Source organism: Lepidochelys olivacea (assembly GCF_965140295.1).
Source record: "Lepidochelys olivacea isolate rLepOli2 genome assembly, chromosome: 9".
NCBI classification, from domain to species: Eukaryota; Metazoa; Chordata; order Testudines; family Cheloniidae; genus Lepidochelys; species Lepidochelys olivacea.
In genome coordinates this window covers 87,479,107-88,592,757 of record NC_140419.1, presented here as the reverse complement: position 1 = coordinate 88,592,757, position 1,113,651 = coordinate 87,479,107, and the positions used below count along the sequence as shown (strand labels likewise).

Genomic DNA, 1,113,651 nt, shown 5'->3' with positions numbered 1-1,113,651 from the left:
CGCCTAGCAGCCCCCAAATACACCGGTAACCTCTGGCCCCCAGCGCTCTCCCCCCGTACGCCAGTGACACCCTGCCCCCCCCCATACACCAACATCACTGGGCCCCAGCAACCCACCCAACTACATCCAGCCCCCTGCAGTCCACCCACTGAATGCAGGGGTAAAACCAGACCCCTTGTAATTCCCCTTCTAAATACACCCGGCCCGCAGCAACTGCCCCCAATACATTGGGCCCCCTGCTATCCACCCACTGAAGGTCCTTGCAACACTCCCCAAATACCCATGGGCCCCCTGCAACCTTCCCTCAAAGACACCAGTAAACCTGGGACTTCACCAGTCTCCCCCAAATACACCAAGTCCCCTGCAGTCCACCCACCAAATACATCGCAATATACCAGGCCTCCATCAACTTCCCCAAATACACCGGGTCCTAAGTTGCTGCCCCCCCCCCCCAAATAGCAGGCCTGCAGCAAATCCCCATTCTCACATCCCCCATTCTCCAGTAACTGCCCCTCCCCAATGTATTGCAAACACTGAATGCCCAGCAACTCCACCAAATAAGCCACAAACACTGGGCTTCCAACAATCCCACAGTGGTAGCGCTGAGTCTGTAGCAACTTCCCGCTCATCTCTCCCTCAGACATCCCCATATCCCCTAGACTGACATCCATGCATATGCCTGTGACTTTACAAACTGACTAAAATAAATTTATGCTTAGATATTTAGCAAAAGGGCATCAATATGACTATCTAATTCTGTAGCTCTGTTCTACACATTTGTAACGGTAATGTTAATTTGTATAGCTTTTAATGATGCAGTTGCAGTCAAGCGATCCGAGGGCTTGATCATGGTGTGGATTGCACCCTCAGCAAGTTTGCAGATGACACTAAAATGGAAGGAGAGGTAGATACGCTGGAGGGTAGGGATAGGATACAGAGGGACCTAGACAAATTAGAGGATTGAGCTAAAAGAAATCTGATGAGGTTCAACAAGGACAAGTGCAGAGTCCTGCACTTACGATGGAAAAATCCCATGCACCGCTACAGACTAGGGACCGAATGGCTAGGCAGCAGTTCTGCAGAAAAGGACCTAGGGGTTACAGTGGACAAGAAGCTGGATATGAGTCAACAGTGTGCCCTTGTTGCCAAGAAGGCTAATGGCATTTTGGGATGTATAAGCAAGGGCATTGCCAGCAGATCGAGGGACGTGATCGTTCCCCTCTATTCGACATTGGTGAGGCCTCATCTGGAGTAGTGTGTCCAGTTTTGGGCCCCACACTACAAGAAGGATGTGGAAAAATTGGAAAACATCCAGCGGAGGGCAACAAAAATGATTAGGGGACTGGAACACATGACTTATGAGGAGAGGCTGAGGGAACTGGGATTGTTTAGTCTGCAGAAGAGAAGAATGAGGGGGGATTTGGTAGCTGCTTTCAACTACCTGAAAGGGGGTTCCAAAGAGGATGGATCTAGACTGTTGTCAGTGGTAGCAGATGACAGAACAAGGAGTAATGGTCTCAAGTTGCAGTGGGGGAGGTTTAGGTTGGGTATCAGGAAAAACTTTTTTACTAGGAGGGTGGTGAAACACTGGAATGCGTTACCTAGGGAGGTGGTGGAATCTCCTTCCTTAGAAGTTTTTAAGGTCAGGCTTGACAAAGCCCTGGCTGGGATGATTTAGTTGGGGGTTGGTCCTGCTTTGAGCAGGGGGTTGGACTGGATGATCTCCTGAGGTCCCTTCCAACCCTGATATTCTATGATTCTATGAAAAACTAGTTTGCTTGTGTTAAAAACTCATTTGATCCATATTTGTCATACCAATAGTTTGATAGCTATATTCTAAATCTATTGGAAAGAAAGAGTGGTCTCTTTATTTCTTAAATCTTAGGGCAAGTCTACACTACAAAATTAAGTTATGTCAACATAGAGCCACTGCAGTAATTAAATCAGTCTTTCATGTCTACATTACACCCCTGTCGGTGGTGCATGTCCTCACCAAGAGTGCTTCCACCAATGTAACTGTCAGTGTGGGGAATTTTGGGGCACTGACAGCTGGAGCCCCTCTGCGCTGGGCTGACAGCCCAAGCCCTGCTGTGCTGTCAGTCCCAGGCAGCAGAGCTCTAGTTGTTAGCCCTGGGCAGTAGGGCTCTGGCTGTTAGGCAGCAAAAGGTGTTGTAAGCACTGCATCAACCTTAATATATTGACCTAAGTGCTATGCCTCTCACAGAGGTGGAGTTACTAAGTCGAGGTAGTGGGCTACTTACATCGGTGGGAGCTTACAGAATTATGTCGACTTAAGTCGTTTACGTCATCCTAACTATAGTGTAGACCAGGCTTTATTCTCACAATTCAGACTTTAACATTTGAAGATTCAAGGATCTTTATTTTTTCTTTTTAAGCAAATGAATGAAGAGAAAAAGTGGACATTATATTTAACTTTTTTTTTTCAGAACGGCCAAAACATTTATACAAGATCTAAAAATACATAAACACTTTACTAATATTGTCCTTCTATGTAAGCAAAGTGCAGTGTGCCCCAATTTACCAGTTGTATCTTAACACACCACTCCTGTAAACAGCACAGCACTTGTGAGCACTTACAATAAAGCTAAGTAAGGTTCATTAAAGTAAGAATAAAGATTTAACAGGAAATAAGAGAGAGTGGTGGAAACAAGTGATTACAATACAAAACAAAATCATAAAAAAACAAACCAGAGTCTACACTTATCAACAGTTACCTTTCCTATCTAATAAAGTAGATTTCCTCTGCAAATTCAGTCCATTGCAGAGCTAGATGGTTTTTCAGTAAACAGGATCCAAACGTTCATACAATCATAGAAATGTAGGGCTGGAAGGGACCTCGAGAAGTCATCTAGTTCAGCATGCTGCGCTGAGACAGGACCAAGTAAACCTAGACCATCCCTGACAGGTGTTTATCCAATCTGTTCTTAAAAATCTTCAATGATGGCGATTCCACAGCCTCCCTTAGAAGCGTATTCCAGATCTTAACTATTCTTATAAAGTTTTTCCTAATATCTAACCTATATCTCCCTTGCTGTACGTTAAGCCCCTTACTTCTTGTCCTATCTTCAGTGCACATGGAGAACAATTGATCACTGTCTTCTTTATAAAATATTTGGAGACTGTAATCAAGTTCCTCCTCAGTCTTCTTTTTTCAAAACTAAACATGCCCAGTTTCTTTAACCCTTCCTCATGTTAGGTTTTCTAAACCTTTTATTGTATTTGTTGCTCTCCTCTGGGCTCTCTTTGATTTGTCCCCATCTTTCCTAAATTGGAACAGAATTGGACACAATACTCCAGCTGAAGCCTCGCCAGTCCCGAAGAGAGTGGGACAATTACCTCCTATGGCTTACATACAACATTTCTGTTAATACATCCCAGAATTATATTAGACATTTTGCAGCTCCATCACATTGTTGATTCATATTTAATTTGTGATCCACTATCCCCCCCTCAGATCCTTTTCAGTAGTATTACCATCTAGCCAGTTATTTCCCATTTTGTAGTTGTACATTAGATTTTTCCTTCCAAAGTTAAGTACTTTGCATTTGTCTTTACTGAATTTCAGCTTGCTGAATTAAAATCAATTCTCCAATTTGTCAAGGTTGTTTTTAATTCTAATCCTGTCCTCCAAAGCACTTGCAACCCCTCCCAGTTTGATGTCATTTCCAAATTTTATAAGCATACTATCTACTCCATTATCCAAGTTATTAATGAAAATATTGAATAGTACCAAACCCAGGACTGACCCCTGTGGAATCAGTTTGACATTGAACCAATGATAACTACTCTTTGCGTATGGACTTTAAATAAGCTTTTTGCCCACCTTATAGTAATTTCATTTAGAGCACATTTCCCTAGTGTGCTTATGAGAATCTCATGTGGGACTTTGTCAAAAGTCTTACTAAAATCAAGATATATCGTATCTACTGCTTCCTCCTAACCCACTAAAACAATAACCCTATCAAAGAAGGAAATTAGGTTGGTTTGGCATGATTTGCTTTTGACAAATCCACACTGGCCATTCCTTATTACCCTATTATGTTCCAAGTGCTTACACATTTGATCGTCATGAAAGCATCCTTCCTCCCCAAGGAGTTTCCTTAGTGAATGGATGCAGGGTGTCTTTTCCTACCCTCTGCTATACTGAAAATAGTCTTTTATTTCTATTTACAGCCAGGGCAAAGCTCTGTCTGGTCCAATATTCCTTTTTCACCTCTAAGAGGTTTTAATTGTTTAGTGGTGCCTTTGATGGCTTTCCGTTGATAGTTTTGGAAAGGAGCAAAGCTGTTAAATTGAGCCTTGCGTTACCTCACTGGCTGATTAGGAAGGAATGACAACTCCCTCTTGCTTGGATGGGCCATCCCCAATGCCCATTACCTGTTGGTGATTAATTTCTACTCCAGCTTACTTTCAATATATATAGATTGTTCCTTAAATATTTCACAATGATTATGAGTCTTGACAAGTTATGAGCTAGCTGTAGACATCTCACATGATATCCCTGTTGGATAAATACCCTGCAAAATATATATCTGGTGTAATGAGTGTGTCAGGTCTGAAGTGAGAGCTGTTTAAAGGAACAGGGGACTCTTTGCCTATGGGTCTTTGTGTCAGAGACCCATACCCCTAGGCAAGTCTGCAGGCCCAGGTCCTGAAAGGTTTATGGTGCAAATCAGGAGGCTTTGTGTGTGGATGCTAGGGGGCATTGGGCTTAAACCTCAGTCTGAACCCGGATTTACTATGCAGCGTAGACACATCCCCGAAGCCAGGAGGGAGTGCTTGGGAAGCAGTTGCCCTCTGACAGGAACCATTTCTCTGAGTAGACACTTAAACAAAATATCTTAAAGATAAGATATTATTTCTACAGGACTGAACAGTTTTTATATAGCGTGTTCTTTCACAAACACCCTGCCAAACACAACTCAATCTCCTCTATTTTCCTCTTCAGTTCAGCCCTTCCCTTTGTCTGTCCTGTCTATATAGTTAATGTAATCCTTGATTGATTTTCCTGCTTCTGTTCCTCCTCTTCCATCTCCTTTGTCTACAGATCTGTTTCTCACCCTTCTTAAATATTGCCTATATAGATCATGTACCTGTGCTCAGATCCTTATCTGTATTTCATCTACACTCTGACCATTGCATTTCCCTTTTCTACGGTGTTCCCAGCTCTCAGCTCTCCAGTCTTTAAAATGTGCTGAATGCCTCTGCCCATCTCCACACACATTTTAAGAAATATAACCACATCACCCTCTCCTCAAAAAAATTTGGCTCCTTTCACTTACAAATCCAGTTTTAACATGTTCCCTTTCTTTGAAAAACTTCACTAATATTTGCTCCAGCCTCTTTCAGGGACCTTTCTCTTTGGTTTCCTTCCCACTCTCTCTGTTTATCTGACACCAGCATCCCACTGTCCCTTCACATAATCTCAGCACTGCTGGTATAAAGGTCAACTCTTCCACAGCTCCTTCTATCTGGAAGAGCCTTCCTGTACTCTGCATAGTCACATCAGATTTCTCCATCGCCTATGTGACACAGAGGCTCCTTTGAAAACGGTCTACTGTTCTTTGCAAACAACTCTTACCTCAGACCTGACAAACTCACTATACCAAAAACATAAGAGTGGCCCTACTGGGTCAGACCAAAGGTCCATCTAGCCCAGTATCCTGTCTTCCGACAGTGGCCAGTGTCAGATGCTCCAGAGGGAATGAACAGAACAGGTAATCATCAAGTGATCCATCCGTGTCACTCATTCCCAGCTTCTGGCAAAATATCTCGCAGAATATTTATCCGTAAAGAGTAATGTGTAAGGTATCTCCAGAAATCTTGTAATTTATCAAGATTCATAATCATTGTGAGATGTATGCATGGGTAATGTTTAAGGAATAATGTATTTACATTGTATATATAAAGTATGCTTTATAAATTTGGAGTAAAAGTTAGTCACCAGGGGATAAAATTATCTTGGAGATGGTCCATTTAAGCAGGAGGGAGTTGTCACCCTCCCCTGGCTAGCCAGTGATGTGAGAGGCTCAGTTATCTAGCCTTGATCCATCCCAAGACTTTCAGTGAAAAACTATCAGAGACAAATGCAATCAATCAAAACCACTTGGGCATAACAAAGACATTATAACAGACAGAGAATCGTTCCGCCTATGAATAAAGACAAAAGACTGTTTCAGTATAACACAAGGTGGGGAAAGGCACCCTGTATCCTTTTTCTGAAGAGATATCCTCCGCAGCCGGGGTGTTCTCATGAAAAATTGGATCCTGAATCCTGTGAAGCCAGCCAGCTCTGCAACAGACTGAACCTACTTATTGAGCTTTGTATTGTTTTGTAGCTATTTGTTTCCATCACTCTCTCTTGTTTCTAGTAGAATCTCTAACCTTTCTTAAATAACCCTTCATTTGTTTTATTACAAGTGCTAAGCGTTATACAGGAGCAGGGGATTTAAGGTAAAGTGGTAAACTGGGGTACACTGCTCCTTTGGGGTAGATGATCTGGGGTTTCAGTGAGTGACCCAGTGTCAGAGGCTGGTTATCATAGGGGATTACTTCAAAGGGACTTGGGGATTTGGGTGCACCTACTGGTAACCTGACACCCTGCTAGGCATAGGCAAGATTGACTCATGTTAGAGGCAGAGGGTAACATGGTAATTCAAAGGTACCTTGAGAACCATCATGGCCTACACATCTTAATTTTTCCCACTCTCTTCTACTATTCATTACCTCTGCAACTGTATTGTATTATTCTATAAAGCATTTTGAGATGCATTTTTTGTGAAATGTTCTACTCAGTAAAGATGTACAGCACATGGTCCTTTAGATGTAGATACTCAGATATTTTAATATGTCAAAATTTACTAGCAAAGCAAAATGTTTAATATAGAATAATGCACCAAGTACATCTTGGCATAAATATATTATGGACACAAAAATCATCCTCTCATCCCAGCAGTCACAATCATATTTAATTTTGTTTTTTACTTGCTCGTGTGGTGCACAGCTGTGGCAGTAGGAACTATCATTGGTTGAAGTATGACACACTACTGAGTTCAAAGGAAGCTTTGTATTTTTGTCCTACACAGGAGCTTTTATAGTTAATTCCGCATTTCCTGATGAAGCATTTGTGTGCTTAAAGGAGATGTCATGGGCACCCTAGGACTCACATAAATTAATCGAAGACCCTGGTTAAGTAATAGGAATCGTCTCTTTCATCCAAAATTAACAGAAATATTTCCATTTCAATAAAAAACACTTATTCTCTTCAGAAAAATTAAAACCAGAACGGTTAGATTTTTGATGCCTTCTGATATTTTTTTAAAAAAGGAGGACTTGTGGCACCTTAGAGACTAACAAATTTATTTGAGCATAAGCTTTTGTGAGCTACAGCTCACTTCATCGGATGCATATTTTTAGAAATTGACCTTTAGCTTCCTAAATATTTGGATAAAATTAAACACCGACGAGAGAGAAAAACCTTGATTCTGGTAGAAGGCCACAGAATGCCATATTGCAGTTTTGTGTCACCTACTGTGCTTCCCTCCTATGTTCTATGAATAATGAAACAAACTGAATATTCTCTGTTGACTACAGTAAAAACATAAATAAATAAAAGTTCTTAGTTAGGCACTATGGTGACACTTGGATAAGAGTAGGAAACTGTTTAGTTTAAAACTTTGCAATACATTTCCTTATTAAAATCTATGCCTTACAGACAAAGATATATTATCCAAACCTCAGCTGCTAGGATCCAGGGTTACTGCTATCATATATCATCCAGCAAAGAAATAGGATGAACAATAGAAAATTGATGTTCTTGTGCTAGTTCATTTTATGAACAGAATAAGTATTTATTCTTGATTTACTGAACTGATGTTGATGTTGTAGCAGGATGCAGGGATCGTACCTTGTCTCCAGTGAACAAGGGGAAACACCAGCAGAGTTTTTTTCCTTCCCTTGTACAGATGTTCAGGAGAAAGGCTACAAGAGTGGTCATTCCATTAGCTCACAATCATAGTTATATGAAGAATAGTGAAAATAGAGAAAGCTTCTTCATTTTCCCATCAAAATTGTCTCTATGTGGCCAATACTGTCTGTAAAGGTATATATGGAATCTTTAACATTGGTGAATACAGACTATTGCTATGAAGCTAACCAGATGAAGGAGAGTCACTCCCAGGCAAATGATTACCAAATACTTCTTGTCATACTTTTTTTGTCATACTCAACCTCTATATCTCATCCTAGCTTTAGTGGCTCCAGAACTGGCAACCCATCTATGTAACCTTGTGGTATAGTCATTTACTAAAAAAAAAAAACACATTAACATGAGTTATTCGTTTATCACCAAACGCAGATGGGGGCAGGGGGCAATGCTAAATTTGTGCCAGGGCTGAGCCCCGACACGTCTAGGCTTCGTAGTTTAGCCCCAGCACCTCTGGCCTTGCTGCATCTGTTATGAATGTAAAAATTTGCTTGATTCCTGGCACCTCTTTCATTACAAATTAAGCACTGGGCTGGGGAGGGATTTAGAATCTACCACATGAAGGGACTGGGATATGCAAATATCCTCTGCCTGGAAAGCCCTCCCAGACTCCTAATAGAGCTAGGAATTTATTGATAAACCCCAGACTGTTACGCAGAGTACCCACAACACTGAATATAGCAACAAGAAGAATTACAGCATGTTCCTCAAGTTCTCCCACCAGTGGGACCAAATGACAGATCTGATACGTTGGAACACCAGGAAACACCAGATTAATAGTCTTTACCTTTCCTCAGGGTTTTGCAGTTTTAAGACACAGTTACCACAGCTAACAATTCTTCAGGCTTCCAAATTTCTACAAAGCCCCAGTCCCATAATTTAATATGTAATTTACCCCACTGCACAGAATTATGTTTACGCTATGGAATATAACTGTCCATGTTTTGTAAATAAATGTAGCTGGTGTACCTTAACATCACATCAAGCAGGGATATCAAAGATCAGAAGGCTGGATCCAGCCTGCATGCCGTATCTATGTGGCCTGTATGACATGCTTAAGTTGTGCAGAAGCTAACTTTTTTTTTTTTAGAGTAAGGTTCTCTCCCTCTTGTCTGCGACTGCAGCTATAACACTCCAAACCCGAACCAAGTGTAAACTCATGTCATGATGTCTGAGTCTGCAGACAGCCTGAAACAATGTCTCAGGGTGATGAACTCTCTTGTCCCCTATAAAGCTTTTCAGAGTGCCAGCTCGAAAGCCCAGTGATCATACTTCAGTGTCAACATTAACAGTTCCAGCAGATTTAACAAAAAAGAGGCAAAGCTCCTGGGAGGTGGAATTAATAGAACAATTCAGCTCATGCTCAGGAAATAAAATTAATTTGATCAAATCAGAAACCTTATTTTGCTGTGGAATGAACTATAAAATAGCTTCACAATTCCCCTTTCAGATTGCTTCTGATTGGATAAAATATTATTAACCAGAGGCGACGCGTAACTGTTGATAGGGGGAGGGACAAATTTAAAGGTTTGGCCACACACACCCCCAACAGTTCAAGTCATGCCCCCATCAGGCAGACCATCCACCCTTACACACAGTCTCCCCTCCCAGAAAGCAGCAGCCCCTCCCTGCAGTGCCCAGCTGTTGCCTCTCCCTTTGGGGCACAGATTGCAGTTCACCGGGACTCCAAGGTCACCTGACTGGCTTAGCTCTGCCTGCTGTCCACAGGGAGGGGGCCCAGCAGCACCATTTGACTGAGCAGAGCTGGCTCTGAGTCAACAGCTCAGCCCCAGTCCTGCCCCAAGCCCCTGGAGGCTGGGTGGTTTCCAGCCGCGGATTCCCCCTCCCAGCTGGGGGCTCCTGCGCATTAGTCACCCCGTGGCCCTGGTTAAATCCTCCCTGGGTTCTTGTGTGAGACCCAAACAGACACCAGGGCAGGGGCTCAACCCCACTGACCAGCAAGTGACCCCACGGCAGGTCCAGCTCTGCAAGCCTCAGGCAGGCAAAAAATTTGCCTGCCACACATGGCCCCTTTGGCCCAACTGGAGGATCAGTGCCAGCATAAGTCAGGCCTGAAAAGGAGGAGGACAAAGGGGAGCTGCTCACTGTTGCTGGCGTCTCTCTTTTGAAATAAACTACTCTGCACTCATATATTTTGAACCCACTCTCTGCAAAAAAAGAAATAAAAATATAAACCCTGGCAGAAGTCTGCGGGACACCTGACCCCATGTGACTCTCCCCTTGCATCACCTCTGTTATCAACCCATTTTAGCCCAAGTGGTTAGTCAATATTTGGGTCACTGCGGGGTTTTTCAACTATGAAGAGAATTTAGCCCAATCAGTTTTAAGCTAAAGAGAGCATTCAGCCAAATATGAATATTTTTCAACATGTAGATTGTGTCAGTAAAGACACTGTTGCTAGAGAACTCTAATCTAAGATTTCAAATATAATTACTTGCTGTAGCTAGACGACCAGTGTTGTACAGTTCCATCTGCAATGAGAAGTGCTTTGAAGTGACATAATTAGTTTTAAGTTTATTAGGTCACCAGAGAGATTGTTACTCTTGGTCTATGTTACTATTAATTGAGTCACTGTTTCATTTCACAAAAAGAAAAGGAGTACTTGTGGCACCTTAGAGACTAACCAATTTATTTGAGCATAAGCTTTTGTGAGCTACAGCTCACTTCATCCGATGATACTGAATATTAAGTTAATCAAGCTTATTGGAAGCTAAGCCTAACGTGAGCCTACCGATTTCCACTACACATGCTTTTCTTTTCCACTATGTTTTTTATTTTTCAATCCTTGTAGTCCTCATTGTTACAGATTTTTTGAGAAAACAAGCATGAAAATAATGCCATGCAAGCTGCAACTCAAAAATATGTGACACCATAGAATTTGATTCAGGAATCATGGCCAGTAGAATAAGCATCTCACCACAGGAAGAGAATCATGCAACCTCTGAAAAACAATTAGTTTTTCTTGAAAAATTATCAGAAATAAGAATATTTCTTGTATCTTGTAAAAACAGCATCATTGTTGAGAAATGTCTTATTATTGAGATATTACTAGGATATAAAAGAATGAAAATTCATGTTAATATACTGCAATGGCATCATAGTAAACATTAACATAACTTGTAATATGCCAAAGATCATTTCATAAAGTCTCCATCCTTACGATTGATGTAATTTATTAAATATATGTCATACCTCAGGTCCAAAGGGACAGTTATGGATGATTAGATAAAGTGTTTAGTAAAATACATGTAATTAATACTTATCAGTACAGCTGCGCTGCTGCAGTGCTGTACTTGTAAGCATGGCCTCAGTTGCCTATAGTCCAAAAAGGACATACCAGCATCCAGGAACAGCTTGAGTACAGAGACTTCAGAGCTTGCATGTATGAATTTAAAAGTTGGTTTTCATTCATACCAATTCATGTGACTTTGATATTAGCTTCCTATGAAAATTGTTACCAGCACAAACAATCACTCAAATGGTCATAGCAAACATAAAAGGAGCACAATAATGGCTGAAGCAAAATCATTTTAAAGTTCCAGCAAATATTTACAGCGCTTCCAAATATCATCAGTAGATAAACTGTTTATCTACTGAATGTTTCTATTTTGCAATGCTTAGATTGGCAATGTTTGTACAAGCTCATTCCTTCTTCGAATGGAAGTTTAGTTTTCCCATTGATTTCTGTGACAACAGGATTGCATATGAGTGTTTCTCCATATAGCCTTTAAACCTGCAGTCATTACTCAAGCAAAACTCCTACTGACTTCCAAGGGTGTTTTGCCTAAGTAATGGTGGCAGAGTCAGGCTCCAAGTTTTTTTCTGCTATGGATTTATACTGTTACCCCTTTTGAAGCAAGTTGCTAGTAAAAGTTCAAATCTCTGCAGGTTATTTCCATTACAAGGAGAAACTGATGAGGAAATGAGGTATCTTGGATGCAATTCTGTTTGTTTACAAAAATGTATAAAGTTCTGTTTCCCTGAACACAGGAGGAATCAAACAACAGGAGACAGTTTCTTTGCTCACATCTCCAAGGCCCCTTTTAGGCAGCACCCAGCGTAAAAGCTCTCTTTCTTGGCTTTTTCCAGGATCACACACACACTGTTTGTTGAGGCTGTGTCTGGTGCTTCCTTGGTACCTTCTCTCTCTCACACACACACACACAAGCCCCTCATCATATAGTTCAAATTTGCAAGTGGCTCACATGTACCTTTGTTTTGCGCAGTCACATGTGCTTGCGTTTTGGGGTAGTGGCTGCTATTGTTTCATAAAGGAGCTTAACTGCTGTTTCTTACAGCTGTCTTAAATGAGCAGAAGCAATTACACTTACCAGCTTCAAAGATATTTTGTTCAACTTACAACACCACTGTTGGACCAGAAATATGTCAGGTATTGAACATTGTGTGCTCATTCTCCTGGAATTTTCAGAAGACCATAGTAACATATCTCTACAGAGCCATTCATGAAAACATGAGGGTGCATTAAAGGGCAGGAAATCTGTGGCTAAAAATACCTCAGGACTGAGTTTGAACAGCAGTTTATTAGATTACCTCTGATTTGTTCTAGTAATTACTTAAAAGCAATGTTTCCTTTCTGTCTTATGCCAGTTTTGGACCTGAAAGCTCATTCTTCAATTATATTCCCAGTTGGTTCATATAAACCCAAAATGCTCAGCGTTCAACTGATCACCATATTTGGGGTCAGGAAGGAATTTTCCCCTGGGTCAGATTGGCAGAGACTCTGGGGTTTTTTTGCCTTCCTCTGCAGCATGGGTCACTTGCATGTTTAAACTAGAGTAAATGATGGATTTACTCTAAATGGTGGACTTCTATAACTTGAAGTCTTTAAATCATGAGTTGAGAACTTCAGTAATTCAGCCAGAGGTATGGGTCTATTACAGGAGGAGGGGATTGTGCGGCCTGCACTGTGCAAGAGATCAAAGCTACTCAAACTGAGACTCGATGGCCACAAATGGCTCTTTAATTTGTCTCCTGCAGCTCTTTGCAACACATGATATTAAAACACTGTGATTTAATTATTAACCAACCTAAATTATGAACCAATCAGGATGCCTTTACTGTCTTATTAACCAATTGTAGTTGATAAAATAATATTTTGTCAGTCATTTTGCTGGGAGAATTATATAAATATAGATATATTTCCTGTCATACTCTTTAAATATGAATATCTAGTAAATGAAACAATGAATTCACTACTCTTTGGGTAATCTTGATTGCTAAATTGACTCCTGAACCACTGAGGTCTGAGTATCACTGGATTAGATGATCATGATCATGTATTTCTGTCCATACTTTAAAATTTCACTCAGTTATGTGCATCTGTAAGTCCTATAGGCACGTAGCTCCTTGTGTAACATGTCCTGGGGCCATCTCAGTTTGGAGCAGAGAGCACACAACAAACTTCAAAACTATTTTTAGTGTTTTCCAGAACAATGTTCTGTATTTTGAGTACTAAATGGTTTTTTTGTTCAGAAACTATTCCATTTCCTGCAATTCTTTCATACATGTAGCTCAGAAGTCTTCAAATTGAGGGAGGTGCTATGAACCAGGATTAGATTCAAAGAGGCTGGAGGAATTAACTTTTCTGACTAAGAACCAAATGAGGATGAGGCCTAATGCTGCCATTATAAAAAAAAACTATTAAAATATTTTTGATTTTTACAGAATAATAATGTTAGGGGGCTTATTCCTTCAGTCACTTACTTCCCTGGTCCTTCTCGCATTAACAGAGAGCAACAATACCCAAAGTCCAAAGGTGCAAACAATTCAATGTTTATTGGGGTGAACCTCCAGCAAGCATGATTCCAGTTTCCCTCCTTAGTGTCCCCCTTCCCAGCTCTGACACCACAGAGCCTTACCTGTGTCCCTGTTCCCATTCCCCCCCTTAGCAAAACATGATTCCAATTCCCCACCCCCATTCCCTGTTCCCATTCTCCTGCCTACTTCCTGATTGACTGCAGACAATATAGTAAAACTTGAGAACTGCTTAGCTGTACCTTAACCAATCATTTTACTGAAATTTAACTAACCAATCCTAAAGTGTCCCCCTTCCCAGCTCTGACACCACAGAGCCTTACCTGTGTCCCTGTTCCCATTCCCCCCCTTAGCAAAACATGATTCCAATTCCCCACCCCCATTCCCTGTTCCCATTCTCCTGCCTACTTCCTGATTGACTGCAGACAATATAGTAAAACTTGAGAACTGCTTAGCTGTACCTTAACCAATCATTTTACTGAAATTTAACTAACCAATCCTAAAGTGTCCCCCTTCCCAGCTCTGACACCACAGAGCCTTACCTGTGTCCCTGTTCCCATTCCCCCCTTAGCAAAACATGATTCCAATTCCCCACCCCCATTCCCTGTTCCCATTCTCCTGCCTACTTCCTGATTGACTGCAGACAATATAGTAAAACTTGAGAACTGCTTAGCTGTACCTTAACCAATCATTTTACTGAAATTTAACTAACCAATCCTAAAGTGTCCCCCTTCCCAGCTCTGACACCACAGAGCCTTACCTGTGTCCCTGTTCCCATTCCCCCCTTAGCAAAACATGATTCCAATTCCCCACCCCCATTCCCTGTTCCCATTCTCCTGCCTACTTCCTGATTGACTGCAGACAATATAGTAAAACTTGAGAACCGCTTAGCTGTACCTTAACCAATCATTTTACTGAAATTTAACTAACCAATCCTAACATATTGTAACATGATTATTTAACCAATTATATCCCACCACCTTAATTAGTTTACACCCAGCAAAATTAATTATGCAGCAGACAGAAACAATCACAGAACCAGACACAGATTATACAGACAAACAATAGGGAAATGGGGACTACAGTGATAGAACAACACAGAAATGAGGATTTCACATCCCTTTCTCTGGAGGCGATAGGCAGTATCAGGACAGGATTGTATTCCTAACAGCCCAATAGCACCTTATTTCAATGTGACTAGTTTGGAATGTGAGGAGGTGACCGGTCGCTTCCCAGTTTATGGCTGCCTCTGCTGCTTAGCCAAAGGCCTTAGCCTAAGAACAGGGCCTCAGACTGTGACAGTAAGAGAAGGCCCTTACACCAGCAGACAGTGATTTGGGTCTTTCTTTTATACCTCTATAACTAGCTAAGTGATAAGAATACACCTAAATTCTTAGAGTACAGGCCTTTACAGACAGGCCTGAATATCTATATCCTAACAAAGAAGAAAACTAGTAGTACGGTACCAAGAGGAATGGGCAGATTTCAACTTTAGTGCATAAGTCTTTGCAGGATTAGAACTTCACATTTTGAACAAATAATTATAATCAAAATGACAAAAAATAAATAAAAATTTGATATTTCAGGCGAATATTTCAGGGAGGTAGCAGATTATTAACATGTTTATAAAAGTTCAAAGGAATAACATTTCTTGTCTTGTTTTCTTCCATAAAATCATATGAAAATAAACATACTAAATGGAACTGCCTGTAGTTATTTCTCATCAGTTAATTTTTCCATTTGTAACATACCTCAGATTCTTTTGAGCCAATTTTTTTTTCTAATCCAGAAAACCTTTTTGCTTCCTATTGGCTGTGATTTCACCTTTAGTCCTTTAACTAGTACATGTGAGATTAATATTGCAGTTTTCAGGCCATTCTCTCTTTTGATCAGAAGTCCCAGCAAAATAACCAGTTGGTCATATGGAAGTTAATTCCCACTTATTGAAAACAGCCATATATATCGCACCTAATTCTGAACAGGGAAAGAAGCATCTTTTCATATTAATGTGAAGTGTAACACAGTAAATTCAAGTATAAATTCTAGAACTCATTCATCATTGCAGTGGGGTTTGTTGTATTAATTTAGGTGAAATATATGGGCCCAAAGAGTCAAAAGCGTTAACAAAACCCATTAATGTGCAACATCAAACAGTTTTAAACAATTTTTTGGGGTTTGGTATACAGAGACCTCAGCCTGCTTAGTACCATGACAAACGCTGTAAAAATCCTTTTAATATTTTATTGAAGAAGAAAAGAAGGAAAAATAGTTAAAGTAATGTAAGGGATTAAATACGGTTTTCATTTTAACAGCATCCCTTGTTCCCTTTCCCTTTAGCTGGAGAGAGCTTTTTAGAAGGAAAAAACTTATTGTTTGACAGTTTTTAGATGGTATTTAATATGGGAATAACTGCCCTTGAAGGGAAAAGAGGGGAAGCTAGTAGAGATGGGCTGGAGCTATTGTAATTGCTGTTGTTGTTAAAGTCTGATCCCATTTTCTGAATCTAGAAGACAAAACAAGACAAACACACACAAAAGGGCAGAGAACAGAACAACAAAGATAGTCAACACAGCTTCTGTCTCTGGTGTTGACTTTCACCTGCAACTTCACAGCTGAAAAACACAGGCACAGCACACGGTCTTATCAACCACTCCAAGACCTGGAAAAATCCTAACAGCATCAGGCTGTTTAAGGCATTGCTTTCAGCTGCCTCATTAAAGTCACAGGCTTACAGCAGTGTTGCAAAATATACAGTATTGGCCAGTTAAGCCAGATTCTTATTAGACAGAAGGAAACAGAAGAGGGATAGGAAAGAAAAGAAATAAGATTGGGAAGGAAAAGGGGGCATGGGAGAGCAGAGACTAAGGCCATATTTACACTACCACTTATGCTGGCAAAATTTATATCACATAGGAGTATGGGGAAAAAACACCCCATAGCGACATAAGGTACACTGGTATAATGTTGGGTTTAGTTATGTTGACGAGAGATCTCTCTTCCGTCAGCATAGAGAGGCTACACGAGAGATCTTACTGCATCAGTACCGCCATGCTACTGTGTGCTCTCCAGTGTAGATATAGCCAAAGTATCACGTCCTAGATGGTATTTGGAATTCAGCCAGAGCTGGTGGAGGTGCCAATGTTATCTGGGTCCCTGTCTTTGGCCTGGGCTAGTCAGGACATCTTTCAGTATTGAGAAAGGTCCAGAGTCCCAGGAGATCGTGGGGGTGGTAGCCAGGAGGGTGAAACTCACTCCAGTAGCCAATTTTTCTCCCCAACTCTCTTCCTTTAAGGACCCCAAAAGGAAATGATGGGTGAAATACCCCATCCCCTCAATATTTTGTGCACCAGTTAGGCCTAGTACCTGACACACCAATTTTGGCTCACTTATTTTCAGTCTAACACTGTCTTGTTTATCAATATGATTTTAACACAGTCCTTGAATTATATCATTAGGCCTTTTAGTTTGGACTAATTCCATTTTTCTGTCCCCTTTTCACACCTTGTCCATCAACATTTGTTGTTATTGTGACATCTTATGAATTTATACTTACTTCTTACAGTTGAGCTAACAATTAGGATAAATTTGTAGGCCCAATAATCACAATAGGTGTCAAATTCATTTGGAAGAGAGGGCTGAATTCTGTGTTTAATTACATCCATGTGTTGAGGTACAAATTCAGGACTATATACTCTCCTCACAATGCACAATGGATTGCTTACTGATATCAATGGGAGGTTCGCACAAATATCCCGGGGAGAATTTGTCCTTTATGTATTAACTAAGCTTTTAGTTATTTATTATTTATTCAGTGAGAAAATATGGTCCCCTTTGGCCACTGCTATTCCAGGCCTTTTTCTCTTCTTTTCCCATCTTTCTTTCTTTGATTCCCTCTCCCTCCCCTGTCTTTGTGAGTCTCTTCTGTTCTTTCCTCTGTATTTCCTTTTCGGTAGCAACTCCTTATTCCCAGTCCCTGGAGACTTCCCTCTCATCCTCTTCCTCATTCTGTTTGTTAAAATGATTAGTAATGAAATAGTTCATGTTAACAGTGAAGTGTCATTATTGGACCATCAACACTAAAGCATTTGCATCCATTATGCTCAGTTCACATTTGGAAGGCTCATCTCTGCAGCCATGAGGGCTAGAACTAATTAAAATTAAATGTTTTTAAAATTAAAGCTGCTACTCTACACAGTCTGTGGATCACATAAATGCACCTTTCAGGCCATTTGTTTCACACCCTTGCACTAAGGAAGGATAAATGATGCCAGTCCAAGAGTCAGATTCTGAGAGCTGCTGAACACTCTCAACTCCCTTTGACTTCAGCAACTCTCAGAAGTTGGCCCTAAATGAGTTAACATTGCAAATGATGACGACTGAGGCTGTAAATGTCTCAGTGAATTAGAAACACAAAACAAAATCCTTTGTCTCAAGCATTAGGACCCAACCTTGCAGTCTTTGTTTGGAGAAAATCCTGGTTGATTTTAAGAATCTCTAGTGACTGTCAGACCTTTTCAGTAGAAGTTTTGCCTGTGTAAGCACTGCAAGATTGGACCTGAAGGTGTAAAGGAATGATCAATTTTATTTATCTATTTATTTAGCCATTAGGTGGCAAATTAAAGATCTCTTAAAGGGAATGCATCTTCATACATCTCTCTGGGATGGAAGCTATGTAACAAGTCCATAACATGGTGGGAAGGCAGCCTAACCGGTGCCAGAAGAAAACAGAAATAGAAGGAAAGCAGCAAAGGTTGCAAGCAGAACGGGGGAAAAAAATCAACATTTGCAGAATAGCTCTATATGCCATCCCTCAATGCCCCCAGAGAACTTCACCATGGATAGACCTTCAAAATGCATAGACTAGAAGCAGCATTTTGCAAGATTCTGCATTGCAGCCAAACTCCACAAGGAAACCAGAGATGTTCAGGTATCCTCTATAAGTTATGCTAAGGGAAGCAGGCAGAGCATATCTTTAAATCTTTTGCCTCTACTGAAGAGTCACAAAAATAACTATGAAAGGGTCCGGTTATGTTTGATGAATACATTATACTTCAGAGAAATGTGGTTTATGAAATGGCATGTTTCCACCAGAGAATTCAACAGAATTAGGGGAATCTGCTGAATCTTTTATCAGTGCTTTACGTGCATTGGCAGAAAACTGATTTGGGGCCTGTAAAACATGAAAATATTAGTGATAGATTGCTAACTGGCCTTACAGAAGATTGTCTTTCACAGCAGCTACAGTTAAAAACACACTTAACTCTACACACAGATATTCTAATAGCAAAGAAGTCTGAACTTGTGAAGCAGCAAAACAAACTTGCCAAACCAGAAACTATTTTAGATGCAGTAAACAGACACAGCATGAATGCTAAAAGTCATTATCATAAAACCTCTGAGGCAAGGAGAGAGAGCTCCGAAGCTAACTATAAAGCCTTTCAGACTAAACACACAAGATATGGGAAAACTCATAGCCTAAGAAATGTGCATCCAGCCAAAGGTGCAAGATGTAATGAATGCAGAAAATATGGACACTTTGCAGCTGTTTGCTGTACTAAGGCAACCAAGAAGCTGACTAATATTACAGACAATCAAGAGCCAGTGTTTCTGAGATCTACCACATGTCCTGACACAGGACCTGCCTGGAAAGGAAAACTTTCAAAAATCCATGGAAAAACTATTGACTTGATAGTCATATCAGAAGGGATTTACAATGACCTGCAACTCTTCCCGGAGCTTAAATCACCTGACACAGCCCTGACTAGCTCTGGAGGTATTCTGAACTGCATGGGCCAGTTCACCACAGAAACAACTTACCAGGACAAAAGTTTTGTATTCAGAGTGTATGTGATCAAAGACCAACAGCCTTCTCAGCTGCAGTGTGGAAGCCATTATGGGCCTTGTGAGACAGGTGGAAGAACGTGATGGAGTATTTAGTGATACTGGACTTTTGGAAGGAGTTCTAGTGCAAATAACCTTAAGAGACAATGCTGAACCATACAGCATAAGTACATCTTGCAGAATTCCTATCCCACTGTTTCATAAAATGGAAACTGAGTCAAAGAGAATGGAACAGATTGGTATAATTGAGAAAATCTCTGAGCCAGCAGCCTGGTGTGCCCCAATAGTACCAGTTATAAAGAAAAATGAAAAAAATGCAAATCTGTGTGGAAGCAGCTGTGAAAGAAAAATATATCCTCCCAGGACAGGATAACTTCCTCCCCAATGTCAAAGGATCTAGAGTATTCTCCAAGCTGCATTCCTTGAATGGATTTTGGCAAATGCCTTCAGCCACATAGAGTGCTAAACTGAGTACATTTGTCACACCTTTTGGAAGATTTTGCTGTAGAAGATTGCCTTTCAGGATTACCAGTGCACTTGAAATTTTCCAAAAAAATGTGGCAGAACTGTAAATGAACACAAATGGAGTTGTAGTTTTGATATATGTTTCTTCAGTGAAAGAATACAACAAAACTTTCACTGAAGTTCTAAGCCTATTCAGTTTGTCTCGCCTAAAGCTAAACAAGGAAAAATGCCGTTTCTGCCTACCCCAAACTAAGTTTTTGGGACAAACAATAAACAAAATGTAATCAGTCCTAGCCCTGAGAAAGTAAAAGCAGTTTGAGAACTTAATCCACCAACAAATGCACCAGAACTGAGACATGTACTGAGGATGGTAAATTACAAGACCTTCCTACAGTGACAAAACCACTGAATGAACTATTAAGTCCAATGCATCACTTAAGTCCAATGCATCGGGCCGAGGGATGTACTGGCCGCCGCTTCCAGCAGCTCCCATTGGCCTGGAGCAGTGAACTGCGGCCACTGGGAGCAGCGATCGGCCGAACCTGCGGACATGGTAGGTAAACAAACCAGCCCGGCCCGTGGGGGCTTTCCCTGCACAAGCGGCGGAACAAGTTTGGGAACCACTGCCCTAATGTATTGAAGGAACACTAAGGAAGTGACAAGAGACTACTTCGTGGTACGTGCACTATTAAGCAAGTCAAATAGACTCATGATTAAAGGTGACTGCATTATAATTCCAAACTAAATGAGAGGAGAAATCCTAGACCTCATCAATGAAGGACATCAAGGCCTACCTAAATGTTGTGAAAGAGCCAACCAGTCAGTGTGCTGGGTGGGCATCAGTAAGGACATAACAAATAAAGTATCTGCATATGGATATTGCAGAACTAACAGATTAACACAACACAAAGATCCTTTAATAACTACACCTGTACCAGAAGGATCTTGGAAGAGGCTAGCTACAGATTTATGTGCATTCAGAGGACATCATGACCTAGTTGTAATGGATTATTTTTCCAGGTATATCGAAATAATGTACTTGAAAGACATAACATATTGCAGTGTTATTGAAAAATTTAATGCACTTTTGCTCATTTCAGTATTCCAGATCAACCAATGATGGACAATGGACCACAATTCACTGCACTGGAATGTAAGTCATTCCAAATGAAATAGTATTATTATCCATAATACTAGCAGTCCACATTGCCCACAAGTGAATGGAGAGGCAGAGAGAGATGAACAGACAAGAAAATCCTACAGTTGGAAAATCCATTTCTTGGTCTTCTCAGCTACAGATCAACAACACAACTCCTGATGGGAAGACAACTCAGATTCTTTTCCAAAGTCAGAACAGTAAATCTATCTCCAAAGTGGCCAGATATGAAGAAATTAGCTATATCAGATCAAAAGGCAAAAAGAGCTTATAAACACTTTTACAACAGGCATCACTCAGTTAGAGAACTGCCAGATCTGGTGACCATGTTTGTGACAAACTGGATGGAGAAAAAGGATGGAGAATTCCAGCTATTGTAAAGAAAAAGAATTCATTTCCCAGATCCTATGTGATTGAGACCAACAGTGGAGTGTTCAGCAGAAACTGTCAACATCTACAAGATGTCTGTTAGAAAGAACAATCAACAGAGAAAACTCTACAGGTGGTGGATGTGGACCAAGAAGAAGACTCAGACTCCAAATCAACCACAGCCAGTCATTGCAACTAATGGACAGCCAGATGACAAAGTTGTTATGCGTGCAGGTCGTGTACTTAGAAAACCAGTGTGATTCAGCTTAACAGACTGATCTGTACTGAACTTTAAAAATAGTTTGATAGTGTAAGTTTGGTAATTGGTAGGAATGTGAAACTTAAAGGGGGAGATGCAATGGAATGTTAAACTGTATTATAATGTTTAGCCACTAGCTAGCACCATGTGTAACATACCTTATCTGAGCTGAGAACAGCCATAGCTGGCAGCGTATTGAAGATATCTAAAGGCAACACATTGTCATGTGTCTTTCTGGGTGGAAGCTCTGTAACCAGTCCATATCTGATACATGACATAAGGTTTTTTTCTTTTGTTCTGAAGTGCCTTGAAATTAAGTTTGAAAAAAGAGATTTGTATTTACATTTTAAAATTCCTGTCATTAACTTGGTGAATGATGTAAGGAAATTTATTATTTCTATTATAGTAGCACTTGGAGGCTTCACCCAAGATTGGTACCCCATTATGCTAGGTGCTGTACAAACACATAGGCTATGTCTACATTTGAGCTGGGAGGTGTGATTCCCAGCTTGTGTAGATCTACCTACACTAGCTCTGCTCAAGCTGAAAGAAAAGGAGGACTTGAGGCACCTTAGAGACTAACCAATTTATTTGAGCATGAGCTTTCGTGAGCTACAGCTCACGAAAAATACCAGTGTAGTTGGGACAGCACAGGAGGCAGCTCGGGCTGGCTACCTGAATACATCCCATCCTGGCCCCTAGGTACATACTCAGGCAGATAGCCCAAACCCCTGCCTGTACTACTCTGGCTACACTGCTATTTTTAGCATCTCACAATTTTAACAGTCAAATCTCCCAGCTCACATAGATGCTAAATGTTGACTTAGCCATAATGAGAGACGGTTCCCACGTTAAAGAGCTTTCAATGTAAGGCCCTGAGCCTGACATACTTAGACATCTGTATAATTTTACATGTGAGTAGTCCTATAGACTCCCCCCAGATACTGGTCCCAATCTCCCTGTCCAGCCAGAATCTTTGGGGAATTTAGCTTCAAAGCTCCAGCAAGTCTCTACTGAGCATGTACAAACTGAGACTTTTCAGAGGCTTATAACTTGACCAAATTTGGGTGAATTTTCACTTGGATAGCAAAAGACAGATCCCCACAAAAAGCCAATTCCCCTGCCAAATTTCAAGTCTCCATATCAAAGCATGAGAGCCCTCAAGCTTCCCAAACAAAAGTTGGTTACATTATTTTGCCATGTTAAAAAATTCTACTTTCCATAGCCTCATTCTAATGAAATGCCTAAATTGTTTTGCCTGAAACTTTCCAGAATAATTCAGTTTGAGACATACACCAAGCTGTAAAAATGTCAGCCCTAATGGTTAAAACTCGGCAAAGTTATAAGCAACTGAAAACAGCATAGGTGCTGGAACTAGGTGTACTGCCATACCCCCTGGCTTGAAGCGGTTTCCATCATATACAGCATTTACAGTTTGGTTCAATGGCTCTCAGTACCCCCACGATAAAAATTGTTACAGCACCACTGGAAAACAGGATCTCATAAAGGAAATGTCAGGCAACCTTAATAATAGAGGGTGCTACCATCTGTGCCAATAATAATAACATAATCCTGTATTAGAGATAAGGAAATTTGGTGTTAATACAGTCAAAACTACACTGAGAACCACCTCCAATAGACAAATTCATGTTTTCAGTGACCACTTAAGAGGTGTTTCCAGAATAATTTTATCTGAATGTTTATTAAAGACCATTTTCTACTAGCCCACTGACATTTGCAGAACCCTTATATGGCAATTTAAGACAGGTATATGAATTTCATAATAAATACATATAACATTTTGCACTATTATAACACCTTTCATTTGAGAAACTCAAGACATCAGTCTATCAACAAGTGGTAACTAAGGTCCCTATACCCAAACCTTTACTCATGTAGGAGTATTCATGGGAATGAAGATGACACGTGTAGTATTAGTAATGGTTTCGACAATCAAGCAGACCCTAATACTATACCATTGAATACAATTCAACTTTATTTGGGAGAGCATTTTGTGCACCACCTGTATCCCCAGATGCCTTACATAATGAAATGAAGAAGATGCAACACTATAATATAAAAAAACAGAAGTGGACGGAGAGAAAAGTGAGGCCAGAGATTTTTTCAGGTGAAATTTGAAAACAGGGGCTGTGGTGAGAGACTCCTCCAGATTACAGGGGCTGCAGAGGAGAAGGTTCTTGTGCCAACAGTGGGGAGGGTCTATGAGGGGAAAGGTGCTAAATGAAGGCAGGGAGCAGAGTTCAACCTACAGGCATGCAAGAAGTTAGGTGGGTTGAGGTCATCTGCTGTAGGGTTACCATCTTTGAAAGGGAAAAAAAAAAAGGCACCCCTCACAAGGCAAACCCATCACAACGCAAACCCCCAACCACAAGGCAACTCTGCAACCCCCACTTCAATAGCCACTTATAGTATCTAGAAGCAGGTGTTCTCAGGAAAAAAATGTTGGTGACCTCACAGTGCGGCCACCAACTCTTGCTGGTGGCCACTCTCACACTTTTTCCTAAAATACTTAATTAGCTTTAGAGAAAACAAATAAATATGCACGTATACACGTCCAAATCATTGTAATTTATTTATTGCTAACTAGTGAGTCTGTTGTGAAAAGTGGTATTAACAAACATACAAGTATCACTTTTCACAGAAGACTTACTCAGCCCTGCCAAGCCTGGGGACAAATTAAGCCCTGGATTGGGGGTCAGGGAACCAGCAGGGGCTGGAGCCCGAAGCCCCGCAGCTGGAGGCTGGGCCATGCCGCTGAGCAGCTTCAGCCCAGGGCTGGAGCCCGAAGCCCTCAGCCAGAGCCTGCTGCCCCACCACCCCAGGGCTGAAGCCCAAAGCCTGAGCCCCACTGCCCCTGGGAAGATGGGGAATTCACTGGCTGCCTTCTCCTTCGGCATTGTACCCCAGGTGTCTCCAAAGGGGGGCAGGGCCCAACCACTGCTGGCGGCCCCAGCAATCAACACCAAGGCAGTGCATCCGGAGAGCAACAGGGAGTCGGAGGGGCTGCTACATTGCCCCCCCCATCACAGCCCAGAAGGCTGTGGCCGCAAGAAAAGCCCCTAGTGGCCGCATATGAGAAACGCTGATCTAGAGCGAGAACACATATAGATAAGATTGATAACGTTGCATGTCTCCTCACTCTTGGGTGACTCAAACCCTCTCTTACACACATGCACAGCATGCTTGCGTGTTGGTGGGCAGACAACTGCTGTATTATCCACAGTTTATCGCTTAAACTGCAGAAGTGGGAACACTGTATCATCTTTAGCTAGACACAGAAACTTTTAAAGTAAGACATCCCAGTGTATTGTGATAATGCAAATTTTTAGCCCCGCGTAAAAAAACACAGCAGTTTAAATTATTTTTTTGGCAACTAGCAAATCCATTAAAAATAAAAAACACCGGCCAGATTGGTCAAATACTGGCCAGGTGGTAACCCTAATCTGCTGTGATCCCATTGGGATGCTCAGGCACAGGGGCTAGGCCCAAGACACAGAAAGGAAAGGTCAGAGCAGGAAAGGAGCTCCCAGTCTCCCCAACACACACTAGCTGATGGGGGGGAGGGATAAAGGGAGCAATTGCCCATGGGCCCCTGCCGCCGCCACTGCCATGGTAACAGCGGCAGCTGGGAGCCCCAGGCCCTTTTAAATTGCCAGGGCAGGCCACAGGGCTCCTAGTGCATGTGGGTTGGTACCAGCAGCAGTGAAGGCAGCCAGGTGGGCATGTGGAAGCCCTGGCTGTGCCAGAAAAGTGCACTCAGCCGCTCAACCTGCAGCTCGCTGGGCACCAGACAATGCAGGCACAGCACCGCCCAAATGTCAGGCAGACTGCGTCCATGCGGCTTGTGCGCGTATGCACCAGCTGCCGCACGTAGTCCAGCTCCATGCCCATGTGGTGAGGCCACGCTGGGCCAGCATGGGGCCCGGCTCCAGCTTGCCCTGTACAATGCGCAGCGGCAGCCCATTGGCTGTTCTGCCCTGCGTCCCGGAATTGCTGTGGCCTGGCCAGTTTGCCCCTCCCAGAGAGGGCCGGATTAACTTTTTGTGGGCCCGGCACCAAACATATTTGTGGGCCCCCATTGGGGAAATAGGGCATGTGATGGGGGCCAGTCCGCAGAGCGAGGGGCTGGTTGAGGGCAATGAGGCATAGCGCAGCAGGAGTGGCCCCACGCAGCCCAGCACAACAGCACTGTTTACAAACCCACAACTGCTAGACGCATACTGGCTCGCCCAGCCCTACACTGCCAGCATGCCCCTTCTACACTGCCCCCCTGCCCAGTGCCCTGCCCTTATGCCACCACCCCCTCACCTACATACTTCCTCCACAAATCCCTATGCCCAATGCCCCTGGACCCACTATGCCCAGCACCCCCTGCCCAGAGACCCCTCCCGTTGACCTCCCACCACAACTGCACAGCACCATGCATATGATACCCCCTGCCCAGCTCCCACACCCAAAGATCCCTAGTGTCCAGCACCCCCTTCATAGTCCCACCATCATAGCTGTACAGCGCCCCATATTCCTGAGGGAATTCTGCGCATAATATTTTAAAATTCTGTAATTTTTTTTTTTGTACAATAAATAAATGTGGAAGTTCCACCATGGCAGTGGGGAGCACAGGACACTGAGGTGGGAGAATACCCCCCAGGACAGGGACTTGGCAGTGAGGCTGAACCTGACCTTGACACAGCACAAGAGCCATGCCTACCACAGAAACTTGCCAGATGTGGGCAGGGAGGCTCAGCCTGGCAGCAGGATCCAAGTGCAGAGGGACTTAGCGTGGGGGAATTCAGATGAGGGTAAGATGGTTCTGTGTGGGGCAGTCTGGGTGCAGGCAGCTCAGTGTGGGATCTGGATGCACAGGGAGGTTCCAGGTGCAGGGGCAATTGGAGTCTGCAGGGGGAACCAAGTGAAAGTGATTGGAGCTTGGTTGGGGAGGGTGTAGGTGGTTGGGGCTCAGTGAGGAGGGTGTTTGGGAGGAGGCTCATCAGGGTGGTAGAGATGCAGGGGAGGTGGGGCTTATCAAGGTGAGAGTTTGATCGGCCTGCTTAACAGGGGAGTCCCAGCTGTTGCCAAGGCAATCCGCATGCTAGGCTCCCGCTTCCCCTATCCCCTTCTCTTCCCCATCCCATCATAGGTGCTGACTTTTGGTTTTGCCAGTGGGTCCCGCATCCCGGCTCTGCCTGCTCCCCCAAGGCCCCAGCCCCACCCCTTCCTGCCTCCACTCTGTCCCCTCCCCCAGATTCCCTCCCACTCACTCCTTTCTGCCCCCTCCTGCCTTAAGGGCAAGGTGTGTGTGTGTGTGTGTGTTTGGGGGGGGGCTCAGCTCCCCCCCCAACTGGCAATTTTCAGTATATTTATGCACTTTTCATATTCTATTTATTGAATGTGTGTCTGTCATTGGTATCTTAACGTCATCATTAAAATAGTAATGAACTACATAATTACATTATCATGAATTACAGTTTATTAAAATCATTACACTCAGCTACAAGCTGTCTTCACTAACAGCCCAGTTTATAGACATTACTTTCACTCTGCTTCACACCTGCTTGGGGCCTCTTTGGGAGCTGCGGGCCACTGATGGCAGTGGAAAAGTGGCAGCTGCGAGGGACAAGCAGTGGGGAGTCTTCCCCCTCTCTTGTTTCTTCTCTAAGTCCTTGCTCCCCTTCCTGATGTTTCCCCCTTCTTACTTCCCATCCATGTCCCTTTTCCCATCTCTCTCTCTACTCTCCCCTCCTGGTGGCTCGGTCTAGTGCCTGGCCCACCCATACACTCAAAGCGCAGAGGAGGCTCCCTCTCCTTGGGGTAGGAAGGGTTGCCTAGTGGTTAAGGCACAGCCCTGGGGGCCAGGTGTTCTGGGTTTGGTTCTCTGCTCTGCCACAGACTCCCTGCTTAGCCTTGGGAAAGTCACGTCACCACCGCGTGCCCTAGATCCCACCTGCCAAAGGGGGCCAGTACTAACCCTGCCTCCTCGGCTAAATCCATTCATGGCTGTGTCAAGATGGGGAAAATGAACATACCAAGGCGGACAGATTTGAGCTGAATTTCTCCAGAGCCCTGAGAATGAGAGCCAGCTCCACACAGGGGGGGACGGGAGAGAGGGGGGCTCAGGCCAGCTCGGCACAGAGGGGGGTCGGCGCTTCAGCCCCGCAGCTTCTGCCGGGGTCGGGCCTTCCTCTCCCCCAAGCTCCTGCCGGGGTCGGGGCTTCTCCCCGCAGAGCCCTCCCTTCCCGCTCTCCACTCGGCCAGGCACACTGACCCTGCGAGGCCAGCAGCAGCCGCCCCCTTGCTCCAGTGACCGGGGCGGCCCGGGCCAGCCAGGCTCTCCACCTGCGCTTCCCCCTGCCGCCGCTAGATGTCGCCCCACGCCAACGGGCTCAGGGCCTCAGCCCCCGCCCCCGGCAAATAGGAGGCCGCGAGCCGCCATCTTCTCGCAGGCTTCTTGACCCGAGCGGCGTGCGGGGCTGCGGGCGGCGGGCTAGCGGAGCCCGTGCGGTAAGTTTGACATGGGGAAGGGGCCGCTGCCGCCTGCTAGTTCCGACGGCAAGGGACGAGTCAGCTCGGGGACGGGGGGGGGTCCGTCTCTGGGCTCCCTCTACAGGGGGCGGGACACTACTTCCCCCCCTCGGGACAGTGCCGTGGCGGGCAGGAGTGTTCCCGCCCCTCCGGGGGTGTCCTGGGCGGCGGGGAGCTTTACTCCCTCCCCCCCCGCCCCTCCTGAGTAGGGCACGCCCGGGAGGGCGGGGCAGAGACTCTGATCCTGACCCCCCTTCTCAGTGGGGTTCCCCGGGGGGCGGGGGGCAGGGACTCTCATTTTCCCTACTGCTGGTGCAGCGTCAACTACATCACAACTACATCACACTTTTTTTTTTTTTTTGGTGATTTTTCAAGGACCCCCCCCCCCCCACACACACCTTCTAATACTTTGTAATATGGAAACAAACTTGTAAAATTAAAGGACGCACAAATCTTCGGGCATTACCTGATGTATGGACACCCCCTAAGATCCAGCTTGAGTCCCCCAGAGAGTTCTGTTACCTGGATAAACTGGAGCCATCCTAAGGTTCCCTCACTTCTCATTTCCAACTGTGGCAGAGGGGTGTAGAGCCCTCGGGATTTATCTGCATCCGAAATTGCAGGGCTGTGTTGGACTTGGCACATGTCTCGCCTATCGCTTTACTGCATTAACCAGTGTGTGTGTATGTGTGTGTGTGTGTATATATATACACACCGGAGAGGGAGAGGAATTATTTATGCTCATGACCAATGTGGACACAAGAACAAATGGATATAAACTGGCCACAAGGAAATTTAGGCTAGAAAGTAGACGAAGGTTTCTAACCATCAGAGGAGTGAAGTTTTGGAACAGCTTTCCAAGGGAAGCAGTGGGGGCAAAAGATCTATCTGGCTTTAAGATTAAACTCGATAAGTTTATGGAGGAGATGGTATGATGGGATAACATGGTTTTGGTAATTAAATATTCGTGGTAAATAGACCCAATGGCCTGTGATGGGATATTAGGTGGGCTGGGATCTGAGTTACCCAGGAAAGAAACGACATCGTGCACCCACGGGGAAAGGGACTGAGAGGCTTTCCCCATTGGACCGTATGAACTGGAACCATAAACCCACTGAACATTAAATACCCACCAAATGAGGGTAGACCCATCCCCGCTATCGTAGCCACTCACTATATTCCGCACCTGAACATAGCCGGTATGTGGATAGCTTACCCCCATATATCAATGTCTGTACTTTGACCGGTTAAACTTTTACCCCCAGTCGGGGAGATTGCAGATTTTTACGTAATCCTTACTCCACCAGCTCCTAAATCGAATTTCGCATCCCTTGATAATCTGTACCTTATCCCCTGACAACCAGAAACTTCTATGCTTGAACTCTGTACTGTTTCTTCTTTCAACATTATCTTAATAAAATTATTAAATCTGGCTGATGAATCTTGCCCATATGCTCAGGGTTTAGCTGATCGCCATATTTGGGGTCGGGAAGGAATTTTCCTCCAGGGCAGAGCATGTAGCTCTGTAGCATGGGGCACGGGTCACTTGCTGGAGGATTCTCTGCTCCTTGAAGTCTTTAAACCATGATCTGAGGACTTCAATAGCTCAGACATAGGTGAGAGGTTTTTCGCAGGAGTGGGTGGGTGAAATTCTGTGGCCTGCGTTGTGCAGGAGGTCGGACTAGATGATCATAATGGTCCCTCCTGACCTTAGTATCTATGAATCTAAGTACATAATGCATTGCATGCCATTTGTCCACACGTCTGGAGTACACCTGACTTTTCAACCTCATTTATGCCTCTGGTTTATCTGTACTTGTGTGTCTCCCTATTGGCTTGTAGCTCATTTAAGGGTAAGGTCATTTAAAGAGTTGCTTTTCTTCCTGTTAATCTTCCGGACCTGAAAGGTTGAAGAGTTATAACAGTAACACTTCTGTATATGCAGCTGTTTATAAAATATTATGGATATTTATTAAATAGCTAAAAATGAAGAGGATTAAAGCAGCAAGTAAAATAGTATGAAATCACAAGCAAACTAGTGTGTGTCATAAGCCAAAGTCTCTTTGAAATGAGGAAATGTTTTCAAGATACTGCTGTATCAAAGACAACAAAAAAAGTCAAAGTTCACTTTGAAAAGGTCTGGTTCAATAAAGTCTCAGAACTAATGTTTTATAGCTCACAAGAAAATAAATTTAGTCAGGGGATTGCTTTTTTGAAATCCAGTTCTAAGGGTGCTGATATTTCTATAGCGCAAGGACAGGAATACTTTTCTTGGTGAACCTGCCTTTCTAGAGGCTTTAGCAGTCTCAAATAGCAAGATCAGAGAGATGTTTTCTATTAAAGCATTGGCCATTGGAAATTACAGAGGGGTAAGACTGTTAATTATGGCTCTGATCCTGCGACTGGCTCCTAAGTAATCATGCTATTTAATTTTTTGTCACATAATTTATTTTCATAAGGTAATAAAAATATTTGAATAAACTAAATTCTGATAAAGGTTTTTGGGTTTGAATAATTTTTTTAAAATTATTCATAAAAAAGGTGTTTCTATACAAAGAAAACCCCAAACAGGATTGTTTTAACCATTTTCTTAGCAGGCTTCAAAGTATCTACGGTGGAAACCCTCAACTCCCATTGGAGTCAAGTGCACAACTTCACTTTTATTTAACAGGATAACTGAAACCTCAGGTTTTGGAAGTTTGTCAAAATGTAGCTCTCTGCCAATGGATAACCTGAAACTTGTTGTGCTGACCTTCATATATAGTAGATTTTCTGTAAAAGAAGCTACAAACTGTTTACCAGTTAATGGGATCTGAGGGTGCATGGTCCCTTAGAAAACTTGGGGTAGCATACAGGAAAAAAAATCAGTTTAGAAATAAGGATGAAAAAGATGATTTTGAACAGATAAATATTACATTTCAGAAGACTGATATCTAATTTTCTGATGTCATTACAGGATTAATAACCAAAATAGAGGCTTTATTTTGTTTATAGATTACTAAATTATGTGCCATTAGAGCAGATAAAAAAAAGATCTAAGAAATCTTGTGGGACAGTATAAAAAGGAGACTCTAAGGTCTTCCCCTATGGGGCAGGAAGAAGAAAGATTAATCACAATTTTGTTTCCTTTTTCTTGATCTGATTCCGTTTACTTATTTAAATCTAGTTTTGCCCTTCAAAATTCCTGCAAATAGGTGAAATCTTCTTGTGAAGGTATTAGTATTTCATCTTTGAGAGTCATTAATTTGGAATTAAAAACATGACCATGATTTCACAGTGTAAACAAAAAAAAGACCAAACATTTCTAAAACACCTCTCAGATTGGCAGGGTCGAAAACTGCTCCTGCTATTCTTTTAGGAATAAATCCCACTGTTAATCTATCTGCTTTGTATGAACTTTATTGGGTTTTCTTATAGAGAGATGGAAACATAGAGCCTTTCTTGTTCAAATTAAAATAAATATGTATTTCCCAAGCTTCTCTGCCAGCTCCCTGAGCAAAGAACGTAATAATTGTTCATATTCTCTCCAGCTCTTCTGCAAATTTAGTTCGAGTCCTGATACAATATGACACAATATAGATCTTTGCAATTTGCAAATGTAACTCAAACTTTCATTCAACAATTCTCGAGTCCTTTGCACCTATACCCACTTTCTCCTGCCAAATCCTTTCTTCGTTTTGGCTCAGCTACCACTCTCCTGATTCCTTCTATTTCTGAGAGATGTTTCAGAGTAGCAGCCCTGTTAGTCTGTATCTGCAAAATTCCACTGAATGCATCCAATGAAGTGAGCTGTAGCTCACAAAAGCTTATGCTCAAATAAATTTGTTAGTCTCTAAGGTGCCACAAGTGCTCCTTTTCTTTTTGAGAGATGTTTGCTATTTACAAGATTATTTGCGTAGTCAGGTTATGTATTTTTCCTGGTTCATTCTTTCTCTCTGATTTTTCTCTCCAAATATTTCATACTTTGATTTTTAATTCACGGGTTTATTGTCTGATGTTTAGATTTTTGTGCTGGATGTGCTATAAATGGGTTAAATAAATATTTAATTATTGCTTTTGACACAGTTTTCCACATTTCCAACTGTTTGTGTAAAATTGTATTTCCTTTAAGGGTATTTAATTTTGTCCTTGAATGTGGTTTTAGGGATAGAACTGCATAAAATCTAATTTATTACTAGAAATCCTACATTATTTTATCTCTTAAAATCATTAAGTCCCTAGAAAATATTCATATGGGTTTTACTGTCTTTTTAATGTCAGTGTTTATTAATATGAGAGATTTCAGTTTAATAAAACAGACTATATTGTTCCTAATCTTCTTTTAAAAAGATGCAGGCTGAGCACCTCTCTTTTGTCATGTTACTTGAAAATAACACTTTCCAAGGAAGTATTGTCATTGTAGAGCATTGAACAGAACATGACTTCTATCCTAATATATAGGATGTTGTTTTGTTGGGCTTTTCATTTAAGGAACAAAAACAGTTGGGAACTCCAATTCTGCCAAGTTTAGGCCATCTCGAAAAATACCAAAAACCCCTTACCAAGTCAAAATGTCAAATGGATTATTCTTCCTGCTGCCTTATTAAAGGCATTGAAAAAATTATATTTATTTATGAACTGGGTTTTGGTTTTCCTGTAGCCTGTTAGTTTCTCTTTCATATTGTGATTGCAAATGTAAAAGGCTGTTTTGTTTTTATATGGTGCAATCAGTAAACGAAGATTAATCTGTATTTTTTTTTTTTTAGGATTTCTACTTGCTTCCTTTCAGAGTAACAGCCGTGTTAGTCTGTATTGGCAAAAAGAAAAGGAGTACTTGTGGCACCTTAGAGACTAATAGATTTGCTGTAGCTCAGGAAAGCGTATGCTCAAATAAATTGGTTAGTCTCTAAGGTGCCGCAAGTACTCCTTTTCTTCTTGCTTCCTGTAGCTAGCTACATGCATGGCTTGTGTTTTTGTTTGATGTTACTCATGGAACACTAACTACTTCTGTGACAGAAAACTGCACATAGAATGTCAGCCAAACTGGTGAACAAAGAAACAGGCCAGCACTAGTTCCGGAACTCTGGTGACTTTGCCCTGTGTTCTTAGAAGTAAAAGCAAAAAGAGTTTCTAATGACTGCTCCCACTGATATATGAGAAACTTTTAAAAAGATATCTCTGTTACTGACAAACATTATCTGACTGGTTTGATTTCTAATATTTTGGTTGGTAGGCTTTATTTCAGGCTGCTTTGCACCTGCAAAACCAATCCAAGACATGTTTTCAGGGCAATTCAGTATGCAGTCCTATTAGGGTTCACTGGTAGCTGAACTAACATTAGACACTAAAGCACTAGTCACATTTTCTATCTGTTGATATCACATCTACGGTAGGTGAGGGTGATGACAAGGAAATGGGGTAAGAAGGGCATGAATGTCCAAAGAAGGGCAAGAGTTCAGACAGCAGAGGGGAAGAAAGGGGGAAAAAATGTATTCCTGTATTTGAATCATAGAATATCAGGGTTGGAAGGGACCTCAGGAGGTCATCTAGTCCAGTCCCCTGCTCAAAGCAGGACCAATCCCCAGTTTTTGCCCCAGATCCCTAAATGGCCCATTGAACTCACAACCTTGGGTTTAGCAGGCCAATGCTCAAACCACTGGGCTATCCCTAGAAATGGTATCTTATCAGGTAGAAGTATTGACTGAAAAATCCAGTTCAGGGCACTCATGGGAGGGAAACAGGAGGACTGAATCACCTGACATAAGGTAAACAACCAAAAAACGTTGGGGCATGACCATTATGTTTTAAATCAGCACTTGACAAATCTACTTGTCCAGTCACCACTGGGGATAGGAAACTTTACTTGGTGTATTGGAGATTCATGCATTAGTTTTGTAGAATTTAAGAGCACTTAAAAGTAAGCTTCCAGGCCTTGTGAATGTGAGTAAAACCAAATAACAGAGCCCCAATTTCTTGTGAGCTCCTGAGAGAGGTGTAAACTGCCTCCATGCATTTCAGGGGTGTTAATTCTGTTGTCTTTCTATATCTGTCTTACAGAAATCTGAAAAATATCTGAAAAATCCACACACTGAGCGGTGTAGCTATATCAATGTAAATTCCCAGCATAGACCAGCCCACAGATCAGACAAGTTGTAGAGGGTAAAAACATAGTCCCTTCTTGGTTTTGGCTTTATTCACAGGAATAAAGGAATTAGAAATGAAACATAAAATCCAGCCCAAGTCTTTTCCTCAGGCTTGGTTGGTCCCTGAATTCCTTTTTCAGGACTACTCAGCCTCTGCTCTAAAGTAGCTTTATGTAGAGAATGATTCCCAACTCCCTTTTATCTCTGTAGGATAGTGAGCTATCTGTAGCAGAGTCAGTAGAACCCACTAATCTTTCCCAGGAGAATCAATGTCTACTAAAGGTATGTCTTCACTACCCGCCGGATCGGCAGGCAGCAGTCAATCCCCGAGCGCTCTCCCGTTGACTCCTGTACTCCAGCGCCACGAGAGGCGCAAGCAGAGTCTATGGGGGAGCGGCAGCAGTCGACTCACTGCGGTGGAGACACCATGGTAAGTTGATCTAAGTACATTGACTTCAGCTACGTTATTGACGTAGCTGAAGTTGCGTAACTTAGATCAATCCCCCCCGGTGTAGACCAGGGCTAAGAGAGTGGGATGTTTCATGCATATATTGCCAGCCTTAGTTCGGAACTTCCAGAAGGCTTGAAATATCCCAATCACATACTCCAAACTGCGTTCACTTTAAGCATAGGTGACAATTTTGTTTGTTAGCCTTTAATTTTAGTCATTGGTGGAGAAATCCACTAAATTTCTGAAGTGTATTCTACAGGAAAAGAAAGTTAAATGAATAACTGCTCTGTCTCTATATCTTTAGATGGCCATTTACTTGTTGCCACATACTGTCTTGTGTCTTATGTAAAGCAAAACCACGATACTCCCTCTGTATGATCAATGTCTGGCAGAGCTTAAATCTTTTCCCCAAGGGGCTTAGGAAAGTGTCTCTCAAAAAAAGTAAACACATTTCAAGAAAAGTGTTTAACTGTGAATAAAGTAAAATAAGAAATTATGTAAAATATTCAAAGAGCAGTTGTGTAAATTTGCACAGAGGCATGTAGTTAATGCACTTTAGGGCACTGAGCTGGCTAAATCATTCTTAATCTAGGTAAACCTGCTGCTTAGGAAGGAAAACACTGACAATTTTTCATGAATTTGCGCATTCCTTGAACTCAAGAAGACATAGTTGAGCTAAGATAATAGGTCCAAATGCAGACTTGTACATTAAACTTTTCTGTGCAGCATAAATATATGATTAAATAGCAATTGACTCAATACTTTTTTGAGCTTGAAAATGAAATTGGGACATGATGATAAAGCTAAAAACTATGTGGCTCCAAAAGAAGAAATAAAATTGCATTAATTTATCTCTTTGAAAACAACTTAGTGATGACTAATACATCTACCTAATTGACGTGCTGATCAGTTGTATTTTACCATTACTCCCTGTACTACATTTCGTCTATGTATTATACCAATAAATTAAAAACCAGCAGGATCTTATTAAAGGGGAAAAGGCAAAATACCACATTTATTGTGAATACAGAAAGAATCATAGTAAGCAGTTAGTTATAGTTATAACATTCCATTCAATCTCATATTCATACACACACACGTGTTCTGCAAGGTTGTTATCATAGGTACCAGCTTTAGAGTTGCTCATGCCAACCCACTGGCCAGGTGGCCTGGATGTGAGGAGGGAGCAGGGCCTTGTCAGATGCTCATCTGATGCTCCTGGAAGTTGGTTTGCAGAATCAGACCCCCCAAAGTTCTCACTTTCTAGAATCTATTTTTATAGGAATTTATTCCTATGCCAGTCTATGGGAATTGCTTCATCATGCTGTTGCTGAATCAATCAGCAGATAGCACATTCCTGACGGCTCCGTGCTGCCAGATGTTATATTGTTCTTTGGTTCTCCCATTCTTGAGGCTGTTGGGTGGATTCCAGTGTGCCCTCCGGGAGTCCTCTGGTTATTTCCACTTGACGCCTTCTTCAGCCCATGGACACTGGATTCTTAGGCTGGCACCTCCCTGATCATTCAGTTATTTTCCACACCAACCATCCATCCACATACATCCTCTGTCTCTATTTTAATCACAATTGTTAATGCAACAAAAGGGTGGGGAGTCTCTGGGTGCTGTTTCTGTTGTTACAGAATATTGCTTTGAGTCTCTCTCTGTGTGAATTGCTTTGAGAACAGACTCTGTCTTAGAATGTACTAACGCAATTAGCAGCTTGCAAGTTTCACACATAGAGGGAGAGAAACAGTACCAAAAGCCAAGAGACCTCTTAATTAGTAATACTCTGGAATTTAAACTCTGGGGAATCAAACTCATTTGATTTTAATACAGAACTTCTTTAATATGATCCAACATAATCCTCCTCTTCTGCAGTTTCCACGGTATGCATCCGATGAAGTGAGCTGTAGCTCACGAAAGCTCATGCTCAAATAAATTGGTTAGTCTCTAAGGTGCCACAAGTACTCCTTTTCTTTTTGCAAATACAGACTAACACGGCTGTTACTCTGAAAGATAATCGTCAGTGTCACTTTCTATGTAGCCTATTCAAAAGAAGGTACTGTGAGGCAATTTGAGTTTGTGATTCCAGTTCATGCCACATACATGATCCTAGTGATTTATCTATGAATGAATGTGTGAATAAATATGAGATTGAATGGAATGTTATAACTATAACTAACTGCTTACTATGATTCTTTCTGTATTCACAGTAAATGTGGTATTTTGCCTTTTTCCCTTTAATAAGATCCTGCTGTTTTTTATTTTATTGGTATAACATTTGTGTGGTCTCTTCCTTCTTCGCATCTCCCCTATCTACTACTTAAACCATCTGTGTGGGTTTTTTCTCTCTCCCTTCTATCCTTTCCTGGCATTTCTCACCATCACAGATATATTTTCCATATATGCTGCCTCCTTGTTACTTATGGGGAAACTTATCCAATTTTGGCCTTCCCCTTAACTCCACCCTTTTCACCTTCTGCACCTTCCTCATGTTACTATCTCTGCTTCTCTAGTCTTTACTTCATCAGTCCCCTTCTCATGCTTCATCTGGGATTCATAGTTGTTGTTATTTTTTTAAATGCCAGAAAGCACCATTGTGATCATCTACTCTGACTTTCTGCATAACATCGGAATGCCTTTTCCCTCTCCAAAAACATCACTGCTAGCCATGGCTTCTTAATTACTCACTTCATACATTTTACTGCATCAGAAACATGAATTCCCCTTTGAATGACATCACCTGTACAGCAGTTCTCCCCGAAGGCGGCCTCTTCTCTCAAATATAGCTCACTCCAAATTGTCCCCAAAGGACGTAGTGGGGGGATTATCTTCTCCTGACGTCTGCACCTGCTGTACAGCTTCTCTTTGAATATCCTCCTTTGAGCAACACTTCATCGGATTCCTGGCTATGTGGAAGGGATAAATCATCTAACATTCCACCATCTTCCTTCCTTTCAGAGTCTGACACTTGGTTCTTCTCTTTCCTTTATCATAATCTTCCACCTTCATTCATGGCAGTTGCAGCTTCCGCACTCTCCACCAGCCCCTGAGCTTCTGCATTTTTGCTCTTATATTCTCATTTGACATCTCCCATCACTGTGGTCTTCACCCATCAACCTTGTCTTCACTAAACACCAGCCTAATAGGTGCTTCACTAAGTACTTGTTATCTTTCCATCATTGAGCTCCCTCTTTCTGATGATCGCCTCATTCATCATTGTGCACTGGCTCATGTCTCCTTTTTATCTTGGCTTTCTGCGATGTCTAATATGTGAGTGTTCATAGTGTCTCTGCCACTTTAGTCCTGTATTCTGCTCTCTCTGCCTGTGGCATCTGTGTGTCCGCTGCCTGCTGAATCTCTACTGCTGTGAACTCTTCTTTCTTTTCAAAGGGTTGTCTCAGCCTGTCGCAACTACACCTATCACTAGCTGACCCCCAATATCTGTTTTGTCTGTTCTTGTGTCTCCAAATGCCTCTGGTGAAAGTCCCATGGCTTTGCAGACTCTCCACTGTAAATTTATCCTCTCCTAAATTAGCTCTGCCATCTTCCTGATCAACTAGCACTAGTCCTGCACTCATTGACTACCATGCTCACTGTCTCAGCTTGCTACCTTTCGTGTCCTCCAATGTACCACTTGTGTACAGCTCTCCTGCATGTCAAATCTTCTTTCCATACCTATCATGCTTATCTTATTGTTGATACAGCCAGTACTCCCTGTCTCTCAGGTTCATAACTGTGTGGTCATATATGACTTCTCTCTCTCATGGGTGCACACATCCCTGCTATGGCCGTATCCTGCCATTCCTATATAATTGCAAAGATCTAGATTGGAATTTGGGAGACCCAAGTTCAGTTACTGGCTCTGCCAGAGGATTCCTGTGTGAATATAGGTAAATCACCTATTTTTTGGGTTGTTTTCTTCTCTCTAAAATGGGGATAATATTTCCCGACTTTGTGTTTTGAGGGATTCAATGATGAAATAGTAAGTAGAAGCGAACATACAAATTACATAGAAAATAAACATAAAAGGCAACCTCAGGTTTTAAACTTTCATATTAGATAAAATCCCTTTCCTAATAAAAAGAAAAGGAGTACTTGTGGTACCTTAGAGACTAACCAATTTGAGCATAAGCTTTCGTGAGCTACAGCTCACTTCATCGGATGCCGTAGCTCACGAAAGCTTATGCTCAAATAAATTTGTTAGTCTCTAAGGTGCCACAAGTACTCCTTTTCTTTTTGCGAATACAGACTAACACGGCTGCTACTCTGAAACCTTTCCTAATAAAGTTACCTATTGCTTTAAGACAGTTTCACAGCATACCCGTTTATTGTAGGAGCGATCCAATATTCACAAACAGCCCTCTGTGTATCCCTCAGGTTCTGGATGAAAATTTGCAGTCCCAAGCCTGGTTTTAAAGTATTCCTCCCCCTCCCTCCCCCGCCGTCCCTCCCAGGCATGGGCTATGGTAGAAAATTAAGTGAGATTAACTACATTGCTCAGGGGTGTGAAAAATCCAGGGTTTTGAGTGGTGTAGTTAAACTGGTTTAACCCTGGGTGTAGACAGCACTAGGTTGTTGAAAGGATTCTTCCATAGATCTAGTTACTGCCTCTCAGGGAGGTGGATTACCTATGCTGATTAGAGAACCCCTCCCGTCAGTATCTAGGTAGTGTCCACACTGAAGTGCTAAGTGTACTAAATCCCTGGTGACTCATGGTTATTCAGAGTAGGGAAATTCCCTCTTGGCTTGATAGCCAGGATGTCTGTCTTCCTGTTCATGCCTTTTTTCCTGGGCTGGACAATGGATGGTTACTTGAAGCTTGTTTTATGTAAATACCTGACTTGGGAGGTGTCCCTCCCTGCTTGACTGCTCACCATTCTGCTATGAGGGGTAGTTGTACAAATTATGACTAAAAACAACCAGGAGTCACGTGGCACCTTAAAGACTAACCAATTTATTTGGGCATAAGCTAGAAGAAGTGGGTTTTTTACCCACGAAAGCTTATGCCCAAATAAATCTGTTAGTCTTTAAGGTGCCACCGGACTCCTTGTTGTTTGCGTGGATACAGACTAACACAGCTACCCCTCTGATACTTGAAATTATGACCAGTTTTCTATATACATAAATAAATACATAGATTCAACCACAGACTGTAAACATATCTCATAATGACCATCTAGTTGAGAGCATTACAAGCTTTCCTGAGACCTTATTCTTTTTATACATTTATAGTACAATAGTACAGTATGGAATCAATTGATTCAAGTTTTCATTTTTGGTTTAAACCTTCTGTTCTGCCCGTGGTCTCTGGACCCTCATTGTCACAGTGAATATACACCACTTTCTGAAAACCAGATCTCTTTAATAAGCCTTAAATTGGGCATCTACAATTACAAGTCAGTTTTGAAAATCTTTGCTTTAATAATCAAAATTAATGTGGAAACTATTATTAATTAGATTACTTCTCAGTTGGTATTTTGGGGTGGGGAATAGAATGTACTCTGATTCAGGTTTCTTGTCCAATAGATGTGATCTAAAAAGGGTTGCTGATAGTAAATTAGTTCTGTAGCTCTGACCTCTGGAAGATAGATTGTAAAATTTCCTTTCCTTCCTCTATTTTTGTGTCAATAAGAATTCAAAAATTGCAACCTGTTTTAGGGATTAATTAATGGAGTCTCTTCTCTCCTCCACTAATCTAATTCTGAATTTGATTATGGATAAGTGATTAGATGATGACTGGTAGAGTCCTGCAAATCTGCAGATACCCACTATATATCTGTGGACAATTTTTGCATATCGCAGCTTTGATACGGATACAAATTTTGCATCTGCGCAGGGCCCTAGAGGTTGCAATGGTTGGATGATGATCAGGGATTACATCATATAGGAGGGGAAGTCACAGCAACAATAGTATGATATAGGATATTTCTATTATCTATTTTTTATCATTGCATAACTGTCCAATGGGATTTATTGTTGATTGCTGGTCAGCACCCAGCAGTGCACCCTCAGTGGGTGACAAAGGTCATTAGCATTTTAGCTCTTTTTATTAATTGGGAAATTTTCAAATCTAAATTTGGGAGCAAATCCCTCTTTTAGAAGTGAAAATTGTAACACAGGGCATGTACCACTTACGTTAAACTGTTATAAGAGAACCTGGGATGCTCCGAGTTAGTTTTGGGCTTGAAAACTATCCAAAATTTTCTTAACTGGAGCGACAACATATATTTAAAAAAATGTGTTTAATGGGATCTAGATACTGAAGTCATAATTCTGTCTAGTTTTGATGACATTGATGGATATAAACCGAAGGTGTATATTTCTTGCCAGTTAATCAACTTTGTTCTTCATGTCATGTTCTGGACAATTTTCTATTTAACCAGGAAAGCAAACTTCAGTTTGAGTACTTAACAGTTGCAGTTTTAATAAATTACTTTATGTACAATATCCTACTTAGGATCAATCAGTAATTTGTGGACGCTGATGGGTATACTGTAATCTTTTAAAGTTTGCAATGAATATTGCGCTTTCTCTTAAATTATAACGAGTTCTATTTAAATATATTCATGACATAGCAATCTCTGTTTGTGATCCCTAGATACAAAGATGATTTTAAGGGTTAAATAAAATTGACCTTTGTTATAAAAGCTACTTTTTGTCTGAATTTTACTTCTTCTTTTAATAAAGCTGCCACACTTCGGTCAGTATTTAAATCCTACTCATCTTTTTGCTTTGTGCTTATTCATGTAACCCTGTGCAGGATCGAGCCCTTTATGAAGCCAGTCTGTCTTGGGTTGCTCTAATTAAAAGAAAAGGAGTACTTGTGGCACCTTAGAGACTAACCAATTTATTTGAGCATGAGCTTTCGTGAGCTACAGCTCACTTCATCGGATGCATACTGTGGAAACTGCAGCAGACTTTATATACACACAGAGAATATGAAACAATACCTCCTCCCACCCCACTGTCCTGCTGGTAATAGCTTATCTAAAGTGATCATCAGGTTGGGCCATTTCCAGCACAAATCCAGGTTTTCTCACCCTCCACCCCCCACACACAAATTCACTCTCCTGCTGGTGATAGCCCATCCAAAGTGACAACTCTTTACACAATGTGCATGATAATCAAGTTGGGCCATTTCCTGCACAAATCCAGGTTCTCTCACCCCCCTCCCAAAAACCACACACACAAACTCACTATCCTGCTGGTAATAGCTCATCCAAAGTGACCACTCTCCCTACAATGTGCATGATAATCAAGGTGGGCCATTTCCAGCACAAATCCAGGTTTTCTCACCTCCACCCCCACCCCCATACACACACAAACTCACTCTCCTGCTGGTAATAGCTCATCCAAACTGACCACTCTCCAAGTTTAAATCCAAGTTAAACCAGAACATCTGGGAGGGGGGGGGTAGGAAAAAACAAGGGGCAATAGGCTACCTTGCATAATGACTTAGCCACTCCCAGTCTCTATTTAAGCCTAAATTAATAGTATCCAATTTGCAAATGAATTCCAATTCAGCAGTTTCTCGCTGGAGTCTGGATTTGAAGTTTTTTTGTTTTAAGATAGTGACCTTCATGTCTGTGATTGCGTGACCAGAGAGATTGAAGTGTTCTCCGACTGGTTTATGAATGTTATAGTTCTTGACATCTGATTTGTGTCCATTTATTCTTTTACGTAGAGACTGTCCAGTTTGACCAATGTAAATGGCAGAGGGGCATTGCTGGCACATGATGGCATATATCACATTGGTGGATGTGCAGGTGAACGAGCCTCTGATAGTGTGGCTGATGTTATTAGGCCCTGTGATGGTGTCCCCTGAATAGATATGTGGGCACAATTGGCAACGGGCTTTGTTGCAAGGATAAGTTCCTGGGTTAGTGGTTCTGTTGTGTAGTATGTGGTTGTTGGTGAGTATTTGCTTCAGGTTGCGGGGCTGTCTGTAGGCAAGGACTGGCCTGTCTCCCAAGATTTGTGAGAGTGTTGGGTCATCCTTTAGGATAGGTTGTAGATCCTTAATAATGCGTTGGAGGGGTTTTAGTTGGGGGCTGAAGGTGACGGCTAGTGGCGTTCTGTTATTTTCTTTGTTAGGCCTGTCCTGTAGTAGGTAACTTCTGGGAACTCTTCTGGCTCTATCAATCTGTTTCTTTACTTCCACAGGTGGGTATTGTAGTTGTAAGAAAGCTTGACAGAGATCTTGTAGGTGTTTGTCTCTGTCTGAGGGGTTGGAGCAAATGCGGTTGTATCGCAGAGCTTGGCTGTAGACGATGGATCGTGTGGTGTGGTCAGGGTGAAAGCTGGAGCCATGCAGGTAGGAATAGCGGTCAGTAGGTTTCCGGTATAGGGTGGTGTTTATGTGACCATTGTTTATTAGCACTGTAGTGTCCAGGAAGTGGATCTCTTGTGTGGACTGGACCAGGCTGAGGTTGGTGGTGGGATGGAAATTGTTGAAATCACCACCAACCTCAGCCTGGTCCAGTCGGAGAACACTTCAATCTCTCTGGTCACGCAATCACAGACATGAAGGTCGCTATCTTAAAACAAAAAAACTTCAAATCCAGACTCCAGCGAGAAACTGCTGAATTGGAATTCATTTGCAAATTGGATACTATTAATTTAGGCTTAAATAGAGACTGGGAGTGGCTAAGTCATTATGCAAGGTAGCCTATTGCCCCTTGTTTTTTCCTACCCCCCCCCCTCCCAGATGTTCTGGTTTAACTTGGATTTAAACTTGGAGAGTGGTCAGTTTGGATGAGCTATTACCAGCAGGAGAGTGAGTTTGTGTGTGTATGGGGGTGGGGGTGGAGGTGAGAAAACCTGGATTTGTGCTGGAAATGGCCCACCTTGATTATCATGCACATTGTAGGGAGAGTGGTCACTTTGGATGAGCTATTACCAGCAGGATAGTGAGTTTGTGTGTGTGGTTTTTGGGAGGGGGGTGAGAGAACCTGGATTTGTGCAGGAAATGGCCCAACTTGATTATCATGCACATTGTGTAAAGAGTTGTCACTTTGGATGGGCTATCACCAGCAGGAGAGTGAATTTGTGTGGGGGGGGTGGAGGGTGAGAGAACCTGGATTTGTGCTGGAAATGGCCCAACCTGATGATCACTTTAGATAAGCTATTACCAGCAGGACAGTGGGGTGGGAGGAGGTATTGTTTCATATTCTCTGTGTGTATATAAAGTCTGCTGCAGTTTCCACGGTATGCATCCGATGAAGTGAGCTGTAGCTCACGAAAGCTCATGCTCAAATAAATTGGTTAGTCTCTAAGGTGCCACAAGTACTCCTTTTCTTTTTGCGAATACAGACTAACAGGGCTGTTACTCTGAAACCTCTAATTAAAAGCTGATTCACAGTCCATGGGAAAAATTTTAAAGCAAATCAGTTCCTTTCTCACCTAACTTGTTAACATAGCTCATCTGTTTGTTTGGCATAACTGATTCCAGCTCAGTATCTCGTTCATTCATCTGTGATTTCTGAAATTGAAACATTCTGTGCATTTTATGCAAAGCAGAAAGTTCTGTGTCCCTTGTGTCTCAAATTCATAAAGCTTGTTCATCCATAGTTCTACTATTTAAATCAATTAGATTTAACACAGGCATGTCCTGATGCACTGTAATTTCTTCTATCTATTTTGCAGTGTCTGGCAACCTGACTTAGTGTGCTGCCACTGAAAAATATAATTTGTATTCAGAACCTGCTATGAAACAAACTAAATTTCTGCTAATTACATTTTAGTATATAATGGTATCAGCTGTGGGGGAGGGAGTTGTTGCTGGTGTGGAGGCAGGGTGGCTGTCTGCTGAGTTTGACCAACCAGACACAAGGGCCATTACAAGAGTCCAGTGTGGAGCTGTGTGGTCATGGGGGAGGCTTTGAAAGCGTACTTTAACAGTCTCAGCCACATTAATGTGCTGTGCTTGACTGTGCTCTGGCCCTGAAGGTTTGTGGGTTTTTAGGAATGGTGTCGTACTTGCTGTACATTTATACATTGTCGTATAGTGAACCTATGAATTATTGTATTTTGCTGCACATTTATAACTATTACATTATTTTTAACTGAAATTATGACTTATGCAGTGTACATTTGCTTGTACATTTCCACATTATTGGGTGTTTTTCTAACCTCTTAGTTTTGTGGTGCTGGACACTTTACAAGTACTGGGTGCTTTGAGTACTGCTATGCATACTTCAGTATGTGTGGTAAACTAATAATGGTTATTTTAAAAAAAGAGTTTTATTGACTGACAAAAGCAGTTCGGGGGGGGGAACCCAATGTGTAAATAAAAAAGGACAATACAAATTTCAAAACATAAATTAACTGAATGGAAGCAGGAGAGTGAATTTGTGTGGGGGGGTGGAGGGTGAGAAAACCTGGATTTGTGCTGGAAATGGCCCACCTGATGATCACTTTAGATAAGCTATTACCAGCTGGACAATGGGGTGGGAGGAGGTATTTTTTCATATTCTCTGTGTATATATAAAGTCTGCTGCAGTTTCCACGGCATGCATCTGATGAAGTGAGCTGTAGCTCACGAAAGCTCATGCTCAAATAAATTGGTTAGTCTCTAAGGTGCCACAAGTACTCCTTTTCTTTTTGCGAATACAGACTAACATGGCTGTTACTCTGAAACCTGAATGGAACTTTAAATTTAGAAAGGCAGCAAATGGTTCTGTCTCTTTCAGTGCAGAAATGCAGTCCATTTTGGCTACAAGTATATCAACTGTGACTTTCATAGGTTGGTGTATGTGAAGCTGTGGTTAACTTTACTGTCCACCGGTCTGCTGTGGTGGGGGTAGGGATGCAACCCATGATGCCAAGTGGATTGTTGAGAGTTGTAGCGAGCTACCACCATGGAGTTCACCAGGGACTGCAAGGGTGGCAAGTCAGACCTGTGATTGTTAGACCTGTAGGTCAACTAGAATCTGCAGCATTTGTGTTTGCTGCCTGAAAAGTTCCATTATGTCCTGATGCATCTCCCACTCCCTCTTCTCATGGGATTCTTGGATCTTTATACACTTTCTCCTCTCCTTTCTATCCCTCTTCATGCTGTCTACCATGTTGGCCCACTAGGTCCTGAGTTCACAACAAACGCAACATGCGCTAACAGGATCTCACTGAATGTATTATCTCTAGTCCTCTTCTTTCTCCTCTGCATCAGAGTCAGGCGTTCTACAGGTGTGGAGGGGATACCCCTCAAGGCTACAATAGCAGCAGCTGCAGATAAAACAGACAGATGTATCCATTGTATTTACAATCACAACAGAAAGTGAAAGTTTCAAAACTCCTTTTCCATGAAACTTTTTAATGATGTCCTTATGGACACTTCAGCTGTGGAACACCTCTGCATAGCACCACTCTCTAGCCCCAGCCATGGTGAGTATTGCCTGTGAGTGGCAATGAGTGTGTGTGGGGGGGGCTGACACAACATTTTCAGTTGCTTTAAACAGTTGTCCATATTTTCATTTGTTCATATTTCCTCTCTTTCATTGATATGGTTGTAGATTCTCGCCATGCTTCACTCTCCTCCATCTCTGACCTTTAGCAAAGGGCCCATAGCAAAGTCTGCCCTGCCAACCCCTAGCCTGGAGTAACCTGGCTCCTATGTGCTATGGTAATATATACAAATAATAATTAGTATTAAGGTGGTGGTTGTTGTGATGAAACACCTTAAACATAAGATGCTTATTATGTGGGTAGTGTAAGATCTATGACTATTAATATTCTTGTTTTCTTGCATGCTTATGTCTGTTAAATGATGGGATAGATGACTATGTGATTCTCACATAGCAACCATAACTACGTTTGGAAACAAAGTTGTTGTTTTTTTTTGTAAGATTCTAAGTAACTGAGTGAAATAAGCAATACTATTGTAGTAATTGAAGTTATTCCCTACTAATTGTGCTAGGAACCATTTTGTAATCTGTTGTATAGTAAAGTTGCTTAATGGTTCCACTTATTTTTGTTTCTAGACCCTTCATTAAGAGGGCAGAAGGAAACTCTGAAAACTGAATCCATAAAAAGAGAGAGGCTTTCTTTCGGGAGAGAAATGAAATACTCCAAATTAAAATTGCATTCTGGGAATCTTTATGATGGTCCTGTTAGACTAAGGTACCTGACTTTAGAGTTGAGGGTGAAAGAATAAAAATCCTTGTGACTAGAACCAAGCATAGAAGCCAGCAGGATCCTAATTTCTTCTAAGCAGAGTCTTTCTGTGCCCTTGAGCAAGTCAACTGATTTCTTTGTACCCCAGTGTATCTAGCCAGAAAATTAAGCAGGATCTGACTGAAAATCAGATGAATAAAGTTGAGTAGAGCTCAGTTTTCTGGTGAAATAAATTATAGATTAGTCACAATACTGACTCAGCACCTACTCTTTACACAAATACATCAAAGGACTTTGTTTAACCTATGTTACCCTCTTTATAAAATAACAAAAGGAAACAAACACTCCAGATAAAATACAGCTTTTTCACAAATGGCTACTGACCTGGGGCGGGGGGGATTTTTAAAAAAATAGGTTTAAAAAAAAATCCCATGCTTTGCCATTTTTTAAGCCTTTCAAGTACCATTTCAGTTAGTAAACAGTGTCCAGCTTTGCAGGTGCAGAGTGAACTTCAGCAAAGTGACATGAGTGACACATGCACAATTTGTGTGTCAGCTGGTACAGTATGTTCTGTTTGTTGACTCACTACGTGCACTCACATTTCAAGATCAAGTGCATATTAAGCACCAACATTGCTCTTGTAGTTAATCTGTTGAGCACTACATTTAATACTCCCCTTTGTCAGAAGCATGAGGATATACAAGTGATACGTTTTTTCACCCTGGTGCTTGTCACGTGGAAGAGGAAAAGAAATAAAAACTCCTTCCTTATGCCATGTATCCTGGATATATGATTATTTCTATCCTTAATCCCAATAAAAGTTACTTGGAACAAAAAGTGGGTTCCAGTTTTTGAATTCAGGTGTCTCAAAGAAAACATGGTGTCATTCCTGTTACATTAAATCGTATCTGTTGCTACTTTTAAAGCAAATAGAAATCTTGTTTCATATGAATAACCAGAGTTTATAGTCCTGCAGTTTGAATAATTTTCTTCTTCTTTATACTTTAACATCTGCTGACATCATGATCCTCTATAGAGTTCTTGTCTTCTGTCACCTGATGTGAACGAAATGTTGTAGTCAAGTTGGCTCTGCAAATTGCTAGATTAGTGTAAAAGGGGGAGGTATCTTCTGATTAATACTTTGATAGTTAAAAACAGGATTAATCATGCCTCTGCTCCTGGAAATGCTTCATGCTAAAATAGACATTGTTCAGTGCATGCAAGAGAAGATATTTTATGCTCAGAAATTGTGAAAAACCCTTTAGATAGCATATAGGTACAGGCTAATAAAAATTAAACATCTTGATTACTGTGAATTTTAATAAATATGTGACGATGAAATAATCTGGCAAAATTTAAAATGTCTAGTTATCTTGAACATATAAACTCTACTCATTGAACTCAGGTTGGTTGCTGTTTATGTTGCAAAGTATTATGACATAGCTTTTAGATGGGTATCTTTTGTCTGTTTTCTTAATCTGTGTCTCAACAAAAACTTACTAATATATTTTAAATTAACTATTTTCACTAATTGTGCTTCTTTTAATACTGTTATGCTACTGTAGCACAATGTATTTATCTTGTTTAGTTTGAATAATACAGAATTACTTATTACATGTTAGAATGGATAGCTTTTATAGACATTTTTTAACAATACAATTTTAATTTTCCATGTAAAAAGATTCAAATTACTTTAAAAATTTAAAGACAGTCTTATGGAATGAACTGGACTTTATATTCCATATGTACCAGGCTCAAAGCGAGTGCTTTGTGTATCTGGGAAATTACTATAATGGTTTGTTTTGAAATTGATGGAATTTGTGGTGTTATGACTGTCTTCTCCATTGGATAAAAATACAAAGAAAGATAAAAGGACAGGGTGTCATATTGAGTCTTATTGGGATGGAATATAGCACAGTGTATCTGTGAGGTATTTTAATGTCTCCATTGCTGTAGGATATAGGCAGCAGTGATTTTGCGGGTGGGGGGGAGGGTAGTTGGAAGGTTGCAGATGGAAGATGGTTTCCCTCACATAGAGACTATCTCCTCTTTTCCTTTGAAACATTACTTCGGAAGGTGTGAAGCAACAGGCAGCCAGTGTAATTAACAATTACTATGTGATAAAGCATTCTGCATATGTTGGTTAAGTCTTGACCATTTTATCAGTAATAATGATTGTATAAAACCATTGTATAATATAGGAATATTATTTTGGCAATATGAGATATTAAAATCAATATGGCACATTTCCAAAGAAAAGCTTGATGCTGCTCTAGATAATATTGGTGATTGAATTAGTAGCACTTTTCTCTATGCATTAATACTGAATCAGTGTCCCATCATCATGGTGGTGACACAGTTCTGTTTTGAGATGCTTTTGAATGAGATATAAAACTAAGATCCTGATAACATATCATTAAAGTTCCTGTTATGCTTTCAGTGGAGGTGTGAGCCTTGATGCTCTGGCTAAAATTCTAAATCAATGAACGAATTGCAATTTGTCCACCTCAGTTCTTCCTAAAATTTATTTACATATGATTTTTCCTCTTCTACTGTTTTAAGTATTGTTGTGAACCATTAAAACAGCTACTTCTTGCTCCCTTGCCAATGTGAGTAAAGTAATTCATCTGTGTATTCGGTGCTGGAATTAAATTGTGTTAGAGAGTGTTTCCCTTGCATGCACATTCAGATGGAGAGAAATACAAATTTTAGATTTAAATGCCTCTGTTTATTTTGACTACCAGTCTAATTGGCTGATAGACAAAAGAGAATGAAATACAGTCTCCATCCTAAAATGTAGCAGTCCAGCTGTGTTTTGATCATCATCTCTGCATGTCCTTCTCCCCCATTTTTTCCTTCTTAGTTCCTCAGCATCATGTCTGTTATTACATGTCTCTTCCACAGAAGCAGTAACAGCCACATCACTAGAGTAAAATTGCCATAAGCCTGGCTGGGCTTAATAACATCAGTCTAATGTTATTGCCCTTAACAAGGAGGCATTGTGTGCCAGTTGTAGCATCACCCATGTGATACTTTGCCTTGTCTAATCTACATTTTTAAAACGTGAGGAGTGACTGGGAGGGTAAGAAGTGCCAGTCAGTTTTTGGATATCTGCAAGCCACTGCTAAAGTTGAACCTGTGTGGTGTATAGTTTGGAAAGCATTTGAGGTCCTTGAAATGTAAAGTGCTATAGAAAGGTTGTCAGTGAATTTTAACATATGCCAGTTATTTAAACCCTGCTTTCTCAATATTCTGCGCTTGTAAAAGGAGAAAATATGTTGTCAACTCTCATCCATATGTTGTTTTTGTGAAGAATAGATTTTCAGCAGAAGAATCCAGAAAGGTGCTAACAGAGCTAGGTTTTGATTCTGTAATAAGTGTACAAGCACAGGGGTCTACTTGCACAGAGCTCATTGGAGGGCCTAGACCTTTTTCAGGAACCCATGTTTCTTTGTCAAATTAGTGCCTTACTACTACTAATATATTTAGATTATTAGGACAAATTCAGACGTGGTGTAAGCAAGTACTTTGACATCAGTGAAGTTGCATTCAATTACACCAGCTTTGTAGTTATCTCTTTGTGTCTGGTACTGATCAGCACATCATGAAGAGGACAGTGCTGAGCTTGAAAAGATGCAGCTGACTGCAGTCATAGTGATAAAAGGTTTCCATGGTCAGATTTATTAATCAAGATTAGCTGGACTAGTCTTTTGTACCTCAGAACATCTATGGCTGGAGTTTTAAAAATGTTGCACTTTGGGAATTGTATCCCTCAATCACTTTGCCTTCTATTTAAAATTGTATTTAGGACATTTTGGGAGGGGAGAGATTTTGGGAGGAAAGATATGTGTACCTATAGTGGTCATATAACAATGTTAGTATAATGGTACAAAAACATTGCTTACTTAAAAATAAAATGTTTACTTTTATATTAAAACTATTTTTAGAAGTGGCACTCCTTGGAATCAATTAACTTGCAATAAAGCATCACTTTACAAAAGTAGAATAGTTTTTAAGATGACACTAGTAGGTAGTTTAGAGTTAACAGTCCTATTCTACTTAAAATAAACTATTAGCCCCAATGCTTTTAAAGGATTTTAAAAAAAATTTTTTTTCCATTTTGTTTGGATTTAAACATTCCCTTGTATTAGAAGCCCCCACACTGCAGTATTGTGCTAGTGTGAGAATCAGAACATGAAATTGACTGGAAACTGAATGTAAATGAAAGTGAAACAAGCTGAGCTTAATACAGACATTGAGTCACTGCTCAGTGTGTAATGTTTTCTTCCTCTCTCCCCTGGCATCAGGAGGAGATTCTGTGCAAAACATTCTATAACTGTTTCTGCATTGTGGAGCCCTTTGCTGAAGGGCTTCATAGGCAGCTGCTGACAGGGGAGCGCCTGGCCATATGCCCATCACTGCGGTATCTGAACACCTAATAGATGAAGTGTGAGGCAAGGATCCACAAACCAGTGTAAAGGTCCTTTTGTGGATTAATGAGATCTGTGAGATTTGGGACCCAAGCCCTACTACTTCCACTGGGGAGAGGGCAAAACCCACTTTCCTGACCCAAAAAAAAAAACCCCTCTGCAAGGGAACTGTCAGAACAGTCTTCTCCCCACCCTAGTCATCTCCCAAAGTGTTTCCATGGGATGGTGATCCCCTCTCCAGTGTACTTAATAAATATACTAGATTTGAACCATGTAACTTCTGGTGCTGGCTCCTTCCCTTCAGTGGATCTTTAGAGTGTAAACAGGGTCTTGTTTCTTTTAATTTCCTGATCTGCTTGCTCATAGCAGAGTTGGAGCTATCATTTTAGAACCACATATATAAAACTAACCCTTATTGGGGGAGAAGGAGGATTTTTTCTTCCAAAGAGGAGAGATGGCTGTATAGGAAGTGATATTACTTAAACCTATATAATTCAATTTGTTGGTTTGTACTATAAAATAGTAAATCAGTTTAATAGTAATAAGGATAAAAAAGACATGCTTTATGACCATGCTGCTCAACTGGCGGATCATGAAAGGCTGCCTGATGGATTGCACCCCACCAATTAAGAGCTACGATATCCTTGTACTTCTAAGATCCAGTAAGAGACTGAGCAGGGATGGGAAGGAGATCCTGCTGCTACTGTTCCTGGTCTCCTTTTAGTTCTAGAGCAGCTAGGGTGACCAGATGTGCTGATTTTTATAGGGACAGTCCCAATTTTTTGGTCTTTTTCTTATATAGGCTCCTATTACCCCCTGGTCCCATCCCGATTTTTCACACTTGCTGTCTGGTCACCCTAAGAGCAGCTCCTTTCTGTACACCTGCAGTTCCTACCCAGGGTTCGGCTCTGGAGCAGAGGAAGCAGTAAGGCCTTAGAACTGGCTTTGCAGCACCTTGGAATGGCAATTTTCCTGCCCTGGTTCTCAGCCAATGCCAGAGATATGGGAATCGGTAAACTAAGAAGAAGCCCTGCTCAACCCAACAGCAGCCCCTGGCCCCACACCTTTCCTGATCTGCTTCCCACAAAATGGCTGAAAAAAAATCATCCTGTGCCCTAAACCCCATGTTGATCATAAGATGATCTTTCAGCCATTTTGTGTGAGGCAGTCCAGAAAAAGAGTTTTAGAACCACTACTTTGATACCAAAGGAGCACTATTTGTGAAAACTTTACAATTTGTCAGGAAGACACAAGTATCCTCTGAGTGAATACCTAGCTTTTAATTTACTGTTTCCCATTTCACCTTCCATTTAAATAAAACAAGATGCTTTTATTTATACATAATATTGAAATCTTGAACGTGTAGTCTCTAGATATGTTTGTTTGCCAGCCAGCATCGTGTGTTTTAAGGTTCACATTTTTCAGTATTTCTGAGGTTTCCACCTTAAACTATATACTCCCTTGGAAAGCCTTTTCAGGAATAATATTTTTCTTGCCTGCATATATCTAACGCTACTATAGTAAAAATAAATAATGCATTCTATGAATGCATTCTAGTAGTAATAATGATACCCCCATAAGCTTATATAGGGTTCTTCACAGAAACAATTCTGAAGCACTTTAAAATTCAAGTTGTTTTTTTTTGTTTTATTTTTTTAAGTACTATCAACACAAACCTTTTCACATTTGATTATTTAAAAAAAGCGGGGGTTGGCTCTCTAGCCCATAGGTAATGGATTCCACGGATGCTCTGCATAATTACTGAAGGCCCTTGCCTTTCAAACATCTAAACAATTATCTAGGTCAGAGCTGTAAATCAGCTGATGTAGCTCTTTAAAGACAAACAGAAAGATATAAAATATCCATATTATTAATCTTAGAGGTCATTACACTATGTATAAAATTGCCAGTGATTAAATCTAGGGTTTAGAACCAGACTGATATACTCAAATTGTCTTGTTCCTGTGACTACACCTTGTAAACACAGAACTGGTCTCCCACTCCTTTTATTTTCTTAATGTGCTCATTGGGCAGCTACCTGTGTCTTTTTGACAATGCAAACTGTAGTCTCTGGGTGCACAAATATTATTTTTTGAATCTGAAAGATTCTTCCTCATCCTTTGGTTGTTAAGTACAGTAGTCTATAACCAAGTTAAAGGATAAAATCTATTTTGTCCTTTAAAAATGTAATGAATATTAATACAGAGGGGGGGGGACAACAAAACCGACCGCTGAAGGCACACTTTTGTTAGATGGCTTTTGAGTTAGTTTTTAAAAGTTTTTCTCATCTTTGTCTCCACAGTGAAAGCTGCTTTTTCAGTGCATGCAGCAGATATAAAAGTTTGTGGTTTTTATGTAGCATTGAACCAAAATCTTTTATGCCAGTAATTGCTGTCAGTATGGAGATTTTTTTTAAAAAAAGTTTGAGTACAGTAAGTATTGACTATATATAATAGTAGTTGCCATCCTTTTGTTTTGCATTATGTATCTTATTGGTATGAAACTCATAAAGGGGCAATGCCAGCTGGTAAATTGGTATCCTAGGAAGAAGAGTTCTGTCCTTTTTTTCCTGTCAAATTCAGACTAAAGCTAATTCACTTCGAGAGTTTTAAATACTTCACTGACCTTTATAAAAACACACTAATAATTTAGTATTTATTCATTCACTTAAAGCATTTCTCTTTGCAATAGGGGCCAGATCCTTCAAAAGCTTATGCAAGTGATGGTCTGAGACTGTGCGAATAGTGACTTCTCCGGCGAGAGTTCTCAGAATTAGGCCGTGACTTTTTACCCAATTTTGGGCCTTGCTGAGAACCCTCATCAGTAGGAGTTGAGAACTATCTACTCCTTGCAAAAACCAAAACAAAACAAAAAAAAATCCTCTTACTACAGCATCTGATAATTTGGTCACTCTTGTAATGGTATTGTAATGGCCTCCTGTATTTGTGGTTCACTTGTCAAACTACAGGCATACTTGTGGACTTTTATAAGTTTGGCTTTATTTTTTCATCCCCAAAATGTGCCATTTTTATTGTGGTAACCTGGTAAAAAAAATTTCTTACACATTTTAATGGCTAGTGCTAATAAACAGTGATATATAGATGCTAGAAAATATTTCAGTACACAACTGAAGTAAGAAACCAAGAATTAAAACTCATTGTCTATCACTGTTGGTGCTTATGGTCATGGCTATGATTATCTTTACTACTGTAAGAAACCCCATTGATTTTTAATGGGACTACTGAATATAATGAATTCAGCACACTCCTAAGTGTTTGCATGTCTGGTCTTTCCATTACAGAATTCCAGGGATTAAAGGATAATTTGTGTTTAATTTAACACAAGTGGTGAGAACCCGCAGCTGGTGAAGATTGGGGCTGGTTTGTAGGTTTAGAGGACTTCTTCCTCCCTATTCTCCATACTTCTCTCAAATCCAGTGACATTGCTGGTTGAAAAGATTCTGGATCTAGAAGTGTTTCTCTTGAATCTTGAGATGTTACTTCATGCTTCCTTGAGCTAAATGCCAGTGCGGGAGGGAAAGAAACTGAAGAGGGCTACAGTGTTCCTTAGGGGCTCAGAATCTAAGATTGAAGTATGCATCTGTCATAAAATAAAGGGAAGGGTAACCACCTGTCTGTATACAGTGCTATAAAATCCCTCCTGGCCAGAGGCAAAACCATTTCACCTGTAAAGGGTTAAGAAGCCAAGATAACCTCACTGGTACCTGACCAAAATGACCAATGAGGAGACAAGACACTTTCAAAGCTGGAGGGGGGGGTGAACAAAGGGTGTCTGTCTGTCTGTGTGATGTTTTTGCCGGGAACAGATCAGGAATGCAGTCTCAGAAACTCTGTTAAGTTAGTAAGTAATCTAGCTAGAAATGCGTTTAGATTTCCTTTTGTTAAATGGCTGGTAAAATAAGTTATGCTGAATGGAATGTATATTCCTGTTTTTTGTCTTTTTGTACCTTAAGGTTTTGCCTAGAGGGATTCTCTATGTTTTGAATCTGATTACCCTGTAAGGTATTTACCATCCTGATTTTACAGAGGTGATTCTTTTATCTTTAATTAAAATTCTTCTTTTAAGAACATGATTGATTTTTCGTTGTTCTTAAGATCCAATGGTTTGGGTCTGTGTTCACCTGTACAAATTGGTGAGGGTTTTTATCAAGCCTTCCCCAGGAAAGGGGGTGTAGGGCTTGGGGGGATATTTTGGGGGAAGACGTCTCCAAGTGGGCTCTTTCACTGTTCTTTGTTCAACACGCTTGGTGGTGGCAGCATAGGGTTCAAGGACAAGGCAAAGTTTGTACCTTGGGGAAGTTTTTAATCTAAGCTGGTAAGAATAAGCTTAGGGGGTCTTTCATGCAGGTCCCCACACCTGTACCCTAGAGTTCAGAGTGGGGAAGGAACCTTGACAGCATCCCAGTAGGCAACCTCTTGAGGAGTCCTGTTATAGAATAAATAGGGTAGCTGCTGCTTGCCTCCCTGAGGATTAAACCATTCAGAACTGTATTAGACAGAAAAAACTCAATTTATAATACCTCCCTACCCCTTCTCCAAAATAAAATAAAATTAAACTTAAATTCCCAAAGAGGGGTAGGAAAGGATTGAGATGAGTCTTTTTTCTCCTAAAAACTTGATTCCTCTTTCTCTTTCTGAGTGTCGTGGTCTCTCTCACACCATTGAAATAACTTGCCCTACAAACTCTATTGAAATGATGGAAAAGAAAGCACAGAGTGCAGTGGAATGGGGACCTGACTTTTTCCCTGAGAGAGACCCTTTTCTTTGTGATAATCCCTTTCTCCTAAACACCTGGGGTTTTAGTTTTTGTTATTTCTGTCTGCCCGCTCCCATTGGTCTTAAGATATGTCTACACTGGAACTTGAGCTGGAAATTACACCTGAAGTCCACATATCGCTAGTTCTGATTGAGCTAGAGCACTAAAGATAGATGTGTAGACACAGCAGTAAGACAGGCTAGCTAGTATGCTTCCATCCAAGATGCTAGGTAGCTACTTGGGCAGCTGTCCTCTTACACTGCCATGACTACCTTTCTATTTTTAGTTAACTAGCTCAACCAGAGCTAGAGTGGGTCTGTCTACGCAAGCCAGAAATTACACCTTCCGAATCCTAAGTAGACGTAGTCTTGGCCAGATGTACCTCCTACGTCGATCAGGGCTATGGAAAATTTCATGACTTGTGCATCGTAGTTAGGTCTGCCTAACACCCTGTGTAGATGCAGCTAAGTTGAGAGAAGAATTCTTCCATCAACCTAGCTACTGTCTCTCAGAGAGGTGGCTTACCTACAGTGATGGAACAGGCCCTTCTGTCGATATAGGAAGTATCTACACTGTGGCACTATAGCAGTACAGCTGTAGTGATCTCATCTGCAGACTCAGTCTGAGAGCCCACAAGCACTTGAGTGAGGGTGGTCTTCAGGCTAGGCCCCACCCACACTTGCCTCTGCGCTCTTATTTCTTGCTCATTAGAGTTGGTTGGTCAGGGCTTCTCTATACTTACAGTGCTGCAGTGGCATTGACCACTGTCAGAAGAGAGGATACTGGGCTAGATAGACCATTGGTCTGACCCAGTATGGCTATTCTTATAAGTATGTATATAAGATTATTAAAAGCAGTACCAGGAAAAGTTGGTTGCTAAGTTAAATATTTTGTTAGACTGCTCCGTTGTGTCCATAGCTATAATATAATGGAAAGGGCAAAAGTAGTTGAGAATTTTTCAGAAAACTTTCCCATACTCAACGTATCCCATCTTATAACACACACTCTCCTCTTTTCCCCCAAACCACCAGTTAAAAAATTATATATCAAAGGTCTTAATTATTTGAGTACTGTTACACTGAAACAACATCTATAAATGTGTTTACTCCACTCAGGAGTCTCTAGTGTTCAGGCTGGTTCATTGGTAAATTAAAAAGGCTTGCAGTTTAAGGCTTGACTAGGTATCAGCACAGCACCAATGTAGCAACATTCAGGCTATTGGCTGAACTTGTGAAACGTTTGGGATATTTAGGAAACAGAACATAAAAAGTTTATGTATAAACATTTTTCAAGTGTATTTTGTTTTATATGGATGTATTTTGAACTTTAGACACTGTACAGAGTAAAGTAAATATTAATATTCAGGTGCTTGTCACAACAGTTGAAATCAGTTGATGAACTCTTGCTTTTACAGTCCATTGATTTAATCGTCTTGGAGGGGAGGAGGCAGGACATCTTCAGTTTGAGTCCATTTATTCTGACTCTTGGGACTAGAATTGCCTTTTCTCATTTTTCTGACAGAACTTGATCTTGTTTGTCCTTCTGTGAATAATGTAAAGTCTGTTTGCTCAGGCCTTTACCTGAAGGAAAATTGGGGTTTATGTCTTCACAGTTAAATTTCAAATCCCAGGGTATTGTTTTTATTTTGACATTTGCCAATTTGTTACATTTATGTATGGTATGCACTTAAGAGCTGGTGTGATGGGCACTTTTTTAATTAAAAAAGAAAGGTAAAGCTGCTTATACAAGAGTAACATAATAGGCTGATTTTGAACATGGATCTTTCCAAACTGGAGCAGTAAAATACATTGTGAGTGTGACATGGGTTAATCGATGTATGGAAGCAGTAACCATCGTATGTAAGTACAAACATGATTGAAGGCCTTTTCTTAGTTTTTCGTTCATATCTTTTGTGAGGCCCCTTACATCTGTTATATTTTTTATCAGACCTAGTCTCATAATGTTTGTCTTGTTAATAAAAAATAATGTTCTTCTTAGTCTATACGCTTTTTTTATTCACAGGTGCTTTCCAGTTAACTTTTTACTGTTTGTTCAGATGACAATTAAGAGATATCCGTAACATATGTGTTAATAGAAAACTTCATATACGATAATACTCCTTGTCTTTCTTCATATAATTTCTTTTGGAATGTTCCTGTGCTTGAAAATGTTATTAACAAAGAAAGAAAAAGACTTTCTTACTTAACGTTTGTTTAATAGGATGAATATTTTGATCCCACTAATTCCCACAGTTTTCTTAGGGATTGCATAAGGAATATGTTTGATCTGTTGTTGTTTTTTTTTGCTTTGTCTATGAAATTAAAAAACATATTATTTTATTTAGGAAATTTGAGAACCCCACTCTTGAAGAGATGACGTGTAACAGTCCAGATAACTCTGAAGCTTGTGCCACACCAGATTGTGACTATGACCAAGAGATGGCTGAAGAGTACTCCAGACTGAGGACTTTTGCCAACTTTCCAAATTGTTGTCCTATTTCTGCATCAACACTAGCACGAGCTGGCTTCTTTTATACAGGAGAGGGAGACAAAGTGAAGTGCTTCAGCTGTCATGCAACTATTGAAGGGTGGGAACATGGAGACTCAGCAGCTGGAAGACATAGAAAAATTTCCCCAAAATGCAAATTTATTGCTCGATTTAATTTTTTTAAAAAAGATATGCATCCTGTTCTCCAAAACTGTCAATGCAGAGTTGAAAACTGTTCTGGAAATTCAACCCTCCAGTGCTCTTTTGACAGATCATCTGATCTCAGTGCAGATTACCTTTTGAGAACTGGGCAGGTTGTGGACATGTCAGATAGCATGTACCCCAGGAACCCTGCTATGTGCAGTGAAGAAGCTAGGTTAAAGTCTTTTCACAACTGGCCAGCCTATGCGCCATTAACACCAAAGGAGTTAGCCAGTGCTGGGCTGTATTACTCAGGTGTTGATGATCAAGTGGAGTGCTTTTGTTGTGGTGGAAAACTGAAAAACTGGGAACCTTTTGATCGAGCTTGGTCAGAACATAAGAGGCATTTTCCTAGGTGCTTTTTTGTCCTGGGCCATGATGTTGGAAATGTTGGAAGTGTCCTAAATGAATCTAATTTTGCTGAGGTTGGCAGGAGTGGCTTAAACGATGCAGATCACCCAAGAAATCCATCTATGGCAGAATATGAAGCACGGATCAAGACATTTGTGACATGGAGATACTCAGTTGTTAAAGAGCAACTTGCTGAAGCTGGGTTCTATAGTATAGGTAAGCTAGATGGGGTTTTCACGTCTGTTTGTTGCAGCAGAATTTGTGCATGACATGATTTTGAACAGAATCTCCATTAATTTAACACTGAATGACTTGCCAAAACAAATCTTTTATTTAAGGCTTTACCTTTGTTTAACACCTGTGTCTTCAAATGCTTTTTAATTCTACGTTCACTTAACTCAAATTAGTTGTTACGACATAGCTAATACGGTATGTTCTCCTGGTTTATTATTGAAAGATGGCATGCAAAATATCAAGCATTCTTTTGGAATGATCACAATCTGAAATGTCACATCGTTCTCCTTTTTAGCAACAGAACTTTAAATAAAGAGAATATCTTAAGTAGTGACCTTTGTCTTTTAAGCCCATTTTAGGATGTATGCCAGTTCAGATTTTGGCTCTTGGACAATGACTGGCATCATTAAAAAGTTATCTTATCATATTAGAAAGAATGGAACACTGACCCGCAGCTATCCTGACCTGCCCTAAAAAGAGGAATTGTGGTCTTGTGGTTCACACACAGTGCTAGCAGCCAGGAAATCTGGGTTCTATTCCTATCTCTGCCATTATTTTTTATTTGTGTGTGAGTTGATATTGTGATAGCACCCAGAGTCTCTAGTCTAGTAACAACCCAGGATCTGTTGTGCTAGATGCTGTACAAACTCATGGAATATGTGGTCCATGCAGCAAAAAGCTTCCAGTCTTAAAAACTTAGTGTGACTTGGTCAAGCTGCTTAACCTCTCTGCATCATTTTCCCCATCTGTATAATCGGACTAATTACATATTAGGCTTAATTAATCAATATTGGAAAGTCACTTTGAAATCCTTGGATGGAAGGTAAATGCAAAGTAGTACTATTGTTCAGCAAGAAAAGGGATTACCAAGGATAATTTCTAGCTTTCTCACCATATTTGATTCTCTTTTTTGTGCTCTTACAGCACTGACTTTCTAATTTGTTTTCTCTTGGTTTCTTCCTACCCCCTCTGGCCCCCAAATAAAACTTTTGATGTTTTGTTGTACATTCTTGCACAAAATGAATACATTCATAACTAGTGGTGACATTTATATAATCTGTGGGATCCCCCCAAAAATCTAGCTGCTCAACAGCCAAATGGGATCTGTATTGGGAAGACATGCAAAATAGGTAGCTTATCCAACCAGCTGGTTAACTGTTACAGTAAATTCCAAGAGCTGCGTCCTTCCTATTGGCTAAGAAGGACTTAATTTCGGTGGGAGAAATCTATCCATATCTCCTCTCATTGCAATACACTTAATATGTAAGCAGCTTCTGATGTAGTCTTTGATTGTAATGTGCACTGTGCTGCTATAGCTCAGACAATTTAATTTCCTTCCACATCCTCTTCGTCTTGGTCACTGCTGTTCAGATCCTATTAGTCTTGACTAGTGAAACCAATGACCAAAAAGGCAAATAAGTAAATGTCCTTGTGAATTAGGTTTCTGTTAATTAATTCCATTCTTGTTTAAGGGGAACTGAGACTTAGTACAGAGAAGACTGATCAAAAACATAAAAGAAATTGTGTCAAATGCTTTTGCCTCAGAAACTTTGTGGTAGTGGTTTTTATAGCCTACTTAACAATTGGACACACTCACAAGAAGTTATTGGTAATAGACTTGTAAGCAAATAGAAGCATTTTTGATCTCTCTATAATGCCAAATACAATTGAGTAAAGCAGTATTTGTGTAAGCTTGGTTCTTTGATTTTTTATTAAAGTGGAAATAGTCCAAGAAGCTACTTCATTTTTCTTACCATATGTCATCACAGATTACATTGACATCTAGTTTAAAATAATCCTTTTTATTCTTAGAAGCTCATTATTAAAAGCACCAAAAATGTGTCAATTTATCAGTAACAAGACTTGCTGAAGCTTTTTTTCTCAGTTGTAAGAACAAATATTTGCATATTCAGCCTTTTATTTGACAAGTATACAACATCACACTTACTTGCCCCCTTAGGTAATGGTGATCATGTTTTGTGCTTTCACTGTGGTGGAGGACTGCAAGAGTGGCAGCAGAATGAAGACCCTTGGGAGCAACATGCTAAATGGTTTCCAGGGTAAGGTACTTGTTGTGCACACTTCCATTTACAGTATGTTGCATCTGCCACAAAAGGAGAATGTATTAACATGACCTCAAAAGGCTCAGTTTGGCTAAGCATTCAGTGGTTTGGATGCTTATCCAAATAATTTGAAATGGTTGAGATGCCCTTCTCACCATCACCTCCGTGTCCTCACTAACTTTGTTGTGGAGAGGCAACTCTCTTATAGCAGCAGTAAGAGTCTTCATGGGTGGCTGTGTTTCTTCTCATCCGTAGGAAGCATGGCTTTCAAGGTGCCCTGTAGTGAGGCCCATTTGCTCCCACTCACAGCATATTCTTGGAGAGAAGAGTCTTTGCTTATGTTATAAGCATTATGTGCAGCTGTGATATTATATTGGGAGTGAGCTATGTAGAAGTCTCAAGAGAAGACAAACTGCTGTTTATGCAGCACACTTACACTTAAAAATAAAGGCCTAAATTTTCAAAAGTGAGTAGCGATTTTGGGGTGTCGCAATTTTTTGGTGGCCAACATGACACCATAAAGAGACCTGTTTTTTTCAAAGAGCACATTATTTTTTCCTTTTGAAAATGAAGCCCTCTTAAGATGTCTTGAATATAAACTATATTTCTCTCTCCAGTCGTCCCTTTCCAGGTGTTTGGGTATAGTTCTTCCCTGCTGGCAAATAGACGAATGTTCATTGAGACATTGATGTGATCCTCCATTTGCTGGCTTCCAGAGTTCACTTGTTTCGATCTCCATCATGAGCATCCTGCTAATTCTGGCTGAGGAGAGAGGCCTGACCAAAGGAGAAAGCGGTATAGACCTGAACACTGGTGTGCAGAAGCCTTTGCAACAGACGGAACAGAGCAGCTCTAGGAGGATTTTTAGCTTCTGCTGCAGCATATGAAACACTAAGAGCTTGTGGTCTCTCAGGCTATGTCTATGCTACGGACCTTACAGCGGCAGAGCTGTACCGCTGCAGCTGCGCTGCTGTAAGGTCTCATATGTAACTATTCTATGCCGCCAACATAATTAAACCACCGTCAATGAGCCGCGGTAGCTGTGTCAGCGGGAAAGTGTCTCCTGCCGACATAGCGCTGTCCACACTGGTGCTTTTGTCGGTGAAATTTGTTGGTCAGGTGTGTTTTTTTTCACACTCCTGACCAACAAAAGTGCTAATGTAGACAGAGCCTCAGTCCCAGGTACCAACACTCCAAACCTTGCAGTAATATAGCATGGCTGTGTCACTCACACAGTTTAGGAAATATGCTCATGCCACCAGAATTTCACACTCCAAGCAGACTCCTTCAGTGAGTTCCTCCTGAGCCTTCTCATGGGGAATTAAAGGACTGGGTGATTTTTAAAAAAACAAAAAGATAAGAGGGATCCAGATGTTACCTTGTTTAGTTTCGGTCCTGCCACTTATGTGTGATGCCACTTAAGACTTCTAGATCTACGGCAGCCTCAACAGCAACCAGAAAGTCACTAAGGTTTGAAGTAATGGTTAGTCTACCAAACATCAGATCCTCTCAGCATTTTCTTTCAAAGGGGGACACCTCATCAGACTAGAGCACCAGGGAATTCAACAGTTCCTGCAAATAGAAAGAACTTCAGGTATCCTCACCATAAACTATCTAGGCTACAGTTTCTGTCTCTGTTCCTAGGAATAGATTTATACAGCTCAGATCATATTGCTGGGGAGAATGGCCATAGTTTGTCAAGAGAGGATCCTTCAACAAGAATAAATCCTTCCGCGTCTCAGAGCACATACGGAGCTGAATGCTACTGCCTCCTTCAAGCAATTATAACATGCTTGCCCCCAGTCTCCTGGACTTAATTGGAGGAAGAACACTCTGCTTCTTCAGTGAATAAGCCCATACAGTATCATCAGTGGCAGTTCCTGCAGTTATAGAAGAAAATTTAGTTTGACTTTTCAACAATTTCTTTTTCTTACACCAACCCAGTCCTGGTTTTAGAAAAGTAAATTAATTCCTTAGAGGATTGTTTCCCAATGGAGTCTTTGAGGAGTTAGCTCAAGTTGAATTCATTTATTCATTGGATCTATCTCCATATGTTAATCTTATGCTTTCCTTCCTGCTTTCTTTGTTTTGCACCCCTGGCTCCCAGACCACTGTTCAAATACATTTTTCCTTTCTGGCTCATGATAGGTAAGGTGCTTGTGAAGGGGTGTGACCTACCATGCTAGCACCTTCCGCTGGTTGTCTTGCGGATCAGCTCCACAGGTCGGTACGCTTGACTCCTGGTGGTGTCTTGCCCACCGTCACTTATGGTCCTGGATCCGTGTTGTTCCAAGGACCATGACATCCTCTTTAGGACACAGCCCTCTGGCTGTACCACACTCTGTGCTCCCCCTTTCCGGGGGGACAGTACCACAGTCCAATGGTCCAGCCACTTCCTCAGTGGGGGAGGGGGGGACCCGGGTTCTGGTCCAGGGACGCTGTAGATAACAGCCCCACACTGCGTCCCCTCCAACCTCTCAGTCTATTTCCCTGGGCCAGTTCCCAGCGGCCCCAGTACCTTCTTTGTTCGTGCCTCAGGGTCTCAGTCTGCAACTCCCAGCCAGGAGCTCTTCCCTAGCTCCCTGGTCCCTGCTAGCAGCACTGTTCTGTCCAGGGTGCTGGCTTTCTTCTGCATGCAAGGCAGCCAGTTGTCCCTCCTTGAGCTCCAGGAAGCAACTGAACCTGCTCTTCCCTGCAACTCTTCTTATATGGGCATGCCAGGCCCTATTGGCTGCTCCTTGCAGCCCCTCTCCTGTCGGCTGCTTTCTGTGCTGCCTCCCTAGGGCTCCATTAACTATTTACACACCAATGTGTAAATCTGGCTATTGTTTATAGCCTCATCACAGGCTATAAACAATAGCCAGATTGTTCATCATTTGTGTCTAGAATTGACCAATATTGTACTGGTACCCATAACTGACAGATATCAACAGAAGAGCGGATCCACCTTCTAAAAACAGGTGATCTGTCAACCCAGGACTTGATTTTTATTTCATTTTTACGAACTTTGAAAATGCAGGTCCGTAGAAGTAATGTCTTTTTGGTGAAGATCATCACAACTACAATATGTTCTTGCGGGTAGTCCAAAACCAGTTAGGATGCTAGGATTTGGGGGAACAGTTTCTCACTGTTTTGACAGATGACTCATGAGCTTAATGTTGATATACTGAAATTTCTTCAAAATGATCTGGACATGGTGCATTCATCAGCAGTATCCACCTATTAAGTACACAGGTTATCTCTTGGAGTTAATCCATGCACAATTAGATTCAGCAGGGTGGTCAACAATCTAGACTGCCAACACCATCTGAGAGACTGAATTACTCTTCTCCCACCTTATTAATTCCTATGGCCATCAACACCAAAAGAGGTCCGCTCTCAGCAATAAGGACTGGAAGTGTTTAGACTTTTTTGGGAGGAAAGCATACTTCTCGGCTAATGCTTTGGTTTTGAATTGCTAATTACCAAGCTCTGACGGTGAAATAAGACTACTTAACCTATTTGGAACTGAGCAATTTTATTGAGCAGCTTCCTGAGTCACACCATGACCATTTTAAGGAGATGGAAAGAGGGAAAGTTAGTGGACAAGACAACACTACAATCTGCCCTCGACACAGTGGCAAGGTACATATCCGTGGCCGAGGTGATGCAACATGCGTCATGGCTCTATCTATCAGGTTTCCTGAAGGAGATACAATCAACTGTTGAAGACCTTCCCTTTGAAAACAGTGAGTTCTTCACAGAGAAGACTGATGCCTCTCTTCACACCCTGAAGGATTCTAGGGCCATTCTCCATTCGCTGGGTGTCTACATGCCAGGACAAAAGAGAAAATTCAGTCCACCGCGCTAGCACAAACCACTCACATACCTATATTTGGCTCAGCGTTACTGCAAGCTACAGAGAAAGAAAAATAAATTTTGAGGCATAACCCATCTGGCTTGCAGTCTTCGCTGTCTATATCCAAGCACCACTTTTGAAGTGTTGGTTGAGGCATCAGACCACTCCCACCAACTGCTACAGCTGACCAGCGTTATACATCCATTTGGCTACCATTGTATATAATATTGTAATGGGTACTCTATTAATTTTACTTCCCTTCTCCATCTCTCTTCAGGGACCCTTCTCATGAGAGTTTACTATGATGAGGTAGATAGTCTCTTCTAATTAGGAGCCATAGAACCAGTACCTCAACATCTACGAGGCAAAGGTTCTACTCTTGCTATTTTCTAATACCCAAGAGGAAGGGGGGTTGGAGACCCATACTAGACCTCAGCTCTCAACACGTTTGTCAAGGCTCAAAAATTCAAGATGGTCACTCTAGCAACGATCATTCCAGCATTGGAACAGGGAGACTGTTTTTTGGCCGTCGACCTTTAGGACGCCTGTTTCCATATCTCAATCCTACCGACTCTCAGACTATGTTCCTCAGATTCACTCTGGGTTAAGACCACTACGGATACAGGGTACTCTACATTGGGCTATCGTCGGCCCTGAGAGTCTTTTCCAGGGTTCTCTCAGTAGTGGCTGCACACTTTCGCTCCTAGGGGATCATGATTTACCCTTATCTGGACGATTGCCTCCTCAGAGCCGTCTCTCCAAGAGGCCCGCCAAGTCACCAAAGCTACAATGCACTTGTTCACAGACCGGGGCCCATGGAAAAATGCCCAAAAATCAACCCTAGTTCCAGTGCAACATCTGGAATTCATAGGTGCCATTCTCAACTCATTACAGGCCAGCGCTCTCCTACCTAAACACAGATTCCTCTCCCTGGCCATGCTCATAGAGACAGTTCAAAGGAGCCCGCAAATATCAGTCAAACACTGCCTCCAACTTTTGGGGCATATGGCAGCAGGCACAGCGGTAATACCTCATATCAGGCTTCATGTGCGATGCCTCCAGATGTAGTTCAGCTCAGTTTACAGACCAAACAGGGACAGACTCAACAAATCCCTGTCACTGCCCACCAGGATCAAAAACTCCTTGGTGGAAAGAACCAGACAATGTTTGCAAAGGGATCCCCTTCTCGCAAACCCACGCATCATTGCCTCTCACCACTGACACATTGCTCATAGGGTGGGGCGTGCATCTAAATGACCTCATGACACAATGCAAGTGATCACTCACAGAAATATCCTTTCACATCAACCTCCTTGAGCTAAGGGTGGTCAGGAATGCCTGTACCCATTTCCTCCAGCTGATCACACACGAAAGTCCTAACAGACAACATAGCTTGTACGTAGTACATACAAGGGGGAGCTAGGTTGCCCTCCTTCTGTGTGGAAGCAATGAGATGACGGAACTGATGTATCTCCCATGGCATCACACTGTCGGCACGCTACTTCCCAGGCACATAAAACTCGATAGTGTACAGTCTCTCAGTTGCAAATTCCCACATGACCACGAGTGGGAGATAAACCTAGTAGTATTTCACGATCTATTCAGGTGGCGTGGGGACACCGACCATGGACCTGTTCACCACTTACCTGAACAGGAAATGTCCTATCCCTGCTCTGGAGCAGTAGCATGGAAAACACTCCCTGGGCAATGCTCTCCTCCTCCTCCCCAGGGACAGGAACCTTTTCCCCTGCTGTCAAAAGTCCTGCTCAAAATGAAGAGGCTGAGCAGATGTCTTACTGATTACTCCCACTTGACCGAGACAGACTTGGTACTCTTACCTGTCACAGCTCACAACATGCCCACTGAGATCTCTCCAGTCCACCCCAGGCCCCTTTTACAGAATGAAGGACACACCCTACATCCCAATATGGGGATTCTTTGCCTCAAGATATGGCTCCTTGATGGTTCCAACACCTAGAAAGCTCTGCTCAAAGGAGGTACAGGAGGTATTATTACACAGTAGAAAGTCCTGGACACGCCGTACATCCCTGCAAAAATTGTCCAGGTTCTGGATTTGGAGTATTTCCCAACAAATTTCCCTGACATTCATCGTTCTTCCACAAATCTTAGACTATATTCTAACCCTAAAAAAATCATGAGTATCTTAAAGCTCTCTGAGTCCACCTATCGGCTATAACAGCCTTCCACCAACCAGTAGAGGGATACTCAGTGCTATCACACCTGACCACTAAAAGATTCCTCAAAAGGGATAATAAACCTCTTCCCACAACCCTGACTTCCTACCCTCATATGGAACCTAAACCTGGTACTGAAAGAACTGACTTGGTCTCCCTTCGAACCCATGGCTACCTGTTCACTTACATACCTCTCAATGAAAACAGCTTCCTGATAGCAATCACCTCGTCTAGGAGAATAGGGGAAATAGCGGCTCTGATGGCACGTTCCCCTACATGGTATTCTTTTGGGACAAGGTTATGCTCAGGCCTCACCCAAAATTCATCCATGAGGTAACCCCCCTGTTTCATGTGAACCAGTTGATTCACTTTCCAACCTTTTACCCCAAGTTTCACTGAGACAACAGGAAGGCTATATTACTCATACTAGATGTCAGATGAGCCCTTGCCTCCTACCTAGATAGGACAAAGGCTTCCAGGAAGTCTCCCAAGCTTTGCCTTGCCATTGTGAGACGATCCAGGGGCTCAGTAATGTTGGTCCAGGGACTCTATAAATGGGTCTCAAAGTGCATTAGACAATGTTATCGGGGTCGTAATATGACCCCTCCAGATACTATTTGTACGCTCTCCATGAGGTTGATCTCCTCATCTGTCACCTTCTTTAAGAATGTCCCTATCTTGGAGATCTGTAGAGTGATGACATGGCTGGCTGTCCACACCTTCGTAGAACGTTATGCCATCAGTGGGGACACTGCCTCCAATGCCCTCTTCGGCTCCACAGTACTGTCATCTGTAACTGACCCAACTCCAAAATCCAACCCGCCAATAGGGATACTGTTCTGGAGTCACCTACAGTGAAGTACCCATAGGGACATAAAGAAGGAGGAAGTTACTCACCTTGTGCAGTAACAATGGTTCTTCGAGAGGTCTGTCCCTATGGGTGCTCCACAGCCCACCCTTCTCCTCCTACTTCGGAGTTCTTGTTAATGTCTCTATGGTAGAGAAGGAACTAAGGGGGTTAGCCGTGCACTCTGACTAGCCTCATGGCAAGCCACGAGGAGAAACCGTGTATGTGCTGGCCTAATAGACACTGCTACTGAAGTTGTCCAATCAGCAGCACCAGGACGTAAGCATACCTACGGTGGAGCACCCAGAGGGGGATACATCTCGAAGAACCATTGTTACTGCACAAGGTGAGTAAATTATTCTTACGTTTGATTTTCAAGATCTCAGTTATGGGATGTAATTCATATATTAACTGCTTTTGGAAAGTCAGCTAAACTCTTCAGAGCCAGCAAACCATTATCAAGAATTTTCTGTGTCTATCAAGAATTCTCATTATCGAGAATTATCCATTGTACTGTCTCCGTCAGTTGGCAGAAAGGAGCTATACCCAAGTGCTTGGAGTGGCATAAAAGATATTGAAAAGAGGGATAGAACAGGTAAGGAAAATGTCTATTTGTCCATGACTGTGGTTCATTGCTTACAAAAAGATTAAAAAAGAGTTGATATTTAAAAGTTATATTGTATTTCCTTGTTTGCAAAGTTTGTTTTTCTTTTATAAACCAGTGATTGTGGCTACCATGGCCAGTGAATGTAAAGTTTTGTGATTCCAATTGCTGAGAGTCCATGACAAATAAACATTGTTGATGAAGCTCACTTCCTTTCGCTATCAGAATGTTATTTAAAATGTTTAAATGACATCTATGATTCCAGTTACATTTTCAGAGAAAGAACTTCAAGAGCAGAAATATTCTTTGAAATGCAGAATTACCCAAATTCTTCTGAAAATTGTGTGTTCAGCTTTGTTTATTTTCCCATGTGTACAATGCTTTTTGTAATTTAAAATCTTTTGTGACTATAGATGCAAATACCTGCTACAAGAGAAGGGCCAAGAATTTGTAAACAGTGTTCAGTTAACGCCTTTACCGAGGGATTCCATGGTAAGTTGTCTTTTTTCACCATCTACTGTTTTAGTTTCCCTAGAGAAATAACTTTTAATTACAGATAACATTGTATAACTTCACATTTTTTGTGAAATCAATTTATCATGTGAATACAGAATATATCTAGTGATAGTATATAGTTATAACACTGCTTTGATCATCAACAGGAAGCGGAAGGGATTCAATTACAGTGTAGCAATATGATTAGGGCACTTCCAAATTCATGGCTGTAAAACATGCATCACAGACTCTGAAATCTGATCTCCCCCGTGAAATCTGGCTATTGTAGGAAAGGGGCAGGGCTGGGGCTGCCCCAGCCGGGGCTTCCTACCATGTGCTGAGCTCTCGCTGCTGGGCCCAGCCCAGGTTGGGAAGGGACAGGACTTCTTTTTCCCCTGCAGATGCTGCTCCCGGAGCCACGTCAGACCCTCCTCTGGGAACCTTCCCCAGCTACAAAAAGCCCGTGACCTGGGTGTATGGTAATCCACCCCCTCAAATCCTGCAACACTCCTGTGCTGGAAGCGGTACAAGCTTTAGATCAGTGGTGGGCAACCTGCGGCCTGTCAGGGTAATCCGCTGGTGGACCGTGAGACAGTGTTTACATTGACCATCCACAGGCATGGCTGCCCGCAGCTCCCAGTGGCCGCAGTTCGCCATTCCCGGCAAATGGGAGCTGCGGGAAGCGGCACAGGACGCAGGGATGTCCAGGGAGACTTCAGCTCTATGCAACACCCGTGTCCTTTAGTCTATAAGCATTTTCCCACCACCAGTGTCCAACTATATACAATTCTTAAAGATTTCTCACCTACCACAGGCTGGGTCAGTAACCACCTCCCTGTCTGACTGACCTCTCTCTCTGGCTGCCTCCCTCCTTTTGGCTCCTTCCCAGCCTTTGTAGCTCCTGCCTATCAGTCTAGCAGGTGTTGCCAATCGCAAAGCAGACATAAAACTTTTCATCCAGCCCCAATCTATCCCCCTTGATTGTGGCAGGGGCTGATTAGGTGTGTTTGCAGCAGCACCCTGCCACAAACACCCAAAGCATGGTGTTACATTCCTCACCATCTTGGTGAATAGCCATTGATGGACCCGTTCTCCATGAACTTTCTAATCTTTTTTTTGAACTCAGTTATACTTTTGGCTTTCACAACATCACCTGGCAATGGATTCTACAGGGATGACTGTTGCATGAAGAAGTACTTCCTTTTCTTTGTATTAAACCTGCAACCTATTAATTTCATTGCATGACCCCTTGTTCTTGTGTTATGTGAAGGAGTAAATAACACTTCCTTATTCGCTTCTATCAAATCGTGAGTGGTGTGAAGGACCTCTATAATATCCCACCTTGGTTGTCTCTTTTTCAAGCTGAATAGTCCCTCTCTTCTTAATCTTGCCTCATATGGAAGCTGTTCCTTATGCTTAATCTTTTTGTTGTTGGGTTTTTTTTTGCCCTTCTCTGTACCTTTTCCAATTCTAATATATCTTTTTTGAGATGGGGTGACACAAACTGCACACAATATTCAGAAGTGTGGGTGTACCATGGATTTATGTAGTGGCATTATGATATTTACTGTCTTATTAGCTATCTCTTTTCTAATGGTTCCTAACATTGTTAGCTTTTTTGACTGCCGCTGCACATTGAGCCAATGTTTTTAGAGAACTGTCCACAATGACTCCACAGTCTTTTTCTTGAGTGGTTACAGCTAATTTAGACCCCATCGTTCTGTATGTATAGTTGGGATTATATTTTCCAGTATGCATTACTTCACATTTATCAACACTGCCATTTTGTTGCCTAGTTTTGTGAGATCCCTTCGTGATGCCTCACAGTCTGCTTTGGATTTAGCTATCTTGAGTAATTTTATATTCTCTGCAAATTTTGCCAACTCACTGTTGACCCCTTTTTCAAGATCGTTTATGAATGTTGAAGTGATCGTATACATATGGCTTATTACAGGATGGTTTGAGATTTGTCCACATTGTTTGTTTATGACAGAATGGTTTGGTTCTACCACCACTGGCTGCTTAGGCAAATTACTTCTGCTTTCTGTGCCTCAGTTTCTTCATGTGTAAAGTGGGGATTATGACAGTGACCTCCTTTATAAAGTGCTCTGAGAGTGGTTGATGAAAAGTGCTGTATAAGAACTAGGTGGTATTATTTAAGTGTTTCCAATCCTGTTGAAGGAGATGACTAATAAAAGACTGGATTCCTGTTGAATCGCAGCTGAGTCATGGTGTCACACTCAGCATGATGAATAGCAAAAGCCTTTTTCTTACCCTTTCCTTACCGCTGTTTAGAAATTTTTCTTTGGTTGCAGGGGACTTAATCTAAGTTTATATTTCTGTTTTAGATAGAAGCTTCTGAGAAGACATCACTACTTATAGGTATCAGTAAAACAGTTACATTTATGTGTCCTTAGTTTGCCTTCCTCACCAGGTTCTGTTGTTGTGGCTTATGTTTGTGGGGAGAATGAAAGAAATGGCTAATTTTGAAGGTGACCCTACTATGCTTTATATAGGAAAAGGGAAGCTAACTCATTAAATTACGCTCTTCTTTTACGTCCTTCCTTCCAAACACTTAAATAATAAGCACAACATATGGATGAACTGCTGAACAGATAATGTAATTTGGGAGCCAGAGTGTAAATTTATCACTTCATTAACCTGAAGGTAAAAAAATCAATGAATAAATTCTAACCTTGATAGGGGGAAAAAACCTAGTGTTTTGCGAGTGGCCAAATACGGGGGGGTGTTTGTGTGTGTGTGTTAAAAGGTGTAGACCACAGTAGAAGTAAATTTAATGTATAGTTACACCTCTATATCTTTATGGCCAGTAAGTACACTTTACAATTACTAAGTTGTTAAGGAGTACTTGTGGCACCTTAGAGACTAACCAATTTATTTGAGCATAAGCTTTCGTGAGCTACAGCATCCGATGAAGTGAGCTGTAGCTCTCAAAAGCTTATGGTCAAATAAATTGGTTAGTCTCTAAGGTGCCACAAGTACTCCTTTTCTTTTTGAGATGTTAAGAGTATAGGAAGAATATCAGGGAATGCCAAAAGTGTTTGGGTCTCTCCTTGAATGAAAATGCTGTCACAAAAATACTTGGGAAGGCTTAAATAAGAGCCTAATTGTCTCTCATATCTGTATGAGAGGTTCTAGCACTCTTTCTTATAAACATAAAACAAAAAAGTGAGAAAATAGTGATGAGTATAGCAGCAGGATTATCTTACAGCTACTTAAAAATATTTAGTTGGTAGGAAAAGATATCTACCATTGATATGCAGTGATTCCACAACAACTTAGATTTATAAAATATTCTGGGGCATAATGACAGGTTTCAGAGTAGCAGCCGTGTTAGTCTGTATTCGCAAAAAGAAAAGGAGTACTTGTGGTCTCTAAGGTGCTACAAGTACTCCTTTTCTTTCTGGGGGATAAGTGTCTCTAAGTATATTCACATATGAGAGAGCTCTAGTTTCACTGCAAGCAGTTTTGCCAAGGAAAAAGGAACTGAGTAACCCTTAAATGTAGTCAAAATGAGTGGAAATAGCGAATACCTTGCGAATAAACCTAAGCAAAGAATTCCACTGTGAAGGAAAGGGGAGGCATAATGGTAGAAAAATAATTTCCTACTGTTATATGTGTATCTGATAAGACAGGGAGGCACACATTACAGTACTATTGATTGTACTGCATTTTGGTTTTGTAACCTTAATAAATTGGCAAGTTGCTTATAGTCTGGGTATCGGTGGGTTATATTTTTTATAAATTGAAAGAAAGTATATTAAACAAACCTTTACCTGTACTTAAGGATTTAAGCTAAATTATAAAGATAATTTGGATCCAGGTGTGGTAAGATCTATGATTACTGCTACGTGAGGAAACATTCTGTGTAAAAAGATATAGTGAACATTTCCGTTGACAGAGTGATCTGAATGGATAAAATCTAGGAGTCTTTGTAATATAAGTAGGGTGGGCAGTGGAAGGGTTGGGAATATAGCAAATCTGGGGGGTGTCCTAGTTGTTTGATGTTTGATTTATATTTCACAGTGCAAAATCAGCAGTCAGAAATTTAATTGTCTAACTTTTGGTTAAGTGTTATAAAGTTCTTTAAAAAATTTCAGTGAACACTGCTGACTATTTCTAATTTGCTCTGGGTTAAACTGATTTTTCCCTCAATGTTTGTTAAAGATGATGATCTCCTGCAAAACCAGTTGGTACAGGATGCCATGCGTATGGGTTTCAGTTTGTCTGAGATTAAGAACATTATGGAGAAGAAACTGCAGACATATGGAGAAAACTACACATCTGTTGAAGTTCTAGTTTCAGATATAATAAATGCTCAAAAAGAAAACGTACAAGAAGAAGTGACCAGTGAGAGATCACTACCGAAAGGTGAATTTTTTAAAATTACAAGATATAGATGCAAAAGATTATAACAGATTGTATTAAATATCTTATTGGTATATTTCCGTTGCCATCTTTGCGTAACACAAAATTAATGCATGTAATATGTGTCATTTTTCGAGAATTCAATAGGGTAATCATATACACAACTACTTCAAACAAAAAAAAAAATTACATTTTATTTAACCAGCAGCATTTAAGAATATTCTGCTTTATGTTAGAAAAGAGCCTCCTACCACTGATGCTACAATAATGTATAGTATTAGAGATGCTGTCTACCTGAAATCTAGCCACTTTCAAAAATGTATTAAAAGTAGTTTCAGATTCTATCCCTACTCCCAAATTCCTTTGCCAATATTTGTGCTTTTATTATCACTTGTTTTTTTTTAAATATGTCAAGTCTTCATCCCCTCCCTCTCCTGCTGGGGTGAGTATTTCTCACAGTAGATGGGAAACGACTGTACAGGAGAACTACGAAATAGACTATACACAAAGTGCTGTCAAATGTCCAGGATAAATAAATGGCAAAAAAATAAAGAGAACCTCTACTTTCCTCTAATCTTTCTGTTATAAAACTCTGAAAGGTTAATTAATAAAATATTTTTACAAGTATTGTAGCCTACAAACCTTGGTCATGGCCCAAGACCCCACTGTGCCAGGTGCTGTACAAACACAGAACAAAAATATGGTCCGTTCCAAAGACCTTACAATCTGAGTATAAGAACAGATGGAGGAAACAATGAGACAATAGTGGTCAGAATGATACACTGTTATATTAGTGCACGAGTGGCCTAGATGCTGTCAGGTTTTTTTGTAGGCATCACAACAAAAGAGTTTTAAGGAGCATTTTGCATTAAGGATAATGCATTAGTTTTGCGGACATTATGGGGAGCTTCTCCCAAGCATGGGGACAGCATTCCAGACAAAAGCAGTTTTTTTTTTCCAAGTAGCACACAGTTTTATAATACAGAACTAAAATAGCATGTATAGTTAATCCTTTTGGCAGTACAACTTTTTAAATTAACTCTTAAAACAGTTACTCTTTGGTGCCTATAACAAAACCAAATAAAAACAATTTTCTCTGCCTATCTTTAGTTGAATAAAAAATTCTACTTAGGAAATATTTTACACAACACATGACACCTTTTTTCCTATTTAAATTTTCGGGGGAGCAGGGGAGGTGTCAATGTGATATGTTAGCTTTTTTCAGCACTCTGTATTCTTTCCTTTTGTGAACTGGAGTTCCCTATTCCCCATTCTGCTCCCTATGCATAGCATTACAATGTAGTCTTACTAATATTTCTCAAATAACACAACAGAATATAATATTTTTTCTACAACTCTAGGCACATATTGTAAGGTATGAATACATACATATATGCACCTACATTTAAAGACTTAGACATTTTAGGCTAGCTTGGTGTCTGGGAGTAAGGAGAGCAACAGTGACTTTAAGGAGGCCTGATGGCTGCTCTGACTGAGGACTGGTGCCCATGGCCCAAGCTGGGAATCAGTCAAGTAATAGCAGCATCCCAACCATAGACTCTAATTATCAGGCAGAAGCAGAGTGGTGTAGAAACCAAAATGCCAGTCCTGTGTCATGGAGGATTCCCCCTATGCAGAGACTTTCCTCTGCTCTGATCCACTGAGTTTGTGCCAGTTCACTGAGACAAAGGGGTTATAAAATGAACACAATATGGCTAGGAATCTGGCTCTTTTGTGTTATGATATGATGACCTACAGTTCATGGCAATTTATCCGGTCGGCAATGCTGATGGGCCCCCTCTACGTAATGAGTGTCTTTCTCTTTCCTGACAAGTGTTTGCAGGCAGCTGCCAATGGGAAGCCCATGTGAAAAGCTTCTGCAGATAGTTCTAGATCTGTATATAGAGAGGGTTAAACTCCCATCTTTCTCCACTGTGGGGAGCATAATCTCTCTCCCACCATGTGGAATGATGAGGAGGAGAGTACAGATTGTAGGGTTTGTAGTCTCTAACATGTTTTTTTCTTGTTTAGGGGATGATTTATTCCTGTCATACCAAGAAAACTTAGTTTGTATGGGGAAGGTAGTTTAAGAGATTAGCTACTTTTATTAAGTATGTTAACTTGTTCCGTGTGTTTCCCTTTTCCTCAGATCTGAGTACTGAAGAGAAGTTAAGACGTTTACAGGAGGAAAAGATGTGTAAAATTTGTATGGATAAAGACATCTCAGTAGTTTTTATTCCCTGTGGCCATCTGGTTGCTTGTAAAGAATGTGCTGAAGCAGTTGATAAATGCCCTGTGTGTTGTATGGTTATTACAAAAAGACAGAAAATATTTATGTATTAGTCATATGTACAGTGCTGTTTGTGCAAATGTTTGCTGTTACATTGTTTAAAATCACTGTAATGCAATAACAAACAGTTGGGATGTTCAGCACTGTAGCACACAAATATATTTATGGAGAGTCTAAAGTTTTGGGATAATAAAAACAAAGCTTTAGTCAGTGCCCTAAAAGCTCATGAACTGACAGTCAGAAGCTGCTAAATTTGCGCTTATAGCTCTCACATTCAACTGCAACCTCTATTCCTCTCCAGTTTGTCCCTTCACTTTAATTGAAGTGACACACAAGAAATTCTTCCCTACGACATTCTCATATTTTATATATGTCTGAATATGCACACCTTTCTCATTTATTGTAAAGTGCATAAATTAAGTATATTATTCACTCGTATACAATAGCATGGGCAAACTGAGTGATCTGACTACAAGCTGTGCTGCTAATAACATTATAGGTTGGAATTTGTCATCTGATCTCACTCTTTACCTCTGACTCTGCCAAGTTTTCAGAAAGGATATGGGTAATAAGCTATAAAACAAACAAAAAAAAATCCAGCCATGTTTTTGTTGAATAAAATTTTAGCAAGATTAATATTATTCAAAACTAGAATAGTAAGGTTTAGCATCTGTTGAAGAAGGCAGATGTTTGTGGGTTCAGGAATGGTGACATTTTAGTGAGAGAAATAAATAGCTAAAAGTTTATGTAGTTTTGTTTTTATGTTGATTATTTTAGTGACTGTCTAATCTCTTAAACAGGGTTAAGCCCCTTTCTAACTCAGTAAAACATTAATCAGTTACACACATTACTTTTCTTATAGGGAAAATGGCATCTTTTAAAATCCTCTGACCTTTTCTAAACCACTAAAACGTACAAATTATTTAAAAATTATTCACATGACAGAAAAATTTAAAAAATCATCCATATGTTTCTCTTCTCTTTTAAACAGTTTCCCCTTCCAAGCATACATTAGTCTTCCTGAGTCCAGTACAGTATGTATTTTAAAAATTGACTAATTTCACTTCTACCTTTCATTTCAACTAATTATATTCTTGTCATTTACATATCATAGAGTTACATTCCAGCATCAATGTTTAACTTACACTAAGTCCATTTATTTCTCTATCTCAGACTGCCTTGAGGCTGATCTTTTCTAGCCCCAAAACTAAAAGGATTCTTAAACTATCACACAAGTATCCCCACCCCCCGCCCACCTTGCAGGCTCACAGTTGTAGCCTGTCCTTTCTATAACCCCCTCCCAAACAGGGAGTAAGCTTGGTCCTATTTCAAAAAGCCAAAACCAATATAAACACTGTATAAAGAGTTGTCGTCCAGAACTTTTTTTGCTAGATTAACTCATAGGAAGTTCCTTGAAAATGAATGTAAACTGTAAACCATTTACATTGTCCTTTGAAGAATCATGGTCAACTTGTATATAAGAAAGATTTTCAATAACATTGCTTATACATAGTATCAAATGACATTGTCTAAAACAGTATTGTGATGACATTATACTGTAATAACTCTCCTGGCATTGTTTGAGCTCTCTCTCTACCAGGTTTTCCAGTAGAACTATAGACCTGGCCACAGAGTCTGATCTTGTAAGGTGCTGAGAGTTCTCATCGAACAACTCACATTTATTATCCGAATAAATTGAGGATTCTCAGCATCTTGCATGATCACATTTTGGGGAGGGATTTATTACAATTACAAATGTGAAAAATAAAGAGCAATTACAATTAATGATCTTAACAGATCTCCTAAGAGAACACAATATCTTATGCAGGGCTTCCCCCCTCCGCTGTGTGTGGTAATTTAAAATGCTCTAATGTAGTATGCTGCTACTTAAGTTTTGGAAGGTAAGACTTCAGCATCTGCTTCCAGTTTGAAGAACCTTTGCAAAGGTTTTTTTGGAGAGAGAGAAATTTTCAAAGTATTACTCTTTTCTTTCTGATTGGAGTTACTATATAAACTTGCTTTTCAGGGTTTTACAAAATCATTTGTTTGAAAAACTGTTGTATTTAATCTGGAGTTTTTCCCCAAGTCCTGAGAGCTTTGGTTGAACTGCCAACAGTAGGAGAACTGTTCAGATAGCTGGAGAATGAAACCTGCTGGCCCTAAGTGCCTCAGGACATTAAAGCCATTTGTACTTAAAATTTGTTAATTTCTGTTGTACTTGGATGAGAATTTGGCATGTTTTAGGATCCTGTGGCTAACAAATTCCAGTTACAGAATTATAGTTCAGGTATGACATTATTTGGAATTTCTAGATAATCAAAACATTCATTTCCAAACCCATTTTTATCATCCCATTTGTATATATTCAAGATTTGATATATTCCCAGGATGTAATCAGATGATCTGTTGTCTCTGCTTTCAAAGTAAAATATATTTTAATAATTCTTATTTAAAAATGTATTCTTCTAACAATCCAATTTTTGGATATAGACTGGTAAAAGGGGGCAAGATATAGCATATATAATTTAAGACAATGGGTATGATGCAGCAAACACTTATGCACATACAAAACTTTACTCATGTGAGTATTTCCATTGACCTCATTGCTGAGTCCTTCCCTTCCAAAGCTTTGCTTCAGTGGGACTCCTCATGTGAGTAAAATTATGCACGTGCATAAGTGTTTGCAGAATTAGGCCCAGTATAGTGCTTGTATGTACTACTTGTAAATTTAGAAATTGCCCTATTTATTTACATATATAAATTAATATTCTGCTTTTGGTTTCACAAAGGCACAACGTATAATTGAAATGGCATAATGCCCTTATTTTTGCAATTTAGGTCGTGACATAATTCAGACAGAAGTCTTAGTTTATCAAATCAATGTCAATGCTGGGTGTTCCTGTTTTAATGTGGAAAATCTGTCCAAGATTGCATGTTCCCTGTTTACTTCATGATTGTCAGTCTTAGTTTCTATATTTAAATATGTTCCTCTTTTTTTCTTTCTTTTTAAAGATTCACTGTATACATCAACAGACACTAATAGACTTCATATACTTTGTTTTCAGAACACTAACTGTGTTGTCTCATCTTAAAAATTAAACAGAAAATATATATATTTTGTGGTTAGGGTTAAGATTTTATCATGGGCATATAATGGGATAACACCAGCATAAAATTATCTTTTTCTGATCCTTCAGCTTTCTTAACAAAAAGTTTAAACTTACATGTGTCTATTTATACAGTTTTATTTTATGTATTTTGCTCAATTTGACAGTAAATCATTTTATAAAATTTCATTTTTGCTTCTAGTCAGTTTCCCTTTCTGGCTCTCAAGATATCTGTTTGAGTTCGTAACATTTCAGTTGATATTAAGTCTTGTTGTCCTCCCCTTTTTTCATCTTGTAAAAATCTGAATTTTGGATTTAAGTAAGACTTAGGTGGTGATGCCTCTCTTGAACAGTAATCTCCAAATTTGTGAAAATGAATGGACTGTATTCGCACATGTTGATATATTTCAATCTTTTGAACAGAATGATGTATTTGATGTGGAACGTTGATTAATGATGCTTAATACTGAATATGATTTTTCATTTTGTTAAAACTTTGTTAAATTTCAGTCCATTGGACTATATTTCATGAGATTATTTTTTTTAATTAGTTCTGTGTAAAATATTCACAGAACTGTTTTGTGATTCTAGTCTGACTTTATAATTAATTTTAAATAGATTAAGCGAATTTAAATTGTTTATTGTTAGTCTTTGATTTTACATGTAAAGAGCAATCATAAGATGGCATTATTTGTAATTTCTTCGCTTTGTATATGTAATATAACAGGATGTTGCTAATTAATTTTAATAAACATGGTAAATATAAATATAATGACTAAGAAGAATATAATCGACCTGAAGAAGAATTCTGTGTAGCTCAAAAGCTTGTCTCTTTCACCAACAGACGTTGGTCGAATAAAAGATTACCTCACCTATCTTGTCTCCCTAATATTGTGGGAGCAGCATGGCTACAACAACACTGAAAATAAGAACCACAGTATTCATTGTCCATATACAGTTAGATCCTACTTACCTTACTTGTACTAGTCCTGTTGACGCTCATGAGACTTTTTCTGAGTGAGGAGAGTAGAGTTTGGCCCACTGAAGTAGATGACAACTTTTAAGGAATTCAGGGTCCAGTTTAATCACTAAACTGCTTCTGGAAAACTGGCTTTTATGGTTGGGGGGTTTTTTTGTTTTTGTTTTTTCACATGATTATTTAGGTTTCAATTTACCATTTTTATTGCCTATTTTTGCAGAAAGTTTGTTTAGTAATTTAAATGTTTATAGACATTTCTCTATCATGGGAGATGATCAGAGGTGCAATGGGCAGCTAGGTACCCAACTCCTGTTGAAAGTCACTGGGGGTTCAACACTAAACTCCCATTTGTGCCTTTGAAAATTTTTTCCCATTATGTTTAAGTTGCAATGAAGAAAAATAAGTGTTTGCAAATAGGCTGTTAGCTTTTGTTTAAAACAGCTCACTCATTTAAGATTCACAGATTCATAGATACTAAGGTCAGAAGGGACCATTATGATCATCTAGTCTGACCTCCTGCACAATGCAGGCCACAGAATTTCACCCACCCACTCCTGCGAAAAACCTCTCACCTATGTCTGAGCTATTGAAGTCCTCAAATTGTGGTTTAAAGACTTCAAGGAGCAGAGAATCCTCCAGCAAGTGACCCGTGCCCCATGCTACAGAGGAATGCGAAAAACCTCCAGGGCTTCTTCCAGTCTGCCCTGGAGGAAAATTCCTTCCCAACCCCAAATATGGCGATCAGCTAACCCCTGAGCATATGGGCAAGATTCACCAGCCAGATACTACAGAAAATTCTTTCCTGGGTAACTCAGATCCCACCCCATCTAACATCCCATCACAGGCCATTAGGCCTATTTACCATGAATATTTAATTACCAAAACCATGAACTGCACACAGTATTCCAGGTGAGGTCTCACCAGTGCCTTGTATAACAGTACTAAAACCTCCTTATCCCTTACGGAAATACCTCTCCTGATGCATCCCAAGACCACATTAGTTTTTTTGTAAAATGTGTTCTACTGAAGCAGGTTGTTTGGCATAAAACGTAAAGCATGCAGAAAGGGCTCTCTAGATAGGGGATCAAATCTATGAATAGTACAGAAGGAAGAACCTTAAGACCAGCCAAGTCTGGGGAGATGGTTTGAGCTGAATGTTATCAAAATTGTTAAGTTTTCTGTTAGTTTATCCAAATCCAAGCAAGGGGACATATTTGGATTACACAGTATGTGAACTATGTTTGAGAGCAGGTTGGAATGACAGTGGCTTTTAATATTTACTGCCTTACAATCTTTTTAAAATCCTGAAATGTAAAGCAAGTGAATTATTGAAATATTATTCAGATACATTAAATGCAGAAGAATCTCATTTTAAACTCATGCTAAGGTTAACTATTGAAAGGCACAGTGGGTCTCTAAGCTATTTGAGATGTTTTTATTTTGAAGAATCATTAATTTTTGCAACAGTCAATGTTTCAAAATGTAATTGTGAGGGACAATAAAGGGTTAAAAACCTAAATTTGTTAGTAAGATTGCAAGAGAGCTGGCTCTATAGGTGCAATTTTAAAAATTGTAATCAGTGCTGCATTTAAACTAAATGTGAGAATGTAATTAACAGCCATCAAATTGTGACTGATTGAATTAGGGAGATTATTTTTTAAAATTACTGTGATTTTCAGAGTGTCATTGAAATACGCAGCAAAATTCTTTGGAGACCAGTGCTAAGCATTTAGGGAAATAACAGGAATGAAGGATGCAAGTAAGTCTGAAGGAGCACAGATATTTGGGGAAGGGCATTGGTGGGAGGACCACAGATGCTTTCTGGCCCCCAACTGCAATACATTCATTTACACAGCTGTTTACATTTAACAATCTATTTGAAATATTTAATATTCAAAGTCTGGTGCTTTCTCCCACTTATTTCTGCAGAATGAGTCTTGCTCTCATCCTAATTCCTGGGAATGGTAGCTTCCATTGAGTTAGGGCAGAACTGTTCACTGCTATTATAGCAATGAAACTTTTCACAGGTATTTCTAAAGTAATTGTGGATAAGGTACACCTAACCTGAACGTGTATTTCCAGTGTTTTCTTGTAAAATATTATGAATATTTCTAAATATTTAAAATTCTAGTATACACAATCTCCTCTCTTTCAGGTCTGACCCTACTCAGAGACATCACAACTCCAGAGAGAAAACTTGAGGAGACAGGAATATGCCCCAGTCCACCCAGATATAGTATTTGTCCGCCAGTACCAACAGCTCCAACAGTTGAACTGGACCCTACCTTCTCCTCTGCCAAGTTAGAGGCTCCAGACGGAGCATCTCCTCAACACAGGGAGGCTAGCCCAGGTGATATGACTAATCAAGGGACAAATGGTACCCAATGCCATGGAGTCCCCCTCCACCATTTGAACCTTCATAGTGGGATTATCCCTGTGCTAGACTCTCTGGACCATGCATTCATCCTACCCACCCTTGCTGTCTCCATCAGATTGCAAGGGAGAAGGAATTGAGCCAGATCTGATGATTCTGATGGATTTATTCTCACCAGATGAGGTGGTTGCCCTGTCTTTGCCATCCCCACCTGATGACCACAAGCAGTATCTCAGGAGCCAAGACCAGAGCTCCACATCCAACCCAAGGAGGGACAGGATACTCAGCATGGGCTCCTGGACATTCTGCAGCGTTCTGTTCCTGTTTGGGTGGCCCTTCCTGTCAATGAGGCCATTATGTAACCAGCCAGGTTAGTTTGGCATACTCCTGCTTTCTGCACCACCGCTCTAAAAAGGACTTGGAGGCGTTATGTACCAGCCAAGGAAGTGGATTTTCCGTTTACACACCCAGCACCCAACTTCCTGGTGGTACAAGCAACCACTGAGATCTAGGCTAGAGCATCCCAAGACAACATCCACTAGTAAGGGTGCTAAATGCCTTGACTGCTTAGGCAGGGAAGCTATTTTCTTTCACTAGACTTCAATTTTGAATTGCTAACTAATAGGCCCTGTTCGCAAAGTATGATTCTTCTTCAGGTGCTTTTTCACGTCAGTTCTAATCAGGTGTGCATTTGTGCACGGTCCTCAGAAAGCTTTCTCTTAGCAGCTCCTGTCGGGTCAGCTGTGGAGCTCCCTGGAGTGGCGCCTTCATGGCACTCAATATATGACCCTGCTGACCTGCGCCCCCTTCAGCTTCTTCTTACTGTCGGAACAGCGCTCACTTGCTCAGCAAGTGCTCCCTTCACGTTCTCCTGTTAGTCATTCAAGTTTCAAGTTAGTGTTATAGTTAATTTAGTACATAGTTGTATAGACAGTTTAGATACTAGGTTGGGAGCGGGATCTTCCCCAATCCCTAACCCCCCCACCCCTTGGGCTCTGGGGCATGCCACGAGCCCAAGGCTTTAAGCCCTGCAGTGCTTGCAATAAGCCTATGCCCATCAGTGATACCCCATGACTCTTGCTTAAAGTGTCTGGGGGAGGCGCACCAAATGGAGAGGTGCAAAATCTGCAGGGCTTTTTGGCCAAGAACCAAGAAAGAATGTGATTTCTGCCTAAAACAACTTTAAATGGAATTGCTCTCCGCCCAGAGTCGGCTGCGGCTTGTCAGGATCCGGCACAGAATGTGTCTGTACGTAGTGCTCCGGAATCCGTATGTGGCACAGTGCCAAGGAAGGACTCTAGCACAAGAGATGCTCCCTGGCACTGCAGCCAGGAATAGCGGCCCGGCACCACTCAATTTCCCCGTCGCTTCACAAGCGACACAAGAAGGGTGAAAGGGGGCGCTCACCGGCCCCAAAAGCTGCGGGAGCGTCAGGGGATGCATGGGTGCACCCCAGAAAGGACCGAGCACCAAGTGAGCACAAGTCGGTGCCGTTGACTTCGGTGCCTCAGAGGGGACTGTTGAGTCTGGCATGTAGCGACTCTCTAGCAGGGCAGTGCCAGGTGGAGGTGTTAGAGCCACCCTCTACTCTGGACACTTTTGAAGCCACCAGAGACCTGATCGAGATATAGTGGCACAGCCCCCAGTTCTCAGGGACAAGCCTCCAGTGTCTATAAGACTGGTACGTCTAGAAGCAAGCCCACTATGATGCAGCGCTCACAGTCCCCGGCTTGGCACCATACCTGGCACCACTCTCAGTCACCTTTGCTGCGGCATCGCTCCCCGGCACCAAGCCCCATGAAAGCACCTCTGGCACCGGCGACGCTCCCTCTCCCCAGCAGTGAGGCTGGACCGGCACCGATCTCTGGCATCAACAGAGGACCAGCACTGACCCGCAGCGACGACAGAGGACCGGCACCAGGCCTTCGCCCTCGATCGTCAGCACCAGACACTCGTTACTGGTCTCCGTCGCCAGATCCCAGGTACCGGTCCCCAGCGAGGTTGTCCTGGCACCGGTCCCCCCCCCATCGCAGCAATGATCGTCGGTGCATGGGCCTTCGCCGCCACTGTGGCCATCGCAAAAAGGCTCCGCTTCCTCGGAGTCTGATGCTGTCTTGTACTACTCGAGGTCCGAGAGGTGACAAAGGAAAGTGCCGCTGACTTGGCAACCATAGTGGCAGCCCCTGGCACAGTGGCCCTTTTAGAACCCCCGGGCTTACCATCAGGCCCAGGGCACCTTTTCAAGGGGGTCAAGATTGGTAGCCTCAGAACACAGGCTGCACCACTCTCCCAGGGATAGGCCCACGCCTCGGGGATCCGAGGCCACTCTGTCCCAACTGCCCCCTCAGGCTCAGGTCGTGGCTTAGGCGACTCAGACACAGGATGACCATAGGGCACATCAGGATCTCCTTGGGCGGATTGCTTGCAACATGGGGTTGCAAGCAGGGGAGGTGATCGAGGCTGAGGACCCCATGGTGGACATTCTTCCTCCTGAAGGCCCATCATGGGTAGCTCTGCCTTTGATCAAGACTGTTCAAAATAACATAAAGACCCTGTGGCAGACCCTGGCCTTGATTCTGCTGGCTGCCAGAGGTGTGGAGCGCAAATACTTTGTCCCTTGTAAGGGATATGAATACTGATTCTCACACCCGCAGCCATGCTCTCTGGTTGTGTCTGCAGTTAACGAGAAAGAGTGTCAGGGTCAGCAAGGGCCAGCCCCCAAGTCTCAGGAGGCAAAAAGGATGGACCTCTTCTGTAGGAAGGTCTATGCCACTGGAGGCCTCCAGCCGAGGATAGCTAACCAGCAAGCTATCCTCAGTAGGTATAACTTCAATTCATGGACTTCCATGCTGAAGTTCAAAGAGCTGATCCTGTGGACTTTAGGGCCGAATTCTCCACCATCGTTGAGATAGGAGCAGTGGAGGAGGTTCCTCAGGAGCTAAGGGGCAAGGAATTCTACTCCTGCTATTTGCTAATCTCCAAAGCATAGTCAGGGGTCTCAGACCCATTCTAGACCTGCGAGGACTCAACAAGTTCATGGTGAAGTTGAAGCTCCGCATGGTCTCCCTGAGCACTGTTATCCCTTCCCTGTTTCTGGGAGACTGGTAGCCCACCCAGGACATGAAAGACTCGTTCTTTCATGTAGCCATTCGGTCTGCACACAGACATTTTCTCCAGTTTGTGGTGGACCACAAACACTATCAGTTCACGGTCCTCCCATTTGGTCTGTCGATAGCCCCCCAAGTATTCGCCAAGTGCATGTTGGTCGTAGCAGCCTTCCTCTGGAGGAGGCAGGTGCAGGCATACCCATACCGAGATGACTGGCTGCTCAGAGGGCGTACCAGGGAGCAGGTGGAGTCTCTAGTCCGATTGGTCAGATCCACTTTCGAGAGACTGAGACTCCACCTCAACGTGAACAAGTCAACTTTGTCACTGACCCAAAGAACAGAATTCATCGGCATGGTGCTGGACTCGGTATAGGCAAGGGCATTCTTGCCAGAGAACTGGGAGATCTCCGAACCCAGGGCCTGTGGTCACAGGATGAGCTCTCCCTCCATATCAATATCAGGGAGCTCAGAGCAGTGCAACTAGCATGACAAACTTTCCAGGCCCGGCTGCAATGCCAAAGCATGGCAGTGATGACGGACAACACCACTGCTATGTTTTACATCAACAACCAGGGTGGACCCTGTTCATCCCCCCTATGTTGAGAAGTCCTCCAGCTATGGGAGTTCTGCATAGCCCATTCCATTCATCTGGAGGCATCCTATCTCCCAGGAGTGCAGATCGTTCTGCAAACACGAATGGCCCATCTGTCCGGATGTCCTTCATCCCATCTTCCAAAGGTGGGGGTTTCCCCAGGTCGATCTATTTGCTGCCCCGAGCAACAGGAAGTGCCCAATGTTCTGCTCCTTCCAGAAACACAGCCAGGGTTCAATCACGGATGCGTTTCTGCCACCCTGGGGAGACCACCTCATGTATGCCTTTCAACCAGTCCCGCTTGTGCACAAGGTGCTGCTCAAGATTCACAGGGACAAGGTGGAGGTAATTCTGCTGGCCCCAGTGTGGCCCCGTGAACATTGGTACCCGCTAAATCAACTGCAGATCACTCTCCCGTTGACTCCTGTACTCCACCAGCTCAAGAAGAGTAGGGGGAGTCAATGGGAGAGCATCTCCCGTCGACATCGCATAGTGTGGACCCCGCGGTAAGTAGGTCTAAACTACATCTATTTGAGTTACGCTATTCACGTAACTCAAATTGCGTAGCTTAGATTGAATTTCCCCTGTAGTGTAGATGAGGCCTCAATCTTGGTCTTTTAATACTTAGCAGACCTCCCTATGAACTGGTAGCCACCTGCTCTAGGTCCTACTTCTCCATGAAGGTCACCTTTGTAGTCGCCCTGACGTCAGCCAGAAGGGTGAGTGAACTGGGAGCGCCTAGGGCAGTTCTGACATGCCACATTTCATAAGGAGGAGGTTTCCCTTCATTTTCATCTGAAATTCATTCCTAAGGTAACTGAATTTCACACGAATCAACCTATTCACTTATGTGTATTCTTTCTCAGCACTTCAGACTTCCGATGAGGAGAAAAGACTTGACTCTCTCATCATCTGACGGGCTTTGGCATTCTATCCGCAGAGGATGAAACCCAGTAGGAAAATGCATAGATTTGTTGCTTTAGTGGCACAATCAAAAGGACAAGCATTTTCTGCTCAGAGACTCTCTAAGTGGATCTCCAGTTGGATCATTCTTTATCAGCTACTGCATATTCCTCCCCTGGATGGAGTGAGAGCCCACTCCACTACAACACAAACAACTTTGTGCTCTTCAAGATGTACCTATACTGAACAAAGTACTTTCATGAAATATTACATTAGTCCAGACCTCTTCTGCAGATGCAGCTGTGGGGACAGCAGTATGCTGACATCTATACCAATTGCTTTCTTGCACCCCACATCCTGTTTGACTACTGCTTATTAATTACCCATATGTAAAATGCACATAGAGACCAGCACTTGAAGAAGAAATGAAGGTTTACTTACCTGGAGGTTCTTAGAGATGTGTGGTCCCTATCTGTATTCCACTACCTGCCCTTCTTCCCCTCTGCTGCAGATCATGACAGGATTGGTGGTAAGAAGGAACTGGAAAGGCATTGGTCAACACCACCCCTTATATGCTTGGTTCAGAGCACGAGGAGAACAACTGCAAAGTCCAAAGGACACTACTTGTTAGAAATCTCCAATCTCAGGCATATGGTGCTCAGGCATAGCTGCATGTGGAATACAGATAGCGATTGCACATCTAGAAGAACCTCCAGTTACAGGTAAGAAACCTCCATTTAATTATCAGTCTGTAGTTCATGGGTTTAGATATTGTTTTAATTCCTACTTAATGCCTTCCAAATGAAGTTCAAAATGTGATGTTCATTTATTCCAGATGATTCTGGAGGTTGGGAGAAAAGTTCACAAATACTCAGTTTGGCATATTTCTCTTAGTTATATTTGTAATTTTTTTGTTTTGGGCCTGATCCAAAGCCCATTGGACACAATGGCAAGACTTCCATTGACCTCAGTGGTTTTGAATAAGGCCCTTTTAAAATAAAATACTTTAAAGATTTTCTTTGTATTATACAGTAGGTCTGACAGTAATGTAGGGCCAAAAGTAGTCAACAAAAATAAGTACTGCAATCCTGCGTTTTTGGACAAAGATCATGTAGTTACTGCCAACATTCCCAGTATATTTCCATTATCCTTGCCCACTAGTTTTCCAAGAGGATACCAAACCATATAACTGCTAGTTTTTAAAATTGTTTTTATTTATACTGTAACCAGAAGAAGGGGAAATGTTTGCATGATCTGCTACATTTGAAATATAACTGAAGGAGGTTAACACTAAAACATGATTACCATTTGCTAATAACATATGCTAAGCTTCAACCCAAAAGGAAATGATTTTGCCCTGACAGGAAACTTGAACTAAAGCAGTGAAATATATCACCATAGTACTAGAGTAAAGACTATTTAAAGGAAAATATATGTTACTTTTTGGGGCATGCAAACTCATGGTTGCCACACGTGGACTATATATAAGGCCAGCCTATCCAACATGTGCAAGACTAAATCCTCCAAATCTCTAAACCCCCTTAGATTGTGTAACTGCAGAGCTACTGGGGGTTTACGTGGAAACCCAACATGGCTGCAACTCATGATTCTAAGCCTGACTCTTCTACCCCAACTCTCCCATTGTGTACAGGATTAACCCATATATCCAACCAGGGCTAGGTGCTGAACAGTTTTGTGTTTACATACATCTTGCATTACTGTGGTGCAGGCTTTTCCACACCAGATTATTGAAGAAATAGTTGGGTGCCTTGGGTGCCCATTTGTTCTTGTACCTGTTCAATGTGAAATGGTTCCAATCTCCTTTTCTTCATTTACTGTTTTTATTATTATTTTTGATTCGGGGGGAGGGGGGAAGGTAGAGGGACCAATTGGTCAAATGGGCCTAACCTCTTCTCCTTTTAGCACAGTTCCATTGATGGAGCTGAAATATGGATAAATGACTTTATTCCATGTATCTCCTTTAAACATTTCCATGGGTAGTCTGAAAATCCATCTGACAGAGAACAAACCTTGCCACCATTCCCCTGCAGTTCAGATTGTTGAGAACACCTCAGAATCCCTCAAAATCTTCTCCATGAACCTAGTTGCCATAATACATGTCACATGACCCTGGGAAGAGGACAGACCTCTGTGGTTCCATAAGGCCAAAATTAGCATTGTTTAGCTGCTTGTGGTGAGGAAACACCCCGTTATAATAGAGAATGTTCTCCACAGCCACAGAGCAGAAAGATACAGTGGCATTCCTTGCAAGAGGATGTGGATATTCCCAATTTAAATAAAGATGGTGTCAAAATTAAAGTAAGGTAAGGTAATTAAAGTAAGGTATGATCAGTGCTGTTGATACTACTGTGTGAATGTTATGCATCAGAGGCATTTGCATTGCCTATATAAGGAGCTAAGGAGAGTACTTGTTTTTAAATGCTTTGGACATGTCCCTTAAAGTAGTCTGTGTAGAAAATACAATGATAAGATGGTTGGGGTACATTGGGAACATGTGATGTACCAAGAATGATAAGGTAAGTGAAAATCTTCTGCCTTCTGAGGGTAACACTGCTTTATACTGACCTAGTCTATAACAGGAGTAACGACAGGATCTGGAGGCATGGATAACTTGGTTAGTGACTGTCAAAACAGATTGTAATTACTGGAAATCCAAGTTTACTAAAAATGTATACATGTACCTGTAAACATTTCACAATTAAAAGGAGTGTCTTGAATGTATACAGATTTAGTCTGTGTATTTAAGTTAAACCATGTCCTTCCACAAATTAACTAACAAACAAAAAACTCACCTTCCCTCTTCACAAAATGATTGTGACTGAATCTAGAAGACCATTCAAAATGAGTTGGTGTAACTTTTTATAACAAACTAGTTTAAAAATGTTTCTTCATAGAAAATGTTACAAAGGAATCTAGTTCTGTCTTAATATTGAATGGAGGTTCAAACATTTTGGGCAGGAAATTGGACTAACTGTGAGCTGAAAATGGAAATTTGTTCCCATAGGGACAACAATGCATTAGTCAGGGCCCCATGTGTTCCTGAACCCACAACTGTGGAATTAGCCAAATAATTCAGCCCTTTCAGCAGAATGTGTTCCAGAATCCTTTCATTTAAAAAACATTGTTTCTAGCAAAGATAACTTTTAAAATGTGAATCTAATGTAAACTGATGTGGTGGCATCTTCATGAGCTTGCAGACGGCTTGAAACAATAGTTCTGATATGTTAACTGCCACATTTAACTCAGTCAGGCCCCTATGGACTCTATTCTGCAGCTATGGATTCTGGCATTTTTCCAAGATGCTACACAGTACAGCACTTTTGCTGTGGAATTTGCCATTTGCACCTGATATTTTTGTTTTGTTTCCCTGTCCATTTTGGGACCTGCTTATAGCTGCCTCTTGCTGTCCAGCTTTTCCCATATGGAGGAGTTAATTGGTTTACAATGCATGCTTCCAGGACAGTTCCAGGGAGCCAATCAGCTGAAGATGGGGGAGCCAGAACTGTAGTCCTGCTTGTAGCTAGGGAATGGAGTGAACCAAAAGCATAGACTAGGCTGCTGTAGAATACCACAGTGGCCAGGGCACAGAGATCTACGGAGAAGAGACAGTGGAGATGCCTTCAAGTCCCCCACTTCTCTGGTACACGGTGGGTGGGGAGAAAGAAGTTCTGAGTGGGTCTGCCTGGACACTAGCTGTGCAGAACATAATGAAAATAAACATCCAAAACCTATAGTATTTGTAAGGGTGGCAGAATGGGGAGAGAGGAAATTGTACAAAATTTGTCACAGAATGTAAAGATTTGCTGCAGAATTTGGTCCATCCTATCACAGAAAACAGTAAGCCCCTGTCTCTAATAATTTTACTGTACATAAAATATTTTGTTACTGCTGCACATGGATTTTCCTACATCTGTTCTAACTTGTTTTTAGTATATTAAAATATTACAAGCAAATGTGGCTGTCTGTAATGCTGTAGTGTTTAAACATGTGTAAATTTTAATAAGTTGTGCACTAGGAACAACTTGTGATACATAAGCTGTTGCAGAAGGCAACAGAAGTGGTGTGAGGAAAACAGAAATACTTCTAATAAATGCAAGCAGAAAATTATTTTCAGTTTACTAAGGTTTTGTCTACATGGGGAGCTATTTCAGAATAGCTAACCTGGTCAATTTACCCATGAAGACAAGTCCTAGATTTTATGTTTTTCTTCTTCAAATGGTAATGAATAGTGGTTAAAGGCAATGGCTCTTATGTTTCCCTCCATTTCTACCTGCAGCATGTTCTCCTCACCTCCTCCAGGGGGAGAAGCCCCTCCACATTCAGACCACAGAATTTGGCCTACGTGAAATAGTGGGTGGAAGGGTGGAACTTAGCGCTGCTGCTCTGCACCAGGCCATTACGAATAGCTTAGCACAAGTTAATGCTACTCCAAATTACTTCACAGTCATAGCCAGAAGCAGCCAGTGGCTTTTGGGAGTCATGCTGTTATGTTGTGCCTGTGTGAGCTGAGGGGCAATATGAACACTGGACTCCCTGGCCTGGGTTTCACAGAACTTTCTGGACTTTTTGTATTTGAAGACCCTGTACAGTCCACTGAACCAATCCTTTCTGAGAGGACCATGCAAAAGGAAACTCCACCAGATGAACCTCATGGCATACCCTGGTCCCATTCTTGCCCTCCTATGTTGGAGAGGGCTTGATATGATTAACAGCCCTAATTTAACATACTAATGCCTCATGGTGCTGCTGTAAAAAAAAATCTTGGCTTAGGGGAGAGGGAGCCTTTCAACACAAGCTTTCCAGTGTGGCTCAGTCCCAGGTCAGTAGGTATATGAAATTAACTGATATCAGTTTGGTGATCTATGTGAAACGAGTTGTTGGTCTTATTCCAGTTTCTTGTGGGCAAGTGGCTACAGTACTGGTCATACCTTGGCTGGCTGTGTTAGCAGAAAGGCCATGATAGACTGGGCCATGGGGACTGAACTATTGTCTTGCCATCAGAGGCTGTCAAGATGAAATTCTATTGGCAGGGCAAGGTGGGGAGATTTTCACTGATCCCACCATACCTGTTCTATGAATAGTTGCCCGTATGCTGCATGCATTTTGCGGCTGGATAGGTCAGTTTCCCATTTGGAGCAGAAATCCGTGACTCCTTCAGTTTATTTTCTTAGTTTGTTTTTATATAAAATGTATGTGAGTCCTGTTTCCTTGAAGGGGGTGGTCGCAACAGCACCAAGCTGTTCCATGTTGCAGAAACCTCTGGTAAGGCCCCTCTGCCCATCTCTCAGGGCCTGGTCTACATACATAATTGCACTGGTTTCAATGAAGATGCAATATTAGATCAATTTAGTCAAACAAGTTCAATTTTGTGTGGACATACTTATATGGGTTTAGCTTGCCCCTCTAAATAACTTATGTAGACAAGCAGAAGTTATTTATATCTAGTATATAGACAAGCCCCAGGACTCGCACACAGCTCAAACAAATCAGCTACTTAACTACAGTCTGTGCCCCTGTTCACACACCCCTTTCCACCCACAACCCCTGCACTTTGTTTTTGAAAAGCCTAGTCCACAGTGCACTTCAGACGAAATGGTCTGGAATGGTGGTCTGGCTATTAGTTCTCCCTTTGTACAGCTGTTCTGCAATATAAAGGAAGCTCATATAGGTCTAGCAGCCCAGACAAAAAGAGTGCTTTGACCCATGCAATACCCTTAACAGCTCTTTGAAGGTGGTTACTGTATGGCACCTTTAGCATCTTCTATAGAGTTTTGTCCTGGGTGCCGATATATTAGTGACTCCTAATGTGCCAGCCATCACCACTTTTGCCATAAATGGGTGAATAAAGAATTTCAGTTTTCACTGCTGTCACTGATGTTTTTCAACAGCACTAAATTCACTTCTAAAATAGATAAAATACACCCTAGAAAATGCTCTTTTTGGTCTTCCCTATTTTGAATATCCATGCCAACAGACGATTCTTTGAAACCAACTTATCAATCGTATAGCTGTATCAGCTGCTATCTTTCATGGATTACCCTTTTTACACAAGGAGAGTCTTACATCAAATGAAATTTCAAAAGACACTAAAAATCATGGACTGAAGAGAGACACTGGATTCATGGCTTACTACAACAATCTGTAACCCACTAACCCCCTCGTTTTGTCTTATGACTGCAGAGGTGTTTTTCTTCAAATGGTAATGAATAGTGGTTAAAGGCAATAGCTCTTATGTTTCCCTCCATTTCTACCTGCAGCATGTTATCCTCACCTTCTCCAGGGGAACCTGCAGAAGCCCCTCCACATTCAGACCACAGAAGTTGGCCCAAGTGAAATAATGGGCTATTCTACCTTGAATGGTCCCTGTGATGGAGTGTACCAGGCCCTCTGAGACCCCCTGCTAGAGGTCTTGCAGTTACCACACCCTGCTCCAGAAAAGGAGCAGTGAAAGTGAGTCTTCCAGGACTGCCTAGAAAGGCCGTAGGGAAGAAGCCAATCAGAGTGCAGCAGGCTCAGTTGAAAGGTGCTGCAAGGCCTGCGCAGATCAGTTCCTGACTAGGACCGGAAGGGTGATGAAGTCCTGGAAGATAGATTGGGGAGGGGGAGGGGGAGCGGGAGCTCTGCTCTGCTCTGCTCAAGCAGGGATAGGATAGAAAAACTCTCCAGGCAGGGATGCTTGTGGAAGCCCTGTGCAAATAGGGAACAAGACAAATAGAACCCAAGGACTGTAACCTAAGGTAATGGGTGAAGGTGATGGGACCGAGTGGGAAGTGGCCCAGGGAATAGCAGCAATTAAGTAAAGGCAAGCAGTACAAGGTGGCTGTCTATAGGGTTCCTGGGTTGGGAGCCGGAGTAGTTAGTGGGCCTGTGCCACTGCCCCTTCCCCCTCCCCCCCACTGACCCAGACACTGGGAGAAGTGGCCTAAGCCACAAGAAGGGGATAGGACTTGGTATTAAAAGCCTGAGAAAGTGACTAGAGTTTAAACAGGCCTAGTTCCTGGAGAGGGCCAATCATTCATTGAAGTTCCTGGAAAGGGCCAGCTATTTATTGAAATTTGTTACCCTGGAATGGGAATGATGTTAAGAAGTAACCTGGCTGGAGAGCTCAGACACCACAGAATTGCTAACATCAAAGAATTGTGAGGGAGAAGGCACTGTGTGGGTAGTGCTCTATAGCATGCTGGGAGAGACTTAAAGCTAGTCCAGAAGGGCTGAGAGTTGAGCCCAGAGGCAGGGACACAGATACCAACAAGGGCACAGCGATAGCCTTGTTAGATAGTCCTTGTAATTTTCACTCCATGTATCTGAAAAAGAAGTGTTTTTACCCATGAAACTTATGCCCAAATAAATCTGTTAGTGTTTGAAGTGCCACCGGACTCCTCGTTGTTCTTGTTAGACCTCTGTTACCCCAGAAAGAGTTCATCCATTTTAGACTATGTGCTACTTAGCTGTAGGGCTGAGCCACTGGTGATCCTGCTGACAAGGGCAACAGTCAACGGGGTGGGGTGAGGGAGTAGCGTGAGAGAAAGTGAAGCAGGTTCACACCCAGCTGATGGGAGGCACTCACTAGAGGTGAGTGTGCCCCATCACAGTCCCTTACAATATGTGCTAACTACTTACGCTGAACAATCTGTTCCACCTTGCATTGTGTTGAGATGCCAGGATTACCTTTCCCAGAACTGGAGAAGAGCTCTGTGTGGCTTTAAAGAAGTTGTCCAATAAAAGATATTCCCTCACCCACCTTATCTAATTACAAAGCACTGACACACAAATAATTTTTCTCTGCTTAAAAATTTGTAAAGTAACAAACATCCTTCTGTGATGTTTTGTACCTCGGGGGAACACCCAGCACCCCCATGTTCATCCTTATAATATGATTGTGTGGTATCTAATGCCAAGTTTGTCATGGATGTCTTTGGAAGGCTCATGATGTATTGAGCATTGTTGTTATGGTAATGTTATAGTAATTGTTATAGTAATATTATAGGTTGTGATTTCATGTATATATTTATGTGGCTGAAAATGGCTTAAAGCAAGCCCAGGCAAAAATTCTCCAGAAGCAGAGGGGCATTTCATACCTCATCAGGGCATGTATGGGACAAACCCAGTCCAGCCTCACAGGAACAAAGGACACTGGCCTAGGCACCAACAAAGAATCTGTTGGACTCTCAAGTGAGTGACCCCCTTTCCTTTTGTCCATTTGGGACTGCGATGAGGTAATGCTAACCTGACTCTGAAGGCGGGGGGAGGCGCAAAGCCAAGAGGGAAGAAAGGACACGATAAAAGGGACAGATGTTTGCCATGCTCTCTCTCTCTCTCTCCCACCTCCATCTACAGACATCACCACCAAGCAACTGAAGCGCTGATCAAAGGGGAGAGCCTGGCTGAAGGGCAACCAGCCAGCCTGGGGTGAGAAGCACCTAAGTTTGTAAGGGCACTGAAAGTGTTAAGATCAACTTAGAATGCGTTTTGCTTTTATTTCATAGAATCATAGAATATCAGAGTTGGAAGGGACCTCAGGAGGTCATCTAGTCCAACCCCCTGCTCAAAGCAATACCAATCCCCAATTTTTGCCCCAAATCCCTAAATGGCCCCCTCAAGGATTGAGCTCCCAACTCTGGGTTTAGCACGCCAATGCTCAAACCACTGAGCTATTCCTCCCCGCATTTTGTTTGACCAAATCTGACTTGTTATGCTTTGACTTATAATAACTTAAAATCTATCTTTGTAGTTAATAAATCTGTTTGTTCTACCTGAAGCAGTGCATTTGGTTTGAAGTGTGTTAGAGACTCCCCTGGGGACAACAAGCCTGGTAATATCAATTTCTTTGTTAAATTGATGAACTCATATAAGCTTGCAGCGTACAGCAGGCATAACTGGACACTTCAAGACGGAGGTTCTCAGGGTTGTGTCTGGGACAGGAGATATTGGCTATTGTCATTTGGTTGCAAGTAGCTGGGAGCAGCTTACATGCCAGAGGCTGTGCGTGAACAGCCCAGGAGTGGGGGTTCTCACAGCAGAGCAGGGTAAGGCTGGCTCCTAGAGCCAAGGATTGGAGTGACCTAGAAGATCACCGGTCTGGATAACACTAGAGGGGAATGTCACACCTTCCCACTCCCTCTGCATGCAGCCCAAAGAAAATTCAAGCAGTCAAACAAAAAGAGTGGTTCATGAATGATTTTTTTCTTAGAATCATAGAATATCAGGATTGGAAGGGACCTCAGGAGGTCATCTAGTCCAACCCCCTGCTCAAAGCAGGACCAATCCCCAATTTTTGCCCCAGATCCCTAAATGGCCCCCCTCAAGGATTGAGCTCACAACCCTGGGTTTAGCAGGCCAATGCTCAAACCACTGAGCTATCCCTTCCCTTCTACTCCCCTCCCCTGAAGTACTTTTGATGGACACCCTGCTTTCTCTGACTGTACAAGCCATGTTATTCACAATTATAAGGCTCCATTTATTTTCTGTTGCTCTTATATTAAGTCACTTAAATTTGTCCCCCTTGAAATTAGATTTAAAATTTAGGATACGTAGGTTTAAAATGTTGAAGGCTTTGAAATCTCTCTTCCTTCAGGAGCTCATTCATATATTCCCTTAAGTGTAACATTTCTGATCAACTGATGACTGTTAAGCTTTTATTCTGGAGTAGTGTCTCCACATGGGGAGCATCTATTCTGCAATAGCTATTGTGGAATATCCTATTCTGCAATAGTTATGCTAGTCAATTCCCCTATTTAGATCAAGCCTTGAAATGTCTAGGATCAGGTGCCTCCTCCTAGCCATGGTTTTCTGGGAGTTGAGAGTAAACAAAAATCTATTATGGCAGTTTAACTGACACTTCATAGACATTCCGTACCCACTGCTTCCACTTTCCCGCCCCTCTGCCCGCCCCCCACACATGCCCACTGGTGTACACAGTAGATTAATTTGCATAATAGAATATTGGCACAGGCTTTTTTGTATAAATGGGTGCTGGAGGGGCCAATGAATCTTGGAGAGGCTATGAGCATGTCTGCTCTGCAGCTGGGAGTTAGGGAGAGAGAAACTCAAGCTAGCAGGCTCGACCTCGCTCATTAAAAATAGCTGTGTGGATTTTGTAGTTCCAACAGAGACTCAGGCCAGTCATCTAAATTGAGGCCTACTCAACCTCCTGAGCTTGGCTGACTAGTAGCAAGAGTCTCCACTGGTGCCGCAATGTACACAATGCTATTTTTAGTATGCTAGTATGCATACTTAGCATGCAAACCCTGCTAGTGTGAGTCTGCTTACCTGGGCTGGGAGGCTTGCTCCCAGCTGCAGGGTAGACATGCTCTGTAAAAGGTCCGGGGTGAGGAGGAGGAAACCCATTGGATACAGTTGTATGGGCAGAGGGTGTCCCACAATGCTCCTAGAGCATTCTCTAGGCTTGCAGTCAGTCAGTGGGAGCAGCCTTGAGCCCAGGAGGGCTTCCGAGAAGCACTGTCTGAAAACAAACTTCAAGGCGATGGCTGCAGCCCAGACAAAGCCAGAGCAAGGCTATGGTGACCAGAAGTCGTCTCCGAGAAAGCAGGAGGCACAGGTAAGTTCTGGGAATGAAAACAGCCATTCTGCTCCTGCAGGCCCTGGCATGGCATGCAGGATTTTTGCTGAGGACTCGTCCGTTTCTCAGGAAATTTAAACCATTATCTAAGTAACGAAAGAAAACAAATAAAAACCCATTACAAAGCCCTTACTGTTTAGATGTGAAGAAAACCTGGATGTGAACAGATGCAATGCCATCTGCCTGAAAATATAGCTCTCAGAGCTCTGTGAGCTGCCCCTTTCATTGGAATTGTGTATTATCTCTGATGCCTAACTATGACAATTCAAATAGCAACATAACCGATTTTATTGCTAACAATTTTAGCAGAAACATCTATCCGTGGGCAGAGTTGTGGCTGAATATTCCCACAGCTTCTGCCCCTACCCCTAGCCTCTGATTTGCCAGGTCTGGAAGTGGAGACAAAATCATGCCCTGGATCCGGAGAAGTTGGCCTGAGTGATAGCTTGTCCCTTCCATCTGAAGTTGTGCCTCAGATGGAGGTGAGTCTTTTCTCATGAATCTGGGATTAGTTTTTTTCTGACTAAAGCTTGTGTGGGCTTTACATTGTCTTGAAAATATAAGCTTTAAAACAACTCTTTATGGACTCTTTATCTTGGAAGTCTAGCCTGAAGAGTGTAGACAAGAAAGAGAAAGGACTCCGGGTGGGGTCCAGTGATCTGAATAAAACTGCCTGTCTGGGAGTTAGGGCACGTCTTCACTGGCAATGCTAAAGTGTGTCTTGTGTAGTCGTGGCATAAAAAACCCCCCACCCCCGTGTAGGGAATAGCTACCAGTGCTGGGAGGGTGCATTGTCTACACTGGCACTTCACAGCGTTGAAACTTGCAGTGCTCAGGGGTGTATTTTTTCACCCCTGAGCGAGAAAGTTGCAGCGCTGTGAAGTGCCAGTGTAGACAAGCCCTTAGTTAGCATACAAGTGGTATATTGCAGGAGGCTGGCTGTTTGGCTTATTGCTTTTAGGGCCAGGGTGGGCTGCAACACTGCCTTCTCTCTCCATTGAGGGATCAAGTTGGTTCTCCGTGATTCCAGGCAGTCTCTTTGACAGGACCAGGAGAGCATATTAGGCTGGAATTATAGATCCAAGGGTGGTCAGGACTTTAGTCTGGGATCCTGTCATGGCGTAACAGAAAATAGGGGTGGAATATATAAAGACACTTCCTACAGAACAGGGAGAGACCTAGAGTGAGCTAGGCGTGTGAAGTAGCTCTCCAGGAAATTATGAAAAAGTACTCCATTTTTGTTTCTCATGTAATTGGGTTCATCTTTAAAAGGACTTGGAGGCAGACCCATCTGGTGAGGGCTGAGCTGTTTTCAGAGGACTTGGAAGTATCTGCCAAGGGGAGGTTTTTTCACTCAGTTATAGATATAATCCAGGGGTGTGGCTTTTATTTAGTTTGGTTTGTCACATACCTGTCCTTCCCTGGGGATGAATCCCTCAGCACGAGCAAGGATAAATCAAACCCTCAAACTCTTTTGCTCATGTGAGTTAATTCTTATCTTTAAAGGAGTGATTATTTAGTTCTGGTCTTCTCTTACACATAAAAGGAAGAGGAAGCAGAGTTGCAGTGTGAGTTCCTGCTCCAGTACCATCAAAGAGGAGGTGGAAGTGATGTGATAGCATGGTTCTGATGATTGGAAGGAGGATTCATGGATTGGAAGGAGGATTCATTCTTGAGTGTGTCCTTGGCTTCTATGGTGTAGAGATTCCAGGATTTTCTTCCTCTGATTGCCAGTTCAGATCTGTTAGTGCTGATGCCTTTGCCTTCTATGGTGCCTTCTTAAATGGCTGTATCTGATGAGGATTGGAGTTGGAAGGAGAGTTCCGTGTTGTGGTGTCTCAGTTCCAGAGGCTGTCTGAATTGGCCTCACCACCACAAAGAATGGACTTTGAAGCTCATCTGGGTAGCTCTTGGAATAGAGGAGCTACGACTCCAAAGGAGTCAATTTCTCCCTGTAATTCCCATAGGACTTTTGGTGCTAGGACACCACAGGGGAGGTGGGGATTCCTTGTGGGGAGGTAGGGATTTTACTAAGGTCTCTTTTCTCTGTCATCCTTGGATAATGTGGCCTTTTAGCCTAGTTCCACTTGATCTCACAGGGAATGAGGATTCCTAGGAAGCAGGAGGCCACATCAGGAACTTTAGATCATCCTTCAGCTTCTCCCAAGAAGCTAAAAGAACAAGACAAGGTCCACTGCTTGCTCTCTGTCATCTGCCAACTAATCACTCTCTTGTCTCAGCCATTAGCCCCAAAAAATGATATGCTATAAGAGGCAGTACACTTAACCTGGTTCCTCCTGATCTGTCTACATGAAGTCCCAGGCGAACCAGTAAAATCAGTCAAAGGGAGAACACAAAGGGAAGAATTCCAAAGAGACTCGAGAAAAGGAAAAGAGAGTAAATACCTAAAAATGACCTAAAGTTTTCTCACTTCAGGCCATTTACATGAAAAATATCTCAGCTGTAAATTTAAGAGTAGGCTGCATTTGAACTTCACTGTTTTCTCAATAGACTAAATATGTGGAACTAATGTTAATATTTGGATTTTATGTACAGCTAAATCTGCTTCACTCTTGTGCTTTTATCTTTTGCAATAGATCTGTACAATCATCAAAGTTTATTATTTGAGCTTTCACCTGAGCAAGCCTATTATATTTCAGGCAAAATGACAAGAGTACTACACACTCAGGAACACCAGAAACTTTATTTTTGATGGTGTATAGCTTGTTTTAATGTAAAGTGAGTGTATCATGCCCAGTCAATTTCTTTCAGTTGTAGGGAGCAGACAGATGAACCTAGGTCCCTCCTGTCTTTTCTTTCTGTTTCTCATTTAACATGCCTATGTAACAAGCCCAGTTTTTAAATTTAGCTTTTAAGTTTTTCGCACTTCATCCACAACTTCCAAACTGATATTTGCAGGCTCATATTCAGGATCAGCAACAGCACCTTTGTTCCTATGTGTAAAACATGAAAATAACACTTTGAATGTAGTTCTGTGACTAGGCATTCAAGATATTATTTCAGGGTGTACCCAAAGTCTTACAACAGGACTTTTCCACCACACTTAACTTTTGCCCCCATTCATTTGCTCTCATGAAAACCTTCTTGCTCTTTTTAACTTTCTCCAAAAATATACCAGAACAAATAATAGATGCTGTAGTTTTTTAAATGTCTAAATGTACTCTGCTTTCAAGACAGTTTGTTTGCTTATCCTCATGATTCCCCCTAATTCTAGGAATTGGGGAAAGGGGAAAAGAACCTGTATTTTCATGGAAGCAAATTCTAGTTATAGCATATATTTTATGTTCATATACCCTTCAAATACATTTTTTGAATGTACCAACTAGTTGATTACACATGGAATAACTAGACAGCACAAATGATTGCATCAGTCATTTATTTATTTTTCAGTTCTCTTTAGCTGACTGCAAATTATGTAGAAAATGCCTTACCCACCATTTGATCCATGAAGATTCACTCTAGTTACAAAAAGACCACAACTACTAATGGATGTTTTTCTCTCCAGGCACCGCACTGTTGTATGTTAACTGTCAAACTGGGAGGATGATCTAGTGGGGGGTGGGTCTGTCTTGGGTCTGGTACAATTCAATATTTTCATTAATGACTTTCACAATGGAGTGAAGAATATGCTTACAAAATGTGTGGAAAACACTGATGGGATTCCCCAGGGTACAATCTGGAACTGTGGGACCACTGTACTCCTTTAACTCTTTAGCCTGGGTTGTCTCTCATAAAGCTATGCTAGTGATAAGCAGCAACACCCCTTCAGGCACTATGATCACTCAGCCATCAGCATATGGAGCCCCACACCCAGCTGTATTACATGAATACTTCCTGAGCCACTCATGAATCATACAGAGAGAGGCACCAGCCAATCACCCCAGCCGTGCACCCCATCTTACACTGCTCAAGACTCCCTTGGGCAATGCAAGCTCATTAATTAATTTGCCACTTCAAAAGGAAAGTGGACATACCACCACCCTTTGTAAACTGAACTGAGATTCGCTAAGCACTTCAACCAAAACCACACTGTTTTAGGTAAAATATAAAACAGATTTATTAACTGCAGGAAGACAGATTTAAGTGATTATAAGTAGCAGGCATAGAGATCAAAATTGGCTACAGAAGAAATAAAAATAGAAAACACAGTCTAAATTCCAACTTTAACAGACTAAGCATGATTTGAATCAAGCAGTTTCTCATGCTAACAGATGTTACAGGCAGCTCACAATTCCTCAACACACAGACTGGACTGGTCCTTCCTGGGACCAATCTCCCTAGTTCCAAGTCTTTGACTTCCAGATGATCTTCCAGGTGTTGAGATGGGGTGGGGGAGGGAGGTGTGAGAGGCCAAGTGATGATGTCACTGTCCCTCTTTTATACTTTCTTCCAGCTGCTGAAAAGATCCTTGCTGTGAAGTGGGAGTCAGGCAGTGCTCATTGTGTACATGCCTTCTCTAAGAAACCTTGGGATAGTGGATTCTTTTTAATGGGCCATTAAGGCCTGTCTGGCGAGTGATGATCGCTCCTTTCTCCCTACTGAAAGGCCAGCTGTGGGCATCTCCCAACCTCACAATGTATTTCAGTAACACATATAGCAACACCTCATAACTTCACATACAATGACAATTCAACAGGATATTAATGTTCAACAAATTAAGACTTCTTAAATAATACCTCACAAGTCATACTTTGTACAAAACATATCAATCATATGACTGTGGTGTATTTGGGGGTTCCAGGGTGTCACAGACACCAAGGTGGAAGGAGTTGCAAGAACTTGGAATGACAGAATTAGAATTCAAAAGGACCTTGATATATTGGAGAATTGGTCTGAAATCAACAAGATGAAGTTCAATTCAATTCCTGCCCTTAGGAAGGAAAAATCAAATGCACAAATACAAAATGGAGAAAAACTGACTAGGCAGCAGTACTGCTGAAAAGGATCTGGAGATTGCAGTGGATCACAAATTGAAGATAAGCCAACAGAGTGATTCAGTTTTGCAAAAGACTAATATAATTTGGGGATGTTTTAGCAGAAGCGTCATATGTAAGACATAGGAGTCCCTCTCTCCTTGGCATCAGCAAGGCCTTGCCTCAGCTGGAGTACTCTCTGTCCAGTTCTGGGCACCACACTTTAAGAAAGATGTGTACAAACTGAAAAGAGTCCGCAGGAGAGCAACGAAAATGATAAAAGGTTTAGAAAATCTGACCTACGAGGAAAGGTTAAAAAAGCTGGGTATGTTTAATACTGAGAAAAAAGACTGAGTGGGCCCCCGATAATAGTCTTCATATATTAAGGGCTGTTGTAAAGTGGACAGTGATCAATTGTTCTCCATGTCCACTGACGATAGGACAAGAAGGAATCTGCTCAATCTACAGCAAGGGAAAAACTTTCTAACTATAAAGTATAATTAAGTACTGGAATAAGTTACCAAGGGAGGTTGCGGAATCCCCGTCATTGGAGATTTTAAAAAACAGGTTAGACAAACCCCTATTGGGGATAGTCTAGATTTGGCCTTGCCTCAGTGTGTGGGGGAATGGACTAGATCAGTGCTACTCAAAGTGGTGGTCCGCGGACTGGTTCTGGTGCCGGTCTGCGAGCCATCGGCTGCCGGTCTGCGCACACATTGGAAAAAAAATTGCCGGTCCCCAACATCAGATAGCTTGAGAAGCACTGGACTAGATGACCTCTCAGTGTCCCTTCCAGCCTCTATGAGTTATTTACCCTTTGTGGAAGGTGAATATCAAGACAGGCATCATGGGTGGAAGAGAGGAGTCAACGGTTACATGATAAGAAATAATGTCAGATGTTTGCCGTGGCAGTTGTATAGGGCGCAAAGGCCAGAACAAGAAGTTTGTATTTGATGTGGTGTGCCTTAGAGGGATTTAAAAATGGGGATGACATAGATAGTTGGGAGAGTATGACAGCTGGTCAAAAAATAGTAAAGATTTGTCATTAAACATTTTGAAATTTTCATTGTAGAGTTTTCTCAAGGAAATGGTTTTTAAATCAGAATTTTTTTGTGAAAATGTTTATCAAATATTTGGTTTATAAAACTTTCATGTTCTTCCCCCCTCTTGCCTAATCCTTTTCTCCCCTTATTCCCTTTTTTCTTTTTTGCCACTGAAATAAGGAGTGGGAAAAACAAAAAACTATAAAGGGTTTGGGGATTTAATAGAAAAAAGATCATTTTTTTAAAAGTGAAAATATTATGCTATTTATGTATTTAGGAAGAATTCACAGGTTTACAAGTCCTTGTCATGTAAATACCAGAATCAAAAGAATAATCATTATAACAGTGAACTTATGTTTAAAGAGATGTTATGCAGAAATACAGTAGTCAAATCTCTCTACTTAATGCAGTGTTACCATACTACAGAGTATTATAACACCTACGATATGTTGTTTTTAGTGATTTTATTACATTGAATGAAATCTCTGATTACACATTTTTAACAGACCAGGCATGTTTATCAAAAGTTAATATTCAAAAAAACTGGACAGGTGTTCTCATGTTTTTGAAGGTGAATATACTTTGTCCAAGTACTGAATAGAAGGTAACCAATATCTAAGTATCTATTTGTCCTCTGTCTGTTTTTCTGGCTGCGTAATTGGTATGTTTGTTTTTATGGAAAAATTATCTCCCGTATTTTTTAACTAAAAATGAAATTTCTAAAAACTTATTTTTGAAAAAAGGGCAATTTTTTTTCATTGAAAAAATGTTGACCAACTGTAGTGAGTAAGAGAACTTTAGCAGCTGTGTTTTGGACAGACAGGAGAGGGCTATGGCGGCCATCAGGGAGGCTAGACATAAGGAGACTGCAGTAGTCAAGATGGAAGATTTTCAGGGCTTGGACAACTTCTTTTAGCCAGTGGGACAGAGAAGAAAAATCATATTGTGGCAGTAGAATGTTGGTATGTCTGAATGTGAGAAAAGGAAAGTCTAGGGTGCCACTTCAGGTTGTGAGCCTGGACTCATATTGAAAAATAAAAAATACCAGTGTTTCTCTGCTATTTACTTTTTAAAGGTACAGAAGGTGAATTCCTGGTCCTGTTGAAATCAATGCGAATTTTGCCACTGACCTCAAATGTAGCCAGGATTTCCCAATAGTCTCTTCCCTGTGCAACATTTGTTAATTCCTTGCAAGAAATATGTGCAAGTTACTGCTATGACATGCATTGCTGAGCTACCTTTCAACTCTCCTTTGGCATCTGTGACAAAGCTCTGTCCTTGTCTCCGAAGGGTCCCGTGTTTCCTGGCGGATTTCACTAGCCTCAGAGGCTCACTGTGACACTCCACGTAACCCTGCTCTCTCTAGAGACAAGGGTCACAGTCTACTGAGCTATTTTCATCATAAGCCAGCAAGGGAGGTGAGGTGAAGTTATCCCTCCTTGCACAGTCTCTGTTGTCTCCCAGTTTCAGTGATTAATCAGGGGGCAAAGGTAGGGGGAGGAAGGGGAGCCTGGGCCCACCCTCTACTCTGGGCTCCAGCCCAGGGACCCTAATAGTATCAGCTATGGTAGCTGACCTTTTAGAAACATAACATGTACAATTCCCTGGGCTACTTCCCCCACAGCAGCCCTCACTTCCTCAAGCTCCAGGGCCTCCTTCCTTGTGCCTGATAAGGTGTGTACTACTCAGCCTGTCTAACAGCACTTCATCCCACAGCTCCTGACATGCACACCCACCTGACTAACTGGGAGGCTTTTAACTAGTTTCAGCCAGCCCAGATTGGCTTCAGGTATCCCAATCAACCTAGCCTTCTCCCTGCCTTCTGGAAAGTTCTTAATTGGCCCCAGGTGTCATAATTGACCTGGAGCAGCTGCCATTTCACTTATCCTGGTACCAGGGATTTGTTTAGCCTGGAGTTAATATATCCATCTCCCACTACTTTTCCATAGCCATCTGGCCTTGTCCCGTCACACATCTTAATAGATATTGATTTATTCAGAGCAGACTATTTGTATGTTTCAGAATTTTGGGACAGATGCCCATCCCTTATATGCTGTGTATTTATCAGTTGATACAAGTGTCTATAGCATACCTCTCTTACATATGACACTAATTAACAAGAAGTAGCTGGGATAATGGTCACTCTGTATGTTTCCATTACCGTATTTGTTCTTTTAAGGAATGAATATACAAGTAATAGAATTTGAATATTCTGTATGTATCCCAAAATATTTATTTTATCATTTGAAAATACACTGTTTTTTCGATAGATGTTATTTACCATGTTCCATCAGTGATCTTGGTGATGTACAAACCATACAGGAATACACTGTGCCTGCCCCAAGAGCCACCAACACAAAATAATTCAGATGTAGTTCACCAGACAAAGTCATATTTCAAAGGTCAGTAAAATTATTTTCTTATGTTATTTTAAGGGCTGTTGATTAATCACAGTTAACTCACGCAATTAACTCAAAAATTAATAAAAAGAAAAAGGAGTACTTGTGGCACCTTAGAGACTAACCAATTTATTTGAGCATAAGCTTTCATCGGATGATGAAGTGAGCTGTAGCTCACGAAAGCTTATGCTCAAATAAATTTAAGGTGCCACAAGTACTCCTTTTCTTTTTGCGAATACAGACTAACACGGCTGTTACTGTGAAACCTGTCAAAAATTAATCATGATTTAAAAAGTTAATTTATTTTAGATAGTAACACTCTGTGGATAAGTCCAGAATCTTTATGATTTTTTATTTGAGTATTAATGTCTTATGACACAACAGTGTTAACTTTAACATTTATTATTTTTCATATTGCTTAGAATGATGCATAGATTGAATTGTCTTAATCTTTGTCAATGCTGATGATAGATATTGCATTTTTAAAATTAACAGTAGCATGATCCACTCCATGCTCTTTGATACATTTGTCATACTTATTTATCAAAATAAGCAAAGACTTTTTAAAAAGTACAAAAGATCCGACTAGCTAGGATAATATTTAGGGCTGTCGATTAATCGCAGTTAACTCACATGATTAACCCTCCAAAATTAATTGTGATTAATCTCACTGTTAAACTATAGAATACCAATTGAAATTTATTAAATATTTATGGATGTTTTTGTACATTTTCAAATATATCTGTCAATTATGACACAGAATACAAAGAGTACAGTGCTCACTTTATCATTTTTACAGTGCAAATATTTGTAATAAAAAATAATATAAAGAAACAGTATTTTTCAATTCATCTCATAGAAGTATTGTAGTGCAATCTCTTTATCATGAAAGTGCAAGTTACAAATGTAGGTTTTTTGGTGACAAAACTGCACTAAAAAACAAAACAATGTAAAACTTTAGAACCTACAAGTCCACTCAGTCCGACTTCTCATTCAGCCAATCATGGAGAGAAACAAGTTTGTTTACATTTACAGGAGATAATGCTGCCCACTTTTAATTACGTCACCTGAAAGTGAGATCAGGCATTCGCATGGCACTGATGTAGCTAGTGTTGCAAGATATTTACGTGCCAGATGCACTAAAGATTCATATGCCTCTTCATGCTTTGGAGATTGTTCTAGAGGACATGCTTCCATGCTGATGACTCTTGTTAAAAAAAATAATGCATGAATTACATTTGTGACTGAACTCCTTGGCGGAAAATTGTATGTCTCCTGCTGTTTTACCCACATTTTGCCATATATAACATGATATAGCACTCTCGGATGATGACCCAGCACGTGTTCGTTTTAAGAACACATTCACTGCAAATTTGACAAAATGCGAAGAAGATACCAATGTGAAACTTCTAAAGGTAGCAACAGCACTCAAGCCAAGATTTAAGAACCTGAAGTGCCTTTCAAAATCTGATAAGGGCGAGGTGTGGAGCATGCTTTCAGAAGTCTTAAAAAAACAACACTCTGATGCGAAAACTACAGAACCCAAACCACCAAAAAAGAAAATCAACCTTCTGCTGGTGGCATCTGACTCCGATGATGACAATGAACATGTGTTGGGCGCACTGCTTTGGATCATATTGAGCAGAACCCGTCATCAGCATGTCCTCTAGAATTGTGGTTGAAGCATCAAAAGACATATGAATCTTTAGCGCATCTGGCATGTAAATATCTTGTGACGCCCAGCTAAAACAATGCAATGCCAAACGCCTGTTCTCGCTTTCAGGTGACACTGTAAACAAGAAACAGGCAGGATTATCTTCTGCAAATGTAAACAAACGTGTTTGTCTGAGCAATTGGCTGAACAAGAAGTAGGACTGATTGTACTTGTGGGCTCTGAAGTTTTACATTGTTTTATTTTTGAATGCAAGTTTTTTTGTATATAATTCTACATTTGTAAGTTCAACTTTCATGTAAAGAGATTGTACTACAGTACTTGTATTAGGTGAACTGAAAAATACTATTTCTTTTGGTTTTTACAGTACAAATATTTTAAATAAAAAAATAAAGTGAACACTGTACACTTTGTATTGTGTTGTAATTGAAATCAATGCATTTGAAAATGTAGAAAACATCCCAAAATATTTAAATAAATGGGATTCTATTATTGTTTAATTGCACGATTACATTTTTTAATTGCTTGACAGTCCTACTTATTTTATATAAAATGCTTACATTGGTAGATTATTGTTGTCTACAATTTACAATTGGAAAGAAAAGACAAACAGATGGAATAGACTTGATACTAGCAGAAGTTAATATATCTAACACTAAGTTCCACCACCAGAAGATGACAAATGGTGTTGCTGTCAGCAACACCTAATTCTTACTAACATTAGTTACTAGAGTTGCCTAATACTGTACTTGTAAGAGCTTCTTGCATCTAATATTAGTAGCACTACTTATGATTCACAGTGGCGGCATGCCATACTATTCCAGGAGGCCAAAAATCATTTGATGTTAGAGTGATATTGCTCAAGTAGGGTGCAATCCTGCAAACTCCGAGCTTGAAAGGGAACTGGTTGAAATTCAGAACTACTTTTCCTCTCAATTAGCTTTTCTAATCTCTGATAACCAACCAACTTGTTCCCTGTTATTGTGGATTAACAGCAGTTTCAGGACTCCCCACCCAATATTTGTAGAACCCCTTTCTGTAGCACTCTTGGACTCTATGATTTTGGTAAAAAGAACAGAATAATATAACCAGTCTTAAGATTAGTGATGGTTAATATGTAAGTATTACCTGAACATTTATTATCATCTATATGTGACTTTGGGCTTTAAAACTTTTACAGGAGAGCCTGCAAGAAAGCTTTCAGAAGGGCTATCTCCTTCAGAGCCTAAGAGCAACAACTTAATTTCAACTGAAACCACTCTTAGCAATGAACAAAAAATAACAAATTTTGAGGAAGACTGATTTTAACCAGAACAAATGTCACCAACATCATCAGACAAGTCCAGAGTTCTCCAGACAGGTCCAATGAGAGTGAAACTAACATATATGCACATTGTATGCAATTGTAAACATCTGTGCAAAATACAACAAAATCCTTCATTAAATATAATGAGAATCTTGGAACAGTTTTTAAAAGGTAATTTAAGATAACACAGTTCTGCCTGTGGCTAGCCTAAAGAACAAGATGACACTTGAGGGCATTAAAAAGAATGTAAATTGATAATCCAGTCCCATTAATGAAAAACAATGTGACATTTGTGTGTCAGTTAAAACATTTTTCTCACATTGAGCAGTAACTTAATTTTCTAATTAGTGTACCTTTTGGGAAGTAAGAGGGGAAATTGGATACCAGTGTTTATATACAGAATTTTGTGCTTTAGTGTTTTGTGACATTGGTATGATGCACACTCTCAAGATTTCTTATTCCAGTCAATTCTCTCACTGCCACTTTGAATGAAACAAACAGCTGACCTTGTTACCAGTGTGCACAGCCCAGCTTACACAGCACAGGACAGTGCTTATTAGGTCAATAACAATGCCTTACTGACATGGTTTTACCTGAAAAAAATCACCATTGGGGAGAATTGTTTGTTTTTGGACAAGTTTGTTTCCCTTCCAAAATGCTTTTCCTGGTTGATTACAGAACTGTTTGCCCCAAGGGAGCGAATTCTCTGCCTAAAGCACTCACCAGGGGAGCATGCTGAGGCTCTGTTGCCAATAGCCTGCTGAGCGGTCTCTCCCTGCACAAGACGGAGCAGCAGTGTCTGACACAACCACCTCACATTGGGGAGAGGTTTTCACCCCACATTCCTCACCCCACTTGTGTGAGATCCCTCATGCAGGGCCGAATTAACCTTTTGTGGGCCCTCATGGGGAACGATTGTAAAAGACAGGAGATTGACACAGAAGTTGTCTTTGACATAGCACACAGCGGCACAGGCTTTATTTACAAAATGTACAAGTTTAAGTTGAAGATGGCTGCCAATAGGGTACTAGCAATAATAGCCCTAGGGCAAAAGGAATACACACAAGTGTACATAAAATAAATTATTAAAAAAATACAAAATAAAGCACAGTAAAAACAGCTAACAAAAGTCAAAGCTGGCCAAAACACCAGCCATGTGCTGCACCCCTAAAAAGGAACCTTCACACTCTCTCACCCTTCACATTTCTCATATGAATACCAGGGCTTGAATTAAATTTTTGTATGAAAGTGGGGCAGATTTAAAACATTTTAAAAATAAAAAGTATGAAAAACTTTAATATATTTTATTTACAGCATCATTCATACTAGCTTTGCTTGTCCTTTCCTGCAGGCAGAGGTACAAAAACCTAGGACCAGAACCAGCTGTGTCACCCAAAGACTGGGCCAACCCTCCAAATCGGACCAGGCCAACATCCCTCCCCAGAATGACCTCCCAAACCAGACCCACATCCCTTCCCAGAACGACCCTCCCCCCTCCCTTCCCCACCAGAACTGGACCATACCCACATCCCTCCCCAGACCAAAACCCACAAACTAGACTAGATCCCCTTCCAGCCTGAATCGGATCAGAGCCCTCTATGAACCGACTCCTCTAGACCTAAATCTCCCCATTGCCTACCAGAACATGGCTCCTCTCGAACCTCTATTCCTCAACTGGACCCCTCACCCCGATCCAGGGGAAGGGTGGAGGGAGGGGGCACAGCCATGGCAGCAGCTCCTGGGGGAGGGACTTGGAGTCATGATCTGCATCCCACAGCCACAAAGTGGAGCCCAGTGCCTGAGGGAGCTGTGCCCTGGATAGCAGAACTCAGGCCCCGCAGAGCAGCACCCCCAGGACTTGGGGTACGGCTACCTGAGGCCAGGGAGTTCTGGCACAGTCCCCTCCCTCCTGGCTGCAGTGTGGCAACTCCAGCTACTTTGCTGAGCCAGATGCAGTACTGGGTGGCAACTGCTGTGTGGCATCTGCAGGCAGCTCCATAGGCCTGCCCGAGCCTGAGTGCTGGCCCCCCCTAGGCTCGCCCCGTACATGGAAACGGAGGGTTTATAAGCCCTCTCTGAGTGTGAGGCCCAGCACCACTGTAAAACCGGTAGGTCCCTCATGTGACCACGGTTTTAGCACAGTCCTCTGGGTCTGAGCAGAGCTGGGAAACTTGAAGGACCGGCCACAGCCATGCCCCACACCGGCTGGGCTGTCCTCGCCAGGGCCCACAGAGTAGCATGCGTTTGCTGAGTCCCTGCTGGGTGGGTTGAGCCAGGCAGTGCCCTGAGGGTGGCTGATGGGTAGCGGTGAGAGCCACTGAATCAAACTGCAAACTCTATATGATGGAAACCAGTTCAAGCCAGGGGGTGTGGTGGGGCAGCACCACCGGTTCCAGCACTTCCGCTGAGGGACCCTTCCTCCCTAGGTTAGGCCCTGGCTACCTGAGGCAACAAACAGACCTCGCTGTGCCTCGCGCTAAACTCAGGCAGCAACTTCGGCTCCCTTACCCGAGCGAGCGCCTCCCCCCCAGGGGCTGGGCCCAGTTGTCTCCACCCTCCCTCCGCTGCGCTGGCGGGCCGCGGCCCCAAGCCCTGGTGTCCTTCCTTCCCACGCTCCGAGCCCAGGCTCCCCGCAAGCCGTAGGTGCGCCCACTCCCAGGCGCCCCGCGCACAGCTCGAGCACCCCCCCCCCCCCCCGGCCGCGCTGACCCACATCTACCCGCGCTGAGCGCGTGCCCAGCCCCGCCCCGGGCTGGGTGACTGGGGGGTGGGGTGAGACAGGCAGGGCCGGGCATGCGCGCCACCTTGTTTACCCGCTCGCAGCCTGGCGGGGAGGGGAGCGCAGCAGCCTCCCCGGCCCGGCCGGCAGATGTCGCCCCACGCCCAGGATAGCCGGCCTCGCTCAGTGGCCGCCAGGTGGCGCCTGCGCCCTCCATTCGCTTGCGAGCCGCCGAGCAGCGAACACCCCAAACAATCCCCAGCGCCGCCGCCAAATTAAATAACCTGCCCGCTCCTACCGCCGTTTGTAAACCCCTCCGCTGCGGAGCTTCCGCGCCGGGCGCACGCATCCCGCAACCGGGCCGGGGGGGGGCAGGGACGGAGCCGCGGGTTTGGGCCTCCGAGCTGCCTGCGCCGACACTGGGCAAGGTAAGTTAGAAAATGGCGGCGAAGCTTCTGGAAGTTTGGAGGGGGGACTCGGGGGCCGTGTGCGGCGATAGGGCGAGGCCAGGCCGGGGCCCTCGGGGACGGAGCGGGGCGCCGGGCCGGTTGGCCACAGGACTTACAGTGCAGCCAAGATGGAGGACGCGGGGCCGCGCCGAGAAAACACTCCAGCCCCCTCGCTCCCCCACCCCCTCTTCCCAGCGCTCCTCGGCGGGGAGGGGGAGAGAGAGGGCTCCGAAAGCGGCCTCGCTGCCCGCCAGCCCTAGGGGAGCCCCCTTCCTTCTCCCCCTCCTCAGCCACAGGCGGTCCGGGCCCAGCGCTCCGCGAGCTAAAATGGAGAACCTCCTCTTCCTCCTCCCCCTTCTCCAGAGCCGAGCAGGGGCTGCTGGCAAGATGGAGGACTCGGGCATTGTGTGTGTGTGTGTGTGCGCGGGGAGAGCCGGGCCGGGCAGGTCTGCTCGAGGGGAGGGGAACGGAGCCGCCGCGGGGCGAGGGGGAGCCCTGCTCGATGCCCAGCTCGGGGACTGCAGCGCACCGAGGGGCGGCCCGGCGCGCACGAGAAAATGGTGGGGCGGCCACTTCTGCCCCGGGGTTGTGCGTCTTGGAGAGTGGCTGGGGTAGGGGCTTCCGTGCCTGATAGCCCCCCCCCCAACAACTGGGGGGGCATGCCCCCCCAGCGACTGGTACCCCCAACTGACTCCCCCGGGGGCCGGCCCCCTCCCTGCACGCACTTTGGGGAGGAATGGAGGAAGCGCCGTTTCCCCTTTCGGACAGGAATGAAGCCGTGGGGTCTGACCTCCTCCCGCCCCGCAGGAGTTGAGGAGGGAGCGAGCAGGGCCTGTGCGGAGTGAGTCTCGGGAAGCGGGGCCCCTGTGCTCCCTTTCCCCATCACTTGTTCGAGGGCTTGCCCGCCCCCCGCAGGAGATTTTGGGGGCAGTTTCAGTTCAGTTTTGGAAAAGAAGGGCCATTGCAAACTTGTCCCGGGGGCGCTTGGTGTTGGGAGCCGCGTGTTGCTGGAGTCCTGCTGGGCCTGAGCCGGCTATGATGGGGGAGGGGAAGAGAAGGAGGAAGAAAGCTGATTACAGGGGGTTTTGGCGCCACTTTTGTTTTAGACAGCTTTGCCCAGAGCCCCCTCCTTCTCGATATGCACACTGAACTGAGCTGAACCCTGCCCAGGTAGGAGGAAGCAGCTTTCCCAGCTTTTTTGCTTTCTGGACTCTCTTGGGTACACGCATGCAGACGTCTTTAGGGACTCGTTGGCAGAGATGAGTGAGGCGGGGTGGAAGGGCAGGGTACGGTGGCATCAAGTTAGTTCCGCTGAACTTGGAAGCTTGTTTTCATATTCCTTTAGATCAACGTAAACACAACGCTTGTTTCTGGTATCTATGTGTGTGTGTATGTGTGTGGTGATGCTGGTGCCCTCGCTGTCTGTATGGTCTGCTCCTTGCTTCCTTCTCCAAGTAGTGGTGTTGTAGGGGATGCTTGCTTTCTCTGAAAATACCTGGGACGACTGGCTGGTTGATTCCTCCCCCGGTCCAGCAGTGGCAATTGTATGGCTGTTTTTCTTTTTTGAATCAATTACTTTGTGTTCCTACAAGATTATGCATTAAGCTGTTACAAACTTTTCTGTAAGAGTTGCGGAAAGATTTAATTCCCAGTTTTTAATGGCTTCCTGGCTGTTCGGGTTTAAAACTCTTCTATTTCCCCTTTCAGCTTTGTAAACACAGATGATGGCTTGTTCAGGGGGTGTTGCCTCCCCTTGTGCTCCCTGCAGCCACACCCTGTGTTCGTGTTTTTGGACCTGGTCTCATTAGCAGCTTGATCTGGTGACTCAGCCCTTCTTTCTGTCCCCTGTCAGGTGTAGGGTTGAGACAAGAGGTTCCTTTGCCCTGTGAGGCTGTAAGGAGGGGTTCCTGGAGGTAGCCTGGAGCAGTTCAAAACCTTGCTTTTCCCTGTCGTCGTCGTTTTCCTTCAGGGGAGGAGGGGCTGTGTCAGCGCCGTGGCTCTTAACAGGGGTGGGGAGTCGGGTTACCGAAGTGCGTCACACACCGCTCTAATGGGGCCTGCTGGAGAGCTGGTTGTGTTTGTTCATGTCCTCGGAGCACTCACCCGCCTCCCCTTTCTCATTCTTCCCATTGGTCATCCGCACACGGAGAAGGAGGTGGCCTGCTTGCTCTCCCCTGGGGCGAGAGTACACTACAGCGGGTTTAATGAACTTGGGCTCTAGGCCTCACAAACACAAGCTGATGTGCGGCACAGCAAAGCGTTCAGCTCTGTAGCTACATTAGAAAGTATGGGCTCAGAGCTGGTGCTGTTTGCAATATGTCTGAAGTGCACACAGTTGAGAAATCTAGGAAGAATGTGCTTCATTAAATAAACTTCGTGTTCGTGCTTTGGATCCCTAAAATGAACACAGTTGATACCATATACTAATAGAAATTAGAACTGGAAAACTCCTCTTAGGTCCACTCCCTGGAGGCCAGTCCTGGATTGTTCTTTACACCACCTACTTGAGTGTTTTGTCCAGTCTTGTTTTAAAAGATTGGTGACTGGGTCTTCCATCCCTTCCCTTAATAGATTATTCCACAATATAATAGACTTAATTGTTACAGAATCTTATTAATATTCATCCTAAAATTTTCCATTGTTCGGTTTCATCCTACTCCTTCTAATTTTACCCTTGGTCCAGCAGAAAGTTATTTCTTTAAAGTCCTCCTTAACCTGAATGCCTTTCATTCTTTTTGGAATTCTTTCCCAGTGATATACCTCAATATCAGAAGAAGTATCTGGAACTGTGCATAGTATTGTGTGTAGTCTTGGTGGTGTATTGATGATGATTAACGCTTGTAGTGTTTTACAAGCACTAACTGACTTTCATGCTAGTCCTGTGACATAGTTTATTTCCCTGTGATCGTACAGATAACTGTCATGATACTCTGCTGGGGAATCATAATACCAATTAATACTTTTTTTTTCTGGGGGGGGGGGTCGTCAACAATTAGTGTATGTCTGTGGAGGCTGTTGGTGTAAGTATTTTGGAGTAGTAATGACGGCATAACCCTGTAGTGTGTAAACGAAGCCTACACTGAGAAATGGGGGTTTTCCGTGGGTGTAGGAACACTACTCTGAACAAAGTTTGCTCTGGTCAGTGTAGCTTTCGTTCATCAATATGACTGTGTACATTGGGACTTAGTTCAACATAGGTATGTTGATCAGAAATGTGTGGTTTTCACACTCCTGTCTGATGTAGCTATGTCAACCGAAATGTAAGTATAGACCAAGCCTCAGTAACAACATTCCTTGCTTCTCTTCCTTAGTCTGAAAATCAAAAATCAAAATCAAAATGCAACTATTTATGATATATCATCCAATAGGTTAGTAGTCAGATTTATCATACTCCACTGCTCGCAGTGCGCACAAGGTTTGGGCTGGTTGTGGTGGTTGAAGACTCGTGGGGATTGTAGACACGCAACTGTTTGGAGGGATAAAACTAAGGTGGAAGCTTCAAAATTGTCATGCCAAAGAGATGACTAGAAATAATTCCTTTTCCTTAACAGATAATTTGTGCTCCCTACCCCCTGTAGCTGTTGAGAGTGGAAACACCAATGTTGTGTGCTGCACATGGTATAAGCACGATTTGGGGAGCTTATGAAGTTGATGCATGCTTTCTTTGTGTTAAGTCCAACTCTGTGAGTGCTCTCTGTCCCTTAGTAGTAGGGATTAGGGTCTGGGGCTTATTGATCTGTGTCTACAGGGATCCATCATGAATCCCACTCCAGTGTAGTGAGTTTACAAGTAAAATTAAGGATTTTCCAGGCCCAAGTCTAGAGTGGAGTGGTTGAGATTTTTCGCAAAACAGTTTGTTGGAAAATGCTGAGTAATCAAAACTAATTTTTGGAGGGGGAGAATGTTTCTTTCCATAAAACTGAAGCATTTGTCAGGAAGGCTTCTCAGCTTCACTCAAAAATTACATCCTGACCCTATGTGTACACCATGGGTGTTACTGCTGCAGAGCTATGGTGCTATACCTGACTGCTTTAGTACTGTAGTGTAGATGCTTTCTACAGCAACAGAAGGGTTTTTTTTGTTGACTTAGCTTCATCTTCACCAGGAGTTAGGTCAGCATAACTACAGCACTCGGGGTGTAAATTTTTCAGCTTTGCTGCCTTAACTTTTAAATGTAGATCAAGCTGGAGAGAGTGAGACCTCACCCATCCCCCAGAATAGCTAATAGCCCAGTAATTAGGATGCTAACTGAGTGGGAGACCCAGGTTCAAGTTGCTGCTCTGCCCGATTCAAAGGAATTTGAACCTGGGTCTCCCAAATGAGTGCCCCAACTGTGGATTATTGGCTATTTTGGGGTTTTCTCCCAGTGTTGAATGAGAAAATATTTTGAAATCTCAAGGTTTTGTGGGACAGGAAAACTGTTTCCTTCCCAGCTCTAGTCTAGAGTAGTGACCAGGGGACCACTCTGCTAATGCTCAGGGACCAAGCAGGGGTTCCCATAAGAATTCCTGAACTCACAGACACCTGCTCACACTGTGCACTGGGGGCAGGGTTTGGGCTATAGACAGTTGAAATCTGTTTCAGGCCATCTGCAGATTCAGGAAGACAACACGGCATACACTGTTCATGTTCAGAAGATTATATTGCAGCTATAAATGACAATTTCAATTCTACAGAAATTAGTGTTGTAAGCCCCATCTCCTTTAAACATCAGGTTAAGTTTGCTACTTGCTGTTTGCAAGTGGAAAGTGGATTTATCAGTTTTGTTTGCTAGGTGTATTCCAGTTGTTTTGCTGTAACTAAGGACACAGTGATGCTTTAAAAGGAATAGTGATATTTGGGAGAACTTACAGGAAAAAAGATGGCTTTTATAATGTTTTATTAAAAATATTGAATGTAACCTCTTGGCAGTGAAAAAGGAATCTATTGATGTTCTGTAAAACCAAAGAACATTCCCTTTTCCAAACATGAAACTTTAGCTAGTTAAATGATTGGCTTAGCTCAACAAGTTCCACAGTGCTTTTTCATAGTTAATCATCTCAGTACAGCTGTGTTCTTATAAATTAAAATATTGAGTTTATTAAATGCAGAAATGCATTTATGTTTAACTTGCAAAAGAGATGTGAAACCATGTAACTCATTAAATGTCATTTTATTTTCTAAGAGTTTCTGTAAGTGTTTGTAATCTTACAAACATTAGCTGAATCACTTTAAAACTAGTGTAAATAGAAGTTTAGACTGCTTTTATCTATTGGATATTACATGGTAGTTCCATAGTCTCCTATAGAAAATAGCTGTAAGGTGTTACCCTTTTGGAGATAAGTACTCTTATTCATGGAAGAGACTATATTAAACTTGATCAGATTACAAAATATCGATTGTAACATTTTCTGATGTGTCAGAATACATTTTCATTTTTATGTGACTTCTCTTTTAGTCACTATGATTCAGGTGCAGTATGTCCTTAAAGAATCATGATAGTTCAGTGTTACTTTCTGTATCAATATTAAGCAAATTTCACAGCATAGTATAAAATTTGACTCTCTGGAAGTTATGCCTGCCCATGCAACGCAATTCTAGTTACATGAGTCCATAGGAGCTTGTACAATATCCCAACCTCTGATTTTTTTTTTTTTTTTTGGCTAAAAAACTCACTTTAAGTTTGTTAAATGTTTTCTTGTCTGTTTTTTTTTTTTACCTGTAACATGATGACTTGAATGCTGTACCTGATTCCTTCCAAAAGTTCAGGGGGTATTTTAGGCATCAGTGCACAGAACACTTTTGACTTTGGTGAAAATTGTAAAAAATGAAAGGGGAAAATGGGGGACACACAGAGCCCCTAGCATCTGGTTAGCAGAACCAGCAACTTCAGCCACATCTGTAATTGTCTGTAGATCAAAGAATCTCTTGATGTCAGCCAATAATAAATTCTAGCATAATAACATCCTTCATCTCAGCCCTGCTCATCCTCCTAATGCAGTTTTAAATGTTGGCAACATGAAAAACGTCTGTCCCAGACAGAAAGAAAACAAATTGAGATGAGGGAAATGGGAGCACACAGAGAGCCCCTGGCAGGGGTGGGGGCACACACCCTTGCTGGTGGGGATGAAGAAAGGGGAACCCTAGTGTGGTGGGGGGGGGAAAGAAAGGGGACCATAGTAAGAGGGAAAGGGTACATGGGGAACACAGAGACCCTGATGTGATGGAGTGGGAAAAGGGGTATGTGCACATAGAGCCCCTGCCGTGGTGGGGAAGGGGGGAAAGAGGCAGCATGCAGAACCACAGAACAGGGGATAATGTGGTATGCTAGTATGGGGTGAAGGGAGCACATAGAGCCCTGTCATAAGGGGAAGGGGGGACAGTGACATGGCATAGGGGGAATGGAGGGAGGACATTCAGAACCCCTGAAATGAGGGGCAGGGGGTAAGGAGGGATTGCAGAGAATCCTTAAAAAAGAAGGGAATGGGAGTGTAGCACACAGGGAGCTCCTTGGAAGCAGTGGAGGAATGCAGGGAGTCCCTGGTGTGTGCGGTATACTTGGTCTACAGAAGCAATAGAAAATGCAATCTTCTTGTTGATATTACTGGAGCAGGAGCTATAGTTAAGGTTGCCTAAGTGCTTCTATTCCAAAAGACTCATTTCAGTTGTTTATACCTTTATTAAACTTTTTGGGTATCATTTTCAGAGTCTAAGGATATGTCTACTACCACTTATGTCAGCAAAATGTATGTTATTCAGGGGTATGACTATATCATCCCCAAGAAACATAAGTTACACTGGCATAAGTGGTAGTGAGCACAGTGCTATATCTGTGGGAGAGCTTCTCCTGCCGACATAGCTACTGCCGCTTTTTGGGGGTGAATTAATTAGGTTGATGAGAGAGCTCTCTCATGTTGGTATAGAGCAGCTACAGGAGAGATCTTACAGCAGCACAACTGCATTTGTACAGCTGCACCACTGTAAGCTCTCTAGTGTAGATGTAGCCTAAGATCTCTCTTACAATCATTTCTCTTCTTGGTTTGTATGTAGTTCGTTTGTCTTTATACAAAGTTTGAACAAAATAATGGCTCATTGGGTACAAAGAGTGAGAGGGGAAAAATACCCTAGCCATTATCTCTATCTGCAGCTTTTTATCAGCTTTAACATCTTTCTAGTTTGGGGGACAGCTTTGAAGCTTGGCCAAACTCATTACTATCATGTCATTTGCCTTTTGGTGATCTATTTTGATTCCGCAGAATTGAGAGTTTAAAACCTACTTTTGCACATGTATGTAATTGTTTTAACTAAAAAGAAAAGGCGTACTAGTGGCACCTTAGAGACTAATTGATGCATCCGTTGAAGTGAGCTGTAGCTCACGAAAGCTTATGCTCAAATAAATTGGTTAGTCGCTAAGGTGCCACTAGTACTTCTTTTCTTTTTGTGAATGCAGACTAACATGGCTTCTACTCTGAAACCTGTTTTAACTAAGTTGATGTTGTGAGTGACTGACATTGGTGGGACCGCTGTTGTAGTGCAGACACTGACAGAGTGATGCCTTACATCAACCTAACTATTGTATAGACCAGGCTGACGGTTTTTAAAAATCTTTTAAGATGCGAGAAATCTTTTGATTTTGGAAGAGTACTTACAAAATAAGGTAGGGTTTTGAAGAAGCCCTGCTTCATTTAGTGTACCGCATCCAAATTTAGGGTCAAGTCCAACTCCTGTTAAAGTCAGTAGGTTTCTGCCGTAGCCATTCTCATTGAATATGTATTATGAAAAATTGTTTTGTTCTTGCCTTGTAAATTATTCCATATTATAAAATTTCTTAGTTTTTGTTTTTTAAATAATTGAAATCATACTTTTTTCATACTTATCTAATTCAGCGTGCAAGTTGGAGGGTGCACAGTGAATGAGGCAGGAATACACTGATAATGTCCTTTGTCCCCATTAATAGCTCCTCCCACCAGTACTGTGTGTCAGAGAGAGATGCCAGTAGTACATTGCTGGAAATCGGTACACAAAGGTTACATCAAAAAGCCTTCAAGCAGCTAATGAAGAACTTGAATTTGGAAAGTCAGTGTCACCAATAGTATTCAGATGAATTAAAAGGATATTAGAGTATCAAAGTCAAGCACTTATAGTCAGGTAATGCCAAAAATAAAGATTGCCTGCATAATCTGAACTCCACTCTTCTGCTCCCCTTCCGTTTTGGAAGCATGTGAATATTGAATTTAAAAGACTGTCATGATAGTATTAGATCCTGATGCAGACTCAGGGCCCTAAGGGCTGTATTAGTGGATCCATGATGTGGGCTCAGGACTAATATTCTTGGGGAATCCCCCTTTTTTAAATTAAGTGGCTTTTGGATTGGGAACTGTTATTGAAAGAGCAACTGAAATTGTGTTTCAGGAAGAGAGTGGGTCAAAGGGTCCATGTAATCTAGGGAACCTTAAATGTGTTAGGAAAAACCCATATATCAATACTCAGAAAACTTGATTGATAAACAGGTGCAGTTAGTGCACTAACAACTTGCCTGACACAAACCCATAATAGCAAGGAAATGAAAAGTTAAGCCACCCCTCAGTGCGTACCTTACCATTACCAAAATTGATGTACGACAGATCATGCACAACGGTAACTTCGCTCAGTTTTCACCCTTTACTAGATTATTTTCACAAGACGAGAAGTTATGGATGTTAGGCGTGGTAACTGGTTGTGTTGGGAGAGAGTATTTTATGAAAGGGTTGTGTGCAGAAGGATGGTTAAGGGAGGAGAAGGGAAGGCTGACCGTAAGAGGGCAGGTTGCGGTGTTTGGTTTGTGGTGTGCAGTGGTTGTGGTAATGATGTGCTTGTGTGTGGAGGACTAGAGGGTATGTACCATTAGGTAGGCTAACTAGTTTTTCTTTCATGGGTTTGGGTTAGGTATATTTGATGACACAGTGACAGTAACCGCTTCACAGACTATATTTTTGTGTATTAATTTTCTGTGGTGGTGGTATTATTTAGAAACACAGTGGGGGAATATTTTATCCAGCAGCAGCTGCTTATGAGACCTTCTGTTGTATGATAAAATTTGAGAGAAATGTAGCTCTGCTTGGAAAAGGCTGTATATGTAATTGTGCCCATCAGCCAGATTTGTATATGTTTGCCCACCCCATCAACCAACCAAGCTTGTATACACAGTGCGCAAACATTCATTTATACTACAAAAATTTCTAAAATTGTCCCTAAATCCAGCGTTTTTAAAAAAAAAATCCTTTCCCTGTTGCACTAGTACTCTTTGGATTCAGCTCTAACAGGTTGTTTTATAGATCAGTCAACAATGAGAGAATTACAGTCAGACCTGAAATCCTGGGGCTTCCTATTAAGAATTTGTAACTAAATTGAAATTTCTAACAGAGTGAAATTTCAAATATATTCGACATCTACTTTAGGAACAAAGCAGAAATTTATGCCTCATTTTAAGCTCATTTTTGGAATGCAACCCCTAAATATGGAGTCACTACAATAGCAACTCCTTAGTTATGGTTCGGTTCATATTAAAGCAGGGATTCAACCTCTGTTTTGCATGAAGAATATTTTCATCAGATTTATAGCACATAATCTGGGAATGAAGATTGACTTTACTGTGGATGTTCAAAAAAATCTGTTAAAGAGCCTGTTTATAATTATAACAAAGTAATTGAGGTTTATTTTCTGAATCTCATGATTTTTTGACTTTGTGTAAAAACTGGACTGTAGAAAGTATAAAAAAATTTAACATCAGATATTTAGGTGTCTTTCTGGAAATATATACTTTTTTAATGAACAGAAAGCGTGTAGAAAAATAACGGCATATTTGTATACAGTGGCTAGCCAATGGATTGTCTTGCTTGCATGAGTGTGGTTTCACAGAACAGAGCTAAAGGGAGAGAGTGTAGAAAGTCTGACTTGTGTATGGTGGAATATTGGGAAGAGAAATATTGATATTTTGATATGAATCAAATCTCTAAACAAGGGTATATAATTAAAAGTATAACAAAATCTAAGGCTATAAATATCACTTGTATATTTTAACCTACTGACTTTGTTCTTGGGTAACTGACACATTAACAGAATCCTGTAGTATGGTCTTGTATATCATTTATATCTGGGATCTCAAACTCAAATCCCCACGAGGGCCACATGAGGACTAGTACATTGGCCTGTGGGCCGCATCACTGATACCTTTTCATACAAAGATACAAAAGCCTGGCCCCGCCCCCACTCGACCCCTTCCATGAGGCCCTACCCCTTCCCCAAAGTCCCCCCCAACTCTGTCCGCTCCCTACCCCTATTCCAACCCCTTCACCAAATTCCCGCCCTGGCTGTGCCTCTTCTCCGCCTCCTCCCTCCTGGAAAGTCCTAAGCGCCACCAAACAGCTGTTTGGCGGTGGGAAGCACTGGGAGGTAGGCGGAGGAGCGAGGGCACGGTGTGCTCTGGTGGAAGGCCTGGGGCAGGGGATGAGGGGAGCTTGGCTGCTGGTGGAGTTGGTGCCTCTGGCGGGCTGCAGGAGATAACTCGGGCCGCGTGTTTGAGATCCCTGATTTATATCTTTTTGAGATCATTGTAAATTAATGTATCCTGGAATATAAAGTTTGGATTTTATTTCAGTCATTGTTGACAAAAAGAAGTTACCATCTGTATTGCTTGATGAACTTGAAATTGGCTGATTAAGGCTATGTTTAAAGTATTGGGCTTACAGTAGTGCATCTGGGCTGCTCTAAGATTGCTTGTGTAAACTCTCTATGCCGATGGGAGCGAGCTCTCCTGTTGACATAATAAAACCACCTCAATGAGCAGTGGTAGCTAGAAGCTCTTCTGCCAACATAGTGCTGTGTACACCACTACCGTTTATGCCAGCGAAATTTATGTCGCTCAGAGGGGTGTTTTCATACCCCTGAGCAACATAAGTTTTTCCAGCATAAGTGGTAGTGCAGACACGGTCTGAATTAGCTTGTTTGTGAGTAACGAGGGGTGCACATCAAAAGCCACCTGTAATATTGTAATTTTATTGGCAGTCACATCAGAGGCTGAGGATTTATTAATAATGATACTGCTTGGGAGTTGAGGCTTTTTAAAAAAGAGCTCTGAAAACTTACTATTAATAGAAATTAACTGAAAGCTGTTTGAATTTAGATGACCGCTGTGTTTGCAACCCAGGCATGGCAACCTTGTGCTTGTGCCTGAAAACCAGAAAGTGAAATTGACTGTCTGCTTTCCACTGTACAAAGCAAATGAGGAGCACAGAGGAACCAGCACAAGTGATAAAAAGTAAATTAGATATAGAAAATTGTTTTAATAATCTAGGGTATTAGCATAAATAAACACTTAAAATATTTTTTAACATAATGTCTCTAGCTACTCCTTGATTTGGTAGTGGGAGGAATCTTGCATTGTTACTACTTGTGCTGTAACCTTTTCAATGGATAAGTAAAGACTGTATCTTTTCACTATCTGTAAAACACCACCATCGTCCTAATCCTGTACACACTTATGACTAATTTTACAGTTATCAGTATTCACCAATGAACTTGCAGGAACTACTCTTGTTACAGAAATGTGTATTTGCAAGATTGGGTCCTAACTACCCAATTTTTTTTTTAAATTATATGCATATCTGTACTCCTGATCTGAAGTAAAGCTTTGTTGTTTTACACACCTGCTGTATAAGCAGGAGATACTTCTTAGTTGTGGTGTCTTTGAAATGACTTAAAACTCATCCCTTCTCCTCCTCACCCCCTTTTCTAAAGATGACTCAGGTCTTTATTTTTTCAGTAGTGTTTGTTTAAAAAGCTTAATTTAGACACGTTTAAAGGGAAAAAAAGTTTATTTTGGAAAGGATTAAGTGTTACTGAAATTATAGCTACGTGCACTGAAAAATACCTGTTGTCTTGAGTACAGCAAGTGAATGACTTGGGGGATGCACCAGGTAGGGGTATAGAAAGAATTTTTACAAAAGACTTGTCCTTGGTTTTCTTGTTGCCGCTGTCATTTATCATCTTTTCCCCTTTTTGTGGCACTTACCTAGAATGTTATTGTTAATATGCTATAAATAAGATTTCTTTTTTAGACAGATTGCCTGCTTATCTATGCATCAATGAGATATAAATCAAGTGTTCTTTCAATATTGCTTTTTAAATTAGTTTGTGTAAATAATCAGATAATATTCTCCTATTCCTTTTCATAACTACTCTTATTATTTCCAGAAATCTACAGTTCATTTGCAATTTCGGCAACCAGAAGCGAAGCTGCACTGGTATCTCTGCTGCATCTGTGTTATAGTTCTGTTGCTACTTTTCTGATAAAGGATTGACCCCCCCATTGAAACTGGCCTATGCATATTGATTTACCTACCAAGGAAATGCATTATTAAGGCAGTTGTCTGTGAAAGAGGTGGGAGTTAGTTTTCTTTTTAGTAGCCCATTTTAAGCAACATTTCAGGCTTTCATTTTGATTTGTGCATCTCATAAACACCACATATCTTTCCATTTTATGAGGTGGGTTTCCTTTCATTTTATTTTGATAACTCTTGATATTCCCATCAGTGTTTGTACCCAGCATGTCTATTTTAAAAATACATTGCTCAAGTAAGTATGCACATGTTCTGTATTATTGTACCATGTGACAACATTGAATAGAGTCGAGAAACTAAAGCACCTGTGGCTCAATACCTGAAAATTGTTTAAAAGTGTCAGTTCTTAGAGCCCAAGGTGCTCTGGGTATTTCACTGTCATTTGCCATCTTGTTTTCTCTTCTTAGTTACATTGCTCAACTTCCATTCTGTGCATGGAAGTGAGCATGTAAGTGCCTCAAAGCAGTATCTTGTTAATGCAAAATACAGTTTTAAAGCAGTAAACACACGTGGTAAGACAAATTATTATGCACCAGCAGTATTTAAAAATGAACAGAAATTATATTTTGAAAATTCCAACTCAGTAATACTGTGAATAGATAAATACATTTGAGAATAAAATGCATGAAAACCAAACTTTTCCTTCATTTACATGGAAAGATCAGATTTCAGAATTCCTTATTTCCCACTACAACAGGCATCGATGTTTCAGCTTCGTTGCTCAGATTTAGGTGTCTGCTTATGTCTTCAATAGTGGTGGGGGAAATAAAGTACTTTGATCTCAGGACTTGTTAGGGGAGGGAGGGAAGTATTATTTTTTTTGGATTTTTAAATGTGGTATTGACATTTCAACCCTACAAATGTAGGGATCAGTCCTGCTCTCATGGAGGTTTATGTGGGAAGATCCAGTTGATTAAGCAAATATGGATTGGGGCCGTATTCCAAGTAGTTTGGCAATTTAAATATTTTTTACCAAAGCTTTTTAGGTCTTCTGTAAGTAAACTTCATTTGATCTCCAGAATAAAGAACGTAGTGGAGCAGAGCATCCTAAAAAATCAAATAAAAGATGGAGAAGGGAAATGAAATAATGCTAAGGAAGACAGGAAAGAAGGTGTGAGAAATAAGTTACAGAAGTAGATAAGTACCTGTGGATATGCAGTGCACAGTATTGCAGCACTTTCAACTGCGGGCTCTGTTGTGGAATACACTGGCAGTCATCAAAACTGTTAATAGTTGTACCAGTGTGAAATGCACAAAGCTTTTGAATAAATTATGCTTGAAGTGTCCTGAGATGTGGGATGTGTAAGGTAGTAAGATTTCAATAAGCCTGATATGAAGACATCAGGGTAGGGATTGAAAAGTGGTGGAGATAAGGCAGAAATTAAGGATGACTTTTTGCAGGGTGCAGGGAGAAGCTGATGAAGATGGGTTTTTTAACGAGCATGGGAATGAGATGGTGGGAGAAGAGAATAACTTATTTGTTCTTTCATATGACTTCAAAATTGGATGAAATGAGCTGGCATGCAGTGGAGTCTGTGTTTTTGTCTCTCTTCAAGTGCTTCCAGTAATGGGAGAAGAATCCTATGCTAACTTCCACACCAGTGCCATCTGCTGCTGCTCTTGTGCCTGGGCTTAGTTTCCAAAAACTTGGAACTGATGTGTTCTTTGTTATCCTAATTTTATTTGCTGTCCTATAGTTTGATTGCTACACTGAGTGTAATGGGATGTTCTAGAAGCCTGAAGGAATGCTCAGGGTTATGCTGCTGACTCATGCTAGTTTGTGCTGGCAGCAAGACCAGGCAGGTCTTGTCAGCTTCAATCCACCATATGCCCCACTCTGAGTCAGGGGGATTAGGGGGCGAGAGGAGACATTACAGGGAAAAATCCTAGGAGGGAGCTCAAGCCAGGGTTTGGTTTAACTTGAAATTAAGACTAAAAGAATAGGAAGAGGGAAGGTAGAGTGTGCATGTGTGGGTGCTTGTGTGCTGCCCTGTGTTAGGAGAATAGGGATTCAGGCTATTCATAATGTTTGATTATAACCTCATTGGGGCAGAGTTTGTCTTTAAAGTGTCACATGCAAATGGTACTGGGTAACTGAGCATTTTTGGTGGGAGACTGTACTGATATTGTAGGTGACTGTTAGTGGTACTGGTGTAGAACGGACTAAAATTACATGATCCAAATCAGTTTTTCGTTGCTGCTGTTAAAGTGCTTTTGTGCGACTTTCCTGCTTGGAGGAATGCCAAAATGAATATGTGGGAAGCCTTAATACTTATACAGTGCTTTTTACATATTCAAAGCTTTTTGCAAATATTAACTAATCTTTGTTTATGATTTCTGAACCCAATTCTGCTTTTGTAAATGAGGCATAATATGGATCTGATTAAAAATGGCCCACTTTTTTGGAATAACTGTTCACTTTGCCCTTGTAGTTAGAGTAATCGTTTTGATCCTATAAACATTGCATGTCATTTTGTTCTCCTGAAGTTTACTGCAGCATGGAAAATATTGTGTTGAGTGAGAGACAACAATAATCTGCATATGATCTTTGTATTTTAGGATGAAGGCCACTGAAATTTAAATTGAAAGTTGAATACCTTTCTTCCTCCCTTCCTCCTCTTTGCCTTATTGTGGAAAGTGTTCACTCCAAACATAATTCTGAAGCATTTATTAAGTGTCATATTGATTGATTTAAAAATAATTTGTAAATTGAAAGTGAATTTAATTTTTATATATATTTACAGCATGAGGTGTCTTCTATATATATTTTTCTTCATGAGTTTTTAGTGGCATGTGATTTATTGTAGAAGTTGTTTTCAATTAAAGTTGTTCAAGGTAAGTTTAACTAGCATGGTGATCAAAGTGCCAAAAGCCATTAGTCTTATTTACGGTACGGCTCCTGCCAGTGCTAACAACGGGATTTTTTCCCCTAAAGTTCCATAGGCCATTTTGAAACTGTGTCTTGGAATTAGTCTAGTTAAATCACTTCCTGATTTTTCTGTCTTGCTTGTGCTGTTGATTGACTGTAAACTACTGTAGTACTTTAAATAGTGCTGTTCTGCAGCAGTATATTGCTGGTGACTTAAGTGTAAGACCATATGTAATTGCTGGAAATACAAACAGGTTTGCGCATCTCTTCACGAAAGGTTACGACATTCAGAATGTTTCTCTAGGACTTTAAAAAAAGCAACAAAACAAAACAGGTGTGTGTAGTCAGTAACCTTAACTTTGAATTTCCAGGCTTCCTAACTTTTTTTTTGGGAGAAAACTGCCATGTCTTTTTCTTCCTTCCTCCTCAAGTAATTGTTTAAATGGCAGTTCAATTAAGGTTACAAAGATACCAGTCAGGGTGGATAAAAATTGATGATTTAAAAAAAAAATCAGATATTAAAATGGTGTTCTTAAAATTTAAATTAACTATAATTTCTTTATTTCAGTTTATTCTGTTAGTTCAGTTCCATGACTAGTTCATTCAAAGTTAAGAAACCAATTGGGAGGTAAGAGTGGGAATATTCTGTCTTTTGGAAAATAATACATTTGATAACATATATAGTCTCTCCTATAATATATTCTGGGACCAAAAAAAAAGTGTTTAGTTTAATTTACCCTTGGATTAGAATTTTCAACATGTCCATTGATTGGAAGAGGAAAGAAATTGTCTCTAGAGGTGTCAGCTAAAGTCAGAACTTATGGCACCAAAACAGTCTGGCTGAGGATTGTTTTTGCTACTTGTCACTCTACCAAAGAGGAAGAGTAGTTCACCAATTTTAAATTGGTTTATGGATATCAAAATAATAGACAAGGATTTTCTTTCTGTGCTGCTGATCTGGTTATAAACAAGGTAATTTAATACTGAACAAAACTCTAGGTGTGTGGTATGGGTGTTTTTTTTTTTTTTTGCACTTCAATTATGTAATAGTGCAAAAACAAAAAACAATCTAAAATACTGGTAGAGAACTGGGAAAAAAAAATCTCCATGTGTAAAAACTTAAATATTATCTTCAGCAGCCAAATTTAGATATGCTACTGTACAGGTTTTAAACGCTATTTTTCTTTAAACAGTATCGATCAATCTGAATTTATATTCTGTTGCCATTTGACCATGTTAGTCAAAACAACTTGGATATAAATCTATATGCAATTTTCAAGATTCTTTTATTGCTTTCTTTTATAATTGTCAAATGGTGTTAAACAATAACTATGCCCACAAAGGAAAAACATAGTATTTTCAACATTTCTAATGTAATTAGTTCTGTTTCTGTGGTTTTAAAATATTTAACCGCTCAACGGTGAGGGCGATCTGTAATTGAATAAAGCTAGTTCTTTGTGGTTTTTATCGGAAACAATGGGAATTCTAGTGTGTTTGATACTTAAAAATTATCCTTGTTTAACAATAATGAGTTATAGAATTTAAACATGACTCTCTTTTTTAGATCTGCTTGGTAAAATGTACTAGTGTACATTTGGAAAAGTCTTTTTTGCAACAATGATTTGATCTGAATGTCATTGTATGTACGTTGCTGTAGTAGATGGTATAGGGCAGTGGTCTCCAAACTTTTTTGATCACGCACCTCTATCAGTAAAAATATTTTGAGCACGCTCCCCCATATGTGTATGTATATTTATGTATAAATTCTATACAGTACTACTGTACTAATATATTGTGTAAATTATAAAACATACACAAAAAATAGAAATTAAAAAATGATGAGATGAAGATGAAATAAACATTTAAAAATTTTTATTTTATTAATGGTACAAAAAACCTTTTTGCTTTCACTAAAAAAAATTAATATTTTCAGTGAGAGCAATGTGATTGAATATGCTTTATTATTTTTGAAAATCTTGGTTTAACGTTTTGTGATACAGCAGGTGCTCACGGTGGGGTGCGGGGTCTGGGAGGGAGTTAGGGTGCGGGAGGGCGCTCAGGGTGGGGGTGTGGGAGGAGGCTCAGGGCTGGGGTAGGCAGGAGGTGCAGAGCACTTATTTGGGGCAGCTCCTGTTTGGTGCAGGGGGTGTACAGGTGGCTCTGCGCAGCACCACCCCCATGGGCATGATCCTGGGAGCTGCGATTCTGGGAGCTTCCCCCCGCCCTCCCCAGTAGACAGGCCCCCCCGGAACGCAGGTGGCTTCAGGGCCTTGGTTTGCAGCTCTAAAGCCCCTTTCGGAATGTGGCCCTGAGAGCACGGGCCGGAGGACTCGGGAGGAGCAGGGGCAGCCAGAGAGAAGTGGCGCTTTCCCCTTCACAGCGCCACTTTTCTCTGGCTGGCTTTGAAGGGGGAAAGTGCTGCTGCTTTCTGGCCACTGGCTGCGTGGCTGCCCCTGCTCCTCCACAGGCCGGAGGACTCAGGGCCACCCCCTTTCCCCACCTCCCCCGCCCCCCCGGCTGTGCTCCTCCTGCCATGCCGCCCTTTTGCTCCAGCAACTGCACTCCTGCTGCACCCCCCAATCGATCATCTCAGGGTGTGCGCACCCCACTTTGGAGACCATTGGTATAAGGAATATCTTTCTTGAATCGCTTGAGGAGTATTGCAATAAGAAGTTGTTAATTGTTGGTATTGTGGTAATACCCAGAGACCCCAGTTGTGATCAGGGTCTCCTTGTGCTAGTTGCTGTTCAAACACATCATGGTGGTCTAAACAGGTGTTTTTGTGCTGATTTAATTTAGCAAAACTGTGTGTAGACAAGTCCATAGTGAAAGATGGCCCCTGCCTCTGAGGAGCAGAAATAGAAGCTGTATTTAAATTTACAGTCTTTCAGTGTATTTATAAAAGCTCTCATATAATGCCTATTTAAAGAAAATTGAAAGAATAGTGAAATGTCTAGATAGTGTTTTCCTAACTTTTTTTTTTTTGGACAGCTAGTCTTCTGAAGACAAGATGTTACAGCCTGAGAAGGCCCAGAAAAGAGACAAAGACTCAAACTAAGGAGGACAAGAAAAATAGTGAAGAAATCTTAAAATGATGTAGGATTAATGTACTTGAGAAGTATGGTTTTGTATAATCCCATGTTTCGTATGTGTTATGTTTCTAACTGTACTTTTTCAGTAACGAAACTTTAATCGAAAACATTTTTTCATTGAGGGGCTTAAATGTTTAAAACTGAACTAGTGATTTTGAAATAAGTATCAGTCAAGTAGTTTTTGTACAGTTATCATACTAGTAACTTTTGGGTTTTGATACATTGTAGCATTGCACCTTTTGTCTAAATGACAAAAAAGAGTCAATAGTTTTGCAGGTGAAAAGAACAATTCACACGACAACAGACTAGTATACGGGACTGTTATAGGATTGGGAAAGTGAAATCTAAAAAAGACCACTTTATTAGGCAATCACCCATGTTAGGTGAATAGTTCAAATATTAAGTAAAATTTTACTCTTTCATTAGAAGACCACCTAAATAAAGGAATTAATGCAGTTGATCCCTTAGGTAGACATATAAAATAGGTTTCACTGTATAGTGTTCTAGTGCTACTGGAGAATAACAGGCTTGTCACTATCTGAGGTATAATGTAAAATTCCTTCTTATATCCAGGTTGCTCAGTGACAAGAAAGTAGAGTACTCTAACTTTGTCACCAGCTTTTCAAATGATACAAAAGAATCAGACAGTGCGTTGTCTATTTGTACAAGTGCTCCAGAAATGTGCATGGACTGTTTTCTGAGTTCGAAGGAAAGATATAAGCTATCATTTGCAGTTATCATGCTTTGAAAATGAGTTGTTTTTATAGCAGACAGGTTACAATAGTTAGAACATCCATTCAGCTAATGGACAATAAGCAAATTTATGACCATAGCTGTACAAAACCCCCTCTCATTTGAAGTACATTGCACAGATGGCTTCATATTGGAGTAGAATTTCCAGGCTTGGGAAGACAAAAGCTGAGGATAAAGTAAGTGTGCGTGTGTGTGAGAGTGCGCGCAGGGGAGGGGATATCACAGGCACATAAAACAAGATAATCCAGTTGAACATGAGAGGAATATAAGATTAGTAGAAAATGGTGAATCTCAATAAAAACTTTCTCTGTGAATAGTCTCAATGAGAAAATGAGATAAATGTGAAAATGCACATGAATTATATAAATATCAAAAGCAATGAGTTGGAGACCATATTAAACAGCTTTTGTAGAAACAAATCATTAAAAAAAGTATAACCTTTGATACATCTATAATAAAGAACATTGCTTAATTGAAGTAAAAACCTAGCTTAATATGTTATGTGGCCTTGGTAATGTGAAAATAAGCAGATATCATAAACCAAATATGACAGCAGTATTCCCAAGAATAATCAAATGCATAAATCTTGCCTTGCTAGTGGCTGGATGCCATTGAAGACTGATCGATTTTATTTTTGTTCTTCTACGTTAATTTTCTTAGCTGACAAATTGAATATCTCTCCCCCAGTGAGAGATTTACCTCATTAAAATTTTTATAAAGTTTTTCCTTTTAAAAAAAATAAGGTAATGACAAATATAGTTCTGTTAGGAAAAGGTGGTTTTTCTTTTGTATTTAATAAACATTTTCTAAAGATCGTATATGTTCAGGCGTCTGTTCCTTAGTGCAAAAGTGGTGGAACTCCACTTAGTTCTCATGGTCTTTTGACCCTTTAGGACAGCGATAGCAGGATAGAGCATGAGCTATGCCCCTACTTGATGTTAAGCACCATGTTGTATCATTGATAAATGCTGCTTTTCAAACGTCAGTTTCTTCTTGACTTTGACTAGAGATAGATTGCAGTTGCCCTCTGGATTCTATTGACACCCATTTGTACTGTTTTCTCAGTTCCAACCCTCCTTTCCAATCAGGTCTGAGTCAGAAATCTAGATGTAAGACAGCTTCTTCAGGTATGTCAGGTGGATCCTTCATGTGCTCCCTGCATGGGAGATTTTTTTTTTTTTTTTTTTTTTTAATGGTAGTGTCTGTAAAGTGCGTCCTTTGCCTTCCTGTACGAGGACATAAATGGTGAAGCGGTCCCTACTCTTCCTCTGTTTCGTGTTTTTGCCCATGACCGTGAGATGGAGTGTCCCACCTGCTAGTTTTCTTCAGGCTTCAAACTCTTCTTTTAGACTAGTTTTGTGAAGTGTCTCGAACAGCTTCCATATAAGGTGAGATTAAAAAAAGGGGGGTGGGGGTGGACTTTTTATCTTAGATAAGAGACGACTAAGGGGGGATATGATGGAGATCTATAAAATCAAGAGTGGTGCGGAGAAAGTGAGTAGGGAAGTGTTATTTACTCCTTCATGTAATACAATAACCAGAGATCACCAAACGAAATTAATAAACAGCAGGTTTAAAGCTAAGAAAAGGACAGCCCAGTCAACTTGTAACTCATTGCCTAGGGGTGCTGTGAAGGGCAAAACTATAAAAAGATTAAAAAAGAATTAGATAAGTCCATGGAGGAGGGGTCTATCAATGGCTATTAGCCAAGATAATTAGGAATGCAACACTATGCTCTTGGGGTTGCAGAAGCTAGAACTGGAGGACAGGGTGGACCACTTGATTGCCTGTTCTGTTTGTTCCCTCTGAAACACCTGGCATTGGCTACTGGGCTGTATAGACCATTTGTTTGACCCCATATGGCCACTCACTGTCCCAGTAAAAGCAGGTAAGCTGGGGCTCTCTTCTCTTTCAGGAGTCTTGATGCAGGAACTGTAAACACTATTCCCAAGAGAATCAAACAGGCTTCTTCCAGTGATTTCCTCAGAAGTAAAAAAAAAATACCTTTCTCCTTGTACTCTGAATTGGATTATTTGGGACATCTGTTTCGTAACAAAGACTGTGGGGGAAGGTGTAGGAAATACAAATTCATTTTCTCCATCTGGGAATCCATTGAGAGAAATTGACTTGAAAAGTGATCCAACCATGACAATAAAAAGTACACTTTTTTTAGGGTCTCTTTAATCATACCAGAACCATTTGGATGAGACCAAAGAGTTCTTCGGCTTGAAGATTGACTTATCCTTCCTTTATCTTACAATAGTTTGTGGGCAAAAAATGATTTTGATCTCTGTCAGTGTGATAGGTTCTGTAAAGGATTTAGCTGACTGGAATACTGAAAACTCCCTTTCAGAAGAGAGATTGAATCATCTATTGTTTTATGTGCTGCAATAGCATGCATGATATTGGACATTTTGAGGCAGCACTGTATTCCATACAGGGAAAACCGGGCAACTTTTTTTTAAAAGCTGGATCCTATCAAGAGATAACATTGGCTTCCCTCTGCAGTGCCTCCTGGAAGATCAGACATCTCTCCAGGAGCAACAAAAGGAAAACCACCGTAGGTATGTAGAAGAGGATTTTGAGGGAGTGTACTGGAGAACCAAAGTGAACATTGGGGCCAAGATAGTGAACCTGTAGGGTAGAGCTGGGGAGGAGGGGTCAGGGAAGCAAAGTGGACTCCTGTTTGTAACCCAGACTCAGTTCCCTCCTGCTTACATACAACTTTTATGCCTGACAACTGAGTTCTAATCCTACTAAGTTCTTTAGGTTTGTTAGATCAGTGGTTCTCAGACTATGGGGTGTGCCTCCCAAAAGAGGCGTGAGAATCTGTCAGGGGAGGCATGAGCTATGTGCTGCTCCCCCCCCCCCCCCTTTTTTTTTCAAAAGAGCTCTGGCTCTCAGCACTGGGTTGTTGTGGCTTGTAAAGAAGGGCCGTGCACACCCGGGAGGTGGGAATAAAGGGGACAGCCAGAGCCCTAGGGCTTGCCCCCCCCGCCCCTCCAATCCCCTCACTGGGAGGCAGCCCAGGCTTAGGCTCTACTTTGCTTTGCCTCCCAATCTCTCACTTGAAGGAGGCGGGGCTCCGGGTATCAGCTCTGGGATGGCGGGGCTCTGGGTGTCAGCCCCGGGGGCGTAGCAGCAGTGCAGAAGTAAGGATGTTAATGGAGTACTAAATCTTCTGTGAACCCGTGCTCTTTTCTAGTCTTCTGATTACAAGGGGCCATAGAGGAAGCATATACAAATGGGGAATAGAAACATAAGTATGCCAAACAAGTGATGTTTGCAGCTCTCCTGTGGAGGCAGCTGCTCTCTGAAGCATCAGAAAACAGAAATAGCTGAAGAATCTGAGCAGTTCTATCAACCTTCCTTGCTGGAAATAATGAATTAGGAGAATAAGTGTCTTGGTGGTCTTCCAGGGTAGAATATGAAATGTGGCCTATGTCTGCAGAGTTAGTGTATATGACAAAAGTTGGGAATTTGTCAGGATGTTGGTTGTTGAGAGGGAGGCAGTAAAGGTGAGATTTTTCAAAGCTAAATTTTCGAAAGGGATAATCTTGACAAATTTCTTCTGCAAAAGTTGGGTTGGTTGACGATGTTTTAAATGTGGAAAATTCAGTTTCTCTTTAAAGAGTTGTGCCAAATTGGAGACTAAATTCAACACTTAGATTTTAGGCTTGCATTCACTGCAAATCTCAGCAGTGTCTTAACAATGTCTTAATATAACACAAGGAGTACTTGTGGCACCTTAGAGACTAACAAATTTATTTGAGCATAAGCTTTTGTGAGCTACAGCTCACTTCATCGGATGCATCCAATGAAGTGAGCTGTAGCTCACGAAAGCTTATGCTCAAATAAATTGGTTAGTCTCTAAGGTGCCACAAGTACTCCTTTTCTTTTTGTGAATACAGACTAACACGGCTGCTACTCTGAAACCTGTTAATATAAGACAGTAATAGTTGGGTTATTGTTGCTTTCCACCACCCTTTGTAGAGGAGGTATCTAAATAATCTGGTAAGTGTGCATTAGAATGTTACGTCAACTCAAGTAAAAATATGATGGATCCACTCATGAATAAATGCTCAATCAACAAGAGCAATGAAACAGTTGACCTTGGGATTTGGTGCACTTTGGTCTCAATGGTAGTTCAGTTTCTTGAGGGCTGTAATACTTTGGTCTAATTCTGATTGTTGGTCCTGGCTGGGTTGGACTAGGTGATCTGATGGTCCCCTTCTGGACTTAAAAATGTATGACTCTCTTTTAGGCAGAAAGAACAGACCATTCTGCAGAAATATGCAAAGCGGTGATTTGACCACCCTGTTACAACTTTTAATTGATGACTTTTTTTGGCCTCTCAGTAGGTTATTTGAATGCAACCAAGTTATCCTTTCTCAAAAGATTGGTCTCTTTGGACACAAAGAATATTGCAAGAAATGTATATTAGAATCCCTGTCAGGGCATTATCCTTTATCTCTTGTCTCTGTGGATTGCATTATTGTTCCATACATGTCTTGAAAAATTTGAAAATTTTATAGTTAACCATTATCGTAGTCACTTTGTTTCCAAATGTTTCTGTTTCAGTATCTTCTGCTGATGTGGGGGCTCTTAGTAATACTTGTGCTGTCTCTGACTTCATACTTCTGAGCAAGACACAATCCTTCAGTGGTGGATTGCTGGACATCCACGTGGCACAGGATAAGAAACTGATCTTTTGATTCTAGAAATCTCCAGTGCCATAGAAACAGTTTCGAGCTGTCAGGGATGTCGTCATATGTTTGAGAAACTATCTTAACAGCCAGATCAGTTTTTCTTTTTAAAAATAAATTGTATCGTTAATCTGATTTTTGGAGATATTCCAGTTTGGTCAGGTTTTTTTCCTCACTATCAATTCTCCCCCCCCACCCCCCAATGTTTAAAAAGGAAAATATAATTATAATTGTTAGTAAAGTTTGCTAATCACTAGAGAAGAGTAATTTGAAAGCTAATTTCACTTCATTAAAAGCCTAGTTGAAATAACGCAGGACAAATACCGCAATAGTATTACTTTCACTTAATGTAGACCAGATTATTTTATTTCCCAGGTAAAACTAATGAATATGGATCTCTTGATTTATATTCAACATCAGCCACATTGCAATGCTTTTCCTCCCTTGTTTATGAATGGCTTCTACCTTTTTAAGCTTTAATGTCTAACCCTCACAACTTGAAGAGCACTCTGATTATGTCCTGGTGTGAGAGACGTGGTAGACAACCCTATTTTATTAGATTAAAAAAGAGAATTCTTTTCTTGTTAGTGTTTTCCCTAAGCCTTTACATGGGTTGGTTCCCTTTCTGTACAATGAGTTTAGAGGTAGAAGAGCTGTCAAAGGAGGCACAGGCTGAAGGGACCACAGTAGTAACTGCCACTGGGAAAGCAGGAGAAGCTCAAACGAGCACTTGTAATGAAACTGTTAAAAATTGAGGAACTCTCAGGTAGGACTCTCCATTTTCAAAATCTCCAGTGTCCTACTTAAGGAACCATACTTTATCAACTGCAGCAGGCAGAGCAGATGGCTGGAGAGATGCAAGCAGGGATTTCCCCTATGTTTCTGACACCCACGATTACTGCCTCCTTCTTGCAGCTCCCTGTACAGCACTAGGAGCCTATTTCTGTTCTGATAGTGTGCTCTCCACGGATTTTCCTCCCTACAAGAAGTGTGACATCCAGAAAGCAACATGATTTTTTTAAAAAAAGAACAAACCTAGAACAGTTGCTGATATCCAGACTCCTTAGAATCATCATATTGCTTTTTTTTTAATAAAGGAGGATTTTCAGAGCTTAAGTATCCCAGAATAGAATTGCATATAGAAAACCTAAATCTTAAATCAAATGAAGAGGAACCTCAAGAAAGCAAGTATTTTCCTGTCCTGCAAAAAGAGGGAACCCAAGACTTTACCCCTCAATTCAGCACTCAGTAAAATATTTCATTAGCATCATTCCTGCCATTCGTTATACCCCCTATTGCATCCTGAAGTTAGATTGTAAGCTCTTTGTTGCAGGGAGTGTGCTCCTGTACTTCATCTAGTACAATAGAGTGAGTGATCAGAGAAATAGCATCAGAACCAGGTGAGAAGAAGAGTGAAAGCCCAAGATGAGAGAAACAAGCTTGGCAGAATTCAATTTTTGTTTAATAATTAACAGGTAATATTGATGTTTGTTGTTATCTTTAAAAAAATATAAATTTATAAAATTTTCACAGTTGTGGGAAATTATAGGTCAGATAATGTGGGAGGGTTAGACTGATTATTTAATGACAGCAGACCTTGAGATAAAAATGTTAAAGCTTTAGAATAATTAAACACAGATTGCACCATTGCATGTCAAAATATGCATAGAGTAAATATTCTTAAATCAAACTCTCAGGTTCTCAAGCAGCACTTTTCTTACTCTGTACATTTCTTTATGAATGGAAATATTTTTTCATCTGTGTGTGTTTACAGTGAAATAGATGTTTATTGATATTTACCAATAGAAATTTAATCCATCTGAGTCTAACTATATTGAAGGCTACAGATAAAATGTGTGTAGGAGTAGGTGTGTTAGCTTCAGTTGCCTGCTTCCTCTTGGCCACTTATCAGACTGCTGTGAGGGATCTAGCTACTGAATCCCCAAGTGTTTTATTTTGAGCTTGGCCAGTTTCATGGTGAATGGCTATAGGGCTTTTTTTTTTTTTTTTTTTGTCCCAAGCTCGAGGGAGCAGAAGCCGTAAGCCAACACCCAAGGACTGATTTCATGGTATTAAGGTGTCTGTGCCCTTCAGAGACTGGGACACAAAAAGGTAAACTGCGCAGTGGCCACGTGCCAGGGAGTTGGCTATGCCTCATAACAGATTAACTTTGTGGCAGCCCATCCAGAGAACAGTTGGGACAGTGTCTCACAAGTGCAGTAGGCTTAACGGTATGAGTACAGACATGAGGGGGGTGTGTGTATAATGTGGAGGCATATGAATTTACATCCCAGTCCTCTGCATACGTTGTGTTATACCCTAGACGGTTGAACCTGGCCAGACCACCAGTGGAAATGGGAGGTGTGAATAAGTGGGAGGACCCTGGAGCGGTGACAAACCCTGTGTAGTGTCCCTGTCAGGTGCTGGAAGGCAAACGTGGGTAAATATCCCTTTGATGAATCCCATCATGCTTCTAGCCAGTCAAAATGGATGCTAAAGAAGGTTCTGGGATGCTGACTGTAGCAATTTCAGATACTAACCCCAGGGGCCAAGCACTGTGCTTACCATTGGCAGGGAAATAAAGTCAGTGTGGACTGTCAACAGTCAAAAATCCTGGTAGAAGCGAAACTGAGGTATGGCCAAAAGGTTCTGTGCTTGATCTCCATTGACAACAGGGAAGTGGAGGGTGGTAAATAATACTTCCAGCCTTATGATACCAAGTAGAGGGTGGGAAAGGCTCCAAAGTGGTGGGAGGCAACTGTGTGAGGAAATTCAGGAGGAAAGTTCCCCTTAGTTTATGGCTTCAGAAGGGTCAGTCAAGATGTAATTGAATCAGAGATGGATAGCGCAGCAAGCACAATTCCCTTCTCCCCTGGAGGTGTGAAGCGGGGTACTGGGCTCAAGAAAAGTCGGGAGATTCCACCTCTCCTTGGGACCATTCATCTCACTGAGGAACAGCATTGCCAAAGACCTACCTTGCAGGTGGCCAAGTCTTATGTAGCTACCCCAGCCATTCAGAAGATTGGGGTGACAATAGCATATGGAGACCCTACGAACTCTGTCCTTGTCTACCCCTTGCCTAGGATAACAAGGCATGAAATGTATTTATACGCTGTCGATGGAAACTGACCAATAATGTTTTCATGTAACTGTATGAACATTAGAATTGTTTACTGTCTGAATACATGAAGTGTAACAGCAGATTCTCTGTCAAGAAGTTAAGTGCCAAAATAGCCCCAAGGTATTTGTCACATACCTTTTGCTTTGTTCCTTTTTTTGAGGAGGAAGAAATGTGAAGATTTGGGGAGTGAGTCTGTACAACTTATGAATTGAAATGGCTGTGTCATGGAGTGCCAGTGTATCTTTGTGTAGCCACCATTGTTGTCAGGACCTCTAGGAGATACACACCAGACTAAAATGGATTGCTACTGATCACAATGATTTTGAATGTTTATGGGTCAGTGTCCTAATAGATAAAGCACAAGATGCAGTATTAGTTGGTGACTGCTACAGACGACCAGATCATACTAGGGAAGAGAATGTCTCCTTATGCATCGATCTATAATACGTAAAAAACTGTGTAGTCATGGGGCACTTCACTTTGAGTGATATATGCTGAAGGTCTCATGCTGTCAGTACTGAAATTTCCTTGGATTTCTAAATATTATAGATAATTTCCGAACTCAAAAAATGTTGCATCGACATGGGGGGATTCATGGTAGACCTTGTCTTGACAGATAAAGAGGAACTGGTCACAGAGCTAAAAAATTAATGGTAGTTTAGGTAGACGTGATCGTAACATGATCACATTTATAATGTGCTAGCAGAATAAAGTCCAAACTAGTAATTTCACACACACACACACCTCTACCTACCTACCTATCTACCTACCTTGAAAAGGGCCAGTTTTACAAAGCTGAAAACAATTATGAGCCAGGTCAGCTGGGAGGAAGAATTTAATAAAAGAAAATGTGAATGATTGGGAATTATTTAAGGACTCTGTACTAGATGCTGAAAAAAGCCATAATCGAGGAATAAGGCTGTATTGGTTAAAAACAGAACAAAAAACCCTCCAACAAAACTTCGGTTTACAGGGGAAGTGAAGGCAACTATAAAATATGTAAACAAATGGAAGAAAGGGGAGGTTGACAGTAGCAAATATAAATCAGAAGCTAGGAATTGTAGAATATTGATAAGGGAAGCGGGAATACAAGTACACCTTGGTTCAAGTGATTGAGCTAATTCAGTTCAAACTGAACAGAAGGATAAACAAAAATAAATCTGCGACTAGGGTTTTTGATTTCAGAAGGGCTGACTGTCAAAAATTAAGGGAATTAGTTAGGGAAGTGGATTGGACTGAAGAACTTATGGATCTAAAGGCAGAGGAGGCCAGGGATTACTTCAAGTCAAAGCTGCAGAAGCTATCGGAAGCCTGCCTCCCAAGAAAGGGGGGGAAAAATTCATAGGCAGGAGTTGTAGACCAAGGAGTTGGATAAGCAAGCATCTCAGAGGTGATTAAGAAAAAGCAGAAAGCATATAGGGAGTGGAAGATGGGAGGGATCAGCAAGGAAAGCTACCTTATTGAGGTCAGAATATGTAGGGATAAAGTGAGAGAGGCTAAAAGTCAAGTAGAGATGGACCTTGCAAAGGGAATTAAAGTAACAGTAGTAAAAGATTTTGTGGCCATATAAATAAGAAGGAAAAAGTGGGACCGCTAAACACTGAGGATGGAGTGGAGGTTAAGGATAATTTAGGCATGGCCCAATATCTAAACAAATACTTTGCCTCAGTCTTTAATGAGGATCTTAGGGATAATGGTAGCATGACAAATGGGGATGAGGATATGGAGGTAAATATTACCATATCTGAGGTAGAAGCAAAACTCAGACAGCTCAATGGGACTAAATCGGGGGGCCCACATAATCTTCATCCAAGAATATTAAAGGAATTGGCACATGAAATTGCAAGACCATTAAAAATGGGAAGATTTTTAACGAATCTGTAAACTCAGGGGTTTTGCTGTATGATTGGAGAATTGCTAACATAGTTCCTATTTTTAAGAAAGGGGGGGGAAAAAAAAGTGATCCAGGTAACTACAGGCCTGTTAGTTTAACATCTGTAGTATGCAAGGTCTTGGAAAAAATTTTGGAGGAGAAAGTAGTTAAGGACATTGAGGTCAATGGTAAATGGGACAAAACACAACATGGTTTTACAAAAGGTAGGTCATGCCAAACTAACCTGATCTCCTTCTTTGAAAAAGTAACAGATTTTTTAGACAAAGGAAATGCAGTGGATCTAATTTACCTAGATTTCAATAAGGCGTTTGATACGGTGCCACATGGGGAATTATTAGTTAAATTGGAAAAGATGGGGATCAGTATGAAAATTGAAAGGTGAATAAGGAATTGGTTAAAGGGGAGACTACAGCGGGTCCTACTGAAAGGTGAACCGTCAGGCTGGAGGGAGGTTACCAGTGGAGTTCCTTAGGGATTGGTTTTGGGACCAATCTTATTTAATCTTTTTATTACTGACCTCGGCACAAAAAGTGGGAGTGTGCTAATAAAGTTTGCGGATGATACAAAGCTGGGAGGTATTGCCAATTTAGATAAGGCTTGGGATATCATACAGGAGGATCTGGATGACCTTGTAAACTGGAGTAATAGGATGAAATTTAAGAGTGAGAAGTGTAAGGTCATACATTTAGGGATTAATAACAAGAATTTTCGTTATAAGCTGGGGATGCATCAATTAGAAGTAACAGAGGAGGAGAAGGACCTTGGAGTATTGGCTGACCACAGGATGACTATGAGCCGCCAATGTGATGTGGCCATGAAAAAAGCTAATGCGGTCTTGGGATGCATCAGGTGAGGTATTTCCAGTAGAGATAAGGAGGTTTTAGTACCGTTATACAAGGCACTGGTGAGACCTCATCTGGAATACTGTGTGCAGTTTTGGTCTCCCAGTTTGCATTCATCCTTCTTAAACATGGAACAGGTAGAGAGAAGGGCTACTAGGAATCCGAGGAATGGAAAACCTGTCTTATGAAAGGAGATTCAAGGAGCTTGGCTTGTTTAGCCTAACCAAAAGAAGGTTGAGGGGAGATATGATTGCTCTCTATAAATATATCAGAAGGATAAATTACCAGAGAGGGAGAGGAATTATTTAAGCTCAGTACCAATGTGGACACAAGAACAAATGGATATAAACTGGCCATCGGGAAGTTTAGACTTGAAATTAGACGAAGGAGTGAAGTTCTGAAACAGCCTTCTAAGGGAAGCAGTGGGGGCAAAAGACCTATCTGGCTTTAAGTTAAACTCTAGAAGTTTATGGAGGAGATGGTATGATGGGATAACATGATTTTGGCGATTAATTGATCTTTAACTGTTCATGGTAAATAGGCCCAATGGGCTGTGATGGGATGTTAGATGCGGTGGGATCTGAGTTACTATAGAGAATTGTTTCCTGGGTATCTGGCTGGTGAATCTTGCCCACATGATCAGGGTTCAGCTGATTGCCATATTTGGGGTCGGGAAGGAATTTTCCTCCAGGGCAGATTGGAAGAGGTCCTGGGGTTTTTTTGCCTTCCTCTGCAGCGTGGGGCACAGGTCACTTGCTGGAGGATTCTCTGCACCTTGAAGTCTTTAAACCATGACTTGAGGACTTCAATAGCTCAGACATAGGTGAGAGGTTTATTGCAGGAGTGGGTGGGTGAGATTCTGTAGCCTGCATTGTGCAGGAGGACAGACTAGATGATCATAATGGTCCCTTCTGACCTTAATATCTATGAATCCATAAATTGAGGGCCAGCAGAATTATGGTCAAGAAGGAGTTCATTCTAGGAACAAAAAGAATCCTAACAATAGTATTATTCCGTGCTTAGATGGAAAAGATAAAATTATCAACAATGTAGAAAAGGCAGAAACGTTCAATGAATATTTCTGTTTTGAATTTGGTGAAAAACAATGATGTAGTCATATAATATAACATTCTTTCCATTCCACTAGTGCTTCAGGAGAAAGTTAAACAGCAGCTATTAAAAATAGACATTTTTAAATCAGCAGGTCTAAATAATTTGCATCTAAGAGTTACAAACGAGCCGGCTGAAGAGCTTGCAGTACCATTAATGTTGTTTTTCAGTAAGTCTTGGAATACTGGGGAAGTTCCAGAAGACTGGAAGAAAGCTAATGTTTTGCCAGTATTTAAAAAGGTAAATGGGATGACTTGGGTAATTATAGTTCTGTCAGTCTGTTGATGCTGGGGAAGATAATGGAGTGGCTGATGGGGAACTGAATGAATAAAGAGTTAAAGGCGGGTAATAAAATTAATTCTAATCATCATGGGTTTGTAGAAAATAGATCCTGTCAAACTAACTTAATATCTTTTTTGATGCGGTTACAAGTTTGGTTGATAAAGGTAATAGCATTGATGTAATAGCAGTAGACTTGTACAGGCAGTCCTCGGACTTATGACACAGTTGGTTCCTGAAAATTGCTTTGTAAGTCGAAACGTCCTAACTCAGAACCGCAATACAGGGAGTCCTTGGGACTTAAGATGCCGACTAACGTCGGATGCCACTTACAACGATTTTCAGTTGACTGCCCATTTCGCCCATACGACTCTTGTTTTGCCCTTATGATGCTCAATTTGCATAAAGTTTGCTTGAAATCACTTCCTGGTTATATTATAGTGGTATGTAGCAGGAAGATGTCGCTTCTGATTGGCTTTGAGGCAACAGGGTAGCTTGTTGCCAGGTAGGGTTGCTGCTTGTTTTTGATTGGCTCCAGGCCCTGGGCGCTCAGCCCATCAGGAAGCTTGAACACTGATGGGCTGAGGCTCAGTATGTGTTCCATTCTCCCTGGCATTCTGAGCAGCATATGTGAGTTTATATGTTTGTTTGAATGCTGTTTACAAATTACAGTGTATAATAAATACATTGATGTTGCAAAATTCGTATCTATAATTCACTTAGTACAAAAATCTGGGTTATTGTAGTGAAAATAGTGTATCAAGCTATGGTTCAGGAACCAATCCCCCCTTCATACCATTGATTCCTATGGGAAAAGCGGTTTCAACTTACAACGCAATTCTGAGGAATGAATTGTCATAAGTCTGAGGATTCCCTGTATGCTCCATTGCAGGACCGAGCATTGTAAAGTCGAAATCGGTTGTCGTAAGTCAAATCAGGGTGTCAATTCAGAAGCGTTGTAAGTGCCGTTATCATAAGTCGAACGTCGTAAAGTTGAGGACTCCCGGATAAGGGATTTTAATTGGTATAGCATGATAGTTTGGTTAAAAAAGCTAGAATGATATAAAATTAATATGGCACACATCAAATGGATTAAAAGATGGCTAAATGATCGGTCTCAAAATGTAATTGCAAATGGAGAATTGAGTATATGTATTTCTAGTGCGGTCCTTCAGGGATTGGTTCTTGGCTTATTTACTATTTAACATTTTTGTTGTTGATCTGGAAGAAAACATAAAATCCATCACTGATGAAGTTTGAGCGTAAGCAGCTGCGTCCCGCAGGGCTGAAGCCTTGAGTCCTCGAACTTCTGACTATTGTCGTATGCGAGGACCCCCCCCCCCCCATCCCCACTGGCAGAAGCGGAAGCCACTACTCCACCACCCCACTGCACGGTAGAGGTCCCGAGCCCCCAGACTGGTTGGTATGTGGAGAATGGGGTGGGGGATAGAGTGGGGGCTCTTCAAGTCCCATTTTAGCAGTAAAAGAGCTGCATGTGGCTCATGAACCACAGTTTGACCACTCTTGATATGGGCCATATTCACAGTGACAGTGACTCTGAAAAAGAGTTGGGGGTGCTTAAACATGAGCATCCACTGTCATGCAAAAGGGCTAAATGCTATCCTTTGATGTTGAGTAGGAGTGGAGAGGTTATTTTGCCTTTTTATTTGGCACGGATGTGACTTGTACTAAAATACTATGTCCAGTTCTCGAGTACACAATTCAAGGAAGATGTTGATAAATTGGAGAAAGCCCTTTGAATGATTAAAGGATTAGAAAACCTGCTGTATAGCAATAAATTTAAGGAGCACAATCTATTTAGTTTAAGAAAGTTAGCGGGTGATTTTGATTACGTTCTGGATGTAGCTTCATGGGTAACAAATATTTGACGATGGACTCTTCAGCTTAGAAGAGAAAGGTATAACATGATCGAGTGGCTTGGAGCTGAAGCTAGACAAATTCAGGCTGGAAATTAGCTGTACGTTTTTAACTGAGAGTGTAATTATTCATTGGAACAACTTACCAACGGTCATGTTGGATTCTTTATCACTGGTAATTTTAAAATCAAGGTTTGATGTTTTTTCTAAAAAATAAGTTCTAGGAATTATTTTGGGGGAAGTTCTAGGTCCTGTGTTATACAGGACGTCGGACTAGATGAGCACAGTAGTCCCTTCTGGTCTTGGCATCAATAAAGGACAATGGAGAGTACTTGACTTGAACAACTACTATGGTCAATTTATATTCTGAGGAGGTTGGCTGGATCTGGGAGAAGCCATTTCCTTCTGTTTGTCTGAATGGTTCTGGAAGTTTGGAGGCTGGAAAGTTACTAGCAACAGAAGAAAGACTCAGAGAGCTACACACAAAATTCTGGCTAGGAGAGAAAGCTCCACGATTGAAGCCATGCACTGCAGCAGAACTGGATTGCCCCAGTGGACTCTGAGTCCAGCCCAAAGAATGTAGTGGAGTGGTGAAGAAACCGAGACAGGGAAATGCATGTAAGGGTTAACTTTTGTATAAATTTGTATTTCTCATGTGATTAAGTAAAGAACAACGGTTTTAGAGTCCTGTGCAAAGTTTGTGTGTTATGTTACACTGCTTGTGCCCCTAGAAGAGGTGAACTGGGGGTCAAGAGCATCCACTAGTCAGGAATTCTGGGAGAGGGTGTATTTAAATTCCAGGGAAAGCCTGAGGGGTCAGCATTGCTTGCACAGGCTGGGCAGTGGGCTCCATGATCACAGCTTTCAGGAGAAGGTGCTAGATGGGGGCTCTGCACCCTGAGAATGTGCCTAGAACCTGCAAGATAAGAACAATACATGGACTCTGTTCATACTCCGGAGGCTTAAAATGCATAGGATCCAGGGGCTGAATCCCCTTAGAACAGTTTGTTGAGGGGCCTTTGCTTTCCTGGTGCTTGGCCAAAATTGAGACCTGGATGAAAGTGCAGTTCTCTAAAGATATATTAGTTAATGCTAATAGAATGAGGTGAGCTTCTAGAGAATTTGGTGTGCAGCAGAATTCCCCCATTTGGTATACCTAGCCTTAGTGAAGAAAATGTTCATTTTGAGTGTGCTTTTGAATCCCTAATTGTTCTTGGAGTTACGTATAGCAAAAAGTGTCTGCATTCAATTAACAGATCTGCATCTTGCCACAGTTCACCATGCCATTTCAGATTGTATTACTGCAGTGCTCTGTACAATACATGCACCAATCTTATAATATTATCCTAAAAGCTACAGCTCCCAAAGAATTCTGCTGGTTCCCTGCTTAACAGTGTGCAATACACTAACTTTCTGAAGACCACAGTACCTTCCAGTTATAACTGAAGGTATTGACTTTGATATATAAAGCTGTATATGGTTTGAGTCCTTGCTAGTTAAGAGACCACTTTTCCTGAATATAAGCATCTGGAGAGTCAAGAGACACTAGTTAGCAGAGTGTTCTCAGTTATCAGAGTAGCAGCCGTGTTAGTCTATATCCGTAAAAAGGAGTACTTGTGGCACCTTAGAGACTAACAAATTTATGAGAGCATAAGCTTTTGTGAGCTCACTTCATCACTCAGTTAGAGGCTGTTGTATTTTAAATTTGCATTCCTCCATCCCTGGCTTGACAGAACTAGTGTCTCTTGACTCTCAGGGAACAATACAGGGCTTCCCTTTCCTGAGGGGATTAGATAACTGTTATATTAATAGCATATTTTTAGGAGATATATTTTCTTTGACACAGTCAGTGGTTGCTTCTGTGAAATATACACATGCCTACAAATATTTTCTGATAGACAGCATTTTTGTAAACATAAAAATAGATACATAAAAACAGCTGTTAAAGGAGGCACATTCTTTTGCTCTTAGCTTTAGCACTGTATCTGAGATGCACAGCAGCATTGTTTGTTTCATTTTTGTTTGTCAACCCTTGACAAATCATCCAGTTGGTCACTAGCCAGATTTTTCCTACTCTCTGTCAGCACTTCAAGTGTGTGTAGGATTTCAGGTGGGAAGAGATGAGAGGGAAATTAATGAAGCCTCCCAGAAATTCCACATGATTTAAGGGTAAACTAAGATGTAGAGAGGCTTCAGATTTAATACTTTGAAATGAATGGAGACCGTTCACATCTTACAGATGACAGATATTGCGTGGTCTTTAGTAATTGGGGACCTCTTATAGTGTGTAGCTGAGGAAGGATTTTGGGAACTCATGTTAGGAAGGCAAACAGCCTGTTAGCTGAAAAAAAATGACTACGTGGGAGCTCTCTGTATATTGATGTTTAGTAAGGATTTGAATGCTGAGGATTCTCTATCCACTATCCCCATAGATGGGGAGTGTGCAGGAGCACTGCAGCAGGAGTAGTGACAAAGCACCAAAGGCACTGCTACTGTAAAGTGAACTGGGTAAGGAAAATAGGCAACGTATTCTTTACCACGGTTTTGGAGAACCACCCAGTGCAGTTTGGCTGTTGGTTCTACCTATCTATGCATCTTCCAACAAATAGCTTCTGTACACGTTCAAAGGTTTATCTTTGTAACTATAAATGTTAGAAAATTTTGTGCAGAAACTGATTAAACACCACAGTCACCGAAGTGTCATATTTGCCAGCATTAATTTGTTAATCCTCTTTACAAATTAAACCTTAATTGTTGTTTCAGCATTCTTTCTATCACAATTTAAAAGAATTAGTGATTAGTTGTCTGTTTTCTGGTACTGGAGTTATGCTAATGTTAATATGATTTCTCTGTAAATAATGTACATTACCGAAATGCAACATTTTAGGACTAAAATAGTTGGTTTAATTTTCATCTCAAGTTAGATGTCCTATTTTCTTTCTTTTCAAAGATGGTGGTGGTGACTTAGATATTTTAAGGGGGGTTACTTCTGAGTTTGTTTTGGCAATTATAAAATGTAGAATTTTCTGAAAATTGAAATGTTGTCATATACAGTCTTCCTCACCCCATTTCCCTTTCACTCTGTCATATTCTGGAGTGCAATCCAGACTAGTGAGGGGTGGTGTTACCCCCTGCCCTGCAACTTTAGGTGCCTCACAAACCTTTGCTGCTGTAACTTTCAATCTGGGCGCCTCACAAACAGCCAAACAAGAATGCCAGTCACACAGAGTTTCTGTGTATAGCTGCAACCTGCCTGCCACATTCCAGACAACACTCTGGCTTCCATTAGCCTTGGTTATCACTTGCAAGGTAACCTCAATACACTCCCCGTTCTGGATTTTCCCCAGAAACTCATGTTGTGCACTATCCAGTCGTCTCCTGGGCAATTGAGATATTAGCGGTCCATTGCCCCTGTAAAGGGTCAGTATTCAGTAGTTTGCTGCTTTAATTGGAGTTACCAACCAGTTCAGGTTAAATACAACACTGGATTAGTTTTGATTAAAGAATGAAACCGGTTTGTTTAATTACAAAGGAAGAGATTTTTAAGTGAGTACAAGTACAGGATATTAAATTCGGAAATGGTTATAAGAGAAATAAAGATAAAAGGCTTCCTAGTAGCTAAGACTTAATAAACAAGACTTAGTTCAAGGTAAAATCCACACCACACGTTCCCAGCAACATAGCTGACCAAATTCTCAAGTCAGTATCTGGCCCCAAAGTCTGAAGGGCTGGTTCCTTTGCCGTCTTAGGTGAAAGAGCAAGCAAGAGACATACAAAGAGAATGCCTGGGGTGCTTTTGCCCTCACTTTTAATGCTCAAATAAATTGGTTAGTCTCTAAGGTGCCACTAGTACTCCTTTTCTTTTTATTGTCCAGTCATTCTTTGAAAGCACTTTCCTGAGGATTACCCTAGATAAAGTTCCTTCCAGCTGTGGGGATGGAGACATGGGAGTCTCACTGTTAAAGAGGTTCCATATTGTTTGCAAAATGCAGATGGATCTGTTCCTGCTTCCCTTCCCTGATGAAGAATAGCCACTTGACTGGTGATTGCCAATCAACTTTCACACCTGGCTAGAGGCATCAGCTTGCCCTTTGTCTGATAAACTGAAATGAGTTTATGTTCATACCTTCTCATATAATGTTGTTACATGCATTTCACCATGATGATATTGATCATAAAGTTTAGTTTTCAAACAATACCTCAGAAGGCATATTTTGTACAAAGGTTATGTCAGTGGTGTGTAGGGTATAAATACAGGGGGGCATTTGGTCAACTCTTGCAAAGGTTGTGCATAATGGTGATCTTCTCAGTGCCTGTGGAGGTCTAATAAAGGCTTATTAATGGTATAATCAGCCTTAAGTAGTTGCTAAAGAACATCTTGAAGGCGCCTCCTTTCCCCAGGTAGTTAATGCATTTCCTCTACAGTACTCCTTGTCCCTTTTATTTATGGGATACAATTGTCAAATATGAGTGAGGAACACTAATCAGAGCCACATAGCCACTGTACCACTGGAGTCAGCATCCTCTTTACCTCTGCCTCATCCATCTGCTTTTTATCAGAGGGGTAGCCGTGTTAGTCTGTATCCACAAAAACAATGAGGAATCTGGTGGCACTTTAAAGACCTAACAGACCTATTTGGGCATAAGCTTTCATGGGTAAAAAACCCACTTCTTCAGATAGATTTTTTTTTTTAACTCACGAAAGCTTATGCCTGAATAAATCTGTTAGTCTTTAAGGTGCCACCAGATTCCTCGTTCATCTGCTTTTTGTGTGTGTCCAGGTTACGCCTGTGTTTCTTGTTTCTACATACAGCTCTTTCTACTTGGTACAGGTAAAGCTGGTGAAACTCCTGATACATTTTTTTTGATACATTTTCATACAAATCATTATTCACTGTTTTTCTTTCACTATGCCCTACAAGACAGTATGCAAATAAAGAAAAAGTTTCTGCTTTTATTAATATTTCATCTCTTAAAAGTTCAGTGGTCACTTTGATATGTCATTCAGAAACTTTTGTATGCATATTTTTAGGAAATTCAGGTTCATCTTGTGAAAAAAATATATTTTCTTTTATATTGTGCAACCTCTAAGATTATTGGCATTAAATAATTTAATTTCAAAGCACATGAGAGAAACAGTAGCACACACTGTGGCGCACTCTCTTCTTTTCCCTCCCATATTCAATAAAACACAAGACTGTTTTGTCTCCTTGCACCCTTTTGTGTTCCTATCTTGTCACTTTTTCCCATATGCAAGTATTGACACTGTCACTTGCTTAACTTGACTTTTTGGAGATCAGTACAAATTTAACCATTGCTACTTGGGTGTAACAAGACGGTAATGATAACTGTTTAGTTGTTTCATTAGCCAGTCATAGATTTGAATTTAATTTTATTGGACCTTTAATATATACAAGGTGAAAATATGTTATCACATTTATTTTCAACCGTTTAAGTTCTGGGGAGTAGTAGGTATCACAGTTGAGTTCAGTCTTCTCCCTGGATGATAGGAAATAGTCATGTGTAGTAATTTGTAAAAAAATTAGAAGTTCCAAGATATAAAATCTAACTATTTAGACTGTAAGCTCGTTGGGGCAAGGACTGTCTTTTTTTGTTGTGTGTTTGTAGAGTCTAGCACAATATGGTCCTAGTCCGTGTGTGTGGCTCCTATGGTAATACAAATAATATATGACTTACAAAGAAAAATATCCTTCTACCACATGTATTGTATTATCTTCCAGTGTGAACAGGGAGGTGTTAGTGGTAATGGAAGCCATTTATGGCAACTCTTTATACACATGAGATCAAGGACAGTGCCCTAGGCCAGCAAGTACTGGGAATCCAGTGGAGTCATTTTGAAACCTTTGAGGTGGGAATTGCTTCATGTTGCTCTGAGTGGTTTTCAAACTTTTTTTTTTCTGGCGACGCAGTTGAAGAAAACTGTTGATGCCGGTGACCCAACAGAGCTGGGGATGAGGGGTTTGGGCGGGGGAGGGGAGGGCTGGGGCAGAGGTTTGGGATGTGGGGGGTGAAGGCTGCAGGGTGGGAATGACGGGTTCGGGGTGTGGGAGGGGGCTCTGGGATGGGGCTGCAGGATCTGGGGCGGGGCTGGGGATGAGACCTTTCGAGTGCAGGAAGAGGCTCCGATTTTGGGGGGGGGCTCAGGGCTGGGGCTGGGGCAGGGGTTTGGGGTGCAGCCTTACCTCAGGCAGCAGCACAGTAGGGGTGCTAAGACAGGCTTCCTGCCTGTCCTGACACCGTGGGTTGCGCTGTGACCCAGAAGCAGCAGGTCCGGCTCCTAGGTGGAGGCATGCAAGCAGCTCCGCGACTCTCACCCCCTCCACCCCGCCAGCTTGTGCGGAGCTGGTGTTCAGGGCAGGCGCAGCACATGTAGCCCCATAGGCGCCCCCCCCCCCCCCGGAGCTGAATTGCTGATGGCCACTTCCGGGGTGCAGCGCAGTGTCAGAACAGGGAGGAACTAGCGTGCCTTAGCCAGGCAGCACCGCCAAGGGGACTTTTAATGGCCCAGTCAGCGGTGCTGACCAGAGCCGCTGCAGTCCAGTGCCTTACATTCCGCAACCCAGTACTAGGTCACGACCTGCAATTTGAAAACCAGTGCTCTAACTCTGTACTGCATATCCAGAAGGCTGATTAATTTGGACTTCTGCTTGTCTTTTTGTTAGGATTAGGAGAGGAAATCAAAGTAAACACTGGAAGTTCTCTAAACCCTAAAACCATATGAGAACTGTAGGTTATTCATCTTGTGCTATAACCAAAAATAATTAACTTTCAGGTAAACTTGCTATATGTAATTCAACAGAAGATACACCATTAAACACATCCATAACAATTTTAATATTAACCTTAACAATCAGTTCTCACACAGACCATTAAACAGAAATCTTTTTAATAACTAGCACCCAAAAAACTTCACGCTGCCCCTGAATTTGTTGATGTTTTGAGACCTGAGCTCTAACTACAATTGAAATTGAAAATGGAGTATTTGTTATACAGTATCGGTTTAGATTACTACATTAATAGTTCCTTTTTAATATAAAAATATTTGTGTGATTAGAATATTCTTGTTAAATTAACATGAATGATGTTTAGTCTGTATTCATACAATAGTGTGTCTGATTATATTTTGACTCATTAGTTGCTCTGGAATTTTGCTAATTTGGAACATATTACTATTTGTATGTGCTAGTATACTCCAGTGATGGGTGCCATAGAGAACTGACATAAGGAGATGAGATTCCAGTAGATCTGAATTGGTAAAGTTTCCTTTGATTTTTTTGTGGACTGTATAAAACCAAGCTTTTTATGAATAAGAGTAAGATATTAAAGTTCGTATTTTTTGAGAGAGAGCTGTATGAAAAATACATTAATACTTAGTAGTCCTTCTTACTGTTTTGTTACAGGAGCAATTACAGTTGCTTAGGGGCTAGTCATTGGGTACTTAAACAGTTTATAAATTGGATACTGAGCTTGATAGCAGATTTGTAACTATTAGCTTATTTTTGTAGTTTTCAACATTGGTTATTTTTTGCAGATAATGAGTAATGACATATCATATCTTGAAATTACTTGACTTGTAAAGTTTTTAGTTTTGGACTTTCCTTTTGTTCTTTTTAAAAAAATACCTGATTTGATATCATTCCGGACTCTTGATGCTTATTGTGTAAAGCACTGTGCAGTATAAGTGGATGCCTTGATTGTCCATTAAAGCTTTCTTTGGTGGGTGTCCTCAGGTATCTCCTGTTGTGGTGTTGACACACACGCACACACATACACACATTGATTTGTTTAGTAGCTCCCCAACTGGAGTCCCAGTCTAGTCCTGACTCCCCAATGTCAGACCCCAGCCAGTCATTCCCAACGTGCAGCCCCATTCCATGGTCTAACACCAGTCCTAGCGTTCCTGCTTCTGGCTTGCAAGTCTCTTTGATTCCCTCTGTGCCCCATCCCACTCTGCTCTCCCACCTGCTTGGTTGGACCGTAGCAAGTGTATCAGCTGCCAAATGTGCTTGCACACCATTCTGTTTCTCTGACTGCCGTTTCCCATGTGATATACCAAGCTTACAAGTTTCCTGACAGTTCTAGAATACAGTTACATGTTTGGCACTTGAAGGTTTAATTACATAGTAATTAAAGCTTAAATCACTTTAATGACTTTTTGGTAGAGATCCATTCCATAATAATGAAGAGTCATTGATATCTTTAAAAAAAAAAAAAAAACTATGTGTGAAAACTACAGTGATTTGAATCAAAACTTTGCACTTGGCGATTTATATCGCCGTAACTTAAATCAGTTCCCCCTGGTAAGTGTTAAAGCAGGGTTATTAAAATTACTCTTTCAAAACAAAGAATTTATTTATAAAAATGTTTTTAGGGCTGTTGATTAATCGCAGTTAACTCATGCAATTAACTAAAAAAAATTAATCACAATTAAAAAATTAATCACTATTATTTGCACTGTTAAACAATAGAATACCAATTGAAATTTATTAAATATTTTTGGATGTTTTTCTACATTTTCAAATGTACTGATTTCAATTAAACATAGAATACAAAGTGTAGATTGCTCACTTTATATTTTTCATTACAAATATTTGCACTGTAAAAATGATAAAAGAAAGTTTTTCAATTCACATCATACAAGTACTTGAGTGCAATCTCTTTATCATGAAAGTGCAGCTTACAAATGTAGGTTTTTTGTTACATAACTGCACTCAAAAATAAAACAATATAAACCTTTAGAGCCTATAAGTCCACTCCGTCTTACTTCTTGTTCAGCCAATTGCTAAGAGAAACAAGTTTGTTTACGTTTATGCGGGATAGTGCTGCCCACCTCTTATTTACAGTGTTGCCTGAAAGTGAGGACAGGCATTCACGTGGTACTGTTGTAGCTGGCGTCGCAAGATATTTACCTGCCAGATGCGCTAAAGATTCATTTGCCTCTCCGTGCTTCGGCCATCGTTCCAGAGGACATGCTTCCATGCCGATGACACTCATTTAAAAAAAAAAGTATTAATTAAATTTGTGACTGAACTCCTTGGGGGAGAATTGTGTGTCTCCTGCTCTATTTTACCTACGTTCTGTCATATATTTCATGTTCTAGCAGTGTCTGATGATGACCCAGCATGTTGTTCATTTTAAGAACACTTTCACTGCAAATTTGACACAATGCAAAGAAGATACCACTGTGAAATTTTTAAAGATAGCTACAGCACTCGAACTAAGATTTAAGAATCTGAAGTGCCTTCCAATATCTGAAAGGAATGAGGTGTGGAGCATGTTTTCAGAAGTCTTAAAAGAGCAACACTGTGATGCGGAAACTACAGAACCCGAACCACCAAAAAAGAAAATCAACCTTCTGCTGGTGGCAGATGACGAAAATGAACATGTGTCCGGAATGTTTTGAAGCAGAACCTGTCATCAGCATGGACGCATATCCTCTGGAATAGTGGTTGAAGCATGAAGCAACATATGACTCTTCTAGAGCATCGGGCGTGTAAATATCTTGTGACGTCCGCTACAACAGTGCCATGCAAATGCCTGTTCTCGCTTTCAGGTGACATTGTTAACAAGAAGCGGGCAGCATTATCTTCTGCAAATGTAAACAAACTTGTTTGCGCGATTGGCTGAAAAAGAAGTAGGACTGACTGGACTTCTAGGTTCTAAAGTTTTACGTTGTTTTATTTTTAAGTGCAGTTATGTAACTCAACCTACATCTGTAAGTTGTACTTCCATGATAGAGATTGCACTACAGTACTTGTATTATGTTAATTGAAAAATACAAATATTTGCATGGTAAAAAATAAAATAGTAATAAAAAAAATAAAGTGAGCACTGTATACTATATTCTGTGCTGTAATTGAAATCTGTATATTTGAAAATGTAGAAAACACAAATATTTAAATGATATTTGATTATTGTTTAACAGCACGATAAATCACGAGATTAATTTTTTAAATCTCTTGGCAGCCCTAATATTTTTACATTTTATCTTAATATGTAGTCAGATTGTGAGCGGATTCTGTTGTATCTAAATCTCTTTTAACAGGTCCTTCATGATAAAAAAAAAAATTATGAAATCACCACCACATAATTGCTACTAATGGCTACATGTAACTCTTTTGTCATGTGACCTACTTAATGTAGAGTCTGTCAGAAAACTTAATTTAAATTCTGGAAATTTTCAAATGCAGACCATTTTGAAATAAGTTAAATTGTATTCTTAATCTTACTTGGCTAGACAACAGCACTTGATTTTTGTTGCCTATTGATATAAACAGCAATTTCCAACAGTAACTGCCCTTTTGAATATGCAGTACACAAGATTGGCACTCTATATTCACAATCTAAAGAGTTAGCGTGACACAAGGTAATTCAGTGCCAATCCATCATTTTTATTAAAAGATCAGTACTTGGGGGATTTGAAGCACATATTTTGAAAAATTTACTAGTTAACATTACCCCATAAAATGCTGAGTTATTAAATAAAGAAATAACCTATCCCAGTTTTGAATTTCTAAACCAAATTCTGTTTTCTTAAGCTGTTCTTTTGCTCCATACATCAACAGGCCAGCATTCATGAGCAACCCCACAATAACAAGTTAATGTGGGACTGAAAAAATATTTTTGAAAAAGTAGACTTCAGTTTCAAATATCTAGAGTTTACTATAAATAGCAGTAAAAGTGTTTTGAATGATAAAAAAAGGTCTTTTTAACTTTTAAAATACCTCTTTTAACAGGCTGTAGACTTAACAGGATGATAGAATTATGAGAGAAATAATCGCAAGCTATTGGTAAAATCCTTAACAAGAAGCACATCTGCTAGCAGTAAGTCACAGCAGAATCTTGGGCAGTCATCACTTTTCTTGATTGAGAGTGCTGAGTATTAATTCTGCAATTGGTGGCTAACTGCCTCATTAGAGTGAAGAAGCACTGACATTGAGTAAATAGTTATAAAAAAGTTAATGCCTTAAAATTGAAAATTTGAGCACTATTACTGGTGAACATCATGGAGTGTAGTTTTTAGAGAAATATGTTGACTAGTATTCAAGTAATACATCATGTTAATGGTGTATTGCCAAAAGAAAGGAATAGAAGGAATATCACAGTTTAAAAGTGGTACTGTGAACTTCTTTCTGAATTTTTTGTCAGCTATTGTTACAAGTAATACCTAAGATGAGTATAACTGAAAGAAATTGGAGAAACCAGTAGGGATTTTTCTTTTTCGGTTTGTTTCCTTTGTGTACTTGACAGCCCTTTGTGTTTAGTCAGTTTCATTGCTGCCCTTGTATAGTTAATTAATTTCTCCTGTTTTTGTGGGTCTTTCACACAGAAACAGGGAAAAGAAACACTAAAATAATACGATTGTGAAACCACAAAAATTAGCAGGGAGAATAGTAGCTGGTGTAGTACCTGATATCTAATAAATTAAAGTAATTGTTGATGTCAAATGAAGCATCAACAGAAACGGCAAAACACAGGATTATACAATTCCAAATATTGGGTTAAAAACTAAAACTGGGTGGCTGAAGCAATTTTCTATACTTGTAGAAGCAGACTATTTAAGATACATTCCTCATCTTAACCCAGAGATAAGTCAGATTTGATTTGCTATATTAAAAAATTCACTAGATTACAAATATTAGACTAATATGGAAACTAAAATCTCACAGTAAAATGTCATCATGTTTCCAATAACTATAGTGTTAATTGCAATAAAAATCTGTAAAAATGGAAAACTTATTAGAAGAGAATGCCCCAAAATAGTAGTTTATTGTTATGTCTTGTATAAGAGAAGCAATAGCAAAAGGATGTTGAATATGTAGTTGAAGTATGATACTGAGTATAAGGTTTTGTGACATTCTTTGCCTGTTCATCGCTTTGCTCATATCAAACGTATTTTTGTCACAGCTTTCAGAGAAGCCTGTTTTTTTTTTCAAAAATACTTACATTTGAGAATTTTCATGTGAGTAGGTGAATGTGACAACAGCTGAAGCAGTTTCATTGATACCTTTTGAGCCTATGCACTTAGTGTGATCTTCATGGTATGCTGAGTGTGAAGGAATTCTTATAACTTAGTGACCTGGGATAGTAGGGAGTACTGGGTTCCTTTATTTCTCTTCTTTGTGTGTGTGTGGTGGGGGGGAGGGGGGGATTCATAGCATATGTAACTTGTTTGAGATATCTGTCTGGCACTGCTGTTTCTGCTACTTTTTGCAAAAGATAAAAGAAGAACAGCACTGAAGAGAAGGTGATAGCAGTTGCTCAGTCTTACTTTCTTGAATATCATCTGCTGCAGTACTGAACATCATCTCCCTACTGAAGTAATAGATACCATGGTAGTTGTTTTAAATGATTTTAAACTCTTTAATTAATATTAAATACTTGAAGATTTTTTTATTTCAAAATAAAGGATACATAAGAAGTGGAACCAATGAATTTTGGGATTTTTTTGCACCATGCACTTGACATTTTGTGGCTGGAGTATGACTGTTCATTCTTACCTTGATGAGACACTATCCTTACTTAAATGTTTGTTATTTTATTTTTTTTTCGACAACATGGATTGAATTATCTGATGGAAAATTTTGTTGCAGTTTAAGCACCTTTTGATACCATGGCAACCCTTCAGTTCAGTTTGAATTTTGGTTGATTAGCATTAATAAGCATAGTATCTTTAAGGCTTTATGGGAAGACTTTTCAAAAGCACCTAGAGATTTCGGAGCACAAGTCCCATTGAAAAGCAATGGGACATTTTTGCTTTTAAATTTTCGGTACTTTTGAAAGCAGTTGTCTATTTGTTACCTTTTTAAAACAAATAATTGGATTTTCTTCCTGAGTTTTATAAAAGCAGCAAGCTATAGCTCTTTCAGTAACCACAATTCTTAACCTGCCAGAAGTAGTTCTTTCCGGAATTGAAAGGACTGCTGGACTTGAATAATGCCAGTCTTTTATGGTGGTTTTAGGATATAAAAAAAGTATCCTGTGGTCTCAATCCAGATTGCTATAACATGTTACACTTGTAACCGACTTTAATTCTAGGTCTCTGTAAGTTACTTTGCCACATTAACTCGTTCTGTCTCATAATCTTCCTCTCTTCCCCAGCAAGTAAGGAGAATTTTTTAAAATAGTTGTTTATAGTGACTTTTTTGTATATGATGATAAAAGTCTTGTCATAATAGTTGTAGAACTGGTTAGTTGATAACCTATGTCACGTGTAAGGTCAGTTAGCCTGTAAGTTGCATGAAAATTGTGCAATACACACTGCTGCTGCTCTCACTTAAAGGGTAGTATTTGATGGCACAAACTGCTGAACAAATAATGTGGACATTAGTAGAAGTCTTTGAGGGAGTGGATAGTAAATGAGCTTTAAGTTATGACTTTTTTTTATGGCAGAGATGTAAGGAGGGGTGAAATTACAAGGATGATTTTTTAATGTGAAGATAGTGTGTTCTTTATCTAGATATCCTGTGTATCAATATCATGTGTCAAAGCTTTTATGGAAATAGCAAACTGTTAGTCTAAAAAGCAAAAATAAAAAGCCAAGATCTGTTTTAGTATTTAGTTTTTACAGGCCTTTCAAACAATAAGGTTTTGATGAAACACAATGTTTGGGCCATTCTTTTTAAGTTCCTGTTCAGATTCCAATGGCATAGATTAGCTTGTAGCATTCAGTCATCTTCTGCACCAGTAGGTAAATCGTTTAGTAACTGATATTGATTAACCACCTCTTGCTTGTATAACAGCAATATCAGGAGCATCAGTATGAATACAGTGCTCTGCTGTTGTTCTCAGAATTATTATGCTAATAAGCGTTCTATGCACTAGAAAGTCCTCGCAAAGTCCTTGCACAAATAGGCATCCATTCGAACTCAGCCAATATATTGCTTTTTTCCTTTTACAGTCAGGCCTGCAGAGGCCAATGAAATAGTGTAATGCTGTAGTTGTAGCCGTTCATTATTGTGGTAGTAGTAATTTACTATTTGTATTCTGGTAGCACGTTAGGGAAACCCATTGTAAAAGGCATTGTACAAATACATAGTAAGTACACAGGAATGGCCATACTAACCCAGTATCCTGTCTTCTGACAGGGACCTAGAGCCAGACGCTTCAGAGCAGTGGTTCTCAACCAGGGGTCCCGGGGCACCCTGAGGCCTGTGAGCAGGTTTCAGGGGGTCCGCCAAGCATGGCCAGCATTATACTTGCTAGAATCTGGGGCAGAAAGTTAAAGCTCTGCCACATGAGACTGCAGCTTGGGGCACCAATCCCCCCCGCCACCTGGGGCTGAAGTCAAAGCCTGAGCAACTTAGCTTTACGGTACCCCCTTTGGTGTGGGGCCCAGGCAGTTGCCCTGCTTGCTACCCCCTAATGCAGCCTTTTATATACCGAAAAATAGTTGTTGTGGCACAGGTGGGGTGCGGAGTTTTTATAGCATGTTGTGGGGAGAGGACTCGGAAAGAAAAATGTTGACAACCCCTGCTTCAGAGGGAATGAACAGGACTAATGTCAAGTGATCCATCCCCTGTCTTCCAGCTCTAGCAATGAGAGGCTCAGGGACACCCAGAAGATGGGTTTGTGTCCCTGACCATCTTGGCTAATAGCCATTGTTGGACCTATCCTTCATGAACATATCTAATCTTTCTTCTTTTTCGAGAGATGTCACTGTGGGTGCTCCACTGTAGGGGTTGGTGTGTCCCTGCGCCATTGTTCGGGGATTTTTACAGCAGTACCCGTATTGGCCGCGCATGCGTGGAGCGTGACTCACATACCAGTCTTGTTTTAATAGTGCGAATGCGTGGCTGAACTCCTCAGTTCCTTCTCTGCTGTCCCCGGCCGGAGTCGGACCTATAGCAGGCTCGTTAAAACTTTTTTTTTCTCATCCATTCAACATTCTTTTTTCCCTTAGTTTAGCACTCTAGTTATCTAATAACTTAAAAAAAAAAAAATTCGTGCCCGCTTCATCCTCCAGTCGATGCTAATATACCTGGCTCCCCAGGATTTAAGCGGTGCACTACGTGCAGGGACGCTGTTCGTATCTTGGATGGCCACTCCCAGTGTATAAAATGTCTGGGGGAGTCCCACATTCCTCAAAAATATGCCCATTGTTCCAAATTAAAATTCAGGGCGCGTAAAGACAGAGAACTCCTACTGCAAATGATTCCTATTGAAAAGTCACTCGGACCTGCTTCTGACCCAGATATGGGCTCCTCAGTAAGTGATAGCTCTCCTGCCTCCAAAAAGGACAAAAAAGGAAACCTATTTTTCTACGGACATTTGCATACAGTCTGGACAGGTGTCTCTGGCTGTATCTCACTTTTCTAGTGATGAGGAAGCCATAGTGCAGGGAGACTTTTCGCCATACCAGTTCTCCCAGTCACAGACCCAAATCAGCACTGGTCACAGAAAATCTAGGTCTTCCTTCATCAAAGACCTCCTTCCCTGTTATACAAACCCGTGGATGGCACCACCTATACCCTTTCCCAGTCAGTGGCAATACTGGGGTTCATGGGCACCATATAACCGATTCCACTATGATCTCCAAGATGCCAAAAATAGGAGCAATGCCACCTCGCCACCACCAGTGCACATGGCTATGAATGAGACACAACAGCAAACTATTATTCCACACTTCGATGAACACACTACACATGCTTCCCCAACCCTTGTGGAGCCATATCCACACAGGATGAGGCTATACTGCCTCCCCCACCAACGCTGTCAGATGATTTCTTAAAATTTCAAGACCTCTTCAAAAGTGTCACCAATAAGTTGAGGATTAATCTGGAGGAAGTTTCTAAAAACCAGCGTGAGTTGACTGATCTCCTGCAACCTCCCTTCACATCCAAGATTGCCTTACCTATAAATTCAGCCATTATGGATCCTACCAAAACCATATGGCAGACACTGGCTACTAGCACACCGACCGTAAGCGAGCTGACCGGAAATGTTTTATTCCTTCCAAAGGATCTTACTGACTTTTTTTACTTACCCAGAGCCAAACTCATTGGTAGTAGAGGCAGCTAATCAAAAGAACAATCACCAGTTTCCCAGATCTACCCCAACTGATGAAGACAGTAAAAGGCTGGACCTGCTTGGTTGTAAGGTGTATGCTTTGTCTACATTACAATTCAGGATAGCTAATTATGTGGCTGTTTTTGCAAAATATGACCACAGAAATTATGAGAAACTCATGGACTTTATGGATGACATTCCAGAGGGCAAAAAAACCCAATCCCATCAATTTAAAGACATAGTCTCTGAGGGACAAATCATCTCCCGTACCGCATGACAAGCTGTGCTTGATGTTGCTAAGACAGCTGCGAGGTCTGTTGCTACAGCATTCGTGATGTGTCATGCTTCATGGCTTTCATAGTCTTTTCCTCATGAGGTTCAGAATATCATTGAAGATCTCCCTTTTGATGGTGAAAAGCTGTTTGCCTGTAACGCCAATGATGTACTTCACTCCATGAAGGATTCAAGAACGAAATTACGGTGTCTCAATATCCAAACCCCTGCAAATAGGAGGAGACAACATAGGTACCAGCCTTATCAACGTCCACGTTACCTAACATATACTCAACAAAGTCATAGACCATATGAACAACAATGTCAGTGACCAAGATATCAATGTTGCTGTACCAATGCATTGGATCCATGTCATCCCCATCCCACTAATAAGCAAATTTGAAGATGTGATCGAGGCTATAGAAAACATCATCCCTTCAGTGCCTATTCCCTTTCTATCTTTGCCCCCCACCTGTCCCTCCCACCCTGTTCCTTTTCAGGGACTCCTCTCACGAACAACTGCTCCACCAAGAGGTGCGTCACCTCCTCCAATTAGGATCAGTAGAACCAGTGCCTGACCATCACAGAGGAAAAGGGTTTTACTCCCATTACTTTTTAACATAAAAGAAAACTGGGGATGGCAACCCGTTCTCTACCTCAGATGCCTCAATAAATTTGTTAAATTAAAAAAAAAAATACAAAATGGTGACTCTTGCAGCCATAATTCCAGCACTGGAGCCGTGAGATTGATTTTCAGCCCTCAACCTGCAGGATGCTTATGTTCCTATGACCATACATCCTGCCCACAGACATTTTATTCGCTTTGTTCTGGGCTCACAACACTACCAGTACAGGGTCCTTACCTTTCCGCCTCTCGACTGCGCCTCGTGTCTTTTCCAGACTCCTCCTAGTTGTAACAGTTCATCTCAGAAGGCAGGAAATCATAAGTTTTACTTACCTCGACAACTGCCTTTTCAAAGCTAGGACCCTCCAAGAAGCCATTCAAGCCACACAATAGACAGTCCAATGTTTCCATGCTCTTGGCCTATGAATGAACAAAGAAAATATACACTCAACAACTGGAGTTCATAGGAGCACATTTCAGCTCACGCAAAAGAATAGCATCTCTCCCACTTCACCTTTTTAACACCAACCTTTTTGTTCCCGAACTGAGGAGTTCAGCCGCGCATGAGTACTATTAAGACAAGACTGGTGTGTGAGGCAGGCTCCACGCATGCGCGGCCGATATGGCTAGTGCTGTAAAAATCTCCGAACAACGGCGCAGGGGCACACCAATGCCAACAGGGGAGCACCTACAGGGACACTCCTCTCGAACGTCAGTTACTGCATAGGTGAGTAACCTCCTCTTTTTTTAACCAAGGTATACTTTTGGCGTTCACAGCATCCCGTGGCAATGAATTCCATAGGTTGACTGCATTGTGGGAAGAAGTACTTCCTTCTGTTTGTTTTAAACCTGCTGCCTATTAATTTTTCTAGGTGAGTCCTAGTTCTTCTGTTATGTGAAGGGGTAAACAACACTTTCACTTTCTCCACACCATTCATGGTTTTATAGATCTCTGTAATATCCCCCCTTAGTTGTTACTTTTCTAAACGGAACAGTCCCAGTGTTTTTAATCTCTCCCTGGAAACTGTTCCCCTACCCCTAATAATTTTTCTTGTCCTTTTCCCAATTTTAATGTCTCTTCTGAGGTGGAGCAACTAGAACTGCATGCAGTATTCAAGGTGGGGGTGTACCATCGATTTATATAGTGACATCATATTTTCTGTCTTATTGCTATCCTTTATTAAGACAGTCCCCTCCTATAGAGCTTACAATGTAAGGCTGGGATATTCAGGCGCAACTTCCTGTGATGCGACACCCTCTGTTCCAGTCATCTTTATTCACTCACAGACCACTCAGAGACCTTCCTTTTGTAGATACCACTGTGTAGTTTATGTACAGTGCTTCACCTCACCACCTTTTAGATATTCATGCTGCCATACTATTTACAGAGTTGTTGAGCTTACCTAGAAGGGGTGGGAAACGTCTCTGCACAGAGAGCTCCCTTTATCAGGCCCAGCTACCTCTTTCCATATGCAGGACCTGTGTCAGGGCCTGACTGGCTAAACTGACTATAGAATGATGGTTCATTTGCTGAGTCCCAGCACTCTGTGTCACTACCTTGAGCCCCTTTTGAAAATTTCAGCCTAAATGGTGAGAGGAGAAACAGAGGTAGAAGAGTGAAATCATGTATGCTGGGTCAAGTAGCAGCTTAATGGAAGAACAAAGTATAGCACTCTCCTGAGTTCCAGTCCAGCGCCCTGTCTGCTGGATCATGCTACCTCTACAATTGAAGCTGTTGCAAATCTATAGACAGCAGTGATAAAGGTTATTCAGGTCTTCGTTTTATTATATAGCTAGTTGGTAGCTTACTGTGTATGGTGGATCCATGTCTTCTGCAGTAACCAGGCTTTTGAGGGAGGGAAACAATAAGAACAATGTGCCGCTTATGTGGGGCGTAGTGATCTGGTTGGAAATTTCCAAGAAGCTTGAAGGAATTAAATGCTCAATTCCCGATGAAGTGAGCTGTAGCTCACAAAAACTTATGCTCAAATAAATTTGTTAGTCTCTAAGGTGCCACAAGTACTCCTTTTCTTTTTGCGAATACAGACTAATGCGGCTGCTACTTTGAAAATAGACTTGAATGTAACTTGGGCACCTAACTCTTTTAGGCTCTTGAAAAATCCCAGCCAACTAATCTTTTCTTAATTGTTTTTGTAGTTCTGGGGCAGGTGAGAAATTTACTTATCTGTAATTCTGTTTCTCTAAAGATACCTCTCAGGAACCTTGCTTACCACAACTTAGTTTTCTTCAGAATTTGGAGGTTTCACTTTTATGAGGCATTTCTCTTGAACCTTGGTATTCATTTTTCAGTAAGGCCTATTTTGATTGTCCGTTAGCTATCCTGAATTGCCTTTTATTTTATTTATTCCCTAGGATCTTCATCTTCCATGCAGTCCAAGGAACTGACTGTAACATCTGGAGGATGTCATTTCTTTACCAAAGCGTGATGCATGACAAACATTAGGGAACTTAGCTCGTACTCTCTCACTACCACTCTTAATGGTTAAAAATATATATGTATTTTTGTTTAGATCTAAGAGTGTTCTGAATATTGTGAGTTTAAAAAAACCCAAAAACCTCAGGTCCAGGGGTGAGAATCCTGTAAGATGCATTCTTCTGAGAAGCAGACTATAGGTAGGAAATCTTCTTTTATTAGATAATAGAATCAGATTTCTTATTCAGTTATTCCATATACTGCAATACAAATATAAAAAAAATCCTGTTGCTAAACAATGTAATATAGTTTAAAAACATGCTTGCAAGGCATGCTTAAACTCACAGCAGTACATATATGAAACAGCCTCATTTATTCCTATTCATAAAAAAGTTTTATTTTTCTCCTATTTATAAAAATAATTCTGTCAATCAAACTGAGTAACTTTATAATTCTGACCTGTAATAATTACATACCTGTAATAAATATTTTGTCAAGTATAAAATAACATCAGGTTAGATCCAACAACACATTTCATTATAGAACAAAACAAATGAGTTTTACCAGTAATTTAATGGGGGTAGAGTTAGGCCAATTATGAGTGCTTTTGAAAATAGCTCCTTTAATATTTAGTATTTTATAAATCTATAACATTTTTGTAATATAGCATTTGAGGTTTGAGCTAGACATTTTTGGAACACACTTTAAAACCTTTCCTCTTTTTAACAATTTTTTCAAATTCTTGAAATACTAATTTGTTTTGAAGCTATAAGGCCAGGAAAGTACACCAGCCTAATTAAGACTGAAGAATGCAAACAAACTGAAGTCATTTGTATCCTGATTGAAGGAGATATCTCGAGGCCTCAGTGCTACTGTAAGATGGTCATAGTTATAAATTGATAAATGTAACGACATCAAAACAATTCTGCTCAAATATCAAACGTATCTCTCATGCCGGGAGGCTAAGATAGGGATGCCCAGGAATCTGTGCTGGGATCAGTGCTGTTGATATAGAAAATGATGGGAACGTTTATACAAAACATTTATACAAACTACTCATATGTTTATGCAAAAAGAAAAGGAGTACTTGTGGCACCTTAGAGACTAACAAATTTATTTGAGCATCAGCTTTTGTGAGCTACAGCTCACTTCATTGGATGCATTCAGTGATCACTAGCTCACGAAAGCTGATGCTTAAATAAATTTGTTAGTCTCTAAGGTGCCACAAGTACTCATTTTCTTTTTGCAAATACAGACTAACACAGCTGCTACTCTGAAACCTGTCATATGTTTATGGGTACCAAATTTACTGTAAATAACGCTTGTGGATGGATTTTTTTGGGAGGGCGGTCATGGAGCGAACTAGATCTTCTTGTAGAAAGCTCAGTGAGTACACTTGCTCAGTGTGCAGAAGTTCAAAAAAGTAAATGGTGGTCAATTTTTATAAAGGGATGGAGAATAACAGCTTTGTTATATAATGGCATAATGATATTAGTGGTATACCATAATGTTGTTTTTTGGATTTGGTCACCCTATCTTATAAAGGATGAGGAAGAAATAAAAAGTGTGGAGAAAGGCAACAAAAAATTACTAGAGCCATGGAGATCCTTCCATGAGAGGAAAGATTAGAACTACATCAGAGGTGACCTGACAGCTATTATAAAACAAGGAATAGATGATGTATTTAAGGTCAGTTCGACCACTTCTGTTTGCCTTTTATATGGCTGTCCAACATCTTGACAGTGGTGCTTAGTGATAGCATAGGAAAGAGCCTGATGTGCGAGTACTTCCCACAATAGGTACATGTCCACTTGCCAGATGGAAGTTGAAGCATACTTTGCTCCCTGGCTTGCCTCTGGACCTCAGCCTGTGCTCTCTGATGGCGCTGTGCAATGACTGCACCAGTCTTAACTTGGCTTCTGCAAAGTTAACTGGGAAAATCCTTCCAACAGTAGTTATCAGTGGGAATGCTGAATTTCTTGAGGCCTTGCTTTGACCTCATTGCTCTGTTGGAGCTTTGGTCTCCTTCTGTGTTGCGGCGAGTTCTTAAGTTGACCATAGAGCACAGCCTTTTGCAGTCAGTCTTGAGGCATGCATTCTACGTGTCCCAACCAGCAAAGCCTGCAAAGGTCCCGCATATTCTGCTTAGACTTTAGGCTGGTTCTCTCAAGGATCTTGTTAATGATGATCCATTGGTACCAAATAACTCCAAGGATTTTTCTAAGACAGTGGAGGTGGAAAATGTTCAATCTTTGCTCCTGCTTTTGAAGTACATAACCCCGGTGACGGCTCCAGCCCTCCCTTTCCTGCTGGCTGGGGGAGACAGGGAGGGGGAAGGCGGAAGAACAGGCTGTGGTGCCAAATCCCACAAATTGTATCACTAGTCTAGCAAAATACAAAGTCCTTCAGAAAGGGCTATTGCTTGGAGCCACGCTATTGGAGGAGAAGCTCAGCTTTTGTGGAAAAACAGTGTCAGGGTCACGCACAGGAGTGATAAAAGCAAATTGTTTGCCTTTTATTGGGGTATTAAACTGTCCTCTAGAATGCGGGTAATGGACCATTGTTATGATAAAAGAACAATGCCGAAGTTCTTAAGCATGGAAGAAGTTAGATGTTCTTTATATTTAAAATATTCTTGTAAAATATTTTAATCCCTTCCATATTAAATGTACAACAGTGGAAAAATGCAACAAGGCACTCATCTAGTCACATGGCAACACCCTAGCAATTCGTTCTGTGACTGTGGCTACTGTAATGTGATCAGCTCAATCTAGAGCATGTGAAACGTCCAGTAGTCACTTCAGGCATTATTCTATGTTGTTGTTTTATGTATTTATCGTTTTTGAGTGATTCTGTAACTTGAGTAAAAACGAGGAGTCTGGTGGCACCTTAAAGACTAACGGATTTATGTGGGTATAAGCTTTTGTGGGTAAAAAAACCTACTTCTTCAGATGTCACTCCATGCGGATGAGGAACTGAGGCACAATGTAGATTGTGACTTTCCTAAGGTCAAATAGGAAGTTGGTGGCTCAATGAGAAATTGAATCCCAATGTACAGAATCATGACCTGTCCGTAAGACCATCATTCTTTTCTTTGCATCTCTTCCTGATGTTTATCCTGAATTTTAAGTGTGAAATAGTCTCCTTAAGAGATGTGAGCTTTGCTTTTAAAAAAAGGAAAGAAAAGAGAGCTGATATAAAACTTTACCTTATTTCTTATAAGTCTCTAAGTGTAAATTCAGTTCAGATAATTTGCTTTTCTCTCACTGTATCACCATTAATAACAAATTCTGAATTAAACCTGACCTTTTGGCACCATATGTGGGATTACATATTACTGGGTTGTTTGGTCAGTGGTGACTTATATTACAGGTATCTGCTGCTACATTTAAGTAAAGTTTGACTAAAGATATGTTGTCACTTCAGAGTTAAGAAGTTGTCTACATTTCAGTCTTTTCTCTCAACTTAGCGCAAGTGAGAGCGGCCACATTGCAAAATAGTACTAAAGTTGGTGTGTACACGCTCGCACTGTACTCACTTGTGTGGGATGCCAAGACTTCTGGGGGCACATCCCATGGTCCTTAGCGCTGTAGTAACATGAATCTCTTTCTAAATTTTTCCCAAGTGAATTGTGGGAGAACTTGTCTGTCTTTTTTTGGGCACATGGAGAAGAAGGAAGGCATTGGAGCGTATTGGCACTTGAGTGGTGCTAGCCTCTGGTTGTGTTAACACCCGAGGAGTTGTTCATACTCAAGTTTTAGCTTATGCCTTGTCACAGGCCAGCCAATTTGAGTTAAAAGTAGTACTAAACTCAATTTATTTTGTATAAGGGACTGGAGTTAGGGGCAAGTTATAACTTGAGTGAACTTTGCAGTGAAGTAGAGCTCCAATTGTGGGTAGAGTTAGAAGCTTATTTTAGTCCTTGCTTTTGTACCATCACAGGTGTTTGTAATGGAATCCTCAACTGATACATTGTAAATTACTGATATAATTAAATGACTGATATCACTGGAGATCTTTTCTCCCATTTCCCCCCCCCCCCCCCCCCGCTTTAATGAATCATAATGGTATTACACTTCTTGTTTGTTAAATCTTTAATGGTAGGTTATAGTCAAGGTCCTTCACTTTCAGCTTTTACTATTTATTTATTTATTTATTTATTTATTAATTATAATTATTATTTACCAAAAATTTCCTAGGTTTTACAAAACCTATTTGATTTATTTGAGTCGTAATGGTAAAAAAAAAAAAAAACCTGAATACTGATTAAGAAAATCCAATATATTAGGTAGATGTGTTTATGTTAATAATAAATTAGTCTAAGTGTAAATGCAAGGCTGCCTGTTAAAAGAAGGTAACATAGTGGAAGATGCAAACATACATGTATGTACATATCTGTACGTCAGTGCCCAAGTCCTAAAAAGAAAAATGCCGGAACTCCACGGATCTGTCTCCCCACTCTGGAAGGAGAGATGGCAGCTTTGTGATCTGGGCTGCTCAAGTCACCAAGCTGCCATCTTTCCTTTCAGAGTGTGAAACCAGATCAGAAGTACTTTGTTTTATTTTCTGTCCTTCCTTCCCCCAATATATACTCAGAACACTGAAGTTAATTTTTTGCACTGATTTTCACCCATTTTTTAAATTTTTGTAATAAACACTGATAAGTTTCCAGAAAATTATAAACAAAATAGAAACTGAAAATAAAGGGCTTTGGTTACAGTATGGTGATGCATCACTGTGGGACATGCTACAGCTGTAAAACATTGTAATTTAAATCTTTTTGCAGTTATTTTTGGAACTGTCTACAAAGTTCAGCAAGGTCATGATATAGTGATATAGTTGCCCTTGACATTTTTATATCCAAGGAGAGTCCAGAGTGATTCCAAATAAATGTGTTTTTTAATTTCACCCAAGATGCAGGAACTTTTTTGATGTATTTGAACTGTTTTGTATAGAGATTTGGCAAATGTAAGCAAAATATGCTACAGTATTTTGTTTTTAACAATGTATTATAAAGTTTATTGTAAAGAAATAACTAGGTCAACCTCTGGATGACCTGTCTTCTAGAGTTTCTTTAGTTAGCTTTAGGCTAGAGCTCCACCTTGTGATCTTTCAGCATGATACATTTTCTTTTAAAAGTTAATAAGTTAATTATGTTTCAGTAAAACTCATGGTCTTCTGAAATTCATAGATAAACTCATAAGTCAACTTAATTTTGCCAACAAACGCTGAAAGCTGTATGAAATATATAAATAGACAAAATTTAAATGCGTAAGTACTAAACATATGAAAGATATATTTCTAATTATCATGAAACTGAAACTATGTTGACCTTAGCAGATACATATACCAGTACTAGATGCCAAAGGTCTGGCTTTAAATCTGTGCTTACTATGGATACTTCAATTTTTTGCTGGTTGAAATGGCATCTTCAAAATAGGCTCTTTTTGCTGCCTGCTCTGAATTGACTACATCAAAGTATTATTATTATTATTTTTTAAATGTAAGTTAAAGGACCTAATAAGATACTTATACAACAAAAGCATATGTCTGCCCTTTTACTGTTTATGGTCCTAATCCTTCTCATAACCTCAGCACCTTTTTGCTGGAATTAATGTTGTAAACTCCTGTGTCATCCTACTGATATGTAGAGCATTTTGCACACCAATGATGCTGTGTAAATAATTTATTGACGTCTCATATGTTGAGAAAGTTGCTGGCCAAATGCTAGGACCCTCCCCTCTTCTGTTTTTCTCCCCTCTCAAAAACAATCCCAAAACACTTCTATTTTTGTAACACTCTTTAGCTCTAAGAGACAGGTTCATATCCCTCTTTTCTATAATTAGAAGGTAGAAATTCAATACTTCAGGAATAATCATCTGGTTTTCTTGTTTGTGCTAGGAATCTAATTATGAAACACGCAGAGTGTGTCACCATAAAACTACAGATATCTAGTTTTAATAGATGATGTCTTTAATTTCAGAATGAGATGCACCAAATCTATAATTTAATTCTGTGTTGAGATTATTTTTGAACAGTTTATACATTCCTTTACTCAGTTTGTGATGATTATATTCTTTAAAAGTGTTTGTGGTTATATGAAACAATGCTGTCCAGAACTATATTTTTACAGATTCTAATATTGAGACAGATATGGTCTAAGTGCAGAACTAGGAATATATTGTAATTCCTGTTCACACACAGACTCTGTGTGACTGCGGACAAATAACTTTACTTCTCTGCCTCATATCTACAGAACAGACATCTACCAGTTCACTAACTGAGTAACTGGTAGCAATAGTAAACTGTTATCTTCCATGTGGGCCATTTGCAAGAGGATGATATAAACATTTTTCCCAGTAGGGGTTTCACACATGTTCGCTTAACAGCAGACTAATGTTGAGACTTTGGTACCTTGAGCTGTTCTATAAATTCTGGATAGGACTGTACTGTGGTGATTACAGATTAGGACTGAGCATTTGACTGTTCCAAAAATAATTGGTCAATTGATGGGTCAAATATAAAATAATGTAAAAATGGTCAAATATTTTGAAGCATTAATTTATTATGGGATTGAGTCCCTGACCATCTTGGCTAATAACCACTGATGGACCTATCAAATATTCTTCGCAATTTATCTCAATCTTTTTTAACCCCAGTTATACTTTTTGGCCTTCACAACCTCTCCTGGCAATGAATTCCACAGGCTGACTGTGCGTTGTGTGAAGAAGTAACAGGCAACAAATTTAAAACAGAAGTAATTTCATTGGGTGACCCCCTAGTTGTGTTATGTGAAGGGGTGAATAACACTTCCTTATTCACTTTCTCCACACCAGTCGTGATTTTGTAGACCTCTGTCACATCGGCCCTTTAGTCATTTCTTTTGTAAGCTGAATAGTCCCAGTCTTTTTTAATCTCTCCTCCTATGGAAGCTGTTCCAGACCCCAGTCATTTTTGTTGCTCTTCTTTGTATTTTTTCCAATTCCAATATCTTTTGTAAGATAGGGCGACCAGAGCTTCATGGGCATACCATAGATTTATACAGTGGCATTACAATATTTTCTGTCTCATTATCTATCACTTTCCTGATGGTTCCTAACATTTTTAGCTTTTTTGACTGCCACTGCACATTGAGCAGATGTTTTCAGAGAATTACCCATGACGACGCCAAGATCTCTGTCTTGAGTGGTAACAGCTAAGTTAGACCCCATCATTTTTGGTGTATAGTTGGGATTGTTTTCCAATATGCATTACTTAGATTAAATTCAATGTTGATAAATACAATCATTTTGTTTCACAATCACAGTTTTGTGAGATCCCTCTGTACTCCTCCGCTTTAGACTCCACTATCTTCAGTAATTTTGTATCATCTGTAGACTCAGCTCATTTATGGATATGTTGAATAGTGCTGATCCCAATACAGTTCCTTGGCGGACACCACTGTTTAAGTCTCTCCATTCTGAAAACTTATCATTTATTCCTACCCTTCGTTTCCTATCTTTTAACTAGTTACTGATCCATGAGAAGACTTCCCTCTTACCCCATGGCTGCTTCTTTGCTTAAGAGCCTTCGGTGTGGGACCCTGTCAAAGACTTTCTGAAAGTTCAGGTACATTGTATCTCCCTTGTCCATATGTTTTTTGACCCTCTCAAAGAATTCTAATAGATTGATAAGACATGATTTCCCTTTACAAAAGCCATGCTGAGACTTCCCCAATGTATTGTTTTCATCTGTGTCTGATAATTCTGTTTTTTCACTATCATTTCAACCAGTTTGCCTGGTACTGAAGTTAGGTTTACCAGCCTGTAATTGCCAAGATTACCTCTGGAGCCTTTTTAAAAATTGGTGTTATGTTAATTATCCTCTAGGCATTTGATATAGAAGCTGATTTAAGTGATAGGTTACATACCACAGCTAGTTGTTCTGCAGTGTCATATTTGAGCTCCTTCAGAACTCTTGGGTGAATGTTATCTAGTCCTGGTGACTTAATCCTGTTTAATTTATTAATTTGTTCCTAAACATCCTCTGTTGACCTCAATCTCTGACGTTTGCTCAGATTTGTTACCTAAAAAGAATGGCTCAGGTGTGGGAATCTCTCTCATATATTCTCTGCAGTGAAAACCTATATAAAGAATTAATTAGCTTGTCTGCAACGGCTTTGTGTTCTCTGAGTGCTCCTTTAGCACTATGATAGTCCAGTGGACCCCACTGATTGTCTGGGAAGCTTATTGCTTCTGCTGTACAAAAATTTTTTTGTTCATTTTTGTATCTCTTGCTAGTTACTCTTCAAATATTTTTTTGGACTGCTTAATTATACTTTTACACTTGACATGTCAGAGTTTAGGCTCCTTTGTATTTTCCTCAGTAGGATTTGATTCATTTTCAAAGGATATCTCTTTTTGGTTCTAACCACCTCTTTGACTCTGTTTGGCCATGGTGGCATTTTTTTGGTCGTGTTGCTTTTCATTTTTGTTATTTGCGGTGTACCTACAATTTGAGCCTCTATTATGATGTTTTTAAAAGGTTTCCATGCAGCTTACAGGCATTTCACTCTTGTTACTGTTACTTTTAATTACCATTTAACTGGCTTCCTCATTTTTGTGTCCTTTCCCTTTTTTGAAGTTAAATGTTACGGTGGAGCGTTTCTTTGATATTTCCCACGCCTACAAGGATTTTAAATTGAATTACATTATGGTTGCTCTTACCAAATGAATCAGCTATATTCACCTCTTGGACCAGATCTTGTGTGCTAGACCAAATCAAGAATTGCCTCTACCCTTGTGAGTTCCAGGACTAGCTGCTCCAAGAAGCAATCCTTAATGGTTACTAGACATTTTACTTCTGCATCCTGTCTTTAGGTGACATGTACCTCCTGTCCTGAGGTCACAGTTTATTCATTGTATTTTTTAAACAGTCAGCAATATATTGGGCTGAGTGGTGATGCTTGGTTGTGCACTGGAATAAGTAAAATGTTGGTTGTGGAGTTACCATTACGTTAATGACACCCTTATTGTGAACGTTGCTCCATCCCTCAGATACTAGACCGGGGTGGGCAAACTTTTTGGCCCGAAGGCCATATTGGGGTATGAAAATTGTGTGGCGGGCCATGAATGCTCACGAAATTGGGGGTATGGGAGGGTGGGAGGGGGTGAGGACTCCGGCTGGGGGTGTGGGTTCTGGAGTGGGGCTGGGGATGAGGGGCTTGGGGTGCAGGAGGGTGCTCCGGGCTGGGACTGAGGGGTTCGGAGGGTGGGAGGGGGATCAGGGATGGGGCAGGAGGGGGGATGGGGCTCTGGGGTGGGGTTGGGGATGAGGGGCTTGGGGTACAAGAGGGGGCTCTGGGCTGGGATCGAGGAGTTCAGAAGCGGGAGGGAGATCAGTGCTGTGGCAGGGGATTGGGCTGTGGGGTGGCGGGGGGGCTCAGGGATGCAGTCTCTGGGCGGCGCTTACTGCAAGCAGCTCCCAGAAGCATGTCTCTCCTTCGGCTCCGAGGTGTAGCCAGGCAGCTCTGCATGCTGTCCCATCTGCAGGCGCCATCCCTGCAGCTCCCATTGGCTGGGAACCGCCCTGCGGACAGGGTGGCGAGCAGAGCCGCCTGGTCACGCCTCCGTGTACTACGTAGAAGCCTGAGGGGCGTCATGCCTTACTTGGAAGCCATGAAAATTTCAGCCTGAACAGTTGAATTTTAGCTAAATTTTAAGCATCTAAGGTTCTTACAATGGGAAGTAACTATAGGTGGTGGTTCCAGCTCAGCCCATAATAGTTCACAGTTGTATTAGATGGCAGTACTTCTTAATTTTTTGTCCACTATGAGTTTTCTTGCTAGCATACTAGATGGACCACTAAACTGCTGTAAAAAGAAAAGGAGTACTTGTGGCACCTTCGAGACTAACAAATTTATTTGAACATAAGCTTTTGTGAGCTACAGTCCACTTCAGATGCATAGAATGGAACATATAGTAAGAAGATATATATATACACATACAGAGAAGGTGGAAGTTGCCATCCAAACTGTAAGAGGCTAATTAATTAAGATGAGCTATTATCAGAAGGAGAAAAAAACTTTTTTGTAGTGATAATCAAGATGGCCCATTTAGACAGTCAACTCCTGTTCTTTTAGTGTAAAAATTGATGTTAATCTGGCATATTAAACACACTGAAGAGTAGACGTGCAGAAAAGCCAGTATCTCTTAGACCCCCTTCTTGTGTGTTTTTAACATGTACTACACTCGCTGCATGCCCCACTAGCACTGATATAAATAACAGTGCAGACAGGCACTGCTTGGTCTAGTAGTGTGGACACACCAGAAGCTTAGGGTATATACCCTAAATGGTTCACAGTGCCTTTTATGTCTACACTTCTATTTTTAGAAGTTAAGTGTCCTCCTGCCTCCCTTTGGTAAAAGGCTCTGGCAGTGGGGAAAAGCTCTGCAGAAGGAGGCAGTGAGGAAAGGCTTTGGCAGCTCCTTTCTGTCAGAGCTTTTCCCTACTGCCTTCTTGCCAGAGCCTTTCACTGCATTGTGGATACAGAGTGCTTTTCACTGTGGTGTCTAGCTACTGTGGATGCAGACAGGGCCTTGGTTCAAAGAAGAAATTGAAGTTTTGTTCTTTATATTAGTCTTCTAAAATGATCTAGACTAATCAGGAATGCATGCATATTCTCTTTGCCGCTTCACGTTCTAAAATGAGACTTTTTTCTATATATCATTTACCATGTTGTGCTGTATTTTGTTTTAATATTGTGATGCTGTTGCAGGAGTTTGGGGAGAGATTATGGGGTGAAGAGCACTTATAAAAATTGTAATTTAAAAGGAGAAAATAAACTTCCAGTCTTCTGAAATGTATGTCAGAGGCTGATATACAGTACAAGACATTAATGACCATAACATTTTTGCGTCTTTCATTAAGAGTAAAGATTGACCTGGTCTGTGTGTTTTTTTAATAGGAATTCTCTTTTGTGAAAGGAAGAAAACGTGCTTGCGCACCGTAAACTGTTTTTTGAACATATTTCCAATACAGTGGTGGTCCAGAAGATGATAAAGAAATGATAGCAGCTCCAGAAATACCAAGTGATTTTACTCTCCTTCAGTAAGTAATTAAAATTGCAGTGGCCAAACTTTTTAAGGTAAAACACATTTGTTGTAGGTGCAATGACAATATACACTGTTGCTCTGATTAATTGCTAAAGAAAACAGAAAAATGAACAATGCTTAATACATACATAACAAAGTTTATTCTGTCAAGTAGTTACAGTGATTTAAATCTAAAGCATGGCTTGAATGGTGTCCTGTGTTTCCAGAGAGAGTTAAAATAGCAATCGTATAACTGGTTTAACTTTATTTTTTACTCTAGATTTTTAGAATCTTTAATCAAGCATTTTGCTAGTAGGAGAATCTATTGTCATGGTCACAGAATAGTTTCCATTATAGCAACATTTTTCAGATGCTTATAACTTTATGAAAAAAACTTTTCTCTGGATTAGAAATTTTCTGGACAGAAATAGGAGTAATGTCAAGTCGTCTTGTTTCTGTTTAGGGAGACAGATGTTGATTGAGGCCTTTTTTTTTAAAGGGCTAGGGTTGCTTAATCCTTAAGAGAGTTGCTTTTTTGCCAAGTGTGTGTGTGTGAGAGACAGAGATATATACTGGCAGAGCTCCGACATTGTCCCCGTGGGTCCCGCGCTTCCAGGCAGTTTATGCTAGCTTCAGAGGCTCACTGCAACCCTCCATCTAGCCCTTCTCTCTCTAGAGCCAAGGATACAGTCTACTGAGCCCTTTTCATCATAAGCCAGCAAGAATGTTGGTGAGAGAACTCCCACAGTCCCTGTTGCTCCTACGGACTCATACCAAAACAGTTTAGCCTCTTGTCCTGACAGGGGCCTGTTTTCCCCTCCCAGGAGGTGTTTCTGTAGTGGTAGGTTGGGGGGAACCCAGGTTCCGGCCCAGGGACCCTAATGGTAGCAGCTGTTGGCAGCCAACCTTTCACTGCCAGAGTTGCTACATTTCTCTGAGCCACTTCCTCACAGCTCTCCTTCTTCACCCTTACATTAGGGCTTCCTTATCAATGACTTGAGGGTGTCTTCATTAACCAGCCCTTCAGCTGCACTTCCTCTCCTCTGGCTCCCTGGCTCTCCTCGGCCTGACTGGAGTGAGCCATTTTATAGTATCAGAAGGGCCTTAATTAGAGTCAGGTGACATTAGTTTAATGGCCTCACCTGACTCTTTTGTAGGTTAATTGGAGTCTGGTGTTCTCATTAGCCTGGAGCAGCCCCTGTTCTGGTCAGTCAGGGAACAGAAAACTGTTAATCCAGTGGCGAGTATATCTGCTGTACCCAACTGGCCTGGGTCTATCACTATATATATAAATATATATAAAACAATATGTGTGTGTGTTTTGATAAACTTTAACTGTAGATGATACCACTTTTCAGTTACTTGTGATAATATCCTACGGGTTCTCCAGTCATCCGTAATCTTTCAGGGTCGACAAAAACTGGGTTCCTAATGTGGGTTGTGGGCTTTTTTGTTTTTAACAGGGGAGGAAAAGCTAAATGTATCTCATAGGTACAGACAAACCTTTTTAGGCCTTCTTTATACATAATCAGTTTTTTCCTTTGTAGTTCACTTAAGAAATTCTAAAAACCCTTCTTTGAGTCATGACTTCAGCTGAAAAGTACCTAAAATTTGAACTCTGCATGTAATTAGTGCTTAATGAAGAGTACCAACTTTCTTCGGGTTGGTTGGGGACAATAAAAAAAAGTACTGGGGGTGGGGAGAGAGATATGTGATTGGAAAAAATGGATTTAGAGCATCAGCAGTATTTAAGACTTTTAAAAAATATATTTATTAGCAGAGTCTAATAGAGTTCTAAGGTTAACTTTCTGTCAGGTAGGAACTATTTAAATCTGTTACTAAGCACAGCCACTTAACCCTATTACTCCCTACCCTTCTCTTTTCCTCTGGCTCCACTCTCCAAGAAAATTAAATACACACAACTGTTAAATCAAGAAACAATTTCTCCGAATTGTGTGCATGTCCATAAATTAGAATTGGGTTTGTGTGATTTATTTGCTTCTTCACAATGTATTTTCTGAAAGGTTTTTAAATTAAAACTTGTGTGTGATATGTGTTGTGTTTATGTAAGATGCAAGTTTTGTCTGTTCTTTTTCCTGAAAGACTAGGGACATCTGGAGAACTAGTGAGATCATGACAACAGAAGTACTAAGGGTGTAAAACTTAACAGTTGAGAAAGGAGGAAAGAGGAATTCTTAGGCCTTATTTACAAGAAATAGTTGCACCAGTTTAAGTTGGTTTCAACTGGTGTAAAAATCTCTATGGGCATCTCTTATTTTAAGAGTATTTTATTGTGGCTTAATTTAAACTGATTCCTAATTAGCTTAAAGCAAATTGAAATAAATGTGGTTTAACCAAAATAGATGTGTATACACAGCCTTTTTCATTAGTTTAATTAACCTGTTTAAAGTCATACCCTAAGTTAAAGTGGTACAGCTTTTTTGTGTAGACAAGCCCTTAATCATATGTTTAGAATTTGGGTTTTCACACCTATTAAACTCTCACATGCCAAGTTTTGGGATGAAAGTTTTTTTATTAAAGACTTACAGCCTGTGTTTTTAATGGTTGGGGACAATTCCAATCCATATTTGAGTCCTCCTACAAAATGGGAACAACAAAATGTTGACATACCTGATCATTCTAAAGTTTAAAAAATAAACCAACTAGCTTGAAAATGTTTTTTGCAACTGTAGGGGCTCTCAACTTTCTGGCATCCTTTATATATTATAAAGAAGCAAGTACTGACACTTTCCCTTTACAGATCACTTTTAAGGTTGCATAGTTTAAAAGCATGTCAGCAAATGCAAATGTTATAGGTTCTATGACAACATGAATTTGCATACAGTGCATAGTCTATATAATTTAGGATACACGTGTAAGGTTTAATAACAAAATTTAACAAGAAATGCAAAAATACTAATATTACGTAGGTGAAATTTAGCCAAGTTAATATTGCTGTAGGAACAGGTGGCCTTTTTGTTTCCTAACTCTTACATTTATATTAGGGCTGTTGATTAATCACAGTTAAGTCACACGATTAACTAAAAAAATTAACTGCGATTAAAAAAATTAATCATGATAAATTGCATGGTTAAACAGTAGAATACCAATTGAAATTTATCAAATATTTTTGGATGTTTTTCTTCATTTTCAAATATATTGATTTCTGTTACAGCACGGAATACAAAGTGTACAGTGCTCACTTTATATTTTTATTAAAATATTTGCACTGTAAAAATGATAAACAAAAGAAATAGTATTTTTCAGTTCCTCATACAAGTACTGTAGTGCAATCTCTATTGTGAAAGTGTAACTTATAAATGTATTTTGTTGTTGTTGCATAACTGCACTCAAAACCAAAACAATGTAAAACTTTAGAGCCTACAAGTCCACTCAGTACTACTACTTGTTCAGACAATCACGAAGGCAAACAAGTTTGTTTACATTTACGGGAGATACTGCTGCCTGCTTCTTATTTACAATGTCAACTGAAAGTGGGAAAAGGTGTTCACATGGCATTTTTGTAGCTGACATTGCCAGGTATTTACATGCCAGATATGCTAAACATTCGTATGCCCCTTCATGCTTCAACCACCATTCTGGGGGACATGCTTCCATGCCGATGAAGCTTGTTTAAAAAAAAAAAGTGCGTTAATTACATTTGTAACTAAACTCCTTGGGGAGCATTGTCTGTCTCCTGTTCTGTTTTACTGCGTTCTGCCACATATTCCATGTTATAGCACTCTCGGATGATGACCCAGCACGTTTTCGTTTTAAGAACATTTTCATAGCAGATTTGACAAAACGCAAATAAGGTATCAATGTGAAATTTCTAAAAATAGCTACAGCACTCGACTCCAGGTTTAAGAGTCTGGAGTGCCTTCCAAAATCTGAGAGGGATGAGGTGTGGAGCATGCTTTCAGAAGTCTAAAAAGAGCAACATTCCAATGCAGAAACTACAGAACCCAAACCACCAAAAAAGAAAATCAACCATTTGCTGGTGGCATCTAACTCATGATGAAAATGAGCATGTCTTGGTCTGCTCTCCTTTGGTTTATTTTCAAGCAGAACCCATTATCAGCATGGACACATCCTCTGGAATTGTGATTGAAGCATGAAGGAACATATGAATCTTTAGCGCATCTGGCACACAAATATCTTGTGATGCCGGTTACAACAGTGCCATGTGAAGCCTGTTCTCGCTTTCAGGTGACGTTGTAAACAGAAAGTGAGCAGCATTATTTCCTGTAAATGTAACCACACTTTTGTCTGAGTGATTTGCTGAAGTAGGGCTAGGTGGACTTATAGGCTCTAAAGTTTTACATTGTTTGTTTTATTTTTGAATGCCGTTATTTTTTTGTACAAAATGCTACATTTGTAAGTTCAGTTTTCATGATAGAGATTGCGATACAGTACTTGTATTAGGTGAATGGAAATATACTATTTCTTTATTTTTTTTATTACAAATATATGCACTATAAAAAACAAAAGTGAGCACTGTACACTTTGTATTCTGTGTTGTAATTGAAATCAGTATATTTGGAAATGTAGAAACATCCCAAAATATTTAAATAAATGGTATTCTTTTATTATTTAACAGTGCGATTAATCTTGCGATTAATCACAATTAATTTTTTTAATCAGTTGACAGCCCTAATTTATATTATAGCATTTTTTAAAAGTATGGTATGTTAAAGTAAAAGTGTAGTGTTGCTACACGTGCCAACATTTTAGAAAATTTTGTAGAAAACTTCTGAGTTTTGAACCACAGTAGATGTATTCTCTGTCCCTATTCTCTTAATAGATTTATAACTCCCATTGACATTCATGTATATTTTCTAATAGAATAGTCTTGCTTACAAGCTTTGGCAGGGAGGAGAGCCGTCAGTTTTGCAGTAGTGTGGCAGATATTAAGAAAATGTAGTGAAGTACAGCATATAGGTCTCACTGAAACGTACTTGTGCCATAGTCTCATGCATATTCATAGTCGGGAAGAAGCTAATAAGCTCCAATTTTATTCGTTGTTTTACCCATTTTTGTCTTACTTTGTCTCAAGATGTTATGAATTTTCTTAACAAAACCAACCCCTTTGTTCTGTTAAGATGCCTGGTTTAATGAAAATTCTTAAAAAAAATGGTGACATTTTCATCGTCTTAGACATGCTAATAGTATTTCAAAAAGACCAATATTGAAATAACTTACTCTTGTGAAACACTTTTAGTTAATTGAAAATATTCCGCAACATTATGTTCCATTGTATTTCTTTTAGGTGTCTAAAAATGAATGGCTCTTCTAAGAGTAGTGTCCCTATGGGTGCTCCACTTCAGGTGCACGTGTGTCCAACGTGTCTTTGATCAGAGATTTTTGTTAGCAATGTCTGTTCGGCCTGGGCTTACTCTGCTGATATCCTTGTACCCATCACTGAGGCCATATCAGGCTGCATGGGTGAATAGCCCTCAGTTCTTTCTCAGCTATCTCGGCCTGTGATGAAGCTTAGTGTATCCCCATTGTGTTCATCTGGACTACCTTCTGATTTCAGTCTAACTAGGTTTATTTTAGTTCGTTATTTGGAAGTTTGTTTTATTTCCTCCAGGGAGGCCCTTCCTAAGGGGTATACCTGGTTAATCAGGGTTTAATCGCCGCCTCACATGTAGAGAGGCTATCCTGGTCAACAACAGATATTCTTAAGTATGTTCGTTGCCTAGAGAAGTTGCACATTCCACAGAAGCTGTATTGCCCTCAAATCCAGGGCAAGGAAGAACTGGGCAATGAAGTTGTGACTATTAATTATGGAGCTCTCCCTTCACCCCGCTTTGGAAACCGGTCATAAGAAACCCCCCTGTACATCAGTTTCCAGAGATATCTAGTACCCCTTCCACCTTGGTGAAACACTCTTGCAGAATGGGAAAAGCCTTAGAGACCTCAAGTAGAGGTTCCAAGAAGGGGAGCTCTAACTCCCCTCTAGGAATCCACTTTGAAAAGACCTCGCTCTCTGAGCAGGTAATAGCCTCAGAATCTAGCCTCAAGGCTCAGTCTTGCAGAGGTAGTGGGCTCCTCTTGTACCGTAGCTCTTCTGAAAGTAAGTGAGGCTCTGAGAAGGTGCTGGTACCATCTAGCAGAGCTGGTCAGAACAAATAGAGAAGACCAGTACCATTGGACTTAACCTCTCTCCTGGTACCTCTGTTGAGTTCTTCGGTACTGTGTAAGATTAAGCCTCCAACTATGTGAAGTGCTCAAAACTTGGTGCTGTCCCCCAGGGACAAACCTGCAATACAGTCAGTGCATATCTCAACCTCACTCGGTGCTGCAATTCCACTCTGCTTGATTTGCAAGACTTTAGGTGCCTGAAGGACTGATCGGTGACTGCTGAACTAGAGTCTCCATTGCTTGCATCTCTTGGTACCAAGAACCACTTGCTATCTGGATCCTTATACATCTTTTGTACCATCTAATTCACCTCCCTTTTTGGTTAGGGGAAGAAGAGACGACAGTAGAGACGTCCCTTCAGTATCATCAGTCTCTGTCCAGGGTTCTCTTACATACCTACATAGGAAACCCCTTTCTCAAAGAGAGAGGGAGAATGTCTGGGGACCTCATGGTTCTTGTTGGGATCATCCCTGTATGCTACCCCCTTCCCACTGTGCTTCTCAGTGGCCATATTGGGATCCTTGAGCAGCTTATTGCCAACAGTTCACCAAGGTTCAGACAGTCTCTCACCGAGATGACAGGGAGACTGAAGCTTCCCCTTCCCAGCACACCACTCAGCAGGAGGAAAGGTTTGAGGATCAGGAGGCTAGGACAGACAGACAGAGCCTCCCCATCAGATTGACATCTCATCCTCATCACTAGATGAGACCATAATACCTTCTCCTCCAACTGTGGCTGATGATTTTTCGACAGTTTCAAGACCTCATTAAACATGGGGCAGATTCTCTACAGATACGCTTGAGAATGTTAAAGAATCTCAACTCAAGCTGTTGGATGTTTTTCACTCTGTGGCATCATCCAGAGTTGCACATCCTATCAAAAAGGCTCTGTTGGAACCTGCAAAAACCGTTTGGCAAACTCTGGCCACAGTAATGATGAATTCAAATTGTAACAGGTGCAGAAAAGAGCTACTAGGATGATATGAGGAATGGAAAATCTACCTTATTATGAGAGGAGACTCAAAGAGCCTACCCAAAAGAAGGCTGAGGGTAGATATGATTGCTCTCTGTAACTATATCAGAGGGATAAATACCAGGGAGGGAGAGGAATTATTTAAGTTAAGTGCCAATGTGGACACAAGAACAAATGGCTTTAAACTGGCCATCAACAAATCGAGGCTCAAAATTAAACAAAGGTTTCTAACCTTCCGAGGAGTGAAATTCTGGAACAGCCTTTCAAGGGGAGCAGTGGGGGAAAAATAACCTAACTGGCTCCAAGTCTGAGCTTGATAAATTCATGGAGGGGATGATAATGATGGAACTGCCTACAATGGCATGTGGCCCATCAGTGATTGGCAGTAGCAGAAATTCCCAGCGGCTGGACACGGGGCAGTAGATGGGGAGGGCTCTACACAGAATTCTTTTCCAGCTATCAGCTTGGGGGATCTTGCCCACATTCTCAGGGTCTAACTGATCACCATATTTGGAGTCAGGAAGGAATTTTCCCCTGGATCAGATTGGCTGAGACCCTGGGGGGGTTTCATCTTCCTCTGCAGCATAGGTCACGGATAACTTGCAAGTTTAAACTAATGTAAATGGTGAATTTTCTGACTTGAGGGCTTCAGTAACTCATCCAGAGGTTAGGGGTCTTTTTCAGAAGTTGGTGAAGTTCTGTGGCCTGCAATGTGCAGGAGGTCAGATTAGATCACAATGGTTCCTTCTAACCTTAAAGTCAGTAGTGACAGACTACCTCCATTGTCAGGCAATTATAGTATACCTGTACTTTGATGACCGTCTGCTTGAGGGTCAGTCACAGTAAGAGTAAGACTCATGCAGAGGGCACTTTCTCAGTTCTTGGACTTGGGTCTTCAATTGAATGTGGGGAAAATCCACAGTGACTTCCATATAGAACATACAATTTATAGGGGCATCCCTGGACCCTTGTCATCAAGGACCTTCCTTTCTGTGAACAGGTTCATGATGCTTGTCACAACTATTCAAGGGCGCTCGCAGACTTCAGTCAGAAACTGTCATCAACTTCTAGGTCACTTGTAGGCTTGCACTTTCATGACAGAGCATGCGAGATTACACCTCTGCAGTTTCTAGGGCTGTCTCAGGTCAGTATACCTGCCAAACAGACACAGCCTGGACAAACAAGTGTCAGTTCCTCAATAGGTGAAGCACACCCTAGATAAGTGGAAGGTTCATCACAATGTAGGCACGGGAGATTCCTTCCTTCAGTCAACGCCATGGTAACTATAACCATGGATGCATCTCTGTTAGGATAGAGGGCACACCTCAGTGCTCCCATGGTACAGGGTGATGGTCACCCCAAGAAACCACTAGGGGGTGTGAAAGTTCACGGGATTAAAGTTGACCTGTACTGCAGAGGTACAACAGATATTACTGAATAGTAGGAAAAAATCTACCTTCAACAGTAGAGAATATTTAGTCACTGGTGTGAATGCCAGAAAATTGGTGCTGAATTTGCCTCACTTCTGCTTGTTCTGGACTACCTGCTGCAACTAAAGAAAACAGGACTGTCAGTGTTCTCAAGGTTCATTTGGCCATCTTAACAACTTTTCATACCACGAATGAAGGGTTTTCCCGGTTTGTTCATCCTACAACTGTACTCTTCATGAACAGTCTGGGAAATCCTTTCCCACAGGTAAAAGCCCCCAGGTTGGGGCCATAATTTATTTCTGAAAGCTCACAAAACCTCCTTTAGAACCGATGGCAACCTGCTCCTTACTGAATTTGTCTGTGGAGACAGCCTTCTTCGTGGCTATTACATCAGTCTGCAGAGTAGGAGCAACGGGGGCCTTAATGGCAGATCCTCCATTCCCAGTATTCTACAAGGATAAGGTTTCCTTCGTCACATCCCAATTTCTTTTCTAAAGTGTCTTCTGAATTTCATCTGAATCAGATTGGTTACCTGACAATTTTCTTTCCAAAGCCTTGTAATGCCAATCTCGGGACTGCTTTTCTCAGGACTGACTCTAGATGTCAGGAAGGCATTAGCTTTCTCACTAGATAGTCTGTGAAATTTCCAAAATGAAACTGCAGAACTGGAATTAATTTGCAAACTGGACACCATCATATTAGGCCTGAATAAAGATTGGGAGTGGTTGGCTCATTACAAACCTAATTTTCCCCCATACTAATTTTCCCCTACTGTTACTCACACCTTCTTGTCAACTGTTTGAAAGGGGCCACTCTCATTACCGCTACAAAAGTTATTTTTCCTCCCTTGGTATCCTACTGTTAATTGAATTGTCTTGTTAGACTGACCTCACACTTGGAAAGGCAACTCCCATCTTTTCATGTATTTATACCTGCTCCTGTATTTTCCACTCCATGCATCTGATGAAGTGGGTTCTAGCCCGCGAAAGCTTATGCCCAAATAAATTTGTTAGTCTCTAAGGTGCCAAAAGTATTCCTTGTTGTTTTTGCTGATACAGGCTAACACGGCAACCACTCTGAAACCTATCAAAATGATTTAGTACTGTTTTTTTTTATTTGAAAACCGATCTAAAAGTTCTGCTATTTCTACCCAAAGAAATCCAAATTGGATTTCTGCTGTATAATTTGCTTGTTACATTGCAGCCAGCATTCCACTACCTCCTTGTGTGCTGGCTCACTCTGTGAGGTCAGAGTCTACATCTATAGCTCTACTTAATAGTGTCCCAGTATCTGAGATCTGCAGAGCTGCTACATGGTATTTGGTACACACCTTCTTTAGATGCTATGCCCTAGTAGTGCCTCTAGATCTGATACGGTAATTCTTCCTTCAGTTCTGGACTTGATTTCAAAGCTCATGTCTCCTTATGAGGGATACTGCTTGGGAGTCATGTGAAGTGGAATGCTTATAGGGACATTACTCAAAGAGAGGGGGAGAGGTTACTCACTCTGTGCAATAACTGTAATTTTTCAAGATGTGTTCCACTACCTTCCTTCCTTATGAGTTTTCTTCTGAGACTTGGTGGGTGGAGAAGGAACTCGGGGTGGTTCACCCGTGCAGCCTGATACAGTCTCAATGTATGCAAGACTTTTAAAACATGTAAATGTATTTTGAGCAAACAGCGTGTCAACATTTTCATTAAAATTAAACACAGAATGTTGTTGTTCTTGGCTGTCCAATTTAAATTTTACAAAATTTGAGTTTTGATAAAATACAAAGCTACTTCAAGTATGTTTAACTAGGTAAAGATAACTAAGTGGTGTGCATAAATATGTTAGATCAGGATTCTTCCTATCTCTTTATCTATTGTCTAACACAGCTGGTTGAAAAAGCCAGAATATTTTTTGTGAATTTTTTTGTTGAAAATTCAAAATTTTTCAACCAGCTTCAAGGTTCAATAGTTGGATTTCTGTAAGTTTTTAAAAAAGGAAAGAAAATTCCATAGCCATTTGATTTCACAGAAGACACCTTCCTGCATTGTCAGCAGAAGGAACCTTTTATTTATGGTTCTCTAGCATGTTAATTAGTTGTTAGGACAAAATGGATTTAAAATGAAAGGCCTAGATTTAAATATTTGTTCATACTGAGTTGACATAATCTTATTGAAGATGTAGATAATATTGCTACAATTATTTTGACAGTAAGGTTTCTGATGTAGTATGTAAATATTTGTTTGTCATTACAGGGAGTCTGAAACACACTTTTCTTCTGATACAGACTTTGAAGATATTGAAGGAAAAAATCAAAAACAAGGCAAAGGAAAAGTATGTTCAGTTTATCGGGGATATTGAAACACTTGAAATTGTGTGCAGACTGATAAGTGCAAGAATTGTTTTAATGCTGGTTAGGTGGCTGTACCATTGTGGGGAAAAAATTGAACTAGAAATACCTAAAATTTCTTTTAAAAAAGTTCTTAACACGTTACATATCTGTTGTTTCTTCTGTGAGTGATGATCCTGTGTGTACGAACTCTGGGTGTGCATGTGCTCCAGATCGGAGACTGGAAGATGTTTGCTAGCTGTCTCTGTTGGTATGCGCCCTGTGCCCCTTTATCTTCTCAGGCTCCAAACGAAGGGCATAAATGGTGACACTGACCGACCCACACTGATGGTATTCCCATAGCATGAGACAGAGCTGCAGGTGCCAAAGCCTCTGGCACGACCAACACCACTGGCACCACCAAGGGAAAGAAGCCCAACCTGCTTCCTCACGTCCGGGGCTAGATGCACCAGGCCGGAGGACATTACTATCTGTGTAGTTCCTGAAGCTCAGATACTGTCAGATCTGGTCCTAATGAGGGAGGTCCTCAAACCATTTGCTCTGTGTAAGAGGGAAAGCCAGCCACTCGCTGATTTTGTCAACCAGTAGGGGTGTAATCTCATGCACACACGCTCACACACCCCTCTCCAATACTGTTGGCATCACTCATTGATGCTCAAGCTGCCTCGTCTTCGGACAAGTCCTGTCAGTGGGAGAGCTTCACTGTGACACAGAGGCCCAGTCTGTGTCAGCAGCTCTTGTCAGGCCTGCCATACTCAGCACTGTTGTCATAATCTGTATTTAAAAGGTGGCATGTAAAGATATGATTGAAGAATGAATAACTCACTGATCATGAATATTCTTGCATAATGTATTTACAGGGTGAGTACCAAATGTTGTTAATATGTGCTAACATGGCTGCTACTCTGAAACCATTCTTAAAATGTGTTTCGCAAGCCATGCGTAAGCATAGTCTGCCTGAGACAAAGGAATGTGAAAAGAAAAGGAGTACTAGTGGCCTTAGAGACTAACCAATTTATTTGAGCATAAGCTTTCGTGAGCTACAGCTCACTTCATCGGCTGCTTATCACGAAAGCTCATGCTCAAATAAATTGGTTAGTCTCTAAGGTGCCACTAGTACTCCTTTTCTTTTTGCGAATACAGACTAGCACGGCTGCTACTCTGAAAGGAATGTGAGTTTACCTTAATTTATATATAAGCAGTACACGGGCCCATCAGATTAAGGGGGGAAGGGAGGAAGATTGCAGGAAACAGAACAATTTGCATTTTAGCGAACACTAAGGAGGAGCATGGAGCTTCCTTCACCACCAGACTCCAGTCATGTTCCTCACCGAACTGCTTTTCAACACAATTATATACATTAATCCCTTCACCTCTGAATTCCTTGAGATGCAGGTTGTCTTGTTTGGAGTGAAATTCAAGATGGTGTTATAAGTAGGTTGCAGTAGCTGTTTTAGTCATACCATAAAACAGATAGTAAAGGATTTTTTTGTATAAAAAATGGAAAATACTTTGATAGTGTTCTCACTACATGAAATTATTTACCAATCCTTTTTTTAAATGTGTGGCTATATAATGATTTCCAGGTTAAACTTCATTTTCAACAAAAAAATAATTCACAAATAAGGGTTTTGGAAATCCATAGGTTCTTCTTCGAGTAATGTCCCTGTGGGTACTCCACTGTAGGTGTGTCTGGACGTCTCTGCTGCTGATCAGAGAACTTTGGTAACAGTCTGTCCTGCCCGCGTATGCACTGCTCCTTGCCTGCCATGAAGCGAGCCAGCATCCATGGGCATTGCCTCCTCAGTTCCTTCTCAACCACCCCTGGCAAGAGAGAAAGCTAAGAGCTGTCTGTTCACAGATCGTTAGCTCCCTTTCGTTTTGTAAATTTTGTCTTCCATTGAAGACTTTAATTTTGTTATCTCATTTGTGTTTTGTTGTCTGTGCCAAGAAAAGAAAGAAAAAGAAAAAAACCCAAAAAGCAAGAAGAAAGCATTTGCCTCCGGCCAGCCCCAGTGGGGGAGAGGGCCCTGGACCAAGGGTATGCCTGGCTCTGCAGCCTTCAAAAAGTGCCTCAGTTGCAAGGAATCTTTCCCAGTGACTGACGGAGACTTGTGGTGCATTCACTGCCTAGGAGAAAGCATAACTCACAAAAGTGTGGTTGGTGCCAGCAACTAAAACCCAGGTCCAGGAAAGACCGAGAGTCTTTCATGGAGTCTGCCCTTCAACCTCCAGAGTCCCGGGGAGAACTTACTGCAGCCTTCTACTTTGACGGGAGGTGATCCCAAGAAGATGAGGCACTCACTCAAGACCACTAAGGAAAGGTCTGTGACTCCCCATAGTGAGACCCAGTTGAGTCAGAAACGATCTCTGGCGCCATCAGTACTGACTGTGCTAAAGCTGCCTGAAGCCGGTACTCTGGGCAAGTGTGGTACCAAGCAGACAGAGCAAGTCGGTCTGCTCAAAGACCTGATTGGCACGGGCAAAGACGTACTAGTACAACAGGGGCATCAAAAGGCATGGGAGATCTGCAATGGGAAAGGCTGTGTTGGCACAGACATTGGCCCAGGTACTGACCCTGATGTGCATGATGACAACGGACTGCATGGCCAGGTCCACATCTCTGACTGTATTGGTACAAACCTTTTGGCACTGACAACTACTGGTACCGACCCCATCCGCATTGCAGGATTTCTGGAGTGCAACGGATCTCTTGGTGTCCGACGCACTGGACTCGCCCCTACTTAGTACTGGGCCCTGGCACTGAGTTCTCACAGAGTATTTGACTCGCTGACATTTCTCTACCATGCACTGCCTTTCTCATCGTCTGAGTCGGGAAGTAAGCAAGAGGACTTGGGTTCCCACTATTGTTTTACCCACTATGTGGGGGCCGATTTCACTGTGGGCACCAGGGATATCAGACTCCATGGTTTGGCCAACCATAGTACCAGCCACTGACTCCGTATCCTCAGTGTCCATACTGGGACCATTGGCAGGCTCAGAGGCAGCAGTCCTCCCAGGCCCTTAGTGTGGCATACAAACAGGCAGGGAGTCGCCCTTCTTCATCTGCAACTTCGAAAGCTTTGGAATCCCCTGAGCAGTCGAGGGAGGAAGTTGGGGCGGGGTCAGAGGAGGAAGACACTCCTCAAGTTAATTTCCCATCATCCTCACCAGATGAGGCAGTGATGCCCTCTCCGTTATCTGTGGCTGATGATTTTAAATCATTCCAGGACCTAGCTCAGAGGGTGGCAGAAGCTCTACAAATACATTTGCAGGAAGTGACTGAGCCTCACCACAAATTGGTAGACATTTTACACTCTTCCACTTCTGCCAGAGTGGCCCTCCCAGTTAATGGCATGCCTGGACCCTGCCAAAGTCATGGCAGACCCCTGTGTCCCTTCTGCCAACATGCAGACAGATGGACAAAAAGTATGACATGCCAGCGAAGGACACATAATTTCCCTTTTCCCACTTGCCTCCTGATTCCATCGTCGTGGATGTGGTTAATTTTAGGGGCTGCCAGACCCAGTTTAAATCCACCCCGTATGTCTGGTTGGGAAGTGTCTGGACCTGTTTGGCAAAAAGGCATATTCATCAGCCGCCCTCCAGTTCTGTGTAACAAATTACCAGGCTTTGCTGCCAGAATAGGACGGCTAGAATGATATGAAACTCAGTTCCTTTATTGAATAGCTTCTGGACTTCCATAAAGACAAATTCAGGTCCATAATTGAGGTCCAGCTGGTGGCTAAAATATTCCTCCAGTCTGCATTAGATGTGGCCAACATGGCGCTGCATTCAATTTCCATGGCCATTGTTTTGTTATTAGATGGGCTTCGTGGCTGCATTTGTCCGGCTTCCCTAAAGAGGTTCCAACCACGGTGGAGGACCTTCCTTTTGAGGAGGATGAAGTTATTTTCCAAAAAGACCAACTCGTCTCTTCACGTATGGAAGGATTTGTGGGCAACCCTTCGATCTGTAGGGACATCCATTTCTCCTCCTCTTTCCCCACTTCCCCTCTCCCATGCCCTTCCCTGTCCCTTTTCAGGGAACCTTTTCACACGAGTCTACTATATCAGGAGGTAAACCATCTGCTTAGCATAGGAGCTATAGAACCTGTGCCTGTATATATGAGGCAAAGGCTTCTGCTCTTGCTACTTCCTGATACCAAAGTATCATACTGGACCTCAGAGCACATCAAAGTGCAGAAATTCAAGATGGTCACCCTATCTATGATCATTCCAGCCTTAGAGGAAGGAGATTGATTCTCGGCCCTTGACCTTCATGACTCATATTTCTACATTTCTATCATACCAAGTCACAGGCATTACCTCAGATTCATGCTGAGCCAGGACCAGTACACAGTACTACCTTTCGGACTCTCATTGGCCCCCAAGGTATTCTCCAAGGCCCTTTCTGTAGTGGCAGCCCACTTACGCTCTCAAAGCATCATGATTTATCCTTACCTGGACAATTTCCTTCTCAGGGCATGGTCCTTCGCAGAGGCCCAACAAGTCACTCAGGCCACATGGAGCCTGCTTCTGAATCTGGGCCTACAGATCAATGAACAAAAATCTACCTGAACATGGGTACAGAGGCTTGAGTTCATAGGAGCTGACCTCCAACTCCATTCAGGTGAAGGCATTCCTCTTACATCACAGATTTTTCAGTCTATCCGTGTTGATAGACACAGTACAATCTAGCCCACAAATTTCGGCCAGACATTGCTTCCAGCTTCTGGGACACATGTCTGTGGGCACATCAGTTATTGCTCATGCCAAATTATGCATGAGGTGCTACCAAGTATGGTTCAGTTCACAGGCAGAACAGAGACAACATAAGCAAACTTCTGTCAATGCACACCAGGATCAAACAATCCTTGGACTGGCGGAAGGACCCGGTAAACATCAGTACAGGAATCCCGTTTGCTCACACTTCCCCTTCTCTACTCCTGGCCACTGATGTATCCCTCATAGGATGGGGTGTGCATCTCAGTGGTCACACAATACAGTGGTCGTACGCAAATGGTCTCCAGGAGAGACATGCCTCTACACCAACCTGCTAGAACTCAGAGTGGTCAGGAATGCATGCGTTCACTTCCTGCCGCTGATCAAAGACACACACACACAAGGGTCATGACAGACACCAAGGCCTGCATGTATTACATAAACAGACATGGAGGTGTCAGGTCTCATTCCCTGCATGTAGAGGCAATAAAACTATAGAACTAATGTATCTCCCATAATGTCCTAATATCAGCCGCCTGCCTACTAGGAATACAGAACACGACAGTTTCAGCCGCAGATTCCCACACGGCTCAGAATGGGAGGTAGTCGGTGATACTCCATGACATATTCGACAATGGGCGACACCAGTAATAGACCTGTTTGCTACTTACCAGAACAAGAAACATCCACAGTACTGCTCCAGGGCCAGGATCAGATGGCACTTCATGGGAGACACTCTCCTCCTCCTTTGGGGCAAGGGCCTTCTTTATACCTTTCCCCCATTCCCTCTATTACTGAAGGTCTTGTTGAAAATCAGTGAGAAAGCAAACTTCATACTGATTGCTCCCACCTGGCCCAGGCAGATGTGGTACCCTTATCTGTCACAGCTGGCATGTTCACTGATGAATCTCCCAATCACTGCTTACATCTTGTCGCAGAACGAGACGCGCACTCTTCATCCCAATCTGTGGATTCTACAACTCAAAGCCTGGCTCCTTCATGGTTCCAGCACAAAGAGACATCTTGCTCTGAGGAAGTACAAGAGATGCCATTACACAGTAGGAAGGGAGCTACTTGTCATACCTACCTTCACAAATGGAAGATGTTCCAGATTTGGTGCCAGCCCAAGGGCGCATCACTCCTACTGCAGCCATCCTTCCGGTAGCCTTAGGCTACCTGTTGACTTTAAAGAAATCTGGACTCTCTTAGTTCTCTGAAGGTTCATCTGGCAGCAATTGTAACCTTCCACTAGCAGGTGGAAGGATACTCAATCTTCTCTCACCTCACTATGAAGAGATTTCTTAAAGCCATAGCAAACCTCTTCCCACAACCCAGGCTTCCACTCCCCAATGGGATCTTAACCTAGTGTTAAAAGGACTGTTTGTACCACCATTTGAACCCATGGCCAGTTGTTCAGTAACTGACCTTTACATGAAGAGGATGTTCCTCATCGCCGTCACCTCTGCAAGAAGAATAGGAGAGAGAGCAGCTTTGATGGTACATCCTTCTTTTACTGTGTTCTTTCCTGATAAGGTCACGTTTAGATCACATCCAGAGTTCACTCCCAAGGTGACTTCTGCATTTCACATGAATCAGCTTATTCAGCTTCCAATTTTTTATCCCAGACCTCATGAGGAGAATAGGGAAGCCATCCTCTATACGCTCGACATGAGAAGAGCTTTGGCCTTCTATTTGAACAGGACAGGAACTTTCAGGAAATCTCCAAGACTTTTCCTCTCTGCTATACCTTTTGACCTATCTGCAGCCATCTCAGCTCAGAGACTCTGTAAGTGGGTTTCCAGCTGTATTAGATTCTGTTACCAATTGCATAATATAGCACCCCTATCTTCATTACGCACGCATTCTTCGAGGTTGATCTCCTTATCCATTGCCTTCTCCAAGAGTATCTTTGTATCCGAAATCTACAAAGCAGCTGCCTGGACATCTGTACATGCCTTTGCAGAAAACTGTGCCATCCTGGGGGATTCATCTGCAGATGCCAAATTCAGTGCCGCAGTACTAACCTCTGTATCAGACTCGACTCCAAAGTCCGGCCTCCAGTGGTGGTTACTTCTCGGGAATCACCTAGAGTGGAGCACCCATAGGTACACAGCGTTGAAGAACCATCATTATTGTACAAGGTGAGTAACTTTTTTTAGATGCGCAAACCCTGAATATTGTTGTAATTGTATTGATAGTAATTCTAGTTAAAATTTTGATAACTTTGATTACAAAGCTACTCAAGATAGTTAATTCTTCGCAGTCCCCTTTGGACTTACAAAGGGATCTCATAGAAGTGGGTGACAGGGAAACAAAATGGTGGATGAAATTCAGTGTTGATAAATGCAAAGTAATGAATGTTGGAAAACATAACACCAACTATACATATTCTGTGATGGGGTCTAAATTAACTGTTACCACTCAAGAAAGAGATCTTGGGGTCATTGTGGGTAGTTCTCTGAAAACATCTATTCAATGTGAAGCGTCAGTCAAAAAAGCTGCTAATGTTGGGAATCATTAGGAAAGGGATAAATAATAGAGAGAAAATAGCCTATTTTCTCTATATAAATCCATGGTACGGCCACATCTTGAATACTGTGTGCAGATCTAGTCACCCCATCTCAAAAAAGATCTGTTGGAATTAGAGAAGTTACAGAAAAGGGCAACAAAAATGATTTAGGAGTATGGAACAGCTTCCATATGAGGAGAGATTAAAAAGTGAGACTTTTCAGCTTGGAAAAGAGACTACTAAGGGGGGATATGATCAAGGTCTGTAAAATCACGAATGGTGTGGAGAAAGTAAATAAGGAAGTGTTATTTACTCCTTTGCATAACATAAAAACTAGGGGTCACCAAATGAAGTTAATAGGCAGCAGGTTTAAAACAAAAAGAAGTTTTTATTCACACAACACATAGTCAACCTGTGAAACTCTTTGCCAGAGAATGTTGTGAAAGCCAAGACTATAACAGGGTTCAGAAAAGAACTAGATAAGTTCCTGGAGGATAGGTCCATCAGTGCCCATTAGCCAGGATGGGCAGAGATGGTGTTCCTTGTCTCTATTTGCCAGAAGCTGGGAATGGGTGATTGGGGATGGATGACTTGATGATTAACTGTTCTGTTCATTCCCTCTGAAGCACCGGGCATTGGCCACTGTCAAAAGACAGGATACTGGTCTGACCCATCTGACCGTTTTTATGTTCTTACATTTGTAGTGATTTGAAAGTTGCTTTTGATTTGATTGCAGACCTGTAAAAAAGGGAAAAAAGGCCCAGGAGAAAAGGGGAAAGGTGCAAACGGAGGAGGGAAACCTGCTGGTCCAAACCGGATGAATGGACATCATCAACAGAATGGTGTGGAAAACATGATGCTATTTGAGGTTGTTAAAATGGGCAAGAGTGCTATGCAGGTAAGATCTGAGTCTCTTTAGGGCTTAAAGGGATGCTCAACTTTAAATTTGGCTGAAAATTTAGTAAAAACAAGTATTTAGAAAAATTAAACCCACCACAGGTTTTCCCCCAATTTTTAAACCAAATTTAAAGGCAAGCTCTTTAAACAAATATTCCCCTACGGTGTTTGAAACCCAAGTTTTGCATCACTAAGAACCTAAATGTGAAGCTGACCTATTGAATTCGTTTTAATTGAGAAATGAAAACTAATGTGTAAATACTGACATAAAATGGAAAGACTTTTAACAATATAATTTCTCAAATATAGGATGTTTTCATTTGTTTACATATGATTTTTAACTTATCCCTTTAAGTAGCTTGAATGACTAAATAGTCAGATATAGATCATGATTATAGTTATCAGTGGCACATAATAACAATAAAGCTGCAATATAAAGTATGTGGGGGTGACCAGTGTTTAGCTTTAATCCTCCCTACTTTAGCTTTTTAGCAAACATTTAACAGGAAGGATTTTGTGACCATTTAATAACTAAGGGTAACATGGGATTTCTTCTTAAAATGGGCAAGAATAAAATTCCTGATATTGAGTAAAGTTGCTATCACTAAAGGTCTGTCAATTTCTGCCACAAATTAGTGCAACAGAAGTTATCTATTGCAGATCTGTATCACATGAGCAGGAGCTGGATTGGATTCTCGCCAGGAAATTTGAGGCTCATTAATTTTTTTGATCAGGCACTTCTCTACCTCCCCTTACTAATAGGATTGCAGGGCCTTTGCACTAAATTCTGTCAGCTGGAGGAAGCACAATATTTATATGCTTTTTGGTCAGTTGCACACACTTAATGGTCAGTTTTGTGCTTGTATATATTTACAGAGTAAAGCAGACATCCATTTCTTGAAGGAAAGTATTGTAATAGTAAAGGATGATTCAAAACTTTTACTTGGTATCAGTCAGTAAATTTCAAGGCTCCCATTTTGCTAATGGGAGAAGAAAATCTCCATTTGTGTGTTCCTGTGAAGAGTTGAGAAATACAGTTCACTTTCTCATCAATTTGTTAAAAACTAATAAAGAGTTTTTGTTTTTTCTCTCTATCTCTTCCCCCTGCCTTCCCCCCATGACCCAGTCTGTAGTGGATGACTGGATAGAGTCATACAAACATGACAGAGATATAGCGCTTCTTGACCTCATCAACTTCTTTATTCAGTGTTCAGGCTGCAAAGGTAAGATGTATATTTTGGAAACATGTTAAGTTAAAATACTTCCCTAGCTATCCTAAATCCACTTTGTTTTAGATAATTGCCTGCCAAATCTCTTCAGTAGTCTTTGCTATTATGCTGACAGTGTAGTGAGTGCCTTCTCACTCTTAGGGCTAGTCTATACTCGGCAGTTGTACTGCATTAATTATACTGGTATAGTTAAAACTGTAGAATCCTCCTAGACTGGGTGCAGGTATGCCAGTATAAAAGTACTTTATATCAATATAGCTATTCTGTACAGAAAAGGGAATAACTACACTGATATAATTCATTTTATAGCATAAAACATAAACATACCCTTTGTCACCAAAGGCATCACACCACATCAGACCTCTGGGTGAGGATTGTGGAGATTGGTTCATTCTTGACCTTGTCATTGCTGTGTCTTAGTTGGCTGGAGAGAATCCTAAAGATGCAGTGATTCCTCTCATTCAGAACTCTGAGCAACCTATCTCTACAGTAGTTCTAGTCCTTCCTGCCTTAAAATTTGAATTATAAATTTCCAGCCTTTAAAGTTTGATTTTTGGTTTATTTTTGCCTTTGGGTTTTTTGAGGGAGGGAGGGTTGATGAAAAGAAAGATATAAGATGTCATGTTATTCCTCATTCAAATACTCCTTGTTTCATTTTGAGTTGAGCTTGTCACCTTAAAATATCTTATCCTTAGTGATTATCTCTCAATTGCTTTGTTTTGCAGAATATTATGTAACTTTGTAAAATGATTGTATTCAAATGTATCAAACTGAATTTCTCAATAATAATTGCATCTGTACTTCTAGAAATGGGAGCCAGCCAATCCATGTTTTTAGACTAAAAACTTGATGTACTCCTAAAATTTTTTACGATTTGAAGGGGGATGTATAAATCTTATAAATTAAATTTGTATATATAATGTTCCCCAAAATATATGCGGGTGCTTCTGCTGTTTAACATCAATAGATACATTAGAAGTGCTCTAAAGTGTACAGACAATGAATATGTTTGATTAAATCATATATTTGTCTTTCTGTATAATTGTATTTTATATGAAAAACTTCAGATGTTAAAAGTCTATAAATTGACAGTTGTCTGTTTAACTTTTTTCAGATGCTAGCTAATCTGTTATGCCTCTTTTATATCTACAGTATTAATAATCTAATGTCTGAATTGTAGGAGTTGTTACAGCAGAGATGTTTCGACATATGCAGAATTCTGAAATAATCCGAAAAATGACTGAAGAATTTGATGAGGTAACTGTTTTAATGCAAACGAGTTCTGAGAATTGCCTACAATCTGATTTTGAAATTCACTTATTTAGATAGCTGGATGATAATGCTCCCAGTAATAAATTTCTATTCACTTATTTAGATAGCTGGATGATAATGCTCCCAGTAATAAATTTCTAAACTATAAAATATATTAATAACATGGGGAAAAAGTTGACATTAGAAAAATTACCATATTTGACAAGAGTTTATAACCAGTTAGTAACTCATCCCATGACTAAAAATCTCAAATAATGCATCATTTCATCATGAAATCAAATGGAGAGTTTTATTGCATACAGTGTTGTGGATTTTTAAGTTACATTTGAATTCAGTCTGAGTATGAGAAATTTAAAAATTTTTTTTAAAAGAAAGTTAGCAGGATATTTGATTGCAGTTCCCATTTTTAAAAAACTGAATATTTTAAAGTTTAAAGTGTCAGCATAAGAAGAGAGTTAGTTAAAGGAGTGGCTGAGCCTGATATCATTTTAAAAAGAAAGCTTTTTCAATAGCATCAACAGTTTTTATAGGAAACGTCCAACTTCATCTGCTTCCAGGTTACTTTTTAAATTAATTTTTTATTTGTAAATGATTTACAGCTTATGTATATCACCAAATACTGCACATTTCACAGGCTGTCCATAAAATTATGTAATTACACAACTTGTCAAAACTGCAAAATCAGACAATATGACATAGTTATAATATTAGAGAGACAAGGTGGGTGAGGTAATGTCTTTTATTGGGCCAACTTCTGTTGGTGAGAGAGCCAAGCTTTTGAGCTACACGGAGCTCTTCTTCAGGTCTGGGATAGGTACTTCTAGCATCACAGCAAAGTGCAAGGTGGAACAGATTGTTTAGCATAAGTAGTTAGCACCTGTAAGGGAATGTTGTCTGTGGGGAGCTTGTTTCTGATGAACCCCAGCTTCTAGCTTTCAAACAACTACCCAACCTCTCCGAGCTGCTCATCAAAGGCAAGCTCCCCACAGACCAGGACACCAACTCAGAGTGGCACCAGACCCTGCCAGAACAACAGATGCAAAACCTGCAGATGTATCTCCATTGCTATCAACATCCCCCACAGCATCTCTCAAGAGCCATCTATCCTACACATACCTATCGCATGTGGTGTACCTCATTTAATGCATTAAGTGCTTCAATAATAACTATGTGGTGAAACCATAATCACTACACTCTCGAATAAAGAGAAAAGGAGTACTTGTGGCACCTTAGAGACTAACAAATTTATTAGAGCATAAGCTTTCGTGAGCTTCAGCTCAGTTCATTGATGCATACTCTCGAATGAGCTCACAAGTAAATGATAAAAGACAAAAACACCACATCACCTGTGGGTGAACATTTTTCACAAAGTGATCACTCTCTTTCTGACCTATCTGTCTTCATCCTCAAAGGGAACCTGCCCAACACTTTCAAAAGACAAGCCTGGGAACTTATATTCATAACTTGGCTAGACATTAAAAATAATGGATTGAACAGAGACACTGGATTCATGCTTATTACAACAATCTGTAACGCACTAACCCTCTTTTTGCGCTATGATTGCAGAGGTGTTAGTGGTCCACTGTGCCTAGAATGGTCCCTTACAATATGTGCTAACTACTTATGCTATACAATCTGGTGCACCTTGTGTTTTGCTGTGATGCTTGGCATACCTTTCCCAGACCTCAAGAAGAGCTCTGTGTGGCTCAAAAGCTTGTCTCTCTCACCAGCAGAAGTTGGTCTGAGGAAGATACTACCCTCACCCACCTTGTCTCTTTAATATCCCAGGACCAACATGGCTACAACTGCACTGTATAGATATAACATGTTAGGGTAGGGGTAACAATAAAAAAACGCCCACACAAATAGGCAGAAAAGGGGATGGGGGAGAGGCAGGAAGAGGGAGGAAAAAAAAAGAGATCAGGTGGAATGGAAGTCTGGCATTATTGGGTTATTTTAGCATTCTTTATCCAAATGTATCAGGAAACAGAATCCACATTTTTTTGCATTTGTATAATTGGTGTCTACGTCTTCCTTTTGCTACTATCTCAGACAGGTCCAAGGAGTGCTGCTCTATTCTGGACATAAGCAATCTATTCCATGTGCTTGGTAATTATTTTGGCCATTGGTGGCATAGTTAAACCCAGTGTAGCAGGTTCATAATTTAGGATATACCGATTACTTGAAATGTTCACTAAATCTTTTAAAGGGTAAACTAGGAACTTAAAAGCTACTCCCAGTTTTCATTTCAGCATGATTATAAATTCTGTTAGAAAGAAGGTTGATCTTTCACACACAGTCAAATGATAAAATGGGTTTTATGTGACTATTTAACAGTGCAGACTTCCAGTACCTGTAATATTCATGCACAGAAGCTTCACTTATAATAGTGTTTAGTTCGTAACTGAATCAAGGAAGTTCATAATGAAGGCAGTAATACCTGACGAGACTTGATGTCATTTTGTTGGTTTGTTGCAGCCTGGAGGCAAATGCAAAGCAAAAACTGAAAACTTGTTTGTGATAAATAATACACCCCAAATTAATACAGTGAAAGTTTTCTGTACAAAACTAGTTACGTCCAGTTTTAAAAATCTTGTTTAATTCCCACTGTATCCTGTTATCTTCCTCTGTTCAGCATTATTCTGTGATGACATAGTTATGAGAGCAGTCTACTGAAATGTGGAGTTAGTTCTTAAGGTCTGTCTTCGTCTTGCATGTGATAAACTTTTCAAAAAAAATTCTTTTTTTTATCTTTTTATTTTATCTTTTTATTTTATTTTTATTATCTTGCACCTTTTTGTCTTTGCAACATCCACACACACGACTGACTTGAGCTTTGTAAGTTGGGTACATGTTTCAGAAGACTTATTAGTTGTTGCATCACAGAATGATACCTTTTGCAATATCAGAATGGAGTGGAGTTGATCAGTAGGACTTCCTAAGATCTAAAGGGATTTTTTTTAAGTAAGTTTAAATGCCGTTCAGTCATTCAACAAGTATTGATAAAATTATTTTGCCTTCCTCTTTTTATATAATTTTAAGAGGAAAAAGTGTGGTGTTGGTCTGAGATGTTCATTGCTAAGAAATCAAAATAAGTAATCGCTGACTTGATTGATTAGATTGTAACTTTGAGAAACAAGTGTTGTAGGATGGCTAAAAATCTTTCAAACAACCACCCATTAACCCAACTAAACAGCATTCTTCATGATGTTGGCTCTGTATAGCCAGGCTATAGGAATAGCACACCTGGCAGTGTAGCTGTGGAACCATTGTAAACATTTGGGGGCACGTGTGTATGTCCCTTGAGCAAGCCCTGCATTCTACTTACCAAGAGTACAAATATCATATTACCTCTAATATCTCTTTGCCAGCTGCTAATATCCTAAGGCTTTTGATGGAGAGATAACAGATGATTCCATTCTGTTTTCTGTGAAAGGCCCATGCTATTTCCACACTGGAACCATGAGGTCAGCTCCAGAGGAGTTTTCTCCAGAGCCTTCATTCCTTGGTTACATGCAGATATATTACTGGTGTTTTGGATGTTTCTGTTGCATAACAAGTTAGTGGTGGTGTTGATTCTGGGGGTACTGTTGAGGGAATTCTGGGGAATTCTTGAGCGAATTTTTTAGGTTTTGGTGCAGAATTTCCTTGAGTAAAATCAGCAAAGATTGCGCTCCCAAGATTGCACTCCCAATCAACATGGCCTTGTTGGACCCAGTCAAGGTGATCTAGCAGACCCCAGCATCAATATCACCTATCTGCTAATGAGCAGACAAGAAGTACTATGTCCCCGCTAAGGACATGGAATTCCTATTTTCTCGCCCTATTCTGAACTCCCTCGTAGTCAATGCAGTGCAGGAGAAAGGATGACAATGCATTCCAGAACAGCCCTTTTTGACGGGGACCGGAAGAGGCTAGACCTCTTCGGTCACAAAGTATATTCTTTAGCTACCCTCCAGTTCCAAATGACTAATTATGAGGGTCTCCTAGCCAAATATAACCTTGTGAACGATTCCAAGTATCGTAAGTTCAGTCAACATCTCCCAGAAGAAAAAACGGAACAGTTCTGGGCACTGGTGGCAGAAGGACAATTTCTGGCCTGTACAATGCTATAAGCCTTTCTGGATGCTGAGGACACTGCGACCTGCTCCATTGCAACATTTGTGGTGATGAAATGAGCCTCATGGCTCCATCTCTCAGGATTCCTCAGGGAGGTGCACAGCACTGTGGAAGTTCTACCCTTTGAAGGATCTAAACTCCTTGCTGTGCACACTGATGAGTCTCTACATCCTTTACACCTCTACACCAGCGCTGCAGGGAAGACAGGGTAGATATCAATCTGCCTCAAGATCTTGACCTCCACATTTTCATCCCTCAACAGCATTATGATACACAATGCAGGCGACAGAGACCACCTCCCAAGTGCAGACGGTCATAGGCACAAGCGACTATGCCCCACCCATCCACCTCCCAACAACAATTTTGAACATTTGGTTGAGGCCCCGAGATGCCTCTCTCTGCTCCATTTGCTGCAATCATCTCCAGTAATCTATGAGTTTGGTGACCGTTTGACCCTGTTCTACCCATCGTGGCGACAAATCACCTCCAACGAGTGGGTCTTGGAAATTGCCAGCAAGGGGTATTCTGCTCTGTTCCTCTCTCCCTCTCCCTGTCCCTCTTCATGGACCCTTCTCACGAACACCACCTTCAAGAAGAAATAAACCACTGTGACTGGAAGCCATAGAACTGGTCTTATTCCAACAGAGAGGGAAAAGATTTTATTCCCACTGTTTTCTGATCTAGAAGAAATCTGTCGGGTGTAGACCTATCCTAGGCTCAAGGAACCTCAACAAGTTGGTCAAACTACAACGCTTCAAGATGGTCACACTGTCAGCACTAGCATAGGGGAGCTGGTTCTCGGCCCTCAACTTCCAAGATGCATACTTCCATATCGCCATACACACTCCCACAGGCAGGTCCTCAGATTTGTTCTGTAGTCTGACCGTTATCAATAATAGATACTACCTTTGACCTCTCTGCAGCACCTAGGGTATTTTCTAAGGTCCTCTCAGTGGTGGCGGCACACCTGTGCAAACAAGGGATTGCAATATTCTCATACCTAGACAACTGCCTCCTCAATGATCCGTCCAAAGTCAACATGTTTGAAACCATAAGAAAAACGATGGACTTTTTCTCAGCCCTCGGCCTCCAGATAAACATACAAAAATTGATACTGATGCCAGTATAGCATCAGGAATTTATTGGGGGGCCCAAATGGATGTTATAAAGCAATGATTCTCAACAAGGGGTACATGTATCCCTGGGGGTATGCAGAGATCTTCTAGGGGTACATCAACTATTTGACTAGTTTTACAACAGGCTATGCTAAAAAGCACTAGCGAAGTCAGTACAAACTAAAATTTCATAAAGACAATGACTGGTTTATACTGCTCTGTTTGCTATACACTGAAATGTAATCCAATTGATTTTATAAGTATATAGTAAAAATGAGAAAGTAAGCAGTTTTTCAGTAATAGTGTGCTGTGACACTTTTGTATTTTTATGTTTGATTTTGTAAGCAACTAGTTTTTAAATGAGTTGTAACTTGAGGGTACGCAAGACCAAACTAACTCCTGAAAGCCGTACAATAATCCAAAAAGGTTGAGAGCCACTGCTATGAAGGCCAGAGCCTTTCTCCCAGGTCACAGATTTTCTGCAATAGGCAGTGACATCTCCACTTTGAGAACCAGCCCATGGATCTCCACCAGGACTTGTCTCCAGCTACTCGGTGATATGGCTGTGGCATTCGTTGGGAAATGCCCCAGATTACATTTGAGCTGCCTGCAGGGATGGCTACATACCTCACCGACACAGCCTAAACAAACTGTTCTTGATAGCAATCAAGATCAAGGACTCATTAGACTGATGATGCAACCCTCAAATGTCGGCATGTCTCCCCTTCCTCTAACTACCTCTGTCCTTGATACTGACGACCGATGCCTCATTACTTGGTTGGGGAGCACATCTATAGATTCACATGGTACAGGCAAGTGATCCTCCTCAGAATCCATGTTGCTCATCAACCTCCTAGAATTAAATGCAGTCCACGATGCGTGCCGACATTTTCTACCAATAATCAGACAAAGGACCCTAAAAGTAATGGCAAACAACATTGCCTGCATGTTTTACATCAGCAGATGGGTGAGCGAAGTTCCAATCCCTATAGGGTACTGAAGCTCTGAAATGGCGGAATTGCTGTATGCAACGTGGCATCAACATCTCTGCCATGTATCTACCTGGACATCTAAGCACCACAGTAGACTCACTGAGCAGGAGATTCTCACAAGAACCCTACAACATATATTCAGTTGCTGGGGGATTCCTGAACATAGATCTGTTCACCACTCCCCAAAATGGTAAATGCCCACAATTTTGCTCGAGGGCAAGTCTAGGTCACCAATTGTTGGGGTCACCTTCCTCATTACGTGGATGCACCCCATCTCTACACTTTCCAGCCCTTTCCCCTACTATTCAGAGTGCTCCACAAGATACAAGTGGAACGAGCCAGGGTCATCCTCATAGCCCCCACATGGCCACAACAGGTATATCTTTACCTCTTGTGCATGGTGGTCTGTCCACCAATCACCATGCAGTCGACTCCACACCACCTCTCCCAGGAGACAGGCCAGGTTTTGCATCCGAATCTAGAACTTCTCCATCCGAAGGCTTGGCTCCTTCATGGTTCCAGGATCCAGAGATAACCTGTTCGGAAGGAGTAAAAGAAATTCTTTTAAATAACAGATGCCCAACCAATCGATATATGTACCTATGGAATTGGAAAAGGTAGAAAAATATCCTATCAATTACCACTCCTTTACCACTGTAATCATTCTGGATTACATCCTGGAACTCAAGAGATCGGGGCTATTCACAATCTCTGTTCTGGCCGCCATTACTGCATTCCACTCCCAGATAGAGGGTCAGATGGTATTTAGCCACCCAATGACAAAAAGATTCCTTAAAGGAATCCAAAACCTTTACACTGAAGTAGGAGACCCCACCCCACCGTGGGATCTCAGCCTCATTCTACGCTGTATCACCAGCCCCTGTTTGAACCACAGGCAAGCTACTCCTACATGCTCCTATCCATGAAAATTGCAATTCTTGTGGCAATTACATCCGCCTGACCTACGTAGAAGACATAGGTTCCCTCATGGCATCCCCCCCGCCATGCTCCAAGCTTCTATGTAGATTAGGTCACATTACGTCCTCACTCAAAATTCTTACCCACAGTACTGTCCTCTTTCCATCTAAACCAACTATCTAAACTTTCCTTCTTTCTTTTCCAAGCCACGTGGCAACCAGCACAAAGCCTCGCTACGTACCTTAGATGTCAGACAGGCACTAGCCTTCTACCTTGACAGAACCAAATCGTTCATTCACCACTTTTATTCCTCTAAATTGCCGAAAGATCAAAGGGTTTGGCCATATTCAAACAATGTCTTTCTAAATGGATCTTGAGTGCATCTACCTCTGCTACCAACACCACAATCTTCAGCCCGCATCTTGTGCTCGCATGCACTCCACTCAATCGCTCTCCACATTGATAGTTTTTCTGAATAACATGCCGATTACTGCCAGTTGTGAAGGCAGCCACTTGGGTGTCCATGGACACCTTCAGTCATCTTTACACAATCACCCGTGACACAGCATCAGATGCACTACCAAGACATACAGTCCTATCCTCCTGAGTAGCAATCACTCCGAAGCCCCAACCTTCCAACTAGGGGCACTGCTGTACAGTGACCTACTGTGGAGTATCTCTAGGAACACTACTCGAAGAAGAGAAGGCTACTCACCCTGTACAGTAACTGAGGTTCTTTGAGATGTTTGTCCTTATGGGTGCTCCATTACCCACCCTCCTCCCCTCTGCTTCGGAGTTCATACATTGACTCTGCAGTAGAGAAGGAACTGAGGGCATTTGGACCACACAGCACTATATAGACGTTGCTGCACAGGGTGAGTACCTTGTCTAATTGGATTATACATTGTGTCCAAGTCTGTTACGACCAGATTGGAATTATATTACCATAGAGATTGGGAAAATATCTTAGATAATCATTAGCTACCATTTAAGGAGCATATCTTCATAAAATCTATCACACTGACACCTGGGGTTATACGATCACAAAGCAATGCTCTCTGGTGCTTGGAGTTAAGTCTGGAAGTTGTTTCAGGACAGTGGTTTAATCACTTTTTAATTAAGTACACTTTAACTTTCCTTAGGAAATATGCTGCTGCTAGTTAGTCTCTTGAAATGGGGATCTGCAGAAGCAATTAATGAAAGAAAAAGTAAATCACTTACCAGTTTTACTTGTTTTATCTTTTACATATGCACACTGGTCTCTCCCTTCTCCCTTCACTTTTAGATTTTTTTTTAGAGGCAGAAATAAAGTAGATACTAGTTATTTTTGAGGGGTAATAGTTTAGCGTTTTACAGGTACTGGTTTTGTAATGTTCTAATAGTTCCTTGGCTCATGAGCTTGGTATATAACTCTGTGATTACATGGCCCTTCTGTTAATCTAGCACTGGTTATACTAAATATTTTTGTTGTCTGGGGGTTTTATTTTAGTTTTTTATGAAAAAAAAATGGTCAGTGGAACGTTAGCTCAATATATTTATTTTTGTGCAAGGAATGTCAATAAATTCCACTAGATGAATGCTTGCTCTGTGCATAGCAAAATTGAATTGACAAGTAAATGTAAGTTTTTGGGCCAAATAGTGAGTTGTACCCGTTTACGCCGGCAGAGAACCGGGCTCTGTCTGGTTGAACAAACCTTTTTTTAATCCTTCAATTTATCTGTATTCTATACTGTTATATTCTAATCAACAATATAAAAATACGTAATTTTTTTATAGTTATAATGGTGGCTAATGTTTGAAGATATTTTTGTTTTTGTAGGATAGTGGAGATTATCCACTTACCATGGCTGGTCCTCAATGGAAGAAGTTCAAATCCAGTTTTTGTGAGTTCATTGGAGTATTGGTCCGACAGTGTCAATATAGTATCATATATGACGAATATATGATGGATACAGTCATTTCACTACTTACAGGACTATCGGACTCACAAGTCAGAGCATTTCGACACACTAGCACGCTGGCAGGTCAGCATCTTTTTATTTACTCAGCTTCTGTACACATTTTCTTTTCAGTTTTCAGTGTTATCGGAGAAGAGACTGTTTTTGTAAAACTTTTTGAATATTCGGTATTCAGCTCGGTATTCAGGAATATTTTGTTGCATTGGGTTTAGTCATTTCATTTTCTATTTAATTATTCAGTTTTGTATTCTGGATCAGTTTTTTTTAGTTCTAGTTTTTATAATTTTTTAAAGTAATTTTTAGTATTAAAATGTTCCCTGGAAAGAATTCTCTTGCTGCTCTGATTATCTATATTACTTACAGCATTTGTTGCTTTATATCAATGGATAAACGGAACTAATAAATAAAAATGAAGTATTTTAAAGTTAACCTTACAGATTTTGTATCTTTTAAAATGCCAACAATGTTCTCCTTTATCCTTTGCGAGTAAAAATGTTTTGTTACGACCCTAAACATCTCCCACTATCAGAATATAGCTTTTAAAATTGAATATCCTTGTCTTCTCACTGTTTTTACTTGCAGAAAAAGCTACTGTGCTTTAATTGAAGTCCTATCATAACATCAGTCTATGAATGCATTGTTTTCATTTAAAAGTTTAAAGAATTTTTAACCATAAATCAGCCACTGATAAAACATTTTAAATATTCTTGTGAAATAATCCGTACTTCCTTTGGCATGTTTTTTGAATATATTTATTAAATTAAAATCTGTCCCTTGTGAAGACAGTGTAACAGTTTGTTAGTGTTTTGACTAAAACAACCTGATACTTCTGAGAAAGGGTTAATTGAGTTACGATGGCTTAAATGAAGGTGGCGTCTTACACCATGCAGATCGCAGGCAAGTGGGAGAGGCTTTCTAAAAAGAGGGCAGTTAGAAGTGGCCAAATCTGAGGAGGTTTAAGATGAATTTTATATTGTGGTGGTGGTAAATTTGATCTCATTAAAACCAAATCCCAGGGACGAGTTTGGACTCTATTTTTGACCAAGTTGCTGATGGAAACTTTTAGAAGTTAAACTAACTAGTTCTTATTTGGAGGTAAACGTCACAATCTACTTTATTTGGTTATTCAGTCACTTGTATATGGTAAGTGGAATAGAACACCATGACATAGCCCATTGGCTCCTGCTGTCAGATTGCTGCTGAGACACTGTCAAAGTATTTATGATAAAGAAGCAAAAACATAAACCTGTATTACTGTCCAGAGAAGACATTGTCACATCCTTTTGCAGTTACTTTACTTGTATTTGTTTCAGAGTAGCAGCCATGTTAGTCTGTATCCGTAAAAAGAAAAGGAGTACTTATGGCACCTTAGAGACATCCAATGAAGTGAGCTGTAGCTCACGAAAGCTTACGCTCAGATAAATTTGTTAGTCTCTAAGGTGCCACAATTACTCCTTTTCTTTTTACTTGTATTATACCCTATCATTGATGTAAATTCAGTTACTTGGAGTCTAATCTTGCAGTCTTTAAGTAATACTCCCACTGAAGTAAATGGGTGTAGGGTCCGAATAAATGCTGCAGGAATTATCCCATTTGTATGTTAATTTAGATCAGTGGTTTTCAACCTTTTTTTCATTTTCGGACCCCTAAAAAAATTTGAGCGGTGAGTGCGGACTCCTTTGGAAATCTTAAACATAGTCTGCGAACCACAGGTTGAAGACCACTGTTCTGTGGTAACAGCAACCTTTCACAGATCCTTTAGACATAGTTTGTGGACCCCGAGGAGTCCACGGACCACAGGTTGAAAGCCACTGATTTTAAATAGAGTGAAGTGATCATTTTAAATTATGGCCCTGATTCTGTAGCCCTTACTCCATATTAGTAGCTGCATACATGTCAGTGGAACTACTTTTGTAAAGTAAGTAGTAGGATCTGTATTATTGATACATGCACTCGGTTTGAAGTAGGAATAGCCAACAATCATGGTTTAGTTGGTCTGAAGTGATTCTAACATCTAAAAATAGCTGCAACTTCATGGGATTTCTCCATTCCTTAAAGGTCACAGAATGCCACGTTATTCAGACCTCAAAGTTCTTCCGCACCTCTTTGTGCTAAAGTTCCTCAACCTATTGCCCTCTGTAGCGGGGTGTTGCAGGGCCTTCTGCCCCTGCTGTGCTGACAGAGTCACTCAGAGATCCTGGAGTTCAGTAACCACAGGTGCCATTTATTGGCAGGCTGTGCTCCCACCTCCTTTTCAGCATACACAGCTTGGGTTCTAGTGTCTGCACCCAGGAGGGAAGAGCTGTCACTCTGCTTCTACTCCCTTGCTCCTCCTCTCCCCCGGCTTCCTTCCTCCCAGCCTTTTATATAGCCCCAGTCTATTGGTGTCTCCCATTCACCAATTAGGCAAAGGTTTCCTCTAGCCAGCTCCAATTTACTTCCCTTAATGGGAGCTGGCGTGACAGAAGGCTGTCAGCAATTCTTCCCAGCACCCTGTCACACCCTCCTTCAGTGATATCTACTCAAACATTCTTACTCCCCTTCCTGCAGTGTTTACTTGTAATATACCATTTCATCCCCGACCTTTGTGTGTTTTGGCCCTGACATTATTACAAAAGTTATAGTGGGGCTAAATATATTGATAATCATTTCTGGTTTAGTGACTAGACATACTTGGTTATTTTCTGCTAAATGGAGAATAGTTTACCAAAGACAAATTTCATTTTTAAATTATATACGGCATTTTGGTCAGGTATTTGGTTTCTCATTAGCTAATGCTGTTATGCTATTTCTGTAAATAAAATTCAAGAATCCTAAAAGAAAGCTTTATTTTTTAAAGACACTGTGATTGTGGGGATGAGAAAAACCCAGTACAGTAACTACTCTGATTTTGGCACAGAAATTTTTAATGAATTTCACGGCAGAAGTGTGTGTGTGTGTGTGTGGGGGAAGGATAAGTCACAGAAGGGTCACCAAATAATGTAATTCTTGCTACCTCAACATATACGAGCATATAATGGGGTAATGCCCAGGAGCAGGGGTTGGAGAGGGAACCCTCTCCACATTCTCCCTGCAGGGGTCTGTGACCTTGTGCACGGGGTTGGAGCACCACTGAGTTTTGGCCCATCCATCCTTCTGTCTCAAACTATGGAGCGGCGGATGGTCCAAATCTGAGTGGCATTCTGACCTAGTGCATGGGGTCACAACGCCACTCAGTTTGGGGCCTAATCAAATGTGTTTTTACAGCCATTTCCAAGATTGCACAGATTTTATTCATATTCATGATTTCTGTGACCTCCATGAGAAAATCATAGTCCTAACTTTCTGTGACTTCCTTTTGATAGAGAAATTCTAACTTGTTTTTTGGAGGTTGAGTGATTGAGCAGTGGACGGTATTAACTAATTTAATGGTGGAGTCCTCTTAATTTAATGTTTCCGAGGCAACACATTTTAACATTTATATATGATCGGCTAAATGAAATAAGGCTCTGTTACATAAGTGTATATGTTGCAGTTCAGAGATCACAATGATGGACTTAGTATGAAAAAGTAAATAGAATAAAATAAAATAGCTAATTATTGAGTAAAAATGTGAGGGCATTTTTTCCACAAGTTGTCTTATCTGAGCTTTTTATGCATTACTTGTGTTGCTAACCAATTTGAATAAATAATACAGATCGAGTAATTTTTTATTTTTCTACGTTAGTTATCAGCAAAATTATGCTTTTATTTAAATAAGTCTGCAATTTTTATGGATGTCTTGAAGTTTAAAACAGATGTAGTGAAGATATTCACAACGCTTTAATATATGCAGCAATTGTATTTACAAGCGGTACTGGAGTATTTTACTTTAATATTTAATATAACTCGTTTTCATCTTTGTTACAAAGGTAACTTTTTAAAATCAGTTCTGACTTTTTACTTTTTTTGTAGCTATGAAGCTGATGACTGCTTTAGTGAATGTGGCATTAAATCTTAGCATTAACATGGACAATACACAACGGCAATATGAAGCAGAGCGAAATAAAATAATTGGAAAACGAGCTAATGATAGGCTGGAACTTTTGCTACAGAAGAGGAAGGAGGTTAGAGCAATTGTTAAATATTTCTAATTGCTGTGCATGATGGGATAAAGGAGAGAATTTTGATGAAATTACAACAGTTAATCTTGTATGAATCTGTTTTTGCAAAGGAATTTTTTTTTGCCATTTTGCTGCTGCTTTAAATTGCACAAAAGGTCAAATATTATTTTGCTAAACACTTAAATATGCTTGTGTTATAAAAGCTAGAAGGTCAGAAGACATACATGGGATACATCACATTTAATCTCTTAGTTCAAATTGAGCTCAGCTAGGTAATGAACAAAATTTACCATCCACTGACTGCTCTTTTTAGTTGAGGGTAAAGAAGTAGGTTATCTCAATGTAATAAACAGATGCCCTTGTCACAATCACAAAAAACAATCTCAGCAGAAAGTCCCTTGAACTGTTTTCTTGTCCATAGAAGTGGTCCTGTCTGAAGTCAAAGTTGAGGTAAAGCTGTTAACTTAAGATGTCTCTATCATTTCCTTTCTGTACATAGGAAACTCTGCTAATTTACTGCTGTCGGCATAGCACTTTTCATGATTGCCATTTTAAACATTAAAAATGGCAATCTTCTCACCCATATGTTAAAAATGTTCTAGGTGATTAAAACAGAAAAATGTTTTAATTTTTCTTTTCACCCTGTATGTAGTTATTTACTAATTTTAGTTATTTTAGATTGAACAATGGAAATATACTATTAAATATTACTAGTAAGATGGTCTCATGTTTGTCTTCCAAAGAGCTTCCATTTATGGCCCTGACCCTTTGAAGATTACGCATGTATACTCCTGTTCAATTCAGTGGGACTACTTGTGTTTACAAGATTAGGTCTTGAATAGACAGCACACAGGTTCCAAAAGGGAAAGGATGTAAGAATTGAGACTGCCCTGGCTTATTTTGCCCCATGTATGTTTGGTTTTTAGACTTTCTCTGTCAGCCTTTTATAGCTTTGATTAATCTGTTTTCCTTCTGATTGTGTGTTTCGTAGCTTCAGCTCTAAATTTAAGCTCCTTGTCCTTGCCTTTATAGCTCTGCACATTTCTTCTCTTCTGTTCACCCAAGCTCCGCAGCTAACTGGGTCCTTCATTTGTGTTTTCCTGTTTTGTCTATGCTTTCTTCCACTTTATCTCTATATGTGGAAGCTGGACTGTTTTTTGCCTCCATCATTTCTAATATCCCACTCTTCCTTGAAATTTATTTCTTCAGCGGTCCCTCATTCAATTTCCCTTTTTTCCTCCAGTGAAGCAATAGGGAGAGGGTTAAAACAATGAACGCCAGATGTGGAGAAACAATACATTTAATTTAAATTACTGTTTTCTCCAAACAAAATGATTAGACAAAAGGAATTTACTAAAGGTTAGAATGCCTTTGTAAGAGGGGAGGAAAACATTTGGCCTCTTTTCTAGTTGTCAACTTTATAGTTATTGACATGCTGTAATATTTAAAGTGTCTAAAATATTGAGGCATGATGCTGTAAACTGGCACTTACAGATATTCGCTGCAGAGTAGCCTGAACTGTCAAAACAATTTTGAATCAATTTTCTTTTTAGTAGAATCTGTCATGTAAGACTCAAATAGAATAATAAACTACAAAAATATGCATGTGGTGCACTCCCTCTAGTACCAAAATCATTTACAGTACTCACATTTTACAATAATCATTCGGTGATTATGTACTCTATTTGTTTTCAGCTTCAAGAAAATCAGGATGAAATAGAAAATATGATGAATGCAATATTTAAAGGTGTTTTTGTGCATAGATACCGGTAAGTGTACTTGTTCTGTAATTTGTAGCTTTGTAAACTTTTTTGGGTTTGTTGTAAATACTTTACCTTTCACCTTTACCTTTTTGTTTCCCCCTTGCAGAGATGCAATAGCTGAAATAAGAGCTATCTGTATTGAAGAGATCGGAATATGGATGAAAATGTATAGTGATGCCTTTCTTAATGACAGCTATTTAAAATATGTAGGTTGGACTATGCATGATAAGGTAAGCTGTGTGTTTGAACAGTTCTGTTTGTACCCACAAGTTATTTTTTGGGGAAAAATCAGCTTCCCTATTTTCAAATTGCTAGACTCAGAATTAGCATTTGAGCAGAGAGAAAACCAAAACCAATTAAAAAATTAATATATTCAGTCTGTGATCCTATTTATACTGAAACTAGTGGCTCAACTATTGAGGTCTAGTAGTACATTAGTGCAATATATATATATTCAACTCATCCAATTGTGTGTGAATAATATAGCACCATATCAGCCAAAATTTTCACAATTTCCATAAAGTTAAGCACATTCACTTACATTTTTAAAAATGAGCAGTGATTGTGGATGCTTTCATTTAAGTGTCCAACTTGACATCTCTAAAAGGGCCTGATTTTCAGAGGGTTGGTTCCACACACTTTATAAAAATCGGGTCACTTTAAGGCATCTCAAGTTGGACACCCTAAAATTGCTAGTCACTTTTGGAAACTGTAGGTCTCAATTTATGTGACTAAATATGGATTCAAGTGGCCTAATTTTTCAGAGGTGTTGAACACCCTCAACTCCTGTTGAAGTCTGGGAATGGTAGGTACTTAGTACCTCATATGTGGGTGTAGGTGCCTAACTTAGGTACCCAAGTTTTAACATTTTGATCATGGTATATGGAATTTATTTACTCATAGTCCTATTGTAAAATAGGGAATGTAGATATGAGTGTTAGTTTAAACATTTTCTTAGTTTTTGGTTTATAGTATAAATACTACATCAGTTTAGTTTAGTTTTTAAATAATTAATCTTGTTGTTTTTAAAAGAAAAAACTTTCCTGTCATATAAGAACTAATTGAGTTCATAATATCTCTGAATCTATTATTTTATTTCACAACATGGATTAAAATTGTACAAATTTCTTATGAATTTATTTTTTAAAGTTTGATCAGGTAAACAATAAGAGATTTTATTGGAGTCATTCTCATCACATATGTTTTTTAAAAAGTAGATCATATATATTTTCGATAGAAGTTTAGGTATCAAACATATTAAAGGAACTATCAACCATAAGAAAATATTTTAATCTTTTAAAATGCGTGTTTAGTCAGTATCTTCAACACTGACTTCCTTTCTGTAATTTTCAGCTTCTTTATCACATTGATTATGACCTTGGATTATGCTCACTGTTTCAGTTTCTCTGGCTGATGCTATTTGCTTGCTGTGGTAATTGAACAGTTTTGCTAGTTGCAATAGTCTTAATCTGCTTTCTGCACCAGAGTAAATTTTAAATTTCAGGAAGGTTTGTCTGAGCCCCTGTTTTTGGCTTTCTGCTGTGGAAAAACTTGGTACTATTTTTAAGTTGCTAGTTTGTATTGAGATGCAAAAGCACTGTGTGGAATACTACACTACAATGAACATCTTAAGCACTAAAATTCTTCAAGTGATTGCACATGTGCATTCCACTCTTGGTGTACACGCATCCCGTGCACAGTCACTGGAAATTTTTCCATCAGTGGTACCTGTCGGGGTGGCTTAAGCACCCTGTGCTGCTGTGTGCCTTTAGCACCAGTAAAGTGCACAACTAACGTTGCACCCCCTTCTTGCTATCCGTGGTGGTCGTTGGAATTGCTGTTTTTGCGTTCACAAGGTCTCCATGGACTTTTCTCTGTATATTATAAGTAGTTAGTGAGTGTGGTTAGTAATTAAGTAGCTAGTTTTTGGTGTTTGTTGGTTTTTCACCTGATCGTTGGTGCTGAGGAATGACTTAGTCACTGGGCTTTAGGCCCTGTGTTTCTTGCAACAAGGCTATGTCCCTGAGTGACCCACACTGAAGCTGCCTGAAGTGCCTGAGGGAAGCTTATATTGGGGATCATTGCCAAATCTGCAAGGATTTTAAGCCTTGCACAAAGAAGGATCAGGAGGCCAGGCTAAAGTTTCTGCTCATGGAGATGACACTGAGACCTCCATCTGAGCCAGGCTGGTCAGACTCAGCACTGAGTGCCTTGGCATAAGGAAGGAGTGCTCCTCCTACCATACCAGAGTCCCGGCACTGATCATTATCCCCAGTGCCTAGAAAAAGGCATAAGAAACAGGCTGCCAAAAGGGAACAATCCTGGACACCGAAGACTGCCAGGCACTGGGGATCAGAGTAGAGTGTGGTCTAAATCCAATCACTGGTCTGCCTTGGTACGGCAGAAGCTGACACCATTGACTCTGGCACCTACGCAGGTACCATCGAGTCTGGAGCCAGAAGGGGATTCAATATCGGTGGCACCGCACTGTACCGATACTATCTCAGTGCCAACTACACCAGAGGCATTTGCGGCTGCCAGGGATCTCCTCTCGTTGTCGGTACCGATTTCACTGGCATCACAAAAGTCATCGTCGGTGCTGGTGGGCATGGTGGAACCAGCTGTGTTGTTACAACACTTGGTACTGTGCCAGCCTCACATGTCCTAGATGGTTTGCCATTCAGTAATGTAAAAGGGAAAACATGCAATTTTTGCCATGGCAATGATCGCTGGCATTATCTGGAATGGCCTCTGTGGTCAGTGGAAGAAGACTCGTCCTCTTGCAAATCAGAGATTGGGTCCTACTCTTCCAGATCTCGGCTACTCGCTACTCCTCGAGATGTCTCCATGGGTCCAGTCACAGCAGTACCATCGAGTGGTTGGTCAGGAGGCCAGTTGGGAGCCTGTGCTGGTACAATGGCCCCTTTGGAATTTGTGGGTGTTTCTCCCAGTTTCTAGGGTGTATTCCAGGTGCTCTTATTCAGTGGCCTTGGAAAGGTGTATCACCTTCCCACTGTGTGGTACCTGTTTCGGACTCCAGTACTGGACTCCAAGAGCCAGCTCACAGAGACCCTGCAGATGAAGAAGAGCACACAGCCAATGCTGGCTTCCACTTCTATGGACAGGGCAGTATCAGGAAGGGACATGTTGCTCCCCCAGGTTATTGTAAGGTTCACCAAGAGTTGTTAGACGGTAACCTTAAATCTGGGTGTTCAGATGGAGGTAGTAAGAGTCCTCACACTGCCTGGTTGACATTCTAGCTGCTGCAGATCTTTCCAGAGTGGCCCTGCCTCTCAATCAGGCCATTGTGGACCCAGTTAAGAATCAGTGATAGACCCCTGCATCCCTTCCCTCCACTTCAAAAAATACTAAGTACCTGCCCAACGCTATGAGTTCCTCTACACCCATCACCCTTCCGGGGTCCCTTGCAGAGGGAGAGAGAAAGGCAAGAACAATAGGGTGCAATTTCAAAATCAGAGGACTCAAAAAAGCTAGACCTATTTGGTAAGAAAGTTTAGTCTTCCAGGGGGTTACGACTCAGCACTGTAAACCAGCAGATCCCAGTGGACAGGTCTGATTTCAACTTTTGGGACTCCATGCAGAAATTCAAAGACTCGTTTGCACAAGAGGCTAGTTAGGAGTTCTCCTTGTTGGGTCCATGGCTTCTGTAGTGACCATGCATAGGACTTCCTAGTTATGGTCCTCTAGGCTCCCACAGGAGGTCCAACAGATTGTTCAGGACCTGCCCTTTGAGGGATTCTCAACTCTTTTCAGAGCAGACTGAGGCAAAGCTCCATGACCTAAAGGACTCAAGGGTGACCCTAAAGTCCCTTGGCTTCTACACCCCAGCCCCTTCCAGGAAACCCTATGATCACAACAGTCTCTCTGGTATTCTGCCCTGGCTACCTGTCAGGACCTGCAGAGAGAATGAAATATGGGTTATAGGCGTAGCCTGCCACCCCTTTCTACCTCTGCATCAATGCCTGTCGCACCCAGACATCCAGGGGGTTCTAAGCAGATGTTTGGGGACTTGCAAGGATTCTGTACTAGTTCCCATGATGCGAGCCGCCCCCCACCCCCATCCCTCCTTTTTTTTTAATTTGATTTGCAAACCATCTTTTTTCTTCGAGAGATGTCCCTGTAGGTGCTCCACTCCAGGTGAAGGTGCGTCTCTGCCCCTTTGCTCAGAGAGTTTTGCAGCAGTGCTTGTACGGGTTGCACGTGCGCTGTTGGCACCTCAATAGCGCACGCAACCCTGGACTCCTGAGTTTCTCAACTGTCCCCGGCCTGAGAAGGAGCTCAACAGTCCCTTTGAAAACCTTTGGGTTTTTTTTCAAATAGATAGTAGTTTAAATTAGTAAATAAGGTTAGTTTAGACGAGTTAAGTTTCAGTTGTTACCCTTTCGTCCCGTTTAAATAATAATTATTTTATATCCTGTAGCTTAGTTAGTGGTAGTTAGGAAAATGCCTGATTCACCAGGTTTTAAAAGATGCACGATGAGCAGAGTGGCGATGCTTATCTCAGATGGACATGCTCAATGTGTCCGTTGCTTGGGGGAATCTCATATTCCCCAGAAATATGTCCATTGTAATAAACTTAAAGCTAGGGCCAGAAAAGACAGCGACCAGCAGCTTAAACTCACCCTAATGGAAAAGTCCCTCAGACCAGCCTCCAACCCTGGACAGGAGTCATCATCTCGTCAGAGGTCACAGGTCTCTTCACCGCCTAGATCCTCTACGGAGAAAAAACTGGTGAAAAAGTGGCCAGCTTCCTCACCTCACAGAGAGCAGACCACCGCAAAATGGCTGCTGACCAAATCGCTCTCATCAGTGCCATCCGCTCTACGGCTCAGCACAAACAACACTCCAGGCACTGCTGGCACCAACCACGAGGCTAATGGCTCTAAGTTGCCTGCCTCCACCCTGGCACTGTCAGTAATGCCAAAGGAGACAGTAATGACCATTGCTCCTATTCCCGTGCCACAGGCTAATGCTCCTAGTGCGACAGCACCACCACAATTTATTTCGGCACCGACTCAGCGCACCATGCCGCCGCTCCAATCAGCACCATGCTCCTTGGAATGGATGCTCTCTGCACCGTCCCGTTTCCTGCATCATAAAGATTTGGTGGTCTCCCCAACTCCAGAATCCCCTCTGTTAGGTATTGATGGCTCGCTGAGGCCCATGGTACCACATCGTCCGCTCTCTCCGATACCATCACAGTTCTCCAGTGATGACGATTATGGGGTTGAAGGGGTATTCTCCCCACACCATTCTTTCCTGATCAGGACCCCGATTACTGCTGGACCATCACGATCACAGTCCTCATGTTCTCATGATGTACCACCTTGGTATGGTCACCTATGGATGGGACCACCCGTGCCCTTCCTCAGTCACTGGCCATGCTGGAGTCCTTGGGGTTTTATAGAAGGCACCATAGGAGGCACCACAATCCATGTAGGGAAGACACCAGACCCTCACTTCCACCTTTGGGGGCTGTAGCAGTGGACACATGAGAGGAGCTCAAGATTCAACAGGAAGAGGACATGGCTCCTGACACCTCACCAACTAATAATAATTCAACTTCCTCACCAGAACGAGGCTATTATACCTCCACCACCAACCACTGCAGATGACTTTACCCACTTTCAGGACCTGTTCAAAAGAGTGGCTAATGAGCTTAAGATCTTTTGGAGGAAGTGTTGGAAACTCAGCATGAGTTAACCAATATCTTACAGACATCGTCCTTCTCCGCGATAGCTTTTCCCATTAATGGGGCCATCATGTACCCGCCAAGTCTGTGTGGCAAACTCCAGCCACAATACCCCCAACCTGCAAGAGGATGGACTGAAAATATGTTTCCTCCAAGGGATCAGAGTTTCTCTTTTCATGCCCAGCACCCAACTCGCTGATAGTGGAAGCGGCCAATCGAAGGCGCAAACAACACTTTTGGTCCACTTCTTCTGATAAGGAGAGTAGGAGGCTGGATCTATTCGGGCACAATGTATACTTTTCTACGCTACAATTTTGGGTGGTGAATTATGCAACATTACTTCCCAAATATGACCACAAGAATTATGGCAAATTTATGGAATTTACTAATGACATTCCTGAGGAAAAGAGACAAATTAAAATCTCTGGTCTCTGAAGGACAGATGATTTCGCGCACGGCTCTACTGGCTGCACTGGATGCTGCTGACAAGGCCTCCAGCTCCACCGCTACAGCTGTAGTCATGTGCCAAGCCTTGTGGTTCAGTTCCTCATCATTCCCATGGGAGATGCAAAATACTGTCAAAGATCTCCCTTTTGATGGAGAAAAACTATTTGCAGCCAAAACCAATGAAGTGCTGCACACCATGAAAAATTCACGGGCCACCCTCTGGTCCCTAGACATCCATACACCTGCCACAAGAAGCAGACCATACAGATATCAACCGTATCAACAACCTAGATGTCAGTCCTACACAAAGCAACACCAAAGCCCATACAACCAACAACAACAGCCACGACAGAGGCAAAGACCACAGCAGCGACGACCTCCACGACCACCAGCGGCATCTCAACCTACTTCCTCCAATAAGCAAATTTGAAGTCTTGGTCAAGTGTCTGGAAGACCTCTTACCCGTTTCAGCACTTACTCCATCCATCCAAGTTTTTGGAGACCATTAGCCACCCAATTGGGGTAGAATGGGATCAATCACCACAGACAAATTGGCCCTGGAAGTAGTCAGATTGGGCTATGCCATTCCTTTCCTGTCTATACCCCTTCCCCATACCCCCTCCCCGTCTCTCTTCAGGGACCCCTCTCACAAACACTTATGCCAAGAGGTAGAACATCTCCTTCAAGTAGGGGCAGTGGTGACTGTCCCTGCTCAACACAGAGGGAAGGGATTTTACTCCCTCTGTTTTAATACAAAACAAAGTGGGGGGCGGGGGTTGCAACCCATCCTATATCTCATGCATCTGAACAAGTTTGTGAGAACACACAGTTTTGGGATGGTCACTTTGACAACAATAATACCGGCACTGATATTAAGGCATCTTAATAGCCCCCACGTGGCTAAGACAAGTGTGGTATCCATATGTTACACAGATGTCGGCATGGACCCCGATCACACTCCCTCTCCAGACAGATCTACTGACACAATGGGAAGGCTAATTACAACATCCCAAGGTAGGAATGCTACATGTGAAGGCCTGACTCGTCCATGGCTCTGATGAGGAGCTAGATTGCTTTGAACACATCCAGCGAGTGCTACTACACGCAATGCTTATCTCCATAAGTAGAAAAGATTTACTGCATGGTGTGTCGCTAGACAAACTGTTGCAACATCTGCACCTCTTCGAATGGTTCTTGACTACCTTTTAGATTGAAACCATCCGCTCTATTCCTCAGCTCAATTAAGGTACATCTTGTGGCTGTCACCGCCTTTCACCAAAAAATCCGTTGACGCCACAGTCTTTGCTCACCCAATCACAAAACGATTCCTTAAGGGCATCCAAACCCTTTTATCCGGACGTGAGACCACCTACGCAACCATGGGACTTAAACTTGGTCCTAACAGCCCTCAGGCATAAACCCTTCAAACCTCTAGCAAACTGCTCCCTACTACACCCGTCCACGAAGGTGATGTTTCTGCTCCTTTCAAGGCTGCAGTCCGGGTTCCATCACGGACACCTTCCTGCTATCCTGGACTGGATAGCTTTATTATGCTTTCCTCCCAATCCAAGTCCTACACACAGCACTATTAAAGATGAAGTGGGACCACGCCTGGGTTTTATTATTGTCCACTCTGCTAGATGTCTGTGGTGACTCCAGTCCTGTTCCTGTTGCACCTGGATTTGATGTTTCAGGAACACAGTGAGCTGCTCCACCCAAACCTGAGTTCCATTCCTTTAATGGCCTGGAGCGGTGGTGGGCAGCCTGAAGCCGATGGGTAATCTGCTGGCGGGCTGCAAGACAGTTGGTTTACATTGACTGTCTGCAGGTATGGCCACCCGCAGCTCCTAATGGTCACGGTTCGCCATTCCTGGCCAAGGGGAGCTGCAGGAAGTGGCGCAGACCACAGCGAACCCCAGCCACTGGGAGCTGCAGGTGGCTGTGCCTGCAGACAGTCAGTGTAAACGAATGGTCTTGCGGCCTGCAAGCAGATTACCCTGACGGGCTGCAGGTTGCCCACCGCTGGCCTAAAGCTCCCTGGCTAAATCCCTGAGAACAGATTTGTTTGGAGCGAGTTCGCCAGGTCTTACTAAGCAGTAGAAACCCCTCCACCAAGGTTGCCTACCTGTCAAAATGGAAGTGGTTCTCGGTCTGGGCTTCCCAAGTCAGAGTCTCACTGATGCAGTCATTCATTCAAAATATACTCGATTGTTTGTTACATCTGAAATGGCAAGTCTTAGCAGTTATCTCTGTCAAGGTTCACTTGGCAGCAATATAAGCTTTCCACCCTCAGGTAGATAACTGTTCAGTTTTTTCCAATGACTTGACAGTCATATTTCCCAAAGGCCTAGAAAGGTTGTACTCTCAAGTAAGGGACCCTGTTCCCCCTTGTTTTGTCAAAACTTACGGAACCACCATTTGAGCTTTTAGCAACATACTCCTTGCCATCTTCCAGAAAAAGTATAGTTTTTCTAATTCCCATCGTTACTTCCAGAAGAGTCTCTGAACTCTGTGCCCTCACATCAGAACCCTATATGCAGTCGTCTTTAAAGATAAGCTGTACTTACGTCCTCACCCTAGTTTCTGCCTGAAAATAGTTTAGCAGTTGTATAGCGATCAGACAATTTTCCTACTTGTTTTTTTACCTAAAACCTCATGCAAATAGGAGTAAACAACAAGTTCGCTCTTTGGATGTTAGACGAGTTCGAGCATCCTACATATAAAGAACTAACCTGTTTTGGCAGTCCTCCCAACTGTTCATGGCTGTAGCGGACGGAATGAGAGGTCTCCCAATCTCATCATAAAGAATGTCGTCCTGGATAACTTTGTGTATTCTCACATGTTATGATCAGGCAGGTGTTTTACCACCAAGTAACCTGACTGCTCATTCCACAAGATCATAAGCATACTCAGCAGCATTCTTAGTGCAGATTGCTATTAAGGACATTTGTAAAACAGGAACCTGGTAATCGATGCACACATTCTCCTCTCCTTACATCATCACCCAAGACTCTAGGGATGATACCAAGTTTGGTTGGGCTGTGTTACTATCTGTAAACTCTGATCCCTCCTGCTATATCACTGCTTGAGAGTCACCATGAGTGACCATGGACATGTGCAATCACTTGAAGAAAAAACAGTTACTAAACATTCGTAACTGTTGTTCTTTGAGATGTGTTGCACATGTCCATTCCATAATCCGCTTTCCTACACTTCTAAACCTGAGTTTCTGGAAAGAAGGAACTGATGGGGTATGGGGTCAGCTGGGCGCTTTATAATGGTGCTAATAGCGCATGGCATCAGAGGATGCTCGAGCCACCCCAGTGCGTACCACTGAGGGAAAAATTTCTAGCGTAGGGTGCATGCACACCAAGAGTGGAATGGAGATGTATAGAAATTGAAATTCACAGCTAGGAAAAACGCATCACAGACCATGAAATCTGATCTCTTGTGCACTTTTACCCTATCCTATACAGATTTCATGGGGGAGACCATCATTTCTCAAACTGTGGGTCCCGACCACAAGGGAGTCTGTGGGGTGTGTTGCAAGGTTAATGGAGGGAGATCGCAGTATTGCCACCTTACTTCTGCACTGCCTTCGGAGCTGCATGGCCAGAGCATGGCGGCTGCTGGTCACGGGCCCAGTTCTAAAGGCAGTGCTCCACCAGCAGCAGCACAGAAGGGTGGCAATACTGCGACCCGCCTACATAATCTTGCAACCCCCTTTTGAGTTAGGACCCCTATGGTTACAATACTATGAAATTTCAGATTTAAGTATCTGAAATCATTAAATTTACAATTTTTAAAATCCAGTGACCGTGAAATTGACCAAAATGGACTGTGAATTTGGTAGGGCCCTAGGCATGTGCAACACATCTCAAAGAACAACAGTTACAAAGTTTGTAAATGTTTTTTACACCCTGAAAGTGTAAAAAACAAACAAACAAAAACAGTAAAAATAATGTAGTGAGGATACAAATGTAATTATGACATCAATATCATGATGATAATTTTTGTTAGTTTGTTGCTCAGGAGAAGAGCTGCTGATAATTATGCAAGTGATGTGGGAAAACAAGATAATGTGAGCCACAGGAACTTAATTTTATTTTGCAACATTCATATTTTAAAGTGGAAAATTATATATGCTTTGAAGATGAAATACACTTCAGATACTTGGTTTTAATCCAGTTCTTAATTTTATTTTAGCAAGGGGAGGTAAGACTCAAATGTCTTACTGCTTTGCAAGGACTTTACTATAATAAAGAGCTTAATTCCAAATTGGAACTCTTCACCAGTCGATTCAAGGTACGTATGTTTGATATTTTCAAGAAAACAGACTTTAAGCTTTTTAAAAATTATTCTGTTTTACTTTGTGCCGCTTTGAAAATAGTTTCCTTTTTGTTCTTAGGATAGAATTGTGTCTATGACTCTTGACAAAGAATATGATGTTGCAGTCCAAGCAATAAAATTACTTACTCTTGTTTTACAGTAAGTATATGTCTATTTCTGACCAATATGAAGTAAAAGAATAAAAATATCTGTGTGTATAAGTGTAAGTCAGACGCCTCAATACAGAGCAGAGAGAAGTTTGCCCATCTTACAGTAGCACAATGATGTATTCTAGAAATAGTTAGCAGTGACATGTCCAGCCAGGATATCATCCCAACCTTTACCCAATTTACACATTTAAATGCTAGAAATATTACACTCATTTCAATTTGAAGTTTTCATAGTAGAGCTGAACTAAAAAGATATACTGCAGGTGGGATGTGTTTGATAGGAGGCAATAATTGAACTAAGCTGACTCTTTGATCACAACATAGTATGTCTTGGATATGTTTTAGACAACGTAGTGTAACTTCATGGAATGCTTATTTTAAAAACAGAACTTTTTATATCTTGAGAAACTTTCTGACAATCAATAGACAATTTATTTCAAAGATATTCTTTGGGCGGGGCTAGTATAGTTTCAGATTAAGATCTTTTTCTAAACCAGATACTATAGGTGAAATGCATACATAACATTAAAATCTTAGGGTGAGGTTAAGCATTACCATAGGCCATTTAGAAACAATCTTGATTAATTTTTTGGAAGGTATGAGTCCCCTAGAATGAGTTGAGAATCTTAACCCTAGTACCTGAGCTTTCTTATCCATAACCCGATGAGATGGCATGGAGCAGAAGAACCAGCTTGCTATAGAGTATGTAACTGGAGACAGGCTTGACTTGATTTTGTTTGTGAAGTAATAGTTTCAGTACCCTGTTGATTTAAAAGCATGGCACATGTAGGCAAAGCAAAGGGTTGCCCAACAAGTTAGACTGATATTTTAGCAGTGCTGTATCCTCCATGTAGAAGGGGTTTTTTTGTTTTGTTTTTGTTTTGTTTCCTTTTTTAAAGGATCGAGGACATTTTAAAGACAAGGCTTTCTTTTGACTCTTCCCTTTTCTCCTGTCTAATGATAGACTTACATTTTTGGTCTCTGTATTTTTTCCCTTTTTCTTCCTAGGAGTAGTGAAGAAGTTCTGACTGCAGAAGACTGTGAAAATGTCTATCATCTGGTTTACTCAGCTCACCGGCCAGTAGCAGTAGCTGCAGGGGAGTTTCTTTATAAAAAGTGAGGGGCAATATACTTAATAGTAATTGATTACCTTTTTATTGTATGGACTATCTAAAAAGTACTAATATTATGGATATTATTTACCTTTTAGCTAGGAAAAGGGAAATCTGAATAAGGAAGTAGGTGTTAAAATACTTTTGTTTTAAAATGCGGGACACTGTATATCACAGTTCAGACTGTAAGTGAGAAAGGCATGGATAATTTGTAGTGAGATCTACAATTTTAAAAAAAAAAAGTCACAAACCAGGCTCAGATAGAAGAATTAGTCCTGATGCTGGCTGTTATTTGAGAATCCAGAAACTGCAGGTAATCTGGCAAGACCCTACAAGTTGTAAACCTGTCTCGTGAAATGTTTTAAATAATTTTTTAAATACCTTTTCTGTGTAATGTAGCATGTACACAAAACATATACTTGCGTAAGTAGCTCGTAGTTTTCTTGCTTAATATGTGGCCATCCCATCTAAATTATGTGAAGAATACACCCAGATCTCATGAATGCCATGTAAAATGTCGCATATATTACACTTAGAAGTGGAGATGTTTTATGGAATGGACTAGAATGTATATTGGTATTACTTTCTCTTACATGACTGATCCAGATTATTGTGGATTGTCTGCTGTCTTGGTACATGTGACAGCCATTGTGGTTTAGCTCGCTCCTGTAAGCTTCCATTTTTCTTCTCATCTTTCAGTAAAAGAATTCATTAAGAGTCTGTTAAATCTGTATCCACCTATAAATCTGCAAGTCTGTGGGATTTGAATTTGGTCCTTACGAAGCTTACTCTTTTGCAATAATGCTGTTTCTCTGTAGTGTGTATTTCTAGTGGCCATTGCTTCAGCTAATCTACTGACAATGGCAGATTGTATAAACTGGATATAAAAGGGCTCTCCCTCCTTTTACTTACCAAACTGTTACTGTGTAGCTATTACATAGTTACTGAGATTGTAAGCTCTTTGGGGTAGGAACTGTCTTTTTGTACAGTTCCTAGCACAGTGGGCTCTCAGGCAGTATATTATTATAAATAATAATTACTTAGGATAGTGCAAAGTCCTTTTGTAGGACACCTACATTCTTTGAGAAATGTAGGCCATTTATTAGAGATTATAAAAATGGATCATCTTGTTATGCAGACCTGCTATGATCTATGTGGAGAATCAGTGCTATTAAAACTTCAGACTCGTCATGTAGACTTATACGCTTGCTCAACTTTAAACACTTGATTAGTCCCGCTGAAATGAGTGTTCAAAGTTGGACAACTCAAATGCTTAGTTAAGCACTTGCTTAAGCTTTTCTGGGATTTAAGGCATAAATCCTGCATGCCACTAATGGGAGGGCAGCTATATCAATTCCTGAAACTTACAAAGCTGCCTCTTGGAGCTCGAATCATAGAAATGGAAGGAACCACAAGAGGTCATCTTGTCCAGTCCCCTGCACTCATGTCAGGACTAAGTATTATCTAGACCATCTTTGACAGGTGTTTGTCGAACCTGCTCTTAAAAATCTCCAATGATGGAGATTCCACAACCTCCCTAGGCAATTTATTGCAGTGCTTAACCACCCTGACATAAAGTTTTTTTCTTAACGTCCATTCTAAACTGTCCTTGCTGCAATTTAAGCCAATTGCTTCTTGTCCTAGCCTCAGAGGTTAAGAAGAACAAATTTTCTCCCTCCTCCTTGTATCAACCTTTTTTGTACTTGAAAACTGTTACCATGCCCTTCTCAGACTTCTCTTTTCCAGACTAAACAAACCCAGTTTTTTCGATCATCCCTCATAGGTCATGTTTTCTAGACCTTTATCATTTTTGTTGCTCTTCTCTGGACGTTATCCAATTTGTCCACATCCTTCCTGAAATATGGTGCCCAGAACTGGACACATACTCCAGTTGAGGCCTAATCAGCGTGGAGTAGAGTTGAAGAATTGTTTCTCATGTCTTACTTACAACACTCCTGCTAATACATCCCAGCATGATGTTCACTTTCTTTTGAAACAGTGTTACACTGTTGACTCATATTTAGCTTATGGTCCACTATGATCACCAGATCCCTTCTCAAGTACTCCTTCCGAGGCAGTCATTTCCCATTTTGTACGGGTGCAGCTGATTGTTCCTTCCTAAATGGAGTACCTTGCATTTGTCCTTGTTGAATTTCATCCTATTTACTTCAGACCATTTCTCCAGTTTGTCCTGATCATTTTGAAATTTAATCCTATCTTCCAAAGCACTTGCAACCCCTCCCAGCTTGATATCACCCTCAGACTTTATAAGTGTACTCTCTATGTCATTATCTAAATCGTAGATGAAGATATTGAACAGAACTGGACCCAGAACTAATCCCTGCAGAGCCGCACTCTTTATGCCTTTCCAGCATGACTGTGAACCACTGATAACTACTTTCTGGGAATGGTTTTCCAACCAGTTATGTACCCACCTTATAGTAGCTCCATCTAGGTTGTTATGAGAAGGTCATGTGAGACACTATCAGAAGCTTTACTAAAGCCAAGATATACCACGTCTACTGCTTGCCCCCTATCTACAAGGTTTGTTACCCTGTCAAAGAAAGCTATCAGGTTGGTTTGACACAATTTGTTCTTGATGTATCCATGCTGACTGTTACTTATCACCTTATTATCGTGTAGATGTTTGCAAATTATTTGCTCCATTATCTTTCCGGGCACAGAAGTTAAGATGACTGTTCTGTAATTCCCTGGGTTGTTCTTATTTCCCTTTTTATAGATTGGCACTATATTTGGCCTTTTCCAGTCTTCTGGAATCTGTCCCATCTTCCATGACTTTTCAAAGAGAATTGCTAAGGTCTCAGATATCTCCTCAGTCAGCTCTTTGAGTGTTCTAGGATGCATTTCATCAGGTCCTGGAAACTTGAAGACATCTAACTTGTCTAAGTAATTTTTAACTTGTTTGTTTCTTATTTTAGCCTCTGATCCTACCTCATGTTCACTGACATTCACTATGTTGATGTCCAATCACCACCAACCTTCTTGGTGAAAACCGAAACAGTCTTCATTAAGCGCACCTCTGCCATTTCCACATTTTCTGGTATCTCTCTCCCTCCACCCCCCATCCCCTTGAGTAATGGGCCTACCCTATCCTTTGTCTTCCTCTTGCTTCAAATGTATTTGTAGAATGTTTTCTTGTTACCCTTTGTCTCTAGCTAGTTTTATGTCGTTTGTGCCTTAGCCTGTCTAATTTTGTCCCTACATACTTGTGTTGTTTATATTCATCCTTTATAATTTAACCTAGTTTTCACTTTTTGTAGGACTTTAGTTTTATTTTTAGATTATTTAAGATCTCCTGGGCAAACCAGGGTGGTCTCTTGCCATACTTCCTGTCTTTCCTACATAGTGGGATAGTTTGCTCTTGTGTCCTTAATAATGTCTCTTTGAAAAAACTGCCAACTGTCTTCAATTGTTTTTTCCCTTAGACTTGCTTCCAATGGAATCTTGCCTATCAACTCCCTGAGTTTGCTAAAATCTGCCTTCTTGAAATCTTGGTCTTTATTTTGCTGTTCTCCCTCCTACCATTCCTTACAATCATGAACTCTATTATTTCATGATCACTTTCACCCACACTGCCTTCCACTTTCAAATTCTCAACAAGTTCCTCCCTGTTTGTCAAAATCAAATTTAGAACAGCCTCATCCCTAGTAGTTTTCTCCACCTTCTGAAATAAAAAATTGTCCACAATACATTCCAAGAACTTGTTGGATAATCTGTGCCTTGTTGTGTTGTTTTCCCAACAGATGTCTGAGTAGTTGAAGTCCCTCATCAACACCAAGTCCTGTACTTTGGATGATTTTGCTAGTTTAAAAAAAAGCCTCATTCACCTCTTTGTCCTGATTAGCTGGTCTGTAGTAGACCCCTATCATGACATCACCCTTGTTTTTTACCCCTTTTATCCTTACCCAGAAACTTTCAACAAGTCTGTCTCCTATTTCTGTCTCAACCTTAGTCCAATTGTATACGTTTTTATATATAAGGCAATACCGCCTCCCTTTTTTCCCTGCCTGTCCTTCCTGAGCAAGCTGTATCCATCCATACCAATATTCCAGTCATGGGTATTATCCCACCAAGTCTCTGCGATGCCAACTATGTCATAGTTGTGTTTATTTACTAGCATTTTGAGTTCTTCCTGCTTATTCCCTATACTTCTTACATTAGTATACAGACATCTAAGATACTGATTTGATTCCCCCCCCTTGTCTCTCCTTTATTCCTGCTATAATAGCCCATGCTCCCCACAAATTCCAACCCTTCTCCCAGGTCTCCATGTTTTTGACTTACCTATGGGCTTTTCCCAAGCATGCTCAGAGGCTAGATTAGATATCTGTTTCAAAAAAACATGCCTTTGCAAAGCGCTGTTATTTTACTCAGAAGTTGATCAGATGCCTGTTTCAGAAAAGTAAAGAGCAATGCTTCACTCTCCAATTAGTAATACTTTTCTTCCTTTATCCTGATACTCTTTCCATTGCTTCTTAGTCTTCTGAGTGGGGCATGGGGGTCTGTAGTGGCAATTTCATAAAGGAGTAAGGAAAACTAGTTACCAATAATTGGAGTTCATGAAGTTCTGCAGGTCCACATGATCCTTCCATTCCTCTTAGAAGCTTTTGTGCTTTCTATAGCATCCATCTGAAGCACACCATGAAATCAAAAGGCAGCACCTATAAAACTGTTTTAAAGACAGCACATCCAATCAACCCATCCTCCTTCAAAATAATCTAGATCCACAAGTAAAACATGCATGTTACACAGTAGTCTGCATTAGTCTTGTAGTAATGTCTGTGTCTTGATACAAACTGATCATGACAATATTAAGTTTACGTTGTAGTATTGCTTACAGCAGTTCATTTGTATCTCTAAACTATGACAGTGTTGTTCAGTGTAATTGCATTTTTCCTTTCCACATTAATAAAAGGAACTGATAAAAAGATACAGTACTTAACATAAAACTTGGACATTCACTGCTGCAGAATAATTAGTTAAATAGCTTGGTTAAGTTTTTAAAAATATATATATTTTATATGAATAAGAGCATCTGAGTTTCGGTTATTTAGGATAAAATTAAGAATGATTATTTCTTGTGCTTCAGAGCATAAATGATCACCTGCTGGTGTCAAGAAATATGCTTCTAGAGTATAGGATTGCACAGATAGATACATTAATAGGGGTTTACATCTTCCTTTGAAATATTCAGCATTGGTTACTGTTGGCAACAGGATACTAATACCTTTTAGTCTGTTTCAGTATAGCATTTCTTATTTCCTTCAAGGAGAAAATGTTTTATGTTAAAAATATTTTCTTAGGCTTTTCAGTCGCAGAGAGCCTGAAGATGATGGACTACTTAAAAGGAGGGGGAGACAAGGTCCAAATGCTAACCTTGTGAAGACTTTGGTGTTTTTCTTTTTGGAAAGTGAAGTAAGTTGAGTTTCACGTTATCCTTTTTATCACTTTGGCTTAGAGAGAGTTCCATTCTTTCCTGCTCTCATGTAGTACATGTCCTTACTGGTTTCCTGTTTTAAATGGTTACTCTGGGAAACTCTAGACTTTATTCTTTATAGTGTAGTATATCATTGAAGATCTGCAGAGTACAGGATTCCATTTAATGGAATAGACAGCCAGTCACTTAAAACCATATAATTTATATATATATTACTCCTGAGGCCATTCTGTGCCAAAAAAAATTAAAATTCTGCACACAATATTTTAAAATTCTGCAAATTTTATTTGTCAAATAACTGTGGAGGCTCCAGCATGGCATTTGGGAGCACAGGCCAATGGCTGCACAGAGGTGGGAGATCACTGTGCAGCTCTCCGCCTGTGACTAGCAGCTGATCTTGGTGCAGGGTAGTAGCCACCAGCTGGGTCTTCCCCAGTCCCGCCTCCTTCCCCACAGTGATTTACCTCTCTGCCAGCTGCCCAGGGCACCCCAAACATACATGCCCACTCTTGTGGCTTCCCTTTGCTTCCCTGTCAGAAAGTCACTTTTCTGTTGGAAAGCAAAGAAATCTGCAGGGGACATAAATTCTGCACATGTGCAGTGGCGCAGAATTCCCCCAGAACTAAAAGAGCACTAAGAAATGGAGTACAGAGAAGTTTGGGCCTTGCTAAATGTTGAATGTCTCCTGTATGAATGGGAGATAAGAGTGCTCAGTGTCTTGCAGAATCAGACCCGTTTGTTGGGAAAATTAGGCACAGTCTTCTCACATATTAGGTTTGGATTCAGACAGCTTACAAAGTTTGCTTTCTGCTGCTTCAAATCCTGCCCACATAACTGTTAGTGACTCAGCAAATTGAAAATGTTAAAATATAAACGAAAGAGGACGTTAGTAAGAATGTTTGTTGATCTCTCTGGATTGATGTGTCACAAAGTTTAAATATATATATATTTTCCCTTTGGAGTCAGATACCATGCCACAGGCAAAAAGGAACAAGAGCAGCCGAGTGCATTGTAGCCACTTTCATAACGATCTTTTTCATTGGTTGAGGAATATAACTACTGTATTCTTTTTAGTTACATGAGCATGCTGCTTATCTTGTGGACAGCATGTGGGACTGTGCAACAGAACTCTTGAAGGACTGGGAATGTATGAATAGTCTTCTGTTGGAGGAGCCGCTCAATGGAGAGGAGCGTAAGAGATTTCATGATATCTTGCTGTCCAAATTGATATATTGTTCATTTTTCAGCATTTGATATAGTTGAGATACTGAAACTAACTCACCCAAATTTTCAGAATAATTTAAGCAGAATGTAAATAACTTCAGATTGATATGGACTGTCCAGACTGGATCACTAATGATTTGACTAAGAGTAGTCACAATGGAGTTAGTACATAATGGTTAAAATTACAGCCTACGGGAGGAGCCTTTATTCATGCTAACTTTTAACTAGGGCTGTTGAGTGATTAATAACTTAATTGCACTGTTAAACAATAATAGAATACAATTTATTTAAATATTTTTGGATGTTTTCTACATTTTCAAATATATTGATTTCAGTTACAACACAGAATACAAAGTGTACAGTGCTCACTTTACATTTATTTTTATTACAAATATTTGCACTGCAAAAAACAAAAGGAATAGTATTTTTCAATTCACCTAATACAAGTACTGCAGTGCAATCTCTGTATCATGAAAGATGAACTTACAAATGTAGAATTATGTACCCTGCGTTCAAAAACAAAACAATATAAAATTTTAGAGCCTACAAGTCCACTCGGTCCTACTTCTTGTTCAGCCAATTGCTAAGAGAAACAAGTCTGTTTACATTTACAGGAGATAATGCTGCCCACTTCTTAATTAGTGTCACCTGAAAGTGAGAACAGGCGTTTGTATGGCACATTTGTAGCTGCCATTGCAAGATATTTACATGCCAGATGCACTAAAGATTCATATGCCTCTTATTGCTTCGACCATCGTTCAGGAAGACATGCTTCCATGCTGATGATGCTCGTTAAAAAAAAAAATGCGTTAATTAAATTTGACACAATTCTCCCACAAGGAGTTCAATGTCTCCTGCTCTGTTTTACCCGCATTCTGCCATATATTTCATGTTATAGCAGTCTTGGATGATGACCTAGCATGTGTTTGTTTTAAGAACACTTTCACTGAAAATTTGACAAAATGCAAAGAAGAATTTTTAAAGATAGCTACAGCACTGGACACACTGTCCTCTGGAAATATTGCCAAAGCATGAAGAGGCATATGAATCTTTAGCGCGTCTGGCATGTAAATATCTAGCGATGCCAGCTACAACATTGCCATGTGAATGCCTGTTCTCACTTTCAGGTGATGTAATTAAGAAGTGAGCAGCATTATCCTCCGTAAATGTAAACAAACTAGTTTCTCTTAGCGATTGGCTGAACAAGAAGTAGGACTGAGTGGACTTGTGGGCTCGATTTGTAGGCTCTAGAGTTTTACTTTGTTTTTGAGTGCAGTTACGTAACAAAAAAACCTACATTTGTAAGTTGCACTTCCATGCTCTACAGTACTTGTATGAGGTGAATTGAAAAATGCTATTTCTTTTGTTGTTAATTTTTACAGTGCAAATATTTGTAATAAAAAATAATATAAAGTGAGCACTGTACACTTTGTATTCTGTGTTGTTATGGAAATAGATATATTTGAAAATGTAGAAACTTCCAAAATATTTAATAAATTTCAATTGGTAATCTATTGTTGAGCAGTGTGATTAATTTTTTTAGTTAATCGCATGAGTTAACTGCGATTAATCTACAGCCCTACTTTTAACCTTTTGGAGCTTGAAAGTCTACTGTGCCCATAGACAATGTCCTTTTGTTGTAATAAATTCTGTGACCACCACTGCCAGAGATTAAATTCTCTTAAAGGAATAGTAAACTTTCCAAATAAAGATTGAAAATGTGTTATTTGAAAGCCACTTAAATTAGTGTTCTGGACAGGTATTTGTGCATATACATTTATATTTTCAAATGCTGAGGTCTGAACTTTGCCTTCTGGTACATGCACAACTCCCTCACACAAAAATAGTGTAATGTTAAGTCATAGATATTTCAAAGAGATTGGGTTGTTAAATTAAATTAACTAGAAGTTTAAAACTGCCATTCTGGTGCCTGCTGTTTGTCCCCCAGAAGCAGTGCTCAAAAGTGGAAGGATAAGGATGTTTTCTTTCTTCAGCCTCTGCAAAAGAAGTAGGAGGATCAGTGTGGTGTAGATTCTTCTTTAAACCAGCTCTGAGTTTTTTTCCAAAAACCAGAAATCGCAGAATTTGTAACACATTTATGATAAACACAGTCTCTACTTAGGAGAGTTGTTGCTTTGAGCTTTCCAAAAAGCCCAGATTCTTGGAGTGGCCTCTGCACATTCACACTCTTGGGATGTGCTGGAAGTGTATCTTGGACCAGTGGAACCTATCAATAGCAATGCCCGTTAGAATGCTCTTATGACCCCGTCCCTCTCCTTTCTACTTTGAACATTCAGAGGGTGGGAGTAAAATAGGCCGTGTAGTGTGTTCACTGGCTCCGTTCCTTCTAACCCCAGCCACCAGGAACTTCACAAAGTCCTTGGACATGGATTCATCAGAATGAATCATTCTCAGTACTGTCCCCTTCATATTTTAGTTGGATGTTAGTTCTTTATTTTCCATAATTGCTGCTTTTTTGTGGGGGGGGGGGGAGTAAAAATGGTGTAGGTCCTTGATTTCTAATATGTGAGAACCAAAGACAATGGAGCTAGGTTTGAAGAGGTAAACTTCTTGCCCTGCTGTTTTTCCTGCTTTGACCAGACCGCAGGAGAGATCCTGTGCTGTTTTATTGCTCCATATGTAGCAGCTTCACAGGGGCCAAAAGGGAACATTAAAAATGCTTCCAAGCAGTGCTATTATAGGAAGCATAAGCAGCTAAACCTTCTAGTTCCAAAATGCAGGGAAATTTAGGTGCTGGGAAAGCAGCCTCAGCCCTGACACTGAAGGGGGTGAAAAGACCAGCAAAGTCCCAGCACAGATGTCAGTCTGTAACTAGAGCCTAACCTAAGTTGCTGTTCACTGTGAATCTGCGCAGGCTGGGTCTGACTCAGCATAAACACCTGGCTTTGTAGGTATTTTTCATAGATTCATAGATATTTAGGTCAGAAGGGACCATTATGATCATCTAATCTGACCTCCTGCACAATGCAGGCCACAGAATTTCACCCACCACTCCTGCGAAAAACCTCTCACCTATGTCTCAGCTATTGAAGTCCTCAAATCATGGTTTAAAGACTTCAAGGAGCAGAGAATCCTCTAGCAAATGACCCATGCCCCATGCTACAGAGGAAGGCGAAAAATTTCCAGGGCCTCTTCCAATCTGCCCTGGAGGAAAATTCCTTCCCGACCCCAAATATGGCGATCAGCTAAACCCTGAGCATATGGGCAAGATTCACTAACCAGATACTACAGAAAATTCTTTCCTGGGTAACTCAGATCCCACCCCATCTAACATTCCATCACAGGCCATTAGGCCTATTTACCATGAATATTTAATTATCAAAACCATGTTATCCCATCATACCATCGCCTCCATAAACTTATCGAGTTTAATCTTAAGCCAGATAGATCTTTTGCCCCCACTGCTTCCATTGGAAGGCTATTCCAAAACTTCACTTCTCTGGTGGTTAGAAACCTTCTTCTAATTTCAAGTCTAAACTTCCTGGTGGCCAGTTTATATCCATTGGTTCTTGTATCCACATTGGTACTGAGCGTAAATAGTTCCTCTCCCTCTCCGGTATTTATTCCTCTGATCTATTTATAGAGAGCAATCATATCTCCCCTCAACCTTCTTTTAGTTAGGCTAAACAAGCCAAGCTCCTTGAGTCTCCTTTCATAAGACAAGTTTTCCATTCCTCGGATCATCCTAGTAGCCCTTCTCTGTACCTGTTCCAGAGGTATCTGCCTCTGCAAAAAGAGCCAGTCCTGGAGAGCATGTGATTAAGGACCTGGGACTTCCAGTTCCACACACTGAAATGCGAAAGTGGTACCTATAAGGTCCATCCTTGGCAGAGTGAAGGATGATATTAAGGACCAAGGTTGTATCATGGATCCACACCCTACCTGGATCAAACACCATTGTTCTCATGCTCAGAACCTCATTGTAAGCCTGATAAAGCACCTGATGCTTCCTCAGAGCTTTTGGTTGCTGGATATACAATTATTATTTGTTTGTATTACTGTAGCACCTCGGAACCCTGGTCACAGACTCAGGACCCCACTGTGTTAGGCATTTATACGAACACCGTACCATGGTGGTTCAGGTTCATTGCTTTGAGCCTCTGGAATATCAGAGAGACTTTCGAATCAGGAGCCCTTGTGCAGCAACAGATACGTTGTCCCCCATGCTTAAAAGAAAGAAGCATATGGTAGTGGTGCCAGTTCATTTTTTTTTCCCTTCAGTAAAGAGAAAAACCTTACAAGCTAAATCAGTTTCCCTAGCTGTGCTGACCTCCTCAGAAATACATTAATCTCGTCCTCGGATTAGTGAAATTCTTGCTGCTCTTAAACACAAAAAAGAAGCTTACAAGAAGTGGAAGATTGGACAAATGACCTGGAAGGAGTATAAAAATATTGCTCAGGTATGCAGGAGTGAAATCAGGAAGGCCAAATCAAACTTGGAGTTGCAGCTAGCAAGGGATATTAAGAGTAACAAGAAGGGTTTCTTCAGGTATATTAGCAACAAGAAGGTGTTCAGGGAAAGTGTGGGCCCCTTACTGAATGGGGGAGGCAACCTAGTGACAGAGGATGTGGAAAAAGCCAATGTACTCAGTGCCTTTTACGCCTCTGTCTTCATGAACAAGGTTAGCTCTCAGACTACTGCACTGGGCAGCACACTTTATTAATGATCTGGAGGATGGCATGGATTGCACCCTCAGCAAGTTTGCAGATGACACTAAACTGGGAGGAGTGGTAGATACACTGGAGGGCAGGGATACGATACAGAGGGACCTAGACAAATTAGAGGAGTGGGCCAAAAGAAATCTGAGGTTCAACAAGGACAAGTGCAGAGTCCTGCACTTAGGAAGGAAAAATCCCATGTACTGCTACAGACTAGGGACCGAATGGCTAGGCAGCAGTTCTGCAGAAAAGGACTTAGGGATTATGGTGGACGAGAAACTGGATATGAGTCAACAGTGTGCCCTTGTTGCCAAGAAGGCTAACGCTGTATAAGTAGGAACATTGGGCTGTATAAGTAGGAACATTTCCAGCAGATCGAGGGATGTGATCATTCCCCTCTATTCGGCATTGGTGAGGCCTCATCTGGAGTACTGTGTCCAGTTTTGGGTCCCACACTACAGGAAGGATGTGGAAAAATGGGAAAGAATCCAGCGGAGGGCAACAAAAATGATTAGGGGGCTGGAGCACATGATTTAGGAGGAGAGGCTGAAAGAACTGGTATTATTTAGTCTGCAGAAGAGAAGAATGAGGGGGGATTTGATAGCTACTTTCAACTACCTGAAAGGGGATTCCAAAGGTGATGAATCTACACTGTTCTCAGTGGTACCAGATGATAAAACAAGGAGTAATGGTCTCAAGTTGCAGTGGGGAGGTTTAGGTTGGATATTAGGAAAAACTTTTTGACTAGGAGGGTGGTGAAGCACTGGAATGGGTTTTCTAGGTGGTGAAATCTCCTTCCTTAGAGATTTTTAAGGTCAGACTTGACAAAGCCCTGGATGGGATGATTTAGTTGGGGATTAGTCCTGCTTTGAGCAGCGGGTTGGATTAGATGACCTCCTGAGATCCCTTCCAACCCTGATATTCTATGATTCTACCTTTAACTTCCCCGTCGTAATCTTAGAGGAAACTATACATCTGATTTTTTGATATTCTGGGGTCACCCTCTAGGAATAGGATTACCTGGCCAGTTTTAGATGGTTTATTACAGCTGGTAAAAAATGCCTGATTATATCCATGAACTGGACTGGCAATTTCTAAAAAATTAGATAAGTTATACCAGCTTTCTCATGAGTGATTCTTGTTCTCCAGACTCACCCAGATCCAAATTCATTTGTAGTGGAAGCTGCTGTCCAAAGAGCTAAAGGAGGTCAATTCTTCTGTCTCTTCAGATAGTTGATAAGAAGGAAGATGATGTGAGTAGAAGGATGTTCTCTTTTGCCACAATACGAATCAGAATGGTCAACTAATAGGCAGTAATGTCCAGATGTCAGTTTTATTTGGGAGAGAATGTTTGCGCGGTCACTGCCAGGAGACTAGAGTAAACTGGTCAGAACCCTTATTATTGAAGGTCAGTTGATAAGTACATCTTGAGAGTATTCTTTGATGCTTTTGGTACTGTATGTAGAGCAGTGGCATCCACATGTAACTACAAGTGGTGACTCGAGATATGTTCATTTGTACTTTATCCAGAAACAAGAACTAGAGTGGAAGACACGCATTTGTTAAGTGCTGAACAGATGAGGTTTAGAGAATGTGAAAGACATCAGTTCTACTGCAGGGTCTCGAGGAATTTCTCAATCCTCTAGGAAAAGATTTGGGATACCAGTGGATATGGTTGTTTTTGGAAAGGAACATTCTCTTCCACTTCATTTTGAAGGAAGGAATAGCTCCCTATTCAGCCACAGCAGAGACCCAAACCATGAGCTAAAGCAGGGGTGGGCAAACTTTTTGGGCCGAGGGCCACAGCTGGGTGAGAAAATTATTTGCAGGGCCAGGGCAGGGGGTTGGGGCGCGGTAGGGAGTGCGAGAGGGTGCGGTGTGCAGGAATGGGCTCAGGGCAAGGGATTGGGGCAGAGGAAGGGTGCGGGCTGTATGAGGGGGCTCAGGGAAGGGGTGTGAGGTGCAGGCAGGGAGTTGGGGGGCAGGGTGCAGGAGGGGTTCGGGCTCCGGCCCGGCATCACTTACCTAAAGCAGCTCTGGGGTGGCAGCAGCGCACACTGGGGCCAGGGCAGTCTCCATGCCTGCCTGCCCTGGCCCCACGCCGCGCAGCTTTGGGAAGCGGCCAGCACCATGTCCCTGCAGCCCCTGGGGTGGCGGGGGGGAGGCACAGGGCTCTTTGCACTGACCTTGCCACGCCTCCAGGTACCTTCCCTGAAGCTCCCATTGGCCGTGGTTCCCCGTTCCCGGCCAATGGGAGGTGCGGCAGGTGATGCCTGGAGGCAAGGGCAACGCATGAAGCCCTCTGCCCTCCCCCTCCCGCAGTAGTATTCACAAAATGCTTTTCAGCAGTAGCAGCGCATTTAAGATGTCAGAATTTCCATGTCTACTCTTATTTGAACGATTGGCTCATCAGGGTATCCTCACAGTAGGTTGTAGCAAAAGCTCTGTCACAAATATGCACTAGGGTTCAAGATAAAGCTGAAGAAATTACACACACCACCAGATCAGACCTTTTATTGAGGCAATCTGGATTCTCAAATAAACAGAGATTTTCTTCCAGAAGAAAAGCATTTTAAAAATTGGGTTGCAGCAATAAAATTATTGGAGAAGGACTCATGTCAGATAGTAATATTCTTCAAGATGGGCTTTGGCGAGGTATGTAGCTCTGTGTGTGCCTATCTAGAGATGAGTCTTCTGCAGCCCTGACTATCAAAACACTGTATGACAAGTGTAGACAGCATGATTATGAAATTGACACTACCTAGGGATGTGTTCCTGATTCTTATATGGTGGACTCAAACTTCAGTGTGTTCTCAAAGGAGTTGTATTCAGTTCCTAAACTGTCCACTTGCAGGTAAGGAGAATATACTAGCAGATTAGGATGAGCGGTTATTCTGGAGTGAATGACTTCTCCCTGTGGGGATGTCAGGACATAGATTTATTCGCAAGAAGACACAGCTCTAAATGTCAGAGGTTTTGCTCCAGACCAGGAGGAGACCATCAGTTTCTGATACATTTTTTCTAGATGGGGAGTAGGTCTCTTGTGTTCTCTCCTCCAACCCCCATTTCCCTCATTCAAAGAGTTCTACGTAAAAATTGAACAATATAAAGCCAATGTTAACCTGATTGCTCCAGCCGTGGCAAAATAGTGGTTCTTAGAACTATTTCAACTATCACAAGGAGTTTTATCTGTCTGTCTCTGCAATTCCATTCCTATTGACCAAGCAAAAAGGTGTGATTTGCTTTCCAAACCCAGACTCTCTCCACTTAACAGTAAAAGTACAGGAACCTGACCAAACTGGTACTATACTGTTAAGGAAAGGTACAGTAGATTCAGTTGAACTCCAAGACTCACTTGTGTTATAAGTAAAAAAGATTCTCTTTGTGGGAAACAAACAATATCATAAACTCAGCTTCAGCTCCTGTCCAGTACATACTGGGATATTTCATTTGAAATTCTTGGGAAGCTTTTGAGCTACACAGAGCTCTCCTTCAGGGCTGTTTCAGATCTGAAGAAGACTTGTGAGTGTCTTGAAAGTTCCTCTCTTTCATCCACAGAAGCTGGTCCAATAAAAGATAATACTTCACCCACCTTGTCTCTCTGACATCTCCCATGCCCTCTTACGGTATTTCACAAAGATAAAATGATCCTTCTTCCACACCCAAAATGTTTCCTGGTAGTAACAGAATTTCATCTTAACCAGTTTGTAAACTTACTAGTATTTTTTCCGAGACCTCACTTTCATTCAGGAGAAGTAAGCTACATGCCTTGGATGCTATGATAGCATTAGCTATCTGTTTAGGTGATTTCCTGTATTCCTGAGATCTAATCTATTTCAATTAGATCTCAGGAATACAGGAAATCACCTAAACTGTCTTTTATGGAGAAAAAGAGTGAAGGTCAGGCAGTTGCATATTAATGTATTTCTAAATGGTCTTAGACTCTATTGAAGAATGTTATAAATACACATTTGTTACTTTTCCATAAGGGCTTAAAGCACACTTGATTAGAGTAAAGGCCAGTTCCACGTCTGGCCGTACATACATTCCAGTTTAAAAATCTGTTGAGTTGCTCTTTGGAGCTCTGTTCATACTTTCACAAAACATTATTTCTTAGAACTGGTATCTATATAAGATGCACAGTTTGGTGAAGCGGAATTACAGTCTCTATTTAAGTAGGTCTCCTTTCACACTATCTGGAGGGAGGAGTACTGTTTGCCAGACTCCCAAGAATGCAAATGTGCAGAGGTCACTTGAAGAAATGAAGGATACTCACCTGTAATCATAGGTTCTCATGCTGGACTCTGCACATTCACACTGCCTGCCTACCTTCCTCTCTTCCTTGGAATCCTAATTTCAACTTTGAACCTGAGAATGCAGTAGAAAGAACTGAGAAAACCAGTACACCTTGTCACCTTTTATAGCCCTACTCTCTGAACATTTGGAGCTGCAAGGGAAGGAGAGGCAGGGAGTGTGAGGGTGCCCCAATGGCTGCTGCTGTCAGAATGTTCCACAGGTCCAAGCTGCACTGCCAGCTCATCTCAAGTCTCTGAACGCGAAGAGGTCATCTTGTAGAATTCCAGTTATAGGTGAATAACTCTAAAGTTCTGTTTACTGTCACATCTCCATACCCACATGCAAAAATAATTAAATGCCAAAAATAGATTTTTTGGGGAGAAGGGAAATAGGAAAATTACAAAATCTGCCACTCCTGTGTCACAAGTATAGCCTTATTTATACTAGAAAAACTAAAACAGCATACCAAATTTACAGCACAGATCACGTGACTCTGTTGCATCATTCCCCCAACTTTATATATTTTCTGTCTGATCCTGTGAGGTGCTGAGCATCTTCAGTTTCTCTTCATATCAATAAGAGTTGAGGGCTCTCTGCAGCGCACAAAGTCATAAGCCCTTCGCTTACAAACTTTGAAGTAAAAACCTTGTTGCTTGATGTCTAAGGAATCCGGTGCTATGGTACTAATATATATGAATGAAAAAGTGACAAGTTGCAATTATGATCTGTTTTCTTTTTAATTTCAGCTTTAACTGATAGACAGGAAAGTGCACTGATTGAAATAATGCTGTGTACAATTCGACAAGCAGCAGAATGCCATCCACCTGTGGGAAGAGGAACAGGGAAAAGGGTATGACCTATAAGCTTTGAAACAACATACATTGTTGAGAGAGAAATTCTGTTAAATTCTGCCTTTTTATTGTTTTTTCTGTTATTTTAGTATTCAGGTCTTTTATGGCCCTGATTTTTTGACTGCACTGAATAAGAAGAGTGTAAAATAGTTTAGTCCCAAAACCTGTTTAAAAAACAGTCAGTTTTTAGTTTTAAAAACTTTCTTACATCAATAATTTAGGTGCTGACAGCAAAAGAGAAGAAAACACAGCTGGATGACAGGACAAGAATTACAGAGCTTTTTGCAGTGGCACTTCCTCAGTTATTAGCAAAAGTAAGTTTAATTCTATTTGGAGGTAGAGGTTGTGTGTTGTCAAAATGTTAGGCAAATAGTGCATGTCTCCCAATGCCCTGTATGTCATTAGAAACTACAATATATTTGATACTTGTTTTGATTATGTGTTAGTAATAATTAGCTAGGTCTTATTGTAATAACTCCAAAACAAAAATCTTGTAGGCCTTAATTATTTTTGTTAACTTGACAGTATTCTGTAGATGCAGAAAAAGTGACCAACTTGTTGCAGCTGCCACAGTATTTTGACTTGGAAATCTATACAACAGGACGATTAGAAAAGGTAAGATAACATAAAATGAAATTAAAGAGGGGAAAAAACTGAACTGAGACCTTGTCCTCACTGAGATTTCAGACATCAGCGCTGCTAGACTTGTGAAAACCGCTTGTGTAAATGCTGTTTGTTCTGGTGCATCTATATGAGTGAAGAAAAGGCCTGAGCTTCATGGTCTCCACTGGCTATTTGTCTTAGAGAGTGTCAGAGCCTAAGTTTGCTTTTGAAAGATTTCTTGGTCAAGATCAATAGAGGAGAGAGTCTTTCTAGACAAGTGATTGTCATGTAAGAGCATCCCAGTTCTGGGCTATCAGGGTTATTACATTTCAGAACAGGTACACCATTTGGGGAGAGAAGCTTGTGCTAAACTTAGTTGTAGCTAGTATAATTAGGTTCGTTCTTCTGTAAGTACTAAAAGTAGTAAAACATAAAACTTGCATTTGAGAAGTGTCAATTGAGCTACATGGTTGTAAACTTTTTATTGTTAGTAAAATTGTTTATGGTATTACAATTTGAAAGGTGATATATTGACATTTTCTCCCTGCGGTGGTATAGAGAAAATATATTCGATATGTGTTTATAAATACAGGGGTTGCTCTTAAGTTTTTCCGTTTTGCTTTTGATGACTAGATATTATCACAATATTGCCTGTATATCATACATTTAATTATAACACAACTGAAAAGTTTTTCTTGTGACCATTATGTACAAATACAAGTATTTGAGAGTGGGAAATAAATGTTGTTCTATACACTGTGCAACCATTGCCATTAATTCAACTACTATCTAAATTTTTTCTTTTGTATTTAAAAAGTTAATTTTGGTATGTGTTTCAAATTTGTAGTCTTCACTGTCCCCCAGTTTATTTTTTGTTTTGTATTGTATTGTATTGCTACTCTCGCTTTCTCTAGAGAATTGGCAATTTTCTAAAATAGTGTTCTTACTTTCATGACTGTCATATTGAACATAACAAAACAATCTAAAAATCTTTGCTTTCATAACTAGAATATAATTGGAACTTTGTCTTTACTTTTGTAGCATTTGGATGCCTTATTGCGACAGATTCGGGATATTGTAGAGAAGCACACAGATACGGATGTTTTAGAAGCGTGTTCTAAAACATACCATGCACTCTGTAATGAAGAATTCACAATCTTTAACAGAGTTGACATTGCAAGAAGTCAGTTAATAGATGAGCTGGCAGACAAGTTTAACCGACTTCTGGAAGATTTTCTGCAAGAGGTATATCATGTGCATGAGGATCTTTTTCATATCTTAACATTTTCATTATATGTTGTTGGCTTAGTATCTGCAAAGCATGCTAAATCCACTCTAATTTACAAAACTTTTAATATAGTAGTCATAGTAATATACCATTTATATATAATATATATATCATTATAGTAATATACCATTTCAAGTCTGGTGAATCCGAGTCTTTTTTGTTATGATATTAAGTTGGTGGTGATTCTGTTTACTACCCTTTCAACGTCATGTGGGTCAAAATCTGTTGGTGATTTTTTTAAGCATAACTTCATAGTTTGTCTCTTTATGCTATTAAATTCACTTGGACCTTCAATTTTTAAACAATCAAGTTGCAAAATTTATATATGGTGATTAGAGTTACTTAGCTTGTAGATTTTGCAAGTAACACTTTTAATTGACATCCATACTTTCTATTATGTGGCATTTCATCTTTTTTTTTAACCTGTTTGTTTTTTATAAGTTCAGTATATGTGAAATCATAGAATCATAGAATATCAGGATTGGAAGGGACCTCAGGAGGTCATCTAGTCCAACCCCCTGCTCAAAGCAGGACCAATCCCCAATTTATCATCAAAGGCACTTGTTGCAGCATTAGGAAGTATTTTTTGTTTAAACAATCCTATCCCACTGTTCAAATATTAGTAGGACGTAAACACAAAGGATGAAAATGAATTCTGTAGAATGTAAAAAGGACTATCCTGGGAATAAGAAAAGGAGTACTTGTGGCACCTTAGAGACTAACAAATTTATTTGAGCATAAGCTTTCGTGAGCTACAGCTCACTTCATTGGATGCAGTACCCTGTAGGGTATTTACCATCCTGATTTTACAGAGGTGATTCTTTTACTTTTGCTTTAATTAAAATTCTTCTTTTAAGAACCTGATTGCTTTTGCATTGTTTTTAAGATCCAAGGGTTTGGGTCTGTGTTCATCTATGCAAATTGGTGAGGATTTTTATCAAGCCTTCCTCAGGAAAGGGGGTGTAGGGCTTGGGGGGATATTTTGGGGGAAGACGTCTCCAGGTGGTCTCTTTCCCTGTTCTTCGTTTAACACGCTTGGTGGTGGCAGCATAGGGTTCAAGGACATGGCAAAGTTTATACCCTGAGGAAGTTTTTAACCTAAGCTGGTAAGAATAAGCTTAGGGGGTCTTTTATTCAGGTCCCCACATCCCTCCTGGCCAGAGGCAAAACCCTTTTACCTGTAAAGGGTTAAGAAGCTAAGATAACTTCGCTGGCAGCTGACCAAAATGACCAATGAGGAGACAAGTTACTTTCAAAGCTGGGGGCCGGGGGGGAACAAAGGCTCTGTCTGTGGGATGCTTTTGCCAGGAACCAATCAGGAATGCTCTTCATAACTCCTCAGAACTTACATTAAGTTAGTAAGTAATCTAGCTAGAAATGCGTTAGATTTCCTTTTGTTAAATGGCTGGTAAAATAAGTTGTGCTGAATGGAATGTATATTGCTGTTTTTGTGTCTTTTTGTAACTTAAGGTTTTGCCTAGAGGGATTCTCTGTGTTTTGAATCTGATTACGCTGTAAGGTATTTACCATCTTGATTTTACAGAGCTGATTCTTTTACTTTTTCTTTAATTAAAATTCTTCTTTTAAGAACCTGAAAGCTTATGCTCAAATAAATTTGTTAGTCTCTATGGTGCCACAAGTACTCCTTTTCTTTTTGTGGATACAGACTAACACGGCTGCTACTCTGAAACCTATCCTGGGAATAGTGGCAGGAAAAATGTAATGACATTAAGACACATCAGGTACTGGAATGGTTTCCCAAGGGAAATGGTGGAAGTTCCTTTGCATGTGACAGCCAAAATGAAAAAGGACAAAGGGTAAAATTTTCAAAACTGCCTGAGTGACTTTGCTTTAGGAGCCTAAGACTCATTGAAAATTAATAGGACTTCGATTCCTTTGTCACTTAGGCACCTTTGAAAATTGTACCCAAAATATTAGAAACATTAGGGAACAATCCTATATTGGTACAATAATGGACAAGATGGTCTTGTTTATATCTTTACCATCTGTAAGTTCTGTGAAGAGGTTCACCTCTATGAGTGACTTGAAGCTTTTATGCTCTTATGACTGTTACGAAGATTGATATGGTGTTTGGAATGCTGCATTGAGTCTTCACGTTGTATCCTGGCTTTTCTAGACATAAAGCAATTGTTTCAGGTTTATATAAGATAGAGTAAAAATCTAATTGGCATTCCATTGTGAATGGTACTTTTAATCAAAACATTATAATGCAGGCTCTTAAAGTGGGGTGAGGAGATAGATAAATTAGGGTCAATCTGTGAAGCTCCACTTATACTAGCTTTCAGGAAGAAGGCATCTAAGAACAATGAGTTCTGTGGGGCAGTGACCATGTCTTCGGCTGTATTGAAGCATCTAGCACGATGGGGTCCTCTATCCAGATGTCTTTTGGGTGCTACCACAATCTAAATTAATAATACTCAGTCTAATGATTGGATTCAGCACAAAAATTGAACTTTTTTCTGTTTTAACTTTTTGGTGTCAGAAGCTGAAAGATTTTGCTGATGAATAATTTTTAAAGGAGCTTTGTTTTCTGTATCGTTATTGTTGCTTACTCATGTATTCCTTTATGGCAGATAAGTGTTAGGCACTCTCTAAATCCAGTGTGCATAAGTACCCTTTATTCTTGATATATTTCAGTAGAAACTGAAAGGAACCCCAACTGAAATCTGTCCTGTTAAAGACAGTGTAAGCCATCTTGTAGTATCTAAACAAAAAAGAAACCACAAAAAGTGATTTTTCCAAAACGCCATGAAAGATCTGAAAACTTCTTTGCAAATTTCACAAACCAGTTTTATCACTTCCATATTCCACTGACTGTGAATTTCCAAGAGGATATTCTCCTCAGCTACCCCACAGTGAATGAGAGCATTAATGCTATAGTTAAACCAAATTTTTCTCGAGGGTTTTTTTGCATAATAGATCTGATAGTCTTGCCAAGGCCCTGCATAGACCTCTACATGAAAACAAATTCTGCTACAATATTATTTTATCTGTGTGAAGTAATTTCATTCCTACCTCCACTTACACACTTATGGCTCATAGTTGGAAATACTCGTTGATGTTGAACATAAATGAATTTCTCAGTTATTATTTTGGAGGACGGGATTTTCTGCAACTTGGCTCTACTCCGTGGGCTTCTGTTTCTGTGGTGATGTTCAGCTTCTCCTTCCCAGTGTGTGCCAAAGGGAAGAGCTTTAGTTGCTCATCTCCCTTGCTCCCTTAGTTCTCAGCTACTTCACTGTACTACAACCTGCCTTACTCACAAGCTATGCTTCTGGCTCCTTGGATTCCACCTCAGAATCCCAAACAGCAGTGCCTGCCTCATTGAAACAATGCGCAGAACAGGCAGTGAAAACCCAGTTACTACCCCTTTGAGAGGGACGATAGAAAGCAAGAGGTAGCTCCTAGGAGATAAGTCAATATCATGCACAAATGGCAAACTGAGAAAGAAATGCTGAAATCCCAGTGACATCTTGGAAAAATTAGTACTATTCCATTGTGTCCTGATTTGAGATGAATGGAGCATCTGCCTCTTAGATATATTGTTTCAGATTGTCTGTGGACTCAAATAGGACTTTCTGTGGGAAAATCTGTGACCCAGATGCTTTTGGGGGTTTGTGGCCCATCTTCCTCCTGCAAATGCAAGATTATAAAGGTCCAGGGAAGACTAGAGTTCGGGCTCCCGCCTGAGCCCAGAAGTCTACCCAGCAATGAAACAGCCCAAGCCCTCTGAGCCTGAGTTGTCTGGCACAAGCCTGCCACGGATTTTTTTTTTTTTTTTTTTTGCTGTGTAGACATACTTGAAGAAAGCAAAGCCCCTCTCTTCCTCAAAGAATGACAAGCTCTCCACCCTCTAAGTAACTGAAGGAAGACTTGGACTTCAGTGGGGAAGATAGTTTGGTTTTTTTATTCTCATTATTATCCCTGGACTCTTATTCAAGTTGGACTCTTATCCTGTCCTTTAAAATCTTAGAAATAAAGATTTTTTTTTTCTTTTGCAGCATGTGTAGCTCCATGTAGATGCTCCCTAACCTGGCTACAAATACAGTGCAAATTGCAGAGCAAAATGTGCTGGGAATTCAGAGAAATTAAGTCTCCAGACCTCTGTCATCCTCTTTGTGATGCTGCTCTTGACATAACTCTGTTAACATTGTATTGTTAGCTGTTGGTAGAAGAATTTTGTGGGTCTAGGCTTCAGAAACAGAAGATATATCTAGATCCCACTTGATGCAGGCCCTCTCTGATGGCATCAAGTTGTATGAGGAAGATCTAGGATGTTGCCATTAAGGAACCCTCAGATCTTCATAAGTTTGAGCTCCTTCAGGATAGGAAGGAGAAACACCATCAAGTCAAGTTTAAGTAGTTAAGGGATCCTCCCCCATGGTCGTTTCATAACAGATTTAGGTATTCTGTTCTGGGCCTTTTTTCCAGAAGCTCCCTCCCTTCTCCAAGCAAGCAGAAATGAAGAATTGCTGGCTTATCCCCACCAATCATGGGAGACTGAAAATCTGGTCTAGACTAGTACACTCATGACTGACTTTTGAGTATTGTCAACAAGGACTTGTGCCATTGCCTTTGTCTCTCCTCCTGTTCTCTACCACATGTATTCTTACAGTACTAGGGGCCACCCTCAGGAATCCCTACAGAAATAGAAATTGGCAGTTGAGGTGCTAATGATCATATTTAACATGATAGAACTTTCTATCTGATGATCTCAAATCACTTTACAAGACATGGTAGGGTGAACTTTTATAAATCTAAAATTAAGCAATTACTTCAAATCTGTTTTGCAAAATAGAAAAATATTGTTGCCATTCTAAAATGATTGCAACACCTCTGCAAGGTCAGTAAGTAGTATAACCATATTTCAGAAGATGAAACGGAAGTGCAGTGTTAAATGACTTGACCAAGGCTACAAAGGAAGCGCTAGGAATAGGTCTCAAGTCTCAAAGTTTGTTGCCGTAGCCAGAAGATCTTTCATCTTTATGGTCTCTATGTACAACTTCTCCTCAGAAATAGCCCAGTTGGCTGCTACCACAAATAAATAAATAAATACACATCATGACACTTGGGCATTTCCAAAAATAATCGAAGAAATTTAGCAGGATTTTGCTATGTGACTCAGCTAGCTGAATTGAAACTGAACCCAGATTGCATTGTACTTATAGGAGTTTATTCAAACAACAAAGAATCAGCTCTGTAACTTAAAGTATGTGTTGAAGTCCTTTGATTTGTTGAATTTAGTTTGGATAGAATTATTAGCATTTCAGAGTATTTTTAGTATGTTGTTCATACTTGATCCCTAATTTATGAGGTTCTCTCCCTTGTTTACGGAACTAATTTGTTGTAATTTAGCTTTTAAATATCTAAAGGAGATTTCTTCTAGTAAAAATTTTAAACATTTATCTATATCATCTTCATAGGTGAGTCAGATTACCAGAATAGCCTTTCCCCAGATAAGCATAGTGATGATGTATAGCCTGCTGGTCACCCATTTTATTCAAGAAACTTCAGTTGCTCCCCCACCCCCAGCTGCCCTCTTGTTGAAATTCTCCGTCAGCAGCAGGAACAACCTAATTGTTAAAATTAATTTGATAGTGAAGTGTACCCCAGTGACTAATTAATAGTAATTTAATGTCTTAGGTACGGATAGCCATATGGGTGATATGTTATGTTTGAGTTGTCAGGGTACTCATGGGGAGACAGGAGAGAAGTAAGGGGTCAGGAAGAAGTTTGGATGTAAGGTACAAATCAGGGAAAGAATATCTGTAAGGTTTCCTACCTATCTCTTTTGGTTTAGAGTTGAGCCTGAACATGTTCCTAAAGGGTTTACTGGGCTAGGTTGAAGGTTTCCATATTTCTTTGGCTAGGTGGAAAAAGAATGGTTTTAAGACTGAGGTACTTACCATATCAGTACTGACCAATGGTCCATCTAGTCCAGTATCTGTTGTGTAACAGTGGCCTCTGCTGGATTCGATGGAGAAACTTGAATCACCTTCAGAATACACCTGCCCAATTGTTCTGTGCTATGTATGCCATATAGAAAATTTCTACCTGATCTTAGCTCTGGTGAGCAATTTATCTGAAATGTGAGGATTGATAGTTCTCATGACTTATTCTAGCTAGTATTTTGTATCTTGTTGTAATACCACTTTTCCCAACACAGATATGAATTATTCCAAAATGTGTTGATGCCTTCAGACTATTTAATTTAAAACACTTTTTACTGCAACTCTTACAACAAAATAATTGTGTAATAGGGTGAGGAACCTGATGAAGATGATGCTTATCAAGTCTTGTCTACATTAAAGAGAATCACTGCTTTCCACAAGTAAGTGGAATCTCAGCCTGAATATCTTGATTTTCATATTTGCAACATACTATTGTTTCTTATATTATTAAATTGACCATGTTAAACTTTGTGCAAAACTTATTTTTTTGTTTGGTTTTAATTTGACATTGACAAATCTTGAATAGAAGACTATTGTAAATACAAAAACATTTATACAAAAATATACTCATGATTTAAACTGAACTCTATCTGGTTTCTTTACTAGAACAGTTAAAAGCATAGTGTAGTTATTAAATGCCAAATTCTAGAATTAGTATAATAAAATATAACCATTTGATGTGTTACAACACTGCTTCATTTCTGCTTTCTCTAGTGCTCATGACTTGTCAAGATGGGACTTGTTTGGTTGCAACTACAAATTATTGAAAACTGGTATTGAAAATGGAGACATGCCAGAACAGGTATTTAAAATATGCATGTATAACAGTGAATATACTTCGTGAATGTTTATATTGGGATTTTTTTCATCTAACTTTTTTTCTTAATCACAGATAGTTATTCATGCACTGCAGTGTACTCATTATGTAATCCTTTGGCAGTTAGCAAAAATTACTGAAAGCAGCTCCACAAAGGTATGTCATGCTCGAGTGGTAAGTCCAATTGAATGTATAATCTTTATAGAATTGTGACAGTCTGTTAATTTCCTACTGTAATCTGTGTCACCTATAGGATCACTCCATCTACCCTCAATTTTTAGGGCTGGTGGAAACTTTTTGAAATTAAGATGAAAAATGACTTTTTTACACAACTCCCTGAATTCCTTCCGCCTTTACTTTTGCCTCCCTACTATTTAAAATATAACATTGTGTCTGTATAAATAAACAAGCTGTAGAACTTTAAAGATCTAATTTAAGGTAACAGTAGCAAAGCAACTCAGATGCATAGCTACTCTGTCACTGTGATACATATCAGAATAAAATTCTTAATACAGAGTAGTGAACTAAGTTTACAAAATACAGTATAATCAAGGCTCTTTGTGCCCTACAGGGACTGGATCTAAATTGTATACAAGCCCTGAAATATCTGTGGTAATTCATTTAAATGAAGAGGTTTTTATGTATTAAATTTCATAAAACAATCTGTGCAGTATCCTGCAATTTGTTTCTGTATTGCTTCAGCCTGTGCTATTTTCATGTTTTTGACATGCGACAGATTTTTTTTAGTGATGACTTCAATAATGGAGTTATGCATTATCTGGAAAGAGCTGAAGATTTTTCAGCCGTATAGGGAAAACTTGAAACTCCTAGCACTTGAGAACACATGGGATTACAGCGTGGAATGCAGTTGGCTAGATGCTTCCACTAAAATGACCATCTGTGAAATAGAGAATAATGTTGATTCTTCTTTGTCATCATTAGCCTTCAGACTTGACTATCATTTTAAATTGATTGGTTAATTAACACCCTAAAGCTGTTGCTCTGGGAATCTACAGACTCAGGAAGACAATGCTACATCACTTTGCATTCAATTCAAATTTTTAAAAATAAAGTTTAAACAAATTCTTGTCAATTAAAAAAATGTAAAGGAGTTCCAGATATTACACTTCTGTCTGAACGTGTCAATTTTTGTGACTTATGTTTTCAGAGGGTGGGGGGGGGTACGTTTGTACAATAATATTTTCCTCTCCCTTGTTGCTGGGTGAAAGAGCTGCTAAGACAGGGGGAGCGGACTTGGACTATACACAGGGCACAATGAAACTGCCTATAAACTGTGAAATTAGCTGTGAAATGAACATAATCTGAAAAAAGGAGAAATTTTGCTCCAATCCTTTTCACTATCATAATAAGTATTACTTGCAACAATAGCTGGACAAAATTTTCTCATACAAATGGTAAGATGGCTCCGTTCCTTAAAGATTTATTTGCACCTACACTGAAACACATTTATGTGGCAAATTTCAGAGTCGCAGGATCATGCAGTATTGGGATCCACGGCATAATCCTGTTTGAAAATCGTAGGGAACAATACTCGAAACCTTTGAAAATATTGGGTGTCATTTTGGGGATGGGGAGGAGAGATGGGTATCTAGCTTTGAAAAGGCTGCATGTGGTGTTCCGAATGTAAGACAGCATTCTCAGTTACTCTTTCTCTGAAATAATGCTGCTGCTTGCCTCTCTCCTAGGCTAGAGACGTTTAGCCTTATTGATAATTCTGTGCACTTCATAACTTTTATGATTGACCACTCGTGAGCTTGAGGTGAGACTAGAACTTGTGGTCTCCAGCTCCTAGCCCAATTAACCTTTCTTAGCCCAAAGGATAAGAGGAGGAGGATACATCTTAACTGTGTCCAGTCAGAAGGTCTAGTTTTGTGGAGGGTTTTTTTCTCCTCTCCCCTAGGTGATGGGAGAGGTATTAATTGGCCACTTCACTTTGAATGGTCCCATGAAATACGTGTAAACTGCTTATGGTAGGCTGTTCCACCTTGTATTTAGCTGTGACATTCGAAGTACATTTCCTTGACCTGAAGATCTCTATGTAAGCTTGAAAGCTTCTCTCTCACCAACAAAAGTTGGTCCAGTAAAAGACGTCACTCACCTTGTCTCTCTGACTTCAGAATTATTTTCTCTACTATGTTGACTACTTATTTTTTTTTAAAAGGAAATATCTGTTCAAAGGAACATAGGTGTTAGTCTTAGGAGGATAAATTAGTGAGTTGATGATGCAGCCATGTGCACAAGATTCATTCAGTTTTAGCTAGGCTTACCTAATTTTCTGGAGTGCTTTCACAGTCGGAAGTCTGTGAACCCGAACACAATCCCTCCCTCACAGGTTCTTTTATTTAAAAAAGGAAAATTGGCAGGGAAGTTTTGTTCACTTTTTTCAAATACTGTCAGGGGGAAGGGAAAGGAGAGCTCCCATTCATCCACTCATAGGAGCTCTTTAACCAACACATAAAGAGGAGAGAAATCACAGCTTCAAACTTGAGAGCTTTTCTCTGCTCCTAAAGCATATCTTAAACTCAGTCCTCTAAGTATGTTTCCCCCAAGTATATTGGGGTGACGAAGTATTCGGTCTACTACAACATGCCTCTGTCAAGTTCGTATGGGCTGGAATTTTCAAAGGCACCTGAAAGTTAAACAGCTAGCTCCCATTTCAATCAAAAAAATATTTATTCTTCACTATAAAGTTGAAAAGTGTTAAACTGTATTTAATTTCTATTTAAAATGTTTTATTTTTAAAGGAGGACCTTCTACGTTTGAAGAAACAGATGAGGGTATTCTGTCAAATCTGTCAGCACTACCTGACCAACGTAAACACTGCTGTTAAAGAGCAGGTTAGTGACTATTCTGAGCCTTACTCTTTTATACCAGTGATTTGATGCTTTTAAAAGTGTTTAAACAATCTAAATGAGAAGTAATTCTTTTTGCATTGCCTGCATGGGTATGTGATATGCACAGCTTGCTGGATGCTCAAGCTCAGTGAATAGCTGTGTCCAGTAGTGCTGTGCATGTATTCTGCCTCAGTCCCCCTGGGACTGGATAAAAGAGGTATATATGCCCAACTATAGCTCATTTCGTTCTGACAACCGTAGGCAGCAAGTATGAACTTTCAGGAAATGTTATTACTTCATAGATATAATCGAAGTTCTTTGTTTATATTTAGGAATAATGTAATGGAAATTAAATGCCCAGTAGGGTTAAAAATTCTGTGTTGTCAGCTGCGGACATAGTTACAGTTGAAGCAGAGTCTGTTCGTTTCTGGCTTTGTCCCGTCTTGGGATAATCCAATGTCTGTTTCTGACAAACATACTTAGGACCTTTTCCATCCAGGATTGTGGGACATGGTCTCAATTTTTGCTCTTTGCGCAAGTCAGTCACCAGCTGTCTATGCAGAGACCAGAAAGGTCCATTAGAAAGAAATACCTCTTGGAGATGGATATAAAGACATTATTTTCTGGCACTGATTTGCTTGAGTCTGTACTGAGATCCTAATCTTGTTCTGTTGATTCAGGATCTGGTAGTTTGTGAGGCTTGGTTGCTAGATCAGCTCATGTGTTTGGATCTGATGTCAGGGCTTCTTTAAACCACTCTTTAGGAATTGGATTCAGTTGCCTTTATGCTTTCTGTTCTGTTGACTTTGGCTTTGATCACTGGTTGAACTCCTCCAGAGTAGTCTTTTGTACTTACTTTGAATTTGGTTGTCATCTCCTATCTTGGCACCTTCACCAATGGGGCAGGAGAGTGTTTTCACAAATAACAGATGGCGCACCTTCATCCTCAGAAGAATGGAAGGATGAAGAGGCCACTGATATTCCTGTCCCAGAAGGTCGTCATTTCTCTTCATCTTCACCAGACAAATCTGTGGCCCTCCTGACAGCACATAAGAGAGTGTTTTCCTGTTCTCAGTTCTGGTTCCTGTGCCACAGTGATCCCTGGCAGCTGAGGTTGGATGAAGTCCTGGGGTGAAAGGAGGAGGATAGAGACTGGAAGGGATTGGACTGAGATTGTATTGACCCCATTGTGCTCGGCTCTGTACAAACACAGAACAAAAAAAACAGTCCCTGTCCTGAGGAACAGATGGCTTTTTTCTCCTCTGTTGTTGTGTAAAGATCCAGGCAAACAGAGAAAGTAACCAAGGCATGTCTCTTTTGTGACTATTAAGGGAAAATAGTGAAATTGTGTATAGAAAAATGCTGTGAAATGGACAATTATCTAACTAAAAGACAAAGGAAAAATACGGAGAGAAAATAGTTCACCTATAGTGAGAGCCCCGTGAAAATCTTTTTATTTACAGTTTTTCAGGTTTTTTTGGGGTGGGGGTGGTGTAATTTTGTTTTATCCTTCCTGGTGGCAAAAGGAGGGTTGAGTCCTGTCCCTGAGGAGTGGGGACAGTCAGGTCCTGTCCTCTGTGTTGAGAAGCCCTGGAGTGGTTAAATCAGGTTCTGCCAAAGTTGTAGGTAGCCCTGTAGGGGAGAAGAAGGTCATCATGACAGAGGGGCAGTTGGGTCAAACCCAAGCAGCGCTGTGACTCTTTCATTCAGGTTGCAATGCCTGGAGCAAGAAGCCATCACTAAGGGGTGAATGTGTTCTGTTTCATTTAGTTTCATCAGTTGCTTTTTGTTTTATTCTTTGTTTTCATTTTATTTTGTGTTGTTTTTGCATTTGCAAAAAATGCAGGCCTCTATCTCGAGTGTTTAAGTACAAAATTTTCAGACTTTACTACTGTGTTGGTTTTATTTTTGAGTGGAGGACCCCTTATATTTTCCCAGTTATCTTGCTGCTTTTAAAAAATGCTCCACGATACCTTTCAGACAGAACTTGACATCAGAATTTCCTATGTTAAATCCTATAAATATTTCAATTTGTAATAGACTTAATCTTGAGAGTGCCCTTTTTTTAAAGGGTCCGATCCCAATTCAGCCAGCACACATATGAGAGAGTTTATTCATGTGAAAAGAAAAGGAGTACTTGTGGCACCTTATCTTTTGCGAATACAGACTAACACGGCTGTTACTCTGAAACCTTTATTCATGTGGGTAGTCTCATTGCATCCAGTTGGACTACTCCATGTGAGTGAAGTTACTACTATTTCTTTAGGATCATGCTTTGAATGTAAAATATTTTCTGCATTGGGAATGTAAGTACCTTTTTTGTTGTTTAACTTCCAGTTTATTTAAAATACAGTTTCTGATGAAAGAGCAGAAGTTTAAGAAATTCAATATAGGAAGCCTTTGTTTCTTTTTTCTTTTTTTTTAATAGGCTTTCACTATTCTGTGTGATGTCTTGATGATCTTCAGCCATCAGATTATGTCAGGAGGGCGTGACATGTTAGAGCCACTTGTTTACACTCCTGATTCTTCATTACAGTCTGAACTGCTCAGCTTTATTCTAGATCATGTCTTCATTGACCAGGATGATGACAGCAATAGTGCAGGTGTGTGTGTGTGTGTGTGTATGTATATATATATATTTTTATATATATATATTGCTAGAAGGCAAAGTGAACACAGCGAAAACACCTGACATTTTATTTTTATTTTATTTATATATATAATAAAAATGTCAGGTGTTTTCTCTGTGTTCACTTTGCCTTCTAGCTTATGCACTTGCGTGTGCTCGCTATCCTATGTCCATGCTCTTATGCACTCTTGCCAGTTCTTGTGTACATGCAAACACAAGAGTATCCATGAAGATAGAGGCAGCAATTGGAAGCTATTCATGATTTTGGGATGTTGGAAGTAGTTCTTGGGAAGACAGATATGGATTGGTAAACAGAAAACGGGGGAAATGACCAAAGGAACACGATAAATAATTTATCACATGGATATGTTTCTAATATGCATGTTTGTACGTGCCTAGTAATAAAAGCAATTTAAGTCAACATATTGTAATTGTTTAGGAAGCATCTTGGTTTTGTTTGATAACTTAAGTTATCATATAAGTATTTGAACAGTAATGCTGTGTATAGAGAGTAATTGTTTAGGGTGTAATGTAAGAAAGGAAACATTTAGATTGAATATTTGCAGGGGAGTGGGGGAGACTCAGGCAGACTTATTAGGCTGTAGAATAGTCTCCCAGGGAAGCAGTAGAAGTTCTATCACTTGGGATGTTTAAAAATAGACTAGAAACACTAGAAAACATACTATGGTGAACAATCCAGAATTGGCAAGCAGAACCATGAGGTTTTTTCCAACTCTTATTTTTTTAATACATATGTATGTAAGAAAAAATCCTGTAAAATAAATCTTTCTTTTTGCCCAAATAAGGGGCCCCAACTTGCTGCTGTTGAAGTCCGTAGTAAAATGACCATTGACTTTGATGGTGCAGTATTAAGCCAAAAATTATTTATAAATCTTAAAATTTTAATATACGGGGGGGGGGGGGACCAAAACCCATAACACAAACACATTGTGTGTGAGCTGTTTTACTTATTTAAGAATCTGAAAGGTTTACTGGTTAGAGCAAAAGAGTCTAGACACCAGAGTGTTTTAGATTCTAATCTGATAGTTGCAAGATTACTCTGTGACCTTGGGTAGCAAGTTAATTAATCTATGTGATTTAGTTATCCCATGTATTAAAACCACATTGTTAACTTTGGTACTGAACTTCTTTACAGTTTTGCTTGTGAGCTTCTATTTTTGCTTTTCTTGGCTGCACTCAAAGTAAATACTACTTAGTCAATATTTCACAAAGCCAATGATTAGTTAATAAGGGTGTAAAGTGAAATGGGGACTTGATAACAGCATGCGATAACAAGGGTGTAGGGCATTTCACATTTACAACTGGTTCAGATTAGTCCCAGTATGAGAGAGAGTTAAAAATAGTTACAATAAAATGGTGGTGTAGAGATTACAAAGAAAGTGGAAGTCACACAAATCTCTACTAGAATTGGCATCATTGTTAATAGTCTCTAAAAAGTCATAGGATTTGAGTGTGTCTAGGGAATGTGAGGTACTTGCTCACTTAGAGCCGTTTCTCCCATGACAGGATTGGTGTATTATAAGATTTGGTCAGAATGTAACTGTTTACATAAACATTGAAAAGAAATACTTTTTCATTACCAAAAAGTAGAAAATAAATTGTAGTAATAAGGCTGCTTTTAGCAAATGTTAAAAATGTATTAGTTTAGTCAAATATTGCAGTTTGTCACAGTAATATGGCTGGTGTACTGTTAGGAAATATACTTAGGGTAAAGTAACACCTTCCATTCAGTGATCTCAAAGTACTTTAGAAGCCTTATTTAAACCTTGTAACATTCCTTTGAAACAGATACTAGTCCCATTTTTCAGACAGGTGAAGTCATTTGTCCAAAGGTAACAAAGTGAATTACTGGGAAAGCTGGGAATAGAATTCTTGAGCCTTGACTCCTGGTGCTTTGCTGTAACACTTCTTCATATAGAAGGCTAAAATGTAAACTGTTCAGGCACTTGAGTAAGTAAATGACCTGAATAATAAAAAACAACAAAAGTCCTAGGTAGTTTAATGCTTTGCATACCTTCCAGATGGACAGCAGGATGATGAAGCTAGCAAGATTGAAGCATTGCACAAAAGAAGAAATTTGCTTGCAGCTTTTTGTAAACTTATTGTATATACTGTGGTTGAAATGAATACTGCTGCAGATATTTTCAAGCAATATATGAAGGTAAATTTGAAGATTTTGTATAATAGTGAAACATTAAAAATACTGCAGTAAAACAAAAATTGTACTTGTAATTAAACCTTGTGGGTCCCAGTTTCTTTGATTATGTGAAAGATGTATTTTAAATCCAATATAAACAGGTAGTTCCCCATGTAACAGGTAGTTCCCCATGTTTCCATATGGAAAATTGCAAAGACAACTTTATTGTGTCAGAGTAACACATTGTTTTAGTGTGTAAAAATATTCCCACAGCTGATCTTTAACCCTTTTAATAGATTTATTTTCCCATCCTGATATGGTATTTTTGATTTCTTGTTTGAGTTTGGGAAGGTAACCAGCTTTTTTAACCTCGTTACTATAGATGAATAAAAATCAACTGAATGATGCCTAATTCCAAATGAAAAAGGACGTTTAGAAATTCTTTTTGATAAACAAGATCTTTCAGAGTTTTGTAGGAGGGAAAAATTATTGGGTCTAGGGAATAGAGATTTCCAACAAATAGAAATTTTACTCTTTACACATAGATTACTACTTTAGTTCAATAAATAACACCCTCTGTTCCTGGGATCCAGGGCCATACCTGCTAATCCTGAACCTTCTGTCTGTGAACATAAAACGTTGTTGCTCCTTGGCGCCACAAAAAATGCATTAACTATTCCATGCTGTTCCCCCCTCTGAGCCTATGGCTACGCTACAGAGCTTACAGCTGTAGCGCTGCTAGTGCAGATGTCCTCAGCCAGAGACTTTTAACCTTTGCAGACTCCCTTCAGGAGTCTGATTTGTATAAACAAGTCAGTGGTTCTCAACCAGGGCTGCATGTACCTGTGGGGGTACACAGAGGTCCTCCAGGGACTACATCAAGTCATCTGGATATTTACCTAGTTTTACAACAGGCTAACTATAAAGCACTAACAAAGTCAGTACAAACTAAAATTTCCTACAGTGACTTGTTTATACTGCTCTATATACTATACACTGAAATGTAAGTACAATACTTACATTCCAATGGATTTACTTCCTCATTTTTACCATATAATTATAAAGTAAGCAATTTTTCAATAATAGTGTGCTGTAACACTTCTGAATTTTTATGTCTGATTTTATAAGCTAATGGTTTTTAAGTGAGGTATAATGTGTGGAAGACCAATCAGACTCCTGAAAGGGGTACAGTAGTCTGGAAAGGTTGAAAGCCACTGATCTAGATGAGTTGATGTTCCCTCTAGAAGACCTCTGCGTAACATCAAAGGTACACATACCCCTGGTTGAGAACCACTGCTCTAAGCTGATAGAAGGGAGCTGTCCTGTTGACTTAATTACTTCAGTGCCTGCAAGCAGCGATAGCAGCGTCGGCAGGATAAGCTCTTCCACCAGCATAATGCTGTCCACACTGGCACGTAGGTCGGTGTAACTTCCATCGCTCACAAAGGTGGATTATTCACATCCCTGAGCCACATAAGTTATACCAACTTAAGCTGTAGTGTGTACCTAGCTTGAGCGTACAGCTTTTTTTTTTAAAACCACAGTGACAGAGGTTCTCTCCTAATTGTTTTATCGTGATTGCTTGATAACTAAGGAGTAAATATAGGTTCTTGATTCAATTTTAAATACTTTTAAGGAACAATGGCGGAAATTCTATTATATTTATTATTTATTTAAAGAAGGCAGCTTCGGAGGACAGGTAGCCCTCCCTGTGGAAGTTGAGGACGGAATACCCCCTTTGCCACAAAGAAAATGGGGTTTTCCCGCCACTAGATTTACTAGAATGAGCTCTCCTTCCAAGAAAGGCAGTGCTACTAATGATTGTGTATATATTAAGTATGCCTGTCAGCCATGAAGCTAAATAGGTCATTCTGCCTCAAAACAGACACTATTGTTCATTAAGCAGGGTATGAAAGGCAATGGAAAACTTCTGTTGAACTTTTCAAAATTTTCCGATAGTTTTTTAGAGTATAATTTTGATAATTTTATTGTGGTGAAAAATGTGTGTTTTGACTCTGTAAAGCTATTTCATAGTTTCGTTCTTGTTAGGTATTGAACATGTTTCTGGCAAGGTACATGGTAAATAAAGTACATAATGCAGCATTCTTTTCTGAAGGGCTCAGTAGTAAAGTATATTTTTATAAAATCTAAAGCTTCAGCTCTTTTGTGTGGATTTTTTCTAGTATTACAATGACTATGGAGATATTATCAAAGAAACAATGAGTAAAACAAGACAGATAGACAAAATTCAGTGTGCGAAGACACTTATTCTTAGTTTACAGCAGGTAAGAATTATTCATTTTAAAGTTTATATATAAATACAGAATAATAAAATATTCCTTGTTGGTTGTGGGTAACGTTTCATAGGAAATTGTGTGGAGGGGAGTGTTAGAAGGAGAGATTAAATTGTAAAGTAAGGCTCTATAATTATTTTTAAGGTGATTTAAAGAAAACCCTGCTTATTCTGCATTTGTCTTCAAGTATTATGTTAATGAAAGGTGGGGAAAAGATTGTAAAAATCTAATGAAGGGGGACTCTATCATAATATCTTCCAGTTCTAGAATAGTAAGTAGAGCCACATGTTCATTTTAATAATGTAATAAATGCATTACAGACTTCCTTAATTCCATGTTCTTGAGCAGATCAACAAGGAAAAATAGCTCCCCCTTTTTTCCCCACTGTTTTCATTCTATCAAGTAATGAAAAAGACTTACCTTGTTTATTACACATCAGTGCTTGGCAAAGGCTTCACCCATCTCAGAAATTAAAAAGCCCTAATTCAGCAATCACATAACTCAGGTGGACCCACATTGACTTTAGTGGGGTGCTGTGTGTTTGCAAGGGATCACCCACATGGATCTCATTGTAGGCCTAGAAAGAAAAATGTTCAATTAACTGCTAATTTCTCTTTATACAGTTTTTGACTCTCTCCAACAGGCTTAAGTTAGTAATTTTTTGTGAAACCATAAAATGCTGCCGTCTCATCAGCCTCCTCTGCATGTATCCTATAGACAACCTAATGACCTAAAAAAGATAGTGAACAGTATACTAATAATGGTCACATAGTGCCAACTTGACAGGAGTTCCAAATACCAGTGTGATCGGAAAAAGAATACAAAGGGACCCAGAGAATGTAGAAAATATATTAAACTTGGAAAAATGCTTACTATTTCATCTAGGAAACTACATTATAGGGGAGAACTCTTGGAAGCAGAAGAGCTGAAAAGAGACCATAGGACTGATAGGGGTAAAAGACCTGCAGCCAGGGCATGTTTGGCCCAGGTCATCTAACTTGGGTTCAGGCTCCAAGGCTGAAAGTCACTGTGTAGAGGTTCAGGCTAGAGCTGGAGCTCTGGGACCTTCTAGTGATTTTTCAGAGCTTGAGCCCAAGTTAGCTGATCTGAGTCAGCTGCGGGTTTTTTATCCCTGTGTAGACATACCCATAGTGTACAAGAAATAAGACATTTTGTAGTGTAATATAACTGCAAAAAAGGCAACAAACTGCATAAATAGACACTTCATGGAATAAACTGCTACCAATCATTTTGTTCATGAAGGTGTGTAGATTGTATTTTGCTCCACTACCTTCTTACAAAAAAGATACTGACAAATGGAAAGAAGTTTAGTGAATAGCACCAAAATGGGAAGCTAGAAGTATTGATTTAAGAGGAAAGATTAAAAGAGCTCAGTGTGTTCAGTTTTGCCACATATTAATGTAGGTCTACCAATAAATGAAGGATATAAACATGGGGGGTGAGATTGTTGCCATTGACTTCAGTGGAGCCAGAATTTCACTGTAGAGATGGAGAGGAGGAGCTTTCATTTAGGGTGGTACAAAGGGGTGAAATAGAAATTAATGGGTTGAGTGGGCACTTCACACAACAGTGGTAGGAGTCACATGAGAACCCGTCAGGGGTGAAAGTAAGTCAAATGACTTACCGGTACGCTGGGGCCAGCTCTGGCCCCCAGAAGGGGTGGGGCTGAGGGGTCAGAGCCAGCCCACCCTGTAAGGTATGTGCCCCCCATTTCTCCTCCCCCCCTTCCCCACCAGGATAGCAGCAGCAGCCCAGGGCTCCCGGGGCTATTTAAAGGGCCTGGGGCTCCACTGCTTCTACTGCCCCGGTCCTTTAATTAGCCACCGGAGCCCTGGGGAAGTGGCGGGGCTCCGCGGCTATTTAAAGGACCTGGGCGGCAGAGGCAGCTGGAGCCCCAGCCCTTTAAATAGCTCCTGGAGCTCCTGCTACCCCAGGGCTCTGGGCCTGCGGCTCCCCTGCTTCTACCGCCCTGGTCCTTTAAATAGCCCCCAGAGCCCTGGAGTAGCGGTGGCGGAGCTCCGGGGGCTATTTAAAGGGCCGGGACGGTAGAAGCAGGGGAGCCCCAGGCCCTTTAAATAGCCGCCGGAGCCCCGCAGCTGCTACCCCAGGGCTCCAGCAGCGGGGCTCTGGAGGCAGTTTAAAGGGCCTGGGGCTCCAGCCACTGCTGGGAGCCCCAGGCCCTTTAAATTGCCCCTTGGGGAAGCTGGGCTGCCCCAGTACGGCGTACCGGCTCTTGCCAGTACACCGTACTGGGGTGTACTGGCTTACTTTCACCTCTGGAACCCGTATGGATAGCTAAATAGAATATATTTAGGATGGGAATCTGGGGAATTGTCCTGAGACAAGGTGTGCTAAACTGTGCAGTTGTCTCATTAGGAATGTACTGAAAACCTCATACCCTGGGATATCTAAATCTAGACTAAACATATTAGAGAATGTAGTTTAAGGAGTAATCTTGACTTGGCAGGGAGATGTATTTGTAGACCTAGGTTTTCATAAGTGGTCTGTTTTCATTATTTTATAAACTTTGCCTAACTATGCAAAATTTATTTTCTTCACAAAAGTGAGAAATCTGTAGTTCTCAGTCTAGTTTTTATATAATATTTGGTATATTTTAATCAGTAAATATCTTTCTTACTCATTTCATGCAGCTTTTCAATGAGATGATACAAGAAAATGGTTATAATTTTGACAGATCATCACCGACATTTAGTGGTATTAAGGAACTCGCTCGACGTTTTGCTTTAACATTTGGACTTGATCAACTAAAAACAAGAGAAGCTATTGCCATGTTACACAAGTAATTATCTTTTTTTTTTAAACTTCATTTCTTCAACCAAGAAATTTTGTTTCTGACATGATAAATATTTTCTTTTGGGAATTTACCAAAGTTGTATATTAATACAAAATATTTTAGTGCTATTGAGGATCTTTTATTTTGCCAATCAGGTAGAGGTGAAAAAAGTGATTTGCTATTGTAGTTTCAGTTGATTCTAAGAACCAGGTTTTCCATAGCTTTAAGTGGAGCCTGACTGTACTACATCAAAATAAAAACTGAAGCACTGAATAATTTTACTGTTCAGCATCATTCTAGTTCCTCTTACTTGATTGCATTTCTTGTAGTGTATCATGAAAAAGTGTTTTCAACCTCTTTATGTTGATAATGAAGGCTGACCCAGTTGACTACTGGTAGTACTCTTCTTTGTCATGTTGGAGGACCAAGGTTATTCCATGTACTAGACAGGATCAAGAAAGATTGTGGAGACAGCAATTCCACCAGTTCACGTAGGAGTAGCACTGACAACTTTCAAGGGTGTCCTATCCAATACATCTGGAAGAATGGTGGTTTTGATCTTGATTGTGTTCTTCATGGATTTAATGCAGGGAGAAAGGAGTGAAACGATAAATAAGAACTCTCTCAGTGATTAGATACTTTGGTCATGTGGGTGGTGCTATAGAAAACTGTAAAATAGGTAATTCTTCTAAATCTTAATTTTTAACTTTTATTTTCAGAGATGGCATAGAGTTTGCTTTTAAAGAGCCTAATCCACAAGGTGAGAGCCATCCTCCTTTAAATTTGGCATTTCTTGATATTCTGAGTGAGTTCTCCTCCAAACTTCTCAGACAAGACAAAAGAACAGTGTAAGTATTCTCTGAGAGTTCTTAATATTATGAAATGTTAAATGATGAAAACATCATAGTTAAATTTGATAACATTTTATCTTTAATCTTTATTATTAACTAGGCAAAAAATTGCGATCACTATTATTGAAGTAAACTTCAGTAACATTTAGAATTAATAGAAAAGCAAGGGAAAGGCAAGCTATTATAGCAGAGTCCCTAATTTTTGTAATAAGTATACAGGAATGGTTAAAAACTAAGGAAGTATTAGCTGTTCTATAATTGTTAATAGATTACTTGGTTTCTCCTGTTCTGCTTTCAGCTATTGAAATGATAGGTTTTCATGGAAAGAATAAGCAGCATTAACAGTTTGAAAAGCTTGCTCTTCCTCAAGTGGCTGTATGTATTCCTAGTTATATGGGTAATGAGCCAACCAGTGCAGCCTATCTATGGAACCTTTCTGAGCAGTGCCTGCTAGAACACAGGTGCACCTCCTCACCTCAGCGTTCATGAACATTCTGAGAGTGGGGCTATATAAGGGGGCGCTGTGCCCTCTACCACCACAGTTCCTTCCAGCTGCTAGTGCTAGATGGAAGTGAACTGTTATGGTCCTTTGGATCAGATTTTTATTCCTACCTTAGTGTCTTGGATAGCCTGTTGTTAGTGTTAGTATAGTTAGTGTGTTAGTAATTTTTAGTTTTAGTTTTTAGGTTTGGTTCTGTAGGTTGGCAGATCCAAAGAAGAAGCCAGGTTCCAAGAAATGTGCTCTCTGTTCAGCCATCTTTCCAGCATTGGGATGATCAAGTGAGGTGTGTTAAGTGCCTCAGTGAGAGTCACTCCCGTTCTGGGTGTTCCATCTGTTGGACCTTCACACCCAGAATGAGAGGCAAAACAGGCTGCAGGTGCTCCTGCTTAAGGAAACTTACTGCTAGACCCTTGGGTTTTGAGAGATCTTCAGCTCTGAAGGCTAAGAGGTCTCTCTCAGCTCCAGCTGCATCAAGGTAAGGTGCCTAAGAAATCCCAGGGATGTCTCTTTGTTGGTTCTAGATGACGTGCCTAGTTAGTCAGATCCTCCTGTTAAAGCTGAGAGAATGTCAAAGGCACATGTGTTTGCTGCCAGTTCCAAAGAAAAAGGTGAAGGAGAAGACAGCCAGTGTCAGGCACAATTGTCTTTACCAAACCTATTATCAATGACTGATCCAAAGAGGACTGTTACAGTAGTAGTAGAAATTTGTTTGGCATCTGATTATTTTTTGGATATGAGTGAAAGATTGTTTGAGGATAGGAAAAGGAAGACAGTTCCAAGGTCTAAATCCCTTACTCCCGATAAGAGAGGAAGGATGGAAGATAGTCTTTCTCTGGACCATATCTGCCTCCTCCTCCTAAATCTCCTACAGGATCACCAGGCAAACCTTTCTCACAGTTCATGTCTCTTCATCCTCTGGGCTGTTGTCTCCAGTGATATCCATAGCAGATCTGAGGACAGATCCACAGTTAAAGAGGATCAAGAAAGAGCCAAAAGATCTGAGCCCTCCAAGTTTATGCCCCCCAACTCTTGGTTTCCTCAGCCCTTCAGACAGTTTGTACCTCCATTTTGGATAGTCTCTTGCAACCTGCTAAAGCAGTTTGTGTTACCCCTGCTTCCTGTCTGCCCATTTCTAAGAAGGCAGATGAACTGTATCAAATCCTATGTGAGGGGTTTTTGTGTTTTTCATATTTTTCCCTTGCCACATTCTTTGGTGGTTGCAGTAGCGAGTAATATATTTAGGTCTGGTCAATCTCATTGAACCCCCACAGATAAAGAGGGAAGAAGTTGGATGCCCTGAAAAGAATTTTTTTCTTCTTAATCTCTAGGTATTACAGACTCTAATTACCCCGTGGCAATGTCCCACTATATGAATTCTATCTGTAGGAGAAAATAGCTATCTTTGTGCAAGAGTTATCAGATGAACAGAGGAGATTGGCCAGTGCTATCTTGGGAGAGGGACATAATGTGGCAAAGCATGTTCTCAGGGCTTCTTTTGGTATTTTTGATTCTTCGGCCAGAGTCTTAGCATCTGCTGTTACTTTGAGAAGACATCCCTGGTCTGTTGGTGGCCATGGACACTAGGTTTAAGATTTGGGATCTTGCCTTTGAGAGTGATGCTCTTTTCAGTAACAAGGAGGACAAGCTTTTGGAAAAGTTAAGACTAAAACTACTGCTCATTTGCTTGTTTTGTTTTTCACTGCTAGAAGGAGAGACCATCTACTCCTTTTCACTATCCGATACAATTTTATCCTCAATCTTCATTGTATCTTTCAACTCAAAGACGGCAACACCACCAGCAAACAGCTTCTTCCTTGCAGTTTCAACAAAAGAGGAAGTCATTCAGGTCCAAGGCTTCATCAAAGCAAAGTGGAATACCAAAGATTCCATTTTGCAGATTATATAAGCATTTAAGACATGACTAAATGAAGTATTCGTACTTGTAACTTGAGTTCTTTGAGATGACTCTGTGTATTCATACTTCCCGCCCACCTTCCCCTCCTTCTCAGAGTCCTATCTTGGTTTCTTTGGGTCAGCGGTAGAAGGAATTGAGATGGTAGAGGGCCCATCACCCACTTACATAGCTTCTCACCCTCAGAATGTTTGTGAACACGGATTGGAGGGGTAATAGAGCACACATGCACCTGCTAACAGGCACTGCTTAGAGATTGTTAGGCTGCACCAGTTGGCACATTATCCATAAATCTGAATATGCCAAGTTACAAATAACCTTCATTTGTTCATGTACTAAACATGTATATAATCTCTAAAATGGAATTTTTGTTACGCCATGAGTAACTTTAGACTGGGGCAAACAAGTGTGATCACAACAAGGCAAACTATTTATTTGTTGTTTTCACACGAAGGTGGATGAGCAAGTCTAGACATCTTGTTGAGTTTGCTGTTGGCAAGACTTCTTTTTAATTAGATTATAAAAGTCTTTGAAATTAGGAATGAAGATGACATTATGATGCAAGTTTTTGAGTAATCAAATAAGCTTACATTTCTTAAAATATAGGAATGTCTTAATATATTCTGCACATTTATAATCATTACTTCTTTTAAAGGTATGTTTACTTGGAGAAGTTCATGACCTTTCAGATGTCTCTACGAAGAGAAGATGTGTGGCTTCCTCTCATGTCTTATAGGAACTCCTTACTAGCTGGAGGTGATGATGATACTATGTCAGTCATTAGTGGAATCAGCAGTCGAGGTTCTACAGTAAGGAATAAGAAAACAAAACCAGCAACAGGGAAGCGGAAAATACCTGAAGGTGTGAATTTTTTCGTAGTATAAAATATATTGACGTTTTTAGAAGTTAATGAAGCCAACCTTGTTTACACAAGCTGGGGATCTGACCTTGAGAGTTTTCATATTTGTCAGATTGATAAGAGTATCTTTGTCCTTTCTGTATCTTTACAACCTAATTTTGTCTATATACATTTCTTGCAATGCTACCCTGAATAGGAAGTCTGAATGATAAGACATGGGCACACATAACGTAAAGGAAAAAACAATGTGCTTTTAGTGGGAAGGTATTTAAAATAGTTTATGCAATGGTCAGTTGTGCCAAGGCATTCTTGAGTACATTTTACTCTGCAGATTCTTAAAAGGTAAGAACTTTATTATTGATCCACAGTGGACATCTATGCATATGCTTGAAAGATATATCACTCTATATTTGTCATATTTAAATAATTTGATTTTAAATTGGTGTGAAAAATATATGCTGATATTATTCTTCACTTTCAGCTGAAGAAAGCAGTAGTAGTGACAGCATGTGGTTGAACAGGGAGCAGACAATGCACACACCAGTCATGATGCAAACGCCACAACTCACTTCTACAATCATGAGGGAGCCTAAGCGGTTGCGACCTGAAGAAAGTTACATGGGTGTATATCCAATGCAGCCTGAACACCATCAAGCTCCACTTGATTACAAGTATGTAGAGACAACTAACGTGTACATTGTATTACTGTTCAAATATGAAACCAGTTCACATTTAAAGGAGAATAATTTTTTTTAAGCACGCAAGTAACGTGGATGTTGGCTCAAAGACAACAAGAAGAAGCAGCTAGGCAACAGCAGGAGAGGGCAGCGATGAACTATGTCAAACTGAGAACTAACTTGCAGCATGCCATGTGAGTAAGACTGAATTAAAGGTTTACAATTTTTTTTTCTTGTGCATGGCTTCATAGGACTATATATATCTATATAGTCTCCCCTGTTACACTTTCTGAATTTTACTGTTTTTGAGTTGCCTTGATATCTTGGCAATTGGCATCTTAGAAATGCCTAGAGATGGAAGCAATGGTAAAATAGAAATGAAGCTAAGACAATAAAATTAACTTAGCTTATATGACTAAGCAAGTTAAGCTGCTTCGTTTCTTACTATTTTTATTTTTTCATATAGATTCCAAAGATTTAAAGTAATACCATGTCTTTTAACATGACATGAATTTGATACAAATGTGAACTTGAATCTGATGCTAAATTAACTGTTAGCACTGGCAAATTTTGGTATACTGTATTGAATTGTACTTGAGAATACACTTTGAATGCAATATCTTTTTGAGTAAAAAGATTTTTAAAATAAGAGTTTTATATGTGAGAAGAAATAACTTTTGCTCTGAAGTCTTGATTCCAAGATCATGTTTAATTTTTGTGACTGTTGAAAAACAAACATTTAAAGTTCAGAGAAGTTGTTTAGTCCAAGAAGTCCAGTGGTAGGTACTCATGGTTATCCTTACTTACACCGATCTAAAAAAAGTAGAACTGTAAAACATTGCCTAGTTGCTCCAACTGACAAAACTAACAATAGAATTTAACACATTATAAATTATAAACAGTGTCTGCCACGTTAGGCATGCCCATGACCAATCATCTGGTTGTCACTCGTTGAGTGACACAACTGAGTCAGAACAACTATTATCCTGGTAAAGTCAATTGCAAGAGCTAGCTCTTACGGGGATGGTTTAAGACAAGTTACAGGGAAATTCATATTTTTAACAATTGCATAATTTTGCAAAATAAAAACATATATTTTTTTAATTTTTTTAAACTAAGAATGTTAAAAATTTAACTCATTTTTGTTGGGCAGGGAGGGAAAACACACAGTACCCCACACTCATATAGGCTGTTGTCAGAGATGGGTGTAACGTCAGCATCACAGTGCATTCTGCGGCGCCAGTGCTGCTTTCTTGGGCCGATGATTTGTAGTGGATTGGGAAAGTGGGCAGGAGTTTTTGTAAGGGTAGGTTCAAGAATTGCCAGTAGCGATCCATGTCTTGGGGAAGCACCTTCACATCCATATCATTACCAGAACACGCTAGAAAGCTTTGCCCTTTGGGACCAGGCTCTCTCATGGCCCTGAACATTTGGACCCAAGCATATAAAAGGATCCATGGCTTTGACCCGCCTCTCAGTTCCTTCCAGCTACCAGGCTGTCTAGTTGAACCAAGAGTGATTCCTTCTTTGAGTGATGTCCCTGTGGGTGCTACACTGTAGGTGCGGCAGCACTCCCTGCGCCTGGGGTTAGAGATCTTTATTAGCAGTGCCCGTTGGACCACACATGCACGCCTCCCTGTCTCGCTCTGAGTGGCGCGCGCGCACGTGTGTGTGTGTGTGCACGCACACACGCATATAGCACTGTGCAGTCCAGCTACCCCCCAGTTCCTTCTCAGATGCCGTTGGTCTGGGATTGAATCCAAAGCACAGCCCTTCTATCCTTTGAGCTCTTAGATAATGCCTTGCCTGTTAGGTTAAGTGTAGTTTAGTAGTTAGTTCTTTTCTTTATCATTTTTCCTTCCTCTTACCCTCCCCATTAATTCATAACTTAGGATTTCATTTTCCTGCTTCCCACCCTTCCCGACTGGGAAGCTTTCTTCCTCATCCTTATACCTGGATCTCCTAGGTTTAAGAGGTGTGTTTCCTGCTGGGAGGCATTCCCGGTAAGCAAACAGTCACCCACAGTGCATCCACTGCTTAGGTGAGGGACACATCCCACAGAAGTGTACCCATTGCCAGAACCTGACTGCCAGGGCCAGAAAAGACTGAGACATTTGGCTATGACTTCTCCTGGAGAGATCATTGCATCTAGCATCAGACCATGGTCTGGACACTTCCCTCATATGGCACTCGCACGCTGCTAGGTCGTCCACCAAATTCTTCTAAGAAGAAATCTTTTCTTCTTTGAGTGCTTGCTCATGTCCATTCCATGCTAGGTATGTGCTTGCCGCGTGTACTGTTGCTGGAGATTTTTCTCTTAGTGGTGTCCATTGGGCCAGCTCCAGCACTCTCTGGAGCCAAGTGCGTGTGTTGGTGTAAGGGGTGCTGCCAGCCCCACACTCTCTCAATTCCATCTTACCTCCTTGCTTTGGCTAGGCTCTTCCCAGTGGTTTTGGACTCCTTCTCCGTTCATAGTTTTAATAGTTTAACATATATAGTTTTTGAAAGTGATAGTTATATAGTTAATGTATGTATTTCTCATCATCAAAGCATTTTTTGTCCCAGGGGCTGGGCATGCCCCAGTCCACAGGTTTCAAGTTTTGTGCCTCTTGTGGAAAACCTATGCCTGTGAGTGACCTGCACTTGAGTTGCTTAAAGTGCTTGGGGGAAACTCGCATTAAGAACAAGTGTAAAATCTGGTGAGACTTTAGACCCCACATTAAGAAGAAGGAATGGGACATCAAACTAAAGGCTATCCTCATGGAAGCCACCCTCAAGCCTGTCTCAGAGCCGAACGAGTCTGATTTGCCACTGAGACTTCGGTGTCAGTGCAAAGTGCTTTCGGCACCAGGCACTTCCAAGCACTGTTCTTCATCCCCAGTGCCATGGAAGAAGCACAAAAAGCAGCACCCTGAGAAAGCGTGTTTTCCTGTGCAGAAGAGGAGAAACAAGCGGGGAGACAGAGTGAGACCCGCACTGGGCCACTCTTCTACCCCTGGACGTGCGTCTACACCCTCGGCTCCACCAAGAGAGATGAGTCTGGTGTGGGACCCACCACTGAGTCACCACAGTACCAGTGGACTGACAGTGCTGTTCACCATTGAGGCTTATCAGGTGGCAAGGAACCTTCTCTCTCTTCCAGTCCATCCAGCCGCACTGGGGAACTTACTATCTCTTGCTTCCAGAACCAGGAGGGCAAACGGTGCATCAGGCACCTTTCCAACACCAGGTCCTCCGGTACCACCCAGGGGCAAGCCCTACCCGATCCTGGCATCCCATTCCCTGGCACACCACCAGTCCCCAGAATCCTGGCACTGTATGGAAGCAGAAGCGGGTAATGCTCCACCATGGTCACCGACAGAAGAATAGTCTTCCCCTGTATACCGAAAAAAGCCCACTATCGGCACTCAGCTCCCCACTCCCCGGAGCTTCATGGTGGACACTGGCCAGCAATCACTGGCCAGTGCAGAGGCCCAACTAGAACTCTTGGGGTTTGACTCCCACCGCTCCTACTTGGTGGCCTCTGGGAGACAGGCTATCTCTTCTTCACACTCAGCACCAGATCCAGACTCCAGCACCGACCCCAGTACCAAAGTCCAGGACATGCTTCCAGGGGACATAGTTGGGGCAGAGGAAGAAGGAGGAGCCCCATTTCTGGTGCAGGACATCTCCTTGTCCTCCCCCTATGAGGTTGTTGCGGGTCCCAGCAGTCTACTTCCCCAGCACAATTTCAGGGCCTAACAGGACCTTCTGAAGTGGGTCGCCTCAAACCTAGGCTTGGCGCTCAGAGACATCACACAACCTTATTGAGGTCCTGGCTGCAGCAACTCCATCCAGAGTAGCCCTGCGCATCAGTGAGGCAGTAATGGGATCAGGCCAGGTCCTGTGGCAGACTCCTTCTCTGGCCCTCACTTCAAAGAGGGTAGAGAAGAAGTATTATGTGCCAGTGAGCAAGTTCAACTACCTGTACTCGCACCCTTCCCTGGGGTCCCTGGTGGTGTCTGCTGTTAACAAAAGGGACAGGCAGGCCCAGTCAATTGCTACACCGAAAGAGAAAGACAGTAAGAAACTGGACCCTTTAGGAAGAGAGGTTTATTTCACAGGTAACCTCCAGCTGTGTATCGCCAGTCAGCAAATTCTGCTGGGGAGATACAATTTTAATCACTGGGATTCCTGTCTAAGTTCAGTGACTCCCTGCCTCAAGAGGCAAGGCAGGAGTGTGCAGCCCTCCTAAAGGAAGGTAAGAATGTGGCCAAGACCTCTCTCCAGGTGGTTCTGGATGCTGCTAACTCAGCAGCCCGGACGGTAGCCTCATCAGTCACCATGATGCTGTTCCTGACTCCAGTCCTTTGGCCTTCCCCAGGAGGTCCAACAGTCAATCCAGGACCTCCCGTTGGAAGGCTCCCCTCTTTTTTCTGAGCAGGTGGACATGAGACTTCAGTCTGAAGGCTCAAGGGGCACACTACGATCCTTAGGGCGGTACACTCCATCTGTCTCCAGAAAACACTTCACTCCCTAGCAGCAGCCTTGGTTCTCAGGACCTCCCAAGACAGGAGGCCTACAAAAGAAAAGGCAGAGGTAAACAGCACCAGCCCCTTCTGTCTACCTCAGCCTCTCAATCAGGGCCCCAGAGATACTCCGGTGGGCCCAAGCAGGCCTTTTGAAGGTGCACCTGAGGGCACTGTACCAGTCACCAGTTCAGATCTATCTCCCTCATCCCCCCTTTATTTTTGGACTGTCACTCTTCAGCCCACCTTGGGCATCCATAACATCAGACCGGTGGGTCCTGAGCACAGTGACATTATTACCCTTCATTTTTTATCCACCCATTCCTGTGCTCCTTCAGGGACTGTTCTCACGAGCAGCTTCTTGTCCAGTAGGAGCAGTACCTCCTGTGTATGGGGGCCATGGAAAAAGTTCCTCCGGACTTGAGAGGGAACTTTTACTTCCAATATTTCCTAATCCCAAAGGCAGAAGGGGGACTCTGACCCATCCTGGACCTGCGTCACTTCAATACATATCTCAAGAAACTGAGGGCTACATTACCGCACTACATTGACACAGCTGCACATCTGGTGAAGACATGCTATACTGACAAGAGAGTGCTCTCCTGTCAGCATAATTACTCCACCTAAACGAGAGGTGGAAGCTGTGTTGGCGGAGAGTGTCTCCTGCCAACATAGCGCATTGTGGACACTGCTTTAAGTTGATGTAACTTGCGTCGCTCAGGGGGTTGGCTTTTTCACACCCTTGAGTGACTTAAGTTACATCAACGTAAGTGGTAGTGTAGACAAGCTCTGAGGTTTTGCGTGATCTCCCTGGATCATCACATTTCCCCCCTGGACCCAGGAAACTTGTACGCCACCTTCGATTTAAAGGATGAATAATTCCAGATTTTTATCTTCCATGGCCATAGATTTTCAGGTTTGTAGAGGGTCATTGCCACTACCAATTCACCACTCTTCCCTTTGGCCAATCAGTAGCCCCGAGAGTTTTTACGAAATGGATGGCAGTTCTAACAGCCTTCCTCAGGTAGTGAGGTGTTCAGGTTTACCTGTACCTCCAGTGACTGGCTGATCAAAGGTCGGTCACAGGCTCAAGTGCAAGACAGCATCAGCATGGTCCAAACCGCTTTCAGGGAGCTGGGCCTGCTGATAAACGAGCAGAAGTTAACTCTTGTCCCAGTTCAGAGAATAGAATTTATGGGGGCTGTTCTTGACTTGACCAAGATCATGGCCTTCCTGCCAGAGGCCTGATTCCAGACCGTGGCAAACCTGATATCCAAGGATATGGCCCACCCAGTCATGAAAGCTCTAGTATGTCTCAAGCCACTGGGTCACATGGCAGCTTGCACTTACGTGGTCCAATATGCAAGACTGTGCATCAGGCCCCTCCAACTGTGGCTAGTGTTAGTATACTCCTTGAACAGACATCTCTTGGACTCCGTACTTATGATCTCTCCCCTGGTCCTCGCCTCCCTGGCCTGGTGGAAGGAGACAAGCGTGGTAATGATGAGGGTGCCCTTCGTGGCCCCACAGCTGTCGGTGTCTTTAGTCCCTAGGGTGGGGAGCCCACCTGAACAACCTCAGGAGTCAGGGTCTCTGGTCCCAGGAAGAACTCTCCCTGCACATAAACATCAGGGAGCTCGGGGCTATGCTCCTGGCTTGTCAAGTGTTCCTTCCCTAGGTCTCATGCAAGTCCTGATTCACAATACAGCAGCCATGTTTTATATCAACAAGCAAGGAGGGGCCCAATCATCCACCCTGTGTCAGGAGGCCATCGCTCTATGGGACTTTTGTGCAACACACTCCATCTCGAGGCGTCTCATGCCCCAGGTGCGTGGAACGTATTGGCAGATCACTTCAGCAGGTCCTTCTCCTCTCACCACGAGTTGTCCCTTCACCTGGAGGTCATCAGTGTCATCTTCCAGAGGTGGGAGCCTCCTTAGGAGGACCTGTTTGCCACCAATCAGAACAGGAAATGTCATCAGTTCTGTTCACTGTGTGGGCACAGCACAGGCTCCCTCTTTGATGCCTTTGTGCTCTCATGGGCAAACCACCTGCTGTACCCCTTTCCACTGAACTCGTTGGGGTTCACGGTGTTCTCCTAAAACTCAAATGGGACGAGGCAAGGGTTATGCTAATAGCACCAGTGTGGCCATGCCAGCTTTGGTTCAGCACATTCTGGACCTCTCGGTGGCAGCTCCACCCTGACTTGATTTCACAAGACCATGGCCGGCTTCTTTACCCGAAACTCACCTCCCTGCACCTAAATGCATGGATGCTGCATGGCTGAACCCTGAAGAACAGGCCTCCACAGCATAGGTTTAACAGGTCTTGCTAGGTAGCCCTGGTATAAGGCTTTCTACTATCTACTTGGCCAAGTGGAAATGTTTCACTTGTTGGGGCCTCTGAATGGGATCTCTCTCCATCTAGAATTTCTCTTCTGTCTATCCTGGACTGCCTGCTCCACCCAAAGCAGCAAGCTCTGGCACTCTCATCTATTAAGGTTCATCTGACAGCCGTCTCAGCCTTCCACCCCCTCCTACCCCCCTCCGTGAATGACAGATCAGTGTTCTCTCATAATATGATGGTTCAATTTATCAAGGGGTTGGAAAGACTCTATTCTCACATTCGTGAACCGAACCCCAACTCCACATGGGACTTAAACCTGGTTCTGTCAAGGCTTACAGGCCCCCTCTTTGAGCTGTTAGCATCATGCTCCCTACTACTTCTCTCCTGGAAGGTCACCTTCCTGGTGATCATCTTGGCCAGAAGAGTCTCTGAGATCAGGGCCCTTACATCAGAACCTCCTTACAGGGTGTTCTTCAAGGACAAGGTCCAACTGCGCCCCCATCCAGCCTTCCTGCCGGAGTCACAATTCCACAACAACCAGATTATTTTTCTAACCATCTTCTTCCCCAAACCTGACAGAAGCTCAGAGGAATGACAGCTTCATACATTGAAAGTTAGGCAGGCCCTCACCTTTTATATTGAGAGGACTAAGCCCTCCCGCAAATCCATGCTACTCTTCGTGGCAGTAACAAAAAAAAGGATGAGATGGTTCCCAGTATCAACCCAAAGAATCTTCTCCTGGATAATTACCTGTATTCGGCTTGCTACGAACAGGCAACCGTTCCCCCTCCAGCCATCATGCCCACAAAAGCCCAGGCTTTGTCAGCAGCATTTCTCATGCAGGTACCAATTCAGGATATCTGCAGAGTTGAACCTGGTCATCGGTTCATACCTTCGCATTTTACTTATTCCATCACCTAACAGGCCCAAGACGATGCTAGTTTTGGGAGAGCGGTGTTACAATCAGCATGTCCATGAACTCCAAGCCCACCTCCTAGGGTACTGCTTGTGAGTGACCTAGCAAGCACTTGAAGAATTAAAAATGGTTATTAACCTTTCATAACTATTGTTGTTCTAGATATATTAGTCATGTCCATTCCATGACCCACCCTCCAATCCCTTTGTCAGAGTTAACCATCACGAAGGAACTGGGAGGGTGTGGTGCCCTCCCCTTATGCTAGCGCATACATGCACACGGCTCCAGAGGGTGCTAGAACTGTCTCGACGGATAATACTAAGGGAAATATCTCCAGCAACAGCGCTTGCGGCACGCACGCACCTAGCATGGAATGGACATGAGCAACACATCTCGAAGAACAACAGTTATGAAAGGTAAGTAACTGTTTTTTTCCATGCTGACGGGAAGAAATGAGCTACCTCATCACCCTCTGACAAACCTCCCACCATAACACCACTCCCTACGAGGTCAGTAGCTTTCACATCTTTGGGGATGAGACATAGCTCCAGGGACCATCTGAGTACCTCTGGTACCACAGCTAAAGAGCCTAAACGGGCGGACCTGCAGGCGATGGCGCCGTCTCTGGGCACCGGGGACTGTGGCACAAGACCCCAATCAAATAAACTTCAGGCTGCATGGTACCGATGAAACCACTAGCAACTCTGTACATGCAGCACCAACCAAGCTCTGCACCAATGCGCTCTCTGGCACCAATGACACCCTCGGCACCATGCAAGACCTCGACTCCATCTGCTGGCTGCTCAAGAGAATGCGCCTCTCCCTCTGTGCTGATGCATCCGTTGGTGTCAATGGTGCTCCTCCCTCCTCCCCAGGAATTCAGATATCCCAAGGACCTGCTCGTATCTGACCTCCCTGAATCACCATTACTTAGACATGAGCCCCTTCTGCCTCCATCCTCTTCTCCAGAGTCACAGCACTACTTCCTTTCCCCTCTGAGAATGGCACTGCTCTTCCCCGCCGAGGAAGAGAACTACCCCTGCCCCCCTTACATTCAGGACAGGCACAAAACACATTAGCTACACATTCTTATGATCTGCAAACCGAACCAGGGCCCTGGTACGGAATGCCATGGATGCAACTCCACATGCCATTCCCTACGCATTGGCCATACTGGGATCCGTGGGCCATGTACAGATCACAGTTTGGGAATCCTCCCGTAGAGTAAAGCTGGAGGCATACACATTCGCCATTCCCATCTGTCTTTTGACCACCAGAGACCAAGACACTCCCAATAGCAGACATGGAAGAAAAACAGGAGGAGGTTATACTACTACTCCTTTTCTTACTTCCCACTCCCTACATCAGCAGATGACTTTAAACACTTTCAGGAGCTGTTTTGCAGGATAGCAGACTCCCTCCAGGTTCCTTTGGAGGAAGTGAAAGAACAGCAGCACAAACTGCTCGACATCCTGCATGTATCTTCATCGTCCAGAATAGCCCTTCCTGTCAATGAGGCCCTCTCAACCTGGCCGAGGTGCTCTGGCAGACCCCAGCATTCATCCCACCAACCTACAAGCGGGCAAACAAGAAATACTACGCCCCCACTAAGGACATGGAATTTCTTTTTTCTCACCCCACTCTAAATACCCTAGTTTTCAATGCTGTGCACAAAAAGGGACACGCCTTATGACTAGGATTGGAAGCAACTGCACTAAGGGCTGTTGATTAATCACAGTTAACTCATGTGATTAACTCAACAAAAAATTGTTATTAATCACAGTTTTAATCGCACTGTTCAACAATAAAATATCAATTGAAATTTATTAAATATTTTGGATGTTTTTTCTAAGTTTTCAAATATATTGATTTTGATTACAACAGAGTATACAAAGTAGACTGCTCCTTTTATATTGTTTTTTATTACAAATATTTGCACTATAAAAATGGCAAACAAAAGAAATAGTATTTTTCAATTCACCTCATACAAGTACTGTAATGCAAACTCTTTATGGTGAAAGTTCAACTTAAAAACGTAGATTTTTTTTTTTTTGTTACGTAACTGCACTCAAACAAAACAATGGAAAACTTTTGAGCCTACGGCAAACAAGTTTGTTTACATTTATGGGAGATAATGCTGCCCGCTTCTTATTTTCAGTGTCACCCGAAAGTGAGAACAGGCGTTCACATGGCACTTTTGTAGCTGGCATTGCAAGGTATTTTTCGTGCCGGATATGCTAAACATTCATATGCCCCTTCATGCTTTGGCCATCATTCCAGAGGACATGCTTCCATGCTGCTGATGCTCGTTAAAAAACTGTTAATTAAATTTGTGGCTGAACTCTTTGGAGGAGAATTGTATGTCTCCTGCTCTGTTTTACCTGTATTCTACGATATATTTCATGTTATAGCAGTCTTGGATGTTGACCCAGCGCATGTTCTTTTAAGAACACTTTCACTGCAAATTTGACAAAATGCAAGAAGGTACCAATGTGAGGTTTAAAAATCTGAAGTGCCTTCCAAAATCGGAGGGACAAGGTGGAGAGATGCTTTCAGGAGTCTTAAAAGAGCAACACTATGCGTAAACTACAGAACTTGAACCACCAAAAAAGAAAATCAATTTTTTGCTGGTGGCATTTGACTCAGATGATGAAAATGAACATGCATCAGTCAGCACTGCTTTGGATGGTTATCAAGCAGAACCCGTTATCAGCATGGACGCATGTCCTTTGGAATGGTGGTTGAAGCATGAAGGGACATATGAATCTTTAATGCATCTGGTACATAAATATTTTGCCATGCCAGCTACAATAGTGCCACACGAACGCCTGTTCTCACTTTCAGGTGATATCGTAAACAAGAAGCAGGCAGCATTATCTCCTGCAAACGTAAAGAAACTTGTTTGTCTTAGCAATTGGCTGAACAAGAAGTAGCACTGAGTGGACTTGTAGGCTCTAAAGTTTTACATTGCTTTATTTTTGAATGCAGTGTTTTTTTGTACATAATTCTATATTTGTAAGTTCAACTTCGATGATAAAAGAGATTGCACTACAGTGCTTGTATGAGGTGAATTGAAAAATACTATTACTTTTGTTTTTTAGAGTGCAAATAAAAAATAGTGGGCACTGAACACTTTGTATTCTGTGTTGTAATTGAAATCAATATACATGAAAATGTAGAAAATATTCAAAACTGTTTTAATAAATAGCATTCTATAATTATTTAACAGCGTATTAATCATGTGATTAATCACGATTAATTTTTTTAATCTGTTGAGAGCCTTACAATGTACCTATTCGGCCGCAAGGCTTATTCATCTGCCCTGCTCCAATTCTGCATCGCCAACTATGAGGCTCTTGGCCAAATACAGTTATGTTAATTATTCCAAGATACAATAGAGCTGCAGAGTTACAAACAACTCTGGAGTGGAGGTTGTTTGTAACTGTGAAATATTTGACAGGTTTCAGAGTAGCAGCCTTGTTAGTCTGCATCCGCAAAAGGAAATGGAGGACTTGTGGCACCTTAGAGACTAACAAATTTATTTGAGCATAAGCTTTCATGAGCTACAGCTCACTTAATCGGATGCATGCACATCCCAATTCACCCTGCTCACAGACCATTCCTCTGATTCGTCCTGGGGACCAATCTCTATTGATACAAAGTACTGCCCTTGGGACTTTCTACAGCCCCCTTAGTGTTCTTCAAAGTCGCGGTGGTAGTGGCCGCCTACCTGTGCAAACAGGACATCATCATATTTCCATACTTAGACACCTGTCTCCTCAAGGCCTCATCTGAACCTGATGCCTTTCACACCAATAGACCTTTTCTCAAGCCTTGGCCTTTGCATAAGCCTGGAGAAATCTACGGTGACACCGGTGCAACACCTGGAATTTATTGGGGCATAGTTGGACGCCATAAAAGCCAGATGCTTCCTCCTGCCTCACAGATTTTCATCAGTAGTCGATCTCGCATCCACAGTGAGAACTTGCCCTCAGATCTCAGCCAAGACATGTCTCCAGGTACTCAGCCACATGGCAGCAGCCACTTTTGATAGTAAACTATGCAAGGTTACACATGCACTGTCTGCAGGCATGGCCACGTACAGTGTATGTACCTCACAGACACAGCCTTCACAAGCTTCTAACCATACCTATCAAGGTCAAGAACTCACTACTTTGGTGCACACAACTCAAAAACATTTGCGTTGGGGTCCCGTTCTGTCAACAAGCATCATCCAAAGCAGAGCAAGGTCCCACTTCCTATGCTCTGAAACACTGAAATTATGGAACGGTCATATCCAGCATGACATCAGCATCTCAGCTGCATACCTCCCTGGACACCAGAGCACCACAGCGGATTCACTTTGCAGGAGAGTCTCCCAAGACTACGAGTGGGAGCTGGATACATGGGCCCTTCATCTTCAGTCACTAGGGATTTCCCACCATAGATCTCTGCCACAGCGGAGAATGCCCAGTGTTCTCAGTTTTGCTCAAGACCAGGCCTAAGCCATGGATTCCTGGGCGATTCATTCCTCCTTACATGGGATGTGCCGCTGCTCTAGGCCTTTCCTTCCTTTCTCCTTCGGTTTAGAGTACTCCAAAAGGACTGAGCTCAAGTCATCCTTATAACTCCAACATGACCATGACAGATTTGGTAGACTTATTTGCATGACTTTATGCCTTCCAATCACTCTGCAACAGACTCCACAACTCCTCTTACAGGATGCAGGTTGAATCCTCCATCCCAATCCACAGCTACTCCACCTGAAGGCATGGCTCCTCCTCCATGGTTTCGGGATTCGGAGATGACCTGTTCAGAGGCAGTTAAACAAAGGCTCTTGAATGGCAGATGTGAGACAACTAGTCACACTTATCTCCAAAAATGGACGTAGATTCCAATCCTGGTGTGCCACCAATTATGTCAAGGCAGTGTGTGCTCCATTATCACTCATCTTGGACTACATTTTACACCTTAAAAGATCAGGGTTATCAATCAGCTCCATTTGTGTATGCTTGGCTGCCATTATGGCCTTTCCTCCCAGTGTAGACAGCCACTCCTTGTTCATTCACCCACTCATAAAAATATTCCTGAAGGGCCTCCAAAATTTTTACCCTCACATATGTGATCCTACTCCAGCTCTTCTTATGTTCTCTTAATAGACCACCATTCAAACCAGTGGTGATGTGCTCTTATGTTCACTTATCCACGAAAACAGTATTTCTTATCGCTATCACCTCTGCCTGTCAGCTCGGTGAAATTGGAGCACTTGTGGCATACCCCTTGCACATGATTTTTCATAAAGACAAAGTTACGTTATGACAACATCCCAAATTTTTACCCAACATACAATCCTTTTTCTACCTAAACCAACCTATGCACCTTTTCTGCTTCTTTCTAAAACTACACAGCAAACAGGAGGAAGTGGCATTACATACCCTGGAGATCAGACAAGCCCTTTATTTGGACAGAACTAAGCCTTTCCGATGGTCACCACACTTATTCTTATCAACGACCAAAAGATCGAAGGTGCAACTGTTTCTAAGCAACGCCTTTCCAAGTGGATCTCACAGTATATACACCTGTCCTACCAACTATACAATTGACAGCTGCTTCCTGAAACTAGAGCACATTTCACCTGCTCTCTTCCCACCTCGATTGCCGTTCTCAACAATGTCCCAATTGCTGACATTTGCAAAGTGGCCACGTGGGCATCCATGGACGCTTCTAGCCATCACTATGCAATTACTCATGACGCAGTATCAGATGCGCTACTCAGACACACTGTCCTATCATCTACAGTAAATGCTGCTCTGAAGCTCCAGCCTTCCAACTAGGGGTACTCCTTTATAGTCACTTACAATGGAGCACCCACAGGAACATCACTTGAAGATGAAAGTTGGGTAGATTGGGTAGATTGTCGGGCTCAACGGGTAGTGATCAATGGTTCCATGTCTAGTTGGCAGCCGGTGTCAAGTGGAGTACCCCAGGGGTTGGTCCTGGGGCCGGTTTTGTTCAATATCTTCATAAATGATCTGGAGGATGGTGTGGATTGCACTCTCAGCAAATTTGCGGATGATACTAAACTGGGAGGAGTGGTAGATACGCTGGAGGGCAGGGATATGATACAGAGGGACCTAGACAAATTGGAGGATTGGGCCAAAAGAAATCTGATGAGGTTCAATAAGGATAAGTGCAGGGTCCTGCACTTAGGACGGAAGAACCCAATGCACAGCTACAGACTAGGGACCGAATGGCTAGGCAGCAGTTCTGTGGAAAAGGACCTAGGGGTGACAGTGGACGAGAAGCTGGATATGAGTCAGCAGTGTGCCCTTGTTGCCAAGAAGGCCAATGGCATTTTGGGATGTATAAATAGGGGCATAGCGAGCAGATCGAGCGACGTGATCGTTCCCCTCTATTCGACATTGGTGAGGCCTCATCTGGAGTACTTTGTCCAGTTTTGGGCCCCACACTACAAGAAGGATGTGGAAAAATTGGAGAGAGTCCAGCGAAGGGCAACAAAAATGATTAGGGGTCTGGAACACATGACTTATGAGGAGAGGCTGAGGGAACTGGGATTGTTTAGTCTGCAGAAGAGAAGAATGAGGGGGGATTTGATAGCTGCTTTCAACTACCTGAGAGGTGGTTCCAGAGAGGATGGTTCTAGACTATTCTCAGTGGTAGAAGAGGACAGGACAAGGAGTAATGGTCTCAAGTTGCGGTGGGGGAGGTTTAGGTTGGATATTAGGAAAAACTTTTTCACTAGGAGGGTGGTGAAACACTGGAATGCGTTACCTAGGGAGGTGGTAGAATTCCTTCCTTAGAAGTTTTTAAGGTCAGGCTTGACAAAGCCCTGGCTGGGATGATTTAATTGGGGATTGGTCCTGCTTTGAGCAGGGGGTTGGACTAGGTGGCCTCCTGAGGTCCCTTCCAAACCTGATATTCTATGATTCTATGAAATGAAGGTTACTCACCCTGTGCAGTAACTGAGGTTCTTTGAGATATGTGTCCATCTGGGTGCTCCACTACTCGCCCTCCTCCCCTCTTCTTCAGAGCTGAAAGATAAGCTCTCTGGTAGAGAAAGAACTGGTGCGGGGTTGGACTACCCGGCGCTATATATACATGCCACTCATGGGGAAAGACGGGGAGATGCACATGTGCAGTCCAATGGGCACTGCTGATGAAGATCTCCAATCCCAGGGGGCGCTGCTGCATCTACAGCAGTATCTCGAAGAACCTCAGTTATTGCACAGGGTGAGTACCCTTCTCTTCCTCCAGCTACTTTCTGTAAGCTGTTCTTCACTCTTGTGATCTTAGTGTTTCTAGATGTGCTTTTCCATGATTTTCTTTTTTTTTAATTAAACTTTATTTCAGTCTCTCAGTATGATGGGTATTGCTGTTAGCATTGCCATTTAGTACCAAAAGGATGGTTGATAAGGTAACTGGCTGTAAATGGTGCCCTTTGTGTAATGGAAAGATGTCCAAGGTGGGCCTGCATACAGATTCTTCACAGAGTGGCTCTTTTTCAACCACTTTCAGCTTGAGAGCTCAAAAGAACTGAGTATCTAGTCTCTGATCCTTCCTGAGGGAGAAAATCCTCAGACTATCTCAAGCAGACTTGCCCTTGGAGAAGGTGGTTCTGTTCCTTTATGCGCTAAAGTAAACAAAAGTTGGAATTCATTAAGATCTCAGATCCAAATGAAACAATCCGGTCAATTAAAGCACCTCAGACTGTGAAAAGAGTAACAACTATCATTCTTTTGGGTCATAAATTGACCATGAGTCTGATATTTTCTGAGATTTGTTATGTCCACACACCAATAGTGCTGAGGAACATGATTGTGTACAGCAAATCTTGTTGTTGTTCCCAGTCTCCTCTCTTCATATGAAATACAAAAGAGAGCTTTTTACATGGGCTGGGCCTGTTTTATGTTGTTCAGATTCAGTGACAGATAACCAAACTCTCACTTCCTTTCTTTAGTTCCATCACTCTTCATTACAATTGTAATTCATATTCAGTTCTGTAGTAGACTCCAGGATTTTCTAATATGTTCTTATTTTTTATTTTTAGTAGCTCAGTTTTAGTACTAAATAAATCTTTTTCTTCAGTCGGCGTGGTACAAGCCTAATGGAAGATGATGAGGAGCCGATTGTTGAAGATGTGATGATGTCATCAGAAGGGCGAATCGAAGACCTAAATGAAGGCATGGATTTTGACACCATGGACATAGACTTGGTAAGAAAATTTTGATTTTTTATTTTAATTTAAGCCTGCTATTTCAACATTAGTTAAAGCCAGTGATTCTTCTTAAATAAACTTATTTTCTTTGCATCACAGAGCAATTAGTGATCATGTTTTTTAAAAAAAACCTGAAGGTCGTTTTAACAGTTTTGGCAGTTGGTTTGTTTGTTTTTTTTAATGTAAAGATATTAGCAGCACAGTTCCTTTTTTATTATTCAAAGTTCCTCTTCACGTTGCGGTTCCTGTGGGTATTCAGTATGGAGTGCACAGACATTCCTAGTGGCCAGGACCAGAAACTCTTCAATGACCGTGTCTGTTGGTCTGCCCCTACACCTTCTCATGCTCTCAACTGAGGGCCTTAAGGGTGGAATAGACTGATTGCCTCTCCAGTTCCTTTTCCACCACTTACAGTGTGGGACAGAATTTCCAGGGTCTGTTTCTCCTCTTTAGTGTTCTCCTTCATCATACTTGTAAATATAAATAGTGGTTAAACTTTTGGATATTGAGTTGGAGATAATGTGGGTCCCTTTCACCCCTCCAACCCCCCGCAGTTCCTTCACTGTTTCAGGCACCTATTATGTCCAAAGTTCCAGGCTTCAAGCCTTGAGTGGAATGTAATGAGTAATCTGCACAAGAACATCAGTATTGTCTCAGAGAAGCAAACATTCCTTCGAAATGTGGCATCTTCTGTGTTTTTCTTCCGTGTACCAGACAATCTCATGAGTTCAGGCTCCTGGGGTACCTTATAGAGATCTCCATGAGGCCCTGCCTGAGCCCTTCCTCCCCACATCAACCCATCTGGAGCCTCTGGGCAGCCCTCCATACCCTCTGCACCTGCTCTGAATGGATTGGAGTCCTTCAGCAAGCATAAGGACTCCATGCAGCAGAAGCATGAGGAAGATAAGGGCAAAATCCCTGCAAGAAGAGGGACATATTTCTTAAATCCTCTAAAAAGAGGTCTTCCTTGACTCTTCCACCTGCACCATCCACCTGAACTAGAGGCTCCACTGGAACAGTCTATGAAGGAGGAATAGCTACTAACATCAGATCCACCAGCAGTGCTTTCTTTGTCCTCTCCAGATGAGGCAGTATCGCCAGCATCTCTATCACTAATGGACAACTTTAAGCAGTACCAGGACCGTCTCAGGAGAATCAGACACTTGTCAGGTTCTGCTAGAGGAGGTCGAAGATCTGACCCAGGAGTTCCTAGACATACTCCAGGCTGTGACTCTCTCCAGAGTGGTTTGGAACACCCCTGCCACATGTGACCCAACCCCAAAGAGGACTGAGAAACAATAGTTTGTTTCCCCCAAGGCAGCAGAATACTTGTTCTCAGCTGAATCCAAACTCCTTGGTGGTCCAGGCTGTCACAGACCAAAGCCAGCTACACTAGCCCAAGTCCACTCCCCTGGACAAAGATGCAAAGCAGCTCGACCTTTTCAGAGTAAGATTTTTCTCATTGAACAGTTTAGCATTCCAGATAGCAAATTACCATATGTTGATGTCCAGATATGACAACTTGAATTAAACAAGCTATTTGACTTTGTGAACAAACTGCCTCTGGAATATAGGCCTCACTTCCAGGCCATCCTGGATGATGGAATCCCTTGATACACTGGACACAGCATCACATTCCTTTGCTATTTCGGTAGTCATGAGAGGGGTTTATGGCTTCAGGGTTCCCAGAGCAGTCCAAACTACCATTGAGGACCTTCCCTTTGAGGGTAACAATCTCTTTAGTCACATTTAACAACATTTTCAATACACAGTGCTCCCTGTTAGCCTCTTAGTAGCCCCAAGGGTCTTTACAAAATGCTTGCAGTGGTGGCCACTTACCTTCGCAGGCAAGGCAGACCAATATTTTCCTTTCTGAATGATTGGCTGTTCATAGTGAGCCATGCTAGGAAGTACGCAGCAACCACTGCTGCACTTGAAATCGTTCCTTGAGACACCAAGTAAATTTAATGACAGGTTTCAGAGTAGCAGCCATGTTAATCTGTATCCGCAGGAAGAACAGGAGTACTTGTGGCACCTTAGAGACTAACCAATTTATTTGAGCATAAGCTTTCGTGGGCTACAGCCCACTTCATCAGATACTATAATTCTTGACATCAGATTTGTGTCCATTTATTCTTTTACGTAGAGACTGTGCATTACATGTCCCTCTGCCATGTACGTTGGCCAAACCGGACAGTCTCTATGTAAAATAATAATGGACACAAATCAGATGTCAAGAATTATAACATTCAAAAACCAGTCAGAGAAAACTTGAATCTCTCTGGTCACTCGATTACAGACCTAAAAGTCGCACTATCACAACAAAAAAACTTCAAAAACAGACTCCAGCGAGAGACTGCTGAATTGGAATTAATTTGCAAACTGGACACCATTAAATTAAGGCTTGAATATAGACTGGGAGTGGATGGGTCATTACACAAAGTAAAACTATTTCCCCTTGTTTATTTTTCCCCCCTACGGTTCCTCTTCAACTGCTGGAAATGGCCCATCTTGATTATCACTACAAAAGGTTTTTTTTGTTTTTTGTTCTCTCTCCTGCTGGTAATAGCTTGCCTTAACTGATCACTCTCATTATGGTGTGTATGGTAACACCCATTGTTTCATGTTCTCTGTGTATATAAAATCTTCCTACTGTATTTTCCACTGCATGCATCCAATGAAGTGGGCTGTAGCCCACGAAAGCTTATGCTCAGATAAATTTCTTAGTCTGTAATGTGCCACAAGTACTCCTGTTTTTTTTATTTTCAAATAAATTTAATATCCACATAAACCATACAGTTCATTGGGCAGCTCCTATTTATTTCAGGACTGATTCCGTGCCAGGAGGAATCTCATTGGCTGCCTCATCTTGGCCCTCAGATTACAGTCTGATCCTGCTTAGTCCTGTTAGGCCACAAGGCAGCGTGCGCCTGTGTCACCCCATGCAAATGGCTGTACTTATGATACCTTCAAATCTGGCTACAGACTGTCTATGCCCAGAACAGTGATCCTTTGGACAAGAAAGTTTATTTTCCACAGGGCATGTTGACATTGCTCGCTTGATGGGAAAACAGTGAGTGAGTGTGTGTGTGTGTGTGGCTTTTGTTCCCACATGATCTACAAAGACACTCATCATGGATGCTTCCCTACTGGGATAGGGAGTGAATCTCGACAATGAGATAGCCCAAGTTTCCTGGTACCCATACCAATCCAGACTACTAATCAACCTATTCGCGCTTTGGGCGGTTCACAAAGCATGCAAGACATTTCTAGCCGGTTTTTGGATCTCATGCATGCAGGTCAAGAACAGACAATAGCATCCCCATCTACTATATGAAGAAGCAGGGAGGAGCGAGACCTACCCAACTCTGCAGAGAAGCAGTCTAGCCCTGGAATTGGTGCATCAGGCATCAGATCACACTCCTGGCAGCACATGTTCCAGGGGTAATGAATTTCCTGTCAGACAGCCTCAGCAGGCATTTCCACACAGATCATGAATGGGAACTCTACCAATTTATAGTGCAGCACATCTTTCAGTAGTAGGGCAGGAGAAAGGGGTGGGTGGGGGGGTTCTCATCTTGGGATCTTTTTTGCAACTAACAGAACAAGGAGCACCCAGCATACTGCTCCCACACTACCCAAGACCTCAACTCCAGATGGGCCATCTTCCTAGTGGAATGGTCAGATCCACTGATGTATGCCTTCACTCCCATTCCCCTATTGCCTCTTATACTCAGGAACATTGAGCTCAACTGGGCAACAGTGATTGTGATAATTTTTTGGTAGCCAAAGCATTTCTGCTTCACCACCATCCTACAGCTCTCTTCCCCATATGTGCATCCACCTACAACCATTCCTGAACCTGCTGTCCCAGAACAGGACCAGGATGAATCACCCCAACTCAGCTTCCCTGCATCTGGTATGTTTTTGGATGGACAGTGAAAACAGAGGGCATGCTTGAGGAGACCCTTTGTGGGGAAACACTGTTCCGCTAAATGGCACCAATTCTCCCTTTGACGCCAGCGGCACCACTTACTTCTGGAGGCATCGGGAATCCTCCTCAGACTGGAATATCTTTTTTCACTGCAGAAGTCTTGTCTCTTGACTCCATATAGGTACATTTGGCAGCTATCAGTGTTTTCCCTCCCCTAGAGGACTGCTTGGTCTTTACCCATCCCACTACTGCAAAGGGTCTGAAGGGCATCGTAGGGACATTCCCTACAGTTTTAAAACTGGATCCTACCTGGGATCTGAACCTGGTCCTTTCTGCTCTTCTGAGACCACTTGTGGAACCCATAGCCTCCTGTTTCCTCCTGTACTCCTTCTTGATGGCAGTTATTTCTGGTATAAGGGTTGGGGAGCTTGGGGCCCTTTTGGCAGAACCACCTTACACGGTTTTTCACAAGGGCAGGGTTTCTTTGCAACTACAAAGTTCATATCTAAAGTGCATTCTGAGTTTCCCCTTAACCAGAATTTTCACCTTCTGGTATTCTACCCTACATCTCACAACAGTTTGGAGAAGACAAGACTCCCTTCCCCAGATGTGTGCAGGGCTCTAGTCTTCTACTTGCACAGAACTGGCACCCTTTCAGAAGTCTACAAGGTTGTTCACTACTGTTGCTGAAAGAGTAAAGGGGCTCCCAAAGGTTCCATGGATTTCCTATGGATTTCCATAGCATGCCCGTTGCTATGATCTTATGAAAATCCCATCTCCTCAAACTGTTGGGGCCCTTTTTATGAGAGCGCAATCAGCATTGGTAGCCTTCTTACAGGGAATATTCTCCTTGGAAATATATAGAGCAGCTACGTGTGGTTTCATACACACCTTCACCAGGTATACTATTGTTCAAGTTTCGGCTGGAGACACCTCCTTTTGTACAGTATACTTCCTCATACCTTCCTCCTCAACGAGCGCTGCTTGGGGGTCACCTGCAGTGAATATCCATAGGGACCAGCAGGTGAAGAAGAAGAGAAAGTTACTTAACAGTAGCTGGAGTTGTCTGAGATGTGTGGTCCTTGTGGTTAGTCACAACCCACCCTACTTCTCCTCTGCTAGGGTCATCTTGTGATTCATGATAGGCCAGAACTAATGAAGTGGTTGGTCCGTGCCACCCTTTATGTCCTGGGTTGTGAACATGAGGAAGTGCAGATGCGAACCAACAGATGTTGCTGTTGAAGACTTTCCAATCCTGGGCACACAGAGTGCATGCGCACCCCACTGTGATGACCCATAGGGACCATGCATCTCCAAGAATTCCAGTTAAAGTAACCTTTTATTTCTTGAAGTTTATTTTGTTGAGTTTGCATATGTTTTAAAATAATACTTGGCACTTAATATACTACTTGTTCAAACAGTCATACAAAAAGTAAAAAAGTTATGCAGGAATAAAAATTAGTTTTTATCTAAGAATACATTTTTACGCTTTTAAAGTATGAATATCATCTGTGCTCAAAATAAGTGGTTCTTTTTTTTCCCTGTACCTTTAATATAACTTACTATTAACATTTTTGGTGACAGTTTGTTTGCTTGCTTTTTTTTTAGCCACCATCAAAGAACAGGAGAGAGAGAACGGAGCTAAAACCAGATTTCTTTGACCCTGCTTCAATCATGGACGAATCAGTAGGTTTAGTCAAAAGAGGGGGGAACTAAAAAGAATTCTAATTGTAAGATTAAATATATAATAAAACTGGATGTGTAGTTGGAAAGGAATACCCAAGATTGTGGCAACTTAATCAAATACTAAGGACTACTTTGTGATTATTTTGACAATCGGTATATAGCTGATGAAACTATGTAATATAAGATATTTCCTATGATATTGGTAGTGGCTTTTTTCATCACAGGAAAAGTAATTAATGTAAACAATATTTTTGAATTTCTAAGTAAGGATAACAAATACCACACACTGTTGATACTAAGGTATTTCCAAGTTTCTGATTTTCCATGTTCCGAGTGTAATTCCCTATGGTTAGGTCAAAACCAAAATGAAAAGAGGCCACTTACTAATGTGGAAAGTATATATTATCTACTATGTGACTGGACTCTAAGGCAAAGATCCCTGTTCTGGCTGAATGAGTCATTCAGGTAATTTCACAGCCAGTTCTCAGCAGTGGTTGGCTAGGGGTCTCCTCACCAATCAAAATATGTATCCCTTACATCGTTTGTGCTACATAGGTTACAGAATTTAAATATGGGAGAAATGTTTAAATATGCAAAGAGAAAAGGAGGACTTGTGGCACCTTAGAGGTTCTAAGAACCTCTTAGAACCTTTAAGGTGCCACAAGTCCTCCTTTTCTCTTTGCGGATATAGACTAACATGGCTGCTACTCTGAAACATGTTTAAATACGTTTCCCCTATTATCTGTAGTGGACAGAGGCTTTTTCTTACTGAAAGCGTTAGCTGCACAGGCCACTAAAGCCTTTGATTCCCACTTGAACAACTATTTTTCCCTTCCCTCACCCACTTTCTCTGCTGTCTCCGGCCTCCATACAAACTTGTCATCATAGGTCAACAGGCTGAACCAGGAACCTTTAATCCAGCTTTTTTCATCAGGAACGTCCAGTTAAAAGTAGCCTGGTTACTTTTCTAATGCTGCTGAGCGCAGTGGCTGGGAAGGGGAAATGGCAGTTTTTCCTTTGAAGTCCTGCTGCTGTCTGGATGGAAGGCAGCAGAAATGGGGAGAAAAATTCTGAAAGCAAACAGCTGTAAACATCCTTTTCCCTTCTCTCTCAGAACCAGCTGTCATTTTTAGCCATTTTCAGCATTCTCTTAGTATTACAAAATGACATTGAGAATAACAAGCTGCAGCACCCAAACAGCCAGGCTCTGGTAGGAAAGGGGGGAAACAGGAGATGTTCTGTGGGTCCAAGAAACCTTTGTGAGGGCATGAGGAAGAAAAACAAAATTAGGAAAAAATCATTTGACATACATATAGTCAAAATTATAAAGGGGTGGGGTTTATTTCCTGGAAGGACACATAATATAAATTCCATTATTTTTTTTTAAGTTTTATATAAGTTCCATTAAGTTTTAAACCCCCACCTTCCCAAGCCCCCTGCCCCAAAGCCATCCATTTATCTGACTCACATACATACCATATTAGCAGGCATCTTCTGATAGCAGGAAGTCATACAAGGATTTGTACTAGGTAGGCTTTTTTAATAGGATTTTTGTGCTCTCCTCAGATAACACCTGTGGGGAACACCAACCACCTACTAAGCTTTATTTCAAATGTAAAATATAATGCGTTTCCATTAATTGTAGGTAGTGGAACTGTTGTAAACATCTTTTTCATCTTACTAAAATGTTAATGGTGTTCAGACCAGTCACCAATTTCATCTGACACAGGGTTTGTTCCTCTTAATCCAGGGCCATTATACATTTCCAGTCTGATGGTTCTGACCTCAAACCTTAAATCATAGCTTACATCTTTACCATAGGCTCACTTCTGTTTCTTCGCTGCCACCTGCCCCATCCTTTTACCCCATTCCTACTAAAACACTCACACAGAGCATATACTTTTGCCTGGGATTTTCACCTTAAATAGAGCTTAAATTTAAAGATGCATCTCTACTAGCAGTTTATCAGCATTACCACATGATGGCAGCAGATGATAAATTACAGTACTGCAAGTGCATGCATCCAGAGCATATTCCAAGTCTAATTCATTTTGTCTTGCACATTCATTTATCTGCTTAAATTTAAAGATGAAAAATCTGTCTTGAACTACTTATTTCAAATATTTCAATGATTAATCCATATAAAAACATAATTCAGGAATTGTATCACTCAGTATTTAAAAAAAACTAAGCCAGTTATGCTGTCTAATTTTATAAACACACATTCCTCCTGGGTAGGGTTTGTATAGGTTTCTTCATGGAATTGCTTGTACAGATCCCTCACTCTTGGAGTTTGTGCCCTTTGGCATAGACTCTGGACACATTAAAAAGCAGTTAGGTTATGATGGTTCTGTGTGCCTTGACACATGCACCATCTGGATCCAAAATTCAGTTTATAAAGAAGTCATGGTAGTTCCTTGCAATCTCACTTGTTTTATGGCACACACACTGTCATTGGCACCTAGGACTTCTGGTTTCTTATCACAATGTATTTTTGTATGCCTTTCATAGTTTACTTCAGTTGCATGTTAATTATTAGTGCCATGGTCAACATTAAGAGTTGGTTTGATGCCAGAGAGAGGAGCAGGTGCACATCAGTATTAGATAAATTCTTGCTACAACACGGAATGAAGTTTGTTTTATATAGCTGCACTGCACTATGTTTTGATCCTCAAAATCCTATACAGAGCAAAGGAGGAAAACGAACGCGTCTGGATATTTTTGGTTTGGGGTTGTCAGTCCTGGAACCTGCTTTTGATAGTTCAGGAAGCAGCTTGCTCTCCTTGGTGTCAGATAAGTCCGAGCAGATCCTTCATCCAGATCGAGCTTTCTTTCACTTAATCATGTGGTCTCTCTTAAGTGAGGCTTTGGTTTTATTGGATTACTTACTAGTTGTATTTTTCTGAATATGTTGCCTTCATCAGTACCCACTGTTTAATGTCTGTATCCTGGACAGCAACTGAGAGGCAAGATGTCTTCTTTATAGACACAGTCTCTGCACCAGATCATACATTCATATAGGCCACTCCATCCAAGACTAACTGCTTTTTAACAGTTCTGAAGACTGCAGAACAAGGTACTCGACTTCCATTTTGGGCCTGAGAAATTGTCATCTTCAAAGAATTCCAGATAGTTAACTCGTGGAAAAACTAGCTAATGGTAACTTATCTAAATTCATAGAAATATGATGAAGAGCTGTGCTGTTTTTTATGATAGACATCTATTTAAATTTTTTTGAGGACCCTATAATAAATACATATGAGATGTCTTTGTTTCCATACTACAGACTTGGTAATTTCCTCTTAGTTTTTGCTAATTTTGGATTGAGGAGAGGATAGAAAATTTAAAATATATTGGAGGCATTTGTACGTGTCTTGGTGTGATGTAATCTAAGTAGTACATTCTGTGTCTTACTCTTTACATTTATGTTAGAATTTGTAGAAAAATATAAATTGACTAGCAGGCCACTTTTAATATGTACAATTTTTCTCTTTGTTTTAGGTTCTTGGGGTGTCAATGTTTTAATACCAGATCAGCAAATAAATCCGTGATGAAGTCATTTTCTAAATGGAAGAGGAAGTTTTTAAATACAAAATTGTGGTAGATACAGTGAAATTCTGAACAGATTTTTCTCTAAGGAGAATGACATGCTTTCAAGATCAAGTGCATTGAAGGGGCAGTTTTGTTTGCCTGAAAAATGAAATGTAAAGGACAAGTAAACCGTTTGAGGATAAGCTACAGTTTTTGTTGAAAAACCAATATTTTATGTGTTAGTTTATTTCCGAATCATAAAAAGTATTCCACATTTGTTTTAATCTAACATTCTCAGAGGTGCTTGGTACAGCTTTGAGCTCCTCTTTTTATACATTTATTGGGTGTACTAAATCATGAGCTCTGCTGGGTTTGTTTACGTACATGAACTGAAATGGCAGGTGGATTGATTTTCTAGAATTGTAAAACCAGCAGAATTTTGGCATTTTAAATTAAATGCTTAAACTGCATCAAGAGAAGCTTTTTAATTAAGATAATCATGGAGAAAAGTAAACTTAAATGCAGAATGTTATCAATTTTTTCATCTAAAATATTTTTCAAATCCAAAAGTTTCATTCTGTCCTTCTCAGAACTGCCAGAAAGTAACATAACACAGTCATGTTTGCCCCATTATCAACCCTGAAAGTTTGCTTGTCCTTTAAGAAAAATGTAATGTTGTGAAATTCCTTCCAGTAGTGCCACTGTATTTTGTCTCCAAATAAAAGAAGCTTATTGTAGTATGTTTGCAGAAAAATTCTAAACAAAAATTATACAGCTTATTAGAGTGTGGGAATAGGGATCTAAATTTTAAATAAAATTATATATATATATAAATTGGTGCTGATTTTATAATTGCGCAGTTTGTTTAGTTTTTTCTTACTTTTAAATTCCAACTTAAAATTATGAGGTTTCAGAAATATATTGAAAGTTTAACAATGTTTAAAAATAGAAAAGCATGAGAATTCATGCTTTAAAAATGATTTTTAAATTTGTATTTTATATTGTTTTATCTATCTGTCTTTGCAAGCAGTCTTCAGGTTAAAGATACTTCTAACAGGTTACAGTACATTTCCTCTGTATGTAAATTAGATTGGATAATAGAAATTCATAAACCACCCCATAATATTCTTTGAAAGCTAAGCTTTAAACTTCATTTTTTGTCCTTTCACAAATAAATTAAATCAGTTTAAAACAGAAAGTGGATCTGTGCCATTTTGACATCAACTTATTTTGCAAGGCTTAGGCAGCTAGACATCATTTTAAAGGAAATATTAACTTATATTACATATGTATATTTTTTGTCAGTTGTCTCTCAGTTCTTGAGGTATATTATTTTAATCATTCCATGCCTTAATACGCTTGCAATACAAGAATTTCCCCAAATGGGTGAATATGAAAAGGCTTCCTGTTTTTAGATTCAGAAATTAAACATTGGGCTGTGGTAGCCAAAAACCATAGATTATCTAAAGGATCATGATAAAATGTAATTATTTTACTAAGTCATGGGATAACAGTATACTCAAAACCAGATCTGCCTAACTCATTTTACATAAATAAATATTCTCATTTCTAAAAGTACTGCCTATATTGTTTTTCACACCACTGCATTTAATAGAACTGCTGAGAGGACTGTATATATGATTTTAAACTTAAATTGATTTTTTCTTACTCTTGAACGAGTGTTTCTTTGTGAAAGCAGTTCTTACAGCTTTATGTTTTCAACCAGCTAAAATGTTTTATATATTTACCTTAACCTGTTGTCCTCCACATTCTATTGTCCTAATTGTACTGTTTTCTGATTTGTATTTATGTCTTGAGACAGTAACTTTTTGAATAAAAATAAACCTACAGTATGTTGTATGTTTGATCTTTTTAAATCGGGGGTAGGGAAGGACGTTGAAAATAAAAGGATGTGAGTGATGCAAATGTTATGTTTATAGAAATTAAATCTTTTTCCATGTCTTTTAAGTGTTTGTCTCAGAGTTGAGATAATGTATGGAAAACTGCACTGTTTTATATTTGTAATAAATTGTACAAGTTTTTAAAATGTGAATAAAGCACTAATTGGGTTAATAATTTAAAGTAGAAAAGTTATGCAATCATGATTGTTTTAAATATTATTTAATTTGGGATAAACTTGTTATACAAATCTTTAGCAGTGTAAATACAAAGTAATCTGTTAAAGAGGGTAGTAACTGAAAATAAAATTTAAGATTTGTACAATACTCTTGTATGCCAGAAAATCAATGGCTAATTGGTTTTAACAAAAACAATCAAGTATGACAGTAGCTACTCTGTAGCATTTCTGTTCTTAATGGTATGTCAGAGTCTTTTCCTCTACTAACTGACCTTGTCTGACATTTGTCACTGCTGTTTTTAATTCAGATACTGGACGTGGGTGAAAATGATCAAATTGAGCAGTAATTTGGTTCCGTGAGTTGGCATGTCATTAAAGGTGGTGATTTTTTTTTTACTGTGATCAATAGCTCAGTGCTCAGCACTCTCCATTTGTTGCACACAACATCCTGACTCCTGGTACGATAAGTAAACAATTCAAGCTTAATTGTTAAGAGAAAGAAACAGCAAGGAAAGTTAAAATGTACTAAAAATGAACGTCAGAAAACAAACGTACACAAAGTTTTTGCTGTCTCTTTTAAAAGGTCTGGTTTGGCAAGGCCTCCCTCCTTCTCTACTTTTCCTGTCGTTGCAAATAAATGGTTGTTTAAAATGTTGTTGATACATTAGTAAGAATTAGAAGTATATAACTCTGGATGTTCCCATTATCCTTATAAATGTTCTGACCTTTTCTAAATCCTGTTAAACATTTGGCCTAAATGATACCTTGTGACATCTGTGCATTTTGTAGAAGGTATTTTCATTCACTGTCGACTTCTTGTACTATGGAAGGGGGTAAATAGCACACTCTTTATCGTATTTATACCATTCATTATTTTGTATACCTTTATCATGTCTCCTCAAAACTGAACAGTCCCATTCTTTTCAGTCCCTTTACTTATGGAAGTCCTTTTCAATTCTCTAATAATAGAGCACAAGTTTTCATAGAGCTGCCAACAGTGATTGCCAGTGTCGTTTTTCACCCCCTTGAGTTTTGAGTTAATCTAGGACCTGGTAAAGTGTATAAATTCAAATTACTCCTATCAATATGCATTACTCCATCTGCCATCATGTTACTTATTCATGTAGCTTGCTAGGTCCCTCTGAAGTTTCTCGTGGTAGTCTTTGGTCATGATTTATCTAACTTTATGTCCTTTGCAGATTTTGCCACTTCACTGCTCTTCTCCCTTTTCCAGATCAGTAACAAAATGCATCGGTCCTAACACACAACCTCAGAACACCCCATTATTAACTTTTACCCATGATGAAAATATACACATACTGTTTTATGTCTCTGAGACAGTTTCTACTCATGTCAGTAGTTTGTCTCTCACTACTACTTAGTTTCCTTAATAGCCTATTGTGAGGGACCTTGTCAAATGCTTTTTGAAAGTCCATATAATTGGCAGTCTGTTCTCCTTTTATCTTTTATTTTGTTGAAATGTCCGAAGAATTCTGATAGATAGTGAAACTCAATTTTCTTTTGCAGAAGCTATGCTGTTTAATCCCTACTATATTGTGATTGTGCAGGTCTTAAAATTTTATTTAATATTTGGTTTTAACAAGCTTATGTGGTATTGAAGTAAAGGCTTCCTGACATAATTCCCCATATCACTCCTATCCCCATTTTTGGTACTGTAAACATGGCCTGGGATTATATATTTCTGGTTCTGCAGTGATATCCGCTACATACACTTATGTGTATATGTACATAAATAGTTTTTGAACAAGACAAGATAACATAAGAAAATATCTGCCATATGGTAGTGATTTATACCACAAGAACAAAGGCACAACTCATGCTAACTTGTCAACTCGTCTTTTTCCCCTCATCTCTCTTCTCTTCCTCCAGTTCCCACCTTGGTGAGCTTTACATGCAACTTGTTTCTTTGATTACTTAAATTCCTGAGTTTTCCCTGACTGAAAAATCCTGGCATCCTTTTTTTTTTTTTAGAGCGGACCTTTGTGACACTAAAACTTTGTATGTGTTTACTTTCCTATTTAAATAGGTTTAATTGCATATTCTGCTTTTCATAAGTACTATACACTTCTGAAAATCAGGCAACTTTTACAAGTCTTTAAATACAGCTATAGTTTCTTGTACCAAGCGACTGATTATTATGATAGGATTATTTTCATTGAATGGATTTTGGATTAGGCTTTATGTTTGAAAATGTTGGCCGTTGTTTTTAAGTAAGTCCATGTCTGCATTTCTTTCAGGATGTGATTATGGATGTCCCAAAACTAACTCTGAAAGCATAATCAGAGTTTGATTTTAATAATTTCACTTTACGATAGAGCTGATTTTTGACAGAAAAGCCACGAAGGGGAAAAATCAACAATTTGTTTATATAACTAGCTTTATAAAGAATGAAAACCATGTTACAAAGATTGAAAAATGAAATCCCAGTATTGGATAAGTGGCAATCAGTCAGAATTCTGTAGTTAACTCACATCCCTCAAAAAATTCACCCTTTAAAGAAAAATTGTATTAAGTCTGTCAAAATGGGAGTTATAGGTCAATCAAAAAAATAGAACTGGAAATAATTATATATCAAGGGTACCTGGCATGTAAAATTCAAAATGACATAGAGCCTCAATGCTCCAATTATTCCTCAGCTGAGAAGGAACTAAGTGTTGAAATGCAGTCACCACTGCATGAAAAACAAATACAAATTAAAGATATAAAACAAAATGATTGGGAGAAACTGAATCACTAACTTGTTATGCTGCCAAAGACAGAATTTCTGGTCAACCTGAAATGGAGAACCGTGCTTAGTCCTCAAGTTTCCAGCAACACCAATGGAGCTTTTGGAATTCTGTAGGTAAGAGGAGTAGCCCATTTGTTAAGAGAAAATTACCAGGTAAGAAATTTTCCATTCACCTATCCTAAGTAATGCCATTAGCTAAGAAATTTCTGTCGACACTAGCAATGTTATAATTGAGCTGGCAAAACTAAAGGAGATGACTTTTTTTTTCTTTAATCTGGCTTCCCATTACAATTGGGGATGCTGCTCGATCTACTGGGACTCAGCCCTGGTATAAATTTAGTACATTTGTCAGGGGTACAGTAGGGTAGAGGTTTCTTTAGAATTGATAAGAATGCTCTGCTATGGTTTCAACAATAGATGCGTTGGAGGGGTTTTAGTTGGGGGCTGAAGGTGACGGCTAGTGGCGTTCTGTTATTTTCTTTGTTAGGCCTGTCCTGTAGTAGGTGACTTCTGGGAACTCTTCTGGCTCTATCAATCTGTTTCTTCACTTCCGCAGGTGGGTATTGTAGTTGTAAGAATGCTTGATAGAGATCTTGTAGGTGTTTTTCTCTGTCTGAGGGGTTGGAGCACATGCAGCTGTCACATTCAGCCCCCAACTAAAACCCCTCCAACGCATTATCAAGGATCTACAACCTATCCTGAAGGATGACCCAACACTCTCACAAATCTTGGGAGACAGACCAGCCCTTGCCTACAGACAGCCCCCCAACCTGAGGCGAATACTCAACAGCAACCACATACTACACAACAGAACCACCAGTCCAGGAACCTATCCTTGCAACAAAGCCCGTTGCCAACTGTGCCCATGTATCTATTCAGGGGACACCATCACAGGGCCTAATAACATCAGCCACACTATCAGAGGCTCGTTCACCTGCACATCTACCAATCTGATATATGCCATCATGTGCCAGCAATGCCCCTCTGCCATGTACATTGGTCAAACTGGACAGTCTCTACGTAAAAGAATGAATGGACACAAATCAGATGTCAAGAATTATAACATTCATAAACCAGTCGGAGAACACTTCAATCTCTCTAGTCACTCGATTTCTGATCTCAGTGACTATCCTTCAACAAAAAAACTTCGAAAACAGACTCCAATGAGAGACTGCTGAATTGGAATTAATTTGCAAATTGGATACAATTAACTTAGGCTTGAATAGAGACTGGAAATGGTTGATTCATTATAAAAAGTAACCTATTTCCCCTTGTCTATTCCCCCCCCCCCCACTGTTCCTCAGACGTTCTTGTTAAACCCTGGATTTGTGCTGGAAATGGCCCACCTTGATTATCATACACATTGTAAGGAGAGTGATCACTTTAGATAAGCTATTACCAGCAAGAGAGTGGGGTGGGGGGAGAGAACCTTTCGTAGTGATAAACACTCATTTTTTCATGGTCTGTGTGTGTATAAAAACATCTTCTGTATTTTCCACAGTATGCATCCGATGAATTGAGCTGTAGCTCACGAAAGCTTATGCTCAAATAAATTGGTTAGTCTCTAAGGTGCCACAAGTACACCTTTTCTTTTTGCGAATACAGACTAACACGGCTGTTACTCTGAAACTTGTCATATGGAACTGCTATTTGCCACACCTTATGATCATTCCAGGAAGCCATGTGTTTTGCTTTTTCTTTTAAGCAGCAGTTAAACCACAGTTCTTGAGTGAAAAATAGACAGATCTTTTTTATTATCACATTGCTTTCACAGCTTTACATTTTTTCTAACATTTGAACTTCACCATAAGCAAAAAAGCAAACCACATCCACTTGTTTTTCATATTATGCATGAAGGAGCTTACTGATAACCAGATGTGACGAACTTTATGTTTAGACTTGCTTTAATGTCTTGCTCTTCTATCCTTTTATATGTAGATTTTCACTTTTCAAAATACTGTATTGCATTACACAATTGGTTCTCATCTGTACCAGTTGATGACAGATCTCAACTCATCCCTTCTTATCAGGTGGAAATTTTTTGCCTTTCTAAAAAGCAAGTGGTTTGCCAGTTTCAATTACTAAAGTTTTCCATTACATCTATGAGTTGAAATGCTTTAAAGTGTGTATAATGCTGATTCTAAAGCTCCAGCAATGCAGTTTTGCCAATTAAATTGTGAATATTTTTTGTTTCTACTCTATTTTAAGGTGCCTTGGTTTACAATTTTCAAAGCTATATTGCGTTTGTAATTGTTGGAGAGTATGAATTTTGTATTTTTGCTGTGACAACTCCTTTAAAGGAAACTATTACTGGAAAATTGGAAGATGGAGTCTTTCCGTTTAAGAAACAAAATGTTTCCTGTTACTTTCAATAGCTATTACTTGGGAAAAAGTGGTTTGCCGGAAGGTATGATCTAAAACTGAAAGGTGACATTTTCTATTTTTAAATGACTTTCCTTACAATGTCTACTCCTTCATCTCTTGCAACACTATAGAATAAAAGTATAATATCTTCTTGAACTCCCCTTGTGTCTGATGGGAAAATGATATGCAGGACAGACAGACAGCTGACTTTGTATGTCTGACAGAAAGCAGGTGGTACACTGTGTGAAACATTTTGTAGTCAGACTCCAGAATAGCCTGGGGCTGCAGAGTTTCAGGTGCCTGGCATCTTTTCCTTTTTCTGGGATTCATTTGTAACCGACCAAGCAGAATATCTGGTTAATGATAGGTTTTTATTATGATATGGTAGCTTCAGTTTTTATGGATCTGGACTAACAGTCAAGAAGCAATTTCCAATCACAACTTCTTCCCTTTTTCAGTCTCAGGCATTTGTGTTTGGGTCACTCTATCCATTTGTAGAATTCGAAAGACATTGTGTCATTCAGAGTTCTTTGGGTCCCTGCTTACAAGCCATCAGTTTTTTCTACTCCAAAGAGCCTTAGGTTTCCTTCTGAATGTTTTCAGATTATTGGATTGCTTTTTCTCTTTTTGATGGTTAGCGGAAATGGATTATGACTGGAATAACCCATTTAGAACCTGAAATATCCAACTTTTCTTTTTAACTGATCAGAAAAAAAGTTATGGATCTAGTCAAAGTCTTGGCCAAGAAGCAAGCTGTTAGACTAATGTCTTCTGGGAATAAAAAAGCAGTATTGCTACGTCAGCACGAGAGCTGCAAATGGAACAAAAGGGATATCTTAAATCCATGCTGAACGTAGAAAAGAGAGCATTTTACCAGTGGCATTTTACCTATGAAGTCTCTTCAGAAAAGATTTTATAGAGAGAAAAAGTAAAGCAAATCTTAACTGACTTTACTATTTCCTTTATAGATTATTCCTGAAGAAGGCTTCATGGTTGAAATGTCACTGCTTAACTTTATTTTCCATTTTCAATGTGAATTTAAGATGGCCTTTTAGTTCCAATCTCTCATCCGGTATTTAACTAGTCAGAAGAACAATCAAGCTAGATTCCATCAAATCTTCCTCCTCAAACAGTATTGTAGATAACAATGGGTGTAGGGGGAAATGTTCATCCTAGGGAATTTAAATGGGAAGAAAGTGAATTCTGAAGAATCTCTATCAAGATGACATCTGTGTGACATGAACAAAACTGTATGTTTCTGTTCCTTTCTGAGTTTAAGAAAGGTGAATCTGGAGAGAGTTGTTCTAAAGGAAGAAGCTTTTCTATTAAGATATCGGGTAGGACCAAAGAGTGTTTTTTATATGATTGCGGTGAGGGTAATTTGGAGGGAAAGACTAATTGTATAGTTATTACGGATTGAGAATGGACATGTTTCATATAGTAAACTAAGTATATTATGTTATATGACACCTGATTACTAAATAATTAAACTGTAAAATTGCAGTACTAATGAAATTGTGCCCTAAATGCTCAAATCTGTAGTAACAGGAATATTCAATACCAGACATACAACTCAATTCAGCATGAAGACTTCGAATTAGTAATTTGTAATCACTCCAAGAATAGGTCAGTAAAAATCTTATTCCACCTGCATTTCATCACCATATATCCTAGTCTGATTAATCTTATCCCCTTCTCACTATACCTGCAGCAGAGCCGGGCAAGTAACTGATTGATTTTGGCCTCTGTCCAGACAGATCAGGAATTTCTCAAACATACTTGTTAAAAATTACCAGGGAAATTGCTCTATAGCATGTTCATAAACAGTTCTTAGTGAGTATTCCATTCTCAGTTTCTTATATTTTGATTGCGCATATAAGACAAATGTCTGGTTTTGCTCCTTGATTGAGAATACTTTCTTTAGACTCATGATTATGGATTCAGAATTCACTTTCCATTAATATTCTTTAATATCTACTTTTAAATGGTTGTTTGAGTGAGTATTCCTGTTTTTACTGGCATCTGCTAGAATATTTTAAGGAAGGAAATACAAAAGGATTGTGACTATAGTCAAAGTAAATTTATTTAAAAATTTTAAAGAATATTCTTGGGAGGCTTCCTCTCCTCCTCCTGCCCCCCCCCCCCCCAATTTTCTTCTAGCTCTGACCAACAGCAGACACTTAGGGTATGTGGAGACTAGAAAAAGTGGTGGAGGTTAACTAGCATACTGTAGCTAAACTACCTTTTTTTCAGTCCAATTGCAAGATAAACACCTCGATTTAGTTGGTCAAGGTTGACACTAGGGAAATTGGCAAATTTGAGCTAAAAGGAGTTTATCCAGCATCTAGGCTAGGAAAAGGGTCAAGGTTAGCTACGTGTTAACTAGACAACTTTTCCTAGCCTAGATGTACCGTTAAAACACAACACTCATCCTGAGCAGGAATTATTTTGGAAAGTTGCAGTGCTCTTCCCTGACCCTAGGGAGTCCAAACTTGTATGGTGTACTTTTCACCATATGCTATGTACTTAGACACAAGTTGGCACATTGAATGACGTATTTTTTTTCTTTTAAATTTCATTTTAATTGTAATATGCATATCTACACAAATACACCAAAGCAAAATACTTTATGGTAGTTACAAGTAAAATATGACTGTTTCAAAGATGGTGTTCTTCAATGGGCACATGTAGGATATTACCTTACGAAGGGTATAATGTCTGGCCACGTCTGGAAAGATAGACAGGAAAGGTCAGCAGAAGTGAAGACGTTTCTAACCTTGAGGAATTGTCTTATTGGGAGCATAAATCAGAGATTTACATTCATGCTTATCTCAAATGAGAATTTCCTAACTAGATTTTATAGCTATATTATTTAAGGGCTAATATGTTCTCAGTCTCAATGCTACTTCAATAAAATTTTTGGCTTTGGAGAATTTCCTTGCTCTTGTAGAAGGATGTTTCTTTTAGGGTGCACAGTCGGTTTCAGATACCTTGACTACACGGATATTCCTAAAAATTCTCTTCTAAAAACCAAAACACAATTCTCTCCTACCCAGCGTCCCTTTAAAAGAAATTGACATTTGTGGCTACTTTATTGTTCATCATCTTGGTTTCTTTCCCAGACTTTTCTTCAGCTTGTCTTATATTTGCTTATCCTTGTTTTCTTATCCTTATTCCACATGACTTTAAGAATGCCCCTATTGTTAAAATATTCAAGAAATGGGACAAATCATTGTGCGGAAATTACAGAGATATTGCCCTCTTCTCCATCGCAGGGAAGATCCTTGCCCGGATCCTACTAAACCGCTTTTTCCCCCTTGCCAAGGAACTCCTCCCCAAATCACAGTGTGACTTCAGGCCACCCTGAGGCACAACTGACATGATGTTCATGGCACAACAGATTCAGGAGAAGTGCAGAGAACAACGCCAGGAGCTGTTCATGGCATTCATCAATTTAACTAAGGCCTTTGACTCTATCAATAGTGATGCCATATGGCAGATGCTGTGTAGGTTTGGCTGTCCACAGAAATTCATTTCCATCATCAGACTATTCCATGATGGGATGATTTGTCACCATTCATCCTTTGCACTGGTGTCAAGCAGGGCTCTGTCATTGCTCCAATGCTCTTCTCCGTTTACCTTGCTGTGATCCTGATTCTCATCTGTGACTGCCTTCCTGATGGAATTGGGATTGAGTATTGTATGGCTGATCAACTCCACAATCTCAGACATCTCCAAACAAAATCTAAGATTTGCCATCACTGACCTTCAGAATTCAGATGACTGCGTCATTCTCGCACACACAGAGGCCAACCTGCAAAGTTCCCTGAATCTTTTTGCAGATGCTTGTCACAGTCTGAGTGTCTCTCTCTCCCCCTCTCCCCCTCTCAACATCGGGAAAATCAAGGTATTCCATCAGCCCTCACCTGCACAAACTACTCTTCTTCGTACTCTACAAATCACCATCAGCGGCGAACCCCTGGAAAATGTGGACCATTTTCCATACCTTGGCAGCCACCTCTCCCCAACAGCCAACGCTGACATAGAAATTGAATATGGGATCCGCTGTACCCGCACATCCTTTGGAAGACTACTCAAACAAGTTTTCAATGATAGGGATCTGCAAACAGGCACCAAGATCTTGGTTTATGAGGCCGTTGTCATCCCCACCTTTCTCTATGGATGTGAGCCCTGGGTAACCTATAGATGACATCTCAAATGGCTGGAGTGGTTCCAATAGCACTGCCTCAGGAGGATTCTCAGGATCAGCTGGGCAGATTAGCGTACTAACATCAGCGTTCTCTCTGCAGCCAACATCAGCAGTATAGAAGCGCAGGTCATGAAACACCAACTCCGCTGGACTGGCCACTGTGTACATATGCCTGCCACTCACCTCCTGACGCAAGTACTCGTCTATCAGTTAAGTCAGGGAAGAAGGGCTCGCATAAGTAACGGAAGCGCTTCAAAGACGTACTGAAAGTACACCTTAAAAAGGGAGGCATCAACCCAACAAACTGGGAGGACACAGTGCTGAATAGAATACAGTGATGCAACACCACAGCTCACTTTGAGAACAGATGTGCTCATAAAACAGAGAAGTGACAAAGGAGGAAAGAAAGGACACAACAGTCCAGCCAACAACTATGTCTCCTCCAAGATTACACCCATCACTTCTGTGGGAAAATCTGCGGGGCACGAATTGGGCTCCTCAGCCACTTAAAAACCCACTAATGAACCCCGTAGGCAGACATCATCCTCGCATCGAGGGATAGCCAAAGATCCTTGTTTCCTATAAATGTATACGCCCATACTAGCAAATTATGTTTATAAACTTGATACTAAAGGAAGACACTTTAATCTGTCACTAGACAGCTGTGTAATGTTGCTGTTGATTCTGACACCAATGGAGTTTGGTGGCATCTTAATGTAGGTAATCAACACTGACGTAAATCTGTGTTTTGAGACAATTTACAGCAAAGGGCAATGCCTCTCCTTGCCTCAAAACCAGATAGGACAAAGGCTCCAGTTGAGTACTGTAAGTACTTCCCAAATAACTTGAGCATTTTGCAAGGTAGTTCATCAGGTTAAGATAGTTTAATTGGATGTTGGAAAGTACTAGGGGCCCATCCTCTGCTGGTGTAAGTTGTCATAGCTCCACTAGGGATCTGCCTCGTTTTAACTACAGTCAGAAAAAAGCTATGTTTTGTCATCTACTATATAACTCTGCACAGAGTGACCTGTATGTATAACTCTTTCAGCTTTTCTTCCATTTTTGTCACATTGCACCTGCAGGTCTTCGCACATAATTAGCCACACCAGAAGAGCAAGATACAGAGTAAGCACAAAGAGAGAGTTTTGTTTTGTTTTTTTTTGCATAAGGTAATATTTTCTTTTAAAGGCATTGCTTTTTTTTCCCAGAGAAAATCAAAGGGTCATGATCAGCCACTTATGGAAAAAGATAAAATTAGTTAAGAAGATTACTGTGTTCATCCAGAAGAATAATATAAGTGAAGAAAATATATTGCTTAAAGCAGGTTCCAGAGCTTTGTTCTGTACAGTAGGAGCATCTCTGAGGCTCTTTCACTGTGTGTATTGTACAGACAGTGAATGTAAATTTTTTTCATTTTTACTTTAGCCTGGATAGTTCTGATGGTGGCTTACAAGCAGAGACCTTTTCAGGGCCGAGAAGGAAAGGATGCATGTGCAAGTTTCTCCCTCTATCTATAGACACATTTAGCCACAAACTGTTCAGCCAGTGCGTTTTTTTTTTAATTTTCTCTGTATAAGCAGTGTTTAACGGGAAGTATTACAAAGCTATAATTCGAAACCCTTTTGGCCTTTCAGCTGATGGAATGTTACCTTCAATGAATGAAAAAAAAGGCAATCCCCATTACCTTTAGAAAAGTAGTCAATTGTAGGTTAAAATACACCAACTTCTAGGTTTCTTCATTAAAATTTTGCCACCTTTAGGAAGGGGTCTAGTGGAAGGTACAGAGCAGAAAGTTTTTCACCTGGGGAAAGGGAAATGCCGGGAGGTGTTTACATGATTTTAACTGATATTGAGGAGGGTGAGAAAAGAGATTATACAATTTCACTGTGGCTGAGCTGGTATTTGGGATATTACAGTTTTGACATGAGATGGGAAAATCTGCTTTGGTGAGGATCTGAGAGGTGGGTTGGGGTGCCTGGTTGTCATTTTTGCCGTAGAAAGGAATGTCAATCTAAGAAGTGGATAATACAGTTTTGACTGGACTGAGGTCAGAAATCCATTGAGACTATGAAAGAGTGCCTCACACTTGGCAAAGAATGCAGAGGGTGGCTGTTGCCCAGATTTTGACTTGGCCTGAGGTGCATCTGGGTTTAGGGAAGGAGGATTTCATAGTTGTCACTTGATCAGGGATATGAGGAGGAGAGTCCAGACGTGTTTTTGACAGTGGTCGAAAGACTCAAACCATGTAATAAGACCAAACTTAATCCAATAAATAAAATGATTCCACACACAACAAAACTTAAGAGCCCCATAACCAATACACCAGAAGCCCTACTGTAATATGGAATAGAGTAAATAACATTAGGAAGCAAACTATAAACCATAAAACTGACTTAAATATAAAAAATCTAATTATTAATAAGGTAGGAAATGCTGTGCTGACATTACTTGTATAGGCGAAGGTAGGACATGCAGCTCACTGCTAGGATGATGAGAGATCGACCTTCAGTGGTGGAACTTCTGTTAGTATGTTTTTTTTAATGCTTATCCAAATTAGAGTTAAAGCCTTTTGAAGTTTGCCCATCAGAAGTTTAAATGTGCCACATTGCTATAAAAGAGAGGATATCTTTGCCACTGTTATAGGGCTTTGTCCAAAACATAATGAAGTCAGAGGAGTAAAGTTCTGGAACAGCCTTCCCAGGGAAGCAGTCTTTTCCCAGGCAAAAAACATCTGGCTTCAAGACTAAGCTTGATAAATTTATGGAAGGGATGATATGATGAGAGAGCCTAATTTTGGCAATTAATTGATCTTCAACTGTTAGTGGTAGATATGCCCGATGGCCTGCAATGGGATGTTAGGTGGGATGGGATCTGAGTTACTACAGAGAATTCTTTCCTGGGTGTGAGTCTGACTGGTGAGTCTTGCCCACATGCTCAGGGTTTAGCTGATCACCATATTTGGGGTCGGGAAGGAATTTTCCTCCAGGGCAGATTGGCAGAGGCCCTGTGGGGGGTTTTGCCTTCCTCTGCAGGGTGGGGCACAGGTCACTTGCTGAAGGATTCTCTGCACCTTGAAGTCTTTAAACCATGATTTGAGGACTTCAGTCGCTCAGACATAGGTTAGGGATTTGTTACAGGAGTGGGTGGGTGAGATTCTGTGGCCTGTGTTATGCAGGAGGTCAGACTAGACTATCATAATGGTCCCTTCTGACCTTAAAGTCTATGATTCTATAAAGTCAATGGATGCTTCCCTATTGAATTCAGTGGGCTTTGGCTCAGATCCAGTCCTGTAGTCCTTACTCTTTTGAGTGGTCCCATTGGCTAGTATTAAGCCATGCTTTTCAGCTGAACCAGTCACATGAGTAAGAGCTGCTGATTTGGACTTCGTAACTTCTCTGACTAGTGACAGTTTTCTTCAGAAGTCTTTGGGATGTGCACCCTATAAGCCAGGGGTTTTCAACCTTTTTTCCTTTGCAGACCCTTTAACATTTTTGAATGGAGGTGCAGACCCCTTTGGAAATCTTAGACATAGTCTGCAGACCTCCAGGGGTCCATGGACCACAGTTTGAAAAGCACGGCTAGAAATAATCATTATTAGAAGTCTGGTTTAACAGGCAATGGCCATGATTCTGAAATTAGGTCTACGCCGAGCACTGTTGCAGTCAGCAGGGCTCCACATGGGATCCAGTAGCAGGATAAGGTCCCCAAGTGCACTTGCAGGGTTTATAGTGGAAAAGGGATTAAAAACTTCACTTACAAAAAGAGAAAACCTTGGAGTCTGTAAAGAGCAGCAGAAATTGCAAGGAGACCCTAGCACTACAGGATCTGCAATTTTTTTTAGCCTGATTAATATGCTGGTGAATGTGGGAATAAAAAGACACACAGAAAAGGAACAGGAGTGGTGGTACTGTCACTGAGTAACACAGATCATAGTTTAATACAGATCAAATGCTGAATTCCAGCTGTCTGATTTCAAAACATCAAATAAGGAATTGATCTTAATAGGTAAATGAGAGGTTTTAACCTCCTGGATTAAATATAATAAGGCAGATATTTTAATATCTGCTCTTTCTATGGTAAGGTTAATCAGACCCTTTCAAATAATTGGGGCAGACAGCACTGTCGGGGTAGTCTTTCCAGCCTGTGGGTCTTAGCTATGCTAATAGCACTCTGATCATTCTTTCTTCCCTCATCTGAACCTGTAGCCACGGCAGAGCAGTCAATGCAGCTGTATTCATGCTACTGGTGCCGTATTAAAGCTTCCCTTAGGTGCAAGTTGGTTTAAAAAAATGAGCTGCATAAACTCCGAGCTTGTTTTTGGATTTATTGGTTAATCACTTCAACCCAGGAGCTAGGTCTAACCTGCTTTTATTGGGTGGCTTCACCCCCACCCCCCTTTCCTATAGCATCGTCAAATGTTTGTCAGTATTCCAGAATATGCAGATTCTGGGAAATCTCTCCTGATCTGGTGGACTCTCCCATTTAATTATCTTATGGACAAAGGAGATGATTGTGAGGGGGAATTACTATGTGAAATTGATGCCTTTGATTTCCTAGCTGAGTAAAGATGGAAGTGTGATAAATTATTTTGATGTTCCCTTGGAAGCAGTGAGATTCCATTGTGGGGCACTGGAGAGCAACTTCATCACTGAATGGAAAAGCAGAGAGCTACAGGGGAGAAAGATGGTCTTGTGGCTAAAAGATGGACTGGGTCTCAGGAGATCTGGTTTCTGTCCTTGACTTTTCCATTTATTGTTTTCATGAATGACCGTGGCAAGTCATTTAGTCAGTGCCTCAGTTTCCCCATCTATAAAATGTGGAAGGGAGTTGGAAGTCCTAATTCATTAACGTTTGTGAGGTACTTTGAACTTCTCGGGTTGAAGGAGCTATAGAAGCATAAAGTATTGATTTATGATAAAATAATCATGGTGTGATTTTGTTGCAGTATCTTGAGGTTACATTTTGATTTTGATAAGTAATAATAATACAGAAATGCTATTTTTTTTATTTCACTGTCCATGTTCAAAGCCCTACACAGTAGAGACATTAACTCATTTGAGTGAATATTGTTTTTCATCGTTAAGAATTTCTTATGAAACAGAACTGTATCATTAGCATGCTTCTATGGCCAAATTTTCAGAAGAGCAGGGCCTAAATCTGAACAAAGAGTTGCTGGGAGCTGAGCATTTCTGAAAATCTGGCAACTTAATTTTGGTGCTTAAATGGGAGTGGCTACTATTGGAACTATTGGGAGCTGAACTCTTGAATATCTGGCCCTTAGTATATCTGGACTATGTCTTATCTATAGAAATAAGAGAATACAATATTGTCTCTGCTAGTGATGATTCCCATTGATGTTCATTGTGGGTGAACTTGTGTTCCATGCAGTGTATGCTGGTCCATGCCTGCACCCTGTTCGTCCTCGTGCTCCAAACTAAGGGCACAAGGGGTGGCTCGGGCTAACCGCCTCTCCAGTTCCTTTCTGTTGCCCTGGATACAAGGATTCTGGGAGTTTAGACAGAGGTTGCCTTTCAGGGAAGAGCCTCACCCTCTACCCCCCCAAGAGTGTTGTGAGGAAGAGGAACAGCTGCATCATCTGGTCCCACCTGTTCCGCTTTCAGCACTCTCACTATTGCCACCAGATGATAGATGATTTCAGGATGTCCGAGCAGGATTGTGAAGATTTCCAGAATTCCTCTAAAGCAAGTGCAGGCTCTTACACCCAAACTCCTGGACATCCTCCAGACTACAGGCTCTAATGAGGTGGTGCTGCAAATGAGTGAGGCCATATTAGAACCCGCTTTTGACATTTGGCTTATCCCAGCCACCTAAGGCTCTGACTCAAAAAAGGACTGAGACAAAGTACTTCGTCGCATCGAAGGGGGTTGGAATATTTGTTTTCTCATCTCCACTCGAACTCCCTGCTGGTCCAGGCTGTCACGGAAAGTAGCAGGCTGCACCCTCTTAGATCCACTCCTAGCTTCTTGGTGTCCTTGTCTGAAGACCTGTTAGGCAGAAAGTGTTTCCCACCTGTAAGTCTGCAATTTCATATAGCGAATTATCAGGCATTAATGTCCATCAATTACTAGCACTCATCCTCCAGTCTATATCTGGGAAGTTAGTCTCCCATGATCACACAGTTTCCATTAGTATTTACTTTATTAAAAACATTAAGAAGGGCTCTATCCATATCCAGATTAGATCCTGGCGGTCTACAGCACACCCTAAGCACTGTCCCAGGGGAGGCTCTAATAGTTTTCTTCCCCAATGTAATTTTTGCCCAGACGGACTCTGTCTTATCCATTTCATCGCTTCTTATTTCTTTACATTCTACCTCATCATTGATATACAATGCTACTCCACCACCTTTACCTTTATTTCGGTCTTTCCTAAACAGCACATACCCTTCAATACCTGTAGTCCAGTCATGACTACTATACCACCATGTTTCTATTATCCCTATAACTGATAGGTAAGCCTGATTAATAAGGTTAATCAGATGAAGTCCATCGTGAGAGAACTGTCCTCTGTCCATGAATGCCTCCCAGTGGCCATACATCCCAAAGCCCTCCTTATAGCACCACTGCCTAAGCCATCTGTTGATAGTCATAATCTTGTCACACCTTTGTTGCCCTTCTCTAGGAACAGGCAGAATCTCACTAAAGATTACCTGAGCCTCGATTTCCTTAAGCGTCTTCCCCAGCCTACCATAGTCTCCCTTAATACTTTCCAGCGAGAATCTAGCTGTATCATTTGTTCCCACATGAAGGATAATTAGGGGATTCTTTCCCACTCCCTTTAGGATCCTTTTCAACCTCAGATCTACATCCCGTATCTTAGCACCTGGAAGACAGCACACCCTTCTATTCTCTGGATCGGCTCTGGTTACAGGCCTGTCTATTCTTCTCAGTAAAGAGTCCCCGATCACATAGACCTGCCTTTTCCTGGTGACGGTGCTATTCTCCAGTCTATCCCCTGTTCCCTCTGGTTGCAAGTTCTTTCCATTCCTATTCTCCCTTGTAATCCTCTTCAACCCATCCTGTATCCTCCTGGGGCTCATATTTGGCGTAATCTCCATTGACTCTTCCCCTTTTCCTATAGGACTAGCCGCTCTTCTCTTCCTCCTTGCCCTTCCACCTTCAGTGAGTACCTGCTGAGCCCCTTCTTCATTTTCCAACTCTGCAAACCTGTTCTTGAGCTCTATTTCTCCTTCACTAGCCCGTCTTTTCCTCTGCCTGGTTCTTTTAGTCACATGCTTCCACTGACCAATTTCCTCACCCAGTCTCCCCTCAGAATTCCTCAGTCCTGCTTCCATCTGCAAGTCTGAGCTTTTTTTCTTCAGATACCTCATGTCTTTGCTCCATAATCTGCTCAAACCCCTTCCTAAATACTTTTGCCTCTGACTAAAACTTGGCAGTGGGGTGCCTTGGAGGGGCGGCCCTGGGGTTGCCATGGATACTCAGGGGGGAGGGGTGGTAGCAGCCTAGGGGGGTGCTGCGGAAGGGTGTGGCCCGGGTGCTTGGCGGGGCTTCACCTGGGGGGAGCACTGTGGGTGTTCAGACGGGGCATGGGTTTGGGGGGGGAGTTGGCGGGGCTGGGGCAGGTTCCTTACCCGGCTCCTGGGAAACGGTGATCTCCAGCTCCTAGCTCCACGTGCTGCCTCCGCTCCGCCCCAAGCCTCGGTTCTTCAGCTCCCATTGGCTGGGAACCACAGCCAATGGGAGCTGCAAGGGCGGTGCCTGCTGGCAGAGGCAGCCCGTGGAGCTAGGAGCTGAGGAAGGGGAGTTCCTGTCACTCTTCTGGGGAGTCCCGCTAGGTAAGTACTGCCCCACACCCCAATCCCCAGCCCTGAGCCCCCCCTAACCCGACTCCTGCTGGGTGATGGGGGGGCACAAGACTGCCCCAGCAGCAGCTGGTTAGACTGGCCCAGGGGCTTCCTGAGCTGCTCAGGCGGCTCCCGGACCAGCCACTGCAGAAGTCATGGAGGTCACAAAGTCACGGAATCCATGACCTCTGACAAACATGGAGCCTTACTCATTATGACATTATTGCCTACAACAATTCACTGAATTCACTAAAAAGCTGCCACAGGAGCTCAGACCTCCCTGGGATGAAGGGACGCTAATAACCACATTGCCTCCCCACGCTTCACTGGACACAACAGGCACGGCTTCCCATTCCATCGTGACTTCAGGTTTTGTGAGAGGGCCTCATGGCTGCATTCCCCGGGTCTCCCAGGGAGGTCCAGACAGTGAAAGATCTCCCCTTTGAGGGCAACCATCTGTTAAGTGAGAAAATGGATGAGTCACTGCAGACTGTTAAGGACTCCTGTGCAACCTTCTATTCCTTCGGGATAACACTACAGCACCTGGGAGGAAGTTCTCCAAGCCACCGTCTTATGGGCACCGCCCTGCTCCTCGATGCTTTTACCATCAAACGGCCTGTGAGTACCTCAGGAAGCACCAGAGGGTCCACCGCAGTAAACAGAGCATCCCACCACTATTCCCTTCTCAGTCCCAGCCTCCTGCCACAAAATCACTTTGACAGGACCCTCCAGAGCCCCCAATGACTCTCCACACCAGCAGATACCCCCTGCTGGTTTCTTACTGTTGTGGCAGCATCTCCTATCAGACAAATAGGTCCCAGATCTCATCTTGACTGACCCTACCCCTATCCCTCCTCCCCATTCGTCTTCAGGGATCCCTCTAACAAGAGAACCCTTAAACAGGAAGTGGACTCCCTGATTCCATTGGGGTGATAGAGCCTGTGCCGAGGAGGGCTTCAATTCCAGATACTTCCTCATCTCCCAAAAGATGGGAGGCTGGAGATGCATCCTGGACCTCAGGCTGCTAAATACCTTCATGTAACATTCAAGATTCATCCTGGCCTCCATAATCACCTTCCTAAATGAAGGCGACTGGTTTGCAGCTCTTGATTTGAAAGATGCCTGTTTTCATATAAAGAAGAGGAGGACTTGTGGCACCTTAGAGACTAACCAATTTATTTGAGCATAAGCTTTCGTGAGCTACAGCTCACTTCATCGAATGCATTCAGTGGAAAATACAGTGGGGAGATTTATATACACAGAGAACATGAAACAATGGGTGTTACCATACACACTGTAACCAGAGTGATCAGGTAAGGTGAGCTATTACCAGCAGGAGAGCGGGGGGTGGGTAATTAATTAGACAATGGGTTTTCCTCCCCAGAGCTTAGATTGGAAAGGGTAGATTCAGAGTGGATCATTTGCATTCCCCTTTCCCCAACTTCACATGTATTGTTCCTTCATAGGAAATCCACTTCACATGTATTGTTCCAAAAAGTCCATTGAAGTTCATAATACTTCCCAGAGATTTCATTTGTCAGTCTTCTATAGAAGTTACATATGTACAATAACGCATACACAATTGCATTTTTAAGGTATTAAACCTAATTTAATAAGTTTTAACTTAATTCAGTAAAGTTATTCAAGATATTGTCAGCCTATCACATAGATGACCATCTGAACGATGTGGAACTTCTGGCAAATCTAGAAATGACCACTTTAATTCCCACTCAAGTTATAGATTTTTATCAGAGTGAATCCAGTTTTGGCCAAGGCATACTTACTGCAGGACAGATTCCTTGTGACGAGAGATTGCATTGCTCAACTCTAAGTTCCAGGTGACAGGCAATCCTGCCTAGCCCTTTTAGGCCACATGGCCTCCTGTACTTACATCACTCCTTTCACGAGGCTCTGTCTTCAGTGTTTCCGGGTGTGGCTGTGGATGGTTTACGCTCTGAGTAAACACACCCTGGACGAATGAATCTTGATTCCTCAGTATCCTAACATGACTCACCTGGTGGGAAACCAAAGAGACTGTGTGTACAGGTCCCCTTCATTCACTACCCCTAAGGAAGCTAATTACATAAGTCTCCCTTTTGGGATGGGGAGCACACCTAGATGAAAATGTGACTCAAGGCTCTTGGACTTAGAAAGGGTCCAAACTGCACATCAGTCTCTGGACAGTGCACAAAGATTGCAAAAGGTTTCTACCATTCATCCATGCTGTACATGTTCAAGTCACATCAGACAACATGCCTGCGGTATATTACACATACAAACAGGGAGGTGTGAGATCTACCCAACTTTGTAACTGGTGCATGTGGCACCAGATCACCCTCTCGATGATGCACCTTCTGGGAGAAATGAACACTTCAGCAGACAGCCTCAGCAGGCATTTCCACAAGGATCATGAGTGGGAGCTCCACAACTTGATGGTACAAGACATTTTCTGGTGGTGGGGCTTTCCATCCTGGGACCTCTTTGGGTCCTAGGCAAACAAGATGTGTCTAGCCTACAATTCCCAGGCCACTTAAGGGCATAACTACAGAGGGATTGCATTCCTAGTGCAGTGGTAAGAGACCCTCATGTACACTTCCCTCCCACCCCCTCATGTCCTGAGGAAGGTCAAGCAGGACCAGATCCCTAGTGGCACCCTGATGGCCAAGACAGTTTTGGTTCCTCACCATCATCCAGATGGCCTCACACCCAGGTGTACAATTACAGCTGCTCCCGAAGCTAACGACTCAGTACAGTGGTAGGACCAATGATCCCGACCCAATGTCTTGCCATCTTACAGCCTTGTTTTTGGATGGACAATGAATGTAGAGAGATCATGAAGATTAGAAGAGGTCCAATCCATCCTCAGTAGCAGCAGGTAACCCTCTAAAAGGAAATGTTATGCCACCAAATGGAAGCAATTCTTTCTTTAGTGCTAGCGTCATCACATGCATCCACCGAATGCTGGGATCCCTATCACCTTGGACTGTCTTCCATCTCTGAAGTCATCGGGACTATCCATTAGCTTTCTGCATGTACATGTAACATCGATTAACACCTTTGGTCTTCGGTCTTCACCCTCCCTGTGACTGTGAAGTTCTTAAAGGGTATCACTAGAACCTTTCCCCTGTATCAAGACCTGCACTTGCCTGGCACCTGAACCTGGGACTATCAGCACCTATGTATCTGCCATTCGAGTCTTTGGCCTCCTGCTCCCTTTATACCTGTACGTGAAAGTGGCCTTCCTAACAGCAATCACCTCCACCAACTGAGTGGGCAAGAGTGGGGTCCTTGTGGCAGACCCTTTCACATGGTGCTTGAGGTTGAGATTGCATCCCAAGTTTACCCCAAACGTCCCCTCCAAATTCCACTTGAATCAGTCAGTCTTCTATCCAAAACCTCACAATAAGAGACGACAAGAAGCTCCACTCGCTGGATGTTGGCAGAGCTCTGGGCTTCTCCTGGCAAAGGACAAAATCTTTAGGGACATCGCCAAGACTATTTGCATCGGTTGGCGAGTGAATGAATGGAGAAGCAATATTCTGGCACTGACTCTCTAAATGATTTTCAGGCTGCATCCTGCTTTGCTATGAATAAATAGAAACCCCTCCCCCACAAGGTGTAAGGGCCCATTCAACCAGAGCACAAGCTACTTCATTAACTTCTCTGCAAGGAATTCTCTGCTTGGAAATCTGTGGAGCAGTGACATAGGGCTTGGTGCATACTTTTACAGAGCATCATGCCCTCATACAAGCCTCGTCTCTGGATGCTTCCTTTGGAACAGTGGTCCTGCCCTCTGTGGTGTAACATAGTTCCTCACATCCTCTTCCTCAGTGAGTTCTGCTTGTGAGTCACCCACAGTGAATCTTATAGGCACCGTCATTCGAAGAAGAAAGAAAAGTGTTCAGCTTGTACAGTAATTGGAGTTCTTCCTATCTGTATTCCACTATGTGCCCTCCTTCTCCTCTGTTTCAGATCCTTAGTATGATTTGCAGTAGAGTAGGAACTGGAGAGGTGATAAGTCCACACCGCCCTTATGCCCTCGGGTCAGAGCACAAGGAGGTTCAGGCATGGACCAATGGACATTGCAAGTGAAGAATCATCAGATCTCAGACTCATAGACCAGTACCACCCCTAATGCCCCCATGGACCACACATCTCTAAGAACTGTTACTATAAGGTAAATAACCTTTCTTTTTTAGCTCAGACTATAATGTGAAAGAAACTTTAATTTGTGTGTGTTCAAGTAGAGAAAAAATTGAAGTGTAAATAAGCGCTCCGGAAATATTAATCTGACGCTACACAGAGAGCTGTTAGTGATTTGAATATCCTGTGCCCCAGACAAAAAAAGTGCAACAAAGTCAGAAATTCTTGTCTGGGCTGGCTTGAGAATAGTAACTGCACAGCTGTGAGAAAACCAGCAAGACAGGAAGTGAGATAACAAATCTGTTTAGTGAGAGTTTAAATATTTATGGTTTTATTTCCAACACCATCTCTGACTATTCAATCCCACTATTCACTTCACTTCTGTAACGCTCAGAAGCAAAGTTTCCCAGAAGATGTAGTTTGAATGGGATTTCATTCATGTGTTTTAGTTAGTGAGAAGGACAGTCTTGTGGTGAGCACACATGACTGGGAGTCACTTAACCATCTCTGACTGCTTCCCTGTCTTTATTAGAGATGATAATACTGCATTTACTTGTCTCAAAGGTGTTGTGCAATTTAACTCAATGTTTAAGGGTTCAGAGGGGCTCATATTTAAGGTGCAATATAAGCGCAAAGAATTGTTGTGACTTGGCAAAGTAAACACATTATTTGCATATCTAGATGTGCAAGAGCACAATCCAAAAGTATGCCACCTGTCTGGGCTTAGAATGGCCAGTGTAACCCTGGTATGAAATGGCCTCCCCACACAGGCTAGTTGACTCATCTAGTTACATGAAAAGAAGAAATGGGCTTCTGTAATACATAACAAAGAACATGGCTGTGTCCGTTGTTGCATTGCTGATGTAGCTGCACACCTGATGCTATTACAGCAGGAGTAGTTCAGCTCAGTCCAGCACCATGTTACTGCACAAAGCACACCAGATAGCTGTGGGGCAGAAGACAGAAACTGTCATTTTACTAGGCTCTGAAAGACTAGAGAGGGATTGCTTAGCAGAGCAAGGTGAGGCATGCAAGCCCCAGTTCAGACAAACTGTTTTGAAAACCATCAGGGGTGTTTGGAGGGAAACAAATGGAATATAAAAAACTCTTAAAAGAAGTGCAGATTTGTCTCCCCACCTTTCGCTACAAGACAGCTGCACTACATGAATGCCATGGTGTCATTCTAAATTAGCCCACCAGCATAGCTCCTGCTGGATGAGTAGGAGAACCCCTTGATGTTTATCAAGTGCCCTTCCTATGTGCTAAGCCCCATGTGCTTCAAAGATTTATTCAGCATTTGGCAGATTGATGCACTATTGGTCTATACAAGACTCCCAGCTCACCAAACCTAAATGCTACCCCTTTCTTCTTCAACAGCCTCCTCCTGGAAAGGACTGAGAGAAAAGACAGCAGGCCCTAAAGGTCAACACGCTTGAAGTCTTGGACTAAGGTACCTTCCGTTGTAAACATCACTGAGATCTCCCTGCCTTCTGTTGACTGTGGAGAGCTGTTGTGTCTGGCAGCCAGGAAACAAACAAGGAAGATTTGTTAGATTTTTAAACAAGCTCTTCGAATTTCACCCAGAAATAACCTGAAAGCCATTGCACTCCTGAATGAAGGTAAAGTGTACTCCCCACCAAGCTGTACAGTAACTTCATAGAAGTGTACTTCATGTGTGCCAAACAGTACCAAACTACTACTAAGCGTCCACGTCACAGGGGAAGTGTGCATTTGCAGGACAGCCTAGAGATAGCAGAGTGGCATAGTTGTATTGTTGAGGGCAGCATGTTTTCAGCCAAGAGACTTGTGACAGTTGCACTCAGTCAAATATCCTATGCATGGTGAAATTTTAATTGCAATCAAAGCTTGTTTCCAATGCTGAAATGTACGAACCAAAATTCTTTCAGGACTACAGCAGGAATTCATTTTTAGCCATATGCCTAGGATATCAAATTAGTTGTGAAATTCTTACAACAAATGGTTTACTTTTTGAAGTTATTTCCAAGGTTTGAAGTCTGTTATTAGCCTTCCCAAAGTTTTCAGAATACAAGTGTCAAGGAGAAAAAATTCTTAATCCTTTCACTTTGCTCTCGAGGAAGCACACGCTCAAAGTCCAGTTTCAAAGAGCTTTAGTAAGAGAGCCCCCCCGTAGGACAGGAAAACTGGCAAACTACGGAGAGCTTCTCGCTGGTTCTCATGAAGATAACCATCATATTCATTCTCTTACCACAAACATGAGGTAAAACCTTGGCCAGCACAAGAGGACACTGCTGATTTTCACATAAACGACTGTGATTATTATATCCCGTCAAGTTCATGACATCTCTACGTAGCTTACAATATCTCTTTGGGGTGAGGAAGGGGAGGGAAAGGTTCCTGATCGTTTCATTTAAACAGGGAACCAATGTGCCAGAGGTGGAAAATGATTAAAAACTAGTATGAAATCTTTGTGATACTGTTTGGTACTATCAGGGCAGAGAGCTCTGGCCAAGAGATCCAAATTCCTTTTTTGCTGCAGTGCTGCTACTTCGAAGTCCTCGAGTCCCAGGGTGGGACTTCCTAAAACCTAAACTGCTTTTGCTTCCTAACTCTCCTTCACTTGAAGTGGGAATTGAGTGTCTAACTTCCTTAAACACTTTGGAAAATCCCAATGCCTGTTTCTATCTAATTTTCTAATCCCGTTACAAATTAACTAATTCGGCACATAGTTTAAATCAGCAAAAGAGAAACCAATACATAATTTTCTTGGCTTTAAAATTACGGTCACATAAATGACACTTCATTTCCAAGTTTCTATAAGTTTGAGAGGGTCTTTTAATAAACACTTTCTGTTATGAGGTCTTTTTAAAATGGCGTTATTACTGGTGGGGCTGGTAGCACTGTGTATAATTAAAATTGTCCAACATTTCCCACTATGAGTACTTAACATTATACAGCATTTTATAAATTTAAACTCCCACTGACTTCTGAGCTCTCAGCACTTCTGCATCTTAGGCCCCAGGATTTGGCAATCAGAGAATGAGGAGTGCATAATTTTAGTGACCACCAGTGGAAAAAGTAGGTTTGAGTGACTTTCTTAGCATCACGCAGGAGCTGAGGCAGGGATAGAATAGAGTTCTCTGGGGCCATAATCATACCACGCCGCCCCCCCCCCCTTGGCCTTCTCCTGCTTCCTGCAATCCTCTGCCTCTCACTACCCACTTTTCAACCCCCTCAGTTGTGGGGATGGCCTTTAGTTATGGACAGGCTTAGGTCCATTGTCTCCTAGCACCACAATAGGTACTCACCTTTCAACTTCTGCACCAGATGAGGCAAGGCTTCCTACAGACAACAGCCTCCACTATGAAACTGAGTCCTCCACAGAGCAGATCTATCCTGTGTACTGAATAAGGGATCCCATGGAAAAAATAGGACGAGATAGTATACTTGAAAGCTGTATCATAATGCATGTGCACAAGGGGGACTGAATTAAGGTTGCACAGACAATTGTTCATTGTAACATTATTAATCTTCCTTTTGATTGCCTTACAACAGCCCTACCAGTGGGGCTCTGCAAGAGGATCTGATTATGGGATTGGCCTTATACTGTGCTTCAGCCAATCAGAGAGTAGCTTATCTTGAAATGAGTCTTAGGGGGTACAGAAGTTCCATGAAAAAATTATTCTGTGGCTGAAAGTTTAATTTTTCCCCCTTTTATCAGAAAATATGTCAGCCACCCAGCTACCTGATTAGCTGGTATATGTTTAATATGATACACATAATGGGAGAGAGGGGGAAGAGGGAGACGGATACAGCAGGAAGATTACAGTTTGGGACTTTTCAAAGTGATTTCCGAAAGTGTATATGCCATTTAATAACTCTGCTTAGCACTGATTAAAAAATAATTTCATTGTGTTGCCATAGATAAGAGTTGGGTCTTTTCTTTCTCCCTTTCATTTTCAAAACTCATTGCTGTAGCTCTGTGGGGAGATAAAATGTTTCAGGGAGTGCTGACTCCTAGGGCTAGGCAGAGCTGATAAAATGAAATAATGTAAATGACATTTTTTTTAAAGTAAGGAGAGACACTCAGCCTTTGTCCTCTCAACTTCGGTTGGCATTTTGGCCTGGGAATTTCAAAGGGGCCTAAGGGAGACTGGGTGGATGGGGTAATATTGTGTATTGGATCCACTTCTGTTGGTGGGAGAGACTAACTTTCGAGCCACACACAGCACCTGAAAAAGAGCTCCGTGTGGCTCAAAAGTTTGACTCTCTCACCAGCAGAAGTTAGTCCAATAAAAGATATTCCCTCACCCACCTCGTCCCTTTAATATCCTGGGACGGACATGGCTACTGCTACAGTTGAGAGAAGAGTTGGTATTTGGCTAGTGAGCTCTCATCTGCCTGGGTATGGTGAGTCTCAGGTTGTCTTCACTGCAGGAGAAGCGTGCACGTGTGGTTTTGTTTTTTACAGCCGGATAACTAATGTGTGGGGAGCTATCCTGCTCTCAAAGCCTAGTGGAGACCAGGCACCTGTAGGTTTTACCTTGACGTAGCTAGGCGAGGTCATCGCTGTACTCCCACCTGTGGTTCATCTCATCTAGTTTAGCTCATGGTAACCCTACAGGTGACTGGTCTCCACGAGGATCTTACACCAGGCTAGCTAACGTGTGTTCGTTATCCCATGGTAAAAACACCACCTTTTGGCAATGAAGACAATGCCTTTCATGGGGGTTGGGGGGTCATCTTCTGGACAGTAAAGTTGTTTCCTCAGCTCAAGCCAAATGACTAAGTCCGCAACAGAGGATAAGCTACAAGCATGCAGGCTGGGATGTTTGCAGTGCCCAGTGGAGCGTCATTTATTATTTAGGGTGTGGATTGTACTTTTATATTTGGCATATATACGTCATTTAGAACAATTTTTAAATTAAAATTAATGCACACAAACAATGCAAAATTCTGTTTTTAAAAAAGAAAAGTTTAGATATTCACATTTTAATTTCAAGAAAGTTCTGTTACAGCTATTTGGTGGTGTTGGTGAAGTTACATCTATAGGACGACATTACATAGTAGTTAATCTTCATGATGTGATCATATTTGTTTAAAGGTTGCATTTCATGTCAAATGGTCACTAAGATCTTAAAAACCACACTTCCAGCTGAACATTTCTATGTGGTTATAACTAAAGGAGAGTAGAAACAATGGTTGTTATTTAATTTGTTTATTTGGTGAAAGTGATGACCTTTTGTTTTATAGTCAATTTGTCCCATTCCTCCAAGTGTTCAGACATGTGCATAAACATTAGTGGGATCCAGGGCCTTGATCATTGATCATCCATTGTTGGTCTTCCATGCAACCATGGGAAGGAAGAAAAACATTTTAAAAAAATGAAAGTATGATTGTAAAACCGTTAAATATTGGCAGAAGGACTGCAGCAGTATTTGAAACTACTTTCAAATACTTTTAAACAATTTACTAAATTTCAAGTTGAGTGTCCATTAATGGCGTTGAAACCATGGTATGTTTGATTTGTGTAAGATTTTATGCCATCATGAGTGTCAGAGTACCTGCTTATATTGAGATCCTTAAGCATAAAATGCCAAGGACATAAAGAAAAAACAACACAGGGAAAAAAGAGAATAAAAAATCTGACAAAAAATAATCAAATATGGTATTGATCTCACCTCTTCTATAAAATTATTTAAAAAGAATTATTCAGACTAAGTGTGGGCAGGCAGTGACTGATAGGGGTGACTAATTGGATGGAGGTTTAGTGAATTGGGTAAACCACCCCAGTAGCGATTATGATGGAAGTCACTGTAAGCGCGTTTCCCTGTTTGGCTTATATAAGATTGAAATTTAGTTCTCAGTAAGTGACAGCAGAGGGAGTAAAGGAAGGAGGTGACATCTTGCTCCCAAGTTTCAGTCCAATCACAGAGTGATATTTTAGACATAAAATTTAGCTTCGTTTGCAATTTTTGAACAAGTTATTGTAGCGGGTTAAGCTGGAAAACATTGACAGGTAATGAGCCTCAAGATAGGCATCCTCCTTCATAAGACGATGGGATCTGGAGTGGAAGTAATGCCACATGCTAAATATGGTAAGAATAACATTGTAATAGAAAATAATTTCTTGTCATTCTTGGCCTTTAGAAATTGCTACATTTGACTTCCCAAGTTAAGAGGCCTAGAAGCTGGTGTTGGGGATGCTGCTGCACCCACTGGCTTGAAGTGGTTTCCATCGTATACAGTGTTTCTAGATTGGTTCAGTGGCTCTCAGCCCCCCACTATACAAATCGTTCTGGCACCCCTGGGACTGGTTATCTGAGTGCAATGATATCACACTATACCACTCTTCCTCGGGAAATTGCCTAAGCTTCAGTGACTGATGGTCACCATTGAAATTTAATCTTGATTCTATTCTTCGCCTGGACTTGGGATATCCCTAGAGAACCTCTGGACTGGGTTGGATACTGCTGTGATGTGTTTGTACAGCACCTAGCCACTGATGCCTAGATACTGAATGGTGACTTTGGATGCCGTTGCAGTGAAAATGAACAATAAGAATAATGCAATTAGAAATGAAACTATGAGGAAGAGTTCAAAGATAAATTAGAAACTGGATTTAATAAGAGTTTGAGGGAGTGGTGAATGGCACCATTGTGGGAAAATTCATGTTTCACTCTCTACAAAAGCCCCGTATCAAAAGCTGCCCCCAGTGTCATATCATTTAACACAGTTCCCAGGCTGGGAGTTTCAAAGGAACCTAAGGGAACGAGCACCCCACTCTCATTAAAATCACAGCCTAAACCCACAAAACGCCACCAGCCCAGCTTTCTTCGGCTGATACACCCTCATGTCAGGATTCTGTTTCTAAATTAACTCTTTATTTCCAAATGAACTCTTTCTCCACTGCCAAATAAACCTTCCTTGGAGAGTTTGAGAGTGGGTGGGGATGAGCTTTGCTAACCAGGGACAGGAGTTTTAGTTGTCATTTCTGACGCTTGAAAAGGCTGCTTGTCATTTGTCTCCTCAAGGGCTCAGCTTTTTGTGAACAGGGAATGTCCCTCAGTGATGCAAGCTCTGGCTCTTTGCTTACCTTTCCCTTTCTCTTAGGTGCGGATGCTTGGTTGCTGTAGCATAGCTAAAGCAAGTACCATAGAAAAATATGTAAATAGATAACAGATGCAAAAAGGAGCCGTGGGATGAATATATTGCCAATGCAGAACAATCGCCATATGCCTCCCAATCACATTTCCCCTTGCTCCAATTGAGTACACCTGTGGTCTTACTGGCACTGCATTTGGATTCATAGTGGGAGACTCTTCTGTTCAGAGGTGCTGAGAGAATCTCTCTGTGCCTCCTATTCTTTCTTTCACTGCTCTGCTCCCCTCCATTGCCATCCACCAGAAAACAAACATCATGAACAAATATTTACTTTTTGACTTGTTTTGCCTCTTGATGTACAGCGAGAGGAGCACAAAACAGAGGCAGCATCAGAGGCTAGTTGAAACCCTTCTCATCAGAGCTGATTCCACTATTTATGCATCCTTAAAAAGTTACCTATTTTATCTCAGGTAAGCCAGGTCCCATTATTACATGTTGGCCCTTCTGATAATGTCCTCTGTGTTCCGTTCCACATGAGGAATCTGGCTGGCCTAGTACATTAGCAGCCCTTGAAAAGCATAGCAATCTTTCAGGGCAAACTACCAGAATTTGCAGGGTCCCCTTTGGGGACTGCCACATTGCAGCTGTCGTTTATGTGCCCTTCTCTGAGAGACAAATCCCTGCCACTGCTTTAGACTCTTTGGAAGCTTTAATTTAGAGTCTGCTTCCAAGGGAAACAAAGCTCTTTAAACCTTTTGAAAGGAGATGCACGGGGGAAATGAGCCCAAATTAGAGGCTGCAATCAGTGCGTACCAGATGCTAAAGGCCAAATTTTTGGAAAAAATTAGGAACAAAGCCCACATGCAGAAAGATATGTGCAATTGTGTGCCTAGATTATTTGGCATGCAAGGGATATTTAGAGGCCCACCTGACCATTTTAACCTCTTGGGTCTTAAGATGCCATTTGGGTGTGTGCAAATGTCAGCTTTCTCACACATAATTACTGCAACTCCATGTGCAAAGTTTTGGTTCACAATTGCACAGCAATTTTTGTGCATGAACTTCATGCCTGATTCCCCCCCCAGGAACCAGGATCTCATGGAACCCATTCTAATGATCCATGGCTGCCTGCAAACATGGCTCCAGTGTTGTCAGCTGGGCAGCGTTCATGCATGTGTGAATTAAACCCCGATCACAGAACACACAATCTAAAGACTATAATCCATTATTTTATCACCGCTCTGTAGGCCAGCCACTAAAATATAAGACAATCATGAATTCCCAAGAACGTTTTGTTTCTCTAGCCATCAGAGGGCAGTGGTGCCCATGAGCATGTATGTTAGTGTGAGTCCCACACGCTTTTAAAAACAAATTGCTTTGACTAATTCATGTGAGATTTTTAATGTTTGCATTGCCATTTGTACGTACCAGTAGCCTCTACCTGTTATATTTAGAACAGCTGTGCCTTTAATAATGGGAGGATTATAAATGCAGAATGTAAAGGACAACTACAGGACATAGTTTTAGGTCACCCAATTTTTTTAAGTCTTGGCTATTATGTGTGTGTTAGATATGCACTGGGGGGTGTGTGTCACTGATTGGATCTGGATTAGGGTGTGGGTTTAGGAGATAAGTCTGGGTTATCTCAGGTTTGGACTCAGCAGTACCAAAAATCTTGTGAGCTTTGCTTGTGAGATTTCTTCCCCAGTGAAGTGGGAATATTGAGATATTAGCTGATCTCATCAGATTTCCCCCACGCTGGGCTGAAATCATTCAGGAATGGATTTCATCCAAACTGGATCCGGACAAGAGATTTCTCTCAGAACCAAATTCATGGGGGAAGAGTTCAGCTTACATTGGGGATTCTGGGCTGAGGGCTCCAGTGGGAAATTCTGGGTTTGTACTCTGTTGTCTTGCCTTGTTTTCTGTGTATTAATTACATCCAGCCTTTAGAGATGGGAGACCTTTTCATAATACAATAATTAAAAACAATAGAACGGGTCCTTTTCTGTTCTAAACCACAGGGGAACTGTGTAACTTCAGTCCTAGAAAAGGAATGTGAATTTCTGAAGGCTATTGGACTTTGCACATTTGTGTACAGTAGATCAGCAAGAACTAATTTAGCAGAACTGTATGTTTGTCATTCTAATTCAATAGGAAATCCGTGGAATTTTAGTCTCCCTTCTGAAGATGGGGATTTGCACATGTAACCCCCACTAGTGGTAATAGGAGTTATTTGCATAAATCCCTGCATACTGAAATAAAATCCAGATCAAAACTGCCTGCCTTGTTCTAAACCCTCTGTGGGCTTGTTTCATCTTATCAATGAGTTCTCCTCTCTCTGTATGGTCCCCTGCTCTCATGGCTCATCTGACACTGATACCAATGTCCTCTCTGCCCCCTTAACCCCTTAACTGTAGCCAGCATCTTCCGTTTCTGCTCCGTATGAGCTCAGCTTCTTTGATCAATTCTCATCTGACCACATTTCACTCTTCCTCTTTGTTCCTTTCCTGTTCTATTTTACTTTAAATTGTGACTGCATTATTTAATTCTGTAAGGCACTTTGGGATACTCTGTAAAAAAGCGTATGAAAAATATGCATCCAATCCTGCAACATTTACTCAGGCCCACTGAAAGGCTGCTTGCATATCTGTCTGAGGAAGTGTGTTTACAGTGAAGGGGGTAGGTCCCTAAAGTTTAATTCTACTGTGTTGAGATGTTTCACTGGTCAGCAACATGCAAGCGCGCACTTCTCCAGTGATGGTGCAGTATTAAGTACTGTAGTTCATCAGGATTATAGCTTAGTGCGTGTGCCAGACACTTTAAGATATTTAACGCCATTGTCATTGGACTAAAATGTAACATTGCACAACATATAGCATTACCTAGCACTTTGAACAGGCAGTACTCACTGAGCAGGGGGTTGGACTAGATGACCTCCTAAGGTCCCTTCCAACCCTGATTTTCTATGATTCTATGATTGTCTCTTATCCTGCCAGCATCTTTGTTGCTACATTGATTGGAAAAGAAAAAAAAGCAAAGTGGATTTTGCTGAGAAGTTTCCTGAACCACCAACAAACCCCGTTGCCAACGTAACACAAGAGTGAGTATAAAAATAATTACTGGCACAGGCCTGCTGAGAGTTCTGAGTCCACTGTTTATACACTTCTGGATTCAATTGTGCATCTGCTATTGGGTATCCTTGGCTTTCAGGTTTAAGTCTATGGAAGACATTTCACTCTTAAAGATCATAAATGTGTGAGTGGGGGAAAGGGAAGGCCTGGAGGGTTGTTGTTCTATCACCGTTTGTGTTGTGTCTTGTAAGTAAAATGATGATTAAAACGTATATTTTTAAGGGAAAGAACAGACTGTCGCTGTTTATGTGCCAGCTGGGCTGCTTTTCATACAACTACTCTGGAGACACCAATAAACACTTTAATTTCTTTTTCTAATTGCGAAACAGGTTTACAGGAATCAAATGTGGCAGCTGTGTAACTGACAGGTGTCTTTGCTGAAAAAGTACTGCCCAGGCACATGTAAAATGAAAGGAGAAATGATCTCTCTTAATGCCTTCAACTAAAAGTAACTTGTTTTATTAGCCTGGTGCTCGGTAGCACACCCTTGTCTACCAGTGCTGCTGCCACTGACCTCAGATTTTGGGGATTTCACAACATGGTCATTACATTTTAATTTAATTCTTAAACTTGGCCTTCAGGAGTGAATTGTTTTCTCTAGGTTTTTAATTCTCCATTCTCCCCTTCCTTCCCCGCAGACACTTAAAAAAACAAAAAGAAAAGAAAAGTTCTGATACTTCAGAATTATAGTAGTGGCTTTCCGAGAGCTGCTTATGGTAATGACATGAGAAACTGGAGGTTTCACCACCATTGATTAATGCAGCATTTTTGACACCCATCATGTTGCCTTATGTATCCTGGTTACTTTACAGTTGTTTTTTGTGCATGATTTACACACTTTGCTGAAGCTGAGGGATTCTGCTAGGATGGAAGAAGTTCCCTGTTTTAGAATGAGAAATCAGGACCACATACAGATAGGGTGACCAGATGCCCCGATTTTATAGGGACAGTCCCGATATTTGGGGCTTTTTCTTATATAGGCCCTTACTACCCCCTACCCCCGTCCCAATTTTTCACACTTGCTATCTGGTCACCGTACATACAGATCCCTGCAAACTAACTAAATAAAAAGCTCTGGGCATTTAGCTGATTTTATTTAAACATGTGCATAGCTAGCAATTTGAAATGTGTGTACCCACTGGTCAATACTTGTGCCCCCTTGGCTGTAGTATCTCCATGGTTTCCTGTGATATTGATCATATTGTGTGTAATTGCGGAGGGGGAGGGATGGGACAGTTTCTAATGCCAAAGATGAAGACCTATCACTAACATAGAGGGTGCAGCTAGTTAAATTTTAAGAGCAGATGAAGGACAAAAAGCACCAGCCAAATGCTGCTTCCTGGAAGTAAAACAGAAAATACCTTGGGGCACAGTGACATGAGTATCGCTGTCGACACCCATGCTTTAACTTCTGAATGTTCACAGACTTTTAACTGAGAGGGAATCTGTTTTAAAAATAGACAAAAAACCCCCCCTCCCCAAGCAATCCAGGCACCGTCAATGCTCTCCAGAGGAGTGACACTGTCACTATAAACTGCCCCATTTCTCTTCCCTTTTTGTTTAAAGTGCAGAAAACATAAACAGGCAGCTCTACAAAAGGAAACGTTACCACGGACCACTTACATGACAAGTCATTGTAATTTCTTGCTCCCCCCCTTTTTTTCTGTGGCTGTGAGAAATGCTGTGGGTGCGTAACTGACAACCAAGATAACGTGGGCCAATGCTTCCTGAATGTCTTTAAAGGGCAGGTTGTAGCTTGCTGCCAATCTGCCTGGATAGGACATACTTTAGTGACACAGGAGCATGCAGGGCAGGTTATAGTAAGGAATCCACAGAATTCTTCTTACATGGTTAAAGTTTGGATCGCTAGACATCTCCTGCCATATGATGATCAGAACTTCTTTAGCAACTTCAAAGGCTGATAAAATGCAGGCCAAATTCTGTGGTGATGTGCAAGGCTGTTGATATTGTGTCAGTAGATGGGTGTAAGGGGCTCTGAGAGCTGTAAATATAAGTGGATGAGGCTGGAATAGAAGAATGAAGCAGAAAAAGCAACTAACTGGAGTGTTTGAGATACACGCTAAAGTAACCACATTATCTCTCACCTCTTTTTAATGCCTCAGTTTGTAAGTTACACCATGTTACACTCCGTGATCTGTGGCTGCTGGGTTGGAGTTGCTTACATCCACTTCCTGATGCATAATAATACACCATCTTACAGAACATCTCTGAATTTGGGGACTGATCGAAGGCCTATTGCGGTGAAAAGGAGCCTTTCCGTTTATTTCAACAGTGTCTGGATCAGGGCTCTCGCTCTTTGTGTTCACAAACGTCTCCTCATTTCTAGCTGTTTCCATGTGATTATAAAGCACATGGCTAGGTCAACTCCTCAGTTATTTAGGGTCCTAACTTTAATTGGGAATATGGCCAACGTTTGCAAGAGAATTAAGACACTGGACATAGATTTCAAAAGATAGTATTAAAACTGCACAGGAAAAGAATGAGCTGGGTTAGAATTATACACCTGCCAAGCAAACAGATTCTTATCTTGGAAACGTTTCTTATGCAAGAAGGGGAGACAATGTGAGCAGACAGTTCTGAGGACACAGTGGCAATGGAGATTCGAGATGCGCAATCTACAGTGTGTAAAACAACACACCTTTGCCTCATTGATCTGCCCTGTTTGAAATACTTCATTTCCCAACCTTTTCACTCGCCTGGGTCTAGCAGAGAGTCCGGGAAAGGGTTCACAGATGGAATACTGCTGTGCTCCGGTGATCTCTCGCTGATGGAGTAGCCCCTTGAGTTATCAACCAATGCAATTTAGAGAAGACCTGAAGATGATATCCAACAGTTCTGGGAGTGACAGCAGACAGATGGGGTATAAAAGTGATATAAATCCATATTTGATTTAACTTTGCAGCTTCTCTGAATGGAGCCCAGCCTCAGCTGAGGATTCAACCCTTTGGATGTCAAATAAAAGTCAAGTCCAATTCTATCCATGAAAGGATGTACAGTTTTTGCCCTTCCTGTTTCTTCAAGAGGCATCACTTTAGAGGTGGTCTTTCTGAAGAATGTCCCTACGCTCTGAGCCCCGTTATGTCATGGCCTGCATGAAGTAGTAGCATAACTCAGGCTTACCTTGCTGTCCAGTAGAAGGGAGTTGCATGACCTCCTGTGTACTGTGAAGATTGGTAAAATTGACCATGTAGTACTTGACTGTCCTTTGCTGCTCAGACTCCAGGAAAGAGACTAAAAAATATTTAACGGAATGAACCATTTCCCAGACAATTGTGAAGTTCTTTAGTGTAATAGGAAAACATTTCCAGGTACAAAATACATTTTTAAAATCATTTTACTAGTGCTGAGTTAATGCTTCTAAAGCACAAAAATTATTTACAGAGATAAAAGTACAGCACTGTAAATCAGCATTGTAAATATAAGCCCTTTCTTGTCACCTGCACTTATCTTGATTTTTAGAGTACTCTGTGGTATTCAGAGTGTTTAACAGGCATTCTGACTCTAACTCATGATTGCAGTGGTACATAAAATAGAAAGATTAGAGTCTCAGTTGCCTGCTTAATATGTAAATATATCCAGTTATGTCTGAGTGCTTTTAATGAAGTAACTTGGACTTCTGTTCCCATATATCACAGGTGATTATGGAAAAAGCACTCTAGATGCCTGTTGGAAACCACAAAAGCTAAGATCCTGTTTTTGTTTAAAATTTCCTATTTTTAAAAATTCTGTAGATTCCTGAGGCTGGGAAGAACCCCAATCCAGATTGAATTTAATCTTAATTAATCCAAATTTAGCCAGTTATCAGATAGAAATAATATGTCAGGATGTTGTATAATAATCCACATGTTGTTATAAATAAAACCTCTCTTTGGCTGTAGTTTACATCTGAAATCTACCGAAAATTATTTGATACCGTGTATGAAAGATTGAAATTAATGTTGTTGCATTAAATGCATGAATCCCTCTAATATTCTCTGTGTGCTGATGACACACATTCCCAGCCTTTCTACCAGCTAATGGAACGCAATTTCCTTTTGCAGAGCGCCTTTCATCCAAACTGTATCCCTGCATGTTTTACAGGTTTAAACAATATAATTGCACAGATAAAGGAAAAAAAGAGAACCTAGCAGAGAGTACACAAATCAATTCATGTTTCTTAATGCGTGGGGTGAGGCCTTCTAATGTGAGAGACGAGTACTGTTTGAAAGATGGCACCGGTTATCTCTGGACCTGGACAAGAGACTGGATTATGCAAGATTTATTGCAGGGCCCCCTGTGATTAGGATGTGGTTCCCCCTGGAGGTTCAAAGTGCAGTCGCTAGGCCAAATGTGAGCGTTGTCCATACAGCTCTACAGTTAGCCCAAATCTTTAATGGGGAGAGGAGCCCATGGTCCCAATATACAATATCTCTGATTTCCAGGGGCCTAGCACTGCAGGCTGTGCCAATGTATTAAAGTTCAGGGTGATTGCAACTTACGCTAGTGTGTACAAACATGTGGCCCTTAAGTTCCCAGCAAGTTGCAGGTGTGGCATTTGGTTAAGTAAAATTTGCTTCCTCTTAGATGACTGGAGCTGTGCTACTGGGGACCAGAGCCCTGCCAGGGGCATGGAGTTGCAGCAAAGAGGCATGGGGCTTCTGCACTGGACCTTTCCTCCTGCAAATCATGTGGGCTTTGCTGGGGGTGTGGATAGGGTCATTCCTACCTCCCAATGGAATGATTATGTGGGGAGCATTGGGGGGGGAGGCATCATTGTGCAGGAGATGGTGAGGGAGTAAGGAAGGGAGGGGCGTGTGACTGGTGAAAGGTTCTTGAATACAGGAGATGATGACGTCATTCCGATCCTCAATCTAATTAGCCGGGCTGCCTGTGAAATGTTGCTTGAGGACATCTCCTCTTAGTCAGAGCGTTCTTTCATTCTCTCCCTAAAACCACTAGGCTTGTTTTAAACTCATGGCTTGCAAAATAAAGACCATCGTGCTGAATCCCTGGTTGAAAGCAGGAAGGGAAGTTTTGCAGGGGTTGTACAATTCAGCTGAGCATTAGATAATATCCACGTTTCGGGCTTCGAGCTATAAAGCTGCTCAGCTGCTGCAAGATCTCACAAAGATAAAATGCACTTCAGTGCACTGCTGTCAGAGGAATTTGAAACATTCAAACCCTGTTATATCTCCCCCTTGCTTCTTTCTTTGCTCTTTCAGATATTTCTGAACTTCCGAAGAAAAAGCTGCAACACACACAGCATTTTCTCCTCTTCTCCACAGGCTTTCCTTTTGCTTCATGAGACTGACGGGTGGTTACAGGGAAGACTGGCACCAGCATCTATTATGCCCATTGCAAGACCCGGTTTTCAGTTGCCGATAACTTTGCCAAACTTCAACTGTTTGGGTTGAACTTTTCCATGCCAGGTGTCTGCCTCAGGCTGGTTCGCTGGGGACACTTACAGCCAAAATAGTTCAGCTGTTTCCAGGAACGTGGCTAGGGGAAAATACTGTTTTGTTCATGTTAAAAAAAAAAAAAATTAATAAATAAAAAAATTCTTGATGTTTTTCTTAAAACAAACAAAAAAACCCCCCACAAAACTCAAGGGGCCCTATGCTTTGGGGCTATTGAAATTTGCCATGGGAGTGGCCTTGTGCAGGCCTTTGTGCTTTCCTGGGAAAATATGCCCTAATTTGGCAATTTGAAGTGTATCCATTTGAAAAATCTCAGTCACACATTTTCAGTAGCGATTTCTTCGACTTTAGCAGCTAAAATTTCCAACGATCCCATCGTCACTGAGCATGAGCCATCCCCTCACAGCTCCTGTATGTGACTAGACTGCACGTGTACCATTCCTATAAAGTGAGCCGAGCATGCTTCCTCAAGCAAAGGGCTACAGGGGTGAAGCTGGCCTTTCCCTGTAATGACAGCTCCTAGCTCATCTCGGTCAGGGTGTGCTGGGCACTGAAACTGAGAGCAAAGAGCCTGCCGCCTTCTGCTCTAACGATCCCCTGGTGGTGCCCAGGCAGTGTGGAGGAGGAAGCTGCCTGACTCAAATGCAAAGAGGACGCGATCTGGACCCCAGGGGGTTGGGGGAGAAGGGAGAGGTGAGTAGGTTGAGATGAGGACCCTGATGAGGGAGACTGGGATTGATATCTGGATATCTGGTGGTGGTGCGAGGAAGGGAAACTAGGACTAGCCTTTGTGGGGAGGCTTAGACTGGAAACTGGGGGTGGAGACTTTGACTGGCTGAGCAAGGAGTCTGGGACTGGGGAAAAGAAGGTGGATGGGGACAGGTCTGAGGAGGCTCTGGAGTGTAGGGGAAGAACTGCGATTGACATGGACACTGAGACTGGTCAAGAAGCCCAGAGAGGGAGACTGGGACTGGGACCCAGTAGAGATAGGGAACGTGGCCAGGGTAAAAAGAGTCAAATTGGAAGGGGGACTGGAACCAAGGAAGCCGGTGGGGGGGGTGGGAGGAAGGGGGTCTGGGAGTGGCTCTGTAGGGAGACTGGAACTGGGAAGCACAGTCTGGAGGAGTGAGATTAGGATTTATGAAGCAAATAGACAGGGATTGGGATGAGAAGCCTAAGGAGTGGGAGGCTGGGACTAGGTCAGTGAGGAGAGTGGGACTAGGACAAGGAGAAAGGGATAAAGCTTGGGCAGGGACATGTTGGTGGGGATGAGGCAGAAGGAGTTCAGCTCAGGGAAATGGGCAGAAGTCTGTGCCCATGAGAGAACATTCCCCTCTGGAGCCTGGAATGGAACACAAGCTTTTGGAGTCTCACCATTCCTCTGTTGTCTGCAAATATCTGTGAAACCCACTGGTGAAGTGTGTATCTCATCCCCCTCTAGTGCTGGTCTACATAGAGGATGAAAATCTAGTGTTACAATCAGTTACTCTGTTGGCTCAAATTGCAGAGGTCTGTATGGAGGATCTAAAGGTTCCAACCATGCTGCTGATTCACTGTGGTGTCAATAGGATGCCATGTGATGCAATATCTGCTTTTTGAAAACTGAGTAACTTATCTCCCCAAAAGACGGCATTAAAAAGAACTTTAAGATTGTAAAGTCAAATATGCAGAAGTTAGGAGATGCCAGCAATAAGAATGCTTGTGCAACTTTAATTCAGCTCCTTAGATTGTATAATAATGTGTACACACATTCATTACATTCCCACATATAATTTTTTCCACAGGATCCCCGCCTCATTCAGTGTACAGGATGGACCTCTGGGATCAATCAGGGGTGTATACTGAAGGAGGCTGTTTGTCTGTAGAGCCACTGTTATTTCAGAAGTTGGAAGGTGTCGTGAACAGGAGGAGAAAGGATGGTCTCATGCTTGAGATGGTTGAATGCATCTTGGAAAACTCAATTCTATTCCTGCCTCTGCCACAGAGTTACTGTGTGATGCTGGGCAAGTCACTTTAAACCAACATTTCACAGGTGGTCACTAATTGTGTGTTCCTCATTTTCTGGGTGCCCAACATGACACCCTGGGGCTGAGCTGCAGAAGTGTTGAGTGCTGCTTGCTGCATCTGAAGCCAGTGAGAGCTGTGCTTGAATATATAACGTGCTGTAAGACGTGTACTCTGAAAAATCAGATACTAGGTGTGTTATGTTTGGTAATTGGTAAAATTATTGGATTCTTTTGTCCTTAGTGCCTCTGTGCCAGTTACCCATCTGTAAAATGGGGATAATACCACCCCCACATCTCACAGGAGTGTGGTAAAAATAAATTCATGAATGTTTGTGAAGGCCTCAGATACTGTAGTGAAGGGTTCCATAAAGTAACCCATGAGGAAATGATTAATTCTGTCTTCAGAGCAGGGTTTCAATAATGTGCAGTAAATTGGGCCTAGGACCATACACTGAACCATGAGGAGAAAGCAACAGAATGAATAGTTGCTCATTCAGTGAGCACTGTCCATCATTTTAATACATATGCAAAAGGGGGACAAATGAAGGTTGAATAACCGATTCTGGCCTTTCTTAACTGTTGAGTAGATAGTGTGTGTGTGTGTGTGTAAGTTACATCCAATGCTACTCTCCTGATGATATTTAGAAGTGACCACCCAATTCAGATGCAAACAAAAACCAAAGACTGAGCTACTTCACCTTGATATGGACATTTTATCTCAATTGCCGATCTAGTTTCAGAGCAGATATTTAATTGTATTGGTGATGTAGTAACGATGATAGCGCCCTTTTATTGCCTGAAAAATTAGGCTAAGATTTTCAAAAATGACCAGTGATTTTTGGAGCCCAAGTTGGGAAGGTGGTTGTGTCCAATTTTCGGAAAGTCCTGAGCACCCATCCTCTGAAAATCAGGCCCCTTTAAGGAGTGTGTAGTGGGACACCCATAAATTGATAATCTTGGCCCATAGAATGTTCTTCATCAGACTAAATCACAATGGACTGCAGTGATACGGTTGTTTTAGGGTGAACAGAATGAATGTATTATAAATGGGTCAATGGCTGATTATGCTTGCAGCTGTGCAAACATATAAGACCTAGACCCTTGCCTCAAGAAAGATTCAGCAAATCAGTCTACAGAAGAGTTGAATAAAGTGTAATTAACACACTCCTTAAAGTGGGAGAACAGATGGATTGATCAGCACTTGGTTTCTTCGCTTTCTTAAGCCTCCGTTCTAGTTTCGGTTTAGCTAACTGCAGGGTAAGAGAATGCTCATTCTTTGAGATGGGGTGGGTGTGCACATCTCATTTTAGTTGTGCACCAGCTGGAATGCAGAGGTAGGTAGCCTGTACAGCAGTACATGACACGTTGTTACATTTTAACTGCTGGCAACACCGTAAACTTCAGTGGTAGAAAATGGCAGGTAGAGCCAAGAAAAGTGAATATGGAGGATCCTGATAGTCCTAGCAGGTTTTTTAAAAGACGTTCATTTAGAAGCACAAAAGAAATTGGAACTAATCAGCCTGGTACTCAACATTTTAGTCTTGTGTTACGTATTTATTATAGTAGCTCCCATTGACCCCAACTGAGAATGGGGGGGCCCCAGCATATTATGTACTGTACAGATATATAATGGGAGACTGTCACTGCCCTGAAGAGCTTACAGTCTGCATAGGCAAGACAGAGAAAAGATTTGCGGGGAAATGGAGGCACAGAGGGATGAAAAGTGCTGCCCAAGGTTACAGTGGCAGAGCTGGGGTTAGAAGAAACCAGTCTCCTGACAGGTTGTTGAGAAATACGTAGTGCTTGAAATTCTCTTTGCCATTTTCCTTTCTTTAATGGTAATTCCACTTGCATAATCCCCCCCCCCCCAAAAAAATCTAAATGCAGAAACCAAGAAAGCTTGATTTCTACCAAGGATGCCAAGACCTTCCACTTGAGCAAATTTATTATTTCAGTTCCTTTGATGGCAGGAGAATCCTCTAGTCTAAACACTAACAGATAATATTTTATTGTATTCTGTATGATAAATTAGTTTGAATAGTTATCAGACAGATGTTTAAAACTCTCAGTGCCAATCAAAGCAATTAAACATGAATTAATACTCCATAATTCATACATGGAAATGTCTTATTCTGAATTTAATGTTTTAGAACAAAATGTTATTTAAAAATACTTTAGTATATATAAACTTGGTGATGAGAGTAAAAGTTCTGAAATTGGAATTACACTGGGTTAATTTCTCTGCTCAGAATTCTGATTAGTTTATCAGATTACTCAATGTGATTTATTCCTTTATACTGAAATACTTATCTTCAGCAAGATTATTTGAAGCCTGATTCTGCATGAATCCCATTTTATTACGGTTTATACAGAATGCATTTTTTAGAGTCACCCTTCAGAGTTAAGCTGCACTCTAAAACCCCAGGTCCTTTGTCTGCTTTGTATGGCTGTTCGCAGCAAGGCTCAACCATGGGATGAGGCCAGGGGAGGTGAGTCCTACCGGTGGGTAGGCCACAGCAGCCAATGGCATCCCTCTTTGTTTATTTCAAATACTAGGATTGGCTAGCTGATAAGTGGCCCACCTACAAATGAACGACAGCAAGCAGCGATGGCCCTCTTTTGATCCACCCAGTACCCTTTGCAGGTGCAGAAAGCCAGGCTGCCTCCAGTGTCCTGGTTCCAAATCTCCATTCTCCTCCTACTGCAAGTTTATTCTCTTGGCCATTGCCTTCCACTTCAGAGATAGGTGGATGACATTTGAGTAGAGAGTGAACTGATGTCTGCAGGTTTGATAGGAGACTATAAAATGCTGTATTAATTTAAGATTTTATTAGGTAACTGTGTGCTCACACTTTGCCTCTTTTATTTGGGAAGGAGAAAGTTAATCTATAAAATGGATCACTTGCACCTTGATGCTTTTAATTTTTGAGAGGAAATTTCTCCTTTACTTTTGAATTCACTTCTCAAAATCAGAACCAAGGAGAATCCAGTCAGTTAGTAGTTGTATTTTAGGAAAATATCACACTTGGGCAATACGAGGGCTGCTTTCAGTGTACCCTCTGACCTCCAATAAATGGGCATTATATTCTTTGTTCTTCATGATAAGTGATAAATCTGATTTGGCACTTGTCAGCCAGATGCTGCTTGTCAGACATGGCGGCCATTGCTCTTGATGGAGAAACTGGGAGTGTTCTATAAATCACCCCATGAATATAATTTCACTGGTAATGACAGAAAGCTGTCTGATATAGAGAATGTCACTATGGAAACCATGAAATTGTAAATCCTGGCCCCATTGAATTCAGTGGCAAAGCTCTCACCGAAATCAGTGGTGACAGGATTTCACCACACAGCTGAATTCTGTGGCTGATCCAACTCTCCACAATGGAATGGACCCACCTTCTGAATCCAACCCACCCTTGCACCCAAACTTTGGAAATGTTCATCTCCAAGTCCAAACTTCATGGCTCAGGCCCATCTCAGGCTTTTATGAAAGTATCAAGAGCTTGGATGTCACCGTGACAGTGGAATGCGCTAGGTGGGACATGAACTTGAAGAACTTAAGAAAAGTTTTTAACTCTGTTATTGTACATTGCTATAATCCATTGTTGCGATCATATATAGTACATTCACTTTGCTGTCATACATCAGTCCATTGATGTATTAATAATTATTTTAACAGAGTAGATCCAGGATTCTATTGAGGAGAGACTGTCCAAAATTTCAATAGTTCCAGCCTGTCTTAAAGCCTTGAGTTCTTTGATGCTATATTATTTAAATATACTTAGAAACTGTTCAAGAGCCTGTGGAAATGTTCAGTATTTCTAGCCATGGCTTTATAATTTGACACTGCATTAAAACTCAGCTAAAAAAAAGCAGAAAGCAGTGTCAAACTGTGAAGCTACTGCCTAAAGAGTCAGAAGTCCAGCATTATGGATGTGCATCACAAACTGTCTTAAAACAACTTATTTTTTGTTTCTTAAATTCATCATCTTTCTACATTCATATCCAGCCTTTTAAAGCTTTGTTTGTCTCTTTTATGCTTTACTGGCCAGTTCCCCTTGAATGTTTGTCTTAACCCTCCTACTTCACAACCGTTTTAAAGTACTTGATTAGTTTTAAAAACACACCTGCTTTGCTACATCCAAGCCCCATTAAGGATCTTGCATAAGAGCTAATGAACACAGCAGAGGACTTGTGCACGTGCAGCCGGGTTGGTGACTCACCACGTAGAGATGGAAAAAGAGGAATGTATGCATGCTATGTAATTCGGTGCAACAGTAACTTCCTGCAGGGTAGTTAATGAATTGCTGGAAGGCAGCATATGCTTGACCAATATTGAAAGGAGGGTGAGCATCCTCAATCTCAAAGTCAAAGAAAATTGAGGATCTCTCAGGGTATGTCTACACTATGGAATAAGGTCAAATTTATAGAAGTCGGTTTTTTAGAAATCGGTTTTATATATTCGAGTGTGTGTCCCCCCACAGAAAATGCTCTAAGTGCATTAAGTGCATTAACTCGGCGGAGCGCTTCCACAGTACCGAGGCTAGAGTCGACTTCCGGAGCGTTGCACTGTGGGTAGCTATCCCACAGTTCCCGCAGTCTCCGCTGCCCATTGGAATTCTGGGTTGAGATCCCAATGCCTGATGGGGCTAAAACATTGTCGCGGGTGGTTCTGGGTACATATCGTCAGGCCCCCGTTCCCTCCCTCCCTCCGTGAAAGCAAGGGCAGACAATCATTTTGCGCCTTTTTTCCTGAGTTACCTGTGCAGACGCCATACCACTGCAAGCATGGAGCCCGCTCAGGTAACCATCACCCTATGTCTCCTGGGTGCTGGCAGACGCGGTACGGCATTGCTACACAGTAGCAGCAACCCCTTGCCTTGTGGCAGCAGACGGTACAGTACGACTGGTAGCCGTCATTGTCATGTCCGAGGTGCTCCTGGTCGCCTCTGTGAGGTCGATCAGGAGCGTCTGGGCAGACATGGGCGCAGGGACTAAATTTGGAGTGACTTGACCAGGTCATTCTCTTTACTCCTGCAGTCAGTCCTATTGAACCGTCTTATGGTGAGCGGGCAGGCGATACGGACTGCTAGCAGTCGTACTGTACCATCTTCTGCCGAGCAGCCATGAGATGTGGATGGCATGCAGTCCTTCTGCACCGTCTGCTGCCAGCCAAAGATGTAAAAGATAGATGGAGTGGATCAAAACAAGAAATAGACCAGATTTGTTTTGTACTCATTTGCTTCCTCCCCTCCCCTGTCTAGGGGACTCATTCTTCTAGATCACACTGCAGTCACTTACAGAGAAGGTGCAGCGAGGTAAATCTAGCCATGTATCAATCAGAGGCCAGGCTAACCTCCTTGTTCCAATAAGGACAATAACTTAGGTGCACCATTTTTTATTGGAACCCTCCGTGAAGTCCTGCCTGAAATACTCCTTGATGTAAAGCCACCCCCTTTGTTGATTTTAGCTCCCTGAAGCCAACCCTGTAAGCGCCCCTCCCGGCGTCAGAGCAATGGCAAACAATCGGGCATCTGAGAGTGCTGTCCAGAGCAGTCACAATGGAGCACTCTGATGGGGCTAAAACATTGTCGCGGGTGGTTCTGGGTATGTATCGTCAGGCCCCCGTTCCCTCCCTCCCTCCGTGAAAGCAAGGGCAGACAATCATTTTGCGCCTTTTTTCCTGAGTTACCTGTGCAGACGCCATACCACTGCAAGCATGGAGCCCGCTCAGGTAATCGTCACCCTATGTCTCCTGGGTGCTGGCAGACGTGGTACGGCTTTGCTGCACAGTAGCAGCAACCCATTGCCTTCTGGCAGCAGACGGTGCAATACGATTGGTAGTCGTCCTCGTCGTGTCCGAGGTGCTCCTGGCCACGTCGGCTGGGAGCGCCTGGGCAGACATGGGCGCAGGGACTAAATTTGGAGTGACTTGACCAGGTCATTCTCTTTAGTCCTGCAGTCAGTCCTATTGAACCGTCTTATGGTGAGCGGGCAGGTGATACGGACTGCTAGCAGTCGTACTGTACCATCTTCTGTCAGGCAGGCAAGAGATGAGGATTGCTAGTAGTCGTATTGTACCATCTTCTGCCAGGCAGGCAAGAGATGAGGATGGCTAGCAGTCGTACTGTACCATCTTCTGCCGAGCAGCCATGAGATGTGGATGGCATGCAGTCCTTCTGCACCGTCTGCTGCCAGCCAAAGATGTAAAAGATAGATGGAGTGGGTCAAAACAAGAAATAGACCAGATTTGTTTTGTACTCATTTGCCTCCTCCCCTGTCTAGGGGACTCATTCCTCTAGGTCACACTGCAGTCACTCACAGAGAAGGTGCAGCGAGGTAAATCTAGCCATGTATCAATCAGAGGCCAGGCTAACCTCCTTGTTCCAATAAGAACGATAACTTAGGTGCACCATTTCTTATTGGAACCCTCCGTGAAGTCCTGCCTGAAATACTCCTTGATGTAAAGACACCCCCTTTGTTGATTTTAGCTCCCTGAAGCCAACCCTGAAAGCTGTGTCGTCAGTCGCCCCTCCCTCTGTCAGAGCAATGGCAGACAATCGTTCCGTGCCTTTTTTCTGTGCGGACGCCATACCAAGGCAAGCATGGAGGCCGCTCAGCTCACTTTGGCAATTAGGAGCACATTAAACACCACACGCATTATCCAGCAGTATATGCAGCACCAGAACCTGGCAAAGCGATACCGGGCGAGGAGGCGACGTCAGCGCGGTCACGTGAGTGATCAGGACATGGACACAGATTTCTCTGAAAGCATGGGCCCTGCCAATGCATGCATCATGGTGCTAATGGGGCAGGTTCATGCTGTGGAACGCCGATTCTGGGCTCGGGAAACAAGCACAGACTGGTGGGACTGCATAGTGTTGCAGGTCTGGGACGATTCCCAGTGGCTGCGAAACTTTCGCATGCGTAAGGGCACTTTCATGGAACTTTGTGACTTGCTTTCCCCTGCCCTGAGGCACATGAATACCAAGATTAGAGCAGCCCTCACAGTTGAGAAGCGAGTGGCGATAGCCCTGTGGAAGCTTGCAACGCCAGACAGCTACCGGTCAGTTGGGAATCAATTTGGAGTGGGCAAATCTACTGTGGGGGCTGCTGTGATGCAAGTAGCCCACGCAATCAAAGATCTGCTGATATCAAGGGTAGTGACCCTGGGAAATGTGCAGGTCAGAGTGGATGGCTTTGCTGCAATGGGATTCCCTAACTGTGGTGGGGCTATAGACGGAACCCATATCCCTATCTTGGCACCGGAGCACCAAGCCGGCGAGTACATAAACCGCAAGGGGTACTTTTCGATAGTGCTGCAAGCTCTGGTGGATCACAAGGGACGTTTCACCAACATCAACGTGGGATGGCCGGGAAAGGTGCATGATGCTCGCATCTTCAGGAACTCTGGTCTGTTTCAAAAGCTGCAGGAAGGGACTTTATTCCCAGACCAGAAAATAACTGTTGGGGATGTTGAAATGCCTATATGTATCCTTGGGGACCCAGCCTACCCCTTAATGCCATGGCTCATGAAGCCGTACACAGGCAGCCTGGACAGTAGTCAGGAGTTGTTCAACTACAGGCTGAGCAAGTGCAGAATGGTGGTAGAATGTGCATTTGGACGTTTAAAGGCGCGCTGGCGCAGTTTACTGACTCGCTTAGACCTCAGCGAAACCAATATTCCCACTGTTATTACTGCTTGCTGTGTGCTCCACAATATCTGTGAGAGTAAGGGGGAGACGTTTATGGCGGGGTGGGAGGTTGAGGCAAATCGCCTGGCTGCTGGTTACGCGCAGCCAGACACCAGGGCGGTTAGAAGAGCACAGGAGGGCGTGGTACGCATCAGAGAAGCTTTGAAAACCAGTTTCATGACTGGCCAGGCTACGGTGTGAAAGTTCTGTTTGTTTCTCCTTGATAAAACCCCCCGCCCCTTGGTTCACTCTACTTCCCTGTAAGCTAACCACCCGCCCCTCCTCCCTTCAATCACCGCTTGCAGAGGCAATAAAGTCATTGTTGCTTCACATTCATGCATTCTTTATTCATTCATCATACAAATAGGGGGATGACTACCAAGGTAGCCCAGGAGGGGTGGTGGAGAAGGGAAGGAAAATGCCACACAGCACTTTAAGCACAGCACTTTAAAAGTTTACAACTTTAAAATTTATTGAATGACAGCCTTCTTTTTTTTGGGCAATCCTCTGTGGTGGAGTGGCTGGTTGGCCGGAGGCCCCCCCACCGCGTTCTTGGGCGTCTGGGTGTGGAGGCTATGGAACTTGGGGAGGAGGGCGGTTGGTTACAGAGGGGCAGCAGTGGCAGTCTGTGCTCCAGCTGCCTTTGCTGCAGCTCAACCATACACTGGAGCATACTGGTTTGGTCCTGCAGCAGCCTCAGCATCGAATCCTGCCTCCTCTCATCACGCTGCCGCCACATTTGAGCTTCAGCCCGCCACTTACTCTCTTCAGCCCGCCACCTCTCCTCCCGGTCATTTTGTGCTTTCCTGCACTCTGACATTATTTGCCTCCACGCATTCGTCTGTGCTCTGTCAGTGTGGGAGGACAGCATGAGCTCGGAGAACATTTCATCGCGAGTGCGTTTTTTTTTCTTTCTAAGCTTCACTAGCCTCTGGGAAGGAGAAGATCCTGTGATCATTGAAACACATGCAGCTGGTGGAGAAAAAAAAAGGGACAGCGGTATTTAAAAAGACACATTTTATAAAACAGTGGCTACACTCTTTCAGGGTAAACCTTGCTGTTAACATTACATACATAGGACATGTGCTTTCATTACAAGGTCGCATTTTGCCTCCTCCCACCGCGTGACTACCCCCTCAACCTTCCCCCCTCCCTGTGGCTAACAGCGAGGAACATTTCTGTTTAGCCACAGGCAAACAGCCCAGCAGGAATGGGCTCCTCTGAGTGTCCCCTGAAGAAAAGCACTCTATTTCAACCAGGTGACCATGAATTAGATCTCACTCTCCTGAGGATAACACAGAGGGATAAAGAACGGATGTTGTTTGAATGCCAGCAAACATACACTGCAATGCTTTGTTCTACAATGATTCCCGAGTACGTGTTACTGGCCTGGAGTGGTAAAGTGTCCTACCATGAAGGACGCAATAAGGCTGCCCTCCCCAGAAACCTTTTGCAAAGGCTTTAGGACTACATCTAGGAGAACCGCAAATGCCAGGGCAAAGTAATCCTTTCACATGCTTGCTTTTAAACCATGTATAGTATTTTAAAAGGTACACTCACCAGAGGTCCCTTCTCCGCCTGCTGGGTCCAGGAGGCAGCCTTGGGTGGGTTCGGGGGGTACTGGCTCCAGGTCTAGGGTGAGAAACAGTTCCTGGCTGTCGGGAAAACCGGTTTCTCGGCTTGCTTGCTGTGAGCTATCTACAACCTCCTCCTCCTCATCATCTTCTTCGTCCCCAAAACCTGCTTCCGTATTGCCTCCATCTCCATTGAAGGAGTCAAACAACACGGCTGGGGTAGTGGTGGCTGAATCCCCTAAAATGGCATGCAGCTCATCATAGAAGCGGCATGTTTGGGGCTCTGACCCAGAGTGGCTGTTCGCCTCTCTGGTTTTCTGGTAGGCTTGCCTCAGCTCCTTCAGTTTCAAGCTGGACTGCTTCGGATCCCTGTTATGGCCTCTGTCCTTCATGCCCTGGGAGATTTTCACAAAGGTTTTGGCATTTCGAAAACTGGAACGGAGTTCTGATAGCACGGATTCCTCTCCCCAAACAGCGATCAGATCCCGTACCTCCCGTTCGGTCCATGCTGGAGCTCTTTTGCGATTCTGGGACTCCATCATGGTTACCTGTGCTGATGAGCTCTGCATGGTCACCTGCAGCTTGCCACGCTGGCCAAACAGGAAATGAGATTCAAAAGTTCGCGGTTCTTTTCCTGTCTACCTGGCCAGCGCATCTGAGTTGAGAGTGCTGTCCAGAGCGGTCATAATGGAGCACTCTGGGATAGCTCCCGGAGGCCAATACCATCGAATTCTGTCCACAGTACCCCAAATTCGAGCCGGCAATGTCGATTTAAGCGCTAATCCACTTGTCAGGGGTGGAGTAAGGAAATCGATTTTAAGAGCCCTTTAAGTCGAAATAAAGGGCTTCATTGTGTGGACGGGTGCAGGTTTACATCGATTTAACGCTGCTAAATTTGACCTAACGTCCTAGTGTAGACCAGGGCTCAGAAGTAGATCAGGATCTTGCATGACTGAGTTCTCAGATGTGAACTAAGCCTATTCTGGTCTGCCTTTAAGTATAAATATTTTGACCCATATCGAAGTACAAAACAAACTCAAGGACTGAGTTCCAGCTCATCAAAACCTCTCTTACTATGCTGGAGGTGTTTTAAACAAATCACAAACTTATTCCAGGTATATTGGAAAGTACAGAACTGTAGAGACACATGTTGCTGCTTCCTTTAACAGAAAACACTGTTATTTGCCTGGATCTGCCCATTTGAGAAGTCAGTGAGACACTCTCTAGTTAAGCAGGTGCTTCTACTTATCAGGTATTTGCATTGCTTGCTAGTGCAAATACAAACTAACTATGAAAGCAAAGAAGTCACTTCAGCTGTGACACGGGCAGAAGGCCTTGTTATTAAGTTGTTTATACATTCCAAAAACTAGTTAAATGTTTGTCAGAGAAGAAGGTGTGCTGACAATGTTGCTTGATGCATATTTCAAGGGCAGAAATGAAGCCATGCTTCCATATTTTGCAGACATAAATCACCAGGAAGATTGTCATAAAAGGCTGCACTCCATGACATTGTCTTCAATTGGTTAGTCTCTAAGGTGCCACAAGTACTCCTTTTCTTTTTGCGAATACAGACTAACACGGCTGCTACTCTGAAACCATTCTTCCTCTCTGGCTCTCGTATGAAGGAAAAGTACATCTCTTGAACTAGGATCTGTTCCTGGGCTATTCCAAAGTAGCGGCCATGGGGGAGGACAAGGAAAATTACAGATAGAACCAGCCTCAGCAGTGGTAAAAATGTTAGTACATCATTTTGAATTCATGAGTGCAATTGTAACCCACTTAGATAAGGATGACATAGAGGTTCACAGCTGTTTTCACATGAGTTTTAAGACACTTTATTCTCTTTGCAAAGTGAGCTCCTTAATAAGGTTGTGTTTATTTATCTGGCTTTTGGCATGAGATAAAATGAAGTTATACCAAATCTCAGTACATAAACCCTAACAAGTGTATCAGACGCTCATAGATTGTAAAGCAAAATAACTGCAGAGACATCGTGGTTAAACTGAAGTGGAGGCATCAAAATATGTCTAAAATTAAACCCTGAGCAAGGTTACTTAGAGGCTAGAATCAGTCAAAGATGACGATGGCTCTAAGCATTTTAACCTCACAGACCTGCTACAGCTGCGGCCTGGGCCCCAGTGATCTAATAATAGTGCTGCACGGAAGCACGAATGCAGCTTGTGAAACTCATCCTCTTGGTTTGTCATCTAGTGGAGGGATAGGACAACTGTGGTGGTAATGCAATCAGCACAGAGCTGATCACATCGCTCGAGATAGATGCCTACCAGCTCTCAAAGGGCACAGGAGATAGGAAGGAAATTCCATCCAGTTCTTTTTTGTCTCACTCTTAGTCATCATGGAACTGAGACTCTCAGGTGGGTGGGATGAGTTACAAAGGAAAATAATGAGGTAAATCTCTGAATCCTATATGAGGTAAATCTCTGAATCTTACACACAGACATCTTCAGTACGGTTAAGGGGGAAAGAACTGGCTGAAACCCACTCTTGGTGTGAACCATGATCTAATACTGACCCCAAAGTATCCAGTAATTAATATGAGGCCACGGATTTTAAAAACAATTGAATTTGAATAACCCACATGACAAATACATTTAATCACAACACCAAGCTCTCCAGCTAGCAGTTGTCAGGAATCTCTACTAAACCTCCTGTTACAGTGAAGATCATTCACTCCTACTTCCCTGTATGCGTTTTACATGTGCTGGACAAACTAAGAGTCAGGCAAAAAGGGACTGTGAAGCAACAAAATGGAAGGGTATGTTTTACATTTCCACCCTGCTCTCTGCCTTCTTCTCCACCTGCAGTGTCATGCCTCAAGAAAAGCCCGCTAGATACATTTCAACATCACAAATATTTAGACACCATCCCCCTGGGTGGTGGTGCAGGAATGGAAAAAAATTGCCAGGCATCTCTGAGAGATCAATAATACCCTACAGGAAATTAAATAATCCTTTATTAATCTGATTAATAAGCCTGATACATGGAGGAACAGATCAACGACATGGAAAATAAAATGCATGCCCTGCAGCAAAGAATGTCAGCTATGGAAATGGAAGTGTCTTTACTTTTATCCAAAATAAATAATCTTGCAAATGAGGCTAGGAGACCAAAATGACTTCTGGGGCTTATCAAAGGGCTCCGTGGAGGGGGATACTTGCCACTATTTTTGGAAAGCAATTACACAATCACTTGGGAACTGGTACTTTCCCCATATTCATGCAACAATAGGAAGCACAGAGATTTGTCTTTACCTTCTGATAATGGACCCACATTAACGCAAGGTGTGTAAGTGCTTTAAGCACATGAGTAATCCCATGGTACTACTAAATTTTGGCTTTGCAGAACGAGCGTCCTAAAAACCACTGGAAATGGAACAGAATGAGGTTTCCTATTGTAATGATAAAGGGAGGAACAAGGAGAAATATCTGTAGGGGGATATAGCTTGCCGGCAGTGAGTTGTAATAACATAGTATTTTCATTTCTGGGGCTTTGCCACCTCGGCTGCCACAGCATACAGAAAATTCATGGGAGCAATGGCTTTCCTGGGACTGTTTATGAGAAGACTGGACTAATCCAGTGTAGGATCATTGGTGGGGTGTTGTTTTATGTGGGGAATTTTTTTTTTTTAGTGGGTCTGGCCCTCAGTTGTATTAATTTGTCCAGGAAGGGTTGACCACTGCAAGCAGAATTCATTTGAGGCAATTGAATTAACTAACTAAAGTTTAGTTTTGAGGCTGGATTTGAGCTTTGGAAGAGGTACTGTCAGCCAGCACAGGGCAGAGCTGAGTTATATGACTCTCATGGGCATTGCTTTTCTAAACCCATGCTTTCCTTTTCATTTGGACAGGATGACAAGTGGATTTTGTTAAGTGGTTCCTTTTCTCTCTGCTTTGTTTCTATTATTTTGGGTGCTTGGTTGATTTTTGCTCTGATGAAGTTGACATTTTAGGGTCACCTCTCTCATGTGAACCTCCCTATTTGAAACCTAATTCTGTAGAATCACAACAACATTTAATGTCTTTAAACTTGTCAACTGCAGCAGGACCAGAGGGACTTTGAGGTCAACTCAGCTCAGCAATGCTCAGCTCTTGCTCCCAGGTACTCACTTTTGCAATTGAGTCATGCTCAAAACTATTAAAATCCCACTCCCTGTTAAACACTGGAGAAGAGTGAACTCAGATGGGGGTCTGCTGTGTGCTCCGCAAACTCTTACTGGATCCTGAGGCTCAGGCCTGGAAAAGCCCAGCTGGGTGTCACCAAATATGAAGGTTCTGCAGTAAGGAATTAGTGTATTATTGTGCTACCAATGTGAGAGGCCGAATAGAATCCAGCTCATCCTGCCATGGCTGTGTTGGGTCTGCAGTGCTAGCCAGGCAGTACTGCTAACTTATTTCAGACAGTAAAATAAAAAGATATGATTCTCAATACATCCAGGGGCCACAATTGTGGAGTAATCCATGTTGCCGACTCTTGCAATGTTCCTTAAACTCCAGCTCCTCAAGTCCTGTGATTACGTGAGAATTTTAGCTTTTACTTTTAAAAAGTATGTTTCTTGCTCTGCTGGTTGCAGAAAAATGCCTGGAAACGTGACCTGAGGGCCACCGAAAGGCTCATTGATCAAAAGGCAAAAGGAAAAGAACCCTCAATGTATTATTTTTTAAGAATCTCATGATTTTTAACCCAGTCATGATTTTTGACGAGGCTAACTCATGATTTCTGAATGCTTGGGACAGGCAGTACTGAGTAATACCATGTTAAAAATAGCCAGTTTTCTGACTATAAATGCATGTTAAGGTCCCATCCAAAAGACCCTTAGACATAGTAAATCACATAGTACTGAGTTTATCTGTCTGGGAGGGCTTGAAGGGCTACATCTGTTAGGATTGTGGTTCCAGAGAGTCTTAGCATTTAAGATACTTCAATTTCTAATTGATTCCTTTCAATTTTCTTTTAATTTTTAGTTTTTCCAGGAGAGGTTCTATAACAATGCATTGCGGCACTTAAGTAGGGCCAGAGTTAAGAGTGCGCAGTAGTACCATTGAAATCAGTGGGTCTGTGAATTTAGAAAGGTACTACTCAAAGTGAATGATGGTGGCATCTTTGGGCCGATAATGCTTCCAATTTCAAATCACTCTAACTCAACACATTAACTCATCAATTTATCAGCCACACCTTCAGCTCTGCTTTCATTTTGTTTCTAACTCAATAGACAAATGTGATTCTAATTCCTACGTCCTCTTTAATATAAGGTACTGTACACAGTTTGGTAAAACTGGGACAAGATGGCAGGTTTGCAAAGTGAGAGATGGATTTGACAGTCTTCTCTCTTTCTGCTAAGGTGTGTTCGCACCAGGCTGTAATCATAGTGAAAGACATGCTTGATTGAAATTAATCTTTCACTTACTCTAGAGAGTGTCTTTGTTAGGTGGAAATGAAGAACTATGTGTAACCGGTAAAAATGTTTGTTGAAAATTTAGCCTTTTAATATTGAGTGCGGAGATTCTGTTATGTTATACAAGCATGTTTTCAGATTAGATTCATTGGAAGCTTATCATTATAACTGATTTATTTTTAAATGGGTTTTCCGTAAAGCAATATTCAGAGGTTAGGGAGAATACATTTTAGACTATGGTGAGAAATGTCACATACTACTGTTGCAGACTAAGACGTGGCTTTGAGACTGTATGTGAGAGATGGTAAAAGTGACTCATTTTTGTAATACACAAGGTGTAATCCTAACTGAATGGGGTTTATAGGCATCAGCCATATGGCAATCAGTGTTTGTCAGGCTATGAAAGATGACATTTCAAACTATCAGGGGAATATTGACCAATCTTTCCCATTTTGAGTACAATTTATTGAAGCAATTGACTGGCAGGAGGACAGCTTTTAACAACAACATCAGGAAAAAAGTAACGTAATCCAGGCAGGTTTCTGATATATGATGACCTATAAAAAGGTGTGAGGAAGGCTGAATGGATACTTTGCCACTGGTGATAAACAAGGAAGAGGAATGTTGGAATAGATGTTTAGCACCTGTCCATATTATGAGAAGATTAGAGGGCAGCAGCTAATTTTCAGATAAGTATATGGGGCTAAATTCACTCCACAACACCAACTAACTTTAACAGGAATTGCATCCACTTGCACAAGGCTGAATTTGGTCCATACTCTGACACTTTGGGGAGGACTTATCTACATATGACTTGATGTTTGATGTTATATACTCTCTGTATGTATCTATATCAAACGAAATTCTTGCACCTAGCAGAGAGCTAACAATGGAGGGTCATTAACCTTGATGATTATCCATTCAAATGAAACACCCTTAGACAGAGACCTGGCCACCAGAAAAACCCTTTTTTTCAAGTCTAGATTCTAGGTGGGTGGTGATCAAGTAACAGATTACCCGATGGGGATTTTGACATTGATCTTGGGAGTGGAAGCCTGACCACCTAGCAAAGGGGAGTGGAAGCCTATAAAAAGATGGTTCTCTCACTGGCCATTTTAGGGAGAACGTAACAGATCAGAACTAAGAGACAAGGCTGTGCAGGAGGAGAAGAGAAAGGGCCCTAGAGAATTATGACCTAATCCAAAAAACACTTGAGTTCTTTTTCCTTTGTTGTCCTTTGTATTAGGAAAGGTGAGTTTCTTTTTTGGGGACTGCCAGCCACACCTCTTTTTCTTCTGTCTCACTCTCTCAATTTTAATAATTTGCTCTCATGCTCACTGGAAAAAGAGAGCGAAGTGACAATAGCTAGCATTTTGTAATTTTGTTCACACACTGACTAATGTGTTAGTCCCTCAACCCATGGCCTCAGTATCCCTAATCTCTCCCAACATACATGTGCTACTACACACAGCATGTAACCATTAGTAGCTAAGGGTCTTGACTCTACTCCTGAGAAACTCGATCGCAAAACTCCCATTGGCTTCAATGGCACCAGATCAAACTTTAACACAGGGGGTTCTGTTAGCAGAGATGTAGCAGTATATTACAATAAAACCTTAAAAAACCTGTCTTTTATGATCCCTTTTTAAAAGATATAGTCATCTTAAAATATGTTGATCCCAAAATAAGTGAAAATTGTAACTTTTTTTTTTAAGGGCATGATCCAATTCAGTGGGAGTTGAAGGGGGACTTAAACAATTTGTAGGATTAAGCCCTTAGAAAAGTCTGCTTTTATTTCTCATGTTGGCTAAGTTCTTTTTCTTTTACAAAGGATACTGTTACTGTAAGGAGGACATTTGGTTGATCATAGCTTTAGGCCTTTCACAAAAATTGTCACATAGTGCACTAAAGGCAACCTTTCTCACATAGTAGATCACTGCAATTAATTGTTTAGACACATAATTTTACCACAGGGAAAGAACATATCATTATGTTGATTGGGCAAGGATGCATTATTAATGGTCTGAATTGGCTCATAGTCAAAGGACACAAACCAGCAATTCCTGTTGAAGCATCACACCAAGATTTGTAGCTGTATAATGATATTCTGCTGTTGCAATATTATTAAGATTCTCTCCGTGCAACTTGTAAGAATTGAGCCTTAATTAAACTTGATTCCCCCCCCCCAAACATGAGATCATTTAATTTCTTTGTTACTGTGCTGCATTTACCCTTTTCCCCCCTAGCAATCTGCTAAGATTTCAGATAGCTAGCTTTTCACTATGTACTGTTGAGTGGTCAACAGTTTTACACTTAAAAAAACAAAGTGGATGACCTTGACTTGTACAGAGATTAAATGCTACTCCATTTAGAGCTGTTGGTATCCTTTTCTTCCAAGAAGTCATCTTGAAAAAGAAAAAAGGAGTTTATGAAGGATGTTACAGGATTTTGCAGAGTGGAAGTCAAAAGAGTGGTCATATTCTAACATTTATTTATTCTCTGCGCAGTGTAGAGGAAGCAATTTTATAGCTATTCTTAAATTGTACAGGATCCTTTCTGTGAATTAATTACCATGCAATATAATACAATTCAGGTCTTGTATCTTTCAAGCAAATGTATTCTAAAGCATTTTGGTGCTGATTACAATCTATATATACAAATAAGTGCACTATGGAGGGTACAGTACATCAAACGAGTAACGTCTGTAGACATGATAGGGCAGGATGAAAGGGGGTGGAATGAGTATGTTTCAAAGAGAATAACTGAGAACAAACAGGTTTTTTTTTTTTGTTTGTTTTTCGGTAGAGAGAGAAGTTATAGGACAGAGAGAAGATGTGGGTCTTGAGATACAATATGAAGATTTTATTCCAGATGGACTCTATTAACTGTACCATAAGGCACTGCAGAGTCTCTAAGTATGATACATTTTCCATATATTGTGTTTTATTAATGATCATTCTTTTGTTTGTTTCTAGGCACCAAAGGCTCCCATGATCCCAGCGGACAATGAGCTACTTCATATACATTGAATATGAAGATACACACTGTTGGCTGGCAGCAGGGGGAAGGCTAAGCTGCACAGCGGTTCTCAAACTTCATTGCACCGTGACTCCCTTCTGACAACAAAAATTACTACCTGACCCCACAAGAGGGAATCAAAGCCTGAGCCTGCCTTTGCCCTGCTGCCCTGGGCAGGGGGCTAAGGCCAAAGCCCGAGTCCCACCGCCCCAGGTTGGGGAGGGGGAAGGGCAAAGCCAAAGCCCAACGATTTCACCCCTGGGCAGGGGTCCTGTAATCTGAGACCCACCACCCAGGCTGAAGCTGAAACACGAGTCTTACTGCTCAGGCTTCCGGCCTCGGACCCCAGCAATAACAACAGCCCGGATAACCCCATTAAAATGGGGATGCGACCAGTGTTCCCTCTAATTTTTTTACACGCATGTGTGGAATGAATTTTGTTATGTGCACCAATATGGAGGGGACGTGTGACACATCACCTTCATATTGGTGCACATAGCAAAATTCGTGGGGTGGGGGTGGGGCCGAGGGGTTCGGCGCGTGGGAGTGGGCTCAGGAATGGGGCAGAGGCTTGTGGTGCGGGGGCAGAGGGTTCCAGGGAGGGGTTTTGGGGTGTGGGCTCTGGGGTGGGGCTGGGGATGTGGTTTTTGGGGTGCAGGCTGCCCGGTGCTGCGGTGGGGAGAGGGGACTCCCCCATAGCCCTCTCTCACCGCAGTAGCTCAGGGCACAGACAGCAGCGCCTCTCCCCAGCTGCAGCAGCTCTGGTGGGCCAGGGCTGGGCTGAGGGAGGGGCTCCTCTCCCCTGGCTGCAGCAAGTCCAGGCAGGTCCTTGTTAGGGCCAGGGGCGGGGCGCCTCTCCCCACTGCGTCAGATCTGCCCTGGGAGAGCAGCATCTCTCCCCGCTGCAGCCCTGAGCCTCCGCGTGGGGCTTAATAGGCAGCCGTGCAGCTTAGAGGGAACTTAGGTTGAGACCCTCTTTGGGGTCCTGACCCACAGTTTGAGAACCGCCGCGCTATTCTGAAGAGTCTGGTTGGAAACTCAGCACATTTGGCCAATGCACGTTGGTGGGCAGCTCCCCCATGAAATTCCATTTCCCCACTGAATTTACCACTTACAAGCATATATTTGCTGGGGGTTGCTGCTCCTCCAATCTAATGATGCTGACTGCCAATATCCAACTGAACTTCATGGTTACTGCTTAAGTTTTATCAGCTTGGCCTCATTACAGACCATTGTAGTTCCATTCGAACTTGAAATTTCAGACTGACTTTTCTGGCGAGATACCTAAATGGAAAAGAACGTTGTGTCATATCCCATTACGAGCCTCGGGCGACAGTGATTTCCCCCCGCCATCAGTATTGACTCAGTAAGCAGCATAGGGAAGTATAATCAGGAATCAGAATAGGTGATGGGATTACATTGCTTCTCCAGATGCTAGTTTTTATGGCTTATTTTTATTTTCAGTCTTTTGCATTTTTGTGAATGAAGGGTAAAATGTATGCCAGAAAAAGCACCCAGATAAAATGAAATCTTCCTCATTTTGAGCATTCTGGGGGAGGATCTTTGTGCATTTTAAGAGTCAAGAGGAAGATTGATCTGTGTAATGAAGTTACTTTGATTTATACTGTCAAATGGAGAATAAAATCGTGCATTTTTTTTAAAAAAAAGCTTAATCTGTTTCGTGACTGATTGATTTAATTAAAAAACAAGGAACAAGGATCAAAGTCCCTGCCCAAGAGAGCTGGTAATCTAGGATTTGTAAAAAATGATGGGAGTAGGACAAGATAGTGACACAAAAGCGATCGGAAAAGAAAAAAGAATATATAGAAAAAGATAATTTTACAAGCTTTCCCCAATGCATTTTGAATATACATGCTAACTTTGATGATTTTTTTCCCCTCTAACTGAAGCAGGATTTCATATCATTTACAAGGTGTTGCAAGTCGTCTTCTGCACTGGGTGCTAAAAGGTTTATCACAATGGTTTTCACAGGATCTTTAAGTCTGTACATGTACCACTGGTTGTATATAACACTTAATTTTTCAGTTGGTCACCTAGAAGCATATTCCATCTTGCTTGACAAGTGTGTTAAACCACACCAAGTGCAAATTGTTCTTGCTTCTATAGGTTGTGGTTTGTTTGTTTTCTATCAGAGATACTTCATTGGCATCATGTATAGCACCTGTGAATAGCTAACTAAGGGTCACGGTTGTTTTGGGTGTTTTTTAAAGCAGCTTATTGTCTACAGTTAGAGTCAATAACCACATGTCTTACGTAATTGCTGTGGGGTCTGTCTTAGTCTTGCTCAGGTTAATTCTAATTCAATAGCATAAAATTCCCTCCCACAGTTTTGCACATCACAAATTTCTTGTCTAAGATGACCTCCTTCTTTCTATGGAGCCTGTAGTCACAATTACACATATAGTGACTGTACAAGGAAGGGTTCCCACACTTGTAACTGATTAATTAGGTAAGTATTATTCATATTCATGTAATTGCACATGCACAGAGAGATAAGGGATATCAGTAGAAAAGACCAGTGAACTAGATCCATGAAGAGAAACATCGTGGGCTCTGAACCATAAGCAGCTCAACTTTGTTTTGAAGATCGGAAGTTTGATTGCTAGGTTTGACAGTATTTCACTCAAGTTTGTGAACGTTTTCATTGCCGGGCTTTCACATGATATTCTGGGAATGCCTGGAGACATTTCAGATCCTTCATCTGAATCCTGTGTTTTGGGGTGGCTCGGGTGATTGTGGATCCTTTTGGTATGTTTCATTATGTCCCAAAGTACAGTACAGATCTTTTTCTAAAAAAGTTCGAAGATTAAAATGGCATAATAGTGTTACCCATCTGAAATAAACAAAAAGTATTCTTTTAATCAAACATTTCTGTTCTTTACTCTGCTTAATGTCTGCCATAACAAATGTGCTCTTTCAAAGCAAAACAAAATTTGACTCATGATACATATTTGAATTTAATTTTAAAATGACTTCACCAAGATATATTGGTACGAAGATACAAAATAGATGTATAACCTCTATTATGGGTCACAATACAGCAGGCTCAATTCTTCAGTATTAATGGGTTGTCATTTATCATTATTGCTAATATTTAATTTTACTATTTATTTGATATTTCTACATTCCCCCAAATCATGTTGGGCACGCTGCAGAACAAATACAAAGACACAGTCTTTGCCCTGAAGAATTTACCATCAAATTTTAGAAGGAACATGACAGATGAGATTAACAAATGATGGGAAAGGGATGGGCTGAGGGTTACAGTGATAAGATCACATGTTTATTCTGTCATTTTATACTTGGATTGTAGGCTCTCCAGGGCAGGGACTGTTTTTTGTTTGTACAGCAACTAGCAAAATGGTACCCTGATCCATGGTTGGGGGCCTAGGAAATATTGTATTTTTTTAATAAAATCAACCTTGTAATAAATTTTTGTACACTCAATTAGCTGTGCAATGGAATGTTTTGACTATGGTGAATTACTTCACACCACATGGGCAATGCAGCAGAAGTGAGTTTTATGGAAGGATTTGAATGAAGAGGGTTTGCTGGTTTAGCAAATAGGCATGAGGGCATCATGAAAATTAAAGAAAACAAACAAAAACAAACAACAAGGCAGTCCTGCAGCCCCTGTCATGTGGGACTCTTCTTTAGTGTAATTGGAGTTGTATGCGCAGGGCTTGCAAGTTTGGGTCTTTGTATTTAAATTAATGTCAACAACAAGATACATTCCTAGCCAGTTTTCAAGGTAAGACCAAGGGCTGAGCTCTTGAAGCAAAAGTAGGCTACATGACCTTTATATCATAAATACCATTCTTGTTCACTGCCAGGTTTTGCTCAGTGACATTCACTAGAACGATAAGAAATGAAACGTACTAACATACCGTTATAAAAATAGTTAAAATATTATTTATTTTCTAATCTCTCATAATGGTGTTAAAATAAACTCAATAAACTTTGGTAGTAAATTTAAATTAAGAAGAAATTGCATTTAAATAACATTAAAGTTACGACACAGAATGACAAAAGTCAGGAAATTCAAAACCTAAACATATACATCCAGACTGAGGAAAAAGGGACAAAGGACAAAGAAGCAAGTTAAGGATGGGCCTGTCAAACTCATCTCTGTGTTTCTTGATTTGTGTAATTCCAAAGTTGCTAGCATTATCCTCCCCGTGTGATCAAGCAAGAGAACATAGTAGAACTGCAGCTCTAGGCAACCACAGAAGGCAAGGGTTAATATTTTTTAATTGTAATTTCTTTTTGCATTTAATTTTTTTTTGGAAAAGAAAAGGAAAAAAATAACATCTTTGCATAGGAAGATGGAGACATAAAGCAAAAGAGTAAGCTACACAATGCCTTGGGAGCTTATATCTTTCTGTTTAATATCCAGAATCATTTACTTGATAAAAGAAGTGGTTCACTGAGTAAATACAGGGGGGCTGGAATAATTTTTATAGTAGGGTGCTGAGAGCCATTGACCCAAACTGTAAACCCGTATATAATGGAAACCACTTCAAGCCAGGGGATGTTGCAGCAACACCCGCACCATTAGTTCCAGCACCTATGAGTAAATGTAGATGTTTTGTGGAAAGTCAGGGGCTACTTCTATAAGGTGCTGAGCACTTGCTGCAAATTGACAAGGGCCAAAATCTCACATATGCAAATACATGAGCAGCTGGAAATAAGGAGGAATGGTAACGTATATGTATGTGAGGTGTAAGTTCTTTTCTTTATAAATATATACAGGGGAACTTAGACAACATCATTCATGAGAAGATCTCAAAGCATCTTACAAACATTAATATTTTCAAAGTACCCTGTGAGATAACACTATTACCTAACTAGTTCTTACGTAGATCTCAAACCCACTTTTCAACCAGTTTTGTTGGGATGGGGAAAGCGATGCCTGAAGAGATGAGTGATTTGCCCAACATCCGTTTTTTTAATCAGCAAAAAGGTGGCAACTTTATCACGTGTCTTCCATCAGAATTTTATCCCACTCACCATTAGCCAGTGGTGGGCCTCAGGGACGTGCTGGATGCCACTTCCTGCAGCTCCCATTGGCCAGACTGTGGCCTCTGGGAGCTCCGGGGGGCTGTGCCTGTAGATGGTCAACATCAGCAAAAGTCTCACGGCCTTCAATCAGATTAACCTGTTAGGCCGCATGTGGCCTGTGGGCTGCAGGTTGCCCACCACTGGCCTACATGGTGCTTATATACTAATATGATGGGGACTATAACAAATACATAGGAAGTCCCACCTGGCGGAGTTCATAGAAGAAACCAATACCTCCGCTCTGCTTTCTACCAAATTGCACTTGTGCCTGAAGTTTTCCTTATGATTCTCTCTGCAGTGTGTAATGGTCTGGAGTACCATGTGTGCACACACTGCTTTTGGGGTCACTACATATCCTGCAGGGGAGGACAAGGAAAACTGTCGTTATTGAATTTTTCCCATTATGCACAATCTCCAACATACCAGAAACTCTTACTGGAGAATTTGCTTTATTTTTTATAGTTCAGAGATTTGTGTTTCTTCAGAGACTGAGGCTTTGTTTACACTGCCAATTGAACGACAAAACTTTTGTTGTTCACAGGTGCCCCCCCCCCCGGCAAAAGACAAAAGTTTTGCTGTGGCAAGTGGCAGTGTAAACGGCTCGTTGTCGGCAGGAGCGCACTGCAAAAGTGCTGACAAACAGCTAAAAGTTGTGTAGTGTAGACAAAGCTGAGAATGATACAGTAAGGGATGGGAGGCAGTGCTTAGTGGGCATTGGCTACTTCTGCAAACATCCTTTTTGTATTCCTGGCTGACCAATTTGTCGAAACCAATATTAATTCAGCCCTGGAGATAAACCATTCAGAAGAGAGAGATGGAGAGGAAAAGAAGAGTTTTAGACTAAAAGAGAAAACGAGCTGCATAGAGGGAAACAAATCTTACCTGTAGGCAATAAAATCTGGATGCACATGCGCTATTTTTTGGAAAAATTGTGACCGCTAATAACAGGAGTTCTAGATTGCTGTGCTAGAGGCTGGTTGAACTTCACTTACCACTGCTACGGGCTTTGTTAACTGCATATTTTCTTATGAATGGAGGTCTTTTTCTGACAAGTTTTTTGTATAAATTACAGCGACTGTAATGTTGAGTTTTCATGAGACCAGCTCTTCACCACTTGAAGGAAGATGGAGATTAAGAGGTGATCTAGTTTCATGTAGCAAGATATTTCTCTGATCAAGACTGCAATTTATACACTATTGTAATGGAAAAGTAATAAGGTAGCACAAATGGACTATTAAAAGACTTTTTAGAGAAGTGCTATAAATACTTCATTCCTATGTAACTGTTCCAGTGAAAGTGAAGGATGACATTTAAGTACATGTAAAGAGGGAGCTTCATCTCATCTATGGAAGAGTGTGATTTTTATCTTCTTGTGACTCCAAGAGGAGTACATACCCCATGGTTTACATTGAATATTTTCATAAAAACTCCATCCCAGATTGTTATCTGGGATCCAGCCAGATGCTGGAACACACCTTTCTCATTCAGGAGTAAGATACATGGGTTTGTGCCAGACAGGGACAGTTTCAGTTGTTTCATTGTCAAAAGCATAAATGTATTAATAAGGTGGCATTATTATTACACTGCCCTAATGTCCAGTGCCCCTAATTTGGGGTGGGGAGCCAGAGTTCTAGGTGTGCTATAAATATATGATGACACGATCCCTGCTCTGAAGAGCTTGCAAGTTAAGAAGGCAAATAAATAAATGAGTGTGGGAAAGGGATACAACATACAAGGAAAATATCTGAGCCAAAGTCCAGGGGAGTCTTTCCATTGATTTTTTTTGTTTCCTTTTTCCACTCTAACTTTTCAAAATTTCTCCAACTTTGGAAAAGTTACAGAGTGTCAAAGCTATAGGATTTCATTTTTCTTTGTGCCTCACGGTAGCTGCCAAATTTTGAAAAATTAGACTGGGAAAGGAAGGAAAAAAGGAGGGAAAAAATAAAATAAGTCCTCCAAACCCATCCTACTGCAACCCCTCCCCTGCCCCGAGATTTCATTCATTCTGTTGCATTTAGTGGCGGGAAAAGACGGGGAGGGCAAAATATTAGAAAAATCCAAAATGTCAACATTAAAAAAAGCGTTTTAAAAACGGAATGAAAATGACAATTTTGTTTTGTTTCATTTCAAAACTTCCTGTCACCATTGTGTGTGTGTGTGTGTGTGTGTGTGTGGTCAAAAACATTTTCTTGTGAAAAATGTTTCCAATTCAATCCTATTTTTGACAGGATAATTTTTCAGTCAAAATCTGAACCCACTCTAAATGGGGAGTGGGGTGGCGGGGGCGGGGGGAGAGAAGTTGAGGCAAACAACCAATCAGCAGACAAGAAATAATGTCTAAAGTTGAAAGGTAAAAACCAGTCAGCTGACCGCAGGGCTGTGAAGGTCCTTGAGGGAGACAAGCAAGGGAGCCCAAGCAGGGTACCTCCCTGTCCTGCTTTGCTGTGTCTGTCTCTTGCTGTGCCTATTTCTGGATGCTGGAGCCACCCCCTATTGGGCCTGCTACTGCCCCTAGAGTGAGTGTGTCCTAAAAGAGGACCCCCCCTGCCCCATCTGGAGTGTGGGTGCTGCGGGAGGGGTCCATGGCTTAAATATGTCTTAGCTACCAGAGCTGATCAAAATGATCATGGTCTCTTAGGTGTGTCTGTTAACATAACTCGGCTCCTGTGCGGTTTCTCTATGTGAAGAAATTTCACTGGAAAGGTAGCCCTATTTCATGTTTCGGCAGCACGGAGCACTCTTATGAATAGTTCATAATAAATGCTCCCACACTGAATATAAACATCAATTAAATCTTAATGTTATAGTGTTTACATTTTAAACTACAGGCTGGGAAGCTTGTGTGCGAAGTGTTTAGCCCCAGCTAAGGTGTCTATTATAAGAGAACAATCAAAAGGAGTGAACAATCTGAATCCAAAGAGGCCACCACATAAATGTTTCTTATGATTTTTCCCTGTAAACTTTAAATACTGAAGGATTTAGGATACATTTTCTGGGCCCATCCTCTTGGAAACAGGTTTCTGTTGTAGCTTGGAGTAACAGGGCCAAATTCACTAAAACAGTTAGCTCTACTTAGTACACTTGAGGTAGTTCACTCAAGATAGCCAATCCTAACCAAAGGCCTAGGCTTTAAGGTCAGTATAGCTTCGTTTCTCAGGGGTGTGAAAGACATAGCTATACTGACCTAGCTCCCAGTGTAGACAGCACTAGGTGCAGATGGAATCCTACCATCAGTCTAGCTACCTCCTCTCAGGGAGATGGATTACTTGTGTCCGTAGGTAGTCTCTATACTGTGTGACAAAGTTCCTCCTCTGCCTTGATGGGTCCTGTGCTTATTGGCAGTTTTTCTCACCTGAGAGGTTCACGGCAGCCCTCAGTATGGCCACTTTTGTGGCTCGAATCTGCCATTCACTCAGTTAGTCTCATCACTAGCCAGCATGGGGAAAAGGAAGAAGAACAATCCCAGCAGCCTCTGGTGATCCACCTAGTGGATTGGGGAACAGGCCAGAGACCTTCCCCTCTGGTGGAACCCACAGTCCAGTTCAACTCCTCCGGTATCAAGTAGGGGGATGGGGGGAACCTGGGCCCGCCCTCTATTCTGGGTTCCAGCCCAGGGCCCTGTGGATTGCAGTTGTCTACGGTGGCTCCTGTAACAGCTGCGTGACAGCTACAACTCCCTGGGCTACTTCCCCATGGCCTTCTCCCAACACCTTCTTTATTGTCACCACAGGACCTTCCTCCTGATGGCTGATAGTGCTTGTACTTCTCAGTCTTCCAGTAGTATGCCTTCTCACTCTCAGGTTCTTGCGCCTCTTGCTCCTAGCTCCTCACACGCACCACAAACTGAAGTGAGCTCCTTTTTAAACCCAGGTGCCCTGATTAGCCTGCCTTAATTGATTCTAGCTGCTTCTGATTGGCTGCAGGTGTTCTAATCAATCTGTTTGCCTTAATTATTTCCAGAAAGTTCCTGATTGTTCTGGAACCTTCCCTGTTACCTTACCCAGGGAAAAGGGACCTACTTAACCTGGGGCTAATATATCTGCCTTCTATCACTTTCCTGTAGCCATCTGGCCCGACCCTGTCACAACTGAAGCACTACAGCAGTGCAGCGGTAGCATTTTAAGTGTAGACATACCCTGAGTGAGAGCAGCTGCAAAACATCACTAGTGCACCACAGAGTGATTTGATTAGCAACACAGAGTGATTGCATTAGCACCTGATGAATTGTATTAACTCAGAGTGCTGCATCTTCCCTGCATGTTCCCCGATGGGCCAGCTAGCTATAGCTTAAAGCACCTCTTAATGCTAGCTAGAGATTTGTGTGCGTAGACAAGAGTTGAGTTAAAGGCAACACTTGAGTTATAGCGGGAGCAAACATGGCAGTAAAGAGAAGCACCAAGACCACATCCTCCTCTGTATTCCTTTTGAGTTGTTGGGCAGATGGTGCCTCTCAGATGTCCTCTGTGTGCCGCTCTCCTTCCTGATGTGGTGCTGAGGGGTTCAGTCATATTGGTGGCACTGTCTCCCCTTCAGCTGGTCCCCATGGAGTATGTTCCATTGGCCCAGAGAGCCATGCAAGGGGAATGGGCAGACCTTGTAGACTGACAACCCTGGTGGCTGAAGACTTTTATTTATCCATAAAATAGTCCAACATTGGCAACTGTAGACCAGCTTCTCCATGCTGCCCTGCCAATGTGTCTCAACCCTGCCCTGGAGGGACCTCCTTGGAATCCAGTGGCAACATTTTGTGCCTTTGGCCCAAAGCTTCAAATCCTTGTCCAAGCTGCTGAATCAGCCAACAGGACTGCTATCTAGTGCCAGTTGTGAAAGAACTATTTCTGTTGTGGACATTTGGAACTTGACTGAGAATACCAGCTGACTTCTATCAGATCACCAAACAGCTGTCAGATGGGATCACTCTGATTTGGATTTGAAACATTGACCTAGAGCAGTGGTTCTCAAACTTTTTTTACTGGTGACCCCTTTCACATAGCAACCCGCTGAGTGCGACCCCCAATTATCAATTAAAAACACTTTTTGATATATTTAACACCATTATAAATGCTGGAGGTAAAGTGGGGTTTGGAAGTGGAGGTTGACAGCTCATGACCCTCCATGTAATAACCTTGCAACCCCCTGACCCCAGTTTGAGAACCCCTGACCTAGAGGTATATGTACCCCATTACCAATCTCCTGAACAGTCCAGTCTCCATCTGCTTCACTTCTGATCTTGGAGAATCCCCAAGGCACATTGGAGAAATGTAGGGAACTACACTAGACTGGGAAGAAGCTCTGAAGAATGGGAGCCTCCTAACAGACATATTGTTCTCTCCCCTGACAATTTTTCTCACCTCTCTTTGAATTCAATTTAGCTTGTGCTTAGTAGTGAAAGGGAAACGAAATGTACCCATTGACTCACTATACTAGCAGTGACTGTCGGGCTCCTTTGCTATGCTACGAGAATCACTCTTAGGCAGCACGTAGAGAGATCCAGCCAGAAAAAGCCCACCACATAAATACCTGAATTTTCTGCTCTTCAAAAAACATATGCTTCTTGTTTAGTGCTAAAAGGTTTCCGCCTGCCCCTGCTCCCACTGAAATCAATAAGGATTCTACCACACACTTCAAAGGGAGCAGGGTTAGGTGCACTATTGTTTTTTTTTCTATCAGTGCAGTTTATGGTACAAGAGTGAAACATCCTTTGCTGAATCTAATATGTTATAACGTTTTCTCTCGACGGTTAAAACGGGTCGACTCCATGGCTGGTGGAGCAGTCTTTGATTTGGTAGTGAAAGCAAAGCCCTTCCCAGTGCATTGAGCAAGAACTGTCAGAAGGAAAGCATTATTTTTCTTTAAAAAATGTATCTTCTGTTCCCTTCGCTTCACTTTTTCAGGACATAAATGATTTTCTTGTGGCTGCAGCTCGTGATAGGAGCCAGCAAAGCAATCTGTGCCCAACGTGCTTCGATGAAACCTCAAAAGAGCAATCGGTACCACTCAAATATTTTATTTCTTCTATATCAAGGTTTGTGCCTGCTTTGCTGTCAGCCTAGCCTGTGATGTGGACAGGCAACCAAATCCGCCCCCAATATTCTCTGTCTACAAAAGCTTTACAATGGGAAATATATCTCGCTAGGTCTCTGCGTTAGGGTTCGCTATTGATGTAGCACCACCAGAGCACATTTTGAACCAATTATGGAATAAAAAAAAATCGTGGCCCTTACCCCCCCGCAGTGCAAAGAAAGAGTAAATACAGGGCTGTACTGTGCTATTTGCTCTAATAGTCTGTTTAAATACAGCCGGTAAAAACGACCAAACCTACAAGCTTCAGAGGCTTTTTTTTTTTTAAAGTTTTTTTCTCTTGGTATTTTTATAGATATTCTAATGACCTGTGTTTGAAAATATTGGAAAACCAGATTACAAACAAGAATGTGTACACAGCTGTATGCCTATTTACCATGACTACAGACGTAAGTTAGGTGTTTGTTTCAGGCCACAGATATGTACAGTGCTGCAGAGAGAGTTTGCAAGTGACACAATGAGTGGCAGAATGGTAAATAATAATGAGGACAGGGCAGCGGAATGCAGTGTGCACCCCCACACAAGTCGTGAGCAGGTTAATGTGTGCCAGAAGGGGGCCAATCAAACTTATATGCTGTACCTAGAGGAGAACCAGGGATTGAAGGAGCCTAAATGGGAGAGGATTATAAAACAGGAAGTCAGCGCGGGGGCTGCAGTCACTTCCTATAGGGAAAAGGAGTTGGTCAGGGTCAAGAAGGGCCCTAGGTCCTGTCCTGGACTAGGGAATTTGACAAGAGACATGAGAAGTGAAGTAGCTGTGGGGAGTGGAAGACGTTCTGGTGGTAAGCCTCAAGATAGGCAAGGAGATAGGTGGGGTAGTAGCCCGGGAACCAGTAACGACCCCTGAGACTGAGCAGACCAAGGTTGCTAGGGAGAGGATTCCGGGACTAGAACCCAGAGTAGTGGGAGGGCTTGGGTTTCCCCATCTGCCACTGGTAAAGGGCACAGGACCTGGAGTGGGAAAGGAAGGCTGCCTGAAGTGGCATAAGGACAGCTTGCCCAGTAGGACTTTGATATCCTGGAAGAGTAGGATTGTAGTGTGACCTGGCTGGAGGGCTGAGTCATGAAGAGGGAGCACCCCAAGTCCTGGAAAAAGAGAAGCCACAGCACGAGCAGCCAACAGAAGGGGGTGCCAGATGGAATGAGAGCTAATTGCTAAACCAAGCCATGAAGAGGCAAACCTGCGGCGAGTGGAACCCCATTACGGGCAGTTGTGCCGAATGCTCTGAATTGCTTGATAGGGGAGGACCAGCCAAACAAAATATGTTTTGATACAGACAAATGCAAAGTTATATATTTAGGAACAAGGAGTGCAGGCCATGCCTACAGAATAGGGGACTGAACCCTGGAAAGCAATTGCTCTGGATTTAGGGTTCACAACAAGAGTTCTCAATTTGATGCTGTGGCAAAATGGGCTAATGAGATCCTTGGATGTATAAACAGGGGAGTAGTGAGTAGGAGCAGGGAGGTGACTTTACCTCTGTATGCAGCATAGGTGAGATCACTCCTGGAATTTTGTGTACAATTCTGGAGTCCACGTTTAAAAAAAAAAAAAAAAAAAGGATGTTGAAAAATTGGAGAAGGCGCAGTAAAGAGCCACAAAAATTATTTGAGGGGTGGAGAAATTACCTTGTTGTGAGAAACTTAGAGAAAGCTTATCAAAAAGAAGATGTGAGAGGTGACTTGATTGTGGTGTATAAATACCTTCCCTGGGCGAAAATTCTGGGTACTATAATGGGCTCTTTAACCTAGTGGAGAAAGGCAGAACGAGAACCAAAGGCTGGAAACTGACGCCAGGTAAATTCAAACTGGAAATAAGGCACAAAGTTTTGACAAGGAAGGTGGTTAACCATTGAAAGAACTACCAAGGGAAGTGGTGGATTCTCCATCTCTTGACGATGTCTTTAAATCAAGTTGTGCTTTAGTAACACAAATTATTGGGCTCAGTACAGAGGGAAGTGGGTGAAATATAATGGCCTGTTACACAGAAGTCAGACTAGATGATATAATGGTCTCTTCTGGCATTAAGATGCTTTGAATCTATGACTGAATGTAAATGGTATCATCTGGGTGTGCATTTGAGATAATTGCAGGCAAAGATTAGACATGCAATTGCATGTGGGCCTGGGCTAATAAGCCTTCCACCCCTCTGGAAGAACCTAAATAGAATACAGTTTAAATACACCTCCATCCTAGTTCCTAACTGATATTTGTTCCAAATTGCAAGGTATTTTTGTGATTATAGGCAAATATCGGTTAGGAACTAGGATGGAGGTGTATTTAAACGGTATTCTATTTAGGTTCTTGTACTGCTCTCACTACTGTGGTGTCTGAAAAACACCATGGTGTATACATGCTAAAATCCATGTTTCTAGGCTTCAGCTATTCAGCTCAGGCCCAGATCTTTGAAGACTGTCTACCCTGTGAACTGGGGAGTGATTCCCAGCTTGCATAGACATACTCATGCTAGGTTTCATCAAGCCACCATGCTAAAAATAGCAGTGTAGCTGTGGTACCGTGGGCAGAAGCCTAGCCATCCCAACAGACCAATGGGATTCAGGCAGGTTTGTATTCAGGGCAGCTATCCCACGCCACTACTACTGCAGCTGCACAACTGTCGATGAGAGCTAGCGTGAGGGTATCAACATGAGCTGGGAATCACCCCACTAACTCAGAGTCTAGCAGGACAGTGGGGTGGGAATAGGTATTGTTTCATATTCTCTGTGTATATATAAAGCCTGCTGCAGTTTCCACGATATGCATCTGAGGAAGTGAGCTGTAGCTCACGAAAGCTTATGCTCTAATAAATTGGTTAGTCTCTAAGGTGCCACAAGTCCTCCTTTTCTTTTTGCGAATACAGACTAACACGGCTGTTACTCTGAAACCTGTCAGAGTCTAGAGGTAACCATAGGTGTCTATGGGACCTCTGAGAATCTGGGCCTCCAAGTCACCTAGTCCCCTACATATGTTATAACTCGGGTGTGTCCTGAACTTCCCAAATTTTTGAGGGGTGCCCAGATTCAAGCTTTTGGCTCCTTCTAATTAAATACGTATATAGGGGCCAGTTGTCATTCAGGGCAACAATCCTATTGGCTTCAATATATTAACACTTGAAATGGGAGACTTTCCTGAGTAAGGATGTCAGGACTGGATTCATAGGACTTTAAATTGTGAAGGTCGTCAGTAATCTGGAAACTGTCTTGTTCTGTTTTTCTTTTAAATGACCTTCTGTGAAGTGTAGCCTGTGTTTGCCTGCTGTCTCTTTATCACATTTGCCTTCTGAGCTCAGATTAATGCCACGCGCGCACACAGATACCATATATGACGCTGATGTTTTACTGAACTTTAACAATATTATTTCCCTCATGTAGGCTTGCTGACTTTATCTCCAATTAATATCTTGCACAGTTGTTTTGTGTGAGAGGTTACACTAAAATTGAAAGTTACCTAATATACTGAAAATCATATAAAAAGTTAGCAGTGTTTTAATGCGGTTTCTCATATCGCTTAATTGTTTTTCTACCTTTTTATTCCAGAAGCATTGCAACAGCTGGCTATTTTGCAGTTGCACACACCGTACCAAGGCAGAGATGGCATATGTGATAATATACCTGCATCATCAAAAATAGAAATTCGAGCAGGTTATTTTTTAATCTTGCTTTATTGCCCTTTATACAATGTCTTCCCATAACAGTTCAGCGATGGCATTAATTTCAGAAAGGTCTGCAAGGTTATAGCTATTTTCAGCCAAATAAAATTATCTGGGCATTTTAATGATGCACTTGCATTAGTTTTGTAATAGCCACAATTGCTATAAAATTCAACAAAATATGGCGGTATCATCACTAGGGATGATTGAAGTGGCTTGGTTAAAATAAGAATCAAATCTTTGCAGAGGTTTGCCAAAAGTTCCCCCTCCCCATTCTCATGCACTTCGACAAGTACTGGCTTCTGAAATATTGTGAGTAATGCCATTCTTGCAATACTTACAGCTCTCCTAGACAGAGTCCTAGCCCCAGAGCTATTTGTTTGTACAGCATCTAGCACAATGTGGTCCTGATCCTGATTAGAGCTTGTAGGTGCTAATGGAATACTAAACTCTCTGGAACAGGGACTGCCTTTTCATTATAAGGGCATGTGCAGCTCCAAGCACATTGGGGTCCCAATCCTGTTTGGAGCCCATAGGAGCTACTGTAATATTAAGCTCTTGAGGGCAGGGACTGCCCTTTACTTATTTTTGTGTACAGTGCCTAGAACAATGGGCTTTGATCCTGACTGGGATCATTGCACTTCTGCAATGCAACTATTACATCATAATAAATGTTAAAGAAAACCAGGGAGTGCTGGGACCCTTGAAATCCTTTAGGCCAGAGGTTTAGCTAAGTGTCTGCTGCATATTTGAATTGAACTGGACACAGATCTTCCATCACTAATTAGCAATCTATTTTCTCAGTACAGTGTGGTACCCAGGAGGAACTCCATTGTAAGGTAATAGAACTCCAGGTTGTATTACCTGGTGTGCAGCCCGGCCCCTTCTGCCCGCCCTGCCACTCCCCAGCAGTGTATTTCACAGAACAGCCACTGGTAAAAGAAACCCTGGCTGTGTGGTTCAAGTAGAACTGGGGAGAGTGAGAGTACAATATTCAGGTTACTTCCAGTCCCAATGGACCAGTCACTTACTCCAGGCCAATTGTACCTCAGATCTCAAACCAAAGACAATGGTTGTAGCAAATCCTGTAACAAACTAACTGAAGGTTTCTTAATTGGGAAAAAGAAATGGGAGTTATTTACAAGGTTAAAGCAAGTAAACATACGCACACCATTGAGGTACAAGCTGAAGTTCAAAAGGTAATAATCAAAAATATAAATCTATAATAAGCAAGCCTTTATGTCCTTTTTGCTTAACCCAAGCCAAGCAGCATGGGGACCTCTTGCTTGTGTTTAGGAATTTATGCTTTCTGGACTCCCAGGGGCAGAAAGATAACAATTTCCCCTAAACAGCCATTTTTATTCTCTTCCCTCCCTTCCATAGGCACTAGAACTAGGGGTGCTGCCACACCCCCCTGGCTTGAAGTGGTTTCCATCATCAACAGGGTTTACAGTTTGGTTCAGTGGCTCTCAGCACCCCCACTGTACAAACTGTTCCAGCATCCCTGCTCCCAGCATTCAAGCTGTGGCGGGAGAAGGGCTTGTCACATACCCTCTTCCCAGGCATGTGGGGGTGGGAGGGTTTGCAATCAACAAAGTTTTTCATCCGCAGTGGTATATCTGATATCAGTAGACCTTTTGTAGAGGAGGAGATAACGCTTCTTGTGGTAAACTAGTATTTAGCACTTAGTAATGCTTCTCCCCTGACTGGGGTGGGGGAGGAAGGGGAAGGTTTACAGTCTTAGCAAACATTTTTATAGTTACAGAGCAAATATTTAAACAGTACCTTATAATATGGGATACAGATAATATAAGTAGGATTAATACATGCGGCATCCTACATACATACCATTAAGTCAAAACATTTTTATAACGCTAGTATCTATTTTGGCAATAATATCACACAGATGAACCAGGAAGTTTTTGGAAGGTGTTGGGGACAATTTCCTGGTGCAAGTGCTGGAGGAACCAACTAGGGGCAGAGCTCTTCTTGACCTGCTGCTCACAAACCGGGAAGAATTAGTAGGGGAAGCTAAAGTAGATGGGAACCTGGGAGGCAGTGACCATGAGATGGTTGAGTTCAGGATCCTGACACAAGGAAGAAAGGAGAGCAGCAGAATACGGATCCTAGACTTCAGAAAAGACTTCAGACTTTGACTCCCTCAGGGAACTGATAGGCAGGATCCCCTGGGAGAATAACATGAGGGGGAAAGAAGTACAGGAGAGCTGACTGTATTTTAAAGAATCCTTATACAGGGACAAACCATCCCGATGTGTAGAAAGAATAGTAAATATGGCAGGTGACCAGCTTGGCTTAACAGTGAAATCCTTGCTGATTTTAGGATAGGATAGGATAGGGATAGGATACAGAGGGACCTAGACAAATTAGAGGATTGGGCCAAATGAAATCTGATGAGGTTCAACAAGGACAAGTGCAGAGTCCTGCACCTAGGACGGAAGAATCCCAGGCACCGCTACAGACTAGGGACCGAATGGCTCGGCAGCAGTTCTGCAGAAAAGGACCTAGGGGTTACAGTGGATGAGAAGCTGGATATGAGTCAACAGTGTGCCCTTGTTGCCAAGAAGGCCAATGGCATTTTGGGATGTAGAAGCAGGGGCATTGCCAGCAGATCGAGGGACGTGATCTTTCCCCTCTATTCGACGTTGGTGAGGCCTCATCTGGAGTACTGTGTCCAGTTTTGGGCACCACACTACAAGAAGGATGAGGAAAAATTGGAAAACGTCCAGCGGAGGGCAACAAAAATTATTAGGGGACTGGAACACATGACTTATGAGGAGAGGCTAAGGGAACTGGGATTATTTAGTCTGTGGAAGAGAAGAATGAGGGGGGATTTGATAGCTGCTTTCAACTACCTGAAAGGGGGTTCCAAAGAGGATGGATTGAGACTGTTTGTTTTCGGTGGTAGCAGATGACAGAACGAGGAGTAATGGTCTCAAGTTGCAGTGTGGGAGGTTTAGGTTGGATATTAGGAAAAACTTTTTGACTACAAGGGTGGTGAAGCACTGGAATGCATTACCTAGGGAGGTGGTGGAATCTCCTTCCTTAGAAGTTTTTAAGGTCAGGCTTGACAAAGCCCTGGCTGGGATGATTTAGTTGGGGGTTGGTCCTGCTTTGAGCAGGGGGTTGGACTAGATGACCTCCTGAGGTCCCTTCCAACCCTGATATTCTATGATTCTATGAACCAGACTGATTCAGGCTGTGTTTGTCTGTTCAGTAAGGCCCAGGGCCTTGGCATGAGCTGGCACTTGGTCTGTCAGCATCACACCAACCTCACAGGGATGCTGTGATTAATTAATCTTTATAAGTTACATTCTTTGTTTTACAGTAGCACTCTAGCCAAAATTAGGTTCCCGTTGAGATCAATGCTCTGCATACACAAAACAAGAGACTGCCTCTGCCCTAAAGAGCTCAGAGGCCAGCTAGGCAAAACAGCCAAAGGAAGCATTATTATTCCCATTCTAGAGACAGGTAATTTAGGCCCAGAGAGATTAAGAGATTTGCCCAAGTTCACACAAAGTCTTTGTCACAGCTGGCACATGAACCCAGGTCTCCTGAACCGTAATCCACTGCTTTAAGCACAGCTTTCTTTTTGAACGTACCATAACAGTGAAAAGGGCTTTAACTGCCTAGCTGTTTATAGGGCATTTGGTGTCAGTATTGCTGTGTACCCTGGGGTGATAAGATGCTGTCCCCGCTCTGCATTAAGGTGAGGTTCTATACGTCCACGCCAACCTTTGGCTTTTAGAAATAACCAATAAAAGCAGCAAAGCACCAGACTGTCTTTCATGACCAAATACTTCAGAGCACAGCAGGCTCTGCCTTTCCTTTGTGTTTTAGAGAAACCTTTCATCTTGGCTTGTGTGCAAGTTTACACAGCTGCTCGCTGAACCATTTTGAGGCCGGCCTGATCCTGCAGTTGCTGAGCTTACCCAGCAAGGTGCTGAGTGCTCTCCAAGCCATGTTAGTGGGAGAGGAGGGAGCTCCGCACCGTGCAGAATCAGGCTCAGGGTGTTAGAAAGAAGACACACTGTGGGACCAGTCCTGCTCCCACTGGTCAGTTCTGTGTTACCAGGCCATTCCCCATTCACTCACATGGCAGAAATGCTGCAGTTTACAGTTTACCATTCCTTGCTGGCACAGTCATGGAAAATAGCACAGCATAATGAACTACGGAGGCATCCCAAAATGTACTGCTCAAGGTAAGGCTCTGTCTTACGGGACAACGTTTCGGCTCTGAACCCTGAGCTGGGTCAAAATTAGAGAGACTGACTCTGATCCTGATTTGGGCTGTGGCAGCTGGCAGCTGTTCTGGTGGTGCACAAACGAAAGCTTAGCTGAGATACCGCAGCGGATTTCTTCAGCTTGGGTGGAGTAAGAGCCACCATAGTGGCTCCTGGGGACTACAGGCAACCCATTCAATTTGGAGCAGCCCTTACTCTAAAATGGGCCATGGGGCTTGCCTGGTACTAATCCTTCCTGGATCAGGGCAGCAACAGTTGCTTACAATTCACCTTTGCCTCTCTCCAGTCAATCCCCTTTGTAGAAAGAATTTGTGTCGAAGTCATTGAGTTTTTTGTTTGTTTGTTTTTTGCCTTTCAGTTATAAAATTACAATGTTTGCAACAATTGTCTTTCCCTTTTTGGTGATAAATATTGCATGCTCAAACATCAGAGCAGATCCGACAGCTTATAAATCTATGGATCTGTTTCTAAGAAAGCTTTTCATGCTCAAAAAGTGTAGAGAGTTCCTGCAAACACTTCAGTGAAATCCTAAAAGTGGTCAAATGACATTTGCAATGCTGGCTCATTCTGATTTTGTTTTTTCCCTTCCCACTTACCACACGGACATCTTTTGAAATCACCTATTAAAAGTGAAAATGGGTCAAGAAAGAGGAAAGTTAGATGAAATCCCCAAAACAACCTTAGAGAGACAGTAGTGTGAAAAAAAATCTACATAAGTTTTATGTGGGAAGGGTGCTTAGCTGAATGCCTGCCACCACACACACAACCGTATTTTCAGTACACGTAGTTCTACTTTGTTGTGCAAATATTTTCACAACTGATTTATAAAAAAAAAGTAAACAGGGAAGCTGAATCCCAACACTTTGATAAGTGAGGCCGTAAACACCTTGCCATCTCTGTCACTAGATTATAGACCTGCTGTAAATACTGCTGTTGAAATTTTCAGGCTCTATCAAGTCCAAATTTGCCTCGGAAACTGCTAAGCCTCTGAGAGTAAGCAGGTGCAGAGCTCCTTCTGCCTTGGTAGTAGCTGTGAAGACCAGTGAATGGGTTCCAGGGATGTCTATTGGTGGCTTGACTGATGCTGTGGCTATGCCACAGCTAGATACCTAGGCCAGGGGTGGCCAACCTCTGGCTCCGGAGCCACGTGCGGCTCTTCAGAAGTGAACATGCGGCTCCTTGGCTAGGCACCGACTCCGGGGCTGGAGCTACAGACGCCAACTTGCCAATGGGCCAGGCTCAACCCCTGGCTCTGCCACGGGCCCTGCCCCTACTCCACCCCTTCCCGCGCCCTCCCCGAGCCCCTGCTCCTCCCCCCAGCGCCTCCTGTATGCCACGAAACAGCTGATCTGGAGGTGTGGGGAGGAGGGGGAGGCGCTGACGGTGGGCGGGAGGCGCTGGGAGCGGGGGGCGGGTGGGGGTGGAGCTGATGGGGGGCTGCTGACGTGTTACTGTGGCTCTTCGGCAATGTACCGATTACATTGGTAAATTCCGGCTCCTTCTCAGGCTCAGGTTGGCCACCTCTGACCTAGAGCATTAGATATGAACATGGGTTCTCAGAAAGTCCCAATTCCCTCCCCCCTACTAGATTCTCTCAACACGGCTGGGGACATATGGATCCAGATGCAGATGTTGTGGCTTGGGCCTATCTCTAGCCCAGGGGTGGCCAACCAGAGCCTGAGAAGGAGCCAGAATTTACCAATGTCCATTGCCAAAGAGCCACAGTAACACGTCAGCAGCCCCCCATCAGCTCCCCCCCCCCCGCGAGCTCCCAGCACCTCCCACCCATGGGCAGCTCCGCCGACCAGCGCCTCTCCCTCCCTCCCTGCCTGCACCTCCCAATCAGCTGTTTTGTGGCATGTAGGAGGCTCGGAGGGGGGGGGGTGTGGTGTGGGGGCAGGGCCTGTGGCAGAGCCAGGGGTTGAGCAGTGGGCGCCCCCCGGCACATTGGCAAGATGGCGCCTGGAGCTCCAGCCCTGGAGTCGGTGCCTAGCCAAGGAGCCGCATGTTCACTTCTGAGGAGCCCCATGTGGCTCCGGAGCCCCAGGGTGGCCACCCAAACATTGTAAAGTTCTTTACTGACTGACCGCACCAGGAGCAGAGAAGTGATGAATCAGGCCTCCAGTTACTGACCCAATAGGTCTCATATGTGACCAAAGCAGAATGCTCCACTCCCCTATACTAGGTATATTGCTTCTGCCCGTGTGAAGAACTACCTGAGGGCCCAGAGGGTGATGGCCCAGGTAGCATTGAACTTGGGATGAATTTAGCCCTGAACGCATCAATGGGCCCCAGGCAGAAGCTGCTTGTGCTGAGTAATGCTGATGAAGGAATATGAGGCAATCCCATGTACTGCCATGTGGTATCCTGCAGCTTCAGGAAACAAAAATGCAATTTTTCCATAGGTGGATATTTGTCCATACATGGAAATGTCTTAAGTGTATGTGTGGGAGGGAGGTGAGGGAGTAAATTTTTAGCCTATTAGCAAACGGGCAGGTAGATCATTTGACCAGATATACTAGTGATTTCAAACAGCAAACACACCTAGGAAAGCCATGTCAGCCCACAGGAGCTGAAGGAAAGTGATTTTTTTCATACATGCTGGGCATGTGTCTCTGAGTTTGTTCTACCTTTTGTTTTACCCACTTCTCTACAACACTGAAATGTCTGCTTTGCTAATAGTGTCAGGAAGGATGTGTGGGAACTCGCTGCATGTGACAATGTTACATCAGCACTGCATTGAAGTTCACAGCTACGAGAAGGGCAACCTTGTTGTTGAACAGCTGAAGGGAAAAATATTTCCAAATGTCAAATGCAGTTTCTAAAATATACTACTCTGAACTCCACCAGCTTAATCTACCGAAGCGTTCGGAATAACGTATCATCTGCCTTGAAGTGGAAATAATTAGCACCTCTGACATGAAGAGCATTCACATACCATACAACTACATGAAAATAATCACCTGCAGTACCGACATGCAGTGGCTTGAAATGACACATTTTCAGCCTTAGCGCTCAAATGCTTGATTTCCATGGGTTTAAAGTGAGCTATAATACTCTTTTCAGGTTTGATCCTGCAAGGTGCTGAGTGCCATCAATCTACCAAAGCCTGGGATGGCTGTTAAGGGAGGAGGCACTCAGCTCTTCATAGGAACTCTCTTTACAAGTGGCATTTGGTGAATTACGTTTTCAACATTAGTTTTGAAAGAAAGAAAAGCAGATGAAAAGCTGCACACCTTTGCTGTGATGAGCTAGAGGCAGGTGCCTTTGATGAAAAAAATGCTCACAGACATTTTTGACAATTGGGTGCCCCTGATTTTGCACCCCCAGAATTATCCACAATGAATAAGTATGAAAAACAGGTTAGCCCCTTTTCCTACCATTCCTATCTCCATTTCCAGTGCTCCCATCACAACAGTGTCTTGCTCCCAGCTAACTTATTTATTATAGATGGGCTCCACTTGAAGAGGTTCACAACACTTTCAGTAAGAGCTGTACAAAGCGAGACAGCAGCCCTGCTTCTGAGCTGCTCCTTGCAGAAGGTGCAGCTTTGGGAGGGCTCAGAATAGCTTTAAGCCACCTTAGCACATCCTGACTTCTGGGCTGGGCTAGGGATATGCTTGGCCCCAGGGCTTTGAACGGTCTACCTGCATGTTTGCTAATAGGCTAAAAGTGGGCTGCTGTATGGCCCCAGAGAGCTGGAGTGTGGAGTGCTCTGGTCATACCCATTTCCTTCCACATACACCTCCCCTGGGCATGTCCCTATGCCTAGGGCTGCATGGAGAGGGGGTGTAGAGCCGTTCTGTTAGTACGATACCACCCAGGGAACCACTCTATGCTGGGAGTATTCCACATGGGGTCACTTAACCTACCTTTGCAATCCCTTTATGGAGGCTGAGCTGGAGTAAAGGGGCCATGGAGAACTGAAGTTACTTGCCCGAGAGGCATTGGTGACTGATAGATTCGGAGTGGGTTTAAGAGTCAGGTGATAAGCTTTAGTTCTTACAGTGACTTGCAAATCACTCAGCATTTCTGCTCAACCCTATGGAAATACATGTATTTAGAGGTTCAATCTCTTCCGTTTGTGATTCATATACTTTGTTTTAACTTCTTTACCCTTAAAGTCTTTGCTACCGCATGCAAAACATACAGTGTCCCTTGTTGCTAGATTGCCTTGCCATAACTTCAGGTTTCTGCTCATTTGATAACACATCTCTATGCTTGCACTATGGGGCCCTAGATTAGACAATTGAGGACAGGTCTGACCCTTACTTTTTCCAATTTTCCAACATTTTAAACCCTTAAAAGACAAAAATTTTACTGAAAATACTAGCAGACCCTTGTGGCTCTCAGCCTAACCAGAGCTTGTGCATTCTGGGTTGTGGGGAAGGGAGCACTGCTTTTTCTTAAGGAGATTGTGGGCTTCATGTACCTGTTATTAACATCTATCTAGAAAGCTGTGAGTCATATGAGTGCTGTCAAATGTCACGTATGCCTTATAGGTGATAGCAGCTCTGGCTGTCAGTATGAAAAGTCTTTAGAGAAGCTCAAGGTGGGAACACATCCTGTTTACATCAAGCATTGAGTGAGCAGCTGGATAGCAGACGAGTGACAGCAGTGAGCTGTGTAACCATCACTAGCACCTCTGGCTAGCTGGGTTCTATCGGGCTCCACTCAGTTGACCTTCAAAAATGGATTCTATGGATGTTTATCATGGGAACATCAGCCGGGAGACTGGGGAGAAGCTGCTGCTGTCTACAGGGATGGATGGCAGCTATTTACTGCGAGACAGTGAGAGCGTCCCAGGAGTGTATTGTCTGTGTGTGCTGTGAGTACAGAGAACCACGGGAGTCTAGGGTCTGCAGCAACACCCCTTACCCGGTGTTTGTCTAAGTCTTGGGGAGCCAAGCTGCCACTTAGAATGCAGCTGCAAGTGGGTCTTATGGGTCTCCATTTGGTGAAGGCTCAGTAGCATGGAGACCTTCTAGTGGGCAGCCAATTCGGTGATCCTGTGGTTTTCCACAGGGATGTAGACCTCCAACTTCTGGGTTCACAGCATGTTTTCTGCCTCATATTACATTTGCCAGTTAGAATGGTCGTCTTCTGGCAGAACATGCAAATACTCCTGTGTCCAAAGCGTTGTGGGGACTTAGCCTTTTAACGCTGACTTCAGGCATGGGAATGGGTAAGGGGTTCTTGGCCCTTTCCAGAAATAGGAAAGCACAGGTTCCTGCCATGGGGCACTTACTCTAAAATGGGACACAAACCAGTGAGCAAAGACAAACAGATCGTGATGATGGGTGGAGAGCAAAAAGGAGGCTATAACAACTTAAGCCATGCTGTTTGGATCGTAAATTGCATGTGCTTCTTGTACATGCTGAATAATTCCTTTGGTTTTGCCTGTTGTCTGTCTTCCTTTTTAATACACCCAATAGCAGTATGGCCCAAAGCCTCCTTTCCCCTGGGGGTTGATATGGAGGAATATTGATGCTTTTCATTCATATATTGAAAGTGAGCGGTTGCCAACATTTCAGGGCCTGATTCTGCCAGCCTTACTACAGCTGAATATAGCCCTGCACACTGGGAGTATTACTACTGATTTCTGAATAAACTACTTTTAAAGTGCATGACATACAAATAGATGGTGACAATTGATCAGTTAGGATAACAGAGTTGGGGCAAAGGGAGGAATTCCTACGAGGTGTCTGTCATAGGTCACCAACTCGGGGAGAAGGCACTGATGAGTTGCTTCTGAACTGGGTATGAGCTGACAAAGGACTTAATATTCATGGGGTATTTGAATGTTAGAAGTATGAGCTCTTTTAGCAAAGGAGGACAGAAAGGTTGAAGAACCCTAAGCATTAGCGTTGTGCATGCACAATGAAGTGCTATGCCACTAAACGAACAAAGCATGGCCAACAGGTCTGTATTGAGAGCTACTTTAAAGAATTGAAGGGGGAGAAGGGGTAGCAGCAACAAGATATGTTAATATCAGAAATTATCTAGACAAAGCAAATGATTATTAGCTAAAAGAACTAAGAAGAGGCTTTTGTCCACGTAGAAAGGATAAGATAGTGAGGGTATTACTATGTCTAAAATAATATTTATACCACACTTTCCACCAAAGGTCTGAATGTGCTTTTCAGCAACACTTGATTTAGCCTTGACTTTTAAACTGTGAAGGATGTGAGTATTATTATCATTTTACAGATGGGCAAACCGAGGCTTAGAGCCACATAAGAAGTGCCCCAGGCCACACAAGAAGGCTGTAGCAGAACTGTAGATACAACCCAGTTCCCTTTTTATCTCTCCTGTTGTGCCTTGATCACAAAGAATCGTCCTGCTTTGCCCTACTAAATGAGAAGGGAAAACAAAGATTAAAGAATTCCAAGTGGGATGACACACCTAATATCTACTTTACCTCAGTCTTTAACAAGACAACAAAAAATTAGGGGAGTAAGAAGTGTATTGAGTTAAAATCTAATGCAGATTTGGGGTAGATATGAAAAGCGGTGATAAGACTCTAGTGAAAGGAGCCAGCTAATAAATAATAAAAGCCCAAGCGTTCTTAAAGAGCTATCAGAGGAAATGGTGAAACAGCTACTTATCATTTGTAGGGTCATCCAGAACAGGTGAGGGATAGCAGGTAATTGGAGAGTCATGTTCAGTATTATCCAGCTTTATGAATAATAAAGCAGGAATCCAGGAAATCAGTCTAGTTAGCCTACATTCAATATTTGAACATATAACAAAGACATGGAGCTGCAAATAATCAGTCGGAGTTTCTGGTGGTATTCAAGGCAGTTTATTTAGGTGAATGATAGGAAGGTCAGGTTTTTAAAGAACAGATTAAGACAGTTAATATGATGCTCATAGGTTCTGAAGACAAACGGGAATGCAATAAACTATAAAGGAGCCTCCTAACTGTGTCCACAAAATTTGCGAACCACAAGTACATGTTTGCATTTAGGGATACATCTGCATGAGCAAAGGGTGAGATGAAAAATTAGTTACTTGTAAACTATAGATAAATAAAGCTTTTATAATCCAAAATATAAGTATTTAGGAAAACTTTTGATACCGTCTAGTGGAGATATCTATCTGAGTAGCTAGAACAATATTGTCTAGTTAACTATGATCTGACATGGATGGAAATCTGGTGGCAGAATCACAGAGATGAGAACTGGGTTCAGAACGATTTAATACAGTATTTCAATAATGAATGTGGTGCAAGAAGTAGACTGTACAGTAATTAGTGTCTGAGGATAAACTCGGAAATAGTGCTCTCAGAGTGGATGATACAAAGAAATTACAGAATGATCTAGCAATGTGATGGTAATTTAGATAAGTGTATGCAATAGACCACTATAGCAGGCAAAAACCGTAAAATAGCAGAGCTGCTCTGCACAGAAGGGGAGAGAAAGCAGACAATGAACCAGAGACTACCGCGTGGTTGGATGCAGATGCTTGCTATAGCAAAAAAAGAACAAATCCTAGACTAGCAAGCAGATGGAGATAGCGCATGTAGGACCAGAATGACAACAGTACATGCTATAAAGCCTTGGCAAAACCAAAAAGAGGTGTGTGTAGACTTTGGGGTTCATCACTACAAAAAAAAAAACCCACTCCCAAACCATTAGTAAACTATAGAATGTATTTCTGTATTAAATTTTGGGGCTGTGATCGTGTCTTCATGCCTGCTTATAAAGCACAAAGACAGTGTTTTCACTATGCAATTAATAACTATTAATAATAATGGTTTTTAACAAAAAACTTTTAATCGGCACTCGGAAACTCTGATGATGGTTACTCTAGGAATACCTAGAGAGCATTTAGGTAGAATGTATACCGCTTACTGGAGATTCAGTCACTATGAAATGATTTCTGAAATGGCGAAGCAAAGCCTGTAAGTAAATGAAGAGATGTCATCATGCATACTGGAGCCAACCCCCCCAAAAAGTATATATTTTCTGTGAGAAATTTGAAATGAACTGAAAAGTTTTTGTAGTGACAAATTTTTTTTGATTAAATGAAAACCACAAAATTGATTTCAAGATTTTCAGTCTTTCCCTTTCTCTCTCTCCCCCCACTTCCACTAATTACAGTATGGAGGGGGAAAAATTGGGGGGAGGGAATGTTGAAAAAACAGAAAATTTTGATCCAGGCAAAAAATTTCCTCAAAAACCCATTTGTCACTGAAAAATGTTTTGATGAAAATATTGTAGCTAACTCTAATAAACATGGATGGCCGATCCTGTGCACACCGCTGCCAATGTGAAGTCAGTTTTGGGTGTGTAATGACAGCAGCATGACCCCAAAGGCTTTAGAGTCTTTCCAAAAAGTTTCAAATGTTCCTTATGCCCTTTTTCCTCCCTAAACATTTTGGCTGACTTTGAATATAAGAAAGGCAGCAACGGCTGTGGTCAGTCTCGGCTGCCTCCTAATTAAAATAAAAACCTGACCGTAAGCAGAGTAATGACCTTGGAAAGGGAGACAAATCAGACTCCACACAATTCATAAGGGATTTTGCTATTGCCATTGAATTGACATGGAAGGTGATCAGATACCATGGTTATTGGTGGCAGGCTAAAATTCCTTAGATAACTGAAGCGGCTTTGATAATTGGGACCCTGTTTGATAAACATTTATGAAGGAAGCTTTTCTTTCCCGCTGCTCTGTTCCACAAAAGTACTAGTCCTCTGTTTTGATAGAGAGCTGCTTTCTTCCAGTTCCCCTTCAGTTCAAGCCCGGACTGAAGTGCCCTAAGTCACTGTATGCTGACGAGAGCCCACAAGCCTTCAAAGAGAGAGCTGTTTTTGTCTGGCTGTGGCAAATCACAAAGACACACATTCTTTCATTGATATTTTAAGACCACAATGATGAAGGGAAACTGTTCATACAGCAGTAAGGTAGGTTTTGGTTTGCATTGGGGTCTCCCATAGCTCTTGTAAATACCGATGCTCCCTGCAATCTTCTGCAACATTTTAAAATGAGGTGCTCCTCCTGGGCCTGCCTACACTATGACTTCTTTAATAACATTATTAAGCAAATAACGTTGATTACTGCAAGAGTAGGTGTACGGCTGCATGTTTCATATACGTTAGCCCAGGAGCGCAAAGATTTCAATTAATGATCTTTTGATCATGTTGAAAACTGAAATGTTTCTTGCTGGTCTTCAAAATTAGGATGTTTATGAATGAATTTTTTAAAGAAACAGTTCCATTGGGTAAACCAGTTGGATACTGCAGACAACGCTACAAGATTTTATCATTAGATCTTGATTTTTTTCTTATGAAGATCTTTCTTTGCGAGCAACACGTTCTGTTCACAGACATCTTGGATTCCTGTCTAAGTATCCTGTTTGACATTTTTAACACACAGAGACTGTCTGCACACATTGCTCCTAATGAAGACAATGGGGAATGCAGGACACAAGAATGGGCTTATTTTTAAACCGGGCCTGCAAAATTTGTGACTATACCTGTGGGTGCAGATGGTCCCTTCACCCTTACAGATACGTGTATGCCTGTACAAAGACAAGTAGCTGCATGTGCAAATTGGTAAAGCCAATGCTAAGTATACTCCTACCGTATTTAGATTTGGGGGCTCAAAATTTGTAGGAGAATGTCTCAAATGAATGTGAGTAGTTATTTCAGTCCTCTAAATATTGATTAGAATGGCAGCTTAAGCTAAATATGACATCACTTTTATGCTGTGCTTTCAAATGATTTTTTTGAAGTCAACCATTCATGTACCATACTGCATTAAACCTTTAGGGAATAATTAGCAGCTAGAGTATAAAACTGTTTGGAGCTCTTGGAGCACTGATAATGGTGACAAGACTGACTCCCTTCTAATCAGCTTTAATTTTCTCTATTTGTTCCATCATCATAACCATAGTATCTTAGTTTCTTGGCGTATTTAAGTCCAGTCACTGTGCCAAAACTTTCCAGTACGGTAAGCACATCAGCTACGCATGGTGAGGGTGAATTCAGGATCATGAATCAGCCTTAACGTTGCATTTCTTTTATTTTCCATTTAATATTCTTGATGGAAATTGCATAGTAATTGCATTTATTATAGCAAGGCACATAATAATCATCATATTTTAAAATGTCACAGAACAAAAATTTCTTGGCAATGAAACTTCTTCCATTCAAGGTTAGCATTGTAAATAGCATTCACCATTTTCTTGTGTAAGAAAATTCTTCACAGTACATTGGTAAATTCTACTGAAGTGAATATTTCAACCTTCCCAACTCATTGGAATGAAGATCATCGTCAAGAATAATTTTTTGATGGATTTTATATAATTGAAATATTTTTGTGACCATTCCAATAAGACACAGGCTTTCTGAGTCCTGGATAATTATGAGAGCTGGTAGAAAATTTTCCGATAGCACTTCTTTTAGAAAATGTTCTTTCACTGAAATTTTTCTTGGGAATCTGTTGATCGTAATGAAATTTCACTAAAAACATTGAAATGAAACAGTTTGATAGTGTCCAAACGTTCCATTCTCTCACTTTTGGTATGGAATGTTTAAATTTTTAATTGCGAAACACATTTGCATTGAGAAATGTATTTTATTTTAATATTTAAAATAAAAAAACAATAATTTCATTGAAACAAAATATTTCAATTGACCCAAAGTGAATTTTTTTCAAAAATTTTATTTTGCAGAAAAATTAGACACTTTTTCTCCTTTGTAACAAAAACAAATTTCAGAATCGCAGAATTTCATGGGAAATGGAAATTCCAGTTCCTGCGCAACTCTAACAATCACCATGCAATACAAGTCAGCAGAAGAGAGAGTAGCTGAGAAAGTGAAGTTAAAATCCAGATTAGGTCTAGTCTAGACTTTGGAGGTTCACGATTGAGGCAGAATCACTGGTAGGGTTTGGGATTAGTAAGTAAGAATTTTCTATTTTCTTCAATGAGAAACAACAAAAGTGAAGAGTACTTGAGACAACATGGGTAATCTCTCCTCTGTAACAGGCTACATCTGAACAGAACATTAAAAATGCAGGTGCATCAAGCAGAACAACAGACACCTAGAAATGTAAAGATGGGTCCATCACAATTCTCATAAGTCTGGCCGACACTAAAATAAATCCACTGAATCATCCATTGTTGTGAGATTTCTGCCTTCTTGGGATAAAATCTCAAAAGAAATGCTCGTTTGTGAGATTTTGCTGCTCAGAATCAGAAAGTTGAGTCCCTTTTAATTTTTCAATCTGACTCTAAACCAAATCCATGGATTTGTATCTGACTGTATTTCCCAAATTTGAAGAAGTTCATATTCAAGGTATTGGTTTGGGCAGAGGCTGGGCCAGATAGGTTTAGGATGCATGCTCTGGACTCAGAAAAAGGAATGACAAGCCAATGGTCACAGGGATGCTGCCTTCAGATGTTGTGAGGGGCTCAAGAGCCTGTAGAGAAAACTGTAAAGTCAGAGGATCTCCAATTTTTTTTGCCAAGATGTGACATGCTCAGACCTAAGCTGGTTACAGACCAGAAAAGGAGAGCATACAGTTCAGTTGATCTAGGGCAGTCAAGCGATTAAAAAAATTAATCACGATTAATTGCACTTTAAACAATAATAGAATTCCATTTATTTAAATATTTGTGGATGTTTTCTACATTTTCAAATATATTGATTTCAGTTACACCACAGAATACACAGTGTACAGTGCGGGGTCATCATCCGAGACTGCTATAACATGAAATATATGGCAGAATGCAGGTAAAATGGAGCAGGAGACGTACAATTCTCCTCCAAGGAGTTCAGTCACAATTTTAATTAATGCATTTTTTTAAATAAGCGTGATCAGCATGGTACTCTATATTTTAATAGTGAAATGAATCACAATTAATTTTTTTAAGCATGATTAATATTTTTGAGTTAATTGCGACTTCCAGGAAGTGTCTGCCAGGTCCCTGCAGGAAGCTCCGCGCGCTGCCCCCGTGCCTGCAGGTGCTGTCCCCGCAGCTCCCATTGGTCACAGTTCCCGGCCAATGGGAGCTATGGAGCTGGCACTGGGGGTGGGGGCAGTGCACGGAGCCCCTGGCCACCCATGTGCCTCGGGGCTGCAAGGACCTGGTGGCCCCTTCCTGGAGCCTCGCGGACCTAGGTCAGGCAGGGACCCTGCCGTAGCCCCGGCTCCCCATTGTGCTGACAACGGGACTTTTATTGGCCCAGTTGGCAGTGCAGACCGGAGCCACCAGGGTCCCTTTTTGACTGGGCATTCTAGTCGAAAACCGGACGTCTGGCAATGCTATATGTTACTGAGTTGAAGGTACATAATCAAGTTAGAGGTTATGTGCAAGGTGGTTTAAATTACATGTCGGTAAGACTGGGTTAGAGAGTCTAAACTGGTGTAACGTATAAGTCAAGGGGCCAGAAAAGAGAATGGTCAACCAGCAAAAGCAACTTCCAGGAAGGAACTGTAAGCTAACTTAGGCCTTCCCCCCCTAATTTAACTTACACCTCATTCTGGCCTCTCCATGAGTAAATTACTCCCAGTCAACCTACTTACAGACATACATCTTATTACATCCTTAAACCATGCTAAGGATGCAACATCAAGAACTCATAAGTTTGACCATACAACCTTGTGCATATGCATTATGACACAGTCTTTAATTACATGCTCACATATTTTTACACAGTATCCCTGCCTAATTCATTGCACAGGGCAGGCAATGCTCATTGAATCAGCAGCTCTTCAATATTTTCTTTTCTTTTCATGGTTCAGGGTGTGGCCTCCAAGCCTTATTTATTGCATGCTATTCAAACTCTGCTCTGAAGACAGACTTATTAATTTGAACATGGGCTTTTCGATGGCACTCATCATTATATTATCTGAGTCCATCACACGCATGCATTAATTCATCTTCAGCACACACACATGAAATGAGAGGATGATATTATCCCTTTTTTGTAAATGGGGATTTGAGACACAAAAACATTAAGACCAAAAGTATCCACTAGCTTTTGGTGCCCAATTTGAGATACCTCAGCTCAGATTTTTTAGGGTATTTAGCATTATATAGGACTTTATATGTTTATAGCACAGCTTCCATTGACTTCATTTGCAGCTGAGTGCGTTCAGCGCATCTGTCCCCTCCATCTCCAAACCTAAGCGGCATTGCAACCATGTGGGCCAGGTTGCAATGCCTTGAGTGAGGAGCTGGGCCCACAGGAGCCACTGCTGCGATAGCTGCAGATTTTATTAAAATTCTCAGTGATTGTGAACATCATGACCTCTGTGCCAAAAGCATAGCCTTAATCATAATATGCACAGAGGGGCCGAATTAAAATCGCACAAACAGCCTTAATTCTGGCATTGCCTAACTTTTGAGTGCTTGACTTTGCAATTTTAATGTTCGTTTCGCACAGGTTTTTTTGTGTGTGAAATTGTTTAGGTTCTTAAAAAAGCAAACTGAAAAAAAAAATCCATCACTATACGGACACTCACACGAGTCATCAGCAGGAGGAAATCCTTAGATCCACCACACAGACTTCTGGCACCTGAGCGAATGGAGTAGCTGGTAGCCGTAGTAGGTTGTTATTTGCCAAGACCAGAGAAATCTTGGGTTCCAGTCTGTTCTGGAGGGAGTATGACCTAGAGGTCACAACTCCTTCTGCCTAGTTTCCCCACAAGTCTGACCCTTTCTGTTCCTATCCCAGTCATGTCTCTTTTCCCTGTCACCTCATCCCAGTCCCAGTCTTCCCCTACCCCTGTTTCCTCTGACCTCAGTTTCCTTGGCTAACCAATCTATCTTCCCTCCCTACACCTTCAGCTGCTCCTACGCCTGGTTTTCCCCCAACCCCTGTCAACTCCCAGGTCCAAGCTACCCCCACCCTCTCCCAGTCTTAGGCTCCCCTCCCACAGGCTCCTTGTCTGTCTACTCCTCCACCATCTTCCCCATCTGGCTCTTGTTCCCTCCTCATTACAATCAGACAACATCCTCTTCCCTGCTGCCAGGGTCCTAATGGGCAGCACAGAGGTTACAGGAGAGACAGTCTCCCACTTCTTAGTTTCGGTGTCCAGCATCACATGGACCACAGCAGCTGCTTGCAGCAAATGCAGTGAAAAGCCTGCTCAGCCCTGTATCCCCAAGATAGAGCATACTCAGTGTATATAGAATTGTGAGAATTTAGCAGCCAAACAAACAAGTCTCGACTGAGCACGTGTGAACTGCAATTTTTCAAAGGCTTATAACCTGGCCAAAGGTAGGTGGTTTCCCCTGGGGTCAGCAAAAGGCACATTCTTGAAACAAAGCTAATCCTCCCATCAAATTCAATGGATGGAGGCACTCGAGCCACCTAACAAAATGGTTATAAGATTTTTTTTTTTAACCTGGACCAAACAATGTATTTTTCCCTGATTGCATTCTCAGGAGCAGCTGAACCTTTTTTTGGCAAAACGTCCCCAAAAAATTTAGCTTGAGGCAGATACCCAACATGGAACATCAGTTTGAATGGTTAAAATCTGGCGAAGTCATAAGTAACTGAAAACAGGGATATACTGTAGGAAGGGAGGGCAAGCTTAGCTACATGCAGCACTGCCAGCTTGGCCTAACTCATCGGTTATGGATTCCAAGGTGACGTGTTAATGTCTAAATAGCCTGCCAGTTCATAGGAACTGATACTGCAAACTCAAATAATTCTGGACAGAGCTATATTTAAGGAGACAGCATTTAATGTCATTTATTGCTGAGTTTGCTCTTTTCAGTTGAGTTTTGGGCCTAAAAATGAATAAACTTTAGTTGAATAAAATTTCCCAACCAAGGTACAAAACATTTCGCAATTATTTCAAAACATACCATGCTGTTAAAATGTCATGGTTAAATTATAAATTGCAGCAAATGGCTAATATCCTCCAGCTATTTCAACAGTGGAGAAGATTGCAATTATTCACCTGTTAAAGTAAATGTGGCTGTAACACATTTGAACACAGCTGAACAGGGAGGAGGGGGAGGCTAGGTAGGCAGATGCTGTCTCAGTGTATCATCTGCACGAAAGGCATTTGCAGCTCTTTGGGGGGCATACTCTAAAGGAAAAAACACATCATATAAAGCAAAGTATAGTTTCTGTAGTAGAAACTTTTCTACGCTTTCCCCTTGACAGAGTTTTCCTAGTTATGGTATCAAAGTAGAAACTGCTTTCAGCAGGAATCAAAGCGACCTTTTGTTCGACAGATTTTATATCTATCGCTCTATCCAATGTGAGATGGGATGTTAACTAGCTATCTCCTTTTCTACAAGCAATATCCAGCACGGTACTTTTAGCCAGAATTATTTTCTAAGCCATCTCATGAGCAATTAGGAGTTATAATGTCTTTTGTCTCTGATCAAGAAGCTGGGCAAGTGACCTTGGTTTACCATGGTGCTGCTCCATACTTCATTCCATGGAGTTTCACCAGCGTAAAACTGGGGAATTGCAGGGATGAATCAGGCCCACTGAGTACAACAGTCAATGCTCCAGTCATCACTTTGTTGAGAGTGTTGCAATGTGGATCCAGATTTCACATCGCCTAAACTTCAGGGATGTTCAGACCTGGGCTTTTCACTTGTGCCATTTTAGAGACAGGAGCGGGGCAGGCTGAGGGCCTGGAGGGTTGGATGACTAGGAGGGTTCACAGGGTCTTCCGCACCAACCCTGCAGAAAATGCTTTTTGCACAGGGGAGCCACCTGCTGGCTGAGGCATCCCTGACTGCTCAGTTCTGTTGGTGCTGTCCCGTCAGGGAGCTAAGGCAGAGTTGCAGAGGTCCCCAGAGCAAGGCCAGTGCATAGGAACCCCGTGTGGAGTGCCCTTCTCCTGACTCTTCCATGGGACATGGGGTCAAACACCACCCCAAAGGGAAAAATTGGGAGGAAGCTCCATGAGAGAACCCCAAGAGCTGGCTCTCTCCCTCACCTGTGTCCTCCCGCCAGGAGTTTTTCTGTATCAGGGACTTGCCCTAGTCCTGAGACAAGAGTGCAGGTTTTGATCTGATGGCATGTAGCTCATTTGCCTACAAGGATACATTGTGTAAGAGAAAGGATATGCCTGAGCCTGTCAAACTAAGAGTAGTTCCAGCCTGAGCTGATTTAGCGAGAGAAAACTGAGCTGACAGCTACTGGGGAAACACCTCATTCAGTGTGCTAAAAGACTGCCTACGTGTACCTTATATCTGGTTTTACTGGCATAGGGTACCTAGGTGCGTGGGCGGGGAAAGTAGAGAGTGGATGGGAGCTGTGCTACACACTCACAACTTTAAAAACAAGCAGCCTGTCTGCCTGACCCTAAACATTAATGTGAGACAGGTTAAATCGTGAACCTTTGTTTAAAACATCTGGGGGCTGCTGCCATGCAACGGTGAGGGGGAACTCAGCGCATCAAAATCAGGTTGTGGGCAAACTGAAGGTAGAACGTGCTTTAAAGTGGTAATGAAGTTCCTGCTGTTTAACAGAAAGTTTTACGATAAGATCATAATCGTTAAGAAAACAGGTATCAAAAGTGCTATAATTCATTTAGCTGAGACAAAGACCTTGAATAAGAGTTGTTTTCTGGGACGATCTAGAGAAAGGTGCGGTTCAACATGCAATTCAGCATAGACACAATGGGCCAGAGCCTCATCTTCAAAGGCACTGACGTCAGCGTAGCTTCACCAGTCTGCACCAGCAAATGATCTGGCCCAATGAACCTGATTTGCCACTGCTTTGCGCCGTGCGTATGCATTCACAGCTGTGCAACGTTACAGTCCAAGGGGTATTAATGTGGGCAAATCAAAACAGGTATTAATGACTTCCTAGTTTGGTAAATTACTTCCAATAACTAGAAACATTTCTGAGGGGATCAAAATGGATTTTCAGAAATCAGGGCTTGAGTTGCAGTGACACATGACATGGCGCATAAGCAAATGTGTTCATGTAGCTGTGTCATTTATGACTTCTATTATTCGGTAATGACTACTGTGATATCGTGTATAATTGGAAAGAGATGTAATATGTACCTGCGTTCTGAAAAATGGCTAATGCTGGAATAGTTAATAATGCATAATGTCTTGGTGGAAATGCCAGATTAGTGTAAATTTATTTCATTTTCTGAATGCCTTGGGCCTGATTCTCCATTGCCCTGCATCTTGTATAGTCAGTTCCAACTTTGCACAATGGGTGTAAAACACCACCGGTCTGATCTGTTACCATTTACTTTAACTTTGCACAGCAAGTAGTTTACACATGTAGCATGTCACTGACATCTGTCACTCTGCTTTTAAGTCACATCTTTGAACCTTGGCTTATATATACAAGATCATGTAAAGTACTGGGCTCCTTCTAGCATGATTGACTCCAGACATCAGTTGATGTCTATTTTCAGAGGTCCCTGAATGGAAACTGTGTCTAAAATAGATGGAAGATTTCATGATCTCATAAAGTGATCAGTGTTTCCAGGAGACAATGACCTTGGAACAGTCCAGGATGGAAGTGCAAAGGCAGACCTTTGAGGGTTAGGAATGCATTAGCTAGACAAACTCTAAATTGCCTTGATATTGTGGTTTTAGATTTCTAAATAAAATACATCCATGGCATAGCACCTGGGAACATTTGCAGTTTAAAAAAAAAAATCACTTAGCAGAATCGTCATCTAGTAACGATACGTATTCTGTTCTAATTCCACACGAAGTGTGTCCGATACATAAATAAGCGTGCAAAAGGTCACTGATGGAAAGTTAAAACATTTACGCAGGTTTCATGGTTTTTAATATGGAGAAACTGTAGATCTCGCAGACAGACAGAGATGGATCAAACAACGCCCCCCTCCTCCAAGTCCTAATTCAGTGCAATTCTTGGGATTCAAACATAGCTTGCTGAGCTGGGTCCAAATTTTTCATTTCTAAATATAGGCTACATCGACTAATTTATTGCTAAGGAAAGGAGCTTATCAAATGAGCTAATTCCAGCATTACAGAGCAACTGTATACTAAACCGGACGATAGACATGACTAATAAATACATGTTGATTCTTTCACAGATATAAGGGTTATGTTTATACCTACAGAGTGTCCAAGACAGATACAGGTTCCTGGAGTGCCGAGGTATGTATTGCTCCTTCTCTTCTAAAAGTTCCCACAACTGAGCATAGGTATTGATTTCAGGAAATACATCCGGATTATTCACCTTTCTGCAATATCTGATTCTCATGTAATTTAATCGGTCTCAAGTGAGCCCATCACTGGTGCCAAGTCTGACAATTTTGAATGCACAAATTCATTCTGTTACAGTTCAGCTGTTACAGAAGGCACCAGTGCACTATTTTGCAGCATTTTAAATGGCAGAAATATTGTGTTTTCATATTTTGACAGGCACAGTCAATATTAATTTCTCTTCTGCCAAACATGCCATTAATACCAAAATATTCAAAGCAATTCCTTATGATTTACAATGTTTTAAACTTAATTTCTTGACAGATTGTATTTATCAATAGTACAAGGACTGGTGTAGCAGTAGGTGCAATAACAACAGTGATTTAAGTTCAAGGCATAATTTAGGTTCATGTGAATACTAATCCTTATTTATTTTCAGAACTTCCTGTTCTTTGGATGTAGTCAGCATATTAATTCATAATTAGCTTTCAGTTTGCACATAAATGAACACTGATTTACAAACGTTAAAATATAATTTAACAGGGTTAATTCTGCTGGCAAAATTAGAGCAGAATTGTTGTTCTGCACTGGAAACACCTGGACCAGATTCTGATGTCAGTTAGGACCAAACCCTGGAGCTGAATGTGCTTCACACCCATTCCTGATTTAAAAAAAAAAAATTACTTTCTCATCACTGTGCAAAGAGCTAAAACAAGCCCCGTGCTCCACCTGTGTTTAAATACAGGGACTTGACTGTACATGCTTGCATTGGCTTCAGTGGGCGTTTTGCCTGTGGTGGGGCATAGGGGAAGGCCCTAGTATTGGATCTGAAATACAGACCATGAGCAAAAAGAAAAGGAGTACTTGTGGCACCTTAGAGACTAACCAATTTATTAGAGCATAAGCTTTCGTGAGCTCAAACAGTTATTTGTTCCAAAACAGGGAGACTTGCTAAGCCCCAAATCTGAGGTGGTAAGAGTTAATTCAATAAACCAGATGCTGGCCTGGCTTACCGCATGTACAAATCCACTGGCCTCAGGGGAAGAGGGTGTATGGGCTCTAGGCCAAGGCAAACTTTACCTCATTCTGTTCCTTTTCCTGAAAGGAAACTGGTACTTTCATGAGCTGTTGGAACTCATGGGTGAAAGAGCAGAACTTGCTGAGGGACAGGGTGGTGCCATGCGGTAGGATGGGCAGTACCAGTACATTTTTGGCAGGATCAGGCTGGAGCACCGGCAAAGCAAAGCCTTCATTGGGGAATGGGGTGAAGCAATTCCCTAGCTAGCTTCATCTCTCCCTGTGGTAGTAGAAAGGGAGCTATCAAGGCGGCACCAGACAGCATGCTCCTCCAGCAGCAGCAATGAGGAGGAACACTCATGGTGTTGGATCCTCCCCTCTGGCAACTGGAGATCCTGGGTGCTCCCTCAAATCATTAGGGAAATGGGTGCTGAGTAGATATGGCAGGCTAAACTCTGCCCTCATTGAATTTGCCTTACTCACTACAGCATTTGGCCCCCACCCAGCTGCCTCCGTTCTCTTCTGTCTTGCTGAGGTTTGAAAGAACCAAGAGCAAAGCCTCACAAGAGACCATTTCAAAGTACTGACCCTCAAATCCGGGCCCCCACAAAGTCAGTAGCAAACCTTCCATTATGTTCAGTGGAGCAAGGATTTCGCCCACTGGAGGTTTGTAGGATCAGGTTTACTCTTGCTGATGCTGAGAGTGCCTTCCTGTGCTGCCCTGTCCTTCCACCCCACCTCCGTGGGAGTATAAGTGGCGAGTACCACAACTGCTTTCCCCCAAAAGGCTGGGTGAGGAGAGTGTTCAGGCCCAGCCAGAGTTGCAAAAGGGATGTGACGAATCATTTAAAAGTTGCTTTAGATGTCTAGTAAAAGCCCTTGAAGATAGAGATATGCTGTGATGGGCATCTGCAAAGATTAATTGAGAAGGATAGACAAAGTGATTTGAATAAAACCAGGTAACAGTTTGCAGAGCCCCTTGATACAAAGAAATGAGAGATGTGACTAGTTAACAGATGCGCAAAAAGGAACCAAACACTCCAGAAAACTTTTATAAGCGGCCTGGATCCATGTTAATATTTACAGTCAGAGGAACATCATCATGGGTGCTAGGTCCTCCTCTGGAGCACATTACCAGTGAGCTGGAACCATAGCATAGGCATTCTCTATCAATAACTTAATGAACATCATGGTATGCTGACTGCCCATGGTGATGCTTTTAAGAGCCTGGGAAATGAGATTAATGAGCCGGAGACTAAAATAGGATCACTAGCAGGACTCAGAGGTGGCAGATTGGAGGGCTGAAGTGAGCTCTCAGTGTGATGAAACTTCTACCAGTAGCACTGGAGAATTGTCTGTGTAATTGTTATTGCTGCTGAAGGCACGAAAGGGGAGCTTGTTTTTCCTGACCCCAGCTGGAGCTCGTATTACAGCTGGAGGTCAATTTTCTTCGTGGCCTTTTGCTTTGTAAAGTGAGCAAAGGAAGTCCTTGACAGAGGATAAATATGGAATTCCCCGCATGGTGTCTTTTTAGAGTCATTGTCCTGACTGTAGCAATACTTCAATGGCAGTTGTGTACTTATCTTGAGTGAAGAACAGGCCCTCTCAGACTCTTGCCCTTCCTCTACCACCTCATTGCCAATTCCAGGAACCACCAGAAGAGAGCTTGATGGTGCTGAAGTCCCGTCACTTTCACAGTGTGAAACCAAGATCACAACGACCTTGCTAGACTGAGGGCTATGCTTACTTGCTGTCCTTGTCTAGTGTCATCGTATCTAGCTATTTCCTTTCACTCTTCCTGTACAATAGAAGATCTCACAGATGTATCAGGAATCACTCTAATACTCCTAGGATTTTTTAAAAATCAACATTTCTTAGTCTGTTCCTGCAGTTTTTATTTCAGCAAAATTTTAATTGACATCAGTGGGAGATTTGCCCAGTAAGCACCACAGGATCTCATCTGTATTGACTGCCAAGGCTTTATTCTTCAGGATGGTTATTAACAGATAGCTCTGTCTAACTGCAGTGGCCATTTTAGTGAATATAATGGGTCAATGCCCTCCCTGTTGTACCCCCCCCGAAATTACTGGAGGTACGTTAGGGATGCAGCTGATCTGCATGGCTGCCCTGTGAGATTGTGGCAGTAGGTAGAGCCAGTGGGCATGCAGTGCAGAGAACAAGCTTAGCTAGTACCAAATCATACCTTTCAAATGGCTGGCTATGCTCCTGGGAAAGGGAGAGGAGAGAGGACAGCTCCAACAAATCTAAGTTGGCTCTGAGAACGGACTTCTCTTCTTGCTGATGTTTTTACATTTGTGGAAACAATGCTGTTATATAACACCTCCTGGGTAGTGGTGTTCCTCTGTAGCCTGTTGTTTGGGTAATTTGTTGATCTCTCACTTTGCAGACTGCACCTGGGGTCCACAGACGACTGTTCCGGAAAGTACACAACCTAATTACAGCATTCCAGAAGCCAGAACAAGGCATTATAACTCCTCTGCAGCATCCAGTAGTGAATGCTGCGAAAGCCAAGCACCCACAAGGTACTGAGAGGAGCACTTGGGATCAGAATGGCACGGGCCTGTGGAGATTGCCATCAAATGTGCTAAGGGGCAAGATCCAGTCTCTGACCGTCCCCAATCCAAAGGCATGCATGGTATAAAGGGCTGTGTAGCACTAGTTCAGTGCTACTAAGCAGCAAGGGACAGGTCGTCTGCACCACATGTGCACTCCAGAGCTACATCCATGATAGCAGAAAAGGGTGGGGCAAGGGTGAGGCTCTATTGACCTGCTTCCCTTAAAAGATTGTGAGGAGCTAAAGCAACAGCTGCACAATGGCTGGGCTGGTATGAATCATAGAATCATAGAATATCAGGGTTGGAAGGGACCTCAGGAGGTCATCTAGTCCAACCCCCTGCTCAAAGCAGGACCAATCCCCAATTAAATCATCCCAGCCAGGGCTTTGTCAAGCCTGACCTTAAAAACTTCTAAGGAAGGAGATTCCACCACCTCCCTAGGTAACGCATTCCAGTGTTTCACCACCCTCCTAGTGAAAAAGTTTTTCCTAATATCCAACCTAAACCTCCGCCACTGCAACTTGAGACCATTACTCCTTGTCCTGTCCTCTTCTACCACTGAGAATAGTCTAGAACCATCCTCTCTGGAACCACCTCTCAGGCAGTTGAGAGCAGCTATCAAATCCCCCCTCATTCTTCTCTTCCGCAGACTAAACAATCCCGGTTCCCTCAGCCTCTCCTCGTAACTTATGTGTTCCAGACCCCTAATCATTTTTGTTGCCCTTCGCTGGACTCTCTCCAATTTATCCACATCCTTCTTGTAGTGTGGGACCCAAAACTGGACACAGTACTCCAGATGAGGCCTCACCAATGTCGAATAGAGGGGGACGATCACGTCCCTCGATCTGCTCGCTATGCCCCTACTTCTACATCCCAAAATGCCATTGGCCTTCTTGGCAACAAGGGCACACTGCGGACTCATATCCAGCTTCTCGTCCACTGTCACCCCTAGGTCCTTCTCCGCAGAACTGCTGCCTAGCCATTCGGTCCCTAGTCTGTAGCTGTGCATTGGGTTCTTCCATCCTAAGTGCAGGACCCTGCACTTATCCTTATTGAACCTCATCAGATTTCTTTTGGCCTAATCCTCCAATTTGTCTAGGTCCCTCTGTATCCTATCCCTGCCCTCCAGCGTATCTACCACTCCTCCTGGTATGCTCCAGCTTCCCTCCATCCTGAACACCCCAGGCCTTTGGGCAGAGAGAATTCTGGCTTGTTTGCTTCTATTAACCCGTGGCATTCACTACAACAGCATGCATGCACCTCCTAAAGTCTGAAAAATTGGTATCTTCCTAGCACCTAGTCTAGATTGTGGGGTCTGGATGGATGCCTTGCGGTGCTAGCTAGGGAATTTATATCCAACTGCAGCGTTCTATGTGAATATATTTCTTTTACATCAATGATAGACAAGATGTAGTTAACCCCCATGCCTCCTAGTAAATACAAAGACTATGAGCTTTCGCCTTCTTGCGGAGTTCATCTTTTTAATATGTTTGTTGTTGTTTTTTTGTAGGAAAAAAAGATGAACGTGACTTTTATTTGCATCCTTCATGAAGACACGTCCCAGAGTTTGAAGTAATTTAAATAGGCTTTTATACGTCTTTTTTTGTAGACACTCCAGCACAATATGCTGTAGATTATAGACATTACAACTCTGTGAGTTTTCTTGTAATATTTTCAGAAATGTATGTTTAATGCAACTTCTAGTCTGCCGTTTAAGAGATTGGCATGAATCTGTTTTTTTTTTTTTTTTACAAAGATATGGGAGAAAAATAATGAGCAATTGGATGACTTAATACTTTCATTTTCTGTTGGTTTGGGTTGAGAGTTTTCTATTTGAATATTAGTTAGTCTTTTTACATGAAGTTACTTTAGTGTTTGATTTCTAATTGAAATTCAGCCCAGCACAAGTCCTAAGTATCACTTAAGACCCATGTGTGGCCACAGAATAGTGGCTTTTATATTGCAGATGCCTTGTGCTGGCTCTCTGCTCAAGGATGAGTTTCACACCAGAAGCAAATTTCAAAGGTGCAGGCCTGTGTATTCCCAGGAGTCGAATTTTAGGTTGGTTTCATATGCATCATCCACTTCTTTCTGGGTGTGCTGGCATGCTTGTCCAATCAGGGAAAATAACATGTACTATCTGCCCAATCTGAACAATTAGAACTGACCAGCAATGTAGCAAATTCAGTCTGTGAGCCAGCCAAAGTTTAAAAAAATGTGTTGAATCTTTTTGAGCAACAAATGAATTTGAGGAAATTGTTTACAGATATTCTGTGAGCTGGAGAAAGGTGGCTAACTTTGTCCAAAAAATTATCCTTTCCATAGGATTTGTACTGCTCTTCCTTTTATTTCTGGGTGCCTGTGACGGTGGCATCTAGATGCCAAACTGTCCTCCATTATTGTGACTCCAAATCTAAGCAACTACCCTTACTCCAGCCTCTGATGTCACACAGAAATTTTCAAGACAATCTGAGTGTGCATGTGGATTTTAGAACAATTCGAAAAAATGTCTGTTAAATAGCAAGCTCATCTCAGTCTTAACTATAAGGAGGGCACTGCCCATCTATAATTAACAAAGAATGGGAAACTATTTTGAATAGATTTAAACTTTTATCATACTGGGCATTTCAGAAAACAATAATCATTTTTGTTTTGCAGCATTGCCAATGCCAAGTGGCCAAAAAACCGTGACTCTATGTCCTTCCCCCCCAAAACATTGTGAGACTGACTTAAAAATCATCAGCGTTTTTTAAAATAATAGTATATTTGGGTCTCTTTTTGCCTTCTCATGCTTGAGCCTTTAGGGGGTCATGATTTTTAATCCACAACTTTGAGAGCTAGAAACTTACTTTTTCTTAAATAAAAGCTGGGGTAATGCACATTGTGAGACTTTTGATAAAAATCCCCAGAGATGGCAGCACTGGCTAACTAGGGCTTTTTCACTAGCTGCTGAATGATTAGGGTTTTCAGCGACTCGCTTGGACAAAAACAACGTTGTGAGAAAACATTGGGCTGCAAGTGAAGGTGGGGGGGCCTATCCAGTCCACCTGGCACGCTGCCGCCCTTTGGGCCGTGGCAAACTTCTGATGTGCTAGCTGAGCCTAAGTATAGTGCTTAAGAGAGTTTGAACTTCTTACTGCAGTCACAGTTTAGGCCCTGGGGAGGACTGAAGTGACTGGGGGATGGAAGGTCCTGCACCTCCCTTCCCCCACCATAATTTGTTCCCTTCTTTCTGTCCGTCCTTTTAGTCTACATGCAATAGATGGTTGCAGTCATGCTATGCAGGACTTTTTGGCCACCAGCACTGCCCTCTGCTGATACACTGGCTGATACACTGGTCCTGTCCAGTTAGCTCTGCCATGGTTTATACACCACTGTATGATGTACTCTCACATGCATGAACTTCCTGATTGCCCTAAAATGACTGAGTAATCAAGCTTCACTTGGCCATGCTGTGTGGACACTGGGGAAGATGCTGTCGTTAAGTATATGTGCCACCGTTGCCTTTATCTACGGGCTGGGGGAAATTGGCTGCAGTCTCTCTGTCTCCAGTGCACTGGTGCCTGATCACCAGCTCCGACAATTGTGGATTCAGCCTCTCTGCCATACCCTGCCATATGCAGCCAGTGGGGACCCACTGCTTTGTATACACAGCAGGGCTTTGCCAATGTCATGGCGCAGGGCTGACGTGGTGGGTGGGCCTTGCACTGGAATGAATTCCATTCTGTGAGGGGGCTGTTATACACCACACTTGTATGGGCATGGCTGATAATTAGACCAAGGAGCCACAGTTGCCAGCTTGTTGAAAGCTTCATTTACATACACGGCTAAATGCCTTTGTTTTCACTCAAGACAAAACAGATTCTAGGGAGTGGACATAGACATCAGATAAGCAGCATCAGAAGAGCCCTCATTGGCATAAAGAAACTTCATTCCTATCACATTACCATTTGATAAGTTGTTCCATAACAGCCTAAAATAAAAGAAAATATTTATTTTAAAGCACAAAATTTTCCTTATAAAAGTGACTAAATGTACCACCTAAACCTCCAGACATAGAGCAGGTGTCACAAATCCATTAACATTTACAGTACTTGTTTAGTTTGTCTCTAAATTATTCCCAACTCTCATTTAAGTTGAGCCACCCTCAAAGTCCTACTTTTAATGTAATATTTTATAGAATGCTTGTGTGTGTGTTGTTCTGTAGCTACTCATTATATCAATGCTTGGCTGAAAAGTTTTTCTGACTTAATTGTTTTATAGTGTGGCAGATCTGGACTGATATACTTTTCAATAAAATATTTAAAGTTGTTCTTTCATTGTTACATAATTCATCAAAGACATCAGGCACACAGCAGATGAGGTGCCCATTAAACAAGAACATCAATGGATGAAATTGTATTTTTGTTATTTCTGTTGATTGATCCTTTCAGTCTGTGTCTGTGCCTTAAAGATTTTACTGCTGGCTGCTGTTTTTTTGGCTTTCAGCACTCTTCCTCATTAGCTCTTTCTTTCCTTTTCGGCTCCAAAGCTGCCTGCAGTGCCCAACATGTAACAGCTTGTGCCAATATAGAAGCCAGAGTAAAATGTCAAATTCTTGCCTCAGCAACATGCCCACTGAGCTGCTGCCCTGTTACAAAAGCGACAATGTGATGTAATTTTAGCCACAGTCCCTCAATGCAACATAGTATTTTCAGCTGGTCTCTCATGGGTCAGGACAGTCAAATGCAGGGGCAACTTACTTGAAAACATAATCTTAGCAACAATCCCTAGCAGCTTCAAGCTTGGTGCTAAATTAGGGAGATACATTGGCCAAGGGCCCCAGCCAGCTACTGCTGTCTATGCAAAACAGCTGATGACTTCGATGGTAGCATGTGGACCTGAGCAAACCCTGTGTCATAAGAGCAGTGTGAGACATGCTTCTGTGATGTGCAATGGACTGAAAACGAGTCTGCCGATGGCTGATGCTAGAATTGTCTAGTTCTTTTAAAAGCTGCATAAACTAGGAGAGAAGCGGCATGCTTTGGTCAAGCTGCAGGCGTTAGTTCAAGTGCTGCTGTGAACTATTAAGAGATTACTTCTTGGTGCTGTTGTCATTGCCTGCCTCAGTAGCATTAGCTGGAAATAGGGACGGAGCCTTCAGGTTCTATATGGAACAACAGGGCCGTATTTTACACCCTATGACAATTAATTTGTCAAATAACTGTATTTACTGTCGCAGCTCTTGCGTTCTGCATTTTGTGACGTGTCTAACCCCAGAGCCTTGTACCTGTCCCTCACCACTACTTTCTTTGTTTTCTAGCAATACACCCACCATCCCTTTGCTGTCTCACTGACCGGTCCTTCCTCAGGCCCAGCTCGCTCAACACCGTCTTTTGTTGCATCTCCCCGTGACTATTAAGCATACCAACTGTCTTGGTGCCCTCAGCACGCTCCTTAGTCAGGTTATGCCCCCTCCCTGTAGGCAGGTTCAGTGGAGGCATCTGAGCATCACCTACTTCAGGCCATGCAGTGTGTCTTGACAGCTAGGGCTACAGTCAGTAAAGGATTTAGGTACCTAACTGCAGGCATGTAAAACCAAGAACCAGGCTCCCTTCACTCCCACTGGATGTCACACAAACCTCATGGAGCTGCCCCCTCTCCCCGCCCCCCACAGTCCCTGACCTGCAGGTGCCTCTGGCCGGGGCGGAGGGGGGAAGAGGAGGGAGTTCTTGCTATCCCCGCTTGTTGAACTGATCCCTCTGTGACTAAAAGTAAGTAGGCCAGAGAGCGTGCATGTTCATCACGCGATAACCTAGTGGTTCTAGCATTCACCCAGGCACACGCCTTCCCCCCAAAGTAGCACAAAGTGGGCTTGAGAGCGCACCCACATCAGGGTAGCCTATAGCTCAGGGGCCAGGGCACATACCTCAGTGATGGACGATCCCCCCCGCTTCTCCCCCAGTAGCCCTGGGCTCCCAGGTGGGGCCCCCTAACCACAATTATGAGGGCATCTCTCCCACCTCCCCAATCAAGGTCTCTTGGTAAAAGAGGATTGGCCCCTAACTCCAAAAGGGAAGTTACAGCTGAGAATGGCACGTGGTGAGCAGGATGGGGCTTAGCACAGCCAGTCAGCTTGGCCACTTCCATTAGGCCAGATGCCAGCTATGCTGGCTTCTGTGAAACCCATTCTGATGAGTCTGTCACATAGTGAGGGGAAGCAGAGACGCTGCGTAACTGTTAATTTGGGGGGAAACAATTTAAAGGTGGGGGGGCAGCAGAGGTGACGTGGGGTAGTCAGGTTCCCCCCCATCAGCCCTTTGCATGCTCCCCAGCTGTCCCCTCCCCACTTTTCCCCTTCACTTTCCTCTCCCCAGCCCTGCTGCTCCACCATAAACCCCCGGCAGGGGTGCTTCCCACTCCAGCCCCTGGCGGGAGCACTCAACATACCTGCAACCTGGCCAGCATGTTCCTGCCTCTGCCTGTGCTGGTGCCCTGGGAAAGCCCAAGACCCTCCTGCACGTGGCACTGCCTAGGAGGTGCTGTGCCATGTATATGCCAGCTGCCTGGAACCCTGCACAGGCACGGGGAGCATCTCTGCCCCCTCAGCTAGCCGTGGAATGGGGAAAGTGCTTTCCAGCCCTTTTCCACCCCGAACCCGCAGGAACTGCAGCAGCCCCGCCACCCCTGAAAGCCATGGGCTTGCCCCTCTGCTACCCCATCAGGCTCTGGGAGCATGGGGCTGCGCCTTCCCCAGGCTTTGTGTCTGAGGCAACAGCTCCTTCTGTTGGGGGCGTTCCCCCCTGGTTGAGCCACCCCTGGATGGACTTCATGGCTGCTGAAGCTGGTGCAGAGCCCAGCACTTGCGACTGTTTCAGAGAAGGTGGGTGTGGCTCTGCTGATTCATGTGGTGCCAGCAAAAGCCCTGATCCAATGGCCCTGCCTGGCCCCAGTGTGCTGGCCACCTGGACAGCCCCTCCATCGAGAGCCCTGGGACTGAGCCATTTCTGCTGAGCTCTTGGGACTGTGATGGCTCCACCCTGCAAATCCCCCACCCTGGCCAGTGCTGGTGCATGCCTGGCTGGCAATTGGGGGCATATGCTCCCCGCAAGGCCCCCTACATTTGTTGCCTCTGAGCATAGGCACTGAACTCTGTGGCTCCCATTGCTTTTCTAGGTGCCTCAAAGTTAGGTGTGGTAAGCATCACCCTGTCTGCCTCTGTTTCTTTGTAAAATTAGTCCTCAGTGTTAGGCTGCACTGCACCTGCCCAGAGGCAGACACTTTACCATTCCCTCCGTTCGCCTTTTCTTAATCACTCCATTGCTTCAGGAAATCTCTCTTTACCCACCTATCTCTGTGATGACACATCCGGTCCCTTCCCCGTCACTTGTTACCACATCTAACATAGTTTTTCCCCCCACCATACTCAACTGCTCTTGGTTGAGGAGTCCAGGAAATAAGAGCTGCTATATTTTGATCAGTGAATACCTAAACTGGGCCAGTCTTCCCCCTGCCGGTTCAGTTCTTGGAGTGCCATTAATAAGCATTTTGCTCTCTCACTGATGAATTGGTGCATGTGTCCAAGAACTGTAGGGTGTGGTTTCACAACCAGGTTTTAATTGTCAGTGCACCTCTGTGGGTCAGAAATACAATTACATTTCAATACCAAAATTTACCACTTACTTTCATCCACAAATACTTTTGAACCCCCTCCCCCTTTTCTATTAAATGGCTCTTTACTGAAAAGTTAAAAAAAAGTTTTCGTGCATGAAATAATTAGAATGGCTTGAGAGTACTTGGTGTAAGCAAAGAAAATGTCACACCGACGATTAGTTTGCAATTTTATTTTTTAAAAATGAAATAGTCAAAGTACTTCTTTCCTCTCTTTCAAATATCAACACATAATATATTCACTTTTACTATTTACAACATGTTGTTATGATGCTGTTGTAGAAAATGCATGCTTCTGGTCTGAAAACCAGAGCAAAATGCAACAGACCATTAACTGCAGCCATAGAACAAATAAACCTGTACAGTATCCAGTCACTATTCAGCCACAGGAGTTAGAGCAGGAATAAAAAATTGGAATCTAGTGTTTCCTAGCAACAAGGCTCAGGCCATTATAACACAATTTCTGTAAGATTAGAACCTCTAACCGTTCGGTAGAAACTGAAGCTCTTGGCATACACTGTAAACATCTTTACTTTTAATGAGAACGCTAAAGAGAAATATGTTTTTGACATATACTGTGTGCTATGTTTCTCTTTCTCTTCTATTGACACTTTTGCCAGAAGAATATTAAGATTTCAGTGTTTTACCATGGTTCATACAAGTAAAATAGCATCAAGGACACAATCTGACATACTAACATTTATTAAGAAGTTAAAGTCCACCACTAAGTCTAAGGAAATATTGTAACTGGCAAACACATTTTCTTGGACAAATAATGTAAGATGACAAATGCCAAGACAAATCCACAGTAAGTTGAACTTGAATAACTATCAGTTTCTGTTGAGAAGTAATTCCTCTTACACACAGTAAGCTTTTGACCTGACAATGCTTTGTATAAAGGACAGGCTTAAGTAACAGTCAGCATTTTATTTGTCTCTATTTGATGGGAAAAAAACATTGTGGCAGTCTGATCTGAATGTTGAAATGTTAGACTGATCAATTATGCTGATATGAATTCCGCAGAGCAGACAAGCATGTTGAAAGGAAGCTGCAGATTTTTTTCCTCCTTACATACTCCAACCTTTCTCTAGATGCCTCTCTTTATAACATTCTAATCTTAGGCTACTGTACGTTGGCTTCCAATAACATTAATCTCTGGTAGAGTTATCCTTGTAAAAATACCTCTTTAGAACACTTATATGGGTTGCCTTCCCCTCCCCAGGACAGTGATATAAAGAGGGCTTGGTGAACGGGAATAATTGCAGATCTAGAAAAAATAAAACTTCTGAAAGTGCATGAAAACATGATTTAAAAAAAAAAAGACAGCTACTAATTAGCATACAACTGAGAGGACATTAAAGATCTCTAACTAAACAGCTAGAATGTGTACACTGAGTTGCACATTGTCCAGTCTGTATATATTTGGCTATGTTCTACCTATATATATATATATATCCATATATATATCTATATACCTTTGAAATGTTCTAGTTTTCTAAATCAACATGAAAACAAAGGAAACGTTATTTTTACACACTCTTGTTTTGCTGTGATAAAAATATAACATGTAGCGTCTCATGTTAGGTGTTTTGATACAAGATAGCGTGCATTAGTGTGTGTGTGGGTTTTTTACTTCTAGAACCAGGTTCCAAACGCAGAATGCAATCATCAGTTTATTGGATCTGAATGACCACAAAAATGTTGCATGTGATTTTTTTTGTTTTGTGTTTTTGTCATTTGGGTCTCTAGGCTATAGTGCAAAATTAAAGAACAACTAAGAAAATTGGCTTAGTCACTAAAAAATAAACAAACATGGAGACTGAAATATTCCCTACCTCGATCTGACATTGTTCTTGAACAAGATGGTTTAGATCTATTCCTTCACTGAATGGTGCCTGTGTGTGTAAGTATAACTTTGGCCTCCAGTGCTCTTGTATTAATAAAGACATGTAATTCTCTTTAGAAATGCTATTGTATTCATCTAAAAATGACACTGAATTTTTATTTTTCTCAATTTTATAACCAAACATGATGAAGACATGTTCTTATGCCATCAGAATACAGGGCCATGTAATGTCATTTGATTCTTTATACATCCATATTTTCATAAGAAACACTGTCCAAAAATGTATCTTAAATTTTCTGTGCATGAACTGAAAAATGCCAAATCTGCTTTCAGAGACAAACTTATAATACATTTCACTCTATGACCTTTTGGCATAATAATGAGAATAATAATAATCAAGGCAGTATTAAAAACCACAGGTGTAGGCAATACGAAGTGCATTTCCTGCATATAATACAAATATAACTTTAAGAAACTAAAGGCACAAGCTAACTAAATATGTATTACATACTAGAAATGCACAGTTAAAGGTAATTTACTATTAAGCGCTTCAAATGTTTGTTTATAATGGATATTTAAAGCAGTTTGAAAATGATACATCATTAGTGAATTGCAAAAAAGTATAATTGGTTAAAATATAAGTAAAATAGACTCTAATATTGACATCTTGGATCAGTGATAAAATACATCATCACATTTATGAATGCACTCTCTATATACAGTTCATAAATTATTTTTTCATTGATTAAAAGAACATCAGAGGCTCAAGGATCTGAAGGTCCATTTTTAGACTGGTGTGGAGGTATTCAAATTCTCCATGTTTTTATGGGAAATTACAGAGATCAGAGCTATCAATACCAGACTTGGTCAGCTCCCAGTACTGTACGTTAGTGAGTGATGAGCCCAATCATAATATTTGGAACTGGATTTCAATCCAAATTTCCCCAGAGTTTGGGGTCGTGTGTGGATGGCATTCTTCGGGATCAGTTCATCACTGGGCCTGATCATGCGGCGGTGAAACCGGTCACTGACTTCAATGGAAGCAGGATTGAATCCATAAAGGGAGGCCCAAGTTGTGAAGTTAAGCGCTGGATCCAAACTTCCCCAAAGTTTGAAGGGGGATCAGACCTGATGTTCCAATTCAGGCTCATCTCTAAGTTCAGTACAGTTTGTTCCACTTGCCCAAAAACAAAAGAAAAAAGAAAACAGGAAAGGAAAAAAACAAACAAACCCTGCTTTTGGCAAAACTAAATACGAGCAGAGATGATTAGACTATATTTACTATGTCTATTTTGGTAAAAATGTGCAATAATGTCGCCATTAAAGATACATAGGTTCTAAAAGAAAATTCTAATCCCATCTGAAATTAACAAAGAAAATTTGCACACAATCCCCCACAAGACAATTAGGTCCTTTTAAAATGACAGGTTAAAAGAAGGATCATACACTTTGCTGTGAAATCACTATATTGACAGCTGCTGATATCCTGCAAAATTAAATTCCCACCCTACAACACTTTGCTATGTGCTCTGCAGATTGAGCCAAAGCGTGTAGAATCATTCCCAAAATGACCTACACTTACTATCCACACTTTGGTTCACCGAATTCTGACCCACCAGTCTTTTTCACACATCAAAATTGAGTCATACAGCATAATTATTAATGTGAGAAGAGGCTAAGGTGATGACAAAAAACTGATACGACTCCAATTTACAAATGAATCATGAACTGAAGAATCCCTGTCCAGTGAACACACAGGATACTATTTTCTATAGTGAGACAGGGCTTTTTTCACCCTCACTGGCACAGAGCGCATTTGCGAATCCTTCCAGTAGAGTGGCTTTAAGTTTTTCTGGGGGTCCACAGAAGTACTACTGGCAGAGATTGCTTGGGATGCACTGAATCAGGGCCTGATCTAAAGCTCACTGAAGTCAATGGAAAGACTCTTATTGACTTCAGGGGCTTTGGATCAGACCCTTGTGCACATTTCTGTCCATGTTTAGGGTGGTGATGGCTAGCTGTGGCACCTTGTGCAACACTCGGTCAGGAGGACATTCAGCCATCAGGCTTCTGTGCCTGGGGTTATGCCAGCAGAATCCAGTGTAACCCAGGTCTGACTGAAGCCCTCAGGGAGAGAATTATAGAACACTGCCACATGCAAAACTCGACACAGCATGACATTGATCTCTGAGAGAATGGGAGGAGGCTACTGATGAGTGAAGATAAATGTAATATGGGACAGCCATTCTGTGCTACCCCTGTTTTTCAGGTCTGGAACTTCTTTAGATCATAGTTGTGAAAAATGAAATGTGCTGATACAAGGTTCTAAATACAGTCCTTGCTCTTGTGAGCTATCCATTAAAGTCAGTGGAAGAACTCATGGGAGTAAGGACTACCCAGGTGAGTAAGGGGAGCAGAATCAAGCTCTTTTACCTTTTTAATCATCTGTGAGTTATTAAATTAATGAACTAAGAAGAGATGTATCTTCAAGAAGAAAGCAGAGCACATGAATTCTTAAATATTCTGCATGTATCTGTGATTTTAAACGAGAGCGGTGCCTTTCTACGTTGTGTTGTTGAACCATTTGAACTCTGCTTCTGAAATTTTGAATACTGCCACACAAGAACTAAAAATCTTCACTGTCATCTCTCAGAGTTAAACAAACAATATTAAAATACCATCTTCTGTCACATTTAAAGGCAGTTGGATATGTGTTTTCCTCTATATTTATATATACAGAGTTCTGCTCTAGAAAAACCAATACAATAAACCATTTTATGTTTAAAAACAGGCAGTCTTTGGTGACGCAAAGGCGGAGGTTTTCTTTGTTACCTCCTGCCTATTTCACTCTGTCTCATAAAGTGAATATTGTTGGCACTGTCAGAAAGTTCTAGATACTGCTCCACAGATAAAACAAAATATCCATCGTAGCCTTGTACCCTCCCAGTGCTTAAGAGCTGCTGTTTTTCTCCCTCTGTCCATGCCCTAATGCCTTCTTCCCCTTCTTGCAGCCGTCTTTGTTCCTTAGTCCAGGCCTGAGCTACTGCCCTCTGCCTGGCTATTTCTAAGACATGGTTCTTTTCTTCTTCAATGGTTGTCCCATATCGAACATTAAAGCACAAAGCACCATGTTGGAGCTGTATATCAGCAAAGCGTCTAGTCCTCCCATTTATCACAGAAGTCATCTGAGACACAGTGACATTGACGCCATTTTCCAAAATGCGCCGGCCTCCTGTGTTGCCTATTAGAGCCAAGTCTTCTTCCAAAGACCCCAGCTTGATGAAGTAGTGTGTATCTCGCCCTTCTATGGTAAAATGCAGGTTCTCAAGATAGTGAGCATTGTTGAGGATAGCGGCAATGCGCCGGCTATCCTCATTTGCTACTCCTATAATATCAGCAGTCACTATCCCATCTTTAATGGCAAATTTGATACCTTTTCCAAAAACAGAAGGAATGGCCGCAAACCTGGGTTGTTTTCCTCCTTCAAGACACCTCCCGTTGCTGTACCTGGGGGTCATAGGAAGTTGGTCCAAGGATATAAAGTTCCTAAGTTGTTTTTGCAGCTCACACTGAATGCCAAGGATAGTCTGGAAACATAAACATTAACAGAGTTTGAAGTAAAAGATTTTTATACAGTTCATTATAGTACCATATGATATCAAGTTTCTACTGATATCTGTAGTGCCTCAGACTAGGTACCAATCCTTTAAATTTGTCTGTAAAGTATCATGCACATCTGTGGCAGTGTAGCAACAACAAAAAATTATAGTAATAAACTTTACAGTGGCCTGTTTGTACTGCTTACGGTCTCTTGGTCCCTTTAGTTTCCAAGCATCAAAAGAAGAATCACATATTTGCATCTTCCTACACAGAAAGAAACCTTGGTGAAGATTCCTTATATTCTCCCAGAAATTGCTATTCTAGTGGTGAATATGCCATCTTGGGATGGGGGAGACCTGAGTGCAGTTCTCTGCTCTACCATAAACACCCTGGGTGACCTTGGACAAGTCACTGTGACTCAATTCTCTATCTGTAAAATGGGAATAATAGTATAGAAGAGAGGTTTTCACATGGTGGGGCATGAACTCCAATTGGGGATGGAACTATCAGGGCAGTCTTAGATGCTGGGACCTGACTCTCTGCCTGTCTCACTGCCAGAGCTGCAGTAGCCACCAGTTGGCAGTTACCCTCCTCTGCTGGGGTGGCTGGCACGGACTCTACAAAAGGGCAACCGAAGACCCACCCAGCCCCCACCTGACTGTGCCAGAGTCGCATGTGCTTCCATGGCAGGACAAAGCCTGTGCAAGGGAAGCAGATGGGGCTGTGCTGAAGGATTGTGGTAAGGAGGGGGCTGTGTCAGGCGGGGGGGAGGGGCAATACCCACAGGGTGCAGCCTTCTGACCCTCCTGACCCTACCCTTGAGCATCAGGGCTGGGAGTGGAAGCCAGGTCCCCACAGCTCCCTTATCCTCAATGGAAGGGTTCCCTCAGCAGGTACCAGGTCCCCCTCCTCTGAGAGGGGTGTGTGCATGAGACATGAATTTCTGAAGCAGAGTTCAGCAAAAGAAAGCATGGAACATCTGGGCTAGAATAATCCCATCCCTTAAGGATACATTTAAGATCATGAGGCACCAAAATACTACAGGAATGGAGGCCATATAGGTACCTAAGAGCTATAGATAGATTTAGTGCCCAATCCCGGAGTCCTTACTCAGGCAAACTCCCACTGACATTCATCCATCCATCCATGTTCTTTTATTGTGGCCATCCCTATACTATTTCTCCATCACCATAAAATCTGAGTAACTTCAGTGGGAGCTTTGCATGTGAAGGGCCCTAAAATTAGTGGGCCTGAGTCCTCACCTCTTTGTACATTCCATAGTTATTCACACCTGGGCCAAGTGAGTTTAAAATGCTGTTACTTCAATCAGGTAGCATGACTTTACATGACTGCACAAGGTGAGAGGCAGTAGAGAATCAATCCCTCCTGTTCTACCTTATTTTGTAAAACTGCAATGTTTTGTTAATAGATATTCAATAAGGATCAAATCTTGAATGTGAGTATCTGCCCGGAGAATAGCTGAGATCTGTATTGGTGCAATTACATTGACTACTAGCCATCAATTGCTGAAATGTGGCTAGTTCTGAGTGTAGTCAAGGCCCGAGGCAAGTTTGAGACTTAGAACTAAAAAAATAAAACAAAAATACCACCATCACCCTACTATGTTAAAAAAAAATCTGGTCTACCACAGAACATTTTTAGGGAGGAAAAGACTTTTAAAGATTTAATATTTTGATGTTTTTGCACTCCTCATTGTGGCATCATTCCAATAAAAGCTGAAGATCTGTTGATTTCATTTGCACTAATATTTCAGTAAGTATAAATTTATTACATGACACCTATAGCTTGTAGCTTGTTATATTTTCAAACAGGCACCTTCTTGCTTTTTACCCCTCTGCTTGGGAGGAGCACCCTGTAAACACCCGCAAAACTAATGCATTGTCCGCCTTTCAAAAACTCTCCTCTGCCATGAGATTTGAAAAAAAACTTCCCAATCGTTAGGCCATTGGTGTACTGAGGCCACTGCCTAGCATGCTTGACCCATACTGTCCCATTGTTCCTTTGTACTCCACGTCAGTGTGTCTGCGCCCATCTGTACTCTTTTGTCTTCTATTTAGATTGTAAACTATTTGGTGTAGGGAACATCTTTGTTCTGTTTTTGAACATAGCACAAAGAGGTATTGAAATTATGGAAAGTGGGGATCTTAAATGCTATGGTAATAAAATAAAAATAATGTAGAAGTAATGGACAAAAATGTCCTCAATTAATTGAATTGTTCTTCTCCTGAAAATCATCCCTCGGATCACAGTGGACTAGGCTTTTTATTAAGATCTGATTGAACATTTTTCTATGTATTTTCTAATTGTATTCTTTAATTTAGGTTTAGAAATAGTCCAGTTAACTAGCAAGCAGACTGTCTGCTTTTGTAGGCAGACTTTTGCTAACCTTTCCAGGATCCCACTCTTGGGTTTTTGTTTGAAGCTGTAAAAGTTCGTATGTTGTCTCCACAGTTTCTATCTCTGGTTTTGGAAATCCAGGAAGCACATTGTGTAGCTGGAAACCGAACAGCTCTAGCCAACTTCCAATGTCTACAAAACAAAATCAAAGCATTCTTAGCAACAATACTCTTAATTCTTGGGAAGCTGAATGTATTTTGTACTTTCCATTTCTAGAAAAAGCGATCCAGAAGATAAGGTGAGGAGAAGCAAAGGTGCCCACAGTTCTCCATTCTGATAGAACTGAAATTAGAACTAATATTGCAGCTACCAGTGTGACTAGACATCCTTTACCAAGGCCTAACCAAACCTCAAAACATAAATAACTAAATTGCAATATTGATTTGACATAATCTTAAATTTTCAAAATTGGTTACCAGAAGAAAATAACTTATTTTATCACAGAGCATAGCTATTCTGAATTCTGTATTGTACTTCCTTCTACACATCATGGAAAGGAATTCAGATAATGCTGCCTCAACTCTTTTTCAAATTCTAGTTCTTAGCAAAGACAGCAGATGCAGCTATTTGCTTGCTTTATTGACGGGCTGAAAGGTCACAGAAAATAGACAAAGCTATGTGGGTAGTAGGAGGTTAAATACATTCAAATAAAATGAATGCAAGTTGAAAGTCTACGCCTCTTCTCTGAGGTGTGCAAATTCCATGGACTTGGATCCATATAAGGATTTGACCCAGAAGTATTTTTAATAGGAATTTTTTTACCTGTCGTATACTTAGCATCGTCTTGGATTCTGCCAACTGGATAGTTATTTTCAAATGAGTAGAGGTTAAATGGCTTGGGAATGGTGTTTAGATGTTTCCACACATGATGATTTGGCGTTGTCCAACGTCCAGCAATGACATCGTAATCTCTTTGACCCAAATGCACTAATTTAGTATGAGAATCATAGAGTCCTCCATGAAAACCAATGATAACCTGAAAATCTGGATAAGTGTCCTGGTAGATATCTCCATATGGTGTATAGAGAATTTCTTTTATTACTTGGCCCCGGCTGCTAAAGATAGCTAGGGGTGTGCCGGTGTTGTCACAAGCAACATAATATTCTTCTCCACTGCTTAACTCCATAGCAATGAGATGGCCTTGAAGATCATAATATAGGGATGTTATTTCTGAGCTAGTATGATTGTATAAATGAGTAATTCTTATTGGATTGGAGAGATCAGCATAAAAGAACTGTAAGTGTTGTCCTAGACTCGATTTACTTGCAACTCGTCGTCCAAGCCCATCATAACAGTATTGCACAGTCCAACCAGACACTTTGTTGTAAGCTTTGTTCAGGAGACCATTGGAGTTATATTCAAATATTTCGTTGCCTCTTTGTCTAAGAAAACCATCCTCATCCATTTTGTACTGAATTTCTCCTAGTCTAGTGATGCGATCTCTAAGATCATATCTCAGAGGAGTGAGACGGGCACTGTTGCCATGACTAAGCAAGTTGATGTTTCCATTAAGGTCATAACTATAACGCCACTGGGTTTTGTCATTCACAGACACAGTTTGAAGTTGACCATCAGCATCATACTCATAAAAATACCTTGTTATGTTGGCATCTACTCCTACTCGTATATCACATATCACCATTCGGCCCATATTATCATACTGAATGGTCATCCAGTAGGCTATGGACTTAAGAATTTCATATTGCACTTCAATCACCTGACCATTGGCACTAAAAATCTTGGTGTGTTTCATCACTGTGGTAGTTATAACTTGGTTTAAGTCATAATTGATTACACTGAATTTTCCAAATTGTTCAGTCCTTCCAGAAACATCAACATATCGGTACAGATCTATAGGAAGAGGAGTCTCATTTATCATGGCCTGCATACTGGTGACCCGGAAATTGTTGTAACTGTAGTCAAATCTGGCATTTACAAGGCCTTCTTCACTAAATCTGAAGATCTGACGACCAATAAGAGGGCCTACATATAGCAAATAAGAGAAAAACAAGAAAAAACGAATTAGGCCCATAGTATATCTAACATACATAACAAAGAAAGAAAAGATGTTAATCTGAATGTATCCCTGAGTCTTATTGCTATTTGACTACATCTTTAAGTGAGAAAAATGTTAAATTGTTCTCTCATGGATTTATTTAGTGCACAGACACTCCTTAAAAACTTATTACTGTTTAAACTAATGATAGTTTACATATAATTATGACTTCCATATACTTCCATATACATAGGCTAATATTAACTTGAATTTATTTTTAACACGGCTAACACATTCCTGATATAAATAATTCCTTTGAATTTGTTATAACAGAGAAACTTGAAAATGCAAACAGTAAAGCAATTTGATTTATTATTTAGCAAATGTCTTCATATTGGAATAATAAATAACCAAATATTATGAGAGCCATTTCATAGCAAACGATAATAAGAATGTTTCATATTTCAAATGGGATAGATGTCTGTGGACAGACAAACAGACACATTTTTGTACTTCAACATAAAAACTGATTTTAATGGTAGGCTTGATTTCAAGCTGTCTACCAGATAAGACAGTGTTTGCAGGGGCCAAAGTGTTACCAGAGGTGACAGTATCATCCTTTAAAAATATTGATAGTTTTAACCAACCTGTTTGCCTGTATCTGATGGTGCAGATGAACCCATCATGCATTAAGTGTATTGTTTTAATAACCCCGGAAGATTCTTCATATGTAAACGTGACTTGAGTAGTATCATAAAGAATCTCTGATAGTCGGGACTGTTTGGTATATTTATAAAGGACTCTGCGACCTGTTCCAGGATATAGAATTTGCAGAAGTCGTCCATCTCTGGTGAAATCTTGTATGAAAGCAGCAGTGCTGTCTGGTGGGGTGTAGATATTACGATAGTACCCAACTGAAACCATGGTGTGCAAACTGTGGCGCACCATACTTGGCATGGTGACTGCGAGCAGATAATCTGATTGGTCATATTCAAAAATGTAGCGGCGTTGGCTGTGCAAGAGGAGCATCACAGTCTGCAATGAAATAGAAATGAGAGGGTAAGTAACGGACAAAACACATGATTACTAACCAAGTAGGTGCAAGAAAATGAAAGAACCATTGAAACAGATTCCTATTTCTATTGCTTGTTCTTATTCTCTGTATAATACAAAATAAAATTCCAAGCTTTGGAAAACATGTGGCCGAAGAGGCTGCTTACGGGAGAGGGACTGAAATAACACTGGCTGTGAGGACACAAAATTGTCAAGGCAGATGTAGCTCTCAGTGTACTGCACTGCAGCCTCATTGTAACTCAGTAAGCCACTTTGAAACATGTAGGGCACCTACCCAGGAAGCAAATTGAGACACAGCTGCCCTCACTAACACAAATAACGTACCAGCAAATGTTGATGAGAAAAGAGGCAACATTCACTGTTGCTGATGATTTGTTTAGCTCTTATTGGCATCCCTAGCATGACGCTTAGACCAGCTGAACAGCCTTGCCCTCCACAGAACAAGCACAGCACTTGGTCCATTCCGTGTGTACTCTTCTCTGCTCATAGCATATCCACAGACAAACCTGAATTTCCCCAGATGTATTCAGGAGTCATAATTATTGAGAAAAGGAGTACTTGTGGCACCTTAGAGACTAACCAATTTATTTGAGCATAAGTATGCATCCGATGAAGTGAGCTGTAGCTCACGAAAGCTTATGCTCAAATAAATTGGTTAGTCTCTAAGGTGCCACAAGTACTCTTTTTCTTTTTGCGAATACAGACTAACACGGCTGTTACTCTGAAACCTATAATTATTAAGGGCTATTTTTTGGGTAAGTATTTTTATCTCTGGTGTTTAACCTGTAAACTAATTTCTGTGAATAACTGATATTTGCTGTGTTGATTAGTTGTGACTGGTCAGAGAAATCACAAGGTCTGCTTTCTGTTTCCTGACTAGATGACTGAGCCAACACTTCTGGCAGAAATATTTCTGCATGCTAATTTAAAACCGAGTCTCTGTAAACTTTTGTTCTCCCTGTGGGGAGCTATCATTGCTGAAACAAACCCATACAAAGTTTAGCGAGATTATTTGTAGAAAGTCTTTGCAATATTTGCCCAGCTCTAGTAAGTGCCATGACTGTTCTTAGATATTACATATCCTGGCCACATATCTTGAACTGCAGTATAGGCTCGTTATAGCAAAGTACTTACATTCTGACCCCAATTCTATGAAGTACTTAAGCACATGAATAGCCACACTGATTTAAGTGTTTTGTATGATTGATGCCAAAGCGCTCAGAAACTTGAAGGATAGAGCTCTAAAGAGCAACATTGTGACCACCCTTCTAGGACACTTGAACCCTGGAAACAAATTAAGAAAAACAACTTGCTTCTGAGCACAAACCCTGCCAGGACAGAAGACAGTAAGGGCTCAATCCTGCAAGGTGCTAATGCTTTGGCCCTAAGTCAGTTGACTCTGACAAATACCTAAATGTCTGCCCAAAAGAATGAAGATAGACTAAGTCCTCTTTAAATTTCTCATTCTTCCACCCTACTATTTATTTCAGCCTACCTTTGGTGAAAGACATCTGTCACCTGTACTGAGGCCAAAGAACATCAACATTTGCAATGCTTGAGTTATCCAGTGCCAGCCGGTGAAGACAGACTTTTCACCAAGCTTTTCCTGATCACTTAATTCTGGTTTGTCAAACATTTATAACATATTCACAGTGTTTATTTTATTCTCACTTTCCAGTCCCCAATCTGCAGTAAACCATTGTCTGAACTCTCCCTGTACTGATGTGATGACTCTCTTGCTATAATGCTCCCGGCTCTGCCATTGACAGAGTATGAATAACAAGTTCAGAAGCATCTCTAATATAACTTTAGTGCCCTTTTGTGCCATTTTCACAGCACTTTGTTTTTTGTCCAGGGCAGTAAAAGGACAGTACAAGGATTGGAGACATAGTATCCTATCCAGTATTATCAGTGTGTATTATAAAGAGAATAAAAGGCAACTTCCTATCTATTCTAAAAAAGTCAGATTTTAAACTATCTATGCAAGTGAGCCCTAATTGATTCAAAAGGATTTCATGGCCTAGTTCATAAAACATCAAAAAAGCTCTCATTTTATAAATGCAGGCAAGATATGTTGAAATTCGCATGGGTTGAGCCCTTCATGATGTTTCAGATAAACAACTAGAGGTTATAGCTTGGAATCTCCACTGAGAACACACAAAAGAGATACATTGCTAAAAACAGCCACTAGATGTCACATCTGTTCAACATAAACATGCAGTTGCCCAAGTATTTTATCGGGCTGCAAATAGAGCAGGATTTTAGAAGTGAGCTTTGGGTAGTCAGTGGTTTTTATAAGAACAAGTAAATCAGTGTGACCAAATTAAGTAAAAAAATCTTTCCTGTACTATCCGCATGGTACCCTACCCATAGGAACCTTAATCCTAGCTCTAAGTGCCCTACACATACGAACCCTAACCCTAGGGCGGGAAGCCCAACCCACAGGAACCCTAACCTTAGCTTCAAGTGCACTGCCCATAGGAACCCTAACAGTAGGGTGGGGACCCCTACCCATAGGAACCCTAACCCTAGTGCAGGGAGCCATAGGAACCCTAACCCTAGCCGTAAGTGCCCTACACTTATGAACCCCCCCTCAAGGGCAGAGAGCCCTACCCATAGGAACCCTAACTCTAGGGCAGAGAGCCCTACCCATAGGAACCCTAACCCTAGCTTCAAGTGCTTTTTAAAATTAAATTACTAAGAAAGGAGGGATATTTGTCCACTATTAAGGCTCCAGAATACAATAATTAAACTGTAAAGAATGCTAATCTATCCAAGGAAAAATTTATACCTATAAACTGTAATTTTAGGAAAGCAAGGTGAACTACCTTATTGATTTTTTAATAAAACTAAATAATTGTGGCCACATGAGGATTGAGACAATTACAGCTTTAAAAATCATTACAAAATGTATACAATAAACAATTATTTCTCAGTGCGACCCCACAAGCCTTTCAATTGATGTACAGGGCTTTGTCAGACCAATCCTGAATTTGCAATTTGTGTTTGGAACTCTCATTGGTGACAATGTCAATTGTATGTATGGAGGATCAAGTCCATCATGTTTGACTTTCATTAACTCCCATAGTTATATGCAGCGTTATCGTAGCGGTGTTGGTCCCAGGATATGAGAGAGACAAGGTGAGTGAGATAGTATCTTTTATTGGACCAACTTCTGTTGGTGAGAGACACAAGCTCTTGAGCTTATACAGAAGTTGGTCCAAAAAAAGATATCTCACTTCCCTTGTCTCATTAACTCCCATGGGAATTACAGTATAGACCAAATCCTGGTTCCACTTGAGCCAGTGGAAGTTTTGCCATTTATTTCTGGGGGACCAGGATTTGGCCATATGTGTAAAAACTGCAGCACATTAGCTTATACATCTATGTTTGTGAACTCAACACAGAGTAGGAAAAGACAAACTGGCTTGGAAAAGTTGAAATACACAAGCCCTTTTACAATTTCAGGGCCAAAGAAAAAATATGGTACCTTCACAAGCTATTCTCATGGCACTGCCTGAATATGAAACCAAGCAGTACCGAAAACCTGTTTACTTCTGAGTTTCAGCTCAATATGCAGACAAAGGAGTTCCTGACAAATTCATCTGAACCAAACTTCAGAAACCTTTATGGTTTGTCAATCTTATTAACAAATGGAGCTGCCACAATGTGTCCAGATAAGGGAGGACTCATATTTTTATGTGGTTTCCAAGCTATATGAGGATTCTCTCTGGGTTAGATTCCAAATTTTTGGAGGATCAGACATAAATACCTTAAAATATGTACAGCAGAGGATATCTTAAAAGTACACATTTACAACTTTAAAATGTATAAATAACTTAAAAATAATTGGATTTCCGAGCATATAATATCACCTATCAGCTTTATTGCTTGTCTTGCTAGAGTCATTTCTCCAGATTCCTGTGGTTAACAGCTTAGAAAATGTTTGGAAACTCATGGTCTCTTGGATATTTTCAATGGTTGCCACTATCTTTTTTTAGTTGTAGAGGACGCTGTTTGGAGATACACTTCCAGTGTGTACTGAAATGCTCTTGAAGAAATGGCACACAGAAAATATGATGCTCCACCTTGGAGTATGCAACTTTGGTACCCTTGTTATGTGACCTGTATCTCTAAAGAGAATTGCAGATAATGGTTGTTGAGGAAACTCTGTCATGAAGCCTTTACCAAAGTGGAATAATTGTTTCCATCTCCTTTCATTTTTTTTCAAAAAAGTGAATACAGTGCTCCTTGGAAACCAATATCTTTATGCACAGGATACAATATAGGCAGTGGTACTATAAGCTTTTTTACACTGTTCCATAATCCTGACCTAGAAGGGCCACCTCTGTAAATCAGAGGATAATTCAGTTTCAATATCCTTTAAGTATTTGACTTCTCAACACATCTCAACACAGAATGACAACACATGTCAAAAGTGAGGGTGGGTTTTGTGGACCCCTGTCCACTTGGAACTGGACTGAGCCCATCAACACATTTTATATAAGTCATTAACAACTCTCAGATGCCAATGACCTTTGCCCACTGCTGATCTTGGCAGATATGAATCAATGACCTTAGAGGCCTGCAACTCTCCTTCCCATTTTTAATGCAATCCGAACCTTATCTTCCTTTACACTTGAAAATCACTTATATATTTTTAAATATATTATTCTAATGAAGCACATTAGCTGAGGATCCGGGGACCTACAGGCCGGTAAGCCTCACCACAGTCCCTGGAAAAATCATGGAGCAGGTCCTCAAGGAATCAATTCTGAAGCACTTTGAGGAGAGGAAAGTGATCAGGAACAGTCAGCATGGATTCACCAAGGGCAAGTCATGCCTGACTAACTAATTGCCTTTTATGATGAGATAACTGACTCTGTGGATTAGGGGAAAGCAGTGGACGTGTTATTCCTTGACTTTAGCAAAGCTTTTGACACTGTCTCCCACAGTATTCTTGCCAGCAAGTTAAAGAAGTATGGGCTGGAGGAATGGATTATAAGGTGGATAGAAAGCTGGATAGATCATCGGGCTCAACGGGTAATGATCAATGGTTTCAGCTCTAGTTGGCAGCCAGTATCAAGTGGAGTGCCCCAAAGATCGGTCCTGGGGCTGATTTTGTCCAATATCTTCATTAATGATCTGGAGGATGGCGTGGATTGCACCCTCAGCAAGTTTGCAGATGACACTAAACTGGGAGGAGTGCTAGATACGCTGGAGGGTAGGGATAGGATACAGAGGGACCTAGACAAATTAGAGGATTGGGCCAAATGAAATCTGATGAGGTTCAACAAGGACAAGTGCAGAGTCCTGCACTTAGGACGGAAGAATCCCAGGCACTGCTACAGACTAGGGACCGAATGGCTAGGCAGCAGTTCTGCAGAAAAGGACCTAGGGGTTACAGTGAATGAGAAGCTGGATATGAGTCAACAGTGTGCCCTTGTTGCCAAGAAGGCCAATGGCATTTTGGGATGTAGAAGTAGGGGATTGCCAGCAGATCGAGGGACGTGATCATTCCCCTCTATTCGACATTGGTGAGGCTTCATCTGGAGTACTGTGTCCAGTTTTGGGCCCCACACTACAAGAAGGACGTGTAAAACTTGCAAAAAGTCCAGCGGAGGGCAACAAAAAGGATTAGGGTGATTGAGCACATGATTTATGAGGAGAGGCTGAGGGAATTGGTATTATTTAGTCTGCAGAAGAGAAGAATGAGGGGGGATTTGATAGTTGCTTTCAACTACCTGAAAGGGGGTTCCAAAGAGGATGGATCTAGACTGTTCTCGGTGGTAGCAGATGACAGAACAAGGAGTAATGGTCTCAAGTTGCAGTGGAGGAGGTTTAGGTTGTATATTAGGAAAAAACTTTTTGACTAGGAGAGCGGCGAAGCACTGGAATGGGTTACCTAAGGAGGTGGTGGAATCTCCTTTCTTAGCGGTTTTTAAGGTCAGGCTTGACAAAGCCCTGGCTGGGATGATTTCATAGAATCATAGAATCATAGAATATCAGGGTTGGAAGGGACCTCAGGAGGTCATCTAGTCCAACCCCCTGCTCAAAAGCAGGACCCATCCCCAATTAAATCATCCCAGCCAGGGCTTTGTCAAGCCTGACCTTAAAAACTTCTAACGAAGGAGATTCCACCACCTCCCTAGGCAACGCATTCCAGTGTTTCACCACCCTCCTAGTGAAAAAGTTTTTCCCAATATCCAACCTAAACCTCCCCCACTGCAACTTGAGACCATTACTCCTTGTCCTGTCCTCTTCCACCACTGAGAATAGTCTAGAACCATCCTCTCTGGAACCACCTCTTAGGTAGTTGAAAACAGCTATCAAATCCCCCCTCATTCTTCTCTACCGCAGACTAAACAATCCCAGTTCCCTCAGCCTCTCCTCATAAGTCATGTGTTCCAGACCCCTAATAATTTTTGTTGCCCTTCGCTGGACTCTTTCCAATTTATCCACATCCTTCTTGTAGTGTGGGGCCCAAAACTGGACACAGTACTCCAGATGAGGCCTCACCAATGTCGAATAGAGGGGAACGATCACGTCCCTCGATCTGCTCGCTATGCCCCTACTTATACATCCCAAAATGCCATTGGCCTTCTTGGCAACAAGGGCACACTGCGGACTCATATCCAGCTTCTCGTCCACTGTCACCCCTAGGTCCTTTTCCGCAGAACTGCTGCCGAGCCATTCGGTCCCTAGTCTGTAGCTGTGCATTGGGTTCTTCCGTCCTAAGTGTAGGACCCTGCACTTATCCTTATTGAACCTCATCAGATTTCTTTTGGCCCAATCCTCTAATTTGTCTAGGTCCCTCTGTATCCTATCCCTGCCCTCCAGCGTATCTACCACTCCTCTCAGTTTAGTATCATCCGCAAATTTGCTGAGAGTGCAATCCACACCATCCTCCAGATCATTTATGAAGATATTGAACAAAACTGGCCCCAGGACCGACCCCTCGGGCACTCCACTTGACACCGACTGCCAACTAGACATGGAGCTATTGATCACTACCCGTTGAGCCCGACAATCTAGCCAACTTTCTACCCACCTTATAGTGCAATCATCCAGCTCATACTTCTTTAACTTGCTGACAAGAATACTGTGGGAGACCGTGTCAAAAGCTTTGCTAAAGTCGAGATACAATACATCCACTGCTTTCCCTTCATCCACAGAACCAGTAATCTCATCATAGAAGGCAATTAGATTAGTCAGGCATGACTTTCCCTTGGTGAATCCATGCTGACTGTTCCTGATCACTTTCCTCTCATGTAAGTGCTTCAGGATTGATTCTTTGAGGACCTGCTCCATGATTTTTCCGGGGACTGAAGTGAGGCTGACTGGCCTGTAGTTCCCAGGATCCTCCTTCTTCCCTTTTTTAAAGATTGGCACTACATTAGCCTTTTTCCAGTCATCCGGGACTTCCCCCGTTCGCCACGAGGTTTCAAAGATAATGGCCAATGGCTCTGCAATCACAGCCGCCAGTTCCTTTAGCACTCTCGGATGCAACTCGTCCGGCCCCATGGACTTGTGCATGTCCAGCTTTTCTAAATAGTCCCTAACCACCTCTTTCTCCACAGAGGGCTGGCCATCTATCCCCATGTTGTGATGCCCAGCGCAGTAGTCTGGGAGCTGACCTTGTTCGTGAAGACAGAGGGAAAAAAAGCATTGAGTACATTAGCTTTTTCCACATCCTCTGTCACTAGGTTGCCTCCCTCATTCATTAAGGGGCCCACACTTTCCTTGGCTTTCTTCTTGTTGCCAACATACCTGAAGAAACCCTTCTTGTTACTCTTAACATCTCTCGCTAGCTGCAGCTCCAGGTGCGATTTGGCCTTCCTAATTTCATTCCTACATGCCCGAGCAATATTTTTATACTCTTCCCTGGTCATATGTCCAACCTTCCACTTCTTGTAAGCCTCTTTTTTATGCTTAAGATCTGCTAGGATTTCACCATTAAGCCAAGCTGGTCGCCTGCCATATTTACTATTCTTTCGACACATCGGGATGGTTTGTCCCTGTAACCTCAACAGGGATTTAGTTGAGGTTTGGTCCTGTTTTGAGCAAGAGGTTGGACTAGATGACCTTCTGAGGTCCCTTCCAAACCTGATAATTCTATGAACTGAAACAAAAATCAAAACTAGTTTAATTCCACATGCCACTTATTCTAGCATAAACGTGTTACCACTCAATTTTATAGTTCTGCATAAATTTTTCCTTTGGGAAAGTCTCTTTCAAAAAAGTGAATAAACTTGTCAAAATGAAACAAAGGGAAAACATTCCACCAAATTTAATTTTAATACATGCCCAACGACAGTTTTCTAAGTGATGACAGTCCAAAGACATTTTATCTAAATACATAATTGTTCCCATTTACAGTTAAAAAGGGTTCTTAGTTACTTTTACTGGAGGCTTACCATGACAGTGAATGTATTTACAATTTAGTCTCTATATTGAGATAAATTTCCTGCCTTCAATATAATAATCCATTTTTCAATTGATTTACCTTTTCTAAGTATGTGTAGCTCCATATTTTACCATCTGCCCATGTTCTGGAAACTATCTTTCCACTTGGATCATACTCCATTTTCTCAGTCCATGTTCCTCTCTGAATGTAGGTCACTAATCCTGAATGTGAGTAAGTGATGTTGACTTCATTATATTTGCTGATGGGTGACCACAGAATTGGACGTCCCGTCTGGTCATACAGAATCCGAAGAGTGAATTTTCGATGGTCATCATAGATCTTTCCTGTTCTGGTTACGTGGTCAAAATCAATGGATAACAGGTTTCTGTTGTGGGCCTAAAGATAAATATGTAAGAATAATGTGTCTATATACAATTGCAGCATTTCTATGACAACTAAATGATCAAATATAGTAATTATTAAGGATGAGAAAATCCAAAGTTTCAGCCCGTTACAAATAGTTGGAATATGAAACTTACCTAAAAGTAAAACGTGAATTTTGCTCCCCAATTTTGGGACTCTGATTTACACAAGGAGGGAGATATTTGCATTTGCCCCCTCCCTTTATTTATAAAATTGCATTTAAAATGTTATTTTACTTACAAGGTTTTAAGGAAAGTGAATCCAGAAAGTGAAGAAAGTGAGACCTTTCAGTTTAAAGTGTATGCTAGTCACAATGTTCAGGGCTGTATTGTTCACAGTTAGTCTTACTGATTCTTTGTTGAAATAGCAGTGGCTTTATGTAACATCAGCTTGTCCCCACCAAAGCATTTCCATAGGTGTACTGCAATATGGCTTGCCTTGTAATAAGCAATCTGCCACCTGCAAGGAAAGACCCAAGCATGCTACAGCTGAACAGCCTCTCTGGTTGTGACAGACTGATGTTACCCAGGGCAACTGCAACAGCTGATACACTAAATGAAATGTATACAAACAGAACATCTTCCCAGGAGAACTTTTGTGAGGTTATTAGCAATTGCTTTGGAATTCAGAATTAGCACGTACTATTAGCTTCCCTTGACACAACTAAATCTCTTACACCTATCATGTTTCACATTTCAACACATTAGGATTTGCTTTATGCAAAACCTCCAATTCGAACACGCTAAAATTTCCTTTCATCTCTGTTCTTATCTTGTCCCAAGTCGTCCTCCTTTCTTCATCTTTCTTCTTCCTGTGTGTTGACTTCCTGACTCCATGCAAGGAAAGATGTGAAGCTGAGCTGGCTCTATATATTAACACAGACATTCTGCTTTTCCTAATCTCCATTAATATTGATAGCATAGTTACTATTCTGTGGCTGTCGATATTAAGGTACACATGAAAGTAGTACCAAAAATGGAACAGATATGTTAGCAGACACACACACTCCACTCACATCCATAAACTTCGTCACATGGGATCAGGGAAGCGGACCATGAGGGAGTGAAGGCAGAAGAAACTGACCGATAGTGGCAATCGATCCAGAAGAATCAAATAGTTCCATTGTCCGGCCACACCGGAAGAAAGACTGGAGGCAATGGATGGGGTTTAATTAGGCTGCAATTTTATTCACTTAAAATATCTGGGGGTACACAGCATTAAATTATATAGTGCAGGTCATCATGCTTTTTTTAATCATTTCCATGTAATCCCCAACCTGACCCCAGCCATCCTGTTTCTGGGACTGAACCATCCTCCCCTGTAAAAGGATTAAGGGGGCTAGAAAAGGCTCCCCTTTGTACCAGACATAGGAGCTCCAAACCACCCTTGCTCAGCACCCTTAAGGGATGCTTTCTTTTACATCCTTTTCCAATCCATTTTATCCAATAACAATATCCCTTTCATACTGAGTACCTGCACTGGCCATCTACCACACGTTTTATGAACTAAGATGTGACATTATAACCTAAATCCCCTGCCCCAGCAGGGGTTCCAAACCTGCTGGGGGGAAGGTGAAAAATCCCAGCCCATCTCAGCCAGTCTGGCGTTGAGGGAAAAAATCCTTCCCAGCCCCATAGGGAAAAGTGGAAACGAGTGTAATGACCACAGTGGATCATGAAGGAACCTGGTGCTTTTTCAGATTCTATCAGTGGGACGGTCAGAGTTTGCCAGCCCATTCTCCAGGACTGCATGGGATATTAATACCCCGCATCCTTCTGGTCAGCTGCTGGGGCAGTGACACCCCTCCCTGGCACCCCCTCTCCTGTCCAGCTGTTTCCTGCTTCTTCCCATTTCATACTAGTGAACTTTCCCCCTTCCGCCACATTTGCTAGCAGTTGCAGGGGGAGCCCTTAAAGGAGCAACAACCCTTTTTCTTCCAGTCAGCAAGGCAAGGACTCACTGCATAAAGTTGCAGTGGGCACTGTTAGATGGAATATATAGGCCTAAAAAGTAAAAAATGTTAACATAATCCAGTTGCTGTCCATCATTAAACAATGTTAGACAAGGTTCAGGGTTTGGTACACCTCTGTATAGCTTGGTATACCTTAGCTGGCTTAATGCCATGACAAATACACCATTAAAATTCCTTTGAACCTTTTCTTAAAGGTACAGAAAAAGAAGGAAAACAGTTAAATCATTTAAAATGTAAAGTATTGAATAAGGTTTTCATTTTAACCACATCCTTTGTTCCCTTTTCCCTTTAGCTCGAGAGAGTTTTAGAAGGAAAAACCTACTTGCCTGACAGTCTCTTAAATGGTATTTCAAGACGGTAATAACTGTTCCTTTTGTGGAAAAAAGACATTATTAGCTGCAATGGGCGGGAGAGGTTGTTATTGCTGTTGTTGTTAAAGTCAGATCCCATTTCCCAAGAAGACAAAACAAGACAAACCCACACAGAAGGGGAGAGAAAAGAACAGCAAATAAAGAAAAAGCAGCTTCTGTCTCTGGTGTTGACTTTCACTTGCAGTCGGAAAAACACAGGCACCAAACATGGCCTTATCAGCCACTTCAAGACCTTGCAAAATTGTCCCAGCATCGGGCTGTTTAGGGCATTGCTTTTAGTTACCTCTTTTTGGTCACAGACTTACAGCAAAAAGAAAAGGAGTACTTGTGGCACCTTAGAGACTAACCAATTTATTAGAGCTTGTTTCAAAAGTACGGTCATGGTCAGCTAACCCAGACTCTTATTAGACATAAGGAAAAAGGAGAGAGAGAGATAGAAAAGAGAAGAAACTAAGGTAGGGAAGGAAAAGGGCACATGGAGGGAGGAGACAAGGTCTTACATCCCAGGTGGAGTTCGAGATTTAGCCAAAATTGGCAGAGGTGGTGATGTCATCTGGCTCCCTCTTTCTGGCCCAGTTTGGTCAGCACATCTTTCAGGATTTGGATGACGAAGGACCTGGATCCCAGGAGATGGTAGTGGTAGAAGCCATGATGGTGAAGCTCACTCCAATAGCCATTCCCCCTGCCCCAAAGTCTCTTTCTTTAAGAACCGCAAGGGGGAGTGAAGGGTGGACTAGCCCATCCTCTCATTATTTTGTCCAAAAATTAGGCCTAGTTTTTGACACACCAATTTTGGTTCCATTCTTTTCTTGTTTACCAAGAATGATCTTAACATAATGCTTGCATTATATCAGGAGGCCTTTTATTTCCCTTTTCTACCTTTTCCCATCAACATTTTTGTTCTAGGTTCTTGTGGCATTGTATGAACCTACACTCTCTTTTTACCAATGATGGTAAATTTGTAGACCCAATTACCACAACATCACATATTGGATGAGGAGGGCAGATTGTGGTTGCATAGTCTGCTCCTCATTAGAGTTCACAGCAGTCGACAATAGCAATTAACAGTGCCAGCATTCTTCTGTACACCAGCTGTCTTGATGCACGATATCCATGTCCTGCAACACTCCTGTTACTCCAGCTTCAAGTGTCTTCTGAGCAGAGAATAGACTAATCATACTATGTTGTGTCAAAATTTGTGGACAAATAAGTTAAATTAAGAAGGCAATTCCAATCCTGTGAGGTCCAAATGAAAATTTGAACCCAGATCTCTGGCAATGAAATGCATCTTCCCTCACATATCTCCTTAAATTTTTCAGTCACCAAAGACAATCATTATTATCATTATGCTCAGTTTTAATTAGAGATGTGCAATTATCAACTATCATCTAGGGAACCATAAAATAGATTGTTTATTGACTTGTTTCTTCAAACTACCAGTGCTCAATGCTTGCATTAATTTATTTTGAACAATAAATTGTGATATAACTTCTCACAGCAGGGATGCTGTCACATTGTGTGTTTATACAATGCCCAGCACAACAGAGCCCTGGTCCTAATTGTGGCCTGTGGGTACAGCTCTAAAATAAATGTTAAATAGTACTAGCCCACGCTGTGGTTCACACATAGTGTGAGTGATTAAAAGGAACATCTTTTCTGTCTTTAGATACAAATTGTTTGAAAACCTAGAAGAAGCAGGTGTTGATTCTTTAACTATCTTTCCTGTGGTTTTATATATATATACACATCTCTAAATTTAATAGTGTTCCTTTACTACAGTTGTAAAATACCTACATACTTCAGTAGATGGCTGTAACTATTACATTTTATGTTCTAATGATAGTTAAAGAGCCTAAGTAAAAAGTGATTTTCAGTTCAACTACATTTGTTGGTATATTTGTGTGACGGATATTTCTTAGTAAATTTACTTTCTCTGAAACCAGGATTGGTAATAAAACACATTGAAAAGAAAGTAGAGGATAAATCTTGACTAATATTCTTTTACCATCTATGTGTAAATTTAATGTTCTCCTTATTATTAATATTATGATTGTAGGGCAATCTAAATGCAGACATGACTCAATGAATAAGAATCAAAAACAGACCAGAAAGGGATGAGGCATATTCACATCTTGCTGGTTTTGTAAAATTCAGTGTGTTATTTCTGTTTTTGTTTTTTATTTTATAATTCACTTTTCAGAAGTGCAAGGCAGAACTGGATTTTTAGAAGGGATTGCCTTTAGAAGGGAACCCTCATTTCTAAGCCAACACAAAAATGTTGATTTGAAATCGCAGTTGTTTTGCTTAAAGATGGTTTCTGAAGTCTCTGCACAACTGAGTAATGAGCTAATGTGAGGAAAGTGAATTAGGATATTCCAATATCCAGCACAAGTCAAATGTGCGCTTACAAACTTTGCCTACATTGTGATTTTCCCATGCCAATAAGGAGGAACTGGCTATCAAAGAACCAGATCCTCAGAGGATGCAAATTGATGTAGTTCCACTGACTTCAATTCTCAGACCTAACGTGTACCAAAAACATATAAACTAGTCTGCAGGTATGTGTACATTCTTGTATGTTCAGTGAAGCCAAACTAATTAACACCACCTGAGGAACTCACCCAATAACTGTAAAGTAACTAGTTAGAGGACTGATAATATTATGGAAAAAATATTTGTTAACCAGTATAACAAACATATCTGTTCAAGCCCGTATCCTCAAAACTTCTGACTTGAGTTTTACACAGCAAGGTCGTTTTTTTTTTTTAAGTGCAAATAAGTGGGACTAGCCAGGCATCTAATTCTCAATTTTGTACAGTCACTTGTAAAAAATGGATTGTATTCAGTTCTGAGTTCCCTAAGTTATGCAAAAGAAAGGAGTAAGCAGCACCGAATTCTAATTGATATATTACTATGCATCATGCTCATTGGTTTTAACAGCAGCCTTTGCTTCATTTTCAGAAGTCAATTAAAACAGAAGTTCAATTGATTAAAAAAAGAAGGCTTGCTAGATTAAAATTCATGTTAAAATGCCTGTTTATATGTAGATTTACTATTAATATAAAGACTGCACATACGCATACGGACTGTTTTGCACATTTGGTGAAGGCACTAGGTCAGAGCATTCTACACTTTAAAAAGTTATGTTTAATTTCAGAGTTATCCACCTGATTGGATTTTGGGAGCCTGTTGGCCCCTACTACAGCATTCTATTTACTAATGTGCTAGATCAGGGGTTCTCAAACTGGGGGTTGGGACCCCTGAGGGGGTCACAGGGTTATTACACAGGGGGTTGCAAGCTGTCAGCCTCCACCCCAAACCCCGCTTTGCCTCCAGCATTTATAATGGTGTTAAATATATTTTAAAGTGTTTTTAATTTATAAGGGGGGTTGCACTCAGGGGCTTGCTATGTGAAAGGGGTCACCAGTACAAAAGTTTGAGAACCACTGTGCTGGATCCTCTTCTCGGTTCCATTTCTGGGAAGAAGAATTCTTACCATGCAGTCTTGCTACTTTTAAAAAACATAACTTTTATACCTTTCTTCAAGGCCTGCTACTAGCATGGGTAAGCTGTCTCTCCTCCAAGGATGAATTAACAATCCTCTGGGGGTGGGGGTCGCATGCTTTTGTGCTGCCTATTAATGGGGACTGGGAATTAAGAGCATTAGAAAGTCCTAGAGAGGAAGAAGTCTTCTACTTTTATAACCTGGCTCTTTTTATCCTACTCCCTAGTTGTCTGCTTTTAAATTTATTTCCCTATCACTCAAACGCATTTGTATTGGTTGCTTCAATGGACTGAATTACTTGGCTACTTTAACCACATCAGTGCTAAATTTTAAGTGAAATAATTTGACCTGAATTCTGCCCTTCATTCTCAAAACTTTTGGATTGTGCCACCTGCTTTTTTATTGAATTTTGAGGACTCCCGCAAGTCTATTCATCTCCAGTGAGAATCAGCCTAAGCCCTGGGGCCTCCTCTTACACATATTCTCAAAATCCAGCATCATATTCCCACATCACTGGCTTTCCAAGGCATGATCTAGCTATTGTAGGGCTTTATACGGTGCCTATCCCCATATTATCAAGTGCTTAGTAGCTTTATTTTCAAAATGTGACCCAATATGAACTAAGGCCGAAGTGCCACTTGTTTTGATTTGTATTCCAGCCCGCAATTGACATAACTTTTTTGTAATTGTACCCACATAATAGTTTTCAAAGATTTGTCAATAATAAGCCCTAAATACCTTTAATTTATGTAGTCTATTGGCCTCATGCTTTTTATTTGATTTTTGTTGTTGATGCTATACTGCTTTTCCTTTTCAAAGGGCCTAGTTACCTTGCAGGATGCAGCTCTCTCTGTGAAAACCTAATCTGCACTGATACTCTGACTCTGTGTCTAACTGCATTGTTCCTCACAATTCCCTACATCTCCCTGACTCCTCCTTCTCTATCACAACTAAATTAAAACTTTTGTCTTCAGTGTCAAAGCCCGACACAAGCCCGCTATGCTATATATTTGACTTGTGACCCTATGCCCACTTTATCAACAATACCAGCTTAGATACTCAGTTTGTCCTTTCTCTTAGAAGTATCCCTGATCCTATTCACAAGCATGGAATGCCTTCTCTTGCCCACCAAGCCATCACACGCTCCTCATTCAAGTCACTCCAGAAAGCTCACCTCTTCCAGGATGCTCACAAGAAGTGACTCATTGCTAGCCACTCTCATAGCTTTAGTATTTTTTGTTTATAAAAGGTGGGAGAGAGGAAAATAAGCAACCAAAAATCCTAACCCAAGACCCAAAATGTACTGGTACCTATGCTCAGTGACCATGTGAGCTCCCTTGTTCAAGATACAAAATCTCAGATGAACTTGGCACAAAAGGATTCAACTTTAAAGGGGAAAAATGATTTTTACCTTACACTTTAGAAGACAGAGCAAAAATACACTTCTCCCATTTGTATTTAAAATGATCATTTAATCTAGTGTAATTAAGTTCAAATTGCCCCCTTCCCTGGGAATATCCTCACGAGATTTCTCCCCTGATTGCAAAGAGGTGTGGTTAGAGACAGAATCTCATAAGAGTTTTCAATCCAGCACTTACATTTTCAGAATCAGAAAAAGAAGACTAGCATTCTGGCAAGAGTGGAGGAATGTGGTCCCCCACAGGTTGGGCCCACAAATCCTGCTGACACCTTGAGATCTGCGCCTTAACCGCATCTCTGGCTTTGCTCTATGGCAGTGGTGTTCCAATAGAGCAGGAACGCCTCTAACCTGGGCTTCCCAAAGAACCATCCCCCAAAGGGGAATTCCATTGTGGAGCGGGAATGGGGGTGGACATGGATATGAAGAAATAATATAGGTAGAATAATATTCTTTGCCAAATCCTGTCTTTATCTCATCCAGTCCAATCCCAGCATGCCATTGTTTGCCCTCCATCTTCGTGTAGCTATCGATGGTGTCTAGGGGAGAAGAAGACTCTTCCATATAGGCAGCTGAGATGCCTTTCTGAGCCAGAGAGGGGATCCATGTGTAGATGGTCTCTGTGGTGTGCAGATCTCAAAAGTACAATCAAGCTCTTTTTAATTTACCATAATGACGATACAAGATGATACTATTGTGATGTGGCTGGATTTTTTTGGAGGGGTGGAGCTTCCATGACAGTATGTCAAGTGAGTAATACACTGTAGATTCTCTTACTGAACGGAACAACAAATGGACTAGCAATTTCATGCAGTTTCAACTCAGCACTTGATCTATGGGTGCTTTAGTTTGTTTATAATTTTTCAATAAATGGACATATTTCACTCCTCTAGGCCCAACCCACTTGTGAACCTTCTCCTTTTTTGGCATGTGCTCTTGAGGAAAACAAAGGTGCAGATGAAAATGAGTTAAAAGAACATGGAATGAAATTAGCCAATGGAAAATTTAAGGGGAATATCAGAAAAATATTGGGCAGAATGAAGCACTTGAACATATCACAACATGAGGCAGAATACATAATCAGATACACCTTTTACATTGATCACTTTTATGATTCAATGCACTTAAATATGTGTTTTGCAGTTATTTAAGCACAGTCTGAAAGACTTACACAGAAATGAACCAACTGTTGAATTGCACCTTGAAGGCCGTTTGAACCACCCATTCATTCCTACAACATGCACATTTGCCAATAGAGTACATTAGAGAACTGTTCAACCACTTTCCCGATCATAACGAAAATGAGGATTCAAACTGTGACAAAGAAGAGGTGACCTGGACAATCTGAGGAAATGCAAGGGAAACCAAATGAGGCTTTGTCCCATATGCAAGATATTTGTGAGGAAATTATGATCCAGTGGTCTGAAAGGCATTTGGTCTGACAGTTTGTTTAATAACAGACGGGTGCTATGTCATGATAACCACACTCTGATCACTGGTTGGGTTCATGATTCACTAATAGATTCATTGTCTTTTTGTTCTGTATTTGTACAGCCCTAAGCCTAATGGTCCATGGCTACGGATCCTAGATGCTACAGTCATACAAATAACAAGCAGTAATAATATAACAACAATTAAATACTTAACAAAGAAGTGAACGTGTGCATACATTATCCAAGTTTAAAAATGGGGATTAAACTGAATAACTTCACACATTTTGCTGAGAAAAAGATCATGTAGGACTGACAACCAAGATGCATCCTTGAAATATTTGATTGCATACATTCACCATTTAATTTGGCATAAGGTAAGATAATACATATGTATGCATCCCATTGTTGCTAATCATTACTTTGAATATAAAATATTCCCACTCATTTTACAGGTGTTTCAAGCAGTGTTTGTGTCAAAAATATAACTGATTTCTTAAAGCACTTTTTTTTTTAAAGAAGTTAACAGTTGCTTTGGGTCTTACTGTTAATCAAACGCTGAATGTGACCATCTGTCATTATAATCTGTGAATTCTCAGGAAGGAAAATACAAACCAAGGATGCAATGTTAAAAATGATTGTTTATTAGGGACCAGATTGTGACCTGGCTAATGCACTCATACAGGGGAATGACAGATGCAAGTTGTGTCATGGGTACCATAAGGAGAGAGAGAGAACAGCACCATGGAGGCGTAGCTTTGACTTGCCCTAATCTTCCCCTTCTGCCAGATGTACTGGCAAGTGCAGTTCAGCAGCGCCCCAGCAGAAGTAATCTGCCCCAGGTACAGCACTGGGCAGCTGGCAGAGATTACCTCCACCCAGAATAAGAAGGGAAGTCAGGACGCAAAAACTCACAATCTGCTACTGGGGCAGAGTAACTACATGTTGCCCCTCACCCTGGGCTTTTGTCACAAATCACAATTTAGCTCTTGTTAAAAAATAAAAAAAAAGCAATTATATTGGGAAGTCAAGTTTAACAACTAAAATCAAACAACAATGGATCAGAATCCCCGTGAACTTTGGAGAAACCATTTGCATGTGAAATCTGTGGCTAAGGACTAACTCTAAAATATAATCTTCCTTACGATTTTTATAAAGAAATAAATTTCAACATGACTGAATTCAGTGGTCTTCAAAAGAAATGCTGCACTTTACAAAAGAGGAATCCTTACCCGTAACCTTCTCTCAAATGCTGAGATATTGCCTTTGGTCTGCTCCTTCCTTTGCCTCCATTCTATGAGGTTTGAATTATGCTCTCCAGGTAATGAGATATTGCACTTTCCCAAAGTGGGGTTAACAACGCCTGCAAGAATGTGGGGCTCTGTGTTTAGAGTGATCTCCATTCCGCTGGCAAAGGTAACCCTCAGCGAACCATCTGGGCTGACCCGATAGATATTCTGCGTGTTGTCTGTCAATAAAACAAGAAAATGGGGAAAGTTCAGTTCTCCAGCTTCATGAAACAAATGTTAGATGTGCAAAGGTATGTTTGTCCATGGTTTATAGGCAGCTGTATATGTACCAACTTCTGTATACGTTTGTAACCTGGAGGCTGCAGGTCTTCAGACATGTAAACAAATTTTCAGTAGATTTAGGCCTTATTATTTTCATATTGGAGACATCCTGAATAAAGGGCATCTGCCTTCAGATCATAGGCTTTTAAAAAAGTGAATTCATCAAGTTGGCTTTTTGCCAATTTGACAGTATGCTGATGATTAGTCTGTTGGGATCAATATGCCACTTATATAGTAAAGCTTATATAACCCTTAAATGAAGTTAACGAAGAATTGAGGTTGAGTCTGACAGTTATTTCTTCAACTGTCTAGGATAAGAACCTCTCCCCCAACTCTGTTCTTTTTAAGCCAAAGCCCTATTTCTGGTTGTGGGAGGATTTCCCTGGCACAGATGCTGTGGAAATCAGTGATAAGGCTGCCTTCTGAGGACCCCCTCCACAAGCCCTGGCATAGGGAGTATGTCAGGGGTGCAGCTGGCAGCAGGAGGGAATATGTCAGTGGTGATACCAGAACATGAAATGCTGTGAAGAATCTAGGCAGTGCTGCAGCCCATAGGGCACCCACTTGAAGCTGCCATAAGCTTAGATAGGCTTCAAGTATAATCTAAATTACGCTGAAGGCCTCAGAGCAGCCCTGGATTGGAACAGTGCTCAGGTGGTTTAAAGGCACCTTAAGTCTTCCTTCCCCAGGCTGTGAATTCTGTGCTGCACCTCTCAGGGTACATCTACCCTGGAGCTGGAAGGTGTAATTTCCAGCTCGATGAGACATACATACACTAGCTTTTATTGAGCTTGTGCACTAAAAATAGGGTGTAGCTGCAATCGCTTGAGCAGAGGCAGTAGCTAGCCACCTGACTATGGACCTAGGGTCTGGGATGGGATTGTAGTCAGGTGGTTAGCTTTGCCCACCACTCGGACTATGGTGGCTACACTTCTATTTTTTGCTTGCTAGCTCAATCACCTCCCACCTTCTATAAAAAAACCTCTCACCACCAACAAAAAAATTCAAGGAGGAAGAAAAACTATTAGTAGACTGAACATTTTAGAAGCGATTTTGTTAAATGACCTCAGGAATCTGAGGCAGGGCATTTAGTCATATTTCAGCAAGAGAAAAGGAGTACTTGTGGCACCTTAGAGACTAACCAATTTATTTGAGCATGAGCTTTCGTGAGCTACAGCTCACTTCATCGGATGCATACCGTGGAAACTGCAGAAGACATTATATACACACACAGAGACCATGAAACAATACCTCCTCCCGCCCCACTGTCCTGCTGATAATAGCTTATCTAAAGTGATCATCAAGTTGGGCCATTTCCAGCACAAATCCAGGTTTTCTCACCCTCCGCCCCCCCCCCCCAAACTCACTCTCCTGCTGGTAATAGCCCATCCAAAGTGACCACTCTCTTCACAATGTGTATGATAATCAAGGTGGGCCATTTCCTGAATAGGTCGGAATATGAACAAGAGGCTGCTCGGCAGCTCTCCAACACCACTTTCTACAAGCCATTACCCTATGATCCCACTGAGGGTTACCAAAAGCAACTACAGCATTTACTCAAGAAACTTCCTGAAAAAGCACAAGATCAAATCCGCACAGACACACCCCTGGAGCCCTGACCTGGGATATTCTATCTACTACCCAAGATCCATAAACCTGGAAATCCTGGGCACCCCATCATCTCAGGCATTGGCACCCTGACAGCAGGATTGTCTGGCTATGTAGATTCCCTCCTCAGGCCCTATGCTACCAGCACTCCCAGCTACCTTCGAGACACCACTGACTTCCTGAGGAAACTTCAATCCATCGGTGATCTTCCTGATAACACCATCCTGGCCACTATGGATGTAGAAGCCCTCTACACCAACATTCCACACAAAGATGGACTACAAGCGATCAAGAACATTATCCCCGATAATGTCACAGCTAACCTGGTGGCTGAACTTTGTGACTTTGTCCTTACCCATAACTATTTTACATTTGGGGACAATGTATACCTTCAGATCAGCGGCACTGCTATGGGTACCCGCATGGCCCCACAGTATGCCAACATTTTTATGGCTGATTTAGAACAACGCTTCCTCAGCTCTTGTCCCCTAAAGCTGAGGTCATACCTCAGAAAACAGAAGATTCAAATGTTACAGAACTTTGTAGAGGGTCAATATACATTTGTATGTGCTCCTACGAGCAAATATGGTACAAGTTTAAATAATACTCTACTTGTGCTATATTGATGACATCTTCATCATCTGGACCCATGGAAAAGAAGCCCTTGAGGAATTCCACCATGATTTCAACAATTTCCATCCCACCATCAACCTCAGCCTGGTCCAGTCCACACAAGAGATCCACTTCCTGGACACTACAGTGCTAATAAACAATGGTCACATAAACACCACCCTATACTGGAAACCTACTGACCGCTATTCCTACCTACATGCCTCCAGCTTTCACCCTGACCACACCACACGATCCATCGTCTACAGCCAAGCTCTGCGATACACCTACATTTGCTCCAACCCCTCAGACAGAGACAAACACCTACAAGATCTCTGTCAAGCTTTCTTACAACTACAATACCCACCTGCAGAAGTAAAGAAACAGATTGATAGAGCCAGAAGAGTTCCCAGAAGTTACCTACTACAGGACAGGCCTAACAAAGAAAATAACAGAACGCCACTAGCCGTCACCTTCAGCCCCCAACTAAAACCCCTCCAACGCTTTATTAAGGATCTACAATCTATCCTGAAGGATGACCCAACACTCTCACAAATCTTGGGAGACAGGCCAGTCCTTGCCTACAGACAGCCCTGCAACCTGAAGCAAATACTCACCAACAACCACATATTACACAACAGAACCACTAACCCAGGAACCTATCCTTGCAACAAAGCCCGTTGCCAACTGTGCCCACATATCTATTCAGGGGACACCATCACAGGGCCTAATAACATCAGCCACACTATCAGAGGCTCGTTCACCTGCACATCCACCAATGTGATATATGCCATCATGTGCCAGCAATGCCCCTCTGCCATTTACATTGGCCAAACTGGAGAGTCTCTACGTAAAAGAATAAATGGACACAAATCAGATGTCAAGAATTATAACATTCATAAACCAGTTGGAGAACACTTCAATCTCTCTGGTCACGCAATCACAGACATGAAGGTCGCTATCTTACAACAAAAAAACTTCAAATCTAGACTCCAGCGAGAAACTGCTGAATTGGAATTCATTTGCAAATTGGATACTATTAATTTAGGCTTAAATAGAGACTGGGAGTGGCTAAGTCATTATGCAAGGTAGCCTATTTCCCCTTGTTTTTTCCTACCCCCCCCCCCAAGACGTTCTGGTTAAACTTGGATTTAAACTTGGAGAGTGGTCAGTTTGGATGAGCTGTTGCCAGCAGGAGAGTGAGTTTGTGTGCGTGTGTGTGTTTCCGGGGGGGGTGGGGGGATGGGTGAGAAAGTTTGGATTTGTGCTGGAAATGGCCCACCTTGATTACCATGCACATTGTAGGGAGAGTGGTCACTTTGGATAAGCTATTACCAGCAGGAGAGTGAGTTTGTGTGTGTATGGGGGTGAGAGAACCTGGATTTGTGCAGGAAATGGCCCACCTTGATTATCATACACATTGTGAAGAGAGTGGTCACTTTGGATGGGCTATTACCAGCAGGAGAGTGAGTTTGGGGGGGGGGGGCGGAGGGTGAGAAAACCTGGATTTGTGCTGGAAATGGCCCAACTTGATGATCACTTTAGATAAGCTATTACCAGCAGGACAGTGGGGCGGGAGGAGGTATTGTTTCATGGTCTCTGTGTGTGTATATAATGTCTTCTGCAGTTTCCACGGTATGCATCCGATGAAGTGAGCTATAGCTCACGAAAGCTCATGCTCAAATAAATTGGTTAGTCTCTAAGGTGCCACAAGTACTCCTTTTCTTTTTGCGAATACAGACTAACACGGCTGTTACTCTGAAACCTGTCATTCAGCAAGAGAGTGACCCCTATCAGAAGGGATGATATCTCACTAGATTAGCGCTCCCAGGGAATTCCCATGGTAACTACAGGTTTCTACTCAGAATCTTGGTATTCATGACCGACCTTCATGCACTCAGCAGCTGATATGGGTCATGTTTTGTTGTTATTCCTATAAGAACTACTGCTAGAAGGTGGCATTGCCAGGGATGAATTCCCCATATCAGCCACTGATGGCATTTCCATATCACAGTGTCAATATGGCAAGTCAATCTTTTGCGTGGTATTCCTTAGAATGACAAAACTAACTGCATTAAAGACAATTCTTACCACTTTGATATTGAGATATTAAACGGTGTTACTCATAAAGTCTAGAGGTAGCAGAGGTTTAAAAGAACAGTGTTCCCACTGACCTCTGAATACACTCATAGTTGGAAGTGCACCCACCAATAGTCCATTTCTAGTAGTTACTTTGGTAGTATAATAAAACAGGAACTAGAAATTTGTGCTGAAGTTGGGAGGAAACAATCAGATAAAGTAAGGTGATTTTTTTGGCAAACTGATAAAAATGCAAACAGCTATAGTTTCAAATTTAATAATTATGGCGAAAGAAACAGAGGTGCTTTAATTACCTTGTTTTAAAGTGTATATAGTAGAGGTAGCTGAGAAGTTTGTAGCTGTGATAACATTTTCTCTGTTTGACGATTCAAGTTCTACTCTTGTTAGTTTTTCAACATCACTGTGGAAACTGCTGACCTCACCCGTTGGAAACGTTGCATTAGTCAGGTGGCCTTCAAGGTCATACCTCAGAAAACAGAAAATTCAAATGTTACAGAACTTTGTAGAGGGTCAATATACATTTGTATGTGCTCCTACGAGCAAATATGGTACAAGTTTAAATAATGCCAACACTGCACAATAAATAAAAAGGTAAATTGTTGACTTTAATTAATGTTAAATGTTGTGTTAATTCTTCTACTTTTGAATTCTTTATCTCTGATTTGAGGTATATTTTTTAGTACTGCTGGATAAAATAGGTAATAGGTCAGTGTAGTGTAAAACCACTGTCTGAATCACCTATATCATGTTAAGTTGCAATATGTACAATCCGTGGTGATTTAAACGTACTTTGATGTGATATAGGAAAGCTGCCACTAGAGGTCACTCTGCCTTCAGATAACTAACAATGACATTTTCTAATATTTGAATCAAACTAAATCCTAGTTCTTAGATACTGCCAAATAGAAACATAATATTTTGTTGCTGAAGTTTAAATATTTAAAATGTATGATGAAAAATCCAATTTGTAATGGTTATATTGCCTGCTTGGTACTTACTTATATGAGTATTTCCCATGGAATTACTTGAGTAAGAACTGCTCAGCATGACACAGGGCAGCAGTAACTGGACCTAAACATTTTAGATAACCCATATTTCATCAGTGTTGAGTGAATTGTTTTATTTCAGGGAACATTATGTATCAGCCCACATTATGAAAAAGTGAATAATACACAGACCTGGAACAACATCTCAAATGGATTTTCACTTCTACAAATATGTTTGTACTCTTTTAACTGAGGTGACCTTCTGAACAGTAGTAAAGTAGAATGAAAGCCTGGTCATAGACTGACCCAAAATCTCAGTCAAACTGGTCTCTTTCAAGGCTCTCATTTGATTTTGTGGTTTTATTAATATTGTTACTACTTAAGATAATTGTTTTAATTCTGAAAAAAAATCACATTTCATATCTCATCACTGCAAGTTGTTAACAAATATTTAAGCAGTACTATTTGGAATTTCAATGATATACAATAATATACTTTTGACTTCTAGCCAGCTGCTTGATGAAGGTGATTGACTAACCCCTCTCTGAAAAAAATTATGCAGAACACCACTCTGTGCCTGGCATTGCTACATAATAAGGCCCCAGTCCTATAGCTCCCACTGATGTGAATACTTCTGACCCATCCAAGTGGACACATTGAAATTACAGGTCTACCTACTTGAGTTAGGACTAGTCATGTGAGTAAGGGCATATTTCTGAATAGTTAGATTATAATATTTTAAAGTCTTTCTCCCCATATCTACAAGACACTATGAGGCCAGATCTCTGATAGTGCATCAAGTGGTGTAGTTCCATTGACTTCAATGGAGCCATTCCATTTTACAGATGCTATCTGACCATGCTCTTTGCTTAATGTACTGGCAGCATTACTGTAGTACAAAAGACTAAATTAGCCAAACAATGTCCATGTGGCCTGAAAAGTATTTGTGCATAAAATGAGGGAAGAAGTTTGGATTCCCCATAAAAAGAAAGAAGAGAAAAATACAGCAGATGTTCTTTTCAGACGAAAACATGTTTCAGACATAACTGCTGAACAGTTTGCTTTTTTGCCAAATTAATTAATCATAGCTAGAAATATTATAGTTCTCTCTCTCTCTCTTTTTCTACTACACTCATATATATTATAAACACTTGTATACATTCCATCCCCCATATTGGTTGTATGGAAATCGACCAACTACACAGCTGCTGGTTAACCTGACTAATTCAAATCACTATTGTTCATCATTAGAAAACTCTCCATGAAAGTTGGTCAATCATATTTCATTTCCTGCCTGATTGAACCGATGTAAGAGGCTAGCTGGAACATTCAGATTGCCTATTTTTTATTGCCCCTTTACTGGAACTCATTTGAGAATAAAATGTAGGGTCTGATTCTGCCACCCTAATGATGGCATATGATGGTATACATAACTCCCTACGCAGTTGTGCTGATGAAAATGGGACTACAGGAAAATATGCTACTCAGGGTCACTGTAGATGTAGATATGAATGATTATACATTTAACAATAAGGGCCAGATTGCAGAACCCTTGCACTGATGAACATGTATCCAAATGAGTAATCTCACTGAAGTTAATGGAACTACTCACATAAGTGAGAGTTCACCAACCTGAGTATAGATTCCACAATCTGGCCATAAGATCTTTTTCAGTCCCCTCCAAAAAAAACTCCTGAAGACCAGTGTGACGTTGCACTCTATATGATTTTATGAAAATATGCTAATGAGTATAAATATAATGTAACTGGAATATGCTTCATGCAAAAGGTCTCTTGTAAGGTATCATTACAAAGCTTATAATCTACTAGTATGGTCATCCTATTTGTATAAATGTATCACTCTTGTATCTGAAACTAGAAATATGAAATATAACTCTGCATAATTACAATATGCCCTGGGGCCATTAAGGGTGTTTGGAATCTTGATGGCTCCCATCAGCCAGGACAATTGACTGTGGATGGCTCTGTTTGCAGGCAGGCCTTCCTGGCTGGGAGGAATGAAGGAGGCTGGGAGGAATGAAGGCTTGGAGTCTCACAGGAAATGTGACCATGTCACCTGGTACTGAAATCCATCTTAAACCTGGCGCTTTTTCATTTAGACCCAGAGAGACAAAAGATTCCCGCCTTGTGCCAAAGCCATATAAGGGGGTGGAACAGAACAAAGGGGGACGGCCATGACAAGGTTCCTCCCCCACTCTGAACTCTAGGGTACAGATGTGGGGACCTGCATGAAAAACCTCCTAAGCTTATCTTTACCAGCTTAGGTCAAAACTTCCCCAAGGTACAAAATATTCCACCCGTTGTCCTTGGATTGGCCGCTACCACCACCAAACTAATACTGGTTACTGGGGAAGAGCTGTTTGGACGCGTCTTTCCCCCCAAAATACTTCCCAAAACCTTGCACCCCACTTCCTGGACAAGGTTTGGTAAAAAGCCTCACCAATTTGCCTAGGTGACTACAGACCCAGACCCTTGGATCTTAAGAACAATGAACAATCCTCCCAACACTTGCACCCCCCCTTTCCTGGGAAATGTTGGATAAAAAGCCTCACCAATTTGCATAGGTGACCACAGACCCAAACCCTTGGATCTGAGAACAATGAAAAAGCATTCAGTTTTCTTACAAGAAGACTTTTAATAAAAATAGAAGTAAATAGAAATAAAGAAATCCCCCCTGTAAAATCAGGATGGTAGATACCTTACAGGGTAATTAGATTCAAAACATAGAGAACCCCTCTAGGCAAAACCTTAAGTTACAAAAAAGATACACAGACAGAAATAGTTATTCTATTCAGCACAGTTCTTTTCTCAGCCATTTAAAGAAATCATAATCTAACACGTACCTGGCTAGATTACTTACTAAAAGTTCTAAGACTCCATTCCTGGTCTATCCCCGGCAAAGACAGAATATAGACAGACACACAGATCCTTTGTTTCTCTCCCTCCTCCCAGCTTTTGAAAGTATCTTGTCTCCTCATTGGTCATTTTGGTCAGGTGCCAGCGAGGTTACCTTTAGCTTCTTAACCCTTTACAGGTGATAGGAGCTTTCCCCTGGCCAGGAGGGATTTCAAAGGGGTTTACCCTTCCCTTTATATTTATGACAGGCCATCATGAGAATTCCCCCAGCTGCCACCTGAGCTGGAACAAGGGCTGTATCAGGGGAAAGGACTGTGCCCAGACTAGGAAGGCATCAAGTCTGTGAAAGAAACTTATTGAAACATCTCTGAGGGTGAGATTTTATCTGTATTCAGTTTTATTACTGTACTAGACTTAGACTTGCATGTTTTATTTTATTTTGCTTGGTAATTCACTTTGTTCTGTCTGTTACTACTTGGAACCACTTAAATCCTACTTTCTGTATTTAAAAAAATCACTTTTTACTTATTAATTAACCCAGAGTATTTATTAACACCTGAGGGGGAGGGCAAACAGCTGTGCATATCTCTCTCTGTATAGTGTTATAGAGGGCGAACAATCTATGAGTTTACCCTGTATAAGCTTTATTCAGGGTAAAACGGATTTATTTGGGGTTTGGACCCCATTGGGAATTGAGCATCTGAGTGTTAAAGACAGGAACACTTCTTAAACTGCTTTCAATTAAGTCTGCAGCTTTGGGGCACGTGGTTCAGACCCTGGGTCTGTGCTGGAGCAGACTGGTGTGTTTGGCTCAGCAAGACAGGGTGCTGGAGTCCCAAGTTGGCAGGGAAAGCAGGGGAAGAAGTAGTCTTGGCACATCAAGTGGCAGCCCCAAGGGAGTTTCGGTGATCCAACCTGTCACAACCAGATTCTGCCACCATTATTCATGATGAGTAGTAGTATGGTACCATGAGTACCATACTTGGGATCAATGGGAATCATTGCAGAGCAAGGTACTATTCACCACACAGTAAGAGTGTTAGAATCAGGACCTATTAACGTTAATTTAGGGCTCAGTTACACAACCCTCACTCAAGTCACTGACCATTTAATCCTGAAAGTAATCTCACTGATTTCAGTGGAACTACTCACATGAGGAAGTGCTCATCAATTAATTAGATGCACAATGGAGCATGTACATTCAAAGCTTATTTTCATTTCTATATACTGTATATAGTTAAGGATAAGAATGAAAAACATAAAAAAATAAAATGATTTAAAGGGAACCTTTTCTGATATGTGTTTTTTTTGTCCTAGTTTTTAACTAAGGCCCCTAACAAAAATATATCCCCTTTCATGGCTTTAATGATACAATATTAAAAAAAAGATGACTGAAAATTGTACATTAGCTGCAATTTTATGCAAGCATTCTTTCAGCACTTCCATTTAATCTGATAATAGTAGATGGGTGACAAGTGCTTTTGTAGGTGGTTTTCCTCCCTCTTCATAATTTCTCTCAGAGAGGGAAATTGACATACAGGTAGATGTTCTGAACTATTCATTATCTTTGCTCGTATTCCAATGTATGTATGATACATGTTGTTAAACAAACTCATCCCTATTTCAGCTTGACAGTGTCGTGGTTTGAACTTTTAGATTTGAATGCAAATCTGGTTTAAAGAGGAAACACGATTCCAAGCAATTTCATTTGAAAGTTGTTCATATATTAATTCTCCTGGCTCCAACCCTATCTTTATGCAGGATCCAGCAGCAATTCAGATGCATCTAACCCTTTCAAAACATCTCATTTTCAAAGTGAAAATCAAGGTGCTTGGAATGTGGAAAGTATCCTGACCTATCTGTAAAATACTGCCTGCGTAAACAATAAACAGGGACTATCTTATCTTGTAAACCCCTCAGAGAAGGAGGGCTCGATTCCATCCTGAAAACCTGTGCTATCAACCATAGTGCTAATTACTGTGCGTTGTCCCACTGACTGTAAATGTGTGTGTTATATTTCGTCTGTCATGGGATTATTCACAGCAGTAGTAATTATGCTTGGAAGAAAAGCATTTGGGCCCTAATGTAAACACCACTGGAAGTTACAAGTAGTCACCAAAAAATCAATGGGCCTGTCTGGTATTTTTACTTTTACTCCTGGCCATAAGAATTTTCAGGGTAGGACCCTAATACTGTACCCCATTGGAAACAAATTATAAGTGGTCTAATGCTTCACCTGGAACATATATAATTATTACAGGTGAATTATGGATAGAAACATTCATCATACTTAGAAGGATAACTTAAAATATTTCACAAAAATATTTATGGCAGTATTGCATTTTTAATTTTTTATCTTCTTCTTATTATTTTGTAATGGGAATAAGTAAATTCTACTGAATGATTGTACAGAAAAAAAAATAGAGTGAGAGAATAACAAACAGATAGCCTCTCCATTCTTTCCCTTTCCACCACCGTGAAATCACATTCTAGCATGAGTGATGACAACAAATTACATCACCTGGAGTTGAAACAATGAAAGTCTGAAGAAATGTTAAGTTTAGCAAAACTTCCTAATGCTAGTCATACATGTCATATTCATTTAGAATGTGCTTTTTTGAATTTCTTGTTGTCAGACAATGTTATACCCATTCAAGACACAGGTGTCTCCAAGTGACGAAGTCTGTCTTACATTCAACAGGGAGCACTTATCAGAAGACTGAGCTCTTCAAAAATAATGTTACCATAAAGCTTGAGTTATGCTTGAGCAAATGACTTGTCAGAGAGCAACAGACTCAAGCAATAATTCCATTAAAGTATTTTGAACCGAATGTCCTGTATACATTTCAGTGGGATGGGGTAAAAATAGCCAATGAAACCTGCCAAGAGAGACATACTTAAAAATAATCTGCTCTTGAAAGGTTATCCACTACTCAAATGAAAGACAAAGTGCTGCTAATTATTTTAAGAAGTAATAGACATGACCTGGATCTATTATGAAATCTTTTTGAAAAAGTGATTGACCAGTGGCTTAGATACTGATCTCATAGACCTAAATGTATTGAAATGGGACATGTCCATACTGTCGGAGTTGTGACAAAGAAGTTAAAAATGAAATATAATACACATTGTTGTAGATCACTGAATTCACTTATTCATGAAAATATATATATGCTAAATCTACATCTAAATCTCTTAGAACAGGGGAAAACATTGTCACGTCACTGTCACAACAGCAGCAGGGACACAGTGAGTACTCTGGATTAATTTGGAGAGCATTATTTTGGTCCATTATAGTTGAAATTTCTATCAGTAAAATTCCTGACATCAAAAGTTCAACTAGGAAGAACATATATGGTATTTTTTTCCAGCACATCATCAAAAATGTACACGTCTCCATTTTAGTGGTCTTATGCCAACCCTTTTAATCTGTCTATGACAGAATTATAGAGGTCAGGATGAGAAAAGATCTTAGATATCCAATCCTAGCCTATGCAATGAGCAGCAGTTTTTCTCTACATCAATCCCTTTATATAACATATTTCTGGAGCCCTCTAATGATTGTGACTCAACTATCTTGCTAGGCAGTTTTGGTTATTACCTAATTCTCACTGTATTTTCTGCTCATATCTAACCTGATTATTTCCATTTTTAGTCTTGGACCATAATTCATTCTTTTCACACTGTCCAATAAAGAAAACATTCCTTAACCTTCCTTCCTATTAGCACCTCTGAAATATTAGTGTTAACTTGCATAAGTTAATCAATCACTCTTCGTATCCTTAACCAGCAACGCTAAAATAAATTGGTAAAAATAAGGAATCCTGAAGTGTCACACATCTCTTGAAGCAAACATGAACCTTTTCTTAGGTGCAACCTCCCTCTGGGATGCCATCCAGTTAGTCTGAATGTTCCATAGCTCCTGTATCCCCACTGCTTGACTGACACCTTTAACCATCCTTTCTTGCTCTTTGGAAGTCCTTTCAAGTTTATATTTAGCGTCCATCACTCCTCCGGCCTTTCTCCTGGACTCGCTTGCTAGTTATTATATATCCTCTTTTTTTACTGTTGGAAACTTTTCCATTTTTCTCTATCTCTGTACTTTCATTCATTAAGATCCCCAACTTAATTTCCTCTTGCAGCACTCTCCCCAAGTTTAAGTCAAGTGTTCTGCTAATACTATTTCTCCCTTCTTACCTTCCTCCCCAAGGTAAATTCCCTGCTCCATTTCCTCACTTGCATCTTCACCTGCTCAACCACCTTCTGCTAACTTTCTGAGTAACAAAGATACTGCCACAGCCTCTATTCTCATTTGTAGTCTCAACCACACTAATCAACTAAGTTAAATGCAATCCAAGATGCAAAAAGGTCCCCCTCCAAACAAAGTTTTTTATGGACCCTCCTCATTCCCTCAGTTGTTTCTAGACTTGAGCTCTCTCTCTCTGCTCCTGCAGCTGCTGTCTAACCAAAGTCACAAACATACCTTACAGATAGCAGGGGTTTTAAGTAACAAAGGTCAAATGAAGTATAATTTCAAGTACTTTTTGTAACACTTAATACGTACTAAGTAAAGTGCTTTCACATACTGCAGGCTTTGACACTTAAGAATTAATACTGCTGTGTATTGCATAACCTTATGCAACAGATCTACTTTCTTGTATTGTGTCCAGGTATTAGAACTGTTATTAATAGAACTGGCTTGAAAAAATACAATTTTCATTCCAAATAGCATGCTTTATGAGACTTCAGAGTAAAGAAAAAGATGTTTTAAGTTAGGTAACTTACTCATAAACTGTTGTCCATCCATTCTCATTGCTTTTGGTTGCTAGAAGACCTGTGTTGCCAGGATATGTCATCAGGGCTAAGTTGTAGCCTTGAGCATATACTCTTTTGAGAACACCATTGCTGCTGATTGTTAGCCAATACACCTGTCCTCCAGGCACCACTAGCCACAGAGGCAACCCACTAGCATCCCTGCGAATATGAACTGAATTCCCATTGCTGTTAGTGATTGTGGCAATGTCTCCTTCTCCATTGTATGTGAAATTGTAAATATAGTCCCTTGTTATCAGATTAAGTGTGTGAAGATGGGTCCCATTGGTGGTAAACTGATACAGTTCCTGGTCTGCTGGGGATGCAATCTCATAAATATTCATGTCACTGAGATGAGCCTTGTTTCGACTGACTGCACGGATGCGAATATTGCCAAGATCTGCTATGTACAGTGTATCATCAGGAGAGACTGCTAGAGAAGAAGGTGCTTTCAGCTTTGCATCTTTGGCATATCCACCATCACCTGGAAAAGAAATATAATTACTGTAGTAATCCGTAATCTCTGTGTTTACCCTTTCACAGTGTGAGGCACCACACTCTGCCTCCAGAATCTTTGATAAGAGTTAGTGAACCAATTTTTTTTCAATTTTTTTTTTAAAACCCATTATCTAAAATGGTGTAATTCTGAATCAGCATCACTGAAGATTACAATAAAATGCAATTATCTCAGTTACACCAATTTTACTAAATCCAAAAGCCTGTTGCTGGGAAAACTATTGCATTGTTAAGATGCGAAAGCACAAAATGACAACTGAAGATTCTCTCCTCGCTCCTTTCCCACTGTCATATAGTCAAAGTACAATAATTCCATAAATAAATTATCCACTCATAAAATAAATAGCAGTAATTTGGATACAATTACAAGTGGAGATTAGTTTATATTAAAACAAAAAAACCCGACCCACCAACCAGCATGTAATAAACTGTAGTACAGAACAAATGAGAAATATCAACAAAAAACTCATGATAATTTATGTGGCCCTGATAAATTGAAATGATCAAAAGGGGGTTTTGGGTGATCCTGGGCTCCCTTTACCTCCACTAGTGCAATCAGACCTCCTTGCATGAGCAGGAGCTTCACCTGCCAGGGAAGGGGAGACAGTGTTTGCAGTATGGCGCTCTCTTGAGGTTGCCCGTGGGGAGGAGAGTTTTAAGTTGCACTTGTTGCTTCACAAAAACCTCACTGTCCTGGAAATCATTGAACTGGCACATCTTTTGGCCATGTTCCCTTCCCAGCCAGCACTGGCAACTATCAGGACTGGACGGACTCTACTGCACATCTCTTCCTCCAGACTTTTCAGCCTGGGGGTCACTGCACCCTAAGGAGCGCTGGCAGAATCTCCATTGTTGTCCTTTACTAGTTGAATAAGGTTACATTGAGTGGAAACTTTAGAGGTCAATCTCACCTATGTTTGAACCTGATGTCACTTAGAGGTGTACTTGGTGCTTTCATTACTACTGCAGTGTGACATGTCAGTGAACCAAACCCTTCGGACCACAGTTTGATTTTTTCCTCTCTTCATATCAGATGCAAACAACGCTTTTTGGTCATTAATGATCCTCTGGCACCAAGGAGGGGTGTTAATTCCAGTGTCCTGGCCAAATTCCCATCTGTGTAATTACAGCCAGCCTATCGACAATTCCCCCCTGTAGTATTGTAATTAGATATGGTAACTCCGCTTTCTTATCTAAGATGTTGTGCTGTGTTGCTGTTCCTGTTAAACTGCTACCACGTTTCCTGCCAGAGATGACTGCACTGGAGTGGTGGACGAAGACTGTGAAATAAAATTATTGCATTCTCCTCTCCCAGAGCATTTATGAAGGAGGTAGTCATAATTTGGCTCCCAGTATTCTGGTGTGTGAAGGAGGGAGCAGCTTGTGTTGCCAGAAGTGTTGACTGGCACACACAGTGTGTGTTGTGCCAGAGGGGTGCTGGCTACAACACTTAAAATGTGCAGCAAGAGGCAACTTTTGAACATCCTCTGTGGTTCAGGTTTAGAGGAGGCACAAAATAGGGTTTTACATTCTATGTGAAGCACTCTGGGACACTCGATAAAAAGGGCTTTGTGGAATCCAAGCAATTGGCACTGAAAGGTAAATTCCAAGCTCTGACGGAGGATGGTGATATCTGAAAATGGGTAGGCAAAACTGACGTAGGCTCAGAGACAATTTAGATTTGTGCGTAATGATCTGCTTCAAAATAGGGTAGACGAAGCCCACCCGGAGGCTCCTTCAGTGCCTACTGTGGAAAGATACACATTTCTTTTCTGCTTAATTAAATGAATTCAAAAAGATTTGCCAAATTGTTACAGAATTTTTCAGCTTCTCAAGGAAAAAGAACCATTTTATAGGTTTTTTTTCTTGCAGATACTGTAACCCAAACCAAGACTATGGGCTCTTAACAAAACAGGGAAGGGAAATGATTAGCCTCTGCTCACCTGAGAAACAGTCACAATTTGGGTCAATCTTGCAGTCACAATCTGTCGGGGCTCCAGCAATTATGGAGATCTCACCATTGGTTGTAACCTGCTGTATGCGGTTTATCTTTCTTTCATCTGTCTCAGCAATGTACAGTGTCCCACTGTGAGATACGCTGATTGCTCGAGCTGATTCCAGGGTTGAATGGGTTGCCACCTTGCTGACCAAGAAATGATCCATGCCTGGTACCTGGCAGTGAATAGGGCGACCCGCAATAATTCGCACACGCTTAGTCTCAGAAATCTGTAGCACAATGTTATTGTCCAGTACATACAATGAGTTGTCTATAGGGTTGACTGCGAGGTCTGTTGGCCACTCTAACCGCACCTGCAAAAAGAAGACTAGATTTGATTAAGTGGCTTTTTTCTCCTCCCAATATCATTTTCCATAGAACTCTTATGATGGATGAAGGAAAAAAAAAAAGAAAGAAAACGAATTGGCAATGTTTTCTGCATTATGATGAGTGGCTGATCTTTATCCATTTTTATTATAACGTTCATTGTGATTAACTCGTGTGGTATTTAACACCCACAAAACTTGTAATTACTGCTTTTAAAAAAGAGAAACAAGTGACGGGTACAACCTCAAAATAGTACTAGGGCATATATGCTATTTAAATAACTTTAGGGGACCCATTTATACACACACTTTTAAACTGTGCTCATCACCATGGTATCTGGGCATCCAGTGGTCTTTGGATGTCATTGGTGTGCCATTATATTACAACTTCAAGCATGTTTGTCTGGCGGTTGAAAAAGTTTCTGCAAAGCATTTTCAAATGGTTGGATCATTTCTAGTATTAATGTGAAAGAAATTCTTATTTCTATTATAATTTAGCATCATCTAAAGTTTCAATGTACTACTTGCACAAGCCCATTTAGGCAGGAACATAATAATACATATGCATTCATGCAAATAAAAACACACACAATTCATGCAACATCAGCCAGAAAATTTTCCAAGTTTGAATGTTATTGTTTCAAGGTTGCAGCGAGCTTTGGCAGAGTGAAAAACTAGCAAGGGACTGTCAGTGTTATAACACTAACTGACTGCTAGTCCAAGAGGAAAACCTACAGAGCAGAGGAATAGGATACTTTTTCAATGCTTACTCACTAAGAGAGGAATGTTAATAAGCCTTATCTACTATCCCAAGTATTAGCTAGTTAATTCTTCATAACACAATACAGTTTCTAATTAATCATAAGTACTGGTAATGATTGTATTTGTTTTATGAATACCATATTTCAGTGGTGGATTAAGTAATTCCTATATGTTTATGGTTAGATTTTGCCCTGTACTATGTGGGAGGGAGTGGTAAGGATCAATGGGAATGTCTTACTTCAGTGCAGCAGCAAAAGCAAGATTTCCAACATAGTGCTCAAAATAGTGCTAGAGGCATGACCCCAGTGCCATTGTTTCTGATGCATCATGACTCCTGGGAACATTGCCTGCCAGCCAGGTGGTATGGCCAGTACCTTTCCCATTCATTTAGCTCACATGCTGCTGTCTGCTGCATGTTAGCCGGGGGTGCAGTCTGCTGTTTCAAAAGAACACAGCAACATGCCCCCTACTGGGGTTCTTCCTAAGAATCTTGGCCTGGTCAGCAGGCTTTTAGAAGACCCATGCCTCCTCCCAGTGCTGGCCAAGGGAGCATTTGAACCATAGTTTTGCTACTGAAGGGTCAAATAACAATAAAGCCATGAAGGTTACATGATAGCCTGTTTTTGACTGTTGGTGTTTCTCAGAAAAGAAGTGATTTCATCTGAACGTGACTTTCGAGGCTAAATATTTAATACATAATAAGTAAATAAATCAATAAAATGTAACATATTCCATGCAGAAGATTTTGTGGCAACTATTACTTTGTTCTTGTTACTGAATCATAGAATCATAGAATATCAGGGTTGGAAGGGACCTCAGGAGGTCATTTAGTCCAACCCCCTGCTCAAAAGCAGGACCCAGCCCCAATTAAATCATCCCAGCCAGGGCTTTGTCAAGCCTGACCTTAAAAACTTCTAAGGAAGGAGATTCCACCACCTCCCTAGGCAACGCATTCCAGTGTTTCACCACCCTCCTAGTGAAAAAGTTTTTCCTAATATCCAACCTAAACCTCCCCCACTGCAACTTGAGACCATTACTCCTTGTCCTGTCCTCTTCCATCACTGAGAATAGTCTAGAACCATCCTCTCTGGAACTACCTCTCAGGTAGTTGAAAGCAGCTATCAAATCCCCCCTCATTCTTCTCTTCTGCAGACTAAACAATCCCGGTTCCCTCAGCCTCTCCTCATAAGTCATGTGTTCCAGACCCCTAATCATTTTTGTTGCCCTTCGCTGGACTCTCTCCAATTTATCCACATCCTTCTTGTAGTGTGGGGCCCAAAACTGGACACAGTACTCCAGATGAGGCCTCACCAATGTCGAATAGAGGGGGACGATCACATCCCTCGATCTGCTCGCTATGCCCCTACTTATACATCCCAAAATGCCATTGGCCTTCTTGGCAACAAGGGCACACTGCTGGCTCATATACAGCTTCTCGTCCACTGTCACCCCTAGGTCCTTTTCCGCAGAACTGCTGCCTAGCCATTCGGTCCCTAGTCTGTAGATGTGCATTGGGTTCTTCCGTCCTAAGTGCAGGACCCTGCACTTATCCTTATTGAACCTCATCAGATTTCTTTTGGCCCAATCCTCTAATTTGTCTAGGTCCCTCTGTATCCTATCCCTGCCCTCCAGCATATCTACCACTCCTCCCAGTTTAGTATCATCCGCAAATTTGCTGAGAGTGCAATCCACACCATCCTCCAGATCATTTATGAAGATATTGAACAAAACCGGCCCCAGGACTGACCCCTGGGGCACTCCACTTGACACCGGCTGCCAACTAGACATGGAGCCATTGATCACTACCCGTTGAGCCCGACAATCTAGCCAACTTTCTACCCACCTTATAGTGCAATCATCCAGCCCATACTTCTTTAACTTGCTGACAAGAATAATGTGGGAGACCGTGTCAAAAGCTTTGCTAAAGTCAAGATACAATACATCCACTGCTTTCCCTTCATCCACAGAACCAGTAATCTCATCATAGAAGGCGATTAGATTAGTCAGGCATGACCTTCCCTTGGTGAATCCATGCTGACTGTTCCTGATCACTTTCCTCTCATTTAAGTGCTTCAGGATTGATTCTTTGAGGACCTGCTCCATGATTTTTCCGGGGACTGAAGTGAGGCTTACTGCTGCTGCTGTTCATTTTTTCACTATGCTAATTCAAACCTCCGTGAATTCAGAGACTGCAGATGCTAACGTAAGAATCAATACGAAGGGATGACATATGGTGAAGAGTACGGGTATCCCGGGATACCTGCCTGTCTGAGATCTGCTGAGGTACCAGGCTGAAGGAAAAGTCTGGTCAGTTACTCAAGCTTCAATAGTTCTGAATAAGCTCATTCCAAGAAGTATGTTGCTGGTTTGATAATTGATGTTTTAATAAAGTGAGGGCAATGTGACTAATATGTCTCGCCCTGGGTGGTTGCACTGGCTACATCACAGAATTAGGGAAGCTCACTGAATGATCAGATTCCTTCTTTTACTCCATTTTGCTAGATAGCATAATAACTGGCATTAAGACTGACATTGCTGGGTTCAAGATTTCTACTGCAGCAGGAGGCTGAGTCATTCCAAACGACGATAGATGGGGGTGAAACAGTTGGAAACAGATTCCAGTTGTAGAGGTGCTGATTTCGTTTTCTTTATGACTTTCTGCTTTCTACAGCAGGAGCTAGGGTTGGATTTATATATGGCTTCAGCCTTCATTCTGGTTTGCTCTTTTCAAGTGAGGGATCACCGTGAAATTGAACAAAACTATGTAGGAACAGAAAATAATGCCTAAAAATAGATTTAGAGGGCCCAATAAAATATGCCTTCAATGTACTCATATTGCAGAGATGTTGGACAATTAAAAAAGCAAAGAACACATTAAAGGTAGCAGGAAAGAAACACCTACTTCCCTGCTTCTTCCTTATAGGTCACTTTGGTGTAGAGATGATCTGTGATAAACCATGGCTGTGCTGGTTGTGGAAATCTCAAGCTGAAACAACTATTTCCACCATAATTATAGTTGTTTGTGTGAGACAAAGGAGACACTCCACCATAACATCTGCAAAGTCTTGAAGCTGGTTTTATTTTGCGAGTGGACACCTTGGGTGAATCACATTGCCTTTGCTCATTGGCTAATCTGAGTTCCTCCTACTGTGAGAAAGTACCTGTGACTTTGCAGACATAATTTAGTAAATTCAGGCCAAGCTATCAGCTTCTCTGATTTTAGGCTAATAATAGGTTTTTATGTGACTGTATTTTTAATTTAAGTCAAAGGCACCAAAAATCTAGGGAGCCAGATCTTCAATTGAAGTAAACAGTATAGCTGCATTGACTTCAACAGAGGTTTGTTGATTTAGATCAGTTGAGGATTTGTCATATGTTGATGGATGCTTTTTTGTGTACATCAAAATAAACAGATGAAATATTAGTTGGGGAGACCTGTACAGTTATGGTTACAAAGGGTCAATGTCTGTTCTCTGTTACCTTAGTGTAAATCTGAAATATCTACTGAAGCTAATGGAGTTACTGTACAATCACACTGGTGTATCACAGCAGAATTTGGTTTAATAAGCTAATAAGATCTTCATTTTTCCTCACATGATCAGGGGAATTCAGATACATCTGAGCAAATACTGCACCATGTTTGTTAGATTCAATACCACCTTGAAAATGCACTGGTTATTCTTTTCCATGAAATCAAATTACCCTCTGGCAGTTCTCTCTGACTAAACAGTCAGTTGGTGCTTCATCCAAGTCTAATACACAAATTACAGAAGACCACTCCAATTCTCATTTGATTGGACTGTGCCTCGTGGCTATTAAAAATCTGTTCATATAAAAGCCCTTCAGTTAGAGATAGAGGTTTAGGCATGATATTATGCTCTTTAATAGGAAGCGGTACTTCAAAACCCCGTATAAATAGTCTTTCCCCCTTTTATATTTATTTTTCTTACTCCTTAAAATTAAGACAACTGTAAATGGTATTTTTATTATTTGAAGTGCTGTTGCCTTTCAAACAATGTAACTGAATGAATGTGGCACTGCGGATTATCCTGAAGTAAATTCAGGCTGTTGAGGTAACAGTTAAGGTCCAATCCTGCATTCCTCACATACCCAAATTGTTGGGCGACAGTCTAGTTTTAGGTTTCAGAGTAACAGCCGTGTTAGTCTGTATTCGCAAAAAGAAAAGGAGTACTTGTGGCACCTTAGAGACTAACCAATTTATTAGAGCATAAGCTTTCGTGAGCTACAGCTCACTTCATCAGATGCATATCGGGGAAACTGCAGCAGACTTTATATATACACAGAGAATATGAACCAATACCTCCTCCCACCCCACTGTCCTGCTGGTAATAGCTTATCTAAAGTGATCATCAGGTGGGCCATTTCCAGCACAAATCCAGGTTTTCTCACCCTCCACCCCCCCCACACAAATTCACTCTCCTGCTGGTGATAGCCCATCCAAAGTGACAACTCTTTACACAATGTGCATGACAATCAAGTTGGGCTATTTCCTGCACAAATCCAGGTTTTCTCACATCCCCCCACCCCCATACACACACAAACTCACTCTCCTGCTGGTAATAGCTCATCCAAACTGACCACTCTTCAAGTTTAAATCCAAGTTAAACCAGAATATCGGGGGGGGGGGGTAGGAAAATACAAGAGGAAACAGGCTACCTTGCATAATGACTTAGCCACTCCAAGTCTCTATTTAAGCCTAAATTAATAGTATCCAATTTGCAAATGAATTCCAATTCAGCAGTTTCTCGCTGGAGTCTGGATTTGAAGTTTTTTTGTTTTAAGATAGCGACCTTCATGTCTGTGATTGCGTGACCAGAGAGATTGAAGTGTTCTCCAACTGGTTTATGAATGTTATAATTCTTGACATCTGATTTGTGTCCATTTATTCTTTTACGTAGAGACTGTCCAGTTTGACCAATGTACATGGCAGAGGGGCATTGCTGGCACATGATGGCATATATCACATTGGTGGATGTGCAGGTGAACGAGCCTCTGATAGTGTGGCTGATGTTATTAGGCCCTGTGATGGTGTCCCCTGAATAGATATGTGGGCACAATTGGCAACGGGCTTTGTTGCAAGGATAAGTTCCTGGGTTAGTGGTTCTGTTGTGTGGTATGTGGTTGTTGGTGAGTATTTGCTTCAGGTTGCGGGGCTGTCTGTAGGCAAGGACTGGCCTGTCTCCCAAGATTTGTGAGAGTGTTGGGTCATCCTTTAGGATAGGTTGTAGATCCTTAATAATGCGTTGGAGGGGTTTTAGTTGGGGGCTATCATGTGCCAGCAATGCCCCTCTGCCATGTACATTGGTCAAACTGGACAGTCTCTACGTAAAAGAATAAATGGACACAAATCAGATGTCAAGAATTATAACATTCATAAACCAGTCGGAGAACACTTCAATCTCTCTGGTCACGCAATCACAGACATGAAGGTCGCTATCTTAAAACAAAAAAACTTCAAATCCAGACTCCAGCGAGAAACTGCTGAATTGGAATTCATTTGCAAATTGGATACTATTAATTTAGGCTTAAATAGAGACTTGGAGTGGCTAAGTCATTATGCAAGGTAGCCTGTTTCCTCTTGTTTTTTCCTACCCCTCCCCCCCGATATTCTGGTTTAACTTGGATTTAAACTTGAAGAGTGGTCAGTTTGGATGAGCTATTACCAGCAGGAGAGTGAGTTTGTGTGTGTATGGGGGTGGGGGGATGTGAGAAAACCTGGATTTGTGCAGGAAATAGCCCAACTTGATTGTCATGCACATTGTGTAAAGAGTTGTCACTTTGGATGGGCTATCACCAGCAGGAGAGTGAATTTGTGTGGGGGGGGTGGAGGGTGAGAAAACCTGGATTTGTGCTGGAAATGGCCCACCTGATGATCACTTTAGATAAGCTATTACCAGCAGGACAGTGGGGTGGGAGGAGGTATTGGTTCATATTCTCTGTGTATATATAAAGTCTGCTGCAGTTTCCCCGATATGCATCTGATGAAGTGAGCTGTAGCTCACGAAAGCTTATGCTCTAATAAATTGGTTAGTCTCTAAGGTGCCACAAGTACTCCTTTTCTTTTAGTCTAGTTTTAGTTCACGGGGGACTAACAACCTTGTGCGATGGAAATGGATGCAAGGTGAAATGACAGCTCCGACAGTCATGCTTTTTGCATATTTATTTTAACATGCAGGGTTCGTGGGATTCTGCATTTAGATGTCGACTTCTCGTGTTGCCTCTACTGTTGCTGAGAGTTAGAGTCAGTGCCTTGTTGGTGAAGTGCAAAATTAACTACTACTTGCCTGGCTTTCTAAACATTTTTAACTCAAATGTTTTAGAAAGGCGAGATGAACTTAAATCACAGATATGAACCCTGCACCCTTCATTTTGGCTTCATCACATTTTTGGGTTTGGCACAGCGACCTTCGATAGGGTAGATAACTCCCACGGAACTCAGTGGTAAGGTTTTGGGCGTCAGGCATCTCTTTCATGCTAACTTTTGGGTGTTTGCTTCTGAACCCTCACGGTGTTTTTTCCTTCAAATAAGTTGGCTTCTTCAAAAAGACAAGCATTACAACTAAATAAAGAGCTGAAGTTGGTTACTAAATATTGCTAACGTCAGTACTGTGTATGTGTTTAGCAAGCCACTTGTGCTCTTTATTTAGTTTTATTAGAAGAAAAAAACAACCCTAACGGGAGTTATCATAGGACACCAAAGGTTTAAGTCAGGGGTGGGCAAACTTTTTGGCCCAAGGGCCACATCAGGGTTGCGAAACGGTATGGAGGGCCAGGTAGGGAAGGCTGTGACTCCCCAAACAGCCTGGCCCCCGCCCCCTATCCTCCTCCTCCCACATCCCGCCCCCTGACTGCCCCCCTCAGAACCCCTGACCCATCCAACCCCCCCAGCTCCTTGTCCCCCGACCGCCCTCTCCCGGGACCTCCAGCCACTAATGGCCCCCCCGGGACCCCACACCCTATCCAAACCCCCTGCTCCCTATCCCCTGACGGCCCCAATTCTTATCCACACCCCTGGCTCCTGACAGGCCCCCTGGGACCCTGACCCATCCATCTCTCCCCCACTCCTTGTCCCCTGACTGCCCCCTCTCAGGACCCCCCACCCCTAACCACCCCCCCAGGATCCCACACCCTACCCAACCCCCCTGCTTCCTGTCTCCTGACTGCCCCCCTCAACCTCCACCCCATCCAACTGCCCCCGTCCCCTGACTGCTCCCCAGGACCGCCACCCGCCCCTTACCGTTTTGCTCAGAGCGGCAGGACAGGCTTATCTGAAAGCCTGGGAGGTGGGTGGCCGCCAGCTGCGCTGTCCACGCGGCGGCATAACTACAGAAGAGGAGGCACAGCAGGGGAGGGGCTGGGGGCTCGCCTCCCCGGCCAGGAGCTCAGGGGCCGGGCTGGATGTGGCCCGCAGGCTGTAGTTTGCCCACCCCTGGTTTAAGTGTTAGGGCACAGGATTTTTTAGCACTTGGATACATTTCATTCATCAGTGACTAAGGCAGGCACATCAAATCCACAGCATAGGACACACTGTTTCTTTGTTTTCTAGCTATGCCTGGTTGGTATATTTTAAGTCAATTTCATGTAGCAGCATGACATTCCTGCCAAAAGATGTTTTTCTTATGGCACAGCATGATGGATTACTTCATATCTATACAGCTCACCCCTGAGCGCTTCCATTTATGCTAAATCAGTTTCTTATTCCGTTTTGGATAGGGATCTTCAAACTTGATCACAAACTCCTCCATTTTACTTTTGCCACTAATCTAGTTTTTTATCTCCTCCTATTCAAAGAGACCTACAGCTACTCTTTCAACAGAGGCCAAACTATTTTCACTCAACAGACTGTCCTTTAATATAGTCTGCTCTTCTCTTCTTGTGTTCAGGACCTTTGCCCATTAAAACCATTTGTTTGATTTCTTTCATGTAAGATCAGATTTTTATGAAGTTCATTATTGGTCAATTGCTGGAGGCAGGATAGCCCTGCTTCCCTAAACTTTCTGCTGGATGCCTTGCTACATTTCCTTCCATTTTCTCAGCGTTGACATCTGCAGATATTTTTCATCATTTTCTGACAGTTTGCTCTCTCTTCCAGGACCTTTCATTTGTTGACATTGACATTGCCAGTTTCTCTAAGAAGCCTAGATTTTTTAAAAATGATATCTGGAGACAGAATTTAGCTCCCTGCAGTCAGACACTTGGAGGACTCTTTCTTATGGTACGACTACATCCCTTTACTTGTTTAATAAGAAGTCTTTGCTTTTGGTGCCCTTCCTATTGCAGGATTATACAACTCAATTATAGCAGTTATTGCATTCAAAACATATACATTCATCACTCTCCTGCATAAAGCCCAAGTAAATGGGCTTTGTGTGGGGAATTAGGTGGGGAATGCAGAATGAAACCTACCTTTGTAATTAGGAGAGTAGCCTGGCAGCCTCTAGGCAGCTGCTACTCCACTCTCTTAGCTGGAATAGCTGCTGGGGCACCTTCACATCCCTTGGTCAGAGGTTTGTGCCTACTAAACATAGATCTAATAGTCTCCTGGCCTGCCCACCCACGTTCCATGCTGACTTATTCAGAGTTGAGAAGGAAGCCACCATTCTAGCATACAGGGGTGCAAAGGACCTGCACAGCCATGCAGCCTACACAACCCCTACACCCAGGTATTATTGGAGTTTTAAGGCAGAGGAGGACTTGTGAGTGCCCTCTTCAAGGGAATACATTTCATTATATATGAACTGTCCATCAAGGGAAAAAGTAAAAAGCCTTTTTTCCCTGTTAGGAAGCAGACCCATAAAACATGCTTTGCTATTGGATGAATTTAGTTCCCTAAATTCCAGACTGATATATGAGGCAATTAGAGAGAAGAGATAACACAAATCAATCGCAGTTTTTATGTTTATTGCAAAGCAATCACCATTTTTATTTTTATATTCATGGAACAAAAACCTTTTAGAGAGAAGGCCATTCCCTATGACATGAACTCTAAATGGCTCAGTTAAATGTCTTAGCATGCCCCCTTATTCTAAACTAATTGAACACATTTACAACCTCTGCCTTGAGTTCCTCCTCTCTAACTCCATCCTCCAATTCGGTTTCTGCTTCTTTCACTCCATTAAACTGCTCTCACCAACATTTCTAGTGACCCCTTCTTAGGGAAATCTCAGGGCCTATATTCCATCTTCATTTTCCTTCACTCCTCTGCTGCCTTTGACACTGTCAGCCATTCTCTCCTTCTCAATATCTTAACCTCTTTGGACCTTCACAATACTGCCTTCCCCACCAAGTCCTCCTCCTGCTTTGGCCATGGCTATGTCTCATCTCTCCACTTTCCATGGGCCTCACTGAGCTCTGTCTCCGTCCTGCTCCTCATCTTGCTTTACACCCTTTCTTCTGATGATTGCTCCTGCTCACACAGTTTTCACGACCACAGGTGAAATCCTGGCCCCGTTGAAATCAACAGCAAAATTCCCATTGACTTTAGCAGAGCCCGGATTTCACTCTATCTTTATTTAGTAATATAGTGTAAAATTTTCAAAAGCACCCAAGTTTCACTGACTTTAAAAAAATCAATGAAACTTAGACTCTTAAGTCATGTAGGTGCTTTTCTGGACTCATACTTTGTAGTTTGTGATAAATAACTATTTATCAAATAACCATCAGTAACTTTCAAGGTCATGCTGTCAGCTAACTTTCATTATCTAGGGATGTGTGTACAGGTGCTCAAATCTCTTAGAGGGGCCATAGTATCTCTCCTCTCTGCCCTTTTAATTGTGGGGTGAGGAAAGATGGGGTATGCCACAACACCTCAACTGGTTCCGTAACAGCCTCATTGATTGACAGAGCCACCCTAGTGAGTTCTGTCGAAGCCAAAATATCCACCAGGTTGTGGGATTTCTCAGGGACCTCCTTGATATCCAGGACCATGACTACCCTTTCTAACATACCCTGGTGAGCTCTATAATGATTTGGTGGCCAAGAATTGCTCACTGCCTCTACCTCAGCTGGTGATGAGGAAGAGGCAACACTCAGATGTTGAAACAGGGTATGCTCTATCTCCTCTGCTGGAGGAACCACTGGAGTGGCTTCCACTGGTTCGGTACCAGTCCTGGTCCTGACAACAGGAAGATGTTGTCTCCAGTGCTGATGCCCTCAACATATATCCCAGGAAAGAGACTGAGGTGGATGACCTGGCAGCTGGACCCCAGCTCTCAACGTGTGTCTGATGAAAGAAACTGAGGGGATGACCTGGCAGCTGGAACCCAGGGGGACCAGAAAGTCCACTGACATGTTCCTGGGACCCATCCCTGACCAGGCCATTGCCCCTTGTCTGATGGTCATTGCTGAGGTTGCTGTGGGAACCATGGGACATATGTCTGTGACATAGGATGCCTCTCCTTTCTAGCTTGGGATTCATAGGACCCAACCTCCGAATCTGAAGACGACGAAGAACCTGAGTCTTCCAGTAATGGGGGAACAGAACAAGTCAGTACTGAAGAGAGACAGCCAGAAACCAGAGATGGTGGTACCAGAGAAATCAAAGTGGACTTCTCCCTCGGTACCATCTTCCGAGGTAAGTAAAGTGTAGGTGGCATTGGCCTCACATGCTTCAGAGGAGGGTCCTTCGGCATTGGTACTGACTGAAGACCTTCCTGCACCACTGAGGAAACTGGTACCAAAACGTTTAGGTCTCTAGCAGCTGCATACGCCTCTGGTGTCAATAGTACTGGTAATGCCTTGGCTCTGAGGTACCAGAAGATAGCCTGAAGAAGCTGCACTGGGCATTTCAGGGGGTCAATCTTGACAGACCTGGCACAAACCCTGGAGCTGACAACCATTTCTTAATTGATGAGTGTTTTAAGGAGTGCCTTCTTTCAGCGTCCCTTCCAGAACCCTTCCTTTTAGAAAGCTTCAGTACAATGGGTCATGTTGAGTGAAGTACTGAGTCCCTGGAGGTCTTGTGCCTCTTACTTGGTACCAGTGACAGTGATCAAGCTCTTGACCTTGATAAGTCAGGGGGAGTAGTCTGGACGGATGCTGGTGTACCCTGTGCCACTGCGAACTGGACAGCTCTGAGAGTGGACAGAGTGCCGCCTCCATAAGAATATACCGGCCTAGCTGCTCTGTCCTTTTTAGAGTGAGGCTTAAATCCCCTACAAATGTGACATCTGTCCCTCACGTGGGACTCCTCCAAGTATTTAAGGCAGCTGGATTGTGGGTTGCTCACTGGCATTGGTTTGCTGCATGAGCGACATGATTTAAACCCCACAGATTGAGACATGATTCCAGCACTGGTACCAAAAACTGAACTGGTCAGCCTACAGCCTAAAAAACCCTACTTGCCAATAACGTATATCTAACTAATCACTACCTTAACTATAGTCTATCTAACTAAATATGAAGCTGCTTTATGTAAAAATAGGTATCTGAACAAGGAATGAGGGAAGAACTTACAGCAGCAAGGCTGTAATCACTGCAAAAACCACCACGGGTGGTAAGAAGGAACTGAGAGGGTGGTCAGTGGTGGCTCCGGCCTTTATACTGCACAAAGTGATGTGTAGCAGCAGAGGGTGCTCGAGCTGCCCAGGTAGGTACTGCAGAGGGAAAAATTCTCTGACAACCATATGTTGGGTGTGCAATTCCCTACAGTGGAATGGATATGTGCAACCACTTGAAGAAGAATAAATGGAAGCTTTCCATTTTGCTTTACGCTGTCACCCTTGGGCCACATGCTGTGCAGCCAGACAGCACTTCTGTGAGGTGAGAAAACCATGATTCTAAGAAGGCTGCCTACAAGTTGCTAAGTCGAGTTGTTTGTCTCAAAGTTTTCTTGAAATCATATATTTCCATTTGGACCCCAGGAAGTTATGAGTGTGGAGGGCCGGTGCAGTACCACTACAAAAAGTGGTGGAAGCTTTTGGGAAGCAGAACTTAGCATGAGCTTCTTGCATAGCTGAAACAGGGCAGGGATGGGCAGAGGGTGGACTGGAAGGATGTACCACTGTACAAATACTGTGGTGCCTTCTGCTTTAGAGAAGCTCCACTCCTGGAGTGTCTGGGAATCGGGGAGTGAGGGGGTGATGGTGGGGGAAGAGAGGATATCTAGGAGTGAGGCCACCAAACCTAAAAATATCCCCAAAAACCTGGTAGAGAAAGCATCAATTTTCCTGCTGAACAACTCAAGCCATTGTGAGCACATCACTCTAATGCTCTGCTTATAGCAGGGGGTTGCTGCTGAATATAGAGTCAAACTCAAGGTCTCTGCCTTGACAGTCAAAGCTTCCCATAGGCTTGGTCCAGGCTGCCCAAGAGTTTGCATGTATCAGAGTAACCACAACCTCTCACAACAGCTACATTCTCCAGTCTGATTCGGCACTGATCCCATCACAGGACAGAGCTTTCAAAGCATAATCTGGACTCATGGGTCTGTTGATCATAAGCATGAGATTTGGGAGTGCCAGACAGAATTTTCTCAGCAGCTAGATTAAGGCTGTAGAACTCACTCCCACAAGGGACTCAAATGAATAACATCACTGCTTTCAGAACAAAAAGCAAGGTTCATTACTGTGACATAGTTTCCCCACAAGAACTACATTGTGAAACAAGCAAGCCCAAGCAAACAAAAACTCCACCCATGCAAGGAGAAAGTGAGGAGGAGGAAAGAATTAGGTGTTTTGCATTTTTTGGTTTTGCAGGATGGTCATATGGAAAATTCCTATAGAATTTAATAGGGATGAAACCAATAGGTTTCAGTAGAAATAGCTCTATAGAAATTATTCTATAACCCTGCAGAATTTAATAGCAAATATGTTCCTTTTTACAGTTTTTTTTAAAATCATCCTATAGCATTCTAGAGCAGGGATGGAATCTTCTAATAATATGAATAGAATGGTTCAAGAGAACGTATAGAAAAGTTTGCATTTTTCTATTAAATTCTATAGCGCTTTTCCAAAAGAGTATAAAAAAACTAAACAGACCAGCTGACACAAGGTGATTCCTAATACTCAACCCCATTACACTTGGGTCAGGTGCTGGCTCCAGAAGATGTGCCCAGATGTAAAAATATGATCATGTAAAATCAAGGAAAACATAGTTCCTACAAGATTACTGAGATTACATTGACAAGATTCAAACCTCCATAGAAAAAAGCCTCAAGGTTCATTTTATCCACTAAATCGTGTAGATATTCTGGAATCTAATTTTTCATACATATTTACATAATACACAATCAATGCCATTTAAATAGGTGTCATCCAATGTTGAAAGTAAACAAGTGCTGCTGCTTACTCTCTAAACAGTCAATAATAATTAGGCTGGTTGTATTATTCAGCACAAACAAGAGACTGTATTCCATGTGGAAACACTCAAAGATGATTAATATTCACATTATTAGGAGCTTTTAAGGAAACACACTGGAAAATGTTGAAATCACGGCCCCGCTATTTAGGAGTCCCCTTGTTATAAGTTGATATCAAGCCAGGGTGTTTGTTACTGCTGTGGTATATGTTTGGACAGCCATTAAAAGGATCAGTTATAAAGGTAAGCCTGGAGCAGATATGGTGCTGATGTGACAGAGATCAGTCCATGACAGTCAATTTGCCAATTGTGCCAATATCCAGCCTATAATCAGAAAGCACAGGGTTCAAGATAAGATCAAGACATGCCCAGTTTCCTCCATACAAACTCCAGACACTTCAGGGCCAAGGCTTTTAAAAATGGCAGCCTAAAGTTCAGTTCCTAAGCCCATAGTTAAACACTTAAATAAGTGGTATGATTTTCTAAATAGCTAAGCAGCTAGTAGCTCACCATGACTTGGTAAATCTTGACCCCAAAGTCTAGGCTAGAGTGTAATGAGTACTTAAAAACTTCAGCTGATTATAAGAGCTGTTAACGTTCATCCTCATTATTAATAAACAGAATCAACAAAGTAAGACCCTGATCCTGCAAAGACTTAACCACATGCAAAACTTTACACATTATGAGTAAAGTTACTGACAACAAACGGACTACTCCCAAGGCATGAAGTTAAGCATGTTCATTCAGTCTCTGCAAGATTGCGACCTAAACACACTTCAGAACACTGGAACAATAATTCTAGCATATTTTCCAGCATGTTTTTTCCCCTTCCCATTTTTCTCTTCTTTCCCTATTTTTTCTACTCCTCCCGTTTCTCTTCCTGTCCCCTTGTTTTTCTCTCTTCTCACCTTCCACTTTTCTTTCCTTCCTTGCCAGCAAATCTAAAGAGTTTTCCTTACCTTGCTGAAGCAAATGGCAAGAGCCATATCTTCCTTCTGGCTGTTAAGTTGAAACATGCTGTAGCAAAACAGAGGAACTGCTCACAAGTCATACAGGGTTTACAGGATTGGGCCATAACCTTCCACGCAAAATTTTGGAGAGACCTTTTATTAAACCTTCCTAGATGTTTATTACAGTTTATGGTAGAATTGAAAAGATTTGGTGAGAAGGTTTGGTCTCTTGAAGCCAGTGATATGGATTCATAAATCTAGCACTGAAGAGTCATGAAGAAATATTATAGCATCTATTCCAAGATTTGTTTGGACATGGCGTGTACATACAGACGGAGAACCTAACAGTGTCATGATTTTCCTCACTTCTCATTACATAGGTATCTATACAAGGAATGAGGGAAGAACTTGCAGCAGCTATTCAGTTTCTCATTTTGCTCTGAGGGTTTGATTGAATGGGTACTGAATGATGTTCAGCTGTTTACGATTTTCCTGCAATGCAACCTACATTACTAAACTTCTTAAATTAATTCTCCAAAGTGGCATATCATTTTGCATACCCTACCTGTCCCAAAGGAATCTATCAGCAGGAGATGAAGGCGCAGTTTGAAAAAGCAAAATGTCCTTCAGATGTTTTAGCTAATTTGCTTGTAAATGTGATGGTTATTGTCAACAGAACATATTGTACAAGATGTTGCTCACTATTGTTCTATTTGCATTTCTCTGTCTCGGATTTTATGAAGCATGCCTAAAAACTTAACTTCTTAATGGTATTCTATAGTAGGGCATTGGCCAAATTCTTCCTTGATACTCACCTCTTGCAACCCCACTCTTTCTCTCTCTTGATTCTTAATATAGAAGGACCTTCTCTTCTCTGTCACATTATTTTGTTCTTATGTCTGCTCCCTCACTTGCCACGTTGTGACTGCTCTCTGTGACCTCCATCCTTTATGTGGCTGTTCTCGCTCTCTGTCTCTCTCTGTCTCTCTCTCTCTTTCTGTTGACTTCAATGAGGTCGCAAGGGTAACTTAGGGCAGAATTTAGTCCTATGTCTAGTAAAAGACAAATCTTTTCAGTATTGAACTCTCTTCGGTCTTACCTCATTTTGTACAAGCTTGGGTCTTGAGACCCAAGAACCATGAAGGCAACAAGGGAGTCAATACTCTGTAGAGTTCTTTCTTGCTGACGAGCTACAAAGTTGTGCTGTTTGGAACTTGTTAATATTACTGTATTGTTTTGATGAGATCTACACAGCTCCAGATTCCCCATGGCACTTAAAGCAATTTGCAGGTCAGAAGTATTGCTATACTATTTTTTTTAAAAAACACCCTTATTTCATTGATCGCCTACCCTGTTGTTATGTTTTCAATTAAGCAACTAGGTCTAACCTTTATTTAATTGGCTTTGAAATGCAACTCTTCAGTTGGAAACTATTTAAAAATTCACTGTGCTAATTATAAAATTATAAACCTAATTATCCTCTGTACTTACGCTGGCTTTACACCACTGATTTCAGTCAAGTTACTCCTGATGTATACCATGTGAGAGGAGACTCTGACACCCAAGAGTGAAATCCTGGCCCCACTGAAATCTATGACAAAACTTCCCCATTGACTTCAGTGGAGCCAGGATTTTAATCCAAATATATGATGGAGCTCTGCGAAGAGGGAAATGCCAGCTCTGGTGATTGCTGTGCTCAGAAGTTGAGGATTACCATATTCTCAGTTTGGAACCCTAAGATTGTGCCAGTCCACATAGCTTCTCTAATCTTAACTTTGCAGTACTTCCGAAAGCCAAACGGGACTACATTAGGTATCTTGAAAGGTTTGGACTACACACACTAAAGCCAGCTCCCAGGAAATCTTCAGATTTTTAATTCACTTAAAACAAATGAAAGAAGCTATATCCCTGGATGATCTTTGACTAAATATATACAGATTGGGCTGATTTAATAATATCCACAAACCCACTGGCAGGAATACAGGTCACTCATGAGAGACAGCATGCACAAGTGTGTCAGGCTTTCTAATCTTTTTTTTTTTAAAAAATCCAATATATTTATTATTCCTCTATAAAATCTCACCCTTTTAATTCTTGGTCAGTGCTTCTTATTGCTGTTCTGTCACCTAAGCTTTGTTAAGATTCCCATCCCATTCTGGTCTTCTGGGGATAGAGGTTCATCTGGCAAATATTTTTGAAGAGCCAAAACCTTGCCTTTGTATACAACCCAAGTAACAAAGATGTCTGCAAGGGAGGTTCACAGGTGCCAGGATGGGAATGAGTCTTTCTAGCCCCACTGGCCCTCCCTCAGGACACTTCTGTTAGCTGCGATGAAGTGAGCCCCCTTGACAAGATCCAGCATGGGTTGAAATTCTCCCCTGCTCAGGGGGCCAGCACAAGGCCTACTCGCCACTAATGTAATTCTTAATATAAAACTTAAGTGGCACTTGAGCAGTGCTCAGGCCTACTGCTGAGTGTTCACACAGGGGTGACTTTCAGTCTATGATGGAGGTCCTTCACAGGGTCAGAATATCCCACTCTCCAGCTGTGCACCAATTCTACTGTAGTCAGAGTCCTCAGCCAGCCACTTGGTGGCATATGGGAAGACAAATAGGTTTAAAGCAAACTTCGTTGTATGTTGTATCCTCACAAGACTATTTGAAATTTGTTTTCATATAATGTCTATATGCTGTATTTCTTACAGACATTTCTGGGTTTGGTCAGCATGGTGTCAGGCATCAGGTCTAGTTATCCAGTTACCTGGGAGTAGTTTGGCAGTTTTTGCAAGTATCCCATACTTACTTTTTATTTATAACTTCTGCCCAATACTTCATCTTAACAGAAGAAAAAAATTGGACTTAGTCATCAATATGTGCCCTGTAAAGGATTTCACCAAACTGGCAAAGCAATATCAAAATTTTTTGGCAATTTAATTCAGTACCGTGGATACAAGTATCACGGGCACAAATAACTCATCAACTAGATTCCGTCATACTGAAACACTTTTTAACTGAGAGATGCAGTCAAAGGTTACTCATGCTTAAGGAATAAAAAGTAAAGTAAGCAGCTAATTGAGATTTCATTCAGGCAGTTCAGGAACTACACAGGATGGAAGATAAATTGCGAAGAACCAATCATTCTTTCTGCCTGCACACACAGAGGGGACACTGCACTGGGGAACCTCCCTCCTGTGAAATACCATCTCCATAGCTCCTTTCTTTCAAGATCCCCTACTGTACCTCCCGGGGTTGGGCACTGGGTGGAGGAGGCCCCATGGGCGGAGCATGGATCTAGCTGTTCCCCATATTGACCCCTGCCAATCTGCCAGATTTACATGTGGAAATCTGATGAGGAGTTAATGCAATTTGAAGCTACATTAAATCACACTGAGTCTGCAATAAAACAGATACTAGGCAGGGCCAGGCTAGCACCAGCCAAGAATATTACACTGTGCCATTAGGGATGGGGGAGAAGGGCAGTGAAGCCTCGAAAAGGGATAGCTGTCTACACCTGGGATTCATTCCCCAAAGAGCCTCAGGGATATCCAAGTTCAGGGGGGGTCTTCCTTGGTCAGCCAAAGGTGGCATGGATGGGGCTGGGGAGGAAGATGTCATGGGATGATACGTGGGTGGATGCTGGGGTACCTGCGGTGTTGTCTGGCGGACAGTGGGCTGGATGTGGTAGATGGCATGCTGGGTGCTAGATGGGAAGGTAGCTGAGGCTATCTGGGTGGCTCTCCAGGTGCCATGGGGGTAGGAATAGGGCTGAACCCCTCTCCCTCTTCTTTCTCTGCCAGCCAACTGCCTCTTTCAGCCCCTATTCCAGGGCTGGCCAACCTGCGCCTGAGAAGGAGCCAGAATTTACCTATGTACATTGCCAGGAGCCACAGTAATACCTCAGTAGCCCCCCATCAGTTCCCCCCCGCCTGCCAGCAGCCCTGCTGATCAGCGGCATGCAGGAGGCTCTGGGGGGAGGGGAAGGAGCGAGGGGGAAGGGGTGAAGTAGGGGCAGGGCCTGAGCAGTGAGCACCTCCCGGCACACTGGAAAGTTGGTGCCTGTAGCTCCAGCCCTGGTGTTGGTGCCTAGACAAGGAGCCGCAAGTAAACTTCTGAAGAGCCGCATGCAGTGGTGAGCTGGAGCCGGTTCACACCGGTTCGCTGGAGCCGGTTGTTAAATTTAGAAGCCCTTTTAGAACTGGTTGTCCCGTGTTTCTAAATTTAACAACTGGCCAAAAGTGGCACCTCAAGTGCCGACTCCGCGGGTGCTCCGGGGCTGGAGCACCCACGGGGAAAATTTGGTGGGTGCAGAGCAGCTCCCTGCCCCGTGCCACACCCCAGCTCACCTCCACTCCACCTCTGCCTCCTCCCCTGAACGCTCTGCCCATCCGCCCCCCGGTTTCCCGCGAATCAGCTGTTTGCGCGGGAAGCCTGGGATGGCTGAGAAGCAGGCGGCGGCTTCCCGCTCAGGCCCAAGGAGGTGGAGGGGGAGCGGAGGTGAACTGGGGCGGGGAGGGACCTGCCGGATGCTTCCCTGGAGCCGCCCCAGGTAAGCCCTGCCAGGACTCCCCACCTCGCCCCCTGGCAGGTGCCTCTGGCTCTTAGGGGCAGGGTGGGCACCCACTACGGTGGCCCACGAGACCCTCCTGCCCGGTTCCAGGAGCAGTCAGGGAACAGGGGTGGATGGGGCAGCGAGGGGCATTGGATGGGGCAGGAGTCCCGGGGGGCGGGCCACGACCCCCTGGGGGGTGAGGAGGGAACCGGTTGTTAAGATTTTGGCAGCTCATCACTGCCCACATGTGGCTCCGGAGCCACAGGTTTGCCACCCTGACCTACTCCTTCCCTGCTCGGACCTAGAAGGAGTAGAAGAAAGATGAGAGGCTGAGGAGAACAAGCAGCAGCCCTCTGGTGGCCTAGAGGAGCAAATACAGACTCTCTTTGCAGTCCAGCTGGATGCATGAGACTTCAGACGGGCTACGGGAATGGGTTGCAAGGCTGCCAGATGTAAGTCACCCAGGATTCAAAACACTTGGCAGCTCTGATGGTGATCCAAAGCCTACTGAAGTCAATGGATCCATTCACTTCAGTGGACTTTGGATCCGGCTGTGATTATATGTATACATGCCTGTGCATTATCATTTTGCCTAGCTAGATAATGTCATATATGACAGAGTGTGAGAGAGATGAAATATGACACCTATCATATAAAAACAGAGTAGATTTATGAAATCCTTTGTAGAAGTCAATGGCAAAAATGTTACTTTTCATGTAACAGCAGCATATGCAGTATCTAGGCTGGCAATTATCAGTGCTTATTGCTGCTAGGAACAACAGATTTACTGATTATTTTATTCTAAATGTAAAGCAGAAAAAATCCACTTTATAATGTGTCTTTCATAAATTTAGGTCTGCCAAGGATCTTTCATTTCAGCACAGAGCAGATGAAGCATCTAACATTCCCTAAGTTAAATACCTCTGCGATAGCACAGATAAACAACATGAAAAAAGAGGAATGCAATTTTTAAAAGATTTGATTAAAATTTAGGAGTATTTTATTTAGGAGTATTTTATTCAGTGGTACTGTATTTACAGAAGAAATGTAAAATAAATTGCTAGTTTGAAGTTGACTAATACAAATATTAGCTTTTTGGAAGAAAAATTGTGGTCTTTTTTTGCTGTTCTTTCATGAGGCCCCCAAACCACATGTGACATGTCTGTGTGAATGGTATTTCACATTCATTGACAGGGTAATTTGATTGGCTCTGATGAATTGTTCATTCCTTCCATCTGATATTCTAAAATCACATCCATAAAGACAAGTTTATGGTTATTTGGAGGTCTGATTGCATAGGCCCCAGAGCCATTATTTCTATTTAAGAGTTTGACCCTGTGAGGTGCTGAGTTCCCTCAGCGCCCGTTAATGAAACGGGAATTACCAAAAAACTAAAAAGGGTTATGTCCCATATAATCTTCCTTATGATGTATAGAGAAGGTCAGTAAAGGGTTCTTTCCTCCCTTTCCCAACTCCTAAAAAGGGTCCTCCCCCCTTGATTGTTTTTGCATTCAAAATGTGGGTCCTGATTACTGTTTTTCCTAAAAACTAATTGGAGAAATAGCAGGTTTATATCATCCACGGACAACAAAGAGCAACACCTCATTTTTTTACTTTATTTCTTTAAAGAAGGGACCTCAGTGAGAGTTGAAGGTCTAGAAATAAGGCATCATTTTTGTACTCTGTGGTGGGGTTTTTGCTTTGTTTATTGATTTCAAGTATATGAGCAGCAATTGTCTTTCTGCAAAATCCTTCTTAATGGTGCTCAGAGACTTGGAATGTTTATGGTATCATCCACTAAACATGACTAGAGTAACAGATCATCATAAGCCTCAGAGAGGGAGGACAAAAAATAAAAGGCAAGTCTATTTTTGTACTGATCTGCTCAAATGAAAACAAAGTGGCTATCCTCTTTCTGTTAGACAGAAGGGTCTCCAGCACAATTCAAATATAGAATTCCTACAGCATGATTAGAAAGCTTCCATAGCTCCTGTATTTACAGGAATACCACATAGGTTAAAGGGTGTTTCCTAAATTACCTTTTTAAGAGACATTATTATTTGTATTATCATACCACCTTAAACACTACTCATGAGCTTTTGTTTTATTTCTCTCTCTTGTAAAATGACCAAGCCATTAATATCCAAATGGAATTATTGCTGAGTTTAAACAGAGAAACAAAGTAAACGCTGAAGTTAAACATGGTGAAAAAGGGGACTGGTTTCTGGACCACTTTACTCTTTTATCACACAGACTCTTCCTCCTCATAGATATTACTAGTGGCTGGGTTTTCGTCTCTGATCTTTTCTTTAACCTGTGAAGGAGAGGCAGAATTGTGTCCCAGAAGAAGTATGATTTCCAATGGTACAAGTGGCTTAGCCTTGTTAGTTAATACAAGGATGAAAATGTCTAAACACATAATAGGGAAGATGCACAGCTGATCAGTCAAAGTGGTTCCACTGAGTTTAAGTAAAAAGGTTTTAGCTTCACCAATAGCACAAATGTAGTGAAACTTCTCTGGAGATATTGCGTCTTCCTTCAGTCTGCAAATAGATCTATTATTCTGCTCAAAGAAATGAATGTGATCCTGCAACCCCTTTCTTATGTTCCACACTCAACATTGTTCAAAAGTGCTTCACTCCAGAATCAAATTAATTTTTACATTGGCATGCATCTGTCTCATATTCACTGGCTCTTTTTCCTGTCTTCCACATAATCTTCTATTGCATGTAAGTGCACCTCAGCAGAAGTCATGTATTTATCTGCTTTGTTTATTTTGTAAAACAGGTTCTCACAATTTCCTTCAAGGGAGGTCAGAGCGTTCTGTAAGATTTCTGTTCCATTCAATAGGTCTTCAAGCATGTATTTCATCAAATTGTCCCTCTGAAGACATTGATGGTGGTATTGCCTGCTGTCCTTCTGACTGCAAGAGATTTGTCAGTGTTTGCATTTGTGACATCTTAAGTCACATTTTAAATCAGTCCACGCATCTTTACTTTCACTCTGCAGCATTCTCTCTTTCACCTTCAGAACTTTATCAGTAGAGTTCCCTCTGGCAATTTACAATTAATTAAAAGAGGGGTGTCCAGTGCTTGAAATGTTCTCAAAAATGTCTCCATAACTTGGGCTTTTCCCTCTTACTCATCATTCTAACACATATCCCTTAACTTGACCTGTATAAACACACTGTCACCATAAATAAATCTTGTCACATTTTTGTGAAGGAGAAAAATATTTTGCAGTGTTGCTTTGAATTTTAGGTGAAGCAACACAATATATATGGAATCCATCAAGTGGGGAACTGCTGAACAAAGGCTGATGAAGTGCAAATGTCAAGACAGAAAATAGTCAAATAAGAACTTTCATATTAGAACACAGTGGTGACAGTTACAAACACTATCAATCAGTCAGCAGCTATCACTTTGGCAAAGAGTCATCGCTAGTGGAATTGTCATTAGTGAAGGGACAAGGCCACCATTTACAGGCTAAGGAAGAGATCTTGGGCTTGATTCTCCACGGCCTTGCACCTTTGCAGTTATTTGTATTTGTATGGACTGAGTCCCGATTGGGTATAGAATGCTATCAAATACAGACCTATAGCATTTTACACTTGAGGAAATGACAAAACAAAGTGCATGGCAGTAAAGAATCAGGCCACATATTTATCATGGGAAGAAGGTACATGATGGATTAGGAAGTGGACATTTCTACCAACATTCCCTCTTCGGCTTTCTCCATAGAAAGGGGGGAGGGATAACTCAGGGGTTTGAGCATTGGCCTGCTAAACCCAGGGATGTGTGTTCAATCCTTGAGGGGGCCATTTAGGGATCTGGGGCAAAAACTGGGGATTGGTCCTGCTTTGAGCATGGGGTTGGACTAGATGACCTCCTGTGGTTCCTTCCAATCCTGATATTCTATAGCAGTGAAGACAGAAAGAAGTAAGGCTTATATCATTCTTCTAGATTTTTCCTCTTTTACATGTGAATTTTAGCCCACTACAGAGTTAAATACTGTTAGGAATTGCTAGAACCAAACATAATGTAGGACCTGATTCACCTCTCATTTACAGTTGTAAATCCAAAGAAACTCCACTCAACTATAGCAGTGTAAAACAGGTGTAAGTGAGAGCAGAATCAGATCCTATTAAGCTTCCCCAACAGCCCTTCTGATTCATTTCAGTTGTAATCAGTAATAATTGTGATGCTTCAGAAATGGGCTTCTCATAAGCAGAGTGCATTAATTGTGCCATTTTTTCCTGACAGTTTGGTCAATTAGGCAAGTGATTATTACAGCCAGATTTTCAACAATGCTCAGGACCCACATTTGGGGCCAGATTTTCAGAAGAGTTCAGCTCTCACTTATGCACCAAAACAAGTGTCCAGATTTTAAAAATAACCTAGCACATTGGGCTCTTGAAAATCTGGCCACTATTGTCTCAAAGAGAAGTGATGGATGCTGAGTGCTTTTGAGAATCTGGCCCTTATTCTGGTACCAAAAAGGGAATTGAGGGCTTTTGAAACTCTGTCTTCAAATGCAGGTGCTGAGTACTTGAATATCTGGCCCTGAACTTTTTTGAAAATCTGGCCGAAAACACTAAATTCATTTGACTTGTGTTGTGACCAAAACAGAGTTCAGCTATGTTCTGTACAGGTAAAAGAGGAGCAAATTCATCACTTTACCATGCAGCTACCTCAGCCCAATCTCTTTTCCTTACAAACCAGGAATAACACCTTCGTCAAGTCTGAGATGGAAGTAAGTGACATGTGCTTAGTGATTTCTAAGACATATTTCTATTCAAAACTGGTATTGAAATATGTGACTAAACCCTTTCATAATCAACTCACCTATTAAAGTGAAAGCTCTATTTATTTATTACAGGTTTCAGAGTAACAGCCGTGTTAGTCTGTATTCGCAAAAAGAAAAGGAGTACTTGTGGCACCTTAGAGACTAACCAATTTATTTGAGCATAAGCTTTCGTGAGCTACAGCTCACTTCATCGGATGCATTCAGTGGAAAATACAGTGAGGAGATTTATATACACACAGAACATGAAAAAATGGGTGTTTATCATGCACACTGTAAGGAGAGTGATCCCTTAAGATGAGCTATTACCAGCAGGAGAGTGGGGGGGCGGGGGTGGGGGGAGAAAACCCTTTGTAGTGATAATCAAGGTGGGCCATTTCCAGCAGTTAACAAGAACGTCTGAGGAACAGTGGGGGTGGGGGGGAAATAAACAAGGGGAAATAGTTTTACTTTGTGTAATGACTCAACCACTCCCAGTCTCTATTCAAGCCTTAGTTAATTGTATCCAATTTGCAAATTAATTCCAATTCAACAGTCTGTCGTTGGAGTCTGTTTCTGAAGTCTTTTTGTTGAAGAATTGCCACTTTTAGGTCAGAAATCAAGTGACCAGAGAGATTGAAGTGTTCTCTGACTGGTTTATGAATGTTATAATTCTTGACATCTGATTTGTGTTCATTTATTCTTTTACATACAGACTGTCCAGTTTGACCAATGTACATGGCAGAGGGGCATTGCTGGCACATGATAATAATTCCACAGGACATTTAATCTGGGGCACTTATTTAGGGAGTACTTTGCTATGTACCTTGAGAAAATCAATGGGATAATAATAAAAAGCAAGAGATGCTTCTATAAATTGCAGATACAAATTCCAGGGCTTGTATCTGGAAAGATTCAATATATGAAGGGTGAGATGACATCATTGACAAAATGTATTCAGGATGGATTTAATACCTTATTTTGATTTTTAAAATATGAATTATATTGGATACCTTTTTAAAACCATATACTTTTAGGTGTCCTTTATAAAGCTATCATTTAATACCAGTATCTTGAATATTTATTGCTATGCATTCTGGATTCACCTCAAAACTATCCTGGTCTACGCAGTAAGGATACATCTAGATCACTCAGTTTGTTGTAGCTTTTGCACCACTATGTGATGATAAACATGCAGTGAAAACCATTTCCACTGATAGTACAATCTATAGTATACCAGCAATGAACCAGTTGGATTTATTCACCAGAACTCATTTTCATTTCTGCTTTCACAAATGAAAAGGCACTAAACCTGTCAGAATGGCAGTGGGGGAAACGACATTGAATAGTAAAAGAGCTAGCTCAGTGGTATGCTTTTCCTTACCCATGATACTGGAGATGTTCCCTCTGCCTGAGCTCCATGGAGTGGGACTCCATGCAGATCCAGAGCTAGGAAACGAGGCAGCCAGGGAGCAGAAGTTCCACATGATGTGATTCCTTATAGACCTTAGAGATATCTGATTTGGTAGCTAATGCTTCACATACGCTGCAGGCAGTTGCTATATGTATATCCAAGAAGTAGTTAAAATATGCTCCATGCATTAACAACTCCCCCAGCTTCTCATTCTTGGCTGCTACTGTGTAGCCACGGAGATATCTGGCAGATAATAGTGGCATGACTAGGGGCATAGGCAGCTGTGGGGAAGGCATGGGTCATCAGAGATTACATGAAGTCCATGTGTTTCCCAGGACATCCACTAGTTTGGCAATATGAACCCCTGGCACTTTCTGTGGGAGATGAGAACAGTCTTCTCCCTGACAGGACAGGAATGGAACTGTGATTTGGATGTCTGAGTTTGCCACTCTATGCAGGTTTTTCCCCCATAAGGCCAAATCTGGCCCGTGACCACCATCGTGGCTTCACAGTGAAGCTTGTTATATACAAACAAGGACATTATTCCTGCATTCCTTGCATGCCTGAATCTCCCTTGACTTCAAGAAACGCAGGATCAGGTCCTCATGGTAAACTGCTACCATTAAAATCCTCAATAGAAATTAGACACAGCTCAGATCAGGTGAGTTCTCTATGTATCAATTGTGGTTTCCAGTGGCGAAATATTAAAATACACAGGAGAAAACTAAAAACCGAAACCAAAACCAACCAATTTGGCTCTAGGTACAATCACACACATCCCATAATGTAACTGTTTTGAGTCCTTGACTCCCTTTAGTTGTTTGAAGCAGACAAATTTTATTTTATTTTGGAGCCAGAATTGAATAAGCAGAACCTGGCCAACACCATCTGCCTTTTAGAGTTGCTACCCATTAACTTTGAAAGGCTGGCTGTTTTGCGTATAAATGTTTGTCTGGTTTTTAATATAAACCAGATGGGGACAGTACCTTTTTGTTCAATTTCTGTTACATTGTCTTTGAATTAAGAATTGAAAAGCACTTTAAAAAAGTATTGAAAAGCTGGAGCTTCTGTATCCTTTAGCTGCTATTTTGTTAGTTCTTCCATAGTGCTCCCTAGCAGAGACTTGGATAGCAACAATATCTCATTTTTCTTCTCTGTTAAGTGATGCAAGCACAATAGTGTCAGAAAGCTGGGCTAAAGGAAGGTTCTCAAACCTTCTGTACAGATCCTAATATCACCTGCTTTTAAAGGACACACCTAAAAGTAGCTTGTAACTTTTTAAAGCAATGAGTGTAGACATACCATATATATTAGTCTAAGCACCTATACACACACGTAATACATATATGGACCACTCGGTAAAGTCACATGCATACTTTTTCTATTTATATTAGCTATCCTAGATTTATATTAATGATTTAATGTAAGCTTTATACACTATCAAATATCACTACTGCTCTAAAAACATGTCTGAAATCTTGTGCCACCCAGTGTTAACTGATTAACTGGGTATCCTTAAATAGTTACCCATTTCCACAATGTGTTGAATGGTAACAATGCATGAAAATCAGTGGTGTCTACCTGAGTGATGTCCATTCCAGAGTCACAGCTCAGTGGCTGCGTTGATGTAAGACCATTTGAACCTATTACAGTTGTAATCACACCACTTTCATCAATCTTCCGAATCATGGTACCATCAACAAAGTAAATGAATCCATACTTATCCACAGTGATACCTGTTGGTAGAGTAAAGAAAGCATTAATACTGGTACTCTACTTAAACTATTTCCTCATCTGTGTTAATTCCAATTCCTCAGATTACGGTAATCAGATTTTGAAAAAATAAATTTTACTTTCCACAAAATAATATAACATTTTTATTCCAGATGTCAGCCTTCCTTACACAAACCGCCCTCCAAAGGGTCCCCATACAGAGCTCTGAGTGTCCTTGACATACATTAAAAAACAGAAGAATATAGGGGATACAGAATAGAAATAGACCAAAACAGCAGCACTTCGTCCTACCACACATACACCTAGATTTATGATCTCTTTCATTTGTCTTCAATTCACTCACTTTGGACAATTATAATTTATTGTATGTATTATAGGGGCACTTGGCAGCCCCAGTCAAGGTCATGACCCCAGTTGTTCTAGGTGCGGTATATACACAAAGTAGGAGACAATTCCTGCCTTGAAATCTTACAATCTAAACAGACAAAGGGCGAGAGAAAAGTAGTATTATTAGCCCCATTTAACAGATGGGGACCTGAGGCATAGAGATTCTTTCACAAGATCACAGAAAGCTCTGTGGCAGAGCTGGGAATTGAGCCCAGATGTACTCAGTCCTAATCCATCATGTTTTTCACACAACCATCCTTTCTTCAATGGCAATGTCTCAGGGTTTCCAATGCGGCAAGAAATATAAGCTGTTTTTTACTGAAAATGTTAAAATGGTCACAAAAAGCACTTCTAATCATATCACTTCTAATCTTATCTGAGTTGGGAAATCCCTTTCTCTGGAAAATCTCAATATTTTATTTAAAAAATTTCTTACTTTTAACTTTACTATAACTTTTTGCATCTATTCTACACATTCAAGACATTTTTAACAATGAATTTATTTCATGCTACATGGGAAGGAAAGTCTGAAGATTTGAACAGATGAGTCAGACAGTGGTTTACCTGTCTCATGTTTACAAAATGCCTCATGATTTTGTTCTCTGAATTTTGCATGACTCAAGGTTGTCTGGGTGGGATCCACTAAGGGATTTAGGCTGAGCGTCATATTGCCTAACTTTTAGGTGCTTAAAAAAATCACAGGAACAACACTGCAATCCATAAAGACTAGTTAAGTGTCTAGGCTCTCTATACATGGAATGGGAAGAGATGGGCTGTCATAAATATAAAGGGAAGGGTAAACACCTTTCAATCCCTCCTGGCCAGAGGAAAAACCCTTTCACCTGTAACGGGTTAAGAAGCTAAGATACCCTCGCTGGCACCTGACCAAAATGACCAATGAGGAGACAAGATACTTTCAAAGCTGGAGGGAGAGGAGGGGGGGAAACAAAGGGTCCTCTTTGTCTGTGTCATGCTTTTGCCAGGACCAAAGCAGGAATGCAGGTCAGAGCTCCTGTAAAGAGTTAGTAAGCAATCTAGTTAGATATGCGTTAGATTCTGTTTTGTTTAAATGGCTGATAAAATAAGTTGTGCTGAATGGGATGTATAATCCTGTTTTTGTGTCTTTTTGTAACTTAACGGTTTTGCCTAGAGGGATTCTCTATGTTTTGAATCTGACTACTCTGTAAGGTATTTCCCTTCCTGATTTTACAGAGGTTTTTCTTTCACTTTTTCTTTAATTAAAATTCTCTTTTAAGAACCTGATTGCTTTTTCATTGTTCTTAAGATCCAATGGTTTGGGTGAGGATTTTTATCATGCCTTCACCAGGAAAGGGGGTGTAGTGCTTGGGGGAATATTTTTTGGGGGAGAGACATTTCCAAGTGGGCACTTCCCCTGTTATTTTTGTTGGACACTTTGGTGGTGGCAGCATAAGGTCCAAGGACAACAGGTAAAACAGTTTGTACCTTGGGGAAGTTTTAACCTAAGCTGGTAAGAATAAGCTTAGGGGGTCTTTCATGCAGGTCCCCACATCTGTACCCTAGAGTTCAGAGTGGGGAAGGAACCTTGACATGGGCACCTAAGAAAGCTATCCTCAAAGGCCAGCACATTGGGCTGAGAGTTGTCTAAGCAACCCATGAGAGATGCTGATAAGAGGGGTGTACCTAAATCTGGGACTCAGGGAGACACATAGGTCTGCTGGTGATCCAGGAACAGAAACTCGCCACCTGAAGTCAGGCAGCCATAGGCACCTAAGGCATTTCTTGTGGGAATGAGTTAGGTGCCTGCGTCGCTCCACACAAAACAGTGGCAGCAGGAGCTGGTGCTTTTAGACCAATGGTTAGAGCCCTCATTGGGGAGCCCCAGGTTCTGTCCCCTCCTCAGGGTGAGAAAGGATTTAAACAGGGGTCTCCTACCTCTCAGGGTGCTCTAACCACTGAGCTATGGGATATTCTGATGTGGGGCTCCTCAGTCTCTCCTGCTGAAGCTCTGCTAATGCGGATTAAGTAATGAAAGAGTGATTGGCGCAGGGGAACTGGACCTGGGGCATCCCACCTCTCTCTCTCTCTCTGACCCAATGACTGTTTCATTGTGAATAAATACTTAACGAGTCATTGGGCCAGAAAGAGAGACTCTACAGATCAGCAGTATAGGGGGGTGGGAGACTTGGGTCCAGTCTCTCTGCTCCAATTGAGCCTTCAATTATTTAGCCACAGTGGAACCACTTCAACAGGAGACATTGAGGGAGCCCCATAACAAAATATCCCAGGTTCAAGGATTAAAGCACCCCCCTGAGAGATGGGAGATCCCTGTTCAAATTCTTTCTCCTCCTCTGACAGAGGGAGATTGGGGGGGAACTGAACCTGGATTTCCCACATCCCAAGAAAGTGCTCTAGCCACTGGGTTAAAAATGATAAAGTTGGCAACCACTTCCTCCAGCTGGATTTTTATGCAATCCAATTTGGTAGGTGGCCTCTGAGCATGCCTAAAAGATCAGGCCCTGCACGTGATTTAGACAGCCAAATGCCTTTCTTACCCCAGTTTGTGGTTCACTCTGGAGCTTAGAGTGGCAGGGAACAGAGGCATCTGGGCACCTAGAGGGAGTAGAACACATGCTCAGAGCAGAAACATAGGCACCTATGGAAATTTTACCCTGAAAATTTAGGCGCAGAGTCTGGGCTGCAGGGAGGCGCTGGTCTCTGCTAGTGATCCATGAACTAGGGGAAGACAGGTGTTCCTCTGCCTAATTCCCCTGTGTGGCCCAATTCAGTAAGTGTGCTCAGAGACCACCTAATACCACACAGCAGGGAAAGTGGTTCTCTCTTTTAACCTTTAGCACAGTGGTTAGCATACTCACCTGGGATGTAGCAGGCCAGCAGTTCAAGTCTCCTTGGGAATGCTCTACCCACTAGGTTATGGAGTATACTGATGTGGGTCTGAGCCCTCATTCTCTCCTATTGAAGTTGTTCCACTTTAATTAAATAATTGAATAATGAAATATTAATTGGTCCAGAGAAAGGATGAGAAGCTTAACCATTGGAATAAAGGTTATAAAGGATGTCCTCCTCCTGCACATTGAGGCAGGTGAAGCATGCCTACCAGATCGGGCCCTGCATGTGACTTACGCAGACAAACACTGGAGCTAGGCAGGACACCTAGAGTGAGACAGTAGTGCTCATGGCCAGAGCAGGAACAAAATTGCCTACAGAACTTTTACTGCAAAATCTTAAGCACTGACTTGAGTTGCCTACAGGTTCAGCAGCAGCTGAGGGGGAATTTGGTGCATCACAAGTGACACCTAAAACTGGGACTTAGGCACCTAAGTCCTTTGTGGATTCAGGACTGAGGACATACATTGAAGAAAAGAGCGTTGCACTTGGTACCAATGAGGGAAGACTTAAGCCTTCATAAGCTTTTTTATTAATGAAAATGCACAAGAAGGATATTCAGATGCTGGTAGTTAAAGCATGTTTTTACGAGCCAGCTGACCAGCTCTGCTCTGGAGTCACTGAAGACAATAAGAGAGCCACTTTTCAAAGCAGAACAGAACATTAGGTTCTTTTAAACGAAAATTTACTTTAGTGTAAAACTGAAGTGAGTTCAATTTTGGGCCCCTTATGCTTTGGGCCACCAAAGACTGTAATCAGGGCAAATCCCCAGGGTTGTCTGAGAATGAATTCACCCTGGTGCACCACTTAGCCCCACATAAGCCTTCAAAACACTGATGAAGTAGGGCATAAGTGGTGTATAGATCTTGTGCCAGCCCTTTGCACCGGGGTGAATCTCGCCTTGACTGAATGTTACCATCTGAGTTATAACAATCCACGTAATCTGGGCCTAGCGATTATCATTACCATGAAGCATCAGGGTGAAGGTTGACACCCAATTTATTCAGCCTATGGATATATTTTTTTAAGATAGTGAGAAAAATGGAAAGGCCACTACAGCATGAGCCGTGCTTCCCCAGCTAAACAGCCTTGAGTTTTAACAACCTCTTTCAAACAAGGAAGAAATCTAGTCACAATTAAAGTGTGTTTCCTTTGGGAGTGCATTCAAACCTATAAAAAACAAAGGCAGGATATGCAAAGTAAATTGCAAAATCTCTTTTGATCTGTAGCGATGAGCTGCAGCTCTCCCCCCCCACCCCTCCCAGTCTGGATATTAATGACTATATAACAAAGTAATTAACATGCAAATTTGACAACCTTTCTCCACATATCATTCCCAAGGGAATACAGATGCAAACAAACAAACAAACAAAATTACACACTGGTAAGTTCCTATCTTTGGTGACAAAGTAATAACATTTTTTGATTGGGTTTTCCAACCAAAATCCACTAAGGGCCAAATTCTGACCCATAATTATGTGTTGAGAGGGTTTGATGGGTATTTACTCCTCCATAAAGTAGCTTTGGAACCGCTCAACCAATTCTGAGATAGATTAGCTGGGTATGGAGAGGAAATGGAAAGTTGTTTTGAGCCCACTCCACAATAAGGACCAGTAGAACAGCTTTGGGGCAGGAAATGAAGTTCTCCTCTTCCACTCCCACACTTTGCAGGTCCCATACTTTGACTGTTGTCATAAGGGACATCTGCCTGGAGAGAGGCAAACTGGAGTAGGGATACCTAACCAATAAAAATCACATAAAACCCTAGTCTAGAGGGCTTGGGGAGTATCGCAAGGAGGCTGTTCTGTGTATGTGTGTGTTTTTTGTTTTTTTCCAGGAGTGAGAAGGGACTGCTGGTGAAGGGTGGGGACAGTAGGTTCTCTAACCCCTGCATCTACTAGGGAGATTATCCACTCACCCCCTTTCCATGAGGATCCCATGTTCTTTTTACTTCAAAAATACATACTGCACTGTTACTGCCACCAGGGCTAGAACGTGGGCTATCAAGAGGGCATAAGGAGTATCACAAGCAGACATTTTTACATGCCCTTAAGGATGATTCTGCATGCAGGAAGTTTTTTTTCAGTCCCTATCTATGCTCCATTTCAGAGCCATCAGTTGTAAGTGAGATTTTGGGTATTTGTCCCCAGCTAATAGTCAGGTGAAAGGAACTGCCTCTGTGGAGTCAGGTCAGCTCTGCACATGTGTATCACCTCCTTGATCTTACTTCTGGAAGTTCGAGTGTCTTGGCCTTTGCAAGAGGAATTATGCAGCTTCATAACATGGTAATGGGATATGCTGGATTATTAGCTCATCTGGGTTGGACAGCTCTGGGCAGGCTCCATGCCATAGATAATGCAATGCCAGTATCTAGCAGTAGGACAGGTGCATTTTCAGTTATGTGCTATTTTTCCATGAGACCAGCTGGTTGTATCGGCTATGTGGTATGCATTAGATAACAGTCCAAAATTATACATCAGTGAAAGAATAGAGCTTGTCAACTGTGTAGCTGAGAGTGGATTTCAAATATGGGCTGAATAAGAAAACCACAGAACCCTTAATGCTGGGAATACACTCCTATCTACAGTTGTCAACAGAAATGTGGTCTCTTTGCATGGAGTAAGTGGATACAGCATAGATCTGGACAATGTCTCCAGTACTTCACTCATACTACGTGAATTCCTAATACTGCTGAAAAAGTTACTCCATTGGTACTCTCTCCAATTAGCACACTGCACACTCTTTAGTGATGATACAGTGAGTATCTTAAAATAAGGAAATCCATCTATTATCCCTCAAAGATAAACCAATTGGCTTAGGAAGACTTTAGAAATGGAGTTGGAATATACTGCATTATCAGCCTAGAATACAGTAACATGGAAAATAGAAGGCCTAAGTGGAGGATGGTAATTTTGGGTGTATTTGTTAAAGTCAATGTGCCAGATCCTCAGCTGGCGTGAACTGATGCACAGATGTGGACTTCAGTGTAGGTACACCAATTTATACCAAGGGAAGATCCAGTCCAAGACCCAGGCAGTAATACTGAGATGGAAAAAAAATGTGAGTACTGAATATGAGAGGAAAGTGTCTCAAAATATGGGAAATGTTGTTCAAGGTCACAATACTCTTAACAAGGTCAAAACTGCACAACACACAAATCCTGATCGTGTAACTCAGACCAATCACAGGTGGAGTCCAATTTGCATACCTGACTTTTCTGATATCATCTGCACCTTTTCATTCAGGAATCTCTGTGCATATCCTTATCTGCAATAATCCATATTTCTTTCATATTTTCCTCCCTAACATCAAGCTAGCCAACTCTTCCACAAGTACCAGCTTCATTTTCAACAGAGGTTTAGTATAATTGACAATACATATAATGTACTCAGTCCAGGTTTATTCCTTTACACAGCAAAAAGAACCAAGTCCTTATCTCAGTTGTAATTTATACTAAGGTAACATATAAGGCCATGTCTACATTTACCAGTACCTCAGCACTGCTGTGCTCAATGCAGCCGTGTTGATTTAGTGGGTCTGGTGAAGACCCTCTAAGTCAATGGTAAGCGCTCTCCCATCGACTCCGGTACTCCAGCTCCCTGATAAGAGGAAGGTAAGTCAGCGGGAAAGCACCTCCCGTCGACACAGTGCGGTGTAGACATCGCGGTAAGTTGACCTAAGCTACTTTGACTTCAGTTACGTTATTCACATAAGCCGAATCCTGCCCAGATGCTGATATGATAGACCAATTTTTCTTTTATTTCTTGTTGATAAACACCTGGTAGATACTGCAAACATTGACAAGGTGCAATAGATAATGGAAAAATAGGAAACAGGAAAATAAAGATGAATATCTAAATATTTCCAGTGCATTCATTATTAGATACTGAATTCACTGGAAACTCCAGTAGCTGCCTTTTGCATGACATTTCATTTATCTGCACTACAAAAACATACCTATAACCCTTTTATGAGATAGCGTGTGATGCAACACAGGACCAAGTACCATTAACTGTTGTTCAGAGAGGAAGTGAGAGAAGGAACTGATGTGTTAAAATGCTCTAACTGCAAACAGAAATCTTTCCCACATCCAAGTTCAGAGTGAAAAAAGGCTAATTTCAGGCATTTCATTTCACAGCAAAAGTAAAATTTTATCTGTATAACCCTTAAGTCTGTGGAAGACATACTCACGTCCGCTCTGCTCTCCCTGTGCAGCTGCAGCCATACACAGGGGCTGTAAACAGCTTGCAAATGGCTGAAAGAATTCCCTGAATATAGGGACTGCTTTTGGCTGCTGCAGGTGGCCCTACACTGGTTACCTCACAAGCTGCAATGCAGGGGTCATGCCAGGGTGGAGACAGGGTAGGAGGACAATCTTAGCTGATGCAAGCCTTTTCTGAATCAAGGCCTAAGTGCTTGTGTGTAAAATTTGGTTTTTTGCATGTGTGACAATGAGTAGCTGGGAAAAGGGGCCACCATAGCAATTGTCTCCCTAATACGTTTGCTCACAGTGGGGCTCCAGTCATTCTGAGAAACACCAGCCTTTGCAGGCAGAATGGAAGAGAAGATTTAAGGACTTTTGTAAGTCTCTGCTTAACCTACAGGCCAAGGGTGGGCAAACTTTTTGGCCCAAGGGCCACATCAGGGTTTTGAATCTGTATGAAGGGCCGGATTGGGAAGGCTGGGCCGCCCCAGACAACCTGGCCCCCAGCCACTTCCTGCCCCATACTGCTCCCCTCAGAACTCCCAACCCATCCACACACACCCTGCTCCTTGTCCCCTGACTGCCCCCTCCTGGGACTTTCCACCCCTAACTGGCCCCCGTGACCCCACTCCCTACCCAACCCCCCTGCTCTCTGTCCCCTGACTGCCCCGACCCCTATCCACACCCCTGTCCCCTGTCAGGCCCCCTGGGACTCTCATGCCTATCCAAACCCCCCACCCCCCATTCCCTGCCCCCTGACCGCCCAGCAAAACTTTTACCACTGTGGAAGATCCTGAAAGTTACTCTGCAAAGTTGGACCTCTTCACTGGCATGGAACCCCATGTAAGTCAGTGAGGCTGGCTCGAAGAGGCAGCAGAAGTCACCCCATGCGGAGCATCTTGCTCAACTATTAGGTATTTTAAAAAAAGTCTGAAAGGAGAGGACCCTCCTTCCCCCACAATGGTTTTATTCCTACAGGAAAACAACTAAGTATTTTATGGAATGATGTCTGAACTTCTTGTAAAGTCTATTAGTTGCTTCACCAGATCCTAGCTAATGCTTAACTTCTTGCACTGTTCATTGCTAACGTGCCATGAGTAATAATGACAAGAAGGTAAACAAAAAAGTAAGGTATACCATTGTATTGTGAATGTAAAGTTTATAGAAATAGTCAAATTGCCTACTAGAAATATCAAAGCAATATTGGATCTGACTCTCCTCTCAGACCATTATTACACCAGTGTAATCCCATTGTCTTCAATGGAGTTATTCTCAGTTATCACAGTTTAAGTGATACAGGAATCAGAGCTCTGTGTCTTTAACAATGAATTGGATAACAAGAACAGTCATTCTTATAAAAGTTTAAATCCTATCTTCTCCAATTTTAGTTTACTAGGAAGTGTCCTGAGGTCCTTACTCAGACAAATTCCCAGTGGAGTTGGTAGAAGTCTGCCAGAGTACGGAGCAGATAAGACCTGGTTAAGGATTTGGCCCTATGTCTTGAATGCATTCAATCTTCAGGCCTACTTTCATAAGCAACCTGCCTAACTTTATTGAAACGTTAGCTTTTAGTGAAAAAAGAAATAAGAGCAACTGTTTTAAGCAACCATATTTAGGACCAAATTTTGCACGTGGACACACATGAGTAACTCTTGTTGACTTCCACTTCCAGTGGACTCAGGCACATGCATCTGAGTGCCAAATGTGACCCAAAGTAAAGATCTGTTTAATCATTTTAATAAGTCATTGTGTGAAATGAAAATAAATATGGATTTACTGCTACTATTACACAATATATAAGCTACAGATGGTATAGTTTTAAAAAGTTTTCCTACACAGAATAAGGTTGCCCTGTTATAACTTAAATGTTTCTAACAGAAGATATCTATCTACCTTGTCCAGTTACTCTATTTTGCACATAAATGCACTGATTAGACAGATAATTGGTCATATGCAAGCACAATTACCAGAGATGTGTTTTCAACTGTGGAAACTGCATGTGAATATTATGCATATGCATTTTCGTGCATACAGTTCTAAGAATGAGGCAGCCTCTGCCTTTGCAGCCTCTGGGGAATCAAGCTAACATTTATTTAATCCACATTTTCCCCATGTAATAGTGAAAATTCAATGCAGCAAATTAGTTCCACTCTGAAGCCATTTTCTTGTTTCTGTCACGCTCTAGCCAGCTACTCTACATATATTGTTATTTTGGTGAATACATTATTTCTGGTGGACTAGAACTAGAACAAGTAATGGTGGTGAGAACAACATAGTACACCCTTCCAGAGCATTTACTTTATACTTTTTGCACATTTTAGAACTTTGCAAATAAGTATTTTACTTTGAATAAAAATTTCTAATTAAACTTCTGAAGAATTTGTACATGAAAACATCTTGAAGTACTGGAGAGGACTGATAAAAGAAAGTATGTTACCTTCTGTTGAAGAGAGACTGAATTTAGAAGGAACTTGCTATTCTCATAAAACTTTTAATAGAAAGAAGTGAATCAAATTGGTTAATTACCAATTTATGGTTGGTAAAAGGGCAAATTACATGCCATCCATTTCTAAACTTCTAAATGTCTCTGGTGCTGTTAATTAAAGCTGCCATCTAGAAACTACTAAAGCAATTTTATGCAATTAGTTATTTATAGGTTACCATAATACTCCACTCAAAATATGATTAAAGTGATTTGCAGTCTCTTGCTTTGTGATCTCTATCATCTTTTCACTTTTAAAGTGTTAGACGCAAAGTGCTCAACTATGCTTTATTAGCTGGAACACTTCTTTCAGTCCTTGGACATGAATGTTGTTGCTCTTTCAACAGATGCATTTAAAGGAAGAGATGAAAGAACAAAATGTGAAGTGCCAATTCTGGAAGTAACGAAAATGTCTTATCTCCAACTTGAGCTGTAATAATCATACTCAGATTTACTCTGGCTATCAGAAAAACGAGTATCTATTTCTCTTGCACTGAAATTAGGACAGGATTAGACTTGGGAAAACTTGCTTTTCAAGTAAGATCAAATAAAAAAACTCCACATGTTCGCCACGTTCCTGAAATGGAAATATTGGAAAATGATTGGAAAAAAAAAATGTAACTTAAGAATGCTATATTGAGACTCAAGGATATTGAATGAAATAAGAGAAGGTTACTCACCTTGTGCAAGTAACTGAGGTTCTTCAAAATGTGTGTCCCCTATGGTTGCTCCACTTCAGGTGTCAGTGCATCCCAGTGCCATTGGAGATTTATGGTAGCAGTGTCTGTGCAGGGCGTGCATGGGCAGTATGCATCTCATACTGCCGTTGGTGCTGCGTCTAGAGCACGCACCTTCTCTACCGCAGAGTCCCCACTGCAAACTCCGAAGCAGAGGGGAGAAGGGCAGGTAGTAGTGCACCCACAAGGACACACATCTCGAAGAACCTCAGTTACTGAACAAGGTGAGTAACCTTCTCTTCTTCAAAAAGAAAAGGAGGACTTGTGGCACCTTAGAGACTAACCAATTTATCTGAGCATAAGCTTTCGTGAGCTACAGCTCACTTCGTCGGATGCATCCGATTAAACCATCAGATGCATCCAATGAAGTGAGCTGTAGCTCACGAAAGCTTATGCTCAAATAAATTGGTTAGTCTCTAAGGTGCCACAAGTACTCCTTTTCTTTTTGCGAATACAGACTAACACGGCTGCTACTCTGAAACTTCTCTTCTTTGAGTACTGTCCCTGTGGGTGCTCCACTTCAGGTGATTGTAGAGCAGTGTCCCTCAGAAGGCAGGAGGGACTTCAAGTTCGTTTGAGTCATGGAGGTGAGTACGGTTAGACACACTATGGCATCAGCCCTGGAGTCATGAGTGATTGCATAGTGCTCAGTAAATGTGTGGACGGAGGCCCAGGTGGCCGCCTTACAAATATCTAGTATTGGAACATTGTGTAGAAACGCTATTGAGGTTGAAACAGATCGTATAGAATGCGCTCTAATGTACGGTAACACTGTTGAATGCATGTGAAGATCCATTTAGACAATCTTTGAGTGGATATTGCGCAGCCTTTCCAATGCTTGAAGTAGAAATGAAAAGTCTAGGAGATTTCTGGAAAGGTTTGGTCCTATTAAGGTAAAATGCTAGCGCACGCCTAATGTCCAATGAATGCAAGTCGGCTTCTGTTGAAGTACTGTGAGGCTTAAGATAGAATGTAAAAAGATGGATTGGTTGATTCATATGAAAGGCTGATGTTACTTTCGGTAGGAATTGTGTGTGCAGACATAGTGTGACCTTGTTTTTGAAGAATATTGTAAACGGAGGATCAGCCATGAGCGCCCCATCTCACTCACCCACCTGGCGGAAGTAATAGCGACCAGAAAGGCCACTTTTATGCATAAATTCAGCAGGGGCAGGTAGCTAATGATTTGAATGGTGGTCTGGGTGAGGCATTTCAACACCAGATTGAGGTCCCAGGCCAGGGTAGGTTGGTGAACTTCTGGGTAAGTGTTCTTGAGACCCGTAAGGAAGCATTTAGTAGTTGGATGTGCGAAGATCGAGATCCCATTGATCTCATGATGGAATGCAGTAATGGTTGCCAAACGAAGAGCAAGAATGAAATCGACTATATTTTAGTCAATAAAAGGCGCATCGTTCAAGACGTTTCTGTGGTGCAGCCTTTCAACACCGGCAGTGACCATCGCCTGCTTAGAGCGAAGTTGATTTTCGATGAAGCGGTGGAAAAGAAGGCATTACAGATGGGAAACAGGAAACAGCAGCTGAAGACATTCGATGAAGCAAAGCTGAAGAAAGTGATTTCTGGGTTTGACTGGAGCCAGACGGAAAAGTGTGATGAGGACTACAGTATCTTTGCTGACAAGCTGAGACGTTGCATAAAAGCAGCTGAAATTGAAAAGCTGAAGAAGGCGAAGGGAAGAATCTCAAATGAAATGAAAAGCTTGTTGGAGAAGTGGAGAAACATGAAAAAGAGCTTGGATAACAACCTTGAGTACTCCATTCTGTGCAAACTTATATGGCAAAAACTGAAGGACGACTTTGAGAACTTCTGGAAAGAAAAGCTCCTCAAAACAGTTGAATCACGCAAGAGCCTCAGGACATGCAAGTGGGAATTGACGCAGTACAGATTGAGCGTAACAGCATTGAAGAACAAGGATGGAGAGATCGTAATCGACAGAGCAGGGATGGAGGAGGTCTTCAAGGACTTCTATACAGAACTGTTCAAATCAAGAATCAACATCCCTCTCCCAACGCTCCAAGAGTCAGAAGAACGTGTCCCCCCCAATAATCGGCAGCGAAGTCCGAAGCGCACTACACCAAATGAAGAAGGGAAAAGCTCCAGGCAAAGATGGAATAACATCAGAAATTATTTCTGCAGGAGGTGAAAAACTTTGGAAGGCCCTCGTTTTACAATTTAGTTGATATCTTGAAGAAGGAAAAATACCATCAAACTGGAAGGAGTCAAATACTATCTTGCTGCACAAGAAGGGCGAACAAGAATATCTTAACTACCGCCGCATATGCTGCATCTACAAACTCTACAAAGGTGATAATGAACCAACTCTTGCAAAGTCTGGATGAACACCAGCCGAGAGAGCAGGCAGGGTTTTGAAGAAATTTCAGCACGATCGACCATATATTTACCCTTAGCCAGCTCCTAAAAAGAGAGAGGAAATACAAACTCCTGCTGTGCATTGCTTTCGTTGACTATGAAAAGGCCTTCGATAGCTTCGAGTTTAATGCAATATTAAAGGCGCTCGCAGAGCAGGGCATTAACACGCAGTACATCAGTTTGTTGAAGGAAGTGAATATTGGATGTACAACAGACATTACACTCTTTGAAACTCCCCTCTGCATCCCAATCGAGAAGGGTGTAAAGCAAGGAGATAAGATTTCACTGAAACTATTCACCGCCTGCCTCGAAATGGTTATGAACAAGATCAATTGGAGGAGTGATGTCAACATAAACGGAGAACGATTATCCCATCTCAGATTTGCAGACGACGTACTAATTGCCGAAAGCACCAACCAACTGCAGAGTGTGCTATGAAGACTCGACAAGAAAAGCAGTCAGGTCAGCCTGAAAATGAACCACTGCAAAACGAAATACATGCGATCAGACGTCTTATGAAAAGCCCGAATAATGGTAATAGGAGAAGAAGTCGAAGAAGTGGAACAGTACATATATTTGGGCCAAGAAGTTAATATATGCCAAGACCTGAACAGAAAACTCTCGCAAAGGATTTGGGCAGGATGGTGTGCATTTAATTCCATCAAGGACGTCCTCAAAGGAAAAATCGACAAGACCACCTGTACAAATATCTTCAATTCAACAGTGCTGCCAGCCATGCTGTATGGCAGTGAAACGTGAGCACTGACGAAGTGAGAAGAACAGCAGCTGTCGGTAGCGGAAAGGGCAATGGAACGAGCTATGTTGGGAATTTCCCTTCTGGATTGTATCCTAAATGAAATGATCAGAGAACGCAGCGGTGTGAAAGATATTGTCGCGGAAAGCAGACATAACAAGATGCAATGGGCGGGCCACACAGCACGGCTCATGGACAATAGGTGGACCACAATCATTGCTGAGTGGTACCCACGAGAACAGAAAAGACCACCCGGTCAGCCTCCAAGAAGATGGGAAGATGACATTGTTAAATGTTTCGGACAAACATGGAGAAGAAAGGCAAGAGTGCGAGAAAAATGGCGGATGTGCTGTGATCGGCACAGTCTTAACGACAGCTGAAGACCGATCGATCCAGGTGATCCATTGTTTCTGGTTGAGTTGGTCCTTTGATAAGCCAATCGTCCAGGTAAGGAAAGATCATTATTCCCTGTTTCCGTAAATGTGCCACAACTACTGCTAGGGTTTTGGAGAAAACTCTTGGAGCAGTATATAGGCTGAATGGTAGTACTCTGTACAGAGAGTGTTCGTGTCCTACTGTGAATCGCAGATATTTTCTGTGAGCGGGATGAATGGTGATATGTAAATAAGCATCTTGGAGGTCAAGGGCTGAAAATCAGGCCCCCTGTTGCAGCGCTGGAAGAATCATGCCCAGTGTGACCATTTTGAACTTTTGGGAGTGTACGAACTTGTTGAGCTTCCTGAGGTCTAAGATAGGTCTCCAGCCCCCATTCTTCTTCTGGGTCAAGAAATAACAGGAGTAAAATCCCTCCCCACTGTATTGAAAAGGCACTTGTTCCACGGCACCTAGTTGTAGAAGATGGTTGACTTCTTATCGTAACAAGTGCTCATGAGAAGGGTCCCTGAAGAGGGACAGGGAGAAGGGGTGGGTAGGTAGTCGGGAGGTGAAGGGGATGGTATATCCTGAACAGATAATTTCTAAAACCCATTGGTCCGATGTTACTGAGGCCCAGGTGTGATAGAATGGGTGAAGGCAATGACCAAAACATGGGAATGGATTGGGCATAGGCACTGCCTGGTGAAGAAGGTTGTTCAAACCCTCGACCAAATCTTTAAAATTGTGGTTTAGGAGGAGCCGATTGGGAAGTCGGCACTTGGGATTGAGGTGCTCTCTGACACTGTGAGCATTGCCATTGCCGTTGACTGTCATAAGGCCATTGTTGCTGTCGATTGTTTGAGTGGTTTCTGGTAAGGCTGGTACCTTCTTCTCTTTGCAGGTGGGATATAAATCCCCATGGTGCACAGGGTTGCCTGGAAGTCCTTCATTGAGTGGAGCACCTCGTCATTTTCTTCGAGAAAAGCTTTTCTCGGTCAAAGGGTAGATCTTCTACCTTTGTTTGCAGTTCTCTAGGGATGCCTGAGGCCTGCAGGCAGGATGCCCAGTGCATCACTATGGCCATGGCTGTGGTTCTGGCTGCCATGGCTGCGATGTCTAGAAATGCTTGGAGGGCTGTTTTAGCTATGAGTTGACCTTCACTGATGATGGCCTGAAATTGTGAAATTCCTCGTCAGGGAAATCCCTTGGCCCACGCTGCTTCCCACAGCCCCCATTGGCCTGGAACGGTGAACCATGGCTAGTGGGAGCTGCGATTGGCCGAACCTGCGGACGTTACAGGTAAACAAACTGGCCCGAACCGCCAGCAGATTTTCCTGACAGGCCGTGTGCCAAAAGTTGCCGATTTCTGCACTGGGAACATACTCAGGGCAATCGTCCCCTCACCCCCCTGCCGCCTCAAGCCACTGCAGCTATACTGTTTTTAGCACATTATCTCAAGCAGAGCTAACACAGATATGTATCTAGGTATGAAACGAGGTTCAAAGGAGGGAGGTGACAAAAGCCCACAGGTAAGCACAAGAAGGTGACTTTAACCAGAGGGCTAGATGTTGGGGATGACATGGAAAATTACAATAGGGTCATAGGAATAACAAGAGGGATGTTAGTGGAATAACATCTCAGCTCAGCATCTTAAGAGGTCTATACACAGATGCAAGGAGCATGGGCAACAAACAGAAAGAACTAGAAGTATGAGTACATCAACTAAATTATGACTTAATTAGTGTCACAGATACCTGGTGGAGTAAGTCTCATGACTGGAATATTGCTATAGCTTGTTTAGGAAGGACAGGCAGGATAAAAAAGGGAGGAGGTGTTGCATCGTACATCAAGAATATATACACTTGTTCTGATGTCCAGAAGGAGGTGAGAGCCAGACCAATTAAGGGTAAACATAAAAGGGTAAAAAACAAGGGTGACATCCTGGTATGGGTCTACTGGTATGGGTCAAATCACGAAGAGGGGTGATGAGGCATTTCTAGAATAAACAACAGAAATACCCAAACACAAGAAGGGATAGCAGCGGGGTCTTTAACCACCCAGACATCTGTTGGAAAAGTAATACAGCAAAACACAAAATTTCCTGTAAGTTCTTGGAATGTACTGGGAACAACTTTTTGTTTCAAAAAGTGGAGGAAGTAACCAGGACTGCCATTTTAGACTTGATTCTGACCAACAGGGAGGAATTGGTAGCAAATCTGATGGCGGAAGGCAATTTGGGTGTAAAGGTTCATTTCATAATGCTAAAGACAGGCAGGAGTGAGAGCAGCAGGATAAGGACAAAGGACTTCAAAAAAGAAGACTTCAACAAATTCAGAGAACTGGTAGGTAAGGTCCGACGGGAAGAAAATCTAAGGGAAAAAGGAGTTAAGGAGACCTGGCAGTTTCACAAGGAGACAATATTAAAAGCACAACTGCAAACTATCCTGATGTGAAGGAACAACAGGAAGAGGAGTAAGAGGCCAATTTGTCTCTATCAGAAGCATTTAAGTGACCTGAAAATCAAAAAGGAATCCTACAAAAAGTGGAAACATGGACAAATTGCTATGGAGGAATACAAAAGAATAATATAAGCATGTGGGGCCAAATCAGACAGGCTAAGGCACAAAATAAGTTACTCGTGACATAAAAGGGACATAAAAGGCCACAAGAAGAGTTTATTTAAATATATTAGGAGCAAGAGAAAGATTAAAGATAGTGGAAGAAGATGGAAGAGCTAAAAGCTGACAACATCAAGAAGGCTGAGATGTTTAATACCTATTTTGCTCCAGCCCTCACTAAAAAGATTAATTGTGACCAGATATCCAATACAATTAATATTAGCAACAACAGGGAAGGAACAAAATCTAACATAGGGAAAGAACAAGTTATTTAAATAGGTTACTTGTATTCAAGTCAGCAGGGCCTGATGAAGTTCACACTTAAGGTACTTAAGAAATTAGCTGAAGCAATTAGTGATTATCTTTGAAAATTCATGGAGGATGGATGAGGTCCCAGAAGACTGGAGAAGGGCAAACACAGTACCTATCTTTAAAAAGGGGAACGCAGATGCCAGGGAATTATAGACCAGTCAGCCTAACTTCAATACCTGGAAAGATACTGGAACAAACTATTAAACAATCATCTTGTAAACATCTAGAGGATAACGGGTAATAAGAAATAACTAGCATGGGTTAGTCAAAAACCCATCATGCCAAACCAACCTAATATCTTTCTTTGACAAGGTTACTAACCTAATGGATAGGGGAGAAGTAGTAAGTAAGTAGTACTATTATATTGAAATTTTGATGAACAAAGCTGAAAATGTTTCCTATTAGCTGTAAAATAAAAGTTGGGAAAACTAAATCAAACCAAAGAATTGATTGTAGTGACATGCCAAGGAGCATCACTCTGAAATTTCACTATTGGCATTCATCATTCTATTTTTTCCACAAATCGACATCTAAATGTAATCACCTTCAGATAATGATGCTGAGGAAAACGAAATAGAATAGTTGGTGATATTTCTTGATTTTACTAACACTTTTGACCCAGTCCCACAAGACATTCTCATAAGCAAACTAGAGAAATGTAGTCTAGATGAAATTACTATAAGGAGGCTGCACAACTGGTTGAAAGATGGTACTCAAAAAGCAGCTATAAATGGTTTGCTGTCAGACTGGGAAGGCGTATCTAGTATCCCACAGGGGTCAGTCTTGGGTCCAGTATCAGTCAATATTTTCATTATTGACTTGGTTAGTGGAGTGGAGAGTTTGCTTATAAAATTTGAAGAGGACACCGAGCTGGGAGGGCATGCAAGCACTCTGGAGGACAGGATCAAAATTCAAAATGACCTTGACAAATGAGAGAATTGGTCTGAATTCAACAAAATTGAATTCAATAAAGACAAGTGCAAAGTATGACACTTAAGAAGGAAAAATCAAATGCACAACTACAAAATGGGGAATAACTGGCTAGGTGGTAATACTGTTGAAAAGGATCTGCGGGTTATAGTGGATCACAAATTGAAAATAAGTCAACAGTGTGATGCAGATGCAAAAAAGGCTAATATTCTAGGGCAGTGGTTCCCAAACTAGGGGAGCCGCTTTTTTCAGGAAAAGCCCCTGGCGGGCCAGGCTGGTTTGTTTACCTGCTGTGTCCGCACGTTCGGCCAACCGCAGCTCCCAGTGGCCACGGTTCGCTGTTCTCGGCCAGTGGGGGCTGCGGGAAGTGGCGCAGGCTGAGGGACGTGCTGGCTGTCCTTCCCGCAGCCCCCATTGGTCTGGAGCAGCGAACCATGGCCAGTAGGAGCCACGATCGGCCGAACCTGTGGACGTGGCAGGTAAGCAAACGGGCCCGGCCCACCAGGGGCTTTCCCTGAACAAGTGGCGCTCCTAGTTTGGGAACCACTGTTCTAGGGTATGTTAACAGGAGTGTTGTATGCAAGACGTGGGAGATAAATGTCCCACTCTATTTGGCATGGGTGAGGCCTCAGCTAGATAACTGTGTGCAATTCTGGGCGCCACACTTTAGGAAAAATGTGGACACACTGGAGAGAGTCTAGAGGAGCGCAACAAAAATGATAAAAGGTTTAAAAAATCTGACCTATGATGAAAAAAATGGGCATGTTTAGTCTTGAGAAAAGAAGACTGACAACAGTTCTGGTAACAGTCTTCAAATATGTTCAGGGCTGTTATGAAGAGGATTGTGATCAATTGTTCTCCATGTTCACTGAAGGTAGAACAAGAAGTAATGGGCTTGATCTGCAGCAAGGGAGGTTTAAATTAGATATTAGGGAAAACTTTCTAACAATAAGAGTAGTTAAGCTCTGGAATAGACTTCCGAGGACAGTGGTGCAATTTCCATCATTCGAGGTTTTTAAGAACAGGTTGGACAAACACTTGTCAGGGGTGGTCTAGGTTTACTTGGTCCTGCTTCAGCATGGGGGGTCTGGCTTTGATGACTTCTTGAAGTCCCTTCCAGCGCTACATTTCTATGAGTCTACTCTCAAGCTGGAATTTACATTCTTGGAGAGATTATGGTAGCTGATGTTTTAATGAGTTTAATATAGCATTATTAATTATTTTTATTATATTATTATTAGACATGCATATTGCAGTAATGGCTGACGCTTGGGGCTCCATCATGCTAGGCACTGTACTTTTACATGGAAAATGACAGTCCATACCTCAAAGAATTTACAAACTGAAATACAAGACATAACAGGTAGTTGAGACAAAAAAACAAGTTGGGTGGGGGAACCAAGGTTATAAAAATAATAGCATGCACCTAATACAGAGCCAATCAGGAACTGTAATCAGAATTCACTTGCCTTGCCATTATCAGGTTGCAGTTTACTCTATGCATTTTGTTCATTTCTTTTGCTGGCTGCTCCATGACTCATGAACAGCATTTTCAGTGTCAATCAGCAGCTTATAAATCAGGTGTTAACAACAACAAAATTCATCTTCCCTTATAACTTTAACCTTGTATTTAGAAAGCCAAATATATAACTGCCATGCCAGAAATTTCCAACAACATATTTCCTCTGTAAGTAAACACCACAGAACAGCAAATTGTATTCTAATTAGATATAATCAATCGTGGCCAGCAATAACACATTGACTGGTATGTTTCCTTCTATTTTTAGATTTGATTCAGGATATTAATTAGCTGCCTGAAGATTAACATTTATTTGTATGTACTTCACACTTACCTTCCATCATTGAAGACATGTCCAAGTCACTCTGGCTATAGCTACAATATGTTACTAAATAAGTCTTTAAACAGGGTTCATTGCTTGCCTTGGAAATAAATTTTAATTTTCTACTGATCTACAGCTTTCCCTTATTATCTCAGACAAAAAAACCCGACTTTTCCTTATTAGAGCTATTAATTAGAAGTTCGCAGGGTGCCAAGAGGAATGAACAAAGAGCAGCTCACTTAGGGCTCTGTCATGTGGGGAGCTGAGTACCCTTCATTCCAACTGACTTCAGTAGAAGTTGGAATAGAGTTGCAGGATCAAGCCCTTATGCTGTGTTTTACTGTAGTTTTAAGGCACATGCAAGTAGATTGGATTTTAGTGCTATTGATGGTTCAAGGCTTCATGCACATCCAGTCCCTGGCAATACAATATTTACTTTGGACAAAAAGCTACATCAAATTTATTATTTTACTCAGAACAAGTGAGACATTGATAAGGTGTAGTTAATGAGATTGGGTAAATTAGTGATTTCCAAATAAGCACTAACTGTGATGGATATCAGTTTGAAGTACATTGATGCCTTCTGTCTTCCTTAATGCATATGCCTAAACTTCATTAACATTATTAGAATTTATTTGCGTGCATCAAGTGACAAATTGACCCTTCCACCCACGATGTTTGCCTGAAAGTTTAAATTTAAATTATACTATTCTACTGTATAGCTGAATGATAGTTAAATAAAACATCACCAAAATGAGGAAAGAGACTATTTCAGTTATGTCAAACACAACTAGAATTAAAATTTGTGAACCGATTATTTAGATTGATTGTGATACTGACAAAGGAAAAGTTAAGTGCCTTCAATCATGCTGCATGGTGAGAGGATTATATGTTACTTTAAATCCAATTTCATATTGCCAACTTCATCTGAGTTTCACTGTAATTAAGAAAATAAAAAAATAGATCATCACAATTAAGATAAACACTAAAAATATTGTTTCCCTACCTCTAGGACTGTTAAGTGAAGCTTCTGATGCCCTACCACCATCTCCACAGTGACTCTGATCAAATGGAAGGCACTGATCACCTGTCCCTGCCAGCACATCATAGTTCTTTGCCAAATCCTTTGTTTCGCCGAGAGATTTCACTTTGTAGACTTTCCTGGTGTTGGTATCTGACAAGTAAAGGGATTCTGACACTGGGTCCACAGCCAGGTAGTACTTGTGAGCTGGACTTGTGCTAAGACAAAGAAGAGCAAAGTCACAAAATTAATTTGTTCATCTTTCTCCCATCTTTCAGTGGCATAAGCTTTACTTTCATGTGTGTAGTACGTGTCATTACTTTCAGCATTCAAAAACAAATTTACAACTTGCATAAAGCAGTAGGGTGCACCATAGACTATTCCGGATGAGTACAAATATCCACTTCAGATTATTTTGAACCTTATTTAATCATTAAGAAAGACCATGATGTGAAATGTGGTGCATTAATTCATTCCTAGTACATTTTCAGGAGCAAGGCAGAAGGCCAAGTACCATTAATGCAACTAGGCATGATTTAATGCACCATAATTCATGCACTAGATTGCCTTATTTCAATTATGAAACATTATTTTAAAATATTTATATATGCTAATTAAGCGATGAGGCTCAAATTCTAATTGGTGAACTGGGCTGCATCTCATTAGCCAATCAGATTGTTTGTTTCTCTCTGACTGCTTTGTGATCCATGTCAGTTTGGGGAAGAGGATGCCAAGTAGCGCAGACAATGGGCCTAATCCTGCTAAGGTTGCAGGCATCCTACAAACACTGGTCCTGGTCAAAAGAAGTGATCAGTGTGGACAGGCTCTGAAGCCTAGGCAGAGGGTCACTGAAATCAAGGCGACTCAGTGCATGCATGATTAGGACCATCGTTAGCCAACATCTGTAGAAGTTCCAAGAACTACCGGAGACACATAATGGATTTATTACCACCAGAAACGGTTTCCTAATGTACTTCTGGGAAACAGACTGACTTATAACACAGCAATGCTCTCTTTGGAGGGAGAACATAATTTCTGGCCATCAACTATACTAGAATCTTTACAGAGTCACAGAGTTTAAGGCTGGAAGGGACCATCAGATCATAGTCTGATCTCCTGCACATCACAGGTCACAGAACCCCACCTGGTTACCTGTATTGAGACCAATATGCTGTATCAGACTAAAGCAGTAGTTTTCAACCTTTTTTCATTTGTGGACCCCTAAAAAATTTCAAATGGAGGTGTGGACCCCTTTGGAAACCTTAGACATAGTCTGCAGACCTCCAGAGATCTGCAGACCACAGGTTGAAAACCATTGGACTAAAATATTACAGCTCTCAGGAGACTAAACTATTGTGTTCCACAGGCACAGAACAGGAGGGAACAAGGTCCCCACAATGGCAGGGAATTGATTTGTTGACATATACCCAGATGATCTTAGCAAGCAATCCATGTCCCATACTGCAGAGGAAGGCAAAACTCGCCACAAGGTCATGACAATTTGACCTGGGGGAAAATTCCTTCCTGATCCTGAGGATGTACTAAGACCCACCAGTCAAGCAGCTGAGAAAGAGAATTCTCTCTACTGCTTCCAATGTTTCTGGAACATGCCTCAAGGCCAGTTTGTGATTTTCTGTTTCAATACACTGTATTTAAATTTATTAATGAAATGCACTCTTTGTTAAAATATTCAACTGTCATGTAGTTTAAAGAAACAATGTGAAAAAAAACACACCCTTCTTTCAGAAAAAATGTTTTAGTACTATTGTCACAGTGAACACTTGAGATTAATGTAATGGATAAAGGTGAGAGAAAAGATGTGTTACTCTACTTTGTCAGTCTATTTGGTGTATTTGACAATGCTTTGTGTACAACCAGTTTCCTCTGTCTGTGTGGGTCTTTCACACAATGGGGAAGAGAAAAAAACAATATAAAGAAAATGTAATTTAAAATCGCCATGTTTGGCAGGGATTCCAGGGCAAGTGTAGTGCCCGAAAGTACTTTTAATGTCCCCCCGGACTTTTTTTTTGTATACTGATTAGATTTAAAGTTGAGGGAGTCACTTTAAATATGAAACCTTTGACTGACTGAGGGAGATAACTAGGTTTTATTGACCATTTATTAGATGGTCCTACATCACTGGGCAATGTTATAGACCAATGGAAAAGTACGTTATGAACTATATTGGTAATGGGTATGAACATATATATATTCTTTGCTCCATTTCTTCTAGTTTATTAGTCTATTTTGTGCTCTATGTAACTTTGTACATTGCTGCAACTCCTCTGGTAGAGGATCAGTTAGAATATCTTATTTCCACTGGTGAAAGATTATAAAAAGCCCGTGACATAAATTTGATAGTTAGAGTCTGATCCTGCAAGGTCCTTAGAACCCTCAACTCCCACTGACATCCAAAGGAATCGAGTACTCAGCACCTCACAGGATCAGGACATAAACTCGGCTAGTATAACCCTGATCATAAGCTTTTATGAAAAGGAGAAGGCGGCCTGGAGAGAGAGATACTGACAGACTGAATAGAAGGATGTGAGATATGGAGAAAGGAAGGGGTGCTGAGAGAAGGGTTGAGGTGGGGGAAGAAGGATGAGTAAATGCTATTAATTGCTGAATTAAAGTTTGTCATTATTCTGAAGTTAATTAAAATTTTATAAGAAAGGCCATTTCTGGTATTTGCAGCTAAAGTTCAAAAGAGACTCGGTCTGACCAAACAAAAAATTTTCCATAAAATACCAGTATGGAAAAATTTGCTAGTAGAATTCAAGATGTTAAATATATGTACTCTATTCATCCTGTAAAAACCACGAAGTACTAGAGGTCATTATGTACTCTCCTTTTAGATATGTTTTCTGTTATCCATGTGATTAGGTTTAATACACTGGTTATTAGAAACCTCGATGTTATCTATGCTTAAAATCTTAAATGCTAAAATGTTTGAATTTACATATTACTACCAGAGATGGGGCAGAACCAAATACTTCTGATTATATGGGAAGTTTGGAATCATATCCAAACCTGGGACAATTTTTAATTAGCAATGTTAAAAACTGTACCAAGTAAATTAATAAAGCAAAATTAACAGTGATTCATTTCAGAACAAATTATTCCTTTCCCTTAGTTCTTTATCTTTGGCAACTGGTGAAGTGGAGGGAAAATAAACAGCTTTATTACCACATGTTAGATCCCAATTACAGAATGCTGAGAAAAGAAATAGGACCATCCTGACCTCACAGAGTCAAAAAACTTTCACCCAAGAATATCAATCTTTTCTAACTCAAATGTTTTCAAGTGAAATAAACAAAATATTTCCAAAAATCGAAGTTACCCAAACCCATGGAATCACACTCCACGTACATGCCATGCACCCCACAGTGTTGTTCCACCTTTTAAAATAAACCCAATCTACATGTAATTTCCCATTGAGGAGAGGAAAGAAGAAAGAAGGAAAGGACGGCATGTGACAGATGCCAGTCACATTGTTTAATGGGCAGGTGCTCAGAGACTATGTACATAAGCACTGTATAAGAATCTGAAAAAATAGAATAGTCTCTATAAAGTGGTCATCAAAAGGAGGCAGCTGAGCACCCCCCAAAAAAAGTATCTCAAGGACAGGACACAAAATCCATCACATGAATATACCCAGCCTCCAACTTACTAGTTTTACCCACACACCCCTCCCCTTCTGCCACCACTTAGATGAAACTGGAACCTGTCTGTATGACAAATTGCCTCTCTCCCCATGTGATATTGCTACAGAGGGGGCCCCCATGGTATAAATAAAATGGGGGAGTTTCTATAAGATAATTTTTGTGTGTAGCCCTAGAGTTTGGAATTCTCTCCCACATCAGGTCTCAAATCGCCCAAATCTTTTAACCTTCAAGGAACGATCTGAAGTTCATCTTTTTTAGCTACTTTTTGAGAGGGAGGACAGTGTTGAGGCTGGAATTCGGAAGCCCTTTCCCCCTTGCATACTTATGCTGTCAGCAGCCAAAATTCTGGTGCTTCTGCTTCCTGAGTTCAAGTTATAAGGAGACATGTACTAAACACAGCAGCTTGGGCATAGGTGGAGGGAGTGATGGCCTTGCCTCCCCTCTGCACCAGTCAGCATTCTGGGCTGGCATCAGGAGGAGAACATGCTGCAACTGTTAAGGGGCTAGATCAGTATTTTTCAAACTGGGGTCTGCGAGGGTACTCCAGGGGGGTCCGCTGGCCCTGCTGATCAACTCCTCCCCCTCCATCCCAGTGCCTCCTGCATGCTGGGGAACAGCTGTGTCAATTTCTTGGGGGAGGGGGTGGAAAGAGGTGAGGAAGAGGAGGGGCAAGGGTGAAGCGGGAAGAGGTGGAGTGGGGGTGGGGCCGAGTGGGAGGTATAGGGGGTCGACAAAAAATATAAATCAAAATGGGGTTGCTAAAATTTGAGAACTGTTGGGCTAGATTATTGCCTTTCCTTATGAGGGGAGGAGGGATGTGTGGGGAGGAAAGAATGAGCCTTGAAAGGGTGGGCCACAATCACACTTATGCAGGGAGGGGCTACAGCTGCAGTCCTTCTGTGAGGGAAGTACAGGGACAACTTTCCTACATACCTTGGATATACAAACCCACCTCAAAATGGGTGAGAAGGAGGCAGGGCCACAGTCCTGCTCTCCCTCTGCATGAATTTGAAGCATCCTGAGGCAGGGTGTAGCATGAGACCTTCCCCAGTGCTTTGGGGAATTCCAGGAGCTCACTCTGTGGTAGTCTGACTCCAAACTGCAGTTTACTCAGGCTGTCCCAAAGGGGATAGTTAGTGGTTGCTCCTGCTTGTGCTCTCTAGCAGTCTGGAAGCATTCTGCATTCCTGTGCCCTCCCTCGGAAGAAAGCCTAGTGTCCACCCACACCCGTTCCTAACGTAAATTGGCTGTGGCTTTTAAAGCCACAATAAAGCTGTGTATGGTAAGGACTGTAAACAGACTTTCCATAACCTCATTGCTTGTATTATCTCCAAGTGATGCCCTCCAATTTACCACAAATCACTTCACTTAAGCTAGTCAGAATAATATAGCTTTGCAAATAGGCAATTAATACTTACAATTAATACCTGACAGCACTTCAGTGGGACGTGGGTATTGAGACCAATATGCTGTATCAGACTAAAGCAGTAGTTTTCAACCTTTTTTCATTTGTGGACCCCTAAAAAATTTCAAATGGAGGTGCGGATCCCTTTGGAAACCTTAGACATAGTCTGCAGACCTCCAGAGATCTGCAGACCACAGGTTGAAAACCATTGGACTAAAATGGTTTGACTCGTGACTTAATTTAACTAAGATTTAAGCCTATCCAAAGAAGCTAGTGTATTTTGTTCTAATGCACTGGTATTTAGAAAAATCAGTTCAGAAAGAGAAACAAAAATTAAAACCCCGATTAATGCCATTTTGCTGACAATTGTCATTCCAGAGTGAACAAATTCAATTTTCCTCTTTTCAACTTCATAAAATTTGAAGGACTTTGACAGATTTAATACATAACAAATGGAAACAATCATTAAAACAAACTGTGGAGATGCATGCTATTAGCCAGGAATTGTCACTTTAATATCTTTCTATTAAGCTTTTGTTGTAAAATGCCTGAAAGATGATATCTTTGATAAGGACGGTAGCAAACAAACTATCATATTCAATAATACGATTGTGGCTAAAACCTAACAACAATGATTGTCATGTCAGCCCTTAAAACATACCATTTTAAAATACATTTTCTGGATTTGGTTCCGTCTACTACAGTACTTTCCTTACTATGCCATGCAATCATCAAAGTGGGATGCATCAATCATGGTTTATTTACCTGCTTTTTAAAATAATATATCAGGAGGCTGAAGAGCTTGTTTATAGGGAAAGAATAATCAACCTGATACTCAGCTGCTCTCTGTTCTTTCTATTCTTTCTTAGGTCATTTCTAAGGCCCTTAGAAATTGTCACAGTTCCCTTAGCCACACAGAGGAAGTAAGGGCCACACGTGCTCATTACTCCAATACTCAACCAAGACCCTACCTGTGGTGAGGAGGGCAAGGCCTACTTGTCAAGTATGCCTTGCTGCAAGCAAGTGGATGGCAGGAATGGGAAGAGCCCTTGTCTGCCCTCCCTTCTCCCCCTCAACTACTTGCTGGCTGGTATAGAATACTGGGTGCAGTGGGACTGAGATGCTCCATGAGAAAGAGGGAAGTAACTTGCTTCCTCTGCAGAGCAAAGGAGAATCAGGGGGAAGAGTGTGACTCACCAAGGGCAGGTCTACACTGCAGTAAGAGATGTGACTGCAGCACGTGTAGCCATACCGAGCTAGCTCACACAACAGCAGCAGTGAAGCCATGAGAGGATGGGAGGAGCGTGTACCTGGTGTAAAGTTCAAGCTGCTAGCACGTGCTGCCATCCATGTTGCTGTGGCTTCCCTGCTATCTGAGCTAGCCAGATCAAAGCTAACTCGGGTATCTCTATATGTGCTGCAATCACACTGCTGATTGCAGTGTAGTCATACCCTCAGGGCTGCTCATGGAGCAATTCAGCTATGCACTGCCCCTTACTCAGGGAAGTGTCCACAGTTACAAGCTAGCCATAAGTTAATAAACTACAGACCTCTCTAGTCTTCCTCTAGAGACTTTTATTTATTTTTCCATTTCTAAAATGTACCCATTCCAATTTCCCTAGGCAAGCGTATCTATGATATAATACAAAATTAATATAACAAAAGTTAATAAAATAACCGAGTTACCTTTTACAATAACCTTAGTCACTCTTCAGTCAGAAAGCTTTACACTGTGCCTTGCTGATTAACCTCAGATTGTTTCAGTTTAGTGGGGGAGGTGATCCATGTCAAGTGAACAAATCTATGCTTCTCTAAAGCAAACAAAGCTGAATTTGATTTACATTCATATTTGTTAACCCCACAATGTTTCTGTAAGCCTATATTTAAAAAAATCCTTTGTTTAGGAATATGCCTTGTTGCTTGTTCATGAATGACCCCTTAAATCAGTTGGATGCATGTATAACTGCACCATGATTTACTTACCTATGTCTTGTATCTCTGTTCCTAATATGACAAATCAATCCAGGAGCCATAAGAAAAGCAAAACAACAAACATCAGTATCAATGAACAAACTAAACCAACATAATAATAACCTTTTCCCTACCTCACATAGCCATACAAAAACATAGTTAACTTTGTGTATCCCCTCAATGTAAATTGTAGACCATAAAGACATAAGCAGTTAAATTGTTCAACATCTCATCTCTATTCCACTCATTCTTCCCTCTCAAATTCAGTTGCTTCCTTTCCACCACCCACAGTACACATATCTCCAACCTCATCTTGAGCAATTAACGTGCAACCATACTCTAACCATGCTAGCTGGTTACATGACCACATGTTTTGTTGAGTAATATAGGTTTAGTGTGGCCTCTATACATTACATGGAACACAGTTCTGTGTGTTTCAGTACTGGTGTAAGTTAGGGCTTGATCCCAAAAAGTGCTGAGTGCTCCCACTGACCTCAACACAAGTTGAGGGCACCCAGCACCTTGTAGGATCAAGCCCTAAGTGAGGCAGGCTGCAGCGTGCCAATGGTGAGTGAGAGACATGCTTTATGGTAACGTTTAGGGACGAGAACAATTTTATAGTGTTACCTATAGCAGTGGTTCTCAAAGCCGATCCGCCGCTTGTTCAGGGAAAGCCCTGGCGCGCCAGACGCGTTTGTTTACTTGCCGCGTCCGCAGGTTCGGCTGATCGCGGCTCCCACTGGCTGTGGTTCACCGCTGCAGGCCAATGGGGGCTGCGGGAAGCAGCGCAGGCCAAGGAACGTGCTGGCTGCCCTTCCCACAGTCCCCATTGGCCTGGAGTGGTGAACCGCAGCCAGTGGGAGCCGCAATCGGCCGAACCTGTGGACGCGGCAGGTAAACAAACTTGCCAGGGGCTTTCCCTGAACAAGCGGCGGATCGGCTTTGAGAACCAATGACCTATAGTGTGCCTTAGAGTGAAACTGGGTAAAGTGTCAATTATAGGGGGTTAGCTGTGGCAGGGTAGCTTTTTGGAGGCATAGCAACATCTGGCTTGACAGATACTAGTTTGGAATGCCCATGGCCTGTGCCTGTCTCAAGTTCAGTCCAGCTCTACTTTGCTGTGCTTTCCAAAAGAGATGGGGAACAATTTGGGTACTTCTGAACTTGATCTGTCCATCTACAGTACATGCAGGCAAAGTGGCTATTGCTATCTCTGATCTGATGTACATACTTGCTCCTCAACTCAAATATTCCACCAGGAGTTATTTTGATTTTAAGAAAAAATATTTTAAAATCTTACTCTATTTTGAAAATCTAAATAGGAAAAAATAGGGGAGGCAAGACTTAAGACTATTCAACTTGTAGCTTTCTTGATTAATTATGTGAAACACCCTAACATAGGCAACCCTCCCCACTGCACCCCTGTAAGTGGCCTCTTTAAGGTAACCCCAAGGTTTTCCGGGAAAATTTGATGCTTAGTGAGAAAGTCATGTTTCTAATAAACAGTCACATTTGGTCAATCCCATAGGTCCCTTAAAAACATTTCACCATATTTCTTATAGCCCACATTAAAAGATCTGACCACCAATCAATAAACTCCAAGATTTCCTACCTTAATTCTAAAATGCTAATGGAATTTCCTGAGGGAAAGATGCGTCTGACAAAATTGAAGTCTCCAATATACACACTGCCATCAGGACCAGAAGCCAAGGCAACTGGGGCAAAGAGTTTGCTGCTGAGGGCAAGGCCATTGCAGCTGGAGCAGGACACACTTCTCTGGTGTCCATTACCCATGGCGGTTGAGATGACTGGTGGCTGCTGGGAAATGAACATGTTTTCTCCATTTCCTTTGTGTACGATCCCTAAACATGAGAGAAGAAAAATGAAGGCGACAAAAAAGGGGATATTACTTATTACAAACTAAGTTGTGCTCAATCCTGTTCTGCTTTCACCATGCAGCAAACATATGTAGGGCTTCCATTTTTGTTTTCATTCATTCTACCTTCTGTTCCACATGGAAGGATCATTACCTGCAAAAGCTTGTTAAAATTAGTTTTAAGATTATCAGAAAATATTTCTGAGCCACACACAATCTGGATATACTCTTACCATGCCAACATTTTTAAGTGTGGGTGCCTAAAGTGGTGTGTCTAAATCTGTATTTTGGTCATCTGAATAAATGGCCTGGTTTTCAGAGATGCCACCATTGACTTCAATTGGAGCTTCAGGTGCTCAGCTTTTCTGAAAATCAGGCCACTTATATTTACTTAAATAACTTATTTTACTCTACTTATTTCTGTTTAAATAACTAAAAGATGCCTATCCAAGGCTGTAGGCAACCTAATACATCACTGACAATACAATTAAATCTAAGCATTATTAAAATGATAGCACACCCTTAACCTTCTCCAAAAAGCCAGTCAAAGAGGTGTCTTGTGTAGCATACCTAGAAAATCACTAAAAATTCAAAGTATTTTAGATTGGGGGGAGAGGGGGGGTTAGATAGAAGTTTCAGAGTCCTGAAGCCCTTGCAGAGAACACCCTGTTAGCTACCCCACGTTTTTTTAAAGGAGGGGGATCCAGCTCAAGCACCCTTATGACTGCGTCTGTAGTAGTATGGCACAGGGAGAAAGGTGGTCCCTCAGACGGGCTGGTCCCGGACCATTAGGGCTTCACAGGTCATAATCAATACCTTGCATTCCACCTGGAGACCAATAGGCAGCCAGGGCAGATCCCAGAACACTGGAGTTACATGTTTCCACGGAGCACTTAGTTGTCAAATTTTATACACAGAGTCTGAAAATGTTGGTATAAGGTCTTAAGAACCTTTGACCCACCAAAACTGAAATAAAATGATCTGGCAGAAAAAAAAGGCAGCAGCTAAAATATTGTGCACCTTATCTTTGAATTTGACAATACAGGAGAAAAGCACATAACACATTCAGTAAAGCATGGCCAGATCTTTCAACCAGTATATTAAAAGGTTCTAAGAACCTTCCCCGATTCTAAACATCTCCACTCTCTGAGATATTTTAAAAACTGGGATCATGATGAGAAGTCAGGATTGGTTAACACTCTAACAAATCAACTATTAATTGAAGTACTATCTGATTTCTTAGGGATTACTATGTAAATATTCATTTTATTCATACATTTTTATTGGGTAGCAGATGAATTTCTTAAACACTTTGAATATTTAATTAAGGGAAATTAATAGCAGGACTGCTCTGTGTTTTTCAGAAAGGGCATCAAACTGCAGTATACAATCACCTTTCAAATTTAAATAAGAGATGCTTGATAATAATGTATAAAAATGTTGGTGACTGCAGCACAACTGTGTTAAAAGTGGAAGAGTAATTCCAGTGAGTGAACTTCTTACCAGTGAGAATGTAATATGCCCTGCCATAAAGAGGAAAACAGCTTTCTAAGATGTCAGTATTTCAGCACTGCATTTCAGGATATATCATTCAAAAATCTTTCCGATTATTAGGTTGGTAATACCAGATCCAGTACTAACATCATTTTCTCAGGTAGACATCATTTTTTTATAACAATATAGCAATACAGCTAACAATTACCCTCAAAATGACATGTTATTACTAGACATAGCAATTTTCAAACTGAAGATAGGTATTCTTTTGATACAGCAATTCCAAAATTCCCTGTTTCTATTAGAAAGCCCAGTAGGCCATCAAATAAGAAGAGTGATTAAAGGAAATAAAACACAAATGAATGTAGTTTCTGACTACATTGGCACAACTGATGGCTTGCCTTCCTATGTGGCATTGCAGTATCAGTATATGATATTGCCCTTTCTGGGTAAAGCTGAAACAAAAAAATGTACATAAACACTTTGTGTTGTAAAAAGAAAAGGAGGACTTGTGGCACCTTAGAGACAAACCAATTTATTTGAGCATAGGCTCACGAAAGCTTATGCTCAAATAAATTGGTTAGTCTCTAAGGTGCTTTTCTTTTTGCGAATACAGACTAACACGGCTGTTACTCTGGAACTTTGTGTTGTGCTATTTTCAGCTTTTGAAAATATAGATCATGTTGAAGACTTCTTTAATTGTTGTTGTTCCAAGAATAGGTTTCACCTGCCTATGCATGACACCACACCATTCAACCTTGCTCCAGCTATTAACCCCAATTTCTCATCAAATTTTAGTTCAAGAATGCATTATTCTTCCGATAGATCTCTTCTACCTCACTCCATAGCCCACCTGAATCTGCTTGCTATGTAAAATGATCCAAGAATCACAACAATGGGCCTGATTCTGAATTGAAGAATACCAGTTTAACACCCATGCAACTCCATTTACTTCAGTGGAGTTACTCCTTATTTATACAGTGCAATTTAGATCAGAATCAAACGCAATGAGTATTATGCATGCATGAAGCCAAAAGGGTGCTAAGCATTCAGGAATTTTGGGGTATATCTCCTCTGCAATTAGAGGTGTGACACACACAAACCTAACTAGCACAAGTACCAACGTCTCTAAAGCAATGGCAGTATGAACATCAGTGTGCGCTCTGAAGCTCATGCTGCCATGGTTTCACGGCTCTCGGCACTCATGCTGGTTAGATTAAAGCCAGCGCGATTATTCTACACATGCTGCAATCAGACTTCCAATTGCAGCGTCGACATACCTTTAGACATAAACAGGGGAAACCTGCTTGTGCTGGATGGCGGATAAGGGATACATTTGGCTACTCTAGATTGTCCTTAAAGTACGATGGTGGTCCAAATCTAGTGCTCACAGTTCCCCTTGTTTAGAAGTTGTTTTGTGGCTTGCAAATAAGTTTGAAGTGAAAATTCCCCTTGGAAGCCAGTGGGTGGTGCTTTATGCCGATATCAAAGCAGAATCCATTTTTCAAACTTATTTATGAACAACAAGGGTCGGAATACATCTCTGTCCTTGGAGTTTAGGGTTGGTATATAAAAGGAGCTTGGATATATGCAAGTATAATCAATGGAAATTTATGTCTTCTCCCTCCCACCAGTAAAAATCACCGAGCTCACAGGAAATGCTGGCCTTTGTTTGAGGCTAAAAATGTAAAGACAATTTTTTATATGTTTCAGACAAACAATATATAATTAGGGCTCGGGAGAGTTTGTTTTGCTTTTATTCAATTTAAGCATGTACATAACTTTAGACACATGAGTAGTCTTTCTGGCTTCAATCAGTGCTTTGCTAGACCAGAGCCAGAGTTACTGTATCTGTAACTTCAAAGTATAAAGTCCCTTTAAAAGGGACAAAAACTCATTCAACACACTCTCCCATCTGAAGAAAAATCCACTTCAAAGGATACACTGAAAAATATTGGTTATTGGGGTATTCATTTGCATTTGTGAGTTGTCTGGGTATTTCAAAAGGACTTTATGCCTTCAGGAGCTAGCATGTACATGTGTATTTGTTAACTGATTATGACAAATAGTCTGAAGATTCTGCATGTTGGAAAAAATGGCAAAAAACTTTGATGAAAAACATTTCAGAATAGAATCATCAGGAATCCAGAATGATCAAATCTTGTTTTCTGAATCAGAAAAAGAAAACTAGGGGACAATAAACATGGCCTTAGTGTAACTGAGAGGAAAATATGATCAGTTATCTATGTTAATACAACACACTTATTGGCTCAAAAAGAGTATGTGTTTAAAAAGTCAGGGTTTCCAGGGGAGAATGTGGGGAGACAACTGGGAGTGATGGACAGGCTTTTCACTTCAAGGATGCCACAATCAATCATGAAATATCTTTACAGAAAGAAAAGAGGCCCTTACTTCCTAGAATAGTAAGATGCCTTGTATGTCTTATGGTTTGCCTAAAGCAATGTTTGTATCAATAAGATTTAGAGCTGGGAACAGATTCATGAAATGTATTTCTGCATAAAGGTATATATTTTCACTGTTTTTCTGTTATGGAATTTAAACTTGTGCTTGTAAATATCCATATTCTGAATCTCACTAAGTAACACATATGGGGGATTCACTGCATCATGGGGTATGCATCATAGTGTTAGCTTGAGGTACACCTTGAGTTTTGTCCCTCACCCAACTCCTGTCCACACACACAAATCTTTAACTTGAGTTAAGTGGCACTTTAAGTTCAAGCTAGCTAGCCCTTCAGGAGTGGGGTTGGAAGTGGTTTGAACCTCCAGTGCTGCTGATGCTAGAGCTGGTAAAGTAGTGGGGATGCAGCAGCTCCCTTTAAAGCAACTCATCAACTGCTCATCCAATCATGCTGTGTAACTTGAGAGTTGTTTCACAACATGGTCGCTTTGGGAAGATATACTTTGCAATAAAAGACCAGCGGCTGGCCTGTGTCAGCTGAGTCACGCTTATGGGGCTTAGTCTGCAGGGCTATAAAGTAGCAGTGTCGATATTCGGGCTCAGGCTGGAGCCTGGGCTCTGGGACCACGACAGTGGAAGGTCTTAGAGCCTGGGCTTCATCCCAAGCCTGAACAGCTACACTGCTATTTTTAGCCCCACAGCCTGAGCCCCATGAGCTGGAGTCAGCTGACCTGGGCTCTGAGACTTGATGACGTGGGTTTTTTATCACAGTATAGACATACACTTTCATTCAAGCTAGGCCCTTGAGTTAGGCTAGCTTGAGTGGATTAACTCAAATACAGTAACTCAAGCTAACTGTTGCAGCTCTTAAGACCCCGTAGAAGGGTTCTAATGGCAGAAAGTCTGCTGGGGGAGAAGGCTGTAGTGGCAGGACTGCAAATTCCTCTCCATCAGTGGGCCTACCCAGGGCCACGAAAGCCCAAAAGGTGTGTGGCACTAGCTGAAAAGAAGGGATGGCTAGAATGGCTAGTGGATGCCTCATCAGATTGCCTCAGCAAACTCCATTCAACAACAAAAAGCCCCACTATTGCTAATAGGTTCAGGTCATATTAAATTCATGCTATTTTTCTGTCAGTGATAAGCAAAAAAAAAAAGTTAGACAATTTTTTTAGTTATTTCTGCTACTTGCAATCATGACAAAAACATCAAACTGAAGAATCAACAACTCAGACTTCTAATATGCATACAATATTATTCAGTCAACAGCAGCTCTAATCAACTGAAATATATGTGTATAGCTGATCAAATCAAGTGTTTTTAATGTTAAGGTGAAATGAAAGTTACATAAGGACTATTTGCAGTAAAGTACCATAACTTTTTACATTTTAATTGTGTTCCCAATGCTATTCCTGTAGTTTGGATTAACTGGATTGTGACAGCATTTCAAAAAGAGAAAGTAAATTCCATACCCGTGAAAGGTTCACACTTACATCCCTGCAGAGTGAATGCTTTATTTTAATTAAATACAAAAAGATCTCAATAAATTAATTCCTGAGAAGGCTACTCCACACTTATGCCTTTCATTTCTCTCACACTGACATGGAGCATAAGCTTGAATTTTACAGTGACTGTTTTAGGTTTGAATCACAACTTTACCCTTGTTTAAAATCTGTGTTTTGCATGGCTGAAACCAAAGACCTTTTCTTGACCTTTTGGCTGAGATCAAGTGATATATTATTTATTTTGGAGCTTTTTGCTAATGAACTTAAATATCTAGTTTGTCATCTATTTGTGGGACTATATTTTACTTTGGTAGGCATATGAATTCTACGATTTAATAATTAATTCCCCATATTTGACTAGTATGACCCTAAAGCAGTTTCTCTGACAGTTCACATGCAGGAGCTTTATGGGAATGATCAAGATCAACTGCACTGAAGTCTTTCCTGTGATTTCAGTAGGCTTTGGATCAGACCTTATGCCCTGATTCAGGTATGTACTTAAGCCTATGCCCTAACTTTACACATATAAGTAGGCCCATTGACTTCACTGGCACTAGTTGTGCTTAAAGTTAAACATGTGCTTACATACATTCCTGGATCAGTGCCTTTGTAAAGAAAGGACAAAGGTGAGAACAATTGCCTCTAGTTTAAGTCTCGATCTTGCCTAGCTCTGTGCAGATGTGTAAGGTGGGAGGGAAGGCAGAAGCAGCTTCCCATCCCCACTTAAAATCTAGGTACAAGGGTTAGTCACCCAGAATTCTTGCAGTCACAAAGCACAAGGATTGCTTGAGGTTAGTGCTAACAGGCAGAAGAGGTTAGCACAGGCTGCATCCTTTCAAAGGACGTAAAAGGCTTGTTGGGACTACGCAGCCCAGCATTTGCAGAAACTGTGTCTCATGAACAGTATCTGTGGGAGCGACCAATGGACAGTTCATCCTTATGTGCCCTGTGCTCTAGGAAGTGGCTGAAAAGCCACAATTTAACCTCAAATGTTTACTACTCATAATTGTGTATTGTATAATGTCTCATAAATATTTTAGTGTCTGTGTGATGAATTAGAAGGGGCGGCATTACAGTAAATGCTAAGGTCAGACATTCATATAAACTGGAGCTATAAAAGAAAGTATTCCCAAGAACTCAGTTTTGAAACTAAACTTTTTAAGTGGCAAACTGGCACTAGGATGTGGACTATGGGGCTCACAGCTGGGGGGCTGGACTGACTGAGGTCAGATTTCTCTTTGTGTTAAATGTCAACACCTGGCATTTAAAAAAAGTCAATCTATACAAACCAGTAAGGTGGGTATGAAAGAACCACTACTTAAAATGTCAAACTATTTCAAATCAAAACCTTGATAATTTACAAACTAAACCTGACCTTTTTCATTTGGAATATTTACACTACAGTTGTACATTTGACATCAGAATTTATGAAATCCTGACAGCTTTACATCTGTGCATAAATCTGGGTTACAGTTATTTGCAGTTGGAAACAGATTTTAGTGGACAGATTCTTAGCTGGAAAATTGGCAGAGCTCTACTGAAGCTAGTGCTAAGCTGATTTGCACCAGCTGAGACAGTGATCCTAGGTTTTTCTCTCCCAAGGAATGTAACATGTCCATTTATTTGCAAATTCATATTCATTCTCAATACTGTAACTCACTGTAACTGTATTAATTTGATAATTTAAATCCACTAAGAATAGTTCCTAATTATAGCTGATTGGGTGGAAACCATAAAATAAAAGGTATGAGAAAACAGATTAAAGTCTCACTGTCTGAGGGAATAAATCAGGAGGGCAAAATAAATGAGGAGATTCTTTGCTTTTGTGTGTGTGTGTGTGCGTGTGCGCGCTTGTGAAAGGTGCTAGACTGCTGATCGGGAGAGTAAAGTATTTTATTAATCCACAGCTTGGATACCGAGTGAGCAGCAGTTCAAGCTTGCACACTGTCCTGGCCAGATGAGTCTATACCGAATGGAAGCACCACTTCCAGAAGACCAGTTTTTAGCTCAATTTCTATGCATATTTGATCCTTAGTTCCACTGGTGAGACTGCCAATAATTATGCTAATTAAAGCCAGCTATAGCGGTGAGTTTGTGGCATAGATACTTGTCCACTGAGAAGACAACACACCATCAATTCTTTTCACACAGACCAGCAAACAGGAGCAACATTCAATCCCTACTATCTTAGATTGGATTCAAAACAACAACCTAGAGGTATAAAGTTCTATATCCTATATTAGTATTCTCTTATCCAGCCTAATGAAAAAAATACATTTACATGATTTTTATTTATGCCTGATAGCTAAGACACACACAAAAATATTTTCAGCGGGTGGATAAATGTGCAGTTCCCAAAAAAGAAAGTTGCACACTCCAAGAATAAAACATTAATGAAATGTTTAATGAAAAATTAAACATCTAAATTCTTCATCACCATCTTGAAAATATATTCCTGTCCAACATATCTGATTGATAACTGAAGGACTTACCACTCTGTGGATTCAATATATGGTGTTTGTTTATGGACCAACCCCCCAGATTCGAAGCATCCATCTCAAAAGCCTGCAGGATAGCTGTCCTTTTCTCCCACAGAATAAAATCATGGCAGGTTTCGTATTCATATCCTACTGACACTGCAAAGAAATGATGAGATGTTAGACTGTTTTTCTTTCATGTATTATATATTTTTTCCATACCAGTTTTTATATCTACCTGTCAGTAATGAGGTTCCTATGCTGGCTCCTGCATTTGATTTTGATTTTTATTGTTTGAGGCTACAAAAAAAGTCTGAGAGATTATCAATTCCTTTGATAGTCATGGTTACCTTAGTTTCAAAGTAAAGTTTCTTCTAAGTCTATCCCTATAGTATCAATTATGTACTGGCTTTTGCATGTGTGTATCTTTTTTTCCCCAGTGAAATTTGTCCAACTTGCTCAATAGCATCTCCCTTAACTAAATGAACTATTGCTAAATTAAAAGAGTCCTGTTTTGTTCAAGGAGGGAGGGTGGAGATTCAATTCCACTTGACTCATCTTTTTCCTTTGATACATGTAAGAATGTTGGCAGTGATTTGTCACCAATTACCCCCTCTTTCTAGAACTCCAGTGAACCTTAGGTGCTCCACTTCAAACCTGAGGTCTTGTGTCATAATTGTAGCAAGTGATATGTTGGCTTGTTTGTAAGGAAAACGTTTTATCGGAACATAACAGACTTTTCCCACTACTCTCTGGAGCTTCTCATCAGTTTATCAAAAAGAAGCCTCTGCTTTTGCTACTAAACTTTCTGACTCCTGAATTCATATTCCCTTGCCTCCTGTTAACGTCACTGCATGTTCAAAGCTTTACAGGCATCAGCTCATTACGCTATGGACCCAGCAGCTGCCTTGTCCATCCTTTGCCATTTAAAGAGGCCCCAGCAGCTAAAACAACACTGCTGTTATACTACTGCTCATTCTGAATCTACAGATTTGGCCACAGCACTGATTATTTCTCCCCAAACTGCCTCTGCCATTCTGTTACTGGGATTATTCATCAAGTGTCAATATCAGAACAAGTGCTTTTCTAGGTGTTAATGTAAGAAGGAAGAGAAAAGAGAAGATTTTAGTATGAAGCAACTTTGCTGACAATTTATCACCTAAATTATAGGGTCTTTTCTTCAGTCACACACTTCACAAGTTCAGCCCAGGTCAGGCATACATACTGTCCACAACGCTAAGGAATAGTCCAGAGTTGCAGACACCCTCTGGGGCAGATTCTCAACTGGTGTAAACTGCTATAGTTCCATTGAACTCAGTGGGAGTTTAACTCACTTTAATGGAGCTATGGCAGTTTATACCAGCTGAAGATCTGCTCCTGGATGTCTATAATGGAGCACATGCTAGGATCATGGGTGACAATGTAATACTTCTACTACTATTCTCTGCCCACATCTGAAATTCTGGATTGCCAAATGTTCCTAAAGCTCATTATCTGCTCAGTCACAACTTCATTGTCTTCTTCTCTTTGGCCCTTCTGGCTAGTAGCATTTGGATACCCCCTTTTATACGCTAACTTTATATATCTAAGAATGAGCCACATGCTTTAACTCTGTTTTATTTCCATTGTTAAAAAATCTTTTAGAACCAGTTTTTCCAGAGAGAGGAGTACTATTATATGTTTTTTCTAACCCTTCGATTTTAAGAAGAAACTCTGTTGTTATAATTTCTGCTGCAGATGTAAGATCAGGAACTTTCTTCAATGTGCAAGACTTGGAGAGTAGGGAAATGCCACCAAATATTTCTCTAAAACCCCCACCAAAAAACTCCAGGTCCTTCCATGCATATGAGTACCTTCAGAAAGTCTGTTTTTTTCTAAGAGACCACTTTTTCTGGATAGACTACTATAGTAAATCATTATGTAATTGTTGCCAATAATCCTGAAGAAAAATGAAAGTGTTTATAGGGTTTATAATATTAAACACAGATGGTTATATTCCTGAGCTTATAGGACTTCAATCTGCTGTAATTTAATGTAATTAAAATGAAGTCTGAGCAGAATGTATTATTAAATATTGGTAATACACCAACACAGGGAATTATTTTGACAAAATTCACATAATGAATGCAGAAGAGGGTCCCAGACTACTTCGATCTGTCAAATTAAATAAGGCTTTATCAGAATCTTACAAACCAAGTTAACAATGCACTTACATATAAAGATTCTTGCTTCTGTTTTGCAAGAAGCATAATTAAAATAAACTTTAAATGAAATCAGGCTTTGAATCGCAAATAAATAAATAAATAAATAGGCATTATTTTATAGTGCTTCATGGACCGGTTTTATTCTTGTTTCCCTTGATAAATGATTTGCTAGGATTTAGCAACTCAATGTACCTTTTTCTGACATCTCTAACATAGTTATTTGGTTTAAAGTCTAGAAATATGTTGGACAAGGGTGGACTTCATGATTACTGGATTTCAAATAATCTGGAAGGGAATTAGCATATTTAACTGTTCTGTACTATATTTATTAGTATTAACATATTTACTGCTATTTCATGTCATTTTCAGACATCCTACATTTTATAACAACAAAATTCCATAATATTGTTGCTGTCTATTATATTATATGTACATATGGAAAAATGAACAAATAGGTTATAACTCAGAAGAGAAATCTCAACTCATTTAATTCCATTCTTTGTTATACAAGTTGATATAGGAATCTATATGGTATAAGCAGTTAGGGAGAGATTCTGCCACTCCTACTCACACTGAATAAGACTTTACTCTATGGTAGATCTCTATATCGGCTGTACAGTGTGAATAATGTTCCCCTAAGATAGCATTTGTCCACTTTTGAACACACATTTGAAAGAGCGGATAGTCATAGTATTATCCTTTGCAGATGTCAATGAGACTACTTATGGAGCAAGATACTACTCACTGTAAGTGGCAGAATGTGGCCCCTAATTATTTTAATATTTTAGAGTCTGATCCTGCAAACACTTATCATTGTGAGTAGCTCCACAGACTTCAAAACCTACTGAAATCCCACTGAATTAAATTGGACTACTCACAATAGTAAGCACTACCGGAATAGTAAATACACTGATAGGAAGTGTTTGCAATAGCAGGTCATTAAACACAATACACCATCCTTGATTAAAAATAATAAAAAACATTCAAGATCAAATAGCAAAATTCATGTGAAAATACTTTGGATAAATTAAATGCATTTTACTTCAGTTATAGTATTTTCACATAGAAGCATTCTGTCATAAATCAGGGACCACTACTTGGATAACTTTAAAATCTAAAAAACTAAAATAAAAGGACCCCAAAAAGTATGGATGATTTCTATGTACACCTTTTGAAATAACAAGTCAAGAAGTTAACAGCTTCAGACATCAAATATAATAAGCAAAGATACCTAAAAGTTAGCATTTAGTAAATTCTAACTGGAAATGACATTTTAAAAGTCACTGCCAAAAAAAAATGACGGAGGCAATGACACACTGAAGGTCACAGTGAGAATGTACATTACAAACACAGGGATAGCTATATAGGTACCCACTAGTATGTAACCATTATGAGACAGGAGAAAGAGACTTTTGAACTAGAGATGCCCCAAAAACCCCCCAGAAATGTGGCTTTAAAAAGAGAAACGCGAGGAATTAGAAAAATGCTTCCTAGATAATCACATTCCAATTGGCTAAAGCTGCAATTAATTTAGATACACTATATATCAGCAGAAGTGTAAACAGTATTTTTCCTTCAAATGTATTACTACTACTAATTACACTGAAGTAACTCAACATACCTGTTGCCTCTGCCAGACCAGACACCTTCTGTCCATAAATGTCTGTCTTGTTCCAGGCAAACGCGTAGACCAGGTTTGCAGCAGCAGGAAACCATTTCTGAACTAGCCGCCCTTCAACAGCAACTGTAAGATGCACTTTCATCATTCCAGGAGGGATGGCTGCATGTGTCAAAATAATGCGGAGCAAGGTTTTATATCCAGGGGTTCGACTGCTGAGGTAACTGAGCTTCACAAAGCTAGAAGGAATTGGGATTTCCTCCTGGACCACCTAGAAGAACCCAACAGTTGTACACACTGTTATTAATGATATTCATGCCAAGGAAAAGGGCAAAGTTTTGTATTCCAAATCATGATGTTTTCTAAGAAACCTAGGCACCACTGAAAATTGACTTCCTTGACCCCTGCCCTGCCTCTGCCCGGCATATTTTGGTCAGGAATAATGCAAGATCTTCAGCATCATCCAAAGCTGCACAGTGTCTGAAAGATCACACAGGTGGAAAACAGGTAATTTGTCTATACTTTGTTAAGGAGGCCCCATCTCTTTTCTAACTCTTCTTTGTCTCTAACGTTTGCACAAAATATTACTTTTGCCTTAAGTTTTTGGTCAAATTTGTGATAACAATTATTCTCTTGAGTACTAATCTCGTCTAAATCCACTAACCTCAGTTGTCCTAGAGTTGCAGGTTGACTTTGGAGAGGACATCTCATTTGGTTAATTAATTTTTGGACCTAACAATAATTAAATAAATACATATTTTAAACTCACCTTGGGCCATATTGTGTGTTTAAGGCACTACCCTGGGTTGGCTGCTCCATCTTAGAGGGACCTCAGGAAGGAGCCATGCCTTCCTGAGCATCACAATCCTTTCCAGAGCTACTTAGTGTGCAGGGGGACAGCAAAGACTACAGGCTGGTAGGAGGCGGAAGGTGTTGTGGCTTTGACCTTTTGAGATATGTGGGCGCTGGAGGCTACTAGGAGGGATTAGCCCTTGTGTTTCCTTGAATGGAGGCGATGCTGTTGTGGCAGTCCTTGGTGCAGGGTGTGCAAGGGAATGAGGAAAACTCCTTGCACACTCTCTGCTACACTCATGCAAGGCCCACTCACAATTTGATCCTGTTTTGTAAATTTAAATGCTGCAGGCTGTGATTTTAGCATGTCTCATATCATTACTAATGAGCCAGTCTGCCACAATGTTAAATCAACACAATCTGGAAAAATACAAATGGTGCTTTGTTTATTTTTCCTGGTTATTCCAGCTCACTTTTTGTTTCCTTAATAACAAATCGTTTCAGTTTCAAACACCTTCTATTACCGTATAGCTATAACAACACTGTCTCCGCTGTGTATAACAACACAATACTGCAGTACCATTGGAGGTCTGCCAGCACTTGTCGTTTCAACATATGAAATGTGCTGTTGGCAGGGAATTGCTGATCCCTTGATTATTCCCTGTCCTTCCTGCTGACATCCCAGCTGCCTCCTCTGTCATGCATCTAATATCAGTTGGTTCTAAACTTTCCTTCCTCTAAAACAGGGGACTAGTAATAGATATTCATATAAAGTACATTTTAGTATTTCGCTCTCTTCTATCCCAAACCAGGGGATTAGGAGCAGTTGCTCAGTGAATATACTGTTGTGACCCTAACAGCATCCCAGTGCCACTTTTGTCAGAATCTCTATCTAATAGGTATTGTGTAAGCTATCACTGGAAAACCAACAACACACTGATCATTAATATTCTTGTGTGGTATATGTATGGCAAACACCCAAAAGACTACAGAAATTGGAAGGAAATATGGGACTAAAATGTATTTAAACTAGACAAATCTGGAGAGTGGGTAAACAGGTTTTTCCAGACAAAGGAAAGGCTGATGCCTCCCTCCAGAAAATGCAATCACAGACAACTGGCGATCACAGTCAAGTGGCCATTCATTGGCATATCAGAGACTGCAGGGATAGATTAACTTGAATTGTAGAAAGCACCAGCGAGGAAAAAACCAGCATGGAACCTTCTCCATCAGACTCAATGGCATCTTTCCTCACAGCTGGGGCACTGGACTTTGAGAAGAATATATTTCAAAAGTTCTCTGGACTATAGAAGAGAGGGGCAAAGAACCCCAAGTGATCCTGTACCTAAGATTACAAAGAAACCAAGAAGTTTGGATTTTGTGGAAGATGCTGACCAAGAGTGTGGTCAGTTATTTTGCTAGTAGAAGGAGTGTTAAGAACCTTATCTTGGACCAAGATTGTGGTTTTGCTAAGTTTTAGTCCCTATCAAGTGTTTTTCACTTTTATTTGCACATAACTATTTCTGACTTTACCCTTTACATTTGACCTCTCTTTTTGTTAATAAACTTGTTTTACTTTTAATCTAAACCATCCCAGTACTGTGTCTGAATTGAAGGGATTGTCAACTCCAGTTAAAGCAACACACTGCTGTGTTTTTGCCTCTTTAAAGAGCAAGAGACCATATTACTTCCCTAAATGTTCCAGTAGAGGGCTGGGCATTTCAAGGCAGATGGTTTTGGGGAAATTCAGGACTATGGCTATGATGTAACAAACAGGCTGCTGGAGTCAGAGTTGCTGAACCAGGGCTGCTTATCATATAGATACCCAGAGCATGCTTGTATGCTGGCTGGGAGCGTCCAGACAGGAAGCTGCAGCAGTAGAGCATTTTAAGGCACTCAGGGTTAGAGGACAAGTGACGACACAACTTCTCGCTGATTTGGGCTGCACCCTGACATGTGATAACTGTATATAGCAATTCCGATACTTGGCTAGTAAAAAAAATACTGGAATCTCTTATGTGGAAGGGTGTGACATAGTTCTTTTACTACCTTGTATCAGCTCTTTTTAACCTGTGCCCATTAGTTTATCCCATTCTATTCAGTGGAGACAGGAATGTAACTATACAGCCACAGCACAGCCACTAGAAGGCTGAGATAGTATGATGTTTTATCATTACTTACAGGCGAAAGTGACAGAATTCAACTAGAAGGGTTTTCTATCTAATAAAGAAATTAATGAGGCCCTTTTTAGGGAGCAATGCAATTTTTTAATACAGAAAAGGTTGGATGGAAAATATTTATACCCACAGATAACCTCCAAAATATCTATAGCACTGAATAACCTTGCTTTGATGTCATTCCCAGAAGTACATCCCTGGGAAGGGAACATCATCACAGCAGGAAGCAATCAGGGTATTCCAGTGTCCTTTTTTACAGCAGCACTTTCAGGACTTCCAGGAATGATGGGAAGACAGTCAGGCATTTACTGATGTCCATCAAATACTAACCCTAACTTGTGCCTCTGAACTTCTGGGTCCGAACATGTAACCACTAAACTTATAAAAAGATCATTCACTTCAGTGGAATCTAGATTTTTCCAAACCTGTATGAAGCTTTCTAAATAGTAGGTTGAAATCCTGGCTCCACTGAAATCAACGGCAAAACTCCCATTGACTTCAACCTGACTGGAATATCACCGCATGTGTTAAATGTTAAGTATTACTACTTCCACTACTAAAACTGCACCTGAAGCATTTCATATCTAACAGTTTTATATGTAAAATCTCTGATTTGCATGTGCAATCATGTTTATGCAGGCAGATTAGGAATCTAATTTACTATGTTATTTGTGCACCCAAATTTTATTTTTTGCATAAGCTATTGCTTGGACTAAAACCTTTGCATACCAATATGTGGATGTGAAAAATTGTGACTGTATATTTAATGGCCAGGTTCAGATCATTTTGAAAATGTAGTAGATGGTAATTAAAATCAACATAATTTACATTTTGTAATAAAAATGGTTTTATGCTAGAAATGTATACTTAATATTATCAAATAACAATGTAGGTTTCATTAACAATGGGTATAAATAGAGATCAGAAAAAAATTCTTACTGTCTTCAAATAGCATATTTTTCTACAATAACACATTCTGTTAATTTGAAAATCTCTCTTTTACCTGAAGCTCTGGAATGACTGTTCCCCTCTCTGGACAGGATCCTCCAAATGTTGTCAGAGGTGAAGGGAGTACAATTGGATTTGGGCTGATAAAGCTAGTGAAGTCACAAGATGGTGGGTCCAACTCTGTTCTTTTCATGATAACTTTTTCTACTACAATAAACCTATTCCAAGGCAACCAAAGTGTCCTTTTCTCAGAAATGAAAGGAGATCTGTCAAAGACCAGGGTGACAGAGATACCTCCAATAGCCACAAGGTCAAAACTGAAGAGACAAAACAAAACACATTGTCTTATAGTTTCCTTTACAACATTAACACAGCTTGCAGCAAATGACTACCAAAAATTCCATATGGAACCCCACTCTAACTATTAATTTGCTATGTGAAACAACTCCAATATTATCTTTCTAATTCCAATTGTGAGGCCAGGTGGTGCTTTCGCTCTATATCCCTACTCCAAGAATTCATCACATGTAAGGTGAGATACTTCACTACAATTTGTTCACTCTTCCTCCAGTGTTTACCTACTAAAAACACTCACATTTAACAACTGTGTAGAATTACTCCTGGCCTGTATGTGAAGAAACTCCTGAACCACACAATGACTGCTACTCAGATTGTGTGTGTACCCAGCACGTGAAGTAGCTGACTTGGGGCCTCACAATCACCTCATTCTCCAACATACTCTTTTTTCCTGTTTTGCGAGTAGTAAGATGAAGAGGTGGAGTATGCTCAAGAAACATATGGGATTGCAGCCCTACTATTCAATGTGTGGACATTTTGGGAAAGCTTCCCATTAATTTTAGTGAGAACTGAATCAGCTCCTGGATGTGGTACAATGGCAGACCACTACAGGATATACTCAAGGAGCAACTGTGAATAACCCTGTGCAGATTTGCACCCGAAGATAGTGTGAGACAGAAAGCAAGGTACATAGTGTCTCAGTTTTCCAAGATTCTGACATCTACAGCCAGGTAATATAAGGTAATGTAAATAGATATTTCACTCACTGTATTATTGAATGCATATATTATGGAGGCCTTTGATGGTAACAAACAGTGATAAGAAGTCAGACTTAATTATGCATATCTCATCACATATCCCAAATGACACAGATTACTCTCAGAGTAAAATATAAGTAACATATTTTAATGCAACAACTCTGTCAGGAGTAGTGTAGATAAAAAATTATAATTAGTAACTTACAACACTGCAATTTTAAAATCAAGAAAATAAGGTAAATAAAATTACTCTCTTCACTATTGTAAATAAGCTATGCTACATACAAATCTTGGAAACTTACCTTTTAGAAGATAAGTTTTATAATGTGGTCAATGACCATAAAGTCTTCAAACAGTCAAACTCCTGCATTAGCCAAAAATTCTGGGGGAAATCATGGCTCCACACCTGCAAGTGGAGGTCCCTAAATGCAATGGAACTGGCCTTGTCCTTAGGGCAGGTTACAGGGAACATATCTCTTGTGTAATACTGAACTCAGCTCATTCTGCCAGGGGTTCTCTGTATGCCATGTGGAAGACATGAGGCGGACAGGAGGAGTTTGACCTGCACAAGTGGGGCACAGGGACAAGCGGATACTGTTGGAGCCATAATGTTGCAATAATGGCTGCAGAGTAGCTGTTTTGCCATTCTCTAGCCTTGGGGAAGATCCACATTTTATACTTGTGTTGCTCTGCTACCATCAGTCAGCTAAAGGAGTGATCTTTACGGCTTCAGAAGAAGCCATTTTCTGACCTCCTCACCGTAAGATAGGAGTGAAGGAGGGGAAACTAGGGGGATCCTGTGTAATTTCAACTATGCAAAACCCCAGGTCAGAGATATCAAGGAGCTTGATAATATGCACAGCTTCAAAATACAGAAGTACTGCAATCTAACAGTAATACTGTCACATTCTGTTCCCATGCATTCCGGATCTAATCAAGAAAAGGGGGTGAACAGTTAGGTGGCAAAATTTGCGTACGATACAAAATTACTCAAGATAGTTAAGTCCAAAGCTGACTGCAGAGTTACAAAGAAATCTCACTACATTTGGAGGGTGGGTGACAAAATGGCAGATGAAATTCAACGCTGATGAATGCAAAATAATGCACACTGGAAAAATAATCTCAACTATACATACAAAACGATGGGGGCTAAATTAGCTGTTACCACTCAAGAAGGATACCTTGGAGTCACTAGGGAGAGTTAGCTGAAAACCTCTGCCCAGTGTGCAGCAACAGTCAAAAAAACTAATGTTAGGAACCACTAGGAAAGGGATAAGTAATAAGATAGAAATATAATAATGCCAGTATATAAATCCATGGTCTGCCCACACTTTGATACCATGTGAAGTACTATTCGCCCCATCTCAGTAAAGATGCAGAGAAGGGCCACAAAAATGATTGGAGTATGGAATAGTTTCCATATGAGGACAGATTAAAAAGACTGGGACTGTTCATCTTAGAAAAGAGATGACTAAGGGGAGATATGATAGAGTTCTATAAAACTGTGAATAGTATGGAGAAAGTGAGAAGAGAAGTGTTATTTATCTCTTCATACAACACAAGAACCAGGGGTCATCTGATTAAATTAACAGTCAACAGGTTTAAAACAAACATGAGGAAGTACTTTTTCACGCAATGAAGTCAACCTGGGGAACTCACTGCCATGGGATGCTGTGAAGGCCAAAAGTAGAACTGGGTTCAAACAAGAATTAGCTAAATTCCTGGAGAACAGGTCTCTCAATGGCTATTAGACAAGATGGTCAGCGATGGAACCCCATGCTCCAGGTTCACCTAACCTCTCACTGCCAGAAGTTGGGATTGGATGAATGGAGACAGATCACTCAAATTGCCCTGTTCTGTTCATTCCCTCTGAAGCATGTTGCATTGGCCACTATCAGAGACAGGATATTGGGCCAGATGGATCACTGGTCCGACTTGTATGGCCATTCTTATTGTCCTATGTGTTTGAAGGTCTCCACAATATTTTTGTTATTATTTAGGGCTCATGGGTTTTCACTGTCTTCATGCTTTCTTTCCTTCAACTGGTCACCCTACCACAGAAAACTCTAATCACATATGCTGCCTGAACGGAGGACCAGATACTGCCCTCAATCTACAAAGTAAAAAGTGATGTCAGTGGAAATTTTGTGCATGGATGCAAGGTGGCATGTGGTCCTTAGACTAACAATCTCAACTAATGAGAGGCCAGGGATGAAAATGTCCCACCTTCCATCCTGTCGGCTGATGGTGTATCCATAATCACTGTGGTGTAGGAAACTGACATTCACTCCTACCAACGCTGTTCCATCGAATGCTACCACCTGGCCTCGAATTACACAGGCACGTCTGCAATAAGAAAAGTAGAATTTAACATGAAAAAAAAAAAACAGGTGTGGAGGACATGAAAAAGTGTTCATACTTCATACACTGTGCAACACTTCAGTGCAGGTTAAAGACTGAACAGCTAAGAAGTGGTGACTATGGATTTATAATAGAAATGTGGATAGACCCACAGCATGACTATCCAGATATTTGAAATAGCACTGCTGTACAGAACAAATTTACATACTTCCCCATAATGCCAGGTTTCAGAGCGGTAGCCTTGTTAGTCTATATCAACAAAAAAACCGAGGAGCACTTGTGGCATATCTTCCTAATGTATTTTCCACTGCATGCATCCGATGAAGTGGGTTTTAGCCCACGAAAGCGTATGCCCAAATAAATATGTTAGTCTCTAAGGTGCCACAAGTACTCCTTGTTTTTTTTATACTTTCCCATGAATTCCTAGTATATCATTAGAATATGTAACTTTTCAGCATCAACCTGACTAGCCACTGCATGGAGTTGCGCACAATTAGCTGATAGTATGCAGCTATTATTACTGGCCTGCAGCAAGTTTACTACTAGTGATGTTGGTAAAAAGAAAGAATATAACGTGACTCTCAGATTCCAGTACAGAACAGGCAGTTCATGGAAAAAAATACATTTATCTGTAAACTGGACTAATATGAAGACACAGCTGATATTGAACCACAGAAAGGCACTTTCACAGAATCATTTTTTGGGGTAGGAGTGAGGGTCAGAGGTCAGCATAATATACACTCTTTTAAACCCCACACGTACTGTTTTAGATTCCTGATAGAGTAGAGTAGAGCTGGGCAAATAATGGATTTTTTGCTGGCCAAAAAAAAATAAAATAAAGGGTTTTGGGTCAAACTGAAAGCAGAATTTTTTGATTATTTTAGCGAATCAAGATTTTCTGAGTTGGATTGTAACTAAATATTGCATTTTGATCCGACATTTTTTCTTTTGATTTCAGGTATTTTGAGAAAAGCAAAGTAGTTAGGGTACTCTTTGAGGGTGCTATGGACCCTGGTTCAATTTCCCCTTCTGCCTCATGTGGAGAAGAGATTTGAATGTGAAGTCTCCCACACTGCAGGAGGTCACAGGGATGACAACACCCTGAGGGCATAAAGTTGTTACCTGAGAGACTGTGGCTTTACAAATTAACCCTTTCATGGTGTCGCACCACAGTAGCTAAAATGGATTCTACTTTGTCAGAGTGATTTGAAAGTTGTTGCAATATGCGCAGTTAGAGAGAGATGTTCTGCCATTAATTGATTTTTCTTTCAATATACATAACAGAATTTTACTTCACCCTTCTTTTGTTTTATATATTAATCTGGGCCTGATTGTGATCACACACTGGCAAAAGTCATGAGTAGCTCCATTAAAGTCAATTGTTACACTGGTATAAAAGATCACAATCAGGCCTTCTGTGTATTTAACCAGACTACGCCAGTCTCAATTATTTTGGTTTTGTTAGAACAGCAACCACTAGTTTCTATTGTTTTCTCATATTTTATGGCATCTATAGACTTGTCTTTTCCCTTTTCAATCCTTTTGTTTACTAAGCGTGTTAACTTGAGAGAGAAAGTCTCATAAGAGTCATCATTATTCTGTGCATTATTCTTGCATTCCTGTTTGTTTGTTCATTCTGTTTTTCAATCCGCACAGACTTGTCTTTTGACTCTACTCCTCTTATTTTATGGAGCACACAGATTTGCATGATAACAACTCATCAAAGTCTTCATTATTCCATACATTGTCTTCCTTTTCCTCTGCTCATTCATTTTGCTCCTCATTATCCATAAATAATGTTCATACTTATCTTTCAGCTCTTACTTTTTTATTCCTCATATTTCATAACCCACACACATTTACAATATGTGATAAAGACTCATAAAACTCATTATTCTACATTTATCTGTATTGAACTCTCTTTGTAATCTATTAGACTTGAAATGTTCTAAGCTTTTCTGTATACTGCTACATTTGTCCTCATTATTTACTGTCTTTCTAGCATCCATTTCTGACTAGAGCAGTCTTCAGCTGTCTCTTGGATTCTCAAGATCTACAATAAATCTTCAACCAACAGCAACTGTTCAAAATCAATTTTAATTTTTGTATTTAGCACACGTATTAAAGCATGTTCATTTACACTACTTTTGACTGACATTTGAGAGTTCTGGAGAAAAACTACTGAGCAGGCAGATTCTCTCCCCTTTCAAAATGCCTGGTTGTCCCAGAAAGCTTGCAGGGAATACTTTTCTTGGATCCCCAGTGGTCTTGCTACTTGCAGTGCACTTATCCTCTACTTTTTTAGAGCTTTCAGGAGCTCTTTCCTGAAGTGATATCACTTTCCATTCACCTGATTCACTCTCCTTCTGCTGGACTTAGATCTGGTTACTTCTGACTACTTCTCCCATTAGTAACACAGTAGTCTTACCCCCTGCCCCCCCGCCATTCTCCCTCAGTGTACTGCACCTTCTTCGTCTATTCTCACTGTCTAACTTTATTGTAGACACATCTCTGCTACTTTTTTTTATTCCTTATGTTAGATAACAACCAATTGTGTAAGGCCTTTCTTTCTAATACCACTGTTTATTTGCAATTATGACATCTTGAACTAAGTCTTTTAAACTAATGTGTCACAGTTACTTTAACTATAAGGTAAGTGCAGCAACTTCTTCACTATTTGAGAGGAGCTGGAGAATCTGCCCATTGTTTTGCATCATGCACCGAGGGAGAAAAATGTTTCAGATAAGCTGCAGCCTTTATTTTTTTCAAATATATTTAAAATGTTTTTAGGCCTCTGGCAGACTGGTCAATCTCCAACTCCAGAGGGAGTAGTTGCTTTTTTTGAGAGGAGGCACAGATTCCGTGGGTTGCAGGTAGCCTTCGAGAAGTCGACTTTCTTTGTAAATGCTTCATGGATCAGTCCACTTTTAACTGATGATCTCATTTGGCCATCAGGCAGTTTATTTGACATCTCTAATTTAAAATTTCTAGGTCTTTCTGTATTTATGATTCCAGCTGCATTCTTTGACTATTTTTCAGAAACATTTCTACCATTCTATCACCATTTCGCCCAACTCCCCACTCCCTGATTTGTTATTTTGTCTTTTGTTTTCCGTGTTAAACTTCCAATATCCACTGAGCACCTCAGGCTGTGACATTAACCTCAGATGTGGAACTCTGTCAGGAAAACTTGAGTGAATTCACAATTGTCACTTTACCAAAACATGTAATTTATTGTATTATATTTCTGATTAAAATCCTCAATCCCAGAAATTAAGCTACAGGCCACTAAGTTACATTAATTTCCTCCTGCTGACAATGTCACTGTAAGCAGCCTTTGGAGGGTAATTAATTCAAGACCAAGCATTGGACCTTCTTTTGTATGCAATTTGCAATTTGTATGCAACTTGCCAGCAGTATGCATTTTTTAAACTTCTGTGGATAGAGGTTGATAAAATATTGTCATATGCTACACTCTTTAAATATCACAGGCCAAATCAATTTCTGGTATCAGCAGATGCAATTCCATTCACCAGGAATTAATCTGACCCACCTTTTTATATGTAGCAGCTACATGTTCAAATTTAAAGGCAACCAATATGAAATTCAAAGCTTTGGTGTAACATACAGCAAGGTGCTCTGCAGGCTCCTACGCTGTACACAAACTTCAGATTCTGAATGGATTTCTGACTTAGAGGTTGTCTATATTGTGGGGTGATGTGCTGTATGGGGGTGGGGGGATCTAAAGCATGCCAATGCACTTTAACATATTTCTATTTGAAACAACTACTTTTAAGTGCACTACTGAACCTTTAGTGCACACCAGCAGGGTCTGCATGAAGTAATTAATGCACAACACATTAGTGTGCTTTAAAAATCACACCCCATAAAATACATAACCCCATCATGTGGACAAGCCCTTAACCCCAAATTGAGCGCACTGCAGTAGCCTAATCTTGAAATGATAAAGGCATGAAACAGCGGTAAGATCCACACCCCACCTCCCAGTTGGATGCAAATGGAAAAGAAAACATGTCCTGACTCTTTCTGAAACAGGATAATATAATACTAACTGGGTATTTACGAAGACTCCAAAGTTGGCTACATGAATAACAAAGAGCAGGCAACCAACTTCAGTCTGAGGGGTAGATATAAACTTGACAATATTTTCTGGTTGCTTTCCCCAGCCTACCATCATAACTTCAGTTTTATCTGGACTGAGGCAGCTCTCGTCCACACCCCAGTCCCAACCAGAGGCTGGGTAAGGCATCAAACTGCACTGAGTCAGAAGAGATGAAAACATTGAGCCGTTGTCATGTGCTAAATTGCCTCTAAGCTGCGTGGCCATGAGCCACACAGCAGCTTATTAAGCGCTGCACAGGCGCTCAGGCTGCCCCGGGGAAAGATGCCTCTCCTCTCTGGCACCAGCCCAGACCCGGACCTACCATGGCTGGGGGAGAGGCGCTCTTCCCCTAGCCCCACCCCCACCATATTGGTGCACATAACAAAATTCATGTGTGGGAAAAATTAGAGGGAACGCTGGTCATGGGCATACTAAATATGCTGCAAACCATGATTCTGCACTAGCCTCTTAATGTCCTCATATACTTGTTGAATGGGGATGGTGGCAAGATAAAGCTCTACAGAATTCCACTATTGCCCAACACTATCCTCTGAAATCTAGTAATTTCTTCACAACAGTAGGAACCTGTATCAGCCTCTAAGCTGAGCTAGCCATGACCAAGTTATTCACCACCCAAAACACATCTATTGGGTGAGATTTTACAGATGCTACAGTGGAAGCTCTTCAAAGCATAAGAATTTTAAAAAAATCTTTACGCCAAATTGATAACCTTCATCTCAACAATTCTGCCATTAGCTTCCCCTTCTGCTTCAACTATTGCAGATCATCATAAACCATGGTGACTTTTGAGGATGAATCTGGGGTAGAAGATGCCAGGGGCCACTATCTTGATAGTAGAGGACAAAAGATTTATAAAAGCCAACCAAGCGATACAGTGGTCTGTCAGAGGAACAATTCTGTCCTTCAGAGACCTCTGCAACCTTTCTAATTCCATCAGCTTCCAAGGACAGACCAACTAAACAGGTCAAACATCTTTATTCTCCAAACTCCAAAGGCACTTTGGGTAGTAAGGCAAAAACTGAAATACTCAAAAAAGGCTTTTAAGACCAAGTCAAATCCTATCAATGATAGCCCCAAAAGATCTGTTCCTTTTATCTATAAAAATATATTGAAAGGCTTATGTAAAATCCTCCTAATCATAGTTGCAATGTCACAGGATGCTGTATAGGCTACTTGACTGCTTGCCTTCCAGGTGATATTAAATGGGTAGGTGTCTGGTTTATGTTGCTGAGGGAAGTTTTGAGCTCTGGTGATAAAAGAGTAACATGTAAGAGCTAGTTATTATTATTTATGATTTTTCTTTTAAACAGCAATATGCTGTATTAAATATACATGCAGCCAAAGATGTTGTATTTGGTGCATCTTATGCATTCAGATAAAATAATAAGCTAATTGCACTGTTCCATTAGTGATTTACACTTTAAGGCTTGGTGCTGCCAGTTATTGGTTTTGTGCAGTTTCATGGATTTTGTTCTACATATTTATAACATGCTGTCACGTTATTAACAGTGATTAAATGTTTAAGTATTTTGACAAAGTTCCTCCTCTACCTTGGTGGGTCTTGCGCTTATTGGCGGATTTGCTCGCCTTGGAGCTTCACGGCAGCCCTCAGTTTGGCCGTTTTCATGAACCCACAGTCCAGGTCTGACAAGGAGTTGGGAGGTTTGGGGGGAACCCGGGTCTGCCCTCTACTCCAGGTTCCAGCCCAGGGCCCTGTGGAATGCAGCTCTCTAGAGTGCCTTCTGGAACAGTTGTGCAACAGCTACAACTCCCTGGGCTACTTCCCCATGGCCTCCTCCCAACACCTTCTTTATCCTCACCCTAGGACCTTCCTCCTGGTGTCTGACAATGCTTGTAACTCCTCAGTTCTCCAGCAGTATGCGTTCTCAGTCTCAGCTCCTAGTGCCTCTTGCTCCCAGCTCCTCACACGCACACCACAAACTGAAGTGAGCTCCTTTTTAAACCCAGGTGCCCTGATTAGCCTGTCTTAATTGATTCTAGTAGCTTCTTGATTGGCTGCAGGTGTTCTAATCAGCCTGTCTGTCTTAATTGTCTCCAGAAGGTTCCTGATCTGGAACCTTCCCTGTTACCTTACCCAGGGAAAAGGGACCTAGTTAACCTGGGGCTAATATATCTGCCTTCTATTACTCTCCTGTGGGCTTTTCCTGCCCACTTCCCAGATCCCAATAGGATTAAAAAAAAATTACTCTCCTGTAGCCATCCGGCCCGACTCTGTCACAATATGTTAGATCAATAAAGATTTACATTAGTAAAAAATTAATAAGTCAAAGAGAACACACTGAATTTGTTCCCTCTGTGGATGTGTTTGAAGTGAAGATAGGAATGAAATCTAGGCTACAACATAAGTGCCATTTATTGCATTTGTGAAAATAAAAAATACTAGTGTGTTTATTAATGCAACTTGGATTATCTAATGTGCAGGCCCAGGAGTGTAGTTAGGTGACAGGGATGATTTGTGGATGCTTCTGTCAGTGTATAAATTACTGCTTCCCAGGATGAACTGCAGTATAAAAAAAAACTTATGTGCCTCTATATTTCAAATTTACTGATTTTTTTCAAGAGGAAAGTATAGGTAATTGTGTCTTTTGAGCAAGTGTCTGCCCTTCCTTATTCACACATTCCTTTCCTTTAAAGAACAGCATAACTCCACAAGTACACAGAAATTACTCTGATTTTGAGATCACACACCAAGTTATAGGTCAATTAAAGGGTAACCTGCAGAGCAAAATGGCAAACTGCATGTTCTACTACTACTATTTGCTGACTATGACTGCTAATCAGACTAAGGAGTATTCAGCACATAAATAAAGAAAAGACGTTCACTGTGTTATGTCACAGCTCCACTGGGGCATGAAGCTGACTCAAGAGAGCTAATATGACTCCAGCACTGCTCTCCAGTATTTCTCCAACATTCCGGCAAGAATTGAACCCTAAATTGTTTCTCAGGGAAACACACAGCAGAGCAGTTTACCTCCCAGGATAGTTACACCCTTATAAAAAGGGTATTATAGTTTACTACAGCAAATAGTCTTATACGCTAGATGGAGTAACTCTAGGGGTCTGGGCTAGTAATGTCAGAGGGCAAGTCTTAAACTGCTGGAATCTCAAACAAAGAATGTGTTATCATTTCCACTATTTTCAGATTACCATTAATGTGAAAAAGTCAATAAAGATTTCCAAGAAAACCTTCATACCAATGTTTTTTCTATTAAAATAATTTATCAATACAGTTTTCACTGTCCTGACCACTTTAATTAAAAATGAAACTTACCTGCTGTCAAATAAGACATCTCTTGGGATTACATGAGTGCTCTCCTTGCCAATAAGAAACTTGATTCTATCATAAAAGAGCCTTGGAGGATGCTGAGAAAAAGGAGGCTGGCTGTGCTGAATGAGGTCAAGGGGATCAGGTGACCCTTGGCAGAGAGGGCTTGCGTAGCAATTGCTTTGCTGACAGCAATCAGGGTCCACACAGTCTGTCAAACCATCTGAAAATGTATAAAACAAAAGTTCAGGAAATAGAATGATGTTTAGAAGAAACCAAAGGGTTTGCTACTAGAAAGCATGGGAGAACAATATCTAATCAACTGGAAGGAATGCTGATTTTAAGGCTGTATAGGCCCAGATTGAGCAATGCACTCAAGCACATGCTTAAGTGGGGATGGGCATTTCTATCCAGTTATTAATACTGAATGGTATCTCACACAATCTTCATGAGGGAATAGAACCCATAAACTAAGCGATAAGAAAGAGTGTGACTTATCGCCATCACAATACAGATCGGAGAAGAAAAACACCAACCAATATCTGTCAGTCCTGTGGGTATATGATTCACAAATATATAGTTTAAATTTCTAGTAGCTCTATATTGTTATAATGAATAGTCTGTTAATACCTGTGAAGAATATGTGCTTGCTAAAGTGTATGAAATGACCTGTACAATCTGAAACGTTATCCAATTTTAATATCCCTCTTTATTACAGTAGTAAAAAGGCCTCTGGTAAAAGTTCTTCAGCTTTTGAACCCTATACATTTTATTAGTGTTAATGTTTTCAGATGCTTTATTATTCTCATATTTAATAGCTACACTAAAATGAATTCATGAGGATTTGATCGTGACTGTGGCTCCTTTTATGCTAGGCACTGCACCAATACAAAGCTAGATGCAGTCCCTGCCTTAAAGTGCTTAAAATCTAAGTCTTCTCTACTTGGGGCTTGTTTGCAACTCCCATCATATTCAAGTGAAGCAAACTTGTGAACTAAATGCAAACTATTCCACCCTTTGGAACTTACAGATAGGTGAAGTAGGACAAATGGGGCTAAGTTTCTTAAAAAGAATCTCTATTTTTATATACTGTTTTGCACCTATAATGATTTGTAACCACAGGTTAGATCACTTAAATATCTAAGTGCCTGACTACTCCCACCAATCAGCTACCTGGACATCTAAATTACCTAAATTGCACACACAATTATTGGCATACCAAAAAGGAAGGCTGAAAATCCAGCCCAATAAATATAAATGTAGTAAATTCTGCACAGAGAAGTCAAATATAATAAGGTACACTAAAAATCTTCAAATATCTTCTTGAATTCCTTCTTTTTATAGTTCATATTTGCTAACACTCTTAGATTGAGAGGTATGCTAATACATAGGAAATAAGATCAAGCTATCAAATCCTTGACCCACCCAAAGTGACATCTTTTCTTTCTATTTTTAATGAGGTCAGATTTTTGCCATAGACTTTAATGGGGCCCCTTAGATTATAAACTCCTTCTGTGTAGATACCTCCTCTTTGTTTGATACAGCAATCAGAGAACTGTAAACACTCAGTAAATAATGATTCATTGAGGAAGGGAAGCACAGACCCTGTTTATAAAACCGAAGAGTCTACAATGAAATAGACATATCTGGAATCTGAAACTCCTTGCACTAATGTTGCCTGCCCTTGGGCAAGGTAATTATTTGTTTAGTTAAGCAAAAAATATTAAAAAATCTCTTCTAGAGCAGCTGGAAAAACAAACTGATTAGTCTTGTTGTTGGGTCAATAACAAAGGGCAACTGTAAATAGTTAGCAACAAGACCTCAAGGTGCTGAGATGGTCAGAGCTCAGCTCAGTGGGTGGGTACTCAAAAGCAGCTTTAAGATATTTTTGCATTCTTGGAGTCAGTTTGCATCCTCAAGGAATGGAGGAGTCAAAGGTGGATCTATACCACTTGAAGATCCTCTCGGCAGGGTGAATTCTTTGGTTGCGTAAAGCAGCTTTATGATGGTGGAATGCCCTAAAAGTAAACTAAACCAGGGTAGGGGGTCTTGACAAAAACGTCAAGTTACTTTCTAAAAGAAGCCATTTCCTTGGGAGCTAAGAACTTGGCTTCTTGAGGAAACTGATGGGAACAGCTATTGCAGGATAAGCTTTGGAAGTGAATTAAGCTAAATCGGAAAACCCCCCACTCTTATTCAAGAGTGTCCACATAGGGAGCTATTCCAAAATAGCTTATTTTGCAATAATTATTCCAGTTAATTTCCCCTGTGGGCAAGCCTTGAGACACCAAATTTGAACAGACATGATTCTTCTATTTGTGTAAGAAAAAACAGAGAAATTTCCCAAAAAGATTTCAATTGAAAATTTGTTTAAAAATAATTATTCTCTGTATTATTTTAAAAACAAATTACCACAGAGAAACTGCTGTTTAAATAATCTGCAAATCCTTTTTCTTGCAAAATTCCCATTGGCTCCTACAGGAGTTTTGCCTGAGTAAATAAGGAAGAATCAGACTCCCAAAACAAGTTGCCCTCCCTACTCTTATTTTGGTCAGCATTTCATGTGCATTGCAACAGTGGCTTGAATTCCCACTGCACACAAGAAGAAATCAAGCTTAAAGCGAAATGGTTTCTCGGTTCTCAAAGCAGACTCAGTTTTCACCTTTCCTCTACAGTTCACCTCTCTGCAGAATGAGAATTACTATATCTTTAGCAGGATCCATTTTGTATGGACTTCCCACTCTCAAACTATATTAGTGCAATTTCTCATGTTTGTTTTGTCTGTACCTGGTTTCATTTGCTCATCTTCTTTATTACCTCTCAAGTATTTTTGTGAGCATTGTGAAAGGCAGAATGTCTGTGTGGAGCTCCCATTTTAACAGTGGGGAAATTCCAAAACCATATTTGAAAGAGCACTGTCAATATTATTGTTACTGTAAGCACAAACAAGATACTTAGCTGTTACTATACAGGGAGGAAATATGACCTTCCCTGAAAAGCTGAAAATAAAAAGACAAACAAGGAACAACTATGCAGGCAAAGAAAGCACTGGTAAACTGGGAACTGCAACTGTCACTCTGTGTTTTGCAGCTGATAGATTAACACTAATGTCTTCTCTTTCTCTCTCTCTCTCACTTTTCCCATCTGACCATTTTTACCATTTGGCTAGATAGGTGACATTTTATTCAGCTTTTAAGAATTTTCTTTTCAGTCACAGGTGCAGCAAAGCAGAGTAAATGGACAATGTTTTGAGAAAAATACTCTGAAGGACAAGGGCCGATAATGGAAGGAAGCTTTAGAAACAACATGTGATTGGAGCCCATCAAACCCACAGAGCTGACTCAGGTCCAGCTGACTCAGGCTATTTCTGTATGTTTGTGGGAATTATAGACACAGCCTGCCATAACCTCCTACATGGGTTTTGGGACTTGTGGATTCTTACTGTGTTTGACTCCCACTTCCTTCCACACTCCCCATTATGTCCCCTCAGGACTGTGCTGAGCTCTCTTCAGCTGGGCCCACTAACACATTGGAAAGGGAAGCACGGGCAGTCTCTCAAGATTTGGCCCTATATTTCCAGGTTCTCTTAAAATTTACATCTCTCTCCTTTCAATAAACTTTCCTAAAATTGTTTCTTCATCAGATTGCATTTTACTTTTCTAATTGAACATCTGTAAAAAATCCTGAACAAGCTGGCTGAAAGACTATTTTGATGACTGGAAGCTGATATATAGATTGGACAACATGACTTTTAAATGGTCTTAATGGTCACTCAACTTTTATAGAGGAGAACGAGAGATGCAGTATCTCAAGTTACATGACAGGAAGCTTCTGTAACACAATTCCCATTGATAAATACAGTAAGGATATCAGTTTCAATATGCCAACCCCCAAATTCCAATAACAATATGATTTCAAATATAAGAAGAAAACCCCAGAAATCTGATTTATAAACTCCAGACTCTGAAAATACCTCAAAATTATTTTCAATTCTCAACAATCAGTCTTCATTTTGGTAAGCAGGCAGTGTAAAAAATGACAGAACAGACTCTGTGTGTGTTAAGGTTTCTATTAACTTTGAAGAGACAAAACACAGGAAAATCAACAGCTACATACAGCATAAACTGTTATTCATACAGTGGGTGATCCAGTATATGGAAGACTCAACTGTCAATTATCACACTGGATAAAACAGCATACGGCTAGACTAAAATGTAGCACTGAAGTGTAAACTACTTGCATTTGATATTAGCAGTTCTACTGTTGTCTTATATAAGAAGCAGTGGGGTACAATTGGCAATATAGTACAATCAGTTCACTACAATAGGAGTGATTAAAGTTTGTGTAATCTAAACCTGAAAGGAACAATCACAGGTTGGCTAACATCATGCTTATACGACTTTCAAATGACATTAGTTTCATGTGGGAAAGGTAACAACTGATTATCTGCTTTACTTAAAATGTAAAAAGTTCCCAAAGTACTCCTCACATTACTCCTAAAATAGAGTTCACAAAGAGCAACTTGATTGCTTGTTATAGCAATTCAAGATGTTAATAAGTAGCTGACCTGGGTTTCAGCATACTGGTCTGCCAAGCATAGGGAGGGTGTTGTCAGACAAGGAATATCTGTAGCACCCCCAACTTTAAAGAAAAGGTGCAGCATGCAAACGCAAGAGGCCATATTATGCTCTCAGCCAGACTGCTCCACTGTAACTAAGAGAATTTGGGATAAATTTTTTGCATTGCCTTGATGGGGAAGTGAACCTTTCAAGCACATTTCTAAAGGCAACAGAATAACTATTTATTATTCGTTTACAACTTTGCACCAAAATCTCACACAAAGTTCACAGTACTTGTTTAACATTATTGAAATAGGGTTACCATTTTCTTTATGAGGCATCCCCAGGATTCACTAGCCCAGATACAAATTAACTCCCTTTCAGGGCATCTGTGTCTTGCTGTAGATGTGCTTCTACAGTGGTCATTAAAGGCTCAGTAAGTGATTGGGGGGGAACATGCAAATTATGACACACTTAGGGTCTGTCTACACATCAATTAAAAACTCACAGCTGGCCTGTGCCAGCTGACTTGGGCTCTCGGGGCTCAGGGTAAGGGGCTGTTTAACTGAGTGTCATAAATATAAAGGGAAGGGTAAACCCCTTTAAAATCCCTCCTGGCCAGGGAAAAGCTCCTCTCACCTGTAAAGGGTTAAGAAGCTAAAGGTAACCTCACTGGCACCTGACCAAAATGACCAATGAGGAGACAAGATACTTTCAAAAGCTGGGAGGAGGGAGAGAAACAAAGGGTCTGTGTGTCTGTCTATATGCTGGTTTCTGCCGGGGATAGACCAGGAATAGAGTCTTAGAACTTTTAGTAAGTAATCTAACTAGGTATGTGTTAGAATATGATTTCTTTAAATGGCTGAGAAAAGAACTGTGCTGAATAGAATAACTATTTCTGTCTGTGTATCTTTTTTGTAACTTAAGGTTTTGCCTAGAGGGGTTCTCTATGTTTTGAATCTAATTACCCTGTAAGGTATCTACCATCCTGATTTTACAGGGGGGATTTCTTTATTTCTATTTACTTCTATTTTTATTAAAAGTCTTCTTGTAAGAAAACTGAATGCTTTTTCATTGTTCTCAGATCCAATGGTTTGGGTCTGTGGTCACCTATGCAAATTGGTGAGGCTTTTTATCCAACATTTCCCAGGAAAGGGGGGGTGCAAGTGTTGGGAGGATTGTTCATTGTTCTTAAGATCCAAGGGTCTGGGTCTGTAGTCACCTAGGCAAATTGGTGAGGCTTTTTATCAAACCTTGTCCAGGAAGTGGGGTGCAAGGTTTTGGGAAGTATTTTGGGGGGAAAGACGCGTCCAAACAGCTCTTCCCCAGTAACCAGTATTAGTTTGGTGGTGGTAGCGGCCAATTCAAGGACAAAGGGTGGAATATTTTGTACCTTGGGGAAGTTTTGACCTAAGCTGGTAAAGATAAGCTTAGGAGATTTTTCATGCAGGTCCCCACATCTGTACCCTAGAGTTCAGAGTGGGGGAGGAACCTTGACACTGAGGTATAGATGTTTGGGCTCGGGCTGCAGCCTGAGACCTGGGACCCTCCCACCTTGCAGAGTCCTAGAACCCAGGCTCCACCCCAAGCCCAAATGTCTACAAGTACAATTAAACAGTTCATTAGCCTGAACCCTGCGTCAGTTGGCACAGGCTACCCATGGGCTTTTAATTGCTGTGTAGACATACCCATAGGGAGTTAAGCATGCTTCCTCAAGCATTGCTGGCTACTCTGCTGGCCTGACACATTAAGGGTGAGTATGGTTATTTCACTGCTCGCTTTCTGGCAAGGTGTTTCTGGCAGGAGCATCCTGGTGTCAGCGGAGTATAGGGTCTGTTATTCTGTAATTACACAGGCCCTTCAGGGGAACTCCTTATGTAACTCATGACTATGATCCAGACATAAATGCACAGTAAGAAAATTTAAATACTTCTATTAACCTAGTGTCTATTTTGTTTACTATAAAAGAGTATCACATTATACTACATTTGAGGCAAGCACTGTGTAATAAATGTATGTCATATTTACCACACTTGGGTTTCATGTGTACTGAGTAACATTAATATTTCTATTACAGCCTCCAGAAAATAAAATGTCATTTGGAAAACGAAGAGGCATTTTGTTAACTGTAGGTTCATATTATTTACTAACCACAAAAGTTAATAAAGTATATAAATTGAGTGAAATGTATAGGTCCCAACATGAGCAGCTATCAGCCCAACCACTTATCAAATTCCAGCTCTTGTAGTGTTCACATCTATCCCTGAGTTTCTTACATTTCATCTTGGCAGCTATGGGAGCGTCACAAACTAATATTCTTGTAAATTTGATCCATTTCTTCCAGTCTATAAATATAACTAGTAAAATACCAAGAGTATAACTGAGGAGGTCACAGGAACAGAGTATGGAACAGCTGAATGGGGGAGCAAATAACAAGGTGTTATATGTGACACAGCAGGGTGGATTTTCTAGCACTTCACTAAAGTGGACTGGAAATATTCACAGTTTGAATTAGTCACTTTCATAGTTAGTTAATAAAATCATTATAGTACCTCCTATGTTAGGCTATGTCCACTCTTGGCATTTAAAGTGCAAAATGTCCCTTTTTTGCACTAAAACCATGGGAGCGTCTACACTGGTTAATGGCTTTTTTGCAGTGAAACTCAGAAGTTTCACTGCAAAAGAAAACCACATTCACGAGAGGCGTACAGCTCTTACCACTGTTGTGAAAGTGAAGACATGTTTTATCAGAGTAAACACCTTTTGGCCTCCAAAGGAGATCCCATAGTTCCAAAAGTGACCAGTCTGGCAAGCATCTCCGCTGCTCTGACGCCAGGTAAACGGACGTCTGCTCCTCCCCCGTAAGCCCTGGGAAGTTTGAAACTCCCTTTCCCTTTGCTTGTAGATGTGGCAGGGAAAGCAGCCAGGGAGTTTTTAAAAAAATGCCATGAAAGAAACAAGGAAGTAATGGGGCTGCTGGAACCCAGAATGCCTTCTGCTCACTTCCCACAAGACCTATTGAGAGAGCTGCACTGTGGGATAGCTGCCCTACAGTGCTGCTCTCATCGGTGATGGAAGTGCAGCTAGTGTAAACACTCTCTGACGCCTAAGGAATTAAGTGAGTACACAAACCAGTACTTGTCTTTCACCAGTTCCCTATCACTGGTGAAACTTACAGGGCAAAAACTCTGCAAGTGTAGACATCCCCTTACTTATTTTGATATGAAACTCCCCACCTGAGGAGGTGTTGAGTTTGGGTGTTTTAGGATAAGCACATTTGGTAGATGTTTCTGCTAAGATGATCAATAGTGAAATAGCTAACAATGTTATTGTTTAAATTGTCATCGGTAAGTTTTGTATTTAACTGAGATGAAGTACCTCTCAGAGTATTGTTTCTGGCTCTCTGCAGACTCAGGGAGATGTCATTTCATTGCTTACGCTCCATTTACATTCTCAAGGTTAACTTCACAAAGGCTAGAAATATACACTATGTAATACATGGTTTTGTGGCCATGGGACTTGCCACAAAATCATCCCCTCATTGAAGAACTGTATTCTGGAATCTCAGTTTTAATTTTACATACAGACAGACAAGCAGACATGACAAATTCCATGGCCACAGCACCATGGGGCACTAGCAAAGGCCAATAGAACGGTTGGGGTAAAATGCAGTCCAAAATACTGAAACAGGGCAGAGAATCTATAAGATAAACATAGCAAGGAATGAAAGGGACTTGAAGCATCCAAAATGGGTCTGTGATGAAATGATAGTCACCTATTGGCTGAGGACTCAGAGAACCAAAGGTATTTCAGAGGTCTCAGTACCACAGAAATGCAAAGGAAAGTATTAGAGGTGAGCCACAGATGGGGCCACCTAATCATGTGGCCAGGACCCTTCACGGACAGTGTGGAGGGCCATGGTTTTTTTTCAGGTGGGCAGGTGGATCTCATTCTCCCCCTATCCGCCCCATGCAGGACAGCCAGATAAAGCTCAACCGCATGAGCTTCTTGTGGTATTTGAGCATTTCATATTGCTGCACAGATTGCTCAATATTTTGTCTTTTCCTTACCAGATTAAAATATCCTCAGTAGTGCTCAAACTAATTTTGCCTTCTTTTATTTCAAATAGCTCCTATATAACTCCTGTGCTAGTTTGTTTCTCCGCAAGTTCAGTTAAGTTCAGTTACAATTGCTAGGAATCACTGTGAACAGAAGAAGAAACCAAGCAGCAAAAATGCTAGAGTTTCCAGTGCTGCATGCAAAAACCTCAACTGTTCCTCAAGTTTCAGCTACAACACGTAGCAATAAGACAACAGCTACCTGAAGTCATTAATTGAAAATTCTGCGCTTTGCAGGAGTATACTTAAAACCAGCCAAAGTCCATGTGTAGAAGGAAGTCTTCATAGTATTTTGTTTGAGAGATACCATTTACTTTTAGATATATTTGTTCAGGCCCTCAGTGGTCTTTGGCCTTGAACACACAATGAATAGAAAATGTATCAAGCCTGATTTTCAGAAGTGTCAGTAACAATGAAAACTACTTCCATTATATAATAATAGTATGTTACTTGTATAAGGACTCAATGTCTCTGACTGATATGCTATTAAAATGCTAATAGATAGGTCTGATACACTTGTCAATATTTTTACAGCACTGGCCACCAACTGAAAGCTAAACTGAGTCATATATTTTTCTTGTACTTGGGTCAGATACAACTTTGGCTGAAAAGTGACAGAAGGGAGCTTTAGGTGTTTAGCTCAATGCTTGTAGTAAACAGTATTTTTATTTCAAAAACAAAGTATAGGGATTAATTTAAAGAAAGCAAATACACTTAAAACAGGGGCTCAGCATCAAATAAAGGAGTGCAAATGACAGTCTGTACCATCATGTAATGAGATTTAAGAGGAAAAATAACCTAATGGTAAAAAGAATAGCATGGAGTGTGGCTGGGCAAGAGGGATGGATGTTCTACATGTGGAGGAGTGTACAAACCTCCTTGTCCCCAGTACTGCTGCTGCAGTATGTTCTAGCTACTTCGGCCTTATTCAGAGATAGCCTTAATTAACAGAATTCAGCAGAGAGTTCCAAGCAATTTCACAGAGCTAGATGCTTCCAAAAGAACTCTCAATAATGGTAAGACAGAGGAAACAACCTATTCAGATGAGCTGAGTGATCATCTTCTAAAATAAGACTGAAATTAGGTCAGCCATGACAATGAAAGATGGGAGAGGAAATGAGAACAGGAAATCTTGTTGTAATCCCACAGAAAGCAATATTCCACACTGAAGAGGACATCCGTTGGAGATCCCAGCATTATATAACTTATATCATAAAGACTGCCAAATGCCACAGATGTACTCCACAAAAGCTAATGAAAACCACTTGGTTGTGCACCTTTTATATGCTGTCAGTTTTTATCTTTATTTTTAGAGATAATTAAGTAGGTGAACATACCTTGCAGACCATAAGTGGGGAAAAAGCTGATGAGGGGAATGACAAGGGTGGTTATGGCACACTCATTATCCAATTGGGTGGGAGTTTTGGATGAGTATACGTGGTGGGTTTTGGCCCCAAAAGAATAAGTAATAAGCACCGTGCTCCAAACCAGTAAATACAGACGCACGTTTAACTTTACTGCCACGAGTAATTCCACTGACACAGACCTACGTGCCTAAGTGTTTGGGGGATCAGGGCACATATGAATGTATACATTACATACTATAGTAATTGTTTACAAAAGAATTTAAGATATTGTCTCTCTAGAAGTGAGAGGGTTTTGTGTGAGTACGACATATCCAATACGTGAGCCAAGACTTTTCAGTTCTAGATAGGTCATGTCATTAGATACTCACACTTAGAACTAAGGAAATGTGTTTTTATACTTTCATTATAATTAAAAATTGGCTTTTACTCTACAGTGTATTTGTATTAATTTTTGTAAGGAGAAAATTGATTTTTTTCAGTTAAAAATACCTTTCATCTATATCAAACCTGAGTCTCAACCCAGAATTCAGACTAAATTTTCAGTGTCCTGATCCTTAATGTTGTTGATTGTTTGTTTGATATAATACTACTAATTGGCTACTGCTACCATTTTGTGCTTCAGTAGTGTCTTTCTCCTAAGGATCTCAAAGCTCAGAACACTTCCAAGATCTCTGCATAAAGACACAAATATTTAATTTAAACACAATCAGCCTTAATGACCTTTCCCATGTGGAAACCTAATGATAATGTACACATACAACTAGACGAGACCAAGAGTTAGAAAGTGCACTCTAAGGAACAATCCTACAGTGGCTGAGGGGTTGGAGTGGATAGTGTAACAGATCTTTTCCAGATCTAATTTCTGTGGTTTTATGTATACAAGGCCTGGAACCCTGCTTTTGATCTCATACCAATTTAACACCAGTGTAATACTATTGACTTCAGTGGAACTCCTTCGGATTTATACCTGTGTAAGTGACAGCAGAATCAGGCCCTATGAATTTAGGATGGAAAAAGAAGTGATTTTAATGTGAAAAAAACTTCAATTTTTTTGTAAAAAGCAACTGATTGTGAAGTGAAACTAATGGCAGTTAGCCCAGCTGTAGCAACCAGGCAAATTAAGTATTTCTCTCCCCACTTATCTCTAATTTTAATTTCAATGGAGCTGTCCCCATATGTTACGCTATCATAAAAATAATTTTAAAATTTACAGTGAAATGATGTTAAGTATCTGCCTTAAACTGACAAATTCAAGGAGATTTAGAGTTAATGCTGCCAACACTCAATAACTCATTGTTACTGCAGAATATAAAGCAGGCAAAAACCACAGTATGAGGCAATTTATATAGAACCAGTTCACAGAGTGTATCAGAAAATGCTTTACATATATTGCAGGATAAACAGGGTTTTATGGACAGATTTAAAGGGAGAGAGCGTGAGTGAGTCAGTGGTTTGAAGAGCAGGGGAGAAAGTACCAGACAGATGGGAAAGTACACAGGGGATAGTGACCCTCACAGTGGAATGCTGTGTGAAGGGATACAGATTAGACTACACAGATTGGAAGAATAGTGATCTTATGGGTCATGGATGAAGGAGTGTCATGGAGTGAGCCTCTTCAACACACTCCCTTATGGCCCCCCTAATGGTCCTGCAGGTGTGTTGCACTCAGCATTCCCTGGGTCCTTTCACATAATTAACCTTTTGGGGGGTCTGGTTTATTTTCTCTCTAGAGGGCCACTCACTTATTTAGCAGCTCAAGTTCATGCCGAATATGGGTCCATGTAAAAGTCCTAGTCAGTTTCCTCCCTGCGTTCAGAAGGCCCCAGTCCTCCTGGAATTAGGTTGTATTTTGGACAATCCCTCTGTCCCTCTCCTTAAGACCGAAGTCCCCTACCTCTCCTCCTTGGAGCTGGAGTTGTACATTAGGCAAGCTGTAGAGCCTCAGACAGCTTCTACTCCAGCTGGCCCTTTTCCCAATCAGTCCTTCCACCTTTAGGCTGGGAGGTTTTTCCAGCAGACTTTCCTCTTCTGCTGTCTGCTGTGCTATGAGAGAGAAGGCAACGTATACATGGTCCCCCTGCTAAAGCTCATCCTTGTTTGTTGGGTGAGAGCGGAACCTTGCCCTGCCCACTCTGTAAGGCTCCTGATCTCAGGTCTTTAAAGAAACAGTGATGGGAGTTTCTGCCAAACACTTCTTATCCCAGGGCCATTTTCTCTTTACCCATACCTCGTAGGTCTTTCGCTCTATCAGATCTTTCCAAGTCTTAAGGGCCATGTCATGTGATAAGGTAGGTAGATCCCTAGGCACCAGTACTCTTAAAGGGGAAATAAAGTGAAAAAGAAAGGATGAAGGAGGGCAAATTGGAATAACAGGAGGACAATTCTGAATTGGATTCAGACATTAAGAGGGCAGTGCCAAAAGGTCATAGGGGTCCATATGGTACACAATCAAAATGAACACATAAAATGGATTAAAAACTGGCTGATAGATCTCAAAGTGTAACTGTGAATGGGGAAACATCACTGGGTAGGTCTGTTTCTAGTGTGGGTCCCACAGGAATTGGTTCTTGGCCCTATCTTATTTAACATTTTTTATCAACGACCTAGAAGAAAACATACAACCCTTACTGATACATCTGCAGATGACACAAGACTGGAGGAGAGGTAAATGATATAGAGGACAGGTCACTGATGCAAAGCAACCTGGATGACTTGGTAAGCTGGACATAAGCAAATAATGTGCATTTCAATATTTCCAAATGTAAGGTCATATATCTAGGAACAAAGAATGAAGGCCATCCCTTCCAGGATGGGGGACTCTATCCTGGGAGGGAGTGACTCTGAGAAAGCTTTTGGGTCATGGTGGGTAATCAGCTGAATATGAGCTCGGAGTGTGATACTGTGGCCAAAAAAAACCTAATGTGATTCTTGGATAAACAGGGGAATACTGAGTAGGAGTAAGAAGGTTATATTACCTCTGTATTTGGCACTGGTGCGACTGCTACTGGAATACTGTGTCCATTTTTGGTGTCCACAATTCAAAAAGGATGTTGAAAAATTGGAGAGGGTTCAGAGAAGAGCCATGAATAAAGTATTGGAAAACGTGACTTTAGTGAAAGACTCAAGGAGCTCTCTCTGTTTAAGTTATAAAAAATAAGGTTAAGGGGTGACAAGATCACTGTCTATAAGTACCCACATGCAGAACCGAATAGAGGAGATAACAGAGGGGTCTTCAATCTATTAGACTAAGATATAAAAGCACTAATGGCTGCAAGTTGAAGCTAGATAAATTCAGACTAGAAATAAGGTATATGTTTTTAACAATGAGGGTAATTAATGACTGGAAGAAGCTAATCTTCAAGGTTTAGCTTGGGTTGTGGTGTGGAAAACCCTTACATCAAGATTGGATATTTTTCTAAAAGATATATTCTAGTTTAAGCAGCTATTGGACTTAAAAATGAATTGTCCTATGGCCAGCGTTACACAGAACAGATGATCACAATGGTCCCTTCTAGCCTTAAAAATCTATGAATCCTTGGAGTGAAACAAGGGCCACAGTGGCTGGGAATACTTAATTGCAAATACACTGATCCAACAGGGGAAAATAGAGCAAGAGAGAGGCTGCTTTAACTATACATTGTTATGTTTTTATGTTTAGGTCACATGCTATATTTAAAAGTTACCTCTGGCTTAGGGATCCTCAGAATAGTTGCTACTGGTTTGCTCAGCACCATCTCAAAATTATGTGCCACAATTTTCTGTTATAACTGTGACTCTCTGTTAAAATTAAGAAACTAATTTGCTTAATAAGCGCATGTCTCAATGTATGATTTTATATTTTCTGAAGAATTTCTTTCATAATATTGATATTATGATAATGTATCAATGTATATTCTGTTAGTCACACAAAATGTTAGGACAGAATTTTAAATTTCATTTGTGTGTCTATTGTCAGTTTGACAACTACAGTTCTCATAAGGGATGTTTATAGGCAATGGAGTTATTTTAGGTTTTTTGGAAGGAAATAAAAGAATAACATAATTATTATGAAAAACATGGATTTTTTCAAGACACATCATGTACTATGATGATGGAGACCATATAAGCAGGAAGGTAGATTTCCTCCAGAGCTTACAATATAAAGGTCAGACCCTGCAACTACTCATTCATGGGAGTAATCCAACTGAAGTCAACAGGACTATTAACATGAGAAAGGGGTATAGCATTGAGCCTCTATGATAGAAAAGACAAACTCACATAAAGACAAGCTATAGGACAGCTGTTCAGGAAAATGAACTGCATAAGAACTAAAAAGTAAATAAAGGGGCATGTACAGTACCTCCATCATTATCCATATTATCCCCACACACCATTTCCATGACAACGTTACATCCTGTGCCACTCCATCCCACCTGACACACACAGTGCCATCCATTCTGATCAAGAGTGCATCTCCCATTTCCATAACACAGACCCGGGCAGCCATCTAGAGAAGAAAATGTAAAGAACAAGGCTTCATGCAGGAGTTTATTTAAAATTATAAATTGTTATACAACATTCTTTAAAATTACATAACAATATTTGCTACTTTCAAATGATATCACAGTTTGTCTACTTTGGACTCCAGTCACATTCTTGGACAAATATTCAACTCTGCTTGCCTAAAAAGCATGCCAAAGTTATAAAGCCTTATTTTTTGGTGCCTAAAATCCTGTGGATGCAAAAACTCAGATGTGGATGCACTAATAGTATGTGTATTGAGTAATCAGAAGTCTAACTATCTGCTTTGCACATACAAAGAACTTCTATCTATCTTGGTTTTCATACTGAGTATCAGTCGTGTGCTCATGACAGAGTTTTTATATGTAACCTTGACACAAAAGATGAGTTTGCAAAGTGTAGGTAAGTAATTTTAGGTGAGCAAATCTGGAAGCAGCAGCTGAAGATGTACTTCTAGATATTATAGGTGTGAAAACCCACATGAACCCAGCAGGGCTAGGGAAGCCTGTTTTGATTCATTCTGAAGTACTTTCCTAAGGAAGGAAAATGGGAGTTTTCATTGCAATGCCCCCTCCCACTTCCTTACAACTCTCTTTCCAGATGGTATGATGGGATAACATGGTTTTGGTAATTAAATATTCATGGTAAATAGGCCCAATGGCCTGTGATGGGATATTCCTGACACAGGGAAGAAATGTAAGCAGCAGAATACGGACCCTGGACTTCAGGAAAGCAGACTTTGACTCCCTCAGGGAACTGATGGGTAGGATCCCCTGGGGGAATAACATGAGGGGGAAAGGAGTCCAGGAGAGCTGGCGGTATTTCAAAGAATCCCTATTGAAGTTACGGGGACAAACCATCCTGATGTGTCAAAAGAATAGTAAATATGGCAGGCGACCAGCTTGGCTTAACAGTGAAATCCTTGCGGATCTTAAACGTAAAAAAGAAGCTTACAAGAAGTGGAAGTTGGACATATGACCAGGGAAGAGTATAAAAATGTTGCTCGGGCATGTAGGAATGAAATCAGGAGGGCCAAATCGCACCTGGAGCTGCAGCTAGCAAGAGATGATAAGAGTAACAAGAAGGGTTTCTTCACGTATGTTGGCAACAAGAAGAAAGCCAAGGAAAGTGTGAATGAGGGAGGCAACCTAGTGACAGAGGATGTGGAAAAAGCTAATGTACTCAATGCTTTTTTTGCTTCTGTCTTCACGAACAAGGTCAGCTCCCAGACTGCTGCACTGGGCAACACAGCATGGGGAGTAGGTGGCCAGCTCTCTGTGGAGAAAGAAGTGGTTAGGGACTATTTAGAAAAGCTGGACGTGCACAAGTCCATGGGGCCAGATGCGTTGCATCCAAGAGTGCTAAAGGACTTGGCGGCTGTGATTGCAGAGCCATTGGCCATTATCTTTGAAAACTCATGGCGATCGGGGGAAGTCCCGGAAGACTGGAAAAAGGCTAATGTAGTGCCCATCTTTAAAAAAGGGAAGGAGGAGGATCCTGGGAACTACAGGCCAGTCAGCATCCCCTCAGTCCCCGGAAAAATCATGGAGCAGGTCCTCAAGGAATCAATCCTGAAGCACTTACACGAGAGGAAAGTGATCAGGAACAGTCAGCATGGATTCACCAAGAGAAGGTGAATCTAATAGCCTTCTATGATGAGATTACTGGTTCTGTGGATGAAGGGAAAGCAGTGGATGTATTGTATCTTGACTTTAGCAAAGCTTTTGACACGGTCTCCCACAGTATTCTTGTCAGCAAGTTAAGGAAGTATGGGCTGGATGAATGCACTATAAGGTGGGTAGAAAGTTGGCTAGATTGTCGGGCTCAACGGGTAGTGATCAATGGCTCCATGTCTAGATGGCAGCTGGTATCAAGTGGAGTGCCCCAAGGGTCAGTCCTGGGGCCTGTTTTGTTCAATATCTTCATAAATGATCTGGAGGATGGTGTGGATTGCACTCTCAGCAAATGTGCGGATGATACTAAACTAGGAGGAGTGGTAGATACGGTTGCAGGTAGGGATAGGATAGAGAGGGACCTAGACAAATTGGAGGATTGGGCCAAAAGAAATCTGATGAGGTTCAATAAGGATAAGTGCAGGGTCCTGCACTTAGGACGGAAGAATCCAATGCACCGCTACAGAGTAGGGACCGAATGGCTAGGCAGCAGTTCTGCAGAAAAGGACCTAGGGGTGACAGTGGACGAGAAACTGGATATGAGTCAACAGTGTGCCCTTGTTGCCAAGAAGCCCAATGGCATTTTGGGATGTAGAAGTAGGGGCATTGCCAGCAGATGGAGGGACGTGATCATTCCCCTTTATTCGACATTGGTGAGGCCTCATCTGGAGTACTGTGTCCAGTTTTGGGCCCCACACTACAAGAAGGATGTGGAAAAATTGGAGAGAGTCCAGAGAAGGGCAACAAAAATGATTAGGGGTCTGGAACACATGACTTATGAGGAAAGGCTGAGGGAACTGGGATTGTTAAGTCTGCAGAAGAGAAGAATGAGGGGGGATTTGATAGCTGCTTTCAACTATCTGAAAGGGGGTTCCAAAGAGGATGGCTCTAGACTGTTCTCAGTGGTAGCAGATGACAGAACAAGGAGTAATGGTCTCAAGTTGCAGTGGGGGAGATTTAGGTTGGATATTAGGAAAAACTTTTTCACTAGGAGGGTGGTGAAACACTGGAATGCGTTGCCTAGGGAGGTGGTGGAATCTCCTTCCTTAGAAGTTTTTAAGGTCAGATTAAGGTCAGACTTGACAAAGCCCTGGCTGGGATGATTTAGTTGGGGGTTGGTCCTGCTTTGAGCAGGGCGTTGGACTAGATGACCTCCTGAGGTCCCTTCCAACCCTGATATTCTATGATTCTATGATTGTATGATTAGATGAGGTGGGATCTGAGTTACCCAGGAAAGAATTTTCTGTAGTATCTGGCTGGTGAATCTTGCCCATCTGCTCAGGGTTTAGCTGATCGCCATATTTGGGGTCGGGAAGGAATTTTCCTCCAGGGCAGATTGGAAGAGGCCATGGAGGTTTTTTGCCTTCCTCTGTAGCATGGGGCACGGGTCACTTGCTGGAGGATTCTCTGCTCCTTGAAGTCTTTAAACCATGATTTGAGGACTTCAAGAGCTCAGACATAGGTGAGAGGTTTTTCGCAGGAGTGCTGGGTGAAATTCTGTGACCTGCGTTGTGCAGAATGTCAGATTAGATGATCATAATGGTCCCTTCTGACCTAAATATCCATGAATCTATGAATCTATAAATAAGACAAACACTTGCCCTTTGGTGGCTATGGGAAATGTTTTGATTTCTTTCTGTAAATTATGAAACTAGATCTAAAATGGATCAATTGCATCATCCCCAGGGTTTGCAAACTCTGAATTAACAATAATTTCAGCATTTTCAACTAGGTTCCTTGCTCGGTGTGACAGAGAGATAGTATCTTGGATGTGCCCACTAATGTCCATCTGCTTGTATAGTTTGGTGCCAGTACATATTTTTGTCAGATTTTTACCTTACCACACAGGGAGCCAAAGGACAGTGGATGGCGCTTAGCAATCAATTTAACACTACAAGTGGCATCCCTTTCTAAACGAGTGCTTTCTCTTTGCCAGAATGGACTCTCATGAATTCAATGCTCTTTATCTGAAAGTGTGTGTTGACACTTCTGCACTATCAAAAGGAAAAGATTTGATTCCAAGAGGAAGGAAGACTCAGTCTGCAGGGGTTTCTGGCAGCCGCTAAAGGAGATATTGGAAAAAGTGTTTGGAACTGCCAGCCAAAGAGACAGAGCCTAAATACCAGTGGTCCATCTAGAGACACAAAATGGATGAGGTAATACCTTTTATTGGTCCAACTTCTGTACTGGCCCATCTAGTCCAGTGTTCTGGTCAGAGTGGCCAGTAGCATGTGCTTCAGAGAAAGGTGCATTACAGAACAGCCTGCACACAGAGAATGTTTTTTCCTAACTCCCAAAAGACAGAGGGTAGTTTCTTTCAAGGATCCTTGTGTTTTGCTTTTTTAATCCTTACTTGTATAGCTCTGGATAGTTCTTGTTATCCACATAAATTATACATGACACCATGGCTCCAAGATCTGCATCAGTTGCCTACAGGTCTCCTGGTAGAGTTTAAATTGTTACTTACATCCTATAGGCCTTTCATTTCCTAGCATCTGCCTACCTGAAGTATCACCTCTCCCCCCAAGACATGTTGCCATCAGCAGGGAGACTTGAGCTATATCCCCCCATCATTATAAAATAGAGAGGGTCTGCTGGTAAGGTGTGGTCTATAAGGGCCTTGGGACTCTAGGTCCCTCATTGGTCTGAAATAGCTTGATCTTGACGATCTTCCAGTACACTATCAAAGCCATTTATTTCATAGATTTTTTTTTGAAAGTTGAGGGTATGTTCCCGAGGAGATTAAAGGGGCTGTTTTCCTGTTTAGATTTATTGGCCAGCTGAGTTAATTCATTATTGGTATATTTTATGATTATATTTTGCTGTGGGTGGTTGTCCTTTATGAATGTAAGTCCAGTGGTGAGCTGGAGCCGGTTTGCACCCATTTGCTAGAACCGGTTGTTAAATTTTGAAGCCCTTTTAGAACCAGTTGTGCCTCGAGGGACAACCGGTTCTAAAAGGGCTTCAAAATTTAACAGCCGGCCAAAAGTGGCGCCTTAGGCGCCAACTCCATGGGTGCTCCGGGGCTGGAACACCCATGAGGAGAATTTGATGGGTGCAGAGCACCCACCGGCAGCTCCCTGCCCTGGCCCCAGCTCACCTCCACTCCGCCTCCTCCCCTGAACGCACCGCCCCGCTCTGCTTCTCTGCCCCCCCCCCCGGCTTCCTGCGAATCAGCTGTTCGCACGGGAAGCCGGGGGGCTGAGAAGCAGGTGGCAGCTTCACGCTCAGGCCTAGGGAGGCCGAGGCGGAGCGGACGTGAGCTGGGGCAGGGGGGCATGAGGAGGGCCACCCGCACTGCAGCAAGTAACCGGGGGGGGGGCGCACAGGGGAACCGCTCCCCGCCCCAGCTCACCTCCGCCTCCCTGGGCCCGGGTGCGAAGCCGCCGCTTGCTTCTCAGCCCTCCCAGGCTTCCTGTGCGAACAGCTGATTTGGAGAAGCAGAGGGGGGCGGCGCATTCAGGGGAGGAGGCGGAGCGGAAGTGAGGTTAGCTGTGGCCGGGCATGGGGCGGGGAGCTGCCTGTGGGTGCTCTGCACCCACTAAGTTTTCCCCATGGGTGCTCCAGGCCTAAGGCGCCACTTTTGATGTGATCAGTGGGGGGAGCAGCCGCTCTCCCTGCTCCCCCCTTAGCCATACTACCCCACCCCTAGGAGCCAGAGGGACCTGCCGGATGCTTCCTGGGAGCTGCCCCAGGTAAGCACCGCCGGGACTCCCCACCTCGCCCCCTGGCAGGTCCCTCTGGCTCTTAGGGGCAGGGTGGGCACCCACTACGGTGGCCCACAAGACCCTCCTGCCCAGTTCTGGGGCCAGTCAGGAGACAGGGGAGGAGGGTGGATGGGGCAGGGGTTGGGGGGGGCATCAAGAAACACAGGGCGGTGGATGGGGCAGGGGTTGGGGGGCATCAAGAAACACAGGGCGTTGGATGGGGCAGGAGTTCCCAGAGGGCTGGGGTGGGCCACGGGGCGAGGAGGGAACCAGTTGTTAAGATTTTGGCAGCTCATTCACTGTGTAAGTCTAGTAATTCTCAGGTAACCTAGGGATTTTTGTATGACATTTTTATTGTTATTCAATTCTGAAGAGATAAAATAATAAATACATAAATAAGTGCCCAATCCTTTTTGGAATCCTGCTTCATCTGATATCTCTGCTGAGAGCCATCTTCCCAGGGGACAGTAGAAACAAAAACAACGAGGAGTACTAGTGACACCTTAGAGACTAACAAATTTATTTGGGCATAAGCTTTCATGGGCTAAAACCCACATCATCAGATGCATGGAGTGGAAAATACAGTAGGAAGATATGTATAACAGTACATGAGAAGATGGGAGTTGCCTTACCAAGTGAGGGGTCGAGACAATTCAATTAAAATGGGCTATTATCAACAGGATGAAAAATCACTTTTGTAGTGGTAATCAGGGTGGCTCATTTCAAACAGTTGACAAGTGTGAGTAACAGTAGGGGGAAATTTTTTAGTTCTTGTATTGACTCACCCACTCCCAGTCTTTATTCAGGTCTCATTTGATGGTGTCCAGTTTGCAAATTAATTCCAGTTCTGCAGTTTCTCGTTGGGACAGTGTGATTTCTTACACAACAGTGTGGCTAGGACTGAGAGATTGCTTCCAAACCATGAAAGACATAGACATGTAGGGCCAGAAACAAGCCATAGGCCCTGCAGAGCAAATTTATGTCAAAGGACATGCACAGGGTGCAAATCTATACAGAATTTGGCTCTTTGGGTCTGGAATGGTTTAATCAACTATATCATCTGTAGCCCAGATAGCGTTTTCTGCCAAAGGGCAAACACACAAATTGCTCAAAGCAGCAACCAATGCGGGTGTGAGGTAGAGCAAATATTTATAAATCCCTCTGAATCTCAAAACCTCACACAGTACTGTACAATGCCAGGTTTTAAAACATGTGTTGTTTTACATTTCTCCCCCACCTCCAAAGTCTTAGAGAAGCATATTTCCTTCACAAATGAAACCTACTCTCTAGCTGCAGATGATAAAAATATGGAAATGTTGTTCTAATAGAAGGAAGGATTGACACAAATTATTCTGGTAATACCAAGTCCTCAGTGCTGTCATCACTCCGTGAATGGAAACCATGAGCAGAAATCTGACTCGCCTCACGTAGCATATTACATATATATGGAAATTGGTAACCAAATGTGAAAGCCACATTCCAGTCATGCTTACTTTAGACACCTCTGCTTCTGATGAAATATTGAGACAATATAAAGAGCTAAGAATGCAGAATGTACTGATATTTTGTTTGACAAACGAGACTTCTCTGTAAATAGATACCTACCTATCCAGTCATCCATTTGATCGTATTGTATCCATTTGATCGTATATTGTATCTTAACAGTACAGGAAATGGGAGGCTCAAAAGGGAACAAGTCACCCAAATACCCCCATTCCCAACACTTTTATACCCTTTCATTATTCCTTTGCAATGCTGATATGAAAAGCTTACCTCGCACAGCATCCAAGTAGTGAGCTTAAAAAAGAAAAAACAAAACTGTGATAGATTGAATTTCAAACACAGAAACCATTTGCTAATAGTTTACCATACTTTGGTTAAGATAAAGTGCTTCTCTCTTATTTTAATCAGGTCTATTCCTACCACTTTGAATAAAACAAATAGCTGATTTTGTTATCCAGGATGTCAGAAAGGACTCATATAGCAACAAACAATAATTGCAGCTACGTGTGTGTTCTTCAGTTATTGTTTTTTTAATATTATGGGCACTACCATGTGTAATGCAGGCTGTGCCTTCTACTTAATTCACTCATTGCTTAGTTATCTTCCTTTTAAAACCAAAACTAAATCTCTTGAACAAAATCATTTTTTACTAACAATAAAGAAAATTACCTTTATTTTTTATCAATTTTACTCCCTATAAGCAGGTATTATAAGGTAATTGAATCACTGGCTATAGAATTTAGCCATTTAATTAAATGAGGAAGGGCCAAATTTTCAAAATACAGAAAAGAAAAAAGATAAGCGCAGTATTTGCAAAGCCTGAAAATTTGGACTACCTACCTCTCAAAATTAGGTATCCTGGTCTCTTACATGCAATTAAAATGTTTAAGAATAAGAATGCTCTGGGAAAACAGTAATGACATTTTGGCAAGAAACACTATTAAGCTTTGTAAAAATGTGTCACATTTTATTAAAATATAACAATTAACATTTGTACAGCTGAGTAGTGACTTCTGAAAAGACCCATAAACTTTACCTTCTTATTAACAATATTGCAGTTGTCGGCTACTGTAAAACCATCTCTTGTGACAAGCAAAATATTTAAATCCTATGATGGGAAGGCAGCAGATTTAGAATTATTTAAGCTGCCTGCTAGTTTCAGCCTCTCACAACTTTTATTAATAATTTTTAAGTATTTTTTTTATGATTCTCAGTACCTATAGGAATGTAGCTCAGCTGTGCATTAGAATGTAACCTATAGAACTTTGATTGGATACGTCCAACTATTACATCAGTATTGCTGCATGTAAAGCAAAAGCTGCATTGCCCAGTCTGTGGGACAAATATGATTATGGTGTAAGTGTGTGCCAATCCATCAAAGTCAGTGGAGAGGCATCTCTGTACTCCAGGCCTGAATTTGGCTCTCTAATTTTTCCAAAAGATCTTCACGTTGATGGCTGCAGCAGATCTTCCTATTAGCTAGTCAGCCTTTAAAAAAAACAACATATAAAATCTTACCAATGGTGCAATGATCCCCTTCCCATCCAGGGCTGCACTCACACTTCCCATCTTTGCACTGGCCATGTTCAGCACAGTGAGAGTGGCATGTACGTTCCTCACAGCTTGGTCCTACCCAGCCTTCTTCACATTGGCATATTCCTCTTGAACAAACCCCATGGCTGCCACAGTCCATAGTGCATAATTCTATATAGGATTCAAAGAATACATACTTTTAGATGGTAATATCATGTTCTGTTATGGACTATGCATGATAATACATACAGACATCGATCATCAAGAGTGATTAAATGAAGGACTTTTATCATGAAATACAGGTTGCAACCACATGAACTACTCCTTCGTTAGCAGCAAGTAAGTAGCAAGCCTTATATTTGTTAGGGCCAGCCACTAATTGCATGCCATAGGGCCCTGATCCAAAGCCCACTGAAACCAATGATAAGACTTCCATTTACTTGGGTGCATTTTGGATCAAGCCCTAAGCCAGTGTATCACACATCCATTCCTGATTCTCATAGGTGTTTCCAGAAATCTAGGATACAGTTTTTATTTAAACAGTTTGAAAAGTACAGGGTCCAGGTGGATTGAGTTAAAAGACAAAGTGTGACTAATTTATTACAGCAAAGTGATCACTGAGATATTAATCAGTTTGTACCAATGGTAATGGCCTTCACTTATGGCAATAAAAGCCAACGCGCTAATACACAGAAAGGAAATAACACATGTCAAACAGCAAGCAACCCACAGCCCTGGAAAAATACAGTATTACTCATATATAGGCCCCTCATCACAGGAATATGTCCCAAATTCTGCAATGGTTTTCAAGGTCTGTGTTTAAAAAGCTTTGCTCTTGCCCATCAACAGCTGGCTGATCAAAGTATAAAAACTATTTCATGGTGACAAGATCAGTTCTTGCAAGTCATTTCTATTCACAGTAAATTTTTCTGCATGGATAGGGCACTAGTGAAACTCCATTCATAGTGAAGGAGAATTAAAAGTCCTGAATTGTTTCAATAAATCACAATATGCCAGTTGCAATTCTACCTCCACTTAGAGTGAAGTTGTTCTGTGAAAAGAATGGTTTCATTATAAGAGGGCTCAATATAGTTTAAATTTATTTAAAATAATTAGTTTCAGCAGACAGAATTTGCTTGTTATTCTGCAATTAACCTGCCAGAGGAATGTTTCCTCCTCCTTCTCAGAAGCTAGTTGATAGCACTATAAGTATAAGCCAGAATAACCATGTCTATTCTGATTTAAAACGGGATTTAAAACGTGTAACACACCAAATGGTGGAAAGATTTTCCCCTGACAGGTTTTAAAGAATGATAATTTCTTACTCTGAACTATTGTATATAAACATTCCCCCTTGAATGTCTATAATGGCAAAAAGTGACACTCTATATGAATTTTTTTTAAAAGTACATATTTAAATTCTTTATCAATTTCAATCTTTCAACAGAAAGAAAGAAGTAATAAAAACCAAACCCCCATGCAATAAACATTACAGATGTTGACAGCTGTGTGATTTACAACATATGTATAGGAATGTCATTTTTAATGTTTTAGGGTCAGGAACAGTTTTATTCAGCAATACCTTTTAAAAACATTCTATGTAGATAACTATATATAAAACTATATATAAACCTTATAGGCTACAAAAATGACAAAATTATGCTAAAATACAAATATATTTCCTTGGGGAATATATTGCAAGTGAGCATGAAAAAATACAGACAGACTTTAAAGTTTTGTTGAAATAATTTAGTATTACTGAGTGCCTTTAGCATGTTGCAATGCACAACACTTGTATAAATTAAATCTGGATAAAGTTCAGCATTTCTCTTTTGCTTACCTAAAGAAGAACAATTTTATTCAACAGACCCTTCAGTTGTCTCCCAGAAAGTGTTATGTCCACAAAATTTATTATTTTGGGTAAATTCTTCCAGTGCAGTAAATTACACCCATCCACTTAGCTGGAGAGTACAGGCCAGCTCCTTAGCTGGTATAAATTAGCATAGCTGCATTGACTTCAACAGAACTATGCTAATTTATACCAGTCGAGGATCTGGCTCAGGTTAATTACACCAGATGAGGATATCTGTAATTAGACAGGCCCAAATCCTGCATTGTTGCTGCTTTTCACATATTAACATAGCCAGGCACAGAAGGATCAGCCAGGTGTAGAGAGATGATCTGATAATATAATGCCAGTGTGGTGACACCTACATCACCCCCAGCCATTGTCAGCATAGCGGATGCAACAGGGTTGGAGAATCCACACTGTTCAAGTAGACCAGAAATATGGCAAAACTAGTTCTCATGTAACAAATTGCAGTCAATAAAATCAGCCTTGTGAGTAAAAGATGTGGTCTGGATGGCCCAGATATTGTTATTGTTTTATCTCAACATTACCAATCTAAATCTAGCTCACCAAATAAAATGACATAAGCAGAACAGATTGAAAATGGAAACAAAAACACATACTTGTGAAAAACTTCAAAAATACTAAGTCATGTTCTTCATTCCAAATGCTGTGAAATAACCTGGATAAAAAGCCCAGGCTCTGTGTGCTCTCTCTGTGTTTCCCTCTTCTCCTGTACCAGCAGCTCTTTGTACTCCCATTGCCTGCCTCCCTCCATTCCAGCATCCCACATTCTGCCCCCCATGCCAGGGGTTCTGTGTGCCCCCTCATTCTCCTCTAATCCTCGTGCCCCTAATCAGATGCCAGTGGCACCATGTGTCCCCCATATCCATTTCAAGTTTTCAGATTTTCACCAAATTCAATAGGGTTCTGGGCACTGATGCCTAGAATATTTCCTGAAATTTTGGAACAGATCGGATGCAGAGTTCAAAAGTTATTGCATTGCACTGAGACAGAGAAATGCCATCAAATTGAGTGTAGGGCCTCCCTTTGGTCAACAGTTCTAGACCAGTGATCTCTTCATATGCTTTCCAAAGTCAAAGGAAAATTCGAAAACAATTCCTGCCATGAACTAATGAACCAGTGGCTGCGCTGGAGAACGGACACTGTTTTCCTTTGAAAGCTAATGGTGAACTTCAACAACATTTCTCTGATAATAAGGCTGCAAAGCGGAGAAGATACTTTGTTCAGTTGCCTCCTCTTGCTCAACCACTTGACACATCAGCACTCTGTGGGCAGAGTCTGAACTCTCAGGTTTCCATCATTGTTTCAATTAGTTAATACTAAGCTCCTAAAAATGCTGTTTAAGAGGACACTGGAGAGGGATTCTTCAGGTTGGGAGATCCAAGTACAGTTCTCATGACTCTTCATAGATTTCTGTTCTCAGGCAAGGCACGAGAAATCAAATCTAATGACCATCCTAACTACAGCAAAATAGCACAAGCACACAGAAGGTTTCCGTTTAAAACCAGGAGCTCACCTAATAAATATGACTAAGCATGTGCTTTCAGTTCAAGCTACCGTGTTTTGAATATCCAAACACACAACAAACTCTTTAGTTCTTCTTGGAGAAAAACATATGCATAAAATCCCCCAAACTGGGAGAAACAATAGCTGACTACATTTCTGTTTGTCCTGGCATATCATGTTCGCATAGGAAGTTAAACAAAAGAATACTCCACAGTGGATGGTACCGAGATACTATAGTGATGAGCAGAATATAAAACCCCAAAATAGGTAGATGGTCCCAAACAATTCTGTCCATAAATGTCACATCATAAAAAAGCTCAAAGATCATGTAATTGCTATACTGGACCCTTTGTTAAATTATATCTGTTCTTTCTTCCACAACACTGGATGCTTTAAGAGCTCAGAACCATCCCGGATGAGCATGTCCTTAATTCTGAATGTTCATTAATTTTGTTAGAAGACATCATATACAGTCTGAAGCATTATTGGTAGATATCCTTGAAAAGGAGACAAATCTGTTGATCATTCTGGGGCTAATCTAAAAAGCATTAAAAATTCACTTCATATTCTTTATTTTAATTATCTAAGTCAACAATGAGTTCACTTAACTGTGTTTTATAATAAGTTTCTAATTGCATAATAGGAAAAAGAAAATTAAAGCTAAATATTTTATAAATTCTAATGATAAGATTTCTATGTTATTTCAACACACTATAGGAATAACTCAGCTAGAATATTATGTTAAAATATAAAAATATATGTAAACAAAAGTTTTCATATAATCTTAAAATAAAAAACTCTTTCATTTTACTTTCCCCACATATTTAAATGATGAACCTTGTGCTACAGATATTCTAAACTCTTAAGTGTCATATTCATAACTTGGAAATCCATTTATTAAAAAATGGATTTCCATAAAGATTAGAAATTAATCTAACCCGACTTTTACCCAATATGCTTAACTGCTGGAGGCTATGAAAATTCACCTATCTGGGCCTAATAAAGAAAGTTTTTTTTCAATTTAAATATACATTGCATTTAATAAGCTTGCATAATAATTTCAACAATATTCCTGAGCTTTTTAAATTAGCTACCTGCTGTGTCCTGGAGACAATCCTGTTCTAGCTTTCATTTTTTCAGCAACTGATTTTATTAATATAATTTTTTCTCCCACAAAAGTTTAAAAACTTAAATTGCAAGTTTCAAAAGTGACGGAGCTGTTTCTGAATGACACCAAATGGTTGCATTGTCTGCACTAGAAAAGGTTCCAGTTCCCCAAATGAAATGAGTTATATTGGCAAAAGGACTTTTTGCTGGTATAACTATGGATACACGGGGGCTTTTGCTGGAATAGTTGTGTCAGTTAGGTTGTGATGGAAACACAAGGACTTCCTTTTATACTTCATAAATCATCCAACGTTTTTACAGACCTTCTCTCTCTTTCTCCCCCATCGTTTTCTTTCTGTCGCTTTGTTTTCTTGATTTATTCTGATTATTTGGGCTGAATTTAATTTTTCTTATTCCCCCATGGCCTACAATTGTCTTAAAATATTGTCTCATAGCTAGGAAACACCCTGCTATGGTGTTTACCATGGGGTGAAAGATTAGACTTAAACTGTTTTTAGGCCAGATTCTCCTTTGAATCATTGTCTTCAATGCAGCTTTGCTGATTTAACATGAGCTGAGGAGCTAGCCCTGTATGTGAAATGTTTTATGAATTTAAGATATCATATATAATAGTCCAGCTTTGCTGCTGAAGGTCAAATGGGTATAAGTAGACCCAAGACTCTAATTGGACCGTTAACCCTCATGAGACCAACTGCCTGAATGGATGGCCAAGAGGAAGAGGAATGGGAATCAAGGAACCTGACTAATACCCAGTTTCCTCTCTCTCTTCTGTGTTGTCTGTTTGTTAGATTTGTCCCAGAAATAATTACTGCAAGTGTGATTAATGGTGGATTTACTGGAAACTGCAAAATGTTGGATGCTTCTGCTTTTAATTGTGCCTAGTGAATACAGACGATTTTCATGTCATTGCTCATGTTAAGGAATGCCTTACTCGATGAGCAGGCCCATTGGTTTCTAAAGGGTTACTCATGGCATAGGATACTCCTCAGTGAGGTAAGGCTGTCAAAGAATTAAGGTGTCAACATCAAAGTATGCACTGAAAACCATTATTCAGATACTTATTCAGTACAATATAGCCCATCAGCACAACATGACCACCTATCCTGCCCATATAGCAGAGCCCACACTGCCCCAAACAATCAGTTTCACTTTAAATTTAAACTGTTAGCTCTTTGCTTTTAAACTTAATGCAGAGAAAATATTTGTGACGTATCATTTCTCAGACTTCCAAGTTACATTTCTTATGTTTGTACCTGCCATGAGGCATTACCATCCAGCATGCCCCCTTGCAGCCATTCATGGCTCTGTAGGTATATTGCAGTCAGGGACCCCTCAGGTTCTTTCAGTCAATTACTCAGACTAAATTGGTTCAAGACATGTATCCCTCATGAGGTCTGATTTATTAACTCCTTCCATCTAGTGTAACTCACTTTGGTTAGTTGCCCTAGATCACTCCAGTCTGGGTGTACAGAAGAGTCCTAGTCACCTCTTTCAAAACAGGTGTCCTCAGCTCTTCTCCTTGAAGCTGGGCTGTAAATTAGCTAGTCTCTCTGTCTCTTCTTAAGCCAGGAGTCCCCTGATTGTTCTGGAACCTTTCCCTTACCCAGGGAAAAGGGACCTACTTAGCCTGGGGCTAATATATCCGCTTTCTATTACTCTCCTATAGCCATCTGGCCCGACCCTGTCACAACGGGTAAACATTAATTTCATCAAATGCACACAAACCATGAAAAAATATTTCCATCAATACTAACTGAAATTTACAAATAAGCAAAATAAGAAAAATGCTGCTAGAGAACTTATTAAAGTTTGATTTACTCTGTGTACTTTGACATGTGATACTGGCGATTTGTGTTTAATGGTTATAAAGTTTTAACATTTTGAATCCCAATGTCCACTGTCACTAAGGTGCCACAAGTACTCCTTTTCTTTTTGCGAATACAGACTAACACGGCTGTTACTCTGAAATCTGTCACAAAATAGGTATTAGAGTAGCAGCCGTGTTAGTCTGTATTCGCAAAAAGAAAAGGAGGACTTGTGGCACCTTAGAGACTAACCAATTTATTAGAGCATAAGCTATTGTCTGCCTCCCATTGTCTGAGCCCCTCATAAATTTCCCACAACTGTGAAAATTTCTATTGATACAAATAAAAACATGCTGAAAAGTAAACATCAATATTATCCATCAAAATTATATTAAAAAAAACCTAATTCTACCAATCCTAGTTTTAAATTAGCCAGCTGCAAGATTTTAGCCCACTTCTGCCTCAGCTGGCTTCTTTCCCCTTTAGACCTCAGAGGGTTCAGCAGACCAGTGTTCTCCTGCTGGTGTCTGCCCTGCTATAAGGGAGGGAGCAGCATTTATGCTGACCCCAATCCCCTGTTTATTCCCAATTTGTTGGGTAAGAGGGGAGCATTACTTCACCTTCTCTGCAATGCTCCTGGCCCCAGGCCCTTAAAGACACAGGGATGAGATTTCCTCCCAAGCACTACTTATATCTGGAACACTTCCTCTTTATCAATATCTTCTAGATCCGTATGTGTGTGTGCATCTATATCCGTATCAGACCTTTCACAAGCTTAATGGGCCACTCCACATGATGGGGTTGGGCTGACCACTAGGCACCACTATCCTGAAAGGAGGCAGACTACCCCATCATAGTCCCACAGCCCAAACCACATAAAATAAAAATAACATTGGAACTAAGTTGCTGTATCTTTTTATGCGTTACTCATAATAATGTCTCCCCATTACTGGAGTAACTATTAATTGCTTTCTGGAAATAATCCTGCCCCATCTCAATGGATACATTTCTGATGCATTAAGTACTCAAAAAAAAGATTTTATGATTTCCAGTAGCAATGCTGCCGTCAACAATCTCAGTGGCTAGTGTAGGGTATTATAGGATATAGTCTGCTCACTTTATAAAATATCTGCATGTAAGTGGATTTTTAAAATTTTAATACAGTTACTCATAATGCTAGACTAATTTGGAAAATATCTTTCACAAACTTGGAGCCTTAATTTTCTTGACAATCAATTTGTGTAAGAAAATAATCACTGGACAGACAAAGAAGTCAGCAGAGACTGATACAATACCCCCCACCATTTGATGTTTTCAATCACATTTTTCTGTCCAGTTTTATTTCTCATCTGTGGAATATTTTCTTCCTGATCCAAATCCAATTTGTATAAAAAAACCCAACCTGTATTGATTTTTCACAGTTCAAAAATCTAATCAATGCAACTTTATGAATCTGGACTGGCAATGGTAAACATACCAATAGATATTTCATTTCATGGAACCAAAGCTCTGGAAATTGATACTACTGAGAAGGATTAACGCATTCACCAGTGGGCATAGCTTTGTTTACTAAGCTATGATATTGGTGTAAAACAGAAATACAATTATGCTGTGTCTGACTCACAAGGGATTTTACCAACAGAATTTGTCTCTTCTTTTTTAGATCGAGAGATGATACAGGTTGACAGGTCAGATAAGACTTGTGGGAAATGTTTTAAAATAAATGAACAGAAGTGTAATCTAATAGCAAGGAAGATTACACTGACATGGGGTGAGGGGGGAAACCCCATTGTGCTCTGTCCAGACTGTTTTATATTGGGCTTCTCAAGTAAATGTATGTGAGGTTTCTGTGTCAAATACTGTCCTTTTTCATAGTTATCTCAATTACTTTGTTTCAGCCTTACACGCTGTAAGCAGAGCAGCTTCAGAGTGGTCACTAGAGATTCATGCTCTGGCTAACAAGCTCTGTAAACTGCTTCTCAATAATCTGGGAACAACAGGAGGGAATTTCTTTCAGTGCATATTATTTTCTATGTATGGCTCATTCAATCAGAGTACTAGAGAGGAAGCAGTGCAAAAAAGTGAATTTTGAGCCAGTAATGAGTGGGATAGAAGAACTGTTACAGAAACACAAAGACAAGGCTGCATGGAGAAATTCACTGGTAGAAGGAAAATGCAATACAGGGTTCCTCAGGTGTGAGGCCCACAGATGCAAGATTGAAGCCAGAAGCCAGGTAGACATGAGAGTTGGGGAAAGAAGTGAAACCACTGAGTCAGTGCTGTATCATGAAATGCAAATGAGAATCAGTGAAAGACATTATAGACAGTAAAGTTAGTGAGAAATGTGTCCAAGGAAGCCTTGGAAGTTGACCATTAGAAAAAAATAAAATAGGCAAAGAGCTCATTCATTAGGTAAGTTTGGTAAAGCTGACAGAGATGGGCTTAACTGCTTCTTTAAAGCCTGAGAACTGCCATTTCTGGGAACAGAAGCCTGTGTGACTGGATCAGGAATTTTCCGCAGTTAAGCACAAAATGGTTTATGGATAATTTGAGAATAGGACAATTATTATTATTATTATTATTGAAAAAGGCTAAATTCAGAGACTACATGATTCCCAATGAATTATTTAATCAGTTCTACCCTTAATATTAAATTAAGAAGAAACACGATTTTAAAGTGCTGTTTATATATAGTAGATAACAACTGCAATTCACTCAATTCACCTTAGAATATGGCTTACTAAGAAAAATGACTATGTAAACATTTAATTGACCCAGTGGATGTGCTCTCTGCGTGCAACCTTCAGAGATTTATCTGACTGTAGAAACAAAAATACATTTCTACTGCTGTTTACTTCTGCTACCCCTGCAAAGCCAACATTGCTGAGAGGGAGGGCACTATTCCTTATCATACATAATCGAGATAATTATTTAGTAACTTAAATTCAAATGCAACTGTGCAAACCCAAAGGCAGCTCCAGACCTGCATATGTGCAACTGATGGCTAAGTTTGGATGGGAGATGATGCTGAGAAGTAAAGGACACAGTGGGTATATCTACACTGCACTCTAAGCCTGGACTCTGGCTCAAGAAAAACCCAACAAATCAGTACTCAGGACATCGGCTCTAGGATTCTGGTGCGGGGTTTGTCAGAGCCCAAATCTTGCCATGACTCAGGTGAAAGCCCTGTCATTTTACAGCAAGGATGCAACTGATGCTGCAGATTCATGCCAGAAGGTCTGTGTAGTGCCGCACAGACGTATTAACACACTGTGAGATGGGTTCAGGAATTGTAAACCCAGGTTTACAATGTAGAGCGGACACTCAAGCACAGGCTTGGAAACAGAGTCCACAAGCCTGGGTCCCAGAGACCTGGGCTTAATGTGCAGTGTAGACATACCCACTGTGACTTTCAGAGCTTAAGTTGAGAAATCTGGGCTGGCAGTTTAAAAAAAAAAGTCTCTTGTTTTACTTGAAAATGGAGCTAATTTAATACGGAAACAAAGGGACGATGTCCAGGGTATCCACATTGCTACGTTAGAGTCATTTTTTAGGGAAGAACTAACTTTGCTTTAACAAGCTAGCAACCCTATGATCTCCTGAAATGTATTATTTGTATCTCAGCAAAGACATAAAGTATATGTGAACACACTTTTGAAACAGCCAAAGCTTATGACTGGGTACAACGCTCCATCAGTCTCCCACCTGATTAAAAAACTTGCACCCTTCTCTTCGAGCCCACAACTCTGTACCATTCTTCTGATAACACCACCCATTCACAGCACATGCTTCATAGGTTTTGTACTTCTCATAGCAAGAACCGCAGTGACTGTCGCATGTCACCATCCCTTTTGCAATCACACATTCCTTTAGCTGCTAGAACAATTGTTTACATGGAACAAATAACTTTAGGAAAGTATTTAACTGTTGTCTGTAAGAGATGTAGTTTGCAGATTTTGAAACCGTGTGTTCCGTTTAGTTCCTCTGTTTCCGTTCTCCCTTGCACGTGCTTCTCTGCCACCCACTCCATTCTTCTCAGCCCCCCTGCTTCCTGATACTCTTCTCTGCAGGCATTGTTTTGTTGAATTTCTTTCTCTCCTGGACATGCTGACCAACCACATGATACCTAAAGGCAGCTTGTCTCTCCCCTCAGCAGTAGCTGCTGCAATCAAGAGGCTGAGTTCCTGTAGAAATAGCTGGAAACAAGGATGAGCCAAGCACTGGGTGGACTGACAGCTTTCTGCAGACCATCAGAATGCAGTCCTTGGATCACAGTGTGGGAACTTCTGCTTTATACCATGATGATCTGTTCATTTAAATAGCCAAGACTTCCAAAGCCATGGGACTAGGGCAGGGATGGGCAAACTTTTTGGACCGAGGACCACATTGGGGTTGCGCAACTGTATGGAGGACCGGGTAGGGAAGGCTTTGCCCCCCAAACAGCCTGGCGCCCGCCCGCACCCCCATCTGCCCCCTCCCACTTCCCACCCCCTGACTGCCCCCCTCAGAACCCTCAACCCATCCAACACCCCCCTGCTCCTTGTCCCCTGACCACCCCCTCCCAGGACCCCCCGCCCCCAACCGCCTGCCTCGGGATCCCACCCCCAATCCAACCCCCCCTGCTCCCTGACTGCCCCACCCCCTATCCATCCCACCCCTGTTCCCTGCCCCCTGACCGCCCCAGAACCTCTGTCCCATCCAACCGCACCCTGTCCCCTGACTGCCCCCTGGGACCCTCTACCCAATCTTTTCACCGCTGCGCACGTGCGCCGCTGCCACCCCCGCCCCCTTACCATGCTGCTCGGAGCGGCAGGAACTCGGGGCGGCATAGCTATGGGGGAGGGAGGACAGCAGGGGAGGGGCAGGGGACTAGCCTCCCCAGCCAGGAGCTCAAGGGCCGGGCAGGATGGTCCCGTGGGCCGGATGTGTCCCGCGGGCCTTAGTTTGCCCACCTCTGGACTGCATGAATGTATGTTGCACAATGGGATAATGTACATGGAGTCTTTGCTCCATCTCCAGTAAAATGTATTTTCAATTACTGTAATAGTTCACTTATTTTGTTTTGCATTTTTAAAAGAATTACTAGGTCTACATTTTAAAGCAAAAATCTTTATTGTGGACTAGACCCAAGAATTCGACTGTTTGTATGGTCACCCCTGGGATTATATAAGTAATCAACAAACCAGATAAAGCAATATGCAGGAGAAACGTGTATGAAGCTTTCATCATTTAACCTTCTGATAGACAGTAGTTTTCTATTTTCAGCGAAAAATTAACCTTTGTGGAATATTTCCCCGGGTAGCCTATATTATCATGATAGCTTTTTAAATTTATCATGCCACTACAATAAAATATTTTTTAAAGTACTATTCTAGAGGGATTTGTGCAACACAATTTTAGTCAGCAGATCCTAAAGGAGAATATCATAACTTTGATACCACAATGTGTTAAGGAAAATTAAAACATAGCACAAAAGGGACTTTATGCCTTCAAGTGCACAGCATGGTTTAGAAACTAATTTCCAAAGGAAATACAAAATTTAAGCATGCTGATTGAACTATAAACTTGCCTCTTATAAACAATCAACTTGCACTGAATTGTAAAGTAAACGTTTCAATAAAATGTGCTTGTACTTCCTTAGCCTAACAAATTTTAATGCTTTTTGTCATAAAACAAAAATTCCCTTTATTGGATTCTGACTAGGAGAAAAAATCCTTTGAATGCAAGGGACACCATTTTGTGTCACTAGCAGAGGTGAAAGTAAGCTGGTGCGCCGTACCAGGACCGGCTTTCCGAGAGGGCAATTGAAAGCCCTGGGGTAGCGGTGGTGAGGCTCTGGAGGGATTTAAAGGGCCCCGGAGCTCCAGCCGCTGCTACTGCCCCAAGGCCCTTTAAATCCCCACCTCAGCCCTGCTGCCCGAGCCCTGGGGTAGGGATGGAGGGGCTCTGGTGGGAATTTAAAGGGCCCTGGAACTGCAGCCGCTGCTACCCCCCCAGGGCCCTTTGAATCCCAGCCTGAGCCCTGCTGCCCGAGCCCTGGGGTAGCGGCAGTGGCGGGGCTCTGGCGGGGATTTAAAGGGCCCCAGATCTCCAGCCCCCACTACCCTCCCGGGGCCCTTTAACTCCCTGCCTGAGCCCCGCTGCCGAAGCCCTGGAGTAATGGCGGCAGGGCTCCAGAGGGGATTTAAAGGGTCGGGGCGCTAGCAGCGGCTGGAGCCCCAAGCCCTTTAAATTCCCGCCTGAGCCCTGCTGCCCGAGCTCTGGGGTAGTGGCGGTGGGGCTCCGGCGGGCATTTAAAGGGCCGGCGCGGTAGCGGTGGCTGGAGCCGCAGGGCCCTTTAAATCTCCGATGGAGCCAGGTCACTGCTACCCCAGGGCTTGGGCAGAAGGGCTCAGGCGGGGATTTAAAGGGCTTGGGGCTCCGGCAGCTGCTACCACAGCAGAGCCCCAGGCCCTTTAAAGCTCTGCCAGAGCCCAGAGCCCCGGGGTAGCGGTGGCAGCCGGGAGCCCCCAGGGCTCTTCAGTGATTTAAAGGGCCCGGGGCTCCGCTGCAGTAGCGGCAGCTGGAGCCCTGGGCCCTTTAAATCGCCCCTGAGCCCCGGGGCTCCCAGCCGCCTCTGTGGCTGGTAGCTGGAGCCCTGGCCCTTTAAATCGCCCCTGAGCCCCGGGGCTCCCAGCCGCCTCTGTGGCTGGTAGCTGGAGCCCTTGCCCTTTAAATCAAGATTTAAAGGGCCCGGTGTTTTAAGGCCCTGCCTCTTCCTGTTGAGGTCACACCTCTTCCGGTTGAGGCCATGCCCCCTGCTCAGGACTCCGGCATACCGGTAAGTCCTCTAACTTACTTTCACCCCTGGTCACTAGCTTTTATGAAGGACATTTTCCGCCAGGACGAAGTGTGTGGTTGTTGTCGAGGTCAGATGAGGCTTAAAATGACAATGACTAGGAAGGCCCGATTGAAAAGAATGCTGCATTGTCTGGACACTACTGAAACAGCAAGCTCCTGCCAGAGATCTAAACTAAGTGAACAAGCCCCTCCAAACTCATAGGTTTTTGCTTAAATGCTTAGGCCCTGTGTGAATTCGGAGGGCCTGGCTTGGGAGGGGGGGTGGGGGGGGCGGCAGGGGAAGAGTAGTTACAATAAGTCATTTTGTGCTGAGATATTACTTTGCACTCTGTTGAGGTCATGATGAAAAGCAAGTCAGGACATTTTAATAACTGACAACTGGACATTCTGAGTGTTGGGGGTTATAACTTTAGGCCTGAGTCTATTTTCTTGATAATGCTGCCATAGCATGATTCACAGCTGCTTCCATGAATGCTTCCTGAGCTGCTCAGGATATGAGGGTGAACCACCACCAGGCCTGTCCAAATGCCAGGGGTCAGAGGGCCACCTATTAATTCACACTGAACTGTAAGTATACAGTGCCCTTATCATATCTAGCCTGTGCTGTGCATTACAGTGCCCTTATCAGGCCTGCCACGGACAGGATCACAACTAGAACAGGTACAGAATAATATGAAGTGGCAATGCTGCTTCCCTGCACTGTCCTGCTAACAGACCTCCTCCATGCTCTGGAAAGACCATTCTCCAGGTGACAAGAAGTTAATTGAGCCTCCATGGCCATTCACTCTTGGTCCTGTCAGCTTGGCCTGCCAATAAGGATGGAAATTACTGGTAACTGTAAAACAGATACCAAGGCTAATACATAATAAACTGAATCCAACATCTCACCTCACATATACTCAGCAGCAGTCTGAGAGTAAGGGCTTTCATCCTTCAAAGTTGAGTTGGAATTGGTCCTGTGAACTGAGAGGTGAAAGGTTTTGTATCTCATTACTAATTCCCTCAGCCATCTAGGCTCTTCGGAGATTGTTTTTCTTTTCATTTTGTGAAGTATTTCAATGTTGGGAAAAGGCACCAGAGTGACACCCCTGGAGACCCAAGCCCTCTCTCCATCTACTTATGTATCATGGCATGGTCAGTGGCAATCCAAGCTTTTCCACAGTTCCCTGCCAGACGCCTCACCTGCTCTAGAGAGGTCACTATTACTGCAGAGCTCAGACTCCATATACATTCATTGCTTGGCCTCTCTGTTTACTGTATGTGAGAGAAAGGGAAAAGACTTTATCATCTCCAAACAAAATCCTGTCAGATGCTTCAATATTGTCCTTGATTTCTTTTATATTAGATCTAGCACCATCTAGGGGTAAGGGCTATAGAAGCAGACAAAGTGCCACTACCAAGCACATCAAAATTATTAGTTGTTTTGGAAAGGTAGATATTTTCAATTATGGTTGACAGAGGACTGGGTGAACAGAGGGAAAGCTTAAGATTCAGAGGAAAAAGGGAGGAGAAGAGGCAATATTTTTTGGCATTCTTTCAAGTACTACCAGGGATCAAGCATGGGTTGGCATGTAAAACTGTCTCACAGTTTGCTTCATTGCCTCTTTCACACCCCTGACCTCTCCTTACTAATAAATGACTGCATCGGTCTTTTTGATTCCTCCTGGTCTGGTTTCAGCATCTAGTGGATTATTAATTATTACTATTATTATTATTATTATTATTTATTACAGTGTTTCTTGCTGCCCTAATTTCTCACATTTTATATTCTCCAGTGATTGAATTAAGCATTCCATTATTTTACTGCTACTAATTATTTTAAAAGGAATCTCATTCACAAGATGGCTTCTTGCAAACTCTTACAATTCTACAGGAAATACAGATCAAGCTGGTCACATAGTTTGCACTTTTCAATGAAATATACAGGGGTAAAAAGAGCTCTTCTACAATGTCAAACCATGCACAACAGGGGAAACTTCAATCATCCTTTTAATTTGCAGTGTAGTAATAGACCAGCTCCCCACAAATTAAAGAGGACAGTTAGACAAAATTAAGAATGCCAATCTTCCCTACAGAACAAAGCAATGAGCAATGATCATAACATAATTAAAAAGATCCTTAGATTTGCTAAAAATAGAAAATATTATAAAAATGCGAATGAAAAAGAGCAAAAGAGAAAGGCTATAGAAAATATGTGACAGTTTACCTCATGTACTGAAAGATGTTTCAAGGGTATTTTCACTACTGAGTGTTGTTTTGAGTGAATACCCTTGTCCTTGGCAAATCAGAATGACTGACACCCATAATTTGCAATTTCCTAAATTTGAAGAGTTTTTTGATTGCTCTGTAATGGTTTTACCTAAGTAATTTTTTTCAAGTTGCAATTTTTGCTGTTTAATTTTGAAATCAATTTGAGATGTCTTGAGCTATATTAATATGCTGTATTATGCCTTCACTCATTTTCCTTTGAAGCACTTACTTTAAAAATGTGTATTTCTAATTATTTTTAAATTATTCTACTTTGCATTACAATTTACAACATTTTGTATTTTTTCAAAGAACTTCAGTTTTAAAGATGTTCTGTGTTTCAAAAGATAGAGAAGAAATGGTGTCAATCTATTTTTACCCTTTGTGAAACTGTCACTAATTTTGCTGGTGCAGAGCTGAACCAAAATAGATATGCTAAATATATAACATCTACTCATAATCACTTTGGGACATATGCACTCATAAAAAGAACAGTCATTATCATCTTACCAATCATACTGGGCCATATCCAATGGTGTAAATCTGGAGTAACTCCAATGGATTCAGTGGAATTACACCAGGTGTATTGAAGTATCTGGCCTGTTTTCACTCATGAGTGTGATCTAGAGGAATAAATATGGAACTGGGCATTTGTGAATGCACAAAATGTATTCTATCTTCCATTTTCTTCCCATGTCCTCATTTTCTATCCCCTAGTCTCAAGGTCCTATGTTACAGGCCCTTAGTCTCAAGATCCCATGTTACATCTACATTCCCCCAGACACAGAACTAGATGAGTATCTCTTCCTAGACTTCAGAGTGGTAGCCATGTTAGTCTGTATCAGCAAAAAACCTGAGGAGTACTTGTGGCACCTTAGAGACTAACAAATTTATTTGGGCATAAGCTTTTGGGCATAAGCTTTGTTAATAAATTTGTTAGTCTCTAAGGTGCCACAAGTACTCGGTTTTTTTCTTCCTAGACTGTTGATGCTGCTACTTCATTCAGCCAGAAGGGTCACTGCTGAGTGATGTGAAGAACTGCCTCTATCTGGGTATAAGCATCTGGTCCCAAAGCACGCAACAGAAAGATTCCAATTGACTTCAAAGAACTTTGGCTCAAACTCTGTACATGCAGACCTAAAACTGTAGTTAAAATAATGAAAGAGAAAAAAGTCAGTTATTGTGGAGTTTGCTGGTGGCATTAAAAATAATCCAGTAATAGGACTAGAATCAGTGTCTTACTCTGCAGATGTGCTATATAAGAGCTAGTTGTTATTAATTATTAATTATTTATTATTATTACTACTGTTATTATTATTATTTTGTCAAATGTGCAGTTCAACACCTTTATGCCACACAGGTCAGGTGAGCCATATGGTGGGGAGCTGAACACAATGGATTTTAACACATATTCACAACTGGATAAGGATTCAATATGGTGTACAGCTGCTGAGCTGTTGAAAGGGCCAAGAATGACCCTTTTCAGGAAAGGAGTTTTTCACAAAAACCAGTTTATAATGAGTTTGACCATAAAGAGAATATCACTTTTCTGCTTTATGTTCACATCCCTTAGGATAAGGAGAAAATTAAATGGGAAATGGATGTCTCTGGTGCATATCATCACCTGTCAGATGGATAAGTAAATTATGACTACAAGGAAGGTAAAGCCTGTATCTCTGACTTCTTCAGAGGTTTCCACTCTTGAGGTTGCCAAAGGACCAATGAACAAAGAGAAAACCCAGGGACAAAAATGAAAGAACAAAGGAATAAAAACTCATCGTGTGGAGAGAATTATGAACATAAAACACTCAAATTTATATTCTGAGTAATATTACAGGGCTTTAATTATAAAGAATTATCTGTTTTTCAAAAAATTAGCTTACAAGACTGATGAGAAAAAATATTAGCTCTTTTTATGACCATTGGATAAGGTCATTAGGATGCGGAAAGGAACAGTTACTTACCCTACAATAACTGTGGCTCTTCGAGATACTGTGATCAGTGCAGATACACTGTAGGTGCTCATACATCTCATGTGTGCAAGACTGATTTTTTTTTAAATAACAGTGTCTGCTATGTCCACATGTACGCCTGTGCTTCCTCGTGCTCCTGTGTGAGGGCATAAAAGGTGGAGTGACCATGACCCAATCCCATTTCCTTTGCAATTCTTTAAAGCCCCCGGTTGCTGAAGATTTGAAAAGTGGGGATTGAGAGCAGGCTGTGGAATCCACACTGACTAACAACATGTGGTTCTTGAGGAATCACAGTACTAGGCGGTAAGTAATCATTCTTTCTTCTTCGAGCATGTGTCAGTGTGGGTCCAACTGTAGGCGACTAGCAAGGAGTATTGTCTTGGGATGATGGGAATGAGGAGTTTCAACTGCATCAGTCAAACAGTGATTGAAGTACTGCTCTCTCACACTTGGCATCTGATGTAGCAGCTAACTCCAACGCATAGTGTTTGACAAAGATCACTTGGTTACACCATGTTGACACCTTACTGATTTCTGATACTGGCACTTTCCTAAAGCAGATTGTGGAAGTTGCTTGTGCTGCGGTGGGTGGGTGCGGATGTTCAGTGGGAAGGATATGCCAGCCAGCTGTTAATATAGTGAGATACATTTTGTTATCCATTTGAATATTCTTTGTGAAGAGATGGCTTGACCTTTAAAACACCAGGTTATGGCTAGAAATAGGTGTGGCAATAGTCTGAATGGGTTAGCCATTCCAATATAATAAAGAAAAATCCTGGCTACATGCTAGTGCTAAGTGTGGCTCCAGAAAGTAGACAGGCAGATTGACCAACCAGTTTAAATGAAAATCTGAGACACTTTAGCAATGAACTTTGAGTGAGGTTATTGCACCAACTTGTCCCTATGAAATGTCACACAGGGGTTCAACCATTAATACTGATGATCACTCACCTTCCTGGCTTAAGTGACAGTCACTAGTAAGACTATCTATACAGTGAGAAAATGCAGGAAGCATTCTGAAAGAGGTTTGAACAGATGCTGCATAAACCTCTGGAGGACTAAATTAAGGTCCCATGCAGGAGTAGATTCTCTGACAGGTGGGTAAGATGGTAATAATACTGTGAGAAATTCGATAATGTGGGCTGAGAAAAGACCAAGCACAACTGTAAAGGCAGATGACAAGCTGAGATCACCATAAGCTGGACTTTAACAGAGCTGAATGACAGGCTGGCCTGTATTAAGTGCAATTAAGTAGTCAAGGATCTTCATGACTGAGACCTGGGTTGGGAGCAGACGATGTTGGGCCGCCATGTCAAGAACGTATTCCATTTAGATGAATACATCCTTCTGGTACATATATTGCCCCGGTATGTATCAGGATTTTCTGGACCCACAGTGAGCAAAGGTTCAACATAACAATTTTATATGAGTAAAATGTAAAAACACCCCATTTTTTCATGGACTAACTCAATGCTCCCCAGACAGTAAAATGAGCTTGGAAACACATACCAATGCACTGTTTGATCTCAAATTAGCTGTAAGCACCTGCACTGTAATACAGAATCATTGTATATAGCATGTACCATTAAAAAGCTCACCCCAGTGTACTGAACCAAAACAAATGCAAGTTTCTCTACCATTTCTACGGTTGCTCATTTTAAACCAGTGTTACCCTGAAACTTCCCAATCCTTTAACATTATGGAAAGTAGAGTCCCTCATAGGGAATGTGGGACAAAGAATCAAAGGAGGAGATTCAGAAAAAGCTTTCTGAAAATTAGTAGTTGAATTAGAGACATTTAGCCACTTGCCCAAAGAGGTATCAGGATGGAATCACAATGCCTCAAGGAGAGCTCTGGGAGATCTTGTATAGAATGCCTCCCCAAGCGGAGTTCAGGAGCAATGAACTCTGCACCAAGATCTGGTAAAGGGGCCTAGGGCAATGGCCCCATCCCCTTTGATTTGAAGATCCCTTACCCCAGCTAGTAGAAACAAATCCTTCCCGCAGTAAACTTTAAAAACATGTAATTGACCAAATACTCTTTCAACGCTTATGTACTTCTTTGCATTTGCTCTCCCATCATTACTGTATAAATATACATTTCCCTCTTTATTACCAGCCTCCTCTTCTCACTCTATTCATTCAGTCATGCCAGAGTTCAGTGTTGGTTATATCCATTGGCTTATTTCAGCAAACATTTACTTCCAGGAGTCACCTTACTCCTGAACATTGTCCCGCTGAAGACAAAAGGACACTGTCTTCAGTGTGACTGCCACCAGGGAGCAATCATACACCTCAGAGTAACTATCTACATGACTGGACCAAACAAATGTAGAACAAAATTAAGTGAGAAATAACAAAGACTATGTTGTAAAGAACACCCCGAAGGTGACAGAGGTTAAGGTCGTACGTGCAATCCTTATTTTGTCTTTTCTTGACTTTTGAATTTGAAGCTTACAATTTCAGTCCTCTCAGAGTAGTTTTTTGGATGAAGTAATAGCTATATATAACCATAGCACTTTTACGATAGTTATGCTTTCAAAAGGTCTGGCCAAACAAGAATAACTGGAAGGGATTCTGTTCCTGTAAACACTGGTTTGTGGCATTGCTATATAAATCAATCAGGAGAATCAGGTTGATTAGAGAAAGAACAACTTTTTACAGTTATTTTCAGCGATGATGGAAAAAGGTCTACCAAAAATATATCCCAGTTCTGCAGGGTGGGGGTGGAGTTTGAGTATGTGTGGGAGTACATTTGGTTTGATGGTTTTGTTTTTATAAAATTCCACTGGCAGCACTTAACAAGTTTCTTCCATTTTGAGAGAAACTACTGACTCAAGTGGTACTCTCCACTCTCTCTCAAACCAGCAGAAACTTTTAAAGTATTACCACACTCAAACTTTTAGTAAAGATGGATTCTGCCTTTACGGCATTTCAGCTAGAGATAAGTAAATGTACCGTTAGCGGTAAAGTCTGACTTTCAGTACTGTGATTGAAAGCACTTTCCATCCTAACACATACCACTGGCTCTATATAAATATATATCCTTGATTTGGAAAATAATTGGAAAGCTTTCAAATGCTAGCATACAGGTTTAAAAAAAGCTGTTTAAAAAGCTGGTGCTCCGCGAACCAGCTGAGCGGCAGGGAACCAGCTGAGCAGCGGGGAACAGCAGAGCAGTGAACAGCAGGAGTTTGCCTGGGAGTTCGCCTGGGGTGAGCCCCCTGAGGCTTGCACCCTGACGGCTTCTCTGAGTAATTACTGCATCTCCCGAGGAAGCTCGTAGTAGGAAGGTAATATGAATGGGGAGTGTTCAGCTGTTGTGACCTGCACTGGATGTGCCATGTTTGTCTTTCTTCCATAGGACAGAAGCGACTTTGTGTGTACAAAGTGCAAGCTGGTCTCCATATTGGAAGAGAAGGTTCAAGGTCTGGAGCAACAGGTATTGACCCTGTGTTGCATAAGAGAATCTGAAGATTTCCTGGACAGACGTCAGGATATGCTTCTATGGGCACAAGGTTCTCAAGATTCAGAGCAGGCTGCGCAGTGGGGACAGGAGGATGGTGAAGAAATTTGGCAACATGTGACCTCCAGAAGAAGAAGGGGGAATGTCCATGTACCAGCAATGCAGATAGAGGTAAGTAACCGTTTTCATGTTCTCTCCACAGGTACCATTGTGGGGAGTGGCCCAGATGATACCTCTGGGGGAAGGGAGAAGAAGGAGACTCTGCCAGTTGAAAGGCATGAGATGCACTGTCCTAAGGTTGGGTGTTCCACGACCACCACTCCCAAGAGAAGGAGGCGGGTGGTGGTTGTCGGGGACTCTCTCCTCAGGGGGACTGAGTCATCTATCTGCCGCCCTGACCGGGAAAACAGAGAAGGCTGCTGCTTGCCAGGGGCTAAGATTTGCGATGTGATGGAGAATCTGCCGAGACTCCTCAAGCCCTCGGACTGCTACCTCTTCCTGCTTTTCCACGTGGGCGTCAATGATACTGCCAAGAATGACCTTGAGCGGATCACTGCAGACTACGTGGCTCTGGGAAGGAGGATAAAGGAGTATGAGGTGCAAGTGGTGTTCTCGTCCATCCTCCCCGTGAAAGGAAAAGGCCGGGGTAGGGATCATCGAATCGTGGAAGTCAATGAATGGCTACACAGGTGGTGTCGGAGAGAAGGCTTTGGATTCTTTGACCATGGGATGGTGTTCCAAGAAGGAGACGTACTAGGCAGAGACGGGCTCCACCTAACGAAGAGAGGGAAGAGCATCTTCGCGAGCAGGCTGGCTAACCTAGTGAGGAGGGCTTTAAACTAGGTTCACCGGGGGAAGGAGACCAAAGCCCTGAGATAGGTGGGGAAGCGGGATACCGGGAGGAAGCACGAGCAGGAGCGTGTGAGAGGGGAGGGCTCCTGCCTCATACTGAGAATGAGGGGCGATCAGCGGGTTATCTCAAGTGCCTATATACAAATGCACAAAGCCTGGGAAACAAGCAGGGAGAACTGGAGGTCCGGGCAAAGTCAGGGAATTATGATGTGATTGGAATAACAGAGACTTGGTGGGATAGGAGACCAAAGCCCTGAGGTAGGTGGGGAAGCGGGATACCGGGAGGAAGCACGAGCAGGAGCGTGTGAGAGGGGAGGGCTCCTGCCTCATACTGAGAATGAGGGGCGATCAGCGGGTTATCTCAAGTGCCTATATACAAATGCACAAAGCCTGGGAAACAAGCAGGGAGAACTGGAGGTCCTGGCAAAGTCAGGGAATTATGATGTGATTGGAATAACAGAGACTTGGTGGGATAACTCACATGACTGGAGTACTGTCATGGATGGGTATAAACTGTTCAGGAAGGACAAAGAGGCCAGAAAAGGTGGGGGAGTTGCACTATATGTAAGGGAGCAGTATGACTGCTCAGAGCTCAAGTATGAAACTGCAGAAAAACCTGAGAGTCTCTGGATTAAGTTTAGAAGCGTGAGCAACAAAGGTGATGTAGTGGTGGGAGTCTGCTATAGAACATCGGACCAGGGGGATGAGGTGGACGAGGCTTTCTTCCGGCAACTCGCAGAAGCTACTGGATCGCACGCCCTGGTTCTCATGGGCGACTTCAATATCTGCTGGGAGAGCAATACAGCGGTGCACAGACAATCCAGGAAGTTTTTGGAAAATGTAGGGGACAATTTCCTGGTGAAACTGCTGGAGGAACCAACTAGGGGCGGAGCTCTTCTTGACCTACGGCTCACAAACCGAGAAGAATTAGTAGGGGAAGCAAAAGTGGATGGGAACCTGGGAGGCAGTGACCATGAGATGGTCGAGTTCAGGATCCTGACACAAGGAAGAAAGGAAAGCAGCAGAATACGGACCCTGGACTTCAGAAAAGCAGACTTTGACTCCCTCCGGGAACTGATGGGCAGGATCCCCTGGGAGAATAACATGAGGGGGAAAGGAGTCCAGGAGAGCTGGCTGTATTTTAAAGAATCCTTATTGTGATTACAGGGACAAACCATCCCGATGTGTAGAAAGAATAGTAAATATGGCAGGCGACCAGCTTGGCTTAACAGTGAAATCCTTGCAGATCTTAAACACAAAAAAGAGGCTTACAAGAAGTGGAAGATTGGACAAATGACCAGGGATGAATATAAAAATATTGCTCGGGCATGTAGGAATGAAATCAGGAAGGCTAAATCACACCTGGAGTTGCAGCTAGCAAGAGATGTTAAGAGTAACAAGAAGGGTTTCTTCAGGTATGTTGGCAACAAGAAGAAAGCCAAGGAAAGTGTGGGCCCCTTATGAATGAGGGAGGCAACCTAGTGACAGAGGATGTGGAAAAAGCTAATGTACTCAATGCTTTTTTTGCCTCTGTCTTCACGAACAAGGTCAGCTCCCAGGCTACTGCACTGGGCAGCACAGCATGGGGAGGAGGTGGCCAGCCCTCTGTGAGGAAAGAAGTGGTTCGGGACTATTTAGAAAAGCTGGACGTGCACAAGTCCATGGGGCCAGATGCGTTGCATCCAAGAGTGCTAAAGAAACTGGCGGATGTGATTGCAGAGCCATTGGCCATTATCTTTGAAAACTCATGGTGATCGGGGGAAGTCCCGGAAGACTGGAAAAAGGCTAATGTAGTGCCAATCTTTAAAAAAGGGAAGAAGGAGGATCCTGGGAACTACAGGCCAGTCAGCATCCCCTCAGTCCCCGGAAAAATCATGGAGCATGTCCTCAAGGAATCAATTCTGAAGCACTTAGACGAGAGGAAGGTGATCAGGAACAGTCAGCATGGATTCACCAAGGGAAAGTCATGCCTGACTAATCTAATTGCCTTCTATGATGTGATAACTGGTTCTGTGGAAAGCAGTGGACGTGTTATTCCTTGACTTTAGCAAAGCTTTTGACACGGTCTCCCACAGTATTCTTGTCAGCAAGTGAAAGAAGTATGAGCTGGATGGATGCACTACAAGGTGGGTAGAAAGTTGGCTAGATTGTCGGGCTCAACAGGTAGTGATCAATAGCTCCATGTCTAGTTGGCAGCCGGTATGTAGCGGAGTGCCCCAAGGGTCGGTCCTGGGGCCGGTTTTGTTCAATATCTTCATTAATGATCTGGAGGATGGTGTGGATTGCACACTCAGCAAGTTTGCGGATGACACTAAACTGGGAGGAGGTAGATACGCTGGAGGGTAGAGATAGGATACAGAGGGACCTAGACAAATTGGAGGTTTGGGCCAAAAGAAATCTGTTGAGGTTCAGCAAGGACAAGTGCAGAGTCCTGCACTTAGGACGGAAGAATCCCAGGCACCGCTACAGACTAGGGACCGAATGGCTAGGCAGCAGTTCTGCAGAGAAGGACTTAGGGGTGACAATGGACGAGAAGCTGGATATGAGTCACCAGTGTGCCCTTGTTGCCAAGAAGGCCAATGGCATTTTGGGGTGTATAAGTAGGGGCACTGCCAGCAGATTGAGGGACGTGATCGTTCCCCTCTTTTCGACATTGGTGAGGCCTCATCTGGAGAACTGTGTCCAGTTTTGGGCCCCACACTACAAGAAGGATGTGGAGAAATTGGAGAGAGTCCAGTGAAGGACAACAAAAATGATTCGGAGTCTGGAACACATGATGAGGAGAGGCTGCGGGAACTAGGATTGTTTAGTCTACGGAAGAAAAGAATGAGGGGGGATTTGATAGCTGCTTTTAACTACCTGAAAGGTGGATCCAAAGAGGATGGATCTAGACTATTCTCAGTGATAGCAGATGACAGGACAAGGAGTAATGGTCTCAAGTTGTAGTGGGGGAGATTTAGGTTGGATATTAGGAAAAACTTTTTCACTAGGAGGGTGGTGAAACACTGGAATGCATTACCTAGGTAGGTGGTGGAATCCCCTTCCTTAGAAGTTTTTAAGGTCAGGCTTGACAAAGCCCTGGCTGGGATGATTTAGTTGGGGATTGGTCCTGCTCTGGGCAGGGGGTTGGACTAGATGACCTCCAGAGGTCCCTTCCAACTCTGATATTCTATGATCCTATGATTAGGGCCAGATCATCTCCCACCTAAACCTATGGAGGAGGGCTCAGGGAAGGGAGATCTTTCATCTATCAGGAAAAAGCATAATGAAATCCAACGGTTGGAGGCTTAGCCTAGACAAATTCACAATAGAAATAAGGGGCACATTTTAACAGGGAGAATAATTAATGATGGGAGCTACTTACCAACAAATGCGGTAGTTTATCCATAATTTGTAGTCTAAGTCAAGACAGGATAACTTTCTAAAAGCTCAAACAGAAATTACAGGCCTGATGCAGAAATTACTGAGGCTATGGCTACACTACAGAGCTTACAGTGGCGCAGCTGTAGGGCTGCTAATGCAGACACTCTGATGGGAGAGAGCTCTCCCATCCACTAATTACTCCAGTCCCCCCCGCATGCAGCAGTAGCTATGTTGGTGGGAGAAATTCTTCCACTGACATACTGCTGTCCACTCGGGGGCTTAGGTTGGCGTAACTTACGTTGCTCAGGGAGTGGCTTATTCACACCCCTGAGCAATGTAAGTTACACCATAGTAACTGGTAGCATGTACATAGCCTAAGTTAGGTTCTTTGGCCTGAGTTATGCAGGAGGTCAGACTACATGATCACAGTGGTCCCTCCTGACCTTAAAATCTATTACTCTGTGAATTATTCCAGTAGATCTCAGATCTTGCCTCCAAATTTGGCAGATCCTGAGGGATGTGCAGAGGTCTCAGGGGCTTCACACTTGTGCCTCCGATCCCCTTCATCCTTGCTGATGGCTGCCTCCATGGTTCCCAGAGGGATGGTTCTGTATCATCTCTTCTGAAGAAGCTCTTTAGAGCTTGAGGGCTGACTATGTCCCCCTAGTGCTCCCTCCCTTGGTAGACCCCAAACTCATGGACCTGTGCAAGATCCAGAGGAGATTGGTAGGGGGTGCTGCAGAGGTGGCTGAGCCGCACTTCTGATGGGACAGGGAGAGCCAATATTAGGGAAGCAATTTAGTTTTGCTACTGGTGTCAGTTATGGTACAACAAGGGGTTTTAATTTTCTATTCAGAAGAAAAGTAAGACAACTGAAAAGTAATTGCTTACAGCATTTTGCAAATGTTTAATATTTGCTATGGAACACAGGAATTGCTAAAACAGCTCACTGCAGGTCCCATATTCTTGTAGTCAAATTACAAATATAATTTCCACACTACTGATAGAGATTATCTTGCTTCTCTGACCTGAAATACAAAGAGATGCTAGGAAAAATGAAAATGTCTGAAGCTGCCTGATTTATTGCTAGTAAGGACTTACTAGGCTTTCATTGCTTCCTGAATGTAGATGAATGGTATGTGGTTTACCCTTTCCAACCCACCCATTCTAAAGAAATTCATGATTTTTTCTAACCACTAGCCTCATGTAAAGGCTCTTTTTACTCTGATCCTGTTAATTTCCTCTTCTGATGTTTTCCTTTCTCACTAAAATCATGCTTTGATCTCAGTAGGCACAATAAGTATTGATCCCAGGAAGAAAGTCTCCACCAGTGAGCCAATGTCTACCCTTCAATTTAATGTTCATTGTGCTGTCACACCAATCCAGGTTCTGGTTTAATGGCTATAAAGAGAGATGCATCTAAGAGGAGAGACCAGTAATGCTTAGCTATAAAGAGAGATTCACGTGGGTGATCATACAAGTATTCTTTCTTGACAAGTCAGGGGAAGGTAGAAAGGGAAAGAGGTATTTTCCTTATTGTTTAATGGAAGCAAGTAAGAAAGAAAAATAGATTAGCTTGCAAAAATGCATTGAAATAGTTTTGGAAGCAAGAAACAAACAAGAAAATCAGGATCCCCAACATATAAACCTGCAGTATCTTCCCTACAACTATTCAATGGGGTCTATCAGATTCCTTTGCTAAGTGCCCAGTTGCCCAAGCCATAAGTCCCATTGACACAATAGACATTAATTATTTTGGAGATTCTGTGCCAAAGGTGCTACAGTGAGCCCACATACCGAACCAGAATTCTTTTGCACATTTTATGGGAAACAAATTCAGTATATATACAACAGTTTTCAGACTAACAGCCGTGTTAGTCTGTATTCGCAAAAAGAAAAGGAGTACTTGTGGCACCTTAGAGACTAACCAATTTATTTGAGCATGAGCTTTCGTGAGCTACAGCTCACTTCATCGGATGCATACCGATGATGCATACCACCATGATTTCAACAATTTCCATCCCACCACCAACCTCAGCCTGGTCCAGTCCACACAAGAGATCCACTTCCTGGACATTACAGTGCTAATAAACAATGGTCACATAAACACCACCCTATACCGGAAACCTACTGACCGCTATTCCTACCTGCATGCCTGCAGCTTTCATCCTGACCACACCACACGATCCATCGTCTACAGCCAAGCTCTGCGATACAACCGCATTTGCTCCAACCCCTCAGACAGAGACAAACACCTACAAGATCTCTGTCAAGCTTTCTTACAACTACAATACCCACCTGCGGAAGTAAAGAAACAGATTGATAGAGCCAGAAGAGTTCCCAGAAGTTACTTACTACAGGACAGGCCTAACAAAGAAAATAACAGAACGCCACTAGCCGTCACCTTCAGCCCCCAACTAAAACCCCTCCAACGGATTATTAAGGATCTACAACCTATCCTAAAGGATGACCCAACACTTTCACAAATCTTGGGAGACAGGCCAGTCCTTGCCTACAGACAGCCCCGCAACCTGAAGCAAATACTCACCAACAACCACATACCACACAACAGAACCACTAACCCAGGAACTTATCCTTGCAACAAAGCCCGTTGCCAATTGTGCCCACATATCTATTCAGGGGACACCATCACAGGGCCTAATAACATCAGCCACACTATCAGAGGCTCGTTCACCTGCACATCCACCAATGTGATATATGCCATCATGTGCCAGCAATGCCCCTCTGCCATTTACATTGGTCAAACTGGACAGTCTCTACGTAAAAGAATAAATGGACACAAATCAGATGTCAAGAATTATAACATTCATAAACCAGTCAGAGAACACTTCAATCTCTCTGGTCATGCAATCACAGACATGAAGGTCGCTATCTTAAAACAAAAAAACTTCAAATCCAGACTCCAGCGAGAAACTGCTGAATTGGAATTCATTTGCAAATTGGATACTATTAATTTAGGCTTAAATAGAGACTGGGAGTGGCTAAGTCATTATGCAAGGTAGCCTATTTCCCCTTGTTTTTTCCTACACCCCCCCCCCCCCCCGATGTTCTGGTTTAACTTGGATTTAAACTTGGAGAGTGGTCAGTTTGGATGAGCTATTACCAGCAGGAGAGTGAGTTTGTGTGTGTATGGGGGTGGGGGTGGGGGTGAGAAAACCTGGATTTGTGCTGGAAATGGCCCACCTTGATTATCATGCACATTGTAGGGAGAGTGGTCACTTTGGATGAGCTATTACCAGCAGGATAGTGAGTTTGTGTGTGTGGTTTTTGGGAGGGGGGTGAGGGGGTGAGAGAACCTGGATTTGTGCAGGAAATGGCCCAACTTGATTATCATGCACATTGTGTAAAGAGTTGTCACTTTGGATGAGCTATCACCAGCAGGAGAGTGAATTTGTGTGGGGGGGTGGAGGGTGAGAAAACCTGGATTTGTGCTGGAAATGGCCCAACCTGATGATCACTTTAGATAAGCTATTACCAGCAGGACAGTGGGGTGGGAGGAGGTATTGGTTCATATTCTCTGTGTGTATATAAAGTCTGCTGCAGTTTCCACGGTATGCATCCGATGAAGTGAGCTGTAGCTCACGAAAGCTCATGCTCAAATAAATTGGTTAGTCTCTAAGGTGCCACAAGTACTCCTTTTCTATATACAACAGTGAATTTTCCCCTCAAAATACTTGGCAAATCTCTACTTTCTCAATGTGAAATAATGGCCAGCTCTAAGCTGCAGGAGCTAAAAGTTTTTGCACTAATTATTTTTAAATTGTGAACTTTTAACTGTTTTGTTTTGGGTTGTTTTTTTCTTTGTCTGACTCTTTTGTGTGATACCTTTATAGAGGGAAAACTCAGCATACCCAGGCTGGTCAAACTTACACAAGGGACTTGTCCTTCATACAGTAGTCTCAGCATCAGGGAACACACTAGTGAGCTTTACATGACCTTTGCACCCTGCCCTGTGTGCAGTTCAGCTGGACTCAGGATCTGCCTCACTCTCTCCACTGACAAGGAACCAGTTTCCTGGCAACAATAATCACATGCAGTCACAGAACCACCTCCTCTTATTATCTGTTTTTATTAATGGACATACTAGTATATTACTTTAGGGAACATTTTCAGCATATAATGAGACACTTATAATGAAAATGTGAGCATTAGGGTTTTCATATTATTGAAAGCCAGTAGACGGAACTCTTATCAACGGAAGTATCATATCCGACAGGCTCATAATGAGATGAAATGTATTATTAATCCCATGGCATGGACTGAATGCTGAAAAGTCTTTCGAACAACCATTCACTGACCGTTCAGAATTACTGGCAGTTCAGTATATTGCTGCTTATAAATGTTCCCACATTTTGGGCACGATAGTCCCAATTCATCAGAACACTTAAGCGTGGGCTTAACTAATGAATTCAATGTGACTTAAGCATGTGCTTAATTGCCTTGCTGAAGTGAGGTTTCTAGCTAGTGATACATTTACAGAGAAAACACTAGGAAGTCTGTTCCCATATGTACCTGTATTTAGCTGTCATTAATGTTATCTGTGCATCTGGAAGGAAGAAAGGGGGTCCGATTACGCATGCTTGGCTCCAGTGGGATTGAAAGGTCTCCAGCAACTCCCTGGAGATGCTCAGAACCTTGCAAGCGTGGAGCATTAGATGTACTGCAAAGTATTCAGAAAAAACTATCATTCGGATCTAGTTTGTGTTGTGGTGAGAGAGAGAGAGAGAGAGAGAGAGAGAGAGAGAGGGGACAGCTAATGCTATAATCATTGACTGAGCCTCATAAGCTATGAGCAAAAAATAAAAAAATGACAGAGACATGCATCTTGGAAACGACATGATCTATTACAGGAATCAAATGTTAAATAGTTTCTTGTTCCGAGCACAGTCAGTTCTTTTAAAAGTACATAGTGAGATCATCTCTGCACTTAAACAAATTGAATGGGATTAAACCTAGATGGTCCTTTAAGGAAGAAGTTAGTTTTTATCCCAGCACAGCAGATGGGAATTCATTTTTCTTTTAGAATTTATTTTTGCCAGAGGCTTCTGTTGCCCATGATTTACTGGGTGTAGGCAATGTTCTTCCATTCATCCCAGGACTGTTGATATTTTTGTGGTCTCCTTTGAGGTGGATTATTACCATACATTGAAGACCTGATCCTGAAAGGTGCTGAGCACTCTTAACGCCAACTTGAAAGCAAAGGCATTCAGACCCTCACAGGCATAGTGCCCTAGCTGTTATACAGTCATGTAATCATGATGCTTGTCATAGGAAAAAAACCTAATTTATCTTTGCAACACGACAACATGAAAACAGGAGCTGCCAAAATAATTTCCATGTTCACGTCCCACAAAGTCTGATATTGGATCATATTAATTGTTTTTTTATTAACACTGATGTACTGTAGTATAGTATTTCCTAACAGAAACTGAATAGAAAACACAAGAATTTCATAGTCTTTATTTAAAAAAGAAATTTTTTTTTAAGTATACCTGTTGAGCAGTCTGAACCTGTCCACTTAGGCTCACAGCTACAGATGCCAGTATCCACAAGGAAAGTCCCATGGCCTGAGCATTGGTCTTGACATACAGGAAGAGATGTCTCACAGTTTACTCCTCCCCAGCCTGCAGAGCAGTGGCATTCCCCTTGAACACAGACACCACGGCCAGAGCACATAGGATCTAAACAATCCTCTGGAGAAAAATAAATAAAATATTTAGTGAATACCACTGACACTTTTACATTGATTTTCTAATATACAACATAAATGGTTGTTTTAAATAGGCAATAAAATGGCTCTTGTGCAATCATTTTGTTCAAGCAGAGCAATATTAACAGATAAAGAGGAAACAAAACTATACTAAAGTGCTATAAAGGGCCCAATCCTGGAACCCTTACTCACATTAGTATTTTAAAGTACTCACTTTAGTAGTCTTTACTCAGGCTCATTAGACTTGAATATGCAGGAAATTAAGAAATTAAGGTTACCACTTCACCTTTATTTAACTCAATTAATTACATTTATAGTTTAAACTACTCTATGTATGTTACACAAGATGATGAACAACAGTGAATCTTTTATGATACTCAGGCACAACAGTGTGTGCATATAACCACGTGACAGCCTTTGTCCACATTTCCTTTAAGTCACAGCCAGAAATATGCATAGACATTTTTTTCACTCTCTAAAATGAGACGCCAGTGCAATCTTCATGCAATAATAGAGACCTCCAGAGATCATAATGGCTTCACCTGTCATGTCCATTTTTATATAGACAATTTGTTAAAATGTAGATTATTTTACATTATTATACGTCTATCAGGTAATGACCCAGCCCAGCCATACTGGTATTTCAATAATAGACCTGGGCACAGAGTGGGGAGAGATACTACCTAACATTTTTGGAATACTGCTTAGTATTTCTCATTAGGTATGTTTGCACCATATTTTGTTTCCTATTGGAAAAGAAAAGTTTTATTCTCACAAATATCTGTGGAAAGTAAATTTTGGCTTTGGATCCAAGAATCTGTACCTGAAACAATATCACCTGGTCATCCACCAATCTCGAATAATGAATCCTTGACTAAATACTCACTAAGAAGAACTCACATGTTCACAAAATATATACACTGGGCAATTACGGATAATGACCAGACTCATACAAATCATAATCACTGATGAACAATTTGCAAACAGACAAAAGGGCTAAATTTGTTCTAAATTTGGACTAAATTGTTCCTTAAATATTGAGCAAGCTCTAGTGAATAACTTTAATTTAGGTGTATTTGTGGCACCTTAGAGACTAACAGATTTATTTGGGCATAAGCTTTCGTGGGCTAAAACCCACTTCATCAGCTGCATGCAGTGGAAAATACAGTAGATGTTATGAGAGTTTCAAGATTTTGAATAATTTTGTAGCCTTTCTGTACAAATCGATATTGAATAGTGGACATTTTAAGATAATTTCTTTGAAGTATGTGTACTTTTAAAATTCCTTTGCTGAATTTGTATAGCTGGGTTCTCCTGTCCCTATTTGCATTTCCTTGGCAATTTCTCTCTTCCTTGGAAATTTAGGCATTCCAACTATCTCTGACTTTAAACATTTTTGATGGATGTGCTCCCAGATAAAGTTATAGCTTTTACTTAAGACCATCCAATCAGATGAACTGAGTGTCATCTTCACAACAGATTGGCCTTCTATTGCTGAAATATTTAACACTTGCAGAGTTTTGCATGGACTGTCTACCATCTTTCTGACCTAATTCAATATCAGCGAGGAAGTTAAACTTTTCTATGAGAGCTGCGATGAAACCAATTTGAAGTTTTGTTTCAGGATCTTTTGTTGCGTTCTTCACAACCTCCCAATCTGCACACAGTCCAAGGTAGTTTTCAGAAAGTGAAGCCAGTGCTTCCGCATAAAGTGCAATTTGCTGGGGAGAAGATACAGATCCCTGGTGATACACTTAACACTTCATATTTAATGTCCTGATATAGAGCATTTCATGCAAATCATGCCACAACTGTGAGTACATAATAAATAATACTACTTAGCTCTTGTATAGTTTCCTCACCTGTTTCACTCTGGTTCCTACAATTGCTACTAAGCCTGCCATGTTAGTGGCACCATCATAGCATTTTCCGCAACAGTTGCTGATCCTCAGATTTAGACACAATAATATATCTTTATTATTAGTACGACTACCTCCACCAATGTAGTTGTGCAATCCAATGAACTCTTCGTGTACGTTCATGTCATGTTATCATTCATGCTGCAGCCATTAAACCACTTGCTCTGGGTTGATGTCTGTTGTTTCGTCTACATAGTTGCATGCAACTTTCCAGAAAGCTTAAGATTGTAAGAGAGTGTAAGATTTCCAGTATCTGATTCTGAATAACTGAACTTGTGAATTTGTTTTGACTCTTTTTCAGCCACTTCGAAACATCAGGATCAAACAAAGCAGTTAAAAAAAGCTCTACCTCTACCCACTTAAAAGTGCAGTTTAGTTTGTTCAGTATGATGGCCTTGCAGTGCAAGTCCTTGGATAAGACAACACTTAGTATTTTCATTCGGCTTTCCTATTTTAATCTTCCCCCTAGAGTACTGAATACATGTATCAACATTCTTTGTGGCCTTTTTAAGAATATCAACTGCTTCATGATAGATATTTTCCTCTCGTATTTGTCTCATGCCTTTTTCCAATTAGAGAATCTGGACTGTGTGAAAGTTTCATCTGTGTACTTAGTCAAAAGTAGTTTGTATCTAAAAGCTGTATACTAGTGGAAACAAAGTATGCTACCAGTAGCTTAATAATAATGGAGCCATTGAAAATCATCAATCAGGATGAACAGAAAGAATGTCTTGTTTCCCAAAGTTATGCCCAGGGAAAGATTTACATTGTGGTTGATGAGGTCTCTCAGAAATGCCAACAGTATCAGGCAACTGACTTTTGGTTTCTGTTCTATATGATGGTAGAAACATGATGGTGAATGCTACAACCAGCAGAAGTTGATCCACCTGTTATTAGAAGCATAGCTTCTTTCTTTTTATTTCAGCAATGTTTTAAGTGATTTCATTTTAGCACCTTGAAAATATACACTTTGTTTTTGTATTTCACTCAGTCACTACTAACTTAAAAAGAATGGCATAAGATTGCCTAATTAAAAAACACACGTTAGCCTCTGGCAAATGGAAGCACTTAGATGGCCTCTTGGTTTTATATAGTCAGTGTGTTCTTTGTAGAACAGTCTAGGTGACAGAATGAAGAAACAGCCTACACCTGGATCTATTGATTACACTAAAAAACATCTGCTTTTATATTTTGCTTTGTAACCTTCTGGGTTCCTCTCTTAGCCACAGACTGACAAGGAAAAGACTATAAATTAGATGGCAGTTGGAGGCCGTTTATTTCCTATGCATAATAGGACTGGGGTCAGAGGCAGCTAAAGGACAGCCAAAAAATCAAAGCATGGTTTCACAATGACATTTGGCCTCCCACATCCCTTTGTTAAAAGAGCATTTGATAGTCATGTGGGGTTGGGAGGTGGAGGAGGGAAAGAGCCAATCAGGATGCTCTGGGAATCAGCCCCGGGGAGTGGTAGCTAGCTGAACCTATCTCTGGTTTCCCTAGAGAGGGGATCAGAGCTCCTCCTGCAAAGAAAAAGCAGGAAGATCAAAAGCCTCTGGGGAAGGAGGGTGTGACAGGCTGGCTGGCACATTAAGGCAAGTCAGGGTCAGCCTTTCTTGTGACCAAGCAGTTAGCCCCCAGCTGATGGTGATATGACAACTTAATGATAATTAGTGACATCAGCTGTGAAAAGGTTAGGAAAAGACTATACAAACAGAATGGAGAACTCAGTTTGGGAGAGAGATTGCAGAACTAGGGCCTACAAGGACCAGGGGGATCCCTAGAGGAAGCTGCCAGAGACCCTGGGGAAGCAAAGCAGTGAGGGAAAACCTGCTAAGACAAGAAGCAACAAAGGGAGAATTCTGAAGGAGCAGGTTGGGCTACTGTGGGGGGAGGCCCTGAGACAGGATCAGTAAAAGTACTTCCGTGGAGCTCGAGACGGTTGAAGACTTATAAGTTCAGCAAAGAATTGAGAAACAAGAGGCCTGAGAACCAAAGAGAGGCTGTGTTGAGCACAGGCTGTGGGAAACAGCACAAGGTGAGCTTGGATTTTCTTACCAACCCCGAGCCCAAATGCAGGAGCAGATTAGGCTCTGGGGAAGGAGGCCCTGACGGAGAGCCAGTAAGGATCCTTCAGCAAGCAACAGAGGAGTAACTCTGCAGGAGCAAGTTAGGCTTTTGGAGGGAGGGCCAGTAAGAACTCGTCAGTGGAACCTGAGATGGGCAGAAGAATTATTGCTTGGACTTTCAGTTGGACCTTTTGTTACCGCAAAGGGGGACTGAACTTTACGTGACATGGCCAGAGGACTCAGCCACCGAAAACCTATCGAGAGGCAGATGGCCAGTAGAAGGCCAGAGAAAACCCTTTGCAGCATCCACCCCTGACAGAAGGGGTGCGACAGGTGGCGAGTGCACTACGTTGGAGAGGGAAACAGTTTGCCTGGCTGCAGAAATATTGGGAGAAGTACAGGCAGGTAACCCTCACTCAGGCATACAGAATATTCCTTTTCACAAGAATAAGAACCTATTCTTGCTGAGACATTTCCCAGCCAGGGCAGAAAGGAGCCAGAGCCTGCTAAGGAGAGACCTTCAACCTGGCAACCAAGAGTGAGCTGATACTCCAGGGAAAGAGAAAGTCTCAGCTGCTTGAAATCTATCAGAGAACTGTACTCCTGGGTTGTAGAGAACAAACTGAGTTGGCAGAGGATTGTCCCTGCAATAATAATTAGATGGCGTGAAAAACAATATTCAATAGTTGTTGTTATTCAACAGCCAGGTGAACTGTTATTTTTTGTAACTTGAGCCCCCAACATAAAAACGTTTTCTGTGTCCCTTGACAAATGAGAAGTAGGTGCCTAAATCCCATTGACTTCAAATAGGATTTGGAAGCCTAACATGCTTCCCATGACCCGGTGAAATTACCTACCAGGAAGCATCCTACTATTTCTCAAGAGTAATTAAAATCGACATGGTTTCCTAAGGATTTAAATGCCAAAGATGGCATCAATTTAAACAAAACACACTAAAACGGTAGAAATAAGAGAAATAGCACAAACCTTCCTCACAAATTTCTCCTTTGTATCCTGGGACACAAATACATACTCCCATGATGCAAGTACCATGGCCAAAGCAGGTTGGATCAATACATTGTTCTTCCGGAACATCACACTCTGGGCCTTTCCATCCATTGCGACATACACAGTGACCTTTCTCATATTCTCCATTTCCATTGCACAGTATTGGGCATGAGTCTGAAGAAGGCAAAGAATTAGATTTCCGAGATACATGTAAATTCTTAAGGGTATTAACATTTATTGCATTTATCATTCTTTAATTACAGTATTGCATTGACTGGCAATGTGATTTTAGTTCTTGCAAAAGGGGCCAGACTGAAAGCTTTGGAATATGAATTATTTTTTATCAACAAACATGTTCCGCTACAGTGCCAGTGTCACCATTCTGCTCCACTAATGTACCTTAACTCACCTAAAATGGGCAGCTCTAGAGATAAAGAATATGGACCATAGGTCAGTCTCTCTGCCCACCTTTTGATCTCTTTAGTGAGACTTCCCACAATGATGCTTCTTATTGCTAACTGTGGGGATGGTTTTTGTGATGTTAATACCTGTTAACTGTGAACTAAGACACAACCCACTTATTTTCTTTATGCCACTGAACAACTTTAAGATTACTGTAGTTTTGGTCGTTACTGATTCATATGTAAAACAGAAACCTGGAGGTGAAAAGTTCTACAACCAATCTCTGAGCCAAAGTATAATGTTGAGGTAAAATTGATCTTAGATTTGAGAGAAGAGTAGAATAGATTTGAGAACTCCATATACACAGATATTCAGAAGACTGTACCTACCAATTATTACAGCCATTTATATGAAATACCAGTGCATCTTGAATTCACTCTTGATCTTTACAGTGAATCGGAATTATTTCCTTCTTTATCTCTGACACCTTAAAATATCAGGAAAGTGATATTTTTGATTTTGGAAAAAAAAAAAACTTCCCTCTTTTGAATTTCTGTCATTCCCGATCCTCAGTCTTAGGGCATAGAACAGGTGGTTTTACTTCTATTGCTTTTCTAACAAGACATTTTTGTTAGTAATTTTTTTAAAAAATCATAAACTAAATACTAAATATACCTCTTTTTGGATTTTAAAATTACAGAATGGTGAGAGGGAGAGATAGGAGAAACTGTGGATTGCTAAGGGGAAAAAGAAACTTTCATCTGTGGGTTGCTGGTTCAAATCCACGTTAGTAGTAACTAAAAGTTATTTTTATGCATCTGAGGAAGTGAGCTGTAGCTCACGAAAGCTTATGCTCTAATAAATTGGTTAGTCTCTAAGGTGCCACAAGTCCTCCTTTTCTTTTTGCGAATACAGACTAACACGGCTGTTACTCTGAAACCTAAAAGTTATTAGTATCTGATAGCTGGTTTGTGGCCTATGTGAATGGGTTTTTGATAGTTTTATTCCAGTTTGCAGAGGAAAGATGGCTATGTGACAAAACTATCTCTGGCCTTAATTAGCACCCCCTTGGCCAAAGACTGAATGGGCAGAAGCTACCCTAAGCATCACCTGAAGGGGCCATCCAGCTGAGGGTTAAAGGCACATTAGCAAGTCTTTAGTCTCTGGACCATCAGTCTGACATTCTTCACAAGCACTAGATTCATATTAAAAATCATGCTCATCATCTTGTATTTTAACTCAGTTAATAGGAGATTACCTCTTGCACAGTCAGGCCCGAGGAATCCTGGGAAACAGTGGCAGTGACCTGAGATACACTCTCCATTTCCATTGCAATTAGTGGAGCAGCCATCCATGATTTCTACTTATAAAGAAAATTGTAAGCAATAAAAGGAATGAACTGACTTCTGAAATGAGTGTCAGCTACAACACAATCATCTGCAATACATTTCTCAAGATCCAAACAAGGTGCTGAGACAAACTGTTCATTTTCATTCGTAGGCAGCATCAAGCAAAGTTTTTTTGTTCAAGCAACTTACAAATATTAGATTTGTCTTGACAGCTTAGATGTAACAAGTAATATTTAATTTGTAATATGCTACAATGGAAAGCTTTTAAAGTAAGTGTTTGTGTTAAATTCACCACCATTAAAAGCCTTAGAAGAATTTAAGTAATTTTTGAGAAATTTTCAGTTTACTTTAAATGCTTTCTCTTTTTTTCCCATTAATTTAAGTCTGTTTACAGAAGAAAGGCATTGGGCAAGTTCATTTAAGACTATAGTTAACTATTTTTGGAGAAAAGGGTTCCCACTTTTACAAAAAGGGATGAATAAAGTGTAGTTTAATGTAGGTTAGTAATCTGATTGGCAAGATGTGATGTGATTAAGTTCACTTCAGTAAATCAGTGCTGAGGTTCAGGTCTCCAGAAGTAAATCTCTTTAAATCTTATGCTAAACTTGGAGATCATTCCAACTTCCAGCTCTGGAGAAGAAACCATTATAGATTACAGGTCCTTAAACCTGCATCTATACAATTGTTAATAGTTCTTTATCTAAATTCACATTTCCCATAGTCTTTCAATGTGTACAGTAGCTTAGATCAATACAATAGCTATCTATCAAGACCATGCAGCCACACAAATGTAAGGCTTCAATTATGTTAGCTCTCACAAAACAAGCAGGGTGGAACCAGGTCAGTCCTGGGATGCAAGACCCATACAGAACATGCAGCTGTTGCAGAGAGTGCCAGGTGGCCCCCAAACTGGTGTAATTTGAGTAAAGGAGCAGAGCCTAGCAGAAAGACTTTTGGGTAGTGCTCAACATTAATAGTAGAAGAGGAAAGAAGCATTTGACTTCACAACAAGAAGGACTTCTGAAGATGGGGAGTAGGACCTGGGACATCCTTTTGCATGAAAAAGATCTTTTGTGAGAAGTAGAGTATCTGCCCACCATCGCTGGGACAGGAAGGAGAGCCTTACCTCAGGGAAGAGGCTCAAATGTTTGGACTATTTGGAAATGTTTCAATACCCTTTTGAAATTCATCCTTAACTAGTCAAAATAAGTGATGTAACTGCATACATAACTGACATAAGCATCTTTATTTATTTATTTATTTTTTGCTTATGGTAACTTGGTTTGATTTATGTTGGCTCTTGCTGATTACTGTGTTTTGATTTGGGCTGAATCACCCAATGAGCTTACACCATGTGGATGGATATTCACTGGCATGCACACAGCTGCCCATATCCTACATACAGCTGTCTGTTCAAAGGTAAAAAACCCAGTGTCGTCGAGGTTAAAACTTTCTTCACAGATAGAATCACTGTTTGTTAGTAGAAAGAAAAGGAGTACTTGTGGCACATTAGAGACTAACAAATTTATTTGAGCATAAGCTTTCGTGAGCTACAGCTCACTTCATCGGATGCTGTAGCTCATGAAACCTTATGCTCAAATAAATTGGTTAGTCTCTAAGGTGCCACAAGTACTCCTTTTCTTTTTGCGAATACAGACTTACACGGCTGCTACTCTGAAACCTGTTAGTTTATAGTAGCTCAGTTTGCTCCTTTACCAAATTCTTCAGGAAAGTAAGGAGAGTTTGCCACCTGATGTGATGTTTTTTCAATAGCCTGAGTCCAAAGCATCTAACTTCTCAATAGTAGCAAAAAGTAAGTCATATTTCTAAATTTCTTCTTCCTGTTTTCTCAGTGAAAAGGCTATACTACTGTGAGGAAGTATGTTAGCAAATAGTGGAGTACTGTTTCAGACACCTCTGTGCAATTACTCCTGTTTGGTGTGATATGCAGAGATGCTAAATCTCAAGAGATCAGGCACACAGAAGAACATATGTTGGCGAAGAGTCAAAATGACTTTTGTAAAGGGAAATCATTCCTCACCAAGCTATTAGAATTCTTTGAGGGTGTCAACAAACACGTGGACAAGGGTGATCCAGTTGATACAGTGTTCTTGGACTTTTGGAAAGGTTTTGACAAGGTCCCTTACCAAAGACTCTTAAGCATAATAGACAGTCATGGAATAAGAGGAAAGGTCCTGTCATGGATCAGTAACTGTCTACAAGGTACGAAACAAAGTGCAAGAACAAACGGGCAGTTTTCACAGTGGAGAGAGGTAAATAGTGGGATTCTCCAAGGATCTGTACTGGGACCAGTGCTGTCCAACATATTCATAAATGATCTGGAAAAAGGGGTATACAGTGAGGTGGCAAAGTTTGCAGATGATACAAAATTACTCAGGATAGCTAAGTTCAAAGCTGACTGTGAAGAGTCACAAGGGATTTCACAAAACTGAGTGACTGGGCAAGAAAATGGCAGATGAAATTCAGTGTTGATAAATGCAAAGTAATGCACATTGGAAAACATAATCTCAATTATACGTACAGAATGATAGGGGTCTAAATTAGCTGTTACTACTCAAGAAAGAGCTCGTGGAATCATTGTGAATAGTTCTCAGAAAATATCTGCTCAATGTGCAGCAGCAGTTAGCAACCATTAGGAAAGGGATAGATAATAAGACAGAAAGTATCACAATGCTACTATATAAATCTATGGTATACCCACATCTTGAATACTGTGTGCAGTTGTTGCCCCATCTCAGAAAGGATATATTACAATTGGAAATAGTACAGAGAAGGGCAACAAAAATGATTAACGGTATGGAATAGGTTCCATATAAGGAGAGATTAAAATGACTGGAACTCTTCATCTTAGAAAAGAGACAACTAAGGGAGGGGGGATACAATGGAGGTTTATAAAATCATGAATAGTTGGAGAAAATGAATAAAGAAGTGTTATTTACCCTTTCACATAGCACAAGAACCAGGGGTCACCCAATGAAATTAATAGGCAGCAGGTTTAAAACAAACATGAAGTACTTCTTCACACAACGCAGTCAACCTGTGGAACTCATTGTCAGAGGATGTTGTGAAGGCGGTTTAAAAAAGAATTAACTAAGTTCCTGAAGGATAGGCCCATCAATAGCTATTAGCCAAGATGGTCAGGGACACAATGCCATGCTCTGCGTGTCCCTAAACCTCTGACTGCCAGAAGCTGGGACTGGATGACAGCAGATGGATGACCTGATAAATTGCCCTGTTGTGCTCATTTCCTGCGAAACATGGGGCACCGGCCACTGTTGGAAGACAGGACACTAGTCTAGATGGGCCAATGGCACGACTCAGTATGGACATTCTTATGTTCTTAGATGTTCTCATTTGACTTTGGTGGAAATCCCTAAGTGCCATGGGTAAAGCCTATGACATTTCAGTGTGGAGGCAAACTTTATCTTTAGCCTTCCTTGGGATGGAAAAATGCAAAGGAAACTCTTCCAATGCTAAATCACAGGCTAACACACACAAGGGATTAAATAATCATGTCTCTTTTGCTTGTAAGAGGCTCACTTTCCACTCTAAACACAGTAAATTTTGTCTTCTTTCAGACTAAATTCACCTTTACAATTCCTTGTTGCCTTTCTGATTACTTTGAGTGAAGTCCTTGATAATCTGTGTGTTTGAATGGCACTCTCCACTGGCCCATACATTAAGGTCTTTAGCATCAAGTAAAAATAGAACATAATTGTTATAGAGAGCAGATGGGATATCCATTACTGGTAAAGACATCTTGCTAAACATATGGTTGAACAGGTTAACTAAAGGGCAAAGTGGTTAAAGTCTTATGGCAAACCAAAACTGCTGGAAATACTGAAGTACTGTACCTTAAATTAAACTTTAATGAGTAACAAACCCTATTTGTGAGAACCGCTCACCAACAATATCTAAAGTTAGTAAAATAATCTCCCCACCTTTAATTAATTAAAAAAGACTAACTGCAGGTAGATTCACCAAAAAGACAACACAGAGCATCTTCAGATAGTTGCCTACTGCAGGTAGATATTTGTGTACCAAAGAGTGGCACTGCATGGTTGACAAAAAAGGTGCAAAAACTGTTTTATGTTTTTGTTACTGAGCAAATCTTGTACTTTTTGAACCTTTTTAATTAGCTGAATAACAACAGTACATAGTATCTCTAACAGAAAGCGGTTCAGGTTTTTAAACTATTAAAACACTGTGCTTTCTCTTTACTCTCCTTTATTTCTAATAACCACTCACAATTAGCATTCTTTTTTCTATTGCTTTTTTCTATTTAGCAAACACTTCCTGTAGCCCACCTCCCTGCCTTCTTATGTTTTCAATGGAACCAAGCCAAATGGCTTCCTCTGGTTCTTTGTTATGTACCCACCCCATCCTTATCAATAATGTCAGCACATGGGTGGGCAGTTTCCTAATCAACTATTGCCTACTAGAGAGGAAGAAGAAGAACATACAACAGGTTTTTTTTTTTTTAAGGTGGGTGGGCGCCATATACACAGGGAGCACACTTCCCCTGTAATTTCTTGCAATAGATTAAAACACCTAGAAAATACGTAGACATTCAACACTAGTAATTAATGATTTTAAGATATACCAAAGGTTTAGGTTTCATTAATTCATAATGTCCATTTTTAACGAGGCATGATTCTCCTCTTACCCTGGTGTAAAGGAGAAGCAAATACACTGACGTCAAGGTAATCAAAACAAAGTAAAATCTGTTGAAATCAGATTGGAAATCAGGCTCAATAATTCCTTTTCAAATGCAGCTTTTTAACATAACAACCAGAATAGGAATGGCAGGGTAACTGTTCTTACCAATTGCTGTAGTTAATAAAAATACTTGCTCCATTTTCTTTCCGTCATTGTAAAATGCCATGTGCCAAGCTCCTTGATCCATATATTCAATGAAACCTGTCTCTTGCAGGGATGTTAAGATCAAATTCCTAGGAGCGTGCTGAGACTCTTCTGAGTTCCTTGCTTCCTGTTTAATTAACTGTTTTCCATCCATCAGTTTTACAAAATCAAACTGAAATAATAATGGCAAAAATTATCCAGCTAGAGAATTTTTATAGTATTTTAAACCAGACAATTCTACTGTGAATGTCTCAGTCAGATAGGGTTACTTTCAAACTGCTTGATTAAGTGTTCACTAATGTGAGTAGGGGTTGCACAACCTACTCTGTTAAGATTCCATTCTAAATAGAAGGTGTTATTAGAGATAAATCCTGATCTCTGTTATAGCAGTGTAAATCCAGACTCTCTCAATTGAAGCCAATACATTAACTCCAGAATTACACCTGTGTAATGGGGTAGAGCTGACATTTTCAAACTTTATTGCTTAAGTTAGGCACCTGTATGATTTAGGAACCAAAATATGGATTTTGAAGCCTAACTTTTGGCACCCAGGTGTGAAAATGGTTGGCCTTTAAAAATACCAAATATCTAGATGTCTCTATATTTCCCTTTCTTTGTAGTTAGTTTTGTTAATACACATGAAATCTATCTCTTGCTATAGAAAAATTGGTAACATTTATTGGAGTAGCCATTGACAGCTTTAGGACCAGATCCAGCTGACTTCAACAGGTGCTGGTCAGGCCTTCAGTACATCTGAAAAGATGAAAACCTTCTAAAAATTCCCGTTTAATGGAAATATAAAATAGTTTAAATATTTGTAGGTATTCAGGGGCCTGATTTTCAGTCACAACTCCAGTTAAAGACAATCAGCGTTGTGGGTGTTCAGCACCTCAGATCAAATCCCTTAATTATCTACTAACAACATTTAATTTAAGGAAATGCTAGCATTAAATATATTTGGACATAAAATACATGTATTTGAAATATGTCCCATAAACTGTAATCCTGCTACATCATAGATGAAATATGATTTAATTATACTTCAGAAATGTTAACTGAATATTCCAAATATATTAATACTACATAATATTTCAGTATGAACAGTGATGAATCAAGTTCTGCCGGTGTGGCGAGATTTCCTCTTGCAAAGTCCTAGCTAACAGTAAACATTTAGAAATAATATTATTATTAGAAGTTAGAATACCTTTTTGCCTTGTCTTTTTTACATTAACCACATGAGCAGTTTGCTTTGTTGGATGTGCAGAAGGAAGTTAACTAAATACTAGGAGCTCAACTTTGAACAAGATTGAAGCTATATAGATTTACTTAACATATAGGCACAGCGTCATACTGCCCCAGTGGTGGATCAAGAAGGCGTTTTACAGTATGTCCTTCTCTCTGCTGGTTGGTGCAGAGGGAGAACAGGATTATGTCCCCACCCCACTTACTTTAGGGTGATAAGCACTGCTAACACCCCTACATTGTTCTTTTGCTTAGAAGAACCCAGAATCTGTAAGTGTGGCTGAAGAAAGGAAGGATGGGGAAAAGGTTAATATTTACATCTCTCCCTTCCTCCTTTATAAAAGCATTGTAAATATTAATGCCGATACAGCTCTTTGAAAGTGTAAAGCACAATAGAATTGCTGGTATTATTATTAATTACCTGAGTATGAGTGGGGGGAATGTTTCTTCTACCGTAAATTCCCAGCAGAGAGTCCTTTGCAAGTGAAATGTTAAACTTCAGGTATATTGGGTGATGGATAGTAATCTGAAAACGCCAGAATAAACCTGGTGGGATGGTCTGCATAACCTGTGCTCCAATGTCAACTTCTCCTGTGTCTATAGCCCGTCCTTTCTGAAACACTGATTTTCCAGAAACAAAAAAAAAAAACAATCATTTGTCATATTCACAAAGAGTGAAAATAATAGGCTAGGTAGGTAATAATAGGTAATTATTAAGTATGTATTAATATGTTGGAAATTAGCTAATTACTATTCAGTTAATCCACAAATGAATTAATTTGCAAGATTTACAGCTACGCACTGTAGAGTACTTTTCTCCAGAAAACTTCAGTAGATTTTAATGATTGTAGAGGAGTCTCTATGTAACTGGGAAAAATGAATGTTCTTGCATACAGAAATTAGGCCCACAAACAAAACCCTTTCAACTGAATATGCACTGACAGAACACACTTCGGGTATATCCTTCTGACAATTATTCCAGACCACAGCCTGGTAGGTACAATATAAGGTATTCAAATGGACAGTATTGGACAGTGAGTAGACTATCAGGACTGGTCAGTGAAAGCTGAAGTATAAATCAGGATCTCTTCTAATCACTATTCCTAACAAATTTACTATGATATTGCTAATCCAGTCTGAAAAATAAAGAAGAACATTGTTGTTGCTAAAGGTAATGGTTTGTAGTTGATGTATACAACATAGGAGGGCAGGAGGATAGAGACAAACAGTATATCTAAAGTGATGTTTGGCATCTTGTAATTATGCAGGCAATACGTTTTCAGACATCATAGTACATAACCTCTTGAATTGATGAGCTGAAATATTAGGGGAAGAACAAAAGAGGCAATTTCAAACTGAGTATGAATTGACATGCTTTGTTGGCTTGTATCACTCCTTTATGTTCTTTTTAGCTTGCCAACAGTTAGCATCCTGACAGGTTGCAAAACCATGGACCCAATCCTGCAACCATCAAAGTGAACTGCAAAAATTGCAAAACTCACACATACGTCAGCAGAAGCAGAGAGGGTCCTACGTTATTAGAAGGATTTAACAGCATGGCATTGAACTCAGTAGCCCATTCCTTTTCTGTATCACCTCACCCAATAAAGCATCAACATGAGGGGAAAGGATGAACAACTAGAATGAAATAGGAATCTCACCCTTTATAATGCATATGGAATACTATAAATGGCTTCCTAAAAAAAGAAAACGGGACTAGTAAAACTGTGGCCAGCTATATCCAGAATACATTAATAGTATAAAGATCCTTGGTGAGATCATACATAGACTTTGACAAGTGTAGGCGGTACACAACATTCTGAATGAACAGAGCCATAATCTGCTAGGCAGGGGAAATTCTCAGAGTGCTGGATCTACTGGCTTTATGGCTGCTCTGAGTCACCACAATGGGAAGTAGGATCTATTTGTGTAAGGAATGAATAACACATGTATCCCCCCAAATATAGAGCACCTATTCTTAGGGTACAGAATGAGTTCTCTAAGAATTCACAAGTAAATATGTTACTTTAAATTATAATGATTTCAAACTGGTTCTTCAACAATTTTTTTTTGGGGGTGGGGGGGAGTTCAGCCTAATTTTTGTTTCAGTTTCCTCTAGCAAACAAATTCTTGAATTTTGAGTTTTGAAAATGAACTCAAACTTTCTAGTGTGATCAGGAATCAAATGAGGAGAAAAACATATATAAGTCTCTCTTTGGCTATTGTATAATAAAAGAAGACTTCTCACCCATTTCAAGGATTTGAAAGATTATATCTTAATGTCTCTTTGCAAGCAGTTACCTTAGGCTAAGTAAAGCACTAAGGAACGTTTTGATGATATTGATATGTGATCATTTAAAATGATTCAATTACAAGGTTTTAGAGCAATAACCATAAGGTCAAGGACACAATACTGTTTTGTAAGTTAATGGGATTGTTGGTCAGAGTTGATGGTCTTTAAAAAATATTACCTTACCTCTCCCCAAAGCCAAAATGCTTATTTCTTTGTTGCAGGTATACAGTATCATGGGTTTAAATATGTCCACAGGTTATGATTTAAGCACAGAAAATTTCTGATGTAACTAGATTTGGTTGAGTTGTGTGTCAGTACTGACGGTCTTGAAACAATACATCTCAAAAGATCTCATTGTCTTTCAGCTGAAGAGGTCTCAGTTTAGATTACACATATATGGATCCTTTACAAAAATATATTATTACGGTTAGTTTTATATGACTATATATGAAAGAAATGCATGTTGGCATATACAGTGGCAACAAACGTGAAATAAAATACATTGTCTGTTAATGGTATTTAGTGGCAGTATCCATATCTTCAAAATATTACATTTCTCAGCTAATCATTACAGCACAAAATAGCTATTGTAGAATCCAACGCTTTCAAGCCTCATGCCTAAGGCTAAGATTTTGTCACAGATATTTTTAGTAAAGGTCCCAGACAGGTCACAGGCAAAAAAGAAAAATTAACGGAAGCTGTGACCTGTCAGTGACTTTGACTAAAAATATCCCTGACAGAATGGGGATCTGCGGATCCCCACACCACTTGAAGTGGGGCAGCTGCGCAGGGGCTAGGAGCCACCTGCAGCAGCTGGGGGCTGTGGGGTACCCCGGCCACCTACAGCTGCCTGTGGTAGCTATGGGGTTCCCCCACTTCCTGTATCAGCCAGGAGCTGCGGGGTACCCCCGCTGCCGGCAGCTCCAGGGGCTCACGGCAGCCAGGAACTTGGGGGTTCCTCTGTGGCCACGGTGGTGGGTAGCTGTGGGGTGCCTCCCCCGCCTGCAGGGGCCAAGAGCTGCAGGGTACCCTTGCCGCCCGCAGCTCCTGGGGCCCGGAGCTCAGGGGTTTCACCACCACTGGCAGCTCCAGGGGCTCCCAACGCCCACGGCAGCGGGGAGCTTGGGGGCTCCCCACCAGCCACAGCAGCTGGGAGCTCTGGGGGTTCCCTACCACCCGTGGCAGCCAGAACTTCGGGGGATCCCCCACCACCTGTAGCGGCCAGGACCCTGGGGGTTCCCCTGCCACCAGCAGCTCCCTGGGCCCCCACCACCTGGGAGTTCCCCTGCCACCCAGGGGTTCTCCCGCTGGGGCCAGCAGCTGGGAGGTATCCCGCAGCCCGCGGCAGCCGGGGGAGGGTCCCCCACCACCCACGGCGGCTTGGAGCTCCGGGTGGTGCCAGAGGCAGGGGGGATATCCCGCAGCTCCCTGCCCCAGCGGGTGGCGGGGTACTCTGCAGCTCCCGACCACCTCAGGCTGAAATCATGGAAGTCGCTGATTCCGTTACTTCCATGACTAAATCGTAGCCTTACTCATGCCTGAAGAAAGCACATGTTTTCTTACTTATTGAATCATCATTACTACTTCACAGGAAGACATATAACCACTGATCTTTCAGCATTGTTTTCTAAGCTCTTTTGAACCAAGCAAGCATTCAATTGTAAGTAAGTATCTGAGTGTAAAGTATGCAGAAATTATTGTCTTAAGGTTTCTTGCTTCTTCTAGAAGTATGCACTGAAATAAACTTTCCAAATGTCAATGCTAGTTGCTGAATTTGTCCTGAGTGACATTTTTTTAACCTTAATATATTTTGGCTATGAAAAAAAATGTATTCTTAAATTATTTTAATTTATTTATTTAATATTTTAGAGTTTCTGCAATAGCTGCCAAATTTTACTGATTGGCTTTAATCCTTCACTGTTCCATAACAATAATAGCAAAAGATCGATTCTTAAATTGCAAGTCTCTTCTGTCTTCAAGAAAGTAAAAATCTGAACAGCAAGATGCCAATTATCACAGGAAAGTACCCGTATGCTGATTATAATGGATTCCTGAGACAGACAATCTCCAAGTACCAGCATCAATCGAATGCCTGGGTTTTTAATCACATTGCTCCAAAGCAAAATGTTAAATTCTAGCCATAGGTCAGTGTGTTACAAAATGCCTCCTTAAAGAAGCCTGCTTTGCCAGTTTGCAAATTTGATTTTCATTAAAAGATTAATTAAAATATACGTTCTCAAAGGCTGGCAAACCATCTCACAATGTCACTCAGGGATGGGAAATTGTGAGATTGTAAATATCTGGCAGTTTTTAGCTATTCCTGTGAAATCTCTATAGGATTGAAGTCTACAGACAAAATACTACCCTTTTCTGCTGGAGGTGTGTGAGATTAAGGAGGACAAGCTCTGCTGCTCATACATCCGAACTACGGGAGGGAGTTATGGCAGCCTGGGATACTTTACCACTCTCTTACGAAGAAGGTTGTGTCTCTCTTGTTAATGCATGCTGCCACTCCCACTATACCTGCTTGCTGGCTGAGGCCCTGGCTGTGGCTCTTAATTTAGGACTTTGGTGTGCCAAACAGCCTGAAAGGGAGGTCCTCATTCTAGCAAAGTCATGGGCACTAAGTAGAGAAGCTGTTATGCTGCTGAAGTGTAAGGGGCTGCCAACTTCCCGCTCCTCTCCCTAGCACAAGCACAAGCAGGATTTGGCCCTGTATTGTGAATAAGGTGTCTGATGGCTATTTAAATAAAAGATGGGAAATGAAAGTGAGAAGTGGAAAATATTCAGACCGGAATGCACACCCATGAGTGACAAAAGTTGTAGAGCTGGGCTCAAGGAGCCTTTTTCCATGTGTCTCCATGAATGTAGGGAATACTCCCCGTCAGTGCCCCACCCAAACAAGAAGCGGGGGAAGTGGTGGCAGAACAGTCTAAATCCACTCAGCACTGAGATGTGGAGCTAGCTGATGCACCCTCCTGTGAAGCGGTGCAGATGCTGCACACTTCTAAGCTTTGCAGCTTCTGTGGAATAGTGTGTTCCACGATACTCAGAACAGTTATGACCTACCACAGAGAGGCCCCACACGTACATAAATCATCTCACACGTCTAACTGATTGGTAATACCATAATTTAGCTTGTTTGTGCGGGGAACCCTTTCTATAAATCCCCTTTGAGAAGTCAAATGTTTCAGAAAAGCTTTTGTTAAATCTGAAGTATACCGATAAAGTGATTTAAGAAAGTCAAGTACAAGGTGTATGATGTAACTTGGCCCTTTCCCACATGGAATCAGGGCACAAATACAGTGCTGCAATTCACCATCAATCCATTCTGAAGAAAAGATGGAAATGACAATACTGTCACCTCCTCATGTGTTACTGCAATTGCTTATTTTTCTTCTATGATCTCTTTCTAGTTGGGCCACATTGATTTGTAAGCCTATTGTTCTGGAATGTAATATCCTTTTGTAAGGATTGCTGCAACAGTCGCCTATCTTGTTTCATATTTAGGAGACGGTGGCACTTATTCTATCTGTACAAAAGGCAGAGAATTCCCTATCATTGCGAGAGCATCTTTACACTGCCCTACGGTTTGGATTACAGGGGTGTGAATAGTAGCATGCATCAAAGTGCTGTACCGTAACTCTGCTGCATGGACACAGGTGTGAACTAAAAGGTTCCTAGTTCACCTTAATGTAGTTTTCTTCAAACAGGACTACATTAATGAAAACTAGGAACCTTTTGGCTCACACCGCAGCATTCACATGGGGAAAATTCAGCGCAACCCTTTGGTGCACAGTGCTATTAACATCGCCGTAGCCCAAACTGTAGGACAGTGTAGACAAGACCTCAGTTTGATTCTGCCCTTCTTCCCCACCTAAAGGCTGGTCTTTGTCTTCATCTTGATTTCTTTTCTCCCAGTTTCCTTGATTTCTCCTCCTTCCCCTTCCTTTCTCTATTTCATTCTTCTGCTGTGCCACTATAATGAGAAGAAGATTTTATCTACCACCCATGGTCAAAAGAGCATAGAAATTCTATCCTTCCACATGAAGGGAGATGGGAGGGTGAGCAAGTGAGAGTGGAATCGTCACATTTTCTTTTCCTTTTCACTACCCAGACTGTGTTTTGGAGAAGAGAAAGATGTGGAAGCTTGGTCTTTTTCCCAGTGGACAGCTTGAATTTCTTCATTCTGCCTAAGACTGGTTTTGATGATCAAAACATTTGCATAGCAGCAAGTCCCTCAACCCCACACACTGGGGGTTGTTACCAACAGGGGACCTGCTCAGCTATGGGCACTGAAGGTCCCAAAGCTGGCTTTCATCGGATCACTGCTTTTGAAAAATGAAAGCCCATATTTTGTTCCATGGGCATCACTTTCTGCATAACCTTGTGCTGTCCATTGATTGTAGTGGGGCCCTGCTTGAACAAAAAAGTTACTGGCACAATATGACCCATTGATTGGTTTAAAGTCATAACAGAGGAGATTGACTATTTTTTAATTAAGGTTCAAATTGTGACAAATATGTAATCCGAATTGCATTAAAGTTTCAATACTCCCAGCCTCCTTCCCTGCCCTATACTCACACCTACCTTTCTTCTCTGATTTATCAGACACTTTCCCTCCGATTGGCGAGTAAGTGGTATCCATGGACTCCGTGGCCCTGTTTCCTTTGCTGAGTCCGTTTTCATAGAGCTGCCCTTCTACAGGCTGCAATTGCCATGTTAAGCCAAATAGATGTACTGCTGTAAAAAAATGAAGACCAATTAATTTATTCCTAAATTACAGCACCCTTGATTGGACTAAGAAAGAATGCAGCAAACCTGTTTCTGCAAACATCAGGTACCATTTGTCTCTGTGTGGAAAAAAACGGAATTCCAAGTTTCTGACTTTACTCTAAAACTAAATGTCTTCTTAATTTCCACATTTTATTTTGGACACAGGCCAATGAGATAGGTGATGAATTTCTTCAGCAATTAATGGAAATGCTTGCAATAAAAAGGCTAATGGTTGTGTGAATATGGTACTCTCTGACAGGTGCTATCTGTTTCAACTGACCAAGAGCTCTCTCCTTTGCTGCATTAATATAGTGCCACAAAGTAAAGCTGTTCACCTTTTGCTGCCCAGTTCTGAGTGATATTCTTCCTGTTATGTTCCAAATCATTTTCAGCCAGTGTCTGCCTAATCATTGAACATGACCATGAGTGTGTGTGTGCACACCTCCCCGATTCCCACACGTCCCACAAAAAGGTCAGGCACAATTAGTCCTGGAGCCAAGGGAGAGCAGGGACGTCTTCCTTCCTAATTCCCAGGAGGCACACCCCAAAGTGAGTGTGAAAAGGTGGGGGAGCACAGCCATAGTAGAATGGGACTGACCTACAGGGGAAACAAACTGTACCCCACAAAAGGGCAGTTAGCAGGCAAGCACCCTCTCTGTCACAGTCATTTCCATTGCTCCCCGTGGGATGGTGCACCCCTGGACTGTATATAAATGATATTGTTGATGTTTCTGATGTGATGGATGGGGGGAGGGATAGCTCAGTAGTTTGAGCATTGGCCTACTTAAACCCAGGGTTGTGAGTTCAATCCTTGAGGGGGCCAGTTAGGGATCTGGGCAAAAAAAAATTGGGGATGGGTCCTGCTTTGAGCAGGGAGTTGGACTAGATGACCTCCTGAGGTCCCTTCCAACCCTGATATTCTATGTGACAAGTGATAAAGGAAATGTACTTAATATTCTTCTGTATCTATTAGGAAGCTACACAAATTAGATTTCACCTTGCCATAACTGCAGCTAACGTGAGAGAGACAGTGCTCTATGACTCATCAAGAAGATGAAAAGTGGGAAACGTCCATAAACTTTGTTGAAAGGCAAGATTAACAATAATTATGTGGCCAGCAAGGCTACAAGAATACTGCACAGCTAATAAAATGTGAGGTACAGTAGTTTATACTAACTGCACAAGTATTATAAATCCCTGCACCATGTTTTTAAGACTCACCATCCATATATCCACAGCAAACATGATGCCCCAAATTCTCATTTCATTTCCCTGACAGGGCAAGAAAACTTATCTGATTTATGGGCTAGATTCTGATCTCAGTGTGTAATTGCGAAAATTATTCACTTCTCATTTACATTAACGTAAATTCAGAATAAGTTCATTGGCCTCAATGGACTTACTCTGGATTTATACTGGTGTAACAGAGATCAGCATCTGGCTCTACATCTCAAAAATATGTAATCAGTATACATATCTATAGAATAATAATAATTTGCATCTTATGGTCTAGAAGACCTCATTGATACTAACCATACCCTGTGTTCTGGCCTTGGAATGTATTAACCCAACATGGTTCACTAGTACATACAATAGAAGCAGCAGGGATCACCATGTTTGCTGTACCTCTGTGTTTCTGTAGCATGCAGCATAATGGGGCCCTGATCCTACCAAGAGCTGTGGGTTCTATTATATATTAACGAAGAGTTGGCAATTAATTATAATAATATATACAAATAAATATGACGTGAGGTTCTGTAGCAGGTCTATATTCATGAATTGCATGTCCATGTTATACGCTGCTATATGGTGTATGTCACAAGGCAGGGGGCTGAATGTGCAATGTATGTTTTTCCTTGTTCCACTTCTTTTTTAGATTGGCTGCATTATGCATTTTGTCAGCCATTCTCACCAATTAACCTAGTTTGCTTTGTCTTCCCTTCTGGCTGGGGAAGTACTGTAGTTTCTGAAGTACGTGCCAAAGCTTGGCAAGCTAGCTGAACTGTTTGTATGTTTGACAGTCTGTTTCCTTCCTGAAAAATACTAACTGCATTATAGAGATGATGGCCTTTGCCAGCCTTGGACTCCTACTTGTAGCCTATGGGAAATTACATGTGATACCACTAGGTAGGTTTCACGTTGAACAATGTATAAGGCTGGATGTTTGAACAGAAAATAAGTTCTGCTTGAATTAAATTAAATGGCTTCTATCATTACAGAAACTGGTTATCTTGCAATCTTAAAATAAATTCAATTTTCATTATATTAACCATCAAGTTCGTGTATGTGAACTATAGCTCTTTGACAAATTACCTTCAAATCTAGGTACAGTATTACTCTGGTAATAACCAGATTACATACAGCACTGGAAGCCATTAAGTCTTGGAGAAGACTATTTCAGGAGCTCACTAAAGGAAGTAGCACATATTTATTTATCATTTTCATTAATATTTTTCATCACACTAATATTTTTCTTTTCTCAGTTAAATATAATTTCTACATTTCAGTTTGACCTATAAAAGAGGTGCAGTATGCATGATAAAAACTACATTTTATTTTAAATATACATAAATTTTACCAAATAGGAGTCAAGAAAGTTTGCTTTTAAATCTCTTTCAAAAATCTCTGGAAGACCATGAAGCTCCATGCAGGAAATGTGTACTTGATTTTATTAAAACACAGCAAAGGATGTTACCATTTGAAGCACTCTCCTTTCTCATTTGCCAGCACAATACTAGCTTCCTCTCTGCACATTCTCATTGCTGTTAATGCAAGCACCTTCTTGTGTTTCTCTCTTGCTCTCTGGAACAACCAGCCTGATTTCTCTGTCTCCTTGACTTTTTACCTTATTACAGATCTAATCTGAAAACATATCTTTTCTTGATGTACCCAAACCCCAATTTATCCAGTCCTCCACTATTATTTTATTATGTAGCTTTGTCACTGTATGACTACATTCTGCCCTCAAAGACTTATACATAGCTCCTACAGAGGTGATTTGGAGGCAGGAAACACATTTGAGGTAAAAATGTGATCCTCTCTTTATCTAATGTTTTGGGGTACACCACAGATGCCAGATGTTAAAGTACAAATTGCAATTCTATTGCATTTATATATCACATGTTTAAGTCATTCTAAAATTTGAGATCCTCCTTGCAAAAGATAAATGTAAATATATTTTTTTACAATAATACAATATATGGTTAAATTAAAGACCTTGATCCAGATACTAAAAGTTTGACAGAGTTTACAGTCAGCAGAGCTGACGAGAGTGTAGGATGCTGTGTGGCAAAGGTGGATCTAAGCTTGCTTTCTACTCCCTCAATCTGGACCCAATTATGGCTGCTCGAGATTTTGTCAGCTGCATTTGATCCCATAGGACTGCTGTGCTGGCTGACGATACAGTGGAGCACTGCACACTCTGCCTTGTCCCCAGCACGCCACCTACATGAAGCCAGGGAGCAGTGGCAATGCTGGCTCTCTGGCATCTCCATCACAGGGAATCCTTGGTTGCCCCTTTAGGGTAACTTTCTGGCTGTTTTGCACCAATGAGGTAACTCCAAACAGCCAGGGCCAAGGCTCTGGCCCTTCATCTGCAAATAAAGAATTGGAATGACCTATTTTGCTCAACTTTTAATCAAGAGGAAATTGACATTTCTAGATAAGTAACTCATGTCTTGTAAGTTTGCAGCATACTCAGGCAAAGACTCAGAAATATACAAAAGCGGGATTTTCAGATTTCATTTTATAAACTGGATTATTCCACACTTTCTCCTTATAAAGCCAATGATCTAATTTAATTTATTTGTATCTACCTTCTGTGTAAGCACAGCTTGTCAACTTTTGTGCTGCAAGTCTGGCAGTATATGAAACGTATGGTTTGGCTCAAATGCAAAATAGACTCAACAGCGAAGAGATGACCAAAAAAACAAAACAAAAAAAGCCCTTTGCAATAAGCTTATCTAACCTACATGACGAATTTTAGGGGACAAAATCCCACAAATGTGTAGTCTCTCCAAATCACCGACCTGCACAAAATGCCTTTTGCTTTGCTTTCCATGCTATTTCCATTTATTTTAGAAAATCTTATTAGAGCTTCCTCTATCAGGTCTAGGAATTACAGTAGCTTTGACGGAATGGACTTCATCAGCTGACCATTGTTTCTGCCCCTCCTCAGACAATCTCCAGCTACTTGAAAAGTATTTTCTGCGATTGCATACTGGTCCTGTTTACAATGTTGGATTTCATCCATGCTGTAAAGTCATGATTTGCATTGGTGTTTGTGATGATATGGGAATTTTCTGAAATAGTTTTATGAATCTTCAGTTTCCGCCTATACTTTGCATTGCTAGCCAGTGTGGGGAAGAAGATTAATTTTGCTCTCAGGCTATGCTAAAAGATGTAAGTGCATGTGTCACCTCCCTGTTTGGATGGAATGAATAGAGTTATTAAGGGACTGGCTGAAACTGACCCAGGTCGACAATACAAGCTCTAATGACTCATGTTATTCACACTCAGTGGGAAGCTCCGGCCAGGGGTGTTGTAAACTCAGCATGGCCCTGCTTGGAAACAAAGGACAGAGTGAAGGTCAACCTAAGTTACACTACACCAACTACGTGAATAATGTAGTGGAAGTCGACGTAGCTTAGGTTGATTTACCCCCGTGTCTTCACTGCGCTGAGTCAACAGGAGACGCTCTCCGGTTGACTTACCTTACTCTTTTCAGAGACCTGGAATACCAGGGTCGATGTCTGTTGTCAATTTAGCGGGTCTTCACTAGAGGCTCTGAAAGAAGCTGAGCTCTTTCACCTGAGAACTGACTAAGGAAGGAAATCAGAGAGAGACAGAGCCAAAAAATGGAGTTCACTACAGCTTGGTTGGTAAACTGTGGCTTGACCATTATTTCTCTGTGCTGACCTGTCATAAATATAAAGGGACAGGTAAACCCCTTTGAAATCCCTCCTGGCCAGAGGAAAAATCCTCTCACCTGTAAAGGGTTAAGAAGCTAAAGGTAACCTCGCTGGCACCTGATCAAAATGACCAATGAGGAGACAAGATACTTTCAAAAGCTGGGAGGAGGGAGAAAAACAAAGGGTCTGTGTCTGTCTGTGTGATGCTTTTGCTGGGGACAGAACAGGAATGGAGTCTTAGAACTTAGTAAGTAATCTAGCTAGAGATGCGGTAGATTATGATTTCTTTAAATGGCTGAGAAAATAGCTGTGCTGAATAGAATGAATATTCCTGTCTCTGTGTCTTTTTTGTAACTTAAGGTTTTGCCTAGAAGGATTCTCTATGTTTTGAATCTAATTACCCTGTAAGGTATTTACCATCCTGATTTTACAGAGGTGATTCCTTTTTACTTCTATTAAAAGTCTTCTTGTAAGAAAACTGAATGCTTTTTCATTGTTCTAAGATCCAAGGGTTTGGGTCTGTGGTCACCTATGCAAATTGGTGAGGATTTTTACCAAACCTTCCCCAGGAAGTGGGGTGCAAGAGTTGGGAGGATTTTGGGGGGAAAGACGTTTCCAAACTACGTTTTCTCGGGAACCCAGATAAAGTTTGGTGGTGGCAGTGGAAGTCCAAGGGCAAAGGGTAAAATAGTTTGCACCTTGGGGAAGTTTTAACATAAGCTGGTAAAAGTAAGCTTAAGAGGTTTTCATGCAGGTCCCCACATTTGTACCCTAGAGCTCAGAGTGGGGAAGGAACCTTGACATGACCTAGGGACTTTCAGTGCTGTGTACCACTTGAGTAATAAATTCTACTTTGTTTTGAAAAACACTGTGTGGGGTTTTGCTACAAATACTGGCTGACGTGATTAGTCCCTGAAGAGTGTACAAGTCAATTCTTTAAATTGGACTCACTGAGCAGAGCTCACGGTGTGAAGCAGGCGTGCTGGAGCCCAATAGCTCAGTCTAGGAGGCAGTTAAGGCTGCGGGGCCTGCCCAGAAGGAGCAGTGAGACACTTGGGAAATCTGGCACATTAAAGGGGTTCCTCCAAGAGACTGTTCAAAAACTGGAACATAGCACAGATCCCGTGGATCCGTGATAGAGTTCAGATGAAAGTTAAAATTACAAGCCTGATTTTCAGTTGTCCTAAGGCTCTTTACACTACTTTGTCAGTATAAAGGAGACAAAGTGAGTATAAATGTAATTCATACACTGCCAGTGATGTAAAGTGGCTTCAGTGTAAATGAGAATCAGGCCCAAAGCTGCACTGTTTGGAGGAGGACAGCTTATCCTCCATTAAAATCATTAGATCTTCTAAGTAATATGCTAGTAATAGTGTGCTATGACCAAGTTATGAGATTCTGTGCCTTACAACTGCTACATTCTTCATTTGGTTATGATTTATCAAGGTGAAGAAAGGGATACTGGTTTCTGGTCTGGTAACCTTTCCTGAAATGAAAGATTTGTACTGCGTGGCTATTATGTCCCTCTTGACTCTTAAGCATTTTCCTCTCTACAAGTAACACATTTTTATACTTCAGGAATAAAAACCTTGGGACAATTAAAAAGAGGGATCATTTCTTATATTCAGTCATATAAGGACTAACCTGGTTTCACATTTCAAACTGAAACCTCTGTTAGAGTTAGGGACAGACACATAAACAATCTTGGCAAACAGCACAATCAGTATGATTGATTGGCCTTTGTCAACTCTTTCTTTCAGTAGAACCAAGGATTTGTGACTATACTGGAAATGTCCAAAATTTCTAAGACAAGCCTCTGCTAGTATCTATTAGTCAGACCCGGAATCATACAGAATAGAAACTAAGACATCCTGTTGTGAAACCTTTACTCACCTAGATAAGCATTTCTGGACCCCAGTAATCCCACTGAAGCATTCACTAATGTGATTTAAGGTTGCACAGCTGTGTCCCAATCTGAAGAGTTTAACAATGTATATTCTACTGTATTTTCTGAGCTTTCTGAATGGTGTAGAAAGCTACACAATTGATATTATAGATCAACATGTTATTGAGGTAGATGTTTCTCAAAACATGGCCCAACCTTACAACCTGCTAAGACCCAAACTTGCAATACTGCCCTTTCCAGTGTGCGAGAAGGGACTGAAATAAAGGACAGGATACAATGGAAAATAGCAAAGTGTTTGAACTTGTGCAACATTTTCTATAATATTGTTATGATCCAACACCCATCTCTGATGTCTGCTACTTCGAGTAATAAATAATGGGATAACATCAAATTTATTTTTCATGGGAGAGTTGTAAATGTGTCTGAAATAAGTGATATATCTTACATTGGGGGACAATGGGTCTGATTTGCAGAGGCGCTGAGCACTTGCAGCACCCACTGAAGTCACTGGAACCACATGGGTTCAGCACCTTTGAAAACTAAGCCCAGTGACTTTGCACGTTCAGATAATATGCTGATAAAAGGCTCAGGCATTATGAAAGCAAAGTGCTATGAACCAATGATTGTTCTTTGGTCAAGTCCAATGACACCTAGTTAAACAGTCAAATCATCAACTAAGAACAAACTATTGTATCATACTTTAAGAAAACAATGATTTAGTGGAAAACTACAGAAACTAATACCATATGTTCTTATACTAATAAAAATTATTTTGTAAGATTTGTGTCACCCTATTTTTAACATCTGATTTGAATTTCCTCCACAATTGCTGATTATTGCTTGACTTCTTAGTTTTATGATAAGACTCATCTAAGCAACAGATGCTGCATCATAAAAACAGAGTATTTAGAGACAACACTACAGAATCGTAATGCATTTTAATATAATCTATAACAATACAGAGCCAGAGATAAAGACAGCAAAACACACTCAAGATATTGAACCATACTTATGTGCTGATGACTTCCATGTGCTAAAGCAAGTTGATGTGACTGCACTTATCATTCACCTTTAGCTCCTTATCTCCAGGCCATAATGAGGGCAGGGTGAGTGGGGAAACCACCCAGGGGGCAGAGCGGCCAGAGGTGCAAAAAGGGGCGGTGCACAGGATTGGGCCCAGTGGTGTCAGCCCCAACTCCCCTGCAGGATTGGGCCCAGCAGCATCCGACCAGAGCCCAGGGTGCTCAGCATTCCTCTTCCCCTCCCTCCCCCAATCACAGGCCCAATTACCCCATCCGGAACAGTATCCCAAGCACTAGGATCTTGGCGGGGCATGGAGCTGAGTGTTGCTTGGCTCCTACTAAGTATGTTCATTGCTTAGTAACTTAGTTACTGTAACCCACCCTTACTTGTTGCTGCCCCACCCTGATTCAATTGGTATTACAGAGAACAAAATAAGGAACCTCCCTCTGATCCACAGTTATAATGCTCCACTGACATATCAGAGAATTGACTCTGTCAGGGCCAACTGGCCCAGGATGCTGAACACACCTTGGCTTTTCTCTTAAAAGGCCTCTAATTTTGGACTAGGGACAATTTTCAGTTGTGCCCAGACATAAAAATACAGGCCATTTACTGTACAGGTGCAGAGACCAATATGGAAATCTGCACTGGGTGCCAATCTGGAGTGGGGCTGCTGGTGAGATATACACTGACAAAGAAGCATGTCTACTGTGATCTGTCCTGGTAGCATTCTGCGCTGTGACCTAGTCAGTCTGTTCCTGATACCTTTCTCTATGAGACCAAGCCACCCTTCTCTACGAGAACTTGGTGATAAGTCCATCTAGCCATTACAAACATGACATTGGCATTATCTCACACTGAAGCACACCATAATCTGATTTCACAATCACAGCCATATACTTTCTTCTGTCTCCACACTTAAGTGTGAGGGGCCACGCCTGGCCAGAAGTCAAATGTCACAGAGCCATACAGTTAGAAAGGACCGCAAGAGTCATCTAGTCTAACCCCCTGCCAAGATGCAGCATGCATCATGCCTCTTATCAGCTGTCACAACATAGCTTCCCCCACTGAATGATACTTCCCCCACTGGCCTTATACAAACAAGCCATGCTAATATAATCCTTCCCCTTTATGGGGTATTATCACAATATGCTTCACAGGATTCTGCAGGAAAAATTAACAGGTATAAGCCAACCATAATATTGTACCAGGAAGCAAACAATAATCAATATTCTTCTTAGAAAAATAAAATCACAATGCAAAAAGATAAAAAACAGAAATCTTACACCCCCCATCCCCTGCAAAATGGCTGTCTCCCTCATATAAAAGGCCAGAGAAAGGGTGACTTCTGCTTATATGGCGTCAGATGCTATGTTGGTAATTCAATTGCTAGATAATGCATCTCCCTGGTAAATTCATTCTTTGTTTACTCTTGAGTCCCTTTTATTTTCCGATGTGTCATTGAGAGAGGTGGCTGTTTATTCCAGATACAGTCTCACTGTGGGGTGATGGAAAACCAGTATCACTTTTTTTTATAAACAGAAATGCAATTTTATGTCTTTCTGAATATGTTTAATACCATTAAGTCATTGCAGTATCCATAGTTTTGGTAGTTTTGGTACAATTATTTTTAGTCCATGTTTTTTTCAGTACCTGTCAATGAGTTTAAAGGTTATATAGGAAGATACTATAAGGATGTTAAAGGATTGTGAAAATTAATGTGACACCTAAAAGAATCATACAGTAACTTTTATCATCTACATACTGTACTGATATGCAAAAATAAATGCACTTTCATTACTCTATAATATCCTAATTTAGATCATCTAAAAAAAAAACCAGTAGGGGCGCAAATATGCTTACTCACCCCGCGTGCTAAAATGCCTAGTTACAGCTCTGCCTTATCTGTATTATATCCACTAACCAAGCCCATCAGGACTACTTCTAACATGTCACAAAGTAAAACTATTTCCCCATGTTTATTAAAATTTTTGGCTTGGCTAATTACAAATATAATTGCAAAATTTGGAGCTGGAATCAGGTTTGGATTTCCAAATTTTTGGCTTGGCTAATTACAAATATAATTGCAAAATCTGGAACTGGAATCAGGTTTGGATTTCCAACACCCACTATGAATGGGGGGTGTTCTGATCTGGGGCTTAGATTTGGGTCCATCTGAAATTGTGATATATAGCTTTTAGGTTTAACAACAGGAAAAACAGTTTCAACAGCACACTGAGTTGCTGAATGATATGCATCAGACCAGGCTTACATATTAACAAAGTATCTACATTCATTTGGCCTGAAGTCACAGCTTCCCACATGGCAACAGGTATTTTATTACAATAGATGGACAATTTGATTTTGTCATTTGCAAGTTTCCCCTTATCCTTCATAATAGTAGTAGTCGTAATAAAACAATAACACCACCACCACCTAGCGCTTACATAGCACTTTTAATCAGTACATCTCAAAGTTCTTTAAGAAGAAGGCCAGTCTCATTATCCTCATTTTACAGATGGGGAAACTGAAGCGCAGGGAGATAAAGTAACTTGATCAAGGTCACCCAGGATGTCTGTGCTAGAAATAGAATCCAGGTCTCCTGAGTCCCAGATCAGTGCTCTCTCTAGTATGAATTTGATCCTGCAACACTGAAGTCAATGGGAGTAGGAACAGGTTCTGTATGCATAGTTTAATGATACCACTACACAGTTTGGACCCAAGCAAGTAGTTCTTACTCAGGCAAAACTTCCCCAGACTTTAACAGAACTTCCCTTGAGTAAGGATTGAAGGATTCAACCCAAAGTGAATCACAGTGAGTGAAAGGAAAAGATTTGCAGAGTGAATTTTAATTGTAGATTATTGCACAGAGTATGATTACAAAATCTTTTCATACATTCACCTACTCTTATTTAAAACATGAACATTTAAACTCTTGGCATGAAAAGATATGCAAATATGAAACCCTAGTGAACGAGTGAACTTTCAAAATAGTTTATATGCTATTATTCATCCCTAACAAAGGAAAAGAATTAAGGAACCTGACTCATAAGAATAGACTCTGAACATATTTAGATATTTAATCTGCCAGATATGGGCATGGTGAATATTAAATCTGAATACCCCAATTAACAAGTATCTGAATTTACTACAGAACTTTTAGAACTGAAACACTTTCCTGGATAAACAAAAAGAGAGATGGATCTTGGGAAATTACCCAATTTAACACACACATTTTCTAGTTGAAAAATTTAATGAAGGTGTGTTTTACAATAGAACATTTACATTAAATTTACATTTAAAGATAATTTATTCTCTACTATACTTCCTACAGAATATTTAATATCTATTAAAGAAATACATATTTCTCACACAACTAGAAGGCAATGTTCTATCACAGACATTGCTGGGAGGATTATGATAAATAAGATGTGCACTTAGGGTGACCAGATGTCCCTATTTTACAAGGACAGTCCCGATATTTGGGGCATTTTCTTCTATAGGTGCCTATTGCCCCCCACCCCCATCCCGATTTTTCACACTTGCTGGTCACCCTATGTGCATTTAAGGCACTCGTGGGGTTCTGTGGGGCTTATCCCACCCTTTGTTCAGTACATTAGAAAGGCTAATAAGGAGGCAGGACTTATGGTACTACCAGTGTGCTGATGGTATCCAGCTCTAATCTCCAGTAAAGGTGGTTAGGCACTTTGCCCAGTGGCAGGATGAGGGATGAAGTGAGATGGTATTGGTGGGATAAGGAAAGCAGCCAGATGAAGTTGAAAGAAAATCTACCCTCCAATTGTTACACAAGTTCACAATAGGGGCAGCTTATTACACACTCATCTGCTTTTAAATCATCACATACCAGCAGTGGCCAAGCCCACTTTCCCATCGGCATTAGACTAGAAAGTCAAAACTTTCCTTCTGTTGTTAATAGCATCTAGGTCTTTGTCACCTGTTTAGATTACTGTGGTCTTTGTCACCTGTGGCTAGATTACTTCAATGAGCAATTAATGGGGCTACATATTGAATCAGGTGTCAGAAACTTTGGTTAATACAGAATTCGGCTGCATTTGTTAAACAGAGCTTCTTGAGAGACATATATTGTGGGATAGGGGACCTGGGATCACAAGAAGATAACACTGCTGGTTTTGGTTGAGGGCTGATGGTGCATGCTGGATGGGGGTGTCTTCTTCTGAGTGGGAACTGATGCTGTGTGTTGCTGAGTAAGGGAGTTGAGGGACAGTTAGGGAAGGTACTGTGTATCCTTTCCTCCTCTTCCTATCAATCCACTTGCAGTGTTCTCTGCTTCAGGGAAGCACTGCTTAAAGATAGTGAGAAGCTGTGAGAAGGAGACACCTCATTATCTTTAAAAGCTGGCAGGGAGGGTTTGAAGAGTGACAAACTGCAGCAGCAATGGGGAGGCAGAAACAGGAGAAAGGAGGAAGAACTACTCCTCCTTCCTTCTCCTTAGCTTGCTCCTTCTGGGTCCTAGCAGCCATTAGCCATTTTAGTCTCTTTTCTATGCCTCCTCTGGCCACGCTTTTGCGTCTTGCCTCTGGATCATGATCCCTATTTGTATATATTATTCTCAGGCTGGAACAGTGATTGTGCCAACTCCCACTTAAGTTTTCCACACAAAAAACACTTATTCAAGCTTTGTGCATACAAGATGTTAGGCTACTGCTCACTCCAATACATATAAATGAGTCTTGTATGTGTAATTTTCAATTGGAAAACTGAAAGCAGTTCCAATGGCTGTTTAGTTATGATACACCTCTGCCTTGGGAGACGCTGGCCAGAAAGCTGCAGCAGGACACTCCACTCAGCCAAATACGAAAGAGCAAGATAGGGTTCAGGTAGTGGTGGCATAAAATAACTTAGAGAGTTTTGTGTTTGGTGGAAAGACAGTTTTTCACAGAGTGAAAAACACCAAGTGGAAAACATCAATGTGTAGGATTTTCAATGACACTTAAGGGAGTAAGGCACCCAAATCACTTTGAAATTCAATTGGATTCGGGGACCCAAATCCCATAATACACTTTGAAAATTCTAAGTAACATTTTATTTTTCATAAACATGGGTTTTCCATATCTTTTCAATAGATTCAACAGCAGTGAAGTTTCTGGCACATCTTTAGAATATACTCCCTGATATTATTATCATACAGACAGGTTTTATATTCAAAACACTATTTTGTAAAACTGTAAAAACAGTGTTTGTGTTGAAGGTAGGCTCCTCTCTGGGGATCTGGGGCTCTTCAATGTTCTGAGACAAAATTAGCATTGCAGAACAAAGCAAGATGTTCATCAATATCAAACTCACATGGCAGCATTGTTTTAATGACCATGTATGCTCTCACTCTATACACCAATGTGATGTTTTTCATCTTTCTCAGGGTCCAGTAAGAAAAATATATTACTTACATTTTTAATTGACAATATTTAATCAATCAAATGCAAAAAACAACAAAAATGAGGGAAAAGACACAAAAAGAATTCTTGGGATATATTTTTTGATACTGGAAACTGAAGTCCACTATTTAGTCACAAAACAGCTACTGTTCATACGAAACAGTACAAGGCAAAACAACAGCAATGCAAACCACATTGTCCCACTAACGTACCCCTTTTAGGTATATATGAGAGGGCAGTTCAGCCTCTGTGTCCCTTCACTGGAAGAATTTGATGCAGAGATTGACAAAGACAATATCACTGGTGATAGAGCTTTTGTAAAATGGAATCTGTTTGCTAGAAACAGCACTGAAAACAAACTCATCACATAGGTCACTGAGCACCAACCAAACGTTAATGACTTTGTCATTATTAACTTAGACCAAATTTGAAATACAGACAAGAAGCAAAAAGGTTTCTAATCCCGTAACCCCTGAGGGCATGTTTACACTAAAAACTTAAGTTGACCTGTATTAGGTAGACTCATAGCCGCTGCAGTAATTACTGGAGCCGTGGTTCATGTCACACTATCCTCTTTCGGTTGATGGTGATGTCCTCATCGGGAGCGCTTCCATCGAGCTAAGAGGGGCAGTGTGAGGAGCTGAGAGCCCACGCTCTCAGGTCTGCTTGCAGCTCCCCACCAGGAGCCTGGCTGCCCCGCTGGCTGCCCCCAACCTCTGTTCCCTGATCTTCACTGGGAGCAGAGCAGCCATCCGGGTTCTCGCCATCCCACTCAGCGCTGGGAAGCCGCCCGGCTCTCACCTCTCTGCTCTCTGCTGGGAGTGGGGCAGCTGCCTGGATTCCCAGAGGGGAGTGGGGAGCCATGAGCCTTGGTGCAGCTGGGCACCTTGTGGGGAGTCTGGGCAGCAGCCTGGCTTGGAGCGGGGAGCTGGGACCCGAGGGGCAGTCCAGCTCCAAGTGGAGAGCTGGGCAGCGCCAGCAGCCGGGCTGGGAGTGAGGAGTGCTTTCTTGTCAGTTTCACTGACAAGAAAGCCCTGAAATTGACAAGAATGGCAGCCAACAGCAGATATAAGTAATACAGTGTCTACAGGGACACTGCATTACCCTAACTACACTGATATGAGCCCTACCCATCTTGTGGAGGTGAAGTTATTATGTCAGTGTAGTAGGGCACTCAGATTGGCAGGAGCAAGGCTGTAATATGTACACTGACATAGTTAGGCTGACATAAGCTGCATTTGACAGGTTTCAGAGTAACAGCCGTGTTAGTCTGTATTCGCAAAAAGAAAAGGAGTATTTGTGGCACCTTAGAGACTAACACATTTATTTGAGCATAAGCTTTCATGAGCTACAGCTCACTTCATCGGATGCATACTATGATGAAGTGAGCTGTAGCTCATGAAAGCTTATGCTCAAATAAATTGGTTAGTCTCTAAGGTGCCACAAGTACTCCTTTTCTATAAGCTGCATTATGTCAACCTAATTTTGTAGTGTAGACCAGGGCTAAGTCACTTGATTTTTTTTGCATGGTAGCACTTTAAGAGATAATGCCAATCTGTATCTTCTAGTACTGCAATATAGTTCCTGTAATTATTGATTCTGAAGGGTGTATGTCCAATGACTATGCAAAACTATAGGTAGACGCTACACGCTTGGTGGTATTGCAGATATCTGGTATATCTAAACACCTCTGAATACTTTTTTGCTAAGTGGTGCCCTCTCTTTCAGATGACCCCATTTTTAGTATTCATACTCAAGGCACAAATATGTATTGGATATTCAACTTTTGCTTGCTTATGAAGTGATCACTATATAAACTAAGAAATAATAGAGTATGCGTGTGTGTGAGTGTGTACACAAATCTACAAAACAATTCCATTTGTTTGAAGAATATTACAGTCATATGTTTTAGAATTCAAGACAAACATATATTTTATAAAACTCAAATTTTAGACTACAAAACCATCCAAATGTGGAGACTAATGTTCAATGAAACTAAAATGTCATCTAGAAAGTCAATAAGATTTGCTGTCAGCTGAGTATGATTTTTAATCACAGTGACTCCAAGCCCACCTACAATATTCTTCTTCCGAAAGGAAGTAAGGAGAGTTTAGCCATTTTGATTAATTCTGTCAGTGCACTGTAATAACAAAACTGCAGAGTTATTTACTAAGCAAAAATGAGCCTGAAATGAATTAAGAGTGCATTTCAATCTGTACAACATTTTTTTTAATCAAACATAAATTCAATATAGCAACAGCAAAATATATCTTATAAAGAAAATATGGCACAAATATTAAGTATATTTAAAGATAGCTGCAAATCTAGTCAAAGAAACTGAGATTAAGGAGACAATATCAGTGTTCTAATTTGTGATCACATCACAGAAACTAAATGTTGCTAGCAAAGCAAAATCTGATTGGAAGTTATTTATCAACATTATTAAAAGGAATAGAAGTAGCAGTAAATGTTATAACTCAGTGTGAAAATCAGACCAACTTTTAATTTAAGGGAAAATGGTCAACGACAGCAATTAAAACCAGTGGGAGTCCTCAACTAGTGTAAACATGTTGTCTTGAATAATATTTCTTGTTTTTAATAGGTAGTATTTGTGGTTAACAGAATATGAGTTGATTAGAATTCCATCTTATTTTCAATCTCTGGCCTAGGTTGTATTTTGCTCTCTGGGATTTATGAAGCACTCCCCTGCAAATGTTATTAGTAAAACATGATATTTATATTACGTTGAAAACAAGTATGGTAATTGAACAGAAAGGGTAAAGAAAGGAAACAAAAGGCTTACCAATAACATAGGCTAGCAACAGTGCCAGAGTAACTGTAATAGCTGTAGCACTCAAAGCAGTGCACTTCCAGTTGCAGCACCTGTGAGGTTTGTTAAAAGTGAAGGCAGGTCTAGAAAATGTACTTCTAGGAAGTGGCCTAGGAGGTGGAGAGTAAACGGTATTGGATGTTAAAGGATAGTTCTGACTGGCTGCACTGAAGATAGCTGAAGAACCAGATCCATGTTTAAATAGGAAATGCCTATGAAAAGAAGACAAAGAATCATGTTGTAAAAACCAAATTCATCCTCTAAAAGAGAGAAATCAACTGCATAAACATTATGTGATAAATACTTTGGGTTCCTACAAAGATATACCACAAAGACAGAAGATGCATGCATGGGAGCAGTCTCTGTTTTCTGAGTCTGAAGTATAGTCTTTAGCCACATTCGGACTTTCTCAGTCATTTATTAGTAGGGCTTCCGTTTTGGGGGGTTTATTAATTTCATTTTTTGAGGTTTATTTTGAGTTTTACGTACATGTCCAAAAATCCGGGTGGAGGGGGGTTCAGGGCTCTTTCTTTGCATATACTGTAGTGAGTAATGTCTATGATATATATTACTCATTACAGACGTAGATATTGTAACGAGCGATCTCTTTGTAATTTTCCCTAGTGCATTTTAATGTAGTTCTGTTTCAAAGAGCACTACATTAAAGTTCACTAGGGAAGCTTTAGTGCTTACCAGCAGGGTTCTACACAGTGCAACATGCTGATGTGCTTTAGAAAGCAAACCCCCGTAGTCCGCATTACTGGTCCATGTAGACAAGCCTTTAGATACAAGTAACCATTTCCAGTATTTTTCTAGTGATTACTGGATAAACACCAATTTAAATTTATTTATTTATTTATTGTGTATTAGGGTGCTCTATTGATGTTTATTATCGAAACCCAAAAATCAGAAGCCCTATTTATTAGTAAAAGAAGACAGAGGAAATGCATTCTAAACTGTACTCTCAGTAGCCCAAATCAAGAATGTTAAGAAATGATTATATTGCAACAAGCCCATTTGACCTTAAATATATGTTCATGACAAAGGTACAATTAAATGTACAATGGGGCAACGAGTATAATATTCAATATTTTTATTGTAGGATTTTAAAGGAAAGGTTAAAATTCTCAAAGATGCTAGATCATACAAAATAAAGGGTAGAACAGTTTAAGTTTTTAAAGGCCTTTGTGCTCAAATCTCTTCTATAGAAAGAGTAAATCAGAATATAAATTCTCACATTAAATTTTTTTGTCATCCACACTGGGGGATCTTTTGATGATCCACAAAGCCAGATTCTGAAACCCTTACTTATATTGAGTAGCACTTACTCATCCAAGTCTTCAGTGGGATTACTCACATGCATGGGCACTGTTTAACATGAATAAGGGTTACAGAATTTGGTGCTTACATATGAGCATCTCATGTTACTTTTCTGCTCAGCCTATTAGTACACATTTAGGATTTCTTTATTATGCACTCACATTTCACAATATATTGTGCATATAATTTCACAACAAATATTTTGAGTTTGACCTTTATGCACCACCTTACTTAACTGATAGTAATTCTCTGAATTACTCAATACAATAATGTTATATAAAATATTTGATTTGTGTAGATTAAAGAATGTTGTATATCATCTAAAGAGAATTTATCCATATTTCTACCATTTACATTGCATAGAAGATAGCACATGCATTTTAGGACTTAACACTTTGCTTGTCACGTCAGAGAAAAATCAAATAGCTCCATTACTACATTTAGTATACTATTTTTAATGGTCTGTTTTGGGATTTCAAGTTCAAATTAAGACTTAGCTTTTTATCAAGGACCTCATCCAAGGCCCACTGAAGTCAATGTAAAGATTTCATCTGGCTTTGGATTGGACACCTCAGCAATATATCAGGAAATTTGTTTTGGTCTACAGTAGGAGCCTTACTTATAGGATCCTGCATTTGCCTACATAGTCTATCTCTCAGGCATCACACCACTGCAGTCTCTGGGTACCAATAACATTACATAAGACATCAAACCACCTGTAGGACTATATTCTTCTCCTTCCCTCATATTAGACTGTGCATAATTATTTTGGGTGGAATATTTCTTTCACTTATCTTTAGGGTAATGATACCAGGCCATTCTTTGAGTTGTTATGGTGAAAAGGCTTTTGCAAAGATGTGGGTCTTACTTTTCACTTGGTAGGTGGCAAGATACGTGGTCATCCTGATTTCTGGTGGAAGGGAATTCCACAGCCGAGGGCCAGCAAAACTCCCACTCACTTCTATGGGAGCAGGATCGGGACCACAATGTGAAATAAGGAAAAAGGATAATAATAAATTCTTGTTTGTTTTCCCAAGTCAATATTTCTTTAATTGGTTTACAATTTTTGGACACAATGAGACGAAATTGTTATTTCCTTTAAAAATGGAGACCTATTGGATTTTGAGAGTTAATGTAAATGGTCTAATATATGCAATATTGATTGTTCTATATGGTACATAGTTCAAAAAGATCAGAGGAAAAGGCAAGGAAATGCTGAACTGAAAGCTATTCTTAAGGCTGTAATGGTCTAGTAATCAATAGCCAGCATAATTTCATTCTCTTTAAAAGGATTTTAAAATGTTGGTTCATAGCTTGATGGCAAAATATTTCAAAGTACAGAATATATTTTGTGTTAATACAAGAACAGTATTTGAATTAAACTACATTTGAGCTAAATTCAACTCACATCCCTTAAGATAGACAGAGGTCTATATATGCAGTTAGGAGAGTTTATGTAGCTGTAGTTTATTATTATACAACTAAGCAGTGGCGGATTAATGATTTTGCTGCCCCTAGAACATGAAATAATTGCCTCCCCGCCACCAGCAGCTCACCTCCGCTCCGCCCCGCCTCCGCCTCAGCCTCCTCCCCTGAGCGTGCCGCTGGGTCATGCTTCCCCCCGCTCCCTGCCAGTGCTTGTGCACGAAACAGCTTCACGAAGGAGGGAGGAAGAGGGGGGAATGCGCTGCGCTCAGGAGAGGAGGCAGAGCCGGGGCGGGGATTTGGGGAAGGGGACCAATAGGGGCAGGGAGGGGGTGGGGAATAGGGGCGGGGCTGGGGGTGGAGGGCGCGAACCGGTGCTGGGGGAAGCAGCCTCTGGCTGATATTATAAATTTGCTGCCCCTGCAAATTTGCTGCCTTAGGCCTAGGCCTTGTCGGCCGAGGCGTTAATACACCGCTGCAACTTAGATTAGGATGTAATGCTACCTTAAAAGTGATCTACCAATGATGTACTATCAAGAAAATGGCAGGTTTCAGAGTAACAGCCGTGTTAGTCTGTATTCGCAAAAAGAAAAGGAGTACTTGTGGCACCTTAGAGACTAACACATTTATTTGAGCATAAGCTTTCGTGAGCTACAGCTCACTTCATCGGATGCATACTATGATGAAGTGAGCTGTAGCTCATGAAAGCTTATGCTCAAATAAATTGGTTAGTCTCTAAGGTGCCACAAGTACTCCTTTTCTTTTTGCGAATACAGACTAACACGGCTGCTACTCTGAAACCTGTCATTATGCAAGGCACTGCGTTTAGCCGTATCAAGAAAATGTTACAAATTGTAACAGTTTATGCATTCCATGTTTAGGGGAGTATAACAAGTACATAAACACGTTTTCATAGTATCTGAAAAACAGCAGAAGCATAAAGACAAATTTGCAATGCTAGACTGTATCTATGTTCTCATAAACTTAGATGACTACTCATCTGTCTAAGTACACTGCTTCTCCCCAAAGGACTTCAGGAATACTAAAATGTTGCTATCAATTCTATAAAATTGGGCTCTATGTACAGAGCAAAATGTTAACAACTATAGTCCAAGGTTTTATATGTAAATACAGCTTGGTATGTAGTGCCTTCTAATAGTAAAGGCAAGACATTTTTAAAAGACTCCAGAATGCAAGGAAATTGAGAAAAATTATAAACATGACTGATGGAAGCACCTGATAGTAAACAGGAAAGTTTTAAATGTTCATGTGTCAAAGTGTCAAAAAATCTGTAAAACGGAGATAATATTCTCTCACTCAAAAATACAATATAAGACAATCTGTTTGTGAAATATAAATCATTTAATAACATTATGCTGATTCCAAGAAAACATTCCAAGAATGATTCCAAGAAACATTACGCTGATTTCAAGAAACAAAGGAAGATAGTCACTGCTGAGTAATTATTTCACTGTGTAAAACATGAACTTGAAAAACTTCTTTCCCTTCTAGCAAATGAAACCATTTCCTGTGGCCTATCTAACTTTTCTTGCACTCAACTAAAATTTCTCAGCCTCAGGTTCACATCACAGAGGAACTGCACATAAATCCAGGAGGGTGAAGCTCAAACAAAAAATGCACTGTAAGTTAATGAAAAATGATAAAGAAAAGCAGTTAATGGGATTTACATATCTATTTATTGTGATGTTCTTTTACATGCTTTTGGGGGGCTTACCTGCAGTAGCAGCCTAAGTCCTGTGCAACCTCTATATGTTGCTGTACCTGATGTACAAATGTGACTGCCAGGCAAAGCACAATGCTTGATTCCCTTTCCTGGTCCTGTCTGACTCTTGTGCCAGTGGCCCACAACAGACAGAATTTTGTAACTGCCAATCGCTGCCCTGAAATGTACACTTTTACTCTACCTCTTGAATGCATGCTGCATTTAAGGAGTCACTAGTCTTCATAAATGTGGTGGGGAGATTTGCCACAGCATGAGGGGTGATGCATGAGGCAAGAGGTGGGTATTGGAATGTTTTGAGTATACAGAGATGAATGGAGTATGTGGATATAAGGGAGGAGGTAGCTAGGTAGTCCAGGTATTATTTCTTATAGGGTCTTGCAAAACCTAAGACTGGCCCTGATATCCATAATTCATTTCAGAGGACCATAATGAAGGACACTCCTTTCCTTAAAATGATATTCTTTATAATATTGGAAGAGACATTGGATAGGAGTTCTGTTTTAAAGGTTGTCTCTTATGGCACATAGGAAAAATTTTCACATGAATGAAAATATTCCTCGTATTACTTTAGAGATGACTGTTTGGATCTGTTTGGATCTAGATCTGAATTAGCTTCAGATTAGGGATCAGGGTCTGGATGTGTGGAAAATCAAGGGTAGGGTTCGGTGTCTGAGCTGACATTGCCAATAATCTGGCAAACGCTTGAGAGGTTTTAATACCCTTCTGGTTTTGAATCTGAACCAATGTCAAAGACAGTTAGGGAAAGGCTACATTTATGCAATTGCAACCCTAAAGAAGCAAACATATTTATATGGATATTAAAATCAGATACACATAAATATATTATCTCGCTCTTCCACTAATTTTATGTAACTCATCTTAGCTCTTTGGGATAGGACCATGTCTGCCCCTAAGCGTTACAGCATCCTGCACAATGAGGCTCTGATCAACATTAAGGATTCTGAGTAACAGCCGTGTTAGTCTGTATTCACAAAAAGAAAAGGAGTACTTGTGGCACCTTAGAGACTAACCAATTTATTTGAGCATGAGCTTTCGTGAGCTACAGCTCACTTCATCGGATGCATCCGATGAAGTGAGCTGTAGCTCACGAAAGCTCATGCTCAAATAAATTGGTTAGTCTCTAAGGTGCCACAAGTACTCCTTTTCTTATTAAAGATTCTGTATGCTAGCATCATAATAATTATCAGTAATTACCACAACTATTATTTGAATGTGTTTGGATTTCAGAGACATCTTTGTCCATTTCTGATTTACTTTAGAAAATGTGGCCACCAACCTTTTGCATGCAATTTTCACTTCATGCTCTTGAAACAAAAATACCAGTGAAAGTTCATAACAAAGCAAACAATAGTATCATATTATATTTTGGCAATGTTTTTGGAGACCCATACAGAGTAATCCAATAATAATTACCCTTATGATAGTGATAAAATACTGCTACAGTAACCAGGTTAACAACACATAACTACCCTTTTTTATATCTAACCTGCTGAGAAAATTTCTTTCTGACCTTTCAGAGTAGCAGCCATGTTAGTCTGTATCCGCAAAAAGAAAAGGAGTACTTGTGGCACCTTAGAGACTAACAAATTTATTTGAGAGTGAGCTGTAGCTCACGAAAGCTTATGCTCAAATAAATTTGTTAGTCTCTAAGGTGCCACAAGTCCTCCTTTTCTTTATGACCTTGTTTTCCCAGCAATGGCCTGGATTAAGTAAAGGACATTGAATCACTTCCAGATGTAAAGAGTGGGGCTGGCAGTTGGCTACTTACCCCGAGTCCTAGGTTGAAATATCCAGGTTTTAAAGTCTCTATGTTCATTTTTCTATTTAAAATATTCTCTCTCTCATTTCCATTAAAATGACTAATTTTTGTAAGAGAAAAAACAAGGTAAAGGGCAGCGTTGAAAACATTCCACTGGTAAAGCTGGAGAAAATAGGAATGCAAGAGAAACACTAAAATGTCCATAAGATTAATCTGCGTTGCACATATGAAATATAAAAGTCAACTGCATAATTAAATGGCCACACAACTGAACTTGCACATATTTTCAATTTCAAGAAATTGAAATTGCACAATAGCAAAACAAACTACTGAATGTCTGAATAATAACACATCTGGGAAGTCCTGGGTTTGGTCATCTAAGCATTTCAATTCATTTTCAACTCAGTCATCTAATTGTATCTCCAAATGTAACCGTGGTTGTCACAGTAATTCTGAGCTAGGTGCCACTGAGAGAGGTGAAGGAGATGTGGAGATGTACAGCTGCTGAGCTTACAAGGTGGAATCCTCTCTGACACTGTCAGAATACCTTCTTGAGGTTCCACTAAAGCACACGTTAGAGTGGCAGCTACAGCAGATTTGGAGAGGTCCCAGTATACTTGCCCTTCTGTTCTGGTTAGAATGGATTAAAGGCAGAGCCATGGACTCACAGGTTCTGTCTATACTTGCAGGTAGGGATCTGATTCCCAGCTCGTGTAGACAGACTCATGCTAGGTCTCATCGAGCTACCACACTCAACTAACAGTGTAGCTGCTGTAGCACAGGGGGCTGTGAGCAGAGGCATAGGCTAACTATCCCTAGAGCAAACCCACCTGAATCCTGGGGGTATGTACTTGGGTGAAGGGGCTAGCCTGCGCTACCATGGCTATACTTCTATTTTTATCATGCTAACTCAGTAAGTGTACATCTACAGAAGCTGGGAATCTCACCCCTAGCTTGTAGCGCAGACATAAACTTTGAGGTTAGAAACCTGAATTTAGATTTCCATAGTGGTTTCTAGATATCACTGTTATAGGAGCAGCACAAGAACCTAAACAGAATATAGTTGAAATACACCTGGCTTTACAATAAATCACCAGTAAAAATGGATTTGCTGCCATATTAGTTCCTAACAGATATTTGCCTATGTCACAAAAGACCTTGTATTTTGGCACAAATATACGGTGGCCATGCTACTATTTTTAGCATGCTAACTTTATGACAGAAATCATGACTATGTCTATGCGAGCTGGGAATCACACCCTGAGCACCAAGTATAGATGTAGATATAGTTACCTGCCTCTTTTCAGACAGCCACCCCTGCAGGGGCACAAAGAAGAAGCATGGATTGCACTCTTCAATAACATTCTGGCAAGTCCTTGTAGAGAGGCTACCCAGAATACAGCTCTTGGTTTGGAAAGCACTTCTCTACCCGCAACAAGGGGATACCAATGGTGTTATACCATGTACCAACAACAAACCTAAACTATAGCAAAAACATAATGAAACCCACTTTCTTACAAAAAACAAATACAAGTGAAAAATGGGATATGGCTCATTTTTAAAAGCACAGGACCAGATGCTACCCTGAATTATATCCCTTGCAGCGTTGTTCCCCATTCTGTCTTATTATGTGCAAATACTGCTGGAGCAAGAATGCATATAAATGAAGGGGAAGGGAACAAGTGGTCATGCAAAGCTTTCTCTAATTTGTCACTTAATCTGATATTATTTTTACATACACAAGTGAGATAATTTTTAAATGTCCATGATGCAACTGTATAATCTGTTAGGAACACACCTGCATGCAAAACATAGGTATTTCAAATTGGACTGGTTTCTTAAATTGCTCTTATGAAAATGTTTCTTTTTATGTTTATCTTTACATATTCTTTTAAAATTTTGCCCTGTAAACCTGCGGATATGATAGGATGTGTAAAGAGTCTTTTGTGTTAACCATTTATCGCTGTATTATAAAATACAACAAAGAGCAATGTGCTTCTGATTCATGTGTTTGAATTTCTGACAGCCTATGCAAGCTTTTTCTGTTAACCTTGTAACCGCACCTCAAGACTCTGACACAGAAATCTGGGACAACAATTATATAAATGCAGGACAAAGAGCCAAAATCAATCAAGAATAGGCTCTAATAATGGCAGTGTCAGAAATACAATATTAAGTCAAAGTCTTTTTTATAGCCTCCATTGGCCATATAGTGAAAAAGCAGCCAAGTGGTTTGAGCATTGGCCTGCCAAACCCAGGGTTGTGAGTTTAATCCTTGAGGGGGCCATTTGGGATCTGGGGCAAAAATTGGGGATTGGTCCTGCTTTGAGCAGGGGGTTGGACTAGATAACCTCCTGAGGTCCCTTCCAACCCTGGGATTCTATGAGAAGTCAGTCTTGAAAATATCAGTGTGTGTTTTATTATAATAGTATTTGACAATAGATTACTACTGTTAAAGCAATTTATGTGTTTCTATTCTAAAATGATTTTCTGTGGTTTATACATTACATTCATCATAATATTGCCAGGTTTCAGTGCAGTGGATGGTTTAAAAAAGAATCCAGTGGGAGTTCCAAGTAACCCTATGGGCTGCTTGGCACAGGCCCTGAGCACAGCACTATATGCTGTGGGAGTGTGCCCCCATGTGTCACATACCATGTGGCTTCCCATATCTCATCTCTCCTACCTCCTGTGTGGAAGAGAGGAATGGGCTGGGACTTGGGCTTCCAGCCAGGGTCCCTGGTTTGGCTTGATGGTACAGAGGGGGTATTGTCCTCATACCAACCCTCAGGTCTGTAGAACCCAGAGCCATTGCTGCCCAGTTGAAATCTGCACTGGAAAGTCCTGAAGGTGGTCTTGTAAGTGATTCCCCATTGGTTAATAGTTTTAATAAAGTTTCAGTCTCCAAATTCAACCATACTATGATGTACGTATCTCACTGTTTCCATGTCTGCATTAGTTTGATGTTTTGATCATGCCAAAATGTAAGAATCTAAAGTTTGCTGCCTAAAAACTAAAAATGTAGTTTAAATAAGCAGAGTTGAGGCAAAGGCAACTTTGAAAATGTTGCACAGTGTATCTATATATTGAGTAAAACTATTGTAACATTTTAGCAGAGTGTGAAGATTTTCAATTTAGTAAGGCCTTTGTGTTATGCTTCTAATTGAGTATATTGTAATGCTTATACTGTAGTTAGATTGATCAATACCTGGTAAGCAGTGAGAAAATCATATCTATCTAGAAGTTGGAATTTCAATTTTTTTCATATTCCATTTTTAATCTTCACCTCTAGAGAGATTAACTTATTGCTTTGCCCGTTTACATCAACAGACTGCATTTGCCTATATGACATAGTAAAGTCAGCATGAGACTGGGGGTCAAGAACTTCTGAGTTCTAATTCCAGGTCTGTCACTTACCAAGGGACCGATCCAATTATCATTAAAGTTAATGAAAATGAGTCTTTTGGCTTCAAAAGTAGCTGGAGTCGGCCATTCCAGAGTAGCCTTAATAGTTTAGGCCTTGTCTATGCTGGCAAGTTACTGTGCAGTAAAGCAGCTTTCTGCGGTGCAACTCCCGAGGTGTAGACACTGCCAAGCCACTTAGTGCGCAGAAACTCCTCAGTTGCAGTGCTGCAAAAAACTCACCTCAATGAGAGTCGTAAGCCTTAAAGCGCAGAGGCTCCAGCGCTGTATTGGCAGTGTAAACGCATTACAGCACAGAAAGCAATCAGTTGGCCTCCGGAAGTGTCCCATAATCCCTCAAGTGGCCACTCTGCTCATTGTTTTGAACTCGGCTGCCCTGGAGACATGCGCCCCTCCCCTTTCAAAGCTCCGTTTTTTGACAGGCCCTGTATGCTGTGCTGATGTGCTCTGGGACACAAAGCAAACCATTAATGTGGAATGCTCATGCTATTGAACACACAAGCAGGTGTGTGTGTGTGTGTGTGAGAGAGACTGTTGTGCGTGTGTGTGTGTGTGTGAGAGAGAGAGAGATTGTTGTGCAGAGAGCTGGGGAGGGAGACGGGGGCTGATGTCGGGTTTCCTTCTCCCCCTGCCTCAGGACTGGGGGTTGCTTCCTGCCACTGGCTGAACTTACAAGACAGCATGTTGACATACTCGCTGTCCCCCAAAACACACTGTCTCTCTCACCCCATATACCCCCTCCTGCCACACACTCTCCCCCCCCAACCCCCATTTCAGTTGAAAGTGGCTGGCAATGTAGTAGGATGCACATGGAACAGTGGGATGGGGAAACCTGCGTCATGTGACACTGTGCCTGCCCCATGAGGCATTGCAAGAGCTCCTAATGTGCATGCGCTCATCCATCACAAGGAGCACAGCGTGGACATTCAACAGCGGTTTAATTCCAGCGCTTTAATAAAAGTGGTATAGCTTGTTGCGCAGAAACTTGCCAGTGTAGACATACCCTGAGTCACCCTATCTTCACCACTTGATTTAAGCCCTGATCTAACCCTCACTCTGAAGTCAATGGCAGTCTTTTGATTGACTTCAGCAAGAGTTGGAATAGGCCATTAAAATCTCTGCCTCATAAGCTATACAACTGTTGTAGTTCAGTCTGTAAATAAATGAACATTTTAACAGTTAGAATCCACTAATACTTGAGAGGGGCCAGGTCCAAAATACTCCTAGATAGGCCCCCAAATATCCACATACTCAAAGGTACAGCCAACAGCCATGCTGCAATGTAACTGTTGCAAATTTCACTTACAGATAACTATGCTTGCAAGGGATACACCGCAGCATGTACCTAAATAGCATTTTACTTTCCAAATATTTCAAGGGGCTACATATTTTCTGGGAATCACTTCCAAATCATCCTACTGCCCCAAGCTATATCAAACAGTGTGGACATAGGCAAAATTTCCTTTTCCTATCTATACTGTGAGCCTCTATATGTGATGCTCCTGTTCTCCAAACCAATTCAAACCCTCTGGATTTAATCTGGCATCACTCTTTTCCCGTCTAAAATAACATTCATTTTGTCTGTTTCTATTTTAGCAAATGAGATTGTCATGCTTTATGGAAGGCTGCCAGGCCTACTGGGCCACTAGCTATTATACAAAAACTGCATATTTTTACCCTGGTTTCTTACTTTATATGCATTACATTAAATTAATTAATGAGGGGACATAACCTAGAATATGATGTTAGATTCAGAAAGGATTAAAATACCTATACATCCAAAATATTTATCATGGTGTTCCAGTGGAGCTGCAACTTGACCCTCTCCCAAAGAAAAATTGCTGTGGAGTATATGAACAATTTAAAATGTTTTCATCCATAGTGACTGGGTTCTAAATTATGCAAGAGAAGAAGGAACCTCAAGTGCCATAGTGGGAGACATTAAAATTGTATCTCATTGTAGATGACAAATTTTTATATTTTTATTTCCATAATACAAGGTTTGTTCCTGCATTGCTAAATTGAGGATTGTATTTAAAGCTATTTTATTTTAAATTCAGGGTCAAATTTACAGCCTTACATTTTTTTTAACAATTCAGAAATTTGAAGTGTTCAGATCCTCTCTTCTGCACAGTGACAATACATGGTACTTTCAGAATGAGTTTCTAACCCTTGTCATGACTTTTCTTTTAAATATAATCTCTAGGGAGGTTAGATTTATTGTTTAATTAGACAGAAAATGACAAAATACAAGAGACATGTCACAGTAACAGATATTGAACAATGTGGTTTAAAAGAAAGCTCATAAGAAATGAAATCACTCTACATTTATTTTCAGAATAATAAAGAGTAAGTTAAAATTAACTCAAGAGTAGGCTTCTTTCACAAATAATTTATTAACTAAGGCTATTGTCTAAATGGTAATTGTTTCCCTATCTGTTGATTCATGAGTACTCTACAGCTCCCCCATAGGCTGCTCCACTTGCCCTGGAGAAGGCTATGTGATTTTTATTTTCACTTTATGCAACCATCCAAACCTGTTCCTTTACTTACAGGGTCAGAGGTGGTTCTACCCAATAAGACTCAGCAACAGTGGGTTCCCAAGTGTTTGAAAGAAGTGGTTCTACCCTGTCTGCATGACAGCCAGTCAACCACAGCAGAGTTTTTAAAAGTGTTACGATCTTGGCTGAACTAAAGAACAGAACTCAGGCAAACAGTAGTAATGGGACTTCAACAAGCTAGATTCTTTCCTCCTGAAGCAACAATCAGTGTACACTTGGGAGATGACAAAAGCAACCCTTTTATTTTGGGACCATCTCACTGGCTATCAGAGGCAGGATCCATACCCTGCTCACGTCCAGTGATCAAGGATAAAAAGGCACACTAGGTTTTCATCTCCCCAACAATTCTGCAATTTTCAAGCATGGAGCAGAGATTTCTTGATTTCAGCCTTGAACACTAGTCCAGCTTAACCTGGCCACCGAGACCACAGACAGCTTTCTAGGGTTTAGGCAGCCACATACGTGCTCCTCTGATTAGGGCAAATTCTGTTTGTTTATGTATATGCTTAAATAAGAAGGTGGCAGTATAATCATAATTAAAAAACATCCTGGTAAGTGATAGTCATAAGATTTCCAGTGTAAGTAGACTACATCATAAACAAGATGGTATCCTTAGAAAAACAGAAGTTTATGGATCCTACAATGTTTCTGAGCATTGGTTCCATATAGAGATGGGGCTTGACTACATGGTCAGTTAGAGCACAGCAAGTTAAGAGTGTAATCTACAGTGCACCAGCTTGCCGCACACTAAGTCACCATGTGGAACTTGCTTGAAAACTTTTAGCGCACAGTAGCAGGGTCCACATGGTGACTTAGTGCGTGGCAGACCAGTTTGCTGCAGATTCACATCCTAGCTGCTATGCACTAGGTCTCTCCATGTAGACAAGCATTAGAGCCTAACATAGATCATAGATGATTAGGGTTGAAAGAGACCTCAGGAGGTCATCTAGTCCAACCCTCTCCTCAAAGAATCCCCACATTTGGAGAGTTTAGAACCAAATCCAAACTTTATTGCTTAGATGTATTGCTAATTAGACAATAGCTAAAAATCATAGGTGGCTTGAATCCCAAGTGCCTCCCCTATTTTTCTAACATTTTTAATTTAAGTATATGAATTAATGATAACTGAATCTCAGGTTCATGGCCTGATACCACAATGCCCTCTTTAGAGGGGTTATTACCAGGATGCCCAGGCTACTTAAATGAAGTTTTCTTTGCCACAGTACCTTGGGCATAGACAGTACACTGAAGTAGATTTCAGCCCACTCAGCATCTTATTGCTAACATGCTAAATGGGTTAGAGGAACTAGAATGAAAGTTAATAAAAATGAAGGAATATGCAAACGTGTAAAACACTTTAGTCCAAAATACAGAAATGAAAATAAACACTTTGGGGGGAAATCAAAGTTAAAAAAGGTTTGTTGCTTTTAACAGCAAATTAATGAAAGTTATTGTGAATCTAGTCTTTCAGAAAACATGTGCAAAGTTGTACTCAAAATAAGCACATCCAAAGCTTGATCTGACTTATCCACAAAAAGGGCACCATAGCATAACACAAAAAGGACTAAGATTAGTATTACAGTTAGAAACAACATTTTAAAATGCCATTTTTCCATCTTACATTGGAGCTGACTGAAATAAAGGAATAGTGAAGTACAAGGAAAACACAGCAAGAAGTGGAATACTTACAATAATATTGATATAAGAGGGCACAGAAGAGAGGGGAAATATGCTTTACTGAGTTGTCTGAGTTTAAAATGTACCCTATAAAAAGCAGTAAGCCACATTCAGATGGGGCTGTCAAAGTTAATGACAATATATGGCACTGTAAATCAGAAGATTTGAAAGATTAGAGCAAAGTATCTATGAATCCTGAAAAACATAATTTTAGAGGGGAGGAAGGGAATAGGCAATAGATTGTGCTTACTTTATCCTGGGGGAGAAAAATCAATTATGTAAGATGTCAATAAAATTATGGTGCTAAAAAAGAGAATTAATGGTACCTGTGTTTTATGTTATGCGAGATCTTTGCAGACTTTTGTTGAAAATATTTACAAATTATGATCTATGTGTTGCAATGAAATTAATGCATGTTCATAAGTCATTTTAATAGTAAATAAGTTGTTCTCAGTACTGTATGTGAACACATATTATGCAATTGTGTATATGCACATATATCACTCTCTTGGATGGCTATACTCAGTCAATTGTCAGTCCAACCTGCTGGATCCTTTGCAGATTCACTTTTCCTCCTACCTCTTTGTCAGCAGCTTCTCTCATACCTCCTCCACTAAAGAGTCCTATATGTACTTTACTTTTTTTTTTCTTTTGAGTTTATTTTAATGCAAAATGGCTCATGGTTGGGGAAAATAGTTCCCTATCATATTAATTAATACAGGAGAAGGAACTGTCTTGTTATTAAGGAATGGGACCTGGCAGTTCTGAACTCCATTTCTGCCTCTGCCAAATACATCTTTTGTGAACTTGGGGAAGTCACTTCATTGGTCTGTGCCTCAATCTATCCATCCAGGAACTGAGATGACAACTCATCCATATATGCGGATGTAGTGAGGATTAATTCATTATTATTAAACTTTAGTCAGAAGCAAGAAGTATTAGTAGAATTTCTGTTTTACCTTGTTATATAAGATATAATAAATACAATGTGTTACAATATAGAAGCAATTCTAAAATATACTGTTTCATTACCCACTCTTTTAGGTCTGACCTTTTCAATTCAATACGGATCTTCAAAATCTAATTACATAAGAGTATGTTTCTAATCTCAATACAGTAAATATATTTTTAGAATTATGGAATTTTCCTTCATGTAAATGTGAAATATTACATATCTGCCACTATGGGTAGGCTGAGAAGCTTGCTCCATTTCTGATTATCTGTAGTAAACAGGATTTATAGGCCACATGATTAGTTCTCGGAAGTCTTTTCCTGTATGAAAAAAAATATCTCTAAATCTATGTGCCTATAGCTAGATTGTGCAAACCCTGGTGAGGTTTAAGGATTAACATGAGATATTATTGGATGTAAGCACTGAACATGTGCATTATGATTTTTTTCCAGTTATTAAGGTAGGGCATAAATTAATGTCTCTAAATCTATTCTTCAATTGCAAATGTTCTAAAAAAATCTGCTTATGCATATTAGGTAGATTTGAGTACTATTATACAAGAAAGATTTAGCACTGAAATACAGCCACCATTGCCATATTACTTGTATTTTCTAAGACTATTTTCAATTGTAGTGTATGTGTGAGTGGGGGGAGAACCTGGAGATTTAACCATTTCATTTTCTTGTCCCATCGGATCACCCATGGTGAAGGGGAAAAAGCAACGATCTCTTTTCTCTAATGCTGTGTTGTGCGCTCTAGGCCTTTTCTTCTTACTCTTGAATTACTTCAGAGTAAACCAAATATGCTTTTTCTGGCCTCAGCTTTTATATAAGACCCTACATTATGAAATTCTGCTAAGGACTTCACACATAATTTAAAGATGATATCTTGCTTGGTTATAGGAAGTATGTGGGTGAAATCTGGGCAAACATGGTTAAATGTAAATTTCAGATGGAAGCATCAGAAATATATCACGGGGACCATATTATGTATCAATTTTAAAATACTCATTTTCTGACCAAAAATTTAAGTTGTGCATTCATTTGATGGAGTTGACATACCCCTTGATTCCTTGCCTGGCATTCATTTTTCAAGCAAATAACATACCAAAGTCTTAACTCAGAAAATAATAATGATCACAATTAAATCAGCCCATCCTTTCATGTCAAATTTACACCCTTTCAGAAGGGAGTAACTTATTCAAAGCAACACTGGTATATTGTAGCAGCCAAATTATATAAAGAAGTATGTTGCATACTTTGTTCTGAGTCAAGTCAAAACAATTTCATCTCATTGCAAGACCACCAAATTTTTCCCTTGGATAATAGTTAAATAAGTGCACATGTATGTTTGAAAGGGAAAATGCTTTTGTGAAAGTACCCGTTATATTAAATAGTTAGGGTTACATTTGTGTGAAATTCATCAATTTCAGGACATGTGGGGAAAACTGAACACTTGGTGTTTTGAACTAACCTGAAAACCAAATGCAAGCACCAGCCAAGACTACTCAGGTTCAGACTCACAATGTTCCATGTGGGGAAGGAGAAGCTTGTGCAAAACTCAGTAACTAATTTACTCAAAAGGTCTATAAAATGGCCCAAGTTTCAGGTTGATAATTAGACAGGACTTGAATGTTTGAAAATTGGAAATTGGAAAAACTTGAATGGTACAGCTCTGATTAATGGCCTATAAAATTAGCTGTTCAGATTACAATAACAGCTTTCAACCGAAAAAGTCAAGGATATTCAAGGATAGTCACCTCAGGAGACAGAATTTGTCTCTCTACATTATAGATTCTTTCTGAATTGGAAAGGTATTTTATTCAGATTATCATTTTGCAAACTATTATTCAAGTAAATTATCCAAAGCTCAATCCTTGACTTCAATATTTGTTTTTTGAGGCAATAAGGCTTTCATAATCAGGCCTCAGATCATCAATTGAATGCAATGTTGATTCTATAATCATTTCTGAAACCTCAAGCCATTTTGGCCTTCTTTTGCTTATACGTATCTGAAGACATCCTGGATGTTTATGTACAATGATAATTTCTTGGGGATTGTTTCACACCTGGGGTTTATAAGGAGGCCAAAGACTGCAGGCTGAATGCTTTCAGATCCTATGGAGTGCAGAGATTCCCTGAGGCATGGCCTTCATGCGGAGTTTCTTTGATGCTTCTAAAGCAAAATGCCTCTTGCCACATAAGATGAGGCTGCATAGGTGCACAGATGTGTGTATGCAAATTTACAACTAATAAGAACAGAATGCACACTTCTTGAACACATCTTTGGAGTTCAATTACCCCTCCCGCAACACTTTTCAAAATGTGCTTTTCTGAGCATTAATGATACAGGTTAACTAATAACATGATGATAATAATGCTTCACATCAAAAAGCTTTGTGTGTCCTGAACGACACAGCCATTCTTTCTCTCACTCCTATTATTTTCTCATCTCATCCTCAGACCCCCCCCCTTTTTTAAACTCTTAAGAATAGTAGTCTCCGTTTATATATACCTTGTCTCCAATGGTATATTACTATTCAAGACCCAGCTGTTATGGAGATGTACGGAATCTTGCATACTGGTTGGAGGGGTTTGAGCAGCTGGACTGGGCTGACTGCGGGTTGTCATTGATCTTTTCTGGAGAGAATCTGCTGTTGGAGGTGGTTTTCTGCTGCAGGTGCATGCATGTGGTGGTGGTGGAGGGGGTGGGAGTGGTCTGAATGTGAACTGGTTACGTGGGCTGCCCGGTATATCTAAAAAAAGCAAACCAGAAAGACAAGACAAACAAAGCCATAGAGTTACTATTTTAAACAGCAATCAGAAAAGTATGGTATTATATTTAACAGGATTACAGTATGGTGTAGTAGAGGTTTAATTTCAGTCAGTCTGTAAAATGTTATTGTAACATATGAATTCATTTAAAATCCTCTTATGAAATAAAGAATATTCACAGATTTGAATTTGTATGTCAATTCTTCAGTGCTGCAGTGGTTAAAATAAATGAAGCAGCACTCACGTAATTTGTCATAGCATTTTTTTAAACAAATAAATAGAAAGAAAAGAAAGAAAGAAACAGACAGGTTACAAGAATAAACATCCTGCACTTCAAATCAAAACAGAGAATGATTCAATCAGCCCGCTTCAAAACCATGAAGTAATAAACATCTCCCATGAAATAAGGTTAACAGATTTACACTACTACGTTAATGTATTTGTCAGTTAGGCCTGAGAAAAAGTTCTAGCAGAGACTATCAGTGAGGCAATGATGACACACACCTGGAGAGAAGGTTCTGTGGTATTTAAAAGCAGAGGAGCTGGCAGTCATCATCAGACCAGACTGTAACGTGAATGAAGCTCTTAGTAGGAGCTTTAAGGAAAGGCTGTTGGGTTTGCATAATCACTGTTCTATTACTTGCTAGTACTGTTGTTGCCCAAGACACCTTAGGAGTGTCCTCCTGCTGCTGCTACCTTGAAGACACTAAGCACCTGGAGACTCTAAGACTCCAAAATCTATTATGCAGGAGCAAGAGAGCCAGGGGGAAAATTATGAGCAGCTGAGCAAGGAAATCCCTCAGAGACAGTGTGAAGATGCTACCATTACTTTTTAAGGATTGCTGTAGCTATTGCTTTACTAACAAATAGCTGACAAAATCTGAATACGTTGCTGCCAGTGAACTGTGGTGCTATTGACATGAAAGACCGCCAGCCCCTAAACTGGTGGCTCACATTTGCTAGTATTTCTGCTGCCAGGAAACTTCTCACCCTTCCACAGAGTGCAACTAACTTTTAAGTAATACATTACTAACCCTTAAGCTTTGAGGACTTAAGTCTTTGTGTTTGCATCATATTTACCCCAGTGAAACCTGCCAGCTTTTGCATCCTATTTTCATACACACTTGTACACACACAGTCACTCTGACTGGTATGGAGAGTTTCCAAGTGTTCTTCAGAAAGGAAAGGAAAGGAAAGGAAAGGAAAGGAAAGGAAAGGAAAGAGCTCTCAGGGCTTTGAGACCCTCAAATGTCCCATTCTAAGAGCCTGTCTTATACACACATGCGCCAAGGGCAATGCACCTCCTATGGCAAACATTTTACCTCCATGTTACACATTCCCACCCACAAGATAGAATCTTTTGCAAATTTCAGTTTGCATGATCGCAAGCAGATTAGGACTGGAAATGGCAGGAGCTGGTATGAAGCAGTTATAATGACCCTAGGGACAGTCATCAGGCAGCAGTGATCCAACCAGTTTAACTTCCTCCTGCAGTGGGAAGTTCTGCAGTCTACTTTCTTTTTCACGGCCAACTTCACAGTCACTTCTAGTGTAAGGTTTCTCAGATGGTGGGGCACAGGCCAGAAATTGGCTTTGAGGGGATTGCCTCATACTGACTGAGAAACCTCCATTGCCAACAGAGAAAAATAACAGTCACTGATTTCCAGTGGAGCCCAAACAAGCACCTCTCTTCAACTGCTTCTGCTGCTCTGTCCCCTCTCTATGCTAACCCAATCCCGCAGCTGCTCTCACTCTCCCCAGACAGCCCAATTTAAATTCTCTGTTTCAATATGCAATTCCTCTGCAGGCTCAATGCTTGTGGCATTGCCTGTGAGTATGAAATGTATGTTGTATGTGTTTGTTATACAGTAACTTCTTTTGGTTGTTGTTTCCAAGGTTTTTTGTTTGTTTGTTTGTTTTTAATATACCAGTATCTCATTCTAGCAAGGCTACTTGGGATGGAATTCTGATGATCCCCAGAATTCACCTCCATATTGGTGCACGTAACAAAATTCATTCTGCACATGGATGTAAAAAATTAGAGGGAACATTGATCCACATAGTAATGCATCCTCCAGCCCTACTACTTCTCCTTTTGCCTCACTACTACCTACTTCCTGTACTGTCACACAGACATCTGTCATAGAGCTCAGTTTGTTCTATGCCACATGTAAATTTTATGCTATGTGGACCCTGAATCCTGTCTATGCTCGTGCAATGGTACTGCCCATTTCTGGTGGCCAGGATGCCTTTGCACCTATGGAGGATGGGAAGAATTTGCCCCGACAATATTAGTACTCAAAATTTACATGTGCACCATATTCCCTGGGGGATTCCACTTTACTGCTGTGGGTAGAAGGAGATTAAACACTATACTTGTCAGCCTTTTGTGTGACTATATCATATAAAACCCTGATTCACAATCTAAGTGGTAGGTGGGGGAGGAGGTGAGAGAGAGAGAGAGATAGAGAGATTTAGGAATAGAGCTTCAGCTGGTGTAACTGCTGCAACTTCATTGACTTGAGCTGAAAATCTGGCCTTGAATTTCTAATTAGTTTTTTACAGACTGTTTCTAATTTGCTGAAGTTATTTTTATTTTACTTACTTTGAGACTAAGTCTACATCTCATTAACTTTATTTTTATATCACAGAAAAATGTTGCTTGTGATAAAAAAATGTTTGTGTCTAAATCTGCATACCAATGATTCCTTAGAGCTCTAAATTCACAGTAGACTGTGCAAACTAACTTCATACAAAATCATTTAAATACCTCAGAAGTAAAATTATGAATGGAAATTTGTCTAAAACCAACAAGCACCTAAAGTGTGTGGGTCTGATATGGGAATTAGCTTAGCTGTGAAGTTGTATCCTCCTGTTATTCTTCACATAATGCTATCTATTCATTGCAATACCTGTCTTCGTTCTTTAATTGTTACTGATGGACTACTGTTCAGATATTTTAATTTCTTAGGAAATCAAAAAGTCTATCTATGAAATGCAAATACGGTATATAATTAGTTTTCAATATATTTATTAGCCTGACAGAGGTTACTGTTCACCTAAAAACATAACTACAAAATATGTGCTCAGCCTAAAATTCTCAGTTACAATACTTAGGCTCAGATCATGTTCCCCGTGAAAAAACCTAAAGTAGTGTCCAAGTTCAGGGAAATGGTCTGTGGCCTCAATTGTGCAGCACCATGTGATACAGAAAGAGGTATTTCAAATTTGCCAGCAAATTCCGCCCTGCCCCTGTATGGAAAAAAATGGAAAAACACATTTCAGATATGGGGTGTCCAATATATCCCCAAAAAGTTTATTTCTCAGAATTTCTCTCATTTCAGGAGGACAAATTCAGGAACAGAAATCTGTTTTCTGAGAATGTTCCTTTGAGGCTATGCTTGTTTTAACACCTCTTTGTTGTCTTTTGGAGGTATTGTATCTTATCCCTTCTTGCTATACAAAAAAATAAACATTTTCATGTTGCTTTGTGTTAGGCATTCTTGCTTTGCTTACTGCAGTGGTAATTCATTCAGATTTTATTTGGAGATATCCTTTGAGCTACTTACTCTCCAAGATTCCTGTGTTAAAGAAGGAAAAAATATTTCCTCATAATTCTGCTTCTTTGAAGATAACATCTCATAGGATTCTTTTTTTTAAAACAGAGTTTGGGTTCTGGGTTGGGGTGGATGTTTTTACTTTGGTTTGGATCAATCCTATTGGAAGGCACTCGGTTAATATCACATGAAAATATACCTATAATCAGAGGCCATATAGCTAAATTGTTATGGAGAAAGGGAAGGGAGGAATAAGAGCCTTTAAAAACATGGATTCTTAACTTCTGCCTAGTGATTCAGGTAGTTGATCTTGATATTGTAAAGCAAAGCCAAAGAGATGATGGGGAAGACCATAGAGCATGTTACTGATTTTTTATCTTGTTTCAGGGGTAGTAGATCCCCTTTTAAAATATCACTTTCCTTCACTTGAGTTGTAAGTTGGTTGTAGGGTTTGTAGTTTTTACAGGGCAAAGGTTTTCAAACGTGGCATTGTTTTAGTAGTATAGATTTTCATAATATGTTGTCATTTTTATGGTACGTTTGGACTGTGAATGGAGTAATATTCTGAACAAACTGGTTGCCAACCTCAATTCCCTCCTATTATAATGGTTGAACATTGTAAAATTGTAACAGTGATGAGCTCCCAATATTTAATCAAGAAGCTCTATAAAGAATTTCCTCCTTATCTTCTGATAAATCTCACATACCAGGATTGCGTGTGCTTGCAGAGAGGAGGGATGAGGGACCGTAGCATTTATTTGTTTACCTGTTTACACAAAATCCTGTAGAGTATACCCCAGTATATCAGAGGGAGTATACCCCTTGGGGAAATTCCCTGAAATCACCTGACCCTTGGTAAAATCTGGTATATTCTAAAAGCAAAATATTTCCTCTTCCGAAGCCTTAAAATTAAAAGTAATCTCTGAAAGGGAAGATGCGTAAGTACTGAGATTGGGGTAAAAGTCAACCAAAAAGAGACAGCACCGTGATCTTTTTTCAATTTGTAAGAGGGTTTGTAAAAAGATGATCCAGTAAGCTCAAGAGACTACTCCTCCTCCCCTCAAGAACATCACAGAAAGCTATTCCATACATAGTTCATTATTGATTGAAAATTATTTTTGAGCACAGCTAGTGTAACTCACACACCTCCTGGGTGTGGTGCTCTGTCCTATCTGAGGCACTGAGACTATTTAGAGAGAGAGATTAATGGGTTTGCTCTACAGCATTAGCTAACAACCATATGGCTTTTAGCTCATGCAGTAGAGGCTCATGTATTTAGCTTCAGAGGTCTCAGGTTTGATCCTGCCCAACAACGACCAGGGTCTATCGGTGTTACACTAGGACTTTGGCAGAACTATTTTCATGGCACTTTTGATGGATATTTCATTATCCATTTTCCATCCATAAAACCAGAAATGGGCCAAAAGAAATCTGATGAGGTTCAACAAAGACAAGTGCAGAGTCCTACACTTAGGATGGAAGAATCCAATGCACTGCTACAGGATGAGGACCGACTGGCTAAGCAGCATTTCTGCAGAAAAGGACCTGGGGATTACAGTGGATGAGAAACTGGATATGAGTCAACAGTGTGCCCTTGTTGCCAAGATAGCTAGCGGCATATTGGGCTGCATTAGTAGGAGCATTGCCAGCAGATCGAGGGAAGTGATTATTCCCTTCTATTGGGCACTGGTGAGGCCACACCTGGAGTATTGCGTCCAGTTTTGGGCCCCCCAGTACAGAAAGGATGTGGACAAATTGGAGAGAGTCCAGCGGAGGGTAACGAAAATGATTATGGGGCTGGGGCACATGACTTATGAGGACAGGCTAAGGGAGCTGGGCTTATTTAGTCTGCAGAAGAGAGGAGAGAAGAGTGATTTGATAGCAGCCTTCAACTATCTGAAGGGGGGGTTCCAAAGAGGATGGAGCCCTCGCTGGGATGATTTAATTGAGGTTTGACTAGTTGACCTCCTTAGGTCTCTTCTAACCCTAATCTTTTATGATTCTATTCTATGAATTGAGCTGTTGTATCATTTAGTGACAAGGGAACAGTAGCCTGTATTGCTACCCACTGAAGTATGTCAAAGAGAATATATTGAAAAGTAATGAACCTTAAAAGTTTTGCATTTAATCTGTAGTGCTTTGTAAGTATTTTAATTCTTTCCAGAACCTAAATTCATTATTTATTGCTATATTTCTTCACCAAATATGTACTGGTTGAATTTGAATTAACTTGGAATCCATTATTTAATTAAATAGTAACATATGTTCTGAGAATTTAGTTTTCTATTTAAAAGTTGCCTGGGTGTTAAAACTGCTCAGTTAGAATCAGAGCTGCAATAGTTTATCAAGTGTAGATAAATGAGCATCATCGAAATCTTATTTATGAAAACAAAAACACTGGAATGGATAAATATGAAAGAGTACAATGAGGAGATGTTGGAGGCATTGCGTACTTGGCTAGAAAGACCCCAACCACAGCACTGCACACAGCTCAGAAAGGCATGTAATGAAGAATTGAAAAAGATCAGGTATAGCAAGGACAACAAAGATGAATATCAAAGTGTAAGGCTAGGAGAAGCTTATAGCTCAAGTCCCTGAACCTGCAATAAGATGGAGGCATCTCATTCAGGATCAGGGCCTAAGATGACAAAATAACAATTAAACATGTGCTGGAGACAAACAGTATTGTCGCACTGCTTGTTGCTGTATTTAGGCCTCATTTTATTAAGTTCTCATAATCTTAATTTCCACTGAAGTTCTACCATTCTATGAGAGTACATTTTACAAGACATGGTCTGCATGTTTATGTGTGTATGCCCTGTGACCCTAAAAACCCTTAATTATATGTTGCTCATATCTGAACCCCTTCTATTTCTGCTATATTGTTTTTGGGATAGGATGAGCAGAACAAAAGCTAGTACTCCAAATGGGGTCATACAATTGATTTATATATTGACATATATAATCAATTTTCAATATTATTTTCTATTTCATTTCTTATACATCTTAACATTTTGGGCTTTCCATCTTAAACATGAAATACCTTGCTTTTGTAGGGGTTTTTTTTGTTTTTTCCTAGTCCTACACAATGTCAAGCTTTTTGAGTATGAAACACAGAACTCCATCTCAAAGGATGTCTACAAAAGAATACGCAGTTCTGTGCAAAATTAAAACAAATTTATAAGACAATTGAAAGTTTGTAAACTCTCAATTAAAAGATATCTCACAAACGTACAGCATCGAAAGACTCACATATATAATTTCATACCCATTTCTTTTTGAGAGAAAGATGAATCCTACAAATGTCATTATTTAGTGTGTCCTACAAATGCAATACTTTACAATTGCATTACAATTGAATAACATGGGACAATATTCTATTCTTAGTCTCAATAATATCAATGAATATAAAATATTGAGAAATACTGTAATAATAATCATCAAAGTAATGATCTACTTCAATTATAAATTCAGTTCACTATGTTCATACATACCCCATTAAATGTTTTCTTTTAATTCTTAGTGGCAAGTGTACTACAAGTATTCACTTGTATCCCTCACAAGCTAGAGGGTACATCTTAACAGCTTCTAATTTAATTTGTGCACCATTTTAACACAAGTAGATTTGGAAAAATAAGAATGGCAACCCTTTCCTAATATTACTGAGAGATTCATTCATGCTGTTTTTCTTCAAAATATTAAAGTCTAACCATATTTACAAATGAAATATGATGGTTGTAAAATGCAGGTTGCAGTTTAATTCTCATTTTAAAGCATAACCGGCTTTTATGATGACCATTGCTCTAGATGTGTAATGTGGAGAATGTGTCCCGTGTACAAGCTATTAAGATGTTAAGGATTTCTAAATTATAAATACTGTACAATGCCTCCCTTTCTTCAGGACCTTTACAGTATAAAATGCTAAACTGCATACCATAATCTCTAAATGATTGAGATGTGTAAGGTTCACCAATTAGCTTGTATAAAAGTATATCCATTTCACGCAGAATACCAGTCTAAAACAGAATGGTGGGGTAGAAGTTACAGCACCATAACAAGACTTCAGTCAAAAAATATTTTTTTCTGAAGGAAATGCTTTGTGAGTATGGGCTCAATCCTGTTTGTTACTGTATACCTCCTCTTAATACTAACGACCTTTGTTTCCCATTGACTTCAATGCCAACTGGGAACAGTACTCAGAGACTCAAGATCAGACTATTTTAAATTTCAGAGTATATTGGCTAAATTTCCTTTTGGAGTAACTACTTCAGTGGATAACCTGAGCACAGAATTTGACCCATTATTTTCACTTGAAAGACTAACACACTATAACGATTTTCAACTTTGTGTCATTTAAAAAAAATGAGTGGTGTTCTTTGGCCCCAATCTTTCCAACACTTAAGCATGCATATGACTTTATGCTGAGACATTCCTGCGGTGGTTACTACTAATGATGGTTGGATAGATGTTAAACAAAGATCTTTATCAGAAGACATCTCTAACCGTCTTATAACTTCAAAATGTTCCTTTACATCAACCAGGGAGAGACTACGTGGAATCTTCAAGGCAGTAAGACCTAGATCTCATAGAAGTTTGTGCAGGTTGTGCTGTAGCTCCTTGAAGGCAGAGCTGTTGCTGTCAGCAGCGCAGAAGCAAGGATAGCATGGTATGGGATTGCCACCCTTAGTTCTACACTGCTGCCTGCAGAGCTGGGCTCCCAGTCAGCAGCCACCGCTCCCCAGCCGCCCAGATCTGAAGGCAGTGCAGAAGTAAGGGTGGCAATACTGTGACCCCCCCCCTTAAAATAACCTTGCAACCCCCCTGCAACTCTCTTTTGGGTCAGGATCCCCAATTTGAGAAACGCTTGTCTAATCAGTGAAATCTGTATAGTATAGTCTAAAAGCACAAAAAAGACCAGATTTCACAGAGGGAGACCAGATTTCACGGTCCGTGACGTGTTTTTCATGGCCGTGAATTTAGTAGGGCCCTAAAAATAACACCATGTATGATACCATGAAAGTTTTAATTTTACCATATGGTAACACCCAAAGATACAATTACATCAGTGCCTGTTTACATAAAATAAACACTTGAAAAGAGGAGTGAATAACTAGAGCACATGCAGAATTTTTGTTTGGGTGATCTATAATACTTCTTTTTAAACTTCTGCTGTATTATCATTAGAATTATAGCTTTGCTTTGTACAATTTGTATCTAAATTTTTCTAAATATCAATTCACTCTTTATATGATATTGACTTTAAAGTTCTATTTTATAAGATACTGAAATGGTCACATCTGTGTAATTTAATTAAACAGCTGTTGAAAATAGAGTTCCCCTACTTGGCCTTTTCAACCTCAAACTTGTGGGCAAAGTGATGGCAGAAATAGGCGCACATACCAACTTCTCCCAAACGGAGGCCAGTTTAAGACGTTGGAGACCAAAATAGTATGGTTCAATATGCTGCTACAGCAGATACAAAAGGGATCCTCCTCGGTGATTGTGGCAGACAGGTCAAGGAAAATGTAAATTGAGAAATGAAAAGGCATTATAATCATGGTGGTGACATCTGGGAGCCATTCAGGAAGTACATATGATTGCCAGGGAGGTTCTGCTCTGAAAAAGTGATTTTGTCCGACATTGATTATATGTTTAATCTGGACATCCAACACTGGTTTGATGGGTGGCTATCAAAGGTTTACTTGGCAGGCCAAGCAGCTGCTTGTTGTATCTGTTGGCCTGACTTAGTATTTATAGGGTGTGGGAAAGAAGGGGAAGGGTAATTTTGGTCAGTTTCTGACTGAGATTTCAGAGGAGGGACTGTTTACTCGCAAGATTAATTGTGGGTGATCGGGTCAGTCATTGTCATGGACAATGACTTCCACCAGTGGTGACTGCTAGCGTATAGCATAGTGCAGTGGTTCTCACCCGAGGATCTGCGCTGAGGCTCCCTGAGGGGCCACAAGTTGGTTTCAGGGGTCCACAGTGACCCCCATGGGGCTACAGCCCTGAGCCCCAGGGCTAAAACTGGGAGCTGTGGGGCTGAAGCCTGGAGCCCTCAGCCGCGGCATCCCTTGTGGGATGAAAGCCCCAAGCCTCAGCTATTCCATGGGGCCAAAGCTGGAAGCCGCAGACTGAAGCCTGGAGCCCTGAGCCCCGGTGTCCCCAGCGGTCTGCAGCTGGGAGCTGCAGGGCTAAACCCTGGAGCCCTGAGCCCCGGTGCCTCCACAGGGCTGAAGCTGTGAGCCGCGGCCCTGATGTCTCAAGCCCCGCCACCAGGGGTGCTGGAACAGTTTTTATAGTGGGGGTGCTGAGAGCCATTGAACCAAACTGTAAACCCTGTATATAATGGAAACCACTTCAAGCCAGGGGGTGCTACCACATCCTCATCACCCCTAGTTCCAGCCCCTATGCCCCCTCCCCCACCAGGGAGCTGAAGCCCAAGCCCACACCCTGGTTTTAGCATCAGCTCCACCCCCAGAGACTAGCATGTGAGGGCTCACTCCTTGGTTAGACACCAGTGAGTCTAATGGCAGCCTTGCAGGTTATGTATCTTCATTTACCTGGTGTAAAGGAGCTATTTCAGTGGGAGCAGGACAAGTTACACAGCACAGGGAAAATTGTTATAAACATAAACAATAAAATATCAGATGTGGATACATTTTTAATTCAACCATCAGCTTCAAAACCACAAAACCCACAGAACGATGATAATGAAGTTCCTTCAACAACAAATTCAACCACCATAATGGCTGAAGAACACCAAGGAGGTGAGGTGAGTAAGAAACATAAAGCCATTATTAACCTTGCAAAATTTAGGAAATACAAAGATAGGTATTTGAATTTTGGTTTTATTTGTTCTGGAAGTGGAGATATACCTCAACCACAGTGTGTAATTTGTGCACAAGTACTGTCCAAAGAGTGTTTGAAACCCTCCAAATTACAGAGATATTTAGTTACAAAGCATGACATCTATAAGGATAGGCAACGTTCATTTTTTGAGCAAAAGGCCAAAGAACTGTTTGGTACTAAAGCAGTCATGAAATACACAACTACTGTGGATAAAAAGCTTTAAGGTCATCCTACATAGTAGTGCAGAAAATTGCTAAAACAAAAAAATTGCATATGATTGCTGAGAGTTTGATAATGCCCTGTGTTATTGAAACAACAAAGGAAGTGTTTGGAGAGAAGAAGGCCAAGGTACTGACAAAAATACCGATGTCAAACGACACTGTCAAACAACGGACGACTTCTATATCAGAAGATATAGTTTTGCAGAGCATTCATCAGCTCTATGACAATGATTTGCTGTGCAACTAGATGAATCCACAGACATTTTGAAAATGTCCTATTTGCTTGCCTATGTTCAGTATGTGTGGAATAAGGAAATAAAGGAAGACTTTTTATTTTGCAAAGAGCCCAAGATGACAACCAAGTCAGATGACGTATTCAAACTGTTAGATGATTTTATAATATCAGCAGAAATCAGCTGGATTAATTGCATTGGGATCTGCACTGATGGAGCCAAAGCAATGACTGGAAAGTAGACTGGTGTTGTGCAAAAAATAAAAGCCTTTGCACCTCACGCTATTTGGAGACACTGCTTTTTACACCAAGAGGCGTTTGCTGTGAAAGATATTGAACCAAGTCTTCACAATGTTCTGAACACAGCAGTAACACTCCTTAATTTTACTAAATCCAGAGCAACAAACTCCAGGTGTTTTGCTACATTCTGTGAGGAAGTGGGTGCAGAGCACCATTCCTTGCTCATGCATACTGAGGTGAGATGGCTATCATGAGGCAGAATGCTTGCCCATATATTTAATCTCAAGGAAGAGTTATGTACTTTCTTAGCTGATAAGAAACCTGAACTTGCCGAAGTTCTGGAAGATGATGTGTGGCTGGCAAACCTGAGTTACCTTGCAGACATATTCAGTGAAATGAATAAGCTGAATAAAACTATTCAAGGTAGGAACTCTAATTTTAGTGCCCTGTATGAAAGAACTGAGGCATTCAAAACAAAACGACAACTCTGGAAAGCTCATGCCTGTGGGGGTACTACTAATATATTTGAGCTCTTATATCCTTTCATTCAGGAACAAAACATTGACTTTTATGTAATTAAACCTCAGCTAGCAGTGCATCTGTCTGTTCTGCTTAACAAATGTAATGCTTATTTTTCCAAACTCATAACAGAACAAGCCCCTACACACACATGGACTACAGATCTCTTTAGTGAGAACACTGAAGATAAACTTCCATCCAATGTCCTATCAAAACTGTTAGAATAGCTCACTGACATTTCATCAGACAGCTCCCCCAGAATCAGGTTCAGAGAAATGCATCTGGAGAGATTTCGGTGTGAGTGTTTGGATGAACACCTCACTGCTTCTTCTGCAGCACTGAAAGTTTTGATTCCCTTTAGTATCATCTACTTATGCGAAGCTGAATTTTCAGCCATGATATCAATGAACACAAAGTACCAAACCAGGATGAACACTGACCATGACACGCATGTGTGCTTGTCAAAGATACCCCCCACATCTTGACAGAACTGTTGATCAGCACCAGCAACAAGTTTCATGTTGAGTAAATTAAAAAAAAATCAGTTTATTTTTGTACCTATATTGTCCTTTTTAATATATTTTATATATGTGTGTGCATTTAACTGTATAACTATCCATTCAATACAGATTTTAATCTATTGGGTACGTGGAAAAACAGTTCCTGTGGCACAGGTGGGCTGTGGAGTTTTTTATAGAAAGAAAGAAAAAGGTTGAGAACCGCTGGCAGACTGGATGCTCTAACCCTCTTAACAGGTTACCGCTTATGATTTAAGCATGTTGTCCAGGTCTGCAAGGACCAGACACTTACAAGTAGCATGGCAGACACTTCTGATTACTTTAGAGGTCACAAAAATTTGATCGGAAGGTAGTTTATGATTGAAGCAATAGGTAAAAGCTACCCTTTGCTATAAAAATAAACATTTCCCCTGTTGCTGATGAGTTTGTGTTGAATGATATTTATTCAAGTTTTGGCCTTCGTGCCACTAAATTCATTATCTGTGAGGGTTTTTCAAGGGGTTCCATGGGTAATGGAACAGGGCACTGTGAATCATCCTGAATAATTTACTGTTCTCAGCTCAGTAGTTCAGGAGAAATAATGTAAATATGAATGTATTAAGTCACTTTGTTAATAGATCTTTCCACAATGGATGACCTTCCCTGCTTGCCTATTAGCTGTTACATATTTGTTCTTGCTAGCTTTCAAAATTTTTATGATACAAGTCTGCTGGAGGCCAAGCCAAACAGAAGTGTGCCACTTGAGTACATTATATAACAATGGACTGTATGATGCCCCCTTCCATTTTATCAGACGTCTTCTGGGATTTAGGGGTAGTGATTTGTATTAGCCCTACTTTCCACGGTTGTAGTACCTTGCTGAACTTGTATAGCTTATCTGTACCAGTGAGTACAGAGAACAATTTGTCAATTTATAGTTATATAAGTATTCTGTCTGACTGGATACCTTTAAGGAAGCTTTTGTAAGAGAATGCATTCAAACTATGAAAGGAATGAGTGATGTTACTGTGTACAGTATAATTTAAAGGAGTAAATCCATCATTTTTACGATCAATAAAATTTATAGGGACAGGAATCTACAGCTTTTTCAGACCCTTCAATAACCTTTTTAATGTATTTACCTCATTTTTCTGACAATCCTTGTAAGTAGATCTCTCTGATGTAACATCAATGGAAAGATGTATTATTATATATGTTCATAATGTTTAAACTACTTCTTGCTTTATTCTAATGGAAGTGTTTACAACTTATATAGATAAAAAATAAAAGGCCCTAGTTTCCTTACTACTTTTTTTTTTAAATTGTCATTTACTTTTCTTAGGAATTACACTGTAGAAATCATTGTTTGATTTGAATATCTTTAAGTGCATCTCCTGCAACTATAACTTGACTATAGATAGCACCAAGCAATTAAAATATTTGATTACCAGTGAAAAGATCTGTCAGACATCTCCAGAATATATATGTGTATATATATATATATATATATGGAATTTAATTATGGGTATGTATGTCAGCAATATACATAACTACCTAAAAATAAAATAAAAATAATATGAATGCAGAAATGTTTTAATCATTACTACTAATGCAGGAATATTTATTTATTCATTCAAAGAGTTAGTAACTAGGTTCTGTGTAAATAGTACAGGCAGTTAAATAGATTATACATATCAGAAAGAGTGTTACATAAAGTCAGAGACAATCAGTCACAGGATGTAGATGAGCACAAATGTATGGTAATCACACTGCAAGAGGGCTGAAAAATAACAGTGGACCATATCTTGTCACTCTTTTTTAATCAGATTTATGTACTGTCTAAAAAAATGTTTACTTCCAAACCAAGGCTTCTCTGCCTTTCTGGGGGTAGGAGGTTAGAGGTGCAGCCACGTCCCAGGAGCACGGGACTTCAGGATAGTATACAAAGAGTCAGAAGTTCCATGCAGGTGCCTCATGATCTCCAAAGTTGGGCCAGGATTCACCCTAAATCTGCCAATGCGATGCGGATGTGAAAAAGTCTAATGCAGTCCTAAGATGCATCAGGTGAGGTATTTCCAGTAGAGACAGGGAAGTGTTAGTACCATTATACAAGGCACTGGTGACACCTCATCTGGAATACTGTGTGCAATTCTGGTCTGCCATGTTTAAGAAAAATGAATTCAAACTGGAACAGATACAGAGAAGCTCTACAAGGATGATCAGAGGAATGGAAAACCTACCTTATCAGAGGAGACTCAAAGAGCTTGGCTCGTTTAGACTAACCAAAAGAAGGCTGATGGGAGATATGAGTGCTCTCTATGAATACAAAGGGATAAATACCGGGGAGGAGTTATTTAAATTAAGCACCAATGTTGACACAAGAACACATGGATATAAATTGTCAATCAAAAATTAAGGCTTGAAATTAGATGAAGGTTTCTAATCATTAGAGGAGTGCAGTTCTGGAATAGCCATCCAACGGAAGGAGTGGGGCAAAAAACCCTAACTGACTTCAAGGCTGATCTTGATAAGTTTATGGAGGGGATGGTATGATGATACTGCCTACAATGGCATGTAGATGATCTGCAACTGCTAGAAGCAAATATCTCCAGAAGCTGGTGATGGGATACTAGATGGGGAGGGCACTGAGTTACTACAGAGAATTCTTTCCTACGTGTCTGGCTGGTGGCTCTTGCCCACATGTTCAGGATCTAGCTGATCACCATATTTGGGGTTGGGAAGGAATTACCCCCCGCCCCACGCCCGGTCAGATTGGCAGAGACCCTGATCATTTTTCGTCTTCCTCTGCAGCATGGGGCATGGGTCATTTGCAAGTTTAAATGGTGTAACTGGTGGATTCTCTGTAACTTGAAGTCTTTAAATCATGGTTTGGGGAATTCAGTAACTCATCGAGAGGTTATGGGTCTTTTACAGGACGGGGTGGGCAAGGTTCGGTGGCCTGCAACGTGCAGGCGCTTAGACTAGATGATCATGATGGTCCCTTCTGGCCTTAAATTCTATGAGTCACTATAAAGCCACGCCCCCTGCCCTGTCTGTGCAGTTGCTAATCATAACCCATTTGTTTCCTTTCTAAAAGTACTTTTCAACTTGATTCCTTCTCCTCTGCAGACTGCAGGGTTGATTTTTTGTTTTTTTTTCTTTTTCATTGTTTCCTGTTTTGGAGGATGGGAATAGGGACCTTATGAAGAAGCACAATAATAAGAGCTATACTGAATTACTTTTGCAAGCTGCAATGATGTTTAGATTTGACTTGTTACTGAAAGATTGTATGTTGACTGTATGTTATTAGCTACATAAATTAAAGGCATGATCCACTTCTTATAGACATCAAGAAGAGATTTGCCATTGACCTGACTGAGTGCAGGATTAAATCCTAAATATTTATTGTGAATTTTGCTAACTAATTTTGCTAATTTATTAATTCTGGTTATTGAATTTCCCTCACTTCTTACATTCAGAAATCAAAACATGTGTGATCCTGCAAACCTTTACTCCAGTGAATAAATGAGACTGTTTGCATGAGTACAGACTACCTATGGGGCAGGACTGCACCAACCTTACTCTGCGGATATTCTCATTTTCTTCAATCAGATTACTCAGAGTAAAGTAGTTAGTTTATATAGGGTTGAAAAATTAGGATTTGTAAGAATCACACTGTGGTAATGCGGATTACTAAAGGAAAGTAACAAAATGCAGAAGAAGAAATATGAGAGAAATACATATCACAGTAATATTGATTATCTTTGTAGTCCATTGTACTGTTTAGTGCTCCTCCTGATTGTGTTCCCAATGAAAGCAATGACAAAACGCCCATTGACTTCAACAGGAAGAGCATCAGGCTGCAGGTTTGTATTCTCCAGCTTCATTTACATTATACAGTATACATAAAATTCAAATTTTTCTTTAGCTTCTAATTATTCTTGAACAAAAATTATTGCAATTTCAAAATCAGCATAGCACTCCTTTGAATAGCTACCTCTCTTTAAAATATAAGAAACATGGAGATCACAGCTATAGATAGTGACTGTCAATTTATCCCTATAGGTTTCAGAGTGGTAGCCGTGTTAATCTGTATCAGCAAAAAACACAAGGAGTACTTGAGGCACCTTAGAGACTAACACATATATTTGGGCATAAGCTTTTGTGGGCTTATGCCCAAATACATTTATCCCTAGAAACACATAGAAGTATGCTGCACGATTCCAGAGGAGGCAACATTTAATTCCCCGATAACTGAATGTATAAATATAATAGAGGAAGCTAATGGATTTTCCCATCACCATCTGTTTGAGCACTCAATTGTGGATCTAAGTGACAAAGTATTAAAAAAAAGTAAATGTAAAGGTATCTCAGCATTGATCAAGTTGATTTCCGCTTTGTGTGAAGACATTTTTTCTGCTTCCCCACTACATTGGTAGCGATCAAGTTTTTCCCTGCAAATAATGCAGAAGTGCTTCTATGAAAAGACCTATTGCCACCATTTGTATCTATTAGAAAGACAAGGTGGGGGAGGCAATAGTTTTTACTGGACCAGCTTCTGTTGGAGAGAGGGACAGCTTTGAACGAACATTTGTCAACATTTTTGCTGAGGATTCTTACCATTTTTTCTGCAGTATTAAACCTCTTTAGAGGAAAGACAATATTATATATGTAATTGAAAGCAAAAAAGGAACTTGATTACCTTTTAAAAGGAAAGGAAAACTTATGCTGGGTCTGAGAAAATAGGAAATAATAGCTAGTATTACATCTGAAAATGAACACAAACGTCTAGGCATTATAAATGGCTCAAGGTCATAGTTTCCCAACATGGGTGCTGAAAGTGAGGTTCCTAAATGCATATATCTTCACCTAAAAACAGGTGGGCTAATTTTTCAGACTTGCTGAACACCCACAAAATCCTACTGAAGCCAATGGGACCTGAGCACTCAGCATGTATGAAATCAGGCCACTTTTTCAGAGGTGGATTTAGAGACTTAATTTAAGGCACCACTGTTTGAAAATGTTAGCCCAATTATTAATTATTCAACTGACAGGATGAATGCCATCTGCAGTTGTACAGGAATTCAGCTGCAATTCGAAATTAATAAGTGAATCAATATTTTAAAGAATTAAGAGATCAGACAAGTTCTGTGACCACCTTCCAATAGAAAGCATTTCTCCTCTTTGGCTTTTTTCACCCAAGGCTTATCATATGTAATTATTTAAAACTGTTTGTAAATAAGACATGCATTTTTGAATAAAAACTGAAATTATATCTATAAAATATTGAATAAAACCTTCTTTGTAACAAATGCATAAAGAAGCAACCAGGGAAACATACTTTTTCATACGAATCTAACCAACAAACTATTTTAATGAGTGTACGTCTATTAAAAGAATTCTCAAGATGCTGTAATTATTATTCATTTTCTAGAATTGTTTCACCATGAAGCTTTATGCTTCTATGGGGACTTCGATGTTTATGTTTTGTGACGGCTGCGTTGACTATTAAAAAGCAATTTGGCTGACATTTTAGGTCTTTTGTTGCCAGTTTTAATTGGATTGTTCACCAAGCATCAACTCCCCCGTTAACTGCAAAAATTACAGGCCAACGTCAGTTTATAGTAATGACTGTTTAATGATTTTATCCTGTCAATTTGCCAGCTTCATATGGATATATGCATGATTAGTTTCATATCAAGACCTGTAATTAAATAATTGAAGCCTAAACAGAATGGAACATCAACCAGGAACACATCTTCAATAAACAGTAAGAGGCTTATCAAGATACTTATTATTAATTTAAAATAATTAATGTTTTCAGTTCAAATAATACCAGTCTATTTGCTTTGGTATTAACGAAAACAAAATCTACATTGCACCTTATCCAAATTGAGCTCTGCAAAAAAGACAGTTTTCCTTAGCGAATTACCTCTTTGGATTGCAGAAAATATTTCATAGTCAGCCTTTGTTTACCTTCCTTAAATTGACACAGAATTATTCAGAACTCATGCTCAGCTGAGTTTTTTGCTTTGAGACTGGACAAAATTGCTTGTATGGCCAATAAAAATAATACCTTGCTTGAAACTTCATTTCTGAATGCTTAATATCAAAGAGAAATGTGTCCACTGACTTCTCTGAAAAAAATGGTTACAATCCTATTTTGTAACTGTTGGTCTTCAAAATGTGTTGCACATGCCCATGCCACTTCAGGTGTGTGCAAACCCAGTGCACTAGCATCAAAGATATTTCCCTTAGTGGTACCCGTGGTGGTGGCGCATGCACCCTGTGTTGCGTGATGGTATAAAGGGTGGAGCCTCCTCTGATCTCCCTCAGTTCCTTCTAACCAGAAAGACTCCAATATCGAAGAGAAGGACTTGGAGAGATCTATGCATACAAGCTGACCTTGTGAAATCAATAGCTCCTCTCTACTGAGGAAGTCTGTCAGTGAATTTGGAGATGGAGTCCCAATTTATATAATCATACCGTGCTAATTGGCATGTTTCATAGACTTTAAGGTCAGAAGGGTCCGCCGTTATCATCTAGTCTGACCTCCTGCACACAGACTCATCTGGAGACTTGATATTGAATAATTTTTCTAGCCAAATAAATCTACTTTCTTGGGCTCCTTGTCTTAAGGTGTAGCTTTGTCTTGTCCTTTCATTATCAACTGCAATAACCAGAGACCCAGGTGTAAGGCATGTGTAAAACTGCTTGAAGCCCCAGGATGGCACTTGGTGGTAGCAATTTGCTCTTTTTGATGTTGGCACCAAAGAAGCGGGAGTCTGCCAGAGTAACTTTGCTGGTTCGAAAAGCCCTTCATTAATGGGCACTGCAAAATGTCATGGCACAGAGGTATAAAGGATGTCCTGGAGCTTGTCCGACTTCTTTTGGACAACTTCCACTGGATTCTCCAGTGTATCAGTCATCCTGTGCAGCAAGTCCTGGAATGTCTGGTAATCATGTGGGGCTGAAGTAAATATTACTGCTTTATCAGGAGATGGTGAAGTAATGGGTGCTGGGATGGGGTGGTTGTCTTTACCTCTTCATCAGAACCTTGACTCTGTGTTCAGTTGGTGCAGATTTGGCTAGCTGTAATACCCTTTGTGAGGTGGTAGGGAAGGGGATCTAGCCCTAAACCAATCTAGCCTGATGAAGCCACGACAGTGTCCAATACGACCAAGAATGTTGATAGACATACGGAGCAGGTGACCATAGAGGAGGTTACCTCGGGGTAGTACCCCTCTTAGAGCTCTTATTTCTGGGGTAATAAAAATGAATTCTCAACTCTTTCTGACATATTCTGCTCTGAATAAGTAGACCTCAGGGAATAAAGTGGTGACACCTCCCATCAAAGCTTGGGCATAGGAAGGAGTAGTCCTCCTGGAGCTGTTCCAGCTGCAGTGCTGGGAACACCCTGTGATATGATCTGTGTTCTGATTGGAACCACTGATATGCTCGGTACTGGTAATAGGGGCAGTCTTCAGTACTGGAAGATGTCACTTCATTACCACTAATAGCAAGAATTCCAGTACTGAAGAGACCTGAAGATCCTTTGATGCCTTATAGCAGTGGTTCTCAAACTTCATTGCACCACAACCTCCTTCTGACATCAAAAATTACTATACAATCCTGAGAAGTGGGACCGATGCCTGAGCCAAGCCCCACTGCCCCAGGAGGCATGGGAAGCAAAGCCAAAGCCTGAGGGATTCTGCCCTGGATGGCGGGGGGGGGGAGGGCTGTAACCTGAGCCCCACCACCCATGGCTGACACAGAAGCCTGAGCCCCACCACTCAGGGCTGAAGCCTTCGGGCTTTGGGGTTGGGCTTCAGCTTCCACCCCAGGTGGTGGGGCTCAGGCTTCAGCTTCCACCCTGGGCCTGAGCAAGTCTGACGCAAGCCATGGCGACCCCATTAAAATGGGGTCCCAACCAATGTTCCCTCTAATTTTTGACAGGCCATGTGCCCAAAAAATTTCTTCTGTGCAAATTTTTGAAGCAGAGTTCAAATTTGTGTGCCATGAGGCAAATGCACCCAAGCAAGTAAAATGCTTATACATTATCCCTTTCCCCACCTTGCCAACTATTAGAATCTGGCTGTATTGATAGATGGTGGGAGAACAATGTCAAAAGTCGCCCATAAATTATATTTTGGCCTGGCTCCGGTGTAGAATTTCATTTTTTGTGCGCGCGGTGTTTCTCTGTGTGCGCAGGGTTTAGGATCGGTGCGTGTGCACACATACGCACAGCTTAGAGGGAACAGTGGTCCCAACCCACCTTGGGGTCCCGACCCACAGTCTGAGAACCGCTACTTCATAGGATTTTGGTAACAAGTAAGCTAGTTTCCAAACTGGACTGGATGCCATCAGCTTCAGGGTAGTCTGTGCCAGAGATATTGGTACTAGAGGCCTCAGTGCCAACAGGTTGGTACTGGATGACTTTTGAGGTACTGAGGTAACTGGTCTGGAGGCCTGGTGATCAGTGCCTGAATGCCAGAGGGACTCTTTCTTGGGCCTTGAACTATCTTTTTCTCATGTGATTCAAGGGGATGTGTGGCTCAGTACTAACGACCATAATGTAATTAAATTTAACATCGGGGGCGGGGAGAGGAAAATACTAAAAACCCCACCACAATAGCATTTAACTTAAAAAGGGGAATTATACAAAAACGAGGAAGCTAGTTAAACAGAAATTAAAAAGAACAGTAAAGAGTGAAAAGCTGCATAAAAACTTTTTTAAACATCATAATAGAGGCCTGAACTAATGTATATCCTAAATAAAAGAAACAGTAAGAGGCCCAGAAAAACTGCCACCATGGCTAGACAACAGAATATAGAAGTGGTTAGAGACCAAAAGACATCCTTTAAAAACTGGAAGTCAAATTCTACTGAGGAAAATCGAAAGGAGCATAAACTCTGGTAAGTCAAATGTAAAAGTTTAATTAGGTAGGCCAAAAAAAGAATTTGAACAGCAACTAGCAAAAGACACAAAAACTAACAGCAATTTTTTTTTAATTACAAAAGAAGCAGGAAGCCTGCCAAACAATCAGGGAGGCCACTGGACAATCGTGGTGCTAAAGGAGCACTCAAGGAGGCTTAGACTCTAAGGAGGAGACATGGCTAATATAAACCCTATGAAGTTAAAAGGACTATTTTCAACAGTATGCCTGACAAGAAGGAACTTTTGGGACAAACAAAATTAAGTGGGTTTCCAAGAAAATACCTGGGGAAAGATAATGCAAATTCCCTCCTCCAGACGGACATAATCTTTTGAATCTATGTATAACTGGGTTCAAAAAAGAATTAGTAAGTCCATGGAGGATGAGTCCATAAACGGCTATTAGCCAGTATGGTCAGGGATGCAACCCCATGTTCTAGGTGTCCCTAAACCTCTAACTGCCAGAAAATGGGATTGGATGACAGGATGGCTCACTCAAAATTACTCTGTTCTGTCTATTTCCTGAAACATTTGGCGCTGGCCACTATCAGCTACAGTATACTGGCCTAGACAGACCATTGGTCTGACCCAGTGTGGCTATTCTTATATTCTTATGCCCTGAGGAGAGAACCATTGTCTGCTGATTACCCATTCCCGGAATCTGAAGATAAAAGGCCCACGGTGTATAAAGGAGACTGACTTATTCATGTCTCTTATTGTTTTAAGCAAAAGCGGTTATGAACTTGTAACCTCAAAAAATCCCTTTGTGGGATTTGAAGGACTGTTTCCTACCTAGCTCTTGTTGGAGTTGGGGGGCAATCTCTGGAAAGCTTATTAGTATGTGTGTAGATTTATTGTTTTTAATGTTTTCTGTGTAATGCTTCTACCTGAAGAATAAATGTGCTTGTTTAGAAAGGCATGTGTGGTAAATTAAAACTGTGGGTATTAAACTGTTCATAACCTCTGAGAAGAAAAATAAAGCCACACAGACACAGGCCTGTTTAGGCAGTCTTTCTTCCTGGGTAACTCACAGTGTAAGCAGAGAACTGTACAGCCTGAAAAAAACCCAGTCATGAGGGACTGGGACAAGGATCTGCCCAAAAGAAGTGATGGCTGGAAAGACAGAAGTCTGAAAGTAGGTGCTCTTGGTGGACTGTCGAGGGGGAATATGGGTGCAGTTGCCCAGAACTTTACCAAGATTCACTTATAGGAAATCTTTAGGTCCAAATCTAGACTCTTGGGGTAAAATCCCAGTCACTGGATAGGTTTGTGGGGGGAGTCAAGGAGGAAGGAATCCTTCTAAACCCCCAGTTCATGGAATGCCTGCAAAGCATTGTGTGGCAACCACTGCAGCCCTAATTCAGCCCCATTACATTAGGTGATGGAAGAAGAGGGGAGGAATCTCTGATACCACCTCTGCTTCTGCAGGCTGGTGCACAGGAAGCCATACAGAAAACAAGGATGTACACATTCCTTGATTGCCATCCTTCTCATGCAAAGAAACCGCATTAGTCCCACTATGTCTGTGGAGGAAAGACTGGTATCATTGTTTGGGACATCTGAACAGGGCAAAATTCATTCAGTGTAGAAACACCTGCAATTTGGTAGCACAAATATGATTATACTACTGCATCATTTTGCATGGAAACAGTGCTGTGCACTAAAGAGTGCCGTGCACCGTTTCTGCAAAGGTAGCTTTTAGTGCACGAGGCACCAAGCTAAGAAACCACTGAAACTGTGGCTGACAGTTATGGTATTGATCAGGCTTCAAGAATTAACAGAGTAAAAAGGTCTGGGAAGTTTATCCATTTACCAATTAATCTCTCTTCAGATGATCTTTGAGTGTGACAGCACAGTGTATATTGCTTTCATCTTCATTGTGAAGCACAATTTCTTTTTTGTTTGATTTTTCCAAGCTTGGTGAAGATGGAACTCAGAGTTGGTCTACACCAAAAAGTTACATTGGCATAGCTTCATCTCTCAGGGTTGTGAAAAATCCCCCCTTCACCCCCAAGAAACATAGTTAAGCTAACATAACTCCCAGTGTAGATTGCACTAGGTTGACGGCTGCTCAGGGAGGTGGATTTGATACAGTGATGGGAGAACCCCTCCCACTGCTATAATGAATACCTCTATCTACACTGCTACACGACAGCAGCACAACTGCAGTGAAGTCTAAACATAGACAGTCTTAAATTTCTGTAGTTTTCATTTACAAAATTAAACAAGTCATAGTTTTCCTACAAAGGCATATAGTTTTCTTTAAAAGATCAGGCCTTACGGATGCAAATTTCTTAAGATGTTAGTCAAGGAGGACTATGGGCTCCTAGTATAACACCAATGAACGGGCCAGTCTAGCGTTAAAGTAAATTATCTTTGTCCATGCCAGCGCTGACAATGTAAAATCATCTGGAACATTTCTGGCTAAGATGAAGTAAACAATGAGCTCAATGCTGCCTTCATTTACACTTGTTTGCAGTGTTGCTGGAGCTGTGTTGGTCCCAGGACATAGAACTCTATGTAAGCTTGAAGTTGGCCCAATAAAAGACATTACCTTACTCACCTTGTCTGTCTTCATTTACACTGTCAACCTCATACAGGGTTGCTGCTATGCAGGGGAAGGGAACAAGCTGCTTCCCAAGACTTTGCAACAGCCAGGTGCACCTGCCCATTGTTATCTCCCGAGTGCAAAGAGCTCCTTGGGATGCTAGCAACCCTAAAAGCGGAGAAGAGAAGCAGGGAGAAGGTGGGACTATGGCAGTGTCTCCCTCCACACTGGCAAGGGAGGCTGACTGGGGGTAAATTGCAACCATTTAAGGTGTATAACAGCAGGCACATTCCTCTTCTCATAAACTCTTCTGGTGCAATGCAGTAGGTTGTTTCCCTGATTTGTGTCAGGCAAAACTGAAAGGGGCTGCACAGTTTAGCTGAGAGCGGAATTTGGTTTAATGTTTCTAGAGTGCTTTGAACATGAGAAAGCACCATAAAACTGCTAAGTCTTATTAAGTTTGGCTGCAGAGAATGCAAGGTGACACTTTTCCTAGTCTTGCAACCATTATTCTCCAAAATATTTCAATGCATAAACAAATAATTAGGCTAGTCAGAGAACACTTAAAACCATAGAAAAAATATACAGAAATTTGAAAGCAGGATATGAATCACAGAGGAAAATTCTTCCTCATGAATATCTTGGCAGTAGCCTTAAATTAAGGAGGGGGAAGCACTGCCTTGTTTGAATCACATTTACAACTTTGCATGTCAATTTGCCTAGGTAATTAAAGATGTCACCAGCTTCCACTGCTTTTGACATCTATTTGTCAAACTATGTATTTATGGGAACACCATCCTCTCCTCATCTGGCCAGAAATAAGGTGAGGAAAATATAGGTTAGATACTGCCAAGAAGAACTTGCACTGACTTCACTGGAAGTTGTATATGAGTAACTGAGGACAGAATTTAAAATTCAGTTTTACATAAAGGAGTCGTAACTTGTCAACATGTTAATTACCTTTCATAAGACCACATAAGGCATGAACACTCCATGCTATTACCATTCTATCCATCCAGTTGTACTGGTGGTCATGTTACAAAGATGGACTAATTCTACCACGTAATCAATAAAAGCTGGAGACTTGGTAACCTGCCTTCTTGTCGAGCAGTATTGTTTTCTTAACTCATACAATACATTAGAGAGAAAGGCAGCATGGAAGACTGAAGAATAACACTTTAGCTTTTCAAGAGAGAGTATTTTTCTTAAAATTTAATGGGTTGTTTTCAAATGCAGTACAAAAGAGAATGGTGTCTCGTTCAGGCTGGGCACAGTGACCTGCCCTAGTTTGTAGCAGAACAAAAGCATGAAAGCAAATGATAAAGCTTGATTTTGTAATACAATATTTCATGAAGGAACTAATTAAACAAGCTGCACTCAAATGCAGCACTACAAATGAAATAAATATTTCCAGGAAGGTACTAGATGATAGTGCTAAGGTAAATTATTTTAATATCTTTTTCTCTTTTCCCAACATTTAGGGACAAAAGCTTCTCTCCTGTTACCTCGTCCTAAGTAGTTTTTCAAATCAAGTCCATGTTCACACTCATGCTGTCAGTGATAATGGATCTTGTGTCAAAGAAGACGAGAGTAAAGGACCTGATAATAAGTGCAATTATACAACATCAAAAGTGGTAGATCAAAGTAGATTTCCTTTATTCCGCTTTGTACAGCCACTTCACAGCTTTTCACTGTTCTTGTCATATGGTCCTGACAGGATATATTAATTTTCTCCATTATCATAGCAACAAGAATGGCACACTTCAGCAAGCAGCTGACAAACACAGATCTTCATTATTACTCTGTCTTAGTTTTATTCACTTTATTTATAAAAACACTTTTTTAAACTTCTTCCTGCCCCGAGATACTTGAAAACAATGATAGTCATCAAATGGCTGACAATTTTGTGATGAAGGACAACTCATGGACAGTATCAGAGGGGTAGCCGTGTTAGTCTGGATCTGTAAAATCGGCAAAGAATCCTGTAGCAACTTGTAGACTAACAGACCTATTGGAGAATAAGCTTTCGTGGGTGAATAGCCATTTTGTCGGATGCATGTACTGGGGCTATCATGATGTCACTACATGCATCTGACGAAGTGGGTATTCACCCATGAAAGCTTATTCTCCAATAGGTCTGTTAGTCTATAAGGTGCCACAGGACTCTTTGCAACTGATGGACAAAGTCTCAATTTTCAAACAAGCACCTTTGTGCCTTCCCCCAAACATAGAATCATAGAATATCAGGGTTGGAAGGGACCTCAGGAGGTCATCTAGTCCAACCCCCTGCTCAAAGCAGGACCAATCCCCAATTAAATCATCCCAGCCAGGGCTTTGTCAAGCCTGACGTTAAAAACTTCTAAGGAAGGAGATTCTACCACCTCCCTAGGTAACGCATTCCAGTGTTTCACCACCCTCCTAGTGAAAAAGTTTTTCCTAATATCCCACCTAAACCTTCCCCACTGCAACTTGAGACCATTACTCCTTGTCCTGTCCTCTTCCATCACTGAGAATAGTCTAGAACCATCCTCTCTGGAACCACCTCTCAGGTAGTTGAAAGCAGCTATCAAATCCCCCCTCATTCTTCTCTTCTGCAGACTAAACAATCCCAGTTCCCTCAGCCTCTCCTCATAAGTCATGTGTTCCAGACCCCTAATCATTTTTGTTGCCCTTCGCTGGACTCTCCAATTTATTCACATCCTTCTTGTAGTGTGGGGCCCAAAACTGGACACAGTACTCCAGATGAGGCCTCACCAATGTCGAATAGAGGGGGACAATCACGTCCCTTGATCTGCTCGCTATGCCCCTACTTATACATCCCAAAATGCCATTGGCCTTCTTGCAAAGCTACCTTATTATCCAACATCTGCAAAGCTACCTCATTATCCAACTTCAAAACCCTCCTATGTCATGATGCTTACAAAAACTTGACAACAGTTAGGCTGCTGGTGTACAGAGATCACTGCCTGTCACGCTGACCAATATTGTCTCTATTTCCTTGTTTTCCCCCCTCTGTCTGTAGCCACCTGTTGTCTTTTTTCTTATACTTAGATTGTAAACTCCTTGGGGCAAGGACCATTTTTATTTGTTCTGTGTTTACACAGCAAAAAGCACAATGGGATCCTGGTCCATGACTAGGACTCCTCGGTGCTACTATAAAATAAACAAATAATAATAATCTCCCCCAGTATTACCCACCTCCAGAAAATACCAAAAGCTTACTGAAAACAACATGCAAATCCCATCAGCAGACCTTGAAAACTTTAATCTACATATGCTTACTTTAATTTCCCTATAGGAAAGTAATCACTTTCTGGAATATGTTTATTTCCATAATTTGTATGAAATTTAGAATGTGCATTAGTATACACTGGTAAATTCCATCCTAGAAGATTAGAGCATTAGAGTTAAGCAAGCTAGCTTGTTTCACTTCCTCTTCTCTATCCACATGGGTAACGTGACTCAATTCTTGGCACAGCTGCTTGGGTTGACCATCGCGGTGATTGTTAGAAGTGAGTTTCTAAGATCAAATGTGCCCGGTGAGAACATAATTTTATGGCATTTCCCAGTGGGGAAAAATATGGATAGAAGCTTTGAGCTGGTGGTCCTTATCAATAAATTATGATCAACTTTACAAGGTTACAAGCTTGCAAGACTGTTTATTTCTATGTTATCCAGAAAATATTGCAATTAGTATTAGTCGCAAGTAAATGGATAAAGGGCTGAAACCAAGGAAAGCAAAATCAGAATCAAACAAAATTGCACAAAACATGAAACAATAAACTAATGTAAAAATAAAAGTCCTGGAGCCAGACACACAGCTGGAGTAAACTGTTGTAGCTCCATTAAAGTAGAACTATATCAATTTATACCAACTCAAGATATGGTTCAAGGTACTTTAATATCCAATACCCTTTCTGTCATCATTCTTGCTATACTATACAGGAGTAACTTCATAAACCAAATTCTACTCTCACGCCCATATAAATATAGAGCAACATGACTGTGGTCAACGGAATTACACTGGTACAATACACTCTAAATCCAAGATAACAGAGAATTTGGCTTCACAGGTAGTCAAAGAGGTATCACAGTTCACTAATATGATTGATTGTGACAAACTACTGCATAATTAGAGAGAAAGCAAAGCACAACACTATGCTACCATCTCTAAGAAAAAGTATCATGAATATTAGTATAAAAGTGAATGCAGCAGTTTCATATCAGATGAACATTATGGTGATGATGTGTAAAAGTGATTTACATCTTCATTATTTCTAGACATAACAATCACTATTGCTTTGTAGAATAATTTCCTAATATTTAAGTTATGGTTAATACAATTAGAGCAGAATGCACCTTGGACAGAGAGATTGTAACCCCACGGATATTGTATGTACAGTAATTAGTTCTATGACAACAGCAAATTATTTTTAATTTTAAAGCTGAAGGATATTATCCATAAATATTGTGGTTGAGGGTAATAGTTTTGTTCTTTCCAGCATTAAAAAAAGACAGCTCAAATGATGTATTAAAATATCCACACTGATTCTTATCAATATTTAAAATTAATGGAATGCTAATCAAAAATAGGACTAGACTTTTGAGCTACTAATAATAAATGAATAATAACTAGTACTAATGAAATAAATATATTTTATAAAGAACCTGAATCATTAAAGCACATGGGGTTCTGTACAAGGTAATAAAAATACATTTAAATACAATAGGAAACAGAACAGAAAAAACCTATCTTGGAATTCAAGCAAACACAGATTGTTACCAAGAAATGTTGCTCCAGCCACGCAGAAGACTGACTGTCTGCCTAGGAATTAGAACCAAAGGGCTAAATTCTCAGCTGTAGTAAATCAACACCTCCATGAACTTTGACTGGACTACTCTAATTTATCCATGCAGGTCCTAAACCATTTCACCTATGGTTTTCAGTTAGCATTAAGACCTACAGTAGTATATGGAATACATATACACAAGAAATGAGAAACTGCAACTTTAGGGAAGCTGTGAAGAATCCATTTAAGTGTGGGCAATTGGTTTGTTTCAAATAGAAAAATCATTTGAAGCTCTTGGTTTAAAATATTCAACAATTTTGAGGCCAAAGTGATTTTAAAAGACTCCAGGCAGTAAAGTTCTCGAATACAAGAAAAAGGGCCCAAATAGTTAAGTTGTTCACTGATGCATGGAGATGTTCTACATAGCACGGAATAATTCTGCTAGAAAGGTAACTCATACTGCAAGCTTCCCTACTGAACCTCTCAACTTTCAGAGACACACTCACAAGTGAGATACCCAGCTGTGTACAGCAGAATGGGGGAAGGATTGCTGCAAATGTGAATAGCTAGCTGCATCTACACATGCAAAATACACCAATCAGTGGGCAACTGATTCCTATACAAACTCCAGCCATTGGCAATAGTGCTGCTTAAACAAGAATAAGGACAAACAGCAGCCAAGTCCACATATTTTAAGACATAGGCCTGAAATGCTGCCACTCTGAATGGCCATTCATTGACAACTCAAATGGTCTAAAGCTGTGAGGCACGGAACACAGTGAAGGAATGCTCAGCATTGCCAACCCCAAGTGTTCAAAAATAATGAATAAACTCCTCAAAAATCATGAGAGTGGCTTAAAAATCATGAGGTTTTTCAATCACATTTTTTTTAATTTGCCCTGTGGTAGACAAGCCTTTAGGGGACACATTTCCAAGCTTTTCTTCACAACAAAGAGAACTAGAAACTTTTTCTTTAAATGAAAGCTGAGATTCTCAGCTAATCACATGCCTCTAGAAACTAGGGCCTCTGGAAACTAGGAAAACACAAAATATGATGAGACTCACAATAACACTGTAAGTGTTACCACTGGAAAAAGTATCTCTCTTATTACAATTGTAAGCAGGGTGTGAATGAATGCTTCCCTGACAGCTAGCTGGGAGGGGGAGATACTTGGATGTGTTTATGTAAACACAGTTTGCTACTGGTCTGCTTACATATTCAGCAGATACAGCAGTGTCAAAGTGATCAACTTTGGCTGGTGCTGGGTACAAATCACTTCAGTACTGAATGCAGGGGTAGTGAAATATGGTTACGAATGTTGTAATTATTGTAGGAATATAGGAAAGCAAGACTGTGCTTAACCTGTCCCAAATGAGGGGGCCACCCTCAGTTGAAAGGTTTCAGAGTAACAGCCGTGTTAGTCTGTATTCGCAAAAAGAAAAGGAGTACTATTGGTTAGTCTCTAAGGTGCCACAAGTACTCCTTTCCTCAGTTGAAAGAAACTCATTAAGCCAGGGGCTTGAATGTCAGAGGAGTAGGGACAGGTATCCCCAGCCAGGAGGCTGCATATCCTCAAGGGTCTTCCCTAGACTGGTTTCACCTGTTCCTCCCCACTGTTCAAAGAATAGAGCTAAATAGGCTTAATTAGGAGCCTCTTTGTTATGTTAAATACCCAACCCGAGCTGAAATCCGTTGTGGTAGGACTGTGTTTCTGCCCTGCCTGTTAAGAGCTAAAAATCACAGATATGAAATCACTTGAGATGGGGCAGTGTTTCTGCCCAGCCTGCAAAGAGTTGAAAATTACTAAGACACTGATGTGCAAAGGTCACAGCAGAGAGGCAGGTGGCAGCAGGTGACTGACAGTCAGCTGGTGAACGAGTGACTGGTGTGGCAGACAGGCGCGATGAGTGGCCAGCAGGGCGGCTGGTGGAGAGGCACAGCGAGAGGGGTGAGCAGGCATTGGCAGAAGCAGCGAGCAGGTGACCAGCACAGAGGGGCAGTGAGTCCCGAGCAGCGGCACAAGTAAGGTACCTCTTTACCTCACCTGGATTGGGGTGGGGTGGGGTGAGAAATGAACTCTGCAGATGCACCTCTGAACTCTGGGTCTGCATTGACCAAGGACAGCAACTGTGAGTGGTGTGCAGAGAAGGGTCGGGCACGTGAAAGGGACTTCTGGGTTGCTGGACTTAAAGGGAAAAGGACACTACCCAACCCACTTGGGGGTGAGTCTTTTACTCATGGTTTATGTTTATGAACCCTGGTTGCGGTGCTTTCACAAATTAACACCGAGTTACTTCCCTCATTTAATTAAAAGTTTCTTTTCTACACTCAGACTCTGTGCTTGCAAGTGGGAAAATATTGCCTCTCAGAGGAGCCAAGGGGTGGTATGTAAATTTCCCAGGTTACTGGGTGGGGGTTCGAGCCAGTTCTGTGTTGTATCAATGGAAAGGAACCCCTAGATAATGAACCCGGCCCTGGTTGCTGCTGGCTACACCTGGCAGAAGGGTTACACAACCATGCAGCAGCTACTGCTTGGACAAACATAATGAAATTAGGGATGGTTGCATTTTCACATTCACTGCAATTTGCCTAAGGTGGTTTGATAGATCCAGTAACCAACTACTCTGTCCTGCAACACTTGCAATAACACCTTGTGTAATTTAGTGAAGGGCACAGCTGTGATAATTGCCATCTTTACTGGCACCCTCACACGCATGGTTAAAATTGGGAGTGGGGGATATATAACACCTGTTTAGGTCATTTTCTAAATTACCTAAATTATGGGTATGGTACAGGAATGAGTTTGGAGTAATGGGTCTGGAGCCAGGACATGCCTTTTCTTGGCCCTTTTGCCTGTCTTCACAACCAAGAATTACTAATCGTCTGTGTGTAGGGTGACCAGCTAGCAAGTGTAAAAAATCGGACAGGGGATAGGGGGTAATAGGTGCCAATATGAGAAAAAGCCCCCAAAATAGGGACTGTCCCTATAAAGTCGGGACATCTGGACACCTTATCTGTGTGAGTGTTGAATGGGGACTAGCATTTACTCCTTTGCAGGAAAACGTGAAACACTGCACATATGGACTGCCTATAGAAATATGCAAGGTTTCTTCCTGTGTACCTCAGTGGTGAACTGAGGGTTCAGAGTCTTGCTCTCTCCCACTCCCCCTTGACCCTCCTCAAAAAAGTGCAACAATCTTGCATAATTTAGAATAAGCTTGAGGCTGTTCTATGTTGCTCCTTGGGACTGGACTGACAGCTTGATTCTCTTTCAACCACAGTCAATTTTCTTGAAATACAGATAACAAATAATAAGCATTGAGTTGGTTTGTTTTGTTAAATATTTAGAATCTTTTTCTTTAGCTAAGAGATGCAAGGAGTGCTCTTGAATATTTAGGCTCATTTCACTGACTCACTTAAAACCAGTTTATTGGTCTTAATTTGCCCCAGGGCATCTAACATCAAGGATGTGATTTTTGTTTGTTTGAAGAGATAACCCCTAAAAACAGAAAATAAGCAGCGCAATACCTTCCCCTGTAGAACCACTGCTCAAACCTACAGATAGTAGAACAAACTTATTTGTGGGTGGTAATTGCTTGCTGAGACTAAGAAGCCATTTCTAACAGGGAACTCATATCCCTAGTTCCTTTCAGTGCTTTTGGTATCAGATTAAATATTAATTTGAAGTACAACTGTGCAACTCAGCTACCGCGAGTCCCTGCTTATGAACTGTGGTCTAACACTTTTTCATTTCAAAGTATATACTGCACTACTTTTCCACATGGGATCACATACTCAAGTAGATGGAAGACCACATGACCTCAGTATTAAATTTAGTTAGCTTTTCTTTAAAGTCAATTTATCTTATCCTTAAAAAAACGTTCTCCTTTAGCAGTCATGATACAAAATTGTCTTGAGCACCAGGATTTTCAGAACAGGACGAGATGCAAAAAGCAATGAAAAATGAATATGATGTGCTTTATTGGCTAACACTTGCTATTACATTAAATACAGAGCACCCGAAGAAACCAGTTAAAAAGTTTTTGTGTGAATCTGAGCCTACTAGCTGAGCCAAAAGGCAAGCAGAAAAATTCTTGAGTTCAAGATGCATTACACAAAGGAGAATACAATTATTATGAAACATACAGATCTTAACTGACTGTTGCATACCACTACAAATTCTAACAATCTGCTTGAGCTAGATTTCATTGCCTTTTTCCTTGTGGGGATATGGAACTATGAACTACCAATTTCTCAGCTACTTAAAACAACTTTCTTCACAGCAGAGTCCTGAAAGTTTGCATGATGATAAGGGCTTCTTGTTGTGCAGAAGGTGAGATGTGATTTGTGAGACCAGCAGTATAAAGGAAAGAGCCTAGGACCAAAGTTAACAAATAAGTTTCCATCCCATCCTTATGTTGTACTATCTTAAGCAATCGGAATTTTTTTCTTTCTAAAGAGCTAAAATAATATCAGAGTACTGCTGGATGAGACTAACTCACCCTCTGTGACAGTGGGCTCCCAATACTTTTGGTGTCACACATGATGGTGGTATCTGGCAAAATGGTAATGGACAATAAAAGGATCAGAAATCACAGAAGTGTAGGACTGGAAGGGACCTCCAGAGGTCATCTTGTCCAATCCCCTGCACTCAAGGCAGGAGTAATGTAATAACTAGACCATTACAACTATTCTTGCATAGAAGCCTGTCAGTGGGGGATGGAAAGGAGGAGACTGCAAGATCCCCACAAGGGAGGAGAAGGGGGATTTCTATAGGAAGTTGGGATTGTTCCAGAGGGTCCCCAAAATTAAAGGGGACATGGGAGTGATGGGCCCAGGAAAGGCTGCCAGCAGCTCTGAGCTGCAGGGGGCATGGTTCTTGGTGACATTGACTCTGGGTGGGATTTGCTCTGCAAGTTCCTATAAAGGGAAAAAAGAAGGAATTCTGGCCCTGGCCCTCCTGGAACCTGGTTGAGAGGGCAGAGAGAAGTGTGTGTGCAGGGAGGGGATTCATTAGCTGTTGTCTCCAAAGAGCTCTTGCTCAGATGGGGGAGGGAGTAACTTTATTGGCTGCTACCATCACAATTTGCTATGGGTTCTGCTCTGTGACAATGTGCTGATCCTGCCTGGTACAGCTGTACCAAATATGATGGGGCGGGGGAGGTTGCTTGTCACAGTTTGCTACCTCTCATCTTCCCCATCTCTCTAGGCCAGGGGTAGAAAATTGTGACAGATGGGGTACACGTGCCACAATTTGCTACCTCTCACCTTGCCCTACAAATGTTCTTTTCAACAATTTATACAGCATTTGGCAAGTGTTTCCCAAACCGTGAACTATTACGATGATGCACAGGGAAAAATCTAGGAGTATCTTTCTTCTAAAATCCAGTGAGACTTGGTCAGATCATGCTTTCAAGTCCTTGAAATGGGACAGATTGTACTCCATAGGTGCAGGGGCTCTTCTATGCACAAGGTGGTTACAGTGGTCTCCGTAGCACATTTCCCTCTCAGATAATGCAGAGGCCTCCCATGTTGGCTGCAGACCAGGTGATTTGGGGACAGGAGCGGGTAGGGGATAGTGTGACTGCATATTGGTTCTCCTCTCTGGCCCAACCTAAATTAGTTGAAAAAGATAATACAGTGTGGGGCTATGTAGCCCCCTTCAGTTGTCTCAAGGCCAACAACAGTTGGGAGAATGGGGTTCTCTGTTAGTGTGTTTCCAATGGAGGTGAGCTACCAGAGAGCTTGAGCCTGTCGATGGGTGCCAAAGCTAGTGTAAAGGTACAAGGCTCTGTGAAGATCACCTGGGTGTGCAGGGGATACGTGATGTTTGGGAACAGGCCCAATAGCCTTTAGATAAGTATTTTTCACAGTTTAATTCACATACTATGATGAAAATTTGACTTCAGCTCCTTTTATGACAAACTTATCCAGATCATTTGCAGCTATTTATCTTCGTGTATGTAACATCTCAGAAGAAAATGGCAGCTCAAAGCCCTATTGTAATTAAGGCTGAAAGTTATACCAGATGCCTAGAAAGAAGCTATAGTAGTAAAACGGGATGAGGAAGGAGAGAAGAAAGCATGGGTGATACAACTGCGTTCCCATAGATTTTAATGAGTTTTTAAATCATAATTGGCACTAATTGCACTATTTACATGTTAATGAACAACACCTGGCGTCAGCTGGATATAAAGAGCCTGATAATGCTTTTCTCTCTCCTCATTGACAAGGAATTGAACATGTGCAGTTTTATAGAGATGGATTTGCCAAAAATAAGGCACTGATAATTAGCAGGACAATGTGAAAGTAATTTATGTTGTTTCATAATTTCCAAACAAATACAAACTTTCCTGGTTGATTTAACTAACTGTAGATTAATACAGAGCTAGCCTTAAACTGAAGTATTGTCAAAATATAGATACAAGGTAGAAAGTAGTAAATAGGGGTGACAAAGCTCAAATAACTACTTGTCTCTTGACTTCAAAAATGTCACAGATACCTTTGGGATGAAATAGACAGTAGAAAATAATTCTGAGTGAATGGATAAAATATGATTTATTCTTATAATAAATGACTTGATCCTGTAGTTTCTACCATGAAAAACTCACATAATACTTCAGTAGTGGGAGTGAAGTAGTAAGGATCAAGCCCAAAATTTGTATACAACTGGTTTCCCATTGAAAAACATCTTTTCTTTTGGATTGGCCTGGACCAGTTAAAATAGACTTCAGTTCTTCAGTTTGCTTAACCAGTCATCCATTTCCAAATTTCTCCATTTGTTTACATCATGTAACTCATTTGAAGATGTATTTCCTCATCAAAAGTATAGATGGCATACAAGCAGCGCACTCAAACAAGTTCACTAATGATTACTAATGACTACACATCTCTGGTACCTATTGCTGAACTCTTGAATCTAGTCTTTCTATCAATCAACTATTGTCTTCAGAAATGCATAAGTAATACACATGTTGCCAAGTTGTAATGAATATAGAATCCATTCTAGTTAAGATTTGCATTATGAATCCAAGCCTGAAAGATACTGGCAGCCTCCTGAGGATCAGAGAAAATAAAATCTTCTGTATTTGATCCAAGGCACTATCTGACTCACTCTTCTGAGCCACATTCCACACTCATTCTACCCAGATTTATACAGCGAACATGAACAGAAAAACAACACTGAGGTTTAAGTTTCACTTTTGTACTGCTTAAAACTTTTAAAAGTATCCGTTCTGATGATAAATACAAACAAAACATAGTTTTAATATACTGGTATCCTTAGCTCATTTTTATAAGAGTTTCTTAAATTGTTGAATATTTTTATAATGTTCTAATTAGATTTTTCCAAAAAAGACTAGATATTATTACATTTTAAATGACTATTGTCCTATAACATAGTTGTCAGAAAAATTATGCGCAAAAGCTTAATTATTCAATACCAATTTTTGGAATACACTATCATTAAGAGTACATAACCTTTAATACTTTAGAGAGAGATTTTCACATAAGAAGAGGTTACTCACTTTGTGCTATAACTGGAATTCTTTGACATGTGTCCCCTTGTGGGTGCTCCACTCCAGATGTGCCTGTGCCCTACATCTTTGATCAGAGATTTTTGGAAGTTGTAGCCATTCAGCCAGACCATGCACCCCACACTTCCTCATGCCCCACACCAAGGCTATATGGAGCTGTGTGGGCAAACAACCCTCAGTTCCTTCTCCACTGCAAAGTCCCACAACGGCACCTCTGAAGCAGAGGGGGAAGGAGGGTGAGTAGTGGAGCACCCACACGAGGGGACATCCCAAAGGTGCACCAGGTGAGTAACCTTTCCTTCTTAATGTATTGTCCCTGGGAGTGTTCCACTTCAGGTGACTCCCAAGCAGTACCTCCCTAAGGAGGTGGGAGGTTTGGAGCAACATCCAATGCAGAAGAGATGCCTGATCTCCCTGCATCTGATCTTGCTGTAGGCACCAGGGCATAAGAATTAGAAATGGTATCAACAGAGGACGAAGTTGCCTCTCTACTGACATCTGCAATCGGTAGGTCCTTAAATAAGGCTATAGAGGTAGATAGTGCTCTTGTAGAAAATTCTATTGCTGTTGAAGGGGGTTGGATGTAAGCTGTGTTGTAACAAGTCTTAATACAACCAGAGATCCACTTTGACAATCTCTGTTTTGAAATGATCAAACCCTTGTTTCTGTCCAAAATGGACACAAATACTCTAGTAGATTTTCTAAATGATTTGTTCCTGTCTAGGTAGAAGGCTAATGTCCTCCTAACATCTTGAGTATAGAATTTGTTTTTTTGAGTAATTCAATGAGGTTTTGGGAAGATAACCAGGAGATGAATGGTTTGATTAATGTGGAATTCTGAGGACTCTTTAGGTAAGAATCTTGAATGAGCTTGTACCAAACTTTCTCTCTGATGAATACCATAAATGGGGGTGTCTGCCTTTAAAGCCCCAAATTCTCTTACTCTTTGGGCAAAAGAGATCACTACCAGAAAGGCTGTCTTCATAGTTAAATCAAATAATGAGCACATACCTAGTGGCTGAAACAGATCCTTCATAAGGCAATTCAGGTCCCAGATACAAGTAGGGTCTCTGATTTGTTGGCAGATATTCAACAAACCTCTTAGGAATCTTGCTGTAGTTGGGTAAGTGAAGAGAGAAAAACACCCTATGGCTGTGTGAAAGGCTGTAATTGCCACTAAATGAACCCTAATGGAATTTACAGAAAGACCTGATGTCTTCAATTCCAAAAAGTAATTCAATACTGTAGGAAAAGAAGAGTGAGTTGGCAAAATCTGATGACTGTTATACCAAAGATAATATTGTTTCCATTTCTGGTGGTAAGTATTTCTTGTAGATGGTTTTCTACTATTAAATAAAATTTGTTGTACCTCTGAGGAACATGATCTCTCTATTTCTGAAAGCCACTGAGGACCTATGTTTGGAGCCTCAGAATCCGCAAGCAGGGTGAAGTGTTTGACTGACACCTTGAGTCAGTAGATGAGGACTGATTAGTAGCTTCCATGAAGGACAAGAGCTAAGTCTGATTAGATACGGATACCAGACTTGTCTTGGCCATGTTGGTGCCATCAGTATGACTCTGATCCAACTTTGTTGAGACCCTTTAATAGTAACCATATCAGTGGATACGCACAGAGAAGGTCCTTCATCCAAGAGATGAGAAATGTGTGTCCTAGAGATAGGGGATTGAGACCCCCTCTGGAGCAATACCTTTTGCATTTGCTGCTGTGGCACACAGATCAACTTCTGTGTACCCTAAGCTAAGAATATCATGTGGAGGATTCTGGAGTTCAGTTCTGATTTGTAATTTAGAAAGAAAAGTTTGCTGAGATCTTTTGCCATGGTGTTTTGAATACCTGGAAGATAAGAAGCTGAAATGACGATGTGGCTGGTTATGCATCAGTTCCAGAGTTTTATCACGTTGGCACAGAGAGCTGGGGAACCAGCTCCTCTCTGACAGTTATAATATATGCATGCCACATTATATGTAAGTGTAGGCAAATATTTTGACCACTCTCAATTACAAAAGGTTTATGTGGAGAAGCTGCTCTTGTAGCAACCATTTGACTTGCATTTTGTGAGGTCCCAGATGTGCCCCTCAACCCAGAAGTAAAGTGTCTGATGTTATCACTGTGGTAGGGGGAATCTGAATGAATGGAACACCTGCATATATCTTGGTCGGGTCCTTTCACCAGTTGTATTCCACCACGTAGTAACTTGCCTAGACTGTATTTACTTGGGTTGTAAACCACTCAGAGCCATGACTATAGACCTCAGAGATGTAACCTGGTATGCTGCACTACAAAGATTCAAGCTGACATGTCCTAGAAATTGAAGGCAATCTCTTCCTGTAATTTGAGGACTGCCTTGAGATGAGATTCACTAATGCAAGAAATCTTTTGGGAACAGAGGTACACTGTGCTTATCACCGTATACAGGGTAGCTCTTCTGAAGTCTAAATGGAGTAGTAGAGTCAAAATGGATCTGAGGTTTATTTGAAGCTTGAGGATGTGAAACAGAGAACATGTGATCTTTACTGATCCAACACTTCCTGATATGACCTGCTCTTTACCAGCCAATCACCTAGATAGAGGAAAATTATTACACCCAAATGACATAGGTGGGCAGCAGCTTCTGTAAGAATCTTTGAGAACACACTTGGTACCAAAGATGGTCTGAAAGGAAGCACCCTGTATTGATTGTGTTCATTATTGATCGGAAACAAAGAAACCTCTTATGTAATGGGTGAATAGCGACATGAAAAGTGTGTGTGTCTTGCAGGTCAAGAGTCGCAAACCAATTTCCTAATTCTAATGAAGGAATTATTGCTGCAAGGGTCACCATCCTGAATTTTTGCTGTTTTACATATCTGAGACGTGAGATCTAAAATTGGTCTTTATTCTCCATTCTTTTTGGGTATCAGGAAGTACTTTGAATAGAATCCCCTTCCTCTATGTTGCACAGAAACTGGTTCTCTTGCTCCTAAACACTGAAGTGAGGCAACCTATTGATCTACTAATTGATCATGAGAAGTGTCCCTACAAAGAGGAATGAGACGAGAGAATGGGTAGGAGAGATAGCTTTGAAATGGATAGTGTAACCAGATGTTATGGCTTCTAAAACCTATTTTTTCAATGTTATATGTTCCCATGCGACCTGAAAATGAAAGAGGTGGTATCTAAAAAGAGGGCAGGGGGTAAGATGCTGCAGCTGTTATATCCGATTGAATGGATAGTTGAGATTCTCCACTAAGTCATTAAAATTGTAGCTTGAAGAACCTGGATGGTTGGGAAGATATAGTTGTAGCTGATGGAGATTTCTTTTTTGAATATCTTGGTCTCTTGGCTAGGGGTTCGGCGGGGTCTATAATAAGTCCTCAAAGAGCTTGTGAATGCCAAAGGGGAGGTCTTCAGTGGTACTCTGAACCTCTCTTGGAAAGGCTGACATCTGCAGCCAAGATGACTTTCTCAAGGATATAGTCTCGTGGACATAGTCTGTCCTGCAATATCTGATGCATTTAAGGAGGCCTGGAGTGATGTCTTTGCTAGAAGGTGACCCTCTTGAATAGTGGCTTTAAACTAGTGACGATGTGCCTCTGGCAGATGCTCAAGAAAGGAATTAAATTTGTTATAATATAAATAGTTATGTTTCGCCATGAATGCCTGATGGTTCACTATGCTAAACTGAAGTATGGCTGAAGCATAGGATTTGTGGCCAAGAAGATAGAGCCTCTTATGGTTCTTAGTGTACGGGGTGGACTTTGAGCAACGTTGCCTATCTCATTCATTAATGGCCACCGTTACTAGGGAGTTCAGGGCTTAGTGAGAATAGAAACTCCAGTTTCCTGGCCAGAACACCATACCTTTTATCCACTCTTTCGCAGTACGCGGGGTTGTAGCTGGGGTTTGCCAAACAATCTTAGAGGACTCCATAAGTCTTTTGAACCTCTTCTAAGGGAATCTGAAGCATGTCAGGAATTCACATCACCAGTACCTGAAACTATCTGAAGTCATCTGCCATAGAAGGTGTTGGATGCATGACAGATTAATTCATAAGAGGTGTCACCTCCTTATCTGCCCTTGCTTCTTGCTCCTCAAATGTCTCTTCCTCTGGCATAAGTAGTGGTAAAAGGGGTTGTGGAGAATGGGCCCTTCTCTGTTCCCTCTGGTGGTGTGAAGACCTCTTAGCAAATTATTGGCAATAAAATGCTCAAAGATCCCAGCAAGACCACTGGGGAAGGAGAGAGGAGAAGGCATCCACAGAGGCATCCACCTGTGTTCCTGCCATGTGGGTGACACTTTGAGATTTCTTCCTGTAAAACACCAGTGTACGAGGGAGAACTGTGTGCCTAGAATAGACAGGAATGCTGCACCAAAATCTGAGAATCTGAAAAGTCTTCTGAAGTGGACATTTACAGGGATATTGCTCAAAGAAGAACACAGTCCATATTAATTTTAAAAAAAACATGCTTAGTGTGACTACAGAGAATTTTATCTAACCACAGTATACTCAAAATAAAAGCAAATACATAAGACATAAGTATAACAATAAAATACACTGTAGAGGGACTTGCTATGATAGCTCTTCAAACAAAGGACAGAAGAGGAGGATTTGTTTAAAAAAAGAGAGACAAACATAACAGCTGGAGGAAGGATTGCCATGTTTAAAATAGAAGAGATTTATTTCAAATCAGAAATGCCATTTTAACAAAAACATAGTTTAATCCGGGCTTAAAGGCATATTTTAAGGATAAGCAGGCCTGCAAATCATGATACACGTGAAAGCAAAAGGTACAGAATTTAGAAATAAAAAGGGCTCATTTATTTCTTGTACTGAATTACTAGGAGATGGTGATATCTGCAAATTGGTTTTAAGGTCCAATAACAAGATAAAAAATAGGCCACAGATGTTAGAGGGAGAGAAGTGTGTAAAATCAACTGGAATAGGTGAAGCGGTTATAGAAGCTATCAACATTATTTTAAAGAATGAAGAGGTATGAGGTTGACAAGCAGGTCATAGACATACCCCACATACAATGTGAGTGAAATTCACTACGCTGTTGCACAACCAGAGTAATAAGGCTTTCTGTGGGGATCTCCATAGAAACTGGAATTCACTTTCCCAATCTGCAAGGCATCAGGGCCGTCACTCAGATCCTCTTAGGCTAATGGTCCAGAATCCACATGACAGAAGAGCAGCAGGTGCTGCTTCACATTCTCTATCCAGTGATTTTAAACCAGCTGTATGTTGTTGACCCAGCCTGCTTCAAGCACCCATAGACACAGAATTATTTGAAGCCAGAGGTCCCCAATGGGGGGTGGGCCACCCTAAGGGGTACAGAGAACATTTGGGGGGTTTGCAGCTGGGGCCCAGGCCAGCCCCCACAGAGGTGGGGGGGGAGAGCCACATGGCTCCGGTCCTGGTCCCAGCCCCACTCCCGACCCTGCGCCCAGGGATCTGGCTCTAGGCTCCGCCCCCAGCTATGGCCCCAGCCTCGGCTCCCTTATCCCTGTCCGTGTCCCCCCTCCCAGAGCTGGGACCCTGGTCCTAGCCCTGGCTCCACGGGATAGGAAGGCGTGGACGAGGGAAAGGGGGCGCATGAGGTAAAAAGTTTGGGGATCACTTGGCTTTACACAATGCACTGGTGATATAGAGACACAGCTGCACATGTACTCTGCCAGCACCCCCACTCCTGAATTTCACCTAAGGTTAGTAAAATCTGCTTGGGGCCTAATCACCTGAATTGTGGCCCCAATGGAGGGCATTGTCCCCTTGCTCCAGGAATTTCTGAAAAATCTTCTACTGGGTCCAGAATATTTCTTGTGTGGAGAGGAAGAAAAGGGCAGGACCAAGGAAACACACCTCCCACTAACTGTGCAGTAATATGCAAAAAATGTAAGGAGCATCAACAGGGTGACAAACCAACCCCAGTTCATATATCACATACATAGGCAAATGAATGGTAGACTTTGTACTGCAATTCACAGCAGATGCAAAAATGCAAGTACAATTATTGCAGGACCAGAACTGCAATGACAAAAATACTCAGTTCTGATGGCCCATATAGTGTATGTATATTTTAGTGGCACCCTCTTGTCTTTTCTGCTTCCATATGAAACTCCTCCTACTTGCCTTTAAAATGATAATGAAGTTTCCTCACTTACATCTCAGCCCTTGTTTTCTCCCCTGTCCTTCTCACAAGTAAATATGTCCACCCCCAACACACACAGCTCAAAATTTTATCTCATTATGTATTCTGTGTACACATCCTTTTTTTCTTTTCTTCTTTAAGTTTCTCTGTAGGATATCAATAAGTGAAATACCTTAACACATCAGAAAGTTAATACAACGAAAAACAATGTGTCTGTACACACACAGACTTTAGTTATAGAAAATAAAAAATAAAAAAATATAAGGGATATAAATCCTCATGCTTCAGAATGTAGCCCCATCAGGTAGTGGCAGGCTTTAAAAGAAACTTTCCCTACAGGCAGGTCATTCTACAATTGTCCTTTATGTGATTTATTGTACTTTCCCCTAGCGATTGCAGAGAGAGGATACTGAATTAGATGAATCATTCATTTGACCTGGTATATACAGTATTTTTTATGTTCCTATATGAAAAAGAACTAATTTGGGTAGAGAAGATGGACAAAACAAGAGCAAAAATAAAATGGAGGGTTTAAAATAATTTGCTTTAGCATTCATTTATGTGTCAGAAGATTTGAACTACCTCCTTCACAGTCAACCAGACAACTTTCACTGAGGGGATGGGGAAGAAACCTAAGGCTTTCCAAAATGTGGGCTGTTTTCCATTGCGTTCCAGATTTGGAAAGAGACAAATACATTATGAGGGATGAGAAGCAACATTTTCAAGTCTAACTGACAGAAAAGATGACTCAAGGTTGTGAAGAGCCAGTCGGGTGAAAATGACAAATTTGATTGTCAGCAGAAAAAAATATATTTAAGGCTATGAAACAAACTGGCAAAAGGCAGGAAATTCAGCGAAGATTGACACTGTACAACTTATCTCATTGTAACTCACACCTGACAACTTTAGGACCTAAAACAGATTGAATGGGGCGAATTAAGGAAATACTTCCACCCCAAACATCTGAATGTCTTGCTTTTTGTCAATTTACATCACAATCATACTATGTAAATTACATTTTAAAAATTTAATTTCCTTTAACATATTTTGTAGAAAGTTAAAATCGTGTTTTATTAACAGTCACTGAAATATTGATTTCCTAAGTTTAGTCATCTCCTGGCAAATACAAGAGCTGAGCTAGCATACTCCAGAAAGGAACACAAAGCAGACTATGGTCATCCCATTTGTGAGGTCTGACAACCTTTGCAGAACCTGAGCCAAGTTTCATGCTAACCGGGCACAGGTTCAAGGCCATGGGCTCCTCTTCACAGGATCCCACTTCACAACAAGAAGGCCTACCAGATCTCCCACTTGCTTGTGCCTTTCAGTGCCTCTACCCATTTCCCTCACTTACTGATGTTTCAGGGGGTGGCCAGCTAAATCCCTTTTTCCTGCTTGTACTTTCAGGGGGAAGAATATGGGTCCCTTCATCCCATCGCTTCTCTGACTCCAGGAAGCACCTACCTAAGGTTTCCCTAGTTACTGCATTGTCCATTCTGTAGCCTTATCTATAGTTTTCACAATGTCATTAGCAACGTTAGAAGCCCTAGTGTAGACAGCTTGCTGGCTGCCAACACCATTTTCAGCACTCTGCCATCTAACCCTGCTGGCAGCAAATCTAGCAGACACGGAGCTAAGAATGGTGTCGGCAGCCAGCAGGCTGTCTAGGGCTCCCAATGGCTGCAAAGTTGGGAAAGGCCCCAAACAAAGATGTGCAGTGGCAGCCATAGAAGATACAGGAGTCTTTGCTACCCAGGGATGATGAAAACGGGTGTTAATTGGGAAACAAAGAGAACTGGGAAAGAGATATAGTCGTGAAAGGGTTTCAGGTCACTCAATCTCCCCAAGAGCTAATAAAAGGTAAAGTGAGATGAGGATTAAGCAGAATTTCATTTTCAGTCTTTTGGGTTCATTCTAACTCTCAAACTTCAAATTAAAATTCAGAGTGAGAACTCCAGAAAACCAAGGCTGAACAGAATAGTTACAGAAACCTCTGTGAATTATCACCACTGCTTAATTACTTAAGTACTAAGGCCTGGATCCATAACAGGCTTTGCAAATGGGATCCATGTGGGGCATGTGTGGGGAAGATCAACCCCTCCTTCCATTCCCAAGTAAAAGATGTGCCATGGCTCCTATTATACCTAATAGGATCATAGAATCATAGAATATCAGGGTTGGAAGGGAACTCAGGAGGTCATCTAGTCCAACCCCCTGCTCAAAGCAGGACCAATCCCCAACTAAATCATCCCAGCCAGGGCTTTGTCAAGCCTGACCTTAAAAACTTCTAAGGAAGGAGATTCCACTACCTCCCTAGGTAACGCATTCCAGTGTTTCACCACCATCCTAGTGAAAAAGTTTTTCCTAATATTCAACCTAAACCTCCCCCACTGCAACTTGAGACCATTACTCCTTGTTCTGTCATCTGCTACCACTGAGAACAGTCTAGATCCATCCTCTTTGGGACCCCCTTTCAGGTAGCTGAAAGCAGCTATCAAATCCCCCCTCATTCTTCTCTTCCGCAGACTAAACAATCCCAGTTCCCTCAGCCTCTCTTCATAAGTCATGTGTTCCAGTCCCCTAATCCCCCCTTAGATCCGCAGCACCGAAGACCGGACTCTTAACAGCCTGGTCGGCAGTGCTGACTGGAGCTGCCAGGGTCCCTTTTTGACCAGGTGTTCCGGTCAAAAACCGGACACCTGGTCACCCAAGTTTGCAGGATGACCCCCATCAGTCTCTCCAGTCCTGAATATCCCAAAACCATCTCCCCTGTTGTGTCAAAACCCTCTCATTAGACCCTCACAAAAGTTATCACATTTGCTGCCTCCAAAGAGATAGAATACACACCAGCCTACTAGATAAGCTAAGGAATCTACCCTCTTGTACAATATACAGCACTGAAATGGTTTTGTAAAAGTAAAACAAGATTATTAATAGAACCTAGATTTAAGTGATACCAAGTAGAAGGAACAGGGATAGAAACGGTTGAAACAGCAAAAAAAAAGTACAATTGCACTTCTAAGACTAAAATCTAACCTAACAACCTAGAGTCTTTTGTTCAAAGTAGTTTTCTAACCACAGTCATTCTTTAGCCAGGATCCAACACAAAACCACAAAGCACTTGGTTTCTTTGTCTCCTAGGGTGATGAGGAGAAAATGATTTTTTGCCTCTCTTTATATCTTCCCAAAGTTCATTGATATGGTTTCAAGAGGCAAGGTGGCTTTCCAGGGGTACAATCTCCATCCCCCTGGAGATTAAGTGGTCATCTTCCCTCACTTGCTGGCCTGATGGCTTTGTTTACTTTGCATATATATGTGCTTTTCATTGTCCTAGGTAACAACTTGCTTAATTTACACTGGATACACAATCAAGCCTGTGAAAAAACCAACCCTTTGTCTAGGACAGGCTGTGCTTACACATTGTGGAATATGTTTCCAGGACACATTTATAAGTCTTTATACACCACTCGTACATACATCATTTAATAATATTAACGACCAGCATGTTACTAGTTTGCATATGACATTTTACACAACACCTTTTAGATACAGATGGTAACAACAGTGAGTTGGGGCAATGAATGTGGCAGAACTGATAAGCGTTATGGTGTGCCCTCTCTCAGTTGGCACTGAGAGGCTCCCTGGGTCACAATAATATTATATATATGAACCAAAATCCTGAAGTCCTTACGTAGGGAAAACTTACTTTGACTGTAATTAGAGATTTTATCTGAGTAGTGACTGCAGGATTTTGCTGAATATATATGTTACTACACAGCATGTTCATTCACTATGCGTAGTCCTCTTTCTTATTTGTTATGTTATAGTGCAACTTATGCACTTGCCACTAATATATTTGACATTCATTTAGGTCCCTTTTTCCTCAAGGATCTCACAGAGTTTAAAATTAATATTTTTTTGCTATGTTAAAAGCTGACCACTGACCTGTTTTCTGGTGCTTAGCCAGTTTCTAATCCAGGACAGTACTTCAACTCTCACCTCATGTCTACCATGACTACCTAGTTTCCTGAACAACCCCTTGAGAGGGACGTTGTCAAAGGCTTTCAGAAAGTCCAAATAAATGATACCCACAGTTTCTCTTTTTATCCACTATATTCTGGCACTTTCTAAGAATTTTAGTACACTGGTGGGTCATGATTTTCATTTTCTGAAGTAGTGTTAGTTTTCCCCCCTTTCATATGGCATCAAGTTAGTTATAATTATAATTTCAACCAGTTTACTTGATACTGAAGTAAGGCTCACATCTAAAAATACTGTACAAAATCCTGGAATTAACATGGCATCAAATCTTTTGAGTTACTAAATGTATTATTGCTATTAATAAACTTTTCAATAATATTGTTGTATTATTTTATAGCAAGATTTGTATTGCTGTAGCACATTACTAATATGCTGCATGCTATACGTACAAGAGCTGGTCCCTGCCCAAAATAACGTATAATGTGACAGGGTCAGGCCAGATGGCTACAGGAGAGTGCCAGGATAAGCAGGTCCCTTTTCCCTTGGTACCTGAACAGGGGTTACTCTAAGTTAATTAGGACACCTGGGGCCAATCAAGGGCCTGCGAGAACCAGTTAAAAGCCTCCCCTCTACCCAGATAGGGGCATGCGATAGGAGCTGAGGGAGGAAGGCTAGCTACTGGACAGCTGGGCAGTACAGATGCTGACAAGCATTAGGTGAGAAGCCATGCAGGTATAGAGGTGAAGGGCAGGAGAATCCCTGCCCAACAGGGCGGAAAGCCCTTCCGGCCCCGGGGGTCTGAGATCCCACCAGAGGGGAGAGACTGAACAAGGTATCTGGTGTGTTGCCACTATGCCTGGAGGGACTACCAGAGACTGAGAGGCTCCCCTCTCCTCCCCCACGTCAGGAAGGTCGGGAGAAACCCTGCTCCAACAGGGTGCGGACAGTAAACCCAGGGGCATGGGAAAAATCCTGAGGGAAAAGATGAATACCCCAGCCTGCCGCTAAACAGAAGCACGAGACCCACCGAGGCGGAGAGGAAGCTCCGACACAATAATCTAAATATATAAAACAAAGGGTTGCTCATTTGTCTTTTCTGTTGACAGGATGTGATGTGTAAACATTGCTATCTGAATGACTTAATAAATCCTGTGTTAGCTCCACATGTATTTCTTTTTTGGGGTGATAAGGCAGACAAAGTGCAGACGTGGGGTGAGGAGAAGAGACAGGAGGGGAGTACTTCATAGGAAACATCAAAGATGGGAAGGGACAGCTGGACTGGGAGGTAGGAGAGAACAGAGAGAGGAGCAGGGGAAAAGAAGACTGAAATATTGTCAAATCTAATGATTCAAAATGAATGAGTCAGGTCACCCACACAAAACATACAACTGGATTTAAAAAAAAAATCATTTTTTTAAAAAATTGCTGTTCTTTGTATTTGCCTCCTGGTTCATGCACCTTTAGAGGATTACATTTTCATGATTTTCTCTGCAACCATAAGGACCCGATACATTTTTTTAAAAATGAAAGCTCAGATTCTTCTCTAAACCACCTATAAATGACGCCAGGTACTGGTGTTTTAAGGAAAACACCAAATAGCTCAAAACTTGTGATAAAACTGTATGCATACTGAGCATGGAAAGATGCATAGAAATCAAGGAGATTGTACCTAGTGAAGAGCTTATTTAGAGAGGAAGTAGGAGGGGCTGAAGCAAACACCAATGAGCAGGCGGTTTGAACCCTCTTAAGAATGGGGAGTTTGATGACTTAATCAGTGTCCAGAGGATCTGAATGCATGAGGGGGTGGTGAAGGAAGGGTTACCAGGACTGGGGGTTGCCACCGTTCACCAAACACATGCCTTAGAATAGGGGGTGGCCAAACTTTTTGGCTTGAGGGCCACATATGGGTATGGAAATTGTATGGAGGGCCATGAATGCTCACGAAATTGGGAGTTGCGGTCCAGGAGGGGTGAGGGTGCCAGCTGGGCGTGTGAACTCTGGGGTGGGGCCAGAAATGAGAAGTTGAGGGGGCCCTTGGCTGGGGCAAGGGGTTGGGATGCAGGAGGGGCTGAGGGCTCCAGCTGGCGGTGCGGGCTCTGGGGTGAGGCCATGGATGAGGGGTTTGGAGGGAAGGGGGCTATGGGCTGGGGGTGGAGCAAAGAGGTTTGGCATATGGGAGGGAGCTCTGGACTGAGGGGCAGGGGTGTGTAGGGGGGGGTACAGGCTCTGGCTTGTTGGTGGGGATTCCAGGGTGGGGCCAGTAATGAGGGGTTCAGGGTGCGGGAAGGGGCTCTAGGCTGGGGCAGGGGATTGGTTGCAAGGGCTCTTGGCTGGGGCTGAGGGGTTTGGAGTGTCAGAGAGGGCTCCAGGCTAGGGCAGAGGTGTGGGGGGGAGGACTCCAGCTGGGGGTGTGGTCTCTGGGGTGCAGGAGGTGCTCCAGGCTGGGACCAAGGGGTTTGAAGTGCAGGAGGGGGATCAGGGCTGGGGCAGGCGGTTGGGGCATGGGAGGAGGTCGGGGTCGAGGCTCCAGGCGACACTTATCTCAAGTGGTTTCTGGCCAATGGGAGCTGCAGAGCTGGCACTTGGGGGTGGGGGCAGTGTGTGGAGTCCCCTGCTGGCCCCTACATGTAGGAGCTGCAGAGGGGACATGCTGCTGCTTCCGGGAGCCATGCAGAGTGGGGCAAGCTCCCAACCCTGCTCCCCAGCAAGAGCTTGAGGGCCGGATTAAAAGGTCTGATGGGCTGGACATGGCCCACGGGCCACAGTTTTCCCACCCCTGCCTTAGAAGATGTTGCTGGAATATGCTGGGGCTAGTATCTGGAAGTGAGGCTGGCTTCTACCTGGGAATTTCATCATCATCTCGGCTCTACATGGTTGAGGAGGAGGGGTGGACCCCGCTTTAAGTTCTGAGAAAAAACATATTGGTACAGCAGTAATTCGTCAATGATTTAATTAGCCATTCTGGAATTTTAGAAGAACCTCTCAACATCTGTTTTATACACTGCAGTGATACATCGCGTGAATCAAAAAATCACATGGTTTTCTTCAGAGTCCCACATGTAGCTTTCACGAGACAGGCATCTGATCAACATCTGGCGAACGGAGCAGTAGTGTGGCAGCCATTCAGGTCTCCTTTCTCCTTCAGAGCAACAAGGAAATACAAAAAGGTGCTCCATAGATAGAGTAGGAAATCTTTTCAATCACTGTTACAGCACACTAGTGGAACAGCACTGGGAAGCTTGCCCTACCACTGCCAAAACTGCATGTGTGATTAAGCAGAGGATTGCATATTCCAGAGCTGTCAATCTGGTACCTTTCATGAGAACGGTTTTGTTGTTTGTTTTGTTTTTAAGTTTAAAGTATACTGCAGTGCTGCAACTACTCATCCTAAATGTGCTACTTCTAATGAAAAAAGACAATCTGGTGGAAGAAAAACAGTTTTATGATCAAACTTGGGAGGTGAGGAGATTATTTCTACATGCTGAATTTGTGCTCTTCCAGAGGGGAATGAAGAGCTTCTCTTTTTTGTGCTTGATGAGTTCACCAAATACATTTATATTTAGCAGATTGAGTAAGAAAATATTAATCTAACTAGATCTTAGAAGTCTATTTTTAATTGCGTTTTTCCATTTGTTACTACAAGAATGAATGAGGTTTCACAGTATAGGAATACAATTACAGAATTTAGCAGCAGATTTTAATTGTGTACTGCCCATTATAAGTATTAAGTTTTCAGAAAACTGGAGTTACTTGGGTACACAGAACAAAAAATACAGGCACATTGGTTTGTGGACCTCTAAGTTTACTGACTTGGCAATGAGGTTAATAGATTCCAATGACAACATTATTGGCTAGGGATAGACTTTTCTCAGGTTGCTGATAACACCACACATTAGCCATAACATTTGGTGAGCCTTAGAAAACAAAGCAGCCAGAACAAAAAGTATTGAGGGCATGATATCCATGATCAGTTGGACCAAAAATGCCATCACCACGACATTAGATACAGTGGGCCAAACTATGCTTTCACATACAGCAGTGTCACTGGATGAAATTTCTCCAAGTTTACACCTGAGTGCAGAATATGGCCAGTGGGACCGACCCTATTCCCAAAGGCAGTGGAATTTTCATTGTTCGTTCTCCTGGGACCAGGATCAGGAGAATAGGATGGATTTTTTTCCAATTGACTTTTTCCATATGACTGGTCAACAGAAACCTCATGACAATTAATGCAGCCAAGAGTCATCCAAGGAGAGAGAGATGTCTATGCTTTCTTGTGGACAAGTTTGTTTTCATTAAATTTTGCTTCCATAACAGTCATCCATGTCCATTGTGTGAATCTTTTCATTAAGGGGCCAGGGGGTGGGGGTGGGAGGGTGGAGAGAAGAAGCAGCTTCTGTAGCCTGGAAGATTTTACTGGGATGCACACCATGGGATTTATAGCCAAGACTTGTGACCTTCACAATATGCAGAGGCGTGTTTGATATGGAAAGCTGCAATTTTTTTCCCCAGAACAGTAAAGTCCTTAGGGATGAGTTTACACCCCAGCTGACAACTAAAGTGCTGAATCTTGTATTGAAATGGCAGAGAGAAAGTGTTAAGTAAAAACTAAAACAGAAACTGTTTCAAGTACACTGCCAAGCTAATGGGTGCTCCAGTAGCACAAAAAAACTAGAGATAGCCTTAATGGTCTGGGGGAATCTAGGCATAGCTGGGTCTAAGCCAGCCACTTCCTGGTCTCCTGCCCCATGTATATGGGCAGATATCCACTTAGTATCTTCTCTCTATTGTGAGAACATTGCTCCATTTAAAAAAAAGATGTGTTTGCTATTGTTCCCTCCTCCCCCAAACTTTTATAGGGGTCAACAGATCTCAATCGGGACCAAACAGACAGATTTCTTACTTCTTCAAATTCAAATGGAACCCAATTCCTCAACCATTTCTCATGCTGAGCGTTATTCACGTGAGTAGTACCATTAACATAAATTGGACTACTTGTGTGAGTAAGCTCTACTCAAAGTAAAGGTTGCAAATTGAGTCCATGGTGTACAATATTCTGAATATATATTGAGAGAGCTCAGCATACATATAATGCAGTGTCTATTATTTGATAGTCATTAGCTGTTATCCAGTAGAAAAAACTGAAAACTGAATTGTTTTGGTGAATATTTCACTCTAAGTCAAAATCTGGTAGAGAATAGAATGTGGTGTGCCTCTCAACTGCCCTTTAATCAATGTTAGATAAAGAGTTTGTGTTGCTACAACTTAATTCTGACACTTATAACTGGTTTTATTTGCTTCCTTGCCAACCTCTTATACCATGTCAACATGACTTCAATGTGACATCAGCCACAACACAGGTCAATTAGCAGACCTAAAAACTGGTTATTGCAGGTATAACAGTGAATAAGGGAAGTCAATTCTGTTCAGGTTCCTTTAGCATTCCCCAACCTGGATATTTAAGTGCCATCAGAGAACAGCTGCAGAGTGTCATAACAAACAGTACCATAAAAAAACCATATAGTTAATCTGCAGTGAATTAGAGAATTCTTGGGATCAAATTCTGAAAATGTTCATAGTAAGTAAAAAAAATAGAATTAAAGAAAATGTATAATGCATGGAAGTTACATACTTTGTTGTTTGAAAAATGTACTAATAATTAAAGCATATTTTCAGCCCAAGAGCTAAAAAATGGCAATTTCATTTCATGGGGCCATTGACTACCCATGGAGTAAAGTACTAAATGTAGGTAAGGCTGGCAGAATCCGGACCATTATAACTTGCTGAGTGAGAAGCTATGGATGTTTTTTTACTCCCCATGAGATTCCTCCTCCATTCCTTATACAAGCAAACTGACGGTTTCATCTTGAAAGTGTTCTGTGTAAGCAGAACTGCCACTTAAAAGTCAATAGGTGTTTTCTGTACATGTGCTTGTAGGACTGCAGCCCTGCTGTAGAAATCATTACATGAAAAATATTTTAAGTGCATGTTTCTTTTTATTTAATCATCTTGCTCTGTATTTTTGTCATCCTGGGTGAACAGCCAGGAATAGATGATGGAAAAAATCCTGTGCATTTATAAGAAAAAGTTTGAAAACTGGTAATACTGTGATTCCTCGGTTTTCAAATACAAACTACCACATTACATTTTATTTTGGAAACAGGTTTTATTTTCTGCCATATGTAGCAGAGGAAATTAGATTTTTCCTTTTAGTGTCAGGTTATAGGTTGCAGACCTATATCCTATTAAAAATTGGCTTTTGACTCATTTTGTCATCTTCTCAAAATGGATTTAGTGCTTATGAAATCTGCTTCTCACAGAACAGGCAGAGTTCCTCTCTGGCCAGAGTGGAGTTCATTCTCTCTCCATCTTTACTTCAATCCTTTGCCTTTCTGCGGAAACTGCCAATGAGGGCACCCATTAGTGCCAGCTGTGGTTTTGAAATAAGAAATCTTGATGCTTAATTATGAGCACTTAAATGCCATGCTCCCTTATTAACCATTTCAATGCAGAACTACATAGGAGAAACATCCAGTTAATGCACTGTCTCCGATGTTCTATGGGAATAAAGTTACAAATGCTGGAGATTAAAAAAGCTACATACACTATAAAATATTGTTTTTGATTATTCAGATAGGCACCAGTTCAGCACAGCAGTTAGCATGTGTTTAAGCCCCTTCCTATCCAGCAAAGCACCTAAGCACATGCACAACTTCAGGCAAATTTAAAGTCAATGGGAAATAAGCATAAGCATACAATTAAGCACCTCTTTAAGTGTCTTGCTTATTAAGAATGGAGTGTTGAATTGGGATAACAATGAAGACATTTGCTATAATCTTTAAAAATTAGTGTCTTCATCAAGGCTGCAGTCAGCATATATAAAGCCTGGACCAGATTCAGAAGTGTCTCATGCAGCATTTTTCCAGGAACATATCCCCCTTTTACTGGCTCTTTCTCCATAAACTCTCTCTTCTTGGAATTATATTTTCCTTATTTCCACAATCAAATACAAATATTTGTTGTTTACTTAGTTATTTTATCATTAAAATTTGCTATTAACATAATTTTTTAAAAGCTTCCCATCTTTTCCTGGCTTTCCCACTCTCTTTTTTCCTTGATTCTAATATACTTTCCTTCTATATTCCTCCTCTCTTTAATCCCCTTGCTTATTTTGTTCTCTCCTTTATTCAAGCCCTGATGCAGCAGTCTATCCCCCTTGTGCAAAGCACATAAGCATGTTCTAAGCATGCGTACATGCTTGTAGAATAGGGATGTATTTAAACATATGCTTAAATGCTTTGCTGATTTGAGGCTCTACCTTTACCCCATTTAGCTCTCTCTGCCCCTCACCGCATTTCCCTTTGCACATAGTAGACACACTTTCTATACCGACAGGTTTCAGAGTAACAGCCGTGTTAGTCTGTATTCGCAAAAAGAAAAGGAGTATTTGTGGCACCTTAGAGACTAACCAATTTATTTGAGCATAAGCTTTCGTGAAGCTTATGCTCAAATAAATTGGTTAGTCTCTAAGGTGCCACAAGTACTCCTTTTCTTTTTACTTTCTATACCATATACTGAAAAGCTATAATGTTGATTGGTGTGAAAACATAACACAAAGAACAAACAGAATAGAAAACAGAAATATACTATGCTGAAATTGCTGAATCCCTGGAGATCTTTCTCCACAAATGTTAACAGTTTTCAGAGGTGAAGTCACACAAAAATTGCAACAATTCCCCTCAACTTTTCTCAATCCTTGTTGCAATGCTAATTAATGGTGCAAGAATGAAGATGTCTGAAGCCTTCAGATATAAATGTGTCTGGGTGTGGGGAGGGAGGGGAGGAAAATTAAAGTATCAGATAAAGAGAAATAAAATCCGTTTAAAATATGAAATTAACACGCAGCAGCAGAGTATGGTTTCCTGATCCTTATTTCTGAATCCACTACCTCACTCAGTATTCCCTATTTCTTGCCTAAAACTCTTCCCTTCATATAACATAACAGACTGCCTATTCCTCACTACAATATTAAATGTTCTAAATGCTCCATTACCCATCGCTGTTGCCACAGCGCTTTGCACTTACTATCAAAAGAATAAAATGTTTATTCACTATGTATAATAAAAAATGCAAGATACTATTATGAGTTTTGAAAATTGTTTTTCTTTGTAACATCGCAGCATTCTAATTATAGCAATTATATATGTATTGATTTTGCTTATAAAGAAAAATCAATTTGTGTTTAATGAACATTAAACACACATCATTTAGGAATAACAATGTTCAAAATAATGCTAACCCAACATATCCCCATTTTAGCCAGATACAATACAAGAAACTGTATTGGAGCGGGGGGAGGACGGAGGACAAACTTGTTGTGAGTGAAAATAGCCAACGCAGCACACAATAATTTCAAAAAGAAAAGCATTTTATTGTTGTGTATCAACATCTTATGATTTTTTTTCCCCTTGAAAATGAAAATTTAACAGGGGAAAAACGTCCAATTTTCTGTAACGAATATCCTTGTTCAAATGGCAACAATTTCTTCCAAGTTACACCATTTCACTGTAAAATGTTGGGTCTTCTACTGTAAAAGTGATGACACTCACCCTGGATTAACTTTACAAATTCTTGTGAAATTTTAGAAAATCTTCAGTTCTTGAACACCTAATAATCACGGATCTTGAGGATCCATTGTAGGTCCAGGTTACCCATGCCTCCATACTGGGCGTGGAGGCCGCTTCCCCACCGTGGTACGGCAACTCCATTAGATTCCTTTGCCTGCTGCTGTTCCCAGGAATTTGTGACTGTGTGTCAGGGTTTTAAGACAGTATTGCCAACTCTTGCAATTTTATCAGGACTCTTTTACTGGAAGCTCCAACTGCTGGAATCCAGAGTCTGTATGAGAATCTCGGTTTCATTTTTTAAAAGTAGTTTCTAGTCTTCACAATTGCAGATAAAAATTTGAAAATGTGAAGCGAGTGCACTCTCAACAATCAGAGCCAGAAGGCAAATAAAAAGAACCTAAATTATAATATTTTCAACCACCTCAATTTTGGGGGGTCTGACTCATGATGTTTGAATCCATGAGGTTGGCAATACTGGGGTTAGGACCCTAAAAGGAAAGGCAGCATTATTCTGTTGATTTCTAATAGCCCAACTGGAGCTAAACAACTGTAGCTCAAAGCATAAGAAAGTCTGTTCCTTTCTGTAAGTGAAAAAGGGAAAAAGGAAACAAGGATAGCAATGGAGACAGTAGTGCATTACAGGGAGAAACCCCAGAAACAAGAGAAGCTTTAGGCTAAGCATTATGTTTTGTTCTTTAAGATAACTACAAAGGCTACCCCAAGGGAGGACACCAATGTAGCGTGTGTGTGTGTGTGTTCTGGGCTCAGAGAGCACCATGGGGACTCTCACCACAAGGTCCACAGTACTGAGGAGGCAAGCAGTGGAAATATTCATGTAGGCTCAAGTGTCACTGGTATCTGAAGAGGAATTGGTGGTGGTGTGGGGGGGAATGATGTAGCTAATGGACATAGATACCTCCCAAGCCCCACCTCCAGCCCAACCTGCTCCCATGCACAGATCCCTGTACTCACAGAGTAGGTCTACACTTCAAGCTGAGGAGTGTAACTCCCAACTAGAGGAGACATACCTGTGCTAGCTCTGATCAAGGCAATGCACTCAAAATAGAAGGGCAGCTCCAACAGCATAGGACTGGCACATACTCGGGGAGGCCAGCCCCTTTCATGGCTCATGCCACTGTGGCTACACTGTCTGCGGAAGCTAGTTCCATCACAGCAAGCACAGGTATGTCTCCTTTAGTGGGGAATTGCACACCCAGCTTGAATTGCGTACAGATTCCCAGAAGGTGAATCCGTGAGGGACGGTAGCCTCAATTTTGGTGTGGATCTTGGAATTTGCTTGGGTTGAGTTTTGAAATCAAGTGTCTACGTTATGATTTATTTTATACAGAATAAAGTGTATTGATGACCTTTCAGCCTAAATAACCTCCTCCCAATTTCCTACTAAAAACAGAGCAACTGAGATTACAGATAGTCCTCTCTTCCTACTTCCTTTTGGGGCAAACAGCACTTTAAGGGGGGAGGGAAGGGAGGATAGGAGATGGTGCTGTGGTCCCACCCTCCTGCAGCACCAGCTTGTGGAGGGGGACTGGCACTTTGGGGAGAGTAAGTTGCAGTCTATGAACGGGTGTAGCTCCTCTCCAAGATGCTCCAGAAGAGAGGTAACTTCACACCATGTCTAATGCAGATCTATGCCTAAATGGCACAATGGATTCTGCCTCTGTTTGCCAGAAGCTGGAAATGGGCAACAGGGGATGGATCACTTGATGATTACCTATTCTGTTCATTCCCTCTGGGGCACCTGGCATTGGCCACTGTCAGAAGACAGAATACTGGGTAGATGGACCTTTGGTCTGACCCAGTATGGAGATTCTTATGTTCTTCAGTTTCTGAAAGTGTTTTGTTGTTTTTTTAGGTTGCTTTTTGAACTATCTCAGAGTTTTGAAAAACTACATTAAATCCTGAGGGAAATGGATTAGTGTGCAAAGTAACTGTCTAAGGTACATGATCAATTAACCATATGGTTCCATAATATATCACAAGATTTTGCCATTTGTCATACACTATGCAATTTAGCATATGGGTATCACCACCACACGTGTGGTGTTATAATAAACTATTGTATGTGATAATGCTCATTTGTCTGTATATATTTGTGTGAAGTAAACCATTGCTTTTTGTTATTATTGTTTTGGTAAGATTTGTTGGAAAAGCAAGAGAACAGTTATCTGCTTTTTAAAATTGTAGTTTACCTTTGCTTATTTTTAATGCAATTACATGAGTGTATCTCACAGATGCTAATAGTCCCACTGAATATTCACATAAAAACACCCTCTTCACATGACAAATGGTTTGCAGGCTCAGGCCTTTAGTTACTTTATGTACTGCTGCAATCCCAACTGGTAAAATTCTGCACAGTTGAATCTGGGTGCTTGTCACAATACAAAGACATTGCCGTAAATCCCACCAATGATTTCCTATTTGCGATATGTAATCCCTAGATTACAAGAGGAGGAAAGTGTGATTTTTTTTTTCAGTAATATGAATTGTTTCACTACAATATTACTTAGTAGCTTCTAATACTCATTTTTCAGTCTCAAAACCCACTGTGTGCAATGGGACACATTTCAAGCACTATCTCCAAGGGTCAACGATTTGTTCTTCATTTGTCTGGTCACTAAGTGAAAGCACATGCTTACTTGCATAAATAATTCAAGCTAAGGACAAGAATAAACTTCAAAGAAATTATTAGCAAAATAGTAGTTTGTATAGGAGGCATGATCAGCTGTATATATATATCATATCATTTCTCATAGGAATAATTACATTTCTATTAATTAAAAACTGAATTTTTTAATTTAAATTAATTAAAAAAGTGGAACATACTGTATTATTCCTCACAGTTTATGCATGATTCTGCAAAGAAAAAAATATCCTTGGCTGAATCACAAATAAATTCAGTGTGGAACCATGCCAGCCTATAGGTATGTCCAGATGAATTTGCAATATAAATTAATAAAACACCTAGATTGAGTGCTCTTAGAAAGTTCTACCCTTCTGTGAAAGGGTATTATTTTCAGTGATATTTCCTATCTACATAATATGGATTCTTCTACAAACAGTATCTATTCAAATGATAAAAATTTTGAGAGAATCCAATGTAGGTTCTAGATATATTACATTTGTGACAAAGTTCCTGTGCTACCTTGGTGGGTCTTGCACTTATTGGTGGATTTGCTCACCTTGGAGCTTCACGGCCTCAGCTTGGCCGTTTTTCTGAATTCACGGCCTCCTTTTCAGCTGCTCGGGTCCGCCTACCTATGAGAGCGACCCTCTGGCTTTGGGCCAGTATTCGGGTTCCCAAGACCTTAGCTGCCCTTCTTTCCCTTTCCATCTTTCTACGCTGTCTGGGAGTGGAGAACAAATCTGGGGATATTTCAGAGAAGGTTGGGGGTTGACAGTCTACTGTGGATGCCTTACTACTTTCAGGGCTTCCCCCTTTCTCAAATTCCCCTACCAGGAGTAAGTCTCCAAACCTTGGGAAGTCCCTCCCTATGAGCACTGGGTATGGAAGTTTAGGGACTACACCTGCTGCTAATTCAGTAGTGTTCCCCTGAATCTCGATTTTTACTGGGATGGTGGGGTAATAACCAACTGTCCCATGGACGCATGTTATCCCCATATGCTTAGCCCACAGCAGCTGATTACTCTTCACGAGCTTCCCCGAGACAAGTGTGGTAGCACTCCCTGAATCAACCAGTGCTGTGGTATCTTCCCCATTTAGCTTCACTGGTCTGGTGTACATATGTGGGGTTAGTGAGACCTCCACAAGGTGGATTAGGGAGCATGGGTCTGCCCAGTTCCCCAGGTTACGCTGCATAGGCTCCTCGGCATTGGGACACTGTGAAGCTATGTGTCCCCACTCCCCGCAGGCATAACTTCTGTATGGAGCCCTAGGCATTCCCTGGTCTCTTGGTTTGGGTAGTCTAACATCACGATCCTCTTCCCTCTCAGTGCTCCGACTCTTTGTGGCTTCTTTTCCACCGGGGTTCTCCTGGTGGCCCAGTCACCCCCGAGCTCTAGGGCTTGGTGCTGCTAGTTTAACCCGGGGTGCTTCTTCCTTAACTGGTTGGGTCAGCTCCCTAGCCATCCTTCACCTTTCTACCAGCGTGACAGCCTCGTCGTAGTGGAGGGTTCATTCTGGCTTACCCAGGTGTGAAGATCTGGCGGTAGTCCTCTCATGTACCGGTTGATGACCAGAACCTCTAGTATGTCCTCCGGACTCCAGGACTCAGTTCGTAACCACTTTCGTGCAAGATGGGTGAGGTCATATAATTGGGACCGTGGGGTTTTGTTTTCCTAGTACTTCCACTCATGATATCGCTGGACCCGCACTGCAGTCATTACCCCAGATCTGGCCAGAATCTCTGCTTTCAGCTGGGGGTAGTCTGCTACAGCCTCTTCAGACAAATCATAGTAGGCCTTCTGGGCCTCCCCACACAGGAATGAAGCGATGATGCCAGACCACTGTTCTTGGGGCCAAGCCTCCCGCAGGGCTGTCCTCTCAAAGGCCAGGAGGTATGCCTCTACATCATCCTCCCGTGTCATTTTCTGCAGCCAATTCCTGGCCCGCATGATCTGCATCCCACCATGGCTGCAGTTCAGCTCTGTAAGGGCCTTTACCTGGTTTACCAGTTCCCACAACATAGCCCGGTCTTGAGCAGCCTGGTCCATCAGCAGGCTATTAGTCTCTTGCTGCAGCCGCACTGCCTCCTGTGGGCAGCTGCCTTTTTTTTTTCCTTCCAAACACCCTCCTTCTTCCGCCACACTGTGGGCACCACATCCCACTTCTAACACCAGTTGTGACAAAGTTCCTGCGCTACCTTGGTGGGTCTTGCGCTTATTGGCGGATTTGCTCTCCTTGGAGCTTCACAGCAGCCCTCAGCTTGGCTGTTTTTCTGAATTCACAGTCCTGGTCGACGACTCCTGCGTCTGACCAGGAGTTGGGAGGATTTGGGGGGAACCCGGGCCCGCCCTCTACTCCGGGTTCCAGCCCAGGGCCCTGCGGAATGCAGCTCTCTAGAGTGCCTTCTGGAACAGCTGTGCGACAGCTACAACTTCCTGGGCTATTTCTCCACGGCCTCCTCCCAACACCTTCTTTATCCTCACCATAGGACCTTCCTCCTGGTGTCTGATAATGCTTGTACACCTCAGTCCTCCAACAGTCCGCATTCTCACTCTCAGCTCCTAGTGCCTCTTGCTCTAAGCTCCTCACACGCACACCACAAACTGAAGTGAGCTCCTTTTTAAAACCCAGGTGCCCTGATTAGCCTGCCTTAATTGATTCTAGCAGCTTCTTGATTGGCTGCAGGTGTTCTAATCAGCCTGTCTTAATTATCTCCAGAAGGTTCCTGATTGTTCTGGAACCTTCCCTGTTCTTACCCAGGGAAAAGAGACCTACTCAGCCTGGGGCTAATATATCTGCCTTCTATTACTCTCCTATAGCCACCTGGCCCGACCCTGTCACACATTTTTAAAAGCAAATACTACACATTAAGACAACATTATGGATGTTGAATGTTAAGAATCCAGAGGTGGACAGTCCTTAAAGAAGGGATTAGTATTTATGATAGTTTTGTCATAGAGTAAGTGTAGGGTTCATTATCTCACAGTGGGACCTAGGGCTTGATTCAAAGCCCACTGAAGTTAATGGGAATCTTCACTGGGCATTAGATCATGTCCCTGGTTAAGAAGCAGGGAGATATTGGTCCAGATTCTCTTGTGCGCCACAGCTCTGCTAACACTCTAGCAGAATATAGTAAAGCATGCTGTTTACAGCTGAAGCGACTCTACTTAGTAAATGCCTTCAGGATATGGAACAATAATGAAACATACTAACATCAGATATTGTAATATAAATGATGTCTGTTATTAGTTCATTGTCTAGTTTTTAAAACTGAAATTATAGCATATGCTAACAGGGTAACTGCAAACACCTGAAGAAGAGATGATGTGAAGAAAAATTCAGAAATAAGACTCAGGTTTTCATACAGTCTATCTAGGTTCTTACATTGGTGCCCATCACTGTAGTATCTAAACGCAATACATAATAACCTACAGGTGGTTCCAAGCGAATACTTGAATTTGCATAATAAACACATGGAGGATTTTTTCAAGCAATATTTTTCAAGTATATGTCAGGATATCTACTTCTTGAACTGACTCAATCGGTGCACACGCATTCCTCACAAAAAAAAAAAATGATGTCAAGCAGGACGAAACAGCAACAGGCAGATCACACCACTCCCAGAGGGAAAGTCTGCTTGTAAATCCTAGGAAAAAGAGCAGTTTCTCAGCTGCTACTGGGGAGATTCATCCCAGAGCTGGGCTTTTGGGGTCTGTAAATGCACAACTAATTAGAGTTCTCATGCTGAACCAAGTAGAAGACCAAATAAAAAGAAAGCTTGCTCCTCATCACTAGCATCATAGAGAAATGCTAAGTTAGTACTGTAAATTGTATAGATATGGCAATGTGTTTGGGAATGATGAGAAAGCTTATAAATTACATAAAAAGAACCTTGTAGGGAAAGGCAGGTTGCCAGGGGCATCTGTCTTTTGTATGTCCCTAAATGCAAAATCTAACAGTTTAGTTCACAGTGTGCTCTTTTAAAGCTGATATAATATATTTAAGATTTAAATATAATCCTCCTCATAGGGGAAAGGTCTTGAAGGAAACATTCCTATGTTTGTTTTTTCCATATTTTTATTTACAAAATTTGGATCATTGGTAAAATTCAACTATATCAGCGTTAATAGCGCATTTTATAGCAACAAGATCTAGAGTATTTTTAATGGCATTCTTTTCAATATAAAATCATATGTGGGGTTGGTACTAACATCTATCAGTAAAGTAGCTTGACACTTCTTATTAAACACTCTATTTTCAGTTGTGTATAACTTTGTGAAACTTTAGCCATTTGGGTTGAACCTTCCATGCCAGAAGTCTTCCTTAAGCTTCAGTTTTTTTGAAAATTCCAGCCAAAATTATTCAGTCATTTCTGAGAACGAGGCTAGGGAAAAATACATTGTTTTGCTCATGGTAAAAATGTATTGAATTTTTTTCTATTAAATGCTCTAGCACCCCAATGGTTTGAAGCAGGGCCTTGAAATTTGGCAGAAGTGTGGCCTTGGTGTCAGGGATGTTTCTTTTGTTGTTGCCATGAAAATCACCCAAATTTGGTGACACAAAAAAAATCACAGTTCACGCATGCTGACAGAGACATCTTAGACTTTAACAGCTAAAATCTCCAAAAGCTCCATCCTCACCAATGATGTTCCAGCCTCTTACTGCCTCTAGTGCTGATCAGCCTGCTCGTGCACCATCGCCACACAGTGAATGAGCATTTTTAAGCCCAAGGATACTGGGACTCAGAAAGACTTTCACTTTAGTTCCTGCTCTCTTTAGATCTAGGCTGTGGTGGGGCCAGACACCGGATCTGTCTGTGTCTCTTATGCTCTTAATGATCTCTCCTCTACCCTCCCCTCCTCCACCCCGGCAGTTTGGAGGAGGAGGAAGCCTTCTGATTTGAATACGGAGGGGGCAAAAGCCAGACCAGAGGGACAAGGAGTCTGGTGAGACTGATATTAGGGGGATAGGAAGAAACCGTGATTGGGAGTTGGAAGGGGTGAAGACTGGGACTGGTTGGACAAGGAGACTGGCAGTTGGGGTATGGCAAAATGGGGTTGGTTGGATGGGGAGGCTGGGGCTGGGAGCCAGGGGGAATGAGAAAGGAAAGCTGATACTCCTTAGCCTACAAGACTGGGACTGGCAGCCAGATGGCTGGGAGGAGAGGAACTAAGACTGTATGAAGAGCGGTGGGGTGGGGGAGACTACATTAACTGTGACATTTCCTAACTTCTGAGAGCTTGCCTTTAAAACCTTAATAATGTTCTTTTAAACATAGCTTTTTGCATGTATCATCATCATAAACTCCAAGAAAAGATTTCAGGTGTAGTTAATCCACCTCCCCGAGAGGTGGTAGCTATGTCAATAGGAGAAGCTATCCAGTTGACATAGTGCTGTCTACAGGGGAGGTTAGGTCAGTATAACTACGTTGCTCGGGGGGTAAATTTTTCATACTCCTGATCAACATAGTTATACTGATGTAAGTTTGTAGTGCAGACCGGACCTAAGTTAAGAAAGCACTTTTTCCCCCCTCCAATGAAGACAGAGTTAAAATGCTTTAAGTAAAGGTGGCAAATCACGATGGGAAGATTTCCTGGCCAATGTCAATATTTTTGGTGGAAATACATGGACATTTTTAGATTTGTTAAAGACTGGAATTTTCTAAAAACATAGGTGAAATTATGGAAACCTCACATTCATCAAAACTTCTTTGTTCTAGAAGAGAAAAAAGGAGGTTAGAGCAAGTGCATGCTGTGAGAGGTGTATTGTTATTGTTCAATAATGTAGCACGTAAGAAAAACTAGAAATACAAGAAGAACAGCCAACTTTATAGAAACTAAAGCAAAAACTACTCAAAAGAGAAAACAAATAGCTAGCTAGTGAGGGCTGAATCTAATATTGAATAGAAAAAGTACTCCTGAAGGGCAAACAAATACACACATACTTCTCAACATTAACAACATATTTTCCCCCTTATTGAAGATGATAAATATAGCAAGAAGCTTGCTATAGCTTCTGTAACGTATTCACTGAAGTGTTAGATTTTTCAAGTCATTGCAAAGCATATGCAGTTGCACACCTTAATTCACTGTTTCCCAAACTTCTGAAAGGTGAGCTTCCCTTCAGGAAAATGAAACCAATTATGTTTCACAGTATTCTTGTCAGCAAGTTAAAGAAGTATGGGCTGGATGAATGCACTATAAGGTGGGTAGAAAGTTGGCTAGATTGTCGGGCTCAACGGGTAGTGATCAATGGCTCCATGTCTAGTTGGCAGCCAGTGTCAAGTGGAGTGCCCCAGGGGTCGGTCCTGGGGCCAGTTTTGTTCAATATCTTCATAAATGATCTGGAGGATGGTGTGGATTGCACTCTCAGCAAATTTGCGGATGATACTAAACTAGGAGGAGTGGTAGATACGCTGGAGGGCAGGGATAGGATATAGAGGGACCTAGAGAAATTGGAGGATTGGGCCAAAAGAAATCTGATGAGGTTCAATAAGGATAAGTGCAGGGTCTTGCACTTAGGACGGAAGAACCCAATGCACCGCTACAGAGTAGGGACCGAATGGCTAGGCAGCAGTTCTGCGGAAAAGAACCTAGGGGGTGACAGTGGACGAGAAGCTGGATATGAGTCAGCAGTGTGCCCTTGTTGCCAAGAAGGCCAATGGCATTTTGGGATGTAGAAGTAGGGGCATAGCCAGCAGATGGAGGGACGTGATCGTTCCCCTCTATTCGACATTGGTGAGGCCTCATCTGGAGTATTGTGTCCAGTTTTGGGCCCCACACTACAAGAAGGATGTGGATAAATTGGAGAGAGTCCAGTGAAGGGCAACAAAAATGATTAGGGGTCTGGAACACATGACTTATGAGGAGAGGCTGAGGGAACTGGGACTGTTTAGTTTGCGGAAGAGAAGAATGAGGGGGGATTTGATAGCTGCTTTCAACTACCTGAGAGGTGGTTCCAGAGAGGATGGTTCTAGACTATTCTCAGTGGTAGAAGAGGACAGGACAAGGAGTAATGGTCTCAAGTTGCAGTGGGGGAGGTTTAGGTTGGATATTAGGAAAAACTTTTTCACTAGGAGGGTGGTGAAACACTGGAAGGCGTTACCTAGGGAGGTGGTAGAATCTCCTTCCTTAGAAGTTTTTAAGGTCAGGCTTGACAAAGCCCTGTCTGGGATGATTTAGTTGGGGATTGGTCCTGCTTTGAGCAGGGGGTTGGACTAGATGACCTCCTGAGGTCCCTTCCAACCCTGATATTCTATGATTCTATGTTCCCCTTCAGTCCTCCCAGATGATGTTAAAGGTATACCCAAAATAGTAGGTCTGTACTACGAGCACTACAATGGCACAGTGGCAGCTACAATATTAGGAAAAATGTAATATTCAATCTAGATTTAATCAATTTTAAAGCCAAAAAGGACCATTCAGATCATATAGTCTGACTGTCCGCATAACACAAGCCATAGAATTTCACCCAGTGATTCTTGCATCATACTCAATCACTTGTCCTTGAACTAGTGCACAAGTTTTTAAAGAACTTTCATTCTTGATTTAAGGATTCCATGTGATGGAGAATTTACCAGCTCCCTTGGTGAACTGCTCCAATAGTTACTATTAAACCATTAAAAATGCATCTTATTTCAAGTTTGAATTTTTCTAACTTCAGCTTTCAGCCACTGAATTTGTTTTATACCATTTTCTGCTAGACTAAACATTCGTCTGATAGTGGATATCACCAGCCTATGTAGGTACCTGTGCATTTGTCTTTGTACGCTTCATATCCCTTTGGGCAACTCCTTAAAATTCTTCTCCATTCCTCGTGTTTACAACTTCCATATACTTGTATGATAGTTATCATATCTCCCCATTATTTGTCATTTGGTCAAGCTACACTTATATTTAGTTCTTTTAATCTTTCATCAGAAATCAAAACCTGTGGGCATTTAATCGTATTTTGTTGCTGTTTTCTGAATTCTCTTCAGTTTGTTAATATAATTCTGATATTGAAATACCCAGAAGACTGTACACAGTAGCCTATGTATGGTCTTAGCAAAGTCAAACAGATAGGGAATATATCTCATGGCTCCTTGACAAAATGCACATGTACAGGCAGCCAAAAATCATACTGGCTTTTTTTGCCTCCATACTGCATTACAAGTTCATTATCTGATTTGCTGTCTAGTATCTCTTCCAGCATTACTGCTTTTCAAATACCTTACTTACATTAAATATTTTTTTGTTTTAGGTTATTATTCCCCAGACTAAATCTCACCTCATTTCCTGTCCAGATTTCTGCCTCTCTGAATCCTTTGGTATCATTTCTGTGTCAGAAATGATAACACATTCTACCTGAATATCATTTATTAATATAATTTAGAACTTTCTTCCAGATTACTAATAGATCCCCATGGCACCCCATTAATTACATCTCTTCCACCTCCATATATTGCTATTGATATTAAAGGGGCAGCAAGCTAAAAATATTCATATTGTAAGAAACAAATTTCTTAACATATCTTGCTAAAATGTCACCTTAGTAAAACAGAAAGTTATAATTCTGAATTTTAAAATTCTAACTACCTCTGATTTTTTAAAAATTTCTCTCAGCATGAACAACGAATTCAATGTAATCAGTACCACTTTTTTATAGTCTGTTTCACTTTCAGGTTTTCAGTCAGTGTTGCAACTGGGTTGTAAACATTGCAGGCAAAACTACTGTTTTTGTTGGAATTCTTTAGAAAAATCATGGAGTCTTTTCTTCCCGTCTTTGATATTATAAAAGCTTGCTTATCCAAAATCTAAATTTTGGAGCACATTCTGAGTTATTAGTGTCCTAATAATAAATAAAATGATAATGATGATAAACATTTTACTGTTAAATAGAAACTTTCTTATCAAAGTGCTTTACATACATTAACTTGGGCTGAACCTGTGAGGTACAACTCACATTAATATACTGCTATTTAGGTTGTAAACTCTTCAGAGTAGAGACTTTTACGTAGGTCAGTAAAGCACCAAGCACAATGGGGCCCTGACCCTGATTGGGGCCTTATGTAATATATGTATTAAAAATCACAGCTAAGAAATGCATCTGGAAGACTACTCAGCAATTCCACAAAACAATTTATGACAGGAAATGAAAACTGCTACCTTAGCCAATTAAAATTGCAAAGAGGATTTCTGGTTGGAAGATTGCAAACACCAGTCTGAATTTGGCAAGGGAACATGAGTCAACACCCAGGGAGTTACATAAAATGCCATGAAATTCTTAATGATCTCAAGTTGGCAGCACCTTGGTTTTCTCTCATCTGCATAGTGTTCTTTAGCACGATGTTGTAACACTTATTCTGTAGTGACTCAGAGGGAAAAGTGCCACCAACTGAGTCACTAATACCATTTCCTGAAGCAAACAGATGTTTTTTGGAAGTGTCTCAAATAATTCTAACGGGCCAGATTATTCCTGTCAGAATATCCATGGGGAAAGGCCTCTCCATATAGATTTCTGCATGGGGGAACAGCATGAGTGTCATCTGCCTCAACTACAGATAGGGACGGAAAGGCTGTATTGCATCCTATGATGTAATACACGATAGGGAATGTGTAATGTGATACTAGCACAAAAGCCAGTAGAGAGGGAATGCATTTGCTATTCCTTCTCCCTAAAGGTCCTATCATAGGTGTTTCCATGAGACAGGTGACTTGGGCCATGATCGCAGTTATACTTTATACTTTTATCAAGTCTTCCACCAGTGATTTCAGAGCTCTTTGAGAGCATTAACTTTTTAAGTTTATGAGGTAAGGATTTATTATTACTCTTTGCTTATGAGGCCCGGCAAGGCTAATTTCTTTCCCCAGGTCATACAATAAATATGTCATTGTCAGGATTAGAACCCAGTCCTGATTCCTTACCTAATGTTTCAGCCACAAGACCATCCTTTTACTAATTAATGTGGCTTGTGGAATCTGAAAGAATCACATCACAAAGTGATATGTCTGTAGGATTACTCTTTTTTGTCCTTTAGCCAGTTTTCTTTCCATGGGAGAGTGCTCATATACATGTCAACTTTCATATATTTTTCAAGTAAGATTTCATGATGCACAGGATCAAAGGAATGTTTTACTATGGTCTACCTATATTCTCAATCAAATTCCCTCCATCCATTCATTTTGTGATTTGCCTTTCAAAGCTAATCTGCTTGTCATTTTGTTTATGAAAACATTCAGTTTATTGCTCATACTATAGCTTTCCTGCACACACAAGTGTTTGCAATATCAGACCCTAACTATACATATGAACAGACAAAAAGGAACAGATCCTCACTAGGTGGCACATCTGAGAAAGCGTGAGGAGGGAGGGAAGATAGCTTTAAGGTATCTTTGTACTCCCCTGATCCTTTGGCCACGAGGGTCCAAAACAATCCTAGAGTAACTGAGAATTAACTAAGGGCTTTTCTGAGTTATGCTAGCTGGAATTGTCCATAGGGACTGCTCATAAACAGAAGACTGGCCAGAGTACTAGGTATTCTAGCCCTATCTCTTCCTACTGCTGACATGCCCACTCTCTCCTATTGAAAGAATCCTCAGCACTCCTTTTAGGTCTGTTTAAGGTCCCTCTTAACATGGAGTGCTTAAGTAGGAATCAGGGCTCTGGGTCAAAGTGGTGTCAAATGCACAAAAACAAAAGAACTTAAATATTTTCCCTTCTACTCTCTCTTACAGTAATCTTAATTACTTGTAACAACAATAAACAAATGTTTCAGAGAGAAGTGCTATTCTTAAGTCAATTGTGTCAATTTGGGGAATCTATGTACAACTTATGAATTCTGTTTCATATTCTAAACTCTCTATGTGTATCTAAATATCAAACTATAAACTCCATTTTGATTATAAGGCTGCTTTGTGCCTTCTCTGTTGTCTTTGTACTTCCATCTTGCACTGAAATGCCAAGGAGTGTTGAAACGGTGACTGAAGCCTGCCCAGACAAAGAGAAGCAATGTGTGGGTCCAAACACAGCAGCCTGGTGAGTGTCAGGCAGGGGAAGCTTGACCAGGACTGTGACAGTGTCCTTTTAAAAGAGGGACAAGAAATGCTTATTTTTCATTCAGTTTTAGTTTCTGTATCATTAGCAAGCAAAAAGTCTGTGCAATAAACAAAAACAAAAGAAAAAGGGTATTTCCAAATGCTTTAAACTCAGTTCAACAGAATGTGATTCACCACAGCTCAGGTCCAGCTTTCTTGTCTGTACAATTTGTCAGGTCTAAGCCTCTGAAGTGACAGTTCAATGAGACTGTAATTTCCTTTTTTTATTTTGTTTTAAGATTACTACAAATTTCAATCACAGTCATCAGTTTATCACACTACTGAAGGTGACACAGAAACTCGTCTCAAGCTAATCCCCTAGGTGCCTTTAGATTAGTAGAGAAAAGCCACATGTTAACGCCTGAGATAAAAGTCAAGAAATTAATTCAAAGATGTGGATTTATCAAATACCATCATATGTGGTATGCATTTAATATTAAACATTTATCAAATTAATTTAGTAGGAGGTGGTTCCTGGTTATCTTTTACTTGTTTTTGGCTATTGCAAAGAAAGTATGAATAAGGATAAGAACAAGTTACTTGCCATTTAATTAGACATTTAAAGATCTGCTGTCACCTGTTTTCACAGGTGTAAAATGTCTACATTATTTTAAAGTAAATCGGAAGAAAAATATTTTTAAGGGAATTAAATCAACAAATGTAGTCAGTCACTAAAGAACACCTAACTGTTCTAAATGTTAATTATTTGTACAGGACACTGGGCATCAAACAGGAAGGGTAGCTAATCTCCCCAACCCTTCTCCCCCACCTCCACCCCCAGTATCTTATGCACAGGGGTATCAGGAGCTATACTTTTTTCATAAGCTTATCATGCACTTCTGTCCTTTACATGGAAGTATCATCGCTTTAGACACCACTGCTCATGTGTGCCTCTCCTCCTTAGCATCACTGCAATACTACCTCCTAGGAAACATCACTTTGCTAGAAAGTCCCCAAAGCTTGAAAAACTTATTCACAAAAACTTGGTGCTGACTCCAAGACCCACATATTCCAGAAGGCCAGTTTTATTCACACATGGAAAAAGTCTCCTGTGTGTGTGGATTAGTAGGCCCAATGGTTGTTCCTTGAAAATTATTTCAGAAACTAATACAATCATTTTCCCAATTAAACGGCTCACATTACCTCCTCCTGGCTTCTGTGTGCTTTATTTTTCAACATCATCAGTGCATTATGCTTGTTTTGGTATTCAGTACTCTGAATGTTATTGATCTAAATTAATCACAGAATCATAGGGTTAAATAGGGTGACCAGATGTCCCGATTTTATAGAGACAGTCCCGATTTTTGGGTCTTTTTCTTATAGAGGCTCCTATTACCTCCCATCCCCTGTCCCAATTTTAACATTTGCTGTCTAGTCACCCTAGGGTTAGAAGTCACCACGAGGGTCACCTAGTCTAATCCCCTGCCAAGATGCAGGATTTGTTGCGTCTAAACCACCCAAGACAGGTGGCTATCCAGCCTCCTTTTGAAAACCTCCAATGAAGAAGCTTCCAGAACCTTCCAAGGCAGTTTGTTCCACTGTCCTACTGCTCTTACAGTTAGGAAGTTTTTCCTGAGATTTAATCTAATTCTGCTATGCTGTAGTTTGAACCGATTGCCTCTTGTCCTGCCCTCGATGGCAAAAGAGAACAACTTTTCTCCATCTTTTTGATGGCAGCCTTCAAGTGTCTGAAGACTGCTATCATATCCCCCCTTAATCTCCTCTTTTCCAAACTAAACATACCCAGTTCCTATAGCCTTTGATCATATGGCTTGCACTTCATCCCTTTAATCATCTTTGTCACCTGCCTCTGGATCCTTTCCAGCTTCTCTACATCCTTTCAGTACACTGGTTACCAAAATTAGACACAGTACTCCAGCCGAGGCCTAACCAGCGCCTAGTAGAATGGTATTATCACCTCCCGTGACTTGTATGCTATGCCTCTGTTAATACAACCTAAAATTGCATTTGCTTTTTTCGCAACAGCATCGCATTGCTGACTCACGTTGAGGTTGTGATCCACCACAACTCCCAGATCCTCTCAGCAGTGCTGCTGCCAATCCAGTTTTTCCCCATTCTGTATTTGTGCATTTGGTTTTTCTTCCCTCAGTGTAGTATCTGACATTTCAGAGTAGCAGCCGTGTTAGTCTGTGTCCGCAAAAAGAAAAGGAGGACTTGTGGCACCTTAGAGACTAACAAATTTATTTGAACATAAACTTTCATGAGCTGAAGCTCACTAGCAGCCAGCATGTAATCACTAGCAGCCAGCATGGATTTACCAAGAACAAATCATGCCATACCAGTTTGATTTCCTTCCTGGACAGGGTAACTGCTTTGATGGATATAATATATCTGGACTTCAGCAAGCACCCCCTCTCCTAACTCACTCATGGTCATGCGTTCCCTCCATAGTGGTGACGCCAACCTTCCTGCCCAAAGGTAGCAGGTCAGAAACGAAGAGTGGAGGGTGGAATAAGGGATGTAGGGAGATGCTGGGAGAAGCAGCCAATCAGGGGAGGCTGTGACAGACGGGGAGAAGAGGCGGGGGAAAGCAGCAAGGTACATCTGTGATTGCCCTGTGACAGGTATATTCACATTATAGACCTGAACTAACTCACTGCATATTTTGGAGGTCTCAGCTACACCTTTAGATTAGATTCATTCCTGAAGGAACTGGGCAGTGTCAGTTACAACCCTCTGTGCCCACAGGGGCAACCCTGTGAGAGGTGGTAGGGCACGAGAGAGCGCATTTTCAATTGTGGCTGAGATTCCACAGGAACCTGCTGTCAAAGGCTACCCTGGAAATGTGCTCAACTGGCTGAGAACCGTAGGACTGGAAGGGACTGCGAGGGGTCGTCTCGTTCAGTCTCCTGCTCTCATGGCAGGACTAAGTATTGTCTAGACCATCCCTGACAGGTATTTGTGTAACCTGCTCTTAAACATCTCCAAACGATGGAGATTCCACCACCTCCCTGGGCAATTTATTCCAGGGCTTCACCACCCTGACAGTTAGGAAGGTTTTTCCTAATGTCCAACCTAAGCCTCCCTTGCTGCAATTCAAACCCATTGATTCTTCACCTAGGTAACAGCCTCACCTGCCCACTTTGCTGACTGCCCTGGCTGGCTTCAGATGTCACTAACAGAGCAGGGGGTGCTGGTTGTTTGTGTTTCATTCCCACTCCTGAATGATATTTTTTTATTTGAAATCTGCAATCTGGGTTCAGCCAGGACTCTGGATCAATTCTGTGCAAAACTAAACAGATTCTGTCATAGGTGTCAACTCCGTGCTTAGCACCCACTGGCAGCCTGCTCTCCCCCATACCCCCAGAGCCTCCCATCCACTGTCGGTCCCGCCGATCAACTTCTTCCCCTCTCTCCCAGCTTCTCCTGCCCACCGGGATCAGCTGTTCTGATGCATGCAGGAGGCACTGGGAGAGGGAGGGAGAGGGAGAAGGGGAGGAGAGAGGACAGGGCTCACTCAGGGGAGAGGGTGGAAAGAGACAGGGCGGGGGCTGAATTGGAGTGGAGCAAAGGAAAAAGTTGGCGCCTATGGTTTCTGTTCACAAAGGATTCATCAGAACTTTTGGGTGTAAATTTACACGGGTTCACAGCCCTCCACCCTGAGTCACATTTTGTTTTGTGTTTGAAAAAACCCCTAAAATTCAAAGAGTAAGTCAACTAAAGCCACCTGCTTTTGTCTGGATTTAAACACAAGTAATTTGAAAATGCTAAGTATCTACTCAAAACCATATAGATTCTTCCCTGTGAAGACTGTTGCCTCAGACTTGTCCTAGGTTTGCTTGATCCACAGCTCAAGTTTGTTAAAAGTTTAACAAAACTTAGAAAACCTTTCAGATAAACCTATGTCAAGTTTCAGGTTTGAAAGGAGGGTTCTGTACTGCCAGTTCTGTACTGTTTTATGAATTAGACTTATTTATAGATTAGTGTAATGGCTTTGAAGAAAATATTACAGAGGGGATAAAGAATGTGTTAATTTAGATTATGTGGGTTTATTTATTCTTTTATATACCACTACTATGTGATACATGTACTGTTAAAATTACTGCAATGTACTTACAATTTGCCATTTTAAAAAAAATCTTCAATATAAAATTGTCCCTCTCTTTTTTCTCCTAAAACTTTATTTTTTAAGCTTTATGTAATGATTAACCATAATCAGATTTATAAGAAAAATTTAGCTGTGGTAGATAGGTAAAGTACTGAAGATGTCCTTCCATTTGACTTTTCCGTTAAAAGGAAATTAGATACCAAAAAACTAAAAAGAAGATGCAAGCTAGGAAGATACTTGCAGACAAAATGCAGAGATTGACTGGAAAGAAAAGATGTAAACAAAAATGAATGATTGAAATAATGCAGGCCACTTCAGACATGAATGAGAGGCACTGAAGATCAGAAATAAATTATTATATCCTAAAATGATCCAATAAAAAATTGAAACCACACTGCAGTAATCAGACAACATACTGGAAAAAATACAGGTTATAAAAAGAAAAAGGAGCTTTCAAGTACTGCAGGTTATTAGCTGTTATGGAGAAATCTGTATTCAGGAAGAGATGACATTTTAAACAAAATACGCACCCAATCAAATTCAGTTGAATTTGCTGCTCAAAAGGAAGTGAACTATAAAAAGTAAAAAGCCAGAACGGAGACAGAAGCACAGACTAGAATAAAAATAATCAATGCAATCATCAATAGGAATGTTGAGTTAAACATTGATGGAATACACCACCATGCAGGCCTGAGGAAGAACGACTCAATTCTTATTTTTTCCATGGGCAAAGACAAACAGAAAGTCACCATGAAGAAATTAAACACTCCACAAAAAAAGCATATGAACAATGCCCCACATTAGAAATTAAAAAGAAAACTGCTTAATAATTACAAACACTGATGGAGAAAAACACTATGTGTTCAATTGTACCTTTAAAGCACTGCTTTATGTAAAAAATATTGAAGGAGTGCGGCTATTGTACAAGCCTTTACAAAGATGCATCATCTGTTCCCCTCTGTGCCCAGTAAGCTCCATTAGCTGGGGCAGAATGGAAAGTAGGAGCACAGCTTCACCACTTTGTTGCTCTATTTGTAGAGGCCCAGTTCTAGCACGGCAGCAGCCCTGTGCCTGCTGAGCTCTGAGCCTGGCCTTTGTCCACAGAATTAAGGGGAGAGCGAGACGATGTTTGAGTTCTCTCCTTTATATAGTTTCAGGCCAAATTGTGTGGTAAGGCAGGGGTGCAAAGGCCCCCTTATGCACTTATGTCACAGTCACAGAAAGTATCACAGGAGAGATGGTTAGGATCCACAGAGTTGCTATGTCCCTTCCTTTCACTGGTGGGCAGAAAACAGCAGAATTGGGAAGGGACTTGGCAGAGCTCTGGCTCTATCCCTCAATGCACTGGCTAGCGGAGATGTGCCACCCAACCAGAGAACGTACACTATGTCAGGTATAGTAGACCTGGGGCAATTTATTCCCTCCCCAGAAACTACAAGTTCACGGCACGACAGTCCCTGATTCACAGAGCAAAAAAGCTGGGTTTTCAATTGTGTTAGGTTACTACAGTTGAAAAGGATGCAGGCTAACCCATCTGAAACTGTATTAGTTGGCTGTGTAAAACCAGCGTAGGAGCCTAGGTTACAGCATAATGAACTAACATGGGTTTAAACATGTTAGCCTGCAATCTACAGGTGCTTTTCAATCATATTTAGCTAATTTGATTGAGCTCATACTAACAAAAACCACTCTCTTTTTGCTTGTCAAAAGGCGGCCTCACTCTGGGCTTGTGGCAAACTTATGACTAAAGCCTTCACGAGTACATCTGAAAGGCAAAAAAGAAGCTCAGCAGTTATTGCTTGAAAATAATGCTCCCCGCCCATCCCCTGTTCCCAAAATCAGTTTTGTGAAAGGAAATCATGTTTTATTACTGTGATCCTGCCCCAAGAAGAAAAGTTACATAATCCCCAGGATTTTTTGGCAACCCCAGATGCTATTTTGCTTTTTATAACAGATCCTTGAATCCCTACTAGTGATTAGTACAGTATTCCATGGTATCTTTTCTTCCTCATGCCGATTACTACAGGAAAATTCTTTAGCGTAATGCATTACCAATCCCAGAAGCCAACTTTATTACAGAGACAGTTATCTCCATCTTGTGCAGATCACTGGTTGGAAGACATCACAAGACACACCATTACCTTTTCAAGGAATTTGGGGACCTACAACTCAGATGTGTGCTATTTGTTGGATTTTTGTGGGGATCACAATATGGATTGTCAAATATTTGGAATGCAAATTTAAATGTTTCCTTCAGTTCTCATCCATGTACGTCATACTGCAACTTGTCAATATGTGCTCACAAGGCACCAGAAGCCAGCAGCACCTATATCTCACACTTTCTGAATAACTATGAAACCAAATGATACACAAGATCCCAATATATCATTACAAGTATAAGCAAATCCAAAACTAATGTGAAATTCATATATCAGCTGGAAACTATTAACTTGAAAACTTTATCAGGCAACTAAATTTACCAGTCCAAACAAAATTATACCGAAAAGCACAAATTCAGTGCATGCAGCATGATTCCTATGCTTCAGTAGACATTAAAATACCAGCTGTAAAGAGCTTAGTGCAATGGAGCAACAGAAAGTATAAACTCCAGCAGCACTGTTTGGGGAGAAATGCATCAAATGTGAGGACATACTGAAACCAAGGGGATACTTTGCCCAACAGCAATTTAGAGTAACAAGAAAGGCAATAACTCAATAACTGTTACCAAGGACAAAATTGCATGTAGCTGCAATTATTGTTTTTATACAAAGTACAAACACATTTAATGAAAGATAATTAGTGCTGAAGAAGAAAAAATAGTAAACAGAGTTTGAAATCTACATCAGAAAATGTAAACAACTCCCTATTGAGTAAATGTGTTCTATACCACTGACCTAACTACATCAGACTCAGAATGTGTATAGGTAGGGTACAAAGGCCCTCCTCCACCTGGTACTTCCACATAGGATGCAGGCATTTTTCCAGTGTGCAATGGGAAGCCAACTGGTACTGTTTTCAGCACTTAACTGAGACTGGCTGTGTAGCAAGGTGGAAGGAGAACATGGCCAAGGTCCCAGGTAGGCACCAGGGATGAAAGTACAGTACATCATTATCAATAAGTGTATTAAGTATGCTGCTCTGTATGTCCCTGCAGTTCCTCCAGAAACATCATGACTCACTCAGGCAATAATGCCTCCAGACACTTCAGGCAGAGTACTCTCTTGTCCAACTCCTCCAGTGTGGCACAGGTTATACTGCCCTTAGCAGAGCACTACATGGAGAGAAGGATGGTTCAATGGTTATGGTGCTAGCATAGGTCTCTGAAGACGTTGGGCTCAATTCCCTACTCTATTACTGTGAGACCCTGGGTGAGTCACTTAGGGTTGGTTTACATAAGAAAATTAGGTTGGTTTAACTATGTCGGTCAGGGGCATGAAAAATCCACACCTGTGGATTAAACGACCTAATCCCTGTGTAGACAGCATTAGGTCAATGGAAGAATTCTTCTGTCAACCTAGCTACTGCCTTTCAAGGAGTTGGATTACCTATGCAGACGGGAGAATCCCTCCCATCTGTAATATGGGCATTATAGTATTTTCTTCTCTCACAGGGGCCTTGTGAAGTTAGATAAATTAAAGACAGTATGCGCTAAGCTATTATAATAATGTGTGCTACTTAAAATAGATAGGTTTCAGAGTAGTAGCCGTGTTAGTCTGTATCTGCAAAAAGAACAGGAGTACTTGTGTCACCTTAGAGACTAACAAATTTATTTGAGCATAAGCCCACCAAAGCTTATGCTCAAATAAATTTTGTTAGTCTCTAAGGTGACACAAGTACTCCTGTTCTTTTTACAATAGATAGATATGTGTTCTACTAGAAACTACAGGTACAATTCTCCTTTTTTGGAACATCCAGTAGATCTCCAGTGCCTATTCTGCACATGGAATTTGTATCAATATCTAAAGAAGTTCCAGGATGAATGTAGAGAGTTGTGCTGCAGATAAGAGACTTTAATGTTATTGCACTAACCTACACACACTTGAAAGCAGAAAGGAACTACACAGAAGATAGCTCCTTGCTAAAAGATACCAGAAGGAAATATCAGAAACACCAGTATAAAGAGCAGGGAAAAGAAATACCCCAATGACAGAAGATGAGCAAACATTACAGCCAGTGAAAAAGCAAGATATGATGATGAAAAATGTCTGTTTGTATCTATTCAGTCCTCACTCGAGAATATAATTTACTGTTTAAAGAAAGTTTATTCAAAGAAGGATCCAGTTAATAGAAGGAAAATCTTTCAAGAAAGTATCTCGCTGAAAATACAGTATCCTGAAAATATTCAGACCGCACAGTACTTGCATGACAAAAAAAAAAAAGCAAAAATTAAGAGAAAATAGAGAACAAGTCTTGGAATAAACCACCATAAAATACTTTCAATCCAATTTAAAAGGGTAATTTCAACATCAACTTTGAAACAAACGGCATGATAAGTACATCCATGTAAAACAAGCCCAAAGCAACATTCAAGAGTTGCTCATCATAATCATTAGGTTCAAAAGTCAAAAGAAAATTAACATCTCATCAATAGCAGGATATAAAACTGCTGCTCCACAAATATACCCCAAAAAGAGACAGAATTGTCTGGTTCAAACAAAGACATGCTCTTGGCAGCATTTATTATTCTGATCAATACTGAAACCAAATGGGAAAGTGAAAAAGAAGAAAAATAAAAACTTATGACAAGAAAAGTAGGGACAGTTTATACACTGCAGCGCTAGTCTTATAAATAAGTTCATATGCAGCCAATGACTCTAGTATTTGGAGATGAAGGTCCACAAATGTAAACTGTTTTGGAATTTAGTTCTGAAAACTTGATCTACTTTAAATATTTAAATTTAAATAGTTCATTGCCTTTCTCTCATCAGCTTGAAAATACTTCAATATGTCATACTGCCCTTACCTTCAGAAGCTAATGGTGACTATCAGAAAACAAAAAAAAAAATAATGCACAAAATTTATGGGAGTGAGGGATGGGTACAATTAACTATATACAGCTCATTGTGCCCCTAGCTCTTCTTAATCTCCATGATTTTTCATATTCCTTTTGGAATCTGCGAGCAGGGTGTATGGTTTCAGGATCTGTGCAGTTTGTTGATCTATTTACTGGCCATGACTGGCCCATTCACAGCTCCACCTGCACACTCCCATGGATTAGGCTGCTATTAAATTTGGCTTTATGATGCAGAGGAATTTGTAGAGTCCCTTTGCCTTTTTCGTTGCTGCCTAGCTTTCCAGAGAGTAGAAACACAGTTATTTCACTGATTTGGGGCTTTTGTGGCTGCTTTGCAGCCTGTAGGATTACTCCCTAAATACATCACCAATGCACCTTGGGATGAATATATTATGGACAGATGCCAACGTAGTATTCTACGTCAAAAGTTAGCTGTGTAATCTGAAGTCATTACATGAAATCTTCATTATATGGCAGCTGAGGGAGAAACTTCAGATAAAGAAGGTAAGTATTCAACATAATTAGGACAAATATAAACATGAAATGTGAATCTAATTTAAATATTACTCAAAACATCTGTTAAGAGAAAGGAAGCAGCCTGCAGGAAGTATGCAGTGCTCCTAGGTATTTATAGGTGATATCTCTTAAGATTTTGTTACAAAAGATGAAATTGGATTTAAATATAGAGAGGCATATAAAAGCTATTAAAGGTGACAAAATTTATATATGAAACATTTCGTTTTATTTCAGAAGATAAGGTATATGTAAGCAAGATGAAACAAAGTGCATTCATTTGTACATCATTCAATGTGTTTTGCTAGTTTTAATTTAAGCTAGTATGATTTCAGACATGGCCTCTGATCACAGCTCTATTGTCTATGGCAAAAAAAAATGTGGAGGGTTTTTATTTTTATTTCTCTTTCACTGTTAGTAAATTATCAAGGTTACAGGTAAAAGAATCTGTCAGTTACATATTATTCCAACATGCCTGTTTCATTTAAACTCTCCAACTAAACCTATTTACAGGTGCAAATATTTCCAGTTTTACAATGTTCTGTCATCTGGTAATATTGATTATTCTAAATAATTTGCATTTGTGGTGATCTTCAGAATATTCACTATTGCAATTTGAAACAAAAGATTAACAAATATTGAACCATGTTTGTCACAGTTCAGGCCAACTCCAACTTTATTCTCTGTGGTCCCAGCCGTCATCTCTCTTGGGCAGAGACTAATGTGTCTCTCCTTCCTAACCTGGGTTTTTCCAGGCTGCACAGTTCCCTGTGTACTCTGTAATCCCCAGCAAGTCAGAGTGTCTAAAAGGCCAGCGTCTGCACTTTGCTTTCTCTTCAAAAGCTATGAATGGTTGTAATTGCATACAGTTTTAAGTGGCCACTCAACTCATTCCAAACAAGCACATCTATTCTAAAGGTAATAAAGCATTAAAGAAAAACATATTAAGAATGATAAAAGAACCTAGCCACATGCTAATAAGCTTATCAGAGATCAACCTCCCACCCCATCTCCAACAGGGGCTCTGGTCAGTGTCAGTCCTTCCAACCCTTTCCTAAGGATTGGAACCCTTCTCTTGGACAGAAGGTCCTGTCCGTTTGCTGGATCAGAAAGATTACTCTGAGGCACTTTAAACTCAGGCTATTTATCCCAAACCCCCTTCTTTGTTTGTTGGTCTCTGGAAAATCCAGTTTGAACTCGCAGAGACAAGCCTCTCTAGGAGTTGGCACCTTTCTGGACATATATCTGATTTGTGTCCAGCCTGGACATCAGGAAGGGTAACACAGAAAAGCCAGTAGGAGAATCTCCCTGGACATTCAATAACAGATTGAAAAGTAGCCACCCTGCAACAAAAAAAACTTCAAAAACAGACTTCAAAGAGAAACTGCAGAGCTACAATTCATTTGCAGACTTAACACCATTAATTAATGGGGACTGGGAGTGGCTGGCTCACTACAAAAGCAATTTCCCTTCTCTTGGTATTGACACCTCCTCATCAATTATTGGGAGTGGACCACATCCACCCTGACTGAATTGGCCTAATCATCACTGGTTCTCCACTTGTAAAGTAACTTCCTTCTCTTGATGTGCCAGTATATTTATGCTTGTATCTGTAATATTCACTCCATGCATCTGAAGAAGTGGTTTTTTACCCATGAAAGCTTATGCCCAAATAAATCAGTTAGTCTTTAAAGTGCCACCACACTCCTCGTTGTTTTTGTGGATACAGACTAATATGGCTACCCCTCTGATACTTGTTATATTGTGCACATAGTGAATTAAACAGGTAAAAAGGACCAGGAAAGAGCAATAATTTCTCATCATATTAGGACTATGTATTAAATTACCGTAGGAGCTCTCATACGGTCAAGAGAAAATGATGTTTAGATTAAATCTTGCTAAATCTTAAAAGGATAATTTGTTAGTATTTTCCAGTTTACTACCATTGCAGTATTGATTTGCTAGATCCCTTCTTTCTATTTTACTTACACTAATTCAATTTGAAGCAACTGAAAAGCAACTTGTTGAAAACAATCCCTAGATATTTCTTTTATTTAAAGTCTCAGGTCAAGGGTACAAAGAACCAGTAAAACAAGATCAAATTACTCATTCCGGTGGCCTTAGGTAATATCTTTAGTTAATCAAAGTTAACAACTTTTCTGGCAAGCCTTGATTTGGACAAAAAGTGCTTTACTTACAGTTTTCAGAAGACCATCTTGTAACATGATGAAAAACAGCTTCCAACCATCAGATCAATTTAGCAAGACTGTGATTCTAACCCTAGGAAGATGCTTAGAACTCAGAAATAAAATAGAAAGATTTTTGAAAATCTTTACAGTGATTTAAGTTTGTTAACATTACAAAGTGACAGTTTGATGTAGGAAAATGTTAAGCAATGGAAGAAAAATTGTTATACTATCTCAGGTAGATGATAAATTTACTTCTTGAATTTACATGATAAAATATGCTATATTTTTATAAGTTCCCTCTTTTTCCTGCAACCCCTTCACATGCTTTCGTATTAACTCCATACGCTTCTAGAGATATTTACAGTGCATCCTTTCTAAATCAAGGATAGGAAAGATGCCCACCATACCTTAGATTTTAATATCAAGGACATGCATAACTGTCTATGCAGGTCTGGGGCCTAAGTATCCCTTCAAAGTGCTTTTGAACTATTTTTTCATGTTATTTAATTAAATCAATTGTTTCACAATTATTATCTAAAGTCCTGAAAATATTACTAAGACAGACAAAAAAGGATATTGTATTGAAGTACAAAGTCAAAAAGGAATGAAGTGACAGGGCCAAAATACACCAGGTACTTTGGAGTTGTGGAGAATTATAGAAGTGAAAAATAATAGTGAAGAATTTTGAGTTCTGGATGAACCAGAAAATAATGGATACCATCCATTAACACACCATTTTGTACACCAAAATTTGTTCACTTAGGGTCAAATCTTCTCCATTTATTTGAACAGGAGTAGGATAGAGCCCTTAAACACAATGTGTATAGTGCCAAAATTGTTAGTTGACAGAAAACAGTATGTATTGCATGAAAGTTTCACATCTGTGGGGTTTGTTTCAACAACTGCTAATGCTGGCAAGCCACTATGAAATGTAAAACCACTTGCCTACTAGATATCAATGCTCCAGAACATCACAGTATTCTGCAAACAGCGTGTGACGGGTTCAGTCACAGAGACCTTCTTGGGATGGTCACCTAATGTGATGGAATTACCTCTGAGCCTGTTTTCCCGGCCAGCATGGGACTCCAGAACCCTGCCTTATTGAGCCAGACATGCTAGCCTGCTGCAACACAGACTCAGGTCTTGTCCATGCCCCCAAAGCTGCAGACTTTAATCAAAAACTGCTTAGCAGGTCACCTATCTCCAACACACCAGATACCCAGTTCCCAATGGGATCCAAACCCCAAATAAATCTGTTTTCCTCTGTATAAAGCTTGTACAGGGTAAACTCATAAATTGTCCACCCTCTATAACACTGACAGAGAGATATGCACAGCTGTTTGCTCCCCCAGATATTAATCACTTACTCTGGGTTAATTAATAAACAAAAGTGATTTTATTAAGTGTAAAAAGTAGGATTCAAGTGGTTTCAAGTAACGACAGACAGAACAACATAAGACACCAAGCAAAATAAAGCAAAAACACGCAAGTCTAAGCTGAATACATTAAGAAACTGATTACAAATAATATTTCACCCTCAGAGATATGCCAATAAGCTTCTTTCACAGACTAGACTCCTTCTTAGTATGGGCCCAATCCTTTCCCTGGTATAGTCCTTGTTAGTTCCAGCAGACATCTTAGGTGTTAACTAGCAGTTTTCACATAACTGGAAGCCCCCTTTGTTCTGTTCCACCCCCTTTTATAGCTTTGGCACAAGGCGGGAATCTTTTGTATCTCTGAGTCCCCACCCCTCCTTCTAAAAAGAAAAGCACCAGGTTTAAGGTGGATTCCAGTATCAGGTGAAATGGTCATATGTCCTGTGAGACCCCAGCCTCCTTTCTTCCAGGGCTGGCCTGCACGCACCCAAGAAGGTTTGCAAGTAAACAGACCATTTACAACCAATTGTCCAAGTCAATGGAAGCCATCAAGCTTCCGAACCACCATTAATGGCCCAGACTTTGAATAATTACTATAGGACCTCAGGGTTATACTTCATATTCCTAGTTTCAGATACAAGAATGATACATGCATACAAATTGGATGAACACACTCAGTAGATTAAAAGCTTTGTAATGATACCTTACAAGAGACCTTTTGCCTAAAGCATATTTCAGTTCCATCATATTCACCCTTATATGCACATTTCCATAAAACATTATGGAGTGCAACATCACACAGAGAAACTGCTTTTCAAATGCAGAGTTTTCAGATTAACTGAAAATAACATGTCCTCCATATTAAGGAAATCTTGATTGTTAACTATATGAAGTCACCTAAACAATAAAGTTCCACACCAATATCTACAAGATGGATAATTTCAATTTCTACCAGTTTTTTTTAATTTGATTAATTATTTATATTCCAAAGGAAGTCTATAAAGAAACTGCAAATATTAAAGTAGAATCAATGATTTATGGCAAGGGGAAATATAAATAAGCTATCACAAAAGTTTCTCCATAAAATAGATTCTAGTCTCGTTTATAATTTTAAAATGTAAAGTTTAACTGAGAGAAAAGAGAAAACTATTTTGTGTCTACTATAATTATTCATAAATATAGTTTTACCAATAAAGCATGCTGGTATAGAGGTGACCATTGGTTTGAGTGAAACTGCACCTGCGTATCTAATGGCTGGATTTGTCCCACTGTTATCCTTATAATATGACACCAAAGATTTATGAAAAACATATGAAAAAAATATTTAGACCCATCACTATGGAGGGTTTTCCAGTGAAGGTACCTGTAAATTATGCTCCCAAGAGTGGGTATAAACACAGCAACATCATTTGTATTGACTTTGTGGAAACATATTTTCCTGTTCATTCTCTTCCATCCACAAAACACAGAAGGCTAAGCAGAAAGAGGAATAATAGCCCATGTAGCTATCTTTTCTTTCCTCACCAACCCTTACCCATGTGCATTATCCCCACCCCCACGGAGCACAGAGGAGGGAAGCATATTTGTCAGTGTGATTTTTTTTTTAGCTCTATTGTCCAGTTTAGCCCGCTCTGGTATAACAATTAAACCTGGCTGTTCTCTTCAAGTTCTCTCTCTCCTTCCACCCCTCAACTTTGCAATGAAGGAAAACAAAATTGTAAGGCTAAAAATATCACAATCTTGTGTAAATATACTGCTGCATTTGCCATGCTGTAGGCAAAGGTCACGGACTATAGAACACCACAAATATTTTCCCCAGTTCCAAACATTGTTTCAATGAGATGTAGTGTAGAGCATTAAATATTGCCAGCATTTTGCCCTCAGTGTAGTGTCTGCTGCTGTAGAAATAAACATTGTGAACAGTAAAGTTTAAAAACACTATTTACTGATTTTAAAATATTACAATTCAACTATAAGAATAAAAACAATACATAGGGCCAGCTTACATTGATACATTGATTCAGCTCCCAGTGAAGTCAAAGTAACAAATGCGTGCATTTAAAGGACAGAATTTGGCCCATAATATTGAAAAATAACTGGCCATGAATAATAACTATGTTTCATAAATGTTTGAAATGTCAGCAACAGATTCAATGCTCTCAAGACATTACAACTGAATCAATGTTACATCAACAGATGTGTCTCATGCACAGCCAAAGCAATTCAAATGCCATGCTTCCGTTGAAATAGTAACATTTCCACAGGAGCCCTTACAAAGTCCACTGCAGTGTCTTAGAGTCTCCTACAGAGCCGTTACAATGTCAAGTTATACTCTAATATTCCTGGCAATGTCATTACCATGTCATTGCAGGGCCTTGTGTACATTCTTTGGAGCTGTATCAATTGTAGATAAAGTATGCAATATAAGTTGTACTATTGTTAAAAACAAAATGATGCAAATGTAAAAAAAATAAATAAATCCAAAAAGCAATCCAACAGCAACTGAAAATCCATGTATATAAACAACATTAATGGCCTCATGTTCCAAATTATCTAAGGCAGTGGTTCTCAAAGCCAGTCCACCACTTGTTCAGGGAAAGCCCCTGGTGGGCTGAACCAGTTTGTTTACCTGCTGCGTCCGCAGGTTCGGCCGATCACGGCTCCAGGACAATGGGGGCTGCGGGAGGTGGCGCGGGCCAAGGGATGTGCTGGCTGCCCTTCCTGCAGCCCCCATTGGCCTAGAGCTGCAAACCGCGGCCAGTGGGAGCTGCGATCGGCTGAACCTGCGGACGCAGCAGGTAAACAAACCGGTCCTGCCCACTGGGGATTTCCCTGAACAAGCGGCGGACCGGCTTTAAGAACCACTGATCTAAGGGAAGATCAGGTTTTAAGGGCCTAGATAAACTCCACAAGATTCAGGAGATTCAGCCATAAGGCTTTGCAGACTATGCACAACTCAAGTGGTTTGACTATCTCTTATGAGTGTCTGGAGTTCGTGTCTGATAGTGCACATCCATGATTTTATACACAATCTATGCTACAATATCATGACACAATAATGCAGATTAGAAATGGACAGAGTAACATTAAATTTTAAATTACCTGGTTGGTGTGGGATTAAGTTGGATCTTTACCCCTTACATTGTCAAGGCAGTTTGCCGAGATTTAGCTGCATTATTTGACCTGAAAATTGGTGGGCCAAGTTCTTATCTCAGTTGGACTAGTGAAATCCAGAGGAATAACACTGAAGTTAAGGGGCTGACCCAGTGTTTAATTTGTAATGAAAGAGGTGCTTGGGCTCAAGCAGTTTTTTTAACTTTCAGAACTGACACAGCAAGCCCAGAGATGCCAGGGACATGAACGGCCAAGTCTAGGTGCCAGGATTCAGCCCTGACATAAATTAAGCACTGGCTGACTCCATATTTAGCAACAGGAAGTTTAAACAAAAATCTTGCCTAATGATTCATATGATAAACTGTTCAGGAAATGTACTGTTATTATGATGTAGTTGTTGGTAATCATTTCCTGTGCGAAGATGGGGTATTTGAACGCAGGGGAGAATGGAGAGATGAGTCTGATGATTTTGTTTGTTTCCAAAAGAACAGTAAATAATATCAGAATTAATTCCAATACTCTCATCATCTTGCATTAAAATGTGAAACTTTCTACTTCTTCCTGAGAGTGGTATTCTAATCTTACTAAATTCAAAGTAAATCGACTGACATCCAGTGTAAATGAAATTGGAAACTGACTGCTGCTGCACTTTTCAACAGTAGATCTTAAAGTGCTTTATAAATTAGATGAACATCATTATCCCTATTTTACAGATGGGCATATCAAGCAGGCCAGTGGCTGAGCAGGAAATAGAACCCAGGTCCCTCGAGACCCAGTCCAGTGCTCTATGCACTAGGTCACTGCTCCCATTTAAATGTGTTAAATGAATAAATTTATATAGATTATAAAATTATTAATTCAACATTTTTTCACACAATTAAACCCAAATTTTATCTGTAACCTAAATACAGTAAGGCTTTATAGTAGGGAGACAACAGTGTTTAGGTTACAACACTGAAAGCAAATTCTGATCTCACCTAAAGTGGTGTACATTAACTTTAATGGAGTTATGTCTGATTTACACTGGTGCATGTTAAATCAGATTGATAGAGCAGGGCTAGGAGATGGAGACCCTAATATTGCCACAGATTCAGTGTGTGACCTTGTACAAATCACTTATCCTATCTGTGCTTCATTTACCCCATGTGTCAAAGTAGGATAATAATGCTTTGCTAGGTATTGTTAATATTATTAAAACACTTATGACCGCACATCGTGCCTGATCCTAAGCCCATTAAAGTGAAAGGCAGTGTTTCCATTTTCTTCAGTGGGTTTTTTGTTTGTTCTGTTTTTTGTTGGTGTTTTCAGGTAAAGATAATTATGTTATGAAAGAAATCCACTAACCAAATCTCAAGAGCTGTAAGTCAGAAATAGCAATGCAAAACAAGACCAGATCCTGTACTTCCTTGGATGAGTACAGCAATTGAAAAATCAAGTACACAACAGACGTATATACATTTTAACAGCATTCTCAATAGCAAAAATAAACATTATTATCACTCTCTAACTATGAGATATTGTAATTTTGTTACAAACATACAGGTACATAGGATTTTTTTTTACATAAATTACTAAGAATAGTATGCTGATAGATTTAACTATTGAAGCCAATTAAAATTATATTATGATACGATGTAATAGAAAATATGATTTTAATGGGTTGAGGGTAATTGCTGACCTTTTCAATGCAATAAAATTTACTCTATTTTTATAAATACAGTTAAGGATGTCATTGTGTAACTTTTCTGCTGCAGGTCTACCGTCACACATTATACAGTAAGAGTGTACATGTATAACAGGCTATTTATAGCATTGCTGAGTTAAGCAACAATTCCCAAGAAATTGGTCATTCATTACTAGTAGTTAATATATATTTTGCTTAGCCTCAGGCACAGCTGAAGGCAGTTTGTGCACTAACAGGCTATTATTAATTGTCATTAACACTAAGAACAACTAATTTAAATCAGAATATTTGTACTCAAACAATTTGTTCAATGCTCCCTAAACAAGAGTGTGTTTAAGTAATGATTATGACAGAGTTGGGGTGTCTGATAGGAAAATAAGTTATCTAGTAAACTATCAAATGGAATTACTCAGTACATAATAAAGAATGATGATTAGGTTCATAAAGAAATTCAAGAGAAAGCATACATCTTCCACCAGCTACTCTGAGTAAGAAATTAGTAACTATAAATAGTACAAACCAGGGATATTAAAATTGTTACATTCAAGACTTAATATTCCCTAAAGATGTTAAATATGGATCTAGTATTCTTAAAGTATCCAATTAAATGTGCAGGCTATGTTGTTCAGTTGGATTTAAGTACACCATGTAAACATAGTAAGCATTTTAATATAACCAGATATCTTAACTCTTTCCCCATATTAGATTATTTTCAGAATAGAAAGCAAAAGATGCGGTGTTAACTCAGAATCATGTCACCCAGGTAGCCAAGTTAAATATTGTCTGTCAAAATACTGTAATCTAGAGACAAAAAAATTAAGACTCTCTTGTGATCATATCTTTGCCCAGCTATGCTTGAAGAAGGTCCGGAGAAACTGGATGTGATTTGATTAGGCCCCAGCTTTATTCTTGTTTGGGAGCACCCGGCAGACAAAAGTGAAGAGTGCAAGTAATTCCATGATCATTTTCATATTTATCCAGAGGCTTTCATCAGCTCTCCCCCTTACCCATCCTGGACTCCAGCTAACCCGCTGATGAGACCTGACTCCCCACTGAAATGAAGGGAGGGGGAAGGCTATAAAGGGAGGGGTCCCCTTGCGCCAGTCAAAGCAGTTCCGAACTCCCCATGTTTCCGCTCCTTTAACAAATGCCTCCTTTGAATCTTTCACCAATCCATTTTATCTGATCACTGTATCCCATCCCTACAGAGTACCTACACTGGACTCTAACTCCCGTTCCATGTTTGCTCCAATTAAGCACCCCCTAAATCTGCCTGGGGAAGGCAACCCCCCCATTTTGCCTTGGCCAATCTGGTGGTGAGGGAGAAATTCCATCCCAGCCCCCCAAAAAAGGAGCAAGTAGTGCAACTCCCACAGAGGATCCTGACAACCTAGTATTTCACCACTTCTATGGGTGGGAGTCGCTCCACCAGTCCCAGGTAAAAGATGGCTTTTCCCTCCCAGCAGGGACCTATATAGTGCCCCCTCTCTTCCGGTCAGCTGAAAGAAGGGGACGGATGGGTCAACATCCACATGCTAGCCTGCTTTGCACTGCCATATAGGTCACCCCATGTCTTTCTAACCCCTTAAAGAGGTACACACCTTCCTCTCACAATCTTAAAAGTGGCCCCCTGCACCTCACTCAATGTGCAGTGTGATCATTATTTTTACATATGTAGGGCCAATTTTACTCTCAGTTACACCCAGAAGTCTCCAGGGTAACTCATCTGATGAAGTGAGCTGTAGCTCACGAAAGCTTATGCTCAAATAAGTTTGTTAGTCTCTAAGGTGCCACAAGTACTCCTTTTCTTTTTTCAGGTGTAACTAGGATACATTTTGACCCATATTCTTCATGTGGTTGGATGACTTCTTGTACAGAATGAAAGGTATTTATCCACAAGAACAAATTAACTATACAATACTCGCATGTGGGCGCGGGATAAGAAAAATGTATTTAACCATCCCAAATAGATAAGAACTGTCCAAGCTGTTTAGATCACTTTTTTACTATACACATATAATTTAATATATGGTCTTCTGAAGTCCTTATTCTTAATTTATTCAGCCCTCAGCCAGGGAAAAACTCACACTGGCATTAATGAGAGTTTTGCTTGAATGAAAACTGAGAAAGCACTTCAAGATCTGGCCCACTGAAAATACCATTCAGTAGTGTGTAGCATGCAAGAGTGGATTTGCTTGAGATCAACGTAAAAGAAGCATTCTACCACAGTCCACATCTTTGGATCCTTCTAATGCTGCCATTTAAATGTGGTTATCTATCTGTTGTTACGATACTACACTTTTGGAGACTAAAGGAAAGGAAAATGAGACTTTTTCATACTACAAGTAATGAATATAAGTTTTAAGAAACTAAATTATGGAACTAATAGAAAAGCCATTTTCCCTTAATTTTATTCTAGTTGCAAGAAGCCATTTTCATAGACCATTTGGACAAACCCTCTGAACCCAGGATTTCTGTAGGTCTCTTCTTCTCCAGGTCTCACTTTACAGGTCAGGTAAGACAGGCTTTGGGGAAGAAGAAACAATATTTCACAACATAATTTTCCCCCTTTCAACCTAATAATGCAGTCACCCAATTTCATACCACAAACGTTCACTGAGGTGGCCTAGTAAGAAATTTGCTGATGGTGAAGAAGTCTATTTTCACAGTAATTGAGAAAATACTGGTCTCTGTGCACATCACATGACATTCAAGGATAAACTTAGCACATCTGGTTCATGAAGAGAGTCCTAAGTGTAAAGGGCTGGGCAATTCACTTAGGTTCGTTCTTTATTACTACAATTATTTAAGACTTGAAAAGAACAGTGTTCAGAGAGTGCTTTTTTTTTTTACACTGTATGCAAGTCAACCTTGTGCACACGCACATGCACATCTCTTGCTTCAAGTCCTCTGACCATGAATTTATTTATAAACTTAACCTGTGAATGAAAACTATTAACTCACCAGTAGTGGCCTAAATCCCTGTAGTCTCAGAGTTTATCCATATGCTTTTTACAAACCTATAAGTATTGCCGTGTCCCATCCATAAGCAGAGAAGTACAATGAAGCCTATGATATCAACCCCAACCCTGTCGATTCCCCAGAGTGAGAACTGGGAGTTCAGACAGATAATGCCTCTTACCAGTATTCTTAGTTCCAGTGCCCTTCCCAACAGCAGTGCAACACCTCAATTTTCCCTCAACCTCCTATTCCCAATCAGAGGAGAGGATTTGGGACCCATGGCTGAGAATGTAACCTAAAACAGGCACCTTGATTAAAAAGTAGTGACAAAAGATTTATGGAGGACTAGGAGTTATGGGCTTAATGCAGCAATCACTGAGTGAAATGCTATGGCCTGGACTATGCAGGAGGTAAGACTAAATATTCCTAATAGCCCCTTCTAGCTTTAAAAATCTATGAATCTACAAAAAGTTACTCCATCCTCAAAACCCTATAACTAGGCCTCCTTCCCCCAATATCATGCAGTCCCTGACTCTTTCAATGCATAGGGAGTAAAGTAATACCAGCGTCCCCCTCCATCTACAACTACACAATCTGCTGTCAGAGGAAATTTGTTAATGACCCCAAATATGACATTTAGTGTAACACTATGACCAGCTGACTATCACAATGACCCAGCCATAAAAAAGTGTTGCAAGCAAAATTTGACATCTTTGCCAAACAGCCAACCACATCTCAAGGTGTCAACTCCAAAAACCTTAAAATAGTGGGCTGGAAAGATCCCCTTATCTCCATAATACAAGTAAGTGTGCTCCCTTTGCAATCAGCATTCCCTTTAAACATTCCACTACTGAGCAGGCAGACAATCCCTGGGCAGGCCATATTCAAGCCTGCTAATCCTTATTTAAGAACCAGAATGCCTAAAAAGTATTGTGAGTGGAAGGAAGGAGGTCCATATCCAACAGGCAGAATTCAGGTGACAGATGAAAGAAGGCAACACTTGCTCTCCATACAAGTAAGTGGCAGCACTCACATGACTTAGATGCTAGCAAAATAACAAAGAACATTGGCACAGAAGACTTAATCCTCAGATGGATAAAGCACATGAGGGAAGTCATGCTCCTGTAACTTTGAAGATATATGGGACATTTTCACTGGTGTACAAGGGGAATTGTATAATGATCACCCACAGGACTAATTATAATTACACTATCAACTTTACATATGATCTGAACTCGAGTACCGTCAAAAGATATACTACATCTACAAAATCGACATTAATCACAGGACCACTGTATCTCTACTAAAACAGCACTACTCTGAATACTACAATGGTATCAGTTATTTTCATTGCCCCCTTCTGATATTTTCCTAGCCAGTAAAATAGGTGTGTGGGTGTATCTCTTTAATATGAATTCGTTCACAATTTCTATACTGTAGCATACATGTATAAATACAAAACTAGAACATGGGATAGGCCTACTCATACTTAGTGGAAATATGTGATAATATTTATTTACCTATTTTCTGAAATACTCAGTGGGGAAATTATTAGAAAATATTTCTATTTGTTGCTTGCTACAATGAGGTGAATAATGCTTTGATTTTCTTACTAACTTTTTAAAAAAAATTCTACCTTCTGGGAACATTCAAATACTACATAAGCATAAAGCCTGGAAGAGAACACAAACTTTTTCAACAATAGTGATAAAGCCTTACATACCACAAGGATCACAGACACGAGTGATGAAAGAGACCTATCCAATCCTTTTGGCAGAAAAAGCAGGGCTGTGCCCACAGTATGTTTTTTTAGCATTTTGCCCAGTATGACAGGAGTCTGAAGTAAAGGGTTTATCCCACCTCCACAGGAGATTATTGTACAGTGTACAAAAAAGAGTCTGATCTTGAAAACACTTAATATTGGGCATAGCACTTTTAACTGAGGTTAGTAGTCAACTGGAGTCAACTGGAACTAGTCAGTCTGAAGTACTATGACCAGAAGCCAGTGTTTGCAGAATGAGCTCCTACTTGAAGTACATCCACTACAACTGCATTTACAGGATTAAGGGCCTGATCCAAAGACCACTAAAGTTAATGTCAATGGGTTTCAGATCAGTCCCTATGTTCCTAATCTATGCAAAGGGGAAGCTAACATTGCTTCCACTGTTAAAAGGAAATATACAAATTAACCCAAAACATCTTCTCACTTTCATATTTTCAGTATATACTATGAACATAACATAAACATAATTTAAGCCTTTTGATTTGTCTATAGAATGAGTATCTATAGAAAGAGAAGAAAAATAAACAAGAAAAGAAAAGGTTCAAATAAGTTGCTCTTTATATTTTAGTATACTATACGATTGCTTTATTACCATTCTCTCCATCAGACTTCCTTTCATGGTCAGTGTCAGTGAGTGACAAAGGTGAGTTTGCCCGGCTTGACAAACAGGAACTGTGTTCTGATTTCATCCCCGTCATCCACATCCTCAGAGTATGATCTGGTGAAGCACCACCTTCAGTCTCAGTATCCACATCTGAACCCATCTCCAATGGGTAACCACGTTGAGATACACCATGCAAGTCCGTCTGGTAGCCAGAGCACACGATGTGTGGATTTTCACAGAATTCCATCTCTGAAACAAACAAATGTTCAGAGAAAAATTTTGAGATTAGAAGCAATATTCTCTTTAACATACTCCATTTGGGGAAATCTATTTTAGCATTATAAATACAACAGATACAGAAAAGTCTTTTGATTCAATGACTCTGGGCTCGATCTTGCCTTTTGAGGTTCCTGAATGTAATGAATTTTTTAAATGTATGCTGTAAATTGTGTATTAATGTATTTTAATTTTATTCCTTCTATTCTGGTAGGAATGTATATTATTAAAGTATCAACACACACAAATTTAAGAATTAGTAAAATTTTGTAGCATTAGTTTACCACAGAGCTGGATGAACACCAAATAATGTATGCAACTGACAATGTCAAGCCAATATACTGATTTCACCAACATGATTTTTTCCCCCTAAATTTTTCTAAAATTAATTCAGTCCCACAAAATAGAATCCTACTCAATATCTTTTGTCATGGAAAATGTTTGGTGAATTCAGTGTCCGTAAAAGATGAGGAATTCACAAAACTTTGTTTGAAATTCTCTGGTAAATCCACAGGAGACAAAGAATGTTTACTTACCAGTTACTACGGTTCTTTGGGCGTACCGTCCCTGCATATTCACACTTACAGAATGTGGTTCTCCAGTGCCACTGAACTTCAGAAACTTTCTAGAAAACCACTGACTGTTAGGACAGCACAAGTGCCTCTTTATGGGACTGAATAATCAGAGCCACAATTTTAATGGGCTGTACAATCCTCAACCATTTCAGTCACTCCACACACAGCATAGCTGTATAACAGTAGAACTTTGGAGAAGAGTGGAAGGTGGGCAGGACTGAATATGCAGAGGAGACACTCTCAAAGAACCACAGGCAAGTAACCTATCTTTCTTCTTTGAGATAGCCTCTGCATATCCTCACCTGGGAAAAACAGACTCTCAGAAACATAGGTTGAGGAGTTTTCATTAAAGGATTGCAGAACTGACCTCCGAAATTGAATATCAGACCCCTACTCCCAGTTGAGAAAGTTGTGCTGTGTACAGCGGTATAGAGAGTTCCTGGTAGCTGCCCTGTAAATTTCTATGATGGAAACATTAGAGCAGCGGTTCTCAAACTGTGGGTTGGGACCAGTGTTCCCTCTAATTTTTCCCACCCATGTGTGGAATGAATTTTGTTATGTGCACCAATGTGTGCAAGTTAATGGTAGATGATTATTTGACACATCACCTCCATATTGGTGCACATAACAAAATTCATGTGGTGGGGATGAGGGGTTCAGAGTGTGGGAGGGGGCTCAAGGCTGGGGCATAGGGTTGCGGTGCAGGAGTGTGAGGGCTCCGGCTGGGGGTGTGGGCTCTGGGGTGGGGCCAGAGATGAGGGGCTGGGGCAAGGGTAGGGCCATGGTGTGTGGGGGAGGGCTCTGGCTGGGGGTGCAGGCACTGAGGTGGGGCTGGGGATGAGGGGTTTGGGGTGGAGAAGGTGCTCCGGAGCTATGGCAGGAAGAGAGGACTCCCCCCAGCTCTCTCTCCCAGCAGCAGCACCTGGGCTGGGGTGGATAGGCGCCTCTCCCCCGGCTGCGGAAGCTCCGGGACTGGAGTTGGGTTCGAGAAGAGGTGCCCTGGCCATTCCTGGGTCCGGGCACGGCTGCCCGGGTTTGGGCCAAGCTGCCCTGGCCGGGTCTGGGCTGCGACACGCTGTGTTGGCTGGGGCCAGGCTGCCACAGCTGGAGCCAGGTTGGGCGCCCTGGGTTCGGGCCAACCTGGCCATGTTTGGCTCCGGGCCAGGCCGCCCCTACCATGGCTGGGTCCGGGCCGCGCCGGGCCATGCCACTCTGGGCTGCCATGGCCGGCTCCGGGGCCGGGCCGAGCTGCCTGGGTCTGGATCTGCGCCGCGGCATAGTTGGGGGCAGGGGGCCACCCCGGGCATTGCAGGTTGAGGGCCGAGCTAGGTTAGAGCTGGGGGAGGGGCGCTCTCCCCGGCCATGGCAGGTCCCCAGGCAGGTTCCCTGAGCACCTGTGTGGTACTAAATAGGCGGCTGCATGGACACTCAGCTTATGGGGAACTTAGGTCAGAACCCCTAAGTGGGTCGCAACCCCATTTTAATGGGGTCACCAGGGTCAGCATTAGACCTGCTGGTACCCAGGGCTGAAGCTGAAGCCTGAGCTCCACCTCCATCTGAGGCAATGGGGCTCAGGCTGCAGACCTCTCTCCCTCCAACAAGAAGGGGGGGTCACGGTGCAATAAAGTCTGACAACTCCTGCATTAGATGCAGGCCATTCATGTGGAGGGAGGCTTAATGCTCACCCTAGCTTAAAGCCTCAGTGTCCAGCCTAATCCATTTGACAGGCACTGAGTGGAAAGGGCACTCCCTCAAAGGCTACAAAAACCTTGGTGACTTCCCTGAAGGTCTTGGCCAAAATTTACAAACCTAGGCACCTAAAGTTAGGCTCCTGTATTGCTAAACTGCCTGATTTCAAAAGGTGCCAAGCTTCTGTACCTCCCACTGTGCTTGTCTTTTTGAGCCCAAGACATAAAAGACATGTAATTCTAAACACCAGTCTGGGAATGGTCTTCCCTGATGCACATTAGACTGCATGCACCCTTATAACCTCCACTACAAAAGCTCAAGTACTGTGAGCAGATGCTGTGTGGTCCCAAGACGCCCTATTTTTCTATGAGGTTCCCAAATCTCATCAGGAATACTCAGAGTTCCACCTTGGTGAAAAATCGTTGGGTACATTTACAATATATTTTATATCGCTTTGATTGAGAATGGCTTCTGATATGGAGCACTGTTCAATTTTAGTCTTTAATTTTAATTATGTGTACCATACATCCGAGAGAGAAACTCTGAGCTCTTTGTAGTCAAATTAGACAATATGGGCTAAATCTTGTTCCCTTTGAGGTTCAGGAGAGTTTTGCTTCAGCAGGGCCAGAATGAACTTTAGCAGGGCCAGATTTTGAACATCTGAGTCTAGTGTTGGGTTAAGAAAGCCATATGTAATGCACTATGGTCCCAACCACCTTCTCTGTGCACAAGATGAACATTTCAGATGTTTTTTTCTTGACAAATAATCATCTACCATTAACTTACTGCAAATTATCATTGCATTTACTTTCATCTACTTACAACACAGTAAGTTAATAAAAATACTTTATTGCCCAGTGTCGTACAAATATGGAGGACCAAGAGCTATATACCAGTATTTATGGTTCTCCCTGACTGAGTTCAAAATAGGGCTAATAATTAGCCAACTAAAGTGCTACACAGCTATAACGAGATATCAGTGACATGAAAACTAAATGAGATAAGGAAACCAGGCTACTTGTTTAAATGTGGATTGCAGATGCTAGGCTTTCACCCAATTCTTTGCGGACACAATCATCTATTACCAAAAAATGAGTGTAACAGCCAATTTAAAATTCTGATTAAATGGCATAAGAAGTTGAAGTTGACATTTGGCTTTGTCAGAGCTTTGGCTCTGAGTTAAACATCAAAAAAATGTTAAAGGGCAAAAAGTCACTGATGATTAGCTCACAGTCAGCAGTGGAAACAATCTTTGTCAAATCTGTGGAGAAACCCATGGATAGTTTCTACTGAATCAACGTATTACAACAGTTAGTCAGAGTTTCAGCAGGTAGCATCAGAAAAGTGGAAGAAATGAATATCCTCTATTTATATAAAATCCATAATTATCAAAGGAAAGGAAGAGATTTGTTTATTAAAGATGCAAGACTCAGAGCTTGTCTGCATTTACCAGGGGATCGATGCACGGGGATCGATGCACGGGGATTGATGCATCAGCAGTCTATTTAGCGGGTCTAGTGAAGACCCACTAGATCAACCACAGATCACTCTCCCATCGACTCCTGTACTCCACTTGAACGAGAAGTGCAAGGGGAGTCGACAGGAGAGTGTCTCCCGCTGACATAGAATAGTGTAGACCCTGCAATAAGTAGATCTAAGTATGCTGACTTCAGCCATGTTATTCACATAGCTGAAGTTTCGTAATTTAGATCGCTCTCCCCCCGTAGTGTAGAAAAGGCCTCAGAGGTGGTCAGATTAGCCTCAGACATTTGGTCGGTTGTAGTCTCTCTCAAGACTGGATGTTATAACTGCCATGAGACGATACTTTTGAAAAAGAAATAATTTTACTACATGAAGTACAATTTTTATTTAAAGATGTAAAATATTTTTCTTTACTTACTCCTCGATGTAATAATGTCTTTCCAGGAGAATTAACTACAGGGCTAGCTTCCAATCTCAATTATTCCATAAATACAGAATAAGTCCACTGATTTTGGGATTTCATCAGTGTAACTGAGATCAGAATCTTGCCAATATTTTAATGAGATTATAGGATACCGCGGCAATCTCTATGCACACAGAATCCCCACTGAAGTCAACGTCAGTTTTGCCTGTATCAGGACTGCAGGCATGTGATGAGGCTCTTTGGTTGTTTTTCATGTTTGTTTGTTTGTTTTAAATTTGGTAATCTTGCAGCATTTTTCATTCTCTATTTTTGGCAGAGGGTGGATAGACAAGGTACCTTTGTTCCTATCTTGAATCCTGCATTTCTGCAAGGTGCTCTACCAAGCTACTCTCCCCTCTATCAACTATCAGGTAGCTCAGACAAGGAGCTGAAACATTTTTCATACCCTGCTTCTCTTTCAAAGCAGCCCTTACTTTCTCTCATCAGTCAAAAAGCATCCTTAGTAAGTGCTAACACTTTAGTAACTCTGTGGGCTGTGCTAGCTGGGTCCATGCCCCCAGTGGAGCTTGGGCTACAGGCGGCTTATTCTGCTGTGTCCGACTCCAGGCAGCTTGTTTGCCACTGGCAGCCTGCAGCCCAGGTTCCGTCAGTTTGTACTGGCAGAAACCAAGTGATGAATTCAGCCCAGGAAATCTCACTAATGCTAATTAGATTACACACATTTACAAAGGGCAGAATTTACCCCTCAGTCTATATATTAATTCAGAAAGTAGCAGCTAATGAATTAACTATTTTAGATATTTTTTGTTGAGATGGAGCAAAACAAATTTACTTTTGTGTACAACAATTGATATTCAATTGAATTGTAACACTTTCCTTGGATACACAGAATATTTCCTTAAATATACAAGCTTTTGTAGGGTTTTAACTCCCATAGGATGCATTTTCTGCAAAGCACTTATAGTGCCGAAAGTGGTTGTTTTTTTTTAGCTTTGCACATCTAATCTTGTTACCTAAAATACTCCAATATTCCCTAAGGGAGATAAAGTTCAAGTGGATTTATGACAGGTCTCTTCTTACCAAAAAGCTATAGTCTCAGGAGAAATTAGAGGACATTCATACAAAATCCAAGTTTTACACAAATTATGTGTTGGGGGAAAAGGTACAAGAATATATAAAATAAATATGAAAAATCATCACAGGACTGCTGTGGTATAGCTAGCTCCAGCTTTGATGCTAAGAAACAATGTGACCTTTGAACCCTGGTATACATAAACATAAATATGGAAATATAAATGGGAATTTAGAAATATTTTATGTTATTGGGAAATGAAGAAAATTCATCATAATTCAAATTTACTAATGGATAAGATGGCAAATTCCAATTTCTCCTTTAAAAAAATTATTGTTTTGTGCAGGAAAAATGTACAAATGGGCAGAATAGAATATTTTACTCTCTACTGGGTAATGATGCTTTGGCAATTCTTTGTGAGATGTTCACTTTGGTATTGTAATCTGGTAACTGAACTGGCAGCCAATAGAACCTGCCTCCTGCCCTCTCCCCCCCACCCCCTCCACTGCCCTTGTCTCTGCCCCACATCCATTCAGCTCTTAAAGCATTATAGCTCCTTGTCCATTGGAGGAAGTAAAGCATTATAGCTCCTTGTCCGTTGAAGGAAGCACTCCCAGCCCACACAGTATTTCTGAAGTCTTGACTACACTGGAATTTTAGCCACCAATGGAACTACAATTCAGAGTTTGGATTTGCAAAAACTGGTGTAAATTGTGTCCACACTAGGTATTTGCCCCAGTGCAGCTATTTTGGTGGCTAAAATTCCAGTGAAGATAATGCCTGACGGATGGTCAAAAGGTGTATCTAATTTCAGGGCTTTTTCAGTTGTGGATTCATTGTCCCCTAAATGTTTAGGAATAACTTTCTATGAGTTTCAATTTGTGAAGTTTTCTGTTCACTTTTTCATTGTGAGGAGTGGCATACCCCTGTGGAAAAAATTGGAGAATCCATTCCTTTAGCTTATGCTCAAATAAATTGGTTAGTCTCTAAGGTGCCACAAGTACTCCTTTTCTTTTTACTCACAAATCATCCCAGATCTGTGCACATCTTAGGGGATCCATAGGAGCCAGGGGATCATCTGCACAGATCCCATTTACATAAATTCTGCCATGCAGCCTCACAGGCTACGGCTAGCTTCTGGACAGCTTGGCATCCCCAGAAGTCCTGGCTTCCTAGGGCTCTCATGAGGCTGTTACCCCCTAATTTCTCTTAAAAGGAAGTTCCAAAGTGTTGCTTTCCCTTACAGATATGGAAGAGAAGAGAATTGGTAGAAACCTGGATGACTCCCAAGTCCTAGCTCCCAAGTCCTTCCTATTTTTGTTCACTAACAAAGTTTATATTTTACTTAGGGCTGTCAAGTCATTAAAAAAATTAATCATGGTTAATCGTGCTGTTAAGCAATAATAGAATACTATTTATTTACATTTTTGGATGTTTTCTACATTTTCAAATATATTGATTTCAATTACAACACAGAATACAAAATGTACAGTGCTCACTTTATGTTTATTTTTGATTACAAATATTTACACTGTAAAAACCAAAAGAAACAGTATTTTTCAGTTTACGTAATACAAGTACTGTAGTACAATTTCTTTGTCATGAAAGTTGAACTTGCAAATGATGTACAAAAATAACTGCAATCAAAAATAAAACAATGTAAAACTTCCTACTTCCTACAAGTCCTCTTCCTACTTCTTGTTTAGCCAGTCCCTCAGACAAACAAGTTTGTTTACATTTGCAGGAGATAATGCTGCCCGCTTCTTGTTTACAATGTCACCTGAAAGTGAGAACTGGTGTTCACATGGCATTGTTGTAGCTGGTGTCGCAAGATATTTACGTGCAAGGTGTGCTGAATATTCATATGTCCCTTCATGCATCAACCACCATTCCAGGGGATATGCGTCCATGCTGATGATGGGTTCTGCTCGATAACAATCCAAAGCAGTGCAGACCAATGTTCATTTTCATCATCTGAGTCAGATGCCATCAGCGGAAGGTTGATTTTTTTTTTGGTGGTGGTTCGGGTTCTGTAGTTTCCACATTGGATTGTTGCTCTTTTAAGATTTCTGAAAGCATGCTTCACACCTTGTCCCTCTCAGATTTTGGAAGACACTTCAGATTCTTAAACCTGGGTTAAGTGCTGTAGCTATCTTTAGAAATCTCACATTGGTACCTTCTTTACGTTTTGTCAAATCTGCTGTGAAAGTGTTCTTGAAATGAACAACATGTGCTAGGTGATCTGAGAATGCTAGAACATGAAATAAATGGCAGAATGTTTGTAAAACAGAGCAGGAGTCATACAATTCTCCCCCAATGAATTCATTCACAAATTTCATTAACACATGATTTTTTTTAATGAGCGTCATCAGCATACCCTCTGAAATGGTGGTTGAAGCATGGAGGGGCATATGAATGTTTGGTATTATTTGGCACCTTGCAGTACCTGTAAATACCTTGCAACGCCTGTGATACCTTGCAATACCTGTGATAAATACCTTGCAACAAAAGTGCCATGTGAATGCCTGTTATCACTTTCAGATTACATAAATAAGAAGAGGACAGCATTATCTCCGTAAATGTAAAACAAACTTGTTTGTTTTAGCAACTGGCTGAACAAGAAGTAGGACTGAGTGGACTTGTAGGTTCTAAAGTTTTACATTGTTTTGTTTTTGAGTGTAGTTATGTAAAAAAAATCTACATTTGTAAGTTACACTTTCATGATAAAGAGATCACACTACAGTACTTGTATGAGGTGAAATGAAAATACTATTTCTTTTGTTTATCACTTTTACAGTGCAATATTTGGAATCAAATATAATAATATAAAGTGAGCACTATACACTTTGTATTCTGTGTTGTAACTGAAATCAATATATTTGAAAATGTAGAAAAACATCCGAAGTATTTAATAAATTTCAATTGGTATTGTATTGTTAATCGTGAGAGTTAACTGTGATTAATCAACAACCTTAATCTTACTACAAGTATCCTAGACCAGCATATCCAATCACGGTTTTAGATGGGCAGTCTTTTTTAGCCATAGCTTACAAAGATCACTAACAATGGAGATTTGTAACTACAAATGCCCATGTTGTTGTTTCTCAGCCATGTTTATGCTTAGAGAGAGTCAAAAGCAAAACAAAGTATAATTGATCATAGTTTATTGCCATGATCAGCTATTTTAGAATCATACTTAAAATATCTTGTTGTTACATGAGCAAACTCAGAAATATAGGATTGGTGGATTCTACCTGCAGATGATGGAAGAACTAACTGGTGGGGTCTTCTGGGATGCAGATTGAAATATCTGGTTTCTGTCTTCACTGAGCTGCAAGCAGGAGGAGACCCACTGCAAGGCATTGGCAGCCTTTCCCTACACAGAAGGATGTGAGTTTTACCCAAGTAAAGATGGCAGAATTAGGGTTTTATCTCACAAAGAACAAACTAGTGAGGATAATTATCCAAAATGAAGAACAAAGGATACCATCAAAAAGAAGTGGAAAGAAAAGAATAAGGCTAGTGAATAAACTGACCCATTGGTCAGTTTCCTTCCAAATACCCTTGTTCACTTAAAGCTGTCCATTTTGTTTTTAATAATACCTAGTTAAAGAGAATCTGCTAGTCTAGAACCCCACAATATTAATAAAACGCTAAAGAATCTGCTGTCCTTTGTGAGTCCACAGGTTGCTGTGCCACATGTTTTATGAACACTTCTGGCAAACAATTAGTAAACTAACTTATTTTGGATTCAAAGGCATATGCTAGAAGTGTTGAGTTTTGAACTGAATATATTCACAAAGTTAGTTTATCACAGGTATTTTTCAGATTAAAAATAACAGTTCTTGAACTAATAATCTACCAATTCCTCTATCTGTGTAACGTAAAATTTAGTGTGTTTTTAAATAGAAAACTGAAGGAAATGCTCAGTCAGCTCACAAAGGGGAAACAAATGCAAATGACAGAGGGAGTTAAGTCCCCAGTATTCACCTTATGTTAATCCTCCTCTGAACTCTCCTCCCCTAAACTGGAGATCAGTTGAGAACAGATGAGATGCCTTTATCACCAATCCTGAACGGAATATCTGGGGCTTGGTGGCAAGCCAATCTCAGGTTAAGGCAAGAGCCTAATGAGGGAAGTGAATTCCAGGGCTAACAAAACCTCAGAATTTTTACCTCTGTGGCATAGTATCATGTCCATCTATTTACCAAGCTTTTGTCTGGAAGGGTAGATAGCAGGAATACAGGAATGAACATGGAATTTTCAAGGCTGGGAGGCTGTTCAGGCTGATATTTATCAATGAAATAGGTACGGTATATTGTTTCCCATTTTGTACTTGTGCCAGGAGATTGTATGGTGAAAGCATTTTAGAAATTTCAAAATGAAAATAGACAAAACCCTACAAAGTCAGCCATTTTTACCATAATACTTAAACGCAGAGAGAGAGAGGGAGCAAGCACACACACTTTCCTATCACTCTGACAGGAATTTAAATCAGAGGGAGGGAGTGAATTTTCCATCGATTTTTGGATGAGATCAAGACCATCCTAAGTTCTATCCTAAATGAGAAATTTTGAGGGCTGTTGAACACTGCAAATCCAGAGTGCTCAATGGCCCTTAAAATTTCTCATTTCTTACCAGGGTCGTACGGTTTACTGGTTGTACATTGGGCTAGAGTATTAAACATATAGGGATAACCAAAGACCTCCATAAGATCATTTATCTAATACAGTCTGCAAAATAACCCAGCACATCTTTGTTTTTACATCTCAAGTTCTGTACTTGTTTGGTTGTCATACTCATGCTGGTGGGTGGGGTTAATGAGAATATTTAAAGACATTAAACTCTGGAGAGTATATATACAAGAAGCCATTGAGGGAGAGAGAAGGCCACAAAGCATATCAAATAGAGTATTATTTTGCCTTTATACATCCCCTTTCCATTGCTACTTATTCAAATATCACCCATCCCTTAACATGCATAAATTTATGTGTTATTTTAATAGATTTGCTGGGTTTATTATATGTTTTTGCATTAAATCCATGCTACATGGATTTCCATCAGTCCTTTAGACCATTTTTAATGTAAATAAATGTTTTCTTTGGGGGTATTTCAACTTTTCTTTTGTTCCCTTTACTTTCCTTATTCATTTAACTTATTTTCTTAATTCTCTTTCCAGAGCTAGCCACCAAAAGATGTCAAGGGAGAATAAGAAGGCAACCTAAGGGAGCACAGGCCACCTTCCTGTCACAGAAAGTTAGCAGAATAAACAGAATTCTGATATACCAATGCTTTAGTGTCTCCTTTCTTCTATATTAGCCCAATACATTTTATATATTGTTTTAAAGTACTGTAGTAATTCTCAGAGAATTTAATCCCAGCAGTGTTATGTCGCTTCATTTTACTGAAAACATGAATCTTATTTTTATAATTATTTTACACTTTTAGCAGATCAGGAATAGCAACTATTTTAGCAGGAGGAAAACAAGGAAAGAAATAAGTATATAAGACCCCTATCTCAGAGCTGTTGCCTTAGGAAGGCAAAGGGTTTGGAATTATTTAATAGGATTCACAGAGAAAGAGAGAGAGAGAGAGAGAGGGAGAGAGGAAAAGGGGACCTTGTATCCGGAAAAGCTCTTGACAGATGAGCCAAATTACTTCATGGTTACCAGAGAGAGGTTCTGGCTGTTTCAGGGCCCTAAACTATGCTAAATCTATATTATCTGTACTAGAGTGTTTTCTTCTCTGCATGCTCCTGAAGAAGAGAAAGAACCAGTGTCTGGCCTCATAAAAGAAGATAAGCCTTATTTCACCAGGAAGCCACACCCTTGTGTTGGGAACACTGGGGCATGGCCACTAGGTAACTCGAGGGGATGGAAGACCACGAGTGTCGATGAAGCCCCCTCGCACTAGGCCCCTGTGTCCTTGCCCCCCCCCCCTGCCTGGAGGCACTCGCAGCAGCTCTGCGTGCTAGGCCCAAGTGTCCTTGGCCCCCCCGCCTGGAGGCGCACACAGCAGTTATGCTGAGAATCTGCAACAGTATGTTGCAGAGTCAGACTGCCTGAAACTAAGCAAGGCCAAACAGGGGAGATATGGAAGAACAATGCTGAATAAAGCAGCTTTATGTATAGTTTAACAAATGATACAGAAAATCAGGGAACTAGCTGGAAACTGGATTGGCTGGCTATATGGATACTTGGCGCAGCTTGCTATTGGATAAGTATGCTGGGAAAAAGGATGTATAAAAGCCTGTGTAACTTCCTGCTCTGTGGTACAGGATTTGAGATTCAAATCTCCCTGTACCTTTTTGAAGCTTCAAATAAACTTTTCTGCTTCTCCACCCCGTTGTGATTATTGGGTGTAGCACACCGGGTAACGAACCAACTCAAGCTGTTGTTCAGCCTCTCGGCACTGGGTGCCGGTAACAGCTTTTGGCGTCCGTGGGTGGGCTCGAGGCTGCAATTTAGCCTTGCCCGGACCCCTCCTGGAGGTCGAGGATTGCGGCGAGAACCGACGCCCAGTGCGCACCGGTGAGTTCATCGGGGGCCTCGGAGGAGACGCGATTTGATCGACCCCAGAGGGCACAACGGTGCAACGCACTCATATAGTGGAGAAGCTGTTGTGGATGGCAGTGAAGAACCGGTCCCTTAGACGTGGGGGAGGAGCAGCTGCAGGACAGCGGTGAAGAACCGGTCCCTTGGATAAGGTAGGATCCTTTTAAAATCCGGATTATATGCTCTGTTGGAACCTGGGGACGCCCAGAGTTACTCTGTAGGTATGGGACAGGGACAGAGCTCAGAGGTTAGGGCACGGTGTACGCCCCTAGAGTGCATTCTAGCAAACTGGAAGGTATTTGGTGCGGATCCGATGACTAAGAGCCAATTAAAACGATTCTGTACAGTTGACTGGCCTCAATATCAACTAGAGGACCAGGAGTGGTGGCCATCAGGAGGGTCAATTAATTACAACACGATCCTCCAATTAGTTTTGTTTTGTCAGTGAATGGGTAAATGGAATGAATATTTGTATGCACAAGCATTTATGGCTTTAAGAAATAGAAAAGAGCTGTAATTCTGCAAAGCTGTAATCTGACTCCAACTGGTTTGGTAGCAGCTAATGTTAGTCTCCAGACCCCCACCCCCACTGTAATGGCAGAGCCGGTGTCCCCTTCGGCCCCTACACCCACACCTTGTAAGTCCCCAATGGTTGGCCTATACCCCTTAATCACCAAAACTAAAGTCGCCCGGTCTGGATCGGACAGGCGTCCTGCCACAACTATGCAGGTTTATACTCATGTGCCCTTTAATCCTGTGGATTTGGCTGCTTTCAAAGCACAGGCAGGAGAGTTTTCCACCAACCCAAGCAGGTTTATTTCAGTCTTTGAGGGGTGCCTCAGTAGTCACAAGCCAATTGAGACGACTGTAATATCCTCCTGAGAACCCTGTTATCTGAGGTGAAGAGGGATCAGGTTACAGCTAAGGCAAGGGAACCGTTCAAGCAAAAAAAAAAAAAAAATCTATCTGTCAAGTTCCTACCCCAAGTAACCGTAAGCGGCTCAGGGCATTTCTGGGTATGGCAGGCTTTTGCAGGATATGGATCCCAGAGTTTGGACTGTGGGCTAAACCCCTGTACGACTGTGTAAAAGGAGCAGATCATGACCCCTTCTATTGGACCCCAGAGGCTGACAGGGCATTTAAAATCCTGAAAAGAAAATTGATGGAAGCCCCGGCTCTGGGCCTGCCAGATCTCTCTAAGCTGTTTCAGTTGTATGTACATGAACGAAGGGGGGTGGCCCTAGAAGTGCTTACACAGCTGTTAGGAGCATGGAAGCGTCCTGTGGCTTATTTTTCTAAGCAATTGGATCAGGTTGCAAAGGGTTGGCCGGCATGTTTACGGGCGGTCGCAGCTACTGCCCTATTGCTTGAGGAAGCCGAGAAGCTAACATTGGGAGGGGTTATGCAAATCTATACTCCCCATATGGTCCGAGCCTTATTGGATGCAAAGGGAGGGCTTTGGCTCACCCAGGCTCGGACTGCTCGGTACCAGGCTAAGCTGTTAGAGAACTCTGAAGTCACCCTACAGCCTTGCCCCTCCCTTAACCCAGCCACTCTCTTGCCAGAAACAGAGGAACAGAAACATGACTGTTTAGAGATCATAGATGTCCAGTACTCCAGCCGTCCGGATTTAAAGGATGTACCCCTCCCAAATGCAGATTATGAGTGGTACACTGATGGTAGCAGTACTGTAATAGATGGGCAAAGGAGGGCGGGTTATGCTGTTGTGACCCTCCATGACACTGTGGAAGCTGAAGGTTTGCCTGCGGGGACCTCTGCCCAGCTTGCCGAACTAATAGCCCTGACCCGTGCACTTGAACTGTCAAAAGGAAAGCGGGTCAACATTTTTACTGATTCAAAGTATGCTTTTGGTGTGCTGCATGCTCATGCTGGCCTATGGAAGCAAAGGGGAATGCTGACAGCCCAAGGCTCCCCAGTCAAGTACGGGCCCCAAATCCTCCGGCTCCTAGAAGCCGTACAACTCCCCTCGGAAGTGGCGGTGGTACACTGTAAAGCCCATCAAAGGGAGGATCAAGATGTGGCCAGAGGTAACGCCCGGGCAGATAGAGAGGCTAAGCATGCTGCCACCCTGCCATCCCCTCAGGCTGAGAACGCCCATATGCATGCCCTTATCCCATCAGTAGGGGAGCTTCCAACCCCTCAGTACTCTGGGGAGGAGAAACAGCTAACTGACAAACTCGGTCTCCGGGAAAAGGAGGGATGGCTCCATTCCCCAGAAGGGAAGGTCCTCTTACCAAAGGGCCTAATCCGGCCAGTGCTGCAGAAACTACATCAAACCACTCATGCTGGCAGGGAAGCACTTATCCAGCTAATGGGAAAATACTTTATCACTTCCGGACTCTGACCCCTGGCTGCCCAGGTACAAGCGGACTGCTTAGTCTGCCAAAAGAATAACCCCCGACCGGGACATCCTGTGCCACCAGCTGCCCTAGAACCCACTCCGGGCCCCGGACAAGTGTGGCAAATAGACTTTACTGAGTTTCCCCGGACCCAAGGGTTCAAATATCTCCTTGTTATAGTGGATCGGTTCAGTGGATGGCCAGAAGCCTTCCCATGCCGTAACTGCACTGCCAGAACAGTGGCCCTCAAGTTTGTTAAGGAGATCATTCCTCGCTTTGGACTCCCCCTGTGGATGGAATCTGACAACGGGACACACTTCACGTCAAAAATCATTCAAAGCATCTCACATGCCTTACAGATCCCCTGGAAACTCCATACGCCCTGGAGACCGCAAGCCAGTGGTGTAGTGGAGCGTACCAATCAGACCCTTAAACGGCATCTCTCAAAAGTGTGCCAAGAAGCCTCACTGCGATGGCCTGATGCTTTGCCCCTCGTCCTACTCCGTATCCGTGTTCTCCCAAAGGGTAGATTAGGGCTCAGTCCCTTTGAAATTATGTTTGGAAGGGCATGGCCCATGAATGGCACCCCGGTTCTGTCAGGGGAATGGGAGTTGGGTAATGTTTTTTTGTCACAGTATATGTGTTCCCTGTCTGCTGTTCTCTTGTCTCTTCACAGGTATACCAAGGATTCCCAGCCTCTCCCCTTGGACTCTCCCGTTCACTCCTTACAGCCCGGTGACTCTGTGCTTGTTCGCACCTGGAAAGACGAGCCTCTCCAGGAAAAGTGGAAAGGACCCTATACCGTCCTGCTGATTTCCCATACAGCGGCAAAGATCGAGGGACACAAGAACTGGATCCATCACTCTCGTCTGAAGGCAGTACCTGCCCCCTCGTCAGCAGAACAGTGGACCGTCCAACCTGCTGACTCCTCATCTAGTGACAATCTCGGGCTAAAGCTACTGTTTAAAAGACACAAATAGCGGGCACCTTAATGCTAAAATGGGCCCACCCAGGTATTGGAGACCTTGGGTTGGGAAGACTCTGGTAATAATTAATTGGATAACATTGTTATTCTTTGTATTGGTATTTCCAAACTGTGCATATCGGGAGCATAACTCCTTTGTTTTGCTTGCGCACCATGTTGCTACTTTAACAAACCGAACTGATTGCTGGGTATGTGCTCCAACTCCACTATCCCCCAAAACGGGAATGCCCCTTGACATGCTGCCCTTGACCCTAGCAGAATTAGCCACCACCAAAGAGCAGGAAAGAACGGACTCACCGTTCTGGAACAAGACCTCTTTACAGCAAGCCACCTATCAGGACCAGGAGTATTCAGTTGCAGTACTCACTGAGGGAGTGTTATGTTTTACCCGAAACCAATCTGATCCCTATGGGCATCCTGTGGGAAAGAGCTCCTGTGTTATTACACAGTGGGCTGATGGGTATTGGATAAAGACCAACAGGGGAGGCCAACAGTGTGGGTGTAATGGTTCCTCCCCTTTAAGGGAAACACTTACAAATAATCTTACCACAAAAAAGGGGTTTGGAAATGTAACTTGCCGTCCAGTTAATATCTCCAATGTAGCAAGCCCAAGTGAGAAAACTCAGAGCCAAGGCTGTTGAGTGTTCTCAAAGGGGGGAGTTGTTGGGAACACTGGGGCATGGCCACTAGGTAACTCGAGGGGATGGAAGACCACGAGTGTCGATGAAGCCCCCTCGCACTAGGCCCCTGTGTCCTTGGGCCCCCCCCCTCCTGCCTGGAGGCACTCGCAGCAGCTCTGCGTGCTAGGCCCAAGTGTCCTTGGCCCCCCCGCCTGGAGGCGCACACAGCAGTTATGCTGAGAATCTGCAACAGTATGTTGCAGAGTCAGACTGCCTGAAACTAAGCAAGGCCAAACAGGGGAGATATGGAAGAACAATGCTGAATAAAGCAGCTTTATGTATAGTTTAACAAATGATACAGTAAATCAGGGAACTAGCTGGGAACTGGATTGGCTGGCTATATGGATACTTGGAGCAGCTTGCTATTGGATAATTTTGCTGGGAAAAAGGATGTATAAAAGCCTGTGTAACTTCCTGCTCTGTGGTACAGGATTTGAGATTCAAATCTCCCTGTACCTTTTTGAAGCTTCAAATAAACTTTTCTGCTTCTCCACCCCGTTGTGATTATTGGGTGTAGCACACTGGGTAACGAACCAACTCAAGCTGTTGTTCAGCCTCTCGGCACTGGGTGCCGGCAACACTTGTAAAACACTTCTGAATTACTCTGGCTCTCAGAGGCAACTTCTTCACCTCCTGAGTGATTGAGCTACCCTCCATACTACGTGAGCTCATAAGGTTCATGAGATGACCCCCTATTATTTATATTGTAGCAGTACCTAGTAGTCCATAGTAATGGACCTGGGCCCCATTGTATTCGGCACTGCAGAAACTCGTAAAAACAGACAATCCCTGCTCCAAAGAGCAAACAATCTAATAAACCTTCTAAACTTGTATGTGAAGGGAGCTGGAGTCAGTCAGAGCACTGACAAGCATCCTAAAGCATGCAGATTAGGCAAATCAGAGGGGTGGGAGAGAGTCTTCATTCCCTGAGCACTGCTACCTGGGCTTGGGGAGTAAACGGTAAGTGGGAAAGGGGTTCTTCACTCCGCAGACCCTCTCTATGAGAATTGTGGAGTAGCAGGACAGGTGGTGAGGTTCTATCCTGAGTCCTGTTGACCATGGTTCTCCTGTCAACCACATTTCCACCCCTCTTCATCCCCAGTCCTTCAGGTATTAAGCAGAAGGGAAGTCACATTCTTTTTTTAAAATATTGCTAAGGTTTTGCTGGGTTAACATGCCTAAAACCTTGTATAGGCATCTTTTAATTATTATTTAAATCTAAGTAAATAAATGAATAAATGCACCTCCTCTATTCTACAGAAAAACTCTGACCCTGAGCACCAGCTAAGATTTTCAGGAGGGTGATGAGCTTTTTGTAGTCCTTAGCAGTTCTGCAGTATCAGGTGCAAGGTGGTGAATGAAAACTAAGGTTAACAAGAGACTTGGTAATCATCAGACTGAATGGTCATTTCCCCCTTTAAGCCTGACATCCCCCAGCACAGAGGTGGGCAAACTATGGCCTGTGGGCCACATCCTGGCCCAGGAGGCTAGCCCCCAGCCCCTCCCCTGCAGCCATGCAGCCGCAATGCTCTGGGCGGTGGGGCTGCAGAGCCCGGCCTGACCTGGTGCTCTGTGCTGCGCAGTGCAGCTGCCTTTCGTGGTACAGCTGCGCTGCCAGCCACCGGTGCTCCAGGCAGTGCGGTAAGGAGGCAGGGAGCAGAGGGGGGTGGATCGAGGGCAGGGGAGATCAGGAGGCGGTCAGGGGCATGGATAGGGGTCAAGGCAGTCAGAGGGCAGGGAACAGGGGGGTTGAATGGAGCTAGAGGTCCTGGGGGAGCAGTCAGGAAGGAGAGGAGGGGTTGGATGGGGTGCCAGGAGGCGGTCAGGGGATGGGGGTGGTGGTGGTGGATGGAACAGAGGTCCGGGGGGGCAGTCAGGAAGGAGGGGGGGTTGAATGGGGTGGGGGGGCAGTTAGGGTCAGGGGGCAGTTAGGGGCAAGGGGTCCGGTGGTGGTCAGGGAGAAGGGGTGGTTGGATGGGGCAGGAGTCCCAGGGGGCATTCAGGAAGGATGGGGGGTTGGATGGGGAAGCGGGGGGAAGTTAGGGGACCGAAAGCAGGGTGGGTGGATGGGACAGGGGTCCCCGGGGGGCCGTCAGGGAACAGGGAGGGTTGGATGGGGCAGGAGTCCTGGGGGAGCTGTCAGGGGGCGAGAAGTGGGGGGGTCGGATATGGGGCAGGAGCCAGGCTATGCCTGGGTGTTTGGGGAGGCACAGCCTAACCGGCCCTCCATACAATTTCAGAAACCCGATGCGGCCCTCAGGCCAAAAAGTTTGCCTGCCGCTGTCCTAGCATCTACTGGAGAAAGCCTCCCCGCTTGTGAGCCTCTTTGCATTTGCAGGAATGGGGTTTTTACTCCATCAGTCCTTTGGACCATTTATTTGGACCAAATAAATTCCACACACAAAAACTTTGTTCAGGTGAAGTTAAAGTTGCAGGCACTTTTCAGTTGTTTGAAAGCAGATGGTCTTTCATTAACTTGAGTATTACTAAAGCATTATTAGTCCTTCCTGCGTACAATTTTATAGGAATCTTTGGTTTTTAAAAGCCATTTTCCAATAAAAAGATTTGCATCCATAAATGTGTGGCTAAATCACACTTTAAGAAAGCAATAGATTATGGAGCCATTCATCTTTTCAAAATTAAATATATCACAGTCATAGCCTGTAGACTACATTACGTTTGTATTTTTAAAAAATGTCAAGGCCAAACATTCATGAAGATTTGTACAGCTGATCCATAAATCAAGTTTTCCATGGCAGATAGCTCCATTTCTCTATTATTTGACTTTTCTCCCTGAAAGATGTTCAAATGAACAAATATAATTCCTTAAGACTAATTATAGAAAATAAGTAATATAGTACTTTTAACTTCATTCTGGGAAACCATATGGCTGCAACTCTAAGAGGCCAGAGTTAAGTTGTGGTTGTTGTTTGTGTGAGAGTCAGTGTCTTGTTTGAGAGATTAAACCTTAATTTTCAATTTGCTGGGTTTCTAACAGGATTTATTTAGATTTTAAATTCTAACAATCTGTAAAGATACACTCAAACTACCGATATATACCTGCAATCTTAATTTCACCTTTATGAAGCTTTTGTGTGAATAATGTTTAACACTGAAGTAGAATTAAAGCAGAACAACTTTCGTAATTGAGAGAATAAAAAATTAGGCCTGAACCTACAGAAATTTCTGATAGACCTTAGGGTGTAAAAAAGAAAGCCAGTTTCTCCCACCAGTTTTGATTTTAATTTATCAGCTGCTAAATTAAAATGTACATTATGAGTCTACATGCTGAAAAAAATATACCTCTAGGTTCTAAAACTTTTTTTTGCATTTTTCCCTTTACTTTCAAGTAAAGTCCAATGGAATAAATTACATTCTAAGGACAGATTCTGTTCTAAGTTAAACCAGTGTAAATATGGTGTAAACAAAATTAGACATTGGCTTCCATGTTATATGGACATCTTTGGTGTTCAATTTTTCATCATTGAGTAACAGATGATGCCACATTTACAGGTCAGGAGCCCAAATTATGATTTAATTTACACTGGTGTAAATGCAGCCTAACTCCTCTGAAACCAGATGGCCAGACAATGGTGCTACATTGATTTATACACCCTGAGAATCTGGTCCAGTTCATACCTGGCAAATATCCCTGGTGGTGGAAAGTCTGTTGCAGATATGGTAATGCTAGAAATATGCCACACATTTCCTTCTCTGGGGGACTTGTTGCGGAGCCACACAGCACAAAGAACAGGTGCCATTGATAAAACAGGGGTCATGGAGTAACTCCATACGTTCCCTTATCAGAGTCCATCAGTAGGGATGGAGACCTAACCTCAATTTAAAGCTGCTTTAAAGGAAATCAGTGTTACTCCCACCTGTTTTCTCTCAGAGTGAACTGAATGGAGGGCAGGCAGCCAGGCCAGAGTGGAAAGTATAATTTATCACTCCCTGAGTCATCTTAAATGAATTTTCCCCAATGGAGTTAATTGCTGATTTGACTCAGTGTAACTGAGAGCAGAGCTTGACCCAGAATCAGTTATCTTCATTCATTCACTAAGTTTACACTCACCAACATTCTAGCCTGGAATGTATTTTCTAAATTTAAAATTATGAAAAAATACTTGCAACAAAACATGTAACAGAGATGAATCCAAGCACCTAGAGCCAAACTCACCCAAAGCAAGAATGTTCCGATCAAGTTTTCTAATTGGGCCCATCCCTAATGTACTCATCAGCATTAACCTCTCTGTTTACTAAATGATAAACTAGAGAGACACAATTCTTCTTTTGTTAGAATGCAGACAAAAACTACTGAAATCATTATGCTGTCATGGTAGAAACTATAGTTGACTAGAAAAATACTGGAGCAATGGACTTTCACCAATATCCTGTCACAGCAGTTAAGATCAGCTGGGAGGTTTCAACTCGCAGAGCTACTGAACCTTCCAAGAGCAGTGGCAGGGCTCCCTCTCAGTTTAGGACCCCCTGCCTTTGGAATTCATTCCCCTTGACAGCCTGTCAGAGCCAAAGTGTACCAATCTTCAAGGCACAATGCAAGACATTTATTTTATATAGCTTTTGACTGTTTTTGTTTTGATACCAGGGGCTCTGAAGGAAGGTTGTGTGTGAACAGCAAATCTAATTTGAGTTTTATTCTTTGCAGCTGCTTTAACAATGATACGTGCTACAGAAGTGAGTAACTAATAAGGCTCTATTGTCCCCTCCATTTTTTGGAGCAAAAAGGACAAGAGACAAGAAAATATGGGCAAATGAAGTGAGGAAACAATGTCACTTCTGCTATATTATTCCCACGACTCCAGTTACATGTGGGGTGGTCTTGGGTGAGAAAGGGCAGGGCAGGAAGAAAATCCATGCACTCATCCTCCTTACAAACCAAAGGACCGGTTACAGGATTAATTTACCAGTTTCTCCTTCTACTATGAAATAAAGGGGCTGTTAGTGAATCTGTAGTAGAAATTTTGCTATCATGAAGCTGAGGAGAAGAGAGAGTAGGTGAAAGACAGGATCCAGTGTTAAGGTACAGAGTCTTTGCAGGATGAATTCCACATTTTATTTTTTCATGGGGTCTGAAAATTAGAGAACATAGGATCAATATCGTCCAAGGACTATACATTTCTTGGTATATAAATACTGTTTTTCCACAATCCAATGTTTCTCTAGCAAAAACTAGAAGAATCCCATCCTACAAGCACCCAGTGGTAATGTGTCTCCCTGGACCAAAGAGAAGAACTACAGGCTGCCTGAAAATCTCATTCTAGTTGGCCAGTAAAGCCAAATGGTGGGGAAGCTTGTGGGAGGACTGAGCAGCTATCCCAAGCAGTCGCTGCCAAGAGAGCTCCAAGGAAGCCAAAGCCAGAATTTACAGCTTACCTCCTGCTGGTCGAAACTCTATGGGTTGTAGAGTGCATCTGTCTCCATTTTGTATTTCTTCATTATATAATTTTTTTTTAAAAAACCCATAAAATGGAGCATGTGTACGCACACAGACAGAATTTCTATAAAAATTTAACAATAAACAGTAACAGTTTCCAAGTGCACAGGTTAAGAATGTTAAAAAATATATAATGGAAATACTGACACAAAATTAAACAGTAGTTCAAGATTATCTAACAGGGAGGGATTTTCAAAAGAGCCCACGTGAGTTAGTCACCCAATATGGCATCTGGTACCCAATTTGCTTAGGTACTTTTGAAAATTCTGTGCACAATATTCAAGTTTTGATTGTTGAAATATTCCATAAATGTTTTTCACATAGAATCTCACATTCCTTTTGGGGGAATAATGTGCCTTTCCTGTTACACATTTAATATCGGATAGAGCATTCTGGTGTTTTAGAATTATGGCTGACCACAAAACAAGAATTTGGTTTTGTGAAGTATTTTTAGGTTTAGAAATCTGTTTTCATTCTGACTCAGAACAAAACCAAGGACCTTTCACATTTTTTTCAAAAAATAAAATAAAAAGAGACAAAGAGACCTACCTGAGAACAGCCAATAGCCTAGTGGGTAGGGCACTCACCGGGACTGTAGGAAACCCATGATCAAGTCCCTGCTTTTATTGAGTGCTGTACCACAGGGCTATTGAGTCAGTCTGTTTCTCAGCTAGCCAGAGATGTCAAGAGTAACAAGAAGGGTTTCTTCAGGTATGTTGGCAACAAGAAGAAAGCCAAGGAATGTGTGGGCCCCTTACTGAATGAGGGAGGCAACCTAGTGACAGAGGATGTGGAAAAAGCTAATGTACTCAATGCTTTTTTTGCCTCTGTTTTCACTAACAAGGTCAGATCCCAGACTGCTGCACTGGGCATCACAAAATGGGGAAGAGATGGCCAGCCCTCTGTGGAGATAGAGGTGGTTAGGGACTATTTAGAAAAGCTGGCCGTGCACAAGTCCATGGGGCCGGACAAGTTGCATCCGAGAGTGCTGAAGGAATTGGCGGCTGTGATTGCAGAGCCATTGGCCATTATCTTTGAAAACTCGTGGCGAACCGGGGAAGTCCCGGATGACTGGAAAAAGGCTAATGTAGTGCCAATCTTTAAAAAAGGGAAGGAGGAGGATCCTGGGAACTACAGGCCAGTCAGCCTCACCTCAGTCCCTGGAAAAATCATGGAGCAGGTCCTCAAAGAATCAATCCTGAAGCACTTGCATGAGAGGAAAGTGATCAGGAACAGCCAGCATGGATTCACCAAGGGAAGGTCATGCCTGACTAATCTAATCGCCTTTTATGATGAGATTACTGGTTCTGTGGATGAAGGGAAAGCAGTGGATGTATTGTTTCTTGACTTTAGCAAAGCTTTTGACACAGTCTCCCACAGTATTCTTGTCAGCAAGTTAAGGAAGTATGGGCTGGATGAATGCACTATAAGGTGGGTAGAAAGCTGGCTAGATTGTCGGGCTCAACGGGTAGTGATCAATGGCTCCATGTCTAGTTGGCAGCCGGTATCAAGTGGAGTGCCCCAAGGGTCGGTCCTGGGGCCGGTTTTGTTCAATATCTTCATAAATGATCTGGAGGATGGTGTGGATTGCACTCTCAGCAAATTTGCGGATGATACTAAACTGGGAGGAGTGGTAGATACGCTGGAGGGGAGGGATAGGATACAGAAGGACCTAGACAAATTGGAGGATTGGGCCAAAAGAAATCTGATGAGGTTCAATAAGGATAAGTGCAGAGTCCTGCACTTAGGACGGAAGAACCCAATGCACAGCTACAGACTAGGGACCGAATGGCTAGGCAGCAGTTCTGCGGAAAAGGACCTAGGGGTGACAGTGGACGAGAAGCTGGATATGAGTCAGCAGTGTGCCCTTGTTGCTAAGAAGGCCAATGGCATTTTGGGATGTATAAGTAGGGGCATTGCCAGCAGATGGAGGGACGTGATCGTTCCCCTCTATTCGACATTGGTGAGGCCTCATCTGGAGTACTGTGTCCAGTTTTGGGCCCCACACTTCAAGAAGGATGTGGATAAATTGGAGAGAGTCCAGCAAAGGGCAACAAAAATGATTAGGGGACTGGAACACATGAGTTATGAGGAGAGGCTGAGGGAGCTGGGATTGTTTAGCCTTCAGAAGAGAAGAATGAGGGGGGATTTGATAGCTGCTTTCAACTACCTGAAAGGGGGTTCCAAAGAGGATGGCTCTAGACTGTTCTCAATGGTAGCAGATGACAGAACGAGGAGTAATGGTCTCAAGTTGCAGTGGGGGAGGTTTAGATTGGATATTAGGAAAACTTTTTCACTAAGAGGGTGGTGAAACACTGGAATGCGTTACCTAGGGAGGTGGTAGAATCTCCTTCCTTAGAGGTTTTTAAGGTCAGGCTTGACAAAGCCCTAGCTGGGATGAATTAACTGGGAATTGGTCCTGCTTTGAGCAGGGGGTTGGACTAGATGACCTTCTGGGGTCCCTTCCAACCCTGATATTCTATGATTCTATGATTCTCTCTCTCAATCTCTTCTGCTGGAGCTGTGCCGCAATGTATTAAGAATTAAATATTCTCTGGGCTAGACTGAGAGATTGACTCTATAGCCTGGTGAAGGGTTCAGGTACTCACTTGAGACGTGGAAGACCCAGGTTCATGTTCCTTCTCTGAATCAGGCAGAGCAGGGACTCGTTGAATCTGTGTCTCCCTACCACTGGTCATTACCACTGGCCTAACCACTGGTCATTAGCTATTCTGGAGTGGATCTCCCTCTCAAAATTCCATCCTGCATATAGGAAACTTATTAACATTTTTTTTTTAAAAAAAGGTTCACTGAAAAAATTCCTGACAAACTCTACTTAGAATTCAGTGCGGGATGGTTAGATAAACAAAATTAGACAGACCTTCCTCCTTTTCTGGACTGAGATGAGAAGACTGGACAGACCATTTCACTGATACATGGGATTTGTAAGGTGCGTAAATTTGTATTTTTCTGTTGTCCCAATCTTTCGCTATCATTCCACATTTTCAAGGCTTACTTCTAGTGAATGAAGGGATTCTAATTCAAGGACATCCACAATGGGTACTGTACAATTTCTTCATTCAGATGACATATCAATCCAGTCTGAGTCAGGTCAGTGTGAAACCCTGATCTAATAAGGTCTTTCCCACTCATTTTAAAAGAAAACAAGAGTATCCAAAAGCTAAATATCCTTCAGTTCTTCCATTCACATCAAATTACATCCACATGTCAATCCAACCTCAATGAAAGAATATGAAAGACATCTTGGCACATCTGCTACATTTGATTAGCCAGCTGGAGATAAGGATTGTCACTCAATTTTTTCCCCTCAAACTAGTTTTAAGGGGTCAGCCATCAGAAGGTTCAATTTGGTCAAGAAATGTGAGACTAAAATGCCCTCAAAATAATTCTAAGCACTTTTACCCTATAACTTCTGTACAAATACTCAATTTACCACAGGATTTAACAACAGTAGTTCACACCTGAAGGTCATCCATACTGCAGCTTAAGTATGTTAATTTTGTCTGATGGAAATGTATGTTTTTGCATTTCTTGTTTGTTACAAATATCACAACATAAACATTTTATATATATGTAAACATATTGCACATGTCACTTAACATTTCCAAATTATAATGCGAAGTATGATATATCAGTAAAATCCATTTTAAAATTATTGTGCTTTGTAATTATTATAGCTTGAATTATCCTAATAGGGGGAAAAAAACCTACTTATATTCCTTATTCCCTTGCAGCATCATTACTGGATTTTCCATTTTTGGATACAACAATTTTTTTAAAATACATTTTATTAATAAGCTACTTGAATTATAAAGACTATTAAATTATGCCTATACAGTAGCTATAAAATGTGGCCATACTTTGGTTTCAGTTACATAAGGAAAATCTAAGTAATTCAGCTGAAAACAATTGATATATTCCAGACGAACACTCAGTACTGAAACCAGGAAAAACCCTATTCTTAAAAAAAGGCCATGCATGACCTTTTTTGTTCAAAATAAGCAAACACTTTTCTTTTATAAATCTCATCCAAAAGATGCCCTGCAGACTATATAACATAATACTCAATTTATCTATCATGAAAAGGTTTGAGTCTTCTGTGTCTGGTTAATAAATAATAAATTGAGATTCCTTGACAAATCACAGATGGAACCATGTTGATGGCATGTAAGCTAGTTAGGCTGCAGAAACTCTAGTTAGAGAGAGTGCAGAAGAGAACAATAGCTGTAATGTAAAAAAACAATTTAGAATTCATCTAGTGGAATCTGTCTTTATGATGAAAATCCAGTCCAACAGATACTACAAGCTCACTAGCTTCCCTATATATCATTAGGGACATATATTCAGAATACTTGGAGTTAACAAAAAAATGCTGAGTGCAATTTTCATGTCTTTTTCTCTCCAGAGATTTGAAGTGACAATCCAGAAAAACCCTTGAGGAATTCCACCATGATTTCAACAATTTCCATCCCACCATCAACCTCAGCCTGGACCAGTCCACACAAGAGATCCACTTCCGAGACACTATGGTACTAATAAGCGGTGGTCACATAAACACCACCCAATACCGGAAACCTACTGATCGCTATTCCTACCTCTAAACTATTTCCCCAGGTTTATTTCCCTCCCCACCCCCCATAGTTCCTCAGATGTTCTTGTCAACTGCTGGAAATGGCCCACCTTGATTATCACTACAAAAGGTCATCCGTGTCCCCCCCGTCCCCACCTCCCGCTCTCCTGCTGGTAATAGCTCACCTTAAAGTGATCACTCTGGTTACAGAGTGTATGGTAACACCCGTTGTTTCATGTTCTCTATGTATATAAATCTCCCCACTGTATTTTCCACTGAATGCAACCGATGAAGTGAGCTGTAGCTCACGAAAGCTTATGCTCAGATAAATTGGTTAGTCTGTAAGGTGCCACAAGTACTCCTTTTCTTTTTGCGAATACGGACTAATACGGCTGCTATTCTGAAACCAGAAAAAAAACAGTTACTAGCCTTCTGTAACTGTTGTTTTCGCGATGTGTTGCTCACATCCATTTCAATCTGGGTGTGTGCTCACTCCAATCACAGCCACTGAAAAGTTTTTCCCTCAGTGGTATCTGTTGGGTAAGCTCTGGTGCCCCCTGGAATAGCACGCTCATAGCACCCGTATAAAGGGCCCTGCTGCTCCCTCAGTTCCTTCTTGCCAGCTAACTCCGACAGAGGGGCAGGAGGGTGGATAATGGAATGGGCATGAGCAACCCATCTTGAAGAACAACAGTTACAGAATGTTCGTAATATTTTTTTTTCTTCTTTGAGTGCTTACTCATGTCCATTTCAATGTAGGTGACTCCCAAGCAGATGTAGGAGGAGGGTTCAGAGTTCATTGACAAGCAGATTGTAACACTGCTCTGGCAAATCCAGCATCGTCACTAGCCTCCTGAGTGATGGCATAGCGAGACACAAAAGTGTGGACTGATTCATGGATATTAAGGTCAGAAGGGATCGTTATGATCATCTAGTCTGACCTCCTGCACAACACAGGCCACAGAATCTCACTCACCCACCCACTCCTGTGGAAAAACCTCTCACCTATGTCTGAACTATTGAAGTCCTCAAATCGTGGTTTAAAGACTTCAAGGAGCAGAGAATCCTCCAGCAAGTGACCCGTGCCCCATTCTACAGAGGAAGGTGAAAAACCTCCAGGGCCTCTTCCAATCTGCCCTGGAGGAAAATTCCTTCCCGACCCCAAATATGGCAATCAGCTAAACCCTGAGCATATGGGCAAGATTCACCAGCCAGATACCCAGGAAAGAATTCTCTGTAGTAACTCAGATCCCACCCCATGTAACATCCCATCACTGGCCATTGGCCTGATGACCAAGCTGCTTCTCTACAGATGTCCTGGATAGGAACCTGTGCCATGAATGCGGCTGAAGATGCTTGTGCCCTTGTGGAATGTGCCGTCAGGACAGGAGCAGGGACCTTTGCCAGTTCGTAGCCTGTGTGGATACAGGAAGTAATCCACTATGAAATTCTCTGGGCTGAGACTGGAAAACCTTTCATCCTGTCTGCAACAGCCATAAGAAGTTGAATAGTTTTCCTGAAACTATTTAGTCCTTTCTACGTAGAAGGCAAATGCACATCTGACGTCTAGTGAGTGAAGTCTCTGCTCCTTGTTTATTAGCATGTGGTTTCAGATAGATTGGAAGGAAAATATCCTGTTTACTATGGAATTGTGAAACCACCTTCAAGAGGAGGGCTGGGTGAGGATGCAGCTGGACCTTGTCCTTGAATAATATCGTGTATGGAGGTTCTGAAGTAAGGGCCCTCATCTCCACTACCCTTCTTGCCAAAGTAATGGTGATTAGGAATGCCATCTTCCAAGACAAGAAGAATGGAGACCATGTTGCCAGTGGCTTGAATGGGGGACCCATGAGCCTTGACAATACCAGGTTGAAATCCCAGGGTTCCGTACCCAAGGCTACAATCTGTCATTGAGAAAACAACTACAGATAGTGTTTGAGAAGACAGACCGGCCATTTACCCACGGGTGAAATGCCGAACTTGCAGCCATGTGGACTAATCGATGACACAGATAGCCCTTGCTACCTCAGATGTAGCACATAGCCCAGAATGAATGGCATTGGCATTGATGACATTGTGGGTGAGATGCCATTCTGCAGTGACCAGATCTAGAACCTTTTCCACTTTGCCAGGTACAAAGCTCTAGAAGACTGCTTCCTAAAAGAACTTAATGAACCTGTCCCGAGCATGCTAGCTCCAAGGGGTTCAGCCATGGAGCTTCCAGGCCGTGAGATGAAGGGAATCAAGATTCAGATGATGCAAGTGATCATGGTCCTGGGATATCTGGTCCAGAACCTGAGGTAGTCAGATTGGTGGTTCCATCTACAGGGTCAGAAATGTGGTGAACCACTGCTGTCATAGCCGGGCTGGGGCTATTAGGATGACGAATGCTGTGTCCCATCTGATCCTCAGGAAGACCCTCTGTATGAGAAGAATGAGTGGAAACACACAGAAGAGATGACCGGCCCAAGGTAAGAGGAAGGCATTTGTAAGAGATCCTGGACTGTGGCCCAGAAAAGAGCAGAATTAGAGACACTTCCTGTTGTGCTTCATTGGAATCTATTCGGGGAGTTCCTCACTTCTGGAAGATGACTTTTAGGACCTCTGGGTGAATGGGCCACTTGTGGTGGTTGTAGAAGTCCTGCTGAGGTGATTTGCTAGTTTATTCTGAGAACCTGGCACATAGTAGGCCTTGAGGTGAATCGAGTGGGCTATGCAAAATTCCCATAACCAAAGTGCCTCCAGGCACAGGTGAGAGGAGTGCACTCTGCGCTGCCTTTTGATATAGAACATGGATGTTGTGTTGTCTGGAAGGACCGGCACACACTTGCCCACTACATGGGGTAGAAACACCTGGCAGGCCAGGCAAACTGCCCTGAGCTCTTTGAGGTTCATGTGTAGCAAGAGCTTCTGGAGACCAGAGGCCCTGAGTTCTGAGGGGCCCCAAGTGAGCTTCCCACCCCATTGCCGACGCATCTGTGACAAGGGACACTGATGGTTGGGGTCTTGAGAAAGGGACTTCTGTGCACACTGCTAACAGGTCTAGCCACTATTCAAGGGAAGTAGTCACAGACAGGGAGAAGGTAATGACTGAGTCTAGCTGGTGGCAGCTTTGAAAGTATACCGACAACAGCTATGCCTGAAGAGGTCTGAGACGAAGTCTCGCATGGTGAACCACATAGGTACATGATGCCATGTGGCCCAGGAGTTGCAAGCAATGGTGATTCATTACAGAGGCTTTCTATAGGCCTCGTTATTGCTTGGAACCATGATTCTGAGAGAGAAGCTCTGGCCTGTACTGAGTCTTGTATTTCCCTGATGAATTCTATCCTCTGAACTGGGGAGAAAGTGATTTCTATGAGCAGACCTAAGTCTTGAAAGGTCAACTGTATTAGCCTCACATCTCCCTATATCTGAAGTTTGGACCGACCTCTGACCAGCCAGTCGTCAAGTTATGGATAAACCTGAACCCCTTGTCTCCTCAGGAAGTCCACGACGACTGCCATTTCATGAACATGCGAGGGGTCACTGACAGGCCAAACAGGAGCACCATAAGTTGGTATTGCACATGGTTCACAATGAATCTGAGGAACCTTTTGTGTCCCTGAAAGACTGCAATGTGGAAATAAGCATCCCTCAAATCAAGGGCAGTGTACCAGTCTCCTGAATCCAGGCAGGAGATGATGGAGGCCAAGAAGACCATGCAGAACTTCAGCTTCATGAATTTGTTGAGGTTTCACAGACACAGAATCAGTCTGAGATCGCTGTTGGCTTTCGGGATTAGGAAATAGTGGGAGTAGAACCCCCAGCCCTTTAGTTCTGGTAGAATCACCTCCATTATTGCCACCCTTAGGAGCAGCTGCACACTTAGGCTATAAGTTGCTTGTGAGAAGGATCCCTGAAGAGGGACAGGGAGGGGGGGTGGGAAAGGGGGAACAACAGAACTGAATCGTGTATCCCAGTGCTGTCATGCATAGCACCCAGAGGTCAGAGTTAATACAGGCCCAAACCCGAAAGAAGTGAGACAACCGGTCCACAAAAAGTGGGAAGTTTGGATTCACAAATTGTCCTGCCCCATAATCCCCGAGCATCCCATCAAAAAGCCTGCTTTGACACCACCGAGTGTCTAGGGGGTGCAGGCATGGATGCAGATGCAGATTGTGGCAGAGGCCTCTTCCTGTAACCCCTACTCCTCCTCCTGCTATAGTCTTGTCGAGCAGGCGGCCGGAAGAAGTGAGCCGTCAACTGGGGCCTATAGTGCTTCCTCAAGGGGGCCAGTGTATGAAGGCCTAAGGACTTCAAGTGTGGCCCTTGAGTCCTTCAAGCTGTGCAATATGGAGTCTTTCTGCTCAGAAAAGAGCGACATATTCCCCCCAAAAAGGTCCTGTAATGTGTGTTGGACCTCATGCAGCAAGCCCAAGGACTGAAGCCATGAGCTTCTATGCACAGTCACAGCCGAGGCCATGGATCGGGCTGCCGAGTCCACCCATCCAGGGCTGCTTGTAGGGATGCCTTTGCTATGGACTTGCCTTCCTCTACAAGGGCCACAAATCCCATCTGGAGTCCTGTTGTAGCAACTCCTAACATTTTTACATAGAATCCCAGGAGTTGAAATAGTACCTGTTCAGGAGCACTTGCTGATTGGCGATCCTAAGCTAGAGCTCCCTTGTTGAATAGACTTTCCTCCCAAAGAGATCTAACTTTTTGGCATCCTTGACCTTGGGTGTTGGCCCATTAACCCTGCCTTTCCCGTTAGTTGGCTGTGAACCCCACCAAAAAGCCCAGTGGTGGATGAGCGTACAGGAACTCAAACCTTTTAGCTGGGACAAAGTATTTCTTTTCAATTTTCTTTGCTGTCGGCTGAAGGAATGCTGGGGTTTGCCATAATGCAAATGGAGTCCATTATGGCATCATTCAGGGGCGATGCCATTCTCATTGCCACCAAGACGTCCACCAGGGAATGAGAGGACTCTCTGATTTCCTCCACCTGGATACATAGGTTCTGAGCTACCTTCCTTGGGAGCTCTTGAAAAACCTTATAATCCTTGGGGGGTGGGTGGGGAGGAAACAATATCAGTTCCCGTGACTGCCTCACATGGGGAAGAGGAGGACGATGCCTAAACTAGCATCAGGCCCTGCTCTTTGCCCTCGGCACCAGATAGGTCCCGGGATGACATCTCTTGATATGTGGGTAGTGGGAGAGGTCTAGGTTCCAAAACCACCAAATATGACCTTCTGAAGTGTGACCCTGGCTGCGATAAGAAACCCCAGGGGTTCCAGAAAGGCCACTATGTGGGGAACTGGCACTGTCCTGGAGGCCACGCCGCAGGTGGGACTCCTTGGCTCGGGTCCATAGCAGGATAGCGCCAGGTGGAATGGTGGTGCCGGCTCCTACGTGAAATGTAAGACTCCCCCTCCAAGTCCATCTCTGAGGATTCCTTCAGAGACCAGGGTGGAGCAGTGCTAACCAGTACCAGTGACCGGTACCGGGAGGGAGGAGAGCAGGGTTGCACCCTCATGGCAGTTTCAAAGGAGAAACCAATCTGAGGCCTTGAGCCTGCAGAAGTCTTTCCTGCCAATGCTGACAGCTCTTGTATGGCTGGGGACGGCAGGATAGTTACCGTGAGCTGTACCGCAAACACCTCTGGCATTGATAGTACCAGCAGAGTAGTGAGGCTCTGGAGGCTCTCCGGAAGCTCTCCCACGGTGATGAGTCTATCGGAACTGGACTCAATGGCTCCCACTTCAGGACCGGAGTCAACAAAGCATCGTAGATTGTCAATGCTGCACAGTGATTCGACGTGGGTCACACCCTAGCAGTGTCCTCCTACCCCGCCAACCTCGGGGTTGGCAGCTGCCCTCTGTAAGTCTTCTTTGTTTCTTCCTAAGCACCTGCGACAGGAACAGTGCTGAGGTTGTCTCACCAGCGCAGCTTTTTTTGGTACTGCAGATGTTCGACAGTGCCACGGCTCCTGTCATAAATATAAAGGGAAGGGTAAACCCCTTTGAAATCCCTCCTGGCCAGGGGAAAGCTCCTCTCACCTGTAAAGGGTTAAGAAGCTAAAGGTAACCTCGCTGGCACCTGACCAAAATGACCAATGAGGAGACAAGATACTTTCAAAAGCTGGGAGGAGGGAGAGAAACAAAGGGTCTGTGTCTGTCTGTAGTCGTCTTGGCCAGGGACAGAACAGGAATGGAGTCTTAGAACTTTTAGTAAGTAATCTAGCTAGGTATGTGTTAGATTATGATTTCTTTAAATGGCTGAGAAAAGAATTGTGCTGAATAGAATAACTACTTCTGTCTGTGTATCTTTTTTGTAACTTAAGGTTTTGCCTAGAGGGGTTCTCTATGTTTTTGAATCTAATTACCCTGTAAGATATCTACCATCCTGATTTTACAGGGGGGATTTCTTTATTTCTATTTACTTCTATTTTTTATTAAAAGTCTTCTTGTAAAACCCTGAATGCTTTTTCATTGTTCTCAGATCCAAGGGTTTGGGTCTGTGGTCACCTATGCAAATTGGTGAGGCTTTTTATCCAACATTTCCCAGGAAAGGGGGGGTGCAAGTGTTGGGAGGATTGTTCATTATTCTTAAGATCCAAGGGTCTGGGTCTGTAGTCACCTAGGCAAATTGGTGAGGCTTTTTACCAAACCTTGTCCAGGAAGTGGGGTGCAAGGTTTTGGGAAGTATTTTGGGGGGAAGGACGCGTCCAAACAGCTCTTCCCCAGTAACCAGTATTAGTTTGGTGGTGGTAGCGGCCAGTCCAAGGTGTAATATTTTGTACCTTGGGGAAGTTTTGACCTAAGCTGGTAAAGATAAGCTTAGGAGGTTTTTCATGCAGGTCCCCACATCTGTACCCTAGAGTTCAGAGTGGGGGAGGAACCGTGACATGGTGGCAGAGGTGGGATCACCATGTCACGGTTCCTCCCCCACTCTGAACTCTAGGGTACAGATGTGGGGACCTGCATGAAAAACCTCCTAAGCTTATCTTTACCAGCTTAGGTCAAAACTTCCCCAAGGTACAAAATATTACACCTTGGACTGGCCGCTACCACCACCAAACTAATACTGGTTACTGGGGAAGAGCTGTTTGGACGCGTCCTTCCCCCCAAAATACTTCCCAAAACCTTGCACCCCACTTCCTGGACAAGGTTTGGTAAAAAGCCTCACCAATTTGCCTAGGTGACTACAGACCCAGACCCTTGGATCTTAAGAATAATGAACAATCCTCCCAACACTTGCACCCCCCCTTTCCTGGGAAATGTTGGATAAAAAGCCTCACCAATTTGCATAGGTGACCACAGACCCAAACCCTTGGATCTGAGAACAATGAAAAAGCATTCAGGGTTTTACAAGAAGACTTTTAATAAAAAATAGAAGTAAATAGAAATAAAGAAATCCCCCCTGTAAAATCAGGATGGTAGATATCTTACAGGGTAATTAGATTCAAAAACATAGAGAACCCCTCTAGGCAAAACCTTAAGTTACAAAAAAGATACACAGACAGAAGTAGTTATTCTATTCAGCACAATTCTTTTCTCAGCCATTTAAAGAAATCATAATCTAACACATACCTAGCTAGATTACTTACTAAAAGTTCTAAGACTCCATTCCTGTTCTGTCCCTGGCCAAGACGACTACAGACAGACACAGACCCTTTGTTTCTCTCCCTCCTCCCAGCTTTTGAAAGTATCTTGTCTCCTCATTGGTCATTTTGGTCAGGTGCCAGCGAGGTTACCTTTAGCTTCTTAACCCTTTACAGGTGAGAGGAGCTTTCCCCTGGCCAGGAGGGATTTCAAAGGGGTTTACCCTTCCCTTTATATTTATGACAGCTCCTTAGACCCAGACGGAGCATCTCATCTGGGTGCCAGAGATGGAGAACGACATTGAGTGTCCCAAACTGTCCCAACCAGGGAGCTCCTTACCGAGGCCAAAGTACTTGGTGCCAAATCCAAGTGATAGACTGGAGTCTAGCATCTCTATCCTTTTGGTGTGGAGCTTGAAGTCCTTACAAACCTTGCACTGCTCCCGCATGTGAGCTTCCCCCACACACTTGAGGCAACTGGAATGGGGTCACTCACAGACATAAGCTTGTCATCAAGACTCACAAGGCTTAAATCCCAGAGACCAAGGCATGCCCCAGTCCACTTAGTTAGGAGTTAGCGAACCCCTCTAACTATTTAACTAATAAGTGAAACTTACCTACTAAATTCCGGACAATAAGACAGTGAAAAGACCACTGAGGAATACTTGCAGAAACAAGGCTGAGGTAGTTCCAGCAACCATCACAGGCAGTAAGAAGGAATTGAGGGAGCGGCTGGACTCTATACCACTGCTATGAGTGCGTGATTCCAGGGGGCACCAGAGCCAATACCACTGATGCAAAAGTTTTCCAGCAGCAGTGCTCTGGGTGAGCAAATACCTACACTGGAGCAAGCACTTGAAGAGGAATTACAGCAATAAGGTTCCTGTGATACTTCCAGAGGATAAGTATCAAAAGGACTCAAACAAAATCAAAGTCTCTCCAGACCTTAACAAAGTTTGCACCTGTGCTGTGAGTGCACCTGAAGCAAAACTGGAATTTATCAGAAGTTAGGACACAAATGGAATATAGCTTGACATAATACTAAGGTATGTCTACAGAGCAGCTGGAAGGGTGCATCCTTTCAGGTCGACAGACACCACTTAGTTCTGCTTGAGCTAGTGTGCTATAAATAGCAGTGTGGCCCCGTGGTAAGGGCAGTGGCACAGGCTAGCTGTCCAAGTACTGTCCCATCTGATCGCCTGGGTACATACTCAGGCAGCCAGAACAAGCCACTGCCCACACCACCGTGGCCGCACTGATACTTTTAGCACGCTAGCTTGAGCAAAGCTAGCCCCACATGTCTGTGTACCCATGCTGGGAAGCATGCTCCCAGTTGCTGTTTGGACATATCCTAAGAAACCAGGCTCATATTTTTAAACTTGAGTGTTTAAACTTAGGCAAGTTTAAATAAGTGGATTGATTTTCAGAACTGCCAAACACGCTCAGCTCCCATTACCTTCCCATTGACTCCAATGGGAGCTGTCAGCACTCTGAAGATCGAGCCATTTATTTAGATCAGTAATACTTAGACCTCAGTGGCTCAGGAGCCAAATTAGCAATCAACTTTAATATTATATATTTTTATTTTAATTTTTATATACATCTTATAGCAAAATAATAATACTTGGTCAGTCATTTTATCAACTACAGTTGGTTAATAACATAGTTAAAGTATCCTCATTGGTTAATAATTAAAACACACAATGTTTTAATATCCTGTGCTCCAAAGAGTCGCAAGAGATGCATAAAAGAGCCACGTGTGGCTTGTGAGCCTCAGTCTGAGTATCACTGATTTAGATTTATCAATATGTATTTTGGTACCTAGCTTTGGGATACCCAAATTGGAAAATTCTGGTATAGATTTATTGTTTGACCTTCATATTTTTTATCTTGAACAAAGACAACCTCATAGTCAATGTTTACCAAATAACAGACAACAGATCACGGGCTAGTAAACAGATTCACTCAGGATGTTGCCTGCTGCCATTTGAAAAGGAGAACATAGACACCTGCTCTTTACAATGACTACAACAGACACATGAGAAGGAAAAAGGCCACCAATAACATGAAGTTTACCATAGTCCAAAATAATTTTAGTTGATTCTTCAAGAGTGTTTAGTTTTAAGTCAGGAAACTCAAAAGTACTGATAATAACCATAGCAGGTAGATCACTGGCTTGAGAGATACCTTGGTACAGGAAACTATAAACGTTTGAATAAATTAGCTAGAGAAACCATGACAAGTCAAAGAATTAGAAAGTGAAGTAAATTGTCCGAAATGTACTAGACCATGAAAAATACAAGATGAATGGATGATGTATTAGTACAGGGGTGGGCAAACTTTTTGGCCCGAGGGCCACATCGGGTTTCCAAAATTGTATGGAGGGCCGATCCCGACCCCTATCTGACCCCCCTTGCTTCCTACCCCCTGACGGCCCTCCCGGGGACTCCTGCCCCATCCACCACCCCCTGCTCCCTGTCCCCTGACTGCCCCCCACCGCCCCATCCAACCCCTCCTCTCATTCCTGACTGCCCCCCATGGGAACCCTGCCCCCATTCAACCCCCCTCTTCCTCGTGCTCTGACCACCCCGAACACTAGCCATACCCCCAGCCCCTGACACCCCCTTGAACCCTCATGCCCTCTATCCAACCCACCCTGCTCCCTCACCGCGCTGCCTGGAGCACTGGTGGAGGGCGGTGCTACAGCCGCGCAGCACAGAGCACTGGGTCAGGCCGGGCTCTGCAGTCCCCCCCACACCTGCCCAGAGCATTGTGCTGGCGGCGCAGTGAGCTGAGGCTGGGCGGGAGAGGCCAGGGGCTAGCCCCCCAGGCCAGGAGCTCAGGGGACCGGGCCGAAAAATCCTGCGGGCCACATCCCGCCTCTGTATTAGTGGGTACCCATATATAATTTAAAAATTTCTGATATTGAGTAGCATGGGATTTTGAGGTAGGAGAGAAAACGTGCAGCCTAGTGGCCTTCCATTATTGCTTCATCCTTTACTTTCTGCTCTTATGTCCCAATGTCCAGCTGTGCACCTCGGAGACTTCTGAACTTTTGCCATAATTCCTGGTTCTGCCAAGGAACTGTCTGATCAATGATACTTGCAAGAATCAAGTTCTGAGCCTCCACAGCAGCAGAGAGTACTCTAACCCAAAGAAAATAAATCAATCAAAAAGGTAACATAGCTCAGTAACAAATTAGCCTATACTAACCCTGGAAACTCTTCCATACCTGCAGAAAAGTCTGGCTCGAGCAGATAAGAACTTGAGTTGTGTATCACTTGCAGTATTTTGTCCCACCTTATAAAAAATTGACAGAGTAGGAAGTGAACTAATTGAGGTGAAGGAGACAGTGACATAAATGGAATTCTAAATGTAATTAAAAAGTGATCAGAAAAGAAACACAGAAGAAAGAGCACTCAGAACTCCAAAAGGCCCCAGGGAAATGCCAGGTCCCAAGTATGACCTTTAATAAGAGTGTGAGCAAGTACATACTAAACTAGATTCAAAGACACTACAAACACTGTTAAAAGAGTCCATGTAGTCATCAGTACAGATATTAAGCCACTTTCCACCAGAAGACAGAAGGATATGTCGGCAGGTTCACTTTTTGTATCTCTAACTATAAAATACATAAATAGGAGTTTTAGGACTGGGGAGCAGGAAAATACAGGGCCCAATCCTGCAATACTTGTCTAATAACCATTTCTAAGAGAGAGACAGTAGGAAGTTTGCTGTATAAAAGGAGACAAAGTTTATTTCATTAGTCTGCTTGACTAGACTTCTAGAGTCATATCTGACAAATTTGTGAAGCTGGTTTTCAGGGCAATTTTTAAAAAGAACAATACTATGTAATTATGAAACGTTATAAACTTTGCTATAAATGTTACCAAACATACAAAACACTTCTAACACAAAAGGTAGATTATTTTTTATTGAATTTTTGGCCTTTTCATATGTGACTGATGTCCTTTTATCAATACTATTGCTGTTGCAGTTTCTTTTTATTTACAACTTTTGTTAATCTTGATAATATATTTTTTATATATAAATAATAATTAAAAATAAATAAAAAAATAAATAAAAAAATAAATAAAAATAAACTAAAATTATTAGTTAAAAAGAACATAATTTACTCTCCTTTTTATCTTCTGTGGGATTTATTATGCATTAAAATTGAAAAACATTTTACTCCCCAAAATTCCTCTGAAGCAGTCATAAAATTATACCAAGATATGCATACTTGTGTTTGTTAGCAACATTATTTCATTCAACCAACAAGCCAAAGCAATCCCATTACTACAGATGATGTGAAAAGATTTTTACTGTTTTTTTAATCCATACAATCAATCCCCTGAAAAACTTTAAAATACTTCACAAATTTGAAGAGTCAAATAGAACTATATACAAGACTAAGCATTCAACTGACCAAAAATATCACCTAAATCAGAGTGCAAACATATAAACATGGAAAAGGGAAAACTATTTATGGCCAATGCATGAAAAAAGGTATAGCCCTAGTTACTCAACTCAGCTAGTCAGAAGGCTGCACCATCAGCAAACGGCAGAAGTCAGTAAGGACAGATTAAAGTGAACATTTAAAGTTGTTGCCTCTTTGGGTATGTCTTGTTTAATGACGTTGATAGAATTTTCAAAGGTAGAAGGTTCTTGGAGTTGTTTGGAAGGCAGGGAGGTGATGGTGGATCCCATAATGCCACTGACTTCCCCCACAATCATAGAGACCATTTGTGTACTGTAGTAGGCTTAACCAGCCCTTCACCTGCATGCAAGGTGCTATATTTAATTATCATTAAATCTGGTATAATGAGACTGGGCATTCTAATAGACCAAACCCACATGCCACAAGGAAAGAACCCTCAGACATTGATTTAACCAACAATTTACATAACCTATCACTCCTTCCAGGAATAACTAGCAGCGATACCACATAGCACAAGCTGGGATCCCCCACTCTCAGGTTAATATGTTGAAAAGAAAATCATGAGACGTAATGTCTGAAAGGTCACCCTATACGGGGATAAAGCGCAGAATTGACATAATGCTATCATGCCCTACTGTCTTGGTACCCAGGGACTGGGTACCAGAGCATAAAACACAGAAGAGGTTGCTGATGGAGTGACACTTATGTTCCAGCAGCAACAGCACAGAGGGGTCAGGCTAGGCTGCATAATAATAGCAGTGACATCAAGTGGAGAGCACAATTGGAGTGATGGTAAGACAAACAGGAAAGCAGTTGCGTCAGTTCACCTGTCCCTCTTTATAGGTGCAACACCATCTGGAGTTGGACCATCATTTAGTAAATGACTGTTCCTTCTTCAGTTTTCAGATTTTTGCAGATAAGAGGTAAAACTAAAGTGACATTTTCTACATACAATATTGATTTATACAATGTAATCAGAAACCTAAGGAATATTTGTCCTTGAATATATTTCTTTTCTGGAAAACTACTGAACTACAAAAGTCTAGAAAAAGGAGACACTTATCTGTGTAAGACGGCTTCTTCTTGCATTTTTAAAGGAATAATACAGAAAGCAAATGGAAATACCTAGGAGACCCCGACTCTTCACAACCAGACAAGAACAAGAGTGCCAGTGTGGAGTAATGAAATAGACTTGAGCGACGGAGCCTAACATGGGAAAAAAGTATAGAATGGGAATGAAAGAAGAAAGAAACACTCTGTACATGTTTCCTTTCAAAACTGTTATGTAAAGCTATGGTGGCCCCAAACTGCAGACCTGTAACATTCACCTTTCATTAAATGTTGCATGCACAACAAATCACCATCTATGCTGGACCCTTGGAGTCACTTTGAATATCCAAGTAGTCCAAGCCAGTTGATTTTCTGAGTGTACCATTTATGGGAAGAAAGCCAACCTCTAATAATGGTACTACAATTTAAAAAACAAACAACCAAGAGGACATTTTTAAACTCACATCATGGAGGTCCTTGGGAATCAGGCCCACAAACTAAATACAAAGCTGAATAAATCATTTATAATACACATTTCATCTGTTGAACATAGCTTCTTTTTTTGTTCATGCAGTATCAGTGAGCAGGCCATAATTTCATTGAAATTATTCATTATTCAAATGTATTTGAATTTTTTCCTCAAATATTTTTACTCTAAGGATTGACTGCAAACAGTTTGATGTGAATATTCAGTACTCACTATTCAAAATTCAAACATATTCCAACCTTACATACAGAGGCACAATCTCATTGATATCAGTGGGAGTTGTGCCCCTATATTTGAAAGCAGGACTGATCCTTCGATAATCACTGTAAATAAACTTTTTTCTTTTTTAAAGCTCCAATAGTATGGTTTCAATACACTTTTACACTCTGCAAATTCTTGGTACAAGCTATGTTATGTTTCCTGTTATCCTTATTATATGTGAAGAAATGTTCCAAGTAATCATGATCCTCCTCTTACTTATACTGATGTAAATCAGAAGTAACTCTGTTGAAATCAGGAAAATCACAAGTGTAAAACTAGTGTAAGTGATAGAAGAATGAAACCCTATGACTCTTACAGTCCTACCTAACCTGAAAAAGACTGTGCAGCTTGAAAGCTGGTCTCTTTCACCAACACAAGTTGGTCCAATAAAAAGCATTACCTCACTCACCTTGTCACTTCTACAAGTGTACGCTTCTACAGTATATAAGATGCATGCACCTGTAATCTCAGTTACTCAGTCAAAGCACTCAGCAACACACAATATAAAACCTCACATATGCTACTTTCAGTACAGACAGAGGTAACTAATAAATGCAAAATGTTCATATCATTGTGTGATGGCGTATACCAGACCTTCTCAGGCCCCCTGCTGGAGGCCAGCCGCACCCCAACCCAAAAAAAGGCAGTGGAGAGGGTCCTGCAAGCTGCCCAGAGTGTCTGTGAGGGACACAGCCAATCAGGGCCCAGCAGTCTAGTGGAAGAAGAGCTGCAGGCCAAAGGGAGTTCAGTTTTTTGCTGGAACTGTAGGAATGCGGCTGGCTGACAGAGCTGGCTGACAGAGCTACAGGTAGTGCTGCCAGAAGCCAGGGAGAGCAAGAAGCAGCCCTGAGCTGGTTGCGGGGACTCCATCAGGACGAGGTCCTGAGGTACGGCTGAAGATGACACAGGGCTATGGGGAAGTGGCCCAGGGAATTAGAGCAGCAGTCTGACTTAGATAAAGGGACACAGCCAATAGCTGCTATATACAGGGTCCCTGGGCTGAGACCTGGAGTAGTGGGCATCCCCCACAGCTCCCATTAGCCACTGGGGAAGTGGCCTGAACAGTGAGGCACCCCAGAGGGGAGAACTGAACTATAGTGGCCCAGCTGGAGAGCTGTAGCCAGGAAGCCCCAAGAGGGGGAAAGACATGGTCTTCGGGAGGGAGCCCTGGGGCGCTGCTCTATCCCAGAGGAGGGACTGTCAGAGAGAGAGAGAAAGAGAGAGAGAGAGTGCGAGTGTGTGCAGGTCAAGGGGGTGCTCACAAGAAGTGAGTGCACCCCGTTACACATTGTCATCATAATATACCTACTTCTTCTGCCAGGCCAAAAACTGAACAAAGAACTAACTTTTGGACAACAGGTTTTCAGTGCTATGACCCTGAAGCCTGAAGCAGCTAGAAATCATAGATCATGCACAAGATCACTGAGAATTGTTCCCACAGCTAGTTTCATAAGTGGACAATTCTGCTAAAACCTAAGGCTCAAATTTCCTAAGCAAGTATTTGTTCTGATACTAAGCATTATGTACTTTTCAACATATTCAAGTTGAACAAAGAAACGTTTATACTAAACAATCAATCATTTTACTCTTCTGCTTTGTCATTTTTTTCCTTTGCCAGTAATTTGAGGTGATGTGGAGTGAAAGGATGGTTTGAGTTACAGTAAAGAAAAGGAAGGAAAGAACTGATAGGAAAGATAAGTGAGAAGAAGGGAGAGACTGAAGGGGGAACAGACACTGAAAGAAGAAAATGCAGAAAAAAAGATGAAGGAGAAAATGCCTTGTCCTTTTGCTATCTCCTCTCCACTTTGCCCTGGAGTCAGATTAAGATTAATTCTACCACTCGTGACAGTTTTAAATATCCGATGTTATACATCATGTCAAAAGGGCTAGAAATAGAAGCTTTTTAACACTGGAAAGGGGAGATTCAAAGAGGATTCAATGTCCTCGCTCATTAGCCCTGGTATTGCCTACAACAGTGGTTTTCAAATTTTTTTCTGGTGACCCAGTTGAAAAAATTGTTGATGCCAGTGACCCAATGGAGCTGGGGATGACGGGTTTGGAATGTGGGAGGGGCTCAGGGCTGGGGCAGGGGTACGGGAGGGCATCAGGGTTCTGGGTGCAGGCTCTAGGGTGGAGCAGAGGATGAGGCATTTAGGGTGCAGGAAGGGGCTCCGGGTTTGGGGGGCTCAGGGCTGTGGCAGGGGATTGGGGCACAGGGTTGGGGTGCGGACTTACCTCAGGTGGCTCCCGGTAGCGGCACAGCAGGGGTGCAGAGGTAGGCTTCCTGCCTGTCCTGGCACCATGGACTGCGCTGTGCCCCAGAAACAGCCAGCAGTAGGTCCGGCTTGTAGGTGCAGGTGCATAAGTGTCTCCGCACGGTTCTCGCCTGCAGGCACTGCCCCCCAGTTCCCATTGGCTGGTTCCTGGCCAATGGGAGTGCGGAGCCAGTGCTCGGGGTGGGGGCAGCCCACGGAGCCCTGTGCCCCCCACACCTCACCTAGGAGTCGGATCTGCTGCTGGGTGCTTCCAGGGTGCAGCGTGGTGTCAGAACAGATAGGGACTAGCCTGCCTTAGCCGGGCAGCACCGCTGACGGGACTTTTGATGGACCGGTTGGCAGTGCTGACCAGAGCCGCCATGACCCAGTACCTTCCATTCCTACAATACTGGAACTTAAAATCAAAGTGACAATCATCCATGGAGAAAGCTATTTTTAGGCAATATTTCTCTCCCTTTATCTCATGGTAACCACAGGCCTCCAGCTTTACAGACCAATCAAGACAAAAATGGTTCTAATAATATTTTATAAATTACACTGCCTAGATTTTACAATTAATTCCTGATACTAGCAGAACTAAACTGTATAAAAATAATACATGATTCTATGCTTGCCTATGAAAAACTATTTCAATAATTATGGGTCTCTTTCTTTCGCTAATACTGATGACAGTTAAGAGTATGTACAAGAAGAGACTATATTCCAGAGCATGAAAAGGAGGTCTATAACAAAGTGCCATTGACTTCAACAAAATGGGAGCAGAGCTGGGTCCTTTACATACAAAGTGTCATAGGGTTGTTTCTCTGAATCACAGAGAAAAGAAAGAGACCTAACTAGTCAGTTTTGTTAACTACATGTATGTCTTTGAAGGGGAAAAAAAGTTGTGCATTTCCAGCATCTAATTCCTTCTAAATGTTTAAAGTACACGTCAAGTCTATTTTGATCATCATATAAGCTCTAAAGAATCGCTTGTACATTTTATAGACTACCAAGACATTTGCAAAAGGAAACCACTTCTTTTGTATAACAGTTAATTGTGTTTCCACTTAGTATGAATTGTTTACTTTTATTACTTACCCATATCTTGAATATTACAGAAAGAAGCTATACAAGTCCGTTTGTCAAATGCCAAAAGTAAATTTCTACAATTAATCCATAAAAAGAGAATTAAGTTTCCCCACTTTAGAATTAGAAAAAACCTGCTGCTGATTAATTGAATGCATTAAGAAATTAACACACCAGTAAATGATTGATCATTACAATTATCTGAATTTGCATTGAATCCTAAGAAATGACTGAGAAATCCAATTCTTTGGTATTTTTAGTTAAATTATGCTATTCTGAAAAGATTAAGATCTTACTATAAAATTTAATCATTTGAAAAAAGAAAAGGAGTACTTGTAGCACCTTAAAGACTAATAAATTTATTTGAGCATAAGCTTTCGTGAGGGGAAACACCGAGGGGAAACATGATAACAGTTTTCAAGTACATAAAAAAGGTTGTTACAAGGAGGAGGAAGAAAAATTGTTCTCCTTAACCTCTGAGAATAGGCCAAGCAGGAATGGGCTTAAATTGCAGCAAGGACAGTTTAGGTTGGACATTAGGAAAACCTTCTTGTCAGGGTGGTTATGCACTTGATTAAATTGCCCAGGGAGGTTGTGGAATCTCCATCATTGGAGAATTTTAAGAGCAGGTTAGACAAAAACGTGTCAGGGATGGTCTAGATAATACGTATTCCTGCCATGAGTGCAGGGGACTAGACTAGATGACTTCTTGACGTCCCTTCTAGTCCTACAATTCTATGATTACAGTCTGTGCTTGCTGAGTCAGCTGCTGTTTACGACTCAGCCTCTGTGCCTCAAAATCAATACAGCAGTGAATCTCGAACTAAGTAACCTCATCGTTGACTACTGCTTGCCAGAGTGATCTGTCTGTTGCTGACAACTCCCACCTGTCAATGTCAATGTTGCACTGTTTCACATTATGCTTCAGTGTGTCCTTTACAAATTTCTTGTGGCCACCTTGTATGCTGTTGCCCACTTTCAGTTCACCATACAGCAACTGCTTTGACATTCTGGTGTCACTCAGTCTCAACACATTACCAGCCCACCCTAACTGTGATGCAATAAGGATGGCATCAATCCCTACGGCAGTGGTACTCAATCTTTTGTATCTTTCACATAGCAAGCTTCTGAGTGTGACCCACCCCCCTTAAAAATTAAAAACACTTTTTTATATGTTTAACACCAAAATAAATGCTGGAGGCAAAGTAGGGCTTGGGTTGCAGGCTGACAGCTTGTGACCCCCCATTTAATAACCTCCTGACCCCCAGTTTGAGAACCCTGCCCTATGGTGTGACTGATACAGTCAATTATTGGTAACTTTTTATCCTTCCATTAGATACAGAACATAGCATGCAGATGTCATAAATGGAACTTATGTAGAAGCTTAATGTGATGCTTATAGCAGATTTAGCTCTCTCACCCATATAACAAGTTGGACAGCACAACTGCTTTATAGACTTTTAACTTGGTTTGAAGCTTAACACCATGTTGTTGCCAAACTCTGTCTGATATTACAGCAAACGATGAACTCATTTTGTTGACACCACTTGTGAGCTTCTTGTCTAAAGAAACATCATTGGACAAAATACTACCAAGATAAGTCTGTAGCAGCAGTTAGCTGTGTGTTTCTGATGGTGACTTTTGCTTTTGTGTAGGGTTTCCCTTGTGCAGGTTGATATATGACTGCTATCTTTTTCAGATTGTCAGCCTACACATTTCTGCAGACTCTGTGAATCTGTCTTTAATCAACTGTATATCTTCTAGAGCATGTTCCTCTAGAGCACCATCACTGGCCAACAGCAGTTCATGAAATTGCCTCAAAGACCATTGTGGAAGATGGCAGCCTGTTCACATAAAATAATTTTCCAGAGGATCGGAAACGTATCCAGATACCAGCATTCAGGTCTCTTGTAGCATCATCAAGCAATGCTGCATAGAAGAGTAAACAAGTGGACCAATTACGCAGCCCTGCTTAATGTCATTAGTAATAGGAAATTGGTCAGACAGAACACCATGTACGCAAACTCATTCAAGCATTCCACTGCAAAATAGCCTCAGAATGTTGGTGAATTTTTCTGGACAACCAAACTTACACAATAATTGCCAACGCCTGTTCTACTGAGCATGTCATATGCTTTAGCCAGGTCAATAAAGACAGTGTGTAAAGGTTGTGTTTCTATTCTCTGCATTTCTCCTGCATCTGATGGGCTACAAATATGATGTCTGCTGTTCCTTGTGTTAGCCTAAAACCGCATTATGACTCCAGTAGCATGCGATTAACAATGTTGCATACCAAACAATCAGAGAGTACTCTAGTCAGAACCCTTCTGGTGAGGGAAAGTAATGAAATACCGCCACAAGTACCATAGCCAGTCAGTGACAATGGTGGTGTTTTTGAAGTCTTGTGATATGTCTTCAGTTCTCCATATACTGTACTAAAAATAGGCCATGCTGTTCCCTTAGCAGGATTTCACCTCCAAACTTGAACATTTCTGCAGGAATACCATCAGATCCAGAAACTCTGCAGTGCTTCCCGGCACTGATTCTCAGCGCTGACTTTGTCAAGGAGCAGGACTGCACTAATGCTGTAATTACGGTGTTGGCTGATCCACTACTCTTATTAAGGCCTTGTCTGTGATGTTGGAAGGGTGTTCTAAAGGTAACTGAAATGCTCCAAAAGATTTCTCCTTTGTCAGTGATAAGTGTTAGGCTGTCCACACTCTTCAAAGGTACAGTAATGGTATGTATAAGACCATAAAAGTCTTTCAAAGCAGCCTAGAAGTCTTTGGTCACATGATGATCAGCATAGCCCTGGATTTCAACTGCCATAGTCCCATTGATACTGTATGTGTCTAAGCTTAGATTAGATGTCAAGACACAGATGCCTGTGTGTTACATCTGTGCCTACAGGGACATGGGGTACATCGTCGAATTCTTGTATCTCATGTTTTAAGGGCTGCATCCCTTTTTTATTTCATCATGACCTTTCAACAGCAGTACGTGCTTTTGAAAGAATGAGGTTTGATTACGTTTATTCCCTACAGCAAGACACTTCTACTGCAGATCGTTCAAAATGCAGCAACATGTTTTTTCACTAGCTTGAGCGATTGTGATCACATTATACCTAACTCGTCGTGATTAGATATACATACTACAAGGTAGTGGAATGACCTTAGATTGGCCGTTCTTAGTTTTGTGAAGCTGCTTGTTTTATTCTGTTGTTGTGCAGCAACCTAAGAACTTCAGCAACTTTAATGCTTGAAAAATAAGTTATAAGAACTTCTTTATTATGAAATGTGCATGCCTGTATTTATTTGGCTTATTCAATAGCCATTGTTAGTTTTTCTCTTTGATATTCCCCTTGTATTAAGTGCATGAAGTTGATTTGCTTTAAAGGACTTTAGCAAGAAGTAATTGTTTTGTATGATTTGACTGTATTTTAATATTACATGAAACATAAATCAGCATGTAGATTATATTTTGTAAGAGTACCCCATCTTCATGGAATCCAGGAACTTGGCCCTGATGCTAGGATATGACAGAGATTCTCCTTTTCTTTCTATGCACCATTCCTTTATATAGTCTTTGGAGCACAAGGTGTTCTGCCCACATTTCCTCCCCTCCCCAGCTCACCCTTTAAGCTATGGAGGCTGTGAAGGTATGGCTGACTTCATGCCACCTAGGAACTCTCTCACACCGAGAGAGTTCACAGCTGGCTGTTTAAGTCAGCTTTCTGGCCTCATGGGAGTTGTTGGAACAGTATGAAGAAACTGGAGCAGGCCATAGGACCAGGTCCTTTTGATAAAGAGAACAATTCTACTAAAGCCATTTATCAAGGTCCACATTAAACCATTCAGCCAATAGCACATGTGGCTGGAGGTGTGGAGTTCTCAGTCTGCCCCAAGGAGAGCTCTGGGAAAGAATGTGCTTTAGGAGGCACAATAATTGCTCCCCAGCACATGGGGGAGTACAAATGCTGCATTATCCCAGTTTGCCAAGATAACTCTGTAGTCTGATATGCAAGTGATGGGTTAGGGGAGGTAGGAATCAGCAGCATGACCCTGTCTTCTCTTCACTCTGAAGGGTGCAAGTAGACAGCAATTTTTTTTTACTCCCTTGAGCTAAGGAATTGGGATTGTCCCTAGTTCCTGCATATATGTTGTCACTACTCTTTGCAATGGGTAGGGACAACATTATCTTATGTATCTTCTTTCACATAAAAAGGGAATTCTTCTCCACAGCTTTCCATGATCCACTAGCTACATTGTTCATATTACCATTTTAATTATTGCTTACATTGTGTACTGGTGACTTTCACAAAACTATTTATATTTTCACCTACTTTTTTTTTCAGTCTCAAACTTTAAGTGAACTTTGATTTCATCTCCAGAGAGAACTTATGGAACCTGCCCTTTCTCTAAAGGATACAGGTATGAAAATCTTAAATAAAGCGGGAAATATTTAACAGCATGTTCTTAAAGACAAAGTTTAACTCAAGACATCTGACTAGCTAGCTGCTGTACACAAGTCATTTGGATACCGTAATGTAAAGAATGACACATACAGAGAATGTAGCCATACTCTAATGTAAGTGGCTCAGGTTTGCAGCTCACAACAATATATACCAATGTTATTTGACTCACTAATCTTACAACTGAGCAAATTCCTAACAGCATTAATTGATTGTAGCAGCCGTCTTTGCTATTCACCCCCATCACATCATTGAATTCCAGAAAAAAAGTCAATACTAAGATGTTGAACAATTGGCATAAATTCTTCGGTCATACTCCTTCCATCCCTTTCTTTTGGTTTGCTAAGGTGCTTCCACTGACTTGCAAAGCATTTTTAATAAATCACACAGACAATGGGAAACGGATTTGCTGAGCACCTGCAATTGAAACCAAAGTTTACAGGAGCTACAAAGAATGGAGCGTCTCTGAAAATCAGATCCTGGGATTTTAATTAATGTGTGTGATTTACTTCAAATAAATCTCCACTTTTAAGTTCTGAAGCAGTTGAATCTTAATATGAAATGTAATCTCTAACTGACCTATGATATACCCACCATGCTGTAGAACTATATTTAATTCAGGTAATGTCTTTTTCTGGCAGAGCTGGTTCCTGATATTTCTGTATTTGGGGGGTACAAAATATATGATCAAGAAACAGGGACTCAGGGAGAAAGGTTATCTGGCTCCAACAGTGTCTGGTGAAACAAGAAGAAAAGCAAATTTGATTTTATTCCCAATTCCAGAAAATAAGACAACTCTCTTCTTTTGTCAAAAGAACTGACAGAAAAGGCAATTAACAAGAATATATGTATAAGAAGTTGGCCTCAGGGACAATTGCATAGTTGTTTACTTCATTCTATGTCCTACATACTATATTCCAGTCATTTTTTTTCAATGTTCTTCCTTGTCATTAGTTCAGACTTCTGCATCCATTTCTGATAGATCTTCCCAAAGCACTTAGAAGTGTCAGAGAGGCTGTGCCTCTCCTTGTTTAGTAATGGCATGTTATAGATTTTCTGAGATCATTGGCATACTCTGAAAAACAGAATTCTAAACCAAGATGTGTCACTTACTAGGGCGGCTGGAAAACCATCAGATCCTAAGATTGTTGAAGAGACTTTTGAAGTTGGTTGAGTGTTCCTGGAAGAACTGATGTATACTGAAATTGGTGACTGAGACTAGGTTACTCTGTCACTCTGTTTTTGACTGGTAAGCTTTCTGACATTTTTATTCTGCTAAAAATTAGTGCATCTGAGAAGAGAATGGAAATTAGATTTCCTTTTACATTAGCACACTGCAAACTGGGTTTATGTTATTCTTTATTTGGAAGGCAGAACATATGTTTTATGCCTTCTGTTTGATTTATTAGCATAGGATGGAAAATGCACTGTGATCAGTGATACTTTGTTAAATGACTTAAATGTGCTCATATGTCTTGTGGATTTTCCTGGGTTTTCTTCTCTCCCTTGTATACTCCCTTGTTTGATTAAAACAATACTTATAAAGGAGGGTATAGTATTTCTGATAAGTAACTGGCAATTTTAGTGAGTTTATAGGTATCATTAAAAGTGCAGCATGACAGAATTGCTGATAGATGTTTTATGAAACCCTTGTGGGATGCTGTGATCCTAGAAAGTAAGAACCAATTTCAGGCTCGGGGGAAAAGAAAGGTCTATTTATTCCTTATTTTCTTATTTTCATTCTGGTGAAGAAAAGCATTGCTAAAACATTTTTTAAAATCAAGACACAAAAAAACCTACAAGTTTCCCTACCACAATTTTTACACATAGAAGGAATGAAAACTGCACAATTATTAGCCAAATCTTGTCATGTCTATACTACAATCTTAAGTTGACACTAGCTTCCTTCTGTTGGTGGTACACATCCTCACCAGGAGCGCTTCCACCAACTGAAGAGGGGAAGCATGGGCAGCTGAGAGCCAGGACACTCAGTTCTGCACAGCTCCCCAACGGGAGCCCCGCTGTCCTCCGGGACTTCTCACCTCCCTGTTCCCCACTGGGAGTGGGGGGCTTTTTTCTTCCCTGTTCCCCACCGGGAGTGGAGGCAGGCAGCCACCTGGGGCTTCTCGCCTCCCCATCCCCAACAGGAGCTGTGGGGAAGCTGTCCAGGAAATTATCGCCTCCAGCAGGAAGATCCAAGCCCAGAGTCTGGTCATGCTAGTGGGGAGCGGAGAGCCTCGATGGCAGCCTAATCCAAGACCCTGGGTGGCAGCCTTGGAGACGAGACCCCACAACAGCCTGACTGGGGAGCCAGTAGTCAGCTTTCTTGTCCATTTCAAGGCTCCAGTGGACAAGAATGACAGCCAACAGCAGATGTAAGTAACACAATGTCTATACAGACAATGTCAACTAACTAACTGTCACCCTGGGGGAGATGGAGTTATTATGTTGGTGTAGTAGGGCAATTAGGGCTTGTATTCTCTATGAGCTAAATCGATTTAGCAAGTCTGGTGAAGACATAATAAGTCCATGGGAGAATGCTCTCCTGTCGATTTCAGTACTCCATCTCAACGAGACATGGAAGCTGTGTTGATGGGAGAGCGTCTCCCGTCAGCCTAGCACAGTGCAGACACCGCTGTAAGTTGATCTAAGCTACGTCAAGTTAAGTTATGTAACTTATGTAACTTAATAAGTGTAACTTAGATTGACTTACCTTGTTAGTGTAGACAAGGCTGTAATGTAGACACTGACATAGTTAGGATGACATAAACTGCCTTATGTTGACCTAACTCTGTAGTGTAGACCAAGCCTAAGTGGTATCATCTGTCTTCTTCAGAGTCTGCAGATACTCCCCTCTATATGAAAACAGTGATCCAGAAACTCTCAGATAAGGGAGGGAGCTACTCATCACATTGAACTTCTGTTGGGGGAATCAAGTCCATCATAAACTAGAGCAGCGGCTCTCAACCTTTCCAGACTACTGTACCCCTTTCAGGAGTCCGATTTGTGTTGCATACCTCCAAGTTTCACCTCACTTAAACTACTTGCTTACAAAATCAGACATAAAATTACAAAATTGTCACAGCACACTATTACTGAACAGCTGCTCACTTTCTTATTTTTACCATATAATTATAAAATAAATCAATCGGAATATAAATATCGTACTTACATTTCAGTATATAGTAAAAAGAGCAGTAAAAACAAGTCATTGTCTATGAAATTTTAGTTTGTACTGACTTCACTAATGCTTTTTATGTAGCCTGTTGTAAAACTAGGCAAATATCTAAATGGGTTGATGTACCCACCGGAAGACCTCTGCATACCCCTGAGGGTACACGTACCCCTGGTTGAGAACCATTGCGCTAGATGGTAGGTAGGTGCAAGCAGGTAGCCAAAAGAAGTAAAGCTACTGTGCAGCAACACACTCCTTAAAAGAAATGATGTAGCAGGAAGCCTAGACTTTACAACTGTACTATTTTCTTCTTCTTCTTTGGTCTTCGATGCAAGTTTCTGTGGGACAGGATGATATAAGGCTCATGAATTAGGGCTGTAACCTTATATTTCAAGTAAGTGAGAATATATTCTAGCGTTACGTATGTGATGTATTTAGAGGAAAAGCTGACTAAAAATTAGCCTCTTTACTTTTACAGGTCCCTCAGAAGCACCGTGAGAAATAAAGCATTCGAAACAAACAGTGCATACTATACATGGGCCAAATGCTCACTAGTAGAATATGGAGAAAATTTTTTGACCTTAATGAACTCACTGTGGATTTATACCAGTATGAGAGCAGAATTTGGTCCATTGTGTAAGTCAAGCTAGTTCCAGTTTACAGATGACAAAAAGGCACAATGACATTTTCCTGACATGACGATTTCTTGCCAAGACTTGTCAGCATGCCTTATATTCATGTCTTTGCAGATAAATAAAACTATTTCTGACTGGTCACATGAAATCCAAGTTCCATATGTTTAAATCTTCATTCTTGGTACGTATAAATTTGAACTCAAAGCGTAACTGAAACTGCATTCTCCATAACTAGGTTTCCTCTCTAACCTCTATTGCATTGTAGAATTAGAACACTTCTAAATGAATATCAGTCATAAAACTGCTATAGTGAGACTCTGACAGAGCATCAGAAGCAGGCAGAAATTAGGGCTTAGAATAAAACTGGTCTGGAAACTAGAGGGTCAAAATCTAAAGTCCTTACTTTGGCAACACTTACTGAGGTCAATGGGGGTTTTGCTTGAATAAGAATTAGGCCTTTATTACACACATTTAGCCCAGTTCAGCTGTTCAAAAGGGAATTTATACAAGTTTCTTCATTTTATTTGCCCTGCTAGTGATCTCATACTCTAGTTTTTGTCCTACAAATAAGAAATCTTATGTGACCCTCTGGTTAGGAATAGACAATGCCAAATCTTTTGTGACACATTCTAAAACCTTTGTTTTCCAGTATGGCTAGCTATGCTAATTTTTTCACACAAATTTACCAGCAAATATATGCTGCTTTTTCTTCCTGCACTATGGAATAATATCAGTTTGCCTGGCCCATAATGAAGCTCAATATATTTCTCTTGCCGGAAAATATATAAAAGTTTGGCTAACTAGAAATTTATCCCCATATGTTCATCCTGTTAAGGATCAATAACATTCATCATTCCAGTGACTCAATCCCAGATGCTTGTCCTGTCTGGAATTCACTCCTCTAAACTAGCATTTTTCATAATAGTATACATCAGTCTAAAAGGAATACAGCTTCTTTCTTTGCATCTCCAAAAACTGTAGGACTAGAGTTTTCTCTTATTTACATTCATGTAAATAAAGAGTAACTCCTTGAAGAAAATGGTTTTTTGCTGCCATAAAAATGTTATAAGTGAAATGAGAATAAGATCCATAGACTATACATTCTGCAAGGAAAAATTTTTCTATGCCAGAATCATCAAGATGCATCCTACCAGGAATCATCAATACATCTAGTGTGTCCAGCCAATTCTGCCCCGTCTCTTTAACTTGGATCATTATCGCTTTATTCATGACTGTTGTGATGTGTCTTTTTCCTTATCTATTAAGACACATTACATGGGTGGAATTCACAGGCCTTCTGAATTTACCTCCACTTCAATCCACTAATCATCACTTTTTCAAGACTGCATTTTGCTTCAGTGCTGGCTAATGGTTGGAGCAGGAGACAAAGTCAAGAGACAAGAGCTTTACTTCTGGCTCTGCCATTAACTCACTAAGCGACCATGAATATATTACGTAACAGTCTCTTTGCCTCAGTTTCCTTATTTATAAAATAGAGATAATAATACTTATCCACTTTTGTAAAGCACATTGAGATCCTCAGAAAATAGTGCTATATATCAGTGCAGGATATTATTATCTTCTTCCCAGGTTTCCACTAATATAAGCTAACAACATTCACAATCCTCTTTTGACAGTAATTACCAAAAAAAAAAAAATTACATTTCACAAATAAAAGCTGCAAAATTAAAGATATGCCTAATGCAGAATGTCAGCAAAATTTTGATAGGTTCCAAATTCCAAATACACTCTTAGGACTTTGGAGTAGGTCAGACTCATAACTCAAAAGAGGCCTGTTTTTTTTCTGTTCTTGTTTGAATGCAAGCAAAGAAAGCAGATATCCCTAAGAACACTAGATCTCACAGCACTTCTACCATTAAAGATATGGCCTTTTGAAAGCTTGTTAGATTTTAATCAACAGAAGCTTATCTAACCCAACTCTGGAGCCAGATGCAAACTCTGCCTCCTTAGCCTAACTTTTGTTCGTTGAACAAATTCTTTGCGCAACCACTTACATATTTCAAATCTGTATGACAGCTGGCATGTCAAACATATGGGCTGAATTTATGGCAGAACAAATCAATATGATTTACGCCAGCACAAAGATATGGGGATGAATTCCTGGCATTGAAAACCCATATACAGTGTAATTCTTGGCAGAACAAACCTATACAATTACTGACTAGGACAATTATGTTGCATTAAATTTCTCACAAGAGAAAACTTTATTATAGGATTTCCAGTAAGACAAGAAAATTTTATCTCCATCCAGACAACTCAATATACTAGCATATATTATCAGGTATACCAGAAGTATTAACAAGTATTACATAAGAACCAATATGCACTGAATAATAATATATTGACAGACTCCATTTCAGGAAAGCATCTCTATTTAGGATGTCAATTAAGCAAGTGCTAACAGGCCAACCTTAATAGTGATGTTGTAATGCATGTGCTTGGGGTCTTATGGTAATTTGCAGCAGGACAAGACTGTATGAATTTCAAGGAGAAAAAATTAGGTGCTTATAAGATAAACAGGACAGACGCCAACGATATCTCGTAAGAAATGAACTGAACATTAATCTAGGCAAGAAAAACATAGAGAACACATTCTTATTAAGCCATAATGCCTCCATGAGTCTTCAAGAAATACATCAGTTTTTGCAAATAATAAACCTGATTCCTAACAGGCCAATCCTGAACATGTGCGAGCAGGACAATCTGCTGTGTGATGACTTGCTGCAGAAATGCATACAAACGTTACCATTTCTAGCAAGGAAATCATAAGGAGTTAATCCTACAAGATTATTGGTGGAATTTTCTTATAAGACACAATTCTCGGAGGAATAAACCTATATAACATTAGGGAGGATAAACTCAAATCATATCAAATGGGCTAATTTCTTAGTTAAGCAAACCCACTTAATTCTCGCAGGACAAGGTAATTCTTCGCAGGTCAAACATAGTTGGCTGAAATTTTGGCCAGAATAATTTGAATAGGTTCTGTATTCAAATATATAATAAATTATAGCCTTGTATTCCCCCAACACCACTGCTTTGTAGCTGTATGCACCATTTGTGTATATGTGCTGAAAAGATTTCTAGGATAGGAACAAGTTCTTCCCTGAGTTATATCTATGCTTAAAAAAAGAGAAAGAAAGAAAGAAAGAAGGAAAGAAAGAAAACAGTTAATTGTTTGCTTTTGTCCTTACAACAAATTATTTCTCCTTCAGTTTGTAAACGACTTGGTTATTTGTAGGATTACACACATTTTGTTTAAGAGGATTGTTGCATTTGAATTTACCAGTAAGCTTTCCAAACACATGGACAGATAACCTACAGCCTCAAAGCTAATTTGGTACTGGAGCAAATCCATATGCATACGTAAGAGTTATAACTATTACCCAGTTAGTTCTGGTAAGAAGAGTAGCCACCACCTAACAACAACAACATTTATCAACAGTTGCCAAGTTGTGGTCTGAGACACAGCATAGTAAGTCCGTATTTTCGGAAGGTGATAGCTGAAAAATACTTAGGAAAATAATTGCAGTAACTCAGATACTGTAGTATGGTAGCAGGTGCCAAATGGTGACTTTTAAATGGCAATCACTGTCTGCCTTTGAAAGTAATAGGATTATAAGTTTACATGCTGACATACAAACGCCCTTGTAGGATACTTTTCATAATTATTGAAAATGAAAATCAGTTATGTACCTTGAGTGGATTTGTCATCAGCTTTTCTTTTTCTGCTATGGCTGTTATAGTTCAGTCTTAGTTCTTGGCTATATTCATTTAGAGTTTCTCTGGAGTCATAGGATTGTCTTGGTTTTCTCCCATCTTCACTCTCATCTGAAGAACTTGTATAAGCTAGATCCATTTCATGCTTAACTTTTGACAGTGGCTGGTAGGGTTTGCAGTCCATCTGCTCCATTCTGATTAAGTATGCTCAGAGTCATGAAAATAAGGAATAGGAACTCCCTAAAGAAATGGTCCTGGAAAAGACAAAATTCCATCTCAGATATTACAAATTATAAATATTAGCTATTCAGGGCCAGATGTTACTCTCAGGCCAAAAGAAAATCAATTAAATTTATCTGGATTTACATAAATGTGATTGAGATAAGAATCTGGCCCACAAGTTTTCAAAATAGCTTTAAGACAAACCTAAACCAAATGATGTAAAGTATGTCAGAGTGCTAATGTTGTCTTGTACTTCATGCACGGAGTATCTTATAATACCATTTGGGTAGAAAACCTGAATTTCCAGTATGTTATTTGAAATTATTGGATATAATAATTGAATTTATTTCTCTAAAAATCTGTGTGTGTCCTCAAATATAACATTTTTTAACATTAAGATCAAGAAATCAAAGTGTTCTACTCCTCTGGCAGTATTTGGTTATATAAATTAAAATGTCCAGTCAACTAGTAAGACATTTGACACACTATAAAACAATCAGGCATGTTTAAAATTAAAATGGATAGCTTATGACAGTCTCAGAATACTGTATCATAATTAATTCAGGAAAAAATGACATTTTCCTTTTAAATAATGCGAATTTTCAAAAAAACTATCTCTAGCTCAAAGCAACGTGAGTCCATACAGAAAGTACTGCAATGAAACCTTTAGAGAGACAGGCAACAGTCACTGTTAGCTCAAGCACTTCCAATACCATTAATGGCAATGAAGTTTCACCTGACAAACTGGTGAATTTGGCCTATAGTCTCATTTTCATGGAAGTTTTTACCTATTAATGTTAATGGAAATTATATGGTGAAACAATGGGAACTGTGGAACATCCTTTACCACTGCATTCATACAGCAGCAACAGTTAGTTCCAAGACCAGATCCCAGACCAATAATTTGTTCATTTAGAGACAAAACAATGTAAAACTTCAGAGGCTACAAGTCCACTCGATCCTACATCTTGTTCAGCCAATCACTAAGACAAACAAGTTTGTTTATGTTTTTGGGAGATACTGCTGCCTGCTTCTTATTTTTAATGTGAGAAAGTGAGAATAGGTGTTTGCATGGCACTTTTGTAGCTGATGTTGCAAAGTATTTATGCGCCAGATATGCTAAACATTCATATGCCCCTTCATGCTTCGGCCACCATTCCAGAGGACATGCTTCCATGCAGATGATGCTCGTTAAAAAAAAAAAAAAAAGAATTAATTAAATTTGTGAGTGAACTCCTTGGGGGAGAATTGTATGTCCCCTTCTGTTTTACCTGCATTCTGCCATATATTTCATGTTATAGTAGGCTCGGATGATGGCCCATTTTGTTCGTTTTAAAAACACTTTCATAGCAGATTTGACAAAATGCAAAGAAGGTACCAATGTGCGATTTCTAAAAATAGCTACAGCACTCCACCCAAGGTTTAAGAATCTGAAGTGCCCTCCAAAATCTGAGAGGGACAAGGTGTGGAGCATGCTTTCAGAAGTCTTAAAAGTGCAACACTCCGATGCGGAAACTACAGAATCCAAACCACCAAAAAAGAAAATCAACCTTCTGCTGGTGGCATCGGACGCAGATGATGAAAATGAACATGCGTTGGTCCGCTCTGCTTTGGACCATTATCGAGCAGAACCCATCATCAGCATGGACGCATGTCCTCTGGAATGGTGATAGAAGCATGAAGGGACATTCGAATCTTTAGCTCATCTGGCACATAAATATCTTGTGACGTCTGCTACAACAATGCCATGCAAACGCCTGTTCTCACTTTCAGGTGACTTTGTAAACAAGAAGCATCATCTGCAAATTTTAACCAAACTTGTTTTATCTGAGCGATTGGCTGAAGTAGGACTGAGTGGACTTGTAGGTTCTAAAGTTTTACATTGTTTTATTTTTGAATGCAGTTATTTTTTGTACATAATTCTATATTTGTAAGTTCAACTTCCATGATAAAGAGATTGCACTACGGTACTTGTATTAGGTGAATTGAAAAAGACTATTTAATTTTTTACAGTGCGAATATTTTAAATAAAAGTAATAATATAAAGTGAGCACTGTACACTTTGTATTCTGTGTTGTAATTGAAATCAATATATTTGAAAATGTAGAAAATATCCAAAAATATTTAAATAAATGGTATTCTATTATTAACAGCACGATTAATCATGATTAATTTTTTTAATCGCTTGACAGCCCTTGTACATATACATATACACACACAAGTGGTGGTGGGGGGGAAAGGGGAACAGGGATGCACATAGAGCCCCTGGCACTGGGGAGGGAAGGAGATGAGGACCCTAGCACAGGATGCCAGGGTGAACAGGGGGCAACACAGACTGCTGTCATGCATGAAAGTGGGCACATACAGAGCCCTAGTCAGAGGAGGAAGGGGACAGAGGGGACAGAGGAGGAAGGTATGAGGCTTGGGGGAAGTGGTGCATGGGAGAAAGATGAATGGGGGAGCACATATGGGGAGAGAATGTGGGACAACAGTACAGGGCAGGTGGAGAGAAAGCCTGTAGCTTGTCATGGAGGTGTCAATATGAGGGACAGAGCCCTGGCATGCAGGGATGGGGAGAATAGGGGGACACACAGAGCGCCCAGCATAAAGGTATGGGGTTCCAGGATGTCCTTGAAATAGAAGGGAATGTGAGAGTGGCAAAGGGAGTTTATAAAGGGTGATGAAAGAATGCAAGATACCCCTGGTATGTGCAGTGTGCTCTGCCTACAGAAGCAACAAAGTATACTAGTATATATAAATCTCACATTTAGATCAATTAAGCGGTAAAACCAACCATGCACCTAATTTAATATGTTTTGTGTTTGTTTTTTACCATATAACTGTGTAAAAACCCCTACATTTCTGTGTTCACCTATTGCATACCAGGCTGAATCACAAAGAGACTTACAAAAGCCAGTACTACCCCCTCTGCCCCTTGAACCTTTTAAAAATGTACAAAGGTTCCTATGGAAAAAGAGTCTTGTGGCTGATCTATTTTGCAGGCGGTCTGCACAAGGTGCATTCTGGTTGCACAAATCTTTTGCGAGCAACTGAAAAACTTGGGATTATATACAATACTGTAAAATTCAAAGTTTTGAACACCTACTGCTCTGAGTCACTTCTGAAATGTGTTTCTCCCTCCCATTTTCCAAGTATCTATCTATCTATCTTACTTTTTTAAAATAAAAACTCATCACTGATTATGAAAATGGAGTGCTGCAAAGATATGCATTTAATTATTTTTTCACCATTTAAATATGAAAGGACATGTAAAGACAGATGAAAACGCTATGAAGCATTTTCTGAAAGATGGTAGCTACACTGCCCCTTTCTGTTCTTTAAATAGAGGGGAAGAAACAATGTCAAAACTGGTTTGGGGGACAGCTCCATTCCCTTCCTAGGACTCCAGTAGACTTTTCTGCCATGGGTAGACATGGACACCCCTTTATTCCTATGAAGGTATAGGAGCAGGAGGTGGGGTCTGGAGAGAGCCAAAGTTCAGCCTCTTGTCACACAATATTCCCCTCCAAGTCCCAGGGTCCTAGGCCTCAAACACTGATGGATTTCACTCCATGCCACACAGGATCAGGGAGAATCCACAATGGCATCATGATTCTTCAGGCAGAAGGCTAACCAACCGGAATGCAATGCAGAGACACCAGGTCTCAGGAAAAATCCTGCAATGCCTATCCATCCCAAAAGGGATGAGGACCAGAAAACTCAGTGTGCCTGATTCTTTGCTCTATTACACCAGTTTTTTGCTGGAGTCGTTCCACTGACTTCAATAGAGTTACACTGGCCTTAAAACTTCACATAGAAAACTGGACAGTCTTTTCTTAGAAGATTTCAGTTCCCTCCAGAAAACCCCAACACATGAGTTAAGTTTGTGTTTCCTCTACTTTTGTTTAGGTGTCCTGAAAACCAAACTATCTACTCTTATCTGAAGGCAGGTGACAAACTGCTATTTGTAAGACCTGGCAAAAGATTTGATAACACTTTTCAGCATATAACATTTTTATGATACAAAAAAATATGAAAAAAACAACCAAACAATTCTTCAACCCATCTTAGTGTTAGAGTTTGAGTCAAATACATTCAATGGTGATGTGTTAAGATCATTTGAATCTAAACCCTGCCACTTGTAGTCTGTATCTTATTTCCTACCTTGCACTGGAAAACAACAATACTGTGTTAAGTGTGATTTAAAACAATAATGCCTGAGTGTCTATACAGGTTTCTTCAAGTAACTGGCCTCCTGGTGGCTAAAGGAAATATCTAACTGATCAATATCAAGTTGCCCTTGTCAGTGAAATGATAAAGGCTCATGAAAGCATACAGCTACCGTAAATGACCTTTGCATGAGTGACTTAATGCTTTTCTTCCCACAGAGGAAGAAAGGTCAGAAAAGAACCAATCTGTGTGCTGTCACAGGAAGGTTTTTTGTTTTGTTTTTTTAAATACATTTGTAGGCACTTGTAGAGAGAATTCTCAGCAATATTTTAAAAATAGAAACCATATATAATTTAAAGTCAAATTCCTAGAACAGAAAGCACACACAGCTAATCATTTAAATTTACCAGTGAAACATTTAATAGTCCTTAGAGTTTTCTTAGTACTTAAAAAAGGAACTATGGCAAGGGAACGGAGCCTTTTAAAAACTGCAACAGACTTGCATATTTAATGCATATTTTATATATTATTTTATTTGAAATTTGTCATTAGAAACTACATTTTCATGTTGCATTTGTATCAAAACTCTACTACTTCTGAAACAAAATATTCTGAAACAAAATATTCATAGCATAACTGTGGTTTATGTGAAATTTAGTCTACCATGGAGTTGTTCGAGTGCATATCAAGGAACCATAATTCACTTTAACAATGCTTTGGATAGATGATAGTCAGGCCACCATCATGGTTCATTCATTTCAGAGGAAAATGCCCTTACTGATTACTATCATTAACCCCAAGAGCTGAGATTATCACAGTGGCGCATCCAGTCTGCTACCCTTAATGTCCACCTCCTATACATAGGCTTGGAAGACTTACATTTTTATAGGTAAATGCCTATTCCTCCATACACATCGAAACTGATGAAAATATATTCCCATTGATAATCAAAATTCACAGGTAGGTAAATAAGAAAAATGCTACTTGAGAACTTATTAAAATTTGGTTTAAGGATATTTATATATTTTAACTTTTGATGTTGAAAGTTTGTGTTTTAACGGTTAAAAAGCATCAACCTTTTTTGAATCTCAGCATCTCCTGACATTAACTAATTATTGTCTGACTCTCCCTATAGTCTGACCCACCAAAAAATTTCCCACAACTGTGAAAATGTAAACGGGGGGAAAAGCTTAAGCCCATAATTTTGTGCAACTGTGAACATTTAAATAAATAAAAATCCAAAAAGCTCAAAAATAAACATTGATATTACACAACAAAATTATTAAATATAAATAAAATCTGAATTCTGCTAAACCCACAGATATAGAACTTATATTGGACAGGTATGCACAGACAGGATATTCTCGTGGCTGAACATGACACTTTATGGGTGAGGAGTACTAACACAGAGGCAAGGGAGAGTATTGCAACATTTTTGTACTAATTTGAGCATTGCTATTATGTTTGATAAAGTTAAATAGAATTAAAATGTAAATGCAGTTATGATGCCAACACAATAATCAAGAATTATCGTTTGCACATATTTATATAACAAATTCATAAGACAGCCTGCTGCTTCTCTATTTCTCTGGCAGGTGAGAGAGTATATTAACACACACAATTCTACTCGATGGTGAGTCAAAGTTCAGTCAAATTTTGCTGGTATCTCATGACAACTGACCAAAGGCTTTAATTGCTTTAAAGAACACAGTTGTATAGCTCTGTTGCATGTTTCTTTTTCTTATCATATGTTTCAGCTCACTCTCTCCTGAAAAAGAACTAATAAAGAGCAATTTCAGCATCCGGTTTGCTGTAATCAAAAAGGAAAAGTATCTTTATTCTAAGGTTTTTTTTTCTGAAATATGAAATGTAAAAAGAAAAAAGCTAAAAAAAAATAATCAAATGCTGTGAATTTAAACCTATGAAGAAGGTGATACCAGGACAAGAAACTATGACTTTGGTACAGATTACCAGAACTATCTCAATGAAAACATTGGTTTAAATATATAATAAATACAAGGGTTATTGCTATAGTTCTTACAGTTCTGTATTTTACAGCATGGTTACATGCTACAATAATACAATAAGCAATACTGTCCCACTTTCCAAGCATTTATGGAGGTTTTGGACTTTTGGAATAGGCTGCTACTTTGTTGAGAAAGAAAAAAAGTGAATAGGGACCCAGGTTATCAGATAAAACAATTAAAGAAATAATAATAATATAGATAACAGCAAGAGAATTTAAGAGATACCAGGCATGAGGGAAGGTATGCTTCCAGATGAGATTTGGAAACATATAATAGGTGAAATCAAGAGACATTGAAAGGCTGCTCAAGTTCATAGGAACTGCATAGAAGAAGGTTCTTGCAGTGAGAGTGCTAAGAAGGCCAGTGCCAGAGAAACATAAACATGAGGAGGTGATCAAAGTCTATGAGACTATTCATTGGAAATTTTAAAAACAAGGATGACATTTTGAATTGGATCCTGAAACGAATACCAAATCAACAGTTCTTTCAAGATGATGTGATGTGGTTGCATTTCCTTGTGTATGAAAAAGTAACTTTTACCCTGCATGAGTTGGAATACAGAATACTGGGACTTCTAACAGTCAAAGTCAGAGAACTGAAGTCATGATTGAAGATTTCAGGAGAGATGGAGTCAAGACACTGGTATACATGGGTAATATTTCAGACAAGGGTGATATGAATATTGCCCCACAAAGGTGGGGATTCTGAGTCCAGCATGAGGCATAAGAGGCAAACACTGCATAAGGCCTGATGTGAGGAAGCAGAGGGAAGAGACAGTATTATACATAAAAAGAAAAGGAGGACTTGTGGCACCTTGGAGACTAACAAATTTATCTGAGCATAAACTCACAAAAGCTTATGCTCAAATAAATTTGTTAGTCTCTAAGGTGCCACAAGTCCTCCTTTTCTTTTTGCGGATACAGACTAACATGGCTGCTACTCTGAAACCTAGTATTATGCATGTTCCTTATGCCAAAGAGAAATGCTTCCATTTTCAAAGCAGTATGGTTCCAGGACATTAGAGACATAAGGTGAGCTTCTTCACAGAGCTCTGTACAGCTCAAAAGCTCCTCTCTCTCACCAACAGAAGTTGGTCCAATAAAAGATATTACCTCAGCCACCTTAGGTCTCCATTTTTTAAGACATTTTGCTGAAGGAATCTGAGAAGTCATTACAAATTTACTCTGTCAAGGCAGAAAAGTGAGATTAACCCCCCCCCGAAAAGGTCAGTCTAAGACCTAAAGTAATGTTGACGTTTCAACTAAAAGCTAAGCATTTTCATATACTGCTATCTGAAAAGGCTTGAATTATCAACTTCTTTTCATGAGTGTAAATTATTCCTGGCCGGAGGTGGATTATCCAGTAACACATTAAGGAGAATACATGATAGATAAAAGGAATCTGGATGAGTACATGAGTTTTTACACATATTTCAGCTACATCAGATATGCAAATACAACCTAGCATTCAGGGATTTGATAGAGAATTTCAGGTTTCTAAACCAATGAATGAATTACATATATGTATATTTTTCATCATGACAGATGCAAGATGGATACTCTTAATTTCAACATTTAATATGCTTTTTCATCTAAAATTAATCAAGGTATATTTTAATTTTAGCAAACAGACATTAAAATATCATTCACTTTGTCCCGTGGTTTTAGACAGAACACAACAGCACAAAAACTGTTCAGACAAAATGGATTAGATAATTCCAGCATTTTGCTGCATATGGCAACTCTGCCAGTGAACTGTCAGTCATGTTATATGTCAGCTATTTGGCTGTGGCACGTAACTCCTGGCCAACATTACCTTTCAGTTCACTTGGAGGCTTGCCACTGGCTATAAAATTCCACAACCTCCTAATGCTTTTATTTAGTAGCTGCTTGCTCAGTGTCATTAAGCATGACTCAGAAAGAGGTCCTAGCACAGAAGATTAAGCTAATTTGTGGGGTGAGGTATTTTTAATATATGTGGTCCAGTAGTGTGATACATTTTGTGGACAATTATTTCAGAATAGTCATGGGACCCTGGTTTTCTGGAGAAAAAATAATTGGACTTCAGACAATGTGATTCACAGTTGGATAAGTGATCTTGTAATTTCAGCTAATGAAAGTCCAAGTGAAGTATTAAAAAAAAATATCAAGTATTTGGAAGCCCAAATCAGGTACACTGCAGAAAAAGAAAAGCTTTAGACTGAAATAATGTTGACCATGAATTTCATATTTGCCAATTTGCATGGTTAAGCTGCTAGACTGTGCCCTGGTCTACACTAGGACTTTAGGTCAAATTTAGCAGCATTAAATCGATGTAAACCTGCACCCGTCCACACGATGAAGCCCTTTATTTCGACTTAAAGGGCTCTTAAAATCGATTTCCTTACTCCACCCCTGACAAGTGGATTAGCACTTAAATCGGCCTTGCCGGGTCGAATTTGGGGTACTGTGGACACAATTAGACGGTATTGGCCTCCGGGAGCTATCCCAGAGTGCTCCATTGTGACCGCTCTGGACAGCACTCTCAACTCAGATGCACTGGCCAGGTAGACAGGAAAAGAACCGCGAACTTTTGAAACTCATTTCCTGTTTGGCCAGCGTGGCAAGCTGCAGGTGACTATGCAGAGCTCATCAGCAGAGGTGACCATGATGGAGTCCCAGAATCGCAAAAGAGCTCCAGCATGGACCGAACGGGAGGTACGGGATCTGATCGCTGTTTGGGGAGAGGAATCCATGCTATCAGAACCCCGTTCCAGTTTTCGAAATGCCAAAACCTTTGTCAAAATCTCCCAGGGCATGAAGGACAGAGGCCATAACAGGGACCCGAAGCAGTGCCGCGTGAAACTGAAGGAGCTGAGGCAAGCCTACCAGAAAACCAGAGAGACAAATAGCTGCTCCGGGTCAGAGCCCCAAACATGCCACTTCTATGATGAGCTGCATGGCATTTTAGGGGGTTCAGCCACCACTACCCCAGCCGTGTTGTTTGACTCCTTCAATGGAGATGGAGGCAATACGGATACGGAGGCAGGTTTTGGGGACGAAGAAGATGATGATGATGACGAGGTTGTAGATAGCTCACAGCTAGCAAGCGGAGAAACCGGTTTTCCCGACAGCCAGGTACTGTTTCTCACCCTGGACCTGGAGCCAGTACCCCCCGAACCCACCCAAGGCTGCCACCTGGACCCAGCAGGTGGAGAAGGGACCTCCGGTGAGTGTACCTTTTAAAATACTATACATGGTTTAAAAGCAAGCATGTGAAAGGATTACTTTGCCCTGGCATTCACGGTTCTCCTGGATGTACTCCCAAAGCCTTTGCAAAAGGTTTCTGGGGAGGGCAGCCTTATTGCGTCCTTCATGGTAGGACACTTTACCACTCCAGGCCAGTAACACGTACTCGGGAATCATTGTACAACAAAGCATTGCAGTGTATGTTTGTTGGCGTTCAAACAACATCCGTTCTTTATCTCTCTGTGTTATCTTCAGGAGAGTGAGATATAATTCATGGTCACCTGGTTGAAATAGAGTGCTTCTCTTCAGGGGACACTCAGAGGAGCCCATTCCTGCTGGGCTGTTTGCCTGTGGCTAAACAGAAATGTTCCCCGCTGTTAGCCACAGGTAGGGGGAAAGGTTGAGGGGGTAGCCACGCGGTGGGGGGAGGCAAAATGCGACCTTGTAACGAAAGCACATGTGCTATGTATGTAATGTTAACAGCAAGGTTTACCTGAAAGAGTGTAGCCACTGTTTTATAAAATGTGTCTTTTTAAATACCGCTGTCCCTTTTTTTTTTCTCCACCAGCTGCATGTGTTTCAATGATCACAGGATCTTCTCCTTCCCAGAGGCTAGTAAAGCTTAGAAAGAAAAAAAAATGCACTCGCGATGAAATGTTCTCCGAGCTCATGCTGTCCTTCCACACTGACAGAGCACAGACGAATGCGTGGAGGCAAATAATGTCAGAGTGCAGGAAAGCACAAAATGACCGGGAGGAGAGGTGGCGGGCTGAAGAGAGTAAGTGGCGGGCTGAAGACAGGGCTGAAGCTCAAATGTGGTGGCAGCGTGATGAGAGGAGGCAGGATTCAATGCTGCGGCTGCTGGAGGACCAAACCAGTATGCTCCAGTGTATGGTTGAGCTGCAGCAAAGGCAGCTGGAGCACAGACTGCCACTACAGCCCCTGTGTAACCAACCGCCCTCCTCCCCAAGTTCCATAGCCTCCACACCCAGATGCCCAAGAAGACGGGGGGGGGGGACTCCAGCCAACCAGCCACTCCACCACAGAGGATTGCCCCAAAAAAAGAAGGCTGTCATTCAATAAATTTTAAAGTTGTAAACTTTTCAAGTGCTGTGTGGCATTTTCCTTCCCTACTCCACCACCTCTCCTGGGCTACCTTGGTAGTCATCCCCCTATTTGTGTGATGAATTAATAAAGAATGCATGAATGTGAAGCAACAATTACTTTATTGCCTCTGCAAGCGGTGATCGAAGGGAGGAGGGGAGGATGGTTAGCTTACAGGGAAGTAGAGTGAACTAAGGGGCGGGGGGTTTCATCAAGGAGAAACAAACAGAACTTTCACACCGTAGCCTGGCCAGTCATAAAACTGGTTTTCAAAGCTTCTCTGATGCGTACCGCGCCCTCCTGTGCTCTTCTAACTGCCCTGGTGTCTGGCTGCGCGTAACCAGCAGCCAGGCGATTTGCCTCAACCTCCCACCCCACCATAAACGTCTCCCCCTTACTCTCACAGATATTGTGGAGCACACAGCAAGCAGTAATAACAGTGGGAATATTGGTTTTGCTGAGGTCTAAGCGAGTCAGTAAACTGCGCCAGCGCGCCTTTAAACGTCCAAATGCACATTCTACCACCATTCTGCACTTGCTCAGCCTGTAGTTGAACAGCTCCTGACTACTGTCCAGGCTGCCTGTGTACGGCTTCATGAGCCATGGTATTAAGGGGTAGGCTGGGTCCCCAAGGATACACATAGGCATTTCAACATCCCCAACTGTTATTTTCTGGTCTGGGAATAAAGTCCCTTCCTGCAGCTTTTGAAACAGACCAGAGTTCCTGAAGATGCAAGCGTCATGTACCTTTCCCGGCCATCCCACGTTGATGTTGGTGAAACGTCCCTTGTGATCCACCAGAGCTTGCAGCAGTATTGAAAAGTACCCCTTGCGGTTTATGTACTCGGCGGCTTGGTGCTCCGGTGCCAAGATAGGGATATGGGTTCCGTCTATTGCCCCACCACAGTTAGGGAATCCCATTGCAGCAAAGCCATCACTATGACCTGCACATTTCCCAGGGTCACTACACTTGATATCAGCAGATCTTTGATTGCGTGAGCTACTTGCATCACAGCAGGCCCAACAGTAGATTTGCCCACTCCAAATTGATTTCCAACTGACCGGTAGCTGTCTGGCATTGCAAGCTTCCACAGGGCTATCGCCACTCGCTTCTCAACTGTGAGGGCTGCTCTCATCTTGGTATTCATGCGCCTCAGGGCAGGGGAAAGCAAGTCACAAAGTTCCATGAAAGTGCCCTTACGCATGCGAAAGTTTCGCAGCCACTGGGAATCGTCCCAGACCTGCAACACTATGCGGTCCCACCAGTCTGTGCTTGTTTCCCGAGCCCAGAATCGGCGTTCCACAGCATGAACCTGCCCCACTAGCACCATGATGCATGCATTGGCAGGGCCCATGCTTTCAGAGAAATCTGTGTCCATGTCCTGATCACTCACGTGACCGCGCTGATGTCGCCTCCTCGCCCGGTATCGCTTTGCCAGGTTCTGGTGCTGCATATACTGCTGGATAATGCGTGTGGTGTTTAATGTGCTCCTAATTGCCAAAGTGAGCTGAGCAGCCTCCATGCTTGCCTTGGTATGGCGTCCGCACAGAAAAAAGGCGCGGAACGATTGTCTGCCGTTGCTCTGACGGAGGGAGGGGCGACTGACGACATGGCTTACAGGGTTGGCTTCAGGGAGCTAAAATCAACAAAGGGGGTGGCTTTACATCAAGGAGTATTTCAGGCAGGACTTCACGGAGGGTTCCAATAAGAAATGGTGCACCTAAGTTATTGTTCTTATTGGAACAAGGAGGTTAGCCTGGCCTCTGATTGATACATGGCTAGATTTACCTCGCTGCACCTTCTCTGTGAGTGACTGCAGTGTGACCTAGAGGAATGAGTCCCCTAGACAGGGGAGGAGGCAAATGAGTACAAAACAAATCTGGTCTATTTCTTGTTTTGATCCACTCCATCTATCTTTTACATCTTTGGCTAGCAGCAGACGGTGCAAAAGGACTGCATGCCATCCACATCTCATGGCTGCTCGGCAGAAGATGGTACAATACGACTGCTAGCAATCCTCATCTCTTGCCTGCCCGGCAGAAGATGGTACAGTACGACTGCTAGCAATCCGTATCGCCTGCCTGCTCACCATAAGAGGGTTCAATAGGACTGACTGCAGGACTGAAGAGAATGACCTGGTCAAGTCACTCCAAATTTAGTCCCTGCGCCCATGTCTGCCCAAGCGCTCCCAGCCGACGTGGCCAGGAGCACCTCGGACATGATGAGGACGACTACCAGTCGTATTGTACCGTCTGCTGCCAGAAGGCAATGGGTTGCTGCTACTGTGTAGCAATGCCATACCGCGTCTGCCAGCACCCAGGAGACATACGGTGACGGTTACCTGAGCGGGCTGCATGCTTGCCGTGGTATGGCGTCTGCACAGGTAACTCAGGAAAAAAGGCGTGAAACGATTGTCTGCCCTTGCTTTCACGGAGGGAGGGAGGGAAGGGGGGCCTGACGATATGTACCCAGAATCACCCGCGACAATGTTTTAGCCCCATCAGGCATTGGATCTCAACCCAGATTTCCAATGGGCAGCGGAGACTGCGGGAACTGTGGGATAGCTATCCACAGTGCAATGCTCCGGAAGTCGACTCTAGCCTCGGTACTGTGGAAGCACTCCACGGAGTTAATGCACTTAGAGCATTTTCTGTGGGGACACACACACTCGAATATATAAAACCGATTTCTAAAAAAAACGACTTCTATAAATTCAACCTTATTCCGTAGTGTAGACATACCTTATGATTCAAAAGATCTGGTTTTAACACTTAGCTGTGTTAAATATGTGATCCTGGGCAAGTCACTTAATCTCACTGTATCTTAATTCCCCTTGATGTCTCAGTTCCCATCTGTACAACATGGATAATACTTTATCTCTGCTATCCTTTAAATGCCTTTTCTGCTTAGACTGTAAAGTCTTTCGGGCACAGATTCTCTCTTACTCAGTTTGTACAGTGTCGAGCACAAAGGGATTCCAACTTCTAGATGTTACAGTAATAAAAATAATTAACAAGCCACAAAGAATCTGTGTCAGAATGGATTTGGTATAAGATTTCTGTGAATAATTCACAGAAATATTCCACAATGTTCTTATTTTGCAGTTTGTTCCTCAAGAGCAGTATTTCCCCTCAGACTTTAAAAAGCATTATTTGCATTCTGATACTGAAGCAAGTTTTTCCTCAGATATAACCCAGATTTCATATTTTATCAGAAAAATGAAGCACCAGTTGTAGAAGATGAAACAAATGCACAAAGGGCTAACTTATTTGCTATGTAGTGATCTAGATTGGGAGGATACAGGGAACACTTTCCTTTCTAGCACACCACTGGCAGGAGGCAGACACACATGTCTCAACTCTCTGGTGCACAAGAGATACTGGATAGCATTACTACAGTGTGAAATGGCCCAGAGGGAGAATCTCTCTGCAGGTGGGGTGCGTGGGCATGGTTTCACCCTGCTTTCCAACAGGCAACACTACGATAATTGTGCTGGGATGAGACCACAGGTGTCTGTCCACACCTCCCTACACACTTCACCATTGCCTCTGGAATTGTTATGTTTTAAACTAGCATAAAAGTTGGTCATTATGGCTCTGCCTTGTGAGTCATGGTTTAGTCCTAAGAAAGATAGTAAAATATTTTTTTAGACAAAATGTTAAAGGTAGGGGCCATATTTCCAAAGGACAACTCAATCTGGAGTCTAAAATTTTGACTACATTTTTTGATGTCTTAAGTTTCTGCAGGTACAATGTTTTCATCCAAGATTTTGCATTTGAAAAGACCTAGACTTGGGAACACTGTGTTTAGCTACGCAATTTGCACATGCATAGAGCCTAATGGGGAACGGAATCGAATGTGCAAAGACATGGAGCTACATAAGTAAGGGTGTAATTATAGAAATAACTTTGGAAAATCTGGTTCTGGCTGCATCTTTTGTTTGGTCTCAAAATATTATTATATACTACGATATAAAATACTATTATATGAAATTAAACACACCTGAACTGTGAATATTATGGAGCCACACAGTAGTTTTATTTTATGGGACTAATATCATATAACTAACCACTTATACAATGTTCTCGTAATTCATTTTGCCACCAGAAAACTATTTTCCTTCACCTCAATCCAGAATGTATTATTTGAATTACACCTTTTTTGTATAACATACAAATTAACTGTCTAAATACATGTGTAACTTACACATGAAATATAAATATTGTTCAACTATTATTAAATTCTATATAGATATCTCATATTTGTGCAACTGATACATAAAAAGGAAGACGGATAGGTGCTTATTCATATGGAGGTGTGGGGAACAAATAGTATAATCCACTGTTTTTAGCACTAGGAAGCATTTGCTTTTCTAAGACACACTAACAAACAAAAAGACAGCTATGGCAAGCACAAGACAATCTTGTGTAGATGTCAAGAAAAAATTAATTGTTTTGACTATTTCTCGTTAATGCAAATTGTATGACCATCAAACTGTGATACATAATTGTTGTGTAGTCTCTTTTCCAACTGTGTGCTTAATTAAGAGGACCTAATAAACACTATTTAGCAACAATGGTAATTTAATGCAATTTAAAAGTTCAAAGGTTAAGAAAAATGGAAAAGCATATATGTGTTCCATTTTAGAGGTTATTAATTTTTAAAATCATTTTAGTAGCTTTTAAATTTTGCAGCATAACAAGGTTAGCACATGACAATAATTTATAAAGCACTAGTTCCCACAGAATGTCGAGGAAAACAGTGAAAACTGAACACACTACTTAGTGCTATTTATGCTAAGATGTGGTGTTTAGACAAATGCAGTGGTTAATCCATTTAGCTGAAAATGTCTTACCTTTATTTTATCTGCCCACTTATTGGTTGTAGGATAGAGGGGAAAGGCCTTGATTCAGCAAACCATCACTATCCATCAAATTGCGTAAGCACATACTTAACTTTAAGAAACAGAAAAAAAGAAATACTTAAAGCACATACTTAAAGCACATAAAAAGAAAAAGCACTGTTTAAGTATGTGCTTAAAAGTTTTATCCAATTGGTACCAGAGTGAACAGAAACACAAAAAGGAAGTTCATCTACAAAGTGTGCTTTTATGTCTGACTCTTTGTGGCACTCCCCAGGGTTGTGAGGCACCTCACCACCACCACCTGCCCTTAGCATGAGGAAATCTTGTCTGCGCCTGCTGTGGATCAGCTCCCTGAAAAAAACAGCCTCTGGAAGCATAAGCTCTACCTTCCAGGCATCCACAGGCCTGGCTCTCCCTGAACAGGTAGTGACAGGCACACACCAACCCCCAAGTGCTTGGAGTGTTCCCTGTAGTGTCTAACCCTGTATCCACTGTACACTCACAGAATTTCCAAGCCTGCTATTCTGAAAGGAACAGTACATACCAGCTTGTAAAATTCAACCCAGGATTACCACTTCACTTAATACCACAGCACTCAAATATGTTTGTAGTTGTCATAAATATAAAGGGAAGGGTAAACCCCTTTGAAATCCCTCCTGGCCAGGGGAAAGCTCCTCTCACCTGTAAAGGGTTAAGAAGCTAAAGGTAACCTCGCTGGCACCTGACCAAAATGACCAATGAGGAGACAAGATACTTTCAAAAGCTGGGAGGAGGGAGAGAAACAAAGGGTCTGTGTCTGTCTGTAGTCGTCTTGGCCGGGGACAGAACAGGAATGGAGTCTTAGAACTTTTAGTAAGTAATCTAGCTAGGTATGTGTTAGATTATGATTTCTTTAAATGGCTGAGAAAAGAATTGTGCTGAATAGAATAACTATTTCTGTCTGTGTATCTTTTTTGTAACTTAAGGTTTTGCCTAGAGGGGTTCTCTATGTTTTTGAATCTAATTACCCTGTAAGATATCTACCATCCTGATTTTACAGGGGGGATTTCTTTATTTCTATTTACTTCTATTTTTTATTAAAAGTCTTCTTGTAAAACACTGAATGCTTTTTCATTGTTTTCAGATCCAAGGGTTTGGGTCTGTAGTCACCTAGGCAAATTGGTGAGGCTTTTTACCAAACCTTGTCCAGGAAGTGGGGTGCAAGGTTTTGGGAAGTATTTTGGGGGGAAGGACGCGTCCAAACAGCTCTTCCCCAGTAACCAGTATTAGTTTGGTGGTGGTAGCGGCCAGTCCAAGGATAACGGGGGTAATATTTTGTACCTTGGGGAAGTTTTGACCTAAGCTGGTAAAGATAAGCTTAGGAGGTTTTTCATGCAGGTCCCCACATCTGTACCCTAGAGTTCAGAGTGGGGGAGGAACCGTGACAGTAGTGATAATAAGAACAAGTTCATTATGAAAGATTCAAGTCCCAGTGAATAAGAATACTGGAAACAAATGGTTACATATAAAACAAAATCATCACACACTTTCTAGAGACTACGCTTAACTAACAAGTTATCCTCCTGTCTAAAAAAACCATCTCTCGCCCAAAGCTCTGCAGTGTTTTCAATCAAGATGGTTGAGACCCCTCTTTCATGAGGCAAACACGCTGCCCATTTACTTCCTGGGTCATGGATGACACAGTGACTTCTTCATCTCCCAAATACAGTTGCACGAACCTTTGATGTGCACCTCAAGACAGGGTTCTACCCCTACACCATTACACTTTTCATGTTACTTTTATCCCTTTGAAGTTTTTTCAAATCTTGGTTAATAGTCAGCTCAGAAAGTTGACAGAAGACCCACTGTGAACTGTACAATATTTAATTTAAATGTAAACAGCGAACTAGATAAACATTTGTTGTCAGACATGAAACCTGCTTCTCATCTTTGCTGGTATATATGCATCACTCCTTACAACACATCTGTACATTTGTATTGCAATGATACTAATGACCAGTGTGACACCAGCTTTTATTTAAGACCTCACATGACATTCTTTTGTGATTGGGAATGTACATATCGACTTGGGAGATTTCTGTAACCCCTCTGCCCACAGTTGCCAACTTTCACACGGTAAATAAGCACTCCGACTTTCACAATAAGCCAAAAATCAAGGTAATCCCATTTCAAAACAAGGCCAAAACAAGCCAATCTCTAAGAACCGCAACACTCTATGTGACTAGATCCACCCCGGTGTGCAGTCTGCGACTGTGGAAGGCCTGCTGTGCACCCCTGACACTCTCCCCCCTCCCCCTGCCTCTGCTTGCCAGGAGCCAATAAAAAAAAAAAGAAGCAACAAGCTACAACAAGCAAAAAGCTAAAAGCCGAACAAGCAACGAGCTACAAGCCAAAAACTAGCCAACAAGCAACTCACAAGCCAATTAAGCCAAAAAAGCCCAATTTCTGCATTTTTTTCGCAGGTTTGGCAGTCTGCTCTGCACCCTTGCCAGTTGGCACCCAGAAGTTCCTCGATCACATTTTCATTACTGCTCCTTTTTAAAAAAAGTGCACAAGAGAAGTTAATGAATGGCTTCCCAGGTGATTCTCTAGTCCACTTATTAAGGATTCTCTTGTCCTCGCTTACAGACAGCCCCCCAACCTGAAGAAAATACTCACCAGCAACCACACATCACACAACAAAAACACTAACACAGGAACCTATCCTTGCAACAAAGCCCGTTGCCAACTCTGTCCACATATCTATTCAAGGGACACCATTATAGGACCTGATCACATCAGCCACACCATCAGAGGCTCATTCACCTGCACATCCACCAATGTGATATATGCCATCATGTGCTAGCAATGCCCCCCTGCCATGTACACTGGCCAAACCGGACAGTCTCTACGCAAAGGAATAAATGGACACAAATCAGATGTCAAGAATTATAACATTCAAAAACCAGTCGGAGAACACTTCAATCTCCCTGGTCACTCAATTACAGACCTAAAAGTTGCAATTCTTCAACAAAAAAAACTTCAAAAACAGACTCCAATGAGAAACTGCAGAACTGGAATTAATTTGCAAACTGGACACCATTAAATTAGGCTTGAATAAAGACTGGGAGTGGGTGGGTCATTACACAAAGTAAAAACAATTCCCCCATGCTAATTTTTCCCCTACTGTTACTCACACCTTCTTGTCAACTGTTTGAAATGGGACATCCTGATTTTCACTACAAAAGTTTTTTTCTCCTGCTGATAATAGTTGATTAGTCTCGTTAGAGTTGGTATGGCAACACCCATTTTTTTCATGTTCTCTGTATATATCTTCCTACTGTATTTTCCACTGCATGCATCTGACGAAGTGGGCTTTGGCCCACGAAAGCTTATGCCCAAATAAATTTGTTAGTCTCTAAGGTGCCACAAGTACTCCTCATTCTTTTTTTTTTAAAAAATGAGAAGCCTCCAAACTATACACTTAGCTATTAGTACATGGAACTTTGCAATCCAATCAGTTACCCCACTTATTCCCCTTTATCTCTATGTTGTGTCTTGTCCACATTGAGACTGGAAACTCTTTGCTGGTCAGTATCATCATAATTTGTTTTTTCACAATACCCAGCACGCTAAGGCTTCTGTAATACATATAATAAAGCAGTAATGCTGCTGCTGACTGAGGAATGCACTCATCCCTGGTGTATGCTCAGTGAAAGTCAGCATTACATCAAGGATATATCAGGCCCACTGCGTCCACTTCAGTCTCTAGCAACGCTGTGAATGCTCAAACAAGGTGCAGCACTGATGTGCAAGGCTTTTCTTCCTATGATGCCACCATTTTGCACAGCTCAAGGAAAATGGACTTTTCATCCCCTCTTGAGCACCTGCTATGAGCACATGTCATCCTTCACCAGCACACTTTCAAAATTGTCCTGACTTTGGCCCTATTACTGAGGAAGAAAATTTATAAATTATTATACAGTTTTGCCACCATCTAACATAAAACTTTAAAAGATTTTCAGGCGTTTGAAGTACTGTCTGACAGAAGACATGACTGTTGGTTCATACTCAAGGGATTGCTTGACCACATCTGTGATCGATAAGAGAGACATCTGCAGCACCTTCTCTTGAAGGATCACTTATGCTGCTATTTGTGTGCATGACACCATTATGCCTGAGAAGTGATCTTACTGTTCCCTTTCTTCTTGCTTTGATGGCTGTCAAAGTATTCTGAATCTTCAAGTGCCATTATTCTGACATGGAGACCCTCCCAATGGACTCGTACCACATACTACAACTCCCAGTAGTAGCAGTATTTGAGCTGGTGTCAGATTGATTTTCTTTCTGTTCACAATGAAGCTGTGATCTTACAAGGCTGAAATTACAAGTGATTTATGTCTTGATGCCTGCCCTAGAGAACTGGCTTCTATCAGTATGTCACCTACAAAAAGGTAGATCTCGGAGGTAGAACCCTTGGAGATCTCAAGAGTGGAATCTTTATTCTCATTGCACTGGAGATTCCAGTGTAAAAAAATGTTTACCAGAAATTCCTGTGTTATAGGCAAATTGCTGGAGCCATCTGTGGCTGTTTCTGACCAAAACATGATGGTACAGTACATGAACCTATTCATTTCTATCAGTCATATCCATAAAAGACTTCCTGTCACAAGTAAATTTAAGAGAGGGTTGCCATCCAGAATCTCGCCCCTTTGCTATGCTCATCCAGTCTCCTTAAGTCTAACACCATGTGAACCATTTTTCTTTGGCACTACAAAGAAAAAAGAGTAAACACTATGTAGCGTAACTGTTCTTTAGCCTTCTCTCTAAGGGCTTGTGTACATGAGGAAATTTACCAGCCTAATAATATTAGTATAATTATACCACTATAGTTATATCAGTATAACTCTCCATGTGGATACACTTATTCCAGAGCAGAAATGTCCAACATGAGGAGTTAGATGGGTATAACTACAGCAGTACAATTGTATCTGTGAATTTACCGTCGTAGATAAGCCCATGGAAATTGGAAGTCACTATTTGCATATTTTGATGATTGCTCAAATTCTTAGTGATTGCAAATTTTTGAATATTAATGTTCCTGAAAATTTCTTTTGACTGCTCTCATCTCTTACAGTCTCTGTATTTTCTGTATTTGCTAGTAACCATTATGATTATTTTCCATATATTTTCTTTGAATCTGGTGGCTTGCCATAGTTAGACATAATATTTATAGCCAAGGAACTTTGACCTGGTGATTGTTGCCTGAAACCTTCTCCTCTGTTTTGCCTTAATAATTGATCCTAAAATATGCTGATCTCTCCTTGTAAGTCAGGGGTGGCCAACCTGAGCCTGAGAAGGAGCAAGCATTTACCAATGTACATTGCCAAAGAGCTACAGTAACGCGTCAGCAGCCCCTCATCAGCTCCTCCCCTCATCGCCAATCAGCACCGCATCCTCCCTCCCCAAACCTCCTGATCAGCTGTTTCATGGCATGCAGGAGACTCTGGGGGGAGCGGAGGGGGAAGGAGCGAGGGCACTGCAGGCTATGAGAAGGGGGCAGGAAGAGGTGGAGTGGGGTAGGGCCTGTGGCAGAGCTAGGGGTTGAGCAGCGAGCGCCCCCCGGCACATTGGAAAGTTGGCGTCTGTAGCTCCAGCCCCGGAGTCGGTGCCTAGCCAAGGAGCCGCATACTAACATCTGAAGAGCTGCATGTGGCTCCGGAGCCACAGGTTGGCCATCCGTGTTGTAAGTTGTTTTTTTCCTTTCTGTTGATAAGGCCAAAACAAATAGCCAGGTAATTTAACCCAATCTATTTGTCCCTTACCTATACTTTATGTAAGGGGACTGTTGAACCCTTCCTAAAACTCAGTGGGATATTTTTGGTTGGCTAGCTCCCAGTACTAAAAGTAAGGAGAAGGGTCAATGGAAATCAGGACCCCGAGACTGACAATCCCCAGGGGAGAGGCCAATGCTCCAGGTCAGCCTGATTGACAGAGAGGGCAGGCTAATCAGGGAGTCAGGAGGCCAGGGTGGGTCCCATGCTCCATGTGAGCTGGAATTGCCTGGGTCAGACAGAGTGGGGCCAAGGTAAGGAGAGAGCAGGGGCCTAAGCTGAGCTGGGGAGCAGGGCCATGCCAGCCAGAGGGGCCAGAGAAGCAGCCCAGGGAGCTGGAGGCAGAGCAGCGGCAGTGCTGAAGGAGAGTGGTGGAGCTGGGGCTGGAGCATTCTGGAGCCGGGTGCGGTGAGCAGTTGGGAAGAGCAAGGGGGGGACCCTGGGCAGCAGGCCCAGCACAGGGAGATGCCCCCAGCCAACAGGCCTTGCAGGCCAGACTTGGAGGGGGATCGTAGCCCTGACGGGGCGGGGGCAACGCTGAGAAGAAGGGTCCTGCCACCTAAAGCCTGAGGGCATGTGGCCACCGCCAGAGCAAGTGTCCGACCCACAGCATCCCGGCAGCACTGCCAGGGCCTGAGAAGGAGGCCTAGGATTTGTGAGAAACAGACTGAACTTCCCTTACATTCCAGAGATGGCTGGTTGTGATGTCCCTGTGCCACAGAGCAGGGTTATGTGTTTTCCTTTAACCTTTCCCATTTTTTGCTTTTTCTTTTTGATTGATTGCTGTTTAATAAATTGTATTTGCTTTGAACTGTATGTAATGATCAGTGGGTCAGGGAAGCATCCAGAGCACCCCGGAGTGCAGACACCCTAGCCCCTGCCCTAAGGGACTATGACAAGGTTGGGGGTTGAGCCCCCCAGGAATCCTGGGCCCAGCCTTGTTGGGGTTACAAGGACTCTGCTGCACAGGAGAGATGAAGGGAAACGCTTGAGGTCAGGCAGGTCTCTGGGTAAAGGAAGTGGGAGCGAGGACTCAGATCCTTTCACTAGCCCATTTAACCGGGGTAGTATATAATCCAGGGAAGTTCCCCACAATAGCGGGACCATTCCCCCGCTTACATTTGTCTACGTTGGAAAGGATTGTTTTGCTTTTCCTGCAACACTTCTTATGGCTTTATCAAAGATTTTGCTATAGAATCTTACACGTAAGTATTTACCAATGATAAAACCCTGCGGTGCCTTGCTTTCCCAGAATTTCAGTAAGAAGACCTTACACATTTCACTGACACATCTACTACAGTTGAGATTTGAAGTATTTATTACAGTACCCTTTTTAAAAATCAATAATTTTAACTCACTAGGAGAGCTGTGCATTTTGGATCACCAAAAATGATTTTTTTTTCAGAATTTTCAGTGAATCAGAAAATATATCCAGCCTGAAATGAAACATTTTATCTCAATTTCAGGTGTCTAACTTTTCTATAATACAAATAAAATTGGAAATGAAGGGCTGGATTCACAAAATGAAGGAGGAGAACGAAGAAGTGGTGATGACCAACAGACACAAGAGCACTGGGATGTGGGAGACCTGGGTTTATATTCACAGTCTGCCTGATGTGGAGCAGGGATTTATACCCTAGTTCTCTCACCTCCCAAGTGCCTGCCCTAACTATTGGACTATGGGATATTCTAGGCGTGGATCTCTTTCAATTGCCCCTGTTGAAGTTGTTGCACTTTATATAAATAATTAAATATTCATTAGGCTACAGCGAGAGACTGACTGTATAGGCTGCTAGTTAGGACACTCAGCTGGGATGGGAGACACCCAGGTTCTGACATTAGATATCACGAAGTTCCTTCTCATTCACATATCTTACATAACTCCATGGGAGAAACTTTCTTTCAGGAGGAGTAACTATGTAACTAGTTACTTCCCTTATTTTTTGGCCACATCCTTTTTCAGTACAATCCCATAAACCAATCTTTCCTGTTGTGCTTTATATGCTATATAACCTTTCTCCTGACCCCACTACACTACATGGAAGTCTTTTCACTGACTTTGGATCAGGCAACTTATTAGGAAACTCACACTCTTCTGTGATAACCTCTTTTAGTTCAAAATGAAATGAAGTTCACTTTTTGAAATAGATGGAAAATATTTACAAGCCTCTCAACATCTTCAGGGTAATTAGTTTGTATATCCGGTATTTTATGTCCTTTGGCCATCATGTCAAAGCACACTGAGGAAATATATTCTAGTTAGCCTCTATATCTCATTGGAATGATTGCAATTCTGACTCAAATCATTCCCTTTCTTCAGCGGAGGAGTGAGAGAAAGAGAGACAAGGATGCAGGTGAAACGTGACTTTTGTTCACTACATTCCTTTAATATTTCTATTCTCTTACTTACATTAGCTCCATTACAAAAATCAGATTCATTATTCTTGTACTGATAGGCTTAGCTGTCTGCTTGGTGAATCATTTGTCCTCAGGGATGTTGTGTGGATGAAAAAACTCAGCTAATGTTAATTCTAATTCAACTTGGAGAGAAGCAGGGATGTTGTAAATCATGTTCATTTATGGAAGTGGGGACCCCCTCAGGAGACCCCATTTTGGTGACTTACTGCAGCATTTTGCCCAGTGTGACATGATGTAAAAAGCCTAGCAGAATCACTCCATATTAAGGTCTTCTCAAAATCACATTGTTTTGCTCAGGTAGAAAATTCTACACAAAAAGATTTCAATGATCCCCCAAATTCTGTCACATCATAAGGTAGATCAAAATGCTCATTCTTCATCTTGCAACAAAGGAACAGAGATATATTCTATAGAGCAGAGGCGCTCAAACTGCCATTTAGTGTCTGGATACAGAAATTTCCCGAAGCAGGTGAACATAGTTGTGTTTTAATGGAGGGAGACATTTTTGACTGACATCTCTAAACTCCACACACTGTTGCCTCTTGTGAGAGGACAAGTCAGTAGTGGGAGGCTGGTGGACAGGATGCTGAATGACAAAGAGACTTTCACCAGCCTTTTTAGTGGTAGAAAACTGTGTTATTTAGTTTAATAAAAATATACACAGTAAGTAGTGTAACCGCTTAAATTTAAGAAAGAGTCTACAGCAAAAGTGGCAGCACACTGAACATTCAGTTAGGTATGGCTCATTTCATAAGTATAGTAGCCACAAATAAATTAACATAGCGAACATTTTATAGTACCGTCATCTGGACAGAATCCCAAATCACATGTACTATAAATATTCATTTTAATCCTACAATATATTCAGGGAGAGTTAAGGTTTGACAATTCACTGTAGGACAGCAAGGCTTGTGACAGCTCTTATTTGAGAAGTCACGGATTAGTATCTCCTGTGTCTAAGAAAGAAATTATTGTAGCTTAAGGATGCCTTCAGAAATGCTGCAACACAACACGTTGCCTGTTAAATTAATGCTGAAGGCATTATTAGTGTGGAGATAGAGAATGATTATAAATGCCAGTGGAGACAGGGCTGATAAAATATTTCAAAATTTCTCTCTTGGGGAAGAATTCTATCCTGTTTGAAAGATTGAAGACTTTTGATATTTACTAGAGGTATGCAGATCTTATGTTATACTAAAAACAAATGACATGCTACACTCGTACAAATAAACGGTCAAGTTATTAACACATTTTGAAGCCTTTCCTATTTTTCACAACATCCTTTTTTAAAAATAAGGAATCTGTTTTATAGTATGTTAGGTAGAATGAGATTTATATACATATCTTAAAATATCTGTCACATTGCCCTGGTGAATATGTTAATTTGTAGAATATTTGAAGATACCCAAAACATTTGAAGACAACTCCTGAGGCATGAGAGATAATAGATGGGTTTTCTTAAAGTCATTAAAATATTTAAATATAAAGGTAACCTATAAGACGCAACACTGAAAGTGTTTAAAATCCTTTCAAAGAAAGTCTGGATAATAAACATGATTTCTTTTGTGTTAGGAAAAAAAACAAATGCCTGTTAAACAAACAGCTGGTACTTCAAGCTATTTGCCTGTCAAGAAGAAACAGTTTTTTGAAAGTTGACATGGGCCTTAGCATTTACTATGACTGAAGGCCAAAGAACTAGCTAGTTACTTATAATTAAAAAGATGAAAAACAATTTGCACCATAACAGTTAAGGAGAGTGATTAAAATGCAAGGTTTATATTTTCCTGAACAGTTTTTTAGACATTTTCAGTCAAGTCCAGGCCTTGTTCTGAAGCCCATCTACTCTTGGTGCTTATTCCAATCCTAGTGATGTGGAATGCACATTGTCCTGTGTCCAGGAAAATCAATTCCTGCATTTGATATGCAAATAGAGTACCTCACTGTCTAAACTACATGATAGTATGAATGTTCTACTGGAGAGCAGTATCAGTCTCTTTGTATTATACCGATGAGCATAATGTTCTCATTATGTGTTTTTTCCAAATGCTGCTGGGACCTTTGAGTGTAAATGCTTTACGCTTTATTTAGTTACACACACACTTTAAAAAAAAATCTATACAGAGCTTTGCATATGCCAGGATAAGTTATCAGAATTCCACATTAGCATTAAAACAACATTACATGCTCCTTCATCTGCACAAACTTGCAGCAGAAAATCATACAAGTTTTAGATAGATTCTGTCCATAGAAGTGAACCTGTTACAATTTTTTATATTTTGGCCCAGTTGTAAAATGCAAGCATGACTCAGTCTATCATGTGAAACACAGACATTTAAAATGACATTTGAAACTAAGAAATCCCCGAACGTGTAGGTCTTCCATCAAACCAAAATGGGGTTCGGAGACCTAGTCATAGTTAAAATACATGCAACTGACAAACTCTTGCTTATAAAATAACATACATTTCTGCAGCAGTCAACTCTGTTACATACATTGAGGAAACCTTGCTCCTAGCAACTAAGAGAAAATGAACATCTGACTGTGCCGTGTGCTACCAGGCAGACTCCTGAAAATAGCAGAATCTGGTAACAGAGTCAACATTCAGGCTGGGGATGTTCCAAACTACCATTTTGAATGGAGACTTTCAATGAGCTGGAGATCTGAATAATTATTTTTCAACAGCTCAAGGAAGACTAACTATTAAGGAAGATGTGTGTTAAGTGACAGTGAGGAAATAGGGACAGGCACTGAATAGTGTTCCTTCTACGACTGACTTTGTGTAAAAAACAAACATTTAGGTTCAAATTATGGCTGCTACATAGTATCTAGTACTCTTAGTTTAGGTATAGCTGACCCTGAATGTTGAAATAGAACCATGATCATCTAACATAGGTGACACATTGTTTCAACACTTACACCTTGTCTACACTACAAACTTAGATTGACGTTAACTGAATTGCCTTGACCTATTTGAGAATGTCTCTACACTCAAATTTGTCTCTGGCTGATGTAAGCATCTCATTACAGTAATGCAGTAAAACCACCTCCCTGAATGGAATGGAGCTATGGTCAACCTATTGAGGTCAACACAGTGTGAGTGTAGACACTTTGTGACTTGCATCAAGTCCTCCTGTTGGGTCCCCCTCAAAGTTATATAAGTATGATATAATTCTAATTATGTAGTAGTAGAAATAAAGATAGACAAAAGAGTATATAGGTATTGTAAAAAGGTATGAACATCAGTTCCATGCTGTTGAATTTCACTCTGTAACAAATGCAAGGCCAAAGTGCTAATTATTTCAGGCCAGTACAGGACAAAGAGTCTGTGCTGGAAAGTGATAAGAACTCTGAGGAAACAATGCTGTTTTTAAAACAACACCCTAATGCTCTTCCCCTGCAGGGGCCCCTTGTCATGCCTAGGTAATCTTGTTATCCAAAGAGGGAAAAATAGATAGTGGGATAAAATTTGTTAAATGAATCAAGAGTCATAGATGGTGTTGTTAAGTAAAAGAATGAATGATGAGTGCATGGAAGTGAGAGCCTGAAGCAGGGAAATAATTGGTTAGTAAATGGTGCCAGCCTAATGCTAAGAATTTCAACCTTGATAACGATGGGCCGAAGAATATGCAAAGTGGAGATAACTGGATGACCCCCGGAGGGCGAACCGGAATCCACCCAAAACGCACCAAGGAAGAACAAGAAGATAACACCTAGCCATCATGGAGCCGTAATGGACGTACCACCTGCTGATTGAGCTGATTGATGGTCATCTCAACTGTAAATTCAGCATGATGTAGCAACTTCCATAGACTTGTATCGAACCAGAGACCTATAAAAATTGGGTCCAGGGACTGTGTTCTTTGAGTCTGGTTCTACGACCACCCTCCAGGAGCATCGGATGCGCATCTGACAACGACTCGGCTCCACTCTCGTGTCCAGGCCACCTGGCCAGTGACTTGGCACGAGCAACATCTAGGCTGGTAACTATAACAACCTTTATGTAGAACCTGTGTTAATGTCTGTGTGTGAATGGATCTATTTAGAAATTGCATATAGGAATATTTTGTTGTATTTACAATAAACGTGGCAATTTGCCTTGTCCCTCTTACAAGAGCCTGTTAGTATCATTTTTATTAGTGTAACACTCCCGCAGCTGTCTCACAATGCCCCATTCTCTGCAATCACAATCACTCTGGTCACAATGTAAACTCCACTGTCCAGGGGTCACAAAAACCGGAAGCTACACAAACCTCTGTCAAACCTCCCCACATGTTTTTGAAATGCCTTTTCCTGATTGCCTACCTTGTTGATTGCCTACACATAGCAGCTCACCCTCTTTGTGTGACGCTGCCCAACCAACCCTGCCGGCTCCATGTATTAGACACACTCCTGCCTAGAGAAGTGGTATTGGACCTCCTGAGTCCATGGGGAGAGAGGCTGTTCAAGCACAACTACAGACCAGCTGTAGAAATCTGTGTGTGTATATATATATATATATATATATATAATAGATTTTATGGGGCATGCAGAAAAAGGGGGAGGACGGGAGCGGCAGCAGTGCTGCATGAAAGTGAAGGATTCTGCACAGACCTGCTGCTTTTACAAGCTGAATGCCATATTCATTGGAGACCCTACTACCACCCCGTGGACAACTATGAATACCCTGGAGGAGCCCAACACAGAGACCCCTGCCATGAACAGTGAGGGAGGGAGAGACATGGAGGAGGGCTCCAGCCATGCTGCAATCCAGGACTTGTTCAAGACTCTGCCCAGTCTAGCCAGTCCCTTTAGGTGACCACTTATGAGCCTGATGAACGGGAAGGGAACCTGGTTAAGTGTGTGCGTGCATTTTTCCTTACAACTTTTAAATTTAAAGATGGCATGCATCCCAGCCGCAAGTAACATGACAGAGATTTCAACTTTTCATTGTAACAGCCGTGTTAGTCTGTATTCGCAAAAAGAAAAGGAGTACTTGTGATAATTACTTGTGAGTAATTGGTTAGTCTCTAAGGTGCCACAAGTACTCCTTTTCTTTTTGCAACTTTTCATTGTTTCACTCATAGGAGAAGAGGTAGAGGTACAAAAGAGATAGAAGTGGCATCTGCTTTTCATTCCCCTTTTGGGTTAGGCGAGGAGTCAGGGGGTGGAGGAACGTTTATGTACATAGGATGTCACTTGTATTGTCTTGAGAGATCTCAATGCAACTTTTATAGAGATACTCTACAATCCTCTCCTGATATTTCTAGGGATGTCCATGTTATTTTTTTCCTCTGCAGTAGGATACTTTCCCTTGCCACTGTGCAATGGGTGCCATTGCAGAAATCAGGCTCGCAGCAAAGGGCCCAGGCAGCTTTGGGATACCAGGAGCAGCTGTGCTTTTTGTGCCTTTGTTACCTTCAAAAGTGCGATATCTGCTAAAATCACCACTGCCGGCTGAAAATAGTGCCAATATTCAGTGCCATTGCCCTGTATTCATGCCCACGGAATAGAGACTAGAGAAATTTCACTGCTTCACAAAATTGAATATCCTCCCCTCTACTCGCCGCCCCCCTGCGCCACTGGCATTGCCATACTCACGATGGCTGGGGCTGGAGAGGGTGCTGTGCAGAGGTGCTCCAAAGCTGAAGTGTCAATAATATTTCTTATTAAAAAAAATAAGAAATAAGGGAAGAGAGTTTTCAAACTTATTATTCCCTTTTCATTGTGACTGTAAATCCAATGGTACATCTATCTGTTTTTATAAGCAGCTTTTGGCATGGTGACCTTGAGGGGTGCCTCCTCCACACCTGCAGAATACCTGACCCTGATGAGGAGGAGAAAGAAGAAGATGGTAGAGGACCACGATCCAACAAGATCCTACAATCCAGTGTTGCATCGGACAGTGAACAAAGAGCCTGGAGGGCCAAGATGATGGACAGCATTGAGAAAGAAAGAGGACAGGAGAAAAGATCAGGAGTCCTAGCAGGTCAAGGAGAGGGAAATACACTAGGACATAATGGGTCTTCTTAGGCAGCAAACCCACACACTGCAGATGCTGGCTGATCTACTGATTCAAAAAATCCCAGAGTCCTCAGCTTTTGCAACCCTTGGAGAACTCCATTATCACTGCTTTCTACACCCTCCACATACCATGTGACATCAGGGACTGCATCCTTGCCTCTACAGCTCCACACAAGGGGACTGCAAAGAAAACCTTAGTTTCACATACATGAAACATGGTTCTGACAGGTCAGAATGGACTATATTTGTGCACAGAAATGGACAGAAATATTTGCTGCGTTTCCAATTTTAAAAGTTCCACTCTGTTACTTTATGTTAAATATTTGTATTACATTGCCTATGGTTTTTTTGCACATTGTTTTTCTGCCCACTCAATAAAATCCTATTTTTGGAGGATAAAAATACCTTTATTAGTTCACAATACATACTGCAGAATGTGCAGTCATATTCAAAGCAAACAGTACTTGTAAATGTACAAGCACCATATAATAATTCATAGCTTTAAGCTAACACCCAGTCATATTTGTAAATTAACTGCAAGCACTACACAATTCTTAGCAGCACCAAAAAGTCCAGGCTCAGAAAACACTACAGCACAAAACATGGGCTGTGGCTGACCGTTAAAGTGCTCTTTCAGAGCCTCTCTCAACCACATAGCTCCAGGTTGGGCTGTTGTTATGGCCCTTGTGTTGGGCAGTTCAAAATCAACAGACAGACACTCCTACTCTGCCCTCCAACCTGCATCCATTCAAACTAACAAAAGCACATTCAACAGTCATTCCGCACCTGCTGAACTGGTAGATGAATCTTTCATTGGTGCTGACAAGGTGACCAATGAGACGGGGGCAAAATGGTAGGCTGGGTGTCCCAAAATCACTGCTGGCATTTTCATATGGTCAGTGGTAATCCACTAGTCAGGAAAGAATGTCCCTACTTGCAGCTTTCTCAACCGTCCTGTGCTCTTAAAAATGTGAGTGTCATATACCTTTCCTGACCAGTCCATGCAGATACCAGTGAAGCATCCCTGGTGATCCACCAAAGCTTGCATAACCATAAACCAACAGCCTTTCCTGTTGATTTACTCAGTGGCAAGGTGGGCTGGTGCCAAACTAGGGAATATGCGACAGTGTGTCATCTATTGCCCCACTGCTGCAAATCCATCCACTATATGCTGCACACTGCCAAGAGTCACAGTCCCGTGGAGCAAGAGACAATTAACGGCCCTACACACTTATATGACAATGGCTCCTACTGTGGATTTTCCAACTCCAAAATGATTGCCCTCTGACCAGTTACAATCCAGCTTTGCAAGCTTCCAGGGTGCTATTGCCACTCGCTTCTCCACTGTCAGTGCAGCTCTCATTCTGATGTCCCTTCAGTGGAGGGTTGGGATGAGCTTAGCACACATACAAGAATACGACCTTTCACATCCAAAACTTGTGCAACCACTATTCATCATCCCAAACCTACATTGTGATGCAGTCCCACCAGTAAGTGCTCGTTTCTTGGCCCAGAAGAGCACTGTCTGCAGCTGCTCCAAGAACGCCAACAATGACCTTGATATTTCACTATGTCCCTTTGCAAACTGTCCATCACATCCTCCATTGTTGCAGTACTTCTCATAGGTCTGCAAATACAGGCAAATCGTGCATTCCATATTCGCAACATTCACAACACTACCACATGCTCCATGCTTCTGTCAGAGATGGTGGACACAGAAAAGTGCCATGCAGGTTTGTGGGATTTTTTTTAAAAAGGAACAAAATTATGTGCTATAGATGGCACTATGGGATGGAGAAGGTTGCACACTGGGAACTTGACCTCTAGTTCCCAGAGATCCCTGGGCAAATCATTTCTATCCCACAACACACATTGAAAATTTCCTGAAAGGCACTGTGCTTGGCACACTTGGATATCTACCCAGGATGAATCTCACTTTGCATTATAACACGCACTCTTGGTGAGTATGTGCAATGCCAACACAAGCAGCCAAGTATGCACATGCCCAAGTGATGTACAAACTTTGGCAGCTGTATGCCAACATATTCTGCATTCACCAAAGTCAGAATCATAGAATCATAGAATATCAGGGTTGGAAGGGACCTCAGGAGGTCATCTAGTCCAACCCCCTGCTCAAAGCAGGACCAATCCCCAATTAAATCATCCCAGACAGGGCTCTGTCAAGCCTGACCTTAAAAACGTCTAAGGAAGGAGATTCTACCACCTCCCTAGGTAACGCATTCCAGTGTTTCACCACCATCCTAGTGAAAAAGTTTTTCCTAATATTCAACCTAAACCTCCTCCACTGCAACTTGAGACCATTACTCCTTGTCCTGTCATCTTCTACCACTGAGAATAGTCTAGAACCATCCTCTTTGGAACCACCTCTCAGGTAGTTGAAAGCAGCTATCAAATCCTCCCTCATTCTTCTCTTCTGCAGACTAAACAATCCCGGTTCCCTCAGCCTCTCCTCATAAGTCATGTGTTCCAGACCCCTAATCATTTTTGTTGCCCTTCGCTGGACTCTCTCCAATTTATCCACATCCTTCTTGTAGCGTGGGGCCCAAAACTGGACATAGTACTCCAGATGAGGCCTCACCAATGTCGAATAGAGGGGGACGATCACGTCCCTCCATCTGCTGGCAGTGCCCCTACTTATACATCCCAAAATGCCATTGGCCTTCTTGGCAACAAGGGCACACTGTTGACTCATATCCAGCTTCTCGTCCACTGTCACCCCTAGGTCCTTTTCCGCAGAACTGCTGCCTAGCCATTCGGTCCCTACTCTGTAGCGGTGCATTGGGTTCTTCCGTCCTAAGTGCAGGACCCTGCACTTATCCTTGTTGAACCTCATCAGATTTCTTTTGGCCCAATCCTCCAATTTGTCTAGGTCCCTCTGTATCCTATCCCTACCTGCCACCGTACCTACCACTCCTCCTAGTTTAGTATCATCCACAAATTTGCTGAGAGTGCAATCCACACCATCCTCCAGATCATTTATGAAGATATTGAACAAAACCGGCCCCAGGACCGACCCTTGGGGCACTCCGCTACATACCGGCTGCCAACTAGACATGGAGCCATTGATCACTACCCGTTGAGCCTGACAATCTAGCCAACTTTCTACCCACCTTATAGTGCATCCATCCAGCCCATACTTCTTTCACTTGCTGACAAGAATACTGTGGGAGACCGAGTCAAAAGCTTTGCTAAAGTCAAGGAATAACACGTCCACTGCTTTCCCTTCATCCACAGAACCAGTTATCTCATCATAGAAGGCGATTAGATTAGTCAGGCATGACCTTCCCTTGGTGAATCCATGCTGACTGTTCCTGATCACTTTCCTCTCGTGTAAGTGCTTCAGGATTGATTCCTTGAGGACCTGCTCCATGATTTTTCTGGGGACTGAGGTGAGTCTGACTGGTCTGTAGTTCCCAGGATCCTCCTTCTTCTCTTTTTCAAAGATGGGCACTACATTAGCCTTTTTCCAGTCTTCCGGGACTTCCCTCGATCGCCATGAGTTTTCAAAGATAATGGCCAATGGCTCTGCAATCACAGCTGCCAACTCCGTTAGCACTCTCGGATGCAACGCATCCGGCCCCATGGACTTGTGCACGTCCAGCTTTTCTAAATAGTCCCTAACCAATTCTTTCTCCACAGAGGGCTGGCCACCTACTCCCCATGCTGTGTTGCCCAGCACAGCAGTCTGGGGAGTAGTGCAGACAAGGCCTACAGCTGTTTATTAATGAAAAGCTACAATACATGATGATTTTGCCTTTAGCTCCTTCTGGAAAACCTGTTATTCAGACACTGCTATGTCTCAATCTATTTTCAAGGTCAATACAGCAATCCTAGAGAATTGAGAATAGTAAGTTGCTTGACTTACTATTTTATGTTCTACAGAACAGTCTCATTGTTTAAGGGAGAGAACAGTTGTGGTTAATGCAGGATTTTCTTCCAGCTTTTGTCTAATTTTCCAATAAGTAAGATTTTATGGCTGAGTCCTGTGAAATCTTGTAATGTCCTGGCTGCTGTACCACTGAATTCTACTTCTTTCAATGATAGTCATACTCAAGCATGTAACATGACAGGTGTGCAAAGTATTTGTGAGACAAAGATGGAGGTACTAAAGTTTTGAGGTGCTCTCATATTTCATTACAAACTTGAAAACATGCCCATTTGCGGGTGGTGGGGAGGGGAATGACATACTTTTGCAAATTTGTTTTTGGAAAATAGGCTCCTTTTCCAGTGAAAAGGAACCCATTTCTGAACAGTCAGATACTGTAAATTCAAAGTTTGAAATATGAATGTTTGCATGGTTTTGAATTGGGCACAACACTTCAGTCAAATTTCAGGGGAAAATAATATTGGGGTCAGGATCTGCAGGAAGTCACCTGAAATTAAACTGGAACATATCCAAAATGCTGTGCAAAAAACACACCAGCTTCATCTAGTTCTAATCATACAGAAGCCCTACTAGATTTACTGCTAAAAGGTATTGGGTAAAAATTCACAAGTGCAGAAGTGACTTAATAGTCTATGTCCCATTTTCAAAAGTGACTTAGGTAATTAGGAGCCTAAGAGTATGTCTATACTGCAAGAAAACATCCACAGCTGGCCCATGCCAGCTGATTCAGGCTTGCAGGGCTGTTTAATTGCAGTGTAGATGCAGTGTCCAGAACCTGGGCTCCAGCCCAAGCCCAAACATATATACCACAATTAAACAGTCCCATAGTTAGCATCAGCTGGCAAGAGCCAGACACAGTTTTTTAATTGCAGTGTAGACATACCATCTCATTGAAAGTCAATGGGATTTATGAGCCTAAGTCACTTTTGAAAATGGGACTTGGGGTAAATTTTTCAAAAGCACCTATTCTCCTTTACTTCACTATACTTTTCGGGCAGGAAGATGTAAATTCTACCCATTTCGGTGACTCTGATGTCCTGATACTTGAGACCATTACTCCTTGTCCTGTCATCTGCTATCACTGACAACAGTCTAGATCCATCCTCTTTGGTTCCACCTTTCAGGTAGTTAAAAGCAGCTATCAAATCCCCCCTCATTCTTCTCTTCCGTAGACTAAACAATCCCAGTTCCCTCAGCCTCTCCTCATAAGTCATGTGTTCCAGACCCCTAATCATTTTTGTTGCCCTTCACTGGACTCTCTCCAATTTTTCCACATCCTTCTTGTAGTGTGGGGCCCAAAACTGGACACAGTTCTCCAGATGAGGCCTCACCAATGTCCAATAGAGGGGAACAATCATGTCCCTCGATCTGCTGGCAATGCCCCTACTTATACATCCCAAAATGCCATTGGCCTTCTTGGCAACAAGGGCACACTGTTGACTCATATCCAGCTTCTCGTCCACTGTCACCCCTAGGTCCTTTTCCGCAGAACTGCTGCCTAGCCATTCGGTCCCTACTCTGTAGCGGTGCATTGGATTCTTCTGTCCTAAGTGCAAGACTCTGCACTTGTCCTTATTGAACCTCATCAGATTTCTTTTGGCCCAATCCTCCAATTTGTCTAGGTCCCCCTGTATCCTATCCCTACCCTCCAGCGTATCTACCACTCCTCTCAGTTTACTGTCATCCACAAACTTGGTGAGGGTGCAATCCACACCATCCTCCAGATCATTAATGAAGATATTGAACAAAACCGGCCCCAGGACCGACCCTTGGGGCACTCCGCTACATACCGGCTGCCAACTAGACATGGAGCCATTGATCACTACCCGTTGAGCCTGACAATCTAGCCAACTTTCTACCCACCTTATAGTGCATCCATCCAGCCCATACTTCTTTCACTTGCTGACAAGAATACTGTGGGAGACCGAGTCAAAAGCTTTGCTAAAGTCAAGGAATAACATGTCCACTGCTTTCCCTTCATCCACAGAACCAGTTATCTCATCACAGAAGGCAATTAGATTAGTCAGGCATGACTTTCCCTTGGTGAATCCATGCTGACTGTTCCTGATCACCTTCCTCTCGTCTAAGTGCTTCAGAATTGATTCCTTGAGGACATGTTCTATGATTTTTCCGGGGACTGAGGGGAGGCTGACTGGCCTGTAGTTCCCAGGATCCTCCGCCTTCCCTTTTTTAAAGATGGGCACTACATTAGCCTTTTTCCAGTCTTCCGGGACTTCCCTCGATCGCCATGAGTTTTCAAAGATAATGGCCAATGGCTCTGCAATCACATCCACCAATTCCTTTAGCACTCTCGGATGCAACGCATCCAGCCCCATGGACTTGTGCACATCCAGTTTTTCTAAATAGTCCCGAACCACTTCTTTCTTCACAGAGGGCTGGCCACCTCCTCCCCATGCTGTGCTGCCCAGTGCAGTAGTCTGGGAGCTGACCTTGTTCGTGAAGACAGAGGCAAAAAAAGCATTGAGTACATTAGCTTTTTCCACATCCTCTGTCACTAGGTTGCCTCCCTCATTCAGTAAGGGGCCCACACTTTCCTTGGCTTTCTTCTTGTTGCCAACATACCTGAAGAAACCCTTCTTGTTACTCTTAATATCTCTCGCTAGCTGCAACTCCAGGTGTGATTTAGCCTTCCTGATTTCACTCCTACATGCCCGAGCAATATTTTTATACTCATCCCTGGTCATTTGTCCAATCTTCCACTTCTTGTAAGCCTCTTTTTTGTGTTTAAGATCAGCAAGGATTTCACTGTTAAGCCAAGCCGGTCGCCTGCCATATTTACTATTCTTTCTATACATCTGGATGGTTTGTCCCTGTAACCCCAATAACGATTTTTTAAAATACAGTCAGCTCTCCTGGACTCCTTTCCCCCTCATGTTATTTTCTCAGGGGATCCTGCCCATCAGTTCCCGGAGGGAGTCAAAGTCTGCTTTTCTGAAGTCCAGGGTCCGTATTCTGCTGCTTTCCTTTCTTCCTTGTGTCAGGATCCTGAACTCGACCATCTTATGGTCACTGCCTCCCAGGTTCCCATCCACTTTTGCTTCCCCTACTAATTCTTCCCGGTTTGTGAGCAGCAGGTCAAGAAGAGCTCCGCCCCAGTTGGTTCCTCCAGCACTTGCACCAGGAAATTGTCCCCTACAGTTTCCAAAAACTTCCTGGATTGTCTGTGGAAGACATTCAGTGATGAATCCCATTCCACAGCATATTGTAAATTATATTAGTAACATCTCTTGCTCTTCAGGTTTAATAAGTGGTGGCTTTTTTATTCATGTCCAGCACAAATTAAGGCATTAAAATTACAAATTTAAAGTAAGTTACAAAAATCGTGCTTGTCTTCAATAATACCATTTTAATAATTGAAAAAAAAAATCTGACCTAGACCAGTGAAAATGTTGGAATGTGGAAGTTCACCTTACCTTATTAATGAACACAGCAGAAGCCCCCAGCAGTCCCCTATGCTAGTTTTAACATTACAATATAATGTGTTTTAAAAGATAAAAATGCACTATTCTGATCTAACATTGGAATTACTGGAATACAATCAGTGTCAAGGACTGTGACTTCATTTCCAAAGGCACTACTAGCAAGAGGCTGAAATAACAGAATCATGAGACAGGACAGAACCCCTTTAACTAGACAGTGGCATGAACATTAAAGGTATTGTCTTAGCAGAAGCTTGGCAGATCTCGTTCTATTCCACTTTTCCAAATATTTGGAGGTCCAACTGAATCAAAAGCTTCTCCTTAAAGTATACAGAGCCTTGTTTCAATCCAACCACAGTCTGGATAACAAGGGATCTCAAACGAGTTTGGAAATAAAAATCCCTCTCCACCAGGTCCTTAAAAAAAGGGAAAGGACAAGCGTACATTTTACATGTAAAATTCTCTTTTACTAAAATGTAAAACAAATGCAGGCTTCAGGATTTATCTCCATCCTTTGGATAGAATCCAAATGTTATAGCAGACCATTCCTAAACTACTTACTTGACCAAAACAGTCAGAAATTTATCTCCATGATAAATCTAATCTAAAGACAACAGAATTCTTATGCCATAAATGTTATGGTTATAAAATACTTACACTTCAGTTAAGATAGCAAGCAATGTTATCAAGTATATAAAATGTTATAAGGTTTTAAATAAATTGATAAATACACTGGTTTTGTCAATCAGACTTCATTCTGCTGAACTTGAACTACTTGTTCTTCAAAGTGAAACTACAAGGATTTGGGCAGTGGCCATTAAAATGTTTTGTTCTAAGAAATGAGACATACAGTACACCAGCCCATCATAATTTGAATCTAATACTCTATACTAACCTACCTCGATCCATCTAAAAGGGTGACCGGCTCAGGATATAGTTAATAGTATACATAGTCTTTCAGCATAGGTTACCAGTTCATATATCACCCAAGTTGACAGTGATTAGAAAGTTATAATCCATCTGATATCTGTATATTTGGTCTATGTGAAATGCACTGATGGTCTTAGTCCAGTATCTAGTGGACAGATGCCCAATACAAAAATCACTTTTACTAATTGGCACCTTTGTGGGCAGTTTCAATGGGCATTCAGATGTCCTGGTGCTGAGAGCAGTACAGACAGACAAGAGAGCCCAAGTACTGATGAATAGATATGTAGGATAAAAATCACTGCTGTGTGTCTGGAGCTAGTCTCCACAGATTAGGATAAAGGTAGTTAGTGGGGAAGGGTCCATTGCAATGTATTCCTGTGTTTTGTGGCCCCTTTCATCAACTCAACATTACTCAAATATTAATAATTAAAAAAATAAAAACCTAACAGCCCAACTGTCAATTTTCTCATATTTACCGCATATAGTCTTGCATATGCCAAAATGATGAAAAATGTACTACTGACTGAGTCACATTTGGTATTAAACTCAAAAGTCATTTTAAGATTTTGTATTTCATGGTTCTGTTAGCAGGATTAGGTTGATCTGAGCAGAGATGTGCAGATTCCTAAGAAGGTAAGGTCTCTCAGATTTAAAATAAATAAATAAATCCAATTTAAATTGGCAGAAACAACCTAATCAGATTAAGTTTCTGAACCCTGGACTACTGCAGGGTTTTCCAGCAGCTCAGCAAACTTAATCCACAAGTGGATAATATGATACAAAGCACTTCTATTAAATATTCCTTTGCAAGACACTAAACCTGGGAAAGGAAACAAATATCTGTGGAGAATTAACAAGGACCTTTGAGCTACTTTCCTAAGGCTGGAACAACTGAGATGCTAATCTGCTCTCTCATAATAAACATCCCTCTCTAATGCCAACAGTGTACGCCCATGGGCATTTGAAGCAAGGAGATTGCAGCTAACACTTAAATATCTATTGCCACAGTAATATCTTAAAGTCATTTTCATTTAGAGTAGCTTTTTACAAACCAATATTAACTTAAAGGAACAAAGTTCAGATCCAAGCTACCTTGACATTCTCAACTCACCTCTCCTCTTGGCTAGGTATGGCAAGTATCAGAAGAGAGTGAGCGAGCACATTCTTTCTTAAATATGTAAAGTGGTTGTGTGAATAAAACAGTCGGACACTCATTAAAATCAAAGCTCATGTAACTGAAATTTCACCCCTCGCTGATTTTCAACATACACTGACAAGTTCAGTCATTAGGATAGGCACAGATGCGCATCTGAATAGGCAAACAGTAGAACCACCATAGGATACAACATTTGTTTTCTACAGAATTCCTGTAAAGCAAGGCTCTGGGGTTGTGGCACATGCATTTTAGTGCATGCGTACCTTGATTGCCATGGGTACCCTTATAACTAACAGATTTATTCATGTCCCTGCAGGAATAACTGAGATGGGGAGAGAGGGGCAGTACATAAACCCATGGTGAATCTCAATACAAGTTCACATTACTGTGTCTTTTTCAGCTTTAACGTATTAACATGGTCATGAAGGTACAAATGCTTAGGACTTGAATTTAGCCTTTATGCAAAACAGAGAGAATAAAGGACTAGGTGGCAACCTTATCGCTAAATGACATTGTTTTTTGGTGTTAAGACAAAGCTCTACATTTATTTTACATGTTCTCTTTATATTAGATTGTTTTTGTTTTGTTTAACAGTGTACCTTAGAGAGACAAGGTGGGTGAGGTAATATCATTTATTCAACCAACTTTTGTTGGAGAGAGAGAGAGAAGCTTTCAAGCCATACAGCTCTTCTTCAGGTCTGCGTACACTCAAAAGCTTGTCTCTCTCACCAACAGAAGTTGGTCAAATTAAAGATATTACCTCACCCACCTTGTGTCTTTAATATTGTGGGACTGACACGGCTACAATTACATTGCATACAACAGTGTATCTTGTTTTATTGATCATACGCAAGTCCCTATTTTACTCGTAACTATTACATTACAGTATTTTACAGGCCCTAGAAAGCTGAACAATAAATACTTGTACGGTCTCAGCTTTTAAAGTTAAGCATTTTTTTATAGTTAGAAAAGATTTTAAAGAATCCCAAACTCTTACAAAAACCTGTATGACTGCTGTGGATGAACAAGGGGACGGGGAGGGAGCTCACAATCAAAGTTACATTTTAAATTAAAGTTGTGTCCATATACTAACTTCTTCCACAAAGTTTTTATCTATTAACTGAATTATAAAACCAAGAAAACCACTTTGCCATGAATATACCATCTCTCCCTCATTTATATTGCCAGAAATTAGACATGATAGTATAATAACTTTTCAAAATACCATTTAATTAGAAATGGGTCACCATACAGATTACGTGTGCGGTAGTTTACATTGCCTTACTGACAATATCCTCATAGACTAATATTAGCGGGTACCTTTCACCTTGTCAGTTCAGCTTGGATGAAAACATACAATTAGCAGATTAAACAAGCAATATAGATGTTTCTTATCAAGTCTTGACAAATGAAAGGTAAGTAAGACCATGCGGTTCTCACAGATCGCTGACTTTGTTATGCTGATATTTGTGTTACATTGGAAACACTTTAGAACTACAAATAAAAAATGACAACCCTGTTAAGCATAACAGAATTTAGTCCACAATAAGACTATATACACTCTTCCATTATAGATGTAATGTCAACCTAAAACGTAAGGCCAACAAAATTTGCAAATGGTACAAAGAACAGAGAATGTACACAAAGTCCTATTTCCCTGAAAACAGTGGGAATCAAACAGTAGGAGACAATTATTTTTCTCATAATTTCTAAGCATTTTGCAACCAGCCCTCTACCTACAAAGCTTCTGTAGGCTTTTTCTGAGGGCCACACTCCATGTCTGGCTGTTTCCTTGGGTTTCTACTCCTTCGGTATTCCTACTGTTCTTCACACATACACAACTCTGGCAAAAACAAACCATACAGCCCCTCCCCCACATTTGCGTTCAGCCCACAATTCAACACTCCCCACCCACCTACCTTGGATTCCTGACTAGAGTTGTACATGGCCTATGTTTGGGGCCGTGGCTCCTATTGGTTCAGCTAACTCATTCCATAAAGCAGCCTAATTGTTTCTTACATTAATCTTGAATAAAGGGAAGATGTTACACCCACAAGATTCAAGGAGACTTCACCCAAACCCCAGCATAACTGTAACAAAATTCCAAGAAAATGGCTGAAGTCAGTGGGACTATTCATGTTCAGTGAGGCTGTTTCTGCTGAGATTAAGTAAATGTCGGGATTCCGCCAAACCTCTTCCACTTGGTTTCCACAGAATTTAAGTTCAACTCCAATCTTGCCACTCAGATTCCTTTATTTAGCAGACAGCAACACTACACTGAGTTGATCAGACTCAAGTTGGGGGTGGGGAGTTTACAGGACATACCACACATCCAAAGTTACACAGCAAACCTCTTCTTTTATAATATATTTACACATTACATTGCATTTACTATACAATGCTACACAGATTTTGGGACAGTATTGGAGAATTTGTAGGAACCAATCCCTGTACAGCTCGCTCTGTCCATGCACAATTTACTCTTCACCTCATTTTACAATCCAGGATTACTTTATCCATTGCTACCTTGTCCATTGTAAATGGTTCCCTGGGTGTTCACCATTATTTTAGCTAATACAGACATTCTGTTTCCAGTCTGCTGATCCATTTACTTCCCTAATCCTGTCTCCCAATGAGGCCTCACCCATATCCAATTACTCATGTCAAGCCACGTCTGAACTAGTTTTTGAGAAAACTCAGAGTCTGGGATAGAGATAGGTTCAAATAGATCTAGACCCAGGCAGTCCGAATGCTTCAGAATCTGGATTTGGACTTTGCAGTTTGGGTCTCTCGCTAGCTTGTAAAGTATATTATTCCAAAAGGTATTCCTATGGAAAGAACTATATACAATTGCTCGGATAGCCCACCCCTCCCCTAGTAAATCTCAGGAGGAGGAGGAGGAGGAAGTCTCAGCTAGATTCCCCTGCTTTGTTTTTCCGTGGAGATAGGTTTTTGCCTTTTTCCAATGAACAGGGCACAGGATCCACCCTTAAACCCTGCAGAGCCCAAGCAGACTTGAAGACAAGAACTACTAATGCTTTGCTACCAGGGATGCCTCTTAGCCAGCAGTGTGCCAGGAATTCTCCATAAAGGGAGATCTCCAGCTAAGAGGGATTCCACAGAAATCCAGCTGGGCTCAAGTAGTGAAGGGATGATGTGCACCCAGCACAACCCACCCACTCCTCACCTGGCCAATGCACACTCCCAGAACAGATCACCTGAACGTTAGAGACGCCTCCCTGGAATTAAATTTATGGTAAAATAGCTCTTATGGAAAATCAACTGAATTTGGCCTGAAAGATGGAAGTAATTGTGCAATTCATTTCACATCCTGAAGTTTACATCTCCATTTAGATGGAACATAGACACACTCAAAATGTGTGCAGCCTACGGGAGATACAAGTAATGCTTTGGTCAAATACTTTCCCCCTAGCTATAAATCTTTGTGCAGGTATATTATATACTACAAGTTTGTGTGTGAGTAGCTATTGGAAAACATCTGATTAGTCCGCACTGGCCCTCAATATCTCTGGCTTCTTATACATTAAAAATAGGCAGGAACTTCCTTTTCTCCTAAACTGTGGAAACAAAAAATCCCAATCAAATATAGATAGCTTCTAATTCCCAAAATAATACTCATTTTTTATTAAAAGCATCATGTTTAATATCTGCTCTGTATCCCTCTAAGCTGAAGTATTTTTCTACATTACCATATCATTTTCCACTGCATTTTTGGTGTGCAATTTTAAATCTGAACACATTTATCTAAGTACAGAGTCAATAGTTAGATATTCATAAATATTGTGACTCATGTTACTTAAACAGCAGACTAATAATTATTAGTTATTTCTTTGTTATAGCTTCATGCAAATAACCAAAAAAGGCACGGATTCCACAAATTAAATATGCGCTTAACGTTTGACGTAAGTAGCCCCACTATATCAAGGGGACTTCTTACATGTGTGAAGTTATGTATCTGCTTATGTCTTTGCAAGATTGTGGTCCAACATAGTAATCTCTTTGGCATAAGGATTGTCTTTTTGCATGAATTCTGTATAGCACCTGGCACAATGGTACCCTAAATCACTGTTTGGTACCTCTAAAAAGCTATTATAACACAATTAATAAATATGCATAATCATTTGCTATAATAGCCTTACCAGTAGGAGGCATTAGCTTTTTTCTGCAGTACTTTTATTTTCCCATTAATTATTGGCAATATTTATTTCCACCAACAGGTGGCAATAGTATTATATGGAATATCTAAAACATGACTGTATACAGACACACACATTATATACACATATAAAATCTCAAAGGTGATCAAGGTGACAGAAATTTAGATTGTGTAAAATGTACAATACGTCAGTATTTTTTAATTTTGCTTAGTTTTCTTGTTTCCAAATTTCACATGGCAGAATTTGTGACCTATACACATTTCAGATATATCCAACCTGCATGCTTTTACAGGACACTTTAAGATAACATCTACATTGAAAGGAGAAGTATAATTCAGTTTATCCAGACTGCAAGCAACATCAGTTGAGGATGGCAAATAGAGATTGGTGCAGCTGCCAACATGGGGTCCTATGCAATACCGCCCCCCACCCCCCCCACACACCCCTTTGAGATGCCTTGAGGCAGCCTAAAGCACTTTAAGGAAGTCCTTGGTGTCTGCTCAGATGATCCTGGTCCATGTGGGATTGCTGTGGATAGCTGGACATATATGAGTTTAGAGGTCAAACCTCCTGCTCATTTCACAAGTAAATTCCAACCTCTGATGGAATACCATTTTTATAAACTAGACATGCAGTACTAGGAATTAATGTAGTGCTCAGAATGACTCTCCCAATAGACACTGTAGATACAGTATGCCCATGAAACAGCACTACAGCATCAAAATATTTTACATCTTTCAATATCATGGCCCTTTGAAGTGATTTATTTATATTCTGACATTTCTGATTGGCATTGGATATGCTAGAGCCAGTCAATTCAAATAAGCAATTTTAGCTTAGACTACTATTGCGACTTTCAACTTGCTAGCATTTCTCTATTTGTCAGCTACAACATGATAACTTTTGGACACTTAGCCGATCAATCTCAAAAAGTAAGGGAATGTTTTAGGCACCAGTGGACAGACTCCTGTTGATTTTGGTGAAAAGCAGAGAATCAGGTCACTGGTGTAAGTGAGAAGAAAACCAGGCCCACAAAGTGACCATTTGGTGCTGCAAGCAGAGGAATCTCTTGGACACTCCTTGCTGCTGCCTACATATATCACAAGGAGCCACTTAATATGCTGCTCTCTCAATGGGTGTATGGCAATGAAGAGGCAACCCTCTAATAACAACACTTTGTACTTAAATTACACTTTTTCTCCACAGATCCCAAAATGCTTTACAAAGGAGGTGGGGGTGGGAGAAATCATTATCTCCATTTCACTAATAGAGAAACCAAGACACAAAGGTTACATGATTTACTCAAGGTCACAGAGCAAACCAACAGCAATAATGAGGAAAATACCCTGCATCTCCTGATGCTCATCGCTGTATTGTACTCTAAGAAGTAGGCAGCTGCCTCCCTGTAGATTATACTGTCAGTACTCAATATATTAATTGTTCTCATGTAGCTAAAATTCTCAAATAAAGCTCACCTAAAACAGCAAAACATACCAAATCACCTTCCCAAGTACATTTTTGATTCTTGTATCCTACCTAGTAAGAATGACAGAGTAAAGGCCTAACGCTACTAAGCCTATATATCTATACAGTATATGTCTATAAAGCAAAGCAAAACCTTCAAAGTGAAAGGATAGTACAATGATTGCACAATGAGATAGGGATTCAAACACAGCAATATTCTTTTGTTATTTTCTGAACCAGATTCATCTTCCTTTTAGGCTGTATTAGTAACAATTGAAAGAAGAATCCAAGTGTGCAGTCTCAACTGATAAGAAATGTATTTGGGTGTCAGTGTAACAAGGAGAGCTGTAGGGATTTTTTAAAAATTCTTTTATGAAAAGACAACATCAAAGAGAGGTAGCATGGAACTGTGTTTCAATCATCATAGCTACAACCCACCAGAGAAGGATTCATAGACAGTTTCCCACCCTGCTTAACTGTGGGAATCCCATTAATCTCTCGTTTAACTGCAATACTGAACATTGGCTAAAGTTCAATCATAATAAAAAGGAGGCACAGACAGTAATGTCAATTTTCATTTACTTAATTTTAATGTTAATTACCGTATTTACTCATTCATAAGCCAAATTTTTTTTTAGTAAAAAAGGGAAGCATCAGAGAAGGAGATCAGCTTATGACGGGTATAGAGAGGGGGAGAGGTGGGACACAGCCCCCACCCTCCCCAACAGAGGGGGCAAGGAGAGGCAGCAAAGACAGCAGAGCCAGAAGGGAAGAGACAGGGCCAGAGTCTCTCCTCTTCTGGTCACGCTCCTTTCCCCACAGCCTCTGAAGCAGCTGCAGCTCTAGGGCTGGCAGGCTGCCACTGCGCCACCCGGCCTGCTGGAGCAGCTCCAGCCGGGCCAGAGACATTCTCCCCTGGCTTGCCCCAGGTAAGGTTGGAAGGGATGGGATGGGGGGGTCCCGGGCTAGGGATCACGTGGGGAGGTCCTGGGTTTGGGGTAGGGTCATGTGAGGGGTGGTCACAGGGGTTACTACCCTGACCCCCAACTTCTCCCCACCAGTTGCTGCCCCGGCCTGTCAGGGTAAGCTGCTGGCGGGCCAGGACATTTTGTTTATTTAGGTTTACCTCCATGCCTCCGGACACTCGAGGTAAACAAACTGTCACGGCCCGCCAGCAGCTTATCCTGAGGGACTGGGAGCCAAAGTTTGCCGACCCCTGAATTATAGGGTTGGCTTATGAATGGGTTATAAAAATTTGCCATTTTTACGCCTCCATCTTGGGGGGAGGGGCTTATAAACGAACCAGCTTATGATCAAGTATATATGGTATCTCATATTGATATAGCACCTTTCATCCTAAAGCACTTTATAAACTTAAACTGATATGGAAACTACACTGAGGGTATGTCTACAAACACCCATGGCTAGCCCACATCAGCTGATTCAGGTTGAGGCTGCAAAACTGCAGTGTAGATGTTAGGGCTCCTGCAGGAGTCCAGGCTCTGGGATCCCACAAGGGGGGAGGGTCCCAGATCCCGGGCTCTAACCCAAACGTCTACATTGTAGTTTTACAGCCCCACAAACCAAGTCGCATGAGCCCAAGTCAGCTGACATGGGCCAGCAGCAGGTGTTAATTACAATGTAGACGTACCTTGGGTGTCTGTTTGAACTGCTACTGGAATGCCACCACCTCCCAGTGAAACACAGAAGCTCTTAAAGCACACATACTTATAGCAACACAATGAATCAGTTTTAGGACAAGCATCCTGTCAAAACAGAAGGGGAAATAAAGACAGTCAGAAGGTAATTACGTGATTTGGAATTAGGCCACTAAACAGGGATTAACATTCCCACACTTTCAGAAAGTGCATGGAGAGTCAATTTTCAAATCCTCCTAAAGACTTCATCTCCGGTGATATTGTTCTCTATCACCATGGAGTGGAGGACCTGGCAAGTTGATGATGCAATATTGAAATAGCGATTATATATGATGTCTCTTGAAGATGTGGTGGTTCATTAGGATCACCACATATATCTTGAGCTACTTTTTCATCTGGTGGGAAGAAACTACCATTTTAAAAATATTACCAGACAGAATTCTTTTTCTCTTTCCCACTTATTCTCTTTTCTACTTTTGAAATAAAAGTACATAACAGATTTTTTTCTGGCATCCACGCATATGATTGCAGCACACGAAATGTATAGAACAAGCAGACCTTTGATGTTTGTGGATGTGAATTCAATACTTAGATACCTGATTATCGCATCAGTTTCATCTCTTCATAGGGCTACTTCATTTGAGTTTCAGGCAAAATAGAAGGCCAAATTCCCTGCTGCCATAGTTCCACTGACTTCAACAGAATTAGACCATTAAAGAATTTGGCCCACTACCATTGCCCGCTAGTATTTAAATCAACAATATACATCTACCTCCACAGGCATATTTATGTGTCTATCATGTATCTCATTCTCACTATACAACCAGTTCAAATTGTCTAGTCATTTCTTTACTAGAAAATGCAGACCACTATAGCAGCTTTTATTTATGTTATATAATTAGTCATATCTGCTGCTGAAACTGTGAGATCTGAATAGATTTACCACTTATGAATAACCAATAAATACAACAAATACATATAATTTATCTCCATTTTCCAAATTCTGTTTCTTGACTGTATCGATGACAAAGTATGTGATGCCCAGCAATGCAATTTACTTATCCAATGGGCACTGCATTTTTATAAGCACTTTTCAGAGAATCATGCTGATCTGTAGCAGTAAAACAAAATAAAGATATTATATATAAACTTCCACAGATGAACTACATTTATCAGATGACTGTAAACTAGTTATTGGTTTACCCAAAGATCCAAACCTCTCTAAGGTGTGCTACAAATCTACATAATGGCCCTGAAAACTAGGCTTCAATTTTTATCTTTAATTTAGCTGAAACAAGTTTAAAATATCATGCCATCAACAATTCTTTATTGGCGCTACATCTGAAGAGGCTTAAGAGTTATTCTAGAAAAAAATTAACAGTAATTTATAATCAATAAATTGATCTACCTATTTCAGATGGTAGCACAGTAATAAACCAACTGATTTGCTAAATGTGTCCATTTTCATAGGACTGCCATCACAAATAGAGATGCCATATGCCACTGAGCCACATTTTTCGGAGGTTGGGGATCCTTCTATGAAAGTTGCAAGATAAACGTAACATGGTATAATTTTTATTATCAATTAAACTTTAGTGCTCTGACAATCTGGCATCTGAGTTTACATGACACATCAGCTGAAATTTAGCTGTGATTATTTCTAAATACTATATAAAAGCAGCTTGTATTACATCAGTCACGTTGAAATGGAATGTGAGGGCAACTCGGACCAATGGAGAAACAATAATCACTCTAACGTATTAAAATCTGGGTGGATAAACGGTCATTTTTTCCAAAAGTCCCATATCTGTCTTGTAAAATCTGATACACATCAAAGAAGTTGAGTGAACTGGCATACCTGTACACTCCTCCCTTTGTCCCCAGGGAAATATCTTAACAGGATAGTCTATGGCATTTTTTTTAAAAGGGAAATTTTGCTTATATTAGCACTGCAGGCTCGATGTTTGCACTCTCTCCCACAGCTGAGAAGTTAGTTTCTGCTAATGTAATTCAGTTTTTCAAGAATATGTTACACTTTAATATTTAATAAATTCTTTATATGGGGATTACACTTTGCATTGGTAGCAGGGAGAACTATATTTAATACAGTTGCTATTTCTTCAGCTCCTTTCTTCATTCCTTCCTCTTTCTACGTAAGAATTATAGTTTTTTTCACTCTCTTGTATTTTTTACATCAGTGTTGTATGCAGTGGTCTTTGTTGTTACAGATATCCAAAGAACATAATCACCTGCAATTCTGGTGTGGGCTGAATAATTACATGTTTCATACCTAAATTCACTTACAGGTTCTGTTGAATAATCTCACTTCTCAATTTAAACTGTTGGGAACTATTTTTACACACTGTTAAGAGCTGCTATTTTTCCTGCTAGAGGAGATTATATTTTATAGAAGGGTGAAGTGAATCAACGTACCATATCTCATTTGTAAAGTGCTTGGGAATCCTTCTTAAGGAAAGGCATTAATATACCTTCTTACCCATTAGATACAGAGAAGTTAACTACTATTGTATTTCCTGTACTTCACTTTTCAGAAGTGCATTTTATGAAGTACAAAAGAAAAAGGTATTGTATAATATAAGAGACTTTTTGAGATTCCATTTTAAGAACCTCAGATGGTGATCATTAGTTTCTCCACAAGTCACGGTTCTCCCATCTGTCTCTACCATTTTGAAACATTGAGGATGCCCTCTTTGTACTGATCCTGCCAGGAGGCCAGTATTGCATCTATGAATAGTTACGGAGGGATCACTTACCTCTCTACTTAGTTTCTTCTGGAGTGGAATACGACTGCTATTTGCAATCGTACAGAAAACCCACAAGACGGGAGACAAAATGAAATTACCCAAAAAGGAATTAGACCTGGCCACTGAGATTGGCATCTCTTCTTTTACATAAAGTGGCTTGTGACCTTCTAATGAATAGACTTGGTGAGGACTTTAGCTGGCTGAGCAAAGTAAGGCTTAATGCTCAACTCAATGGCATTTCTCCCTTTGTCTGTCTGTAACACGATGGTCACCATATACAAAATGCACAGTTGAAGATTCTACTTGTTTTTCTTTAATTTCCTCCCCACTAATTTATCATAAAGTGAAATGTCCTCGCAAATGCAGGACTATATTGTGGATGTTAAGACTAAGTAGTTGTCTAGTTCCAGTGGCAATCTGACGCACCCAAACATTTATTCCACAAGCCATGTTGGAAGGGCCACACTGAGCTCCTGTGGGTGGTGGCAGAGCCAAAGTCCCACATTCTGCTTCCACTACAAACCGGCTCCTTTGGGAAGCAGAGTACCACCACCATCTGGTATTCCTTAATAGGATCGTGACTTGCTGTGCCCTAAGCCAAGGGGAGAGACCCGGGACTGAGGTTACTTTTGCCCTCTCAACTCTATACTCAGCCAGGACTGCCAAAATTTGGCCCATAATCTCTCACAACTCAAGGAAATTAATTTGTTAATTCTTCAGAAAAAATGAAAAAAAAAAACTGTCAGAAACTAAACGATTTTGGACTTTCCAGACACCAGGTATCTAAATATTCTGCTGAAATATGATCTTAGCCTTCAATTCTGATTTTGGTTCTTTTAAATTAGTAAATTGCTAGACATTTATTGTACACATCCACTTTGAGTATTGAATATGAACAGCTATCTCCACCAATTTTATCTGTATGCGTTACCCATTATCAGTCGCTGCCAACAAACCCAGCACCAAGTGTTGCAAAGAACTATCATCCTACTTCAATGAAAAGATCAGTCACTTTTGGGAAGTCTTCTCAAACAGCATGGGATCTGCCCCATGTACACCAATTAACAACAGCCCTCCTGCATTCCTGGAGTATAATACATTCACTCCTCAAGAAGAATTGGACACCCTAAAGGAATCACCACTCAAGAGCTGTGAATTTGACCCATGACCCATTTCCTGGCTGGTGAAAGAGTCATAAGCAACTGATGCCACTCATGACCGAAATATCCACTGCCTCAATCAAGGAATCAATTTTCCCTTCCTCTTTCAAAAACACAGTAGTTCAACCAACACTGAAGAAACCCATCCTGGATACATGGGTTACAGAAAACTACTTTCGAGAATCATATCTTCTGTTCCTGAACAAGTTCATAGAGAAGGTAGGCAAACCCCAACTACAAACTGATTTCATTAAAGCTACTATCCTAGAACCAGCACAATCTGGATTCAGGGCATGAGACAGAAACAGCTCAAACAGCAACTAATGGATCACCTCCTGCTGTTCTATTCTCATCATTCTGGACATCTCTGCAGCATTTGATACTGCTGTCTCACATGAGAGTGGTGGCAGGAGTCTGGGGGAATGCACTAACATGGTTTAAGTCGTTCCTAGAGGGATGTACATAAACAGCAATGATGAGAAACTGCACCTCCACCATTAGACCACTCACTTTTGGAATCCCACCAAGATCAATTCTCTCTCCAGTCCTATTCAGGGTAACACAAACTCAGTGTCAGCAATATGCAGATGACACACAGCTCTGCCTTTCCTCATACAACTATGTCACTACTACCAAGATGGCCCAGTGTTTGAATGAGATCAACTCATGGATGAACAAGAAGGTGGTTAAAGCTGAACCAATGGAAGACAGCCTATGCTGGTGGAAGAGCCTATGCTGGTAGAAGACAGAGCCTATACAGAGTTTGCAGCCAAAGTGCACTCTTGTTTGGTTGAAGGTACACATCCACAACTGATCAGTTCAGTCCATAGTTTAGGAGTCCTCCTGGATTCCTTGCTGATGCTAAGCTACCACATTGTGACAGATGCAAGAAAATGTTTTCTACCACATCATTTAGTGCATTTTTGGAAGATGATCACATGCTATGGTGATAAAGATAGTATAAGAATCTATATAGAAGATAACAGTATCTGTACTTGGTACAGAATAGTCTAGTAAACAAAATCAGTCTGGTTTCAGACCATTCACAGAACATGTTTATTCTGTCATTGTTAAGGGGCTATTTACTGGTGCTGTAAGTTCTGATCTTTACTACAAAATAAGGACTTCAGGGCCCATTCTTGCAAGGCACTACCTACATTTAACAGCAATTAAAGAGCTCGGCACCTTGAGGATCAGGCTCCAAATAAATTAGTTTCTCTCTTATCTTCTTAATTGATATCACAAAGCAACTTTCAAGGCTTATGACCCTAACACATGCATTCTCACACACAGATATTCTTGTAACTATTGAGCAACATAAAAACATATATACTTCCTTGTTTTTACTGCAAAATAACTAAAAATACCATTTCCAGAAATCTTTAAGATTTCAAGATTAAACAAAAATTATTCAGTTCTTCTCCTATCCATTATATATCTGAAACCACCATGTCTATTTTCTTGATGGCTGCCCATTTAAAATATTTCTTTCTTTCACCAGAATAGAAAGCCTAACCCACATATAACTAAATTACACATATCAAATAAGGGAAAATCACTTTATGTTGTGCCCTCTTTTAAAAAGTTTAAAGTACTAATTTAATTTGTGCTTTTTAATTTGACAAGAGCACAGTGTAAAACTAAATAAAACAACGTTCTTTGAGAGAATCAGGCTAATATGACAAATTTTGTTTCATCCACAATGGTACATCCAACCTATCGTAGCAAGGTTTTTGAACAGAGAGGACTCAGCTCAGGACTGTTCTCATTTGCTCACTTACTAGATTTACACTGATGTCACTCCATTGACTTCAATCTAGTCAGTCCAAGTTTTTATGAGTATGAGCCCAGAATCTGGTCCACTGCGTTTTCACATCATATTAACTCACAGTATCCATGGAATTATTTTGGATTTACATCAGGGTTATCAAAAATAGAATGCAGTCCAGTATTTATAAGCGGTGTGTGTGGGCGTGTATGTGTGTGTTTTAAAAAACAACAAACTCTTGCGTTGATTCACAGCTATTTATTCTTACTCTAGTTTAAGCTAACAAAAAAGAAAAGAAAAATCAGAGTATTTAATGTCTCATGTTGCAAGATTATTTGTTTATGGCAATGGATCTATTTTTATAGATGAGGAAAATATTACATTTTGGAGGAGAACGAAGCTACTAATAGGTACAGATTACTGTTGACAAATGCAAATGTAACTGAAAGCTTGTCTCTGTCACCAACAGAAGTTGGCCCAATAAACTATATTGCCTCACCCCCCTTATCTCTCAAATGAAAGATAATGCACATTACTGGGTTCTACATTAATTATATATATTCAGGATAATGACCTTGGCCATCAATGTAGACAGCTTAATTAAAACTTCTTGACATCTGCTGAGCAGAAAAACAAACAAAATGTTAGGACACGTAAAAAATGGATAGAAAGTAAAACTGTAAACGTTATGCCATAAGTCAATATTAACCTTCCCCTGGAATACTATGTTTAGTTCTGGTCACCCTAGCTCAAAACAGTTAAAGCAGATATAGTAGGGATACAGAGACAGAATGAGGAAAGGATAGCCTTCAGCTCTGAAGCATTCGTTACCGACCACTGTTTGAGACAGGACTCTAGACTAGCTGGTCTGATGAGGTATGGCAATTCCTATACATCTTCTGAGCCTCCTGATTCGTACAACCAGCATGAACTACTTCTGTTTTCAATTGTGGTATAAAGTAGAGATGGGTTCAAACCCAAACTCTGAAACTGGATATCTCCCCACACTCCAAAAAATCCCCCTCAGAAACACAATCTCCTCCCCCATGCTTTGATAAATTCCAATCTACTTTGCAAAAGAGATCAATCTGAACTGGAAATTGAGATTTAGGGTTGGTGTTATGCATGAAAAAGAAATGTGTGTTTGAGCTAGCTCATTTTAATTACTTTTAAAAAGTGTACACTGAATAAAACCCCTCCCAGGAAGTTAAGCAAAAGGAGGTTTAAAAGTTCAATTTAAGCTTGAAAGAATGTCACATGTATGCATTATTCAGTGGCTCTCAACCTTTCCAGACTACTATGGTAACCCTTTCAGCAGTCTGATTTGTCTTGCGTACCCCAAGTTTCACCTCACTTAAAAACTCGGGCCTTGGCTTCAGCCCTAGCCCCACGCAGCTGGGCTCGGGCTTCGGCTTTCTGCCCTAGGCCCCAGCCAGTCTAATACTGGCACTGGCAACCCTATTAAAATGAACTTGCCCGGTTTGAAAACCACTGAGATGGTATATCTTATATAATATATAAACATTGGATACTCAGCCTGTGAATGCATTGCCTCCTCTCAGGATCCCCTTCATGCCTCCAGGGCAACCTTTGCCTCAATTCCCCTCTTCATTCTTCAGAGTATATAAATAGTCCTTTTTTTAAAAGACTATTACCAACAGTTCCACTACCATAAATCAGAATAACCCCAGCATAGCCCAAACAGTACTTCTGTCCAACACCAAGTATGGCTCTGGTATCTCTCACTACACCCTCTCCTCACCTCACCTCTCAAGTTCAGCTCCAGTATTTCTCACTACACCTGTTTCCTGCCCACATAGGATTTCAGTTCTTGCCTGGAGACATCCTTGGGCTCACTCCATCATTCCCCAGCCTGCAGCCCTCTATGTTCTCCTGTTTCAGCTCTCTAACTCAGAGAGCCAGCAGAGACAGAGGGCTATCTCCCTCTGGTGCTCTTAGCCTTCAGCCCTTTCTGGCCGAGGGAAGTTTATAGGTGATCCCATCATTGTTTCTCTGCTTTCTCCAACCTGATTTGGCACCACTGCTCAATCTGGGAACTAACTGCTCCCTCCTTCAGGAGTATCTCCTTCTTGAAGTGCCTGACCCAACTCTGCTCTTCCTCTGAGCTCTCAGAAATCTGGACTCTCTTTTCTTAACTCTTGGTTCTAAAACTCTCCCTCTACGCTCTCTCTCTTAGGACTCTGGATTCTGAATTCCCCGCTCAAGATTCTGAACTCATAACTCTCAGGGGCAGCCCCACCCTCCTCATTACATAACACTAGGGTACACCTGGACTGGAAAAGAAAAGCTGAGCCCAATTTCATTTAAGGGGCCAGATACCCTGTTACATAGCCTAAGTCATCTTTCTACAGTGAATAATGCATGGACCATTCTTTTCCTGGGTGGGGCAGTCCAACACACTGATAAATCATTCAGAGCCTGCCAGATGATGTAAATGTCAAATTCAGCTTTATATTAGTTACCTTACTGTTTCTGACTATGACAGCAGGTTGTTTTATCTCAAGTCAACAACTTGCCTACTGTAACTACTCAACAACGATGCCAAATGTTTTCTGTTCTCTCATTTGTGAATCTTAGTCAAGAAGCATCTCTGATCTACCACAAACATAAATCTTCATTAAGATTCATATCTTTTGTGGTGCGTGTGTATGTGTGTTATTACCACAAGGGAAACTATGAGCCATCCCTTTTTCACTGATCCTCTAGCCTCGTGTGGTTATGGTTGATCTGTATTAATTGCTACTGAGAATTAAAATCTGCATCTCCAGAGTAGGAAAGAAGAGCTACCCTTATCATTATGCCAGCTGCGGAAACTCTATAATGGAAATCCTGACCATCATTAGTTCAGACTCCTTCGTGACTTTGGTGTAGGTAAGAGATAATCTGTCATCTCCAGCAGTGAAGACAATGAATTATTTACACTATAACTTTAGAAAGAGAACCATATTTTAATCATGTCAATTGGCCTGAACATAAGAGAAATAAATGTCCGAAAATAACTGTGGTGGAAGGTCCAATCTGCAAACACTTACACATTTGCCCACCAAAGCATGGCGACTCACATGGTTATAGCTAACAATATGCATGAGCGTTGACCGGATTGGGAGTGAACAGTTTAAAACAAACACCAAAATTTCAAATCCAATTACCAGAGTTCCAAGTGAACAGAATTCTGAGTAGAGTCACTAGACTATTGAATCTCTCCTTTACACATGGAAATTGAATGTCGAGGGGAAAAAAATCATGGTAGTCATAAACATGCCTTTGTTAGAATAGATACTTCTTCCTATGTGGGCATATCATTAGGGAAAAAAAACGTTTAACTTGTCCATGCATTCATCATGACAGAAATTTTTCACTGCAACCTGTCAAAAATCTATGGGATATAGCTGAATGTATTTGCAACCTCAGCCATTACTTACTTTTAATTATCATCTAAAAGAACTTTGGTATATGTGCACTTGCAGAAAGTCTAGTCAGAAGAAAACAAATGTGCCTTAAAATTCTGGTATTAAATCTCAGTCATTGAGCATAAAATGAAGTTGTGCGGCCCTTTCCTACATAATCTCTATTGTATTAGCCACATAAGAACACTAGCTCTAGGCACTTCACAACCAAAAATCAGTCAACAGTTTTACTTCTTAAATAATAGCCCAAGATGTAGTACATGAGAGTGCAAAAGACTGGAAATGCTACTAGTTCGGAAGGGAAAGCCAAGGGGACCAACAGTCACCTTCTCTGTCCAGGTGTCAACTGAGAAAAGTTCAGTACATTGTTTGAATCAAAAAGGGAAGGTTTAGTAGCCATGGAGGGAACAGTCTGCAGAAGAGTGTCCAAGCCAAATAGTTTTTAGGCATTTAATGGTGGTGGAAAGTTTGATAAAATTATACAATTAGAGAAAGATGATGGTTTCTAAGGGGCAAATGAAAGCACAGAAATGACATTTTACAGATTTTGATGAAATGTTAATCACACATTTCAGCTCATGGAGACTGCATTAAGCACCTTTGATTAAAGAAAATTGACAGCTTTAGATTTAGATCCTGTTAGATTTGGAGCCTGCATTATTTGAAACATTCCCTAAAATAAACAAACCTTTTTTTTCGCTGTCTGATGTCCATTTTTAACTTGCATTATTTATAGACCAAAGAGATCTAATAATGTATATGGCTTCAGCCTTTACAAAACTGTAATGAATCATTCAGACACTAACAAAAATGATTTCTTGTTTTTATTCCGGTAGCTTTTTATATCCCACAGCATGCATTCTCCTTTGTGAAATATGAACTTACAAAATTGCTCAGCAGGTTAAATGAGAAAAAAAAGTTAACTCTAGGGTTCAAATAATACAATATAGGTTAGCTTATTTTAGAGGCTGAAGGTGATTGAAACCAAATTGGAAAAAAGCAGGCAAGAAAGCCTGGAAGACAATAGCCTGTAGCAAAGAGTATTGTGTCTCATCACTTTGTGTTAACTACTGATTTCCACTGAACTGTAATATATCCCAGACAAAAGAACCTTTGATAAGACATAGTTTAGGTTGTAAATAAATATCTATTGATTTAAAAGAACATAATTAGAAAGATTTAGATATTAAAAAAATTCAAAGGTTCGGAAATAGAGTTAAGGTTAAAAACAAAGAAAAATGAGAAAACTAAAATACTGTAACAATAGCTCAAATAAACGTAATGAAAACGTTTAAAATAATTCAGTACCAGGCTTAGCTTTGCTTCCTAACATTCAACCACCTATGAGTAAAAATCTTTATTCACTGAAGTATCTGGATAGACATGTTGTTCGGTTAGACACACACAAAAAATGACTCCCTCAAACAGTGCAATGGTGCTTTCAATTGTTTCTGTCTCTGTGTGTTTGTCCCTCCCATAGTCCCTGGCTGAACTACTCATAATTAAGGCAGCAAGTTTGTCACAGATGGTCACAGAAGTCACGCTGGCCACTGCTCGGGCTGTCTCGGGCCACTGCACCCCAGCGGCTCCCCAGCCCCAGCAGTTTGAGTGTGGGATGGGGCAGGGGGACCAGATGGGGTGAAGCGGGCTCTGGGCGGCACTTACCTGGGGAGCTCCCTGGAAGGATCGACATCCTCCTCAGTCAGCTGCTAGGAGGAGGTATGGCCAGGCAACTCTGCAGGCTACCTCTGCCCAGAGCACTGGCTTCGCAGCTCACATTGGCTGGGAACCATAGCCAATGAGAGCTCCAGGGGTGGTGCCTGCAGGTGGAGGCAGCACGCAGATCTGTTTGGCCACACCTCCGCCTAGCAGCTGAGTGAGGGGGATGTCACCGCTTCTGGAGAGCCCACCAGGTAAGCACTGCCCTGAGCCCCCTGACCCCGTCCCATGCCCCAAACCCCTACCCCCTCTACACCCAAACTCTGCTGCTGCTGGGGTGCAGAGGCACGGAGCCAGGTAGGGAGCCTGCCAGCCCCGCCAATCCCCCCTCCCCAGCAACAGCAGGGGTCCTGGGCTGCACACCGCCGCCTGCCCCACCCGAAGCAGCCAGACTGCCCTCCCCCAGCACCCGTGGGGGCCCCAGGCAGCCCCTTCCCCCCCCCCGTTTTATTTACTGGTATTTTTAGTGAAAGTAATGGACAGGTCATGGGTGGTAAATTTTTGTTTACTGCCTGTGACCTGTCCTGACTTTCACTAAAAATGCTATGGCTAAAACATAGCCTTACTTTAATTCATGTATGGAAGCCATTTGGGGCAATTTTTTTGAATTTACCTACATTTTTCACAGGAATATTGTAAAGTTTAACAAATGAATGGAGATCTAAGGAAAAGATGCTACAGAGGTGTCCACAGTAAGTGAAAAGCACAGGTCAACCTTCTATCATTGACAAAAAATAGCCACCAGTAAAAGCAAAGCAAAGAACTACCAAGGAGTTAGAATATCATATCTGTGTTAAAAAGCAGGTGGTAGGCTTTCACTTGACTAGCATCTCCCTACTCCTATTCATTATTACTCCAAACTGACAAGGTGTATAGCATGTGTATATTACACATAGGCTCATGCCATAGGCAACATCACACATAGGCAACATCCTTTGATTGGCACTAGATAGTCTATACTCACTACTAAAATGTAGGACGATTGAACACTTTAAAAGAGAAACAAAAATACTAGAGAGATGCCAGGAATGTTGCTGTTTTTTTCAAATTGAGGAGAAACATGAAGCCAATGTTTTGTAACTTAAAACAACAAAAGTATCCTTAACCATCTCCAGATCAGTAAATGGGATTTTCTCTACTTTGAAGAAAAATAGCGCCTTTTACTAGCAACTTTTAACTCCCCTCTAATCTTCTTCCCTATCTCCTGTTCTTATTCCATAAATATTCAATCTTTACATTTTCCTATTGCTCACGCTACATCCAAAACACTACCACCAAATTTATTTCCCTTCTCACCACCTGGATCACTTCCCCCTGTCTACCACAAATCTTACATGATCTTTCCTTCTGCTGTTCTATAAAACTTAAGCTTTCTCCCTCAAGACACTTCATAACTCAGCTCATGCCCAAATCTCTGCCTCCCCGAAACAGCTTCAAGGAACCAAAGTCTCAGATCAAAACAGAATGGGCAAAATATCAGTGTCAAAATGAGGAAGTCAATATGTAAACTGAAATCTCCTAAAAGAATGTCAACAAAGAAAATCAGAAAGCCAAACTTCAAGTTCAGACCCAAACTGAGTCCACACTACACTACTGCCTCCACTATCAGCAACACGCAAGGTTCAACCCCTCCACTCATCTCTCGACAAGTGACATAGCTCCAGTTTAAAGCACCACTTAACTTGAGCTAGAGATAGTGTTTGTGAGCGAGAGTTGGGTTAGGAGCAAGACTCAAGCTAACACTAGAGTGAAAACAAGCTCTATATTTTCTTCCACAACCACCACCTCACTAGGATTCTATTAAAATTGAAAACTACAATCCTGGACACTTACAGAAATATCCTCCACTTGCTAGGTATTGAGCAAATTTACAGAATAGATAAAGGAGTATTTTCTGGTTGAAATAGATTTGGGAGTCAAGGGATCATGCTTCTATTTTCAACTCCACCACAAACTTCCTATGTGACCTTAGGCAAGTTATCTGCCTTCTCTGTACTTCAGAGTACCCCCCGCCCATCTATAAAAAGGAGGCAATAATTCTCAATCTCAAATGAGGTGCTACAAAGCTTCATACATTGTTTATTGTGACTTTCTCATGATGCTCATGACTGCAGTGTCTAATAATACCTATAAAAATCATATGAGTCTTTATCAGAAATCAGCCCATCCTGGAATGTAAAATCCAAACCCCTTTCAATTCTTTAAAGAATATTATGGATCTGAATCATGGGATACAAATTTTCACTTCTCATTATAACTCTAGGTCTGATACAAAACGGGAACAGGTCTGTTTTTTTATTCCATTTACAGGTGGCTAAAAATCTCACGAGAGCAGCCATTCCTGAGAGAAATTTGTTATTATAACAGAAATCTCATTATAATAGCTCAAGATACACTGGCAATAAGGAAACTACCAAGACCTAAATGCTGGCCCTGATCTGGCTTCAAACCCATACAGTATATCTGGATCCGAAAACTGCCTGAGCCTAACAATTAATTTATTTTTACTCCCTACCTACCTACTGATGTACTTAGTTTTAGCTTACTAATCACCTTGGTACCTGGTGCCAAATACAGTTAGTTTATCTTCCTGTCTTACCTTCCTAGCACATCTGCAGGTCAAGAGTTATTTGTGTTATGCTCCTTTATGAGGATAAATGGTTTGTGATGATCCCTTGTAATAGACAACCCTCACTGGGAATGTGAAGTAGTTTTAATATTTTAAAAGGGGGCTCCCAAAAAACCATTTCTCTTTGACCTGCAATAAATGAGAATGTTAACAGAGGTTCTTCAAGATGCGTGTCCCTGTGGGTGCTCCACTTTAGGTATCAGTGCACCCCTGAGCCCATTGCCAAAGATTTAAGGTAGCAGTCCTTGGGTGGGTCGCACAGGTGCAGTCCCAGTCTTATGCCGCTTCAGGTGGTTAACTGACACTGTGCAACTAACCTCCCCTCTGTTCCGTCTCTAATGCAGAATGAAGTAATAAAATTCTGAAGAAGAGGAGAGATGGGAGGGTAGTGGAGCACCCATAGGGACACAAATCTCGAAGAATCTCCGTTACTGCATGAGGTGTGTAACATTCTCTTCTTCTTTGAATGATGTCCCTCTGGGTGCTCCACTTTAGGTGAATTCAGAGCAGTGCCCTCCGATGGAAGAAGGGAATTTCAGAGTTGAAGTCGTAGCAGATGAAGGTACAGTATATCCGAACAGAGTATTGGAAGATGCATGTTCTTGCAAAGCATAATGCTTGGTAAATGTGTGTGGAGAGGCCCAGGTTGCGGCCCTACAGATGTCCATGATGGGAACATTATTAAGAAACACTATGGAGTCTGATAGGCCTCTGGTAAAATGCTTGCAGATCCCCAAAGGGAGTTGTCATTCATGCTGGAGGTAACACAGTTTTATGCAGTCTGATATCCACTTGGATAGACATTTGGAAATGGCATTACCTTTTGATCATTCAGTGATTGAAACAAACAGTTTTGAAGACTTGAGGAAATATTTTGTTCTGTCAATCAATGTAGAAGGCTATAGCCCCGTGGACATCAAGGGGGGTGTAATCTGGACTGTCGTTTATCCACATGTGGTTTAGGAAAAAATGTCGGTAAGTGTATTGGTTGATTGAGGTTGAAAGGATTAGACAACTTTAGGTTGGGATGTGACCTTTATCTTTGAAAAAGATTGTGTAAGGTGGATCGGCCATAAGAGCTGCCAGTTCTCTCACCCTTCTGGCGGACATAATGGCCACTAGGAATGCAACCTTCATGGAAAGATGTAGCAAGGAGCTGGTAGCCATGGGCTCAAAGGGAGGGCCGGTGAGGGTGTAGATGACTAAGTTGAGGTCCCATGGAGGTGTGGGAATCCAAACTTCCAGGTAGGAATTGGAGAGGCTCTTAAGAAAACATTTAGTGAGTGGATGCATAAAAGTAGAGAATCTGTCTACTATATGATAGAATGTTGTGATGGCTGATAGATGCACAGATATGAAATTCTTGGAAATGCCCATCTGTTTGAGTTCCAGCAAGTAGTCTAGAATGAGATGTAAAATGACTGAGAGAGGTGTAGTCTGTTTGTGTCGGGACAATGAGTCGAATTGCCTTCACTTATGTATGTATGTTAGTCGAATAGTTGTCCTACGACTGTTTAACAAGATGTTTTGTACGTCTGTGGAACATGTCATTCAGAGTCTGAGAGCCATGCAGTAACCAAGCTTTGAGATGGAGTCTTTGAGGACCTTGATGGATGATGCAACCTGTGTCCTGCAATAGCAGCCAAGGTAGAAGCGGCAGCGTCCATGGTGGGCAGACCGCCATGTGGAGAAGGTAAGGGTACCCTGTTTGTCATGACCATGAGGGGCTGTTAGAATCACTCTAGATCTGTCTCCATTGATCTTGTGAAGCACCCAGCTAGGAGTGGGGTGGAAAGGAAGGCATATAGTAAGGCAGCATTCCACTTGATGAGAAAGGTGTCACCCAGAAACTGTGGACTGAGTCCTGCTCTGGAGCAGAACTGGGGGCATGTGGTGTTTTGTGCATTTGCAAAAAAGATCTATTGTCGGAACCCCCCACATTCAGAAAATGTCTAGGATTACTGGTGTGTTCCACGTGCCACCCCCCCATAGTCCTGATAAAACTTCCTGCTTAGTGTATCTGCCATGGTATTCAGGCAGCCCAAGTAGGTATGAATGATCTTCATTAATGATCTGGAGGATGGTGTGGACTGCACCCTCAGCAAGTTTGCAGATGACACTAAACTGGGAGGAGAGGTAGATACGCTGGAGGGTAGGGATAGGATATAGAGGGACCTAGACAAATTAGAGGATTGGGCCAAAAGAAATCTGATGAGGTTCAGCAAGGACAAGTGCAGAGTCCTGCACTTAGGTTGGAAGAATCCCATGCACTGCTACAGACTAGGGACCAAATGGCTAGGCAGCAGTTCTGCAGAAAAGGAGCTAGTGATTACAGTGGACGAGAAGCTGGATATGAGTCAACAGTGTGCCCTTGTTGCCAAGAAAGCCAGTGGCATTTTGGGATGTAGAAGTAGGGGCATTGCCAGCAGATTGAGGATCGTTCACCTCTATTCGACATTAGTGAGGCCTCATCTGGAGTACTGTGTCCAGTTTTGGGCCCCACACTACAAGAAGGATGTGGAAAAATTGGAAAACGTCCAGTGGAGGACAACAAAAATGATTAGGGGACTGGAACACATGAGTTATGAGGAGAGGCTGAGGGAACTGGGATTGTTTAGTCTGCGGAAGAGAAGAATGAGGGGGGATTTGATAGCTGCTTTCAACTACCTGAAAGGGGGTTCCAAAGAGGATGGATCTAGACTGTTCTCAGTGGTAGCAGATGACAGAATGAGGAGTAATGGTCTCAAGTTGCAGTGGGGGAGGTTTAGGTTGAATATTAGGAAAACTTTTTCACTAGGAGGGTGGTGAAACACTGGAATGCGTTACTTAGGGAGGTGGTGGAATCTCCTTCCTTAGAAGTTTTTAAGGTCAGGCTTGACAAAGCCTTGGCTAGGATGATTTAGTTGGGGATTGGTCCTGTTTTGAGGAGGGCTTTGGACTAGATGACCTCCTGAGGTCCCTTCCAACCCTGATAGTCTATGATTCTATTAAGCTGTAATATGGACATTGTGCTTGATGCACCATTGCCAAAGGCACATGGTTTCCACACAGAAGGAGGGTGATGGCGCTCCCCTTGTCTGTTTATGTAGAACATGCAAACTACATTGTCTGTGACAATCTGTACTTTTGTCTCTAATTAGCTGTAGGAACCGCTCACAGTTCTAGTAGATTTATATGAAGATTTATATGGTCTGTCGTGGACCATCGGCCCTGTATAGAGTGTGGTTGCAGATGTGTTCCCCACCCTACGAGGGAAGCATGCGTGATGATGGTGATTGACGGTGGGTTCTGTAGGAAAGGCACTCCCCTGCAGACGTTGTCCAGGTTGGTCCACCACAAAAGAGAATCTTTGATTGTCTCTGGCATGGTGAGGCGCTTGTTTATACTACACTTATGTGGGACATAATTTTTTTGGAGCCAGGCTTTTTAGGCACCAGATATGTAATCCTGCGTGCTGGACAATGAAGGTCGTGGCGGCCACGTGGCCTAAAATTTGTAGACAGGTTCTGGTAGACACTTGTGGGCTGCTTTGTGCTGTGAAGATCAAATTGGTCAGAGTTAGAAATCATTTTGTTGGTAGGGAGGCTGTTGCTTCAAGGTAGCTGAGGTCCGCTCCAATAAATTCCAGGTGTTGAACTGGTGTTAGAGTGGATTTTTGCATGTTTATCTGAAGGCCTAACCTGGTAAACAGAGTTATTGTGTGTTCAGTGGACATTATAGCTGCCTGCCTTGTTGATGCTTTCGACAGACAGTCATCCAGGTAGGGAAAAATCACAATTCCCTCTCTGCGTAAATAGACAGCTACTACAGCTAGTACCTTTGAGAACACCAGAGGCGCAGTGGAAAGGCCAAAATGTAGCACTTTATATTGGAAATGGTCCTGTCCTATTGCAAATCATAGGAATTTTTGATGTGGGGATGGATGGATGGATATATGAAAATATGAATCCTGGAGGTCGAGGGCTGAGAACCAGACCTGTCTTTAATGCTGGGATTATGGTGCTGAGCGTGACCATTTTGAATTGCTGTGTTTTCACAAATTTGGTAGGGGGATGAAGAAACCAGCTTTGATTTCTAATACCCATCTGTCTGTTGTAATACTCTGCCAGATCAGGTAAAACAGAGTCAGGCAATCTCCAAAGGTCTTGAAAGTTGTAGATGGTTCCAGCATTGAAAGAGGTGGGGTTCTCAGGCCCTCGACCCTGAAATATGTTGTCATCTGGAAGATGATGGTTGAGAAGTAGTATTCGAGGGAGCAGACTGCAGTCTCCTCAAAGTTTTCTGTTTCCAACCCTGATGGTTGTAGTACCTACTGTGTTGTCTATACGGAAGGGGGTCAGAATTGTTGAACGGTTTGACAACTGCCCTGTCGTCTTTTGATCTTAGGAGTCTGGATGCCCAGAGATCACAATGTCGCTCTCGAGTCCCTGAGTTGTAAGAGTGTACAATGACTCGTCTGTTTTGGCCTTGAAAGATCTGGATCCCTTGAACGGTAAGACCTCCACGGTTGACTGTACCAGCTTTGGGAATCCAGATAGATGGAGCCAGAAGGCTCGTCTCATAACAATTGTGGTTGCTATGGATCTCATAGCTGAATCTGCTGAATCAAGGGCAGCTTGTAATGCTGCTCTGGTTATGAGTTGACCTTCTGTGATGAGCAATTTGTATTTTTCTTGTTTGTCATCTGGCATAAAGGCAGTAAATTCAGAGTGACTCACATAGTTATTGTGGTCATACTTTGCCAATGAGGCCTCGTGGTTGGCAATTCTCAATTGTAAGGTTTCAGTATAATGTGCTTTGTGGCCGAAATGGTCAAGGCGTTTCCAGTCTTTGTCATATGGAGTATTTCTGTAGTATTGTTGCCTACCCTGTTCATTGACGGCATCGATCACCAATGAATTTGGTGTGGGATTCAACAAAAGAAAAACAGAGGCCTTTGTAGGCACGTAGTATTTTTTATCAGACCTCTTACACGTAGGTGGAATCATTGCAGGGGTTTGCCAGAGCAACTCCACAGGATCCATAATTGCATCATTCAATGGGGCAAGGACATTTTTAGGGCAATTTTAGATTAGGTCAGTGGGTGCAGTATGTCAAATAACTTGTGTTGCAATTCCTGGACCTCTTCCAGGGAGATGTCCAGTGAAGTGGTAACTCTCTTCTAGAGGTCTTGAAACTGTTTAAAATCATCACCTGTGGTGGGCGTTAAGGGCATAATAGTGTCGTCTGGTGAGGATGAGGAGAAGTGGACTTCAGGTGGACTGTCTTGATCAGAGAATTCCTCCTCCTCCTCTTGAGCCCCCTATTCAGAGGTGCCAGGTGGGCCTTTTGGTGTCCTTGATAAAGGTGCTTGATGTGTGTCAGCTGTGGGAAGGCCAACATGTATGCCCTGTTTTTGTTGGTATGTAGCCCATGGGTTCCAAAAAGGCCATTGTAGTTGGAAGGGCATAGTGAGCATCCAGGGTTGCCCAAACCAGGGTTGGTTCGGAACAGTTGTTGGGTAGCCCGTGCACAGAAGGGCGTGCATGGTAAGAGCAGCCACAGGGAAGAAATGTGACAGAAAGCACTCAGCATCCTCATTTCCCTCTCCATCCTCACTGGAGAATTGTGGAGCAGACAGAGGCAGAGAACTGGGTTGGCTAAGTGCTCTGGGTACCGAGGTACCATCCATACTGACGAAACAGAGAGGTCTTTGTGGTAGAGGAATGGGTGCAACGTGTTTGGTATCAGGACCATTGGCATGGAAGGAAACGGTACCACATGTTGGAAACTGCTTGTCGACACTGGTGTATGACTGGAGTGTGCGATCGCCGCATTAGGTGGCAGCATTAGCATCGGAGTTATTGAGGTGCTAGGTACCGATTGCTTGTTAGCATCCACTGGTACCGCGGCAAGGGGTTTCATATTCCCTTACTGCTTGTGACTGAGCTTGGCTGCTTGGGAGCTTTTGGTTTCTTGGTACCAACAGTGCTGGAGGGATCCGTTGTGTTGGCCGTTGACATGGGCAGTGCGGTTGGTACCAGGAGTGTTAGCTTGTGAGCAGAGTGCCTTTTCTCGGTCAACCCCTAAGTTGGGGACATGGTACCCCATTTTTTGCCACCTTCTTGGTGGGTTGATCAGGAGCCCATGCTGTGGAGGAAAGGCCCTTATCAGAGGCTGCCGATGGCAATTTCTGGCCGGGTGGGGTGCATACTCAGGCTTAGAGGCTGAGTGGAGAGAAGTTTCAGTTGGAGATCTCCTGCCTTTCCAGAGTGAGCTTTCAGATTGTGAACACTTCTGCGGTATATGTGTCTCACCGAGACACCGGATACACTGAGAGTGTCCGCCCGAAAGAGGTATAGAAAGCCTGTAGGTAGTGCAGCATTTGACCCTTGAGGAGCCAGGCATGCCCCTCAGGGAGCATACTCTCCCCATAAAAAAAAAAAGGTGGGGAAGGTACAATAACCGCATTGCTGCGGTAGAAACGGAAATCTACAGCCCTATGAGGAAAAATTAAAATAACTTTTTTTTTAAAGAAAAAAATGGCAATAAAATAGGAAGGCTAATTATTCTAACTGAAAACTAAAAACTAAGGGAAAGCTAAGCTATTTCTAAGCTGCAAGGCACTGCTAAGCGCTCCAACTCGAGCCAAAGGCAGTAGAGAAGGAACTGGAGGGTGGGGGGTTTGGTGGCACAAAGCCAGTTAACCACCTAAAGTGGCACGAGACAGGGACCGTGCATGTGCGACCCAAATGGGCACTGCTTCCTTCAGTCTCCGGCTATGGGCGCAGGGGCAAACCAACATCTAAAGTGGAGCACCCACAGGGACATCACTCGAAGAACCTATGTTATCTGGGATACATGCATTCACAGTGATTTATCTTCCATGTTTTCTTTTTTTTTTTTTTTTTTTTTGGAATACAAATTGGATCCATTGCAAAGGAAAAAATGTTCTTCAGAAATATTGTCGCTGGAAGAGTTAAGTTAGCAAGGGAAAGGTTAAAATTGGTAAGCCTTCCTTCAGTTTGGTGCTAAAATTTTAAGAAGATGATCTAAGAAGCCCAGAAGACAAGCTCCTTCCATCATTTTAGTGGTTATAGGTTTATATTAACTGACCTCTGAGTGGATGTGACAGCCCTGGAAAGGGACAAGAATGGAAGAATTCCACTGATGGATATGCACACTCTAGATGTGTTGGTTTGCAGTGACTCTGTGTGTATGTAAATTTTAAAAAAAGAAAATCAATCATATGTAAATTTTAAAAGTGTCTCTCTTTCAAAAATGCCCAGTTTTTCATTTCCCCCAAACCACTTTGTAATATAAATACATGATTCCTGGGGGCTTTTTATAATTGAATTATAGGGTGTCATTCACATTATGGCTAGTGAAAATCTCTTAGCTTCCCTTCACCATCCTCTAACCACCAGTTAGAATACTCATAAGGCACCCTGTAATTCAATTATAACTATCCTCCGAGAAACATATAATTATGTATAAAGAGACCAAAGCCATTATGTAGCCTCCATTCATTTTTTGTTATGAAAGGATTTGTCTGAAGTCTGGTGTTAAACAACAGGTCTGAAATAATCTGTACCTGATGATTTTCCCAGATAGAACACCATATCATGTCATTTGTCAATGTTAGCCTGTTTCAAAGTACTAGGCTCAAATTTAACTTATGACTAGGCTTGAAAGGATTTGATTTTTATTAGTAAATGTTGATTTTACTGTACACACACAAACAGATAAAAATAATATTTCCATTGACAATCAAAATTTTTACAGATAGGCAAAAAAAGAAAGATGCTGCTTGAAACTTAATTTCAGGGTATTTACTTACTATTTTGACATATGATGTTGACAATTTCTCTTTTAACTGTTATAAAGCTTTAACTTTTTGAGTATCAGCACCTATTGTCACTGAATAATTACTATCTGACCACCAGATTGTCTGCTCCTGCAATTTCCTAACAATATATTCTTGGAAAGAGTCTTTCCTGGACCCAAAATTTGCAGTCCAGTTAACAATGTACATTTGGAGCAAGTACCACCATGGTGAAATCATATAATTCTATTTATACCCTAAGATACTGTGGAGGATTGGCTCATAGTTTCTCAGATCCTACTTAAGATTGATCCTAGCAGTACAGCTTGGGCAGAGAGTTCCAATCAGAAACTGTCCATTGCGGGGTGGGGGGAGAAGAACCCTCTGTGTGGTTAACCTCATTCTTATTTATTTTTTCCAAGATTGTCTATGCTGTGAAGCTGCTAATTTTTTTTTAAACCCGACTCATATCCTGCTTCATTAAATTCAAGATAAACCATCATATTAATTCAAATGAACTTTGATCATTTAAATAACATTTAAAATCGATATCACCTACTTGTATCTCTGATACGAGTTACTCCCTAGTCTCCCTATTGGTTAAGGGTACAGTGTTTCAGACATGACTAGGCGGTTACTCATGTCACATGCTGATTTTGTAATGGTGGTCACTGTACATCTAGTAGAGGGTGAAAAAATATCACTGACTGACACACACTATTTCATGTATCATTACCAGTCAGTTAAAAAAAAGGAAGGGTTTTCAAAATGATCCTGACACGGTCTAGACAGGTACCCTCAAAGAGTCTCATTTTTCATATCTCTCTGCCTTTTTGACACTAATCTAGATCACTAGAGCAGCTTCAGACTCCAAATGAAGTCAGTTTTACATGAAAAATTCTTGTAGGCTGCGCAGGCCTAGGAATCAAGTTACATATGACATCACTACTACTCTAAGATGACATTTCCAGGGTTATGAATGGTGTTATAATTACTTTTATTTTATGAATACAACTGCATCATTACAGGTTTCAGAGTAGCAGCCGTGGTAGTCTGTATTCGCAAAAAGACAAGGAGTACTTGTGGCACCTTAGAGCTCAAAGCTCATGCTCAAATAAATTTGTTAGTCTCTAAGGTGCCACAAGTACTCCTTTTCTAACTGCATCACTGTTAATTTTCAGTATACAACCCCATCATAACTTTCTTAACCACTAAGGCAATGAAGTGTAGTATGTCATCTACTTTATGTAAACATAAAAATAAATATTGCATGTTCTGTTTGGGACACAAACTCATTAGAAAGGGAGATGAGGAGGGCTTAAGTTGTGCTAACACCAAAATTTTGAATCTGCAGGTCCAAATTTTATACTGAGCTACATCTGGTGCACCCCACAGAAGTCAATAGCACAGATTTTGATTCATAATGCCTCAACATTGCTACAATGGTGCATCTATTAAATTTTTATTTGTACTAATATGCACAACCTATATCGACACCTGTCAATATTTTATGCATCACTTATACTGGATAATTAAAGTTTATATAAAGAGAATGGAGGAGCATTTCATAAATGCTTCGTTTTGAGATCACTAAAATTATACGTATATATGTATAAAATATTAATTAACACAAATCACACAATAATTTTGCACAATTATTTAAAACTGTGTATCTTCTTTCTACACAGAAATAGCATGTTATTCTCCACATTAACAATTATCTGGTTTAACTAAACATACAAATTTTGGTCAAGTTCCTTTACTCTTCTGCCTCCTGTGTGCAATCATCCATCACCAAAATTAGGAGAAAAATAATTATCATTCAGAGTTAAAAATCAATTGATAATGCTTTTTTGGCTAGTAGTTTTTGTTTTCTTTATTGACAAGGTATCCCATGTGTTTGATTTTAAGATAGTGGAAAAATAAAATAATCTGTTGATGCCTTGGAGGACAATATGACACAGTCTCTTTTACTTGTGTCAATAGTGTAGCAACCGCAACCTATTGTAATTTGTCAGTAATTTATCAGGATATATCTTGAGTGCCAAGATTCAAATATCCATATTATGTGATCAAACTAATAATAGCTCATCTGTTTAGCTCTAAAAGCAGTAAGTCATAATCACTAAACTGTTCGGTCAAGATAAAAGTGAAATCTGGGAAGACACGGGGAGAAAAATAAAAGCATGATTTTGATATCATATGGCCTGTCTGACATGGCTCCACAGTTCCTACATATTATGTCCCCAAGTTATAGAGGGTTGTTGTTTTTAGTTTTGTTGGCCAGCTGCCTGGAGCCCCACTGCTAAGGGCAATGGATTGATCCCTTGATATAGCCTGAAAGTACTCTGGGCTATGAGAGTGAGCCAACTTGGACAGAAGGAAAAGCCTAGTGGAAGGTGGGGGAGGAGGGGGGTGTGGAAGGGGAAAAGGCATGTAAAGAAGTAACTTACTGAAAAGAAAATATCACATCCAAATTCGTTTGTAATAAAAGAGCAAGATTACATTGGAGAGCCTAAAGAGGAAAACTGCTAAATCTTTGACATTGATCCTCAGAACACAGCAGAACAATACATTTTAATTTTGTGCTGAATTTTAATGAACTGATAAGACCTTATTAAACATTAAGTGAAGTTACAAAGGAAAATATCACAGTTCTTCAGTTGCAAATCCTTAAGATCTGTGATTTTAAAAGGAAATAGGATACACTAATAAACATATGCTTGGGGAACAGATGGAAAAGTATTCTGAAAGTGAATGGATAAATATCTAAAAAAAATGAACATTACTTTCTATGCCGTTAATCTCCAATTTTAATGAGCTCAAAATATTTCAGGTTTTATTTTACATAATTAAATGACAATTTCAGAAGCAATAAACTTTCACATTCTGTATTCCTTGTGTGAAGAGATTTCCTTTGTTTTCTTTGCAGTACTAATTAAAATGGCTAAGGAACATAACCTATTTCTTTAAAAAAAAATCCTCCTCATTTATAAGTTTCCCGAAAGTCCCTGACAACTTGTCATAAATATAAAGGGAACGGTAAACCCCTTTGAAATCCCTCCTGGCCAGGGAAAAGCTCCTCTCACCTGTAAAGGGTTAAGAAACTAAAGGTAATCTCACTGGCACCTGACCAAAATGACCAATGAGGAGATAAGATACTTTCAAAAGCTGGGAGGAGGGAGAGAAACAAAGGGTCTGTGTGTCTGTCTATATTCTGTCTTTGCCGGGGATAGACTAGGAATGGAGTCTTAGAACTTTTAGTAAGTAATCTAGTTAGGTATGTGTTAGATTATGATTTCTTTAAATGGCTGAGAAAAGAACTGTGCTGAATAGAATAACTATTTCTGTCTGTGTATCTTTTTTGTAACTTAAGGTTTTGCCTAGAGGGGTTCTCTATGTTTTAAATCTAATTACCCTGTAAGGTATCTACCATCCTGATTTTACAGGGGGAATTTCTTTATTTCTATTTACTTCTATTTCTATTAAAAGTCTTCTTGTAAGAAAACTGAATGCTTTTTCATTGTTCTCAGATCCAAGGGTTTGGGTCTGTGGTCACCTATGTAAATTGGTGAGGCTTTTTATCCAACATTTCCCTGGAAAGGGAGGGGTGCAAGTGTTGGGAGGATTGTTCATTGTTCTTAAGATCCAAGGGTCTGGGTCTGTAGTCACCTAGGCAAATTGGTGAGGCTTTTTACCAAACCTTGTCCAGAAAGTGGGGTGCAAGGTTTTGGGAAGTATTTTGGGGGGAAAGACGTTTCCAAACAGCTCTTCCCCAGTAACCAGTATCTGTTTGGTGGTGGTAGCGGCCAATCCAAGGACAAAGGGTGGAATATTTTGTACCTTGGGGAAGTTTTGACCTAAGCTGATAAAGAAAAGCTTAGGAAGTTTTTCATGCAAGTCCCCACATCTGTACCCTAGAGTTCAGAGTGTGGGAGGAACCTTGACACAACTCTTTGAAACTATTTTGGAAAACTGGATAAATACACCAGTTTTTCAAAGTGTACAACATGGATTTTTGGCAAAGTATGCTAATAGTTCCAAAGGATCTGCTATAGTCTATTGTGTAAAGGCCTATTTAGTGAATCTTTAGTTCCGCAATCACTGCCCCAAAACAATACAATTCAGAGCCCCTGTGTAATATGCACATAACTAAATTAAAACAGATTGTCATAACAGATTACAAGGAATCTTTACATAGCAGACCATAAAAGCTCCCACTTAGATTGTCAGGACTGAATTAGAGACAATAAAATTAATGTTAAAGAATCCTGGATTGTAACTGGAGATTCAGATACTAATCCTAGCTGAACAGTAATAAATAAATAAGCCATGCTACTAGGGGGTAATATTCCTCTACAAGTGCTGTCTTTCAAGTAAGATATGAAATATAAGATCTTATCTTGCAAACTCACCCTCCTCCCCCACCAATACATCATCATCTTTCTTAATGGTAACCATTTCTTGGATCTACTACCTAGAGAGAGAAAAATATACATAAATTACAAAGTACAAATCCCATGACAACACCACTGATGGTCCTTACTGGGGCTAGATTTTGCCTTTATTTCTTAATTTGACTTTGCAAGAAGTCCTACTTATTTTCTGAATCAATTTGAATAAGGATATCAGCTTCTGGTCCTTTATGATCTATTCATTAATCACATACATCAGAAAACATTACAAAACAGAAATTATCCAATAAGGCTATCACCACATAAAAAGTTTTATTCCGATAAGTAGAAAATCCTGGGCATAGCTGGATACAGTTCAGCATAACTAAAAGGTGTTTTTATTATGCTGACAGTATAAATATCAGATGAACTTCTGATTAGTAGGTTACTATAGGAGACCTGTTCAAAGAGCTAGACTTCAAATAAACATATAACAAAGGATACCTGAAAAAGTAGATCAATTGCTTTCATTAAACACACACTAGTATTCTCTCACAGATTCACTTGTTTTTGACAATTAATGATACAAGAAAATGCCGCTTTCTGATAAAAGGAAAAGATGAGACAAACGTAGTAAGTTGAACTAAATTTAATAAACAGTTGAACTTGAACTTTCTACAATGCTACAGTATAAAAGAAATCTTACTGCATGTATGTTTACTGCTTGACCAAGATAAAGAAAGTGTTTTTTCAAGATATAGCTCTGAAGACATCAACCTTCAAAATCCTACACAGTTCTCTGAAAACAAGTAGTTAATGTTTATCACATTTTACTTACACAGATGATTTTGTTTTTTCCTACAAATATATCCTTTATGTGGCTTGCTGGGTAGAACAAACTCCTCCATAGCACTCTATCTGTAGACCTCAAAAGCGTGTCACAAAGATAAGATCCTAATTTTACAGACTGAGAAACTGAGACGCAGAGTTTATGTGATTTGCTCAGGATCACCCAGCAGATCAGGAACTTAGCCAGGAATGGAACACCAGTAGTCTAGTACCATATTCACCAACACACACATCATTTATGCAGAACTCCCTTTGACAGAGCATAAGGTGATTGTAAAATGTATTCCTCTTCTGACGAATATTGACTTTTTGTTGAAAAAAATCAAGAAAAAATATTTCAAGCAAAATTCATTCAGAAATTCTGTGATGGTGTTTCATGGGAGTAGTTCAGTCCCTCATACTCTCATTCTGCGCTAAAAGCCAGGTCACTGATTGGACCATATCTGCCATTATGAATGACAGTCTCCCTCTTAGTGAAAGGAGGCAGGACAGCCCTGGAGGGGGAGTTCCATAGCCATGTTGCATCATGGGAGATGAAGTCCAGCTGGGGACTCTAGACCATAGAGAAGAATGGGACATGAGACACTGCAGCAGCATATCTGACTTGAAAATTTTCTATTTTTTCATCAAAAGTGAAAACCTGATAAAGGCCAACATTTTCTATGAAAAGCAGACATTCTGAGAAAATATTTTTCAAAACCCCAATTTTATGTCAAAAATGGTTTTGACTGAAAATTTTCAACCAGCCATAGTCAACTGCATCCAACTTGGCAAAATAGGTGTGCTAATTCCAAAGATGGTTGTGAATCCTATCTCATTCAATAGGAAGAAAAATCATATATCCAGGCTAAAATTCTGCTACTAATCACACCTGTACACCTCCCAGTAAAGTCACTAGAATACAGGAGTTGCCACATGGAATCAGTCCAGTATATCATGTCTGACAGTGGCCATCATCAGATCTCTCAGAAGAACGTGCAAGACCCCACCATTAGGCAGATGTGAGTTAATCTGTCGCTGGAGAAGTCTCACTCTAATAACTAGATTGTGTAATACCTGAAGCATTATATTTTGTCCCTTCTAAAATGCTGCATTTTCAACTATGTACTACAACTCCCCTAGATACCGTTATCCACATAAATGTCCAATCCATCATTTAATGTTAGTAAATTCCTGGCTTCGATGACATCCTGTGGCAATGAGTTCCACAACCTAATTATGTGATGTGAAAAGTGGCATTTCTTTTTAATCAGTTTTTAATTTGATACTTTTCAATTTCTAAGTCAGGAACAGTTGTCAGGGTGCAAATGAGAATTTGTTCCCCAGAGCTTAGAGACAGAACACAAACAAACAAACTACCACTCTGTGCTGTCCTACTTATGAATATAAATCTTGTTGCTTTTCTGTGGTTTTGGCGGAGAAAGGAGCTTGGGAATAGAGTCACATATTGAAGACTGGAAAGCTAATACCTGGCGTTTGCTTGAGTTCTGTGCATTATTAAATGGTCTGCTTGCCAAGTAAACCAATATCCAGGGTTTGCCTCCTTCAGCTTAACCCCTAGGAGTCAGACCATCTTTGAATCCTCTGACCCCCCCCCCACCCTTCACAAAGAGGAATGAGGGTACATACCAAGGGTTTTTCACTCTTTGAAGGCATAATGTTGTCTCCTTCTTCCTCCAGGCTAACAGGAGACACCATTTATATTCTGGGGCTTTTACGCATATTGACCTTTAAATATCGGTCCTTACTCATTAACCTGAATCCAGGCCCCCAAACACCACAAAGAAGGCAACTAAACCCCCACCCACCCCCACCCCCCCAAAAAAATCCCCACAACAACACTGGACAACTTGCCAGCCTTGCCCAGAAAAAAAAATTCTTCCTGATCCTCCAAACTGACAAATTAGTCAGATCCACAGCATCTTGAATACACAGTTTAAACTATACTTCTATTACAGGACTGGAAGAGAACAGCAGCAGGACGACTGCTGCATGCCCATGAGAGCGTTATAGACAGTAAAAGGGGGTGGATCACAAGAGCCAATCAGCTGTCCCTTCCCCCCACAGCATAGCCAATGGGCTACAGGGAGATATGGATTTGTTCTCCTTCAATTATTGTAACACAAACCAAAACACTGGAAGAAAACAAGGCGCTGAAGCCAGAGATACTGGGCCAAACTACAACTTTGATCACATTTTTAAAAGATAATATACTCTTTGCCTCAAAGAAAATATCTGTCAAGTTTAAAGTCCCACGTGAAACTTTAAAGTAAACATTATAAAAACACTTAAAAAAAAGATTTACAATGAAAATGCTGAGACAATTAACCTGTAACATGACACCTGAAACACTACAATATACTTTAGACACTTATTGATACGGTCACATTCCTGTAAGAAGCTGAGCAATTTCTGCATCCTCAACTCCTACCGACTTCAAATACCATGACTAATGCACTATATATGTTGATATAAAAATACCGATAAAAGGTGTTCTGCACCATTTGTGTCATTACTGGAAAAAAAATTATAAAATATAAAATTGATTACTGGAAAAAAACATGGTCTTATTCAGTCTCCCTCATCCCCCTATTGAATTATTCCTCCAGATAGGCACAAAAACTGTATTTATTTTAATATTACAAATAACTTGTAATTTTCATTTTTGTCTGTGCACAAAAATAAAGTCTTTTATTCTCATTCTGCTCCAATTTTTAACAGCTGCATGTACTAATTAGGGATGTGTAAGTAATAAAACACATGCTACTTAATGTACGCCTACCAGCAGGCGCGCACACAAAAAAAACCCAGCTCATTTCCAGTGGATGTTTTGTACCTTAATATAATGCCCCTAGCAGAACTGAATAACCCTCCATCACCAATTTCATGGGTATCATCAGTTTCCTCTGAAAAGGTGTTGGAAGGTATTAGTGTAATTGTGAAGACATTTATAAAAAGGTACCACATTATCACAGGGTGGGGTATTTAAAGAAAATAAGCAGCATCCACCATCATCCATCTGGAGAAAGAACCCCTGCAAAGATCAGAACAAATCATTTCTGCACATCACCCTGCACTTCTTTATCAGTCTCTTTGATGATCTATGCTCCATGGTCTTTTTTCAAACAAGAGAAGAACATTAAGCAGAGGATTTCTGAATTCAGAAAGGTAAGTCAGGTAGACTGGAGAAATAGAGAGAGATAGAGATATGGAAGGATGTTTCTTTGTAGAAGTTCATACAACCCCAATAATTTCTACTGCTTCTTCCATTAGCAGATGTATCAGAAGTAGTTTTGAGTGCTTACATGAAAGCAAACCTTAGGAAAGCAGTTTAGTCTGAGAACAAGACAAAATAGCCTCAAATCGCTGATACCTGGAATTGTCTATCATGCATTCAGATTCCCCAATCTGCTCATGTGCAAGTATTTACAGAGAACCAGAGAGTGGTTGCTTATTTAAATAAAGAGGGTACTAGATCAACCCAGATAATTAAATTACCAATACACACAAAGCAATCCACATTCCAGGGATGGAAAACAGAGAGGGTAGATATACTTTCAAGAAATGTGAATACCTGAACAACAAAAACTTGATAAAATTATTCCATACACTAAAATGGGAATAGGATGTCCAAGATACAGACACTGTTGTCTACATCACATTAGTATCAGATGCTAGCAAAAACAGTTACATACAAACTATTTATTTATGTTGCATCTCCTCAAAAGTATACTAACTGGTTTACAAACATGTAAGGTCCCTACATAATGAGCTTACATCTAAAATAGACTGATTTCTATTGATTCCATTTGAGACGAAGATGATCAAATGTTGGGACACTAGCCTGAAACCTGGGTTCAACGCTCTCTCCACGACAATCTTCCTGTGTGACACTGAGCAAGTGACTTAGAGTTTGTTATACACATTTTTGTGTGTGCTGCTTAACCTATATCAGTTTGAATCTTATATAGTTAAAATAGTACAACCTTCCAGTATCAAATAAATTTAGGGGAACAACCTTTACCAGTATGAGGCACCTATATACCATTACAACTGTGACCACATTAGGGGCTGTACCAATTTAGCTATTTTGGTTGGTTAAATAAATAAATAAATAAATAAAGACTTAAAGAGAAATATTTCAATAGTACAAATACCGTATATAGATCAGGCTTTAGCGCCTCTCTCCCTTAGTTACCGATCCCTAAAATGGGGCTAAAAGTAATTCCCTACCTCACGGTGCTATTATAAGAATAAACGTACTAAAGACTGAGATACTATACAGTAATATAACTACCTAAGATAAATACTCTTCTCCCCTTCCTAGCCATGTATTTCTTAGATTATTAATTCTATCCATAATACCCTATAATTTACCTGTGGCTGTCTCCATTATGCCTGGGTCCAGGGAAGGGACCTGGCAGACTCCTCTCTCCTGCCACCTGCAGCAGTTTCTGGACATGCTGATCACTCTTCCTCCCAAGTCAGCAGGAAACTTGGGAGAAGGCTGCTCAGGGTTCTGTGCCACACTGATATGGTGCTGCCCCAGTGCATGGAGTCTGAACAGGAGCAATAAGTCATTTTTCAGCAGCTGGTGCACATTATTACCTATTTGTATTAAAGCAACACCCAACTGAGAAAAGACCCCCACCAAGTTAGAAGATGAACACAAACACAGCAAGAGAGTCTCTGACCAAAATACCTTGTAATTCAAATAGAAAAAACAACAAAGGGGAGGGGAAAGTGCCATTATTCCCATTTCAGAGATGGAGCATTGAAGCGTAGAAAACAACAACTGACATGCCCAAGGCCTTTAGTAAGAATTGATTGAATAATTTATTATACTTATATATCTATAGTCTCTGGCAACAGGACTTCTCTCCAGAAATCTAACTATGAGAGAGAAAGAAAGAGCTCTATCAACTCCAAATATCTTAATTGGATGTTAGTTTCTACACAGACTAGTGTGATTTAAAAATCAATGAAGCTAGAAAGTAAAGGGATGAGGGGAAGAACATGATAGAATTAATTTCAGAATGACTCATCTTAGCTCTTTCATTGCTATGGCAATGCCCATCTGTTTAAAACTACTAAGAAAAGCAGTGATTCATTATTCTTTATTATGAGAAACTGAATTGCTAATCCAAGATGAATATCAAAATAAATCTGTTTTCCTTTAGCTCACTTCAGATAAGTGACATTTGAGCACTACTGTCCTCATTCACTTATCCTGCCTCTCTTTTCTGAAACTTACGTGGGCCAGCATATAAGCATCCGCCAATGGTTTGCTCAGGTAGGAAAAAGAAATATAGGGTGTCCATCCAGTTGTTTTTCTTTGGTCTAAAATTCCTCCCCATCTATCTCTTGCCATTGGTTCCTTCCATATCTTTAGCAACTGTTTAATATGACTTCTATTTACCTCACCTTCCCAAACAGACTGTGTACTGAACTCATCATCTTGTTCTTTATTAGATGAATGATTCTTAATTCTCTGACTCCATTTTCTACTCTGCATCACTGACAGCGCTTAGAAACAAAGAGACCAAAGTCACACTCAATATTGTTTTTCCATTCTGATTTTCAGAGGAGTTTCACATGGTATATATTCCTGGGGCAAGAAAAAAAAAACAATATAATTTGAAGTGATACATATGGCTTAAATACTATAAAATAGCTAAATGCACATTCCAATACAGTATTTGGCTTCATATACACAACATTTTTTTCCCTCCACACTTATAAAGAGGCAGACTAAAAATCATTTCGTCCACGGAATAACTGAAAACTGTAACATCAGGTGCTGATTGGCTAAGGGCCCTGGTAACAGGCGTAACAGGCTATACCGCCTTTCAACACTACTCCACTGGCTCAAATGCAGCTGAATTCAGTACTGAAAGGAAATGCAGAGCAGTGGAAATGACACTGTGTAGGATTTAGGAGACCTCACTTCTGTTCCCAGCTCTGCCCCGACCAGCTGTGTGGCCTTCACAAAGTCACTGTTCTGACTGAACAGCTTTGCCCACATCAAGAGCTACCATAATAGTTGCCACCCTTGGAGGCTCATCCCTAATGACAGTCTCTTCAATTCAGAATATAAATATTCTGGATCTGCAGGAAGGAAAGCTTGCAGTGCCACTGCTCATGTTATATTTGTTCTGAGCCAAGTGGAGGTAGTAAAGGGAATTTAGTCAATGACCAGCTTTGAAGGCTGACTTTGGTGATCTGTTCCTAGTTCAGTAAAATGATACCACAAACTCCTTTGCAATACAATTTGCCAATGGAAAGATATCAGGTAAGTATTTTAGTCACTAATTACTTGAGCTGGATTAGAACAAACAAACTAAGGCTCCAAATATTATATCAAATCAACAATGATTCACCCAATCCCTCATGATATAATACAGTAGATTTAAAATAATTCTGTGGCTCTGAACAATTTCCTTGGGCCAGATTCTGATCGGAGTTATATTGATGTAAATCTGGAGTAACTATTGACTTAGTGGCGTTATTCCAGATATAAAATGATGTACTTTCAAATGTGGAAACACCATACACACACACATTCTGTAATAGGCTTTAGTCTTATTTTGATTTGCAGGAAGTAGGTGCATAACACTGAGATGAGTTTATGCCCTGTAATGTGTCATTATTCAGTATGTAGCAAACCCTGCTTTATTACTGTCCACATCCACAAAACTCTATGACTACATTAAAACTGGCATGGCTTTAGAACTTTGTCAGGGCTCCATGCACTCTACAAACATTCGGGGCGAGAGGTTGTAGATGAGACTGTTGTACTAATCTCAAAGGCCAAAAGAATTAAAGGTGTTATAAACTCACTGCCCAACATTAAAACAGCAACACAAACGTTTGTGGGAGGTTCCACAGAGGCCCTGGTTCAAGGGATGTAGTATGGTTGGGTCCTTTCTCTTTATACAGAGCAGGGTTGTGGCCATCTCATCTCACTGTACTGATGCAGTGCATTTGATGAAAAGCCAAGAGATGGAGCAATAGGACAGGACTAAATCATGGGGCAAAAAGTAACAAGAGGAAAGGGAGACAGAACAGGATCTTACCTAATTGCCTACAACACAGAAGCATGCATCTCCACTGATGGGCTGAAGACAGGACGTCATGACATGATTTTCAGGACTCATAGGTGAAAAATAAAGTTCCTTAAACAAGAGCAAGGCCTGATGGCCTTCCTCTCAGGAAGAAAATCCTACAGTCTGGTCTGTTCCCTCTGTCTTGTGGTTGAAGAAGATGAGATGGGACAAGATGAGAGCTTGATTTTTCAAAGTCTCTTTTTAAGAACTCCAATAAGGGGAAAAGAGAGGGTGACATAGTTCATCCCCTCGTTATTTTGTCCACCAGTTAGGCTTACAAACCAATACACCAATTTTGGTTCATTAACTTCCAGTTCAACATTTTCTGTTTTTATCAAGCATAATTGACATAGTTCTTCCACCACATCAGTAGGCCATTTTTGTTTAGACTAATTTAGTCTGTTTTTCCTTTCACCTGTTTATAACATTCATTACTGAAAACAACTTGACCTCTTTACCAACATTCGTTAATACAGGTTATTGTAATAAATTATGAACTTTCACATACTTTTTACAGTTGAGCTCACTATTAGGGCAAACTTTCAGGCCCAATTATTGCAACAAATTGAGTGAGATGAAGGTAGAACAAAGAGGTGGATACAGCAGCAATTTCTTTCCATAACATAGGAGGTGAGAGAGCTATTACAGGCCAAAGGCTGCAGTAATGGCTACAGTGAAGTCCCACAACTAGGGCACGGTGGCACCCTGTGGAAGTCCTCACTCTAGCCTATTAAGTATATGCACTGGGATTAAGTTTCAGTCTTACCAGGCTGATTTCCTGAGACTAATAGCTCTTGGGGAAAAGTATTGTACTGAATTTTTTCTGCATGCGTGTTGTGTATTGTTTCTCATTTCATACAAATAGCTCTAAGATACTCTAGAATGGACACAGTTGTTAAATGCTTAAACTTCTTTACTGATAACTTGCATCTTAAGCAAGATTTCAGAAATCAATCTGGTACCAAAATCTGAAAAACACTACCAGCACAACTTGAAATGCTTGCTAAGAATTGTTATCTATAGGCCTTGGTTTTACAGTCCATTCACAGGCAAAACCACTAAACTCAACAGAAGTTTTGTCTGCGTAAAAACTGCAGAATCAGGATCTTAATGTATTCTGTGTTAAAAACACAGTAAAATAATTTCTAAACAGACATTTGAAAATAAATTGAAAAGAACTTAAGAAATTTTCATTTCATTATTGGGACTGAAGTTTGGACAAATATTTTTTTTTCCCTTTTAAACACAACATTGGACACCGCTTCCCGCTCAACACACACACACACACACAATGAATGAATCAATGCATTATTGTTAGGATAATTTTGTTTAAATAGCAAATCTAAAAGCTGCTTTTGGTCGTTTCACCTGCCACATCCAATGAAATCTATTATTTAAAAAGAAAACTCATTAACTAGCGTATGTAGTTTATTTTTAAAATGACTCCTCCAGATAACATTTTGCAATACAAATATAGAACACTACAGACTAAATATAAAAATCTACTCAAAACGTTGCATTGGGTGCTAACTGCTTAGTTACAAAAGCAAATACAACTCAATGTTACATTTTTCACACAAAAAAAAAACAAACAAAAAGTCCACAGTCATAGAAGACTTCAGTTTTGGAGACTGATAAGCCATTACAGTTATCAAAAGAACTCCCTATTTTAATTTTAAAAAAGGGAAGTAAAATCTAATAAAAAATATTGAAAAGACTTCCTGTTGAGAACTAAATAATATGTCTGAAGTGCTTTGCGATCTTTGAATGAAAAAACACAATGTAGGATTTGCAAAACCATATAGCATTGGCTTAATTCACTTTGCTAAATCAATAGGAGTTTTACCACTGACTTCAGTGGGAACAGATTTAGACCAATGTTTAAGCATTTCTGAAAAAAAATAAATCACACACTACAAGAGCTTAGCGCTATTAACAAACCAGCGACATATAGGAAAATCACTCCTACAACTTTCTACAATGCAGGAATTGCAGGGGGAAAAGACTGTAGTTTACTTGTTTTGTAACTCCTAGCAGATATTTTTAGGACATCTAAATGAGCTTTGGAGTGGGCCATTAAAGTAATCTTCCTTACTTGTGACACTGAAAATTGACAATGTGTCTTCTCTGAAGAGAAGGTCACAATTACAAAATAGTGTGTATACTGAGTTCACACTATAATTGAGGTCGAATACCCATTCATTTAAAACTGAAAATGGAAATTGTTCAAGCACTTAAGATTAAGAACATTTTCTCCTATTTTTGTATATTAACAATTACCTGAACATGGGGCACACCAGGTAGCCAAATATAATCAATAGTTTAAATGTCATCACCATCTTGACCATATTATGGATCTCTCTTCATCAGTAATAGTTTAAACTATCAGTTAGTCTATACATAAATCCAGTGGAACAAAGAAATAATGCAAGTCATCATGCACAGCTTGCATGTCATACAGAACTAAACATGAATTTACTCTTTTCTTGAGAAGGACTAATGCAGAATTACTATACTGCTATGCTCAAACACCTACGCGTCTCATCAGGAGCCTGTCATATATAACTATATTCAGACAATTATCTTTGATACTTGGTAACAATGTATTGTTATTAGACATTTAAATGGTAAAGTTGAGTTAAAGAAGTTAATGTATGCTTAGTATTCAGTGGTTAACAGCAACTGCTAGTTAGGGGCTGTGGCTATTGCAACACCATTTTAATTAAATTTATTGTTAAGGTTGTATGTCAAAATGAAAGCTATACTTTTTATTTAAAAAAAGAAACCAATTATCTTATCTAGCAACTTGAACATGATGAACGGCTACTCTGCTTTTACGTAAAGAAAATAATGAACTATTGTTTGCAAAACAAACAAAAAAACCCACCAAAAACCTATAGCCACTAACAATATTCAAGGAATAATCAAAATACATCCAGACACTATATTGGGTATATGATTGGAAAGCAGCGAAAACCCTGAAAAACTGGTATTTCAGGGTCTTAGTGTCCTTCCACTGTATGGCAGCTGCCACATTTTTTGTACTGAATCCTGCCCCTAAAAAGATTTTTTTAAACAATAAAAAGATTGATACAGCCCCTTTAATAAATCACATTTATCACAGAACAGGGCTTGTAATGTGTTGCTGCAACAAAAGAACTGAAACGTTATCAGATCATAGGCAGCTCCACTTCTGCTGCATATCTCCACTATACCTCAAGAGACCAAGTGTCCAAAGAAAGCAGCTGTCATAGGCGCTGAATGCTATCAGATCTGCCTCTTCTTTTTAGGATGCAGTATGTGCATCTGCAAAACTGGAGGTGACAATGCTGCCTTATCATCTCAGAACTTTTAAAAGGTTAATGAATTCTGGCAGAAAATAATACCAATGTTATAAAAAAACCTAAATTCTGATTCCAGTCACATCAGGAAAAACAAATTATACTGCTAGGAATGGTTAAAAACTTGAATGATAAAAGTACTACTAACTTTAAAAATTACAGTTAATACATTTGCTAGAACAGTATACTGCAGAATAGTATCTATGATAACTAATGACAGATTAAGAACACTGAATTCAAAATATATTCTACCTCATTTCCTCTATCCACCATTGTGTAATTATTTAGAGAGAGAGAAAAGAAGCATTTGTTACCATTGGAACATGATGAAATTTATTTTCAAGCTCAAGTTAGTCTGCCAATTACCCTTTTTCCTCCCTTTTCCTTGAGAACATATTTCCATATTCTGGTTTATTGTGTAAGCTTTTCCTTGCACTATGGCAAAAGTGAATCACAAGCTTGAATTCTCAAACATTTACAAATGTAGCTAAGAGTTCTTTTCAGATACCACATCACTTATTTCCATGATGAATAGACATTAGCAAGACTGAAGAAGGAAGATCAGACTGCACAGACTAAGGAGTGTAAATCCTGTGTCAACTGCTATTTAGTATATCAAAGATAAGACACGACTTCAATAGTTTGCACTGTAACTCTCATCACTGGATAAAAAAGAACTTGTGCACTCAATACCCCAAACTCCCCATACCCTTTAGGTATCCTACCCCAAACTGAAATGTATTAAAATGATTTCTTTACTGGCTTTATTTCACATGGTGAATCTGACTAGCTGAGAATAATAAAAACTGGGGTATCATATGATGTAATGTAGCCTCATCACAAGTGGGTTCTGTAATGTCATGCTTAATAAGTGATTTTAAAAAATTGAAACAAGTTAAATGTCTGGCTTAAATCCACACAAGGAAGGAAATTCACGGTTAAGAATCAAGGCACTATTAGCTACTCAAAATAGGACTGTCTCCTTAACATTTCCTGACTGACAGTGTCTCGTTGGCTTTAAAGAAACAAACACTGTACTAAATTTTGCTCAACAAAGCAGCCTGACAGTTTAAGAGGAAACACGAACAGTTCAACATAGTTGTGCCTAATATTCTTTATGGTGTTGCATGAGTGTAAGCATGAGGTTACAAAGAGCTGTTTTCAGTCCCTGAGTCCTAGGCCTGTTCCATATCAGTCCATCTTCAGTACAGTTTTGTGCAGCCTGTGCATACTCAGCACACCTGAAATTCCAGCTTGAAAACTGAGTACCCCAAAAGTGAGGCACCCATAATCACTGGCCACTTGGGAAAGTACAGATTGTAACTAAAAAAAAAAATCTAACAGAGAGGTTACATTTTTACTTGACTATGCACTTTCTAGTGTCAATTCAGGTCAAAGCAGCAATACTGAAATACACGAGGTGAATCTACTCCCATACTGTTTCTGACTTGACTGAAATCTATGACTAATTACATCACACCCAGTGCCTGAAAGCCTCCTGTCAATCTCACCCACCCACTCATTCCACAGGAGAAGAGAAGAGAGACCAGATAACAGCAATGCCTGTAATCTATCATGTTTTACACTCAGTTTTTATTAAGAATATTTTCTATTTTGTACTTTTAGGGCACATTTGTTAATTCTCTATGACCTCATCAGCAGCCTTACAAAAACACTGAAAAGACAGTTTTATGTCAGCAAATTATGGGCCAAGACTTACATAAAATTGTCAGGAACATGACAATTATTAAATGCTACAGGAAGTTACTCCCTACAAGAGAATTTCTTTTATAATGTGATTTACAAATACAGTACAGATACAAAGATTGGAGGAAGGGGAGGATACAAAGAACTTTCACTTTCCTTTTGTGCCTGGACAGGTGCAAGGCACAATTGTAGTCCTCCCTGTGCTTTCCTCAAACACAGCAGGAACCTGTTTACCCCCTCCCCTTCCCCCCCTTAAGAGTCAGCAATTCAGTATGGTGCAGCAGGCACACCTCTTAGAGATGCCAATCACATTCACATTTGCCTGTACCTTAATGGCACCATTTAGTCATCAGTAAATTCAGAGGCTGAATCATACTTCCTAACAGAGTCACACACTCAAAACTGCAAATATTTGGTTTAATTTTTGGAAATCAGAAGGTAATCTTTTCTTACGTATATAATGCCATATTTTTAATCCTAAATTTGTATAGCTTTAGTTCTAAAAATGAATTCGTGGTTAAAAAAAAAACACCTCTCTTCTCAAGTTTCAAGTTGAGACTGGATAACAGAGGATGGATCACTCTGTGACTGCCTGTTTTGTTCATTTCCTCTGAAGCACCTAGCAAAGGCCACTGTTGGAAAACAAGCTAGGTGGACCATTGTTCTGACACTCTATGGCTCTTCTTATTTTCTTATGTTTTCTTGACACACATATTGCATGGTGTTTCCTTAAGTTAATTTTTTCCCTATTGCACATTCATCATGCAGGCTGGGCACATTTATAGTTCTATGTTGCTTCCACAGTGACACGGAGATCTTATTCTTAATGTTACCTTTGTGTTTCATCAGCTCTGTTGGTTCCCATGCTTGCAAGTGTTTGAATTTCTCCTTGGCTTGGTGGTGTGACTTATCACAATTTTTAAGAAGTCCCATCTTCACTGTAAGTATAATGGAGATATTCAGGCCTTCATCAAAGAGCAAGCTGGGTAACCCAACAGCAATGAACTCAGAGAAGATTGTTTACCTGAGCTCACTTGAAGGCAGAATAGTTTGCCTAACTCTGCCAGGTACCAAACAGTTTATTAACAGAATTAACAAGGTCAACCTGACTATTATTTCTTCATGTAAAGTTAAAGTTAGAACTTGACCAATTTTACTTACTGTTTAATATATTAGGAGACAGTAAATCCTTTGAATTAATGAAAAACACTAATCAGTTAGTATGTAAATCTTACATGTCTGTTAAAACACTGAATTTGCAGCTGAAACAGATATGTGGTGATATTAAGAAGACTACCTTGGACAGCAACCTTAAACTCTGTGCTACAACACTTGGAAGTTTGCCGATCATGAGATAATTCTAAATGTTACTCTCATACGCTGGGCAACATCTTTACATTTAGCAAATTTGGTTTAAGTATCTGCATGATTTGATGGCTTAACTCAAGATTACTAAATATTGCTTTGGGCCAGATGTTCCATTCCAGCTCTGCTGGTAGATAAGAAGGAACAGAGGCTGGTGTTACTGGAACAGGAGCTAAGAAAAACGGGGAGAGGGGAAGAAGAGTAGCATATCTGCAGTCCTCTCCCACTAGTCTCTCAGCTCTTAAAGCCCTTTCAAGCAAAATCCTGCAAGGTCTGAATTCTGTGGGTGGGTGGGGGGAGAATGCTAAGAATTTAAGGAGCTAATGCTGGGGAGCCATCTTAACTACATGGAAGTTAATATTGCTTCAAACAGCATTGATTCCCGCTGTGAACATTCACTCTCTTTCAGAGAGAGGGATTGCAGAGCTGCACTGTGCTAGGCACTGTACAAACCTCTAACAAAGAGATTGTTTCTGCATGAGAGAGCTTACAATCTAAGCATGAGATAAGAGATAACAAAAGATACAAACAGACGGAGGAACAAAAAGAAACGATGAGACAATACTGGTCAGCATGATAATTAGCAGACATGGCACACCAGCTGCCTAATAATGGTCAGGTTTTCATAGGCATTTTGACGGAGGAGAGCTTTAAAGGAGGTGCATTAGAGGTTGTTTACAGAGGGTGTGTCTACATTACTATTAAAAACCCATGGCTGACCCAAGCCAGTTGGTTTAGGATAAGGGCCTTGGGCTAAGGGACTGCAGCCAGACCCGAAACGTCTACACCGCAATTAAACAGCTCCTTAGACAGAGCCCTGGAAGCCCAAGTCAGCTGGCACAGACCAGCCGTAAGTGTCTAACTGCAATGTAGCTATATCCAGAGTTTCTCTTCTATATACGTGAGATGACATGAGAGAAAGCCCTAACGTGCTTGTCCAAAAGTTTAATACATGGGTGACAAATACTAGCATCAGTGATGAAGCAGATTTGGGAGTCATATAAATAGATGTGGATAAGGAGAATAAGAGATAAGGCAAAGATAGGCATGAAGGACCTTAAAAGAGAAGACAAGCTATTTGTGTTTGATGAGGTTCAAAAGGGGGAAATCAGTGGAGGGATTCAATAAGATTGAAGTGAGGAGCAAGGAAAATGATCTTTGAAGCAGTGTTTTTAATGACTCTAAGTAGAGTAAGGATTTGTCAACACTAAAAAGGAGTTGGTTCAAGTAGTTAAGATGTGAGTGGGTGAAGGACAGAGTGAGAGTTTTAGCTGTGTGGATCTAGAAGAAAGGCTGGATATTAGAGTTATTCAGGAAAAAAGAGACAAGATTTAGACACTGCCTGGGAGTGAGAAACTAGAGAGAGGGACATATTGAAAAAAATCCTTATGTTACAAGCCAGAGGAACAGGGATAATGCTGGTATTGTCCATAGTGATTGAGAATGAAGTGGGGTGGGGGACAAAAAGATGGCTTGGAGTATTAGAGGAGGGCAAGAGCTCCATTTTGGCTATGTTGAGTTTAAGCTGAGGACTGGACATCCATCCAGGACTGGACGTCAGGCAATCCAAGATTTTAGTACATGCAGAGACAGATCCAGAATGGGGAAGTAGATCTGAGTCATAAGCATAGAGATAACAGTTGAACTTGTGTTTGAAAATGAGATTGCCCAGAGACAAGGTATAGAGGAAGACGTGCACAGGCCCAAAGGTAGAGCCTTGATAAACCCCTACAGAAAGTTGGGTGTGGGAGAATGAGAAGGCTGAAGGAGTAACTAGAGAAGAAGGAGACCCAGTAGAGTGCTGAGTCACGAAGACCAAGGGAGGACAAGATTTCAAGCAGAGAATGGTCAGTGGTGCTAAAAGAAGCCAACAGTTCAAGAGGATGGAGTACTGGTTCTAACTTTTTCTTCTATAGCGTAATTTTTCATGAGCAAACCAATCAATACACCCACACTGATGTCACATTATTAACATAGTCATTGAAATTTCTTCTTATACTTCATTCTATGAGAGGGTAATTATAGACTTCAGCAACTCTCTAAAACTACAAAGCTATGTTACCTATGTGAATCGAGGTGCAAAAAACCACCAAGAGTGAACATGATGTGGAAAACTTCCATCAAGATTCTGATCCCCACCCCAAGCCCTCAGGTGAGGCTGCTTTACTGTCCTGTGCAATAGAAGAGCCCATGAGGCATCTGACTCAGCAATGACAGCTCTACATTCACCCCCCTCAGATTATTCATACACAAGGTGGAATAAATAAGTGAGGGCTCAGGGCACTGCTGATTAAAATATGATCATACAATTTTTAAAAAAGTGATTTTTCAGTGCATATTTTTGCATATTTTGGTACCATAATATAGGCGACCAGAACATGGTTTTATGTTAGTGGACACCAGACACCAAACTTCAAAGAAAACAACAGCCAGGCTTTAGAGGCTGAACTGGCTTTGTTGAGTGAATAGTGAATGTGAGGTTATGATGAAGTTATGTTGCAAAAAAGGAGTACTTTTGTACATTTGTGTACTTGTATCTATTCAGCAATTAAGACCAGAAGGGACCATTGTGATAATTTAATTTGACCTCCTATATAACACAAACCAAAGGACTTCCAAGAATTAATTCCTTTTAGAACTAAAGCATCTCATTTAGAAAAAAGTCCAATCATGATTTGAGTTTCCAATGATGGAGAATCCACCAGATCAGATGCCCAACTGATGTAAGTCAGCATAGCTCCATTGACTTTCATTAATGCCAATTTACATCAGCTGAGGATCTAGGTTTTAATGTAGGGGGATGAGCATTCCATTCCACTTTTCTTGGATTTTCTGAAAACCAGTTTACAATGAATTTGTGAGAAAATGCTCATGTACAAAAAGATTTGCAGACACATACAGCCCTTGAGCCTTAAAATTCCACTTCTCCTATTGGGGATTTCCTGACCTGGAGGGCGAATTCTGTTGAACAACATTAAATTCCAGTAGCAAAAGATATTGCCCTCCTGTAGAACAGATGGAAAGTTACAACACGGCTGTAGTACATTAAAGCATATCCACTGTACACTCAAGTCTCTTATTTAGTTTCTGTGTATCTGATGCAAGTCTTTCCTAAAAGGAAAGTGTTATCCCAGTTTATTTTCTGGGTGTGCTCTTTGCCCTCCCATCCCCCAGAAGGAAAGTCAGTAATAATAATAATATAACAGTTAGAATATTGAAATAAGTCTTTGGTCAGATATTCTTTATTTTCATCTTACTCTAGAGAATAGTAACTGCCTGAGAAATATATCTGATTGTCCAATAGACTTGTTAGGGATGCCTTGACTTTAAGGCAAGAAGATGTGAACCCTATCCAAGCTTGTTAATTAATAGCCTCCCCAGATAAATTCCTTCTTACTGATGTGCCTGATTACTAAATCTCTCTGCTTCAAGGCAACAGATGGCTTAAGTTCTTCCAAAATTAAAAAAGTCCAGAACTCCTTATGCTTCAATAGCCTAAATTTAATCAGTTACCATCAGTTACTATGTTACCATCATAAACTACCAATGAGGTTTTTTAAAGTATCAGAACAGCAGTGGATAGATGAATGTTTCATTGTTACAATTATCTGGTTCATTGTGATTTTAAAGGGCTATTTGTAGGTTCCTGGAAAAATGATTTTCTAGTACATTCTGACTCACATGAGAAAAATATTCTATAAGCATACCAACCAAAATCTGAGAAAGGATCTGAAACCATTAGGCAAAAAAAAAAAAAAAAAAAAAATCAAAAAATCAGTCACTCTCCTCTTCAAAACCCTTACACATTCTTTGCCTTTAAAGGAAATAAATACATACTCCCACATTTTCAGCTCCAACATCCGTAGCTGTTTCCCTTCATAACTCCTCTCACTAGGCTTTTGAAAGGCTCTTTTCCTTTGCAGAAACAGAGTCTGATTTTTGTACTGCCATTCGTGCAGTGGGTGACCTGCTCAGAGCATGCCATGAATGGTATCACGTGTACAGCAGAAGCTTTTAACAATTCATCACTTCATTTCCTGATACCTCGATTACAACATAATCTAATGCTCATGGTAGTGTCAGTCAGTCTTTCCACTGACTTCATCAAGAAATGCATCAGGTCCTCTGGTCCTAATCGTGCCAAAAGATCCACCGAAGGGCTGCATGGAGATTTCTTTGTATGATCAGGATAACTTTCACAGTGGCTTAGGATTTGGCCATAACTGGATTGGAAAGTGGACAAATTATACTGTATTTCAAATTGTAGGAAAAATTTAGGTTTTATGATTTTACAGATCAAATTATACTGATCTGTAAAATCATAAAACCTAAATTCTGTAACATAGCACACACCCAACTTTAGATGTAAACAAATTATGGCTTAGTTATATTGATTTTTGGCATAACGCTGATATCAATCGTATTGATTTTTTATTGAAAATTAATTTTGAATTTATTACACAATATTCATGGACAGAATATAATTTTAAAGTAATGTATTACTGTGAAAGGGATTACTCACTACTCATTCCGGGCACCACCCAGTGGTCAGGCAGGGTGTTGCAGGTCCTCTTCTTTCCCCGTGCGTTCGTTGACAGCTGCTCTGGTCTTGTGATGGTCTGTCCCTTCCAGGACTCAGCCCTCTGGCCAGGTAACATGTTTTATATCCTCCCTTTTGTAGTATGTAAAGAGTCTAGCAATGATAGCCTCTGACGTATGCAAGAGTCTCCAAGTTTCCTCTGGTTGAGGTTGCGACCCTTCAGTCCTCAGGTCCTTCTCTCCCTGTATCAGGGGGTCAGCTTTTGCCTTTGGCACCCTCTAACGGTTTGTTGGGGAACCTGGGCCCACCCTCTCCACCAGGTTTCAATCCAGATTGCAGTGTAAGCAGCTAAGTCCTGCACCACCAAAATATTATACTACTGCCTCACCAGTCCACTTCCCACCAGACTCTTCTTTCACCATAGCTAAAGTAAAGACATTGAATAACTAGAAATCAATGGAAATCTCAGGCCTTCTAAGAATCCCAAGTCTCTTCCATGTGGGTTTAGCCACACTGCTACAGTCAGGCCTCAGGTAGCAGGAACTCCTTCTCAGGAGCTCAGAGTGTAGGTCAGGTCACCTCCACTATCTGCTGCCCTACTGAGCTTGCCTACTCTCCTTTTGAGATCCTCCTCCAAGCCATGAATGTTTTGAAGGTGTGGCAAGGTCAGTCTGCCTGGGTGCAGAGTAGTTGCTTTCCCCTTTCATTACTAGTGCATTATTTGTATACCCCATCCTAATAACTTTTAAAAAAGGAGATTCACTCCAAAGACAACTTTTTTCTTCAATCTTTCCTTTCTAGAACAAGGAATATCTTATCTGTATGCTAATTTTCCATATGACGCAGATTTCCACTATTTGAAATTATAAGTAATGGACTTGAGAGTTTCATTAATTGACAACATTCAGCCTTTTTGAACGTATGTTACTTTTTCCTGGTTCTTCCCAAAATGAGATGCAGCAGAGAACTCATCAACATTTGTGTTACTGTTACTCTCAATATAAATTCTGCTTTTCAGGGGGTAGGTGGAGGAGGAAAGTGTTACTCAACTGTAGATTTAAAACCGGACAACCAACTGAAAACAGAAAGAGTGGGGCAAAAATCACTAATGTTAGACCTTGTATTTCAGCTCTCTGTGGAACATATTGTATATAAAGCCTAAAACACACTCACCAGGTTAATTACTTTATGCTCTTCTAATTTAGTTACAGCAGTATTTTTCAAGTTTAAAATTGGCAGGTCTTTAATATGAACTAGCTCCTTCTGAGCTTTCACAAGAAAAAAGTGTAAGACTTTGGGGGTTGAAATTCAGCTAAAAGTTTACTTTTCCTAGGTTTCTGTTTCACAGAACTTGTGATAGTCTGTATTAAGAATCTGCAACACAATTTCACATTATTTTATAACCTGTGGCTTATGTAAGGCCTTGTCTAAACTATGAAATTAGGTCAAATTTATAGAAGTCGGTTTTGTAGAAAAACGTTTTTATACTGTCGATTGTGTGTCCCCCCACACAAATGCTCTAAGTGCATGTAGTTGGCGGAATGTGTCCACAGTACCGAGGCAACTGTCAACTTCTGGGGTGTTGCACTGTGGGTAGCTATCCCACAGTTCCCACAGTCTCTGCTGCCCATTGGAATTCTGGGTAGAAATACCAGTGCCTGATGGGGCTAAAACATTGTCACGGGTGGTTGTGGGTACATATCGTCAGGCCCCCCCTTCCCTCCCTCCCTCCCTCTCTCCATCCCTCCATGAAAGCAAGGGCAGACAATCGTTTTGCGCCTTTTTTCTTGAGTTACCTGAGCAGACGCCATACCACGGCAAGCATGGAGCCCGCTCAGCTAACCATCACTGTATGTCTCCTGGGTGCTGGCAGACACGGTACTGCATTGCTACACAGCAACAGTTTATTGCCTTTTGGCAGCAGACAGTGCAGTATGACTGGTAGCCGTCGTCGACGTAGTCCTGGGTGCTCTTTTAACTGACCTCGATGAGGTCAGGGGTGCCTGGGCAAACATGGGAGTGACTCAGCCAGGTCATTTCCCTTTTAAGTTTCGTTTCATGGTGATTCAATCCTACCGGCAGTGCACTGTCTTTTAATCTGCAATCAGCAGAAGCCGATGGCCAGCAGTCATACTGCACCGTCTTCTGCCGAGCACCAAGGAGATGACGATGGCTAGTGGTCGTACTGCACAGTCTGCTGCCAGCAAGATGTATAAAGATAGATGAAGTGGATCAAAACAAGAAACAGATAAGGTTTGTTTTGTATTCATTTTCTCCTCCCTCCCTCCGTGAAATCAACGGCCTGCTAAACCCAGTTGTGAGTTCTATCCTTGAGGGGGCCATTCTGTTTCTTGCAAAGCCACTCCCTTTGTTGATTTTAATTACCTATAAGCCAATCCTGTAAGCCATGTCGTCAGTCACCCCTCCCTCCGTCAGAGCAACCGCAGACAATCGTTCCGCACCTTTTTTCTGTGCAGACGCCATACCACGGCAGGCATGGAGCCAGCTCAGATCACTTTGGCAATTAGGAGCTCATTAAACACCACACGCATTATCCAGCAGTATATGCAGCACCAGAACCTGGCAAAGCAAAACCGGGCGAGTAGGCAATGTCAGAGCGGTGACGAGAGGGATGAGGACATGAACACGGACCTCCCTCAAAGCACGGGCCCTGGCAATATGGGCATCATGGTGCTAATGGGGCAGGTTCATGTGGTGGAACGCCGATTCTGGGCTTGGGAAACAAGCACAGACTGGTGGGACCACATAGTGTTGCAGGTCTGGGAGGACTCCCAGTGGGTGCAAAACTTTTGCATGCATAAGGGTACTTTCATGGAACTTTGTGACTTGCTTTCCCCTCCCCTGAGGCGCAAGAATACCAAGATAAGAGCAGCTCTCACAGTTGAGAAGCGAGTGGCAACAGCCCTGTGGAAGCTTGAAATGCCAGACAGCTACCAGTCAGTCAGGAATCAGTTTGGAGTGGGCAAATCTACTGTGGGGGCTGCTGTGATGCAAGTAGCCCACGCAATCAAAGATCTGCTGATATCAAGGGTAGTGACCCTGGGAAATGTGCAGGTCATAGTGCATGGCTTTGCTGCAATGCGATTCCCTAACTGTGGTGGGGTCATAGACGGAACCCATATCCCTATCTTGGCACCGGAGCACCAAGCCGGCGAGTACATAAACCACAAGGGGTACTTTTCAATAGTGCTGCAAGCACTGGTGGATCACAAGGGATGTTTCACCAATATCAGCATGGGATGGCCAGGAAAGGTACATGACGCTCGCATCTTCAGGAACTCTGGTCTGTTTCAAAAGCTGCAGGAAGGGACTTTCTTCCCAGACCAGAAAATAACTGTTGGGGATGTTGAAATGCCTATAGTTATCCTTAAGGACCCAGCCTACCCCTTAATGCCATGGTTCATGAAGCCATACACAGGCAGCCTGGACGGTGGTCAGGAGCTGTTCAACTACAGGCTGAGCAAGTGCAGAATGGTGGAGAATGTGCATTAGGATGTTTAAAAGCGCACTGGCGCAGTTTACTGACTCGGTCAGACTTCAGCGAAACCAATATTCCCACTGTTATTACTACTTGCTGTGCGCTCCACAATATCTGTGAGAGTAAGGGGGAGACGTTTATGGCAGGGTGGGAGGTTGAGGCAAATCGCCTGGCCGCTGGTTACGCACAGCCAGACACCAGGTCAGTTAGAAGAGCACAGGAGCGTGCGGTGCGCATCAGAGAAGCTTTGAAAACCAGTTGCATGACTGGCCAGGCTACGGTGTGAAAGTTCTGTTTGTTTCTCCTTGATGAAACCCCCCACCCCTTGGTTCACTCTACTTCCCTGTAAGCTAACCACCCTCCTGGAGCATATTAGTTTGATCCTCCAGCAGCCTCAGCACTGGATCCTGCCTCCTCTCATCATGCTGCCGCCACCTTTCAGCTTCAGTCCTCTCTTCAGCCCGCCACTTACTCTCTTCAGCCCGCCACCTCTCCTCCCGGTCATTTTGTGCTTTTCTGCACTCTGACATTGTCTGTCTCCATGCATTCGTCTGTGCTCTGTCAGTGTGGGAGGACAGCATGAGCTCAGAAAACATTTCATCGCAAGTGCGTTTTTTTCGCCTTCTAATCTTTGCTAGCCTCTGGGAAGGAGAAGGTCCTGTGATCCTTGAAACACATGCAGCTGGTGGAGAAAAAAAAAGGGACAGTGGTATTTAAAAAGACACATTTTATAGCACAATGGGTACACTCTTTTACAGTAAACCTTGCTGTTAACATTACATACATAGCACATGTGCTTTCGTTACAAGGTCGCATTTTGCCTCCCCCCACCACGTGGCTGGCCCCTCATCCCTCCCCTCTTCCTTTGGCTAACAGCGGGGAACATTTCTGTTCAGCTACAGGCAAACAGCCCAGCAGGAACGACCACCTCTGAATGTCCCCTTAAGAAAAGCACCCTATTCAACCAGGTGACCATGAATGATATCACTCTCCTGAGGATAACACAGAGAGATAAAGAATGGATGTTGATTGAACGCCAGCAAACATACACTGCAATGCTTTGTTCTACAAGGATTCCCGAGTACGTGCTACTGGCCTGGAGTGGTAAAGTGTCCTACCATGAAGGACACAATAAGGCTGCCCTCCCCAGAAACCTTTTGCAAAGGCTTTGGGAGTACATCCAGGAGAGCCGCCAAAGCCAGGGCAAATTAATCATTAAACATGCTTGCTTTTAAACCATGTATAGTATTTTAAAAGGTACACTCACCAGAGGTCCCTTCTCCGCCTGGAGGGTCTGTGAGGCAGCCTTGGGTGGGTTCGGGGGGTACTGATTCCAGGTCCAGGGTGAGAAACAGTTCCTGGCTGTTGGGAAAACTGGTTCCTCCGCTTGCTTGCTCTGAGCTATCTACAACCTCATCATCATCATCATCATCATCCCCAAAACCTGCTTTCATGTTGCCTCCATCTCCATTGAAGGAGTCAAACAACATGGCTGGGGTAGTGGTGGCTGAACCCCCTAAAATGGCATGCAGCTCATCATAGAAGCGGCATGTTTGGGGCTCTGACCCGGAGCGGCCGTTTGCCTCTCTGGTTTTCTGGTAGGCTTGCCTCAGCTCCTTAAGTTTCACGCAGCACGGCTTTGGGTCCCTGTTACAGCCTCTGTCCTTCATGCCCTGGGAGATTTTGACAAATGTTTTGGCATTTCAAGAACTGGAACGGACTTCTGATAGCATGGATTCCTCTCCCCATACAGCGATCAGATCCCGTACCTCCCCTTCGGTCCATTCTGGAGCTCTTTTGCGATTCTGGGACTCCATCATGGTCACCTCTGCTGATGAGCTCTGCACTCACCTGCAGCTTGCCACGCTGGCCAAACAGGAAATTGAAATTCAAAAGTTTGTGGGCCTTTTCCTGTCTACATGGCCAGTGCATCTGAGTTGAGAGTGCTGTCCAGAGTGGTCACAATGGAGCACTCTGGGATAGCTCCCGGAGGCCAATACCGTCTAATTGTGTCCACAGTACCCCAAATTCGACCCGGCAAGGCCGATTTCAGCACTAATCCCATTGTCAGGGGTGGAGTAAGGACACTGATTTTAAGAGCCCTTTAAGTTGAAAAAAAGGGCTTTGTCGTGTGGACGGGTGCAGGGTTAAATCGATTTAACACTGCTAAATTCGACCTCAACTCCTAGTGTAGACCAAGGCTGAAGAATGTAGTTTTTAAACTTCTGAAATAGTCACCGTAATACTCACAAGAGGATGAGACAATAGGAATGTCAGGCCAGACATTTAGCTTGCATTCTGAATTATCCCTCAAAAATACAGCAAGAGCTACAGCTTTATTTAAATTGTCTATTTTGTCGATTTTGTCCCTAGCAAACACTATAGTAGTTCTTTAAATAAAATTGCAGCATGTGGCATAAAATGAGTGTGCGAATATTATTTCAAACACTGTACAGGCCTTCTAGGGGGAGGAGTCAAGATTATCTGAGGCAGCTTTCCAATGCAGGAGCTCCCAAAACAAAATTTAAAATAGGTTAAGTAGGTCTGAAAAGGGTTTTTTGGTTAACAAAAGACTATTTTAGTCAGAATTTTCCTTTGTGTTATTAGATTGTAGAAAGAAGCCAGGTTATCAGAGGAATAGCTGAAGTCCTCTCTAAAAATATTTTCATTACCACACTAGTAATAAAGCTAGTTGGTCTGGGTTATTCCCAGAAGTTTCTGTAAGCAGTACTTCTAATCTAGACTGATGTCCCAGAGAGTGTCAGTCATCATATCCTATAGGAGGTACATATATCCAAGAAGGAAATAAAATACTGTGTGCCCCCGATAACCTTATAAGATCTCGCAAGTTAAGTAGGTTCAGGCTAGAGTAATAATTGGATATCATACCTCCAAGGAAAGCCTAAGTACTTTAAACTGACATTGGTAGGCCAATAGGTTATGTCTTCCCTCTGAGTTATAACTAGTATTAGAGGTACTGTGCTGTCAGAAGTGAGATCTTACTTATGAGGTATAAAATTAAGAGGCTGACCACCTGTGATCATTAAAGATTACATGACACATTGTAGAATAGAAGTGGTATTAGTGCTGGTATCTTGACCAAACTGTTACCCTGTACTTCCACTTTTCCTATGTATGATGGTCAGATTTCTTCTTGTCTCTCTCTCTCTTTTTTTTTTTTTTTTTTTTTTTTTTAAGTTTTACTGTGAGAGTAAATAGCTGCCACTTTCCTCCATAAAGGAGGCTCCATTTCAGTAGTAGATGAAGCAATTCCTGTATACATACAAGTACAGGGACCAGTCCTGCAGCCCTTCCTCATATGAGCAGTCCCATTTATGTCAACGGGATAACTCACATTAGACAAACTTGCAAGAATGGGCTCACAGACCCCAATTCTGCAATTACTTAAACATGTAAGTAGTCCCACTGAAATTGATGGGACTACTCAAGTGCGAACTTACCTACGTGCATCAGTGTTTTCATGACCAGAGCCCATTTTGTAAAGTACTTCCATATCCTTTGACATACAAGGACCTACCATAAATAAATATATTTTGACTCAGAATCTACTGTTACATCAGGTATTTGGGGGCTACTCCTAAATCTACACAGAATACAAAATTTGAAGTTGTCACTTCAACTCTAAATAAGATTTAGAAATACTATATTAGATTACTACAACATCATATTTACTGCTACTGTTGTATGGACTCAAGCACTGACATGATTTGTCTCAACTCTAAAAAAAGTGTAATTCGCAGGATAACTTAGTATAGAGAGTGGACAGTTATCAGTTCCATTCTATTTCTTTTATCAATATTTTTAAATGTATTAAAAAAAATTAAAACTTTTATGCCTGGACATTTAGTTTTCAGAGATAATTATTGCACACAAAACTAATTTAAGTATAACAAGAGTAGAGTAGATTATCATACTCATCTTACCATTTATTTGAAAATACATTATTCGAGGATGATTCCTTCTGTGTCACATTTAATTGACATTAAAAATCCTGCCATTTGAATCTGTCTTCTGGAACATGCGTTTCATCATTAGTTTTTAGCCTTGTTACATCAATCACCACAACTGCTATAGAAGATTTCTGGGCTATGAAGTGATAATTTGTTCTAGTGGTATTAATGAGGCAAGCAGTGGTCTTGAGGGAGGTGACAGCCCGTTGCTTTAAAGACAGAAGCAGAGTAAGGTGTTGTGATATACATGGTTTTAAGCATACTACTGGAGCCTTCAAACCATTATATAACTTTTTTTTATTAAAATGAAGATTAAGGGAGCTAGCCCAATGTCTTTAATTTTTTTGGGATACATTATATATATCTAACTATATTTAAGGAAAAGGATATTGTTATTCAATGTAAAGCTGCTGCAAAAGCTCAGAAAATATTTGCATAGCAGCAGTCGTGGTGTTTCTTGCTGACTTTTAAACAGAGTAGGTATATTTGACACTTCTACTTCTAGCAATCCATACTATGTTATGTCTCCTATCACAATATAAAATCAACTAGAAAAGTAGTATCAATGACAGGTAGATCTGTACTTCTGGGAATGATGCTACAGAAACAGAAACACTTATTTGTTGGTGCTGTAATGTCATTCCCAGAATACTGCTTCAGGAAACAGTACATCTGGAAACAACAGATGGTCTGCGTTTAAATGGGAGGGAACAGAGTATTTTAATACCCACACATCTCTACTTCAGTTCTACAAGTTTGATTTTGATGTTTCTCAGATTACAGAGTGTTACAGAATATGTATGACAGGCTTTATCCACATTATTGTTACTACTAGCACTTCCAGCTAAAACCCTAATGTTGTACTATCTTTATCTGTAAACTCTGACTCAACCATATGTGCATTTCTAGAAGAGCAGACTTGGGTTAAAAAACTAAAACCATATACCAACATTTTTTAAAAAGTCAAGTCAAATCATCTTCCTTACAGACCCGATATGCAGCATACACAGTCCCTTATGCACCACACACAGTCGAACTGCGCAAACTGAGTGCAAACGGCTACCATATCAGAATGGCAACATTTTATACCGACTTTGCAGAAGTGTAAAAGGTTATGGATGGATGGATGGATGGAAAGTGGAGATTAAGGCCCAAATAGCTTTATCACTGGTTGCAATACTTCATAGAAAAGGCACTAAATTATATGCATATGTTCAGAAACACTTTTTAAACCTATAATTTTAATATTTTATAAACACTTCCAATGTCTATTGGATGTTAATCAAGAGCTGCTCCCAGGCATTCCAGAGAATAATCCAAACCTCATAAAATTTACTCAAGCATGTTTTGACTTCAGTGGGATCACTTGGGTAAACAAAGTGAAGTGAATTTGGCCATGTGTGTAATTTCACTCTTGTGTAGATACGGGCTACAACAAATCTATTGTAACCTTTGCTTGCAGAACTAAAGCCTAAGGGCTAACTGATGGAGGTCTTAGGTATAAAGACACCAGCATCTACATTTACTTTTCAGATTCTATCTTCATAACAACCATTGATAGAAAGGTGACATGGTAAAGAAACTTCAGACTTAAGTTCTCCAAAGACACTTGGTTTCATTTTCTGCTCAATACAACATGCTCAAGGCTCCACAATATTTCAGCATGACACATCCTAGGTAGGACCTTATCACTAATATCATACTTGCAAGCTTTACAGATACTGCTTAATTACATAAATATGTTTGCAAGAGTCATATTGCTCCAACAAAACAGAGCTAGTCTCTTGGCAACGTAAGACCAGGTAAGTACAGCTATTCAAAATTTGGAATTTGGCTTCAGAATAATTGACTCTTCTGAGTTGGTGATAAAGAGGTCAGCATCTGTTTAAAGTAGAATCAACATCAGATACAGCATATGGATAAGATTCCAAACTCTCTTTTTTCCTGGTTAAAAGACACACCATTTAAATGAGGCTCAATGCAATATGACTGGCAGTCTGAGGTCAAGGAGAGGTTTACAACTGGAACATGGAATATCAGTTAGAACTGAAGCGCATGTGCAGAATTGAGTCAACAAGCTTGTAAAGATTCTGCCAATATACAATATGTCAGGCTTTGCTAATGGTTGTTAGTCCTTCACTTTCATAAATAATAAAGTATACGGTGCTAACCACCCCCACTTTTTTGTTGTTTTGCTTTAAAGACTGGCTATTTCATTAACACATTCATACAGCCACCGTATCTCTTTAATATACCTTCCTGAATACTCAGAGCTCTATTGTATCACTATTAAAAAAAATCATCAATTTCTGACTAAAATCTGAATGTACAACAAAATCCTTATTTTCTTACTTCTAATTTCTTTATAGCTAAATACTAATAAAAGGGGTTTATTATAGTATCAGTCTGAGCAAGGGGTAATACTCTGACCTCTGGATCAGGAGGACATGCAATCAAATACATTGCCAAATCTAGGGTTTATGCACAATGAATTTCTCCAATGGGGGGATACAAAGGTGCTGCACTGTTAGAAATGTGCTATCCTTCAGAAGAGATGTTAAACTGGAATCAGTTCTGATAGTCTCCACTGGCTATCCAGATGGAAGTTAAAAATCCCATGGAATTGTTTAAGATGAAAAGGATAACTTTCTGTTCTGGCGAAGTGGCTAACATTCATTTTTTGCAATGGAACAGGTTCCAACATCCAGGAGTCTGCATAGGAGTTATTACTGAAGGCATAATGTCAGAGTAACTCATCACTTCATAAAGTTCTCTTATAGATCTAAAATACAGAAGGCATTACATCCAACTATTAAAATAAACACTGCACTATTTTAACCCTTTGGATATTTTTCTAAAACCTGATAGCTCAAATCAGAAATGAACACTGAACTTAGAACACAGTGAAACAGCACTGAGAATGGTGTAGCCGACTTAAAGTTCATTATCTTGATTAATGACATGAGAACAGCCAGAAAATTCAGCAAAAATTAATCACTGAAGATATCAAGTAGTAGCATGAAATTTTATTTCATACAGCGATGCTGTCTTATTTTTAAACACAAACCCAAATTTAAAAACTACAGCAATTTCAAATTTCACATGCACATAATTTTACTGCAGTAATTTAGTAAAGAAAAATAACTCAGTGGATTTGAACCTACTTACATGAGGACTGAATATATCTCAAGTCCTTAAAATAAAACCTCATCCACTTGTCCATGTATCCTTGCCTTATGTGCTTAACACTTAATAGCAAACGTACACGCTTGTTCCTTTCTAACAAGTAATATGTGTCTTCTGCTAAATCATTACTGCTGTCTGGATGAAAGTGAAGTATTTTGAGTAAGATTTCCACTGCCTCTGTCACAATGTAATTATTTATTTGGTCCTGCTCACAGAGTTCTTCCCTATTACAATAAGTATATGATTCTGTTTCTGCATCTCAAATACATACAGCAATGATGCAGGATTGACAATACAGTGAGTATATAGAATTTCACCTTCTGGTCAGAAGAGTACTAAGTCTACTTGTGCTTGGTTTCTAGATTTGATTTAGTAGGACCTCTATCAAAATCCTTGCCTTGGGCTCTTGAGAAAAAAAAACTAACTCTTTCATGTTTTCAGGGCAGAGTATGATGACATAAAAATGCAAATATCATCAATTACACACAGCTTGCTTCTATTTCTTCACCCTTAGCCAGCAGTTGCTCTACAATCAACCAGTGGATTTTCCACACATCTTTACCAAGACAAAAAACATAGTAAAACTTAATTTAATTATCTTTTAGAGATCCTACAGTGACATAAGAATGGCCATTCTGGGTCAGACCAAAGGTCCATCTAGCCCAGTATCCTGTCTTCTGACAGTGGCCAATGCCAGGTGAACAGAATAAGTAATCATCCCCGTATGATCCATCCCCTGTCGCCCATTCCCAGCTTCTGGCAAACAGAGGTTAGGGACACCATCCCTACCCATCCTGGCTAATAGCCACTGATGGACCTATCCTCCATGAACTTATCTAGTTCTTTTTTGAACCACGTTATAGTCTGGGCCTTCACAACATCCTCTGACAAGGAGTTCCACAGGTTGACTGGGCATTGTGTGAATATAATACTTCCTTTTGTTTGTTTTAAATCTGCTACCTATTAATTTCATTTGGTGACCCCTAGTTCTTGTGTTATAAGGAATAAATAACACTTCCTTATTTACTTTCTCCACCCTAGTCCTGATTTTATAGACCTCTATCATATCCCCCTTAGTCATCTCTTTTCCAAGCTTAAAAATCGCAGTGTTATTAATCTCTCCTCATATGGCAGCCGTTCCATACCCCTAATCATTTTTGTTGCCCTTTTTGGAACCTTTTCCAATTCCCATATATCTCTTTTTGAGATGGGGCGACCACATCTGCATTCAGTATTCAAGATGTGGTATACCATGGATTTATACAGAGGCAATATGGTATTTTTTGTCTTATTATCTAGCCCTTTCTTAATTACATAATGCATACTCAGAATATATTTACTAATACATCACCCTTCATTAAAGCAATTTATTTACAAAAGAACATTTGCTGGGAACATAATTCAGTTCCATGAAAATGCTGAATCCTCCCAAAAAATACGTCTACCTAAGCCTTAGAAAAAGCGAAATCTTACTGAAAACATCTAAAGATTCTCAAATTGAAAAATTAAGGAAACCGATGCCTTTTCCAAGTGAAACTCCTCATTTAGGGTTAATGCATTCTGCTGTGTTACTTACTTTATATCATCTTCTGGAGACTATTTCATAACACCTTTATTTTAATAGGTATTTTGTTAAAAAGGTCATTAAAGTGTGTTTAATTACAGCCTCTTCTCACAGTGACAAAGCACAATATAACACAAGACTAAAATTTAAAATAAAAGATTGCTTTGTACTGTAGCTTGTTCCTGGACAATTTTAAAACCACATGATACCCTGATATTCACTATCTGTTGTTTTGAAAAGCAGAGTAAGCTAACCATATTTTAGTCTTTCTTAAGAGGACTGCTCATACCAAATATGTGTAGAACGAAAGAGAAATGGGCACTGATTTCTCCCCAATAGTCACTCTCAGTTGAGGATGAATTATTTACCGAAGACATTGAAGAATATCAAAGTAAAAGCTCAATCTTCACCTGCATAATATAGCTATTCTCAGGGGATATTTTTTCATAGTGTGATGAATATGACAGTGTTAAAATGTACTTTCAGTGCCACTGCAATTTACCAGTGGTTTGGAACCACAGGAAAGCAACAGACATGGCCATATAGCACAGAACTTTAATCCTCTTAATTCTAGCAATTTGCCAGCATGCCTTTTCTTCCAAATACAGGAATCAACACAGCTTATAAGCAACTGTTGACCCAGAATAAATAATATAAATTATGTTATCTATTTTTCTCTTTAAAATGTCTAATATTACATTAGGGATACTCAGCTTCACACTTTCTCACTAAATCCTCTGCTCCAAAACTTCAATTCACTTATGATAAAATACAGACATTCATAAGCCTTCTAAACTTTGACTATAGGATTCTATGGAAATAAATGCAACTTGTACAATATTAGTGTATTTTAGGGAGGGGCAAGGAGGGAAAATATGAACAAAGTTGCTTTAGGAGAAATTTCATATATCATCACTCTTTGATATCTACAGAATAGACCACATGTACAGTCACTATATAGCAGATATTTAGAGATATACTAGAACCAACAAGGCCTTCCTACTCTCCAAAACCAACCTCTCATTTTTGGCAATAAGGTTGAAATACTTCCACTGTGAATGTCTACAATAAATATCAGTTTATAGAGACATAGTTGTAGTTTTCCATGGTAACTGTCACATTATTCTACAATCAATCAGAATTGAACAACAGTCTGAATTATCTCAAAACGTTTTTGTTAATGCTAAAGAAATATTCAATTATAGGTCTCTGTCAACAGCAAACAATAATGTATACCTGGATTAATTAGCACCTGGATTAATTAGTACAATTACATTCTATCCCTTGAAAAAACAGAACTATATTACTGAACTGACCAATGCACAGTCAACTGATGACAATATACTTTGTTCAGATAAGCCTCCCATACACTTAAGTGCCATGAACAAACAACAGTAAAAACAACCCAAGTTTGAAGAATCAGCATGGGATGAATAAGAATCTGGGGGCTGGGAGGGACAGAGAATAGAAAAATTCTTTATAATCTTATAAAATGGTAGAGTCAGTCTGGGGACTTTTCAAGCAAAAGAAGTTATCTCTGTGGATCCTTCTGGAACTGAACAAATCGATTGTTTTTCAAGTTGCCTGCAGTGTGTATTTCTATTAATAATATGATTAGTCTTAGAGTCAGAGATAAATATGTTCCTAAAAGAGCAACAGTACATGTCTCCACTAGGCAGAGTTTTCCCAATTTCTTCCCCCCACCCCCAATCTTGGATCTGACTCCCTGTAATTTTATTTAAAGGGGAGGTTGTTATTGTAACAAATGATATCAGAGCATGAAATATTTCCTCATACAGGCTCAGTTGTGACATTACATTATTATTATTAGCTTAACTGTAGACTATTTTGAAAGAGGAGTTGCTCTTGGGAAGCCTACACTGGCAGTGGCTTATACATCTTAATGCATTAAACTTCTGTTAAGTACTACAAAGACTATCTCTCTCTCTCTCTCGCTTTCTGGGAGTGTGTATGTATATATCGACTATATGCAAAACTAAAAACTATTATTTCATATATATCAGTTCCTGAGATTTTTCAGCGATTCCCCAAACTGAATATATTACCTAAAAGGTCCAAAAGAATGACCATTATTTTTCATTCTAGACACAAAATATGGGCCTAATGCTGCAAACACATACCAACATGAAGCAGTCTCAATAATTATAGCCTGTTCCTTAGTAATTTTTTTGGAACGTCTTCAATGAGATTGCTTACAGCAGTAAGCACTGTGCCCTATACCAGGGATTGGCAACCTTTGGCACGCAGCCTGTAAGAGAAATCCGCTGGCGGGCCAGGACAGTTTGTTTACCTGCAGCGTCCGCAGGTTCGGCCGATCGCAGCTCCCATTGGCCGTGGTTCACGGTTCCAGGCCAACGGGGGCTGCCAGAAGTGGTGGCCAGCACATCCCTCGGCCCATGCCGCTTCCCCCATGAACCGCAGACAGTGGGATCTGCTGTTAGGGGGCCTATTCCTTCACCCATTTACTTCCCTGGTCCTTCTCACATGAACAGAGTTGTTGTTCCAGCAATAGTGCTTTGAAGTTTCCAGTGTAGCCATGCCCCAAGTATCACTAAGTCCAGTGGCAAGATAGACTGGAATGTCTGAGACTCCATGTAAAGACTGTCATAGTGCCTTAGGAGTTTACATTTGTTACTGGGTTGGTGAAATCTGGTTATAGAATGCAAAACCAGTTTGGGTTTCTGCCCTGCTTCTTGACAGTCTGCCCTGCTTGGCACTCACAGTCGTGAACCATTCCAGACAGCATGACAATCCATCCCACAACTGTCAAAATAGTATGAATCCTAGGAGCATTACCCGACTCTTCCACTCCACCTAGTTCCTAAGAATCAGAGAACTATGGTAACCGGAAACCACCTTCACCTATGGATAGGCAGAACACCAATCCCATTTCTTTAAAAAGTGGGCTTAGCATTTCTTGTACAGAAATTTGTTCTTTAAAAAGACTGGATTACTGCAACTCCATCTACCTTGGATTGTAAAATCACAAAGAACAAGAAAATGCTGTTAGTCCAACATACCACAGCTCACCTCCTGAGTGGGATTAGCCACAGAAAACATATACTATGTTCTACACTTTCCACTTGCTTTTCACTTAGCACAAGGTTTAATTCAACGTGTTGATGTTAGGGCTTGGCTACACTTGCGAGTTACAGAGCACTAAAGCAGCCCCGGGCACCCTAGCTCATTACCCGTCCACACTGGCAAGGCACGTAGAGTGCTCTGACTCCCACGGCTACAGCGCTGCTGGTACTTCACCTCGGCGAGCAGAATAACGTTTGCTGCGCCCCGGATGGAGTGCCACGGCGCCAGTGTGAACGACGTGTTGCATTACTGTGCTCTGATTGGCCTCCAGAAATGTCCCATAATCCCCTTAAGTCAAGTGGACACTCTTGTCATTGTTTTTGAATTGCTGCAGGAATGCGGATATGCCCTTTGAAAGCTCCGTTTCTGACAGCCAGCTGCTTATCTGCTCCGAGACAAAGCAAGCTATTAGTGTGGAATGCTGTGTGTGTGAAACAGAGAGAGAGGTGGGGGTGGGGTCTACTGCTTTCTGAACTTACAAGACAGTATGCTGACATGCTCTCAGCCCCCCAAAAACCCACTCTCTCTCCCCCCACATACACACAACACACTCCCTGTCACACTCCACTCCACCCCAACCCCCCATTTGAAAAGTATGTTGCAGTCACTTGCATCTGGGATAGCTGCCCATGTTGCACCACTCCCAATGCCGCTGCAAGTGCTGCAAATGTGACCTCGCCAGTGTGCTTGAAGCTGTCAGTATGGACAGACTGCAGCGCTTTCCCTGCTGCGCGCTCTGAAGGCTGGTTTAACTCAAAGAGCTCTGCATCTGCAAGTGTAGCCATGTCCTTAGTCTTAAGTCCTTGACCACCCAGCTACTTTGGGGACTGCCTCCATTTGTGACCTCCAAAGTCTTGTTTAAATTAGGCCTTTTTGAGCAGTTTCCCATTCGCTCTACCCCCAGTGTTGCAAGATTACCATTGCAACAATAGTGAGATCCCTAGTAAAGACAAAGCACTGGGTTTCACCACTGGGTATTCTAACCTCTGTTCTGGGAAGAATTAAACAACATCTTGATAAAAACATCTAGGAGCTACTGGAGCCTTTACCATACTAGACTCCAATCATTACTACCACCACTAAAACTGAAAGAACAATAGCAGGACAAAAGCCTATAACAGACACAGCCCAATATTGTTGTTGCTTATCAAAGGCACATATACTAGTAAAGCCCAAAAGAAGGCTCATGGGAGCTGGAAACAAGGCATACTGCAGGATATCAGAATACACTCTAGTTTATCCACTGTCAAAGGCCAGTGTAAACCTCAACTTTTCAAATAGCCTACCCAAAATAACAGAAGATAAGTTGATTTTGAAAAAGTGGCTGAACCCTAGGAATACGAGAGAGGAGTCTACTTGTGGTTTAAATCTTGCCTCCCTTACTTTATTGTAACACTTACACTTGATACTCAATACAGATGATAGAGAAGATCATCACACGTGCTCTCGTAATCACCAGAGCATGCTTAACTAGAATTCTCCTCCCAAAAAACATAATTCTTATGGAGAGGTTTGTGTGGAGGGAGGTTTGAGGAAACGTTCTTTTCAAAAAAATACAATGGGTTAAAAACATATCAGAGTAATACAAATGTTCCTAATAAGCCTCCACTGGAGTACACATACAAACTTTACATACTACATTCACTTTCGACTCAAAGCAAGCTTTAAAGCGTAGTCACTCATTACAGAGTACGTGATTACATTAAAAATGTGATGCCCGAAGACTGAATAAAAATTACTGCTCTATACAGCTTTCAGGCAACAGAGGAGGTTCAGCTGGCAGTCTTTTGCCTTTCTTGAGGACTAAACTAATCACATTTTCTGAAGACAAAATGTAAAACTGGCACTGAAGCACAGCATACAAATTTAAATGCATTCAAATCCAACTCCTATCTGAATTTGCAGCCAGTTTCTATATCAGTAATGAAGTGAATGAAGTTCCCGTGGGAAATTTAAAAAAAAACACAACCCACAATTAAGTTTTATTTTGTTTTTTCCTTTACTACAGAGCCATGCAGATCTCAATTAGTTAAGATTGGGCTTTACAAGCATCATCTGAACTAAAGTCTGCATCACTTTCCTCTCAAAGAAATCCTCACTTAAAATTCAAGCTCAAAATGATGCATTTGCATTTTTCATTTACCACTCCTTATCAAGAAATTAAAAAGCCTAATCACATTGATGTTTAAGGAAAATTATCAGGGAGGGATGTTGGTCTATTTGTTTTTGCCAACTGGATCCTTCTTGATAGGCCAGAATTATGAGTCACAGATAAAGAAATTAACTTGCTTGAAGAAACACTTTTCTACAAAACATTTTAGAAGGAGTTAAGACATCTACATTATTGCTATCATATAGACACAGCAAATCTATATCTATATCACTTTTTTTGTATAGGACCTCCTCTCATCCTGAGTTCCTCAGTACTCAACATGCATTTCTTTCTTTCTTCATTTTGCAGCAGGCCAACCTGTTTTCTGAACAGACTGAGCCTTGTCTACACTAAGGGGGGAGATCAATCTAAGTTACACAACTTCAGGTACTTGAATAACGTAGCTGAAGTCCACATGCTTAGATCTACTTACCGTGGGGTTCACACTACACTATTTCAACAGGAGACACTCTCCTGTCGACTCCCCTTGCATTTCTCATTCAAGTGGAGTACAGGAGTCGATGGGAGAGCGATCTACAATTGATTTAGCAGATCTTCACTAGACCCGCTAAATCGACCGCTGATGCATCGATCACCGCATGTCGATCCCCCGGTAAGCGTAGACAAGCCCTGATATACCACAGAAATAATACCTGCTGCCTCCACTAGCTTTCACCTATACTGTACTACAGGGGTCGGCAACCTTCGGCATGCAGCCCATCAGGATAATCTGCTGGTGGGCCACGAGACATTTTGTTCACGTTGACCATCCGCAGGCATGGCCCCAGCAGCTCCCAGTGTCTCCGGTTCACCATTCCCGGCCAATGGGAGCTGCAGGGGGCTGTGCCTGCAGACGGTCAATGTAAACAAAATGTCTCATGGCCCGTCAGCAGATTACCCTGATGGGCCACGTGCCGAAGGTTGCCAACTCCTGCTGTACTAGATAGAACACTAAAGAGAGTACCGCTTCCTTCCCCTCCATATGGCCTGACCTTGCAAGCACTTGGTAAGAGGCCACAGTGGTTACTACCATTGACTTCAATAGGATTATGCCCAGTAGTACATGTTTGCATGACTGTGCTCAGGGGGAGCTGCAACTTTATCTGAAGAGCAAGAAATAGAGAAGTAAACACTTGGCAACTTACTCATTTACTTATTCCCCCAGTTCACTACTGCATAACAGATGAGGATTTTAGAATTAAGACAAGAAAAGTGATCTTCTGTAACTGCAAAGGAGTTAGAGAACTTTAAATATAAATGTGTAGAATGCAAAAGTAACATGAATAAAAAATAATGTATTTAAATTTCTAGGTATTTTATCCTCCATGCACTTCAAAATTGGCTATTCTTTGGCATTTGTACAAAACTGGCCCTATACATTTTAACTAGCTATCATTTCTAGCAAGATTTTTAGCAAGGAAGCTAAAACATTTGTGCAATGAAGGTCTTTCCAAGAAAAACTGCTTCAGTAAGATACTGATTCAGTGTTTGACACTCCCCATTGTTTTCTATTAAAATGCTTTTAGCAGTTCTCAGCAGAAAGTCAAACAGGCTCATATACAGATATTTATTACTTAAATGGCACAAAGAAGTTTAAAGAAAATCTAACATCTCTCTAAATAGGAAACCATGTCTATATAAAATAGCTCTGAATGTCAGAAAAATGCATTTTGGTGGACAGATACATTTCTAGAGTATATATAATTTTTTTCAAGTTTTTCACAGTTTTAAATAGCAGTTGTACTGAAAGGCTAAGCTTAAGAAATAAATCACTAAAACGGACAACTTAAAAAAGCTACATTGGCTAAATGTCTACAACATAAAATTCCCCTGGAAATTCAGAATAAACCAACCATGCTGGTTACATCTATGAAGCAAAACAATGAAAGTGTTGATCCAAATACATCATCATGCTAGTCTTAAAATAATACATATTCAGCATAACACATGGAATCACTGTCTCCAAAATTATGGAACTAAGAATGAGAACATATCTGTAGACTGTAAATGCTTTGGGGAAGAGACCATGTTCTTACGTGTTTGTACAGTTCATTGAACAATAGAGCCACACTCCCAAATGGGACCTTCTGATACTATCGAAACACAAATAATAAATAAATAGGTAAGCAGAACTTGCAGGATAAAGGAAGTACAGAGTCCAAGTACAGCATGTGACAAAGACAGATCCAAATACATTACAGCATACACTAAAAACAAAGTCAGTGTAAGTCAGAATGATCTGAATACAAATGTCCAAGTACAGTTTAAGGTTAATCTCAAAAGCACAGATCACCACCTCCTGTAGAAGTACCTGCAGAAGGGGACACAAAAGAAAGATCTGTGATGATCCTCTTTGTGCAACTTTATTCTATGGGGGGCATGATTTAACCCCTGGTGGAATGAGCCATGGGTGCCCCAAATCCCATGAATCCTTGCGAAAATAGTCATGGGTTCTGTGCTTCAGTTCTAGGGACCCTGGCTCTCCCATTACCACATCCAAGCCTGCTTCTTGGCAGTGTAGTTACCTGATCATGGAGTCCCCAGAAACCCCACTTATAGGATGTTTCCCCATTGCACAGGCTTTGAGAAATAGGGACTGGGCAGCCTGGACCTAATAGCCTATCGTTCTCTGACCCCAAAAGGGAGCCTTCCATGAGAACCCAGGATGAGCCCCTCTTCCATGCAGTTTAGGGGTAACTGCACACAATGGACTCCTAAGTCCCTCTATGTGCTGATCTCCATAGGCAATCCAACAAACAGTGAGCTTATTTACAAGATCCTCATTGCATTCTAAGGGATATCAAAGGACAAATGCAAGATGTATATACATGCCATGGCTGAAAATAAATACAATACTCCTGTATGTGGTACATCAAACAAAGAGAACTGATATTTTAACACTGCAGACATAGTTCTGAATTTAGAGAAGTCATCGAAATGCCCCCTCCCAACATAGTTCCTGGTACTTTCAATTCTACACCAGTGAAACTTGAACTGTCCTTTTAATGATATTTTTATTATATTTGTGAGGAAACAATGCACATTTGCAAAAGAGCACAGGATTTTTTTAAATTGCTTTACACAATTCATCTCATCTGCAAACACAGAACTAACAACATGAAATACTAGTTAAATGCTTTGCTTAACTAGGTTTATTATAGGCCCAGCTAATCATCAATGCAATCATATCATTTTCAGGACTTCTGTACATTTGTCTACTACAACATCAGTATGGAACTGAGGCACAATTTTGACAGTACACAGGGAGACTGCATTCATGTTTCTATATTGAACTAAATATTGAACTAAAATTGAGGTCTTCATAACTAAAAGTAGGAGGGCTAAGAGCCTGAGGCAAAGATTACTTTTCTGTGGAAATAACACCTGAAAGCTGTCAACTCACCAAGAAGTAAAAAAACGGATGTAGCTCTCAAAGCAAGAGCAACTTAAGTGCAGATGCCCCAGACGCAGCTGCATGAACTAAACTTGAACAATATCTTTTAACATTCCAAATATCATGATATACAAATTAATACAAACAGTAAGTGATTTAGCTGAATGACAGGAAGGGGGAGAAGAAGCTACAAAATAGAGAATGGCCTGAGCAACCACAGAAGACAGCTATCAAGACAGAATCTGACCTTAAGTTGGCAGAGGGGCAGCACCACTTGAAGTTGCAGGATAAAGCAGCTTAGAGTGTTGGGGGAAAGAAAGGGGGAAAGGGGGGAAGGGTTGTGCAGGGGCATTAGACACCAAAGCACACCTTCAATGCAGTAATTAAAATTAGAACCCTGTAATGGGGCACCCACCACTATTGTTCATTTGTTTAGTTGGGAAGGATGTAATGCTGATAGGTGCAAATGAAATGTTATTTGTTAGAGGAAGATGGTATCCTCTTCTCAATGTTTATACACAAACCATTAACCCTAAGGATTTTATACCTCATTATCACTGGGATGGGTATTTATTATTGTTAGTACTTTGAACAAACATGGAGTTATTGATTATTTGTGTTTGACACTGGAAATTAAGGCCCAGCCTTAGTGGAACTAGAATTCAAATACTCAGTTTTTCTAATGTAAATTACCTTTTCTTTCCAGTGTTTATAATAGCATCTGTATTGTGGATTTTAGAGTTCATATTTCAGAGTGAACATTACATTACTTGATAGGTCCAAATAATTTTTAATTACTTGTCACTTAGCTTCTCTAATTCAAGGCCTGATCCAAAATGAAGCTGAGCATGTGCATTTTCCATCGATTTCAATGGCAGTGGTGGGTGCTCAATATTTTACAAACTCAGGCCCTCAGTTCTCCCATCAGTAAAATGAAGCAAATAATGCTTGCTCACCTATTTTACACTGATGTTTTGAGAATTAGTCAATGCTTGCTATGCATTTTGAATAGATATAAAGCTATGCAAATGCCAATTATTTATAATAAAACATAATACAAACAATCCATTTTTAAGTCCACCTTCTTGCTTTTCTTAGAAAAAGATGACAAAATAGGCAAAAATATAGTCGTGCCATGTCATAAATTCTCTTTGGAGCACCAAATCCCATATACACTTAGAGTTTCCAAAAAGGAGATGGACTGTGCAGTGTTGTCAGCCTGATTCTCAGAGTTCTCATCTAGGTTCGCCACTCTGCACTTAAGCAGGGAGGAGTTTGGCTGGCTGGCTGGTGGGAGAAGAAGGCAATGCTTTCTGGCTTGGGGGAGGAGGGAAGACCTAAATCTGCTGGAAAGAGCAGTCAGCCTGGTAAATGACTCACCACATAGGAATGTGGAGTTTAAAAGGTCAGTTGGGCCTGGCCCCTCCCTCTTTACTCAGAACGGGCTGGGCAGAGCATGGCTCCAAGAAAGCATGGCTCCACAAAAGCAGCAAACAGCATTGGATATTGCATGATTCTCAGAGTTCTCATCTAGGTCAGTGTGACCTTGCTGTCTCTGACCATGCCCAGCTGAGTCAGTCTTACATTGTTTATTGGCACATGTGGAAGGGTCAGAATGCCAGAGCCCCAAGACAGAGCAATATAACAAAACTTTTGCTCTTTTGTCCTTCCGGTTCAGGCTCTATTTATGGAAAGTCCACAGAGATTTAGGTCCAAAGCCACAGAAATTGGAGTTTTGGATGCATATATATGAAAATGATGTGCCTTATTATGTGAACATACAACTAAATTAAGAATATATCAGTGTGAACTTTCCATAGTGTAAAAACGAAAAATATTTTAAAAAGTAGCATCCAACCCACTTCTGGATGATTTTTAACTGAAATAAAATTGGGATTCCTTGTCAAAAGATTTCTTTTACAAATACTGAAACTATGCAATGCTTTATTGTAATTGGGTATGGACATACTGAGCAGCTTGCTAGGGTACAGATTCTAATAATGTACTGCATGCTGTACCGAATACTGATTCATATCACAGTATATTTTATACTTGCTCTTAGTCATCTATCATACTGGATAGCTGACTCACATTTTGGAATATTTTCAAAAGTTTGCTTGTAGCCTTTTGCGTTATTTCAATTATATTTTGCAGAAAGTGAACATAATTCTGCACTTTGGTATGTATATACAAATCACATTAATTCCAACATGTACTGCACACATATTTATTTAATAAACAAAAAAGATGTAGCTGTATTTCTTTAATTACTTAAGGACCTGATGAAATTAAAATACCAGGAAAAAAAGATTTTGAGGAAGCTGGACTTCAGGAAAAATTTTTTTTTTTAATTCAAAGAGAAAAAACACAAATTCCATAAAAGTACACCTGGAGTCCACAGTAACTCATAGCTCTAACACTGCAGCCCTTCCTTCTATAAGTAGTCTCACTGATTTCTGTGGCTACAATCATGCCCACTCAGCTAGCCACTGGAAGGATATTATACATGTGAAAAACTCCTGCTGGATCAAGCCCTTAAACTCTTCCATTCCCTTGGCTTGCAAATTGAAAGCTTATGCTCAAATAATGTCATTCCTCTCCCTCCCTCCCCACCTCCCCCCTTCCCTCAGACATTCTTGTCAATTGCTGGAAATGGCCCACCTTGATTATCACTACTAAAGTTTTCTCCCCCCTCCGCCCTGCTCTCCTGCTGGTAACAGCTCATCTTAAGTGATCACTCTCCTTACAGTGTGTATGGTAACACCCATTGTTTCATGCTCTCTGTGTATATAAATCTCCCCACTGTATTTTCCACTGAATGCATCGGGTGAAGAAAGCTGTAGCTCACGAAAGCTTATGCTCAAATAAATTTGTTAGTCTCTAAGGTGCCACAAGTGCTCCTTTTCATTATGCAGAGTGGCACTCAACTACTTTATTCTGCCACCCTAACATGTTGCAAAGCTTAGTGTGAGCAAAATCTAATTTACTACTTTATGGAAAAAGTAGTATTATGATTTCTCAAAAATAAAATAAAAATGATTTAATTAAAAAAGTCTCCCCCTTTCATATAGTATGTTGGGATTTTTTTTTACAACTTTTCAACAATTTCCTGTTTTACAACATGCATCATACGGCACAATGCAGCTCAGCAATTCAAGATCTAGTCTGAATAATTATTACATTTTACGACTGCTTGGAGATGATGTGCTAAAAGTCTATCTGAGGAACCTTCATAATGTCACTTTCGGATTTTCAATAATTCTCCAGAGTTCTACACAATTGCTAGGAAATGGTGTTGGAATGTAGTCCAGTTATTTGTATTTTATTCAAATTGTAGCATTGAGATAAAAAAAAAATCACTCCTTTTCTCATAAAGGGGAAAAATGTTCAACAAAGAAGTGGATTTTAAAAATAATTATCCATCAAGTTTCCACTTATGATAGTGGATTGCAGCATCCATCCTCCAAGCCACTGTGGGAATTTTGAATTACAAAAAGGGAAGATTTCTCTAGCTTGCAATTCCACATGGGTAACCCAATGCCACAAAGGGTATGTCTACACTACGGAATAAGGTTGAATTTATAGAAGTCGTTTTTTTTAGAAATCGGTTTTATATATTCGAGTGTGTGTGTCCCCACAGAAAATGCTCTAAGTGCATTAAGTGCATTAACTCAGCAGAGTGCTTCCACAGTACCGAGGCTAGCGTCGACTTCCGGAGCATTGCACTGTGGATAGCTATCCCACAGTTCCCGCAGTCTCCGCTGCCCATTGGAATTCTGGGTTGAGATCCCAATGCCTGATGGGGCTAAAACATCGTCGCGGGTGGTTCTGGGTACATATCGTCAGGCCCCTGTTCCCTCCCTCCCTCCGTGAAAGCAAGGGCAGACAATCGTTTCGCGCCTTTTTTCCTGAGTTACCTGTGCAGAAGCCATACCACGGCAAACATGGAGCTCTCTCAGGTAACCGTCACCCTTTGTCTGCTGGGTGCTGGCAGACGCGGTACGGCTTTGCTACACAGTAGCAGCAACCCCTTGCCTTGTGGCAGCAGACGGTGCAATACAACTGGTAGCCGTCATCGTCGTGTCCGAGGTGCTCCTGGCCACATCAGCTGGGAGCGCCTGGGCAGACATGGGCACAGGGACTAAATTTGGAGTGACTTGACCAGGTCGTTCTCTTTAGTCCTGCAGTCAGTCCTATTGAACCGTCTTATGGTGAGCAGGCAGGCAATACGGATTGCTAGCAGTCGTACTGTACCATCTTCTGCCAGGCAGGCAAGAGATGAGGATGGCTAGCAGTCGTACTGTACCATCTTCTGCCAAGCAGCCATGAGATGTGGATGGCATGCAGTCCTTCTGCACAGTCTGCTGCCAGCCAAAGATGTAAAAGATAGATGGAGTGGATCAAAACAAGAAATAGACCAGATTTGTTTTGTACTCATTTGCTTCCCCCCCTCCCCTCTCTAGGGGACTCATTCCTCTAGGTCACACTGCAGTCACTCACAGAGAAGGTGCAGCGAGGTAAATCTAGCCATGTATCAATCAGAGGCCAGGCTAACCTCCTTGTTCCAATAAGAACAATAACTTAGGTGCACCATTTCTTATTGGAACCCTCCGTGAAGTCCTGCCTGAAATACTCCTTGATGTAAAGACACCCCCCTTTGTTGATTTTAGCTCCCTGAAGCCAACCCTGTAAGCCGTGTCGTCAGTCGCCCCTCCCTCCGTCAGAGCAACGGCAGACAATTGTTCCGCGCCTTTTTTCTGTGCGGACGCCATACCAAGGCAAGCATGGAGGCCGCTCAGCTCACTTTGGCAATTAGGAGCTCATTAAACACCACACGCATTATCCAGCAGTATATGCAGCACCGGAACCTGGCAAAGCGATACCGGGCGAGGAGGCGACGTCAGAGCGGTCACGTGAGTGATCAGGACATGGACACAGATTTCTCTGAAAGCATGGGCCCTGCCAATGCATGCATCATGGTGCTAATGGGGCAGGTTCATGCTGTGGAACGCCGATTCTGGGCTCGGGAAACAAGCCCAGACTGGTGGGACCGCATAGTGTTGCAGGTCTGGGACGATTCCCAGTGGCTGCGAAACTTTCGCATGCGGAAGGGCACTTTCATGGAACTTTGTGATTTGCTTTCCCCTGCCCTAAGGCGCATGAATACCAAGATGAGAGCAACCCTCACAGTTGAGAAGTGAGTGGTGATAGCCCTGTAGAAGCTTGCAACGCCAGACAGCGACTGGTCAGTTGGGAATCAATTTGGAGTGGGCAAATCTACTATGGGGGCTGCTGTGATGCAAGTAGCCCACGCAATCAAAGATCTGCTGATATCAAGGGTAGTGACCCTGGGAAATGTGCAGGTCAGAGTGGATGGCTTTGCTGCAATGGGATTCCCTAACTGTGGTGGGGCCATAGACGGAACCCATATCCCTATCTTGGCACTGGAGCACCAAGCCGCCGAGTACATAAACCGCAAGTGGTACTTTTCGATAGTGCTGCAAGCTCTGGTGGATCACAAGGGACGTTTCACCAACATCAACATGGGATGGCCGGGAAAGGTGCATGACGCTCGCATCTTCAGGAACTCTGGTCTGTTTCAAAAGCTGCAGGAAGGGACTTTATTCCCAGACCAGAAAATAACTGTTGGGGATGTTGAAATGCCTATATGTATCCTTGGGGACCCAGCCTACCCCTTAATACCATGGCTCATGAAGCCGTACACAGGCAGCCTGGACAGTAGTCAGGAACTGTTCAGCTACAGGCTGAGCAAGTGCAGAATGGTGGTAGAATGTGCATTTGGACGTTTAAAGGCGCGCTGGCGCAGTTTACTGACTCGCTTAGACCTCAGCTAAACCAATATTCCCACTGTTATTACTGCTTGCTGTGTGCTCCACAATATCTGTGAGAGTAAGGGGGAGACGTTTATGGCGGGGTGGGAGGTTGAGGCAAATCGCCTGGCTGCTGGTTACGCGCAGCCAGACACCAGGGCGGTTAGAAGAGCACAGGAGGGCGTGGTACGCATCAGAGAAGCTTTGAAAACCAGTTTCATGACTGGCCAGGCTACGGTGTGAAAGTTCTGTTTGTTTCTCCTTGATGAACCCCCCCGCCCCTTGGTTCACTCTACTTCCCTGTAAGCTAACCACCCGCCCCTCCTCCCTTCAATCACCGCTTGCAGAGGCAATAAAGTCATTGTTGCTTCACATTCATGCATTCTTTATTCATTCATCACACAAATAGGGGGATGACTACCAAGGTAGCCCAGGAGGGGTGGTGGAGGAGGGAAGGAAAATGCCACACAGCACTTTAAGCACAGCACTTTAAAAGTTTACAACTTTAAAATTTATTGAATGACAGCCTTCTTTTTTTTGGGCAATCCTCTGTGGTGGAGTGGCTGGTTGGCCGGAGGCCCCCCCACCGCGTTCTTGGGCGTCTGAGTGTGGAGGCTATGGAACTTGGGGAGGAGGGCGGTTGGTTACAGAGGGGCAGCAGTGGCAGTCTGTGCTCCAGCTGCCTTTGCTGCAGCTCAACCATACACTGGAGCATTCTGGTTTGGTCCTGCAGCAGCCTCAGCATTGAATCCTGCCTCCTCTCATCACGCTGCCGCCACATTTGAGCTTCAGCCCTGTCTTCAGCCCGCCACTTACTCTCTTCAGCCCGCCACTTACTCTCTTCAGCCTGCCACCTCTCCTCCCGGTCATTTTGTGCTTTTCTGCACTCTGACATTGTCTGTCTCCATGCATTCGTCTGTGCTCTGTCAGTGTGGGAGGACAGCATGAGCTCAGAAAACATTTCATCGCAAGTGCGTTTTTTTTTCTTTCTAAGCTTCACTAGCCTTTGGGAAGGAGAAGATTCTGTCATCATTGAAACACATGCAGCTGGTGGAGAAAAAAAAAGGGACAGCAGTATTTAAAAAGACACATTTTATAAAACAGTGGCTACACTCTTTCACGGTAATCCTTGCTGTTAACATTACATACATAGCACATGTGCTTTCGTTACAAGGTCGCATTTTGCCTCCCCCCACCGCGTGGCTACCCCCTCAACCTTCCCCCCTACCTGTGGCTAACAGCGGGGAACATTTCTGTTTAGCCACAGGCAAACAGCCCAGCAGGAATGGGCTCCTCTGAGTGTCCCCTGAAGAAAAGCATTCTATTTCAAACATGGTGACCATGAATTATATCTCACTCTCCTGAGGATAACACAGAGAGATAAAGAACGAATATTGTTTGAATGCCAGCAAACATACACTGCAATGCTTTGTTCTACAAGGATTCCCGAGTACGTGTTACTGGCCTGGAGTGGTAAAGTGTCCTACCATGAAGGACGCAATAAGGCTGCCCTCCCCAGAAACCTTTTCCAAAGGCTTTAGGAGTACATCTAGGAGAACCACGAATGCCAGGGCAAAGTAGTCCTTTCACATGCTTGCTTTTAAACCATGTGTAGTATTTTAAAAGGTACACTCACCAGAGGTCCCTTCTCCGCCTGCTGGGTTCAGGAGGCAGCCTTGGGTGGGTTCGGGGGGTACTGGCTCCAGGTCCAGGGTGAGAAACAGTTCCTGGCTGTCGGGAAAACCGGTTTCTCCGCTTGCTAGCTGTGAGCTATCTACAACCTCATCATCATCATCATCATCTTCTTCGTCCCCAAAACCTTCTTCCGTGTTGCCTCCATCTCCATTGAAGGAGTCAAACAACACGGCTGGGGTAGTGGTGGCTGAACCCCCTAAAATGGCATGCAGCTCATCATAGAAGCGGCATGTTTGGGGCTCTGACCCAGAGCGGCCATTCGCCTCTCTGGTTTTCTGGTAGGCTTGCCTCAGCTCCTTCAGTTTCACGCGGCACTGCTTCGGGTCCCTGTTATGCCCTCTGTCCTTCATGCCCTGGGAGATTTTGACAAAGGTTTTGGCATTTCGAAAACTGGAACGGAGTTCTGATAGCACGGATTCCTCTGCCCAAACAGCGATCAGATCCCATACCTCCTGTTCGGTCCATGCTGGAGCTCTTTTGCGATTCTGGGACTCCATCATGGTCACCTCTGCTGATGAGCTCTGCATGGTCACCTGCAGCTTGCCACGCTGGCCAAACAGGAAATGAGATTCAAAAGTTCACGGTTCTTTTCCTGTCTACCTGGCCAGTGCATCTGAGTTGAGAGTGCTGTCCAGAGCGGTCACAATGGAGCACTCTGGGATAGCTCCCGGAGGCCAATACCATCGAATTGTGTCCACAGTACCCCAAATTCAACCCGGCAAGGTCGATTTAAGCGCTAATCCACTTGTCAGGGGTGGAGTAAGGAAATCGATTTTAAGAGCCCTTTAAGTCGAAATAAAGGGCTTCATTGTGTGGACGGGTGCAGGTTTACATCGATTTAACGCTGCTAAATTCGACCTAAAGTCCTAGTGTAGAGCAGGGCAAAGTAAGAAACTGCAGTTATTAGGGGGAACTGGAGGTAAGCAGCAGCTAAACAGGAAGACCTGGGGAGAAGTGTTTATTTTCATAAGACCTGCATTCCTCAAAATCTCCCCGGAATCCAAGATATCAATAAAATTCTGATCAAGGCAGAGGCCCAGGCGCACATCTTAGCAATTACACAGCTAACTGATTTGAACCCACAATCAAGTAGCTACATGTATAAATGCCAAGATTTAAATCTATGATATATTGCATGAATTTCTCCTCAAACCGCAAAAAAAAAGGGCGGGGGGGAAGAGAGAAAGAAAAATAAAGTTAGGAGGAGAGCAAGGGGATGATAAAGAAGAGTCATTGTGAAGATAATTTAATTTAACACAAAAATTCTGGAAAAAGAGGAAAAAACAAATGCAAGCTGGGGAAAAATGGGCACACATTTTTTGCAGAAGAAAGACGCATCTGCAAAAGGGCATAACTCAAATATAATGGTGTTAAGCCTAGTATAAATGCCTGGAGAGTTTAGCTTAGACAACAAACAATCAACATAAAATGTGGCCCATTATCACCTGTGTAATACACAATTAAAGCCAACAGGCAGCAGTAATAATTAAGGCTACAATTCTGTCACGCTGATCACGGATTCTGTGACTTCCCAGGACCTGTGTGACTTCTTCTGGGGCAGGGCTAGAAACATTAGAAGCAGCACCATCACAAATCAGTCTTATAATGGTCCAATAACAACAGAATACTGGAGTACCTGAGCCATACCTAAGCTCAGTCCTGGAGCTTTAGTCAGAGTCAACACAATACAGTAGAACCTCAGAGTTACAAACACCTCAGGAATGGTGGTTGTTTGTAACTCTGAACAAAATGTTGTGTGGTTCTTTCAAAACTTTACAACTGAACATTGACTTAATACACCTTTGAAACATTACTATGCAGAAGAAATATGCTGCTTTTAACATCTTAATTGAAATGAATCAAGCGCAGAAAGTTTCCTTACTTTGTCAAATCTTTTCTTTAATTTTCCCCTTACTATTTTTTTAACAGGTGATGTTTAACACAGAACTGTACTATATTGGCTTTTTTTTTTTTTTTTTTTTGCGGGGGAGGGGGGTGTCTCTGCTGCTACCTGATTGCATGCTTCCTGTTCAATATTAGGTGTGTGGTTGACTGGTCAGTTCGTAACTCTGGTGTTCATAACCCTTAGGTTCTACGGTAGATACAATTATGTTATGCTGACAGTAGCAAGTACGGGATCTCATGAGATAATGGAAGCTTTGAAGGCAAACCCCAGCAATGGCAAAAGCAGTATTACCAAGGAGCAACATATATGGCTGTGAGAATCTGGCACTACAGATTACTTTGAATGAGAAAATGCTTCTCAGCCATATTATCTACACCAGAGGTTCCCAAACTAGGGGTGTCGCTTGTTCAGGGAAAGCCCCTGGTGTGTCGGGCCAGTTTGTTTACCTGCCACGTCCACAGGTTCGGCCAATCACAGCTCCCAGTGGCCACGGTTCACCGTTCTCGGCCAGTGGGGGCTGCGGGAAGCGGCATGGGCAAAGGAACGTGCTGGCTACCCTTCCTGCAGCCCCCATTGGCCTGGAGTCAGTGCTCATTGATATACTATTTGAAAATTGGAAATATAAATCTTACTAAGAAATCGGAGAACAATAACATTTGTATAAACACCACAGGTCACCTCTGTGAACCCTTCCCAACCTGAGAGGCTCTTTTCTCTCCCTGTATAAGAAAATCTGGGTTATGTTCCTGGCTCTGCCACAAATTGCATGAGAAACCTTGAGCAAGTCACTTAACCTATCTGTGCCTCAATTTTTCCCTTATGTAATATGGACATAGAATCATAGAATATCAGGGTTAGAAGGGACCCCTGAAGGTCATCTAGTCCAACCCCCTGCTCGAAGCAGGACCAATTCCCAATTAAATCATCCCAGCCAGGGCTTTGTCAAGCCTGACCTTAATAACCTCTAAGGAAGGAGATTCTACCACCTCCCTAGGTAACGCATTCCAGTGTTTCACCACCGTCTTAGTGAAAAAGTTTTTCCTAATATCCAATCTAAACCTCCCACACTGCAACTTGAGACCATTACTCCTCGTTCTGTCATCTGCTACCATTGAGAACAGTCTAGAGCCATCCTCTTTGGAACCCCCTTTCAGGTAGTTGAAAGCAGCTATCAAATCCCCCCTCATTCTTCTCTTCTGAAGGCTAAACAATCCCAGCTCCCTCAGCCTCTCCTCATAAGTCATGTGTTCCAGTCCCCTAATCATTTTTGTTGCCCTTCGCTGGACTCTCTCCAATTTATCCACATCCTTCTTGTAGTGTGGGGCCCAAAACTGGACACAGTACTCCAGATGAGGCCTCACCAATGTCGAATAGAGGGGGACGATCACGTCCCTCGATCTGCTCACTATGCCCCTACTTATACATCCCAAAATGCCATTGGCCTTCTTGGCAACAAGGGCACACTGCTGACTCATATCCAGCTTCTCGTCCACTGTCACCCCTAGGTCCTTTTCCGCAGAACTGCTGCCTAGCCATTCGGTCCCTAGTCTGTAGCGGTGCATTGGATTCTTCCATCCTAAGTGCAGGACCCTGCACTTATCCTTATTGAACCTCATCAGATTTCTTTTGGCCCAATCCTCCAATTTGTCTAGGTCCTTCTGTATCCTATCCCTCCCCTCCAGCGTATCTACCACTCCTCCCAGTTTAGTATCATCTGCAAATTTGCTGAGAGAGTGCAATCCACACCATCCTCCAGATCATTTATGAAGATATTGAACAAAACCAGCCCCAGGACCGACCCTTGGAGCACTCCACCTGATACCGGCTGCCAACTAGACATGGAGCCATTGATCACTACCCGTTGAGCCTGACAATCTAGCCAGCTTTCTACCCACCTTATAGTGCATTCATCCAGCCCATACTTCCTTAACTTGCTGACAAGAATACTGTGGGAGACCGTGTCAAAAGCTTTGCTAAAGTCAAGAAACAATACATCCACTGCTTTCCCTTCATCCACAGAACCAGTAATCTCATCATAAAAGGCGATTAGATTAGTCAGGCATGACCTTCCCTTGGTGAATCCATGCTGAGTGTTCCTGATCACTTTCCTCTCATGCAAGTGCTTCAGGATTGATTCTTTGAGGACCTGCTCCATGATTTTTCCAGGGACTGAGGTGAGGCTGACTGGCCTATAGTTCCCAGGATCCTCCTTCTTCCCTTTTTTAAAGATTGGCACTACATTAGCCTTTTTCCAGTCATCCGGGACTTCCCCGGTTCGCCACGAGTTTTCAAAGATAATGGCCAATGGCTCTGCAATCACAGCCGCCAATTCCTTCAGCACTCTCGGATGCAACTTGTCCGGCCCCATGGACTTGTGCACGGCCAGCTTTTCTAAATAGTCCCTAATCACCTCTATCTCCACAGAGGGCTGGCCATCTCTTCCCCATTTTGTGATGCCCAGTGCAGCAGTCTGGGAGCTGACCTTGTTAGTGAAAACAGAGGCAAAAAAAGCATTGAGTACATTAGCTTTTTCCACATCCTCTGTCACTAGGTTGCCTCCCTCATTCAGTAAGGGGCCCACACTTTCCTTGGCTTTCTTCTTGTTGCCAACATACCTGAAAAAACCCTTCATGTTACTCTTGACATCTCTCGCTAGCTGCAGCTCCAGGTGCGATTTGGCCCTCCTGATTTCATTCCTACATGCCCGAGCAATATTTTTATACTCTTCCCTGGTCATATGTCCAACCTTACACTTCTTGTAAGCTTCTTTTTTATGTTTAAGATCCGCTAGGATTTCACCATTAAGCCAAGCTGGTCGCCTGCCATATTTACTATTCTTTCGACTCATTGGGATGGTTTGTCCCTGTAACCTCAACAGGGATTCCTTGAAATACACCCAGCTCTCCTGGACTCCTTTCCCCTTCAAGTTAGTCCCCCAGGGGATCCTGGCCATCCGTTCTTGCTCTCAGCCCCACACACACATGCCACAAACTGAAGTGAAATCCTTTTTAAACCCAGGTGCCCTGATTAGCCTGCCTTAATTGATTCTAGCAGCTTCTTGATTGGCTGTAGGTGTTCTAATCAGCCTGTCTGTCTTAATTGTCTCCAGAAAGTTCCTGATTGTTCTGGAACCTTCCTTGTTACCTTACCCAGGGAAAAGGGACCTACTTAACCTGGGGCTAATATATCTGCCTTCTATTACTCTCCTGTAGCCCTCTGGCCCAACCCCGTCACATATCCCGCCCCTGCTCAACACTACAGGGTTGGGCAACTTGGGACATCAGGCAGTGTACTAGTGACAAGCCATCTGCATTGCTATGGTGGCTTCCAGCCAGGTGTTGTATGGTGAATTGGAAAGGTTGAAGGGACAGGAACCATCTGGTCACCCTAGCATTCTTCTCTTTATTTCATTGCATCCACTGGAGGGGTGCATGGTCGGTCACAAGGGTAAACCGTCATCCCAGAAGGTAATAATGTAGTGTTTCCATAGCCCATTTCACAGCTAGACACTCTCTTTCAACCACGGCATACTTCTGCTCTCTCAGGAGGAGTTTCCTGCTGAGGTAGAGGATTGGGTGTTCTTCATCTCCGACCATCTGCGATAGGACAGCTCCCAATCCTACTTCAGATGCATCTGTTTGTAAAATGAATTCTTTGTTGAAGTCTGGGGCTATAAACACGGGGTTACTGCAGAGGGCTGTCTGTAGATCCATGAATGCTTTCTCTGCGGCATCTGTCCACTTCACCATGTCTGGACACTGGGCTTTTATCAGGTCTGTCAGGGGACTCACTCTGGTAGCAAAATGGGGAATAAATTGTCGATAGTACCCCACCATCCCAGTAAAAATCAAGATTCAGGGGAACACTACTGAGGTAGCAGCAGGTGTAGTCCCTAAACTTCCATACCCGGTGCTCATAGGGAGGGACTTTCCAGGGTGTGGAGACTGACTCCCGGTAGGGGAATTGGAGAAAGGGAGAAGCCCTGAAAGTAGGGAGGCATCCACAGTAGACTGTAAACCCCCAACCTTCTCTGAAATATCCCCAGATTTGTTCTCCACTCCCAGACAGCGTAGAAAGATTAAAAGGGGAGAGGGTCTATTTTTATTTTTTTTTCACCACAATGGAGGAGGTAGTGCGTGCACTGATACAAGCCACGGCTGCCCAGCAGGAGGCTACCCGTGTCCAGGCAGCCGCCCAACAGGAGGCAGTGCAGCTGCAGCAAGAGACTAATAGCCTGCTGATGGACCAGGCTGCTCAAGACCGGGCTATGTTGTGGGAACTGGTAAACCAGGTAAAGGCCCTTACAGAGCTGAACCGCGGCCATGATGGGACACAGATCATACGGGCCAGCAACTGGCTGCAGAAAATGACGCGGGAGGATGATTTAGAGGCATACCTCCTGGCCTTTGAGAGGACAGCCCTGCGGGAAGCTTGGCCCTGAGAACAGTGATCTGGTATCCTCGCTGCCTTCTATTACTCTCCTGTAGCCATCTGGCCCGACCCCGCCACACACCTTAGAGACTAACAAATTTATTAGAGCATAAGCTTTCGTGGGCTACAGCCCACTTCATCGGATGCACAGAATGGAACATATAGTAAGAAGATTATACACATATACATACACACACACACACACGTTGGAAGTTACCATACAAACTGTGAGAGGATAAATTAGTTAAGGTAAGATATTATCAGCAGGAGAAAAAAACTTTTGTAGTGGTAATCAGGATGGTCCATTTAGACAGTTGACAAGAAGGATACTTAACTTAAGGAAATAGATTCAATATGTGTAATGACCCAGGCACTCCCAGTCTCTATTCAAACCCAAGTTAATGGTATCTAGTCTGCATATTAATTCAAGCTCAGCAGTTTCTCATTGGAGTCTGTTTTTGAAGCTTTTCTGTTGCTAAATTGCCACCCTTAATCTTTTACTGAGTGGCCAGAGAGGTTGAAGTGTTCTCCTACCGGTTTTTGAATGTTATGATTCCTGATGTCAGATTTGTGTCCATTTATTCTTTTGCGTAGAGACTGTCCGGTTTGACCAATGTACATGGCAGAGGGGCATTGCTGGCACATGATGGCATATATCACATTGGTAGATGTGCACGTGAACGAGCCCCTGATGGCGTGGCTAATGTGATTCGGTCCTATGATGGTGTCACTTGAATAAATATGTGGACAGAGTTGGCATCGGGATTTGTTGCAAGGATAGGTTCCTGGGTTAGTGTTTTTGTTGTGTGGTGTGTGGTTGATGGAGAGTATTTGCTTCAGGTTGGGGGGCTGTCTGTAAGCGAGGACTGGTCTGTCTCCCAAGATCTGTGAGAGTGAGGGATCATTTTTCAGGACAGGTTGTAAATCTTTGATGATGCACTGGAGAGGTTTTAGTTGGGGACTGAAGGTGACAGCTAGTGGCGTTCTGTTATTTTCTTTGTTGGGCCTGTCCTGTAGTAGGTGACTTCTGAGTACTCTTCTGGCTCTGTCAATCTGTTTTTTCACTTCAGCAGGTGGGTATTGTAGTTTTAAGAATGCTTGATAGAGATCTTGTAGGTGTTTGTCTCTGTCTGAGGATTGGAGCAAATGCGGTTGTATCTTAGACAGCAGGGGTCCCAGACGTTCCCCATTTTTCCCCTTTTGGTTTTCGGATTTTTCCTCAAAGTCAATAGGGCTCTGGCCATTGATATCTAGAACATTCCCTGAAATTTTGGAATTGATCAGATGTAGCATTCTGACATATAGACAAACAGAGAAATGCCACTGAGCAAGTATAAAGCCTTCAAAAGCTCAACCCTAATCCTGAGCAGTACAAGCCTGCCTGCAGTCTGCTGCAGTGATACTTCTTACAGTCCGGTACTCCTGCTCTACTGAAAAAGCCTTTTGATTGATGCTTTATCTGAGCTGAATTTGCTCTGTCAGGTGGAGAGAGGGAAAACTACCATTGTGTGGCACCCAACCCCAAAGCAGCTATTGTATCCCTCCTCTGTGAGAGGCAAGGCAGAGGAGTCGTCTCCCAGCTAGCATTCCTGGAAATTCCTCAGGTGTTGGGAGGCAGGGCCAAGGAGAGGCAACAGGAATGACCACAGGCTCCGACTTTAAGCTTTCCCTGGGGGTGCGCCATGCCCTGCTTCTTCCCGCCCCTGCTCTGCGCCCTCCCCCCAAGTATACCCCACCCTCGCTCCACCTCTTCCTGCTCCTCCCCCTTCCCCCAGCACCTCCCGCCCATTAAACAGCTGATTGGCAGCAGGCAGGGGAGGGAACGAAGCTGATCGGCAGGGACCGCCAAACAGCTGATTGGTGGGCGGCTGATGGGTGCTGAGCACCCAATATTTTTTTCCAAGGGGCTATTTTTGCTCTGGGGCTGGAGCACCCACGAAGTCAGTGCCTATGGGAATGACAGTTCCTTTCACCTATCCACACAACCAGGAGAAGAAGAGACAAAGTGGGTGGAGATGAGATTGATTGAACTGGAGGCTAGATGTAATTAAGTTACATTTTGGAGAAGCATACATTCCAACATACCAGGGATAAATGCACTGCTTGCTTGCAGAAATTCTTCCAACAGAACCTAAATAATTTGAAAGAGCTTCCTCATATTCAGTCACTATTGTTTATTATACAACACATTTAGCACCCCATTTTAGCTTTTGGTGCATGTTACGGGGTCCATTCACTGCTGAAAGCCTCCTCCTAGTTGCTCTGGGGATTAGCTGGTTCCAAGTCTGATGACCCCTTACATCAGTTCCTTGCCCCATGGTCTCTCTCTCTCTTCCTCTTGGTCTTGGGGTGCTCCTTCTTCAGGACTCAGTCTTCTGGCCAGGTCATTATAGTCCACCCTTTCCAAGGTATCAAAGTCCCTCACTGCCGCAAAAATGGCAGTCTTCCATTCACTGCCCTGACCGTGCCACTCCTCCTGTGGCTGGTAGGGGAACCCAGACCCACTCTCCACTCTGGGTTCCAGTCCAGGGACCCTATCTCTAGCAATGGTGGCCTGCTTTCTCCCAGACCATGTTGCTCTTCCCCTGAGCTCCCTCCTGCTTCTCAGCTCTACCTTCTGGCTCTCCCCTGCCACCTCTGGTTTTACCAGCCCAAACTCCCATCCTCCCAGGGAGTAAAACACTGTTACTAACCTTCTCGTAACTCTTGTTCTTCGAGATGCGTTGCTCACATCTATTCCAATTAGGTATGTGCATGCCACGTCCATGACAGTCGGAAGATTTTTCCCCTGAGCACCCCCTGGGGTCACACAATCATGGCGTTCAATATAGGGTCCTGCTGACTTGCCACCCCCTCAGTTCCTTCTTGACGGCTACCCAACAGAGGGTCGGAGCGTGGGTATTGGAATGGACATGAGCAACACATCTCGAAGAACAACAATTACGAGAAGGTTAGTGCCCTGGTGGAGTGCATTGTGAGCGGAGGGGCAGGTACCTTCGCCAGGCTGTAGAATTCCCGGATACAGGACATGATCCATGACAAAATCCTTTGGGAGGAGACTGGAAGCCCTTTCATCCTGTCAGCTATGGCAACAAACAGCTTGATGGACTGCCGGAATGGTTTTGTTCACTCAATGTAAAAAGCCAATGTCCGGTGAATGTCCAACAAGTGACATTTCTGCTCCCTGCTGCTTGAGTGCAATTTAGGGTAGAAAACTGGGAGAAATAGGTCCTTGTTGATGTGAAACTGGGAGATGACCTTAGGGAAGAAAGCTGGATGTGGCCTGAGCTGAACCTTGTCCTTCTAGAACACGGTGTAAGGAGGCTCTGAAGTTAAGGCCTTGAGCTCAGATACCCTCCTGACTGATGTTATTGCTACGAGAAACGCCAGTTGTATGAGAGTACAACAGAGAACATGTCGCCAGCAGTTCGAAAGGTGGCCCCATTAGTCTGGAAAGGGCCAGATTGAGGTCCCAGGCTGGGATCAGCTGTCAGACCTGCGGATATAGCCTGTCAAGCCCTTTCAGGAAACTACTCACCATAGGGTTGGCAAAGACTGACCATCCCTCTGTTGCTGGATGGAAGGCAGAAATGACAGCCAAGTGAACCTTTACTGATGACATGGACAGCCCCTGCTGCTTAAGTTGGAAAAGGTAGTCCAGTATGAGGGGTATGGACACGAACGTTGGAGACTGACGTGTTGCGGCGACCAGACTGAAAATCTCTTCTACTTGGCCAGGTATGTAGTCCTGATGGAAGGTTTCCTACCGCCAAGGAGGACTTGTCTGACTGGGTCCGAACAAGCAAGCTCCATCAGGTTCAGCCATGGAGCTTCCATGCCGTAAGGTGCAAAGACTCGAGGTTTGGAGACAGCCATGATTCTGAGTTAATAAGTCCAGGAAGAGTGGCAAGGTCACAGGCATGACTTTCCAAAGTGTCAGGTGTGCTCAACCCCCGGGTCTGCCCCAGCCTCCGCCCCCACTTCATCCCTTCCCCCAGGACCCCACCCTCACCCCACCTCTTCCTGCCCCCACTCCATTCCCACCCCACCTCTTCCTGCCCCCTCCCCTGTGTGCACCGTGTCCTCACTCCTCTCCACTCCCCCCAGAGCCTCCTGCCTGCACACCATGAAACAGCTGATTGTGGAGGGCAGGAGGTGCTGGGGGAGGCGCAGATCTGCAGGGCTTGCTGGCAGTGGGATGTGTTGGGGAGGGCAGGGGAGCTGCCGGTGGGTGCTCAGCACCCACCATTTTTTCCCCCATGGGTATTCCAGCCCCAGAGCACCCACGGAGTTGGTGCCTATGGGCAAGGTGATTGGGGCTTCCACGGACATGTCGAAGAGAGATATGTACCAGTGTTGACGGGGCCAGGCTGAAGCGATCAATATCACTGAGGCCTCGTCTCTCCGAACTTTGAGGAGCACCTTGTAAATGAGAGGGATGGGAGGGAACGCATAGAGGAGATGGCCCTCCCAAGGGAGAAATGTATCAGTGATGGAGCCCAGGCTGTGATTCAGAGAGGAGCAAAGCTGCTGGCACTTCCTGATTTGTCGTGTGGCAAACAGGTCTGTCTGGGGAAACCCCCACAGTTGGAAGATGAAGTTCGTGATGTTTGGTCACAGGGACCACTCGTAGCTGTGGAACAACCTGCTGAGATAATCTGCCAACTCATTCTGTACTCCGGGGAGGTATGATGCTTCCAGGTGTATCGAATGAGCTACACAGAAGTCCCACAGTATGAGGGCTTCCTGGCAAAGGGGAGAGGAGCATGTACCCCCTGTTAGTTTATAAAAAACATCGTTGTGGTGTTGTCCATCATAACCAATACACATTTCCCTGCCAGGTGGACTCAGAAGGTCGAGCATGCTAGGCGGACCGCTCTCAGCTCTCTGACATTGATGTGGAGAGCAAGTTTCGCCTGAGACCAGAGACCTTATGACCTGAGTCTCCCAGATGTGCACCCCACCCCAAGGCTGATGCATCCGTCACCAGCAAGAGGGATGGCTGCAATCTGGTGAATGGAACCCCCGCATACACTACTTGTGGGTGGAGCCACCACAGGAGGGAGTCAAGGACCTGGCGAGACAGAGTGATGACCCTTTCCAAATTGTCCCAAACCGGCCAATACACCGAGGCTAGCCATGCTTGGAGCGGCCAGAGTCTCAGCCTGGCATGCTGCACTACTTAGGTACAAGCGGCCATATGCCCCAGAAGCTTCAGGCAATTCCTTGCTGTGGTGGTAGGGAACTGCCTGAGACTTCGAACGATATTGCCTAGGGCCTGAAAACTTCCGGGAGGTACGGCCTGGCCTGCGTGGAGTCCAGTACCACCCCTATAAATTCTATCCATTGAACAGGTAACAGAGTCGATTTCCCCAAGTTCAGGAGAAGGCCCAATTCATCAAACAATGCTCTTAAGAAGCTGACTTGCGCCTCCACTTGCGCCCTGGAGCAGCTCTTAATCAGCCAGTCGTTGACTACGGAAACACCTCTACCTGCCACCTGCGCAGGAATGCAGCCACGACTGCCATACACTTGGTAAATATTCAAGGGGCCACAGAGAGGCCGAAAGGGAAGACTGAACCGGTAGTGATTGTGGTCCACCACAAACCTGAGGTATCTTCTGGTGTGACTGCAATGTAAAAGTAAGCGTCCTTCAAGTCGAGGGCGGCATACCAGTCCCCTGGATCCAAGGAAGGGTTGATGGAGGCCAATCAGACCATGCGAAACTTCAGCTTTTTCATGAACCTGTTGAGATCTCGTAGGTCTAGGATGGGCTTGAGGCCACCTTTGGCTTTCGGTATTAGGAAATACGGGGAATAGAACACCTTGCCCGTCAGCTGCTGAGGAACCTCTTCCACTGCCCCCAGAGATAGGAGCAAATGAAGAATTCCTGTATGAGGAATTGCTCATGAGAAGGATCCCTGAAGAGGGACAGGGAAGGGGGATGGAAGGATGGGAGGGCCAAGAATTGGAGGGAGTATCCCCTTTCTTCCGTGCAGAGTACCCAGCGGTCTGATGTAATACAGGCCCACGAATGGTAGAAAGGGGATAGTCAGCACGAGAAGGTAAGGTGGGGTGAATCCAATGGTGGTGCTAGTGTATCGTCATTAAGCACACCTTCAAAAGGCCTGCTTCTGGCCCGAAGATGGCTTGGACTGGTCAGAGCGCTGGCCCGAGGAAGGGTGTGGTCTCCTCCTGCCTCTCCTATTTCTCCTCCAGGAGAAATCCTGTCAGTTCTGCAGAGGAGGTTGTGGCCTGAAATGCTTCTGCTGAGTAGTGAGGGTATGGAGGCCCAAGGATTTGAGGGTGGTCCTCAAATCCTTCAAACTATGATATCTCGTTGGTCTTCTCCGAAAAGAGGGATGAACAATTAATTTTTATACTTTAAGTATAAAGTATAGTAAATATAGTGTAAAATACATTAATTAATTTTATACATCTGCAATCTGCCCACTAATGCATTTTGTCCGGGACTATTTCCAGCTAGAGATGGGCCCAACCCAGGGAGTTTGAATCCAGAACTAGATTCAAGGGTGGTAGTGATGAATTTTTTGTACTGGTTCAAGCCCCTTTCTACTTTTAACATTATCTACCTCTGAACAGCTTTCAAACAGGCAGCACATTAAAAACACCCAAACATGCCACAAAAATGTATGCGTTTCCTCCAGTGGACAGAATTCTCCTTAGAAATTACAGTGGTCCAAGATCGAGGACAAACAATATAGGACAGTTTTAAGGTCTCACATCTTACAACCTAAAGGTAGAAACACCATCAAAATTCCATTAGAAAGCTGTGAATCCAGACCTCCTAATGGAATATGTTTGCGCATTGTCACAAGCCTCTGAGTCTATATGGCTCACCTAAGGTATGGGACCAGCCATTTGTCTATAGATTTAGCTTTCATCAACACAAGATGAGTCCTTTCCCTCCTGATTGGTGACTAAAAAAGATATTCCATTGCCTTTTGGATATCCTCTAAGTTTTTCAAATTTGAAATACTTACCAGTCCCCATCGCAAAAATACTACGGTTTCCAGGGCAGGGTGGAGGGGTTAACTTCTTAGAGTGGAAACACTGTTCTGAAACTAAAATGGAAAGTAACGGCATCTTCTGCAGCTGCATGCAAGTGGAAAATCCCATACAAAGTAAGACTCTCTAAAGTGAAGGCCGTAAAAGACAAGTACAGCTTCAAACTGGAACAAGCTGATCTTGCTGAATATTGCAATTCAATGTCCGTTCCAATAAAAGTAGTCAGATGTATGATTGAAAATGACCCCATTACCATGATTTTTCCCGTAAGCTCTCACACAAATGGGCATTCTACAACAAGCTGAGTACAGAAGATCATTCTATGATCCAAAGCAAGCTAAGAGCAGGTGGAAGACCATGTTCACATCACTACCAATATCTAGATAAATGGTTCTGTGTTTTATTATATTTCAGTCTCAGCCAAACTGGCATTGTTCGAATCTGCCAACACCACTTTCCAATACCTGACATCAGGAAACAGCACACATCTACCCACTCTATCCAAAACACAACCGCTAAAGTCATCTTCTTTTTCCACTGCTCCAACCATGTCACTTTTCCCTGCAGTCATCTCTGTTCCCCTGTCATTCTGCACCAAATTCAAATGCATTGTCCTCACCTTCAAGGTTCTTAATCATTCTAACTTGTCCTGTATCAGAGTTCATTTCCTCCTTCACCCCTTTTGCACTCTGCTCACTCTTCTCACCTTAAACACACATCTAATCATCTCTTACTCAATCACAAACTCAACAGCTTTTCCATACTACCTCGTATGCCTGAAACGGTCTGCTCCTGTGCATTAAGGCACAGCCCATAGTACCAGCACCAGAAGACAAACGGAGGTTATGCATTTTCCATCACATTCCCTTTGTGGATGCAGTTTATTCCCCCCACCCTAACATGGTTGGATAATGTGTAGATAGGACCAAGGCGCTGCCTCACGTACCTTCTTCTTGCCCCTTTGGGGCACTATTCTTCTCCAGGATTGTAAGGATGGAGCAGCCCCAGAGCATGTGGGCTGTAATTCTACCTAGTGTTTATGACGCTACATAAGGAGAGAAAGGAAGACTTCTTTACTTCACACCTCTGCAATGATCAGGCAGACTCTGGGCTTAAGTGCTTCCCGCTCCTCATAGTTTCTCTTCCATTGATTAGCCTTCTGTGACTAATCTCAATTCTGGAACTCTCTGCTCCTTCTCTTGCACCTGATCATACCAGCTAACAAACGAACAGAAACAAAGCTATTTCAATAAACACAAAATAAAAAGTGATCTATAAGTTTTTCCAAAAAGCGCTGTCCCAAGAGCATTTTCCCTTTCTCATTGTCTCCTCTTCTTCCATTTATTTTCTGTTGTCAGTTTATCCTTTTAATCTAATTTAGATTATAAACTCCGCAGAGCAGGGACCTTTTTTACTGTACAGCAATGGTACTTTATAAATAAACAGCACATGAGAAACATAAGCAATCAAAAAAACCTCCCCCAAAAACTAGCATTTTGTTTCTCTCTGGCCTTCCCACTATGTTATGTCTACTCTTTTATCTTGATTATATTGTAAATACAGGGGAGGAACTGTCTTGTATTTTTACTTAGTGAATCTGTAGGAAATATTACTAAGCATGTGCAGAAAACAATGTTTTAATACATTCAGAATTCAAAATGTTTGCAAAAACATAGACATCTACAGGAGAGATGTTCAGTTTCTAGTTACAAAGGAACAAAATCCCTAATGTTTCCCTTACTGTGCCCTGTTGTGACAAGATATTAAAGATTAAATCTTTATTTGTGAGCAGAAGCCAAGGCCTTAATACACTTTTAATGTGGTATTTTTAACTGATATGATGCTTATGCTGGCAGAACGTTTTGATGCTTTTATATTACATTTGTGATTTGATCTACAGCTCCATGCTTATCCCTTAGGTATGTTGTATACTCCAGTACTAAAAAGGCAAAGCAAAAAAAAAAAAAGCTGAACACACACTGTTTAAGCAATCCATTTTAAAAATATGTCAGAGGCATAATTTATTATTTCTAAATTGGGCCATTGATCAGCGAGATGATGAGCAAAGAAAGGGAACCACTCCCCTAAACATCTGGCTCTTATTTGTATTGCATTTCCAAATATGAAAATTAATTACTTTGATTTGCTGCTGCTTCTCATGTTCTAGTGTGAAACTCACCTTCATATTGTTCTGGAATTGTTTATATTTTATTAGCACTTTATTAATTATTATTATTATTATATATTAATGCTCAATTACTTATGCCATTAAGCTGCTGTATGATCTGAAATTAAAAAGGTGCAAATATTTAAGCAGTAACAGCTGAGATGCAGGGCATTTCTAAGGGACTGCAGGATGGCTGAGAGGAATTGCTATGCCTCAGACCATTAACTCTGTAACTTGTCTCCAGCAACTATCTTGCACCCAGGTTGTAACTGCTGTCTTGAGATAAGTGTGTAAATACATCTTTTTAAATTAACCTAGTGCTCTAATAGTACACAGATGTAACATCCATTTATCAACAGACTAGGTTCACGCTGGATTGTAGCACTCAGTTTCTTTTTTTCTCCCAATGTACTTACCTTGAGTTGACGCTGAAGGACCACCCTTCAGGCATAAGAAAATAGCTTGTCTCAATTCTGAGAATGACACAAAGAGGTCATTGAATGCCAAACACAATAATGATTTTTGAGAGGCAACACTTGCTCACAAAAAAGTAGGCTGCAATAACTTATTTCAAGGGCCAGCCTTTTATATTGGCCTGGTGACCTATGACAAAGAATACGTAATTATTCTGTATAGGCCACTGAAAGCCATAAGCTAGTGACCAAAGCTTGCCTCCAATCAACTTGGGCCAGATTTGAACCAGTGATTTAGAGGTACATCTTCCATTACCAATCTTCTGCATCATCTAGTGTAATATGAAATAATATTTTCTGGGGTCCTGGCAGTTTTCCTAATCTGAGCATGTGGCATATCTGTAACAGAATGTGTACATGAAATCAATGACTCTAGTAATATCAGTTACTTTCCCCACATCAGACACTTCTAGATAAACCATTTTTTTGTATTTTAGCCACACAGTTATGGTATTTTAGCCAATTAGATTCCAGAAATCATTTCATTCAACATCCAAATTAATATAAGACATTAGGAACATGAAAAGGACAGTCAATCTTCCTGGATTTATTGCAATTTAAATCTCATGTCTTGATTTTCACCACAGCCTCCAATCCTCTCTTCATTAGGAGATGAATCTAATAACCTCTGGAACTCATTCATTATTTGTTTTCCTCCACTGCCTTCTCTATGCGGGTTTATTCCATATTATTATGGAAAATGGCAGCAACTTCATCCCAATGCCTTCTGTATATCATCATCCTGGAATCCTTGAAATCAGGATTCAAACCAGGTCACAGCACAAAAATGGCTTTTGGTAGTATTGGTGGGTGAGTGGCACAGCAATAGACAGGGAAAATACTCCTGTTCTCATCCATTTCAGTCTATTTTGAGCTACAGGTATCTTGCATGTACCAGTAAGACACATCAGCATGATCTAGCTACCTTAGAAAGCACAACACTAAACTAATGGATCATTTCTCTCCTTCCAAGGAGCAGACATAATCATATGCTCTCTGCTGTGGAGAGCACAGTGACTACTCCCTTCTAGATACACAGAGAGGACAAGGAAGAGGAATACCAACCACAAGACACGCACTACTCATTCCTTCACTCTGTTGGCCTAACACTGCATCATCCTGTGGGATGGCATATAATGCTTTCTTTTTCTGCATGCCAGAGTACTGTAGGAAGGATTGTACCAATCCCTCCCACCTCCCTCAGCTTACCCGAGGGTACTGTAATTCTGCACCTACCCTTATTCCAGTCATGTATTTTACTGGTAAAACTGAGCACAAGATGCATGAGGAACTTTCTGAATACTGGGAAAGCACACATTTAAAATAAAGCTTTCATAACTCTTTTCAGTTACTGAAGCACTATGAAATTGCATAAAACAAGTGGGTAAATTACAACACCCCCCCCCCCCCAAAAAAAAAAATTGAACATTTCCACCTTCTGAGCGTTTTTCTTCCCTGGTATTTTAATTTACCTTGTGTCACTGATTAATTAATACCTCAATTTCCACCAGCTTTACATTTTTGGCGATATTTTAGCAAAAATAAATGCAAAATGTATTAAAAGTTCAAGGAGATATTACCATTGACATTTAATGTAATGATTTAAGTAAAAGGATAAGGCCTACAGGCTGCCTCAAACAGAAGGCCAACATCTAAATTGCTTTTTGTAGTAAAACTATATTGAGATTATATCACGGATATCAGTATATTACAGTGCTTCTAATGGTGTCCCCATAATTTATGCAACATGATATACCATATATAAATCATTTATTTTGTACGGAAGTTTTACTGTGTCCTTGATTAGACGTATCTAACTGACTAATACAAATTTTCCATCATTTGAAATGGCATTCATGGTAAAAGTCCTGAACAAGTTTTCATGCTCTGTTATGTCAAATATTAAATGGGTTAGAAGCTTTCAGAAGAATGCATTACAAAAAAAAAAAAATCACTTGAAGTTGCATTCTGTGGAAAGCGTTTTCTGCTCTGTAGCACAAACTAGAACAAGGTTGTAGAAACTGGCATCACACCCATTAGGCTGACTTTGTACGATAACTAGTAAAAACACTTTAAAAAAATATAAACTGCCTGTAGTGAGGCAGTGTGGCCTCCCTCTGAGCCAGAGAGGGAGAAACCACCTTCCTTGTCCAAGCGGGCGGAGCCAGGCCTGCCTCACCCCTCCCACTGGAAGTACGCCGTAACAGGAAGTATACAAGGCAGGGCCTCCCACTCAGTTGAGGCTAGAACACCAAAGCAGGCAGACGGATCCTTCTTGCTCCTGGCTGCGAAGCCCAGCAACACCCTGCCAACCAGGGAACTTGCTTCTGCCACGGTTCTGCCGGGACTGCCGTGGGCCACCTAACCAGAAGAGCTGGAGGACACCCCACTGACCCAGGTACACCCGAGGGGCAGGGAGGAGGTGGCCCAGGGATAGCCGACCCTACAGCTACAGCTTTGCCTGAGGCACAGTCAGAGTGTTGCGGTTGGGATTCCCGCTGACCCAGTGGCGGACCACTCCACCACTATTAGGGCCCTGGGTCAGTGGAGTAGGGTGGGCCCACACCCCACCTGCCACCAACTACACTGCCCTTTATGTACCTTCAACCATGGACAGATGCAGAGGTAGCCGGGAGGTGGACACCTATGAAAATCAGCTCTTCTCGTATAGCATGCAATTCTCAAGAATGTTTAGCCCCATCCAAAAAGAATATGGGTGGATACCCTAGCTATAATGTCTGTTTTTAAGTAAAAAGTGGAGACAACAAAAACCTGGTTTCCTTCTCAGCAGAAATATTACATTGTACATTTGAGATTTTACTGCAATCTCTAGGCTCTGCACTTCATTTTGTTTTGGGGCATGTTGAACATTTACATCTCTCTTTTGGTTAACTGGCTGACTTTCAGGAATGGGTCTATCAGGAAAAATCTTGCAGCTTTGTGATATGTCCCTACTGTCCCTAAAGTATGATTGTGTGGTGTTTAGATGTTGCTTGTAATTATTAGAATTGGGAGCACTGCTGTTGGGAGTCTGAAAGGACAGGAAACAGGGAGGAGGAGGGAGGAGTTGAGAGGCTGGGAGAAAGCTACAGAGGGTGCAGCAGCAGCTTGGTAAAGAGGTTTCCACTTTGAAAATAAAGTCCTGTTGAAGCTTGTTAGTACCTTGTCTGGTTGATACAACAAAATGTCACAGGACAGCACAGAGAACATGCAGGAAGAACTGCACAGTTAGCATCACAAAAACTAAATCTGTTCATTATGCAATCATAACTGGAGATCTCAATATGGGTCTAAGTAAAGGTTCAATCAAATAATTCCACACAGTGCCCTGGACCAATAGCTGTTATGAAGCTAGCTAGCTACTTTGGGGGCCAAGTCCACCCCCTATTAATTGACATAAGAGATAGATAATGTGCTAGTGAGATAACTATTTTAATGGGATGTTCAGACATTTCAAAAATACTTCTTAAACCAATTAAGTAACATTGTCACATTTAGCACAAAAATACCCCAAGACTGTGAGAAATTCACTGAGTAATCTAATAGAACTTTTCCATCTGAATAAAATTGGGAAATCCCAGTTCAATTAAAGTTAATGGCAGTTGTACCATTGACTTCACCCTTGAAGTGTATTAAAGTGCAGCAATATTATCTTGCAATACATTTTCTAGTAATTACTCACACAAGAGCACCACCCATTTAAAAACAGTATTCTGTTTTTTCTGAACAAAAACGACATACAAAGGTAGGTTCTTGGCTTCAACATCATTTTCCTGGCATGCTGAACATTTCCAGTTATCAGACCTGTCAAATCTCACCAATGTTATTTTTCTTTTTATCTGTTGGGGTTACAGAAGCCAAACATCAATGTAATCAATAATCTACTTAACTTGACTGCTTTTACTACATGATGTTTAGTAGTACTATACCGGCAGTAACCACTTCTTTTTTACATGCAGCCACTTGTAAAAAGCAGAGCGTAGCCTTATCTATTACAGAAGCATGGATCTAGGAAAAAGAACTCGAGTTCTAATCCTGCTCTGTCTATGACTCATTTGGTCAAATTACTTAAGTCTTTGCCATGGACACCCAGTCTGTACAACGGAAATACTTATCTACTTCACAGTAGTGTTATAATGATTAATATGTACATTACTTTGAAACTAGAAGGAACTAATGTTCTAAGTATTACTGAATTGTGACAGTGATGCTTTACAGAATTATATTTAAAATTCTGCACATTGCCCTTTGTTAAACTACATTTATGGCTCGATCCTGTTTCAACTGACTTCAATGGGAGCAGGATTGGTCCTTTAATATAATTTTGCTTCTCTCTGAATTCTGTTTGTTTTCATGAAAATTACTTCACTTTCACAAGTTGTCTAGCCAGGCAATATCTCAAATGAGAAAAACAACAAGTAAATGAAAAAAAATGTAGCACCCTGATTAACACTTCAAGGATTCATAATCAAAAATAAATGGTGTCACATACAGAGTGCTGGCATTTTATTAGACTAAAATGATGAACAATTTCACAGCAATAACAGCAAAATTGTATATAAAGTGGATTCAGGATTATACTAACCATCATTCAATTTATTTTCTGATTTACCTCAGCTTTACAGTCATTATTTATGTTTGTTAAGAAACTTATGAAAACTAACTTGAATGTAAATTGTTATGACATTGACTTACAAGCCTATGGTTCTGAACTGCTACAGTTACTGTACATCCTTTCCTGGGGACTGTGCCTTGATGCGATAGGAAGGTGTATGTGTTCCAATGACCCTGAGAGCTACGATAGCAGGAGTTTTGACTACTGGTAGGACCACCAAAGTCAGAGAGGTCAAAGGTTAGGGACTAGACAAAAAGCAGTCCGCTGGTCCTCCAGGTTGGGGGTTGAGTGATAGGCCAACAACATAGTCTTGTAAAAAGTTAACGTATAGAAACACAACAAGGTAGCCATTCCAGCAAATAGCATGATGTTTGTTCCCTAAATGACATACTGTGGCACAGGAAGGATTAGAGTGTACATACATCTGATGAGTGATTAGTGATTTGGTTCATCCAATTGTTAAAACAGTGTGTACTTTGCAGGTAGGGCATGCAGCATCATGTTTTCGGTATTAGGAATAAAATAGCAATGTCAGCTGAGAGGTTGGAATGTATTTTAAAGCACAGTTCTACTTTACTGTAGCATCTTGGTGAATGACCCTATATAACCATGCTCCTAATTCTAAGGAGAAAAGATGATGATGGATATAATGGATTAGCTCATTCTGACTCTCCTCACCCTGAAAACCTTGAATGACAGGCCACAATCACACTGTGATGTATAAAAGTTGCTAGTGACAATGCAAAAGAAAAAAATATGGAGGGACGAGATCATTCATGCCTGGCTCTTCTATGTAGGTCAAAGGGCTGTGATTACTTTGAACTAGAATGGAGGACAGTAGATCCTAACAGGTTTGTATCTTTGTAATGTTAGAAAAATCTTCGAGATTCACCACTTAATATAAAAAGATTTTAACTGAACTGCAAAAGAAAAAAGGAACATATAATGCAATTACTGACAGTACCGTCCTTGTAGATATATATTCTAAATGAAGTCTCAAAATAGAAGTGCAGTAGTTTATGGTAATCTCTCAGATACTTTACGGATTTGTGTTTGGGAACATTAACACATAAAATGTAATTTATCAAGGCCTGTAGCTGGTATTCTAGAAAATTTAGCATGAATTGCCTTGAGCAGTTCAGTGCAGCCCATATATGCTTTGTAATTCCAAAATTGAATTTCGTAAATCTTAATCAGCTACAAAAAAGTGTTACAAACTGAATATAAGCAATATTAAAAAGGCAATTTCTTATCAATTTACAACTTAATCTACTGAAATTAATCTAAATTAAAACAAACAGTGTATTTTAAGAGTGATTAGTAAAATCACAGTGCTTTACCAATGTAAAAAAGTACTGAATGTAAGTAGCCAATTCAATCTGATATTTTCAAAGAAAGACATATTATAATAAAATGTAAAAAGCATATATTTAATGAAATATTAAGGGTTGCAAAATTAAAGTACTGCTGTTAACTCTGCCCCCAGCATATTTGCACGGATTTGCCCATATTCTGCTTTTGGTTACACTTGTGTGAATTTGTAGTATGTCCATGGAAATTAATGGAATCAGTCTAGATGTATAAGAGTGCTGCTCTTAGAGAAGAATTTGTCCCACAACAGCTACTTATGTGAACACATACTGGGCCAGATCCTCAACTGATGTATGTTGGTATAACTCCATTGTTTTTCAATAAAAACATGGAAATTTATACCACATGAGAATGTGACCCATTACTTCTCAATTAGTACAACAGATTATTTTTCAAGTTATACACAAGTTTATCCAAGATTAAGTTAATGACTAAATCTTAAATAGTATTGCACAATATACATGAGGTGGCAGAGTAAAACTTCAGCATTCATCTTTAACTTTTGCACTTCTTGTGCAAACCTTTGAGCACTTAACGATACAGTTTTGGGCCCCCATGAACATTTGGAGCCAGAACCTCCTTTATCTTACGTGAGTTTTATTCTGATGTAACTCCACTGATTTATTGAAATGATAGAACAGATGTAATAAAACAGAGGACCTTGCCGCAAAAGTTATGCTGAGAACAGACTAGTCTGGACTAAAAGGATAAAAAGATACATTACAGTTAGTGAGATCATCATATGTGTCTAGTTTAGACAAGCCTTCAACACATGCTACACTGGTTAAGAAAAAAGACCTAGAGTTTAACTTGACGAGTTTAGCACAAGTATACACTGCCTTATCTAGAGTAGGCTTTGCAAACATTATTTATTACAGTGGATGACGCTTAATGCAACCCTGATGCTAACAACTTCCAGTGAACAACAACATTTTGCCAAGAACCAATCCCATCCCATTGGTTTTAATGTTAATGGGATTTGGATCTTACCAATTACAGGCCATTTATTGTGATTTTTTTTTTTAAGGGAAGAAAGGTCATGGCAGGTTTGAGGGGGCTGTAGCCAGTGTTCAGCATGTTCTAATGCTTCCTTCCCTGACTGCAGCCCCACAAACTGCTTGAACTCAAGGTCCGCACAGGAGATGGGACTGGGCACCTGTATCCCCACCCAACGGGGAAACTTCTGCTGAAGTCCCGGCACTGCAGGCTGGGAGGGAAGACTGTGGGCAGGGCAGCAGCCCAGATACCAGGGCTTTCCATGGAGAGTGGGAGTGGTCAGAGCCTGTGGAGTTGCAACACACCTCTCGCCAATGCTGCCCTGCCCACAGGCAGGTTTGCAGGGATGCAGCAAGGGAAGGCATGTCCCAATGCTTCCTTCCCTGCCTGCAGCCCCACAAACTTGCCTTCCTCTTATTGGCAAGTACCAAATAATGGCAACTTTTTGCTGGCAACTGAGGGGTTGCTAATATGCGTAATCTACTATGTTTGTATTGTGGTAGCACCTAGGAGTACCAGTCATGAACCAGAACTCCACTGTGCTAGGCACTACACAAAAACACAGAACAAAAAGACAGCCCCTGCTTTCAGTCTAATTGGTTACAATGCATTAGCTGGCTTGTTGTAATACCACACCCTTAAATCTTAGTCTAGGCAAGGCTAGAGTAGAGAATTACTTTTTGTAGTTTTTGTATTTAACTCCCTAGATATTTTAAAGAAGAAAGAAAAGTAAACCAAGTGTCAAAACCACCAAATACTCTCATATCTTCAAGTCCCCAACAAACTCCCTTTGTCTCCCACCACAAAGATATGGACAGTGACCATGTCCAGTGCCTCACCATCACAATCCAATACACAACCTCAGTTTGTCTAACCTCATATATGTTAACATCACAACAAGCTTTTAGTTGAAAATTCATCTGTCGGTAACGTGTTATTGCTGTGGAGGCTGGTGCTCAGCTTGTGCATTTCAATGCAATTCTGAGGAATTAGATGCAGGCACTCTGAGTGGCTGTACATTGAGGGAGAAAGGAGCGACATATTATGGGGGAAGGGCAGAAAGTAGCTGGGGCCACCAAAGGAGACCCTAGAAAGTAGAAAAAGTCAGTCATAGAAAAGAGGTTAACTGAGTTAACTCTGCCATGGACTGGTGAGATTTCTGCCCAAAGAAGGTCCCAACTTTAGTTATCAAGTCCTCTATATTGGGGAACCTCTGCCATGGTCTGTAGCAATTCCTCAGCACAGAGTAGTGTGCCATGGACAGCATGGGAGAGAGTGTGGTACTTACAGATGGGTATGGATGTGGAAAGGCACTATGGAATGAGGAGCTGTGTGAGTGGGGGGAGAGGATATCTATGGGGTAGGGTAGGGTTTGAGATGGGTAAGATCAAATTTGTGAAGAGAGGGCGCTGAAGCTGTGCTGGCAGTTGGGCTGAAGGATTTGGAATGGATGTGTTGCCAGAGCTCTAAGAGGTGGCTACAAGGACACGTAGGAACTAGAGCTTTACATCAAGGTTTAACAATCTGTGGGAGAGTTGGGAGCTCTTATAGAGGAGCTGGGGGAGAGTTAGGGAAGCTGTGCATGAGGGGATAGTAGCTGTCTGGAAACTAATTACAGCTGTGGAGAAATGGGTGGGAAATGTGATGAGGATGAAGCAGCAGTGGGAATATTTAGTGGTGAATGTATGTAGGGAGCAATGCAACTAAGGGATGACATTCTGAGATGGGTAGGATCAGAGCTACTAGGGTATAACTTGGAGATATGGGGGCGTTCAGAACTGGAGCAGATCAGAAATATACACAGGTGGGAACAAGAGGATCATGACAGGGAGCTGGTGGAGTGGGCTAGGAAATATGCTCAGGGTGGGCATTACAGAGAGGCTGGAAACAGGGATGAATTTGATGGCGAAGGGACACCAGAAGAGAGTGGGGGTGGGGGGAAAGGGACTGTGGGCCACTGGCCAGAAGAAGTGGAACTTTGTGGACAATGGGTGCATGGACATGCATCAGTGGGGATCAAAGGAGGAACCATGAACATATAGATACTGTGCTCCGCTGGGGAAGCTACAGAAACAGAAAGAGGGTCTGGGGCAGGGCCAATGAGCTGTAGAGTGCTCCAGCAAGTAGGATGGGTAGGGAGCAGGAAGCAAGTGTACTCCATGTCACCTGGTTCTCTAACGCCGCCTCCTTAACACTACTGATTAACCTGCCTCTTCAGGATCAGTGAATGACTAGCTTGTGTGTGAGAAACAGAACTGGGGAGCATGGAGCAGGGTGCACAGCTAAGCCACACAGTGTCAGAGAACAGAATCAGTTGAGGGATGAGAATTTCTGTTGGCTTTTCTTGGAGTTAACCAATTAGGTGATGAGGAACAAAGATGAAAATAAGTGATTTTTGTAATTAAGTTTAAAATCTGAGAAAAGAAAAGGAGTACTTGTAGCACCTTAGAGACTAACAAATTTATTAGAGCATAAGTTTTCGTGAGCTACAGCTCACTTCATCGGATGCATACAGTGGAAAATATAGTGGGGAGATTTTATATACACAGAGAACATGAAACAGTGGGTGTTACCATACAGACTGTAACAAGAGTGATCAGGAAAGGTGAGCTATTACCAGCAGGTGAGCGGGGCGGGGGGGCTACCTTTTGTAGTGATAATCAAGGTGGGCCATTTCCAGCACTTTACAAGAACAGTAGGAGGGGAAATAAACAAGGGGAAATAGTTTTACTTTGTGTAATGACCCATCCACTCCCAGTCTTTATTCAAGCCTAAATTAATTGTATCCAGTTTGCAAATTAATTCCAATTCAGCAGTCTCTTGTTGGAGTCTGTTTTTGAAGTTTTTTTGTTGAAGAATTGCCACTTTTAGGTCTGTAATCGAGTGACCAAAGAGACTGAAGTGTTCTCCGACTGGCTTTTTAATGTTATAATTCTTGACGTCTGATTTGTGTCCATTTATTCTTTTACGTAGAGACTGTCCAGTTTGGCCAATGTACATGGCAGAGGGGCATTGCTGGCACATGATGGCATATATCACATTGGTAGATGCGCAGGTGAACGAGCCTCTGATAGTGTGGCTGATGCGATTCTGAGAAGTGATCTATATCCCTGATATTACCAGGTCATGTGAGAGAATAGTCTGGAGAACCTGGTGATTGGTATTTCATGTAAAAGGGAGACAAAAAAAATTAAATGCTTGGGGAATTTGTTTTTAAAATAGTGAATATTTTTAAATGTTTTCTTTGCCAAAGTTACAAAATGTTATAGGGAAAAAAAAAGTAACTGAAAATTCAAATGGCCTGGAAAAAATTAGCATGTACACTTGAAAGACAACAGTCTGTCCTTAGAGTGTGGAACGGAGAATGTTCTGTTTCATCTGCAAACCTCAATGCTTCCATAATTATTAGTAAACTGTGCACTGATAATCAAGCTTGTCAAAAGGTGATTAGCATCTGTTAGTATTCCAGGCTTCCATACGTGTATATGCATATATCCTTCTATGGGAAAGGGAACAGTTCAGGCAACACAGGTGCCTCCCATGCCTGCAATATAAACTGATGTAAGATCTTAAATTATTTTAGAGGGGTCTAAATAGAACTGTGGTTTGATTTACACTAATTAAGCCACTTTAAGATCTTAAACCACAAAATCCACAATTCTGAAAGAACAAAGGGCAGGGTTTGTTTTTTTTTTAAATGTGCAGCATTGCCAGTCCCAAGCATTCAAGTCAAGTAAGTCAAGCATTCGTAAGTCAAGCCCCTCTTCACCCGGAAAAAAACCCCAAAACAACAACCACAAAAATCAAGAGATTTTACAATCTCATGACTTTAAAAAGAACTCAAAGTGTATTTACCTTTGGGTATTTGAACCTTTAGTGTACACTTGCACCATGACTTTAAGCTTTCCTCCAAAAACAAGATTCATTTTTCCTGCTTTGTGTTCTTTTTAATCACTGTCCCTCAACACAGAGGTGGCTCAAGGGTTATTGGTTAAAAGTTTACAGAAGAAATTTGGCTGCAGGCACTAATCAAGAAAGAAATTGTTAGACTCTAGGGCAATTAAATACAGCATGTGATGAGACTGTGACTACTGGAGTGTGTTTTGAAAACACAAAAACCACTATAATGTTAATTAGTTATTAGTTTATTATCTTCTATTTTTTCATACCAAAAAAAAAACACAGAAAAATTAGTGATCACTTAAAAGGTTAAATATATGTTAAGGGCTATTAATATTCACTAGGGGGCAGATTCTGACCATCTTTATGAAGATGCATGCATAAGTTGTGTGTATGGGGACAGAGGAGAATGGTATATTAAGACACTTGAACACCCATGTAAGGGACATCCAGAATCCTGCTGTTCTGCTCCCCAAGTAGAAGATATAGTGCCACAAGGTGTACTGGACATCAAAAAGGGGTGTGGTGGGGCTGTGTAGCTACAGCCCTGTCCTCCCTCCACATTTGCCAATATTTGAAGGCAGGTTATGTACAATTCTTTTAAAGGATACAGTAATTGCCACTTCAGAATGCACTCACTCACTCAGCACTTCTATAAGCATTCTGCCTGCCCATTCTCTCCCTAGGCAGAATACTTCAAGCAATTGCCATTGGTGTGATTCCCCTCTTAACATGGCAGTGGCTTCTAAAGCCATAAACAGATCCCTAAGCTTTGGACTTCACCACCCTGCGTCCCCATCCCCGTTATCCCACTCATTCTCTGTCTCTAAGCACTGATGGCTAAGATATACCATAGAACACCTGACCAATGTTTGATGTGCAGTGTTTGATATCAGCTTTACGCTCATATTATTTATTCCTAATTTTTTTAAAACTGTATGTAAGGCAGACAATGCCACATGTGTCTTATTTTTATATGGCATGTTTCCCCTAAACAAGTATAGCTCAGAGAGCCTCCCTTCCCATTGCCATGTTCAAGCAAATGGCTCCTGTTCACGGGGCTCTCCCAAAAAAACTCACTGCTTTGGTTGATGTTGTCCCCACATATTTATGCTACAGAAAGTATGTATGATCAATAAAGTAATTGACTGTGGTAAAATGGGCATTGTGAACTCAGGAAAATGATTAATAAAATGAACTCAGACTGTAACTATCAAAAGAAGCAGAAGGGGCCAGCATTTTTCCCTACTACTTTTACAAATCTACCTTTAAGCCAAATTTAAAGGACTACAGACTTTTGCCACCTTGGAGTCTCACTTCCCAGCAAGAATCTGAAACTACTAAGTGTGACTTCTGACTCAGCTGCTGGATGCCTACTGCCTTTCAGTACTATTTCCATGGAAACAGAGGTCTGATAGGAGAAAATAAGGTAAAAGGAAGTTTTAAAATCATTATTTTTGCGGAGTCTTCATCTTAATCTCAACAGTTCGCTATCAGTTACCACGGAAACTGAAGGAAATAGATGAGAGTTGGAGCTCTACAAGTTTCCATTTCTGTAAGAATGAGCCTAGTTTGAAATACTTCAAAATTGGAAAAATAAAGTTTTTTAATTGAAGTGTTTGGATGCAATGTTCTTAATAGAGCAGGCCAAATTTATCACTTCTAATGATTTATTAAGTCAATCCATCCATGCTCATTTAAACCAGCTAAGCATCTGACCCAAAACCCCTTTCCCTCTTCAAACTGTCTACAACTAGATCAATGTTTTTATGTATTTTTTATTTATTTGCCAATGTTTGTGATTTTTAGCCTATTTGTAGGCAGTATTCCCATATTTGATATTCGTAAGTCATTATGTGAATTGTCATGTAATTCACATGATATTTTTCCTTTTCAACTATTGGATGATGCTCCGTTATATACTCCCATATGAAATAAATTTCTTTTCATCCCCCCCCAAAATTCTGCTTCTTAATTAAACATATCTCTGCTACTTGCCTAAAATTTTCTCCGTGTACATTCACATGAACAAAACTTTGCATCATAAATATTGGCCAAAGAGTGGAAAAAAATGTTAAGATGGCTGAATCAAAATGTTAGGTCCAAAAATGTAAGCTTTATAGTGTCTTTGTAATCCCTAGAAAATAGTAGTCTACATTTGTAAAAACAAACACTCTATACACAGCCTGGCATAAGCAGAAGTAACTACTGATAAGAGGCCATGAACTAGAAAACGGAGGCTATTGCCGATTAGGACTAAAGAAATTAGTAGTGCTCAGTGAAAGCTTCCAAAGCAACAAGCTAACACTTCGCCTGTCAGTGATTTTAGTCTGACACTCATAAAAGGAGCATGTTTACTCAAAAATATACTTAAATGAGAAGGTAATATTATGCTGAGAATAGTTCAAGTCTCTTTTCATTTCTCACTTTCAGAAAATTTTATTATCTGAACAGCAACTTAAAATACTAGAAAAATTAAATACAAACTAATGGCAAGTTTCCCCATCTAGTGCCAACTGATTTGAAACTGGTTAGTTTCTATATTACAGCTTTAGTCACCCAACTATAAACACATATTTGGTCTATTTTATTTTTTAAAATGTATCTTTTATAGTATTTTAAATCCAAATTCATAACAGACCATATTGTCATAGAAATGAAGGCAAATAAGAAATAAATTAACAGCAGATTAAACCTGAAGTTTGAAGTTTAAGTAAATAAAGTAAATGTATGCAACAGCAAAACAAAAACAAACCACCACTACCAAGTATCTGTTGGCTATGTTCTGGAAAAAATTTAGGATTTTTTAAAACAAACAATGATAGAATGACAAACTTATTTTTTTCAACATATTTTAATATTTTGGCTACTTAATAGTAAAGTTTCTGTGGATTAGAATTTTTCTGTATCATCAACAATTTCAGTTATGAAAATATTTAAAAAGTATAAAAGTAAGGAAAGGGATCACAAGAGAAAAATCTGATCATCTTGGGATGAAAGCATGACTGTATGTTACTACATGTCTTAGAGGAGAGTCATAGTGGGCCCAATCCTGAAAATCTCTTGCCTGATCATGCAAGTGAGGCTATGAAAGATCAGGACGACTATATACTCCTAATTTTAACTCACTACTAAACTATGCACAAAGGACCTGATAAAAGTTTGGATGAGCTAAGATACATTAGCTAGACATACCTAGCTCTACTCAGATCTCCTTGTGTTGATGCTTCTCACTGCCATAAAGCACTAATGTTAAACTCTCTTTTGTTGAATGATGGATATGCATTTTAGACACAGGTGAATCTACATATACAAGTATCAGATTAGGAGTCAGGGACTCTTATACTTTAATCATGGCTGTCACTGATTCACTGTGTAGATCTTTGGGAAGTTAGTGTTCAGTCCTACTCCCACTAAAGTCACTGACAGTTGGCATGAACTTCAAAGATGCAAGATTGGGACCCTAAAAATCTGTGCCTCATTCTCCCCATCTGTAAAATGGGGACTGCACCTCCTCTAACAGAGTGATCAGAGTACTGTACAAATGTTAATTAAAAGCACCCAAAAAGTATTATTATTCCATAAACATTTTTAAGTCCTTTCAGTTTAAAATTATTATTTTAAATTAAACTCCTAGTATTTAAACATCATGAACCACATATAGCATCATATACTGACACTTCCAGTTAACATCAATGCCAATACTCAGAATTCCAACTTCAGTGGAAGCAGTATCATGAACTTAAAGAGGAGGTTACACAGCCTATTTTTAAAAATACGTTAAACCAATTATGCTGGTATGTGTGTATGTTCATCATTTCCTGGCACAAGCTTTTGTTACAATAAAAAGTACAGCAACCGTTCACATGAACAACCATGGCTTCACGGTATTACAGCTTCTACATATATCTGTAATAGAACATCTTTACATTTGTATATTTAGATGCTATTTTTATGTAGGCCACTTTGATTATGTAGGCCACTTTGAACACATCCCCATCCCCATCTTAACACTTGAAGTTTCAGGCTGGTAATTTGTTTTCCATATAATTCATTTACCTCTGAAAATCACTTTTCTAATTTCTAGTTTATTATATGACAAGTTTACCTAATCCAAAATTGGGAAATGAAATATGGGTATGTTTATCTTTTCTTTTAAAAAGGCATTCAGTTATTTCTTTGACAAAGTATTGTCAAAGAACACCTTTTATTTAAAAAAATATCCTTTTGAGATCAACTTGAAAACTTGTAACTACTGCTTAGTATATACTAATTTTAGGGAGAAAAGTGAATAATATTTAAAATGCATTTGTGATATTCAAAAACACTGAAAGATTCCCACATTACTTGTTTTAAGAGCTCTCAACTCTCAAGAACTTTAAGAGCTCTTAATTTAAAACCACCACAAAGATTACAAATACTTCAGCATGTTATAAAGGTTTTGTATTACAGATATGGCTCAAGCAGGAAAAATGGTCATTAGTTATATTTTTATTCTTATATTTAATTGAGGGAAATATATAAAGTAACCCAGAACACTGGAAATTAGACACAAAACAGGATGTAAAGAGAAAGAAACCACACACGGGGCAGAAGGAAAATAGGTAAGTTAAGGATGTGCCTCTCATTTTGATGTATAGCTCTTTGATATATAGCTTAGTTATGATTCATAAACTGTTCTTTTTGACAGTACCAAGAATGTTTGTGCTCTAAATATGAAAGCATTTACACTTTGTAGTTAAGCTTGGCAATTAATAGCCAAAAGAACATGAATACACAAATACAGTTCAGAATTGTTAATATGAAAACATTTGGAGATAAAGTAGACATTTGTGATGTGTCTGCACAACAACATTGGTCATTGCTGTTTGTTTTCACAATACACTACATCTGACTTGTTAATTACAACTAGAGAGAAACAGCACACAGTCTAGACGGATATCTACAAGCTTTGGTTACTATGAACATGATCAATGAAACAGTAACCCATAGATGCTTAATTCTCACAATATGAATGGGTACCTTTAATTTAAAGCCAAAGATAAAGAGGAAATTTCTGTATTTGATCAGAGAAATTAAAACACACTTACTAGTCTCTACTAACAAAAATTGACATAGGCTGAGGTAGAACGACATACAATTAGAAAGAGCTTTCTGGCTACATATAATTATCATGACAGCGTTAGCATTCATCTTCAAAGCCTAAAGTATTTGACTTAAAACTATAGCTGAAAGCCATGAAAACAAAAGAAAAAACAAAAACACAAATAGCTGAAAGCATTAGGAGCAGAGATCACTACAACTCTTACTTGTATCTATTGCCCCTGTAACTGTCCAATGACCAGAGCACATAAGGGTGGGCAGACAGTAATGTTTAAATATATTCTTAATTGTGATTACCTTTAAGGATCAATCAGAAATAAGATAGACCCATCCCCTGTTCACTAAGGGAGAGAGAGATCATTGTGTTGCTGACCCAGAAAGAAAGCCATTTCATTCTCTCAGCCTCTGACTTCACCACGGATTTGGGTCTTGATGTGAAATGTACTATCATCTCCCTTTAAATAAATAAATAATAGTACTAATAAAAATAATACAACTAGAATTCAAGTGTCTCAAGAAAAACTTCCCTTAGAAGCTATACATACACTACTGCCTACTCCCCCACAATTTTAAATACGAGAAGAAATACTGCAGACTTACTGTATCTCTGCTAAGTTTACTGAGATCCCAGTTTACGCTTCCAGCACGGTTAGGGGAAGCCACACACCCAAACCCCCGTCTGGCACGGATGTAGTCCAATTAGGCAGTAGCATGGTTCCTACCGAGGGGCAATGGAAGCATCATTCTGGGCGCGCGAGGAGCCCAGCCCGGAGAGAGAGAGAGAGAGCGCGCGCGAGCCCCGCCACCCTGCACATCCACCCAGTCCACTTGTTAGAGCGCAGCGCTCTGGCAGAACAGCAACCGTGAGCAAAGGAGACCCCCTATAGGCAAAAAAAAAAAGAGAGAGAGAGAGAGTTTATTCCTCCATCCTACACAGAGCTAAACACACACAACCTATATTTGATGTGCGGAAGCTAGATTACACAGCCACACTCGCTATAAACCCAGCTATGGCTAGAAGACGCGTTTCCAGGCTTATACCATACCGGGGGGGGGGGGGGGCGGCATGACACAGCCGCGACAGATGCGCACACACACGCCCAAGGCAGCTGGACGGCGCACGGCTCCACGCACAGCTGTTCGGGTGCGGGTGCGTTTCTCCCTTGCTCGGAAAAGCCCGCAGCTGTCCCCCGTCGGAGGCATGCAGCGGTCAAGGCTGGGCGAGCAGCCTGGAGGCATGAGACACTCACGCGGCGGCAGCCCGCCCCACACACACACACACACACACACACACACACTCCGCTCCCCGGGCAGCCCCAAGAGCAGAGGCAAAGTTCGGCTCGGCTCCCAGGCGAACTCACCCCTCCGGAGGGGTCGGGCAGGAACTTTCAGCAGCGCCCCGGCGCAGCCCCGGCGGGAGCCGCGAGCCAGGGGCTCTAGCTCCGGTGCCCTCGCGGCGCTCCCCGGCGGCTACAGCGCAGGCGACTGTAAATCCACATCGCCGCTGCCGCCCCGCATCCCCGCGCGGCTCCCCGCTCGCTCGGGACCGGCCGCGGCGGGTCAGGGGGCGAGAGGGCAGCGGGAAGCCAGCCCGAGGCGAGCCGCGGCTCGGCGCTCAGCCCCCGCCGCAGGTGTAGGTGCAGGTGCCGCTCCTCTCCGCTGGGCGAGTACCGGAGAAGCCGCTCGCTCCGCACGGTTACATTTTGCTTCCCCGGCTGTTAACGAGCATGCCCGAGCGAACAGAGCATGCGCGCTAACCGCCGCCCTCAGCGCGAGCCCCGGCGGGGGCGAGGCCGCGGGCAGGGCGAGGGCGGCGGCGGCGGCGGCGGCGGCGGCGGGGGGGGGTCCCCGGTGGGCTCTCCGGTGCAGGCGGCAGCGGCCAGGGAGGGGACTCAGAGCCGCGGGCAGGGGAGAGCCCCTCCGCGGGGTAGCGGTGAGCATCCCTGCCAGGGCAGCTCGCGGGCTTTGCCCTCAGTTCGCCCCCCACCCCAGAGCGCACCCCACGTCCGCGGGCACCTCTCCCCCCCCCCCCCACCGCCCACCCCGACTTCCTAAGGCCGGGTGGGACCCTGTCTGCTCCCGCCCAGAGCCGAGCCCGCTCCCAGCGCGCGCGGTGGGGCTGGGCGGTGGGAACGCGCCCGCAGGTGGAGAGAAGGGGAAGCATCCCCGCTCCGCAACGCGCTGCGGGGCGCAGGAGAGGTGGCGGAGAGCGCGAAAGCAACCAGCGCCCGGAGAGCCACTGAGCTGGATGTTCAAACCTTTGCAGCTCATTCACAGAGTTTCTGGGGGTAGCGGCCGCCTCCCCTCCCCCTCTTGTACCACCCTTGCCAACCACAGAGTTGGGTTACATGACAAAGTTTAATTTGAGGACAGTATTAAGGAGCGAGTAGGTGGCGGGGAAAGCCCATAGCGGTTTCTTAACGCGTAGTTTAATCAAATAAGCCCCCAAAGACTGAAAATCCTAAAGCGCGCCACTACACCTTGTAGGAAATGTCACTACCTGAAGGCTGACCTATACTTCATCACTTCAAGCCCTCCGTCCACAGACTGTAGTTCTATTAATCTTCAGATGAGCTCCTCCGTAATTTCAGGATTCAGCAATCTTGAGAAACAGTACACAGATAATGGGGATTCCAAAACAGCTTTTGCAGGGGTGGTTTAAATTGAGCCCCAGCAATTACCCTTAAGATTGTTTTTGCTCAGAGGAATGAGAAGAGCTGGAAATGATTGGCTTCCTGTAGGTGATATTTCTGGTGGTTCTAGCGATCACAGACCTAGTCTACACTCAACCTTGTATTAATTTTATAAATCAATCACTTTCTGAAAACCTTTCAGTGGAAGTCTATGTGTGGGATACTCTCTTCAAAAAAAAAAATACATTTTATTTTAAAATAAACCACTTGCACCAAATAACTAAGTCAGTTTTAATTCACTGTTTTTGGGTTTATTTCAGTGCAAATGTATGTGTAGATGAGCCTCCAATCTAACCCTCTTCATAATGTATACCTTGCTGTTAGCATGTATCTCAAGTAGATTGCTCTTTTTGTTTACATGAGTGTCTGTAAGTTACATGTTGGAGGAAGTGCTTAATCTTAAGGGTTGAACCAAAGTTAGCACCCTCACCTTATCATATTATTCATTCACTCAAACGTGAAGTACACATGATGCCCACCTAACTCAGGTCAGTATCTGCTCTGCCAGTAAAACAGAAATGTGCCCACTGGCCTTTGATTCAGCGTGCGTTCCCAAACATTTGAGAACATGAAACACTTTTCAGAAGTGGTTTTGATGCTGGAAAATAATTTCGTAACTGTGTTGTGAGTTTCTCGTAAACAACAATAAAAATTAAACAAGAAAACTGCCCTGGCTGAGTGGACATGCTAGCCTAAAGCACAGACCCTTCTTCATGAAAAATATCCTTTTTACACTGTGTATGTGCAACATTCATTGTGTCTCCCCAATGTGTACATGGAGATAGTGCACTCAGTAAGAGCTTATTGACTTCAGTGAGGCTACTTGTGTGCTTAAAATTAAGTATGTGTCTGTGAGTTTGCAGGATTGTGGCCTAAATCCTTACCTTTGCAGTTAAGCACTTGATTCAGAGAAGTGATTTTATTCAGACAGTTTAAACAGTTTTGTTTTTATGACACCTATTTATCTCAAAACACTTGTAAGAAAAGATCTGTTGCTTCAAGAATCAACATCCCCTCTTCAGTTAAAAGATGAGAAGGCTCCCAATGCCCACTTGAGTCTTCTATCCAGTTCTCCAGCAAAAAACAGGGAAGAGACAACTTAACATTCCTGATATTTTTGAAGTAAAATACAATCTGACAGAAATAAAGAGAAAATCTGAACAACCTTTCAGCCCTTCTCTGTTTGAAGCAGCAGCAAACATGGGTACAAACTCAGATTTCCTCTTCAGGCCGTCTTTAAGAAATTGCCACTTCAACATTTACAGATTGTTATGCCATTCAAACTTATGGGGAAAACTAAACGTGGGTGGAGAATATAGCTTGGTTGTTGCTGAATTATTTCAATGGCCAAAGCAAAGATAGCGAGACAGTTCATTGTGCAATACAGTGCACTTTCATGGACTAGAGCTTTCTATACCAATTAAAACCAGGGATGTCCTGTTGCTTGTAAACAGTTTTGTTTTGCTGACAGATTACTTCCACAACAATTTCAAATTTACTAGGCCAATATGCATGTTGCTTTCCAGCCTTTATTTAGCTTCATTGTGCTAAGTGCTGTACAACCCTATGAAAAGACCTGGGTGAAATCCTGGGCACACTGAAGTCAGAGTTTTTGCAATCAGTTTAGTTTATTTAACATTTTACAAAACTGTGTGCCAAATCCTTGCCTCCCTCCTGCTGTTTTGTGCTACTCAGCACAAAGCATCTGGAAACCCAGCTCATCCAGGTACCTGAGGATTCCAGCTAACAGGCATGGAAGATTCCCAGCTGGCATAGAGCAGGCATTGAAGACAAAAAGCATTGTGAGTGGTCAGGACCTCTGAAAATCAGACTAAATAAGCCTGTATTATTCCTATCAACAGCACAAACATGCATATTCCACAGCACAATCACTTTAACTCTGACCCAAAATAAATAAATATTCTCATGAACATATTACAAAATACTTTCTGGAAGAAAAACCCCAAAATTATATATCAATTCACTGAACCTCCTCAAAAACTATTCCACATATATATTTAAATTTGCCAGAAGTCAAAAATACTATATTTCCTATAAAAACTTCCTATTAAAGTACATATACAACATTATTAAGAAACAGTAATACCCGTGTTACCTGAAATTCTATTGTCAATTGACATATAAACTTATATTTATCATATGCTGGTATCCCTTGTAAAAAATAAGTCAAGATTTCAAAATGCATTAAGCAAATTAATCTACCATGGGTCAGACTTAAGGATGGCGTGTTGTGACAGAATATTCATTTCTTTGCACTTGATAAAACTAATGAGCTTGAATCTCCATTACTTTGTACCATGTGCAATCATTCACACCTCTGTGTGCAAAGTGAGTATAAAATACTACCTTTTTATAACGTTTTATATCCACTTTGCATAGGTGTAAATGACAAGTGGATGTAAAACATTACCAAAACAGAGTGGCAGCATTTTACAGCTGCTGTGCACCCCCCCTCACTTTGAAGAGGTATAAACAGCTACACAAGGTGAAAAGTAGTGAAGAATGAAGATTACTATGTGTATGTTTATATAGTTTTGATTCTGGTATCCTTCCCAAACAGAATGTTAATAAATTACACCATTTTACAGTATCAATTTAAAAGATATTCCAAATATATTTAGACTCCATGAAATGTTCTAAGTAAAAGATAACGTTTACTTAAAACTAAATGAAGATAATGATATTCTTATAACTTTTAAAATGAAAGTGTTGCTTTAAAATTTACCCTTGCTTAAGAAGGGTTTGAACTTCTTGGGGGAACACCTGGCAAAAATTGTTACCCATCAGACAAGAGCAAAGAGTAGGTGGGAGAAGCTATTTCTAAGGTGTTTCCCTTTCATTGATTACAAACTATTCCTTAAACCTAGGATGGAGACAGATCAGGGACATAATTTCTGATGGATGACACACTGTATAAGAAATTTTATCACCAGGTTATCAGAGCTCTGGGCCACGACTAGCACTTTTTGACCTAGACTTTCCATCAGAAACTGCATCCCATGGATCAGAGCTGGGGACAAATGAGGAGTTGCAAAATCTGGCACAGTTCCCTATCATTCATCAGAAATTGAATCCCCAAGGTCAAGGACTAAAGACAAGTTGCAGTTTTTTTAAAGGAGAAAAAAAACTGATATTAATGTAATGTCATAATTTGTATCTGGGTGCAAAATCTGGCAGTGATGCATTTTCTTCCACTGTGAAAAACAGCTGCACGTAAAGATGCAGAAGCCTTTCCTACACTCAGAAAGGATGACTGGCGGAAGACACTTGGGCACAGGCTGTGGAAAAATAACATACCATGTTGACTCTTCTACATTTGTGAGTTTGGGAGGGATTATTACCGAGGTCATGTGGTATGTATTTGAGGATGGGTGGTGCAGGAGTCTGAGTATGAAAGACTGCTAATGATGTTCCATGAAGCAACCAAAGTGACACTGTGAATACAGGCAGTATGACAAAAGCTGCCAGAGTGGGTGCCATAGGAAGGAGTGGAGCATGCATATGGTCCAGCAGTAATTCCAATAATTACCCGGAAGGTTGTTCAAGATACTGGCCAGTAGCTCCCAGTCGTCGCCTTTTGCCTTATTAGCTCAAGTTTACCAAAGTTCCAAACACACCACTGGATTGGTCACTAGTTGGCATGATCCAACCGAGTATATGGCAAGAAAAGACAAGACGATCATGATCAGCAGAAAGGGCTTTGTAATGTTTTTCAGTTCCCACAAAGTAAGATGTTTAAAATCATCTACAGTAAAAATGTGAAGCACATAGTGCTCTCTCTGACTGTAAGGGAAAGCTGGGGATGGAAGAAAGGAAAACATCAGTTCACTCACTTCCCTTTCCTTCGGGGGAAGATTACTTCACACTAGAGAAAGGCATATCTAGACTAGGCATTGTAGAAGACAAAAAAAAAACTTTCTGCTGAGAAAAGTGAATATTGTAACTTTTAAAAATCAGTATTGAAAAAATATTGAATCAATTTCATTCTTGAATATTTGAGCTGTAGGTTGAACAGCTTCAGAAGGTAAGAGCTGGCTCTCTATACACCTTTCCATCAGTTGGGTGGTAAAGGAAAGGAGTTTTAAAGGGAGTTTAAAGTTTCTAAATACCTGAATTATTTTTTAATTTTATAAGTTAAATTCTGAAACTGGAACTTGAAAAGGCTGTTCATTGTATCCTCCAGCTGGGAAGCAAATATGAGGAGAATGAAGCATTACAATGAAGAATGAAGAGAAGAATGAAGCAGTAATTTGCAGGGTATTTTGGATGCATCATTTGGTCACACATTTTTAGTCTAGAAAAATAATTTCTCTCACAGAGAACAGTTCAATTATGAAGATCTTTTAGCTTTTCTTTTACAGGTATGCTGTCAAAATTTTAAATTTAAAAAATTGGTGCCTCTTCCTCCATTTCCTCTGTATTTCTCTCCTTTCCTTTATTAAACATTACCACAATATCATGTACTGCTCCAAAAAAATTAGTGTGACAGTGACATTATGACATTTGGAGGTGAATATGCTTTAGGAAGGACCACGTGTCCAACCTGCTTCTTTTTTCCTCTTCTTATTTCATATTCTCCTTTCCTGTGTTTCTGCTGCTGTTCTTCCTTATTGCCTCCGTTTCAATCCTTTCTCTTCTCTTCACACATCTACTTCTCCTACCTTTGCAAATATACAGACACAAGATCCAAATCTCTTCTTTGGCTCAGATTACTACATTATAAAGTGAGAAGGGAACACTGATCATCTTGTCTGACCTCTTGCCTAGCACAGGCCATAGGACTTCCCTAAATTAATTTCTGTTTCAACTTGAGTGTCTCTTTCATCTACACTGCAGCTGGGAGCATTCTCCCCAGCTCTAGAAGAGAGACTTACACTAGTTCTGATTGAGCTATCATGCTAAAAATAGCAGTGTATCTGAGGCTAGTATGGGCAGTAGGTTGGCTAACCACCCGAATATGTACCCAGGGAGTCTGGGTGAGTTTGCACTCAGGTGGCTAGCCCATGCTACCACCTGTGTTACCCCTGGCTACACAGTTATTTTTAGCATGCCAGCTCAATGAGAGCTAGCGCATCTGTCTACTCAAGATGGGAAGCATGCTTCCAGCAGTAGTGTAGACACACACTTTAAAAAATCCAGTCTTGATTTTAAGATTTGCATTGAGGAAGAATAAACCACAACACGTCATTTACTCTCACTGTTAAAAAATGCACACCTAATTTGGAGTCTAAATTTATTTACTTTCAAACTCTAACCATTGGATCTTGTTACTCATTTGTCTGTTAGACTGAAGAGCCTTCTACTATCAAATTTCTGTTCCCCATGTAGGTACTCATAGATTGTCATCAAGGTTAACCACCCCTTAGCATCCTCTTTGATAAGCTAAACAGCTTGAGCTCCTTCAGTCTTTTGCTTACAGCTTAGTAGAAATATGAGAGTATCTTCATCCTTAATTGTGGATGTCCTATTTTACTTTCCTAAAATGTTAGGTTGAAATCCTCAACAGGTCCAGTGGAGTCAAGCTGGCAAATAATTTGGCACTTAAGAGTAGAAGCCCATTCAGAGATGAGCTTGTCAGATGTTCTAGTTGTTAATACATGCAATGGTTTTCTATTTTTCTTTGGAGTTTTCAGTTCTGCATCAGAAAGTACTAAGACACACCCTTCAAAAAGTCTAACAGCAACAGTATCCAGTGAAACAGAGTAATATACTCTTTTGGGAGCTATTACCTGAATTCTCTATAATACCTAATACAAATTAAAAATATTCAGATGCCCATTAAAACAATTAATGCAAATTATGATAAAATCTTACATATTTAGTTCTCTGAAATTTATGGAGGGGTTTTATAGTTTAAAACACTGTCTATACAAACCATTTGCTTTAGAGAGATTTAAAATAGAAAAAAAAGGCAAAATCTATCCATCAATCTTATAGAGTAAATGATTCTGTTATTGTTAAATTTTGATTTCTCATCCTAAATCGTGAAATCAAAATGGAACAATGTAAACAAAACACCTGCTTCCAAAATCTGCCATAACAGCTATAGTCGTAACAGGCTGTAACATAAAAGATTTTTTTTCCTACTCCAACCTATGTTCCCAATGTGATTATACTCCTAAATAGGAAACAACTACTTTTGGCATTTAACAATTACTTGAACTTCAAAACTTTCTGTTTATGGTATCACCATAATCTTTTGAGTGAATTATTGCCATGTAATTAAGTCAGAAGTATCAATTTATATTTAAATAAAAAAAGGTTTTGTGTGTTTCTAAAATTAAGATATACATAGGCCATAATAAAGATTTAACAATAGCATACCCTTAATTACTGCCATCAAATATTTAAAATGGAATGTTTCTTGAAGGATGCAGAGCTAGATAATAACTAGATTTAGTACAGTAATTAAGTATTATTGTTCAATGTATCAAAAAGAGGTGTGAGTTTCTATATTTAGTAAAAGTTGGTAATTTCTTCAAAGTCTGTGTACACTAGGCAGGTAATTTATGTACAAGACTAATCCTTGTACATATCCTTCTAACTCTTCAGATCTTATTTTCACTTGATTACCAGCAACAATCATTGGCTGGGAAGAGGGCAGCAGAGAGTCTACTGAAGTGAATAGTGAAACATTTCTCTTCAACAGTGTGAACACATAAAAATATAGGAAACATACTGTGATAAAAATGAATATTGGGGGACAACATAAATCTTATAGGGCAAAACTATAAGTGAGATTTGTTATACCATTACAGACAAAATACTATATAGTACCTATGATTGCCTTGACTTCAGAAACCATTATTTACCCTGTGATTTTCCCAACTGTTATTTTAAATATTTCAAACAAAAAAAATGCAACATTGGTTGATTAGAAGCTAGTTTTTAATTAAATTAGAGCCAAGTGGATACCATTCTGATCTCATACATTCAATGGAATTACATTGAATTTATGCTGATATACTGGAGAGGAATATCAAGACCATATTTTTTTAAGCTATAATTCAGTATCTTTGAATTAGAATACAGGGAAGAATCTCTTAACGTGTTGTAAGCAAGTCTCCAAAATTGAAGACCAACATCCCTGAGCCCAATAAATCTTGCTCATATGCATCTGTTCAATGTGTAGTTTTTCTGAATATTATGATGATGTAGCATAATGTTTTTCTAAAGGAACATTGCCAAAGCTGTTAATGTAATTTTGGAAGGTGACAAAGATTGTTTCCCCAATTTCTGCATACACGTTCAATGAAAAGGAATCTGATCTGTTAGTATTCAAGGCTCCTAGTTCTTCTCTGCTAATTTACATTTATATTCTTAATGCCTAGGTTGAGCCTAGGGAAATTTAACAGTCTATTTCATTAATGCTAACTTCCATAGAAATCCCAATATGCACAGAAGTTCCAAGATTGCAAGGCTTCTAGATGAGAATGCAGCAGCTAAGCATAATTGGTGGGTGGTTATAATAGTTAATAGGGCTGTCAAGCAAGTAAAAACATTAATCACGAGATTAAAAAAAGTCACGATTAATCGCAGTTTTAATCGTACTGTTAAACAACAACAAAATACCATTTAAATATTTTTTGATGTATTCTACCTTAAAATATATTGACTTCAATTACAACACAGAATACAAAATGTACAGTGCTCACTTTATATCATTATTTTTGAACACAACTATTTGCACTGTAAAAAAGATAAACAAAAGACATAAGCATTTTCAATTCACCTCATACAAGTACTGTAGTGCAATCTCTTTATCGTGAAAGTGCAACTTACAAATTTCGAAGTATTTTTTGTTGCATAACTGCACTCAAAAACAAAACAGTATAAAACTTTAAAGCTTACAAGTCCACTCAGTCCTACTTCTTTTTCAGCCAATTGTTTACAAATTTGTTTACATTTACAGGAGATAATGCTGCCCGCTTCTTATTTACAATGTCACCTGAAAGTGAGAACAGGTGTTCTCATGGCATTGTTGTAGTCAGCATTGCAAGGTACTTATGTGCCAGATATGCTAAACATTCATATGCCCCTTCATGCTTCTGCCACCGTTCCAGAGGACATGCTTCCATTCTGATGATGGGTTCTACTCAATAATGATCCAAAAGCAGTGCGGACTGATGTATGTTCATTTTCATCATCTGAGTCAGATGCCACCAACAGAAGGTTGATTTTCTTTTTAGGTGGTTCAAGTTCTGTAGTTTCCAAATCAGAGTGTTGCTCTTTTAAGATTTCTGACAGCATATTCCACACCTCATCCCTCTCAGATTTTGGAAGGCACTTCAGACTTTTTAAACCTTGGGTCAAGTGCTGTAGCTATCTTTAGAAATCTATTATTGGAGTTTTGTCAAATCTGCAATGAAAGAGTTCTTAAATCAAACAACATATGCTGGGTCATCGTCCGAGACTGCCAGAACACAAAATATATGGCAGAATGTAGATAAAACCACAGAGCAGGAGACCTACAATTCTCCCCCAATGAGTTCAGTCACAAATTCAATTAACCCTTGGTTTCTTTTTTTTTTTTCTTTTTTTAACAAGTGTCATCAGCATGGAAGCATGTCCTCTGGAATGGAGACCGAAGCATGAAAGGGCATATGAATGTTTAGCATATCTGGCACATAAATACCTTGCAACGCCAGCTACAATAGTGCCATGCGAACGCCTGTTCTTACTTTTAGGTGACATGGTAAATAAGAAGTGGGCATTATCTCCTGTAAATGTAAACAAACTTGTTTGTCTTATTTCAGAGTAGCAGCTGTGTTAGTCTGTATCTGCAAAAAGAAAAGGAGTACTTGTGGCACCTTAGAGACTAACAAATTTATTTGAGCATAAGCTTTCGTGAGCTACAGCTCACTTCATCTACTGCATGCATCCGATGAAGTGAGCTGTAGCTCACGAAAGCTTATGCTCAAATAAATTGGTTAGTCGCTAAGGTGCCACAAGTACTCCTTTTCTTTTTGTTTGTCTTAGTGATTAGCTGAAAAAGAAGTAGGACTGAGCGGACTTGTAGGCTCTAAAGTTTTACACTGTTTTGTTTTTGAGTGAAGTTATGTAACAAAAATAATCATTTGTAAATTGCACTTTCACGATAAAGAGATTGTACGACAGTACTTGTATGAGATGAATTGAAAAATATATTTCTTTTGCTTATCTTTATTACAGTGCAAATATTTGTAATAAAAATAATATAAAGTGACCACTGTATACTTTGTATTCTGTGTTTTAACTGACATCTATATATTCGAAAATGTAGAATAAAAAAAATTTGTAATAAATTGCAATTGGTTTTCTATTATTAACAGTGCAATTAAAACTGTGATTAATCACAATTAATTTATTAAATTGAGTTTGTTTTGAGTTAATCACTTGAGTTAACTGTGATTAATTGACAGCCCTAATAGTTAAATATGTAGTCAGTTTAGACTTTTGAAATCCCTATAGTCAAAGCCAAAGTACTAAAATTAAAAATGAGACTAAGACAGTGATGAATTAAAATATCTTTAATATAGAAATATTTTAGAATAGGACTTGTTTGTGAACAGTTTTTAAACTGTTCAGTTATAACACCACATTTGTCTTTTAAAGAAAAATTTCTTTTGAACTGCTGTATAATTCTCCCTCTTTGCTTTTGAATGGATTACAAATTACAAATGCACATGCAGCTACTTTAATTGTACAATTGGGCCGTGTTCTGGCAGGCTTTTCTGAAAAGATATAGTTTTACAATGCAGCATTGATGTGGACCCATTTACTGATTGTCGTCAACTATATGCAGAGGCTTTTGCACATAACTTATTTTTTCTAATAATAGCAGTAATCTGTGCATGGGTCTGAGAGTAGAAACCAGACTGGAGCCAGAGCTGTGTGCATCCATAAAAATGCTGCTGCTAAGATCATTTTCCTAGCCTGTCACTTTAACCATGCAATCGCTCTTTCTGAATCCCTCCTCTGGCTCCCCCTTATTCCATCACATCAAACATAAGCTGCCTGTTTTAACTTTCAAGACCTGTGAAATCATTGCCCACCTTATCTATCATCTCTCACCACTACTATGTTGTCAGTGCTTGCCTCAGTTTGGCCCATGATGCTAGCCTCCACTGCCTACTTGTTAAATTCTCATACAAATATCTTTGTGCTTTCTCCCATGCTGCCCCACATGCTTCAGAGGTGCCTGCCCTAAACATCTAAAAAACAACCTCATTATCCACCTTCAGATCCCTCCTCAAAACTTTCCTTTCCCATGATGCCTCCAAAAAACTTGACAACGCTTAAGCTTCTGGTGTGCTGAAACCACTGCCTGTCAGGCTGACCAATATGGTCTCATTGTTTCCTTATACTCCACCTTCCGTCTGTATCAAGCTATTGTTTCTTGTCTTCTATTTGGAAGCCCCCCCCCGGCCCTGATCCCCTCCCCTGGTAAAACCTATCAGTGTGGAGTTTAAGGAGGATTGCCTTGATGAGTTGCTCCCTTATTTTTTCTGGTGGAGTTGTGGTGAAAACGAACATGGGGTTTTTTGTTCCTCTCACTAAACAGACTTCAAAGGCCTTCCTTACACCGAGCAAATTCCTGTGCTTTCGTACAATCCTGTGCTTTCCTGGCAATTTTCCTCACCTCAAATCCGGGCTGTATTATCTTTTCTGGAGAATGTCCACAGAGCAGCAGGCGGAACAGTAAGTGCATCTTCACCCACACCAGTTTCTTCCCTTCCCCAAGTTTCAGTCCTGGACCTATGATGTTCAGAGGAGAGCATGGAAATGATGCCATGGAGGTGGTTGATCCACCTCCACCTGGAGAATCTGGTGATCGATGCACATGAAGTCTCTTCTACTAGTGGAACTGGGGAAGGCATGATCCAAGCCAATAGAATTACAGTACTGTGATTTCAGTATTCATGAAAGCCGAATTAGACCCTAGGATCTTACAGAAGAGCCAACAGTGGCTGCATCCCCTTCTCTTGCTTCTGGTTTCTGTTGCATGCGTATTTGTGATGCTAGGCCATGCTTGTCCCATAATGAAGAGAACATTATAGTTTTGTTGTAAGTGTGCCTACAGTTTAAGACAGACATGCTGCCACAAAAGCTGGACTATCTACTACCTCACCCCTTGTGCACTCATTTACATCTGTGCAGAATGTATATAAAACATGATCACTGAGAGTGACCGGAAAGTGCTGATTTGGTAAAGTTTTACATCCACCTTACACAGGTATAGATGCCTACAGAAGGTGCAAGGCAATAGAGAATCAGGCCTTGTGTAAGTTAATAAAAAATAATTATAAAATATGTATGTGGTATTTATTTAAAACCATAATGATTCTAGGAGCGGTCATCCATGATCATATTTAGAGTACTGTGTATCACCAAAGACAGAAAGCAGAGCAAAGGTTACTAGTTGGACTAATTATATACCCAGAAATATTTAATTCAGTCTCTAAACAGCAACATGCCCTGGTGGTTTAAACAAGAAGTGGTAAGGGAATTTCTTTTTTGGAACCTATTGCTCTTTTCTGTAATATTTATGAGTATTCCAGTATTTAATTAATTATTTATAGGTTTCTGACATACATCTAATTTGTTTGATATATAATTTTTTTTTATCAGCAGTACTTTGTCTGTATACAAGCAATTACTACCACAAAGCAGACCACCACCTAAACCTGCAATAACCTCTGGGAAAATGTGATAAGTGCATGAAACTGAAAAAGTAATGTGTAACAATATGGGCACTGCATTAAACTTTAAATTTTGGGTTATCTAAGGTAATTTATAAACCGCTTTGGCATTTTTCCCTTTCAAACTCAAATTCGTGTCGATTCCAATTTTTTCCAAGGCAGCAGTGGACAAATGCTGCAATGATATTTACGTGTGTGTGTGTATATATATATATATATATATAATTTAAATGCCCTATAGTTCTAGAATTTATTCTCTTTTCCCCTAAGGCCCCTTTACATTGCTTTATATCATTCCGATAGTGTAAAGGTGTCAAAGGAGTGTGAAGAGGCCTTAGTGTAAATGAGAATCAGGCCCATAGTGTGCAATGTAAGAGATAATGAACTGTCATTGGGAGGAATGTTTATAAACTCAGGTCACCAGTTCAATACAGGTTTTTGAGATTTTACATAATTTTAAAAAATGGACAGCTGCAGTGTATTGCAGAACTAATAGCTGACATTCTGTGGGCTACAACCTTAATTTATATACATTAGGAAAGCTTGCTAGCAGTCTAGAATTTGAACTGCCATAACTAAGTCAAACTGCCAGAGATTCAAAGCAGTTGAATCTACTCTAAGTATAACCAAAGAAGATCTCTCTGTAGCTCTAAAGCTAGTCTCTTTCACCAACAGCAGTTGGTGCAGTAAAAGATATTATCTCACCCACCTTGTCTCTGTAATATCCTGGAACCAACAAGGCTACACTACCATTTCAAATAAGTAAAACCTAGTAATTTCTTATTATTCATATTATTCACGTGAATGTTAATCTAACCCTTCATACACAGTGAAAGTTAGAGTTGTCACTCCTTTTGGTCCCACTATAATTTGTACATTACTTCAGTTTCACCACGGAAGTATCATACATTAAACAATTGGCTGCTGAATAACACAGCAGGTATGAAGGGCCGGGGGAGAAAAGAAAAAGAAACCATCTGTAACATGCAATATTTGCAATTATCACTGTTCCAAAAGAATATAGCATTGAAAGTGAAACCATTTTGTTCCCTTGTACTAGGAAACAGTAGCAAAAAAGAGCTAAATGTTCAAGTATTTTATTTTTTTTAAAAATTCCAAAAAACAAACAACCCCCCCAGTTATATAGTATATGGAGTATTATGCCTAACATAATTAAATTCTCAGATGTCTGATAGAAAATACATGAATAACTGCTGTTCTTAGGGTCCTATTCAACTCCGAGTTGCTTTGTGACAATTTGATATTCAATGAGGGTGCCCCCTTTGGTACTTATGCTGCATAATCAGGCACATGGGAGTGTGCGGGGGGAGGAGGGGAGATGAGGGGCAATTTTTTCGTTTGATGACCATAGTTATTTATATATGCTCTCCTCCCCTGCATAGCTATATTTCTCTATGAAGCACAGTTTCAGTATTCAGTAGTTTTTGTTTTGTTTTGCTTTTATCTTCCCAAAGAAGAGGCTGGGCCCTGCCACAGCCTTCTAGGTACTGTGCAGGCTGCAAGATTGCATTTTCTTCTCCAGGATGTCCTAAAATGCTCAGACATGACTGTGAAAGATCAACTGTAGAGTCTGTCACTAATTCATTTGTTTATATAAATACAATTAATGTTGAGAGAGTTATAAGAATATATGAAAGCTGTCTCTTAACTCAGGTTCAAGGCAAGCTGAGGGAGCTGGATTCAGGAGTATTTACTTGCAAAGGCATGGTCATTATGTTAGAACAAAGCACAATACCTCTACGAACAGGAGATGCTTATTTGAAATAAAAGAGGTACCCAAAAAAACCTCACTTTACAACAATTTAAATCTGTTTACTATTTGAGACAAAGTAACATCTTTCACTGTAGAAACACTTGGGAATACACCTGAGTGAGGTTTTCCTAGTATGAGACTATAACAGGTACATCAAATTAACTAGATATGTTTAGCAATACTGGGAGTTGATGGAAGTATAATGAGAGACCCATTACCCAGCCCAGGGTAAAGGAGAAAAGAGGATACCTCCTTTGGAAATGTGTTTTGCACTGTAATTACCCTAATTTGTATATATCTAGAGAAGTTTTTGCAGAGTTTAAGACTATATGTGTAGCGCCATTTCTGTGGTTTTATTACAAATTTTCTCTTTTAATAAATCTTTTTTTACTATAACCCTATCAGAGTCCTAAATTGTTTGACAGGTTTCGGAGTGGTAGCTGTGTTAGTCTGTAATAGCAGAAAGAACGAGGAGTCTTGTGGCACCTTAGAGACTAACAAATTTATTTGAGCATAAGCTTTCGTGGGCTAAAGCCCACTTCATCAGATGCATGTAGTAGAAAATACAGTAGGAAGATATATATATATATATATACACACAGAGAACATGAAAAAATGGGGGTTGCCATACCAGCTCTAACGAGACCAATCGATTAAAGTGGGCTATTTCAAACAGTTGACAAGAAGATGTGAGTAACAGTAGGGGAAAAAATTAGCATGGGGAAATAGTTTTTAGTTTTATTCAAGCCTAATTTAATGGTGTCCAGTTTGCAGATTAATTCCAGTTCTGCTGTTTCTCATTGGAGTTTCTTTTTGAAGTTTTTTTGTTGAATAATTGCAAACTTTTAGGTCTGTAATTGAGTGTCCAGGGAGGATGAAGTGTTCTCCAACTGGTTTTTGAATGTTATAATTCTTGACGTCTGATTTGTGTCCATTTATTCTTTGGCGTGAACTGGAATTAATCTGCAAACTGGACACCATTAAATTAGGCTTGAATAAAACTAAAAACTATTTCCCCATGCTAATTTCCCCCCCTACTGTTACTCACACCTTCTTATCAGCTGTTTGAAATGGGCCAGCCTAATTATCACTACAAAAGTTTTTTTTCTCCTGCTGATAATAGCCCACCTTAATCGACTGGTATCATTAGAGCTGGTATGGTAACCCCATTTTTTCATGTTCTCTGTGTGTGTGTATATATATCTTCCTACTGTATTTTCCACTACGTGCATCTGATGAAGTGGGCTTTAGCCGACGAAAGCTTATGCTCAAATAAATTTGTTAGTCTCTAAGGTTCCACAAGTACTCCTCATTCTTTCTGCTGAATTGTTTGAGAATTTCACACATTCTGTCCTAGACAGCTGATAAAGATCTTCCAACTCTAAGAAGAGAAAGGATTCCTAGGACCTCCTGCATGTGGAATTATTGGTCAGTACTACACAGACTAAGAGCTCCTCTCCCATAATGAGCGCTTGCACTCAAGGAAGAGGGCCTCAGAATGCCTAATGACCGTGGACAAGAACAAAGTGTGAAGGGGCACAAGGGGACATGTATTTATTTTTTTTAAATCTAGTCAAATGTCAATTAGCCAAATCTTGGCAGCTCTGTGAAAGGAGCTAGTAGATCCTAGTGGACAGAGCACTGAAGTAGGACTCAGGAGAACTTGGTTGTATTCACAGCACTGCCACTAGTCTGCCCAGTTCATCTTGGACATGTCACGTCATCCTTCTGTGCCTCAGTTTTCCCATCTGTAAAATGGGGATGATGCTTACCTCCTTTGTAAAAGTGCTTTGAGGTCTACTAATGAAAAGCGCAATATAAGAGCTAGGTTTTATTATATCTGAAGTAATAACAGGTGAACAAAGTAATAGAACAACCATTTTTTATAGTTTTTATGTTCAGTTATTTAGTTACTTTTATAAAATGTCTGTAATATTTGCGGGGAGGATTAATTTAATCACTATAGTTATTAATTTACGCATTCTTTAAAAGAGTAAATTGGAATTAAATTATTTCAAATAAACATCTTTTAACTTCAAAATGTGGCTGGAAATATTTTTTTTTCCTTTTTTTAGGTCTCACTGCATTGGTTAACCTCACACAAGCCTCCTATAAACATGAACACTAAATCTTTACCTCATTACCCCTTTCCTTGTTAGAGGCTAAATTATACTTCTTTCCATTGTAAGAGGAATGAAGGCTATGCATTTTCTGAGCTGCTGAAGCTTGTTATTGAAATTAAGCTTTATGACACTGCTGTTTTCCATAGTTGGACCCAGTCTATTGGATTTGTGTGGCTGCTTACAGAAATAAGAAGGGCAAATGTCAATGCTCTTTCAAAAGCAAAGGCAAGGAATGGGTTGTTAAATGGGCTGAGTTAAGCAATCTCCTGCAAAGGACACCTACTAAAAGTGACAGGTTTCAGAGTAACAGCTGTGTTAGTCTGTATTCGCAAAAAGAAAAGGAGTACTTGTGGCACCTTAGAGACTAACTGGTTAGTCTCTAAGGTGCCACAAGTACTCCTTTTCTTTCTACTAAAAGTGATCTGTCAAAGAACTAGTCCTAATGTGTCACTAAATATTTGTTACAGCGAATGCCAAATTCAACTATATCCTTTCCTTTCACATTTAATATCTTTGCATCTCCATGGTTTTCAGTATGATTGATCCCTTTCAAAAGGGAATGCTTGGAAATTATCTGGCCCTTTACTCATCTTTAAATAAAGAGATGTGTATTTCAGAGTTTATCAGGTAGTAAGGGAGAAGTACTTCTATTTTGCACTGATATCTTTTCAATCTTCCTTTCCAAAATCACAAAATGTTATAAAACTATACCAATGTACATACCTTCTGAACTTACTCAGTCACAAAGTAATTAATTTCAGTAGAGTGATTTTTAAGGCACTTTACCACCACATTACCACATTCTGCATGGACGCCTCCTGATGGTCAAAATGACAGACTGGTCTTCTACATAGAGTGCTTTCGCAGACATGCACAGGCTGAAATTGTGAACAAACAGCATCACTTGCCCCATAACCTCAGCTGTACAGAATGCAATGCCATCCACAGTCTCAGAAAAAACTCTGACATTATAATCAAAGGGGCTGACAAAGGAGGTGCTGTAGTCATAATGAACAGGTCGGATTATGAACAGGCAACTTTCCAACACCACATTCTACAGGCCACTATCCTCTGATCCCACTGAGGAGTACCAAAAGAAACTACACCATCTGCTCAAGAAACTCCCTGCTGCAGCACGGGAACAAATCTACACAGACACACCCCCAGAGCCCGGCCAGGGGTATTCTGTCTGCTACCCAAGATCCATAAACCTGGAAACCCTGGACGCCCCATCATCTCAGACATCGGCACTCTTACAGCAGGATTATCTGGCTATTTGGACTCTCTCCTCAGACCTTACACTACCAGCACTCCTAGCTATCTTTGAGACACTACCGACTTGCTGAGGAAACTACAATGCACTGGTGATCTTCCTGAAAACACCATCCCGGCCACCATGGATGCAGAAGCTCTTTACACCAATATTCCACATGAAGATGGACTACAAGCTGTCAAGAACGGTATCCCTGATGAGGCCATGAACCTGGTGGCTGAGCTTTGTGACTTTGTCCTCACCCACAACCATTTCAGATTTGGGGACAACTTATGCCTTCAGGTTAGTGGCATAGCTCTGTGTACCAGCATGGCCCCTCAGTATGCCAACCTTTTTATGGCTGACTTAGAACAACGCTTCCTCAGCTCTCGTCCCCTCGCACCCCTCCTCTACTTGCACTACACTGATGACGTCTTCATCATATGGACCCATGGGAAGGAGGCCCTTGAAGAATTCCACCTGGATTTCAACAATTTCCACCACACCATCAACCTCAGCTTGGACCAGTCCACACAAGAGAACCACTTCCTGGACACTACAATGCAAATAAGTAATGGTTACATAAACACCACCCTATACAGGAAACCTACTGACCGCTATACTTACCTACATGCCTCCAGCTTCCATCCAGGACATACATCACACGATCCATTGTCTACAGCCAAGCCCTAAGATACCACTGAATTTGTTCCAATCCCTCAGACAGAGACAAACACCTACAAGATCTTTATCAAGCATTCTTAAAACTACAGTACCCACCTGGGGAATTGAGGAAACAGGCTGACAGAGCGAGACGGGTACCCAGCAATCACCTACTACAGGACACGCCCAACAAGGAAAATAACAGAACACCACTGGCCATCACATACATCCCCCAGCTAAAACCTCTCCAGCACATTATCAACGGTCTACAACCTATCCTGGAAAACTATCCCTCACTCTCACAGACCTTGGGAGGCAGGCCAGTCCTTGCTTACAGACAGCCCCCTAACCTGAAGAAAATACTCACCAGCAACTATACACCACACCACAGAAACACTAACCCAGGAACCAATCCCTGTAGCAAAGCTCATTGCCTTCTCTGTCCCCATATCTACTCCAGCGACACCATCAGAGGACCCAACCACATCAGCCACACCATCAAGGGCTCATTAACCTGCACGTCTACTAATGTTATATATGCCATCATGTGCCAGCAATGCCCCTCTGCCATGTACATTGGCCAAATTGGACAGTCCCTACGTAAAAGAATAAATGGACACAAATCGGACATCAGGAATGGTAACATACAAAAGCCAGTAGGGGAACACTTCAATCTTCCTGGACCTTCTATAACAGATTTAAAAGTAGCTATACTTGAACAAAAAAACTTCAGAAACAGACTTCAAAGAGAAACAGCTGAATTAAAATTCATTTGCAAATTTAACACCATTAATTTGGGCTTGAATAGGGACTGGGAGTGGCTGGCTCATTACTAAAGCAGCTTTGCCTCTCCTGGAATTGACACCTGCTCATCAATTATTGGGAGTGGACTATATCCACCCTGATCGAATTGGCCCTGTCACCACTGGTTCTCCACCTGTGAGGTAACTCCCTTCCCTTCATGTGTCATTATATAATGCCTGCATCTCTAATTTTCACTCCATGCATCTGAAGAAGTGGGTTTTTTACCCACGAAAGCTTATACCCAAATAAATCTGTTAGTCTTTACGATGCCACTGGACTCCTTGTTATTACCACCTTGTAGACTTTCATAAGATTCATTTTCTTCAGGTGAAAAATGAGTACATTTCTAAACTATAATTTTACTTACTGAATAAAGTTAAAGTTTTCTTTTCCAGGCCCTGATCCTACAAAGTGCTGAGAGCCACTTGTACTCTCATTGTGTTGGGAGCTGAGAGCAACCAAAACTCACAGGAGACACGGCACTTGGAGGACTGGGCTCCAATTGAAAAGGATTAGTACCTATTCTATATGCAGCTAGATAGACTAGGAATTAATGGAGAGAGATTGAAGTCAATGGAGTTACATCAAGTATGAATTTGGCTCGCTACATTATGTATTTAATATATTTTATTTTCACTTAAAAATGACAAATCCTTTAAAAGTCGAGCTCATTTATAGAAGGTTCAGTCCTGATGCCATGGCAGTAAATGAGAGTTTTGTAATGTAAAAATACATCAAATGTTGAAGACAATAAATGAAAAATTCTGAAATTATGTTATAATTTTGTCATGTCTGCGTTACTTTGGTTTTACAAAGCTCTGATTCCATTGACTTCACTGGAGTTACCTGGGATTCAAAGCAGAGTAAGGTAGGGGAGGATCTGGATATTTAGAGTAAATTCAGGTGTTAATAATGAGTAAAGAAATGTGTTTGCAACATATGATTTTTAAGTTGAAAGCATTCCTTTAAAATTGACAATAGGAAGTGTGCTAGAAAGTTATGGAGGTATTAATAGAATGAATGGAAATGAAAGTGCATTTGCTGTATGTGAGTAAAAGTACATCTTACTATAATTAAGTATAACGTACCTATACTTTTATACGGTCCTGACCAGCCACTGTTCTTAAATTCATCGTTTCACAGGACTTGAATGGATTTTAGTGAAAATATATAAAAAGAAAACTAGAACTTTATCTGTGATTGCTATATGGAGGCTTTTTTAAGGCATGTCCATATTTTACTCAAAATTGCCATTTGTGAAAAAATGATTTGAGGTGCACTTTTGTGTTTTGCCTGTGTTTTCTAACTGAAAATGTGATATTCTCATGAGGAATTGGTATATATCTATCTGCTGTATGTGTATCCTCTTGGAGTGCTAATGTTTCCATTGAGTAATATGTTTTATTCGTAGAATACTTTGATAAGTGACAAGTGTGCTTAATTGTGGATTAGGATCTTTGTTCAGTTAGTTGATTTTAATATCCTTAATATATGCTTTGATTCTTTGTGCTCCTTATCTTAGTTCTTGATTTCTGGAGAGTTTTCTTCTTTGGGGAGTATGTGCTTTCCAGTGGACATTTTTGCTGTTCTGCCTGGGGTATTCTTTTTAATCTTATTGAAGTGCTTCTTCTGTTCAGATAGTCATTCTGAGACAGGGATTTAATCTGTCGTTTCATCAAGAGTTTTTGCTTTGCACAGGGTAGAGTTTCATTTACTTCTGTCTCTCTGGTTCCTTTTACTAATTCATTTAACATGGGGAAATATTTAACTTAGTGTCGAGTGAAACATAACTGAATGAGTAACTTTCATATTAACAGCATAGTGATTTCTGCTTGTGCCCAAAAAACCTTTTCAGAAGAATTCACAGTTGTAGAAATTAGAAAATATAACAATGTCTCTGTCAGATTCTGTTTCCCCAGCTATCCTCTTCCTTCACTGACATAGATGCCACAAGCCATATAGTTGCAACATCCTTTCTCCTCATTTCCTGACGACACCCCTATGAGGTAGGGAAGCACTGTTACCCCCATTTATAGATGGGGAACTGAAGCATGGAAAGACCAAGTGACTTGCCAAAGATGGTTGTAGTGGACCAGGATTTGAACCCAGGTTTCCCACAACCCAGCCTAGGACACTAATCACAGAACTGTCTTTCCTCTCCTCAGGTATGTATGTCTACACTGGAATAATCACACCTACCCCTTCCAACACCATGTCTGAGAAACCGGGTCAACTGACTTGGGCTTACAGGACTCAGGCACTGGGGCTAAAATTGCAGTGAAGATGTTCAGGCTGGGGCAAGGGCTGGGCATGGAGCCTGGGTTCTGACACTCACCCCCATTGCCAAGTTTCAGAGCCAAGGTTCCAGCCCGAGCCTGAACGTCTACACTGCAGTTTTTATTCTCACAGCTTGAGCACAGCAAACCTGAGTCAGCTGACCTTGGCCAGCCACAACCATGCCACAGGTCTTTTACTGCAGTGTAGACATACCCTTACAGTCCAGAGTTACCAGAGACTTATACAGAAAGATATACGCATTTGCTCACGTTTCAAAACATGATAGCACAATACATTTTCAGGCCCCAGTGCAAGGCTCAGGCTTTTGTCTGATGAAGGTGGGTAGAAAAGGGGTTTTTTTGTTTTTATTTTGTTGTTTGGGTTTTTTTGGGTGGGATTTTTACCACACCCTTTAATCAATAGTGGCTCATTTTTTTAATATGCATTTTTAATCTATGATCTGGAATGTATTGTGCCTGCTTAGAGACACACGATACATGCATTTTTCTACATTTAAAAACATATAAATAAATAGGAAAGCCTTGCAGTAAGATGACTGAACTCCAATTTTGCACTGAAGGCATGCAATTCAAAAAGGTATCTTCCTTCAATTCCTAGCACAAAATATTCTTCTGCCCCAGATTGCCCAAGCAAGTTATATGAAGCTATTCAGAAAACCTTTGTGGAGAAGAAAGAGTCAATAAAGCTGACAGGGAAGAATCTATGTGGTTTAAATAGAAATTATTTGGATGATAACGGTATTTTGTCTATGAGCCTATATTGTAGAGATGCAATCTTGATGTGCATTTTAGAATAGTGATGTGTCCAATCAAGTGTAAAGATGAGTAAGAAATAATTAATTAATTAATTAAACATTTTTTGCATCTTTTTGTGTAATGAGCAGAACAACAGAAAGGCAAAGTGTGGGCAAAACATCAACCCTTGCTTTTCTCTTCACCCCATCACACAAAAGAGCTGAGAGACAGATGATAATGCAAACACTATGTAGAGAAATTAGAAGTAAAAAATGGCTACAATAAAGTCTGTAAAAAAAGGATGTTGCAAAAAGACAATGTGAAGAGATGGCAAGTCACAATGACCATTGCAACATACTAAAAGTAAAACAGGTAAAAAAGTAAAAACAGAAAATTTTCAACTCAAATTTTATTTCCTTCTTAACAGATAGATATGAAAGCTGGAAAGCAACCAAAGGTACAGACAGATGTCTAAATGCCTTTGAAAGCAAATGCCTGACAAAAATACCAGGTATTATTTTCTCTACAAACAGAGCTTTACCTGTGTATTAGGAGTCATTTCCTTGACACAATCTCCCATCAGTTCTTCCCTAGTTATCATGCGTGACTCTCTGTAGGCTCTGGGATCCACATGTGGAGAATGAATGAGAAGAGAGGATGTGCATGAGGCCTGAGGCTGTTAATTTATCCACAGAGTCCCCTGAGGAGTTTACACTGGTAGTGGAGGACAGGAGAGTTCTTGGCAGCATACCTCCATTGGGCATGTCCTTCAAGTGGTTCATGGAAGATCCATGTGTGGTGGGGACAAACCCCATCATCAAGATGGAATAATCTGGGCTCTCCCTGTGATTTATTCCAGAAGATGAACAGTCTATAATATTTTAGCGAAGATACACACTTTCATCTCCTTTAATGTCCTACAATCTTTTCCCTCCTAGCTATCTACAGATTTTCCTTTAAAACAACATTTGGCCTATTTTCTGTATTACTTACAAATAATAAACATGTTAATACTTCCCTTCGTTTAAAAGTGAGGAAACAAAGTTGTTGCTTTCTGTACCAGCGACCCTGGACCTAGTGCAAAACCACTACACAAGTGGGCAGCCATAAAAACATACCTCCAGGTTTGGTCCTATAGGGATGTTCAGATGGGACAGCAAATGGGATACAGAACCTCTAGGTCATGGTTTCAAATGTGGACAAGTCTGGTAGTGATGGAACATCACTGATGGCTGTGAAGTGACTTCATAGTGAAGCAAACAGTTGCTGAGGGAATCAAAGGGGAAAAATAATAGAAAAGGGAGAGTAATTATCAGGAGTTAAATGGTTGCCTAGGAGGGCAAGTCATTTTTCTTCCACTGTTCTGTAGCTGGGCAGTGTTGGAGAGACACCAAGAGCTGCATGCGCACTTCTCCATGGCTCTTCTTTCACCCAGAGTCTACATTGTAGAGACATTTTCATAATAGCACTGGCTTTTTGGAAAGGGAGCAAGTCTTGGCTTTGTTACCTGTTGTGACCGACTGCTGGCATCCAGTGGAGGTGGAAAGGGAGACTACCCTTTTGAAACAGTGTATGATTTTGAATGTCAGCTCTTAACAGTATAACATGCCTGAAAAAAAATTGGCATATACTTTAGATTCCCCATTGACATATGAATGGGGAACATTTAAATAGCATGATCTTTGTTTTGCCCTGAGATGTGTGGTTAGAGTATGTGGGAGCCACAGATGGTATAAGAAGGATTTTTGAGAATAGCAGAAGATTGCTACAGTGAGTAAACTTTGTTTAAAGTCCTACCACTAATATATGGTAAATTTCAACAATGTGTACTGTACAAAACACAAAAGTTACTGAGAAACCCTATCCCAAAGAGCTAATAATTTGAAAAAAGTCTGTATCACTTTGCTTTCACATACCTTATGCAAGATACAGCAGGCTGATAACATAATCGGTACATTTGTCACCAAACTCGTTGTGGGAATGTAGGTGTGATGAATTGGGGTTCTGTCTATACCACTTCTGGATTGTGAATGATTTTATTAATTTCTATCATGAAATTACTGTGGCAAGAAAAGACTGTATGTATATGGATCCACCCTAAGTTAGCAGGATCATGTCATGTCTCTTCCAGGCCAGAGACAATGGTGAGTGTTCAGCACTCAACGTTCATCTAGTCAGAGTAAAACACCTTGGGACAATGGGTTTGCTCTAAATGGGAGAAAACACTTTCTCCTCTTGTCAGAAGGGAGGTGGGTTTGGAAGTAATGGAAAGTTACCAGGAGGAGAACAAAGAAGCAGGTGACACCAGCAGAAGTCTATCAAAGGACTCTGAGAAGGCAACTGTGGAGAAACTACGGGTACATCTACACTGCAATAAAAGATGTGTACAGTGACTGCGGCTGGCCCAGGTCTGATGACTCGGGCTCATGGGGCTATAAAATTGCTGTATAGATGTTGGGGCTTGGGGCTCAGACTCAGTGCTGTTGGTTTTTAAATCGCAATGGAGACATACCCTGAGAAGCTAGAGCTGTTTTGCATTAGATTAAGTTGAGGAAGGTTGCTTCAGAGACAGAGTAGGCAAAGGGAAGGGAGGACTCGACCTGCCTGCTGAAACACAAAAGATCCCCTAAGGCAGTGGTACTCACCCTCAGGGGTCCATGAGCCCTTTCATGGGGGGCATGGAACCCCACTGCTGAAACTTGGTGCCCCCCACAGGACTAAAACGGGAAGCAGTGCAGGGCTGAAGCTGTGAGCCCAGGCATACCCCCTCCAGCAGGGCTGAAGCGGGGAGCAGTGTGAGGCTGAAACCCCGAGCCCCCCGTCCCCTTGAAGCCAGGAGCGGTGGGGCTGAAGCCCCACCACCACAGGCAGAAACCTTGAGCCCATGGGCAGAGTTGAGGGGGCACAGGGTATTACCCCCCGCAAACTGCAGTGCCTTAATCAGAGTGGTGTAGCCCTAGTGGCAGCTCCACCCCTCACCTCCTCCTCTCCCTCAGGCTCCATCTTCTGGCCAAATCCTAGGCAGGAATACAGAGGCAGGCAGTGAGGGGCAGCTGCTCCTCCGGTTGGTGGTGCCATAGATTGGGCAGCCATGGCATTCCCCCATCTGCTGATGGTGCCTGACGTTGAGTCTCCCAGCCTCCTTTGACTGCTCACGCAGCCAGTCAGAACTGCCCAGGCAGCTCCGGGCCCAGCAGAGCCCTGGGGGAGTAGCCACCGGCACACAGCCCCAGACAGGTGGGTGGCCTGAGTAGGTGAGTTGGGGCAGGAGACGGCACTCCCTCCCTGGGCCCCACTGTCCAGAGTTGGCCTGAGTCCTGCCGGCCCTTGCTCTCTCCTCCCACCCCCAAAAAGAAGTCACACTACATCTATGCCCCAGGGCCCCACCCCTGGCCTGGCGGGGCTTCCCGTTGCTGGGCCCCAGAGTTTTTCTAGCATGTTGAGGGGGGCCTCAGACAGAAAAAGTTTGAGAACCCCTGCTCTAAGGGAAGGGTGAGCTAGCAAGGGACGTTGCAATTAGAATGTTTCATTGGGGGATTTTTTGTATTCTTTTTGATGATTTGTACTCTCCTGTCCTTTATTGGTTAAGTAAAGAGCATAAAGATATTAGACTGTACAAAGTTTGTGTCTGTGTTCACTGCTTCACAACTGCTGCATCCCTCCAAGAGTGTTAAACTGTAAACCAGAAGCTTCACACCTTCTGAGTTCTGGGAAAGGATCTGTGCAAGTATTGAGGAATCTTGGACTGGACATCTGGCAAGTGGGTTTCAATGCTCAGAGTGGGGTGCCAAATAGAAGGTCTGTGCTCTGTGCTTAAGGATGCAGACACTGAGAATAGTGGCTGGATCTATTCAGGCTCCAGGAGCTTGAAACACCCCAGGGAATCCAGAGCACGGGGTTTGGATTCCCTTCACAGCAAACCTAGGGTCACTAGGGTCTGTGACAGAAGGAGCACCCAGAATTTCCGTGGGGATAGAGAAACTAACATCAGTGTGAGTGGTGTTCAGTGGGAAAGAGTATTCCTTTGCCAGCTCCTGAAAAGTCCAAATTTGAAAATTCTGGCAACATGCACTTTGCCTGCCAATCTATGCACAAATCCAGAAAATAGATGTGATGATCCACTAAGGCTGCATCATCATTGAGTAGTGTTCATTTCTGTGAGTATAATTGTGGACATGTTGGAGGATCACAGAATGGGCACATAGGTTCATCAATAGTTCTTGAAAGGTGAGAAAAATCCAATTTTTAAATTCCTCAGTGACCACAAATCTTGCTCTAGCATGAATAGGGAAATGTGTCCTGGAAGGAAGCCCAGAGGAGGCTGGTGGAATCCTAGAGACCTCTGCGGTGGGTGCAGATTCCATTGGTTGTTGTCATAAATATAAAGGGAAGGGTAAACCCCTTTGAAATCCCTCCTGGCCAGGGGAAAGCTCCTCTCACCTGTAAAGGGTTAAGAAGCTAAAGGTAACCTCGCTGGCACCTGACCAAAATGACCAATGAGGAGACAAGATACTTTCAAAAGCTGGGAGGAGGGAGAGAAACAAAGGGTCTGTGTCTGTCTGTAGTCGTCTTGGCCAGGGACAGAACAGGAATGGAGTCTTAGAACTTTTAGTAAGTAATCTAGCTAGGTATGTGTTAGATTATGATTTCTTTAAATGGCTGAGAAAAGAATTGTGCTGAATAGAATAACTACTTCTGTCTGTGTATCTTTTTTGTAACTTAAGGTTTTGCCTAGAGGGGTTCTCTATGTTTTTGAATCTAATTACCCTGTAAGATATCTACCATCCTGATTTTACAGGGGGAATTTCTTTATTTCTGTTTACTTCTATTTTTTATTAAAAGTCTTCTTGTAAAACACTGAATGCTTTTCCATTGTTCTCAGATCCAAGGGTTTGGGTCTGTGGTCACCTATGCAAATTGGTGAGGCTTTTTATCCAACATTTCCCAGGAAAGGGGGGGTGCAAGTGTTGGGAGGATTGTTCATTGTTCTTGAGATCCAAGGGTCTGGGTCTGTAGTCACCTAGGCAAATTGGTGAGGCTTTTTACCAAACCTTGTCCAGGAAGTGGGGTGCAAGGTTTTGGGAAGTATTTTGGGGGGAAGGACGCGTCCAAACAGCTCTTCCCCAGTAACCAGTATTAGTTTGGTGGTGGTAGCGGCCAGTCCAAGGATAACGGGTGTAATATTTAGTACCTTGGGGAAGTTTTGACCTAAGCTGGTAAAGATAAGCTTAGGAGGTTTTTCATGCAGGTCCCCACATCTGTACCCTAGAGTTCAGAGTGGGGGAGGAACCGTGACAGTTGTGAATGGAATGTGAATGTGATTGAGGCAAACCCAATTCAAAGAAGGAGGAGGGTACAGTGCTTACCAGTGCAAGGTCTGTTCTGGATGTTAGCTGTGAGCCCACAGATGAACAGGGGATAGATCCCACTCTAGAGAGCACAGAGGTGTGTGCCTCGGGGGTGGGGGGCCAAGAAGGAAGTTAAGAAGGAATGTGGGGGAGTATAGGAATGTCTCCCCACTAATTACAGGGAAGGGTTTGCCCAGGAGGATTTTGCTGGAGTGGCATCTGGGCTCCCAGGCACCCAACCTGTGACTCAGGTTTTAAGAGGGAACTGTGTAGCTGTCCTCCTGGAGGAGAGCAGCCATACAGCTGACCTCTTGGGAATAGAGAGAGGAAGGTTGACAGAGGGTACCCCAAACCGGGTCCCACTTTTGCAAAATGTTATTCCTGCTGTATTTGTGAAAACTAACTCTGTCTCTTCAAGGCACGATGAGAATCTTTCCAATAGCTCCTGTGTCAGTAAGAATGCTAATGACCCATCTGACAAAGGGGAGGAGACAGCCATTTCCTGGGCAGGTAAACCCCTCCCAGCAGCTAAGCATGGAACACTGAGTAATGGGAGTGAGCAACACAAAGGAATTCCAGGCAGGGGGGTTGCATTCTTCACATGGGCTTAACCCTGAGAGGAAATGCAACTCCGCAGGGGGTGGGCCAGTGACATGCAAGTCTCCATACACCCTTTCCTTGCCAAAATCCCAAAGACATATGTGCAATAAGAACCTTTACTAAAGGAAGGAGAAAACATGTATCTAAACAAATACCATGGTACAGGGATGGGATGAGAAATACAGTAAATGCTGAACAAACTGGATTGTCTAAACAGAAGGAGTGTATGATAATCATACTTGGAAGCACCTCCCTTTCATGAATTTGCTGCTAATTTTATGTTTCTTACTACACAATCTATGGGTTAAGACAAACAATTTGGTATTGATGGTAAATACTTCAAAAATGTGTAACATGCATGATTTTTGGAAGAAACTTTGGTATAGGCTAAGAGTGGTAACAAGAAAGTCCTACAAGAATACTGCTTCTCAGCTATTACCTGTAAACAGGCTTAGAGCTTGGCACAGCAGAAAAAGCATAACCAATCTAGACTGCTGTGTGGAAGGGGAAACTGAGGCACACCATCTCATGGCATTGGTAGCTAAATGCCAAGACACCTACATTCTAAAATATATTAATATCTACATTGTGTTAACAATGCTGTACTTTAAAAGGATTTCATGGAACTTAGAAAAAGGCACCCCAAACTTTGTAAAAATATCTGTAGGTGTCACTACAACTTTTGGTAAACATCAAGAAATTAGATAACCAAAAACTAAGGAGAATTTTAGGGATACTGCCTTTGCATTGGTCAGTGACCAACCCTCCAGCAGTAAGCTAAGGGGAGAGATGTGACACTACACCCCATATTCTTCATAAAAATATTGCTATGATATGAATATGGCATAACTAAGATATATCTTATGCAAGATGGGTCATGTAAGATATCATTGGAAGGTTATGATTTGCTGAATATGATTATGCAATTTGTATACATGTATCATTTCTGTATCTGAAGTTAGGAATATTGACTATGTAACAATTACAACTGTGTGTGTACTTGGGGGAACACCAACCAGCCAGTAGGCAATCAGCCTAAGTGGGCCATTTAAGAAGGACAATAGAATGTCGAAGATTCTAATCTCCCACCTTCCTGAGATGTTGCTTTGACACTGCAGGGTCATGCGATACGGAGTACCACCTGGTATTTTTCTGCTGGTATTTTTCCACTGGAAACAAAGGATTCCCACCTTGTATAAATCCTATGTAAGGTTTGGAAGTGAGTCAATTAGGGCTCTTGCCTCCCTGCCCAAGAAGGAAGATTGCTGAAAGCACCTGAAGAAATAAAGGAACTAGGCTGGGGAAAGACAAGGGCTGAGTCCAGGTTGAGATAGGGGTCTAGCCTGAGAAGTGAAATAACTGGAATTCAGCTGCAGAAACTCTGCAACCTGCCTAAAGCAACATTTAGAGTGAGAAATTTCTATTTGTAACCTGTTTTTTTAATGAATTAAGCTTAGGCTGTGTGTTTTGTTTTATTTGCTCAGTAATCTGCTTTCTTCTGTGTGCTATCCCTTATAATCACTTAAAATTTACCTTTTGTAGTTAATAAACTTATTTCTTGTTTATACCAAAACCCAGTTTGTGCCATTCATATCGGGGGTCGAGGGGAGGAGAGGTGAAGCTGTGCATATCTCCCTCCACATTGATGGAGGGGATGATTTTTATGAGTTTACGCTGTGCAGATCTCTCTATACAGCGCAAGACTGTATTATTTTGGGTTTACAGCCCAAAGGAGGTAACCACATGAGTGCTGGGCAATCCCCTAGCTGAGTCCTCGACAGAGAGCTGATCACAGGCTCTGTGTAATTCTACAGCTGGGCGTGTTCCTACCTGTGTGTGTGCTGGAAAGGGGCTTGAGAACATGTCACAGCAACACAGAATAAGGGAAACCCAGGCTGCTCGGACAGGTGGGCTCAGTGGGACCCCAGCACACCCGGTGGCACCCCGAAAGGGAGGCCAACCCATCACAGGCATCTCCCTGTGCTGAGTCCTCCGACAGAGAGCTGATCACAGGCTCTGTGTAATTCTACAGCTGGGCGTGTTCCTACCTGTGTGTGTGCTGGAAAGGGGCTTGAGAACATGTCACAGCAACACAGAATAAGGGAAACCCAGGCTGCTGGGACAGGTGGGCTCAGTGGGACCCCAGCACATCCGGTGGCACCCCGAAAGGGGAGGCCAACCCATCACAGGCATCTCCCTGTGCTGGGCCCTCTGCCCAGGATCCCCCTCACTCTCCCCAGCTACCCATTGCACTCAGCTCCAATCCCAGCCCCACTCTGCCTCAGTGCTACTGTTGCTCTGCCTCCAGCTCAGCTCCCTGGGCTGCTCCTCTAGGTTCTGGCTGCTGCAGCTCTGCTCACCTCAGGCTGCTTCTCTACTTCACTCTGGCTTGTGTGGCTCCACTCCCCAGCTCAGCACAGGCTCTTTTTCTCTTACTTAGCTCGGCAGGCTCTGGCTCAGGCAGCTCCAGCTCACACGGAGGACAGAACTCCTGGCATCCTGGCTCCTTAATTGACCTGCCTATCCTTTCAATCGGGCTGACCTGGAGCGTTGGCCTCTCCCCATTGGCCCTGGAGACTGTCAATCTCAGGGTCCGGATTTCTCTTCGGCCCTTCTCTTCTCTTTTGGTCCTGGGAGATGGCCAACTGAAAATGCCCACTAAGTTTCAGTAAGGGGCCAACGGTCCCCTTACATAGGCACAAATCAATGTGTCTTTCTTCCTCCTGAAGCTTAGCAGTTGCTGCTGCTCATCCCAAGTCTTGAAATCAACTTGGTTCCACCCAATCTATGGTTTTGATGCAGGCCCAAAAGCAATGCTTCATCTGGTGAACATCACCTTCAAGTACTGCACAAAGCCAGCTATTTCTGGTCTAGGGGCTATACACAATGTTACAGTAAGTAGTCTGTCAACTGCGGTCTCAGCCTCTAGGTTTCAGCCTCTAGGTCTATTAGAACAACCTCTACCACTACCTCACCACAGCTATCTGAAAGTCTTGAAACACTCTTCAGATGTTCCTACAGAAACATTTCTTGCCAAGCAAGGAGTGAAAGCTAAACATTCATCCTGACCTCATTTTGAGAAAAGGACTAGGAACTGGCAGCAGTACCTGGGAAGTATGAGAATCCCCAGAATATTTGTACATGTATGAGCACACTACTTGTACAAATCCCCCGGGTTACCAGTAGGCTTTGTGAAATTTTGGATAAGCCCCTGTCTCAGGTTGTTGTGCTGGGGACTAAGAGCTGCATACCCACAGAGGAGTGTAAATGCAAAGGTACAGTACAATGCAGACACAGTACAAAATTGCAGCTAAAACGATGGGGCTAGCATGCTCATAATGAATCACTGGTACTTACACCAGTGGTATCCCACCAGTTCAATTGCCATCAGTTACACTAGAAAATTTAACACAGCCTTTGTGGCTCTCATTTATGAATTTTTCATGTGCTGCGTTTACATTTCACCTTACACCCCATGGTGCAAGAACAACAGTACAGCAAATAAAATACCTTTTGTTGGGATTTGCATACAAAAATATGATCTTGTCCCCAGGCCTCACCAAAAGAGCCTAAAGTCACACACTGCTGACTGCAGCAGATGTATGTTAAATGAATCAGGGTGGGGTTAGGCAAATTTCAAGTAGACGTGTGTCCATATCACAAACACCATAACAATTTCATGAAATGACACCCTTGTTGTTAGCCTTAAAAAGAGGCTGGGGATTAAAAAAGGATGAACTGGAGATATATTGTAGCCCTTAATAATGGCTCCTGCAGGGTAGCATGGGGAACATTGCACTGCTGCTATATGTATGCTGCACCTTCTCTGTGGAAACCATGGTTTCCAGTTCTGTCAAATCTAGCACCTGTCAGAAACACAACAATTCATTTTTCAAAAAATCCATATTGTGTGAAATATGCCTAAATCTATAAATATAGGTAAGTCTTCTACCTGATATGCTGCCAATGAATATTGAGGAATAAATATAATTCCCTATTTCTCAGTTCATTCTTTTAGTATCTAAGAAATCAGATCTTACACTCTTCTGCCCTTACCGTGTTCCAATCTTCACTGCTTTTTGATAACTCCTGTTTTAAAATCTATTTGTTACATCTATTGCTTTTCCCATGAACTCCCCATCTGCATGACAGATAGAGTACTGCAACCTGAGTTATGAAGGGCAAACTCACTGGAATAGCTGTTTTGCAGCAGTGTATTAGAATGGTTTTATTTTTAAAAAATTAAATATGATTTTCCACTGCATTTTTTTAATTTTTACTATAAGATTTTTAAATGGCGATCGGTTTCATTATATAGTTTAAACTGGCATTGCCTCTTTCAAAGAAAGTAGAGAATTTGGTGCTTAATTTGTAATGAAATAAGTGCTGGGGCTCAAGCAATTAGGTGCCCGGGGCTCAAAGAATTTTTTTACTTTCGGAACTGACATGGCAAGCCCAGAGGTGCCAGAGCTATGAACTACAAAGCCTAGAGGTGCCGGGGCTCAGTAACAACGAAGAAATCAGTAATTTTTCATAATACTAGCCCACAAATAAATCTGAAGAGGTGCCAGGTGTTGGTGAAAAGATCCACACATTTTGAAAGTTTCATAAATTTTAGAATAATTAATTATTTCAAAATCTGTACCAAAAGTACATTATTTTTTATTAATCACTGTCTTACTGTAAACATTTTTTGTCATCCAACCAGTAAACAAAAAGAATGCCATGTGACTTAGGTGGCAAGTAACACAGATAATGAATAATCAAAGTGAACCCATAGGCTGTGATGTATTCACAAGCTACGTGGTGAACAGGGAATATATGCATAAAAATCAGGCTTGGTTCATTCACAATTTGCAAACAGGGAAAAAAGTGGGGTAGGTGTAAATTCACAACTGATGATATTCACAGGGAATAATTCAACCAGTTGTTTGCAAGACAAACTCTCTCCGATTTAAGCAATGGGATTTTTGTCACTGACTCCAGTGGGAGCAGGATATGCTCCCAGCTTTTGTAAAAGGCACATTTGCTATTCTGAAATTTCAGATAAATGAGAAGATGTGATGATAGGAAAACAAATAGAAAGGGGAAACATGAGCTTACATAGCTGCTCCTTCAGTCTTCTAAGAATGATAGTTGGCCTATTAGTCTTTAATTTGAATTGCTATAACTTTTCTAGTCTCCTCTGGTTTGTCAAATTTTGATGCTGTTAGGATATCTCTGGCTAGGATAAAGAGACATCATCTTAGCATGTGATATCATAGAATATGTTACAAAGTGCACTGTCTAAAAGGATTATTTCCCAAAAAAGGAATAATTGCTTCTTCCCTATATATTGTTCTGACATAGACTCTTTTTTAAACCTTATTTTATTAATTCACCATGTTAACATCATCTTAAATAGTCCAGGGTGACCTAACTTTGTGATTCTTTATTCAATTACATCTCAACATTATTCTTATTTCGTCCTTAGCTGACTGCAAGGTTTATATATTCCTTTTAACTCCATCTATACAATAATAGGGTCATGACTGTTTCCAGGCTTTCAAGCTTGCTGTTAATGGAGAATTTTTCTGACAGTTTTGTGCCATATATTGTGTTTTATTTGTAATGTTGCTGACCTAAAATTGTTCATTGTGCAGTAAAATGTATTACTGGTACAGGTCTCTCTGTTCATTTGTAGAGCTTCATGATATTCCATGCAGTGAAAGTTCACACAAAAAATACAAATCTGGGTTCCTAACTTGGATGAGATAGTCATCCTATAATTGGCTGAGTTTATTATTGTTGTCTATATATAGTGCAAGGAATTTAAATGGGATGTGGATAGCAACTTTAATGGGACAAGCTTTAGGGAAATTTTCTTCCTATTACATTGAAGAACGTTCTATAACTTTAATAGAAAGACCTTAATTGTTCAAACTTCTGTATCTGGAGTTTTTAAGACCTAATTGCCACATCAACAATTCTGGTGCTAACGTGGCTGTTAAGATCATAAATTGGTTGTGTTTTTTGTTGTTTGTCTGCCTCACCCAAAAAGTGACCAAGCAGACATTCTATTTTACTTTCATTTTTACTTTTTTAATGTTTTAAATCAGTTATAAGTTGCAAATGAATAATTTTATGCTAGTATCAAAGGGACATAAAAGTACATGTATACTGTAGTTGAATTGAGCTGCTGGGAAGTGTAGAAAAATGTTAAGTAACATTTGGATGAAATTTGTTGCAATGAGACAATTGGTTAATTGGGACAAAACGGAATCCAAAGTCTCCTTATCCTCCTGAGGTTTCAACTGCAGAGAGATATGGGGCCAACTCCTCAGCAGGTATAAAATTTATGGAGCTATGCTGATTGACACCAGCTGAAGATCTGGCCCATGAAGTTTTGGCCACTGGACACAGAGAAGATAAGAGGCAGTGCTGAAGCACAGCAGCGTGTTGTCACATATGCACTAGCAGATCCCTGCGGATCTCTGGTTTTCAAAGGCTATTCAAAGGGTATTCTCATGCCCTTCCACTAATCTTAATCCTAAACCTAAAAGGATCGAGTAAGAAAGTCAGTGAGTCCAACTGCACAGATTTTTTCCTACCTGCTGTGCTGGAAAACCCTGTAGGCCTATTTAACTGTGAGTGTCAGGCTTAACTTTGAATGACCTGCTTTTGGCCAACTGTGTCATAGCTTTAAGATTATTTAAACATACTTTCTTGTCTGTGAATATTAGCAAAGTCCTTGCTGCTTCAGATAAGCAAATGACATTATATTCTTCTTCCTTTCCCTCATTAAAGTGAAGAAGTTGAATATCAATGAGTGTAGAGATTATGTTGTCATGCATGTTAGTCTAGAAAATATAAATTCATCTCATAAAGAAGTCAAAGGATCAAAGAAGGTTTTTACTGTTAATTGGAAACAAAGTGTCATCGGTGTCCTGATTTAAAGGGCACTCCAGGATGATAAGACAGTAAAAAGAAAAGTTGAGAAAATATAATTAAGGTAGAAATGGAGTTATTATTACTACTTCTTTAGTAAAATCCTTTTCCGCATAGCCTGTGGCATTCAGTATGGTATTCCCAGTGTTCAATGTCATCTAAAAAATAAAAAATATACATTATTGAAAATATACTTCAAAATTAAAGGTAATATTTTTATTGCCAAAAGCACTTTAAGGATCAAAGCACTTTATATGCTAGATCTAGTCACTTCTTCCTAATTTACAAAGTGTGTGCTGCCTGTACAGAAAGTCTTCTGCTATGTCAACTTTTTTTTTTTTTAATCCTGCAATTCATTCCCTAGGCAAGATAACAGGGATAACAGAGGACAAGAGGAACATTTTCCACCTCCCTTTCTGCTCCTACACAGAGCCACAATTGCGATTGAGTGTTCCTAGCAACTCTAAATTCCCCATACCCACACCAGCAAACAAAGCTAAGTCAGTGCTGAGCAGAGAGTGCAACCTTATTTCTAAGCAGATGACAGAGTAACAAAACCTTCCAATACATGCATTATATTATATGTATATGTTTGGGTACTGAGACTATATAATTATTTCCTATAGGTTTAAAGAGCTTAAGTATGTCTTGCAAGTCAGAATCAAGGCTATTACTGGAATGTGCAAGAGGACCTTTTCTCATACCTGTCACTGAATATGTGAACGATAAACTTTATGGAACAGTTATTTAAATTCTCTTAATTGGTTACTTTCATACCTATAAGGCTTAGGCTTGTTTTGGTTTTTTTAAGTGCGATTTTCTTGTAATGTGTTTTGCATATGGGTTGTATTTACTGTGGCAACTTTAACTGCAAGTCAATACATTAACATTCTTTCCATAAGATTAAAAAACTGTTCAGAAAAGCTATTGCTTAAATTAAATCTAAGGAACTGTGCCAAATTTAAGCAAAATGCTGAGAATACACATTACCTGAAACTTTTCTACGTCTCTTAATGAGATCCCTAATTAGGGAAGGCTTAATTTAAAGTTTTCAAAAGTCATACTGCTTAGTCTTTTAATTAGAGTGAGTTTATATTATCAACAAGCCACAGTCTAAATGAAGATTCCACCCTCCACACCCCCATGGCACACCACGTAAAACACTAAGTATTAATGACTTTCTTTAATTATTAAGTTAGACTCAATGTTACTAAAATATTTATTCAACAAAATCAAATTAAAAACAAATGAGAGGTATTACAGAGGATCACTATTTAAAAGCAAAGCCTATGAATTTTTACCCAGCTGCCGTTAGAATTCACATGGTGACAAGTACAGTGGGTGTCATTTAAACCTCCACATTTGCCACTCTTCAGTAATTGTGCTGACACAGGTATTCAGGACAGTGGATTCTGCGTTCTTAAGGTGTATGCTTTACTTTACACCATGAATAAACTGTGAATTATATTATAAAGCCCTATGAATGTTCAGCCTAAGACATAACTCAGTTAGCTGAGTGACTTGTTTTCTGTGAGGAAATATAGTCGTGAGCATCACCACATTCAGTGGATTGCTCCAATGCCATTGTTTGTTTCTTGCTGTATTATGGGTCAATCCCCTGTTCTAGTGCTTTATTGGTTATCTGTAAAGACTTCCCTGCCAGTATCTTTTACATTTTGTAGCGAACTCAGGTCCTCTTGGGAATTCATAGTTGTTGCTAAGCTTCATAGCAGATTCTCCTCATTCAAAAATACAAGCTTCTATTGCTTAAGCTAAAGGAAAGTCTCTGCTAGTTGTTAACAGCAGAATGTTGGTCACACACCTGAGCAATTTTGCTTCTGTCCAAGAGGGCAATGGTGTGCATGCACATTTTCTAGTTCATCACAGTATGCTTCAGTGCTTCCTTACTAAGCAATTCCAGTAATTATTTATTTTGTGTTTTCTGGTACTTAATGCCACAAAATCACTTCATGGTATCAACATCATAGGCCATAGAGCCCTTACAACTATAGAAAGTAAAGTTTGTATTTAATATGATCATGTCTGGGCACAGTTACAAAACTCTCCTGCCCCTTTATTTTTGGTACTATGAAGTGCATGTGTGGCATTTGCTGAAAAGTTGTGTCAACAGTCCCAATACTAGGGATTACTAACCATGAGTCATTGAGCACATGACCAGTTTTAGGGAAGTCCAGTGAAGTCAACAGGCCTAAATATGTGAGTGAGGACTACTCACGTGAAAGAGGATTTGCAGGATCTGGCTCCTCCTTCTATCCAGTTATGATGGGTGGGGGTTTAATGTCATGTACAGAATTTTAAGTTGGATAATAAGACCCCAATCCTGAAAACACTTATGCACTTGCTTAGCGGTAAGCATATACTTGAATAATCAGTCCCATGCTTAAAGCTAAGCACATGCATACTATTTCAAGGATCGGGTCATTGGTATATAAGGGGCAAAAAACAAGGAACATGAGAAACAGAGATGGAATGCAAGCCATATGAGAAAAGGCTGAAGGAATTGGGTATGTTTAGTTTGGAAAAGAGGAGCTTGAGGAGGGACATGATAGTGGTCTTCAGATACTTGAAAGACAGCCATAAAAAAGATGGAGAAAAGTTATTCTCTCTTGCTACAGATGGCAGGACAAGAGGCAATGGGTTCAAACTACAGCATAGCAGATTTAGATTAAATCTCAGGAAAAGTTCCTAACTGTAAGAACAGTAGGACAATGGAACAGATTGCCTAGGGAGGTTGTGGAAGCTCCTTCACAGGAGGTTTCTAAAAGGAGGCTGGATAGCCATCTGTCTTGGATGGTTAGACACAACAAATCTTATGTCGTGGCAGGGGGTTAGACTAGATGACCCTTGTGGTCACTTCTAACCCTATGATTCTATACACAAAATCAAATAACTTGATTTTTCTATGAAGCATCTGAGTGTAATACCAGTTTTTAGTAATTTTCTGTCTGCTCCATGGGTGTTCAGTTTTGCACTTTGTAAAAGAATATTCCTTTTCATTTTTTGGAGAGACATCTGTGTGCCTGGTATTTCTTATATAATCCTAACTAAATCTGAATTTATTCAATTTTGGATATGACAGTATAATTTTTTTCCTGTTTTCTCACACCTGCTTTGCATTGCAGCACACCCCACCTCAGGACAGTCTTCAACAGAAATGTTGCAAAAGATGTTAAAGAACAATATTATATTTTATCTAGTATTGTATCTCACTATAAATTATCCTTGGTTGAATTTATGGTAGAAACAGGCAGTACATAATTTATGAGGCAGTACATAAAAATAGAGTAATAAGGTGATTTTGGCTTTTAAAGTATACATAGCTGGTTGTACCCAATATTTGATATATGAAAAATTATCACCTTTTGAATGAAAATACATAAAGCCAGGTATTAAGTCCCACATTTGCAAACTTGAAATCAATGGGGACTGTGGGTGTTCAGGACTTTAAAACTTTAAAATGTTGGCATATATGTGTAACTAATAGAATAATTTGACCCCTTTTCTTTTTAGAGAAGGGAAAGGATCAATTGTTGAACTGAAAGAATGTGTTAATAGACAGCGATAGACCAGCTTTTCTTTCAGTTCACATCCTTGAATAAATTCAGGGAGATTCTTTTCCTACCCTAGGTCAGTTTGACCAGTTTACATACTCTGAAATATGAAAGGACTTCATTAATTATGAATACCTACGATTGCAGAACTGTAGAATTAAAGAACAGATAATTTGTATAGAGATTTTCAGGGTTAAGCCTGCTTGGAAGAAAAAGATGTACAGAAATTCAATTAGACACTTAAGCTATTTGATTATAATCATTATTTCTAAACCATTAAGGCCCTGCAGCCCTGGCAGAACTCCCACCCTCAGCCAGTGCACTTTACACTGATAAGTAGTCAGGGACAATTTCCCAGGATTCCTAGCAAGATACCCAGTCAAAACATGCTGATTTGCAGAGGATAATGGAACTGGTTTCCCTATTTGCCTACTATTTACAAACCTTGTTAAAGAACAGGCCCACACTTGGGCCCTTTATTTAAGGGAGCCTCCTGCCTGTCCCTGTTAGGAGACTATTCCCATCTGCACATCCATGAGCTGGAGCACTGTTTTATTTGAAAGGATTGAAAAAATGTAATGCTTCTTCTGATAAGTGTAATTTGTTTGATATTTGCACTGCTTTCTCTGCTGGGTTATTGTAATATGATTGCAGGAAACTGTGGGTGGTTTGTCTGCTCTCTCATATTGGCAATGTTTATATATGTAGGTTGACATTTTCAAAGTTCTCTATGGATTTTAGGCAGGTCATCTGTTAATATTAATGGCGGTCATGTACAAACTCCTAGACTGCTTTGAAAATCTCAACCTCAAACTATACATTAGATTTAAAAAAATCAGGGCAGGAACCACTAATGCAAACAAATAATATATCAGATGGTAATTTCAGCATGCCACCATAATAAAAATCCAATCCAGTATCAGACCTCAACTGGGAAAAAGTAATCCATGTGTCTCATGTTGGTAATTTGACAGATGAAGGATTATTCCATGCAACAGAACTTTAGGAATACATACCCAACACTAGAGGCTGATAGGCTAATTGTCTCTATGGCAGTAGAGAACTGTCTGACTCATGGTCTGAGTGAGACAGTCATGACTGGTAAACTGCAGGTTAAGTACAGGAACCCTGCAGGGGGACCTTTGTGTTACTTGATTTTGTTTAATTCAGTTCAAGCAGAGCCCCAGAAGAACTACTTATATTCATAGTGAGGCTTGAATCTAGTTACGTTTTAAATTTGTAGTCCATATACATTGTGTTGTATCCTTTTTTGATCAGCAAACATTTGAAAATGTGTGATCACGTTTGCTGAGGGAGCTGTGAGGCCATGAGAGAAGGGGATGATCCAAGATGCTCTATACTAGTTCTGGATCTCTGCACAAGTTGCCCTGGGTTCTGCAGGTGCATCTAAATTCACGTGGATCCCTATTTGTCTATCTGTCCACTTGCTTATATGGTTCTCATCACAATATCTGTTGACATCAGCACATCTATCCTCCCCGGCCATTCTGTGAGCAGGCATCATCACCCATCCACAAAGAAATGGTGCTGGTTTTGACCCTGAGTTGGGGAGGCGTTAAGAAATGTTGATGTCTAACCCTTTAAGATTTATTGTAAATCTAACGAGAGTTAGAGAGCAACAAAATAAGAGAGTCACTAACTGAACAAGAAAGTTACATTAATCTCTTTAATTAGTTGCTTGCACATCCATGTACATATTAAAATAATACATATTTTTAAACCAAAGGATCAATGTGCTTAGCAACATTAAAGACCTATTTAGGTCATTAGTGCCTGTCAATTCAGCATTATTCCTGTCAGCATATTTTCTAGTTTCCCTTTAAACCGCAATAATCTGTAAATCATGGAGGTTTTGTAACTGGATGCTTAGCAGAAATCTTATTTGAAAATAATGAGAAGGAAAGGGAAAAAACTAATAATCACTAAGCTGTATTATATTGAGCTTTTTGAACTTTGCAGAATTGGTACGTGCACTTTTTCCTTAATGGTTGTATTAAGGCATCGGAAAAATTGGTTACCACAATTTTTTTTTTAAAATACACATTTTGAGTATAACTGCCCATGTGAAATCCTATTTACTTCACTTGGGCTCTGTGTGGGTGCAGGAATCCATGCTACTGAATAGTATTGTAGGATTATGGCAAATCAAAGAAAATAGGATACTTTTATCATCATGCTGGAACTCTATAATAGAGACGTGCACTCTGGGGTTTCTTGGCCATAGAATTTGCCACAGTAGCCATCCCTTGGCAAAGAACTGTGCTCTTGGATCATAGCTTTCCTTAATACATATATATATATATATATATATGTAGGGGTGGAGATAAAAGATCGTAGCTATTATTATGGGAAAAGGTGCTAATAGCTGGCAAATTAGGGTTCATTGACTTATAAGCAGCCAGACATTTGTTAAGGAGATTGTGTGGGCTAAAGCACTCTCCGTTGGGAAGCAGCTGTACCAAAAAGGGCTGCTGCCTAGGCCATGGCGTCTGAGGTGAGGACATTTGGGCTCTGGGAGTTTCCAGGGTACAGCTCTTAGTCTCAGGCACAGAGAGAGTGAACAATATACTCAGCATTTAGATTGGAGAGAGAGTCCAAGAGCAACCCAGGTCAATACAATTGTTTTCTGGTGAAGAAATGGTGGTGCTTTAGCAGAGGTTTCTGCAAGAGAAATGGCAGTTTGTACAGTTTGTGAGCCCTTCGGTTCAAGGAAACAGCAGTAGTGTACATTTTGTAAATAGGGAAGTTCCCCTAAGAAGATAATCTGATTCTGTCACTAATTTCTCCTCCAATGGGAAATGACATGCAAGACCCCCAAATCTGATACTGCCCAGCTAAGGTGCAACACCTGTGGCAGAGAAGTGGGATGAAGCATGCACAGAAAGAAATCACGAGCTGCTGTTTCTATTAAACTGTGACAGAACACATAGGTCAGGCATTTGCAGAAATGAAAGCTGCCCAGAAAGAACTTAAACAGAGTCTCAAAGCTTCTCAGAAGGGATTGAGAGAGGACCTCCAAAGCCCCCAAATCTGCCACTGATTAGCAAAGGGGCAATCTTTTTTTAAAAATGGAGAAAACCAAACAAGAACCAAATGAAAGCCTTGCTTTCTTGAATCTGCAAACTGCCTGAAACAAAGAGCACTCAGAAGTGTGAAATTCTCTATTCATCCCAATGTATATTGCCTCTGAAACCTAATGAGAACAATTAAAATATTGTTAAATAGTTAACTCCTGAATATTTTAGCAAAAACCCTCTAGCTAGTGAGGTTATCCACAGTTTGATAGAGTGACAGATGCTGGAATGAGCAAAACTAGAGCAGGTGGCTTTTGTAAAAGATTCTGTCAGAGAACAGGACATGGGCAGTCATGTGTAGTGGTTGGAGCAGAGTCAGTAACCGGAAATAGGAGCTTGATGTCAGAGGCCAGATGCCAGAGCCCAGGCTCAGAAGTCAGGAACTGGAGCTGAAGATCAGATCTGAATCAACTAGAGTCAGGGAAGGCAGGAGCAAGGCTGGGTCAGGACTGGAACAAGGCAGGAGTGCAACTGGCATATGTCAGGAACAAAAGCTAACACAGCCGTAGGCAAATGCTTTGAGTGGCCAGCACCCTGCTGCTGCCCTTAAGAGCAGGGCTGCTGATCCCTTCAGCCAAACAGGCAATTCAATTGTGGCCCAGCTACGTTCATTAGACTGCATGGGGCTTAAGCTAGCAGGTAAGCAGGCTAGCTGTGGATCCTTACTCTTGACAGATTGCATGGATGGGATGGAACTAGGAGTTCAGGTTCAAAGTTTTGGGTCAACTGAGTCCTTATTTAAAACAACTAGGGAAAGACAAGATGCATCTCCAAACAGCCATAACAGTTTCCTGAGTGCTCAGGGGCAAAATGCCTCTTGCATCTTTCCAGGGGCTAAAACCCACAGTGGTCCTTACTCAAGTACAAAAACCTCTGGATCCAAATTGCCAGCTTGGGTTTATTCTTTATGAAAATAGTCATCAGCTTCATTTATAAGAATGTTTTGCAGAGAAAGTCTATTTGGTCAGAGTGCACAGTATATAAATCTATCATGTATTGAAGCAGAACTGACTTCACCGTGTCACATCACTTACAATCCTGAACTTTGTCTAGTTGTCAACAGGATTATCTGGAATTTAAATAGAAGGTCTAAAAATGAAAGGAGTGAGTAAGAATAGTTTTGTTCAGTTTCTGCCAGTACATGATCCTGACTCCTCCCCCTGCAACAAACAACAACCCCAAAACAAAATAGGATTTAAAACAAAAAACAGTAGTAGAACAGAGAATAATTAAAATGAGCATTGAATATAGTCTAATCAGAGGTTTATAGAACTGTGATATTCCTTGAAGTCCCTCTTGCTTTGCTTTAATTACCAGCCCATTTCTAGGATTCTTGTCACTTTGTGATTGTAAAGTGGCTTGAGATGAAAATCACTGCATGAATGGCACATATATTCATTCTCTCATATTTATAACCAACCTGTAGAATCAGAGATATATGTCCATTCTGGGGCTGTTACTTGTTATTGTATGCTGTGGAGTAGAAGGGTGCTATTACTTTGAATGCTGCAGGGTAACTTATTTTCCTGTTGTACCATCTGAAGGTACTATGTCCTTTTTCAGGACTCTGAAATCTGTGCCAGGCTGAGAGAGATCCAAAAAACACTCCACAATTTCATTTTGAGTGTACATCCATGGTCTCAGGTTAAACAATGCTACTGGAGCACAAAGTTTCCAGAACACAGAAATAGCGTGTGCAGATAATCAGCTCTGTAACCCGGATTATGAACAAAGGGACTGGGATTTTTTATTTAAATCTACAAAAAGGTGGAATTCCTTTCTGTAATTCCTATATAGCTACTAATATCACCTCATGTATTTTAGTTTTATTTCAACATTTTCTATTAGTGGAGGGGAAAGAAAATAGCCTTTGGGAATACCCATTCTCATCTACAACGGTCTCTTGTGATTTGTTCACGTCTTTTATTTTAATCAGCTCTAACAATTAAGAATACTTTTCTGTATTGCAGAACAGAAAATGGGTATGGAATAGACAACAGAATAAAGTTTGCTGTCCAAAGCATGTGCCAAATTCTCCTCTTGAACACATGTATGGTTTCCACTGGCTCCTATAGGAGCTATACATGGGCATCACGGTTCAAAATATGACCCCATAAGTGTAAGGGGACCACTTTTACCCACCACTAAAGCATATTGTATCTGGACTGAAAAGCAGCCAATACTATATAGCTCTACTACACATCAGTTTGAAGAAGAAAATAGGCCATGCGCCTATATAAGATGGATAATGCAGATGGAACTTAGTCAGGTAGAATGACTAAGTTGGAATTTGGCAAACATACCTAGTCTAACATCTCCTCTCTTGTTAAAAGTTTCAAGGGGATCATTATTGACTAAACTGTAGTGGGAAGAGGGCCTGAAACATAAGCCCTTATATCATAGGCCTGGTATGAGGCCTGCAATAAAGTAGTTGTCAAAGCTTTGATGATATAAAGCAAAGTCAGTTTGTGAACAGGAGGAAGGCCCTGCTCACAGAATCTGGCAACAACAGGGCTGACATTGCAAAAACACACATTCCTAAGGAGTGCTAGGCACAGAGCACTCAAACAAACATATTTCAGAAGGATCGTACCAGAATACCTCAATACTAACACATTCCCTAAAGATAATAAGAATATGCTGACCCATCCTAAAGATAAGTTCAGGATAGCATGATGGATAGAGATGTTTTGATCGAACCAACATGTATGAGGTAATTGGTGGTAACAACCCATGTCAGAGGGCAATAACTAACTATGTCAGAGACACAATATGTAACTTCTTGTATCGTTTGTACAAAATTAAATCTCAGAGGGTGTGTCTTTGGCTAGCCTAGGGGACATTGGAAAGTCCCGCCACTAACTGAGCTAGTCCATTGCAACGGGCATACATGTGTTAGTGTACCTGTAACCATTGAGCCAGGGCATTAGGACCATGCTTTGTTGACAATAAACCTGACCAAGTGCCTTTGCTACAAACCGAGTCTGTGGATTTATTGGGCAGTTCAATCAAAGTCTGCTGTCTCCACTATCTGTGCAGAGCTGGGGCAGCATACAGAGTGAACACACATGCAGCCAAACATCTGACAACACAGACCATCTATCTCGACTCCCATATGAACTGGGTTCTTTCCACTGATTCCTGAAATAGTCCTTCTTACCCCCTGAACCAGTCCCGGGCAACTGAGCTACTTGCTGGTTTTTATGAAACACAGCTGATCATCAAGCTATTTTCTGATCACTGGCCTCACAGCATCACCTGGAGGCTGCTGATCAGTCACAGATTGGGGGGAGGAGAAGGAGGAGGTAAGCCCAATTCTCTTAAAGACCCATCCCACCCTGTGCCATAAATACTACTTCATGTATTATGTTGGGTTTTCCTTGGATCACATACCACTGACTACGTCCAAGTATGCTTAACTTGTGAGATTAGATGAGATCACAGACCAGAGTGCAAGTGTACAGGTTATCTATTCAAATTGGTTGACTTGGGCTCCTTGTTTGCAAAAGAAAACCTTCTGTCACCTATTCCATACCCATTATGTGTTTTGCAAATAGCAAAATGTTACTAATGATAACATGAGTACACTACTTCAAAATGGATCATTTATTTTTTAATTTGAAATTGATTCATCCCTAAGATTTTAGATCACAGCAGCAAAATGAAGTTATACTTTACTACCAATTCAGTCTAGTTAACCATCTTCCTCAAGACTGTGTGTTCTAGTTAAGCTTTCTTTTGTCACCACTAGGTAACTGAGAAGGTTTGAAATACAAGATACAGTCACAATATGTTTTATGGATGACATTTCTTGTCATCTAGTAATTGTGTATTTCATGAAAATACACACAAAAGATACGTGGAACATCATTAAATGTTTCTGGAGTGTTTTACATAGACACAATTTTAAATGTGCACAGTAGTCATAAGTCATATGAAGACCACCCTTAGGGGAATAGTCTACATTTTGTCCATGTGCAGAATTACCAGTGATCTCTCTAGGACTTATACAGGCAAAACAAGCATAGACTATGCCCCTTAGATTTGGCAATATGTATAAGAAAAATAAGGTTTAACCTGGAATTTATCTGTTTCTGTCAAGAGAATGATGGATAGGGCCACTTTATTTACCCTGGCAGAAATATCTTTGTTGATGTGCTTTGTTTTTGGTGGAAGAAAGGAACAGTGATCATCTAGTTTTCTAATTGTGAAGTGAAATATTTCATTTTACACTGGAATGTATAATTTCATAGATTATGAGTTTGGTTTAATGACTGACTGCAAAACCGATATTTTAGTCTTCAGCATTTCAATGATTTATGGTCTTGTCAGAGATTTTTTAATATGCATTATGTGCACAGATGTTTCTGCAATTGTGATGTATTGTAAAAATTCACAGTGGTCAATAGCCCTCAAATGTTTTTCATGTCATATCTGTGCCAGGGAAGTTGGTTGATTGCATATTAGGGCTGCAGTGCACAACAGGTGGGGGACACTTGTCAAGAACACTTAAAGGTCTTCGTTTTTAAATCACTGCCTGCAAAGCACACCTGTGCTTCTATACTTATCTAAAAGCAAACAATTATTTTAAATAAAATCAGAAAAGAGAAAATGCAGTGTGCAATATTCCTACTCTCAGGCTTTTTCAAGAATAATACACGTACACACATCTCTCATAACTAAGGCTAAGATTTTGTCATGGATATTTTTAGTAAAAGTCATGGACAGCTCATGGGCAATAAAGAAAAAGTCATGGAAGCCCATGACCTGTTCCTGACTTTTACTAAAAATATACATGATAAAAATGCCGGGTGGCTGGGAGCTCCGGCCCCTCCCCCACCTGCGGTTGGGAGCTGTGGGGTCCCCCTGCCTTCTGCGGTGCAGGGAGCTGTGGAATTCTCCCTGCGACCGGTGGCGGCAGGCAGATCCCTCTGCCACCACTTGTGGCTGGGAAGTCACAGGGATCCCACTGAGGCTGGCGAGCCGCGGGGGTCCTCCCCGGCCACTGCTGGCAGCCAGGGAGGTGCAGGGGTCCCCCCTGCCACCCGTGGTGGCCAGGGAGCTGAGAGATACCCTCCCACTCACAGCGGCTGGGAGTTTGGGGGCATGCTGCTTTAAGCGGCGGGGGTACCTCATAGCTTCCTGCTGCTGCAGGAAGCTGTAGGACCCTGCAGCTCCCAGCCACCAGGGCTAAAGTCACAGAGGTCTTTGGAAGTCACCGATTCCGTGACTTCCATGACCTCTGTGACTAAATCGTTGCCTTACTCATAACTAACTTTGGGCTACATTGTCCCATCCCTATGGGAATAACCCATGCTGGAAACTGAAATCCTCTCAGTGGTCCTCCTTGAAGGGTTTTGCCCCTACAGAGTGAGCAGGCTGGCTTTATTCTCTGAAGTTGGTGGATCCCGCAAGATTCTTGAAGATCCTACAGCATGGTTCCAACAAAATGGTGGTGGTAGGGGCTCCCTCTCAGCCTTATAAATGCACTCTCCCAGGGCCTGGATTGAGTCAGAGAGCAAAGCATTCAAAGCTTCTGTACTCTGAGACAGCACCCACTGGATCCGAGAATCCTCTCCCCATGGATGGCAGGGATGATGCAGCCTTTTTTTCTATTTTTAATCAGATTTAATCTTTCCATTCCATGTTGTGCCCTTCTCAAAAGGGCAGCCTCCTCTTTTAATTCTATCATTTGTTCATATGTATTTTTTCCTGCTGTGATCATACTATGCCCATGAAGGGAGGCAGAAAAATGTTGCATTGCACTGTTAATGTAACAGCGATGGAGTAAAACTGCTGGCAGTTTTGTGTCCACAATGCAGTCATCTCAGTATCGACTGGGCATTAGTATCTTTTTGCTTGTTTCCTTTATATGATTTTTTTCAGTCAGTCTTCAGTTTTGTTTTGACAGACTTATTTTCAATCTAACTGAGCTCATTGCAAAGGGAATTAAGCGTTACAGTACTCCCACATAGGAAGGCTCTTCCAAACAGACCTCCTTTCCCAATATGAACCATATTCATTGAACAACAGTGATACATTAAAGCACCAATATACTATTCAAAAACTAATATGCCAAATACAGCCTACGTTGGATCATGGGTGAGGTCTCAATTAAGTAAGGCTCAGTTTAGAAAAATAACCAGAGACAACATAGTGCTATGGAATGGCTGGTAAAGACAGTCACATTCTATAACTAAAAAGCTATATATTACTGTAATTCTGTTTGATAACATAGATGATGGGAGTCAAGGAACAAAATATATTTTCACCCTAATTTCTTCCCAATAAATAGTCTTGATGTATCTAACATAGTAATGTTAAAAGGACAGAAGTAGAAGATAACAATGGCCTAGATCATGATCTGCTAACTAGGCGAGGTTGCGAGAGAGGAAAATGTTGTAAAGTTTCTCTGTGTAGAGTTTCCTTTGGATGCTTCCATGAGAGATAGGGTGTACAGTTTCTTCCATAGCAAAGAAGCAACACAGGTCTGATCCTCAAGCTCCGATAAGGGATCTGCTGAACGTAAAGGACCATCTATGTGTATTTCCTGTGCCTCTGCACTGGCTCCAGAACCCCCTACGCATCCTTTCTAGCTTCTTGGCAGTACAATGCCAAAGAATCATAGCCAAGTCCAAGTACACATAGACAGATTATCTGATTGTTTCTAAGGTATAGGCAACTTGCTCCATGGATGACAACCATACCTGGCCATGACAGCTTTGTAATTAGTCATCTACATTAACAATGCTCCCCAATAAGAGTCAGCATTACTGCTTCATCAACAATTTCTAGGACTCACCATCAAGAACCTGGGTAAGGGGAAGCAATTTTCTAAAGGAACTATCTGTTTTGTATTTTGCATTTCCAATGTGATGTCTCAGCTTGTAGATTATTTTTTATGAAAAGAAAAGGAATAAACTTAGCTGGGAAAAATAGTCAAGTCTTAAACACATGATGAGTAGTCAAAAGTAAGGAAACAGATTTCAGTGTAACAACAATATGAGCAAATCCCATACGTTAATATGAGCAATCATGACCAAAACAAGATTTAGGCTTAATATAGCACAGAGTACCGAACAGCTCTGCTTTAAAAAAATAACTTCACTGTATATTTGATTTGCCATAGAAGGAGCGATCGATACATCTTCTGAAAATGCAGCTAGATGACTACTAAAACAGACAACATTCTCTACCAAGTTAATTCCCAGATCATAGATAACAGAGAGTTTGCATCCTCTTGTGTTCTAAACAAAACTGTGCATTACAGAACATGGACAGTAATGTATTTTATAAATTTTACTTTTAATTCAAATACACACAAGCATATCACTGAGCCATAGCTCAGCAGAAATAAGGCAGATTCTGAAAAAAAAGATAAACAGTTATACATTTGGATTATTACTTTTTGTAGGCATCTGGGCTGTGAGTGAATTATACTAGTGCCACTCAGGACATTTCAAAACTCTCTGCAGTAGCTACCCAAGCATGCCATGGGATAAAAGGCAGTGTGGTCTAGTGGAATGATCACAGGATTTGGGAGCTACCCAGTCCTAAGTTCTAACTTGCTGTGCAACCTTGGACAAGTTATTCAATGTCTGTCTCCATTTTTCTCATGTGAAAGGGGATAATGACTACATGATTACTACAAAGGGGGCTGCAAATGAGACAGCCTTTGTAAAGTTCTATATAAATGCTAAGTATTATTCTTCATTATACATATGAAAATACACATATGCCATAACATTATGCTTACTGGTAGCACTGAAAATAAGATAGTAGGGGAAAGATTTTTAAACAAAAGACTGTTTCTATATTTGGAATTTACCACTATCAAATTACTATTTGTTTCACTGATAAAATATTTAATATATTGAAGAAACTAAATTAATTGTAATATAATATAAAGGTAAACAGAGCAGCAGTCCATGTCTGATATCCCGTCTCCCTTAGAAGAATTTGACATAATTTTGCTGTACTTTTTCCAGAACTATTTTCTCACAGGAGGAGGAAGGGACGCAAAAATCTTATTACAAATGGTATTTTGGAAGCACTCACTAATCCTTCAAAAGAATTGAATTGGATCCATTTCTAGACAGAGATCACTTCTGATATTTGTTCTTTATAAATTGCATTTTTGTCCAGTCCTGTATTGTCCATTTGGCTAAAAGCATTAGAGGAGATGGTAAAGTTCTCTGAAGTATCGGCGTACTACCTACTACTAGAGACCAATAGATTCACCAGTGTGCACTGATCTGTTGTGGCAATCTGTATTATTTTATAAGAAGCCTTGTTCTATTGGTCCCCCTTTATATCAGCTTCTAGCTAACTCACTTAACTATAGAGCCCAAAATGTTAAATTGTTCAAAAATCATCTTATCAGATGTTCCTATATTAGTCAAGAACATTAAAAATGACTAACCCAATATTTGGTCTATATATTGCATGATTATTTTGTATCATGATCTGATATAAGACTATGAGAATTTCTAAAATATACATTATGGGCCCGAGCCTGCTCAAGTGTGCAAGACAAGGAGACCAAACCCTTATCTTGCACCAGTCCAGCCACAGTTACAATCCCTGCACGCTCATGGGTTCAAAGCAGGTGTTCCAGGAGGCCCTGTGGAAGAGGGTACACCAGACAGTGGAACTGGCTGGCCCAACCAAGCAAGGCAGTGGATATTGCACTCCTTTTGTAGCAGAGGGAGGATCCTTATGTATCACAGGGCCTCGCAGTGTTCCTGCTGAAGTCATATGGGTGTGCACTGTCCCCACTGCAGGGCTCTAGCTAAAAGCCACAGCGTAGCAGTTGCTCTTTGCACAGGCATTTCAACATTTGGTCATTTGAGACGTGCCTCTGTTACTACAATGGGCCATTTAACACTGTCAGTCAACAATGCTAAACACCCCAGCAAAAACACCCAGCTACTGTGGGACTGTAGGTCCCACCATGTCTCTCACTCCCAAATATGAATCTTGGGAAAACATGCTCAAAAGTGAATTGTGCAGAAAATGCTATACCTAAAATGATAGGAGGAGGCGGAGTAATGAATTGTAGAGGATATTTTTTGAATAGGCAAATTCCTAATCTCTCCTTTCCTGTTCTGCTGAAGCACAAAATTGAAATTGGGAAATTTACACATAGTACTTTTAGAATCTGTAAATAAGTGACTCTGGGAATTTATATATATGTTATAAGTGACAGACTTTCTGTCCAATCATGCAATTTTAAAAGAAATATAGCATTAATGTCATTTAAAATGCCATGATTATAATTATGAACAGAGTTCTAAGGGATAAAAAAATATATATTTATCTTTTATTTATACCTGCCACAAGTTGTTTTATATTAAATGAGGCTTAGATTAATTAGGCTGTTTGCCAGTAGCAAACAACAGCTGGACACATGCAGCAAATTCACTTCTAGCAAATCAATCTGCTGTTCGTCAGATTTAGGGCATGTGTACGCTACAACCCTAAGTCAACCTATTCCCCCTGAGAGCAGGGGGGCACCACCCAGGCTTCTCGCCTCCCTGCTCCCGGCCAGGAGCTTGGGGGTAGCCTCCCAGGCTTCTTGGCTCCCTGGCAGCAGCCCGGCTGGGAGTGGGAAGCCAGGGGCAGCCAGGCTACAGCCACCCAGCTTTCTTATCAATTTCCCAGTTCCAGCATGGAGCCATGAAATTGACAAGACAGCCAACAGCCTCACCCTAACTACACCAAGGTAAGCACTACACCTCTCATGGAGGTGGAGTTATTATGTTGGGCACTTATACTGGCAGGACAAGGCTGCTGAGTGTACACAGACATAATTAGGTTGAATTAAGCTGCGTTAACATTGGCCTAACTGTGTAGTGTACACCGGGCCTTAGTTTGCTTCGAGCTGTTTTTATTTAGACATGGGGCCAATCACTCTTGGCCTGTAAAAAGACAAACATTTCTACATTTGTAACTCTTCCAGCATACCTGTCGCTCCACCTCCGAAGCATCGCATTTTAATTTAGCCATGGATAAAAGACTCTCCAACTTTGGGGACCCACATTATTAGCAGCTGCTGATGTTAATAAATCACTACAGACAATTAATGGCAGAGAATGAGATCGTAAAAGAGTTTCACTCTCTGGAGTTCAATATAATACATAAGTAACATAATACATAAACCAAGTGACCAAATGCATCCTTGGTATAACTCCATTGAGGTCAACGGTGTTAAAAATGCATTGACATTATACTAGGATTTTCGACCGTTATGACTTGACACTAGGACTCAGAAGCCAGTTTCACCTTAGCTGAAACACCCTGATGTTAGCCTGCTTTAGTCCGATTTTACTTATAGTCTGATCCTTTTCTACATTTTGAGGATCTCAAAAAGGAAACAAAAGTCAGCATTTATGAAACTGGGATTTTACCTCAGTGTAACTTCCGCATGATTTACAGTTTGCAGTTCAAAAGACAAATAAGTGACATGCCACCATGTGAAATCTTAAAATACACTGTAAAAAACATCACATTGTGAGTATTGCTAACACAGAAGAATAAAATGCAATCAGGACGTAACTATGGCTAAAATAATAGCTCCTTGGATTCAAGCTCATCCATTAGTGCCAGAGATAGTTGCACAGTGCGGTTCTCTGGTCATCAACATTTTTTTTCTTATGGAACACTTTGTACCACTAGTAATAAAAAAAGAATAAACCGGACAGACAGAGACTATGCTATTCTATAAAATTAGCATGACTAAGGTTAAACTGTTTTAGCAACGTATAATATTCACTAAAATCTGACAAGTTATTCTGTATGGTTTGGTATAAAATACACATACAGTGATCAAATTTAAAGGCTTTCCAATTTTGCCTTTGATAGATAAAGTATTTTCAGGACAGTGGTCCCTATATTTAATATAGGGCAGTGTTTTCTAAAATGTGGGGCATGCCCATAGGGCTAACCTGAGGGGCACAGACAGGACCAGTCAAATAGTTCTCCAGAGTCTGTTCTGCCTCTAAGAGAAAGTAAGTCTAACTGTTACGGTTGTGAAAAATACCTTGAAAATGTGACCTAACAGATGCAATAACGTCTGCCTGAGTTTGCAGAGAGCCTGAAACAATAGGTTTCAGATGTGAACTGCACTATTCATTTCAATGGAGTTAACTTAGTGTCAGTGATGTTTAAATGGTACCACTGTTAACTATTTCAGTGTATTTAACTCCACACCACAGAACTAATGGGGGCACAGCATTTGAAAGTTTGAAAATACTGGTATAAAGAAAACTCCAAAGACTGAAGTAATGTAGTAGTATCTAAGGCAAGGGACATGAATTAAGCATGACCACTGTTCTCTACTGTATCTTCTGTTTGATAGGAAATGTGACTCCTCCTTAAAAATGCGTCAGGTACACGCAACACAGTTTTAGGGTCACTATACAAGTGGGAAGTTTCCTATTCCTCAAAATCACTTGATAGAAGGTCAATGTCCATTATCCCAATTCCTCCTACTTCCAAAAACGCTCAGTGGAATGAGGTGAAGATATATTTATTAATGCTCAGGTACTCTGGCGATGGGGGCAGTGTAAGAACATGGATAACCCCTAATCTTGTAGCAATTTAAAATCACATGCAACCTTCACTCCATGCATGTTTCTCATTGGCAGAAATTACTTATGCTGTTAGCAGAAAAATGATACTTCAGGACGAATGCCACAGCAACAATTACAACTAAGAGCTTGAGGGGTTTGGATCTAGTTTTGTTGTCTTTATAAGCAGCTGACTTTGAAGACCTTCCAGTTTACACTATTCAAATAATTAGCCAGGCACAGTAATAGGTTACCCAACATACAAACATGGCATACCATGAGCTGAAAAATTGTAGCCCTAACAACAGTGTGAATCACTTTCTTCTGTTCGTTATCTTCCCAGTCCCTGAAAGAATATTTTAAAGATTATGATGTAATTATACTTGATAGTGATTTTATAAGGCATTTATGATTTCTTGCACCAGATGACTTTTTCCCTCTTTCAGTAGCATGCCTTTCTCCAGCACAAATTATTTAACTATCTGGTCAAGCAGTCTCTTTCCAGACTGAACAGACTCGGGTGTTCCAGTTAATGGAGGTAAGCATTCAACAGTAGGCAATTCCAATAATAAACAGCAATTTCCCTCCAGTGCTGGGCAAAGCTGCTTCATTAATGACAGGGTCTTACTTAAGACCTATATTTTTCACTGCCAGTACATTATATATGTATTTCCCCCTCATTGTTTATTGCTTGAAATGAATGCAGTTTGCCTCAGACCAAAGATTTTGACCCACTGTATCACTGTATAATATTTCTACATTTTTCCCTAGGATTAGTCTCCCCAAATAGGGCGTTAGCATCTTTTGTTAATGCTGTCACCATTATATCTTCATTCTTTTTATTCTCATGATTATTTATTCTGAAGCCTGCCAACAGCTTGATAGCCATGAAATGACAAATTGGAGGTAATCTCTTCAAGACAATGTTCAAGGTCATCTCATATTTACAACAAATCAGAGTATTTTGTGTGGAAGTTCTAGCAGGCAAGAATACCCCTTCCTTGGTCCAAATTTCCTTTTAGTCATTTTCTCATCACCCCTCCCCCCACCCCTCTCCAAGCCATCCCCCCAGAATGCAAAGTGCACTGTACCAAAATCAATAGACACACGTCAGTTGTTGTAAAGAAAGACACTGACTGTATTCGTTGCTGTGTAGGGGTTTTGTTCTCTGACTTTCATTGGGAAAAAAAGGTGTATGTGTGTGTGTTCATTTGATACACATTACATGTCATAAACCTGAAAAAAAAGTTCATACTCTCACAATGGTGAGGAAAGGAGAATTATTGTTATTTATTGTTTGTATTACCATAGCATTCTAGGAGCTCTAGTCACAGACCCTATTGTGCTAGGTGCTTTAAAAGCACGAACCAAAAAGATGGGCCCTGCCCCAAAGAGCTTACAATATTAGTATAATACAAGAGACAACAGATGGGTACAGACAGTTGGACGTGGGCGTACAAGGAAACAATGAGACAGTATTGGCCAGCCTGACAGGCTGTGAGCTTAGCACACCAGCAGCCTAACTGTTGTCAAGTTTTTTGCATAGCAAAGAAGAATTTTAAGGAGGGATTTGAAAGAGGATAACAAGTCAGTTTTGCGGATTTTTACAGGGTAGCATGGAGGAACGCATGAAAGTGCTTGTTTGAAAATTTAATAAGTAGGTGATGGAGGAGGGCATCATGGGCTGATCAGAGGCGGAAGCTGACAACTCAGCAGCAAATGAGGGATGATAGGTAGGGCAGGGTTGGGCCTTGATAGTGAAGACAAGTAGCTTCTGATAGATACAGTAGAGAAGGGGGAGCCAGTGGAGGGATTCAAGAGAGGGGTGACACGGTCAAGGAGATGGGCTATGGAAATAATCTTTGCAGCAGCGTTCTGTATGGACACGAGTGGGGCAAAATTGCACTTGTCAAGGCCACAGAAAAGTCTGTTGCTGTAATAGAAACATAAGACGATATATTGCTCTTCAAAACGTTACTTGGATCAGAAAGGGAGGTTGAGTTATTTCCAGTGGAGAAGTGAAATAATTAGTTTGGACACTTCTGACGTTTTCATTACCTCAGACACAAACACCAAAGGCAGCCCATGTAAGCTCTTCACAAACAGCATTGGGGAGCTCTAAAGCAAAATATTAGAATCAATCGAAACTATAGTACACTCTGCTTTTCTGCCCGAGAGAGGGAAAATGCCTAACCATTCATTACTATCAACAGTTGGCAATAACAATTTCAAGAGCTCCTTAGAAAGAAAAAGTTAGCCATTTTCTCCTCCCCATAGCTAGCATGTAGTGGGGAGGCATCCTGCTTATTAAGAATAACAATATAAACCCTACAAAGGCCTTTTGTTTTAAAAAGTCTGTTCCCCATCTTGATAACGGGGACCCATTGTGGTATAATAGTACTTTGTTCTGATATAGAGCCTTTCAAGTGGAAATCTTGAACTGTTTCATAAAGCTGAAAAAGTATTAATCCCTCCATTTTATTGCACGGGACAACTGTTCGCAGAGGTTAAGTGACTTGCTGAAGGTCGCAGAACAAGCTAAGAATAGAACTCAGGTATCGTGAGCCCCAGTCCTGGTCCTTGATGCAATCACTAGACTGTGCTACCTCCTTATCAGGGTAACTCTCAATGTTTTTATTTATCATCTTTTAAAAAACCATTGTGGCTCCATTGTAAACTCCTTGGGATATGGACCGTCTTTTGTGTGTGGCTGAAATACAGAGGCCCATTGGGGCCAACTGGCAAAGGGCTCACTGTTCTTTAAAAATAAACCATTTCAGAACTGACAAACTCACTACATCTAACATAGCACTTTCAAGATATTTATCCATACAGAGTAGCATTTAATGAAAGCTTGTAATCTGTCAATACAAAATCATTGTGAGATGTGTGTATGCATAATATTTAAGCAATAACGTAGCTACATAACATCCTCAGTTATCCAAATAGGGAACATCAATTTTATTTGGATAATCAGGAGTACAGGAGCCATTCAGCTGTTCAGCAGTGGGGTGGCCTCCCCCACAGCCTGTGGCTTGTCCTCCTCTTCCCCCTCCTTGGAGTCCTGGCTGGGTCTCTCTGCTCTATCCCACTCACTCCCATGACAGTAGGACTGCAGAGGGTGACACCTTATCCTTGTAGGTGCAAGATGCCAGGGGAGGTTGCAGTTCTGGCCAGGCAGAGCAGAGTCTCTACTCTGCACCACCAGGACTGCAGTCTCCCCTCTCCCCACAACCTCACCTTGAGCCTGCAGGGATTGGGTATCATCAGCCCTGTGGCAGCACAGGAAAACCTCTGCAGCTCTGCTGTCACTGCCCCCCTCGCTCACTTCCACGACAGCGGGGCTGCAGAGGGCTCCCTGCGCTGCCACATGAACCATTCCGCCGGGAGGGGGGGCTTGCTGTCCTCCTCCTATTCCTCCTCAAAATCCTGGCCAGGGGTCTGCTCTATTACCTGAACCTCCATAGTTATCCAAATCCCTTCCTTGTACCCCAGGAGATACAGCATGTATGTCAAGTTGCGGGACAAGAAAGGGATTTGGATAAGGGTGGAGGTTTGGATAAGAGGGTTTCAGATGCATGGGAGTACTTTGTATATTGAAAATTATGTCCTTGAATCTTGGACTGAAAGTGACTTGCCAGGGATCACGTGTCCTGGGATCATGGCCCACTGAAGCAGGAAAATGTTGTCACCCCACCTTGGCAAGCCGATTATAATGTATTGCTCAATTGTCCACCATTGTAACAATGTCAATGGTAAACCGTCAAAGATAAACCATATGACATCAAAGAGACCATTCTGTCTGTAAATAAAGACAAAAGACTGATTCAATAGATCACAGGGTGGGGAAAGAGACTGCATCCATACACCGAGAAGTTACCTTGACAAGCAGGGTGCTTCATGAAAGATTGGATCCTGGCTCCTTGGGGATAGTAAACACTGCAAAAGACTATACTTTGGGGTGAGAATCTACTTTATTAGGTAGGAAAAGTAACTATTGATAAATATAGGCCCATTTTATTATTTTGTTTTGTACAAAACCATTTGTTTCCATCACTCTCACTGATTTCTATTTGAATCTCTATTCTTTCTTAAATAAATGTGTTTGTTTTGCTTGAATTGAATTTGTGTGCTGTGTGAGATAGAGTGGTGGTGGTCTAAGATTAATTGGTAAACTGGAATACACTGTTCCTTTAAGAAGAAAAGTTCCTTTAGGTACAGAGGATCCAGGATTGCTCTGGGTATCCAATAACCAGGAGCTGGATTGCACAGAGGGACACTTTGAAGGGAGTTGGAGGCTGGGTGAATCTACTGCCAATCAGCAGGGCTGGTGTAGCCCAGAGGAGAGTGCTTGAATGTCTGACAGGCTGACTATGTTAGGTAGCTAACACTCAGTGGTATCGGCAAATCCTGGAGGCAGGGGGCAACAAGGTGACTCATAGCCCTGAGCGTCCTCGGAAAGGTCATGGTAGCACCTAGCACAAATAGGTTTCTAGGCACCACCACAGAACAAATAAATAAAAATGATAAAAGGCAGAACTAGAGCAGATATGGTACTCACCAGCCAAAGTAACAAACTAGATACAATTAGTGTACACCCTATACAGTAGCACAGCAGCTGGTGGTTTTTGCTCATACCATGAGCATTCCTGCCAAGCTCTAAGATTATCTCTAATTAAGAAACATTTCTTTTTAAATTAAAAGATTCCCATGGTCACATTATTCACCTATTTTAGTTTGCTCTGTAAACAAAAGAAGCTGGTAGATTGGAAGCATCCATCTTTTACTTAAACAAAAAGACACAAGGTGTGTGTTAAAGTGAGATAACGCATGCCCCAGTGTCCTTAAATGATCCAAGAAAAGTACTACCTTACAGCACCACATGCTTGGAAGTGTCTTGTTGTGATAATGAAATGGCATGAAAGGTAATTTGGTTTGATAAAAGCTGCATTCATCCACAAATTAAGAATCTTTTGCATGATTCAAAAGCAAAATATGCTACCTTCCTGGTAGTCTGAAATATAGCAGAGTAATACACCCTCAAACTTGAACTTATTCCATATAAGCTCACTGCAGCTTACCTATTTAAAGTAATAATACTCAGCATTAATGTAATAATGCTCTCTGCTTATACAGTGTATTTTTATGTGTACTGACCAAGATCACCCTACACCACTAGGGTGTGACCAAAATTCAATCAGTGCTTTTAAAACTTCTAGTAAAAATTCCAATGGGACATTTATATACTGCAGTGAGCTGTAGCTCATAAAAGCTTATGCTCAAATAAATTGGTTAGTCTCTGAGGTGCCACAAGTACTCCTTTTCTTTTTGCGAATACAGACTAACACGGCTGTTACTCTGAAATTTGTAAAAATTGTGAACCTTTATTTATAGGCCCATAAATATTTTTATCATCAAGACAAAATTGGTATTTTTGTTACACTTCTCATTAGTTGGAGAACTAAAGCATAGAACTGACTGAAGGGTGCTGACACTGTTTGCAACTCTGTTTGGGGTTCAGTTTTCATGAATCCTCAAGTGATCTACTTTTATCAGCACAAATGTTCACCAAAAGTTCATTTCAGTGTGCAAGCATGTTATCTGTGGAAAACAAGATTTTAAATGAAAGAAATTAGAATTAATCAAAGAAATTTCATGTCAAAAGTGCTTGTCCACTCGCGATCGAAGAACAGAAGCAATGGCATGTGCTTTCTCTGGCCAATCATAACAAAAATGAAAAGCCACTAATCACTGAGAGACAACCTTCATGGTTATAAGGCAGTATGATGCTATAGTGTCTAGAACAGGGATTTCCCCCTTCACTGTCTTCACATCTGACATGGATACCCATTAGGGAAAACTTTAGTTCTTCATTTTGGCTGTGAATATTAAGATAATGGAAGAAATTGGCTAGTCACTTATGAAATATTATAGAAATAAAAGCCCTCTGTGGAAGATGAATCTTCTCCAAAATAGCATGGGGGTGTCAATAAAATAAAGAGTTACATGAAGATCACTTATATTTTTATTAAGGTAGCATTTATCAAACTCTTCTAGGTATAACTAGAGCTAAAATAATCCCTAATTTATTTCTATTACACAATTTACTTTGTATATTTAGGGCTGGAGGCTAGACAGTCATATGCTTACCATTTTTGCTTCCAATCCACTTTACATTTTATCCCTTTTCTTTAAATAAGTAACTACTGGAAAGAAAAAGAAACAGGACAATGGGATTACAGCTGCAATATTGCACCAGTGGGAATGTTAGGCAATTGAAGAGATACAAATGTATTAGCATTTGCAACAATGGATTTTATATATGAACAGATCTCCACTTCCCACTTTGTTGTGACTGTCTCTGGTATAATGCAATTATTACTTGCAAAGATATTTTTGAAAACAGCGTAAAGATTTTCTATACACTTATTTAAGGAAAAATACTCACTAAAACATTGTCCAAATACGGTATGCTTGGCATAATGTATAATTCCATTTCAGAATAGTGTATGGTCCTAGCCAAAATACTGTATTAAAACATCCATGAAATTTGGAGGGTTCCAAATTTGGACTTGGATCTATACACCTGTCATAAACATAAAGGGAAGGGTAAACCCCTTTGAAATCCCTCCTGGCCAGGGGAAAGCTCCTCTCACCTGTAAAGGGTTAAGAAGCTAAAGGTAACCTCGCTGGCACCTGACCAAAATGACCAATGAGGAGACAAGATACTTTCAAAAGCTGGGAGGAGGGAGAGAAACAAAGGGTCTCTGTGTCTGTCTATATGCTGGTTTCTGCCAGGGATAGACCAGGAATGGAGTCTTAGAACTTTTAGTAAGTAATCTAGCTAGGTATGTGTTAGATTATGATTTCTTTAAAATGGCTGAGAAAAGAATTGTGCTGAATAGAATAACTATTTCTGTCTGTGTATCTTTTTTGTAACTTAAGGTTTTGCCTAGAGGGGTTCTCTATGTTTTTGAATCTAATTACCCTGTAAGATATCTACCATCCTGATTTTACAGGGGGGATTTCTTTATTTCTATTTACTTCTGTTTTTATTAAAAGTCTTCTTGTAAGAAACTGAATGCTTTTTCATTGTTCTCAGATCCAAGGGTTTGGGTCTGTGGTCAACTATGCAAATTGGTGAGGCTTTTTATCCAACATTTCCCAGGAAAGGGGGGGTGCAGGTGTTGGGAAGATTGTTCATTGTTCTTAAGATCCAAGGGTCTGGGTCTGTAGTCACCTAGGCAAATTGGTGAGGCTTTTTACCAAACCTTGTCCAGGAAGTGGGGTGCAAGGTTTTGGGAAGTATTTTGGTGGGAAAGACGCGTCCAAACAGCTCTTCCCTAGTAACCAGTATTAGTTTGGTGGTGGTAGCGGCCAATCCAAGGACGACGGGTGGAATATTTTGTACCTTGGGGAAGTTTTGACCTAAGCTGGTAAAGATAAGCTTAGGAGGTTTTTCATGCAGGTCCCCACATCTGTACCCTAGAGTTCAGAGTGGGGGAGGATCCTTGACAACACCAATCTGAATTACCAAGTTATCTCTTATCCCTATATTCAGCTACATCAAAGCACTGGATTTCAAGCATTCCTGAGCTGGAGTATCTGGATCCACGTCCACATTTTGTAGATCAGGCCCATTTCCACTTCAGGCTACGAAACAGTAATAGAAATATTAAAGGCTCATACAGTTACATACATCAGGTATGTTTTAACTTACAACATGATTGGCACAAATCTATAAATAGGTTTTGAGTGATGAGCAACTGCTTATTTTCCTAAAGAGGACTCAGTCTCTTGTATTTTATTGGCACCCACAGACACATTGGGGAATTTACTAAATGTACATGTTATTGATTTTTGCCATTGGTAATTTGCAGTTAGATATTCAAAAAGAGCTAGCAGATATCAACAAAGAAATGTAGCGTTGATGCGGCTTCCTAAGCAAGTGGTCATGAAACAGTAATATTATTTTTGAATACGAGAAATGGTGAATCCAGTGTCTAATCTGACATGTTTACTACTGTCAAATTGCTTGACAAAGGGCACCTATATGATACAACATAGCATGACATTTTACTGCAGTTCATATTTCAAGTCTGAATTTGTAGAAGTGATTCCTAAAAACCCCCTCAAATGCACTGTAAGTTGTAAATTCCTAGTACATTGTAAACAGGATTGTTGTTTACAGCTGTTTAGATCCGCTAAATGTCTGTGGATTTGCTTTCTCAGCTATAGCAGGAACTTACTGGTCATAACTCCCTGCCTTGTTCAATAACTTCCAGTAATTATCAGGAAGAAAATGCAATAAATTTATGTAATAGACTGCCCCTTTGCTATAATATACAATCAGAGGCGATCAATGCTTCTTACAATAAGGAGAAGAATTACAACTGTGTTTTATTTTATAGCTTTGGAAACCACCAGAGGGAGTAAAGTTAAACTCTAGTGGTCAAATTCCATAGCTGTAAAACATAGCCCAGGGCTGACATTTTACAAAGGAGCAACACAACAAGGGGTTGTGTACTACTTAGCAGACTGTCTTATTTGTTCACCCATCCAGCAAAATGCAAGGTCCCCATGAATTGGTGCTCATTCCCTTTATAGGCTTAGAAAACTGGAAAGCGATATGGTTATTTATTATATTCATCAAGGTTAACCTTTGGCAAAATAATTACAGAAAAGATGATGCAGAGAGCTGATAACAAAGTATCTACTTCTGTAGTTACCCACAATAGCTTGGGAATTTAGACAGCTATATTTATCATGGTATTAATATATAGTTTTATTATGACTTAAATCAAAGGGCATTTCTGAGGCCTGCCTAGTTATGCTTAAAGTATAATTACATGCTACATATCTTGGAAAGTAAATGAAAGCCTTTTCTTGGTTATTTGTTATAAATTTCTTCTTTGCCTGTGGCTATGTGAAGGCCAGGCCTCTAAAGTGTTTCAAGTATAGTGCACAGTGAATATAAAACAGTCCATTAATTGGGATAATAGGTCCCAGCATATAATTGCATTGCAAAGGTACTATGGATAGCTGCTGAGTGAAATGGTATTTATTCAAGGTTGTTAGTCACCCGTGGATAACTTTATTTGCCCACTGATGCTTAAATAAATGCATCAGCCATCAGTAAGAATATTTATGAAGAAATTTATAACAAAAATCATTATGTCTCAAATTATGAAAGGAAACAGTATATAAAAGTTACTGAAGAGTGATACAATAAAGACATGGCAGGCTGCAGTTTACTTGTTTGTATGTTAGTGGACAGTAAAACACTGTTGAAAGTCAAGGCAAGACAACGGGTTTACATGATTACAGCATTTACCGTTCATTAGGAAATAAATAAATACAACTATATATTTTTAAATGATTCTCCTTGCAATGTGCCACACACCACATTGTGCTTCTGCCATCTCTCAGATAGACACCCTCATCAAGAAACAATTTGTCAACATGATACAGAGTTGTGCCATTCCTAAAACTGCGCAAAGCAAAATAATGTCCATAAACAAACACTTGAAAGGAAACTTTTTTATTTTATTTAACCAAATGATTTCTGTTTTAAAATATTCATTGCCTCCCAACATCTAACACCTCACTCCTTTTTTGCCGTGTGTGTGTGTGTGTGTAAACAAAAGTTAGTTATTTAAATGAGGGGAAATGATTTTAAAAACATTTGTTTGACAGAGGAGCATGTGTTTTTCGGAAGGTGTTAATACGTTTATTTTATGCCACTCTTTTGTTGCTATTCCACATCTACCACAAGTCATTGCACCCTAATGGGTGTATATGTTACTTGGCATAGCATAAAGAAAAGGAGGACTTGTGGCACCTTAGAGACTAACCAATTTATTTGAGCATAAGCTTTCGTGAGCTACAGCTCACTTCATCGGATGCATACTATGGAAACTGCAGCAGACTTTATATATACACAGAGAATATGAAACAATACCTCCTCCCACCCCACTGTCCTGCTGGTAATAGCTTATCTAAAGTGATCATCAGGTGGGCCATTTCCAGCACAAATCCAGGTTTTGGATACTAGTAATTTAGGCTTAAATAGAGACTGCGAGTGGCTAAGTCATTATGCAAGGTAGCCTGTGTCCTCTTGTTTTTTCCTACCCCCCCCCCCCCGATGTTCTGGTTTAACTTGGATTTAAACTTGGAGAGTGGTCAGTTTGGATGAGCTATTACCAGCAGGAGAGTGAGTTTGTGTGTGTATGGGGGTGGGGGGATGTGAGAAAACCTGGATTTGTGCAGGAAATAGCCCAACTTGATTGTCATGCACATTGTGTAAAGAGTTGCACTTTGGATGGGCTATCACCAGCAGGAGAGTGAATTTGTGTGGGGGGTGGAGGGTGAGAAAACCTGGATTTGTGCTGGAAATGGCCCACCTGATGATCACTTTAGATAAGCTATTACCAGCAGGACAGTGGGGTGGGAGGAGGTATTGTTTCATATTCTCTGTGTATATATAAAGTCTGCTGCAGTTTCCACAGTATGCATCCGATGAAGTGAGCTGTAGCTCACGAAAGCTTATGCTCAAATAAATTGGTTAGTCTCTAAGGTGCCACAAGTACTCCTTTTCTTTTTGCGAATACAGACTAACACGGCTGCTACTCTGAAACTTGGCATAGCATAGGCGCCTAAATAAGGCAAACCAGACTACACACAGAACTCCCTTTGGCGTTGCCTGGAGTTTAGCACAAGCTTGCAAGCTGTTGTATGGCCCCAGTCTCCTTTTACTGCACACATTTCTATGTAATACTATAAACATGCTCTAAGACTAGTAGAGGGGAAAATGGCTATTAAGGGGCTGATTTGCAGATGTGCTGAGCATCCACAGCTCCTGTTAACTTCAAATGGACTTGGTAGTTGCTCAGTGTCTCTGAAAAACATGCCCTCAGTATTTATCCATGATCACATGTACCTTCTGCTTACAGCTAAATGCTTGTATAATGTACAAGTGATACAAGAGGCAAAAATATGACTTAGTTTACATATAACATAAATGTGTAAGGCCACAGCCAGAAGGGAATATGATGGGGGCATTCCCACTCTGTGGACCTCGTCCTAGCTACCAACTGCAGGTCTGCATAATTCAATGTGTATATTTATGACCAGTTACAAAACACAAAATCTATTTCTTTCTTTTCTTTCTATAAAGTGATTGGATCTTTACAAGTCAAAACACCCAAACTGTCAGTGTGATATAAGAATTTTGGTTGTTTCTTGAGAATTGTCACGGGTATTAACTGGAGAGCTCACTTATACGCAAGTCCGAAACACAGTATTCTATATAAAAGAAACACTTACTGTAATAGTGGTACTTCAAGATGTGATGCAGATGTGTATTCCACGTCGGTATGTGAGCACCCAGGGCACTGGAGCTGGAGATTTTTGCCTAGCAGTACCGGGGGGGTGGGGGAGAGGAGGGAGGGAGGGAGTGCTTGCACCTCATGGCCATATTCCCTCCCCCAACCCAGCAATATGAGGCAGTGCTGCCCTGACCACCATCAATTCCTTTGCATTGAATGCCTTGAGACTAGACTCCAATGCAGAGGAGACGGAAGTTGGGTCATGGAATACATATCTGCATCACATCTCGAAGAACCATGGTTAAAGTAAGTAGCCATTTCTTCTTCTTCAAGTAGATTCAGCCACTTAGGTGACTCACAAGCAGTATTGATGGGAGATGGGGCTCAGACTCTATATAAATAAGGACTACAGGACCATCTTCCCAAAGTTTGCATTTTCTCTGGACACCTCGGTAATAGCACAATGGTTCGTAATCCTGTGTATCAACAACCATTTGGCAGCCCTGCAAATGTCCAATATTGAGACATCAATTAAAACTGCCATTGTCGCAGCTTGTTCTCTCATAGAATGGACTCACACCCATTGAGGGGGCATAGGTGAAGCTGTTTCGTATGTAGTTGTGATGCAGGCTATTAACCACTTAGAGAGAGTCTGTGAGAAGATTGCCTGTCCCTTCATATGATCTGCATATGAAAACACAGATGAAGGGCTTAGTCCTGTCACGCAGAAGGTTAGACATCATCCAATGTCTAATGTGTGAAGACACCGCTCCTCAAGGGGTGAAAGCAGCTTAGGAAAATAACACATGCAAATACCCTGCCTGGTTCAAACGAAACTGAGAGACCACTTTAGACACAAATTTTGGGAGGAACTGCTGCAGACTGTGGAAATGGTACAGCCCGCACCAAGTACTCCTCAATCGACTTCAGTGCTCTGTCGGTACCAAAGTCAGCAGTGGTACAAAGCCACACTGGTGCTGAGGAGGAGGATGGGGAGTGCTGCCACGGTAACATCCGTGGTACAGAATGCAGCAGTGCCAAGAGTTTCCTGCTGCTGAGGAGATCCGTTGTGCCAGTCCTGGCACTGGGCTCACTTCCACAGTCTCTGGCAAGGGAACATCAGGACATGGTGCCAATAGACTCGAAGGATCATCGACTTGGCCAGGCAGTGAGGCTGTGGATGGCAAAGACCTGACTCAAATCAGAGCTTGGGATGGAAAGGCATTGGAGGTTTGCTGCTGCCTCATGTGCCACTGACGTGGACATAGCTGGTGCCAGAATTGCCCTTGTCAGCATTGGACTTAACAGATACCCTGGGGCAAGAACAGGAGTTGATAGTATGGGGTCTCTCGGCATCGCTATGCGGTACTGAGGAGCAGTTGGAAGGACCTGCTCCATTCCATATGATGGCAGCAGCCGTACCTTTTCTTGAAGAGGAAGCGTCTCCACAAGGCCTGGAGTGGTCATGATTGGTCTTTTGAGAACTTTTGTTTGGTGCACTCAGAAGAAAGTGCCTTCTGCGTCTCTTTGGAGAGGTGGCGGCGGTTGCATAGCATGAGCCAGCACCACTCAGTGAGGTTGAGGGTGACCTCCGATTCGACTTTGATACCTCCTGGCCTGTTTGAGCAGGTGCTGCTTCAGGCGAAGGTCTCTAGCCACTCAGTCTGTTTTGTGATGGTTTACATATCAACCATTGGTCTTTGATGTGGGCCTCACCTAAGAAGAGTAAGCACCTTGTGTGAAGGTCATTGTTGGGGATAGCCCCCTCCATATGACGGACAATATTTGAACCCTGGTGAGGGCATCTCCAGGAAAAAAACAGTTAACTAAGCTAACTAATACTAACACTAAGTGTATTAACTAACTATATAGAATCAGTTTAGAGGATTTTGAGGAATTGTGAGGTTAAGAACCACACAGAGCTCTGACTCCAGCCACAGGAGGTAAGAAGAAACTGAGGAGGTTGCGATGGTGCCGCCCCATATAGCCGGGAGAGAGGCTCTGACCACAAGGCATGAGTGCTGCCCCCCTTACAGATATTGAAGAAAAAATTCTCCAGCTCTCGTGCCCTGGGCATCTACAGCATCAACTGAAAGAACATGGACTGTTTCTTTGCAAAAATGAGTCAACAGAGATGAATAATTAAACAAAACTTCCAGGTATATTTTCTAAAGAATGCAGAGATTATCTATTCACAGAGTTTAGTGGGGAATAAATATTTTGGCAAGAAGGACCCCTGCAACCCTACTGAATGCCTATAATTAGACATAACAAATGTGATATACCAAAGTAAATGTCACTATACTTTGCCTGGAACTAAGATACTTGGCCTACCTGCCCATAAGTATTTTGCCCACTACACATCTATTCCACCCAAAGGAATTTAGATCAGACTTTAGAGCTAGATTAGGTGGGCAAAATCCCATCTGCCTACATGTCTATAAGCACTGCTATGAGGGAAATGGTTTGATGGTAACTCTGCCATCCCTATGCTATTTACTTTAAAAAAATTTAAGTTAAAAAAACAGCTAGAAGAGGATTAAAAACACTTCTATAGAAACAAATCAACCACTGGATCAAACAATCCAAACTAGGGAAAAAGCAGGGGAAATTCCGCCCTGATCCTCATAAAGGGTTATCAGCTATTTCCAACAGAAAAATGATCAACGGAATCTGACCCTGCATACCTTTATGCATGCCATTACCTTTAGAGATGAGTTGTGCCACTGAGTTTAGTGGGACAACTCACATACATCAAGTTAAGTATGTGCATAATTATTTGTAGGATGAGAGCCTTAATCAGCAAGTTCTCTTCCTCAGGTTTCATTTTTGAGGATTTCAGGGAGACATTTACAACAAAAACATCAAATAAATTAATATGACCAGACAATAAATAGAGAGACTGCCCAATTGTCTCCCAAAGACATTCTCATCCCTCTGTCTCTCAAGCAGTAACGTGTAGCCCTTCCACTGAATACCTATACAACTGGAGGCTGAGCTGGGCTTACCCAGGTTTTCATCATAGACCAGAGTGTTACCCTTCACCTTGTTATACATTTCTCAGTGGTCTTCTACTTTATCAGCTTAAATGTATTCCCAATAATTTAGATACTTGCTTTCAAATTAGAGGACCAAAGCTGGGAAATTTGGCCTAACAGTCACTTTATACAGTGATGATACAATAGGTTTGTACTTATATTAGATGTCCATAGGGATAATTTAGTCTTCTTTATTGCTGCTACATGCTAGTCTGGGAATTTTAATGCTGGCTCTAACAATAAATACACACAGTTCTGCTTTCTCTTCCCTATTAACTAATTCAATTTTTATTTAAAACAATGCTTAATTTGTGGGATATTCCTATTCAAGAGCATCACTTAACAATTGTATCCATTACATTTCATATTCTACTTCTCAGCCCATGCACCCAGTCTACCAAGATTACACTGTAAACCCCTACATTCTTCTGCAGGCTAACCACTCTCCCTACTTGAGTATCTTCTGCAATATTTATTATCCTACATGTTGTAACTTTACCTAAATCAATAATTAAAACGTTAAAGAGTAATGGTTCCAATACAGAAAACTAAAGGACTCTACTACTCATCGGATTCCAAAGAACAAAGAACTTCTACAAGAATCTGTTATGTGAAACTTTAGCAAAAGCTTTCTTAAAATCTGGATACATTAAATATCAAATTTTTCCTTTATGAAGATCGAATGTTATTTTATTTTACAAATAATCACATTTGCATGACATGATTTACTCTTTCACAAATCCTTGCTGACTCATACCTTTTAAGTTGTAATTTTCCAAAAGCATCCTTATGCCATCCAAAACCATAATTTCTCTCTCTTTTTTTTGTGCTAGCATACTGTAAAATGTTATATTTACAGGTCTAATTTTTAACTTCTTTCTTATAACCTTTCTTTTTAACAACTGTAACTAAAGTCACTGATTTCCAGCTACTTGGTACTCTTGCATCAAAAGATGTTTTAAAAATCATAATGGCACAGCTATTTTATTGTTAAAATCCTATATGAAGTATAGATTTAACTCATCCCTGCCCAGTGCTTTAACTAACTTTATTCTTAATACTTATGAGTTTCAATACTCCAGTATATCCTCATGAATATGCTGTTGTATTGGCAATGCTGTACAAAATTAATGCTGGGATTTGCCTTTGATCACTACAGGAATCATCATGGAAAACACCATTTATTAATACAGTTATCATGACTATTACTTTGTTTTTGGTAGAGCCCACAATGTACTAGGTGCTGCAGAAACATAAAAGAAAATACGGTTCCAGCTCTGAAGATCTTGCATTCTACAAACCATTCCCTGGCAGTGAAGACATGACAAAATATAGGAAAGTATGGCAATAACTCAGATATCTCAAGATGGTATATTTTGGTAAGTTACACCTTTTTATCACTGAGAACTGTACATGGAAAAACAAATTGCTTACTGTTTGTTGAGGTTAATGCATACTTTCAGCTACAACTGACCATTGGCACAACTACTTCTGGATGTTTCCCTAAACATCTGTTTAAGTCTGAATTTCTATACTTAAACCATGATTTAACTCACATGTTTATGATTTGCTGCAAAACTTACCTGTTTTCAAAATTCATTTGGCCCTCTGAAAGTCAAGCTACACAGCGAGTAAGTTTGACATACACACTATGAAGATAGGGGAGAACTGGTCTTTATATATTTGGAAGTTAGAAAGAATTCTTTCTTTTCTTTAAAAAAGAATCATTTTCCTTGTTTTTCTCCATTTTCCCCTCAACATCATGCTACAACGCTGCCTGTCAAACAGCTAAACAAAAAACAATATGGCTCTCTTACTGTTATGAATACAAAGGGAGACATTTCATCAGGAAAAAGAAACCAGGGCAGTTTATATATATTTTTTCTCTCCCCATTATGGTTAGTTTCTTCGAAATGATGGATACCACATACGGTGCACTCATCTTTTCAATAGGAAGAGTAAGAGTGTCTTATCATAAAATCATTCATAAAAATATTTTGTGCATGGGAAAAAAGTGAAGATAAAGGTTAAAAGCTTTTCTAATTTACTAGTCTAATTTAGTGTACAGCTTATTTGTCTAAAAACTTGGTCCAAAATTTTTAATGGAAGCCAAAACTCAGACATGTGGGTACTAGATACTTAATGGTTTCAGTGTTAAAACAAAAATATACATACAGTATTTGGGGTTTGAGAGCCAACTACATTTAAATGGTGATTTGAAGAGTTACTCTGAAGTTCCATGGTTAATGATGATTAAAAAAAACCGCAAAACCAAAAACACTTTCCCTGTGAATCCACATTATAGTAGTATATCATCCTTTCTATAAAGGATATTTTCAAACATTTAAATCTAAATCTCAATACATAATTATGATTAGTATTATTCATCTTTCATATTAAGGTAACTTCTAGGGACCACAGTTATGACTGGGATCCCATCATGCTGGGAATTGTACATAAACACAGGAAGGCATGGGCCCCAACCCCAAAGAGTTTACAATCCAATTTAAGACTCGGTAAAATAAGTGATGATTGCAAATAATCTACAGGAAAAGATAAAAACAAACTTAATAAATTTACGAACTCATTCTTAGAAATCATGCCTGACTTCTATCCTATGAACAGACAGCCTCATTGGTCTATATGTGTAAGTGAACGTGTAACAGACTGAGTTACTGACACCCCTTACCTCTTTGGAGGACTAAGAGAAAGTATGACTATACCTCCTTCTGGCTGTTCAGTACGTTTTTTATTTTTTAAAACCCCCTCCACTTTTTGCAAGTATACATCTGCAAGACTCATCAGTAACTGACCTCAACATGTGTTGGGCAAATCACACCAGCAACAAAAAACTTCCGTCAAAGTTTCGGGTGTGTCCAATTGGAGCGTTTACCCATTTGTTTACAATTTTCACATTCAGTGTTCTATGACAGAGTTTCGCTCTTGATAATGCAAGTCCTCTTCATACCACTTGAGACCTGATAGCTACAGAAAAAGCCTTTATTCTCTGGGGCATTTAGTTAAATATGTACCCTAACAGACCGTACAGAATCCAATAAATACATGTGCCATATTTTCAACTCTCTTCATGTCGTTGGGGTTGCCACTGTGTAAATGAGGAATAATTTGGTCCAAAATGTTTAATTTTCATACCAAAAATAGTAAAATTCAAGAAAAGATTCAGTGCAAACTAATATGTCTGCTACTATACTACTTCTCCCTGTCCTGCGCCAAGGATCATCGTCAAGGCTTATTGCAAGTACAAAAGGTATATATACTGATTCTGACTCATACAGATGTTCATACATAATTCCCACTGGCATGAAAGGGAGTTACTTGCATTAATACATCCAACAAGACGGCAATATTCCTATGTCTATCTCTTTCTTGGATCCAACAAAGCTATGCATTAAAATCAATGAATATAATACATTTCAATTTGAAAATCAATTACAGTGAGGAATTTCAACTTGTGGTTTGTGACCCGCATGGGGGTCAGGACAACCCTGCACTTCCCATATTGCTCAATGCCATGGGGGTCTGGGATAGATGGGAAGGTGTCCCTTATATGAAAAGGTTTAAAACCCAACTCTAGGGTACGTATAGGTGAATATAAAGGTACCTCAATGTATTCGATTCAGAAACTTCTCTTCACTTAAAGATGATTAACAATCATTCAGAACATCTTCAGGAAGTCAATGGCATCTCTCTTGAGGGACCCTGCAAATAATAAAATTATGTTTGTGATCTTGGGATTGAATGGGTTTTATTCCTTAATATATATTTAATGTCATTTGATAACTGAGCACTTGTTGATTTCACCAGTAATGATGGACTCAAAGTATCCTTGTGATTTCTTTCATATTTCGTAAGACAAACTAAAAAAGTATTATTGTTACAGGCAAGTCTGGATGCATACTTGCCTGTATCGCATGAAATCACAAAGGAATTCCACTAAAGGGAACTAGCAGAGGGAACTAATACAGATTAATCACACATCAGTAGAAGGTAGTAGCACACAAAGGCACATCCTACAGCATAAACATCAGTGCTCAGGTTAATGTACCACATAAATCAAGCAGCTTTATTTAGAAGTAACAGACGTGTAAGTCAACAGGATTCCAGATCATGCCAAGAGAGAGACAGACAGACAGGACTCTCCTTCTCTCAAAAGAAGCAACAAGACGTAAAGTCAAGGGGTCCAATAGCTGTTGTAACATATTCATGGCATAAAGGGACTACTAAGGGTACAGAACTGGCCTCCAGGGAACATCCCATGTAATTCTCAGATGGTGCAGAGAATGGAGAGGGCACGGCTGGTGTGCATTGCACTAAGACTATTCTCTGCCTGCGTAAAGCAGTAAGAGGGCCGTTGCAGCCAGAGCATAAATTAGGTTTCAGAGTAGCAGCCGTGTTAGTCTGTATTCGCAAAAAGAAAAGGAGGACTTGTGGCACCTTAGAGACTAACCAATTTATTAGAGCATAAGCTTTCGTGAGCTACAGCTCACTTCCTCAGATGCATATCGTGGAAACTGCAGCAGGCTTTATATATACACAGAGAATATGAAACAATACCTATTCCCACCCCACTGTCCTGCTGGTAATAGCTTATCTAAAGTGATTTCCAGCACAAATCCAGGTTTTCTCACCCTCCACCCCCCCACACAAATTCACTCTCCTGCTGGTGATAGCCCATCCAAAGTGACAACTCTTTACACAATGTGCATGACAATCAAGCTGGGCTATTTCCTGCATAAATCCAGGTTCTCACATCCCCCCACCCCCATACACACAGAAACTCACTCTCCTGCTGGTAATAGCTCATCCAAACTGACCACTCTTGGTCAGTTTGGATGAGCTATTACCAGCAGGAGAGTGAGTTTCTGTGTGTATGGGGGTGGGGGGATGTGAGAACCTGGATTTATGCAGGAAATAGCCCAGCTTGATTGTCATGCACATTGTGTAAAGAGTTGTCACTTTGGATGGGCTATCACCAGCAGGAGAGTGAATTTGTGTGGGGGGGTGGAGGGTGAGAAAACCTGGATTTGTGCTGGAAATCACTTTAGATAAGCTATTACCAGCAGGACAGTGGGGTGGGAATAGGTATTGTTTCATATTCTCTGTGTATATATAAAGCCTGCTGCAGTTTCCACGATATGCATCTGAGGAAGTGAGCTGTAGCTCACGAAAGCTTATGCTCTAATAAATTGGTTAGTCTCTAAGGTGCCACAAGTCCTCCTTTTCTTTTAGCATAAATTAGAGCACCCTAAATCTGTATAGAGGCCTGGAATGTCTGAGAACACAAAGAACATACAGACTGCTTTAAGCCACCTTTCTGTATCCCTCCACAGATGAATGAAGTAGCAGATAATTGGGGTCAAGAACTTTAGCTACACATACAGAAAGAGTTCAAAAGGCAGAAACAGAATTTAAAGTCAAGAACTTTAGCACAAACCTCCAGGAAACCTTGTTCCTTACAATAATCATCTTCCTTATGACTATCTGTTCTTTTGTTATGGATAGTACTCTACTGAGTTTCAAATAGGGAAGTGTGTGAAATTGACTTCTAATCTTTGGATGTGTGAAGTGACCCATTTTTTCAGGATAATTACATACAACTAAGTTGGTGTAACAGAGAGCACAACAGAGATGGTGAACAGTGCATTACATCTCAGTATCCTACTCTGAGCATAATATGAAAGCCTATTTTAAGGAACAGTGTAAGAGTCATGAAAGGAATAACAGATTTTTCTAGTAGGAATATTTTCTAGTAGGAATGCAAGCAAGCAATGGAATCCCTGTTCACTTTCTCTAGTTTAAATGTTTAACTGTACAATTGTACCTCCTAGATTAAAGAATGCCATGAATTTGTTTAAATTCTACAAATGGAGTATCTACCTACTGTCCCTCTTATGAGTTTAGGCTAGAAATAAATCTATATAATACACTCTAGAAGAAGTCAGTAAAACATGTATACACAAGCCAGTAGAGAAGTAACTTTGATGAGGATTGATGGAAGGAAGCTTGTTTTCCATATAGATAAAAAGAAAGGGAATGAAGGGTTCGACCCTGCCCTCAGATACATGGGCATGATGTAAACACGATACAGGACTTTAACAAAGAAAATTAATGTTTTATTTCTGGGTTTTGTGTTTTGTAAGAAAAAACTCAAGATATTCAGAATTTTCAAGTTAAGTAGGAGTATTGAGCTCTAACTTTGAAGGCTCTTACAAAAATCAGTATATTGACAGGAGTAAAAACAGCTCTCTCTGCATAGCAGGTAAAGTCACAAGTCATCAACAGTCAGGCCAAAAAAGCAAAAAAGAGAGTTGGATCTGGAAAGGTATTAGTAGAAAAAACAGTGCCTCTTCAATCCATGAATAACTCCAATGAGATTTTTATCAATGGTGGAAAGTACAGACCAGAATTCTGTCCACTGGTAGGACAGTAGAATTTTCAAAAGCGCTCAGTGTTGGCCTTACTCTCCTTCCACTGACATATTAGTGGGAAAAGAGTGCAGAGCACTTGTGAAAATCTCACTCAGAACTGACAGTGTTACTGTAGGAAAAAAAAGTGATGGCTCAGAACTATGTGGTTGAAACCCAGGTATAACTTAGGCCCAATATTTCCTTTAGGGAAGTAATACATATTTTATATACATCTGTCAAATATCAGAATTATAAGGATGAACCAAACATTGCAAGGTTCTTCTGTGAAGACATTTTTCCTCTGTAATATTTAGCATGACAATCTAAAATAGAATTTGACACTCTGCTTCTATTAGACAGGTATAACCATTGACCCAAGAAAAACTAAAAGATCAAAATAGTAAATTCCAGTCTAAAATAAGGGCAGAAAATTATGCATTTCTGTTCCGTTACATATAATTAAATGAAAAGAGGTTCATTTTGTTTTGTTGTTTTAATAAAAGAGAAACAAACATGATTCTGACATAAACGATGGTAAATAATTTACTATAAATATTTTTCAGTTGTCATTGGAAACACTTTGGGGCTTGATTCTGTTCTCGTTTGCCCCACTGTAACTCCACTGAGTCAATGAAGTTACTCCTAATTTACAGGTTTCAGAGTAGCAGCCGTGTTAGTCTGTATTCGGAAAAAGAAAAGGAGTACTTGTGGCACCTTAGAGACTATTAAAAATTAGTATCCTTTTTCTTTTGTAGAGAAGGAAAGTGTGTGTCTCTAAGGTGCCACAAGTACTCCTTTTCTTTTTCCTAATTTACACTGGCAAGATCAGAATCAAGCCCTATATTACTACTGACAGGGGTAAAACAGACTGTATTGATTGCTTACAGTTTTCAGCTTGTATGCCTATATATTACAGGGCCAGATTCTGACCTCAAATACATCCCATTCATGCTCATTATCTTGAATGGGAATGCATACAATTCAAATAAGGGCAGAATTTGGACCACAATTATTTACAGGTATTTATATGGCCCTCATTAGCACAGCATCTGTGCACCTGTGAGATAAGGAAGTATTATATCCCTGTTTTATGGATGAGGAACTGAGGCACAGTATGGCCACGTGGCTTGGCTAAGCTCATACAAGTCTGTGGCAGACAAGCCCCTTGAGAGAAATCTGGGGCCCCAGTACATTGCTTCCTGGGCCCCCACCTCTTCCCAGTTCACTCCAATTTCACCCCAGTTACAGACATTTTGCCCTGCCCTTGAGCTTGAGGACCTAGCACAACTGTTCTCCCCACCTTGTCAGCCTCGGTGGCTGAACAGGGACTTGAACCCAAATCTCTTATGTCCTAAACTAGCACCCTAATCACTTGGAAAGCCTTCCTCTATCACTCAGATTAAAAAACCCAAGTGTAGATAGAACAGGGACTAGGTCAAACAAGCTTAAGGAAACTGAGGGAGGCAACAATTGCATCAATCAGAAAGTCATGTGTAAATTGACAGCTTGAAACCTTGAACAGTTATTCTTACTGAAGAACAAACCATGTGGCACATGATGTTGACTGAAGAAGCTGTGAGAATATCATGCACCTCTGCTTGAACCCAAAAGGAGCATGTTTTTACTTTTGAAGTTGCGAGGCTAATTCCTGCTTGAATTACTCATGGGAAGCTTCCCAGCAAAGACTTCTCACATGACTAAGGTGCATAGAATCTGGCTCATTACCCTATTAAGCCATTCCTAATTCACCGTTTTTGAGAATGTACTACCCCGGGAATTGTGAGACAATGGCTTTCTCCCCAGCCTGGGGAATTAAAAGCCACACCAAACGAGTCTTTGGCCCTTGGTTCTGGGCTCCACTTATTGCCCAAATGAGCATAAACTCATAAACAGAAAACCCTAGATGGGGTTTTCGACTCAGCGAAAATATCCAAGGCCTCTCACCTGGAATCTTCCTTCCTCAGGGACTACTGAAGGAAACTGTCACTATTTGAATAATTCGCTGGCTTTTATAATCACTTATTTTCCTCCCACCTGGGTCTGACAATTGATGATAGCTGGCTGGCCAGAGGCATCCGGCCCTTAATGCAGCAGGCCACCCTGTTACAGGAATGTGTATCAAAGCCTGCTGTCCAAGTGAATATGGTGCACACCAGTAAACCATCATAGAAATGGTTCAAAACTACAACTTTTGGGTCTAGTTTTCTAACCCTTCATTGTTCAAAGGTGACTGGGGTTGGGCCCATGTTGAGTTTTAAAACTATGACTGTCTTCTGTGGAATCCAGTCACAAATACAGAACTGCCAGTGAGTTTCTATTATACTTCTGGATGAGAGGGGATAAAAAGACTTTAAAAAACCAAGAAAACAATCCTTGTCTTGAGAACAAGGATAAAATGCTTTTTACAGTTCATGCCTTTAGAACAAGATGTTTCTCCGGAAAGAAAAGTTTTATTGCTTTTTTCCAGAGGTGATAACTCAAAAGCTTCATAAAATTGTTGATATTATTCAAATAAATCAAATAATATATCAGTTCAACAGCAAGTCACCCTGGGACAGGTTGACACCTCCTACACATAAAATTGCAAGAAAGTGCCAAGGGGATTTCCACGGCAGAGTTTTTTTCCGAAGACTCTCCTCCACTGGTTGATAGGGTGTGAAAGCTCCCAGCCCCATAAATCCAGGGGATTCACATCAAAGAAAGCCACAAAGTCTGTACAGGAAGCGGACATGGCCATGAGTGCAAGGGACGGGGTAGATGACCTCTTGAGGTCCCTCCCAGTTCTACGATGCTATCATTCTACAGGAAGAGCAGTCCTGCTTGCCTCCCCCAGCTCTCCTGGAAACACGCTGCTATTGTTTGAATGACTTGCAGGTGCTCAGTAACAGCAGTAGAGAGAATGCTGAAGGAGTTAATGTTGCTGCAAGTGGCATTGACTCATGACAGGATTTCTTCATGGAAATCCCGAGGCTGAGCAGAGAAATGTGCCATGGGAGTCGCTGAGTTGCTGCTCCCGTTCCCTCACCACCCTGACTGGTTCAAATAAATCTGGAGCAAAATCATTAGCCTGGATTTCCATTTGCAAAGTCCAAGATTTGGGATGTGGTCTTCTCTCAATCAGCCTTCTTAAACTGCTCTGCCATGCCAGATGAGGGAGGGAGATCTTGGTTCCACAGAATGGGCACTAATAGCAAATGTATCCAGAACAAGACTGCTGCGCATAATTTTCCCAAAGGGCTCAGGTTATCTACAGAGCTTTCAGCCAGTATCAGGCAGCTTGTGTACCTGCTTGAGGCAGTACAGGATACATGAGCAGTAAAAAATCCAATTATGTCAACCTGTCCTTAGTGGATGTGGCTTTCACACAGGATCTGGCTGCAGGTTTGGCAGCATTGATTGAATTAACTCTGCCTCCCATCAGAATACCACTGGGACTACCATGCAGAGCATCCACTGAGGGGCTCCTGTAAGACTACAGGAAAAGGGTGATATCATCCAGGAGGTCACATACCCATCTTCCTTTTACTCCCCAAGAGGAAGTTCCACCCATGTTTGTCCCCCCTCAATTCCCGTAAGCAAATCCATGACAATGGAAACTCTCCATCAATTCAGATAAACATTCAAAACATTTTCATTCAAAACAACTTTTTACTATTGCAGTGCATGTAATTAAAAATCTTTTATTAGTCACATTTATTAGCCAATATCATGTATATACCATAAGTTCTGTTTGAGTCAGGAGTTATTATCCTATAGAATTCTAAGATATATTCGCTGATGCTGTTCTTCTCTTATTTCAGATACATTTTCTGAACCCAACAAGCAAAGATACAGATCTTGATAGCTAAAGAAAATTCAAGGATGCTACCCTGTTTTGCTGTATTTTTTTTCTCCTCGAGAGTTTTATTTGTGTGCTCTCTCAAAAATCCATCTACATGGATGAACAAAACTTGACATTTATATAATTAAGCAAATATGTTATGTTGTCAGGCAACAACACATCCCTGATAATTATGAATGTATAATCATACCTTTGTTCATGTACCTAAAGGTACATGGGATATATAAGTGGGCCCAGATCCTTGGATCTAGTCGAGGAGTGCATGGCACAACTTAGGAGGGGGGAATACAATAATGTCTTTAAGCTCCCTTGATCCTGGGCCATCTGTGAATTAGGCCAGGCTGTTGGTTGAAATCAAAGCAATGTGAGAGGCCCTCCATTGATGCAGGCTACCAATAGCCCAATAAAATAGTTGGGAATTATCAAGCGGCAGTGAAGTTCCAGCCACTTCCCTATACTGGCTACCAGTCGATGGTGATGTAGAACCAATACCCACTACAATAGGTTATGCTACTGTCGCCAGGAATGCTGATGTGTGAGCTACTCTTCACTGGCAATGCAACATGAAGTCATCACAGCACACATCAGAATCATGGCCAGAATATTTAAGAGCATGTTTATAATATTAACATATCTATATTATCTGATTTATACTGATAGATCTGTATATAAAAACACAATATATAGTGTATTTTCCAAGAAATACTGTAATACTCTGGTTTAAGTAATACAATAATTACACCAATACAAACTATGTTAATAGAACATTATTAAGGTCACAAAGTCAAGTAGTCAAAAGTTAGGAAATGCTAGAATTAATGCTGCCTGAATAGTCTTAGTTTGGCTTCCTAGTGTACTTTGATAGACTCTTTAAATACTGGATCATATCCTGTTTTTTCATCGGACCTCTCATTTATTCAGTTCACACAATGGACCGTGCTCACTTAATGAGCGGGTATTTAGTATTTTGTTTTATCCTCATTGCTCAATGTGGCCTCGTGGCTAATTTACTGCATAATATTGTTAGTTAATACATATATTTTAGGCTTAGTATACACTACATTAATAGACATTATGTGCATGGTATTAATGATATATAATATATATGATTATATATATCATTCTATATAGTTATACATATATATATAGTTGTTATATATATAGTTACATATATATATATATAATATTCATTTACATTAACTGAATATATTTAACCCAGAATTTTGTTCACTCACGTCAAGCATCCAACAACACTTCTCAAAGTAGAAGTTATCTTTAGCATTAGAAAATAGGAAACTTATCAAAGCGAAGATGCATGAATATTTTGTATGAAGTACAGTTAGGGAATACATGTTCCCATTGGCTCCCAAGTCCTAATCTCCCTCCGTGTGCTCCTTAACCAATATTAGTATCTCACTAACCCATCCAGCTTCTTGTCCCAGCTAGTTCCAGTTTTCTCCCCACATCCTGACTCCTTGTCAGATCTCCCCTCCTCTGCCACATGGAAAATTTCATCTCATATGCATGAAAAGCATATTATAGCATAACATTATGCACTCTAAGCTGCTATTTTTCATACTTCTTTAGGATTTTAGCCATGTGACTTTCACTGAAGTTACTGGGAGCTCTGTGATTAAATCCTGGTGAAAGTCTTTGAAAACATAGAGCTAAGCATTTTATTCTGTCATTTGTGTTTATGCATATATATCCTTTGGTTCTCAGTGGATCTTTGTGTTAGAATAAGTATGTACTCTACACATTATTCTGATCTTTTAATGTCAAAAATTCACAGGCAAAATCTGATTTGCAGATGGCATTTGAGCAGATGCATAAAAGGCAGGGTATTTCAAATGTGATCATGGAGATTAACTTTTATATAACCACATAAGATGAAGGGCCAAATTTCACACTCAAACAGCAGTTTAAACCAAGGTGTGACTTCACTAGAGTTAGGGAGGATTTATGTTGGTATAAGTGGGTGTGGAATGCCACCCAAATGTTTGCAATACCTTATGTAGGGGAGGAGAACCACACGTAGAGCAAATTCAATTTTATTTTATTTCTTATATGCATTCTTATATTACTCTTAGGCTGTGTAGAATGAGTTACCATCCATGAAGGACTGAATCCAGTCATGCTGAATATATATGTGTGATGATGTCAGCAATATGTACTATGGACACTATCCAGAAACATGATAAAAAATTTCACTATAGAAAAGGAAATCAAACAAGGCCACTCTCAGAGCTATAGTTACTCACTACTAATATTTTAGTTCAGTCAGGGTTGGCACACTGCATTTATGCCTTCCTGTCACATCATGGACTGAGGAGAGTAACATCGTAGACAGTCCAGAACACTTCGACTTGCCTTAACACTTAAAAAAAGTTAAAAATTGGCTAAGAACAATTAGTGTATTGTTTATATTTCTGAAAGAAGCAGAAAAAAAAACCCTGAGGAAAAATGATTGATATCATCCCCCATGACAGCACCTATGTCCCTTAAAGTGCGTGTGTGTGTGTGTGTGTGTGGGGGGGAGCTAGAAGTAATAGGAGGAAATGAGAGGGAGGAGAGAGACCTCTAGAGGAATTCTGACTAAGAATTGGCTGATTGGAGGAGAATGCATGTTGACATTGATTGAACTAAAATAAAGTCATGGATGATTGTGGCCTGGGGAAGATGACTAGGTTTAGGAACTAACATCCTCCAGATCATTCACTCCACCTTGTACCTTGTTTACTGTTTGAGTACTGAATAGGAGTTTTGCTACTGATTTCAAGTAGAATGAGAGCTAGCCTTTCAAAATGGACCCCCAAAAGAACCATTATACAGACCTGGATTTGTATCTAAAATTTGTGGCTTGAGCCCATCTCCATTTCTATTACTAGAATTGTTTTAAAGTTAGAAGATATAATTTATGAAATTCAGGGCCCAATTCTGATCTCACTTACACCAGGTATATTCCAGCATAACTGCACTGATTTAAAGTGGAGTTATTCCTGATGTGCACCGGTGTAAATGAAAGCAGAATCAGACCTTCAGTCTTCAAGCACTGAATGAATTTACACAACAGCCTTGACCTCTGAGTTACTGAAGAATCCTACTCTATATCATTGGATAGATCTGCTGTTTCTGGAATAACTTTCTTTTAACATTTTCTTTATGCAGCAACCTGTCAAAGTTTGCATAGGCTCTCTTTTAAACAACTGCATTAATGCAAATGTTTTTGAGAAGACCATTTGGAAATAGTAAAAGCAAGTCTTTTACTGCTTTTATGCAATCTACCTTTACTGTAAGAATTTTTGAGTAAATGAGAAGTTGAATCTTTCAGAAGAACTTGTATGTACGTAAAGAGATATTAATTAATTTCACAAATATCAACACAACTGAAGAGGAATTTTGAAATAAGAAAGTTTCCTGTGAAAACTGCTTAATTAATTGGGACCATATTATGAGGGAGTTGTGCTTGTACAAGCCTTTGACTTCATTGGGTTGCACAGATGAAGAATTTTGTCCATTGAAAGGACAAAAGATAAACAACATATCTATCCATTATCCACCTGGCCATTTTTCAAAATCTCTTGTATGTTTTTTTTTTCTATTCAATGGACAAAATCTGAGATTTTCACATGCAAAGTAGCTAAATTATTTTCTATGATTATTTTAATACCAATATTAATGCACATGAATGTAAGCTATTTAACTGAAAGAACAGTACATTGACTGAAGTAATTCTTTTTCTCTTCACTTCATATTATTATTTTTGTCTTTTGCTATAGGAAAGACATCATCAAGAAAAGTCCACTCTCCTGATAGGTTAGCGAATATGCTCAAACAATAAATAATAAATAAGTAGTATTTATATAGCACTTTATGTTTTTCAAAGTGCTGAACAAATATTAAATATTCAATCCTTCCTATACCCCTATGACAGAAGCAAGCAAAGATTATTAAGGAAACCAAGAGACAGAGAGATTATGTTATTTGTCAAAAAACAAATCAGGAATGGAGTTAGGATTGGTCCTCAAAAGTTCTTAAGCCTAAGGTTTGTAGTCTGTCCACTAGATCACATTGTTTCTCATTCTCCTGGGTCATTGTGCTTCTCACCTTCCATTGGTCCTCTTCTTCCAGCAAGCACTTAGGAGTTAATACCATTAGCCTCAGTGCACCTTGAAGCAATGCTGACTCTCCTCTTTCACTTCCAGGTTATTAATAATAAACCACTTTCGTGTGTGGCACCCATGTGAGCCACTACGCTCTTTGTTCTTACCTGCCCTACAGCTTCACTCCCCCCTCCATTTCCCTTTCACATCTTTCCCTAAAAGTCCCTTCTTCTCCCGCATTTCCGCCATGGGAATTATCTTTTAAAATTGTTTCTCTCTTTTTTCCTGTTCTGCCTATATCTAAACAACATATTTACAGTATCGCCAGCCTCCTGATATAGCATTACCTCAATATGTAGCTATTCCATTTATTTACCATCACTTTCCTTTCCCTTTGTAAGTTTTCTTCTATTTAATGCAATTATACTTTCCCCAAACTATAAAGCCATTAAGCACTGTTTTCCTATTTTCTATTTCTTATTAATAATTTTCAAAAATACAGCTATCCATAACTAACATTCTGCTGCAGGATTTGTTTAGTTCTCCATAAATGTCTATATACTGAGGGATATTTCTTTGAGGCACTGTAAAACTACATTAACTTCTAGGGAATTGCACAGGTGTAACTGAGAGCAAACTTTTAGACTTTAGGGATGCTGGAAGCCAGAGTGGAGTAGTTTATGGCAGATCTAGCTTAATAACAGATAGCATTATAGCAGATCATCACTGTTTCTCATTTTATGTATCCATGGCAATTAATATCACAGCTATCAAATAAAATTGGTCTGGATAAATCACTTTTCACCCAATCAGTAATTATAGGGGAATGCGCATGCTGTTCCAGTTATAAGTCTGTCAGTATATCCTCCTACATAAGAAGAGGTTACTCACCCTGTGCAGTAACTGTAGTTCTTTGAAATGTGTCCCCCTATGGGTACTCGGCTCTTGGTGCACACATGAGCCCCATGTGCCCTTGATTGGAGGTTTACATTAGCTGCACTGAGGCTATATCAGGCTGCATGGGTGAAATGCCCCCTCATTTCCTTTTGCACTGCCGAGCCTCAGAGGAAACTCTGAAGCAGAGGGGAAGGAGGGCATATAGAGGAACACCCATCCTGATAATCCTCAGTTACTGCACCAGGTGAGTAATGTCTTCTTATTCTTTGAGTAGTGTCCCTACGAGTGCTCCACTCTTGGTGACTCCCGAGCTATATACCCAGTAAGAAGGGGGCAGATTTGGAATGGACTCCATCACAGAAGAGAGAATGAGGAAGTGAGCTGTAGCTCACGAAAGCTTATGCTCTAATAAATTGGTTAGTCTCTAAGGTGCCACAAGTACTCCTTTTCTTTTTGCGAATACAGACTAACATGGCTGTTACTCTGAAAACTGCCAACTGTAGCATCAAATCTGGAAGCATCAACTAGGGCATAGGTCTAGAGAAGGTATGTATGGAAGACCATGTGGCAGCTCTGCAGATTTCTGAAATGAGAACATTTCTAAGGAGAGCCATGGACGTAGATTGCGGTCTAGTCAAGTGCGCCCAAAGGCTGCTAGGGAGTTGGATGTCGACAGTCTAGTAGCAAGCTATAAGACATTCGGAAATCCATTTTGAGAGTCTCTGGATAGAAATGGTGGAACTCTTTGAATTGTCTGCAATTGAAACAAATGGGCTGTTGGATTTACGAAATGGCTTAGTTCCAGATAGAAGGATAACAGCCTCCTGACATCTAGAGCATCAAGAACAGTCTCCTGGTTAGAAATATAGGGTTTTGGAAAGAAAACTGGCAGGCATATGGTCTTATTCAGGTGAAATTTGGAAGTTACTTTAGGGAGAAACCTGAGATGCAGCTGTAAGGACACCTTATCTTTGTGCAATATTGTGAAAGGAAGGTCTGTCATTAAGGTCCCAATCTTTCCAACTCTGTGGGCTGAGGTAATCACTATGAGGAAGACTGTTTTCCCTGATAAATTCAGTAAGGAGCAGGTGGCCATTGGTTCAAACAGGGGTGTTATGACGCTTTTGAGTACCAAGTTCATGTCCCAAGCAGGAGTAGGGACCATCATCTACAGGAAGAAATTCCCCAAACCTTTCATGAATATCATGGTTGTGGGGTGAGCAAATAGAGAAAACCCCTCAATAGTAATATGAAAAACTGTTAGGGCTGCCTGATGAACTTTGATATAATTAAGGAACAATCCTGATTTCTTATTTGTTATTTCTTAACCTGTAGCAGGTACTCCAGAACAAGTAGAAGTCAGGCAGATTCAGGAACAGCATTATGAAGTTCACAACAATAGCCAAATCTTGTCCACTTTTGAAGACAAGGAGTAGTGTTAATGGCGTTGCACTGAGTGCAATGGGACTGCTCATGTGAGTAAAGCACCTTCAGTGTGCGGTTTTGAAGTATTTGGCCTTAAACTGAATAGCCAGTCTCAGCATCTCGGTAGAGCAGCAACTTTAAAAAACCGTTAAAACTATTACACTGTTTAAGTTATTCATTTGCTTAAAGAAAACAGAAGTTTACTGATTTACAACCCTTGCTTGGCAGTACAATGCAATACTATCTCGTATTTATAAAATGAGCCCTGATCTTGCAAAGATGACTTACAGATACAAATAACTGTACTCACATGAGCAGTCCTGTTGACTTCAGTGGGACTATTCATGTGTGTAAAATTGTACATATGTATCTTTGCCTAGAATTTGATAGATGATTAGTTGTGGTGCTGCTGTATTTCGTTTTTTAAAAAGATCAAGCTGCTATTGAAGGCAAATTCAGGTACTAGTCATGAAACATTTTTCAACTATGAAGATAAGGATTTTAGCAAGTGGAATTATTACATACAAAGGAACAATATTGACTAGTGAATAGAATCATCACCCATTGGTATAGAAGAAGATTTTACAAAAAGCTCACCAAGGAAAGCAAAAATAGTTAAGAGCAAAAGTTGTCTTTTTAATACATTGCTGGAACGATGGAATCAGAGGGAAATCTAAACAATGGGTTATCGTACTGTATGTGCTGTAGTACTTAAGTTTTAGAGTGTGGGTGATGTGAGGATTTTAACAAAACTCCCATCTTTCTCAGTTTATAAGACCTTAAGGAATTCCTAAAATGCTGAGCACAAATTAAAACAAACTTCCTTTCCTCTTATAAAAATAAAAGACACAGGAAAAAAAAGATATTCCTAGTAAGCCCATTAATATTGTATGTTCCATGATGTGAACAGGCCTCAGATGGTTTAAAGTGGTTGCAATTTGCTGCCCGTTTGGGGAACTGATACCGACTGAGGATCCAGAGCTGCTGGGAGCTATAGAGTCTCTGAAGTCAGGTCACAAAGGATAAGGCAATGAAGCTATAGAGTCTCTGAAGTCAGGTCACAAAGGATAAGGCAATGATAGAAGAAAAACTGATGTAACCAAAGCAGCTTAGCACACCCAAGAGATGCTACTTTCATGCATGCTGCATGTCATTTGTATGGTATCATGTATTTTCCCTCAATGTCACATTATCTTACACACAGTTAGATCACGCTCTTGCAGACGTAGCTAAAATATTGTCATTAAGTACATGGCCTGCAGCATCAGCAGAGTCTGACTCTAAGCCAGACTGCAGGGGACTTCAGGCAAGTTAGCAGACTTCAGCTGGTTTAGCTCTTTCTGGCAGCAGGGAGTGCTGCTCTCCCCCTCCCTGTGACCCCTGCATTCTAGACACTGTTCTTCCTTTAGTTGCAGTCCAGAAGCCACATCATTGTCCCCATCCCTTGCTCTTTCCACCCACTGATACTTCCCACTCCTCCCTTCCCAATGGGGCATCATCTGTACCACTTCCTTTCCCACACCCCTGCTGCATTGTCCTCTCCCATTCTCTTCTTATCTATTGTGGCCAAAATCACACAGGGAAGAGCTGATGGCAAACCACACACAAGATAGTTTCAAGGAAGGAATGAGCTTTTCACTCTCCCTCCCTGCCCCCGTCAAAAAAAAAAAGCGTCTATGGTGTGTTTACATCATCCACAGTAGCTATCACTAAGGGCTTGTCTAAAAAGGAAAATTATACCAGTATAAGGTAAAGGGTGAGCACAAATCAATGTAGTTATAACAGTATAACTCACCATGTACGCACTCTTATTCTGAAATGACCAGTGTAGTTAAACCTGTATAATATCCTGTGTGGACTCTTTTAATCTGGAATAAGGAGAGTATGTGCTACACTTGTTTGATTTTACCAGCAAAACTAGTAAGGCCTAAGAGTGTACCCCAAGCTTGGCAGCTCTGTATTTATTTGTATTTTTCATAGTTTTTATGTTCCCAGGTTAGAAATGCATTTCAGTCCAATTTTTCTATTTGCTGTTAGAAATTTAACAATGCAACTACTTTAAAATACTGCTGAGTGAGTGAGTCTAGAACAGAGAGGTTGTTGGAGAAGGCTGGGTATGGAAGCAGCAGCTAAATTCACCACAGAAAAAGAGAATGTTTTTAGTACTGTTTTTTATGTTGTTAGAATCTTCATTAAAGAACTTGGCTAACTTCTCTAAATCTCAACCTGCCCAACTCAGAAACTAAACATGGAGAAATGGAAGGCTGCAATCACACAGAATTATCCCTTCTTAGCCATCAGCACTATTAATGCAGTAAATTTGCATAATTTAGGGGGCCTGCAACTGTATCTGTGTTAGAATATTCAGCCAAAGGAGTAAACAGCTTGCTTAAGTATCCTTGAATGCCTCTGAATATTGCTGCCATTTATCCAGCTTTATACAAGATATATTTTAGTAGAGATGGGCCCCAAAACAAAACCTTGGATCCCAATGCCTGCAAACTTTGGGACTTGGAGGACAAAGAGAAGGTTTCAAATTTAAAACCTAGGAATTTTGCAAATATCTCCTGTATCCACAAACCAAATACTCCAGTTTCAAACACCCCAAACATAAGTGTATTTTTGAATGGGTATCCTGATCTGGGTCAGGATGTTGCAGCCTCAACCTAGGTCTAATTTTTATCCTTTATGCCTTAGTTTCTGGGAAGACTAGAGGAGATGAGAACAGAAACTGGATTGAAATATTGTTGACCATTAATTTAAACATGGTTGAATTTCCCTTAATTGGCAGTCAGTATTTCAATGATGCAGCTAATTGTTTCCATATGTGGTTCATGACATTAGGTTTCAGCCTGAGGAATATGGTGCCAAATGGCATCTACCCCTTCCTGCTCTCTTCTGTACATCTGGATACCTCAATTTATCTTGATGAAAATCTGCACAAATTCAACAGAAAGGATAAATAATCTCAGAGAAATTCAGAGAAATCTTTATTGTCTATGTTCAATTTGTCAGACAAGTTGATTGGTGAAAGGCATAAAGGTAGAGGAGAGAGACACTCCTGGTCTTAGATTATTGATCTTTACATCATGCTATTAACATCTAGTTGTATTGTTGCAGTAGTCACAAATAACTGAAGATATTTCTAAATTAAAAAGTGCATAGCTGAGGAAGCCACAGCACCAATTTGAGCATTATGGCTGACTTGAACTAATCCACAGTGAGAACTAGTTGTCAATGTTTTTAGTATTAATTGCCCAACAATTTCAAGCTATCTTCAGATGTCCCTCTACAGCTGAAAATTTTTCCCTCAGTCTTTAACCTGCTTTCACTTCCTTGGAAAATTACTGACAACAGAATCATCAGACTATTTCTGTTGTAGCAGGTCTATTTATAATTACAGATTCATTGCCTTGAGTTTACATGAATATTTCATCCACTAAACGGCCAACCTGCACTTATGGTATGGTAAACTGCAAACATTATCGTATTAAAAGCAACTCAACAACACACTTCATGCCAGCTTAATAAAAATGTCATTTTAAATAATGTTGAGGACTACTACGTAAACAACTTTTACCACACCTGGGCCACCAAAATGTATTTATTAGAACGAATATATTTTCCCTTTCATTTAGATTTTAGTTTCTTAAAAAGATGAGCTCAGACATATAATTCCCAAGCAACGACCATGCATTCTATTTAGTGAATAGCCACACTACATGGAGAGGTACTTTTTCCATTCAATTACCTATGAAAGCCTAATGTCCATTTTCCACAATATTGTATATTTGGCAGACATAACCTGAGTCACTAGACATCTTTCATATTAAATATACACAGATAACTGTGGATTATTTAGGTGACATATGAAAAATATACTAGTTGCAAATCAGTACAAAATCCATATGCTGACTGCCAAAATCTGTTGAGTCTGTGGAAACTTGTTGAACCTATTTACACTGAAAAGTAGTGAAGTAGGGTAGAAACGTATTGGATGCCAGGCAATTTTCAAACTAAAAATTACACCCACCCTGATCATCAATATTGAGAATTGGGGGAAAGTTAATTAGACGCAAATATTAATTAATTGCTTCTCATTCATTCACGAAAACTAAATTTAAAAAGCATGGAATAATTGATTATTGTTATTAATGAGGCTACACGTACGGGGTAACCATGTAAAAAGTTACCAAGGATTCTTTTGCTATACACTCAGAGGGGCTCCAATATAAACAATTGAACTTGACTTTGAAATAGAGAAAATGCTTAGTTAAGTAATCAAAAATGATAAAAGAAACCAACAAACAATTAAATTGACAAGGATTATGCAAACTAAATACACAATTAAAAAAGGTAAATAAAACTAGTGATACAATGTAGCAGCTCTTAAAAGAGCCTCTTAACACAAAATCCTAAAACAAAGTAAACTAAAACAAGGCTGGTTAACTACATTGAATGCACGAGCGTTCTAAAACTGAATATAAAATTCAGAAAGCAATGAACATTAAGTACAATGGCGTTAACTTAATTACTTAGGGTACTAACAGCATTAACAGGTTGTCTACCCTAATTAAGATTAATTAGTAACTAAGCAGCATAACTAGATAAACCAAGACATAGTGTCAGGTCACCAAGTATAAACTCAATGAACTAGATTGCAAGAATTATAATTCAATTTAATATCAAAACCTTTAAGCTAAAGAGAAGTTAGGCTGGAACTAAATAGGTTGGATAGAATAATATGATCAAATATAGTGTCACCTTAGAAGCTAACAAAATCATTACTACAACTTTGCTTCTGTCCTAAAAAATAGTATTCTGAGGTTAAGCATAATTTTTAGGCAAATTCAAGGTCAAATAATCATTACAACTCAAAAATAATTAATGTTTAAATATACATATCTAGCTGGAAACAACAAAGCTGAAGTACCAGAATCACCAAATGTGATTATTACGCCACAGTGCAAAGCAGATAGGAATAGCTCTGATCTGGTGGAATTAACAGGCTAAAGTTTGGAGAGAGTGCTCTCCCGGCGACAAAAGAAAACCCCAGCAAGGGGCAGTAGCTTCATCGACGGGAGAGTGGCTCCCACCAACGAAGCGCTATCCACACCAGAGCTTTTCGTTATTAAAACTTCTTCCATTCAGGGATGTGTTTTTTCACACCCCTGAGTGACAAAAGTTTTAACAACAAAAGTGCAGTGTAGACAAAGCCTAAGATACAGGACAAGGCAGAATGGTGATTTAATAAAGTTGCTAGTTGTCAATAGCACTTCAAGTTAAGAACTGAGTTGAAACAAGACAACACTAGGCATATCTTGTTCTCACCCCTGCATATGTCTCAGTGGCTAAATTCTACTCTGAATAGTGTCAGTGTAAAACCAGAGTAACTCTAGTGATATCTATGGAACTACCAGAGATTAACAGCTATAAATTGAAGGAAAATCGAGTCTCCCATATCCTGGACCAGATTGCCACTTCCTGCAGAAAAAACACTGGGAGGTTCCACACAGAGAGAAAACAGTTTCTCCTCAAAGAGCTTGCCCTGTGTTCTTCCAGTGGTGGTAAAGGTGAGGTTTAGTTCTGCATGGAAAGCAGGGGAGGCTGACTAGTGGATCCCAGGAATCTATCATAAGTCTGCTTCCTCCAATATCTCCCCTAGCTTCTGTCTGCACAGCTCCAGTTGAGATGTTCTGATAAGTCTCCCCTGAAAGATAAGGGAATAGGGACAATGCACAGCCCCTCTGCCCTGCATTGCCCTTCCCTACCTCCTTCCTCCAGCGCACGTTCTGCAGCCTACACGACTGAGCACTACACAAACTACAGAAAGGGGAGACAACACTCCACAGGCAGCCAATTCCCCTGTCTTGTGACCTGAGATAGGTTTGTTTGCAGAGTTCCTCCCCATGCATATTTGGGGTGCGATATCACAACACTATTGCCTGCCGGCTATAAGCAGTGTAATTAGCACCTCCAAGAGGCTGTGATGCATTTGCTGACATTTTCTGTCATTACCATGTTCTGACAGGTAATATATCCAAGAATGTATAAAATCATACTATTCAAATCACCCACGGCTAATTGATACCTGCTGGATTGGTTACAGCTTCAGATGTACAGTAGAACTTCACTAACTTACATTTCGTTAATACAAGCTCCTAATTCACAAACAAAAAGCCCATCTTTCCCTTCTTATCAAAGACACAATAGAAGTGTGCTGTAATGAGGTCTCATTAAAAAGACTATTACTTAAAATAGATTACAAAATATTTACTAGAATAGTATTTTAATAATTAAAATACACAGGTCAAAACAATAAAGTAAGTTTTAAAAATGGTTTGTTCCATGCAAAATTCATAAAAGAATGTGAATAACTGAAATTGCTATATAGCAGTTACTTTATAGAGGAAAGAAAATGTATACCACAACTGATAAGGGGACTGAAAAGATTTCAGTATTTTGCACAGTGATATAAAAATCTCTTCAAGACAACTATAGTATAAAATGTATACAGCGCTATAATCGTGACTGAACAACATTGCAGCCACTTAAAGAAAGTACAGTACTTAAACAATAGATTAAAATTATTTAGTTATAAAATCCTAATAGTAAGGCCTTTAACGAGTCACAGGTCATGTTTATTTCAAACAATGTGAGAAAAATATATTTATCTTTAGGTAGTTGAGTTTGGGGACAAGAAGATGAAGCCATACGGTCAGCATGAAAACTAATTCCAAATATTATTAGACACATGTTTATTTTGTTTTAACTTTTAAAGAAACATACTCTCAAAATCTACTTCAAATTTTCATACAGACAGACACACACACACACACACTTAATTTGTATTTGTCTTTAATTAGAATTCAACATGTATTCTATTTTTTCAAAACATTTTTACATACTGAACTGATCAGCACCATTTGGCTAGTTGCCATAAAATCATCAGACCAAATTACAGTTGTTGAACTATGTGTTATATTAAAAAGGAAACAAACAAACAAGAAGGTTAATTAAAACAATCTAACTGAAGTTTACAACTAATTTTCTTTAAAGTTATCTAATTTGAATATTACATTTGTTCATCAGGATCAAAATGGAAGTTTAGTGGCATGCTTGTTGGGATAATTTTTTGTAGGTGACTTGATCAAAACAGAAACTTCCAGTGTGAGAGACTGAATTAAAATGCAAGTTACTTTGTTCTCAGTTCTATGTTTAGTACATCAGACCACACTGCCTCTCATCCCATTGAGCTGCCCTCTTTGCAGCCAGAAGTCACTTACACTGGCTGCTCAGCAGAGGATCAATTCTAGCTACAAGCAGCTGACTAGGAAAGTTTATGGTGACCATATTCTATCAGTCCCAGGCATTTTGAGCAACTAGCATGAATCAATCTGGGGTCTTCCAAAAATTGAGGACCCTATAGCCATAATTTGTTACAGTTCCCACCTAAAAGCAGTTCTGTGCCACTGCAGATAAGACCATGATTACTTGCGAGTTTTAGGAAAAATGTGTGACAAACTTTAAATCACAGTGTTTACATGTGGGACTTTGGAAACGAAGTACTTTCAGCTCAGAAATTATGATTAGGCTTTACAGTGGCCAAGTCACAGGGATCTATGGCCCAGAGCATTCTTTTTCAGTTTTGGATTTCTCAAGCATAATCAAGGGCCTGATCCAAAGACCAATGAGGGCAGCAGAGAGACCATAATTGACTACAAAGGGCTTTGTATCAGGTCCCAATGACTCTTAACTAAAACATTTCACATCACGAATTGGGCTTTATCCCAATGCAGAGATTATAGTTCAACAACAAGAGGGCAGGGAAAGTTACATTATTAAAAGTGCAATCTTTCAGATAAGATGTTGAGATGAGGTCCCTGTTGCTAGTCTCTTGTGGCAATCTAGGTGGAAATGAAAGCTCAGATGACTCCTTTCAGAAATATCTGACTAACTCCATTGACCTTACCAGCATTCTTTCTCCAAGGTTTTTATCCAGACTACAAAAATAGATGCCCCTTTAGGGTTGTCTACAACCCAGTAAAGTTTTTAAGCACAACTTACCCCGTCTATTTTACCTGGTTTATAATCATTTTAGTAAAAAAAGTGCAAGGTATTGTAATTTAAAACAAAATCTAGATTCCTAATTTAGACATATAAAATAAATAAAATGTCCACAACTGTGTAGGAATAACTGGCTGATGAGTTCATAATATCTGTGCTGTTCACATATCATATATGTACTACTATGGAAAGGGACACATTCTGTTCCCAATTACTTCTATACAACCCCAGAGGGGTAACTGAGGGTAGAAACAGACCCTAGACGTGAAATCATAGCCATATGGAATTCAATATGACCAGGATTTCATTCTAAGTGTTCTGACATAACTAGAGTATGAAGGTAGCTAAATAAAACTAATGTCTAGTCTATTCTATTGTTTCTATTCCCCTTCTTCCTCTTGCTTCATAAAAATTAATACTGGAGCTCCAGGGACTTCTTCACCAGAGCTGAGTATTTCAGCAAATAAGCTCTTCAAACTCATCCACTTCCTGCTGTTCCCACTGAAGACTCACATTTTACTGTGAGCCTGACTGCATGATGGGAAGAGTAAGTCTAAAGTAATGATCAAAGAGTAAATCTAAAAAGCACCTTCCGAATCATGCCACTAGGCCTTTGGGAAATTCAAACTGTTCCACATGTAGAAAGAGCTAACAGAGCCACTTAATAAAACACTACTTTACTGACAACATCACTAAGGTAGGCTCTCTTTCCAGACATGATTCATAAGTAAGTCCACTTTTCAGCAGATAAGTCAAATTGTCCCTGGTATTACTCCATGACTTGAATAGAGTCACACCAGAGACTAATTTGGATCACGTTGTTCATAATTATTCCCTTTCTCATGTCAGTTGTTTTTTCCCCACTGCTGGGAAGAAATATTGTTGGCTAATACAGTAAAATGATCAAGCATCATATGTCCAAGTACAGTATTCCCACAAAAATGTCTCTGGACAAAAACTATCTGCAAGAATTTATACAAAGAGAAGGGGGTGATGGAGAAAACACAACACTCATTCTTTTATATTATCTTAGTGCTATAATTCCATGCATTTTCTTGCGTGTTTCCCATTGTTCTTGACTCAGTACAGCATTGTTTCCCCCCTTTGCCTCCACATTCTTTTGTGTTATAACGATTTCCCTGCCTGTGATGAAATTTTTTTCTTCAGTAATAACATCAGCTCGATCTGTCACTTCACCATAATGCTCTCAGCTGTACCATCCAATCTGGCTCCTCTCCTGTTTTTACAATATGTCACTGACGTGATCTTAACCTCTTTTCAAGTCTGTGGGAGTTCTGCTCCCCTCAGTTTAGGATTTCTGGACTTTTCAGGAGTTACACATCAGAGTATTACAATTATTTTACAGATGTCACAGAAAGATTATAAACAAAGATATATTATTATCCTGATATTGAGCTCTCCTGCCTATATTCTCTCTGTGCCTCTTCACTGAATTTCTAAGATCATTCTGCTTCCATAAGATTATATCCTTCTGTATAAACCCTTTAAAACACATTAGTTCATACCAGTCTGTCTTCCTTATTCCCAGAATCAGCACATTAACAAGTTTCAGTCAGCTAAATTAGACCAGTATGAATACTGAAAAGTAAGCATTCATGAATATCTGTTTGAATAAAAACCACAAATTCACTCCACAAATTGGGTAAATCACAATCTCTTTCATTCCAAGAATGTTCTTTGTGGGAAAGCACAATAAATACTCATGCAAATGTGTGTACGTGTGAATACTCAATGTTTTCATACATTTTAGATATTTGCACGAGTATTTACATTAGCCTGTCCATGTGGCCATCTCTAAACAATTAGTCAGTTAGAAGCCATCCAGTCATGCGGAAGAAACATACTATGTACCATACCATACTTATGTGACCAGTTACAATGCAGGAACAGTGAATCATGAACAGCAAATACTAGATGGAGTGTTACAATGCAAAAATATGCAGAGGATGCAACGTGTTCATGTAAGTGAGTGGTCAAATCAAGTCAAGCAAATGAAGTCTTAAGTAATTGGCTAACAGAAACTCAACTGAACTGCTTGCTGCAGTCTTCCCAGCTCTCTTCCCATTTCTTCCCTACAGAAGCATCTCATCTGAGCCATGTATCTTCAGCAGAGCAGAGCAGAATTATTTTTTAGAATGATCTTTTAAAATAACTTCTAGCAAACCTAATGAGCCTCAAATTATATCTATGGGTTTTACTTTCCATAACATCAGTCTGGGATGATAGACTGAATATTTCTGCTGTGTAGTCATTGAACATATTTTTCTTTTTATTCTGATGAGTCTGACTGTCTGTCATAACCATCACCTTTTATTTCATGTTTTTTTTTGGTATTTTACCCATCCTTTCAATTGTCATTTGATTAAATGGATTCATCTCGATTAATACATGGATTATCTGGAAAAATAAACATGCTATCAGGTAACTGACTAATGCATTGTTTTAATCAACTATGAGAATGACATCATCCAAATGGCATATGAAAGAAGGTTGACATTTGCCACTCTTGTTCTAAAAGAATAGCAATAATGGTTGAATTGTGACCTGAAGATTCAGTACATTGATGATTTGAGGACTGGCCAGCTCAATAGACTGGTAATAAAAGTGTTTCACTTCTAACTGAATGGTTCAAACCAGGCTCAGCTCGGTAGTGACTAAAAAAATATACTGTCCAAAGGTTGTTTGCAGGTCTAAGTGCGGGTGTCAGTCCATTTTCTATTGCGCAAAAATGCTAACATTGCCAAAATGCTATCACCACCAAAATTCACACCCTTGGTGGTAGTTTCAGAGACCAAAGAATAAAATTGCATGGAGACTAAACAACAATGTAGAAAGTCTATTCTTGAACATTAAGGTATGTTTGAGGGGTAACGTGAGGGACTTGCATTGTCTCTCCTACATACTGGGTCAGTTCTGTGGGTAAATATCAAATTTTTTTTTTTGCTGCTAAACTGGTATTTTTCAAGTGTATTATTCAAAAAACACTTGTTGCATGTTTTTTGGTAACATGTCTCACTTTAATAGCCTCTTCCAGTATTTACTAGATATTGCTAGCCACAGTGGGTTGAAATGTGCAGTTATAGTTCTCAGTTAAATTTTTATCTGCTTGCATGCATGTCAAACGTGTAGTTAATCTCTTTGCAAACTATTCTTTTGAGGCTTGTCTCAGCAGAAATTAGGCTTTTGTGATTGCTATTATGGGAGTTCTAAAGGATTCAGCTCTTGCAGCAATGAAATTTACTCCTGCTTTATAAGTCAAAATGTTTCTTTCATATGATCACCATATTCTGTCTCTGGACTCCTGGTTGTCACCACTCATTGCTATTTATATATATTCATATTAACTAATTAGTTAAGTTTCATAAAATTCCATGAACATGCAAAGTGCTATAGAAGTGCTGAATATTATTATATTCCAGATCAGAGAAATTTGAACTTGAAGAGCCAGTCCACTCATAAAATGGAACCACAACCAGCTACTGAATTAGAATAATAATTATAGCGCAACAGCTTGCCATTGCATTAGTGTTTCAGTTACAACATACCATCAGTGCATGCATCATCACAACACCATGTTACTGCACAACAGGCCAAAATCTGCCCTGATTTACATTCAGGCAGCGGGGTTGCTTAACTGGGGTTACATTGGTTTGCAGAATCTATCCTAAATAAATCTAACAATTTTGTGACTCATCACATATGCTCTCCTCTCCTCTTTCCCTTCTCTCCCTTCATCAAGGTCCTTCTCTCCTCCTAATCTCACAAATGTTTGCAGGGGCAAGTGAAGATGCAGATGACTGCTCCTATTCCCACTGCCATGTGATTACAGAGAAAACCACCTGTCTACATTAGTGGTCCATTTACTCAGCCTTCCCTGTACGGATGAATGAATACAGCTCTGATTGGGCTCATGGCTTCTGAAAGCCACATATGACTCGTACACTTTGGATTGAGCACTACTATTCTAGAACTCTCACACATGATGGTCATGTATGGAAGTTAGCCAACAGTGTAAATGTTGTACGTTTCCAATGAGAATCATCTGATAGTCTGCTTATGGACCTCTCTAAAAAGGGTGCAGGAAACCAACAATACTCAGCCCCTATGTAACTTTTCATCTGTATCTCTCAAAATACTTTACAATGTAAGGCAGGTGTCATTATACCTACTTTACAGACAGGGGAACTGAAGTGCAGAATGATTAAGCGTCTTGCCCGAAGTCACAGAGTTAGTGTCGGAATAGGAGCAAGGTCTGCTAAGACCTATGCCTCATCTACAACATCCTTCCCAAAGCTAATTGACAACTAGTTTGCTAACAACACTGCATGGGAGCTCCTGAAACCAATGCAAATAATTTCAAACATGGGATATAAAAAATGGATGAGCTGATGTCTGGCAGAGATAATAATAAAAAGTATTGCAGTTAGCTAAAGGATTTTAGATTATTTTTTTTAAGGGCTGGGTCAGCTTGCAAGTAGGAAGGAATGTGGGCTTCCTTCTGCTATTTCTCTTAAAGGTGAATTGCACTGGCAATCAGTCCTCTCCCAGTGTTTTGTTCATTCAGCTATTTCACAATTCAGTTTTCTTCGTGACACTAGAGTCACTTCCATGCTAGTCAGAACTATTGAATTGTGATGTCAAACACTATTTTGTGAGGGAAGTAATTGGGCAGGAAGAAGAAGAAAGGCCTGATTGTTAAAGGAAAAACTCTATTTATATACAAATATATAAATAATCAATTAAGAAAAAAGTAAAATAAATTCAGAAAAAAATTAGAGCTACTCTGAAGGTGTTTGTAAAATATATTTTTTTTGCAGAGTTCACCAGTGTGGAAAACATTATAAGCACTGCTTCAGACTCCAACACAAACTGCTTTGAAAATGGTTTCTCAGCCGCTTGCATTTCAGAGTGTGACGTAGAGGGCTAAATTTCTCTAAACTAGTCCTGAAATTGTTACATTTCCCTTACGACAGTTGCCAAATGGCATATTATACCTCAGCCAAAGACAGTGCAATACTGAACTCATTATGCACTGTATCTCTTTATCCACTGGTCCTATGGCAGTAGGGGACAGAGGCAGTGAGATATTTGTAGTCAAACAACTCTCTTTTCTGTTAAATTAATGTTGTTCTTTGACATTTAACAGTTAATAAGTGTCTCAGACAAAAGAAATAGAGAAATAAATAATGGCTGATGCTATTAGTTTGTCCCTAGAGAGCAGCAAAATCCTTGAGCCAAGAGTATCATTGAATATCATCATAAACATTACTGATGGTTACATGCCCTGTAGTCACTGTGGATACTTCTATATTTTCCACATAAGATGAGAACTGGGCATCTACCATTATGTTCGCTAACATGCTTACTCAGAACATTAAAATACTTCATAGGCAGCAATGACCACATTTTCAAATGCATACATGCATACAAATATCAACCAGATCATTTATTCAGGGGTGTAAGCAGGAAATGGCTTCATATGGCATGTTTAGAGCAAGTGGCTGCGCATGGAGAATGCTGAATGTGTGGCAATAACCCCGGGGACTAATGTTCTGATTTTTACGAGGACAGACCAGACCAGCTTGGCACCAACATCCCTAACCAGACCAAGGAGGAAATTGTGGCATATTGATAGATAAATTACTTGCATATGTTGGTTTCACAATAGCAGCCGTGTTAGTCTGTATTTGCAAAAAGAAAAGGAGTACTTGTGGCACCTTAGAGACTAACCAATTTATTTGAGCATAAGCTTTCGTGAGCTACAGCTCACTTCATCGGATGCATTCAGTGGAAAATACAGTGGGGAGATTTATATACACAGAGAACATGAAACAATGGGTGTTACTATACACACTGTAACGAGAGTGATCACTTAACGAGAGTGAGCTATTACCAGGAGGAGAGCGGGGGAGGTTTCCTTAACCTTTTGTAGTGATAATCAAGGTGGGCCATTTCCAGCAGCTGACAAGAACGTCTGAGGAACAGTGGAGGTGGAGGGGGAATAAACAAGGGGAAATAGTTTTACTTTGTGTAATGACCCATCCACTCCCAGTCTCTATTCAAGCCTAAGTTAATTGTATCCAATTTGCAAATGAATTCCAATTCAGCAGTCTCTCGTTGGAGTCTGTTTTTGAAGTTTACTTGTTGAAGTATTGCAACTTTTAGGTCTGTAATCGAGTGACCAAAGAGATTGAAGTGTTCGCCGACTGGTTTTTGAATGTTATAATTCTTGACGTCTGATTTGTGTCCATTTATTCTTTTACGTAGAGACTGTCCAGTTTGACAAATGTACATGGCAGAGGGGCATTGCTGGCACATGATGGCATATATCACATTGGTAGATGTGCAGGTGAATGAGCCTCTGATAGTGTGGCTGATGTGATTAGGCCCTATGATGGTGTCCCCTGAATAGATATGTGGACACAGTTGGCAACGGGCTTTGTTGCAAGGATAGGTTCCTGGGTTAGTGGTTCTGTTGTGTGGTGTGTGGTTGGTGGTGAGTATTTGCTTCAGGTTGGGGGGCTGTCTGTAAGCAAGGACTGGCCTGTCTCCCAAGATCTGTGAGTGATGGGTCGTCCTTCAGGATAGGTTGTAGATCCTTGATGATGTGTTGGAGAGGTTTTAGTTGGGGGCTGAAGGTGATGGCTACTGGCGTTCTGTCATTTTCTTTGTTGGGCCTGTCCTGTAGTAGGTGACTTCTGGGTACTCTTCTGGCTCTGTTAATCTATTTCTTCATTTCAGCAGGTGGGTATTGTAGTTGTAAGAATGCTTGATAGAGATCTTGTAGGTGTTTCTCTCTGTCTGAGGGGTTGGAGCAAATGCGGTTGTATCATAGAGCTTGGCTGTAGATAATGGATCGTGTGGTGTGATCTGGATGAAAGCTGGAGGCATGTAGGTAGGAATAGCGGTCAGTAGGTTTCCAGCATAGGGTGGTGTTTATGTGACCATCGCTTATAAGCACCATAGTGTCCAGGAAGTGGATCTCTTGTGTGGACTGGTCCAGGCTGAGGTTGATGGTGGGATGGAAATTGTTGAAATCATGGTGGAATTCCTCAAGGGCTTGTTTTCCCTAGGTCCAGATGATGAAGATGTCATCAATGTAGCGCAAGTAGAGTAGGGGCATTAGGGAACGAGAGCTGAGGAAGCGTTGTTCTAAGTCAGCCATAAAAATGTTGGCATACTGTGGGGCCATGTGGGTACCCATAGCAGTGCCGCTGATTTGAAGGTATAGATTGTCCCCAAATGTGAGGACAAAGGCACAAAGTTCAGCCACCAGGTTTGCTGTGACATTATTGGGGATACTGTTCCTGACGGCTTGTAGTCCACCTTTGTGTGGAATGTTGGTGTAGAGGGCTTCTACATCCATAGTGGCCTGGATGGTGTTTTCAGGAAGATCTCCTGCTGGTAATAGCTCACCTTTAGTGATCACTCTCCTTACAGTGTGTATGGTAACACCCATTGTTTCATGTTCTCTGTGTATATCAATCTCCCCACTGTATTTTCCACTGAATGCATCTGATGAAGTGAGCTGTAGCTCACGAAAGCTGATGCTCAAATAAATGTGTTAGTCACTCAGGTGCCACAAGTACTCCTTTTCTTTTTGCTCTCTCTTATAGAACTGTTCTCTGCTGTATAGATCAGGATTGCACACTCCCGTCTGTTATCACAGCTGTTGTGATAGTTTCACCCCTCCCAACTCCTTCATGTTTCATATTGAGCAGTTTGGTGATGGTAGGAACAAATTTGCACGTACTAATGATTTCACTAGCACACGCTAGCCTGACAATAAGGGGCAAGCCCATGTAGCCCAGTCTGGCCAGCCTTGTTTGTGCTCATGATTTGAATATTTGCCTACTGAGAAAATTATTATATTACTTCCCCCCAACCCATCCACCCCTGATTTAATGTGTGGTATAAAACTATGACTGGCATGTGCTGGAGAAGATTGCTTTACTTAGGTAATCGCAAATTATCTGGTTGTTTGAAACAAGTGCTACTAAGCTTGATACCCCACAACTTCATGTATTCTCCCTATGTAGCATATGCCACATATTCTACAGATAGTCTATATTAGAAATGGTTTTTAAACTATATGGGTCTTTTTTTAATCCTTCCATTTGCCTTGAGTCCACATGTACAGACCTCTGAGGGAGCCAAAGTGAAATAATTTTTAAAACTAAAGGCGTCTAAAATGTATCCAAACTAGCTTTGGTATCTGCAAATAAGCGTGTGATTTTGAAATATGTCTTATAATTTACTAGAGCTAGAAGCAAAAGCCTTGTGCTGTTTGTACTTTTAATTAAAGTCATCATTGCCCATGATTATTGAATAGAGGTGTCTGGAACACCACAAAATTTCCCTATACATAGAAAAGAAATAGCTATGATATTATAGTCTACACTGTGAGTTAATGTTGGCTTTTTATGTTTGCTGACACTGGAAGAGTGAGATTCCCACCTGTCCAATGGTACTAAATACTTGTCTCTATCCCTGACAGTTTGCAAGTTACTCTATTTTCAACCTGTCTTTGGTGCAGAATTGAATGTTTCCCATTCAGCACTAAAAGTGCATGTAATTCTTTTGTGGAGGGTGAGGGGGCTGAGGATGGAGAATGAGTCCTGAAAATTCCATATTTGAATGGACATTTTTTGTGGCAGATTGTAATTTTTAAACAAATGGCAGCTATTTGAAGCTGCTTAGAAGTGTGGAATGTAGTCCTGCAAGATATAGATTAATCAGCAAAGTGCAAATGAGGTTGGCAAATGTTCACAATACATGCAATTTATCATATGGATATTCCCACCATATACCATGGGCAGGATTCTTGAAGTCTGGATTTCCAGTTCACATGCACAATTATCTATGGAAGTAATTAATATACTGTACACTTTCAACCACCTAGACCTCCCTGTAACATCACTTGCACCAATTAAGTGATAAATTGTACTCACAAATAACTGCAGGCACAAAACTATACTTAAAAAGTTATGTGCACTACAAAACTGCAAATGTTCAAAGGAAACTAGTTTAAGGCTAGACTGAAAAATCAGACCATATAATATTTATAATGATTTTCAATCTAGCTTCAATATGGACAGTGTAATAGCTGTATAGCTGTGTGTCTACATATATTTGAGCACACACATGCATCAATACGTGTCCGCTTGATTTGTTTTGTGTGTGTGTTAAATGTGAAAAAATAAAACATTCTTGCAAAATTGCAAAAGACTGGAGTTCTACAAAGAAATGACTTCAGGTTTGTGAGATTATGTACTAGTAAGAAACCCTAAATACTTTGCTATAAAGACAACAAAAGCCCTACTTACATCAGAAATGTATGAATAATATGTGCAGTACCACAAGACAACCACCAATCAATTTTCAGTGCCTTGTAGAAATCTTGCCATTTTTACTCTAAATATATCCTGACCTTATTGTGGACTCTTAAGCTATTTAAAGGCTTGTAGTGTAAAGAGCCTGGCACACATTTTGCACAAATTCCTGTGTGAGTGTCTGTGCATGTGGGATAGTGCCTAGATGAATATAAAGAAATTAGATCACATGAAAAGGATATATTCACATATAGTGAATTAAAGAAAATAAACCAGCATGCAATGTGATAAACATGACTCTTCAGAATCACAACACAATAAGACCTTATGCTGCAATCTCAGAACAGGCAAGGCTAGACAATCTCAAGATAATGTCCATAGTTACTGGATTTTTTTTAAAAAACAACAATGGATAGCCACCCATTGAATACATGGATTTCCTTCTACATCTAAACCCACCAAGCTATGCTGCTGTGTTCCATGATGTCAGCAGAGCCTCTTCCATGAAATATTGCAACCTGTATTTTCATGGCATCTGTCTTTCATTTTATAATGTGATTACTGTGAAACGTTGTAAATTAGCAAATTCTTATTTGGACTAGATACAGAGGATAATCTGGATCTTGGAGATTTTCTTTCACTATGTCATCCCTGAATCATATCACAAAGTACATGTGCAACAGTTTTACATTAAGTTCTCTGATTTTATAGGGAGAAAACCAATAGGCTCAGATTAAAGAATGTTTTTGTTCACATTGAAAGACTGTATAATGAGGTGCAGGACACTGAGTCTGGTTAAAAAAAAGGGATGCCATCATGAAAGACAAATCTCTCCCTTCTGAGGGGTATTTCCAGACTGCATAGTTCCCTGCCTTACATGTATTTTCCCAAGAACAAACAGGTTGCCCAATGATCTCTGCTTGCTTTCTCTTCAGAGACTGATAACAGTGACTGTCAACAGATATAAAAGCTACCCTGCTATGCAAGCCTACTTTATTCTTAAGGTAAAACACGTTACAGAGAAAACATATTAAAAACAATAAGAGAACTAACAGGTTTACCAGAATTAACCCCAACACTACAAAGTATTCTGACAGGTCCAGTCCTTTCAACCCTACCTCCTAATGGCTGGGGCTGTCCGAGGATCAGGGTCCTGTCCATTTGCTGGATCAGGAAGATGGTCTGTTTAAAACAGCTTTGTCTGTTGAAAATCCAGTTTGAACTAATATATGCAAACCCTTCCAGTGAGGTGGTTTCTCTGGCGATATTACAAACGGAGTGACTTTGCCTAAACACACCCTTATGTTCTCCAATTTAAACTTTCCAGGGAAATGCATGCAATTCCACAATAACACATACACAACTGCATTTTTAATACAATGGACACCAAAGGTATTAACCCTAATTCTATAAGGTTTGTCTTAATTCCATAAGGTGTGTTCAGGATGTTACAGGAGATTGTCAGTCTGTCACATTCCCATCATAACTGTAAAAACTAAACTGGAGTTAACATTTGTATCTGAAATGTAAAACACTTTCTAAAATATAATATTTTTGAACCTTAAGTTCCAGTTACTTTAGTAAGAATGTACTGCATCAACCTCAGAGGTCAACACTACAATTTTTATAATTACATTTGCAAATAATTAAGGTCATTGCAGTATTCATGGATTTGCAGTATTCCCCAGATACTCCCTATATTTAGTAAAGGGAACTGCAGAAACAATCCAATTGAAAAGTCAAACTAGAAAAGGTTTTAAAGGAAACCACTCTATAGGACTTATAATTTTCGATGTGCTTTTCAAACATTGGCTAATTATTCCTCGTCATACTTCTATGAGAATGTTATACCACTTCAGTTTCTCAACTTGGGAGAATATCTTCATCCCATACCATAGCTCTAAAGATGGTACACTTGAGAGATACATTTTGTAATTCAGATGCAAATGGTGATTTATTAATGTAGTATTAATTTGTAGAGGGGTTTTAGTCATTAATAGCAATTAGTATGTTACATGTTACAGCCTCAGTACTGATTCTGATTCAGGGGTACACCATATATTAACAGGGTTACAATAAATAGGATCCTTTAAAAATAACTAAACAACGGAAGTCAGGGAAACAATCTGAAATCATCTGCTTTACTTCCATGATACTGTAGCAGTTCATTTCCTAGATTATAGCTGCATTAAATCAGATGGGGCTATTGCTAGGAGCAGAATTAAATGTCAGAATGAAAGTATTACATTGTTTTTTTCTTTTTTAGACACAAAAAGACATGGTAAGTTATTGAATGCTACAAGGAAATACAATGATTTTGTCATGATTAGAAATAAACTCTTCCTATTCAACTTAAAGCATACTCCTCACAGGGCAAAAACAAAGCCTTCCTAAAAATCTGCTAAAGAAGGATGGCTTTGTCAACTTTTAAGTCTTTCACAGGTCAATGGGCATTTTATTAGAGAACTGAGCTATGCAAGATTGCCCATTTTTTCTTGGAGCAAAATAATTTTAAAATCCTTTTCCTTGTGCATAAACCTCTTAACTATTTCCTCTGGAATGGGCAGATCTCAAGACTACCATTAGATTCCAGCAAACCTAATACTAGTTCCAGTCATTGTAGTATACATTACATACACAAAGGGATCTATTGCAGAATGGACCCCTAGACAGCTATGAAGCCTCAAATCAAATAAAGTTCAGCTCAGAATCTTATCTGAAAAATGTTTAGATGGTTGAGTACATTCTCCTTTGCAGGGAAAAGTGAGCTTAAGGCCTGATCCAAAGCCCAGTTAAATCAATTAGAGCCTTTACTTGGTTACTGACATGGTCATCACCCTAGTAACTTAAAATCACTGGTAGATTTTATCCACCCAACACTCCAGAAAGGTGGAGAAATATTATCCCCATTTAACAGATGGAGAACTAAGGCACAGGGTACATTAACTAACTTGTCCAAGGACACACAGGAAGTCTGTGGCTAAGGGTTAATTATAGTCCCAGAGCAATGCTCTATCCACAAGACCATAACTGTGCACTCATTTGGTGTGTGGACCAAGCACATAGGGGATATATCTCCAAACCTACATTGTTTGGTGTAATAAGCATACATTTCTGAGCCTAACAATGGATAAAACAATTAAATAGCACATAATATCTCATCTCCAACAAGGCTGCTCGCTTTAAATTAAGGCTAGTGTCTGGATAAGATATTTAATAATCATCCATGTTGACAAATCTACAAAGCCATGGGGCCAATGTAAAAATAAGCCACCATGGATTTTAATTACTGTAATTTAAATCCCTCCCTATGAGTCTCATCGCATTCTAAATTCGGTCAAATTTTCTCTCGAGTTCTGTGGTGACAGATTTGGGCCCTTCAAGCACAATGACACTCATAAATAAAGTAAAAACCAGTGGTGTCCAATCTTATTACACAGGAGAGCCACATAAACCTAAGCACAACCTTCTGTGGGCCAAACAGATTCTACATATTTTAATAAGACTTAAAGTCATCTGTATTGATTTCTATTTTAAGTTCAGCTTGTTTCATATGTATTTAGATAGGTTGTTTCTATGTACTGTATTGTCTTACACACAGTTGGGTAAACTAAAATGACGTAAACATGATGACAAAACTCTAATGAATCGGTTGTTAGTATATTGTGTTGAAGCAGGCCACAGGCCTTATGAAATGCTCTAGGGGGCTGTGTACGGCCCGGGGGTCGCAAGTTGGGCACTCCGGAAGTAAATCATGGATTTTGCCTATCATTACAGAATTAGCTTGTTGTATTTTCACATAGCTCTAATAAATCTAGGCAGAAAATATGCTGTTGACAACCAATTTATAGTTTACAATTGATTTCTGTAGTTACTCCTGATTTATAGCAAGAATATTAGAATGAAACCGGTTTTATTCAGCTCTTACAATGCTTCCTCCAGGAACAAACATATGATGGCATACATTCAAATACATTTTATCAAAATAGGTACATATTTAATGCTATTTTCCACCAGTTTTTTAATACAATTGTAAAAGGTGGAAACCTGGAGTCTTTTGTAACTGACAATCCAATGGACTTTTCTTTTCCCAACTTTCTCCTCATCTGATCTCAAGCCCTAGTCAGGTGACACAGGACAAATTCTCTGTCCATTTTGATAATCATTCCTAATCTCATCTCAAAGGGGACTTCTATTTTAGACTGAGATTCAGATAAGTAATTCAAGGTTAAAGGAGCTGCATAATCTAGATCGGGGCGGGCAAACTTTTTGGCCTGAGGGCCACGTTGGGTTTCCAAAATTGTATGGAGGTGCCTCCCCAAACTGCCAGACGTGGCCTGGCCCCCAGACCCCAATCTGACCCCTCCCTTGCTTCTCAACCCCTGACAGCCCCCCCACCGGGACTCTACCCCATCCAACCCCCCTGCTCCCTGTACCCTCTCAGCTCCCCACCACCCCATCCAACCCCTCCTCTCCTTCCTGACTGCCCTCCCGGGACCCCTGCCCCATTCAAACCCCCGTTCCCTGTCTTCCGAGTGCCCTGACCCCTATCCACACTCCTAGCCCCTGACCATCCCCTCACACTTCCCTTCCCCCTTACCGTGCTGCCTGGATCACCGGTGGCTGGCGGTGCTACAGACGCACCGCTGCACAGCACATTGCTCCGGGGCAGGCTGGGGCTCCGCAGCTGAGCTGCCCCAGGAGCTCGTCCCAGAGCTGAGGCAGCGGGGGAGGGGCTGGGGGCTAGCCTCCCAGGCCAGGAGCTCAGGGGCCAGGCCAGATGGTCCTGTGGGCCAGATGTGGCCCTCAGGCCTAGTTTGCCCACCTCTGATCTAGATAGAACAAATCAAAAGTAAAACAAGATTCACAATGTCTAGTCCCGTGAAGGAGCAGTACTCGGAGAAGAGTTCAAGGAATTAGTTATTAAAAAGTTATATATATATGAGTTTGTCAGCCACTTAAATCATTCCTTGATAGATTCAATGGCATCACAAATTGAAGTTTAAAAACCATTTTTACGTCTCTTTCTTATAAGAAAAAATAACTGAATAACCATCAGGTAGCAGATTCTGAGATACTACAGTAGGTATTTGGTGTGAAAGAGTCAATAGAAGTGTATAGGTCTGTGGATAAAATTGCTTTAAAAGGGTGGGATTGAAATTTGGGGGCACCAAAAGAGCCATCTCAGTGACACAGTCCAAAATCTTTTGGCTGGACCTGTGTATAACATTGCTATCCCACAGAACAGAAGCCAGTTTTTGTTTTGGAAGATGAGCATGGGGGAGCAATAAGGTGATCATAAGAAATTGTTTCATAATCTCACTGTAAAATGCTAAGGCCAGCTCTGCTTGGAGATGTCACGAGTCAGTGACTAACTCTCTATTTTATTAAAAAAAATCTATAAAACCTATCAAGTCACTGGTGTAGTGGGAAGGAGATTTTTCAAGCAACTGCCAGGTTTCTCTTTTTCAGGAGAAGCAGATCCCAGCTGTTTGTACTGGTGATAGGCAACATTTAAACAAATCAAAGGACAATTTTCCAAATAAATGAGAGATCTAGGGCCCTGCTAGGTCCCAGTGCACCTGTGGATATTATGTGCACTCTGGTGACTTTGACGCTGGTTTTTTTCTATCTTTTCTACAGTTGTTTAAGCAAAGAAGCATAACATCCAATTTACATTAACATACCAAAATTGTCCAAAATCCCTAGTGCCAGTATTAGCAGCCTGGCCAGCACCTAGGAATTGAATTGTGGTACTCTCAGAACTTGTGCAGCACATGGCTGATGATTTCATAGGTCCAGCCTTGGATGGCTGTATCGGACTGTGAGTAGCCAGTGATCTTCACAGAGAAATCAATAGGAAGAACTTTTTTCCTTACTGATCCACACACACATATTGAAGACGCATCAACAGAAAGACTGGTAAAATAACTTTAAAATGTTGAAAAGTCCAAAGAAACTTCAGTGCAGGAGGGAGGGTCAAGCTGCAGGCTGCATGGGCCCCAAAGGCTGGTTTAGCATAACCAATGGTTAAACTGGGGAATAATTTACAATTAAAAGGTCATGAGTTTGACAGGTCTGGGGAGTGGAGCAGCTGAACTCTGCAAAACATTCCACAGACCCAAGGGAAGACCCAATGTATACTATAAGTCTCATTCACAAAGTGCATTAAACACACACATGCGCATACACACTTCCACTGGTACCCTGCTGCTCTACACTTGCCATTGACTGTTGGAAAATCTGATGTCAAGCTGAACAGGATTGCATTAGCTCAGGCAGCCATGAAGAATAAAGGGAGCAGCAGAACCTGGGATGAAGTGAAATCCTTACTAAATGAAACGGAACTACTGACATAAGTTCAAAGAGGTATGGGTGGGAGTATCATCTTGGGTGGAAAGGTGAGTTTTCAGTAACATGTGCTTCTACTATGTAGAGAGAGAATTGCATTTAATGTTTATCTACAGTATAATGTTTATTAAGTTACGACCCTTTTACTTACCTACTTCATGTTTGGGGCATGGGAGTGGGGATGACGGGGAGCAACACAGATTGAATCCATGATTCGCCCAAGGGTATAAGAATCAGATCGTCATTGCTTGTACCCTCATTTAAAATGGCCCATATGATGATTGTTTGCAGAGTGAAACTCATAATTTCATGAGAGTAATAGGATACATTTTCTCTCTGTTGCAAACAAAGTGCCCCCTGGCACAAGAATTTTAAAATCTTTGGCAGCAGACCTCCCGAAACCCATCTGTGTTGGAAATTAATATTTTGCTTTTGGGTATATTTTATTTACATATTTTGTTTTTATTTCTCAATATTGAATCTAGTGAGAAAATAGCCTCTTAGGTCAAGCAGGGAAACCTCTCAATAGATGTAAAAAACATAGCACTCCAGAAGGCAGACCAGCTACTTTAATTTAGCCAGTAAGCACAGCTGGGATTGACAATAACTTTATTTTTAAGCAATCAAATATTAATTATAAATGTCCTAATTTTGTAAGTTACATTATTTATGATATTATTTTCCAGCAGATATCTCATAGCTCTTGCTAAAAAAGGCAAACACGTTTTCCCAATTTTAACACTACTTTTGTATGTTTGTAACTTTCCAAAACTTTTACTCTTTTGCCTGAAATCTGTCAAGCTTTGTCTCTTTCTGACATTGAATTCTTGTGGGTATTAACAAATGTTATAGGTTTTTTTTTTTTTTTTTTTTTTTAATGTATAAACTACCACCATGCAGTCAAAGCACAGCACAAAATTAAAGAGCACACAAGCACAGAAACAAAACCCCTTTTGTAGTTTTGGGGTTATAACCAAATATAAAGAATGAGTTAACATAGCTGTTGAAACCTTAACTTTCACTTTTCTTGCCTGAGATTTTAACTGTGCAATAGTAAAATAATGTCTATGTTTTTACTATAGAATATTCAAATGGATTTTAAAAATAAATGTATGGCTAAAACTGAAAAAGCAACCTTTTCAAGTGCAATTTCTTGAAAGTAATCTCAGTTGCTACATCAGCACTATGCTAAAAGTATGTATTGTAATGTATAATGGCTTTAAAATCTTGCTACCCTGAAAATCTTTCATAACCCCCATTAAAAAGCCTCCTGGTTCTTATTGTGGGATCATTCAGAACACAGGGAAATGTGGTCCTAGTATGTACAGAAGAGGATCAGATTCCTCACAGGAACTTGTCCACAGCTGTAAGGAATCTCTACTGCATGTTGAACTGTTGCACTGTAAACATTACTGTTCAAACAACAACCACTTTTAAACAGTGACTAATATATTACTCAAGGTTATCAAAGAAAGGCAAATTATGGAAACTGAAGAACTTTCAAAGACAGCAGCTCAAAAGAGCAACTATAGAGATGGAGTCATTTCTTTTTAAGTAGTAAGGTTTACAGGCCTCAGAGAGATCAGAGAGAGAAACAAGTGCAACATTGCCAAGAACACATTTTGTCAAAACTAGCAGCACCATGGCATAAACTGATTACCAGATGGGGTCTGGAAAAAATTGCTTTCATCTGCAGTATTTGGCATTGGCCAACGCCAGAGAAAAGAATACTGAATGAGAGGAGCCATTGTTCTATTCTGGTTAGCAGTTCCAATATCCTTATTTTCTTTCATTCTATTTGAACAGAATGGGTGTCACTAATTTTTGGAAATTAAGCCTACACTCATTATATAGAGCAAGTATGTGCTAAAGCCAAAGGGAACCTTTATTCATAGACAGACATCAGCAACTACCCATTACTGTGGACAAAAAGGGGTAATAATCCACAATATATAGTATATATTGTATCCAAAATAGCTGAAAAAGAATGTGGGAATTATCTGCATTAATTTCTATGAATGCTATATCTATCTATATGGTTGGTGGTTACTGCATTATTGGCTAAAAGCTAACAAATTTAAATCCTGCAGGAACCAGAACAATGGCTCTAGACAGGGCACAATTGCTGGTACCCAAACAGAAAATGCAGGGTGTTAATTTCTTTAAAGTGCACTTCCAGCAATATGGGATCCAGCTGAGGGGTTGCGGGTAAGATCCCAGCTTGAAACCTGCAGGGTAATTTTAAGAATTTGAAAGGGTTAAAAATTGGAAGCACTCAAAGAGGAACAGAGGGTCTGAAGAGAAACAGATTGTAGCATGATCCCTAGATTTGGAGTACAAGGAATAAGTGTGTGCCTACTTAAACTTGCAAATGACAGCCAAACTTAGGCTTTGTCTACCCTAACAAGTTTTGTCTCCAAAAACTGCCTTTTGGCAACAAAACTGTGAGTGCATACACACTGTGATGCAACTTTCACAATGACAGCTGGATGTACACACAATTGTGAGGGTCTGTCCTCTGAGAGTCCCTCCTTTCCCAGCAAGCATGTGTGTTTTGGTGAGTGTCACTGTGCTTTTTCTTGACCAATAAAGGCAAAGTTTTATAATGATAAATCATCTTTATTTTGTTTCTACAAATTCACATTGCGATCACTACGTACATGTACTGTACGATCAGTACATGTACTGGCATTTTAATCATTTTCTTACTGGGATATTTGGCCCCTAATGTCAAGTTAGCCTCCTAGGGAAAAAAACAAGGAATGCACCATGGTGGCTACTCTAAAGATATACATTGCTGCTGCTCATTGTCAAAGTGCTTCCTCAAAGCCTCCCTGATTTCAATTGCCACACTCTGGGCTCCTCTGACAGCCCTGGTATCTGGCTACTCAAACAGCAGCCAAGCGCTCTGCCTCAGCGCTCCACCCCGAAAAAACAATTCACCCTTAGATTCACAGACATTATGCAAAGTGTAGCACACAGCTATGACCACGGGAATATTCTCCTCATTAAGGTCTAACCTCCCATAAAGGCAACACCAATGTGCCTTTAATCTACCAAAAGCACATTCAACTGTCATCTGGCACCTACTCAGCTGGTTGTTGAAACACTCCTTAATGCTGTCCAGTTGTTCTGTGTAAGGTTTCATGAGCTAGGGCTGTTAGGGGTAAGCTGGATCTCCCAGGATCACTATGGGCATTTCCACAACCCCCACTGTAATCTTGTGGTCTGCAAAGAAAGTCCCCGCTTGCAGCTTTCTGTACAGGCCAGTGTTCCTGAAGATGTGTGCATCATGCACCTTTCCAGACCACGCCGTGTTGATGTCTGAAACGCCCATGGTGATCCACAAGTGCCTGCAACACCATGGAGAAATACCCCTTCCGATAGATGTACTCTGTTTCAAGGTGGGCTGGTACTAAATTTGGAATGCGTGTGCCATCTATTGCCCCTCCACAGTTAGGGAAACCCATCTCTGCCAAGCCATCCACTATTTCCCACAGTCACAGTCCTTCGTAGCAGGATGCGATTTATTGCCCTGCACACTTGCATTAATGCAGCCCCAGTGGTAGACTTCCCCACTCCAAATTGATTTGAGACCAACCGGTAGCAGTCTGGAGTCACCAGTTTCCAGACAGCGATTGCCACACACTTCTCTACTGAGAGGGCAGCTCTCATTCTGGTGTCCTTGCACAGCAGGTCTGGGGCCAGCTCACCACACAGTTCCAGGAAGATGGCTTTACACATCTGAAAGTTCTGTAGCCACTGCTCTTCATCCTACACCTGAATGACGATGGAATCCCACCATCCAGTGCTGGTTTCCCTAGCCCAAAAATGACGGTCTACCCTATGCAGCTGCTCTGCGAATGCCAAAAGCAATGTAAAGTTGCTGCTATCCATATCATGCAGATGGTTGGGTGCCTGCAAGTCTTCCTATGTCAGTAATTTCACTATTAACTGCACTGCCAAGCGTGATGTCCTCATGACACTTAACAGAGCATAGGAGAGGAGTGCGGGATCCATCCCTTCTCACTACAGATACCGGGGTGCACAGCAAAGAATGGCTGTTGAAAAAATGTTATGAAAGAAAGCCGGAAGCCAGTGGACGAATGGGACACAAGCAATGCATGACGGGACATTTAGCATGGTCCCAGGATATACCGTGATCTGCTCCGCCTTCCCACCACACCTAGAGACAGAAGGTGTCACCCTGCACTGTGGGATACATACTCACAGTGCATTGCTGACACTGTCGACGATGGTGCCCCCAATGTGGACGTGATCTGTTGCCAGAGGGGGCTAGTGTGAACAAACTTTTCCAATTTTTATTAAGTCCACTTTTGGGTGTCGATATAAGCGTAGTCAACAAAACTTGGTAGTGTAGACAAAGCCTTAGATAAGACAATATGCATATAGCCTTGTTATTTTTACCCCTTTCTCTTTGCTTATAGTATTCCTATGGATAATCATACTCTGTTTTTAACACAGTGTTTTCTGTCACTGCTTTTACCAACTGGTCCCAGCTCCCAGAGAGGATTCTAGTGCTGGGGCCAAGCTTTTGCTTAGAGCTTGGTAAACAGGGGGTGCTGTAACTGGCAGTCCAGTCAAAACTGGGATGAATTGTAGGATTCCACTCAGAGAAGTACAGGTATAGGCCTGTCACTGGCAAGAAGCACCCATAGAAAGACAGAGAGAGAGATCCAGGTGCAGCTCACACTTGAACTGTAACCTCAGTGCATAAACAACACCAGTTATTACAGTGGGTATTATCCATTAGATTCCATAACTAGTTTTTTTTGTACTTTATATATTTTATTTTTCTTTGTCTTCTTGATCCAAATTCATCTCACATGTAGCTCCACTAGCTTCAGTTTTATCTGGGTTGAGTTTCCGGCAGCTTAAACGTCATCAAATCCTTAACCTCTATTAGGCACACTAAGTCAAAACCAGTCAGTTGCACCAACTACACTGGAATGAGATGGACACACAGAATGGAATGTCTTTCACATGTCTATCTATGAATAAAGGTTCCCTTTGGCTTCAGCCCACACTTGCTCTCTATAGTGAGTGTAGGTTTAACCTGACCAGCAGCTCCGTGTATTGAGCAGGTGAGTAGACAAGAGAGATTCCCTGTACAACCTTACATGAATGAGACCTCTGGGCACAATTGTCCACAATGATCCTCTAGCTTCACTTCGGAAGTGATTGTAGACATTCCAGATAGAGTCTGTCTGGCCCACTCTTGCGGTTGTGTCAACCATTGTCTCCAGTAAGAAAGCTCGAGCAGTCAGTTTAGGAGAGTAATGGATTTAACTCAAAGATCTGTCAGCACCTCCAGAACCTCAGTGAGAAAGATCAACAAACTCAAATAGAGAAGATGCTGTATCTAACTCCCTCCAAAACATATTGATAGATTATAAGGATGCCTGAACCTAGTCTGACTTCCTGCATAACGTGGGCCATATGACATTCCTGAATTAATTCCTGTTTGACCTACAGCATATGTTTTAGAAAAACATCAAACCTGGCTTTAAAAATCTCCAGTGATGGAGAATCCTAAGCAATCTTTGGTATATTGTCCCAATGGCTAATTACCCTCATGGTTTAAAAAGTTGCTCCCTATTTCTACTCTGAATTTGTATAGTTTCAACTTCTAGCCATTGGATCTTGATATACCTTTTTCTGCTAGATTGAAGAGCCTTCTATCATCAACATTTTGTTCCCCATGTAGGTACTTATAAACACTAGTCAAATCTCTTGTTAACCTTCTTTTTATTAAAATATACAGATTGAGTATATCCTGGAGCATATCACTATGAAGAATGTTTCCTAATCCTTTAATTATTCTCGTGGCTCTTCTCTGAACCCTCTCCATTTTATCAACATCCTTCTTGAATTGTGGACGGCAGCACTGGACACAGTATTCCAGTAGTGGTCATACTAGTCCAGTGCCAAACACAGAGATAATATAATTGCTCTAGTCCCACTAAATAATTCCCTGTTTATACATCCAAGTATTGCATTAGCCCTAATGGCCACAGCATTGCACTGAGAAAGTGACACCCCCGCACTGCTTTTTTTTAAAGAGTTACTGCTCCGCAGGATACAGGCCGTCCTCCTGTAAATATGGGCTATATTTTTGGTTCCTAGATATACAACTTTACATTTAACCATATTAAAATGCATAGTTTGCCTGGGCAAGCAATCTGCATCTCTCTCTGTACCAGTAACCTGTCCTCTTCATTATTCACTATTCCCTCAATCTTTGTGTCATCTGCAAACATTAGAAGTAATGATTTTATGTGTTTTTCCAACTCATTGACAAAAGTGTTAAATAGTATAGGGCCAGGAACCAATCCAGCAGGACTGCACTAGAAACACACCCACTCGATGATGATTCCCCATGTACAATTACATCTTGAGACCTATCTGTTAGCCAGTCTTTTACCCATTTAAAGTGGGTCATGTCGATTTTGTATCATTCTGGTTCCTGAAACAAAAGGCTGTGCAGCACCAAGGCAAATGCTTTCCAAAAGTCTAAGTTTATTTACATCTATGACTTTTACCATCAAAACTTATAATCTCTTAAAAAAGATATCAAATAATTATACGAGATTTATTTTCCAAAACCCCATGTTGAGTGGCATTAATTATATTACCCTTCTTTCATTCTTTATTAATTAAGTCCTATCTCAGCCATTCCATTATTTTGGCCAAAATCAATGTCAGGCCATTTACTCTTTTAAAATATTGCACATTCGCTTTCTTCCAGTCTTTGGGAACGTAGCTCAACAAGCGCAGACACAGACAGCCCAGTCCAAATTTGAATGACCTCAGAGCAAGAAACACTGCACTCTGTTGATTCTTGATGTAAACGGACTAGGTGAATCTTCATGGAACTGTGCCAGTGATTGGGAGCCTTTGCTGATATGGTGAAAGTGAAAATATATGCTCATTTCTGTGTCTAAATTTTCATAGATTCACAGATTTTTAAGGCCAGAAGGGACCACTATGATAATATAGTTTGACCTTCTGCATAACACACGCCATAGAATTTCACCTAGTGATTTCTGCACCAGCCCATAACTTCTGCTTGAAATAGAGCACATCTTTTAGAAAGACGTCCAATCTTCAAAAATTCAAAACAGCTTGTGCCTCTGTCTGTCAAATTTGTCATTAAATTTTCACCACCAGTCCTCTAGCCTTTTGCCTCTTCTTTCACCAGTCACAAGTCATCAGAATAAAGTGGCTACTTGTCAGGATAAAACTGTGAAAAAGCACGGTTAGAGGCCACTACACTGAGAGTAAAGGACAAAAAGATGATTAACAGGTTGCACCACCAGGCAAGTTTTGCCTTCCTGGGAAGCCAGCAATATTTTCTCTCAATAGCTAGCCTCCCCCATCTCTCAAGAGGACTGCAGTGGTGGAGGGCAGTTGTGGAGGGCACTTCTGGTAGGTTCCTCTTGGAGATTGAGTTTAACAATCTCAAACCTTCAAATAAACCGGTCAGATTGGCTTGCTTCCAACCCTTGCAAACCAAACTACAGGATACAGATCTCAAAGCATTTGTAAATAGACCTTACAGAATTTGCAGAGACCTAACTACCTTAGCCCCTTTACCATTTGCTGTACTATGGGCACTTGCATTCACATTTTAAAACACCAGGTTTTATCTTTTTCACGAGCCTAGTCATTGATTTTGATATGAGTAACCACAAAAAAAACCCAACCAACCAAACAAAAAAACCCATAACCCAGGGGAATGAACACTCCACTGTATATAAAAGCAACATCAGTAATTCAAAATTCATCTTTCAATAGATTTCAATAGATTTGAAGCTTATGCGAGCAAATACTTAAAAGGTTTAAACATCAAGGAAGAAAAGGAATTGTTTAGGGTGCTGCAAGGCGTTACAGCCAGGAATCTTAAGCTATACTTATGCAAATCAACATTTAGGCTGAACAAAAATATCCAAATATACTGGTGAATAATACTTTACTAAAGGAAACCTTATGATCTGCATCATGTAAAACTCGACTGGAGAAAACAAGGGAATATATACTGTGAGGAATATACAGTCATATTGGGACAAGGATAGACAGGAATAGAAAGCATACATCTGTAATTTATGTGATGCTAAGTAGTATAATAAATAAAATGCATGGGGCAAAACCTGAGTATTATTTTGTATTATATACAGTTGTGTGGCAATGTTGGATTAACATTTTTAACAAATAAAAAAATCTGACTTCAACGGAAGCAGGAATAAACCCAAGCTATTTTTATATGAATTTTTTAAGTAGTGGGGTTTAATTCAGTCCTAATGTAAATCCATTGATTTCAATGGGCTTACATAAAGTATTAATATGGCACAACATACTGGAAAAAGGAATTTGGACAGCATAATTTGTCAACCAATGCAGTCTTCCAGAGACAGAAGATAACTCTTTTCTCGTTCAAGAATATAATGGAAGCTTTTCAAACTAACAAAATGCTGCTTGTAATATGTTACCATATTTGTTACCATGAGAAAATGAACACTATATTGGAAAGTCCTTGTTTCCTCAAACATTTACTTATTTCAATAAATTCCAAACCATACACACTGTATCAGTATCAGAATGGTCAGTGGTTTGGAATTCACTAATGACCACAAATGATTTTCTAATAATTAATTCTAAAAACAAAACCAATTTTTTATCCTGAAGTAGATATAGGAAACCTAAAAGGTGTTTTCTGCATACCTTAAAAAAATTATGTAGAACAAAAACAGACCTGAAGTACAATGGGGAAGGGAAGGAAATTGTCCTCTGTGTAAATTTTTCCTTCTTATACATGTATAGAAGTACTGTATTATTTTCTTCTCATGGCACTTGTTCTCACTCCATAAGCCCAAAGAGTAATAATGAAGGAAATTACTGTACCTGCAGCTTCCTGCAATCTTTGCCCATGGTGATGATTAGGCTTTTACTAATTCTTCAGTAATTTAGCAATAGCAACATGCTGCCTGTTTCAAATGCCAGAGTACCATTTCTTTGGTTTTCCTGTCTTAAATGTTTTTAAAGAAGTGCAGTAAACACGCTCTGGCAATAATATAAAATTAGCACTCATTATGTTTCTCCATTTTCAAGTTATGAGACAATAAATTGATTTTTGACCAGCTTCCACTGAAAAGGAGCTAGAACTACTACAGTCAAATAACCTTCATAATCAGATTAGCTTTAGAGCACTGATTACTGTACTGCACATTCAAATAAAAGCCAAAGAATAATTTATTTGATGTACTTGTTAAGCTAAAAGTGAAGAATTGACATACAAATGAAAAGTTCTTTGATCTTTTGTAGGTGTTCAATATAATCTCTATGCTTTTTGATGAGCAACAACTATTCAGATTTCTTAAAAAATAAATCTCTGTGCAGGGTTTATTTAGCTTCAGCCATATGCTTTTATTATAAACTGCTGCTTTGAAGTGTGTGGATTTGTTTCTTTGTTTGTTTTTCTCTCCTTTGTTGAAACAAAGTATTGTATTTTGATTTTGGAATGTAGAACCAAGGGTCAAGTATTTTTGTAAACTGGGGACAAAATTGACACAAGTACTTTGGAAAGAACACTAAAAACACAGTTAATAGTTTAAGTTTCTCTTTTGTTCTCATTTTAAGAGAAAATAAAAAGGTCACAAGAAGCACTTTGGGCCTATTTTCATTGATACAAAGGTGTATGTCATGGATGTTGGTATCCAAATTATGCCCGCTTTCAGAGTCGAACAGATATTAAGAGGGAATATTTCCCCTTTTCCCCATGTCACTGCAGAAAATTCCTATGGAATGTAAAAGGCCATTATAACTCAGCACGGGACACGCTGAGCTAGTGCCCAAAATTCACATCCCTTTCTGTTCTTTTACCAAAACCACTGCTGAGGTTTCTAAAGCAGTGCTGAGGATTTAGGACACACACCTTTCATCATTAGACTTAAAGGAAAATGTGTGGCTGTATCATCTATACTAATAGGAAAATCTCAGCTAACAAACTGAAAAACATTGTTTAAGAAGAAGATCTGACTACCTGTTTCTTGGGGTTTTCCCACAAGATCCCTCGCTTCATCCTCTAACCCCCATCTTCCTTAGACCTCCCTTGTGTGCATTTTAGTTACATAATTCATCAAGCTACTGATGCATGTAATTTTTTTAAACAAAAACTGTAGATACATGATACGTATGTGCTAACAGATTCTAGATCCTCGTGGACCCAAAGCATGTATAGTTTATTTAATCTTTAAGTACAGAAGTTTTAAAAGGACCTATGGGAATGTGCGGTAGATATGTTTCACCACATACTATGTAGGGCTTGTATACACAGTAAGCTCATATGCCAGGTGGGGATATGATTGCTAAAGTGCACTAACGTGCTGTGCATAATTGGTCCATGTAAGCACTATGGAACCTTTAGCATGCGCCAAAAGGGTCGACATGAACCAACAATGTATGACATGTTAGTGCACTTTAAAAATCACACCTCTGAAGTATGCCTTGCTGCTTTGTGTAGCTAAGCCCTTATTTATGTTACTATACTTTGAGTTCACCTTCACTGGAACCCTTGATATGAAACAATTCCATTGGCACTGAGCTATTGAAATAAAATGATTGACTCAACGGAGTGGAACGAACTGTCTCATTCACTTCCATTGAGACTATATATTAAGTAATATCCCTAATGCAATAACCTTAATGTAACTGATGTCTTTTACACCTCCATAAGACTTTTCCTTCTCTTTTCTTTGTTACTGCAATTTTTAATCCTGCCCATCCCAAAAATAAACAAAGCAGATATAAACTAATATTAAGTTCACATTTAAGTCTAGAAAAGTAATGAAAGCTGAACTAAGTGCCTGATTCCCATTATAAAAGCTTTTTTTAAAAAAATAAAAGATATGTGACTATAATTCCCTCAGTATCTAAATTCAAAATCCAAATTTGTAAGTATCCCTTGTTCTTTGGTACCGCACATAGTCTGGCATATCCTTAATTTTTTTCTTTCATTTTTTGTAGTTATGTACAAGAGATCCTATGGCACTAGACATATGTTTGAATTTCTGTGCTTTTCTGAACAGTCTTTTACTTCAGCACTGTATTTTTCCTTGTAGATTTGTGAGAGTGACATTTTGAAATTGGCTTTTGCAAGTAACTTTTCTGATTGGTTATACAGCACACGGAAGCAAGAAGAAGAGATCAGAACATATTTCCCTTGTCCCCCCCACATCCACACAAGCAGTTTCCTGCTACCCCCCTAAATAAAGCAAATTCAGAGGGTGCTTTGACTTTGTCATGACCTTTCCTGAATGTTACTGTACATTTCAACACCTCTGTCCACCCATGCACTTCTGGCAGTATAAATATTCCAGCTATTTGGTGGCATAACAATCATTACAATTCTTATTTAGGTTTCTTTTTAAGGGGTGAAAAGGGAGTTTTTCTGCCAGAGATCACAATGCTGGTGAGCAGCTTGTTTAATTAGATTCCTAATGTGATGTTATGCCATCTTATAGCAGCTTATTGTATTTTTCTATAGGGATAATTATTTTATGTATATATTAATTATATAAATATATGTTTATGCTTTCTGCTCTCTTGGCTTTTTTAACTTTTTGGACAGCGTAGTACAATAAATGGCTCTTTCAAGTTCATGATAAAACTAAACCTGAATCTATAAGTGAACAACAATGGTGGCTGTAAAGACTGAGCTACTTATTTCTGCATCAAACGTAAGCATCAGGAATAACTGCTTTTCATAATTAAGTTATCTTGTATGACCTTGTACACGGAGCTCATGAGGGATTTTGTGAAAAACTCTAGTCTTGAGTATGTAACAATGACTAAATTCCTCACAAATCATATACAATTTACATAAACTAGCATCTAGGCTCTCACGCAGCTTGCAATAGACCTAGTTACCAATGCATGAAAAATGCATTCCAAAACTTGGCGCCCAGGCACTGCAGCTGCCAAAACACACACCCTGTGGGAACAGAGCAGGTTGATGAGGAGGGCAAAGAAAACATTTTCAACACTGCCAGCGACAGGAAGAAGAATGAGAATTCCTTTTATCTTGTTAGAGACTTTCTTATCATATTAGTGGTTTCATTATGCTGTTTCTAGAGACCAAACCTTTTAAAATGGTGTAGAGCTCAGAATGCCCTATAAAAATTGCAGTTATAAATCAGACTCACATCATATTAGTAGCACAGGAATTACATAATGTCATGAAAACTAATCATCACAGGCACTCCCCCACCATCAAATTTTAAAAACATTCATTTATAACATGCCCTGCCAAGCTACGTGGTTGGACAATTCTCAATTCCAAGAGCTCACTCTAGATCTGGTCTTTGGAACTGCAAAACGAACCTTCCAGAGGTGACCTCACCATGACAGCAAGACAGGGTATGTTCCATTTACTCTTTGGTATTCTTGAATACACTAGATTATTCTTTGACTGTCCCTTATTCAGTAAGTGATTGGTGGTCCAAATTATTGGCGATACAACAACTGTTTGATCAGAGAATATTACCATGGTACATTAATCCTCACACTAATTAAATGTACTTGAAGCAGTTAGGTGAGAAGAAAACAGACTAGGCCCTATGCCTAAATACTGGCTCGGCATTCCTGAAACACCAGCACCCCTTTCTTCCTGGCAACATAGCTCTGAAAAACTCCCCTGCCACAGCTTAACCATCTGACACCTCTCTCCAGACTCCTCTTAAAGGGGAATTTCCATGGCAAGACGAGAGAGTTTTACCTGTGTACAATCATGTCCAAAAGACGAGAATGTCTGGACCTACTGAATTTACCACTGGATACCTGAACAGATGGAGCACCTGTTGGATTTGTTCTAGATGTACACATGCTTCTGTCTTTGAACTGTGATGATTTGGGACAGCACTATTATACTATAAAAGTAGCCACCACCTGTGTCCAGTAATTTAGACAATCTGCTGCTGTTAATGAATTTGAACACTCTTCAACTGATATCAATTGGGTGATGCATAAAGCACTAATCAAGGACCTAGCAAGAATTTAGAAGCACACGCACACACCTTTTAGAATGCAGTACAATAGACATATGAAGAATTCACAGTCCCAATTTTGCATAAAACAATTCCATTAAAATGTTTTTATTTATTTAGGTTTTTAAGGCCCAGCTTGACAAAGCCCTGGCTGGGATGATTTAGTTGGGGTTGGTCCACTTTGAGCAGAGCGTTGGACTAGATGACCTCCTGAGGTCTCTTCCAACCCTAATCTTCTATAATTCTATGATTCTATTAATTTTTAATTATCCTACCCTATATTATGTGCCTGCATAGTCAAATCAGAAGATAGCAAAGTGAATTTTATGTGTATTTCAAACTACTCTACAAATGCATATGTATTTGTTAAAAATCTTTGTTGTCATACACCATTTTAACAGTAATAAATATAAGGATAATAAATATCCTGATGTGTCCATCTCTGCATTATCCTTTACTACTACATCAGCATTATAGTTTGTGTTGCTTCTCCTTTATCTTCCACTGTGATTAGCACAGCTTTGATTTTTTCTGTTGTAGACTCCTTTCCTGCTTTTCATTTCTTTAAAAAGATGCTATCAATCTGCAGACTCTCCTTTCTGTACTATATGTTAACCGTACTCCAACAGATCTCTCTTTGATAGACTCTGTCACGATCAGCAACTTCTTGATACAAGGACTGTGAACATCATTCTTCCCTGCCACTTGAAACTGAAAAGGTGCCCTTACAGCTTTCCTTGTCTGAACAATTAATGTCCCATGATACTGCCAAATTATCTAAGAATTTAACTTTACATCTAAAAGTAGCAAACAAAATAATGAGTCCCTTGCCTGTTATTGGGTAAGTTCAGCATTTATAAAAGTGTCATGCTGCTGTGACTAAATTGCTGTCTCAGAGAAATGAAATCATAGTAAGGGTAGAAATGAAAGACTAAAAGAGTGATGTCAATAATGTCCTGAGGTCACTGATGATCATGGTCTTTTGGAAGCTATTATTCATTGTAAACTACCATTTGGTTGATAAGACAACGTGATGCCATAACAACGTTATATTTATATTATGCTTTGCAGCTGGAGGATTCTAAAGCAATTTACAAATTTCACAATCTTAAATATAAATTATAGATAGGGATTACTTCATGTACCATTGCACTGGCAGAAATATTTAATTATGTAGAACACCATGCAATAGTTCCAAGTTAGCCCAGGTCTAACATGCTGACATAGCTATGCTGATTAGGTATGTAAAGAGGTGTGATCCTGGACCATCTTAGCTGTGCCAGCAAAAGCCCCTATGGTGGATGCAGATACACTGGCAAACTGCACTTTCGCCTATATAGCTTATTTCACTCAGGGAAGGCTGGAATACGTTACACTGGTAAAAGCTGTTTGCCATGTTGTTATAACCATGTTGGTCCCAAGATATTAGAGAGACAAGGTGGGTGAAGTAATATTTATTATTGGACCAACTTCTGTTGGTGAGAGAGACAAGCATAAGTAGTTAACACACATGGTAAGAGGTCATTCAAGGGGAAGTGACCTGTTAAAACCGCTGCAGTCATAGGGAAAAATGGGAGGGGGAAGTTAGTGGGTTACAGACTGTTGTAATAAGCCATAACTCCAGTGTCTTTATTAGGACCATGATTTTTGGTGTCTAGCAAAGTTATGAATTTAAGGTCCTTATCTCTTTAAGGTGTTGTGTAGGTTTCCTTTGTGGATGAGGACTGATTGGTCAGATATGGAGCGATTGTTTTGTGAAAAGTGTTCGCCATGGGTGACATGGTGGTTATGTCTTTTATCATTTTTTCTGTGAGAGTTCATCTGTGAGCATAGTGATTGTCTGGTTTCAATGGTTGTTATTGGGACATTTTATTCACTGGATAAGGTACATCCCATGCTATGATAAGCATGTGTAGGACCCATGGAACTTGAAAAGTGAGTTGTGTGTGTGTAGGGGGGCATTATTCCTCACTGCTGTGGGGATATGCCGGCAGGGTCTGGTACTGCTTTGAGTTGATGAGTCCTGGTCTGTGAGGAGCTTGTTTCTGATGATGAACTTCGTGAGGATGGGGGGTTGTTTGAAGGCCAGAACAGGGGGTTTGGGAAAGATTTCTTTCAGGACTGAGTATGGGTTTCTTTCAGGAATGAGTGTGGGGTGGAAGGTGACAAATAGAATCATAGGATATCAGGGTTGGAAGGGACCTCAGGAGGTCATATAGTCCACTCAAAGCAGGACCAATCTCCAACTAAATCATTCCAGCCAGGGCTTTGTCAAGCCTGACCTTAAAAACCTCTAAGGATGGAGATTCCACCACCTCCCTAGGTAAACCATTCCAGTGCTTCAGCACCCTCCTAGTGAAATAGTGTTTCCTAATATCCAACCTAAACCTCTCCCACTGCAACTTGAGACCATTACTCCTTGTTCTGTTAAAAACTTGGGGCATGCCACTGGAGGCAGGTGGGTTTCTGTATTGAAGCAGTTTGTCTCGGGGGTGGCCCACTCCATGATGCAATCTACTTCTGTGGTGGTGTGTCTTTGTTTGGTGAAGGCAGTTTTAAGAGTGTTCAGGGAGCATATTCTGAGATATCTGAGTGCCTGGCTGAAGATAACAGATTTTTTGGTGTGTTTGGGATGGTTACTGGATCGGAGAAGGTAATTGAGATGATCCATAGGTTTCTTGTATATAAATTGTCTGTAGGGTTCCATTATGGAAGCTGACTGTGGAATCCAGGAACTCCAAAAGTGCATTTTTGGCAGGATAGCTGCATCCACACTTTGCTGGCATAGTAGACCTGTGCAGTTATATCTGCAAAGCACTCCTAGCGCACACATGGCCTTAGGACAGGGAAAATTCTGATCTGGATTTTGAACTCAATAGATAAACTACTGACCTTTAATAAGAGCAGGATCTAGCCCTAAAGACTCAATCTTGGGACCTGTTCACTTCTGATAATCCTTCATCACACAAGTAATCCCATTGATGTTATTTATTAAAATAAATGATGTCATTCCGACTTCAATGGGACTATTTGTGAGAGTAAATATTGCTCAGGTCAGGTAAGAGCTGCAGGATGAGGCCCTGGCAATTCATAACATACAAATTACACAAAAGATTTCTTTGATTTTTTTTCCAATGTACAATGTGCAATTTTAACATACATGAGTTTGGAGAGCAAGATATTTCTAGTCACTCAGCTTTAAAGACTCCACCCAAGGACTCCAGCTCTTTACCTGAACCACTGAAGAGAATAATTTCTTCAGGGGGAAGAAAGGGGAATCTGTTATAAGAAACACCTTTATTTTGATGGCTACTTGAGATGGGGGCAGATTCATGTTACACTTCTTACACTTGATTTAGATTAGAGAGGGGAAGTATCTACATGCTTCCGAGTTCTGTATATTCTTCCATCTCTCTCAGCTTCAATCATCCTGTCCCATTGCTCAATTTGAGAGTCACCATCCATCTAGCCAAAGAAGATTTATGTGCGCTGGCTGGAGGAGTTGCTTTTCTACCAGACACTCCCTGGCCACAGATGCTGAATGAACTCTGACTATAGCACTTTCAATCCTTGCTGACCTAGGCAATGCTTGATGTTTTAGAAAATCCCAGGAACACTCTCCCTTTTGTGAGGATGCTGCACAACAACCCAAAATGAACAGGTGATACCAGCATTTACTAAGACACTGCAGAGAGACATTTGTTAATATATACCAATAGGATTTCTTATGACAAGTATAATGAAAACAACAATAGGAATTTAAGAACAAAAAATAAGAATAATTAGGGACAACAGGAAATCAGAGTGTTATTGTAAGAGCACTCTGGCATCTAATAAAGTACTGAGATATCTAACTGACCTTAATTTAAAGAGTGCAAAATTGGAACCGCAAATTACAAGTATAAAATCAAAGACCAGTGTTTGAAAATCTGGCCTTATAAAGGTTTATGTTTGGCATTAAACACTCCACAGAAACTGCATTTCAGCCTTAAGCCTCTTACTGTTTAAAACACATCTTCTACCCTGTCATGAATTGATTGCATTATTCTGACCATTTGCACTGCAAAAACATGTAGAAAGTTTCATTACTGCATTTCAATGACACTTTAGCTAGAGAGAACACTGGAGAGACAGTAGATTGCTTCAGCTTAAAGAGAAAAGATAAGTAGATTTATGTGTGTGTTTGTGTTTTTGCAACTCGGCAAAAACACAAATAGAATTATATAGCCAATCATTATAAAAAAACCAAAACTTTCTTTTATTACACAGACCTCAATCACAATAATTCCTTTCTAACACAACGATGTTAGTGGCTCTATTTTTCCCCTCCATTAGCTTTTTAAACTTCTTGCTTTGATCGAGACTACTTTTTTTCATTATTTCACTTGTATATCAAGTAAATGTAATTACCTTCCTTTTGGAGAATCAGAATGATTTAAAATCATGCAGTCTTTATATAATTTTAGGAGGAAAATGGTTAACATTTGTAGCCTCATGACTTGCAAATGAAAGAAAATAATAATGCTTAGCACAAGACATTAGAAGAACACATTCACCATGAATCATACTGTCCTTGAAGGTGCAGCTTAAAAAAGCAGAGAAATAGATTTGACACCACTTGGACTTGCAGCTCGGACATGCTGCATTAAACTGTTCAAAATTAATTTAATCTGAGCATGGAGAATAATAGCCTCTCAGTTCAAGGCTTCTGATAGCAGTAATTTGCACTCGAAAGTACTTCTAAAGTGAAAGAATAAATGAAGGGCGACTCTCCAAAACTGAGCGAGCAAACGTATTCACTAAATGAAAGCCTCTTGATCACTCTGTAAAAGATCATCCAAGAAAATAACACATTCTAACTAGTTTTGTGGGTTAGGGATTTTCTCTTTAAACTGCTCAGTAGCTACCAGGAAAAAGAAAGTCCATCCTGGACTGCTGATGGGATAGTGTAAACTGTTTTCTTACAGTTTCTACATTGACCCATTTACCATTGAAACAAGCAACTATGGTTGCATACCCAGAAATCTTTAGCCCACACTTACAATAAGACCCTTCTTATTAATCAATGGGGACGAGGTGGGAAAAGGAACATCCAGACTATTCTCTTACTAGGTGTTGTTACTTTCCCCCTCTTTTTCAGAAGAGAATGAAGAATTAACTGTTTATTGAAAACCTACCATATAGTGCCAATGGGTTTCTTTCATCAAGCATCAATGGTATACAACATGGAAGGCAGTATATGCTTTTCATGAGAGAACAGATTTAAAAGATGAACAATACCGGTGATATAAATCTTTGAAAATAATCAGGGGTGCATAAATACAGATATTAGAAAAAATTACCATATTATTTGTTAATGCAAATAAGGCATCAACTGACCTTTTTGGCCAACACATTATGGTTTGGGAAAAAATCTTATTCTAATCTACTTTTTTCAATTTCTATAGTTTTCAATCTCAGTCACCCATCCCCTCACCACTAAAAATCTTGTCTGTACCTGTTCATTTCACTCAACTCAAAAGACGCAGCTTGATCTTGTGGATATGGCACTGGCTTTGCCACTGACCTGCTGTATTCCAGTGACCTTGGACTTTAACCTCTTTGCACCTGTTTCCCGTCATGCTCTTTGTCTGTCTTGTCTGTTTGGATTGTAATCACTTCAGGGCATAGAATGTATCTATATGGTTTGATAAAACACCCAGCACAAAGGGCTCCTACTTTCATACATATGATTCATGAAGCCTATCAATGTTAAACCACCAAGTAATGTCCATTTTATATACAGTAACATAAGGGATAATTGAATGGTGAGACCAGTGTCTTTAAATCTAACAATAGTTTAATAATGTAATATAGACATTCCCCTCACACAAAGTACCTCGTTCCCTTGGAGATGGCTACATGAAATAATCACATCCAAGAATTTCTCTTTCACTTCACATTTTCCCACTTTTTCTCTAACCCCACCATCTGCAACTGAACTAATGGAGGAGAGGAAATCCATTTCAATACAGATGGAAATATAAATAACATTGGAGGGGGAGAGAGAAAGATGCAAATACATACAGCTTTTACAGATATATAATATCACACATCGATGAAGACAATGAAAAGGTTCCTGCCTCTAGGAGCCCACCTAAATTATATAGAGGCAATGTAGGGCAGACTAAGAGATACGTAAACTGAAAGACCAAATTTCACATAGTGCAAGGTTTCTTTTATCTTAAAAAGTATGTTGTGCGTTTCTGGCCTTTGCTATGGTACCTGTAGCTTAAAGGGAATGTAAGAGCCACCTGGGGTATTCCTTGAGTGCAACAGAAGGGTAGAGCTGCCTCCAATTACAAACTATTGAGTTAGAATGTGGCCAGGGATGCTGGGGGCGGGGGGGGGGGGGGAGGGGGAAAGAGTAAGGAACCCAGAGATAGCCACGCACAAGGTGTCATGATTTAGAGCTGAGGACCATATCAGGCCCTGGAACAGACAGTAATAAGGAGGAACAAGGATGGTTTAAAGCCACTATTACCCCTACTTCTCCTGGACTGTGCCTTTCTTGGCTTGCCTCCTGCCAGGAACAACACAGGACCTGGTCATATATATATATAATTTTCCCCCTTAAATCCAGAACTGCTCATAGGCTGGAATTCGATTTATGCATCTGTCTCTCACTACTTAATTTAGCTGTGTTCCTTAGGCAGACACTATGGCTTCCTCTATGTCTATACAGTGCTGAGCAAACTATAAGCACTCAAATAATAAATAATAATTAATGATAACCTTTCTGGGGGAAGGAGAAAGGACAAGAGGTTTCAGTACAGTCTATTGACTGAATGAAAGAATAACTACATTCAATGAATAATAAAATCATGAAAAACCTAATTTTGGAGTGTCTCTCACTTTTTTTCATCCATGTAAATCCTAGAGCTTTTATGTATAAAATGTAGGGACCTTTTTTTTCTGATTAGAGCTGTAATGAGTAAAACAATGCCACAGAGAAAGATACAAATAATAAGTTTTATAAAGCAGCACCAGGGTAAATAATATATTAGCATTCTAGTTTCATTTCCAATCCCATAGTTGTATTACTTTTGCAAATTTAAAACAAAGAAAACCAAAAGGTCTTTTAAAATTCTCAGGTACCACTTAGTTTCTTCTGAATAATTTACCTGCCAGTAGCTGTTTGTGCTATAATAATTCAGAGAAAACTGGTTATGCCAAAAGTAAAACAAAAAAGAAAAAACAAAAAACTCGCCTCTACAATATATTAAAGTTCAAGTAAATTGAAAGCCTTCAGGATAGTAAACCATATACACAGCTGGTGCTGAACAGCATTGCCAATTATAGAGAAAAGGTGGGTGAGGTAATATCTTTTATTGGACTAACTTCTGTTGGTTAGATAGACAAGCTTTCGAGTGTACACAAAATTCTTCAAAAAATATTACCTCACCCACCTTGTCTCTCTAATATCTTGGGAACAATATGGCTGTAACAACACTGCATATTGCCAATTATAGGCACTTATAATACTGTAATAGCTTAAAAGTTATGGTTGTGGTACCTCCTACAGGATCAAAACTGGAAAGTAGCCCCTGAAACCCCTTTTGTTTCTAAGGGTATGTCTACACTGTGGCTGGTCCATGCCAGACAACTCAGGCTCCTAGGGCGTGGGCTGTGGGGCTGTTGCACTGCCATGTAGACACGTGGGCTCAGGCTGGAGCTCGGGCTCTAGGACCCTGCGGGGCGGGAAGATCCCAGAGTCCAGGCTCCAGTCCAAGTCCAGACGTCTACACAGCAATGGAAGAGCCCACAGCCCGAGCCCTGTGAGCCCGAGTTAGCTGGAATGGGCCAGCTGCAGGTTTCTCTTTGCTCTATAGACATATTCTAAAAAAGCTATTTAAATAACAGAATGTCGGCTGTTAAGAATGTTAATTTAAGTCATGGAGGGTTTCTACTTGTTACAGTCAGGAAACCATTTACAGGCTATCTTTATGTACCTAACTTGTGATGCTCTGTGACTAACAAGCCTGTTATGCTTCTAAAAAGAACAAAACATCTTAGGTTTTAAAGAATGGCCTTTAAAACAAGGAAAATGTAATATGTAGTTTATTGGAAGGCTCTGTAGAGGTTGCATTTAACATATTTAATTCCAAGTATGCTACTTTTCAATACTTTATCAGATGAGTTAGCATGGCTATAGCTGAGTGAGTAATGTTTAAGCGAAATACTTTGCAGGAGATACAATCAATAAATGGAAAGAAAAGGAGATTTTTTTCTAGAGTTTAGTTCATTAAAAAGATTGACAAAATGGACTGAAGACTGTTTCTGAATTATGATTCTCTTGATTTGGGTTATTCTGGTCTTTTTCTAAATCCAAGGATAGTTGTATGCATTCTACCCTTTGTAAAAAATATTCACTTACACACTTGTGCTTCAAAACACCTTTTATAAATAGAATTTATTTAGATTTTAGCTAGTAGCTAGATTCATGTTTAGTTCAAGGTTAGGGCATTATAGGTGTCTCAAGAGTGAAATACTGAAGTAATAAAGGTAATAAGATAGCTTAATGGTGGAAAAAACTGCCATTTCAAACCATCCCTAACTCCATTTTGATTTTGACTTGGCTATGTTTGAAATATCGCTAGGGGAATGCCTACATAGCTTCACAGTGCAGACTACAGGAGGTCTGAATTTTAGCAGACACTAAAGTGTTGCACTGTAACTGCCCTATGTACACCCTGATGAGAACAAATTAAAAGATACCTACTCGTATTAACGTAGTCCTGTTTGAAACAGAACTATATTAACGTGAACTAGTGTTTTAGTTCGCGCTAGCAGAATCTATTCAGGGAAGTTAGAGTGCAACAGTTCAGTGCGCATTGCGACTCACACCTCTCTCGTCCATATTGCAAGGCCATGTAAAGAGAAAAAATGTTCTTAATTTGGAAACATTTTGCAGTTTACCTTGATTTTATACATTTATGGATTTGAGAAGTAGAATAAGACTTATCCACCACTAATACTAGGCATGACACCTTAATTTTGTTAGACTATGAAATCTGATGACCCGAGTACATCTGGAAACTAAAACATGTAACATTATTGTGAAGGATTAAATGGTGTAAAATGGTTTATTATAAACATATCTTTGAAATAAAAAGTTAAATTCGTGCAATTAACCCCTTCAGTGACCTATGACTCTATCCAGCCAAGTGGCCCTCTTACAGCTCTGTACCACTATTTCTCATTCCATTCAGATTAACAAAACAACCAGGTCCTCAGGGTTCATATGGGGTTTGAGTTGTTAAATGGTTAATAAATAATGCTGGCTAGTAACAGAGGTGCGAATCATAGAACTGGAAGGGACCTTGAGAGGTCACCTAGTCCAGACCCCTGCACTCGGAGCAGGACTAATTATCTAGACCATCCCTGACAGGTGTTTGTCTAACCTGCTCTTAAAAATCTCCAATGATGGAGATTCTACAACCTCCCCGGGCAATTTATTCCACTGCTTAGCCACCCTGACACCCTGACAGTTAGGAAGTTTTTTCTAATGTCCAACCTAAACCTCCCTTGCTGCAATTTAAGCCCATTGCTTCTTGTCCTATCCTCAGAGGCTAAGAAAAACAATTTTTCTTCCTCCTCCTCCTAACAACCTTTTACATACTTGAAAACTGTTATGTCCCCTCTCAGTCTTCTCTTTTCCAGACGAAACAAACCCAATTTTTTCAATCTTCCCTCATAGGTCATGTTTTCTAGACCTTTAATCATTTTTGTTGCTCTTCTCTGGACTGTCTCCAATTTGTCCATATCTTTCATGAAATGTGGCACACAGAACTGGACACAATACTCCAGTTGAGGCCTAATCAGAGTGGAGTAGACCGGAAGAATTACTTCTCGTGTCTTGCTTACAACACTCCTGCTAATACATCCCAGAATGGTGTTCGCTTTTTTTGCAACAGTTGATTTATATTTTGCTTGTGATCCACTATGACCCCCAGATCCCTTTCTGCAGTACTCCTTTCTAGGCAGTCATTTCCCATTTTGTATGTGTGCAACTGATTGTTCCTTCCTAACTGGAGTACTTTGCATTTGTCCTTATTGAATTTCATCCTATTTACTTCAGATCATTTCTCCAGTTTGTCCAGATCATTTTGAATTTTAATCCTGTCAAGGTTCCTCCCCCACTCTGAACTCTAGGGTACAGATGTGGGGACCTGCATGAAAACCTCCTAAGCTTACTTTTACCAGCTTAGGTTAAAACTTCCCCCCAAGGTACAAATTAATTTTATCCTTTGTCCTTGGAATATCCACTGCCACCACCAAACTCTAACTGGGTTTACTGGGAAACACAGTTTGGACAATTCTTTCCCCCCAAAATCCTCCCAACCCTCGCACCCCACTTCCTGGGAAAGGTTTGGTAAAAATCCTCACCAATTTGCATAGGTGACCACAGACCCAAACCCTTGGATCTGAGAACAATGAAAAAGCATTCGGTTTTCTTACAAGAAGACTTTTAATAGAAATAGAAGTAGACAGAAGTAAAGGAATCACCCCTGTAAAATCAGGATGGTAGGTACCTTACAGGGTAATTAGATTCAAAACATAGAGACTCCCTCTAGGCAAAACCTTTCCCTTTGGCTTTCTGTATGTCTTTCTATGGTAATTCTCCCTCACGCGCATATAGACATCCAGTTGCAATCCAATCAATCCCCACCCCGTCTTTGTTATCAGACTTCTAGGAAATCCCTTGGGCCACATGGCTCAACTCCTACTCCAGCTTTGTATATGGCCTGTGTTTTGGGCAGAGGCTCCTATTGTTTCTGCTATGTATTTCAAAGAGGAACTCGGTTGCTTTTTGTATTTATCCTAAATGAAGAATGGCTGTTACATCATCATCTTCAGTGATATTTTGCCCAGCTCCCAGCATTAAAAACAAACAAACAAAAAGTGTGTGTCTGTGTGTATATATACAGACACACGCCTTCAGACACAGGATAATTTGAGGCTGTTTTACTCTGTTGTGTAATAGAAAACAAATGAGACATAATTGCCCATTTTAGAACAACTCTCTGTTTCTATACTGCATCTAGCATAGTTGTTTTTCCCAGGCATTACTCAAAAAGAACATCATGTTCAATTGATTGTTCTTTTACAAAATAAAGGAAAGTGACAGGAAGAGCAGAGATTCGAAACCATCTAATTGAACCATTGATCCTGACATTATACAAGCACGTGCTTATAAGCCATTTATTGTGATACATCACATGCAGCTGTATCAGTTTTACTAGGTGAAAAGTGAACATAGAGCTTGCCTTAATTGGTTTTAAGATTTTTCAATCTTGTGAGGGGGAAATAATGTTTTATAAGTTACTTTAAAAAAATTACCTGAATTTACAGGCAGATATAGAATAGGCTTTCTCTTTAGAACTAGCTGACCATTAACTGTCTTGGGTTAGGAACAAACTTTTTTTTTTTTTAAAAAATGGGAAAGTTACTAAATGTCTACTACTAGAGCTGGTCAGGGACGAGAATTTCTGTAAAAAATTGGAAAAGAAAACTGAAAAAGCCCTCTATATTTTCTGAGAAACATGTTTTTTCAGAATGTCATTTCAGATCTATCGAAGTTTTGTTTTGATAACATTAAAATGTTTTTTGTTTTGAGTTTGATTTAAATTTTATTTCTTTAATTTAATTTTTATCTTTTATTGCACTTATACTTAAAATGTTATGCATTTAATTCTATTTTAAAATTTATATTATATTTATAATTTTTAAAAAGTCATTTGAAAACACAAAATAGAATAATTCTTTTTCAACCTTATGAAAATGTTTCAATTTGATTTTTTTCCAAATGAAATTCAATTGAAATTGACACAGTGGCATGACACATTTCAATTTTAATTATTTTAACTGTATGATGAATTTTAATTATAAGCAATCCAGTCATGCTCCAGTCAGGCAGTCTACATCATCACAAGTGTTCAAAGCTCAGTTTGATTTATAATTGTTTATCACATTTAAATTTGAGGAATAGTGTCTCATATGAGTTAAATATTTTTGACAATTCAGTCATATGCAGAATACCAGATTTATTTCTGATATGTATAATTCAAATGTTTAGTCTGGAGCAATTAAAAAAACACCATTATTGCCTTTCAGTAGATTGTCCACATTGTTGACTATTATTTTTCCTTTTGCCTTGTGAAGAATGGAGGGGAGCAGGGAAGCACAAAAAAGAGTAGGAATGCCTAAATAATGGCTGAAGAGTAGATTGGAGTCTTATACAGTCCCCACAAGCCCATCAAAGCCCCTCAGTGCAAGCACTGGCTGACGGGAGCTTCATGGGTTTGGGTCAAGTGTCTTGTTTGAGGAGTTGCGCATACTCTCCTTCCCCAGGAGTCCATGACTTTTTTTTAAGCAAACTCCTTGGAAATGACCTCATGCCAGCAGAATGACTGCCAGAGAAGCATTAACTTCTTCTCTGGTTTGTAACACTGCTTGGTGGAGATAGAGCATGGGTTGTAGGGTGTGTAGGCCCCAGACCTGTCAAGGAGACTGGTGGCATTATACCACCCGAGTGAACCATGCTTCTGAGGAGGAAGGGAGGAAGTTATTTCTTGTGTTCCACAGGGTAGAGACTGAAATTCTAAAGGGATTCTACTACTAAAGCACAGTGCGGCTATAAATATATCTTATTATGCCACCATTGTCATGGCTGACAGAGGACAGATTTCTTAACAGCCAGTGAGGACAAATTACAAGGACAGAAATAATTGAAGATATTGTAAAATTCAGCTATCATAATAATTCTAATTATTCTTCAACTTGGCAAAATTAATCTCTCTATTTACTGGAAGCCAATAGACCATTTCCCATAGTATGTTTATGCTAGTGGAGACATTATTATTTAAAATCATAAGGTTCCCACAGCTCTGTGAACCTCCAGGCTCATTTCTGTGCCATGTTCAGATGCAATCGGTAGCCAAGAATCAAAGAGTTTGCATCATTATGGATAAAAGACTACCACTGGATTCCATCTCCCAGAATGTCTACAGTTGGTCTGAGACCATGGTAGCAAGAATAGTATATAAAGCTATCTAGATGGATATATTAGATTGGGGTATGGGGGGAGTGAGGGAGCCTCTATTAGATTCTCCATCTGAGGAACACCATTGCTGCCATGAGAGAGAACACATACATCTTATTTTTTGTGTATGGTAATACTTGGAGAGAGATGCAGAAAGTATATAAAATAGGCAGATAGACAGATGGACTAGATACAGCATTTTTGAGTGAGCCTGCAAGAAAATGTTGTGTTGTGCCCTCCCACCGAAAGCACCTGTATCTTTGCCCTGCGATGACACTGCTATTCAGTGTGCTATGCCAGCCCAAGGATTGTGGGGAGGAACAACAAAATCATTTTGGGGAGGAGGGGAACTCCCAAAGTATTGGACTATTTAAAATACTAAAATAAGAGGTAGGGGAAATATTTAGCTCACTGTCTGTCTCCTGCTAAAAGTAGAGCATAGCCCAGCTGCTATACGTCTCCTAAGCCAATTTGAAGTATAATTGGAGAAAGCAAAAATGTCAGCGATAAGGAATGTTAATGAAAACACTAGGAATATATGTTTGAGACACAAACCAGCTAATAAGCAGATGGTGTGAGAATAAGTCTGATAAAGAAAAGAACCAGAAAACAACCCTATAATCATGTAAAGCTAGGCTTCTGTCTTTTTTCTATGCTTATCTGTCCTTTCCCTATGTTTATGGATAGAAAGAATTTGAACTATGTGTAACCTGTACTCCCCGTTTGGGGAAAGAATTCCTTATACGGATGGGCCTCCATGTTCATACCTCAGGACTCAAGCCAACAGGGGTTGACCGGTTTGAACTGGAAGAGATATTACAAAGTATGTTGAACCAAGCTATAAAAGCTCTACCTTGTTCTTTGTTCTGGGCTTCGCCATTTTCCTCTGTGTAGGAATTGGTGAGCCCTTCAGCTGTCGTACTTGCTAGCATTAAAGTGCCTCATTTTATCTAAGAGTCCTTACTCTGTGTTTGTTTGGCTAATACAGAAGTCCAGGGAAGGCTACCCTCCCAACCCTAGACGGGAGGGAAACCCTTTTTCCCTAACAAGTTGGGAAGGCTGGTACCCAGTTCACAACCATTGCCTAATGATTGACAATGCAAGGGACTTGTGGCATGTTTTATGGCAGTGGATACATGGGACGTACTGCTGGCTAGCGACCAGACGCCACAGTGTAATGATGTAAAGATTATAGAAAGGAAGCTAAAGGAAAAGCAGAAGCAATTATTGCAAAGCAGAAATACTGCAGGAAAGTGGGAATATACAGATGAGATGAAAAAATGGCAGTCAAGCAAGAGGAGGAAGGGAAAACCAAAATATTTTGTTTCTGAACAATTAATTAAAAAACTAATTTAGGATCTGTTATTAACCATATCTAAAGTCCATTGGACATGGATCACAAACTCATTACTATTACTATTGTGCTCATTACTGCTTTATGAACTCCATTATTTTAAGTCACACTAACTCTGATCACACACCTACCTGTAATTAACAACTCCCTCATGCTTCATCTTCTCAACGTTTCACATCACCTTGGAAATGCTGCCAGACTGAAATATTAGATGTCCCTATCAGTACAGATATCAGGGTGCAAATAAGATTTTCTTAAAAGCTTAAAACCCCCTTCCACTTTTTAAAATGGCATTTTTAAAACCTGCCTTTATTTTACATTTGTCCAAGTCTTGCTAAGTTTTAACCATGTTTTGTTTTTAATTGTGCAACATGCCAGGAATATCCTGTTAATCTTCCTAGGGGCATATGCCACCAGTCTGGTGCAAACATGTGAACTTTATTTTGAGAAGCGAAATCTCTCTCTAGGGTCTCTTAGCACAATTGAAAATTGCTGATGGAGTATTCAGCCCTGGAACTGCCCTCTTGGAGTGATTAGCATCCAGAGAGCTCAGGGGAATGCAGCATAACTAAATACCTGTCCTGAGACTCTCCCAAGTGACCAAACAAACACTGAGCCCCCGTCAGGACGTTCGACAGGGCACTTGCACTAGTACAGACTTTTGAAGTTTTTGGCCTTCCCACTTCTGACATCTCAGAAGCAAATGATCTTGAATGCTTGTGGATCACTGTTCTAATAGATAAAGCAAGAGATGGGGTACTAGTTGGTGTCTGCTGCAGACGACCAAATCACATGACTGATTCCATGAGCACCTTCCTATAATGTGTAGGGAAAAAACCCTGCATTATGGGGACTTCAATCTCAATGACATATGCTGGAGGTCTCATGCTGCTATTATTAACTAACGTGTTTGGAATTGCTAACAATCAAAGATGAAAATTTCCAAACTCAAACACATGGAAATTTTCTATTACACCTCATCTTGAGAGACAGAAGGGAGTTGATCACTGAATTAATAATTAAATACAAGTAAACATGACCAGAGTAGTGTGAATAAATAAAAAAAAATGTTTTGGGGTGAACTAAAAGATTTTGTTTCAATTTTAGGATTTTACTTTTTTTTAATTGCAATACAATTGAAGAGCATTTCTCAATGAACCATCATTTTAGAATGGAAAATCAAAATAATTCATTTCTGAGGAACAAATATTTGATAATTGAGGGCTTTTCAATCTAGTAAAAACGGTATAAACATGATCCAATGGCTCGAATTTTAAAAAAATACACTCTAGTTCAAACAGGAATTAAATTCTGGACATTTTAAAATCAAGGCTGGATGTTTTTCTAAAATATATACTTTATTTCAAATAGGAATTATGGCTTGTGTTAGGGCTTGTCTACATGGGACAATTTTGTATGCCAAGCTAGTGTGTGAATCTACAGCGTGCTGGCTGGGCACACAGTGATGTCCCATGTGGACACTTCCATAGTGCTCTAAAATACTTTACAAGTAGTAATAGCCAAAATGCACTCTGGGACTTTTAGTTCACTTTAGCAAGCTAGTGCTCTGTAGATTCATGCCCTGGCTTACCACACAGTAACATCTCATATAGACAAGCCCTTATACAGGTCAGACTAGATGATCGCAATGGCCCCTATGCCTTTAAGGCCCTTCATTTTCAGGTTTTATTTTATTTAAATTTTCCTGGCAATTTATCGGTGTTTATTACTGCAACAAGGAAAATCAGTGGGAAAAGCTATTAATAATTTTTCTGGGTAAATATCAGGGCTTATTTTGGTGGGCGGAAGGACAGGAGAAAAAAGTATTCAGTAGATTAATGCTCTGAGAAATAGAATTCAATGTAGTTTGCTGAAAAACTAAAATGGAAGTCAAAACACAATGCCACAATATGTCTTTAATCCCCCCAAAAACTTTTCATTTGAATAAACAGTTTACTGTTGTACACTTAGAACTATTAGCCTATAAATATTTATATTTAATAATTGGGTCACACGAACTGCAGCACATACAATCAACTTTATCCTTTTCTCCTGTTTTTTTTTTTATTTTGAACACTTCCTTGTGTTCTGAAACGTATTCTGATACAGATTTTCATTTTCCTCCCATTTTACTGTGTCAGATCTTTAAACCATTATCTGCTAACAGCTTGTAATGTGTATGTTGTGGGCAGGAGATTCATCGATATGTTCAGATGCGCATGCACTTCAGAGCTTGCGTGTGTGCCTGTTTGTTTATTTTGTGTATTTTCTAGACTAATACATAGCCTTACTTTAACAGGCAGCTTTGCATATACACACAGACTAATGTATTATTTTAATACATACATCTCCTGCAATGTACTGTATTTTCCTAATAAAATAAGTTATTTTTTATATATTTGAATGATACAAAAGTATGATGAAAATCAGGAAAAAATGAATAATACTTTTTTGTAAACTCCAGGATTTTTTTGGTAAAATTTGGTTTAAACTGAAAATGAAGGGGCTTACCTCTGAATCTATGAAACAGTCCCTTAAATGACGTTTGGCCACATTAAAAAACAATCACCCATTATGGTATCATTTGTTTATACTCTATACTCAGGAATGGCCCAAGACTGGAAGAATAGAAATGTTATATACTGTGCACTCATCACTCTTGCCAAAGTAATATAAATGCAGATACACATTTTAAAAAAAGATGTTAATAATAAAGTGTCTGGGTCTCGATTCACATCAGCAAACCCAAAATATCCTCATAACTTTATAGGAATTCACTCATAAGTAAGTTTAAATAGTATGCCAAAGATATCAGACATCGAGTCAATTGCTTTCTTAGTTCATATGGCAGTATGTTGAAACTATTGTCTGTCTAAAGAACTTCAGGATACGATACTTGGGTCTAGACCACATGCTACTTGGTTGATGTTACTGTAGCATATTAATTAGAGTATGATGGTGTTTCAAACCATTAAAGAGCTGACTGTGTTGTCATACTCTGTCTTGGTTGAAAGATCTAATTGTAAGATTGCACAGTATTTATTTTTATTTATATAATTGACTCTCTCAGAACATACCATATAATTATCTGTTCATACCCTAGTCAGGATGTGAACCCATTGTCCTTGTACTATAGATAGGTCATTCATTGCAAGTATATTCATAGTGTCACAATACTGTTGAATAGTTTCCACAGAGGGATATGTCTGATAAGAAACATGATGAAAATGAGAAACATGATTCTCTTTATAAATCTGAATATAGCAGTGCTGTCTTCCATGTACACTTTCAGCCTGCTTCTACACTGCTTTTCCCAAATGTGTTGGGCAGTGTCACTCCCTCAAAATGTCTGCCAGAGGTACAGAGGTATTTCAGTATTGATCGAAGTACATAGTAGATACATAGCCACAAAGTCTGTAACTGGAATCTACTAACTTTTAGCTAGAATATAGCCTGGAAGCACAGAGAGCACTCTCCTGTATTCTTCTCTCACCAGAGGGCAACTCACCCCACCCTTCCCATGCCATACCATCTACGTCAGAGGAAGAGGGAAGCAGGTGGTGTAAACTGCCTATGAAGGCTTTACGCCAGCCAAGGATTTCTCAGGCGTCAGACAGACAATTTTAAGTCCATTTTGCGCCTTTGGAGATTTAGGTACGGTGGGCGACCTAGCCCAGAGTCTCCAGTAACTAGCATGGATTTCCCCGCCACACACTGTTGGATTCCCCATTCATTTTCTTGAGGGAGACTCTGCGAGTCACATTCATATCAAGGGAAGTAGTGAGCTGGCAGTGCAGAGGTGAGGTGACCTACACAAAATTCCTTGCCTGTGGCAGATTTAGTGGCATTTTAAACTGTTGATACTCAGAGCTTTTTTGGGGAGATGGAGTGGGGGTAAATCTGACCCCAGAATACAGAAGAAACTACTAGTTGAATATTGTGGAGTTTCTATTTCCGGGGAAGGGAATTAAACTACAAAGGGGAGCATGCCCCTCTTAAATTATCTCAATATTTTTCAGCATTATTAGTATGGCCTAGTGAATAGAACACTAGACTGGGACTCAGGAGATCAGGGCTCTATTTCTGACTTAGCCACTAGCTTGATGAGTGACATTGGGCATGTCTCTTTACCCCTCTGTGCCTCAGTTTCACCATCTGTAAAATAGGATAATGATGCCTACTTTCTCCACAAAGCACTTTGAAAATCAACTATATAATAACTGGTCAGCTATTATCACAATTACAGATTTTAAAACTGTTCCTCAGCTGATTTTCTTTTTTATTTACTTCAGTAATTCTGTTACTTTTGTTTTAGAGGAAAATAAGATTGGATGTTATTATTTTTTGCAAATACAGTATATCTAAACTATTTACATAGAATCGAAACTATTTACACAGAGACTCAGCAGAACAGGGATTTAAACTTTTCTCCTTTGTTCTCTAACCCAATTTGAAAAGATTGAAAGGTCTTGAGTTGCCAATTAATATTCCCCTACTCTATATGCTGATGATTTCATGCGCACAAAACTGGATCCAAAATTTCAATTTCCCTCTTTCAACCATATTCTTAGTAATCTGATTATAAAATAGTAAAATAATTTGAATAATGCATAAAGTGTATGGGAAGGCTGTACACATGAGAAAATTCAATGTGCCTAAAAATTTTCACCCTAACTTTCAGTAAATCAGACATTTAAGAAACTCTATCGGCTAAGTTGCTGCTCGGTATTCATGAAGAAATCCCAATATCTAAAGTGCAGACTGAGTTATAAATTACAATTTAGTTTACAATCCCAAACCTGGGAACAAAATGCTCAGATATTTATCACCTCATATTAAAATTATGCTGGAGTTGCTCTTTGTGCCATCTCCACATCCAGTCAGAACTCAGGCAATGTTTTCTTTTTTAGCATTCTGGTGATTATCTTTGGTATTGGGTGTGTTGACTGGATAGCTATCTTAGAGCCATTCATTACTCTTCACTTTGAAATGTCTAGATTATAAACTTATTATTTGTCTTCTGAAAAGTAATATTTCTTTATGAGATTTGGGATGTTTCCAAACTACATTTTGGTCCGCTTACACTTGAAAGCAGGAGATGCTCATAATTATTACTCACTTTGCCAGGTCATCTGCAATATCATATAAATTATGGCAATTTAATTCCAGTGACACTGGCCTTCTCCTTGTTAAGAAATGCCACCTGTAAGATCAAAGCTTCGGACATATGTTGGGTTTCAAAACGAAAAGAATTATACTAACTCCAAGACCATGACCTTGCAAACACTTACATTTATCTTAAAACACAAGAGTAACACCAATGAAATCCGAGAGACTACTCACACATTTAAAGTTAAGCATATGTTTGCAGAACCAGGGCCTACTTGTAAATAAACTTCAAGTACTATTATATTTCTGCCATCCTTTTTAGTAGTGTCTTCAGTTAATCTTTCACTCTGTGGTAAGGAGCTCAAATTGAAACTGCCTAATTTTTCAATGTATCCTCTTCACTCCCACAGATAGGTAACACTAATTTTTTTTTATTATTTACTGTATTGTCACCATTAACCAAGTTATACTTCATTTGAGTATGCAATAAATATATTTTATCGCAGTATAATTATGTCTCTACTGCGTCTGTGAAAATTCTTATTTTATAGATTTGAAAAAAGATGACCTTTTATTGTAAAATGTGGGGTTGGCGAGTCCCTGGCTACTTGGTAGGAAACTGTCTCAAATACAAGGCTGATACCTTTAGTCATGTTGGGTAGCACTTGACTCCACATCTAGTTCCATTGACTTGAATGGGACCATTTGGTGAGTGAGAGATTACTCAGTGGGTGAAATCTTGGGTGCACTAAAGTCGAGAGCAAGAACTCTCAAAGGATTTCACCCAAAGTGAGACAAGATATTAGAATGTGGTCCAAAGGGAATGTCTTTCTTGTCTGAAACGCATCTGAAAACAGAATAAAAGGTAAACTACAGCGGCAATTATTCAGTACCAGTCTGGTGATGTGCCTTTTGGGGGGGGGGGAAGGGGGAAGAGGGAGGGTTTTCTATTCACTCACAACTGTTAGCAGTAGAGCAAGGATTATAATGGAAAATACTCAAATATTCACCAAGTTTTTCTTAAAAAAACAAAGTGGAAAGAAAATATAAAAGTTGCCTTTGGAGTATTTGTGGAAATCTAATTTTAAATTCATACATATAATTATTTGTACTGCAAGTGGTTTTGCACTCATCCAGTCAGGAAACAGAAATCATACTTTGGGACTTATCTGCTTAATAACACTTAAATAGCACTGCTTGAATTTTGAATATTCAGGGTCAATTCATATTAGAAAACTTAAAAAAAAGCTAGTTGTCAAATACATTTGAAAAATAAATAAATTTCAGGAAATTCCAAACAGAGAAGATGCTAAAGGCACTGAATGAATTATATGTTATAAATTATTTTTTCAGCTCTGGTCAGAAGTCTGAGGGCTATGCTACCACAACGGAGACCATGGCTTTTCCTGCTGCGGTACCAAGTTATTGTTTTCTTGTTTTTGATCTAGTTCTATTGATGTATCCACTGTTATTTATGTTATTACCAGAAAAACATTTCTAACATAACAAGCTGCTACATCAATGGCTAGCAAATGCCTGCCTAAGAAAAGCAGTTCCAGGACCAAAACAAATCATTATGTTTCCCTCATCTGCTCTGTCAAGGGCTGGCCAAGAATAAAACAAACAGAATGGAGGAGCACTTACAGTACTGGCCCCTTTTTCAAATCCCTTCCACAACCTTTCCTTCTGTAAAGTACCTCTGCTGTTCTACAGAAACCCAAAGCAACAGAGAAAATGCACACAAGAGAGTAAAAAGGCATCAAAGAGGAGGAGGAGAAAAACACCAAAAATCAGCACAACACAAGTTAGCTTTACTAGATAAAATTATCTAAGGGGTATTTGCCACTCAATCTCCAGCACGGCTTGCTGCCAATAGAATTTTTGTGCAATCCTCCAGAGCAGAATATGGCTACTGGTTGATTTGATCTAGTAAAGATAACTTTTGCATTCCACTTTGACACCAAATCAGGACTTCTTATGACCTACTGTAAGAGCCATCAAAGCAAGTTACATAATCATTTAAACAAAAAACAGGATAAAGTAATTTGAAGAAAACAGAGCACAGTTTTCCAAATTATTTCTTGCTATATTCTACTATACACACTCTTTACCATCCCCAAAAAAACTGAAATAATCAGCAGTCAATCCACACCATAAAGCATTGCTTGGGAAAACAAAATACCCATGGAAAAGATACTCAAATTCTATTCTACCTGCCTATGAAAATGTTTTCAAGAACAAAATGAAGCACGTTTTTATTCCCAGAACAGCGGGCACCTTCTTGACCTGTTTTATGGTAATTCGGTCTATATAGTGCTGGAGCAGTTATGGGGCTTCACCTTGACTCTAGAATGGACATACTATGTTTTCAACTGCATCTATACAATTATCCCCCAAATTGGCCAAGATGATTTAGCATTCAGACAGCAACACTGTATAAAGTCCTGACCATATTTTAAAATAAGATTAGTATGTAAACGTGTTTTGGAGCATAATGGAGAATGTAGGTATCATAAATATAAAGATAAGGGTAACCACCTTTAAATCCCTCCTGGCCAGAGGAAAAACCCTTTCACCTGTAAATGGTTAAGAAGCTATGATAACTTCGCTGGCACCTGACCAAAATGACCAATGAGGAGACGAGATACTTTTAAAGCTGGAGGGGGGAACAAAGGGTCTGGCTGTCTGATGCTTTTGCCAGGAACAGATCGGGAATGCAGCTCAGAACTCCTGTAAAAAGTTAGTAAGTAAGCTAGCTAGAAAGGCGTTAGATTTCCTTTTGTTTAATGGCTGGTAAAATAGGCTGTGCTGAATGGAATATATATTGCTGTTTTTGTGTCTTTTTGTAACTTAAGGTTTTGCCTAGAGGGATTCTCTACGTTTTGAATCTGATTACCCTGTAAGGAATTTACCATCCTGATTTTACAGAGGTGATTCTTTTACCTTTTCTTTAATTAAAATTCTTCTTTTAAGAACTGGATTGATTTTTCATTGTTCTTAAGATCCAAGGGTTTGGGTCTGTGTTCACCTGTACAAATTGGTGAGGATTTTTATCAAGCCTTCCCCAGGAAAGAGAGGAAGACGTCTCCAAGTGGGCTCTTTCCCTGTTCTTTGTTTAACACACTAGGTGGTGGCAGAATAGGGTTCAAGGACAAGGCAAAGTTTGTACCTTGGGGAAGTTTTAACCTAAGCTGGTAAGAATAAGCTTAGGGGGTCTTTCATGCAGGTCCCCACATCTGTACCCTAGAGTTCAGAGTGGGGAAGGAACCTTGACAGTAGGTAAAGATGACCTGTGCATAGAAGCTTCAGAAAAACGTACGCCATCCAGATCGATATGGTAGAACACAATTGGTCATATTCTCACCCTGGTGTAAATTGGCATAACTCCATTGTCTTGAGTTAAGAGACACCAAGTTACAACAGCTAGAATCTAGTCCCCTATTTTGCTGACTAGGAAAAATCCCATATATTAAAAACCTTTCATAATTTTATTTTAAAACCATAGTCCTTCTTAATTACTCATATAATCTTTGTAGAAAAAGAATCCAACAGCACAAATCCAGGTTCTCTCACTCCCTCACCCCCCTCCTCCCGTGGTTTTTGGAGGGGGGTGAGGGAGTGAGAGAACCTGGATTTGTGCTGGAAATGACCCACCTTGATTATCATACACATTGTGAAGAGAGTGGTCACTTTGGATGGGCTATTACCAGCAGGAGAGTGAGTTTGTGTGTAGGGGGGTGGAGGGTGAGAAAACCTGGATTTGTGCTGGAAATGGCCCAACCTGATGATCACTTTAGATAAGCTATTACCAGTAGGACAGTGGGGTGGGAGGAGGTATTGTTTCATGATCTCTGTGTATATATAAAGTCTGCTGCAGTTTCCACGATATGCATCCGATGAAGTGAGCTGTAGCTCACGAAAGCACATGCTCAAATAAATTGGTTAGTCTCTAAGATGCCACAAGTACTCCTTTTCTTTTTGCGAATACAGACTAACACGGCTGTTACTCTGAAACCTGTACTTCCTGTGGCCTTGGTCTCCCGTGGTCCTAATCTTTGTCATCACATTGCCAGGGACTATCCTGGCTGCAGATGCCTTTGTGGCTCCCCATCACAGAATGTTGGTCCTAAAAATTTAATACAGCCTCTGGATGTATTGCATTTTTGGGGAATCACCATTTGCTTCCTGCATCTGCGCATTTCCCCTCACAGCCCTCCTACTGATTGCCCTCTCCCCAGCATGGACAACAGAATTGCAGACACTTCTCTACAGGAGTCAAGGGAGACTTAACTTAGCTATATCCAAACTTTTGAGCACTTAACTATGTGAGCTAAAGGTTCTTTATATACAGCTCTTACATTTTTGTATGATTCCTAAGTCCCAGTTCTATGTTTTAACCACTAGCCCAAGCTATACCAAAACAGAAGAAAGAAAACATGATATATATTTCAAGGATCCGCTTAATGTTTAGTCCAGAGGAGTGTATGCTCTCGTCTTTTCAAGTACCTAGTAAATCTGCCACTAAACTGTGGTCAACTATTTTATGCACAATACTTTCAAATATTTTTAAGAAATCAAATAAATTAGTCTCCTCACCACCACCTGTAAATTACTGCAAGAAAATCCTGCATTTTAATGATTTCTTGGGTGAGGTCACAAAGAATCTGTGATTTGATTTATATATACTGATTTATATATACTAATTTATATATACTGATTTTTCTTTAAAACTGTACTGACTTGAAGCAAATGTAAACTAGAAATTACCAATTTTAAGACCTCTGCTGAGATTTATTCTTTGACAATTGACAGAAAAACTCAGAAATTAGCATTTTGGTAAAAACCTCTATTTATTTAAGATGCCTCTTAGCCAAAGAGACTGTCTGTACAAAAGGATTAACCTATTGACAATGATGTTCTCAATCCAAACTCATTGAATAACGAGTACTGAATGTGTTTACCTTCCTAATGCACCCATAATTCACAATGAAGCAGGTTTTCTTGAAAAGGTCAAAATACACAAAGAGGAGAATTTCAATAGAATTACATAAAAAAGTTAGAGAGCAATTGAGTGGAATTTATTTAATACAAACATAGCAGTGGGATTAAATGAATTTTAGACATTCAAATGGATAAAACCCTTTCAAGAGAGTTTTAAAAGACCCTCAAACGAGTTTAAAGGCCTTTTGGGTTTACCTATGCTGTAGCCAATTGTCCATGCCTTAAAAAAACAACAAGCCCTAAACTGTCTCAACCAATCTACTAAATTTGATATTATTCCCATATGCCAAGTTTAAAAATTTCACAAGGTGGAAGAACCAATACGTTCTTTACATAAGTGCACATTTTCATTTATATTCTGGTATTCACCACAGAAGTATGTCACTTTTGGACAGACAGGCTTACAAATGTGTAATGAACCATCAGAATTTGATTTAAGCTCTCTTTTGAGAAACTGTTTCACTGTGTGATGCAGATACCCTTGACGGGCTGTTTTCAGAGTTGATTTATGGGGTATACATAAAGCTATTTTTATGTATTTTACATAGTAAATTCATACAACTTGATTGTCCATCATAATGCATGGATGTGTTTATAAAGATGGATAACTTGTCACACAATGACACATCCTTCCAGGTGACGTAGCTAATACAAATGGTGCAGCTTTAACTTGGGCAACTGACGATAGGCAGCCAGCATCATTGTGACGTTGCACTCCATATGATTTTATGAAAATATGCTAATGCGTGTGAATATAATGTAACTGGAATATGCTTCATGCAAACGGTCTCTTATAAGGTATCATTACCAAGCTTATAATCTACTGAGTGTGGTCATCCAGTTTGTATAAATGTATCATTCTTAAAAAGAAAAGGAGGACTTGTGGCACCTTAGAGACTAACCAATTTATTAGAGCATAAGCTTTCGTGAGCTACAGCTCACTGAGCTGTAGCTCACGAAAGCTTATGCTCTAATAAATTGGTTAGTCTCTAAGGTGCCACAAGTCCTCCTTTTCTTTTTGCGAATACAGACTAACACGGCTGTTACTCTGAAAAATGTATCATTCTTGTATCTGAAACTAGAAATATGAAATATAACTCTGAGGTCTTATTATAATTATGCAAAGTGTGGGCCATTAATGGTGGTTTGGAATCTTAATGGCTCCCATCAACTGGGACAATTGGTTGTAAATGGCTCTGTTTACTTGCAATCCTTCCTGTGAGTCAGGCCAGGAAGAATGAAGGCTTGGGGTCTCCCAGGACATGTGACTATGTTACCTGGGACTGGAATCCATCTGAAATCTGTTGCTTTCAATTTAGAAGGAGTGGTGGGGACCCAAAGAGACAAAAGATTCCCACCTTGTGCCAAAGCCATATAAGGCGGTGGAACAGAACAAAGGGTTACTTTGTTCTGACTGTTATTACTTGGAACCACTTAAATCCTTCTTTTTATATTTAATAAAATCACTTTTGCTTATTATTGAACCCAGAGTTAGTAATTAATTCCTGGGGGAGCAAATAGCTGTGCATATTTCTCTATCAGTGTTATAGGGGGTGGACAATTTAGGAGTTTACCCCGTATAACTTTATACGGATTTATTTGGGGTTTGGATACCATTGGGAGCTGGGTGTCTGGATGCTAGAGACAGGAACACTTCTTAAGAGGTTTTCAGTTAAGTCTGCAGCTTCTGTGGGACGTGGTTCAGACCCAGGTCTGTGTTTGCAGCAGGTTAGCATGTCTGGCTCAACAAGACAGGGTACTGAAGTACCAAGCTGGTAGAGAAAACAGGCTCAGAGGAAGTCTCAGCACACCAGGTGGCAGTCCCAAAGGGGTCTCTGTGACGGAACCCGTCACAGTCATAATCTGGGCAGCGTGAGAGTGCGCACACATGTGGAGTAGAGGGGAAAAGGCAATAGTTTCAACAGAATAAATTGTGCTTGAAGAATTAATTTCTTCACCACAGTATGGACATACAGACTTCATTTGAACATCACAGGTAATATTTTAACCACCTCTTCCTCCACACAAGTGATTTTGGCTCCTAAGACTGATTTTCAAAAATTACTTAGGCACTTAGCAGCCTAAGTTTCCCTGCCTTTCAAGGAGACTTCGGCTTGTGATTGACTGAAAAATGGGACTGAGGCTAAGTCACTTAAGGGCTTTGGAAAACTTCATCCCATGTCTATTTTTTCCTACAATTTTGTGGGTCAGTTTGATTCTTAAGACGGTGAAAGAGTGGCCACTTCCATAACACATCTGTCAATGCACCTGATCCCTGACCTGCAACACCCTAGCTATTCTGTATCAGGTACTGCCTGGAACAGAGACTCATAATTGTTCTCAATTAGGCTAAAAACTGTGTGCTGTTTTATTATACCAGCAATGATGGGATTGCACTCGTTTCCATTTCTATCCTAAGAGTTCAGAACTGCTGTATGCATTCTATCCTTATTAAAAGAAAACTTCCATTGATTAAAGCTCACTTTGAAGTCACTGTGTTGATGAAAATCTTCATACCAAAGAATTAAGGTTGCTTGGTGGTACTTCATGCTCTTCCAGAAGATCAAGTTCAGCAAAACAAGAAATACAGAGTCAAGGCACCCACACAACCTTAACTCTGCCTCTCTGGAGCTGGCAATAGCCACTGGGAATTACTGACATGCATTTCAGCTGCATTCACTGTGTAAGTTGTAGCTATATCGAATGGTGGATGGATTAGTTGGACCACCTTAGCAGAGCTGTGATTGCAACATGAGGTCATCTGGGGGATGTCTGAGAGTCCCTTTTCCTGACACCTCTATGATCAAAGGTAAGACATGCATGTGTACCTTGAGAAATTCAACATGCCTCATTTGAGCATTGTGTAGGTTGTTGTCAAGGTTCCTCCCCCACTCTGAACTCTAGGGTACAGATGTGGGGACCTGCATGAAAACCTCCTAAGCTTCCTTTTACCAGCTTAGGTTAAAACTTCCCCAAGGTACAAATTAATTTTATCCTTTGTCCTTGGAATAACCACTGCCACCACCAAACTCTAACTGGGTTTACTGGGAAACGCAGTTTGGACACGTCTTTCCCCCCAAAATCCTCCCAACCCTTGCACCCCACTTCCTGGGAAAGGTTTGGTAAAAATCCTCACCAATTTGCATAGGTGACCACAGACTCAAACCCTTGGATCTGAGACCAATGAAAAAGCATTCAGTTTTCTTACAAGAAGACTTTTAACAGAAATAGAAGTAGATAGAAATAAAGAGCAGGAGCAGCAGAGAAATAAAGAGCATGGAGCAGGTCCTCAAAGAATCAATCCTGAAGCACTTACATGAGAGGAAAGTGATCAGGAACAGTCAGCATGGATTCACCAAGGGAAGGTCGTGCCTGACTAATCTAATCGCCTTCTATGATGAGATTACTGGTTCTGTGGATGAAGGGAAAGCAGTGGATGTATTGTTTCTTGACTTTAGCAAGCTTTTGACACGGTTTCCCACAGTATTCTTGTCAGCAAGTTAAAGAAGTACGGGCTGGATGAATGCACTATAAGGTGGGTAGAAAGATGGCTAGATTGTCGGGCTCAATGGGTAGTGATCAATGGCTCCATGTCTAGTTGGCAGCCGGTGTCAAGTGGAGTGCCCTTAGGGGTCGGTCCTGGGGCCGGTTTTGTTCAATATCTTCATAAATGATCTGGAGGATGGTGTGGATTGCACTCTCAGCAAATTTGCGGATGATACTAAACTGGGAGGAGTGGTAGATACGCTGGAGGGCAGGGATAGGATACAGAGGGACCTAGACAAATTGGAGGATTGGGCCAAAGAAATCTGATGAGGTTCAATAAGGATAAGTGCAGGGTCCTGCACTTAGGACGGAAGAATCCAATGCACAGCTACAGAGTAGGGACCGAATGGCTAGGCAGCAGTTCTGCGGAAAAGGACCTAGGGGTGACAGTGGACGAGAAGCTGGATATGAGTCAGCAGTGTGCCCTTGTTGCCAAGAAGGCCAATGGCATTTTGGGATGTATAAGTAGGGGCATAGCGAGCAGATGGAGGGACGTGATCGTCCCCCTCTATTCGACATTGGTGAGGCCTCATCTGGAGTACTGTGTCCAGTTTTGGGCCCCACTCTACAAGAAGGATGTGGAGAAGTTGGAGAGAGTCCAGCGAAGGGCAACAAAAATGATTAGGGGTCTGGAACACATGACTTATGAGGAGAGGCTGAGGGAACCGGGATTGTTTAATCTGCAGAAGAGAAGAATGAGGGGGGATTTGATAGCTGCTTTCAACTACCTGAGAGGTGGTTCCAGAGAGGATGGTTCTAGACTATTCTCAGTGGTAGAAGAGGACAGGACAAGGAGTAATGGTCTCAAGTTGCAGTGGGGGAGGTTTAGGTTGGATATTAGGAAAAACTTTTTCACTAGGAGGGTGGTGAAACACTGGAATGCGTTGCCTAGGGAGGTGGTGGAATCTCCTTCCTTAGAAGTTTTTAAGGTCAGGCTTGACAAAGCCCTGGCTGGGATGATTTAATTGGGGATTGGTCCTGCTTTTGAGCAGGGGGTTGGACTAGATGACCTCCTGAGGTCCCTTCCAACCCTGATATTCTATGATTCTATGATTCTAAAGGAATCACCCCTGTAAAATCAGGATGGTAGATACCTTACAGGGTAATTAGATTCAAAACATAGAGAATCCCTCTAGGCAAAACCTTAAGTTACAAAAAAGACACACAGACAGAAATAGTCATTCTATTCAGCACAATTCTTTTCTCAGCCATTTAAAGAAATCATAATCTATCGCATACCTAGCTAGATTACTTATTAAAAGTTCTAAGACTCCATTCCTGTTCTATCCCCGGCAAAGCAGCATACCGACAGACACAGACCCTTTGTTTCTCTCCCTCCTCCCAGCTTTTGAAAGTATCTTGTCTCCTCATTGGTCATTTTGGTCAGGTGCCAGCAAGGTTACCTTTAGCTTCTTAACCCTTTACAGGTGAGAGGATTTTTCCTCTGGCCAGGAGGGATTTTAAAGGGGTTTCACCTTCCCTTTACATTTATGACAGTTGTGTCACTAGAGTGTAAAGAAGGTTTAAAGAAGCGTAAATGAAAGTAGAGTGTTAGATGGCATTTTGTGCCTAAGGATGAGGGAGGGGTAAAAAGAGTTGAAAGGGCTGTAAAATTTAGCACATGCGGTGTTCTTTCAGAGGAGTAGGCTAAGTGTTTGGATATACAGCAGGTGTAGGTAGTTTCAGTTCAATACAGAGCGTGAGTATGTGTTATGGACATATTGGGACATCGCTGAGAGGGCAGAGTTAAGGGAGTGTGGGTAGGTGTATTGCTTAACTCTTAATTTCCTGGTTTTTAGAAGTCTGTGTTTTGCTGAATTTGATGTTCTGGAAGGGCATGAGATACCACTGGACTACCTTAGTTCTACACTAATGAATCTTTTTGTAAGTGGTTTTTGAAGAGACACCTGAAATGAAAGCTACTAGTTAATGTTTGAATTGTGTCATTTGAGGCCAGGTCCTCAGAGCTGGAAAGCAAGTACGTTTAGGGCACGTCTATGCTTGCAAAGTTACAGCGCCGGCAGTTACAGTGCCGCTTAGAGGGCACAGAAGGGAAACCGCTGTTGTGTGTTCACACTGACGGCTGCCTGCACAATCGCGTGTTCACACTTGCGGCAGTTGCAGCGCTATTCAGAGCGGTGCACTCTGGGCAGCTATCCCACAGAGCACCTCTTTCTCTTTTGTTACTAAGACTTGTGGGAAGGCAGAGGGGGCTGCGGGGCATCCTGGGGTCAGTCCCAATGCCCCGTAATGCATTGCTTTGCCTCCCATCCATTGCTGTGCTTCCGTCCACATTTGGCACCATTTTTCAATGGTTTGTGTACTGCGCGCACTGCCTCTTTCAGGCTGCAGGAATGCCAAGCTCCAACTGCTGTGACTAGCTAGGCTCCTCCGGGTAGAAAAGAGCTCCTGATTGCATGCATCTCTGGCCTCTGAGTCATCCTCTGCCTCGGGGTCCCCCTCCCCCTCTTCATCCAAGATTTCCTCCTCCTGGCTCGGTCTGCTCTCAACTGGCATGTGAGACAATGAAATATCCACAGGTGCCTTTGCAGCAATGGTGGGGTTGCCACCAAGTATCACATCCAGCTCTTTTAGAACCGGCAGCTCGTGGGTGCAGCACCGAAGCAGCGGTTTACCTCCTGAGCCTCACAGTAGGGGTTCCGCAGCTCCTTCACTTTTACCCTAAACTGCAATATGTCCCGGTCATGGCCCCTTTCTACCATGCATTGTGAAATCTGTCCTAGGTATCATAATTCCTATGCTGGAGCGCAGCTGGGACTGCATAGCTTCCTCTCCCCAAATGCTGATGAGCTCCAGCAGCTCAGCATTGCTCCAAGCAGGGGATCGCCTGGTGCATGGAGCAGGCATGACCACCTGGAAAGATGCATGGAGACTACTGCACACATCACCGAGCAAACAGGAAGGGGGCTTTCAAATTTGCCAAGGAATGTACGGGGTGGAGCTGACGGTTGGTCACCCAAGGGCAGGGCAGTACAGTTCAAACCAATGACCAGAGAGGTGAGAACAGGCATTGTGGGACACCTCTCGGAGGCCAATAGCAGCGCTGTAATTGCCATGGTGTCTACATCAGCTCTGCAGCACTGTAGCCCTGGTGCAGAAAGCTGTATGCCTCTCGTCGGGATGGTTTTTTAAGAGCTCTGCAACTGTGCAGTTTCTGCACACTAAGTGGCTTGGCAGTGTGTGCACCTCGGGAGTTACAGTGCTCAAAGCTGCTTTAGTGCGCACAAACTTGTCGGTGTAGACGGGGCCTTATTTGATGTACGACCTAGTTCTCTCACTAACCCAGTATCAACCATGGATGTCTTCACTGTCAAGCTATTGTTAAGGACCAAATGAGAGCTAGGTCCAAGCTTCAAAGTTTGTGTCCAGATGTGATCTTCCCTAACGATTGGGATGTTCAGATCTGGGGTTTTACTTCAGAGTGTCAAGCGTGATATAGGTCATGCATAATGAATGAGGTCTAACTAAATGTTCATAAGGGGCAGCATCACATAGCAACTGAAAATTACAAGATTATCAACCAATTCCTAATGGGGTGTGTTTGTTTCAAATAGTACAACAGCTACTACTGTGATCATTTCAACAAAAGTGCAGCCTACCTACCACTTGTAATTAAATTATGCACCGTGTTCATTTGAAGATGTTCTCTACAAGACAGTGTACTTTTAGAATAATCGTATCATAGAAACATAGGGCTGAAGGGGCTTTTTAGAGGTCAGCAAGTCCAGCCCCCTGCACTGAGGCAGGACTGAGTGAACATGGACCATCCCTGACAGATTTTTTCCTCACCTGTTTTTAAAAACATTTAATGATGGGGATTCCACAACCTGCCTTGGAAGCCTTAACTATTCATAGAACTTAACTATTCCAGAACTTAACTATTCATAGTTAGAAAGCTTTTCCTAATATTTAATCTAAATCTCCCTTGCTGCAGATAAGGCCCATTACTTCTTGTTCTACCTTCAGTGGACACCGATCAAGAACAATTCATCTCTATTCTGTTTACAACAGCCTCTAATATATTTGAAGACTACCAGGTCCCCCCTCGGTCTTCTTTTCTCATTACTAAACATACCCAGCTTTTTTAACCTTTGCTCAGAGGTCAGGTTTTCTAAACCTTTTATCATTTTTGTGCTCTCTCCCAGACTCTCTCCAATTTATCCAATCTTTCCTAATGTGCAGCTCCCAAACTGGACACAGTACTCCAGCTGAGGCCTCATCAATACCCAGTAGAGCAGAACAGTTACCTCCTGTGTCTTACATAAGATACACCTGTAACTACATCCCAGAATGATAGTCTTTTTTGCAATTGCAGCACATTATTGGCTCATATTCATTTTGTGATCCACTATAACTCCCTGATCCTTTTTTTGCAGTACTATCACCTAGACAATTATTCCCTATTTTATAGCTCTGCATTTGATTTTTTCCTTCCTAAATGAAGTACTTTGCACTTGTCTTTCTTGAATTTCATCCTGTCAATTTCAGATTTATTCTTTAATTTGTCAAGCTTGTTTTGAATTCTAATACTGTCCTGCAAAGTGCTTGCAACCCTTCCCAGCATGGTGTCATCCACAAATTTTATCACATGCTCTCCACTCCATTTTCTAAGTTATTAATGAAAATATTGAATGGCACCAGACTTAGGACTGATTCCTATGGGACCCCATTAAAAATGCCCTTCCAGCCTGACAGCAAACCATTAATAACTACTCTTTGAGTACGGTCTTTCATCCAGTTGTGCATCCACCTTATAATAATTTAATCTAAACCACATTTCCTTAGCTTGCTTATAAGAATGTTGTGTGGGACTATGTTAAAAGCTTTAGTAAAATCAAAATATATGACATCTATTGATTCCCCCCGATCCATTAGCCTAATAACCCTGTCAAAAGTTCATTTGGCAGGATCTGTTCTTGACAAACCAATTCTGGCTATTTCTCACCACCCTAATCACCCAATTATCTTGTAGGTGCTCACGATTGATTGTTTAATCATTTGTTCCAGTATCTTTCTCCAGGGACAGCGTACACCAGTTACCAACCAGCCTTCACAAAGCAAATTGCATTCATTCTTAGGTCAAAAGCATTGCAGATAACACATGAAAACAATAAAAAGAACCTACATGCATGCTACAAGCTTCCCAAAAATCACCACCAACTCCAACATGGGGCTCTGCTAAGATGTCAGTCTTTCAACCCCCATAACTCTGTTTTTCCCCTTGGCAGGGGCAGTACCAGCTTCTTCCTGGTGTGTGTGTGTGTGGGGGGGCACTGAGGTGGGGTAGACAGAAAATTGGGGGGCTGTGCTATCTTGCCAACAGCTGCCACTCTCCAGCCACCCAGCTCTGAAGGCAGTGCCGCCATCAGCAGCAGCAGAGAACTAAAGATGGCAATGCCAGACATTTGTATGCAAAATATATTTTGTGCAAAATGTAAACTGCTCAGGTAATCAGAGACTGAAGCTACCTGATTTTCAGGAATGTGATTTAGGAGACAAAAGCAAAAGATCTAGAAAATGATGAACACAATGTTAATATATGCAAGTGGCAGTAGAGCATGCAGAATATTTCGACCAAAGGGAACACTTGCCAGCAATACTAGCTGAGACAAAGAAAGAAATTTAATATATGGTAATGACAACAGAACACACAGATGTAAAAACCATTCTTAGTCAGGAAGTTCAAGCAAATGGCAATGGACTGAACCTATGTAATACACATTTGAGAATACTGTATTAATGCTGCTGTCTATTATGTGAGTAGAATTCTATATCTGACATAGAAAAAAAGACATAACCGGTTATAAAGAACCAGATGGAAATACTATCATCAGGTAGAAATGGATATGACCAGTCCTGATATGTTGTCATGCACGGTACCACCTTTTTTCTTCATTATCTGTCACAGAAGAATTAAAGGATGCTAACTTATTGACAAATAAATTAGTACATTCCCTTGTGGGATCGTATTACTTACTACTACCACTTCCAACAATGCAATCCACACAATAACGTTAAGAAAACTCCACAAAGCTGTCAGAATTGCTTTTAGACACTGGTGATCTGGATGGTTCACAATTATATCAGCACAGAGAACATGAGTACGCTCTCACTCTTACCTTTACTAATGGCTCCCCTCAAAAGGGGATCAATTCTTAGAAAAATATATCACAAATAAGCCTAATTGAAGTATAGTCTATGAATATGCACAAAAGTGATCAGATTGTGGAATTCAAATGGATTCTGTTTGTTACTAAAGAACCATCATGCCCACTGAAAGTTTTATTTGCAGCATTTTTAAAGGAAGAAATGCACAGATTCATAGATTATTTTTATTTTTTAAGGCCAGGAGAGACCCTCAGATCATCTAGTCTGTCCTCCTGTGTAACACAGGCCATAATTTCACCCAATGATCTACAGAGTCCAATAATTTATGTTTGAGTAAAGCCCACCTTCCATATAGGTATAGGTAATATGATTTGAAGACATCAAGAGATACTTCCATAGGTAGTATCACCCAACCAATTAAAAATAATCATGCCTTATTTCTAATATAAATCTGTCTGGCTTTAACTTTCAGCTATTGGGTCTTGTTTAGCCTCTCTTCATTAGATTAAAGAGACTCTTAGATCCCAGTACTTTCTCCGTGTGGAGGTACCTGAACACCATAATCAAGTCACTTTCTTTTTCTTTTTGATACGCAAAACAGATTGAGCACTTTAAGTCTCTAATTGTAAGGCATTTTTGACGATTTCCAGTGTTGGATATGAGTTCAGGGACAATTATGGTACTGTCTTCTATTCACACACTAAAGTTCACATTTGCACTGTTTCAAGGACTCAAACTGAACTTAGGTGGTACATACGGTCTCTCTGCACAGTACTGAATTTCACCAATAGTTAATAGCAAAGATAAACAATAAATACTGCATGTTAATTATGATTTTTTTTTTTACAATTAGCCCACATGGGATCCCTAGACATTTTCATTAGAGCCTCAATGTTGTTCAAGTACTCTGAAACAATGAAAAATAGGACCCCATGAATCATAGCAAACCACCCTAGAATTCGCATGATGTAATACAAAATGGAAATAGTGCCTATAACTTTTTAATTATAGAATTTAATTGGTTATTACTGGAATAATCTATAACAACTGTGAATCCACAATTGGATTCACATGAGCAGAGCCTTGCATCCACAAGGAACAGCACTGACTTCAGTTCAAGTCTGTGGAGTTTCAAAGGTACACTGATGAGGATCAGATTTGTTAAACAGTTAAAATCAGTTATATTAAACAAATCAATTGGAGTATTATTTTTCCATATGATCCGTTATCATGGAAAACAGTGACATTGAATAATATAAAAGAGAAACAACAGATTTAGTCAGGTTAGGATTTACAGGTTACTCACTTGAGTTCTTGGAGATGTTTTGTTTCTATGGATGCTCCACTTCAGGTGCACGTGTGCCACTATGCCTTCGAATAGAGATTTTTGGTAGCTGTGTCTGTGGGTCTGCGCCTGAGCCCTGCATATCCTCATGCTCTGATCTAAAGGCATACAGTGAAGGGTGGGCCTGCTGCTGCTCCAGTTCTTTCTCCCCTGCAAAATCTGCCAGAGACCATGATTCTAAAGCAGAGAGGAAGGAGGGCTATCACTGGAGCACCCATTGCGACAAAATACCTAAAAGAACTGCAGCTACCGCACAAGTACAGAGGAGTAGGATCTATCAGAAATTGAAGGGCAGCTGTTCCAAAGGCTGCAGCTGCTCTTGGAGTGTGTAAATTAGTGTACTCCTGGGAGAAGATGTGAACAGACCACCAGGCGGTGGCTCTACAAATGTGTGTAATGGGAGTAATCATAGGAAAAGTCACAAATATGAACTGTGCCCCAGTGAAATAAGCAAGTCAGTTTAAGGGGAGGAGGTGATCCAGAAGCTTCATAGCATTACAGAATGCAGCCTGAGACCCATTTAACAGTCTGTGGGTGGAAATATTCTGTTCACAAAAAAGATAAAAGGGTGTATCTACACTGCAAAGGGAAAGAAAACCCAGACCACCACGGCAGCGAGTCTGAGCACTAAGACCCAACCTCTTTCCCAGTCCAAGCAGGAACATCTACACTACTATTAGCCCTGTAGTGTGAGTCCGAGTGAGTTGATCCCAGCTCTGAGACTAGCTGCCAGGGTTGTTGTGCTCTTTTTTGGCAGAGTATACATACCCAAATAGTCTAGGGGAAGCTCTGAAGGGCCTGGTTCTTTTAAAGTAGAAAGCTAGAGCTCTTCTAACATCCAGGGTGTGAAGACTATCTTTCTCTCTGGAGTTATGAGGTTTAGGGTAGAAGTCTGACAGTTGATTGGCCTGGTTAATATGGAAGTCGGAGGAGATGTTGGGTAGGAAATGAAGATATGGGCATTTGTCCCAGTAGAATACTATATAGGATGGGTCTGGCACAAGGGTGCCCAATTCCTCTACTCTCCTAACTGAAGTGATGTCTGGTAAGAAGGTCTTGGAAGATAAATGGAGGAGACAGCAGCTCACTAGGTGCTCAAAGGGTCATTTCCGTAAGGTGTTTAAGAACAAGACTAAGTTCCCAAGGTAGTGTAGTGTCTCTGACATGGGAGAAGAGATTGGTCAACCCCTAGATGAAGCTGAATGTTCAGTTGAATAGTGGGATATGCAAATACAGAAACCCCATCTACAGATGAGTGAAAATCTGTAATAGCTGCAAGGTGGAACTTGATGAAACCCAGCAAAAGACCAGATGTTTTTAAGCTCAGATGAGATAAATCTGTGAATGAGACAGGAATCCAGAGGGAACAATCCTCTTTGGGTGCACCAGGAGTGGAATGACCACCAATTTTTTTTTTTGCAGATAAGTCTTTCTTGTGGGTGGTTTCCTACTATTCAGCCCTATGTTGCATACTTTGGAGAAGTAGTCCATCTTTAAGCTTGAGAGCCGTCCAAGAGCCCAGCCTTGAGGTGTGGCTGGAAGAGGTCAGAATGCTTCAGTTTCCTTGAGTACTGCATCAGAGGCTGTCATAAATATAAAGGGAAGGGTAAACCCCTTTGAAATCCCTCCTGGCCAGGGGAAAGCTCCTCTCACCTGTAAAGGGTTAAGAAGCTAAAGGTAACCTCGCTGGCACCTGACCAAAATGACCAATGAGGAGACAAGATACTTTCAAAAGCTGGGAGGAGGGAGAGAAACAAAGGGTCTCTGTGTCTGTCTATATTCTGTCTTTGCCGGGGATAGACCAGGAATGGAGTCTTAGAACTTTTAGTAAGTAATCTAGCTAGGTATGTGTTAGATTATGATTTCTTTAAAATGGCTGAGAAAAGAATTGTGCTGAATAGAATAACTATTTCTGTCTGTGTATCTTTTTTGTAACTTAAGGTTTTGCCTAGAGGGATTCTCTATCTTTTTGAATCTAATTACCCTGTAAGGTATCTACCATCCTGACTTTACAGGGGGGATTTCTTTATTTCTATTTACTTCTATTTTTATTAAAAGTCTTCTTGTAAGAAAACTGAATGCTTTTTCATTGTTCTCAGATCCAAGGGTTTGGGTCTGTGGTCACCTATGCAAATTGGTGAGGCTTTTTTCCCAACATTTCCCAGAAAAGGGGGGGTGCAAGTGTTGGGAGGATTGTTCATTGTTCTTAAGATCCAAGGGTCTGGGTCTGTAGTCACCTAGGCAAATTGGTGAGGCTTTTTACCAAACCTTGTCCAGGAAGTGGGGTGCAAGGTTTTGGGAAGTATTTTGGGGGGAAAGACGCGTCCAAACAGCTCTTCCCCAGTAACCAGTATTAGTTTGGTGGTGGTAGCGGCCAATCCAAGGACAAAGGGTGGAATATTTTGTACCTTGGGGAAGTTTTGACCTAAGCTGGTAAAGATAAGCTTAGGAGGTTTTTCATGCAGGTCCCCACATCTGTACCCTAGAGTTCAGAGTGGGGGAGGAACCTTGACAGAGGCAGATGAAGATATGGCTGCAGGGATAGGTAAAGCAGGCCTGAGAACCATATCTGCCTTGACCAAGCTGGCAATAAGATGACAATTTTGACACATTCTCATTTTACTGTGTTCAGGAGTTTAAGAAGTAGCTGTCAGTTGAAAAAGCATCAAGCAGCACTCAGAGCCAAAGGGTGGTGAGAGCATCCCCCAATGAATCACAGCCATGACCTCCTCAGGGGCAAAATTTGCAGCATTTTGTGTTAAGTTTTTTTTTTTTGCAACCCTGTCCATCTCTGGGAAGCCCCAGCTCATGAAAATTCCCTATAGAAGCTGAGCAACCCAGTTCTATTTGCAATCCTGACAAAAATGTCTCCTCAGTATGTCCACTATGCCAGCATGTCCCTATTTTAATGAACTAATTCCTCTTGGGACCCAGGCAGCACGGAGGATGCCATTTTGTTCATCTGTGTCATTACTTCAAAAAGGGAGATTTTCAACCATGTTCTGGACCAATCTAGGAAGCCCAGAGAATTACAGACATAAAGTATGGCACATTACATTGAGTGAGAGGCTGTATCAGCTGCATCTAACAAGGTTTGTAAGGATGCGTTGCCAAAAATCTGGCCTTCTGCGATGAGGGCCTAGAATTGGTCTTCTGATCTTGTGGCAAATAATCAATAAGATGAGTGAATTTGATGTAGTTCATATAGTCCTAGTTAGCCATTACAATATGACAGTTAGCTATGCTAAACTGAAGTGCAACTGAAGAGTAACTTTTGCAACAAAGGAGGTCTAGACATTTGAGCTCCTTTTCATGTGGCATGGACCTGAAGCAATGTAGTCTGGTTCTCTCATTTGTTGCATCCATCACTAAGAGTTTGGAGTGGGATGGGAGAAGTAGTCTTCCGAGTCCTTCAAAGAGACATAGTAATTTTTGTCAGCCTTTTTGCATATGCAAGGGATAATGCCTGGGGCTTACCCTATTGTCTTGGCCATCAATGGGACAATTTATCTGAAAGGCAGCCCTGCTTTGAGGAAAAGTGTGGAGGAATTCCACTAAACTCTGCTGTGGTTCTTGTATTTCATTCAAAGGGATTTGTGAGAACTCAGTTATCCTCTTCATAAGGGCCTGAAAGATCTTGAGGTCATCTGCACAGGATGAGGGAGTGGGGCATGATTACCTTTTCTGGGGAGGAGGATGACAACTTGATTGCCGCCTCTTCTTCAACTCCCAGATCGTGTTCTTCAGGAAGGCTGTCACAAAGAGAGGTGAAGGGGGTCAGGTTCAAGGTGTTTTGGAGGATACCCATCCAAGCAAGTCTTCTTACTGGAAGATGACCTAGAATGTCAGAGACCTAGATGTCTCTGTATGGGGCCCAAGAGTTCCAAAAGGCCCACTGTGGTGGAGCCTGCGGTATGGTTGTGGACTCCAAGGGTGCTTCTGCCATGGTGTTTGGCAAGTTCATCACTGACTGTTCCTGGGAGGTCTTTGGAGTAGACTTCAGGGGAGGGAAGCCTAAATGGGAAGGTGGTGGAAGAACCTGGAGTAGAGACTGACAGTTCTTGGGGTAACAGGGACTGAGTAACCGCCCTGCCTATGCTTAGATGGGAATCAGCATCCTAACACCACCAGTTTTCTAACCACTCAAGCTCTCTTCTGTGGGCTATGTTGGCCCTTACTTTGCCTTGCCCTGCCCAGTTCCTGAGTCCCTTTGAAGTGTTCCCCTGCAATATCCAGCCCCTGGCTACTCACAGAAACAGTAGGCCTGCTGTCCCTGAAGGAACAGTATACACAGCTGCTTGTAAGATTCAGCTCTGGTACAGCACTTTGCTTAATATCACAGCACTTCCATATATTTATAGTGAAGACAAGAATCAGTTTATCAAAGATTCAAGTGACAGTGAATAAGGATATTGGAAACAAAAGGTTGCATATTAAAATCATAACACACTTTTAGAGACTAACCTTACCTAACAGCTTAACCTCCTGTCTAAAGAAGTTTCTATCATTCCTCAAAGTCCTCTATAGCATTTTCAATTAAAGTTGGCTGAAATCATGTTTTTATGAATGCAAACACATTGCCCGTTTACTTTCTAGGTGTGCATAAGAAGGCATCTTCTTTGAATTCTACTTATACCCCTTTATGCCAAAGTTCATCCTGTCTGAGTAGACAATAACTGTCCCGTGGCTTGTTCTTCCTGTGTGCTGCTTCCCTTTTGACTTCACATCTCTTCGTTGTCTGCCTATGTAAATGGACATCCACTGTGTTGGCTTACGTTTACTATCCTGACAGAGACAGATGAATAAACATCTCTTGTACGATAAAAAAAAATCTGTTTTTTCACCGGTGCTCGTGACTCTTACCTTGATGCAATCTAAGAACATATTTTCATTATATATACACAACTCCTTACTTAGCCTGTCCATGCATTTCCCAATAATAGTAATGACCAGCGTGACCCTGCCTTTCATTTAAGACATTCTTTGGTGAACCAGAATGTATATACCAGAATCAGGCCATTTTGTAAGCCCTTGACAGTTGGCATTAAGGGGTCCTTGGGCCACGGAGACCTCAGAATCTTAGGAGATATAATCCCCACCCTGTTTCTACTGGGGAGGCTAGTTGTAAGGGTGCTGGAAATTACGTCAGTACTGGCGGTCACTCCAGAGCTGGTGGTAGAGTTTGTATTGGTGTGTGTGTGCGCGCAAAGGGTAGGAAGGCATCAACTGAACAGCTAATGGTACAAGCAGACAAACTCTCTCTGCACCTGCCAAGAGAGGGGAGTCAGGTTCCTAAAGGACCAGGAGATCCCCTGAGAACAGGAATCTGCTCAATACCAACCCTGGGTCACAAACCAGGAAAGTCAAAACCAAAAATGTTTTTTTCTTCATCTAAACCAGTGGGATAACTTAGAAACTGTTTTGGTATGCTTGTCAAATTATAAACATTTGACATTTCTTCAGTGGTATGGAACAATAAAATGAAGAAAGTGGAGAAGGCTTTTTATTTTTTGAAGATGTTCTATTTCTATATGAAAAAAGAAGAGGAGTACTTGTGGCACCTTAGAGACTTCACTCTGAGGAAGTGAGCTGTAGCTCGCGAAAGCTCATGCTCAAATAAATTTTTTAGTCTCTAAGGTGCCACAAGTCCTCCTTTTCTTTTTGCGGATACAGACTAACACGGCTGCTACTCTGAAACCTATTTCTATATGTCATTTAAAAGCCTGAAGCTATCTTACTCTTACTATATGACCTCATTTCTTCTTTAACAACATCTCTTGTCCTCCACCCCCATCTTCCATGTGGCTCTTTATGATAAATCAAAGAATAATATGAAATGAGTCAGTGTTTCTGACCCACAGAGAGCTATAACTGCAAATAAGAAAGTTGCTACAATGTTGCATTTAGAGCAGGTCAAAATGGTGACATGGTTGAGTGTGCTTATTTTTGTGTTGCTTTCCTGACGTGGTTCACTGTATTTTTCTTTTTTCTTTGCTTTTCTATTATGCTGGATCAGTTAAAACAATGTTGAAGTGAGTGTGTCTGTGCTGAAGGTCAGACATTACTAGGTACTAAGAGTCATCTTACAATGAACTGTTCACCAGACAAAGGAGGAATATATTGCTGCCTTCTGTGCATGTCAGACTCCATAGACCCCTTATCTAGTGTGATGAACCTGAGATCAAATCAATACACTCAAACCGTTTTCAGCTATATCTACTGTTATCGTTTTTACCCCCACACACGGGCGGCAGGTAAAGCCTCCTTTGGGGAGGCTAGCCCCCATGGCCCAACCCCTTCCACCTGAGGCCCCCCTCCTAGAGGAGCCCCGAGCCCCCATCCTCTTCGGCCAGAGGAGCCCGGGGCCATCCGGAGCCCCGCCAGCCACCCCACGGAAAAAGCTCCTCTCTTTCCAAAGAACCTGAGCTTTTATTAGGCACCATGCAGGTTCCGGACAGCTGAGGAGGTGGTATGTGCTACTCAGCTTCCTGGGTTCATCAGTAATCTCCCTGAACTCCAGGGAGACTACTGTTGAACCCAGGAAGCTGAGTAACATATACTGCCCCCTCAGCCACCCCAGAACTGCATGGAGCACAATAATAAGCAAAAACTTCCCGATGTAAACCCCGCAACCAGCATCTGCAGCTGCCCCCACACATCTATAATCTGTACTTCAGTATCACCCTGTTACAAGAGATTTTGGCTCTGATTCACATCTCTGGCTTGTTTTATATTGTTGTAACTTCAGCTACAGTCAATGGTGTTACTCCTGATTACAGCAATGGTAGTGAAAGGCAAATAAGGCCCTTTGATATTTGTTTCCATGTCCAGGGAAATGAAGAAACATTTTTTTCATAGCATATACACTTTAACACAAACATGGCCTTGCATGACCATCTTCATTAATAAGATGTAAAATTAGCTAATATAATGGCCTCTGTGACAGCTTGTATCCCTATGTTCACCCTGTTTTCAAGACTACAATAAATGTTGTACATAGTATGCCTTGTGAGCTATCATTTGAAAACTCAATTTACTGATCATTATTTTCCTGGTAAAATATGTATGGCAACATTGTATGTAAAGTTATAGGATTCTACTGTATGGTATTACTAAAGACATGTTCTAAGTTTGGGGAAGAGTCAAAAACCAGTTCCCCAGAGACAAAAGGTTAGCAGACACCTCAGGTCAGCTGTCAGCAAAATCAAATGGACTATCATCTGGTTAAGTGGCCACTCTTTGGCACGAAAGAGGATGTGGGCGAAAATCTACATCTTGACAAAAACAGCTGGGGTTTTCCATCCACACAGATTTATATTCCCTGACCCTCAACTGGAGATGATGCTCAAAGAAGAGAAATGACTATAAAAGGGAAGATGCCCCAAATTATTACTCCATTCTCTCTATCCACAGCATCCATAACACCTGAAGAACAAAGGACAGATCTCTGGACAGGGGGAAGGGTCCTGACTGAAAAATTCAGCCAGTAACACTGCTAAAACATGTGGTGAGAGAGACCTTTGCTTTGAATTCACTCTGGCTTGTTAAATTAGGCACTAGTTGCGATTTAGTTTTGTTTTCTTGTAACCAATTCTGACTGTTATGTCTCATTGCTCAGTAGTTAATAAACCTGTTTTATTATTTTATCTAGACCAGTGTGTTTGGATTGAAGTGTTTGAAAAGCTCCATTTGGGATAACAGGATTTGTGAACATAATTTCTATTAATAAAATGATGGACTGTATATGAGCTTGTATTGACCAGGAGAGTGCTGGACAGTACAAGATATACATTTCCTGGGGAAAGTCTGGGACTGGGAATTTGCTGATGTTGCTCTGAAGTGTAATTCAAGGGTAGCTGGCCATAGCACTTTTGCAGTATAACAGGGAGTAAAATTTACCTGTTAGAGGCTGTGTGTGAGCAGACCAGGAGTCATGATTCTTACAGTGTAAAAGGCACCCCAGGTTGGACAATTGAGGGGAAAGCTGTTCATCAGTCCAGAATGTACCTTGGGTAATGTCACAGTCTCCCTCTCCCAGTTCACAAAGTCAACATTTCTCCATTCAGTGTCCTCCTGAACATCCCTTCCTTCCACAAGGTCCATAAAGTGAGTTTACAATAATATATTATATGGCCAAAATTTTCAGATTTCTGTATCAAAGATTATGGACCACAATCCATTTTAGGCAGCTAACAAACTGGCCCAATTTTCAGAAAACAGAGCATTTGCAGCTCCTACTGACTTGTTCTTAAAAACCGTTCCTGTTTCTATTTTGTTTGGTATGGTGCTGAACATACCGTGTGCTATACATATTAAAAAAAGGAAAATTATAAACAAAAATCAGCTCTTACTGTAATTTGCCATAAGGGTTTAGAGCAGATAGATGCCTGAAGAATCTGTCACCAAAGAAATGTAATAGTGATAGTTTTTGTAACAGGATTTAGAAATAGTGGATCACATTTGAAATTTGGTTTCATACTGAAGTTGTAGTTGTATGCTAGCTTGATTGGTTATTGTTATTATCTCAGATTCTGAGTTAACATTTGGAAGGGAGCTCAACGGCATACAAATTGGCTGGTCAGAATAAAATCCATAGAACGTTCATCTTATTTCCCAAGAACGCTAAAGAAATATTTTGCTACAGATGACGTACACCTTTAGGTACTTCATTCAGAATTAGCCGTCGTATTATACATTCATCATACATCTTGTACCTCTTGAAATACAAAGGATGGTTTAGAACTAAAGGGTAAATCAGATGCTTGTTTTTGGATTGCTTTATCTAATCCTTTATACATATATTTGCCCCATTGTAAAGCAGAGATGTAATTTTCCTTTCACAACTCTAACTAAATCTTGACATTATGCAAATATACATCTGCTCTTTAAAACAAAGCTAAAGAAACAATCCAGTTTTACTACTAAACAACAAAGGATTCAAGGATATTGGAACATAATTTAGCTTTTATTTTATTTGCTTCAGCAGCATCAAGGTCTAATAGTGATTAATTTTATTACCGTTCTACTAATAATTAAAATGTTCTTTCAGAGTGTATGGACCATAATAAGAGTCAATGAACGGTAAATCTCCACTCCCTATGGGCAGGATTCTTACGTTACTTACTTTCAGACAACAAGCCTCCTAGGCAATCTAAATTATGTACATTTTAAATATTAGAAACAGAATATATGAAAAAATAAGACTGGGAAAAAAGAGGACCTCAGTCAAATTCAGCTACCCAATTTGTATACTTCCTTCCATGAGAGGAGGACATCTCATAAGGATGTGCATGCAGCAATGTATGGTTCCTTGTGTTCTCATCTGGTTTTCTCCCCGCCCCCCCCGACGCCCTCATTTTGTTCATCTGCCAACTGAATGAGATTTTACAATTCTTGTTTAGGATGTGTTATGCTGAGGAAATCTGGAACAGATGATTGCCACTCAATGAAGCCCAAACAAAGAAAAAAAGAAAAAACAATGGACCAAAGAAAATGGGCAAATATAACAAACAATATATCTAGATGTTTATTAGAAATCCAGTGAATGAATAAATCTTAAGGAAATTACATAGAAATCTTCTGTCAGAAAAGTTTGAAATACTTGTCTTGCCTATAATGATTTGAAAGTAAGATGATGCTCAAAGAAAAGAAATGACTATAAAAGGGAAGATGCCCCAAATTATTACTCCATTCTCTCTACCCACAGCATCCACAACACCTGAAGAACAAAGGACAGATCTCTGGACAGGGGGAGGGTTCCTGACTGAAAAATTCAGCAAGTAACACTGCTAAAACATGTGATGAGAGAGACCTTTGCTTTGAATTCACTCTGGCTTGTTAAATTGTTCAAGGTCACACTGTAAGTGACTGCACTGAAAGTAGGAATCCCGACATCTAGTTCCCTACTCAGTAAAACTTGCATCAGTGTAGGCTTGAACAGCTGCATGAAGAATCGAAGACTGAAACATTCATCCAGATACTCTGACAGCAGATAATATAAATAATATTAAATCCCCAAAACAAAATACTTACCAATACTGGACCATGGTCTAAATCAGCTTTACACAGACAAATGCCCATTGCTTTAATTGGGAGACTTGCCAAAATAAGATTTCCTTAAAATTTGTGCAAAGACCTCAAGATTCTGCCCCTGTGTATATTCCACCTTAAAAAGAAAAAAAATGCGAAAAAACGAAATAAAAATGTGAGGCAAACATATTTGGAAAATATCTTAAGACAATGGAAGACAGAGATTACATTTTATTTGTTTGTGAAGATTTGGTTTCTTGCTAAATTTGTGATAGAGTAAACAGAGAAAAATAAATTAGAATGTGCCCATAATTCTAGAGGTAATCACTCTGCGATTCTGCACTTTGGCCTATTTATTTTAATTTTCCCTGCACAGAATGCAGGTCATGGTCGCTTTCTATGCACGGGAAAATTGCATGATAGATGGAAAAATAATTCTTATTTTCCAAGATTCTCAGTAGGACTGCTCAGAAGAGATGTGCCTTTAATCTAATATGCAAGGGGTTGATTCAACAGAATATTAGATTTTCTTTATTGTATCCAGCACAACTACGTGTTTCTTTTGTAGATTGTTTAAAATTGTTTGAATTTCCTCAAGTGGCTTTGGATTTGGGGATCGTATGTCAAGGAATACAAATGAAGATAAAACTTTAAACTAGCATTTTTCTCCATATACCTCACTCAGTGGGAATGGGCATTACAGGAGGCCAAGTATGGGGCATTTTGAAAATACCTAATTTTTTTATGGGGGATGTGTGGCATCAACTTACACAATTTTCGCATGCTGCTCATTTCTGTTGAGACACTGCAGGCTAGCTTAAAAATTATTTCTCCAGCAAGCTTTTTATTCAGCGCACTATGTAACATACTTTCCCCAAGTCCTCAGGTTTATATTTTAATCTACCTCTTCCTTCAGAATCTCCTTATACTGCCAGAAAATTTCAATTTGATCCATTCTCAATAGGCTGTACTAGTGTGTGTTTTTCTGCTGTTGCGGTTTAGCGATTTAACTCTCCTACTTGCTAAAGTCATTCTCAGTGCTTCTTTTTTGGATTTCTCCACAAGTGGCACCCAAACCTGGGCACACCAGTCTCATTATGGCCTAGCTAGTCCTTTACTCAGTGCTAGAATATTTTTTACATGTGTTTTATGTCCCCAGTTTATTTCATACAAAGATATTGTACTGATACTTTCACAGCACAATCAACTAAGACATTCAAGTCTTTCTCCCTGTAGTCTGCAGGATGGGCTTCCTGAATTCTCTGTGTTTTGTCATGACACCATCTCTTACTTCACTTGGTTCTGGTACTGGTCTACTGGAAATGGGACTGAATAGTGAGGTTCAGCATGGCATACACATCCTCCCCGCCCACCGGGTGAAACCCTGCTCTAGTGGAGCTCCCTGCCCTGCAGCGTGCTGGGATATCTTGTAAGGTGGCATCTGATGGGGGCTCTTTCACCTCAAAACATAAGGGATGATTTTAATTTGAAAAATATTAAGTATATTTATTCTCTTCAAATAAACAAACTGGCCACTTCAGGGGTCTTGAGGCATTTTATTCTCCTTCTGGAGAAGTTATCACCATTGTAGTATCCCCTTTTACTGACCCTCTCATCCTTGCCCTTTATATAGGGCCGTGAGACTTTTCCTACACTGCGGATTGGTGAGCACATAGGTTCTCTCAACATCCTTTCAGCACAGAGGAAATTTGGCTTAGTTGCATTTAGCAAGGCAGCTTCTGGTTAAAATGTGATGTGCTTCTCAGGGTGAGGGCATGCTTCAATACCTTCCACAAGACATGGCGTCCCTGATTTGGACCCTTATTCCTCACACAAGGAAAGGGTTATCAAATGTCCTTCAAAAATGTTCTTTTCATTTGATGTTTTCTGTGGAAGCATATAATTTAAGATAGAAGCCTTTAACTTAGAGATTGAAGGGCTGTTTAAAAAAATCTATGTTGGGTTTTTTTTTTGGCAAGTTTTTTAGAGATTATCTGGAAGTGAACTTCTGTACTTTTAAAATCAAGGGTATTATTATCATTACAGAAATCTGTTAGAGTTGTAACGATGAGGGTCTCTGACCCTTCACATTGCAATATACTAAGTGTATAAACTGACAGCCTAATTTGGATAAAGCAAGCCTCTGTGTAAGCTAATTACATGTGGTAATTTTGTGTGGAAGAAGACCGACTTGAAAGTGAATCCAATTTAACGGTAAGGAGATTGTTACAAGAAGCATTTCACTGTAAGCTTGGAAGTCCCTTAAAGTGCTAATTTTTCACTTGAATAACCAGATTGCTATAGCTAGGAGTTTAAAAATTACTTAATATTTGCAAGATATTATTGGCACTAAGACAAAGAAAGCAAATAAATCGTGGGGTTTTTTTTACATTTTGTGGAAGCGATTTAAGGTTCCGAATAATTCGTTTTATGTTTTCTATACATTAAAAATAGGCTGCATTTTGACAGCTCCCATTGATTTTTTTAAATTCATTTCAAATGAGCTAGTAATACTACTGACATTAAGGCTACACAATTTGTAACTATGTATATGAAAAGGAGTATGAAGTTAATGCCTTTTCGATACTATGGTGGGTGTTTTTAATCAAAGGACAGAGATAGTTTTCCGATTGCATTTTTTAATTCAGATGAACACAGTTTGTCAATTTTCCTCAGTTCTGCCCATTGTTCTTAATCCAGTTTGTTAGTCATTTTAAGAAGAATTCCTTGAAAACACTATAAGACCTGCATGAATGCTGAACAGATTGAAAATGTAAAACCATGCAAACTAGCGTACATCTAAGGATGACAAGATGGGTCAGTGTAACTGGCTCAAAGCAGGAAGAAATTAATAGGACTAGTCACATGAGTAATGTTACTCACAGGCATGAGAGTTTGCTGGCTCAGGCTCTTAGCCATTAAGAAGACAGTTGAAAGTTCACATTTTGTTTCCATTGCTCCCTTTTTTTGAAAAATTGGCTGTTACTGCTGAACAATGTTTATCTTTGCTACCATGCATTAGTTATGTTGCTTTGCAAAACTTGAGCATACACGTTAAACTATTATTTGGTAAGAAATTGTGCCCACTGCTGTACAAGATCAAATAAAAAGTTCCTGCACCTAAATGCAATATAAAAATTATCCAAAGTACTTCGTAACAGGCTTCTCTGTTACATATGTGACTTTGATAACATATTTCCCTCTTGGCTTATTTATTTTGGAGAGAAACGGCTTTTAGTGCCATTCTTCAAAGTAATGATGGAGAATATAGAATTTGCCCCCTCTTCCACAAGAATCCTAGAGCTATGGAGAGATCTTCACAAGGGCTAGGGGGAGTGGAAACAGTGTTACGCTGACAGTTGAACTCACCTTCCTTGGGACACTAAAGCCCATTGTCAGAGGATCACAGGTCCCAAGAGATCAACATTAAGATGCCCTGGACAGTATATTAGAACCACAAAAGTAAAAGCTGGTTATTTAGACTTCTAAAATGTAAACAGCTGAGAGTAAAGTAAAAATTAAAAAGATATCTGATTCCATTAGGACTGTATTTTTTTTTAATAGCAACTTGTTTTTCTTGATTAACCCTAATGTTTATATCTCAGTAACCTCTCTCAGTGGGCTGTTTCAAACACTTATTTTCACCTTGAACAAATGCTTTCTCATGGGTATTCAACATTAATTTCCACTTATGACCCTCAAGTCTTATTAAATGTACTTTAAAATAGCATGTTATTTGTTCTTCAAGCTATCATAAATTAAACTTATTTAAAAGACAATGTCTTTGTTATAAGTTGTTGGCACAGGACCAATTAGAAAAAGCACATTTGTTCCCATATAATCTTCTTGCTTGTTCCTTCCTCCTTCCTATAAAAGTTCTACTTTTTTCTTCTAGTGTCCTATGGCATCACCAATAGATCTAAAAGCGGTAGACTGTAATACACAACAAAATCCTAAAACAAAACTCCACTAAATCCTACAACATATTCGGACTCTCCCTCTTATTCATAATCACAACAACAATTGGGATGAGAGGGGTGCAATGTTTCTTTCTTTGTTCAAATACTGTATAGTCATTATGTTCCCCTAGTACGGACTCAGGTGACTAGACACATACGATGCACTAAATAAAGTGCTTAAGTTAGCCTTTTTTATTACCATGCATTTCTTTAGAGGATAATAAAAAGGGAAATTGGAAGAAGTAGTTGGAACCTCTAAGCTGCTATTGTTTTCTTGTATTCCACTATTTAAAGTTTTGATTTTAAAGGCTGGGAACAATTGCAGTGTGGATCAGACCTAATTGATACTGTATTTACTTTCTTTTAAAAAAAAAAATAATGTAAAGTTAGAAGCGAAACAGTGGAACTGTGTTCAGAACTGCTCACTAGTACTGCACTACCAGGCCTTGAATGAATGAATTATGGATGCATTCTAAATAGTGCAAGGCTGAGAATTTTTCATTCTACAAAGGTGTAATTGAGCAGCCAGTTGGTTGTTCGCATGGTAATTAACACTGAAAATGACATGTTAAAAGACATTATGCTTTGACACAAAACAATGACTGCCAAGTAATTCAAAGGCTGATAGGAGTGTATCTGCAGGTTTGAACAGCAGCTAGCATGTTTTGGGCAATACTGGAAACCGATCAATGCTACTACTTAGTTCTTGGAAGGCCCTATCCCAAGCCCATTGAGGACATTGGGAATCTTTTCATTAACTTCACTGGGTTTTACCTCAGGGCCACATTGAATTAAATCACTAAGGGGAAATCTGTACGTTATCCTGGAGACATGCTCAACATACAGAATTAAATGCATTTAGTTACGACATAATGGGTATGTTTCTTTGGACAAGCTATTTAAAATAAGGTTTTCTAATATTTCTTCTAAGATCAATTGATTTTCTTTCCTTTCAACTGGTTGTCACATATAAGACACCCTACCAATTACTGGACAACACACCAGGAAACAATCAAAGTTTCTGAAGCAGGGTATTTGGATGCCCCATTCCATGACAGTTGCACTCCTCTGTGAGAAACCAGATCATGCAGTCTGGCTGCGGAATTAACTTCTAGAGGAGATTAGACAAACCCAGAATCTGACTACTTTCATGAACCATTGCAAAACCTTATTTAGCAAAGGTTTTCTAGCACAAAAACATTCACATTAGCCACTGTTCATCTCCCCCTCCACTCTGAAACACCTCCCCCAAAACAAACAAAAACAACCCAAACAAACCCCTACCCAAGCAGAGGGTTTTATGACTTGATAAGTGCCAGGAACTTCACCGTTGACAATTTTTTTGGTTGAGCAAAGCAAGGCCTTACACTTAGCTTGATTACTCTGTTTAATGGTAACACTATGTCTGCTCAATTCCAAAAATCCAGAGTGTTTTAGGAATCAGTCCCCAGAACCCTATTGATTCTGGTTTAAATAAAAAACAGAAAAGAAGAAGCTCCAGGCATCTGGTTAGCAGATCCAATAGCTTCAGCCACCTCAGTAAATTGTTTACAGATCCAAGAACTCGTTGATCGCAGCCATTAATGCGTGCTGGCACAACACCACCCCTCACCTCAGCTCTGCCAATCATCCCCATGCACTTTAAAAATGACGACATCCTGAATGACTCCCAGAAACAAAATAAGAATGGTAGGATGAAAGGCCCAGGGCGGGGTGGGAGGGGGGAATGCGCACAGAGTCCCCAGCATTGGTGGCAGGGAGGGGAGAATGAGAGTATACATAGACTCAGCGGTGGGGGCAGGGGAGAAGAAAGGGGAATGCTGGTATGAGGTGAACTGGGGATATAAAAAGCTCCTGGCCTAGGGGAAGAATACGGGACAATGGTATGAGGGAGGCAAACATGGGGACATACAGACCCCATGGCATCTGGTGGAGGCGGGGATAAGGGAGCACACAGAGCACACAGCATGGAGGTGGAGAATGGGAAACCCTGTCTGCGGGTCAGCTAGAGTCCTTGGCATTTGGGGTGGGAGGCAACGAGTCTTTGAAATAGGTGGGAATGAGAGCTGGTGGAGGAGAATGGAAGAATACAATAAGCCTATGGTGACCAGATGTCCTGATTTTATAGGAACAGTCCTGATATTCAGGGCTTTGTTTTATACAGGGACCTATTTCCCCCCCCCCGGTCATAATTCGTCATTCTTGCTATCTGATCACCCTAAGTAGGAGCCACAGATGCGTGCAATGCACGCAGATTACAGAAGCAATAAAGTGTATACCCCAATAGTTATGTGAAAAGCACGCACACACTGCAGTGTGGGGTGGTTGTACAAATTTGTAAGGCAGACAGAACATAGAGAAGACAACATTAATTCAAATTCTTTACCTCTACAACATATTTTCATGTAAAGATACCATATGCCGTGCATGAATACAGAATATAGTACCCCAGTGTAAGAGAGATTGAATAAAAATTAAAGTCCAGATGGAAACTGAGGCTTTTACAACTAAAGTCCACTGGTGGATCAAGAATTTTCACTGCTGAAGGAACAAAATTTTTCTTTGGGCTCTTTTCTTGCGCAAGTGAATACTCCGACACAATGACAATGAGAGGCAAGGTCCACATCTGAAAGAAAGGGTCACTACCCCTTGATCCAGGGCAGATGGTAAAAGACACTTTAGGCTGCCCATACAAAAGAAAACTAGAATCTAATAATATCCTCCAGTGACAAACACGAATAAGAAAAAAATAAGTAAGCTGACTCATTAGAAGAAGTAGAATTTTACTATTATCTTTACTCATCCAGGATTAAACCTCAGCTATCTTACTTTCATCCAAACACTGATCCCAATCAGACATTTGGCAAACTAATCATGCTCCCCTTCTGGGTCTTACAAATAAGTACAATAGAAACACACTTGTTTGTTTCTGTAGAATAACAGAAACTTAAAAAAGAACACAATTCTCAGAGGGGTTTTCAGACTCAGAGGGTCTGTTTCTCAGAAGGCTCCCTGAGATGTTTCTCCCTAGAGGCAGTTCTAGGAACTTGCTATTGATGGGACAGACTAAGGGAGTCAGGAGAAAGCTGCAACCAGCGAGCCATTATTAGATTTTTGAGTTGGGAATGAATGAAGTTGCTTAAAACTACTAAAAATGGATTTATGGGGTCACTGTGTTTCCAAAGGGATTGATTAAATGAGCCTGAGGAAAAGACTTCTGTTATGGGACAATGATTTTTGAAGTACTTAAAGATGTATTCTATTTGTGAGACACATTTTGTAATTACTAAACACTTGTGCACTGGATAACGTGGTTCTTAGACTGTTTACAGTATCCCAAATCACTACATTTACCTTGAGACTTGATTCTGGCAATGGGTACATCTTAAGAGGATATGAAAACTGAATGTACTGCAGAATATAGCTGCCTGCTTAGTAAATGTTGTTTTTAACTGGAAACACACTACACCTCTGTGCTGTGCTCTGCACTAACTTCCAGTTTGTTTCCAAGAGTAATATAAGTTGTTGGTCTTAACTCCTAAAGACAAATGTTTTGGATCTTCAGCTCAGTGACCACCTCTGTCCTGGTGTTACCACACCAGGTGAAAGCAGACATTGCACTCAATAAAACAACCCCTTGATTTCAACTTGAGAGAACTGGAAGCCGTGTATTTTCAGTGTAGGGATCCTGACTTTGAAATTTGCTCTCCCTGCAGGTCTATCTGAATTTCCTTATTTTCAAGTCACACAGCACAGGCTCTCTCTTATCCTGGCCTCTTTTTGGTGGGGAGGATTGCATGTAAGACAGAAGAAACAATAGGAGACGTGGTTTTGAAGACAATACTGGATGGTTTTAATTTGGATATTGTACAAAGTATAGTATTAAAAGCTATAGAATAAATTGGATGAAGGTACAGTGCACTGGCTAGGTGCACTTCCGATTAACTGAAACACTTTGAATACAGTAGCTGGGACATGTCAAAATAGGTTGTAAAAATCAAACATTTCCTAATGCATTTTCAAAAAAACTTGTCTAGATTGAAATACATTTGCAAAGTATACCAAAAGGTGTTCATTCACTTCCATGGGAGTTCTGCCTCTAGAACAGTTGCAGAACTGAGCAAACTAAAGACCTGAACCCCAAGCAAGAAAACTAAACAAGTAACCTAAGACTAAAATATTCCCTAAAAAACCAATTATCTTCTCAGGGCTCCCCGCAAAGGACCAGGACCTGCTGATTACTACCTTCTCCTTCCCCACCTCCCTGAGATCTACAAGACAGATTTCAAAAAGAATTAAATAGCATTTAAGTTTCACACCATCATCAGTAAGTCTTAGGAAAAGATGAAGATGGCAACAGCACCATGAACAGCCTATCATTTCATAAAACTGGTATACATACATATGAATTTCAAGGCAGGATTATTATTTTATGTAGGTTTCAGAGTAACAGCCGTGTTAGTCTGTATTCGCAAAAAGAAAAGACTTGAAAGACCTCACGAAAAGAAAAGACCTCACAAAAGCTCATGCTCAAATAAATTGGTTAGTCTCTAAGGTGCCACAAGTACTCCTTTTATTTTATGTAGCTTGCCATTAACTAAAGGTCAAAGGAAATGATGCAGGATGCAAGTGGCAAGCGTCCACTTTCTTGTTTTGCTGGCCTTCTGTGGTAAGAGCACTCACTGCACTGTACGATGAACTTGCAACCCTATTCATTGTTAAATTCCAGCTTCCAGTGTATTAGCTTCCAGTATATTAGCTGTCCAAATGAATATTGTCTTAAAATGTTGCATGTCAACCCAATATCTTAATCTATAACACTGTGGGGGGGGGGGTGAGCATGGAGAGAGAGAGTTTGCTTTAGCTTTTTCAACAAGATTTACAGATAACAGATTCTCTTCACATATGTGACAGCACTGAACATTGAAATAAATGATACTACTCTTGTCAAAAATCAGTTTAAATCCAAACTTGCCTAAACTGCACCAATATAATAAAAATTATACATTCATTGTGAATATGCTCTCATATTTATTATGAAACAGCTAGAAAGATTAAATACAATAACTTTGAGGGACACATTAAAACTGTGCTGACATTCATTTCTACATAAAAAGGCATTATTATATTGGTATACAAAATATTATTTCAGATGACAAAAGAGTCCATTAAATGGATTTTTATACAGTCTATTTCTTCAGTATAGCAATATGATACCATCTATATTGTGGCAAACTATTGTATTAGTTATTATTAAATTTGCAAAGGGTATTATTACAAACAGAGCTAAAATTCAGTGCCTCTTGTAAACAGAAAATAAACTGAAGATGGAAATTCAGTGAGTCACTGAATTATGCACCAGTAACTGAGGTTTTCAATGAAAGGCTCAATAATGGTAAAGAGTGCAGAACTGACCATAAATAAGTAAACTCCATATCTCTGCTGCTATTCCCTTTACTCCAGTGCATAAATAACTAACTTACCATTATCCATCCACATAAAGATATACCAAAACAGGAGTAAAAGTACTCTTGATCAAGTTACAACTTTTAAAGGCATTTTATTTTAGTTATTTCTAGAGGCATTTACTATACTACTTTTACATTGCTCACTGTAGTAAGTTTATCTCTGTAAAAATCTTTGTTATCTCTGTTCTGTAAAAATATTTGGAAGGAAGGAAGTTGTAAATAGTTCCTATCAATGTTGTTCATAATTTTCTTCATTATTACAACAGACGGGTCAGAAATAACATTTCTTAATTGTTATTAAGAAATGAATTAGGTTTCGGTTAGACCTTGACCTTAGATTTGACAGAATCTAAATGGTGGAAATCTTGTTAGATTTCTACCATCTTAATGGTGGAAAGCTCTAAAAAAAACAAAAACAAAAAAAAAACATCTGTTCCTCTGAGAATTCTGAAAAGTTTCTCTGAAATTTCACAAAAATATCTCCACAAATTTTTGGAAGCTAACATCCATTAACTTGTGGAAACAATGCAAGAATTTTATGTAAGGAAACTGACAAAGCTTGCCTGCTCTTTCGTGCTTCCAAAGAGAATTTTTTTTTAGTAAATGTGACTTAACAAATGCTGATTTAAGGGTAGAAGTGGAGAGTTGATGCTTACTACTTCAAAGAATTTGTAGCTTACATTTTATATGGTACAGTTATGGGACACTTTTAGAATCAGGTGCTGAAAATATTACATTTTACATGAAAGTT

General features: G+C 41.0%; 4 protein-coding genes and 1 long non-coding RNA gene across 7 annotated transcripts; 4 read left to right on the top strand and 1 right to left on the bottom strand.

Annotated features, from left to right (window-relative positions):
• The first annotated feature begins 28,315 nt into the window (after positions 1-28,315).
• Positions 28,316-80,195, top strand: XIAP (X-linked inhibitor of apoptosis). Its single transcript, XM_084639665.1, has 7 exons — positions 28,316-28,410; positions 58,669-59,579; positions 61,558-61,657; positions 69,558-69,636; positions 71,988-72,021; positions 73,828-74,031; positions 76,178-80,195. The coding sequence occupies exons 2-7, from the start codon at positions 58,697-58,699 to the stop codon at positions 76,369-76,371; spliced, it is 1,494 nt and encodes a 497-aa protein (XP_084495791.1). The 5' UTR covers positions 28,316-28,410; positions 58,669-58,696; the 3' UTR covers positions 76,372-80,195.
• A 32,066-nt stretch (positions 80,196-112,261) lies between these two features.
• On the top strand, positions 112,262-292,787 carry STAG2 (STAG2 cohesin complex component). Of its 3 annotated transcripts, none has more exons than XM_084639664.1 (35): positions 112,262-112,481; positions 172,272-172,370; positions 175,782-175,850; positions 186,627-186,705; positions 194,691-194,852; positions 195,978-196,074; positions 197,261-197,337; positions 206,316-206,520; positions 210,388-210,539; positions 212,232-212,305; positions 212,406-212,529; positions 222,666-222,764; positions 222,868-222,947; positions 223,967-224,074; positions 229,395-229,506; positions 230,603-230,720; positions 240,475-240,578; positions 240,801-240,893; positions 241,105-241,194; positions 242,224-242,427; positions 248,752-248,822; positions 249,157-249,244; positions 249,335-249,415; positions 252,025-252,117; positions 254,543-254,717; positions 256,786-256,925; positions 259,085-259,186; positions 261,868-262,016; positions 262,730-262,858; positions 265,931-266,136; positions 266,616-266,805; positions 266,892-267,005; positions 282,688-282,814; positions 288,360-288,437; positions 291,939-292,787. In XM_084639664.1, the coding sequence occupies exons 3-35, from the start codon at positions 175,807-175,809 to the stop codon at positions 291,960-291,962; spliced, it is 3,789 nt and encodes a 1,262-aa protein (XP_084495790.1). In that variant the 5' UTR covers positions 112,262-112,481; positions 172,272-172,370; positions 175,782-175,806; the 3' UTR covers positions 291,963-292,787. The 3 variants fall into 3 exon arrangements, with proteins under 3 accessions (XP_084495790.1, XP_084495789.1, XP_084495788.1); XM_084639663.1 differs by having other exon boundaries at positions 175,708-175,850; XM_084639662.1 differs by lacking the exon at positions 172,272-172,370 and having other exon boundaries at positions 175,708-175,850.
• A 30,016-nt stretch (positions 292,788-322,803) lies between these two features.
• On the top strand, positions 322,804-351,119 carry LOC311526534. Its single transcript, XR_014713043.1, has 3 exons — positions 322,804-322,889; positions 325,419-325,522; positions 350,636-351,119. It is a non-coding gene; the product is annotated as an uncharacterized lncRNA (long non-coding RNA).
• A 23,324-nt stretch (positions 351,120-374,443) lies between these two features.
• On the top strand, positions 374,444-393,029 carry SH2D1A (SH2 domain containing 1A; the record flags this gene model as incomplete). Its single annotated transcript, XM_084640156.1, has 4 exons — positions 374,444-374,580; positions 387,774-387,837; positions 391,310-391,445; positions 392,989-393,029. The coding sequence occupies 4 exons, from the start codon at positions 374,444-374,446 to the stop codon at positions 393,027-393,029; spliced, it is 378 nt and encodes a 125-aa protein (XP_084496282.1).
• Positions 393,030-401,525: 8,496 nt separating this feature from the next.
• Positions 401,526-936,550, bottom strand: TENM1 (teneurin transmembrane protein 1). Its single transcript, XM_084638540.1, has 35 exons — positions 936,192-936,550; positions 935,431-935,711; positions 935,128-935,285; positions 783,265-783,542; positions 727,946-728,206; positions 635,987-636,227; positions 620,779-620,871; positions 618,564-618,802; positions 602,322-602,474; positions 595,860-596,059; positions 594,158-594,368; positions 589,222-589,326; positions 587,541-587,735; positions 582,351-582,551; positions 551,771-551,956; positions 550,523-550,546; positions 543,209-543,355; positions 528,832-529,048; positions 521,261-521,380; positions 518,035-518,296; positions 514,066-514,333; positions 510,256-510,399; positions 502,083-502,332; positions 500,483-500,503; positions 493,415-493,647; positions 472,342-472,496; positions 444,609-444,975; positions 442,123-442,633; positions 433,769-433,941; positions 428,820-429,055; positions 418,569-418,865; positions 409,636-410,023; positions 407,755-408,975; positions 406,982-407,124; positions 401,526-404,561 (listed from the first exon to the last, which is right to left on the bottom strand). The coding sequence occupies exons 4-35, from the start codon at positions 783,479-783,481 to the stop codon at positions 403,803-403,805; spliced, it is 8,238 nt and encodes a 2,745-aa protein (XP_084494666.1). The 5' UTR covers positions 783,482-783,542; positions 935,128-935,285; positions 935,431-935,711; positions 936,192-936,550; the 3' UTR covers positions 401,526-403,802.
• Between the last annotated feature and the right edge of the window lie 177,101 nt (positions 936,551-1,113,651).

Coding starts and splice junctions, on each gene's coding strand:
- XIAP (XM_084639665.1), top strand. CDS start 58,697: ATGACGTGTAACAGTCCAGATAACTCTGAAGCTTGTGCCACACCAGAT. Junction 69,637..71,987: donor CTTTACCGAGGGATTCCATG/GTAAGTTGTCTT, acceptor TTTCTGTTTTAG/ATAGAAGCTTCTGAGAAGAC. Junction 74,032..76,177: donor TGAGAGATCACTACCGAAAG/GTGAATTTTTTA, acceptor CCTTTTCCTCAG/ATCTGAGTACTGAAGAGAAG.
- STAG2 (XM_084639662.1), top strand. CDS start 175,807: ATGATAGCAGCTCCAGAAATACCAAGTGATTTTACTCTCCTTCA. Junction 175,851..186,626: donor AGTGATTTTACTCTCCTTCA/GTAAGTAATTAA, acceptor TTGTCATTACAG/GGAGTCTGAAACACACTTTT. Junction 254,718..256,785: donor TGATGACAGCAATAGTGCAG/GTGTGTGTGTGT, acceptor CATACCTTCCAG/ATGGACAGCAGGATGATGAA.
- TENM1 (XM_084638540.1), bottom strand. CDS start 783,481: ATGGAGCAGATGGACTGCAAACCCTACCAGCCACTGTCAAAAGTTAAG. Junction 636,228..727,945: donor GAAGTCTGATGGAGAGAATG/GTAATAAAGCAA, acceptor TGCTTTTTTTAG/ATATACCGGGCAGCCCACGT. Junction 551,957..582,350: donor AGGTTCAGACTGCTCAACAG/GTATACTTAAAA, acceptor AATCCTATATAG/AATTATGCACTATGGACTGT.